General features: G+C 44.2%; 5 protein-coding genes across 16 annotated transcripts; 4 read left to right on the forward strand and 1 right to left on the reverse strand.

The window, feature by feature from the left end:
* Positions 1 to 25,163: 25,163 nt before the first annotated feature.
* Positions 25,164 to 113,892, reverse strand: pdcd6ip (programmed cell death 6 interacting protein). 4 transcript variants are annotated; one of them, XM_059984282.1, is made up of 19 exons: positions 113,604 to 113,892; positions 98,149 to 98,203; positions 86,840 to 86,909; positions 85,252 to 85,379; positions 78,949 to 79,102; positions 72,699 to 72,799; positions 67,543 to 67,674; positions 64,162 to 64,384; positions 57,802 to 57,925; positions 55,789 to 55,966; positions 50,371 to 50,482; positions 48,983 to 49,152; positions 44,028 to 44,276; positions 42,623 to 42,757; positions 37,813 to 37,907; positions 35,350 to 35,470; positions 30,172 to 30,228; positions 27,212 to 27,417; positions 25,164 to 25,761 (listed from the first exon to the last, which is right to left on the reverse strand). In XM_059984282.1, exons 1-19 carry the CDS (start codon positions 113,810 to 113,812, stop codon positions 25,599 to 25,601), a joined length of 2,682 nt encoding a protein of 893 aa, XP_059840265.1. In that variant the 5' UTR covers positions 113,813 to 113,892; the 3' UTR covers positions 25,164 to 25,598. The 4 variants fall into 4 exon arrangements, with proteins under 4 accessions (XP_059840265.1, XP_059840275.1, XP_059840286.1 ...); XM_059984292.1 differs by having other exon boundaries at positions 67,543 to 67,659; positions 113,604 to 113,891; XM_059984303.1 differs by lacking the exon at positions 30,172 to 30,228 and having other exon boundaries at positions 113,604 to 113,881.
* Positions 113,893 to 137,494: 23,602 nt separating this feature from the next.
* Positions 137,495 to 142,319, forward strand: LOC132407208 (uncharacterized). The gene is made up of 2 exons (XM_059993507.1): positions 137,495 to 138,798; positions 139,608 to 142,319. Exons 1-2 carry the CDS (start codon positions 138,313 to 138,315, stop codon positions 142,293 to 142,295), a joined length of 3,174 nt encoding a protein of 1,057 aa, XP_059849490.1. The 5' UTR covers positions 137,495 to 138,312; the 3' UTR covers positions 142,296 to 142,319.
* A 7,589-nt stretch (positions 142,320 to 149,908) lies between these two features.
* On the forward strand, positions 149,909 to 526,851 carry clasp2 (cytoplasmic linker associated protein 2). 8 transcript variants are annotated; one of them, XM_059984319.1, is made up of 37 exons: positions 149,909 to 150,270; positions 161,505 to 161,583; positions 178,430 to 178,533; positions 203,516 to 203,607; positions 209,648 to 209,723; positions 222,139 to 222,236; positions 227,315 to 227,385; positions 303,222 to 303,353; positions 339,003 to 339,073; positions 343,001 to 343,093; positions 344,193 to 344,338; positions 348,894 to 349,029; positions 349,495 to 349,565; positions 351,180 to 351,239; positions 353,320 to 353,397; positions 358,167 to 358,334; positions 363,304 to 363,353; positions 374,406 to 374,570; positions 386,563 to 386,667; positions 408,421 to 408,591; positions 412,405 to 412,512; positions 416,734 to 416,796; positions 424,207 to 424,319; positions 429,481 to 429,725; positions 429,807 to 429,870; positions 461,787 to 461,950; positions 479,872 to 479,950; positions 482,683 to 482,826; positions 489,049 to 489,192; positions 493,918 to 494,027; positions 495,398 to 495,557; positions 497,980 to 498,199; positions 505,573 to 505,766; positions 508,412 to 508,540; positions 512,579 to 512,785; positions 516,185 to 516,301; positions 525,246 to 526,851. In XM_059984319.1, exons 1-37 carry the CDS (start codon positions 150,070 to 150,072, stop codon positions 525,330 to 525,332), a joined length of 4,515 nt encoding a protein of 1,504 aa, XP_059840302.1. In that variant the 5' UTR covers positions 149,909 to 150,069; the 3' UTR covers positions 525,333 to 526,851. The 8 variants fall into 8 exon arrangements, with proteins under 8 accessions (XP_059840302.1, XP_059840317.1, XP_059840308.1 ...); XM_059984334.1 differs by having other exon boundaries at positions 495,401 to 495,557; XM_059984325.1 differs by having other exon boundaries at positions 493,921 to 494,027.
* LOC132401985 (uncharacterized) lies at positions 179,565 to 183,450 on the forward strand. Its single transcript, XM_059984387.1, has 2 exons — positions 179,565 to 179,654; positions 182,615 to 183,450. Exon 2 carries the CDS (start codon positions 182,641 to 182,643, stop codon positions 183,304 to 183,306), a length of 666 nt encoding a protein of 221 aa, XP_059840370.1. The 5' UTR covers positions 179,565 to 179,654; positions 182,615 to 182,640; the 3' UTR covers positions 183,307 to 183,450.
* A 36,892-nt stretch (positions 526,852 to 563,743) lies between the features above and the next one.
* Positions 563,744 to 662,013, forward strand: LOC132401993 (upstream-binding protein 1-like). 2 transcript variants are annotated; one of them, XM_059984415.1, is made up of 16 exons: positions 563,744 to 564,374; positions 572,751 to 572,902; positions 589,263 to 589,339; positions 594,471 to 594,576; positions 613,979 to 614,085; positions 614,743 to 614,895; positions 617,612 to 617,722; positions 624,684 to 624,791; positions 633,685 to 633,782; positions 633,931 to 633,985; positions 638,517 to 638,610; positions 639,157 to 639,247; positions 642,361 to 642,482; positions 648,708 to 648,850; positions 660,551 to 660,602; positions 660,678 to 662,013. In XM_059984415.1, the coding sequence occupies exons 1-16, from the start codon at positions 564,262 to 564,264 to the stop codon at positions 660,713 to 660,715; spliced, it is 1,620 nt and encodes a 539-aa protein (XP_059840398.1). In that variant the 5' UTR covers positions 563,744 to 564,261; the 3' UTR covers positions 660,716 to 662,013. The 2 variants fall into 2 exon arrangements, with proteins under 2 accessions (XP_059840398.1, XP_059840408.1); XM_059984425.1 differs by lacking the exon at positions 624,684 to 624,791 and having other exon boundaries at positions 563,746 to 564,374.
* Positions 662,014 to 886,206: the final 224,193 nt, after the last annotated feature.

Below are 886,206 nucleotides of genomic sequence, written 5' to 3' on the forward strand. Positions count from 1 at the left end.
TCCTTTGCAAGGGGGGACATAGGGTCAGGAGAAGTAGAGTCTGTGTGGATAGAACTGAGGAACAGTAAGGGCAAAAGGACCCAAATGGGTGATGGCTACAGGCCACCAAACAGTAGCATGGATATTGGGTGCAAGTTGAATAGGGAGTTAACATTGGCATGTGGCAAAGGTAATGTCGCAGTAGTTGTGGGGGATTTCAACATGCAGGTGAACTGGGAGAATCAGGTTGGTGCTGGACCCCAGGATAGGGAGTTTATAGAGTGCCTACGGGATGCATTCTTGGAACAGCTTGTACGAGAGCCAGCCAGGGACAAGACTATTCTGGATTTAGTGTTATCTAATGAACAGGATTTGATAAGCGATCTCGCAGTACAGGAGCCATTAGGAGGTAGTGATCACAATATGATCTGCAATAAATTCTGTAATTTAAGAAAGATAAGGGCAGCTCGGAGGTGTCAGTGTTGCAGATGAACAGGGGAAACTATGGAGCCATGAGGGAGGAGCTGGCCAAAGATGACTGGACGGATAGCCTAGCAGAAAAGACAGTGGAACAGCAATGGCAGGTATTCTTGGGAATAATGCACAAGGTGCAAAATCAGTTCATCCCCCAGAGAAGGAAGGATTCAAAGGGAGGAAAGGGGCCACAGTGGTTGACAAGGGAAGTCAGAGATTGCATAGTATTAAAAAAAAAGGAAGTATGACAGAGCTAAGGTGAGTGGGAGGATAGATGATTGGGAAATTTTTAAGGAACAACAGAACTTAACTAAAAAGGCAATACAGGGAGAAAAAAATGAGGTACAAATGCAAGCTAGCCAGGAATATAAAGGAGGATAGCAAAAGCTTTTTTAGGGATGTGAAGAGAAAGAAGATAGTTAAGAACAATGTTGGCCCTTGAAGAATGAATTGGGTGAAATTGTTATGGGAAACAGAGAAATGGCAGAAGAATTTAATAAGTACTTTAGATCTGTCGTCACTAGGGAAGACACAAGCAATCTCCCAGATGTATCGATAGGCCAAGGTCATAGAGTAACAGAGGAAATGAAACAGATTGACATTAGGAAGGAAACAGTGATGAGTAGACTGATGGGACTGAAAGCTGACAAATCCCCAGGTCCAGATGGTCTGCATCCTAGGGTAGTAAAGGAGGTGGCCCTGGAAATTGCGGATGCATTGGTAATCATTTTCCAATGTTCCTTAGATTCAGGATCGGTTCCTGAGGATTGGAGAATGGCTAATGTTATCCCACTTTTTAAGAAAGGAGGGAGGGAGAAAACAGAGAACTATCATCCTGTCAACCTAACATCAGTAGTGGGGAAGATGCTAGAGTCCATTATTAAAGATGAAGTAGTGGCATATCTTGATAGCAGTGATAGGATTGGGCCGAGCCAGCATGGATTTACCAAGGGCAAATCATACTTGACTAATCTATTGGAGTTTTTCGAGGATGTAACCAGGAAGTTAGACAAGGGAGATCCAGTGGATGTAGTGTATCTTGATTTTCAGAAGGCATTTGATAAGGTCCCACATAGGAGATTGGTGGGTAAAATCAAAGCTCAGGGCATCGGGGGGAAGACATTGACATGGATAGAAAACTGGTTGGCAGATAGAAAGCAAAGGGTAGTGGTGAATGGGTGTTTCTCGGAATGGCAGGTGGCGACTAGTGGGGTGCCACAGGATTCGGTATTGGGACCACAGCTGGTTACGATTTACATCAACGATTTAGATGAAGGCATTGAGAATAACATCAGCAAGTTTGCTGATGATACTAAACTGGGTGGCATTGTGACATGTTATGAGGATGTTAGGAAAATTCAGGGTGACTTGGATAGGCTGGGTGAGTGGGCAGATACTTGGCAGGTGATGTTTAATGTGAATAAGTGCGAGGTTATCCACTTTGGGAGTAAAAACAGGAAGGCAGATTATTATCTGAACAGTGTAGAGTTAGGTAAGGGAGAAATACAAAGAGATCTAGGAGTCCTTGTTCATCAGTCACTGAAGGTGAATGAGCAAGTGCAGCAGGCAGTGAAGAAGGCTAATGGAATGTTGGCCTTTATTACAAAGGGAATTGAGTACGAGAACAAGGAAATCCTTTTGCATTTGTACAGGGCCCTGGTGAGACCACACCTAGAGTATTGTGTACAGTTTTGGTCACCAGGGTTAAGGAAGGACATCCTGGCTATAGAGGAACTGCAGCATAGATTCACGAGGTTAATTCCTGGGATGTCCGGACTGTCTTATGCAGAGAGGTTAGAGAGACTGGGCTTGTACACGGTGGAATTAAGGAGATCGAGGGGGGATCTGATTGCAACATATAAGATTATTAAGGGATTGGACAAGATAGAGGCAGGAAATATGTTCCAGATGCTGGGAGAGTCCAGTACCAAAGGGCATGGTTTGAGAATAAGAGGTAGGTCATTTAGGACAGAGTTAAGGAAAAACTTCTTCTCCCAGAGAGTTGTGGGGGTCTGGAATGCACTGCCTCGGAAGGTAGTGGAGGCCAATTCTCTGGATGCTTTCAAGAAGGAGATAGATAGATATCTTATGGATAGGGGAATCAAGGGATATGGGGACAAGGCAGGAACCAGGTATTGATAGTAGATGATCAGCCATGATCTCAGAATGGCGGGGCAGGCTCGAAGGGCTGAATGGTCTACTTCTGCACCTGTTGTCTATTGTCTATTGTAAAGGTTTGGTTGATTTGGGAGTTGGTTAAAAAGTTGGCACAGCATCACTGGCTGAAGAGCCTATAATGCACTCTACATTTCTAAGTTCTCTATTTCTAACATGCTGTATTTCAGTGATAATATATCTGATTCTGATTTTTCCAGTGAAGATAATAGGGTGAATCAACTTTCAAGTAAAGGCAGTCAGAGGATTAAGGTAAGAAAAAATGGACAAACAGGAAAACAAGGTCAGGATAATAGGGATAAGCAAGAAAAAAGATTCCGATTTCAATTTTTTGTTGATCACACGTACATCGAAACCTACAGCGAAATGTGTCATTTGCTTTAACAACCAACACATCCAAGGATGTGCACGGATGGCCTGCAAGTATCGCCACACATTGCAGAAGGATAACGTGACCACAATGTTCAACAGGGCAGCACAAGCAGCAACAAGGACCGTATACAACAACAGCAAAACCAGCGACACACACAAAATGCTGCAGGAACTCAACAGATCAGACAGCAACCTATGGAAAAGAGTAAACAATCAACGTTTCAAGCTGCAACCCTTCATCAGGGCCCCTTTCCAACCTCCTACACAACCAGCCTCTCACACGCACAGACAGCCCTCCAGCCCAAGGACAGGCTGCCTCCTGAGCTCCAGTCCTTGGCCCCAGACTTGCAGACACTGGGCCTGTAGCTTTGGACTTTGCCCCAGGACTTGCCCGTCATGGTCTTGACCTTCAGGTATTGACGTCTGGACCTCTGAAGGTATTTATATTTGAGAAACTATGTATTAGCTCATGGAACGTTAATCAGTGTAAGACACAGGAGAGACTGCAGATTCTGGAATGGATCAACATGCACAAGATGCTGGAGGAGCTCAGTGGCTCAGGCAGCATCTGTGGAGGGAAACGAACAATCAACATTTTGGGTTGAGACCCTTTATCAAGAAGACACATGCTGTTGCAAAATGGCGCTGGTGAACCATGGGGACTTGTTGTTGGCAGCTTACAAAATGTGTAAGTATCCTTCTGAATTACCCTCGCTGCAATCTCCCACCTGGAACTTCCCTTTAAGTAACAGACCTTTTAAACGTCTTAATGATCTAATGACTTCACAATCTTCTGAAGGACTTGGTGTACTTAACTCTCAAGCATGCAGGTTTTATTATTTCATTTGTAATGCTCTGGTGCTCATCTTTACTGTTATGCTGTAGGCATTTCATTTAGCAGCTCTGTATTAGCTGCTGTTCTGCTTTCGGCCTGTTTGGGCTATTGTTGAAGATAAGGGGTGATGTGGAATGTGTGCCATCCAATTAGCTTGGTGAGAGATAATAGGGTTGGGCTTGGGGCTTGTGTTCGAGAGGAGGTGAAGAGAGAAGATGCTGAGGAGAACCAGTCATAGGATACGATCTGGTGGGGGATCAGTTTGTTCGAGATGGATTGCGAGTGACGTTTGGAAGGTGGTGTGGGCTTTCACATTGACCAAGGGTCTAGTGTGTGAGTGACAGAGAAGTTCAAGATGAGCTCCAACATGTGCACATTTGACTGTTTAATTAGAATGGTCCCTTTTCTGTTTGTTATTCTTTACTAACCCTTCAGTTAAGATTCATAAATATAATTCCTTTAATCGTATGCAGTGTATTGTCTGTTACTTCGTGGTATTGATTTGTAACAGGGTAGCAAATGACACAGCATCCACACAAACCGGGGTTTTGGGGGGGGACCAAGCGCGCCTCAATCTCACGAGTTTGGCGGGGCCAAAGACTGACTTCCCCAGACTTATGCAGCCGAGGAAACCAACCTGGTTTCATATTTATTCGTATACGGGATGTGGGCGTCGCCAGCTAAGCCAGCATTTTTTTTTGCCCATCCCTAGTTGCCCTTGAGAAGGTGGTGATGAGCTGCCTTCTTGAACTGCTGCAGTCCCTGAGGTGTAGGTACACCCACAGTGCTGTTAGGGAGGGAATTCCATGATTTTGAATGAAGGAATGGTGATATGTTTCCAAGTCAGGAGGGTGAGTGACTTGGAGAGGGGTTTACAAGTGATATGGCACCTTTAAGCAAACAAAGGTATATCACCTCGGCTAAAACGCTGGGCTATGAAATCTCCTCTACCGAGCATCTTGTCAGCAAATATACAGTTGCTAGGGAACAAGATTGATGACCTAAGGGCAAAATTGCTGTATCAAAGGGAGATGAGGAATTGCTGTTCTCTGTGTTCATTGAGACATGGCTCATTCTGGACACACCAGATATATTGGAATGACCCAACGGCTTCTTGATACACCAAACGAACCGGGCAGCTGATTTGGAGAAGACAAAAGGTGAGGGTCAGTGTTTCACGATAAGCTCATTGTGGTACCTGGATGGGGCAGTCTTGTCACACTGTTGATCCCCTGACTTGGAACATACAATAAATAAGTGCTGATCGTTCTACTTACCATGAAAGTTTTCCTCCATGATCCTGACCACAGTTTACATACTGCCAAAGGACGAAGTTAAACAGGCACACGAGGAACTGAGTGCCACCATCTACAAACAAGAAACAGCCTTTCAAATCATTGTTGGGATTTCACTCAGGCTTGTTTGAAGAAATCTTTGCCCAATTATCATCAACATATGATAAGGCAGTAGTTGATCATTTCCTGATCGTTCAGGGCATCAAAGGATATAGTGAGGAGGCAGGTGTATGATGGTGAGTGGAATCCAGAATCAGCCATGATGGAATGGTGGAGCAAACTTGATGGGCTAAATGGCCTAATTCTGCTCCTGTGTCTTATGGTCTTATATCACCCGCAGCATGAGGGGGCCCCAACAACCTTGATCACTGTTATACCACGATCAGAAATGCCTACTGTTCCATCCCTAGACCACATTTCATGAAACCTGATCATTTGTCTGTCCTCCTTCTATCTGCACACGGTCAGAAGCTAAAGAGCAAGGCTCCAGAGATAAGGACAACAAAGGGGTGGTTGCAGGAGGCAGAGAAGCGGCTATGGGACTGCTTTGAGTTGGTGGACTGGGCCACATTCAAGGACTAATCAGAGGATCTGAATGAATACGCCACAGTTGTCTCTGACTTTATAAAAACGGTTGCATGCGAGTGTGTTTCCACAAAATCATTCTGAGTCTTCCCCAACCAGAAGCCCTGGATGAACCATGAGATTTGCAATCTGCTAAGAGCCTGTCGGTAGCATTCAGATTTGGCAACCAAGAAAAATACAGCAAGTCCAAATATGACCTCCGGAAAGCCTGCTCACGTGTGAAGTGGCAAATCCGGATCAAAGGTGAATCACTGAAGGAAGATCAACATCTGTGGCAGGGCTTGAATGCTATCACCTCCTACCGAGTGAAACCAAGCAACATAAATGTCAGCAAGGCTTCACTCCCAGATGGGTTGAATGTCCTTTAGGTTCACTTTTACCTTCAAAACATGTAGGAGCCTTCACAAACTTCCACAGCCCTTGATGAACCAGTGATTTTGGTCTCTGAGGCCGATGTGAGAGCATCCTTCAGGAGAGTGAACCCATGGAAATCATTCGGCCCAGGCGGGGTACCTGGCCAAGTACTGAAGACCTGTGCTGATCAACTGGCTGGAGTGCTGACTGATAGCTTTAACCTCTCGTTCCACAGTCTGAGATACCCACTCACTTCAAACAGGCTTCAATCATACCATTGCCCAAGAAGAATGTGGTAACGTTCCTCAATGACTATCATCCAGTAGCACTTACATCCACTGTAATAAAGTGCTTTGAGAGGTTGTTGATGAAACATATCAACTCCCGTCTGAGAAGTGACTTGGATCCTCTCCAATTTGCCTACCATTGCAACAGGTGAACAACACATGACATTGCATTGGCTCTTCACTCTAAAACTTTGACAAACTTCTGTAGATGTGTGGTGGAGAGTATATTGACTGGCTGCATCATAGCCTGGTATAGAAACACCAATTTGCTTAAATGGAAAATCTCACATAAAGTAGTGGATGTGGCCCAGTCCATCACGAGTAAAGCCCTCGTCACCATTGAGCACATATACGTGGAGTGCTGTCACAGGAAAGCAGCATCAGGGACACTCGTCAACCAGGTGAGCATCTTTTCTCACTGCTGCCATCAGAAAGAAGGTACAGGAGCCTCAGGACCCACACCACCAGGTATAGCAACAGTTATTACCCCTCAATTATCAGGGTCTTGAACCAGAGGAGAATGACTTCACTCAACTTCACTTTCTCCATCACTGAACTGTTCCCACAATTTATGGACTCACTTTCAAGTACTCTTCATCTCATGTTCTCCACCTTTATTGCTTATTTATTTATTTATTTATTATTATCATTATTATTTCTTACTTTTCTGTTCATATTTTTACATTTTGTTCTCTTTCCATACTGTTGGGGGTGGGCTTTCATTGATTCTACGTGATTCTTGTATTTACTGTGAATGCCTGCAAGAAAATGTATCTCGGGATTGTAGATGGTGATATATATGTACCTAGATAATAAATTTACTTTGACCTTTGAACTCAATGATTTAGGAATGGCTTCTTCCCCTCCACCATTAGATTTCTGAATGGTCCACGACCACCACCTCACTATTTCACTCCCTGTTTGCTCTGCTTATTTATTTTTTATATATTTCTTATTGCAACTTACGATAATATTTTATGTATTGCAATGTGCTGCTACCACAAAGCAACCAATTTCACAACGTATGTTGGTGACAATAAACCTCACTCTGATTTTCCTGTCTTTGTGAACCAGCAAATTTCATGTCATATGTCAGTGAGGCTACACCTCATACTGCTTCCTCTGGCACCCTGAAGATTCATTGACACAGAGCGGTTGTCATGTGGGTTGCTCACTGAGTCAGCTCTGCCAACCTCCCAAAATTCACTACCTCGAATATCAAGTAGGTCAAGGGGAGCTGACGCAGGAGAAAGCAGCACCTGCTGGTTTCTCTCCAGGGCTTGTATCTTCCTGACTCGGAAATATATTTCCATCTACTAGGTCTAAGTAGAACATAAACCAGTACAGGCCCTACCACCCATGATCTTGTGCTGACCTCTTAACCTGCTCTAGAACACATAACATAAGAAAAAGGAGCAGGAGTCGGCCATCTGGCCTGTCGAGCCTGTTCTGCCATTCAATAAGATCATGGCTGATCTGGCCATGGACTCTTCTCCACCTATCTGCCTTTTTCCTGTAACCCTTCATTCCCCTACCATGCAAAAATCTATCTTGTCTTAAATATATTTACTGAGGTAGTCTCCATTGATTCATTGGGCCGAGAATTCCACAGATTCACCACTCTCTGGGAAAAGCAGTTCCTCCTCATCTCCGTCCTAAATCTACTCCCCCAAATTGCGGGGCTATGTCTGCTAGTTCTAGTCTCACCTATCAGCGGAAACAACTTTTCTGCCTCTATTTTATCTGTCTCTTTAGTAATTTTATATGTTTCTATAAGATCTCCTCTCATTCTTCTGAATTCCAGTGAGTACAGTCCCAGGTGACGCTGTCTCCAAAGGGAGTTTTGGAAAAGACAGTTTGTATAGTGGGGAGTGTCCACAGTGATTTTTCCTGCCTGCTTCCTTGTCCTGCAGTGATGGAATGTCGACCTTTTTGGCTGCCCTGACAGTTCACTGTAGTTTTTGTATATTGTGAAAGGATGTGATACAACATTATTTTTGTCCTCCAGATTTCTAGGTCAAGGAAGAGCCTTTTCAGTTAAGGTACAGAATCCAGTCCATCACAGGAAATCCCTCCCCACCATTGAACACATTTACCAAGCTGGAGAGCGTTGGCTAACGTGAGGCGTCTCTCTATGATGTCAGTGTAGAATTGCACCAGTACGTTCTGGGGGGAAATGAAATTTTACCAACTGCCACAAAAAGTACATCCTCTGCTCAGCCTTTTCGTTAATGAAGGAGATGTGGTTCTCCCACATGAGGTTCCGTGAAATAATGATGCCTAGAAACCTGAATGTTGAAACAGTGCTGACTGTAAAGTTGTTGAAGGCAAGTGGGAGGACAACATTATTTTTGTTCTCCAGATTTCTAGGTCAAGGAAGAGCCCATTGAGTTAAGGGTCACAATCCAGTCCATCACAGGAAAGCCCTTCCCACCACTGGAGCCAAGAAAGCAGCATCCATTCTCAAAGACCCCCACCATCCTGGCCATGCACCCTTCTTACTACCACCATTGATCAGGAGGTCCTACACAACCAAGCTCAGAAACAGTGATTACTAACCACCATCAGGATCTTGAACTGGCATGGATAACTTCACTCACCACTACTCTGAGCAGATTCTAAGACCTACAGAGTTACTTTCAAGGACTCCTTACAACTCATTTCTCAGTTCAATAGTTCTTAATGTTGGAACGGCATGATAGAGTAGTGGCCAGCACAACACCAAACAGCCGCAACTGTAAGATTGGGCTTTGATTTCTACTGCTGCCTGCAAGGAATGTGTACGTTCTCCCTGTGACCATGTCCAAAGTAAATTTATCACCGAGGTACATATATGTCACCATATACAATTCTCTAACATTCATTTTCTTGTGGGCATTCACAGTAAATACAATGAAACAAAAAAAAAACAAAATAATAAATAAAAAAATAATAATTAAAAAGCAATAATCGAGAACACAAGATGAAAAGTCCTTGAAAGTGAGCTATGGGCTGTGGTAACAGTTCATTGTTGGAGCAAGTGAAGTTGAGTGAAGTTATCCCTTTTCGTCCAAGAGCCTGATGGTTGAGGGGTAGGAACTGTTCCTGAACCCGGTGCTGTTGGGTCCTGAGGCTCCTGTGTCTTCTTCCTGATGGCAGCAGGCTTTAATACCAGAGGGCATGCATTTAATGTGAGAGGGAATAATTAAAAAGGAGATGTGTGGGGCAAGTTTTTTACATAGTAAGCGGTGGGTGTCTGGAACGTGTTGCCCTGAATGGTGGTAGAGGCAGATATGATAGGGACTTCTAAGAGACTTTTAGATAGGCACACGAATGTGAGGAAAATGGAAGGATATGTACATTGTAGAGGCAGAAAGATTAATTTAGTTGGCCATTTGATTACTAATTTAATTGATTCGACACAACATTGTGGGCTGAAGGGCCTGTCCTGAACTGTATAATTCTATGTTCTAATCAGACCTATCCTTCTCCATATTTATCTTGAAACTAATAGCATTACGGTCACAAGAAGCAAAGTGCACAAACTTCTTAGCAGATTAGATACTGACTGGGACCTCCATGCTGTAAAAGAGTCAGATGGAATAGAGTTGGACAAATGTGTTCAGGGAAGTTTCCTTAATCAGAACGTAGAGATCCAACTACAGAGAGTGCGATACTAGATCAGGGAAGGTGATCAGGAGGGCTTGAAAAAGGCATGAGGCTGCTCCAGCAGACAAGGTGAAGGAAAATCCCAAGGGCTTCAACAGATGTACTAAGAGCAAAAGGATAGCAAGGGACAAAATTGGTCTTGCTGAAGATGAAAATGATCACCTACGTAGGGAGCTGAAAGAGATGGGCGAGATCTTAAATGGATTTTTGCATCTTTTTTTTAAGCAGGACACAGACATGGAGTCTATGAAAGTGAGGTAAAACACCAGAATAAAGAGTACAGATGAGGAGGTGTTTGCTGCCTTGAGGCAAATTAGGGTGGATAAATCAGCACAGCATGATAAGATGTTCCTTCAGAGTCAAGGGAAGCTGGTGCAGAAATTGCCGGGACCCCAGCAGAGATATTTAAAGCATGCTGAGCAATGGGTGAGGTGCCATAGAGGATGGAGTACCCTGGAGGAGATCACTCAAACCCACAGCCTGCCAATCCGCCAAGAATGGGCGAGAACATGAAAAAAAGCATTGAACTGAGAGAGGTCAATATGAAATACAGTCCAATCCATGTATCTCAGAATTTCAATAACATCTCCGAGAAAATCGGGACCCAGCAGCCTCTCCAATACCAGTAACTCGAACCAGCGACCCCTCCAATACCAGTAACTCGAACCAGCGGCCCCTCCAATACCAGTAACTCGAACCAGCGACCCCTCCACTGACAGTAACTCAAACCAGCAGCCCCTCCAATACCAGTAACTCAAACCAGCGGCCCCTCCAATACCAGTAACTCAAACCAGCGGCCCCTCCAATACCAGTAACTCGAACCAGCGACCCCTCCACTGACAGTAACTCAAACCAGCAGCCCCTCCAATACCAGTAACTCAAACCAGCGGCCCCTCCAATACCAGTAACTCAAACCAGCGGCCCCTCCAATACCAGTAACTCAAACCAGTGACCCCTCCAATACCAGTAACTCAAACCAGCGACCCCTCCAATACCAGTAACTCAAACCAGTGACCCCTCCAATACCAGTAACTCAAACCAGCAGCCCCTCCACTGACAGTAACTCGAACCAGCAGCCCCTCCAATACCAGTAACTCGAACCAGCGGCCCCTCCAATACCAGTAACTCGAACCAGCGGCCCCTCCAATACCAGTAACTCAAACCAGTGACCCCTCCAATACCAGTAACTCAAACCAGTGACCCCTCCAATACCAGTAACTCAAACCAGCGACCCCTCCAATACCAGTAACTCAAACCAGTGACCCCTCCAATACCAGTAACTCAAACCAGTGACCCCTCCAATACCAGTAACTCAAACCAGCGGCCCCTCCAATACCAGTAACTCGAACCAGCGACCCCTCCAATACCAGTAACTCGAACCAGTGACCCCTCCAATACCAGTAACTCAAACCAGTGACCCCTCCAATACCAGTAACTCAAACCAGTGACCCCTCCAATACCAGTAACTCGAACCAGTGACCCCTCCAATACCAGTAACTCGAACCAGCGACCCCTCCAATACCAGTAACTCGAACCAGCGACCCCTCCAATACCAGTAACTCGAACCAGCGGCCCCTCCAATACCAGTAACTCGAACCAGCGGCCCCTCCAATACCAGTAACTCGAACCAGCGACCCCTCCAATACCAGTAACTCGAACCAGCGGCCCCTCCAATACCAGTAACTCAAACCAGCGGCCCCTCCAATACCAGCAACTCGAACCAGCGGCCCCTCCAATACCAGTAACTCGAACCAGCGGCCCCTCCAATACCAGTAACTCGAACCAGCGGCCCCTCCACTGACAGTAACTCGAACCAGCGGCCCCTCCAATACCAGTAACTCGAACCAGCGGCCCCTCCAATACCAGTAACTCGAACCAGCGGCCCCTCCACTGACAGTAACTCAAACCAGCAGCCCCTCCAATGACAGTGACTCAAACCCGCAGCCTCTCTGAGGGCAGTGACTTGAACAGGTGGCCCCTCCAAGAAAGGCTACTTGGCCCATTGAGTCTGCTCCGCCATTCCATCATGGCTGATTTATTATCTCTCTCAACCCCTTTCTCCTGCCTTCTCCCCGTAACCTTTGACACCCTGTCTAACCAAGAATCTATCAACCTCCACCCTAAATATACCCAATGATTTGGCCTCCACAGCCATCCCTGACAATGAATTCCACAGATTTATCGTCCTCTGTATAAAAAGGTTGCTTCTCATCACTGTTCCAAAATGGACACCCCTCTATTCTGAGGCTGTGCCCTCAGGAACCTGACTGATGCAGTACAGAAACATCCTTATCACATCCACTCCACCCAGGCCTCTCAATACTCGAAAGACTTCAATGAGATCCTCCCCTTACTCTTCTAAACAACAGCATACACAGGCTCAGAGCCACTAAATGCTTCCCGCTCAACAACCCCATCATTCCCAGGATCACTCCAACAAACCGTCCCTAGACCCTTTCCAATGCCAACACATCATGCCCCAGATAATGGATCCAAATCTACTCAAGATACTCCAAGTGCTGTCTGACTATTGCCCACAGATTGTTGTAGTGAAGTGACCAGAACTGAACACAGTACTCCAAGTGGGGTCTAACTAAGGTCTTGTATAGCTGTAACATTACCTCACGGCTCTTGAACTCAATCCCATGGTTGATGAACGCCATCACACCATACGCCTTCTTCACTGTCAAGCTAATTTTGGGACAGTTTCAATATCTCTGCCATCAGATTTCTGAACTCGGGAATACAGCTACATAATTCCTTATTTTGCGCTATTTACATATTTTGTAATTTATGGTAATTTTATGTTTCTGCACTGTACCGCTGCTGCAAAACAGCAAAACTCATGGTATATGAGAGTGTGGTTATACATCTGATTCTGCGTCTACAGCGGATTCCTGTTAATTGAGCCATCATTTAATCGAGGCAGCCGCTTATTTGGGCCAGCTCTTAAAGTACAAAAACTAGTTCAGAAAATAGCCAAGATTCCCTTTGTTTATTTGGGGCACTATGCTGCTTAATTGGGACACAAGACTGTTGTCGAACTGTTGCTAACAAGTGTCAGTCATAGGCACTTGTGTCATTGTTAGATACTACATCATCGTTGTGGCTAACCCTCGAGGTCGGGGATGATGGTCTTCGTTCCGTTGATCTATCACACAGCGAGGACGCCTGTGCATGTATTTGCTGCACTCCAAGAAGCACAGGATACTTCACAAATCAACCAACTGATTCTAATGGCATGGAAACCAGGACGATTGGAGCTGATGGATTTGTTGCAGTCTTCATCCGCCTTCACAGCCATTGAGTTCAATGTAACTTCATCTGCCTGTTCTACCGTTGAGGTCTTGGGTGGATTATACTTTGTCAGGGACCTCACCCTCGACCTTACCATCATGGGTGACCCTACCAGGAGCATAGCTCCAGACAGCATCACTCTCGGGATCTCAGGACCACACAAGCTTCACCACGACAAGGTGACAATCGATGGAGAAGAAACACTATACTGTATTTAGAGCAAACAGTTTTTAAATACTGATAATTTGAATGGTTGTATTCAAGAAGCAGTGATTTTTGTCATTTATAGTTGACAAGAAATAATAGGCAGTAAAACAATTCTGAACCGTTTTGTTGACTACAGTTACAAAGATTCGGGCTTGGAGATGCCAGAAACAGCCAGGAATTAAAATGAAACTATCTCACTACTTCAGCAAGTTACCAATTATGAAGAGTTTGAAAGTATCAACAATATCTTGAATGTTACAAAGAAAATGAAGATTTGGAAGATGCAATTGTCGATAACATTGTATGAAGGCAGTTCATTATCTGCACTTTTTGTTTGCACTAGTTTTGTTCACTTAGTCAATCAAAAGAACACGGGAGAAATTCCTCCGTCAGTAAGTATTAGGAACTAATACATGGATTTATAGAACTGTAGTAATGTTCTGATTTGTTCTGCATTTCATTTAAACACATAGTTTGTTACTCAGTCTTTTTTTAAAAAATAGATTTTTAACTACTTCCATGAAGATTTGGCTAATCGGAGCAACAACTTAATTGGGCCAAAATGGTCTCAATGTGTCCCATTTAACTGGAATCTACTATATATGTGGTACAACACTGCCACCTATTAATGTAAAGCTATAACACATAACAATCTCAGAAGTCCAATCAAAATCATTTAAAAATAGTTTGAAAACTGTGCCTTTGCTTAAAACCTGGGCTTAGTACAATAGTCCGTTTATATACAGTCCTGCATTGGAATCGGGATTGAGATCTTCTAACTTCTGGTGATCAGAATGCCATTAGTTCCTCTATAATTATGGAGGATGATAGATCTGGTTCTTGGGTTGAGATTCTAAGTTTTAGAAAGGCCAATTTTGATGGTATGACAAAGGATCTGTCAGGTGTGGACTGGGATAAGCTGTTGTCAGACAAAGGTATACTTGGTGAGTGGGAGGCCTTCAAAAGTGAAGTTTTGAGAGTACAGAATGTGTATGTTCCTGTCAGAATAAAAGGCAAGGATAACAGGTTTAGAGAACCTTGGTTGTCAAGAGGCATTGAGGCTCTGGTTAAGAAGAAGAAGGTGCCTAGCAGGTACAGACAGGAAAGAACAAATGAGATACTTGAGGAGTGTAAGAAATGCAAGAGTACACTTAAGAAGGAAATCAGGAGAGCAAAAAAGAAGGTATGAGGTTGTTCTAGCAGACAAGGTGAAGGAGAATCTCAAGGCCTTCTAAAGAAACATTAAGGGCAAAAGGACTGCAAGGGACAAAATTGGTCCCCTTGAAGATCAGAGTGGTCATCAAAGCATGGAGCCAAAGGAGATAAGGGAGATCTTAAATGGATTTTTTTTTTTGCATTTGTAGTTACTCAGGAGACATACACAGAGTCTACAGAAGTGAGGCAAAACAGCAGTGCGGTCCTGGACCCTATACGGATTAGAGGAGAGGTGTTTGCTGTCCTGAGGAAAGTTAGGGTGGATAAATCCCCTCAGCATGACAAGGAGTTCCCTCAGACCTTGTGGGAGGCAAATGTAGAAATAACAGTGGCTCCAACAGAGATATTTAAAATGTCCTTAGCAGCATGTGAGGATCCAGAGAATTGATGTTGTTCTGTTGTTTAAGAAAAGTTCTAAAAGTAAGCTGGGAAACTATAGCTGGGGTGCTGTCCAAGTTGCATGCCATCTTGGACAATGTCTCCCATCCACTCCATAATGTACTGGTTAGGCACAGGAGTACGTTCAGCCAGAGACTCATTCCACCGAGATGCAACACTGAGCGTCATAGGAAGTCATTCCTGCCTGTGGCCATCAAACTTTACAACTCCTCCCTCAGAGTGTCAGACACCCTGAGCCAATAGGCTGGTCCTGGACTAATTTCCACTTGGAATAATTTACTTATTATTATTTAATTATTTATGGTTTTATATTGTTAAATTTCTACACTATTCTTGGTTGGTGCAACTGTAATGAAACCCAGTTTCCCTCAGGATCAATAAAGTATGTCTGTCTGTATAGGCTGGTAAGCCTGACATCAGTAGTAGGTAAGCATTGGAAGATATTCTAATACCCATAGACAGGGACTGATGAGAGTTCGTGAACACAGCTTTGCGCATGGTAGGTTCTGTCTAATCAAACTAACAAGAGTTTATCAGAGAAGTTACTGGGAAAGCTGACGAAAGCAAGGCAGTGGATGTTGTCTACATGGACTTTAGCAAGGCTTTGGACAAGGTCCCACATGGGATGCTGGTCAAGAAGGTTCAGTTGCTTGTCATTCAATATTAGGTAGTAATTGGAATGGACTTTGGCTTCACAGGAGAAGCCAGGGAGTTGTAGTAGATGGTTGCCTCTCTGACTGGAGGCCTGTGACAAGCAGTGTGTCATATCTATCAATGATCTGGAAGATAATGTGGTAAACTAGATTAGCAAATATGCTGTTGATACCAAGATTAGGGGTGTAGTGGCAGAGAGGAACGCTATCAAAGCTTGCAGTGGGAATTGGACCAGCTGGAAAAAATGGGCTGAATATTGGCAGATGGAATTTAATACAGATAAGTGTGAGGTGTTACACTTTGGGAGGACAACCTGAGGTAGGACTTACATGGTGAATGGTAGGGCACTGAGCTATGCAGTAGAACAGAAGGATCTGGGAATACAGATCCATAATTAGAGTCACAAGTTGATAGGTTCATAAAGAGAGCTTTTAGCACATTGGCCTTCATACATCAATATATTGAATTGGAATTTATGTTGAAGCTGCAGAAGATAATAGCGAGGCCTAATTTGGAGTATTGTATACAGTTATGGTCAACCTGCCTACAGGACAGATATTAATAAGACAGAATACAGAGGGTGTTTTAAAGGACATTGCCAGGACTTGAAGACCTGAGTTACAAAGAAAGGTTGAATAGATTAGGTTGTTATTCCCTGGGGCGTAGGAGAATGGGGGAGATTTTATAGAGCTATACAAAATTATGAGGGCTATAGAAAGGGTAAATGGCTTTTTCCTCTGAGGTTAGGTGAGACTAGACTTAGAGGTCATTGGTTAAGCGTGAAAGGTGAAATAATAAAGGTGAACGTGATGGGGAACTTCTATACACTGTAGGTGGCGAGTGTGTAGAATGAGTTGCTAGTGGAAATAGTGGATTCAGGTTCAATTGCAACACTTAAGAGAAATTTCGATAGGTACATGATGAGAGGGGTATGGAGGTCGATGGAGTGTGCAGGTTGATGGGACTAGGCAGAATAATAGTTCAGCACAGATTAGATGTGGTGAAGGGTCTGTTTCTGTGTTGTAGTGTTCTACAACCCTGTGACTCTTAAGAAGGCATATGGTGTGTTGGTCTTCATCAACCATGGGATTGAGTTCAAGAGCTGTGAGGTAATGTTACAGCTATACCTTAGATAGACCCCACTTGGAGTACTGTGCTCATTTCTGATCGCCTCACTACAGGAAGGATGTGGAAACCATTGAAAGAGTGCAGAGGAGATTTACAAGGATGTTGCCTGGATTGGGGAGCATGCCTTATGAGAATAGGTTGAGTGAACTTGGCCTTTTCTCCTTGGAGCGATGGAGGATGAGAGGTGACCCGATAGAGGTGTATAAGATGACGAGAGGCAACAATCATGCAGATAGCCAGAGGCTTTTTCCCAGGGCTGAAGTTGCTAAAATGAGGGGGCATAATTTTAAGGTGCTTGGAAGTAGGTACAAGGGGGATTTCAGAGGTAAGTTTCTCACACAGAGGTAAAGGTAGTAGAGGCAGATACAAAAGGGTCTTTTAAGAGACTCTTAGATAGAGCTTAGGAAAATAGAGGGTTATGCAGTAGGGAAATTCTAGGCAGTTTCTGCAGCAGGTTACAGGGTCGGCACAACATTGTGGGCCAAAGGGCCTGAAATGTGCTGCAGATTTCTATGATTCTATGTTCTATGACTCAGAGCTAAATGGGTTTGTTCTTTCTGTTGGCATGCTGCTGGAGGACGGTGCTCAACACAGTTTGTGGATGGGACTCTGTAGTTCATGTTATGATGTGTCTCTGGTTTCTGGTTACTCTTTTCTAAATTAATCTTTCATGTGATTTTGATCGGAGCGGATTGGCTCTGCAGCCTGCAGTTAATGAATGACACAGCTGTAAACTGAACATTCTTAGACTGTTCCAATGATTCTGTGATATTTTATATTCAGTGTTTTGCTTTTTTTGCTATTTGTGTGATTTGTTCTCTTTTTTTGTGCATTGGGTGTTTGATGTTTTCTCTGAACAAGTTCAATGATGTTTCTTTGTTTAGTGACTGTGGGAAGACAAATCTCAGGGTTCTTTACTGCATACAACCTTCGATAATAAATGTACTTTGATTTCAATAAATAAAAATCTGGCTCTGATGAGCCTATGATTTAAATTAACCTTGTTGACGCATCAACCATAGTTCAGTAAATTCATGCAGTCAGCAAGATCATTTGAAAATTGCATTGTGCTGCAAGATTATTGTGTCTAAGTGTGATCCTGTGTAGATCAGCTGGTGGGGCTACTTGCAGACATTTTTAATTTCTCCTTACTTCAGGCTGAGCTTCTCACCTGCTTTAAAGGCATTATCAACCTGATACGGAAAAAAGGCATTGTGCCTTAATAACTATGGCAAGGTGGCACTGACGTCCACCATCATGGGATGCTTCCAGAGATTCCCTGTGCTGCACACTGCATGCATGTTGAACTATGTTTTATTAACATATTTATGGTAATGTTTTGGTTTACGTGCTGCGCATGATGTATGTTTTGTGGGTGCACCATGATCTGGAGGAACAAGAGGTTGATAGATTCTTGATTGGTCAGGGCATGAAGGGATATGGGGAGGAAGGCAGGAGATTGCGACTGAGAGGGAAAATAGACCAACCATCATGAAATGGCAGAGCAGACTTGATGGGTCAAATGGCCCAATTCTGCTCCTATGTCTTATGGTCTTAATGTCTCATTTGGTTGCATAAATGTACAGTAAAATGACAATAAATTTGAACTTGCAGAGGGAAATAGTCAACGTTTCAGGTCAAGGAGCTCAGCTTCCTAATCCACTGTGTCCCTCCGGAACCTTGTTTGTTGCCAATTAAAGATGAGCTTTATTTGTCACATGTGCATCAAAATATACAGTGAAATTGATCATTTGCGTCTACATCCAACACGGTCCAACAATGTGCTGAGGGTAGCTCACAATTGTCCCAATGCTTCCGGTGCCAACATAGGTTGCCACAACTTACAAACCCCAACCTGTACATCTTTAGAATGTGGGAGGAAACCGGAGCACCTGGAGGAAACCCACAAGGTCACAGGGAGAACTGACAAACTCCTCACAGACAGTAGTGGGAATTGAACCCCAATCACTCGTGCATTAAGGTGTTACGCCACCATGCCACCCTTCAAAAATGCAGACACACATGTGTCATCTGTCTACACCATGGCTGAAATTGGAGCAATTTGCACTCTAGAGTAGATGGTGAGGCCAAACACTTCTGCCTTAGTTCTGTCCAATAATTCCCCTACAACAGAGGACTTAGAGTAGAGGTGAAGCTAGGAAGACTCTGAGGAGGGTGTAACAACATATAATAGTTTTCTTGGCCCCAGTCCACACTGGGATTGGGTTGGTGGCAGATCTCATTTTGTGAGGTTTGTTGCATGAATGGCACTGCAGAGAAGACAGATGACAGTGAACTTCTGCAAAATTGGTGTTTGTAAAGGAACCACAATTCCTCTGATGATGCAGTCTTACGCAGGATTAAAAACAATGCCATGTACCAAGATGGCTGTTGGTCTCCATAACAACAGAAACAAAATTAAGCTATTCAGACCATCAAGACTGCTCCACCATTTGATCATGACTGATTTATTTTTCTTCTCAACCTAATTTTCCTACCTTCTCCACCAAACCTTTGACACCATTGCTAATCAATAATCTATCAACCTCCACAAGTTCCCAGGTAAGTTGATAGGATGATTAAGACGACGTAAGGTGTGTTGGCCTTCATTAGTTAGAAGATCGAGTTTGAGAGCCGCGAGATAATACTGCAGCTCTATAAAACCCAGGTTAGACCACAAAGTATTGTGTTCAGTTCTGGTCGCCTCATTATAAGAAGGGCGCAGAAGCTTTAGAGAGGGTGCAGAGGAAATTTTCCAGGATGATGCCCGGAATAGAGAGCATGTCTTATGAAGATAGCTTGAGTGAGCTCGGGCTTTTTTCTTTGGAGCGAAGGAGGCTGAATGGTTACTTGATAGAGCTGTACAAGATGTTAAGAGGCATAGATTGAGTGAACAGCCAGAGACTTTTTCCCAGGGCAGAAATGGTTAACTCGAGGGTTTAGCATATTTTTAAGGTGAATGGAGGAAAGTATAGGGGGATGCTCAGAGGAAATTCCCTACACAGAGAGTGGTGGATGTATGGAACGCCCTGCCAGGGGTAGTGGTAAAGCCAAATACATTACAGGCATTTAAGAAACTCTTAGATAGGCACATGGGTGATAAAAAATGGAAGGCTTTATAGAAGGGAAAGTTTAGATTGATCTCAGAGATGGTTAAAAGGTTGACACAGCATCATGGGCCAATGGGCCCGTACTGTGTTGTATTGTTTTATGTTCTAAGTATACCGAATAACTTGGCCTCCACAGCTGTCTGTTACAATGAGTTTCAGATTCAGCACTATCTGGCTAAAGAAATTCCTCCTCATCTCTATTCTAAAGGGACATTCTTCTATTCTGATTCTGTGACCTGTTGTTCTTGACTCCCCCCACTGGAGGAATCATCATCTCCACATCCAATCTAAAGGCTGACTTATACTTGTGCTGCGCATCTACGCCATAGGTAACACATACCCTACGCCGTAGAGTGACGTGTACCTCTCCAGAAAAGTTACTCACGCGTCACGGTGACACAGACCGCAACAACTGTGATTGGTCCACTTGGTAGCATCGCATTTCCTCCTACGAATTTCCGGTTGCTTCTTCTCCGCCATGTCTGTAGGCTGTGCATACACCAATGTGAAATAGTCGAACCAAATCGTCAAATCTACCTGTCGACATACGAAAATGTTTGAAATGCTTTTCCTCGTCCATGTCTCTCATGAAGAAACTCAACACAGTGGCATAGAAACCCCACCGTCAACTAGTGTTTTGTCGCACACCAATGCATGTTCACTATGGCGTAGAGCGACACAGAAGTGAAAATCAGGGTTATGGCGTAGGCTGCGGCGTAGACCGTATGCAAGTATAAATCAGCGATTAGCCTTTCAATATTTAATAAGTTTCAATCAGATCTTCCCTCATTCTTCTAAACTCTAGTGTGTACAGGCTCAGAGCCATCAAACGCTCTTCAAATGTCTATCCTTTCATTCCAGGGGTCATTTACTTGAACCTCCTCTGGAACCTCTCCAATGCCACCACATCCTTTCTTAGATATGGGACCCAAAATGGCTCATAATACTTAAAGTGTGGTCTGATAAAGCCCCAGCATTTGTACCTTGCTTTTATATTCCAGTTCACTTGAAATGAAAGATATGACTGCATTTATCATTCTTACTTGCAAGTTAACCTTTATGGAATCCTGAACTGACACTTCCTTGTAGCCGTATTTACATGACAGTAAACTCAAAAGTAAATGTGACACTCAAAATCCTAATGTACAAAAACCAAGTCAGCAAGTCCGGAAGTTGAAATCCAATGGTCAAAGCCCCTGGATCAGTGTCTGGAAGTATGCCTAATGATTGCGGGACTGGACGCTGGAAGCAAAGAGTCAGCCTACTGTGGGGTTGGAGTTTGTGTGAGTGGGTGGGAGGTTGGGAGAGGGGTTTCTTATGGTTGTTTTTGTTTGTTGCTTCTGTTGTTCTGCAGAACATTGTGCATTGTGAACATGCTGTGATGGAGCCAGAATGTGTAGCAACACTTGAAGGCTGCCACAAGCACAACCCTGGGTTGTATTGGTTGTTAGTGCAAACAACATATTTCACTGTATGTTTTATTGGGCACGTGATAAATAAATTAAACTGAACCTGATGGTTGGGCATCAGAGTTCTTCACCTGATGAGGCATAATCATCACCACAGCTCAGTCTATGCTTCAGTGTTGTCTAGGTCTCTCTCATCACATGCCATGTGGAGCTCACTGGCTTGGGAGTTAGTACGAGGGCAGTGGGAAAATATTCCCTCTTGTTTTGGTTGACCTCATTACCAGAGATTCGGTGTCACTTTGATCTGGCCCACACTTTCACTGACTGGGCCAACACTACTTGCTTTCATTGGGATCCTCTACCTTATTAAGAGTCAAGTGAGGTGCTAGGTATTGTATGTTTGTGTGAGTAAGTAGAGGTGTTATGGTCATGAGGTTTTAAGTAGGGATCTTGTTTAGAATTATGTACTGTAGGTTGGGGGTGAAATTGGAGGATGCTGAGAGTCAGTGTGCGTTCAGGGACAGGGGCCTTTTTTTTGCAGGTGCTTAGGTTTAAGCTGTGACTACTTCATAGTTAATGTACCTTGATGGGAGTCGCTTAGGGCTACTGGGTGATCTTAAGGTAAAGGAATGTTGCCTAATGCCAGGCGATGTTCACCATTAGGGATATTGGCTAAGATTGGCAGGAGCATTAGCTGAGGTTGCTGGGAATGTCTTTAGAGCTAAGGATGTGTCTAGAGTTGTGTTGTCAAGGGTTGGGGAGGGATTAGTGCTAGGGAGTTGCAAGTAGAACCGAACACTGTGCAATATTCAAGTCACATCCCAACTCTTGGCCTCACGGTGGAATAAAGGCCACCAATGGAGCCAAATAAGATGTTTAACCCTGGGACACTGTCCTGAGGAACTCCTGCAGCAGCTCTAGAGGTTTGAATGAGTAAATCCCAAACAACCAAAACCCACTTCCTTGGTGTGTTAAAGGACTAACCATTTCAATGGCTCTGCTTTGACTTCAAGCTAACCAGGACTCCTCACCATCTATAAATTCACTGATGACACAGCTGCTGTTGGCAAATGATGAAGCAGCATACAGGAGTGAGATAGATCGGCTGGTTGAGTGGTGTCACAACAACCTTGCACTCATTATCAATGAGACCAAGGAAATGATCGTAGATTTCAGGAAAGGGAAGTTGAGGGAACACACACCATTCCAATGAGGAACCAGCAGTAAAAGGGGTGAAGAGTTTCAAGTTCCTGGGTGCCAACATATCTGAAGATCTATCCTGTTGCCAACATATCGACGCAATTATGCCAACAGTCATAAAGAGATTTGGTATGTTTCCAAAGGCTGGCAAATTTCTACAGATTTACCATGGAGAACATTCTACATCACCATCTAGTATAGAGCAGCCACTTCACAGGATCAGAAAAAGCTGCAGAGGGTTATAAATCACCCGATGCGCCCCTCCCGTTCAACACGTGGGTAAACAACAGTCTAGCACTGTCTAACACCCCCTCCCTTCCCTTGCACCTACCACCCGCACCTCCACATACCATTATCCAGACCTTCACCTCCCCAAGCCCCACCTTCCACCAACTTTCCAGCCATCAAGGGCTCACCTTCACTACTGAGCAGGTGAGAAGGTCTCTGGGGAAACTCAGACATGGCAAAGCATTGGGACCGGATGGTGTGAACCCCAAGGTCCTGAAGGAGTGTGCTGAACAGATGTGTGGAGTTCTCTGGTGCATTTTCTACCCAAGTCTCAAACTTGAAAGGGTCCCAACTGTGTGGAAAATATGTGTGGTCCCAGTACACAAGAAGGGCTGATCAAAAGTCTTGAATGATTACCGCCCAGTAGCCCTGACCTGACACATCGTGAAGACCCTCGAGAGGCTGGTCCTGACTCACCTCTGACCCCTCATCACATCAGCCCCCAATCCCCTACAGTTTGCTTACCAGGAGAACATTGGAGTTAATGATGCTGTTATCTACCTGCTGAACAAAGCATACACACATTTGGATAAGCTGGATAGCACTGTAAGGATCAATTTTTTTATAAACTTTTCAAGTGCCTTCAATACCACACAGCTCTCATTGCTGGGGACGGGGCGGGGGGGGGGGGGGGGGGGGTGTAAGAGAACTTCCGTTCACTACAGGTTGGCACTTCCATTATATCCTGGATAATGAACTACCTGACTGGTAGACCACAGTTTGTGCAGCTTCAGAGCTGTGTGTCAGACATGGCTATAAGCAGCACTGGGGCACCACAAGGGACTGTATTGGCTCCCTTTCTGTTTACCCTGTATACCTCAGACTTTAGATACAACACCGAGTCATGTCATCTGCAGAAATTCTCTACTGATTCAGCAATAGTTGAGTGTAGAAAGAGAGGACAGAAGGATGAGTACAAGGCCCTGGTGGAGGACATTGTCAAATGGTCCAAGCTGAATCATTTGTAGCTCAACATCAGTAAGACAGAGGAGATGGTGATGGACTTTAGGAGGACCAAGCCTGCACTGCTCCGTTACTATTGATGGTGAGGACCTACAAGTACCTGGGGGTGCACCTAGCCAACAGACTCGAGTGGAGCACCAACACAGAGTCACTCTACTCCCTAAGGAGACTGAGATCTTTGGACTATGCAGGCCACCCCTTCACATGTTCTGTCAGTCTGTTGTCACCAGTACAATCTTGCAAAGTGGTGGTGTGCTGGGGCCATGGCATCAACACAGGTGATGCCAACAGGCTCAATAAACTGATGGGAAGGTCTGGCTCTGTTATAGGAGTCAAACTAGGCACACTGGAGGCCATGGTAGAACAAAGGATCCCATGGAAAATCCTGGCAATTTTGGACAGTGTTTCTTAACTCTGCGTGCCACCTTGGCTGAACTGAAGAGCACTTTTAGTAATAGACTAAGACAATTGTGCAGCTCCAAAGAATGCTATATGAGGTCATCTGGTTTTACTTATCAGCTGTCAGTCTGTTCTCCTTCCCATCCCCCCCTTTTCTAGCTTCTTCCTCCTTCCTTTGCAGTCCTAATGAAGGGTCTCGACCCAAAACGATGACTGTTTATTCCCCTCCATAGATGTTATCTGACTTGCTGAGTTCCACTGGCATTTTATTTGTTGCTCTGGATGTCCAGCATCTGTCCAGTGTTTCCAGGGAAGTCTGAGATATTGGGTCCCAAGAACACAGAACAGTACAGGCCTTTTGGCCCACAATGTTGTGCCAACATTATAACATACTCCAAGAGCAATCTATCCCTTCTCTCAAACACAGCCCCCATATTTTTTCTCAAATCACCCACATGCTCATATAAAAGTTTCTTAAATGCACCTAATGTATATGCTTCCAATAACTACTCTGCCAGGGTGTTCCACACACCCACCAAGCTTACACGTAACATCCCACATACTCCCTCCAATCACCTTAAGATTATGCCCCCTCTTTAGTGACCCTAAATGATTCCAAACAGATTTGCTCTTTGTTGGAAATATCCATTCCCCTGTCCCAGTTTCTCCAAAACACTCTTAGCCTGAGACATCAACTGTTTACTCCTCTCCATAGATGCTGCCTGACCCGCTGAATTCCTCTGCCGGGGGCAGGGGGCTATGTGTGTGTGTGTCTGTTGTATTACTCTGGATTTCCAGCATCTGCGCAGAATCTCTTGTGTTTAGGAATGAAGTGTTGTGAATTTGTTTCAGCTTCTGTCATCTTCAGATATATGGGAAGGAAATCAGACTTTGATCATAATTAGTTTTAATGCATATGATTTACAAGGGTCTGATTAGACAAATTTAAACAATAGGATGTACGAAAATAACATTTAACCAAATGCAACTTAAGCAAAGTTGTAAAAGCAGAAAATACATACACAATCTGCCTTATATTTATGCAGTACTTCAATCCCATTCCCCAAAATTAGAATACAAACTCTAGTCAACAAAAGATTTCTCTGTTAAGCAATTTTATCATGTCTTTGCAAAAAAAACATTTCAAATTTGCTAAATTCCTAGTGTTTGTTGCTAAAAAAGTTAAATTTAGTGCAATCATAGATTTTAACAGTACCACCTAATCCACTTTTACCTCTGGCTAATAATTAGGAATATGCAATAGATAAAGAACTGAGGTAATTCTGAAATTAATAACAACATAGATTCTTTTGCAGACTTGCTTCTTATTGCTGGTAGTATTGCTGCTGAGGGTAAGGGTATCCAGGCTGCTGAGCTGGCTGTGAGCTTTGGAAAGGTGGCTGTCCAGGAGGCTGGAACATGTAGGGCATATTGTACTGCCCATAGCCAAACTGGTTGTATGCCATTGGCATAGGCATTGGGTAGTATCTGAAAGTAAAACATGCCACATTATAAAATCGTAGAACAGTACAGCACAATACAGGCCCTTTGGCCCAAGATGTCGTGCCAACCTTTTAATATTTTTCTAAGATTAATCTAACCTTTTCCTCCTACATAGCCCTCCATTTTTAAAAAATCATCTTATGTGCCTATCTAAGAGTTTCTTAAATGTTCCTGATGCTACTTCCTCTATAGCCACCCCTGGCAGTGTGCTCTATGCACCTACCACACCATGTAAAAAAAAACTGCCTCCGACATCCCCTCTATACTTTCCTCCAATCAACTTAAAGTTATGCCCCCTTGAATTACATTTCCATCCTAGAAAAAGTCTCTGTCTGTCCACTCCACCTATGCCTCGAACATCTCTATCAGGTCACCTCTCATCCTCCTTCACTCCAGAGACAAAAGTCCCAGCTCATTCAGCCTATCCCCATAGGGCATCCTCCTAAAATGGGCCAATCTTCCAAATCACGCATATTCAACACAATTTTGTGTTCCTGCCCGAGGAAGGATCTCGACCCACTGCAATGTGCCTACCACCACAACAGGCCCACAGCAGATGCAATCCCACTGTCTCTCCACTTAGCACTGGACCACCTGGACAATAGCAAAATCTATGTCAGGCTGCTGTTTACTGATTACAGTTCAGCATTCAACACAATCATTCCCTCAGTACAAATCAACAAGCTTCAAAACCTGGGCATCTATAACTGTATCCTTGACTTATTCATTGGGAGACCATAAACAGTGCAGATCTGAAATAATATCGCCTTCTTGCTGACAGTCCACACTGGCACACCTCAAGGATGCATGCTCACCCTGCTGCTCTACTGTCTACACTGATGACTGTGTGGCTAGGCACAGCTCAAACAGCATCCATAACTTTGCCAATGACACAACTGTAGTTGGCAGAATCTCAGATGGTAATGCTTGCCTAGCCTACTGAGTTCCTCCAGTATTTTGTGCATGTTACTCTGGATTTCCAGCATCTGCAGAAGCTCTTGTGTTGAAAAGTTTCTGAAATATCCTTAATGTATCAGCCTCTACCACAGTCCCTTACAGGGTGTTCTAAGGACTCATCACTCTTTCTGTAAAAAACTTTCCTCTGACATCCCCGCTATACCTTCTCCAATCACCTTAAAATTATATCCCATCGTATTAGCCATTTCCGCCCTGTGGAAAAAACTCTCTGGCTGTCCACTCTACCTTTGCCTCTTATCGTGTACACCTTTATCAAGTCACCTGTCATCTTCATTGGCTCCAAACAGAAAAGCCCTTATTCACTCAACCTAAGTAGACTTTCAATTTTAATAGTGTAAAGAATGTTTTTCTATGCAATCGACTTGTTCCAAAATCAAACCATCTTACATTATGCTTAGAAAATTGCAGTAGTTTATCCTGAGCCACAATGAAAATAGAAATTCAATTCAGTCTTTACCCTGGATATCCTGGATATGAGGGGTATGGAGGTCCCTGGGCCTGTGTTGGCATACTAGCGCCTCCAACAGCAGCTGGTGCGGCTGCAGCTGGAGCTGTACCAGCTGGAGCATTTGTGCCTGCAGGTGCTGATCCAAACGGAGCAGACGAGTAACTGGATCCAATACTTGGAGGGGGAGGACGTGCCGGGGGCTGAGGTTTGGGTTGCTGTGAGTGAAAAAAAACAAGAGCTTAGAATGAAGTTGAAAAATACTTTCATTTTATCATTCATGTTTTTTTATCCTGAATGTATTTCCTGTAAAACTGTAAAGTACTACAGAAGCATGCACCTCTCCCAATCTAATGGGCTACTATATTATCAAAAACAATCAATCCAACACCCAAGATATATTTACAGACACCACCATGTTCCAGCAGCAGAGTCCAACTTTACTGCAAGTTAGTTCAGGGGTTTTAGTTTAAAAATGAAAATGAAATCCTAGCTGTTCATAAAGGAGGCTTAATTTAAAAATCACATTTGCTGCTTGAAGAAAAAATGAGGCATATTTTAAAAATTGCCTACTTGCTGTTTGGAGAAAAAGGAGTCATTACAGCCCAATGACTGATGGCCATCTAGTATGCGTTAATGTTCCATTTAGGAAATAATTTGACAATTTTAACACAAATGAAATTTTTTGAAAAACTAAGTGGATATCGGCTATAACAATGACCATCATGCAAAAAAGTTGGACATAAGTACACCATGAAGTGTAGAAAAATGAACAACTGCTTCCCACGAGTTACCTCTTCCAAGATCAAACCAGCTTACAGCATGTATGCAGGATACATGTTTGCTCTGTGACTCACATTTTAAATTGCAATTATTTTGTATGTGTGGAGGATAGCAAGAATGAAGACATACAATCTGAAAACAATCTCATTTGGCTTGAGGTTTTCTGGCTTAAATAAACCAGAAGCATACAACCCATTAGGTCCGATCCAACCATTCCATCATGGCTGATCTATTACCCCACTTAACCTCATTCTCCTGCCTTCACCCCGTAACCTTTGATGCCCTTACTAATAAAGAATCTATCAACCTCCATTTTAAATACTCCCAATGACTTGGTCTCCACGACCAACAATGGCAACAAATTTCACAAATTCACCATCCTCTGGCTAAAGAAATTCCTCTTTGGCTCTGTTTTAAAGGGCTGTCCATGTGTTCAGTTTGAGTGCTCTGGTCCTAGATTCCCCCACAGGAAACATCCTCTCCACGTCCACTCTATCCAGGCCTTTCAATATTTGTTAGGTTTCACCCCAACTTTCTTCTGTGGACCTGAATCTCAAAGCAAATTCTTCTACCAGTCAGAGTGAATGCTGTTTTTTCCATTGTAGTAAGAATGGAAGACATAGGAGCAGAAGGTAGGCCATTCAGCCCACTCTACTGTGACTGGTGTTTGAACTGAAGATAACATAGAAGCGAAACACAAACACGATCAAATATATGGGCTTAAAATGAACAAAAAGATACAAAATGTACATTCATGTTGTTATTCAGTCTTAGTTGCTTTTTAGGTTTGTAGCGATGGTTTTGGGGACAGTGTGGGGAGTTTGGGAGTCAGGTTAGGGTTTAGGGACAGGAATGAGTGGAAGTTAGAAGTCAGGGTAGTAAATGAGGAATCTGGGTGGAGCTTGAGTCCAGGTCACAGTGCTCTGAGATCACATGTCAGCGAACCCGGAAATCAGGTTGCAGGCACTGAGGAGACCAATGCTTGCAAGTGCTTTAGTACAGGCAGGAGTCACGAGGGCCAGTGACCACTCCCCACCTCCCCTGGTCCGTGCATGTCAGGAAGTTTAGGTCTGTGTGAGTCTGCAATTCAAGGCCTTAAGGTCAAACCTGTGATCAGTGATCTGGGGTGAATTCTGAAGTTGGCGACTCAAGAGTCGAGAAACAAGAACTGAAGGTCCAGGGGCAGCCTGTCCTGGGTTTGGAGTCCCATCTGGGTGTCTGAGAAAGATGGAAAAAGGGCTTGTTTTACTGTTGTTATTGCTGCTTGTGCTGTTCTGTGCATATACCATGTGGGCATGGCGACACGTGCGGGCTACCCCCAGCATATGTGTTGATTGTGAACGAGGAATTTCACTGTGTGTGCAATGTACCTGATAAATAAATGAAACTGAATTTGAGATGGGTGGGGGAGGATGTGAGAAGAATGGAATTTAAGGAGAAAGAGTGAATGAAGGTCAGGAGGGAGAACAGGAAAAACTGGACACTGCCATTCTTCCATCAGGTTTTTGCAGAAGGTTGTGAAAACAGTCATTTAAACTGATCCAAATCTGATTTCAGGCAGCCACCTAACATGTCTCACACTCCGACCAAAATGGATGCTCTGCTCATGCAAATGAGCTGGATGACCTCACACCTAAATCAAAATTTTGGTGCACAGCACCCTTAAGACTCTTCATTTATCTCTACATAACTTTGATGAACTCAAACCAAAAGTGTTAATTCCAGATATATGAAACATTTCCACTCCCTTTCAAACCCAATTGTATACCCCGTGGATTACTATGTGTAAAATTAAAGTACACATTACTATTACAATTAATAGTTAAATACAAGTATTCGTCACATATACTTCAAAACATACAGTGAAATGTGTTGTCTGCATCAACGACCAACACAATCCAAAGATGTGCTTAGGGCAGCCCGTTAAGTGTAGCCATGTTTCCGGTGCCAACATAGTATGCCCACAACTTACTAACACTAACTTGTATGTCTGAAATGAGGGAAGAATCCAGAGGAAGCCCATGTGATCACAGGGAGAACATACTAACTCCCTAAGGACAGAGGCAGGAATTGAACTCCGATCAATGATCGCTGTAAAGCATTACGCTAACCAATCTGCTATTGGACAATCTCTTGTATTCTTGCACACATACAAAAAAACTATGAAATGAAATTGTTAAAATAACTACGTTTTCAGAACCACTGGATGAGGCTGAAGTGGGATCAGGAGTCTGAGGTTTGGAATGCTGAAAAATAAATCACAGATTTGAAGTAGGTTGGAGGCAAAAGTTACAAAGTAAAGATATTTTTGAAGTGTAAAGGGTAATCTCTAGTTTTAACTAGTTTTAACCCTGCAGATTTACTGGGTTCCACCAGTTCTCTACTGTACTTGCTATAGACTGTGCTCATAAATTATCCAATAAAGTGTACTTAAAAGACACATATAGTCACAGAAATAGGCTGTCCAGTCCATGCCAAACCATTTAACTGCCTACTCCCATCGACCTGCACTGGGACCATAGCCCTCCATACCCCTACCATCCATGTACCTGCCCAAATTTCTATTAAATATTGAAATCAAAAATCGCATCCACCATTTGCACTGGCAGCTCGTTCCACACTCTCACCACCCTCTGAGTGAAGTTTCCCCTGATGTTCTCCTTAAACATTTCACCTTTCACCCTCAACCCATGACCTTAGTTGTAGTCCCACCCCCACCTCAGTGGAAAAAGACTACTTGAATTTACCCACGCAGTGCCCACCTGCACGCCCGCGGCTCAAGCCAAGATCAAGGGGTCAGTGCGTGGCGTCCAGCACTTTGTCTTATAGGTGTATGGGGTTGAATGGGATCTGGGACCAGCCATGATGAGATGGCAGAGCAGACTCGATGGGCTGAATGGCCTAAATCTGCTCCTATGTCTTATAAATTTGTATACCTCTATCAAATCTCCTCTTAATCTTCTACGTTCCAAGAAATAAAGTCCTGTGGCGACCCATTTCCTGGCGTATCCAAACCGACTCACAATTAGATAGCCTACGGGGGTTTGCGAGCACAGAGCTTTGGAGCCTCTGCGCCATGGGGGGTCGGTTGACAGAGGCTTAAAAGTGAGGCTGAAGTTTTCGAATAAAGTTTTTTCCTTCGACTGCAGTTACCAACTCCGTGTCGTAATTTTAGCGCTGCGTGTAGCACACCGCTACAATTGGTGACCCCGACGGTCCAAACGATTTTTGGACCAGAAATGACCGACGCCGCCTCTGTTCATGCGGTTTCGTTGAAACTGCCGGGTTTCTGGACACAGCGCCCGGACCTATGGTTCCAGCAAGCCGAAGCCCAATTCCAAGTTCGCCAGATCACCTCAGAAGACACCCGCTACTACTACGTGGTGAGCTCCCTCGACCAGGACACAGCGGCCCAGGTCGCGGAGTTCGTACAGTCGCCCCCGGCAGACGGCAAGTACACGGAATTCAAAGCTCTGCTCCTCAGGACTTTCGGACTCTCACGGCGTGAGCGGGCTGCCCGTTTACTGCACCTGGACGGCTTGGGCGACAGACCTCCATCGGCTTTAATGAATGAGATGTTGTCTCTGGCCGACGGACACACATGCCTCATGTTTGAGCAGGCATTCCTGGAGCAGCTGCCTGAGGACATACGCCTGCTGCTGTCCGACGCGGATTTCAGTGACCCCCGGAAGGTGGCAGCCCGGGCGGACTTGCTGTGGAACACCAAAAAGGTGTTCCAGCTCCCAGCAGCAAACCAGTCCAGGCCCGGCCACAGAGCCCGCCAACCCCAAGCCCAATGAACATTGGTGCTTCTACCACCAGCGGTGGGGCGCAGAAGCCCGCCGTTGTCGCCCGCCCTGCAAGTTCCCGGGAAACGCCAGGGCCAGCCGCCGCTGATGGCTACGGCGGCTGGCCATCGGGATAGCCTCCTGTATGTGTGGGATAGAAGGTCGGGACGCCGGTTTTTGGTCGATACTGGGGCTGAGATCAGCGTTTTACCTCCGACGAGTTACGACACCCGCAGCAGGGCACCGGGTCCCCCCCTGAGGGCCATGAACGGCAGCACCGTAAGGACCTATGGCACCCGTCAGGTGCAGCTACAGTTCGGCTCCAGCCAGTTCACGTGGGACTTCACACTGGCCGCCGTAGCCCAACCGCTTCTGGGTGCGGATTTTTTGCGGGCTCACAGCCTACTGGGCGACCTGCCAGGAAGAGACTGGTATACGCCGAGACCTTTCAGACGTTCTCCCTGGGTGCAGCCCAGTTGCCAGCCCCTCACCTCGGCTCCATCACGCTGTCCGACAACGACTTCACCAGGGTCCTGGCGGAGTTCCCATCGGTTCTGGCACCGCAGTTCACAGCGGCCATGCCCAGGCACGGCGTACAGCACCACATCCCGACCCAGGGGCAACCCTTCCACGCCCGTGCTCGGCGGCTTCCCCCGGACAAGCTCCGACTGGCGAAGGAGGAGTTCCAGAGGATGGAGGAATTGGGGATCATCCGGCGGTCCGACAGCCCATGGGCCTCCCCCCTGCACATGGTGCCCAAAGCGACGGGGGGCTGGAGACCGTGCGGCGACTACCGCAGGCTGAACAGGCTACCACACCGGACCGCTACCCTGTGCCGCACATTCAGGACTTTGCAGCAAACCTGCACGGCGCACGGATCTTCTCCAAGGTAGATCTCGTCCGAGGGTACCATCAAATCCCGATGCATCCTGACGACGTCCCCAGAACGGCACTCATCACCCCTTTCGGTCTTTTCGAGTTCCTCCGCATGCCGTTCGGCCTGAAGAATGCCGCACAGACGTTCCAGCGGTTAATGGACGCGGTGGGACGGGACCTGGACTTCGTGTTCATCTATTTGGATGACATCCTCATAGCCAGCAGCAGTCGTCAGGAGCATCTGTCCCACCTCCGTCAACTGCGCCCGACTGAGTGAGTACGGTCTTACAACCAACCCCGCCAAATGCCAGTTCGGACTCGATACCATTGACTTCCTGGGCCACAGGATTACTAAAGACGGGGCAACCCCTCTGCCCGCTAAGGTAGATGCGGTCCGCCACTTCCCCCAACCCACCACGATCAAAGGCCTTCAGGAATTCGTAGGTATGGTCAATTTCTACCGCCGCTTCCTCCCTTCAGCTGCCCGGATCATGCGCCCCCTGTTCGCCCTGATGTCGGGTCCGAGCAAGGACATTACCTGGGTCGAGGAGTCCGCCGCCGCTTTCGTTCAAACGAAGGAAGCTTTGGCGGACGCCGCAATGCTAGTACATCCCAGAATGGACGCCCCTACCGCCCTCACAGTGGACGCATCAAACACGGCAGTCGGTGGGGTGCTGGAGCAGCTCATCGCAGGTCGCTGGCAACCCCTGGCGTTTTTCAGCAAACACCTGCGACCACCCGAGCTTAAGTACAGTGCTTTCGACCGGGAACTGTTGGCGCTCTACCTGGCAATCCGGCATTTCAGGTACTTCCTAGAAGGTCGGCCCTTCACCGCGTTCACGGACCACAAACCGCTTACCTTTGCATTTACGAAAGCGTCCGACCCCTGGTCGTCCCGCCAGCAACGCCACCTGTCCTACATCTCTGAATACACGACGGATGTCCAGCACGTCTCGGGTAAGGACAATGTCGTGGCGGATGCGCTCTCTCGCCTTACCGTTCATGCCCTTTCCCAAGGGGTAGACTTTGAGGCGCTGGCAGAGGCGCAGCAGGCGGATGAGGAGATTCCGAGTTAAGAACCGCAGTCTCCGGTTTGCAGCTCCAGGACCTCCCCGTGGGCCCAGGTGAGAGGACCCTACTCTGTGACGTCGCCACCGGCCAGCCCCGTCCAGTCGTCCCGACAGCATGGCGGCGCCGCATTTTCGACTCCATTCATAACTTGGCGCATTTCTCCATCCGGACGACTGTGTGGATGGTTTCCAGCAGGTTCGTTTGGCATGGACTCCGCAAACAGGTCAGTGAATGGGCCAAAACGTGCATGCACTGCCAGACGGCCAAGGTGCAGCGGCACACCAAAGCCCCACCGCAGCAGTTCCATCCTGCCCACCGGCATTTCGACCACATTCATGTGGATATCGTGGGCCCCCTGCCAGTGTCGCGCAGAGCGCGTTACCTCCTGACTATCGTGGACCGGTTCACAAGATGGCCAGAGGCGGTCCCGCTCACCGACACCACCTCCGAATCTTGCGCCCGAGCCCTGATCGCCACCTGGATATCTCGCTTTGGTGTACCAGCCCACATTACCTCCGACAGAGGCGCCCAGTTCACCTCCAGCCTGTGGTCAGCTATGGCCAGCCTTTTGGGGACTCAGCTGCACCACACAACTGCCTACCACCCACAGTCGAACGGGCTAGTGGAGCGTTTCCACCGTCACCTGAAGTCGGCCCTCATGGCCCGCCTGCGAGGAGTCAACTGGGCGGACGAGCTTCCCTGGGTCCTACTCGGCATTCGCACAGCGCCCAAGGACGACCTGCACGCCTCGTCGGCCGAGTTGGTATACGGTGCGCCCCTGGTCGTCCCCGGGGAGTTCCTACCAGCCCCAAGGGGGCAAGAGGAAGAACCCGCAGCAGTCCTGGGCAGACTACGCGAGAAGCTCGGTAACCTGGCCCCCATACCCACTTCACAGTACGGGCGGCACCCGACCTGCGTACCCAAAGACCTACAGAACTGTAAGTTTGTGTTTGTACGAAGGGGCGGGCATCGGCCGCCGCTGCAGCGGCCATACGAGGGGCCATTTATGGTGCTCCAGAACAACAGGTCCACGTTCGTGCTGGACGTTGGGGGGAAAGAGGAGGTTTTCACGGTGGACCGCCTCAAACCGGCCCATGTGGACCTGGCGCAACCGGCCGAGTTTCCGGCGCCTCGGCGCAGAGGCCGACCTCCCAAGCAGGTTCTAGCCCAGATTGTGGACATTGGGGGGTGTATCGCCGGTTCTGGGGGGGTGGGGTTATGTGGCGACCCATTTCCTGGCGTATCCGAACCGACTCACAATTAGATAGCCTACAGGGGTTTGCGAGCACAGAGCTTTGGAGCCTCTGCGCCATGGGGGGCCGGTTGACAGAGGCTTAAAAGTGAGGCTGAAGTTTTCGAATAAAGTTTTTTCCTTTGACTGCAGTTACCGACTCCGTGTCGTAATTTTAGCGCTGCGTGTAGCACACCGCTACAGTCCTAACCTATTCAATCTTCCCTTATAACTCAGGTCTTCCTGACCTGGAAACATCTTTGTAAATTTTCTCTGCAGTCTTATTTACAACTTTCCTGTAGGTAGGTGGCCAAAATTGCACAGAATACTCTAAATTAGGCCTCACCAATGTCTTATACAATTTCAATAGCACAGATAATAAATTTATTTTTAGTACTTACAAACACGGTTCTAGGTGCAGGAGTTGGAGCAGAATTGCTTTCAGAAACAGCAGTCTGGTAGGCAGGGACAACTGGAATATTAGGTGCACTGGGTTCTTTAGCCATGCTGTGTTGCATATCCCTAATCAAGGCAGAAAGGCAAGATTCAGTTTTAATTGTGGTCACCTGAGTTTCCACAATGTTTCATTACATCATCAACATACTTTAAATTGAGCAAACTGGAGGCAGACAACTGTTATGCATCCAACAGCTGTAGACTATCATAAAGAAACTTTAATCAGCAGCCTTCTTCCTTTTGGTGATGGCAGAATGTGAGCTGTAGTATCACAGAAATGCAAGACATTTGGCCCACAGAACTCATTCATCCAGTCTCTGAAACCTTGGCTGCACCACCTGAACTCAGCAACCTATTGTGAGCCAGTATCTTATCTTCACGGGCAGTCATTCAGAATTGAGGCATTCAGACTTGTTTCCACTGCATTTCTGTTGATTCTGAAGAGGCTAATGAGGCCAGTGTGGGAACTGCAGATTCGTCAACAGATACTTTGTGAGGAATGCACCTCTCATTCAGAACTGGTGTATTCTCAATGTAAATAAAGTGTTTCACTGTACTTCAATACATGTGATAACAATAAATAGTCATGTTTTTATGTTCTTTCCTGTATACCTGTATATTTTATGTTGCTAATTTATGCTTTTTTATATGGATGCTATACATATGATGCTTTGTGCCTGTGATACTGTGAACACAGGGCTTTCATTGTACCTATGCATTGAGCATGTCCATGTGTCAATAAACTCAACTTTGATTAGTGAATGTTTCTCAAAATATGTATCAATCACATATTCTTTTGGTTGCTTTGTTTAAAATATTCTTTGGTTTGGAAGGGCTTTGGCTGCTATGGCACAGTATGGCAGTGGTCAGCACAAAGATTTACAGTCGTACCAAAGGACTGTGAGAATGGCTGAGAGGATCATAGGGGTCGCCCTACCATCCATCAAGGATGCTTATCAGGAACGCTGTGTACGCACGGCCCTGAGTATTATTAAGGATCCCACCCATCCATCTAGCATTCTCTTTGACTTTCTGCCATCAGGCAGGAGACTCTGATGCATAAAGACAATAAAAGTCAGGATGGGAAACAGTTTCTTCCCTCAGGCCATTATACTTCTGAACTCCTTGCCACACCATATTTGTAGTGTCACTGGCTAATCTGTTCTGTACCTTACAATTTTTAATTTATACACTTTAGTTTATTTATGAGTAATTCATCTGTAGATTTTATCCTTACTTTCATAAGTTAGTGTAGTGTAGTGTAGTGTTATGCATATTATGTGTACTACAGTGCTTTAGGCCCTGGTTTGGGGAAACATTATCTTTTTTGATAGTATACATGCATATAGTTAAGTGCCAATAAACTTGACGACTTCATTCCTGTCTAATGGTTGGGTGAGGTTAGATGAGGCCATAGTGAGGATGCAGGTGGACATGGGTGCTGCAGCATTGCTTGTGTCAGAAAATGTTTACAACAGGGGTTCCCAACCCAGGGTCCATAGCATAAAAAAAATTTGGAGACTCCTGGCTTACAAGGAGAAATTGCAGCATTGGACCCCAGAAGGGGCAAGGTAAACTTTAAGGACTTACACTGGTGAGGTGGTTCCAGTGTGGGGAGTAGTACACGTTACAGTGGAGATTAGCAAACCGAGAAAGAATTTTTTTTTAGAAGTGTGGCTCTTTTCTGATAACTCCATAAATAAACATAGCGAAATAGACATCATCTACGAACCCCTAAGAGCCAAAGAAAAGTGAGCCAATGAGATTCAATGATCAACTGAAGAGGTAGCCAATCAGGACTGAGGCAAGTGAAAGGGGCCTATATAAATGCGGACACTCCCAGAAAGAAACACCAACACTGAGGATGTCACCTCGACTGGTGATGAAATGCCTGCAAGCTAATTGCCAAGCTCAACAAGCACCACAATGTCAGAGAAGGAAACTTCCACTATACTTTGTATAAACTAGTTATCCAGCGCTTCTGGACTGTTCAAGATTGGAGCAGCTCAAGCTCAACTGGCACGAAGTACACTTGACTGGTGGGACCACTGGTCTACAACAGCTATTGAAGAAGTGTGCAGAAGTATTCAACAGAGAACGGCAGTATGAAAGGAATCACTGTTAAGCCCAGGTTCTTAGTGGAGGAAAAGCGGCTGCAGAGACTTGGTGGCGGCATGGATAAAAAAAGAATGGATTGAATAAAAGGATTAATTAAATGATACAATAAAAACGTGTGGCATGAAGAAACTACATAATATTCCAAGGAAATCAGAAACAGAAAGCTAACATGATACCATTTGCAATACTACAAGAAACAAATATTTTTCTTTAAATATTGCCAGAACAATACTTTTCTATGAATAAATGATCATGATCTCTGAAAGAACAAGCTGAAGAATTACACTTACTTCAAAAGTTCATCCTTTTCAGTTTTCCGAGCAAATACTATGTCAGAACATTTTGTTTGGAATTTCAGGAGGATGTCAGTGAACCCAGTGTAGAACTGTAAAAGAGAGATATTGACATCTAGCAATGCAACAACTGTTTTGATTTCTGGCATAATGACGCAACTGCTATAATTTAACAATTTCACCATTGATAAAAATTACTGACAGAAAGGTAGTGAGGGAAGTGTTAGGTTGATCTTGGAGCAGATTAAAAGGTTAGCACAACACCATGGGCTGAATAGCTTGTATACCTAATACTCTGAAAGTTAAACGCTTCTAGGATGTCTATAACAATATGGAAGGAGCTGGAGTGCTTTTCAACAGTTCTTCCAGATTTGAAATCTCAGTGTATGGTTGCTTAAATGAAGGAAGCATTCTTCTTTGCTACTTTCTCCATCTCACATCAGTGAGAATGGCGCTGATTTAATTTCTAAACTCTGAGAAAAATTACTTTTAGATAGCGCCAAATGCATGAAGAGCATTTGATGGCTCTAGGCCTGTACTTGCTGAAGTTTAGAAGAATGAGGGAGAAATCTCATTGAAACTTATCAAATATTGAAAGGCCTAGATATAGCAGATGCTGGGTGGATGTTCCCTATGGTGCAGAAGTCTAAAATCAGAGGCCACAGCCTCAGAATAAAGCCCATTTAGGAAAAAGATGAGGAGGAATTTCTTTAACCAGAGGGTGGAGAATCTGTGGAATTCATCACCACAGCTGGTTGTGGAGGCCAAGTTGTTAGGTACATTTAAAATGAAGGCTGACAGGTTCTTGATCAGTCAGGGGGTCAAAGGAATGGGGTTGAGAGAGACAATAAATCAGCCGCCATGATGGAATAGTGGAGCAGACTTGATGGGTCAAATGGCCTAATTCTGATCACAAACAAGAGAAAGTCTGCAAATGCTGGGGATCCGAGCAACACACAAAATGCTGGAGAACTCAGCGGGCCAGGCAGCAACTATGGAAAAAAAGTACAGTCAACATTTTGGGCTGTAACTGCTTCCTGCACCTGTGCTGAACTCACTGATTTCATCCACTTTGCCTCCAGCTTCCAGCTTGCCCTCAAATTCACTTGGTCCATTTCCGACACCTCACTTCCTTTTCTCGACCTCACTGTCTCTATCTCCAGAGGCAGCTTATCAACCGATATCTATTATAAACCAACAGACTCTCATAGCTACCTGGACTACATCTCATCCAACCCTGCCATCCCCTTCTCTCGATTCCTCCGTCTCCACTGCATCTGCTCTCAGGATGAGGCTTTTGACTCTAGAACAAAGGAGATGTCCTTCTTTTTCCAAAGAAATGGGCTTCCCTTCATCTACCATCAACGCTGCCCTCAACCACATCTCTTCCATTTCATGCATGTCTGCTCTTACCACATCCTCCCACTACCCTACCAAGGACAGGGTTCCTCTTGTCCTCACCTACTACCCCACCAGCCTTCGCGTCCAGCACATAATTCTCTTAAACTTCCGCCATCTCCAATTTCTACCATCAAACACATCTCCCTCCCACTCAATTTCTGCTTTATGCAGGGATCACTCCCTATGCAACTCCCTTGTCCGTTCGTCTCTCCCCACTGATCTCCCTCCTGGAACTTATCCTTGCAAGTGAAACAAGTGCTACACCTGCCCCTACACCTCCTCTCTCACTACCATCCAGGGCCCTAATCAGTCCTTCCAGGTGAGGCGACACTTCACCTGTGAGACTGTTGGGGGTCATTTACAGTGTTTGGTGCTCCCAGTGAGGCCTCCTGTATATCAGTGAGACCTAATGTAGATTGGGAGACTGCTTCGCTGAACTCCACCCGCCAGTACAAGCAGGATCTCCCAGTGGACACACATTTTAATTCCACTCCATTCCCATTCCAATATGTCCATCTATGGCCTCCTCCACTGTCGAGTAAGGCCACACTTAGGTTGGAGGAACAACACTTCATATTCCGTTTGGGTATCCTCCAACCAGAAGGCATGAACATCAATTTCTCAAACTTCTAGTAATGAATCCCCTCCTCCTTCACCATTTCCCATCCCCTTGTCCTGCTCTTATGTCACCTCCTTGCCCGCCCATTGCCTCCCCCTGGTGCTCCTTCACCCCCCCCCCCCACCACTTTTCCCTTTCTTCCATGGCCTTCTGTCCTTCTGTCTCTTTCACCAATCAACTTCCTAGCTCTTTGCTTCATCTCTGTTCCTCCAAGTTTCACCTACCACCTGGTGATTCTCTCCCCTCACCTTTCAAATCTACTCCTCAGCTTTACTTCTCCAATCCTGCCGAAGAGATTTGGCCTGAAACGTTGACTGTACTTTTTTCCATGGATACTACCTGGCCTGCTGAATTCCTCCAGCATTTTGTATGTGTTGGCCTATTTCTTATGTCTTAAGGTTTTACAAGACGTGGGAGCAGAATTAGCCATTTGGCTCATCCACTTTACTCCACTATTTCATCATGGCTGATTCGTTATCCATCTCAATCCAATTCTCTTATATTTCCAACACAATAGAATAATTGAAAACCAAAGTCATTTTGAGATTGCGCTCCTTTCCAAGTTTAGCATGCTGCGCTTTGAAACCTGGAGAAGATTCCTGGGTTGTAAAATGCATTTAAATCCAAAGGAGGCAAATTTGAAAAGAAAAGAATAAAGTGCAGAAATTTGCAAGCCAAATATTTTGTTGTTAGCATTCCTATTTGAAGTCAAAAACCTTAAGTAAGCTGTAACACAAGAGATGCTGCAGATGCTGTAAATCCAGAGTAACACACACAAAGTGCTGGAGGGCTCAGCAGGTTAATCACAAAAATGAGAAAATCTGCTGATGCTAGGAATCAAATTAATGCACACAAACTGCTGGAGGAACTCAGTAGGCTAGGCAGCATCTATGGAAAAAAGTAAACAGTTGACACTTCAGTCCGAGACCCTTCATCAGGAAGAAGGGCCACTCCAGATTTTAGAGTGCACGACTCAGCAGGTGAGGCAGCATCTATGGAAAGGAAGAAAGAATCAACATTTCGGGCTGAGACCCTTCATCAGGATATAAGAGAACAGAAAGGAAACAGAGTTAATGTTCCAGTTCAGTTAATCAGAACCAATTAAAGTTTGAATTCAAAGTTGTTTTAAGTTCCAGAGACACAAGAGATTGGTCTGAGATTCTGCAGATGCTGGAAATCCAGAGCAATGCACACAAAATGCTGGAGGAACTCAGTAGGTCAGGCAGCATCTATATGGATGTTTTGGATCAAGACCCATCATCAGGTTTAGGAAGCAGAATCCCTGAAGATTATGAGGACTTGAAGAATGGCCTTGGGACGAAACATGGACTGTTTATTAAACACAAAGTACACTGCAGATGCTGTGGTCAAATCAAGATGTACAAAAAAGCTGGATGAACTCAGCAGGTCAGGCACCATCCGTTGAAACGAGCAGTCAATGTTTCGGGCCAACCTGCTGAGTTCATCCAGCTTTTTTGTATGGACTGTTTATTCCTCTTAATAGATGCTGTCCGACATGCTGAGATTCTTAAATAAACTGGATTTGTTGTGCATCGAAGTCTGCTTTGAACCAAGCACCAAATTTTTAATTATAAGACCACAATCCACTAGGAGCAGAATCAAACCACTCATCCCATCAAATCTGCTCTGCCATTCCACCATGGCTGATTTATCGTCTCTCTCAACCACATTCTCCTTCCTTCAGCCCGTAACTTTTGATGGCCTGACTAATCAAGAACATATCAACCTCAGCTTCAAATATAATCAATAACTTAGCCTCCACAGCTGTCTGCGGTAATGACTTCCATAGATTCACTGCCCTCTGAATAAAGAATTCCCTTCTCATCTGTTCTAAAGGGATGTCTTTGTATTCTGTGGCTGTACCCTCTTACCCTAACCTGCCCCACTATAGGAAACATCCTTGCCATGTTCACTTTACCTTGGCCTCACACGATTCAATAGGTTTGAATGAGATTACCCCCCACCCCCAATTCTTCTAAACTCCAGCGAGTACAGGCCCAAAGCCATAAAACTCTCTTCACATGGTAACCCTTTCATGCTCAAGATCATTCTAGTGAACCTCTCCTGGACCTACCAATGCAAGCACATCTTTTCTTAGTTAAGCAGCCCAAAACTACTCTCAATACTCCAAGAGCAGTCTGACCAATGCCTTATACAGCCTCAGTATTACATTCTTGCTCTTATATTCTAATCTTTTTGAAATGAATGCTAACATTGCATTTGCTTTTCTTACTACTGACTCAACCTGCAAGTTAACCTTTAGGGAATCCTGCACAAGGGCTCCCAAGTCCCTTTGCACTTTGACCTTTGAAGTTTCATATTTAGAAAATAATCTACGCCTTTATTCTTTCTATCAGAGTGCATGACCATATACTTCCCTACACTATATTCCATCTGCCACATCCTTACCCATTCTTCCAATCTGTCTAAGCCCTTCTTCAGACTCCCTGCTTTGCTCAATGCACCTCCCCTTATATTGGTTTCATCTGCAAACACGGCCACAAAGCCATCAATAATATACCAGAATGTTGGAAGAAAAATTGCAAGTGATCTAGAATATTGAAGACCGAACTAGTCTTAAGGTTTTAGTTAAATAAGCATCCAAAATAAAAACATTTTTTTAAAAAATTACAGATTTAGGTTTGTTAAACATGATCAGTCCATTACCTAATGGCATTCTCGTGTACAAATTTAAGATTGCAAATGTGAAATAAAATCATTTAAATCCTTCTTTCTCTCAAAAGGTAGAAGAGTGAAAATACTCACTTTAGTGCCTTCTCTCAAATTGTTTACAAGTTCAAAAAACTGATCGTGTGCGGCTGCCAGCTTCTTAAGTACTTCTTCCCTCTGAAGAGCACCGGTATTCGACTGGTTTGTCTTAGAAAACTCCTCATGAGCACTCTGCACAGAAACAGACTCCAAATTCAAATTATGTTCCAACCTCTCAATAATAAGATCAGTTCACATGGAATTCAGCATTGAATACAAACATCAGCAGGTAATTCAAAAGCAAATTTTACGTAATATTTGCAGCATCTGATAGACAGCACACATGGTGGGAGTCAGAGAGAAAGAGAATGGAAGAGGGAAAGAAGTAAGTGAGGTAGTGAGGGACATGGAGGGCCCTAAGAGAATGCACTCCGCATGGCAGGTATTAAAACAGGGGCTCCCAACCATTTTTATGCCATGGACCCCTACCATTAACCTGTGGACCGTAGGTTGGGAACCCCTGAATTAGAATAACTTCATCTGCAGACTGTAACGTTGCCTGTCAGCATCAAAGGGTAACTCACAGAGGGGCACAGTATATAAAACAGGTCACCACACCTACGCTAACCATCATACCTATCTATACTAATCCCATTTGCCTGCATTAGTTCCACATCTCCCTGTGCCATGCTCATTCAAGGAGCTGTACAGAAGTTTCTGAATATTATATTCCTGCCTCCACCACTTCCTCGAGTAGGTCATTGCAAATACCAAGTATAGAATGTGGGGGAAAACCTTGCCCCTCAAATCTCCTCATCATCATTTTAAACCTCTGCCCTTGTGCTTTACATAGTTTTCCCACCCTTTGGAAAAAAAAACTTCGGCAGTCTACCATATCATTCTTCTCAGTTTTACTTCTCTCTGTCATGTCAGGTCAATGAATACTACTACTGTTCTCTACACTATATGTATGTATGTATGGGTATGTATACAGAAACATATGCATAAATACCAGTGCCTTTCTGTTGAAAATTTTATCTTTATTTCTGAGTAAATTATATGCCTTCTGCCAAGTTTTCATTTTGGTCTGTCACTCCAAGAATACCTTTCATAAATTTTGAAAAGTGTGAAGCAATACACCTTGGAAGGTCGAACTTGAATGTAGAATACAGGATTCTCAGCAGTGTGGAGGAACACAGGGATACTGTGGTCCACGCCCATAGATGCACTGAATTTATAACAGGTTAAAAGGGCAGACATTATCATGGGCCAATGGGCTTGCACTGTTCTGTGTTCTACTCCATAGTAAATCATACAATCTTTGCCAAGTTTCTATTCCAATTTATTATTCCAAGGATACCTTCCATAAATTTTGGAACCCAGAATTGAAAGGTATAGCCTTATTAGTGCTCTCCTGTAAGGGATCATTTTCAATTGGCCGTCACAGTAGCGCATCAGTTACCTGAATACTTGCAAGCAACTCTTCCTGCTTTTTCAGGTTTTTCTGCACTCTGTCTGTGTGGCTTCCATAAATCCGATCGAGCTCAGTGACAGAAATAACTTCTTCATTGATGGCACCGTCCTGAGCCAATGCTGTCAGAAACTTGCTGGACATGTCGAACTCCACAGACTTCAAGTTATTCTCCAGAGTCTCCCTCTCCTTCTTAACTTCATCCAGGGAAGCAAGGAGTGTCTTCAGATGCGTAACAACCTAAAGGCCATCAATAAAGTTAAATCTTAAAGATAATTCTTAACTCCTTGAACATTTTCAAGTTTAATAATAAAAGGTAATACTACTTCAAAAGTTTTATGAATGGCAAAAAGAAACTGAATGCAGCTTTGTTTACAGACACTACATTGAAGAGAAAACAGATCACAGATCGTGACAACATTGCAAATTTCAAATCCAGAAAACAGTTTCATTGTAAACAGTGTCATGGTATCATACAGCATGGAGGCTTACCAATTGGTCCAACTGGTCCATGCCACCCGTTGGGCACCTTCTATATTAAACCCCACCTCCCATCACTTGGTCCATAGCCTGCTATAATTAAGTGATTCAGCTTCAACCACTCTCTCAGGCGGTGCGCTCCAGCTACTTACCACTCTCAGGATGAACAAGGACCCCCGAGGTCCCCTCTATATCCCTTCCTCCTTGCCCTATACTAATGACCTCTAGTTTTATCAAGCACTACCTGCAGTCTACTGTATCTATATCCCTCAATTTTATATACCAGCATGTTCCCTGTTAACTCCCTCTGTTCCGTGGAGAACAGACTTAGGCGTTTTCATTCTCTCTCAAAGGAACTGCTCCCTCCCAGGTAGCAGAAAGATTAAAAATAAAGGTATGCTTTATTTGTCACATGTAAATTGAAACCTGCATCATGTGCACCAAATCAAATCAGCTAGGCAGGATGAAAGGTCACCATACTTGTAGCAACAGCTCACTAACCCTTACCTTAAGTCCTTGGAATATGGGAAGAAAACAGAGCACTCACAGGAAACCTATGCAGTCACAAGTAGAATGTACAAATTCCTTAGTGAACCGTGATAGGCAATTGCTGGTGCTATAAAGTGATACAGCTGTAGTTGCACTATGACGCACTATGGTAATATGGTTATCTGGTAAATCTCCTCTTTACCCTGTCTATGATTATGAATAGGTCAACAACAGCATGGTTTTTTGTCTGTAACCATTTTTGTTCTCAATTTTAAGCAAAGAGCAGTGTTGATTCTATAGAATCATGCAAGGCAGATTTGTGTGTTCTGGACATATTATATACAGTTATAGAGTCATAGAAAAGTACAACACAGAAACAGGCCCTTGGGCCCATCTAGTCCATGCCAATCCATTTAAACTGCCCACTCCCCTCGACCTGCACCGGACCATAGCCCTCTGTACCCTTACCGTCCACATACCTATCCAAACTTCTCTTAAGCGTTGAAATCGAGCTGCCACGTGTGCTGACAACTTGTTCCACACTCTCACGACCCTCTGAGGGAAGAAGTTTCTCCTTATGTTCCCCTTAAACTTTTCACCTTTCACATTAACCCCTGACCTCCGGTTGTAGTCCCACCCAACCTCAGTGGAAAAGCCTGATGGCTTTAACTTTATCTGTACCCTAACATAATTTAGATATTCAGTTGCAAGAAATGTTTGTGAACCCTTCGCAATTACATAGTTTTCTGCACTAATTACTTATAAAATGTAGTCTGATCTTCATCTAAGTTACAATAATAGACAAACACAATCTGTCTCAACTAATAACACACAAACAATTGTACTTTTGTTAATACTTAGTACACCATTTAAACAATCACAGTCTAATTCAAAAATGTATGTGGAGGTGAAAAAGAATCCAAGGATAACAACAAAAGACCTGCAGAAATCTCTAGAACTTGCTAAAGTCTCCGTTCATGGGAGGACACCACGGAGGAAACCACTGCTCTCCAAAACAAAAAACATTGCAGCATCTCTCAAGTTTGCAAAAGACCACCTAGATGTTCCACAATGTTTCTGGGACAACATTCTCTTGACAAATTAGACAAAGGTTGAACTTCTTGGCAGAAATGCATACTGCTATCTATGCTTGGAGGAAAAAGGGCATTGTACACCAACATCAAAATCTCATCCCAACTGTGAAGCATGATAGAAGGAGCATAATGGTTTGGAGCTGCTTTGCTGCGTCAGGGCCTGGACAGCTTGCAGTCATTGAGGGAACAATGAATTCAGAATTGTACCAAGACATTTTCAGAAGAATGTCAGGATAGCGGTCCATCACCTGAAGCTTGATCGAAGTTGGATGATGCAACAAGACAATGATCCAAAACACAAAGTAAATCAAGAAAAGAATGGTTTAAAAAGAAGAAAATTTGTGTTTTGGAATGGCCACGTCAGAGGCCAGACATTAGCCCAATTGAAATGTTGTGGCTTGCGTTGAAGAGGGTTGTTTAAGCAAGGTATCCCAGAAATATCGATGAACTGAAACAGTTTTGTATAGAGGAATAGTCTAAAATTCCTCCTCGCTGTTCTGCAAGTCCGACCAGCAACTATTTGAAATGTTTGGTGGAGATTATTGCTGATAAAGGAGGTTCTACCAGTTTTTAAATACACGGGTTCACATACTTTTTTCCAGCCTGGACTATGAATGATTAAACAATATGTTCAAAAAAGACATGAAAAATTCAATTGTTTGTGTGTCATTTGTTTAGGCAGTTTGTGTTTGTCTATTATTATGACTTAGATGAAGATCAAAGCACATTTTATGAGTAATTAATGCAGAAAACTGTGTAAATGGAAAGGGTTCACAAACTTTTTCTTTCAACTGTATATTGCCATTACATTATCAGAGGGCGACAGTACATTGTAGTTCTGCTGTTCATAGGGATGGTCTTTGCAGGGGATCCCAATCCTTATTATGTCATGGACTCCTACCATTAACCAAGAGGTCTACAGAACCTAAATTGGAAACCCCTGTCTTATGGTAAGCAGTATTGAACGAGTATATTTGAGGATACGAGTGTCAACTGCAAAAACAAATTTAATGATCTTGGGAGTAAAGAATAAAAATCATGATTATAGATAAATTACACAAAAAGTCCAAATGATGCCAAAAGAAGAGCTTGTCAATGCATCTTAATTTGGCTTATATATGAAATAAAAATAGGCAACGTCAGGATTCTTCACAGAGAATATTGAGAAGAGGAGGGATCTTGGGGTTCACACCAAGGCATCCCTCATAGTTGATGAGCAAGTTGATTGGATGGTTAAGAAGGTGTATGGTGTGTTCGTCTTCATTAGTCGAAAGATTGAATTAAAAAGCCATGAGGTAATGTTGCAGCTCTATTAAACTCTGGTTAGACCATACTTGGGAGTATTGCTTTCATGTTGGATGCATCATTATAAGAATGTGGAAGCTGTAAAGAGGCTGAAAAGGAGATTTACCAGGATGCTGTCTGGGTTACACAAAGGGACAGGTGCATTGAACCGTGCCAAGGTGGTATAGGAGCAGATACATTACGGACATTTAAGAGACTCTCCGATAGGCACAAAGATGTAAGTAAAATGGAGAGCTATGTGAGACGGAAGGGTTAATTTAATCTCCGAACATGTTGAAGGATTGCCATAATATTGTGGGCCGAAGGCTATTTACTGGAATGCTCTATGTCTATTCAGGTCACATCTGTGGAAGGAGAAAGTTAATTTGACCTTCTGTCACATCCATCCACAAGCTCAGTAGAGTTTTCTACATAAGTTCTTCACACGCTCCGAACAGCTCAGTAGTTAATGAATGGTGGCTTTGACAACAATTCAATACTGTATTTTAAACACCCCATAGTGTGTTACAGTGAGTTTGCTCTATTTCAGGAACTATCCATGCAAAGTGCAGCCACACAGCTCTTACAGACCCAGGTCTAATTCAGATCGGTGGCGAACTCAACCATAATGCCCAGTGGGGAAATGACCTTCTAAAATTACCATCAGCGCTCTAAAGGATTTCAAGCACCAGTAGCTCTCATGTGATGATGTCAAAAGTCAATCTGCTCATCTGTCATGGTAGATTGCGGCAACTACCACTTAACCTAGATATTGGCAAATATCTGAGAGATATTAATTTTATTTTTCTTTAGAAATACTGCATGGGACAGGCCCTTCCAAGCTCAATAAGCCACATATTTAATCCAAACCTAATTACAGGACAATTTACAATGAGCAACTAACCTAGCATCTGGTAAGTCTTTGGAATGTGGGAGGAAACTGGAAAAAAGAGGAAGCCCACGAGGTCGCGGGGAGACCGAACAAGCTCCTTATTGACAGCATCAGGAATTGAACCTACTGGTACTGTACTGTAAAGCGTTGTGCTAACCATTGTGTTACTGTGCCGCCCTAATCATCTTTATTCCTCATACACATTTACACGGGTTAGGAACTTGCTGTGGTGTGTTGGTCAGGACATGACATGTAACAAAAAACAACAACATTCAGCAACTATAAAGAATAAAGAATCAGGATCAGATTTATTATGTGTTGTAAAATTTCTTGTTTTGTGGCAGCAGTATAATGCAATACGTAAAAATACTATAAATTACAATAAGACATTTACAATATAATTGACATTATAAGAAATGGTTTAAAGTGTTACAGTTCAGTCTAGTGAATGAGGTAATAGATGGGTGGGGTGGGGTGCTTGGAACCCTATCAGCCTGGGATGAATCAGAAAGGGTGAAACTCATCAAGAACAAAACTATTTTTGCATATAATTTTCTTATTACACTGATTCACAGATCAGACCTATCAAACTCAATTTCCAATTATTTCTAATTTATTCTGTTCCACGTGCTCTTATCTCCACCCTTCCCATTAGCATCATATTATTGTCTCAAGGCATTGAAGGCAGATAGTAAATCTCATTTTACCTCACTTCCTTGAAGAGATTTGGTCGGATTACCAGATGGTATGGCAGCATTCAGCTCTGCCTCGGGTTTACACAGAAGGGCAATAATTTCACTGTGAGCAGCATAACGTTCTTGGACCACTTTATCCGCTTGGATGGCCTTATCCAGAATACTTCTGAAATTACCTCCCTCTTGGAAAAGTGGGGAGGGGAAACGCAGAAACACATTAAGTTTACCGCACAGTTAGAACTATATGGTAAATCTCTTTCACCAGTTTAGAAAACTTGATCAAGCTACAAGTGCAGGAAATTAAATAGATATTAAAAATGCCCAACCACTTCAATAAGTGATGACTTGGTGAATCATGTTTGGACTTCACCTCCATTTCCCTCATGAGGACTGGCTCATGGATCTCTAGCTTCCTCCTGTAGTCAATAATTGGCTCTTGCATTTTTGCTGACGTTGGGTGAGAGAGAGGTTACTGTTGTGACACTCAACCAGATTTGCAATCTCCCTCCTATATGTGACTCGTCATCACCTTTGATCCGGCCAACAACAGTGGTAATGACAGCAAACTTAAAAACATTAATTTTAACCCTTAGAATTTTTCCGAATAACTTTTCTACTACTTATGCTAGGTTCACAGAATTACAATTTATCAGGCTTTTCCTTTCTGCCCTTTTGCAAAATCAGATCTCCAAACATTTGGAGCCTGAGTAGCTTAAACATCTCAGCCAGAGCCCCAGAAAACTAACACCAAAGGGCGTGCATTGAAGGTGAGAGGGGGCAGGTTTAAGGGGGATGTTTTTACACAGAGAGTGGTGGATGCCTGGAATACACTGCCCGGTATGGTGGTAGAGGCAAATACATTAGAGGCTTTTAAGAGATATTTAGGTAGGCACATGGATGTGAGGAAGATGGATATTGTGCAGAGTTTTGTTTTTGGGGTTTTTTAATTTACTTTTTAGCTGGTTCAGCTCAACATTACGGGCTGAAGGGCTTGTTGTTGTGCTGCACTGTTCTACATTCCAAAACTCTCCCCTGACCTCCCATACCATCCAGGGAAACTTTCCGCTAAGAGGTCAGGCCTTACAGGGAAATACTAAAGCTTGCAGCTGCCCTGCAGGAATAAATTTCAATTGGGAGACAAAACTTTAGAATTCTCTTGCGCAAAAGCTATCAGCTCAAATGTTAATTTTAAATATAAATGGTGTTTATTATTAATGATGGCTGAACCAAACACCAACAGCTGATGGTTGGGGGGTGACACCATGGACAAAAAGCAGCAGTTTCCATCGACATGGTTAATATAATAAAGCAGTTGAACTTAAAAAATATACTCCTCTGCAACAGGTTTTCTATATTCCTGACACACTGAAGCATTAAGTTTAAAAACCAAGTTTACTCACCTGCTCGTAAGGGTTTATACAGTTCATTTGAAGGAGTCCTTTGCCAGCGTTCTTTAAACTTTGCTTTCAGTTCATGATCAGTGACTTCCTCTTGATCCAGTACTTTCAATGACTAAAAGCAGAAATTTGAATATAAAAACATAAACCTTCTTGGATTGAGCCCATCAAGTCACTTAAGAGCTCTGCAGATTTCAATGAGACCTCATTTCATGTTTCAACTAAAATCTGCCACATCTACCTTCATACAGACATCTGCTACCTCTGGAACCCATCTAGTGAATCTTTGCTGCATATGACACTGAAATGGAGGGCTGTGTACAAGGGAAGTGAAAGACTGATGCTTGAGTAAGTCTACATCACGGGCACTTTATTAAGTACAGCATATTGTGATTGTCTCTTTACCAAAGAAAAAATATAATTGCTAGAAAAGAAATAGAACATATAAACACAGTGGCCACTTTACTAGGTACAACTGTACAACTGCTTGTTAATGCAAATATGTAATCAACCAGTCAAGTGACAGCAGCTCAATACAGACATGGTCAAGAGATTGTTCAGACCAAACATCAGAATGGGGAAAAAAATGTAATCTAAGGTTAAGTGACTGACCATGGAAGGATTGCTGGTGCTAGACAGTGTGGTTTGAGTAACTGTTAATCTCCTTGGATTTTCATACAGAACAGTCTCAAAGATTTTCAGTGAATGATGCAAAAAATAAATAACATTAAATAAGCAGCAGTTCTGTGGGCAAAAACACCTTGTAAATGAGACATCAAAAACCAGACTGGATCAAGCTGACAGAAGGGAACAGAAACTCAAATAACCACACGTTACTACAGTGCTATACAGAAGAGCATTTCTGAATGTGCAGCACTTTGAACCTGTAAGTGGATGGGTGACAGCAGAAGACCATGAGCATATAAGAGGTACCTAATAAAGTGGCCACAGTGTATATGCTCTATTCCCTTTCTAGTATACATATTCTTTCTTAGGTAGAGATAAGCACTATACTCTCTAGTGCATTCTTACCAAGGATCTATACAATAAATACACAGCAAAGACACATTTGCTCCTGCACTCAAAACCTCGTGATAAGGGCCAAAACACCATTTGCCTTGCTAATTGTTACACCTGCATGTTAGCTTTAGGTAACTTAAACACAAGACCACAAGGCTTATCCCAGAACATCAACTTTATCCAATGTCTCACTCTGCTTTTCTGTTCTCTGGAGTCAAAAAGAATTTTTAAAAAGCATTATATTGCACCTGCCACGGTCTTGCCCAGTTACTCAGGTTACCTACGTATGGACAACAAAGATTTTGCTTTCTCAATACTTTTGGGTATACCTTATGGATCTTGGGTTGCAGATAATGAAAATCACCATGAAATTTCCCTATCACATTGTGCTGTCTTTACGACAGTTATTTAGTTTATAATATTTTCGCTTAGTAATTCATTCAATAGTATTTTCTAGTTAGAATTAGAAGTGTTTAAAGTATATTCATTGCATGTAAAATATATCGGCATGCGATGACGTCACATCCGGTTTCGCCGCATCTTGTGGGAAAATACCGGTTTGAAATTAGCGCGAGGGTGGGGGCTTTCCACGAGGCTCACCTGAGCAGAAGTTGTTTTGCAGGCATGAGAAATCACAGTAAGAGCAACGCTGTAAGTTAATAGATAATCGATATATTGAACTAAGATGTTAATGCCGATCCTGTTAGAAGTAACGACGGTAGATAATGTTTATGCTTTCGTTAGTTAAAGAGTCGCGGATAGTTTGCATGGAAGTGTATTTAAAGTAGTCAATGGAGCAGGTAAACTCTCCCTGTATACTGCACCTTAGTTTAATGTAGTTATAGTCACCTTTGCAAGTATTTACACTTGAAATGTGATATTAAGGAAGGAACAAATACTGTATCAATCTTGTATTGGTTTATCAACAGTTTTCACCATATGTTAATGTGAAGAGTGAACAGTAAATGGTTAATCTTACTGCGATCTGGTTCTCATTGAATGTGGTTTATCTCGACGTTAAATTCAACGTTATCAGTTACACGCGAAGGAGAACGTTACACACATATCATTTATTTTACAAATTTGTATTTGTATTTTAATTTAATTTCAATTTGTTATTTTAATTGAGAATTCAAGTCAAATACAATATTGCCCACAATGTAAGCTGAAGTTTTCTATCTTGTCCAGGCATGCCTGGGCATGCTTAGGCTGGGTGGATGCTGCATGGTAGGAGAGTTTAGAAAAACAGGACATGGAGTCTGGAGGAGGCACACAACGATGCTATGATGCACAAGCCAGGAATGGAAAATGACACTATATACTGATACAGATTTTGAACCCTTGATGTTGAGTGAGCATCATCTGATAACTCAATCTAAGTTAAATGGCCTGGTCAGAGACTTGGGTTTGTCAAAGACAAAAACAGAATTACTGGGTCAGGACTACAAGGATGGAATCTACTGTCACAAGGCACCAAAATTTCTGTGAAGGATTTTGATACCTGAGACAGAGGTTTCCCAGAATAACTGATGCCAAAAATTAAGGAAGGCATTTTTGTTGGTCCACAAATCAAACAGGTCATTGATGACAGGCAATTTGAAGAATTTCTAATACAACTGGGAAAAAAACATGGAAGGCATTCAAGGATGTTGTTGGAAATTTTCAGAGCACCAAACTACATATAGCTAGTCGGCAACCTGCTTCAAGCAAACAAGATCATGAAGTGCAACATGTCACTAAAGATTCATTTTCTGCATTCCCATTTAGACTTCTTCCCTGAAAATCTTGGCACTGTCAGTAACGAGCAAGGCGAAAGGTTTCACCAGGACATTGCAGTCATGGAGAAACGGTATCAGGGAAACTGGAATCCATCGATATTGGTTGATTATAGTTGGACACTTGAGTGAAAAACCTCAGACAATGAATACAAATGAAAATCAGCAACAAAATAGTTGAACTATTGCAAAGCGTCTGCACCATTATGAATTAAACACATTATAATCAATAGAAGTTAATTTCTCGCTTCTCCTAATTTCTACGTGATCCAAGTAGTCTGAAATTATATTTGTGTTCAGCTTCAAGCAGTCTATCATAAATCAAAAAAATTCTGAGGAAAGAACACTTTTGAAAAAATTTGTTGTCCAGTGTTATCTATATCCGCAAGTCTGCAGGAGGCTGGAGGCCGAAGACTGTCTGCCCACAAGATGTTTGTCTGGTCTGTGTGTGCAGGTGTGTCAGTGGGAGAGAGGAACTGGACTTGTTTTGCTGTTGCTGCTTGCGTTGTTTGCATACACGATGGGCATGCTATGTTGGCAGCAAATGCATGATGATACTTGCAGACTGTCCCCAGTACATCCTCAGGTTGCATGTGTTGCATCACTCTTGATGCATTTCACTGTATGTTTTAACATACATATGATAAAGAAATGAATCTGAGTCCTTGTAAATTCTTTGTAATTTCCACCCCATTCAAAAATTTATGTCTAGTAAGCAGGGAAATATAACACATGATCCACTAAATTCATTGATTAAGATTACAAAAAGCTGCAAATTCCTCTGGTATCCCTTGAGATACAAGCTGACACCCCAAGCACAATTTTATTCCCACCTCAGCTTTCTGTTTGATAACTAAATTCTCAAACCATTTCAATACAATTTGCTCTGATCTCATTGACTAGCTTTTTGCATGAGGCCTCTTGAAAGCTTGACTAAAATCAAAATAGTGGATTCTGGTTAATCAGGGCAGATGCTTATTTGGTCCAACTCTTAAAAAAACAAAAGCTAATCAGAGAAATAGCTGGGATTCCCTTTGTAGGGCCACTGATAATTGGTGAGAAATAAGCATAGTCAATTCGGAACTATTTTGCTCACTATGGATTTCAAACATTTAGGCTTGGTGGTGGCAAAAATGGCTAGGAGTGGAAATGAAATGAATTCACTACTTCAGCAAGTTGTTCTGGAGACCGAAGACTGTTTGTCCACGGATATTGAAAGCTTTCCAGAAGACGCTCAATAAGGTGCCACATAAAAGACTTAACCATAAAATAAGGATGCAACGAGTTGAGTGATGTATTAGCTTGGTTAGAGGACTGGTTAGCTAATAGAAAGCAGAGAGTTGGGATACATGTGTGTTACTCTGGTTGGCAATCAGTGGTGAGTGGTGTGCCACCGGGGTCAGTGCTGGGCCCGCAACTGATCACGATATACATTAACGATCTGGAAGAGGGGGCTAAGTGTAGTGTATCTAAATTTGCTGATGATACTAAATTGAGTGGAAAAGTAAATTGTGCAGAAGATACGGAGAGTCTGAAGAGAGATACAGATAAGTTAAGTGAGTGCGCAAGGTGTCTGGAGGATGTAATACAATGTTGATAAATGTGAGGTCATCCACTTTGGAAGGAAAAAAGGAAGATTAGATTATTATTTAAATGGTAAAAGATTGCAACATGCTGCTGTGCAGAGGGACTTGGGAGTGCTTGTACATGAATGGTTGGTTTGCAGGTTCTTTTGTTCTTTCATTACAATCATAATTGTTCAAACCAAATTTTTCCTTCTATTGACATTATGTTAGGGTAAAAAAGGGGTATAATGCATTCCTGGCATATATGACAAATTAACTCTTCTCAAGCTTCCAGCCAGGTACAGGTCACAATTACAAGCAACATTTTGATGGCAAACTCCACCATCTTCATGAAGGTGGCAGGGTTTGTCATTGAAACATTGGTCATAATTGATGCCTGTAACCAGCTAGAAGCCTGAAAAGAGTTTATTCTTTATGTTAGGATGTTCCCTGCACTCTCTTCCCCTCTCTACGATACTCGTTTAACATCCAAAATCATAGAGCCCGACAGTACAGAAACAAGTCTTTTGGCCCATCTAGTCTGTGCTAAACTGTTATTCTACCTGGTTCCATCCACCCCACAACTGGAACATAGTCCTCCACACCACATAGTCCATCCATCCATGTGCTTATCCAAACCCCCCTTAAATGTCGCAATAGAACCCACATCCAGCACTTCCACTGGCAGTTCATTCCACACTTGCACCACACCCTGAGTGAAGAAGTTCATCCTATGGTTTCCCTTAAACATTTCACCTTTCACTCTTAAACCATGTCTCACAAACCTTAGCGGAAAAAGCCTGTTTGCATTTACTCTATCTGCACCCCTCAAAACTTTGCATACCTCTATCATATCTCTCTCATTCTCCTACGCTCCAAGGAAACAAAAGTCCTATCCTATTCAACCTTTCCCTATAACTCAGGTTTGCAAGTCTGTACAATGTCCTTGTAAAATTTCTCTGTACTCTTTCTACTGATTTCATTTCAATAGTATTTATATTTAACATTTTGGGAGGGAAATGTACAGCATGAGGAAAGTAAAAAGAAATGAATTAGGTTGCCTCATCCAGGATTTCTCTGTTCCTCTGCAGAAGATCTGGAAGGTCTCTCATAAGTTGATCTATTGTCTGGAGGCCACCCTGCTGAATCACGCTGCTGGATTTCTCCATGATTGACTGTGGGATACTGTCACCAGAAATGTCTTCTATGGCAGCAGGCAAATTCAAGGAAGCCAGAACTCTACAAAATAATAAAGAAAAACAATTATCCATTGCTTTTAAACATCTATCCTCCATAAATTTTCTTTGAATTGGATGTTTGCACTCTGACTGGTGAGACTATACCAATTATATTTAGGGAATTTAGAAAACTGTGACAAAATGATTTTACTCCAAACTGATGTCATGAACATTGATTTCTGTAACGTCCAGTAATTTCATCCTGTTGCCTTTCTCTCTTTTTCCATTCCCTGTTCTGGTTCCCTTCTTACCCCTTCCCATCACCTCCCTCTGGCTGCCCTTCTTCCCTTTCTTCCATGCTCCACTGCTCTCTAACAGATTCGGTCTTCTTCAGCTGTTGACCTTTTCCACTTATTACCTCCCAGTTTCTTACTTCACCCACCTTCCCCCATCCCCGGTCCCACCTATCACTTGCCAACTTGTACTCCTTCCTCTCCCCCCACATTTGTATTATGGTTTCTCCCCCTTCCTTTCCAAATTGATGGAGGGCTTTGGCACAAAGCAGCAACTGTTTATTCCCCTGCATAGATGCTGCTACCTGCTGGGTTCCTCCAGCATCTTGTGTGCGTTCCTCAGAAGCTTAACAGGATACAACTGAATTTTTTTTTCATTTTTCCTCACTAACAACATCATCATCATCATAGGAGGTTGGTGATCATGATCTCATGACCATGATTGTTTTTGGCAAATTTTTCTACAGAAGTTGTTTGCCATTGCCTTCTGAGCAGTGTCTTTACAAGATGGATAACCCCAGACATTATCAATACGCTTCAGAGGTTGTCTGCCTTGTGTCAGTGGCTGCATAACCAGGACCTGTGATATGCACCAGCTGCTTGTACAACCATCCACCACCTGCTCCCATGGCTTCACATGACCCTAATCAGAGGGCTAAGCAGGTGCTACACCTTGCCCAAGAGTGACCTGCAGGCCAGTGGAAGGAACATCTTACATCTCCTTAGTGGAGACGCATCTGCGTCCCACCACCCGAACCCCACTAACAAAACACTTAATGACTGATGACCATTAAGGAATTCGAGAAGGTGGTAGATGCTGGCTTATGGAGAAACTGTGGAACAAAGGAAGATCAGCACCCATATGGCATTAAACCTCTCCAGTTGATTTGGGGACAAGAGATAAAGTGGAATGGTACTAATTCTTGGAGTTAAGCCAAGTGCAAAGTGAGGACCATGAATCAAATTCCTCTAACAAATAAAATTTGCCAATTCATCATCAGATATTTAAACAGTTTATCAGCAGCTTCTAAGCATTGGAGCTTCATATTCACACTAAAATAGCCTGAAGAAAAATAATTACAACATTCTCCAAATCTACAAGGCCAGTTTGCTAGTGAATTGCCAAAACTCCATTTGTTATTGGAACTACCAGCTTATTGGTACACCTTATATATAGTAAATTGTGAAAATATTATTATTTTGTTAATGAAGATTGAAAAATAGTCACTGTAGGCAGTTTAAATGGTTTGGCACAAACTAGATGGACCAAAGGGCCTGTTTCTCTGCTGTACTTTACTATGACTTTAGAGCTGTACGTAAGGTGGGTATCACAGAAGCATAATGTTTTACAACATCACCAAGAGTTCAATTCCCAACGGCATCTGTAAGGACTTTGTTCGTTCACCCCATGACTACATGGATTTCCTCCCACATTCCAAGGATGTAAGCATTAGCCTTAGTAAGTTGTGGGCATGCTATGCTGGCGCTGGAAGCATGGTGACACTCACGGGCTGTGCCCAACAGATCCTTGAACTGTGTTGGTCATTGATGTGTTTCGATGTACATGTGACAAATAAAGCTAATGATTAGAAACTTTTCTTACCCATTGGCTAAATTTGTGGATTCTCTCATCTGTGCAATCAATCTGTTGACCAAGTCAGCCCGCCTCTGATTGTAGACGCTCAGAGCTTGCTGCACTGCCAGAGGAACCATCTTCGCAAAGAGATCTAAACAGACAAATGTTGTTCAGAAAATCTCTCAGGTACTTGATGGGCTTAAACACATCCTGAATTACTTTTATATTACTTTCTTCCTTACTTTGGTGGGGGGGGGGGGGTGCAGCTGTTGATTGGCAGAGAACTATCAGTTAGGTACAATGCATTCAAAATTATAAATAAAAATTTTAACTGAACATTATTTAGCAACTTGTCAGCAGTTGTATCTATTAAAACATGTACAGTTAGCAGAATTCATCTCATGATTAAAGACATTTTGCTATTTTGAGACCTCCATTGCACAGGGTTGACCATGGATGTTGTGTCTTAGCTGTTTATGTGATATACAAGCCTGGACAGTACAATATGGAGAGCAAGCTGATGCCCATGTAGCAAGCTCCCCCTCTCCACACGGCTGTTGAACACAAAGGAATGGTACAGACTGATACAGTTCGATATCAATAGTGTCACAGGAATTGCCAGTCCTTGTTGAACTCAACATGGGACTGCCTTAGGGACTCCAGCTTCAGACTTTTCCTCAGGGTTTACTCCCTATGCTTTCCCCATGCTGCAAGGTAGCGGAGGTTAGAGATCAGCATTTTCCTTCCCTAGATGAGCTGCCAACCATGGCTGACAACCCCCATCTACCTGAATTGACTGGTTTTAATATGCCACTAACCTGCCTTTGCCCGTTCTCCAATCAATAGAATCTGTTCCATTGACCTTAGAAGCTAAAACACACATGAAAGCCAGCAGCTGGACTTGGTTGTCATAAGTTATTTGAGATGCACATCATTGGGAGCATTTAATAGGTAGTGGGAACTTATCCCCACTATGTCTCCTGGCTATGACAACCTTAAGGAACCTAGATTTGGGACTGTATTTCAGTAACCATACAGAGTCAAAGTTCAGCAGAAGCCACTGTTCTGAAATAAAAATCAGAAAATCCTAGAAGTCCTGAGCAGGTATTAATTATCCATGGAAAGGGTTAAAATCGGATCAACGAATTAAAAGTTTGTGCAGAATTTTGTTCTTTCTGCTCCACGCTGCAACATCCACCTTCTGCATTTGCTGCATTCCTTATGGTATAGAGTCATACAGCAAGGAAATTGTCCCTCAAGTCTCAACTGACCACCAGGCAACCAGTTTTCGCTAATCCCATACAGATCTCATTTTTTTCTTCCCACAAACCCATTAATATCCTCATCAGGAACCTACACATTATGGGGCAAGTTACAGTGGCCAGTTAACACCCTAACAACCTGTGGGTCTTTGGGACATGGAAGTACCTGGAGCACCATGTGGTCAAAGGGCTGTTGTCAAAACTTTACATGAACACCATAAAGGCGATGGAGCTTAAGAGAAGAATTTTAAGGTTTATCTGAACAATTATCTTTTTATATATTTGTTAACAACCAGTACAAACTGAGGATGTGAAGTTCTCAAGCATCAACTACACATACCAGCACCAACATAGCAGGCACAGAATATTCAACAAAACAACACACAGCCAACATACAACATGCACCAAGATGCAAACAAGATAAAGGAAAAGCACGGTTGAACTGGTGTACTATGAAGAGAACTTAAAACAGAGAAAACCTACAGCACAATACAGGCCCTTTGGCCCACAAGGTTGTGCCGAACATGACTCTACCCTAGAAATTACTAGGCTTATCTATAGCCCTCAATTTTTCTAAGCTCCACGTACCTATCCAAAAGTCTCTTATGTAACACTTACCCAACAGGCTGGTATATGTCTAGGGGAAAAGGAGATCCAGCCACACACCACCCCCACCTCCCATACACGCAGGTGCTGTGAGAATCAACTTCATGCCGTGCGTACACACACCATATCAAACTCACACCAGATACCGTTATGGAATACACTTTAAAGATTTTACTAAAACTAAAAGAGTACAATGCAATACAATATATATGAAGGAAAAGAAAATAAAGTAAAAGGCGCCAGCTTATCAAAGTTCAGTCAGTTTAGTGCACATCGTTGGAGCTCAACCATTGAACCATGCCCCTTGTCACTTTCCTCCGACCTCCACGTCCTTGCACCTGGGACCACCCCGGTGGTCGACCGAGCAGTGCAGCGCACGTCCACCTTCCTCAACATCTCTTTCCCACCTCCCCTGAAAAGACCGTGAAACCCCCAAGCTCCCAGCCTCACAAGGCAAAATAACATTCCCCATTGGTTAACAAATGAATACAATCCCCATATCAGCAAGTCCAAAGCTAAACAACTGCGAGAGAAAACACTTATCAAACATAAAAGGATTCCTACTCTAGCAAACCAAATAAGCCATTTTGATTAACATACACAGTACATTGTACACTTAAAAGACCCTATTGTATCCACCTCCACTACCATTGCCGGCAGCCCATTCCACGCACTTACCATTCTCTGAGTAAAGAACTTACCCCTGACACCTCCTCTATACCTACTCCTTAAACCTGTGTCCTCTTGTGGCAACCATTTCAGCTCTGGGAAAAAGCCTCTGACTACCCACACGATCAATGCCTCTCATCATCTTATACACCTCTATCAGGTCACCTCTCATCCTCCGTCGCTCCAAGGATAAAAGGCCGAGTTCACTCAACCTGTTCTCATTAGGCATGCTCCCCAATCCAGGCAACATCCTTGTAAATCTGCTCTGCACCCCTTCTATGGCTTCCACATCCTTTGTGTAGTGAGGCAACCAGAACTGAGCACAGTACTCCAAGTGGGGTCTGACCAGGGTCCTATATAGCTGCAACATTACCTCTCGGCTCCTAAACTCAAACCCTCGACTGATGAAGGCCAATCCCTCACACGCCTTCTTAACCACAGTCAACCTGCGCAGCTGCTTTGAGCGTCCTATGGACTCGGACCCCAAGATCTTGTGAGTACTATGTTCATATGGCTGCTATATGAGCTCTTTAAGCCAGGTTTCAGAGCTAGAACCAAAAGTCTTGAATGAATACTGACCTCACACACCTAGAGAGGCTGACCCTGGTTCTCCTCTAACCCCTGGTCAGATCTGCCCGTGATCTCGGGCAGCTTGTCTACCAGGAGCACAATGATGCTATCAGCTACCTGATGAACAGAGGCTACACCCATTTGGATATGCACTGTAAGAATAATGTTTTTTTTTTATTATTTTTCTAGTTCCTTGAGTACCATGCAGCCCTCATTGCTGGGGAAAACATTTGTTCACTACAGGTTGGCACTTCCACTATATCTTGGATAAAGGACTACTTGACTGGCAGACCACAGTTTGTGCAGCTTCAGAGCTGTACATCAGGCATGGCTATAAGCAGCACTGAGGGCCCATAGGGGATTATATTGGCTCCCTTCCTGTTTACCCTGTATACCTCAGACTTTAGAAACAACACTGAGTCTTGTCATCTACTGAAATTCTCTGATGACTCAGCAATTGTTGGGTGCATAAAGGGAGAACAGGAGGATGAATACAGGGCCCTGGTGGAGGACTTCATCAAATGGTGCAAGCTAAATCATCTGTAGTTAAATTTATCACTCAAAGGAGATGGTGATGGACTTTAATAGAACCAAGCCTTTACTGCTCCGTAACTATTGATGGTGAGGACGTGGATGTGATAAGGACCGACAAGTACCTGTGGGTGCAGCTGGACAACAGACTTGAGTGGAGTGGAGCACCAATACAGAGGCTGTGTACAAGAAGGGTCAGAGTCACCTCTATGTCCTGAGGTCCTTTGGAGTATGCAGGCCTCTCCGGCACATGTTCTACCAGTCTGTTGTCACCAGTACAATCTTCTAAGCGGTGGTGTGCTGGGGCACTGGCATCCAGTGAGGTTGGGATTGGTGTGGAGGGAACGGAGAGCAGAGCGTTCGGAAGGAGTGAGGTTGGAATTGGAACAGGGTGTGGTGAAGTTATGTCCCATCAGCAATTAGCAATAAAGAGATCCAGAGCAGGCAGAAGACCAGAGCGGGGTGTCTATGAAGAGGAGGAGGGTTGAAGACGAGGAAGAGGAGGAGGGTTGAAGACGAGAGAAAGGGTCATCGGTTGGGGTAGGAGAGTCCTTGCCAAAGAAATATGCTCGAGACAGAGCCAGCAGAAAGAGAGTTCAGCGTCATGGTGTACGCAGAACTCGCTGAGATGTGGGTGAAGGGGAACAAAGCTGAGGCCCTTACTCAGGACAGAACGCTCTGCCTCAGAGAGTTGAAGGTTGGAGGGAATGGTAAAGACCCAGCAAGGATGAGAGATGGGATCAGAGTGGGGAGGGAGGCTGGTAGTGTCAGTGGAGAGGGAAAGGTTGGGGTGAGAGGAAGATGGAGCCTCTGAGGGCCCAGGAGCTGACGATGGGATCTGAGGGAGAGGGGAATGCAGAGTAGTGGTGGGGGAAGGGGAGATGGGAGTCACAATCGCAGCATGTATATCTCAGGATTGTCTATGATATCATACTTGTACTTTGAGAGTAAATTTACTTTAAACTTTTAAAAAGTAGGTAGGGTAACTCAACAGTGGGAGTGGTTTGGAAGTATTTAGATAGCTGATGATTACTTTCTAATACATTACATACTAACCTTAAACTAAACATTTTCCCTCCAGAGAAGAGTTAGATCTATTCTAGAATCAATACAATGAAGCTGCCTTTTCCAAATTAAATTGGAGTCTTTAAAGTCCAAAGTCAAAAGAATAATGTCTGGTCAAAAGAATAACCTGACGTCAGTGGTGGGAAAGATGCTGGAGTCAATTATAAAAGATGAAATTACGACACATTTGGATAGCAGTAGAAGGATCAGTCCGAGTCAGCATGGATTTATGAAGGGAAAATCATGCTTGACTAATCTTCTGGAGTTTTTTGAGGATGTAACTATGAAAATGGACAAGGGAGAGCCAGTGGATGTAGTGTACCTGGACTTCCGGAAAGCTTTTGATAAAGTCCCACATAGGAGATTAGCGGGCAAAATTAGGGCACATGGTATTGGGGGCAGAGTACTGACATGGATTGAAAATTGGCTGGCTGACAGGAAACAAAGAGTAGTGATTAACGGGTCCCTTTTAGAATAGCAGACTGTGACCTGTGGGGTACCACAAGGTTCGGTGCTGGGACCACAGCTGTTTACAATATGCATTAATGATTTAGATGAAGGGATTAAAAGGAACATTAGCAAATTTGCTGATGACACAAATCTGGGTGGCAGTGTGAAATGTCAGGAGGGTGTTATGAGAATGCAGGGTGACTTGGACAGGTTAGGTGAGTGGGCAAATGTATGGCAGATGCAGTTTAATGTGGATAAATGCGAGGTTATCCACTTTGGTAGCAAGAACAGGAAGGCAGATTAGTATCCAAATGGAGTCAAGTTAGGAAAAGGGGAAGTACAACGAGATATAGGTGTTCTTGTACATCAGTCAATGAAAGCAAGCATGCAGATACAGCAGGCAGTGAAGAAACCTAATGGCATGCTGGCCTTTATTACAAGAGGAATTGAGTATAGGTCCTTCTGCAGTTGTACAGGACCCTGGTGAGACCCCACCTGGAGTATTGTGTGCAGTTTTAGTCTCCAAATTGGAGGAAGGACATTCTTGCTATTGAGGGAGTGCAGTGTAGGTTCACAAGGTTAATTCCCAGAATGGCGGGACTGTCATATGTTGAAAGATTGGAGTGACTGCGCTTGTATACACTGGAATTTAGGATGAGAGGGGATCTGATTGAGACTTATAAGATTATTAAGGGATTGGACACGCAGGAGGCAGGAAGCATGTTCCCACTGATGGGTGAGTCCAGAACTAGAGGCCACAGTTTAAGAATAAGGGGTAGGCCATTTAGAACTGAGAAGCGGAAAAACATTTTCACCCAGAGAGCGGTGGATATGTGGAATGCTCTACCCCAGAAGGCAGTGGAGGCCAAGTCTCTGGATGCATTCAAGAGAGAGTTAGATAGAGCTCTTATAGGTAGCGGGGTCAAGGGATATGGGGAGAGGGCAGGAACGGGGTACTGATTGTGTATGATCAGCCATGATCACAGTGAATGGCAGTGCTGGCTAGAAGGGCCAAATGGCCTACTCCTGCACCTGTTGTCTACTGTCTAATAAGGTTAAGAGAGACATGGATCAGCTATGATGAACTGGCAGAGCAGACTCAATAGGCCAAATGGCCTAACTCAACTCCTATGTCTCGTGATCTAAAATGAACTTGGAGTGAAGGCATTCTTCTTCAAAAAGAATCAAAACCTGACCCAACAGCCAAAACAGCCCTCTCTCACTGTGATCTTACCAGTAAATTTCTGACTCATGGGAACGTTGACAGGTGTGGACTTCACCAATGTCGCTTTTCCGATTGCCTCCAAGTCTTTCACGTCAGGAACACGATCGTGATAAATGAAGTCATTATCCTTTTTCGCCGCAGTTAATGCACGGGAGATTTTGTCAGACAGATCTTTCACATTGATATACTCATCATACCTGGAGGCAACATTTTTCACCAAATCCGATCCATGCTGAGTTAAAAAGGAGAAAACAGTGAGATCATGGGTAGCTTAAACAAGTACATTTAAAAGTCAAGTCTTGATTTAGATTGCTTATTAGTTTTACTAAAAATTTAAGATGAGTTTTTTTTGTCACATACATGGAAGCATCGAAATTTTTTTTTACCATGAAACGCATCGTTTGCGTCACATGAAAGTAGCAAATATTTTGCTCAGGGCAGCCCTCAAGTGTTGCCATGCTTTTAGAGCCAACATAGCATGCCCCCAATTCACTAACCCTAACCTATACTTCTTTGCAAAGTGAGTGGAAACAAGAGCACCCAGAGGAAAACCACACAATCACGGGGAGCAAGTAGAAACTCCTTACAGGCAGCAGCAGGAATTGAACCTGGGTTGGTGATTGTAGTAAAGCGTTGGGGTAGCGCAGCGGTTAGCACGACTCTGTTAGAGCTCGGGTGCACTCCCTGTGTTCAATTCTGGTGCCATCTGTATGGAGTCTGTACGTCCTCCCTGTGGAATGCCGAGGATTTCCCTCGGGTGCTCCAGTTTCCTCACACCGTCCAGAGATATCGGGTAGGTTAATTTGTCATTGTAAATTGTCTGATGGTTAGGTTAGGGTTAATTGGGTTTGTTAGAGGTTGCAGCTCAAAAAGGCCGGAAGGGCCTATTCTCAGCTGCATCTTCAAATAAAATAAATTGAATTAAGCGCTATGCTACTGTGCCATTGACAACATAACTGAAGGGAATTATGAAAAATTGGATGAAGCTACAGCAATATGAAACTTCACTGAACTTCAGTTCTGAGTGTTATTTGTTTACTTTTTATTGTCGGCACAATTTGTGCTGTAAACCACCGCTTCTGGCACCAACAATGATTCCACGGAAAAGTCACTCAAGTCACATTTCTTCCCCATTCTGATGGTTGGTCTGAACTACAATTGAATTCTTTGATGACGTCTGCATGATTTTATGGAGTGAGTTGCTGCTATGTGATTGCTGATTAGATATTTGCATTAATGAGATGTATCTAATAATGTGACTTCTGAGTCTAACGCCTCAGTAAGGCCTTTAATACATTTCCACATGGTAGGTTGCTGTGGCAAGTTAGATTGCATGGGATCAGGGAGAGCTGGCTAACTGGACATCCCGACTAGCTTGATGGTGGGAAGCAGTCAGGAGATCCCTGACTCATGGTTTGCCTCTGGTGTCCATGATAAGCCCATTGCTATTTGTCATCTGTAACAATGATTTGGATGTGAACGTACAAGGCATGGTTAGAAAGGTTGCAGTTGTCAGTGAGGATAATTATCAGGATTTCCTGAGGATTGCTGATCAGGTGGGTAAATAGGCCAAGAATGCAAACAGCTTAATTTGGGTAAGTGCAAGATGGGAAGATGAATGTTGGTAGGACTCTCACAGTGAATGGTATGGCCCTGGGGTGTGTTGTAAAACACAGGGATCATGGAGTACAAGTACCTAATTCCCTGAAAGTGGTGTTGTAGGTAGGGAAAGTCATGAGGAAGGTGTTTAGCATGCTGGACTTCTTCAGTCAAGGCACCGAGTGAAGTTATATTGCAATTGCACGTGGCATTGATGAGGCAACTTTTGGAATATTATGTTCAGTTTTCATGTTTAGGAAAATGCCATTAAATTGAAAAGAGTGTAGAGGAGATTTGCAAGGATGTTACCGAACTTGATGGATTGAGCTGTGGTGCAACTTGGGACTTCTTTTAAAACCTGGAGCATGGAAGATTGAGGAGATGTTAAAAATCATGAGAGAAATAGATAAGGGTCAATGTGCAGTCTTTTTCCCCAAGGGTTGAGGAATGAAGAACTGCAGGGCATAGCTTTAAGGTGAGAGGACCTTAGGGGCAATTTTATAGAACCTGAGGGGCAATGTTTTCACCCAGAGGGTGGTCTGCATAAGGAAGAAGCAAGCTACCAGAGGAAGTGCTTGAAGCAGGTGCATTAACAAGATTTAAAAGGCACTTGGACAGATACATCCTCAAAAAAATGACAACCTTGTCACAGTTTGGAGACTCGTGTGCTTCAATGACCCAGAGAGCTATGCTGGCTGGAGTCAGGACTTTATGCTTTGGCTCTTGGTAGGGTCACCCATGTCAAATAGGTCAAAGGGTAAAGGTCAGGCTAAGAGCTTCAGGTCTGGGTTCAGCTCTAGTCTAACAACCCTGACTGATAAAACAAAATTGCTATGGAAATAGCAATGAAGAATTCTTCCACATCTGTGTGTGACGGTATTCCCGAGTGTCCACCAAGACTTGCATGACTGACAGTAGAGAAAATCCAGAGGAAGCTACTGACATGATGAAGGAATCCCTGAATCGCCAGAGATGGAGGACCTTCTTCATTGCCCTAAACGTCAGCGGCGCATTAGGCAATAAGTAAGTAAACAAGTACACGAATAGGAAAGGTTTGGAGGCACATGGGCTAATCACGACCATCATTATTATCATGAACAGAGTTGGGGCAAAGGGTCTGTTTCCACGTTGTATGACTCCTTGACCCTAATAACCACAGTGTGGAGATTAATTTTTAAATGCGAATTGGCAGAGGACAGACTGCGATTTAGCAAAGAGAAATCACTAAGACAGTAAAGATCCAGTTTTAACACAACATTGCAAATGAATAAATGTACGTTTTTTTCTCCCCCAGAGGGAGCTCGAATTGTACAATCTTGAACAAGGATGGTTGTAAAGCTGAGATGCTGAAGTAGAAAAGACATGTGAAGTGGCACAGTTAAGATCATTAATATGAGCAGAAGTTTTAAATTCAATTGTAAAAACATGAACAAATTCAAATCTCTATTCCGTGTACGTGGAAATATGTGCTTCAGCTGATAAAATAAAATCTAGAACAGCACATCTAATATACCATTACTCCTAGGATATAGATTTAAAAATTAGACTGACCAAAGATTATCAGCCAAAATTTTTATGGTTGGAGAGGCCACTTGCCTAAATTAATGTAATAATAGGGCCATCAACACCAAGTTAAATGATATCCACTCATTACTTTAGCATTATTCCAAAGCAGGGGTTCCTAATCTGGGTCCCAAAGTCCCTTTGATTAATGGTATAGGTCCACGGCATTATAACGTTTGGGAACCCCCTGCCCCAGGGGGATTCTTTAACTAGTCATTGATAGCTTACCTGTAATCTGGCAATTTCCTCACCAAACTTCTTCTGCTGCTTGGCCAGAAGCGACTGGTGGAATTCTGCATTGGCCTGCATCATACAGTGTTTCGCAGCTAGAACAGGTAACACTTCCTGGAAATAAAAATACTGACCAGGGGAAATGTCCAACCACAAACATCCACAGACAACAAGGGAATCAGGAAAGGGAAAACAGAGAGGAAATTAGAATCCCATTAATGGTTTTTAGGAAGTCCGATAGGTTAATTCATCTGGAGTATAAATTGAGCAAAGTAACTGAATGGCTTGAACGTTGTGGGAAGGCAGCTCTTTCCTTTAAAACTAAATTTCATATTAACATTTTATACCAGTTGTATATAATTCATTTATTGTCAGAACTGAAGTTTGCAGTGCAGAATTTCAGAATTTGCTTGCGTGCAACTGAGAAGCACGCAATAAATAGCTCACTCCCAAATCTCAATCCAAGCCACAGCAGGTCACTAGTGATAGATTGCTCATCAAATCAAACAAGTTCCTCAGTTATGGTTACAGTATTTTGCTGTCAGTCATTCAGGGCAATGGACATTATCAGATCACCAAGTCACCATTGTTTCTGATTTTTAAAAGATACTCGAGCCCAGACAATAAGAGTCAAAGAAAGAAATTATATGCTTGTGTGCTTTGAGCAGTAGTTTACCCTATCACTATTGCACAGAGGCAATAACATTTTTAACTTCAAACCCTGAACCTTCAACTTAAAGGAAGCAAAACCTGCACCAACACAAGAGGTTCTGTATATGCTGCAAATCTTGAGCAACACGCCAACTGTTTGTTCTCCTCCATAAATGCTGCCTGACCTGCTGAGTGCATAGTAGATGGTACTAACAAAAGGAGATTACTATATTAAGTAGCTCCATTATCCGTTCTATAACATTTACAGTATTTCAAAAAGTCATCTCTTGAGGACCACACACCACCTTCTCAATCGTTAAAAATCTCTGATGAATATTATGCATAAAACCATCAAGAAGGGGGAGAAAAAAACATGGCTTTGAGTGGTCAGGGCCATTTCTGGATTAGATGCACCAAATCACACTCAGGTTCTTTGTTCAGATTAAACCACAAATGTTCCGTCTAATGCAGGGGTTCCCAACCTTTTTCATGCCATGGACCAATGCCATAAAGGAAGGACCCCGGATTAGGAGCCCCTGCTCTAATGTGTCATTATTTATCCATCAGCCACATCAGCTATTTTACACCATCCATACCACTGAGACAGTCAATTTCATTCCAAATAGAATTTTGCAGAAGCTTTGTCTCATAGACTTACATACAAACAATACTGGAATTAAGCTACACAAGCACAAGAGATTCTGCAGATGCTGGACTGGAAATCCAGAGCAACAGACATACATAAAATGCTGGAGGAACTCAGGAAGATAGGCAGCATCTATGGAGAGAAATAAAGAATTGATGCTTCGGGCTGATACCTTCATTAGGAACGAGGGTGAAGGGTCTCAGCCCAAAAACAACGACTGTTTATTCATCTCCATAGATCTTGCCTGACCTGCTGAGCTCCTTCAGCATTTTGAGTGTATTAAACTGTACAACCATATTTTGCACTAGATCCTCATAGCCACGTGCTGCACAATTTGAACTCTAATACTAATTTTCCCAAATAGCAAGCAGCGCCCAACCTATTATGTCAGCATTTTAAATGGAGTTAGGTCTTTAGATGTCAGCAATGCTCTATCACTTTTAAAACTACATCAAAAACATTAAATGGACTCAGCCTTCCTGACACGTCCATCGTTGAACACACTTTCCAATCTCACCAAGTTTCCATTGAAGATATGACAACCTGTCAAGACCCTTGAATGCTAATTCACTGAGAGATAGGTTGTCCGAACATACTTTACCAGAAGACTTCTAAAGCTTGTAATGGAATTGGTTTATTATCGTCACATGTACTAAGATACCGCCTCCCTTTATTGGGCATAATCCAATTCAGATTCTCAAGGAGGCAAATATACTGACTCCTAACAATAATCAGCAGGAAAAACAATTTTTCGTGTCATTTTTGTAGAATTAATGCTCCAGTGCACAAATTATTTTAGAACATATAACATTACTGCGCAGTACAATGTTGTGCTGACCTTTAACTGTCTTGAAGATCAATCTAACCCTTCAGGACATTTTTAAGGTTGTAATTTTCAACATCAGTAAATGTTGTCACTGATGCACAACTAAACCAAATCTAAAATTTGAAGTCCAGTTGCTCAAGTATAGTCAGAATCTGGCGCTGGTGAATTATACAGAAGAAAAATATAGCCCAGACAGAGATTAACAGCAATCTGTAATAACTGTGAACATTGAAAATATTTGCTGTAGATCCTACAGAAGTTGCAGTGATATTATAGAGGACAGAAAGATGGAATAGGATAGATAGGATAGCGGGAGAGAGACAATTTGGTTGTTTTGAGGCATATTTAACTACAAAGTGAACAGGAATTTGAAAGTTAGCAGACCATAACAAAATTCAGAAATATGCAACACATTGCACTGATAATTTAACATTAAAAAAACGATTACAATTAAACTGTACACATCAACCGATGAAAAAACCCAGCCCACTATCTATATCATGTTCTCTCCTTGGTGGAAGGTGGTACAGGAGCCTCAGGACCACACATCACCGGGTTCAGGAACAGTTATAGCCCTCAACAATCAGGCTTTTGAACCAGAGTGAATAACTTCACTTGCCCCATCACTCAACTGTTGCAAAAACCTATGGACTCACTTTCAAGGATTCTTTCCTCAGGTCCTTGATATTATTTATTTATTTATTTATTGGGGGGGGGGGGGGATCTTTTTATTTACTGTGAATGCCTGCAAGAAAAATGAATCTCAGGATTATACATGTACTGTGATCATAAATTTTTACTTTACTTTGTACTTTGGTTTCACTAATTTTGGCAAATTTGAATTGTTAGACATGAAAATTCAAGTTCACATAGGTAATATGTATCTTTATTCTTAACCATCTTTACCGATAGTCTGGTTATTTATTGCTCTGTATTTGTTTAGCCAGATTTCAACAATGCCATTTTCAGATTCTAGTTTGTTTTTATTTATATTAAGTTGCTATTTGGGTAATGCAGCACCATGCTTTAACAAGTGGTTCCCTTTCTTCTTGAATGAAAGCCTCGCTTGTTTAACCGCAGTAAATTATACACCTCCTACTCTCATTAATGCCTGATAATTTCTTCTAAGAAACTGGATTTCTGAGAACTCCAAACAGCCATAAAGTTGGGAAGTCTACTTTTATTTATTTTTGCATTTTGTGTGAACTTCAAATTCCCTCAATATTTTGAAATTCACAAAAACGCATTTAAGCTCTATACAGAGTAAGGGATCAAAACTTTAATACAGTAAATACAAAATAATTGATGAGAAATAACAGACACTGGACAATTTCAACTAGTAGGAGAAGCTCTAAACTAATGAGACATGTTAACTCAAATTAAGCTTTGGTTAGCATTTAGGATTACAGCTGTTCAAATACAAATCAAACTTTGAAGACTATTTCCCTCAAATTTAGGGAAGGAGGGATTGCAAAGCTTCTGGATTTACATTCATCTGATGAGGCAGTTGCACCAAATCCAAAGTCATGGCAGCAGGTTGTGCCAATATATTGCATTGAAATTTCCATTAGGGGTCAAAAAGTTATGGGGAAAAGGCTGGAGAATGGGGTTGAGAAGGATAATAAATCAGCCACAATGGAATGGCAGAGCAGACTCGATGGGCTAATGGCCTAAGTCTGCTCTTATGTCTTATGGTCTAAAACCTGGAATTGTGCAGATTATAGAGCTGCATAAGATTCTTGCAAAAATATGTGTTACCAAAAATTTCAGTCTTTTCAATAATTTCATAATTATTGCTTTATAACTAATCTACAATAGCAAGCAACTTATTATATTTTTAAATTAGAGATACAGTGGGGAACAGGCCTTTCTGGCCGATGAGCCGCACTGCCTAGAAGCTCACTTAGATTTACAATTTACAATGACCAATTAAACTACTAGCTGGTCATGGTGTAGTAGCATGCATACCGGACTTCGAGGCGAGTGGTCCTGCATACTCACTGGCCAGCTCCTTGCACATTTTCCATCCATGCTGGGTTGAACGTCGGGCTGGCAATTCAGTCTCGTAAAACAGACAAAATGCTAAAGAAACGGCAAGATTGCTGCCCGATGCACCACAAGACGTGGAAAAGAACAACGCAATTAACCTACTAACCGGTTTTGTCTTTGGACTGTGGGAGGGAACCAAAGCACTGGCAGTCATGGGAAGAACATGCAAAATCCTTACAGAGGGCTCTGGAAATGAAATTCCCACACCCCGAGCAGTAATAATGTTGCGTCAACCGCTATGCAAACTCTGGTGCCCCAATATTGTGGTATAGGTGGCTAAAGAAGATAGAAGCTGGATGCTCTCATTTAAATGCCACACTTTTTGTCTAGAAAGTACCACTTTATCAGGGAAGCAGAAAGATAAACTACTGGACACAATCTGAGCCCTCCCTGCCCACTAGGATGTTGTTGGGTTTATGAATACCTGCTTGTTGCTCAAGTTTGTAGGCATAAGTGACTATCCAGTTCTCAATGACACTTTATGTCATCTGTTCTAATGGGAGTCAGATCCACAATTGGAAAAATTGATTTTCACTGAGGGAGGGGAGATCTACTTTGCAGATACCCTGAAGAGTGCAATTCAAAGAACTCTAGGTATGTGGGATCAAAGGCATTTGGCGACATTCTCAGGAGGGGACAAAACTCAAATTTATTTGAGGCATGAGACTTCCACCATATTTTAATCTAAACTTCAATTTATATGGTCCCTGTCACTGTAACCTTGGTCACTACACATCCTCAACTTCAAAAGGTATCACTGCCCTATGTATTGTATTCACACTGATAAATCAGCTCATAATTCTAATTTCAAATAAGAAACACAACTGTAACGTTTATAAGCTTTATATACAAAACTTGTAGACCCAATTTATTCCGGGTTATTTCTACTGGCAAAGCTGATTCTATCAGGGCAAACAATTGCATTACCTACTTCATTTACAAATCAAATAGTAAGTAGCACTGCATATAATTTAAACTTACCTTAGGCAAATTTTCCTTATATTGGCATTGTTTGAAGGCATCGCCATAGTAATCTGCAGCTTGATTGGCTAATTTAGCTATTATTGCATCTTTCATTTTATCTGCAAGACAGAGGGCAATGCGTATAAACTACCAGAGCACTTACAAATATAAAGTTCTACCAAGTGTTGGACTATATCCCAAAAGGAAAAATTTTGATAAATAATAATTTAAAACTTATTTATAGACACGAGGTACTGTGGATATTGCAAATCTACAGCAATACACACAATTTGCTGAAGGAGTTCAGCAGGTCAGGCAACATCTTTGGATGGGAATAAGGAGTCAATGTTTTGGGCTGAAACCCATCATCAGGATTTATTTATAGAACACTTTTCACAAAACAACGTTTTTGACAATGGGATAAAGCGCAAACGTGAAAACAAACGACAAAAATATGTTAAAAGCAAGATTAAATAAATAAGTTTTGAGCTGATGTTTAGAAATGTCAACTGAGTCTGCATCCCTTGTAGTTTTAGGTATTGAGTACCACAGTTTAGGAGCATAGATGAAAAAAAAGCTGACCTGCCAATTATCTTTTGAAACCAAAAGCTGTTTCAATACACTTGATAAAAGGCAAATAGTTTTATGACATCATGGGATATAATCTAGTGCAGCTAGAGATATCCCTCGATGTTATACAATGCTTTGAAAAAGTATTCAGTCCCCAACCTGTTGCTCACATAAATGAATTAAACAACCTTGGATTTCGATCAATTTAACCGAGAATTTTTATTTGTAAATCACATGCTTCTTCTCTCCCCCCCCCCCCACCAAACAGCAGAGCCCAAAAAACAGGGAAAAATGAAAAAATTTTGAAAAACTAAAAAGTCAACAGTTCAAAAGTATTCATATCCCCTTGCTCAATACTTAATTGAACCACCTCTCACAGCTATTACAGTCTATTTGGATAAGTCTCTGTTTGCTTTGTACAACTTGATGGAGCAAGATTTGCCCATTTCTCTTTGCAAAATTGCTCAAGCTGTGCCAGGATAGTTGGGGAGCGGCGGTGGACAGCAATCTCGAAGTCTTGCCAGAAGTGTTCAATCAGATTAACATTAGGACTCTGACTAGGCTACTCAAGGACATCAATTTTATTCTTCTGAGGCCGCTCCATGGTTGCTCTGGCAGTGTGCTTTGGATTGTTGTCCTGCTGAAAGTTGAACTTCCTCCCCACTCTTAGCTTTCTGGCAGAGGCTAGCAAGTTTATATCCATGAAAAGCATCCCTTTAGTATGACGCTACCTCCACCATACTTAACAGTTGGGATGATGTTACTTGGCTGATGTGCAGTATTAGATTTACACCACATATATGAGGCCAAAATGTTCCTCTCAAGACCTTCTTCCATACCTTTATAGTATCTTCTAAGTGAGTTTGCAAAGTCTTTACGGGTAACTATATGCTTTTTTTAAAGCAGGGTTTCTTCCTTGCCACTTTTCCATAAATACCCTTTTTATGCAAGACCTTAGAGGTTGTGGAGCCATGAACTTCAGCTCCAGTTGCAGCCAGTGATTTCTGCAGTGCACTCAGTGACTGATGGCGTCACAGACACCTCTCTTACAAGTGCCATTCTTCTCCAGCGACTTAGTTTAGGGAGGCAGTGTGGTTGTGGTTTCATCTTTTCAACTTTTTCACGATGGGTAGGTCATTTAGGACAGAGTTAAGGAAAAACTTCTTCTCCCAGAAAGTTGTGGGGGTCTGGAATGCACTGCCTTGGAAGGCAGTGGAAGCCAACTCTCTGGATGCTTTCAAGAAGGAGCTAGATAGGTATCATGGATAGGGGAATCAAGGGATATGGGGACAAGGCAGGAACCGGGTATTGATAGTAGATGATCAGCCATGATCTCAGAATAGCGGTGCAGGCTCGAAGGGCCGAATGGTCTACTTCTGCACCTATTGTCTATTGACTGCATTGAACTTGAAGGTATGTTCAAGTGCCTTTGAGATGGTCTTGTACCCTTCCACAGATTTATGTTTCAATATGAACATTTCCTTGACTTGCCTGGAATGTTTGTTTGTCTGCCTTTTGGTTTTTTCTGTGAAAATCTACCATACTGTTGGACCTTACAGAGAGAGAGTGTATTTATTCAGGAGGTTCTCCAATTTTCTACATCAACAAATCGGGTGAGTCGGTAAGGTAATATACAGTGTGTAGTTAGTTTAAGGGCACTGTTGGAGGACAGCTGGCAGCAATGCCAAGCAGGAAACATCTTCCTGTAAATCTTATTGCAACTGAGGAAAGTTAGCATAGTAATTACAAGTGGACTGCCCAAGCTATAACTGTATAAAGCCATCAGACATTGCTGATAATCCCATTTGGAGTTTTGGAGTCCTGGCAGCTTGCTTTGTATGTACAGTCGGCCGTCCTTAACCACGGGGGATTGGTTCCGAGACCCCCCCCCCCCCCCCACGGATACCAAAAAACACGGATGCTCAAGTCCCTTATTTAACCCGGCTCAATGCGGTGGTCTTTAGGATCCAGCGGAACCCCGGACTTTATTTAACATACTCAGTGCGGTGGACATTAGGACCTGGTGGTGCAGCTCTGAATCCCCGGTGTTTCTGTTCACAAAAATAATCACGATCACGATTGAAAATAAGGTGGAAGTAATAAAGTGATCGGAAAGAGGTGAAGCACCATCGGTCATTGGAAAAGCGTTAGGCTACAGTCGGTCAACGATCGGAACAATTTTAATGGAGCATGTGAAAGGCCCTGCCCTGATGAAAACTACAATTATTACTAAGCAACGCAGTGGTTTAATTATTGAAATATGTATGTTTCTTAAGTGTTTTATATGCATGGAAAGGTAAAATATGTACTATAGACTAAGAAAAACTTTTGACTAACTGACGCTAAATAATACCAGATGTACCTGTTACGACTTCAAATCCGACTTAAAGACGGACTCAGGAATGGAACTCATTTACAACCCAGGGAATGCCTGTACTTTTAAATCATTTCTAGATTACTTATAATATCTAATACAATGTAAATGCTATGTAAATAGTTGTTATACTGTATTGTTTAGGGAATAATGACAAGAAAAAATAGTCTGTACATGCTCAAACAATGAGTGCTGGAGAGAGAACTTCCGGGTTTTCCCGATCTGCGGTTGGTTGAATCTGCGCATGCGGAACCCGTGAATAAGGAGGGCAAACTGTACATACATTATTTGCAAATGTTACAATGGAGGCTATATCCCTAAATTTATAGCCTTTTCAAAGCATTGTCTCTTCAAACAAGGTTTTGGCATCAAATTTAATATGCACATGTTGAAGTTTCACTGGAATAAACGTTAAGTGGGTCGAACATATTTCCCATCACTTTAGCAGATACACAAAGAATAATAGTGTCAGTTTTATTTCCCACAATACTTTCATAACTCTATTTTAACTTTTTTAACTGAACCCATTTCCAACCTTCAGATGACCATCAGTAGGAGGGCTGTACATTTTCTATCAATTTGCATATCCCTTGAACTGAATAATGAAGTGCAAACAAAAGGAATTGTCATTCAAGCAGGTAAATTGGTTCAAATGCAAATTCACAAACTCTGATAGCATACCAGCGGCACAAATTTACCACAGAATCATACAACACAGGAATGGGCTCTTCTGGCCCTCCTCATCCACAATGCCAACACACGCCAATACCTTCTGCCTGCACTGGGCCTGTGTCCCACTACGACTTTCTTATCAATGTACCTGGCACATTGGGTCTTTAGGAATCCACATCAAATTTTCCAGTTTTAGGTAGTGCACTTTTTCTCTTGGTCTGTATCGAACCCGACTTATTCCTTTGTACCATAATTTTGGCACAGTTCCACCACCACTCCCCCCCACACTGTCAACGTACTACACCAACAGAGAAGCATGCATTGATCTTAAGTGATAATCAAATACGATACAAAGTCACTAAACCTGTCCCTATCGGAGATATTACCATTATTGTGGCTATCTGAACCTCCCCTATCATCTCCACTACCCAAAACTAACTTGTTTTCTTCTCCTTCCAGTTCGGATGAAGGTCACGGACAGGAAATGTAAACTGCCTGACCTACTGATATTTCTAGCAGATTTTGTTTTTACATTTCTAACAAGCAAAGATGGGTGGGCTGTGAGGTCGATGCAAAGATGAAATTGTTAAACGGGGAAGCATGTGGTAAAGGCAGAACATACATAAATGTGAAGTTATCCACAGGTAGATAAACAAAGGCTGGGTTATACAAGTGGTGATGGGATGTACAAAGGACCACATAGTTTTTAAATTTTACAAGCACTCAAAGCAAACATACAATCAAGTTAAAAAGGTAGAAAGGCAAATGTTATGCTGGTCTTCACTGCACAACGTTTTAAGTAAAGATGCAACGCTGCTTTGCTACTATTATACGAGATCTTTTTGATATCAATTCAAAGTATTCCAGTTCTGATCTCCTTTCCCAGGAAAGAATACAGGAAGTGCAAAATGTTGTATCAGATTAATTTCTGGGAAGCCAAGTTTGTTGCATGAAGAGGGCTAACTGAATACTGACCAAGTCAGACAGACATAAGGAAACCAGAACTCAGTGAGCAGAAGGCACAACGCAACTCTACTTACTTCGAAGTTTATATCAATTCAACATGTAAAAGTTTGACAAACTCCTATAGATGCACAGGGGAGATTATCCTTGCAGATGGATCAGAAAAATCTAGAGAGTGTTGTTACAGCCCAATCCATCATAGAAAAACCCCTCCTCACCACTGAGCACATCTACATGGAGTCCTGCCACAATAAAGCAACATCCATCATTAAGTACCTCACCATCCAGGCTCTGCTCTCTTCTCACTACAACCATCTGACAGGAGGTACAGGAGCCTTAGGTACCACACCACCAGGTGCATGAACAGTCACCACACTTCAAACAGGCTCCTGAACCAGTGTGGATAACTTCACTCAACTCAACACTGAACTAACTCAGCCTCACATTCGAGTACTCTACAACTCATGTTCTCAGCATTATTTTTATTTTGCACAATTTGTCTTCTTTTGCACATGGCTGTCTTTGGTTATGTACAGTTTTTCTATAAATTCTACTGCATTACTTTAGTTCAAATGCCTTGATAATAAATTTACTTTGACTTTGACTAGATAGCAGTGAGATTACAGAGCCCCAACACGAGTATTTCTGCAGATATCCCAGACCCATTCCAACTTAAAGTTAGGGCAAGTTTAGGTGGAGAGAGAAAGAAAAATAAAATAGACAATGATTTGACTGCCCTATCCCCCAGTCCACAACGAGTTAGTGAGTTAAGAGAAGAATTTTTGACACAAAAGTCCATTCAATCACATTCAGTGCTTCAGAGTGAAAATACATTTAAATCAAATGCCCCTCAATAAATAAATGACAGCTTTTTTTTAAAGTTAAACAAAAAGGTCACGAAAATCTTCCATTTACTGCCTCAATAACCGGTAATAGACACTCGATGGCCACTTTATTTGGTACCTCCTGTACTTGGCCTTTTCTCCTTGGAGCAACGGAAGATGAGAAGTGACCTGACAGAGGTGTCTAAGATGATGAGAAGCATTGATTGTGTGGATAGTCAGAGACTTTTTCCCCAGAGCTGAAATGGCTAACATGAGAGGGCACAGTTTTAAGGTGCTTGGAAGTAGGTACAGAGCAGATGTTAGGGATCAGTTTTTTTATGCAAAGAGTGCTGAGTGCATGGAATGGGCTGCCGGCGAAGGCGGTGGAGGTGGATACAATAGGGTCTTTTAAGAGACTCCTGGATAGGTACATGGAGCTTAGAAAAATAGAGGGCTTTGGATAACCCTAGGTAATCTCTAAAGTACGTATGTGTTCAGCACAGCATTGTGGGCCGAAGGGCTTGTATTGTGCTGTCGGTTTTCTATGTTTCTATATTCTGAGATACTCAAACAACCCCATCTGGCACCAACAATCATTCCACGATCAAAGTCACATCAAATTTCTTCCCCATTCTGACGTTTCATCTGAACAGAACTGAACCTGTTGACAGTGTCTGCATGTTTTAGGTACAGGTGTACAGATGTACATAATAAATTGGCCACTGAGTATATTACATGAGGTTATTTTAAAAAGACACATAATGATGATGATAGTGAATCCAAAAAGACATACTTAACCACAGTTGGAAACCCTCGTAACGATCAAAACAAGTGCAAAAATTAATATTTAGATAGTTATATTTACCAGCAGCCGCTTTAAGGAAAAACACTTCTTGTGCTTGAGCCAACATAATTAGACTGAGCGTTCCAACTGTATCTGGAGAAATGTCCATTGTTGGCTCACGATTCAGTGCTGACAACACCGTATCCTTGATATGCTGGAAAACTCCACTGGCAAGCTGCAGCAAAGAGACCAAAAGAACATTGCTTCATCTATTGTATCATCAAAAGATCCATATAGAAAGAAAAAGGATTAATTCACGTGTGAGCTATTTGTTTCTGATCCATTATTGGTGACTATAAGCAATTAGAACTCAGACTTGCCACAGAAAAATCAGTAAACACCATTTTCTACATCAAGAAATAGAACCAACTGAAACTATTACCCAAAATGAATGTATTGAGTGCAGGAGATGGGATGTTATATTAAAGTTGTATAAGATGTTGGTGAGGCCGAATTTGGGGTATTGTGTTCAGTTTTGGTCATCTATCTAGAGGAAAGATGTAAACAAGGGTGAGAGTGTAGAGAGAACTTACAAAGATGGTGCCAGGACTGGAGGGCCTGGATTATAAGGACAGGTTGAATAGGTTAGGATGTTGTTGCTTGGAAAACAGAAGTATACAAAACTATGAGGGCTATAGACAGGGTATATGCAAGCAGGCTTTTTCTACTGAGGTTATGTGGGACTACAACTGGAGGTCCTGTGTTAAGGGTGAAAGGTGAAAAGTTTAAGGGGAACATGAGGGGAAACTTCTTCACTCAGAGGGTGGTGAGAGTGTGTGAATGAGCTGCCAGCACAAGCGGTAGATACAAGCTCAATTTCAACATTGAAGAGAAGTTTGGATAAGTACATGGATGGCAGGAGCAAGGAGGGCCATTGTCCCTGCGTAGATCGATAGGACTAGGCAGTTTAAATGATTCAGCATGGACTAGATGGGCCAAAAGCCCTGATTCTGAGGTGTACTTTTCTATGACTCTGTGACTCTAAAACCTTGCAGCTTGTGAAATTTCCAAAAGTCAGACTGAAAGATTGTTATTAAATAATATATAAGGATTGGGTGAGTGGCATCAACACTGGACTGCCAGGTAGATGGTCCTGAGTTTGAATCCAGCTGGGTAGCAGCAGTACCTGTGTGGAACAAAAGCCTGGTAATCTACTTCTGTATCGTGCCACGAAAACCCAATGGACAACTACGCTATCCATAGTGTTGCCATGATTCGATGGCGACTCAACTGCACTTGACAGACAACTGAGTAATTACACTTAAGGTCAATCCTGATTTAATTAAGAGACCAGTTTCGAGGAGTCAAAGGTTAATCTGAGTTTGTATTTTGTTATTCCTCCAAAATCTTAACCAACCTATGTCATGTAATCAGTTGAGTTAGGAACCAGTGTAACACCTGTGGTATACATATGGTTAAATGCAATCCAATAAGCTGCAAATCTACTGAACTCCAGCAAAAATAATGGATGTTGCCTGGATTGGGGAGCATGCTTTATGAGAATAGGTTGAGTGAACTTGGCCTTTTCTCCTTGGAGTGAAGGAGGTTGAGAGGTGGCCTGATAGAGATGTACAAGATGATGAGAGGCATTGATCAAGCAGATAGTCAGAGGCTTTTTCCCAGAGCTGAAATGGCTAACATGAGAGGGCACAGTTTTAAGGTGCTTGGAAGTAGATACAGAGGAGATGTCAGGGGTAAATTTTTTATGCAGAGAGTGGTGAGTGCGTGGAATGGGCTGCCGGCGACAGTGGTAGAGGCGGATATGATAGGGTCTTTTAAGACTCCTGGATAGGTACATGGAGCTTAGAAAAATAGAGGGCAATGGGGTAAACCTAGTAATTTCTAAAGCAGGGACATGTTCAGCACAACTTTGTGGGCCAAAGAGCCTGTATTGTGTTTTCTATGCTTCTATAAAATACAGCTTCAGTGTATTTGCACAAATTTTAATTGTCAGTTGTGCTTGCAACTCCTAACCTGCAGAACAGACCAGGAACATGGAAAAGAGCCATTCACTTTGTGGAATAATAGACTAGATGAACAGAAGGGCCTGTTTCAGTGTGTTCTATGACTCAAGACTGTTCTGCCATTGAAAGGTTACACATCAGCAACAAGAGATAGCATAAATCATAACCAGACACAGAAAAATGCTGGGATCGCAGTAATGAGACTCAATAGATGTGTAGCCCCTCCCCCAACACTGACAAATCACAGAGATAAATTCTGAAACATGTGGGTAAATATCTATAAAAGATAGAAGCAGGCAAAGAATGTATAGTGTTGTAGAATAGCACTGAGATAATAAGGCAGTGATCTAATGTTCTCATGAATAAGATGAAAGGCAGAGATATTTGCCATATCTTTACACACCGGTATGTCCTACACATCTGGTAAAAATGAACTGAGATCTGATTACGGAATTGGTATTGGTGGATCAGGCTGTTTAATTGTAATTTTTCTTTGCAGCTCAACAATTATGCCTGCTATTATTTTTAATTAACTTCTTAAATATGTGTAACTGTTTAGTACATTTCCTAGTAGCCACAGTATGTATATGTTGCTGTTCAGTGTGTCCCCTAGATGTTACAACTCTTTGTATCATTCTGGAAATCTCTAGAAGCTTTTCTGCTTTTGCATTACTTGAATAAGTGCTATCTAATTGGTTGACTCAAATCTATGAGTATTTATTCATTTACTTAGTGAAATACAGCGCAGAATAGGTCCTTTCAGCCCTTCGAGCCTTACCACCCAGCAATCTCCCAATTTAACCCTAGCCTACTTGTGAGACAATTTACAATGACCAATTAACCTACCAACCTGTATGTCTTTGGACTGTGGGAGGAAACCGGAGCACCTGGAGGAAACCTACCCGGAAAACGCACAAACTCTTTACAGACAGCAGAGGGAACTGAACCCAGGTCATTGGCACTAAAATAGTATTCTGCAAACCACTACGCTGCCATGCCACCTGAAAACCGAGGCAAATATGGACACCAGGAGAAGGGGCATTCAACCTTTCTGAAGACAATGGAAAATAAAGATGACACAAAAAAGTGGACATAGAACTTACATTCATTTAACTGCACGCCTGGAAAGGGAAGATACACTTGATATCTACAACTCATTTTAGATATTTATTTATTATAATTATTCTACTGATATATTTTCAGAGTCTGTTGGCTTCTGCACATTGTTCGTTTGCCCGTATTTGTTGTGTGCAGTTTTTCATTGATTCCATTGTGTCTTTGTATTTACTGTGAATATCCACGAGAAAATTAATCTTACAGTAGTATATGATGACATATATGTACTATGATAATAAATTAACTTTGAACTCTGCATTAATTTTGATGGAGTCTGCCTATCTGCAAAGTAGTTCAAGTCTTTGACTTTAGTCGAAGGCCAATTGTCTTGGGGTGAGAGAACTGTATATGGGTGGATAGGAAAGGGAAACAGCTGTTGCTGTTTTGTTGCTTGTTGTGCTGTGTTTTGTTGTGTTCAGTGTTGTTCTGCATTGTGAATATGCTATGTTGACACTGGAATGTGTAGTGATACTTCTGGGCTGTCCTCTGCACATCCTAGGTAATGCAAATGATGTATTTCACTTTATGTTTTGGTACCATCATATAAGCTTGAATTTTGAATCTTTTTGGAATTATAACGTTGGCTCATTTTTACTAAGTACTGTACCAGCAGTTATGGTCGAAATGACAATAAAAGTGACTTGACTTGACTAATAGTTTCTGGCAATTTTTGTTTCCACCATTCAGAATTTTCTGAATACTTCACAACTTTGACAGCTTCTGTTAGATTAAGTCGCTTAGCTGAATGCTTTAAAACAGGGGTCCCCAATCTTTTTTATGCCATGGACCAGTACCACTGAGCAAGGGCTCTGTGGACCCCAGGCTGGGAACTCCTGTTTTAAAATCAAACCTTTGCATCCTTTGAATCAAACCTTTGAATGGCAGAATGTGATTCAACAATCATTTTCAAAGGGCGACAGGCTGAAATATATGAAAGAAGAAAATTTACTAAGAGGAAAAAGTGGGACTAATTGGATAGCACGTATCATCAGCACAAGCAAATATGCCAAGAACCCTCAGAATAAAATCCGAAAATCTGATAACTTAAATCTGGAATCACTTCAAATTTGAGAAAATCAAGATGGAGACAATATCAAATGAGACAATAAAGATAAGGTAGCATAAAGGGGATAAAAGCATTAGGAATGCAGATGAAAATCACAGAGGAGGAGGAAGACTTTTTGGAAAGCAACTTGGGACAGGTTCAATTCAAGTTTATTTATCATATAAATACATTGAAACATTCAGGTAAATGTGTTGATTGTGTTACCAACCAAAACATCTAAGGATATTCTGGGGGCAGTCCACAAGTGTCACCACACATTTTGCTGCAGTATGCTCAGCAGAACAACACAGATCTCAGCAAGAAACAAAACAGCAACAGCAAAACAAGGCAACACACACAAAATGCTGGAGGAACTCAGCAGATCAGGCAGCATCTATAGAAAAGTGTGAACAGTCAATGTTTTGAGTCAAGGCCATTCTTCAGGTCTCCTGATAAAGAGTTTAGGCCCAAAATGGCGACTGTACATTAGTCTTCACTGTGGAGAACAGTAGCAGTACGGGAGAAGTTCCAGGAGCCAGGGGACTTACCATAACTAGAAGAAGTTACCATAACTAGAGAGAAGTCTCTTGGGACACTGAAAGGTCTGAAGGTAGATAAATCACCTGGACCAGATGGGAACTCCCAAGAGTTCTAAAAGAGGTGGCTGAAGAGATCTTGGAGGCAGAAGAAAGGAAACTATAAGCAAGTTAGTCTGACCTCAGTAGTTGGGAAACGGTTGGAGTTGACTATTACACAATGAAGTCTCAGGACACAAGTCACATGACAAAATAGGCCATAGTCAGCATGGTTTCCTCAAGGGAACAGCTTTCCTGACAAATCTCTTGGAACTCTTTGAAGAAGTAACAAACAGGATAGACAAAAGGGAATTGGTTGATGTTGTGCACTTGTTTTCAGAAGGCCTTTGACAAGATGCCACACAAGGCTGCTTAACAAGCTACGAGCCCATGGTGTTACAGGGATGATTCTAGCATGGATAAAACAGTGGCTGATTGGCAGCAGGCAAAGGGTGGGAATAAAGGGAACCTTTTCTGGCTAGCTGACAGTGACTACTGGTGTTCCACACAGGTCTGTGTTGGGATCGATTCTCTTTTCGTCTTATGTCAATGATTTGGATGATGAAATTGATGGTCTTGTTGCAAAGTTTGCAGGCGACATGAAGACAGGTTGAGGGGCAGGTAGTTTTGAGGAAGTAGCGAGGCTAAAGAGGGACTTAGAAAGATTAGGACAATGGACAAAGAAATGGCAGATACAATACAGTGCCAGGAAGTGTGTATGGTCATGCACTTCGGTAGAAGAAATGAAAGGGTTGACTGTTTTCTAAATGAAGAGAAAGTACAAAAATCTGAGACACAAAGGGAGTAGGAAGTCCTCATGCAGGATTCCCTAAAGGGAATAAGAATAAAAAGAAAGGAAATAATGTTGACACCTTATAAAGTACTGATGAGGCCTCACTTGGAGTATTGTGAGCAGGTTTGGGTGCCTTACCTTAGAAAGGATATGCTGAAACGGGGAAGTTCAAAGGAGGTTCACAAAAATGATTCCAGGATTGAAGAGCATCTGATGGCTCTGGGCCTGTATTCACTGGAATTCAGAAGGATGAAGGCTGACCTCATTAAGACCTAACAAATGGTGAAAGGTCTTGATAGAGTGGATGTGAAGGGTATATTTCCTATGGTGGGAGAATCTTAGACCAGAGGACACAGCCTCAGAATAGAGGGGTCTCCTTTTAGAACAGAGATGAGGAGGAATTTCTTTAGCCAGAAAGTGGTGAATCTGTGGAATTCTTTGCCTTAACCAGCAGCAGAGGCCAAATCTTTATGTATAATTAAGGCAGAGGTTGATAGATTCTTCATTGGCCGGGATATGGGGACAAGGCAGGAGATTGGGGCAGAGAGGAAAATTAGATTAGCCATGATGAAATGGTGGAGCAGACTTAATGGGCCGAATGGCCTAATTCTGCACCTTCATCTTATGGTCTTATAAACAACAAAACAAGTTCCCCATTCCTCCTTTCCATCTGTGCGCATACATATTCCTCTAACCCAAGACAGTCTGTATTCTCCAGCCTCCAGCAGATTCACGATCAGCTGCAGATGTCGGGCATTATTGAAACAATAAAAGAAAAACTGATGCAAGAACAAAATCAATGTTGCAGATTAAGTCCAAAAGACTGCTTACCTGATAATACTTAGCTGCTGATTTGAGCCCTTCATCATTCTCCAGATTCTGTTCTGATGCAATTTGGCTGGCTAAGGCACCAATATTGAACAAAACACAACTCTTCTCATATCCCAAACTTGCAAGGGCTGGAACCAAATGCAAGAAATATGAGAACACAGTAGTTAATATCTTCAAAATAATTATCTCTTATCTTCTTGCCTTTTACAGCTGCTGGAATAATGTATACCAGGCTATGTGACAATCTTTTTCCATTTAAATAAAGGGGTACATGAAAATCGGGTAGCAGCGATACAACCAGAGTGCTATTACAAAGGCTTTCAGTTAAGTGTTATATGGGTAGGTGGGTAAGAGGGAGGAATGGGGCTTGCTTTTGCTGCATTTATTTTGTTGCTTCTTGTGTTCTGTGTTGTTCTGCCAATTATAGAGGGCATGCTCTGTTGGCGCCAGAACGTGTGGCCTTACTTCTGGGCTGCCCTCACACATCCCTAGGTTGTGTTGGTTATTAATGTGAACAATGCATTTCACCGTATGTTTTGATAATAGTGTGATAAATAAACTTGAGTCTGAAGAATATGCCATATTTGTAAAATTATGTGGGTTTTTAAAAAAATCACAGACCTATGTTAATCATGAACCATACTCCCTACTATCCATTTTTATTGACTCTAAATTCCTTTGAAATTCAGGCAAACAATTCAGCAGTTAAATTTCATTACCCAGGTACGCCTGAAGAAATTAGCCCCACTAAAGAAGATACTGCCACACACATAATTCTTCATCTTGGCGGGATTATCACTGCTGGCTAAACATGTGAGCATCAACCTTAAAGTAGTGAATATTGTAAGTTTACAGACTATTAATTTTGCATTCCTTGAGGTTGTTATAGCCAGGAGTAGTAGTGGGGATAAGCTTCCACTACCTATTAAATGCTCAAATAGCTTTTGACAACCAAGTCCAGCTCTTGGCCTTCACAAATGGCTTGGCTAATAAGCCCAACAGAACCATTTCTACTGACAGGAGAAGGGGCAAAGGTGGGTTACTGGCACCTTAAAACCAGTCACTTCAGACAGATGAGGCTCATTAGCCATGGCTGGCAGCTCACCAAGAAGAAAAACTCTGATCTCAAACCTCCACTGGCATATGGCTATACCCACTCATGGATCAAACCCCAGGAAAAATCTGCTGGAGTCCTTAAGGCAGTCCTACATTGGGTTCAATGCTGAAAGGCAACTCCTGCAACACCAGTGGTGCCAAACTGTATCTTTGTCCTTCTTTTCTGTTCATCAGGTGTGTGGAGAGGGGGAGCTTGCAACATGGCATCAGCTTGCTCTCCATATCGTATTGCTGTGGCTTGCATTATGTCCTTGTACTATTAATTTTAATCAACAGACTGATGGGATGTAAATAATATCTCCTGTTATGATAGAAAGAAATGGATTTCATGGAAGTTCATGGAAATAAAGTGCAAAATTACTGCTGATAGTTCAATGATACATTGAACATAATGTAATTGAAGAGTAATAAAAAAGGGTTAAAAAGTTATATTAAAGCCTGGGTAATATCACAATAAAAAAATAGGACTTACCAAGTTTAACAGATCCTCCAAACAGAGATCCTTTATCAAAAGCATCTTTCCAGGTAAAAGTTAAACAAAGCTTTAAAAAGAAAGTCATAAATTGTTATGTTTCTTGTGCAATACAAATAAAAATGTAAAAACTTTCATTGCATTCATGAAGTAGTTATTTTTCAAACAGAGCAAATGCTGGAAATGTGAAGCAGATGAGGTCGCATAGGTTGAGAGAACCAGTGTCCAGTTATTTCCATTAAACGTGTGTACAGCTATTTAACTGAAATGCTCCATCAATGCTGCAAACTTATTTCCAGCATTTCTGCGTCATAATGTTCAACATCGTTTTTATTCTTTTTATTCTCTATTACCGCAGAATTTGTCTCAGTGATTGATGCAAAATACAATGGAAGCTCTATAGCATTTACAGTAGGTGGAAGCTTTAGAGAAGATGCAGGGGAGATTTACCTGGATGCTCTAGATTAGAGAGGATGTCTTAGGAGGATAGGTTGAGTGAGCTAGGGTTTAGGTCTTGGGAGGAAAGGAGGATGAAAGGTGGCTGTATTCATAGATTGCTTACTTCTGACCATTACACCGATGGCACTTGTGGCAGCAATGAAGGTCCTCCATCTCTGTCATATCATCACACAAAGATATAGAAGGGCTCCAGTGCTGTTTCCATAGCAATTTTTTTTTTTACCAGTCAGGGTTGTTAGCCCTGAGCTGAACACCAAACCCGGAGGACCAGTGCAGCACTCTCAGTCTGGCCTCCACCCTTTGGCCTGCTTGGCAAAAGTGATCCTACCAAGAATCAAAGCACAAAGCCCTGAATCCAGCCTACATAGCTCTCTGGCTCGGCTCATTGAGGTACACAAGCCTCCAAATTCTACAACAAGGTTGTGGTCCTCTTGGAGGATTCACGTATAGTCGAATGAAAATTAAACTTGAATTTGACAGAGATGCAAAAGATGCTAAGAGCCATAGATCAAGTGGATAGCCAGGGCTGAAATAGCTAATATCAGTGGCATAACTTTAAGGTGATTGGATGAAAGTATAAGGTGGATGCCACAGGTAAGTTTGATCTACATAGAGTTGTGGGTATCTGGAATGCGCTGTCAGAGGCAGATACATTAGGGATTTGTAAGAAATTCTTAGAGGGGCACATGAAAAAAATGGAGAACTATGTGGAAGGAAAGCAATAGATTGATCATAGAGTAGGTTAAAATATCTGCACAACAATGTGGGCCCGAGGGCCTGCGCTGTACTGTAATGTTCTATATTAGACATGGAGCTAGTGATATTATCATTGAACTGGAGAATAAGTTCTGTGCTCAAATACCAATATCAATCACAAGAAGAAACATCTGGAGTGATACAAAAGACAATCAGCTATTTGGTTTCATGCCTCTTGGTTAATGGAGCCACAAAATGTGATTTCATGCACGTAGGCATTTCCTCCTTTTGGGAAAGCAACAGTTAACTGGGACTGATGGGAAGAGAATGGTTGTGTTTGCACAGTCACTGCAGATTGAAACAGCTGCTTCCGACATTGTAAATAAGCTTGCCCCATAGGCATATGCAAATAATGGATTGCAATTTTTAAAAAATGACACATTTAAATCAAAACCCCAGGGAAACAGAATGGAGCCATTTCTGTTACAAGAGGAGGAGACATACGTTCAGCGATAGCTTCTGTGCAACTGAGTGACAACTGAGTTTATGTTCGTGGTCATCTGCTGCCATAGTTGCAATGTGTAAACAGGTTCACAGGTTAGCCCGAACAACACACACAAAATGCTGGTGGAACACAACAGGCCAGGCAGCATCTATAGGGAGGAAGCACTGTCGATGTTTCGGGCCGAGACCCTTCGTCAGGACTAACTAAAAGGAAAGGTCGTAAGAGATTTGAAAGTAGGAGGGGGAGGGGGAAATGCGAAATGATAGGAGAAGACCGGAGGGGGTGGGGTGATGCTGAGAGCCAGAAAGGTGATTGGCGAAAGTGATACAGAGCTGGAGAAGGGAAAGGATCATGGGACGAGAGGCCTCGGGAGGAAGGGGGGGGGGGGGGAACACCAGGGGGAGATGGGGAACAGGCAAACAACTAAATATGTCAGGGATGGGGTAAGAAGGGGAGGAGGGGCATTAACAGAAGTTAGAGAAGTCAATGTTCATGCCATCAGGTTGGAGGCTACCCAGCCGGTATATAAGGTGTTGTTCCTCCAACCTGAGTTTGGATTCATTTTGACAGTAGAGGAGGCCATGGACAGACACATCTGAATGGGAATGGGACGTGGAATTAAAATGTGTGGCCACTGGGAGATACTGCTTTTTCTGGTGGACCGAGCGTAGGTGTTCAGCGAAACGGTCTCCCAATCGGCGTTGGGTCTCACCAATATATAAAAGGCCACACCGGGAGCACCGGACGCAGTATACCACACCAGCCGACTCACAGGTGAAGTGTCGCCTCACCTGGAAGGACTGTCTGGGGCCCTGAATGGTGGTGAGGGAGGAAGTGTAAGGGCAGGTGTAGCATTTGTTCCGCTTACAAGGATAAGTGCCAGGAGGGAAATTGGTGGGAAGGGATGGGGGGATGAGTGGACAAGGGAGTCACGTAGGGAGTGATCCCTGCGGAAAGCAGAAAGGGAGGTGAAGGGAAAGATGTGACAAGGAACCAGTGCTGACGGTGGGAGACCGTTTTGCTGAACACCTAAGCTCGGTCTGCCAGAGAAAGCAGGATCTCCCAGTGGCCACACATTTTAATTCCACATCCCATTCCCATTCTGATATGTCTATCCATGGCCTCCTCTACTGTCAAAATGAATCCAAACTCAGGTTGGAGGAACAACACTTTATATACCGGCTGGGTAGCCTCCAACCTGATGGCATGAACATTGACTTCTCTAACTTCCATTAATGCCCCTCCTCCCCTTCTTACCACATCCCTGACATATTTAGTTGTTTGCCTGTTCTCCATCTCCCTCTCGTGCTCCCCCCTCCCCCTTTCTTTCTCCTGAGGCCTCCCATCCCATGATCCTTTCCTTTCTCCAGTTCTGTATCACTTTCGCCAATCACCTTTCCAGCTCTTAGCATCCCACCCCCTCCGGTCTTCTCCTATCATTTTGCATTTCCCCCTCCCCCCACTACTTTCAAATCTCTATCTTTCGTTTCAGTTAGTCCTGAAAGCACAAAATGTCTCAGCACAAAATGTCAACAATGCTTCTCCCTATAGATGCTGCCTGGCCTGCTGTGTTCCACCAGCATTTTGTGTGTGTTGTTTGAATTTCCAGCATCTGCAGATTTCCTCGTGTTCACTCACAGGTCTGCCCACCGATTTCAAATTTCAACATGTTGTAACACATGGTTATTTAGGTAATTGTCCCTTTCCTGTCAGACTGAACCAGTCTGCCCTTTCTCCTCGAACCTCTCGCATTAACAAAGTGTCTTCGCCCACAGAACTTTCACTCACTGGATGTTTCTTTTTGGTTTTCGCACCATTCTCTGTAAACTCTAGAGAATCCCTAGAGATCAGCAGTTTCTGATTTACACAAACTAGCCTCCATCTGGCACCAACAATTATTCCACGGTCAAAGTTGCTTCGACCACATTTCTTTCCCATGCTGATGTTTGGTCTGAACAACAACTGAGCCTCTTGATCATGTCTGCATGCTTTTATGCATGGAATTGCTGTCACATGATTGATGAGATATTGGCATTAACAAGCAGGTGTACAGGTATACGTAATAAAGTAGCCATGAGCGTACAGCTTCCCTGGAGACAGGATAAACAAAATCACCATCACCTCTAACAGTTTCCCCCTCCATCACCAAATGTTGCCCCAAAATATCTCCCGCTTCACAACTATTCATTGTTAGTCCCACACTCCCAAACTATCACCCAGTTGATTCTAATGGTTATATCAATTGAGGTCATGATTTAGTGCAATGTTCTCAAATGGGTCATAACAGAGTCATCATCCCCAAGTTAGCAAGCTATGCTAGTGACTCTGAGTGCTTAAAGTAGGTGACGCATCATTGCAGTAACAACTATCAATGCATTGCAATCCTGCAGGGACATTAAATCTTTGGACACTACCTCACTTTTTAAAAAATATACAGTATTTGTTTTTTAATCTATTCAATATATGTAATTGATGCACTTGTTTATTTATTATTATCTTTATCTTATTTATTATTATTTTTTCTCTGCTAGATTATGTATTGCATTGAACTGCCGCTGCTAAGTTAACAAATTCCATGTCACAAACTGGTGATAATAAACCAGATTCTCATTCCAATTCAAATTATCTGTTGAGGTAAATGAAAAGAGATCTTCTGGTTTTATCAGGCTTACAAATGGGTTACTAATTGCCTTCATATTAGCAAGTACAATATACATACAGCAAAGAACAGAACAGCACTGTACGGGCCTTTCGGCCCACAACGTTGTACTGACCAATATAACCCTTCTGTAATGTCCTGTACATTCCCTGGCCTGTGCTTCCTCTTTAACCTGTGCTGCAGTTCCCTGGGACACCTGCAATTACCCTTCCATTGCCAGCACCTGCTGGGGACCGCTTAAAAACGCGCCTGCTTCTACGCCCTCTCTCTTTCCCTTTCCACAGCCAGCATTACCACACTACACATTGCCCTTTTTCACTTTAATTAACTAAATATCTTTTGTTTTTACTTCCCTTTGTGGCCTGACTCCTTTGTATTACTTCCTGAGAGCGGAGGTCGTAACATAATGGGGGCTCCTCTAATTTTTTTTTATTTTGAAAGGACAGGCCTAAATTGTGTTTGCCCCTAGATTTAAGTGCACAGGCCTTTTGTTTGTCAGTTACTTTGATCTGTGGTGTGTTGTTGCTTTGCCATTTATCTCCTTTTCAGTACAACTGCTGCTGGCTGAGTACTGTTGTTTGAGTGCTGTAACTAGTGCACAAGTACCTCAGTGAGATTAGGGAGTGTTCCAGCTGGACCGAGTAATCAGTTTTCCTGCAGTTCACTCCTTTATTATTTTGCCTTTAAAGTTTGAGGTTATCCTGGGTAGAGACTTGTTCTCTGGTGGGGTAAATCTTCCAGTACTACATGATGGCCTATGCTTCCTGAAGATTTGCTTTTAAAGTCACCTCAGAAGCTGGGAAGGATAGAGCAAAGGCTAGGCAGGTATGGGGGAGTGGTGGAAAATGCAGTTCATTTGTATGTTTGTTTAGATCTGCACTTATTGTGTATTGTTTGGAATAGCAATCAATGCCACACTCACTTTGCAGTGTGGGGGTGGGGGAATGAGAGTGAGAGCATCAGTGAATTATTTAAGTTAGGTGAGTTAAGTTTTAGGCACTTCTGTGGTGGGCCCATGATCAGTTTCTATGTGAAGGTCTACCTTTGAACTTATTTGTATACTAGTACCCTGAGTTTTGATAATTAGGATGACTGGTAGGCTCCATCAGAGAATTGTGATACTTGTCTGAGGTGAGTAATCTATTCTGTGTTACTTTGGTAGTTGAGGGTAATATCTAGTTCTATTTTTGTAATTGTGGCCTTAATGGCTATTTTGTAGAGAACAAAATTTGCCACATTGTGTGTGTCAGTGGCTGTGTTCTGCATCAGAATTATCATCATCGGCATTTGTTGTGAAATTCAGCAGCAGCAGTTCAATGTAATAGATAATATAGAAGAAAAAATAATAAGTAAATCAATTACAGTTTATGTATATTGAATAGGTTAAAAATCATGCAAAAACAGAAATATATATTAAAAAGGTGAGGTAGTGTTCAAGGGTTCAATGTCTATTTAGGAATCGGACGGTAGAGAGGAAGAAGCTGTTCCTGAATCGCTGAGTTTGTGCCTTTAGGTGTCTGTACCTCCTACCTGATGGTAACAGTGAGAAAAGGGTATGCCCTGAGTGTTGGAGATCCTTAATAATGGACACTGCCTTTCTGAGGCACCACTCCTTGAAGATGTCCTGGGTACTTTGTAGGCTAATACCCAAGATGGAGCTGAAAAAACTTACAACCTCCTGCAGCTTTTGGTCTTGTACAATAGCACCCCACCCCTCCCAATATCAAATAATGATGTAGCCTCTCAGAATGTTCTCTACAGTACATCTATAGAAGTTTTTGAGTGTTATTTGTTGACAACCCAAATCTCTTCAAACTCCTAAATGAAATATAGTCACTGTCTTGCCGTCTTTATAACTGCATCAACATGTTGGGGCCACATTAGGTCCTCAGATCTTAACACCCAGAAACTTGAAACTGCTCATTCTCTCCACTTCTAATCCCTCCATGAGGATTGGTATGTGTTCCTTAGTCTTACCCTTCCTGAAGTCCACAATCAACTCTTTCATCTTACTGACATTGACTGGAAAGTTGTTGCTGCGGCACCATTCCACATATCTCACTCCTGTACACCCTCTTGTCACCACCTGAGATTCTACCAACAATGGTTGTATCATCAGCAAATTTATAGACGGTATTTGAATTATGCCTAGCCACACAGAAATGTGTATATAGGGAGTAGAGCAGTGGGCTAAACACACACCCCTGAGGTGCACTAGATTTAATCGTCAGCAAGGAGGAAATGTTATCACCAATCCACCCAGACTATGGTTTTCTGGTTAGGAAGTCGAGGATCTAATTGCAGAGGGAAGTACAGAGGCCCAGGTTCTGTAACTTCTCAATCAGGATTGTGGGAATGGTTTTATTAAATGCTGATCTATAGTCCAGGCATAGGTGTTTGTGTTGTCCAGGTGGTCTAAGCCATGTGAAGGGTCATTGAGATTGCTTCTGCCATTGACCTGCTGTGGCGACAGGCAAATTTCAATGGGTCCAGGTCCTTGCTGAGGCAGGAGTTCAGTCTAGTCATGATCAACCTCTCAAAGCATTTCATCATTGTAGATGTGAGTGCTACCGGGCGATAGTCATTAAGGCAGCTCACCAGTGCTTAGGCACTGATATAATTGTTGCCTTCTGGTATAACTGGGCCCTCTTGTGTGTGTATACAGACTCTGTTAGTGTTGCTTTGTACTAAATGCCCCATTAGTATGTTTGTGCTGATCTCTGTACTTTGTCAGTAGTGTAGTGTAGGAAAGCTTTTTAAATATGGTAAACACGAGGAAATCTGCAGATTCTGGAAGTTCAAACAGCAACACACACAAAATGCTGGTGGAACACAGCAGGCCAGGCAGCATCTATAGGGAGAAGCGATGTCGACGTTTCAGACTGAGACCCTTCGTCAGTAAATATGGTATCTCTTGTAGTATTCATTAAAGAACCTTCTGAGGAGTTTCTTGAACTGCTTACAAAGTATAAACTTTTGCAACTGGCTTCTCATTACAATATTGAATTTACCAGCACTCAAATAGTTAAAAGGGAGCATAAAATAGGTTGTCAGAGAAGTGTTGATAGACACTGGGGTTCTAGAGGTTAGTTCAATCCCCCTTAGTGCCCAAACCTCTCCTTTGTCAGAGGCTGCCATTGAGTTGAGTCTAAAGGTGATGGCGCTGCAAGTGAAGCAGTTAGAGGAAAGGCAGAAGGAACGATTGTTAAGGGAACCCAACTGCACTTACAGCAAGAGTGTTTCCTTAAGAAATTAGTTTAAGACGCGAGTCTGATCCTTCTGCATTTGATGTAGCCATATTAAGTTAGTTCCACCATTTGCAGAGAAGAATGTCGAGAAATATTTCTCTCATTTTCAATGGGTGGCTACCATTTCAAAATGCATAAACATGTCTAGCCTCTGCTTTTGCAGAGCGTTTTGAAAGGAAATGCTCAGGGAGCCTACTCTGTTCTAAGTATTGAGAAGAGCTCAGGTTACGATGAGATCAAAGCAGCTATCTTGAAATCTTCTGAGTCGATTCCTGAGGCTTACCACCAGTGCTTCAGGAGCTACAGTAAGCTTAACCAGCAAATATATTGAGTTTACCAGAGAAAAAGAATCTGTTTGACTGGTGGTGTTTAGGTCAACAAGTAGAATCTACTGAACAACTCATCTTGCTAGAGGCATTTAAGAGCTGTTGACTGAAGTTGAATCTGCTTATTTAAATAAAAAAGAAGGCATCAACCCTTGAGCAAGCTGTCATATTGGAAGATGAGTATGCCTTAACCCACAAGGTCAGTTTTGGCAGTAAATGATACACCAAGTACAGGAGGAAAGGCCTATCCTATCAGGCAGAATCTTTAAAACTAGTACCCCCCCACGGCCTCACCCTTAGCTAAGGATTTTACATCTGAGAATGTCACAGATGACCAGGCGTGTTTCTATTGCAAGAAGCCTGTCATCCAGTTGCTGAATGCTTAAGAAGAAGCAGAAATCTGTGAAGCCTGTAGCTTTTGTGAAAACTGTAGCAAATTCTTTGTCTCCTGATAGTGATGTTTCAAGGAAGAAACACGAGCTGGCTAGCTCTTCTTCCCTCTTGATGAAAGGTTTAGTTTCTCTTGCCTCTGATCCTGAGTCAGGCAACCCATTAAGATTTGGAGGGACACAGGAGCTTTTCAGTCTATGATAGCCAGGATGTTTTACCATTCTCTGAGTCTGCTTTGGGTTTAAAGACACTTGTAAAATGGTTTGGTGCAGGATTTTTGTCCATGCCTTTGCATAACGTTTGTCTCCAATCGGGTCTGGTTTCTAGTGTTGCCCTCTGTTCCCAGATCCTGGCTGAAGGAGTGTCTTTCATTCTAGGGAACAATTTGGTGGGTGGTCGAGTGCTACCTACTCCAGAAGTAACCTCCAATCCCGAGGTGCAGGAGGGCTCACATGAACTTGAAATGACTTTCCCAGGTCCCTTTCCTGTTTGTGTTGCTACTCAGGCAATGTCTAAGAAAGAAAAAAGCAAAGGCAAGGCAATCTGATACTGCCCTCTGAGATACCTTTATGGCCAAAGGTGAGGTAGATCTAACAGGGTTTGGCCAAGTGCCTTCCCCTCATGAACAGCTAGTGCTTGAACAGAAAAGATCCTCTTCTCTTTCTCCTGTGTGAAGAGATGGTCTCAGAGGAAGCAATTGTAGAGGCCTCCTAGGCTATTATATTAGCAACAGAGTATTAATGAGAAAGTGGATTCCTCCGAAAATGTCCATTCAGGATGATTAAAGTAGTGCTTATCAAATTGTTGTTCTGGTCTGACATATTGCGTTTGGCTCATGATCATTGCCTTGCTGGACATTCAGGCACTAGGACAGCTCTTCACCATGTGTTTAGGCATTTTTTTCTGGGCTGGTGTGTGGCCTGATGTAACACAGCACTGTAGGTCCTGCCAGGGGTGTCAGATTGTCAGTAAGCCCCATCAAAAGATCCCTCTTAGAAACATACAAAATAGGTGGAGCAGGCCATTCGGCCCTTTGAACCCGCACCGCCATTCAGTATGATCCAACTCAGAACCCTGTACCTGCTTTCTCTCCATACTCCCTGATCCCTTTAGCCACAAGGGCCATATCTAACTCTTGCTCCTCTACTTTCTATCCCTGCCACTGGGGTAGCTTTTGGTTGACCCAGAGCAACCTTTTTAAGCATGGGTGTGTCATATCCTGTACATTTCCTGGCCTGTGTTGCAAGTTCCCTGGGACACCTGAGATTACCCTTCCATTGCTGGCACCTGCTAGGGACTGCTTAAAAAACAGGCCACTCCCACACTCTCTCTCTCCCCTTTCTGTAGCCAGCTCTACCACAGTACACATTACCCTTTTTCCCTTTACCTTAACTTTAAGCTAATAAGTATCTTTTATTTGTATTTCCTGTTGTGGCTTGGCTGCTGAGAGGCGAGCTTGTAACACCTTTCCTCCCACATACCCTCTATTTTTCTTTCATTCATGTGCCTCCCCAAAAATTAAATACCTCTAATATATCTGCCACTACCATCACCCCTGGCAGGGTGTTCCACACACCCACCACACTGTGAAAAGTCTTACCTCTGACATCCCCCTAAACTTTCTTCCAAACGCCTTAAAATAATGCTCCCTTGCACTTATCATTTCTGGCATGGGGAAAAAGTCTCTGGCAATCCTATCGATTTAGGTCTCTTATCACCATATACACCTCTATCAAGTCATCTCTCATCCCCTTTCACTTCAAAGAGAAAAGACCCAGCCTGCTCAACCTTTCCTCACGAGACAGGCAATCAAATCCAGGCAGCATCCTTGTAAATCTCCTCTGCACCCTAAAGCTTCCACCAAATCCATTTGTGCCAAAATAAAATGCAGTCTGCTGCAGAATTTGTCAGCTGCCTACCCACTGAGGTCACTACTTCGATCAGTTTGCATTAAACTGGACTTCATTTTGTTGGTTCTAATCGCGCTTCCTCTTATAAAATTCTGTTCCATTTTTCTTGTGAGTTCTGCTTCTGTGATTATATGTGCTTGTAATTCTCCTGTAAGAAAATTTTTCATTATACCTGTGCATACATGTGTTTGTGCATATGGAAAATAAACTCTGCTTTATAACTTCTAGACAACTTATTTTAACTATACATGTACCAGAAGTTGCAGTCAATTTCATGTTGATGATCTTCCCCCTGCCCCCCACCTTAAAATCTGAACCAAATTGTTTCAGGACAGCTGGACAAGGCCACCAAAAACTCCTTTTCTTCAATAAAGGCTTTAACATCTGCATGGTTCACTACAAGAAGTTATCAATAAATACTGAATTATTTATGTACGATGCTATGATACATCATAGGATGTGCTGATATACATCATCAACGATGTAACCTGGGGTCATCAAGTGTTTTGGGCCTTTCCATATCACTCTCACTGAAACGACCCAGCCAGGGTTGATCAGGCCCACAGCATTGATTCACGGGTCACATCTCTTGATCCAAAGCCTGAGGCTCGCTCAGCAGTCTCTCTTTGACTGCCCTGATGGTTCTTTTTTTTGCAGCCCCTGTCATTCCATGTAGAGGGTAAGTTCTGTATAGTGAGCAGCCAGCAAAACCTCTACACCTCACCTCTGTAGGCTTACATCATGCCCTGTCTCTGGCACTACTCTACTAACTCCTGTTATTTGGCTTTCTTACATTCAAGTGCCTCCTCAATCTGGTCTTCCCAAGGAACTGTCAGTTCTACTGTGACCACCTGCTTCAAGGTTTCTGGCCGAATGACCATGTCAGGCCTTGGGGACGATTATGTGATGAAGTTAGGGAACTTTAATTGCTTGCCAAGATCGACTTTCATTTACCAGTCAGACGCCATGGCAATCAAGCCTGCTGGTGATCTGTGCTGAGGTTGTGGTTAGTCTCCAGCTTTGACAAAGGCTATGGGCTTTCTGGGTTGGTGGACAGGGCTAAAAAGAATTTGATCAATCTACCACATATTATAATACAAATAGATATTTGATTACCTGATTTTCTGCAAATGGAAACTTGGGCTCAATGGAACACAGTTGATCATAATATCTGAAAAAAAGACAAATCAGTTAGAAAATAGCATTTTACATGATCAATTACCCGCTTTCTTTTGTAGTTTGAAGTTGAACCTTACCATCCTAATTATCTTGCTCTCCTTAAAATAGTGTAATAGGATCCTGTATTTTAGAGGATCTGGCCTGGGACCAGCACCTAAGCGCCATTACAACAGCACGTCTACTTTCTGAGAAGTTTGCACTGATTTGGCATGTCACCAAAAACTTTGACAAGCTTCTAGAGATGAGCAGTGGAGAGTATCCTGATTGGTTGCAACATGGCCTGGTATAGAAGCATCAATGCCCAAGAACAGAGAAGCTGACAAAAATTGTTGGAGACAGCCCTGTCCATCACTGGCAAAGCCCGCCCCACCATTATTTGTTAATTTATTAATTAACTTAGTAATTCTCATAACTTATCGTAATTTTTATCTCACACTGCTGCTGAAAAACAACAAACTTTGACATACGTTAGTGATAATAAACCTGATTCTAAAGACCCAACTAATCTCTGAGAAAATACTACATTCAAGTGACAGCTTAATTATGGATTCAAGTTTATTGAATCAAAAATTCAAACCAGGACTTAACACAAGTACTGAACATGCCTCAAATATTTTGCCCAAAATTATTTCAGATCACAACATTCGAGCAACTTAAAAATATTTCACTCCCAAGCAGAAATGAATTTGTGACCGATCAGTCTACATCTTAATTTTCCTACCAAACTGTTAAACCTTTCGTATTTTTACAAATCGGCTAATCACAGCCCCACTCCATTTGCCTACTTGCTTGTCCTTTCGATACAAGGTGTATCCTTGGATGTTAAGCTTCCAACTGTAATCTTCTTTCAACCATGAAAGAAGACTCTTCAAGATAGGTTCTTGATTAGTCGGGGTGTCCAAGATTATAGAGTGAGGTCAGAAGAATGGGGTTAAGAGGAATAATAAATTAGCCATAATACCATGGCAGAGCAGACTTGATAGGCCAAATGGTCTAATTCTGCACCTATGCCTTATGGTATTATGGTCTAACATTTAAAATAAAGTAGATCTTCAAAAGCTCAGCAATCCCTGTGCATTTATTCTTGAAAATATCCATGACTCATCAAGAAACACAGAAAACCTCTACTTGCACCTCAGCTTCAGGCGTTCTGTTCCCATGAAATAAGCATATTAATTCATTAAATGTTAATCCAAAGATCTTATTTATGAAGTAATTTGTAGAAGGATTAGATGGAAGAAAAAGAAGTAAATAACTCACCCATTTGGTATTATGGTTTGAAAAATTTTGCATAAGAAAGTGAGAGAAGCAAAACAACCCTCACCTTTTTCTCATCCTCAGATTTGGCATGTCATCTAATTCTCTGACACAGATGCACAGTATCCTGGCTGGATGAATTATGGAAACACCAACAGGCAAAATTGGAAAAGCCTACAAAAAGTGGTGGATACAGCCCGTCCATCACAGAAAAAGCCCTCCCCACAACTGAGCATGTCTACAAGCAGTGATGCACAAGAAAGCAACATCAATATTCAAGGACCCCCATCATCCAGGCCATCTCTCTTCTCACTCCTACCATTAGGAAAATACAGGAGCCTTAGGTCCCACGCCACCAGGTTCAGAAACAGTTATAATCCTTCAGGCATCAGACTCCTGAACCAAAATGGACAACTTCACTCATCACAACACTGAACACAACTTAGGGACTCACTTTCAGGGTTTCTACAACACATGTTCTAGTATTATTTATTTATTATTTTTTTAATTTGCAGATCGTCTTCTTTTACACATTTGTTCCTTGTCAGTCCTTGTTCGTCTGTAATTTTACATTGATTCTGTTGTATTTGTTTATTCTGCTTTGATCTACCGTGAAAAGAGATTCAAATGAATCTCAGAGTAGTATATGGTGACATACATACTCTGATAATAAATTTACTTTGACCTTTGAAAGGATAAATATTTTATATTTATTTAGAGATACAGCATGGTAACAGGTCCTTCTGGCCCAACAAGCCAACACCACCAAATTACACCCATGTGACTAATAAACCCACTAATTGATTCCTTTTTTGGAATGTGGGAGGAAGCAGAGCACTGGAAACCACGCAGTTACAGAAGAACAAACAAGCTCTTTATAGACAGTGGTGGTAATTGAACCTAGGCGCTCGGGCTGTAAAACGTTATGCTAACTGCTTGCTTCCATGCTTTCCATTAGTAATTGGATGTGTTTTCAAAGAGCTGTGGACTTCAAGTCTATAGGCCCAGGACAAGAAAAAAGGATTAGGTTGAGAAGCTTTTTTATTTTGATCAGCACATACATAAAGAAATGATTAGCAGTCCTGATATGATTGTCAAATAGCTGGTCAATAGGCATAGCATGCTTCCTTCCATAAAAAGTTTGAAAAACATAATAAGGGCCATCACAAGAGGCCAGCTAGGTTTAGATAAAAGACGTAGAAGCAGAATTGGGACATTTGGCCTATTTATTCAATGTGTACCACCATTTGATCATGGCTGAATTATTATCCCTCTCAATCACATTCTCCTGTGACACCCGTACTAATCAAGAACTTATCCACTTCTGCTTTTAATACATTCAATAACTTGGCCTCTACAGCTGTCCGTGGCAATGAATTCCACAGATTCACCACCCTCTGGCTAAAGGAATTCCTCCTCGTTGTGTCATGAATGAAGTCAACAGAGAGAAGTACTAGTAGACATGAAGCAGTCTCTCGATAAATGAGACAGAGTAGACATCACATTTGGGGACCCTTTCGGTGGAAGGTCTCCAATATAATGCCTGGTGTATCTTATTTTGCAGGCCTCAAACCATCAAATGCTCACCAGTTAACCCTTTCTTTCCCAGGATGACTGTCGTGAACCTCCTCGGTACCCTCTCAAATGCCAGCACATCCTTTCTTAGATATGGGGCCCAAAACTGCTCAAAATACTTCAAATATAGCTCGTAAGATCTCAGCATTACATTCTTTCAGTTAACGGGAAGTGAAATGAGGTTAAAAAATATCAGGAGAGAAACTGGATTAGGGTACTAGAAATACATTAAGCAACTGGAAGGCTGGCTTGCAGTGGGATTTTACATGATTCTGTATTAGACTTCTTGTTTTCAGTTTTTGTTCCTACCTTTGACTTACGCATACAAGTCATGCTTAAGTAACGTTTTTAAAAATAGGCTATGCAGTTGACAACAAGAAAGGAAATGACAGACTACAGAACAATTTTGGGAAATATCAAATGGACTTCAATCCAGAAAATTTTAAAGCAATGCATCCGAGGATGGTAATAAAACTAAAGTAAAAAGTGGAAACTGAGAAATTTAAAGTAACTAACATTTTAGAACATAGAACAATATAGCACACAACAGGCCACTCAGCCCACAATGTTGTGCTGAACCAATTAAATTAGTAATCAAATGAGCAAACAAGCTGCCTACACAATGTCCATATTCTTCCATCTTCCTCAAATTCATATCCCTATCTAAACATCTTTTAAAAGTCCCTAATGTATCTGCCTCTACACCACTCCAGGCAGCACATTCCAGGCATCCTTCCCTCGCCCCCCACCCCATCAGCCCCGATTCTCTGTGTAAGAAAAAATGGCCCATCACATCTCCTTTGAAATTAACTCTCCTCACCTTAAATACATGTCCTCTGGTATTAGACATTTGAAAGATTCTGTCAATCCTCTCTGTGCCTCTCATAATTTTATAAACTATCACATCTCCCCTCAGCCTCTGCCACTCCAGAGAAAGTAATGCACGTTTATCCAACCTCTTGTTATAGTACATTGAGAAGCAGAGGAACCCTGGTGTACAAGTCCAAAGATTCTTGGAGATGCAACACACACAGAATGCTGGAGTAACTCAGCAGGCCAGGCAGCCTCTATGGAAACGAGTAAACATTTGACCGTTCAGGCCATGAACCTTTATTTGGATTTCTAGCATCTGTAGATTTTCTCTTGCTTGTGATTCTTGATGAAGACAGGTAGGTCATACAGTTAACATGACATATGGCATACCAGTGTTTGTTAGTAAGGGCACTGAATGTAAGGGCAGAGAGGATACGCTTCAACTTTATAATGCAGTCCTGGTTACCACACTACAGGAAAGGTGTGCTAGCACTGGAGTAGGAACAAAGGAGCTTTGCCAGAAAAAGCCTGGCATGGTGCATTTTTTTTGAGGGGAGACCTGAAAAACTAGCTTTGTTTTCCATGGAGTAGCCAAGCTTAAGACGGGATATGATTGAGAACTATAAAATTATTATTTTATAATAACCCTAGGTAATTTCTCAGGTAAGAACATGTTTGGCACAACTTTGTGGGCCAAAGGGCCTGTATTGTGCTGTAGGTTTTCTATATTTCTTTATAGTGTACAATTAAGGACAGCAGAAAACATTTTCCCCATAAAGAAAGATAAAAATAAGATGACACAGATTTAGGTCAAGGGGTGAAAAAAAAACCCACAGGTGATCTGAAAGGAGACACTTTCGTGCAGAGTACCTAGAATACAATGCCTGAGAGAGTGGTGGAAGCAGAGCATCTCTTAAAACGCTGAATTGAACTCACATGCTCCACTTGTACTGGCAGTTGATTCCACACTCTCACAACCCTCTGAGTGAAGAAGTTTCCCCTCATGTTCCCCTTAAACTTCTCACCTTTCACCCATGACCTCTGGTTGTAGTCCTACCGAACTGCAATGGAAAAAAACTGCTTATCTATACCACTCATGATTTTGTCTACCTCTATCAGATTTCCCCTCAACCTTCTACTGTACATCAAGTTCAAAAACTTCAAAGTAAATTTATTATCAATGTACATACATGCTACCATATTGTACCTTTTTGAAGGCATTTGCAAGTAAAATAAAGAAATACAATAGAATACATGATAAACTATACATAAAGACTGTCAAACAACCTAAGTACAAAAGAAGACAAATTGTGCAAATAGAATAAATAATACTGAGGATATGAGTTGTAAAGGAGTCAGCAGGTTGGTGTGGACGGTGGGCTTCAATGCTGTATGGCATTATGATTCTGTGAAAAAGCACACGCTCTCCTTGCAAGTGCACAGGAAGTATTGCAAATCATGCCATAATTAGTCATCACCATATGCTTTCATACCAATTCCATAATACTGTAATGAAATGTTTAAAACTCAACAGAGATAGCATTTCAGGTCAGACCCTTCATCAGGACTGTTCGATTGTAATGCTTACAGTAAATAAAATAAAATAAATGAAATTTTAAAAAAACTGTTGCAGCAAAGGTCTGCCTATCAAAGGATTCAAATTCTAATCATCTGGTTACAATAAAAATATTAACACAAGGAATTCCCTGGACAGAAGTGGCTAATACAAGGTGGCATAATTTTAAAATGATTGAAGGAAAGTCTAAGGGAATGTCAGAGGTAAGTTTTTACTTAAAACAGAGATGGTACGGTTGATGGTCAGGGGTGATGGGTGAAGCAGATACATTAGAGACATTTAAGAAACTCTTAGATAAGTACATGGATGATAAAAAAAGGAGTGCTCTGTAGGAAGGAAGAGATAGATTGATCTTATACTAGGTTAAAAGTCAGCACAACATTGTGGGCCAAAGGGCCTGTATTGTGCTGCTATGTTCTATGAAATAGGAGCTAGACAACACCATGAGTCCTCAAGTCTGCCCAGCCACTTAAGAGTTTAATCTGCCCCAGGAGTCAATGCCTTGTCTATGCCAATTCCACACAACCTTCAATTCCCTGTCCTTATCAATCTCCTTTTCAAATAGCTGATCTACACAGATATGATCAATGGGTATGATAATGTCGCTGCAGCAATGCAACTTCATAAATCGGTTTATTGTTGTTACATGTACTGAGGTGCAGTGAAAAACTGGTCCTGTATTCCATTCATACAGATCAATTCATTGTGTCATTGCACTGAGGTAGTGCAATAGGAAACAATAACAGAATGCACAATGAAGTGTACAGTAACAGACAAAATGCACTGCAGATAGGGAGCAAGGTGAGGAGAAGTTAGAGAAATTGATTTTCATGCCGTCATGTTGGAGGCTATCCAGACGCAATATGAGATGTTGCTCCTCCACACAGAGATTGGCCACATTGTAGAAATAGGGAAGGCCATAGACAAACAATTAGTTATCTAACTTCCTGTAATTTCTCCCCCTCCCACTTTCTCTCTTTTTCCATTCCCCATTCTGGCTCCCATCTTACAGTTTTTCTCCCCACCTGCCTATCGCTGTCCTTGGTTCCCCTCCTCCCTTGCTTTCTCCCATCCTCTCCCCTCCTCCATCAGATTCCTTCTTCTTCCGCCCTTTAACTCTTCCATCGATCGCCTCCCTACTTCTTACTTCATCCGTCCTCCACAGCTTCAGCTTCAAGGTAAATTTATTTAAGTATATGTATGTCACCATATTCAAGCGTAAAGTTCATCCTTATGCAGGGATACTGAATAAATCCAATAACCATAACAAAATCAATGAAAGATGATACCAACAGGGTGTCAGTGTGCAGAAGTTAACAAACAGAGCAAATACAAAAACAAAGAAAGAAAAATATTAAAGTAATAATAATAAATAAATAAGCAATAAATATCAAGAACATGAGGTGAAGAGTCCTTGAAAGCGAGTACATAGGTTGTGAGAACAGTTCAGTGATGGAGTGAGCGAAGTTATCCCTTTGGTTTAGAAGCCTGATGGTTGAAGTTGTAATAACTGTTCCTGAACCTGGTGATTAAAGTCCTGAGGCACTTGTACCTTCTTCCTGATGGCAGCAGTGAAAAGAGAACATGTCCTGGGTGGTGGGGTATTTGATGATGGATGCTGCTTTCCTGTAACAATGCTTCCTGTAGATGGGCTCAATGGTAGGGAGGGCTTTACCCGTGATGAACTGGGTCGTATCCACTACTTTTTGTGGGATTTTCTGTTCAAGGACATTGGTGATTCCATACCATGCTGGAATGCAACAAGTCATTATACTCTCCATCACACATCTATAGAACCTGGTCAAACTTTTAGATGTCTTGCTGAATCTTCGCAAACTTCTAAGGAAGCAGAGGTGTAATCTTACTTATATGCTGGACTCACTAATCACCAACCAGCCTGTACTCCTTCCCCTCCCACAACCACTTTCTTATTCTGGATTCTTTCCAGTCATGGAAAAGGGTCTCAGCCTGAAAAGTCAACTGTTTATTTATTTCCATAGATGCTGCCTGACCTGGTGAGTTCCTCCAGCATTTGTGTCTATTGATCTGGTCTATCAGTAGCTTTTGCCACTTTTGATGTTGTAGCTTTTCAATCAATATTTTCCTTGAATTTTTAACAACTGTAGGTTCATCTTTCTCAGTGATTCACTCTCTCTGATCAGACTATATTTCTAGTGAGTTAATAAATAATTACTTCAGTATCTGCCATTACAGCCGGCCCTCCTTATCCGCGGGGGATTGTTTCCAGGACCTCCCCGCAGATACCAAAAAACACGGATGCTCAAGTCCCTTATTTAACCTGTCTCAGTGCGGTCCCACCGCCTGCAGTGTTTCTGCTCCGGAAAACGATCTCGATTGAAAATAAAGTGGAAATAATAAAGCGATCAGAAAGAGGTGAAACGCCAATCGGTCACTGGAAAAGCATTAGGCTACAGTCGGTCAACAATCAGAACAATTTTAATGGAACACATGAAAGGCCCTGCCCCGATGAAAGCTTAAGCAACGCAATGGTTTCATTATTGAAATACATACGTTTCTTAAGTGTTTTATCTGCATAGAAAGGTAAAATAAATTCTATATACTAAGACAAATGTTTGACTAACTGACGCTAAATAATACCAGATGTACCTGTTCCAACTTACTTATAATACCTAATACAAAGTAAATGCTATATAAATAATTGTTATACTGTACTGTTTAGGGAATAATGACAAGAAAAAAAGGTCTGTACATGCTCAAACAATGAGTGCTGGAGAGAGAACTTCCGGGTTTTTTTATCCTGATCCGCTGTAACCTATGCACATCCTCCTGCATACTGTACTTCAAATCATCTCTAGATTACTTATAACATCTAATACAATGCAAATTCTATGTAAACAGTTGTTATACTGTATTGTTTAGGGAATGACAAGAAAAAAGTCTGTACATGCTCAAACAGCAAGTGCTGGAGAGAGAACTTCCAGGTTTTCCTGATCCATAGTTGGTTGAATCTGCGCATGCGGAACCCACAGATAAGGAGGGCCGAATGTACTCATTTACTGATAAGAGAAAATCTGCAGATGCTGGAAATCCAAGCAACACACTCAAAATGCTGGAGGACTTCAGCAGGTCAGGCAGCATCCTGGGAAAATAGTATAGTCGATGTTTCAGGCCGAGACACTTCATCAGGTCAACACATTTACTGAGTTTAGTTAGTTTTCTACAAATCACACTACATAACACTTCTATACTCTATAATTGAGCCAGGGAGCACTACAGCATAGAAACAGGCCCTTTGGCCCATCTAGTCTCTACTGAACTATTATTCTGCCTAGTCCTATTGATCTGCATCTGGACCATCACTCTCTATACCCCTCCCATCCATGAACTTATCCAAACTTCTTTTCAGTGCGGAAGTTGAACCCCAATCCACCATTTCTGCTGGCAGTTTGTCCCACACTCACAGTCCAAAGTAAATTTATGATCAGAGTGCATACATGACATGATATACAACCCTGAGGTTTATTTTATTGTGGGCATACTCAATAAATCTATAGAATAATAACCATAACAGAATCAATGAAAGGTCTCCCAAACTAGGGCATTTGACCAGAGTGCAGAAGACAAATCACTATGCAAATACAAAAAGAAGAAATAACAATAATAAATAAATAAACTATCAATATCAAGAACTTGCACCACCCTCTTAATGAATCTCCCCCTCACGTTTACCTTAAATATTTGACTTTTTAACCATTAAGCAATGACCTCTAGTTCTAGTCATGCCTAACCTCAGTTGTATTTACCCTATCTAGACCCTGCATAATTAAGTTGAGGACCCAAGATGTTCATCCTCGAGCTCGGTCTAGAATTCTACAACTTTGTGTTCATTGCTCATGACAGGATTCTCTCCAGTCCTGAAGAAGGGTCTTGTACCAAAAAGTAGACTGTTTATTTCTCTCCATTGATGCTGCCTGACTTACATTGTTCCTCCAGTACTTTGTGTGTGTTGCTCCCAAGTTCTAGCACCTGCAGAATCTCAAGTCCATCCTAACTACAGGATCTCTTGTTACTCCTACATTCCACATGAACAAATCTACAATAGCCGGTTCCAGGACAAGCACTATTTCAGGTTGTTCGAAGTATGAAAAAAAGATGGAGCGAATTCAAGAATGTCATGTAAAACAATGGGAGTAAACAATACAACCACATTCAACAAGCAGGTGTGGTCCTTTTTGAAATACAAATGATGTGCAATTCACAACTGGTAACCAAGCGTCACTGGGAAATTTCTCAACAATGCTGAGAACGCTACTTTAGAAAAAAATCACAACTGTCATGTAAGTAAGTGACTGAAGTTGCCTTTTATTATGAACTAAAGATACTTCCAATGCTATTCTATTTCTCTGCCTTCCATGCACCTGAAAAATAGAAGTTTGAACTGGAATCCTAAAAGGAACTCTTCACATAAAGCAATGACATCATTTAAAGATTCAAATACAGATTTATTGATTGTATGAACATTGAGACATATAGTAAAATGACTCATGCTTCAACAACCAATACTTAAGTCATTGAAAAGCATAGCACAGAAAAAGGGCCTTTAGCCCATCTGGTCCATACTAAATCATTTAAACTGCTTAGTCCCATCGACCCACACTGAGTCACTCTTCACAACCCTCCCATCCAGGTACCTATCCAAACTTCTCCTAAACGTTGAAATCAAGCTCGTGTGTACTTGTGCTGGCAGCTCATTCCACGCCCTTATGAACCTCTGAGTGAAGGAGTTTCCCCTCAACTTCCCATAAACATTTCTCCTTTGATCCTCAACCCATGACCTCCATTTCTAGCTACACACACAAAATACTGGAGGAACTCAGCAGGCCAGACAGCATGTTTGGAAAAAAGTACTGTCAACGTTTTGGGCTAAGACCCTTTAGCAGGAATGGAGAAAAAAAGATGAGTAGTGTTAAAAGGTGGGTGGGGGGGGGGAAGAAACAGTCTGATAGGTGAAACCAGGAGGGGGTGAAGTAAAGAGCTGGGAAGTTGATTGGTGCAAGTGATACAGGGCTGGAGAATGGGGGAGTCTGAAAGGAGAGAACAAAGGGGCATGGAAGAAACAAAAGACGGAGAAGATGGGCAGGCAAGAAGATAAGGTGAGAGAGGGAAAAGGGATGGAGAATGGTGAAGGAGTGGACAAGCCATTACCGGAAATTCGAGAGATCAATGTTCATGCCATCAGGTTGGAGGCTATCCAGTCAGAATATAAGGTGTTGTTCTTCCAACCAGTGCGTGCCCTCGTTGAGACAATAGAGGAGGCCATGGATTGACATATCTGAATGAGAATGGGAAGTGGAATTTAAATGGGTGGCCACTGGGAGATCTCACTTCTTCTGGCGGACGAAGCGTAGGTGCTCGGCAAAACAGTTATTTCCTTATTTAAGTTTTTCCTGTACGAAGAATATTCTGGAGCAGCCTGCAAGTGCTACCATACATTCGGGGCCAATATAGCATGCCCACAATGTCCCACAGAACAACACAAACAGCAGAAACAAAACACAACACCAACAGAAGAACAAGTTCCTTCCTGATTCCTCCCACACACACATCCAGACAGGCTCCCTCCACAGAACAGGCTTTCTCCAGACCTCCAATCCTTGTACCAGAAATCTCAGACTGACAGACATGAAGCCTCCAGCTTCACACCTCACCTAATAAAACCGGACCGCTTCAGCTACTGTGACTCCTTTGGGTCTTTGACCTTCAGGCTAATATTGTAATCCAGTATTGCTGCAAATTGAAAAACCAGAAATTTGAGGGCAAAATTTTGAATTTAGATATCCTAGGCACAAAGATTATAATCCTACATTAATGTCAAGATTTGGAAAGGCTGAAAGTGGAAAAAAAGAAAAGGCACAGTACTGGGCATTAAAGTAATTGTAATCAACCAAGTATCAGAAAGTTATAAGAACTTTACCTTATTTCCACCAATTTAAAGGAAATAAAAATTCCAGGAAACTCACCACATCCTCAAATCATGAGATGAATTTCTGCAAAATGTACCGGATAACAAGATATAGTCCAAGTTCAATCATATCCATGAACACAGCCAAATGAAACAGCATTCTTCTGGGCCAAGATGCAAAACACAGTACCAACAATCACACACAGCACAAGGCTCATAAAACACATATAACTATGACAGCAGCAAAAACATACTGTGACAAAGTAGTAGTAGTATTAGTAGTAATAATAATAATAATAATATCCAAGTCCTCGTGAGTCATATCCTGTGGATCGATGGTGCTTGGGATGTTGTCCGGGAGACACACTCATCTTGCACTCGTGCAAACGCAGACCAACACAATGCAGCTCATCTTGCACCATGCAAGAAATATAAAACACTATTCAGATAAACTCTGATCCTTACTTCATGAGACCCATTTTAAATATTAATTTCTAGTTCAGGTAACCAGCACCTTGAGTAACTTGGTTGATAGATTTCCTTTAGATCCTCAGAAAAATAATCATTCCAAAAAGGTGAGATTCTCTGCTGTTTGACCTCAGGTGACCAGTGTCGCAGAAAGGTGCCGCCCGATATGCCGTAACGCATTGAGAGGAACAAGTTATGCAAGTTCCGGGTGGAGACTCGGGAATACCATCACACTCAGGATACTTTGTTACTGTTTCCATAACAAATCCTAGCAATTCAGATTCATCAGCCAAAAAAACTCAATAGTGCATTCTCCACAAAGAGTCACAGTGTGATAAACGCAGTACATATACAGCCTTATATATTCTTCCAGTATATATACAGCCAGCTACTTCACCAAATCAAATTTTAATATGCAAATTTGCAAATGCACTATTTTAGCCATTTAATCCAAACTCAACAGCATGTGTAAAAAAAACTAATGCACTTGCTATTCATCCAGTTGTTATGGAGGCTTCACTGCACAAGATCGCAAGAGGCTGCACAGGGTCATAGACTCAGCCATCTCCATCACGGGCACAATCTTCCCCACCATCAAAAACATCTTCAAGAGCACATGAGCCTTAAGATCCACACAGAATGATTCAGGAACAGGTTCTTCCCCTATGCCATCAGAGTTCTGAACAGTCCATGAAAACTAGCTCATTATTCTTTTCTCTGCACTACTAATTTTGCAATTTATGCAAATTTTCTTTCTTTGCATTGCTGAGCCACTGCAAAACAACAAGTTTCACACCAGAATCTGATTGCTAATGGAAAAGAACAAAAAGGGGAATCTACCTCCACAATCCCTGATCTCCATAAAACACAAGTCTTAACTGGTCAAGTAATGCACCAAATAGTATATATGACTGTTCAACATTTGCCATTTAGGGGTAAACGTGCTACCCCCAGGTGTACAATATAAATCCACTTGGAGCCAACGTGACCCATTCAACCTCTTTCTACAGGGATGAATAAAACTTAGACTTTAAACAATTTAAACTAATAAACACAAACTACAGGGTGTAAGTTAAAGGTGAGAGGGGAAGAGAGTTGAAGAGGACTTTACCAGCAAGATTTTCCCAACACAGAGGATGGTGGGTATATGGAATGAGCCACTAGTGGAAGTGGCAGAGGCAGGTACAAGTACTAAAAGACATTCAAACAAAAATGTGGATGGGAAAGGTTTAAAAGGAAATGTGCCCCAAGTATGTGAATGGGTCTAGCTGTGGAATGCATATTAATCAGCTTAAACAAGGTGGGCTGTGTAATTCTATTACTCAAAGTTAACTGAGAATTTGGCTGAATGGTGTAATAACAACCACCTCTCACTCAATGTCCTATTGACTTCTGATTGTAGATTTCAGGAGAGGGAAACCAAAGGTCCCTGAGCCAGTAATCATTGGAGGATCAGAGGGGAAAGAGAGTCAGTAACTTTAAATTTCTGTATGTCACTATCTCAGAAGACCTGTCCTAGACCCATCATATAAATATTATTGCGAATAAAGTATGACAATGCCTTTTTCCTCTGGAGTCTGCAGTGATTCAGCATATCAAAAACCTTGGCAAGGTTCTACAGATGTGTGCTGGAAATTGTGCTGACTGGCTGCAATATAGCCTGGAATAGGAACACCAATGCCTTTGAGTGGAAAATCCTGCAAAAAGTAGTGGATTCAGCCCAGTACATCATGGGCAAAACCCTCCCAACCAATAAAACTGTGCCATGGCAAAAGCAGCATCCATTATCAAAGATCCTCACCACCAAGGCCATGCTCCTTTTCACTGCTGCCATCAGGTAGAAGGTACAAGTGCCTCAGAACTTGCACCACCAGGTTCAAGCACAGTTACTACCCTCAACCATCAGGCTCTTGATCAAAAAGGGGATAACTACACCCATTTAAGGATTGTCTTATCTTGCTATTTCATATCGTTATTTATTGCTATTTATTTATATTTACATTTCCATGGTTGTCCATTGATCCTGTTTACAGTTACTGTTCTATAGATTTGATGAGCATGCCCACAGAAAAAGAATCTCAGGGCTGTATGTGGTGACATGTATGTACTCTGATAATAAATTTTTACTTTGAACTTAAAACGGATGATTCAGGAAAAACTTACACCACAGGTGCTAACTATTCTCAGAGGGCTTCAGCATTTTCCTTGTAACTTGTATCACAAGTGCAATCTTTTGATTTTTACTCAAAGGTAACAAGCAAGGAGAGGGCCTCAAGATGGCTGTGGCTCAAGAGAAGGGAGCCAAGGAGTCATGTGTAGCTAGCCATCTGGACACAAGCTGGGGTCTGATCAGCCCTGGCTGGGTCACCTGGAGAAGGGCATATGATGTTGAAATACCCAAAACACCCGATGATTCCAGGAACATCACTGATGATGTATACAGAAGCATCAGTAGATGTATGCACACAGCTAGGGCTGTGTTTTTTTAAATTAGCTTTAAAACTGAAGTTCAACCAGAAGCACATGTAAACAAGTGCTAACTTCCTCATAATTTGTTGTGTAGCATATTACAAAAGTCTGGAGGGGATTCCAGCAATTAAGAGATTAAAGTACACAATTTGTATCAGATTTTCAATGAAAGAGAAGACTAGTGTTCTGATGATAAATACACCGGTATTATTACATCATCTAAACTTATTGAAAGGTGCAATTACTCCCATGGCCAAAACAAAACACGAAAAGCGTCCAAAACAGTATTGATCCCTAAGCAGAGTAATAATTTTGGGTCAAAAATTACTTATTTTATGACTGAGGGATTCTATATTATGTCCTTGCACAAATCAAAAAGCAGGGGGGCTTATTCCCCCACCTCTTTAGGCCTGATGAAGAGTCTTGGTGCAAAACATTGACTGTTTATTTATCTCCATGGATGCAGCATGACCTGCTGAGTTCCTTCAGCATTTTGTGTGTTACAACAAATTTCAGTATAAATCAGTGATGATAAACCAGATTCATAAAATTTATATCCTGAATGTATCTCAGGATGAGAGCCGCAGTCATTTTCAACATCTAACCATGAGACAGAAGGCAAAAAGAAAAAAAATGAAAAAGGGAAACGTGTATAAATGCTTTTCTTTTACAAATACAGTACTTTCTGACCCACCCACCACCACCACTACATACACATCAACTAGCGTCACTTTATGTATATATATATGTATATAAAATAGCTACCTATACATTGTAAACACAAGAGATTCTGCAGATGCCAGAAACCCAAAGTAACACACACAAAATACAGCAGGAATTCAGCAGATTAGGCCCCAGCTCTGGAGGGTAATAAACAGTACACAATTCAGGTGCTTCAACAGTGCTCGTGGTCTAGGCCAGAAATGTCGACTGTTTATTCCTTTCCATAGAAGCTGTCTGACCCGCTGAGTTCCTCCAGCATTTTGAGTGTGTTACTTGTACATTGTGTTTTATAAGACTGCTTTTATAGTCATTGCTTTTGTGGTGCATTTGATCCGGAGTAACAATAATCTCGTTCTCCTGTACACTCAATACTGAGTAATTGTGTACTGAACAATCTTGAGTGCCAATGCAGCGGATAGGCCCCTCACAAGGCCACGGCGTTGAATCTCCCCGTTCCGAGCAGCAACAGTTGGTTGAGTTAGCCACGTTTGGGTCCCTCCCCGGCCGCTTCCCCTTCCTCCCCCGTTTCGGAGCCCGCGGGGCCCCCCGAGCCCAGCCACGACCCACCTCAGCAGGATCTCCAGCGAGCTGTCGTGCTTGTCGAGCGGCCGGCCCACCGCGCTCTTCCGCAGTTTGTTCAGCTCCTCGGCGGCCCGCACGTACTCGGTCTGGCTCTCCCCGCTCGGGTAGGTGGCCGCGATGAACTTGCACAGCTGTTTCGACAGGTCCACCTCGGACGACTTCTTGAGCGGCACCGACACGAAGGTGGTGGCCATGGCGGCCTGCCTGTGGGACGGACGGGGGCACCAGGAAGCAGGGAAGGAGGGGAGGAGCAGGAGGGACGGCCCGAACCAAACGTCAGGCTCGACGCCGCTTCCCGCCCACTCACACAGGGATCTCCTTCAGTCCTTTCCTCTCAATCCACCCCAGATATTCCCTCGAAAGTTTATTGACGATAGAAAACTTGGAAATTATGATTCCCTCTTACAATGCTCTGGGCCAGCATTCGCTGGAGCTAAAAACTATGAGCAGGGAGGATCTCATTTGAACCTATCGATTATCGTAAGGCTGATAGTGGAAGAGTTTAGGACCAGAGGGCAGAGTCTCAGAATAGAAGGACGTCCCTTTAGAACATAGTAGATGAAGAGGAAGTATTGCCTCACCTGGAAGGACTGTTTGGGGCCTGAAATGGTAGTGAGGGAGGAGGTGTAGGGGCAGGTGTAGCACATTCCGCTTGCAAGGAGAAGTGCCAGGAGGGCGATCACTGAGGAGGGATGAATGGACAAGGGAATCACATAGGGTGGAAAGCAGAAAGTGGGGGCGAAGGGGAAGATGTTCTTGATGGTGGGATCGCACTGGAGAGGCAGAAGTTAAAATTATGTGCCGGATGAGGATACTGGTGGAGTGGTAGGAGAGGACAAGAGAAACCCTATCCCAGGTAGGATGGTGGGAGGATGGGTTGAGGGCAGACGTGTACGAAATGGAAGAGATGTGGTTGCGGGTTGCTTTGATGGTGGAGGAAAGAAAGCTCCTTTCTTTTAGTGGGATTTTGGAGGTAGGTTAGAGGTAGAATGTGAACAGGGAGTGCCTGTAGGTTGAGTTGCCAACAGTAACATTAACTCAGAAAACTGTTGAAAGAGGTTTATGGAAAAAGTTGTATGGACACAGCTCAGCACATCACAGAAACCAGCCTCCTCTCTATGATCCCTGACTATACTTTCTGCTGCCTCAGTAAAGCAGCCAGCAAATTCAAAGACACTCCACCTCCAACCCTGGGCGTTCTCCCTTCTTCCCTCTCCATTCAGACAGAAGTGTCGAAAGCCTGAAAGCACGTGCCACCTGTCTTGACAGCTTCTACCCACTGTTTTAAGACTATTAAATGACTATTATGATAGGATTAAACTCAGTGAAATTTATTATCGAAGTACATATATCATTTAGAATTCATTTTCTTGCAGGCATTTATAAGAAGGGGACCTGGGATAACATTGGAAGCTATAGACCAGTTATGAATAAACTCTTCTCGGGTTTCCAGTCAAGTACAGGTAAGTCTGAGAAGTTTATTCGTCACGTACGCCGGAAAAGCACTAGATCATTTTTTTTAATAGACTAGTGAGTCTCACATCAGTGGCAGGGAAGTTACTGGAGAAAATTCTTAGAATTGGAAAAAACCATGGCCTAATTAAGGAGAACCAGCATGGCATCGTGCAGGGCAAGTCGTGCTTTACAAACTTGACCAAGTTTTTTGACAAGGTGACTAATGAAGCTGTGGATGTTGTCTAGATGGATTTTAGTAAGGTATTTGACAAGATCACTCATGGAAGGTTCATCTAGAAGATTAAGATGCATAGGATCCATGGTGAACTGGCTGTGTGATTCAGAACTGGATTGGTCATAGAAGACAGGTTGGCGGTCAAAAGAACTTTCTCCAGCTGGAGGTCTGTGGTGTTCTGAAGTGATCTGTACAGGGACCTTTATGGGTTGTATATATGTTAACTGGATGAAAAGCTCATGGGTGGGTTCGTCAGTTTGCAGATGATACGAAGATTGATTGTGTTAGAAACATAGAAAACCTACAGCACAATACAGGCCCTTCAGCCCACAGTGCTGTGCCAAACTTGTACTTACTTTAGAAATTACCTAGAGTTACCCAGAGCCCTCTATTTTTCTAAGCTCCATGTATCTATCCAGGAGTCTCTTATAAGACCCTATCGTATCTGCCTCCACCAACGTTGCCGGCAGCCCATTCCACGCACTCACCACTCTCTGCATAAAAAACTTACCCCTGACATCTCCCCTGTACCTACTCCTCAGCACCTTAAACCTGTGTCCTCTTGTGGCAACCATTTCAGCCTGGGAAAAAGCCTCTGACTATCCACACAATCAATGCCTCTCATCATCTTATACTGTACACTTTATTGTTTTGAGTTTACTGCCACATGACTGGCTAATTAGGTATTTACATTAATGAGCAGGTGTTAATGTAGTACTGTGCAAAACATAAAAAAGATTAAGTTACAATAAAACATGTATTTAAAAAATAAAATAAATAAATAATGTGAAATAAGAGAAAAATAATGACATAGTGGGTTGATGGGTTGTTCAGAAATCTGAAGATTTTTTACATTGATAATGATCAATTTGGGTGTTTCTCAGTCAGAATCAGGTTTATTATCAAAATCAAAATTTTTCATAAATTCTGTTGTATCTTTATTTTAGAACATGGAACGTTGAACAATAAAGCACAGGAACAGGCTCCTTGTCCCACAATGTTTTGCTGAACTAATTAAATTAATAATCAAATGGCTAACTAAATTAACCTACAGAACACACACAAAATGCTGGTGGAACACAGCAGGCTAGGCAGCATCTATAAGGAGAAGCACTGTCGACGTTTCGGGCCGAGACCCTTCATCAGGACTAATTTTTATTACCATTTTCCACACATACATGTGTCTATCAAAATGTCTCTTAAAAGTCCTTAATGTATCTGCTCTACCACCGCCCCAGGCAGCGGATTCCAGGAACCCACCATACTCTGTGTAAAAAAAAACTTGTCCCTCACATCTCCTTTGAAATTACCCGCTCTCACCTTAAGTGCATTCCTGCTCATATTAGACATTTTAACCCTGGGAAAAAGATGCTATCTGTGCTGCTCATAACCTTATAAATCTCTATCAGATCTCCCCTTAGCTTCCAGTGCTCCATAAAAAACAACCCAAGTTTGTCCAACCTCTCATTGTAGCACATGCCCTCTATTCCAGGTATCATCCTGGTAAACTTATTCTGCATCCTTCCTAAAATGGGCCAACCAGAACAGTATGCAACACTCTAGATGTGGCCTAACTAGAATTTTATAAAGCTGCAACACAAATGCTATTGTACCTTTGAACTCATTGCCTCAACTAATAAACAAAACATGCCATATCTTTCTTAATCACCCTTTCAACCTGTGCAGCCTCTTTCAGGCAACTATGAACTTGGATCCCAAGATCCCTCTGCTCATCAACACTGTTGCCCTTAGCAGTGTACTGCCTCTTTACACTTGACCAATGAAGGTGCAACACTTCATGTTTGGCCAAGATAAGCTCCATTTGCCATTTCTCTGCACATATCTGCAACTGATCTTTCCTGCCACCTCATGAACTTTCACATACAACACATCATTCTCCATAATGTCTGCCGTCTTAAACAGGACCAAACTCTAAAAACATTTTAACCACTCCCCCCCCCCCCCGTCCATTCCTCTCTCCCGTTAATCTCCCTCCTGGCACTTAACTCTGCAAAGAACAGAAGTGCTACACCTGTCCATTCACCTCCTCCCTCACCTCCATTCAAGGCCCCAAACAATTCTTCCAGGTGAGACAACACTTCACCTGCAAATCTGTTGGGGAGGTTTATTGTATCCAGTGCTTATTTAGAGGCCACCTCTACTTTGGTGAGACCCGACATAGATTGGGGTCTCTTTGTTGAGCTCCTTCGTTCCATCCACCAATAGCTGAAGTTCCCAGTGGCTGACCATTTTAATTCCTATCCCCATTCCCATCCATGGGTAGAAGAGCAATATCTCATATTCCGTATTGGTAGTCTCTAATCTGATGGTATGACATTGATTTATCCCAATTTTCAGTAATCTTTCCCAACTCTCCTTATCTCATTTCAATTCCTCACTTTCCTCTTCTCCTCGTCTACCTATCACCTCCCATTAATTCCCCATCTCCTTCCTTTTTCCCCTGATCAACTCTCCTCTCTTATCAGATTCCTTCTTCTACCGCCTTTTACCTTTTCCACCTGTCACCTCCCAGCTTCTTACTTCATCCCCTTCCCCCTCCCATTTGGCTTCTAATTGCACTCCTTCCCCTCCCGCCACCTTCTTATTCTGACATCATTGCTCTTCCTTTCCAGTCCTGATGAAGGGTCTCAGCCTGAAATGCTGACTATTTATTTCTCTCCATTGATGCTGAGTTCCTCCAGCATTTTGTATGCGTTGCTCTGGATTTCCAGCATTTGCAGAATCTCTTGTGTTAGTAATTGCAGTAGATTATCAGATATTAAGAAACATAGAAGGACAGAGGGATTCTGTGAGTGTGTGTCCACAGAATTTTCACAGTAGCAAGACAGATGGGTAGGGTGCTTAAGAAAATGTAACGGATGCCTTTATTGACGTTCAAATACTGCAGGAACAGGGAAGTCACCCAACAAATGCAGAAATCAATTAGTTGAACAGCTAAAGTACTGCATAGAGCTCTGGTCATACACTGCAGGAATGATGTCACTGCACTGAAGGTAGTGCAGAGAAAATGTACAAGGATATTTGCAGAGCTGAGAGATGACTAGGCTGGAGTGAGTGCTGCAAAAAGCTGACAGAGATCAACATGTTGAGTTTCTCATCATTTTATAGGCTCAGTCAGATATTCCTGCAGTCTTTGTTCCAGCCCAGGCATCTCAAATTACCCTTCTTAAATTACAGATTCTGTGAAAGCAAGCTTCTATTGCCAAGTATCATCCAAGCTTCAGATTCCTCATTTTGGCTGAATCGAAGGTGGTGATATATCAGCATATATAAGGGAGGTTGAAAATCTAGCTGAATGGTGCCATAACAACAGTTTCTCACTTAATGTCAGCAAGATAAATGAGCTAATTATTTATCAGACAGAGGAAACTGGAGGTCCATGAGCAAGTCCTCATCATGCGATCACAGGTGCAGAGGGTCAGCAACTGTAAATTCCTGTGTTATCATTTAAGAGGGTATGCTGTGGATCCAGCACATAAGTGTCTGTTGTATTGGAAGTTTGTGAAGATTCAGCATGTCATCTAAAACATTGACAAACTTCTGTAGATGTGCGGTGGAGAGTGTATTGACTGGTTGCATCATGGCTTGGTATGGAAACACCAAAGCCCTTGAACTGAAAAGTCTACAAAAGTAGTGGATCCAGCCCAGTACATCACAGGTAAAGCCCTCCCCACCATTGATTCCATCTACATGGAGAAGTGGTGCAGGAAATCAACATCCATCATCAAGGACCCCCACCACCATCCAGGCCATGTTCTCTTGGCCCTGCAATCAAGATGAAGGTACAGGAGCCTCAGGATTCACACCACCAGGTTCAGCAACAGCTATTACCCTCATATTCTGGATATTTATTGCTTTCTTTATTTATTAATATGATTTTGTTTGTTTGTTCTGTTAGCAGGAAATCCTACAAAAGACGGGATTTCCCGGAGGCCAACTATTTTAATTCCTATCCCCATTTCCGTTCTAACATGTCTGTCCATGGCCTCATCTTCTGCCATAATAAGGCCACTCTCAGCTTGAAGGAGCAACGCCTCATACTCTGTCTAGGTACCCTCCAACCTGATGGCATGAATGTTTATTTTTCCAGCTTCCAGTAATTTTTTTCCCTCCTGTTTCCTCTTTTTAAATTCCCCACCCTGGCCTCTTACCTCTTCTCTCATCTGCCTATCACCTCCCTCTGGTGCCCCTCCTCCTTCCCTTTCTCCCACAGTCTACTGTCCTCTCCTATCAGATCCCTTCTACTCCAGCCCTTTACCTTTTCCACTTATCATCTCCCAGCTTCTTACTTCATAACCCTCACCTACCCATTTGGCTTCACCTATCACCTTCTAGCTTGTACTCCTTCCCCTCCACCACCTTCTTACTCTGGCATCTTCCCCCTTCCTTTCCAGTCCTGATAAAGGGTCTTGGCGCAAAACATTTGTGTTTATTCATTTCCATAGATGCTGCCTGACTTGCTGAGTTCCTCCAGCATTTTGTGTGTGTTGCTCTGGGTTTCGAGCATCTGCAGAATGTGTGTGTGTTTTTTTTCTTTTCTTTCTTTGTATTTACAGGGAATGCCCACAGCAAAATAAATCTCGAGGTTGTATATACAGTATATGTGTATACTATATATACAGTACACAGTTCCACACTGTATCACTGAATAAAATAAATTAAATAATAAAACAACAAACGTGCAAGTGCGCCTGAGTAGGATTGAAACAAAGACTGTTCTACATATCCCACAAAAAGACAGGCATAGCTTTGGACCAAGTGGGTCTCCATAGCTACACCTTTAATATTGAGTGGAGCGTTTGCCCATTCTGACCTTCTGGACATTGCTCCACATTTCGCAGTTCCTTTGTCTCTGTTTTCATTCGCCAACTACTCTCATCTATTCACTGACTGAATAATCTTGTTCACAGCTTCTCCCCGTGATCATAATATTTGATCTTATATGAGCTATCTCCCAAACCACCCCTCCAACTCATTCTGCCGTCTCCCTTCACAGTGGGGCACTCCTTCACATCCTCCATTTTGTTATATTACATCCAATCCTCATGAAGTGCTGTCCTCTATACAAGGGAAACTAAACATAAGACAATAAGATATAGGAACAGAATTAGGCCATTTGGCCCTTCGAGTCTGCTCCACCATTTCAACATTCCTTCTCAGCCCCACTCTCCTGCTTTTTCCCCGTATCTCTTCATGCCCTTGACTAATCAAGAATCTATCTACCTCTGCCTTAAATATACTCATTGACTTAGCCAACACAGTCACCTGTGGCAATGAATTCCACAGATTCACCACTCTTTGCCTAAAGAAATTCCTCCTCCTCTCTGTTCAAAATGGACATCCCTCTATTCCGGTGCTATAGGTAATCACTTTGCAAAAGATAGTTTTCAAGAGAAACTTATTTAAGTCTAATTCTTCATTCCATTCCCACTCTTTGAAGCATTACAACAACAACCAAGATCTCATCTAACACCAAGGGCCACAACAGTCTTCACAACTTCATACTGAGGCACAGAGCACTGCGGCACTGAAACATGTGGTTAGTACAACGCTATACAACATCCAACTGTAAGAGCAGGGTTTGACTTCTGCTGCTGTCTATAAGGGGTTTTTATGTTCTCCCAGGGACCACGTAGGTTTCCTCCAGATGCTGTAGTTTCCTCCCACATTCCAGAGATGCACTGTAGTTGTGGGCTTGCTATGTTGGTGGCAGAAGTGTGGTGACACTTGCAGGCTGCCCAGCACAATCTTCACTGATTGAATTTGATGAAAAATGATGCATTTCACTGTATATTTCAATATATACCCACTGTATATAAGTGGGTGGTGGGATGGAGATACATCTCACCCAAAGGAGGTGTAAAAAGCTCCCACTACTAGCCTGCAGGTCACCCTTGGGCAAGGTGTAGCACCTGCCTTAGTCCCTCCCTCCTGATCAGGGTCACGTGAACCCATGTAAGCATACAAATCCTGGTTATGGGATCACTGATACCGATTAGGGGTTCCCAACCATTTTTATGAAATGTAGCAATACCATTAAGCAAGGGGTGCATGGACCAACAGTTTAAGAACCCCTGGCCTAGATAATCATTAAAAGGCCAGGGCTTGGGCACAATAACTGACCTGCTGCAGAAAACCTCACCTGTCTTGTAAAGACACTGCCCAGAAGAAGGCAATGGCAAACCACTTCTGTAGAAAAATTTGCTAAGAACAATCATGATCACCCGTGTCATATGATGATGATGACCTTGCAAGAAAATGAATTTCACAGTGGTATTTGGTGATTGTTAATAAATTTACTTTGACTTTCCCACCGCTCACACCCCCAGCTTGGCTATTAGCTCTAGTCAATTTGTGTCACCTGTCCTGGTTCAGTCAAAGCAGATCCCAAGCCACCTTCATGTAATCAGACTTCATGGTGAAGGGAACAACTGAACAGTTAAAAAACTTATTGCCTATTATGCCATTGGTGTTTAGGACAGCAATGAAGGTCCTCTTTCCCTGGTGGTGTTCAGGGCTTCCTTCATTGTGATGTTACGAACCCCGTAGCTGGGTCACTTACCAGCAAAGATAGAGAGGTCAGTTGAAGTCTGATGGTACTATTTTTAACAGTATTTATTGATAAAAATACACAAAAATAATATCAATGCAAACATACAGATAATATACATCGTCAATACTAAATCTAAAAGTGCAGGTATAATAATAATCAATAAGAAATAGCTCTGTCGTTGTCTAGGGGATAATGTATTGTCCGATGGAAATATAAAAGTCACTCAGTTCATTCAGGCTGCAGCTTTTTGGTTGGAGAGAGACAGATTTTAGAAACTTGCCAGCTTTTCCTTTTTATGATGTCGATCCTTCGAAATTTCGTTGGTGGTGGCCTCTTCGTTAGCTAAGCCGTTCTTCCGTGGTAAACCCGCCAACTTCTAGGCAAAGGAAAAGGATGCACGCGGGCTCCCCACCGGCTGTCACTATTAAACGCTGTCACGGGATTTCTAGCGTTTCTCCTGGTGCGTCTAAAGGGGTTGTTCCCCAGACCTTCTTTTATCCTTACTCACGGGGTCTCAGATGTCAATCAGGTTGGGATGATGCAATCCCTCAACCAGCCCACTCTGGGCATCCCTGAGGGCTTCAATGAATAGTACAGTACTCAATACACAATTCCTTCTCCAAGAGACAATGGCCGTTATCTGTGGCTTTGTCTTGCTGAGGGGCCAGGACACATTCCAAAAACCTTTAGGATTCTCTCTCATTTCCTGGGTCCCAGACCCGAATTAATAGCGATCTTGCAATTCTCACAAAGGAGGGAGCTACTTTGTACCCTTCGGCCCCTCAGAGTTGTGGCACACTCGTAACAGTGACAGTAGCTCGGTTTTCACTACTGTCAGTCATGCAAGACCTGGGTGGAGACTCGGGATTACCACCTCACTCGGATGTAAAAGGATTCTTCATTGCTGTTTCCATAACAATTTTGTTTTACCAGTCCAGGTTGTTAGCCCTGAGCTGAATCCCCGAACCTGGAGGACAATTGGACCACTCTTTCTCTCTCCTTTGATCTGTCTGTCCTCTACCCTTTGACCTTTTTGGCATGGGTGACCCGATCAAGAGCCAAAGCATAAAGCCCTGACTCCAGCCAATGTAGCTCTCCAGGTCATTGGGTCATGCAAGCCTCCGAAACCAATGACAATGTTATGGTTCTCCACTACCAACTATCGCGGATTTACCATTGCTACAAAGGACTCTGGTCAGTCAATATATTAGGAGGTTTTGACTTTAGCTCCAATTGAAGGTATTGATGGGATGGTCATCAGTCTTCTGATGGCTATCTTCAGTAAGAGTGAAGTGATGCATTTGGTAAGGGCACAAGGGAGTGCAATAGAATCGAGGGACAGGGGAGTACAAGAGCATACTGTTGTGTATTTAATATTTAAGTAATGTTTGAGTAATACACATAGTGTACTGGAGGACCTCAGCAGGTCAGGCAGCAACTATAGATGAGAATAAACAGTCGACATTTTGGGTTGAAACCCTTCATCAAGACTGGAAAGGAAGAGGAGAAGTCAGTATAAGATGGGGGGAGGGGAGGAAGAAGTACAAGATGGCAGGTGATTTTGTAATACAAGAGCTTAGGTTAACTTGTCTACTTAATTTTTTTCCCCTTTTCTTTAATAAGGTGCTCACATTTGACCTGGTGGCATAATGACCCATGCCATTCGCATACTTCTTACGTCAAAGTTCAAAGTAAATTTTATTATCAAGGTACGTATACAGTATATCACTAGATACAACCCTGAGATTCATTTTCTTGCAGGCATACCCGGCAAATGTATAGAATAGTAACTATAACAGGATTCAAAGGTTAGGAGGTTCATTTTATTATCAAAATATACATGTACAATGCAACTCTGATAATCATCTTCTCCAAATAGCCATGAAATACAGAAAAACCACGGGAGCAATGTTCCCTGTAATGACACCCTCTACCTTGGCTTGCTAAGTATATTTCACAATCGTACACAATCACATTTCCTTTTCCGGCTTCTGACTGAGCGGTGTCGACAACATGGAGTTTGCAATGATTTGTCTGTAGATTCTAGAACTGGCTTATTTATACTGTTTGTATTGAAGAAATTATTGAGTGTGCACATATTGCTGTCATTGGGCAAAAAAATTGCACAGCACAAGATTTTTGCGCACACTGGCATTACCAGTTAGAAGGGAATTGCACAGGAGTCATTGAAAGGAAAGACATCACCCCCCCCCCCCCACCCAGCAGGAAAAAGAAAAAGAAATAAATCTCATAAACCCCAGGTGGAGCTAAGTTAAGATGACACTAAACGGTGACTCCTTTGATTGCATCTTCAGAAACAACTCTATTTCCATCTTTAATATCTTTATCTTTCCCTTTTAAGGTTCTTTTGAAGACCTTGACCTGGAGTTACATGCTGACTTTGGTTCTTTGCGGCAATGGGACCTGTTCTCATGGTTTCAGGATCGGTGTCACGACAGCAGACCCACGTGTCATCAGGAGAGTCGGGATATCTGTTGTGTGCCTGAAAACCTGGGATCTTTGGGCACAGAGTTCGAAAAGAAGTGACGTAACAGACTTTTTAACATCGTAAAATGTCATGGTACACATCGGTACCGATGACGTAGGAAGAAAGAGTGAGGAAGTCCTGAACAATGAGTCTAGAGAGCTTGGTAGGAAGTTAAAAAGCAGGACCTCGAGGGTGGTAATCTCAGGATTGCTACCTGTGCCACGTGCCAGTGAGGGTAAGAGTAGGATGCTGTGGTGGATGAACACGTGGCTGAGGAACTGGTGTAGGGGTCAGGGTTTCAGATTTCAGGATCATTGGAACCTCTCCTGGGGCAGGTGAGACCTGTACAAGAGAAAAGTGTTACACCTGAACTACAGGGGAACCAATATCCTTGCAGGGAGGTTTGATAGTGGTATTGGGATTTGCAGGGGGATGGGAACCAGAGTAACAGAGCAGAAAGTGGAGCGGGGTGAAAATAGACAATAGACAATAGGTGCAGAAGCAGACCATTTGGCCCTTCGAGCCTGCACCGCCATTCTGAGATCATGGCTGATCATCTACTATCAATACCCGGTTCCTGCCTTGTCCCCATATCCCTTGATTCCCCTATCCATACTGTCTAGCTCCTTCTTGAAAGCATCCAGAGAATTAGCCTCCACTGCCTTCCAAGGCAGTGCATTCCAGACCCCCACAACTCAGTTCATGCAAAGTCACAAATAGAAGGTTTGTGTGTGGTGGTAATAATCTTCTGAGGTGCATCTAATTCAATGCAAGGAGTATTGTGGGGAAGGCAGATGAGCTGAGTGCGTGGATTGACACATAGAATTATGACATTATAGCCATTAGTGAAACTTGGCTATAGCAGGGGCAGGACTGGCAGCTTAATGTTCCAGGGTTTAGATGTTTCAGACGTGATAGAGGCAGAGGGATGAAGGGTGGGGTGGGAGTAACATTGCTGGTCAGAGAAAATGTTACAGCAGTGCTAAGGCAAGACAGATTAGAGGGCTTGTCTACCGAGGGCATATTGGTGGAGCTGAGAAACAGGAACGGTATGACCACATTAATGGGGTTATATTATAGACCACCCCAATAGTCAGCAAGAATTGGAGGAGCAAATCTGCAGAGAGATAGCAGACAACTGTAGGAAACATAAAGATGTGATAATAGGGGATTTTAATTTATCGATTGGGACTCCCATACTGTTAAAGGTCTAGATGGGTTAGAGTTTATAAAAATGTGTTCTGGAAAGTTTTCTAATTCCATATATAGAGGTACCAACTAGAGAGGATGCAATATTAGATCTCCTATTAGGAAACAAGTTAGGAAGGTGACGGAAGTGTGTGTAGGGGAACACTTTGGTTCCAGTGATCATAACACCATTAGTTTCAACTTCATCATGGATAAAAATAGATCTGGTCCTCAGGTTGAGGTACTAAACCGGAAAAAAGTCAAATTTGAAGAAATGAGGAAGGATATAAAAAGCGTAGATTGGGGCAGGTTGTTCTCTGGCAAGGATGTGATCGGTAAGTGGGAGGCCTTCAAAGGAGAAATTTTGAGAGTGCAGAATTTGTATGTTCCTGTCAGGATTAAAGACAAAGTGAATAAAAATAAGGAACCTTGGTTCTCAAGGGTTATTGGAACTCTGATAAAGAAGAAGAGATGTATAACATGTATAGGCAACAGGGAGCAAATAAGGTGCTTGAGGAGTATAAAAAGTGCAAAAAAAGTCTTAAGAAAGAAGTCAGGAGGGCTAAAAGAAGACATGAGGTAGCTTTGGCAGTCAAGGTGAAGGATAATCTAAAGAGCTTCTACGGGTATATTAAGAGCAAAAGGATAGTAAGGGATAAAATTGGTTCTCTTGAAGATCAGAGTGGTAGGCTATGTATGGAACCAAAAGAAATGGGATAGGGGGAGATCTTAAATGGGTTATTTGCATCTGTATTTACCACGGAAACTGGCATGGAGTCTATGGCAATAAGACAAACAAGTAGTGAGGTCATCGAACCTATACAGATTGAAGAGGAGGAGTTGCTTGCTGTCTTGAGGCAAATCAGAGTAGATAAATCCTCAGGACCTGACAGGGTATTCTCTTGGACCTTGAAGGAGAGTACTGTTGAAATTGCAGGGGCTCTGGCAGATATATTTAAAATGTCGGTATCAGGTGCTGGAGGATTGGAGGATAGCTCACGTTGTTCCATCGTTTAAAAAAGGCTCTAAAAGTAATCCGGGAAATTATAGGCCAGTAAGTTTGACATCAGTAGTAGGTAAATAATTGGAAGGAGTACTAAGAGATAGGATCTCCAAGTATTTGGATAGACAGGGACTTATTAGGGAGAGTCAACATGGCTTTGTGCGTGGTAGGTCATATTTAGCCAATCTGTTAGAGTTTTTCGAGGAGGTTACCAGGAAAGTGGATGAAGGGAATGCAGTGGATGTTGTCTACATGGACCTCAGTAATGCCTTTGACAAAGTCCCACAGTTAGTTAGGAAGATTCAGTCGCTAGGTATACATGGAGAGGTAGTAAATTGGATTAGATATTGGCTCAATGGGAGAAGCCAGAGAGTGGTAGTGGAGGATTGCTTCTCTGGGTGGAGGCCTGTGACTAGTGGTGTGCCACAGGTATCAGTGCTGGGTCCATTGTTATTTGTCATCTATATCAATGATCTGGATGATAATATGGTAAATTGGATCAGTAAATTTGCTGATGATACAAAAATTGGAGGTGTAGTGGACGGTGAGGAAGCTTTTCAAAGCTTGCAGAGGGATTTGGACCAGCTGGAAAAATGTCAAATGGAGTTTAATGCAAACAAGTATGAGGTATTGCACTTTGGAAGGACAAACCGAGGTAGAACATACAAGGTAAATGGTGGGACACTGAGGCGTGCAATAGAACAGAGGGATCTGGGAATACAGAAATAATTCCCTAAAAGTGGCATCACAGGTAGATAGGGTCGTAAAGAGAACTTTTGGTACATTGGACTTTATAAATCAAAGTATTGAGTATAAGAGTTGGAATGTTATGGTGAGGTTGTATAAGACATTGGTGAGACCGAATTTGGAGTATTGTGTGCAGTTTTGGTCACCTAATTACAGGAAGGATATTAATAAGGTTGAAAGAGTGCAGAGAAGGTTTACAAGGATATTGCTGGGACTTGAGAAACTGAGTTAAACTGAGAAGGGTTGAATAGGTTAGGAGTTTATTCCCTGGACCATAGGAGAATGAAGGGTGATTTGATAGGGGTGTATAAAATTATGATGGGTATAGATAGAGTGAGTGCAAGCAGACTTTTTCCACTGAGGCAAGAAGAGAAAAAAACCGGAGGAGATGGGTTAATGGTGAAGGGGGAAAAATTTTAAGGGAACATTGGGGAGTGGGCTTCTTCATGCAGGGAGTGGTGGGAGGGTGGAATGAGCTGCCAGATGGTGGTGAATGCGGGCTCACTCTGAACATTTAAGAAAACTTGGACAGGTACATGGATAAGAGGTGTATGGAGGGATATGGGCCAGGTGCAGGTCAGTGGGACTAGTCAGAAAAATGGTTCAGCACAGCCAAGAAGGGCCAAAAGGCCTGTTTCCGTGCTGCAATTTTCTATGGTTCTGTGGTAAACCACAGTGGTGTCTCCCCACTCGCTGAGAAAATGGAGACACCTTTTTCTCCCTTATTAGGGAGAAAGAGAATCTGTGGTATGTTGAATGCTGGGTGTAATGCGAAGTCTTTGGGGTAACTGCAAGTCTGTGTCTTTGCTATTGCTTTGCTCAGGCTTGAATGTTTGGTGACAGTGCCGATGCTGCTTTTTTTGCCAGTCAGGGAAGGTGGGGAGGGGGGGGGGAGATTGTTGCTTGCTGCCGCTTATGCCTGGGAGGGAGGGGAGCTGGGGGGACTTCGGGGTTCTTACATTTAACTGTCATTCATTCTTTAGGGCACTTCTCTGTTTTCGTGGATATTTGCGAAGAAGAAGCATTTCAGAATGTATATTGTATACATTTCTCTCATTAAATTGGACCTTTGAACCTTTGAAACCCCAAACACCCCATCCCTCCCTTGCACAAAAAACTAACAGTTCACCTGCACAGAAAATGACAGATGGAATATTAAACCCCCAACCCCCTCCCTCACACAAATCTAACAGATCAGTGAAAGATCAACCAGACCGCAGAAGGCAACAAACTTAAGTAAATAAACAGCAATAAATAATGAAAGTATGAGATAATGAGATAAAGTGTCCTTAAAGTGAGATTATTAGCTGTGTGAAGGCTTCAATGATGGGGCAAGGAAGTGTAGTCATCCCCTTTTATTCAAGAGCTTGATGGTTGAGGGGTAGTAACTGTTCTTGAAGCTAGTGCGAGACCTGAGGCTCCTGTACCTTCTGCCTGATGGCAGCAACAAAGGGGTAGAGAGAGAGGAAGAGGGAGAGGGGTTACGGAGAAATGCAGCTCTATCTCTCTCTCCTCCCAATTCACTGAGTTCCTCCCACCATCTCCTTCCATACCCCCTCAACACACCCCATCATCCAGTGTTGTCCCCAACCTAGTTCCATTGACCTATCACTTACACACATTTCCCAAAGGGTTCCTTTCTCCTCACCCACCCAGTTCTAGTTGTTAATCAACTCTCTCCAGCCTCAGACCTGATGCAGGATATCAGCCTGGATCATCGACAGCTTCTCTCCTCCCACTGATGCTGCTTGAGCTACTGAGCTCCCCCAGCAGTTTGTGTGTTGCTGTCTTATCTCATCCCACTCACCCTCTTCCCTGGTTATCAGAGTCCATCACATGCACTTCTTGTGTCTTCATATCCTCCCCCCACCTCACCCCCTCCCCCCAACTGGTTCATTCTGTCTGTCCCTCCTTGTATAAGACATTGGTGAGGCCTCACTTGAAGCATGTTGTGTACAGTTTTGGTCAACTGACAGGAAAGAAGTAAATAAGATTGAAAGAGCACAGAGAAAATTCACAGGGTTGTTGTCTGGACGGGAGGACCTGAGTTATAAGAAAAAATTGAATATGTTAGGACTTTATTCCTTGGAACGTAGAAGATTGAGAGGAGATTTGAGAGAGGCATACAAAATTATGAGGTGTATAGATTGGGTATATGCAGGCAGGCATTTTCCATTTAGGTTGAGAGGGACTACAGCTAGAGGTTATGGGTTGGGGGAAAGGTGAAAAGTTTAAGGGGAACATGTATAAGATGATGAGAGACATTGTTTGTGTGGAGTGTATAAGATGATGAGAGGCATTGATCTTGTAGATAGTCAGAGGCTTTTTCCTAGGGCTGAAATTGCTGCCACAAGAGGGCACAGGTTTAAGGTGCTGGGGAGTAGGTACAGAGGAGATGTCAGGGCTAAGTTTTTTTACGCAGAGAGTGGTGAGTGCGTGGAATGGGCTGCCAGCAACAGTGCTGAAGGCAGATACAATAGGGTCTTTTAAGAGACTTTTGGATAGGTACATGGAGCTTAGAAAAATAGAGGGCGATGGGTAACCCTAGTAACTTCTAAGGTAGGGACATGTTTGCCACAACTTTGTGGGCCGAAGGGCTTGTATTATGCTATAGGTTTTCTATGTTTCTAACATGAGGAGAAACTTCTTCACTCAGAGGGTCATGAGGGTGTGGAACAAGCTGCCAACACAAGTGGTGCATGCAAACTCGACTTTGTCTATTTCCATCGATCAACCCCCCCACCCCCTGTCTCCCAACTTCACACCACCTCATCCCATTAATCTTCACTCCCCTAGATCCACCAATCACTTTATTCCTAATCCCTCTGCCTCAATAGTGACCGTACTCCCTTCACACTCTCATTCCTGATGCAGGGTCCTGATCATTCACCAACCACCACTCCCACTTGCAGATCCTGCCTGACCCATTTAGTTTATTTGAAGTAGACAGAGAGCAGGGTTCTCTTCAGCAGAACTGTGACGATAGCATGGTATCAGAGACATCAAGAAACTTAAGGGGCTTGAATGGACTAAGCTATTTACAAGGTATGTAGAGTCATTGAAAATGTTCCTTAAAGCACTGGGGCTGAGATTACTTGAGAAGGCAGTTAAAATCACTTCTGTGTGTGTCATGTTAGGGGTAGCACAGTAGTGTAAGAAGTGGCATGGTAGTGTAGTCATTAGTACAATTGCTTTGTACTACTAGGATGATTCCGGGAATGAGGGGTTAACAAATGAGGAGAATTTGGCACTTTGAGCCTGTACTCACTGGAATTTAGAAGAATGCGGGGAGGGGGGGTGGAATCTCTTTGAAACCTACCAAATGTTGAAAGGACTTGATAGTGTGGATGTTTCTTCTGGTGGGAGTATCCAGAACTAGAGGGACAGCCTCAAAGTTTAGGGGTGACCCTTTAGAACAGAGGTAAGGGGGAATGTTTTTAGCCAGAGAGTGGTAAATCTGTGGAATGCTCTGCCACAGGCTGTGGTGGAGGCCAAGTTCATGCGTATATTTAAGTTGATCGTTTCCTGATTGGTCAGGACATCACAGGATATGGTGAGAAAGCAGGTGTATGTACTTCCCTCAGTTGCAGGACTCTGCAGAGAGTGGTGTGGACAGCCCAGTGCACCTGAGATGTGAACTTCCCACTATTCAGGACATGTATGAAGACAGGTGTGTAAAAAGAGCCTGAAGGATCATTGGCGACCCAAGTCATCCCAACCACAAAATGTTTCAGCTGCTACCATCCGGGAAACGGTACCACAGCATTAAATCCAGGACCAGCAGGCTCTGGGACAGCTTTTTCCACCAGGCCATCAAACTTATTTTACAGTGATAGAATTGTATTTCTATGTTATATTGTATATTTAAATAGAGATGTAACAAAGATTTTTACTCCTCATGTATGTGAAGGTTATAAGTAAAGTGGGATCTGGGATCAGCCATGGTGTTTGGTGGAGCAGACTTGATGAGCTGACTGGCCTAATTCTGCTCCCAATGTCATATGGTCTTTAAAGTACCAATGATCACTGATCGGGTTTCAGTTCCCGCCGCTCTCTGTCAGGAGTTTGTACGTACTCCCTGTGACAGTGTAGGTTCCTTCCCACATTATGAAGATGTACAGATTAGGTTAGTGTGTTGTGGTCATGCTCTGCTGTCACCAGAAACATGGCGACACTTGCGGACTGCCCCCAGCACATCGCCAACGATGATACAAATGATGCATTTCATTGCACGTTTCAATGTACATGTGACAAGATGGTGGTCACAGTGTTTCATCGTCTTGCACTCTATTTTTTGTTCAATAAGCATTGGGAGTTCTTTTCTTTTGGGCATTGGGCTATGGACTATGGAAGAATTTAGTTAGCATGTGCACTTTCCCTGTTATGGGCATGTGACGAGGGGCAAAGGGGGGATTGTCATTATAAAGATGGCAGCCTTCATGTATTGAAAGAGGAACGGACGAAGTAAAGTTGTTTAATGTAAAGAAAATCTTGTCTTTGTCATTTGAACTTTAACAGTGGTAGCAGAAGATGGTTGATGTGTTCCAATTACAGGATCCCGCCAGCATTTGACGAGAGCAAGCTTCATGAAAGCTGAGAAAATGAAATTGGGATAGGGACTCATGCTATGAGGCGCGAGAAGGAGAAGCAAGCCCTTGGAGTTAGGCTGTTGCTTTTGCAAACAGTGAGAGATGACAGTATAAATACACTAATACACTTGACTCAGTTTTTTGGAAGAAAGAAAAGGTTGGATTTATGATGCATATTCAGACTTCGACAAAATTTCCAGAGAGTTCAAGAAATATGGCTGATTATATTATTGATTTTGAATAAAAGTACAGTCACATGCGTAAATACAAAATGAAACTTCCTGAAGAAGTATTGGCTTTTGGATTGTTGGATACTGCGTGTCTAGACATAAATTATGGACAGCTAGACTCTTGAGTAAGAAAGCAGGGGCTGTACTGGAAATGGAGAATGACCAAGCCAGTGTCTTTTGAGCTCCCCAGTTCTGAACATTACTGTGTGAACATTCTAGATAGAGACATTACTGAGAATCAATGTGAGAATGAAATATTAACTGTCACAGAGAACATGACCAGAGATGAGAAACACATCAAACTTCGCAAGCAGTTTGGACACACTTCAATTGATAGACTTCTGGAACTGCTCAGGAAACAAAGATACAGACTATTTTTCCCATTCTAAAGCAGACAATTGACAGCTGTGAGACACACCAAAAGTTTGGAAAACCCAAAGCCAAGCCTGCAGTTTGACTGCCATTGGCATCTGAATACAATGAAATAGTAACCATAGACCTACACGAACTGAACTGGAGCAAGGAGTACGGTATCTCCATGTCATTGATGTGTTCATGCATTTCAGTGCCGGTAGCTTTGTAAACAAGATGAGACTCTCAGAGATAGTAAAATAACTTCATCCATTCCTGGATAGGTGTGCATGGTCAACCTCGGAAAGTCCTCCCTTTTCCTACCTATGTCATTGGTACCAATATGTACCATGACCTCTGGCTGTTCTTGTTCCAACTTCAGGATATCGTGGATGTGATCAGAAACATCCCGGACCCTGGCACACTGCCATCCGTGCTTCTTTCCTGTGTCCACAGAATTGCCTGTCTGAACCCCTAACTATAGAGTCCCCTATCACTGCTGCCATCCTCTTCCTTTCCCTACCCTTATGAGCCACAGGGCCAGACTCTGTGCCAGATGCGCAGCCACTGTTGCCTCCCCCGGGTAGGACATCTTCCCCAACAGTACTCAAACAGGAGTACTTATTGTTAAGGGGGACAGCCACTGGGGTAGTTCCTAGGATCTGCCTCCTGCCCTTCCCCCTCCTGACTGTTACCCACTTATCTGGCTCCCAAGGCCCCGGTGTGACTACCTGCTTATAGCTGCTATCTATCACCTCCTCACTTTCCCAGACCAGATGAAGGTCATTGAGCTGCATCTCCAGTTCCCTAATGCAGTCCCTAAGGAGCTGCAGCTTGACACACCTGGCACAGATGTGGCTGTCCGGGAGGCTGGGAGTCTCCTGGACTTCCCACATGTGACACCAAGCACAGAACACCGGCCTCACACACATACTTCCTGTCTGTATTCTGTACAGGCAACCTACTTTGCCTCGACCCTTTATTACTGAAACCCCACTGAGCCAAAGTTTCGTATGCTGTCTCTCTCTACTCCACCACTTGCTCCTCTGGGACCCACTCTATAAAGTTGTCTCCTTTTAAACTCTTCATGCTATTCTCACTGGCTGATGTCACGTGCTTGCGCAGTCATGCCTTAATCAAACCGCTGGAAAAATAATTGTAGTTGGAGAATTAACGGAGTGTTTGAGGAAGTCAGAGACACTGGCTAAAGGACAGTATCTACAAGATGGGTGTGTACCCTGAAAGAAACCCCGACAGGAATTACACCATAAGCATGCCTGGTGGCTAGAGGTTTTGAGGAACCAAACATAGGGGAACTCCAAAAATACTCACCAACTTGTGCATCAGAGTCCCGCCAACTGCTTCTCACAGTGATAGGTCAAAAGCATTGGCGACCCCATTCCTTGGATATAAAATCCGCAATCATACAGAGAATGGAGCTGTCACATGACATTTACATTCACTGCCCACCTGAAGCCAGGAGTGAAGGAGCACTGTGGAAACTCAAAAAATGTGTATATGGTCTAGCAGATGCATCACTCTACTGGTATAAAAGTTCAAAGGTTCATTTATTTTATTGTCAAAGTATACAACTCTGATATAAATAGGTCAATGAAATAATGTTCAAAACAAGTGGAAAGATGTCACAAATGGATCCAGCTGTTTTTTACTGGCAAGATTCAGAATATCATGGAGAACTTCTCCAACGTCCTGATGAAGGGTGTTGACCCAAAATGTCAATTGGTTACTCTTTTCCATGGATGCTGCCTGGCCTGCTGAGTTCCTGCAGTATTTTGTGTGTGTGGCTTGGATTTGCAGCATCTGCAGATTTTCTCTTGTTTGTGATTGGAGTACTTGCCTGTCATGTAGATGACTTCATATGGGGAGGTTCACAAAACTTTGTCACAACAGTCATCCCTCAGCTAAAGTCAGCCTTTCAGGTTGGATGTGAGGAACATGACAGATTCTGTAAGATAGGGATAGACATCCTCACCATTGATGAAACAGTACAACTATACTGTACCAAGAAAGCTACATCAGGAATCTTCAGGCAATCCACATGGAATCCTCATGTGCCATATAGTGGGATGCACCCCTCATTGAAACTGAAGCCGAACAACTCAGGTCAAAGATAGGTCAGATTCTATGGGTGACAGGACAGAGCAGACTTGACGTCACGTTTTTTGCCTGAAACTTGGCATCCAGCACAAACTTTACATGAGGCAAACAAGATAGTGTGCAAAATTCAAATTGAAAAGTAGTTTTAAAGTTTCAACGGCTTGGAAAAGATGGCTCACTGAGGCTTGTTGTCTTCAGTGATGCCTCTCTTGAAAATCTTCCTGATGGAGGTACTCAAGGGGGACATTTTATTATACTGATAGGAGAAGAGGGAAGATATTCACCTCTTTGTTGGTAATCAAAAAGGATCCAAAGAGTTGTACATAGTACGCTAACAGAAGAAACCCTTGCAATGTCTCAAAGTATTGACAGTGCTGTTTATCTGACCATATTCTGTTCTGAGCCTTTCCATGGTGACCCAAAGAAGAACAGTCTATAAATAACATGTCACAGACAACTGCTCTTTGGTTGATGCCATGAAATCCACCAAGACAGTTACAGAGAAGATGTTTGTTCAAGAGAAAAACAGCATCAAGGAACTTGCACAGAAAATTCATCACATGTTCAGGTCAACTTCAAAGAAACAATGAGCTGACTGTCTCACAAAGAAGAGAGCGTCAGCTCTTGTGCTGCTAAAGGCACTTAGTGAAGGCATTTGGTACCTTAATAACTATACCAACATCAAAGGTTAGAACTAATCCTCATAGGACATTTGAATTGGTTTAAAATTGTTTTTCAATATACTGAAAAAGGATGGGAGATTGTTGAGTTCTGTTCATTTGGGCTATGTAAGCATTCAATTGGCATGTGCCCTTTCCCTGTCATGGACATGCACATGAGTGGTGAAGGGGGATTGTGGGTATAAAGATGGTAGCCCTCATGTAGTGAAGAGGGAACGCACAAAGTAAAGTTGTTTAAACTGAAGAAAACATTGTCTTTGTCATTTGAGCATTAACAAATGTTGTCTGGAGATCCTGTCCCAATTATGTATTCACAAGATGTGCTCTTGCACATCCAACAAAAATGATATGTCATTGAAGTCCAGACATTGTAAATACATGATGATATTCATGTATTTATGCACACTTTATCCAATATGCATAGTTCAACCTCTGAGTTAACTCTATAATATAAATCTTTAGTTTTTACAATTGTTGAATGTTAATTTTTGTTGCCTGTGTGACAACACACTGCAGCAACCTCCTAATACCTGTAAAGGCACATAGCGAATAAAGTTGATCCATAATCTTTATGTGTCATTAGTTTCAGTGACAGGGTGGAGATACAGCTCTACCAAAAGAGGTGTAAAGCGCTCCTTCTCTACACTAGCCTGCAGGTCACCTTTGGGTGCAGCACCTGCTTAGACCCCCCCTCCCCCAATCAAGGTCACATGAAGCCATGGGAGCAGGTGGAGGTTGGTCGTATGAGCAAGTGGTGCATATCACGTCCCGGTTTTGCGACCACTGACACCAGGCAGACAGTCTCTGAAGAGTATTGATAATGGCTGGGGTCATCCGTCTTAGACAATAGACAATAGGTGCAGAAGTAGACCATTCAGCCCCTCGAGTCTGCACCGCCATTCTGAGATCATGACTGATCATTCACTATCAATACCTAGTCCCTGCCTTGTCCCCATATCCCTTGATTCCCCTATCCATCAGATATCTATCCAGCTCCTTCTTGAAAGCATCCAGAGAATTGGCCTCCACCGTCTTCCGAGGCAGTGCATTCCACACCTCCACAACTCTCTGGGAGAAGAAGCTCTTCCTCAACTCTGTTTTAAATAACTGACCTCTTATTCTCAATCCATGCCCTCTGGTACTGGACTCTCCCAACATCTGGAACATATTTCCTGCCTCAATCCTATCAAATCCTTTAATTATCTTAAACGTTTCAATCAGATCCCCTCTCAATCTCCTCAATTCCAGCGTGTACAAGCCCAATCTCTCCAATCTCTCTGCGTAAGACAGCCCTGTCATCCCAGGAATCAACCTAGTGAATCTACGCTGCACTTCCTCAATTGCCAGAATGTCCTTCCTTAAACCTGGAGACCAAAACTGTACACAATATTCCAGGTGTGGTCTCACCAGGGCCCTGTACAAATGCAAAAGAACATCCTTGCTCTTGTATTCAATTCCCCTTGTAACAAAGGCCAACATTCCATTTGCCCTCTTCACTGCCTGTTGCACTTGCTCATTCACCTTCATTGACTGGTGAACTAGGACTCCTAGGTCTCTTTGCATTTCTCCCTTACCTAACTCGACACTGTTCAGACAATACTCTGCCCTCTTGTTCCAGCTTCCAAAGTGGATAACTTCACATTTATTCACATTGTATGACATCTGCCAAGTATCTGCCCACTCACTCAGCCTATCCAAGTCTCCCTGTATTCTCCTAACGTCCTCTTCGCATGTCACACTGCCACCCAGTTTAGTATCGTCAGCAAACTTGCTGATATAGTTTTCAATGCCCTCATCTAAATCATTGACATAAATCGTAAAGAGCTGTGGTCCCAATACAGAGCCCTGTGGTACCCCACTAGTCACCTCCAGCCAGTCTGAGAAACACCCATTCACTGCTACCCTTTGCTTTCTATCTGCCAACCAGTTTTCTATCCATGTTGAAACCCTGCCCCCAATGCCATGAGCTCTGATTTTACTCACCAATCTCCTATGTGGCACCTTATCGAATGCCTTCTGAAAATCTAGGTACACAACATCTACTGGCTTACCCTCGTCTAACATCCTTGTTACACCCTCAAAAAACTCCAACAGATTAGTCAAGCATGATTTGGCTCGGCCTAATCCTATTACTGCCATCAAGATGTGCCACTATTTCGTCCTTAATAATGGACTCGAGCATCTTCCCCACAACTGACGTTAGGCTAACAGGGCGATAGTTCTCCGTTTTCTCCTTCCCTCCCTTCTTGAAAAGTGGGACAACATTAGCCACTGTCCAATCTTCAGGAACTGATCCTGAATCTAAGGAACATTGGAAAATGATTACCAATGCATCCGCAATTTCCTGAGCCACCTCTTTTAGAACCCTCGGATGCAGACCATCTGGACCCGGGGATTTATTAGCCTTCAGTCCTACCAGTCTACTCATCACAGTTTCTTTCCTAATGTCAATCTGTCTCAATTCCTCTGATATCTTATGACCCTGGCCCATCCATACATCTGGGAGATTGCTTGTGTCCTCCCTGGTGAAGACAGATCTAAAGTATGCATTAAATTCTGTTGCCATTTCCCTGTTTCCCATAACAATTTCTCCCAATTCATTCTTCAAGGGGCCAACATTGTTCTTAACTATCTTCTTTCTCTTCACATAGCTAAAAAAAGCTTTTGCTATCCCCTTTTATATTCCTGGCTAGACTGAGCTCATACCTGATTTTTTCTCTCCGTATTGCTTTTTTAGTTAAGATCTGCTGTTCCTTAAAACTTTCCCAATCATCTGTATTCCCACTCATCTTAGCCCTTGTGGTGAACTATGTGCCTGTCGGGACACGCCCCTGCTGACTGCTCCTGTGGCTCCTCCCACAGGCCCCTGTATAAAGGAGACCTGCGGCCTGAAGCTCGGCCTCAGTCTCCAAGACCTTGTATGATAGACACTCACTCCTGGTTCCTTCTTCCAGTCAATAAAAGCCGATATCTCGCCTACGTCTCAGTGTGAGTTATTGATGGTGCATCAATTTTATTGACTGGAAGTTTTAAAACATGGAACCCGTTTTGCGTCCGGACCAGTTGGATTTGGACCCTCAAGACCCTGACGCAGCTCTCGCTTTTGAACACTGGCTTGCATGCTTCCAATCGTACTTGGCGGAGCTTCGTGCGACTGAACCCGCCGTTATGCACAGAATCCTACTCTCGAGAGTCTCCTCCAAAGTTTACTCCTTTATCCGGGACCTGCTGACCTACGAAGGGGCACTGGACGCCCTCAAACGACAGTACCTGCGGCCGGTGAACACCGTCTACGCAAGACATCGCTTAGCTACCCGGCAACAGCGGCCTGGAGAATCGTGCGCTGAGTTTCTCCGAGCACTACAGACACTCGTCCGAGCTTGTGACTGCAAGACGCTCACGGCAGAACAGCATGCGGAGCTGCTGGTGCGAGACGCCTTTGTGACGGGACTGAGGTCAGTGTACATGCGCCAGCGGCTGCTGGAGAACTCGGATCTTACCTTAAGCTCGGCGATAGAGAAGGCCAACACTCTAGAAGCTGCTTTGCATAACGCCGACGCTGTCCAGTCGCGCGATTCCCCGCCGGTTTCGTGGACGCCTCAGACCTCGCCACCGCCGGCTCCCGGGAGCGAATTCGCCAACGCCGCCGCCAGTCGCGATTCCACGCGCTCCCCGACCCAGACCACGGCGGTGGCCCCTCAGAAACTCGTGCTTTGTTATTTCTGTGGCCAAAAGAAACATCCTCGACGACGCTGTCCAGCGCGAGAAGCGACCTGCTCCAGCTGCGGAAAGCGGGGCCACTTCGCCAAGGTCTGTAAGTCTCAACCTCGAGCGGAGTGCAGCGCTGCGGGTGAAACGTGGGGGCTGCCATCTTGCATGCCGGGATGTGGGCGGCCATCTTTGTCGACGTCAGCACGCCCCACCCCCGATCCTCGGATGCTGACCGGGTACCCCGGATGTGAGTGGCCATCTTTGTCGGCGTCAGCATGCCCCGCCCCCGACCCTCCGATGCTGACCGGGTACCCCGACGGCGATCCAACTCTGGCCACTGTGACCCTCGACCAAAGCGCCCCACACCAGCTTGCAAGGTCCATGATGGACATCCAGGTGGAGGGGCACTGGACTGGATGCCTGTTTGACACGGGCAGCACTGGGAGTTTTATTCACCCGGACACAGTGCAACGCTGCGGACTTGCAACGCGGCCGGTCAGTCGGAGGTTCCATTTGGCCTCTGGGTCGCAGTCCGCAGACATCCGGGCGGGTTGTGTAGCGACTTTGGTGGTGCAAGGCACAGAATATCGGGACTTTGAACTGCTGGTCATGCCTAATCTGTGCGCACCTGTGCTATTGGGGCTGGACTTCCAGAGCCATCTCGAAAGTGTGACTATGGTATACGACGGGCCCCTCCCACCACTCACTGTCAAGAATCCTCAGTTTTGTGGGACTTCTTCACATACCCCGCTACTGACCACACACACACACACGGACACACACATCCCATCCAGAACCAGGCCAACAGCTGCGCTACCGACACTTGCAGCCTCTCCACTCTCAAGATCCCTCCCCCACCGCTGTTCGCCAACCTGACCCCCGACTGTAAACCTGTGGCAACCAAAAGCAGGAGGTACAGCGCGGGGGACCGGGCCTTCATTCAGTCGGAGGTGCAGCGGCTGCTCAGGGAGGGGATCATTGAGCCGAGCACAAGCCCTTGGAGGGCCCAGGTGGTTGTTGTTCGGACTGGGCAGAAAAATAGGATGGTGGTGGACTATAGTCAAACCATCAATAGGTTTACGCAGCTTGACGCATACCCCCTACCCCGCATTGCGGATATGGTCAACCAGATTGCTCAGTATAAGGTGTACTCGACAATAGATCTGAAATCCGCTTATCACCAGCTCCCCATCTGCCCAGAGGACCGCCCCTACACCGCCTTCGAGGCGGGCGGCCAGCTCTATCACTTCCTGCGCGTCCCTTTCGGTGTCACGAATGGTGTCTCTGTCTTCCAGAGGGAAATGGACCGGATGGTGGACCAGTACCAACTGCAGGCCACATTTCCCTATCTGGATAACATCACCATCTGTGGTCATGACAGGCCAGATCACGACGCCAACCTCCAACGGTTTCTCCAAGTGGCCGCAGCTCTGAACCTTACTTATAACAGGGACAAGTGTGTTTTTGGTACCACCCGCCTTGCTATACTTGGGTATGTCGTGGAAAACGGGGTTATTGGGCCTGATCCCGAACGTATGCGCCCCCTGTTAGAGCTCCCTCTTCCCACCACTCTCAAGGCCCTCAGACGGTGCCTGGGGTTTTTTTCCTATTACGCCCAATGGGTCCCCCATTACGCAGACAAGGCTCGCCCCCTGGTCAAGTCTACCTCGTTTCCCCTCTCTGCTGAGGCCTGCGCGGCCTTCAACTGCATTAAAGCGGACATTGCCAAAGCTACGATGCATGCAGTGGACGAGACCGCTCCCTTCCAAGTGGAGTGTGATGCCTCCGATTTCGCTCTGGCTGCTACCCTTAATCAGGAAGGCAGACCAGTAGCATTCTTTTCTCGCACCCTCCAAGGCTCTGAAATTCGGCACTCCGCGGTGGAGAAAGAAGCCCAGGCCATAGTGGAGGCTGTTAGGCACTGGAGGCACTATCTTGCTGGCAAAAGATTCACCGTGCTGACCGACCAGCGCTCGGTTGCGTTCCTGTTCAGCAACCAACAGCGGGGCAAGATCAAAAATGATAAGATTTCGCGGTGGAGGATAGAACTCTCCACCTACACCTATGATATCCTGTATCGGCCTGGCAGACTCAATGAGCCCCCTGATGCCCTATCCCGGGGAACATGTGCTAGCACACAGCTCGACCAGCTGTACGCCCTTCATGCACAACTTTGCCATCCGGGAGTCACCCGATTTTACCATTTTGTGAAAGCTCGGAACCTGCCGTACTCCCTGGAGGACATCAGGACGATGACCAGGGACTGCCAAATTTGTGCCGAGTGCAAACCGCACTTCTACTGTCCTGACACGGCACAACTTGTCAAGGCCACCCGCCCTTTTGAACGCCTGAGTGTTGACTTTAAGGGCCCCCTTCCCTCCACTGACCGCAATGTCTATTTTCTCAGTGTTATTGACGAGTTCTCACGGTTCCCCTTTGCCATCCCCTGCCCCGACACCACTGCCACGTCCGTCATAAAAGCCCTGCGCCAGCTCTTCACTCTGTTCGGGTATCCCTGCTATATCCACAGTGATAGAGGGTCCTCCTTTATGAGTGAAGAGCTGCGCCAGTACTTGCTAGCTAGGGGCATTGCTACCAGTCGGACCACGAGTTATAATCCCCGGGGTAATGGCCAGGTGGAGCGGGAGAATGCCACAGTGTGGAAGGCCACACTTTTAGCCCTTAAGTCCAAAGGGTTGCCGGTCTCTCGATGGCAGGAGGTCCTCCCTGAGGCACTGCACTCTATCCGCTCTCTGTTATGTACGTCCACCAATGCCACCCCTCACGAACGCCTATTCTCTTTTCCCAGGAAGTCTGTCACTGGGACCACCCTACCAGTTTGGCTGACGTCCCCGGGGCCAGTGCTGCTCCGGAAACATGTGAGGAGCAATAAATACTCCCCGCTGGTGGAGAGGGTTCACCTTCTCCATGCGAACCCCCAGTATGCTTACGTGGTCTTACCTGATGGGCGGGAGGACACGGTCTCCATCCGCGACCTGGCACCCGCAGGTGCAGCAGACCACTACCCTGAAGGCTCTCTGGTAACTGTGAACCCTGCACCAGAGGTGACACCGTACTCACCAGGCCCTACACAGACTCCTCACGACACTTGTATACCGGGCGTTTCGTACGCATTTATACCAGGCGCCTCGCACATGCATGAGGGATCACCGGCGCCTAGTGGGCAAGAACACGCGCAACCCCCGTCCCCTGTGCAATCGCCAATGTTGCCGGCACCTATGCGGTCACAGCCGGTGCTACGTAGATCGCAGCGACAGATTCGACCGCCTGATCGGCTTGACTTGTAAGAACCTTCGCTACATGAGGACCTTTTCAAACGAAGGGGGGGTGAATGTGGTGAACTATGTGCCTGTCGGGACACGCCCCTGCTGACTGCTCCTGTGGCTCCTCCCACAGGCCCCTGTATAAAGGAGACCTGCGGCCTGAAGCTCGGCCTCAGTCTCCAAGACCTTGTATGATAGACACTCACTCCTGGTTCCTTCTTCCAGTCAATAAAAGCCGATATCTCGCCTACGTCTCAGTGTGAGTTATTGATGGTGCATCAGCCCTGTCATACTTCTTTTTCTTTAATGCTATACAATCTCTGACTTCCTTTGTCAACCACTGTGGCCCCTTCCCCCTCTTTGAATCCTTCCTTCTCATTGGAATGAACTGCATTTGCATCTTTTGTATTATGCCCAAGAATATCTGCCACTGCTGATCCACTGTCTTTCCTGCCAGGGCATCCGCCCATTTAACTTTGGCCAGCTCTTCCCTCATGGCTCCGTAGTCTCCTTTATTTAATTGCAACACTGACACCTCTGATCTGCCCGTATCCCTCTCAAATTGTAGATAAAAACTTATCATGTTATGATCACTACTTCCTAATGGCTCCTTTACTTCAAGATCACTTATCAATTCCTGTGCATTACACATCACCAAGTCCAAAATAGCCTCGTTCCTGGTTGGCTCAAGCACAAGCTGTTCCAAAAATACATCCCTTAGACACTCCACAAACTCCCTATCCTGGGATCCAGCACCTACCTGATTCTCCCAGTCCACCTGCATGTTGAAATCTCCCATAACGACTGCATTACCTTTAGCACATGCCAATGTTAACTCCCTAATCAACTTGTACCCAATATCCACGCTACTGTTTGGGGGCCTGTACACAACACCCATTAGGGTCTTTTTACCCTTACTGTTCCTCAGCTCAATCCACACAGACTCTACTTCCCCTGTTCCCAAGTCACCTCTTGCTAAGGACTGAATCTCATTCCTCACCAACAGGGCCACCCCACCCCCTCTTCCCATATTTCTGTCTCTACAATAGCACGTATACCCTGGTACACTCAATTCCCAGGCCTGATCCCCTTGCAGCCATGTCTCCGTTATCCCAACAATATCGTAGTTCCCCATTTTCATCTGAGCTTTAAGCTCATCTGTCTTATTTCTGACACTACGTGCATTCAAGTATAGAATTCTTAGCCCATTCCTCCTCTCTTTGCTTAAAACACTGTCTACTGTACCTAACCCAGCTCCTTGAACTTCCATCGGGCAAACTGCACCCTGAATTTTGATGACCTTCTCAAGATCACCCAAACCTTGTACACATTTAACCCCATGCACCTTCTGACCAACCCTCTGGATCTGGATCCCTGCCCCCTGCACATCTAGTTTAAACCCCCCCGAGCAGCACTGGCAAATACTCCTGCAAGAATGTTAGTACCCCTCCGGTTCAGATGTAGACCATCCCTTCGAAACAGATCCCAATGTCCCTGGAACAAAGACCAATTATCCAAAAACCTGAACCCTTCCTTCCTGCACCATGCTCTCAGCCTCATATTAATGTGCATAATCATTCTATTCTTCGCCTCACTCGCACGTGGCACAGGTAGCAATCCCGAGATTGTCACTCTGGAGGTCCTGCCTTTCAGCTTCACTCCTAACTCCCTGAACTCTCTAAGCAGGACCCCCTCACTCACCTTACCTACATCATTGGTCCCTACATGGACCACTACATCTGGGTTCATGCCCTCACTCTCAAGAATAGCCTGCACCCGATCTGAGATGTCCCGGACCCTGGCACCAGGGAGGCAACATACCATCCGAGACTCCCGATCTGCCCCACAAAATCTCCTATCTGCCCCCCTAACTATAGAGTCCCCTAAAACTATCGCTCTCTTCTCTTCCCTCCTCCCCTTTCTAGTTGAGGGTTCAACCTCTGTGCCAGAGGCAGGACCACTACAACTCATTCCTGGTAGGTCATCCCCATCAACAGTATCCAGTACGGTATACTTATTGTTAATGGGAATGGTCGCAGGGGTGCTCTGCTCTCTCTGCCTGCTCCCCCTGCCTCTCTGGACCGTCACCCATCTGCCTACTTCTTGGTTTTTTGGTGTGACTACCTCCTGCTAACTCCTATCTATCTCTGCCTCCACCTCCCGAATGATCCGTAGTTCATCCAGCTCCTGCTCCAACTCCCTAACTCGGTCTGATAGGAGCTGCAGCTGGACGCACCTTTTGCAGGTGTGGTCATCAGGGACAACTGTGTTGACCCTGACCTCCCACATACTGCATACGGAGCACACCACTGCTCTGACTGTCTCCCCCATACCTGAACTGGATTAATAGAATAAGTCTAAAAATCACCTAGCGACCTTACCTCCTTCCCCTCAGCGAGCAATCACACAGCCTTACCGCAGTCCCCTTACGCTGAAGCCCACTTAGCCAAAGCCCAGGACTCTGCTTCCACGGACTCCGCTGCCCGCTCTGAAAAGAAGTCCTGCCTTTTAAAGTGCGCGCTCGACGCTGACGTCACTCGCGCCTGCGCAGTTCCCCCTCCTCCACAGGTATTGACCAGGTAGACTTAAATCCTACCTACACGGTCGAATTCTCTGAGCTCCCAGCTGAATCACAAGCTGTAACTTGCTCCCGATTCAAATGACCACTCTGAAAAGAAGTCCTGCCTTTTAAAGTCTTGTAAAGATACTGCCCAGAAAAAGGTAATGGCGAACCCCTTCTGTAGAAAAATTTTCCAAGAACAATCACAGTCACAGAGTATGATTGCCTATGTCATACAACGTGGGACATAATAATGATTATGACTTTGTGTGACTTGCTCAGATAGAAGCCCCTCAAGCTTGTACAGAATTCACAGATGGTTTGTCAGGGTGGATATGGGATGTTGAATTAAAGTGATGGACATCCAGAGTAATTTCTCTAGACTGAGCTCAAGTGTTACACAAAGCAATCACCCAATCTAGACATTACTGCACTACCTTTCCTTACTGGGAAAGTTCTTCCAGATCAACAACTTTGACCACATGTCTGGCAGGCTGTGGTCAGCATGGCACGTCCTGCAGACACTGCAAGAGAAGGACTTAATGGATAGGTTGGGGTGGTTCCCTGAGCAAATTGTCCAGACCATCTGGCAGAATGCCTCATCACCAGATCACACCAACAGGCACCAAGTGTTTGCTTGGCTGGTGGTGAGAGGGGACCTTCCAGTGAGATCCCTTCTGCATGCCCGGAATATCACTTCTAGTGCAGGCTGCCTCCAGGAGGATTGTAGTGGGGATGAGACAGTCGTTCATCGCTTTGCAGAATAAGCATTCAGGAAGAGGCTGTGGAGAAAGACGCAAGGCCCTGCGTTATGCTGAGCAGTTGCTTGACAGAGGACTCTCTTAGCTATGGGCACACTCAGTTGTGACCAGGGACACATTTAGAGTTGGGCATCAAGTGCAGTTGGCAGATCATCATCTTGTTGAAAGGCACACTTGGGACTGCCTGAAACTTGTTGGTCTGTTAGCACATTGAGATGCCTGTGGAAGAATGTTTCCGACTGGCACACTCCAGGCTGCAGGAGTAAGCACTGTGGGGACACACTGAATCTCAATACAGCCACTTCAAAGGTTCAGAGGGGATGACCACAGTATAGTTTTCTTCTGTTACTGGATAGGGATGGGTGATGAACCCCTTCAATTATTGTCGTAGTGTACTACCCCAGGGGGCCACATGAATGGCAATATGCTGTAGGTAATTTAGCACTAAACCCTTTTCATTTTTACATTTGTAGACCATGGGTTTAGTTGTATACAAGTTCAGTTATACAACTGAATTTTGATTGGGTGACTTTTTTAACCCAAATAAACTTATCCATAATAAAAAACTACTTACAAGAATAAACCACCCAATCTAAATTCAGTTATATATGGGCCGGCCAGTGGTGTAGTAGCATCAGCACTGGACTTCGAGGTTGTTGGTCCTGAGTTTGAACTGGCCAGGTCCCAGCATGGGCAGCAGCAATACCTGCACGGAAGGCCTGGTAATTTACTTCCCTATCTTGTCACAAAAACCCTATGGACAAGTACACTATTGATAAGGTCGCCATGAGTCTACGCCAACTCGACAGCACTCAACATTACAGTACTTTACAGTATTTATTTTGGTGTCCATTCAATATCACTATCTCATATTTTACTCTCTTGTTGCACTACTCTTTTTTTTAATACTTTTATATTACTTATTTATAAAATATTTATTTTGTTTTTTTTACTTTGCACTGTACTGCTGATGTACAACAACAAATTTCATGACATAAGTCAGTAATAGTGAACCTAGTACATTGGGCTATTATCAATGTGTGGACACCATACTGGGAGCACTGAATGCACTACACCAGATTGGAGGCAGTGCGTGTGAATTATTACTGCTTCTGTAAGGAAACCCTGCACTGACAAGGAAAGGAGAAGTGAAAGAACAGGTGTTATACTTTCTGCGGTTTCATGGCAAAGTGAGTAGGGTTCATATAGTAGACTTGGGGTATTGCAAGGAATGGTGCCTTTTAAATGTTCAAATATTCATAGCCTCCAATGCTCAAGATCTTGAGATATTTGCATTTGTACAGTTTGTTGTCTTCTGTACTCATTGACCCTATTCTATAGATTTGCTGGGTATGCCTGCAGGAAAATGAATCTCAGGGTTATATATTGTGAGGGTGAGGCAAGTACTTTGATAATAACATTTACTTTGAACTTTGATTGCAGAAGGTTATAGATCGGTCAGCTCCATCAGGTGCACAATCATCCCCACCACTAGGGACATCTTCAAAAGGTGGGCAGCATCTAGGCCCTAGGGCTAAGAACCCTTACCATCTGCAACATGCCCTTTTGTCATTACTACCATTGGAGAGGAGGTACAGGAGCCTGAAGACACATGCTTAATGATTCAGAAACAGCTTCTTTCCCTCTGACATCAGATTTCTGAATGGCGCATGAATACCACCTTATTATGCCTTCTTTATTTCAGTTTACTTTTGTAGTTGGTTTATTGTCACATGAAGTGAGATACAATGAAGAACTTGTATTGCTTACCGTTTGTACAGATCAATTCATTACAACAATGCATTGATATAGAACAAGAGAACATAACAGAATGAAGAATAAAGTGTTTTAACAAGAAAGTGAGGTGCAGGTAGTCAATACGGTGAAAGATTATAATGAAGTAGATTGTGAGGCCAAGTGTTTATTCTAATATAGGAGAGAACTATTCAATAGTTTTCTAACAGTGACATAGAAGCGGACCTTGAGTCTGATGCCTTCACACTTTTGTATCTTCTGCCTGATGGTAGGGGGAGAGGAGAGAGTGGGTGGGGTCTTTGACTATGTTGGCTGCTTTACCGAGGTAGTAAAAAGAGTAGACAAGAGTCTATGGAGGGGAGGCTGGTAATTTGAACTCTGAGCTGTGTCCTCAAGGCTCTGCAGATTCCTGTAGTCATATGCAAGCAGTTGCTTCACCTAGCCGTGATGCATCTGGATAGGGTGCTTTAAATGGTGTATTTTGGCGACCCACTTCCTAGCGCACTCGAACCGGCTCACAAATAGCCAGCGCGCCGGCACAAAGGCCAGGTCTGCTTCACAAACAAAGGGAAAGCCTGCGGGGGTTTGTGAGTACGTGCCCCTTACAGCATCCGCGCCCGGGGAGGGCGGGATGAGGGAGGCTTTAAAGCAAGGCTGTGAAGTTCGAATAATATCTTATTTAATTGCAGTTTACCGATTCCGTGTCGTTATTTTAGCGCTGCGTGTAGCACACCGCTACAGTATCAAGAAAAAATGGTGAGGGTCGGTATACGGTACCAAGTTTCTTTAGCTTCCTGAGGAAGCAGCTTAGTGAGCTTTGTTGGATATGGACCAGGACGTAATGATGCAGATTAGTGATGTTAATTCATGGAAACCTGAAATTCTCAACCCTCTCAACTTCAGCACCTCTGATGCAAACGGGAGCATGTATAGTTACCCCGCCCTTCCTGGGAAAAAAAATCAATTAGCTCTTTTGTTTTGCTGAGTTCAATGTTCTTGAAATGATACAATGTCGCTCGGCTTTCCGAACTTCCTCTACTCTGACTCATCTTTATTTGAGATTTGGTTTACTATGATGGCGTCATCTGCAAACTTGCAGAGGGTTAGAACAGTCGTGAGTACAGTATATAGAGTAAAGCAGGGGATGAAGGATGCAGTTTGTGTGCACCGATGTGGAGGATAATCGTGACGAATCGTGTTTCTGCCTATCCTTATTGCTGTGTTGAAACTCAAGGATCCAGTTACAGCGGGAAGGCAGAGACGGACCCTTCGGCCCACCATGTCCATTCCACCCCTCTCCACAAAACTCTTCATGAAGTCAATGGCTAGCTTTCCTAAGCCTTTGCACTATGTTGCTGCCGGAAAAACAACGGATTTCACGCCATATAAGTCAATGATAATCAACTTGATTCCGAGTTACCGCCAGAGCAGGCGACCTTGCTCCCAACGAGTTTCCTGGATACTGTTTCCAAGGCCGTAAATCTCTCGCGAGATATCCGACAGGACAACGGTCCGCGAGCGACACCCCTGCAGGACTTTTAAAAAATAATTTGCTTTCTGATGGCTGGTTCTAGATGAACGTGGTGCGAATGCCGGTGGATTAAAGTACCGTCGCCGATCTCTTTTATTTTGACCGTCAGAGGCGCACGTCGGGCAGCTCTGCGCTCGCCAACCCTCCGTTAACTTTCAGAGGGGGAGCCGCCGGGAGCGCGCGCCGCGGCGACTGCGCATGCGCCGGGACCGGCCTGGCTGGCTGGCGGCGGGGGGAAAGGGAGGGACGGACAGACGTGCGGGGCGGGCGGCTTGTCACCGACGCGATCTCTTTGCCTCATTTATAATTAGTTCTCGGGGCGGATTACGGAGCCGAAGGGGAGGAGGTTGTTGCCGCTTCGCTTAAAGGGAACCAGACGGAGTGTGGAAAGTCTCGCCCCCACACCCCCCCCCACCCTTTTCCCGGGGGCTCGCCGTCTGACCGGCGGGGAAGGGCCACGCAAACCCGGCGGCCCTTCTCTGGGAAAAGTGTTGGGAGTGGGATCGGGCGGTGCAACTTGCGAAGTAGCTCCGGCCTGTCTTAGACTCCCCCTTCCCCCGGTCTGTTTTAGACTCCTCTTGCCCCTTACCTCGGCCTGTTTTAAACTCCCCCCCCGCCCCTTACCCCGGCCTGTTTTACTCCTCTTGCCCCTTACCTCGGCCTGTTTTAAACTCTCTCCCCCCCGCCCCTTACCCCGGCCTGTTTTAAACTCCCCCCCCCCCGCCCCTTACCCCGGCCTGTTTTAAACTCCCCCCCCCCGCCCCTTACCCCGGCCTGTTTTAAACTCCCCCCCCCCCGCCCCTTACCCCGGCCTGTTTTAAACTCCCCCCCCCCCGCCCCTTACCCCGGCCTGTTTTAAACTCCCCCCCCCCCCGCCCCTTACCCCGGCCTGTTTTAAACTCCCCCCCCCCCGCCCCTTACCCCGGCCTGTTTTAAACTCCCCCCCCCCCGCCCCTTACCCCGGCCTGTTTTAAACTCCCCCCCCCCCCGCCCCTTACCCCGGCCTGTTTTAAACTCCCCCGCCCCTTACCCCGGCCTGTTTTAGACTCCCCCGTGCCCCATCCATATAGCCCCCGCCTCTTTTGCTCCGGCTGGCCCGTTTCAACCCCTAGAGCCCTGGCCGGACTACTTTAGCCCCTACTGCCCTGACTGGCCTGTTTTAGCATCACCCCCCCAATCTCCGGAGGCCTAATGGAGTCCGAGTGCGGCCTGGACTACTTCTCGGAGCAGGTGGCGCAGAAGGACGTCAGCCGGCGGCTGCAGGTCGGCCAGGAGCTGATCGATTACCTGAACGACCCAAGGAGGTCCAGCGAGGTGGATCACGATCACAAACGAAAGCTGGACAGCGTCGTTGACGAGCTAACGGGATGGCTGAACTCCAGCAACTTCAAGGTAAGAAGTGATGAAGAAACCCTGGGCAAGTTGCCGAGGCAATATCCCGTATGGCGATTGACCCATTCCCCTCTGTTTTGACCCCATATTCTGCAGAAGGATTGTGTTTTGCGTGGCGCTGGGTGTAAACTCTTCTGGGAGTTGTGTTAGCGGGAATAATTGCCCGCAGCAGTACAGTACATTTCATCAGCGTGCGAGAGTGAGAGGCAGAGATTTGCGGAAGCGGGTCGAGAGGATGCATAAATGAGGCAGGGACATTGAGAGCACGAATACGAGGGGCATAACTTTAAAGAGATTAGAGCGAAGGATTGGGGGGGGGGGGGGGGTGATGTGAGAGATAGGTTCCTGGACCGTATTTCCAGGCAGATACTTTCGGGACATGTTTAAAAACTTGGATAGGAAAATAGACGATAAAAAGGAGAGTTACGTGGGAGGGAAGGGTTGGATTGATTAAAAGGTCGGCACCTATCTATAGATAGTTTAATAGTTCGGGATTTATTAACACTATTATGTTCAAAGACCTCGTTTTATGAGGTAGGTTAAGTCGGGTTATTCTGTTTGCAGGCAGGCTGGGTGGCGTTCTGAATTTGAAATGTCACATTTTTGGGTTATCAAGTTTTCAACTTTTGAATTCCTGATATATTACATTGTGTTGGGGGGAAAAACGATAGAGGAGCCTACTAGAGCATGTGTCCCTGCTGTGCAATTGTTGGAGTATCTTGTGATGAGTATAACCAAGTTGTACCACCAAATACTGCATAAACGCTGCAACAGGGTGAGGTCGTAATTTTAGTTCCACCGTTAGCGCAACTAAAAGAACAAACTTGCAATCTGTTTATAAAATGTTTTCCCAGGTTCAGTGAACTTGCGTTCAAAGTAAATTTATTATCAAACTTCATATTCAACCCTTAGAATCATTTTATTGTGGGCATTCACAGTAAATACAAAGAAACGGAATCAGTGAAAAACTGCATATGGCAAAGATGACAACCAAGCAATGCACAAAGGACAACAATCTGTGCAAATAAAAAAGAAATTAATAATAAACAATAAATATCGAGAACACGTATCCTTCTAGAGTTAGGCCATAGAGGATGCAATCAGTTCAGTGTTGAGGTGAGTGAAATTTAACCCCTCAGAATTTGATAGTTGAAGGGTAATAACTGTTCCTGAACCTGGTAGTGTAGAAGTTGAGGCTTCTGTGCCTCCTTCCTGGTGGCAATAAGAGAGCATGGCCTGGATGGTGGCTACTCAATGCTGTGGTGAAAGTCTTCAAGATAAATCTTAATGCTGTGTATAGACTGTTGATGAAAAGTGATACCCTGGAACCCAAATATAGAGCAAAGTGACCAGCTAAACTTAAGATGCAGAATCCAGCTGAGTCTGTTGAAGCCTAGACTGCTTTCCTTGGAACTCTATTTTAAGGCTAACAGAAAGTCACTGCTTGTGTTTGATTGTTGCCAAATGTAATTTTGGAATTATTGTAAACATTGCAGTAGAAATGTTAAATATTTTAAAACACTAGTTCTTCAAATTGTTTCCTTGATACAATGTTTATTATGTTTATTGTAATGCTAACAAAAATCTTGTTGACAAGGTTTGCAGTTCTGGAGATTGTTATATAGTATGTTTCATACTACAACATGGATTGCTGTAGCCGGCCGGTGGTGTGGTGGCATTAGCACCGGCTGGCTCCTTGCATGCTTAACCATGCGTACTTGGTTAAGTGTCCAGCTAGCAACTCGGCCTCTCTTTTTTTAAAAAAAAAGTCAAAAATGCTAAGGAAATGGCAAGGTGGCCCAAAGCACCACAAGGTGCAGTGAGGAATAACAATGGATTGCTATTAGCAGGGATTCCCAACTTTTTTAATACTATGAACCCAAAACATTAACCGAGGAGTCTGTGGAGCCCAAGTTGGGAACCCTGTACTAGAGTAACCAGAGATGTTAGTAACCTGTGGCTTGACAGTATTCTTAATGTCAACCCTGTTATCAGTGGAATGATGAGATTTCCTGAACAAAATAACTCAACACCACAAATCAGTAGGGATACCTATTTGGTTGAAGTGATGTGTTGCAGAGGCCATGTGTATAATAATTGAAAGTGATCAAGAAATATGGGTTAATGGAGAGGGGGGGATTTTAAAATAAGCAAAAATTTGACATTGTGGGAGGAGTTGTCTCCTTGGAATAACAACTTTTTGAACTGGTTAAATAATAGCAAGTGATTTTTTTGCTTTCTCGAGGCAGATTAGATCTTCTGTAATGCCGAAGGTGAAGCTCGTCAACAAAGTTCATAACCTAATAGGCGCGTACTGTATTGTGGTTATTATCTCTTTAGTACTGGACAATATGTACAGCATGCATTCGTCAATTGGTTAAGGACAAAGATCCACAAATGGAAAATTTCCCAAGAAAAGAGGGAAAGGTAGACCATTTTAAAGACATTTAAAGACCACTTTAAATGTCTTTTTTGAATGAGGTACCCCTTCAGAATAGAAGGATGTCCCTTTAAAGTAGCAATGAGGAGGAATTTATTTAGACAGTGGCTGGTTAATGTATGGAAATCATTGCCACAGATGACTGTGAAGGCCAAGACATTGAGTATATGCAAAGCAGAGGTTGATAGGTTCTTGATCAGTGAAGGTATCTAAGGTTACAGGGAAAAGACAAGAGAATAGAGTTGAGAGGGATAATAAATCAGCCATGATGGAATGGCAAAGCAGACTCGATGAGCTGTATGGCCTAATTCTGCTCCTTTGTCTTATAGTGTTTGCTTGAGTGACCATAACTCCATATTATAGTGTAACATGTGTTTCTGCCACAACCTATCATAAGATTGAGAAGGCCATTTGACAATTGGAAAAAGCAAAAGGTCTCTGAAGGAGACAAGATCACAGCTGCTACTAAAATGTGGCAGTGTATTAGTAATGGGCTAAATTACAAACTTGCCTCCCTTATTTGGGAAGAGAGCATCTGAGAGAGTCTAGGTATCATAATTGGGGTCATTTTGCAGAAAAGAGATATCCGATTGGACCAACAGCAACCTTTGTTATCGTCCTTTTTGGCTGATCTCCCAGTGATCAGTTTCTTTTGCAGTTGCAATATGGGTTTTAAGTACAGTGGGTTCTGGTTAATTGGAGACAGCTGTTTATTGGGGACAACTCTTAAAGAACAAAAGCTAATCAAGGTAGTGGCTGGGATTCCCTTCATTTATTTGGTACAGGAGATGTTGCTGAAGTTTCAATTAGTGTCAGTCACATGCACTAATGTGGCCATTAGATACTACACCATGCTTTGAGTGAACAGTTTTTAAGTAGCTTTAGTTGCATGTTTGTGTTCAAACAGCAGTGTTTTTTTATCACTGATAGTTGGTGAGAAGTAAGCAGTAAGACAATTTGGAACTGCACTGCTCACTGCAGTTTCAGGCAGTCAGGCTCTGAGATGCTCAAAAAGACCGACAGTGAAAATAAAAGGTTTTCTCTACTTCAAGTTAGGAATAATGAAAAATTTGAAAGTATTGACAGTTATCTTGAATGCTACATGAGTGTTTGGAGGATCCATTTGTCGAAAGGATTGTATGAAGGCAGTCCGTTATCTGCACTAGTTGTCTGTGCCGATTTTGTTCATTAAGGTCAATTAAAAGAGCACCCAGTGTACACTGGATGAATTCCTCTGTTGATAACTGTTGGGAAATAGTTTTATAGTACTGTTGAGGTATCAGTAGTGTTCTAATTTGTTCTGTAGTTGATGTAAATATGTAATTTGTTACTCAGATAAATGGTAGTTTGCCTTTAATATTTTTTAAACTATTTTCACGAAACCGGCTTAATTGAGGCAAAATGTACTGCTCCTGATGAGTCCCATTTGACTGGAATCCATTATACTCTGTTGTAAAAGAGACCATGGAGATGATTAGAGTTAAATGGGACTTTCATTGTGTGACAAATCCCTGAAGAACAATGGGAGCATTGGATCCCAGATCCTGAGTTGGGTTTTGACATTTGAAGTGTGTATGTGTATATATACATATGCGCACACCCCTCCCTTCATTTGGTCAATTCAGAGATTATATTCAATATTCATCAATTTAGCTGACCTCCAGAAATTTGCTGCATTTCTTTGCTATATTGCATTCATGTTATTTTAATCAACTGATTCATTATTGTCTAAACTAAGGTTAATTAAAGTTTAAATTTATTCTCATCTGACTGTACATGTATACAACTAACAAACAAATTTGCACGGGAGCATGGTACACCCAGAACACATCACACAGAGAACATCAACCAAAATACTTTGGATTCTAGTTAGTTGGGACCAGAACATTTTGGCCCAATTGGGACAGATGCTTAATTAGCTGAAGTTTCTTGGAAATAGTTAAAAAGGTATAAAAAGATTAGTGTTTAACTGAGTAACAAGTTATGTATTTAAATTGACTACTAAGCAAATTAGAGCATTCCCAGTCTGCCAGTCCTAGCCCTGGTGCTTTGGGCCTTTCATCTGCAAAGCTCTTGATAATTGGGGAGGGAGACACTGGTGATCCTCTCAGTGGTTTTTACTGTCCTCTGTAGGGCCTTGTGGTTTGATCTCTTGTAGCATCCGTACCACACAATGATGCAGCCAGATGGGATATTCTTGATGATGCTCCTGTCAAAAGTTATTACAATGGAGCCTTGCATGCCTTCATCTCCTCAGAAAGTGTAGATGCTGCTGTGCCTTCTTGACTAGTAAGGAGATGTTGTGGATCCTGGTCAGATCATCCATTCTGTGCACACCAAGGAACTTGGTGTTCTTTACTCTCTCCATTGATGTGCAATGGAGAGTGGTTGACCTGTACTCTCAAGTCCACAATCATCATTTTGTCTATCCAAGTTGAGACTCTGTTGTTCTCACACTATTTTACAAGCAATACAATTATGCCTACCTTCCAGGTCTTCCTCACTGCAAGTCTTCATCTTATTTCCAAAAAGCTTTCCTGTAATCAAGTTAATTATCCAGTACTCAACCTGTGCTTCTGTTGCAGAAGTTGGTTGGTGTATGCCTTGGACTAATGAAGAAGGTGTGTAGTAAATTCTTGTTTATCAAGTTTGTTTTGTTTGCAGATCATGTATTTTTATGCCTTCCAAGTTCAGTCTCTCACTTGACTACATTACAACAATACCATACCCCTTCACATCGAACCAATGTGACCTGCTGTGTAACCCATTGTGTTAGTCTGGTTACATTTTCTGCTAATAAAATAGAATAGTTTGTTTTTGGATTAGGTTAAGTGAGTCTGGTGTAAGTGTCAGATGAAATCAATGAGAAAGTTGTACGAGACAAGGAGTGAAGGGAGTGAAGCAAGGGCTGGGATTGTGCGTTCCTATAATTCATTTGCAGAGTGGGTTGGAGAGAGCTTTACCACAACCCACAACCATGAGAGATGGAGGCATCTGGTACAGTGTTAATCTGTACAGTGCCCCTGTGACCCAAGTGGGTTGCAGAATCTGTAACCACATATAGTTAGAAGTGAAGTGAGGGAATGGTAGTCTGTAGGGCCAGGCCTGGCCTACGGCAGTGGTGTTATAAGGAATGAGCTGGACAAAATTTGGGTAGCAGTTTGTGCCAGTGATGTGGGTTCATTCCTGACCCTGAAGCTGTAGGTGGAGCTTCCATGTTTTTCCTGTGCACTTCCTCTTCTAGATTAGGAGTTCCCACCCTTTTTTTAAAGCCATCAACCAATACTATTAAGCAAAGAGTTCATGATCCCCTGGTTGGGAATCCTTGCTCTAGATGTTCTGGTTTCCTCTATATTCAGACATGAGTCCATAGGTTAATTTTCTGTTGTAAAGTTCAAAATAAATGTGTTGTCAAAGTACATATATGGTACCATAAACACAAGACATTTTGAAGATGCTGGAAACAGGTCCTGACGAAGAGTCTCAGCCCGAAATGTTGACTGTTTATTCATTTCCATAGATGCTGCCTGACCTGCTGAGTTCCTCCAGCATTTTGTGTGTTTATATATACTATCTTGCAATTTCTTGAAAAAAGAATTGCAATGGAGTGTTGCGAAAACCTGTACATCAGCAAAGACTGACAAGCACTTGTATGCAAAAGAAAAACTACTGTACAAATAAAAATAATACTGAACATGATTTAAGAGTCTTTTGGAGATTAATCTGTAGGTCATAATCAGTTCAGAGTTGCAATGAATGAGGTGATCCAAGCTGCTTCAGGAGCCTGGCAGTTGAACGGTAATAATTGTTTCTGAACCTGGTGGTGTGGGACCCAAGGCTTCTGTATCTCCTGCCCTATGGTAGTAGTGAAAGGAGGCATGGTCTGGATGGTGGAACTCTTTTGTGGAGTTACCAGAAGAAGTGATTGAGGCCAGTACATTAAATACATGCACAGGGATGTAGGTTCTGTGCTGTAGCTGTGTTGTAACCAAAGCTTTGCATATGGAGACACAAGGATTATTGTTATTATTCCAGCATCTACAAACTGTTGAAGAAATTAAGGTCAAACAGTATCTGCGGAGGGAAAGGGAAAGTTGATATCAGAGTCCTGACCAGAAACATTGACTCTTTTTAGTTGGTATGCCTCCGCAGCTGTTGCTTGACCCACTGAGTTACTGCAGCACTTTTTTTTTAATGTTTTGAAGTTGTATTATAATGTATATCTCTTCACTTGTGTTACGTGTCCAAGCTAATAAAGACCTTAGAGCATATTGTAGGAGCAGAATTTTGCTCAAATCATGACTGATTTATTATCTCTCTCGACCCCATTCTCCTGCCTTCTTTCTATTACCTTTTTGATCATGAACCTAAGAACCTCCACTTTAAATATACCCAGTGACTTGGATTCCACAGAAATCAGTGGCAATGAATACTACAAGTTCACCAAGTATTCTGTATGTGTTGCCACCTTCAGAGGTCTTTGCAGTTTTGCACAAGGACCTTTTTCTCTGAATTTCTTGGGACCCAACCATTTAAGGTGTAGGTCACATTTTTAGACATTTGAAAACCTGTTGCTCTCATTTATCAGGAGTATAATCTATCTTTCATTGCACTGCTATTTATTGCAGCCTACAATGCTCCTGGTCAGTATCACCAATACCTGTTTTTCACGAATCATCTGTGAACTTGCTAATTATTGTTCTGACATTTGTATTCACTGCAATGTATCTTACACACAGTAAGGGTCCTAACACTAATCACAAGCTTCAAATCACAACAACAACCCTTGACCATCATTCGGTGCTCTCTGTTACCAGGCTGATTTTTGTAACCAACTCCCATGGCTCCAACTTTGTCTGACATGGCAGTAAATAATAGATGCACATTCTGCATTGATGACAGCACTACACTACTAAATGATGGTGTCCATGTACAATTTAGAGTGCCACTATAATTGATTGAAAAGGCAAAAATGTTTTCCTCCATTACACAGAGAATGAAATGCAAGACTGAGGAATTCTTGCTGGAAATGACTTAAGTATTGATACCATGTCTTAAAAGTATTAGTGTCTTAACACTCTTGTTCAGCAGAGAGAAAGATCTTTCTGTTTGTACTTGGCCATTCCAACTTGATGCATAATCAATCTAATCCTGTTTCCCAGCATATGTCCCTCTAAATTCTTGTCATCTATATCCCTGGCCATTTCATTTGACTCTTCACTCAACCCTGGAGCACATGGACAGCAAAGGTGCACACATCAGGATGCTGTTTATTCAATATTATAATTCCCTCAAAGCTAATCAATAAGCTTCAATACCTTGGTTTCAATACCTCCTTGAACAATTGGATCTTCAATTTCTTCACTTTCTGACCCCAGTCAGTTCAAATTGTCAACATCTCCACAATCTCCATAACTACAAGGCAGTGTGCTTATTAGGGCATGTAATTTTGAGGTGCTTGAAGGAAAGAATGGGGGTATGTCAAGAAAATTCTTTACACACAGTGGTGTGTACATTGAATTTCCTGCCAGGGATGGTGGGAGAGGTAGATACATTGGGTGTTTAAAGAAAATCTTGGGCACAAGGATGATAGATCCATTGAGGGCTATGTAGAAGAGATGGGTTAGATTGATCTTGGAGTAGGTTAAATGTTAGCATAACATCATGGGTCATAGGGCCTGTGTCTTGCTGTAATGTTCTAAGCACAATACTTGGCTGGCTGGTGGTGTAGTGACATCTGCACCAGACTTGGAGGCAAGTGGTTCCGGATTGAATCATGCCAGCTCCTTGTATGCTTCCCATCCTTGCTGGGTTGAGCATCAAGCTAGCAACTTGGGCTCTTAAAAAAGGGGTCATCAACCTTTTTTGCACTGCGGACCGGTTTAATATTGACAATATTCCTGCAGACTGGCTGACGGGGTGGGGGGTGTTGCGGGGAGGGGTGGTGTTAATCACGACTGGAATTTAGGTGATAAGTCACTTATAAGTGGCTAATACACTCAATTTTGTTTCTAAAAGGGTTTATCTAACGAATTTAATATTAAACATAGTGCATATTTTCCTCACATGAATATAGTGATAAGTCAATTATAACTCATGTATAAGTCAATAGCATCATAACATTTTAAGTAACGTTTGGATATTAAACACACAGTGCATATTTTCCTCGTATGAACATAGAAAATCATTGCAACACACCAGTGAGAGGTAAGGGCCGGAAGTCCCCGTACCAGTGCTGTAGCGGTCGCAATCCGGAGAGAGCGACCAACTGAGCGAGGAGTGCGGCAGGGTGCGCGCCTGTCCCCCTTGTAGATAGGTAGGATCAATCAGCCGACAAAAGTTTGGCTTGAGGGATGACTTTCGGTAGATCGCAGCAAGGTAGCTGCTCTACTACTTAGAAACCCTGAGCCTGAATTAGGTCGTCTGTGAATATTTTAGCACTGGGTTCCCCATGAACATTCAGTGTGGTAAACGGGTTTAGAGGCAGTGCCCATCTGTACGTGCTCCAGGCTAGTAGCAACGGCACTTCTTGCTGACCATGTGAGGCGGTCGGTTACCCAAGGCCAACCAGTGATCCCTGGCACTAGGGCAGAGGTCGGCAACCTGCGGCTCCAGAGCCACATGCGGCTCTTTGATCTCTGTGATGCGGCTCCCCGTGGTTTGTTAGCTTTTGAAATGTAATTCGAAATTTGAAGATTATGGTGATCTTGTACAATATGAAAACTTTGCAGCACATCCGAACCGGCTCACAATTAGCTACCGTTCCGACTAAGGGAGATAGCCTACGGGGGTTTGTGAGTACGTGTCTTTTGGAGCATCCGCGCCCACGGGGACAGGTTGAGGGAGGCTTTAAAGCAAGGCTGTTTAGTTCGAATAAAGTTACCTTTGACTGCAGTCTTTATTTTAGCGCTGCGTGTAGCACACCGCTACAACGTGTTTTTTATCGCTATTAATATACATCACAACTGCCAATGCGCGCCAGTGCGCGCTTTCTTTTAATTCTTCGATCCAAGGTAGGCTACCTACGGAGTAACCTTCAACCCAACGTCTTTTTTTCGGAGTTCAAAATGTTTTTGTTGCATGCAGAAATGTAATTTCGTTTTCTCTGCAGGAGTTCATCAATTTCATAAATGCAACACATTATAGTTTGTTTATACATAGCATAAAGGCAAAAAAAAACCCGTTGTATGCAGTGTTATTTCATTTTGTGGCTCCCAGTGTTTTCTTTTCTGTGGGAAATGGGTCCATATTGGCTCTTTCAGTGGTAAACGTTGCCGACCCCTGCACTAGGGTATCACTGCAGTTAGGCGACTGATGACCTTGCGTGGGTAATGACCTCACGTGTGTTCAAGTTCAACAGTGGGTGTGACAGGAAATGAGGGAAGGTGCAGCTGACTCATAATTTCATATCGCCAAATCATATTGTTTCCCCGTGGCCCGGTAGCATATGCTTTGCGGCCCGGTGGTTGGGGACCACTGTCTTAACAACAGACAAGTGCTAAGGAAATGGCAAAGGTTGCCACCCGATATGCCACAAGGTGCAGAGAGGAACAACAAATATGAACAATACTTGTACCAGTTTGTTTCCTTATTGCTTCAGCTGATTGCAGTTGAAAGAAAGTTTACTTGATTGGCACCTGAAATATACTTCTTGTCTTATGAAGAAAGGTTAGCGAGGCCTGGCTTGTATGTACTGAAGTTTAGAATGAACTTCAAGTCAAGTTGAGTTTGTTATCAGCAAAGTACAGTGAGATCTCGATACAATGAAAATAGGCCAGGCCCAGAGCACGGAGAATATACAAAAATTATACAAGAAATGAAGAGAGGAAAAGAGTGCAAAAAAGAAAAGCACAGAAGTCCAAGAGGTTGCCCATTGCTCAGGAGCACTTTGATCATTTCATATTTCATAGGGTTAGAGTTATGCAGGTCTGTTCAAAAACTTGATTGTAGTTTTTTTTTAAACCTGTTCATTTGAAACTTCAGCCGTTTGTACCTCCTGTCTGATCATAGCCATACTGATGGTGGGGATCCTTAATGGTAAATGTTGCCTTGAGGCAGTGCTTCATCCTATTAGAGGATGTTCTGGGCTGTGATGCTGCAAGATATAACATGTATAATCCTTAAGGATCTTGACTGGTTGGATGTCAAGAGAATGTTCCTGTTGAGTAAGAATCTATAACAGGGGGTTATGATTTAAAAATAAAAGGTCACCTCTTTAGACAGAAGTGAGGTACAGAATTTTCCCCATTTTCATATGTTCTTGGCACAGGAGAGATGGAACACACCTCTCAGTGGTTCATGAATCTCACTGATGCCCTTCATCATTAACCTTAAAATCTCTTTCAAAAGCATCGAATTAGTACTTTTGTGTATGGGTAATTTACAATAATTTGCGACTGAATTCACTATGACTAGCAAGCATGAGTGAAAGACCATAATTCAGGAGAAGAATTAGGCTATTTGGCCCATCTAGTCTGCTTTGCAAACCACTCAAATATGGTGTGTCACTTAAAATGGAATTATGCGTGAAATAGCCATTAATTTTGACTGAAATCTTTCTGAGATCCTTGTTTTGTAATGTGACAATGTGGATGAGTGAAATGGAGCACAGAGCATGAGCTCACAACCATTTCACATATCTTTTTTTGACTTGAGTAAAACCATCTATGAAATAAAAATGCTTTTATCTATTCATTTGTCTAAAAGAAACAAAAAGTAAAACATAATCAAAAATCCTTAATTAAGGACAGCAAAAGCAATGACTATGTCGTTGAACAGTTTTTTGTTATTACAGGTAACGTTACTTGGACTAGATGTTATAGGAGCACTTGTCAATCGCATGAAAGATCGTTTTAAACCCCATCTTGGAACATGTGAGTTAATCTCCTTGATTTTGAATTTGTTAATATTTTCAAGTCTGTTGGGATGAGTTGGTCATTGATAAAATTCAGTGATGAAAGTTAATTTTATGCTACACACCTTTATGGCCCTTCTAAATTCCTATTTTTGGTACCAGCAAGGTAGTATTTATTGACCATCATAAATTGCATTGAAGTGATTGATTGGATTCAGGTTATTGCAATGATATTGTGGAATTGTTTCAATTTTCTTCAAGTGTTGTTGAGTTGGAAATTCCAGGGTTTTTTTATTACAGTATTTCTGCAAGTTGTGATTTCCCAGAAGGGGAATTTGGAGCTCGCATAGGGTTACTTGTCTTGGTTTTCTCAATTTAACACTGGTGGAATGCATTCGGTCTGTAAGACAGTGGATGAACTGCAACACTTTCTACTAATAGTATTTCTTCCATCTTGGGTGGATATTTTGTTCAGCCTTTTGTATAGAATCTTACCAGATACCTTTTGGAATGCATCAGTGCTCTTTGAGTGACCATGTCGGTGGCTGACATCAGTGATTCAAGTTATAATATGACTAAATCCATAAGCACGAGAATCTACAGATGTTGGAAATCCAAAGCAACACACAAAATTCTGGAGGAATTCAGCAGGTTAGGCAGCATCTATGGATGCTGTTTGAGCTGAAACACTTCTTTAGGACTGGAAAGGAAGAGAAGTCAGAGTAAGAAAGTGTGGGGAGAGGAGGAAAAAGTACAGGGTGGCACATGATAGGTGAAACCGGGGAGGGGTGGTGGAGAGTTGGGAAGTTGATTGGTGAAAGGCTGGAGAAAGGGGTATCTGATGGGAGAGGACAAAAGACTATGGAAGAAAGGGAAGGGTGAGGAGCCCCACAGGGAGGTTAAGGTGAGAGAGTGAAACACCTCTTACTCTGACTTCTCTTCCTTTCCAGTCCTGATGAAGGATCTCAGCCTGAAGGGTTCCAGCATCTGCAAATTTTCTCTTATTTGAAGTTTGAGATCAGAGTTTTCCTTTTCCAAGGTAAGCTGCCAAACACCGCTGACAGCTCCATCTGCCTAAAGCGACTGGTTTTCAGGCGCCAATAGCTCACCTTTGCCCCTTCTCCTTTCAGTAGAAACGGTTCTGCAGGGGCTTAGTAGCTAAGCTACAGGTGAAGGCCAGGAGCTGGACTTGCTTGTCAGAGGCTACTTGACGTGTGGTTCCAAAGGTAGTCATAGCCGAAGGGTGGTAGCAGGGACGAGCTCCCACTGCTAAACAAATGCTCTTCATGTCGTGCATTTGCCTGCAAATGGCGTGCAAATGCTCTTCAGCCTCTGACAACCAAGTCCAACTCCTGGCCTTCATGTATGGCATTGTTCTTATGCCCGGCAGAGCTGTTCTCACTGACAGGATAAAGGGCAAAGGCGGGCCACTGGCTCCTTAAAACCAGTTGCTCTGGGTAGATGGGGCTCGTTAACCACAGATGGTAGCTCATCTAGGAGAGGGAAAACTCCAATTTCAACCCTCCACTGCCTTGCAGCAATACCCGCTCACGGGAAAGGCTTTGGGTGTAAACCCCGACGGGAAAAATCCGGAGTCGGAGTCCTGAAGGCGGCTGACCCCAGCACCGGCACGGCAACTCCTGCGATGCTGCTGGCACCAAACTGTTAATGACTTTCATCGTTCCTTTGGACCTGTCATCAGCATGGAGAGGGGGGGGTCCCACTGCGTGGGCAACAGATGGATCTCCATATCAACTCTGCCCTGTCTTGCGTCCTGGAGAGGCCACTCCAGCTTCGCTTTATAGCATCAGACAAACATGGGAAGCAGCATTTACCGGTTATAAGTCATAATGCTTGATTGGCGTAGAGCATGGCACCAGGGGTTGCTTCTGACGGTGGGAGAGACCTACATGTTTCACTGGAATGCTACTGCCCGCCTCAAGCTGTGCAACCCCCAACCAATAGGTGCGGTCCTGCCACAGTCAGTCTTCCTCATTGGGTGCGTGGGGATAATGGATTATTCCTCAAAGAGCTGACTGTAACTACTGCACCAGACAAGAAAGAAAACAAATCGAATAAGACAACACCCCTCAAGTTGGGATGTTGGAATGTCTGCACAATGATGACTAGACTTGACCAAATCCTCAAGGATATCAAAGATGCATGAGCAACAGCGGTCATTAACAATGAGCTACTAAGGCTCAAGGTAAATATAGCGACCCAACAAGAAACATGTTTGGCGGATTCAGGTACACTGAAGGAAAGGGACTATACTTCTCTGGCATGGAAAGAACCAAAACGAGCCCTGCGAGCATAGAGTGGTTTTTCCCGTTAGGAATTCTTGCAAAATGGTAGAGCCACCAGAAAATGGATCAGGATGACTTATGACTCTCCGCCTACACAGCAGTCATGGCCCAGTTTCTCTTGTCAGTGTGTATGCCCCTACCTTGAACTCCACCTCTGAGGCAAAAGACATATTCTATGATAAATTAGAAGCTGTTGTCAGGAATATTCCCAGTGATGAGCGCCTCATTCTCCTTGGTGACTTCAATGCCAGAGTGGGAGCCGATAAGGATTCCTGACCATCTTGTCTTGGCCACTTTGGAATTGGCAAATTCATGGTCTAAACATTGGTATTAACTAGACATGATCATCACCAGGCACTCTTTCACCAACTCTCTACTAATCACCCACTCATACCACAGTAGTATGCTGCAAGATCAAACTACGTCCGAAGAAAATCCACCACTCCAAACAAACTGGAAAACCTCACATCAGCGCAACAGAGATGAAACAGTCAGAAAAGGTTGACCAGTTTGCCAGGTCAGTACAGGGTGCTATGACTACCTCCTCACAGGGAGATACTGCAACAGAACAATGGTCATGAGCATGTGGAAAATGGCCTTTGCACATGAGTACAAGAGCAAGGAAATCCTTTTGCATTTGTACGGGGCCCTGGTGAGACCACACCTGGAGTATTGTGTACAGTTTTGGTCTCCAGGGTTAAGGAAGGACATCCTGGCTGTAGAGGAAGTGCAGTGTAGATTCACAAGGTTAATTCCTGGGATGTCTGGACTGTCTTACGCAGAGAGGTTAGAGAGACTGGGCTTGTACTTGCTGGAATTAAGGAGATTGAGAGGGGATCTGATTGCAACATATAAGATTATTAAAGAATTGGACAAGATAGAGGCAGGAAATATGTCCCAGATGCTGAGAGAGTCCATTACTAGAGGGCATGGTTTAAGAATAATGGGTAGGTAATTTAGGACAGAGTTAAGGAAAAACTTATTCTCCCAGAGAGTTGTGGGGGTCTGGAATGCTCTGCTTCGGAAGGCAGTGGAGGCCAATTCTCTGGATCTTTCAAGAAGGAGCTAGATAGGTATCTTATGGATAGGGGAATCAAGGGATATGGGGACAAGGCAGGAACTGGGTATTGATAGTAGATGATCAGCCATGATCTTAGAATGGCGGGGCAGGCTCGAAGGGCCAAATGTTCTACTTCTGCACCTATTGTCTATTGTTATGACTCTGTTAACATGCATTGCAGTCTTAATGATTTGTAAATCAATTTACCCGAGGGTAATGAATCTTCCAGTATTGTTGTCTTCTATTGCTATTTGAATTATTCAGGTTGTCATATCTGTGTGTGCATTGTACTGGATATTATATTGGAGATAATTATCCATATGCTAAACCATAACATGGCCCAATATATATTCCTGATTTATGTTACTTATACACTTACAAAATATATATTTCTGATTTAGGCACATTTTGGCCTCCAACCTGATGGCATAAACATTGACTTCTCAACCTTCTGGTAATGCCCTTCATTCTCTATTCCTCATACCACTTTCCCTCTCTCAGCTCATCTCCATGCCTGCTCATCATCTCCCCCTGGTGCTCCTCTCCCTTTATCTTTCTTCCATGGCTTTCTGTCCTCTCCTATTAGATTCCCTCTTCTCCAGTCTTGTAACTTTTTCATCAATTAACTTCCCAACTTTTTACTTCACCCCTTCCCCACCTCCCAGTTTCAGCCATCACCTTGTCCTTCTCCCTCCCTGCCTCACCCCACCTTCTGACTCTGGCTCCTCATCTTTTTTTCTTCATCCCTGCTGAAGGGTCTAGGCCTGAAACATCGATTGTTTACTCTTTTCCATAGATGCTGCCTGGCCTGCTGAGTTCCTTTAGCATTTGTGTGCATGTCTGAATCCATACTGGATTCTTTTGATCATTTGCTAGTCTAGGTTTCAATAGGTATATTTAATGTCAGAGAAATGTGTACAATGTACATCTTAAATCTTTTTCGTTGCAAATATCCATGAAAACAGAGGAGTGCCCCAAAGAATGAGTGACAGTTAAAAGTTAAAACCCAAAGCCCCCCCAGCTCCCCCTCCCACACACAAGCAAACGCAAGGCAATGATCCCCCCCACCATCAGAAAAAAAGCATCAGCTCCCTCCACTAAGCACTCAGGCATGCAGCAAAGTGTCAATAAAGAAACAGACTTTCAGTACCCAAAATCTGCTCATTTACCTGGTCATTTGACGTGTTTCAGTCTCGCTCTCGTGCTCTGTCTTTTCTCCTCACTCCCCACCCCCCCCAAGGAAGAAGAGGTGTCCTTGTTCCACAGCAAGAGGCGAGATATAACAAACAACTCACTGATTTATGACACACAATTGCTAGTAGCTAACACGATGTTCTGTGTTCTCCTGTGACACTTCAGTCAGGAGCACAGCCTAGAATCAGCACGCCCCATAATCACGAAAATCCGGAACCCTGAAGGTGCGCTGGCCTTCCAGGCCACATCCTTGGGATATCAAAAAGTGGCCGGTCATGAGGCCCTGAGAGCAGGTCCCATTCCCACAAAGAACTGAAGTCAGAGTGTAACTCCAGGTCAGGGTGTTCAAAAGAATCTTGAAAAGGAAAATAAGATGTATCAAAGATAGAAGTAGACCGAAGATGCAGGAAAAAGAGTCGCCATTTAGCATCATCTTGACTTAGCTCTGCCTCTGTGTCTAAACGCATTCTAACAACTTCAGCAAAGGTGTTTGATTAATATTATTTACCTTTGTTACAGGAGTAGCCCTTTGGGGTCCTCATGTCTGCTCTGCCATTTAACAAGATCATGGTAATTGAAGGTGGACAGTGCCATTGTTCCTTTAATACCCAGAAATTCTATTGGTTTGTTTGTAAATACAATTAATAATGAACCATGATAGCACACAGGCCGTGAATTCCAACGATTCACATTCCTTTGAGGGATTGTTCTTCCTTTCAATCCTAAATGTCTGCTGTTTATTTTGAAATTATGACACTCTCCACCTCCCAAACAATTCTAGATTCTTTATCAAATGGAAATATCCTTCATCTACCCTGTTGACCCATCTAAAAATCTTGTGTGTTTCAAGGAGGTCAGATCTTATTCTTCTAAACTCCAGGGAATACAGGCCTGTCTACTCCGTCTCTCTTCACATGACAGATTGTTCCCCCAGGAACTGCAAGTGAATTTTCATTGCACACTCAAGCTATTTTAGGTAATAAGGTCAAAATTGTACGGCTGGTAATGTGGTCTCACCAAGGTCCTTCTGTTTGAAAAGTGAGACGTGGTCATTCTTGTACACCATTCTTTTTGCAGGAACAGCCAGCTTTCTAATTGTCTACAATGCCACATGTCAGCATTCAAAAGACTTATAAGGTCATCCAGTCTCTTGAAACATTAAGATTTTCCTGCTTTCTGCCTTAAAAGTAAATCAGTGTTTCTATTTCCTCTATCGAAATGGACAATCTCCCCTTTTTTTTTACATCTTGCTCCATCAGTTATGTTATTGTTCAATGTTTGTTCTGTATTGTTCTATATTTTTTGATTATTCAGCATGACTTGCATTCCTACTCTATTTTGCATCATCAACAAGCTGTTCTGTTTTGTCCCTCCAGAACAGTCTATAAAGGTTGTAAGTAGTTGGGGTTCAAACACTGATCTCTGCAGTACCCCAGTGGTTACAAGCTGCCAGTCCAAGGAAGAACTGTTTTATTCCTGGACAGGTTTTCCCCGCAATCCGAAGGTAGAGCGTTCCTGTGAAACTGTTTGTAATCCGAAATGTTGTAAAGCGAAGAAGCAATTACCATTAATTTAAATGGTAAAAATTTTTGAGCGTTCCCAGACCCAAAAAAATAACCTACCAAATCAAAGCAAGTAACACACACAACCTAAAATAACACAAACATATAGTAAAAGCAGGAATGATATGATAAATTTACACCCTATTTAAAGTAGAAATATTGTAGGTACAGTGTAGTTTCACTTATCAAACTTGGGAAGGCAGTGAGCCAAAATTGATTTGGAGAAAAAAAATGGGCACGTACACACATACATATGCATGTACTCACATATGCACGTACACACATGCGCAAACAACTGCCTATACAAGGCTTCACAGTCATTGTAGTCTTTCTTGGGGTAAACGTGCCTATAAAGCGAGCGTCTTTTTTTGTAAAAGTGAAAATCCTTTGGTTAGCGAAAACGGGTACTAATGTAAGTCTTTTGTAACAGCGAGTTGTCGTTAAGGGGACGTCTGAAAAGTGGGGGCCACCTGTAATTTGCTTTTTACCTGCCAAAAAACTGAACAAATTATTTCCCTATATTCTGTGAGCTCCCATCCTGTTCACTGACCTGCATGCTCCTGAAAAATGTTTGATAAATTCTGGAGCATTAGTTGTCATTAAATATTAATTTGGCCAGTCCACTTCTTGCTGCTTTGACTCTGGCTTGAAACCCAAGCCTGTGTTTCCAGTTTCAGTTACCTGAAAGTATTTTCACATCTTGGCCTGTAACCAGAGTTCCCTCATCAGGCATGGGCTGGCAGGGCTTGACATAAACTGCAAAGCCTGACTTGCTCCCTAAACATCTAAATTTCCAAATAAGACTGAAAGACATAGGAGAAGAATTAGGCTATTTGGCCCATCATTAAATCTGTTGCTTGTTCTGATTTTCAGAACTTAAAAAGAATCTCATGGATAGAACACTTGGATTATAAACTGGGATCTCAAAGGAAAGTTCTGAAAGTTGTATTGCTTTTGAAATCCAGAAAAAGGCCCTTCACCCTGATGTCCTGTTGACCAAGTCTGTGCCAATCATATTTACCTGTACATTGTATATAGCCTATTCACCATGGGGGTTTGAGAAAGCTAAAATATTGTGAAAGTACCTGCCTCTACTACCCATTCTAGCAGCACACTTTGTAATCCATCTGTTATCTGAGGTTTTTTAAAAAAAAACGTTCTTATTCAGATCCTTTGAACTGCCCTTTAATCTGAACTTGTGCCCCATATTTCTGCGATGGGGAGGTGTTACCTTCAATGTACCCTGTCTAAGTTTCTATTCCTCTATCAGGTCGTTTGCTCATTCTATCCAACCTCCATAATATAGGAGCAGAATTAAGCCAGTTGACCCATTAAGTCGGCTCTGTCATTTCATCACGGCTGATTTATTATCCCTCTCAATCGCATTCTCCTGCCTTCTCCCCGCAAGTAAGACCTAAGACATGGGAGCAGATTCAGTCTTGCCTCATAACTGAAACGTACCATTCAAGACAACTCCCGACTGAATTTCCTTGGTGTTTTGTCCAGTGCAACTATATAATTCCAATAGTGTGGTGTTCTTGTTATGACTTAACTATCGTTTTATACAATTAGCCCTAAATTCCTGCTCTTAATTATTCATGCATATTTGAAGGCAAATGTCCCAAATATTTTTCTCATAATGCCCCCTTCGCAGCTGGGTTTGGGACCTTTCTGTGGTGGAGTTTAATGTCCAGTTGAGACTAATATTGTATAAAGGTCTGATCTTCCTTTCAAAGTGAGGATACCTTTGCAGTAGAGGAAGGTTCACCAGATAGTTTCCTGGGATGGCAGTTGTTTTTATTTTTGGGAGAAGAGATTCATGCAGACAAGGCCTGAGCTTAAACAGATGAGAGTTGATCTTAGAGAAAATTGGGAAGTTCTTACAAGGCTTAACAAGATATTTCTGCCAGCTACAGGCATCTTGAACCAGAGGTGATAGTGTCAAAATACAGGGTTAGCCAAGCAGCACAGAAAAGAAATACACACTTAAGCACACAAAATGCTGGAGGAAATCAGCAAGTCAGGCAGCATCAATGGAGGGGAATAAACAGCATCTTGAGACAAAACCCTTCAGAAGGACTGGAAATGAAGGGGAAAGAAGCCAGAATAAGAGCTTGGACTGAGAGGAAGGAGGACAAACTGCAGTTTGTTTGCCTAGTGGATTCTGTATCTTTGGAGTCCTCAAACAAAAAAGGACATGGAAGATCACTTTTTCAGTATTTTCTGGCAATTGACATGCTTTCAGGAAAGTGAGATAAATAGAGTGGATAGTAAATAACATTTTAGTGAATAACCTAAAATGTGTAAAAACCATAAGGGGCATAAATTAAGGATGAGGACCAAGAGGATTACAAGGGATCTGTGTAAATTTTCACCTTGACTACAATGACTGACAAGGTGGTGGAGGTAGGAACTCTTCAACATTTACGAAGCATCTGCTCAAGCACTCAAACCCTGGGGCATAAAGGGCTGTGGTTCAACTGCTACTTAATGGGATAATATACAGGTACACTTGATGGGTACTTGATCAATGGTTTGTTTCTTTGTTGTGTTACTCTGACATTTACATATTCAAGGAATTGAAGATGTGAGTTTAAATCAGCAAAGTGAAGCTCTGATAAATAATCAGTCATCGCTGTGGTGGCAGAGCATACATAAGGAAGTCAGTATGACTAAATGGCACGTTTCTTGAGGGTGTGGGCACTGAGCACAAATCCTTGGATGTAACTAGATTTCTTAAAGGTTATAGAGTCGTTGAGTGCTACAACACAGAACTGTCTGCCTACCCAGTTTGCATCAATTTTTCTGCCTTTTGTATACCTGGACCGAGACCAAAGTCCTCCATATCTCTCTAATCCATGGTCCTTTCCAGACTTCTCTTAAATATTGCAATTGAACTCACATGCATCACTTCTGTTGGTAGCTCGATCCACACTTGCACCAACCTCTGAGTGAAGAAATTCCTCCTTGTGTTCCTCTTAAATATTTTACCTGTCACTTAAACTTATAACCTTTCTTTCTAGACCCACCCAACCTCAGTGGAAAAAGCCTGCTTGTATTTACCGTATCTATACTCCTGATAATTTTGTGCACCTTTATTCCCTTTATTCTGCAGGGAATAAGGTCCTAATCTATTCAGCCTTTCCCCTTTAATCAGGTCGACAAATACCAGCAACATCCTTGTAAATTTCCTCTGTACTCTTTCAATCCTATTGAAATCTTACCTGTATGTAGGTGACCAGAACCACATAAAATACTCCAAATTAGGCCTCACCAACATCTTGTACAACATCACAACTCTTGTATTAGATACTTTGATTTATGAAGACCAATGTGCCAAAAGCTTATTTTATGACTTTATCTGTGATGCCACTTTCAAGAAATTATGAATCTGTATTCCCAGATCACTTTGTTCTTCTAAAGTGCAACATCTCTTACTTGCCTGCATTAAAGTTCACCTGCCATTTCTCAGTTCATTTTTCCTGCAGGTTCAGATCACTTTGCTGGCTTTGAGAGCCTTTTTTGCTGTTCACTGCAACCTCAATCAAGAGCATGCTCAATAAAACATAAGATCCTAAAGTTCATTGATAAAGTTAACTGTTATCTAGCAGCACTCACTCACTAATAATCAATTTACATTTGCTAAAGCCATTTGACTCCAGACCTCTTCAGAGCTTTGATCCAAAAATTGACAATGACTGCCCTTGATTTCAAGGCAGATCTTGAGTGGTGTCAAGTAACACTGGTAAAACCCAATTCACTTGGCCTTCAGGAAAAGCGTACTGCAATACTTGGAGTTTTATCTTGCACAAGAGAATGTGTTTGTTGGAAGTTAATGAAACCAGCCTGAGAACATGATGACAAATTCCTCTAAGCAATGCCCTTGGCCCAACCTGTACTGACGTCCCTTGCATTGTAAAATCATGTGGGAATACTTGCTCATACTGGCTAATATTTGGTTGCACTGGCAAATTCACAACAAATGAAGCAGTCTGTGATGGCAAGTAAGTAGCATGGGCTGCTGTTGCAGTATTTGCACCTTAAAAGTGCAAGGAATTGAATAGACATAAGAGTCTATTCAGCTACTTTTTCCAAATGCTGAATCCAACATGATGGAAAACCCATGGCTTTTGGTAAGAGGAGTCTAAAAGCAGAATATTATCTAAATGGAGAAAGATTACAGATACGTGAACTACAGAAAGACCTAAATGTACTTGTGTAAAAGTTAGAGAGATGCAGCTGGTGGTTAGGAAGGCAAATGGCATTTTGCTCTTTGTTGCTGGAGGGCTGGAATTTAGTAAAATTAGTATTATTGAATTGTATAGGGTAGTGTTGAGGCTACACTGTCACAGCAGTAAACCAAAGGTAAAGATGGTGCTGGCAAGATGCAGTGATGCTTGACAGACAATAAGCAAAACTATTCTATTAATTGCACTTTTTCTGGACTACAATCACTGCAATCACAGCCTATGATTTCCCCATTCAGTGTTGTACTTTTGACCCGTCTATATGACCTGCCATTTTTGCAATATCCTGAAGGATTCAGCAAATTGCGCTCTTGAAACGGCAGGTATTGCCACAGTGGCCATTACTGGAGTGAACTTGGGGCTGGATCCAAGCAGCAGGGCTCAGGGCCGTGAGTGAAAAAACAAACCAAAGTGGACTTGGGCGGGATCAAAGTGGCAGGGCCTAGGCCAAAAATGACCCGATGTTTGGCTGATTTAAGTGCTGAGCCTGATTTTTAAAAAGATGAAGGCTGGAGGCCAGTCTTCAGCTCGCTACTCCGAAAGGTTTACTCACCTCAGTGCTGAACTGGCTTCATGGCTGTGGCCTGCAGCCATCAGGCTTCTGGGCAGGCTTCATTTTCCTCAGCACAAAACTGACTCTGTTGCTGTGGCCTGCAGCTATTGGGCTCCTGAACCAGCTTCACTTGTTTCAGCACTGAACAGGTGCCATGGCTGTGGCTTATAATCACTGGGCTCCTGAACCAGCTTCACTTGTTTCAGCACTGAACAGGTGCCATGGCTGTGGCTTATAATCACTGGGCTCCTGAACCAGCTTCACTTGTTTCAGCACTGAACAGGTGCCATGGCTGTGGCTTATAATCACTGGGCTCCTGAACCAGCTTCACTTGTTTCAGCACTGAACAGGTTCCATAGCTATGGCTTATAATCACTGGGCTCTTGGACCAGCTTCATTTGCCTCAGCACCGAAATGGCTCTGTGGCTATGGACTCACTTGTGGAGACTCTGCAATTTTTCTCTGTGATGATATTTGTTTACTTTTTATTGTTTGCGTGACTTTTTTTGGTTGCACATTGGATGTTTGGCAGACTTCGTGGTTTTTTTAAATGGGTTTTATTTTAGTTTGTTTTATGGCTGCCTATCAGCAGATGGTTCTCAAGGTTGTATATATTATTCATACTTTGACAGTAAATGTACTTGAACATTGCATAGTCTCTTGCTTATGAAAGGACAATTGTTGAAGTGAATTTGATGAAGCGGCTCCTCGGATTGATGTCAGCCTATCAAAGAAATTCTGCCCAATGTGGAACTGATGCAGTCTGACCGGTCTTTCCTGACAGAGTGGGTGAACTGAAAACGGACATCACAAGCCTATTGACAGCTTGTTTTCATGATGATCATGATGCCTTCAATGATAAAGAGCTACTATTATATAAAATTGTTCTTGCAAGTCTATTTTTGAGCCAAGACCTGCTTGAATTGTGTTACATATAATCAGCTTCAGAATTTGAAGTCCATCTCTCCCAAGATATTGAACTCTTCATATGGGGTGGCCAGGGAGGGGTAGCACAGCTGGTGAAGGAGCTTGGCAGAGAGCAGCTCCTTTTGAGAGCAGCTCACTCACCTTTGGTCCCCTCTGGACGTTCAACACTCACATATGGCTCAAGTAGCTATTTGCATGTGACGACGGTCACACTGCAATGCCACACCTCGACAGGCATGCTAAAACAGGTGAGGGTAGCTGGCAGCCTCAGACTCCGGTAAAATAGGGACATGTCTGTCCGAGCATACACAGTCAGCTTCGGAGAACTGGGTGGATGAGATATATGGTGAGATCTAACAGCTAGAAAGGTGATACTGCAATCCTCTGGGGAGTGAAGGGCATGACAAGCCACAGAAGGCATCAGGGTTATCCACTGTAACCAAGGAAGACCCCAGTTTGTGACACTTGCTTGTACCTGGACTTTTGGGGTCAAGAGAGTGGAACTGCCCCAGTACAATGGCTTTTCTACTTCTAAAGACTCTCCTGCACAGGTTTCCTGTCATTGCTGGACACAACGAATAACCACCACTACTCGGGAATTCCGACTAAGAGCAGTCCTATATTTGAGCATGACTTTAAGCATGAAAAGACCACACCCAGTAGTGGGTGCTCTGGAAAACACAATCAAGATAAATGTCGCTGCATACCACCACGTAACTAACGGTAAACTGGGCAGTTTGAGGACAAAGCCAGAGCCATGCTGATCCAAAATACCTTGTTCCCGAACTTCTGCATGGAGGAGCTAAAGACAACATATTCAAGACCCTAAGACTGTTTTTTGCTAATGCTACACTGGTGTAGTGTGGATGTGAAGATGGTTGACTGTCAGCTTAACACTTCTGTGAAAAAAGACTTAAGCATATTGAAATTGGCCTGTAATGAATGGTAGCTGGGCTGTGTGGGGCATTGCACCACATCAGGACCTGCAGAGACTTGTAAGTGATGTTTCATGTTCAGATGTTAATCTGGATTTTAAAGTTCCACCCACAATTAAGATTAACTTTGTGTTAGTAACTTGGGAGTAACATCTAGTCATGAGCCCATTGTCATTTTTCAGTAATTCTTAAATGGAAGGGAGAGTTGAACAGATATGTTTGCACAATAAAACCCAATACATGAAAATGATGTCGGCATCAGAATTGCTGTGGAGTACTTGGGTAGCCATCAGCAGGTACCAGATGACCTATGGAGAAGTAGCTGCCTGTTCTGCTGGAAAATTGCATACAGGTCGACCTTCACTAATCCAGCACCATTGGGACCTGAGGAGTTCCCGAATAGTGAAAATGCTGAATTACAGAAGGATTGCATTAAGCAATAGCTAACCACCTCATCGTAACTTTAAAATATGTAAATCAGTACAAGTTAGATAGTAATGCAACAGAAATATTAAATGAGTAGCAAATAAAATTTTAATAAAGTGATATTCTGTACAGGTAAATGTACAGGAATTAACTTGTACAGAACAGTTGAGCACTTCCACTTCTAAAGTGAAGGCGCTTAATATACCTTCAGGCAAAGTTACATGTCTGCAATTGTGGGGTTGTCAGGATCATCAACATCTTCATATTGAAAAATGATTGAAGCATCAGGATCTGGTGCTGAAACTGGCACAATAGTTTCTTCAAAAAATGTTTCTTCAACAAACTCTGCCCCTGCTTCCTTGTCTGCTGAACATTTTTCACCACACACTGCACAAAACTGTAAGCCATGATGCTGCTTGAACTGATGAAGCCAACCTTTACTATAGTCACACTCATAATCTAGTCCTAGACAATAGACAGTAGGTGCAGGAGTTGGCCATTTGGCCCTTCTAGCCAGCACCACCATTCACTGTGATCATGACTGATCATACATAATCAGTACCCCGTTCCTGCCCTCTCTCCATATCCCTTGACCCCGCTATCTATAAGAGCTCTATCTAACTCTCTCTTGAATGCATCCAGAGACTTGGCCTCCACTGCCTTCTGGGGCACAGCATTCCACATATCCACCACCCTCTGGGTGGAAAAAGTTCTTCCGCATCTCTATTCTATCCCTTATTCTTAAACTGTGGCCTCTAGTTCTGGACTCACCCATTAGCGGGAACATGCTTCCTGCCTCCAGCGTGTCCAATCCCTTAATAATCTTATATGTCTCAATCAGATCCCCTCTCATCCTTCTAAATTCCAGTGTATACAAGCCCAGTTGCTCCAGTCTTTCAACATATGTCAGTCCCGCCATTCCGGGAATTAACCTTGTGAACCTACCGCTGCACTCCCTCAATAGCAAGAATGTCCTTCCTCAAATTTGGACACCAAAGTTGCACACAATACTCCAGGTGTGGTCTCACCAGGGCCCTGTACAGCTGCAGAAGGACCTCTTTACTCCTATACTCAATTCCTCTTGTTACAAAAGCCGGCATGCCATTAGCTTTCTTCACTGCCTGCTGTACCTGCATGCTTGCTTTCATTGACTGATGTACAAGAGCACCTAGATCTCGTTGTACTTCCCCTTTTCCTAATTTGACTCCATTTAGATATTGATCTGCCTTCCTGTTCTTGCCACCAAAGTGGATAACCTCACATTTATCCACATTAAACTGCATCTGCCATACATTTGCCCACTCACCCAACCTGTCCAAGTCACCCTGCATTCTCATAACATCCTCCTGACATTTCACATTGCCACCCAGCTTTGTGTCATCAGCAAATTTGCTAATGTTACTTTTAATCCCTTCATCTAAATCATTAACGTATATTGTAAACAGCTGCTGTCCCAGCACCGAACCTTGCGGTACCCCACTGGTCACAGCCTGCCATTCCGAAAGGGACCCATTAATCGCTACTCTTTGTTTCCTGTCAGCCAGCCAATTTTCAATCCATGTCAGTACTCTGCCCCCAATACCATGTGCCCTAATTTTGCCCACTAATCTCCTATGTGGGACTTTATCAAAAGCTTTCTGGAAGTCCAGGTACACTACATCCACTGGCTCTCCCTTGTCCATTTTCATAGTTACATCCTCAAAGAACTCCAGAAGATTAGTCAAGCATGATTTTCCCTTCATAAATCCATGCTGACTCGGACTGATCCTTCTACTGCTATCCAAATGTGTCGTAATTTCCTCTTTTATAATTGACTCCAGCATCTTTCCTACCACTGACGTCAGACTAACGGGTCTATAATTCCCTGTTTTCTCTCTCCCTCCTTTCTTGGTAAGTGGGACAGTATTAGCCACCCTCCAATCAGCAGGAACTGTTCCTGAATCTATAGAACATTGGAAAATGATTACCAATGCATCCACGATTTCTAGAGCCACCTCTTTAAGTACTCTGGGATGCAGACCATCAGCTCCCGGGGACTTAATAGCCTTCAGACTCAACAGTCTATCCAACACCGTTTCTTGCCTAATATAAACTTCCTTCAGTTCGTCCTTTACCCTAGTTCCTTTGGCCACTATTACATCTGGGAGATTGTGTCTTCCCTAGCGAAGACAGATCCTAGTTCTTCATAAAACACTTTTGCTTGTTCCTTCACCGTATCTCCAGTTAGTTCAACACCTTCACTTACATGAAGATTAAACCACGTTGTCGGCACTTTATCTAGTTCCAAACTTCTGTCTTTCACTATTTTTCTTATGTACATCTGTTTCTTTGTGCCACTATCAAAAAAAAGCTAGAGATTTTCTTTCTGTTTCTTTATATCGTACACTGTGGAAGAGCCAATGTTGTAACACTCGCACAAGCTTTTCACCGAAACACCACTGTCCTGTTTTTTTTCAAGATTTCAACCTTGTCTTTAATGGATAATGTGCGGTGTTTTTACTTCACAGCACGAGGTGCATTTCCTTTACTCACTAGGGCTATAATTGGGGTTAAAAAAGAGCAAATTGTAGCAGTGTGCTACACGCAGCACTGAAATTATGACATGGAGTCGGTGAGCTGTTGTTGCAAAAAGAGATTTATTCACACTTCGCAGCCTCGCTTTAAAGCCTTCCTGATCCCGCCCTCCCCGGGCGGGAATGCTGTACGGGGTGCGTATTCACAGTCCAGTCCCATCCCACATGCAGACTTTTCCCCTTGCCGGTGAAGCAGGCTTGGTGCCCTTTTTGCGACCAGCCTCAATGCCGGCACGCGCCGCTTTGTGAGCCGGTTCGAGTGCGCTGGGAAGTGGGTTGCCACAAAATGATATTAATAAATGCAGGAAAACAAGCAGGAATCGCCTGTCTGTGCTTTCAAGAGCATGCCAACACGTGAACAGATCTAGCACAACCAAAACAATATGCAGTAGATTGGTACGGTGGCTGGGAAATTTGAAATCAGTGCCGGATTATCGAAGGAACTATATTACAGATAGTCGGATTAGTGAAGATCGACTGTACCAGAATCTGGTTTATTATCACTGGCATGTCATGAAATTTGTTGTTTTGCAGTAGTACAATGCAATACCTAATTAAAAATCACTAAATTGCAATAAATATTTTAAAAAGGGCAAAAAGAGAGCAAAATTATGAGATAGTGTTCATGGACCATTCAGAAATCTGATGGAGGGGAAGAAGCTGTTTTTAAAATATTGAATGTGCGTCTTCAGGTTCCTGTACCTCCTCTCTGGTAGTAGTCACGAAAAGAGAGTGTATCTTGGATGCTGAAGGGATCCTGAATGATGGGGCCGCCTTTTGAAGATGTCCTAGATGGTTGGGAGGGTTGTGTCTGTGATGAAGCTGGTTGAATTACAACTGTGAACATGAAAACCAGACTATAGTCAACCTTGTAAACAGATGCCCAAAACATCTGCCACACCCAAAGTTTAGTTTCTAAGTTAGAACGTAATTACTTTGTGATGTAAACCTTATGCAGTCTAACTAGCTAGGTGGCTTTAAAATCTCAAATTCTTTTGGCTAATGAGCATTGAAGTAAACAGGGATATTGTGTGAGTAATATTGGCCAAGATTGTTCACTTTTGCATGCTTTGTTTTTCCAGTGCTACCAGCACTTGTAGATCGGTTAGGTGACACCAAAGATCAAGTCAGAGAACAAACACAGAGCCTTCTTCTCCATATAATGGACCATGGTGCATCACCCCAGGTATGTTGTTAATTCACTGGGCTTTGCCATCTGTGATTAAACTATCAATACACATCAGAAAAGTAATATTTGTACAGGTGGAGCTGCCCTTATCCAAAAATCCAAAATCTGCAACCTCTGAAATCCAAACATTTTTTGAATGTTGACTTGACAGCACAAATAGAAAATTCCACAAGGCACTGGGAAGGTTCCCAGGTGAAGCGCAGGTCTCTGTGCACCACAGACAGTGACCTCACATAGGCAGCGTGGGACTTTGTTGGCACCAGTTTGCTTTCAGCAGTTATCACAGCCAGACCTTTGTGTATTTTTCACAGTGATTATCTATAGACATTATATTAATTGTCATTTTTTTTACTGTTGTGTGTGATGGATTAGTGTAAGACAAAGACTACTTACCGGTAGCACATAAATTCAGAGTTGGGAATGGTGGGAATGCCAAAATGCTAACGATCATCCACTTGGGCAGCTGAGGTGATGATAGTTTACTTTTCTGATGGTTCAATGTACATATTGTTTCATGTACAAAATTGTTAAAAATATATAAAACTATTGTACTTTCAGGGTATATGTGTAAGCTGTATATGCAATGTAAATGAATTTCATGTTTAGACTTGGGTTCCATTCCTAAAGTTTCTTGGTATATAGATGCAAATATTACCAAATCTGAAAAAGTCCAAAATACTTCCTGCCCCAAGCATTTCCAATAAGGGTTCTCAACCTGTTTTGACAGTTATTTTACAATTCAACTACAAGGTAATGGTAGTATTGTAGCGCCTCATTTCCTAGCGTATCCGAACCGACTCACAATTAGATAGCCTACGGGGGTTTGCGAGCACAGAGCTTTGGAGCCTCTTCGCCATGGGGGGCCGGTTGACAGAGGCTTAAAAGTGAGGCTGAAGTTTTCGAATAAAGTTTTTCCTTCGACTGCAGTTACCGACTCCGTGTCGTAATTTTAGCGCTGCTTGTAGCACACCGCTACAATTGGTGACCCCGACGGTCCAAACGATTTTTGGACCAGAAATGACCGACGCCGCCTCTGTTCATGCGGTTTCGTTGAAACTGCCGGGTTTCTGGACACAGCGCCCGGACCTATGGTTCCAGCAAGCCGAAGCCCAATTCCACGTTCGCCGGATCACCTCAGAAGACACCCGCTACTACTACGTGGTGGGCTCCCTCGACCAGGACACAGCTGCCCAGGTCGCGGAGTTCGTACAGTCGCCCCCGGCAGACGGCAAGTACACGGAATTCAAAGCCCTGCTCCTCAGGACTTTCGGACTCTCACGGCGCGAGCGGGCTGCCCGTTTACTGCACCTGGATGGCTTGGGCGACAGACCTCCATCGGCTTTAATGAATGAGATGTTGTCTCTGGCCGAGGGACACACAGGCCTCATGTTTGAGCAGGCATTCCTGGAGCAGCTGCCCGAGGACATACGCCTGCTGCTGTCCGACGCGGATTTCAGTGACCCCCGGAAGGTGGCAGCCCGGGCGGACTTGCTGTGGAACGCCAAAAAGGTGAGCGGGGCATCCATCGCACAGATCTCCCAGCCACGCTCCCGGCAGCAAACCAGTCCAGGCCCGGCCGCAGAGCCCACTAACCCCCGGCCCAATGACCACTGGTGCTTCTACCACCAGCGGTGGGGCGCAGAAGCCCGCCGTTGCCGCCCGCCCTGCAAGTTCCCGGGAAACGCCAGGGCCAGCCGCCGCTGATGGCTACGGCGGCTGGCCATCGGGATAGCCTCCTGTATGTGTGGGATAGAAGGTCGGGACGCCGGTTTTTGGTCGATACTGGGGCTGAGATCAGCGTTTTACCTCCGACGAGTTACGACACCCGCAGCAGGGCACCAGGTCCCCCCCCTGAGGGCCGTGAATGGCAGCACAGTAAGGACCTATGGCACCCGTCAGGTGCAGCTACTGTTCGGCCCCAGCCAGTTCACGTGGGACTTCACACTGGCCGCCGTAGCCCAACCGCTTCTGGGTGCGGATTTTTTGCGAGCTCACAGCCTGCTGGTTGACCTGCCCAGGAAGAGACTGGTACACGCCGAGACCTTTCAGACGTTCTCCCTGGGCGCGGCCCAGTTGCCAGCCCCTCACCTCGGCTCCATCACGCTGTCCGACAACGACTTCACCAGGGTCCTGGCGGAGTTCCCATCGGTTCTGGCACCGCAGTTCACAGCAGCCATGCCCAGGCACGGCGTACAGCACCACATCCCGACACAGGGACCACCCCTCCATGCCCGTGCTCGGCGGCTTCCCCCGGACAAGCTCCGACTGGCGAAGGAGGAGTTCCAGAGAATGGAGGAATTGGGGATCATCCGGCGGTCCGACAGCCCCTGGGCTTCCCCCCTGCACATGGTGCCCAAAGCGACGGGGGGCTGGAGACCGTGCGGCGACTACCGCAGGCTGAACGAGGCTACCACACCGGACCGCTACCCTGTGCCGCACATTCAGGACTTTGCGGCAAACCTGCACGGCGCCCGGATCTTCTCCAAGGTCGACCTTGTCCGAGGGTACCATCAAATCCCGATGCATCCTGACGACGTCCCCAAAACGGCTCTCATCACCCCGTTTGGCCTCTTCGAGTTCCTCCGCATGCCGTTCGGCCTGAAGAATGCCGCACAGACGTTCCAGCGGTTAATGGACGCGGTGGGACGGGACCTGGACTTCGCGTTCATCTATTTGGATGACATCCTCATAGCCAGCGGCAGTCGTCAGGAGCATCTGTCCCACCTCCGTCAACTCTGCGCCCGACTGAGTGAGTACGGTCTTACAATCAACCCTGTCAAATGCCAGTTCGGACTTGATACCATTGACTTCCTGGGCCACAGGATTACTAAAGACGGGGCAGCCCCTCTGCCCGCTAAGGTAGATGCGGTCCGCCACTTCCCCCGACCCACCACGATCAAAGGCCTTCAGGAATTCGTAGGTATGGTCAATTTCTACCGCCGCTTCCTCCCTTCAGCTGCCCGGATCATGCGCCCCCTGTTCGCCCTGATGTCGGGTCCGAGCAAGGACATTACCTGGGACGAGGAGTCCGCCGCCGCTTTTGTTCAAACGAAGGAAGCTTTGGCTGACGCCGCAATGCTAGTACATCCCAGAATGGACACCCCTACCGCCCTCACAGTGGACGCATCAAACACGGCAGTCGGTGGGGTGCTGGAGCAGCTCATCGCAGGTCGCTGGCAACCCCTGGCGTTTTTCAGCAAACACCTGCGGCCACCCGAGCTCAAGTACAGTGCTTTTGACCGGGAACTGTTGGTGCTCTACCTGGCAATCCGGCATTTCAGGTACTTCCTAGAAGGTCGGCCCTTCACCGCGTTCACGGACCACAAACCGCTTACCTTTGCGTTTACGAAAGCATCCGACCCCTGGTCATCCCGCCAGCAACGCCACCTGTCCTACATCTCTGAATACACAACGGATGTCCGGCACGTCTCGGGTAAGGACAATGTCGTGGCGGATGCGCTCTCTCGCCCTACCGTTCATGCCCTTTCCCAAGGGGTAGACTTTGAGGCACTGGCAGAGGCACAGCAGGTAGATGAGGAGATTCCGAGTTACAGGACTGCAGTCTCTGGTTTGCAGCTCCAGGACCTCCCCGTGGGCCCAGGTGAGAGGACCCTACTCTGTGACGTCGCCACCGACCAGCCCCGTCCAGTCGTCCCCGCAGCCTGGCGGCGACGTGTTTTCGACTCCATTCATAACTTGGCGCATCCCTCCATCCGGACAACTGTCCGGCTGGTTTCCAGCAGGTTCGTTTGGCACGGTCTCCGCAAACAGGTCAGTGAATGGGCCAGAACGTGCATGCACTGCCAGACGGCCAAGGTTCAGCGGCACACCAAAGCCCCACCGCAGCAGTTCCATCCCGCCCACCGGCGTTTCGACCACATTCATGTGGATATCGTGGGCCCCCTGCCAGTGTCGCGCGGAGCGCGTTACCTCCTGACTATCGTGGACCGGTTCACAAGATGGCCAGAGGCGGTCCCGCTCACCGACACCACCTCCGAATCTTGCGCCCGAGCCCTGCTCGCCACCTGGATATCCCGCTTTGGTGTACCAGCCCACATTACCTCCGACAGAGGCGCCCAGTTCACCTCCAGCCTGTGGTCAGCTATGGCCAGCCTTTTGGGGACTCAGCTGCACCACACCACTGCCTACCACCCACAGTCGAACGGGCTAGTGGAGCGTTTCCACCGTCACCTGAAGTCGGCCCTCATGGCCCGCCTGCGAGGAGCCAACTGGGCGGACGAGCTTCCCTGGGTCCTTCTCGGCATCCGCACAGCGCCCAAGGACGACCTGCACACCTCGTCGGCCGAGTTGGTATACGGCGCGCCCCTGGCCGTCCCCGGGGAGTTCCTACCAGCCCCGAGGGGGCAAGAGGAAGAACCCGCTGCAGTCCTGGGCAGACTTCGCGAGAAGCTCAGTAACCTGGCCCCCATACCCACTTCACAGCATGGGCGGCACCCGACCTGCGTACCCAAAGACCTACGGAACTGTAAGTTTGTGTTTGTACGAAGGGGCGGGCATCGGCCACCGCTGCAGCGGCCATACGAGGGGCCGTTTACGGTGTTCCGGAACAACGGGTCCACGTTCGTGCTGGACGTTGGGGGGAAGGAGGAGGTTTTCACGGTGGACCGCCTCAAGCCGGCCCATGTGGACCTGGCGCAACCGGCCGAGTTTCCGGCGCCTCGGCGCAGAGGCCGACCTCCCAAGCAGGTTCTGGCCCAGGCTGTGGACATTGGGGGGTGTATCGCCGGTTCTGGGGGGGGGGTTATGTAGCGCCTCATTTCCTAGTGTATCCGAACCGACTCACAATTAGATAGCCTACGGGGGTTTGCGAGCACAGAGCTTTGGAGCCTCTTCGCCATGGGGGGCCGGTTGACAGAGGCTTAAAAGTGAGGCTGAAGTTTTCGAATAAAGTTTTTCCTTCGACTGCAGTTACTGACTCCGTGTCGTAATTTTAGCGCTGCTTGTAGCACAGCGCTACAGTATAAGTTTTGTTGTTAAAAGTCATATAGCACAGAACTTCCCCTCTGATCTTTCCCCCTCTGCGGCAGAACGTTTTGTCCTCGGTAAGGAGCCTCATCCTTGCCCCCCTGTGCTCACACCTCAATGAGTTCCACACCTGCCATGACGATGAGCTCTTCCTCTGCCTCTGAGCCTGTTTTGTTTTGGCAAGGACTCTTCACCCCTAACCGATGACCACCCTCCACCCCCCATCTTCAACCATCCTCCTCTTCCTGGACACCCTGCCCTGGTCTTCTGCCTGTTATGTACCTTTTCATTGCCAACTGCTGATGGGATATTAACTGTCTTGACTTTAACACTCCTGTCTCCTATTCCAACCTCACTCCTTCTGAACCACTCCCTCCGGAACAATCCTAACCTCACCATCAATCCTGCAGATAAGGGAGGTGCTGGAGTAATGTGGCGTACTGACCTCTGCCTTGCTGAGGCCCAGCGCCAACTCTGACACCACCTCTTACTTACCCCTTGAGCAGGACCACACTAAGAAACGCCAGGCCATTGTCTCTCAACCATCACCAACCTTATTGACACTGGGGAATCACAACCACCGACCTCATAGTTCCTACACCCTACATCTCCCATTTCTACCTCCTACTCAAGATCCACGAACATGCTTGTCCAGGTAGACCCATTGTTTCAGCTTGTTCCTGCCCCTCTGAACTTGGAGTTGAGGTATGCAGATATGTTTTATCTCCCCCAGTTCAGTCCCTTCCCAGCTACAAATGTGACATCACACACGCTCTTGATCTTTTCAAGGATTTCAAGTGACCTGGCCCCCATATCATTTTTACTATGAATGTCCAGTCCCTATATACCTCCATCCCCCACCAGGAAGGCCTCAAAGCTATCCTGTTTATTTTTCTGGACACCAGACCTAACAGTTCACCTCCACCACCACTCTCCTCTGTCTAGTGGAACTTGTCCTCACTCTCAATAATTTCTCCTTTGGCTCCTCCCACTTCCTTCAAACAAAAGGGGCAACCATGAGCACTTGCGTGGGTCTCAGCTGTGACTGCCTGTTTGTGGGCTATGTGGAACAATCCCATGTACCAAGCCTGCACTGGTGACTGTCCCACACTTTACTGACACAATATTGATGGCTGAATTGGTGCTGCTTCCTGCACCAGTGCTGAACTTGTCGACTTCATCCACTTTGTCTCTCTCCAACTCCTTCAAATTCACCTGGTCCATTTCCGAAACCTCCCTTCCCTTTCTTGATCTCACTGTCTCTTATCTCTGGAGACAGCTTATCCACTGATGTCTATTACAAACTCACACAGCTACCTAGACTACACCTTGTCCCACCCCGCTACTTGTAAAAACACCATCCCTTTTATCTCATTCCTCTGTCTCCGTCGCATCTGCTCTCAGGATGAGGCTTTTCATTATAGAATGAAGGAAATGTCCTTTTTCAAAGAAAGGGCTTGCCTTCCTGCATCATCAATGCTGCTCTCAACCACATCTCTTCCATTTCATGCATATTTGCTTTTACTCCATCCTCCTTACCAGGGATAGGGTTCCTCTTGTACTCGCCTACCACCCCACCAGCCTCCACGTCCAGCACATAATTCTCCAAAACTTTTGCCATCTCCGACGGGATCCCACCACCAAGCACATCTTAACCTCCCCCCCCCCACTTTCAGCTTTCTGCAAGGATCACTCCCTACATGACTCCCTGTCCATTCGTCCCTCCCTATTGATCTTCCTCCTGGCACTTAACTTTGCAAGTGGAATAAGTGCTACACCTGCCCCTACACCTCCTCCCTTGCTACCACTCAGGGCCCTAAACAGTCTTTCCAAGTGAGGCGACACTTCACCTGTGAGTCTGTTGGGGTCATATACTGAGTTTGGTGCTCCTGGTGTGGCCTCCTGTAATCGGTGAGATCCAACTTAGATAGGGAGACTGCCACACATCTACGCGCCATCTGTCAGGGCATGTGGGGTCTCCAGTGCCCACCCATTTTAATTCCACTTCCCATTCTGTCCATGTCTATCCATGGCCTTCTCCACTGTCGTGTTGAGGTCACACTTAGGTTGGAATAACAACACCTTGTATTTTGATTGGGTAGCCTCCAACCATATGGCATAAACGTCGATTTCTCAAACTTCTGGTAGTGCCTCCCACTCCACCTCCCTTTTACCATTTCCCATCCCCTTTTCCCCCCCTCACCTTATCTCTTTGCCTGCCCATCACCTCACTCTGGTGCTGCTCCCCCTTTTTCTTTTTTCCATGCCCTTCTGTCTCATTCAGCAATCAACTTTCCAGCTCTTTACTTCCTCTCCCTCCAGGTTTCACCTATCACCTGATGTTTCTTACTCCCCTCCCCGCACCTTTTAAATCTGCGCCTTAGCTTTTTTTCTCTCCAATCCTGTCAAAGGGTTTTGGCTTGAAACGTCAACTGTATTTTTTTTTCCTTGGATGCTGCCTGGCCTTCTGAGTTCCTCCAGCACTTTGTGTGTAGCACATAAAAAGGCTCTTTGATGCAGCCTGGCCATGCTGACGGTACCTATTTATATAAATCAGTCCCAGTTACCAGATATGGTTTGTAGCCCTCTTTGCCTTGATGATTTAAGTGCTCATGTACTGTAAATACTACTAAAATATTTTGAGTGTAGCTGTCTTCATCTACTGCAGCAGTGAATTTCAGATTCTGAACATATCACGGTGGGAAAGGGCATTACTTTCTCTGATCCACCTACCCCTTATCCTGAAGCCATGTCCTCTAATTTTAAAATACCTCTGCTGTGTGGAGTATTTTCCACCGTCTACCTATCCTCATAATCTTTCTGCCTCCCTATTAAATCACTCCCCTGCACTCCAAGGAAAACAAATCCCAGACAAACAGACAAAATGCGATACAAAATGCAAGTTTGCCATCTTTTGCACCAAGTGGTGCGGAGAGGAACAACAACAGCCTTTAACATTAACAGAGGTTGGGAATCCCTGATCTAGCATTTTATGTGTTCCTGAAGATTTCCAGCATCATTCATCCCAGTCAATTTATTTCTGTGTTATTTTCTTATGCTGCCTCCTTCAGGCATCTTTGTATTTGTATACAGAAATCGTTCTACCTGTTCCTGAATACTCTTCAGGGCCTGCCAGTCATTATGAAGGTCTACCCTTAATGTGCATCATAAAGTGCATCACCTTGACTTAACTGGATTAAATTTCAAAATTTATTGCTCTTGCCTTCTTGCCAATTAACTTCACTCTCAACAACACACCTATTTTTATATCATTTGCAAACCTTTCACACATGGCTTAATAACCAAATCATCAATGTCTGTAACAAGCAGCAAGGGTAGTAATGTGATGTCTCTCTGGTACGTCATTGGTCACAGGCTTCCAATCACAAAATAAGTCTTCTATCAACCCCTCTGTGCCTTGGGTCTCGCGGCCACCCTGTCAGGTTTGTTACTGAAAATAAAGATCATGGGATTTATAGTGAATTGCAAGTTTAGATTCTGATCTGGCTTGTCTACAGAAGGGATAAAAGGTTGTTATTTCGGCTGGAGGTCCATTGACCAGTGGTGTTCCACACGGATTAGTGCTGGGACCTCTGTTTGTACATCACTGATTTGGATTAAAAATGCAAATGGGTGGATTAACAAATTTGCAGGTGACATCAAGATTGGAGTTGTGGATAGTGTACAGGACTGCCAAAGAATACAATGGGATTTAGCAGAGTTATAGATATGGTTAGAGAAGTGGCAGATGGAGTTTAATCTGGCAAGTATAAGATGTTGAAATTTGAGCGTTCCAATGAAAGGAGAAAGTTAAGTAAACCCCGTAAAAGCAATGAGGTATGGGGGGGTGGGGAGGGTGAACCTTGGGGATCAAGGTCTGTGGTTCAGTAAAAGTGCCTGCTAAGTGGATAAGGTAGTAAAGAATGCTTGCCTTCAGTGGTAGGGGTGTTCAGTGTAAGAGTAAGGAAGTTATGTTGCAGCTAATTAAAATTTTAGTCAGACTGTTTTTGGAATATTGTGTGCAGTTCTCTTTGCCAGTTTATAGTAAGGATGTGAAGACTGTGGAAAGGGTATAGAAGAGGTTTATCATGATAAGATATATAAGATGTATAGATGAGAGTCTGAGCTGTGAAGAAAGATTGGACAAACCTGAGTGGTCCCCCCCTGGAGTGTCAGAGGCTGAGAGGAGACAGAATGTTTTAGACCCCATTCTCCCCATTTTATCCAGGATTGAAATATTAAACACTAAAGGACATGGTTTTAAGGTTGAGGGGGGAGTCTAAAGGTGGTATGAGAGGCAAGTTTTTAATGCAGAGGATGATAGATGCCTGGAATAGATTATCAGCGTAGTAGTGGAAGCAAGCATTTTGGTGCTTAAGGAGCTGTTAGACACATGACTATGAAGGGACTGGAGGGATAAGGATGATATGCAGGAAGAGAACAGGGTGTAAATTGGCATTTGAGATTCTGCAGATGCTGGAAGTCCAGAACAACGCGCACACAGTGCTGGAGGAGCTCAGCAGGTCAAGAGACCTGATGAAGGATCTCGGCCCAAAACATTGACCAAACAAATTCATTTCCATAGATGCCGTCTGATTTGCTGAGTTCCCGCAGCACTTGTGTGTGTTGCTCTGGTATAAATTGTTACTAAGATTGGTATAACATCATAGCCTGTCCAATGCTGTGCAGTTGCATATTCTAGACCCTGGGAATGACTTAATGCTATTCAAGAAACTCAGCACCACTCCCTCCTTGATCTCAAAATGCCTTATCATATTAGCGTAGCCCATATTGCTGTTATTACCTCCATGTCCTTCTCTTGGTGAATAAGACTCAAAGTACTTGATTAATACCTCACCCACATCCTCTAACTTCAAGCATAATACAGTATCCTTGTTATACTTTTGTTTTAATGCATATATGAAATCCTAAGGATTTTCTTTGATCCTGCTTGCTAAGGACATTTCATGAAGCCTAAACCTTTGCCTGAGTTCTCTTCATCTTTCTTTAAATTCCTGTCTGATAGTATCTTCCTAAGTCTTACTTATGCTCCTTTTTCCTCTTTTGACTCAAATTCACAACCACTCTCATCACACAAGATTTTCTTGCTGTACTTTCTTGGACCTTCTCAGAGCTGGACTCTGATGAGCAGTCTTAAGCAGCTCCCACAGGTAAAGTTGTAATTTGACCACCCCAAATTAGTACTTTCTTGCAAGATCCAGACATCCTTATTTATAGCAAGCTCAAAATGTAAGGAGTTGCAATCACTGCTCTCCTACTGAAAGACCACTCGTGTGGCCAGGCTATCTACCTATAACAAGGTCCAGATGTAAACATGAGAGGCTGCAGATGCTGGAAATCTGGAGGAAAATGGAAGAGTTTTCGGCTTGAAACATTGACTGTTCATTTCCCTCCATAGATGCTGCTGACCTGTTGAGTTGCTCTAAGGTTTCCAGCATCTGCAGTCTCTTATGTGGCTTCTATAGCTGGATTATACGCATACTGTTCAAAAAAACACTCTTGAATTCACTCAGGAAATTCTATTCCGTCCAAATCAGTTGTACTAAAGAAGTTGCAGATTATATAAAAGGTTAATGTAAATAGACCAAATCAATATAGTTTCATAATGAATTTGCTGCAAGTTTTTGTTTAGTTCTCTGTTGGATTTGTAAACAAAGTCAAAGTTGATTTTATTGTCTTGCATACAAATAAATGTAATGTATCCACAAGTGCAATGAGTTGCAAGAAAAAGTTTGTGAATCCTTTACCTGGTTTTCTGCATCTAAGTCACAATATCAGACAAACGCAATCTTTCTAAACTAGTAACACACAGACACTTGTGCTTTTCATCATTCACAGTCCAGGCTGGCAAAAGTATGTGAACCCTCGTATTTAATAAATGGTAGAACCTCCTTTAGTAGCAATAACCTGCACCAAAAATTTCCTGTAGCCACTGATCAGTCATGCACAAAGGCAAGGAGGAATTTTAGACCATTCCTTCATACAAAACTGTTTCAGTTCATCTGTATTTCTGGGATACCTTTCATGAACAGCCCTCTTCAGGTCATGCCACAGCAACTCATTTGGATTAAGGTCTGGACCCTGACTTGGCCATTCCAAAACATTTTTTTTTCTTGTGTTGCGAATCATTGTCTTGTAATTCAACTTCTATTAAGCTTCAGGTGATGGACAGCTACCCTGATGTTCTCCTGTAAAATAGTTACAATTTTAAATTTATTGTTCCTTCAACGATTGCAAGCTGTCCAGGCCCTGAGGGAGCAAAGCAGCCCCAAACCACAGTGCTCCTTCCACCACTTTAGGCAGATTGTGTTTGTCTATTATTGTGACTTGGATGAAGATCAGACCATATTTTGAGTAATTGTTGCAGAAAACTGGGTAATTGCAAAGGGTTCACAAACTTTTTCTTATAACTATGGATGATCCATACACTGTTCCAAAATACCCTCTTGAATTTACTCAAGCAATTCTATCCCACCTAAACCAGTTGTACTAAGGAAGTTGTAGATTATATAAAAGATTAATTTAAACAGACCAAGTCGATGTGGTTTCATAGTGAATTTGCTACAGGTGTTTGTTTTATTCTCTGTTGGTTTTGTAAACAATGTCAAATTTGATTTTGCCTTGCACACAAATACAGATATGCTCAAGTGCAATGAAAAAATAATTGTAGCGCTGTCAAAGGTAAATTGCATCAGATATACAACATTCACAAGAAAATATAAATCTTACCCAAATTTAGCAAGGGAGAGCACAATTAAAACAATAAACCTAAGTCCGTTGTAGTACAAAGCGGTCATAGTGTCGCTTTATAGAGTTGTTTTGGTTGGTGCAAGGACCAAATGGTTGAAGGGAATTGGCTGTTCTTGAACCTGGTGGTAACTACTCTTGTTCCTTGTATATGACCCCCACCGTACTTACTCCATTTCCTGTGCTCTTGAGCAAAGTCTCTTGTCACTTTTGCCTTGGGTTGCTGATAAAACCATCACCCATACCCAAATCAATTCTCTTTTCCCTTTTTGTATTTTTTTGAATATCAGTTAGCTGGGTATACTTGATATGAACCATAATTACTGTGTCATCACTTCCAGTTAATTGTGTATCTTTATTTGTGTGCTTAGTTTTTTCCGGTTTTGTTGCAAAGAATGTGTGCATTCTGATACACTGTATTAAACTTTAGTTTTACCATTTTATCTTGAAGTTTTTAGTTGATAATATAACCATATAACAATTACAGTAGGGAAACAGGCCATCTTGGCCCTTCTAGTCCGTGCCGAATGCTTACTCTCACCTAATCCCACCGACCTGCACTCAGCCCATAACTCTCCATTCCATTCATGTCCATATACCTATCCAATTTTTTTTTAAATGTCAAAATCGAACCTGCCTCTACCACTTCTACTGGAAGCTTATTCCACACAGCTACCGCTCTCTGAGTAAAGAAGTTCCCCCTCGTGTTACCCCTAAACTTTTGCCCCTTAACTCTCAACTCATGTCCTCTTGTTTGAATCTCCCCTACTCTCAATGGAAAAAGCCTATCTACGTCAACTCTATCTATCCCCCTCATTATTTTAAAAACCTCTATCAAGTTCCCCCTCAACCTTCTACGCTCCAAAGAATAAAGACCTAACTTGTTCAATCTTTGCACCTTTGCGCCATTGTTCTTCATTTTTTTTCCTGTTTCACTCTTCTTAGCGTTATCCTGTTTGCTACTTTGTTCAATGGCCTTGGTTTTTTCTGTCACCTGAAGTTTACTAGTGCCATAATTCGTGTTTCCTTAGAAGTAAACAGAGGCCGCTTTGGCTGAAATGTACAACAACCCGCAGAGAAATTCCCTGCTGATATTTTTTCCCCCCTGAAACCTATTCTCCTTGTGCTCCTGTCAACTCTACTGGGGTTCCAGGCTAAACTCTTGAGGCAGTTTACAATGGCCAGCCAATTTGCACATGCCAGGATGTGAGAGGAAACCAAGCACCTGGGGAGAAACCCAGGATTAAACCTGGACTATTAGAACTTCACCAGTCACTTGTCCTCACCCCCCTTCCCCCACCATCCCTGCCAGCCATTACCTGCAAAAACAAACAGGTTAATTTAGTACCTTTCTGTTCAATTTACCAGGGCACAACCAGGCAAAATGAAATTCAGATACAAGATCAAATGTGATCTTTTTGAATGGTGGAGCAGGTGTGAGGGGCTTAGTGGTGTAATCTTGTTTGTACTTATTTCTCTTCATTTCCCTGCGGCTAGTCTGTTGAGTTGATGCTGGCTCTCAGAGCAGTCCTCAATCAGATTGCCCACAGAGGTCAAGGCCGTAATCAATTCAATTGAGCTGTGAGGCAGCAACACTACTGTATGCCTAATAGGTGCAAGCCACTTAGTCCATCTCGGCTCCCAAGGGAGGCATATCTTCGCTTCCATTGCTCTTAACCTTTACTCACATTTTCCCATCAGTTATTGTGTTCTTATGCAAATCTTTAAAGTCATAGAGTACTGCAGCATAGAAACAGGCTGTTTTGGTCCATCTAGTTCTTCATGAACTATTAATTTGCTTGGTCTGATTGACCTGCACTCAGACCATAGCGCTTCATATCCCTTCTCATCGTGTAGAATTATTTCACTTGTGGATTTAGTTACTTGCACTCTTTTTAATAGGTGGCCAAATTTCAATACAGTAATTGTTCTAACTTGCATAGATTTTCAAAATCTTAATAGATAAATTTTAAAATGGCTACCTGGCTTTTACAGTTGAAGTTGCTGGTGGTGGTTTGCCAGTTGCCAGTGCTTTGAGGGTAAATTTAGGGACATGGCAACTGTGTTATGTATCTAGATCAGGTAGAGGCACAGAGAGAATTAGAACAGAATACTGACAGGAGCATCTGCGTCAGCAGCATCCTGATTCTTAACTTGTATTGAAACTTGACTAAATGTTTTAATACTTTCTGTAATATGTAAGAGCTATTAGAGAGAGAGAGAGGCCTGAGGCACAAAGTAGCATAGAACATGGAACACGAGAAAGTCTGCAGATGCTGGAAATCCAAAGCAACACACACAAAATGCTGGAGGAATTCAGCAGGTCAGACAAAACCTATGGAAATAAACAGTTGATGTTTAGGCAGAGAGCCTTCATTGGGACTGGAAAAGAGTCCCTTCTATGCTCCAAAGAATAAAGACCTAACTTGTTCAATCTTTGCACCTTTGCACCATTGTTCTTCATTTTTTTCCTGTTTCACTCTTCTTAGTGTTATCCTGTTTGCTACTTTGTTCAATGGCTTTGTTCAGCCCCAGAATAAAAAAGTTGGGGAAAGGGAAGGAGGATAATGAGGTAATAGATAAAGCTACGTGGGTGGGAAAGATATATGGCTGGCAAGGAAGGAATCTGATAGGAGAGGAAAGTAGACCATAGGAGACAAGGAAAGAGGGGGGGGGGGGACCCAGGCAGAAGACGTAAAAGTCCAGAGTGAGGAATGGAAGAAGAGGGAGGTTATGACATAAAGCAGTATGTCATAATGATATTTGGCTCATGATATTGCAATCTACCCTGAGATCAATCTAACCCTTCCCATCTATGTAGCCCAACATTTTTCTTTAATTGATGTGCCTATCTAAGAGTTTCTTAAATGCTCCTAATGTATCTGCCTCTACTACCACCACCAGCACCCTGGCAGTGTATTTCATGCACTTATCACTGTGTGCATTTACAAAAAAGCACCTACCTCAGACAGTCTTCCCTCTTCTCTTCCCTCTCCCCAATACCTTTCTCCAATCACCTTAACATTAAGTACTTTGATATCATTGCCACCCTGGAAAAAAGGCATTGGCTGTGCTCTCAATCTTTGCTTCTTATATTCGATAGATCTCTATCAAACATCCTCTAATCCTCTTTTGCTTCAAAGACAAAATCCCAAGCCCACTCCTCATTACATGTTTTCTAATCCAGCAGTATCGTGGCAAATATCCTCTGCAAGCTCTCTAAAGCTTCCTATAATGGGGTGACCAGAACTGAACACAATACTTAAAAGTATGGTCTAACCTGAGTTTTATGGAGCTGCAACCTTATTTGTGCCTCTTGCATGTAATCCTCTGATTACTGAAGGCTAACACCACAGGTCTTAACAACCCTATCAATTTGCATGGCAACTTTGAGTCTATGGACGTGGGACCCAAGATACTTCTGTTCCTCAACACACCTCTGTTCTTCAACACTGCTATGAATCCTGCCATTAACTTTATACCCTGCCATCTAGTTTGACCTTCCAAGGTGTATCACTTCACATATTTCTGGATTGAACTCCGTCTGCTACTTCTCAGCCAAGCTCTGAAACCTGTCAATGTCCTATTGTAACCTATGACAACCTTATTGGGTTGACCATGGATGTTGCATCCCAGCAATCTTCATGATATGCAAGTCAGTACAAGCTGCTGATGAATCCAAAGAAATGGCGGAGATCAATTCTGTTTGACACCAGCAGCACTGGGAGAGTTGTCACTCGGTGTTGAGCTCAATGTAGGACTATCTTTAAAGCTCTGGCTCTGGATTTTTCCTTGGGGTTTACTCCCAAAGACTTCCCCATGAGTGGGTATAACTGTAAGTAGCAGAGAATTGAGATCAGGGCTGATGAGCCCTATTTCCCCGAAGTGACTGATTTTAAGGCTTTTGTAACCTGCTTTTGCCCCTTTCCCAGTCAGTAGAAAGGGTTTCACCAGACTTTGTAGCTCAGCCACATGTCAAGGTCAGGAGCTGGACTTGGTTGACAGAGGCCATTTGAATTGCACACCAATGGGAGCATTTAGTACATAGTGGGAGCTTATGCCTACTACCACTCCCAGCTATAACAACCTCAAGGAACCAGTCTGCTATGCTATCCACAACACTACCAACCTTTTGTCATTTAGTAAACTTGCCTTCCACTCAGCCTTCTACTTCCTCATCTTGTCCTTAATAAAATTCACAAAGAGCAGCAGCCCAAGAACAGATCCCTGTGAAACAACATTGATCATGGACATCCAGGTAGAAAATGCTCCATCTACTATCACCCTTTACTTTCTGTAGGCAAGCCAATTCTGAAATCATGTGGCCAAGTTTCCATGGATCTCATGGCTCCTGACTTTCTGAATGAGACCCTAACATATAGAACCTTATCAAACACCATCAGGCCTATGGTGTGTTGGCCTGTGTTTGTCAGAAAAATGAACTCAATACACACCACATCCACCACTCTACCTTCATCAACTTGTTTTATCATTTCCTTGAAAAAAGTCAGTCAAGCTTGTTAGGTTCAACCTTCCCTTCACAAAGCCATGCTGATTATCCCTAACCAGACTATGCTTCTCCAAATACTTGGAAAAACTTGTTGTAAGAATTCTTTCCAATAGTTTTCCCACCACTGATGTAAGGTTCACTAGTTTATAATGCCCAGAATTATCCTTAGTAATTTGAACAAAGGAATAACATTTGCAACCCTTGGTCTTCTGCATTACTGCTGTGGCCAGGAGAGCAATGGAGGATACAAAAATCAGCAAACTCTTCCCTCACTCCTGTAGTAACCTGGAGTATATCCTATCCAGCCCTGGTGATTTGTTTATCCTGAAATGTCCTGAAAAATAGTCTCGGCCTGTAACATTAACTGTTTATTCCCCTGATGAGTTCCTCCAGCATTTTGTATGTGTTGTACTGGATTTCCGGTATCTGCCGAATTTCTGGTATTTGACTTATTTGTCCTAATGATTTTCAGAAGATACAACACGACCTCTTTGTTAACCTCTACATGTTCTAGCACATAATCATGTTTTATACTATTCTTGCAAACGTCAAGCTTCCTCTCACTGGTAAATAGTGAAGCAAAGTATTTATTAAGGCCTTCCCCTACTTCTCCAATTCCAAGCACATTTCCTCTTTTACCCTGATTTGGACCTACTCTCGCTCCAGTCATTCTGCTGTTCACATGTGTAGAACACCATTTTCAATTATAGAAACATAGGAAACTTATAGCACAATACAGGCCCTTAGGCCCACAAAGCTGTGCTAAACATGTCCATACCTTAGAAAGTACCTAGGGGTTACCCATAGCCCTCTATTTTTCTAAACTCCATGTACCTATCCAGGAGTCTCTTAAAAGACCCTATCATATCTGCCTCCACCACCATCGTTGGCAGCCCTTTCCAAGCACTCACCACTCTCTGCGTAAAATCTTACCGCTGATGTAGAAACATAAAAAACCTACAGCACAATACAGGCCCTTTGGCCCACAAGGTTGTGCCGAGCATGTCCCTACCTTAGAAATTACTAGGCTTACCTGTTTTTCTAAGCTCAATGTACCTATCCAAAAATCTCTTAAAAGACCCTATCATATCCGCCTCCACCACCTTTGTCAGCAGCCCATTTCATGCATTTACCACTCTCTAAGTAAAAAAAACTTACCCCTGACATCTCCTCTGTACCTACTCCCCAACACCTTAAAACCTGTGTCCTCTTGTGGCAACCATTTCAGCCCTAGGAAAAAGCCTCTGACCATCCACTCGATCAATGCCTCTCATCATCTTATACACTTCTATCAGGTCACCTCTCATCCTCTGTAGCTCCAAGGAGGAAAGACCGAGTTCACTCAACCTATCCTCATAAGGCATGCGCCCCAATCCAGGCAACATCCTTGTAAATCTCCTCTGCACCCTTTCTATGGCTTCCACATCCTTCGTGTACTAAGGCGACCAAAACTGAGCACAGTACTCCAATTGGGGTCTGACCAGGGTCCTATATAGCTGCAACATTACCTCTCAGCTTCTAAATTCAATTCCACGATTGATGAAGGCCAATGCACCATACACCTTCTTAACCACTGAGTCAACCTGCACAGCTACTTTATGCGTCCTGTGGACTCGGACCCCAGATCCCTCTGATCCTCCACACTGCCAAGAGTCTTACCGTTAATGCTATATTCATATTTGACCTACCAAAATGAACCACCTCACACATCTGGGTTGAACTCCATCTGCCACTTCTCAGCCCAGTGTTGCATCCTATCTATGTCCCACTGTAACCTCTGACAACCCTCCACACTATCCACAACACCTACAATCTTGTGTCATCAGCAAACTTATTAACCCATCCCTCCACTTCCTCATCCAGGTCATTTATAAAAATCACAAAAGATCCCAGGAAGATCCCTGATGCCCTCTACTGGTGACTGGTCTCCATGCAGAATATGACCTGTCTACAACCACTCTTTGCCTTCTGTGGCAAGCCAGTTCTGGATCCACAAAGCAATGTCCCCTTGGATCCCATGCCTCCTTACTTTCTCAATAAGCCTTGCATGGGGTACCTTATCAAATACCTTGCTGAAATCCATATACAGTACATCTACTGCTCTTCCTTCATCAAGATGTCTATTCACATCCTCAAAAAATTCAATAAAGCCCTTGACAAAGCTGTGCTGTCTATTCCTAATCATATTATACCTCTCCAAATATTCATAAATCCTGCCTCTCAGGATCTTCTCCATCAACTTAGCAACCACTGAGGTAAGACTCACTGGTCTATAATTTCCTGGTCTACCTCTATTCCCTTTGTTGAATAAGGGAACAACATTTGCAACCCTCCAATCTTCTGGAACCTCTCCCACCCCTATTGATGATGCAAAGATCATAGCCAGAGGCTCAGCAATCTCCTCCCTCACCTCCCACAGTAGCCTGGGGTATATCTCATCCGGGCCCAGAGGCTTATCCAACTTGATGCTTTCCAAAAGCTCCAGCGCATCCTCTTTCTACATGCTCAAGCTTTTCAGTCTGCTGCAAGTCATCACTACAATCACCAAGAGCCTTTTCCATAGTGAATACTGAAGTAAAATATTCATTATGTACCTCTGCTGTTTCCTCCGGTTCCATACACACTTTCCCACTGTCACATTTGATAGGTTCTATTCTTCCACGCCTTATCCTCCGGCTCTTCACATACTTGTAGAATGTTTTGGAGTTTTCCTTAATCCTGCCACCAAGGCCTTCTCATGGCCCCTTCTGGCTCTCCTTATTTCCTCCTTAAGCTCCTTCCTATTAGCCTTATAATTATCTAGATCTATAACATTACCCAGCTCTCTGAACCTCTTGTAAGCTTTTCTTTTCTTCTTGACTAGATTTATTACAGCCTTTGTACACCACGGTTCCTGCACCCTACCATAACTTCCCTGTCTCATTGGAATGTACCTGTGCAGAATTTCACACAAATATCCCCTGAACATTTACCACATTTCTTCCATACTTTTCCTTGAGAACATCTGTTTCCAATTTAAGCTTCCAGTTTCCTGCCTGATAGCCTCATAATTCCCCTTACTGCAATTAAATGCTTTTCTTACTTGTCTGTTCCTGTCTCTCTCTATGGTAAAAGAGATAGAATTATGATCACTATCTCCAAAATGCTCTCCCACTGAGAGACCTGACCAGGTTCATTTCCCAATACCAGATCAAGTACAGCCTCTCCTCTTGTATGCTTATCTACATATTGTGTCAAGAAACCTTCCTGAACACACCTAACAAACTTCACCTGATGTCTCTGTATCTACATCCAAGCACCTTAAAACTGTGCCCTCTGGTGTTAGCAATTTCAGCCGTGGAAAAAAGCTTCTGACTATCCACACAATCAATGCCTCTCATTATCTTGTACACGTTTATCAAGTCACCCCTCATCCTCCGTTGCTCCAAGGAGAAAAGGCCAAGTCCAGTCAACTTGTTTTCATAAGGCATGCTCCCCAATCCAGGCAACATCTTTGTAAATCTCCTCTGCATACTTCCTATGATTCCCTCATCCTTCCTGTAGTGAGGTGACCAGAACTGAGCACAGTACTCCAAGTGGGAGTACTCCATGTGGAACAGGCTCTTCCAGTCCTTTGAGCCGTGCTGCTCTGCAACCCCCAATTTAATCCTAGCCTAGTCATGGGACAATTTACAGTAATCAATAAACTTGCTTATTTGGACTGTAGGAAGAAACCAGAGCACCGGAAGGTCATAGGCTGAACGTACAAACTCTTTGCAGATGGGTGGGAATTGAATCCATTTCAGGTCACTGTTACTGTAAAGTGTTGTGCTGAACCAATTAACATTAACAAACTTGTTTAAAATTTTACTACACTGAATTCTCTCATCAGCAGTTTGTTAAATTGTCCTTTGTTTAGTTTCATACTGTGCAGTTGGGCTGAGGTGAAAACCAGTGCATTTTTCCTTCATCAATTCACACATTTAAATGAGTATTAATTTTATTTCTCATAAAGCTGTTCCCCATTACCAATATTAACCTGAGTGATTTTGCTTCATTTATCTTTGCATTACTTTCTGAACAAAGTTTTCTATTCTCTGGTACAATCCTGTATCTAAAGGCAGTTAAAGATTATGGGCTTCTGGTCCTCAATTACCTTTGTTGCATTCTTCTTGACTTGCCAACTTGAATTTCAAGGACAGCAAATATATTTCTTTTTGATATTAATCTTTAACCTTTGTAGCATCTCAGCCATCACTGTTACTGATTGTAGACATGGGAGTTTTTAATATTCTTATGGATCCTAATAAAACATAGAACTGTGAATGTCAGGACCTGAAAGAGTGTTGTTCAACAGGGAGACCTTGGGTTAAAAATAAATAGTTCCCTGAAAATGGCTACCCGAATAGGTGGATGAAGAAGGCACATACATACTTGCTTTCATCATATATGACATTGAGCTGAAGAGTTGGGACATCATAAGGCAATAAGGTTAGGAGCAGAATTAGGAAATTTGGCTTATCAAGACTGCTCTGCCATTTCATCATGTCTGGATCCATTTTCCCTTTCAGCCCCAAACTCCTGCCTTCTCCCTGCATCCCTTCATGCCCTGACTAATCAAGAATCTATCTATATACTTCAATGCAAAAAGCATCAGGAACAAAGGTGATGAACTGAGAGCTTGGATACATACATGGAATTATAATGTAGTGGCCATTACGGGGACTTGGCTGGCACCAGGGCAGGAATGGATTCTCAATATTCCTGGATTTTAGTGCTTTAAAAGGGATAGATAGAGAGGGGGGGGGAAGGGGAGGAGGGGTGGCGTTACTGGTCAGGGATACTAATACAGCTGCAGAAAGGGTGGGTAATGTAGCAGGATCCTTTTTTGAGTCAGTATGGGTGGAAGTCAGGAACCTGAGGGGAACAGTTACTCTACTGGGGGTGTTCTGTAGTCCCCCCTGGTAGCAGCAGAGATACCAAAGAGCAGATTGGGAGGCAGATTTTGGAAAGGTGCAAAAATAACTGGGTTGTCATCATGGGTGACTTTAACTTTCCTAATATTGATTGACACTTGATTAGTTCCAAGGGTTCAGATGGGGCAGAGTTTGTTAAATGTGTCCAAGATGGATTCCTGTCACAGTATGTTGACAGGCCGACTAGGGGGAATGCCATACTAGATCTAGTGTTGGGTAACGAACTGGGTCAGGTCACAGATCTGTCAGTGGATGAGCATCTGGGGGACAGTGATCACCGCTCCCTGACCTTTATTATGATCATGGAAAAGGATAGAATCAGAGAGGACAGGAAAATTTTTAATTGAGGAAGGGCAAATTATGAGGCTATAAGGCTAGAACTTGCGGGTGTGAATTGGGATGATGTTTTTGCAGGGAAATGTACTATGGACATGTGGTCGATGTTTAGGGATCTCTTGCAGGATGTTAGGGATAAACTTGTCCTGGTGAGGAAGATAAAGAATGGTAGGGTGAAGGAACCATGCGTGACAAGTGAAGTGGAAGATCTAGTCAGGTGGAAGAAGGCAGCATACATGAGGTTTAGGAAGCAAGGATCATATGGGTCTATTGAGGATTATAGAATAGCAAGAAAGGAGCTTAAGGGGCTGAGAAGAGCAAGAAGGGGGCATGAGAAGGCCTTGGCGAGTAGGGTAAAGGAAAACCCCAAGGCATTCTTCATTTATGTCAAGAACAAAAGGATGACAGGAGTGAAGGTAGGACCGATTAGAGATAAAAGTGGGAAGATGTGCCTGGAGGCTGTGGAAGTGAGCGAGGTCCTCAATGAATACTTCTCTTCGGTATTCACCACTGAGAGGGAACTTGATGACTATGAGGGCAATTTGAGTGAGGTTGATTTTCTGGAGCATGTTGATATTAAGGGAGAGGAGGTGTTGGAGTTGTTAAAATACATTAGGACGGATAAGTCCCCGGGGCCTGACAGAATATTCCCCTGGCTGCTCCACGAGGCGAAGGAAGATATTGCTGAACCTCTAGCTAGGATCTTTATGTCCTCGTTGTCCACGGGAATGGTACCAGAGGATTGGAGGGAGGCGAATGTTATCTCCTTGTTCAAAAAAGGTAGTAGGGATAGTCCAGGTAATTATAGACCAGTGAGCCTTACATCTGTGGTGGGAAAGTTTGTTGGGAAAGATTCTTAGAGGTAGGATCTATGGGCATTTAGAGAATCAAGGTCTGATCAGGGACCGTTGGTATGGCTTTGTGAAGGGCAGATCGTGCCTAACAAGCCTGATAGAGTTCTTTGAGGAGGTGACCAGGCATATAGATGAGGGGAGTGCAGTAGATGAGATCTACATGGATTTTAGTAAGGCATTTGACAAGGTTCCACATGGTAGGCTTATTCAGAAAGTCAGAAGACAAGGGATCCAAGGAAGTTTGGCCAGGTGGATTCAGAATTGGCTTGCCTACAGAAGGCAGAGGGTCGTGGTCGAGGGAGTACATTCAGATTGGAGGGTTGTGACTAGTGGTGTCCCACAAGGATTTGTTCTGGGACCTCTGCTTTAGTGATTTTTATTAACAACCTGGATGTGGGGGTAGAATGGTGGGTTGGCAAGTTTGCAGGCAACACAAAGGTTGGTGGTGTTGTAGATAGTGTAGAGGATTGTCAAAGATTGCAGAGAGACATTGATAGGATGCAGAAGTGTGCTGAGAAGTGGAGATGGAGTTCAACCCGGAGAAGTGTGAGGTGGTACACTTTGGAAGGACAAATTCCAAGGCAGAGTACAAAGTAAATGGCAGGATACTTGGTAGTGTGGAGGAGCAGAGGGATCTGGGGGTACATGTCCACAGATCCCTGGAAATTGCCTCACAGGTAGATAGGGTAGTTAAGAAAGCTTATGGGATGTAAGTTTTCATAAATCAAGAGATAGAGTTTAAGAGACGCGATGTAATGATGCAACTCTATAAAACTCTGGTTAGGCCACACTTGGAGTACTGTGTCCAGTTCTGGTTGCCTCAGTATAGGAAGGATGTGGAAGCATTGGAAAGGGTACAGAGGAGATTTACCAGGATGCTGCCTGGTTTAGAGAGTATGGATTATGATCAGAGATTAAGGGAGCTAGGGCTTTACTCTTTGGAGAGACGGAGGATGAGAGGAAACATGATAGAGATGTACAAGATACTAAGAGGAATAGACAGAGTGGACAGCCAGCGCCTCTTCGCCAGGGCACCACTGTTCAGTACAAGAGGACATGGCTTTAAGGTAAGGGGAAGGAAGTTCAAGGGGGATAGTAAAGGAAGGTTTTTCACTCAGAGTGGTTGGTGTGTGGAATGCACTGCCTGAGTCAGTGGTGGAGGCAGATACACTAGTGAAGTTTAAGAGACTACTAGACAGGTATATGGAAGAATTTAAGGTAGGGGGTTATATGGGAGGCAGGGTTTGAGGGTCAGCACAACATTGTGGGCTGAAGGGCCTGTAATGTGCTGTACTAATCTATGTTCTATTACTGCCTTAAATATACCTAATGACTTGGCCTTAACAGCCACCTGTGATTCACCACGCTGGCTAAAGAAATACCTCCTCGCTGCTCTCTGGCTAAAGAAATTCCTCCTTGTCTCTGTACTAAATGGACATCTCTCTATTCTGAGGCTGTGACCTCTGGTCTTAGACTCCCTTGGCATAGGAAACATCCTCTCAGCATCCACTCTGTTGAGGCTTTTCAACATTCAAGAGGTTTCGATGAGAATCCCCCCCCCCCCCCCCCTTATTCTCCTGAATTCCAGCGAGTACAAGCTGAGAGTCATTAAATGCTCCTCATGTGATATGCCTTTCAGTCCTGGAATCATTTTCATGAGCCTCCTTTGAAATGTCTCCAATATCAGCATATCCTTTCTTAGGTAAGGGGCCCAAAACTGCTCACAATACTCCCAATGAGGCCTTATGTTATGGTTGTACAAAATGTTGGTGAGACTGCACTTGGAATATTGTGTGCAGTTCTGGTAACCACACTAGTAGGAGGGACATGATTAAATTTGAGATGGTGCATAGAAAGTTCTCAAGGTTTTTGCTGAGACTAATATGAAAGACTGCATAGGATAGGATCTATCCTTGGAGTGAAGCAGGCTGAGCAGCAACATTATCGAGTATAAGTAAAGTACGTAGTCTTTCTTTTCCCTAGAGTGGGATTAAAAATGGGCAAAGCTATTGGGCATGGATTTGTTGACTGGGGAAAAAAATTTAAAGGGGACCTGAGAGACCAGTCTTTCACAGAAAAAGTGTGGTGAGCATATGGAATAAGCTGTCAGATAAAGTGGTTTTAGAAGTTTAAAAGACATTTGGACAGGTACATGGATCTGAAAGCTTTAGAGGGATATGGACCAATTGTAAAGAAGTGGAACTTGTTCAGGAAGATGCCTTCAACAGCCTGGATAAGTTGGACTGTAGGGCCTGTTTTCACACTGAGGCGCTGACTCTTACTAACTCAATAGGCTGGTTTAATTTTACTAGCATCAGTGAGTTATTCCTATATTCCCTTTTTATTGTAATTCCATTCGTTGCTCTAATTTTGAAAATAAAATGAGTATTAATCAGTCCTATGAAGATGCTCTTTTTATCCATCTCAAACATATGAAATATTGGGTGGAAAAGGGATGAACAAATCAATGAGGTTATGAGGTCTGTTTACAAACAAGGCGGCATGATATCGAACCTAAACAAAAATACTTTATTGATTTCCATGTAAAATTGTAATCAACTCTTTTTCAGTATGTTTGGGAACGATTAACATCAGGGTTTAAACACAAGAACTTTCGAACTCGTGAAGGAGTCTGTCTATGTCTCATTACCACACTCAGCACGTAAGTCAGCATCCTTGTTTTGCTTAATTTCTTCAACTGTCAACATAAAGTTAAAATAAAGGACTACAACTAAATTTCTTCACAGTTGCAAGAAAAAGTTTGTGAACCCTTTGCAATTATCTGGTTTTCTGCATTAATTACTCATAAAATTTGGTCTGATCTTCATTAAAGTCATAGTCTGTCCAAGCCATAAAACACAAAAATTGTACTTAAACACAAGGAAATCTGGAGATGCTGGAAATTCAAGCAATACACAAAATGCTGGTGGAACGCAGCAGGCCGGGCAGCGTCTATAGGGAGAAGCAATGTCGACATTTTGGGCCGAGACCCTTTGTCAGGACTAACTGAAAGGAAAGATAGTAAGAGATTTGAAAGTGGGGGGGGAGGGGAAAATGTGAAATGATAGGAGAAGACCGGAGGGGGTGGGGTGAAACTGAGAGCCAGACAGGTGATTGGCAAAAGGGATACAGAGCTAAAGGATCATGGGACGGGAGGCCTAGGGAGAAAGAAAGGGGGAGGGGAGCACCAGAGGGAGATGGAGAGCAGGCAGAGTGATGGGCAGAGAGAAAGGGAAAAAAAGGGGGGGACTAAATATATCAGGAATGGGGTAAGAAGGGGAGGAGGGGCATTAACGGAAGTTAGAAAAGTCAATGTTCATGCCATCAGGTTGGAGGCTACTCAGCCAATATATAAGGTGTAGTTCCTCCAACCTGAGTGTGGATTCATCTTGACAGTAGAGGAGGCCATGGATAGACATATCAGAATGGGGATGGGACGTGGAATTAAAATGTGTGGCCACTGAGAGATCCTGCTTTCTCTGGTGGACCGAGCGTAGATGTTCAGCGAAACGGTCTCCAGTCTGTGTCAGGTCTCACCAATAGATAAAGGACCACACTGGGAGCACCGGACGCAGTATACCACACCAGCCGACTCACAGGTGAAGTGTCGCCTCACCTGGAGAGACTGTCTGGGGCCCTGAATGGTGGTGAGGGAGGAAGTGTAAGGGCAGGTGTAGCACTTGTTCCACTTGCAAGGATAAGTGCCAGGAGGGAGATCGGTGGGAAGGAATGGAGGGGGATGAATGGACAAGGAAGTTGCGTAGGGAGCAGAAGTGGGGGGGAGGGAAAGATGTGCTTGGTAGTGGGATCCCGTTGGAGGTAGCAGAAGTTACGGAGAATTATACTTTGGATTCGGAGGCTGGTGGGGTGCTAGTTGAGGAGAAGGGGAACCCTATCCTGAGTGAGGTGGTGGGCGGATGGGGTGAGGGCAGATGTGCAGGAAATGGGAGAGATGCGTTAGAGAGCAGAGTTGATGGTGGAAGAAGGGAAGCCCCTTTGTTTAAAAAAGGACATCACCTTTGTCCTGGAATGAAAAGCCTCATCCTGAGAGCAGATGCGGCAGAGATGGAGGAATTGTGAGAAGGAGATAGCATTTTTGCAAGAGACAGTGTGGGAAGAGGAATAGTCCAGGTAGCTGTGAGAGTCTGTAGGTTTATAGTAGATATCAGTGGAAAGGCCGTCACCAGAGATGGAGGCAGAAAGATCATGAAAGGGGAAGGAGGTGTCAGAAATAGACCAGGTAAATTTGAGGGCAAGGTGAAAGTTGGAGGCAAAGTTAATGAAGTCAATGAGCTCAGCATGCATGCAGGAGGCAGCGTCAATGCAGTCATCGATGTAGCGAAGGAAAAGAGGGGGACAGATACCCATATGGGCTTGGAACATGGACTGTTCCACAAAGCCAACAAAAAGGCAGGCATAACTTGGACCCATTTGGGTGCCCGTGGCTACACCTTTGGTTTGGAGGAAGTGGGAGGAGCCAAAGGAAAAATTATTGAGAGTAATTGTTCTTAACATGGATTTATTGAACACATTGTTTAACCATTCACTGTCCATGTTGGCAAAACTGTGAACCCTTGTATTTAATAACTGGTGGAACCTCCTTTAGCAACAGTAACCTCCAAATGTTTTCTGTAGCTGCTGATCAGACTTGGGCACAATGGTGAGGAAGAATTTTAGACCATCCCTCCATATAGGTGACGGACTGCTACCCTGACATTCTCCTGTAAAATGTCTTGATACAGTTTTGAATTCATTGTTCCCTCAATGATTGCAAGCTGTCCAGGCCCCAAAATCAGGCCCAAACCATGATGCTCCTTCTATCATTCTTCACAGTTGGGATGAGATTTTGGTGTTGGTGTGCAGTGCTCCGTTTCCTCCGAACATAGCTACTAGCGGTGTACATTCTACCAAAATGTTCAACTTTTGTCGCATCTGTCCACAGAACATTGTTCCAGAAACATTGTGGAACATTCCGGTGGTCATTGTAAGCTTGAAATGTGCAGCAGTGTTTTCTGGAGAGCAGCAGTTTCCTCTGTGGTGTCCTTCCATAAACATCACTCTTGTTCAGTGTTTTTCTTATAGTGGATACATAAATATCAACTTTAGCAAGATCTAGGGATTTCTGCAGGTCTTTTGCTGTTGCCCTTTGGTTCTTTTTCTGCTCCTTCAGCATTGCACTTTGCACCCTTGATGTGATCTTTGCAGGATGCCCACTCTTAGGGAGAGTAGCAACAGTATTGAATTCCATCCAAATTTTTAATGTTACCCCAGAGGTTGACATACTTTTTTGAACCTAGACTGTGTTTGTTTAATTGATGTACTCAGTATTGTTGCGAAGAAGTACAATTGTTTGTGAGCCATTAGTTTAGGTAGAATGTGTTTGTCTATTGTTGTGACTTGGATGAAGTCAAGTCATATTACTCATATTATGAGTAATTAATGTAGAAAAGGGTTTTAATGTAGAAAATGTAGAAAACAGCAAAGGGTTTAAAATTTTTTTTCTTGCAACTGACTTGGCAAAATTAAGTTTTTAGCCCATTGTGTCTGCTCCATCTAATCACAACAGATTTATTTTTCTTCTCCATGCTATTCGCCTGCCTTCTCTGTGTACCTTTGATACCCTTACTAATCAAGGACCAATCAACCTCTGCTTTAAATATACCCAGTGACTTGACCTTCACCTGACTGTCACCTGAGGCAATGAATTCTGCAGATTTGCCACCCTAACTTAAAAAGAATTCTCCCTTATAGCAAAATAAAAATCTTAGGCGAAGTAAAAAATACTTGCAGAAATAAAAAAAAAACAAAAAACCGGTGGCCTGGCACTGCCAAATTTAAGATTTTATAATTGGGCAATTAATATTTGATATTTAATATTTTGGACACAATATGGATATTAACATCAGTCCACAATGGGTTAATCTTGAATGTAATTCTGTACAAGGATTTTCATTTACCTCCATTTTAGGGACTTCGCTTCCCTTGGTTTTTTCTAAATTGAATAAACAAATGGTTAATCCAATAATTAAACATACATTTTGGATATGGTTTTAGTTCGTAAATTTTTTTGGCTTGAATAAATTTATCAAGTCCTATTATATCTAATTTTTTCTTTCAACCCTCTCATGGAGCAAGCCTTTTTGATTTGGAAAACAAAAGGTATAATATGTTTTCGTGATTTATTTTTGGATAGCTATTTCATGTCTTTTGAACAATTATCTAATAGATATAATTTGCCCAGATCGCATTTTTTTAGATAGTTACAGATTAGAGATTTTTTAAATATGATGTTACCTCCTTTTCCAATTTCATATCCAACTGATATCATGGAAAATTTTTTAGGCTTAAACCCCTATCAAAAGGGGTGCAATCATCTATGATATGATTATGAATATACAGCCTGATATCAGATAAAATAAAAAATGAATGGGAGGAACTTCAACTTTCTTTACCTATAGAGAAATGGGGAAAAAAAATTTCAATTACTTTATTTTTCTTCGATGTGTGCTAAACATACGTTGATTCAATTTAAAGTGGTACATAGGGCTAATTTGTCTAAAGATAATTTAGCTCGTTTTTACTCAAATATAAATCCAATTTGTGATAGATGTCAATCTGAAGTAGCCTCTCTGACTCATATGTTTTGGTCTTGCCCTCTTTTGAAAAAATTTCGGGAAGATATTTTTGATACATTCTCTACAGTTTTGCATGTTGATTTACAGCTCCACCCTGTTACTGTAATTTTTGGCTTGCCTATGATTGATCTGCCCTCTTAAGCTTGGCGGATGATTGCATTTGCTACTTTAATGGCTAGAAGATCTATTTTATTAAATTGGAAAGAGATAAATCCTCCAACTACATCTGAATGGTTTTCTCAAACCATATCCTGTTTAAATTTAGAAAAAATTAGAAGTGGTACCTTTGATTCCTCAAATTTGAAGAAATTTGGAGGCCTTTTATTCAATACTTTCACAGAATGTAATTTGACCTTTTCTGATTCCATTTAAGTAGAGGAGTGGAGTTGATGACACTAATAATTTTTTTTTGATGTAACAGAATAGCCCAGCTTGGTTTTTTTTAGTTTAGGTTTAGTTGTGTTTAGTATATTTTGTTTTTGTGTTTTTTTTTCAATTTGGGTTTTTTTTCCATCTTTTTATTTTTTTTCTGGTGTCCTGTTTATATTTAGGGTTTGGGAGGTCTATTATATGCTGTTACCTATAGTTTTTACTCATATGTTAACTGCCTCACTCCCTTCGTACTATTATGACTGTTATGTATCTATTTTTGAAAAACTCAGTAAAAAGATTGAAAAAAAAATCCTCCATCTCTCTTCTGAAGGGACATCCTTACATTCTGTAGATGTGCCCTCTGATCCTAAAATCTCTCACTGTTGGAAATATCCTCTCTGCATCACTTTATCTAGGCCTTACAATATTTTGTAGATTTCCCCTCCCCCATTAAAAAAATCCTTTGTCCAGGCACAGACCCATGGAATGCTCTTGACGTTAACCTTGCATTCCCAAGATCATTCTCATAAACTTCTGGCTTTCTCTAGTGCAGCACATGCTTTATTAGATGTGTATAATTTTTTGGATATATGGGACAACATACGGATTATCCCAAACAAGAGAAAAGCTGCAGGTGCTGGAAATCTGAGCAACACACACAAAATGCTAGAGGAACTCTGCAGGCCAGGTGGCATCTATGGAACAAAAAAAGTACTGTTGACACTTCGACCTGAAACATTGATTGTACTTTTTTTCCATAGATGCTGCCTGGTTACTGCTGAGTTCCTCGAGCATTTTGTGTCTGTTGATGGGGATTATCTCATTTGCCTGTTTTTGGTCAATATCCTCTTGAACTTATCCTCACCATGTACCTGTCCAAATGTTGTTTTTAAACCTGTAATTCTGTCTGACTTTTCCACCCCCTCCAGCAGTTCTTTTCAATACCACCACCCTCTTGTGTTGAAACATTTGCCACTCAGATCTCCTTTAATCTTCGCCCACTCATCTTAAACTAATGCCCTTTAGATTTTGACAAACTTAAAAAAAATTTTCGGAGGAAAAAGATTGCTATCCATCTTATAAACCTTAAGGATCACCCCTTAGGCTCATCTGCATCAAGCAAGACATTCCCTACTCACCCCCCCCCCCCCACCACCAAATCAGACCCTCTTTGGAGCTCAAGTCACTTTGTCCAGGTAATGTTCTTGTCAAGCTTCTTCTCATCCTTCCTATTAGCATGGTGACCAGATTACACAAAATATTCAAGTGTTGCCTAATCAACAAATTGTATAACTGTACCATGAGCATCAACAAATTGTGATAATTGTTTCACAGTGGGTCATTCATCATTATTTTTGAGAAGTACTGCATGCTGGTGTGCAGAATTTAAGATAAATTGGTACCTGATTTAAAATACTTTATATCTTGGAGTGTAATGAAATATATTTTAAGTGAGTTAGCTCTGATTCGTAGTTCAAAATGAAGTCCGTTATTTATTGATAAATGTTACATTAGTATTTCGATCTCATGTGCTTCCAGTAATTTGGCTTGTTATCTTTATCTACACTCTTAATTGTCCTGTAGAAATTTGGCTGTTGAATTAGAGTGGGGATGATGTTTTCTGTGTTTGTTTTAAAACAATTAAATAATTGCAATCTGATTTGTTCAAAAACTATTGCAACTGCTTTCTTCCAGTTATGGAGCACACCCATTGACGTTAAGCAAAATAGTATCGCACATTTGCAATCTACTTGCGGATCCAAATAGCCAAGTACGTATTTTTCAGTGTTTCTTACTAATGTAACATAGGGAATTATAAATAAGAACATTAGGTAAAAGAACAGAATTAGGCCAATTGGCCTATGAAGTGTAAATGTAGTAAAAAAAATAACATTGTCTTGGTAGTGTAGTGGTTTACACTAAGTTGGCAACCCAGGTTCAAATCTGCTGATGTCTGTAAGGTTTTTGTACCATCTCTCCGTGACAGCATAGGGAGTGTACTCTTTCCTCCCATATTCCAAAGATGTATGGTTTAGTAGGGTTAATTGGTCCTTTGTTTATTTGGAAGGTGTGGGTTTGTTGAACTGGGAAGCTCTGTTACTGTGCTGTATTTTTAAATAAATATAAAATTTTAAAAATATGTATTTTTCAATATAATTTTTGAAGTTCCATTTTTGAAAACTCCTCTCATTTTCCTGAAAACAGGTTAATATTTTGTACCAAATATGTTAAAATTTAGCAGAAACTGATAATATACCAGGAAAAGTGAATTATTTGGTGGCATTCTATCTTTTGCATTAGGTGTGTTTTCAAAATAATTACCCAAGTTTAATGATCATGAAACAATCTATGAATACAGCTGAATGAAACAGTGTTCCTCTGGGGCCAGGCTGCAAAATGTACACAGCAAACATCCAGTCACACAAAAAAAATGTCTCTCTGGATATATACAAGCACATAAACCAGCTTGTCATTCCACTGATTGGACACTGGAGGGCAGCACTGACTAGAGCGGCCGGTCCCCAAACGAGCATGGATGCTCCACCACACCGCCTCCATCCAAGACAGTCACCTGCCTTTGCACTGCATGCCACCGCTACACTGCACAGTCATGAACCAATCATTAGTGCTCAGTGTGAGTAGAGGAATGTGCTGAGCAAGACCTAGACGAATGGTGCAGGGACAGAAGTATAGCTTCTGCCATAGAGATTGGGGAATTTAAATGTTATGAAATTTGGGATATGAATGTTGGGCCTTGTTGCCTCCAGGAAGCGGGTACAGCATCCTTGGGGCCCCATACCACCAGGTTCAGGAACAGCTATTTCCATTCAACCATCAGACTTCTGAACCAGCATGAATAATGTCACTCACTTCAACTCTGAGCTGATTCCAGAATGTATAGACTTGCTGTTGAGGACACTACAATTCACATTCTTAATATTATTCATTTACTTTATTTATTCCTAATTTGTTTATTTTTTGTATTTGCAGTTTGTCACTTTTTGCAGTTATTTATTGAGATAGAGATGAAGAAGGCTCTTTGAGCCGCAACATCCAGCAATCCCTGATTTAACCTTAGCCTAATTTAGGACAATTTACAATGATCAATTAATCTACCAACCAGTATGTCATATGTATGGAAGGAAACCAGAGCATCCAGCAGAAACCCACGTTGTCACAGGGAGAACGTACTTTTTCCTTGCAGACAGCAGTGGGAATTAAATCCACATCGCTGGTATGTAAAGCATTGCACTAGCCACAATGGTACTGTGTTTGTGTGTAGTTCTTCATGTTTCATTGTTGTACTGTGAAAGCCTACAAGAAAACTAATCTCAGGTAGTACATGATGACATATACTCTGATAATAAACTTACCTTGAACTTGGAGTCTGAGCATTCTCCCTGTCACCCCTAGCATTAGTATCTTATGGCTGTGCATGCATCATTTGAGAAGTGTAGTAACTTGTCAAGGTGTCATTCATCAGCAATTCTGAAAATTGCGATCTCCACCAATTACAATAACAAGGACCCAGCTGCCTGTGAGTGGGTGTGAGAGCATTTAAACTGGAGCTTCAGTGAGTGGACTGGTGAGCCATATTCTATCAAAATTTTTGGATGGCAAATTATTAGTGTTTTACTGCACTTAGCCAGTTATCTGTCCATGCGGCTCAAGCTTCTTCAATCCTTTGCTTTCCTCTTAATGAAAAGCTTATTGTGTGGCACTTTATCAAATGTCATTTAGAAGTCCATAATATATTGCATTATGTATGTTTCCTTCATCAGTCTTGTATCACTTGATCAATAAAATTCTATCAAATTAATTTTATGACTTGATTGTTCCAAGTCTCTGCAGGCATTTTCTCAACAATCATTCTACTTCCAATTCTGTTCTTGGTTATTGTTTCTAAAACTTGACCTGCTACTGAATTTAAACTGATTAATTGGGTTAAGCCTAGTATGTTTAATTCAATTAATCAATTATCGACTAAAGCCCAGCATTTAATACCATCATTCCCAGAATCGTGATTGAGAAGTTGCAGAACCTGGGCCTCTGTACCTGCCTCTACAGTTGGATCCTAGACTCCCTAACTGGAAGACCACAATCAGTGTGGATTGGTGATAACATCTCCTTGCTAACAATCAACACTGGTGCACCTTGGGTATGTTCTTAGCCCACTGCTCTACTCTATATATTCACATGACTGTGTGGCCAAGCATAGCTCAAATACCATCTGTACAGAGTCTTGCCATCTTCAGAAGTTTTCTGATGACTCTGCCATAGTTGGATGCATCAGCAAGGGAGATGAGGCTGAGTACAGGGCTACTGTGAGAAACTTTGTCACATGGTGCGAACAGAATCATCTGCAGCTTAATGTGAAAAAGACTAAGGAACTGGTGGTGGACCAGCGGAGGGCTAAGGCAACAGTGACCCCTGTTTCCATCCAAGGGGTCAGTGTGGACATGGTGGAGGATTACAAATACCTGGGGATATGAATTGACAATAAACTGGACTGGTCAAAAAACACTGAGGCTATCTACAAGAAGGGTCAGAGCCATCTCTATTTCCTGAGGACACTAAGGTCCTTTAACATCTGCTGGATGATGCAGAGGATGTTCTACGAGTCTGTGGTGGCCAGTGCTATCATGTTTGCTGGTGTGTGCTGGGGCAGCAGGCTGAGGGTAGCAGATACCAACAGAATCAACAAACTTATTTGTAAGGCCAGTGGTGTTGTTGGGGTGGAACTGGACTCTCTGACGGTGGTGTCTGAGAAGAGGATGCTGTCCAAGTTGCATGCCATCTTGGACAATGACTCCCATCCACTCCATAATGTACTGGTTAGGCACAGGAGTACATTCAGCCAGAAACTCATTCCACCGAAATGCAACACTGAGTGTCATAGGAAGTAATTCCTACCTGTGGCCATCAAACTTTACAACTCCTCCCTCAGAGTGTCAGACACCCTGTGCCAATCGGCTGGTCCTGGACTTATTTCCACTTGGTATGATTAACTTATTATTATTTAATTATTTGTGGTTTTATATTGCTATATTTCTACACTATTCTTGGTTGGTGCGGCTGTAACAAAACCCAATAAAGTATGTCTGTCTGTAAATTTGCTGATGATGCAACCATTGTTAGTAGAATCTCAGGTGTGACGGGAGGGCATACAGGGGCGAGGTATGCCAACTAGTGGAGTGGTGCTGCAGCAACAACCTGGCACTCAAAGTCAGTATTACAAAAGAGCTGATTGTGGACTTCAGGAAGGGTAAGATGAAGGAACACATACCAATCTTCAGAGGAATCAGAAGTGGAGAGAGTGAGCAGCTTCAAGTTCTTGGGTGTCAAGGTCTCTGAGGATCTAACCAGGTCCCAACCTATCAATGTAGTTATAAAGAAGGCAAGACAGTAGCTATACTTCATTAGGAGTTTGAAGGGATTAGGCATGTCAACAAATACACTCAAAAACTCCTATATATGTAGCATGGAGAGCCTTCTGACAGGCTGCATCACTGTCTGGTATGGGGAGGCTGTCTGGTATGGGGAGGGCTACTGCATAGGACCGAAAGAAGCTGCAGAAGATTGTAAATTAGTCAGCTCCATCTTGGGTACTAGCCTACAAAGTACCCAGGACATCTTCAAGGAGCGGTGTCTCAGAATGGCAGCGTCCATTATTAAGGACCTCCAGCACCCAGGGCATGCCCTTTTCTCACTGTTACCATCAGGGAGGAGGTGCAGAAGCTTGAAGGCACACACTCAGTGATTCAGGAACAGCTTCTCTGCAATCTGATTCCTAAATGGACATTACACCCTTGGACACTATATATTTTTTAATATATAGTATTTCTGTTTTTTGCAAGATTTTTGATCTATTCAATATATGTATACTGTATAAAGTATACTGAATAAGATTTGCTTATTTTTTTCTTCTCTATTATGTATTGCCTTGAACTGCTGCTGCTTAGTTAACAAATTTCACGTACCATGTGATAAATCTGATTCTGATGTTGAATATGAAACATAACACAGAGCAATATGCTGCAGGAACAGGTCCTTTGTCTGCGCCGACTATTATGACAATCTAATCATTCCCATCTCCCTATGGATGGTCTGTATATCTCCACCCTTCCTCTTACATCTTTTCAAATACCTCTTGAGCATTACTGTTCTATCTTACCCTGGCGGCACTTATCAGGCAACTACAACTACGTAAACAGTCGACTTTCACTAATCCGACTACCTGTAATCTGGTTCCTTTGATAATCCAGTACTGATTTAAAATTTTCCACACAACTGTAATTTCAAATTTCCTGGGCCACCGTACCGATCTGCTGCGCATTGTTTTGGTTGTGATAGATCTGTTCACGTGTTGGCGCACTCTTGTAAGCACAGACAAGCGATTCCTGGTTGTTTTCCTGCATTTATTAACATCATTTGCGTGAGGCGCAGCCACCTGTTCCCCAGCTGTCTCTCCCACCAGTGGTGGGGGAGCTGGCGCGCAGTGGGTCAGTCCACCTGCTGGCAGTCACGTACTGCCCTCCGGCGTTGCTCAGTTCTCTTCTACCAATGACCTCCGATCAGACATGGCGACCCGCAGAATTTAAGCATATTACTAAGCAGAGGAGAAGAAACTAATGTGGATTCCCTCATTAACTGTGAGTGAAGAGGGAAGAGCCCAGCCCCAAATTGCTGGCCGCCTGGTGGTCGCGTGAAATGTGGTGTATAGAAGACCTCCTTTCTCCAACTTCTGCTTCTGCTCACCCAGATGTGCTGCCACCAACATCAACAGTTTTTGAAAAAACTCTTATGCCAGTTTCAGTACCAGTTTCTGATGCTTCAATATGAAGATGTTGATGATCCTGACAACCCCACACTGGCAGACATGTAACTTTGCCTGCAGGTATATTAAACATCTCACTTTAGAAGTGGAAATGCTCAACTATTCTGTATAAGTTAATTCCTGTACATTTACCTGTACCCTTTATTTTATCTGTTCCTGTACAGTATATTACTTAATTAAAATTTCACTTGCTACTCATTTAATATTTCTGTTGCATTATTATCTAGTACAGATTTACATGATATTTTAAAGATATGATGAGGCGGTTAGCTATTGCTTAATGTGATCGTTCTGCAATTTGGCATTTTCACTAATCCGGCACTCCGTAGGTCCCAATGGTGCCAGCTTAGTGAAGGTCGACCCGTACATTAAAAATAAAACTCGCTTGCACATCTTTTTATAATCTGTCTTTCACCTTATACCTATCCTCCCTAATATTTGTGATCTCCACCCAGGAAAAGACTGTCTGCACTACATGAGCCTCAAAACTTTATATATTTCTGTCTGATTGCCCCTCTGTGGCATTCCAGTTGCTGGTTTAATAACAGCATAAGACGAAGGAGCAGAGTTAGGATATTTGGCTCATTTTGTCTTCTCTGCTATTCAATCATGGCTGATTTATTTTCCCTCACAACTGCATTCTCTTACTTACCTCCTCTTGTAACCTTTATTGCCTTTACTAATCAAGAACCTGTCAACCTCTGCTGTCTTTTTAAATTCAAATTTTCATTACTATTTATTCTGTTTCGTACCCTGTAACTGGATTAACCAACCAGCAGAAATGGAATGATACGTTGGAGTCTGGTGGTACTGTAACTAAAGGTGTTTATTAGTAAACTAAACAATACAGTATCAAAAATGCCAGTATACATATAAAGCAGGTTAGCAATAATAAAAACAAGTGTAGGAAAAAGGATCAACAGTAAAAACCAAGCTCTATCAAAAGTCTAGGGGTAAATGAATTGTCATAAGTGAATACAGAGTTCAGTTCAGTTTGTTCTGAGGTAGTTGTTGTGTTGCAATGTTGGGGAGAGAGCGAGCAAGAGATGAGCAGCTGCAGCAGGCAAACCTTACGTTGTCTTCTTGTTCTGTTGTACCGTTGGGGTCATCGATTATGACCCTTCTGTTCCAGGCTAGACCGCTCTTCAGTGATGGACTAGTCACCCAGGCAAGGGCAGACACACACACAAGTCCCCACCGGTCTGCCATCATCCACCGTACTCCAGAGCGATTCTCCTGAACCGATCCTCCAGGCCCCCACCTTCCTGTGGGTGCACAACACTCTTTCAGTGTCCACTGGTGTGTCTGAGGGTGTCTCCTCAGACCCGTCTTTTATCCCCACTGATGGGGTATCAGCCATCCATCAACTCAATATGTCTATGTCCATCAAACTAGTCCACTTCCTGCTGTAGCTCTGGACCCCATTTCCATCTGGTTGTTCAGCACACATACCAATTCTTATTTTACAAAGCAGCATATCATAGAGCAGATACAGTACAGCATATTTACACAATCATCCCGTAACAAGAAAACAAATAAAGACTTAGTAACAGAAAAAAGTTCTAATTTAAGTTTAAATTAACATACAGCCAAAATTGATCCCCAGCGTCTTGCACTTTTCCCTCACTGTTAATTCTTCCCAACATGTGATCATATGATGAAATCTTAATCATTTCCTCAGTCCATTCCTTCACAGTGGGACATCTGGGTTTTTCCAGTTTTGCAATATAATTCTTGTAGCTTTGTCATTATTTACATTAGGTATCATTGTCCTATCACCCAAGAGGCAAAGCTGTGGGCACAAGGGCAGTGTGGAACTCGAGATATTCCCCAACAAATCAAGAACTATACACCAAAATGGTTGAACCATGGAACACTCCCAAATTATGTGAAAATATGTGCCCATCTCATTTTTACATTTCCAGCATAGATGATTATCAACAATCCCCATTTTGTAGAGTCTAGTTGGTGTCCAATAATATCTGTGTACTATCTTATACTGAATAAATTTCTCCCTCACTTCCCTAATATGTCTACCCACACTTAATAAAGTAGTTGACCACTCATTATCTTCAATATCGCTTCCAAGATCCTTCTGCCATACTGCTTTGAGATTGTTACACGATTCACCCAGAGTGCTTGAACATTTTACAAAACACTGATGCTTTATGAACTTCCTGTGGTAATGTAAAATATTCAGTTAAAGGGTTACTTTATGGGCCACCATTCTTGAATATACTACTAACACAATGTCTTATTTGTAAATACTTCCAAAAATTCTCTTTATCTACAAAGTTTTATTTCCTCTGCAAATCCACATATGACATAAAAATCTCATTCTCATAGAGATCACCTAGTGTATTTACACCTTTAATCTTCCATTTTTTCCAGGACACCATTCTTTTCCGAATGCATATCTCAGGGTTATTCCAGAGTGAGGGGTATAACTGGTTTAAATGTGACATTCTACAAGCTTTGTGAATTGTACTCCACACACTCCTTGAGTGAAATAGAATAGGATTTAGATTAGCCTTGTTTTCCACATGTTGTGAGGGGATGTTAAGGGGACAATGTGGTGTAGCCAGGCTCTGTTCTGTAATTACCCAATCTAAATCAACATCAGCCTTGTCCCAATGTTTCGCTAATTTGGTCATTTCAAAGGATAATTTATATGCCCTGACATCTGGTAGACTGAGCCCACCCTTGTCCCTGGACATACACATTTTAATTCTGGGCTTCGTCTTATCCCATAGAAAATCACTGATAATTTTGTTGTATTGCTTGTAGATCAAATCTGAAATATTTAAAAGAAGCATCATAGAAGGATAGTTAAACTGAAGTGCTATGACCATTTTAATTACATTGACTTTACCCCAGAGTGGCAGTCTCAGTGCCCCCCACTTATCCAGATCATTTGTTATCCTACTCACTAAAGGATCATAATTTAAAGTAATTATTTCATGCAAATTCTGACTGAGTTTGACCCCTAGTTACTTCATTCCAACTGGCACCCATCTGAAATTAAACTGAGATCCTGAATTTAAATAGCACAATTTTGACATTGGCATAGCCTCAAATTTATTGCAGTTGATTTTATAACCAGATACCTCAGAATATAATTGAATTAGGAGGGTCTGTAAGCAGTAATAAAATATCGTAGGCATATAGCATCAGTTTATGCTCCTTTTCATCTCCCATCACCCCTCTAGTATTTGGATCTGCTCTAATCTGCTTTAAGTATATCCACTGACTTGGCCTCTACAGCCTTCCGTGGCAATTAATTCAGCAGATTCACCACCCTGAAGAATTCCTTCTCATCTCATTTCTAAAAGGATGACCTAGTATGAGGCTGTGCCCTCTGGTTGTAAACTCTCCCTCTATTGGAAACACTTCCACTCTTTTCAACGCCTTTAAATATTCAGTAGATTTCAATGAGATTCCCCCCCACCATTCTTCTAAGCTCCAGTGAGTTTAAGCCCAGAGCCATCAAGCTCTCCTCGTACCTTAACTCTTTAATTCCTGGGATCATTCTTGTAAGCCTCCTTTGGACCTTTACTAATACCAACATGTCCATTTTTAGATGAGGGGCCCAAAACAGCTCTCAGTACTCCAGATATGCTGTGACTTGATAACTTATGAACTCTTGGCATCTTACATTCTTTTTTGATGAGGACCTAATATCTGCAATTTTCCAGTCTTTAAACTCCACCTTGCTTCTAAAGGTGTTTGGGTTGTGATCGAGTTTCTGCCGTTTGCTGCTTGAATTCCTTTGCATGTATGAATTGAATGTATCCCCTGATTCCGATGACAAATTGCTCTTTTGACAGTTCCTAGGCCTTCCAGGATTTTTACTGCATCTTTCTTTAGCTAGACCCTAGCAGTATTTTCCTTCATGTAAAGTGCTCATCTAATAAACCATCCATGGCCTCTCCCTCTTGGTGTGCATTTCTGACAATCATTTTTCTATCAAATATGGAAACCCTACGGAACATTTTTAATCTCTTTTTTGTCTGCTGTTCACCTTTACCTCTTTCTTTGCCTCCAATTTTTCTACCCTTTGCAACTTCCTGCACTTGGCTTGATTCTTGCTGATGTTAACTAGGAATCATCCTTCTATTTGTCCCATTTTAGTCATCTATGTGGTTTGGGCTTTAACCACGTTCTCAAAGGCAATTAGGATAAGCAATTAACTGCTTGCTCAGCCTGTGAAGCCCACAGTCTTTGGATAATAAAAAAAAGTATAGTGTGTGAATGACCTCACCCAGCTCTTCATAGTTACTATAAATTTCTTTGTCATATCTGAAAATTATACCATTAAAATGTTATCAGTATTGATAACTTGGAGCCAATAATGTTTGGGTACATTTTTTGCTGTTTTATACTGTTTTAATTAGGGTGTTGGAATAGACTCTGTAATTGTTATTTTTCTTCCAAATTAACTTTGTAGTTCTGTTTTTAAGTTTTTCTGTTTGTTGTTTAATTCAAGCTATGGAATTGAATGGAATGCCTGTTATCAGCAATCTGGTATAAGAGGACCAGACCATGTTGGATTGGGTTCTTCCTCTCTGTTCTTTCCCCTTACCACTAGGCTTTTTGTCTTTCATTCTTTCTCTTTTTCCCTTCTCATTTTTTTCTTTTACCAATGAATGGTTGTAAGCAGCAAGTTTTTATGCCTCATTCTTGAGTTCTGAAGAACCTTGGGTCAGAAGTGCTAGGATCCAACAGTAGTTAGACTTGAGAGCATCTTAGCGTTTGGTATCCATCCACAGTTTTTTTTGTTGTGCATTTCTTAGTGTTTCTAAATCAGACATTCTTTTTGTACATTTCATGTTAGTTGGCCTGAAAGAATGGGTGTAATCATTCTTAAGAGATTTTTTTAACTTCACCTATTAACTTGCTTCACAGAACTGAACAAAATCTTCTCCTGAGAAGGTTCCAGTGAGCAACTCAAGTGTAGGTTTTGTTTGTGGTTGTGACCTGACACAGAATTGGTTGCATGAATCTTTAGGAAGCGGTGACTCAGAAATGCAGCGTCCATTATTAAGGACCTCCAGCACCCTGTGCATGCCCTTTTCTCACTGTTACCATCAGGTAGGAGGTACAGAAGCCTGAAGGCGCACACACAGCGATTCAGGAACAGCTTCTTCCCCTCTGCCATCCTAAATGGACATTGAAGCTTTGGACACCACCTCACATTTTTTTTTATACAGTATTTCTGTTTTTGCACATTTTTAAAAAATCTATTCAATATACATAATTGATTTGTTTATTATTATTGTCTTTTATCTCTATATACTACTAAAACTGTCATGTTCTGTCTGTTTGTGACATCCAATTAGCGCAAACGGTGCATTATAGCGGCACTTTTTTTGGCTAAGTCGTCTTAAAATGCGCTAACTTACAGAATGCAGGCAAAGTTCAGGGTTATATATTCGTATAAAATTGCTCATTCGCAAAAATCAACAGGCTGACTTTCACCTGAGACCCGATCCGCCATCATGGAAATCAGGTCGCGACACCACGACGCATGCACATGGCCAACCTCAGCAGGGATACCAAGCGGAGCAAAAGGGCAGGGCAGCTCTATTTCGAGCGGTCACATATCACCATCAGCATGTGCAGGATTGGGACAGATCTAACTGCCACCCATCAGTAACAGATCATTAAATTGTAATGATGTACTTCTCTTTCAGTATTTTTATTAGTTTCTGCATAAAGGAACACAGAGTACAAGAGGATGTATATTATAAGTCAAAAAAAGTACCAAATACCAAATATTGTATTAAAAATACAGTTGCAATCACAAACCCTGTATTCATAAAAAATTAATTAAATTGTAATATTGAAATATTAAAAATTTGCTGTACAGAAAAAAAAATTTAAACCCACTACCAAAGTCAGAGAAAAGCAAGAAAAAAGGAGGGGATGGGAGACACTGATCATATAATAAAATATATTATTAGCCACCACCTGTACTTTTACAACAAATCAAAGGTTTTGAAAATAACTCAAAAATGGTCCTCACAATGTATAAAAGTCTTGACTAGATTAAAAAACTGAACATTGGATCTTCTCTAAATTTAAGCATGACATAACATCCCGTAATGACGTACTTCGAGACACCCATAAAACTCTTTGCTGCAGTCAAAGGACAGCGGTGACTATATCGCGTCCATTTAGGAGAGTGCAAACCACAGCATCGAGAATAATCAGCTTCCTTTGGTATTACTGCTTCGTATCTTCTATCCAGCATTAGAGTAAAAAAATATGGTAAACCTAATTATGCCACGTGGAAAGAAAAGGGGAACGCCAAACTTCATCGGGAAGCGGCAAGGAGAGGGAGAGAACAAGAATCGGTTGAGGCCAGGGCCGCACAACTCCAGGATCAAAGAGTCGGGACAAAAAAAGATGAGAGAAGAGACAGGAGGAGAGGCATGCACGTCTCCAGAATGACGACAACAGGCACAGGAGGAGGAGACAAAGGAGCGGAGAAATGCATGTCTCCAAGACCAGAGACAAAGAACAAACAGCAGAAGGGATGAAGAGACAGCACATGAAGGGACTGCATATCTCCAGAATGACAACAAGAGGCACAAGGGTGGCAGATCAACCACGCTGCTCCTGACGTGCATTGTGGGAGCTGTAGTTCATACGGTTGAGTTGTAACCTGGGTTAGACGGTAAGTAGGGATAGCTGATATCGGTTCTACGGAGGGAGGGGGAGTTGGGCTGTCAACCCAGTCTCTGATCCATCAGAGGAAAACTAGAAATGTTGCCATCAGAAGTGTCCATCGTTAAACCAGGAGGAGCTGTATTTGCCTTGCTATGTGTCTTTCTTCTTTAATAAGCTGAGTTCTTCATCTTCAATTTCCAAAGCAAAGCAATACCAATAGCATTAAGGAAAATTTAATATTCATTCTGGTCACATCAGACTGCACTACCTTTCTCTCAAAGGGTGCCCCAATGGGTCACCCCATTGTCTAGTTTACTATTTTTTTCTCTCTTGCTTGATTATATATTTCATTGAACTGCTGCTGCTAAGTTAACATATTTCATGTCACATGCCGGTGATAATAAACCTGATTCTGATTCTGTTGGGGCATCTTGGTTTAATTTTCTCAAATGCTCTTCCCAAGTGCACACCTGAAACAGGCATCAAGCTATTTCTCATCCCAACCAAGAAGCAATCTCTTCATTTGTGTTCACTTCCCATCCCTGTTGCTTGGATCATTTGGATTAAGTAGTGACTTACAGCTTGCTTAATCTTCCTCTTCATAAACTTTGGTTCACTGGCCACATAATGTCCATTCCTACCTCCCACTGTTAAAGTTTGTTCATCATATCCACAGGTAAGAGATACAGCTATGAATACAATGGTGGAGATTTATCGACATGTTGGAGAGAAAGTCCGAGCTGACCTTTGCAGAAAAGGAGTTCCACAAGCACGGTAGGAATTTTCAATGACTTGAAGGTCAATTATTTGATATATTGCATGTTCATCAGTTTTATTATTGTCACACATTACATAAATCAGCCCACCTCTAAGGTCCATGAATCTTTGGAATTCTCTGCCTGAGAGAATTATGGTGATGAAATCACTGAATATATTCAAATTGGCCTTTTACAGACATTTTAAAACACAGTGCAGTGAAGATGTGTGAGGGAAGAGCAGGAAGGTGGTATTGAGGCCCAGAATTTTATTGCAAGATTGAGGACAAAGGGCTGGTTGATGTACTTAATTTTCAAGCCCCTAATGCATAACAATATAAATACACCATAATAGAAGGTTAAAATGGTTCATGTGAACGCCTTTCAGAAGTGTTTGTTTGTCACGGTGCACTTTGCTGAAAACAAACTTCTGCCTTAAAGCTCTGCCCTTTCTCCAACCTTGGCCATGCCAGCCTTTCTGTCCATGTACACTGATCCCAACTTACCCCATGGTGCCCATACTATTCTATACCCTGCTTTTTTAAGTGCCTTTCTAAATGTTTCATAAATATAGTAATTGTACCTGACCTCTTCACCAGTTCTGATAGCAAATTCCAGATATCAGCCATCTCTGCATAAGTAAAACTTTCACCACTATTCCCTTTTAATACAACTTCATCTTAACTTCAATCACTGCCCTCTCTTGTTTCTGATTATTCTACCACACTGAAGGTTAAATAGACAAAAAAATCAGACTATTTAACCATATCTGTTTCTCTTATAATTGTATAAGCGTACAAATACAGATGAAGTCCTCAGATATAGTCAAGTTCAGAAGGAGAACTGATCTTATTGACTAAATCTGCCTAACCCAGTAGATGCAGGGATAGTCTTTCTGCTAGTTCAAGTCAGAAATGAAATAAGGGATCAGCTTATTTCTTGAGAGTTCTCTATCTCATGAGAGGTCTGGAGGCTTTGGTAATGAGTACATACAAGATAGGAATTGATAGATTTTGGAATATTGAGGCAATCATGAAATGTATGGTTTGTGCATGATCGTATTGGATGAATGAGCCTGCACAAATGAGCTAATAACCTTGTCCTGAAATTTCTTATCGTCTCATTTCTTGATCTTTATGATAGAAGACCTTGAACTATTAATGGAAGAGAGGAATCTGAGGGTGTTTTGAGAGTTTTTTTGTAGTAAAATAAAGCCATGATATTTTGCAACACAAAATGCTGGAGGAATTCAGCAAATCAAGCAACATTTATGGAGGGGAATAAGCAATTGCGTTCCAGGCCAACACTCCTCATTTACATGTTCTCCTCCACAGCTGCTGCCTGACCAGCTGGGTTCATCCAGCATTTTGGGTATTGCTCAAGATTTTTCTGTATCTCCACAATGTCAGCACTAGTAGACACTTTGCATTCCACTTTGATCTTTCAATAGTAATGTTCTTGTGAGGGGATTGAGATGTAATTGACCTTCATCTAGCCTCATCACAATGCAATAGTGATGAAGCCACATGTCTTGTCAAAAATATTTGTCTGTTTCCTGACGAAGGGTCTCTGCCCGAAATGTCGACTGTGCTTCTCCTTATAGATGCTGCCTGGCCTGCTGTGTTCCACCAGCATTTTGTGTTGCTGTGTTCCACCAGCATTTCGTGTGTGTTGTCTGAATTTCCAGCATCTGCAGATTTCCTCGTGTTTGTCTGTTTCCATTGCTTTTATGGGAGAGATGGTGAGAAGTATTCAGGAGAGACAAATGAGATCGTAAAAGAGCTACTCAGCTCAGTAAGAGCATTGTAGATGATGGAGAGGCCAGGGATGAGGACAGTGCAGAGGTTGGAGAGGGCAGGGATGACAGCAGTGCAGAAGTTGGAGAGGACGGAGCTTGAGGGCATGGGGGGCTAGTGACGAGTGTGAGGTCAAGGGCATGGGGGGCAGGTGGCAAGGATGGGGTTTTATTGGGTGCAGAGGTGGCTGACAAGGAGAATATTCATAATTTCCCTAAAAATAGCGACGATCAGTTACCTCCTTGAAATTTTGCAGGAGGGTAGGGAGACTTGTAATTTAAAGAAGATTGGATGGATACCAGTATAACTTCAGTGTTTTATTTGCTGTTTAGAAATAAGTGTGGTTAATGGAAGTGAGTAGATTATATTGAATGATGTAAGGAACAGGTGAAGGCCCGAGTTGTCTGAAGAAATTGGATAGGCTTGGTTTTTCCTGGAGAGTTGGAGGCTGAGGGGTTTCCTTATAGGGGTGCGTAAAATCATGAGGAGTATAGATTAACTGAATGATCAGTCTTTTTCTCCAGGTTAGTGGATTCTAAAACTAGAAGATGCTGATTTGATAATGTGAGAGGAAAGATTTAAAAAGAAGCATTGAAGTATGTCTTTTGGCTTAACATGCCCAGGCAATCAATAAGCACCTTCTGTATTAACCAGCCTTCAGGTAGTATTTCAGATGTGTATCTGGATATTACTTAAATGTTATCAGTGATTCACCTTTGACCACAATTTCAGGCAGTACTCACCACTCTGACTCAAAAAGATTCCTCTAAGTTTCTTCACCCTTGCCTAAACTGATATCCTCTAATTTAATTGACCTCAGATATGTGGATAGATTTCTTGCTGTCTAGCCAATCAATGCCCCTTATAATTGTATGTACCCTAATCGTGCCCCCTCTGCTCCAGGGAGAGCAGACCCAGCCTCTCCAATCTCTCCACCACTCCATCCTAGATAATATCCTGATGAACCTCTTCTGCACCCTCTGGAGCACTGTCAAATCCTTATAAAAGCAAGAATGCAATGCTGAGCATTTATAAAGCATTGATCAGACTGCATTTGGAGTATTATGATCAGTTTTAGGTCCCTGTCATTGAACAGAATCCAGAGGAGGTTCTTGTGACTGATCCCGGGAATAAAAGGGTAACATATGAGGAGCATATGATGACTCTGGGCCTGTACTCAGTGAAGTTTAGAGGATTTTCTTTGGTGTGGGGGTGCAATTCTCATTGAACCCTATTGAATATTAAAAGTCCAAGATAGACTAACAGTGCAGAGGATGCTTCCTATAGTAGGGAGTCTAGGACCCGAGGATACAGCCTCAGAGTAGAAGTACGCCCCTTTAGAACTGCGAGGAGGCAAATTTCTTCAGCCAGACAGTGGTGAGTGTGTAGAATTCATTGCCACAAATGGGTGTGGGGCCAAGTCATTAGGTATATTGAAAGCAGAGGCTGACAGGCTCTTGATTAGTAAGGGCATCAAAGGCTATAAGGAGAAAGTAGGAGAATGGGATTGTGAAGGATAAAATATTATCTTTCAATCGTTAGGTATTAATATTGAAGTAGTAAAATGGATTCAACAGTGACTGGATGGGAGGTGCCAGAGAGTAGTGGTGGATAACTGTTTGTCAGGTTGGAGGCCAGTGACTAGTGGTGTGCCTCAGGGATCTGTACTGGGTCCAGTGTTGTTTGTCATATACATTAATGATCTGGACAATGGGGTGGTAAATTGGATTAGTAAGTATGCAGATGATACTAAGATAGGTGGCATTGTGGATAATGAAGTAGATTTTCAAAGTTTGCAGAGAGATTTAGGCCAGTTAGAAGAGTGGGCTGAACGATGGCAGATGGAGTTTAATGCTGATAAGTGAGAGGTGCTACATTTTGGTAGGAATAATCAAAATAGGACATACATGGTAAATGGTAGGGCATTGAAGAATGCAGTAGAACAGTGATCTAGGAATAATGGTGCATAGTTCCCTGAAGGTGGAATCTCATGTGGATAGGGTGGTGAAGAAAGCTTTTGGTATGTTGGCCTTTATGAATCAGAGCATTGAGTATAGGAGTTGGGATGTAATGTTAAAATTGTACAAGGCATTGGTGAGGCTGAATTTGGGAATTGTGTATAGTTCTGGTCACCGAATTATAGGAAAGATGTCAACAAAATAGAGAGAGTACAGAGGAGATTTAGAAGAATGTTACCTGGATTTCAGCACCTAAGTTACAGAGAAAGGTTGAACAAGTTGGGTCTTTATTCTTTGGAGCGCAGAAGATTGAGGGGAGACTTGATAGAGGTATTTAAAATTATGAGGGGGATAGATAGAGATGACGTGGATAGGCTTTTTCCATTGAGAGTAGGGGAGATTCAAACAAGAGGACATGAGTTGAGAGTTAAGGGGCAAAAGGTTAGGGGTAACACGATGGGGAACTTCTTTACTCAGAGAGTGGTAGCTGTGTGGAATGAGCTTCCAGTAGAAGTGGTAGAGGTAGGTTTGATTTTGTCATTTAAAAAAAAAATTGGATACGTATATGGACAGGAAAGGAATTGAGGATTATGGGCTGAGTGCAGATCAGTGGGACTAGTTGAGAGTAAACATTCGGCACAGACTAGAAGGGATGAGATGGCCTGTTTCCGTGCTGTAATTGTTATGTGGTTATATAGTTATATTAGCCACGATGGAATAGTGGAGTAAACCTGATTGGCTGAGCTGCTTAATTCTGCTCCAATGTTGTATGGTTATGGTCTTAAGGTCTTATCACAGGGTGACCGGAATTGCACATTGTACTATAGCTCCAGTTGAGGAGTTTATGTGGAGAGTGAAAATCCATCCACATTATACAAATGAGTTGAAAGGTTAAATTTTTCAGAACTGTTTACATGATTTGAACTGTTTGTTGTAATTATAATTGGTGATATTGGCTACTATAGTTAATATTGAACACTGAAAACAAGGAAAGATCACATAGACGTACAAATAAGAAATGAATTAGATATTGAGAAGTCAGGGTACCACAATTCTGTAAATTGAATAAAGGGCTCACTTAAACTTGAGAAATATGCGTTAAATGGATTTACAATGAAATCCCACGCATAATATTTTGTGTTTCTGCAATTTGATATGATGCAGGTGCTGTAAGGAAAACATTCGAGTAGTGGGTATGGTAATTTAGTTATTACTCACAAATTGCAAAACTGACACGGCCCATTTATTGCTGCATTGCAGCTGATTAGTTTGCTATGTGAGAGTCTTATATTAGACATTGAGAATTATTTTGTGATGCACATTAATGTGATTTAAATTTTCAGTTTACAGATACTGTTTGGAAAATTTGATGATGTGCTAGAATCTGGAAACATGGTTTTGAGTTCTGGCCATGGTAAGTTTTGACTAAATGTATGCATTAATTATTTTAAGGCTTCTGAGTGCAACACCAGTATATCAATGCTAATAAATTGAGTGTATTAGATAATTTCATTTCATCAAGCTTCGTTTGTCTATTTATTTACATTTGTTTTTAGGTGCCCGTTAAGAGCAAGGTGTTGGTTAGTTCAGATAACAGTGTTCTGTGAACTTTGAACTATAAAATTGATTTACTTCATCCTTAGTTCCATTTAAATTCCTACTGCCTGTGTATTTTCAGAAAACTTCCATGTACTAAATAGAACATGTCCAAGTATATTCTTAAATAGAACTGTATTGATATTCCAGTGGAAATTCATTATGCCTAAGTTTGTAACATTTTGTTGCACTTTAAGATTCAAGTGTAATAAACTTGTAGCAACTACTTGCATTTCTGAGAGAAAAAAATACAGTGGATTTCAGTTACTTGGGCCGTCGATTATTCACTTAGAGCAATTCTTGAAGAACAAAAATGGATTGAGAAAATAACCTCTCTTTATTTGGGATACTATGCTGCTTAATTGGGACATGAGACTGTTGCTGAACAGTTTCTAAATAGTGTCAGTTGCATGCACATGTGTGGCCATTGGACGCTCTACCATACTTTGAGTGAACAGTTTTTAAATAGTGTCAGTTGCATGTCTTTTTTGGCCAGAACTAAGCAGGAAGACAATTCAAAACTGTTTTGCTCACTGCAGTTTCAAGCACTCAGGCTTGAAATGCGAGAAATGGACGGGAGTGAAAATGACGGGAGTGAAAATGAAACAATTTCACTACAGTAATTTAGGAACTATGAAGAATTTAAAGGTATCGACAATCATCTTGAATGTTACATTGCAAATGAAGAATTGATGGATGTGACAGTTTCTAACTAGCATTAGTTGTGTGCACTTATGTGGCTGTTAGACACATACTGTACTTACAGTGAACAATTTTTAAATAGCGTCTGTTGCATATGCTTGTATTATGTTATTCATTTGGGCTGGTCAAAGCCAATTTAAAAAGCAGTGATTTTTGACATCATGCAGGGAGGCTATAAAGACCACCCAATATCCGCACTAGGTATTGGTGCTGATCTGTTCATTTACAGTCAATCAAAAGATTACAGCAGCACGTACCAGATTAATTCCTCCATCAATAACTATTAGGAACCAATGCATAGTTTTATAATACTGTAGCAGTATTGGCAGTGTACAAATTTGTATTGTATTTTAAATACTTAATTTGTTACTCAGTTAAACAGTAGTTTGTATTTTTAAAACTATTTCCATGAAACTTAAAATGGGGCAGCTATTTAATTGTCAAAATGTACTTGTCCCAATGTGTCCCAAGTAACCATAATCCATTCTGTTCTGTCTTGTTTATAATCTGGGACAGCTGGAGAGGTGGGGGAGGAGAGGCAACATAAATTACCCTGAGAGTTTGTATGATAAAGATGAGCAAAGAGCAAGGACGACCTTAATAAGCTTGAAATTTCTGGTAAAGACAACTGAGCCACTAGACAGGAATGGCAGTGGACCTCAGGCCTTACAGTGACCACAGTTGTGTCAATGCCCTGCATTAACTCCCAACCTTTGTGCATTTACTGTCAATGCAGAAGACTGGATTTATTAGTAGATTCATAATACAGAGTCCAACAGCATGCCGAATTTGTGTGGATGGAGAGGATACTTCACAGGATCAGAAAAAGCTGCTGAAAGTTGCAAACTCGGGATATCTTCAAAGGTGTTGTCTCAAAGTTGGCATCTGTTATTAAGGGCCCCATCACCCAGGGCATGCACTATTCTCGCTGCTACTATCAAGGAAGTGGTATAGGAACCACTCAACATATCAGAAACAACTTCTTCCCCACTCTCATTAAATTTCTGAACAGACAATGAACCAATCCAAATTACCTCACTACTTTTATCTTTTTGCACAATTTATTTAATGTTTTATTTTAATAAAGTAAATATATTTACTGTAATTTAGTTTTTTTGCAATACGCTGCTGCTGCAAGACACCATATTTCACAACATATGGTAGTGATATTAAACCCAATTCTGATTTTCTAAAGTGGCGGTAGAGAATGGCTTCTCCAGTCCAGTGCCAAATCAGACCAGGCTCAGGTTCTAACTTCACTGATAGGGATTGTATGGGATTGAAGAGTACAAGCACACAGGTAGAGGGGGTGGTGAAGAAAGGTGTTTGCATACTGATCAGAGCATTGAATATGGAAGCTGGAATGTCATATTGCAGTTGTACAAGATGTTGGTGAGGCTGCACTTGCAGTATTACCTTTAGTTTTAGCCACCCTGCTATAGGAATGATGCCATTAATCCAAAAAAGAGTACAGTAAAGATTTATGAGGATGTTGCCAGGACTCGAGGGACTGGATTGTAGGGAGAGGTTGGGCAGGATTGGACTTTGTTCCTTGGAGTATAACAGACTGATGAGTATTCTTACAGGGGTGGTGAATCAAGAACTAGAGGGCACAGGTTTTAAGGTGAGAGTTGAAAAATTTCACTAGAATCTGGGTGGTAACGTTTTTCACCCGAAGGGCAGTCTGTATATGGAAAGAATTGCTGGAGGAAATGGTTGAGGCTGATGCAGTAACAAGACTTAAAAGACATTTGTGCAGGTAATAGATAAGTGTAACCCCCTGGGTCACCTCAGGCTCGCTGAGCTCGTTCTCGTCTAGGGGGAGCAGCCTTCAGCCCCGCCAAACTGGGTAATCAGCTGGTGTGGATGCTGTGTGATGTCCCCGCCTCGCCCAAAAACAGACAGTACACCATAAGCGATTAAATGAGTACAATTTATAAAGGGTACTATAACTAAGTGATTAATAACGATACAGTATATATGAAGAGAAAAAATAAAGAAAAGGCGCCAAACTTATCAAAGTCCAAACCACTTCGTGCACAACCGTTGGAGCTCAATTACTGAAGTCTTCTGGCCACCATTCGATCCCCTCCGAACTCCTCGACTCGCAGCTCAGGACCCTCCAAGTGGTCAACCAAGCACATCTAGCTTCATCCCCCCTCCTCGGAGTACCTCCTGGCCTTGGAACCCCGCTTTGGGTCCGTTCCTCGCCCAGCTTACAGCATTGCGTCCTCTCTCTCAACCCCCTCGCGCCGATCTGCCCAAAAGCCAGTCAACAAAAGCTTACAGACTCAGAAGAAAGAACATTAATCTCCATTTGGTTTACAAAGGAAAAGGATTCTCGTTATCAGTAAATTTTAACCCAAACAAGCTTCCAGCACTCTCTCGCAACAAAGAAGCATTCCTGCTAGTTAACGAGACAAAGAAGCCCTTTTGATTACATACACAGTAACAAAGAGAAAAAGAAGAAACCCCCATTCCTGCTAGTTAACAAAACAAAGAAGCCCTTTTGATTACATACACAGTAACAAAGAAACCCCCTTTACATAAGAAAGGTTGAGAGGAATGTAGATCAAACATGGGTAACTGGGACTAGCTTAGAAAGCCTTCATTGGTGTATGGACAGGTTGAGGTGAAGGTCCTTTCTCCATGCTGTACGACTGTGTGACTCTTGCCCACTCGATCAGGTAATGCACTCCATGTGATTACCACACCCTGAGTGAAGAAAATCCTTCTTATATCCCCTCTGAATTTCTTCTCCCTTTCCCTCAGTTCTGTGCCATCAAGTTTTATCTCCCTCAGATATTGGGACAGGTTTTCTGCTGCGTCTGATGTGCCATTTCACCATGGCTAATCTATTTCCCTCTCGACTTCATTTCTTGCCTTCTCCCTGTGCCTTTCATGCCCTGACTAACAAAACAACCTATTAAACTCTACATAAGCTCAGTGACCTGACCGCCACAACCACATGTAGTAACTAATTCCACAAATTTGCCACGCTCTGACTAAAGTAATTTCTCTGCACCTCTTTTCTAAATGGACATCCTTCAATCTTGAAGTCTTGCCCTCTTATCCTGGACTCCCCTACCATGGGAAATAACTTCACCGTATCTAATCTGTTCAGGCCTTTTAACATTTGGAATGTTTCAGTGAGATCCCCCCCCCCCCCCCCTCATTTTGAACTCCAGGGAATACAGCCCAAGAGCTGCCAGACATTCCTGATACAGTAACCCTTTCATTCCTGGAATCATTCTCATGGAATCTTCTCGGAACCCTCTCCAATGTCAGTTTATCCTTTCTAAAATACGGAGCCCAACTCTGCACACAATACTCCAAGTGTGGTCTCACAAGTGCCTTATAGAGCCTCAACATCACATTCCTGCTGTTATATTTAATACTTATAGAAATGAATGCCAGCATTGCATTTCCCTTTTTCACCACCGACTCAACCTGGGGGTTAAACTTTAGAGTATCCTGCACGAAGACTCCCAAGTCCTTTTGCATCTCTGCATTTTGAATTCTCTTCCCCATCTAAATAATAGTCTGCCCGTTTATTTCTTCCACCAAAGTGCATGAATGTACACTTCCCAACATTGTAGTTCATTTGCCACTTCTTTGCCCATTCCCCTAAACTAAGTCGCTCTGCAAACTCTCTGTTTCCTCAACACTACCCACTCCTCCACCTATCTTTGTATCATAGGCAAATTTAACTACAAATCCGTTAATCCTATAGTCCAAATCATTGACATACGTTGTAGAAAGCAGCAGTCCCACCACCGACCCCTGTGGAACTCCACTGGTAACCGGCAGCCATCCAGAATAGGATCCCTTTATTCCCACTGTGTTTTCTGCTGATCAGCCAATGCTCCACCCATCCTGTAACTTCCCTGTAATTCCATGGGCTCTTGCTAAGCAGCTTCATAATCGGCACCTTGCCAAAGGCTTCCAAATATACCAGATCCACTGCATTTACCTACTTGTATTCCTCCTTATTTTTGTTCTAAATGGACATTCCTCTTTTCTGACCCTGTGCTCTCTGGTCCGAGATTCATGCACTATAGGGAACATCCTCTCCATATCCACTCTATCAAGGCCTTTCAAAATTGGATAGGTTTAAATGAGGTGGTTTAAATTCCAGTGAGTAAAGCCCAGAGCCATCAATCGCTTCTGTGATAAGCAGTTCATTACCAGAATCATTCTCGTGAACCACCTCTGAACCCTCTCTAAAGACAGCATGTGGTTTCTTAAATAAGGGGCTCAAAGCTGCTCATAATACTGCAAGTGAGGCCTTGGCAATGCCTCATGAAGCCAAGCACTGTATCCTTGCTTTTATGTTCCAGTCCCCTCGAAATTAAGGCTTCCTCATCTCCGACTCAAACCGCAAATGACCTTTTAGGAAGTACTCACATCCCTTTTTTTCCCCATTTAGAGAATAGTCTATGCTTCTATTTCTGGAACAAAAATGCATGACCACACACCTCCCAACCCTATATTCCATCTGCCTCTTCTTTGCCCAATCTGTTAATCTAAGTCCTTTTGTAGCCTTGCTACTTCCTCAAAACTACCTGCTCCTTGTCTATCTTATTATTGTTTGCAAACTTGGCTACAAAGTCATCAATTCCATCATCCAAATCAAATACATACAACATAAAAAGAAATGGTCCCAACACCAAAATCTGCAGTATACCAGTAGTTACCAGCAACATTTGTTACCACTCTTTTCCTCCTGCTAAGCAGTCAGTGTTTTACCCATACATCATTCCTATAATACCCTGTGCTCTTATCTTGTTCGGTAGCCTGATGTGGCACCTTGTCATAGGCCTTCTGAGGATCCAAGTATACGACATCAACCAGTTTTCCTTTGTCTATCTTGCTTTTTATTTCCTCAGAATTCCAACATATTTGTCAGGCAAGATTTTCCCTTAAGGATACGATGCTGACTTTGGCCTGTTTTATCATGTGCCTCCAAGTACCCCCGAAACCACAACCTTGGCAATAGACTTGAGCTTTTTCCCAACCACTGAGATCAGGCTAATCAGCCTGTAATCTGCATTTCTCTTACAAGAAGCTGTGAGTCTCAGGTATGATCGATTTGACTCAGAAAGATGGCATTCAGTCAGTCATAATATGCTGCCTTTCTACCACTGGGACATCCTGGTTGCATGAACCACGGGAGGTTCATTCACCACATTGGTATTGCTGAGGAAGTGTCGCCAGAGGCATGGAAGAAAAGCCAGTGTCTTGCTTAGGTCAAGACTGTGGGCAAATCTGCTGCTGCTCCTTACCATACTCCCAGGCAACAAGTATGTGAGCTGAGAGCCGGAATCTCCTACCAATGGGAAACAGAACATTGTAACATCTTATGCTTTACCTGGTTGTTGGAGGAAATATCAGACCAAGCCATCAAACCAGTCAGGTTCTCTGTGTTCTGAGCGGACAGGTCTAAAGACCTCTCTGGGAAAAGTAAAGGTGGGGGAGGATGATTCATGGTGAACAATGCTTTGTGTGACCTAGATAGCAAGCGCACCCTCATATCCTTTTGCTTCCCAGATCTGGAGTACCTTATGCTGCTATATTGATCTTTCTGGCTGCCTAGAGAATTTGCCTACAACTCATCCTGCCACAGGCCAATACCAACCTGGCTCTCAATAAGCTTTGCAAAACCATCAACATCCATGAAAGCGCACAACCAGAGGCTGCTTTCATCATCACTGGAGACTTTAACCAAGTGTCACTTACTAGAGCTTACAGGAATTTCTGCCAACACATCAAGGTGAGCACATGGGGAGGAAGCATACTCCCATTGCTAATCTCCCTTCTGTACAGCCTACAAAGCACTTATCCATCCTACGTTTTTTGTAAGTCTGACATTCCTCCATCTTGGTCTTGCCCACCTACAGCTGGAAACTGAAACAGGAAGAGGCTGTAGTAAAATCTATCCTCGGCTGGTCGAACCATTCAGACTCAATGTTACAAGACTGCTTTGATACTGTAACTTGGGAGGTACTTCAAGCTGAGAACATCTCTGAATACACGGAAGTGGTCACAAGCTTCATTTGGAAGTGCATTGAAGACATTGTCCCCCAAAAATCAGTTGAGGTCTACCCAAACCAGAGAAGCCTTGGATAAATAGTTCAGTGCATGTTGCTGTCAGTGGAAGGGATAAAGCCATCGCCTCTGGAGACCAACAGGAGCTCAAGAGATGCCACTATGATTTACTTTGAGCAATCAAGGTGGCAAAACGGCAACATGGACAAAATCCAGGCACAACTCTGCAACAATGACGCACGCAGGATATGGCAAGAACTGCATACAGTTGCTGACTTCATGAGGAAACGCAACAGCACAGCCAGCATTGCTACCTTGCTCCTGGATGAGCCAAATGTATTTTGTGCTTGATTCATGGTTGATGGGACTGAATTCAAGACCTGCACCTTGGTCTCCGAGGCTGAGGTACGTAGAACATTCTAACGTGTCAACAGCCGCAAGGCAGTGGGTCCGGACGGTATCCCAGGGCACGTCCTCAAAGTATGAGCTGAACAGCTGACTGGTGTGTTGCAGATAGTTTTAATCTCTCCCTCTCCCATTGTGTAGTGCCCTCCAGTTTCAAATTGTCCATCATTGTCCCTGTACCTAAGAAAACCAAGGTAGCATGCCTGAACGATTAGTATATCCTGTTGCACTCTCCTCAATTATAAGCAAATATTTTGAGAGGTTGGTTAAGGCCTACATCTGCAGCATACTATCAATTACACTGGATGCCTTACACTTCACCTACAGGCGGAACCAGTCTACTGATGATGCCATAACCACAGCACTGCACGCCGTCCTCACTCAAGTGGAGAATAGGGATGCATATGTTAGAATGCTGTTCCTGGACTACAGTTCAGTATTTAACACCATAATTCCTTCCAAACTTCACAGGAAGCTCAGAGACCTTGGCCTGCACCCTGTCCTGTGCAGGTGGATCCTAGACTTCCTATAGGATCACTAGCAGTTGGTAAGGATGGTAAGTCACCTCTGCCTCTCTGACCCTCAACACCGGTGCCCACCAGGATTGTGTTCTGAGTTCCCTTCTCTATTCTGTTTACACCCATGATTGCACTGCTACATACAGCTCCAATCTGCTGATCAGAATTGCAGATGACATGACTTTGAATGACCTTATTCCTAACTGATGAGAAAGCCTGCAGAGGAGAGGGTGATGCCCTGACACAGTGGTGCTAGGGTAACGACCTCTCCTTCAATGTCCCAAAAACAAAGGAGCTGATTGTGGATTACAGGAGGAACGGAGATAGGATCACCCCAATCAGAACCAATGGGTCTGCAGTTGAGAGGGTGAGTAGTTCCAAATTTCTTGGTATACACCTCACCAATGATCTCACCTGGGCTGTACACCCTGGCTTTGTGGCAAAAAAGGCACAGCAGCATCTCTTCTGCCTTAGGCAACTGAAGAAGTTTGGCAAAGGCCCCCAAATCCTTAAGACCTTCTACAGAGGCACTATTGAGAGCATACTGATTGGCCTTATCACTGCCTAATACAGGAACTGCACCATACTTGATTGCTGGGCACTGCAGAGAATGGTACAAACAGCCTGGCGCAACTGAACTCCCCTCCATTGAAGACATTTATAGCAGCAGGTGCAGGAAAAAGGACTGGAAGATCATTGGGGACATCAGTCAGCCCAACCATAAACTGTTTCAGCTGCTTCTGTCTGGCATACTGTACCGCAACATTAAAGCCAGTACAAACAGGCTATGAGACAGCTTCTTTCTACAAGCCATTAGACTTTTAAATTAAATTAAATTGCGACGGAGTCATAATGCAAAGATTTTTTACTCCCTCACGTTGTGGGATGGAGGTATGATTTAAATAAATTTTAAATTTCCTTTCTTCTGCCTCCCCCTCTTAAAGAGTGGAGTGTCTTTTGCAATTTTCAAGTCATCCAAATCCATTCTGGAATCTAGTGATTCTTGAAAGATCATTACTAATACCTCCACAATCTTTTCAGCCATGTCTTTCAGAACCCTGGGGTGTACAGCATCTGGTCCAGGTGACAAATCTACTTTCAGACCTTTCAGTTTCCCAAGCAGCTCCTTAGTAATAGCAGCGGTTACTTTAGTTTATATATAATTCCAGCTGAGGTCTGACCATTGCTTCTGTAAAATTGGAGCAAAACTTCTGTATTCCTGTATTTTGTTCCCTGACTCGTTGACAGTTTTCCTGTGCCATTCTTCCACATCATTTGCTATCTTGCTGCTTGCACAGATCTTTGGATTTGTCAGAATCAGCTGTATTTTCATTGACATCTGTCATGAAAATAGTTGTTTTGTGGCAGTAGTGCAATACATAAAGACTTTTAGTTGCAGTTGGAAATATATAAAAAAGAAGTGCAAAAAAGAGCAAAATAATGAGGTGAAGTTCATGGATAGTATAGGAATCTGATGGTCTTCAGACTTCTGTACCACCACCTTGATGGTAGTAACGAGAAGAGGACATTACCTGGATGGTGAAGGTCCATACTGATGGATGCAGCATTCTTGAGTTATTGTCTTTTGAAGATATCCTTGATGTTAGTGATGGGGAAATTAGTGTCCATGATAGAGCTGGCTGTGTTTTCAACTCTCTGCAGCTTTTTCTAATTCTAATTCTGTACATCTGTAGAACTTTGGTAGAGTCTTTGGTAACATTCCAAATCTCACACTGTTAGTGAAATATAGTCATTTGCATATGTACTTAATATGTACATCAGTATGTTAGGTGCAGGGTAGATCCTCTGAGATTTTGATACCCAAGAACATGAAACTGCTCACTCTTTCCACTGCTGACCCCTCAAAGAGGACTGATGTATGTTCCCTTAACTTCCCCTTTAAACCAGGATCAATTCCTTGGTCTTACATTGAGTGCAAGCTGGTTGTTGCGACACCATTCAACCAGTCTATTTATGTCACTCCTTTACACCTCTTTGTCACCATCTGAGATTGTCCTCCACCTCCTTCTGTTCCTCAGTACTCCCAAACACCCAACCATTCATGGTGTTATTAGAACTCCAGAAATCTGTTTCCTGATATTTGTCTGCAATAAACTCCTTCTGTCTTTTTTTTTGGTCCATTTAACCACATATTGATATCTCTCTGCAGCCTAAGATTACCTTTCACACTATCAACAGCACCACTTGTCTTTGTATCGTAGTTTGATTTCTTTGGCATAAAGGATGCATCTACCACCTTGAATATATTTAATCACTTGGCATCTACTGTCTTCTATGTTTGAGAATTCTACAGGTTGAGCACAAAGGCCATCATGGTTCTGGACTGTCCAAATAATGGAAGTCTCCTATGTACCTATCTGTATCAGTCCTTCAGAATGAACTGTTAGCCAGCGTTGAAGCCCATCGATCAAATTGTTTATTGATTTGGCTGTGAAATTGGCTGAAAGGAAAGAGACAAAGGACTGTCCAAATAATGGAAGTCTCCTATGTACTTATCTGTATCAGTCCTTCAGAATGAACTGTTAGCCAGCATTGAAGCCCATCGATCAAATTGTTTATTGATTTGGCTGTGAAATTGGCTGAAAGGAAAGAGACAAATCAATAAATAGCCTTCGTTACAAGTTCACAATCTCATCTTGTGCAACTGTGAAGAGGAAGACTTATCTTCAGAAAATGTGTAGTGATAACCAATATTAAGAAAAATCAGTAAGACTGCTAACTACAGAGATATATCCTTCCTATTTGCCACAGGCATAGTTGTCTTTATGGTTCTCAACTAATACCTCTAAGTAACTAAAGAACTCCTCTCTGAATTTCAGTGTGGATTCCCTTCATCAAGAGGACAGTGAATGAGATTTTCACAGCGTGGGATAGCAGTGATGACGTAGGACTAGTTGTCAAGCTTTGATAGTCTCCACTGGATGTCTGTTTATCCTCTGGTATTAGCATATCTGATTCAGACAAATTAGCCTGCATGTTTTTCTCAGGCCTCCAGTTTGCCATACTTTTATGATCTCAGGTGTGGTGTGTTAAGTCTGCTGTGGCTTTCAACCTCATTGTTTTCAGTGGCATGCGAGCTGCTTTCATTTCTTTTCCTGCACTTTTTTTCCCACTGTTGTTCAAGCAGCCTTTCTATTTTAAAAAAAGAGAAACATTCAATAAATCCTTAATATAATATAAATTAGTTTGGTGAACTTTCAATGCAAATAGAAATAATTAGGCTTTAACTGAGACGTGACAATGTGTAGACATAGGGCAATTGAGGATTTTTGTGTCTTGGCCTGTTATTTTTTTCATTGACATTCTGAATCTTTGCTGTTCTGTGAAAGGGCTTAACATCAGATATTGGAACATTAATTGCAGTCACTGTTTATAGGCAATTCATATGTAGGTATACTGGCTAATCTCCAATCCAATGAATACATGAAAGAACTCAAATTACAATAAAACTCTGATTTCTCAATGTTCAGAGACCCTGATAGTCTGGCATCTAGAATGTGAGTCGAGAATTTAGAATTCAAAACAGTGTGAAGTTTGGAATACAAGACCAAATAACTGATTGTGGACTTCGGAAAGGATAAGACGAGGGAACAGACACCTGTCCTCATATGATAGAGGGATAAGATGTGGAAAGAGTGAGCAATTTCAAGTTCCGGAGCGTCAATATCTCTGACGATCTATCCTTGGCCCAGCATACCAATGCAGCTACAATGAAGGCACCACAGCGACTCTATTTCATTCGGAGTTTGAGGAGATTTGGTATATCACCAAAGGCACTTGTTAGTTTCTACAGGTGTACTGTGGAAAGCATTCTAACTGGCTGCATCACCTTCTGGCTTGGGAGGGGGGTGCTGGTGCTACTACAGGGGACCAAAGTAAGCCACAGAATTGTAAACTTAGTCAGCTGGATCCTGGGCACTAACCTCTGCAGTATCAAGGACATCTGCAAAGAGTGGTACCTCAAAAAGGAAGCATCCATCATTAAGGACCCCATCACCCAGGACATGCTCTCTTCTCAATACTCAGGAAGGAGGTACAGGAGCCTGACAGCACACACTCAAAGTTTCAGGAACAACTTCTTCCACTCAGCCATCCGATTCCTGAATGGACATTGAACCCATGACCACTACCTCAATTTTTAAATTTTTGCAGTACTTATTTAACTATTTATGATTTGGGATTCAACCAAATAAAAACCTCATGATATTCCAATTTAATAAACCTTGATTTGAGTGAAAGCTGTGTATCACTTGGAGTCATTCATCTGCATACATCATTTCTTGCAACAGAAACCCTCCTTCCAACGGCATCTTGCGGCATTTTCCCTTCTCGCCATTATCGCCGGTGATTTTAACCACGCGAACCTTAAGTCAGTGCTCCTCAGGTTCCATCAGTATTTGGACTTTGCAACGAGGGGGGAGAATGCATTGGACCTGGTTTACACAAGCATCCCCGACGTGTACTGGGCAGAGCCCCACCCCCACCTCGGTTACTCAGACCACATTTCTGTAATGCTAATCCCAGCATACAGACCGCTCGTCAGGCGCTCCAGACCAGTTCAGAAGCAGGTGAAAACCTGGCTAGCGGGAGCCATTTCTGCTCTTCAAGACTGCTTTGAGTACACTGACTGGCACATGTTCAGGGAGGCTGCAATTGATGGTGACTCTACCAATTTAGAGGAGTACATGGCATCAGTGACCAGCTACATCAGCAAGTGCATTGATGATATTACTCTGTCCAAGACCATCACTATACGGGCTAACCAGAAGCCATGGATGACCGCGGAGGTACGTGCGCTGCTAAGGACCTGTGACTCTGCCTTCAGAGCAAGCGACAAGGCAGCACTAACAACAGCGAGGGCCAAACTCTCCCAAGCCATCAGAGGGGCAAAGTGTGCACACGCACAGCTAATTCACAGCCACTTCCAGGACAGCAGCGACACACGGTGCATGTGGAAAGGTATCCAGGACATCAACAATTACAGGACAACATCACCTGACTGTGTGGGTGATGCCCCCCTCCCAGACGCGCTGAATAACTTCTACGCCCGTTTTGAGGCAGAAAATGACATGGAGGCGAGGAAGTCCACCCCTCCTACAAATGACCAGGTGCTGTGTCTCACTGTGGCCGATGTGAGAAGAACCCTGTGCAGGGTCAACCCACAGAAGGCTGCTGGACCAAACAACATTCCTGAGTGCTCAGAGGATGTGCAGACCAGCTAGCAGATGTTCTCACTGACATCTTCAACATCTCCTTGAGCAGCACCACTGTTCCAACATGCTTCAAGGCCGCCACCGTCATCCCCATGCCAAAGAAGTCTCCAGTGTCCTGCCTAAATGACTACCGTCCAGTTGCACTCACATCCATCATCATGAAGTGTTTTGAGAGGCTCGTCATGAGGCATATCAAGACCCTGCTGCCCCCTCACTGGACCCCCTGCAGATTGCATACTGTCCCAACTGCTCAACAGATTGCCATCACCCTCCACCTGGCCTTAACCCACCTGGACAAAAAAGACACATACGTTCGAATGCTGTTCATAGACTTCATTTCAGCATTCAACACAATTATCCCTCAGAAACTGATTGGAAAGCTGAGCCTACTGGGCCTGAACACTTCCATCTGCAACTGGATCCTAGACTTCCTGACTGGGAGACCTCAGTCAGTCCGGATTGGGAGCAGCATCTCCAACACCATCACACCGAGCATGGGGGCCCCCCAGGGCTGTGTACTCAGTCCACTGCTGTTCACTCTGCTGATCCATGACTGTGCTGCAACACACAGCTCGAACCACATCATCAAGTTAGCCGATGATATGACCGTGGTGGGTCTCATCAGCAAGAACGATGAGTCAGCTTACTTAGAGGAGGTGCAGTGGCTAACGAACTGTGAACAAAACAAAAGAGATGGTTGTTGACTTCAGGAGTTAACGGAGCGACCACTCCCCGCTGAACATTGACGGCTCCTTGGTAGAGATCATTAAGAGCACCAAATTTTTTGGTGTTCACCTGGCAGAGAATCTCACCTGGTCCCTCAACACCAGCTCCATAGCAAAGAGAGTAAGGCAGTGTCTCTACTTTCTGCGAAGGCTGAGGAAAGTCCATCTCCCACCCCCCCATCCTCATCACATTCTACAGGGGTTGTATTGAGAGTATCCTGAGCAGCTGCATCACCGCCTGGTTTGGAAATTGTACCACCTCAGATCGCAAGACCCTGCAGCGGATAGTGAGGTCAGCTGAGAAAATTATCAGGGTCTCTCTTCCCGCCATTACAGACATTTACACTACACGCTGCATCCGCAAAGCAAATAGCATTATGAAGGACCCCACACACCCCTCATACAATCTCTTCTCCCTCCTGCCATCTGGGAAAAGGCTCCGAAGCATTCGGGCTCTCACGACCAGACTATGTAACAGTTTCTTCCCCCAGGCTATCAGACTCCTCAATACCCAGAGCCTGGACTGACACCTTACTGCCCTACTGTCTTGTTTATTATTTATTGTAATGCCTGTACTGTTTTGTGTACCTTATGCAGTTCTGGGTAGGTCTGTGGTGTTTTTTTTCTGTGTTGTTTTTTACGTTGTTTAGTCTAGTTTTTGTACTGTGTCATATAACACCATTGTCCTGAAAAAACGTTGTCTCATTTTTACTATGTACTATACCAGCAGTTATGGTCAAAATGACAATAAAAGTGACGACTTGACTTCAATCCTGCTCTGCAGCTTCTGTCAAAAGACCCCAAACCAGACTACTGTCCTTCAGAAAACTTTTCCCCACCACTCTCTAGAACCTTCTTTCACATCCCACAATCCTGATTGGCTGATTCACATTCCTAAGCTGGATAATGTGTGTCCTTAACCAAAGCCAAAACACGCTTTCCAGCATGGCACACTGCTTTTGCAGAAAACTTGCTAATATAAACTACCTCACAGCATAGCATTGGAAATCTTAACCACTCCCCCCCCCACCAAAAATAGTCATGTCCTCATGACTTTGGAACTTATTAAACCATTATTAATATAGTATTCAAATGAATTTCTTGATTTCAGGGCCCCCCCAATCCATTTGTAAATGGAAGTAACACATCACACTTTAGGGATGGATGCAACCTTCTGTGTTCCCTGGTGTATTCTAACCTATCTGGGGGTTTTCTGACTTTCTGACCTCCTTGTCTCATCATTAGCTTCTTCAGCCTTAGGCACTTCTTGTGATCTTCTGATCTTCTAGAGGAGGCTTCCCTCATGTCTCACTCATATCTCCTGGTGGTTCAGGTCCCCCTGCTCCATGACTGAACTTAGCCTCACTTCAGTTTAAGCAGGTGCTGCTGAACATCTTCAACCTCCGCTAGTGCTAACTGGTGAGGCCTCTCTCAGAAAGGTGTGTCTTCTGTCATTGTAATACTGTGGCACATACCCTTGGAGCAATGAACATCAAACTCAAAAGACACCTTTGCATTCCAATATCTTCTCAGTTAATCTCCTTTTCCAATCCTTGTGTATCAGTGAATCACCAAAGTTGAATGACTTTAATGTCAACTTCCTCAATGGAGGAGAATCATATTCTTCTTTCCCATTGGGTGTGGGCTTAACTCCAGAGAACATTCCCAGCCTACGATAACTTTGGCATATATCAGCCAGTGAAGTAATAGCCGAAACCAACTCAGGATTTCCATCAACCATTGAAGGACCTTTCATATCCAACAACTCTTTCAGAAAGTGTTCAGAAAGAAACAAGGAGAGGCAGTGGATGTCATTTACTTGGATTTTCAGAAAGCATTTGATAAGGTGCCATACATGAGATTGCTAAACAAGATAAAATCCTTTGGCATTACAGGAAGGATTCTGACATGGATGGAGGAGTGGCTGACAGGCTGGAGGCAGAGAGTGGGAATAAAGGGGGCCTTTTCTGGTTGGCTGCCAGTGACTAATGGTGTTCTTAAGGGGTCAGTATTGGGACCGCTTCTTTTCACATTGTTTGTCAGTGATTTGGATATTGGAATTGATGGCTTTGTGACAAAGTTTGCGGATGATAGGAAGATAGGTGGAGGAGTAGGGTGTGCTGAGGAAGCAAAGCGATTGCAGCAGGACAAACAAATTGGAAGCATGGGGAAAAAAGTGGCCGATAGAATACAGTGTTGGGAAATGTACAATAATACATTCTGATAAAAGGAACAATAGTGCAGATTATCTAAATGGGGAGAAGGTTCAAATGTCAGATGTGCAGAGAGACTTGGGAGTCCTCGTACAAGACTCCCAGAAGGTTAATTTACAGGTTGAGTCTATGGTGAAAAAGGCAAATGCAATGCTGGCATTTATTTTAAGGGGAATAGAATATAAAAGCAAGGAGATAATGCTGAGGCTTCATAAGGAACTAGTCAGGCCACACTTGGAGTATTGTCTGTTTTAGGCTCCATATCTCAGAAAGGATGTGTTGTCATTGGAGAGAATCTAAAGGAAGTTCAGGAGAATGATTCTTATAATGAAGGGGTTTGCATGAGTGTTTGGCAGCTTAGGGACTGTACATTCTGGAATTTAGCAGAATGTGGTGGGGGGGTGGTACTGGATCTCATTGAAATCTACGAAATACTAAAAAGACTAGATGGGGTGGGTATGGAGAGGATGTTTCCTATGATGGGGTATCCAGACCTAGAGGGCACAGCTTCAAAATTGAGGGGCAACCTTTTGAACAGAAGTAAAGAGGAATTATTTTAGCCAGAGAGTGGTGAATCTGTGGAGTGATCTGCCACAGGCTGCAGTGGAAGCCAAGTCTGTGGGATATTTAAAGCAGAACTTGGTTGTTTCCTGATCAGTCAGGGCATCAAAGGATATGGCGAGAAGGCAGCTGTATGGGGTTGAGTGGGATCCAGGATTTGCCATGATGGAATGGCAGGCTGAATGGCCTAATTCTGCTCCTATGTCTTATGGGCTTATAGAAACCTCCAGACAAAATCCCCACAAAATGTAACTCTCTCTCTCTGGGCTTGTATGCAAACTGGGCTCGTTAGCTAACTCAGCTAACAGCCACATGACTTGTCAGTGAAAAGGCCACCTTTCATAAACAATATATGTCTAGGGTCAATATGATTTGGGGTTCAACCATATTGGAACATTATGATGTTCTGATTAAATAAACCTAAATTTGAATGAATGCTGTGTAAATACTCCCCTTACATAATTATTGTTCATAATAGATTGTAAATAATAGATTGTAAACTGCATAAAATTGTAAAGAATGTGTATTTACCAATTTCTGCTTTATCAAACAGTTAATAGGAAAAAAGAAAAGGGCCCATTACAATTGAACCTGTCCAATGTGCACATAACCATTGGAGCTCATACTGGAGTACTCAGGCATGTATCTCTTGCTCATACTCTGGAGCTGTTGTCTGTGTGAAAACACCCACCACATTTTCGAACTCCCCTTGAAGTTTGTCTCTGTCTCTGTCTCTTGTACTGCCCTTCCTCTTTGGAGCCATTCATCTGCACAAAGCACTTCTTTCAAACAGGACGCTCTTTCCAACGACATCCTGTATTATCTGCCCTTCTGTCCTGCTCCTCAGCTCCTGCTAAAAGACCCCAAACCACACTACTGTCCTTCAGAAAACTCTTCCCTACAGCTTTGTAGAACGCTCTCTCACAACCCACAATCCTGATTCGGGGACTCGTATTCCTAAGCTGGACAACAGGTGTCCTTGTCTTAGCCCAGGGGTCGGCAACCCGCGGCTCCGGAGCCGCATGTGACTCTTTCATCTCTGTGCTGCAGCTCCCCGTGGTTTGTTAGTTTTTGAAATGTAATTCGAAATTTGAAGATTATGGTGATCTTGTACAATCTAACTAAAACGTTGTGGCGACCCCATTTCCTGGCACATCCGAACCGGCTCACAATTAGCCACCATTCCGGCTAAGGGAGATAGCCTACGGGGGTTTGTGAGTACGTGTCTTTTGGAGCATCCGCGCCCACGGGGGGGCGGGTTGAGGGAGCTTTAAAGCAAGGCTGTTTAGTTCAAATAAAGTTATCTTTGACTGCAGTGTCGTTATTTTAGCACTGCGTGTAGCACACCGCTACAACCTGTTTTTTATCGCTATTAATATACATCACCACTGCCAATGCCTGACACCCGCCAGTGCGCGATTTCTTTTAATTTTTCGATCCAAGGTAGGCTAACTATGGAATAACCTTCAACCCAACGTCTTTTTTTCGGAGTTCAAAATGTTTTTGTTGCATGCAGAAATGTAATTTCATTTTCTCTGCAGGAGTTCATCAATATCATAAATGCAACACATTATAGTTTGTTTATACGTAGCATGAAGGCAAAAAAAAACCGTTGTATGCAGTGTTATTTCATTTTAAATGTCAAACGGGTTTTGTGGCTCCCAGTGTTTTCTTTTCTGTGGGAAATGGGTCCATATGGCTCTTTCAGTGGTAAAAGTTGCCGAGCCCTGTCTTAGCCAAAGCCAAAACACACTTTCCAGCATGACACACTGCTTTTACAGGAAACTGCCACTATAAATTACCTCACAGCATAGCATTCGAAATCTTAACCAGGGCATTAAATGTACTTACTATAATTCACATTTTTTCTATCATTTTGTATTGTACTGATGCCACAAAGACAGCAATTTTCACAACATATGCCGCTGATATTAAACCTGATTCTGTTTCTGCATCAGAGCAGGATCCAGTCTGGGGACTGGGTGATGATTTAGCGCATGGAACGCCAGTTGTCAGGACAGAGTGCTTAAATGACAGTTCACTGAAAAATTTATTAAACTCCAGCATATAAAAGTTAAGATAATTAACATCTACTAGTCCAGAAAATTTTCTCAACTGGCTTTACCAAAATCCCAAGGGTGCTGGGTTATCAATTTCAATGTAGTGTGCAGTGATTTTATTATGCCTGTCAGAAGTCTATTTGTATATTCTGTTGACTGACCCTCCTACAAATTGACTACTCCGAGTCTTCAATTGTCTCCTTGTATTGGGCTCTTATTACCAAAGCATTGCACCTAGATTTGTTACATTGCTTGTTTATGGGTATCCAACCAGCATTCTTCCACATCCTTTTCAGTCAGCTGAGTGCCTCATTTGGTTCAGAAATTTGTCCATATAGTTGGCAAGCCACAGGAAATACTGTATTCTGTAACATTTATTGGCTCAGCAATTTCTTTCAAGACTTTTGCTGAATTTGGCTTCAAGTTGTTTCTGCTGATTGAGTGATTCATGAAAGATGCTTTTATTTTGCTTATTCAAATTCATCTCCTGTGCCTTGCTTCTGATCACCAGGACTCTTGCCTCTTTCACTGCTGTGTCTTCTCTGAGCACACAGTAGTATTTACCCCACAGAAATCCACAAATACACCATCTAGTCTTTGCTTTATTTGATGTGTTTTGAACCCAAAAGACATTCTTCAGTCTAGTGTGATGCTGAAGCAAGTTAAACGTAATTATACAGTTCTGCACACCCAATCCCATTTGTTATCCATTCAGTACCCTGACAATGGTGGTTTTGACTGGATCAGACAAAAATAGCTTCTATTGTTCTTATACCAGGAACAAGCATAACAACATTTAAGAGGCATCCTCCCACTGCTACCTGTAAGGAGTTTGGGCATTTTCCCCATGATCACGTGGTCATGGTGCTTCGAGGTGCTACGATTTCCTCCCACAGTCCAAAGACATGCCAGTTGGAAGATTACATAGTGTTTGGAAATTGTCCTGTATTTAGGCTAGGATTAAATCAGTGGATTGCTGGCCAGCATGGCTCAAAGGGCTGGAAGGACCTATGCAGTGTGTATCTCAATAAAATAGAAATAGGCATTTATTTTCATTTGTTTTCTGGTGTATTTTCTTGAAATGCTAGAACATGCCTTGGTTTGGCCGCCATTCCTCTGTCTGAAGTTATTGTAGTTAGAAACATAGAAAATCTACAGTATAATACAGGCCCTTAGCCCACAAAGCTGTGCCGAGCATGTCCTTACCTGAGAAATTACCTAGGGTTTCCCATAGCCCTCTATTTTTCTGAGTATATACCTTTTTCTTTTTAAATCTTTTTATTAATTTTCAACCAAGCATAATAAGAAAAACATTGAGTACAAAGAGCTTGAGAATACATAATTAATAGGTTAAAATACAAACAGTTAATAATCCGCATATAATAGTTTCCCAAACTATTGTAGGTTACAAAAAATGGAAAAATAAGAAACCCCCCCCGCCCAAAAAAAAGAAAACAACTAGCCTAACCAACATGTGCTATTGTATTAGATCAAGTATACACAGTAGTGTCAATAACTCTGCACCTCTGTCCAAATAATTAAAGATGATAAGAATAAGGTTTGGGAAAGGTCAGTTTAACTCGTATGAAAATGTTGGATAAATGGTTTCCAAGTTTCTTCAAATTTAACTGAAGGATCAAAAATGACACATCTTATTTTTTCTAAACTCAAACAGGAAATAGTTTGGGAAAACCACTGAAATGTAGTTAGAGGATTAATTTCTTTCCAGTTCAATAAGATAGATCTTCTAGCCATTAATGTGACACATGCAATCATTCGTCGGGCTGACAGGGATAAACAACTATTATCCACCATTGGTAGACTGAAAATTGCAGTAATTGGATGAGGTTGCAATTTGATATTCAAAACTGTTGAAGTAATACCAAAAATATCTTTCCAGTAATTTTACAAACAGGGGCAAGACCAAAACGTGTGAGTCAATGAGGCAACTTCAGAGTGACATCTGTCGCAGATTGGATTAACATGAGAGTAAAATTGAGCAATTCTTGGACATATGAGCCCTATGTACAACCTTGAATTGTATTAGGGCATGTTTCGTGCAAATGGAAGAGGAGTTAACTAATTGTAAAATTTTCTCCCACTTCTCTGTGGGTAAAAGACACTGAAGTTCTTTTTCCCATTCCTCCTTAATTTCTTTCTGATACCCCTGGTTGTATTTTCATAATCATATTATGAATTATGGCTACTAAACCCTTCTGACAAGGATTCAGAGCTAGAATTTTTTCCGTAATATCCATTGGACATAAATTCAGAAAGGACTGTAACATCTTATTCAAAAAATTTCTAATTTGTAAGTATCTAAAAAAAATGGGTTTTAGGCAAGTTATATTTATTGGACAATTGTTCAAAGGACATAAAGCTATTATCAAAAAATAAATCACAAAAACATGTTATACCTTTTGTTTTCCATAACACAAGGCTTGGTCCATAAGAGAGGGCTGAAAAAAAAGTTAGATATAATAGGGCTTGATAAGATAAACTTATTAAAGCCAAGGGATTTACGAAATTGAAACCATATTCGTAATTTATATTTAGCTATAGGATTAGTTATTTGTTTATTCAATTTAGATAAAACAAAAGGAAATGAAAATCCTAAAATAGAAAACAATGACATATTTTGTACAGATTTACACTCCAAATTTACCCGTTTTGGGCTTGGTAATGTGACGGATTCTTGTGTCCAAAATATTAAATATTGAATGTTAACTGCCCAATAGTAAAGTCTTAGGTTTGGCAAAGCCAAGTCACCTTCCTTCTTAGGCTTCTGTAAATATTTTTTACTTAATCTAGGATTTTTATTCTGCCACACATATGAGGATATTTTGGAGTCAATAATGTCAAAAAAAGATTTAGGAATAAAAATTGGTAATGCTTGAAATAGGTATAAAAATTTGGGTAAAACTATCATCTTGATAGCATTAAATTCAACCAACCAATGACAAAGATAATGGGGACCATCAAGTAGTAAGTTGCTTGATTTGGTCAATTAAAGGTAAAAAATTAACTTTAAATAAATCCTTATGTTTCTTAGTGATTTTACTACCCAAATAAGTAAAGTTATCTGTGACAACTTTAAATGGTAAGTGTTTATAGATTGGAACTTGCATATTTAATGGGAATAATTCACTCTTACTAAAATTCAGTTTGTAGCCAGAAAAGCTACTAAACTGAGCAAGCAAGGATAAAATAGCAGGAATAGATCTCTCAGGGTCAGAGATGTATAGTAACAAATCATCAGCATATAGTGATAGCTTATAAGTCCCTTCCCCATGGGTAATACCAAAAATATTAGGTGAGTCATGAATAGCAATGGTTAAAGGTTCTAAAGCAATATCAAATAATAGAGGACTTAAAGGACAGCCTTGCCTCGTACCACGGAACAACTGAAAAAAGGGAGATCTTTGATTATTGGTAAGAAACAAAGCTAAAGGCTTATAATATATTAATTTAATCCATGATATAAATTTCAGACTAAAATTTTAAAATTCTGCAGGGTATTAAATAAATATGGCCATTCAACTCTATCGAATGGTTTTTCAGCATCTAAGGAAATAACACATTATAGAATTTTAGATGAAGGAGTATAAATTATATTAATTATTTTTTTAATATTAAAGGATGAATAATGATTTTTAATAAATCCAGTCTGGTCTTCAGAAGTAATTTGAGGTAATATATTTTCCAATCTAGTGGCCAAAATTTTGGTAAAAATCTTGGAGTCCGTATTCAGCAAAGATGAAGGCCGATAGGATGCATATTCAATAGGGTCTTTGTCTTTTTTAAGAATTAGGGAAATGGAAGCGTCATAAAAAGATTGTGGTAGTTTCCCTATAGTTAATGCATCTTTAAAAACTTTACATAGCCAAGGAGAGAGTGTAGAAAAAAACAGATTTTAAAAATTCTGCAGTATAACCATCCAGACCAGGGGCTTTACCTGAATTCGTTGAAAAAAATAGCCTCTTTTATTTCGGTTTCTGTTATAGGCGCATCTAGTAATACACAACCTTTGGGTGTTAATTTCGGGATATTCAATTTTCTTAAAAGTTCATCCATTATGGAAGAATCATCAAAAAGTTCTGATTGATATAAAAAGTTATAAAAATCTTGAAAAGCTTTATTTATCTCTTTATGATCAATCATCAAAGTGCCATCTCGTTTACGAATCTTAATAATTTGCCGTTTAACCGAAGCAGTTTTCAATTGATTAACCAATAATTTACCAGATTTGTCTTCATGTACATAAAACTGAGTCCTAGTTTTAATTAATTGATTTTCAATTGAGGAGGATAATAACAAACTGTGCTCCATTTGAAGTTCAGCTCTCTTTTTATAAAGTTCTTTACTAGGGGTCACAGAGTAAACTTATCAATTTCTTTAATTCTATCAACCAATGTATGTATTTCAGTGTTAATTCATTTCCTGACTCCAGCAGAGTATGAAATAATTTGTCCACAAATAAATGCTTTAAAAGTGTCCTATAATATTCCACTAGAAATCTCTTATGTAAGGTTTGTTGAAAAAACAAATTAATTTGTTGATTAATAAAGTTGAAAAAGTCTGAGTCCTGAAGTAAAGTTCGGTTGAGCCGCCATGATTTGACACTTGAGGATGAATCCGTTGTCTTAATAGATATTTTCAGAGGTGCGTGTGTGATCAGAGATAGTAATAGTCATATTTACAATCAATAATGTCTGAGTAACCTATGATCAATAAAGAAATAATCAATTCTTGAGTAATTATGATAAACATGAGAGAAATATGAAAATTCTTTGTCGATGGGTTGTAAAAATTGCCAAATTTCAGATATTCCAGAATCAACCATATAGGAGTTAATAAGAGAGGCCGATTTATTCGGAAGAGTCTAAGTGGACTTAGATCTGTCCATTGAGGGATTTAAACAACTGTTAAAATCCCCACCCATTATCAGCATATACTCACTTAAATTAGGGAAGGATGTAAATAAACATTTAAAAAATTCAGGACAATCAGTATTAGGAGCATAAACATTAACTAAAACAACTTTTTGGTTAAAAAGTAAACCAGTAAGGAGCAAAAATCTACCTTGATTGTTTCATAATGTGTAAAAGAGGTTGCAGAGTCTGTAAAAATAGAAATGCCTCTAACTTTGGCTTGGGAATTTGAATGATACTGTTGGTCCTTCCAAAACCTAAAAAAACATTGACTATTCTTCTTCCTCACATGAGTCTCTTGTGCAAAGCTAATATTAGCATTCATCCTGTGGAATGCTTTAAATATTTTTTCTGTTTAATTGGATTATTTAAACCGTTTGTATTCCAAGAGACAAAGTTAATAATCTTATCCATATTGCTAATATTTATTGTAGTTAATGCACAAGGTTAGAAAGAAGATAAACTCATGAATCCAGAAGAGGAGAGCAAGTTCAAAGAGGAACCGGAAGTTCCGACACTTCAGCCATTTTGGTAGTTTCAAGTCAGCCCATGAAGTGAAAACTATGCAAAAAGCAAAAGCAAAAAAGAATTCCCCCTCCCCCCATCCCCAAAAACCCAAGAAAAAGCCAGAAAGAGGCAAGCAGGCAAACTAACACTAATTTAACCCCCGTCTCTCAAGACGGCAACTCAGAAGAAAAAGTAAGAAAACAGACACAAACCACCCATATTCAAAAAAAATAAAGGGTTAGTATAACAAGGATTAAACTATAAAATTAATATTATATAAAAAAGAACAAGATTAAAAAAAGAAGAAAAATATGAAATCGTTAAAACCCAAAAGTGGATAACATTATACTGATATTTTAAAAGAAGGTCATCAGTCTTGTTCAGACACATCCAAACAGATGTGACGTATCCAAGAACTGAGATCTTGTGGGAAGAAGAAACGGCATCTTGAAAAAGGAAAGTCTAAAAAAAACATTAATACTTAAGCATAAAAGATATAAGGCAAAAATGTATACAAACTTAAAAAAACATTTAATTAGTTGCTTACAAAACTAACAAAATAATAGCTTAAAAAAAAAGAGCTCAAAGTAAATCAAAAACAGACCTTAACTTAAGCGTGTAAAAAATACACTATCAGCCATCACATAAGGGTCATCAAATTATGAAAGGTCCGAATCTGTAGGCTAATTGTTAACTTAAAAGAAAAAGCCAAAACAATAAAAGGCCATAAAAAACGGATAATAAAAATGCAATACGTTAATCAACTCATAGTGGAAAGGTGCTATTCCTCAAGAAATCTTTGAGCTTCCGCTGGAAATTTAAACAGCCGATGAGTTTCATCGGGAAGAGTGACTCTCAGTTGTGCTGAAAATAACAATGCTTGTTTGTAACCTTTCCAATGAAATTCCGACATAACTGGTTTAAAAGCCATTCTTACCCTCAGAACTTCGGGGCTATAGTCTTCCCAGATATGAAACTTAAAAGTTTTGAAAGCTGATCATACCCTTCTGTCGGGCAGCGCGAATCAGGCAATCTTTAATATGAGGATAGTGAACCTGGAGAATCACTGGCCATGGTTTCCTACCTGGAACTGGTTTAAAGCGAGAGATGCGATGTGCATGGTCGATTATTGGAGGGGTATCCAGAGCATCTGAGCTGAAAATATCTATTAAACATTTAGAGAAAAATGCAACCGGATCACCCTTCTCAAAATTTTTCTGGAGCCCAATTATCCGGAGGTTGTCTTCGAGATCGATTTTCAAGATCAATAAGTTTGGACATATAACGTTCCAACAGTTGAGAAGTCGAAGATAGTTTCTGTTTCAATGTTTCAATTTTGCAATATCTCTGGTGAGCGGCATCTTCGAGAGCTGAAATTCGTGCTTATCGTTGTTGAATATCCGATATAAGTGATTGAAGTTTTGCATCGACCGTCTTTAAAGTTTCGTCAAGCAAAGAAAGCTTTGGGGTGAGATTATTCTCCAATTTCTCAAGTCTCTCATCCATAAGTTTCCTGATTGCTTCCAAGGTTAGCAATTCTTTAGTCAGTTTCGATTCTTTAGTTTCTCGGTTTAGACATTTTGATGAGTTGAAAAATAATTCATAAATATCAACCCCTTTAGAGTAGTTATAAATAGGTCAGTTAGGGGGTGATTGCAGGTAAAAAACAAAAAGTAAAAGGATTGGAGCGAAGCCTAATGCAGCCTCACCCCATAAGCACTATCTTGAGAGTCCTCCACGTACCTGTCCAGGAGTCTCTCAAAAGACCCTATCGTATACACCTCCACCACCGTCACTGGCAGTCCATTCTGCACACTCACCACTCTCTGCATAAAAACAACAACTTGCCCCTGATATCAGCTGTGAACCTACTTCCAAACATCTTAAAACTGTGATCCCTTGTGCTAGCCATTTCAGCCCTGGGGAAAAAGCCACATGATCAATGCCTCTCATCGTCTTATACACTTCTATCAGGACACCTCTCATCCTCTTGTCGCTGAGTTTACTCAACATATTCTCATAAGGCATGCTCCCCAATCCAATCAATATCCTTGTAAATTTCCACTGCACCCTTTCTATGGTTTCCACATCCTTCCTATAGTGAGGTGACCAGGACTGAGCACAGTATTCGACTGACCAGGGTCCTATATAGCTGCAACACTAGCTCTCTGCTTCTAAACTCTATCTCACGATTGATGAAGACCAATGCACCATAAGCTTTTTTAACCACAGAGTCGACCTGCACAGCAGCCTTGAGTGTCCTGTGGACTCGGACCCCAAGAACCCTCTGATCCTCCACACTACCATTAATACTATATTCTGTCATCATATTTGATCTACCAAAATGAACTATCTCACAAGTTATTCAGTTACTGAATCAAAATCTTCATGATTTTGTCTGGACTGTCTGTACTATTAAAATTCCAAATGTAAGTGCAATATTTCTCTGGTCCACTGCACTGAAATGAACATGATATATCTGAGCTCTTGTGTTTGCCACCTTTGGTGAGTCTCCTAGCTCACTTACAGTAGTCATTAACATAACACACTTACTTCAACCATTCAGCTCCGTGACACTGTTTAATTGTAGGTTTTTTACACAGAGTGGTGTGTACATTGAATGCTCTGCCAGGGGTGGTAGTAGAGACAGATACATTAGGGGCAACACACACAAAATGCTTGAGAAGCTCAGCAAATCAAGGAGCATCTGTGGAAATGAAAAAACAGTCGAACGTTCAAGTTGAGACCCTTTGGAAAGGAATGGAGAAGACACTAGAATAAAAAGGTGGGAGGAGGAGGATAGCTAGAATGTGATTGATGAAGCCAGGTGGGTGGTAAAGTTAAAAGGCTGGAGAGGAAGGAATATGATATGTCCACCAATAGCAACAGAGACACTAGGAGCAGGTTTTAGTAAGATGCAAAGTAAGATTGTTATCATGGTGGCTTCAACTTCCCTAATATTAATTGCACCTCAGTGCAAAAGGTTTGGATAGGTGGAATTTGTTAGGATTCCTGACCTAATAGGTAGACAGACCAACTAGAAGAGAGGCCATATTGGATTTGGTGAACCAGATCAGATGTCAATGCATTTTGGAGACAGTGGCCACAATTATAGTCTTGAAGAGATAGGAGCAGACGGTATGGGAAAGTATTTTTAATTAGGGGGAGGGGGAATTGGACAGAAACTGGGAAGTAAAAATTGGGAAGTGATGTACTCAGGGAAATGCACAGCAGAAATTGGGAGGTTGCTTAGGAAGCACCTGCTGGGGGTTTTGTATAGGCTTGTCGTATTGAGACGGAAAGAATGAAGGGAACCATCATTGATGAGATGTGGAATATATAGTCAAAAAGAAGAAAGAAGCATGCTTAAGGTTTAGGAAGCAAGGATCAGACTGGGCTTCAGACTTGCATGATAGCCAGGAAAGAGCTGAGTAACGGTCTTAGGAACAGTAGAAGGAAGCGTGGCAAGACCTTGTTGAGTAGGATTAAAGAAAAAGCCAAGATTTCCTACATGTATGTTACAGGAGGATAATTTGTGTGAAGGTAGGATTGATTAGGGGTAGAAGAGGAAACACACGTGGAGTTGGTGGAGGTAGGAGAGGTCCTTTGTTTTAATTTTCGTGAATGCAAGGATAGTGTAGAAAAATCGGATATGTTGATGTTAAGTAAGAGGATTTGCTAGAACTTTTGAAAAAACATTAGGATAGATAAGTCCCTGGGACTGGACAGGATTTACCTCTGGTTTCTATGGAATGTAATGGAAAAGATTGCTGCACCTTTGGCGATGATCTTTGTGTCCTCTCAGACCATAGGAGCAACACCAGATGATTGGAGGGTGACAAGTGTTATTCCCATGTTCAAGAAAGAGAGTAGGGTTGACTCTGGGGATTATAGACCACTGAGTCTTACTTTAGTGACAGGCAAGTTATTGGAGAAGATTCTTAGAGAGGATTTGCAAAAATTTGGAGAAATAAGATCTGATTTGAAAGGGTCATCATAGTCTTGTGAGGGGCAGGTCATACTTCATGAATCTGACTTAAATTCTTTGAGAATGTGACAAAGTATATTGATGAAAGTAGAACAGTGGATGTGTATATGGATTTTAGTATGGTGTTTGATAAGATTCCCCAGGAGAGGTTCATTCAGAAAGTCAGGAGTCATGAGATCCAGGGAAACTTAACTGTGGATTCATAGTGCCTATAAAAAGTATTCTCTCTTCCACCCCCCCCCCCTCCCCCGACAAAATGTTTCGTGTTTTATTGTTTTGCAACAGTGAATCACAGTGGATTTTAATTTGGCTTTTTTTGAAACTGCTCAACAGAAAAAAGGCTTTTTTGTGTCAAAATGAAAACATCTCTACAAAGTGACCTAAATTAATTACAAATATAAAACACCAAATAACTGATTGCATAATTACTCATGTCCTTCAAGTCAGTAATTAGTAGTTGCACCTTTGGCAGCAATTACAGCCTTGAGTCTGTGTGGATAGGTCTCTATTGGCTTTGCACATTCGGACAGTGCAATTTTTCCCATGCTTCTTTACAAGACTGCTCAGGCTCTGTCAGATTGTGTGGGGATCATTAGTGAACAACCCTCTTCAAGTCCAGCCACAAATAGTCAATTGGATTGAAGTCTGAACTCTGACTTGGCCACTCTAGGACCTTAACTTTGTTGTTTTTAAGCCAGTGTGTAGCTTTGACTTTATGCTTGGGGTCATTGTTTTGCTGGAAAACAAATCTTTTCCCAAGTCGCAGTTCTCTTGCAGTCTACATCTGGTTTTCCTCCAGGATCTTCCTTATATTTTGCTGCTTTCTTCCCCTCTGCCATCCGATTCTTAAATGGACATTGAACGCATGAACAGTATCTACTTTTAATTTGACAATTTAATATCCATAGAGTGCCTATAAAAAGTATTCACCCCCCCCCCCCCAGAAGTTTTCATGTTTTATTGTTTTACAACATTGAGTGGATTTAATTTGGCTGTTTTGACACTGATCAACAGATAAAGACACTTTCATGTAAAAGCAGATCTCTACAAAATTATCCTGGGGGCAGTAGGGGGAGGGAATACATTTTATAGGCACTGTAGAGCTGGCTTGCGTATAGAAGGCAGAGGATGGTAGTAGATTTCAATGTATTCTGCCCAGAGGTCATTGACCACTGCTGTTCTGCAGGAATCTGTTCTGTGACCCCTGCTGATTGTGATTTTTATAAATGACTTGGATGTGGAAGTGGGTTAGTAATTTTTGCAGATGAAACAAAGGTTTGTGGAGTTGTGGATAGCGTAGTTGTAGGTTGCAATGGGACAATGACAGGATGAAGAGCTGGCCTGAAGAGTCAGATGGCGTTCAAACTGGAGAAGTGTGAAGTGATTCATTTTGGATGGTCAAATTTGAAGGCAGAATATGTGACTCTTAGCAGTGTGATGGAACGTATGGGTCTTGGTTTGCACATCCCTAGATCTCTCAAAGTTCTACGCAAGTTGATTGGATTGTTAAGAAAGCACATAGTATGTTGGCCATCATTAGTTGGGGAATTGAGATCAAGAGATGTGAGGTAATATTGCAGCTCTATAAAATCCTGGTTAAACCATACTTGGAATATTCAAAATCAGAGTCGGGTTTTTTTTTATCACTGGCGTATGTTGTAAAATTTGTTGTCTTTGCAGCAGGAATACAATGCAATACATAATAGAAAAAAAAGCTGAGGTTGTGTGTATGTATGTATATGAGAATAAGGCATGTATGTCCTGGGTGATGGGAGTCCTTAATGATGGATGTTATCTTTTTGAGGCATTGATCCTTGCAGATGTCCTGGATACTACGGAGGCTAGTGTCCATGATGGAGATGACTGGAGTTTACAATGCTCTGCAGCTTATTTTGATCCTTTGCAGTAACCACCACCCACCCCCACCCTGCCCCCCCCACCAGATGGTGATGTAGCCAGTTCAAATGCTCTCTGTGTTACATTTGTAGAAATTTACGAGTGATTTTGGTGACATACCAAATCACCTCAAACTCCTCAAACTGTCGTGCCTTCTTTGTAGTTGCATCAATGTGTTGGGCCTAGGTTAGATCTTCCTAGATATTGATACCCAGGAACTTGAAATTGCTCATTCTTTCCACTTAAAATCCCTCATTGAGTACTGGTCTTGCCTTTTCTGAAATCCACAATCACTTCTTGGTTTTGCTGACGTTGAGAGCAAGGTTGTTGCTGCAGTACCACTCAACTAGCTGATATATCTTGCTCCTGAACGCCCTCTTGTCACTTTCTGAAATTCTGCCAACAGTAGTTGTTTTAAATATTGTGTTCATTTCCGGTCACAAAATTATAGGGAGGATGTGAAAGCTTTAAAGGGGGTGCTGCCTGGAGTAGAGGGCATGTCTTATGAAGATAGGTTGAGCGAGTTGGGGCCTTTCTGTTTGGAGCAAAGGAGGATGATAGGTGACTTGATAGAGGTGTACAAGACAAGAAGCATAGATCAAGTGGATAGCCAGAAAGTTTTACGCTGGGTGGAAATGGCTAATATAAGGGAGCATAATTTTAAGGTTGTTGAAGGAAATTTGGGAGTTGGGGATGTCAGACATATGTTCTTTACACAGAGAGTGGTGGGTTCGTGATGCGCTCTGCAATGAATCTTGTTATATTAGAGGCATTTAAGAAACTCAGGCTCATAAATAATAGAAAAAGAAGGTTTTGTAGAGGGGAAGGGTTAGATTGAACCTAGAGTAGGTTAAAAGGTTGGTGCAATTTTTTGGGCCAAAGGGCCTGAAATATTCTATGTTCTCTATCCAATCCAAGACATTACTGATCCTGGCACTAAGGAGAATCCATAGCATACTGGATTCTCAACCACAGACTCTCCTGTCTGTTCCCTTCACTAACAAATTCCTCACCACCACTGCTGACCTGGTAATTTTTCTCCTCTGCTGTGCATCAGTGCCTACCGTAGTGATGCTGCCTCCTTGCTTTGTTGGGACGCTCCTCCCAACAGTATCCAAAATGGTATAAATGTTTGAAAGTACAATAACCACAGAGGGCGCCTGTACAGTATTACCTGCCTGAATTCATTGCTCTTCCTGGTGCTAACCCGTCTCCCTTTATGTTTTAGACTCATAAGCTATATGACACAGAAACAGGCCTTTCAGTCCAACTGACTTGTTAGCAGTCAAGATGCCCCTTCCAAGTTAGTCCTATTTGTCAGCATTTGGCCCATAACATTCCAATCCACATACCTGTCCAACTGCCTTTTAAAATTTGTTATTATACCTGCCTCAACAACTACTTCGGGCAGCTCAATCCACATGTGTACTACTCTGTCTTAAACAGAAAAGATGCACCTCAAATTCCTATTAAATCTCCCCACTCTCACCTTAAACCTGTGCACTCTCGTTCTATACCCTAACCCTGGGTAAAAGACAGTGTATTCATTCATCCTATCTATACTTGTGATTTTATTATCAGATCACCTCTCTATCACCTACCACTCTCCAATGAATAACATCCTGGTCCAATCTCTCTATATGTCACTCTATCAAGTGCTGATAGCATCTTTGTAAATCTTTTAGACACTTTTTCTAATTTATTAATATTTTTCCTCTAACAAGATAACTAAAACTGAGCGCAGTACTCCTGAGTGTAACTTAAGTGATTAGGTGGTCTTCTCTCTCAATGCGCTTGACTTAATGGTTGCATTTGGCAATGATGACGTAATTGGAATAAGTTCTCTTGATAGTAATAGTAGTTTTCCCTTTTAGACGTTTGAGTAAATTGTAAATTATTTGGGTAAATTTTTCACATTACTAGCAAAATGCTTTTCCTACTAAAAGTTTATTCAAGTGATTCTTAAAAGTTAATAAAAAAATTTAGCTATGTATATGAGGCTAGTCTTTACTTGCTTGTTTAGAGCTAATTTACATTGGTTTCCTTTGTCATTTTCTCTGGTCTCACTCAACTGTCTTGAAATGCTTTATAATTTTCTGTACCAAAAGGGCACATTTCACATTCAGTGCACTTGCGTGTGCTGTCAGTTTCCGTTGCTGTCTCCAATAGAATCATTGTTTGTGAAATATATGTAGCCTTTCCCTGAGTCTATTATATTTTCTTTTAAAAATTCAGAAGGTTCAGCCAGTTCATTTTGTATTTGTTTACATACTGCAGGTGATGCTGAATCTGCTTGTAATGCAATATATTATGCCGATGAGTTGTTATCCTTTGGCTCACGTGACTTTGATTACAGAGAGCATTTGTAGTGCAGACAGAGACTGTGATTACTGAACATGTGTCTGTGCGGTGAATCTCTTAAGAGGCTTTATACTGGAGGCTTGTGACCAATGAGAAGAATTTTGGTGCACAGTACGTAGTGCTCTACGTGGCTGTGTGACATTGTTTTTCAGCAGCCTGATAAATCTTTATGTCAGTGCCAAATGGGTCATATGGAGCCAATGCGATTTCAGGAATTTGTTGTTTCTTAACCTAAGGAGGCTTTTATATCAAATCCTGTGAACAGAGACTGTTATTCTGAACTTGTTCAGCAGCTGTTCGTGATTGCCGTGCAAAGCTGCAGTTTTGAATAGATCACATAGTGTAATGCTTATCTTTGTGGTGCACTGGAGATCGTAGCACAACCACCTATTGTCAGTTAGCTGTTTCAGCATCAGATCTGGTGTTTCATTCTACAAGCGGCAGCTATCGCAAAAGCATGCCAACGGGTGATGGTAAGTGGCATTGAGAAATAAAACTAGTATCCCAAGGTAATTATGAAAAGGAAAGCTTGTGCTATTGCAATACTTATTACAGATTAGTGCAGCTTTTTGTGGTTTATTTTATTGTTCAGTTTATTTCATGTTTATTCAAACAACAGTCAGCAAATCGGCTTAGAATATCTGTTGTACTTCTAATAATTGACCTGCAAGATAAAAATTGACATCTTCTGGTCTGTCTGGTGTCTCGCCTTTGTTTATTTCTCAGAAAGATTAATGACTGCAGAAGATAGATTTTTTTCCTTGTTAAAATTTGAAAGCAATGTAATTTGATTGTCATAAGACAAATGTCTATTTATAAAAAAAATTTAAAGCATGAAATATTGTTGGAAAGTGTCATTTGTGAAATCTGTGTGTGAGTGAAATGCAGAATGAATAAAGTATTGTACTGCAAATTGATATTTTGGTCAAATTGGCATATTTATTGTGTGATGTTTGAGGAATGAATTTACCTCTAAATGTGGTCAAAATGCCGGAGACCTCGGCTATGAGGAGAAAAATGTAAATAACTATTACTGAAGGGAATTTGCAAGTGAAAAGAATTGGTGTTTACTTTTTTTTAAAAAAACGTTTACTTCTTAATGATTTCTGCAAATATTTTGAATAGGATGGAATGCTCCAGTGTCTTGTACTGTAATCGACTTCAGCCGCATATTGCTGAAAGGCATGTGTTGTGGTTTTAAATTTGGACTATAGGACTTGTGAAAGGGGCCAGATGCCATGAAAAATCATCATGCATAAATGCTTGGGGGTGAATCAGTGCATTATTTTGGATGTAATTATACATCTAGGATCTTTGTCAAATGACTTATAGCTGTGGTGCATATTTAAATATCATCGTAAAACCAGGTGGCAGCTTGTCTGAATTAATGAACGGTTTGTTGTTGGTCTTTAGCATATTGATTACTGAACTATTTATTTTTAGCAGACTGATATTATGTGTGCCAGATAGAATCTTTCTGTGGAGATAGTTTTCCAATGTATTTGGCTTGAGTGAAGTTGTGTAAGAAGACTCAAATGAGGACACAGGTTATAATTGATTAAGAACTATCATTGATGCTGAAAGCATTGAGAGCAAGGATTAAAGGATTATGGCTTACAAAGGAGCATGAAGCTGTGGCAGTTTACATTTCAATGTGTACTTGTATATTGCAAGTCTTCTCGTCAGGGTTCGAAGTACATTTTCACAATCAAAAATGAAAATGTGAACTTTTGTAGTCTGAAATTATATACTTTTTTTTGTTTGGTTCATTTGCAATATTTATTGAAAAAGCCCTACATGAGGTCAGAATAAACATTAGGCAGGAACTTGTTAATTTTGACAGACATACCTGCAGGTAATAAAACATGTAGCAAATGGGACACTTTAAAAGCGAAATGCAGAGAGATTAGGGACAATATGTTACTTGAAGGATAAGTCTGGCAGTATTAGCGAATCCTGGCTGATGAAGATTATTGAGAATCTGATCAGTAAAACGATGGAGACATATGACAGGTGTAGGGACATCTCTTGAGTTTGAGATTTAGGAGTTCACTTAAGAAGGAAATCAGGAGGGCAGAAAGAGGACATGAGATTTAGAGAGAGAGAGAGAGAGAAAGATACAGTACAGTAACAGAACCTTTCAGCCCAAATCGGCCTGGACTACCCAATTATACCGATGTTACCAATTAACCTACTAACGCATGTATTTTTGTCGGGAAGTGTATGGTCATGCACTTTGGCAAAAGAAAGGGTTGAGTATTTTCTCAATGGAGAGAAATACAAAAAAACAACTGAGGCACAAAGGGACATGCAGGATTCCTTAAAGGTTAAGTTGCAGGCTGAGTGTGGTGAGGATGGCAAATGCAATGTAGCATTCATTTCAAGAGGACTGAAATATAGACATAAAGATGTAATGTTGAGACTTTATATAAAACACTGTTGAGGCCCCACTTGGAATATTGTGAACAGTTTTGGGCCCCTAATCTTAGAAAGGATATGCTGAAACTGGAGAATATTCAAAGGAGGCTCACAAAAATGATTCCAGGATTGAATAGCTTGTCATATGAAAAGCTTTTGATGGCTTTGGGCCTATACTTGCTCGAACTTGGAAGAATGAGGGATGGCCTCATTGAACCCTATCAAATGGTGAAAGGCCTTGATAGGGTGGATGTGGAGAGGATGTTTCCTATGGTGGGAGGAATCTAAGACCGGAGGGCCAAGCCTCAGAATAGAGGGGTGTCCTTTTAGAACGGAGATGAGGAGGAATTTCTTTGGCCAGAGCGTGATGAATGTGCAGAATTCTTTGCCACAGGCAGCAGTGGAGGCCAAGTCTTTATATATATTTGAAGCAGAGGATGATAGATTCTTAATTGGTCCGGGCATGAAAGGATCTGGGGAAAAGGCAGGAGATTGGAGCTGAGAGGAAAATTGGATCAGCCATGGTGAAATGGCAGAGCAGACTCGATGGGCCAAATGGCCTAATTGTTCTCCTACACCATATGGCCTATCTTTGGAATGTGGGAGAAAACAGAAGCACCTGGAGGAAGCCCAAACAGTAACGGGGATACTTCAGCAATATAGTGAAAGAGAAACTTCAAGAATATTACATGCAAAAGGGAGCGATTACACATCCTTTACCATCAATGTGATCATCTGTATGTGGAGCCACATGGAATGGGTAAGATGTCAAATAAATATTTATGATCTGTATTTTCTATGTAAAAGGTTATTCAAGTTGAGAATAAGGGGATATGAATAATAATGTCTTGGAACGTATTTAGAATTTGAAAGAGTAAATTCAGATTCATTTATTTCTCACATGCATCAAAACATGCAGTGAAATGCATTGTTTGCATTAACGTCATAGCATGCTCACCATGCTCGGCAGAACAACATAGACCACATTAAACAGCAACAGCAAACAAATCCATTTCCTCCCTTCCTACCAACCACACTCACACAGACAGTCCTCCAACCACAGGGCAGGTTGCCTCCGGGCCTCCAGTCTCCAGTGGACTCACAGACAATGGACCTCAGATTTCCCCAGAAGACATCAGACTCAGGCCTTCATCCACCAGGCTTCAATTTTCGAACTTCCAGCTAGTCTCCGAATTTCAATCTTCAGTATCAACCCCAAGTCTGCAAACTCCATGCCTAGAACTCTGGACTCACTAATGATGGGACCCTGGGCTCCAGTCTTTGAACAGTGGACTCACATACCTAGGGGTTCACTGCCCTCGTGCTTCCTGCTCATGTAGACATTCGATCCTGGATACTATTGACCTCAGAATCTTGCTGACCTGGTGACCCATCAGTCCTTGTTTTCACTAATCCTTGCCCACGTGCTTGCCAGCTGACATCCTCAGATGTCCTTTGTCACACATTCATGTCACTGAGAGTGGAGCAGAGGCCTCGAATCTGACCTGACCTCTAACTCCTCCAAATCTCTATTGCTAAACTCTAATCTGACCTCTAACTTACCCACTTTCCCTGAACCCTGAACCCTAACCTTACTCTTAACTCCCCTCTCTGTACTTAAAACCATCCCTATAAACTTAAAAAAAAATCAAAGCCTGAACCACAGCCTCGATACATACTAGAGCTCGGCGCCATTTTGATAGGAAGTTTACAGGATGCTGATAGTCTTAGGGTCATTATGGTGAACTAATCCCCAGGCTCTGATCAACCGTATTCACGGACATTTTTGGAAGCTAGGGAAGAAATTGCTGGCAGAAATATTCTTATCTTTCTTAACCATGGGTAAGGTACTGGAAGATGGCTAATATTGTTCATTTATTCACAAAAAGTTGGAAGGACAAGCCAGACAACAACAGGCCACTGAGCTTAACATCAATGGTGGGAAGGTTGTTGGAGGGGATTCTGAGGGACGACGGGATCTATCAGCATACAGAGTACAGTACCTGATTAGGGATTGTCAGCATGCCTTTGAATAGGGCATATTGAGTCTCAAGGGTTTTGAATTTTTTGAAGAGCTGACCAAGACGATTGACAAGGGAAAAGCAGTGCCTTTGGTCAAATAAACATTAGCCTTTTGACAAGGTCCTGCATGATACCCTGGAAGATTAGTTCACATGGAACCTAGGGTGAGCGAGCCAGGTTTGACGCTGGCCCCAGTCTTGTTAGTCAACTTATTAATGATTTGGATGACAGTATTCTACTGTTAGCAAGTTTGCAGATGACACCAAAATTGGTGATGTAATGGGCAATGAGGATTAGCTAAATTTACAAAGGGAACTTTACTAGCCTGGAGGTGGATCAGAGGATGTCAAATGGAATTTTATTCTGACAAATATGAGGTTTTGCACTTTGGTAAGTTAAACCAAGGTAGGCCTTTCACAGCATTTGATCAGACCCTGGAAAGTGTTGGAGGACATACAACATGAGGTGTACGGGTACATTGTTCCCTGAATGTGGAGGCATAGGTAGACAAGGAGGTGAAGAACACATTTACTTTGCTTGATCAGGACGTTGAGTACAAGAGTTAGAATGTCATGATGAAAATGGAATTGGTATTGGTTTACTACTGTCACAGGGTACTGATATGCAGTGAAAAGCTTTTATTTATAAGACCATAGACAGAGGAGCAGAATCTGCTCATTCAGCCCATTGAGTCTGCTCTGCCATTCCATCATGGCTCTCAATCAAAGGTGACCTTGTCCCAGTAATCTAGAACCTATCAACTCCCATTTTAAATATACAGAGTAACTCAGCATCCACAGACTTCTGTGGCAATGAATTTCATAGAGTCACTACCCTCTGGCAAAAGTCCTCATCTCTTTTTCCCTCTTTTCTGAGTCTGTGTCCACTGGTCCTGGACTCACCTGCTATAGGAAACATCCACCGTATCCAGGCTTTTCAATATTTGATAGGTTTCAAACCCAGAGAAGTGTGAGGTGGTACACTTTGGAAGGACAAATTCCAAGGCAGAGTACAAAGTAAATGGCAGGATACTTGGTAGTGTGGAGGAGCAGAGGGATCTGGGGGTTCATGTCCACGGATCCCTGAAGGTTGCTTCACAGGTAGATAGGGTAGTTAAGAAAGCGTATGGGGTGTTAGCTTTCATAAGTCGAGGGATAGAGTTTAAGAGTTGCGATGTAATGATGCAGCTCTATAAAACTCTGGTTAGGCCACACTTGGAGTACTGTGTCCAGTTCTGGTTGCCTCAGTATAGGAAGGATGTGGAAGCATTGGAAAGGGTACAGAGGAGATTTACCAGGATGCTGCCTGGTTTAGAGAGTATAGATTATGATCAGAGATTAAGGGAGCTAGGGCTTTACTCTTTGGAGAGAAGGAGGATGAGAGGAGACATGATAAAGGTGTACCAGATATTAAGAGAAATAGATAGAGTGGATAGCCAGCACCTCTTCCCCAGGGCACCACTGCTCAGTACAAGAGGACATGGCTTTAGGGTAAGGGGAGATTTCAAGGGGGATATTAGAGTAAGGTTTTTCAGTCAGAGAGCGGTTGGTGCGTGGAATCCACTGCCCGAGTCAGTGGTGGAGGTATATGGAGGAATTTAAGGTGGAGGGTTATATGGGGGGGGGGGGCAGGATTTAAGGGTCAGCATAACATTGTGGGCTGAATGGCCTGTACTGTGCTGTATTGCTCTTTGTTCTTTAATAGAATAATAACCATAATAGAATCAAAGAAAGTCTGCACCAACTTGAGTTCTAATCAGTGCACAAATACAAAAAGGGAGAAATTAATAACTAGATGAGCAACAAATATAGATTACATGAGATGGAGTCCGTGAAAGTGAGTCCATAGGTTGTGGGAACATTTCAGTGATAGGGCAAATAAAGTTCAGTGAAGTAATTCCCTTTGTTTCAAAAGCCTAATGGTCAAGAGGTAATAGTTGTTCCTGAACTTTGGCGTGTGAGTCCTGAGGCTCCTGTACCACCTTCCTGATGGTAACAGCACAAAGAGAGGGCATACTGGGTTGTTTGGGTCACTGATGATAGATGCTGCTTTCCTGTAATAGTGTCTTGTGTAGATGTGCTCAATGGTGGGGCAGTCTCTACTCATGATGGACTGGACCATATTCATTACTTTTTTTTATTAGGATGTTCTGTTCAAGGGCACTGGTGTTTCCAAATGAAGCTGAGATACATCCAGTCAGCGTACTTTCCACTAGTCTTAGATGTCATGCTGAATCTTTGCAAAGTCCTAAGGAAGGAGGAGTTATTCCTACTCATTGCCTCCTGCCAGTCAGATGATCTTCTATCCATGCTAATATCTTTCCTAAATTACTGTGGGCTCTTATCTAGTTTAGCAGCCTCATGTACGCAGCTTTTCAAAGGCCTTCTGAAAATCCAAGAAAGCAGCATCCACTGAGTGTGCTTTTTCTATTCTGCTTGTTATTTCCTCAAAAAATTCCAATTTGTTAGGTAAGAATTCCCCTTAAGGAAACCATGCTGACTTTGGCCTACTTTATCATTCACCTCCAGATACCCTGAAACATCATCCTTAATAATGGACTCTATCCAGCATCTTCCCAACCACTGACTAACTGGCCTGTAAATTTCCTTTCTTCTGCATTTCTCCCTTAAAGAGTGGAGTGACATTTCCAATATTCGAGTCCTCTGGAGCTATTCCAGAATCTAGTGAAACTGGAAAGATAATTACTAATGCCTCCACAGTCTCTTTAGCAACCTCTTTCATAAATCTGGAGTGTAGTCCATTCGGGCTAAGGTAGCTTACCTATCTTCAGACATTTCAGCTTCCCATGCACATTTTCCCTAGTAACAGCAACTACCCTCACTTTTGCCCCCAACAATCTCAAATTCCTGGCACACTACTATTATCTTCCACAGTGAAAGCTGCCTCAATATACTTATTATGTATGTTCGCCATTTGTTTGTCCCTGTTACTACTTCTCCAATGTCATTTTCCAGCAATCTGATATGTACTTTAGTCTTCTTTATAAAATAAAAAGTCACAGGCAGAAAATAGCATGAATCGTAAAATTTGCTATAGATAATTTAAGCTGAATGGAGTAAAGACAAATTTCAGTGTGCAAATTAAAATACAATTTTGCTACGAGGATTGCAAGCTCTGTGAAGATGATGTGTGGTTGCAATTAACATATAAGCAGCTCTCAGATTTATAAACATTTCCAAAGAGAAGGCAGCAGGAAAACATCGCAAAAACAAAACATAGATGAATAATTCAGAGTCTGTGACCTGAGACAGGGTTGTAGATGATGAATAATGGGGATAGAAGTTGGCAGTTTTGGGGATTAAAAAGATATTGGACTGATATCAGACTCCATTTTTGACATTGTCACTGATGGAGGCTGAATCTTAAATGGTGAAGAATCAGCATATAAGAAGGAGATTGAAAATCTGGCCGAGTGGTGCTCCAGCAACAACTTCTTGCTCACTGTTGTTAAGATCAAGGAGCTGATTATTGACATCAGGAGGAAGAAATGAGAGGTCCATGAGCCAGCTCTCTTGGGGGGGAATCAAAGGTGGAGAGGGTCAGCAACTTTAAATACCTCTGTGTTATCACTTCAGGGGACCTTTTTGGACCCAGCACTAAGTGCAAATACTAAGAAATCACAGTGGTCGCTCTACTTACTTATGAATTTGCAACGATTCAGCATGACATCTAAAACTTTGACAAACTTTGATAGATGTGGAGTAGAGATTATATAGACTGGCCACAGCACCACCTGCTATGGAAGCATCAATGCCCTTGAATGGAAAATCCTATAAAAAGTAATGGATACAGACCAGTTCATCACAGCTGAAGCCCTCCCTACTATTGAGCACACCTACACGAAACACTGTTGTAGGATAGCAGCATCCATCATCAGAGATCCTCACCAACCAGGGCATGCTCTCTTCTCGCTGCTGCCATCAGGAAGAAGGTACAGGAGCCTCAGGACTCGCACTACCAGGTTCAAGAATATGTACTTCCCCTCAACCATCAGGCTCTTGAACCAAAGGAGATAACTTTATTCAACCTTGCTTGTCCTATCACTGAAATGTTCCCACAACCTTTCGATTCACTTTGAAGGACTCTTCATATTTCTTGCTTATTTACTTATTTATTATTTTTATTTTTTTCTCAGCTGGCTTGTTCATTAAGTTGGTTCAAAAGTACATTACATAAAGGAAAATTATAGGCTGTTGATTGAGTGAGAAAAGTTCAGAAGAGGTACCATTGTCGACACGACTGCTGTTGGCCAAATCAAAGGTGGTGCTGAGTCAGCACACAAGAAGGAGATTGAAAATCTGGCTGAGTAGTGCTATAATAACAATTTAATGTCAGCAGGACCAAGGAGCTGTCTATTGACTTCAGGAGGAGGAAACCAATAGCCCATGAGCCAATCTTCATTCTGTGAATCACAGTTGGAGAGGGTCAGCAACTTTAAATTCCTTGGCGGTACTTGAGAGGACCTGTCTTGGGCCCAGTACTTAAGTGTAATTATGAAGAAAGCACAGCAGTGCCCCTACTTCCTTAGAAGTTTGAGAAGATAATATTAAGTACTTTATTAATCCCAAGTGGGAAATTCTTATTGTTACAGCAGCAACATTTAAAAACACACTTAGTATTGTGCAGACTTCACTAATAATAAGGTACAGAATCATAACAAATGTCTATCCATTCGGACGGTCTTGAAGCCAGGTACGGTAACACCACGGTCTGGGAAATGCACGTGTAGCCAGGTCCCAGTTATGCACAAAAAGACTGCACTCCTGGTATTCCCTCTGGGTCTCCATCAGTGCACCAAGCTCTTCCATCTTATTTCCAAAAGACCCAGTGTCTCCCATGACCATAAGATATAAGAGCAGAAGTAGGCCATTCGGCCCATTGAGTCTGCTCCGCCATTCAATCATGGCTGATCCAACTCTTCCAGTCATCCCCACTCCCCTGCTTTCACCTTGTACCCTTTGATGTCCTGGCTAATCAAGAACCTATTTATCTCTGCCTTAAATGCACCCAATGACTTGTCCTCCAAAGCCACTCATGGCAACAAATTCCACAGATTTACGATAGTGGGGGTAGAAGGTTTACATTTATTCCTGCCAGCCTCAACCTTTGCTCCAGCCCTCGGCGTTGCCTCCCAAGCTCCTGTGGGATCTCAGGCTACATTCCAGCAGTAGCATCAGTTTGCATAGCTCAATCAGCTGGTCTGTGGAATAAACACAACTTTCACTCCAAACATAAGGTTGCCATCACAAATGGTCCTGGCAAATAATAATCCAGAATGACATACAAGAAAACAGAGAAATAACATCAAATAATATGAAAAACACCAAAACACTGGAGCTACTGCAACAAGCTGCACCAGTACAGCACTATTTGCATTAGATTCAGCATGACATCTAAAACTTCGACAAGTGTCTGTGGATGTGTTGTGGAGAGTATATTGTCTGGCTGCATCACAGCCTTGTATGGAAACTCATACTAAAAGTAGTGGATACAGCCCAACCCTCCCCACCATTGAGCACACCTACATGAAACATTGTTTTAGGAAAGTAGCATCCACCATCAGGGACCCCCCCCCCCCCCCCACCACCACCCAGGACCTGTTCTCTTTTCAGTGCGACCATCAGGAAGAAGGTACAGGAAGGAGCCTGAGGAATCACACCACCAGGTTCAGGAGCAGTTATTGCTTCTAAACCACCAGGCTTTTGAACCAGAGGAAGGGGACAACTTCACCCAACTTCACTTACCCCATCACTGAACTGTTCCCACAACTTCTGGACTCCTTTTCAAACACACTACAGCTCTTGTTCTTGATGTGAATTTCTTATTATTTAATTATTATTTCTGTTTTTTAAAATATTTACACAGTTTGTTTTCTATTATATATTGGTTGTTTGCCTGTCCTATTGGGTGCAGTCTTTCATAGGTTATTAGATTTTTTGAGTATGCCTGCAAAAAAACTAATTTCAGTGTTGTATATGGCGACGTGTATATGTTCTTTGATAATTTACGTTGAACTTTGTATATTTAGAAATTTTGTAAGCTGGATGCAATATGTCGCCATGTTTCACCAGTGCCATCTTGCGAGCAAAAGAGAGTAGAGCAGCGGGTAAGCACACATTCTTGAGGTGCATCCTTGTCAGCTTCCATCTTCAGCCTTTTGTCACATCCATCTCTTACTGCGTAGCTTCTGGTCCTGTTCCCTTACTCCCAAACCCCATCTGTCTATCACCCTTCCTCATTTAGATGTTCTTAGACCATAAGACCTTAAGATATAGGAACTAGAATTAGGCCATTTGGCCCATCAAGTCTGCGTCATTACATCATGGCTGATCTAATGTTTCTCTCAGACCCAATCTCCTGCCTTTTCCCAGTACCCCTTCATGTCTTGACCAGTCATGAATCTTATCAACTTCTACCTTAAATATACATAAAGGCTTGGCCTCAACAGCTGCCTGTGGCAAAAAATTCCACAGATTCATCACCCTCTAGCCAAAGAAATTTTTCCTCAAGTCCATTCTAAAAAGTTACCCATCTATTCTGAGGCTGTGTCCTCTGTTCTTACACTCTCCCACCATGGGAAACATCCTCCCCACATCCACCCTATCAAGGCCTTTCACCAATCGATAGGCTTCAATGAAGTCACCTCTCGTTCTTCTGAATTCTAGTGAATACAGGCCCAGAACCATTTGATGCTTTTCATATGACAAGCCATTTAATCCTGGAATCATTTTTGTGAACCTCATTTGAAACCTGCCCAGTTTCAGCACATCCTTTCTAAAATAAGGGGCCCAAAACTGCTCATAATATGCCACGTGAGGCTTCACTAGTGCCTTATAAAGTTTCACATTACATCCTTGCTTTTATATTCTAAACTTCTTGAGATGATTGCTAACATTGCATTTGATTCAACCTGCAAACTAGCCTTAAGAGAATCCTACACAAGGACTCCGAAGTCCCTTTGTGTCTCAGTTTTTTGTATTTTCTCTCCATTTAGAAAATAGCCAGCCCTTTCATTTCTTTTACCAAAGTGCATGTATTGTATTTCCACTTCCCAACATTGTATTTCATCTGACATTTCTTTGCCCATTCTCCTAATCTGTCTGTCCTTCTGTTGTTTCTCTACATCCTCAAAACTACCTACCCTCCACCTATCTTCATACTGTGTGGGACCGATTCTTTTTACGTTATACATCAATGATTTAGATGATGGAATTGATGGCTTTGGAGCAAGGTTTGCAGACGATGTGAAGATAGGAACATCACTAGTCACTGACAGCTAGTCAGAAAAGACTCCCTTTATTCCCACTCTTTGTCTCCTGCCAATCAGCCACTCCTTTATCTATGTTAGGATCTTTCCTGTAATACCAGAGGCTTGTAGCTTGTTAAGCAGCATCATGTGCCACCTTGTCAAAAGGCTTTCTGAAAACTGAAGTACACAACATCAGCTGATTCTCCTTTGTCTGTCCTGTTTGTTACTTCTTCAAAGAATTCCATCAGATTTGTCAAGCAAGATTTTCCCTTGAGGAAACAACGCTGACTACCGCCTATTTTACCATGCGCCTCCAAGTACCCTGAGACTTCATCCTTAATCGACTCCAATGCATTCCCAACCTCTCAGGTCAGACTAACTGACCTATAGTTTCCTTTCTTCTGCCTCTCTCCTTTCTTGAAGAGTGGAGTGACATTTGCAATTTTCCAATCTTCCAGAACCATTCCAGAATCTAATGATTCTTAAAAGATCATTACCAATGCCTACACGATCTCTTCAGAACTTTGGGATGGATACCATCTGGTCCAGGTGACTTATCTACCTTCAGACATTTCAGTTTCCCAAAAACCTTCTCTCTAGTTATGGTAACTTCACAGACTTCATGTCCCCTAATACCTAGAACTACTGCTAGTATCTTCCACAGTGAAAATTGATGCAACGTATTTAGTTTGTTCGCTATTCTGTTGTCCTCCATTACTACCTCTCCAACATCGTTTTCCAGCAGTCCAATATCCACTCATGCCTCTCTTTTACACTTTATGTTCTGAAGAAACTTTTGATATCCTCTTTATTATTAATGGCTAGCTTACTCTTGTATCCCACTCTACCTTTTTAGTTGCCTTCTGTTGGTTTTTAAAAGCTCCCCAATCCTCTTACTGCCCACTGATTTTTGCTATATTATATGCCCTCTCTTTGGCTTTTATGTTGGCTTTGACTTCTCTTGTTAGCCATGGTTGTGTCTTCTAAATTGCTTCCTGAAATTCCAGCCATTGCTGCTCTGCTGTCAGCCCTGCCAGTGTTCTTTTCCAATCAATTTTGGTCAGTTCCTCTTCTTATGCCTCTGTAATTCCCTTTACTCCTCTGTGATACTGATCCATCTGACTTCAGCTTCTCCTTCTCAGATTTCAGAGTGAATTCGATTATATTATGATCACTTACCACTAAGATTATTTTACCTTAAGTTCTCTAATCAATTCTGGTTCTTTACACAAAACCCATCCAGAATAGCTGATCCTCTAGTGGGGCTCAACCATGAGCTGCTCTAAAAAGCCATCTTGTAGACACACGAGAAATTCCCCTCTTGTAATCCAGCACCAATCTGATTTTCCCAATCTACCTGCATATTGAAGTCCTTCATGACTATTGTAAAATTGCCATTTTAGCATACAATTTCCTATCTAATTGTTATTTGTAGGCAACATCCTTACTACTGTTTGGGGATCTGTATACAACTCGCATCAGAGTCTTTTTACCTTTGCAGTTCCTTAGCTCTATCCAGAATGATTCAACTCCTTCTGACCATATGTCACCTCTTTTTAATGATTTGATTTCAGTTTTTTACCAACAGAGCAATGCCACCCCTTCTGCTTTCCTACCTATCCTTTCAATACAATGTGTATCCTTGGACATTAAGCTCCCAGTTATAATCTTTCAGCAATGATTCAGTGATGCCTACAACATCATACCTGCCAATTTGTAACTGTGCTTGCAGGTTTATCTACCTATTCCGTATACTGCGCACTTTCAGATACAACACTTTCAGTCCTGTATTCACTCTTCAATTTTGTTGCACCATGCTCAACCTTTTGATTTCTAATTTTGTCTGAGATCTTACTAGCATCCACTTCCATAACCTCTCGACTAACTGTTCTGGCACTCTGGTTCCCACCCCCAGATCATGCAGCATTAACAAACCTTCCCGCTGTGATATTAGTTCCCCTCCAAATCAGGTGCAAACCATCCCTTCTGTACAGGTCCCACCTTCCCTGGAAGAGAACCCAATAATCCAAAAATCTTATGCCCTCCCTCCTACACCAACTCCTTAGCCATGTATTAAACTATATAATCTTCCTAGTATTGGCCTCTCTAGCGTGTGGCACGGATAGCAATCTTGAAATCACATCCCTGTGCTTTAACTTAGCACCTAACTCCCTGAACCCCCATGCAGAACCTCGTCACTCATCATACCCATGTCATTGGTACCTACATGGACCATGACTTCAGGCACTTCACCCTCCCACTTAAGAATGATGAGGACTTGATCTGAGATATCCCAGACCTTGGCACCTGGGAGGCAACATAACATCCTGGAATCTCGTTCTCACCTACAAAACCTCCTGCCCATTCCCCTAACTAACGTATCCCCTATCACCAAACTTAACATCTGCCAGTTTTTGTTCCATCCACCCTTTCCCTTTAGAACAAAAGAACTGTTACTTTGGATACGATGTAGCATATAAAATCACCAAGATGAAGAATACAATAAATATAAATACATAAAATAGCTTATATGCGTGGATTGACTATATATACATAAAGTGACACTAGGCCCAAGAGTGTCTTTACATCGGTGACTCTAACAGGAAATTCTAAAGTAGTGGTGTTTGGGGGTATGATGAGGCTAGTTCATGGGTGGAGATTTTGGTGCGCCCTACTGCATGGGGAAAGTAACTGTGTTTTGAGTCTGGTGGTCCTAGCATGGATCCTACATAACCTCTTCCCTGATGGGAGTGGAACAGACAGTCCATGAGCAGGTGAGTGGTATCCTTCATGATATTGCTGGTGGTGGCAGCGAACAACAGGACCAAGGGCAACATCCTCCAGATGGTTTGTGAAACTACTCTTTAATTTCTTTTACGTCTTAATCTTTCAAATGTGGTTCTGCTACTGTTGGAGCCTGTCATCTACATTTTGCTGTTGTATTTTTGGGCCGACTGAGTGATCTGGTGCTTTGCTCTCACCAGGAGGGTTCAGTGCATGAGCCCATGATCGGCTCTATTACTCTCTGATTAAAGTTTCGAGGATGATTGAAATCATTGAGAATGTGGAAGGTGAGGGGGTCTTCAATGCCATCTACCAGCCTCTTGCTCGTCACTGCCATAGGAAGGTGTCTACATGTGATGGTCTCTACCTTTCACTCTCGCTGCTCCCAAAGAATGGTCGCTATGTTCAAATGTGATCGATGCTGTCAGAGGATAGTCCTGGATTTCTCGGTCTTGGCAAAGTTTAGTCAAATCAGTTTGTAGTTTGGACTCTGGTTAATGTTATGAGGTGTTTCTGGTCGCTTCTCTTTTTTGGTTGCTGTTTTGGGTGGATGATTTTGGTTGGGGTGGCCTGCAGATGAACTGAATATGCCTGTGCTTTTTGCTCATTTTTTTGTTGATCTTTGTGCAGTTTGGTTTTCTTGTTTTACCTTGAGCAGGTTCTTTGGTTTTCTTTGTTTCATGACTGTCTGTGAGGAAGACAAACCTCAGGGTTTTAAAATGCATAAATACTTTGATAATGTACTTTGTACTTTTTCTGCCACATTTCTGTATACGTCTTTGGTGGCAGGTAGGCTGGTGCTGGTGATGCATTGGGTAGTTTTGACTACCTGTTGTAGCCTTCCTGTTCACCGCAGTTAGGATACTCTCAACTGTGCATCCGTAGAAGGTTGTGAACATTGCTAAGCATACATAGTCCAGCTCTCTTCAGCCCACTTGGAAAGTAGAGGTATTGGTGAGCTTACTTGATTGTGTCAGATGTATTGCCCTACAATTGAAAAGTTTTGGCGGGAAGTATTTCATACCTTCTCTCAACTTTTTAGGGTCCAATTTGACCCAAATCCCCTTACTGCCTTGTTTGGTATTATTGCAAATGAAGATATAACTTTAAATACTCCTAACCTACAGGTTTTAGTTTTTACCTCTCTTTTAGCAAGAAGAGCAATCTTGCTTAAATGGAAGGAGTCTACCCCTCCTACACATCTTCAATAGCTACGTGATATTATGTCTTATTTAAATTTAGAAAAGATCCACTGCTCAGTCTTAAATTTGAAACAATCTTTTTATGATATTTGGGGAACTTTCCTAAATTACTTTTCCAATTTATAAAGTTTAACAGTGCACAGACTTTTATGTATATTTTTATCTTCTCTTAAGTGAATATGTTTTTTTTCTAATTATCAGCTTTTTTCTTTGGTAGTTGGTAGGAGGTTGACTTTTTTATATAAAAAATTTCTTTTATGATGTATGACAGCGTTAAATTTTTGATTACAGAGTGGTATATCTTTATGTGTTATGCTATAACATTTTGATCAATTTTATTACAATATATGAATGTACACAAGTTATGTTGAGATGTATCTATGTGTTGCATTCTGTAAATCTTTTCTTTCTGAATAAAAATATTGTAAAAAGAAAGATGTATTCTAGAACTATGAGAGGTTGTGCAGGATGAGCAGTCCCAGGAGTTTGAAACTGCTCACAGTTTCCTCTGCTGTGCTGCTGATGTATGGAAGGGTGTGAGTGGTGCAAATTTTCCTGAAGTCAATAACCATCTCCTTTGTCTTGTCGATAGTGAGGAAGGGGTTATTTGCCTGGCACCATTCCTCAAGCTCTCCCACCTGCTCTCTGCAGGCCACAATGTCCATTTCCCCCCATAAATGATGCTAGCCCTGCTGAGTTTTTCCAGTGCTTTGTGTGTTGCTCCAGATTGTAGCATGTGCAGAATTTTGTGCCAATAGATAATTAATCGTGTCATTTAGCTCTAATTTATAACTCTTAAGTTATAAGTGTGAAGGGCAAGTAACTGCATCTTGAAAATCAGAATCAGGTTTGATATCACCGGCATATGTCATGAAATTTGTTAACTTTGTAATAGGAAAAAGTAGTTAAATAAGCAGTAGAAAATGGAAAATAAAGAAGTAGTGAGGTAGTATTCATGGGTTTAATGTCTATTCTGAAATTGGATAGCAGAGGGAAAGAAGCTGTTCCTGAATCATTTGAGTGTGTGCCTTCAGGCTTCTGTACTTCCTCCCTGATGGTAGCAATGAAAACAAGGTATGACCTGGGCAATGGGGATACTTAAAGATGGGACTGCTTTTTTTGAGGCATCACTCCTTGAAGATGCACTGGATACTACGGGGGCTAGTGCTCATGATGGAGCTAACTGAGTTTACAGCCCTGCAGCTTACTTTGATCCTGTGCAGTAACCCACACCTCAATATCAAACAGTGATGCAGCCTGTTAGAATGTTCACCACGGTACATCTGTAGAAATTTTCAAGTGTTTTTGGTGACATTCCAAATCTCCTCAAACTCCTAATGAAATATAGCTATTGCCATGCTTTCTTTGTAGCTGCATTGACATGTTGAGTCTAGGTTAGATTCTGTTGCTCCCCAGGACCTTTAAAATGTTCACTTTTTCCACTTCTGATCTCACTAAGAGGATTGGTGTGTGTTCCCTCACCTTACCCTTTCTGAAGTCCACAATCAGTTCTTCGATCGTACTGACGTTGAGTGCAATGTTGTTGCAGTGACACCACTCAACTAGCTGGTATATCCACTTGTTACTTTCTGAAATTCTACCAACAATGGTTGTATCATCAGCAAATTTATAGATGGCACTTAAGTTGTGGGTAAGCACACATCCCTGTGGTGTGCCAGTGTTGATTATCAGCAAGGTGGAGACGTTATTTCCAATCCACACAGATTGTGGTTTTCCAGTTACGAAGTTGAGGATTCAGTTGCAGAGGGAGGTACAGAGGCCCAGGTTCTGGAGCTTTTCGATCAGAACTGTAGGAATAATGGTGTTAAATGTTGAGCTGTAGTTAATAGGAATAGACGATAGACAATCGACAGTAGGTGCAGGAGTAGGTCATTTGGCCCTTCTAGTGATCATTCACAGTGATCATGGCTGATCATACACAATCAGTACCCCGTTCCTGCCCTCTCCCCATATCCCTTGACCCCGCTATCTATAAGAGCTCTATCTAACTCTCTCTTGAATGCATCCAGAGACTTGGCCTCCACTGCCTTCTGGGGCAGAGCATTCCACATATCCACCACTCTCTGGGTGAAAAAGTTTTTCCACATCCCTGTTCTAAATGGCCTACCCCTTATTCTTAAAATGTGGCCTCGAGTTCTGGACTCACCCATCAGCGTGAACATGCTTCCTGCCTCCAGCATGTCCAATCCCTTAATAACCTTATATGTTTCAATCAGATCCACTCTCATCCTTCTAAATTCCAGTGTATACAAGCCCAGTTGCTCCAGTCTTTCAACATATGTCAGTCCCGCCATTCCGGGAATTAACCTTGTGAACCTACGCTGCACTCCCTCAATAGCAAGAATGTCCTTCCTCAAATTTGGAGACCAAAACTGCACACAGTACTCCAGGTGGGGTCTCACCAGGGCCCTGTACAGCTGCAGAAGGACCTCTTTACTCTTATATTCAACTCCTTTTGTTATAAAGGCCAGCATGCCATTAGCTTTCTTCACTGCCTGCTGTACCTGCATGTTTGCTTTCATTGACTGATGTACAAGAACACCTAGATCTCGTTGTACTTCCCCTTTTCCTAACTTGACTCCATTTAGATAGTAATCTGCCTTCCTGTTCTTGCCACCAAAGTGGATAACCTCACATTTATCTACATTAAACTGCATCTGCCATACATTTGCCCACTCACTCAACCTGTCCAAGTCACCCTGCATTCTCATAACATCCTCCTGACATTTCACACTGCCACCCAGCTTTGAGTCATCAGCAAATTTGCTAATGTTAGTTTTAATCCCTTCATCTAAATCATTAATGTATATTGTAAGCAGCTGCGGTCCCAGCACCGAACCTTGCAGTACCCCACTGGTCACAGCCTGCCATTCCGAAAGGGACCCGATAATCACTACTCTTTGTTTCCTGTCAGCCAGCCAATTTTCATTCCATGTCAGTACTCTGCCCCCAATACCATGTGCCCTAATTTTGCCCACTAATCTCCTATATGGGACTTTATCAAAAGCTTTCTGGAGGTCCAGGTACACTACATCCACTGGCTCTCCCTTGTCCATTTTCATAGTTACATCCTCAAAGAACTCCAGAAGATTAGTCAAGCATGATTTTCCCTTCATAAATCCATGCGGACTCGGACTGATCCTTCTACTGCTATCCAAATGTGTCGTAATTTCATCTTTTATAATTGACTCCAGCATCTTTCCCACCACTGACATCAGGCTAACCGGTCTATAATTCCCTGTTTTCTCTCTCCCTCCTTTCTTGAAATGTGGGACAACATTAGCCACCCTCCAATCAGCAGGAACTGTTCCTGAATCTATAGAACATTCAAAAATGATTACCAATGTGTCCACGATTTCTGGAGCCACCTCTTTAAGTACCCTGGGATGCAGACCATCAGTTCCCGGGGACTTATCAGCCTTCAGACTCAACAGTCTATCCAACACCGTTTCTTGCCTAATATAAATTTCCTTCAGTTCATCCTTTACCCTAGTTCCTTTGGCCACTATTACATCTGGGAGATTGTTTGTGTCTTCCCTAGTGAAGACAGATCCAAAGTACCTGTTCAACTCGTCTGCCATTTCCTTGTTCCCCATAATAAATTCACCTGTTTCTGTCTTCAATGGCCCAATTTTGGTCTTAACTATTTTTTTTGCTAGTCACATACTAAAGAAGCTTTTACTATCCTCCTGTATATTCTTGGCTAGTTTACCTTCGTACCTCATTTTTTCTTGGCATATTGCCTTTTTTGTTATCTTCTATTGCTCTTTAAAAGCTTCCCAGTCCTCCGGTTTCCCTCTCATCTTTGCTATGTTATACTTCTTCTCTTTTATTTTTATACTGCCCTTTACTTCCCTCGTCAGCCACAGCCGCCCTTTACTCCCCTTAGGATCTTTCTTCCTCTTTGGAATGAACCGATCCTGCACCTTCTGCATTATTCATAGAAATACCTGCCATTGTTGTTCCACTGCCTTCCCTGCTAGGGTATTGTTCCATTGAACTTTGGCCAGCCCCTCCCTCATAGCTCCATAGTTGCCTTTGTTCAACTGTAATACTGACACATCCATTTTTTCCTTCTCCTTCTCAAATTGGAGGTTAAAACATAATCATATTATGGTCTCTACCTCCTAAAGGTTCCTTTACCTCGAGGTCCCTGATCAAATCTGGTTCATTGCACAACACTAAATCTAGAGTTGCCTTCTCCCTGGTAGGCTCCAGAACAAGCTGTTTTAAGAATCCATCTTGGAGGCACTCCACAAACTCCCTTTCTTGGGGTCCAGTACCATTCTGATTCTCCCAGTCTACCTGCATGTTGAAATCCCCCATGGCAACTGTATCATTACCTTTGCAACGTGCCAATTTTAACTTCATTCAACTTCCATACTGTTGTTTGGGGGCCTGTAGATAACTCCCATTAGGGTCTTTCTACCCTTAGAATTTCTCAGTTCTATCCATACTGACTCTACATCCCCTGATTCTATGTCCCCCTCGCAAAGGACTGAATATCATTCCTCACCAGCAGAGCCACCCCACCCCTTCTGCCAGTCAGTCTGTCCTTTCAATAAGATGTGTATCTTTGAATATTCATTTCCCAGGCCCTGTCCGCTTGAAGCCATGTCTCTGTTATTCCCACAACATCGTACTTGCCAACTTCCAACTGAGCCTCAAGCTCATCTACTTTATTCCTTCTACTTTGTGCATTCATATATAATACTTTTAATTTGTTACTGCCCTCTCCTTTCATATCAATTCCTATTTCACTGTGTGATCTCTTCTTGAGCTTTCTACTCCATTGATCCAGTTGTCCTTTTTAACTTTTCTTATTTTCACTTTCCCTTTAACTCCATCCTTATATTTCCAGTTCATCTCCTCCCCCCCCACTACTTAGTTTAAACACATCCGTGTTGCAGTGGCAAACCTGTCTGCCAGAATGCTGGTCCCCCGCCTATTAAGGTGCAATCGGTCCCTTTTGTAAAATTCATCCCTACCCCAAAACAGATCCCAGTGGTCCAAGAATGTAAATCCTTGCTTCCTGCATCAGTTCCTCAGCCACACATTCAGATCCATTATCTCCCTGTTCCTGCCCTCTCCAGCACGAGGAACTGGAAGCAAACCAGAGATAACCACCCTGGAAGTCCTGCTTTTCAGCCTTCTTCCAAGTTCTCTGAAGTCCTGCTGCAGAATGTCCTTCCTCTTCTTTCCAATGTCATTTGTGCCGACATGCACTACCACTTCTGACTGTTCACCTCCACCCTTGAGGATTCCCTGCAATCGGTCCGTGATATCCTGGATGTAGCACCAGGGAGGCAACACACCATCCTTAAATCTGAGTCCCCGACTACCATGGCTCTTCCTGATGTCTGACTCCTCGGCTCTGCTTCGGCACCAATTTTCGGCTAGCAGACCTGTCTGCCTCTCAGACTGGCAGTATCTTCTGTCCTGACAGCTTCCAAGAGTCCCAGTTTTCACGATTGCCAGGATTGGGTGCCTACTCTTTTCCCTTGACATCACTCACAAATTAGGAGTTGATATAGGATTTGGTCGTGGATTCCTTAAAGAAATGTAATTCTCACATATTGCTTTAGGTGCTCACAACGTTATCTCCTGTGGAGTCATGATCATAGAAACAAGCTCGTCAGCCCATCTAGTCCATGCTGAAACATTTAAACTGCCTACTCCCATTGACCTGCACCTGGACAGTAGCCATGTCCCTATCCAAACTTCTCTTAAACGTTGAAATCAAAATCGGATCCACCACTTGTGCTGCAAGCTCATTCCATACTTTCACCACCCTCTGAGTGAAGAAGTTTCCCCTCATGTTCCCCTTAAACATTTCATGTTTCACCTTTAACTGCCTGTGGTTGTAGTCCCACTCAACCTCAGTGGAAGAAGCCTGCTTGCATTTACCTTATCTGTACCCCTCATTATTTTGTATACCTCTGTCATTTAAATTGAAGTAACCAAACAGAGATTTGGTAATTACTTTGTGGATTACCTTTGCTCAGTCACTTGGCATTTTAATCCTCCATTCCACTTCAACTCTGATCTATTCATTTTGTGTCCACCTCCACTGTTACAGGACCCATTGTTTAGCAAATAGCATTTCATCATTTGCCAGAGCACAGTGCATATTTTGGGGTTCTATATCAGATTCAACAACTTCTGTTAACTTGCTATCCCAGTATCAGAGCTGGCCGGTATTGCTGTAAGGTTATCAGTTTGTAAAATTAACTGTCTTTCCTAGGACATGTCTTTCCCTTTGATTTGTTTCAGAACATAGAACACAACAGACTGACGGGTTCTAAAAGAGGTGGCTCAGGAAATTGTGGATGCATTGGTAATCATTTTCCAATGTTCCTTAGATTCAGGATCAGTTCCTGAAGATTGGAGAGTGGCTAATGTTATCCCACTTTTCAAGAAGGGAGGGAAGGAGAAAACAGAGAACTATTGCCCTGTTAGCCTAACGTCAGTCGTGGGGAAGATGCTTGAGTCCATTATTAAGGACGAAATAGTGGCACATCTTGATGGCAGTAATAGGATTAGGCCGAGCCAGCATGGATTTACCAAGGGCAAATCATGCTTGATTAATCTGTTGGAGTTTTTTGAGGGTATAACAAGGATGTTAGACGAGGGTAAGCCAGTGGATGTTGTGTACCTAGATTTTCAGAAGGCATTCGATAAGGTGCCACATAGGAGATTGGTGAGTAAAATCAGAGCTCATGGCATTGGGGGCAGGGTTTCAACATGGATAGAAAACTGGTTGGCAGATAGAAAGCAAAGGGTAGCAGTGAATGGGTGTTTCTCGGACTGGCTGGAGGTGACTAGTGGGGTACCACAGGGCTCTGTATTGGTACCACAGGGCTCTGTATTGGGACCACAGCTCTTTACGATTTATGTCAATGATTTAGATGAGGGCATTGAAAACTATATCAGCAAGTTTGCTGACGATACTAAACTGGGTGGCAGTGTGACATGCGAAGAGGACGTTAGGAGAATACGGGGAGACTTGGATAGGCTGGGTGATGGGCATATACTTGGCAGATGTCATTCAATGTGAATAAATGTGAAGTTATCCACTTTGGAAGCAGGAACAAGAGGGCAGAGTATTGTCTGAACGGTGTAGAGTTAGGTAAGGGAGAAATGCAAAGAGACCTAGGAGTCCTAGTTCATCAGTCAATGAAGGTGAATGAGCAAGTGCAACAGGCAGTGAAGAGGGCAAATGGAATGTTGGCCTTTATTACGAGGGGAATTGAGTACAAGAGCAAGGATGTCCTTTTGCATTTGTACAGGGCCCTGGTGAGACCACGCCTGGAATATTGTGTACAGTTTTGGTCTCCGGTTTAAGGAAGGACATTCTGGCAATTGAGGAAGTGCAGCGTAGATTCACTAGGTTGATTCCTGGGATGGCAGGGCTGTCTTACGCAGAGAGATTGGAGAGATTGGGCTTGTACACACTGGAATTGAGGAGATTGAGAGGGGATCTGATTGAAACGTTTAAGATAATTAAAGGATTTGATAGGATTGAGGCAGGAAATATGTTCCAGATGTTGGGAGAGTCCAGTACCAGAGGGCATGGATTGAGAATAAGAGGTCAGTTATTTAAAACAGAGTTGAGGAAGAACTTCTTCTCCCAGAGAGTTGTGGAGGTGTGGAATGCACTGCCTCAGAAGACGGTGGAGGCCAATTCTCTGGATGCTTTCAGAAAGGAGTTATAAATATATGATGGATAGGGGAATCAAGGGATATGGGGACAAGGCAGGGACTGGGTATTGATAGTGAATGATCAGCCATGATCTCAGAATGGCGGTGCAGACTCGAGGGGCCGAATGGTCTACTTCTGCACCTATGGTCTATTGTCTATAACAGGCCCTTAAACCCATGATGTTATACTGACCTATTAACCTACTCTAAGGTCAATTTAACCCATCTCAACACACACAAAATGCTTGGAGGAATTCAGCAGATTAGGCAGCATCTATGAAAATGAATAAACTGTTGGCTCTTTGTGCCGAGACCATTCATGAGGACTAGAAAGGCAGAGGGAAGATGCCAGAATAAAAAGATGGGGAGAGGGGAGGGAGGACAAGCATGTGATAGGTGGAGCTAGGTGGGTAGGAAACGTAAAGGGCTGGAGAAGAAGCACTCTGATTGGACAGGAGAGTGGACTGCAAGAGAAAAGGCAAGTAGGAGGGGCACCAAGGAGAAGCGGTAAGTGAATGTTGAGAAGAGAAGGAGCAATAGGGGATCTAGTATGGGGAATGGATAAAGGGAGAGGGGGGAAGGGGAGAAATTGACAGACATTAGAGAAATCAGTGTTTATGTTGTCAGTGGGAATATAAGTTGTTGCTCCTCCACCCTGAGCATGGCCTCATCATGGTGGAAGAGGAGGCAATGGACTGGCATATTGGAATGGGAGTTGAAATGTTTGATGGATAGAATGGTGCTTGACAAAGCGGCTCCCCAGTTTATGATATAGAGGAGGGCACAGCAGGTGCACCAGATACAACAGACAAACCCAAAAGATTCACAGGTGAAGTGTTCCCATACCTGGAAAAACTGTTTGGGGCTCTGAATGGAGGTGACGGAGGAGGTGAATTTTCAGGTGACATTTCTAATGCTTGCAGGGATATGTGCCAGTTGGGAGATAAGTGTGGAGGGACAAATGGTGAAGTGAATCATGGAAGGATTGATCCCTACAAAAAGCATTGAGTGGTGGGGGTGGAGGTGAATTAAAGATGTGTTTGGTGGAAGGATTCTTTTGAAGGTGGCCAAAGTTGCGGAGATTGATGTGTTGGATGTGGAGGCTCATTGGGTGTAGGTTAGGACAAGCGGATCTCTATCCCTGTGAAGGCAGTGAGAAAATGAAGTGAGATGGACAAGGGTGAGGGCAGTATCAGTGGTGGAGGATGCGAAACCTATTCTTTGAAGAAGGAGGACATCTCTGATGTTCTGCAAGGGAAAGCCTCATCCTAGAAACAGATGCATCAAAGACAAAGGAACTGAGAAAAGGGAATAGCACTTTTACAGGAGACAGGATGGGAAGAGGTCTCATTAATAAAGCCATGGGAATCGCAAGGTTCATTAAAGATGTTGGACAGTTTTTCCCCAGATATGGAGACAGAGATCGAGAAAGGGGAGAGAGATGTCAGAGATGGTCCAAGTGAATTTAAGGGCAGTGTGGAAGTTGGAGGTAATGCTGATGAAATTGACAAGATTAACATGGGTGCCCTTCCCTCATACATAGCCCTCCACTTTCTATCATATATATGCCTATCTTAGATGCCCCTAACATATCGACATCTGTCTACCTCTACCACAGCCCCTGGCTGGGCATACCAGACACTCATTACTTTCTGCAATTTAAAAAAAAAATAAAACTTTAAAAGAAATAAACAACTTATCTCTGACATCCCCTCCACCTCACTTAAAATCACATTAAAATTATGCTCTCTGGTATGAGCTATTTATGAGGAAAAAGTCTCTGTTTATCTACTTGGTCTATGCCTCTTATCATCTTGTAGAGACAGAGTCGTAGGAAAGTACAGCACAGAAACAGGCCCTTTGGGCCATCTAATAGTCCATGTCCAAACCATTTAAACTGCCTACTCCCATCAACCTGCACTGGGACCATAGTCCTTCATATCCTTACTATCCTTTCTTTTTCTTTTTAAATCTTTTTATTAATTTTTAAACAAACATAAATGAAACATGAATACAAAGTGTTTGAGAGTACATAATTAATAGTTTAAATAGACCTTCATATAATAATAAAATATATAACCTCCCAAACTCATAACATTGATGAACAAAAAAATAAAAATAAAAAAAAAGACCCCAGAGAGAAAAAAAAGAGAAAAAAAACACTAACCAACATGGGCCATTGAATAATGTTAAGTATATATACAGTAGTGCCAGTAACTCCGAACCTCCATCCAAACAATTAAGGATAATATAAGTAAGATTTAGGAAAAGACAATTCAACTCATATGAAAATGTTGAATAAATGGTCTCCAAGTTTCTTCAAATTTAACTGAAGGGTCAAAAACAACACTTCTAATTTTTTCTAAGCTCAAACAAGAAATGGTTTGAGAAAACCACTGAAATATAGTTGGAGGATTAATTTATTTCCAATTCAATAGAATAGATCTTCTAGCCATTAGTGTAACAAATGCAATCATTTGTTGGGATGAAGAGGATAGGCAACTATTATCCACCATTGGTAAACCAAATATTGCAGTAAAAGGATGCGGTTGGATATTAATATTCAAAACTCTTGAAATAATACTGAAAATATCTTTCCAGTAATTTTGTAAACAAGGGCAAGACCAAAACATATGGGTTAATGGGGCAACATCAAAATGACATCTGTCACAGGTTGAATTAACATAAGAATAAAATCGAGCAAGTTTATCCTTAGACATATGAGCTCTATGTACAACCTTAAATTGTATTAGAGCGTGTTTAGCACAAATAGAGGACGAATTAACTAATAGTAACATTTTCTCCCATTGCTCAGTGGATATAAGACAATGAAGTTCTTCCCATTCCTTCTTAATTTTTTCTGATACATCTGGCTGTATATTCATAGTATTATAAATGACAGCTACTAAACCCTTTTGAGAAGGATTCAGAGCCAAAATTCTTTCCGTAATGTCCAATGGACCTAGTTTCGAAAAAGACTGTAACTCATTATACAAAAAATTTCTAACTTGCAAATATCTAAAAAAAATGAGTTTTAGGTAAATTATATTTATTAGATAACTGTTCAATAGACTTAACATTATCATCTAAAAACATATCACGAAAACATGTTATGCTTTTTGTTTTCCATTAAAAAAAAGTTTGATCCATAAAGGAAGGCTGAAAAAAATAATTAGATACTATAGGGCATGATAGAATAAACTTATTCAAACCAAAAAATTTACGAAATTGAAACCAGATTTGCAATGTGTATTTGACAATAGGATTAGTTAATTGTTTATTCAATTTAGATAATGAAAAAGGAAGTGAAGATCCTAAGATTGAAAACAACGAAAAGTCTTGTACAGATTTACATTCCAAATTTACCCATTGTGGGCAGGCAGCTGTAGTCAATTCTTGTGTCCAAAGTATTAAATATCGTATATTAACTGCCCAGTAATAAAATCTCAAATTTGGCAAAGTCAAACCACCTTCCTTCTTAGGCTTCTGTAAATATTTTTTGTCTAGTCTAGGATTTTTATTCTGCCAAAGATAAGAAGATATTTTGGAGTCAATAATATCAAAAAAAGATTTAGGAATAAAAATTAGTAATGCTTGAAATAAATATAAGAAATTGGGTAATTCCATCATCTTAATAGCATTAATTCTACCAACCAATGACAAAAATAGTGGAAACCACCTGGTAGCAAGTTGCTTAATCTGGTCAATTAAAGGTAAAAAGTTAGCTTTAAATAAACCTTTGTGCTTTTTAGTAATTTTAATACCTAAATAAGTAAAATAATCTGTAATAACCTTAAATGGTAAACGTTTATAAATTGGAACTTGCATATTTAATGGAAATAGTTCACTCTTGTTAAAATTCAATTTATAACCAGAAAAGTTACTAAATTGAGCAAGCAAAGTCAAAATAGTAGGAATAGATCTTTCAGGGTCAGCTATGTATAGTAACAAATCATCAGCATATAATAACTTATACGTCCCGTCCCCTCCCCACGAGTAATACCAAAAATATTAGGTGATTCACGAATAGCTATAGCCAAAGGTTCTAGAGCGATGTCAAATAGTAAAGGACTTAAAGGACAACCTTGCCTTGTACCACGGAATAACTGAAAAAAAGGAGATCTTTGATTATTGGTAAAAACCGAAGCCAAGGGTTTATGGTATATTAATTTGATCCATGATATAAATTTTGAACTAAAATTAAAATGCTGCATTGTATTAAATAAATATGGCCATTCAACTCTATCAAATGCTTTTTCAACATCTAGAGAAATGACACATTCTGGTATTTTGGGTGAGGAAGTGTAAATAATATTTATTAATTTTCTAATGTTAAAAGATGAATAGCGATTTTTAATAAATCCAGTCTGATCTTCAGAAATGATTCGAAGTAATATATTTTCTAATCTAATAGCCAAAATTTTACTAAAAATCTTAAAATCCGTGTTCAGCAAGGATATAGGCCGATAGAATGCACACTCAATAGGGTCTTTATCTTTTTTAAGAATTAGCGAAATAGAAGCTTCATAAAAAGATTGTGGCTATTTGCCTATAATTAATACATCTTTAAAAATTTTACAAAGCCAAGGAGAAAGTATAGAGGAAAAAGATTTTAAAAATTCTGCAGAATAACTATCTGGACCAGAAACTTTACCGGAATTCATTAAAAAAATAGCCTTTTTTATTTCATTTTCCGTGATAGGTGTATCTAAAAATACATTATCCTCTACTGTTAATTTTGGAATATTCAATTTCCTTAAAAATTCATTTATTATAGAAGAATCCTCAGCAAATTCTGATTGGTATAAGGAATTATAAAAATCTTGAAAGGCTTTATTTCTCTCTTTATGGTCGATCGTTAGAGTACCATCTTGTTTACGAACCCGAGTAATCTGTCATTTAGCCGAAGCAGTTTTCAATTGATTAGCCAATAATTTACCAGACTTATCTCCATACACATAAAATTGAGTTCTAGATTTAAATAATCAATCAAAGAGGATAATACCAAATTATGTTCCATTTGGAGTTCCACTCTTTCTTTATAGAGTTCTTTGCTAGGAGTCACTGAGTAAATCCTATCAATTGCTTTGATTTTATCAACCAATGTTAATATTTTAGAATTAGTTCGTTTCCTAACTCCAGCAGAGTATGAAATAATCTGCCCACGAATAAAGGCTTTAAAAGTGTCCCATAAGACTCCACTAGAGATCTCTGCTGTAGAATTTGTTGAAAAAAACAAATCAATTTGTTGTCAGATAAAATTGACGAAGTCTGAGTCCTGCAATAAAATAGAGTTAAACCTCCAAGATTTAACATTAGTAAATGAGTCCATTATCTTAATAGATAACTTCAAAGGTGCATGATCAGAAATAGTAATAGAGTCTTATTTACAATCGATAACATCTGTAAGCAAACGGTGATCAATGAAAAAGTAATAAATTCTTGAGTAATTGTGATAAACATGAGAAAATTATGAAAACTCTTTGTCATTGGGGTGTAGAAAACGCCAAATTTCAAAAATTGCTGAATCAGTCATAAAGGAGTTGATAAGAGAAGCCAATTTATTCGGAAGAACTTGGATGGGCTTGGATCTATCCATCGAAGGGTTTAAACAACAGTTAAAGTCCCCACCCATTATCAGTCTGTACTGATTCAAATTGGGAAAGGATGTAAATAGACACTTAAAAAATTCCGGACAATCAGTATTTGTAGCATAAGCGTAGTCTAGAACAATTTTTTGATTAAAAAGTAGACCAGTGATAAGCAAAAATCTACCTTATGGGTCTGAATTGTTTCATGATGTATAAAAGAGGTTGAAGAATCTATAAAAATGGAAACGCCTCTTACTTTGGCTTGAGAATTCGCGTGATATTGTTGATCTTTCCAAAACCTAAAAAAAGCGTTGACTATCCACCTTCCTTACATGAGTCTCTTGTACAAAAATAACATTAGTGTTCATTCTATGGAATACTTTGAATATTTTTTTCCGTTTAATCGGATGATTTAAACCATTAGTATTCCAAGAAACAAAATTAATAACCCTATCCAATTTGACAATATTTGTTACAATTAACACATAAGGTTGAAAAAAAGATAAACTCATGAATCCGGAAGAAGGAAGTAAGTTCAAGGAGAAACCGGAAGTCACGGCACTGCAACCATTTTTGTAGTTTCATATAAGCCCATGAAGTGAAACTAAGCAAAAAGCAAGCGAAAGAAAAAGAAAAAAGAAAAATCCCCCTCCCTCCACCCTCAAAACCCCAGGAAAAAAGCCAAAAAGAGGCAAGCAAGCAATCTAACACTAAAATTACCCCCATGTCTCGAGACGGCAACTCACAGAAAAAAATTGAATAGAAGATACAAACCACCCATATTATAAGAAAGGGTTGATATAACAAAAACTAAAATATAAAATTAGTATTATATATATATAAAACAAAAGTATTTAAAAAAAATAATTAAACCCATAAATGAATAATACTGAATTAGTGTTTTAAAAGAAAGTTCAAAACTTCTTCAAACACATCAAAACGGATATGACGTTTCAGGCACTAAAGCCTTTCGGGAAGAAAAAACGACATTTTGTTTTTTTTAATCTTAATATTTAAACGTTAAAAATATAAAAAAGTGTATACAAACTTGAAAACAAAATCTTAGTAGATTATTTTCAAAACTAACAGATAATATTGATAATATGAAAAAATAACAAACTCAGAATAAACCAAAAACGAACTTCTACCATGTATAGAAAATACATGTAAGCCATACGTTAAAAAAACATAATTTTTTAAATGATCCAAATCTTATATACTAATTATTACATTAGTCAAGCCGATAAAATGTTATTCTTCCAGAAAACTTTGAGCATCCGCTGGAGATTTAAACAGCCGATAAGTTCCATCCTCGAAAGAAACTCTCAGATGTGCTGGAAATAGCAACGCTTGCTTGTAGCCTTTCTGATGAATTTCCGACATAACCGATTTAAAAGCCATCCTTGCCCTTAAAACTGCAGGACTGTAGTCTTCCAGAATACGAAATTTAAAATCATGAAAGCTGATCATACCCTTTTTCCAAGCAGCCCGAATCAAACGCTCTTTGGTATGAGGATAGTGGATCTGGAGAATTATTTGTCGCAGTTTCAAGCTTGAATCTGAATGAAAACAAGAGACGCGATGTACACGGTCGATCATTAGAGGGGAATCCAGTACTTCTGAGCCAAAGACGTCCATTAAGAATTTGGAGAAAAAAACAGTGAGATCGCCATTCTCAAATTTTTCTGGAATCCCGATTAACCGAAGATTTTGTCTTCGAGAGCAATTTTCAAGATCAATAATCTTAGATTTATAACGATCCAATTGTTGAGAAGTCAAAGTTTGCTGTTGTTGCAAAGTTTCAATTATAAGATCTCTCTTACGAGTGGCTTCTTCAAGAGCTAAAATACTTGCTTGTTGTTTTTGTGACTCCAATGTAAGTACTTGAAATTTTGCATCAAGTGCCTTAAACATTTCATCAAACTTATCCATCCTTGCGGTTAATTTACTCTCCAGTTTTGCAAGTCTATCGTCTACAAGATTCGCAATTGCTTCTAGTTATCGGTTCTTTCGTCTGTTTCGATTCCTTTGCTTTAGACATTTCAGCGAGTTGAAAATGATTCAAACAGTTGAAAAAAAGTTTCATATGTTTAAACCCCTTTAGAATAGGTCAATTAGGGGGTGTTTGTAGGTTAAAAAAGGTAAAAGGTTTGGATCAAAGCCTAAAGCTGCTTCACTCCATAAGCGCCATCTTGAGACCTGCCTTACTATCCATGTACCTATCCAAACTTCTCTCAAACATTGAAATGAGTTCATATGCACCACTTGTGCTAGCAACTCATTCCACATGACCCTCTGAATGAAGAAGTTTTCCCCTCATGTTCCTTGTGTCAACCCATTTCCTGGCACATCCGAACTGGCTCACAATTAGATAGCCTACGGGGGTTTGCGAGCACAAAGCTTTGGAGCCTCTGTGCCACAGGGGGGCAGGTTGAGGGAGGCTTAAAAGTGAGGCTGAGGATTTCGAATAAAGTTTTTTCCTTCGACTGCAGTTACCGACTCCGTGTAGTAATTTTAGCGCTGCGTGTAGCACACCGCTACAATTGGTGACCCCGACGGTCCAAACGATTTTTGGACCAGAAATGACCGACGCCGCCTCTGTTCATGCGGTTTCGTTGAAACTGCCGGGTTTCTGGACACAGTGACCGAACCTATGGTTCCAGCAAGCCGAAGCCCAATTCCACGTTCGCCAGATCACCTCAGAAGACACCCGCTACTACTACGTGGTGAGCTCCCTCAACCAGGACACAGCAGCCCAGGTCGCGGAGTTCGTACAGTCTCCCCCGGCAGACGGCAAGTACACGGAATTCAAAGCCCTGCTCCTCAGGCCTTTCGGACTCTCACGGCGCGAGCGGGCTGCCCGTTTACTGCACCTGGATGGCTTGGGCGACAGACCTCCATCGGCTTTAATGAATGAGATGTTGTCTCTAGCCGACGGACACACACCCTGCCTCATGTTTGAGCAGGCATTCTTGGAGCAGCTGCCCGAGGACATACTCCTGCTGCTGTCCGACACGGATTTCAGTGACCCCCCCCGGAAGGTGGCAGCCCAGGCGGACTTGCTGTGGAACGCCAAAAAGGTGAGCGGGGCGTCCATCGCACAGATCTCCCAGCCACGCTCCCAGCAGCAAACCAGTCCAGGCCCGGCCGCAGAGCCCGCCAACCCCCGGCCCAATGAACACTGGTGCTTCTACCACCAGCGGTGGGGCGCAGAAGCCCGCCGTTGTCTCCCGCCCTGCAAGTTCCCGGGAAACGCCAGGGCCAGCCGCTGCTGATGGCTACGGCGGCTGGCCATCGGGATAGCCTCCTGTATGTGTGGGATAGATGGTTGGGACGCCGGTTTTTGGTCGATACTGGGGCCGAGATCAGCGTTTTACCTCCAACGAGTTACGACACCTGCAGCAGGGCACCGGGTCCCCCCCTGAGGGCCGTGAATGGCAGCACAGTAAGGACCTATGGCACCCGTCAGGTGCAGCTACAGTTCGGCTCCAGCCAGTTCACGTGGGACTTTACACTGGCCGCCGTAGCCCAACCGCTTCTGGGTGCGGATTTTTTGCGAGCTCACAGCCTACTGGTCGACCTGCCCAGGAAGAGACTGGTACACGCCGAGACCTTTCAGACATTCTCCCTGGGTGCAGCCCAGTTGCCAGCCCCTCACCTCGGCTCCATCACGCTGTCCGACAATGACTTCACCAGGGTCCTGGCGGATTTCCCATCGGTTCTGGCACCGCAGTTCACAGCAGCCATGCCCAGACACGGCGTACAGCACCACATCCCGACCCAGGGACCACCCCTCCAAGCCTGCGCTCGGTGGCTCCCCCCGGACAAGCTCCGACTGGCGAAGGAGGAGTTCCAGAGGATGGAGGAATTGGGGATCATCCAGCGGTCCGACAGCCCATGGGCCTCCCCCCTGCACATGGTGCCCAAAGCGACGGGAGGCTGGAGACCGTGCGGTGACTACCGCAGGCTGAACAGGCTACCACACCGGACCGCTACCCTGTGCCGCACATTCAGGACTTTGCAGCAAACCTGCACGCGCAAGGATCTTCTCCAAGGTAGACCTCGTCCGAGGGTACCATCAAATCCCGATGCATCCTGACGGCGTCCCCAAAACGGCTCTCATCACCCCGTTTGGCCTTTTCGAGTTCCTCCGCATGCCGTTCGGCCTGAAGAATGCCGCACAGACGTTCCAGCAGTTAATGGACACGGTGGGATGGGACCTGGTCTTTGCGATCATCTACTTAGACGACATCCTCATAGCCAGCAGCAGTCGTCAGGAGCATCTGTCCCACCTCCGTCAACTCTGCGCCCGACTGAGTGAGTACGGTCTTACAATCAACCCCGCCAAATGCCAGTTCGGACTCGATACCATTGACTTCCTGGGCCACAGGATTACTAACGACAGGGCAACCCCTCTGCCCGCTAAGGTAGATGCGGTCTGCCACTTTCTCCGACCCACCACGATCAAAGACCTTCAGGAATTCGTAGGTATGGTTAATTTCTACCACCGCTTCCTCCTTTCAGCTGCCCGGATCATGCGCCCCCTGTTCGCCCTGATGTCAGGTCCGAGCAAGGACATTACCTGGGACGAGGAGTCCGCCGCCGCTTTCGTTCAAACGAAGGAAGCTTTGGCGAACGCCGCAATGCTAATACATCCCAGAATGGACGCCCCTACCGCCCTCACAGTGGACGCATCTAACACGGCAGTCGGTGGGGTGCTAGAGCAACTCATCACAGGTTGCTGGCAACCCCTGGCGTATTTCAGCAAACACCTGCGGCCACCCGAACTCAAGTACAGTGCTTTCGACCGGGAACTGTTGGCGCTCTACCTGGCAATCCGGCATTTCAGGTACTTCCTGGAAGGTCGGTCCTTCACCGCGTTCACGGACCACAAACTGCTTACCTTTGCGCTTACGAAAGCGTCCAACCCCTGGTCGTCCCGCCGGCAACGCCATCTGTCCTACATCTCTGAATACACGACGGATGTCCGGCACGTCTCGGGTGAGGACAATGTCGTGGCGGATGCGCTCTCTCGCCCTACCGTTCATGCCCTTTCCCAAGAGGTAGACTTTGAGGCACTGGCAGAGGCGCAGCAGGCGGATGAGGAGATTCCGAGTTACAGAACTGCAGTCTCCGGTTTGCAGCTCCAAGACCTCCCCGTAGGCCCAGGTGAGAGGACCCTACTCTGTGACGTCGCCACCGGCCAGCCCCGTCCCGTCGTCCCGACAGCCTGGTGGCGCCGTGTTTTCGACTCCATTCATAACTTGGCGCATCGCTCCATCCGGACAACTGTCCGGATGGTTTCCAGCAGGTTCGTTTGGCACGGACTCCGCAAACAGGTCAGTGAATGGGCCAAAACGAGCATGCACTGCCAGACGGCCAAGGTGCAGCAGCACACCAAAGCCCCACCGCAGCAGTTCCATCCCACCCACCGGCGTTTCGACCACATTCATGTGGATATCGTGGGCCCCCTGCCAGTGTCGCGCGGAGCGCGTTACCTCCTGACTATCGTGGACTGGTTCACAAGATGGCCAGAGGCGGTCCCGCTCACCGACACCACCTCCGAATCTTGCGCCCGAGCCCCGATCACCACCTGGATATCTCGCTTTGGTGTACCGGCCCACATTACCTCCGATAGAGGCGCCCAGTTCACCTCCAGCCTGAAGTCAGCTATGGCCAGCCTTTTGGGGACTCAGCTGCACCACACAACTGCCTACCACCCACAGTCGAACGGGCTAGTGGAGCGTTTCCACCGTCACCTGAAGTCGGCCCTCAAGGCCTGCCTGCGAGGAGCCAACTGGGCGGACGAGCTTCCCTGGGTCCTACTCGGCATCCGCACAGCGCCCAAGGACGACCTGCATGCCTCGTCGGCCGAGTTGGTATACGGCGCGCCCCTGGTCGTCCCCGGGGAGTTCCTACCAGCCCCACGGGGGCAAGAGGAAGATCCCGCAGCAGTCCTGGGCAGACTATGCGAGAAGCTCGGTAACCTGGCCCCCAGACCCACTTCACAGCACGGGCGGAACCCGACCTGCGTGCCCAAAGACCTGCAGAACTGTAAGTTTGTGTTTGTACGAAGGGGCTGGCAGCGGCCATACAAGGGGCTGTTTATGGTGCTCCGGAACAACGGGTCCACGTTTGTGCTGGACGTTGGGGGGAAAGAGGAGGTTTTCACGGTGGACCGCCTCAAACCGGCCCATGTGGACCTGGCGCAACCGGCCGAGTTTCCGGCACCTCGGCGCAGAGGCCGACCTCCCAAGCAGGTTCTGGCCCAGACTGTGGACATTGGGGGGTGTATCGGGGTTATGTGGCGACCCATTTCCTGCCACATCCGAACTGGCTCACAATTAGATAGCCTACGGGGGTTTGCGAGCACAGAGGTTTGGAGCCTCTGCGCCATGGGGGGCAGGTTGAGGGAGGCTTAAAAGTGAGGCTGAGAATTTCAAATAAAGTTTTTTCCTTCGACTGCAGTTACCGACTCCGTGTCGTAATTTTAGCACTGCGTGTAGCACACCGCTACATCCTCTTAATAAAGGTTGACTCTGCAGTTAAAAATGCATATGGTGCATTGGGTTTCATCAGTTGTGGGATTGAGTTTAAGAGCCAAGAGGTAATGTTGCAGCAATATAGGACCCTGGTCCGACCCCACAAAGAGTACTGTACTCAATTCTGGTCATCTCACTACAGGAAGGACATGGAAACCGTAGAAAAGGTGCAGGTGAGACTTAGAAGGATGTTGCCTGGATTGGGAGCATGTCTTATGAGAATAGGTTTAGTGAACTCAGCCTTTTCTCCTTGGAGCGACGGAGGATGAGAGGTGACCTGACAGAGGCGTACAAGATGATGAGAGGCATTGATCGTGTGGATAGTCAGAGGCTTTTTCCCCAGGGCTGAAATGGCTAGCATAAGAGGCATAGTTTTAAGGTGCTTGGAAGTAGGTACAGAGGAGATGTCAGGGATAAGTTTTTTCCGCAGAGTGGTTAGTGCGTGGAATGGGCTGCCAGCGGCAGTTGTGGAGGTGGAACCGATAGGGTCTTTTAAGAGGTACCTGGATATGTAGATAGGAAAATAGAGGTTTAGAGGTTCGGCACAGCTTTGTGGGCTGAAGGGCCTGTATTGTGCTGTATGTTTTCTATGTTTCTATTACTCTCACCTTTCATCCTTAACCTATGACCTCTGGTTGTAGTCCCACCCAACCTCAATGGAAAAGCCTGCATGCATTTACCCTATCTATACCCCTCATAATTTATCAAATATCCTCTATCAAATATCGTCTCATACATGCTAAAGAATGTATTTCTAACCTATTCAATCTTTCCTTGTAACTTGGGGCTTCCTTACCCAGCAACATCCTATCCTTCATAAATTTTCTCTGCACTTTGTCAACCTTGTTTACATCTATCCTGCAGGTATGTGCCCAAAACAGCACACAATACTCCCAATACTATAGAGCAGGGGTTCCCAACCTGGGGTGCGAGATGGAATTTCAGGGGGTGCGACAAAGAGTGGCTTGTGTCCTTGAGTGACAAGTCTCGAGTCATCACTCAGCCAGCTGCCAGTGTGCTTGAGAAGTCGTAGTAATGTTTGTCCCAAGCACACTCCAGTCTCCCGCTGCCCGAGTTGAGAGAGATGTAAACTCACTCCAGTCTCTTGCTGCCCGAGTCAGCGTTGAGAATTCTCATTGTTACCTGGGAAGTTACACCTCAGAGTCGAGGAGTCTCATCATTGTTAGCTAGAAGGTTACATCTCAGAGTTAAAAATCATCTCATAATGCCAAAATCTTTATATATCCCGAATCAAACATCAAGTAACGACTTCGCGTTAAAACCAAACACACAGACAGTAGGAGTGGGTAAATTATTCAATTGTAAAATTTTAAAAAGCCGCATTTTGATAAAAAACAGCTGAAGTCATTCATTCGTATTTGTCTCAATGCATTAAAGAAGTTTATGAATTTCAAAGGTTTTTTTTCTCTTATAAGGTTTTTTTCTTGAATCGTTGATAATTTTGAATCATGTTAGTTGAGGAGGTACCATGGTTAGCACCGAGGATTTTGAATCGTCTGATGGGAGTTCATATCTCCAGTAATCATCGGAAATAGGTGTGTAAGTTCAATAGAGAGTAGCCTAATAATTCGTGTTGCGTCCCCGTAGCATTTCCACCTGATGATTTATCTTGGCTTAACCACAGATAATATTGTAATATAATATTCAAAAGCGTATTTCTCGTGATACTTTGCTATAGGCGTGTCTGGTTGAGTAAAGCGGTCATCCCTGACTTAGTCAGATAGTTTTACTCATATTAGCTTATATTTTCCCTTCATTAACCCTTCATCATGTCAAACAGAGGGAAATGGAATGATGACTATGTGTGCTTTGGTTTCACTTGCACAACAGGAAGTAATGGCTTGCAAAAAACCCAGAGCATTCTTTGTAGTGTAGTGTTTTCCAACTCAAATCTGAAGCCACCCAAGCTTCAAGAGCACTTCAAGAACAAGCATGGCAGAGCTGATGTTGAAGGACATGATGTCGGGTCATTTAAAATCAAAAGAACTCGTTTTGATTCACAAGGAAGTCTTCCAAAATTAGGTTCTGTTTCTGTTGAAAAACCCACTACTTCTTGCTTCATACCAAGTGGCATATAAAGTGGCCAAATCCAAGAAGTCCCATACAATTGCGGAAGATCTCATCAAGCCATTTGCACTGGAAATGGCAACAATTATCCTGGGCAAAGAAGCAAGAGAAAAATTTGAACAGGTGCCCCTATCAAATAATGTCCTTCACAACTGAATCAGTGATTAGAGTGAAGATATTTTGGACCAAGTCATCTCAGATGTCAAGTCCTCTTAAAATCTTTATTCAGTTGGTTGAGTCAACTGATGTCTCCAGTTGTAGTCAACTCATCACATTAGTGAGGTATGTCAATGATGGTGCTGTGAAGGAAGATTTCCTGTTTTGTAAAGATCTGAAAACAAACACAACTGCAAAGGATGTGATGCAGCTGGTGAAAGACGTCTTTGCCAAACATGATTTAGATATGAAAGTCATTGTGCATCTGTGTGCACTGATGGGACACCTGCAATGCTTGGAAATAAATCTGGCTTTTCTGCATTGATGAAAAAGGAGATTCCAGACTTGCAAGTTACCCATTGTTTTTTTCATCGTCATGCTTTGGCATCAAAAACATTGCCTCCAAATTTGAAGAAAGTCGTTGATACTTGTGTGAAGATCACCAACTGGATCAGGGGGCGTGCTTTGGACCATCGCATCTTCAAATCATTTTGTGAGGATCTGAGAAGTGAGCATTCAGTTTTGCTTTTCCAAACTTTGTCCGTTGGTTGTCACGACGACAAGCTTTAACCTGCTTCTTTGAACTGCGGGAAGAAATCAAAGTGTTTCTGGAGGAGCGTGAATGTGATCTGGTTGGGGTAATGGAATCACAGGAATTCGCCCAAATGCTGGCTTACTTAGCTGACATTTTCACTCGTATGAATGACCTGAGTGTTTCTTTTCAAGGAAAAGGGATAAACATATTGAAGGCTTGTGAAAAGTTGAATGCCTTCTAAGAAAAGTTACGCCTTTGGCGTCGAAGGATGGAAAGAGGCAGTCTCTCAAATTTTCCTTCACTAGAAGAGATGGTTGATGATGCTGGATCCATAACTCCTACTGTGCGTGAAGAAATTGTGGCTCATTTGGAAATGCTGTCAGAATCATTTGATGGATATTTTGCTGCTGGAGACCTGAAGATTTCAGAAGAATGGATCATGAATCCATATTCCTACAATTTGGAGAAAATGTCAGATGATGAAGAGCTGAAGGAAGATCTTACTGATTTGTGGACAAGTCGAGCTCTTGAAATGCAATTTGAAAGCAAGACTTTGGGGGAGTTTTGGTATGCAGCACTGGATATGTTCCCAAGACTTGGTGGAAAAGCACTCTGTGTCCTCATTCCATTTGCAACAACATACTTGTGTGAATCTGGATTCAGTTCTCTTTTGTCAATCAAGACAAAATCTAGGAATTGCCTGAATCCACAGGCAGACCTGCGGTGCGGATCGCAGTCAGCAAGAAAGTTCCATGTTTTGACAAAATCATGAATGAGAAGGAGGAGCAAAGAAGTCATTGAATTTTATGTTCACAATTGGGATTGATTCTACTGTTTTACAATTTTTTCTGAATAAATTAGAATCTAATTGCTCAGTTTATATTTGCATTTTATGCACTGAATTAAGCTTTTTTTAAAGTTCAATTTGTTCGTCTGCAGTACTGTATGTGGTTCAATTTGTGGTTCAAAAATTAGAAATTAGACTTCTTCATTTTCAAATGTGTTATTACTTTTGTAGGGGGTGCGAACATTAATCAAACATTTCCTAGGGGTGTGGGGCATAGAAAAGGTTGGGAACCACTGCTGTAGAGAGAGTGCAGAGGAGATTCACAAGGATGTTGCATGGATTGAAGAGCATGCCTAATGAGAATAAGTTGTGTGTACTTGCCCTTTTTTCCTTGGAGCAATGGAAGATGAGAGGTGACCTAATTTTATCCCTATTTTTGCTATTATTTTGCTCTTAACATATTTGTAGAATCCCTTAGGATTCTGCTTGACCTTGTCTGCTAGAGCAACTTCATGCCTTCCTGATTTATTTCTTAAATGTTCTCTTGCATTTCTTGTACCCCATAAGCACTTCATTTGTTTCTACCTGTCTATACCTGCTATATACCTCCTTTTTTTTCCATTAACCAGGGCCTTAATATCTTGTGAAAACCAAGGTTCCCTATATTTGTTATCTTTACCTTTTATTCTGACAGGCATATACAAACCTTGTACTCTCAAACTTTTGTTTTTGAAGGCTTTCAACTTTCCAAGTCCACGTTGGCCGGAAAGCGGTCCACCCTTGCCAGATCATTTCTAATACTATCAAAGTTGGCCTTTCTCCAATTTAGAATCACAACCCGTGGACCAGATCTATCCCTTTGAATATTTACTTTGAAACTAATAGCATTGTGGTCACTGGATGCAAAGTTTTCCCTATGCAAACTTCTGTCACCTGCAACACACACAAAATGATGGTGAAACACTGCAGGCCAGGCAGCATCTATAGGAAGAAGCACAGTCAACATTTCGTGCCAAGACCCTTAGTCAGGTCTAACTGAAAGAAAAGATAGTAAGAGATTTGAAAATGGGAGAGGAAGGGGGAGATCCGAAATGATAGGAGGCCTCCTGTCTTCTCCTATCAGCCCGAAATGTCGACAGCAGTTCTCCCTATAGATGTTGCCTGGCCTGCAGTGTTCCACCAGCATTCTGTGTGTGTTGCTTGAATTTCCAGCATCTGCAGATTTCCTCGTGTATACCATTTGGGAATCTTGTTCTCACCCACAGAACCTCTAATGTACAAATCCCCTATTACCACTGTGCACTCATTCTCGCCCCTTCCCTTCCATGTAGACTCAGTACCAGAGACCTGACCACTGTGACTTTCCTCTGTTAGGCCACCTCCCGCCCCAACAGTATCCAAAAGGATATACCTGTTGTTGAGGGTGATGGCCATTGGGGTACCCTGCACTGGATCCCTGTACCCGACTATCAAGTCACCTTTCAACACCTTTCCCTCCAAAGAGAAAAGCCCACGTCTGCTCAATCTATCTCTATAAGACATGTCCTCTAATCCAAGCAGCATCCTAATAAACGTGTTTTGAACATTTTTCTTGTTATCACAATAGTCTGTTGGACATTGGTAATGCAAAATACTGCAAACTTGGTTCATTGGCAAGACTGATGGTGGGAGAACTGCGTGGCCTTGTTTGTTATGCGATATAAGGTGTCATGCGGGGCATTGTTAGTTACAGCCACACAGTGGAAAAGGCCCTGGAGGAAGTGTGGGAGTGAACAGAGCCTCATAGTGTCAGTGCTGGGTTGGGGCCTGGCCCTTGCAGGCTGGCTCTCCTGTTGAGACTGCTCTCTATGTTTGCTAACTGGAAAGTAAACTGGATTGCCTTTTTCTGCAGCTGACTAGCATGAGAGGAACTGCTGTGTGCTCGTTCTTGCAGAAACGTGGCTCCAGGACAACATCCCACGCACCATCAATCTGCAGGCCCTGCCACTCAGGGACTTGTGCTAATATTTTGGTGACTACTTGTAACTATTATGATGATATTTCTTCCTAACTGTCCTCATTAATTGATGTTTAAGCAATTTTATAGACAGCAGTACCCCATGGCTTTAGTTACTTTGATATTGTCAGAGATATTTTGCTTGGTCCTGTTCATCTCCCCACCCCTTTGCAACTTAAAACCAATTTGTTTTCTCACTATTCTGGCTCTGATGGAGGGTGCTTGATCTGAGACTTCAATTCAGGTTGCCTTTCTTTAGATTCTGCCTAACTTGTCGAGGTTATCTATCATTTACTGTTTTGTACTATTTGTTCTTGAAATAAAATCAAATGAGTTTCAGCTGATGTGCATTATTGATAACTTTGATATTTTCCTGTTGAAATCAAAGCTTGAAAGTAAGTCAGTGTTTCATGTTACAATCTGTATACCAGCTCAAAGTGTATATTCACATTGACTTCAGAATCGTTGTTTTAGTAACGCTGAAAAATAACACAATAAGTTCTGAGGGCAGAGTTCAGAAGATTCTACCAACGAGCTTGCTAATGGATTTGTTTTGTTTTAGGCATGGGCTAAGGCCCTTTGGCTCAACTGTTCTCTGCTGACCAAGATGCCTTATTGGGAGGGGTGGGGGTGGAGAACCTTGGATTCATTTACTCATCTTACTTTGCTGCAGTGATGATGGTGACAGGCTGCGATTAAAATCCTATCGAAATATTAATTAAATATTAATAAAATAATATAAATTAAGCAGCATACATTTCTGTCAGAATTACCCACTCATTTGTTTTAGTTTATGAAGCAATGCCGATGTGTATAGTCAATGCTGCTGACTTCCATAGCATTGATAAAGATACAGTATATTTTCTTTAAAAAATCACTTAATATTCTGTTTCTGAAAACATATCAGGGTTTGTAAAGATGATTTTCTGTCTATCCTCTTTACTCATCTCTCCAACTCCACCCTCCCTTCCCCCACCTCTAATAATCAACAATAACAAAAGAGAAATTCTGTCATTCTGTGAGTTCTTAATGAGCAAAGCTTTATGCAAGTTGCTGGTCAGTAAACAGTGCAAAGTTCAGATATTGAATGGTATCTTATTGATGGCTAATTCTGTTATAATTTGAAATTATTTTAATAAGCTTATTGGTATTTTTATTTTAATGGTGTATTTTGTTTTGACCTTTCATTTTGAAAGTGGATGAACGTGATTGTAAAGTTAAATTTAAAACACATTTCTGTTGTATGTAATTACATAAACACATCCAAAATAAAATTAAGGTCACTGTCCAGATTAAGGGCTTTAAGAAACTGATTAAAATGCAAAACAACACAAGTGAACCTCGCCCTGCTCAGTGGCATTCATTAATTAAATCCCAGTTGCTGTAGCACAGGATAAAACCCTATGCAGTTACATCAGCACTGCTATACAGTGTAGCAGCAGTTAAAAATAAATCATTTCAAAGACACCATAGTTAACATGAAATTGTGATCTGTTAGTTTATTCAAAAATTCCTTCCAATATAATGTAAAATGAAAGGAGGGCATCGAATAAGAACATAGTACTACTCATTATTGAAGTGACATTAGCCATATAACGGAAACACACTGAAGAAAATTATTCATGGCTTTGGAGTTTCATGGCTTAATAATGGCTGGCTAATTTTGAATATGAGCAGGGGCTTCCTGCAAGAATCTGGGGGAGAAAAGGAATTGCGGTTGAGTGTAAAAACAGAATTTATATGCATGAGAAATTTTCACTTCTAGCACTGGCTATGTCGAATGATGTCATCTGTCAGCTGATTGGCTGCTCAAACTGAGTAAAGGGGGAAAGGGTAAAGATGCAGGAATAAGCCTCTGTTGTATTCATGGCGAGTATTTTGAGATGGAGACACGAATCAATTGTTATTGATAATTGACTTCCTCTTGGTCATGTGATCTATTGGGAGCTTCTTGCATGAGAGGATTTGACAGGGTGTTTTTTTTGCAAAAAGGAATGAGACGGCTGATTTGCAAGAGGATCTGTGCCTGTAAGTTGCAGAATCGGGCGGAAAAGGCAGAGAACTGGTGACACAGTGGGAGGATGTGTAGGCAGAAGCACATACAAAAGCAGCACTCACAACGATTCTCTTCAACAATGTGTTTTAGCATTTATAACAGGATGTGAATGTCAGGAACGCAGAGTGCTGTCCAGTTTGCTTTGCTCTTAAATTGAAGTAGGAGATATAGATGCAGAGGATGAAAAAATCTAGAGAATGTTATTTTAGCAGGGTGTGTTTTTTTTGTTTTTCATTTTGAAGTCACGCTGGCTTTATAAAATAATATAGGACTAGAGTGATTTTGATTGAGAAAATTCTTCAAGGTTAATTTTATTTTTTTTATATATCCAAACAGATAAAAGCTTTGATGATGAGGAGTCAGTGGATGGAAGCAGACCAGCAGCAACTAAGGTACCTGCGACCAAGAAAATGGGAAGTACAAGCATTGGTGGGAAACGATCTGCCTCTGCACCTGGATCCAAAGCAGGTACAGTGGCGCTGCTGTACTCTTGTATTATGTGAAAAAAAATCTTCCAAGGATAAATCTAATTCATGTGAACGTTGAGTACAGAATGTGTGTTTCTTTTGTGATGAAAATGAAAAGGCAGATGTTCGCTAGTTCTGTAACTAAAAATTAGACCTTAAGACATAGGATCAGAATTAGCTCATTCAGCCTATTGGGTCTGTTCTGCCATTTCATCGTAGCTGATCAATTTTCCTCTTAACTCCATCCTCCTGCCTTTTCCCTGTAATGTTTCACATCTTGACTAATGAAGAACCCATCAACATCTGCCTTAAGTACACATGACCTGGCCTCCACAGCCACCTGTGGCAATGAATTTCACAGATTCACCACCGTCTGGCTAAAGAAATTCTTCTAAATTCCAATGAGTACGGGCTCAGAACAATCAAATGCTTTTTATATGATAACCCTTTCATTCCAGGTATCATTCTTGTGAACCTCCTCTGAGCCCTCTCTGAAGCCCCTTTCTTAGATAAGGGGCCCAAAATGCTCACAGTATACAAAGTGAGGCCTCACTAGTGCCTTTTAACAACTCAGCATTACATCCTTGCTTTTATATTCTAGTTCTTTCGAAATGACCACTGCATTTGCCTTTCTCACCACCAACTCAACATGCAAGTTAACCTTCAGGGAATCCTAAACGAGGACTCCCAAGTCGCTTTGCATCTCAGACCTTTGAATTTTCTCCCCATTTAGAAAATAGTCTACACCTTTATTCCTTCTACCACAGTGCATGAGCATACAATCCCCTACAATATATTCCATCTGTCACTTCTTTGCCCATTTTTCTAACCAAAGTTCTTCTGCAGCCTCCCTGCTTCTTCAACGCTATATGCCCCTCCACTTATCTTCGTATCATCTGCAACTTGGCCACAAGGCCATCAGTTCTTTCATCAAAATCATTGATGTATGACATAAAAAAGAGTGGTCCCAACACCGACCCCTAGTCAAGGGCAGCCAATCTTCATTCCCACTCTTTGCCTCCTACCAATCAATCACTGCTTTATTCATGCTAGAATCTTTCCTGTAATACCATGGGCTCGTAGCTTGTTAACCAGCCTCATGTGGTACCTTGTCAAAGGCCTTATGCAAATCGAAGTGCACAGCATTAACCGATTCTCCTTTGTCTATCCTGCTTGTTATTTCGTCAAAGAATTCCAACAGATTTTTCAGGCAAGGTTTTCTGGAGTGAAGGAAACCATACTGATTTTGGTCCATTTTGTCACGCGTCTCCAGTTACCCAGAAACCTTATCCTTAACAATAGACTCCAACATCTTTCGACCATTGAGGTCAGACTAACTGGCCTATAATTTCCTTTAGTTTGTCTCCCTCCCATCTTGAAAAATGGAGTGACATTTGCAATTTTACAGTCCTCTGGAACCATGCCAGAATCGAGTGATTCTTCAGTCCTTTCAGCTTCCCAGGCACCTTCTTCCTAGTAATAGCAATTGCACTTATATCTGCCCAACACTCTTGAACTTCCGGCAAACTGCTAGTGAAGAATGACGCACAAATGGTTCCCGGTTTTCTTGCATAATATGACTAACTAGAGGTGACTTTAAAAAAATCGTAAATAGTTCAATGATTTATTTTCAAACATTTTAAACATATCTTTAAAAGTTTTTACAGTCTTATTTTCATTGTTCCTGCTATCCTGCACTCTTAATTATTTTTTTTCTTTTTCCTTATCATTGCTTTTGCTGAATTCTGAAATAATCCAAACCTCAAGTACTAATCTATGGCAACTTAATAAGGTTTTTCCTTTGATCAAATGCTATATTTAACTTCTCTTAACAACCACATCAGAATCAAATCACTGTGCCTTATGTATCACTTGGAAAGTATAATAATTTTTGAAATATTTGCACTGCATGCTTAATATTTATACATTTTAATGTGATTTCCAATGCTTTGTCTTGTTCAGATTTAAGATTCTGATTTCAGATTGTAGTAATCATTTTTATATAATTCACTGATATTTAATTTATTTATGCCAAAATGCCTCTTTCAATTAATCTTTTCCCATTGTACAAAACCATCTAAAAAAACTTATTTCTTCATTTTCGTAGAATGATTGCATAATAATTTTAATTGATAAATTGATTTATTTTTGTCACATGTATCAAGATTCATTGAAAAACATTGTTTCAATGTCATCCAAAGAGATCATTTTCATCACATCAGTACACTGCAGGCAAAGTGTTATATTTGCATTGCAGGTAGACAATAAGGTGCAAGGCCATTAACAAACTAAATTGTGAGGTCAAGATTGTGTCTTAACATACTAGAGGATTTATAATTGGAGTAAAACTTGTCCTAGAGCCTGGTGGTACGTTCTTTCAGGCTTTTGTATCTTCTACTCGATGGGGTGGGCGAGAAGAAAGAACATCTGGGTTTTTTGATTATAAAACTTAAAAAAACACACAGAAAATCTGCAGCACAATACAGGCCCTTCGGCCCACAATACTATACCAAACATGTACTTATTATAGAAGTTACCTAGGGTTATCCATAGTGCTCTTATTTTTCTAAGTTCCATGTACCTATCCAGGAGTCTCTTAAAAGACCCTATTGTATCTGCCTCTACCACGGTCGCCGGCAGCCCATTCCATGCTGTCCCCACCCGCTGCGTTTAAAAAAAAACTTGCCCCTGACATACCCTCTGTACCTACTTCCAAGCACTTTAAAACTGTGCCCTCTTGTTTTAGCCATTTGAGCCCTGGGAAAAAGCCTCTGACTATCCACACGATCAATGCTTCTCATCATCTTATACACCTCTATCAGGTCACCTCTCAACCTCCATCACTCCAAGGAGAAAAGGCCATGCTCCCCAATCCAGGCAACATCCTTGTAAATCTCCTTGGCACCCTTTCTATAGTTTCAACATCCCTCCTGTAGTGAGGTGACCAGAACTGAGCACAGTTCTCCAAGTGGGGTCTGATCAGGGTCCTCTATAGCTGTAACATTACCTCTCGAATCTTAAAATCAATCCCATGGTTGATGAAGGCCAATAAACCATATGCCTTCTTAACCACAGAGTCAACCTGAGCAGCAGCTTTAAGTATCCTATGAACTCGGACCCCAAGAGCCCTCTGATCTTCCACACTGCCAAGAATCTTACCATTAATACTGTATTCTGCTATCTTATTTAACCTACCAAACTGAACTACCTCACACTTATCTGGGTTGAACTCTATCTACCACTTCTCAGCCCAGTTTTGTATCCTATCAATGTCCCACTGTAACCTCTGACTACCCTCCACACTATCCACAACACCCCCCAACCTTTGTGTCATCAGCAAATTTACTAACCCATCCCTCCACTTCCTCAGTCAGGTCATTTATAAAAATCACGAAGAGAAGGGGTCCCAGAACAGATCCCTGAGGCACACCACTGGTCACCGACCTCTGTGCGGAATGTATCCCGTCTACAACCATTCTTTGCCTTCTGTGGTCAGGCCAGTTCTGGATCCACAAAACAATGCCCCCTTGGATCCCATGCCCCCTTACTTTTCAAATAAGCCTTGTATGGGGTACCTTATCAAATGCCTTGCTGAAATCCATATGCACTACATCTATTATTCTACCTTCATCAACGTGTTTAGTCACATCCTCAAAAACTTCAATCAGGCTCGTAAGGCACGACCTGCCCTTGAGAAAGCCATGCTAACTATTCCTAATCATATTTTACCTCTCCAAATGTTCATAAATCCTGCCTCTCAGGATCTTCTCCATCAACTTACCAACCACTGAAGTAAGATTCACTGGTCTATAATTTCCTGGGCTAACTCTACTCCCTTTCTTGAATAAGAGAACAATGTAGCGATCTCCTACACACAGAGCTAGAAATAACGACACGCAGTCTGTAAGTTGCACTCGAGACTGGTTTATTCAAACTTTGCGGCACTGGCTTTTACGCAGTTCTGTTCCCACCCCCTCTGGGCAGAAATGACGTCAGAGGTCCATGCTGAGAAGACGGTACGGGGCCAGGTTGCCAAGCCTTTTGCGTAATCTGTTCAGGACTGCTGCAAGTTCTTCCCCTTGCCCCCTTGGAGCTGATATGAACTCTCCTGGAATGACCAGGGGTGCGCCGTACACCAGCTGGGCTGACGAGGTGTGCGGATCCTCTTTGGGCACTGTGCAGATTCCAAGCAGGACCCATGGAAGCTTGTCCACCCAGTTAGGCCCCTTCAGGCAGGTCGTGAGAGCCAACTTCAAGTGACGGTGGAAGCGTTCCACTAGTCCGTTTGACTATTGTTAGGCAGTTGTGTGGTGCAGCTGCGTTCCCAACAGGCTGGAGGTGAACTGGGCGCCTCTGTCGGAGGTAATGTGGGCTGGTACCCCGAAGCGTGCTACCCAGGTTGCAATCAGCGCTCAGGCGCAGGAATCGGCAGTGGTGTCGGTGAGCGGGACTGCCTCTGGCCATCCCGTGAACCGGTCTACCATAGTTAGGAGCTACCGCACTCCTCGCGATACTGGCAGGGGCCCCACGATATCCACATGAATGTGGTCGAATCTCCGGCTGGTGGGTTCGAACTGCTGCGGCGGAGCTTTGGGGTGCCACTGCAACTTGGCTGTTTGGCACCGTGCACATTTTGGCCCATTCACTGACCTGTTTGCGAAGTCCGTGCCACATGAACTTGCTGGAGACCATCCAGACAGTTGTCCTGGTAGATGGATGTGCCAAGCAGTGTATGGAGAAATGGAAACTCGCTGTTGCCAGGCTGCCGGGACGATGGGGCGAGGTTGGCCGGTAGCCACGTCACACAGGAGGGTCCTCTCACCTGAGCCTACGAGGAAGTCTTGCAACTGCAAACCCAAAACTGCGGTCCTGTAGCTGGGCATCTCATCGTCTGCCAGCTGCGCCTCCACCAGTGCTGCATAGTCCACCCCCAGGGACAGGACCAGGATAGCTGGTCTGGAGGGCACGTCCGCCACGACGTTGTCCTTTACCGAGACGTGCTGGATGTCTGTTATGTACTCGGAGATGTAGGACCGATGTCGCTGCTGGCGGACTAACCAGGGATCGGATACCTTTGTGAACGCAAAGGTCAACGGTTTGTGGTCCATGAATGCGGTGAAGGGCCTGCCTTCTAAGAAGTACCTGAAATGCTGGATTGCTAGATATAGTGCCAACAGCTCCCGGTCGAAGGGACTGTACTTGAGTTCAGGTGGCCATAGGTGCCTGCTGAAGAGTGCCAGGGGTTGCCAGCGCCCCTCGATGAGTTGCTCCAGCACCCCACCAACTGCTGTGTTGGATGCGTCCACAGTGAGGGCAGTTGGAACGTTTGTTCTGGGGTGCACCAGCATCTCGGCGTCTGCCAAGGCTTCCATAGAACCATAGAACACTACAGCACAGTACAGACCCTTCAGCCTTCCATGTTGTGCCGACTCATATAATTCTTTAAAAAAAGTACTAAACCCACACTACCCCATAACCCTCCATTTTTCTTTCATCCATGTGCCTGTCCAAGAGGCTCTTAAATACCCCTAATTTTTTAGCCTTCACCACCATCCCTGGCAAGACATTCCTGGCACTTTTGTACATATTTTGTATATATACCCTCTGGTGTTTGTTATTGGTGCCCTGGGAAACAGGTACTGGCTATCCATCCTATCTATGCCTCTCATAGTCCTGTAGACCTCTATCAAGTCCCCTCTCATTCTTCTACGCTCCAAAGAGAAAAGTCCCAGCTCTGCTAACCTTGCTTCATATGACTTGTTCTCCAAACTGGGCAACATCCTGGTAAATCTCCTCTGCACCCTCTCCATAGCTTCCACATGCTTCCTATAATGAGGTGACCAGAATTGAACACAATACTGTAAGTGCGGTCTCACCAGAGATTTGTAGAGTTGCAACATGACCTCTCTACTCTTGAACTCATTCCCCCTGTTAATGAAGTCTAGCATCCCATAGGCCTTCTTAACTACCCTATCAACCTGTGCAGTGACCTTTGAGAGATGTATGGATTTGAACCTCAAGGTCCCTTTGCACCCTTGGCTTTAACGAAAGCAGCTGCGGCCTCTTTGTCCCAAGTAATGTCCTTGCCTTTACCCGACATCAGGGTGAACAAAGGGCGCATGATACGGGCTCCTGAGGGGAGGAAGCAGTGGTAGAAGTTCACCATACCAATGAACTCCTGCAGGCTTTTAACTGTGTTGGGCCGGTGGATCGCGTCTACCTTGGTGGGCCGAGGTGTTGCCCTGTCTTTGGTAATCCTGTGGCCCAGGAAGTCAATGGTGTCGAGTCCGAACTGGCATTTGGCCGGGTTGAACGTTAGGCCGAGATCACTCAGTCAGGAGTAGAGCTGGCGGAGGTGGGACAGATGCTCCTGACGACTACTGCTGGCTATGAGGATGTTGTCCAAGTAGATGAACGCAAAGTCCAGGTCGCGTCCCACCGCATCCATTAGCCGCTGGAACGTCTGTGTGGCATTCTTCAGGCTGAACGGCATTCGGAGGAATTCGAACAGGCTGAACGGGGTGATGAGTGCTGTTTTGGGCATGTCTTCAAGGTGTACTGGGATTTGATGGTATCCCCGGACGAGGTCTACTTTGGAAAATATGCTTGCCACATGCAGGTTTGCTGCAAAGTCCTGTATGTGCAGCATGGGGTAGCGGTCTGGAGCAGTAGCCTCGTTCAGTCTGCGGTAGTCGCCGCATGGTCTCCAACCCCTGGCTGCTTTGGGCACCATGTGCAGGGGGGAGGCTCATGGGCTGTCGGACCTCCGTTCGATCCCTAATTCCTCCATCCTCTTGAACTCCTCCTTCGCCAGGCAGAGCTTGTCCAGGGGGAGCCTTGGTGCGTGGACTTGGAGGGGTGGTCCCTGGGTCAGAATGTGGTGCTGTACTCCGTGTCTGGGCATTGCTGCCGTGAACTGCAGTGCCAGAACTGATGGAAAGTCCCCCAGGATTCTGGTGAATTTGTTGTCAGACAGCGTGGAGGAATCCAGGTGTGGGGGCGGCAACTTGGCTTCACCCAGGGAGAACATCTGGAAAGTCTTGGCATGGACCAGTCTTTTCCCTTTCAAGTCGACCAGCAGGCTGTGAGCTCGCAAGAAGTCCTCTCCCAGGAGTGGTTGGGCCATGGCGGACAGTGTGAAGTCCTATGTGAGCCAGCTGGCACCGATCTGCAGCTGCACTGTGCAGGTGCCGTAAGTCCGTATCGTGCTGCTGTTTGCAGCCCTCAGGGTGGGTCCCGGCTCCCTGTTGCGGGTGTCATACCACGTCAGGGGTAAGATGCTGATTTCTGCTCTGGTGTCGGTCAAGAAGCAGCGTTCCGACTGTTGGTCCTAGACGTACAAGAGGCTGGCCCTGGTATTTCCCAGGATCTTGCAGGGGGGGTGACAACAGCGGGCTTCTGTGCCCCACCACTGGTGGTAGAAACACCACTGTACATTGGCCTCCTCACTCCTGCCTCTGGGTTGTGTGCGCTGCATTGCCGGGCCTGGTCTGGCCTGCTGTTGGGCATGTGACTTGGTAATCTGTCCAATGGATGCCCTGCTCTCCCTCTTGGCTTTCCACAGCATATCTGTCCAGGCCGCCACCTTCCGGGAGTCACTGAAATCTGCATCAGCCAGCAGCAGATGTATGTCCTCGGGCAGTTGCTCTAGGAACGCCAGCTCAAACATGAGGCAGGACTTGTGTCCTTTAGCCAGAGCCAGCATCTCGTTCATTAATGCTGATGGCGGCCTGTCTCCCAAACTGTCCAGGTGCAGCAAGCGGGCACCTTGCTCACGCCGTGAGAGGCCAAAGGTCCCTATGAGCAGTGCTTTGAATGCTTCATATTTGCCTTCTTCCGGGAGTGACTGTATGAAATCCTCAACCTGGACGGCCGTCTCCTGGTCAAGGGAGCTCACCACGTGGTAGTAACACGTGGAATCAGAAGATATCTTTCAAATCTGGAACTGGGCTTCTGCTTAGTCAAACCACATGTGTGGTCGCAGCCTCCAGAAAGTTGGCAGTTTTAGTGAAACTGTGTGAACAGATAAAGAGTCGATCATCTTTGGTCCAAATCCCGTTTGGACTGTCAGGGTCACATTTGTAGCGATGTGCTACACACAGAGCTAGAAATAACGACATGCAGTCTGTAAGTTGCACTCGAGACTGGTTTATTCGAACTTTGTGGCACTGGCTTTTACGCAGTTCCATTCCCACCCTCTCCGGGTGGAATTGACATCAGAGGTGTATTACAAAAGTCTCTTCCCACGTGTGAGCTTTCTCCCCTTGCTGGTGAAGAAGTACGCCCAGCGCCATTTTGTGAGCGGGTTCGCCTGCATAGAAAGTGGGTTGCCACAACAACACCTGTAACTCTCCAATCCTCCAGAACCTCCCCTGATTCCATTGATGATGCAAAGATCATTGCAAGAAACTCAGCAATCTCCTCCCTCGCCTCCAACTCTGGCCTGGGTTATATCTCATCCAGTCCCAGAGACTTACCCAACTTGATGCTTTCCAAAAGCTCCCAGCACATCCTCTTTCTTAATGTCTATATGCTCAAGCTTCTCAGTCCACTGTAAGTCATCCATACAATCGCAAAGATCCTTTTCTGTAGTAAATACTGAAGCAAAGGATTCATTAAGTACCTCAGCAATCTCCTCCAGTTCCATACACACTTTTCCACTGTCACACTTGTTTGGTCCTTTTCTCTGACATCTTATCCTCTTGCTCTTGTAGAATGCCTTGGGGTTTTCCTTAATCCTGGCTGCCAAGGCCTTCTCATGGCCCCTTCTGGCTCTCCTAATTTCATTCTTAAGCTCGTTCCTGCTAGCCTTATAATCTTCTAGATCTCTATCATTACTGAGTCTTTTTGAACCTTTTGTAAGCTTTTCTTTTCTTCTTGACTTGATTTTCAACAACCTTTGTACATCATGGTTCCTGTAAAGTAGAATCCTTTCCCTGTCTCATTGGAACGTACCTATGCAGAACTCCATGCAAATACCCCCTCAACGTTTGCCACATTTCTGCTGGACATTTCTCTGAGAACATCTGTTCCCAGTTTATGCTTCCAAGTTCCTGCCTGGTAGCTTCATATTTCCCCTTGCTTCAATTAAATGCTTTCCTAACTTGTCTGCTCCTATCCCTCTCCAATGCTATGGTAAAGGATATAGAATTATGATCACTATCTCCCACTGAGAGACCTGACACCTGACCAGGTTCATTTCCCAGTACCAGATCAAGTACAGCCTCTCCTCTTGTAGGTTTATCTACATATTGTGTCAGGAAACCTTCCTGAACACACCAAACAGGCTCCACCTCATCCAGATCCCTTGCTCTAGGGAGATGCCAATTAATATTTACTAATTAATATTTATTAATATTATGAACTTTACTCCCTCGGAGTGTCAGACACCCTGAGCCAACAGGCTGGTCCTGGACTAATTTCCACTTGGCATTATTTACTTATTATTATTTAATTATTAATGGTTTTATATTTCTATATCTCTACACTATTCTTGGTTGATGCGACTGTAATGAAACCCAATTTCCCTCGCGATCAATAACGTATGTCTGTCTGTCTGTCTGATATTGAGGAAATTAAAATCTTCTATCATGCCAACCCTGTTATTATTGCACCGTACCAGAATCGGTCTTCCTCATCTGCTCCTTGATGTCCCTATTACTGTTAGGTGGTTTATAAAAAAACACCCAGTGGAACTATTGACCCCTTCCTGTTCCTAACTTCCACCCACAGAGACTCAATAGACAATCTCGCCATGACTTTCTCCTTTTCTGCAGCCATCTCTGATCAGCAGTCCCACACCCCCATCTCTTTTACCTCCCTCCCTGTCCTTTCTGAAACATCTAAACCCTGGCACTTTAAGTAGCCATTCCTGCCCCTGAGCCATCCAAGTCTTTGCAATGACCACAACACCATAGCTCCAAGTACTGATCCACACTCTCATTTCATCGATTAGGTCGGCTGCTTTACTAAGGGAGCGAGAAGTGTAGACATAATCCTTTGAGAGCAGGCTGGTTTCTCTATTATGCCGAGCTGTATCCAGAGCACTCTGCTGTTTCTTGAGGTCTCGGGCAGAGCAGTTGCCATACCAACCTGTGATAATGTCCAGATAAGATGGTTTGTATAGTGCATTTCTAAAAGTTAGTAAGAGTGAAAGGGAACTTGCCAAATTTCTTTAGTATCCTGGGGAAATAGAGGTATTGATGAGATTTCTTGGCTGTGGTATCTACATGATTGGACTTGGACATTCAATTGGTGGTGTTCCCTCTGAGGAAGAAGCTTATCGATCTCAGCACCATTGATGTGAATGGCAGCATGCACATCAACCCCTTCCTGGAGTAAATGACCAGCTCTTTTATTTTGTTGACATTGAGTGAAAGGTTGTTGCCATGGCACCATGTCTCTACCTTCACCCTGTACTCCAACTCACTGTTATTTGAGGTACTGCCCACTACAGTGGTATCATCTGCAAACTCACAGATGGAGTTAGAGCAAAATCTGCCACAAAGTCATGCGTGTACAGAAAGTAGTGAGGCTGAGGGCATGGCCTTGTGGGGCACCAATGTTGGAATTACCCTTACTGATTATGGTCTGTTGGTCAGGAAGTGAACAATAGAATTGGAAGGGGAGCAAGAAACAGACCCTTTAGCTCATCGTATCCATTGCAATGATCAAGTATTTTTTGTATTAAGCCCATTTACTAGCAGAACAATGTCTACCATGCTTTGAGAGAGTACCTGTTTCTTTCATCTTTTCGGGCAGTATGTTCCACTTGAAACATCCATTTCGGTAAAAAAAATTGTTCCTCACATTCCCTTTACTTTCCTCACTCTTCACTAAATCTATGGTTTCAGATTTTGCTGTGAAAGATCATAAGATATAGGAGCAGAATTAGGCCATTTGGCCCATTGAGTCTGCTCAGTAATTCAGTCATGGCTGATACTTTTTATCCCTCCTAAGCCCCACTCTCCAGCCTTTTCCCTGTAACGTTGGATGCCATGTCCAATCAAGAACCTATCAAGCTCTGCCTTAAATACATCCAACGACCTGGCCTCACCACCTTCTGGATAAAGAAGTTTCTCTACATCTCTCTTTTAAATGGACGCCCCCCCCCCCATCCTAAAACTTTGCCCTTTTGTTCTTGACTTCCCTACCATGGAAGATATGCTTTCCACAGCTACTCTGTCTAGGCTTTTCAACATTTGAAGGGTTTCATTGATATTCCCCCCCCCCCCCGCCCCCAGTTCATTGAGTACTAAGGAAATGTATTATACAGTGTTGTCTGTATTATCTAGGCACCTCAAAATATTGCATATCTGTTTTGGGATCCCCGCAGCCTCCTCTGCTCCAAGGAAGACAAAATTAGCCTCTCTGGGTCTCACATAACTGAAACATTGAATCTGAAACCACATCCTGGTGCTTTTCCTCTGCATCCTCCAAAGTGTAACCCTGTCATCCCTATAGTGTTGAGACCAGAATTACACACAGTATTCCACTTGTAACCTAATGAAAGCTTAATATATTCTACACAGAAGAGGCTGCAGGGTTTCGATCTGAAATATCAACAATTTCTTTTCTCTCCATTGACCCATTGAATTTCTCCAGCAGATTGTTCGCTACTTTTACACATATATTTAATGTCCTCCCCACTAGAACAGAACATAAAATAGTACAACAAAGGAACAGACCCTTCAGCCCACAATGCTAAGTAAAATGCCAAGTTCAGCAATATGTTCTACCTGCTCATGATCTATATCCCCTTACTCCTTGCATTTTCATGTGTCTATCTAAAAGCCTCTGAAGGCCACTATTGTATCTGCTTCCACCACTATTCTTGGAAATCTAGTCCAGGCATCTATTCTTTTCTGTGTAAGAAAAACTTGCCCTGCACATCTCCTTTAAATGTTCTCCTTGCCACCTTAAATGCATACACTCTGGTACTTGACCCTCAGAAAAGATTTTGATAGTCTATGATTTATATACCTCTCATGATTTTCTGAATTTCCCATAAGTTTCCTCTCAGCTTCTGACACTCATAAGAAGTAACCCTGAGCTGTCCTATCCCTTGTAATTTATACATTGTAATTTATTAATCCAGGCATATCCTTTCTTTACCTTTTCAAAAGTTTCCACATCTTCCTGACCCATCCACCTAAGTACTAATCAGTGCAGAACCCCACTAGTCATGGACCTCCATCCAGAATAACACCCTACCATCACTACCCTCTGTCATCTATGGAAATCAAATCCTGGAGGGCTTTTTTTTGAAGATAGTGGAACAAATAAGGGTTTTTCTCTTTGGAATGATGGAGGGTAAAAGGTAACTTGATAGAAATGTACAAGGTGTTAAGAGGCATAGATCGAGTGGATAGCTAGATACTTCTTTCTAGGGTGGTAATGGCTAATATCAGGGGGCATAATTCTAAGGTGATTGAAGGAAAGTATAGGGAGAATGTCAGAGGCAAGTTTTGTTTTTGCTGTGAGTGGTGGGTGTGGAGATTTATGTAGGAGATGAGCAGACTGATCTTAAAGTAGGATAAAAGTTCTGCACCACAGCATGGTTGAAGGGCCTGTACTGTTCTATGCTCTGTGAATTCAATGAAGTCACAATGATCTCATGCATCTTAATGTTCTAGATCAGGCTACCATGAGGGACCTTATCAAATGCCCTATACTATAGTCCATGTAAACGACATCCACTGCCCTACCCACATCAATCATTTTTATCACCACTCCAAACACTTGGCTTTGCAAGCTGTAGCCTGCCTGGCACAATGTCATGGTGACTATCTATAATCAGACCATGACATCCAAATGTTTGTAAAACTTATCCCTGAGAATCATCTTCTCTATTCAATGCTCCCCAGCCTATAATTTCTTGGATTATCCTTATTTTCCTTTTTGGATAAAGGAACAACATTGACTATTCTCCAATTCTCTGGGACCTCACCTGTTAGTGAGAACACAAAGATTTTCATCAAGACCCCAGCAATCTCATCTATTGCCTCTTTCAATAATCTGGCATATATACCATCTAATGCCTTCTAAAGACCCAGCTCCAGGTCCTTCTCTTGGTGAATACCAATGCAAAATATTTATTTAGTACCTCACCCACATCCCCTGATTCCAAGCATAAATTTTCCTTTATCCTTGAGTGGTTCTAGACTCTTCCTAGATATATTTTATCCTGCTCTTCTACTCTTTGCTTAAGCTAATGGGAGCCAGCATTCCAAACACCTGCTTCATCACCTCTCTACCTGTACAGCCTTCTTCAAGGATCTTTGATCTCTTTGTTCCTGAATACTCCCAGGAGCTTTGCCATTCATGATTAAGTCATCCTCTCATTAGACATCAAAAATACATCAGTATTAAATTTGTTCTGTCACTCCCTAACCCAGTTTAACAGCAACTAATAAATATCTCTAGCTTTAAATTGGCCTCCTCACTGTGAATAATACCTCCTGTTCTTGTGTCATAAGGCCATAAGATATAGGAGATGAATTAGACCACTTAAGCCATTGAGCCTGTTCTACTATTTCTTTATGGCCCATCCAATTTTCCTCTCAGTCTCAAACTTTTGCCGCCTTCTCATGCTCTGACTAATAAAGTATTAACCTGGTCTTCAGGTAGAAAAGGTAAATTGGAGGAAGTCAGTTGTCACAGTATTAAACAGGAACTGGGAAAAGTAGACTGGGAGTGGCTGTTTGGGAGTAAATCCACATTTGACATGTGGGAGTCTTTTCAAGACCATCTAGTTAGTGTTGACATCGAATGTGTCCTGTGAGGAAGAATGATAAAGGCGGCAAGTTTTGAAACCCTGAATGAAAAGAGACATTGTAACTGAAAAGAGAAAAGGAAGCATCCCTAAGGTGTGGGAAGCTGAAATTAGATGAGGCCCTTGAAGAATATAAAGGAAACAGAAAAGAACTTAAACAAATTAGGAAGGCCAAGAGGGTCTATGTGATGTTCTTGAAAGAAAGGGTTAAGGAGAATCCCAAGGCTTTTAATATATTAGGAGCAAGGGTAACTAGTGAAAAGTGTCGTCAAGGACAGAGCCAGATGATATGTGTATCATGCATCCAAGGGGAAAGATGAGGATGAAGGTGAGATAAGTGATGGGTATAGTGATATTCTGGGTCACCTTGACATAGAAAGATGTTTCATGTGTTGATGGAATCTGTCCCAGGTTACAGAGAAGCAAAGGAGCTGGGTAACACCATTGATTGTGCATAAGTTGGAAATCTTGCGCAACACGCACAAAATGCTGGTGGAATTGGGGCAGGGGAGCATTAGGTGGATGAGGGAGGAGAGATAATGCAAGGTGGTAGGTCAAAGAAGTAAAGGTATCAAGAAATAGTCTTACAGGAGAGAACAATAGACCACAGAATAAAGGGAAGGAGCAATCCTTGACTGTGGGCCTGTTTCCTGCAGGGAGCTGTGCTGGAGCACTGAGTTATATTCATTAATTATTTGGCTATAAATGTAAAAGTTCAAAATAAATTTATTATCAAAGTACAGGTATGTCACCATATACAACACTGAGATTCATTTTCCTGCGAACATACTCAATAAATCTAATAATTATAATAGAAGCAATAAAAGACCGCGCCAACAAGACGGACAACCAGTATGCAAAAGAGATGAAGAGGAAGTGACATGCTGCAGATTGCAGTGAGAGTAATTCAAAAGAGGTATATTTAAAAGTTTTGTATGAAGCCTGCAGAACATCTTCATAGTTCACTGGCGCCATCTTGTCAATTTGCGGATGATACAAAATTTGGTAGTGTAGTTAATAGTGGGAAGGATAGCCATAGGCAACAGGGATAATGGTAAAATGGAGAGGGCAGTGACTGATGAATGTTCCTCTTACTAAGTGATGCACTTCGTGAGGGCTACTTAGGGTAGGGTATGCACAATGGAGTCCTGTTGAATGGAGTGACTGTGATGTGTGAGAATCCTTTAAGCTGGCAGCACCAGTGGTGATAAAATGGTTTTAAAAAACTTGCCCTTATTAGGCAGAACATAGTATTTAGGAACAAGGAAGTTAAGGTACGAATTTATAAAATAACTAGACAACTGGGTAACCCATTGGGGCACCCTTTGAGAGAAAGGTAGTGCAGTCTGATGTGATGTGCTTTGGAAAATAAAGAAGAAAAATTCAGTTTATTAAAGAATAAAGACGCGTAGCAAGACAAATATAGCTCCTCCTCGTTTAACGAAGGACACTTTTGATGACAACATTTCTGGTTGACCTGCCACCCTTCAAGAATACTCTAACATTTTCATTTGTTTTTCCCCGGCTTAAAGCCATATACAGCTGATCATGCTGGAATACTGGTTTCTTGAGATAAATCAACACATTCTCCATGGTTTTGCCTTGCACCTTATGTATAGTCATAGCAAAGCATGACTGTATCAGGAACTGGCTCTGCTGAAGAGAGACATCTTCCCCTTCTGATAAATTGAGAGTGATTCTTGGGACCATGACAATGTCATTATTGAACGCACCAATGTTTATCTTTGCTACAATGAGATCAGTACCACTGATGCAGCAGAGAGGGCCTCAAGGTGGCTGTGGCTCAAGAGAGGGGAGCCATGGAGTCATGTGTAGCTAGCCATCTGGACACAAGCTGGGGTCTGATCAGCCCCGGTTGGGTCACCTGGAGAAGGGCGTATGATGTTGAAAGACCCAAAACACCCGATGATTCCAGGAACATCACTGATGATGTATCCAGAAGCATCAGTAGATGTATGCACACAGTCGTGCAGTTCTTCCACCATCATTTGTGTTCCATTGCAAAGCCTTGATGGATCCAAGTTCCTCATTGAAATGATGGGAGATCCCCTCTTTAATTCCAGTTTATGTGGGGGCAGTCCAGAGAGTTTGACCGAATCAAAGAAGGAACAGTATTCTTTCATGATCCCAGGGAAGCTTCTAATGCATGTGAAGTTTATTTTTTGCATCATTTCACTGAGAGAATCCAAGATAGAATTCCTTGAGAACAGTTCTACAGGATTGTCGAATGTCGGGTAGATGAAATCAATGCATTCTTCCATAGTTTTTGCTGACAGAATCATGTCTTCAGGTAATTCAATTTCATTGTTTTCATTTTTCTCAATCTTGTCTTCTCCAACATCCAATAAGAACTCAGAATATCATCCTTCTCCCTCACTCAATCACATGTTTCTCTTCAATGGAAACTTGATCAAGCTTCTCCATAAGTAGGATTTTTTTTATGCATGAATTCTCCACATCAGCATCATTTCCACGTTTCACTACTAGTAGAAGCTGATGGAAATCACCACAGCAAATGGTTAAAATACCCCCGAAGGCCTCATTCTTGCTGCATACATCACAAGGAGTCCGGTCCACGGCTTTGAAGCTCTCCCTCCTAATCATGGGGCACTCATCCCAGACAATAAGCCTCGCATTTTGGAGTAAATTTGCAGTATTGGTGTTTTTATCGATGTTACTAAAGGCACCTTCATTGACTTTGAGAGGTATTTTGAATCTTGAATGTGCTGTCCTACGACCATCAGTGTTGCTGCAATACCTGATGATGCTACAGCAACACCTCCATCTCCCCTAACTTTAGCAAGGATCAAGTTGATGATAAATGTCTTGCCCGTTCCTCTTGGTGCATCAATGAAGGTTATTGAAGAGAGATTCCTTTCCAAACAGTCACACACATGTTCATATACTTCTCTTTGCTCATTATTCAATAGGGGCTCCTTCTGTTCGTCTGTTCCCGCTGTTCGTCTCTGTTGTATTGCAGTTCACGCAATAATTCCAGATCGCCAGCATTTTGAGTAATTGTATCATTTTTTGTTGTTGGCAAGTTATATTCTTCAAGTGTTTTGCCCAAGTTCTCAGGTTTCTCTTGGAAATACAGAAGAGCTTGTCCATGATGCCTCTCATTGATCATGATATTAGGATCATTGATAGTTCTCCTCTTCATTTGTAAGAAATCTTCAGACATTGCATTCTTGAACTGCTTCCATAATTGCTGTGGATTGTTGATTTCAGTGTTTGTTAGCAAGACATCAAACAAATCTCTCATTGCTCTGGGCATTCGTGTTCACTCTGCTTCTTCCATAGTTTGCTGCCAATGATCGTCAGCTTGCAACAATCCTCTCTCTCTGCAGATGTCTTTGAATAATGGAAGGATATCTCCATCATGTTTTTTAATGATTTGAAAGATACTGGTCTCTTTATGAGATGAAGAGGTCTCAAATAGTAGAAGTCACCACTTACTGGAGAAACGGTATACACTCGACCCAGAACATTTGCTTCAAAAATCCCGAAGTACTCCTTCACTCTTTTCCCCATTCTCCTTTCCCATCTCTTATTAGTCCAAGTGTAGAATCTGGGAATATCTGCATAGTACAGGGTTCTTGCAAATGGATCGCAATTGCAAAGATCCGTGAATTCCACTAAAGTGGTTCTTGCCATATCATTATCCAGTTGCACAGCAGCATTATCTTGAAAGAATACTTGATGCTGTTGGGGAAGGTGCACTTGAAGGCGAACAATGGCAGGTTCCCTCTCGTGAATTGGAAATCCAAGTATCGATCCGACACCTTCAGAGGGCCCAATATATCTGCCTGTCAAATACTGTGTGATTTCGTCTTCTCTATTCACTGCAAAAATTGCCTGATTACTCAAAGGTGGAATCAGCTCTGTGAGCATTGTGAGGCGCTGCTGAGGCATTTTAAGTTAGCGCATTTTAAGTCGATTTAGCCAAAAATAGTGCCGCTGTGGTGCACCGTTTGCGCTATTTGGATGTCACAAACAGATTGGCAGAGCATGAGAGTTTTAGTAGTATATAGATAATGTTGGTTTGGCAACAATTGGATAGCTGCATATACCTCTGATCATGACACTCTGGGAAAGACATGATTGTAATGGAGATTGTATAGAGGGAATTCATTATCTGATGTACAATATTTCAGTTACAAGGAGAGACTCGAAAAACTGGGTTGGTTTTCCTTGGGGCAAAGCAGGCTGATAGAAAATTTGACAGAGGTGAACAAAATTATGAGAGGCCTAGATGCTCTATGGGATGTCTGAAACTAGGAGACATAGAAGCATGTTAGAATATGGTGACAATCAAGTTCAAGTTTATTGATATTCTCTTGTTTTGTGGATGTCTGTGAAGAGTATGTATTTTACTGCATACTATATTCACTCTATAAAATGTTAGACCATAAGACAAAGGAGCAGAAGTCAGCCATTTGGCCCATCATGTCTGCTCCACCATTTTATCATGAGCTGATCCATTCTCCCATTTAGTCTCACTCCCCCGTCTTCCCTCCATAACCTTTGATGCCCTGGCTACTCAGATACCTATCAACCTCTGTCTTAAATACACCCAATGACTTGACCTACACTGCCGCCCGTGGCGTCAAGTTCCACAGATACCCCACCCTCCAGCTAAAACAATTTCTTGGCATCTCTATTCTGAATGGGTGCCCTTCAATCCTTAAGTCATGCCATCTTTTACAAGATTCCCCCACCAGGGGAAACAACTTAGCCACATCCACTCTGTCCATGCCTTTCATCAATTGAAATGTTTCTATGAGGTCCTCCCTCATTCTTCTAAACTCCAAGGAGTACAGTCCAAGACCGGTCAAACATTCCTCATATGTTAAACCTCTCATTCCTGGACTCTTTCTAGTGAATCTTCTCTGAATCCTCTCCAACGACAGCACATTCTTTCTTAAATAAAGAGCCCAAAACTGAACACAGTACTCCAAGTGAGGTCTTACCAGTGCTTTATAAAGCCTCAACATCACATCCCTGCTCCTATACTCTATTCCTCTAGAAATGAATGCCAACATTGCATTCGCCTTCTTCACCACCGACTCAACCTGGAGGTTGTATCTGTCTTGCACCTTCCTCCCTTATCGCATAAACTCCAGCCACTACTGCTCTGCCGTCCTTCCTGCTAGTGTTCCTTTCCAGTCAACTTTGGCCAGTTCCTCTCTCATGCCACTGTAATTTCCTTTGCTCCGCTGAAATACTGACACATCAGATTTCAGTTTCTACGAATTCTCTCTCTTGAGATCCAGTGACGACCTGATTCTCCCAGTCCACTTGCATTTTAAAATCCCCCACAATTATCATAACACTGTCCTTCTGGCAAGCCTTTTCTATTTCCTGTTGTAATTTGTAGTCCACATCACTTCAGCTGTTAGGACGCCTGTATATAACTGCCATCAGAGTCCTTTTAGCCCTGCGATTTCTTAGCTCAACCCATAAAGATTCTGCATTTTCTGATCTTATGTCACCTCTTTCTAATGATTTAATATCGTTTCTTACCAATAAAGCCACGCCACCCCCTCTGCCTACCTGCCTATCCTTCCGATACACCATGGATCCTTGGATGTTGTGCTCCCAGAGACATGTATCCTTTAGCCACGTATCAGTGATGGCACAATATCATACCTGCCAATCTGTAACTGTACAACAAGATCATCCACCTTATTCCTTGGGCTGCGTGCATTTAAGTATAACACCTTAAGTCCAGTATTTGGTACTTTTTGCTTTGATTGCAATGCAACTCATCCAAATGGCTGCAAATTTGCCCTATCACCTGCCTGTCCTTACTGACATCTTTACTGCACACTATCGTAGATTTATTTCTGTTTTTCCCCTCCTCCGCTCTATCATTCTGGTTCCTATCCCCTTGCCAAATTAGTTTAAACCCTCCCTAACAGCTCTATTAAGAATGTTGGTCCCCTTCGGGTTCAGGTGTAACCCGTCCTTTTTGAACAGGTCATACTTCCCGCAGAAGAGATCCCAATGATCCAAGAATTTGAAGTCCTGCCCTCTGCACCAGTCTCTCAGCCACGCATTCATCTGCCTGATCCTACTATTCTTGCCCTCGCTAGCACATGGCACAGATAGCAATCCTGAGATTACTACCCTGAAGGTCCTGCTTCTCAGCTTCCTTCCTAAGTCCCGGAAATCTCTCTTCAGGACCTCCTCCCTTTTCCTATCCTTGTCATTAGTACCAACATGTACCAAGACAGCTGGCTGCTCATCCTCTCCTTTCAGAATATTCTGGACCCGATCCAAGACATCCTGTACCATGGCACCTGGGAGGCAACACACCATGTGGGTATCTCTGTCAGGCTCACAGAATCTCCTGTCTGTTCTCCATCTCCTGTATGTTCTGTGATAATAAATTTTCTTTGAACTTTGAATAGTTGGAATCGGGAAACATATGTTTCGAGTTGAGATCCTGCATCAGGTATGAATGACAAGTCCTTCATTGTACCTCTCTACATGTGGCAATATTAAACCAATTTACCAGTTATTTTCTGTAAATGACATGATTGAAATGTTTTGCCAAGTTGGGAACCATTCATGTCATGTCTCCATCTCAGCAAAAAGAGATTGTAATGAGGAAATATCTCAACTGCAAAAGTGATTCATTTTCTTGGAATAGAAATCTGTTTCTCGTGTCTCCCTGCTCTTATTCATATTCTCTTTCCCCAATATACGCAAAACTATATACACAAAATTATCGATTTATTTTGCAGTAGTGTGAAAGTAGTTAGTTTCTGTGTTCTATATACTACCTGTGTAACAAATGAAGTAAAGTTCAGAGTAAATATAGAGCTTGGTATTCACTCTGTAACCCTGTTTTCTTTGGCAATTGGTTTATTTTTGTCACAGTGAAAGCTTTATTGGCATGCCATTCAGACAGATCATTCCATTCATCAGTACAATGAGATGAGGAAGGAGAAACAGAATGTGGAATATAGTGCTACAGTTACTGAGAAAGTCAAGTTCATGTATATTGTCATTCAACCATATACATGCACACCACCAAATGAAACGATTTTCCTCTGAACCAAGGTGCACATCACAGTGCATATTATTCACATACAACACAAAGTAATGTTACCACAATAACTTAAATAATAAGGTGATTTTACAAAAGTTAGAAAGTAATAATATAATGCTACTGGCACTTTACATGTGATGAGACCTGGGTGGTGGCAGAGAGTTCAGTAATCTCACGATCTGGTGGAAGCAGCTGTTTCCCATTGTAACAGTTCTTGTCCTAATGCTATAGTATCTCCTGCCTAACGGTAGGGGGTCAAAAAGATTGTTGGACAGATGGGAAAGCTCATTAACAATGCAAAGGGTGCTGCATACGCAGCCTGATAAATATCATGGACGGGTGGAAGAGAGACCCAACAATCATCTCACCAGTCCCTGTAATCCTTTGTGGTCAGATGCCTTGCAGGTCCTGTACCAGACAGTGATGAGGCTGATCAGGATACTCTCAATTGTGCTCCTGTACAAATTGATTAAGATGGGAGCAGGGTTGCCACTCTCAGCTCAATCTCCTCAGGAAGTGGAGTCTCTGCTGTACTTTCTTCACTAAAAAGGTGGCGTTGAGAGCCTAATTAAGATTGTCCATTAACTCCCAGAAACTTGTTGCTCCTAACTCAGCTAGACAAAGAAATTAAGGGCCATGATGAGGTAGGCTTAGTGATCACCTATACATAGTATAACACCTGGACTGGGGGAGTGGTTTCAACAAATCCCAGGAACAGCATCTGAGAACTTGGTCCAGAAAAGCGAACTACTAGAAACAGCAAGGATACTGCGCCAAACCCTCAAGCTCCCTGGCCTCTGGTTGAGGACCTGAGATTGAGGGAAAAATACACATACACACCACCCATAAGAGGTGAGAAAAATAGATACAGTCAGCCCTCCTTATCTGCAAGAGATTGGTTCTGGGACCCCTCGTGGATACCAAAATTCGAGTATGCTCAAGTTCCTTATTCAATGTGTCTCAATGCAGTGGATCTTAGGACCCAGCAGAATCCCAGACCTTTTTTTAACCTGTCTCAGTGCGGTGGACATTAGGACCCAGCAGTAGAGATCTGAATCCGCAGTGTTTCTGTTTATGAAAATAATCACGATAACAATTGAAAATAAAGTGGAAATAATAAAGCAACTGGAAAGAGGTGAAACACCATCGGTCATTGGAAAGGCATTAGGCTATGTCGGTCAACGATCGGAACAATTTTAAAGGATATAGTGAGAAAGGCTCTGCCCCGATGAAAGCTACAATTATCACTAAGCAACGCAGTGGTTTAATTATTGAGTTTTGGGGTCTTGGGTTTTTGATCCTCCACATGAACCAGGCATGGTGCAGAGCGCACTTGGGAGCGATCTGTCACTAGATTGTACTCGGGAACTTCCGTTCCTGAGCCCAGTGCTGAAACATATGTTCTTAAGTGTTTTATATGCTTAGAAAGGTAAAATATATACTATATACGAAGGCAAACATTTCACTAACTGACGCTAAATAATACTGGATGTACCTGTTCCGACTTACTTAGTAAGAAAACTTACGATTTTTTTTCGATCCCGATGCACGATAACCCACGCACATCCTCCCGTATACTTTAAATCATCTCTAGATTACTTATAATACCTAATACAATGTAAATGCTATGTAAAATAGTTGTTATACTGCATTGTTTAGGGAATAATGACAAGGAAAAAAAGTCTTTACATGCTCGAACAGCAAGGGCTGGAAGAGCACGCCAGGTTTTCGCGATTGGTTGAATTCGCGGATAAGGAGGGCCGACTGTATATATATAAAGTTTAAGTTAAATAAATAGTGCAGAAAAGAGAATAAAAAGTCGTGAGGTAGTGTTCATGGATTCAATGCCTAATCGGAAATGGCGGGGGGAAGAAGCTCTTCCTGAATCATTGAGTGTATGTCTTCAGGCACCTGTACTTCCTCCCTGATGGTGTCCTAGGTGATGGGGTTCCTTAATGATGGATGTCGCCTATCTAAGGCCTTGCTTCTTGAAGATATCCTGGATACTGGGGAGGCTTGTGTCCATGATGGAATTGACTTGAGTTCACAACTTTCTCCAGCTTATTTTGATCCTATGTGGTCCTCCCCTCCCTCCCAAATACCAGACACTGATACTGCTAGTTAGAATGCTCTAACTAGCATCTGTAGACATTTGCGAGTGTCTTTGGTGACAACCAAATCTCCTCAAAATCCCTATGAAAAATGCCGGCTGTTGTGCCTTCTTTGTAACTGCAATGATGTGCTGGGCCCAGGAGAGATCCTCAGAGAGGCTGACATCCTGGAATTTGAAATTGCTTCCCCTTTACACTGCTGATCCCTTGTAGAAGACTGGTGAGTTTCCTCACCTTTTTGAAGTCCACAATTAATTCTTTGGTCTTACTGACATTGAGTGCAAAGTTGCTCAGTGACACCACTCAACTGGATGATCCTGTGCGACTTCTTGTCATCATCTGAAATTCTGCCAACAATAGTTGTGTTGTCAGCAAATTTATAGATATCATTTGAGCTGTGCCTAACCACACAGTCATGGCTGTAGAGAAAGTAGAGCAGTGGGCTAAGTACACATCCCTTAGGTGCGCCAGTGTGTTGATTATCAGTGAGGTTAAGATGTTATTTTCAATCTACACAGATGAGGAAATTGGTGATCCAGTTGCTGAAGGAGGTACAGAGGCCCATGTTTTGGTGCTTTTTGATCAGAACTGTAGGAATAATTGTGTTAAACACTAACTTCCAGGGGCACCATTAAGAAGGTGACTTGTTTGAGAACCTCTGATGGATATTTTCAGATATTCCCATTTTTGACTGCTACTTCTGAAGTCCACAGCTATAGCCATGGACAATAGAGTAAGCAACATTGTTTTCAAGTATTTTGAAAATCTATGGTCACTCAAGGTTGATGAATCTTAGATGGTAGTCTCTGGTCGCAAGTTTGGTTCCCTTTAAGACAGAAGAGAGGATGCTGTGCTATTTAAAAGTTTGTCTAAGGAGAAGTGGGTTTTGACTTCCACTATTGACTATTCTGCTGGCAAACGTACAGTTTCTGGAGAATAAAATTGAAGATCTTAGAGCAAGATTGCTATACCAGAGGGACATCAGAGACTTACGTTTTTTGTTTCTCGGAATCTTAGTTAACTTCGGCTATTCCGGACACAGCAACGCAGCTTACTGGTTTCACAATTCACTGCCAAGATAGGACAGCTGAGTCTCTGTAGACAGTGATTGATTCTCTTGATAGACTGGGCTGGGTTTACCACTTTTTGCAATTTCTTACCATCTTGTGTCAAGCTATGATGCAGCCAGGTATGATTCTTTATGATACACTGTAAAAATAGGGAGGCAGCAACAGTGAGATACTGAATTCCTTTAGCCTTCTGAGGAAGGAGCGGGGCTGGTGTGCTTTCTTCATTCACCTTGGTGTCCACATGGCTTGAACATGGTAAATTCTCAACCACTTCCATCTCTGTACCATTGATAGAAGCAGGGAAGTAGAAGAGATCCAGGTACAACTTCCAAAATGCCATCTTGCATGTGAAATGGCAATTCCAGACCAAACTTGAATGATTGAAGAATGGTAGGGCTTGAATGCTATCACCTCCTACAAAGTGAAATCAAGTGACATAGGTGACAATATGGTTTCGCTCCCAGATGAGCTCAATGCCTTTTGTGCTCGCTTTGGTCATCAAAACATGGAGGCACCTTCAGGAACTCCCACAGCCCCCCGATGATCCTGTGATTTCTATCTGTGATGCTGACATGAGAGCATCTTTCATGAGGGTGAACCCATGGAAAGTAGCTGGCCCAGACAGGGTACATGACCAAGTACTAGAGACCTAGACTGATCTACTGGCTGAAGCATTCATGATATCTTTAACCTCATGCTTCAGCAGTCTGAGTACCTACTTGCTTTGATTATACTGGTACCCAAGAAGAACGTGTGTATTTGCACAGTTTGTTGTCTTTTGCACGCTGGTTATCTGCACTGTTGAGTATGGTCTTTCATTATTTATATTATGGTTATTGGATTTATTGATTATGTTCACAAGAAAATGAATCTCAGGGTTGTATATGGTGACATACATATATTTTGATAATATACTTTGAACTTTAGATAGCAGAGGGACTGGAGGGTTGGCGTTGTTGTGTGCCATGACCAGCCTCTGGAAGCATTTCATGATAATAGGTGTCAGACCACTAGACAGTAGAAATTAAGGCATGTTACTTCAATTTTCTTTAGCACCATGAATTTGATTGGCGTTCATAGAGGTTAAACATGGCTTGGCACTCCTGCCAGCTGTATGTACGTAGGATCTGAAGAAACGGCCAGGATTCCATCCAGGCCAGTTGTTTCCCATGGGTTCAGTCCCAGCAGGCAGGACTGATATCTACAATGGTGACCTTCGCTGCATGCACAGCAGAGGCTGTCAGGGCTTCTAGTGTCATTTCATCAACCTGTTATTCAAAACATGCATAGAAAATAAACGAGCTTAGCAGAGAGGGATACCTTGTTGCCAATGATACCACCCGACCTGGTTTTGTAGCCCAATATATCATGCAACCTTTGCCACAACTGACAGAGCATAGAACAGAACAACAGAGGAACAGGACTTTCTGCCTACACAATGTCCTTATCCTTCCACTTCCCTCACATTCATGTGCAGCTTCCACTCTGTGCAAAAACTTGCCCCCCCCATCTTCTTTGAACTTGCCTCCTTAAATCTTAAATGCATGCCACTTGGTGTTGTCAGTTTGCTCTGTGCCTCCCATTATAAACCTCTCTGAGAGTTCCCCTCAGCCTCCTGAGAGGGGAGATCTGAGTTTGTCCAACCTCTCATTATAGCACATGCCCTCCAATCCAAGCAGCATCTTGGTAAACCTTTTCTGCACTCCCTGCAAAGCCTCGTCATCCTTCCTGTGATGGGATGACCAGTACTGTATGCAATGCAACAGATGTGGCCAAACTAGAGTTTTATAAAGCTGCAACATAACTTCCTGACTTTTGAAATCAATGTCTTTACAGATAAGGGCAAGCATGCCATAAGCCGCCTTAATCATTTTATCACCTGTAGCCACTTACAGGGAACTGTGAACTTGGGCCCCAAGATGCCTTTGCTTATCAACACTATTAAGAGTCTTGCTAATTTGGTTTGGCATTCTTTGTTGGCATCCACAATTAGTTTACAAAGATCATACCTAGATTTTTGGAGTAGGTCATGGTCACCCATTTTAAATACTTAAGACCTGAACTTCAGTTGGGAGTGAGTCTCTCAGTTTGTCCAGTTTCTGGTCGGGGAACACTTGGACTAACTTCATCAATATGTAATGAGCCATCACAAAGCTGAAGAAAGTGGGTGATATTTCTTTTTGTGTGTAGAGATGTATAAAAATTTCCATCTTACTAACTTTTAAACAAGCCCATTTTTGCTGTTTCTTTGAAATCTTTTTGTCAAACGAGAAACTACAATACTGCTTTCAAAATGACTGAGCTTGGAGCACAAATTTTGTATTGAAGTACTTGTCATTGTATGACCAGCTTATTTATTTTTTAAGGTTTCATTGCTGCTCTTCTCAGAATCAGATTTATTGTCACTGTCATATGACGTGAAATTTGTTGCATGAGATTCGGCCAACATTGGTGTCATCGGAAAATTAAAGCTGGCCTAAAAACTGTGCCTCACCACAGTCTTGAAGATAGACAAGAGTGTGTGTGTGACCTCCGTCGGTTGTGGTTGACCATGGGTACTGTGTCTCTGGTAATCAGTGAGAGTGGCCTCTCCAGGGTGCAAGCCAGGGCAGAGTTGATATGGAGATCCATCTGTTGCCCATGCAGTGAGACCCCCCCCTCTCCATGCTGATGATGGGTCCAAAGGAACGACGAAAGTCGATACAGTTTGGTGCCAGCAGCATCGCTGGAGTTGCCGTGCCAGTGCTGGGTACAGTAGTCAGCTGCCTTCGGGACTCCGACTCCGGAGAGAGTAGGGTAGTGGAATAAGCACACATCCTTGAGGTGACCTGTGTTTATAGTGAGGAAATGTTTTTACTGATCGGCACTGACAGGTCTCACAATAATGAAACTGAGGATCCAGTTGCAGAGAGAGATGCAGAGGCCCAGGTTTTGAAGCTTGTTTAGTATTGAGGGACTGATGGTGTTGAACACCAAGCTGTAATCATTAAACTGACCTACAGTATGCCTTTTGGTTGTCTAGTGCTCCAAAACAGAGTGGAGAGCCAATGAGATTGCATTCACTGTAGACTTGTTGCTGTGGTAGGTAAATTGCTGCAGCAGGTCCAAGTCCAGGCCCAAAAATAGAAATGAGTTAAAGATTTATATGTTTATTAGAGTCTGTAGTGGGCAGCTCTGGTTAAAGTATGTGCAGCCCATAGTACTTGAATAATCTCTACAAAAGTGGTCTGCTTGGCTGACACTGAGGTACTGATACTATTTGTCTTCAGTCCCAAACTCTGTTTCAGAACATTTTTTAATATTCTGTAGATTTCTCACAAGAATCAAATGAAGCAGGGGTTGACTGAATAATTATATATCAGAAGGCAAATTCCCTTGACAGAATGACACATCTACTGCATTGACCAGGTCGATTCCTAAAAGTTAAATTGTGAGACTTCTATATAAGGGATTTCTGAAGTGTAAAAATCAAAATAATGCTGCCTCCACCATACTTTATAGTAGAGATGGTGTTACCTGGCTAATGCACAGTATTAAATTTATTCCATATGTACTGTTTAGTGTTGAGGCCAAAAATTTGCAATTTATTCACAACCGACTATAAGACCTTCTTTCATGTCTTTACAGTATTTTCCAAATGTCGCTTTGCAAAATCTTTACACAAAGGATATGCTTTTTTTAAGCAGTATGTATAGTGTCAATCTGATGCTGCATATCAGTCAGATGACAGAAACATAGAAAACCTGCAGCACAATACAGGCCCTTCAGCCCACAATGCTGTGCCAAACATGTACTTCCTTTAGAAATTACCCAGGTTTACCCATAGCCTTCCATTTTTCTAAGCTCCATGTACCTGTCCAGGAGTCTCTTAAAAGACCTCATCATATCTGGCTCCACCACCATCAATGGCAGCCCATTCCACACACTCACCACTCTCTGCGTTTAAAAAAAAACTTACCCCTGACATCTCCTCTGTACCTTCTTCTAAGCACCTTAAAACTGTGTCTTCTTGTATTAGCCATTTCAGCACTGGGAAAAAGCATCTGACTATCCACACGATCAATGCCTCTCATCATCTTATACACCTCTATCAGCTCGCCTCTCGTCCTCCGTCACTCCAAGGAGAAAAGGCCAAGTTCTCTCAATCTATTCTCATAAGGCAGCCTCCCCAATCCAAGCAACATCCTTATAAATCTCCTCTTGTAAATCTCTGCCACTTTCTATGGTTTCTACATCCTTCCTGTACTGAGGTGACCAGAACTGAACACAGTACTCGAAGTGGGGTCTGACCAGGGTTCTATGTAGCTATATCATTGCCTCTCGCCTCTTAAACTCAATCCCATGGTTGATGAAGGCCAATTCACCTTATGCCTTCTTTACCACAGAGTCAACCTACGTAACAGCTCTGAGCGTCCTATGGACTCGGACCCCAAGATCCCTCTGACCGACCACACTGCCAAGAGTCTTACCATTAATATTATATTCTGCCGTCATATTTGACCTACCAAAATGAACCAGGTCACACTTACCTGGGGTGAACTCCATCTGCCACTTCTCAGCCCAGTTTTGCATCTTATCGATGTCCCGCTGTAACCTCTGACAGCCCTCCACACTATCCAAAACACCCCCAACTTCTGTGTCATCAGCATATTCACTAATCCACCCCTCCACTTCCTCATCCAGGTCATTTATAAAAAAACACAAAGAGAAGGGGTCCCAGAACAGATCCCTGGGGCATACCACTGGTCACCGACCTTTGTTGGAATATGACCCATCTAGAACCACTGTTTGCCTTCTGTGATCAAGCCAATTCTGGATCCACAATGCAATGCCCCCTTGGATCCCATGCCTCCTTACTTTCTCAATAATCCTTGCATGGGGTACCTTATCAAATGCCTTGCTGAAATCCATATATACTTCATCTACTGCTCTACCTTCATCAATGTGTTATTCACGTCCTCAAAAAATTCAATCAGGCTCGTAAGGAACGACCTGCCTTTGACAAAGCCACGCTGACTATTCCTAATCATATTATGCCTCTCCAAATGTTCATAAATCCTGCCTCTCAGGGTCTTTTCCATCAACTTACCAGCTACTGAAGTAAGACTCACTGGTCTCTAATTTCCTGGGCTATCTCTACTCCCTTTCTTGAATAAGTGAACAACACCTACAACCCTCCAATCCTCCAGAACCTCCCCAGTCCCCACTGATGATGCAAAGATTATTGCCAGAAGCTCAGCAATCTCCTCCCTCACCTCCAACAGTAGCCTGGGTTACATCTCATCTGGTCCCGGAGACTTATCAAACTTGATGCTTTCGAAAAGTTCCAACAAATCCTCTTTCTTAATGTCTATATGCTCAAACTTTTTACTCCACTCCAAGTCATCCCCACAATCGCAAAGATCCTTTTCTGTAGTGAATACTGAAGCAAAGTATTTATTAAGTACCTCAGCTATCTCCTCCAGTCCCATGCACACTTTTCCACTGTCACACTTGATTGGTCCTATTCTGTCACATATTATCCTCTTGCTCTTCACATACTTGTGGGATGCCTTGGGATTTTCCTTAATCCTGCTTGCCAAGGCCTTCTCATGGCCCCTTCTGGCTCTCCTAATTTCATTCTTAAGCTCCTTCTTGCTAGCCTTATAATCTTCTAGATCTATAGTATTGTGTACTATAGTATATAGCAGAATATAGTATTAATGGTAAGACTTAATGGTAAGGATCAGAGGGATATTGGGGTCTGAGTCCAAAGGACGCTCAAAGCTGCTGCGCAGGTTGACTCTGTGGTTAAGAAGGCATACGGTATATTGGCTTTCATTTATCGTGGAATTGAATTTAGGAGCCAAGAGGTAATATTGCAGCTATATAGGACCTTGGTCAGACCCCACTTGGAATACTGTGCTCAATTCTGGTTGCCTCACTACAGGAAGGATGTGGAAGCCATAGAAAGGATGTAGAGGAGATTTACAAGGATGTTGCCTGGATTAGGGAGCATGCCTTATGAAAACAGTTTGAGTGAACCTAGCCTTTTCTCCTTGGAGCGACGAAGGATGAGAGGTGACCAGTTCGAGGTGTATAAGATGATGAGAAACGTTGATCGTGTAGATAGACAATAGATGTAGGCCATTCAGCCCTTCGAGCCATCACCACCATTCAATGTGATCATGGCAGATCATCCACAATCAGTACCCCGTTCCTGCCTTCTCCCCATATCCCTTGACTCCACTATCTTTAAGAGCTCAATCTAACTCTTTCTTGAAAGCATCCAGAGAATTGGCCTCCACTGCCTTCTGAGGCAAAGCATTCCCTAGAACTACAACTCTCTGGGTGAAAAAGTTTTTCCTGAACTCCATTCTAAATGGCGTACCCCTTATTCTTAAACTGCGGTCTCTGGTTTTGGACTCCCCCAACATCGGGAAATGTTTCTTGCCTCTTGTGTGTCCAATCGCTTAATAATCTTATATGTTTCAATTAGATCCCCTCTCATCCTTCTAAATTCCAGTGTAGACAAGTCCAGTCGCTCCAATCTTTCAACATATGACAGTCCCACCATCCTGGGAATTAACCTCGTGAACCTACGCTGCACTCCCTCAATAGCAAGAATATCCTTCCTCAAATTTGGAGACAAAAACTGAACACAATACTCCAGGTGTGGAGATAGTCAGAGGCTTTTTCCCAGGGCTGAAATGGTTGCCACAAGAGGACCCAGGTTTAAGGTACTGGGGAGTAGGTACAGAGGAGATGTCAGGGGTAAGTTTTTTATGCAGAGAGTGGTGAGTGTGTGGAATGGGCTGCTGACAACATTAGTGGAAGTGGATACAATAGGATCTTTTAAAAGACTTTTGGATAGGTTCATGGAGCTTAGAAGAATAGAAGGCTATGGGTAAGCCTAGTAATTTCTAAGATAGGGACATGTTCGGCACAACTTTGTGGGCCAAAGAGCCTGTATTGTGCTGGAGGTTTTCTATGTTTCTATCTCTATCATTACCTAGTTTTTTGAACCTTTCGTAAGCTTTTCTTTTCTTCTTGACTAGATTTTCAACAGCCTTTATACATTACAGTTTCTGTACCCTACCATCCTTTCCCTGTCTCATTGGAACGTACCTATGCAGAACCCCAATGCAAATATCCCCAGAATGTTTGACACATTTCTGCCGTACATTTCTCTGAGAACATCTGTTCCCAATTTATGCTTCCAAGTTCCTGCCTGATAGCCTCATATTTCCCCTTACTCCAATTAAACGCTTTCCAAACTTGCTTGTTCCTTTCCCTCTAATGCTATGGTAAAGTTGATAGAATTGTGATCACTATCTCCAAAATGCTTTCCAACAGAGAGACCTGACACCTGAGCAGGTTCATTTCCCAATACCAGATCAAGAACAGCCTCTCCTCTTGTTGCTTATCTAGATATTGTGTCAGGAAACCTTCTTGAACACACCTAACAAACTCCATCCCATCTAAACCCCTTGCTCTTGGGACATGCCAATTAATTTTTGGGAAAGTGAAATCTCCCACACGACAACCCTATTATTATTACACCTTTCCAGAATCTGTCTCCCTATCTGCTCCTTGATGTCCCTGTTACTATTGGATGGTCTATAAAAAAAACACGCAGTAGAGCTATTGACCACTCCTGAAAAACAACTACCCGAAGCTCACTGCCAGAGCAAGCTATGTATGGAGTGACTTCAGATGAAGAAAATTGATATTGATATCCTTGAGTGGCCCAAGTCAAGAGTCCTGACCTTAATCTGATCCAACATTTCCAGCAAGACCTCAAGATTGAGATCCACTACTGCTCCCCAACTAACTTGGCACAGCTTGAGCAATTTTGCAAGGAAGAACGGAAAAATCTTGCTCCATCACATGGTACAAAACTAATAGAGAATTATCCAAAAACACTACTGGCTACACTAGCTGTGCGAGGTGGTTCAGCTAACTACTGAGCAAAGGGGGGTGGGGGGTGAAAACTTTTGAACAGCTAACTTTTCAGTTTTTCTTGACAATTTCCCTTGTTTTTTCAGGGTTCTACTGTGAAAAAAGCAGCATTGGTTCATAAATAATAAGACCTGGTTTTAATACTCATTTATGTGATCAAAGGGTTGGGGCAGAATAATTTTCAAGGCACTGTATAAACTTGAAGAAATTGGCATCACAATATTTTCAGTGTGGGTTGAGTCACTCAAATGAAATGGAAACTGTTTTCACAACAGGGTAAGCTGCATTTGCAATGATGTAGAAATTTGTTAAGCTGCCTCAAAAACACTTATTGTACCATTTGACCTGAATTTTTCCATTATTTTATTTAATGCTCAATTCCAGCTTCCATAGTATTTTGCTTTTTGAAATATTAGCTCCCGTTGTCCATTGCTGTCACAATAATTCATTGAATGCTATCACTTATTTATTGGTGAGGCTCATGCTGCCCACAGATGGATGCAGGATGACAAAATAGTTGTCATCAGGCCTTTCACACTCAGGCATCTCCTGTATCATTGACATGAATTTATCAGGCACTTCTCCAATTGCATGTCATATTTTGAGTGTTTAAGGATTGGAGTCCTTGAAGGATGCATTTATAATTATATTTTCAGTGTAAACTGACTTCACTAATCAATCAACTTGAAGTCCCTGGAAATGATGTCAAACTCTTCTCATTAACCTAGTTCATTTTTCTTTAGACTTGAACTATTACTTCATTTTAATTTTACATCTCGGTGCTTATTTGTGAGCAACTCTCAACCACTGGTCTATATTGTTACTGACTGCTTATGATGCCAATGGTGTTTAGGGCAGCAATGATAGTCTTCCATCTCCAACAGCCCTTGTACACCACGGTTCCTGTACCCTACCATCCTTTCCCTGTCTCATTGGAGCATACCTATGCAGAACGCCACGCAGATATCCCATGAACATTTTCCACATTTCTGCCATACATTTCTCTGAGAACGTCTGTTCCCAATTTATGCTTCCAAGTGGGACGTGGGAGCATGGAGGAACATCGGGAAATCTCCAGGAAGACCTTCTTCGTTGCTGCTGCTGCTGTGAGGTCCGGGACTCTGCTGGGAAGAATAGGCCCCCAGTCCTCGGGGTAGCATTGCCGATGGCCGTTGGCAGGGCCGTCTTAATACACTCGGCAGAGGATGGTGCTCGGAGAAGCTGTGCCGGAGGGGATGGTCGTTGTCTCGGAGGTTCGACAGACTCGGAGTCCGCTGCGGTCAGGTCACTTTCGGTGTGTGCTGCGTCTGTGAGGTTGAGTTCGACGGAGCTTTTATTGTGTGCTGCGTCTGCGAGGCTGAGTCGGGCAGTGCCGTGGAAGTCCGTAGTGGGGTTATTCCCTTCTGCTGCCGGCATGGGATGGCAAGTCTGTCGGGACCCTGGGGACTTGTGGAAACTGTGTGGTGATTTCTTTTGAACATAGAGTCCTTTAATATCTTTGGACTATTTTTACTGTGCCCATGGTCTATTTTTTTATCAATTATGCTATTGTTTGCACTGTTGTAACTATGTGGTTTTGTGCAGGTCTTGTAGCATTAGTTTTTGGTCTTGTTTTGTCTGGTGGATTTGGAGCTCCTTTCCGGGGAACGCACTAAGACGGTAGCGCGATATTAATACGCAGCAGCCTCTCCGGACTCTGGATTGGGGATTGCCAAACGTTATGTGGATTTTCTAGTGTAGTCTGTTTTGTCATATGCTTTTGTGATATCATTCTGGAGGAACGTTGTCTCATTTTTTAACTGCTTTGCATTTGTGGTTTCTAAATGACAATAATGTGAATCTGAAGTTCCTGCCTGATAGCCTCATATTTCCCCTTACTCCAATTAAATGTTTTCCTAACTTGTCTGTTCCTATCCCTCTCCAATGCTATGGTAAAGGAGATAAAATTGTGATCACTATCTCCAAAATGCTCTCCTGCTGAGGGATCTGACACCTGACCAGGTTCATTTCCCAATACCAGATCAAGTCCAGCTGCTTCTTTTGTAGGCTTATCTACATATTGTGTCAAGAAAGCTTCCTGAACACTTCTAACAAACTCCACCCCATCTAAACCCCTTGCTCTGGTTAGAATCCAATCAATATGGAAATTGAAATCTCCCACCATGACAACCCTGTTAGTATTACACTTTTCCAGAATATGTCTCCCTATCTGCTCCTCAATGTCCTCGTTACTATTGGGTGGTCTATAAACAAACACCCAGAAGAGTTATTGACCCCCTTCCTGTTCCTAACATCCACCCACAGAGACTCAGTATACATCTCTCCATAGCCTCCTACTTTCTGCAGCCATGGCACTATATCTGATCAGCCATGCCACCCCCCCCCCCCCCACCTCTTTTCCCTCCCTCCTTCCCTGTCCTTTCTGAAACATGTAAAGCCTGGCACACTTAAGTAACAATTCCTGCCCCTGAACCATCCAATTCACTCTAATGGCTAAAACACCACAGCTCCCAAGTGCTGATCCATGCTCTAAGCTCATTTGTTTTGTTCATAATATTCCTTGCATTAAAATAGACACGTCTCAAACCATCAGTCTGAGCGCATCCCTTCTCTATCACCTGCCTATCCTCCCTCTCGCACTGTCTATAAACTTTCTCTATTTGTGAGCCAACCGCCCCTTCCTCCGTCTCTTCAGTTTGGTTCCCACCTCCCCCCCCCAACAATTCGAGTTTAAACTCTCCCCATAAGCCTTAGCAAACCTTCCAGCTGGGTTATTGGTCCCCCTTGGATTCAAGTGGAACCTGACCTAATATATAGGTAGAGTATGTGGTAAAGAAGGCAAATGGAATGTTGGCATTTATTTCAAGGGCAGTAGAATATAAGAGTAAGGAGATAATGCTGAGGCTTTACGAGAGAGGCAGCATTTGGTGTATTGTCAACAGTTTTGGGCCACATATTTTGGAAAGAATGTGTTGTCATTGGAGAGAGTCCAGAGGAGGTTGATGTGAATGATTTAGGGAATGAAGGGGTTGACATATGAGGAGCATTTGGCAGAATTTGGCCTGGAGCCACTAGAATTTAGATAAGGTGGATGTGGAGAGGATGTTTCCTATGGTGGGGGTATCCAGAACTTGAGGGTACAGCCTCAAAATTCAGGGGCGACCATTTAGAACACAGGTAAGGAGGATTTTTTTGACCCAGAATAGTGGAATACTCTGCCACAGACTGTGATGGGGGCCGTGTCCATAGGTAGATTTAAAGTGGAAGTTGGTAGTTTACTGTTTGGTCAGAGCATCCAAGAATATGGCGACAACGCAGATATTTTGAGTTTTGTGGGATCCTGGGTGGAATGGCGGAGCAGACTCAATGGACTAATTCTGTTCTTCTGCTTTACAGTCTTTATTATGAGTTTACAAAGTAATTATTCCTTTAGTTGGAATGCTGACTCAATTATGTCTGGTATTAATATTGAAATCAGAATTCACTCTCCTTTCAGAATGGATTTTTTAGTGAGAGTTGCTTCAAAACATGAGATAATTTATCATGTTTTATAGAAATCACTTTAATTCCAAATTGAGTTTACTACCCTGAAGATTATTTAACTTAATAGTAAAAATATTAGTACTCTAATAATATTGTGTGGTAAAAATGACCTTCCTTTTGGCTTTTGTAGGTGCATCAAAAGATGGAGCGCTGGATGAAGATGATTTCACAAGGGCATTTAATGATGTGCCTACTGTGCAGGTAACTGTATGAATTATTATGGTTGGATTTTTGGTAATTAAAAAATATATACCTGGTAACATTTGGGGTTATGATTTTTTTTTGCATATGTGTTTTATTAGGACATAGAGAGGATTTAGAGTGCGTTTTCCCCTCTCACATCTCCATTGAGTTCCAGTGTGCAGGATCGCAGGAATGCCAGTTTGAAATATCTTTCATTTTCAGAAGTCAAAGTAACTACAGTAATTATCACTATTAAGTGCCATGTTGTATGACATGGGCATTCATGGTCTTTCCATGACCATGATTGTTCTTGGCAAATTCTTCTACGGAAGTGGTTTGCCATTGTTTTCTTCTGTACAGTGTCTTTAGAAGACTGGTGACCCCAACCATTCATCAATACTCTTCAAAGTTTGTCTGTTTGGCATCAGTGGTCACATAACCAGTTGCTCCATGACTTCACGTGACTGTGTGTGAGTGGGGGGGTTGCTATGCAGGTGTTATACTGCCTAAGGATAACATGCCTTATACCTCCTTTGGTAGAGATGTATCTCCACCCCACCAACCTCTACGACAGTAAAACACTGTTAATACAATTACTATATTTAGACACGTAAATCGCTTATAAAAATCTTACATATAATGTACTTTCTACTCACCCACTAAGGGTGTCTTTTATAAGAGTGGTGTAGTAAAACAACCTCTCACTCAATGTCAATAAGACCAGGAAACTGATTGTAGACTTCAGGAGAGGGAATCCAGAGGTCCATGAGCCAGTACTCATCGGAGGATCAGAGGTAGAGAGTGTCAGTAACTATAATTTCCTGAGTGTCACTATCTCTGAGGACCTACCCTGAACCCATGTAAATATAGTTGTGAAGAAAGCATGACAGTACCCCTACTTCCTCAGGAACCTGTGGAGATTCAGCATGTAATCAAAAACCTTGGCAAACTTTTATAGATGTGTAGTGGAAAATGTGTTGACTAGCTGCGTAACAGTCTGATACAGGAAAACTAATGTCTTTGAATGGAAAATCCTCTATAGATTTGCTAAGTATGTCTTCAGAAAAAGAATCTCAGGGTTGTATGTTATGGCATGTATGTACTCTGATAATATATTTTATCTGAGAAGTATGAGAAGAGCAAGAGGATAAGATGTGAGAGAGTAGGACCAATCAAGTGTGACAGTGGAATAGTGTATATGGCACTTTGCTTCAGTATTCACTATGGAAAAGAATCTTAGTGATTGTAGTGATGACTTGCAGCAGACTGAAAAGCTTGAGAACTTAGATATTAAGTAAGAGGATGTGTTGGAGCTTTTGGAAAACATCAAGTTGGATAAGTCTCCGGGACCAGGCAAGATGTACCCCCAGGCTACTGTGGGAGGTGAAGGAAAAAATTGCTGAGCCTCTGGCAATGATCTTTGCATCATCAACAGGTACGGGAGAGGTTCCGGAGGACTGGAGGGTTGAGGATGTTGTTCCTTTATTCAAGAAAGGGAGTAGAGATAGCCCGGGAAATTATAGACCTGTGAGTCTTACTTCAGTGGTTGGTAACCTGATGGATAAAATCCTGAGAGGCAGGATTTATGAACATTTGGAGAGGCATTATATGATTAGGAATAGTCAGCGTGGCTTTGTCAAAGGAAGATCGTGCCTTATGAGCCTGATTGTATTTTTTGAGGATGTGACTAAACACATCGATGAAGGTAGAGCAGTAGATGTAGTGTATATGGATTTCAGCAAGGTATTTGATAAGTTACCCCATGCAAAACTTATTGGGAAAATAAGGAGACATGGGATCCAAGGGGACCTCGCTATGTGGACCCAGAATTGGCTTGCCCACAGAAGGCAAAGAGTGGTTGTAGACAGGACATATTCTGCATGGAGATCGGTGACTGTAACGTTCTCCTTCGCGTGTACTAATAACGCCGAATTCAACGTCGAGATAAACCAGTCAATGAAACCAGATCGCAGTAAGATTAACCATTTACTGTTCACTCTTCACATTAACATATGGTGAAAACTGTTGATAAAACAATACAAGATTGATACAGTATTTGTTCCTTCCTTAATATCACATTTCAATTGTAAATACTTGTAAAGGTGACTATAACTACATTACACTAAGGTGCAGTATACAGGGAGAGTTTACCTGCTCCATTGACTACTTTAAATACACTTCCATGCAAACTATCCGCAACTCTTTAACTAACGAAAGCATAAACATTATCGACCGTCGTTACTTCTAACAGGATCGGCATTAACATCTTAGTTCAATATATCGATTATCTATTAACTTACAGCGTTGCTCTCACTGTGATTTCTCATGCCTGCAAAACAACTTCTGCTCAGGTGTGCTTCGTGGTGAGCCCCCACCCTCGCGTTAATTTCAAACCGGTACTTTCCCACAAGACGCGGCGAAACCGGATGTGACGTCATCGCATGCCGATATATTTTACATGCAATGAATATACTTTAAACACTTCTAATTCTAACTAGAAAATACTATAAAATGAATTACTAAGCGAAAATATTATAAACTAAATAACTGTCGTAAAGACAGCACAGTGACCGTTGGTGTGCCTCAGGGATCTGTTCTGGGACCCCTACTCTTCAAGATTTTTATAAACGACCTGGATGAAGAAGTGGAGGGATGTGTTAGTAAATTTGCTAATGGCAAAAAGTTTGGAGGTGTCATGGATAGTGTGGAGGGCCCTCAGAGGTTACAGCAGGACATCAATAAGTTGCAAAACTGGGCTGAGAAGTGGCAGATAAGTGTGAGGTGGTCGAGTATGATGGCAGGATATAGTAATAATGGTAAGATTCTTGGCAGTGTGGAGGATCAGAGGGTTCTTGGAGTCTGTAGGACATTCAAAGCTGCTGTGCAGTTTGATTCTGTGGTTAAGAAGGCATACAATGCATTGGCCTTCATCAACCGTGGGATTGAGTTTAGGAGCCAACAGGTAATGTTGCAGCTATATAGGACCCTGGTCAGACCCCACATGGAGTACTGTGCTCTGTTCTGGTCACCTCACTACAGTAAGGATGTGGAAACCATAGAAAGGGTGCAGAGGAGATTTATGAGGATTTTGCCTGGATTGGGGAGCATGCTTTATGAAAACAGGTTGAGTGAACTCGGCCTTTTCTCCTTGGAGCAACGGAGGATGATCGTGTGGATAGTCAGAGGCTTTTTTCCAGGGCTGAAATGGCTGTCATGAGAGGGCACAGTTTTAAAGTGCTTGGAAGCAGGTACAGAGGAGATGTCAGGGTTGAGTTTTTTATGCAGAGAGTGGTGAGTGTGTAGAATGGGCTGCCAGCAATGGTGGTGGAGGCAGATATGATAGGCTCTTTTAAGAGAGTCCTGGATTGGTACATTGACTTCGAAAAATAGAGGGCTATGGGTAACTATAGGTAATTTCTAAGGTAAGTACATGTTCGGCAGAGCTTTGTGGGCTGTATGGCCTGTATTGTGCTGTAGGTTTTCTATGTTTCTAAGAGTATAAAGATTCCCCACCATTTATAATAGTGTTATAATGACAACTCTCATTATGAGTTGTCTTTGTTTTCAACTTGCTCTAAGCATTCAGGATTCTGTCCAAGTTTTAGCAAGACAGCTCAGTGCACAAGCTAGTAGAGTGCCTGCCTTTCAATTCCAGTAACATGGGCTCTATACTGACCTCTCCTGTTGGCTATGTGGTGTTTGCACTTGCATTTCATAAATTCTAACATCTTTGAAAGCCGTTTGAAAATCAGAGAAATATAAGTAATATAAGAAATATAAGTAATAATCTGAATGATCTCTGATCTGTTCAAAATTATGTACTAATTTTGACATGTTGGTTAATTATCCTCCCTAGCCTAGCAATTTTTCTGTCTTAAGATTATATGTACTGTATTTGTGATAGTAAGGTTTCTGATCTTGCTGAAGTGATCGCTTGCATTTCAGATTTTCTCCAATCGAGAACTTGAGGAAACATTGAACAAAATCCGAGAGATACTGTCTGATGATAAGCACGACTGGGATCAGCGAGCCAATGCGGTAAGTTGTGGCTGTGATTGTGGAGGATGTTGACACTTAGAAATATTTTTTCTCTTACACATAGCGTTGAAAGGCCAAAATGAAATTTGAAGCTTCCTTCTGACAGGATATATATAAATTTTGTGATCATATCCTGTTTCAATAGTCCAATTTATTTTTCCATAATGTCACCATATAGCTGTGAGATTACTTTCGATTCAGTGTCGATCAATCAGACCTTGTCATGAAATTAGAAAGTGAGTGGTGTAGTGAGGGTTTATTTTATAGCTAAGATATGTTGGGCCAGCTCAAGCCAACAATTGGTTGTTCAAGATTTCATTTGTTCAATCCAAGGTGAGAGCAGAAGTTCAATGGAATTATCTAGTCTGCCCTTTTAGGTCCATACACACAAAAAAAAATTTGTAAAATAGATGCGTTAACACCTTGATTGAGTTATTGTTACTTAATGTACAGCCTTGGGTATCCTCAAGTGGCTCAGCAATATCTTGTAACTACATAATCTCATCAGGTAAATGTATCTGAAGTAAAAAAAATTATACTTGTACTTGCAAAATGTTTGCAAAAAATGGAGGGAAGGAGTTGAAGCAGAGCTGGCAGGTGATAGATTTTTTAAAAAAAGATTAGTTTCATTTGTCACATATTGAAACATACAGCGAGTGTGCTGCTTGTGTCAACGACCAATACAGTCTGAGGATGTGCTGGGACAACCCTCCAGTGTTGCTGTGCTTCTTTTATCGATATAGCATGCTCATAATTTACAGTTCTAAACCATATATCTTTGGAATGTGGAAGGAAACTGGAGCATCCAGAGGAAACCGACACGGTTACAGGAAAAATATACAAACTCCTTTCAGACAATGCTGTAATAGTGCTGCTCTACTGTGGTGCCCATGGATAGGTGGATCTAGGTGAGGGGAGCAGTTGTTTGATAGGTAGAAGATGGGAGAGTGGAAATAGAAACAGAGCTGGGAGGTGATGGGTGGAAGTGACTGTGTCTCTGTCAACTGTTCAGCCTGGCTAATTAGCCCCAAACCCACTAAATCATTAGGGAAATCCCAGCCAGCAAATGATTGAAGACTATTTTCTTTTTTCCTTTTAGCTCAAGAAGATTCGATCACTACTAATTGCTGGAGCTGCAGAATATGACTGCTTTTTCCAACATTTAAGATTATTAGAAGGAGCTTTCAAATTATCAGCGAGAGATCTCCGGTCACAGGTTGTCAGGGAAGCTTGTATTACAGTAGCGTAAGTATCGTTGGACACATGTTCAACGTACTCTGAAATATCTCTTAATTTTTTACAGTAGGTATGAGAAACTGAAGTTTTATGTCTTGGGTATAGGCTTCCCTTTTTATTTATTTACTTATTGAGATACAGTGTGGAATTGACCATTCCAGCCCTTCAAGTCACATTGCCCAACAAATCCCCGATTTAACCCTGGTCTAATCCACCCAGCAGGTGATAAAAGTGGGCCCCCTCACCTCTGCCCCTCTGATCCTCAACACCGGTGCCCCTCAGGGCTGTGTACTAAGTCCCCTCCTTTACTCTCTGTTTACCCATGACTGTGTAACCACCCACAGCTCCAATCTGCTAATTAAATTTGCTGATGACACTACCCTGATTGGCCTAATCTCAAATAATAATGAGGCAGCCTACAGAGAAGAAGACGACCCTAACACAGTTGGGTCAAGAAAACAACCTCTGCTTCAATGTTGCAAAAACAAATGAGCTGGTTGTGGACTACAGGAGGAAAGGAGACAGGCTAGCTAGCCCCTATTGATATCAATGGATCTGGGGCTGAGAGGGTGAACAGCTTTAAATTCCTTGGCATAAACATCACCGAGGATCTCGTGGTCTGTACATACCGACTGTGTGGTGAGAAAAGCACAACAGCACTTCTTTCACCTCAGACAGCTGAAGAAGTTTGGTATGAGATCCCAAATCCCTTCTATAGAAGCACAGTTGAGAGTGTCCTGACTGGCTCTATCACTGCCTGGTATGGGAACTGTACTTCTCTCAATCACAGGACTCTGCAGAGAGTGGTGCAGACAGCCCAGCGCGTCTCTAGATGTGAATTTCCCACCATTTAGTACATTGTGGATGACACCAAGATAGGTGGAGGAGCAGGAAGTGTTGAAGAAACGGAAAGGTTGCAGAGAGACTTGGTCAGTTTAGGAGAGTGGGCAAAGAAATGGCAGATGAGATACAATGTTGAGAAATGTATGGTTGTACATTTTGGAAGAAGAAGCAATTGGGCAGATTATTACGTAGATGGGGAGAAAATTCAAAAATCTGAAGTGCAAAGGGACTTGGGGGTCCTAGTGCAGGATACCCTAAAGGTTAACCACCAGGTTGGATCGGCAGTAAAGAAAGCGAATGCTATGTTGGCATTCATTTCAAGAGGAATAGTGTATAAAAGTAAAGAGGTGTTGATGAGGCTCTATGGGGCACTGGTGAGACCCCATTTGGAATACTGTGTGCAGTTTTGGGGCCCCTATCTTAGAAAGGATGTGCTGATGTTGGAGGGAGTTCAGAGAAGATTCACGGGGATGATTCCTGGAATGCAGGGACTAAGATATGAGGAGCGTTTGTTGGCTCGTGGATTGTATTCATTAGAGTATAGAAAAATGAGAGGGGATCTCATAGAAACATTTCGAATGTTGAAAGGGTTGGACAGAGTAGATGTGGAAAGGCTGTTTCCCTTGGATGGTGAGTCCAGGACAAGAGGTCACAGTCTTAGAATTAGAGGGTACCCATTTGAAACAGAGATTAGGAGAAATTTTTTTAGCCAGAGGGTCGTGGATTTATGGAATTCATTGCCACATAGAGCTGTGGAGGCCCAATCATTGAGGGTTTTTAAGGAGGAGATTGACAGGTATCTAATTAGTCAGGCTATCAAGGGACATGGGAAAAAAGCCGGAAATTGGAACTAGATGGGAGAATAGTTTAGCTCATGGTGGAGTGGCAGAGCGGACTCAATGGGCCAAATGGCCTGCTTCTGCTCCTTTGTCTTGTGATCTTGTGATTTACAGAGCAGGTATGTAAATGTGCCCAAAGGATCATTGGGTACCCAAGTTACCCCAACCACAAACCGTTCTAGCTGTTACCATCCAGGAAACGGGACTGCGGCATAAAAGCCAGGACCAGCGGGCTCCGGGGACAGCTGCTTCCACCAGGCCATCAGTCTGCTTAATTCATGCTGATGCAACTGTATTTCTATGCTGACTATCTTGTTGTACATACTATTTATTATGAATTACCTTAAATTGTACATTGCACATTTAGATGAAGATACAACATAAATACTTTTACTCCTCACGTATGAGAAAGATGAGGGTAATAAAGTCAATGCAATTCAATCATGATATCTTGTAGTTAGGTGTTGCCTTGATTGCATTTCCTTATCTTCTCAAATTCTGCTCATTTGCTGTTCAAAGGTGCCAAATAATCTTGGCACACTTATAATGAGCAGGTTAGTGATGTATAAGCATTACAGAATACACTCTTAAAGACTCTTGATCACTTGGGGGATTAGTGAAAGTACACTGATGAAGTCGTATTTGGCTTGATAGAACTTTTTCTACTTTTTGAAGGCAGTAAAATGTAGGCAGTATTCAGGAAAATGACTAAGTTGTAGTAAACCCCAAATAGTTACTTAAGAGGCATAACTATGTCTGAAGCACTCGAGCTTGTGGTTATAGTCTACTATATTGACTGAATACCAGCTTCTCTGATCATGGGGACGTGAGGAGGATTCAGAATGGATCTAGGGCTGAAAGGTTAACATATGAGGAGCGTTTGATAGCTTTGGGCCTATATTTGCTGGGCAAATGAGTGGGGATCTCATTGAAACCTATTTAATATTGAAAGGCCTAGATAGAATGGATATGGGAGGATGTTTCATGTTATGGAATAGTGAACTGACCAGAGGGTACAATCTCAGAATAGAGGAACATCCATTTAGAACAGAGATGGGGAGGAATTTCCTTAGACAGAGAATAGTGAATCTCTAGAATTCATTGCCATAGATTGAATGGAAGGCAAGTCATTGTGTATATTCAAAGAAGAGGTTGATATGTTCTTGATTAGTGGGTGTCAAAGCTTATGGGGAGAAGGCAGGAGAATGTGGTTGAGAGGGATAATAAATCAGCCATGAGGGAATGTCAGAGAAGACTCGATGGGCTGAATGGCCTAATTCTGATCCTATGTCTCATGGTCTTATCTACTTGTCACTTGTTTCTGAAGTAGGTTGTAAATACTACATGCTACCTTTTTGTATTGCCACTGGCTTTTAGTATGCTCCATCATTATTCATAGTTCAAATTAATTGTCATTCAACCATACATGAATATTTATGACAGAAATTCTTGACGAAGGGTCTTGGCCCAAAATATCAACTCTTTATTCCTCAACATACATGCTGCCTGAAAAGTTGAGTTCCTCCTGAATTTTGTGTGTGCTGTATTTTACTTTGCATGATAAATTTGTATAATGTCAGAAAATATCAGCTTTTAAAGATGAAGATCTTCAAGTAATTTTGCTTTTCAGTATGTGTACGGAAATATTTTTAATAGAATTAACATGTAAAAACTGATATATAATCAGATAAGCAAACTGGAAGTTGTTTTTATCCATTGCTAGGATGTGTTTGTTGCTGGTAAAACCAATGTTTCTTGCCTCTCTCCAACTGCCCTTGTTTGAATGGCTTTGCTAGGCAGTTGCTATGGCATTCATAGCAAAAGGATTTGAGTACAGGAGCAGGGAGGTTTTACTGCAGTTGTACAAGGCCTTGGTGAGACCGCACCTAGAATATTGTGTGCAGTTTTGGTCCCCTAATCTGAGGAAAGACATTCTTGCCATAGAGTGAGTACAGAGAAGGTTCACCAGATTGATTCCTGGGATGGCAGGACTTTCATATGAAGAAAGACTGGATCGACTAGGCTTATACTCACTGGAATTTAAAAGATTGAGGGGGATCTTATTGAAACGTATAAAATTCTAAAGGGATTGGACAGGCTAGATGCAGGAAGATTGTTTCCGATGTTGGGGAAGTCCAGAACAAGGGGTTACAGTTTAAGGATAAAGGGGAAGCCTTTTAGGACCGAGATGAGGCAAAACTTCTTCACACAGAGTGGTGAATCTGTGGAATTCTCTGCCACAGGAAACAGTTGAGGCCGGTTCATTGGCTATATTTAAGAGGAAGTTAGATATGGCCCTTGTGGCTAAAGGGATCAGGGGGTATGGAGAGAAAGCAGGTACAGGGTTCTGAGTTGGATGATCAGCCATGATCATACTGAATGGCGGTGCAGGCTCGAAGGGCCGAATGGCCTATTCCTGCACCTATTTTCTATGTTGCGGAGGGCAGTTAAGAATCAGACATATTGCTGTGGGTCTGGAGTCACGTTAGCCAGACCAGGTACGGATATGAATTTGCTTTATTTAAAGGAATTAGTCAAGTTTGTTGTAGTATTTTTATTCCAGTTTTATGCAATTAACTGAATATAATTTCTTTACTTACTGTGGTGAGTTTTAAACCTTTATCTCTGGATAATTTAGTCCAGACTTCTGAATTATTAATCCAATAATATAACTCTTTTGTGCCCCTAAAATGTAGACATGGAATTTCTAATTCACTAACAAGGAAACTTTTTATTTTCAATAAAAAAATTGATGTGGGGCAAACATAAACTGGGTAACTATTGTGTATATCGGGCCTTTATTTCTGTGGTACAGCTATAAATTTAACAAAAAATATGTTGTCTTTGTTTTGTTCAAAGTCCATTTGTTGGAATTTACACAGGCATCTGTCAACGATTCTTGGCAACAAATATGATCATAGTGCTGAAGCCATTGTGCCTACATTATTTAATCTTGTCCCAAACTGTGCAAAAGTGATGGCAACATCTGGAGTAGCAGCAATCCGGTGCATCATCCGTGTGAGTAAATCATGCATATTCTCTTTAAACTTGTATTGGTGATAGTTACAATGACTTTAATTCAGCTGGATTTTCCCCAAAGGTAATTCACAGGAAAATCCTCAACACAAAACTTCAAACCAAAATTTATATGGGGAGAGAAAAAAGTATTGAAAAAAATTGAGTATTTTTCAAGATTAGGAAAGAACAAAAGTTAGTTCAAGATTGTAGAGAGAATGGGGACAGATAGATAGGACCAAGGGAATATTGCCAGTAGGATGAAGCAAGAGTTATTGTAGCAATTACTTGATGTGGTGGTGAACTGATGACTTCTGGTCAACAGTTTCTTGTCTTTGAGAAGTATTTAAATATTTCTTGCTGAGTTTAAGAAAGCTAATTTTCATTCAAGTGTAACATATTGAGCTTAACTTTATGACTGAAGTATTTGGGACTGGGTGGTAATTTGCTCATTTTTTTTCCTCGCAGCACACTCATGTTCCAAGGTTAATTCCCTTAATAACCAGCAATTGTACTTCAAAGTCAGTGGCAGTGAGAAGGTAAGGCTATTAAATTGGTATTTATTTAGAGATACAATGTGGAGCAGGTCATTCCAGCCCAACAAGCCGTGCCACCCAGCAACCCATCCATTTAACCCTAGCCAAATCATAGGACAATTTACAATGAAAATTAACCTACTAACTGGTGTGTCTTTGGACCATGGGAAGAATCCAGAGCACCTGGAAGAATCCTACACATATGGGTAGAATGTGCAAACTTCCTTACAGAGGGAGCCGGATTGAACTCTCAACTTCAATGTCCTGAGCTGCAATAACATCACGCTAACTACCACACTATCATAGTGTATTTATTTTTTTAAATATTGTATGTCCTTGTGAATCATGTGGCTAAAGAGCTACGGTCATGAGACTCAACTTTTGTAATAATTATTTCCTGCAAGATGTCAAAAGCCAACAATCAGAAAATTACTGCTTCAATGGTTCCATTTAATATCAGAGAATGTATACAGTATACAACCTGAGATTCTTACTCTTCACAGACGAAACAGAAGAAAACTCCAAAGAATGAATGACAAAGCATTAGAACCCCAAAGACCCCCTTCCCCTCCCACACACAATCTACAGCAAAGTATCAACCCTCTCCCTACTTGTTCCAGCTGGAAGCATTAGCACCCACCACCTGCCAGCAAAAAATAGCAAAGCCCCCAAAGAGACCATGATCTAGGTCCATCAAAACTACAGACCGTAACACAGCACTTCAGCTCTGTCTCGGCCTCTATGTGTCTGTCTGTCTGTCTCTCTCTATTTCTATCTCTGTCTCAGATTTCATCCCTTCCACAGCGAGAACAGCTTGCTGTTTTGAAGTTAGTCTGAAGTGACGCTTATTGGAGCTCACCCAATTTGAGAACCAGCAAACCCCCCCCCCCAGAGATCTCCAACAACCATACCCACTGACTTGATGTTCCAATCTCACACGATGCTCAGTTAGCAACACTGGTGAGGAATCAGTCATACATGGGGTCGTGCAAGGCCTGACCCCAAAGGTGTATGTCTTCCAGGCCACTCCTGGAGATATCAAAAATAGCCAATCAGTGAGCTCCAAGAGCGGGAACTCACTGCCATGAAGAACCACAGTTTGAGTACAGCTGTAAAAGAATAAAGAGTGACATTAAAGATATAAATTGAAGCTGTTTCACAGGTGTGCTCGAATAAGTCGCCCTCTGGCGCAATCTTAGCTCCTCTCCAATTTTCAATTAACTTTATCAAAATAGTTATAATATCCTAAATCAATATTAGTGCCATGGAAACATGGATTAGTAACATATAGAAATGAGCCCTTGAGACCACCACATCCATGGCTTTTTATGTACTCATCCACAATATTTGCACACAATTACAACCCTATTCCTGCTGCACGGAGGGTTGGGGCTCAGAAGGATTTATGCCAAATGCAGGAAATGGAATTAGCTGGGTGAGCACCTGAAAACTTTTGCCTTTGACTCAACTTGCTGATGTACCCATTAGGAACGAATGGATGAATATAACCTGTTTATATTACTTAACCCTGATAAAGAACTCTTGTTCACTTATAATTAAAAATGTCAAGTGTCTGAGCTTAGCTTGGAAAGACTGACTTTTTCATATTATTTACAGGCGTTGTTATGAGTTTTTAGATTTGTTGCTGCAGGAATGGCAAACACACTCCCTAGAAAGGTAAGGACATAAAAGTTCAAAAGAAGTAGAAACTGTTAGCACAAAAAATTTGGAGAAAAGACATACGTCTGATTGGATAGTGATTTGCATCTTACAGTGTTTAATTATTTGAAAAGGTTTATTTTCCAAGTTTATTGGGTTTTTTTTAAATAAAAGTAGTTCATTACAGTGCTGTTAGAGTTTCAAATGTAAATGTGACAGATTTTCATATTTGTAATTTATTGGGTCATTGCATACTATCCACAGTTAGATCCTACACTTGAATGTACTTGCTTGGGTCTGGTAGGCTGAAATATCCCCAGTTGCTCATTCATGGCCATAGTAGTAAAAAGCCTCAAATGGCATATTGAAGATGCCACAAAGCTTGGACAGGCAGCAAAGTTTGACCACAGTTTTACTTGCTGGCAGAACTGTGGGAATCTCTGTTCCATCATGGGTACTAGCCTCTGTAGTATCCAAGACATCTGAAAGGATTGGTGCCTTAAAAATGCAGTGTCCATCATTAAGGACCTCCACCACCCAGGACATGCCCTCTTCTCATTGTTACCATCAGGAAGGAGGCACAGTAACCTGAAGGAACATATTCTGTGATTCAGGAACAGCTTCTTCCCCTCTGCCATCAGATTTCTAAATGGACATTGTAGCCATGAACACTATCTTACTATTTTCTAATTTCTATTTTTGCACTACTTATTTAAATTTAACTATTTAAAACATATACATAAATAGTTGCTGTAACCATTAAAAATAAAGTGAATAATTATTGTAAATTTGGAGTACTAACAGTAAAGTTTGCAAAAATATACTTCAAAAATCAAGAATTATAACATTAAACAAAACCAAAATGTGATCTCCATTGAAGTAGATCATGTGTTCTATCTAACTTGACATAGACTCTGACAGCTAACTTCCACATATGATTAGAACTTGGTAGAAGTGTTGATATCTTCTAGGAATATGGAGAGGAAAGGTTTATTTGGTGTATAAACATTTAAAACATACAAACAGAAGTAATACACACAAAATGCTGGAGGAACTCAGCAGGCCAGGCAGCATCTAGGAAAGAAGCCTGAAATGTCAACTGTACTCTTTTCCTAGGAGCTAACTGGCCTGCTGAGTTCCTCCAGCATTTTGTGTGTGCTGCTCTGATTTCCAGCATCTGCAGATTTTCTCTTGTTTGTGAACAGAAGTACTAATTCGAATTACTTCACATAGTGTACAGTTCAATGTCAAAATTAGGTTTATTATCAAAAATCAATTCTTAAGCTGGTGCAGAAATTCTAACTCTTTCAGCTCTGTAAAGGTATTTACTGTTCCTTTCATCTGTTATTGACTGTTTTACTGAGCAAATAGAGTAGAGAATGCAGGCTTAGGCTTAACAACAATTTCGATCTCTTGCTTAAAAAAATAATTATTGCCAAAATTGAAAGAATAATGTCCACGTTGCAGATAATTCACTTTGTACTTCAAGAAAATGTTAGCTTAGGCTGTGATTGGGAAATCTTGCCTGAAAATATAGGTGACATTATCTGAAAGCTTGAGGAATCAGAATTATATTCATTAATACTGTCATATATGACATGTAATTTGTTGTTTTGTGGCAGCAGTACAGGGTGAAGTTATAAATTTACTATTAATTACAAAATCAATATTACCCAAAAAAGAATAATGAGGTAGTTTCTAGATTTCCAGCATCTGCAGAATCAGTCATGTTTATTATAATGTAGTGTTCAGAAATCTAATAGTGGAGGGAAAGAAGCTGTTCCTGAAGAAAGTAAAAAGTATCATCTACATTACCAGACAAATGGCTGCAGTGCTCATTCCCCATGCCCCCTTTCCCCCACTCACCCCTCATCCCCTTTGTTTTTCTGAATTGTGGCCTCAGCAAATTTGTTAATAACTTGAGTGCATATTTCAGGGTAAAATGACACAGTCACTACACTCTTTGCAGTGTTTCAATGACCATTCAGATCAACACAGATGATAGAATTTGTCCAAAGAATCCTTAATTATTTCTTCCAAATGTTTTAGTTGAGCAAGTATAAAAAGCATGATTACTTTTTATATTTATTTTGACCAGGCACGTGACTGTTCTGGTTGAGACCATCAAGAAAGGCATTTCAGATGCTGATGCAGAAGCCAGACAGGAAGCTAGAAAGTAAGGAATCATTTCAGTGCTAATCATATTTTTTAAACAAAGTAAATCTACTATGGATTTGATATAAGATTTTTGTTGAAATAAGTAATTTGTCTATGTTTGCTATACTCAGAACATTTTAAAATGAGTTTTTTGCTGAATAAGTATTCACTGTGGAAGATATGGGCAGTATGGTAGAAGTTCCAGGTTTCAGGGGCATGAAGAGATATTGGATAAATTGGTCAGTCCTTCAAGAATCACAGGCAGTTAACAGCAAATAGGAATAAAGGGGGCTTTTTCTGGTTGGCAGTATTGGGACTGCTACTTTTCACATTGTTTGTCAATGATTTGGATAATGGAATTGATGGCTTTGTGGCAAAGTTTGCGGATGATACGAAGATAGGTGGAGGGGTAGGTACTGCTGAGGAAGCAATGCAATTGCAGCAGGACTTAGACAGATTGGAAGAATGGGCAAAAAAGTGTCAGATGGAATACAGTGTTGGGAAATGTATGATAATGCATTTTGGTATAGGAAATAATAGTACAGGCAGTCCCCGGGTTACGAACAAGTTCCGTTCCTGAGTCCGTCTTTAAGTTGGATTTGTACGTAAGTCGGAACAAGTACCTCCGGTATTATTTAGTGTCAGTTAGTCAAACGTTTGCCTTAGTGTATATTATACCTTTCTCTGCATATAAAACACTTAAGAAATATATGTATTCCAATAATTAAACCACTGCGTTGCTTAGTAATAATTGTAGCTTTCATCGGGGCAGGGCCTTTCAAATGCTCCATTATTCTCACTTTATCCTTCAAAATTGTTCCGATCGTTGACTGACTGTAGCCTAATGCTTTTCCAATGACCGATGGTGTTTCACCTCTTTCCAAACGCTTTATTATTTCCACTTTATTTTCAATCACCATCACTTCCTGTCAACGGAACAGAAACATTGTGGGCGGCGGTCCTGATCTCCGCTGACTCCCGAGGTCCGCCGAGTCACAAGGACCACTGCACTGAATTCCCCAGGTCCTAAAGTCCACCTCACTGGGACAGGTTAAATGGGACAAGTGGGGGTGTGCTATGTTTGGGTATTTGATTCCCCCACAATATTCTGCATGGGAATTTAAACTGGAAGTGGCAGTGTTTTTGTTTTTACGAGGTCGAGTTCCGAGCTCGACATCAACCTGGCACGGATGGTATGGGAGTCACTGGATCGACATCAACCCAGAACGGGAGTGGTCTGTCACTGGATTGAACGGAGGCTCCCAAGTTCTCAAGCCCAGCACTGATCTCACTGCACCACCAGCCAACCAGAACGGGGGCGGGGGCGGGGTCAGGGTCAGGGTGAATCTTACTAAAAAAATTTTAAGCCAAATACAAAGTTACACACTCAGCACAGTGTCAATGGCAACGACTTAAAATGGCGGAAGGCGTCGCGATCCAACTTACAATGATGGACGGTGTTCTCCTTCCTCAGTTCGTAAGTACGAGTTGTCCGTAAGTCAGATGTTCGTAACTCGGGGACTACCTGTACAGACTGTTATTTAAATAGGGAGAAGGTTCAAACATCAGAGGTGCAGAGGGACTTGGGAGTCCTCATGCAAGGCTCCCAGAAAATTAATTTACAGGTTGAGTCTTTGGTAAAGAAAGCAAATACAATGTTGGCATTTATGTAAAGGGAAATAGAATATAAAAGCAAGGAGATAATCCTGAGCCTTTATAAGACACCAGTTAGGCGGCACTTGGAGTATTGTCAATAGTTTTGGGCCCCATGTCTCAGAAAGGATGTGTTGTCATTGGAGAGTATCCAGAGGAGGTTCACAAGGATTATCCTGGAAACAAAGGGGTTAATATAAGAGGAGAGTTTGGTAGTTTTGGGCCTGTACTCACTGGAAATTAGAATATGTGGGGAGCTCATTGAAACTTACTGAATGTTGAAAGGACTAGATAGGGTGGATGTGGAAAGGATGTTTCCTATGGTGGGGGTATCCAGAACAAGAGGGCACATCCTCAAAATTTAGGGGCAACCTTTTAGAACTGAAGCAAGGAGGGTAGCCAGAGAGTAGTGAATCAGTGGAATGCTCTGCTACAGACTGCGGTGGAGGCAGAGTCTGTGGATATGTTTAAGGAGGAAGTTGATAGTTTCCTGATCGGTTAGGGCATCAAACGATATGGTGAGAAGGCAGGTGTATGGGGTTGAGTAGGTTCCAGGATCAGCCATGAAGGAATGGCAGAGCAGACTCAATGGGCTGAATGGCTGAATTCTGCTCCTCTGTCTTATGGTGTTATGGTCTCAACTGTGTGAAGTCACCATAATGAGACAGAAATTTCTAAGGAAACTGAAAGGTCTGAAGGTAGATAAGTCACCTGGACCATACAGTCTATACCCCAGAGTTCTAAAAGAGGTGGCTGAAGAGATTGTGGGGATATTAGTACTGATTTCAAGAATCTACTAGATTCTGGAATGGTTCTGGAAGACTGGAAAATTGCAAGTATCACTCCACTCTTCAAGAAGGGAGAGAGACAGAAGAATGGAAACTGTAAGCTAGTTAGTCTGACCTCAGTGGTTGGGAAGATGTTGGAGTTGGTTATTAAGGATGAGGTCTCAGGGTACTTGGAGGCATTGGATAAAATAGGTAGTAGTCTGCATGGTTTCCTCAAGGGAAAATCTTGCCTGGAAAATCTTTAAAGAAAGAACAAGCAGAATGGACAAAGGAGTTTATATCATGTACTTGGATTTTTAGAAGGCCATTGACAAGGCGCCACACATGAGGTTGCTTAACAAGCTACAAGCCCATGGTATTACAGAAAAGATTCTAGCATGGATAAAGCAGGCTGATTGTCAGGAGGCAATCAGTAGCAATAAAGGGAGCCTTTTCTGACTGGCTGCTGATGACTTGTGGTAATCCACAGGGGTCTGTGTTGCAACCAATTCTTTTAATGTTATATGTTAATGGTTTGGATGATGGAATTGATGGCTTTGTTGCAAAGTTTGAAGACGATATGAAGATAGGTAGTGGGGCAGATAATTCCAGCATATATAGAACAGAAGATTTCAGATTTGCTCATCTAACTACAGCACTACAATTTAACTCGGTGTTTTGAGCTTAGAAATTGAAAATTCAGCTGTGGTTTTAGCATTTAAGGTAGTTCCTCAGAGGATAATAAACAGAAGAAGGTCTGCAGGTGGCAGAAATCCAGAGTGGTACATACAAAAGATCGGAGGTACTCGGCAGATTAGGCAGCATCTATGGAGAGGAATAGAGCATCAATGTTTCGGACTGATACATAATGAAGGGTTTCAGCCTAAAACATGAACTCCTTATTCCGTCCCATAGATGCCACCTGAGTTGCTCCAGCATTTGGTGTGTGTTTCCTTAAAGGATAATGTGGGACTCTTTTAAGCAAACATTCACACATGGAGAAAGAATGGTAATTCTCTCAGAACAGTAGATTAGTCATTGCATGAAGTGATATGGTGAGAAAGCAGGAGATTGGGGGTGGGGGGGGGGGGGGGGGAAATCGGTCAGCTATCTGGACCGGCTGGAAAATTAGGCTGAAAAATGGCAAATGGAGTTTAATGCAGACAAGTGTGAGGTATTGCACTTTGGAAGGAAAAACCAAGGTAGAACATACAAGGTAAATGGTAGGGCACTAAGGAATGCAGTAGAACAGAGGGATCTAGGAATACAGATACCAAGTTCCCTAAAAGTGGCATCATAGGTAGATAGGGTAGTAAAGAGAGCTTTTGATACATTGGCCTTTATAAATCAAAGTATTGAGTATAAGAGTTGGAATGTTATAGTGAGGTTGTATAAGACATTGATAAGTGGTGAATTGCGAATTTGGAGTATTATGTGCAGTTTTGGTCACCGAATTACAGGAAGGATATTAATACGGTTGAAAGAGTGCAGAGAAGGTTTACAAGGATGTTGCCAGGACGTGAGAAACTAAGGTACAGAGAAAGGTTGAATAGGTTAGGACTTTATTCCCTGGAGCATAGAAGAATGAGGGGAGACTTGATAGAGGTATATAAAATTATGATGGATATAGGTAGAGTGAATGTAAACAGGCTTTTTCCACTGAGGCTAGAGGAGAATAAAACCAGAGGACATGGGTTAAGAGTGAAGGGGGAAAGTTTAAAGGGACCATTAGGGGGGCTTCTTCACACAGAGTGGTGGGAGTGTGGAATGAGCTGCCAGATGAAGTGGTAAATTCTTAACATTTAAGAAAAACTTGGACAAGTACATGGATGAGATATGGAGGGATATGGGCCAGTTACAGGTCAGTGAGACTAGGCAGAAAAATGGTTCGGCACAGCCAAGAAGGGCCAAAAGGCCTGTTTCTGTGCTGTAATGTTCTATGGTTCTATGCCAAGATGGCAGAGCAGACTCAATGGGCCAAATGGCCTAATTTTGCTCCTACATACTGAAAAAAAAGAGACAGCTGAGGGGTAGGAAAAAGTGAGGAAAGGGGATTTCTCTATTTTCCTAAATAGTTTTTCAGTGTACATGCAACATTGGAACCTGCGTTTTCCTGTTAGGGATATAATAAAAGACTGAATCATTACCTTTCTTCTCCTCAGTCCAACATAGTCTGTTGCAGGAATTCAGCGGCATCTTTGGGGAGAGAGGTGATGATCATTATTGCCATTATTTTTCTTTTGTTTAATAGCTCCATGATTTTCTCTTATGTAGCAATAATTAGAGGGTATTGATAATATTAATAGATAAACAGCGAAACTTCCCTTTGAAAGTTCTGAAAATGTGATGTTTAATTTTTTTTGAGTAGAACCTACTGGAGTCTTCGAAACCATTTTCCTGCTGAAGCTGATGCATTATACAACTCCCTGGAACCGTCCTATCAGAAAGGATTTCAGGCCCACCTGAAGAGTTCCACAAGTGCAGCTTCTCTTCCTCACTCAGATCGGTCATCTTCCAGCTCACAAGAAAGCCTCAAGTAGGACAAGACTATTTTAAATAATACGTACTTCAAGTTAAGTCACTGTGTAGCGCTGTATTTTTATACTGATTCGGACTTTCCTCCTTACTGATTAAGTTGACTGAAAATTAAGTCATGGACAATGAATATTGAAACTTTTACATTACAACTTGTATAGTGCATGGACACAACTTGTATTTTATAGGGTAATGGGAAAGATCTGTAGCCTCAAAATAAAAATGATTTAGAGGGACCATCTAGGGGTTGTAATGTTCATGGAAGTGCATTATAAATTGGGTTGTTTAGTCGAAATAGATATGATACAAGGATTATCATCTAAATCTTAGCTTCTAGTTTTTAGCACCAATAAATTATAACTTTTTCATACTTCAATAATTTTTATTAGCTAATTTTCTTTTATTTCATGCATAATTATTATTACATCTCCACATTTTAAGTTTAACACTTAATACATTTTTATTAGAACAATACTGTGTATCTTTTGAGCAGACATAATTCACATATGGGAATTTTGCATATCTGTTTCTTCAGTTTGAAAAAATGTAATCAAAATTGAATTCATTAACTTTATAAGCACAATGTAATTGAAGGATTGAAATAAAGCTTTTTTGCATCTCTGAGCCAAAAGAAAAAATTGGATTAGTGTCATCATCATGCAGTTATACATGGAAACAGACCCTTCAGCCAACTTGTCCATGCCTTCCTGAGCTAGTCCCGGTTCCCTGCATTTGGTTTGTATTCCTTTATGACTTTCCCAAGCATGTCTCTTCCAAGTGCTTCTCTGGAGTAGAGGAGGCTGAATGAGCAGACAGAAGTTTATAAAACGTTGAGAGGCACAAGTTCTCAACCAATCTTTCCTCAGGGTCAAAATGTCTAAAACTAGAGGCTTCTCTCCCCCCCCCCCCCCCATTTAAGATGAGAGGAAGAGTTCAAAGAAAATGGGTGGGATATTTGTTTTTATGTAGAGAGTGGTGGCTCCCTGTTAGGCACTGCTAAGGGTGGTGCTGGAGATAAATACAATTGAGGCATTTAAGAGACTCTTTGATAGGCATTGGAAGCATATGGACTATGTGCGAACCAAAGAAATTAGATTGAATTAGTTAGTTCAGCTCAGTACCATGGTCCAAAGGACCTGTTCCTTGTTGTGAAGTTCTATGTTCTTTTAAATGTTCTAATTGTATCTGCTTCTGCTACTTCTTCTGGCAGCTTGTTCATGTATCACCATCCTGTGTACAAAATCTTATCCATCAGGTCTACCTATACCCTAAAACTAACCCTACCCTTGTAACAATCCATCTTACCCATGCACCTCCTAAGAGAATTAATTTAGTCGTTTTACCTCTCAATTTATTGGGAGTAGAAGACAAAAGTTCAACAAGATGGTTAACATTGGAGAGAAAAATATAATCTTAAAAGTTTTGTTTGAAATATGCACTATTTACAATATTGGGATGGGTATTAGAGTAGGATTGGAATACATTAACTGTACTTGCTGGACAACTGGATAAAATCAGAAAATGTAACTGGTTAGCCAATATCAATTAACCTTTTGTCAGGGCAAGACAAAGTTAGAAATTAGAATTTAGGTTTATTATCACTGAAATATATTGTGAAATTTGATGATTTGCGGCAGCAGTACATAAAAAATAAAGTGCAAAAAAGAGCACAAAATAGTGAGATATTCATGGACCACTCAGAAATCTCTTGGCGGAGGGAAAGAAACGTTCGTAAAATGGTGAATGTGTGTCTCCAGGCTGCTGCACCATCTTAGTAATGTAGTAATGGATGGCGAGTGTCCTTAATGATAGATGCTGCTGTTTGAGGCATCGTATTTTAAAGATGTCCTCAGTGATGAGAAGCTAGTGCCCATGAGGGAGTTGACTTGGATTTAGAGCGTTTTCCCTGGTACATCTGTAGAGATTTGCTAGAGTTTTTGGTGACATACCAACACTCATCAATATCCTAATGAGATATAGGCATTGGCATGCCTTCTTTGTGATTGCATCAATATGTTGGACCCAGGATAGATGTTCAGATATGTTGAGACTCAGAAACTTGAAAACTTTCCACTGCAGACCCTTGGATGAAAACAGTTGTGTTTCTCCTTCCTGAAGTTCAAAGATCAAACCAATTTTTAATTGGCAGAGGAGCAGGAATTGTGGAGATGAAAAGGGGAATGATTATGATTTGAACTCGACACATCATACTATGCAAAAGCTCATGGTATCAGCATAGAGGGAATGATAAAGCTGATTTTATCAAAGTTGATCTGTTTGAAGGGAATATAAGTAGAAAACATAAAGACAGAGGAGCAAGTGAAAAGTAAACATTGTTAGAATGAAGGTTTCCTTTGTTACAGATATTAAAGGTCACTAACTTCAACAGTTCTTTCTCTGCCATTGCTTTACTCTTGCATTGTTTCTTTGCCCAGTCTTTCCCCGGTTATGTTTCAACCATCTATTCTGACCTTTATCCCTCTGTTTCTGAATGAACCGTCTCCAGTAGAGATATAAACTTTCCCATCCTATATGCCTCTTAATGAATTCTGAGCCTGAAATGATGCTGAGCTCTTATTTTGCCACCTTTGCCTTTGTGCTGGGGTCTGTGACCATGTCTTTCCCCCTGGGTTTTTCCCTTTACCCTCTTACTGTCTCTAGATCTCTTCTGCTGATATGACATTGATCATATCTATGCTCCTCATAATTTTCTATATCTCAATGAGATCTCCTCCTCAGCTCCTTCACTCTAAAGAGTCTCTCCATGTGGCTATTTCCATACAGCAGTTCTCTTCAGTGCAGTCAAATCCTACATATAGCATAGCAAGCAGAACTGCACACAATAATCTAGATGTGACCAAAACAATGTTTTATGTAGTTGCACCATAACCTCTTGCTGTTAAGCTCTATACCCTGTCTAATAAAGAAAATAATCCTGTATGCCTTCTGAGCCATCATATTCAGATGTGTTACCACCATTAGGGGTTCTCGGAGATACAACTCAAGATACCACTAAAAGTCTACCTTTCATTGTGCATGCCTTAGCTTTATTAGTCCTTGCAAAAGCACCACCTCACCTTTTTTGTATTAAATTTCATTTGCTTTTGCTATGCCACTCTTATCAATCCAACAATAGGTTCAAGTAGCCAAACACTCCTTACTCTTCAAAAGCACAACCAATCTTAGGGTCATTTGCAAACTTACTGTTCCATGACATACAGATTGTTAATATAGATAAACTGAAAAGACCATTGATCATTGTGAAACACAGCTGATCACGGACAGCTGCAAAAGCAGCTCTGAAATATCACCCACTGCCTTCTCTCTTTAGCTACTTTAAGTCCAATTTGCCATGGGATCTGACCTATTAGATCAATCTCCCACATGTTCTGGTCAAATGCCTTCCTGAAATCCATACAGACTACATAACTGCACTACCTTGATCTACCAGCTTAATTTATCTTCAAAAAATTCAATCAAAGTGATCTGATTTCCACTAAACAAAACCATCATCGATTTATTCCTGTCTCTTCAAGTGTCCATCAGAGCTTTTTCCAATTATCTCCCTTGCTATTGATTTTAGACCTGGCAGTCTGTAATCACCTTGCTTATTCCTCTTGCAGGTATCACATCTGCTGTCCTGAAGTCATCCAGTAGTCCTCCAAGGCCAGCAAAGTGCTGCCAGATGACAGAAGGCCAGCAAATTTTAAATATTTACCTCAGTAATCTTTTCCTTTGCATTCCAGAGCAGTCAGAAATATACCTCACTAGACCTTAGATGTTTATCCATTTCAAGCCTGCTACAGAAGTCCTTCTGTAGCCTCTCTGCTTCCTCAAATCTACCTGTCCCTACACCGATCTTCATATCATAAACAAACTTGGCCACAAAACCATCAATTCTGTCATCCAAATCATTGGCTAATGATGTAAAAATAATCTGTCCCAACACAGACTCCTGTGGGACACTACAAGTCACCAGCAAGCAGAAGAGGTTCCCGTTATTTCCACTCTTTGCCTCCTGCCAATCAGCCACTGCTTTATCCTAACCCTTCTTTTGTTGGTCTCTTGCTCCTAAAATGCTTTGGAAGGTGAGGAGGATTTAGAAAAGAGCCAGTTTAAAAGCCAAAGAGAAGTGCCACAGGAACACAATTACTTCAATAAGGGAATAAGGGGAAAATAGCATAAGGGAAAAATAGCAATAAGTTAGTTCAGAAAAATTAATATGAATACACAACAATTAATAAGAGGGAATAAGATTTCCTCTAAATGTCACATACTACCAGTCTGGAAACAAAATATTCGAGGATTTTTGACTATTAGAAGGAATGAGCAAAATAGAAATGGCAGAGGATGCCTTTTTATTGTAAGGAATGTGATAAAGTTAACAGTAAAGAGAATCTATCTCTGATCGAAAAGAGAGCAGAAGGTGGTAGCTAGCTAACTCTACCTATTCCTTAATTTTCTTGAATTCCCAGGCATCCAGTGACCAGATTTTGCAGCATCCTTGATGGTGCAAAACATTCCTCACTTCGCTTAAACAACTCCCCAGGCCCGAGACCATTCTCCCTTCATACTAAATCTCAAGATACTTTTCCCTAGTAATTTTACACTTTATTCTTCTTTGAATCCTAGGACTTCAAAATTTTGGCAGTTCCAGTAGTCACCACTGCAGAAAATTGAAAGACACCAATTTGACTTTTTCTACAAGAAATGAATTGCCACAGATTTCAATCCTTATAATATCAATACCTTACTCAGCTGCAATCTCCACAGTTCAGTGAAAGCAATCATCAGCACAGGGTGATGGAAGCTAAATGTTGGTGATGGAAACTCTGAACCAACCCCATAGGTTAATCTAATGGTTCTAAAACATTTAATAGAATGATACATTGCATAATAAATAGTCATACAGATTGTGTTTGTTTGTGTTGTCTGTAATAGTTAACGTGATTTATTTTGTTTCTTTCCAGCCGTGCCTTTCCAGCTAAATGGTCTGTTGCAAGTGGGAGTACATCAAAAGGTTAGTATTTTATATTGAGTTCTTTAGAACTTCATCACATACATGAATGAGTATATAATTAATTCATATTTTGAACAATCGAGTGATTGACAGTTTTTTCAAAGCATGAGGAAAGCGCAGGATTATAGAACATAGATTTGTACAGTGGTTGAACAGGCCCTGTGGCCCACAAAGTTCTGCCAATCCAAATAAATTAGTAATCAAATGGCTATCTAAAGTAATCCCTCTGCCTTCACAATGTCCATATCCTTCCATTTTCCTCACATTCATGTGCCTATCCAAGCATCTCTTAAAAGTCCCTGATGTATCTGCCTCTACTTCCACCCCAACAGCGCACCCAGCTTTGCCTGTATTTATATAAAAAAATTAAAATTTGCCCCTCACATCTCCTTTGCAATTATCCCCTCTCACCTTAAATGCATACCTACTGGTACTAGAGATTTCAACCCTTCGTAAAAGATGCTGTCTAAGCCTCTCATAATCTTATAAATCTCAATCAGATCTCCCCTATGCCTCCATCGTTCTGAAGAAAACAACCCATGTTTATCCAGCCTCTTGTTAAAGTACATGCCCTCTAATCCAGGTAACATTCTGGTAAACCTCTTCTGCACCCTCTCCAAAGCTCGACATCTTTCCTATTATGGGGTGACCAGAACTGTGTGCTATACTCTGCATGTAACCTAACTAGGGTTTAATAATGCTGCAACTGAATTTTGAACTCGGTACCTTGACTAATAAAGGCAAGCATGCCATCTGTCTTCTTAACCACACTATCAACCTGTTTAGTCACTTTCAAGGATGTATGAACTTGTACACCAAGATCCCTCTGCTCATCAGCACTGTTAAATGTCTTGCATTTAACCATAAGACATTAAGACAGAAGAGTAGAATCAGGACATTCAGCTCATCGAGTCTGCTCCGCCATCCCATCATGGCTGATGTGTTATTCATCTCAACCCCATTCTCCTGCCTTTTCCCTGAAACCTTTGGCGCCCTGACTAATCAAGAACCTATCAATCTCAGCTTTAAATATATTCAATGATATGGCCGCCACTGCTCTCCATAGCAATAAATTCCACAGATTCACCACCCTTTAGCTAAAGAATTTCCTCATCATCTCTGTTTTAAATAGACGTCTCTGCATTTTGAGATTGTGCCCTCTGATCCTAGACTTACCCATTATAGGAAACATCCTCTCCACATCCGCTCTGTCTCTGCCTTTCAGTATTCAATAGGTTTCAATGAGATCCCCACTTATTCTTCTGAATTCCAGTGAGTACAGGCCCGGGGCCATCAAACACTCCTCATATGTTACCTGGAAATGAAGAGACACCACTTGCCCCACACAAAGCCACGCTGGCTTCCCTAATTAGGCCACCTATCCCTAATAATTCTATCTGGTAATTTCTCTACTACTGACGTGAGATTCAGTTGTCTATAGTTTCTTGGATTATCCCTCGTTCCCTTCTTGAACTACTCAGCAATACTCTGGAATCTTGCTTGTGGTTAGAGAGGATACCAAGATGATCAGGGACCCAGCAAACTCTTCTCTTAGCTCTCAATAACCTGGTGTATATATCCCTGGGGACTTAGTCGTCCTAATACTCTTTAAGAGACCCGACATAACCTCATTCTTCACCTCAAAATACCCTAGCATATTGATATACTTGCCACTGATCTCCCAATCCTCCATGTCCTTCTCCTTGGTAAATACTGATCATTAAAGACCTTGCCCACATTCTCTGCATTCAAGTAAATGGTCACCTCTCAATCCTTGAGTTGTCTTACCCTGTCCCTAGTCATCATCTTCTCTTGATGTATATATAAAATGTCTTTGGAATCTCTTAAATCCTACTTGCCATGGACTTTTCATGGCCCCTCCTTTCTTTCCCAAGTCCCTTGTGTTCTTTTCTGGCTTCTTTATAAATTTCAAGGTCTCTGTATGATTCTAACTTCCATAGCTTTACATACTTTACCTTTTTCTTCCCATTAAATTCATCACCTCTGATGTTCCTCATTTTGATTTGGGGTTTTTTAATTTGTAAAATGTATAAAAAAACTAATAAAAAAAATTCATCACCTCTCTGGACATCCAAGATCCCTTACCTTGCCATTTTTGTCCTTCCTTCTAGCTGAAGCATACTTGTCCTGCAGTTGGTTTTTGAACACTCTCCACGTGTCAGATGTGTACTTGTTGAAAAACAGCTCTTCCCAATTAACTCTCCCTAGTTTCTGCCTATCACTCTCATAATTTGTCCTACTCTAATTAAATACTCTCCTGCAAGGTCCATGCTTATCCTTATCAGTAACTATCTTAAGATGTAAGGAGTTGTGGTGACTGTTCCCTAATTGCTAACCCACTGAAGGGTCTGTCCCCTGGCCAAGCTCATTACTCAACACCAGGTGCAGCAGAGCTCCCACTCATGTTGGATTATCTACACATTGAATTAAAAAACCTTCCTGGTTTAACAGATTCTGTCCCATCTCAACCTCTTGCACTCAGAAGGTCCCAGTTTATATTTGGGAAGTTCATTTTCATTTTCAATCTTTTTTTATTGGTTTTTAAACAAAAAAAAGATACAAATCAGAGAAGTTATAACAAATACATAATGCAAAAAGTGTACAAGCAACAAAAGGGATATATACTGTCAAAGTCATATAATATTAAGCTATTGTATATAAACAAGAAACCACAACTCCTGGCAAATCATAGAAAAAAAGATTGGAAATATTTTGAGCATGTTTAACCTTATCATTAGGCATCATACATGCATTCATTAATTGTTTATATATAAAGGCTGTCAATCGTTTTTGAAGTGGTTTGAGTTGAAAAATAGCATGTATCATATTTGGTAATTGAGCAAATGGATAATTCAGTAGAAAATCACGTAAAAAATTCCTAACCTGCAAGTATCTAAAAAAAATGTGCATTAGATATATCATATTTATCCACTAGCTGCAAAAAAGACATTAAATAATCCTCTAAAAACAAATCTAAAGAAGTCTTTATTCCTTTGGTTTTCCAAATTAAAAAAAACCTTATCCAGAGTTGATGGTTTAAAGAAAAAATTAAAATGGATATTACTAGAGAGTACAAAATCATTTAATTCAAAAAATCTACAAAACGGAAACCAAATTTTTAAAGTATGTTTAACAATAGGGTTGAGACCTTGTCTACCTATCCTGGAGAACGAAAAAGAAAGAGGAGCTCCCAATAGAGAAACTAAAGAAAACCCCCTTACCGAATTCTCCTCCAAATGTAACCATGAAGGATAGTCCTGGTTATCTATATCGTGAATCCAGAAGGTGATATAACGGATATTAATTGCCCAATAATAAAATCTAAAGTTTGGTAGCACCAGTCCTCCATCTTTTTTTGATTTTTGCAATAAAGTTTTATTCACTCTAGAGCTTTTATTATTCCAAATGTATGACAGGATCATGGAATCTATTCTATCAAAAAACATTTTCGGTACAAAAGATGGAACCGCTTGAAATGTAAAAAAAAAATTCAGTAAAATAACCATTTTTGTAGCATTTATTCGACCAATTAATGACATCGACATAGGTGATCATTTAGAGAGCGTTTGTTGTGTATATTCAATTAGAGGAGAAAAGTTATACTTATATAGGTCTTTAGAACTTTTAGTAATTTTAATACCAAGGTAAGTAAAATAGTCTTTAGCAATATTAAAATTTATTTGATCATAATAATCAGAGTAATTATTAATAGGAAATAATTCACTTTTATGTAAGTTTAGTTTATATCCAGAGAAAATACTAAATTCATTAAATATAGATAACATAAAGCTAATAGATTTCCTAGCGTCTGAAATGTAAACTAATAAATCATCCACATATAATGAAACCTTATGTAGTTTATCCCCTCTGTTAATACCCTGCACAAAATTAGAATCCCTAAGAGCAATAGCAAGTGGTTCTAAAACCAAATTAAATAATAAAGGATTGAGAGGACAGCCCTGACAGGTTCCTCTACATAATATAAAATAAGGAGACTTTTGATTATTAGTTATAACCGCAGCCACCGGGGCATTTGGGAAGTTGAAGTTCCCCCATGACAACAATCCTACTGTTTTGCACCTTTCCTTAATTTGCCTGCATATCTGTTCTTCAGTGTCCCGGTGGCTATTGGGGCGATCTGTAGTACAATCCCATCAAAGTGATTGCACCCTTCCTGTTTTTGAGTTCTACCCATATTGACTCAGCCCATCTTCATGTCTGCTTTGAGTGCAGCTAAGATGCTGTCCCTGATTAGTAGGGCAATTCCCCCAACCCCCTTTTATCTCCCTCTCTTCCTTTTCTGAAACATTGAAACTCTGGGACATTAAGCATCCATTCCTTTCCCTTCTCTACCAAGCCTCAAATGGCCACAACATCATAGTTCCATCTGCTAATCCATGCTCTAAGTTCATCACCTTTATCTATAATATAATAAAATGCACACACTTCAAATAACCTGTCCTGTCATATTTATTATTTTGCTCCTGCCTGCTTTTAGTATCCTGACATCTACCTTCCTCTCCAACCTTCCACTTTCCTACTTAGTTCCTTGGTTTCCATTCCCCTGCCAAGCTAGATTAAGTCCTCCCGGGCAGCACTCACAAGTTTGCCAGCCAGGATATTCATTTTCTACTAGTTTAGGTGCAACCCATCCCACTTTTACAGGTCACCCCTGCCCCAGAAGAGGTTCCAATGTTCTAAAAGCATAAAACTCCAGGGAACCGCAGCCCCAGGTCAGTAAGGGAAGGATCGGACCAGAAGGTAGATGTCGGGAAAAGTATTAAAAGGCGAAATTGAAATAACAGGTATGATGGGTCAGATAGTTTGATGTGTGTATATTTTATTGCTTGGAATATTATGGATAAAGGTGATGAACTTAGAGCATAGATCTACAGCATGGAACTACAATGTTATGACTATTACTGCAACTTGGTTGAGAGAGGGGCAGGAATGGGTAATCAGTGTTCCAGAAAAGAGAGAGGAGAAGGGAAAGTGGGAGGGAGTTGCACTACTAATAATATCCCAGGGACAATATCACAGCTGCACTTCGGGGAGACATAATTGAGGGTTCTGACACTGAGTCCATTTGGGTGGAACTCAGGATTAGGAAGGGTGCAATCACATTGGTGGGAATATACTATAGACACCAGGACTTTGAGGAACGGAAATGTAATCTGAGTAAGGAAATGTATAAAAATAGGATTGCTGTCAAATTCCCCAATATAAACTGGGGCTTCTTTGTGTAAGGGGTTTAGATGGGGCAGAATTTGTAAAGTATATCCAGATGGATTTCTTAAATCACTTTGTGGATAGTCCAACAAGAGGAGAGGCTGTACTGGACCTGACGTTGAGTAATGAGCCCAGACAGGTGGCTGACCTTTCAGTTAGGGGATAGTGACCACAGCTCCCTAACTTTCAGGAGATAAGGATAGGTGGTTGGGGATGAGGAGGAGTGAATTAGTGGATGGAGGTTAATGGTCACTGCTTGGGGGAAAGTAATTTTGAATCTGATGGTCCTGGTGTGGATGCTAAGTACCCTTCTCAATGATGGAAGTGGGACAAACATCCCATGAGCAGACTGGGTGGGATACTTCCATGATGTTATTGGCCCTTTCAGCTTCCCTGAGCAACACCAAAAGGGTACATTGTATCTCTTACAAAATTGGTCTCCAAGATAAACACAAAAAATTCTCTCTATGATATATGAACAAACCCAATTAAGGGCACTACCACAGAGGCCAACCCAGTTTTTAAGGTGATCTAGGATAGCAGTCGCCAAGCTTTTTAATCCCAAGATCCCCTACCTCGGCCTTAGTGAAAGGCAAGATCAACCTACTAAATTGTTTAGTCATACGCATGTGCACCGGGCAGAAAAGGCTGGAAGTGAAACCCCACAACCCAGAAACAAGCACGCGGAAATCTGCAAATGCTGGAAATTCAAACAAATTCCACAAAATGCTGGTGGAACACAGCAGGCCAGGCAGCATCTATAGGGAGAAGCACTGTCGAAGTTTTGGGCCGAGTCCCAGAAACAACCTCACTTTACAAACAGCTTTCCGTAGTGGGAGTATTGCTATATTGCTATATATTGCTATCTTAATTCGTATTGCTTATTTTTATAATGCTCACATTACAACACCTTTAATTCTATGTTTCATTATTTAATTTTATTTCAACACGAAGAATAAATGAATGTTGACTGTTGCACCCAGTGTGATGACTGGGGCTGAATACTTTCTGCTAGTTCCCTGAAATTGGGCTCATAACTACAGACAGCCAGTCTGAGACAGTCTGTGAGGTGTCTGTCAGTAAGACAGCTCCTGTACTTAGATTTCATAATTTTCATCTGTTGCAGCACAGCACCCTAGCAACCCTCCTGGAAGACTGAATATTTGAATGGACAGTTTCCTTTGTTAGACTGAATGTTGAATCTGCCACGTTTTTCAGGTGTTTTGCATTGGTAAGCTGTTACTGAGACACTAATATAAGTTTCAGAGGTACGCAAGATAACGACACCACTGTTTTTTGTTTCCCAGTTATTTACATTTGGGGCATATTGGAATGTAAAGGTGGAGAAGTGTTGTAATGTGAGCATTATAAAGGTAAGTTAATATAAATTAGGATAATGGTAATATTGCAATTCTCCTGCTATGGAAAGCTATTTGTAAAGAGAGATTGCTTCCAGGTTGCGGGGTTTTACTTCCGGCCTTTTCTACTGCGGTCCATGGCAGGGGAGCTATACATATACACATGTGCACTGGGCAGAAAGAACTGAACTAAAATTCCACAACCCGGAAACAATCTCACTTTACAAACAGCTTTCAGTAGTGGGAGTATTGCTATATTTCCATTATCCTAATTAGTATTACTTATTTTTATAATGCTCACATTACAACAGTATTTGTCTATTAATTTTTCATTTTTTTCGAGATCTACTGGGAAAGTCTCAAAGATTGACCGGTTAATTGCAATGGACCGGTTGGCAACCACTAATCTAGGTGAATGTTGTGGTGTATTGTGTCAAAGGCAGTGTAAGAGTTGGGATTTTATGTTGGCATTGTATAAGTTGTTGGTGAGGCCACAGTTGAATTATTATGTTGTTTTGACCAACATGTTACAGGAAAAATAGTTGGCGTGTGGCCAAGCGGTTTATGCATTCATCTAGTGATCTGAAGGTCACTAGTTCGAGGCTTGACTGAGGCTGCGTGTGTGTCCTTGAGCAAGGCACTTAACCACACATTGCTCTGCAACAACACTGGTGCCAAGCTGTACAGCTTCCCTTGTACAGCACAGACACAGGCCCTATGGGCAATGTATTCCATGCCAAACCATTTAAACTGTCTACTACCATCAACCTGCACCGGGGCCATAGCTCTCCATTTAGAAGGTACCCGAGGGCAATTTTTTTCATGCTGTCGGTGGTGAGTATATGGAACAAATTGCCAGAGGAAGTGGTTGAGGTAAGTATTACAGTAAGTACAACAGAAGTACTTGGATAGGTACATGGAGGAGCAGTTCTGAGAGGGATATGGACCAAAGAAAGTAAATTAGGGCCCGCTGGCTGGGCACACTGGTTAGAATGGATTCATTGGGCTTACGAGCCTGTATCCTTGTCGTATTGTTATATGATCTATGATCCAGTATTTCACAAGAAATGAAATAAGATGGTCAGCACAACTTTTATAAAATGCTCCAAGCCAGTTTAGTGATGCAAGCTCTTAACAAATGGGCTACGTGCTGTTAATGTTGGCAAATTTCAGCAATATTGCTGCTAGTTTGCTCTGGGCTTGCAAATCACAAGCGAATGATATAATTCCAGATCCTGGTGCAAGTTAACAACAGCAGTGGTCACCTGTGTGATGTTCAGCCATGTATAAGCCAATATTCTCACTGGCAGGTCTGTTAGAGCTGAAGCGGCGGGTTTAAACTAATTTGGCAAGGAGATGGGAACCAGAGTGAAGAGACTCAGGATGTGACGGATGGTATAAAAGAAACGATAGCATGCAGTCAGGCTGACAGGAAGCACAGGCTGATGATGGTACAAAATTGTAGCCAGCAGGATAAGTATCAGGGGTGCAGAATTAAAAAGGGTAGCAAATACAGTACTCATTGTGTTATATCTCAATGCATAGAGTACAGTATAAGAAATAAGGTGGATGATCTTGTTGCACATTTACAGATTGTCAGGTGTGATGTGTGGCCATCACTGAATCGTGACTGAAGGATGGTTGTAGTTGGGAGCTAAATATCCAAGGTTACACACTGTATTAGAGGAAGGTAGAGGGGGTTGGTGTTGCTTTGCTCGTAAAGAATGGCATCAATTCAGTAGAAAGATGTTAAATCCTCAGGGGTTGAAATAAGAAACTGCAAGGCCTGTGATGGCATTTATATACAGGCTTCCCAAAAGTAGCAGGGATGTGTACCCAGATTACAAGGAGAAATAGAAGAGGTGTGTCAAAAGAGCAATGTTATGAAAGTCATGGGAGATCTTAACATACAGGTTGATTGGGAAAATCAGGTTGGCAGTGGATCTCAAGAGAGTGAGTTTATTGAATGCCAGCGAGATGGCTTTTCAGAGCAGTTTTGTCATTGAACCTATTAAGGGATCAGCTATACTGGAATGAGTGTTATGTAATGAACCAGAGGCAATTAGGGAGCTTAGGGTAAAGAAACCCTTAGGAGGTACAGATCACAATATGATTGAGTTCAACTTGAAATTTGATAGGGAAAAAGTAAAGTCTGACATAGCAGTATTTCAGTGGAGTAAAGGAAATTACAGTGGTATGAGACAGGAGTTAACCAAAGTAAATTGGAAGGAGATGCTGACAGTGTTGATAGCAGAGCAGCAATGGCTTGAGTTTCTGGGAGAAATGAGAAAGGTGCAAAAGAATATTTCTTTGTTTTTGGAATACATCTGTTTTGCACAAAAAGGTACTCAAATGGCAAAATAGTACAACTGTGGCTGACAAGAGAAGTCAAAGTTAATGTAAAAGTGAAAAAGAAGGGATGCTACAAAGCAAAAATTATCTGGAAAATATAGAATTGGGAAGCTTTTAAATATCTACACAAAGCAACTAAAAGAGTCATTCGGAGGGAAAAGATGAAATACAAAAGCAAGCTAGCAACCAACATCAAGGTGGATAGAAAAAACTTATTCAAGTATATATTAAAAAAAGAGAGATGAGAGTGGATATAGGGCTATTAGAAAATAAGGCCGGAGAAATAATAACAGGGGTCAAGGAGATGGCAGATGAACTAAATGAGTATTTTATATCTATGGAAGGCACTAGCAGTATGCCAGGTGTTGAGAAGTGAGTGCAGTTACTATTACAAGGGAGAAAGTGCTCAAAAAGCTGAAAAACCTAAAGGTACATAAGTCACCCGGATCAGATAAACTGCACCCTAGGGTTCTGAAAGAGGTAGTGGTAGAGATTCTGGAGGCATTAGTAATTACTTTCAAGAATCATTGGACTCTGGCATGGTTCTGGAGGACTGGAAAATTGCAAATGTCACTCTACTCTTTAAGAAAGGAAATTGTAAACTGGTTAGCTTGACCTTAGTAATTGGGAAGATGTTGGAGTCAGTTGTTAAGGATGAGGTGATGGAGTACTTGGTGACACAGGACAAGATAGGACTAAGTTAGCATGGTTCCCTTAAGGGAAAATCTTGCCCAACGAACCTGTTGGAATTCTTTGAGAAGGTTACAAGTAGGATTACGACCAGTCTTCCGCAAGGGTCAATGTTGGGACCACTTCTTTTTATGATTTTTTATCAGTGATTTAGATGTTGGAATAGATGGCTTTGTTCCCAAGCTTGCAGATGAGATGAAGATTGGTGGAGGGACAGGTAGTGTTGAGGAAATGGATAGGCTGCAGAAGGACTTAGGTAGATTAGGAGAATGGACAAGAAAGTGGCAAATGAAATATAATGTTGGAAAGTGCATAGTCATGCACTTTGGTAGAAGAAATAAATGTGCAGACTATTTTCTAAATGGGGATAAGAACCATAAATCTGAGATGCAAATCGTTTTGGGAGTGTAGGACACCTGAAAAGTTAACTTGCAGTTGAGTCGGCGGTGAGGAAGGCAAATGCTATGTTAGCATTAATTTCAAGAGGTCTTGAATACAAAAGCAGGGATGTGATACTGAGTCTTTATAAGGCAGTGGTGAGGCCTCACCTGGAGTATTATGAACAGCTTTCAGTTTCTTTTCTCAGAAAAAAATGTGCTGGCTTTGGAAAGGGATCAGAGGAGGTTGACAAGGATGATTTGGGGAATGAAAGGGTTATCATTCAAGGAATGTTTGATGGCTCTGGGTCTGTACTCACTGGAATTTAGAAGGATGAGGGGGGGATCTCATTGAAACCTTATGAATGTTGAAAGTCTAGACAGAGTAGATGTGGAAAGGATGTTTTCCATGGTGGGGGAGTCTAAGACAAGAGGGCACAGCCTCAGGATAGAGGGGTGTCCATTTAAAACAGAACTTTCTTCAGCCACTTTTTGGATTTTGTTAACACGGGCACCTGTGGAGGCCAGATTGTTGGGTGTATTTAAGTGGAGATTAATAGGTTCTTGATTGGCCACGGCATCAAAGATTACAGGGAGAAGGTCGGGGAGCGGGGTTCTGGAGGGGAGAAAATGATCGGCCATGATTGAATGGCAGAACAGATTCGATAGTCTAAATGGCCTAATTCTGCCTCTGTGTCTTATGCTCTTATGGTATATGAATTGGAAGGAATGTGTAGGTAATCATCATTTAACAGTACCACTGGAAGATAGCTATCCATTCATAGCACTCCAGCTGTTGACTGAACAGAGACTATACGGGACACTTTTGTATTTCCAATAATTATTCTTCCCAGTGTGTTATACAGTGCAGTTTATTGAATTTCTTTATAACTGAAACATTTGGAAGAGTGAATGTGATGTTTTTTTTTCCTTCAAGATTTGGAGTGATTATTGTTGAAGTTGGTTATTTTTAGTAAAACATGCAATAAAAAAATTGAATCAATTACCTTCCTGCTTTATTTTAGGTCCAAGTACAAAATCCATAGCCACTCCTGGTGGTTTGCAGCGTTCTAGAAGTGATGTAGATGTTAATGCAGCTGCTTCTGCAAAATCACGGCATACCACTGGACATTCAGGGGCGAGCCGTTTAACTACTTCTAATGTACCTGCAGGTGCCTATTCTTCACTTGGTAAGATTGATTAGGTCATTTTCCACCATACATCTTTCTCCCTTTGCAGTTCAGTGAATTGTTCCTAATATTTATCAATGCAAATGTTTTGTTTAATATTGTGCATTGGCATCTTTATCAATTGTTTCTTGTCATCTTTATCAATTGTTATATTGCTTTCCATCTCAGAACTAACAACAGGAACAGGTTCATGGGGAAGTGTGTTAGGGCTCTTGGGGAGAGTTCAGCTATTCAATCAGGGTGGGAAACTCTGAATCTTGCTAACGTGAGGGGGAAAAACATGGCTGGAAATAAAATGGGGGGCGGTAGGAGTAAGAACTCAACAGGTCATGCAGTGACCGTTGAAGGAAAGAAACTGTTGACATTTGACGTTTGGATTCCAGCATCAGCAGTCTCCAGAGTAAAGGTTGACCCTGACCATTAACCAAGGGATCTGTGAAGCCAAGGTGGGATCCCTTGCTTTGGAGGCTCCAATTCTGATGCTAGAATGCTGGAGGAACTCTGTAGTTCAGACAGCATCTGTGGAGGCACAGGGATAGTTGATGCTTCAGAATGACACCCTTAATGTGGACTGAAAGATTAGAAGGGCAATGCTCAGTGTAAAGAGGTGGCATGGAGGGCTGAGGCAGGAGTTAGCTAGCAAATGTCAGTTGAATCCACACGAAGAGGGGCTGATGGGCAGGTGAGGCAGGGAAGGCTGGAGGTGGAGGCCGAAGCTGGGAAGTGATGTGGAGACATTATAAACATGAGTTTGCAACATTAATTACTAGTTTAGCAGTACTCTGACTACTTTGATCACTTTGCACTAAAATGGACTTTGTTCAGTTGTATTCCTGTAAAAGTTGTGTATTATTTAGCTTTAATTTTTCTTGTGAATGCTACTCATAATGGAGTTGAGAGAAAGTAAATTGGCTATGATAGGGCAGCGATGTTGTGGTATATCCCTACCAAATGGTGTGTAAAGTGCTCCTCCTCATCACTAGCCTGCAAGGTGTAGCACCTGCTTAGTGCACCCTCCTCTCCCGGTGCATATCATAAGTCTTGGTTGTGTGACCACTGACGCCAGGCAGACAATCTCTGAAGAATATTGATAATGGTTGGAGTCATCTGTCTTGATAGTGGCAAGCAACTTCTGTAGATAAATTTGACAGTAACAATCATGGTCATGGGAACACCATGTTCACCCATGTCGTACGACAGGACACATAATGAATGAATAATGATGGAATAGTGGGGCAAGCTCAGTGGGCCATATGGCCTCATTCTGCTCCAGTGTCTTATTGTCTTTTATGAGGTTGTATGCTAGTGATACTGCTGCAAGTTTTGCAGGATTTCCCTTTCTGCGGGATTTCCTTTGGCATGACTCCCCTCTTACTTTTGATTGGGAACCTTCTGCAACCTTGTGGGTTTGGTAATTCTGATCTCAGTTTGGATCAGTGGTGGGTTACAGAGCACTGCCTGGGACTGCAAGAGAAATGTGCTTGACCTTTTAAACACTGTTCATTTAAAACCTTCAGCATTACCTCTGTGAGTGAACACAGACAATGCCCTGAAGAATTTGTTAAATATTCTTTTTGGCTCGCACTATGAGTTGGCAAGTGACTGGCTGAAAAAAAAGTGTGAGGATGTATGCTTGCAAAATTGCCAACAGTTTGTTAGCACATTGATTGTTGACAGACTTACTAACATTTTGGGCCAAGTGCAAACAAGTTTCTATGCCTGAGAAAATAATGTAGTATTTAAGCATCTGAAACATTATAAAATTTTGGTGTATTTGCGGGCTGCTTTTTATACTGCTAAATGCCAGTAATGTAAAAGAGCAATGTAATGTTGCCCACTACTTTGCATTGCATGCAGTGTGCTCAGGTAAGTAAACCAATCATAATCAGGTTAAATGTCAAGATTCAAGGATGTTTAAAGGCACTTCCAATACAGAAGTGTAAAGTAGAACAAAATAACTGTTACTCTGTATTCAATGCAGCATAAAAATTCAGATTAAGATAAAGAACACAGTAATAAAAAATATCACAATAAATATAAATACATAAAATAGCTTGTATACATTGATTGTATGTCCATAAAGTAGTGCCAGGTTGTACGTAGGTGGTTGGCATATGTCGGGAAATTTGCTGTTTTGTGACAGCACAACTGCAACACACGATAAAAAACTACAGGTTGCAAATAATATTCTGCAGATGCTAGAAATCCAGAGTAACAAATACAAAATCCTGGAGGATCTGCAGGTCAGGCAGCATCTATAGAATTTCAAATATTCCTCGAAAGGAAGAAAATGTGCTTTATTACCATAAAATAACTAAGAGAAAGGGTGAGCATTTGGAGAAATAAAGGCAGGAAGAAGTATTTACTTGTTCATCAAAAATTACAGGTCGATCTGGCTAGTACAAAACCTCTTCTGATTGGTGGTATGAATAAGGATTTTGTTTTAAGAGAAGAAAGAAGAGTACATCTCCTGTTTTGAGGGGATATTACAGAATAAGGAAGACATACTGGGCACACTAGCGTGGAATTTGATGATGTTAATTAGATGGCGAGGGCAAGTGTAGCCATATGTTAATTCTGCGTGGCAGGAGAAGCTGGTAAAAGCTGAAAATTAGGAACTAGAGAAGATATGGTTGAGAGTCCTTTTAGCTATGGTAATGATTGAGAAAGGAAGGAGACATTGGATATATCTTCCCCAGTGGTACTTCTGATGGATCTTCATTTTGCCTCAAGCAGTACTCCCTCTACCACAGTTGACTGGGCTCTCAACCATATCCATTCCATTTTCTGTACTTCTTTTCTCACCAACTCTCCTCAACCTGGCACAAAGATAGCAGTCTGGTGAAAACCAAAAAAAAGACTGCAGACATTGTAAATCTTAATTTGAAATAGAAAGTGCTGGAAAGCCTTGGCAGATCAGGCAGCCTGTGTAGAAGGAGAAGCAGACTTAACTCTTCTGTTTGGAGCTGATGCTTTGTTCTCACCTTCTATCCCATCAGCCTACACATCCAACCATTCCAAGGCAGTTCTGTTGTCTTCATCTCCCTTTTTGTCATTTTTAAGGGTCCATTCTTTTCCCAACGTTCCATTTGACTCTTCCTCCATCATTGATACTCAATGCCTTTCTCCAGAACATCTCCACACAGGGCCTACAGTACTTGCCTTTTACTTCCTCACTCCCTGTTAATCTAGAGACTCAAACACAGCAATATGCTTATATTACTTCCAATTTAGATTTCTGTTTTCAGTGTTCATTATGTGCTCTGCTGTCCATTGGGCAAACTAAATGCAGATTGGATGACTTCTTTGCAGTGCACCTCCATTCAGTCTGCAAAGCTTTCAGTTGTCTACCTATTCAGTTCTCCATCCTGTTAGGAAACACTTCTTACCTCAAAAAAAAACTGCCATCTCAGTTCATCATTTGTATTCTGCAGTTTATAAATTCTGCCAGACAAGAATGTAGTAGTATGCACGTATTTTCAAAAGCAGCTTTACTTTTCTTTTATATTTTAGAGTCATAGAAAAGTACAGCACAGAAACAAGCCCTTCAGCCTATTTAAGCAATACACACAAAATGCTGGTGGATCTTAGCAGGTCAGGCAACTGCTATGGCAAAGAGTGTAGTTGACGTTTTGGGCCAAGACCTTTGAAAGGACTGGGGAAAAAAAGATGAGTCAGAGTTAGAAGGTAGGAGGAGGGGAGGAAGAAACGCAAGGTGATAGATGAAACAGGGAGAGGTGAAGTAAAGAGCTGGGATGTTGATTGGTGAAAGAGATACAGGGCTGTAGAAGGGAGAATCTGATAGGACAAGATGCCATGGAAGAAAGAAAATGGGGAGGAGCACAACAGGGAGGCGATAGGCAGGTAAGGAGATATGGTGAGAGAGGGAATGGTGAATGGGGGGGGTCATTACTGGAATTTTGAGAAATCAATGTTCACGCCATCAGGTTAGAAGCTACTCAGGCAGAATATAAGGTGTTGCTCCTCCAACCTGAGTATGGCCTCTACTCAACAGTGGAGGAGGCTATAGAGAGAGATCTCAGAGTGGGAATGGAAAGTGAAATTAAAATGGGTGGCCACTGGAAGATCCTGCTTATCCTGGCAGACAGAGCGAAGCGGTCTACCAATCTACTTGGGGTCTCACCAATATACAGGAGGCTACACTGGGAATATCGGATACATTAGATGATCCCAATAGACTCACAGGTGAAGTGTTGACTCAGCTAGAAGGACTGTTTGGGGCCCTGAATGGTAGTGAGGGAGGAGGTGTTAGGGCAGGTGTAGTACTTGTTCCACTTACAAGGAGAAGTGCCAGGAGGGAGATCAGTGGGGAGGGAGCAAATGGACAAGGGAGTCACATAGGCAGAAAGTGGGGGGGTGGGGAGAAAAGATGTGCTTGGTGGTGGGATCCCACTGGAGTGGCGGAAATTTATGGTGAATTATATGCTGGATGCAGAGGCTGATGGGGTGGTGAGAGGATGGGGTGAGGGCAGACATGCATGAAATGGAAGAGATGTGGTTGAGGGCAGAGGTGATGGTGGAGGAAGGGAGGCCCCTTTCTTTGAAAAGGGAGGACATCTCCTTCATTCTGGAATGAAAAGCTTCATCCTGAGAGCAGGTGCAGTGGAGACAGATGAATTGAGAAAAGGGGATGGCATTTTTACAAGTAACTATGTGAAAAGAGGTATACTCCAGGTAGCTGTGAGAGTCAGTGGGTTTATAAAAGACGTCAGTAGATAGCTGTCTCCAGAGATAGACAGAGAGATCGAAAAAGGGGAAGGAAGTGTCGGAAATGGACGGGATAAATTTGAGGGCAGGGTGCAAGTTGGAGTCAAAATTGATTAAGTCGACGAGCTTCGCATGGGTGCAGGAAGCAGCACCAATGAGTCATCGGTGTAGCATAGAAAGAGTTGGAAAGAGACTCCAGTGTAGGTTTGGAACATCGATTGTTTCACGTAGCTTACAAAAAGGCAGGCACAACTGGGACCCATGTGAGTACCCATGACTACACTTTTTGTGTGATGGAAGTGGGAGGAACCAAAGGAGAAATTATTGAGAGCAAGGATGTTCCACCAGATGGAGGAAAATGGTGGTGGAGGGGAACTGATTTGGTCTGGTGTCCAGAAATACACCATTTAGTCCACCACCTACAGCCCAAACCATATAAACTCTTATCGATCTGAACCATCCATGTACCTATCCAAACTTTTCTTAAATATTGAAATCAAGCTTGTGGGCACCATTTGTGCTGGCAGCTCATTCCACCTTCTCACAACTCTCTGAGTGAAGAAGTTTCCCCTCTTGTTCCCCTTAAACTTTTCACCTTTTAACCTTAACACATAACCTCTGGTTGTAGGACCACCCAATCTCAGTGGGAAAAAGCCAACTTGCACTTACCCTATTTGAACCCTTCATAATTTTGTATACCTCCATCAGATCTCCTCTCGATCTTCTGGTTCAAGTAATAAAGTCCTAACCTATTCAGTTTTAACATATAACTCAGGTCCTCCAAACCTGGCAACATCCTTGTAAATGTTCTGTTCTCTTTGAACCTTATTTACATCTTTCCTCTAGGTAGGTGACCAACACTGTACATAATACTCCAAATTTGCCTCACCAGTGTCTTGTATAACTTCAACATAACATCCCATCTCCTACATTGTTCCCCTATATAGAAGTGCTGATCAAAAAGCAACCTGCTTCTGCTCATGTTGGCCTCTAGGTGGAAAAGGTAATATAAGTTACAGCATGTACATCAAAACATATAGTAAAATGTGTAGTTAGTATCTTGTTGAATCAATGAGGACTGTGCTGGGTATCCCACAAATTTTGCCACACATCTTGTAACAGCACACTAACCCCAATCCATATATTTTTGGAATGTGGGAGGAAACTGCAACATCTGGAGGAAATCCATGTGGTCACAGGGAAAATATACAAGCTCCCGACAGAGAGCAACGGGAATTGAACCCCAATTGGAATATTGTGATGCTAACTGCTACACTACAGTGCCACAGCTTTGAGAGCAGTCAAAGTTACCCTTACTGCAATTTTTACCATTTTAACTTTCTGTGTAGAAACTGCATAGAACACCTTTGGTACAACAAATAGGAAATTACATGTCACATTATGCTTTGACTTTGCCTTCATGTAACAGTGAACTTTTTTTTAAATTCCTGAAACTTTTACCAAGGAGGTTAAGAATCACTTCCCTCAATGTAAATTATTGGGAAAGGATGGAGTTAAAAGTATTGAAAATAATTAAAATTTTAAAGATAGTATTGTTATCAGTTTTGTGAAACAAATTAGTATATGAATATATAAGTGTTTGCCTAAAGTAGACAGTAGTTAGCTTGTGGTATTATTTCTTGTCATTCTTATGAATGGTAGGGTATGGCAGGCAAAGCTTTAAGTCCCCCTTCAGAATTTGTTCTTGCCCTATATTTATATGATGAAATGTATAAACAATGAATTGAAAGAGTGGTATTAATGGTACAGCTAATGTTCCATACCCCATAACTGCTATTGGGTTTGCTCACTATTGATTCTATAAGGTGCAGAAGAGATTCACCAGGGTGTTGCTGGAAATGGAAGGCATTCCTTGTACAGAGAGGTCAGATCAGCTGGATTTTTTTCTCACTGGGGTGTACAAAGCTGACGAATGACCTTATTAAGATTTATGAAGATTTAAAATAATAGCACATTAGGGTACGTAGAGGGCATAAGCTTAAATGTGAAAGGGGGGAAAATCTAAAGGAGATCTGTGGTGTACTCTTACCACTATTGGCACCTACCACCTACCTACCAGTTCCCACCAGTAGTTAGTCAAACGTTTGATTCTAGTGAATGAAGTAATTTATCATGTCTTGAGCTTTATTTAATCATATGAACATTTTTCAATATGCCACAAACCTTTGTTGAAATCTTTCATATTCTTCATTTGTTAAATATTTTGTTCATCAGTATCCATAGTATCAAAAGAGGCTCTGCTATGAAATAATATTTAAGATGTACTGATAATTTATTGTGCATGAAATCTAACACAGTAACTCTTATCCTGTTCTTTGCCTGCTCTGTTACAAAGATGATGCATCTGACAAAGCAGATGGTAAGGAAATTATCCACCTGTCTTCTCATATAACCCATTAAGTGATGTTGCCAACAATGTAGAAGAGAGCATTTGTCTTGTATATACAATTCAAAATTAAGTACATGCATTTTCCCTAGCAAGCTTCTAATACTTATGACATCCCTTATTTAATCAGCATTTTCCTTATATAAGTATTTATATTCATCAATTCACCAAGTAACTTTACTGACAAAAGTCGTAATTACGTTGTTGTAAAAATCATAGATGTTGTCAGTTTGAACTTCTCTCCCATTTAGGAACAACCTGTGAATCTGGTAAGCACTGAGACTTTGAATTGTAATTTCTAAAACTTGAAATAGTGATCATGAAGCTGTTGAATTATCATACAACAAATAAGATTCATCATTGTTCCCTTTGTGGACAATAGATGGCTCCAGTATAGCATTAACTATTGTAAATATAAGTTGCAACCATAACTGTAATCAGTTATAAGTGAGAATTCAACAAAGTGTAACCTTATGTTTCGGAGACTGGAGGAAGAATTGAAGTGTGTAGCAGCTCCTTACTCATTTCTAGGCAATGATAGATTTCTAGATCAATATGCTGAGGAAGCAAAAAGGCAGCAGGCTATTTTAGTTTTTATGTGGATAAATGTGAGCTCATTCACTTCGATAGAAAAACTAGATATCTTTAACTGTTGAGAGATTGAAAGGTATGGGTGTTCAATGGAACATGGTATCTTTGTATATGACTCACTAGAAGTTAAACTTGCAGGGTATAGCAAGCAATTGGAACAAACAATATGTTGGCCTTTATTAGAATAGGAGTAGAATATGGCAGTAGAGATTTCTTAGTCAATTCTTAGTGGTCCTGAAGATTAAGTGTGTATGAAATGTTCATCAGCTTGATTCCTTGGATGTTATGTTTTTTTGCGCAAGATGTGATTAAGTAAACTCTCTGGAGTTTGGAAAATGAGAGAGGTTTTCATTGAGATATGAAGATGCAGAGTTAATGCTGTCCATGTTGAATTAGGGAGTTCTTCATTCATGAAAGAAATGAGAAGAAATTTCTTCATTCAGTCGATGGAATGAAAGCTTACAGGGTTCATGCAGGAAAATGATGTCTTGCTAAAAGATCAGCCAGCAGTCTTATTGAGTGGGAAGCAGGGATGAGAAGTCAACTAGTCTTTTATTTATGTTATCTATGCCACAATAATCTCACATTGAAAGGTGCAGTTTTGTTCCCTACTCAACAATTTGTGCAACAGCTCATCCACCTCTCTGAACTTGGGAGGTTTAAAGACAATTTCACTGTGCAAATGTTAATCTCAGGATAGACTAATTCTATATTGTGTTACTGTATTTTATATGTGGATCAATCCAAAGTTCATTTTAATTACTCAATAGCTTCCTGATCACACTCATGGATTACAAAGTATTCTAATTTCAGAAGAGTTTTGTGATGCAGGACATATCTGTTTCACCTTCCTATTGTGCCTGCTTGTTCTGTTTGTCTTTTCACCATGGTTTTTGGGCTCTGTCAGGATATCTATGAGGTTGCTTTCTCTTGAATCTTCTCGGTCGTGTACCTTATCAGTAGGGTGCATACAATGCATATGTTCTCACCAGCACATCAGATTCATTTTCATCAGTACTCCAGATTTCTTTACTATGTCGTTCTGTTCAGAATAACACTGTTATTTTTTCTTTTACTCCTTTTCTTTTGCTGTATTGCCGCTTCCAACATGAAATTATTTTCTCATTTCAAAGAATTCTTCAGTTCAAGTATGACTTGCATTTGCTTCTAACCTGCAAGAAATTTAGATGTAAAGGTATGCCAGCTCACCATTCTATTCCCTTCAATGAATTTCACTTTAATCCTTTAGGTTATCTTTTCCATAAATTCCATATTTACCATCACTATCATCATCATTATGTGTTGTGCCGTACCATTGCTATAGGCAAGCATGAAGTGCGAAAACTTAAGTTGGAATTCTCCATAATCTTACTAAGTTCAATTATGCAGTAAAGCTTCATTAATCTACGAGTTTAGGGTTTTAGTGGTGCTAGTCGGGCACATTTTCCAGACTACTGAATGGTACTCCAAAGCATGTCTAATTCACAGTTTTAGAAGATGTTACACAATAACATTTCAGTGAACCCAGTAAGTTTAAAAGGGAGCATTGGAAACGTACGGGTAAGTTTGAAGGGAGAGTAGCCATCAGAAGCAGTTAAGTTAAAACAAGTGCATCAACTAAGGCCTTGGAGCATGGGAACTAGGACTCCAGCAAGATCAAAGGAACTTACGAGTGGTCAGGGAACACAAGAACCCAGTGAGTGTTCAGACAGTTCAGGAAAGAGGTCCCATTGAGTGAAAGGGAGCACAGGATCTAGAATGGAGCAGAGTACTGAGTGAGAGTAGGAACTGGAACATGAACAGTAGAACTAGAGTGTTTGGCAGGAGTGTAGGAGCCAGAGACACTGGTGTGGGGGAGGGGGGGGGGAAAGAGCATGGGAACCAGTTCCTGGGTGAATGTAAAATGTAAATATCTCACTGTTGTTCTGGTACTGAATGGATTTTTGAATGGATGGATAGTGGATTATTAGAGTTTTACTGAATTTGCCAGTTATTACCTCAAACCCTACCTTGTAGGATGTGAAAATTGGCCCTTTGGGTGACAGGGCCTATTCCAAAAATCAGAGACTCATTTACACTAATCCCATTTTATTTTCACACCTTTCCAATTCTACCACTCACAAATACAGTGGAGTCATTTACAATGGCTGATTTACCAAGAAATATACACATCTTTCATATGTGAGAGGAAACCAGAGCTCCTTACGTGAGAAGACTTTGGGGCTTTCTTCTGTTTGGATGTCTGTGAAAAGTAAGAACTTCATGTTGTGTACTGTATACACTCTGATATTAAATTGAACCATTGAACTGTTGAACCAGAAATTTGATTGAGTCTTTTGAAAAGGAGACCAAGACAATTGACAAAGCCAGGTCTGTGGACATTGTCTACATGGAGTTTGTAGCATGCATGGCTTTCAACAAGATCCTGCATGGCAGGCTGGTCTGAGCAGTTAGATCTCATGCGATCCAGTGTTTGCTAGCCATTTGGGTGCAAAATTAGTTTGGAAGTAGGATTTTTCAGATTGGAGGTTTGGGACCAAGTGGTGAACTATAGGGCTCAGTGCTGGGTCCACTATTATTTGTCATCTATAGAAATTATTTTAATGAGAATGTACTGTAGGTGGCATGATTGTGGATGCCACCATCATTGGCATTGTGCTGAGCAGTGAAGAAGATTGTTTAAGGTTACAATGAAATTGAGATCATCTTAGAAAGTGATCAAAAGAATGACAGATGGAATTTAACTCGTACAAGTAGGAAGTGATGCATTTTCAGAAGTTAAACCAAAGCAGGATATACATAGTGAATGCCGGAGCCCAGTGAGAACAGAAGGCCCTGGGGTAAAAGTACCTACATCCCTGAAAATGGTTCTCACGATGTGTTGAACATTGGTAAATCGTGTCAATTCTTGTACTCACTGCCCCTACTGATAAAGGCAAGCTTGCCATTTGCCTTCTTCACTATCTGAACTGTGTTCAGTATCAGATTTATTACAACAAAGTTCACATCCTGTACAATAGGAATAACACTCTGGTCAGTGCATGATGAACCTAGACAGGGCGCAGCAAAGGTTCACGAGAACACAACCAGGACTAGAGGGCTTGAGTTATAAGGAGAGACTCAGATGAGGTTGAGGTATCAGTTATAGTGGTATATAACATCATGAGGGACATATAACATCATGAGGGACATAGATGAAGTAAATAGTCGGTCTTCTTCCCATTGTAAGGGAGTCTGAAACTGAGCCTGTTTCCATGCTGTATAACTCTGTGATAACTGTAGGATATTCACAAGGTCATAGAGAGAAGGTGCACATTTTGCACAGGTAGATTCAAAGATCAGATTTGAAGATGGTTTGCTGGAACTGTGTCCCTGTGGCTCCATTATCAGTGTCACTGTGCCACCCTTGTACTTTCACTATCCTCCTCAGCCTTTCAAACTTCGTCACGTGTTAGATTTGCTCTTCAAATGAACTCTCCCGCACTGTCACTGTAGGCAGCACAGCGAATAGAACTGCCTCTAGTAATCTGGATTCAGACCTGACCTCTGGTGCTGGGTGTGTGAGTTTGCACTTTCTCCCCTTGTGACTGGACTTCACCCAGACTTTTGCTGGCTGCTCTGGTTTCTTCACACATCCTAAACACAGGTTGGTAGCTTAATTTTCACTATCACGTACAGGTGAGTGGCAGGTTCTTGGGTTGTTGACAGGAATGTTGGGAGAATAAAATGAAATCAATTTAAACTATTTGATGGTTGCTGAAGGGTCTGTTTTCATGCTCTGTGAAATATGTCTTTATGGTTTTTTTGTTAAGATCTAATCCCCATTGCCTTCATTATTTGATTCATTTTGCATTATGCGTTTCTGTCAAGTAATATATATTGACTTGCTACTCCCATTCCAATCCCCCCCCCCAATTATGTAGGTTGAAAGAAAGAAAACAATTTTATTAGTTCCTTATATGCATCTTTCACTGAATATTAAAATTAGCTTTATTATTAATATTTTGAGTTCTGATTAGAATCCCAAAAGAATGAATAATCCTGTGGCTATAGAAATTAGAGAATTTGGAATTTGAAGTGAGATGTGTGAACTACATTGGTATTTGTAAAGTGTTGAATTAAATCATTTTTGTTCAATAATATTATTTTTATCTTTAGCATTCCTTTTTATTGGATTTTTTTTGCAAGCTCTAAACTGTGCTTTGAGCAGATGATGAGTATTTGCTAATGTCTTTTGCTTTACTAACATATTTATTTTCGTTATAGGTCGAATTCGAAACAGACAGCTACTCCTGGGAACCACCTCTGGTGGTGGCGATTCTGCTGATAGCAGAGGGCGAAGTCGCACAAAAGTGGTGTCTCAGTCTCAACGTATGTGTTTGGTTTGTTGTCATTCAGTGTGGTGGGACACAATTAGTTTTAAAAGCTGGGGATATAGTAAATATATTATTTCATTTATATGCAGCAAGGATGCATTAGTACTGTAGTTGGCATGTTAAAATGCTGAATGATCCACTAAGTTTTGAACAACTATTCTGTGCCTCAGGTTTAACATCATCTGAAGATAACAAAGGTATCTTGCTGTTAATATTTTTGTTTGTTTTTTTGCATGTTTGGTGATTTTTAGTTCAGTTGAGTGTTTCAAATAAATTTGTCAAATTCCTTCTTTTAAGTAGTAGACAGCCAGAAGCAGCAAAAGTGATGAATCTCTTGCTCTTAAATGTTAGAAGTTATTATAAATGTTCATAATCTCAGTACAGGAAAGCAGCATTTGGTTCCTTTTACCCAGGAATTCACCGTAAGAGGAAGAAACCCCATTTTTTATCCTTTGAACATTTCATCCTCATTAGTCCTCATTAGTAATATTTGTTTTACATTTCATTGTCATTTCAAAGCACAGCAAAAAGGTAAAGTGTCCGTTGATGAAGAGTACAGTAACAGGCCCTTTTGGCCAACAAGCCTGTGCTGCCCAATTACATCCATGTGGCCAATTATCCTACTAACCCGTATGTCTTTGAAACGTGGGAGGAAACTGCAGCACCCAAAAGAAACCCATGCATTTACAGGGAAATTGTACAAACTCCTTATAGACTGCGACAGAGTTGAGCCCGGGTCACCAGCGCTGCAATAGCATTAACACTAAACGCTATCCTTTGGTGCTGCCCCAAAGTTGCTATAATAGGTTTAAAATAATTTATTATCTAAATAGATCATATTTTTGAAACCCATCAAATGCTTCACAGTTAACTCTGAAGTTAATGCTTCAATCTGTGAAGTTTATAGGCATAAAGAAGGATTGAATAGGTTAGGACTTTATTCCATAGAAAGTAGAAGGTTGAGAGGTGATTTGATAGTGGTATTCAAAATTATGAGAGTATAGATGGGGTAAATGCAAGCAGGTTTTTTTCACTGAGGCTGGGTGGGATTACAACTAGACGTCATGGGTTAAGGGTGAAAGTTGAAAAGTTTAAGGGGAACATAAGGAGAAAGTTCTTCACTCAGAGGGCCGTGAGAATGTGGAACCAGCTACCAGTACAAGTGGTCCAGGCAAGCTCAATTTCAATGTTTAGGCAAAGTTTGGATAGGTATACTTGGATGGTATGGTGCAGGGTGATGGGAGTAAGCAGTTTAAATAGTTTGGAACTGACTAGATGGGCAGAAGGGCCCATTTCTGTGCTGTACTTTTCTATGACTCATAGAGTTATACAGTATAGATAAAAATTGTAACAGTTGTCAGGTTTTAATGTTCTCCAATTAATTTTCTTTGTCTCATAATCTGAAGTATATGGTTTTCTTTTCAGCACCACAGTGATGATGTTTGCTGTTGACCCCAAAGAAATCTGTTCAAAGATCTTTGATCTTTGTTATTTTGGCCTTCCCACTCCCAGTGTCTGTAGGCATCTTTGGGGTCCCTTGAGTCTGACAACAGGGGTGATAACAATAAAAATAGAAAATGCTGGAATCAACAACAAAATTAACACTTCAAAGACCCTTTGTCCAAATTGAAGAAAGATCTATAAAAGGTTTTCAACCTGAGCTGTCAGCTGTGTCTCTTTCCTCAGATCGACCTGACTTGCTGAGAATTTTCAGTGCCTTCTATTAGTTTTTTCAGATTTCTAGCATCTGTAACTATGATTTTCAGTAATGTCAACAAGCTGGTCTGCAGCCAATCACTTGGAAAATACCAAAAGAGCAAACTCAGAAATTAAAAAGCAATATTTTTCACTAACGTGTTAAATATTTAATGGAGAGCACAATGAAGGCAATTTTAATAGAAAGTGCAGGATTTAATGGCGCAAGTAAAAATACCAAAATAGAATTTTAATAAATATTATGCATTAGATTATTCACACACATCTGCTCTTACCCCATCCTCCCACCACCCTACCAGGGGTAGGGTTCCTCTTGTCCTCACCAACTATCTACCAGCCTCCATGACCAGCACATATTCTTCATACTCCTTCGAAACTTCTGCCACCTCGAACGGGATCCCACCACCAAACACATCTTTCCCTTCCCCCAATTTCTGCTTTTCATAGGGATCATTCCCTACACGACTCCCTTATCCATTTGTGCCTCCCTATTGATCTCCCTCCTGGCACATCCTTGTAAGCGGAACAAGTGCTAAACCTGCCCCTACACCTCTTCCCTCACTACCATCCAGGGCCCTAAACAGTCCTTCCAGGTGAGGCAGTGCTTCACCTGTGAGTCTACTGGGGTCATTTACTGAGTTTGGTGCTCCCGGTGTGGCCTCCTATATACCAGTGAGACCCAACGTAGATTGGAAGACCGCTTTGCTGAGCATCCACACTCCATCCACTAGAACAAGCGGGTTTCCCCAATGGCCACCTATTTTAATTCCACTTCCATTCCCATTCCAATATGCCCATCCATGGCCTCTTCCACTGTCATGATGAGGCCACATATAGGTTGGAGGAACAGCACCTTGTATTCCGTTTGGGTAGCCTCCAACTTTATGGCATGAACATCAATTTCTCTTTCTTTCTTTTTCAATCTTTTTATTATTATTATTAATATCAACAAAATAAAATTGATACATAGGTAATGGGATTACAAACATACACATTTCAACTGAACATGAAAGAATACATAAGCAATAGTTACAGTATAAATGAGTATTCCCAAATCATGGACGATACAAATAACAAATAAACAAGGCAAACCTAGGTATATCATAATATATATTTTTAAAAAACAGAAAAAAGAAAAAGAAAAAAAAATTATGCAAAAAAAACTAATCTAATAACTAATAAGGAAAAAACAAAAAAAGAGAAAAAGAAAAAATGAAAAAAAAGGGCTGTTTATAATATCTAACAAAAATATAAAATCATTAGTGTTGTCAACTCCGATCCTCTCAACATATATAAAATCGAAACTGGAAAAACAAATAGTCTTGGAACAGGGTCATATTACATCATATGAAAATATCGAATAAACGGTCTCCATATCTTTTCAAATTTAATAGAAGTATCAAATACAACACTTCTAATTTTTTCTAAATTTAGACATAACATAGTTTGAGAAAACCAATGAAATACGGTAGGAGGATTAATTTCTTTCCAATTCAACAAAATAGATCTTCTAGCCATTAATGTAAGAAATGCAATCATTCAATAGACAATAGGTGCAGAAGTAGACCATTCGGCCCCTCGAGTCTGCACCGCCATTCTGAGATCATGGCTGATCATTCACTATCAATACCCAGTCCCTGCCTTGTCCCCATATCTCTTGATTCCCCTATCCATCAGATATCTATCCAGCTCCTTCTTGAAAGCATCCAGAGAATTGGCCTCCACCGTCTTCCGAGGCAGTGCATTCCACACCTCCACAACTCTCTGGGAGAAGAAGCTCTTCCTCAACTCTGTTTTAAATAACTGACCTCTTATTCTCAATCCATGCCCTCTGATACTGGACTCTCCCAACATCTGGAACATATTTCCTGCCTCAATCCTATCAAATCCTTTAATTATCTTAAACGTTTCAATTAGATCCCCTCTCAATCTCCTCAATTCCAGCGTGTACAAGCCCAATCTCTCCAATCTCTCTGCGTAAGACAGCCCTGCCATCCCAGGAATCAACCTAGTGAATCTACGCTGCACTTCCTCAATTGCCACAATGTCCTTCCTTAAACCTGGAGACCAAAACTGTACACAATATTCCAGGTGTGGTCTCACCGGGGCCCTGTACAAATGCAAAAGAACATCCTTGCTCTTGTATTCAATTCCCCTTGTAACAAAGGCCAACATTCCATTTGCCCTCTTCACTGCCTGTTGAACTTGCTCATTCACCTTCATTGACTGGTGAACTAGGACTCCTAGGTCTCTTTGCATTTCTCCCTTACCTAACTCGACACCGTTCAGACAATACTCTGCCCTCTTGTTCCAGCTTCCAAAGTGGATAACTTCACATTTATTCACATTGAATGACATCTGCCAAGTATCTGCCCACTCACTCAGCCTATCCAAGTCTCCCTGTATTCTCCTAACGTCCTCTTCACATGTCACACTGTCACCCAGTTTAGTATCGTCAGCAAACTTGCTGATATAGTTTTCAATGCCCTCATCTAAATCATTGACATAAATCGTAAGGAGCTGTGGTCCCAATACAGAGCCCTGTGGTACCCCACTAGTTACCTCCAGCCAGTCTGAGAAACACCCATTCACTGCTACCCTTTGCTTTCTATCTGCCAACCAGTTTTCTATCCATGTTGAAACCCTGCCCCCAATGCCATGAGCTATGATTTTACTCACCAATCTCCTATGTGGCACCTTATCGAATGCCTTCTGAAAATCTAGGTACACAACATCTACTGGCTTACCCTCGTCTAACATCCTTGTTACACCCTCAAAAAACTCCAACAGATTAGTCAAGCATGATTTGCCCTTGGTAAATCCATGCTGGCTCGGCCTAATCCTATTTCTGCCATCTAGATGTGCCACTATTTCGTCCTTAATAATGGACTCGAGCATCTTCCCCACGACTGACGTTAGGCTAACAGGGCGATAGTTCTCCGTTTTCTCCTTCCCTCCCTTCTTGAAAAGTGGGACAACATTAGCCACTCTCCAATCTTCAGGAACTGATCCTGAATCTAAGGAACATTGGAAAATGATTACCAATGCATCCGCAATTTCCTGAGCCACCTCTTTTAAAACCCTCGGATGCAGACCATCTGGAACCGGGGATTTATTAGCCTTCAGTCCTACCAGTCTACTCATCACAGTTTCTTTCCTAATGTCAATCTGTCTCAATTCCTCTGATATCTTATGACCCTGGCCCATCCATACATCTGGGAGATTGCTTGTGTCCTCCCTGGTGAAGACAGATCTAAAGTATGCATTAAATTCTGATGCCATTTCCCTGTTTCCCATAACAATTTCTCCCAATTCATTCTTCAAGGGGCCAACATTGTTCTTAACTATCTTCTTTCTCTTCACATAGCTAAAAAAGCTTTTGCTATCCCCTTTTATATTCCTGGCTAGACTGAGCTCATACCTGATTTTTTTCTCTCCGTATTGCTTTTTTAGTTAAGATCTGATGTTCCTTAAAACTTTCCCAATCATCTGTATTCCCACTCATCTTAGCCCTGTCATACTGCTTTTTCTTTAATGCTATACAATCTCTGACTTCCTTTGTCAACCACTGTGGCCCCTTCCCCCTCTTTGAATCCTTCCTTCTCATTGGAATGAACTGCATTTGCATCTTTTGTATTATGCCCAAGAATATCTGCCACTGCTGATCCACTGTCTTTCCTGCCAGGGCATCCGCCCATTTAACTTTGGCCAGCTCTTCCCTCATGGCTCCGTAGTCTCCTTTATTTAATTGCAACACTGACACCTCTGATCTGCCCGTATCCCTCTCAAATTGTAGATAAAAACTTATCATGTTATGATCACTACTTCCTAATGGCTCCTTTACTTCAAGATCACTTATCAATTCCTGTGCATTACACATCACCAAGTCCAAAATAGCCTCGTTCCTGGTTGGCTCAAGCACAAGCTGTTCCAAAAATACATCCCTTAGACACTCCACAAACTCCCTATCCTGGGATCCAGCACCTACCTGATTCTCCCAGTCCACCTGCATGTTGAAATCTCCCATAACGACTGCATTACCTTTAGCACATGCCAATGTTAACTCCCTAATCAACTTGTACCCAATATCCACGCTACTGTTTGGGGGCCTGTACACAACACCCATTAGGGTCTTTTTACCCTTACTGTTCCTCAGCTCAATCCACACAGACTCTACTTCCCCTGTTCCCAAGTCACCTCTTGCTAAGGACTGAATCTCATTCCTCACCAACAGGGCCACCCCACCCCCTCTTCCCATATTTCTGTCTCTACAATAGCACGTATACCCTGGTACACTCAATTCCCAGGCCTGATCCCCTTGCAGCCATGTCTCCGTTATCCCAACAATATCGTAGTTCCCCATTTTCATCTGAGCTTCAAGCTCATCTGTCTTATTTCTGACACTACGCACATTCAAGTATAGAATTCTTAGCCCATTCCTCCTCTCTTTGCTTAAAACACTGTCTACTGTACCTAACCCAGCTCCTTGAACTTCCATTGGGCAAATTGCACCCTGAATTTTGATGACCTTCTCAAGATCACCCAAACCTTGTACACATTTAACCCCATGCACCTTCTGACCAACCCTCTGGATCTGGATCCCTGCCCCCTGCACATCTAGTTTAAACCCCCCCCCCGAGCAGCACTGGCAAATACTGCAAGAATGTTAGTACCCCTCCGGTTCAGATGTAGACCATCCCTTCGAAACAGATCCCAATGTCCCTGGAACAAAGACCAATTATCCAAAAACCTGAACCCTTCCTTCCTGCACCATGCTCTCAGCCTCGTATTAATGTGCATAATCATTCTATTCTTCGCCTCACTCGCACGTGGCACAGGTAGCAATCCCGAGATTGTCACTCTGGAGGTCCTGCCTTTCAGCTTCACTCCTAACTCCCTGAACTCTCTAAGCAGGACCCCCTCACTCACCTTACCTACATCATTGGTCCCTACATGGACCACTACATCTGGGTTCATGCCCTCACTCTCAAGAATAGCCTGCACCCGATCTGAGATGTCCCGGACCCTGGCACCAGGGAGGCAACATACCATCCGAGACTCCCGATCTGCTCCACAAAATCTCCTATCTGCCCCCCTAACTATAGAGTCCCCTAAAACTATCGCTCTCTTCTCTTCCCTCCTCCCCTTTCTAGTTGAGGGTTCAACCTCTGTGCCAGAGGCAGGACCACTACAACTCATTCCTGGTAGGTCATCCCCATCAACAGTATCCAGTACGGTATACTTATTGTTAATGGGAATGGCCGCAGGGGTGCTCTGCTCTCTCTGCCTGCTCCCCCTGCCTCTCTGGACCGTCACCCATCTGCCTACTTCTTGGTTTTTTGGTGTGACTACCTCCTGATAACTCCTATCTATCTCTGCCTCCACCTCCCGAATGATCCGTAGTTCATCCAGCTCCTGCTCCAACTCACTAACTCGGTCTGATAGGAGCTGCAGCTGGACGCACCTTTTGCAGGTGTGGTCATCAGGGACAACTGTGTTGACCCTGACCTCCCACATACTGCATACGGAGCACACCACTGCTCTGACTGTCTCCCCCATACCTGAACTGGATTAATAGAATGTCTAAAAAGCACCTAGCGACCTTACCTTCTTCCCCTCAGCGAGCAATCACAGAAGCTTGCCGAAGCCCACTTAGCCAAAGCCCAGGACTCTGCTTCCACGGACTCCGCTGCCCGCTCTGAAAAGAAGTCCTGCCTTTTAAAGTGCGCGCTCGACGCTGACGTCACTCGCGCCTGCGCAGTTCCCCCTCCTCCACAGGTATTGACCAGGTAGGCTTAAATCCTACCTACACGGTCGAATTCTCTGAGCTCCCAGCTGAATCACAAGCTGTAACTTGCTCCCGATTCAAATTCGACAAGCAGAAGAGGATAAATGGAGTGAGTCCATCATTAGTAAACCAAAAATTGCAGTAATAGGATGAGGTTGTAAATCAATGTTCAATACCATAGAAATAATATCAAAAATGTCTTTCCAATATTTTTTCAAAAGCGGACACGACCAGAACATATGAGTTAAAGACGCTATCTCAAAATGACATCTGTCACAAATAGGATTTATATAGGAATAAAAATGAGCCAATTTATCCTTGGACATATGAGCCCTATGTACGACCTTAAATTGTACTAATGAATGTTTAGCACATATAGATGATGTTTAACTAATTGAAGAATTTTATCCCAATTCTCAATAGGGATAGTAAGGTTAAGTTCTCTTTCCCAATCATTTTTAATCTTGTAGAAGGGCTCTGAACGTATCTTCATAATTATATTGTAAAGTTTTGATATTAACCCTTTCTGAGAAGGATTAAGTTCAAACAAATTCTCCAAAATACCTGAAGACACAAAATTTGGAAAAGTAGGAAGTACAGTATTTAAGAAATTCCTAATCTGTAAATATCCAAAAAAAAAAAGAAATCTAGGGTAATTATATTTATTAGATAATTGTTCAAAAGACATAAAACAATTATCCAAAAATAAATTGGAAAATCGTAGTAATCCTTTAGTCTTCCAAGCAGAATAAGCTTGGTCTATAATAGAAGGATAAAAAAAAGCAATTGGATACAATAGGAATATTTAAAACAAATTGAGTCAACCCAAAAAATTTCCGAAATTGAAACCATATACGTAAAGTAACTATCGGATTGTCAATTCGTTTCGGCAATTTAGAAAGAGCAAAGGGAAGAGAAGACCCTGAAATAGAACCCAGTGAAAATCCTTGTACAGATTTAATTTCCAGGTTCACCCAATGAGGGCTAAAAGATAAATCCCAATCCTTTAACCAACATATCAGATATCGGATATTAACTGCCCAATAATAAAATCTAAAATTAGGCAATGCCAATCCACCTTCCTTCCTTGCCTTCTGTAAATATATTTTACCTAATCTAGGATTTTTATTCTGCCATATATATGAGGAAATTTTTGAATCAACATTAGCAAAAAAAGATTTCGGAATAAAAATTGGTACTGCTTGAAATATATATAAAAACTTGGGTAAAATAACCATCTTAATAGCATTAATCCGACCTATCAGAGATAAAGATACTGGTGACCATTTAGTAAACAAACATTTAATCTGATCGATTAGGGGTAAAATATTAACCTTAAATAAGTCCTTATAGCTTTTTGTGATTTTAATCCCTAAGTAAATAAAAGAGTCATTAACTAATTTCAAAGGTAAATTTCCATAAATTGGAACCTGTCTATTTACCTGTCCTGTAAATTTACTCTTATTAAGATTTAATTTATACCCGGAAAAATTACTAAATTGAGCCAACAATGATATAACTGCAGGAATGGATTTCTCAGGATCAGAAATAAATAATAATAAATCATCTGCATATAACATTAGCTTATTTATATCCGTCCCACGGTTATTGCCAAAATGTTCTGTGATTCTCTGATAGCAATTGCCAAGGGTTCTAAAGCAATATCAAATAATAATGGACTAAGAGGACAGCCTTGTCTAGTACCCTGAAATAAACGAAAAAAGGGAGATCTTTGATTGTTAGTAAGCACCGAGGCTACTGGAGTATGATATATCAGTTTAATCCAGGAAATGAATGTTGGACTAAAATTAAACTTCTCAAACACAGTAAATAAGTATGGCCATTCAATTCTATCAAATGCTTTCTCCGCATCTAGTGAAATGACACAATCTGAAGTGCTATGTGAAGGAGTATAAACAATATTCAATAATCTAACGTTGAAAACAGAATAGCGATTTTTGATAAAACCAGTTTGATCTTCCGAAATAATTTGGGGTAATACCTTCTCCAGCCTGGATGCCAGTAACTTGGAAAAGATCTTGGAATCTACATTCAATAAAGATATTGGTCTATAGGATGCACAGTCAGTATGGTCTTTATCTTTCTCCAATATTAAAGAAATGGAAGCTCTATAAAAAGATTGTGGCAGATTGCCCAATCTAATTGCTTCTTCAAAAACCCTGCATAACCAAGGAGAAAGAGTAGCAGAAAAACATTTAAAAAATCCTACTGTATACCCATCTGGACCTGGTGCTTTCCCAGAATTCATAGAGGAAATAACCCCTTTAATTTCTGCATCCATAATAGGAGTTTCTAATATTGAAAGATCATCTGATGATAATTTTGGAAAATTCAATTTCCCAAGAAAATCACACATGGTATTATAACCGTGAGGGAATTCAGAATGATACAGGGAGGTATAAAAATTTTGAAAAGATTTGTTTATCTCATCATGGTTAACTGTCAGATCCCCATTCTGCTGACGAATCTTAGTAATTTGACGTTTAACCGAAGCATTCTTCAATTGACTAGCTAACAGTTTACCCGATTTATCACTATGTATATAAAAATCAGATTTGGTTTTCATTAATTAATTTTCAATCAAAGATGTAAGTAATAAACTATGTTCCATTTGAAGTTCAACCCTTTGTTTGTGAAGCTCCTTACTAGGAGTAGTCAAATTTCTTGTCAATCTCTTTAATTTTATCAACCAATAAAAGAGCTTAATGCGTTTTCTCAGACCAACGGAGTAGGAGATAATCTGTCCACGTATATATGCTTTAAAAGTGTCCCAAAGTGTTCCGCAAGAAATACCGTCAGTGGAATTAGTTGAAAAGAAGAAATCGATCTGTTCCTTCATAAATTTAATAAAATTCGGATCTTGCAGTAAGGTAGAATCAAATCACCATTGTCTAGCACTAGAAGTTGTATCCGTAAACTTAATAGAAAGTTTTAATGGAGCATGGTCAGAGATGGCTATAATATCATAATTACCGATGGAATAAAACAAGAGTCAATAAAAAAAAAATCAATTCTCAAGTAGGAATGATAAACATGTGAGAAAAATGAAAACTCTTTGTCCTTAGAATGCCGAAATCTCCAAATATCAAAAATTCCATTATCAGTCAAAAAAGTGGAATATAAGTGGCTGACTTATTAGGTAAAGTCTGAGTAGATATAGATCTGTCCAACAAAGAATTTAAACAACAATTAAAGTCACCACCCATTATTAACTTATATTCATTTAGATTAGGTAGAGAAGTAAATAAGGACTTAAAAAATCGGGATAATCCACATTTGGAGCATAAACATTAACCATAGCAACCTTTTTGGTAAAAAGTAAGCCAGTAATTAACAAAAATCTACCATTTGGATCCGAAAAGATATAGTGTTGGACAAATGCAATAATGGAGTCAATAAAAATTGAAACTCCCTTTACTTTAGCATTCGAATTCGAATGGTACTGTTGATCCCTCCAAAACCTAAAAAAGTGATAATTGTCCTCTTTCCTTACATGAGTTTCTTGTACAAAAATAATATGTGCATTGAGTCTTTGGAATACTTTGAAAATCTTTTTCCGTTTAATCAGATGGTTTAAGCCATTAGTATTCCAAGAGACAAAATTAATGGTCTGAGCCATATTTCTGAAATCAACCCTTTGGTATATAAAGGGATAACCAAATTATGAACTCATGCACCAGAAAGAGGAACAAAAATAAGGGGCGCACCCGGAAGTGACGACATCGCGGGCATTTTAGTAGTTTAAAATCAGCCCAAATGAAGAAACTAAAAAAAAACTGGTGTAAAGAACATAAGATTTAGAAAAAGATCCCCCCACTCCCCACCCAAGAGGAGAAAAGATCTCCCCAGCCAGAAAAAGGCTGGGAAAAAAGAGAAATGAAACTAAATCTACCCCCATATCAGCAGAATGCAATTCCGTATATAAAGAATAAAAAAGATCCACCCAAACTCTAAAGAAATAATAATCACTATACTAAAACCAAACTTCTTAATATAATTGCTGAAAAAAAATCAAAAAGAATATAATCAGTAGTAACTTATAAATCGGGTTAAAACCCAAACAAACCAAAAAAAAAAATTTAAACTGTGATAAGAAATGCTTTATAGGAAGAAGACGAGAGAAAAAAAATGACGAAATCAAAAAAAAGCCAAAAATATTTTAGAGAAGAAACAGCCATCTTAATAAAAAAAAATTGACCTTCGAAGGATTAATAAAAATGACCAAAGCTAAAGTACAGTGATTAAGTAAGTAAAATTAAAAGATTAGTACTTCAAAAAAAAACTTTAACTAGAGTATAAAATATAGAGTAAACCTATACCAATAGCCAGAAACAAAATCTGGTTTTGGAAACAAAAACCATCTTGCAACAATCAAATTCACTCATTTATTAGGGATGAGAATCCGTAGCAGTAGGGAAGTTCTCATTCAAAAAGCTTCTCGCTTCAGATGTAGAAAAGAAAACTCGCCGTGATGCATTGGGAGGCGATATTCTGAGCTTCGCAGGGTATAAGAGTGCAGGTTTTAGATTTTTCTCATAACATTCGGACATCAGAGGTTTAAGAAGAAGCCTTTCCTTCATTACTTCTGGACTAAAATCTTCCACTAATCGAAAATTGAATTCTTGAAATTTGACCATCCCTACATGCTGAGCCACACGAATAAGTTGCTCTTTAACATGCACATAATGAAATCAGACAATTACAACCGGTGGTTTAGCTGAAGCACTTGGTGATCGACGCATAATTCTGTGAGCGCGATCAAGTAACAGAGGACTGTCTGGGAATTCAGAAGGGAACGCATCCTTTAAAAGTTGAGCAAAGTACTTCGAGGGGTCCCCTTGTTCAATACCTTCCAGGAGACCAAGTATGCGTAAGTTCTGTCTTCTGGACCGATTCTCAAAGTCGACACTCTTGGCTTTAAGTGTTTCCACCTGTTTAATCGTCGAAAGTAATTTCTGCTCCAGTTTTTCGATTATCAAGACTTGCTTCCGAGCGTCCTCTTGCAAAGTTGCGATTAGAACTTGCTGCTGGTTAACTACTGAATCCATCTTATCCATATAATCTTGAAAAACCTTTACATCTTCTGAAAATTTGTCATTGTTCTTCAAATTTTTCATTTAAAACCTCCAATAACATTTCATAAGTCAATTCAGTGCGCTTAGGATTGGTCTTTTTCTTCTTCCCGTTCCCATTAGAATCCTTCCCAGGTTCTCGCCCTTTAGATCTAAGAGCCATTTCTGTATTCATTTCTTCAAAATTCACAATAAACTCTTAAAGTCCAAAAAAGTAGCAAGAATCTTTTGGTGTAAGTAAAAGTAAGTTAAATAAGGGTGATCATAGGTTAAAAAAGTAAAGGTTATGGAGCAAATCTGAAACAATGCTCACTCCATCAGCGTCTCCTGCTGACCTCGAACATCAATTTCTCAAATTCCAGTAATGCCCCCTATCCTCCCCACCCCTCTCCCTTTCCCATATCCTTTTCCCTTTTTGACCTCATCTCCCCAAACAACTTGCCAGCTCTTTATTTCATCACTCCCCCTTCAGGTTTCACCAATCCCCACCTTTTAAATGTACTGCTCGGTTTTTTTTCTCCAGTCCTGCTGAAGGGTTTTGGCCCGAAACATCAACTGTACTTTTTTCTATAGATGCTGCCTGGCCTGCTGAGTTCCTCTAGCATTTTGTGTGTGTTGCTTGTATTTCCAGCATCTGCAGATTTTGTCTTGTTTGTGGTTTGATTTCTCCTCTGACCTCTCCCAATAACGAAGTGTTTTCGCTAACTGAGCTGCCACTTATTGGATCCTTCTTTGATTTTTGCACCATTCTCTGTAAACACTAGAAACTTCTGTTTGCAAAAATCCCAGGAGGTCAGCAGTTGCTGAGATACTCAAACCACCTCTCTTGGCACCAACAATCATTCCACGGTCAACATCACTTAGACCACATTTCTTCCCCATTCTTAGGTTCTGTCCGAACTAACTAAACCTCTGACCAAAGTTTTTATGCATTATATTGCTGCAACGTGATTGACTGATTAGATATTTGCATTGCGCAGGTGTACCTAGTAAAGTGGCATAATTGATGGTAAAATTTAAAAACAAGTTTTTAAGATCAGCAGCATAAACAAGAGATATCCTGATTATCATTGGCACAATACCAATGCAAGCAGAGATTTTTTTGCCCCCTGTTGCAAGATTATTGGAGCTGCTGTAAAATAGATTTAAGGAAGTGGAGTAGTATTGTTGTAGTGAAGATTTTGATTGTTATGGAAATGGCTTAGATTCTTTTGAAAGTGTTAAAGAAATGTTATTTATTATCTTTGGAGTATAAGAATTCCATACGAATGAAAATCTTCACATGTTGTTCCATTCTGTGTTAGTTTCAGCTTGCTGTATTCAGTTGTTCTGCTGCAGGTTCTCAGTCATGCCTCATGGTGCATTCTATGCAGGATGTTGTAAAAGAAACATATCACAAATAACAGTGATTTTCAATCACTAGAGAATTTTAATATGCAAAATGGGGCACTACTGTAGCAGTTAGTACAAGGCTTGGAGTGTCAGAGGGTTCAATTGCTGAAGTTTATACATACTTCCTATGATAGAATGTGTTTCCTCCGGGTGCTCCACAGTCCAAACATGTACCGGTTTGTGGGTTAATTGGTCATTGAATATTGTCTTGCATTTAGACCAGGGTAAAATAGGTGGGTTGGTAAGCCGGGCAACTCTTTGGGCCTGAAGGGCCTGTTCCACACTGTATCTCTAAATAAATAATGTCTGCATGCTGCCGTGATGTGGGGTAAGATGCAAGAATGCTCTGCGAAATTGCAGGAGAGGCTGCTGAAAACCAATGCACAGATGTGGCATCTTTTTTTGTTCAAGAGGACCACAGAACATTGGGCTACAGGCAGGCAATATTCATGAACTCTGAGGAGAAACTCATGAACACAATCTGTATATTTCTGTATTATACATTAGAGAAGTCTCTAATGCCTGAACTCGGCGGAGGAAGATTAGATTAAGTCTTCTCTGTTTGAATGTGAACTACAAAGTGCAACAGTGAACATTGAAACATGAGTCTTAACAGAGATCAGCATGAGTGATGACATAAGCATTGATATGTCTAACTTTAAGTAGTCCTACCTGCTCCCCCTTCTCTTTTTTTGTTCTCTTGTCACCCCTTCTCCTCACCTGCCCATCACCTCCCTCTGGTTACCTTCCTCCTTTCCTTTTTTCCATGTTCCATGGTCTTCTCATATCAGGTTCCTTCTTCATCAGCTCTTTGCCTCTTCCATCTATCACCTCCCAGCTTCTCATTTCTTCCCCGCCTCCATCACCCACCCACCTTCCCTCACTTGGTCTCACCTATCACCTGCCAACATGTATTCCCTTTCCTATCTACACCTTATTCTGGCTTCCACACCCTTCTTTTCGAGTCCTAATGAAGGGGTTCAGCCCGAAATGTCAACTGTTTATTCCCGTCCATAGATGCTGCCTGACCTGCAGAGTTCTTCCAACAATTTGTGTATGCCATTCACAAAATACAAAGTGATTACACTAAGCTTAAATTCATGATTGTGCCTGAGATTTTTCTGATCTGTTCACTGAAATGTTTTTCCATTGACTCATAAAGTAAAGAAATGCACACTGCTTGTTTACCATTTTGAAATGTGAGGAATGAGAAACATAACCTGAATCAATGCCAAGTGTTGATCTCAGCTGTGTACTGAACTGAGGAAAGATACTATCTGTAAGCCAGAAAGACTGGGGAAGACGGTGGGAGAAAGTAAGGAGCAGAGTTAGTACATAAGGGAGAACCTTAACAATATTATTTGGTTCCATGTAGTTCGCAAGAGTTAAAAAAAAATGGAAAGGAAAACATGGGTCAGAATCTATATAACTTCATAAAAATAATTAAAAGAAATGCTGGATGTTTTGAACACATTTTGTGTTTGTGTAATGTTTGCTTTTTAATGCATCAATTCTTGCACCCCTCCCATCATCCAACATGTGCTCTCTCCATTAGCCACCTCACAAATGCTGTCAGTTACTTACATCTGTGTTCATTATCAATTCTAATAACAGCTATTTTTTCACCAATATTGTATATGTCGTTTTACATTAAACTTACAATCCAGGAGCATGATGGTTGGGAAGCCATTTTGTGTCAAACACTATTCATTAACAGTATATTTTGAATAGTTATTCAAATGTATCATCATATTCTTGATCAAATTTGCAACTATCCTTTTTTTTTGCAAATAATCCATTCAAACCAGGTGAACCTTAACAAAAGTTCATACCGTTGTGGTGCTTCTTGCATACACTGCAACCAAAAATATCTTGAACATGTTTTCAAATGGCAGATATGTTTGGAAAACCCATTTCTTAGCTGTCTTCTAAGTCTTGTTTTCAGTGCTGCACGTGTATTGTTTTTGAATTCAGAATAAACTCCTGGATTCATTGCTTGCTGCTTTAGTAGCTGACTACTACTTTATTTTTAATTTCTCATACGTTTGAAGCTCATCTTTTTTAGAGTTTGCTTGTCCTGAGTGTTACAAATTTTAGTTTGTGTAGAAAGCACTTCCAATGCCTAGTATTCTCAGTTGTGGTAGGGCAGGAAACAGAATGTCAGTCTTCCACTGTTTTCATATTAAATTTTGCTCCATTTATTTTTGGTTCTAAGCTTGCAGTTTGGTGAATATTTCTTATTCAAGAGTACACTTGAAAAACTGTATTTAATTTCATTCCATATGCATGAAAATTAAGTGGTATTTGTTATTACTCAATCATGATACAGCTTTATCAGATATTAACCTCAAGTATACTGTACATATGCAAAAATCAGCTCCAAAGTTAGATAAAACTGACGTGATTTGACAATTCATATCATTGAATTTTTTTTCTTTATTTCTATGTTAATGTGCATTTTGCATTATTACATTAGAAATGTCAGTGTTCTTGTAAATTTTAGTACTTTGGGACCAAGTTTTAACATACAATCTAAATTCCTTACTGTCCTCATAGTTTCTTTCTGAAACATAGAGGAAAAAAGTCTGGTAATTTCCTGCACAGGACCGAAAGAAGCTGCAGAAGGCTGTAAATCTGGTCAGTTCCATCTTGGACACTAGCCTACAAAGTACCCAGGACATCTTTAGGGAGTGGTGTCTCAGAAAGGCAGCGTCCATTATTAAGGACCTCCAGCACCCAGGGCATACCCTTTTCTCACTGTTACCATCGGGTAGGAGATACAGAAGCCTGAAGGCACACACTCAGCAATTCAGGAACAGCTTCTTCCCCTCTGCCATCCGATTCCTAAATGGACATTGAAGCTTTGGACACTACCTCACTTTTTTAATATACAGTATTTCTGTTTTTGTACATTTTTTAAAAATCTATTCAATATATATAATTTATTTACTTATTTAGTATTATGTTTTATTTTATTTATTTTTTCTCTCTCTGCTAGATTATGTATTGCATTGAACTGCTGCTGCTAAGTTAACAAATTTTACGTCACAGACCAGTGATAATAAATCTGATTCTGATTTTGAAATTGCATCTATTTTAATGCTAGGCATCTCGGATAACACCTAGCATTATGATGTTGTTGACATCACTCAGACATAGTTGAAAGATAGGCAGGACGGGTAACTCAAACATCCCAGCCTATAGAATGTTAAGGTGAGGTGGATATATGGGAGGGAGTGGCATTGGGTGTGCAAGACACAATACACCTCTGTAAGGAATGAGAGGAATGGTCTCGGGCATCAGTTACTTATGTTAGGAGATAAGTGCATCGACAAGGTTATTGCAATAGATGTGGACTACATGGATTTCAGTAAGGCCTTTAACAAGGTCCCACATGGGATTGAAAAGTTTAGAGCACAGTATGCCAAATTGGCTTGACAGATGCGATGGTAGATCATAAATAGAAGAGATTCTGCAAATATTGGAAATCTTGAGCAACAGGTACAAAATGCTAGAGGAACTCGGCAGGTCAGGCAGCATTTATGGTGGGAAATAAACAGTCGATATTTTGGCCCAAAACCCATCACCTTAACTAAAATGTCAGCTGTTTATTGATTTCCATTGATGCTGCCTGATTTTCTAAGTTCCTGTTGCTTTTTGCTTGCGATAGTAGATGGCAGTTTTCAAGATTGGATGCCTCTGACTAATGGTGTTCCACAGAGATCGTTGCTGGGTCTCATGCTGTTTTTAATATATGTGAACAATTTTTATGCAGATGTAAAGTTTGGCACAAAGATTGGTGGAGTTGGTAAATTGGGTTGAGAAATGGCAGATAGAATTTAATCCATATAAATGTGAGGTGATTCATTACAAGGGTATGAATAGGATAGACTGCAAGAATCTTTTAGAAACATAGAAAACCTACAGCACAATACAGGCCCTTCAGTCCACAATGCTGTGCTGAACATGTACTTACTTTAGAAATTATCTAGAGTTACCCATACCCTCTATTTTTCCAAGCTCCATGTACCTATTCAGGAACCTGTTAAAAGACCCTATTGCATCTGCCTCCACCACAGTCACTGGCAGCCCATTCCACGCACTTACCACTCTGCGTGAAAAACTTACCCCTGATATCCCCTCTATACCTACTTCCAAGCATCTTAAAGCCGTGCCCGCTGTGTTACCCATTTCAGCCCTGGGAAACAGCTCTGAGAAAACTTGAGAAAAGGCCAAGTTCACTCAACCTATTCTCATGAGGTATGCTCCCCAAACCAGGCAACATCCTTGTAAATCTCCTCTGTACCATTTGTATAGTTTCCACATCCTTCCTGCAGTGAGATGACCAGAACTGAGTATAGTACTCTGCCCACTCTCTCAGCCCAGTTTTGCATCCTATCAATGTCCCGCTGTAACCTCAGACAGTTCTCCACACCATCCACAGTACCCCCAACCTTTGTGTCATCATCAAATTTACTAACCCATCCCTCTACTTCCTCATCCAGATCATTTATAAAAATCACGAAGAGAAGAGGTCCCAGAACAGATCCCTGAGGCACACCACTGGTCACCATGCAGAATATGACCCGTCTATAATCACTGTTTGCCTTCCGTGGGCAAGCCAATTCTGGATCTGCAAAGCAAGGTCCCCTTGGATCCCATGCCTCCTTACTTTCTCAATAAGCCTTGCATGGGGTGCCTTGTCAAATGCCTTGCTGAAATCCATATACTCTACATCTACTACTCAACCTCCATCTATGTGTTTAGTCACAGTCTCAAAAAATTCAGTCAGGCTCGTAAAGCACGACCTGCTTTTAACAAAGCCATACTGACTATTTCTAATCATATTATGCCTCTCCAAATGTTCATAAATCCAGTATCTTTTCCATCAGCTTACCAACCGCTGAAGTAAGACTCACTGGTCCATAATTTCCTGGGCTATCTCTACTCCCTTTCTTGAATAAGGGAACAACATCTGTAACCCTCCAATCCTCCGGAACCTCTCCTGTTCCCATTGATGATAAAAAGATAATTGCCAGAGGCTCAACAATTTCCTCCCTCACCTCCCACAGTAGCCTGGGGTATATCTTGTCCAGTCTCAGTAACTTATCCAACTTGATGCTCCAGCACATTCTCTTTCTTGATGTCTATATGCTCAAGCTTTTCAGTCCACTGTGAGTCATCCCTACAATCCCCAAGGTCCTTTTATATAGTGAATACTGAAGCAAAGTATTCATTAAGTACCTCTGCTATCTTCTCCGGTTCCATACACACTTTTCCACTGTCACACTTGATTGAGAATAGGACCTATTTTCTCTTGTCTTATCCTCTTGTTCTTCACATACTTGTAGAATGCCTTGGGGTTTCCTTAATCCTGTCCACCAAGGCCTTCTCATGGCCCCTTCTGGCTCTCCTAATTTAATTCTTAAGCTCCTTCCTGCTAGCCTTATAATCTTCTAGATCTGTATCATTACCTAGCTTTTTGAACCTTTTGTAAGGTTTTTTTCCCTTCTTGACTAGATTGTCAACAGCCTTTATACCATCCTTTCCCTGTCTCATTGGAACATACCTGCGCAGAACACCACGCAAATATCCCCTGAACATTTGCCACATTTCTGCCGTACATTTCCCTGAGAACATTGTTCCCAATTTATGCTTCCAAGTTCCTGCCTGATAGCCTCATATTTCCCCTTACTCCAATTAAACGTTTTCCTAACTTGTCTGTTCCTATCCCTCTCCAATGCTATGGTAAAGGAGATAGAATTGTGATCACTATCTCCAAAATGCTCTTGCACTGAGAGACCAGACACCTGATCAGATCTATTTCCCAATAACAGATCAAGTACAGCCTCTCCTCTTGTTGGCTTATCTAGATAGTGTGTTAGGAAACCTTCTTGAACACACCTAACAAACTCCACCCCATCTAAACTCCTTGCTCTAGGGAGATGCTAATCAATATTGGGGGAATTAAATCTCCCACCATGACAACCCTGTTATTATTGCATCTCCCTATCTGCTCCTCAATGTCCCTGTTACTATTGGGTGGTCTTTTCTCCATATCAAAAGTAACTTACACTGGAAATCTTAGACTTTGGGTAAGGGATAGAGAGCTGCAGGAGAACTTTCTCACCCAGAGTGCAGAGTATGTGAAACACACTCCCTGAGAGAGTGGTCAAAGCAGAGTCACTGACAACATTTAAGAAGTATCTAGACAAGCACTTAATCACCTCAGTATAGGCCAGGTACTGGTAAATTGGATTAATATGGATTGGCGCCCACTGGTATGCATAGATGATATGGGCGGAATGCTTGTTTGCATGCTGCATGCCTCAAAAGACAGGTCCTAATGTACTAAAATCATTCTAAAATTGTCATTGCTGGGTGTCTATTGCTTTTTTAGGATCTAGGATACACTCTGTAATCTTCGGGATTCTATCACTATGCATGCCCATAAATAGCTGTATGCAAGACCCAATGCACTTCTGTAAGAAATGAGAGAAATGGTCTTGGTCATCAGTTACTTGTTAACTAGAGTAGTGTAATGTACTCTGATACTTGGGTACAACTGTCACCTACAATATACAGCATATATTAATCAGATTTTTTTTTATCACATCTTCTTGTGGAATGTCAAAAGCTTTATTTCTTTCATTTGCCATTCATGTAAATCTACCTTGTCCATGCCTCATCATAGATTTCCAAAACGAAATAACAAAATTATCTCTTTATAAATCGTATTCATGCCTTTATACTTGTTCAGGATCACAGTCAGCCATCCCAAATTGTGGTAAGATTCTCTAGATTTTAGATGTGTTGTCTGTGATATGCTTGCATTTTCATGCATTTCTGCAGTTATAAACGTATGTGTGTGTGTGTGTGTGTCTGCTCTCTCTACTTCAAATGAGAAGTATAACCAAGTACAAAATCAATGCAAAATGCACAATGAGTTATAGGTATGTTAGCATATTTCAGGGAGGCATAGGAAAGCAGACTAGAGAAATGCTTTGTGCTCTTTGCATGAATGAAAACTAACTATTTCTTTATGGAATTGAATATCAGCAAGATGATGTAACACGGCAGATAAAAATGAATAAAACCAGTCAGATTACAGAACCATATGTTTCTGATACCTCCTTACAGTGATTACTATTTCATTTTAATCCTCCACATTTTAGAAATCCTCTAGAAAGTTAAGAATTAAATGATACTGTAATATAACTTGCTTTAGACATTTTGATACAAATTTCAATTGAATTATTGGTTCAAGACCACCTTTATGGTTAAATTGAAATCTACTAAACCAGAGTTTAATCTTTTGTGTTCAGTTACTTTATGTATCTTGCACGGCGTCCCTTCTTTAAATATGGAAGGTTGCTAATTCTAAATTGATGATACGCTGTTCTTATTTGCAGCATTCCAAAATAATTTAGTCCAGTTTGTATTTATTTTAAATTTAATTTTGACTTAGTAGCTACAAAAATTTTTGAGGAAGTTAATAAAGTAAACTGTATTAATAATTTTTGATTAACTTGAAGTGCTAAGACTGCCCATTAATGACACCTGCCCAACCAGATTAAATGTTCCTTAAGACATGGGCCAATTGTCATGCATATATGTGATAACAGTGAAAAAATAATTGTATTCAGATGCTCGTGCTATGTTGCATCAACTACATGGACATGAGTTATTTTGATTACTTATTTTATTATTGCTGTCCGAGCAGATAGTCAGGAGTGTTTTCTGCACATTTTTATTTCAGCTGCAAGTCGCTCTGGTTCTCCTGGAAGAGTATTAAACAGCACCGCACTTTCGACCATGAGTATTGGAGCTCCACGGGCGATTCCCACTGGAGCTGCAGGGCAGAAGCGCAGCAAGATACCACGCAGTCAAGGATGCAGTAGGGAAGCAAGCCCGTCTCGATTGTCTCTGGGTAAGAAATAGCGTCTTATGCCATTTATTCAATTATGTTCTGTTGTAAGTTTGTTTCATGCTTCCTCCTATCCATGTTAGTTGCCATTGAGAATTCCCACCTTTGACTTAAGATAAGGTTTCCCAACTTTTTATTGCCCTATCATTAACCAGTGGGTCTGTGGACCACAGGTTGGGAACCCCTGGTTTAAGTATAGGTTGTTGGTAACTTCTTTTTTGTCTCTTGCTGTTGTTCCAGAAATGACACCTTGCTACCCCATCTGCTTGTCACAAATTGACAGCAGTGTTAGTTACATTATAAGCAAGTCATCCTTCAATATATTTTGATTAATACTGGCCTGTCCTTTCACAGCTATCAAGTGGCTGACTGAGGGAAGGGTCCATTCAGTACTTTTAGCTGTGCTTCCATCTGCTGTTACAGGCAGTAGCAAACAGGTGGCCAAAGCTCACTCTTGATATCAAAGTATCTTCCACCTAAAACATTAGTTCTTCTTCTCTTTCCACAGAGCTGCCTAACTTATTGGTTGTTTCTAGCATTTTTCTGTTTTATTTCCCATTTCAAGCATCTGCAATTTTTGTTGTATTTCCATTTACTCTGGATCAGTAAAGCCTTTCAGACTGCCTGGTCTTCTCATGGAAAAAGCAAGATTCCCAACCCCCTTTCCGTCTTTCAACTTTGCCCTCAGTCTTAGCAGACGTCAAAAGGTCTGCATTGGCAATACATACGTAAAGTTGAATAAATTAGGACTTTTTTTTTCCTGGAGTGTAGGAGAATGAGGGAAGATTTGAAATACAAAATTATTTTTAAAAAATCAGCCATGATTGAACGGTGTTGTAGACTTTATTAGTCGAATGCCTCAATACTGCTCCTATGTTTTCTGGTTTCATTTCTTCCCTCTTTTCCTTGATCTTTCAAATTCTTACCCACCTCCACATTAAATGCTTCTAATGATCAAACTTATCAATCGTTGGGGCAAAGAATTCCAGAGGTTAAACATACATTGGCAGTCTAATGCTGAGCGATTTCTATTAGTTTTTTAAATATTTCTGCAAGCTCATGAATAGCATATTGATTAGTGGCTGAATGGCTGAGTCTGAAAAGTGAGGAAACATAAATCTGGTGAGTATCAGGTGCAAATTATATGAGAATTATAATCTGCAGCCTTATGAGCTGTTTTGGGCTCCATATCTAAGAAAAAATGTGCTGGCATTGGACAGGGTCCAGAAGCAATTTATGAAAATTATCCCATGAATGAAAGGGTTCATGTAGAATACTGTGCAAAAGTCTTGGGCTTACACCAAGTCCTGATCTCAACGTTATTGAGGCTGTCTAAGATTACCTGGAGAGAGAGAAGCAAGCAAGATAATCTACATCTGCAGAGGAATTGTGGCAAGTTGTGCAAGATGCTTGGAACAACTTAACAGCTGATTTTCTTATAAAACTGCACGACAGTACATCCAAGAGAATTAATGCGGTTTCAAAGTCAAAAGGTGGTCACACCAAATACCAATTTGATTCAGTTTTTTTTATTGTTTACTGCTGTTTATTGTAATTTTTTGATATTTAGAAATTTTTCTCTTCATTACTTTGAAAAGCATTTTCACTTTGCAGAATTTTTTTTACATGTACCTAAAAAGACTTTTGCTGCATGATGAGCATTTGATGTCTCTGGGTCTATACTCACTGAAGTTTAGAAGAATGAGGGAGTTCTCATTGAAACTTATCAAACATTGAAAGGCCTGGATGCAGTGGATGTGGAGAAGATGTTACCAATAGTAAGAGAATCTGGTACCAGAGGGGGGTATAGCCTCAGAATACAAAGACATCCATTTAGAATAGATATGAGGAGGAATCTATTTGGCCAGAGGGTGGTGAACCTGTGGATTTCATTGCCACAGACGGCTGTGGAGGCCAAGTCTTTGGGTATATTTAAAGCAGAGGTTGATAGGTTTTGGATTATTAAGGCTGGCAGATGTTACGGTGAGAAGGCTGGAGAGAATGGGTTGAGGAGGATAATAAGTCAACCATGATGAAATGGTGGGGCAGACTTGATGGGCCGAGTGGCCTGATTCTGCTCCTATGTCTTATGGGTCTTCACTATCAGTTCACTTATCGGTGTCATCCTCAAAATTACTGATCAAGTTTTTGTCTTATGGTCGTCTTAGTTTTTTTTACAGTATTGATGGTTATTATTTTACCAAATCTGTTTTTGATTCCATGCAAACTCGTACCAGTTTTGTGACTCATACAGGGACTAACTCAGATATTTCTTGTTCAAATGATGGAAAAATCCCTGAAATCTGTGCATCAGTGTGCAGTAGAGCATTTTTAAATTGGTTTGCTGAAGTGACTAGATTGGTCATTGCTTTCATTTCAACCTTGGTCAACAGTTCAGAGACAACTGGAGAGAGATGCCTTCTCATTTAACAACAGAAAAGCACTAAAAGTTTATATAATTGACACTTATTCATGTTAGGAACTGTTCTTCGGAAGGTTTGTTGAAATGAACAGAAGTTCATTATATTAAATCATTATGTGCCTAATCCACCTAAGAGCAACAACATCTGTCTGATTTTCCTGTTACCATTAATTATGTGGGAATCACTGAAACATGATAGGATAAGTGAAGCAACTTTATAGTATTACTGATCCATCTTTGATTTATTATTGCTGGAGCCAGGGGATCATATAAACTGCAAGATGATAACCCGATAATTTTAAGAAAGTAATTTCTTTATTTCTCAGGTAGACATAGTGTTCCAGCTATGTGTAGGGATGCAAGTAGGAGGGGAGGCTTTGTTTCTTTTTTCAAATCCATACATCCCTCAAGATCATTGCACAGGATGATAGGATAGTTAAGAAGGCCTATGGGATGCTATTCTTCATTAATAGGGGGATTGAATTCAAGAGTAGAGAGGTCATGTTGCAACTACAATTCCCTGGTGAGACCACACTTAGAGTAGTAGTTATATAGTTATAGAGTATTGTGTTCAGTTCTGGTCACCTCATTATAGGAAGGATGTGGAAGCTATGGAGAGGATGAAGAGGACACTTACCAGGATGTTGCCTGGATTGGAAAACAAGGCTTATGAGACAGAGCTGGGACTTTTCTCTTTGGAGCATAGAAGGATGAGAGGGGACTTCATAGAGGTCTACAAGATTATGAGGGGTGGATAGCCAGTACCGTTTCCCAGGGCACCAGTAGCAAACACCAGAGGGCATATGTACAAAATTAAGGGAGGGAAGTTTAGGGGAAACATCAGGGGTAAGTTTTTTTTACACAGAGGGTTGTGAGTGCCTGGAATGACTTGCCAGGGATGGTGGTAGAGGCTAAAACATTAGGAGTATTTAAGAGCCTCTTGGACAGGCACATGGATGAAAGAAAAAGAGGGTTATGGGGTAGTGTTTGGTTTAGTTCTTTTTTTTAAGGAATATATGGGTCAGCACACCATCGAGGGCTGAAGGACCTGTACTGTGCTGTAGTATTCTAGTGTTCTAGTAACCCACAACCTCTTAATAGCTCTGATTATTTTTTGATACCATTTGGTACTTGGGTTTATGAAATTTTCACTCTGAATAGTTAGTACAAAGTAGAACATAAATTAACTGTTGGCTTCACTGCTGGCTGAAAAACAGTGATGATGATGATCATTCTTTAAATGAGCTGTGACAACAGTCCATAACCAACATCCTTCTGTTTTGAAAACCTGAGTTTATAATTTTGACAGTGGATGCATTTTTACAAGAAGAATATTTCAGCATCTCGATGTTTTAGTAATTGTGCTGCTCTGTACCCATCCTGATTCCTGCTAGTTCGGGGCAGTCGTATCCCTCGACCTAGTGTAAGTCAGGGCTGCAGCAGGGATGCCAGTCGTGAAAGCAGCAGGGACACCAGTCCTGTTCGAGCATTTACTCCACTTGGTAAGTTGAAGGAGTCCTCACTTCATGCATGGCTACCCATTTCTCTTCCACTGCCATCCAGCTCGTAGTTCTATATGGCTGCTCTCTCCTTCCATTATCCATTTCCAATCATTGACTGTGACATTAAACATCTTAACTACTTTGTGGCTGTGCATTATATGAATCTGGTATCTGCTTTGGAAATGCAAGTTAAATAACTTCCAGCCAAGTATTTCTCCATTGTTTGCATATTTGTCAGACAACCAATAGTTCGAAAAACTTTACAATTTGAAAAAAAGGCATACAAGTACTGATTGATATGAAACAAGAAGTGAGATTTACAAAAGTTAAGTATTTAGCACGTTAATTGCATTATTCCCATCATTAAAGTATTATACTGGCATGAAATATTGAAAATTTATATTTAGACAGAGTTTGTTAATCCCTTGAATCTGTTGAACTGGGATATTACCAAAGTTTTCTTTAAAGTTGATTTTCAAAAATGGGAAATGTTAATTTTTCATAGTTCCAGAATGCTTTTTAATATCACGTTAATTTTAGCTGTGTAGTACAATATTTATACCACTTTATGTGGCAGGAACTTCTCAATTATTATTAGGTCATCATTGTTTCATTATCATTATTTCTTATGGAGAAGAGAGTGAATCAGCAGATGTAATTCCTGGTGAATCTGTTTACATTTCCAAATCACCTGTTAGTATTTAGAATGGACAGTCTAGTTGGATCCAACAAATACAAAACAGCTTGTCCCTTTTTTAAGAAAAAAAAGGGTGAAGTAGGTACTTGCCATTAGTCAGAATTTGCTGTAGGGAACTTCCCCTTGCTTTATCCACTATACTTTCAATTAGTTTTAGCAAACCTGTTTTCTGAAAGTTGGAGAACCAAGCAATGTGGCAATCTTTACAAGAATCTAGGCCCACTTTGTTCTGGAACAAGATACTGTAAAATCCCTTAAATAGGATTGACTGAGTAAAGCAGGCTAAATCAGGAAGTAGGGGATAAAATTATGAGCCCTATGTCGAATCAGATGTAGAGAGGGAGGGAAGTTAGCATTAGAGTACAAAACAGTTCTTGTTTTTTTAATATCTCCAAAAATTTAAAAGTCAGACTAATGACAGTTTGGTAAAGAATCATGTTGGAAAGATGCTTCAAGGTTGTCTTATGTAGTAGCTTGGTCCATATTTACCAGAATTTCACAGCAAAAGTCCTTTGGGGTGTTAAGTCAAATGGCTCTGCAATTAAAGTGTCAGGTCAATGCATATAGGAGAACAGTTTCTGAATTTTTGAACTTTTGTGCACTTCACAATAATTGCTGTGTTAGCTGTATGTGAATTGCAGTAAGGATGATTAGCATCACCATAATTACCACATTTACTGGACCAAGTTATTGGATTGTCATTTATGGTTATTTTGAAAATACTTATTTAAATTTACGTTTTAATATACTTAATAATTATTAAAATTTTGGATATAATACTTTCACATTTCTTCAGATGCTGTGTAAAGTTTCATGAGGCTGGAAGTGATTTAACTGGTTTTATTGTATACTCTAGCATGCATTGAATGAGAAAGCTATATACTTCAATATTGAAGAATTCACTGAATATTCAACCAGACAGAATGGCACTGCTTCAGTAGATTATTTAACTGTATAAATTACTTGGAGATTCAGTGAATGGTAGAAGAATATTATTGAAAAAGATAGCTATTCTTGAATGATGAAGGTGGCAATATTCCAATATTGAATTTTGATTTATTCCTTCTTGCACAAAACTGTTGTTTTACAAGTATTAATATTTGAGTATATTTTTCTTTCATTCATTTGACTGGTAAGTTGACCAATACTTTCTCACTAAATGGAGCAGATTTGTTAATTGTCAAGATAAATGTTATATTATTCATGATCTATTTTACAAGGTGTGTCCAACTGTATTAAAGGTTTGTAATTACCACACTTGCTTCCAATTCCTATGAAACCATGCTATGAATTGAACATCAGATTCAATCCTGTTTAGTATGACACTAAAGCAAAATCATTTTTTCTAATGCGTTGCTGAGCTCAGAGTGGTTCAGTTGTTTTATCTTTTCAGTTTGAGCAAATTATTTCCAGTTCAACATTTTGTATCTGCGTTTCAGATTTAAATCCTCAAAATAGTCATCAGACTATTCATCAGATTTGTCAGACTTTTAGATAAGGATAGAAACTAATTCTTCGTTCTCTGGTCCAAGTTAATAATTGGTACTTGAAAGATTTCCAATGAAGATGGCAGCACGCTGAGACGCAGCAGTCTCTCTGGGTCTAAACCTGGGGTCCATGACCTCTCATTTAATGGTCAGGATCCATGGCATAAAAAAGGTTGGGATCCCCTGGTCTAAACAAAGGTGTAATTGTTCGTCCTCTGCATCTTTTTTACCATCATAAGACATTGCTGGATAAAGAAAATTAGTGAAGGGGCAGTTAGTGTTGAGGAAACATGTAGGCTGCAGAAGGACTTAGACAGATTAGGAGAATGGGCACGAAAGTAGCAAATGAAATACAGTGTTGGAAAATGCATGGTCATGCACTTTGGCAGTAGAAATAAATGTGCAGACTATTTTCTAAATGGGGAGAAAATCCAAAAATCTGAGATGCAAAGGGACTTGGGAGTCCTTGTGCAGAACACCCTAAACGTTAATTTGCAGATTGAGTCAGTGGTAAGGAAGGCAAATGCAATGTTAGCATTCATTTCAAGACGTCTAGAATGTAAGAGCAAGGATGTGATGCTGACCCTTTGCAAGGCAGTGGTGAGGCCTCACCCTGCGTATTATGTACAGTTTCAGTCTCCTCATCTAAGAAAAATGTGATGGCATTAGAGAGGGTTCATAGAAGGTTCACAAGGATGATTCCAGAAATGAAAGGGTTATCATACGAGGAACGTTTAATAACTCTGGGTCTGTTCTCGCAAGAATTTAGAAGGAAACCTTTTGAATGTTGAAAGCCCCAGACAGACTAAATGTGGAAAGGATGTTTCCCATAGTGGGGAATCTAGGACAAGAGGGCACAGCCTCGGGATAGAAGGACAACCATTTAAAACAGAGATGCAGAGAAATTTATTTAGCCAGGGGGTGGTAAGTTTGTGGAATTTGTTACCACAGGCACCTATGGAGTTTGGGTTGTTGGGTGCATTAAGGCAGAGTTTGATAGGTTCTTGATTGGACATGGCATCAAAGGTTACAGGGAGAAGGCTGGGAGTGGGGCGAAGGGGGAGAAAAGGATCAGCCATGATTGAATGGCAGAGCAGACTTGATGGGTTAAATGTCCTAATTCTGCTCCTATATCTTATGGTCTTGTGGTCTTTTAGCAACACCCAGTACTGCAGGTGTACGCCGCTAGCGATTTGCTGGATAATAGTGGAGTAGGACTTGTTGCCCTATGCGTTGCAATGGGTGATTCATTGAGTCGTTGGTGAGACCAATGGCAAGGGAGCTGCACTGCCTCAATTGTTGCGTGGACAAGGCCCTCATGCCTTGGAGTCGCCTGTTACTGCTAGGGATGGAGATGCTGCAGATGGATTGGGGCTGGCCCCTTCAGTCAGTGCTGCCCTCTAGCGGTTCACTTCCGGAAAGACAAGCTGGATTGCTCTTGTCTGCGGCTGCACTAGCACAAGATGCAAAACTGCAGTGGGCTTGCAGAAGCATGACTCCAGGACAACATCCATGCACTATCAATCTACAGGACTCAGGGCCATGGGCTATATATATTTATTTTTGTCCTGTAACTGTATATTTTTCTGCTATCATAATTATATGTGTTAGGTGTGCTGTGTGTGATTGTTCATATTGTGCTTTGCACCTTGGCACCAGAGTAATGCTGTTTTGGTTGGCTGTATAGTTGAAAGATGATTGAACTTGAACAAAATCTTTAAAAATTTCACAGTGAAATTTTTGATCAACTGTGGAATCTTTTTACTTTAGTTTTGTTTGAAAAGAAATACGGTGTTTGAACAATGCCTTGCAAAGCTCAAAAATCTTAAAGGAACATTGCTTTTACCATTGTGCATATGGATGGCCTGAACTTATTTTAGTGATAAGTTGGTGTTGATTTTTGAGTGAGAAAAATAAAGACGACTGGTGTTTGTTGTACTGCTCAAGCTAAGATCATAATGTTCTGGGTGTCTTTGACACTGTAATACAGGGCTTGGCAATGTAATAGACAAGATTTATGTCATCCTATACTTGCAGCTTCCAGACATCACTCCCGATCAACTGGTGCTCTCTACAGCTCAGATACATACTCAGCTTCAGGTGAAAAGGGGATTACAGCATGTGAATGTCTGTCTTATGCAAACATTTCAGTTTGAATCCTTAGTTGGCATGTTTCTAAGTTTATCATCTTTATTTTGTCATCACTTTGGTTACAGAATGGTTCAAAAGTGCACATGTTTCAGAGATGTTTATATCCACTGTCTGAAGAAAATTCAGATATTTGACCTCTCCAATATGTCCTTTTGCAACTCTTCCCAAGTGATCTTTGCACATCTTGGATATTATAACTGAAGAGTTCCTTTTCCATCACAGATCCATTTTTAATTCAAATTTAGCCAGTGTTGTTGTAACACTTCCCCAGAATATTCTTTCCTGCCTGAATTACCAAGTATTATAAAATATTCAATACTGACAATAGACAAAGCTTTCTTTTCTTGATAGAATTAAGTAAACCCACAACCAACAGATAAGATCTGGGTTCTTTAGAGCTGCCACATCCATCAGTACATGGCGATGGACAATTAAAAAGCTAAGAAGATGGGGTAGGTGAGGGGGCTCCAAATATGAAGGACCTCAGTATGTGAATGCTCATCACATTCTCAGCTGAAGTACTTGTAGCTATTGTTTCAATCAGAGCGTCAACTGATTCAGATTCATTTAACATCAAACATACAATGAAATGTGCAGTTTGTGTTAACAAATAACACAGCCAAGGATGTGCTAGAGGCAGCCCACAAATGTCGCCACACATACTGGCATCGAAATAGCTTGTTCATTAGACCATAAGTAACTGCAGCAACAAACAACAGCAAAACTAAACCCTTTTCCTCCCTAACATCCAACATCTGGCCATGAGGACCACTGGCCCTCAACTGTGGAGCGATCTGACCTGAATTCGTATCCTGACCCCTGACTCCCTGCATTGTCCCCAAAACCATCTCTACAAAACATAAAAGAACCACTTGATCTGAACCATGACCTCCGGACATTTGAGCTTGGTACCATCTTGACCAGAAACTAAATAAAACATCTCACCTTCTTTCTAATAACACAAGCTGGTCTTCAAACAGTTTGATTAATTCTGTGTCACTTTCAAGAAGGAGCTAAGTGGATTGGATACAGCAAAGGTAATGGTACCAAAGGATGTGCATGCTGTGTTCTCTGAAGGTTTGCTGTTCAAAATTGGTCACACCTGCAGCCAAGTTGTTCCAGTGTAGCTACATTACAGGCTTCAACCCAACAAAGCAGAAAATTGAAAACTGTCCTGTCTACAAAAAGACATGTTAAATCAACTTCTCCATCCATCTACTTTCAGCTGTCGACAAAGTGATGAGTGGGCTCGCAGTACTTAGTCAGTAATTAATAATCTGCTCACTGGTGTGCATGTTCAATCCTAGCAGAATCTTGCAACACATGCACAAAATGCTGGAGGAACTCAGCAGGCCAGGCAGTATTTATGGAAAAAAGTACAGTCGACGTTTCAGGCCGAAACCCTTGGACAGAACTGCAGTGAAAAATCTAAGGAGTAAGTTAGAAAGGTGAGGGGAGGGGAGAGAGAAATGCCAGAGAAACACTAGGTGAAACTTGGAGGGGCAGGAATGAAGCAAAAAGCTAGGAAGTTGATCGGTGAAAGAGACAGAAGGCCATGGATGAAAGAAAAAAGGGGAGGGGGAGCACCAGAGGGAGGCAATGGGTGGGCAAGGAGATAACATGAGAAAGAGACAAGGGGATGGGAAATGGTGAAGTGGTTGGGGCGGGGGGGGGGGGGTCCTTTCTGCTTCTAATAGACTTCAGCTCTGATCCAGGCACAGACAAGAGAGTGACTGCCTTTGACGTCAACTTCCGATTTGGCCAAGTGTCAGAATAAGAAGCTCCAGTAAACCTGATCCCTTTGAAGGGTCTTGATCCAAGGAGAAACCAGCCATACCTCATGTAAAAGAGAATGGTCAAGAATTTTGGAGATTAGACATTTGAGCCAACCTTCCCTGCAGCAGTTCCTCAGAGCAGTGTCTTCGGCTCAGCTGCTTTATCGGTGATCTTCCTTCCTCCATAAAGTCAAACAAAAATCACAGTCACTGAAGATGATGTCACAGTTTTCAATTTTATTCACAATTCCTCCAAAAATCAAGTCTCTGCTTGCCTTTTAACAAGAGCTGGATATTCTTCAAGCAAGATCTGATGTGATATTTATGTCACCAAAAATAGGCAGGAGTCAGCTATTAACCTCTAATGTTCAAGAGTTACCAAAGTTCAAAATAAATTTATTATTAAAGTATGTACACTCGGGGGGACATCACGTGATGACGTAGGATCGAGACGTGGAAATCCAGCTCTCCCGTAAAAAAACAGTAAAATAATGTTTAAGTGAAGAAAAGTTAGTAAATACTTCTTTAAAATTACTTATAATCTACTCAGGATTGTCTTAAGATATGTCTCCTAAACAGAAGCAAAAGAAAACTACTACTTTGAAGACAACACAAGTTGGAAAAGAATCAAGGCTGGCAGCCATGAAAGAGCCTCGGGCTCAAGTGCATTTTACCTCTGGCTATACAGAACAGGAAACTGCAGCAACATCAACCGTTTCCAAAATAAAAAGAGCAACAGGAATTGCGCATGCGTGAAGGAAGGGGCATGCACAAACACGAGCAACCGAAACTACAAATCCTAGCTATGATTGGAACTGAAAGTGAATATGAGGTGGAATCAGATTCTCTGGATAAATCAGACGAAGATAAAGAGACAAAGAAGAGCAACAGGAAGAGGTTGGAGGTGATATTGGAGACATAAAAAAATCTTTGGTGCAAATAATGCATGAATTAAAAGCATTAAAAGTAATAAAAAGATATTAAAATATGAAGATTATGTTTGATAAAATGATGAAAAGACAGGACAAAGTGGACAAGAAAATTAAAAACTTGGAAGAAATAACAGGAGACACCATTGATAGAGTGAATAAAATGGAAGATAATATTTCTGCCTGGACATCAGAAAGAAAATGTTTGTTGGAAAAAGTGGATGTACTTGAAAATTTTAACAGACAAAATAATATTAAGATTGTTGGACTTAAAGAAGGTATAGAGGGAGAGGATCCAATAATTTTTTTTCAAAAATGGATTCCGGAAATTTTGGAAATGGAAGAAGGAACCCAGTTAATTGAAATTGAAAGGGCTCACAGAGCCTTAAGATCAAGACCTAAAGTTGATTAAAACCCATGATTAATCTTGATAAAATGCTTAAGATATCAAGATAAAGAAAAGATCCTGATGGCGCTGCCAAACGTGCCAGAAAGAGAAATGGGCCATTGATGATAGAAGGGAAAACATTTCTTTTCTATCCTGATATAAGTTATGACCTTTTGAAGAGAAAGAAGGAATTTAACCCGGCGAAAAAAGTTTTATGGGAAAAGGGTTATAAATTTATATTGCGCCACCCGGCAACCCTGATAATTTTTTTTGGATGACGGAAAAAAAAGATCTTTTACTGATTATCGGGATGCGGAAGAATTTGCACAAGAACTCCCAAATATTCGCTAACCACAGCCAAAGATTTAAAAGTGAAACAGATTAAAGATGAAGACAGAGACAGTGAATGGAGTTGATGGATGTTTAAGGACAGAAGAATATTTAAATATATTCTTAATTATATGATACAGGGGAGAAAGGTAAAAATTAGAGAAATATTAATCGAGAGTAGTGATATTATTTTTTCTTCTCTTATATATACTTTTTTATGTTACGGGGGAGCTGGGGGAACTTTGGATCGATTGCTACGGGATTCACGTGTGTAATCATGGCGATTGCCATGACCCGCACAACGGAGGGGGGTAATGTTGCGTTTTTTCTTTATTCACAACATTAGTAGGGGGGGTATTTTGTTATTTTTTTTTCTTTATAATCTATTTTTCTTTAATCTTTCTTTCTTTGCCTGGACAATCGGGGGGGACGGGGACACATAGCAACACAGAGAATTTTAAAAAGATTCCCCAAGGTACTACGAAAGTTGAAAAGTTAGGTATTACTATAGACTGGAGTAACCCTGTTAAAAATAATGACTAATTTACTGAATTTTTTAAGTTTTAATGTTAATAGTCTTAATGGACCGGTGAAAAGAAAAAGAATTTTAACATACATTAAGAAAATGAAAATAGGTATAGCTTTTAGCTGCATTCCATTTGAAAAAATTACTTATAATTTAAGAGATAAATACAAAATATTGCTGAAAATTTGGCACCCTTATTTACAAAAGATAGGATTAAATATATAGGTGCTCTGAAGATAAAATTATTGGTTATTTGGGGAAAGAAAGAAATATATATATTAAAGCCATTATGAACTCCGTGGAGCATGTGGGGATCTTCCGATATCCAGGCATTCTTTCTTTCTTTCTTTTTTTTTCTTTTTTTTCTCTTTCTGCAGGGATATGTTAGGAGGGAGGGGGGGAAGGGTTGATAACTTTTTTTTCCTTCTGTAACCATTTGAAAATTCAATTTAAAAAAATTCTATTAAAAAAAAGTATGTACACTCCTGTACCTAATAAAGCAACCACTGAGTGGTCTTCTGCAGCTGTAGCCTATCCACTTTAAGGTTTGACATGCTGTGTGTTCAGAGATGTTCTTCTGCATAGTGCCTCCCTAAGCTGATGAATCTGTACTTCTTGTTCATCATTATTCGGCGGGGCACTGATTGTACTTCATAATGGCACAGAATGTGGTATACTGGTGCCATTACTGATTTGTTTGGCTGCAAGTTGACAAACATAGTTGCCAAATTGTGCCTGCATCTGTTGATAGAGGAGAAAACTTGATGGATAAACTTGCTCCACCTAATTCTGTGCAACATTTCTGTTGTAGATACATATACCCAACTCTGCAGTACTAGAAGGAACTCAGACGCAAAACCCAATACAAGCACAGAAGCATTTGCTTCAGGTTCCGAGTACGTACTTCATTTTGGGTACCACTCAAGATTTTCACATCTCGGAAACCAAATTTCAGCCAATTCAAGTCTGTCCTCAAGAAAGTTACTGAGTGCACAGAGTCTGGCAAATTTTTCAACTAAACCATTATTATTCCCGATGTACCACTGACCATTCTTCTCTTTGAAGACTCTTTTGATGAAGTCTGCAGTTGGAGAGACCCAGCAAAATAAAAACCTTCAGAATTAAAAGAAGTGGAAAACTCCATGAGCTGGAATTGTATCTTTGCTCCGGCAGCCACTGGGGTTAAGGGTAGCATGCTACCACGAAGTAAAGATGCCTATGTGGATAGAATTGAACATCAGATATTGTATGGTCTTAACTGAATATAACCTTCATCCAATTACAAAGGCTCAAGATCATTAGAGAGCAAGGCTCAATTGGGTGGATTTATCACAGATTATGTATCCACAAAATTGTCTTGTCAAACAGTCTACACAAGAGGATTATGCTTGTTGGAGACATCTGAAGACATTGTTAGGACAGACAGAATCCTGAGCCAACTATCCATAGATGTTTATTCATAAAGTTACAAGTGGAGATACTTGCTTGTGGCTGTACTGAGTTCATTCCTCAGATTATGTAAACCACACCCTATGCAAGACTTAGCATGCCATCATCTACAGATGTTTTGATCTTTAGCTAACATTTAGGCTTGATCCAGGTGACAAGTAATCTTCATGCCATACCGGTACAAGTTATTGAAAAATCCAGCAGCGTCTAACATTAACAAATTACACACTATCAAAATTCAGAGATCATCATCGACCAAAGCCATTATTAGACTGATTACGTGGCTGTCAGTAATAACTGAAAGTTCAGAATCTTCTGGAAAGTGGCTTATTTTCTGTTGTACTGGAGCTCTCCAACACTTATAAAATAGGAATCCATTTGCTAGTTCACCTGAGCTCTAACAGTATTCAAGACAGTTAAGACTTTGCTCTCTGAGGTACAGCAAATTGAATTTGAAATATTATCACACCATCGTTATTGAGTCAAAACCATCAATCAACACTGCCTTGCAACTACATTGGCTCAAGATACCAGACAATGCCTTTATAAAACCATTCAGAAATTGATAATTGACCTTGCCAACAAGACCAATGTTCCACAAAAGAAACATGCCCCTTATTACAGATATATGTAATCTTTTCAAGTTTTTATTTTACTATCATTCATACACTGGAATTTAGAAGGATGAGAGGGGATCTGATTGAAACATGTAAGATTATTAAGGGATTGGACACACTAGAGGCAGGAAAAATGTTCCTGATGTTGGTGGGGGGGGAGGTCCAGAACCAAAGGCCACAATTTAAGAATAAGGGGTAGGCCATTTAGAACAGAGTTGAGGAAAAACTTCTTCACCCAGAGAGTTGTGGATCTGTGGAGTGCTCTGCCTCAGAAGGCAGTGGAGGCCAGTTCTCTGGATGCTTTCAAGAAAGAGTTAGGTAGAGCTCTTAAAGATAGCAGAGTCAAGGAGGGATATGTGGAGAAAGCAGGAACGGGATACTGATTGTGGATGATCAGCCATGATCACATTGAATGGCGGTGCTGGCTCAAAGGGCCGAATGGCCTACTCCTACACCTTTTGTCTATAAAATCAGGTGCTGTATGATTCCCTTATTTTCAAAGTTCAAAGTAAATTTATTATCAAAGTACCTATATATGGTACCATCCACAACCCTGAGGTTCACTTTCTTGTGGGCAAACTCAACAAATCCATAATAGAATAATAACCATAATAGAATCAATGAAAGGCTACACTAACTTGGGAATTCAGCGAGTGTGCAAAAGACAGTAAACTTGCAAACACAAAAAAAAAAGAAATAGTAACAAATAAGCAATAAATATTGAGAACATGAGATGAAGAGTCCTTGAAACTGAGTCCATAGGTTGTGGAAACATAACCTGTGGGGACATAGTCAGTGCCCAGTTTGTCTAAAACTGTAAAGACCCTTAGCCTTTTTAATGGTCTTTCCAAGTGAGTATCCACCTGATCTGGACTCTAGTAGTTTTAAATTCACTGGACAGAGTGCACCAAAGTCTTGATGCAGGATCTCAGTCTGAAATGTTGACTCTTCATTCCCCTCCATAGATACTGTCTGACCTGCTAAGACCCTTCAGTATTTGAGCGTGGGACATCCAATGTTATATTACGGTCACATAATTAGCCCTTTTCAATTGCAACACAGATTTAAAGAGTACCATTACAAAACAGCTTTTCCATTTCTCAGCACTGCAGTATTTTAAATGAAAAAGCATCATGTGCAATATGACTGATCCAAATCCCTTTCAGCACTTTCTGTTTGATATATTTTACAAGTATTTTGCATGTGAACATTTATTCTCCAGTATTTATTTTTCTCCAAGTAATCATAACTAAAATCCCATTTCATGTTTTATTTGTTAATATTAAAGGAAATGCTAAATGTATGAATGAGTTATCAATTTGTGGTTTTTTTTCTTGCTAAACAGCAGGGTCTGATCGCTATGGGTTTAATCAGACGAGTAAATTGTCTGCATCAGTGAGTGCCATGCGAGTCCTCAATACAGGATCTGATGTAGAGGAAGCTGTTGCAGATGCTTTGGTAAGCATTGCTAAGGTGTACGGTCAGTTTTCCATTAATCATCCAAAATCAATTGAGTGCCTTCAAAAAGCTCCAATACAAAGGGAGCCTTTTTCTGGTTGGCTGCCTATCGAATATTGAAAAGCCTCAATAGAGTGAATGTAAAGAGGATGCTTCCTATGTATGAGAGTCTAGAACCAGAGGACATAGCCTCAGATGAAATAGCAGAGCAGACTTGATGAACCTTTATCTTCTGATCTTAGAAACGTAGAAAACCTGCAGCACAATACAGGCCCTTCAGCCCACAATGCTGTGCCAGACATGTACATACTTTCGAAATTACCTAGGGTTACTCATAGCCCTCTATTTTCCTAAGCTTCACGTACCTATCTAGGAGTCTCTTAAAAGATCCTGTCGTATGTGCCTCCACCACTGTTGCCAGCAGCCCATTCCACGCTCTCACCACTCTACGTAAAAATAAAAACTTACCCGTGGCATCTCCTCTGTACCTACTTACAAGCACCTTAAACTGTGCCCACTTGTGTCAGCCATTTCAACCCTGGGAAAAAGCCTCTGACTATCCATAGGATCAATGCCTCACATCATCTTATACACCTCTCATCAGGTCACCTCTCATCCTATGCAACTCCAAGGAGAAAAGACCAAGTTCACTCAACCTATTCTCATAAAGCATGCTCCCCAATCCAGGCAACATCCTAGTAAATCTCTGCACCTTTTCTATAGTTTCCACATCCTTCCTGTAGTAGGGTGACCAGAACTGATCAGGGTCTTATACAGCTATAACATTACTTCTCGGCTCTTACACTGAATCCCACGGTTGGTGAAGGCCAATGCACAGTATGCCTTCTTAACCACAGATTCAACCTGCACAGCAGTTTTGAGTGTCCTATGGACTTGGACCCTAAGATCCCTCTGATCCTCCAACTGCCTAGAATCTTACTATATTCTGTCATCATATTTGACCTACAAAAATGAACCACCTCATACTTATCTGGGTTGAACTCCATCTGCCACTTCTGAGCCCAGTTTTGCATCCTACCAATGTTCAGCTGTAACCTCCACACTATCCACAACACCCCCCCCCCCCCCCACACACACAAACTTTGTGTCATCAGCAAATTTACTAACCCATCCCTCAACTTCTTCATCCAGGTCATTTATAAAAATCACGAAGGGAAGGGGTCCCATAACAGATCCCTGAGGCACACCACTGGTGACTGACCTCCATGCAGAATATGACATGTCTACAACCTCTCTTTGCCTTCTGTGAGCAAGCTAATTCTGGATAAACAAAGCAGTCCCATGCCTCCTTATTTTCTCAATAAGCCATGGGGTACCTTATCAAATGCCTTGTTGAAATCCTTATACACTACATCTACTGCTCTACCTTCATCAATGTGTTTAGTCACATCCTCAAAAAATTCAATCAGGCTTGTGAGGCACAATCTTCCTTTGACAAAACCATGCTGACTATTTCTAATCATATTATGCCTCTCCAAATGTTCGTAAATCCTGCCTTTCAGGATCTTTTCCATCAATTTACCAACCACTGAAGTAAGACTCACTGGTCTGTAATTTCCTGGGCTATCTCTACTCCCTTTCTTGAATAAGGATACAACATTTGCAACTCAGGGAGAATGGGAGTAATGTAGAAGTGTGGTTGATTGGCAGCATGGATCTTTGGATGGTCTGAATGGTGTGTTTCTGTGCTCTATCTCTGTCTCTCTAACAGGCGTGAGCATAGCACATATAACATCTCCTGCTGAAGGTCATTCAAACATTATGTTTGTTACTCCTTGGGCATAATTGCCTGTCATTGTTGTCTTCTGTTGCAAACCAAAAGCTTGGATGGATGTCGGAGTAGAATTAGACCATTTGACTCATCAAGTCTGCCCCACCATTCCATCATGCTGCTTTATTATCCCTCTCAACCCCATTCTCCTGCTTTCTCCATGTGACCTATGAAGCCTTACCAATCAAGAACTTATCAGCCCCCGTTACCCAATGACTCGGCCTCCACAGCCACATTTGGCAATGATTTCCGGAGATTCAGCATTCTCTAGCTAAAGGAGTTTCTCAGAGTGTGGTGAGTGAAAGTTGTAAGTCAGTAACTTTTTATATCATGGACAAAGCATGGCAAGCCATCATTCATTGTCCATGCCTGGTTCTCTTTGAGCTGATAGTTGTGAGGTGCAATCCCTCTTCAGAGTGTACTCCCACACTTAATAGTTTGGGCATTTCTGGATTTAGACCCCACGACAAAAAAATGAACAGTGGCGTGCTTAACTCCGGATAATATGCAACAAAGTGAAGAATCTCTCAGAGAGATTTTCCATGCACCAGCTGTGATTTGTCCTTTTTGTTAATAGAGCATGCAGTTCTGGGAGGTGTCGTAGAAGTTGCATTGTGGATTAACTGCAGTGCATTTTCTGGCATCACCTTGCCTTAAAAACATATCGCTGTTCATTGATCGTCTTTGGGTCTAAGTCTTGGAGTTCACTACCGAACATCATGGTACTGAAAAGGACTGCAGCATTTCAGGATGGTTCACCGTTACCTTCTCTTGGCTCGAGACAGGCAACAAAATCTGCACATGCAAACGATGCCTGCGTCTGAGCAAACGGATGTAAAACTGGAGATTATATTCTTTGAGAAATCCAATACAGATATTGATGCATTTGCGAGGACCTGCTTTATTATTGACAGTCAATTTTTTCCCACCTTTTGAAAGACCATTTAAACTTGGGTAACTAGTATATACCTGACATTTTAGAACAAAGTAAGATATGTGGTGGATGATAGACTGCTAAGGGTTGAGCTTAGATTTAAATATTGAGCCATTGTGTTTTTGCCATTTTTCAATAAAACTCCTGTGTCAGAATTTGGTGTGAGCAAGCTTTTACTGTTAGTCGCTTATCTGCAAAGGCAGCTCTTCCAATCGCTACCTTTTTTCTGTTTTGACTGTAACTTTGTAATTTTACTTGTCTAAAATAATAAATATTACTAATGAAACCATCTCACCATTCTGATTTTTCTTTCAAAAATTGCCTTCAGCTGCTAGGAGACATGCGGAGTAAGGTAGAAATCTGTTTCTTTCCATGACAATCTGTGAATAAGGAATTTGATATAATCTTATATTCACATCCAACATTATGAGTTGATGTTTAATATTGTAGTAACTTAAGATTGTTTATAATGGGATTTAAAACCTTTAACTTGTATATAATCCTGTATCTTACCAAAATCCTATCATGGTATAACAGTTACTACTGCAAGGTCACAAGAGATATTGTTCATAAGTACTTATAGCACATTGCCATTGATGGCAAAGCTGAAAAATATTATGTATCTATAATGTGGTTAACTTGCGATTGACAGCCATGCAGGTATTGGAATTTATTTCATACTCTTCCAGTGAACTATACAGATGCATTGCTGTACCCAGCCATGACCTCAGTATTGGCAGGATTCACTTGTCCAGTCTAGTTCCATCCTTGCATTCTTATCAGATTTTATATATATTTGGTGCGTTCCCAAGCAAGCTTCTTTCTGACATGAGCAAGTTTTTTTTTAAATCTACTTTTTCTGTGAAGGGTGATTTCAGCATCTCACTGATGTGAGAAGAAAGCTCATAAAACAGCAATCATCTAGGAAAACATTAATTTTACGTCAGGTGTGACAAGTAAAAGTTCAGAATGATGATTCCTTAGAATTTGACAGAAAAGTCACCTGAGCATTTTCCAATGACCTGGATTCTGAGATTTGCAAGGAACAATTAATCTTTTTGCAAAGACAGTTAATTTAACCCTTACATACTGTTCAGGTCAAATTTGACCAGTTTTGACATTTGACAGCAGTAAAAACATCCTAAACCCCAAAGCCGAAATTTGATGATTTTTCCAAAATGTGCAAAAGTGAAAAAATTTTGGCTTAAAAATGGCATTTAGGGTGTTTTTACTGCTGTCAAATGTCAAAATGGGTCAAATTTGACCGGAACAGTATGTAATGGTTAAATTAATTTCAGCAGCTAGGTAATTAGACTGTGAAGCTGAAAGGTAGCAACTAAACAGTATAGCTCATTTTAACTGATTTCTTATTTATTAAAGTTCAAAGTAAATATTATCGAAGTACATGCATGTCACCATATACTACCATGAGATTCATTTTCTTGCAGACGTTTACAGTACATACAACGAAACGAAAGAACCAATGAAAAACCGCACACAACAAAGATGAATAAACCAATGTGCAAAATAAACCAAACTGTGCAAATACATCAAAGAAGACAAAACAATAATAAATGAATAAATAAATAAATAGATAGATAGATAGATAAGCAATGAATATTGTGAATGTGAGATTGTAGAGTCCTTGAAAATGAAGCAATAGTTGTGCAATCAGTTCAGAGTTGGGGATAACCAAAGTTATCCCCTTTGGTTCAAGAGCTTTATGGTTGAAGGGTAATAACTGTTATTGAACCTGCTGTACATCCTTCCTCATGGCACCAGTGAGAAAAGAGAGTATGATCTGGATAGTGGGAGTCCTCGATGATAGATATTGCTTTCCTGCGAAGTGCTCCTCGTAGATGTACTCAGTGGTGGAGAAGGCTTTACCCATGATGGACTGGGCTGTATCTGCCACTTTTTGCAGGCTTTTCCATTCAAGAGCATTGGTGTTCCCATACTAGGCCATGATACAACCAGTCAGTATACTTTTCTCCGCACACCTACAGAAATTTGTCGAAGTCTTAGATAGCGTACCAAATCTTCGCAAACAGTAGAGCTAATGCTGTGCCTTCTTTGTAATGGCACTTGTGTGTTGGACCCAGGACCGATCCTCTGAAATGATAATGCGAAGGAAGTATAAAGTTGCTGACTCTCTCCACTTCTGGTCCCCTAATGAGGACTGACTCAGTGAGAAGTTGTTGTTGTACCATCATTCATGTCTGATCCTTTAAATGCAGAATTAAAAGTATATCAGTTTAATAGTAAATATATCTGATAGATGAAACAAACATTCAAGCATCTAGTTTTGGTAATTGTTGAAATGAATTCATTAGCACTGGACAGTAAATTGTGATTCAGTTTTTATGGAAGGAAGTGAAAGTTTATTCTTTGTCTTTGAAATTTGAATTGGTCTGTTACGTACTATTACATTACAGAAAAAGCCAACAAGGAAAAGGTATGAATCATATGGAATATACTCAGATGATGATGCCAACAGTGATGCATCCAGCGTTTGCTCTGAGCGTTCCTACAGTTCTCGAAATGGCAGCATCCCTACCTACATGCGACAGACTGAAGATGTAGCCGAGGTCCTCAACCGCTGCGCAAGCACCAATTTTTCTGAAAGGAAAGAGGGCCTTCTAGGTTTACAAAATTTGTTGAAAAATCAAAGAACATTAAGGTACAAAACATAATCAAGTTTACATTATGTTTACAAGTTGCATTGTCCTTTATGCTGATATAAAATTATTCTCTTCCACAGTCGTGTTGAATTAAAACGATTATGTGAAATCTTCACAAGGATGTTTGCTGATCCTCATAGCAAGGTATGCCAGGGTATTTTTGCTTACTTTTTCCATCAATTAGCTTGTGAATATAATTAGAATATTTTAAAAAAAATTAGATTTTGTTATTTTTGTCAATGATACTATTTTCAAAGCAAATGACAATTTTTACTTTAAGAGAGTTTTTTTAGCATTTACCAATTTTAGTTGCAAATAGCTCAACTAATACTTATGTCAGTTGTTTATCGTCCATAAGTTGCATTCTGCTTTTCCCTTCACTCCGCCCACTTGCCTTTCTTTCACTAAAAAGTTTCCAGCTTTCAGGATTAATTTCCACAATAAATTAGATTTGTTAATGGCACTTTTATGTGTTTTCAATTCTTCACCTAATTGTACTTCGGAAACAAATTCTTCATTTTTTTTTACAGGAAGAAGTCGTTCTGGCTTCTTCCCCCTTCTTTTCCAGACCTGATGAAGGGTTTTGGCCTGAAGCATCAACTCTTTATTCCTCTCCATAGATGCTGCCTGACTTGCTGGGTTCCTCCAGCACATTGTGTGTTGTGTTCCTCAATTTTTTTTACAGGATTTGGTTGCTATCTTTATTAATTTTTCAGAATGTAACTACAGTTATGTCAACCTATATTCAGATTTTACTTAAATATTTTAAGATTTATAAGATTCAAATGCTTTTGAAAAGACTTCGTTGATTGAATTATTTCTATTTATTGAAGAATAATAGTTTCAGAACTTTTGAAAATTTTATGCTGTACTCCAATCAAAACATAGTAATTGGTGTAATTTATTTTGGATGTGTATCTATTCTGAAAGAGTAAACCTAATTTAATTCCGATTCCTTGCTTCTATTAACTATCGATACTGAATAGATGCTAAGGGCAAATTGTATTCTTCCTCCTTGTCTGGTACAAATATTTAAAGAAAAAATATTCAAATTTTAAATGTTGTTAACTTCTGAAAGTAATATTTATAGCACAATAAGTATCTCAATGTTGATTGCAAAACAAAATCAACAAATCCAATTGTTAGAACAATTGTATAGTAGGATGAAAATTACCCAGTAATAGTTCAAGTATACTAGTGCTCCATGTCATCTCTTTTTTGCATTCCAGTGCAACAATCAGTTAGGTTTTCTTGTGACAAGATGTCAGTGAATTACACATGTAAATCTGTTTGGTGCAACTTTTTTTTGAGAAAATAATAACCCCACAGAAGTGTTCTTCTATTGATGGTACCCCATCAGTTGCACAAGCAAGAATGTTTGCGATCAAAATGTCCTTCTCTTTGAAAAATTGCTCAACAACCTGTAATATTGACTCCCCTTTCGTATCCATTTTAAGTCCCCTTGCAAATAACAAATCTTAAACTATGCTTTCATCTTTAATGAACATAACGAAGAAGTAAAGATTTGTTGCCTGGCAAAGTTGATTCATCCAAATGCAGAGCAAATTCTGTTGTCCTAAGTATGTGGAACAAGAATGTTCCACATTCTTAGGCATTTCATCTATTTCTCTTTGAACTGAGCTGTCATTGAGAAGAATAGCTTTAATTATTTGGTCTGGTGACTTATGCAACACTGAAGTCAGAACCTCCCTAACTGCTGGCAGAACCAATTCTTCTCCAATTGTAGGGGGCTTACTAGATTTAACAATGAGCAGTGAAATGTTGTATGAAGCACAGAAACCATCACTGAATTGTTGTGAAGTGCTGGCAAACATGTCTTGAAGTGTTTTCTGTTTCTGAAACTTTTCACGAAATGACTAAAAATAAGTCAATTTCTTGTTCACTTTATCTGAGTGTATTTTCTTCAAATGTTCAAGGAACCTGGACGGTTTCATTGACTCATTTGAAAAAATCTTTTTTACACAGCAGATACATTGCCATACTTATAAAGCTTCTGGGTGCCATGGTAACATAGCAGTTAGCATGACACTATTGTAGCTTGGGACATTTAGAGTTCAATTCTGGCTCCATCTGTAAGGAATTTGTACGTTCTCCCCATGCTAGTGTATATCCATATTTCAGATGCTTTGCGCTATAGTGTTTACATTTCTTTTTCGTCTGGTCTACTTCTGCCATTCTTGTTATGGATTAATGACCACGGTCAATTGCCTATTTTTTAAATTTAGCTTTAAGAGCTGTGAACAATCAAAGGGAAAGTTATGACATTATCATAGCTCAGACAGAACTTGCACTCTGCGTGAAGATGCATAAAGAGGGACAGTGACATCTTGGTTAGGCTGTGGGCTAGAGAAATGTGGTCAAGACCACTCAAAGGGAAGATTTTGAACTTTAACGCATTGAGCGCCATATCCTAATCGTAAGGAATGCTTCACTGTGTGATTAGGGTATGGGAACACTGTACTACAATTGTGAATGGCAATAATGCGCAGGCTGGGCCCACAAATAACACTTATTTCTTCAGTCCAGATATCTCATGATATGCCATATACAGAAGAGTTACATTGCTTCATTGCTTTTTAACAACTATAATGTGTTTCAACCAAAGTCTAAGAGAACAGTGAGTTAGCAAGAGATGAGGTAATTATGCAATCATTGTAACCAACTGTGAGGTACTGAGCATGCTTATAATAAGTAATTCATTTCTTAAGTTAAATCTTTAGTCCATTAGCTTCACCCACTTTCATTGAGTTGTTAGTTCATTTTAGGATGAGTAGCCAAGGGGACAACATTTTTCAGAAGAGTGTGGCTTCAGCTCTCCATTTAGCTCCAAACAGTTGGATCCAACAATCCCCTTTCGTAGCAACCTCTGTACATCTCTTCAGAGCTGGCTAAAGTGGAGAGATTAAAACTAATGTGGTAAATACGTACTATCATATGTAAAAAGAAATGCTTCAATGTTGTCAATAAAAATGTGTTCTCTTTATTAAAACCAATGTTTTTTGCCCGTTGCCATTTACTCTAGAGAAGATAGAATGAGGGGATATTTGATAGAGGGATACAGAGTTATGATATGGATAGGGTAAATGCAAGTAGGCTTTTCCTCCGAGGTTATAACTAAAGCTTATTGAAAAAGGATCTAGTGCTTTTCTGGCATATATAACAAATACACTCTTCTCAATCTTCCAGTCGGGTATAGATATCAATTATAACCAACGTTTTGATGACAAACTCTGACATCTTCTTCAGGAATGATGGCTGGGCATGTCTAGTGCCGGTGGAAGTATGGATGTAAGTTTGATTGCAAGAGGATTTTTGATAAGTACAAGGATGTGAGGGGTATAGCGTGCTATGGTCCAGCTGCGGGTCAATGGGATTGGGTGAATAACAGTTCAACATGGGACAAAAGGCTTATTTCTGTACTGTAGTGCTCTATGATCCTTTGACTCTGTTGAGAACCATGAGCTGTAAGTGAAGGACGATCCCATCTATGGGTACCTAAATAACTTGATTATATTAAAATGATAAAAAAGAATATAATGTTACAAAGATTAGTAATTGGCTAAAACTTTGGAACACTTTTGAAATCAACAAAGGTTGATTCAAAGAATAATAATGGGAGTAGTTTGTGAGAACAGCTTGCAAGAAATATGAAAGAGAAAGTAGCCTTTGAAAGCATTTGAAAAATAGTCACTAAGTTAACACTGGCTCCTTAATACAGTAGTTGAAATGGGGGAATAAATAATGGGAAATTTTTTTAATTTCAATGGTCATAGTGTTCTATTTTATAAATGTCCTCATGGTAATATTACCAAACATATCCCAACCATAAAAGTGTTGAAAAACTGGGAATTAAAGGGAAAGAGAAACTGAAAACAATCACAATGAAGAAAGAAACAGCAGCACAGTGGCACAGCCAGTAAAGCAGCTAGAGACCCAGGTTCACTCCTGACCTCTGGTGCTGTCTGTGTGGAGTTTGCACATTAGTGAATGTGTAGGTTTCTTGTAATTTCTTAACACATATCACAATAATATGGGAATAGGTTTTTATTGGCCAGTCCAAATGGAACCTGGTGTTCACTGGTGAATGGTAGAGCACAAGACTGAACCTCTTTACGTCTCTTCGGGGTGGGGGGGGGGGGGGTGAGAGGTGATGGAAACGTTGGAAGAATAAAATTGGAGAGGGTAAAATTAATCTCACTCTTAGTTGGCTTAGTTGGCTAACTGGCCTCTTCCATGCTGACACCATGATAAGGTAAACTAAAAGTCTGTAACCAACCGTTAGAAGAAACAGCTGCTGAAATTTTTTAAACTCCAGCTGCGATCTTTCAAAAGTACCAAGGTTTCTGTAGCTTTGCAGATGATTGGAAAAGTGCATGTGAAACAAATTTGTTCAAAAATAGAGTGAGATAAACAGCACAAAACTGTTAAGCTGGACAGCCTAATATCTGTCACTGCCGGAATCCATGACTAATGAAATACAATTGAGCAGAGTCAACATCATTTATAAATGCAAAATAGTGTTTAACAAATGAATACAGTTCTCTAAGATTGTTATGGATGGGATAGCAGGAAATATAGTTTGTTCAGAATGCCAGATTGTCTAGGTGCCACAAAAAGAATGTTAGTACTGAAGGTAAGTACTCTGGCACTGGTGTAACATTGCATAGTTAGAGGGTTGGCTAAGACAAAACAACAAGTTGTTATAAATTCAATTTGGCAACTGAGATGAATAGAATGGTACAAAATTCAGTGGTGGAGCCAAGTCTATATTCATAATTTGAATGAGGAAATTAATCTTTTGTATTTACATATACTGACTACATAGTACAGAAATTCTTGATAGGTGGATTTAGTTTAAGTGAGCACATAAATATTTAGCATATAGCAGCGTACAGTGTGGGGACAACAGTTTGATTTTTGGTTCCTGTTTCCAATATCTGCATTCCTTTGTATTCATTTTGTTAGGTTTAGGGGCAAAATGTTAAAACCTTATAAAGCACTGGTGAGGCCTCACTTAGAATATTGTGAGCAGGTTTGGGCCCCTTAGAAAGAATGTGCTTAAACTGGAGAGGTTTCAAAGGACATTCACGAAACCAATTCCAGGATTGAATGACTTGTCATATGAAAAGCATCTGATGGCTCTGGGCCTATATTCCCTGGAATTTAGAAGAATGAGCGGTAACCTAATTGAAACCTGTCAAATGCTGAAGAGCTTTGATAGAATAGGTGTGGAGAAGATGTTTTCTATGATGGGAGAGTCTAAGACTAGTAGGGTATCCTTTTTGAACGGAGATTAGGAGGAATTTCTTTAGCCAGGGAGTGGTAAATCTGTGGAGTTCTTTGTCAAGGCAGCTGTGGAGGTCAAGTCTTTATATTTAAGGCAGAGATTGATAGATTCTTGATTGGTCAGATCATGAAGGGGTACGGGGAGAAGGCAGGATACTGGGGCTGAGAGGAAAATTGGATCAGCCATGATGAAATGGCTTCTCTTTCACGGCCACAGAATCTGCTGTCCATCCCCCTAACTATTAAGTCACCTAAGCCTTTTGCTCTGCCTGACTTTAGCTTCCCTGCTGAGCCTCAGAGCCGGCCACAGTACCACGAGCCTAACTACGGCTACTGTGCCCTGATAAGTCATCTTGCCCCCAGGAACACCCAAAGGGGTATACTTGTTGCTGAGAGGAATGACCACAGAGGAACCCTGCAAGAACTGATTAGTCCACTTATTTCTCCTGGTGATCACCCATATACTATCTGAAGCCTGTTCTATGGGTGTGACTACCTCAGTAGAAATTTCATCTATGAGGTGTTTAGCCTCCTGAATGTATCCAACTCCAGCTCCAATTCCTTGCCCTTTCAGTCAGGAGCTGAATTTGGGTGCATTTCCTGCAGAAGTAGTTATCAGGGAAATTGTCAGGTATCCTGCAATCCCTCATCTTACCTTAACTTGTATCTTGCCTACACTTGTTATACCTCTGACATCACAAATTCTCGACTAACTCTGTTGAGCCAAAACCTGATCACTAATGTTTTCATTCCAGCAAGGTAAAGTCCACAAGGAACTGTCTCCAACTCACTCCTCAGACAGGCTATGGGATCTTAGAGCAAGCAAAGACCTGATGGATCAATGGACTCCCATGTTATTGGGAATTATAAACTATTAATTGAAAGCCTTAAAATTAAAGATTAAATTCATACAGATTAAAAGCATTAAATTTGCTTAAAATTCATTTAATCATTAGAAATTAATAGAAATAAGTTAAATAAAGAACACAAAACCAAGCCAATCGAGTCTAGGCACAAAGTGCATCTGTGTTTCATCCATGAATCTGGTGGTGAGGCATCTGACATCCAGGTCACACCTAATTTCCAGGTTGCACTGTGCAAAGCAGTTTGTCTTCAACAGCACCATTAGTTGAAGTGTGACATGACTGCTGCTCTGTCAGTAAACCAGTTGAAAATTGTCCGCAAATGAAATCAACACAAACACTTGTATCAACTCCAAGTTTGACAGGTATATGAAGGAATTTAAGGTGGGGGTTATACGGGAGGCAGGGTTTGAGGGTCAGCATAACATTGTGGGCCGAAGGGCCTGTAATGTGCTGTACTATTCTGTGTTCATGTTCTTTAATATTTCTTTCTAGTATTTACACTGCAAATTACACTACAATCTGGTTTGCCATGTTCTTTGAATAACTGGCAATATACATTCAGTATCCACTTTATTAAGCGCAGGAGTGGAACCTGCTATTGTCTTAGAAACATAGAAAACCTACAGCACAATGTAGGCCCTTTGGCCCACAAAGGTGTGCTGAACATATCCCTACCTTAGAAATTACTAGGCTTATCTATAGCCCTCTAGTTTACTAAGCTCCATGTACCTATCTAAAAGCCTCTTAAAAGACCCGATTGTATCTGCCTCCACCACCATTGCCAGCAGTCTTCTGCTGCTGTTGCCCACCTACTTCAAGATCCGAAGTGCTATGTGTTCAGAGATGCGCTCCTGTCGTAATACTTACTTATTTGAGTTACTGTCACCTTTCTGTCAGCATGAACCAATCTGGCCATTCTCCTCTGATCTCTGTCATTAACAAGGCATTTTGCCCCACAGAACTGCCACTTTCTGGATGTTTTTGTTTTGATTTTTGCACCTGTAACACTCGCTTCTTCTAGCGGCTTAATCTAGGGGGTGATAACCCCCTGCCGGGCCAATCTTAAGAAATCTCGTTTGGGTGGATGCTGCGTGATGTGTGCCCTGTTACAAATCAGTACCCCGAAACAACAAACAGTACACAATATGCGATTAAATGATTAAGCTTTATAACTCTTACTTGGACTATGTGGTTAGTAGCGAAACAAAATATAAAAGGAAAAGGGCGCCAATCTTATTATTAAACAGTCATGCGCACAATAGTTGGAGCTCACGCAGTTTCAGTAGTCCGTCTTACCCCAGCAATCTCCTTTGGAGCCCCATCCGGCAATCTTCTTTTTTCATTTGGCAACCCCCCCCCCCGCCCCCCCGCTGCTCCTTCTGGCAAAAGCCCACGAAAACAACTGCTTCCAGAATCACAAGACACAACAACAATCTCTTATTGGATAGCCAGTAAGTCATAACCCAAACATTGCTGCTACAGAGAAACCATTACCTTAACAGTGGAACATTACATAGCAGTGAACCCTCATAGCACGTTACACACCATTCTCTCTAAAATCTATGTGTGAAAATCCCAGAGGATCAGCAGTTTCTGAGATACTTAAACCTTAGACCAAATTTCTAAGTGACTCAAATCACTTCGATCATATTTCTTCCCAATTTTGACGTTTTGTCTGAACAGCAAGTGAACCACTTGACCAGGTCTGCATGCTTTTATGCATTGAGTTGAGGCCATGTGATTGGCTGATTAGATATTTGCATTAATAAGTAGGTGTACAGCTGTTAAAGTGACCATTGAGTTGAAGTATCCAATGTGTATTGTACATTATTCCTACCTAAGAGGCTGAAAGCTTCAATCATACACGAAGGATAATTTCTCAGGATCTGTCCTAAATTCATAGTTACCTATCCGTCTTCTTGCATGCATATTCAATTGTCTGACTTTTTATCCTCCTCTAAATAACGTGACAAGGTTCTCTGGATAGCAACGATCTACCATTTGGTGAGGTGACTTATGTAAATAGTTATTCATTCACATGGAATTTTATGGGAAATGCTGTTCATATTTCTGTCTTCTCCTTCTCCCGGTATGATAGGCATCAAGGAAGTTGTTGTGCCCTATGTCTATGCAATCTCTGGTAGGTCATTGGAGATTGAGGTTTCTCTCTGGTGAAAGTTTGCAACCGTGGAGAAAGTTAGCAAAGGGGAAGAGTGAAATAATTTAGTGTTTTCAACATCAATTGAAAAGATCCTGCATCATATTTGCATAAATCTATGATAAGAAAAAGTGTTAAATGTTTTTTTCCCATAGGTTTTGTACTGATGGCAACTAATTAGTTTGTTTATCTTTTTTTGCATGCAAACCCTTGTGTTGGAACTCTCAATAGAGAGTAAGTGTGTTCAGCATTTATTGGAAGCCTATTTGCATGACAAAAATTAACCTTTTGCAATCTGCTGATCACATTTTATAGTACTTTGGAAGCCTGAGCAGTTTGTTCAATCGCTGTTGCATAAATCAGACATAGAAGTTAATTTTTATTCCAGTATTAATTATACTGTGATTTACTAATGAGCTGGCATTGCTTGTGCTGTGCTTTTGCTTTTATGATCATTGTAGTTTGATGTTTGGCTACGCAGTTTGCATTGATATTTTTCGGGGCTTGGAATATTCCATTGCATAAGAAGATTGTAGTCAAAAAAGCATCAATACTATCACACCTTCCCAAATTTTGTGTATTATTAAAAACTGGAACAATTTTGCCTTTTTTAAACAAACTGTTTAAAACTTAAGAGGGATAATATTTCAGATTGGATCCAAGCATGCATATGATTCACCTGTTTAATTTGAATATAATATCTATGAACATTGCCCTTACTTCAGTTAAATTTTATGTTATTAAACCAAAACAGGAAAGTACCGTAATTCGTATTAATTTCACTACCTTGTTTGTAGGTATACATTTCCCAATTATACAAAATAGCTAAATAAGAAATTCACAGCAATGTAAACTCTTTATCCATTGTATTTCAATACATTAGGAATTAATACAGATCATGCTGAAATACTATTGATCAGATTGTTTAAAAAATTGAAGCCATGGACAGATGAAAAGTGTTGGTAAGCTACTTTATGAATGAAAGGAGTCATTTTCACATTTAGTTTCATGGCCCACAAAGATCTGGGATCAGAAATTGTCTGCATTTTTAATTGTCTACAGTGAATTAACTGGTAAATATTTTCTGTTCAAAGTACCTTCATTTATTTATATCTGGAGTTTTGAGTTTTAATTTTACATGGATGTATTATAATTATATATTCAGCAAGAAAGCAACCAAACAAACTTTGATCATCATAGTATATACTTTGGTTATTTTAACAATATTTCATTCATTTGTTTATTGAGTCAATGACTTTAGTATTAATTTACAGCTAAAGTTTCTTTTAGAATGGCAGCCTGCAGATTACCAAATATTTCTCCAGATATTCAGCAGAGAAAATCAAGACATTTCTGATGTGATATAGGATTTTCTTTCATATCTGTACAAATCATAAACCTCATGAGAAGACCATCAATAGACTGGACTATCAGCAATGCTTCTGCAACTTACGCTTTGATGATTAGAAGATTCCTCTGAATTTTGGATTGGAATAATTTTCAAGTAAAATTAAGTAATGAAATATTTTCCTCAAATCCGGATGACAGTGTTAATTTGAAATGAATTCATGCCAGAACTATTGTATATTCATGACATTTTTGCATGGTGAAATCCATTCACTGATAATAGATTATAAACTTGAAGTTATGAAACTTTGGGTAGGGTGCCTGTGTTAGCACCAGAAGGAGTATTTAATTTTCTTTGGTTTGGAATCAAAAGCATATCTCATTAATATGTCTTATGCATTGATAAATAATTTCAAACTTTAATCAGCAAAGATGGATATCCATTGATTAAACTACCAAACCCTTATAATCCCATAGGAATACCTCAGGTTTATTAGAAAAATTCATTTCAGTCCTTATTTTTTATTGACTGCCTGGTTTTCATTACTGAGGAATTGGGGGTTTGTTGGAGAATTCTGTTTTTTGAACAGCCTTCAGTTCTTCTCATGTTTGCCAATAGCCTATACTATCTTCCAGGTAGTTATGGCATGCACTGGGCCTTTATTTAAGTTTTATTGTAGCTTCTCCATTGCTTTGATCAATTTGTTGTGCATTTTGACTCTGTAGTACATTAGTTCACTTTTTGTTGTTTGAGGTAGTATTTTAAGGCACGAGCTAACTCTGATTTTAGTTCCCAATTTTTTTTCTATTTGGAAGCTATTTCTGTATTTTGAATTTTCAGCTTGTGGATAGTTACTGACATATTTATGGATTTTGGATGCAAATTAATTTTTAAACTTTGAATATAATCCCTCTCATTTTGACTGATTAAGCTTTTAAACTTCGATGCCATGTTGCACCAGTATTATATCCAATTCCTTTGCGATTCTGGCTAATCAGCAGATCCATGTCCCATATGCTTTTTGTTTCCATACATAATTTATTAAAAACATAATTGTAATACTTTTTGTTATTCTGAGATTGGTCAAACCATAATGTCCTCTTACGGTTTTGAGAAGTACAGTCTACTCATGGATAGTCAACATGGCTTTGTGAAGGGAAGATTGTGCTTCACGAGCCTGATTGAGTTTTTTGAAGAGGTAACAAGAGAAATTGATGAGGGTAGGGCAGTGGATGTGGTCTATATGGACTTTAGCAAAGCATTTGACAAGGTCCCTCATGAGAGACTCATCCAGAAAGTCATGAGGCATGGGATAAGTGGAACCTTAACTGTTTGGATAAAAAAATTGGCTTAAAGGAAGAAAGCAGAGGGTAGTTGTGGAAGGAAAGTATTCTTTCTTTCTAAATCTTTTTATTAATATTAGTAATATGGACAGAATACAGATGATATATTGATAAAGAAATTACCAACATACACATTCCATTACATATGAAAAAAAAACATACATAATAGTTACAATATAAATGAGTTTACCAAGACATAAGCCATAAGATATATGTATGGACATAGTAAATCTAAATATTTCATAATGTATAATATTAAAAAAACAGAAAAAAGAAAGAAAAAAAAACAAAAAAAAATTTATATAATGCAGAACTAGCTAATCTAATCTAATAACTATAACTAATAAGTAATATAAAAGAAAAAAACAAAAGAGAAGGAAAAAAAAAGCGGGCTGTTTATAATATCTCACAAAAATAAGTATTCATCAATGCCGTCACTTCCGGTCCTCTCAAAATACATAAGCTGAAAGCTGGGAAATCAAATGAACTTGGCACAGGGTCATATTACATCATATGAAAATGTTGAATAAATGGTCTCCATAACTTTTCAAATTTAATAGAAGTCTCAAAAGTACCACTTCTAATTTTTTCTAAATTTAAACATAACATAGTTTGAGAGAACCAATTAAATACAGTGGGAGGATCAATTTCTTTCCAATTCAACAATATAGATCTTCTAGCCATCAGAGTTAGAAATGCAATCATTCGACGGGCTGAAGAAGATAAATGCAGTGAATCTAACATTGGTAAACCAAAAATTGCGGTAATAGGATGAGGTTGTAAATCAATATTCAAAACCGCAGAAATAATATCAAAAATATCTTTCCAATATTTCTCCAAAAATGAACACGACCAAAACATGTGAGTTAAAGACGCAATTTCAGAATGACATCTATCACAAATAGGACTTATATGAGAGTAAAAATGAGCTAATTTATCCTTAGACATATGGGCCCTATGTACGACCTTAAATTGTATTAGTGAATGTTTGGCACATAACGATGATGTATTAACTAATTGAAGAATTCTATCCCAATTCTCACTAGAAATACTAAAACTAAGCTCTCTTTCCCAATCCTGTTTAGTCTTATAAAGAGGCTCTGAACGTATCTTCATAATTATATTATAAAGTTTTGAAATAAGCCCTTTTTGAAAAGGGTCTAATTCAAATAAACTCTCCAAAGTATCTGAAGGCACAAAATTTGGAAACGTAGAGAGTACAGAACTTAAAAAATGTCTAATATGTAAATATCTAAAAAAATGAAATCTCGGCAAGTTATATTTGTTGGATAATTGTTCAAAAGACATGAAACAATTATCTAAAAATAAATCAGAAAATCTTAGTAATCCCTTAGTTTTCCAAGCTGAATAAGCTTGATCTATAATGGAAGGGTGAAAAAAACAATTAGATACAATAGGACTATTTAAAACGAATTGAGTCAACCCAAAAAATCTCCGAAATTGAAACCATGTACGCAATGTATGTTTAACTATCGGGTTGTCAATTCGTTTCGGCAATTTAGAAAGAGCAAAAGGGAGAGAAGTCCCTAAAATAGAACCCAAAGCATAAGCTGATACCGATTTAGTTTCTAAACTCACCCAACAAGGGCCAAAAGATCCACCCCCATCTTTCAACCAACATAACAAATATCTAATATTAACTGCTCAATAGTAAAATCTGAAATTAGGTAATGCTAACCCGCCTTCCTTTTTTGTCTTCTGTAAATATGTTTTACCTAACCTGGGATTTTTATACTGCCATATATATGAAGAAATTTTAGAGTCAACATTAGTAAAAAAAGATTTCGGGATAAAAATTGGTATCGCTTGAAAAATATATAAAAACTTAGGTAAAATAACCATCTTAATAGCATTAATCCTACCTATTAGGGATAGAGACAAAGGTGACCACTTAGTAAACAAACCTTTAATCTGATCAATTAAGGATAAAAAATTAAATCTAAACAAATCTTTATGATTTTTTGTGATTTTGATCCCTAAATAAGTAAAAGAGTCATTAACTAATTTAAAGGGTAAATTTCCATAAATTGGGACCCGTTTATTCAATGGAAACAATTCACTTTTATTAAGATTTAACTTATTTCCAGAAAATTCAGTAAATTGAGCCAATAATGATAAAACTGCTGGAATGGATTTCTCCGGGTTAGGAATGAATAGTAATAAATCATCTGCATACAAAGATAACTTATGAATATCTGTCCCACGATTAATACCCAAAATATCCTGTGATTGTCTGATGGCAATTGCCAAAGGTTCTAAGGCAATGTTAAATAGTAATGGACTAAGAGGACATCCCTGTCTAGTGCCCCGAAATAGGCGAAAAAAGGGAGATCTTTGATTATTGGTAACCACTGAGGCTACTGGAGTATGATAAATCAATTTAATCCATGATATAAATATCGGACTAAAATTAAACTTCTCCAACACATTAAATAAGTAAGCCCATTCAACTCCGTCAAATGCTTTCTCCGCATCTAATGAAATCACGCTTTCTGAAGTATCATGTGAGGGAGTATAAACAATATTCAACAATCTCCTAATGTTAAAAAAAGAATAACGATTTTTAATAAAGCCAGTTTGATCATCTGAAATAATTTTGGGTAATACCTTCTCCAATCTAGATGCCAGTAACTTAGAAAAAATCTTGGAGTCTACATTCAATAAAGATTTAGGTCTATAAGAAGCACAATTAGTAGGGTCTTTATCTTTCTTCAATATTAGAGAAATGGAAGCTCTATAAAAAGATTGTGGCAAATTCCCTAATCTAATGGCCTCCTCAAAAACCTTACCTAACCAAGGGGAAAGAGTAGCGGAAAAAAATTTTAAAAATTCAACTGTATAACCATCTGGACCCGGTGCTTTCCCAGAATTCATTGAGGAAATAGCCCCCTTAATTTCTACATCCGTAATAGGAGTATCCAATATCAAAAGATCATCAGATGATAACCTTGGAAAATTTAATTTTCCAAGAAAATCAGACATGGTATTATAATCTTGAGGAAATTCAGATTGATACAGGGAGGTATAGAAATCTTGAAATGCCTTATTTATCTCATCATGATTAACTGTCAGATTCCCATTCTGCTGACCAATCTTAGTGATTTGACGTTTAACCAGAGCATTCTTCAATTGACTAGCTAACAGTTTACCAGATTTATCACTATGTATATAAAAATCAGATTTAGTTTTCATTAATTGATTTTCAATCGAGGATGTAAGTAATAAACTATGTTCCATTTGAAGTTCAACCCTTTGTTTGTAAAGCTCCTTACTAGGAGCAATCGAATATTTCTTATCAATCTCTTTAATTTTATCAACCAATAAAAGAGTTTCCATCTTGATACGTTTCCTCAAACCAACAGAATAAGAAATAATCTGTCCACGTATATAAGCTTTAAAAGTGTCCCAAAGTGTTCCGCAGGAAATATCATCTGTAGAATTAGTTGAGAAGAAGAAGTCGATCTGCTCCTCCATAAATTTTATAAAGTCAGAGTCTTGCAACAAGGTAGAGTCAAATCGCCATTGTCTAGCATTAGAAGCTGTATCCGTAAATTTCATAGAAAGTAATAACGGAGCATGATCAGAGATAGCTATAATATCATAGTTACAACCAATTACCAATGGAATAAAACAAGAGTCTACAAAAAAATAATCAATTCTTGAATAAGAGTGATAAACATGTGAGAAAAAAGAAAACTCTTTGTCATTAGGATACCGGAATCTCCAAATATCAAAAACTCCATTGTCAGTCAAAAAAGAGTTAATACAAGTGGCCGACTTATTAGGTAAAGTCTGGATAGATAAAGATTTATCCATCAGAGGATTTAAACAACAATTAAAGTCACCACCCATTATTAACTTATATTCGTTTGGATTGGGTAAAGAAGTAAATAAAGACTTAAAAAAGTCAGGACAATCCACATTTGGAGCATAAACATTAACCAAAGCAACCTTTTTATTACAAAGTAAATCCGTAATTAACAAAAATCTGCCATTCGGATCCGAAAAAATATCATGTTGAACAAATGAAATAGAGGAGTCAATAAAAATTGAAACTCCTTTTACTTTAGCATTCGAATTTGCGTGATACTGTTGACCCCGCCAAAATCTAAAAAAAACGAAATTTGTCCTCCCTCCTCACATGAGTTTCTTGTACAAAAATGATATGAGCATTAAGTCTTTGGAATACTTTGAAAATCTTCTTTCGTTTAATTGGATGATTTAAACCATTAGTATTCCAAGACACAAAATTAATGGTCTGAGCCATAATTCTATAATCAACCCTTTGGTATAGAAAGGGTTAACCAACTTATAAACTCATGCACCCAGAAGAGGAAAAAAAAGTAGTGAGAAGACCCGGAAGTGACAACAACACAGACATATTTGAAGTTCAAAAACAGCCCGAATAAAAAAACTAACACAAACTGGTACAAAAAAAATAGAATTAGAAAACAGACCATCCCCCCACCCCCCGAGAAAAAGAGAAAAAGCCAAAATATGACTTAAAAAGAGAAAAAGTAAGACTAATCCTACCCCCATGTCAGCTGAAGAACACTCCATATAAAAAGGATATATATAAAAGAATCACCCCAACTTTAAAAATAAAATCGCTATAATAAAAACCATATTTCTAAGTATAGTTAGTTGTAAAAAGAATAAAAATATAATCACTAAAAAACAATTATAACTCGGGCTCTGGCCCAGACAAAACAAAAAATATTTAAGCTAAGATAAGCGATGCATTGTATGGAAGAAACGCGAAAAATATAAACATAATGCCATCTTAAGCAAAACCAAAAATCTTTTCCAAAAAACCACCATCTTAATCAAGGAAAAATTTACCTTCAAAGAATTAAAAATATACCTTCGAAGGAACAAAGTTAATAGACAAGTATGTAGTTAAATGATTAAAGTGTATAAGGCAAAACAATTAACATGATGCAAACACACTTTAACTTGAGTATAAAGTGTAGGATAAACCTACACCAATAACCAGATTATAATTCTGGTTTAAGAGATCGAGAACCATCTTACACGATCAAAATCATTCATTTATTAGAGACTGGTGTCTGTAGCAGTAGGGAAGTTCTCCTCCAGATATTTTCTCGCTTCTGAAGTTGAAAGGAAAACTTGTCGTGGAGCATTCGACGGAGAAATTCGAAGCTTCGCAGGGTATAGAAGCGCAGGTTTCAGATTTTTCTCATAACATTCAGCCATCAACGGTTTAAAAAGAAGCCTTCTTTTTAAAAGATCTGAACTAAAATCTTCGATCAAGCAGAAGCAAAAATCTTTGATTTTAATCATTCCTACCCGACGAGCTGCTCTTATAACTTGTTCTTTGTCATGTACATAATGGAACCGGACAATTACCACCGAAGGTTTGTCTGTAACACTCAGTGATCAACGCCGAATTCTATGTGCCCGATCCAATAAAGGAGGGTTATTCGGGAAAATGGTCGGAAACGCTTCTTTTAAAAGTTGAGCAAAATATTTCGAAGGGTCATCTTTTTCTATGCCGTCTGAAAGACCAAGTATACGTAAGTTCTGTCTTCTGGACTGATTCTCAAAATCATCACTCTTGGCTTTAAGGGCTTCCATCAGCTTAATGGTCGAAATTAAATCCTGTTGCAGTTTTCCAATAGTCAAATCTCGCTTCCGAGCTTCTTCTTGCAGAGACGCAATAAGAGCTTGTTGCTGTTTAATTACTAAATCCGTCTTAACCATGTACTCTTGAAAAGCCTTTATATCTTCTTTAAAAAATTGTTGTAGTTCAGCAAATTTTTTATCCAAAACCTCCATAAACAATTCAAAAGTTAATTGTGTTTGTTGTGTCGGAGCCTGCTTTTTTCCGTTACCGTTCGGATTACGTCCGGGATCCCGTCCCTTAGACCTGAGAGACATTTCTGTTTGCATATCTTCAAAAGTTCACAACAAACTCTTGGCAGTAAATCCAAAAAAAAAGAATAAAAAAACTTTCGGTATAGGTAAAAATAAGCTGAATAAGGGTGATCAAAGGTTAAAAAAAGTAAAGGTTATGGAGCGAATCCAAAACGGTACTCACTCCATAAGCGTCTCCAGCTGACCTGAAGGAAAGTATTCTGCCTGGAGGTCAGTGACTAGTGGAGTGCTGCAGGGATCTGTCCTGGGAGCCCTGCTATTTGTGATTTTTATAAATGACCTGAATGTAGAGGCGGAAGGATGGGTGAGTAAGTTTGCGGATGACACGAAGATTGGAGGAGTTGTGGATGGAGCTGTAGGTTGTCGAAGGTTATAAGAGGATATAGACAGGCTGCAGAGTTGGGCAGAAAAATGGCAGATGGAGTTAAATCCGGACAAGTGTGAGGTGATACATTTTGGAAGGACAAACCAGAAGACTGAGTACAGGATTAATGGTCAGTTACTTAAGAGTGTGGATGAACAAAGGGACCTTGGGGTTCAAATCCATACATCCCTCAAGGGTGCTACACAGGTTGATAGGGTAGTTAAGAAGGCCTATCGGATGCTATGCTTCATTAACAGGGGGATTGAGTTCAAGAGTAGAGAGGTCATGTTGCAACTCTACAAATCTCTGGTGAGGCCGCACTTAGAGTATTGTGTTCAGTTCTGGTCCCCTCATTATAGGAAGGATGTGGAAGCTATGGAGAGGGTGCAGAGGAGATTTACCAGGATTTTGCCTGGTTTGGAGAACAAGCCATATGAAGCAAGGTTAGCAGAGCTGGGACTTTTCTCTTTGGAGCGTAGAAGAATGAGAGGGGACTTGATAGAGCTCTACAAGATTATGAGGGACATAGATAGGATGGATAGCCAGTACCTGTTTCCCAGGGCACCAATAGCAAACACTAGAGGGCATATGTACAAAATTAAGAGAGTGAAGTTTAGGGGAGACATATGGGGTAAGTTTTTTACACAGAGGGTTGTGAGTGCCTTGATTGGCTTGCCAGGGATGGTAGTGGAGGCTAAAACATTAAGGGTATTTAAGAGCCTCTTGGACAGGCACATGGATGAAAGAAAAATGGAGGGTTATGGGATAGTGTGGGTTTAGTACTTTTTTTTAAGGATTATATGGGTCGGCACAACATGGAGGGCTGAAGGGCCTGTACTGTGATGTAGTGTTCTATGGTGTTTATATACTGTCTGATTTTCTGATCCATTCTGGTGCCATGTGTATTAGTAAGTATATCATTTATATCTGGCACCCAAAAGTAGAACTGAGTTAAAGTGTGTGCAGCCCACAATAGTTTAACAAAGATATTATGCTTGGTCGACACTATGTTTGAGGTGCTGATTCCAAGTGCTATTTTTTCAACCCCAAACTCCATCCAGAACTTTTTAAAATATTCTGTAGTGTTCTCACAAATATCAGGTGGAATGGGTTGGTTAAACAAAAACATACAAGAAGATAAAGTGCCTTTGACTGAATGACACATCTACCACATTGACTAAGTCAGTTTCAAGAAATCAATTACATTATGAGATTACCGTATTTCTGGTCAGTGATGAAAATAAAAATGGCTAATGCAGCCTTCTCATGACTCGAGACTGTGTGGATCTGGACTGCAACTGTATTCAGGCTTTCTTTTTGCTCTATGTCAAACCATCGTCCTTACAGTAAAGATGAAGGTATTGATCTCCATAGCAGGTCATTTCTCAGCACCTTTTGAAAAGGAGCAGTCTCCTGTATTTGTACTTGATAGCAGTGCTCCAAATAATTCATCTTGATCTTAAAATCTTCAGCTAAGCTTGTTGCCTTAGTCATTTAAATGGAAAAATAGTTGTTTCCTCTGAAGGCCTTACTTTTTTGGCTTCCCCACTAAAATTCACAATGTCAGCAATACCTCCAATTTGAGTGAGCATCAGAGCTGTTGCTTGATTAAGCAAGACCCTATCAAAAAACAACAGACATAGTACTAGAACATTCCTAGTACTATGTTTACAATAGACAGCTATTGTTTACAAAGTTCATTGAATTGGGTTATTGAAAGCTTAGGTAAAATGTCAATATATTGGCTGATGTCAGTTGCCATCCTGGATTGTAGTTTACTCAGTTATACATCAGTCAACTTTAAAAATATTGTGGCGACCCATTTTCTGCGCAGGCAAATCGGCTCACAAATAGCCAGCGCGCGGGGGGAGACTTTGGTAATGCACCTCTGACGTCATTTCCACCCGGAGAGGGCAGGCGCTAGGGATTAAATGCCAACACCGCGAAGTTTGAATAAACTAGTCTCGAAATGACTTACTGACTGTGTGTCGTTATTTCAGTGCTGTGTGTAGCACATCGCTACATTGGTGACCCCGACGGTCCAAACGGGATTTGGACCAAAGATGACCGACTCTTCATCTGTTCACGCAGTTTCGCTAAAACTGCCGACTTTCTGGACGCTGCGACCACGCGTGTGGTTTAGCCAAGCAGAAGCCCAGTTCCAGATTCGGCAGATATCTTCTGATTCCATGCATTACTATCACGTGGTGAGTGCCCTTGACCAGGAGATGGCCACCCAGGTTGCGGATTTCATACAGTCGCCCCTGGAAGAAGGCAAATATGAAGCATTCATAGCGCTGCTCATTGGGACCTTTGGCCTCTCACGGTGTGAGCAGGGTGCCCGCCTGCTTCACCTGGACAGTTTGGGAGGCAGACTGCCGTCAGCATTGATAAACGAGGTGCTGGCCCTGGCCGACAGACACAAGCCCTGCCTCATGTTCGAGCAAGCGTTCCTAGAGCAACTGCCCAAGGACATACATCTGCTGCTGGCCGATGCAGATTTCAGCGACCCCCGGAAGGTGGCGGCCCAGGCAGACGTGCTGCGGAAAGCCAAAAGGGAGAGCGTGGCGTCCTTCGGTCAGATTACCAGGCCACGCGCCCAACAGCAGACCAGACCAGGCCCAGCAGGGGGGCACACACAACACAGAGGCGGGAGTGAGGAGGCCAGTGAACAGTGGTGTTTCTACCACCAGCAGTGGGGCACGAAAGCCCGCCGTTGTCGCCCACCCTGCAAGGGCCAGGGCCAGCTGCCGCTAATGACTATGGCGGCTGGCCACCAGGATAGCCTCTTGTACGTCCGGGACAAACAGTTGGGATGCCGCTTCTTGGTTGACACCAGAGCAGAAATCAGCGTCTTGCCCTCGATGGGGTACGACACCCAAAACAGGAAGCCAGGACCCACCCTGAGGGCCGCAAACGGCAGCACGATACAGACCTATGGCACCCACACAGTGCAGCTGCAGTTCGGCACCAGCCGGTTCATGTGGGACTTCACACTGGCCGCCGTGGCCCAACCACTCCTGGGGGCGGACTTCTTGCGAGCTCACAGCCTGCTGGTCGACTTGCAAGGGAAAAGACTGATACATGCCGAGACTCTCCAGACGTTCTCCCTGGATGAAGCCAAGTTGCCAGCCCCACACTTGGACTCCATCACGCTGTTGGACAATGAATTCACCAGAATCCTGGAGGACTTTCCATCGATTCTGGCACCGCAGTTCACGGCAGCCATGCCCAGACACGGGGTTCAGCACCACATCCCGACCAAGGGACCACCCCTCCACGCCCGCGCACAAAGGCTCCCCCCCCGGAAAAGCTCCGCCTGGCGAAGGAGGATGGAGGAATTGGGGATAGTACGGAGGTCCGACAGCCCATGGGCTGCCCCCCTGCTCATGGTGCCCAAAGCAGCTGGGGGTTGGAGTCCATGCGGCGACTACCACAGACTGAACAAGGCTACAACTCCAGACCGCTACCCCGTGCCACACATACAGGATTTTGCAGCAAACCTGCACGGGGCAAGAATATTTTCCAAAGTAGACCTCGTCCGGGGATACCATCAAATCCCGGTGCACCCTGAAGACATCCCCAAAACAGCACTTATCACCCCGTTCGACCTATTCGAGTTCCTCCGAATGCCGTTCAGCCTGAAGAATGCCTCACAGATGTTCCAGCAGCTAATGGATGCAGTGGGACGTGACCTGGACTTTGTGTTCATCTATATGGATGACATCCTTATAGCCAGCAGTAGTCGCCAGGAGCATCTGTCCCACATCCGCCAGCTCTACTCCAACCTGAGTGATTTTGGCCTCACGATCAACCCGGCCAAATGCCAGTTCGGTCTCGATACCATCGACTTCCTGGGCCACAGGATAACCAAAGACGGGGCAACACCTCTGCCTGCCAAGGTAGACACGATCCGCCACTTTGCCCAGCCCAACACAGTCAAAGGCCTACAGGAGTTCGTTGGTATGGTGAACTTCTACCACTGTTTCCTCCCCTCAGCAGCCCGTATCATGCGCCCTTTGTACACCCTGATGTCGGGTAAAGGCAAGGACATTACTTGGGACGAGGAGGTCGCAGCTGCTTTCGTTAAAGCCAAGGAAGCCTTGGCAGATGCCGCGATGCTGGTGCACCCCAGAACGGACATTCCAACCGCATTCACGGTGGACACATCCGACACAGCAGCCGGTGGGGTGCTGGAAACCCTTGGCATTTTTCAGCAAGCACCTACGACCACCCGAACTGAAGTACAGTGCTTTCGACCGGGAGCTGTTGGCACTGTATCTGGCAATCCGGCATTTCAGGTACTTCTTAAAAGGCAGGCCAGTCACCGTGTTCACGGACCACAAACCATTGACCTTCTCGTTCACGAAGGTGTCCGATCCCTGGTCAGCTCACCAGCAGCGACATCTATCCTACATCTCCGAGTACACGACGGACATCCAGAATGTCTCGGGAAAGGACAACGTCGTGGCGGACGCACTCTCCAGACCAGCTGTCCAGGCCCTGTCCCTGGGGATGGACTGTGCGGCACTGGCAGAGGTGCAGCAGGCAGACGAAGAGATGTCCAGCTACAGGACCGCAGTCTCAAGTTTGCAGCTGCAGGACTTTCTCGTAGGCCCAGGTGAGAGGACCCTCCTGTGCGACGTGGCTACCGGCAAACCTCGCCCCATCATCCCAGCAGCCTGGAGGCGGCGAGTTTTCGACTCCATACATGGTTTGGCGCACCAATCTATCAGGACAACCGTCCAGCTGGTCTCCAGCAAGTCCGCATGGCATGGACTTTGCAAGCAGGTCAGTGAATGGGCCAGAACGTGCGCGCAGTGCCAAACAGCCAAGGTGCAGCGGCACACCTGAGCCCCACCGCAGCAGTTCAAAACCACCCACTGGAGGTTCGACCACATTCATGTGGATATCGTGGGCCCCCTACCAGTGTCCCGAGGAGCGCGGTACCTCCTAACTATGGTAGACCGGTTCTCGAGGTGGCCAGAGGCGGTCCCGCTCACCGACACATCTGCTGATTCCTGCGCCCGAGCACTGATTGCAACCTGGGTAGCACGCTTCAGGGTACCGGCCCACATTACCTCCGACAGAGGCGCCCAGTTCACCTCCAGCCTGTGGTCGGCTGTGGCCAGCCTGTTGGGAACGCAGCTACACCACACTACTGCCTACCACCCACAGTCGAACGGACTAGTGGAACGCTTCCACCGTCACCTGAAGTCGGCTCTCATGGCCCGCATAAGAGGATCTGCACGCCTCGTCGGCCGAGTTAGTATACAGCGCACCCCTGGCCGTCCCAGGAGAGTTCATACCAGCCCCAAGGGGGCAAGAGGAAGAACCCGCAGCAGTCCGAGGAGCCGTTCAAGGTGATCAACAACAATGGGTCCACGTACGTTCTGGACATTGGGAGGATATTATTTGATAAATCTGACAAAACTAAAGGCATATTCTAAGGCACATGAGTGAATCTGCAGATGCTGGAAATAAATAAAAACACAAAATGCTGGCAGAACTCAGCAGGCCTGACAGCATCTATGGGAGGAGGTAGTGACGACGTTTCGGACCAAAACCCTTCATCAGGAGTGAAGTAACATGGGATGGTGGAGAGGGGATAAGAAGTGGGGGGAGGGATGAGGTAGAGAGAAAGTGTGGTCCAAAAGTTTCAGGGCTGAAGTAGTAGCTTGGGAGCAGAGAGAGAGGCTCTCACTGAACTCCCGTCGGAGAAAAGATCTGAACTTCAGTGTAGGCATCACTGGAAGAGGCTTCGCAGTAGTGAATTCAAAGGCAACACGATTGAATCTGCAGATGCTGGAGATAAATAAAAACACAAAATGCTGGCAAAACTTAGCAGGCCAGACAGCATCTATGGGAGGAGGTAGTGATGAAGTTTTGGGCCAAAACCCTATTCCAACTTGTTTTTATTTGTGTAATTATTCTTGCAATAGTCCTTAAAGATTCTATTGAAAAAGCATGAAGGGCAAAGACAGAAATAAGTTTGCACTTAATTCTTTCATAATCTTAGGACCTCCCAATGGATTTTTGGAATATAGCATTGGTAAACTGCTTTATAGCTCAAAATCCAGCTCAGTCTTTTGTTCTAATGTAAGATATTTATACCATTTGTAGATGCCAGCTTATCTGGTTTGAAATTTATAATTGCCTTACAGTTTTTATTATCACCTCTTATGATTTTTATATCTGTTGGGCTGTAGTTTTTTTTTAACTCATTTTCCGTTGGAAATTTCTGTGCAGGGATTTATTTAATGTCATTTATTTGTACTTCAGCATACTTGAGACTCTTCTGATGATGCGAGTATACCTTATTTGATTTCATATAGTAACTGTGTAGACCTGAACAATTTATGTTGATGCTTAAGCTGCTGCAAGAAATTCATTCACAACATGAAGTTTGTACATCTTCATATTCTCACTATTTAGAACCTGCATTAGATGACCATTTATTAGTCATCATTTTTGGAGTGCTTTTCCAATAAAGAGAAGAAATAGACAAACCCCATTAAAATTTTTGCATTATCAAGGCAAGAGCCGTTTTATCCATCTAAATTCCATTTCTTATGAACTTTATTGAAGTTAGGAGTATTTAGGTACCACAACATTTTCTGCCTCTGAAGATTTTCTCATGTTATGTTGAATTAGTAGAAATTAAGGCAAGTTGCTTGTTCAGTAAGATTGTCTTCATTGTGCGAATCGATGCATATCCTGTAAGTTGCACTACTTTGTGAAGCCTGTATGCTTGTGATGGACAATTAGCAGTTATATTCACGATGAGAGTTAAATCTTTTTTGTACACAGCTTCCTTCAGACATGTTGTATTCTATTGGAAAAGATGATACAGCATATAAGCATGCTTGTTACCAAAAACTGCTTTACCATAAGGTTATCATTCTCTTCATTTCCCCAAGTATGTTGGAAATGCTAATGGGAATGGAATTGCAAACTAATTTTACGGTTTGCCATCTCCTTGTCTGCCATTGTGCCCATAACCCCAAATAATTATAGTTTGTGCCTTTTACTGATGAACGTTTACAGCAAAATTGGGAACTGATTCTTGATAAAATAGAAATAGATGGCTAAAGTTCAAAATATGTTTATTATCAAAGTATGTCTGCAGTATGCAACCTTGAGATTCATCTTCCCGCAAACAGCCACAAAACAAACACCATGGAATCAGTTCAAAGAAAACATCAAATCCCCAATATGCAAAAAAAGGAACAAATTGAACAAACAGCAAAAAGTGAGTGAATGACCCACAGGTTATTAGACATCAGATTGCAGAGTCCTTGAAACAGTTTAGGAATGTTCAATTTATTTCAGTTCAGATCTATTTAGCGCTGTGTGGTTCATTGACTACAGACCTCAGAGTCAGTTTGCTCCTATTTAAAAACAGCAATAAAAAAGGAATAACCAGAAACACAGTAATGTGAACTGCAGAGTCCCTCTAAAACCAAGTCCAATTCACAAACCACGTCAATAAAATTGCCCAAGACCCAAGACTCCTGCACCTTTCTCCAGCAGCAGCGTGCGAGAAGGAGACCAGTCAAATGAAGGCAGATGGCCCTGAACGCCTTCCACTCTCGTCCTTGTTGATTTCAATCTTGCTTGATGCTTTAATCAGCGAAATCGGCGAGAAATGGAGTCAATCATAGCCGTATGTCCCGTCTCCATGCTTCTTGGCCTCCAGGCTGCACACTCTGCTCCAAACCCCACCAAAACCCCTCCAAAACAGCACAGCGCCAGATCACTCAATTGGCCCAAAAGCACATCATTAAAATGTAAATCATGCAGCTTAAAAATGGAATCATATTTGAAAGAAGTACAAACCCCATTTCCAGAAAAGTTGGGATACTTTCCAAAATGCAATAAAAACAAAAATCTGTGATATGTTAATTCACGTGAACCCTTATTTAACTGAGAAAAGTACAAAGAAAAGATTTTCAATAGTTTTACTGACCAACTTAATTGTATTTTGTAAATATACACAAATTTAGAATTTGATGGCTGCAACACACTCAACAAAAGTTGGGACAGAGTTAAAATAAGAATGAAAAGTACACAGAATATTCAAGTAACACCGGTTTGGAAGACTCCACATTAAGCAGTCTAATTGGTAGCAGGTGAGGTATCATGACTGGGTATAAAAGTAGTGTCCATCAAAGGCTCAGTCTTTGCAAGCAAGGATGGGTCGTGGCTCACCCCTTTGTGCCAAAATTCGTGAGAGAATTGTTAGTCAGTTCAAAAGGAACATTTCCCAACACAAAATTGCAGAGAATTTAGGTCTTTTAACATCTACAGTACATAATATTGTGAAAAGTTTCAGAGAATTCAGAGACATCTTGGTGCCTAAAGGGCAAGGTCGGAAACCACTGTTGAATGCGCGTGATCTTCGAGCCCTCAGGCGGCACTACCTAAGAAACCGTCATGTTACTGTGACAATTATAGCCACCTGGGCTCGGGAGTACTTCAGAAAACCATTGTAACTTAACACAGTCCATCGCTGCATCCAGAAATGCAACTTGAAACTGTATTACGCAAGGAGGAAGCCATATGTCAACTCTATGTAGAAATGCCGGCGAGTTCTCTGGGCCCGAACTGATCTCAGGTGGACCAAAAGATTGTGGAACCTTGTGCTGTGGTCAGATGAGTCCACATTTCAGCTAGTTTTCAGAAAAAACAAGCATCGTCTTCTCCGTGCTAAAGATGAAAACGACCATCCTGATAGTTAAAGGTGCAAAAGCCAGCATCTGTGATGGTATGGGGGTGCATCAGTGCCCACGGCATGAGTGAGTTGCATGTATGTGAAGGTACCATTGACTCTGAGGTGTATATTAGGATTTTAGAGAGACATATGTTGCCATCAAGGCGACGTCCATGCTTATTTCAGCAGGACAATGCCAAACCACATTCTGCACGGGCTCAACAGCATGGCTTTGTAGACACAGAGTGCGTGTGCTTGACTGGCCTTCTGCCAGTCCAGATCTATCTCCTATTGAAAATGTATGGCGCATCATGAAGAAGAGAATCAGACAACAGAGACCACGGACTGTTGAGCAGCTGAAGTCTTATATCAAGCAAGAATGGACAAAATTTCCAATTACAAATCTACTACAATTAGTATCCTCAGTTCCAAAACGATTAAAAAGTGTTTTTAAAAGGAAAGGTGATGTAACACAATGGTAAACATGCCTCTGTCCCAACTTTTGTTGAGTGTGTTGCAGCCATCAAATTCTAAATTTGTGTATATTTACAAAATACAATTAAGTTGGTCAGTAAAACTATTGAAAATCTTTCCTTTGTACTTTTGTCAGTTAAATAAATCTTCATGTGAATTAACATATCACAGATTTTTGTTTTTATTGCATTTTGGAAAATATCCCAACTTTCCTGGAAATGGGGTTTGTAGTTTTGTGAACTGTCTGCAGGACATCACCATTGGTCATGCTGTTTGTTGACACCATCTTGTTTCACTGTAGGGAAATTTTGTAGGGAATGGAGGGGCCTAGTGGAGTGTGAATTGAGATTGAACTAGCAGTCTGCCAGATCTAAGACAGAGGTCAAATAATGGCTCTTATACTTCATGTGAACTTATTATTTTGGTTCCTGTAAGTAGTCAAATTGAAGGTGCTGAAGTTGTAGAGGCATTACTGGTTGTTGAGCTGTCAGTAGATGTACAATAAATGTTCAGTATCAGCCTTGCATCCAGAAACACACATGCGTAGCTGACATTTAAATGATAGTGAATACTCGAAAAATTTTTAAAAGAATTGAAACACAAAGGTCAGGAATTATTTTGTTCAGGATAAAACATTCATTAGAATTGGGAATTTATGCAAATTACAGGAATGTGCAGTTTTCATTTAAGGTTAAGGATATGCCTAGTGATGTACAGTGATTTGCAGCCCACATCTAGCAACATTTTCAGAATTTCAGTGCCTTTTGAAGGCCCTAAGATGTCAGTGAGACACTGGTGCAGAAACCAGATTTCCAATATATCCATGAAGCCCATTTCTGTGCAATTTAAAATAGACCTTCCCCAACACACAGCAACAAGTTTAGCTCTTTTTCAAGCACCCTAAAATGGTGCCCCCTTATTATATGATCTTTCCACTGAGCAGTCTCTTTCTATCTTTGTGATAGCCTTCCTTGTCTGGATCCACTTATCGTTTGCAGGTTTTTCTCTATCCCTTCCCTCTACCTCTTCGCACTGGCTATCTCTCTTCTATCTTTCAGTTCACTTAAAGGATCTTGATCAGAAATATTGACTACCCATTTCCCTCTGTAGATGGTGCCTGATCCACTGAGTTCCTTCGGCATCTTGTATGTTGTACCAGACTCGAGCATCTGCACTCTCTTGTGCCTTCTCCAACCATACCTACCACTTCAAACCCATAAGTCTATCCAAGAGTGACAAGTGCTGGCAGCTGAACCTTATCTCAATACGTCTGTTGAGTCACAAAAAGCCATATGAAGAAATGCTCTTTCCTCCATGTATGGTCATTTTAGTAGTACTCATGCATTTTTAAATTTCTTCATATCAGACCCACAGGCAAAGCATTCATTGGCCTGCTCAGCTGTGTTCTTTAAGTGCACCTTTGTAAACTCCAATAAGCCTTTGACTTAAAGAAATCATGAAAATCCTATAGGTTTTCTTCTGGGCAATTTATACAGTGATATTGAGTCATGGAGTCATATGGCATGGAAACAGGCCATTTGGCCCATCGTGTTTATGCAACTCACCTGTATTCCATTCAGTTGAGTGATGTTGCAGCAACAACCTTTCACTCAACATCAGTAAGACCAAAGAGCTGATTGTGGACTTCAGGAAGGGTAAGATGAGGGAACACAAACCAATCATCATAAAGGGATCAGAAATGGAGACAGTGAGCAATTTCAAGTTCCTGGATATCAGTATCTCTGAGGATCTAACCTGGACACAACATATTGATGCAACTATAAAAAAGGCAAGACAGTAGCTATATTTCATTTGGCATTAGAGGAGATTGGTTTGTCAACTAAAACACTCAAAAACTTCTACAAATGTTCTGTGGAGAGTATTCTGACAGGCTGCATCACTGTCGAGCATTGGGGGGGGGAGAGGAGTGCCACTGCACAAGATCAAAATAAGTTGCAGAAACTTGTAAAATTAGTCAGCTCTATCACGGGTACGAGCCTCCGTAGTGTCCAACACTAGTTCATGGAGCGGTGCCTTAGGAAAGTGGCGTCCATCATTAAGCATCTCCATCACTCAGGACATGTCCTCTTCACACTATTACTGTCGGGAGGGAGGTACAGAAGCCTTAAGATACACACTCAGCAATTCAGAAATAGCTTCTTCCCCTTTGCTATGTGATTTCAAAATGGACATTGAACCCATGAACTACTTTTTTATTTCTGTTATTTTGCACTACTTATGTTAACTACTCAATAAACATATACTTAATGTAACTCAGTTTTTTCTTTATATTTAACTATCGTGTATTGCATTGTACTTCTGCCATAAAGTTAATACATTTCACGACATATGCCAGTGATATTAAATCTGATTCTGATTAATCCCATCTTCCAACATTTAGCCCATAGCCGTGCAAAATTGGCTCAAGTGCTCATCTTGTTTTGCTATTGGTGCTTTGTCACTTTGTGTGTTCTGTGTTGTTCTGCTGGGCATTGTAAATGCTGAGCACTTTGGAAGGAAAAATGGAAGATCAGATTGTTATTTAAATGGTAAAAGATTGCAAGGATTTGGGAGTGCTTGTGCATGCAAAAGGTTGATTTTCAGGTGCAGCAGGCTATCAAGAAGACAAATAGAATGTTGGTCTTTATTGCTAGAGGGATTGAATTTAAGAGCAGGGAGGTTATGATACAACTGTACAGGATACTGGTGAAGCAACATCTGGAGTACTGCTTGCAATTCTGGTCTCCTTACTTGAGGAAGGATGTACTGGCTTTGGAGGCAGTGCAGAGGAGGTTCACCAGGTTGATTCTAGAATAAGGGGGTTAGATTATGAGTAGAGATTGAGTCGCTTGGGACTGTACTCACTGGAATTCAGAAGGATGAGAGGAGATCTGTAGAAACATAGAAATTAATGAAATGGATTTATAAGGTAGAGGCAGGAAAGTTGTTTGGGGGAGTAAATTTAGGATGGAGATGAGGAGGAACTGCTTTTCCCAAAGTCTAATGAATCTCTGGAATTCTCTGCCTAATGAAGCAGTGAAGGCCACCTCAGTAGATATATTTAAGATGAGGTTTAAAATGAGGAGGGTTCTTATTGAAACCTACTAGATATTGAGAGGCTTGGATAGAGTGTGTGTGGAGAGGATGTTTCAAATAGAGGGAAAGTCTAGGACAGGGATTCCCAACCTTTTTATGCCATGGAGCCTTACCAGTAACCGAGGCATCCGTGGAGGCATGAATGAAAGAAAAATAGAGGGTTATGGAGTAGTGTGGGTTTAGTACTTTTTTTAAGGATTATATGGGTCAACACAACATGGAGGGCTGAGGGGCCTGTACTGTGCTGTAATGTTCTATGGCTCTAAGGTTGGATAGATTTTTGCATAGTAGGGGAATTGATGGTTATGGGGAAAAGTCAGGTAGGTGGAGATGAGTCCATGGTCAGATCAGCCATGATCTTATTGAAAAGCTTCTATTTCTTATGTTCTTATGTTCTTATGTTGGTGTTGGAATGTGTGTTGGCACGTGGGGGCTGTCCTCAGCATATTCTTGAGTGTGTAGGTTGCTATTACAAACAGCACACTTCACTGTGTGTTTCAATGCACATGCAGTAAATAAATCTGAAAAGTGAGTAATAATAAAGCCATAGATGTGTACATTCTTTTATGGTTGTTCGTGGGTTCTGATTTACACCTAACATTGTTCTTTTGTTTGCTAGATTTACTTTACCTTATGCGGAGTCAACATTTTGAATTTAAATAGCATTTGTTCTATCTGAATTACCTTTAGGCCCCCTTCAAGTATTTGGATCATCAATGATAAAATGTTGCACTGTTTCTCTGTTTCTGCTTGCAATTGTATCTTAGACCATAGGTGCAATTCTGTTAGCTGTGGTCCTTTTCAGAGTTGCGCATCAAATCCACAGCTCTGCATTATGAACTGGTTTTATTCCATTTATTAAGATGTGTCATCATTGAATGATAATTACAATTTTAATGATGGAATGTGATGAGGGTGCAGGGAGAATAAAATGAGATGGGCGAACTTGGTGCTTAATGGACTGCATGGACTCAGTGGGATGTCTGTGCTATTAAACTCTGGGATAAGATTCAATTTTACCTGTCTAAAACATACTGATTAATTGTAAAACTCTGCCATATGATAGAACAGAAGTGGGCAGGTTTTTTTGATTTTTGTGCAGTAACATACAACTGGACCTACCAAGAGGGAGTTATTGCACCTTACTGATCAAGCCTCCCTAGAATACAGTTCAGATATGCAAGAACTGAAGTGTATGAGATAGTTTATCTGTAACATTACTCAGTAGCAAGTGTGAGCTTTAACGACATACATACTGAGTTTAGAAAGTTTCCAAATGATTTGGCTAAATCAGTGAGTTGCTGAGATGGATGTATGTTGGCTCTCTGGTCTATGCTTTGTGGGTTGTTCAAGATTATTTATTGTCATTCTTCAGTACACGAGTGTAATGGAGAATGAAATGATTATTACTCCACTTCTGATGCAGCATTAAAAAACATAATAAGCATAAAGAATACAATAAAAAACCAATAAATATAAATATGAAAGTAATCCTTTGAAACACAATGTACATACAATAGACTGATTGTAAATAGAAATGCTAAGTGATGTATATGTAGTAGTGGGGTGGGTTAATGGGTGAAAGTGTTGATCAGCCTGTTGGCTTCAGGGAAGTAACTGTTTTTGAGTCTAGTTGTCCTTGTGTGGATACTGTGTAGCCCCTTCCCTGATGGGAATGGGACAAACAGTCCATTAGTGGGTTGGGTGGGAATCTTCATGTTGTTGCTGCCCTTTTTCATGCACCTTTCTGTATGGGAGGATGTAATTAACGCCAGAAATGGAAAGATTAAAGTGAAGCGCACTAAAATGTCACGCTTTGTGCTCCTGGTTATTTCTTGACCTCTGCTGGAAGTACTTGTGTTTGAACAATGAAACAAGACCTCATTCTGTTAAAAATTCTACTTCAAGACAGGCATGAATTGCTATTACTGGAGAGAGGCTGTTGGCAGAAACCCAAAACACCAGCATAAAACTAGTATTTGAAACCAGAAAATGATATTTAAAAATTGGAAGGGAAACAAACTTATGCAAGTGCAGTATGCTGACGCAGTGCATTCTAAACTTGGATTTGCCCCCATGTTACAGCAATGCACAGTCAATGCATGTGAAGCTGCCTTCTAGAAATGGTGTTATACTCGCATGGCTTCAGTGCAAGAGTCTGATTAGCAGTCTTGGAATCTTGCCACCCTAATGGTATTGCTTACCCACTAGTTTTGCATTGTGGTTATATAAATGTACAAAATCAAATTGACAATTTTAGATTTTGCCTGTCTTAATATTTATTAATTATTTTCTTAATTTCAAATGAAGTGAGTAATAAAACTTACTGGACAGTTGTATAAAATACAGAAAAAAATCTACATTATATAATACACATGCAAATCTACTCAGATTTCTGCTTTGCTCTAGTTTTTGGCATATAATGAACGTAACTGTTATTGAGGTATGATTTGTAATATATTCATTTTTCAGGTTTTTAGTATGTTTTTGGAAACCCTGGTTGACTTCATTCATGTCCACAAGGAAGATCTTCAAGACTGGCTGTTTGTTCTGCTCACTCAACTATTGAAGAAAATGGGTGCAGATTTACTGGGTTCTGTCCAGGCGAAAGTACAGAAAGCACTTGATACCGCTAGGTCAGTATTATCTAGCAAATGATGATCTTATATTCTGTGTGTTTGTAAATAATATGGACCTTTTTTAAATAGAAGAGCAATTTATCATTTGTCTAGAATTTCTTTGTACTTTCTTGTTAGTGATATTAACATTAAGAAATGAAGGAAGGTAGGCATTCATCGAGTTGAACAAGGTATATTTAGGACAAAGGCAGATGAATTCTTCATTAGTCAGGGCATCAAAAGTTATGGAATGAAGACAGAAAAATGGAGTTGACAAGGATGATAAATCAGCCACAATAGAATGGCAGAACAGGTTAAATGGGCAAAATGGCCTAATCCATGCCTCTCTCTCATGAAAACAGCCCAAGTTTGTCCATCCTCTCCCTTTAGCTCTTCATGTAGTCCAGGCAGCATTCTGGTAGCCCACTCCTGTATCCTTTCCAAAGCCTCCTCACCCCTCCTGTAATGGAGTGACCAGTATTGCACAGACAATACTCCGAAGTGCAGCCCAAATAAAGTTTTATATAGCTGCAAGTTTGGTTGAGATTTTACAGCCAGTGTTGCTTATTCTCAGGAGAACCAGAACAAAACAACATGTGAGTTTTAAAAATATACTTGACAACACCACTATCAATAGACTATTTCACCATTTGAGAGCAAGTACCTGAGAAAGCTTGTCTTGTGTTTATCGCTGAGGGACCATATGGTGTAGTGTGGAATGCTGTCATTTCATTTCTGGTGCTTTAGTTTGGAACCAGCTTTGATTTGTAACATTGTTTTGGCTGGGATTTTTTAAACTTCGTTAGACAACAGGCAGTCTCCCACATAGTACAAATTGAAAGTTAACAATTAAGAAATTCTGGCTTTTGCAAAGCTCTGAAATCAGCTTGAGTGGTTTATACTTCATGGATGCCCCTGTCAAGAAATTGGAAATACTGGTAATTTAATTTGGAAAATTTAACAAGTCTGGTCTGAGAGTTCTTTTGCACGGAGTTTAAATCACAGTGAGGCTTTTTATTGGTCGGGGACGACCATGAATGTTGAGTCCTAGCTGTCTATGTGATACGCAAGCCAGGGCAGTACGACATGAGAGCAAGCTGTTGTCCATGTAGCAGGTTCCCCCTCTCCACGCAGCTGATGAATCCAAAGGAACGACAAAGACTGATACAGTTTGGCACCAGTGGTGTCACATGAGTTGCTAATCAGCATTGAAGTCAACGTAGGACTGCCTTAGGGAATCCAACTCCAGATTTTTCCTTATGGTTTACTCTCAAAGCCTTCCCCATGAGTCGATATAGCCGCAAGGCAGGGGAATTGAGATTACGGTTTTCCTTCTCCTAGATGAACTGCCAACCACAGCTATCAAGCCCCATCTGCTCAAAACAACTGGTTTTAAGGTGCCTGTAACCCACCTTTCCCTTTTCTATCAGTAAAAATGGTTCCACCAGGCTTAGTAGCTAAGCACTTGGGAAGGCCAGGAATTGGACCTGGTTGTTAGAAGCTATTTGAGGTACATGCATTGGCATTGGGAATTTATTTCCACTACCAGCCCCGGCTATAGCAGCTTTCGGGAACCAAATCATAGTACAAAAGAGGAAATATCCCAGCTGTGTGAGTTGCCAGAATATTGCTTTTTACCAGCAGTGATCAATCGTTTTAATTTCAAAAGTAAACTTCATTTATAATAAACAAATATATACCAAAGAATAAACACAGTGCAAAACATTTTACATTCTAGGTGTCAGGTGGTCATTAGAAGTGTAGAGTCCTAAGAACATTACAGCACAGAAACAGGCCTCAACCCTTCTAGTCTATGCCAAACTATTAATCTGCCTGGTTCCATCAACCTGCACCCCAGACCATGGCCCTCCATACCCCCCCCCCCCCCCCATCTATGTACCTATCCAGATTTCTCTTGAACATAGAAATCAAAATTACAAACATTGCATTTGCTGGCAGCACATTCCACAGATTCAACATCCTCTGAATGATGAGGTTCCCCTTCAAGTTCCTATATGTTGCTATATGACCAAAACTGCACACAAAACACCAAATTAGACATCACGAATGACTTGTACAAATTTAACCTAACATCCCAACTCCTGTACTCACCTTGATTTATGAAGACCAATGTTTTCAAAAGCTCTGTTTAGTACCCTACCTACCTGTGACTCCACTTTCATGAAATTATGGATTTGTATCTGTTCTACTGCACTCCTCCATGCACTACTGCACAGTGTAAAACCTACACTGTTTGGTCCAGGAAATACAATGTTGGAAAATGCACGGTCATGCACTTTGGTAGTAGAAATAAACAGAGAGAAAATCCAGGAATCTGAGATGCAGACGGACTTGGGAGTCCTTGTGCACAACACCTGGAAGGTTAACTTGCAGGTTGAATCGGTGGTGAGGAAGGCAAATGCCATGTTAGCATTCATTTCAAGAGATCTCGAATACAAGAGCAGGGTTGTGGTGCTGAGGCTTTATAAGGCACTGGTGAGGCCTCACCTTGAGTACTGTGAACAGTTTTGGGCCCTTCATCTATTTACATGGTGCCTCAGGGTGGCTCAAGTAGCAGGCAGTACTGTCAATGGATATGATTGAATATTTTCATTTCAGCCTGATACAGCTAAAAAGCACAACTGCTTCCAAGATCAGTACGGTCAACAAAGATGTCTTAATGCATTTAAACAAACTATTGCTGCTTAAAACAGGCGGAAGCAATACTGATTGTGGACAGAAGCGTCCACATAGGATTCCATGGAGGAAGCAGGGCTGTAGATCAGGGATACAAGTGCATTTAAGGAAATGAGTTTTCAAACTCCCAATACCAACTATCTTGCTGGAAAACATGCAGTCTCTGATGAATAAAATCGATGATCTGAGAGCTAGGGTGCTGAATCAGAGGGACATTAGGACTGCTTGTGTCCTTTGTTTCATGGAATCCCAGCTAACCCCTTCTGTACTGGATGCAGCGATTCAGATCGCTGGATTTACCGTCAGGATAAATTTATAGAGTCTCTCAAAAGCAGAGGTGGAGGAGTATGCATCATGATCAACTCTTCTTGTGCACAAATGTATCAGTGCTGTCCCAATTCTGCTCACCAGACCTGGAAGATCTAGCAGTTAAGTGCCGTCCTTTTTACCTACCACGGGAGTTCTCCGAGGTCATTTTGGTAGTAGTATACACTCCACCTTAGGCCAATGTGAAGGCTTTAGATGATCTGACTAATGGGATCAACGTGCATGAAACAGCGTGTCCTAACGCCTTCACCATTGTTTTGGGAGATTTTAACCGGGCCAATCTGAAAAAATCACTAAGCAATTACCATCAACAGATCACTTGCAATACTAGAGGAAACAACACATTGGACCATAGCTTCACCACCATTAAGAATGCCTACCGTGCTATTCCACACCCTCACTTTTGGAAGTCTGATCACCTGACTGTACTTCTACTCCCTGAGTATAGGCAGAGAGTGAAGACTGCTGCACCAGTAGTGAGGACCAAGAAGGTATGAACAAGGGAAACACAGGAGGGTCTACAGGACTGCTTTGAATCTGTGGACTGGACTATATTCAGGGATTCATCTTCGAACCTAGATGAGTATGCTGAAGTTGTTACTGACTTCATTAAAATCATAATTTATTTATTATTATTATTTTGGGGGTTTTTCTTCTATATTATATATTGCATTGAACTACTGCTGCTAAGTTAACAAATTTCACAACACATGCTAGTGATAATAAACCTGATTCTGATTCTGATTCTGATCTTAGAAAAGATATGCTGGCATTGAAGAGGGTCCAGAGGAGGTTCACAGGAATGATTCCAGGAATGAAAGGGTTATCATATGAGGAACGTTTGATGGCTCTGGGTCTGTGCTCACTAGAATTCAGAAGGATAAGGGTGAATCTCATTGAAGCCATATTCCCTTACTATTCAATGCCATTCCACCCACTTTAGACCATAAAACCATGTCTATAGGAGCAGAATTAGGCCATTTGGCCAATTGAGTCTGCTCCACCATTTCATCATGGATAATGCAATTTTCCTCTCAGCTCCAATCTCTTGCCTTCTCCCCGTATACCTTCATGCCCTGACCAATCAAGAATCTATCAACCTCTGCCTTAAATATACCCAATGACTTGGCCTCCACAGCTGCCGGTGGCATCAAATTCCATAATTTCACCACTCTCTGTCTAAAGAAATTACTCCTTATCTCCATTCTAAAAGGACACCCTTCTATTCTAAGGCTGTGGCCTCTGTTCTTAGACTCTCCCACCACAGGAAACATCCTCTCCACATCCACTTTATCAAGGCCTTTCACCATTCAATAGGTTTCAATGAGGTCACCCCTCATTCTTCTGAATTCCAATGAATACAGGTCAAGAGCCATCCTGGAATAATTTTCATGAAGCTCCTTTAAACCCTCTCCAGTTTAAGCACATCCTAAGATAAGGGCACAAAACTGTTCACAATACTTCAAGTGAGGCCTTACCAGTGCTTAATAAAGTCTCAACATCACATTCTTGCTTTTATATTCTAGTCCTCTTGAAATGAATACTAACATCGCGTTTGTCTTCCTCAGCACAGACTCGACCTACAAATTAACCTTTAGGAAATCCTGCACAAGCATTTCCAAGTCCCTTTGAACCTCTGTATTTTTTGTATTTTCTCACCATTTCGAAAACAGTCAACCCTTTCATTTCTTCTACCAAAGTGTACCACCAGGCACTTCCTGAACCTGTATTCCATCTGCCATTTCTTTGCCCATTCTGCAAATATATCTAGTCCTTCTGTTGCCTCTTCACTGCCTCAAAACTACCTGTTCTTCCACTTATCTTCGTATCATTTGCAAGCTTTGTAACAAAGCCATCAGTTCCATCATTAAGATCATTAACATACAGCATGTAAAGAATCAGTCCCAACACAGACCCCTCTGGAACACCACTAGTCACCAGCAGCCAACCAGAAATCTTTCCTGTAATACCATGGGCCCATAGCTTTTTAAGCAGCCTCCTGTGTGGCACCATGTCAAAGCCCATTTGAAAATCCAAGTACACAATTTCAACCAATTTTCCTTTGTCTATCCTGCTTGTTATTTTTTCAATGAATTACAACAGATTTGTCGGGCAAGATTTTCCCTTGAAACCATGCTGACTATGGCCTATTTTATCATGTGCCTCCAAGTACACCATGGGTACATCCTTAACAATTGACTCCAATATCTTCTCACCCACTGTGTTCAGACTAACTAGCCTCAGTTTCCATTCTTCTGCCTCTCTCCCTTCTTGAAGAGTGAAGTGACATTTGAAATTTTTCAGTCTGCACATTTAATTCTACTACCAAAGTGCATGACCATGCAGTTTCCAGCATTGTATTTCATTTGCCACTCTCTTGCCCATTCTCCGAAGCTGTCTAAATCCTTTTGCAGACTACCTGTTTCCACTACACTATCTGCCCCTCCACCAGTCTTGCTGTCATGTGCAAACTTGTCAACAAAGCCATCTATTCCATCATCTAAATCATTGATTATACAGCATAAAAAGCGGTCCCAGTATCGACTCCTGCTGAGCACCACTAATCACTGGCAACTAACCAGAAAAGGATTCTTTTATTCCCACTCAATGCCTCCTACCAATCAGCTGATGCTGTAACCATGCCAGTCATTTCCCTGTAGTACCATGGGCTCTTTGTAAGGAACCTCATGTGGCAGCTTGTCAATGACCTTCTGAAAGCCCAAATATATAATATCCACTTCTTTCCCTTTATCTATCCTACTTGTAATCTCCTTAGTGAATTCCAACAGGTTCATCAGGCAAGATATCCCCTGAAGGAAACAATGGTGACTATGTCCTGTTTTGTCCCATATCACCAAGTACTCCATAACCTCATCCTGAACAATTGACTCCTACGTCTTCCCAACCACTGAGGTTGGGTTAACTGTTATATAATTTCCTTTCTGCTGCCTTACTCCTTTCTTAAAGAGTGGAGTCACATTTGCAATTTTCCAGTCCTCTGGCACCATGCCAGAGTCCAATGATTTTTGAAAGTTCACTACTAATGCCCCCACAGTTTCTATCGCTCCCTCTTTCAGAACCCTCGGGTGCAGTTTATCTGGTCTGGCTGACTTCTGTACCCTTAGGTCTTTCAGCTTTTTGAGCACCTTCTTCCCTGTAATAGTAACTGCACTCACTTCTCTTCCTTCACACACAACAGTATCTTGTGTCTTCCACAGTGAAGGCTAATGCAAAATACTCAGTTAGTTCATCTGTCATCTCCTTGTGCCCCATTATTATTTCTCTGGCCTCATTTTGTAGTGGTCCTATATTCACTGTCATCTCTCTTTTATTTCTTACATACTTGAAAAAGCTTTTGCTATCCACTTTGATATTGTTTGCTAGCTTGCTTTCATATTTCATCACTTCCCTCCTAATGACTCTTTTAGTTGTGCTCTGTAGGCTTTTAAAAGCTTCCCAATTTTCCATCTTCCCACTAATTTTTGCTTTGTTGTATGCCCTCGCTTGCTTTTACATTAGCTTTAACTTCCCTTGTCAGCTACAGTTGTACTGTTTTGCCATTTGAGTATTTTTTGTTTTTGAAATACATATACCCTGTGCCCTCCTCATTTTTCTCAGAAACTCAAGCCATTTGCTGCTCTGCTGTCATCCCTGCCAACATCTCCTTCCAATTTACTTTGGCCGACTCCTCTCTCGTGCCACTGTATTTTCCTTTACTCCAGTAAGATACTGTTGCATCAGACTTTACGTTCTCCCTATCAAATTTCAAGTTGAACACAATCATATTGTGATCACTGTCTCCTAAGAGTTCTTTTACCTTAAGCTCTCTAATCGCCTCCGGTTCATTACATAACACCCAATCCAGTATAGCTGATCCCCTCATAGACTTAAGGACAAACTGCTCTAAAAAGCCATCTCATTGGCATTCAACAAACTCACTCTCTTAAGATACATTACCTACCTGATTTTCCAAATCGACCTGCAAGTTAAAATCCCCCATGACTATCACAATATTACCTTATTTGACATGCCTTTTCTATTTCCTGTTGTAATTTGTAGTCCACATCCCAGCGATTGTTGGGAGGCCTGTATATAACTGCCATCGGGGTCCTTTTACCCTTGCAGCTTCTTAATTCAACCAACAAGGATTCAACATCTTCTGAACCTATGTCACATCTTTCTGCTGAGATTTGATGCCATTCTTTACCAGCAGAATCATACCACCCCCCACCCCACCTACTTTCCTATACCTCTAATGCAATGTGTAACCTTGGACTTTCAGCTCCCAACTACAACCATTCCTCAACCATGATCCAGTGATGGCCGCAACATCATACCTAGCAATCTGTAAAAGTGCAACAAGATCATCCACCTTATTTCTTAATACTCCGTGCATTGAGATATAGCACTCTGAGTACTGTACTTGCTACCATTTTTGATTCTGCATCCCTAATGCACTCACCCTGCTGGCTGCAATTTTGTCCTATCAGCTGCATGGTCTTCCTGACAGTCTGAGTCACACTGGCTTTGCTTTTATTAATCATCCATCCTATCCAAACTCCCTTCACTCCATTCCCACCCCCTGCCGAATTAGTTTAAACCCTCCCCAGCATCTCTTAACAAACCTGCCCAGAAGAATATTGATCCCCTTTGGGTTCAGGTGCAATCCGTCACTTTTGTACAGTTCATATTGCCTCCAGAAGCAATCCCAATGATCCAAGAACCTGACACCCTGCCCAACTTCTCAGCCACACATTTATCTGCCAAATCATCCTGTTTCTACACTCACTGGCGTGTGACACAGGTAGCAATCCAGAAATTATTACTTTGGAGGTTCTGCATCCCAGCTTTCTGCCTAGCTCTGTAAATTCTCCTTCAGGACTTCTTTGCTTTTCCTTCCTGTGTCATTGGTATGAATATGTACCAAGAAATCTGGCTGTTCTCCCTCCCCCCTCCAGACGTCCTGGACTCTGACACCTGGGAGGCAATGTACCATCCAAGCGTCCTGTTCGTGTGCACAAAATCTCCTTCTTTTCCCCTGACTGTTGAGGCCCCCATCACTCCCACTCCCCTCTTCTCCCTCTTTCCCAGCTTTCCCTTCTGAAAGCTTCCCAATCTTTTAATTTCCCACTAATTCCTCCCACTCATTCCTGGAACATTAAGCTGCCAGTCCTGCTCCCACAACCAAGTCTCATGAATGGCTACAATGTCATAATTCCACGTGCTGACCCTTGCCTGAAGTGTATCCACTTTTCCTACAATACTCCTTGAATGGTAAAAGTACATAACTCAGAACTTCAGTCCCACCATGCTCAGTCTTTCAATTCCTGAGTTTGTATGAAGGCTTAACTCCATCTTTCCCCACAAACACTCTGTATTTTTCCCTCTTTTTGCACTGCTTATTTAATTTAATTTTTCTTTTCTATATGTACTTCTTACTGTGATTTATAGCTTTTATTATTATGTATTGCTGCCACAATACAACAGATTTCATGATACATATTAAATCTGATTCTGATTTCAATTCTATCTGCTCTAGTTCCCACCTCCCCGCCCACCGCAACTCCAGTTTGGTCACTACCAATACGCTTCTGTTAACAATTTTTTATTAGACTGTGGTACTCTTGCTGCTTGTGGCCCCCTGGGTGTTGAACAATTTCAGTGTTTAAGGGGCTTCCCCACCCAACTGAGCCCCTCCCTGTTCTGGAGACTGTGGTCCTTACAGAGTCTTTGCGGTTCCTGTACTGTGCTTCAGTGCATTCCTCAGCCCATACTGCTACAGCTTGGCGTGTGCCAGGGTGCTGTATTCCATTTCAGACATCTCGCTGTGCTGGAAAACCAGCAAGTCTTGGGCAGACTGAAGAGAGCCTTTCACTGAGTTGATGATCTTCTAGCAGCATCCAATATCTGTCTCAGTTTGTGTCCTAGGACAGCCCTCTGTTATGCAGCTACCTGCATTGAGAAAAGGACACACATCCGTCTCCTTGCCCTGTTAGCAAATCCACAGTCTCCCAAGCAATGGACAGCTGTATTTTCCTCACCACAGCCATCACTAGGGCAGCCTGCATTGATGATGATATTTTGTCTGAAATTATTTTGGAATTGCACTGTGAGCCGATCAGAATCAGGTTTAATATCACTGGCATACTGTATGTTGTGAAACTTTTTAACTTTGCTGCAACAGTACAATGCAATACCTAATAATAGAGGGAAAAAACTGTGAATTACAGTAAATATACACAGTGCCAAAAAAGTACTCACATGCCCGCCACCTTGGAAGTTTTCATGTTTTATTGTTATACAACATTGAATCACAGTAGATTTAATTTGGCTTTTTTTGACACTGATTGACAGAAAGAGACTTTCCTGTCAAAGTGATATCTGATCTCTACAAAGTGATCTAAATTAATTACAAATATAAAACACAAAATAATTGATTCCATAAGTATTTACTCCCTTTAATACGATACACCAAATCATCACTGATGCAGCCAATTGGTTTTAGTAGACATATAATTATTTAAATGGCAATCACCATGTGCGTTCAAAGTGTTTCAATTGGTTGTAGTAAAAATACACCTGCAACTGGAAGGTCCAACCATTGTGGAGTCAGTATCTTTGTTAAAAATGACATCATGAAGACAAAAGAACACTCCAAACAACTCTACGAAAAGATTATTGAAAAACACAAGTCAGGAGATGGATACAAGAAAATTTCCAAGTCACTGAATAGCCCTTGGAGTAGTTAAGTCATTCATCAAGAAATGGAAATATGGCACAGCTTTAAATCTGCCTCGAGCAAGCTGTCCTTAAAAACTCAGTGACCATGCAAGAAGGGGGCTAGTGAGGGAAGTTACCAAGAGACCTGTGGAGGAGTTACAAACTTCAGAGGCTGAGATTGGAGACGGCTGTCACAGCTTTATGGAAGAATGGCTAAGGGAAAGGCACTTTTGGAAAACAATCTCACATGAAATCTCGGCTAGAGTTTGCTAGAAGATATGTAGGGGACTCTGAAGTCAGCTGGTTTCATGGTCTGATGAAACCAAAATTGAGCTTTTTAGCCATCAGACAAAGCCAAACACTGCACATTATCAATAACACACCATTCCTACCATGAAGCAGAATACAGGGAAATCCTGGTGGATAACCTGATGCAGCCTGTAAGAGAACTGCGACTTTGCCCCAAGATTTGTTTTCCAGGAAGACAATGACCCCAAGCATAAAGCCAAAGCTAAACAAGAGTGGCTTAAAAATAACAAAGTTTTCTTTCTTTTCTTTTTAAACCTTTTTATTAATTTTAAACAAACATAAATGAAACATGAATACAAAGTGTTTGAGAGTACATAATTAATAGTTTAAATAGACATTCATATAATAATAAAATATTTAACCTCCCAAACTCATAACATTGATGAACAAAGAAATAAAAAGAAAAAAAAAGACCCCAGAAAAAAAAAAGAAGAAAAAAACACTAACCAACATGGGCCATTGAATAATGTTAAGTACATATACAGTAGTGCCAGTAACTCCGAACCTCCATCCAAACAATTAAGGATAATATAAGTAAGGTTTAGGAAAAGACAATTCAACTCATATGAAAATGTTGAATAAATGGTCTCCAAGTTTCTTCAAATTTAACTGAAGGGTCAAAAACAACACTTCTGATTTTTTCTAAGCTCAAACAAGAAATGGTTTGAGAAAACCACTGAAATATAATTGGAGGATTAATTTCTTTCCAATTCAATAGAATAGATCTTCTAGCCATTAGTGTAACAAATGCAATCATTTGTCGGGATGAAGAGGATAGACAACTATTAGCCACCATTGGCAAACCAAATATTGCAGTAAAAGGATATTAATATTCAAAACTCTTGAAATAATACTGAAAATATCTTTCCAGTAATTTTGTAAACAAGGGCAAGACCAAAACATATGGGTTAATGAGGCAACATCAAAATGACATCTGTCACAGGTTGAATTAACATAAGAATAATATCAAGCAAGTTTATCCTTAGACATATGAGCTCTATGTACAACCTTAAATTGTATTAGAGCGTGTTTAGCACAAATCGAGGACGAATTAACTAATAGTAACATTTTCTCCCATTGCTCAGTGGATATAAGATAATGAAGTTCTTCTTCCCATTCCTTCTTAATTTTTTTCTGATACATCTGGCTATATATTCATAATCATATTATAAATGACAGCTACTAAACCCTTTTGAGAAGGATTCAGAGCCAAAATTCTTTCCGTAATGTCCAATGGACCTAGTTTCGAAAAAGACTGTAACTCATTATACAAAAATTTTCTAATTTCCAACTATCTAAAAAAATGAGTTTTAGGTAAATTATATTTATTAGATAACTGTTCAAAGGACATAACGTTATCATCTAAAAACAAATCACGAAAACATGTTATGCCTTTTGTTTTCCATTAAAAAAAGTTTGATCCATAAAGGAAGGCTGAAAAAAATAATTAGATACTATAGGACATGATAGAATAAACTTAATCAAACCAAAAAATTTACAAAATTGAAACCAGATTCGCAATGTGTATTTGACAATAGGATTAGTTAATTGTTTATTCAATTTAGATAAAGAAAAAGGAAGTGAAGATCCTAAGATTGAAAACAACGAAAAGTCTTGTACAGATTTACATTCCAAATTTACCCATTGTGGGCAGGCAGCTGTAGTCAATTCTTGTGTCCAAAGTATTAAATATCGTATATTAACTGCCCAGTAATAAAATCTCAAATTTGGCAAAGCCAAACCACCTTCCTTCTTAGGCTTCTGTAAATATTTTTTGCCTAGTCGAGGATTTTTATTCTGCCAAAGATAAGAAGATATTTTGGAGTCGGTAATATCAAAAAAAGATTTAGGAATAAAAATTGGTAATGCTTGAAATAAATATAAGAATTTGGGTAATACCATCATCTTAACAGCATTAATTCTACCAACCAATGACAAAGATAGTGGAGACCACCTGGTAGCAAGTTACTTAATCTGGTCAATTAAAGGTAAAAAGTTAGCTTTAAATAAATCTTTGTGCTTTTTAGTAATTTTAATACCTAAATAAGTAAAATAATCTGTAATAACCTTAAATGGTAAATGTTTATAAATTGGAACTTGCATATTTAATGGAAATAGTTCACTCTTGTTAAAATTCAATTTATAACCAGAAAAGTTACTAAATTGAGCAAGCAAAGACAAAATAGCAGGAATAGATCTCTCAGGGTCAGATATGTATAGTAACAAATCATCAGCATATAATGATAACTTATACGTCCCCGCCCCACGAGTAATACCAAAAATATTAGGTGATTCATGAATAGCTATAGCCAAAGGTTCTAGAGCGATGTCAAATAGTAAAGGACTTAAAGGGCAACCTTGCCTTGTACCACGGAATAACTGAAAAAAAGGAGATCTTTGATTATTGATAAAAACCGAAGCCAAGGGTTTATAGTATATTAATTTAATCCATGATATAAATTTTGAACTAAAATTAAAATGCTGCATTGTATTAAATAAATATGGCCATTCAACTCTATCAAATGCTTTTTCAGCATCTAGAGAAATGACACATTCTGGTATTTTGGGTGAGGAAGTGTAAATAATATTTATTAATTTTCTAATGTTAAAAGATGAATAGCGATTTTTAATAAATCCAGTCTGATCTTCAGAAATGATTCAAGGTAATATATTTTCTAATCTAATAGCCAAAATTTTACTAAAAATCTTAAAATCCGTGTTCAGCAAGGATATAGGCCGATAGAATGCACACTCAATAGGGTCTTTATCTTTTTTAAGAATTAATGAAATAGAAGCTTCATAAAAAGATTGTTGCAATTTGCCTATAATTAATGCATCTTTAAAAATTTTACAAAGCCAAGGAGAAAGTATAGAGGAAAAAGATTTTAAAAATTCTGCAGAATAACCATCTGGACCAGAAGCTTTACCAGAATTCATTGAAAAAATAGCCTTTTTTATTTCAGTTTCCGTGATAGGTGTATCTAAAAATACATTATCCTCTACTGTTAATTTTGGAATATTCAATTTCCTTAAAAATTCATTTATTATAGAAGAATCCTCAGCAAATTCTGATTGATATAAGGAATTATAAGAATCTTGAAAGGCTTTATTTATCTCTTTATGGTCGATCGTTAGAGTACCATCTTGTTTACGAATCCTAGTAATCTGTCGTTTAGCCAAAGCAGTTTTCAATTGATTAGCCAATAATTTACCAGACTTATCTTCATACACATAAAATTGAGTTCTAGATTTAAATAATTGATTTTCAATCGAAGAGGATAATAACAAATTATGTTCCATTTGGAGTTCCACTCTTTCTTTATAGAGTTCTTTGCTAGGAGTCACTGAGTAAATCCTATCAATTGCTTTGATTTTATCAACCAATGTTAATATTTTAGAATTAGTTCATTTCCTAACTCCAGCAGGGTATGAAATAATCTGCCCACGAATAAAGGCTTTAAAAGTGTCCCATAAAATTCCACTAGAGATCTCTGCTGTAAAATTTGTTGAAAAAAAAACAAATCAATTTGTTGTTTGATAAAATTGACTAAGTCTGAGTCCTGCAATAAAATAGAGTTAAACCTCCAAGATTTAACATTAGTAAATGAGTCCATTATCTTAATAGATAACTTCAAAGGTGCATGATCAGAAATAGTAATAGAGTCATATTTACAATCGATAACATCTGTAAGCAAACGGTGATCAATGAAAAAGTAATAAATTTTTGAGTAATTGTGATAAACATGAGAAAAGTATGAAAACTCTTTGTCATTGGGGTGTAGAAAACGCCAAATTTCAAAAATTGCTGAATCAGTCATAAAGAAGTTGATAAGAGAAGCCAATTTATTCGGAAGAACTTGGATGGGCTTGGATCTATCCATCGAAGGGTTTAAACAACAGTTAAAGTCCCCACCCATTATCAGTCTGTACTGATTCAAATTGGGAAAGGATGTAAATAGACACTTAAAAAATTCCGGACAATCAGTATTTGGAGCATAAGCGTTGTCTAGAACAACTTTTGGATTAAAAAGTAGACCAGTGATAAGCAAAAATCTACCTTGTGGGTCTGAAATTGTTTCATGATGTATAAAAGAGGTTGAAGAATCTATAAAAATGGAAACGCCTCTTACTTTGGCTTGAGAATTCGCGGGATATTGTTGATCTTTCCAAAACCTAAAAAAGCGTTGACTATCCACCTTCCTTACATGAGTCTCTTGTACAAAAATAACATTAGTGTTCATTCTATGGAATACTTTGAATATTTTTTTCCGTTTAATCAGATGATTTAAACCATTAGTATTCCAAGAAACAAAATTAATAACCCTATCCAATTTGACAATATTTATTACAATTAACACATAAGGTTGAAAAAAAGATAAACTCATGAATCCGGAAGAAGGAAGTAAGTTCAAGGAGAAACCGGAAGTCACGGCACTGCAACCATTTTTGTAGTTTCATATAAGCCCATGAAGTGAAACTAAGCAAAAAGCAAGCGAAAGAAAAAGAAAAAAGAAAAATCCCCCTCCCTCCACCCTCAAAACCCCAGGAAAAAAGCCAAAAAGAGGCAAGCAAGCAATCTAACACTAAAATTACCCTCATGTCTCGAGACGGCAACTCACAGAAAAAAATTGAATAGAAGATACAAACCACCCATATTATAAGAAAGGGTTGATATAACAAAAACTAAAATATAAAATTAGTATTATATATATAAAACAAAAGTATTTAAAAAAAATAATAAAACCCATAAATGAATAATACTGAATTAGTGTTTTAAAAGAAAGTTCAAAACTTCTTCAAACACATCAAAACGGATATGACGTTTCAGGCACTAAAGCCTTTCGGGAAGAAAAAACGACATTTTGTTTTTTTTAATCTTAATATTTAAACGTTAAAAATATAAAAAAGTGTATACAAACTTGAAAACAAAATCTTAGTAGATTATTTTCAAAACTAACAGATAATATTGATAATATGAAAAAATAACAAACTCAGAATAAACCAAAAACGAACTTCTACCATGTATAGAAAATACATGTAAGCCATACGTTAAAAAAAACATAATTTTTTAAATGATCCAAATCTTATATACTAATTATTACATTAGTCAAGCCGATAAAATGTTATTCTTCCAGAAAACTTTGAGCATCCGCTGGAGATTTAAACAGCCGATAAGTTCCATCCTCGAAAGAAACTCTCAGATGTGCTGGAAATAGCAACGCTTGCTTGTAGCCTTTCTGATGAATTTCCGACATAACCGATTTAAAAGCCATCCTTGCCCTTAAAACTTCAGGACTGTAGTTTTCCAGAATACGAAATTTAAAATCATGAAAACTGATCATACCCTTTTTCCGAGCAGCCCGAATCAAACGCTCTTTGGTATGAGGATAGTGGATCTGGAGAATTATTTGTCGCGGTTTCAAGCTTGAATCTGAATGAAAACGAGAGACGCGATGTACACGGTCGATCATTAGAGGGGAATCCAGTACTTCTGAGCCAAAGACGTCCATTAAAAATTTGGAGAAAAAAACAATGAGATCGCCATTCTCAAATTTTTCCGGAATCCCGATTAACCGAAGATTTTGTCTTCGAGAGCAATTTTCAAGATCAATAATCTTAGACTTATAACGATCCAATTGTTGAGAAGTCTAAGTTTGCTGTTGTTGCAAAGTTTCAATTATAAGATCTCTCTTACGAGCGGCTTCTTCAAGAGCTAAAATACTTGCTTGTTGTTTTTGTGACTCCAATGTAAGTACTTGAAATTTTGCATCAAGTGCCTTAAACATTTCATCAAACTTATCCATTTTATCAAACTTATCCACTTGCGGTTAATTTACTCTCCAGTTTTGCAAGTCTATCGTCTATAAGATTCGCAATTGCTTCTAAAGTTATCGGTTCTTTCGTCTGTTTCGATTCCTTTGCTTTAGACATTTCACCGAGTTGAAAATGATTCAAACAGTTGAAAAAAGTTTCATATGTTTAAACACCTTTAGAATAGGTGTAAAAAGATCAATTAGGGGGTGTTTGTAGGGTAAAAGGTTTGGAGCAAAGCCTAAAGCTGCTTCACTCTATAAGCGCCATCTTGAGACCTCCCCAACAAAGTTAATGTTCTGCAGTGGCTAAACCAGAGTCCAGACCTCAATCCAATTGAGAATTTGTGGCCGAACTTGAAAAAGGCTTTTCGCTCACGATCCACATGCAATCTGACTGAGCTTGAATAATTTTTTAAAGAAGAATGGGGAAAAATTGCAGTCCAGATATGCAAAGCTGATGGAGACCTATCCACAGAGACTCAAGGCTGTAATTGCTGCCAAAGGTGGATCTACTAAATACTGAACTGAAGGGAATGAATATTTATGCTGTCGATTATTTTGTGTTATATACTTGTAATTAATTGTGATCACTCTGTACACATCTGTTTTCACTTTGACACGAAAGAATCTTCCTGTAGATCAGTGCCAAAAAAAGCCAAATTAAATCCACTGGGATTCAGTGTGGTAAAACAATAAAACATAAAAACTTCTAAGGGGGGGTGAGTACTTTTTTATTGACACTGTATAGGTAAAATAGTTAAATAGTGCAAAGGTATAGAAATAGAAAAATAGTGAGGTAGTGTTCATTCAGAAATCAGATGGCAGAGAGGAAGAAGTTGTTCCTGAGTGTGTGCCTTCAGGCTTCTGCACCTCCTTCCTGATGGTAGCAATGAGAAGAGGGCATGTCCTGGATACTACGGAGGGTAGTGCCCATGATGGAGCTGACTAGTTTTACAACCATCTGCAGCTTATTTCAATCAATGGCAGTGCCATGGTGATGATGTGAGATGATTAGCATCTGAATGTTGTTGACTGACAGCACACAAAAGGGTGAGATGATAGAGGCAGATATGCTCTGGACTTTTAAGAGACTCTTAAATAGGCACATCGATGATAGAAAAATGGAGGGCTATGTAGGAGGGAAGGGTTAGATTGATCTTGGAGTAGGCCATGATGTGGGCTGTAGGGTTCGTGCTGTGCTGTTGTATATTCTTTAACGGTTCACTTATATGTGAAAAGAATTGAATTTATTTCTTACATCCTTCACATAAAGCAACGTAAAGGTTTTTACTCCTTGTCTCTGTCTAAATGTGCAATCATAGTAATTTATAATAATTTATAATAAATAGGTCAGTGTAATATAGAGTACACTCAAATCTGCGTGAGTTAATCAGTCTGATGGCCTGGTGGAAGAAGCTGTCCCAGAGCCTGTTGGTCCTGGCTTTTATGTTGCGGTACTGTTTCCCAGATGGTAGTAGCTGCAGTAGATTATAGTTGGGGTGATTAGGGTCCCCAATGATCCTTTGGGCCCTCTTTACGCACTTGTCCTTGTAAATGTCCTGAATCGTGGAAAGTTCACAGCTACAGATAAGCTGGGCTGTCTGCACCACTCTCTGCAGAGTCCTGTGATAAAGGGAGGTACAGTTCCCATACCAGGCAGTGATGCAGCCAGTCAGGATGCTCTCAATTGTGCCCTTGTAGAAAGTTCTTAGGATTTGAGGGCCCATCTCCATTCCTCCTGTAATCCACAAGCAGCTCCTTTGTTTTTGCGACGATATCCGCTATTCTTTGTAGGATTTTCCATTCAAGGGCATTGGTGTTTCCATACCAGGCTGTGATGCAACCAGCCAATTAAGTTGTCAGTCTACAGAATGAGCAAAGTACTATACTTTGGAGAACTGCAGTACAAATGGACTTTATTGACAAATGCTGTGCAATTATTATTTATTCATTAGTCTTTGCAGAAACATAAAAGAAAACAACATTGAAAGTTGTGGTGTGCAATGCAGTGAGATGTTAAAAGATAAGAATGTCAATGAGCTGACAGCACTTCTTTTAAATCTTGTTTTGCAGGGAGTCATTCCCAAATGACCTTCAGTTCAGCATTTTGATGCGTTTCACAGTGGATCAGACACAGACTCCAAATTTGAAGGTTAGTTGTAAATACAGAAATCATCATTGAATTTTGCAGTTGTAACCTGAGAGGATCATTTTGCACAATGGACTCAGTTTTCCAGATCATCTGCCTTTCTTTCCATGAACTCTAATAAATGCAGCTTTCAGGAAATCAAACCTTACTCTTGCTTTTCACTTTCTTTTATTGTCCATACTTTGCTGTTCTTTAATAAATCAAATTGAATATGTCTCACTACCAAGATATAACACAAAAGTCTTATTAGCTAAGAACAGAGAAAGAAAGACTAAAGATGCTGGGCCTGAGTTGTCAACTCTTCTTATACATCTGCCAAATAATACAATGCCAGAGAACTTTTGAGAACTTGCAAAGAACTGTAACCACGAAGGTGCACAGTGAACAATTGCATACGTACAATGTCCTGTGTATGTTACTCAAAATGGGGTTTTTGGTTTGTTAAGAGTAGGAATGCTTCTTTGATAAGTGTTTCTCTCGCAGTTGTTTTGCTTTATACTTGTTGATATGGTAATTGTATTCATTTGTTAACCAATGGGGAATGTTATTTTGTCTTGTGAGTCTGGGAACTTGGGGGAGGGGTTTTTCACGGGCTTTTGGTAGAGAGCCGGGAGGAGGACGTCGAGGAAGGTGGACGTGCGCTGCACTGCTCAGAAGACCACCGGGCGTGGTCCTAGGTGCGAAGACGTGGAGAGTCGGGAGGAAGACGCCGAGGAAGGTGTACGTGCTCTGCACTGCTCGGAAGACCACCGGGGGTGGTCCTAGGTGCGAAGACGTGGAGGTCGGAGGCAAGCGACGAGGGGTCGAATGGTTCGATGTTTGAGCTCCAACGATGTGCACTAAACTGACTGAACTTTGATAAGTTGGCGCCTTTTTGTTTTTTTCCCTTGCATACATATTGTATTGCCTAATACTCTTTTAATTTTAGTAAACTCTTTAAAGTGTATTTCATAACAGTATTTGTTCTGGGTTTGATACTGTGGGCGGGCGCGAGGCATAAACTCGATTCTCACAGCACCTGCGTGTACGGGAGGTGGGATTGGTGTGTGGCTGGATCTCCTTTTCCCCTAGACATATACCAGCCTGTTGGGTAAGTGTTACACATATATGATCGCAAGAAAAGGAGAAGAAAAAAAAGGATCAGCCATGATTGAATGGCAGAGTAGACTCAGTGGGCCAAATGGCCTAATACTGCTCCTATGTCTTATAGTCTTAAGATCTAAACAGTTACATGTATATGGGTCGTTATATTACAATATTAGCAGGCATAAAAGTTAAGCTGCAAAGAAAACAACAATTATACCGTCTAATCTAGCAATGGTGAACAATCATACCTACTGCATCCATGTGCAAATCATTCACGTATATCACAACAGCACTGATCGCTGTGGAGTAACATTAGTCACAGGCATCTAACCACGAAAACGGTCTTCTACTATTATCTTCTGTCCTCTATTACTAAGCCACTTTTGGATCCTATTTGACATCATGGGCCCTAACCTTTTGGAATGATCTACCATGACAACCTTGTCAAAGATCATTTTAAAGTCCATGTAGACCACATCTACTATACTGCCCTCCCCTCATCATTGCTCTTTGTTAATTACTCAAAAAATACAATCAAATTGACAGCTATGTCCTCTGTTGACACAGCCATGATGGCCATCTCAGATCACATAGAACGTAGAATAATACAGCACAGGAATGGGCCCCTTAGCCCACAATGTTGCACTGAACCAATTAAATTAATAATCAAGAGGTTAACTAAACTAATCCCCTCTGCCTATGCAATGTCCATATCCTTCCGATTTCCTCACATTCATCTGTCTATCTGAACTTCTCGTAAAAGTCTAATGTATCTGCCTCTACTACCACCCCAGTCAGCACATTCAAGGCACCCACCACTTTCTGTGTTAAAAATCTTGCTTCTCATTTGAAATTACCCCCTCTCACCTGATTGCATGCCCTCTGATATCAAATATTTTAACCCTGGGGATAAAAATACTGTCTGTCTACTCTATATAAGCCTCTCATAATCTTGTATTTCATTATCTCATTATAGCTCATGTCCTCTAATCCAGGCAGCATCCTGGTAAACCTTTTCTGCCCCCTTTCGAAGGCCTCAACATTCTTCCTATAATGAGATGACCAGAACTGTATGCAATACTCCAAACGCAGCCTGACGAGAGTTTTATAAAGCTGCAACATAACCTTCTGACTTTTGAATTCAATGCCTTGCCTAATAAAGGCAAACACGCCTTATGCCTTCTTTACCTCCAAATCAATCTATTTATTCACTTACAGGGAGCTATGAGCTTGGACCCTAAGATCCCTCTGCTCATTAACATTCTTTTTCCAAGTGTGCATTAATCCTATCCCTCAGAATTTCTTTTTCAATAACTTCCTAATACTGTCATATTCTCTGCCATACTATTTGAAAAGAGGGACCTCATTCACCATCCTCCAGTCATCTGGCATAATTTTAAAAATCTCAGCCTGTGACAAGCAACTCTTCACTTCTCAGCAAGTGAAGATCTCTTCACTTGTCTCCCAACTAAAATATGAGGTCTTTATGATTTTACTCTGCTTCTGTTCATGGTTTTTTCCTTGAGAATTTCTGAACTAAATTTATTTATTAATGCTTGATTATTTGTTATTGTTTTAACTTTATCTAAGTTATGGCAACATGTGTGAAGTGAAAAAAGCACTTTCAGATTTTGCTTTGCAAATTGCAGGTGAAAGTTGCCATTTTGAAATACATTGAGACCCTGACGATACAAATGGAGCCAGCAGATTTTGTAAACTCTAGTGAAACACGTCTGGCAGTATCACGAATCATCACGTGGACAACAGAGCCAAAGAGCTCTGACGTTCGAAAGGTACCTGATTTACCTCTGTATTGTTTTCTTGGTCTGACTTGTTCTTATGGCACTGTACATTTGTCAAAGCATATACAATTATTTCAATTAATTTAATCATTATTTCCAGTTAGCTTATTCATTTAAAAGTGTATTCTCTTAACAAAAACGCAGTATTATTGAAATGCCTGAATCAGAATCAGGTTAGTTCAGGCCGTTGGTTCAGAAGTTTCATGACTATTCTTAAGTCTGTTCATCTGGGCTTCAAACTCCTGGAGCAACAAATAATCTGCTGGAAGAACCAGAATCAGGTTTAAAATCACTGGCATATGTTGTGAAATTGTTGTTTTGAGGCAGCAGTACATTGTATAACTAATAATAAAAACTAAAATTATAATAAGTATATATTAAAAAGAAAGCAAAGCAAGTTAAATAAGTAGTGCAAAAAGAGAGCAAAAAAAAGAAAAAAATTTGAAGTAGCATATATAGTAGTAAATATTGAGCTCATCCATTCAGAAATCTGATTGCAGTGGGGCAGAAGCTGTTCCTCAAACATTGTGTGTGTCCCTTCAGGCTCATATACCTCTTCGTTGATGGTAGCTTTGAGAAGAGGACATGGGAGTCCTTAGAGCAAAAATTAGTGGGAAATTAAAAGGATTGAGGAGCTTTTAAAAACCAACAGAAGGCAACTAAAAAGTCATTAAAAAGGTAAAGATGGAATACAAAAGTAAACTAACCAATAATATTAAAGAAGATACCAAAAGTTTATTCAGATACATAAAATGTAAAAGAGAGTCAAGTGGTTATCAGACCGCTGCAAAATGATGCTGGAGAAGTAGTAATGGGGAACAACGAAATGGCAGATGAACTGAATAGGAATTTTGCATCAGTCTTCACTGTGGAAGACACTAGCAGTATGGTGGAAGTTCCAGGTGTTAGAGGTCAAGAAGTGTGTGAAGTTACCATAACTAAAGAGAAGGTTCTTGGGAAACTGAAAGGTCTGAAGGAGGTGGCTGAAGAGATTGTGGAGCCATTAATAATCTTTCAAAAAAATCATTGGGCTCTGGCATGGGGCCTAAAGGACTGGAAATTTGCAAAAGTCAGTCTTCAAAAAGGAAGAGAGGCAGAAGAAAGGAAACTATAGGTCAGTTGGTCTGACCTCAGTGGTTGGGAAGATATTGGAGACAATTATTAAGGATGAGGTTCTGGGCTACTTGGAGGCACATGGTCAACTAGGGCATAGTTAGCATGGTTTCCTCAAAGGAAAATCTTGCCAGACAAATCTGTTGTAATTATTTGAAGAAATAACAAGCAGAACAGATCAAGGAGAATCGGTTGATGTGTACTTGGATTTTCAAAAGGCTTTTGACAAGGTGCCACTCATGATACTACTTAACAAGCTAATTAGCCCATGGTATTACAGAAAAGATTCGAGCACGGGTAAAGCAGTGGCTGATTGGCAGGAGGCAAAGAGTGGGAATAAAGGGAGCCTTTTATGGTTTTACTGCTGGTGACTGGTGGTGTTCCACAGGGGCCTGTGCTGGGACTGATTGTTTATACATTATATGTCAATGATTTTGATGATGGAATTAATGGCTTTGTTACAATGTTTGCTGACAATATGAAGATAGGTGGAAGGGCAGGTAGTTTATAGGAGGAAAGAGAGGCAACAGAAGGACTTAGACAGATTTGGATAATGGGCAAAGAAGTAGATGGAATACAATGTCGGGAAGTGTAAGGTCATGCATTTTGGTAGAAGAAGTGAAAGAGTTGACTATTTTCTAAATGGAGAAAAAATAAAAAACACTGAGGCGCAAAAGGACTTGGGAGTCCTTGTGCAGGATTCCTAAAGGTTCATTTGCAGGTTGAGTCTGTGGTGAGGAAGGCAAATGCAATGTTAGCATTCATTTCAAGAAGGCAGAATATTGAAGCAAGGATGTAATGTTGAGACTTTATAAAGCACTGGTGAAGCCTCATGTGGAGTATTGTGAACAGTTTTGGGTCAAATGGCCTAATTCTGTTCCTATATTTTATGGACTTATAGTCTTAATGATGAATTCTGTCTTTTTGAGGCCTCGCCTTTTGAATAGGTCTTTGATGCTCAGGAGGCTAATGAATGGTCTTGCATTTTAAAACACTAATGAAAAGTAACTCTTTACTATGAATAATCTTTGTTATCTTTTAAGAATCTGGTTCAGTGTATAATAGTTGCAAGAGGCAAAAGCCTGCTCATTCCAGTTTCTGCCTAATTCTCTCACCGTTTGCCTTCTCTCAATTTTATATTCTCCTGTAATATCCATACTTACCCTTATTCATGGTCATCTTAAAACTCCATGAGTTTTGTTCACTGTTTGCTACATGTTCTGCCATGGCCTGCTCTGGCAAGTTAGACCACAAGGAAAGCTAGCAAACTAAATGCGAAGTTAGCTGACTGGTAGGAAACGGAGGGTGACGGTGGAGAGAGAGCACTCAAACTGGTGATCTGTGGCTAGTGATTGTGTCCCAATGATTGTTGCTGGGCCCATTGTTATTTCAGATTCAGATTCAGGTTCAGTTTATTGTCATTTAGCAACCACAAATGCAATGCAGTTAAAAAATGAGACAACGTTCCCCCAGAATGATATCACAAAAGCATATGACAAAACAGACTACACCAGAAAATCCACATAACGTTTGGCAATCCCCAATCCAGAGTCCGGAGAGGCTGCTGCGTATTAATATCGTGCTACCGTCTTAGCGCGTTCCCCGGAAAGGAGTTCCAAATCCACCGGACAAAACAAGACCAAAACCTAAAGCTACAAGACCTGCACAAAACCACATAGTTACAACAGTGCAAACAATAGCATAATTGATTTAAAAAAAAAGACCATTATTGTTTGCACTGTTGTGACTATGTGGTTTTGTGCTGGTCTTGTAGCTTTAGTTTTTGGTCTTGTTTTGTCCAATGGATTTGGAGCTCCTTTCCGGGGAACGCACTAAGACGGTAGCACGATATTAATACGCAGCAGCCTCTCCGGACTCTGGATTGGGGATTGCCAAACGTTATGTGGATTTTCTGCTGTAGTCTGTTTTGTCATATGCTTTTGTGATATCATTCTGGGGGAACGTTGTCTCATTTTTTAACTGCATTGCATTTGCGGTTTCTAAATGACAATAAACTGAATCTGAATAAAAATAGTCCAAAGATGTTAAAGGACTATAAGTTCAAAAGAAATCACCACACAGTTTCCACAAGTCCCCAGGGTCCCGACAGACTGGCCATCCCACGCCGGCGGCAGAAGGAAATACCCCCGCTATGGACTTCCACGGCGCTGCCCGACTCAGCCTCGCAGATGCAGCACACACCGAAAGCGACCTGAGTCCGTTGAACCTCCGAGCCGACGACCATCCCCTCCGGCACAGCTTCTCCGAGCTCCATCCTCTGCCGAGCGTATTAAGACGCCCCCGCCAACTGCCATCGGCAACACGACCCTGAGGACTGGGGGCCTGTTCTTCCCAGCAGACTCCCGGACCTCACGGCAGCAGCAGCAACGAAGAAGGTCTTCCTGGAATTTCCGGATGTTTCTCTGTGCTTCGACGTCCGTTTTCAATTGATTATGATTGCGCACGGCACCCCACTTCACAAATAACAGATAATCAGCTCCGGAGTGGCTGCTGCAAGCTGCGTCATGCCGCCATTTGTCTCCTGTATTAATGATATGGATGAAAATATGAGCAGTAGTGAATAAATTTATAGTTGATGCTAAAATAGTATTTATCATAGTGCAGAAACTATCAAATTGCAGTGGGTCTTGATTAGTGGCAAATGGAATTTAATTCAGAAAAGTGTGAAGGGTTATGTTTAGGAAGGACAAATCAAGATAGGACTTTTACATTGAATGGAAAGACCTGGCTACTGTTGGACAACAGAAGGACCTTGGAATATGAATGCATAGTTTATTTAAAGTGGAGTCACAAATGGACAAAATAATGAAGAATATAAAAGCTGTCAGGGTATTGAATATAAAATTCCCATTCCCATTCCAGCATGCCAGTCCGTGACCTCCTCTTGTGGCGCGATGAGGCCACCCTCAGGGTGGGGGAGCAACACCTTTGAGTTGCCTCCAACCTGATGGCATGAATATTGATTTCACCTTCCAGTTAAAAAAATACAATTCCTTCCCCCCCCCCCCCACCTCTTCCATTTCCCACTTTGGCCTCTTACCTCTTCTCACTTGCCTATCATCTCCCCCTGGTGCCCCCCCCCTTCTTTTGCTCCTTTGATCCACCCTCCTATCAGATTCCTTCTTCTCCAGCCTTTTACCTTTCATGCCCACCTGGCTTCCCCTAACACCTCCTCCCCCCACCTTTGTATTCTGGCATCTAACCCCTTCCTTTCCAGTCCGGAAGAAGGATCTTGGCCCAAAACATCAACTGTTTATTCATTTTTGTAGATGCTGGCCTGCTGAGCTGCTCCAGCATTGAATGTAGAGGCTTGGAAGTAGCGTTGGTGAGATAACATGTGGAGCATTATGTGATGTGGAGCATTGTGGAGTTTTAGCCACCCAGTTACAGAACCTGGGCCTCTGTACCTCCCTCTGCAATTGGATGCTCAATTTCCTAAGCGGAAGACCACAATCTGTGCTGATTGGTGATAACATCTCCTCCTAGCTGACGATCAACACTGATGTACCTCAAGGGTGCGTGTTTAGCAATCTGCTCTACTCTCTCTATATACCCATTACTGTGTGGTTAGGCATAGCTCAAATGGTGGCATCTATTAGTCTCTCGAGACCATGGATCTGTGCCTGGAAGGTTTCCAGGGCGCAGGCCTGGGCAAGGTTGTATGGAAGACTGGCTGTTGCCCATGCAGCGAGTCTCCCCTCTCCAAGCCACCAATGTTGTCCAAGGGAAGGACAAGGGCCAATACAACTTGGCACTGATGTCGTCGCAGGAGTTGCCAGAACGAAGTTGAAGGCAACGTTGGACTGCCTTAGGGACTCCAGCTCCAGATTTGTCCTCAGGGTTTACTCCCAAACCCTTTCCCATGAGTGGGTATGGCCGCAAGGCAGCGGAGGTTTGAAATCAGAGTTTTCCCTCTCTTAGATGGATTGCCTTTCCAGGGTGACGAGCTCCATCTACCTGAAGCACTGGTTTTAAGGCGCCAGGACCCACCTTTGCCTCTTCTCCTGTCAGTAGAAACAGTTCTGTCAGGCTTAGAGGCTAAGCCACACAAGAAGGCCAGGAGTTGCACTTGGTTGTCAGAGGCTATTTGAGGCACATGCCGTGAGGAGCACTTTTAGGAGGGCAAGCTTGTCCTCACTACCACCCCTTGGCTTGACAACCTTAGGAACCTTAGCTCAAATACCATCTATAAATTTGCTGATGATACAACCATTGTTGGTAGAATCTCAGGTGGTGACGAGAGGGCGTACAGGAGTGAGATATGCCAACTAGTGGATTGGTGCTGCAGCAACACCCTGGCACTCAGCATCAGTTTGACAAAAGAGCTGATTGTGGACTTCAGGAAGGGCAAGACAAAGGAACACATACCAATACTCATAGAGGGATCAGAAGTGGAGAGAGTGAGCAGCTTCAAGTTCCTGGGTGTCAAGATCTCTAAGTACCTAACCTGGTCCCAACATATCAATGCAGTTATAAAGAAGGCAAGACAGCGATTATACTTCATTAGGAGTTTGAAGAGATTTGGTATGTCAACAAATACACTCATAAACTTCTATATTTGTACCGTGGAAAGCATTCTGAGAGGCTGCATCAGTGTCTGGTATGGGGTGTGGGGGGGCTACTGCACAGGACTGAAAGAAGCTGCAGAGGGTTGTAAATTTAGTTGGCTCCATCTTGGGTACTAACCTACAAAGTACCCAGGACATCTTCAAGGAGCAGTGTGTCAGAAAGGCAGCATCCATTATTAAGGACCTCCAGCACCCAGAGCATGCCCTTTTCTCACTATTACCTTCAGGTAGGAGGTACAGAAGCCTGAAGGCACACACTCAGCGATTCAGGAACAGCTTCTTCCCCCTGCCATCCAATTCCTAAATGGACATTGGACCCGTGAACACTACCTCACTTTTTTAATATGTATTATTTCTGTTTTTTGCATGAGTTTTAATCTATTCAATATTCATATACTGTACATTTTTATATTGAGCAATAATTGTGAAGCTGCAATTGAAATTATGAATATGATGATGGGTTTAATTAAATTTCTCTCAGTGTAACTTCAAACAATCTTTTCTCTTTTAGGCTGCCCAGTCAGTTTTAATATGCCTGTTTCAACTCAACACACCAGAATTCAGCATGCTGCTTGGAGCCCTACCTAAAACATTCCAAGATGGAGCAACCAAACTTCTTCAAACACACCTTCGCAGTTTAGGCAATACTATCCAGGTATTTTTGCTTTGGTCCTTATAATTATTTTACTGGTAATGTAACTTTGTTCAGTTAAACAGGTTGTTAATGCAGTAAGCTGCCTCATTGGATGCAAATCTGCAACATTATTTTTGTTATCTGTAGATCAAAAATATTTATGATAAACTGTTTCAATAAGCCAGATTCAATTATGACAGCAAGGTTTGAAACTCTAACACACGTTCTATTGACTTTGGTTTCCACATGGTACCCCCTCACCTGTGGAGTCATAGAAAAGTAAGGCACATAAACAAGCCCTTCAGTCCATATAGTGTGTACCAAACCATTTAAACTGCCTAGTCCCATCAATCTACACCCATGCCATAGCCCTTCATACCCCTCCCATCTATGCACCTATCTTTGTCAAGTTCCATGAAGGGTTTTAATGCTTATGCTATATTCATTTGATAGCGGTGACCACCTTGCTCCAGTAGTGCCTTCTTTATTTTATGCGATGGACTGCCAAACCAAGATACTTTCTAACTAATGAAAAAAAATGCCAATCCTTATTAAAAGGATCGGAAGATGGGCACCAAGGCCTGGTGACTTGTTGCAGGCTGCTCTCATTACTTCATTGTAATCATTCTATTCTTTCACTTCAATGCTCTGTTGTAATGAATTGTTCTATACGAACAGCATGCAATACTAGTTTTTCCACTGTACCTCAATACGTGTGACAAACATAAACCAATTTGCCAGTTTAGTCCACCGCCTTTTCCATTTGATTTACCCTTTCCAACTTTCAAATACCCTGGATTATTTAGTCAGTGAAAGCTTATTTCTCTGATGACAATCAGAGTATATCCATTTATGGCATGCTGCTATTCATCCTCCTTGCTGGAGCAGAATGCATCCAGTTAAAGTACATTCTAATTTAACTTTTTAAACTTTCTGTTCTCTGACCCACCTTGCAGATATTACCACTGCCTATTTAGTTACTGACTAAGTTTCTAACTTGCATCTCTAATCTCCCTCCTGGCTCTTCTCTCAATTTTCCATCCATTTGGCAAAAAAAAAACATTTTGCAAAAGTACCCTCCTCAAAAGCAAGTGCCCTTGCTAAGATATTTGCCTTGGCCCTGTTGAGGTGTAAACTTTCCAACTTGTACATGTCCCAGAATGAGTCCCAGACATTCAGAATTTTAAGCTATCAGTTGTGCATTAATTCCCCATCCTCCTGCTTCACTCCTTGTTAGCATGTAACACTAGGAGTAACCCTGAGATGATCAACTTTTAAAATCCTGCTTTTTAATCCCATTTTAAGCTTGGGCAACACAGCACCTTAAAGTCATATCCATTACTATTGTAATCTCTCAATTGCTAAATATTTTTATCAGTATTCCTTCTCCCCATTGTATAGCTGAACTACTTTCTGGGTATACCCCATGAAATGTCATCACTCTCATTCCTCTATCTAAAAGGGAAAATCTCTTAGGGTGTGAGAATAATCGGGAGACAGCTGAACTGGCTGCCTGATGCTGCTATCTGCATTTCTGTCACCTATTCTCTCTCAATCTGCTCATTTTGGCATTTGCCATTCCCTGTTACATAATAGAGACCCTATACAATTTCTTTTCAAAGACAGGCAACAAGATTTAATTCTAAAGCAAGCAAGTAGCTGGCTTTGTGCTGGATATAGGTCTTTCTACAATATGGCATCCAATGGACTATGTTGAATACATTCTGGGCACCACATATCAACTCTGAGGTATATCATAACTGAAAGGAGTTCTCCTCTCTCAATATTCTTGCAATGTCTTGAATTCTCTGAAATGAGTGGATTGAATTAGAAGATGAGGTCAGTGGGTTTCTGGATGTTAAAAACATAAGGCCATAAGACAGAGGAGCAGAATTAGGCCATTCAGCCCTTCAAATCTGCTCTGCTATTCCATTAAGGTTTATTTATTATCCCTCTCAACCCCATTCTCCTGCATTTTCACCATAACCTTTGATGCACTGACTAACCAAGAACCTTTAGACCTCTGCTTTAAATATACTCAATGTCTTGTCTCCACAGCCATCTGTGGCAGTGAATTCCACAGATTCACTACCCGCTGGCTAAGGAAATTCCTCCTCAACACTGCTCTAAATGGACGTCCTTCTTTCTCAGGATGTACCTCGAGCCCTAGAGTCATCCACTGTAGGAAGCATCCTCTGCACTCTATCTAGACCTTTCAACCTTCAACAGGTTTCAATGTTTTTTCTAATCATTTCATTGTAATCATTCTATTCTTTCACTTCAATGCTCTGTTGTAATGAATTGTTCTATACGAACAGCATGCAATACTAGTTTTTCCACTGTACCTCAATATCTGTGACAAACATAAACCAATTTGCCAGTTTAGTCCACTGCATCTTTTTTCTAAACTCTTAACGAGTGCAGGCACTGAGCCATCAAACACTCCTCACATGTAAACACTTTCATTCCTGGGATCAATCTTATGAACTTCCTTTGAGCCCTCTACAACGCCAGCACATCTCTTCTTAGATTAAGAGCCCAAAACTGCTCACAATGCTCCAAGTACAGTCTGACCAATGCCTCAGCATGACATCCTTGCTTTGAAATTTTAGTTTATATTGCAATTTGCAATAAATTTCTTTATTTTCAAAGAGAATTGTGAGACTAAAACTTAAATTTTCCTGCATGATAATAAACAGAACTGCAGAACGTCCAGTGAACGGCAGTTCTGGGTGAAATTGCCTTGTTAATGAGAGAGGTCAGAGTAGAATGGCCAGGCTGGTTCAGGCTGACAGGAAGGTGACAGTAACTCAAATAACCACATATTGCAACAGTGGAGGACAGAAGAGCATCTCTGTACATACAATATGTTGAGCCTTGAAGTGGAAGGGCTACCGCAGCAGCAGAAGACCACCCTGGATTCCCTCCTGTACCTAATAATGTGGCCACTGAGTGTATGCAGCCCAGCACTTCTACAAGGCAACCTTTCCTTGCATTTCTTTCGCAGAGATGTCAAGTTCATGGGCATAACCATAAGAACATATAATCAAACATGGACAGTTTCTGCACAGTCTCATGAATAATTTCATTTGAAGTTTTCATGTTTTATTGTTTTACAGCATTGAATCACAGTGGATTTAATTTGCCTTTTCAACACTGGTCAACAGGAAAAACACTCTTTTGTGTCAAGATGAAAATAGATCTCTACAAAGTGATCTAAATTAATTACAAATATAAAACACAAAATAATTCATTGCATATGTATTCACCCCCCCTTTAATGTGACGGACTAAATCATCACTGGTGCAACTAATTGGTTTTAGAAGTCGCATAATTAGTTAAATGGAGTTCTGTTTTTGGAGACCTGTGTGCAGTTAAGATGTTTCAATTAATTGTAATAAAAATACACCTATATCTGGAAGGTCCAACTGCTTATGAATCAGTATCCTTGCAAAAACTACACTGTGAAGACAAAAGAACACTCTAAGCAATTTTGCGCAAAGGTTATTGAAAAGCACAACTCAGGAGATGGATACACGACACTGAATATCCCTTGAAGTACCATTAAGTCAATCATCAAGAAATGGAAAGAATATGGCACAGCTGTAAATCTGACTAGAGCAGGCTGTCCTCAAAAACTGAGTGACCACACAAAAAGGAGACTAGTCAGGGAGGCCACCAAGAGACCTATAACAACTCTAGAGGAGTTATAAGCTTCAGTGGCTGTGATGGGAGAGACTGTGCATACAACAACTGGTGCCTGGGTACTTCAACAGTTGCAGCTTTATGGGAGAGTGGCAAAGAGAAAGCCACTTTTGGAAAAATTCCTCAAATGAAATCTCAGCTAGAATTTGCCAGAAGGCATGTGGGAGACTCTGAAGTCAGCTAGAAGAAAGTTCTGTGGTCTGATCAAACCAAAAGTGAGTTTTTTGGCCATCAGACTAAATGCTGTGTTTGGAGTAAGCCAAACATCACACGTCATCAAAAATACATTATCCATGAAACATGGTGGTGGCTGCATCATGCTGTGGGGGTGCTTCACTGCAGCAGGCCCTGGAAGGCTTGTGAAGGTAGAGGGTAAAATGAATGCAGCAAAATACAGGGAAATCCAGGAGGAAAACCTGATGCAGTCTGCAAGAAAACTGCAACTTGGGAGATTTGCTTCCCAGCAAGACAATGACCCCAAGCATAAAGCCAAAGAAAGCTACACAGGAATGGCTGGAAAACAACAAAGTTCATGTCCTAGAGTGGCCAAGTCAGAGTCTAGACCTCAATCCAACTGAGAATTTGTGGCTGGGCTGAAAGGGGCTGTTCACTCACAATCCTCATGCAATCTGACAGAGCTTGAGCAGTTTTGTAAAGAACAGGGAAAAATTGCAGTGCTCAAATGTGCAAAGCTGATAGAGATCCATCCACACAGACTTAAGGCTGTAATGCTGCCAAAGGTGCATCTTCTAAACAATGACTTGAGGGGGGTGAATACTTATGCAATCAATTACTTTGTGTTTTATATTTGTAATTAGATCACTTTGTAGAGATCTGTTTTCACTTTGACACAGAAGAGTTTTTCTGTTGATCAGTGTCAAAAATAAATTAAATCCACTGTGATTTAATGTTGTAAAACAATAAAAAATGAAATCTTCCAGGGGGATGAATACTTTTTATATTTTAAAAATAGATGTTTTATGTTTTTGAAACAATTGGAAAAATGCATGACAAAATAATTTTACATTTTTTTAAAATCAGCAGGGATCAGGAAACAGCTCTGTTGCCAGAAGCACACCACGCTCACCTGCAGGTTGGACCAGTCCCCTTACTTCACCGACCAGTGCAACTCAGAATACTCCACCACCAAGGTAAGGTAAACATAGAGGAGGGGCGCCATTAGTTACTGATGAATTAACATTGACTTGTGGAACATTTTCAAGAAATTTTGAATGGTCTGAAATATATAGTCAAAGATTTTGTGCATGTCCAGGTAAGTGGATTAATGTAGGAACGGGGATTGAACAAAATAACCCAATAAGTGCATTGGAAGCCACGGTTCTCTACCTCAACACTTCACCTGTATTCACCATGATGAAATATGGGCATGAAAGTGAGTTCAGGAAGGGGTACATGGATAATCCGGAGAAGGTCTATATTACGATGTTAGGTGTTAGGTGTTACCAAACTCTGAAGAGCTGATTTATTAAGAGGGCCAGATGATATCTGAACCTGGTTTGCTATGAGAAGATAGTTGAAACAGGTGGAATTTAAAGCAGACAAGTGTGAGGTGTTACACTTTTGGAAGACAAACCAGGGTAGGACTTGCACAGGGTAGAACAAAGGGATCTGGGAATACAGATCTATAATTCCTTAAGATGACATCACAGATAGACAGGGTCATAGCTAGAGTTTTTGGCACATTGGCCTTAGTAAATTGGAGTATTGAGTACAGGAGTTGCAATGTTATGTTGAAGTTGTTTGAGACAATGAAACATAATTTGGATTATTGTGTGGCATTCTGGTCGCCGCCTACAGAAAAGATATGAATAAGCCTGAAAGAGTGTAGAGAAGTTTAGAAGGATGTTACCTGGATTTGAGGACCTAACTAGTAGGAAGAGTTTAAGTACATTAGCACTTTATTCCCTGGAGCATGGGAGAATGAAGGGGGAGTTAATAGAGGTATACAAAATTATGAAGAATATGGATAAAGGTTGAATATGAGCAGGCTTTTTCCTCTGAGGTTAGTTGAGACTGGAACTAAGGTCCTTGGTTTAGGCTTAATACTAAAATATTTAAGGGTAACCTGGAGGGAATCTCTTCACTCTGAGGGTGGTGCCAGTGCGGAACGAACTGCCCTGCAGAAGTGGTGGGCGTGGGTTCAATTGGAACATTTAAGAGATGTTTCAATAGGTGCATGGATGAGAGGGCTATGATCTGGATGTGGATAGATGGGACTAGGCAGAATAATACTACGAAATATGGCCTTCCAATTTTATTTCAAAAATTACCTAGCAATTAAAACTGTTAATATGACTTGGATCCTCTCATTTTCCCTCTGATTTCAGAGCTTGTTTCTATCAAAAGCGTAGTTTCTATTGTGGCAATTCAGAACCATATTCTGTGAGATCAGTTTCAGTTTTGTGCTTTCTAGTGCTACATTTGCTAAAACACATGGAGTGTAATCAACAGTAACCCCCTGCAATAAGACTTTGCCAATTCATAATTTTCATCTTTTAAGCAGTGCATTTAACTATGATGCAGAAAACATGAACTCAGAAGAAATATACTGCTCTCTTCGAGGTATGTCTGAAGCAATCCAGAACTTCAGTCTCCTTAGTCAAGAAGAAATGAATGAACCTTTGAGGCGAGATGCTAAAAAGGAAGAGGATCTGGAGCAGGTAACTTCTGTGTATTTCTATAATTTTGCCTTAATTGATACTAACTTTGGGAAGATACTTCAAACTACATGCAGATCAGGTAGTGCTTTCCAATCTTTCCCTTTCTACCAACTGACTGAAAATAGAATGAATGCGCTAAGACCATTGGTCTTGGGTCAGTTCTTCCTACTTAATGGATGACGTTGAGCTGGAAAAATAGTAGAAGTGCTTCAATAAAAGGTGAAAGCTTCAAAGGTTCATTTTTATTTTCAAAATATGTATGCAGAATACAGCTGAGATTTTTCTTCTCCAGATAGCCAAACAGTACAGAAAAACCATAGAGGTAATTGAAAGAAAAGACATCAATCACCCCGGCACAAAAAAAACTCTCAAGCCGCAACCCCCCCAACCCCTCCCTTACACAAAAGCTAACAGATAGCCCACACTCAACAAGAACCTCAAACCCAACCTCCCAGCCTGCCAATCGGCAACAAGAAAGAAAGAGCTAGTTAATGCAATTATGAAGAAGGCATGCCAGTGGCTATATTTCATTAGGGATTTGAGAAGATGTGGTACATCACCAAGATTCTAGCCGATTTCTACAGATGTACCATGGAGAGTATTCTGACTGGTTGCATCACCCATCTGGTATAGAGACACAATGCACAGAATCGGGAAAAAAAGCTTCAGAGGGTTGTAAACTCAGCCAGCTCCATCAAGAGCACTGGCCTCCCCAACACTGAGGACATTCTCAAAAGATGGTGCCTCAAGAAGGGCAGCACCTAGATTAAGGAACCTCACCACCTAGGCCCTCTTCTCATTACTACCTTCAGGGAGGTGGTACAAGAAGTTGAAAACACACACTCAATGTTTTCTGTCAGGGTGAAATGTCAATAAATTTGGAAGTTTTTTTTTAATTAAAGTGGAATTGATCATTATTTCCGGGCAATTCTTAATTACTAGTTATTGGACTTACATTACAATAACAGAAAAATCCACTGAATAATAGCTTGGCACTTTTCTCCACCAAATGTAAAGTTCACAGTTCCCACAAAAGCATAGAAGCCTTTAATTTGTAATCAAACCTCTGCTAGGTTGAATTCTGGTCTTGTCCAACAGTGAAGCACAAACTAGCTGTAATACTGGGGCATCAGACAGTTCAACAACGAATAACAAAATGTTGGAGGAACTCAGCAGGTCAGGTGCCATCTATGAATAGTTGACTTTTCAGACCGAGCCACATGCAAACACTGGCAAAGAAACAGCAAGCCCCACTGTTCATTTGAATGGAATGGAATCACTGCTAGGGAAAGAGAAGATATGTTACAAATTTTTGGATAAATTGACTTTCAGTTCTGAAATGATTTGAGTTTTTTTTTAATCAGGGTTGTGAGTGGAGTCAACAGATAGAAAAAACGAGAGCAAAGCCATTAAATTGTAGAGGAAACCTGGGAACTTCAGTGTGGAGAAAAAAAATTTAAAATATTGTTTCTACTGCTTGCAAATCATGAATGGAGAATTCTTGGAATACCCAAAGAAAAGAGGCAGTGAAAAATATTTGAACTTGGGGGCTCTTAAACTTTGAAGTTTAAGAGCCCCCAAGAAGTTTGCTACTGGTGGCTTAAGTTAGAGAAGAGGGAAAAGAAATTGTTATATAGGGGGTGGATTAATTGCTTGGAAAGGATGAATATGAAGGGGTCTGAGTACATGGAAAGGGGAGTAGAAGTAAACATAAGTTGGCCATAGTCCCACTCTCTTTGTACTACACTTTTCCATTTATTGAAAATTCTCATTGATTGAATCTAAATCTGGTGAATGCTAGATAAAGGATGGTGCTATGGTGAAAGTGGGACAATGTGTACCTCAAAACTTGTTACATATATCAAACCCACTGCCCTCCACTTACTGAATAGGTACTAATAAGCTGACATTGTTAACAAAAATTATAAAATACGCCAGGGTACACCAACGTGCTCCAAACCAAGTGAAATGTTTTAGAGTTTAAATGTATGTATAAAATATGGCAGTGAAGTTTTATATAAGCTCTCAAAAAGATCATTGTGCTAATTACTCGATCATCTGTTTAATAAACAGATTTAATACTGTAATAGAAAACTAACTTGTCCTTTATAAAGAATCTTTTTCATTCACTTGAGAAAGTAGCCTGTGCTTTGTTTTAAATTCTAATGTGAAAGAGCATCTCCAGTGTTCACAGTAGCACATCAGTTCAGAGTCTTTATTTTTAGGCTTACCTTTCTGTCAAAGGATTTGAAATACAACTTTCTAACTGTATTGAGAGGACTACCAACTTAACCCACTGTTCCCAAAATAAACCATTTCATTTTGAAGAGAAAGAGAAAAAATGGGTGTGGAAGGCCAATAGTGTGAGGAAAGGGGGAAAATATTTTACTAATAGTTCTTAATTTCTACTTCTGCTCAATAGGTCACTGCTGGAGCTGCTGACATTAGAGGAGGTGGTGATGCCACTGACTTAGGACGAATTGCCCTTGACAATAAAACTTCAATGTTAAACACCATGTCCCATCGCAGCAGTTCCCGACCGCGTGATTATCATCCCTACAACTATACAGATAACATCTCTGTTAGTAAATCGGCCTTAAAGGAAGCCATGTTTGATGATGATGCTGAACAGTTTCCTGATGGTAAGTAGCAGATCTATTTCATTAGTAAGTATCTTTGTTCAAAAATAACATAGTTTACTCAAGCCCACTATTTTATGCTTATTTTAGTATTTTTTTATCTATTACTTTGATTATTTGCTATGCCATGAGTTTTAAAATAGTGATAAGTGGAAATGCTTTAACCGGAAAACATCTGTTTTGATCTATTTGACATCAGCAATACATGTGGTTCACATACCTTTTTGTCATTAACCCTTTACATTGGTGGCACAGCGCAAATCTGATGCAGTGGACCTTGATATTTAAATCATCAAAGAAATTGGCATATTTTTAACAGCCCTGCATGCATTCTCATCTATAAATGACTTCAATGATCAGATTTAAAGATTAGCATTTTTGTCACACCTATATCAAAACATGTTGTGAAACGTGTTGTTGCCGTCAAATCAGTGTAGATTGTGATGGCAGCCGCAAGTGTACCACGCTTCTGCCTTCCATATAGTATGACCACAACTAATTAACGGACTAACCTGTACATCTTTGGAATGTGGGAGGACCCCAGAACGCCCAGAAGGAAACCATGCAGTGGCAGGGATTGAACCTCAGTTGGTGATTGGTGATGCAGCAAAGCCACACTACCACGTTGCCCTTTCCATTTCACAATGATTGTAACAATCTAAGTACTCCACCTGTCTGTGACATGTAGACTGACCATTATTGTTTTCCCTTCTCTTTATAAATATGATATAATAAGTTGTGGTGATTTCACCCACCCCAAAGATTGTTCATCAAAGTCAAAATTGAGCTTATTGTCATTTGCTCAAGTACAGGAGCAAAGGAAAATCTGTGATAGCAGCACAGGCATGTAGCATCATATAAGCAGCCATCACAAGAAAAAAAAGAAACACGTTAAACATAATTTATGTAAAAGTTAACATTTAGAACAAAAAAAAGTTTGCCATTTTTGTGTCAAGTGGACCAGCTGTTCATAATGTTGCGAAACTGTAGTGATTATGTTTTTACCATTTGGTTCAAGAACCAATTCTGTGGCTATGGTTGTTGGAAATGAACCATTCACTTGGCATACTGCAGAAGATTATCAGGGCAGTATCCAAGGCCAAGCCATCTTCAGAATACCTCATTAATAATCCCTGTTCCATTCTCAAGTTATCTTAAGTTTTATGATATGAATAAAGAGAAGTCTCAAGCTTTCAGGAAAGTATTAAACTGAGGGAGGGCAAATTACAAAATTATTAGGTACAGGCTGGTTGAGGGGGCGGTGGGAGGTGTAGGAGTTTAATTGGGCAAGTCCACATTTAGTCTATAAGACATGGTTGCAGAAATAACATATTTGGCCCATCGGATTAGCTCCGCCATTCCATCAGGGCTGATTTATTTTCTCTCCCAAACCTATTCCTCTACCTTCTCCCTGTAACCTTTGATACCCTTATTAATCAAGAACCTATCAACCTTCATCTTAAATATACAAAATAACTCTGTCTGCATAGCCATCCATGGCGACGAATTCCACAGATTCATTATCTATGACATTTACCAGTTTAAAGACCAGCTGATGGAATGACCAGACTAGAGTTCAGGACTGACCTGTTCAGTCAGGAGGAAGGACAAGGATGTCGAGTTAAGGAACCTTGGATGTCAGGAGAGGTTGTGAATTTAGAGAAAAAAACAAAAAAGAAGCATGTGCAAGGGTTTGAAGCCAAAATCTGACAAGGCACATGAAGCAAAAGGGTGACAAATACAGGACTGAAGGTGTTAAATATGAATGTACACAATATCCGGAATAAGGTAGATGATCTGGTTGTGCAGTTAGAGATTGGTGGGTATGAGTTGTGGTCGAAAGAAGATTTTAATCTGGAGTTCATCATCCAAGGATACACATTGTATCCTAGGTAGGCAGAGGAGGTGGGGTGACTCTAGTGGTAAAAAATAAATCAAATCCTTAGAAAGTGGTAACATAGGACCAGAAGATGTAGAATCCTTGTAGGAAATGGCAAAGGTAGAAAGACCCTGATGAGAAATATATACAAGCCTTTGAACGGTAGCCAGGATGTGGGCTACAAATTACAATGGGCGATAGAAAACGCATATCAAAAGAGCAATGTGATGATAGGCATGAGGGATTTCTATACACAGGCAGATTGGGAAAATCAGGCTGGTGCTGGATCCAAAAAGAGAGAATTTGTTGAATGCCTATGGGGTTATTTTTTAAGGGCAGCTTGTGGTTCAGTCTATTAAGGGAACAGCAATTCTGGTTTGGGTGTTGAGTAATGGAACAGGGACCTTAAGGTAAAGGAACCTTTAGGGGACAGTGATCATAATATAATAGCCTACACCCTGCAATTTGAGAGAGGAAAGCTAAAGTCATATGTATTAGTATTACAGTGGAGTAAAGGGAACTATAGAGACATGAGAGAGGGGCTGGCCAAAGCTGACTGGAAAGGGACAATAGGATTAAAGGCAGAACAGCCATGGTGGGAGTTTCTGGGAGCAGTTTGGAAGATGCAGGATAGATATATCCCAAAGAAGTAGTATTCTAAAGGCAGAATGACACAACCATAGCTGACAAACAAAAAAAGAAAAAGGGCAAAAATGAGTTAGAGGATTGGGAACTTTAAAACACTAAAAGGCAACTATAAAAAGCAATAAAGAGGGAAAAGAAATATGAAGCCAATGATATCAAAGAGGATAACGAAAGTCTTTTCAAATGTACAAAGAGTAAAAAAGAGGTAAAGGTAGATATCAGACCATTGGTAAGCTGTGCTGGAGAAGTAGTAATGGGGGACAAGGAAATTGAGGATGAACTAATCAAGTAATTTGCATTTGTCTTCACCGTGAAAGACACTAGCAGTATGCTGGAAGTTTGAAAGTATCAGGGATGAAAATGAGTTCAATTGCTGTTACTAGAGAGAAGGTCCTTGAGCAGCTGAAAGGCCTGAAGGTAGATAAGTCACCTGGACCAGATGGACTACACCCATGGGTTCTGAAAGAGGTAGCTGAACAGATTGTAGAGGCATTGGTAATGACTTTTCAAGAATCACAGATGGTTCCGGAGGACTGGAAAATTGCAAGTGTCACTCCTCTTCAAGGAGGGAGGAGTCAGAAGAAAGGAAACTATAGGCCAGTTAGCCTAACTTCAGTGGTTGTGAAGCTGTTGGAGTCAATTGTTAACTATGAGGTCTCAGTCTACTTGGAGGCACATGATAAAATAGGCCAAAGTTTCCAGAAGGGAAAACCTTGCCTGACAAAGTTGTTGGATTTCTTTGAGGAAATAACAAGCAGGATAGATTAAGAAGATGTTGTTTACTGAATTTTTAGAAGGCCTTTGACAAGGTGCGGCACATGAAGCTGCTGAATAAAGGGCATTGTTGAGGGTTTAGAGTAAGTTCATAAGAATGATTCTGGGAATGAATGAGTTATCATATGAAGAGCGTTTGATAGCTCTAGGCCTGTAATCTAGAAGAATGAGGGGTTGTCTCATTGAAACCTTTCAAATGTTAGAAGGCAAAGATAGAGTGGTTGTAAAGATGATATTTCCTATAATGGGGGAATCTAGAATCAGAGACCAGAGCCTCAGAATAGAGAGACATCCATTTAGGACCAAGATTAGGAATTTCTTTAGCCAGATGGTAATGAATCCATGGAATTTGTTACCACAGTCGGTTGTGGAGATAGGTCACTGGATATGTTTAAGGCAGTGGTTGATAAGTTCTTCATTAGTCAAGGCATGAAAAGTTACTGGAAGAAGGCAGGAGTACTCTAGAGTGGACAATGTTCCTTTGTTCAAAAAGGGAAATGGGGATAATCAGGAACATTGTAGGTCATTGAGCCTCACATCAGAGGTAGGGAAGCTATTGGAGAAGATCCTTAGAGATAAGATTTATAAGCATTTGGAAAAGCATGGTCTGATTTGGGATAGTCAGCATAGCCTGATTTGGAACTTCTCTTAGTTCTTCTGTTCTACAGCAGTCCCAGGGCCCTAGCATTTCATTCTGAAAGTCCTATACATTTTTGTCTTTCCAAAGTGCAATACCTCACACTTATCTGAATTAAACTCCATTTGCCATTCCTCAGCCCACTTCTTTGCAAGTCCTGATAACCAGTTTCTCTGTTAACACCATCTATTTTAATGACATACGCATCCTATAATTGTTTGAAACTGAAAGCCATTTAAGTTCTTGTCTAAAATGTGGCATGTTTAATAATACAAACTAGAGATGATTCAGATCCTGAGTTTCAAAAACATGTTTCCCTTTTCTCCTGCTGTCAAAGTAAAGAGATGAGTCTACTTGAGAAAAGTGAAGATAATATTTTTTGACTAGCTGTTAGACATTTTAACTTGCAAAGGTACAGAATGATTACATTATAAGTTGATTATCTCTAGGTTTGCTGATAGTGGGCGCTACCTACTTGAGTGAATTTATTAATGTTTTGGAGAAATTGAGGAGGGATATTTAGAAACAATATTTCACTGGATAGGCTTCACGAATGCAAAGCTAGGTTTGTTGTAAATTTACAAAATCTAGTTCTTTCTAGATTTATCACAAGGTCAAAAACAAATTAAAATTTGATCTACGTGTGTTGACATATTAGCACCACAAACATTGTAACACTGTGTTGGCTAAACATTTTGTTCAGCAGATGCAGTTTTTAAAAGATGAGAGTGCATGAATAAATGCAGTTCTCTCTCGGTGTCTCTTCCATGGAGCTCCTCAAAGAGACGGTTGTATGTTTTTACATTTGTGAAGAATAATAAGGGCTGTTGATTGTAGAATTATTACTGTTCAGTTCATTCGTAACTCTTCGTAATGTAAACCTGTGCCTGCATGAAGCAAGAGCTGGAATCACATTCAGGCAATGGCTGACAAGTGGAAGGTAAAATTCACACTATTCAAGAGACATTAATTACTTCTGACATTCAGTAGTGTTATTAGTACCAAGTCACATCCCCATACCTTCATCATCCTAGGGATAACTAACTACTGACCAGAAAGACTATTGGATTGTAAATATACACTCAGTGGCCACTTTATTCGGTACTCTCGCACAACCATACACATTATCCTATACCCAGTAAAGTGTATGGTTATGGTCTTCTGCTGCTGTAGCCCATCCATTTCAAGGTTAGATGTGCTGTGCATTCAGAGATGCTCTTCTGCACATCACTGTTGTAAAGCGTGGTTATTTGAGTTGCTGTCACCTTCCTGTCAGGTTGAACCAGTCTGGCCATTATCCTCTGACCTCTATCATTAACAAGGCATTTTCACCCACAGTACTGCCACACACTGGAATTTTTATTTTGTTTTTTGCATCATTCTCTGTAAACTCCAGAGACAGTTGTGTATGAAAATCCCAGGAGATCAGCAGTTTCTGAGATACTCAAACCACCCTGTCTGGCACCAACAATCATTCCACAGTCAAAGTCACTTTGATCACACTTCCTCACCATTCTGATGTTGGTCTGAATGACAACTAATGTCTTGTACATGTCTGCATGCTTTGATACATTGTGTTGCTGCCACATGATTGGCTGATTAGATAATTGTATTAATAAGCAGGTGTACCCAGTAAAGTGGCCCCTGAGTGTATGTGCACTGCGTGACCACAAGGGTAGGTCAGCATTGGATATTCTTCCTGACACTCATAAATAAAGATACTTGTCAGGAATGGTATTAAATCTCAGCCTGAATGAACCCTGTTGCAGCAGTACTCATTACATTCAATATCACCCAGCAGAAATCTGCACACTAGGCTGGCAGCTCATCCATCCCCATGAGCATTCACTTTCCCAACACTCGCGTTATTTCTGTCATGGGTCCAGTCTCAAAACCCATGCAAATTACTTCCCTAAGACTACTCTGAAAACAGCTCACTAATCTTTAAATACATTCTTAAATAAAGTAAATAAATGAATTCCATATATAGTACTGTGCAAAAATCTTAGGCATCTAGATATAGCTAGGGTGCCTAAGACTTTTGCACAGTACTATATTTGTCAGTGGAGAGCAAGTTTGTAAGTCTGGTGTGAGAAAAGGTTGTTAGGAATAGCAAGGGTGGAGCGCTGTGGGGGGGGCTTGGGACAGGTAGCAGATGGGCAGGGGGTGGTGTGGATGCTGGCACACCCAGCCCTGAGACACTGGGCAAGGTAATTTGATTCCAAACTATTAGATTGCTGATCATTACAGAATGTTTCTCCAGTGCTTCCTGCTCCCTCCCCTTTCCCTTTTCCCAACCATGATTCCCCTCTCCCTTTCCCCTTCCTACTCTCAGTCCAGGTTTATCATCACTCACACATCATGATTTTTTTAAGGCAGCAGTACAGTGCAATACATAAAATCACAACAGTACTGTCCAAAAGTGTCCATGCTGCACTGCAGTTTCTTAATAATCTATTGCTCCTATTTTCATTATTCAGTTTCAAATGAAATCTAGATTCCTTTTGCTTTATTTGCTGTTGTCTTAAATAGCCCACATCCTTTATGCCACATTCCATTGACTAATACCATTTTCATTGTATCTTTCCTTTCTTGGTCTCATCATTTTGGTAGATCAGTGCATCGATTGATGTGGATGTGGTTGGCCACACCACGCGTTTCTGTGCTGTACAGCTCAATTCCTTGATGACTTCATACTTGACATTCCCCTTCCCTCACCCACCTACCTTCTTCCTCACTTGGTCTCATCTATCCCCTGCCAGCTTGTACTCCATCCCTTCCCCCACCACTTTATTCTGGCTTCTTCACCTTTCCTTTCCCATCCTGATGAAGGGTCTTGACTTGACACATCCTCTGTTTATTCCATTCCATAGATGCTGTCAAATCTGCTGAGATCCTCCTGCATTTTGTGGATATTCACATTTGTCGATGTGGTGTTCCTATCGGTTAAGAGAGCCTGTGCCTGAATGACTAAATTCCATTCCACTTTGGTAGCTTCATCACATTTTGAATTTAGAAATGAGATAGTCATATATTTTTTACTCCATTTTAGTGTTTGAGCAAATTAATTGATATTTGAACTGTTTGAGACTGAGCAGTTGAGTGTTGTTGGAGTGCCTTTAATTTTTCAGTTACTCTTTGAGGTGGAGAAGGTGTGTTTAATTGTCAGTATTATTCATCTTTAATCTCTTAGCATAATATGGTTGCAGGAATAACATAAGTATTCATTTGTGAGATATTTGTTCTATCATGGCTTTGAACTTTGTATGTTCTTTTAATACCAACCCTTCTTACAAAATTGTGTACACTGGCCATTAATAGTTGATTTTGAGATAATCTACTTGTAATGCAGTCACTCCATTCCTTCAGACACCTATTAACTCATTAAGTTAAGACATGAGTTGTGCACACGGGGCATTAATATTTGACTTTTGTTATCAGATGCTACTTTGGACCAGTCTGATTTGGTTGCAGAGCTACTGAAGGAACTTTCCAATCACAATGAGAGAATAGAAGAACGTAAAGCAGCAATGTATGAACTCCTTAAGTCAATTCAAGAAGAGTCATTAGGCGTGTGGGATGAACATTTCAAAACAGTTTTACTGCTGCTTCTTGAGACACTTGGAGATAAAGAGGTTAGTTAACTTTGAATTCTCCATTCCATGGTATTTCTCATTATGTCTTTTCCTTTGCAAATTCTGTGAATGCATACACCAGGTTATATTCCTAGGATAAACAGTGCCTTGGCATTTTGTAGAATTAGTTAGTTACAGAAATGTGCAAAGTAACCTTCCCTTATGTTCCCATTCATCTTTGCTTACAATGCAAAAACACCTATCCTCCAGCTCACCATATGGGGACCTGACTCTGTTGGGCAGTACAATCTAATTCATAAATTGGTGATCAAGCAAGTGAAGTTGAGTTAAGTTTCCCCCTCTAGTTCAAGAGTCTGATGGTTGGGGGTAATAACTGTTCCTGAACCTGGTGGTGTGCGTCCTGAAGCTCCTCTACCTTCTTTCTGATGGCAGCAGTGAGGAGGACAGCCTGGGTGGTGGTGGTCCTTGATGATGGATAATGTTTTCCTGCAACAACACTCCTTGTAGGTGTTTTCAATGGTAGGGAAGGCTTTACCCATGATGGGCTGGGCCATATCCACTACATTTTGTATGATTTTCTGTTCAAGGACATTGGAGTTTCTATACCAGGCTCTGATGCAACCAGCCAATATATTCTCCACCACACATCTATAGAAGTTTGTCAAAGTTTTAGAATGCCAAGTCTTCGCAACGTTCTGAGAAAGTAGAGGTGCTTTCTTTGTAATGGCACTTATGTGCTAGGCCTTGGACAGTCCTCTCAGCTGATAACACTGATGAGGTCTGGGTCATGGACCTCCAATTTCCTCCTCCTGAAGTCCAAAATCAGCTCTTTAGTCTTGCAGACATTGCATGAGAGGATGTTATTGTGGCACGACTCGGCCAGATTTTCAGCTTGTACAGTTCTTTATAAAGAAACAACAGGAAAGGCACAGAAACTGCTCTGGGGCGTACAGGAGAGGTTGTGGAAGAGGGATAGCATCCAGCAGACCCACTCAACCAAAGCTGAGTCTTCAGTTAAATGTTGATCCCGACAAACCTGCTGTGCAGATGCAAAAGGTTTTAACACATTTACCTTCATCCATCAAAATATTGAGTGCAGGAGTTTAGACGTCATGCTAAGTAGTTTTATAATGTTATGAGACTGGGAATACTCACGTTCGAAGGGACCATAATTACCTTATACGCCGGTCACTAAAAGCAGATGTCCAGGTGCAGCAGTCAGTCAGAGTACATATTGGTCTTTATTACTAGCGGATTGAGCACTATGTCATACCACGCTTGCTGAGATGACATTTGGAAAATATTGCATACTGTTTTGGACTGCTTTTGTAAAATAGAAGATGCTTGCTAAAGACTGAGTGTGCCTGGGATTTCCACACTGGTCCCTGGAATGGCAGGGCTAATACCAAAGGTGAGATTGAGGAGGCTGTGTTGTAGATTACGGAGTTTCAAACAATAAGGGGCAATCTCACTGAAGCACAGAAACTTCATAGAATGCTTGACAGGCCACACACTGAGTTTATGCCCCTGACAGTGGTCGTGGTTTCAAAATAAGAGATGAATTTAAACATAGAACATAGAACAGTACAGGCCCTTCAGCCCACAATGTCGTGCCAACCCTTAAACCCTGCCTTCCATTTCACCTCCCACCTTAAATTCCTCCATATACCTGTCTAGTAGTCTCTTAGATTTCACTAGTGTATCTGCCTCCACCACTGACTCAGGCAGTGCATTCCACGCACAAACCACTCTGAATAAAAAAACCTTCCTCTAATATCCCCCTTGAACTTCCCACCCCTTACCTTAAAGCCATGTCCTCCTAACTAAGGAGAAATTTCTTTACTCAAATTGTGAGAATCTTTGGAACAATGAGGAGGCTCAATCATTGATGATGTTTATTTTATTTTTATTTAGAGATACAGCATGGAACAGGCCCTTCCAGCCCTTCGAGCCACACTGCCAAGTAACCCTTGCTATAATCCTAGCTTAATTGCAGGACAATGACCAATAAGCCTACCAACCGACACATCTTTGGACTGTGGGATAAAACCGGACCACACAGGGGAAACCCACGTGATCACAGGGAGAACATACAAACTCTTTTGAGAGGATGCTAGGATTGAACTCTGAACTCCACTCCTTGAACTATAATAGTGTCAATCTAAGCACTACAGTACCATGGTACCCAAGATGGCATTGCGCTAACCACTATGCCACCTTAGCACCAATGTTCAAGGCAAATATTAATAGATTTATGGATACTTAAAGGATTGTGATATGGGGGTAAGACAGAAAAACAATATTTGCAGTAGGATTTTTTTTGAATGGCAGACATTGCTTGGAGCTGAATGGCCTCCTTCTATCTCTTACATTGTTTATGAATTACTGTTCACTTTGGAATGATATTAATGTGTGAAAAATATTTGCCAGTTGAATGATCTGATGCTAGTGATATGTTGAAATCTTTAATGCATTTACCGTTTCATTCTTTGCCTCTCAGGAAGTAATCACCTAAGTTTCCTAGTCTTCAAATAACTAATTCTGAAGTGACACTTTTGTTATTAGATGGAATTTCAAATTCTGAAAACCTCCCTCCTGTTCACGTCTGTGTCCGGTCACTGTCTTCAAAGTATTTGCATTGGGGGTTTATTAACATAGAGTTTCTTTTCTCTTGATAATTGCAGCATACGATCAGAGCATTAGCACTGCGAGTTTTAAAAGAGATTTTGAAACATCAGCCAGAAAGATTCAAAAATTATGCGGAGCTCACCATCATAAGAACACTGGAAGCTCACAAAGATCCCCAAAAAGAGGTTGGTTTATTACTGATCCTTTTGCAAAGGAAGAAATAAAATGTTAGGCTGCCATATTGTTTCAATGAAAGTAAACTGATTACACAGAAAAATAAAAGTTTACAAATGGATTGGTAACATATAATTTTCTTTTGTAATCAGTTCAGGAAGATTTACAAGGTGTTAATCACAATTAAGACACAAAATATTGGGGTATATGACTGATGTGAAAAGTAAATTATGGATTAAATATATGACGAATGGAATGTTGAAAGGATCAATACTGGATTCCCAACTGTTCACAATATGCATTGTAATATATCTGTAAATCTAAATACTACAGAGTAGTTTGGAAGCTGATGAGGGTACAGAAAGACATCAAGGACATACAGATAGCTATCATAGCGGTTAGTGTAATAATTTACAGCACAGCTGTAATATCAGGCTTTGATTCCTGCCACTGTCTGTAAGGAGTTTGTAGACTCACCCTGTAACTATATGAGATCACCTAGGTGCTTCAGTTCACCTAGGTGCTTCAGGTGCTTCAGTTTAGATTAGAACAGGCAAAGAAGTAGTAGGATGGAATACAATCTATCTATGTCCTTCTGCAGCCTCCCTGCTTCCTCAACACTACCAGCCCCTCTACCTGTCTTCATATCATCCAAATCATTGACATATAAAGTAAAAGGGAACCATTTGCTATTTCCTCAAAGAATTCAGAATTTTGGGAAATCTCACTGACTTTGGCGTATTTTATCATGTGCCTTCAAGTACCCCAAAACCTAATCCTTAATACTGGATTCCCAATATCTTTCTAACCAGTGAAGTCAGGCTAACTTTCTTATCTTTTGCTTCGCTCTCTTGAAGAGTGGAATGACATTTGCAATTTTCCAGTCCTCCGGAACTACGTCAGAATCTAATGATTCTTGAAAGATCACTGCTGATGCATCCACAATCACTTCAGCTATCTTCTCCATAGTAATAGTAACTGCAGTCAGCTCTGCCCTCCAACATCCTGAACATCCGGAGAAATTTGGATGGGAGGAGTATGGACTGCTATGGTTCAGGTCAATAGGGGTAGGCAGATTAATGGTTCGTTAATAATTAGATGGGCGTAAAGGCCTCCACTTTAAATATACCCAATGACATGATTATAAGACCAGAAGACATAGGAGCAGAATTAGGCCATTTGGCCCATCAAGTCTGCTCTGCCATTCAATCATGGGATGGCTGATCCTTTTTTTCCCTCCTCAACCCCAGTCCCTGGCCTTCTCCCCATAATCTTTGATGCTGTATGTAATTAAGAACCTATCAATCTCTGCCTTAAATACACCCAATAACCTGGCATCCACAGCTGCTTGTGGTAACAAATTCTACAAATTCACCACCCTCTGCCGAAAGAAATTTCTCTGCAGCTCTGTTTTAAATGGGCGCCCCTCTATCCTAAGGCTGTGCCCTCATGTCCTAGGCTCCCCCACCATGGGAAACGTTCTTTCCACATCTACTCTGTCTAGGCCCTTCAACATTTGAAAGGTTTCAATGAGATCCGCCATCATCCTTCTAAATTTCAGCAAATACAAACCTAGAGCCATCAAACATTCCTCATATGATAACCCTTTCATTCTCGGAATCTCCTTGTAAGCCTCCTCTGGACCCTCTTCAATGCCAGCATATCTTTTCTTAGGTGAGGAGCCCAAAACTGTTCACGAAACTCAAGTTGAGGCCTCACAAATGCCTTATAAAGCTTCAGCATTAGATCCCTGCTGTTGAATTCTAGACCACCTGAAATGAGTGCTAACATTGCATTTGCCTTCCCTTCCACCGACTCAACCTGCAAGTTAACCTTTAGGATATTCTGCACAAGGGCTCCCAAATCCCTTTGCATCTCAGATTTTTGAATTTTCTCACCACTTAAAAAATAGTCTGCACATTTATTTCTATTACCAAAGTGTATGACGATGCATTTTCTAACATTGTATTTTATATGCCACTGTCTTGCTGGTTCTCCTAAACTGTCTAAGTTCTTCTGCAGCTTACCTGTTTCCACAACACTACCTGCTCTTTAACCAATCTTCGTATTATCTGCAAACTTGGCAACAAAGCCATCTGTTCCATCATCTAAATCATTTATATACAGCATGGAAAGAAATGGCCCCAACACCAAACCCTGTGGAACACCACTAGTCACTGGCAGCCAACCAGAAAAGGATCCTTTTATTTCCACTTGCTGCCTTCTACCAATCAGCCAATGCTCTAACCATGTTAGTAGCTTTCCTGTAATACCATGGCCTCTTAACTTGGTAAGAAGCCTAATGTGTGGCACCTTGTCAAGGGCCTTCTGAAAGTCTACATACACAACATCCACTGCATCTCCTTTATCTATCCTACTTGTAATCTCCTCAGAGAATTCCAACAGGTTCATCAGGCAGGATTTTCCCTTAAGGAAACCACGTTGGCTTTGTCCTATCTTGTCTGATGTCACCAAGTACTCCATAACCTCATCCTTAACAATTGACGCCAACATCTTCCCAACCACTCCAACCACTGAGGTCAGACTAACTGGTCTCTAATTTCCTTTCCGCTGCCTTCCTCGATTCTTAAAGTGTGGCGTGACATTTGCAATTTTCTGTTCCTCTGGCACCATGCTATAGTCCAATGTATTTTGAAAGATCATTGCTAATGCTTCCACAATCCTTAGTGCAACCTCTTTCAGAATCCTAGGGTGCAGTTCATTTGGTCCAGGTGACTATACCGTGAAAGACTAAGGTCTTTCAGCTTTTTGAACACCTTCTCCCTTGTAGTAGTAACTGCACTCACTTCTCTTTTCTCACACCCTTCAACATCTGACACACTGCTAGTGTCTCCCACAGTGAAGACTGATGCAGAATACTCAATTAGTTCATCTGCCATCTCCTTGTCCCCCATAATTATTCTCCAGCCTCATTTTCTAGCGATCCTTTATCTACTCTCAGATCTCTTTTATTTTTTGCATGCTTGAAAAAGCTTGATATCCACATTGATAGTTTTTGCTAGCTTGCTTTCATATTTCATCTTTTCCCTTCTAATGATTCTTTTTGTTGCTCTCTGTAGGTTTTTAAAAGCTTCCCAATCCTCTATCTTCCAACTATTTTTTGCTTTGTTGTATGCTGTCTCTTGTTTTTACATTAGCTTTGACTTCCCTAAGCTTTGATGTCCACAGCTATCCATGGCAATGAATTCCACAAAGTCACCCCCCTCTGGGAAGTGATAAGGTGCAAAGAATTACTTGAACTGTGCAAACTAGTCCTCACTAAGTACAATATCTTTGTAATTGGTGCTTACGATAGTAATAAATAGTTCATTCCTTTGTCCAAGATAGGATAGGAAAGAGCAAAGTAAGTAGTGGGAACTATATTTTGCAACACAGGCACAGGATGATAAATGATAAATTACTGATCTGGTGGGACCAGTTTCTGATAAAATGTCTCCAACTAAGTCATTACCATTATTTCCCAATTACTCTGGAATCTTGTGTAATTCTTTTTTTTAATAGCTGAGTGATACAGGAGATTGGATTCAGCTGGGGAGAAGGCAGTTACTTGGAGCTCTTTCAAGCACTGAGGACTAGTTAATATTGCATTTTTATCTTCCCTATGGTGTTTTTTATGAACAGGTTAAATTCTAAAGATGTCTGAGTTTGGGTTTGTTAAGGGGTTGCTGTGTTGGCACTCAAAACACAGCGACATTTGCAGCACATTTCAGACTATGTTGGTCGTTGGCGCAAACAACACATTTCACTGTATGTTTCAATGTACATGTGACAGATAGAGCTCATCTCTGGCATGTGAGGTTCTGATTGCACAATGAAATGTTTTTTATTCAAATCTTGTCTATTAGCAAATCATTTGTACTTTAAAGTAGGGACACTGAGAAATACTTTAATAACGCCACATTTCCCTATGGATATGTTGAGTACTGATTTCTCACCAATGCAAAGCCACCAATTTAGTATAAGAGTAAGTAATATTGTGGTACCTAACAAGGTTCAATGAGTTCTAACATCTTTCTGTTCTTCATTAGGTGGTAAGGGCTGCTGAAGAAGCCGCTACAGCCTTGGCCACATCTATCAACCCTGAGCAATGCATCAAAGTGCTTTGTCCTATTATACAGACAGCAGAATGTCCTATCAACCTTGCAGCAATCAAAATGCAAACCAAGATCATAGAGAGAGTCCACAAAGATGTTCTGAACCAGTTATTACCTGAAATAATTCCTGGACTGTTAATGGTATGTAACTACATTGTTTCAGATACATATCATTTATGTGTAACTAAAATCCCAAAAGGTTATAGTTGTAGTTGAAAAGTTGAATGGTAGGTGAATAACTGGCTTCATAATATCATTAATGCAAATCATTCAAGGCATTTAGATAAGATTGTATACTGACTGAATATGAAATTGACTTTGGCTGAATTGAAGATTTGAGTGACAGATGGTGCAATTTAATCTTATTATTTCCATTAGATACAACTCACCCATTCATCTTTTTCCTTCCTCCTTCAATTTCTGTTGTTTTACCTTGCTGTTCTCCCATTCCTTTTCTTTTGCCTTCCTTTCCTTTTCTCCACCTTCCTCTCTCTTCTCACTTGTATTCCTTCCTAAATCTTGATCATGATATTTTCCAATCAGCTTAAATTAAAGGAAGGAAGCACTGGTCTTGACTACTGTCACTCAAATCCAAAACAAAGTGATTGGTTTACTATAAATGACACTATAGTCCAATTTCAGTCTTTCACTTTTATGATCTTAAATTATTGGCAATTTGTTTTATGTCTAATTAATATTTGTGCCCCCAAGCTATTCAGCCATTATCCACGGAAGTAGATTCTTCCAAAATATTTAAGCTGGAATTGCCAAGATGTATACACCACCAGTAAAGATCCCCTGACTGCCCTTTGTTGCGAGCCTAATCCACAAGGACAGAGATAGAATAATAGGCCATTTACCCCCATATATTGTGTCTGTTGTTCTGTAATATCATGCCAGACCTTTCACCAAAGCACCACTTTCACATACCAAACACTTCAGTCTTGATTGCTCTACAGACTCACTTTAAAGAGCTCTACAGCTCATATTCTCAATATTTTTTTATTTGCACATTGGTTATTTGTCAGTCTTTTTTTATGGGTAGTTTTTCTTAAATTCTTTTGTATGTCTTTATTTTCCTGTAAATGCCTGCAAGGAAATGAATCTCGAGGTATAGAACCATAGAACACTACAGCACAATACAGGCCCTTCAGCCCTCCATGTTGTGCCGACCCATATAATCCTTAAAAAAAAGTACTAAACCCACACTACCCCATAACCCTCCATTTTTCTTTCATCCATGTGCCTATCCAAGAGGCTCTTAAATACCCCTAATGTTTTAGCCTCCACCACCATCCCTGGCAAGTCATTCCAGGCACTCACAACCTTCTGTGTAAAAATCTTACCCCTGATGTCTCCCCTAAACTTCCCTCCCTTAATTTTGTACATATGCCCTCTGGTGTTTGCTATTTGGTGCCCTGGGAAACAGGTACTGACTATCCACCCTATCTATGCCTCTCATAATCTTGTAGACCTCTATCAAGTCCCCTCTCATTCTTCTACACTCCAAAGAGAAAAGTCCCAGCTCTGCTAACCTTGCTTCATATGACTTGTTCTCCAAACCAGGCAACATCCTGGTAAATCTCCTCTGCACCCTCTCCATAGCTTCCACATCCTTCCTATAATGAGGTGACCAGAATTGAACACAGTACTGTAAGTGCGATCTCACCAGAGATTTGTAGAGTTGCAGCGTATATATCTTCTGTGATAACAAATTGACTTTACTTTGATTTTGACTTTATAAGTATGTCAATTTATCTCAAGCATTAGTAACTGAGCCTCCACAGCCAACTTGGATAGGGAATTTGAAAGGTACTCTTTTTTTTCTGGTCGATGAAGTTTCTTCCTAACTCAGCCCTGAAAGTTTGAACCATGGTTATAGTCATGCCAACCAGAGAAATATGATCCATTTATCTTCCTAGTCAAGCCCCAGAAGGATATTTCACTGCAATGTAGGCTCACTGTCGTGAATTTTCATTGTAACCTACAGCAATATAACCTTACTAAGCTAGAAGGCCATAATGTATTATTCTAAGTATGCATTAAAAGCCTTTACTCATTTATTCAAGTGCTCTTGCAATAAAGGCTAAACAGGTTGCTTGCTCTTGCTGCACTTTTACATTCAGTTAGTCCTCTTTCAGTCCCCCACTATTTTAAAAAAACTGTTTCTTTCTATTTTTTCTACTGAACAGGATAATCACATTTTTCCACATTATATACCACTGTTTTCCAGATTATATTACATTTCTCCTGCTCTCACTTTCTACTTCCTCTTCACAACCCACACTGTCCACTTTGTGTCTTCAGCAAACTTTGTCATCTCAGCCAAATTATTCACATAATCTGTGAACAACTCAGGCCCAAAGAGCAATCCCTGCAGTCCACCACTAGTCACAAGCTTTCAAAACCAATTTACTTCTATTTTCTAATTTGTGTCCGTTAATTATGTTGCCCTCCGCCATTCCTAGGTCCTCTCTTATTAGATTCCATCTTCTATGTTACTTCTGCTTACCAGCTCCCAGCTTTTTTACATCATTCCCACTATCCCCACTCCCTCGCCAGTCTATCACCCCCTTCACTTGAATCCATCTATCAACCAGCAGCTTTAGTTCCATCCCCTCTCCCCAAGTTTTTATACTGGCAATCTCCCCTCTTCCCAGTCCTAATGAAGGGTCTCAACTCAAAACACTGACTGTGTATTTCCTTCTGTTGATGCTGCATGACCCACTAAGTTCCTGCAGCAGCTTGTGTGCTGTACCATTTCCAGAGGATTCCTCCAACAGTGAAGACAGGCGTAAAATCGTCTTTGAATTTATCTGACTTTCCAAATTTGTTAACTTAACTTCTAGAACCGGTCCATAAATTACCCAGATTAACCTTAGGGGGTGTACAAACTCCTTACAGACTGCAGCTGAATTGAACCCAGGTTGCTGACACTATAATAATGTTACACTAACCACTAAGATTTGAAAAATAAAAGCTGTTTAAAATATAGACAAAACACTTTAAACCTAATGAATATTTTTAAACTAAAATAGCATAAATAAATGTTCTTCCCAAATGCACTCTACAAGGTCAGAGATAGACTGGGATGATTATTCCTGTACAAGACCGACTGCATCCGGACACTTTACTCAATGAATTGCTATCCTGCTGCTGCCTTATTGGACGGTCCAGCAGCACAGCATGCTTCAGATTTCCACACTGGGCTGGATGTGCAAGACAACCAGAGTCACCAAAGTCAGAAACCACTGGCTTTCCATCTGCACCATTTTTTCTAATATTCTGCAGTTTCTAAAACACTTGTGGCCTAACTATTTGCAAGTGTATGGAAATAAACTACCAAATTTTTCTGAACATTTTCCAAATCTTGAGAGGACAGTATAACACATTAATTTCTGTTTAAATGCTGAAGGAACTCAGCAACGTCTTTGGAAAGGAACTATGGTTCCTCTAGCATTTTGTTTGTATTACTCTGGATTTCCAGCATCTGCAGAATGTCTTGTGTGTATGATTTCTGCTTAAATGTTTCCTTTGCAGGGTTATGACAATACGGAGAGCAGCGTCCGCAAAGCCAGCGTGTTTTGCCTTGTAGCCATTTATTCAGTAATTGGTGAAGATCTTAAACCCCATCTTGGCCAACTCACTGGCAGCAAGGTAAACTAAATGTATAATAATTGTATAAATGTTCCATTATACGCTATGATATTAGTGAAGTTTTTTGTGCTTAGTTACAAACTAAGTAATCTGTCCATCATCTGCCCTTTCTGATCTAAAGCAACCTTCCCTGAATCCCAGAATTTAGGGTGAATTGTTGATTCCAGTTAGGTAGCCCACTAATATGACTGCTGCCATCAGGAAGAAGGCACAGGAGCTTTAGATCCCACACCACCAGGTTCAGGAATAGTTATTAATAGCTCTTGAACTGGTGTGGATAACTTCTCTCACCTCAACTCTGAATAGATTTCACAATCTATAATATGGACTTCAAGGATTTTACAACTTTTGTACTTAGTATTAATTATTTATTTTTACTTTTGTTTTTGCACCATTTGTCTTTTGTACGTTGGTTGCTTGTCAGTCTTCGTAGTTTTTCATTGATTCTACTGTGAACACCTGCAAGAAAATGAATCTCAGGATTGTATATGGTGACATATATGTACTTCGATAATAAATTTAATTTGAACTTATATAATTTTCTTTAAAATTATGTGGATGTTCTTGGGCTGTGAAGAAGAGGTCTCAGAAGTCAAATTATTGAATAATATTGCAGGGCATTATAATACAAATTTATTTTGCAAAAGAGGAAATGGGTAAGATAACAATCACGAGTATAATGGCACTGAGCAAATTGTTGAAGCTATAAGTGACAGATCTCCAGATTCTGATGATAAGTAAGTGGTTGGCATGCTAGGTTGGCAGTAGAAGCATAGCGATGCTTGCGGCATATCCTCAAACTGTGTTGGTTGTTGATGTATATGTCGCATTTCACTGTTTTGATGTATATGCGATGAATCAAACTAATCTCTAGTGTTACCTTAGGATTCATTCTAGATTCTGGGATTCAGGGAAGGTTGCTTTAGATCAGAAAGCGCAGGTTATGGACAGATTACTTAGTTTGCATTTGTCATTGGAAAAATATTAGCAGCTGCTATCAAACACGTTACAACAGATAATCAGGTGAAGGCACCATGGTTTGTGGAATGCATTTCAAGTTTGACCCACTTATTGGAATTTCTTGAATTACACGTGTTTACACCATCTGAATTGGCTTGATTATTGTAACCAATAGCAGATTGAAGCTTTGCCCTGTTTGCATATTGTAAATATTCCCATACAATTTTTCTTTCAGGTATTATCAAAATGACTCACAGCTGAAGCACTCAGCTTTGTACAAATATGAGCATACAAATTATTTTAGAAAAATACAACAGTTTCAAAGTGTTTAACATTTTAAAGTATTATAAAATTTTAAAACACACCGATCATAAAAGACAAATATTGGAGTCTCGATATCAAAGGATCTTGGGGTCCAGGACCATAGCTCAATGTCAGTGTCTGCACAGGTTGATAGAACTTGGACTGTTTACAGTGTGTATGGCACACTTGCCTGTGTTAGTTGAGGCAATAAGTTCATGAGTCGGGAAGATATGTTGCTGGTTTATAAAACTCTGATTAGGCTGCATCTGAAGTATTTCATTCAGTTCTGGTTGCCCAGTTATAAGGCCATAGGACATTGGAGCAGAATTAGGCTATTCAGCTCATCGAGTCTGCTCTGCCATTCCATCATGGCTGATCCCAGATCCCACTCAACCCTATACACCTGCTTCTCACCATATCCTTTAATGCCCTTACCAATCAGGAAACTATCAACTTTCACCTTAAATATACGCATGGACTTGGCCTCCACTGCAGTCTGTGGCAGCCTGCTAAAAAGATTCTTCCTTACCTCTGTTCTAAGAAGTTGCCCCTCAATTTTGAGGCTGTCCCCTCTAGTTCTGGATGCTCCCACCAGAGGGAACATCCTCTCCACATCCACCCTAACTAGTCCTTTCAACATTTGGTAGTTTTCAATGAGATTTCCCACATTCTTCTAAATTCTAGTGAGTACAGGCACAAAGCTGCCAAACACTCCTCATATGTTAACTCCTTCATTCCTGGAATCATCCTGGTGAACCTCCTGTGGACTCCCTCCAATGATAACACATACTTTCTGAGATAAGGGACACAAAACTGTTGACGATACTCCAAGTGTGGCCTAACTAGTATCTTATAAAGCCTCTGCATTATCTCCTTGCTTTTATATTATATTCTCCTTGAAATAAATGCCAACATTGCATTTGCCACCTTTACCAAAGACTCAACCTCTGAATTAACCTTCTGGGAGCCTTGCACAAGGACTCCTAAATCCATCTGTACCTTTGATGTTTGAACCTTCTCCCCATTTAAATAATAGTCCACACTATTGTTCCTTTTACCAAAATGCATTATCATACATTTCCCAACAGTGTATTCCATCTGCCACTTTTTTGCCCATTTTTCCAGTTTGTCTAAGTCCTGCTACAAACACGTTACTTTCTCAGCACTATCTACCCCTCCACCTATCTTCATATCATCCACAAATTTTGCCACAAAGCCACTAATTCCACTATCTAAATCATTGACAAACAATGTGAAAAGTAGCAGTTCCAATACTGATCCCTGAGGAACACCACTAGTCACTGGCAGCCAACCAGAAAAGGCTCCCTCTATTCCTACTCGCTGCCTCCTGCCCGTCAGCCATTCCTCTATCCTAGTATCTCTCTTGTGATACCATCAGATTTTATCTTGTCAATCAGCCTCGTGTGTGGCACCTTATCAAGTGCCTTCTGAAAATCCAAGTAAGTGACATTCATTGCCTCTCTTTTGTCCACTCTGCTTGTTAGCTCCTGGAAGAACTCTAACAGATTTGTCAGGCAAGATGTCCCTTTACAGAAACCATGCTGACTTTGACTTATTTTATCATTAGTCTCCAAGTGCCCTGAAACCTCATCCTTAATAATAGACTCCAACACTTTCCCAACCACTGAGGTTAGGCTAACTGGCCTATAATTTCCCTTCTTTTGCCTTCCTCCCTGCTTAAAGGCTGGAGTGACATTGGAAATCTTCCAGTCCTCTGGGACCATGCCAGAATCAAGTGACTCTTGAAATATCATGACCAATGCATCCGTTTTCTCTTCAGCAACATCTCTTAGGACTCTGGGATGTAGTCTATCTGGTCCAGGTGACTTATCCATCTTTAGACCTTTGAGTTTACCTAGCTTTGAGTTTTACCTACTTTGTAATAGCTCCCTGACACTGACAGATCTCTGGCACCCTACTCGTGTCTTACGCAGTGAAAGCTGATGCAAAGTACCCATTAACTTCATCTGCCATTTCTTTGTCCTCCATTACTACCTCACCTGCATCATTTTCCTATGGTCCAATATCAACTCTCACCTCCCTGTATCCTGCTTTATATTATTGGCTAACTTGCCCTCATATTTCATCTTTTCCATTCTTACAGTTTTTTTAGTTGCTGTTTGTTGGATTTTAAAAGCATCCCAATCATTCAACTTCCCATTCACTTTTGCTACGTTATATGCCATTTCCTTGACTTTTATGCAGTCCTTAACTTCCCTTGCCATTTGAGAACAACTTCTTCTGTGGGACATGTCTATTGTGTTCCTTGTGAATCATGTCCAGAAACTTCAGCCATCTCTGCTCTGCTATCATCCCTCCCAGTATCCTCTTCCTATCTACCCCTGGGCAAGCTCTTCTCTCATGCCACTGAAATTCCCTTATTCCATACTGATACATGTGACATGCTTCTCCCTCTCAAATTGCAGTATGAATTCTAACGAATCCTAAGGGTTCCTTTACATTAAGCTCCCTGATAAGATTCCCTGTCCTCTAGTAGGCTCAAACACAAGTTGCACTAAAAAGCCATCTCATAGGCATTCAACAAATCCCCTCTCTTGTGATCCAACACCAATCAGATTTTCCCAATCCTCTTGAAAAGTCCCCGTTATAATTGTGACATTATCTTTATTACATGCCTTTTCCAGCTCCCTTTGCCATCTCAACCCTACATCTTAGCTACTATTTGGAGACCTATATATGATTCCCATAACGTGTTTTTTTTTTCACTCTTGCAGTATCTTAACTTCACCCACAAAGATTCAATATTCTCTGACCCAATGATAACTCTTTCTAAAGATGTAATTTCATCTCTTACCAACAGAGCCACACCACCACCTATGCCTTCCTGCCTGTCCTTTCAATACAAAGCATATCCTTTGATTTTAAGCTCCCAACTATGGCCTTCTTTCTGCCACGACTCAGTGATGCCCACAACGTCATACCTACCAATCTCTAATTGCACCATGAGTTCATCCACCTTATACTGAATGTACATTTAAATACAATACCTTCAGTCTTACATTCTTTGCTCTTTTGAATTTTGCCTTTGTTGTACAATTTAGCTCTTTACTCTGTCTGCATTTGTACCCAATAATGGGCTTGTCCTATTACATTACATTACATTCATGTTACATCTATCATCTACTTGTAAACCTGCTCGGTCATCAATATACATCATTGATTTACTTGTTTATTTATTATGTTTTATTTTATTTATTATTATTATATTTTCTCTCTCTGCTAAATTAAGTGTTGCATTGAACTGCTGCTGCTAAGTTAACAAGTTTCACGTCACAAGCCGGTGATAATAAACCTGATTCTGATTCTCCACTGAGGAGCTGTGTATTTGAAATGAGGAATGGTCAGCCTCACCTTCTTGTCCAAGTTGAGACTCAAGCTGCTCTCACACCATTCTACCGGCTGCTCTACTTCCTCTCTGTACCTCGTCTCATCTTTGATGAGACCAACCACTGTTGTGTCATCAGCAAAAGAACTGGATTCAGTTTGAACTGGATATAGTAATGCGGTCATGTGTCAGCAGCGAGATGAGCATGCAGCCCTGGGGCATGCAGCGGTACTCAGTGTGATGGAACAGATTGTTAGTGGCCTTTCAGTCAAGAAGTCCAGGATCCAGTTACAGAGAGAGTTGTTGAGACCCCGCAAGGACAGTTTACCCACCAGTTTCTGAGGTGTGGTCTTATTAAATGCTAAGCTGAAGTCAATAAACAGCATCATGAGGCATCATTTTCCAGATGGGATAGGATGGAGTGGAGCACAGAGGCTACGGCATCAACATCAGTGGATCAATTTGAGCAACGAGTAAACCAGAAAGGGTCTAATGTAGCAAAAAGATGAGATCTAATGAAATCCGTAATCAGCCGCACAAAGCACTTCATTATTGTTGAAGTCAGTGCCACTGGATGGTAGTTGTTGAGACAGGTTACTGTCTCCAGGATGATGGTGGCCACCTTGGAGTCTGAGGGGACAGTGAACTGTCCCAGAGAGATGTTGGAAGTGTTTGTTAGGATTAACTGGGCTGCACAGTTCCTCAACACCCATCCAGATGTGTTATCAGGTCCCACAGCTCTACATGGATTGACCTTGGATAGGTCTTCCATATGAGCTGCAGCCAGATAAGAGAGTGCCTGCTTCTTTCATCAGCACTTCGTTCCATGCATCAAACCAAGTGTAAAAGATTTTCAGCCTATCAGGAAGTGAAGTGTAATTTGCTGCTGCGCAGGGTGGAATTGTAGTCCATTGACTTTGCTACTAGTGCTGGGAATACTACAGTATGAATGCCCCACCACATGCACCTCATGACTCTGGTGTCATAGTAATGACTGCGTATTCCTTTTGATTAATCCTGTACCTGAGAGCTGTCTTATCCCCCAATCTGAAAGCAGCATCCCAATCTCTCTTAACAGTGCCCAGACCTCTGTTGTCAGCCCTAACTTCTGATTTTTCCTCACGTAGATGTATTCAGTAACAGTGGCATCCTCAATGCACTTCTCCATGTAGTCGGTCACAGTTCTGTCATATTCATCGATATATTAATGTGATATCCGTAAGTAGCCACCTCCCTGAACAAGCTCTAGTCCGTGTTTTCAGAACAGTCCTGTAACACTGAGATTTCTCCTTCCGGCCAGGTCTTTATCTCTCTTTGAACTGGTTTGGCATGTTTTATCAGTGGTTGGTATGCAGGAATTAACATAACAGATAAGATGGTCAGAAAATCCATGTGGGGGACAAGGCGCAGCTTTGTATGCACCAGCGATGTTGGTATAAGTCAGGTCTAAAGTATTCTCACCACTAGGAGCAAAGTCAATATGCTGATAGAATTTTGTGAGGATTGTTTTTTAGGTTAGCATGGTTGAAGTCAGAATCAGAATCAGGTTTATTATCACCGGCACGTGACGTGAAATTTGTTAACTTTGCAGCAGCAATTCAATGCAGTACATAATCTGGCAGAGAAAAAAATTACAATAATAAATAAATTAAAAATTATAATAAATAAACAAGTAAATCAATTATGTATATTGAATAGATTTTTTACAAAAACAGAAATAATGTATATTTTTTAAAAAGTGAGTTAGTGTCCAAAGATTCAATGTTCATTTAGCATCGGATGGCAGAGGGAAGAAGCTGTTCATGAATCGCTGAGTGTGTGCCTTCAGTCTTCTGTACCTCCTACCTGATGGTAACAGTGAGAAACGGGCATGCCCTGGGTGCTGAAGGTCCTTAGTAATGGATGCTGGCTTTCTGAGACACCACTCCCTGAAGATGTCCTAGGTACTTTGTTAGCTTGTACCCAAGATGGAGCTGACTAGATTTTCAACCCTCTGCAGCTTCTTTTGGTCCTGTGCAGTAGCCCCTCCATACCAAACAGTGATGCAGCAAGTTTATACAACATGGGTGAAGCCACATCAGGAATACTGTGTGTAGTTTGGTTGCCTCAGCAGAGAGCATGCAGAGAAGATTCTTCAGGATATCCTGATTTGGAGGGGCTTAGTTATGCAGAGAGACTAGAAAGGCTGAGTTTGTTTACCATGGAGTGGACAAGACTAAGGGGGTGCCTGACAGAAGGGCATAGTTTGAGGGGCTGTATTTTATTAGTTCAAGTTCAATATATTGTCATCCAAACTGTACCCGTGTATACTGCCAAACAAAACAATGTTCCCCCTGACCAGGGTGCACAACGCAGTACATATAACTCACCCACAACACATAAAGTAATATTACCACAAATAAATTAACAAATAATAAGGTTCATTTATGACACAAGTTAAAAAGTAAATGGTATAACACTACAGACACTTCATACGTAATGAGACCAAGGTGGTGGCAGAGAGTTTAGTAGTGTTATGGCCTGGGGAAAAAAGCTGTTTCCCATTCTAATAGTTCTTGTCCTAATGCCACGGGGTCTCCTGCCTGATGGGAGGAATTCAAAAAATTGGATGGAGGGATCCTTGACAAGTTACACAGTAATCCTGATAAATATCCCGATGATCCTCTCAGCAGCCCTTGCAATCTTTTATAAGGATTTGCAGTTAGGTGTCTTGCAATTCCCGTACCAGATAGTGATGCAACTGGTCAGGGCACTCTCAATGGTGCTCCTGTAAAAATTGGTAAGAATGGGGCAGGAAAACCCTCTCTTTTCAGGAAATGGAGATACTGCTGTGCTTTCTTTACCAATGAGGTGGTGTTAGAGGAGATTTGATATGTCACCAAAGATACCAGCAAATTTCTGCAAATGTACTATTGACAACATTCTGTTGCATCACCATCTGTTATGCCACTGCACAAGATCGGAGAAAGCTGTAGAAGGTTGTAAACTCAGTCACTCCTATCACAGGCATTATCCTCCTCACTATTGAGGACATCTGCCAAAAGGTGATGCCTCATGAAGACAGCATCCTTGAGTAAGGTCCTCCACTCTGCTGGTCATGCCCTCTTCTCAATACTATCAAAGGAAGGAGGTACTGGAATCTGAACATCCACAATTTAGGAATCAACTATTTAGGAATGACTTCTTCCCCTCCATCCTCAGATTTCTGAACAGTTCATGAAGACAATTCACTATTTTGCGCTTCTTTTAAACTATATTTCTTATTGTACCTTAATTTTTTTATGGATTGTTCTTTACTGTTGCCACAAAACGATGAATTTCACAACATATACAAACAGACAGATTTTTATTGATCCCGAGGGAAATTGGGTTTCATTACAGTCTCACCAACCAAGAATAGTGTAGAGAAATAGCAATATAAAACCATAAATAATTAAATAATAATAATGATAATAAGTAAATTATGACAAGTGGAAATAAGTCCAGGACCAGCCTATTGGCTCAGGGTGTCTGACACTCCGAGGAAGGAGTTGTAAAGTTTGATGGCCACAGGCAGGAATTACTTCCTATGTCGCTGTGTTGCATCTCGGTGGAATGAGTCTCTGGCTGAATGTACTCCTGTGCCTAACCAGTACATTATGGAGTGGATGGGAGACATTGTCCAAGATGGCATGCAACTTGGACAGCATCCTCTTTTCAGACACCACTGTCAGAGAGTCCAGTTCCACCCCCACAACATCACTGGCCTTACGAATGGGTTTGTTGATTCTGTTGGTGTCTGCTGCCCCAGCACACAACAGCAAACATGATAGCACTAGCCACCACAGACTCATAGAACATCCTCAGTATCGTCCGGCAGATGTTGAAGGACCTCAGTTTCCTCAGGAAGTAGAGACGGCTCTGACCCATCTTGTAGACAGCCTCAGTGACAATAAATCTGATTCTAATTCTGTTAGGGTATGTAGTGGTAAACATACTCCATAAATGTCTGTAACCAGAGGATAAAGATCAAGGTAAGAAGCAAGAAGTGTTTGAGAAGCAGTAGAACAGAGACTCCTACAACACTTAACAAATACCTAGACAAGCCAAGACATGGGGTTACAGCCCAAGTGGTGTTAATGGTTGGCATGAACAGAATGGGCAGAAGGGCCATATGCATTCTGTTCTATATGGCTCCGTGACTTTATTGTTTGAATTTGTGTTCTAACTTGCCCTACCATTCTGAATTCATTAGATTCACAAATGGATATTGTCCGCAATCCTGTTTAAATCAGGTTTATTGAAAAAGTAACCTTTATTTGTTTTGTGTTTCAGATGAAATTGTTGAATTTGTATATTAAACGTGCACAGACTGGATCCAGCACAAGTGGCTCGGCATCAGACCTCACCAGTCAGAGCTAGAGTTAGCAGCTGCTTTCTCATGGGTCTTCAGGGGAAGGAACTGCTCACTCTTCGATGGAACTTTCATCACGGCTGTACACAGCAAATGACTTCCCTCAGTCTGCATGTGACTGTTACACCAAAATTTATTCCAAATCAGAGGAAACAGTATTAGTCAGTCCAGATAACACTCAAACCTTCTTGCCCAAGATCTCTGCGTCTTTTAATTAAAAGTTTACCAGTATTACTGTTGTATAAATAAAATGCTAATTATGATTAAAGAGGAATGCATTCAGCTTCAGAAAAGATTTTTTTTGCTTCTACCCAGCAGCGGTATTGTTTCCTTTTGCAACATAATTTGCTTCTGGTTAGATTTCACAAATGATCAGTAAAGGAGAAGCCTGCGATAAATCAGAGTGGAACCGGGTTGATGCAGAAACAACCTGCCTTGTTTTGAGTGCATGCTGTCACAACAAAGCCCTAGGGATTGTAACTTTATTTCACAGAAAGTAAGGATCTAGAATCAGCCAGTTTTCTTGTGTTACCTTTTCGCCAACTTGCTCTGTGTTCCTTCCAACAAAAGGAATGCTAACCATAGCGAAGGAAGGTAGAAGAGTCTAGCATCCCTGACGTGCTGTTTCTCAGCAGCACATTTCGGTGTCTGTGTACGGGTTATGTAAGGCTTGTACCACTTCCAAATGGATATGAACCACTCTTGTCATCACACCTTCTTCAAGCAGAGTGCATCGGAATGGAGTGCTCTACACAAGCACACTCAGTACGTAACATTCATGTTCAGTATGTAGTTCTTAAGTTCTACTAAAATGCTGGTAGAAAATCCATTGGGGTTTTGCCTAGTCGCTTTCAATAAGTAGACAGCAATTACAGTGATAACGTTACTGGCCTGCTTTCTGTATTGAATATGTTCCAGGAATCTAACATTTAAAAGCAACTATCTGTACACATTACCGTGCGAAAATCAAAAGATTTTGATAGCGTCCATTGTGGAAAGCAAGTACAATTGATAAATAGAAAAATGACAGCAGCTTATATTCGTGTTTTCTCTACCTCTGCAGCGGGTAGATTTTCTTTCAACCTGCTAAGTTCCACATTTTAAGGAAAAAAATTAACGAAGTCTACCACTATTAATCAGTAGCTAATTTGAGTCATTCATAGTGACAAACATTGTCGTAAGCCAATACTGGAACTAGGTTTGTTGCCAGCTTGTTCAGTGATGATGTGCAAATGGACCTTGGCGTGTGAAGTCCAGAGCAAAAGTGAAATTAAATCAAAACGAAAAAGCAAAACATGAATCAGACTGTTTTGCTGCTGTTTGAACGTTGCTCTTTTTGTTTTATGAAAAATTTATAGAAATTTATTTAAAGATTTTAATGGGAACTGTTTATCTGTTTTTAAGCCCCTGCATCAAGAATATAGTGGTACGTGAATGTTTATTTGGACTACACTATTATTTGATGTATTTATAGTTATGTGCTTACAAATGTGCATACACTGGCAATAAACTGTATATAATATCTCATTCTTGTCACTAAGATTGATTATTCCATCATCTAGTTTTGAAATGTTTTAGAAAATATTAGAATCCAATATAAACTGCAAGGTTTTGCAAACATGTTTGGTTGTCATGATGATTTAATAATTTGTGGCATGTGGATTCTGCCATTGCTACTCATTTGGGTAACTTCCAATAGGTTTCTGTGTCTCAATTTCTTACTTTAATTATGGAGAGTTGAATTTATTTTGTGGCTTGTGGGAAAAAAATATGCATTTTGAAACCAGTCTTTTATAAAATAATACTAAGGAATGACAAATCCGAACTGTAGGAATTAGGACAAAAGCTTAGTTTAATTTTGCTTCAGTGAACATAGAATAGTACAGGTTCTTTGGCCTGTGATATTGTGACAATCTTTCAGCTGACTCTAAGATCAATCTTCCCCTTCCCTTTTACATAGCCACCCATTTTTCTATCATGCATGGGCATTTAAAATGTTGCTATTGTGTCTGCTTCTACCACCACCTCTGGCAGGACTTTCCCTTAGCCATGACTCCACCTCCGATGAAGATCCCTCTGAAAATCCAAGTAAACAATATCTACTGACTCCTTTGTCTGCTGCCTGTAATTTCCTCAAAGAATTCCAACAGATTTATCAGACAAGATTTTCCCTGAAGGAGCCCATGCTGACTTCTGCCTATTTTATCTTGTGCCTCCAAATACCCCGAACCCTCAGCCTCAAATATACACTATAACGTCTTGACAACCACTGAAGTCAGGTTATCTGGCCTAAAATTTCCGGTCTTTTGCCTCCCTGTCTTCTTCAAAGTTTAAAGTAAAATTCATTATCATAGTACATTCACGTCACCACATACGTACAACCATGAAATTCTTTTTCCACAGGCATACTTAGCAAATCTATAGAATGGTAATGCACAACAAACTGCAAGTGCAGATATAAATAAATAGTGAGCATGAAATAACATGAAGAGTCCTTAAAGTGAGACCGTTGATAGTGGGAAATAGAAATAGAATGTGTGTAGTTATCCCTTTTGTTCAAGAGCCTGATGGTTGAGGGGTAGTAACTATTCTGGAACCTAGTGGTGCAAGTCCTGAGGCACTTGTACATTAAACCTGATGGCAGCAGTAAGAAAAGAGCATAGTCTGGTGGTGGGGATCTTTGATGATGGATGCTGCTTTTCTATGAGAACATTTCATGTAGGTGTGCTCAATGGTTGGGAGGGTTTTTACCTGTAATGTACTCGGCTGAATCCACTTAAAGAGTGGAGTGGCATTTGCAATGTTCCAGTTCTCTGGAACCACTCCTGAATCTAGTGATTCTTGAAAGATCATTACTAATGCCACTACAATTTCTTCAGTGACCTCTTTCAGAACCCTGGGGTGTAGTTCATCTAGTCTAAGTGACTTAACTATTTTCAAACCTTTCAGCTTTCCAGGCACTTTCTTATTAATAGCAACTGCAATCACTTCTGCTTTCTGACATACTGCTAGTGTCTTCCACAGTGCCACAGGAAAGGAAGGGGAAATAAGACTGAGTACGAAGGTGCGGGGGAGAGGAAAGAGTACAAGCCAGGCAGGTGATAGGTGAAACCAGGTGAGTGGGTGAGGAATGGAGGTTGAAGCAAGAAGCTGGGAGGGGATAGGTGCGAGAGCTAATGGGCTGAAGAAGCAAGAACCTGATAGGAAAGCAGAGTGGACCATGGGAGATAAGGAAGAAGGAGAGGCATCAGATGGAGGTGATGGGAAAGTAAGAAGAGAAGGGCTGAGAGGGAGGTCAGATTGGGGGATGGAAAAGAGAGAAGGAAGAGAAATTGTCTACAGTTGAAGAAATCAATGTCCATGCCATCGGGTTGAAGGCTACCCAGACAGAATATGAGGAAGCCATGGACCGACATGTCGAAGTGAGAATGGGAAGATGAGTGAGATCTTGCTGAGTTCCTCCAGCATTTTATGTGTTTTGTCTACCTCTTTCTAGCACATATTTCAATCCTCTGTTCTGCAATCTGGACCTCACCACAAAGTCTACTTTTAACATTGGTATCAACATGGACCACAGCCTTCGGAAATTTACCTTCCATTTTCAGGGGTGCATTTGGGCAGTTACTGCCACTCACTTCTCCTATCATATTTCTTCTTCAGCCCTTTGCCTATTCCACCTATCATCTCCCAGCTTCTTAATTCATTCCCCCACCCTCCCAACCTTTACCCTCATTTTGTCTCAACTATCACCTACCAGCTTGTACTCTTTTTCCTCCCACCACCTCTTATTCCAACATCTTCTCCCTTCCTTTCCAGTCCTGATGAACAATCTTGGCCCAAAACATCGACTGTTTATTCCCTCCCATAGATGCCGCCTGACCTGTTAAGTTCCTCCAGCATTGTGTGTGTGTGTGTGTGCATGTATGTATGCTTTGTGGTGATTACTGGGGACTTTAACTACACCAGCTTAAAGACTGTTAAATTCTTGCAGTATGTGGATTTCAAAACCAGGGGAGAAAACACACTGGACTTGGTTTATACAAACACACCACAGGCATACAAAGCAGCCCCCCGCTCCCATCTTGGCCACTCTGACCAAATATCTGTCATGTTAACACCAGCATATAAACCACTGCTTAAACGTGTAGGAGCAGAGAAAAGACAGATAAGGGTCTGGCCAAAAGGAGCAGCCTCAGCACTACAAGACTGTTTTTTGCACACAGACTGGGACATATTCAAAACAGCAGCCTCCTATGATGACCATATAGACATTGAGGAGTATGCGGAGGCAGTAATCAGCTACATAGCCAAATGCACGGAGGATGTCACTGTGATGAAAATCTTCACCGCACGTGGTTATAAAAAGCCATGGATGACAACAGAGGTGCGTTCACTACTGAAGGCCCATGACACAGCCTATAGATCGGGGGACAGGAGTACGCTTTGCTCAGCCAGGACTGCGCTTTCACTAGGGATCAGGAAAGCGAAAAGGGTCTACGCGGGCAAAATACATGGACACTTCTGTGACACAGGTGACACCAGATGGATGTGGCAGGGAATTAAAGCTCTGACAGACTACAAGATCAGGCAGAAAACTGATGACAGCGACACTTCTCTTCCTAACAGGCTTAACAAATTCTTTGCACGCTTCGAAGCATCAAACACTACAGCAAGGGGGAGAGCCAGTCCCTTCTTACCATCTGACCAGCCGGCTCCAATCATTGATTCAGAGCAAACACGGAGGACCCTTGCCAGGGTCAACCCACGAAAAGCAGGAGGTCCCGACAACATCCCTGGACGTGTGCTCAAGGAATGTGCTGATGTATTAACAGATGTCCTGACAGACATTTTCAACATCTCCCTTAGTCAAGCCCCAAATGCTTCAAAACCTCCACAACCATCCCTGTCTGAAAGAAATCAGTTGCAGCCTGTCTGAATGATTACCGTCCCGTTGCCCTGACCCCCATGGTGATGAAATGTTTTGAACGGCTTGTCAAGCCTCGTATCACAGCCAGCCTCCCCTCATCGCTGGATCCTCTACAGTTTGCTTATCGTCCAAATCGCTCTCCAGAGGACGCAATATCCACCACACTGCACACAGTTCTCTCTCACTTGGACAACAAAGGCACTTATGCCAGAATCCTGTACATTGATTTCAGTTCAGCGTTCAATACCATCATCCCGCAGAGACTAGTGGAGAAACTGTCGCTGCTTGGCCTTAACACTGCCATGTGTCGCTGGATTCTGGATTTCTTGACAGAGAGACCACAGTCAGTCCGTGTTGGCAGGAACATCTCTGACTCCATCACACTGAGCACTGGATCCCCACAAGGCTGTCTGCTTAGCCCATTGCTGTTTACACTGCTAACACATGACTGTGCAGCCAGATTCAAGGAGAACCTGATCATTAAATTTGCTGATAATACCACAGTGGTGGGGCTCATCAGCAAAAATGATGAAACAATGTACAGGGAAGAGGTTAAACACCTAGAGAGCTGGTCCAGTGACAACAACTTGATGCTTAATGTCATCAAAACCAAGGAGATGATCATCGATTTCAAACGGTCTCAGCCTGAGCACACACCCCTCAGCATCAGCGGCTCCACAGTGGAGAGAGTGGAAAACATCAAGTTCCTTGGGGTGCAGATCTCAGACAATCCCACCTGGTACAGGAGCACCACTGGGATTGTGAAACAAGCCCAGCAGAGATTGCACTTTCTGAGGAAGCTTAAACAAGCATCACTCCCCACTAACATCTTAACTACATTCTACAGAGGCGTGGTTGAGAGTGTGCTGACCTTTTGCATCACAACCTGGTACTCCAGCTGCAGTGCTGCTGACAAAAAAGCCTTGCAGAGGGTGGTTAGGGGAGCAGAGAAGGTTATTGGGGTCTCCCTACCTTCTGTCCAAGACCTCTTTCAGAGTTGATGCCTCCAGAAGACACGGTACGTCATTAAAGACCCCTCACACCCTCTCCATGAACTGTTTGTTCTTCTGCAGTCAGGTAAACATTACAGGAGCATCAAAACAAAAACCACAAGGCTACTAAACAGCTTCCTCCCACAGGCAGTCAGACTGCTAAATAGCTGCTCTACCTGACTCTGCTTTGGACACTTTTAACTTGCACTGGACACTTATAACTTGTTTTTAACTGACATGTTGTGTTTTACTATTTATTGTTATGTTTATTATTTAGTGTTGTGTTTGTTATGTTATGATTGCACTGCTCCTGGGAAACGCTGTCTCATTCTGCCCTGCAGAGCTGATGTACAGTTAGAATGACAATAAAGTTTTTGAATCTTGAATCTTGAATATATATGTAAGTTAAATAAATAGTGCAAAAATAGAAATAAGAAAGTAGTGAGGTAGTATTCATGGATTCAATATCCATTCACAAATTGGATGCCAGAGGGGAAGAAGGTGTTCCTGAATTGTTGAGTGTGTGCCTTCACACTTCTTCCAGAGAAGAGGGCATGTCCTGGGTCATGGAGGTCCTTAATGATGGATGCTGCCTCTTTGAGGCATCGCTCCTTGAAGATGTCCAGGATACTTCATATTTAGTGCTCATGATGGAGCTGACTGAGTTTAGAACTCTCTGCAGCTTATTTCCATCCTGCAGAAATTGGAAATTTGCACTTAGAAGCTTAACCATGTACCTCAAATCAAATCAGGTTTAATTATCATTCAAACCATACATAGATAAAGCTGAATGAGAGCTTTCCTTTGGGGTCAAGATGCAAAACATTCAAAATAGCAAGTAACACAATTCAAAATAGCAAGCAAAAAGCACGTTCAATTGAAAATAAAACCTATACATAGCCCAAGACCCTGAACAACAATGTTCGACAATCAGTGGTAGTTTCCCGACAGTGCACAAACACACATAATGCAGCCTGGCATTCTACCACTCGAACATGAGAGGGCATCACCAACGAGAGAGGCCAGGCCCCATCCGAGCTCAACCACGCTGTAAATGCTTTGGCATCTCTCACCTGGTCAGCAGACATACCTGAGGCTTGAGGCCTAGTTCTCTTTACAACCAAGGCTACACAGTTCCCATTTCAGCTGTCTAACCACCAGACATGGGTAATGGACATGAGGCCATTTACATTACTACTGTCCAACACAGTCTTGCAACAATCTGCCACAGTTGCAGTGCACCAACTCTGATGGACAGCAACACTGTCTCCTCTGCCATCCAGACGGGCTCCTCCACTGTCCCAACCGGCTCCTTCAATATCCTGAAAGTCTCTGATATCCTGATGGTCTCCCCTGATAGCCAGACTGGCTCCTCCAATATCCTGGCCTTGTTGAAGGAGGAGACAGCTGAGATCTTGAAGGAGGAGCTGACTGGGACACTGAATACATAAAACATATTGACAGCACAGAGATTAGAAAAGTTTTCTGAACTTCAGGTTGGAAAATTAACAAGAGCAGCAGTTAACGCAACACTATTATAGCTTGGCATTCCAAAGTTCAGAGTTCAATTCCGACATCATCTATAAGGAGTGTCTGTACCCTGTGGAATGAGTGGATTTTCTCCAGGTGCTCTGGTTTTCTCCCTCAATCCAAAGCCGTGCTGGTTAGCAGGTTAATTGTTGACAGAAAATTGTTTTGTGATTAGGTTAAGGTTAATCAGGAATGTTGTGGGTTGCTGGGGTGGAGTGCCTCAAAGGGCCAGAAGGAACTATTCTACACTGTATCTGTAAACAAAATAGAAGATTGTAGGGGTTCTGACCCTAATCTGCCTGGGTTATGAAGAGGAGCAGATCTTCTTGCCTTGCTCAATAAAACGAATGAGGATAAAGTCAGTCAGTTTTACCTCAGTGGTGGGAATCCTTTTGAAACAAGCACTTAATCACCACACAAAGGGAAATTGATTAATTAAAGCAAGCCAACTCAAATCTGTAAAGGGACAAATCATGGTTCGCCAACTCAGTGGAATAGGTTGATGAATTAACAGACAGATTTTGTGATGTGCACATGGACTTCCAGAGCTGTTACATTAGAAAATAGGTTTCCCCTGGAGCAAAGGAGATGGAGTGATGATGTGATAGAAATATGCAAGATGATGAAAGGCATAGATGGGGAACCAAATCATAAACATGAGCAATTCTGTAGATGCTGGATATCCAAAGCAACACACACAAAATGCTGAAGGAACTTAGCAGGTCAGGCAGCATCTTGGAATTAATAAACATTCAATGCTTTGGACCTTCTTCAGGGCTGGAAAAGAACGGGGAAGGTGAGAGGAGGAGAAGGAGGATAGTCGATAGGTGATACTGAAGTTAGGTAGGGGAGAAAGGTAAAGGGCTGGAATATGATAGGACAGGAGAGTGGACATGGGAGTGAAGGAAGGAGGAAGAGACCCAGGGGGAGGTGATAGGCAAGAGAGAAGAGGTTAAAGGCCAGAGTGGGGAATAGGAGAAGAGGGGAGAGGGAGAGAATTGTTTTTATTATTGGAAGCAGAAATTGACATTCATGTCATTAGGGTGCAGGCTACCCAGAGGAATTGCTCCTCCACCCTGATCGTGGTACAAGAGGAGGCCACAGACCAACATGTTGGAACGGAAATGGGAATCAGAATTAAACTGTTTAGACACTGGGAGGTTCTGCCTTTGGTAGATGGAGCATCAGTGCTCGACAAAGTAGTCCCCCAATTTACGACGGGTCTCACCAATTCAGAGGAGACTGCATCAGGAGCACTGGACACAATAGACGACCCCAGCAGATTTAACAGGCATGACCTTATTCTTATTCTAGGGTTGTGACAAACAAACAGGAAGAGGTTTGAGATGAGGGGACAGATGGGCAAAGGGGATATAGAACTGTAGAATCATTGAGTCCTGCATACTGCCTGATCCTTATCTACACTAATCCCATCTTCCTGCATTTGACCCATATCCCCCTGTTCCTTTCCTATCCATGTACCTGTCCAAATGCTTTTTAACCATTGTAATTGTGTCTGGCCTTACCCCTGCCACAGATAGCTCATTCTGTTCACTCACCACTCTCTGTGTGATAAACTCGACTTTTAAGTTTTCTTTACATGCAGAGCAGACTCGATGGGCCAAATGGTCTGATGCTGCTCTTATGTCTAATGTCCTATGGTTATGATGGGTAGTCTGTGCAGGGCCAGGGGTTCGCTTTTTGCCAAGCTCCACTTTCTAACATAGCAGATGAGCCTACTAGAGATCAAAGAGTTGTTTTTGAGTAAATTAAACTTCCAACCAATATTCTTGATTCAGCTTCTTATCATAAACAGAAGCCAATCTTCAGTTCTTAATGTAAATGGCAGGTAATAATCAGTCTGAAGTTAAAAGGACAGCTTTGCAAACAAACCACAATGTCTATTGAGCTCAGGTTGCTGGCCCACAGCAACAGGTTGACTGCTCAAGTGATGTAGTGTAAGAAAATGGGTTTATATTAGTTGGGCTGACAGCACAGGTTAAGTTATTGAGTTCAAGGAAGTGTGCAGAACAGACTGATACTATAACTTACCACATCAAATAGCTGCTCTATCAACAGTTGGAAGATCTGTGTTCTCAGAGAGTCAGCAGTCACAGCATTAATTTTGGGTGTTTGGCCAGAGGTTTTTGGACCACTTGTGTGAATAGATATCTGGAAAAAATATCACGTGTGTGAAGTCACTATGTAGCAAGAAAAGTCTAAATGTAAGAGAGAAGTCGGGATTGTTTAGGAAAGGTCAAAGAACAAGAAAAAGAATGACAGAAACACGGGATGAATTAGAATCCATTGCCCTGCCTTTGTCTGCAACGTATGGGTATGTCTTTTTAGCTTTAGAAATTGTACCTGTGTTTTGGAAAAACTTGGTGGTTTAGAAAATGTTTGTAATGTGGAAATTTTTATAAAATAGAAATCATCTGTGAGTGTTAAAGACTTGTTCATCCTGACGAGGGGTCTCGGCCTGAAACGTCAACAGTGTTTCTCCCTGCCTGGCCTGCTGTGTTCCACCAGCATTTTGTGTGTGTTTGAATTTCCAGCATCTGCAGATTTCCTCGTGTTTGTGAGTGTTAAATGTGTTTTAAGAATTTTATGTAAATTTAAATGTGTATCACTAGAAATAAATGAATTATTTTTAAACTACTTTGTTAGCTGAGATCCACCACTCAAATAGTTGTTACTGACAACTAAACTCAACACAGAAGATAAAGAGGGAAGTGATCTAGCCTTTAAAGAGCAGGTAACTACAATACAACTGCACTTTAGTGAAGTTACCTATATCATTTGAGTTTAGAATTTCACAGTCAGCAAACCCAATACCATCACATTGTCTAAATAATTTCCCCCTCAGTTTAAACATGGAGTCATAGAGCAGACGTCCCAAGGTTGAAAGGTTCTTGATTATTAAGGGTGTCAAAGATTACAGGGAGAAGGCAGGAGAATGAGGTTCAGAGGGATAATATATCAGCCACTATGGAATGGTGGAATAGACTGGAAAGACTGAACAACCTAATTCTGCTCCTATGTCTTATGATCTTATGGTCTCACAACCTTCCAGGGGTAATGTTGTTTCAGACAGAGAATGGGAGGGATGATGGAATTAGATAGAGTTACTATGTATCTAGGCATATCCATCATTAAGGACCCCCATCACCCAGGACATGTCCTCTTCTCATTGCTACCATCAGGGAGGAGGTAAAGGAGCCTGAAGTTGCACATCAGTGATTCAAGAACAGCTTCTTCCCCTCTGCCATCAGATCTCTGAATCAACCCAAGTACATGGGATCACTTTCTTGTTCTTTTTCTCTTTTAGCAATACTTATTTAATATAAATTATAGAGAGAGAGAGAGAGAGAGAGAGAGAGAGAGAGAGAGAGAGAGAGAGAGATGGAGATGGGGGGGGAGAGAGAGATTGATTTGAACCAACACGTAAATAGACAGAGGATAGCAGGAATGGATGTTAATGCTGGAACGTGGGACTAGAGTCGATGGGAAAGCCCAGCATGGACAGGTTGTATGGAAGGGCCTGTTTCTTTGCTTTACAACTCTGTGACTTTACAGCTCCATGTCAGAGAGCTGACGTTGGCTAAGTAGCAACATCAGAAGGTCATGCTGAACAGTTCTATTCCTGAATGGAGAAAGACAAATACAGGTGCCTGTGGGGATAAGTAATGTCCCAGCCCTGGGATGAGAGTCATAATTACTAAACTGAAGACAGAAGGCACATTAACCCTACTTTCCACTCCCACACTGAACTGCCCATCCATAGCCTTTACCTTGGCAGGGGCCTCAATGTTGGAAATGTTGGTCTGGGTGAAGACATGGGAACAGAGGGAAGGCATTCAGCTCGAGTCTGCTCCTCCACTCCATCATGGCTGATTTATTTCCCTCCACAATCCCATTCGGCTGCCTTCTCGCTGTAACATTGGATACCCTTACTAATCAAAAACTTATCAAGCTCTGCGTTAAATACACCCAAAGACTTGTCCTCCACAGCATTCTGGGGCAATGAGTTCCATGGATTCGCCATCCTCTGGCTGAAGAAATTCCTCCTCATCTCTGTTCCCTCTATTCTGAGCTGTGCCCTCCGGTCCTAGACTCCCCCACTGTGGGAAACATCCTCTCCATGTCCGTTCTATCTAGACCTTTCAACATTGGATCAGTTTCAATTAGGTCCCTCCTCACTCTTCTAAACTCCAGAGGGTGCAGGCCCAGAGCCAGCAAACGCTCCTGATACATTAACCATTTCATTCCCAGGATAATTCTCGTGAACCCTCTTAGATAAGGGGCCCTAAACGGCCCACAATACTCCAAGTGTGGCCTTACAAAGCCTCAGCATATAACATAATTATATCTGAAAACTCCAGTGATGGTCGCATCTGTTTGAATTAAGGTGGGACTGTGGAAGTGTGGGCCCAGACACCATTAGCACTGAGGCAGCTGCTCTTGGATGAGTTACACTGAATGTGAAGTGTTTTGTATTGTACTGTGTATCTAATAACAGATACACCTGGCTATGTGTATTGTTGAAAGGGTGAAGTTATGCAGAGCATGTTTAGATTGGTTGAACCATAAATACTCCCCGGTATGAAATGGGCTAATTTCCAAACTGCAGACGGATGACTGATCCTTACACACCTTTAAACTGAAGTGTAAACCAATCCCAGGCTAGACCAAAATGAAATGTGCAAGATACCACCATTGCCGGCTCCACAAAGTTTTCAGATTCACTGGGAGGACAGGAGAACCAGCCCCTAAAGGTTATATTGTAGCTCAAGTCAGTGGTGGGGAAAACAAATACGATGTTAGCAGCCCACATGAAATGCCAGAGGAACTCAGCAGGCCAGGCAGCATCTTTGGAAAAGAGTAAACAGTCGACATTTCAGCCTGAAACATTGACTGTTTACTCTTTTTCATAGACGCTGCCTGACGTGCTGAGTTCCTCCGGCACTTTGTGTGTGTTTGGATTTCCAGCATCTGTAGATTTTTCTCTTATTCGTAATGTTAGAATTTATTTTGAGAACGAGAACAAAAGCAAAGGTCAAAGATCATTTAACAGTTCAGCACGGTACAGGCCACAATATTGTTCTGACCTTTTAACCTATTCTAAGATCAATCTAACCCAGGGGTTCCCAACCTGGGGCCCACGGACCCCTCAGTTAATGGTAGGGGTCCATGGCATAAAGAAGGTTGGGAACCTCTGCACTAACCTTACCTGTTTGGGATACGTGCCAAGGAAACAGAACTGAGAAAAATGAAAGTTATCTTTATACAAAGCGATGTTGTAATCTGGAATGCAACATTGAAACGTCGTTGTTAACAGATTCAGATACCTTTGTAAGAGAAATTGGATAACTTCTTACTTACACAAGAGATTCTGTAGATGTTGGAAATCCAAGGAAGCCATTGAAATAAAACTAAAAGAAAAGCATTTTAGCAAAGACAGAGAACTGGAGTTCCATTGTAAACAAGCAGAAAACTGATTGGATGAGGACTAACCAATCAGGTGGGAGAGTCTAGGGGGCATATAAATACCGCCAGACTAGACGTGCCCAGGCATCAGCCCTGATGAAGATGGCGGAGTTTGTCAATGAAACATCAGTTATAATTAATAGCTATACCCGGCTGGAAGCCCAGGAAGAATTTATTTGTTATATACTGAATCAGAATCAGGTTTATTATCACTGGCATGGGATGTGAAATTTGTTAACTTAGCAGCAGCAGTTCAATGTAATATATAATATAGAAGAGAAAAAATAATAAAATGTTAAAAATAAAAAAAAAAAATAAATAAATAAATAAATAAATAAATAGATGTCAGTATTCATACATTGAATACATTTAAAAACATACAGAAAACAGAATACAAAAAACTGTGTCCAAGGGTTCAAAGTCCATTTAGGAATCGGATGGCAGAGGGGAAGAAGCTGTTCCTGAATCACTGAGTGTGTGTCTTCAGGCTTCTGTACCTCCTACCTAATGGTAACAGTGAGAAAAGCGCAGGCCCTGGGTAACAATAGAGAATAGACAATAGACAATAGGTGCAGAAGTAGACCATTCGGCCCCTCGAGTCTGCACCGCCATTCTGAGATCATGGCTGATCATTCACTATCAATACTCAGTCCCTGCCTTGTCCCCATATCCCTTGATTCCCCTATCCAAAAGATATCTATCTAGCTCCTTCTTGAAAGGAGCTGGAGGTTCTTAATAATGGACGCCGCCTTTCTGAGACACTGCTAGGAAAGCACTAGAAACTGTATCATAATATGATTGAATTCACCCTGAAGTATGAGGAGAAGCTGAAGTCAGTAATATCAGTACTGCAGTGGAGTAAAGGGAATTACAGAGGCATGAGAGAGGAGCTGGCCAAAACTGAATGGAAAAAGAACACTGTTAGGGATGACAGCAGAGCAGAAATGGCTGGAATTTCTAGGAGCAATTCAGAGGGCACAGGATGTATACATCACAAAGAGGAAGAAGTAGTCAAAAGGCAAGATAATATAACTGTGACCAACAAGAGAAATCAAAGCCAAAAAGAGAGCGTATAATAGAGTAAAAATTAATGGAAAGTTAGAGAACTGGGAAGCTTTTAAAAACCAACAGAAGGCAACTAAAAAGAGTCATTATGAAGAAAAAGATAACATATATGAAAGTAAGCTAGCCAATAATATTAAAGAGGATTCCAAAAGTTTCTTCAGATACATAAAGCGTAAAAGAAAGTCAAGAGTGGATATCAGGCTGCTGAAAAATGATGCTGGAGAGGAAGTGATGGGGACAAGGAAATGGCAGACAAACAGAATAAATATTTTGCAACATTTTTCACTGTGGAAGATTTTAGCAGCATGGTGGAAGTTCCAGGTGTCAGGAGTCTGAAGTGCGTGAAGTTGCCATAACTAGGGAGAAAGCTCTTGGAAAAGTGAAAGGTCTGGAAGTAGATAAGTCAGCTGGACCAGATGGTGGATGCCCGGGTTTCTGAAAGTGATGGCTGAGAAGACCATGGAGGCATTAGTAATGATCTTTCAAGAATCACTAGATTCTGGAATGGTTGTGGAAGACTGGAAAATTGCAAATGTCACTCAGGTCTTCAAGAAGGGAGAGAGGCAGGAGAAAGAAAATTATAGGTTAGTTAGTCTGATCTTAGTGGTTGGGAAGATGTTGGAGTTGACTGTTCAGGGTGTGGTTTTCGAGTACCTGGAGGCATGTTGTAAAATAGACCAAAGTCAGCATTATTTCCTCAAGGAAAAAGGCTTGCATGACAAATCTGTTGGAATTCTTTGAAGAAATAACAAGCAGGATAGACAAAGGAGAATCAGTTGATGTTGTGTACTTGGATTTTCAGAGGGCCTTTGACAAGGTGCCACACATGAGGCTGCTTAACAAGTTATGAGCCCATGGTATTACAGGAAAGATTCTAGCATGGATAAAGCTGTGGCTGGCTGGTAGAAGGCAAGGATTAGGAATAAAGGGAGTCTTTTCTGGCTAGCTGCCAGTGACTAGCGGTGTTCCACAAGGGTCTGTGTGGGACCAGTCAGGATAGTCTCCACTGTGCATCTATAGAAAATTGTCAAAGTCTGAGATGACATGCCAAATCTACACAAACTTCTAAGAAACCAGGGATACTGTCCGTTCTGTGACAGCACTTTTGTGTTAGTCCCAGGACAGATCCACTGATTTGTTAAACAATACATAATTCAGAGGGAGTCTCCTCTACTGCGGGACCATTACACACAACTCATACCGGTCAGAAACAGGATCAGATCTATTATCACTGGCATATATCGTGAAATGTATTAACTTTTCTGTATTTTCTGGTCATACTGTGCTTTGAAAGTATTATTACCAGACAGGTTAACGCCAATTGCCCTTGACTGCGTAATTTGCAGATATTACTGCTGAAATATCACTTTAATGTCTGAATTACACCGGAGTTTCAGCTTTCAGGCGCATACCCCGCCTGCTGGCGTGACGGAGCCGCCTCGCCGCCCCGGCTCCGTGGGAATGACGCCCAGGTAAAAAGCGACGCGTGGGTCGGCAGGTGCGGCAGCAAGCGACAGGCAGTTCATTCCAAGTCTCTCTCTTTGGTTTCAGTGACCCGTTGGCTGAACACACCGGACCGCATCATAAAATGCTCTTCTGGCACTCGCAGCCCGAACAGTATCACCAGTACCCCAACAGTAACAGCTACCTCCGGTAAGAATGTACAATCTTTTCTTAAAACATACGAAGTCCACCAGTGCTGTGTCGTTACTCGAGCGTTACGAGGGCGCTGTCTGATGAATCTAACTAATCCGAAAAGCTAACCTTTCTGGAGCAACACACGCAAAATGCTGGAGGAACTCATCAAGCCGGGAAGCATCTATGAAGGGGAATAAATAAATAATGGGTTCACCAGATTGATTCCTGGGATGGCAGGACTTTCATATGAAGAAAGACTGGATTGACTAGGCTTATACTCACTGGAATTTAAAAGACTGAGGGGGGATCTTATTGAAACGTCTAAAATTCTAAAGGGATTGGACAGGCTAGATGCAGGAAGATTGTTTCCGATGTTGGGGAAGTCCAGAACGAGGGGTCACAGTTTAAGGATAAAGGGGAAGCCTTTTAGGACTGAGATGAGGAAAAACTTCTTCACACAGAGAGTGGTGAGTCTGTGGAATTCTCTGCCACAGGAAACAGTTGAGGCCGGTGCATTGACTATATTTAAGAGGAAGTTAGATATGGCCCTTGTGGCTAAAGGGATCGGGGGGTATGGAGAGAAAGCAGGTACAGGGTTCTGAGTTGGATGATCAGCCATGATCATACTGAATGGCGGTGCAGGCTCAAAGGGCCGAATGGCCTGCTCCTGCACCTATTTTCTATGTTTCTATGTTTCAGCAGTCGACATTTAGGGCCGAGATGCCCCCCCCCCACACTTACTTTGCGCTTCACTTGGTCTCGCCCACCACCTGTCAGCGTGTACTCATTTCTCCCCCCCCCCCCACCACCTTCCACAAAGCCTTATTCTGGCTTCTGCCCCCATCCTTTCCAGTCCCGATAAAGGCTCTCGATCTGAAACCTCTCCATAGAAGCTGCCCGACCTGCAACGTTCCTCCTGTATTGTGTGTGTGTTGCTCTGGATTTCCAGCATCTGCAGAATCTCTAGTGTTTAGACGTTGATCGTGTGGATAGTCAGAGGCTTTTTCCCAGGGCTGGAGTGGCTGCCACAAGAGGACGCAGGTTTAAGGTGCTGGGGAGTGTGTTCAGAGGAGATGTCAGGGTTAAGTTTTTTTTACTCAGAGAGTGGTGAGTGTGTGGAATGGGCTGCCGGCAACGGTGGAGGAAGCAGATACAATAGGGTCTTTTAAGAGACTTTTAGATAGGTACATGGAGCTTAGAAAAATAGAGGGCTATGGGTAAGCCTAGTAATTTCTAAGGTAGGACGTGTTCGGCACAGCTTTGTGGGTCGAAGGGCCTGTATTGTGCTGTAGGTTTTCTATGTTTCTATGTAATCACTTCCCCTTCCTACCACTGCTTAAAGTGAAGCGAAATGCCTTTCTTTAGTGGCAATTGGTCTTTAATTCCAATTTCATTGCGAGTCAAATCAGGCCATGCCGTGAAATCTTGATAAAGTTGTGCAGAAAAGATAAAGGTTAAAGACTGAGCAAAATGTTGGAGGTAGAAAAGCCGACTGCCGCGCGCTTAACTTTCATTCTCACAAGCAACGGCGTGAAAGTGCGGAAAATCAGGGACCATCGCTTTAAAGGATTGTGTATCGACACACGTGAAACGCGTGCTTTGGCGTCAGATCAGCGAGGGTTGCGTCGGGGACAACCCCGCCAGAGTCGCCTTGCTTCCGGCGCCTGAGGAGCTGAGCAACAACTTGTTCATGGATGTGTGGAGCTTGGGAAGAAACCCTACGGACAGCGGCGTGATCCAACCGCTCTGCTGTTGTGCCGTCTCTTTCTTTCCTCCCAAGATTTAGGAACTGAAATACTGTTTCAGCCTTTGGCGTAATTTTATCTCTGCTGGTCGGGGGAGAGACTCGGGGCTTCTGTGTCGGGATTTATGTATACTGCTGAGGATTAAGTTATCCCCGTATAAAGAGCAGTTGCAAAGTTAGACTGATTTCTATTTTTGAATCATGATTAACGCAACGTTTTAAATCGACTTTGACATTTGATTTTTAAACCATTTGGGATTTTTAAAAATCGGCAAAATATTGTTACTAGCCTCTTATTTTTTTTTGTTCTGGCTAAATGATAGATTAGATCCATCACATCCTAAGCACAAGAGCTTCAGCAGATGCCGGAAATCGAGGGCAACACACACGAGATGTTGCAGGAACTCAGCAGGTCAGCCACGGGTCGGGAACGCCGGCTGTTTACTCATTTCCATTGATGCTGTCTGACCGGCTGAGTTCCTCCAGCCTTCCCTCTCATCCCGCGCAGACCAATCATTGCTCTGAGAGGAATCTTCACGCAGCCTGAAAACTTGGCGGCACTTTAAATGTTTTATAGTAATGCGCATAATATGAATATTTAGAATGAAAATTGCAAAATCACGTACTTTTAATTGTATTTGTTATTTGCAGGGTATAACGAAATACCCAACAAAGAATTTTTTTTTCACGTTGCGTAAACTTTTTCTCATCTGTCGATACCAGCTGCGTGGCATCAGAGGCTGTGCGCGGGGGCATTTCAGGTACTGCCCATGCAGTTTAGAGAAAACAGTGCTTCCGTATTTTGTGTCTGTTCCACGACATCTTCATTGACTTCATATTTAAGACGTGTCTCTCTAAAAGTGCAATTACTACCTGATAACTTTGAGAGGAACTTCCTGAACTCCTTCTGCATTCATCTTCAAATACGGTACTTTAGTTGAAGTGGCACTGTAGGGGGGGGGGGGGGGGCGGGGCAGGTAAACATCGTTACCGCCGATTCTTAATTTTTTTTGGCAGACCTGAGCATTTCAACATCAGGTCCAATTTTAGCAAACTCACCGGGGTTGAAATTTTGAACCGAATCACAATCAGGTTTATTATATGGACAATTGTCATGATATTTGTTGTTCTGCAGCAGCAGTGCAGTGCAAAGATGACAATAAATTACAAAAAGAAACATTAAACAATATGCCGTGCAAGAAGTTAGCAAACTGATGAGGTAGTGTTCATGGACTACATCCGGTTGAATCCTCCAGTCTCTCAGTGGGGTCTCCACAGTACAGCTGTAGAAATTTGCTGGAGTCTTTGGTGACAGACCAAATCTCGTTAAACTCCTCCTGAAGTATAGTCACTGGAGTGTCTTCCTTGTAATTGCATCAATATGTTGGGCCCAGGATAAATCCCCAGAGATGTTGACAATCCATTTGTAAATAGAAGTAGCACACTGGAATGGACATAACGTTCTGTTTCCCGGGTGCGTCCTCTGCCATCTTAGCTAAGGGTTTCCTGAATCTCCCAGACCTCCTTATCTTACCTTCAGCTTCGCCGGCTTCAACCACTCCGTGTGACCTTTCCTGCCCATCACTCCTACCTTCCAGCAGTTCATCTCCCCCTGCCCCCTGACTGAATTTAACTTCCTTTCAGTTTAAGCAGGTGCTGCTGAACATCTTCAACCTCTGTCGGTGCTAACTGGCGAGACCCCTCCCAAGAAGGTGTGTCCTTGCTCGCTCTTAATAGTGTGGCAAGGACTCTTGGAGCAACCAACAGCAAACTTGCCAGTAAAAAAGCTATCTTCTCAGTTATTCTCTGTTTCCATTCCTCGGGTATTGGTGAATCACCAAAGTTGAATGGCTTTGATGTTGATGTCCTCGATCCAGGAGACTGTTTCTCTTCTGTTTTTCATGGAAAACTAGACACTACTGTCACGGGAAAAAGATGGGCAGTCGGCATTCCGCATCTGGGGGGGTAACATCTCTCCCTCAGGTGTTCCTGATAATCACTATGACCCTAACTGCATAGACAGCCAAAGATTTCTGCAGTTCAGGTCTCACCAGCACTCCTGCAGATAAGTGTGACTCTTCTTCCTGATCATCAGGAGCATCCACCTGGATGGCCGAGGCTTCGGGCATTCTGGCGAATTTGGAGGTTCCCAGCATTCCAGCTGCTCCTCCAGGATGCACCATGACAGGTTTAGACTGGGTGTACCACACAGCTCCTTGCTTCCGCTCATCATTCTGTTTAGGAGGAACGTGCACCTTCTCAAAAGCAGCCCGGAACACAGGATGAACGGACAAGGTTTTCAAAACGTTCTCTCCGTTTCTCTCCTTGCACGCTCCCACAAGCCTTCTCACAATGGAAGTATTTGTTCACAGAAGAATGGAAACTCCACTCTTTTTGACTGGATGCAGGCAGACCAAAATGGGTGTGTCAATAGTCACTGTTACTCCAACTTCTGCTTCCATAAACTCCAGTTTCAATGAAAAGCAGTGATCATACGGGTACTCATCATGACCAAGCCCCACGCTCAAGGGCACTGAGTGGCATCAATACTAGATGCCTCAAATACCGGTTGTAAAAGGATCTATAAATCAAAATGACTTGAGAACCTCCATCAAATGCGTTCTCACTAAACTAAAGGTTCACACTTCAGTATTTCCCCCGACGCACTGACTGGAACGTATTCTCTTTGAGATGCCAGCCATTCCTTTACTGGGTTCCTCCGTGGTTTGCCCCCTATTTGATTAACCACTGACTTACTTTTCGAAGATTTTCCTGCCCCTCACAGTCTCACTTGAAATGTTCATCTCCTCCATAGTCATAACAGAGAATACTGGTCGCCTCCCCAATCAAAAGACCCTTTTCAGCAGCAGTCCTCTGCATCATAAATCCTACAGGTGGGTCAGACATACCACGTTCAACTGAACCATTAGCAGACATCCAACAAATCAGCTCAGCTCAACGGTTTTCCACCTCGTTCCTCAAAAGCTGTATCTCCACGGCATCAGGGGCCACGTTAGCAACAAAGGCTACCACAGAAGCCACTTCCGTAAGTGTTCAGCTTCTCAATCATATTATCCTCCTCTCAAATTTATCTGAGTAGCTTGGTAAAAGATGGAAGAGGGGACATCTTGCGGGCCATTCAAATACGTAGAGCCATCACATCACGTGACAGCGCACCCGTCACAACTTGCTCCATCCTCCAGCGATTTCTCTCAGACAGTTGAATGCCCCCTTTGTCACACAAACAATGCAGCAGTTTCTCCAACCTGAAACGGGTAGGCAGACAGCTTCTCTCCTTCCTCCTGGATCTTCCTCCTAAGATTGGCTGCACTTACAGCAACGTCAGAAGTATCTTCCAGAGCTTGCAATGAATTAACTGAATTGGCTAATGGGTTTTATTCCTTTAGGAACCTCACTATATCAGCCACCAGACCCTTTAAACTCTCTACTAGTCTGTTTTTTTCATATTATCTGAGCACTGCCATTCATCCATTAACTGAGATGTCTGCTCAGCCCAAGCCACGTAATCTTCTCCATATTTATATTCTTGCTGATGGATAATTATGTATGAGCAGTATTTACACAGCATTCACTCAAATTGAGGATTCTTTAATCAGAACATCACAACCTTCCTGTTTGTTTAAACTCCAAATCATACCAACCCTAAACATATATCATTTACGAAAGGTGACCTTCCCACCTCTGAGTCTTGTGGATGTTAGCAGTGGTAGCTAATGAACCAAGAGTGCATACGAGCTCAGTGAAGGGTTACATTTATATTTATTACCATTAGGAGACACATTGAACAACTGCACATACATACAGTTACCAACTAAGAAAAATACTGAACAATTACATGTATATAGGCAGTATATAAAATACAAGCCACATAAGTTGTTAAACTACAAAAGAAGATAACAATTATTCAGTCTAATCCAACATCCCCCCCTTTTGATTCTAAATCACTCATTTAGAATCATTACATCTGAACATTCAGAGGCAGAAAACTACATTTACAAAATAATCAAAAACTGCCCAAGTTATGAAAATATCAAAGAGTATATTTTCTCATGGGAAATAGGATTATATCATGATTAGACAATTAGTAGGCATCCTTGTCTGCTGCAGTGAGTCCACTCTCAGGGTGGAGGAACAGCACCTCATAATCCATCCAGTAGACTTCAACCCAATGCCATGAAAATCGATTTCTCCTTCTGGTAATTTTTAAAGTTCTCTTTCTCTAATCCCCACTCAGGCCCCTAAACTCTTCTCCTCACCTGCCTATCACCTCCACCTGGTGCCCCTCCTTCTTCCATTTTACCCATGGCCCACTCTCCTCTCCTTCTTCTCCAGTTATCTATCTTCCCCCCCTCACCTATCACCCGCTAGCTTATCCTCTTTCTCCTTTCCACCATCTTTTTATTCAGGCAGCTTCCCCGTTCCTTTACAGTCTTGATGAAGAGTCTTGGCCTGAAATGTTGACTGTTTATTTCTCTCTATATAAGATACCTGACCTGCTGAATTCCTCCAGCATTTTGTTTGTGTTGCTCTGGATTTCCAGCATCTGCAGAATCTCTTGTGTTTGAAATCAGTAGGCATACTTACATGAGTTTGAACTACTCCGTTAATAATCAGTCTTATACATAGAAACATAGAAAATAGGTGCAGGAGTAGGCCGTTCGGCCCTTTGAGCCTGCACCGCCATTCAGTATGATCATGGCTGATCATCCAACTCAAAACCCTGTACCTGCTTTCTCTCCATATCCCCGAACCTTTTAGCCACAAGGGCCATATCTAACTCCCTCTTCAATATAGCCAATGAACTGGCCTCAACTGTTTCCTGTGGCAGAGAATTCCACAGATTCACCACTCTCTTTGTGAGGAAGTTTTTCCTCATCTCTGTCCTAAAAGGCTTCCCCTTTATCCTTCAACTGTGACCCCTGGACTTCCCCAACATCGGGAACAATCTTCCTGCATCTAGCCTGTCCAATCCCTTTAGAATTTTATACGTTTCAATAAGATCCCCCCTCAATCTTCTAAATTCCAGCAAGTATAAGCCTAGTTGATCCAGTCTTTCTTCATATGAAAGTCCTGCTATCCCAGGAATCAATCTGGTGAACCTTCTCTGTACTCCCTCTATGTCAAGAATGTCTTTCCTCAGATTAGGGGACCAAAACTGCACACAATATTCTAGGTGTGGTCTCACCAAGGCCTTGTACAACTGCAGTAGAACCTCCCTGCTCCTGTACTCAAATCCTTTTGCTATGAATGCCAACATACCATTTGCCTTTTTCACCGCCTGCTGTACCTGCATGCCCACTTTCAATGACTGGTGTACAATGACACCCAGGTCTCATTGCACCTCCCCTTTTCCTAATCAGCCACCATTCAGATAATAATCTATTTTCCTGTTCTTGCAACCAAAGTGGATAACCTCACATTTATCCGCATTAAATTGCATCTGCCATGAATTTGTCCATTCACATAACCTATCCAAGTCACCCTGCATCCTCTTAGCATCCTCCTCACAGCTAACACTGCTGCCCAGCTTCGTGTCATCTGCAAACTTGGAGATGCTGCATTTAATTCCCTCGTCTAAATCATTAATATATATTGTAAACAACTGGGGTCCAGGCACTGAGCCCTGCGGTACCCCACTAGTCACTGCCGGTCATTTTGAAAAGGTCCCGTTTATTCCCACACTTCGCTTCCTGTCTGCCAACCACATCAATATCATACCCACAAAACCATGTGCTTTAAGTTTGCACACTAATCTCCTGTGTGGGACCTTGTCAAAAGACTTTTGAAAATCTAAATATACCACATCCACTGGCTCTCCCCTATCCACTCTACTAGTTACATCTTCAAAAAATTCTATAAGATTCGTCAGACATGATTTTCCCTTCACAAATCCATGCTGACTTTGTCCGATGATTTCACCTCTTTCCAAATGTGCTGTTATCACATCTTTGATAACTGATTCTAGCATTTTTCCCACCACCGATGTTCGACTAACCGGTCTATAATTCCCCGGTTTCTCTCTCCCTCCTTTTTTAAAAAGTGGGGTTACATTAGCCACCCTCCAATCCTCAGGAACTAATCCAGAATCGAAGGAGTTTTGAAAAATTATCACTAATGCATCCACTATTTCTTGGGCTACTTCCTTAAGCACTCTGGGATGCAGATCATCTGGCCCTGGGGATTTATCTGCCTTTAATCCCTTCAATTTACCTAAAACCACTTCCCTACTAACATGTAGTTCCCTCAGTTCCTCCATCTCACTAGACCCTCGGTCCCCTAATATTTCCGGAAGATTATTTATGTCCTCCTTAATGAAGACAGAACCAAAGTATTTATTCAATTGGTCTTTCATGTCCTTGTTCCCCATGATCAATTCACCTGTATCTGACTGTAAGGGAACTACATTTGTCTTAACCAATCTTTTTCTTTTCACGTATCTATAAAAGCTCTTACAGTCAGTTTTTATGTTCCCTGCCAGCCTTCTCTCATAATCTTTTTTCCCTTTCCTAATTAAGCCCTTTGACCTCCTCTGCTGGTCTCTGAATTCCTCCCAGTCCTTAGGTGTGCTGCTTTTTCTGGCTAATTTGTATGTTTCTTCTTTGGACTTGATACTATCCCTAATTTCCCTTGTCAGCCACGGGTGCACTACCTTCCCTGGTTTATTCTTTTGCCAAACTGGGATGAACAATTGTTGTAGTTCACCCATGCGATCTTTAAATGCTTGCCATTGTATATCCACTGTCAACCCTTTAAGTATCATTTGCCAGTCTGTCTTAGCTAATTCACATCTCACACCTTCAAAGTTAACCTTCTTTAAGTTAAGAACCTTTGTTTCTGAATTAACTATGTCACTCTCCATCTTAATGAAGAATTCCACCATATTATGGTCACTCTTACCCAAGGGGCCTCGCACAACAAGATTGCTAACTAACCCTTCTTCATTGCTCAATACTCAACCTAGAATGGCCTGCTCTCTAGTTGGTTCCTCGACATGTTGGTTCAGAAAATCATCCTGCATACATTCCAAGAAATCCTCTTCCTCAGCACCCTTACCAATTTGGTTCACCCAATCTACATGTAGCTAGAAGTCACCTATTATAACCACTATTCCTTCATTGCACGCCTTTCTAATTTCCTGTTTAATGCCATCACCAACCTCACTACTACTGTTAGGTGGCCTGTACACAAACCCCACCAGCATTTTCTGTCCCTTAATGTTATGCAGCTCTACCCATATCGATTCCACATCCTCCAGGCTAATGTTCTTCCTTTCTATTGCGTTAATCTCCTCTCTAACCAGCAATGCTACCCCACCTCCTTTTCTTTCCTGTCTATCCCTCCTGAATATTGAATATTTCTGGATGTTGAGCTCCTGTCCTTAGTCACCCTGGAGCCATGTCTCTGTGATCCCAACTATATCATATTCATTAATAACTATCTGCACATTCAATTCATCCACCTTGTTACGAATGCTCCTCGCATTGACACACAAAGCCTTCAGGCTTGTTTTTACAACACTCTTAGCCCTTATACAATTATGTTGAAAAGTGGCCCTTTTTGATTTTTGCCCTGGATTTGCCTGCCTGCCACTTTTACTTTTCACCTTACTACTTTTTGCTTCTACCCTCATTTTACACCCCTCTGTCTCTCTGCACTTGTTCCCATCCCCTTGCCACATTAGTTTAAAGCCTCCTGAACAGCAGTAGCATATTCTCCCCCTGGGGCATTGGTTCCAGTCCAGCCCAGGAACATGTAAAAAAGACAAAAATTATGATAAGACATATCAGGACAAATATTACAACTCATAATAATGAGTAAACCCAGCTTCCTAGATTTAAATGAATCCAACCAAAGAAACTGGCAAAATATAACAACATCTAATATTAGAATAAACTTCATAATCTCCAGTAGTGGTCGATTGTTCAAAGTCTTCAGGCTGGTTAGTGATTTTCTCACTGTAGCTCAGGAGCATTACTAGCACATTAACCATAGAGCTTGTTCCCTCATCGGGTACCTCTCTAGGTCACTTGCACTGGCCGTCATATATCCATATATCCTTCTACCTTCTTCGCCAAGTTAATAATTAACAGTACTTGATAAGGACCCTCCCATTGAGCACCCAATGGTTCCTTATATGGTTTCTTAATCAGGATCCACTTTCTAGGAAGTGGGGTGTGTCCTCCTTTTGTTGGATCATTCCAAATGGCAGAAACCTGTTGAAAAGCGAATTGGATATCTTGGATTAATTTCACACAATAGTTCACCAAGCTATCTGCCATAACGTGTATATCAGCCTCCCTGAGATCAAGATCTCCCAGCAAGTGACATAGGGTGCCCTGTTACCAGCTCGAATGGACTTAGTTTAGGTTTCTTGTTTGGAGTCGTTCTGATGCTATACAAGACCGTAGAAACATCCGTAGGCCTTCTTCATAGTAGTCAATCATTGCTTTGTGGATTCATTCATTCATTCGACTTCTCCTGATGCCTCTGGGTGATGTGAATAATGAAAAATCTATTCAATGTTCATTAGTTGACATAATCCCTGACCAACACTTCAATTCCCACCTTGGAGTCTATTCTTCGATCAGAGTTTTTGCTGTCTGCGGGGCAGTGGCTTTCCTTGCTGGAATGGCTTCCACCCATCTTGAAAACTTGACCGTTATTACTAGTATGTCTGAGTATCCTTGACATTTTGGCAAAGTATGGTAGTTCACCTGTAAGTGTAAAAATGGACCAGGAGTGGCAGGTAGTTTAATTGTGGTAGCTTTTCTGCTGCTCCGGGATTTATTTTCTGGCATGTTATTTATCTTTCAAACACTTGTCAAGTTTGTGCTCTAAATGTTGGATTTCACCACCACTGAGAGAATCTTTTCCACTCCATTGTGTCCCAGGGAGTGTATCTGCTGTGCCAAGTAAGGAAGCAATGTATTTGGAGCTACTAGTCTATGGCTAGTGCCATATCCCCATGCTCCATCACTGTTTAACTTCCCACTGTCTTCCATCCAGAAACACTTACTGGTTAGAGCATTGAGCTTGCATCTCTAGAATACCTCTAGGTTCACTGCATATCTTCTCAGTATTTCTTCAATTCTTTGAGTTTTTAACTTCTTTACTTCCTTCCCACGCTGCCTTTTTTTTTTACAATTCCATCCTCAAATGCATTTCCACAGCTTTCCAATGTGGTCATTTTGGAATGGCTTTTACATTTTAATACTGCAACTTCTGATGTCAGTTTCATGACATTCATGAGTTCTTGTACTAACTGGTCATTCTTGATTGGGGTTCCTACAGCCTTTGGCTCCACAAGTTTCCAAAATCATGAACAGCTCCAAAAGCATATCAAGAGTCGGTGTAGATATTAGCTGACCTTCCTTCTGACAACCTGTAGGATTCAACCAGAGCTTTCAGTTCTGCCTGTTGCGCAGAGGTAGCGGCAGCTACACTTCCTGGTATCAGCTCTTCAGTTTCAGAAACAATGATCCATCCAGCCATTCTAATTCCTCTCTCAATTGTTGAGTAGCCATTGGCATACAGACAAATATTTGGCCTAGTAATATCTTTAAGGTTGTCATAGACAGGGGTGATAATGGGGGCATCCTCCCACTACCTACTAAATGCTCACAATGCCCTGTGCCTCAGTTAGTCTCTGACGCCGCCCAGCTCATTGCCTTTATGTGTGGCTTAGCTAAGCCCAGTGGAACCATTTGTACTGGCAGGAGAAGGGCCAATAGCGGGTTATTGGTACCTGAAAACCAGCTTCTGCGGGTAGATAGGTCTCATCAGCCATGGTTAGCAGCTCACCTAGAGGAAGGAGAACTCTGATTTCAAACCTTGCAGCAAGACCCAGCCATGGGCAAGGCTTCAGGAGTAAACTCTGAAGCAAAAATCTGGAGCAGGAGGCCCTGAGGCAGTCCTACATCGAGTTCCACACTGACTGGGGACTTCTGTGATGCTTCTTGTGCCAAACTGTATCGGTCTCTGCCGCTTCTTTGGGTGCATGGAGAGGGAAAGCTTGCTACATGGGTAAGAGCTTGCTCTCCACATTGTACTGTTCTAATTGGTGTATCTAGACCAGGGGTGGGCAAACTTTTTGACTTGTGGGCCACAAAGGGTTCTAAAATTTGACAGGGGGGCCAGACCAGGAGCAGATGGACGGAGTGTTTTGGTAATACACCTCATAAGAGAAAATAAAATATCATGGGATATGTAGAAAACATGTGCTTTAATTTCAATTGAAAATGAACAAATGCATTACAACAAAATATCTGTCTTTGAAGTCCCATGGTATTTAGCTATTTATTGAAATGACTTTTAAAACACTGAAAATTAAATGAATAAAATACAGCTTTTTTTAATAGTAACAGTTATTATTTTAAAGCACTGAAAATTCTGTTATCCTTCAAGATATTATCATCATCACTCTCCTCCTGACTGTCTTTATTTCAAAAACGGTAGGAGATGCAGGTCTACTTGTCCTGCTCCTTCTTATTCAATTGTCCCCTGTGCCAAAACTCAACAACGACCAGCACAATGACAGAACAGTGAGAGCGCACCAATATGCGGAGCTCTGTGCTCGCAAATCCCTGCAGGCTATCTCCCTTAGCCGGAACGCTGGCTAATTGTGAGCCGGTTCGGATGTGCCAGGAAATGGGTCGCCACAAGGTCACAAAGTAAAGCGCAAATGTGGAGTAATACGCTGCACCTCAACAAAGGTCAATGTATATAGAGTGCGTCATCTATTGGGAAAACGCCAGAATTGCGGGGAAAAAAACGTTAACAAGGTTTATTAATATAATTTCATCAAGTTCTGCGGGCCGGATTAAAAAGCTTAATGGGCCGCATATGGCCCGTGGGCCATAGTTTGCCCATGCCTGTTCTAGACAGCTAGATTGCAATGTGCATGGTTGACCCTGACCGACGGAGGCTTCATAGAACAGCCAACAGGATGCCGTTGGTCTCCATGTTCGTGAGCCGACACTGAATCCCACGTTTCCTGTTGACCCATAAGGCTCACATATTCCATCAAACTGATCGCGTGTTCTTACCTTTAACTCGCACATTCCAGGTTTTTCCTTTCCCTCAGGCATTCTCTGGATCTTATCATGTGCCTTTTTAATAAACTGTACATTATTGGTATGCTTCACCCAAATTTTTCATGAATTTTATCAAACTGTGATGTTTTATTCAGCTAAGAGCTCAGTTTCATGATTTTTAGCCATTGTCTTAATAAGATTTTGTATACACTTGATTTGTACTTTAACCGTGATCTCGAAGTAGTAATGGATGCAACTGATAGATTTTCCCTCAACCAAAATATTACTAGATTGCAACAAATAGATTGTGCAACTGAAGTTTCAAAAGATTGCCGTTCTACCAAAATTTCAATAGATTGTCTTGAAACCAGAAAATTCTTCCATACCCCACTGGCTTGTACAGCTGAATATGATATTAATTTCAGTGTTTCTCTTAATTTTTACAGATCTGTCTATTTTCAAAATAGCAATGTATAATAGTTTCCTCACTCCTACATCCACCAGATGGTGTATCAAAGATAGAACTAGGTTTCTCTTGCATGACTTGGAATTGAGGAAGCTCCCATTTCCTTTGTTTGCACACTGAAAATGTCCACCTTGTTCGGGATTTTTCCAAGTCCTTAAATCTTTGCAAACAACCTGCTGATGTTGCCAAAAATTGTTTGATTCTGATGTTTTTAATCCAAGATTTTTTCAGAAGTCAAGAGGGAAGCATAAAGCTTTTTGGTTCACGGTCATTTTATGAGCACTGACAGAACAAAGAAAATGGAAATGAGGAACAGCAAGAGTCTACAAACAAAGAGGAAAGGAAGGGAAAGAATAAAGATGCCGGGACACTGAGGTCAACTTATCTTAAACCCCACAGATAAAAGACATCCAATTCAGATACATAGATAAGAGTTAACCAATCAGATAGCTCTTATTCAAATAATGTAACACTATAGAAGCTTCCAGAATCATGCAAGGAACTGTAACCACTAGGGGCCACACTGATCAATTGCATATATATTCTGTAACTGTAGGAAAAACATACAGGTAGTTATATAAAATACAAGCAGTCATAATTTTTAAAAAATGCAATATAAACTAATAATTATACAGTCCAATCCAATAGATGCTAATGTAGCATGTCCACAACTCACACTAAGTGTTATGTCTTTGGAATGTGGGAGGAAATCCAAACGTACAAACTCCTTACAGACAGTGACTGTGGTGGGAATTGAACCACAGCTGGCTCTATAGAGTAACTGCATTAACCCCTATGCCACCCCAATCATTTCAGGTTAAGAACTATGAGAATAGTTAGAAATCAAACATCTATTAAGTTGTAGAGAAGGGGGAAGGGTGACAAGAATAAATGAATGAATGAGTGATCGTGGGAGACTAGGAAAGACTGAATGACACTGTTAGATACGTGGGTTATGACCAAAGGAAAAATAGCCTGGAGCTGCTCAGTCATTTCATGCAATGGTGTTTATTAGGTGCGTCAATAATCAAACAAAAAAATTAGCGGAAATAGTGAAGAGAGAACTGCCAATATTTACCAAAAAATATCCACCAGAAAACACTATTATAGCACTGTGCTATTTTTGTTCAATGTGAACTCCTGGCGGCCTCTATCTCAAAAGTTAATTTATGCAGTTTACAACTCTGAGATCCATCTCCTCCAGATAACCACGAAACAAAGAAAACCATGAGAAACATCCAAGCCCTGCACAGAAAAAAAAAACAAATCTCGGCAAATGGCAACATCAAACTTCACCCCCCCCCCCCCCCATGCTCCCTCACTAAAAGCGAAGAGCCCCATTTATTAAGCACCAGGGCACACCATCATTAAATTGCCACAAAGTCTACTTATTCATTTACTGAGGTACTGAGGTCCTTTGAGCCATGCTGCCCAGCAATCCCATGATTTAATCCTTTGCTAATAATGGGATAACTTATAATGACCAATCAACCTATCAATTGGTAGGTCTTTGGACTGTGGAGGGAACCCATGCGGTCATGAGGAGAATGTACGACCTCCTTACAGGCAGTGGCGGGAATTGAACCCGGGTCGCCTGTACTGCGACTGTACTGTACTATTCTAACCACAGCACCATTGTGCTGCCCTACTTAACTGAAGACTTATTTAAAATTACACATGAATTTGAATATAATGCACCCCACAATGTAGTTATAATCATATTACAAAATAGACAGAAGTATCAACTTTAAATGCAGTATACAGTCTACATATACATGTTTACACATCCCCATTGCTAAAGAAATTGAATATTTAGCTGTGTATGGTGGGAAAGGCATCAATAGGTTCATTTCATGTCAGAGAAATGTATAGAGTATACATCCTGAAATCCTTCTTCACAAGCATCCATGAAAACAGAGCCCCAAAGAACGAATGACAGTTAAACGTTAGAACCCAACCCCCCATAAGCTCCCCCTCCCATGCACAAATAGCAGCAAGACAATGAACCCCACCCCCAGCAGCAAAAAAAGCATCAACGCCCTCCACGAGCACTCAAGTGTACAGCAAAGTATCGATAAAGACACAAACACGAGGAAATCTGCAGATGCTGGAAATTCAAACACACACAAAATGCTGGTGGAACACAGCAGGCCAGGCAGCACCTATAGGGAGAAGCACTGTTGACATTTCGGGCCGAGACCCTTCGTCAGGACTAAGGAAGCCATAAATATCAGGAATAAAGACACAGACTTGCAGACTACTCGTTCACCCGGTAATTCAACATACCACCGGCTCTCCCTCTCCCCAATAAGGGAAAAAGAGCTGTCCCCGTTTCACAGCGAGAGGGGAGACATAACAAACAACTTGCTGATTTATGATGTTAGAAGTCTGTTGTGTCACTCTTTCACACCCAGAGAGCCGGCCCCAGCGCTCGGGTCTCTGGACACACAGCCCACGGCAGCTGAGCCGCTGCTCCCGATGTTTCGTGTCCTTCCGAGACGCCTCTGTCATGGACACCCGCCTGGAATCAGCCCGTCACCAGAGCCACGAACTTCCGACACCCTGAAGGCACGCTGGTCTCCCAAACCGTGTCCTTGGGATATCAAAAATCTTCCAAGGTCAGTGCAGACAACACAGAGTCTTAATGTACTTAAACGAACTATCTCTGCTTAAAACTGATGGAAACAGTGCCGTTTGGGGATGGAATTGTCCTCGTAGGAGTCCACGCAGAAAACATGGCTGCAGGTCAGGGATACAAGTGCATTTAAGGAAACGGGGTTTTAAACTCCCAATTCTGACTATCTTGCTGGCGAACGTGCAGTCTCTGATGAATAAAATCGATGATCTGAGAGATGGGGTGCTGAATCAGAGGGACATTAGGGCCGCGTGTGTCTTTTGGTTCATGGAATCCTGGTTAACCCCTTCGTACCAGATGCAGCGATTCAGATCGACAGGTTTACTATACACCGTCAGGATAGATCCATAGAGTCTCTCAGAATCAGGGGTGGAGAAGTTTGCCTCATGATCAACTCTTCTTGGTGCACAAATATATCAGTGCTGTCCTAATTCTGCTCACCAGACCTGGAATATCTGGCAGTTAAGTGCCGTCCTTTTTACCTACCACGGGAGTTCTCCGGGGACATTTTGGTAGCAGTTTACGTTCCACCTCAGCCAATGTCAGTCAGGCTTTAGATGATCTGAGCAATGGGATCAACGTGCACAAAACAGCGCACCCTAATACCTTCACCATTGTTTTGGGAGATTTTAACCAGGCCAGTCTGAAAATATCACTAAGCAATTACCATCAACAGATCACGTGCAATACCAGAGGAAACACACTGGACCATTGCTACACCAAGAATGCCTACCATTCCATGCCCTCACTTCGGGAAGTCTGAACACCTGGCTGTACTTCTACTCCCTGAGTATAGACAGAGACTGAAGACTGAAGACTGCAGCACCAGCAGTGAGGACCAAGAAGGTTTGGACAAGGGAAGCACAAGAGCACCTACAGGACTGCTTTGAATCAGCGGACTGGACTGTATTCAGGGATTCATCTTCAAACCTGGATGAGTATGCTGCAATTGTTACTGACTTCATTAACACCTGTGTGGGTGAGTGTGTGCCCACAAAGACTTACTGTACATTCCCAAGCCAAAAGCTGTGGATGAACCAGGAGGTACGTCATCTGCTGAAGGCTAGTGGCATTCAAGTCTGGTGACCCAGGTCTGTACCAGAAAACCAGGTATGATTTGCGGAGGGCTGTTTCAAGATTGAAGAGACAATTTCAAATGAGATTGGAGGTGACATTGGATGTACGACAACTCCGGCAGGGTTTGCAAGACATTATTTCCTACAAAGCAAAACCCAATAGCGTGAATGGCAGCGATGCTTCACTACCAGATGAGCTCAAGGATTTCTGTGCCTGCTTTGAAAGGGAGAACACAGCTACAGCTGTGAAGATCCCTGCTGCACCTGAGGACCCTGTGATCTCTGTCTCGGAGGCCAATATCAGGCTCTCTTCAAAGAGGGTGAACCCTCACAAGGCGGAAGGTCCTGATGGTGTGGTTCAGAAAATCTGTGCCAACCAACTGGCAGGAGTATTCAAGGACAATTTCAACCTCTCACTGCTTTGGGCAGAAGTTTCCATTTGCTTCAAAAAGGCAACAATTATACCAGTGCCTAAGAAGAATAATGTGAGCTGCCTTAATTACTATCGCCCAGTAGCACTCACATCTACAGTGATGAAATGGTTTGAGAGGTTGGTTATGACTAGACTGAACTCCTGCCTCGGCAAGGACCTGGACCCATTGCAATTTGCCTATCGCCACAATAGGGCAATGGCAGACGCAATCTCAATGGCTCTCCACACGGATTTAGACCACCTGGACAACACAAACACCTACGTCAGGATGGTGTTCTTCAACTATAGCTCAGTCTTAATACCATCATTCCCACAATCCTGATTGAGAAGTTACAGAACCTGGGCCTCTGTACCTCCCTCTGCAACTGGATCCTCGACTTCCTAACGAGAAGACCACAATCCATGCAGATTGGTGATAATATCTCCTCCTCACTGACGATCAACACTGGTGCACCTCAGGGGTTTGTGCTTTGCCCACTGCTCTACTCTCTCTATATACCCATGACTGTGTAGCTAGGCATAGCTCAAAGACCATCTATAAATTTGCTGATGATACAACCATTGTTGGTAGGATCTCAGGCGGTGACGAGAGGGCATGCAGGAGTGAGATATGCCAACTAAGTGACAACCTTGCACTCAATGTAAGACCAAAGAGCCTACAAAGTACCCAGGACATCTTCAAGGAGCGATGTCTCAGAAAGGCAGTGTCCATTATTAAGGATCTCCAGCATGCAGGGCATTCCCTTTTCTCACTGTTACCATCAGGGAGGAGGTACAGAAGCCTGAAGGCTCAGTGATTCAGAAACAGCTTCTTCCCCTCTGCCATCTAATTCCCAAATGGGCATTGAACTTGAGAACACTAACTCACTTTTTAAATTATTTCTGTTTTTTGAAAAAATTTTAATCTGTTCGATATATATGTATACTGTAATTCATTTACTCTTTTTTTATTATTATAATTATTTTATTATTTTCCTTCTTCTATATTATGCACTGCATTGAACTGCTGCTGCTAAGTTAACAGATTTCATGACACATGCCGGTGATAATAAACCTGATTCTGATTCAGATGATGAGAATGGGCAAAGAAGTGATGGATGGAATGAATGCACTTTGGTACAGGATTCCCTAAAGGTTAACTTGCAGGTTGAGTCGGTGGTGAGGAAGGCAAATGCAATGTTAGCATTCATTTCAAGAGGACTACAACATAAGAGCAAGGATGTGATGCTGAAGGAATTGGTCAGACTGCACTTGTAGTTTTGGCCCCCTTATCTAGGAAAAGATATGCTAGCATTGGAGGTACAAGAATGATCCTGTGAAAAAAGGGTTAATATTCAGGCGTGTTTGATGCCTTGGGTCTGTACTCACTGGAGTTTAGAAGAAGCCGGGGAGGGGGAATGTAATTGCAAACGATTAACATTTTTTTTCAAAAGTGTTGCTTCCTCAGTAACTTTTTGTTTATGTTAGACCCCTTGAAGCGGAACACAACTATAATTTCAGACTATTTGCATCACACAGGAATTTGAAGAAAAAAGATTTTAAATTTTATTCAATATATTGTATTTAATTGCACAATGATGCTGACACCTTGCAATAGTTCAACTAAGCTAAAAATGTTTCGTTGATGATTTTCGTTTGTATTTCAGTGTCTCAGGCTTCTTGCTTAAGTATTCAACAATAATCAGCCAGCATTGATGGACTCCACTTACCCTGATTCCGTTCCTCCATGACCACAATGTCCTGGTGAAACCTTTCACTGTGATAGTTACTGACAGTGCCAGGATTTGCAAGGAAGAAGTCTAAATGGGAAAGCAGAAAATGAATCTTTAGTGACGTGTTGCACTTCATGGTTCTGTATGCTTGAAGTATATTGTCAATCAGCTGCATGTATTCTGCTGCTCTGTAGATGGCAGGAAAATTTTCAACGACATCCTTGAAACCCCTCCATGTGATTTTCTCTGGTCCCACTAGAAGTTCTTCGAATTATCTGTCATTGATGATCTGTTTGATTTGTGCACCGACAAAAATGCTTTCCTTAATCTTGGCATCAGTTATTCTGACTTGAATTAAGAATTGAAATAACAAATATAGGTGATTTCAAAAAAATGGTGCATGATAGGGAAATTTCATGGTGGTTTTCATGACCAATAGCCCAAAATTCATAAGATACACACAAAAGTATTCACGAAGCAATATCTTTTGTTGTCCAATGCTATCGAAAGCCCAGGATATAGTGGACGTGGAGAGGACGCTTCCTACAGTGGAGGAGTCTAGGACGCAAGGGCACAGCCTCAGAATACAAGGATGTCCCTTTATAACAGAAATAAGGAGGAATTTCTTTAGCTAGAGGGTGGTGACTCTGTGGAATTCATCGCCACAGATGGCTGTGGAGGCCAAATCATTGGAATATTCAAAGTGGAGGTTGATAGGTTCTTGATTAGTAAGGGTGTCCAAGGTTAAGGGGAGAAAGTAGGTGAGGGATAATATATCAGCCATGGTGGAATGGCAGAACCCATTTGATAGGCTGAATGGTCCAATTCTGCTCCTAGGTCTTATGGTCTTATCTCCCAGTGGCTGCCCATTTGAATTCAACTTCCCCTTCCCATTCTGACTTGTCTATCCATGGCCCCTTCTAATGCCATTTACAGGCGAAACTTAGGTTAGAGGAGCTACACTTCATACTCTGTCTAGCCAGCCTCCTACCTGATGGCATGAACATCTATTTCTCCACCTTCTGGTAATCTGTCCTCCCTCCTCCCTTTTTCTATTCCCCATCCTGGTTCTCCTCTAACCATTTCTCTTTTTCTCACCGACACATCACTTCCTTCTGATTCCCCTCCTCCCCCACGGTTCACTGTTTTTCTCCAATCTTTCTTCTTCAACCTTTTACCTCCTTCAACTATCCCCTCCTCCCCTACTGCCTGTTCTCACCTATCACCTGCCAGTTTATATTCCTTTTCCCCCACTCCCACCTTATTCTGGCTTCTTTTCCAGTCCTGATGAAAGGTCTCGGCCTGAAGCATTGAATCTTTATTACTGTCCATATATACTGCCTGACCAGCTGAGTTCCTCCATTATTTTGCATGTTTTGCTCATGATTTCAGCATTTGTAGAATCTCTTGGTGTTACTCTTCACTTGTTTTTCCACTTGGATTACCTTAATGCACTTTGTAAGATTTGATTTGTTCTTCTTCCAGTAATGTTGAATGGCAGTTGGCTGACCAATGTACGACGCATTACCGCCGCCTACTGAGCATCAATCAAACACACCAAATGCTTGTCTTCCAACACCATTCCCTGAATCAGAATCAGAATCAAATCGCCAAGTACCTGTACGCATACAAGGAATTTACTTCCGGCAGATGTTGTCTCTCTGCTCATAACAGATGATAAATATAAATTTTCACATTTGTATCACTACAACCCCCCATAAAACAATTGAGCATTAAAACCCCCTCACCACTAGTTAACAAACTTGTAGCATTCCATTGTAAAATTAAAAAAGGTAAAAAGAAATAAAAGAAAAATACTAACAGTTCTTTAAAGTCTGTATAGTATTTACCTCTCCTTGTAAAGCATCATTAACGATGTCTAGAATTGTCTTTTATCTCTAGAAATTTTTTCTGCTTTTAAAATAATTTTTATTTTTTTCTGTCCTACTGCTTGTGCTGTACACTTTACCACATCTGCTATGAAAGTAACAGTTTTTAGTTCATCAACAAATCCCTTTTTATAAAATCATGCACTACATCTACCACACAGTGTTTTAGCTCTATACGCAACTCCACATGACCAAATATCTGTCACTGAAAGGATCTCAGACTTGAACTCAGACTCAAATACTTGAACCATATAACTCACATAGTCTAACTCAACTCTATCTGACAATTTTTCCCCCAGCAAATTTGATCAACACTGATGAGCTATCTGTTCTTCCTACACCACGAAACTCTTTTAAACATGTATTGTCCCCCAATTAAGATATTTTTAAACATGATCCATGGATTATCTGTAGGCTATTAGAAAATTGTATTGGCATGTGGCCTAGTGGGCAAGGCATCAGTCTAGTAACCTGAAGGTCACTGTTTCGAGCCTAAGCTGAGGCAGCGTGTTTGTATCCCTGAGCAAGGCACTGAACAACACATTGCTCTGCGACAACACCGGTGCCAACTGCTTGGGTCCTAATGCCCTTCCCTTGGACAATATCAGTGGCATGGAGAGGGGAAGGCTTGCAGCCTGGGCAACTGCCGGTCTCCCATACAACCCTGCCCTGGAAACCTTCCAAGGCGCAAATCTATGGTCTCACAAGACTAACAGACATTATAATTTTTTTGACAAGAATAAAGCTTGCCAAATTCCTATATTCACGGTGTGTTGAAATAACTATCGAGTTTAGATTTGAAAGTCTCTAAGGTACTTCTCTCAACTACACAACTAGGTAGTTTGTTCCACGTGCCCACAACTTGCTGTGTAAAGAAATGCTTCCTGGTATTAGTCTGAAATCTCCCTTTAACCAGTCTCCACCCATGGCCCTGTGATGATGATGGATTAATTAATGATGCATTATGCATTAAGGAGAACATCTTTAGACACTCTGTTAGCCTTCCTAGTTGTTTCTGTGCATTGTCTAGATGTTGATAGTGACGAGTCTACCAGGACACCCAAATCCTTCTCATACAGTGCACCTTTAACTCAAGACCCCCCATTGTATATTTATATCTAATATTTCTACTTCCTATATGTAATATTTTACATTTTCTTGGGGGCATTCTTGTGATTCCCTAAAGCCCCATCGTTCAATATAATTCCTAGGGGTTACTTTCCTTACTCCCTCAACTTTAAACTCCAACGTTGCTTACTGCCTCTGCAATACCAAGAGCGCCCGACTTTCTAAAGGTCTTGTGTCCACCGCATCTCCTAACGCCTTTTTTTCCCAAATCATGAGCTAATCTGATCGGATTGTTATCAAAAACAGGTCGGCATTCAAAACTCAGCAAACCCTTCAACCCTTCCTTCTTATATTTACATCCTGTCCACTGTAATCATCACTAGGCGATAAACTACTACGATCCACAATTCGCCGATTCTTTTTCCGTTTCCCTTCCAACACCATCTCCCGTTCGCAACTTGCGTCTTCCTCATCACTTCCCGACATCTCGACCAGTTTCCCTTCTCTCCATTTGATTTATATGAACAGAATGCAAGGTGTTTTCATATGTTACAATAATAACCAATTGACCAATCAGTGTGCAAGCCAACAGCCGAGGGAGCCGTTGATTGGTTAGACGGTAGAGCGGATAGAAGTTATAATAAGGGCTGGAGACGCAGCGTGCGCAGTGACGTCAACCAATTGGCAGAGAACGAGGGTCGAGTGCTGGTGACGAAACCATGCGGCTGCGAGAACCTCACGCGCGTTAGGAGAGGGGCCGAGTGGCCGCCGACGCAGCGTGCGGGGTGACGCAAGAGCAGCCGTCGGCTGGGAGAGGGCCGAGCGGCCTGCCGCCATGTTTGTGGCCGAGTCGGTGAGAGCGCCGAGGGGTGGAGGAGGTGGCGGCGGCGTCGACAGCGCCAGCCCGGGCTGTGCGTGAGCGAGCAGTTCTACTCCGCCAGGGATCGCAAGGCGTCACGCTTCCCCCCTCCGCACCGCCCACCAAGGAGTCGTGACTGGGTGTGTGAGGAGCCGCTATGGTGGCCTGAGCCTGAGCCTGAGCCGAGCCGAGCCGAGCCGGGGGAAGCAGGCGAGCGAGTGCGAAGGCAGGCCCGCTTTTCCAGTGAAGGGCCGGGGGCCGGGGGGTGGGGGGGGTCGGGCAGCTTCTCCTGCCGACACCCGCTTTCCCCCTTCCACTAGCGACGGTGGGGCTCCTCCTGGGCTCGGCTGCCCTCACTCACCATGGCCTGGGTGCTGAAGATGGACGAAGCCATCGAGTCCGGCCTTGTGCACGATTTCGACTCCAGCTTGTCGGGGATCGGCCAGGAGCTCGGTTCCGGGGCTTACAGCATGAGGTGAGCGGAGTGCAGCCCGTTGCCTGAGCTCTTTGTTCCGCAGTTGCAATGATCTGTTAGGGCGCCGCAAGCTTCCCTCCTTTTCGGCTTTTTTTCCCTCTCTCTTCCCCCCCCTCCCACCCCATGAGGATGCACCGCTCTTGCATCGCCACTCTCGTTCTAAATGTATTTTGTTGTTGATGGCTTCCAGGAAGTAACTGCTCTTCAATTGACAGGGGGGTTTAAGAGGAATTAACCGGCCTGCGAATGTATTACAAAATAAACATTAGTTCTTCCCAAAACTAGGATAAACAAACACAGAAATGCTGAAACACGCATGAGGTTATCATTTCAAGTACCGCTTCCTCAGATTTAGAATATAGAACAGTACAGCACACGACAGGACTTTCCGTCCACAATGTTATGCCGAAGCAATTAAATTATGCCAACTAAACTAATACCTTCAGCCTACACAGTGTCCATATCCTTCCATTTTCTTCGCACTCATGTGCCTGTCTAAACGTATCTTAAAAATAAATCCCTAATGCAAGGAGTTCACAACCTTTTTTACGCCGTGGACGAAAACCATTAAGCAAGGGTTCTGTGATCCCCAGGTTGAGAACCCCTGCCCTAATGTTTCTGCCTCTAACACCACCCCAGGCAGCACATTTTAGGCATCCACCACTGTATCTGAGTGTAAAAAGAAAAACTTGCTCCTCGCATCTTTGAACTTAACCCCCTCTTACTTTAAATCCATACCCTTTGGTATTAAATATTTCAACTCTAGGGGAAAAAATGCTCTCTCTGCTCTCTGTGCTTCTCAATCTTATAAACCTCTATTGGATCCCCATTCAATCCCCACTGCTCCAAAGAAAACTACCTCAGTTTGTCCAACGTCTTACACATGTCCTCTAATCCAGACAGCATCCTGGCAAATCTCTTCTGCACCCTCTCCAAAGCCTTAACATCCTTCTTGTAATGGATGACTAGAACTGTGTGCAATACTCCAAATGACACCTAACTAGAGCTTTATAATGCTGTAACATATCTGTAATTTTTGACATGAAATGTCAATTTTATATCTGCACAGCTGTCTGACCTCATTTCCAGTACTTGTGATTTGTTATGCTATAAGCTGGGTTGGTGAAATGGACAGCAGGTTAGGTAGTGTTTAAAGAAATTAATTTGGAGCATAATGCTATTATGAGAAGCACAAGAGGTTCTGCAGTTGCCAGCAACCCAGAGCAACACAAATTGCTGGAGGAACACAGCAGGTCAGGCAGCATTTATGAAAATGAATAAAGAGTCGATGTTTGGAGCTGAAACCCTTCATCGGGACTTGGTCTTCAGGACTTGTGTGTGATACTATTAATTGTATTTTTCTTTTACTTGTGTCTTGTTATAACTACAATATTTCTAAGTATTTACAACCTATGATATAACATGGATGTTATTTCTTTTAGAGATTCAGTTATTGTGCATCAGACATGAAATTGTAATGCCTGTGATGCTGCAGATTCCTGGTTTTGTATGGATTGGTCTTGAGGACTATGCATTGAGCTTGTCAGTGTACGGATAGATCATTGTACACAGAAACTTGGCTTAGTGCTATCCTGCCGAGTGCTGATTTTGTCTTCTGCCCTCTGGTTCAAACTTGCAATATGGTACCTACCTTAAAGAAGACGTCTACTTGGGCTGCATGCTGCCATCTATTGTGAACACCTTGTTCACATCTCCTGCCCTGCTGAGAATTTGGCACAAAATTCTTTCCTCTGCTGTTACTTTTCCTGTAGCTCAATAGCTCTGTGTGGTCTGGTTCCTTGTTGGGTGAGCTAGGCTAATCAGGACAGACAGACAGACATACTTTATTGATCCCGAGGGAAATTAGGTTTTGTTACAGTCGCACCAACCAAGAATTGTGAAGACATATAGCAATATAAACCATAAATAATTAAATAATGCCAAGGGGAAATAAATCCAGGACCAGCCTATTGGCTCAGGGTGTCTGACACTCTGAGGGAGGAGTTGTAAAGTTCCGGCCACAGGCAGGAATGACTTCCCATGACGCTCAGTGTTGCATCTCGGTGGAATGAGTCTCTGGTTGAATGTACTCCTGTGCCTAACCAGTACATTGAGTGGATGGGAGACATTGTCAACTTGCTGAGTGATGAGATGTGGGGCTCAGGACTGCACCCTGCCCACGTGTTGATGGAATACCCAGTAATGAGCACCCAATGGTGATTGTCATTTAGAGATACAGCACTGTAACAGACCCTTCTGGCCCAACAAGCCAGTCTTGCCCAATTAATCCATGTGACCAAATAACCTACTAACCTTTGGAATGTGGGATGGAACTGGAACATCTGTAGGAAGCCCACGGGAATAACATACCAACTTCTTACAGACAGCTGTGGAATTAAACCTGGGTTGCAGGATTTGTAGATGTGTTACGTTAACTGCTAAGCTATTGTGCTCCCCATAATGCCATTGTGAACTGAGTTGGGGAGGCAAGTGTGACAATGTGAAGAGCTGGGGACAGGGCAGGACGTATGTGGAGTGCTGTTGAAATGAGAATCAATGAGATTCAGGATGCCTTAATAGGGTTATTTATGGGCTCCCTACACAGCTATGGAAATGACATAACATTAACCAGTGCAGGTAAGAGAGTTAATTCAATAATCATGGGGATGTCTGAGCTGGTCATACTAAATGGTAGGGGCTACACAAGTGTATAAGTAGTACAACACAAATGTAGCTTGCTGTGTTACTGCACAGCTCCAACAACCTGGAATTATTTCAAAGTTCAAAGCAAATTTATTATTAAAATACAATGTACAACCCTGTGATTCATTTTTTTTGCAAGCATACTCAATAGAATAATAACCACAACAGTATCAATGAAAGATGGCACCAACTGGGCATTCAATCAGAGTAAAAGACAACAAACTATGCATTACAGGGAACACAGTAGCAAAAAGAAAGATGATAATAAATGAGCAATACATCAAGAACCTGAGATGAAGACTCATTGAAATTTAGTCCATAGGTTGTGCCATCATTCTGTGATGGGGCGAGTGAAGTTAATCCCTTTGGTTCAAGAATCTGATGGTTGAGGGGTAATAGCTGTTCTTGAACCTGGTGGTGTAAGTCCTGAGGCTCCTGTACCATTGTCCTGATGGCAGCAGTGAATGAAGAGCCTAGCCTTGGTGGTGGGGGTTCCCTGATGATAGATGCTGCTTTCCTGCAACAGCATTTCATGTAGACATGCCTATTGGTGTGGGGGGGGGGGGGGGTTGGTTACCTGTGATGGATTGGTCTGTGTTCACTACTCTTTGTAGGATTTTCCATTTGTCTGATCTCTGTTACTGTCTTGTGGAATTTGCATGTACTTTAAACAGTTTCTTCTTGCATCCTGAAGACATTGGCGCCTGTAAGTGAATTGGCCTCTTGATATGCCCATTATGTATGGATGTGAATTAGTTGAGGGAGTGTAATAACTAGAGAATAAAATGGAATTGGTATAAATGTGTGGTTGATGATCAGTGCAGAGTAAGTGAGCAGAAAGATCTCAACTCTGGTTTCTAGATCAGTCGACTGAGGTGCTAATGACACTCCAGGTTTTTTTTTAGAACTCATGCTCAGGAATAATCGATTTGGCGACTAGAGAACCATGAACATAGATTAAAATCTTATCAATGTTGAAAGTGATTTAATTCAGTCTAAAATCAGGGTCTCTTACAAAGGAAAAATATAGAATAATTTTAAAGCATTTGGAAAAAGAAAGACTGAGAATGTTCAGTTTGTTGTTTGGACAACACAAAACCAAGAACTTGCAAACTACTTTCTTGCCTGTACCTCCTATCTGTTGCAGAGCTTGTGGGTACCAAAGTATGTTGACATCACCAACTGCTTTGCGACAAACAACTAGAGTAGCAGCATCCTCAATCCCAAGGGACTGTGAAAGATCAACAGTGGGGCACAAATTCCACTGGGCATCAGTGAAAGTCATGGCACAAGCTAATACTTGACATACAAGATAATACCTAGAAGCATGGTTTTCTGCAAACACTTCTGTAAACAAACGTACCTCAGTCCTGTTGATTGAGCCGATACGGGCAGTTTGCCAGATTTCCTCCTTACATCACATTTCTAAATGTTGATGACCATTTAGCTGATAGAAAAGTGTATAAAGGCCAAGCATTCGGAAGACACACTGCAATCACACGCATTGGAGATGTCTCTTTGCATGATGATGAAACATTTCAAGTAAATTGCCAAGCTTGGAGAAGAAACTCAACCCAATCATCAACCACCTGAGCTACACATCTTCCAAATCATTTCCAGTAGTTGAATGATGATAATGGTAACAATCTAGTTATTATTGCAGTTTGCTTCAGCCCTAGGGAATATGAACAAATGTAGAGAGATTTCCAAGGTTAAAGTTGATTATGGTATTTGAATGAACTAAGGGAATGAATCTTAGCAGTTCTAAGATGATGCTTTGTTTGTCACATGCCCATTGAAACATTGATGCAAATGATTCATTTCACTCTATGACCAGTGCAGTCCGAATATGTACTGGGGCAACCCACAAGTATTGTTATGCCTCTGGCACCAACATAGCATATCCACAACTCACTTGCCCTAATTCTTCTGTCTGGAATTTGGGAGGAAAGCTGGAGCATGGGGAAGTGTGGTTACGGGGAGAATGTACAAGCTCCTTACACACGGTGGTAGGAATTAAACCTTGAAGGCTGATCTCAGGTGTTGTTTTGGTGTTATCCTAACCACAACACTACAATGCCACTGGGTTTTGCCAATATTTTCTTGGTTCACTGAAACCAACCATAGTTGGATAATGTACACGCACTGTAACAGCAGTTATGATATGAATTTCCTTATCACTTGGAGTGAATGTTTGTGTTTTTGCTTCTTTATTCTTCAGCATTTAGTTGAAATAAGTTTTCAGTGAGAGTCAAAATATAAAATTCCTCATGTTCGTGCTGGAGCAGATTAGACAGTAAGACATCGAAACAGAATTGGGCCATTCATCTTAGCAAGTCTTGCTTTGCCATTCAATCATTATGATTTATTAATCTCTATCAACCCCATTCTGCCCTGTACCCTTAATCTTTGATACCCTTTGTGCTTTACATTGAAGGGCAGAATATGGCTTTTGCATAACACTGCATGACTGCATAATAGTGGAATAACTTGCTTCATGTTTGTTACTAATATTACTTGGGTGATGGTATTTATTGTAGTGATGCAATATTATTTTCTACATAAATTGAGGTATTGTAACTTGATGGGAGTTAAAATTTTGTATGAGTGTCCTTGTTGCTCCAATTGGCAAAAGGTAAGAATCAGTAAAGCTGTAGAGCAGGGGTTCTCAACCTGAGATTCATAGACCACTTAATTAATGGTATTACTCCATGGTATAAAAAAGGCTATGAACCCCTGCTTTAGAAATATTATATAGGACACAAGTTGTTAAAGAGGAAAATTGTGGAAATACAGGTTCAGCAAAGATAAAAATGGTTGGTGCTTCAGGCTGATCTTTTGGCACATTCCAAAGAAACAAGTTGGCTGAGTATTTCCATCTGATTTTTTTTGAGTCAGGCTTCCAGCGTTGTTGGTGTTTTTGCTTTTCAGTCTGAAACTTCTTGCTTCTGGGACTGTAAGGAAGTATAATTGGAGTTCAAAAGAATTACAAGAACCATTGCTTTTCTACTTAGAGGGTGCCATTGCACCACTTAAAGATAACAACTTTAAAAGATAGCTAATACGTTGAAACACACAGTGAAATGCATCGTTTGCATCAGCCACCCTAGTTTGCATTCTGTATTGTGCTGGGGCAGCCTGCAAGGGTCACCATGCTTCCAGCACCATCATAGCGTGCCCACCATTTACTAACCTTACCCCATAGGTCTTCTTGGAATGTTGGATCTTGGAGCTAGCGCTGTAAAGCATTACGCTACCACTATGCTGCTTTTCACTACTTGCAGGTGTAGTGACGAGTGGGAATCATTGTCCCCTATGGTGCAATAGGTGGAAGATGAAGATTTGAGAAATGTAAAGTGATGCACTTCAGTAACAAGAATGAGTTATAGAACACAGCAACTGGCCCATCAGCTCGTGATGTCCATCCATGTTGACAGTTACACTTGCATGAGGTGCCGTTCTAGAATGTAAAAGACCATAAGACACGGAAGCAGAATTGGGTCAATTGATCCATCTAGTCTGCTCCACCAATTCATCATGGCTGTTCCATTTTTTCCTCTCAACTCCATTCTCCTCCCCTCTCCCTGAACCTTTCACACCCTGACCAATTAAGCACCTGTCAATCTTCACCTTAAATACAATGACCTGGCCTATATATCCACCGTTGGCAATGAATTCCACAGATCTGCCACCCTCTGGCTAAAGAAGTTCCTCCTCATGTGTTCTAAAATGGACATTCCTCTATTCTAAGGCAGTGCCCTCTGGTCTTAGACTCACCCACCATAGGAAACAGCCTCTCCACATCCACTCTGTCTAGGCCTTTCAACATTTGATTAGTTTCAATGAGATTCTCCCTCGTTCTTATAACTTCCAGTGAGTACAAGCCCAGAGCCATGAAATGCTTCTTGTATTGATAACCCTTTCATTCCAGGAATGGTTTTCATGAACCTCCTCTGAACCCCCTCCAATGGCAGCACATCTTTTCATTGATAAGGGGCCCAAAACTGCTCACAATACACTGTGTGGTCTGGCCATTGCCTTGTAAAACCTCAGCATTACATCCTTGCTTTTATTCTAGTTGTCTTGAAATGAATGCTAACATTACACTTGTCTTACTTACCATTGACTTAACCAGTAAGTTAACCTTTAGGCAATCTTGCACAAGGGCTCCCAAGTTCCTTTGCATCCTGGGTTAAGAAATCTCATTTAGAAAATAGTCTATACTTTTATTTCTTCAAGCAACGTGCATGACTCTGTAGTTCTGAAAAGAAAATAGAAATCTGGAGTGATACACACAACATGCTGGAAGAACTCAGCACGTCAAATAGCATCTGTGGAATTGAATAGTCGATGTTTTGGGCTGAGACTCTTCAGTTAGGGAGAAGACTCCAGAATAAAATGGTGTGGGAGGGGCAGGAGCTGGAATGTGACAGGTGAAATCAAGTGGGTTTGAAAGGTAAAAGGCTGGGTAAGAAGGAATCTGATAGGAGAGGAGTGTGGACTATAGGAGAAAGGGAGATAGGTGGGGATCTAGGGTGAAGTGATAGGCAGGAGAGAAGAAGTAAAAGGCCAGAATGTGGAATAGAAGAAGGGGGGAGTGGGAGGGTAAGTATTTTTTACTAGGAGAAATTGATATTCATGCCTTCAAGTCAGAGGCTACCCAGGCAGAACATAAGGTTTTTCTCCACCATGAGGTTGGCCTCCTCTTGGCACATGAGACCATGAACCGATGTTGGAATGGGGATTAGAATTAAAATTCTCGCCACTGGGAAGTTGAACCTTTGGCAGATCGTAAGTATTTTTATATACTTGTATATAGTTTGTTGCAAGTGGTAGGATAGGTGCTAGTTTTGAGCAACGCTAGGTTGATGAACCATCATACAACATTGGTCATGTTTAGTGTACTGATTCCATTTCTGAATAGCGCAATGGAAATCTGAGGAGACTATAGAAAGAATCCCATGATTTACTAAAATGCCTCCATGAGAAATGTCAGTTACATGGCTAGACAGGAAAAGATGAGAATGGGAGCATAACATAATGTAATACAAATGTATTTTTAAAGATTAGCCTTTTATTTGATATGTACATCGAAACATACAATTAAATGTGTCATTTGATTTAAGTCAAATTGGTGAGGATTATGTTGGGCAGCCCACGAGTGTCACCAAACTTCTGCCACCAGATAGCATGCCCAAAACTCAGAAATTGTAACCATACGTCTTTAGAATGTGTGAGGAAACTGGTGCACCCAAAGGAAACCCACATGGTTACGGAGGGAATGTATAAATTCCTTACAGGGAACTGTGGGAATTGAACCCCGAAGGTGATTGCAGGTGCTAACCACCATGCTACTATGCTGCTCCCTTAAGAACTGATGTGTTGTAGATTGTAAAGTTTATAAGCAGATTAGATGGGAACAAACTGTTCCCATTGGAGGCAGTCTCAAGAGGACAAAATAAAGATAAGTTGCAAAAGGAACCAATAGAACATGAGGCTTAAACCCTTTCACAATGGTTGGAGTCTGCACATGTAGGTGAAGCTATGATGGAGGAAGATTCTTTGTAACATTCAGTTGTGATTTTGGTTTCCAAATCATGTCTATTCTGTTGAGTGGTATCTTTTAGTTTTCCCTTGAAAATGATGAATTGATCTGAGTTTCTCATTTTGCAGTGACGTCTTGGCCCTGCCCATTTTCAAGCAAGAAGATTCTAACCTTCCTCCAGAGGATGAAAGTAAACATCCACCATTCCAGTACGTGCTCTACGCAGCCACATCACCTGCTGTTAAGCTACATGATGAAACACTCACCTATTTGAACCAAGGTATATTACACATTTTGAAGAGCTTTGCTCCATGTTATTATTTGTTATATGCTTTTTAATGTGATTTACAATACCATCAATGGGTGAGTTAGTTGATGGGGTGGTGGCATGCAAACTGCTGGGGGCTGTGGCAATGTAGATGCTGATCATGTTTTCTTGCGTTGTGAATTTGAAGATCTATACATTCAAGAGGAATACTAAACTTATTCTACAAATAAAAACCTGAAAGCATTCTGCCTTTTGATGAAATTGATATTTTGCTATTTCCAAAGGCAAAATTTAAACCTTTGAGATACAGATAATACTGTAGAGTTATTCCCTGTTAATTTGATACAAAGCTCCTTCATGTTTGTAAGACATGACTGCATTGAAAACTTCATTTGATTAGGCAGTTTGTTGAACTTGTATCAACTTTGCTCATGTTTCAAAGAATATTTACTGTTACTGTGTGGTAAAGGCTACCTACTATAAAGATTCTGCCAAAAAGTCCTTTATTCCACATTCATCAGTGGGTGATTAGCATTGTAGATGTATTAGGATGGAGGACCTGCTTGACTGTTCTTTCTGTTCAGACAATAATGCAAGAGGATGTTACCCAGTTTCAGTTTTAGATTCAGGTTTAATTATGATGTGCTCATTAAAACGTACAGTGTAATACCCTGTTTGTGTTAACAACCAGCACAGCCTAAGGATGCACAGGCAACAATAGCAAAACAGCCCCCTTTCCCACCCTCCCACTTACTTAGATGCACCTCCAATACCATGACAGGCAGCTTCATTGACTATGATCTCCAGCTCTTGGCCCTGGACTTGCAGACATCAGGCCTCTGACTTCTGAATGTGCCCATGTACAGGCACTTCTGCTTTAAGCCCTCAACCTCTGGACTCAGACTTTGGTGTTTAGGCATCGACCTCTGGTGTCGACTCCACAGCTCGCTGATCACGAGACTTTGACTTCTAGATACGCTGACCTGGGGTGGTGGGAGAATCTTAATGCCTTTGCCTCCGTGGACCTCAAACCCTGGGACTAGCTGGAAGGTGACGGGTAAAGCCAGGTGGGTGGAAAAGATCAAGGCTGGAGATGAAAGAATCTGATAGGAGAGGCAAGTGGACTATAGGAAAAAGGAAGGAGAAGACCCAGAGAGTGGTGATAGGTTGGTGAGAAGAGGTAAAGGGCTAGAGTGGGGAATAGAAGGGGAGGGGGTTTATTTTTTTACCGGAAGGAGAAATCGATATTTAAGCCATCAGGTTGGAGGCTACTAAGGTGGAATATAAGATGTTGCTACTCCATCCTGAGAGTGGCCTGATCGTGACATGAGGATGTTGTGGACCAACACGTTGGAACAGGAATGTGAAACATAATTAAAATGTTGGGCCATTGGGAAATTCCGCTTTTGGCAGATGGTGCCAAGGTGCTCGATGAAGCGATCCACCAGTTTGCAATGGAGGCTGCATCAAGAGCACTGGACAGAGTGGATGACCCCAGCAGATGCACAGGTGAAGTGTTGCCTCTCCTTGAAGGGTTATTTGGCATCTTGAATGGAGGTGAGGGAGGAGGTGAATGGGTAGGTGTAGCACTTTTGCTGCTTGCAGGGATAAATGCTGGGAGGGAGATTAGTGGGGAGGGATGAATCGACAAGGGACTCATGGAGGGAGTAATCTCTACAGAAAGTGGAGATTAATGGGGGAGAAGGTAAAGATGTATTTAGTGGCAAGATCCCTTTGGAGATGGTGGGAGTCGCAAAGAATGATGTATTAGATGCAAGGGGCATGGGATAGTAGGTTTCAAAGGTACATTTAATGTCAGAGAAACGTATGCAATATACATCCTGAATTTTTTTTCTTCACAACCATCTATGAAAACAGAGGTGTGCCCCAAGGAATGAATGACAGTTAAATGTTAGAAGCCTAAAACTCCCCATCCCATGCAGCAGCAGAGCGACAATCTCCCCCCACCGCCATCAGCAAAAAAAAAGCATCAGCACCCCACCACTAAGCACACAACCTTGCAGCAAATCATCAATAAAGACACAGTTTTTCAGTACCCCAAAGACTACTCGTTCACCCGGTAATTCAACATACCACAGGGTCTCTCTCCCTAATAAGAGAAAAAGAGGTGTCTGTTTCACAGTGAGACAACCCTATTATTTTTAAGGTGGTGGAAAGATTGGGTGTGCAGAGATGTCCAGGAAGTTGAGGAGTTGTAGGTGAGAGCAGTAAGGAGGAAGAGAAAACCTGTTCTTTGTAGAAGTAAGACATCTCTGATGTCCTGAAAGGGAATACCTCATCCTGGGAACAGATGCGACAGATATAAAAGAATTGAGAAAAGCATTTTTACAGGAGACAGGGCAGGAAGAGGTATAGTCAAGATAACTGTAGGAATCAGTAGGTTTATAAAAGATGTCATTTGACAAATTGTCTCCAGAGATTGAGAAAGGAGAATGAGGTGTCACAAATGGAACGATTATCTGTAGAATGCCTTGCTTTCTCTCTGGGTTTTGAGTAACTTTGCTTTCGTTGCGTTTTGAGGAATATTTTAATGCCAGTTTTAATAGTTGTTTTCATAATTGCAAGGGATTGAAAGGAAACATGCATTTTTCAGGTTGTCTCATTGCCTTGCTGAATCTGCTGCCTTGCTACTTCCATTTGATCTAGCTTCAACAGGTTTCAACGGAAATGCTCTTTTTAAAAATAAATCCACAAATGTCCTAAGGACCACTCAAAGACTCTGTTCAGATGATGTTTGTGGCATGTAAAGCTACTACAGTGTCCTCTCTGTATCTGAACTGTGCTTTTGTCCACCATAATTAGCACATGTGAAGAGATTATCTTCTGTCAGAAAGCACCTAGACTGCGTCTAAACAACATGCTGGTAATTAGTAAGAACACATGAGATCCAAATAACTTATTAGCACTACGTATATAGGTTTCTCAGCATTGAAAAGACCACTTAACACCGAAAGACTTGTCCCACTAAGAGCTATCCTTTCCACCAAGGATAGCAAAGTGAAAAGCGAACTTCAGAGAAATGCTTTACTATGTTTCTGTCTTGGTACAAATACCCTTAATTTCGCTCTATATTTCCTATCTAATTCAAATTAAAAAAAAATCCTTATTGGAAGTTGAAGATATTTTAAAAGATTTGCTTTATTTGTCATATGTATATTGAAACATGCAGTAAAATGTGTCATTGGCCAACTTAATTAGAGGATGTGCTGGGGATAACCTGCAAGTTTGCCAGTGTCAACACTGCACGCCTGCAATTTACTGCCCTTAACCCATACGCCTTTGGAGCGTGGGAGGAAGCTGATGTGGTCACCAGAAGAACGTACAAGTTCCACCCAGTGATAGGAATTGAATTCTGATTGCTGGCATTGTAGAACGTTATGTAACCACTATGCTATTGTGCCACCCTCAGCTTTCACCCATGGAATGAGCCAGGCTCAAGCTGATATTTTGCTGTTGTAGTTATAAATCTTGGAGAGGGACTTTGCACAACCTCATCCCTAAATGTAGGAGAAGATATAAAGGCACCTCATATGCTGTTATTGTGACCATTTTTGAGAAAAGAGACTTGTGTTTCCCTGTTGCTTACTGTGGAAAAGGTTGTTTCAAAGATGGTCTTCAACCGTTGCCATTTGCTGAAGACCTATTGCTTAAATTACAAGTGTGAGTTCAAACCATTGAGAGGGATAATTGTCACGCTCTTCAGTGCATTAAATGCCGAGCGAAATGTGGTGTGCAGTAACATACTTGTGTGTCCTTTAATCTCAAAGCTGCTCCTAACAGGATTGAAGCCAACCCTTCTCATTTATCTGTCTTTAAGGAAATTAGTTCCCTTGTACGTTTGCTAAATGATGCCAAGATGTCTGTGATTCTAATCAGAGAGTCAATCTGTTTACTGCCAGCATTGGAGTGATGACACCACTCTGAACAAGTCTACACCAACACTTTTCAAGGTTTAGTTATTTCCAGTACATAGTGTAAAGGAGAACAAAATAATTGGTTCTCTGGACCTTACAGCAATTCTGGACCAGGTCTTCAATCAACTTCTTACTTCTTTGGAACTAGTTTACATTACTAATGGCAAACTTTTAAACTTGTGAAGCCATTACTCCAGAATCCAGGTCACTCCAGTCATGGAGTTGTTTCACACAGATGTAAGCTGTTCCACTTGTCGTATCTACCAACATTAATGCCTTTGACTGCTTTCGGTCTCCTGTGCCCTGGTGATTCAAGTATTTGCTTGCATGTTGCTTAAATGTTGAGTAGCAGCCTCTGTCACTAGGACAAGTGTGTATCCAGTGCCTAACCACTGAGTAATTTCCCCCAGTTCCCCTTTAAATTTCCTGTCTCTCTGCTTAAACCTACACCCCCTATTCTTTGAAATCTTAAACATCTTCATGGGGGGGGGGGGGAAGGGTAGTTTTTGTTTGCTGCTGTCAAGTGAAGATGACCATCCTGATGCTAGGCTATGACCTCGAATCAGAGGCTAGCTTTGATTGCCTGTATATTTTTCAACCAAGTTTTGTAGCATAGTGTAAATAGGGTGCAGGGCTCTGGTATGTTTTGCCTTGGGTATTTGCCCTGGCTGTGTAATTTAATATCAGAAAATGACAAGTAGCTGCTGTCGGTTCTGCTCAGTGCACTGTATACTTGCTCATATCTACACCTGAGTGTGTGTGAATCATTGGTTTTGGTAAGGGTATGAGGTGTATATCATGGTGATGGAATTTCTATTATGAAGCTGATTTGCCCATCAGATTGCAGTTATTTTTAAACATTCTCTGTGATGCTGGTGGCTTTAAGTTGCAGTCAAAATAGTTGAATGATTTTACCAAATAAGTTTGTTGTCATATATTGAGGGACAACTTGTTTTGCATACATCCATACATTCCATCTCATTGCATTGGTGCATTGAGGTAGTACAAGGGAAAACAATAACAGAATGCAGAATAGTTCAAAAATTTATTTATTGAAGTATACAACATGAAATAATTCTTATCTAGGTAGCCATGAAACCAAGAAAAGAAAGGCATCCTGATTATCAACTCCAAAATCCCCCCACCACATAAAAAGGAACAAACACATCAACCTGCAAATCCCTCCCCTGCATGAAAAAAATGAATAAATTGGAACAGGAACATCAACTCCTCAAATCCCTCCTCCTGCACAAAAAAACTGAACAAACCAGAAAAAACACATAGTATTAACAGTTACAGAGAATTTGCAGTGCAGGTGCAAGGCCAGTGCAAAGTGGATTGAAGTTGAGGCTGTCTTAAATTTGTATGTGACTGTTTAGTATTATAAGTGCGATAGAAGCTGTTCTTGAGCCTGGTGGTATGTGCTTTCAGGCTTTTTAAAATCTGGGGTGAGGTGGGAGAAGAGAGAATGTCTGGGATGGGTGGGGTCTTTGATGATTGATATAAGGCAGTGAGAAGTGTAGACATTCCATGGAGGGGAGGATGGTTTAGGTGATGTGTTGGGCTGTGTACACAACTCTGCAGTTTCCTGTGGTCTTGGGCAGATCAGCTGCATTCCAAACTCTGATGCATCTGGATAGGGTACTTTCTAGGTGCTATGACGTGGGTGATCATGATCTTTCCATGACTATGATTCTCCTTGGCAAATTTTTCTAAAGAAGTAGTTTGCCATTGCTGCCTTATGAGCAGTGTCTTTACCAGATGGGTAATCCCAGTCATTATCAATACTCTTCAGAGATTGTCTGCCTGGCATCAGTGGTCACACAACCCTGACTTATGATGTGCACCAGCTATTCATATGATCATCCTCCACCTGTTCCCATGGCTTCACATGACCCTGTTCAGGGGCTGAGCAGGTCCTACACCTTGCCCAAGAGTGACCTGCAGGCTAGCGGTGGGAAGGAGAACCTTACACCTCCTTTGGAGATGTATCAACACCCTGCCACCTAACTTTCTATGTTGCATTGATTAGAAATGGGTGAGGGTCAAAGGGGACATACCATCTTCATTCAGCTTCCTGAGGAAGTTTAGGCTCTAGTGCATTTGGCTGTGATATTGACATGGTTGGACCAGGACAGGCTGTTAGTGTTTATACCTAGGAACTTGAAGCTCTCAACCCTTTTAATATCTGCACTGTTGATGTAAAAAGGAGTGCATTATGTACATGAGCTACTCCCTGAAGTCATAAGGAAGGTTGGAAACCCCTGCACTAGACTCTGCCTCCTCCCTTAACACTGAATTATTATTTGAGATTCAGTCCACTGCAGTGATGTTGTCTGCAGTCAGGGCGCTGGAGCGGAATCTGGCCACGCAGTCATGAGTGTCCGGGTTGTAGAGTAGGGGGCTGAGCGGGCACAGCCTTGTGGAGCACCAGTGTTGGGGATAATTGTGGCAGAAGTTCCTCTGTCCATCCTTACTGATACAGACTGTTCAGGAAGTTGAGGATCCAGTTGCAGAGAAGGTGTTGAGTCCCACATCCAGGAGTTTGGAGATGAGTTTGCTTTGAGTTACAATACTGACAACAGAACTGTAGTCAACAGTAGACTATTTTGTTCAAAACTCAGTGTCTACTGACCAAATGCTCCAGAGATGATTGTATGGCTAGGGAATGGTACCCACCTTGGAGCCCTGTGTCTGTAGAATGTTTGCTATCAATACTCAAGGTGATCTGTATTTTGGTTTTCAGGGTTGAAAGGGGTACCGCAGCAGTTCAGACTACTTTTTAACCAGTATTTGTTTGAAGGAGTGCAGGTCAGTGGGATTAGGTGAGATTAAGAGTTCGGCACGGACTAGAAGGGTCAAGATGGCCTGTTTCCATGCTGTAATTGTTATATGGTTATTTGCATTGAGAAACCAAGAGTAGGGTGGCACAGCCTATGGAGCTCCTGTTTCAGGACTCTGGTGACCTGCATTCAACCCTGACTTCAAACACCATACTCATGAGGTAGGGTAGGTGTGTGTGCTTGGTGATCTGTATGGGTTGGTTAGATGAAAAGCCTGCTTTCGTGATACACCTTTGCATAATTCTAACATTACTAGTTCTAAAACATCTGTTGTATTTTTCAAAGACATTTATTGTTGAGACAATTGCAACAGCCATGGATATGTTTTAATAAAGTAAACTTATAATAATTGACCCTTTGCTGCACTGACAGCTTTCTGGACTATAGGATATTACTATGTTTTTACATTATGTTTACCTATGAGCTAGTTGAGTTTAAATGGAGCACAAGAATTGGGATTGTTCTAAAAGGAATGTGAGACTTGGGTGTGTTTAAAGGTTACAGAGAAAACAGGTAAGTTCAATCCTGAGTTACTGGTGGTTTTGAACAACAGCATGGTGGGTGTTTGGAATTTTGCTGTATTTTCCCTGGTGGCTTTTCTATCAATCTGAAAGCTAGGCAACTTAAAGCATGGACAGTACCACAAGGCTTTTTAAAATTGATCACTACATAAGATAACTAAATAAATCAATCTTACAAGTGTTAAAATGTTATTTATCATGTGCCACATCCTGCGAGGCACTAGACTATTGAGAATATTGGTTCATACTTGTGATAGAAAAACTAGCATAGGAACATTAAGGATTTGTACAGGAAAATAGATACGTGGATTTGTACTTTATATACTTATTTAAATACAATCAGCTGAATAGAATTCAGCATGTAGGAATATTTTGTTAAATACTGTAGGTCTGAAGTAGAATCTTACGGGAATTTCCATGAAGTGGGATGTTTTAGAAACAGCTCAAATTGAAAAGTGTTATTAGAGATGAAGATTACTATTCCTCTCTTTTTAAAAAATACCTAAGAGGCAGCATTGGTTCAAATCTCTGTACTTGTCTGTTGTCAGATGGAGATGCATTTCTTAACCTGTGCTGTAACTTTCAGTTGTTTGGAGGTTGCAAAATGATAATTAATCTCAAGAAGCCAGTTCATATTAAAATTAAGGTGTTTCTGCATTTATAATCCCATGTTCCTTGAGTAACAGTCCTGTTTTCTGGAATCGAGGATTCTGAGGTGGCTAGTCTGGGGAGTTGACTTGCAGTGCAGATGGTTGGGTAGTTTGTAGGGAAGTAGGAAGCAGAGATGCCCAGCAGATCAAACAGCATCTGTGAGATGGAAACAGTCAATGTTTCAGAAAAGAGGTCCTTCAACAGAAGTGATCATGGGGATGAGCTATATAACAGGGTGAGTGAAGGACAGCAATTAGAGGGTGAAAACATAGGCAAAAGAATGTGTGAGTTGTGAAATGCAGAATAGGAAGACCTGTCTGCAGATGAAACCAAAAGAATAGGTACGACCTAAGATTTTAGGAGGTCTGCTGATGTTTCCCTTCTCTTATCCAATCACTTTTGAAACTTTGCAAGATGCCCTTGTTGAATTGAAATGTTCAGGCTCCAGAATCCAAAATGACATTACTAGTTCCAGTGGTATTGGAAGTGGATATTGTGACTTACCCTGTACTTCACATAAAATTGGGCCCTGAATAATAATTACAAATCAGTGTTTTTGAATAAAGGTGAAGGACATTGGCTGTAGGACCAGCACAGCAACTGAAAACATGCTTGAAATAAAAAGGTATGTTTGGATATTTTTGCAAATATACCTTTTTACTTGTGATTTCTCCTTCAGCAGCTGTGCATCTGTTTTATTATCCATTATAGTTTTATTATACTATTGTGGATATATATTACATTATACCAATATACTATTCTAAATTACCCAGTCCCTTGCATTTAATACAAAAGTTCTACCTAGATTTATTCTTTCAAAATGTAACATTCCATTCGCCTTTCCTCCACCCACCTACCTCGTTGATTAAGTTTCCGTTACAATTCTTGATGCTCTATGCTGGCTATTTTATTAGAATCTGCCAACTTACTAACATTTTCTAGCACAGTAATTTACAAATGTTTTGGCTGTATGCTGTGGAAAGGGAGTAGTTCAGGTGGCAAAGGCAGGAAGTGGTGTGGGTGCAGACACATTCAGCCTTGAGACACCAGGCAATTCCAAACAATTGATTTATTGAGCATAACAGAATGTCTTTCTGGTGCTTCCACTTCCCTTTCCCTTTTCCCTACCATGATTCCCCTCTCTCCTTGCCCCCTTCCCACTCTCAGTCCACGCTAGAGACCCATATCAGAATCAGGTTTATCATCACTCACGTGTGTCCTGAAATTTGATTTTTTTTTGCGGCAGTACAGTGCAATACATTAAATTACAGTACTGTGCAAAAGTCTTAGGCACCCTAGCTATAAGACTTTTGCACAGTATTGTATATTCTCATCCAAGTCATTAACCTAGATCCCAAATAATAATGGGCCCAGCATGGGCACACCACTAGTCAGAAACTTCCAGTCTGAGACCATAAGACATAGGAGCAGAATAAGGCTATTTGGCCATTGTGTCTGCTCTACCAGGTATGAGCAGGGAGGTCTTGGTACAACTTAATGAAACATTGGTTAAGCTGTAACTGGAATATTGTTGTAGTTTTGATCACCATACAATAGAAACATGATTGCACTGGAGAAGGTGAGGGGAGATTCACCAGGCTGTCCTCTGGGATAGACATGTTTCAGTTATGAGGAGAGCCAAGATTGGCTGTGTTTTTTTTTCCTTGTAGTATTGGATGCCTGGAGAATTGGGTAAAGCTGCATAAAAATATGAAAATCATACAAGTGTGAAACTTTACCCAATGGCAAAAGTACATGAGACTAAAGAGCATGGGATTATAGTGAGGAATCAGAGGATCTGAAAGGAAAAATCATCTGAAAGGTGATTGCAAGACTTGGAATATTTTTAAAAAAGCATTTAGACGAATAATACATCCAACACAGAAAACACTGAAGACCAAATGATGGTAAGTGGGGCTAGTATAGATTGGACCTGATGGCTTCTAATGGGCTGAAGGGCCTGTTTCTATGCTCAGCTCTTATTTCTTACACTGTTCAAAGATGATGCCATGACTAATCCAGAACCTATCAACCTCTGTTTTGAATATAACTAATCACTTGACCTCCAAAGCCTTTTGTGGCAGTGAATTCCACAGATTCTCCACCTTCTGGCTCAACAAATTCCTCCTCATCTCTATTCTAAATGGATGTCTCTCTATTCTGTCTGTGTCCTCTGGTCCTAGGCTCACCACCGTAAGAAACACCCTCTCCATATCCACTGCTCTATGCAGGATCTGCCTGTCTGTTTTGGATTCGGGTCTCTTTCCAAGGAATTTGGGTTGACTTTCCAGTATAGAAGTGAGGAAATAAGGTGCTGTTGTAGATGCTGCTTTTTGAATGGGGTGTTTAAATGGGAATCCCATTTGTTTCTGGGTGGATACAATTTTTTGGCACTATCAGAGTAAATGAATTGTTGAGAATCACAATCAGGTTTATTATCACCAAATTTGTTGTTTTGCGGCAGCAGTACAGTGCAATACATAAAACTTAATATCAATTGCAATAAGAATATATTTCAAAATGGTGCAAAAAGAGCAAAAATGTCATGTGTTCAGTCCTGTCTCTTGATCTAAAATTAACTAGTCATTATTGTGCTAATGAACAGCTGTATACAAATTCACTGCCTGTTTTTTTGTGTGTTACATTAGTGATTATACTTAAAAACTACTTGGGCATTCTGAGAAGTGCAAGAAGTTCCTTGATTGTGTAAGCTGTTGCAGTATTGCAGGCTGTCTGAATTATTGCTGTGTTCAACTTGATGCAATTGCACACCTACTTGAAACCTTCTGATGTTTGGAGATTGGAAATTTTTTTGTGTTAGAGGTTGTATGTGCGTTAATATAACTTAGTGTGGATGGAAACTATTGGGGTTTGAGGTTTGTGATTTTAGGTATTTGCTGTGCCTTCAGATACAGTGACATGCAAAAGTTTGGGCACCCCGGTAAAAATTACTGTTACTGTGAATAGTTAAGTGAGCAGAAGATGAACTGATCTCCAAAGGTCTTAAAGTTAAAGATGAAACATTCTTTTCAACATTTTAAGCAAGATTAGTGTATTATTTTTGTTTTGTACAATTTTAGAGTGAGGGGGAAAAAAAGGAAAGCACCATGCAAAAGTTTGTGCACCCCAAGAGATTTGAGCTCACACATAACTTTTACCAAGGTCTCAGACCTTAATTAGCTTGTTAGGGCTATGGCTTGTTCAGTTATTGTTAGGCAAGGCCAGGTGATGCAAATTTCAAAGCTTTATAAATACCTTGACTCCTTAAACCTTGTTCCAACAATCATCAGCCATGGACTCCTCTAAGCAACTGCCTAGCACTCTGAAAATTAAAATAAATGATACCCACAAAGCAAGAGAAGGCTATAAGAAGATAGCAAAGTGTTTTCAGGTAGCCATTTCTTCAGTTCATAATGTAATTAAGAAATGGCAGTTAACAGGAACAGTGGAGGTCAAGTTGAGGTCCGGAAGACCAAGAAAACTTTCCGAGAGAACTACTCATCGGATTGCTAGAAAGACAAATCAAAGCCCCCGTTTGACTGCAAAAGACCTTCAGGAAGATTTAGCAGACTCTGGAGTGGTGGTGCACTGTTCTATTGTGCAGCGACATGTGCACAAATATGACCTTCATGGAAGAGTCATCAGAAGAAAACCTTTCCTGCGTACTCACCACAAAATTCAGTGTCAGAAGTTTGCAAAGGAACATCTATACAAGCCTGATGCATTTTGGAAACAAGTCCTGTGGACTGATGAAGTTAAAATAGAACTTTTTGACTGCTATGAGCAAAGGTATGTTTGGAGAAAAAAGGGTGCAGAATTTCATGAAAAGAACACCTTTCCAACTGTTAAGCATGGGGGTGGATCGGTCATGCTTTAGGCTTGTGTTGCAGCCAGTGGCACGGGGAACATTTCACTGGTAGAGGGAAGAATACCAGCAAATTCTGGAAGCAAAAAAGCTGAAGCTGAAAAGAGGATGGCATCTACAACAGGATAATGATCCTAAACACACCTCAAAATCCTCAATGGGCTACCTCAAGAGGTGCAAGCTGAAGGTTTTGCTATGGCCCTTACAGTCCCCTGACCTAAACATCATTTTTAAAAAAAATCTGTGGATAGACCTCAAAAGAGACGTGCAAGACAACCCAAGCATCTCACAGAACTTGAAGCCTTTTGCAAGGAAGAATGGGTGAAAATCCCCCAAACAGGAATTGAAAGACTCTTGGCTCTAAGACAAAGTGTTTACAAGCTGTGATACTTGCCAAAGGGAATGTTACTAAGTACACCTTAGTATGCACAACCTTTTGCTTCGGGCCCTTTTCCTTTTTTGTTAATTTGAAATTGTAAAAGATGGAAAAAAAAGTAATCTTAAAATATTAAAGAAATGTGTCATCTTTAACTTTATGCCTTTTGGAAATCAGGTAATCGTTTACTTGCTTAGCTATTCACAGTAGCTGAAATTTTGACAGGGGTGTCCAAACTTTTGCATCCCACTGTTTGTTTACTTTGGGCACTATGGTAGCATAGAAGTTAGTGCAGCACTCTTCCAGCTTGGGGTGTCAGAGCTTGGAGTTCAGTCCTGGTGTCCTCAAACGAGGCTGTATGTCCTCCCCATGGAATTCGTGGATAGCTTATATACATTGTATGTACATAAAGTGATGCTAGGTACAGGGGAATCTGTATGCAAGGTGACTGACAGGAAATGAAGTAGTGGTGGTGGGAGTTGTAGAGTGAGTTGTGGGTAACTGTTTCTGAGTCTGGTGGTCCTGGCACGGATGGGAGTGGCATAAACAGTCCATAAGCAGGGTGGGTAGGATCCTTCATGGCCTTTTTCCTTCATGGCCTTTTTCCTGCATTTTCCTGTACAGAAATGTAGATGTATTTCCTAACAGCATTACTGAAAATCGTCTGTCTACATGTAACGCTTAAGTGACAGGCAGGTATATGTCAAGGGGAAAAATTCCAGCCACTCGCCAACCCTGCCTCCCGTATACTCAGATGCTGTGGAAAACAAGTTAACGCAGCGTCGCACACACAATATCAAGCTCACACCAGACACGGTTACAGAATATACTTTAAGGATTTTTTTAGTACTAAGTGATACAGTATATATGAAGGGAAAGAAAATAAAGTAAAAGGCGCCAAAACTTATCTGAGTTCAGTCAGTTTAGTGCACATTGTTGGAGCTCAACCATTGAACTGTTGGACCACCCTTCACACTCCTCTGACCTCCACGATCTTGCACCTGGGACCACCCGCAGTGGTCAGCCAAGCAGTGTGGCACACGTCCACCTTCTTCGGTGTCTTCTTCCTCGACTCTTGAAAAGACCACAAAATCCCAGCTTCCATATCCATAAGAAAAAAAATGACATCCAACCCCATTGGTTAACAAATGAATACAATCCCGTTATCAGCAATTCTAAACCTAAACAGGCTGTGAGAAGCTTCCAGAGTGCTCTGCAAGACAACACTCTCACCAGTTAGCATAACAAAGAAGGAGTTTTACTTTTAACAAACAAAGAAGCCATTTTGATTAACATACACAGTACATACAGAACTCTTGAGATTAATGGAGACCATCAAAATTCCACAAAGTTTTTCTTTGTAGGCACAGTGGCTCAAATAGTATTCCTGCTGCCTCAGTGCTAGAAACTTTTTCATTTCAGACATTGGGTGTTGCAAACTCCAAAAAGGCATGTTCTTTGTTATGGGTTTCCACTGAGTTTGGGGTGGCATGGTAGTGTAGTGGTTAGTGTAACACTATTACAGCGCTAGTAACCTGGCTGCAGTTCCCGTCACCCTCCTTGAGGAGTTTGTATAGTCTCCTGTGACTACGTGGGTTTCCTCTCAAATTCCAAAGAAGTATGGGTTAGTAGGCTCATTGGCCATGTAGCTGTAATTGAGCACACAGGCTTGTTGGACTGGAAGGGCCTGTTTCTGTGTTGTACCTCTAAATGAAAATAAGTAAGGTTCTCTGGTTTCCTCAGATTTCTCAAAGCATCAGGTTCCTCAGCCATAAATCTCTTGACTAAACACTCACTTCTCTTGTCTAAATGAAGACTGATTCGTTTTATGAGTGGGCTTGAAAAGCTGGGGGCTGTTTTTCATGTTTAATGTAGTAATTTTAGAATAATAGTTATAAAATTAATTTGTCAATGTTCATTGGTTTCACTTCACTAAAGCTGTATAGCGACCATGAGCATAGAACACAGTACAGCACAGAAACAGGCCCTTCAGCTCACAATGTTGTGCCGAATGCAATAAAGTAGTAATCAAATACCCAACTAAACTAATCCCTTCTTCCATTTGTTGTACATCCATGTGTCTACCTAAGAGCCTCTTAAACACACCTATTTTAATGTAGAATCAGAATCAGTTTTATTATCACTGATGTGGAATTTGTTGTTTTACAGTAGCAGTGCAGTGTTGACGAGGGTAAGGCAGTGGATGTAGTCTATATGGACTTCAGCAAAGCCTTTGACAAAGTTCCACATGGAAGGTTAGTTAAGAAGGTTCAGTCGTTAGGTATTAATGCTGGAGTAATAAAATGGATTCAACAGTGGCTAAATGGGAGATGCCAGAGAGTAGTGGTGGATAATTGTTTATTGGGATGGAGGCCAGTGACTAGCGGGGTGCCTCAGGGATCTGTTTTGGGCCCAATGTTGTTTGTAATATACATAAATGATCTGGATGATGGGGTGGTAAATTGGATTAGTAAGTATGCCGATGATACTAAGGTAGGAGGTATTGTGGATAATGAGGTGGGTTTTCAAAGCTTGCAGGGAGATTTATGCCGGTTAGAAGAATGGGCTGAATGTTGGCAGATGGAGTTTAATACTGAGAAGTGTGAGGTTCTACATTTTGGCAGGAATAATCCAAATAGAACATACAGGGTAAATGGTGGGGCATTGAGGAATGCAGAGGAACAGAGAGATCTAGGAATAACAGTGCATAGTTCCCTGAAGGTGGAGTCTCATATAGATAGGGTGGTGAAGAAGGCTTTTGGAATGCTGGCCTTTATAAATCAAAGCATTGAGTACAGAAGTTGGGATGTAATGTTAAAATTGTACAAGGCATTGGTAAGGCCAAATTTGGAATATTGTGTGCAGTTCTGGTCACCGAATTATAGGAAAGATATCAATAAATTAGAGAGAGTGCAGAGACGATTTACTAGGATGTTACCTGGGTTTCAGCACTTAAGTTACAGAGAAAGGTTGAACAAGTTAGGTCTCTAGTCATTGGAGCGTAGAAGGTTGAGGGGGGATTTGATCGAGGTATTTAAAATTTTGAGAGGGATGGATAGAGTTGACGTGAATAGGCTGTTTCCATTGAGAGTAGGGGAGATTCAAACGAGAGGACATGATTTGAGAGTTAGGGGGCAAAAGTTTAAGTGAACCACGAGGGGGTATTTCTTTACTCAGAGAGTGATAGCTGTGTGGAATGAGCTTCCTGTAGAAGTAGTAGAGGCCAGTTCAGTTGTGTCATTTAAGGTAAAATTGGATAGGTATATGGACAGGAAAGGAGTGGAGGGTTATGGGCTGAGTGCGGGTAGGTGGGACTAGGTGAGATTAAGAGTTCGGCACGGACTAGGAGGGCCGAGATGGCCTGTTTCCGTGCTGTGATTGTTATATGGTTATAATACATTCAATAGTCTATAAATTACAGAAAGAAATATATAAAAATTAAATGGTGTAAAACCACAGCTCAAATAACAAGATGGTGTTCATGAGTTCATCGTCCTTTCAGAAATCTGATGGAAGGGAAGAAGCGGTTTCCTAAAATGTTGAGTTTACTTTCCCTCTGATGGTAGTAATGAGAAGAGGGCATGTCTTGGGTGGTGGCGGTCCTGAGTAATGGATGCCATCTTTTTGAGGTATTGTCAATTGAAGGTGACCTCAATGGAGTTGGCAGAGTTTACAACTTTCTGCAGCTTTTTTCCAATCCTTTTCAGTGGCCCCTTTACACTAGACAGATGCAACCAGTTAGAATGCTCTCCACGGTACAGTGTAAGAGAAGGCTTCCTAAATGAAGAATTTTATAGATAATTGATAATGCTTCAGTGTGCAAATCTCCATTAAGTCTGCATTAACCAAATCTGCACTGCTTCTATGAAAATGGGTTACAACTATTCTGGATGTCTTAACAGAGATTTTATGCTAGATGGGCCAATATTTTCAGCTTAATGCGTTATTGCAGTGAAGTTTATTGACTGTACTATAACTGCTATTTGAAAGCATTATAGCCTAGTAATGCTTAGTTTTGTTAAAGTTTGAAGTATTTATAAACCTTGTGTCTTGTAGGATTTGAATAGACCATATGGCCACTGCACTTCAGTAACTTCTCACTGAATAACTATGTAATTTTATTATTGCTTTTAAACCACGTTTGTTTCTTATTTATAACAAATATTTCTGGTCTTTAACAGGTCAGTCTTATGAAGTCCGAATGTTGGATAACCGAAAAATAGGAGATTTGCCAGAAATGAGTGGGAAAATGGTTAAGGTGGGTGATTCATTTAATTGACACACTTGTACAATGTTAATAGAATAGCTTTGTGATTCCTTGTCAGTGTATCAATAGGTGAGAAGCCTTTATGATAAAGCCATTGACACCCACTAGTGTCAATAAAGAGATCAGGATCTTTGTCATCCTCATGAACTATGAAGATGAAAGAGTTAAATCTGAACACTTAAATCTTTATTTATGAACTGATAAACCATTGTTCACATGTGCTGGTGGGATTAATAAGTAAATAGAATTGATTATATCCAGTGATAGTGCCAATTATTTAACAAAATAAATATGTTTGCAATCTGTGGGCATGCTGTGTTGGTGCTGGAAGAATGGTGATACTTGCAGGCTGACCCAGAACGATCCTCTGACTGTGTTGGTCATTGACACATTATTTCACTTCATGTTCGATGTACAGATGACAAAGCTAATCTTTAAAACTTTTAACAGCAGCAATACCTCAGACTGTAAATGCTCCCCTCCTCAAATGGTCAGTTTGGACAGGTATAACGACCTTCATGGTGGTGGTGACCTTCACCTCACTTCCAGTTGATGCCACTCCAGCTATGGTGGCTTGAGTCTTTCTTGGGTGTACCCTATGTATACCTTCCTTGCCTTGTAGCATGGACAATTTTTGGCCAGCTGCGGCTTAGTTTATTTTTGAATTATCCTTCTAATTCAGAGAAGGCTGTTTAGTTGCTAGTCTGTAAATGTCGTGCTATGACTGTTTAAAGTAAAATTTATTCTCAGCAAATCTATAGATATGTAACTACAGTCGTCCCTCCTTATCTGCGGGTTCCGCATGCGTGGATTCAACCAACCACAGATTGGGAAAACTCGGAAGTTCTTTCTCCAGCACTTGTTGTTTGAGCATGTACAGACTTTTCTTGTCATTACTCCCTAAACAATATAGTATAACAACTATTTATATAGCATTTACATTGTATTAGGTATTATAAGTAATCTAGAGATGATTTAAAATATACGGGAGGATGTGCATAGGTTACTGCAGATCGGAAATCGAAAAAAAACCAGAAGTTCTCCAAGTTGGAGCAGGTACATCCGGTATTATTTAGCATCAGTTAGTCAAACATTTGTCTTAGTATATAGAATATATTTGACCTTTCTATGCATATAAAACACTTAAGATTGTATTAACACTTAAGTATGTATTTCAATAATTAAACCACTGCGTTGCCTAATAATAATTGTAGCTTTCATTGGGGCAGGGCCTTCACATGCTCCATTATTCTCACTTTATCCTTTAAAATTGTTTCCATCGTTGACTGACTGTAGCCTAACACTTTTCCAATGCCTGATGGTGTTTCACCTCTTTCCGATCGCTTTATTATTTCCACTTTATTTTCAATTGTGATCGTTCTCCAGAACAGAAACACTGTGGGAGATGGGTCCTGTTCTCTGCTGGGTCCTAAAGTCCACCGCACTGAGACAGGTTAAATAAGCTCCGGAGCTCTGCTGGGTCCTAAAGTTCACTGACTTGAGCATCTGCCTTTTTTTGGTATCGGGGGGGGGGGGGGCGTCCTGGAAGCAATCCCCCGCAGATAAGGAGGGCTGACTGTAAACAGCATCAATGACAGATCAATACAGAAGACAATCACCAATGCAAATGCAAATATAAATAGCAATGAATAATGAGAACATGATAAAGAATCCTTAAAGTGAGATCATTGGTTGTAGGAACATCTCAGTAGAAGGGCAAATGAGTGTAGTTATTCCCTTTTGTTCATGAGCCTGATGGTTTTCAGGTGGTAACTTCTTGAACTTGGTGGTGTAAGTCCTGAGGCCCTTGTACCTTCTACCTGGGTGGTGAGGATCTTTGATAGATGCTGCTTTCTTATGCATGTAGATTTCATTTCATGTAGATGTGCTCAATGGTTATCCATCCTGATCACGTTAATTTCCAGCCCCATAAGTTGGTGAGCAGCCCAATGAGCTCAGTCGCCCACTGAATCTCCCTATAGAACAAAGAAATAGTTTGGACTGACATGATACAGCACAGAAGTAGGCTTTTTGTCATCCAAGTTTACACCTTCCACCAGCTCCCCATTTACATAGATGTACACAAATACTTTGTTTTCCTTCTCTCAACATTCTCATTAACTCTCCCCCAGATTCTACTGTGCTCCTACTCTAGGGGCAATGTATGGTGTTAATTAAACTACCATCTTGCATGTTTTTGGGATGTGGGAGGAAACTGGAGCACCCAGAGGAAATCCAAGTGGCCATGAAGAGAACATGCAACCTCCACACAGAGCACACGAGGTCAGGATTGAATCTGGTTGTTGGCATTGTAAGGCAGCAGCTGTACTGGCTATGCCGCTTTTGCCATCTACTAGATTGGCATGCAGTAGAGGCCCAGGTAATTATTAAACTGAAGACTTGATGTTAGCATATCCAAGAGCTGAATAGGCTTTTGGGGGCTGAGTTAGGACACAATTGCTACTAATAATTTGGTTGCGGGGCAATCTTCTCGGAACCCCTGTTTGGTGAACCTGCATCTTTTTATTTTCAATCAGCCCGATTTTGATGTGACTAATGTCACACTGGCCAAAGCAAACACTGCATTCTTCAGCTTGGGAAGTTGTGTCAAATGTGACTATTTAAGACACATATGGAGTCAGACAGTTCGCAGAGAGGTGTGGAGGAGGATGGAAAGGGCTGTGTCGAGGTTCATCCCCAGCAGCTGCGTAACAGAGAACTCGTCTGATCTACGGGCTGTTCCCGGGGACGCACACTGAGACCAACATCCGGTGCTGCTGGCAGATCATCAACTCGGTCAAAGACGCTCTTTGGTCGGCCCGAAACTTGATGGTCTACCAGCACGCGGAGATGTCCGTGAGGGAATGCTGCCGACTGGCACATTCTCGCCTGCAGGAGTACGTGCTGAGGGACGCACTCAAACTCAGTGCAGCCACCGCAAAGGCCCAGTGGGGAAGGGCTACAGTCTAGGGTCCTTCTCCCATGGGAGTTGAGGGGTGGGTGGCGGGATGTTTACCCCTAAACCACTGTATGTAAATACGGAATAACAGAGTGCCACCTGGGTGGCAAAAGTGTGGGAATGTAAAGACTGTAATGGAAACATTTGTAAAGGGCTGAGAGTCATGGAATGATTTATTGTACCTATTTTTATTTTTGAATAAAGTATATTTTGATTTTTTTAAAAAAATGAAAACGTATGGAGTCAGACACTAACATTCAAAGTTTCTGTTTAAAACATTCCAATTGGTTAGACAATTACCCTGAGTGGTCCTTTTTAATTGTTTCTTCTCCATGCATAATTAGCATCAGATATCAAAAGTCCTTTCATTTGTTCCAAAAGAAATGAGATAATTAATCTCTGCAATAAAAACAAAAGCAATTCAAAGTTATTTTATTTTCTAATGACCTGAAATGTTTTGGTTTTCTCTCCACAAATGATGGTTTATCTACATATATTTACAGTACTTTGTTTTAGTTCAGGGTTCCAACTTTACAATTTCTTGATTACTTTGTTTAGTTTTTCTATTGCAGCTGCCTATCTCTCCCAAATTACATTAACCATTAATTCTGCATTTTCTGTGCCATATTTGAGACCCCGCCTTATTTTAAAATTATCTGCATTTCACATGGTACTTGCCTTTTAATCTAACCAAACAGTGATCCTCATATTCTTTGAAATGTACTTTGTACTTGAATCCAACACATCTTTCAGTCTCCAGATAATACTATTTCCATTTGGTCATTGGGGTGCCACAGTCGCTTAGTGGTTGCATAATGCTGTTACAATTCAGGTATTTGGAGTTGGGAGTTCAATTCCATCGTATTCTGTAAGGTGTTTGTATGTCTTCCCTGCGCTCTGGTTTCTTCCCACAGCCCAGAGGCATTGTGGTAGTATGTTAATTGTCTCATGAGTAGGCTAGGGTTAAATCGGGAGTTGCTGGTTGTGCGGCATAGTGTCTATTCTGAACTGTATCTTTAAAAAAAATAAACGAGAAAATATGCAGATGCTAGAAATCAAAATAACACACACAAAATGCTGGAGGAACTCAGCAGGCCAGGCAACATCTGTGGAAAAGAATAAAGAGTCAATGTTTTAGGCAGAGACCATCAGGACTGGAAGATTTGAACTTGATGGAAGAGACTTCGCATTGTAGTAGTCGAATCACAAACTCCTGGAGCAACAAATAATCTGGAGGAATCAGAATCTGATTTAATATCACTGCATATGTTGTGAAATTTGTTGTTTTGCTGCAGCAGTACATTGCAATATTAAAAGCTATTAATGACAATTAGAAGTATATAGTGCCTATGTTTTAAAAAAAATAATTCACACCCCCCCCCCCCCCCCGGGAAGTTTTCATGTTTTATTGTTTTAAAACATTGAATCACAGTGGATTTAATTGGGCTTTTTTGACACTGAACAACAGAAAAGATACTTTTGTATCAAAGTGAAAACAGAAATGAAAGGGTTACCATATGAGGAACGTCTGTCAGCTCTTGGGCTGTATTCCCTGAAGTTCAGGAGAATGGGGGGGGGAGGGGCGGTGGATCTCATTGAGACATTCCGAATGTTAAAAGGCCTGAATGGATTAGCTATGACCAAGTTATTTCTGATGGTCAGAGAGTCTGGGACAAAAGGGCACGAACTTAGGATTGAAGGACGTCCATTCAGAACAGAGATGTGGAGAAATTACTTTAGTCAGAGGGTGGTAAATCTGTGGAATTTGTTGCCACGAGCGGCTGTGGAGGCCTAGCCACTGGCTGCATTTAAGGCAGTGATGGATAGGTTCTTGATTAGCCAGGGCATTAAAGGGTATGGGGTGAAGGCAGGGGAGTGTTTGCTTGTATCCACCTTTCTTTATTGTTGCACCACTACAGGTTCTTGTGTTATAATGCAGATGACAAATTGCCCCAGGTTCAATTTTTAATAGTTTTAAGCAGAACGGTTAAATAAATCTTTACACACCGAGATATCATTATATTAATTTTCAATGGTGAATGAGGTATCTATGGAATTTTAGAATCAGGTTTATTATCATTGGCATGTGACGTGAAATTTTGAGCTTTGAAACAAAAGATTCATTGTTTCAAAAAGCAACCTAACTTATAATTTCTACTCTAGAGTATAGTTCGAGTTGTATTCCATGATCGGAGACTCCAATACACAGAGCATCAACAGCTGGAAGGCTGGAAATGGAACCGCCCTGGTGACAGACTCCTTGATTTGGGTGAGTTTGCTACAATCTCATCTTCTTTTTCAGTCGTGGTCTCGGTGGTGCATTAATGTAACGGTGAGTTACAGGCATAAATTGATACATTAGATAATAAGACTGTAAGACATAGGAGTAGAATTAACCCATTCAGCTAATCCAGTCTGCTCCACCATTCCATCAGAGCTGATTTACTATCTTTCTCAACCCCATTTTCATGCCTTCTCCCTGTAACCTATGACATCCTGACTAATTAAGAGCCTGTCAATCTCTGCGTTATACATACCAATAATGGTCTCCACAGCTGTCTGACAATGAATTCCACAAATTAGCACACTCTGGCTAAAGAAATTCCTCCTTATCTCAGTTCTAAATGGATGTCCCTCACTTCTCAGGCTCTGCCCTTTGACCCTAGACTTCCCCACTATTAAGAACCACTCTCTCCACATCCACTTTTTCTAGGCATTTCATTGAGATTTGCTCTCTCCTCCCCCCCCCCCCACCATTCTTCTAAACTTCAGTGAATAAGTACAGCCCCAGAGCCATCAAATGCTCCTCATGTTAAACTTTTCATTCCCAGAATCATTCTTGTAAGCTTCTTCTAGACCTTCTCCAATACCACTATATTAGTTAAGAGGCCCAACACTGCCCACAGTACTCCAAATATGGTTTGACCGATGATCGAAATGAATGCTGATATTACATTTGCCTTCCTTACCGCTGGCTTGATGAAATTTGTTAGTGGCAGCAGTACAATGTAATACATGATAAATAGAAAAAAAATTGAATTATATGGTATATATACGTACATAAAATTTAGCTAAATTAAGAATAGTAGTGCAAAAACAGAAATGGGGGAGAAAAAAATGAGGTGTCCATGGGTTCCAGTGTCCATTTTGAAATCAGATGGCAAAGGGGAAGAAGCTGTTTCTGAATCACTGAGTGTGTGCCTTCAAGCTTCTGTACTTCCTTTCTGTTGGCAACACTGAGAAGAGGACAAGTCCTGGGAGATGAGGGTCCTTAATGGATACTGCCTTTCTGAGGCACTGCTCTTTGAAGATGTTTTGGATGCTATGGAGGGTAGTATCCGTGATGGAGCAGACTAATTTTACAACTTTCTGTAGCTTCTTTTGATCCTGTGCAGTAGTTTTCTTCCCCCATGCCAGCTGCTGATGCAGCCTGACAGAATGCTCTCCAAGAGCATTCAGTAGACATTTTTGAGTGTTTTAGATAACAAACCAAATCCTTTGAAACTCCTGATGAAATATAACCACTGTCTTGCCTTCTTTATAGCTATATCAATTTGTTGGGACGAGGTTAGATCCTCAGATACTGACATCCAGAAACTTTAAATTGCTCACTCTCTCCAGTTCTGATCCCTCTGAGACTTGTTTCATGTTCCTCGTCTTACCCTTTCTGAAGTCCACAATCATCTCTTCTGATGTAAAGGCTAACTATTACTTGGATTGCACTACTTGTATGTATAATCTATATTTTCATTTATATTTATCATCTGTTATGAGCAGAGCGACAACATCTGCCGGAAGTAAATTCCTTGTATGTGTACAGGTACTTGGCAATTAAAGTCTGATTCTGATTCTGATGACAAATACCTGTCTCAAAGAATGGGAGTTTAATATTCCTGGCTGTGTGAAATTGAAGAAAGTGAGAGAATAAAGGAAACAAGTCATGATAAGATCAATAATACTAGAAGCCCTGAAATGACTAATAATTTTTGATTCCACTCAGGTTGGAGGATCAGCACCTTATATTCTCTCTAAGTAGCCTTCAACTAGACGGCCTAAAAATCGATTTTTCGAACTTCCAGTAACTGTTCCCTTACTTTTCCGCATTCCCACCTCCCACTTCATTTATTTGCTTCCCCATCAACTCCCTCTGGTGCTCCACCCTCTTCCCTCACTTCCTTGGCCTTCTGTCCCCTCCTGTCGGATTCCTTTGTCTCTAGCCCTTTATCTTTCACCAATCGACTTCACCCCTCCCCCTCCCGATTTCACCTATCACCTACTACCTTATACTACTTCCTCCCCCTCCCCCTTTCCAGTCCTGATAAGTGTCTTGGCCCAAAACATCGACTCTTTACTCTTTTCCATAGATGCTGTTTAGCCTGCTGAATTCCTCTAGGATTTTGTGTATATTAATTTGATTTTCAGCATCTACGGAGTTTCTTCTTTATAATTGAATGTACAGTTGGCCCTCCTTATCCGCAGGTTCTGCATGCGCAGATTCAACCAACTGCGGATTGGGAAAACCCAAAAATTGAACATTGTTTGCCTCGCGTCTTGTTCGTTCGCTACTTGTGTTGTGAGTGAGAGGAGGGAGTTCAAGGATAGTAAGGGATGGCTGGCTAGCTATGTAAAGTGCTACAGCCTCAGAACTTAAAGAATCACGGGTGAATCGAGATCGACTGATACTGAGGCGGCATCAGCATTCCCAGAAGAGCTACGATGGTTGCGTCTGAACTGAACATGTATAGAATTTTTTTCTTGTCATTATTCCCTAAACAATACAGTATAACAACCATTTATATAGCATTTACATTGTATTAGGTGTTATAAGTAATCTAGAGATGATTTAAAGTATATGGGAGGATGTGCGTAGGTTATATGCAAATACTACGCCATTTTATATAAGGGACTTGAGCATCCGCGTTTTTTTTTGGTATCTGCGGGGGTTCCTGGAACAAATCCCTCATGTATAAGGAGGGCCGACTGTAGTGTGTGTTGGCAGTAGAGTAAAAGGGCATTGGAGAAGGTGAAGTTCATGCAGTGTTTTAGCAGACCTGAATCAGTATGTTTATAGCTGTACTGAATTGGTTTATGGATCAAGGGGTGAGATTATATTATTTGTGGGAAAGAATGTCATCAAAGTAGTTTTGAATCTAAATGGAAAAGAATAAGATACAGTCTACAGTAAAAAGCTCAACTGAACATCACAAACTGAACTGAGTTGAAAATTTATACAACACAAAAACAGGCCCATTGGTCCACCAAGCCAATACTGATGCTTTTGCCCATGTGTACTACTCACATTTCTTAAGTCCTGTTAGAGTCATAACTATAGCACAGAAACAGGCACTCTGAACCATTTAAGCTGTCTAGTCGCATCGACCTGCACCCAGATCATAGACCTCCATGTACTTCCATACCCCTCTCGTGCATGTATTGAATTGACTTTACATGCATCCTTCATATGCATGAGTAAAAATCTTTACGTTACATCTCTGTTTAAATGTGTAATTTATAATAAATGCATGTCCAACAGGATAGTCAGTATAACATAGAAATACAATTGTGTCAGCATGAGTGGAACAGTCTGATCGCCTGGTGGAAGAAGCTGTCCTGGAGCCTGTTGGTTCTATCCAGACTTCTCTTGCATGTTGAAATTGAAATCACATGTGTTACTTTTGCTGCACACTCTCACTACCCTCTGAGTGAAGAAATTTCTCCTCCTATTCCCCTTATATCTTTCACCTTTAACCTGTGACCTGTCTTGCATATTTTAATGTCTCTAATTATCTCTTAAACATACTGACTGTATCTGACTTTGCCATCTATTCTGGCAACATATCAACCACTCACTGCTTGTGTACTAAAAAGTAACAGAACATAATAAGCTACAACACAGTACATTCCCTTCAGTCCACAGTGTTATTCTAAGTTCAACCTAATCCTTCCTTCTACAGCATTCTCCATTTTTTAAAAATTCATTGATGTGCTATCTAAAAGTTTCTTAAATGCCCCTAATGTATCTGACTGTATATTTTTAAAAAAATGTTGCTCTTAACATCCCTTTTAAACCTGATTCTATCCACTTTAAACTTATATCCTCTTGTTTTTGATTCCATGGGAAAATCTACTCTAACTATGCCTATTAGAATCTTTTATTTCTGTCCAATTACATTTTGACCTCTTCCTTGCTGGGATGAACAATCCTAGCCTATCCTATCTCTCCCATATCTAAAGTCGTCCATTACAGCAGAATCACTCTCTAATGCAAAAACACTTTCCTATAGTATAGGTGGTACAATACACAGCATTGGCACATGGGTGAAAGATAAATGGTGGGCTATGTATGAGGGAAGGGTTAGACTGATCTTGGAGTGTGTTAAAAGGTCGGCACAATATCATGGGCCAAAGGGACTGGCGTGCTTATACTGTTGAGTTGTAACCAGTGTTTTACAACTGAACTGAAAGGTTAAGCATATAATTAAGTATTTAAGCTTTCCAACTGGTGATTATTGATCGATGCACAGAGGAAAAAAAGATGCCAGGCCTGTAGGGCCTGTCATACAGAGTTGAGTAAAAAGTATTTTAAGATTTAATTTGCTGTAGGGAATGAAGGTAATTTAAATGTATTTTTAATTTTATTGTATTATTTAGAGATACAATCTGGAGCAGGCCCTTCTGGCCCAATGAGCAAAAACGCCTGGCAACTCATCTATTTAATATGAGCCTAATCATAGGACAATTTTACAATAACCAATTAACCTACTAACCAGTGGGAGGAAACTGGAGAACCCAGAGGAAACCCACATGTTTCATGTGGAGGCATGCAAAGCCCTGCAGACAGCACAGGAATTGAACTCCAAACTCTGGAATGCCCTGAGCTGTAATAGCGTCGTACTAACTGCAATGCTACTGTGGTACCCTTTGGGGAGGAATAAGTAATGATTAGTGAGAAAAAGAATCATTTTTAATAAATGCAAGAAGTTGTAAAGGTCCATGGGAACAACTTAGAACTGTTTTGGAGACCCTGTATGGTCCATAATTTCCTACAAGTGGCTACATACTTATAAAAGGTGCGAGAGAAGGCAGTTGGCATGCTGGACTTCATTGGTTGAGACATTGAGAAAAGGGTGGCATGGTAGTGTAATGGTTAGCACAATGCTTTATAGTATGGCAACCTGGGTTCAATTCCCACCACTATCTGTGAGGAGTTTGTGCATTCTCTCCATAATTGTGGTTTTCCTCCAGGTTTCCTCCCACAGTTCAAAGATGCATCAGTTGGTAGGTTAATTGGTCATTGTTAATCGTCCTGTGATTAGGCTAGGATTAAATCGGGGGATTTCTGGGCCGTGCAGCTCGAAGGGCCGGAAAAGCCCTCAATCAATCAATAAATAAATATGAGTCAACAGTCATGTTGCAGGTGTATGAATCTAGGGCACACTTGGAGTGCTGTGCAGATTTTATTGTCACATTACAAGAAGAATATGGAAGCTCTGGAGGGGATGCTGAAGAGTTTCATCAAGATGTTTTCTAGATTAAGGATCCTTGAGAGGATCCACGGAGAGGTTGGACAAACTTGGATTGATTTCTCTGGAATGCTGAAGTTTAATAGAAAAATCTGAGAGGCATAGATAGGTGAAGAATATTGAACTCGGGGAGGCAGACAATTGCTTGAAATCTGAAACAAAAAACCCGGAAAATATCCAATGTTGTCTCTCTGCCTCCACCAGGAGTTCATGCTAGACAAAGAAACGATCTGAACAAAACTTTAATGGAATTCGGTCTTGTACTTAAATCTCGTAAAGCATACAATAACTCAATTAACCTTGATAACTTTCCATTACTTTGGGTATAGCTTGCTACTCAACATGTTAAATCATAAAATGCCTCACTTGGACTCTGATACTGATGCAGGATGAACTAGCTTGGTTTATTTTGATGGGCTGCAGTCATGAGTTTTTGAAGTTGAACCCTCGGGCTGCGCTCAAACATAATTGTTCATCAGTTGCTGATGTACTCTGTTTGCTTTTTTTGTTTTTATGCCAATCTTTCACAATGCTGCAGTTCAGCGCAGAAGAGTGGGATGTTATTTGTGATTAAATTGTTTTCTTGAGTGAGTATCATGACTAAGTCTAACCATCAGTTTAAACAAGACAATTTAAGTGGTTCGGCATGGACTAAATGGGCTGAAGGGCCTGTTTTTGTGCTGTAGTTTTTCTATGACTATTCTGCTGTTTTAACCTGGACCCCTGTTATATCTTATTCTTGACATGGCAACAAGTTGTACTGACTGCTGTTGAGACCTGGATACCATGGAAAATTTTTAGTTTCTTATCTCATTCATCCAAATGGTCCCTATCTTGCTGGTTCCAAGACTGATATCCTTTTCACATTTTGAGTACAGCACTGAGAATAATGAAACCTCGCAACTGTTTCCTTTCTTCATGAGGTTTAGTTTCATTTTAATTGCTGATGGATGGCCTCTCAAGACCTTCCAATTCACAATTCTGGGTGCATTCATGGGTTAAAGGGCCCTTGCCTGCGTTCTACTATTCTATGTTTCAATAATTACGGAAAACATCCTTCCATTTGAGCAATTAGTTCTCTGATTTTAAAGAACACAACATAGAACAGTACAGCAAATTATAAGCCCTTCAGCCCCAACTTTGTGTTGACATTTTAACCTACTCCAAGGTCAATGTAACACTTGTCTTCATGGCTTTTCATTTTTCTATCATTTATGTGCCTATCTAAGAGTCTCTTAAAAGTCTTAATGTATCTTCCTCTGCCACCATCCCTGTCTGAATGTTCAGTGCACCCACTTTGTGTTATTGTTCATATTTATATAAAATAAAATCCTACCTCTGACTTCCCCTATACTTCAATTACCTTAAAATTTTGCCCTTTCCATTGACCATTTCAGCCCTGGGAAAAAGCCACTGGCTGTTCATTTGATTTATTGCTTTTTAGCCTACTCGGATCAATCTGACTCCTCCCTCCCTCCAAATAAATAGTTATGCCCCCTTGTACTAACAACTTCAGCATTGTGGAAAAGGTCTGTAGCTAACCACTTGATCTATGCCTCTTAATAGATTGTACACCTCTGTCAAGTCACTTCTCATCCTTTGCTCCAAAGAGAAAACCCTTAGCACATTCAACCTATCTTTGTAGGACTTTGTCTCCAATTCTGACAGCAATGTGGGAAATATTCTCTATACCCTGTCTAAAGTTTCCACATCTTTCTTATAATGAGAGAAATGACGTGTTTTCTTGCAGAACTTCACAGACCATTAACTATTCTTGTGTGTGACTTCTCAAACTGGAAATACTGTCCGGAATCCTGAGATGAATGTTTTGTGGAGCTTAGAAATATAAAAGGCTATGCAGTAGGGTAAATCTAGTCAGTTTTCTCCCCCTTTTTATTTCTAGAGTAGGTTACATGGTTGGCACAACATTGTAGGCTGAAGGGCCTGTAATGTGCTGTAGATTTCTATGTTCTATATGTTCTAAACCATTTTTTTCTTGGAATGCCTTTTGCTTTTGTAAAGTTGGTTTTGTTTCCCATAATACTTTTGGGTTTAATTGTTAGCGATGCAGCTACCACAGCAGGTAAAGTAGCGCATCTGTGGAGAGTGGATAAACTAAATAAAGGTGGAATATCTCGCCAAATTGGTCAATTGAAATTATTACCCTGCTTAGTTGAGGAAAAACACCAGAGACACGAAATTACCTCTGAAACGGTTTTTATTCAGAGAGGAGTTCGCAGCCGCACGCACTTCGGGCGTAAGGTAGCCAACTCCCAATTTTTCGGTTTACAAAGGTCATACTTGTACCCAAAAGCAGGGTACTACATTTGCAGATATGTTTACCAATTCAAATGCATCAATTGATTGGTTATTGCATAGCTAAGCACGCAAAATACTCAGTAAGCATAGACGCAAGCGTAATACTTGGAATGGGTATGGATGCAAGCAAAACATTCGAAATAGGTATATAGCTCAAAATACTTTGCCAAACATGTTGTCTTGTGGTCACAAGGTTCTCTTCTTTGTGGTTGCCACATGCTGTCTGGCATCTTATTTTAGCTACCTCTTCCCTGTCCTCCTACACTTCCCCAATGACGTATCCTCTCCCTGGTCCTGTCTACATATTTTACCCCTCGCCCACCCCTTCTACATGTACTCCTTACCCTCTTCACATTCTCAGTGCCAGGACTGAAACAAACTGGAGAAGCTGGTTATCTGAAATTGTTGCATTCCGAATTGAGTCCCAGGGTTACAAAATTCCAGATGCAAGCTGAAGTGATGTTCCTGGAGCTTACAAATAAGAGAAAAATGCAGCTACTGGAAATCCAACCAATGCACACAAAGAGAAAATGCTGGAGGAACTCAGGAGGCCAGGCAACATCTATGGAAAAGAGTATTGTCAACGCTTCAGGCCAAAATAAGGGTCTGCCAGAAAAAGTGGGATCTCCCAGTGGCCACCCATTTTCATTCTGCTTCCCATTCCCTTTCTGATATGTCCATTCATGGCCTCCTTCACTGTCGTGATGATGTAAAACTTGGGTTGGAGGAACAGCACCTTGTATTCTGTTTGGGTAGCTTCCAACATTATGGCATGAACATTGATTGCTGAAACTGCTAGTAATGACCCTCCTCCCCCTTTCCTCTGTCACCTTATCTCCTTGCCTGCCCATTGCCTCCCTTCCTTTCTTTCATGGCCTTCTGCCTCTTTCCCCAATCAACTTCCTAGCTTTTACTTTCCAGGTTTCACCTATCATCTTGAGTTACTCCGGCATTTTGTGTGCGTTGCTCAGGTTTCCAGCATCTGCAGATATTCTAATTTTGTGTCTTTTCTGAAGCTTACAGTGGGTTTTGTGGGGAGAGAATATGCTGCCTGAGAAAGAGGCCAGAGTGCACTGGGGAGGAGTCATTTGAATGGAAGCTTGAAATGACCCTTGCAAAGCATTCATCCAGTAATGTATTTTGTATCTCTGTCAAGCAGATTATGTTGTGAGCACCAAGTGCAATATACTAGACAAAGTGAATTGGATTGAATGTGGAAGGAGCCTTTTTGCCTTTTGAAATGTCTAAAAAATTAGCTTTATTTGACACATGTACATTGAAACATACAAAGTTCAAAATACGTTTATTATCAAAGTATGTATACTGTATGCAACCTTGAGATGCGTCTCTTTGCAGGCAGCCACAAAATATAAAACCCAATTAAACCCATTGAAAAAGACTGCACCTTCAAGATTTCAGTTCGCAGTGCAAAAGTTGCACAGGCCGTCGTAAAGCCCAACTTTGAAAGGGAAGTTGCAGGCTATTGCTTGCAGTGGTCATTTTTGAGAAAAACTGATTATTAAAGTAATTCTGTTTGCTGTCTGGAAGTGTCGCTTTGTTTCACCAGCGCCATCTTAAACTGGAAAGGCATTTACAGATTAACGCATAGCTTGTGTTAACTCAAATTGTAAAGGTTTGTGCAGGGGGGGGTTGTTAGCCCACAAATGCCATCACACTTCTGGTGCCAACGTAGCATGCCCACAACTTACTAACCCTAATCTCTACCTCTTTGGAATATGTGGGAATTCAGAACAGTTGGATGAAACACGTAGTCACGGGGCGAACAGGCAAATTCCTTATAGAACCCCAATCAGTTGTTGCTTCTGCTGTAAAGCAATTGAACTAACCATTATGCTATTGTGCCACTGACCTTTATAACCTACTCCAACATTGATCTAACTCTTCCCTCTCACATAGCCCTCCATTTTTCTTTCATCTATATGCCTTTCTAACACCACCCCTGGCAGGACATATCACACACCACCACTCTCTATAAAGACAGTTTTCCATATTGAGGAACAGGCCCATGATTGATCACAGAATTGTGAATTGGAGCTCTAGAGAAGCTGTCTATTGGTAATTAAATTGGTAATTAAGAGAGAAGATGAAAGGGAAGCAGTTGTGAACACATGGAAGAGTTCTGCAAGAGAGAGAATGGGTGCTGGGCATGGCAGAGCGAGCTAGATTGTTTGAAGAGAACACCTGGATGTTGAGGTGAGGATAGAGGTGGAAATTGAAAATGAAGGTGTCTGAGGCAGCACATGAGGACAAGTGGAACCCTTTGCTTGCTCTGTTGTGGAGCAGAACCTGAGTGTCAGTAATGGTCGAGAAGAAGCTGTGGTTAGGAAATGGGAAGGTTACTCAAATATACTGATTCAATTTCAGATTCATTTATCACATGTACATATCATAAAGTGAATTGTGTTGTTACAACACAACCTAAGGATGTGCTAGGAGCAGTCTGTAACTGTTGCCACACATTTCAGTGCCAACATAGCATGCCTACTGTGTTCAGCAGAACAACATAAAAAATACCAAAACAAAACACCTCCCCACCCATACACAGTCATAGAGAGCAACCGATTATCGGACTAACTGATGATAAGATCTCAAACTCCAGGCCTTGAACTCTGGTTCACCAGCTCACTTGCCCTCATGCCTCCTGCTCAGACAGACATCCGATCCTGGGGATCCAGCACTGAAGTCCTCTTTAAATCATTGCTAAATCAAAGGGACTGAGAACTACTGATTTTTTTGTTGGAATAGCTACTGGTGCAGCTGAGAGTGCAAACCAACCACAGAAGCTTGGCTGTCGTGGGGGCTCCTGCTGTGACTGAAAGAGGAGATTTTGGCTCCTACCACCCAGCACACTTCCAGCTAATTTTCAATCACTAGAAAACCAGCAGGCTTGCCATTTCAAAGTGGGCTTGGGAACTGCTGTGTCTTTTGTATTGTTGAAGCGAGTCTCTTCCACTTGATCCATTGATACAGCCCTGAGGGTTTCTCCCATCTTTTGCGTGCCCTTACAATATCGTCAGGCACAGGGACATGCAGCAATGTTTGCGTTACGATCAGGGCTTCATGGTATTTTGACATGTCTCTTAAGTCAGCCTTTTTTTTAAAAGTTAGATACAGCATATTAACAGGCTCTTCTGGTCCAAGGAGCCTGTGCTACCCAATTACACCCAGGTGAGAAATTAACCTGCTAACCCATACATCTTTGAAATGTGGGAGGAAACCAGAAGAAAACCACATAGTCACAGGGAAACATACAAACCCCATACAGATAGTGATGGGAATTGAACCCTGGTCATGGTAGTGTAAAGCATTATTTTAACTGCTATGTTATCATGCTTGTGTACCACTGATCTGGAATTCCTATTAAAATTTAGCTCTCTGTTCATTACACAGAATGCTGGAGGAACTCAGCAGGCCAGTATCTATGGGAAAGAGTAAACAGTCAACCTTATGTGAGCAAGAAATGTTATTACCCCTGATGTTTATGACAATAGAATAGCCAGAATTTGGAACTTGCACTATTTTTCTGTTTTACATGTGAGATTGTGGTTGATGGAAGATACCCGATTTACCCTAATAATGCACTCGGACCTTACAATCTGAATGTTCCAAACTATTGCTAAATGAAACTGTCCTCTGATGCAAAGAAGGGAGATAGTGTTTCCATCTCTTTGAATGATAACTACACAATGTGATTCATCTTTTTTTCCATTGTGCCTCCAGGTGGTTGTCTAATTGTTTCTTAAAATAACTTGAAATGTTGACTAGGGGCTCAATGTTATTTAATGATGGAAGAAAGCTACTGTAGTTCCTAGATGACTCAATGGTTTAAACGTACACGAAGGGGAAGAGTCCTTGGATTGTGGGGAATCTAATCTCATACGGTATTTGGACTTCAGCCAGTACCTGCCATTTCTCTTTAATGACTTCAAATTTCAAAGCAAGTTTATATCCATATAACATTTGCAGCACAGAAACAGGCCAATTCAGCCCTTCTAGTCCGTGCTGAACGCTTCTCTCACCTAGTCCTACCGACCCGCACTCAGCCTGTAACTCTCCATTCCTTTCCTGTCCATATACCTATCCAATTTTACTTTAAATGACAATACCGAACCTGCCTCTACCACTTCTACTGGAAGCTCATTCCACTCAGCTACCACTCTCTGAGTAAAGAAATTCCCCCTCGTGTTACCCTTAAACTTTTGCCCCCTAACTCTCAACTCATGTCCTCTTGTTTGAATCTCCCCTACTCTCAATGGAAAAAGCCTGTCCACGTCATCTCTATCTATGCCCCTCATAATTTTAAATACCTCTATCAAGTCCTCCCTCAACCTTTTACGCTCCAAAGAATAAAGACCTAACTGGTTCAACCTTTCTCATAACTTAGGTGCTGAAACCCAAGTAACATTCTAGTAAATCTTCTCCGTACTCTCTCTATTTTGTTGACATCTTTCTTATAATTCATTGACCAGAACTGTACACAGTACTCCAAATGCGGCCTCACCAATGCCTTGTACAATTTTAACATTACATCCCAACTGCAATACTCAATGCTCTGATTCATAAAGGCCAACATACCAAAAGCTTTCTTCACCACCCTATCCACATGAGATTCCACCTTCAGGGAACTATGCACCATTATTCCTAGATCACTCTATTCTACTGAATTCTTCAATGCCCTACCACTTACCATGTATGTCCTATTTGGATTATAACCATATAACAATCACGGAAACAGGCCATCTCGGCCCTCCTAGTCCGTGCCGAAATTCCTACCAAATTCCTCCTATTCCTACCAAAATGTAGCACCTCTCACTTATCAGCATTAAACTCCATCTGCCATCGTTCAGCCCACTCTTCTAACTGACCTAAATCTCTCTGCAAGCTTTAAAAATCTACTTCATTATCCACAACACCACCTACCTTAGTACCATCTGCATACTTACTAATCCAATTTACCATCCCATCATCCAGATCATTAATGTATATGACAAACAACATTGGATCCAGTACACAACCCTGAGGCACACCACTAGTCACTGGAACCTTATGAGCTCTAAATTTATGTATCACCAGCTAGTAGCAGATTTGAATCATTCAATGTACCGAGTCTGCTCTGCCATTCCATCAAGACTGATTTATTATCCCTCTCATCCCCATTCTTCTTTCTGCCAGTAATCTTTGATGCTCTGACGAATCAAGAACATACCAGACTCTGCTTTAAATATCCTAATGAATTCAGCAGATTCACCATCCTCTGGCTAAACAAATTCCTCATTATCTCTGTTCTGAAGGGATGCCCTTGTATTCTGTGGCTGTGCCCTCTGGTCATTGAATCTCTACTGTAGGAAACAATTTCTCCATGCCCTCTATCTTGGACCTTTCAATAGTTGATGGGCTTCAATGAGATCCCTGCTCATTCTTCTGAACTCCAGTGATGACAGGTCCACATTCATTTTCTTGCGAGCAGAACAAAGAAATGCAGTGTAATTAATGTAAAACTACACACAAAGACTAACAAACAATTCATGTGCGAAAGAAGAGGAGCTCTGCAAATAGTAAACAACTAATAAATAAATGCTGAGAATGTGAGTTGTAGAGTCCTTAAGATCGACTCTATAGGTTTGAGCTGAATTAATATAATTTGTCTTAGTCACAGAACACTCCAGCAACACTCCAGTCCGTTCAGCCTATCTATTCCATGCAGAACTGTTAATTTGCCTAATCATGTTGACCTGTACCCAGCCCATGGCCCTGCATGCCCCTCCCATCCAGGTACTTATCAAAATTTCTCTGTAATATTGAAATTGAACCAGTATCTACCAGTTCCACTGGGAGCTTGTTCCACACTTTCACCACCCTGAGTCAAGAAATTCACCCTCATGTTCCTCTTAAACATTTTACTTTACCATCGTCCTATTCAACTTCAACATAACATCCCAGCTCCAATACGCAGTACTTTGATTTATGAAGGTTAACATGCCAAAATCTTTCTTTACAGCCCCATTTACACATACCTGTACTTTCAATGCATTCCCAGATCCCTTTGTTCTAATGCACTCCTCAATGCCCTATTGCTCACCATGCAAGTCCTACCCTCGTGTCCTCCCAAACTGCAACCCTTCACATTTGTCTACAATATATTCCATCAGCTATTTTTCCATCTTGTTCAGATCCCTCTGCAATTTTTGATGGTCTTCCTTGCTGTCCACCACTCTGCTCAATTCAAGTTCAGTGTCATTCAACCGTATGCATGAATACAGCCAGACAAATATAGACAGGATGCAAAACATAGAACTGACAGCACATACAGCAGAGCAACATAGTTACAATAAAAAAATAATGTAGCCCAAGTCCCTGAGTGTCATGGCCTGTAGATTGATGGTGCAAGGATGTTATCCTGGAGACGCATTTCTGCAAGAACAGCCTGAAGCAGCTCCTCATATTGTGCAGTGCAGACAAATGCAAATCAGCTTGTCTTCCAGTGAGTGAACATTGGAGGGCAGTACTGACGGGAAGAGCTAGTCCCTGATCCAGCAGTGTCTCCTTCCTTGGCAACCGCAGCACATGGCCCCAAGGCGTGAATGAGGGCCAGTAGGACCAGTGAGATCAGTAACAGATCTTGTCTTGCATAGTCTAGTTGGGATTTCTATGTACTGATTAAGTAGACTTCCCTGAACACATTTGCCATACTCTATTCCATCTAATCCTTTTATAGTATGGGAGTTTCAGTCAAATGTGGAAAGTTAAAATCACCTATTATCACAACTTGCGTTTCTTGCAACAGTCTGTGATTTCTTTGTAAATCCCGTAACTGTTGGGTGATCTGTAATATAATCCCATGAACATGGTCATACCTTTCTTATTCCTTGGTTCTACCCATTGAGCCTCACTCGCCAAGCACTCCCGGCGGTCCTGTCTGTGTACTGCTGTGACATTTTCCTTGACTATTATGCCGCCTCACCCTCTTTAATTTCTTCAGCTCCATCACATCTAAAACGTACAAAAATAGAAAATCTACAAAACAATGCAGGCCTTCGGCCCACAATGCTGTGCCGAACATGTGCTTATTTTAGAAATTATCTAGGGTTACTCATAGCCCTTTATTTTTCTAATCTCCATGTACCTATCTCAGACCCTCTTAAAAGACTGTATTGTAACTTTACCCCAGTTGCTGGCAGCCCATTCCATGCACTCACCATTCTCTGTGTATTAAAAACTTACCCCTGATTCCCTCTGTACCTACTTCCAAGCACCTTAAAAATATGCCCTTTCGTGTTAGCCATTTCAGCTTTGGGGAAAAAGCCTCTGACTATCCACATGATCAATGCCGCTCATCATCTTATACACCTCTATCAGGTCTCCTCTCATCCTCCATTGCTCCAAGGAGAAAAGGACAAGTTCACTCAACCTATTCTTGTAAAGCAATCCCCAATCCTTGTAAATCTCCTTTGCACCCTTTCTATGGTTTCCACATCCTTCCTGCAGTGAGGCAACCAGAACTGAACACAGTACTCCAAGTGGGGTTTGACTAGGGTTCTATACAGCTGTAACATTACCTCTCGGCTCTTGAACTCAATCCCACAGTTGATGAAGGCCAATGCACTGTATGCCTACCTAACCACAGAGTCAACCTGTGCAGCAGTTTTGAGTGTCCTATGAACTTGGACCTCAAGATCCCTCTGATCCTCCACACTGCCAAGAGTCTTACCATTAATACTATATTCTGCCATCATATTTGACATACCAAAATGAACCACATCACACTTAACACACACAAAATGCTGGTGGAACACAGCGGGCCAGACAACGTCTATAGGGAGAAGTACAGTCGACGTTTCGGGCGAGACCCTTCATCAGGACCTCCTTGCACTAGGGAGATACCAGTCAATATTGGGGAAATTAAAATCTCCCATCACGACAACCCGGTTATTACTGCACCATTCCAGAAACTGTCTCCCTATCTGCTCCTTGATGTCGCTGTTATATTGGGTGGTCTATAAAAAAAACACCCAGTAGAGTTATTGACCCCTTCCTGTTCCTAACTTCCACCCACAGAGACTCAGTAGACAGACCCTTCATGACTTTCTCCTTTTCTGCAGCCGTGACACTATCTCTGATCAGCAGTGCCACACCTCCACCTCTTTTTTCTCCCTCCCTGTCCTTTCTGAAACATCTAGAGCCTGGCACTCTTAAGTAGCCATTCTTGCCCCTGAGCCATCCAAGTCTCTGTAATGGCCAAAACATCATAGCTCCAAGTACTGATTAACACTCTTAAGTTCATCCACTTTGTTCATGATACACCTTGCTTTAAAATAGACACATCTGAAACCCTGAGTCTGAGTTTGAGCGTATCCCTTCTCTAATACTGTCTACAAGCTTTTTTGATTTATGAGCCAACCACCCCTTCCTCCATCTCTTCAGTTTGGTTCCCACCTCCCAGCAATTCTAGTTTAAACTCTCCTCATTAGCCTTAGCAAACCTCCCTGCCAGGATATTGGTCCCCCTTGGATTGAAGTGCAACCAATCCTTTTTGTACAGGTCACTCCTACCCCAAAACAGGTGCCAATGATCCAGAAATCTGAATCTCTGCCCCCTGCTCCAATCCCTCAGCCATGCGTTTATCCTCCACCTCACTCTTTTCCTATACTCACTGTCACGTGGCACAGGCAATAATCCCGAGGTGACTACCTTTGAGGTCCTGCTTCTTAGCTTTCCTAACTCCCTGTAGTCTGTTTTTAAGACCTCCTCTCTTTTCCTACCTATGTTTTTGCTACAAATATGTACCAGAACCTCTGACTGTTCTCCTTCCCACTTCAGGATATTCTGGACGCGATCGGAAACATCCCGGACCCTGGCACCTGGGAGGCAAGCTACCATCTGCGTTTCTTTCCTGCGTCTATAGAACCGCCTGTTTGACCCCTTAATTATAGATCCCCTATCACTGCTGCCATCCTCTTCCTTTCCCTAGTCTTCTGAGCCATAGGGCCAGACTCTGTGGCTTCCCCCAGGTAGGTCGTTCTCCCCCCCCCCCCCCCCCCCCCCCATCACAGTATTCAAACAGGAGTACTTACCGTTAAGGGGGAGAGCCACAGGGGTACTCTCTGGTATCTGACTTTTGCCCTTCCCTCTTCTGACTCTTGCCCACTTATCTGTCTCCCAAGGCCCTGGTGTGACTACTTGCCTATATAGCTCCTCTCTATCACCTCCTTACTTTCCCTGACCATATGAAGGTCATTGAGCTGCATCTCTAGTTTCCTAACCCAGTCTCTAAGGAGCTGCAGCTCAACGCACTTAGTGCAGATGTGGCTGTCAGTGAGGCTGGGAGATTCCCAGACATCCCACATCTGACATGCAATGTAGAACACCGGCCTCACAGACATACTTCCTATTCTTAGTTTCTAGAAGTAACTTACTTCGCCTCGACTGAAGCCCTCCTATCTGTCTCCCTCTACTTTGTTGCCCGCTCTATAAAGCTACCTCCTTTTTATACTCTTCCTGCTGATCTAACTCGCTGATGTCCATGCACCTGTGCAGTGCTTCAACCAACGGAGCACTGAGTTGCTGTCCTGTCCCTGCTGCAACCAATCACCAACGGCTGCAGTGTCATAATTCCATATGTTGATCCATGTCCTAAGCTCACCTGCCCTTTTTAACAATACTGCTTACTTTGAAGTACCAACAACTCTGAACATTTGTATGTAGACTTAATAGCATCTTTTGCCACACCATTCCACATTCCATCATGTGGTCTGGTTCCCATAACCCTGCAAACCCCTTCCCTCCCATGTAAGTCTAGCAAATCTTCCCACAGATATTAGTCCCATTCCAGTTCTGGTGAAAACCATCTGGTTTGCACAGGTCCTTGAAGCCGTCCCTCAGTACCATTTCCTTAGATGTTAATCTTTCTGATCTTCCTATTTCTGGCCTCACCAGCATGTGGTACATGTACCAGTCCTGAGATTTCAATCCTGGAAATTCTGTCATTTAATTTATTACCTCTGACACCCTGAACTTGTGTTGCAAGGCATCTTCAGTCTTCCCACCTCCATTGATGTAGACCGCAACATCATCCCACTTAAGAATGCTGTGGACTCACCTTGGAATGACCTTGGCACCCAGGAGGCAACATACCATCTGAAAATCTTGTTTTTGTCCACCAAACTGCTGTCTTTTCCCTTAAACAATGAATTCCTTAGCATTTATTAGGTTAGGACTTTATTCCTTGGAGCATAGAAGAATGAGGGGGGGGGGATTTGATAGAGGTTTACAAAATCATGAGGGGTATAGACAGAGTAAATGTGAGTAGGCTCTTTCCACTTAGATTAGGAGAGATAAATACCAGAGGACATGGCTTTAGGGTGAAAGGGGAAAGGTACAAGGGGAACTTCTTCACTCAGAGAGTGTTGGGAGTGTAGAACGAGCTGCCATCTGATGTGGTAAATACGGGCTCACTCTTAAGTTTTAAGAATAAATTGGATAGAAATATGGATTGAAGAGACCTGGAGGGTTATGGATTGGGTGCAGGTCAATGGGACTAGCGGAATAATGTTTCCGCACATACTAGAAGGGACAATTGACCTGTTTTCTGCGCTGTAGTGTTCTATGGTTCTATTACAGCCTGCCTCTTCTCCCCTTCCCCTTCTGAGCCACAGAGTCTGGCTCCATGCCAGGGACCTGACTGCAGTGACATTTCTCTGCATGGTCATCACCCTCAACAATATCCAGTGATATGCCTGTTATTGAGAGGAATGGCCACAGGGGTACTCTGCACAGATTGCTATCTCCTTTCGCTCTCCTGACGATCACCCAATTATTTGTGTCTTGCACCTTCTACCTTCCTCTATTGCCTGTCAGTCGACCCCTCAGCATTCTGAATGATCCAGAGTTCATCCAGCTCCAGCTCCAATGCCTTAACATGATTGGAAAGAAGCTGTAGCTGGACAGGTGTAGTCATCAGGGATGCTGGATATCTTCCTGCCTTCTCACATCCTGCAAGAGGAGCTTTCCACTATCCTGCACTTCCCCACTGCTCTAACTGTGTAATAACATAGAAAAATAATTAACCAGGGAAAACATATCTACCTGTCCTCTGACATCTGCCTCTCCTTGCTGAAGCCTCTGTGAGCCAAACACACTCTTAACATTGATCCAATCACACAGTAGCCGCTCTGCTTAAACCTAACTTCTCTTATTGACCTTTGAAGAAGAGAAGAAGAAAGCCCTTAACTCTGAGTGTAGTCATCGGGATGCTGTTGTGACGGCATTTTTTTTTTAGCAGGCCTTCTTGTTTTTACAAGGCTGACATTGAAGCCGGTACGGATGGAAAGCGTGCAAGGGAGCTGACTGGATTCGAACTTGGGGGCCTTTGCTCCGAAGTCCGGCGCTGATGCCTCTACGTCACCAGCCGGCTCACTTACTGGCTTTTGCCAATTGCCTAATTATGCAAAATCCAATGTCTCCTCAAGATCTGCAGTGTGCAGAATGTCCCAACTGTCCCTGGTCTCTTCTGTTGAAATTTTGTTTTTTGTAACAGAATCCTGACATGATTGACTCATACAAAATGCTGGAGGAACTTACCAGGCCAGGCAACATCTATGGAAAAAAAAGTACAGTCGAAGTTTTGTGCTAAAACGCTTCAGCAGGACGAGGTCGACTGTACTTTTTTCCATAGATGCCGCCTGGTCTGCTGAGTTCCTCCAGCATTCTGTGTGTGTGTTGCTTGCATTTCCAGCATCTGCGGATTTTCTTTTGTGTGTTTTGATTGTATATTATTGTTGTATTTATGACAACTATTTGTTTTTAATATAGATATCCCGATGTCAGTTGGAATTATTGACCCCAGAACTAATCCAGCTCAATTGAATACTATTGAATTCTTATGGGACCCAGCTAAACGCACTTCTGCTTTTATTCAGGTTTGTGAAGTTGGCTTCCTGTTTTAAAAGTTGTATTTAATGGGTTTAAATAATGATGTTACAGCTTGTTGAGAGTGGCTGGAGATAAGTATCTACCAAAGGAGGTGTAAGGCATTCCTTCCCTCTGCTAGTCTGCAGTTCACCCTTGGGCAGGGTGTAGCACCTCCTTGGCCCTGCTGATCAGGGTCACATGAAACTGCGGGAGCAGGTGGTAGATGTTTTTATGAGCAGCTGGTTCACATCTCAAGTCCTGGTTATGTAACCACTGACGCCAGGCAGACACTCTCTGTGGAGTATTGAGAATGGCTGGGTTCACACGACTCGTAAATACACTGTCCAGAAGAAGGCAGCGACGAACCACTTCTGTAGAATTTGCCAAGAACAATCATGGTCAAGACCATGATTGCATAGGTCATATGAAATGGCACATAATGGTGATGAAGATATGAGAGTGGTGATCTGATGTTTGATGTCTGATTGTACCTTATTGTTTTGTGAATAATGTTTGAAATTACACAAAAACATCCGTGTGGTTAGACCAGTTTCACTGTTGCTAGCTGTAAATTATCAATAAATGTATAAAATACTCAATCTTGTGGTGGTGTGGTTATTTTTACAGTATAGTTTTAAACCTAGAATTTCTGATTGTTCTTTCAGGTACATTGCATTAGCACAGAATTTACGCCCAGAAAGCACGGGGGTGAGAAGGGGGTTCCGTTCAGGATTCAGATAGACACATTCAAGCAAAATGAAACTGGAGAGTACACAGATCATCTTCATTCAGCCAGCTGCCAAATAAAAGTTTTTAAGGTATTGTCTATAGACTTATTTTACGTTTAAGGTGCCTCTTCTTTTGCTGCATCTTGAAGATGTTACAGCTGCTTTAGTTTTCTTGTACTTCAGGACACACAGTAAGTACATTTGTCAAATGATAAGTTTGTGCAAACTTGTAAATCCAAAGTCCTGAGGGTTTAGAAGCCTTGCTGATGCAATTTGAAACAGATTCTTATGTTGTGGTGTATATTTATTGGTCTGAATTTTGCAATTCAGAAAGGAGCCACCAAAGTCCTTGCTTGAATGAACTAAGTTCTGGGCTGAAAATGCAGAACTTGCAGACAGATTGAATTGGTGATGGGGGTTGGGAATAGAGGGTTGCTGAATCTTTGTCTGCGTTTCATAGTTAGATTTCACGTTGAAGACAGACGGGATCCATGTTTGGGTGAGGGGAGGTGTTGGGGGCTAATCTCTAGAATCAGACCTGACATGGGATATGAGATTCCATTGATTACAAAAGGAATTCCAAACCTGTAAGCTTAGAGGCAAATGCAGAGGTGAGTTTTTCCCCATTATTCTGCTTTAAGTTAAATCATTCCCTAGCGTTTTAAGTTAACTTTATTTACATGACTTCAATTTTATTTGTTCCTGGGCAGATTTTACTATTTAAAGTCGGACAGATTTGGCAGCTCCACTCCCATCTTTGCTTTCTGTCAAAGGTTGTCAGTACGGGACAGGAGAACCCCTACTGTCTGACACCAAATCTTCATTCTTATGTCTCTGCCCAACTCGAAAGTGGGGATGGTCAGTGAAATTGGCCCTTTCTCTGGCCAAGGTAAATGTGGGTTCAGTCACAGCCCTTATAGAATACCAGATGAAGAAATGTGTCTTTAAAAAGTTTTCAGTGCTGTGATCAAATGTTTGTGGTGATTGGCATTCTGTTTATTTCCAAGGTGAAATTTTTCAGTGAAGTGGAAAAGTAAGTAAGCTAAAATCCCCTATTGTATAACCCAAGATATTCTTTTGATCTTTATGTTGGTACATTAAAAGGTGATCATACAAGATAAAGATCCTATCTTCAATGGCCTGAAGCTCTGCGGCACATGTATTATGGAAACTTAAGTCATTTTATATCGTGATAGCTTTATGTGGGGCTCTATTTGTTGATACTTGAATATTTTTTTCTCCTTCAGCATTTTGGCAATTTTCTATCTTCACTTGTTTATTGTGGAATTTGTTACCACAGACCACTGTGGAGGCCAAGTCACTGGGAATATTTAAAGCAGAAGGTGACTGGTTCTTGATTTGCAAGGGCATCAAAGGTTATGGGAGAAGGCAAAGGAATGGGTTTCAGAGGAATAATAAATCAGCCATTGTGGAATTGCTCAGCAGACTTGATGGGCGAAATGGCCTAATTCTGCTTCTGTGTCTTATGGTCTAAATGTGACTTCTAAATGAGCACTTGCATTAGGCATTCCCTTAAAATACCTTTTACAGGCAAGGTTCAGAATAAATTTTGATAGTCTGCTTGACTTTGGTGAAGTGGCGCATCAGATTTGATTCCCCCGAAATAAGGATCTTTCTCTTTTATTTAAAAAAACTGGATTTTAATCTAAACTGATTTATTGATTTCCTAAGACTGAGATTTATAAACATCCCCTATCTGAAATGCTGGTGGCGGAAGTGTCTCGGGTTTCAGATTTTAGAATATTTGTGTGTATATAATGAGATACCTTAGGGGTGGAACCCAAACACAAAATCCATTTACATTACATATACAGCTTACGTGCAACTGGTGCGAAGCTCACAGAGTGAACAGTCCACAGTCGGGGCGCAGTCTCGTGATGGAGTTGGATCCTCCATAGTCTGCCGGAGTTAAATCATCACTCCCAACAGTGATATCATTTGATGTCATGTCAGCACTGGAAAAAAGAATTTGGATTTTGTATAAGCGGTCCTCAACCTGTATTACATTCCTATTGCACCTGAATTTAGATTAGTTCATTTATTGTTCTGCTGGCACATATGATCCTGTAGCATCTGGGCCCATCAGTAACTGCCACTGCCTTGAGGCCTTAGGCAGCCATGTTCAATACTGTCTGTCAGGAGTTTACAAGTTTTTCCTGTGACTGCGTGGATTTCCTCTGGCTGCTCTGGTCTTCCCCTCACATCCTAAAGGCATGTGACAGATTAATTGGCTGCTGTTAGTTGTCCCTAGTGTGTAGATGAATGCCAGAATCTGGGGCAAGTTAGGCCATAAAACATAGGAGCAAAATCAGGCCTTTCAGCCCAACGTATCTGCTCTGCTATTCGGTAGTGGCTGATTTATTATATAGGTCAACCCCATTCTCCTGCCCAGGTTCCTGTAACCTCTGTTGCCCTTCCAAATCAATCTGTTAACCTCCGCTTTAATTATGACTAGTGACTTGTCCTCCACGGCTGTCAGTGACAATGAATTCTACAGATTTACTGCCCCCTCGCTAAAGAAATTCTTCCTTATCTCTGTTCTAAAGGGACACCCTTGTATTCTGAGGCTGTTCCTCGGATAGGGATGTTGGAAGAACTTTTAAAAATGGGATTAAAGCAGGGTAATTGGAAATGGGTGGTTGACAGATTTGGTAGACTGAAAGGCCTGTGGCTGCCTGAGTATAATTGGGGTGACTGGGACTTAAGCATCATTATTAACAGGTAGCAGTCTAAGTTCTCTACCTCACTTTTCAGTTACAGGACTAAAGCTTTTCTATTTTTCCAGCCAAAAGGAGCAGACAGAAAACAGAAAACAGACAGAGAAAAAATGGAGAAACGCACTCCTCAAGAGAAAGAAAAGTATCAGCCTTCATATGAAACAACTATCTTGACTGAGGTAAAATACAGGAAAGTATAGGTTAAGGAGGAACAGTGAGAATGCAGGTAGTGCAAATGCATTTTCTCTTAAATTTGGAATAAACAATGCATCATAACTCTGACAATCTAAACTATTGTCTTCTGTGAAAGTGTTTCAAAAATGCATTGTTAGTGTTATCTTTTTGCTTTTTATTTTATTTTACCACCTCCATTTCATGCAATTTTGTGTTCCAATTGTTAAATTTATTTGATTTCGTTGCTCTGAAGAATGTAGCAAATCTTAACCAAGCATGCTTTCTGCGGACACTACAGGAAGTTCTGAAAAATTGAGCATATCTTACAGGGTTTTTATACCCTAAAACCATAATGCATAGATGCTACTCAGCTCATTGAGTCCACTGCGCCATTTCATCAGAGCTGATTTATAATCCCCCTCGACCGCTGCCTTCTCACTGTAACCTTTGATGCCATTACTAACCACGAAACCTATCGCAGGCTTTGCACTCTAGTCCTAGACATTCGCACTAGAGGAAACATTCTCTTCATGTCCACACTATCTAGGTCTTTCAATATTTCATTGATTTCAATGAGATCCCCTTCCCTTCATTTTTCTAAACTCTTAAGAGTATAGAGTAATAGAACATGACAATACAGAAACAGGAGCTTTAACCCAACTGTTTTGTGCTGATCTATTAGTCTGCCTAGTCCCATCAACCTGCACACAGACCAGAGCCTTCTATACCCCTTCCATCCATGTACCTATCCAAATTTCTCTTGTGTTGAAATCCACATCCACAACTTCCACTGGTAGCTTGTTCCATACCCTCACCCCTGAGTAGATAAGGAGTACCCCTTTATGTTCCCCTTAAAGCATTTCACCTTTCATCCTTAGCACGTGACCTCTACTTCTAAATTCACCTATCTTTAGAGGAAAAAGTCTGTTTGCATTTACCCTATCTGTACTCATAATTTTGTATACCTCTATCAAATCTCCCCACATTCTTCTATGCCCTAGGAATTAAAGTCCTAACTTATTCGAACTTCCCGTATAACTCAGGTCGTCAGGTCCTGGCATCATCCTTGTAAATTTTCTCAGCATTCTTTCAATTGACATCTTTCCTGTAGGTAGGTGAACAAAACTGTACACAATACTCCAACTTAGGTCTCAGCAACGTCTTGTACAACTTCAACATAACATGCAAAATCTGGCACTTAATATTTTGATTTATGAAGGCCAATGTGCCAAATGTTTTCCTTATGCCCCTATCTAGTTGTGACGTCACTCTTAAGAAATTGTGGATCTGTATTCCCAGATCCCTCTGTTCTACCACACTCCTCAGTGCCCTACTACTCACCGTGCAAGTCCTACCCTGGTTTTTTTCACCATCTCTGCTATAACAGCTTCATGCCTTCTTTTAGCCCTTCTGATTTCCTTCTTAAATGTTCTCTTGCGTTTCTTATATTTCTCAAGTACTCATTTGCTCCTTCCTGCCTAAACATGCTACACACCGCCTTTTTATTGAATCAATACCTCTCGAAAACAAATATTCTCTAAAGCTGTTATCCCGCCTTTTATTCTGACAGGAACATACAAACTCTTTATTCCCAAAATTTCACTTTTCACCATGTTTCACTAAAATTTCTCTTGGGTCTCCCATTTACCAATTACACCTTTGCCAGAAAACAATCTGACCCAGTCCATACTTGCCAGATACTTTATGATACCATCAAAATTGGCATATCTCCATTTTAGAATTTCAGCCAAAGCACCAGACTATCTTTTTCCGTAATTACCTTGAAACTAATGACATTATAACTAGATGGAAAATGTTCTCCTACACAAACTTCTGTCACTTGCCCTGTCTTATTCCCTAATAGGAGATCTAGTATCACACTCCCACTAGATGGGATTTCAAAGCACTGATTAAAGAAGCTTTCCTGAGCACTTTTGATAACCTTACGTTTCTTACTACAGTCTGCAATCTCTACAAATTTGCTCCTCTTAGTTTCATGGAGTGTTGGATGGACATTATCACTTTCTATTCCCCAGTTCTTTGTACAGCTTCAGTAGACAAGTTCTCCAGTTGTTGTGTCTGTGCACCACTGTGACATTTTTCCTGACTAGCAATGCCACCCCACCTCTGTAATCTCTTGTCACTTCTGAAGCAAGGGAACCCTGAACATTGAGCTGCCACTCATGCAATCAAGCCTCACTAATGGCTACAATGTCAGAATTCCACAAGAGGATCCATATACTAAGTTCATCCGCTTTTCTTACTATACTTCTTGCATTGAAATATGCACAACTCTGAACATTAGTCCAACCATGCTGAAACTTTCGATCGCTGACTTTGTATGTAGGCTTAACAGCATCTTTCATCACACCACTGCACTAACTGCTCTGGCATTCTGTTTCCAATCTCTCTGGAACTCTAGTTTTAACCCCCAGTGGAGGACAAAGAAACCTTCTCACAGGGATGTTAGTCCCCCTTCAGTTCAGATACAAACCATCTTATCTGTACAGGTCCCACCTTTCCTCCAAGAGAGCCCAGTGATTCAAAAAATCTAAAGCCCTCCCTCCTGCATCATCTCCTTAGATGTTAATCTGTATGATCTTTCAAGTTCTGGCTTCATCTGCTCGTGTAGCAATCCTGAGATCTCAACCTTGGTGGTCATGTCCTTTAATTTAACACCTAACTCCCTGAACTCACTTTACAGAACCTTGTCACTCATCCCACCCATTTCATTGGTACTGACGTGGACTATGGCCTCTAGCTGCCCTGCCTGACCAGCCTTATAATGCCTCAGCTTTTGCCTTCATTCACAATCTAATCTTTCAGTATAGCATCTTGAATGGAGTTACATATCCTAGGTCTGTAAGAATCAGTGTTGTTTAGTTGTAGGTGATTTATTTTTCTCTGGAAGATATTCTATCCTAGACCTCTCAGAATCATTTATTTAGTCAACACATTTATGCCGTGCTGAGCTTTTCCTCATGTCGGTAAAAGGTTTTATTGCACATGCTTTCTCTCATTCTTAGGCATAATTTCATGGTTATCTTTTCTGAGACTCCTTTATCAAGCTAACATTCCCCTTGTCTGCAAATGCAGATTAATAATAACTTTAGTACTGAAAACCCGGGAGGCCTTGTACAATTAGCTGTTCAGTCATTATTGCCTCGGTTACTTCCTGTGGAAGCCACTGCGGCTGATGCAGATAACTATAATGTGATGGAAAGTCTGGTTCAATTCTTCCCCTCTCAAAAGCAAGCCCAGCAAAGTAAACCTCGTGGCTAATTTCATAGTAAGTACAGCAGATTTTAGCACATTTCAAATTATTCAGGGCATGTTTTTCTTTAAAGTATGTACAGGAATGTGCATTCAACTTTCTGGACATGTTTAAACAAAAACCCTTGGGAAAATCATTAAAAATCAAATAGCCTTGCTGGGTTAGACCTTATGATGCAACATGACTGATCTTCTTTTATGCTTATGAATACCTGTGGTGTCTCCTCACAACTGGAAGTTTTAACTTCTTCAGCTGCCTTTTAGTTTATTGATCTTTGTTGGTCCACTAATTTGTTTTTACAAATGATATGTTTCTTTCAGAAAGACAGTGTTAGTAGTGTATGATTAAAATAACTTACTTTGACTTGAAGCTAGGTGCCTTGACTTTCAACCTCCAACATGGAAAAGTAACTTGGTGATCATAGCTTCACAATGCCAGTGTACTTCAGTGAGCAGTTAATATTCACACACCAATTGATCTCCTATCCTTTATTCATTGGACTTTCGTTAGTTGTGTATCTTTTATTTCCTGACCTTGCACCTATTACCAAACCCTGAGTACACAGTAAAATCCTTTCTGCCTAGCATTATCCCATAAATGGACCAGAAGTTTCTTGTGTTCAACTCTTTATTCTGACCACGTGGCCACCTAGTTTTAATGTTAATTGTACATTTTTGCAAAGGTACTAAATTTTGCTATGCTGATGACTTTTTTTTTTGATGAAGACAGTTTTTTGGGGTTGGGAAAGAAAATCCAATTTGCACCATTTTTATTAGTGTTTCTGACTACAGTGAAACATACCTGACACAATTATGTTTTTGTTTTGTTTTCCTCATTTGTTCATCCCACATGTTTTCATTTGCCAAATTTCATTTCACTTCACTGATTGTATTTGGAATTTTATTTTCAGTCTAATTATACACTTTTTTTCCCTTAAATGTATGACAGTACAAATAACCTTCAGTGTTGTGTATTTCAGGATAGCAGTGCCTGATTTGTTCTAATTGAATTCTTATGCTGTCACTGGTGTCCGAGCTACACCCTACAAATACGTTCATCAATTTGACTGTACCTGAAATAAGTCGGTTTTGGCAGGGTGCACTCAACCATTTTGGAGCTATTGGCACTAATTGGCCTCTTTAGTTGTCAGAAATTTTCAGTCAATTGGACTGAAGGTTTGCATGCTTGATATTACTGCAATACAGCGTAGTTTTCTTTCTCTTCAACATTTATTGACTTGGAGTTGGAGGGGTGATTAGATAATGTAAGCTTCTGGAATGGATAAATGCATTTCCTCAGGTGATTAAAGGCCATATAAATGACTTTATTGCATGCTAAGCGATGTAAAGGTGCTGGAAATTTCCCAAAACTTGCATTTGTTAGGTTTCCACAGCTGAATGGATTGTGTTCCAGTTGTCAGTGTTGCGTGAAGTATGAGGAAACCCTTTTGAAATAATTCCAAATTTCTTACTAGTCAGGCTGATGTCTGTTCCATTTTGAAGGAAGAAGCTTTCAATGTTATGCTTTTGTGATTAATTCAAGGCTATTCAAATTGAAGTATCTAGTAAATGTGTAGCATTGAAATGAAAGGTTCTGAAATTGCGAGTTCATTTTGGCTTGCAAGAGTACTTTTGAATAGGTGAGCCAAAAACATTTCCTGGTCTCCATCTCCAGTTATGTTTTAACCATTAATTAACATGCATAGGTGTGGCTTTGGTAGGTATTTAGTAGTTGTGTGCTTTGAATTGCTTTGAGAAAGCAAGTTTGCTTCATGAAAGATGAACTCCTGGGCTAAATTTGAATGCTTTAGCCGGTACTGTTTTGTGTTGGCAGTACACACAGTACACTCTATCTATAGAACTCTGTCAACTGCAGGCCCCATTTTGAATTTTTACTGGCAAACATATCTCTATGCATCAAGGAATCCATCACTGATGGATGACCATGATCTGTTTTCCAGATCCCCTTTGTCAAGTGGCTCTGCTCTGCACTGTTCTAGTTGAGAGCACCTTGTTTTAGTATATATATATTTACTGAGCTACAGCATGGAATAGGCCCTTCTGGCCCTTTGAACTGCGGCACCCAGCATTCCCTGACATAATCCTCGCCTAATTACAGGACAATTTGCAACAGCCAATTAACCTACTAATCGTTATCTCTCTGGACTGTGGGAGGAAACTGGAGCATCTGGAGGAAACCCACACGGTCATGGGGACTACTTACTGGCAGTAGTGGGAATTGAACCTGGGTTACCTATATTGTAAAACATTCTGCTATCCACCGCCATGCCGCTCCAATGTGATGTCAAAGTTGTTATTGTGTCATTGGCAATAGTTGAATTCTGATAATCTAGCACACTATGGACTTGGCTGGATTGGCAGATTTTCTAATCTGTTGAATGTTATTTCATTCAATCCTTCAATACTCTTTTCATTCATTTTGTAGATATTATATAGTACAATAAATTTCCTGTGATCTCATTAAGTTCAAATGCTCTCTACTCCCTACTAAATGGAAAGGGAATATTTTAAACATTATCCGATGAGCCAGATGTGGAACCATTGGACTTCTGGAATATTCAGATAATAGATTATTGGTGCTTGTTAGCTAATGCTTCCTTTTAATATTTAAGCATTTTACTGTAATATGTGTTTGTTTAGTGGCTGTGTTGGTTATAGAGTAGAGTACCAATTTGTATTAGCAGTTATAGTTAGCAACTCTATGCCCACATCTCTCATGAATATCGAGGACTTGGTGTATCCCTTTTGGGATGATGGCCTATAGCCATACTAATTTCAGTGGAGTTTTATCTAGCTAAATAGAATAAAGTGTATCCTTATTAAGCCTTTAAAAAGAACTGCAGACAGAATCATTATGAATTTTGAATCCTGGAGCTCTGAGTTAAGCCTTAATGTGTTGAATTGTACCGGTTTGGCTAGTAGGTGGAAGGGAAGTGCTTTCGGGGAGAGAAGAAGCTGATACTGTGTACTTCCAGCTGCATAGAGATATTAAGATTAGAACTCTTTATTACCCATCTAAGAGATGTGACCGATTGATAGATAGAAAAACCATACAAAGATTACAAATGATTAAACCCAAGAGTGGCTGGCTTTCTCACGTAACTGAAGTGCAAATTTCCTTTATGGGTGAGATTTTTTCCCCGCTATGCATTTACTCCAGCATTATATGTGGTAGAAAGTATTCATTTAATCACTGATCGTGAGGTACCTTATTATTCCAAGGTTTTAATATTAACACAAAAGGTTGCAACTGTTGGAATAAATGTGCAATATAACTTGAATTTGGCCATTGCTGAAATGTTGTTAATGTCTTTAGAACTTTGACGTGAAATTTTTAAGTTAAGATCTGTAAACTTAGTGTAAGTTTTTTTTTGTATTTTAAGTGGATGTTCAGGATGTTTGGATTGTTTTACATGTAATTATGCCACTGTGAAGTCAGCTATTGGCAAAATAGTATTTCTTTCATTGAGACAGGAATTCCTTGACAGTTGTAGACGATATAGAGAGATTTGATTCATAGCATCAGAAGCATAAATAGAAGGTCTAGAAAGATTCTCTTTTCTATATGAAAATCGAATTTAAAACAATTGTGTTAAAGAAATGCTTACACTGCTAGGTGTTGTGCTCATGATGTACTGTATAAATTGATACTAGTCTTTGGTGTCTGTCCAGATGAGACTTGAGCCTATTATTGAAGATGCACTTGAACATGAGCAGAAAAAGTCCACCAAGCGGACTTTGCCAGCAGACTGCGGTGATTCTCTGGCAAAGCGAGGCAGTGTAAGGACTTCTGCTTACCTTTTTGTTGTACAAGATGGCTTGTGCAAGAATACAATCAAAGTGTTAGATATAGGATTATGTTTTATAGTCACGTAACATTTAACAGTGAAAGGACGTACTTTGGATGTTTTAATGTAAAATTTTCAATTTAACGTCCTTAACTCTCCTAAATCTAACACCTGATACAGAAGCTCTTAATTCCTCAAAGGCCACAAAAATGTCTGTTTAATATGAATTGTCTTAATTTTCATATTTTAAACTGCCTGCCAATTTGAGCACTTGCAACAATAGTTGAGATAAAAATGTACAGGGGGAAATTACTATTTGAGGATTTATTGAAAATTTATACATTGTATTATTATCTCCCCTCCACATCCCCCAAAAATGTTTTGTATCAAGATTAATATATACTTTGGTTTTTGTGGCCTAAATTACTGAAACATTTTGCATAATTTAACAAGTGAATAGTAGATTAATTCAAACTTCTAATTTGTTACAAAGAATTTGTTCAACTTGGGGTTTTCCTTTGCTTTTTTTGCCTTTTGTCTTTCTTGCCTTTTTGAAATGCTGTTAGCTGTTTATGCTGTTAATACTTTTCTATCCCAGAGTAGCAGAAATGTCCTTTGCACAGATGCAAAGAGTATATAAATAATTTTTCGAGGGATGTTTGTTAATTTTGGAAGTATATGTATAATTATTCCATATTCTCCTTTCATAGAGAATTTAAAACTTGCTTGACTGCATTCTCTAGGTTTCAAATCACTTTTAACACAAAGCATTATTTTAAGTGTCTGGAAATAACATTTTTGTCAGTTTGCGAAGTTCTTGAAAAGATCAAAGTTTGTAGGAGTGAGATATAGTAGCTTAATATTTATTTCACAAGTTACACCTATGGACCATAAAATTCAATGCCAATGTAGAAAATTAAATTTAATAATTTTTGTGCCTAAAGTTTACTATGATAGGAGTTAACATCAATAGTTCACGAAACTCCTATTCTGCATGTGATTTCAGTCATTCATTCGATGGCTGATTCCTTGGGGTAACAACTAATGGGTTATTGAAATATTGTTTTGCTCCAGGTCATTCTCTGGCCTGCTGTTATCACTTGAGAAGGGATTTTTTTTAAAGTGGAAACTAACTACATACATGTTCCAGCCTTAAGATGTTTGGGAAGCTTAATGTTCACATCAGGTTCTTCAAAGTCACACATTTTGGCTGAATTTTTAGAACTTGGAACAGAACTTCAAAATAACACAGCTAAAAGGGCAAAGGGTGTCTATGTATTTTAGGAATTAAGTTCACAGTCTGTTTGAATACACTTGTGGTTTTCCTAGATTAATTAATGTCTACTTCAGAACACCTAGTCAGAGCATGTTGAAGTAGAACTCATTGGCAGAGCAGTCTGCCACAACGCTCGCACCTGTATCCTAAGCAGTTTTGCTCATATTTGTTAAAATGATCAGCTAAAATTATAGCAGACAACAAAGAAATGGAACATAATTGGAAACTGAATGAGCAAGGCAACTTTGCAACCCAACAGGACAACAATGCAAACAGGGCGCTTAATTGTGCTGAAAATTAGTATTTAAAGAAAAGCCCTGAGATGGAGAGTGCAGTAAAGGGGGTAAATTTAACCTTAGTTTGAGAAATAGAAAAACAGGCGTGAAGAAGGATAAAGAGGATAAGAGGTATAGATCGAGTAGACAGCCAGTCTTTTTTCTAGAGCAGAAATAACTAGTACAAGGGGCGAGTACAACCTTAAAGTGTTGGGAGGAACGTAGATGGGGACTACAAAGGAAGTCACAGAGGCTGGTAGGTGCATGAAATGCCCTGCAAGGTGTGGTGGTAGAGGAAGATGCATTAGGAACATTTAAGAGGCTCTTAGATAGGCACATGGATGATAGACAAGTGAATGGCTATATGAGAAGTAAGTATTAGATTGACCTTAGATAGGTTAAAGAACCAGTATAATATCATGGGCTGAAGGATCTGTACTATTCTTTGTTCTAAAAGGGAAAGTAATCAATTTTCACCTTTCCTCCAAAACTTCACAGTTGAGGGAATGAGATTTCATATGTCGTTTTTGATGCAAAAGGGATCAATTGAAAATCTTTAACACCTACTGTGTAAAGCTATGTATACTTGTGATGACATTGTATTTGAGTTTAATGATCAAGATCGCAAAAAAGATGAAAAACAATCATTTTCATAAACTTACTGGGAAACCGATATAATTTAAATGGAAGTGGGTTTGCACTTAACTATGCAGCTGGTCCTTGGCCTTAAATGAAGTGTCATTAGTCTTCCTGTTATTTTGGCAGCATATTCTGGACCAATGGTTTAAGTCTGGCTGGTCCAGGCCTTCAGTGTGCAGTAAAATCAATTCTCTACCACTCAGCAGCCTCAAGTTTTATCCTGAAAATGTGAAATGTGAGGCTGGGCACTTGTCTACCTGAAATTTTAAGGACTAGAAAATAAATTGGTTTACTGCTTGGGGTGAATAATGCAGATTAGAAAGAAAAATGAGTGAAAACATCAGAAATAGAGAAACATGCAAGAAAAATATTTAAAAGTCTCAAATATTACAATGAATAGATATAGTTCAAATCATGCTTCTTGTCATAATTGGCATTGCATTTAAAAGCAGGTCCTTAAAAAGCTACTTGCTCTTTTTCTTTAAAAATGCACTAATATTTTACTGTGGAGTTAATGTGAGAGAAAAAAAAATGAAGTTGTTGCTTGCGACTGAGAGTGAGGGAAGTGTTTGAGCAGAGAAAAGTGATCAGACAGTGATGATTTGTGACTAGTGAATTTGAATTGCATGTTCCATCATGAACATGCTAGTTTGCTTCAGCAAGATTTGGCACAATGTTTTGGGCTGGGTTATTAAACTGAACAACTTTGGCCTCATCTCAAGTCATTTTTAAACGGTTGTTGCAACTACAGTTTCTTTGGCATAATTCATTTTAATTGTACTTCTGGAGGCCTAATTGAGAGAATTCCAGACGTTAATATTGCTGTAGAAAAGCAATGTTGTGTTCCCATTGCTCTCCTTTTTAAGCTGCATTATCTTAGCTTTAACATGGAACCATAACTAATGACAATCTACACAAAGTAAAATATATCATTATTAAAGAGACAATTCCTCATTTTGTCATTATCATGAGAAACACTGGTGTTCATTGGACCCTGGTCTGACAATTCCATGCTGATGTTTTTTTGCCTATGTTCGCCATTGCCCTTTGCCAACATTAGTTCTGTGTTCTCTTTCTCACCCACTTAAGTGCCTGTCCTGATGTCAATTTTGGTTGTATCTGACTCCTCCACCTCTCCTGGCAACAGGTTACAGACAGCAGAGTTTAGAATGGATGATGTTTATAGCTAACAATATCCTCAGCACACAGCAGGATAATCTTTATCTCAGGTATTGTGAATCTGATATTGCCTTGTTTTTCACTCAATGGGGAGGAGAAAAAGTCTGAAGGGACCACAGATGCTGGAATCTGGAGCATAAAGCAAACTGCCGGAGGAACTCAGATTAAGGGTCTTGGTCCACAAAGTCTGCTGTACTCTTTTCTGTAGATGCTGCCTGGCCTCCTGAGTTCTTCCAGCATTTTCTGTGCATTGCTTAAATTTCCAGCATCTACAGATTCCTCCATTTTGTGCTAGAGGAATTCAGCAGGTTGACTAGCATCTGTGAAGGCAAATGTGCAGTTGACTTTCAGGTTTAGACGCTCCCTCAGAACTGAGGGTGTGGGGGAATACCAGTAAAAAGCAGGAGGTTTAAGGGAGGGGCTGGCAGGCGATAGGTGGAATCAGCTAAGGGGGAAGATGATAAACAGGTGGAGCCAGATGGGACAGGGAAGAGGTTGAGGTAGAGATAGCGACTGAATAGTTGAAAGTAGAGATATGAGGCCATAGAAACTGGAATCTGTAAACGGAACTAAGATTCAAATTGCATTTATTATCAAGTAATGTATAAAGTATACGATCTGGAGATTTGTTTGCTGACAATAACAAGGCAAGGAACCTGAAAGCACCCAATTAAAAAAAAGACCAGTGCTGTTCCAGCCCCCCCCCCCCCCCCCGCCAGTGCTCACAGAGAAAGAGGGGAAAAATTCCACAAAACAAATCATATAAACAATAAAAGCGAGCATTCCGAACCAGGTCCTTGGATCCGTATCCGTGGAGTGGCCTGGATTAGGCTCAAAGCCTTAGTGTGCAGTACAAAATAGTAGATCATAAGATACAGGAGCAAAATGATGCCATTTGGCCCATCGAGTCAGCTCCGCCATTTCATCACCCCTCATTATTCTTAATTCCAGTGAATACAGCCCCAGAGCCATCAGATGTTCTTCATATGACAAGCCATTCAATCCTAGAATAATTTTCGTTAACCTTTGAACCCAGTCTCAGCACATCCTTTCTAAGACGAGGGGCCCAAACCTGCTCACACTACTTCAAGTGAGGCCTCACCAGTGCTTTATAAAGTCTCAACATTACATTCTTGCTTTTATATTCTAATCCTCTTGAAATGCATGCTAACATTGCTTTCACCTTCCCCACCACAGTCAAAACCTGCAAATTAACCTTTAGGAAATCGTGCATAAGGACTTGCACGTCCCTTTATACCTGAGTTTTTTTAAATATTTTCTCTCAATTTAGAAAATAGTCAACTCTTTATTTTCTTTTACTAAAGTGCCTGACCATACACTTCCCAACACTGTATTTCATTTGCCATTTCTTTGCCTATTCTGCTAATGTGTCTTGCATTTGTCTGTAGTCTGTCTACTTCCTCAAAACTATCTGCTGCTCCATCAATCTTTGTATTGTCTGAATACTTTTCTACAAGGCCATCAATTCCATCATCCAAATCATTGACATATAATATAAAAAGAATCAGTCCCAACACAGATCCCTGTGGAACACCACCAGCAGCTAGCCAGAATAGGCTTCCTTCATTCCTACTCTTTGCCTCCTGCCAATCAGCCGCTGCTTTATCCAACTAGAATCTTTCCAGTAATACAATGGTCTTGTAGTTTGTTAAGCAACCTCGTGTGGCACCTTGTCAAAAGCCTTCTGAAAATCCAAGTATACAGCATCAACTGATTTTCCTTTGCCTATCCTGCGTGTTATTTCTTCAAAGAATTCCAACAGATTTGTCAGGTAAGCTTTTCAAACACAAGGAAGTTCAAAGTGCTTTACATAGAACAAGATATAAAAATTAAACATGAAATTTCAGATGCTATATAAGAGAATAAGATCACACGAAAATAGATATATAGTAACTAAAAGCTGCTTCATCATGTTTAGTTTTGACCCTGGGGACAGTAAGCAGACCTGCCCCAGATGATCGGAGATCCAAGTACCCTGAACCCTCATCCTTTAATACTCGACTCCAACATCTTCCCAACAACTGAGGTCAGACTAACTTGCTTACAGCTTCCTTTCTTCTGCCTCTCTCCCTTCTTGAAGAGTGAAAGAACATTTGCCATTTTCCAGTCTCTGGAACTGCTCTAGAATCTAATGATTCTTGAAAGATCATCACTAATGCCTCCATGATCTCTTCAGTCACCTCTTTCACAAGTGGTAACTTTGTGCATTTCATTCCCCCTGACATCTGGAGCTTCCACAGTGAAAACTTATGCAAAGTACTTAATCATTTTGTCCGCCATTTTGTTGTTCCTATTACTACCTTTCCAGCAGTGTGATATCCATTCTTACCTCTTTTTTATACTTAGTCTGTCCGAAGAAACTTTTAAGTATCCTCTTTAATGTCATTGGCTAGCTTACTTTAATATTCCATCTTTCCCTTAATGACTTTTTTAGCTGCCTTTTAAAAGCTTCCCAATCCTCTAACTTCCCACTAATGTTTGCTCTATTACATGCCCTCACTTTGACTTTTAAGTTGGCTTTGACTTCTCTTTTTAGACATAGTTGAGTTATCTTTCCTTTAGAATACTTCCTCCTCTTTGGGATGTATATTTTCTTTACCTTCCGAATTGCTTCCAGAAATTCCAGCCATTGCTGCTGTGGTGTCATCCCTGCCATTGTTCTTTTCCAATCAATTCTGGCCAACATCTCTCTCATTCTTCCGTAATTCCCTTTCCTCAACTGTAATACAAATAACCTGAGCAGGGCAAATTGGTGCAAAGTTAGCAGTGGGGATGGGTAGTGGACTGTAAGGAGAGAAAGGAACATGGCGAGTGTGGATTATCCAAAAGTAGAAGCTTTATTAATACCACCATTGGGTTGTGGGCTACACAGGCGGATTATGAACTGCTCTTAGGCAGAGGAGGGTAGGGAATCGGAAGTTGTCAAAATAGTGCAGAGTATGAGAGATGCCATGGATGTAGCAGAGAGGGCAACTGGACAAGTAGTTTTGAAATAGAGTTGAGGTATAAGGAGAAAAATCCAGTTAGGATCTTCTGTGTCTGTAAAGATGTTTTCATTTGTTTTAGGGTTAGGAAATTGTGTTGAAGAGAAAATGGATCCAGGTGAGGGAAAAGGAAGAAAAATTTGCACTAGTCATTTGAAAACTGTTTTCTTAAGCTGAATTGGATTGGAGCCTATAGTGGACCATTGAAAATTTGCTTTATAGAAGGAAAATATTTGTTCTGGCCAGATAGAATGTGTTGCTGAGAAACTTCTTTGGAGAATATTGCAAAGTATGCAGTCTTTTATGACTTTGCTCCTCTGTTCAACAGTGATCTTGGGTGGTAGTTTGTGGTAGTTAAGTGTTCAGGTCTCATTCCACGGCTTTGCATAATGTCATGCCTGCCACAGAATCAGTGAAGTGCTGTATTTTGAGTTGGTGGTTTAAAATCTCATTCACGTAGGTCAGTGCGAAAAGGTTCCATGGCAATGTCAGGGAGTTTTTCCTCATTCCTTGCCGATCATGTCATCTTTCAACCAGCATAAGCATAAAGAAATTGACTGTTAAATCTTAATTGTTGTCTGCAGTTCCCATGTGCCTAAATAGACTCGTGCATATCTCTGTGCTATTGGCTGTAACTGAAAGTCATGTACTGATTTTTACAGTAGTTTGTTTTATTGGGAAACTTTTGGAATGACCCCTCTCATTGATTTCTGCAAAACTTTTCTATTCACTAAGACAAAAATCTATGAATGCTGCAAAATACAAGAGATAGAGTTTAAGAGTCGCGATGTAATGATGCAGCTCTATAAAACTCTGGTTAGGCCACACTTGGAGTACTGTGTCCAGTTCTGATCGCCTCACTATAGGAAGGATGTGGAAGCATTGGAAAGGGTACAGAGGAGATTTACCCGGATGCTGCCTGGTTTAGAGAGTATGGATAATGATCAGAGATTAAGGGAGCTAGGGCTTTGCTCTTTGGAGAGGAGGATGAGAGGAGACATGATAGAGGTGTACAAGATATTAAGGGGAATAGATAGAGTGGATAGCCAGCACCTCTTCCCCAGGGCACCACTGCTCAGTACATGGCTTTAAGGTAAGGGAGGGAAGTTCAAGGGTGATATTAGAGGAAGATTTTTTACTCAGAGAGTGGTTGATGCGTGGAATGCACTGCCTGAGTCAGTGGTGGAGGCAGATACACCAGTGAATTTTAAGAGACTACTAGACAGATATATGGAGGAATTTAAGGTGGGGGGGGGGGTATATGGGAGGCAGGGTTCGAGGGTTGGCACAACATTGTGGGCCGAAGGGCCTGTAATGTGCTGTACTATTCTATGTTTTATGTAAAATTTTTGTTTGAATCCCCAAGTTAAATCCAGGGGATTGGAGCATTTGCTTTGATCTAGCAATTTCCCTTAATCACAACATCAGAACATTCCCTGACTCTGGATGTGAGTATTTGCTTCTTGTGATAATGATGGGAATATCCAAATTCACTTCAGAAAGGAGTCATGAAAGTGAAAGGCAGCATTCTATCCCTGGGGCATCTTCGCTTTCTGTTTTGGCAAGCTGAAAGAACAGTTATGTATCTGAATAATAATTGCTTAGTTAGCTTATGGTACAGTTTAACTGATCTTGTAATATTCTCAATAGTTTGTCTGTAATATTGGCTGAAATCATCTTTCCCTTGAGCATTGATATTTTTGTTCACAGCTTCTGTCCTGCACTGTGCAGTATTTCAAGTTTAAGTTTATTGTCATCGACTGTACATATATACAACCAAACAAAACAATGTTCCTCTGGACCATGGTGCACCCACAAAATAAATATCACATATCAGCACATAAAGCAAAATATTACCACAAATAAGTTAATAAAATAGAAAAGATAATTCAGTGTATATAGTGCACAGCATAGGTAAAGAGTGAACAGTACTAGTACAGTAAACAGCTCACTGTCCTAGTGACGAGACCTTGGTGGTGGCAGGGTTGGGGTATTCATTGGTCTCACAGACTTGCCCATACTGGCAGTCCTAGTTCTAATGCTCCTGTACCACCTTCCTGACAGTAGTGGGTCAAAAAGATTGTGAGATGGGGTGGTAGGGATCCTTAGCAATGTTTCGGGTGTTGCTAAATAATGCAAAATCATGTTTGGAAAATAAATTGCAGTATTTTCATTTCCTCAGTTTGAATTTAAGATTATGCAGATAGACCATTGTGGCATTTTATAAATATGCACCTGGCTTGCAGCATTTTATTTGTGTTGTGCATGGATAGTTTGGAATCTGCCAAGTTCATTTTGTTTTTGTATGTCATGCAGTGGCAATTTTTCATGTTATCTGCTGAAATGGGAAGATTTGTTCGGTCCATTTAGCTGACCTCAGCAACTTATCATTTGGAAATGTGTTCAATTATCAATTCTTTCCTCCCATGCACAATGCGTCAACATTTGTCCACAGCTTTCTTTAAAAATTTCAAGTTCTAACCTCATTTTTTTCCCTTCTTGATGCTGTAGTGCTCCCCTTGGCCAGACAATGCATATGTGAACAGCAGTCCTTCTGCCACTCCAGCATTTGCACCAGGGCAAGTTGGTGTTTACAGTGTTCCTGACAGGTACGGCATTGCCAGAGTAGTTTAATACACTTAATCTACAGTGGTTATTAGCCCTTTTATGCTTAATATCTCAAAATACAGATAAGGTCTTTTTTAAATAAAACGCCTGAAGTCAGAACTGCATCTCATAAATGCTGTTGTTTTTCAGTAATTCCTCTTCGCCAAATCATCAAGGAGAAGGAACGCCACAGCTTGTAGTGGAGGTATGTGACTGCACAGCAGTAAAGATTATTTCTGTGAGACCTTTAACAAAAAGAAAATATTTTTTGTTACAAAAGCTGTCTTCTCTGATTTTTGAAAACATTAACTTCGCAGCATGAAATAGATAAAGCATATGGTCTTTTTGGTTGAATTTGGAAAAGCTGCTTCCTTTACTGGCTTACCATTCTGCTATCCAGGATTGCTTTATTTGTGCAGCTGTCTACAAAGAAAAAAGATTGAGGGTGAATAACTGTTCAACTGGGAATATAACATTCTCCCAATGACTGGATTTCCTCCAGGTGCTCCACGTCACAAAAATGTAGTTAGGGTTTGGAAGTTGTGGGCATGCTATGTTGGTGCCAGAAATTTGGCAACACTTCTGTGCTACCCAGCACAATCCTCGCTGATTCGATTTGATGCAAATGAAGCATTTCACTATAAGATTCAATGTACATTGATAAATAAAGCTAATTTTCATGTTATCGAATAGTAACTATTGCACTTTTAAACATTTATTTGGTGCATGTATGAAAAATAATCTCAATTATAAATAAAATTTTGAGGATTTACTGTTCAGTTTGATGTAGGGATCTCTTTAAAGTGAAGATTTACAGTTGTTGGAATGCAGATTGCTTTTAATATCAGGCAAATGTCTATCTGTCAGGGCTCTAGCAATGATGTTTATTTAAGAGAGCAGGTGATGTGTTTCAGTTTCAAACTGTTGTGCAAAGTTTTGAATGATATCACAGAATAGCATTCCAGTAATGCCATAGAATAGTAAGTCCATTTGCTAGGTATAGTTTTCTTTCTAAAAAATGAATCGGTTTTCTTGGATTAAACTGGCTTGATTCAGCTGCTAGTTTCCAGTTAATGTAGGGGTAGTGGAACTAAATGAGGTATTTTCAGAATAACACACAAAACGCTGGATGAATTCAAGTCATGCAGCATCTATGGAAAAGAATAAATAGTATACGCAACAGGATCAAGAGAAAATCTGCAGAAGCTGGAAACCAAGCTACACACACAAAATGCTGGAGGAACTCAGCAGGCCAGGCAGCATCAAAGGAAAAGAGTACAGTCAATGTCTCAGGCTGAAACCCTTCGGCAGGACTCAAGAACAATTTGTTTCAAAATAACTTTTTCAAAGGTTTAGGGAAAAAAATGTACCAAATCATGGTCCTTCTAGGAAAAGCTTTGTTGGTGGGAAATATAAAGGTATGTGCATTATCCAAATATTTAACAATACAATGGATTCCAGTTAATTGACTACCGATTAATTGGGGCAGATGTTTATTTGGGACAAGTCCTAAAAAACAAAAACTAATTGAGATGTTGCAATGTATTTTTTGTATGAACTGTATTGTTTGATGTTATCCCCAAATTTAAATACCTGTTCTAAATCCTTTCCAAACAATGGGCCAGGATCAGAGCTGTTTCCTATGCTTTTATAAGCCAAATACTGATGAAGGGTTTCAGCCCGAAATGCCAATTGCTTCTTCCCCTCCATTGATCTGCTGAGTTCCTCTGGATTTCCAAGTTCTAAAGAATCTCTCATGTTTTGCTTTTATAAGACTTGATTTAGCTTATTCTGTTGTCTGGATTCCAGCTTACTATTATTTTCTGTTATCCGTTCGGACTTCACATGAACAGGTCTTGGTTTTGAATCATACTCTATGAAAGGCAGGTTGAAAATTAACCATCTTTTTCTCAATATATTTTTGAGATCTGGGCTTAATTACTAAGAGCAATTCTTGTTGTTCGTCTGTACCTGCTGTTGAATGTAGCAGTGAGCTGCAGCGTCGAACCATTGCAGACATTCATGTTCATGGTGATGCTCATGGGGAACTGATTTTATCCTAGCAGTAATAGAGAGACTAGCAACATATTCCTAGGTCAAGATATTATATGATTTTAAGGAAATCCTTGAACAGATATTGTACCCACGATAAATTTCTGCAGGAGAGGGTGTACAGGGGTGAGATATATCAGCTAGTTGAGTGGTGGTGCAGCAACAACCTTGCACTCAATGTCAGTAATACCAAAGAACTGGTTGTGAACTCCAGAAAGGGTAAGTTGAAGGAACACACATCAGTCCTCATAGAGGGATCAGAAGTGGAGAGAGTGAGCTGTTTCAAGTTCCTGGTTGTCAGTATCTCAGAGGATCTATCCTGGGCCAGAAATCTATCAATGCAGCTACGAAGAAGGCACAACAGTGGCTATATTTCATTAGGAGTTTGAGTTTTAGTATGTCACCAAAGAAATTTCTATAGATATACCATGGAGAGCATTCTAACAGACTGCATCACCATCTGGTATGGGGGGAAGTGTTACTGTACAGAATAAGATGTAGAGAGTGCTAAACCTGATGAACTCCATCATGGGCACTGGCCTCCATTGTATCCAGGACATCTTCAAGGAGCAATGCCTCAAAAAAGCAGCATCCATATTAAGAACCCCATCACCCATGATAAGTGTCCTCGGCAAATAACTGCAATGCATTTTGTAGATATTATACAATGCAGCCTCTTTGTACAGTGGTGGAGTGAGTGAGTGAGTGAGTGGGCTACTTTATCATGAATTGTTTTGACTGACCTTGAGTTTTGGAAGATGGACCAATTGAGCAGGTCAGGAGTATTGCATCACACTTTTAATGGATGCCATATAAATGGTGCAATGGCTCTAGTGTGGCAGGGGGTGAGTCACTTTTGTAACTCTGTTCTTTATGTGGCTGGTACAGCTAAATTTCTGGTTGATGGTTGCAAACTGAATCTCAAAGTAGGTGGTTAAACTTTCTCATAGTAGATGGTTATTGCCAGCATTTTTGTAATGCAGCTGTAGCTTGAGTGTGGTCTAGGTTTTGCCTCATGCCGGGCAAAGACTGCTTCACTTGCTGAGGAGTTGAAAGTGGAATTAAGCATGAGTGTCCATGCCTACTTGGAGGTTATTGTTGAAGTAGCTCAAGGCAATTGAACTCAGGTCAGTTCTCTGAGGAATGGCTGCAGTGATGAGCTGGGAGAACTGAGATGTAGCAATTACAAACTTACTTTTATGTGCCTCCAACATGCAAGAGAGTTTTTCACCTTGATATCTATTGTATGAAGGGAGTCCATTATCTGCCGAGGTGTCTGCAGATTTTGTTCGGTTACAGTCAATCAAAAGAACATGGCAGTATACACTGGATGAGTTCCTCTGTCAATAACTACTAGGAATTAATACACAGCTTTTTAATACTGAAATAGTATTGTCAGTATTGTAAAATTTGTTCTGTTTTTCATTTAAATGCATTATTTGTTACTCAGTGAACTGTAGTTTTCTTTTACTATCCATTGTATTGCCTGCCAGCTTCTGCATCACCCTTCTCCTTCACTGGGCATCATCCCTTTCCACTTTCAATCCCAGTGCAGATGTCAACACAAAACATCCCCGTCCCTTTGCCCCCACTAATGTTTGGCAGGTGTGGGTGGCACAGTAGTATTGTGGTTAGTATGGTGCTTTAAAATCAGTCAGAGAAATAGATCAATGTTCAGATCCTGCTGATGTCTCTAAGGAGTTTGTATGCTCTTCCATGACTGTGTGGATTTCCTCTGGGTGCTCCAGTTTCCTCCCAATTTCCAATGACTTAAAATTTCAGGTTAGTAAGTTGTGGGCATGCTGTGTTAGGACTGGAAGCATGGCTGCCCTACACAATCCTCACTAATTTAAGTCTGCAGAAGAATTCTGGCAAGTTCTCCAAGATGATTGGATTCTCCAAGGTACATAGCAGTATACCTTAGAGAATTGAGGCAGTTTTGAAGGCAAAAGGTGGTAACACCAAGTATTGATTTGACTTACTAGCAAAAGAAAATCTGCAGATGCTGGAAATCCAAGCAGCACATACAAAATGCTGGAGGAGCTCTGCAGGCCAGGCAGCATCTATGAAAAAGAGTGTAGTCGATGTTTCAGGCTGAGACCCTTCATCAGGACTGGAGAGAAGAAGAATGAGGAGTCAGTTAGAGGGGGGGAGGGGAGGAAAAAACACAAGGTGATTTGATTTAGATTTTTTTAACTGTTTACTGCTCTTTTATAGTAATGCTTTTGATATTTAGAAGCTTTTCATTTATTTTGACAGCATCATCGCTTTACAGAATGATTTTTATATGTGCTTAAGACTTTTGAACAATACTGTCCTTTGAACTTTGAGAGGGATAATAAATCAGCCATGATGGAGCAAACTCAATGGGTTGAATAGCATAATTCTGTTCCTTATATATAGCTCTTAGTTTTCTGGACTAAAACCTGAAATAGTTACAAGTGTCATGTACTGCCCTCAAAGGTTTCATTTACTTTTTGTTCTAAAATGTGCAACACATTCTAAACAAACAGTACCATATAGTATATCTGTCAAAAAAATAGGAGAAATGCTTTTCAAAGATCAGTGTTTTAATACATTCTACATATTGGTTGGGTTAGCAGCAGGAAGGTTTAATGCTGTGTCAATATATTTTGAGACCTGATTGAAATTAATAAAATTTCCTTTTCCTTCACCTACTGCAGCAACTCTGCCCGGCATCAACAATACAGGAGGCTCAGCAATGGTTGCACAAGAATCGATTCTCAACGTACACAAGATTATTTTCAAACTTCTCAGGTACTGTTTGCTGGTGTTTGCATTGCAAAAAAACTGTCGTTAAGTCACTAAAGAGTGATGCTAGCCGTTATAAATGAGACGTGAAATGGGATTTTGCGGTCCTTCTGGAACCATGTAAGAATGCAGAGTTGAGTTCCCATTCTCAACTTAATCTTAGGAAATGTTGAATGAATATCTGTTTCCCCCAATAGGAGTAGGTAGGTCAGGAATGTAGGTAGAAGGGGAGTAATTTAAAAACAAGCAACCCTAGCTCTATTCTAAGATTGAATTGCCAAAGACCAATTTGTCTGTGCCGTTGGTACTTGGATCTGAGGAGAAGGATAATAAAACAAATTGACACCAGGATTTCAATAGATGGCACAATTAATATCTCAGCTTTGAGAAGGAAGTGGAATTCTTTTTGCTTAACGCAATTACAAATAAATATCTGTAGTACCAGTGTAAGGAAACACAAAGTATATTGTTCACATCCAAGTCAAGAAATTAAAATTCTTAAACTGTGTTAAAGTCCCATAATTTGTGTGTCACTGAAGATTCTTTCCACAGGTTCTGATTTATTAAAGTTGACTCGAGATGATCTGGTCCAGATATGTGGCTCCGCTGATGGAATTAGATTGTACAATGCACTTAAAGCAAGGTAATGTTTCAGAAACCAAAAATCCTTTGCTTAAGTAGAAGATGGCAAAATCTGTTTATCTCTTGGGTTTGATTTCAAAATATCAGTGTACATGGCAATATCCACATTGTTATATATGGTAAATGTAATTAAAATCAGTACATTCTCCCTGTAATTTTGGTATGAAGCTAACAGATTTTGTATCATTCCTTATGTGTAAAATCCTTCAGTTGTTATCTGGAGTTGAAATAATTGCAACCAGATTGCTTGAGATGATTGTGAGGGTTAATCTGGGATTCACAACCCCTTTGGTTAATGGTAAGGCTCCATGTTATAAAAAAGGTTGGGAATTCCTGATCTAGAATCAGTTATTTGTCTGGGATGAACACATCCCAGGCAGAAATTGACTCCATACATTTTTAAGCTGTTCCTTGAAATTATGTATGGATCTCTTTGTATCAAAAGGTCCTACAGCTGTTCTGAAATATACTGAAATTGTAGCTAACTCTTTTAGCTATTTAATACACAGGTCCTTAAAGACTACTGAAAAATGGCTTGTCTTACAAATGTGTAGTATGTAGAGAAGGAAGATATGATCTCCAAATTCTGTAATGTGGGCCCTGCCAAAATGCTGACTATGAGAAACACTTCAGAAGTATTTCATAGGGTTTAGAGTGATTAAAATCTCACATTCTCAAAATGGAGGTATAAACATGTCTTGGTGATGGGGGAATATAGCCTAAGAGGCAATAGTGCTCATCCCAGAGAAAATTCAACTCTAGGTTAATCCCACTTTGGTGTTGAATTTAGTCAAGAAAAAAAAAAGGAAGCATATAAAGCCATAGTTAGACCGTGCTTGGAGTATTGTATTCTGTTGTGGTCACCTCATTGTAGGAAGGATGTGGAAGCTTTAGAGAGGGCACAGAGGAGATTTACCAGGATGCTGTCTTGATTAGAGATCTTAAGAGGATAGTTTGAATGAAGTAGGGCTTTTCTCTTTATAGAGAATGATGAGAGATGACTTGATAGAAGTGTATAAGATTAGAGGCATAGACGAGACAGCCAGAATCTTTTTATCAGGGCAGTAATAGCTAATATGAGGAAGTATAACTTTTAAGGTGTTTAGCAGAAAGAGGAGTGGAGAGGGGATGTCAGAGGTAAGATTTTTACTGAATAGTAGTTATGTGGAACACGCTTACAAGGATAGTGATGGGGCATACATTAGGGACATTTAAAATACTTACAGATAGCACATGGCTGAAAGAAAAATGGAGAGCTATGTGAGGGGGAAGGGTTAAATTGATCTTGGAGTAGGTTAAAGGGTCGGCACAACATTGTGTGCTGAAGGTCCCGTACTATGCTGTAATGTTCTGTGTAAAGTTTAAATTCTCTTCTAGCTTTATAATCTTCAAGGACACTGCTTCCTAAACCTGATAAAGCGTCTAGGCCTGGAACATCAACTGTTTATTTTCTTCCATAGATGTTGCCTAACCTGCTGACTTCCTCCAGCAGCTGCAAAATCTCTTGTGTCTATTAATATGTTAGATGATCTCTTGCGTTCTGAGCCTTCACGATTAAAAACAAGGATCCCATTAACTGTCTTAACCACCTTCAGTATTCGAACTAATTTAATTTTGTGTCTCCAAGCTTTGATGGTTTTGAGTTCTTGGTTTTTGTTATAAGCTTCCCTTTTTTTTAAGCTTTATCCTAATTTGTATAATCTCTACAGATGTATCCATTAAATTCTGTTCTTTCCATCCTGTCATTTGTCAGAGAGAAATTTCTTACAAATTGAGAATTTTCTCTTTCTCGTTTGGTCTTCACCATTAAAAGTCCTGCCATAGTGTCTATCCATCAATTTTACTCCCACTTATTTGATGTTCTTTTCATTGTATGCATTCCCTTTGTAATGGAAGATTGAAAAATCAAGAATGATGAAGTTCTGAAATAAAAATAATGCTGGCACATTCAGTGGATCAGGCACCACTTGTGGAAAGAGGAATTACTGACATTTCAGGTTGATGATTCTTCATTGGGTCAAGCCATGATGGAGTCTTGCCCCAAAAGATCAATTTAATTTCCCTCCAACCTTCTTTCTGCCAACATTTTGTCTGTTGCTCTTCATCAGAATTGTTTTGATGAAGGATATTTGACCTGAAACAATAGTTCTATGCCTTTCCACAGATGCTGCCTGCCTGGCTGAGTATTTTCACCACTTTGTACATATTACTGATAAACCACCCTTAACTTTACCCCTCTCTTATAAGTTGGCCTTGTGCATAATTAATATTTGTGCTTTAAACAGATGTATTATAAAGGTGTAAAGATGTGTCTGCTCAACCTGATACTGATTTTGAAGATATTGGAATATATTTTAGAGCAACTCTAGTTGCAGTATCACTCATATTTTTAGTTTTGAAGCAATCCATCGCCAAAAGCATTCTTCTTGTCAAATGATCACCAGAAACCATATAACCATATGACAAATACACCTTTTTTTTTGCTTAATTCTTGAATGTTACTTTAAGAATGGAGTCTGTTCAGGGTGTAACCACCATCCTCATATCATCAGGAACTCTAATCTTCTATTTGCACTGCAAGAATTTTATAAGCAGAGGGACTCATTTAATGGGTTGGGCTCGTGATCTCTTGCACTTATTTGATCAATGCAACACTATCATTGCTGTTTTGAATTTTCATTTGGCCCAGAATCACTCTACTGTTTTAAATTACTTTTCCTTCTGGGATTTAGAAATTATGGCTGTCTCCCTTCCTCCTAAGATCTTAAAGCTTTTAAATTTGTTTTATGTCTCCTAGTTGCAGCTTTATGATTTAGCTTTTCTATTTACGTACTTACCCCTTCATTTTTTTTATCCTTTAAAAACAGCTGTGGCAAAGGATTTGTGGTACAATGTTCCCACAATGTAATAAGAAATGCGAGTCCGATTTCCTTCATCACCTGAGGCCGATTAGAGTAATTTGCTGCCTGCCTTAACTTTGATTGCCAAGATTACGAGTTCATATTTTATTTTTCATTGATTAAGTCGGTCAGTGGTCATTTTCAAGGGAATGGTCACCAAATGTCCATCTTATAGTTTTGTATCCTTGGTGAAAGATTATATTTTCTGATACAGATCTGTGAGACCGAGGTTAACCATCTATGTCTGCCAAGAATCACAGCGTGCACAAAATGTTTCACAGCTGGCTGGATCACATGATAGTGAAAATGGTGAGGGTGACAGTCGTGCAATATACGGTAAGTATTTTTACGTAACCTTGTTTGGAACGTACTGGGGAAAATAGATTATTTAGATATTTTCTCATTTGACTTGAAATTTAGGTATATTGTTGGTTGAACATTAATAGAAAATGGGAGACTGATTTCTAGGAATCTGATTTTTGTATACACTGGATTCATTGTGCTTAATCCCTTTAAGGCATTGTTGAGGGACGTTAGTAAAGATGGGATCCTGGGTTTATGATTTACAGTAGATTATAAATCTACAAAATAGAAGTGGTGGATACGGATTCAATTGCAACATTTAAGAGAAATTTGGATAAGTACATGGATGAGAGGAGGACTAGGTTGGTGGGAATAGGCTTAGAATAGCAGCTTGGCATGGACTGGATGGGCCAAAAGGCCTGCTTCTGTGCTATAGTGCTTTATGACCCCATGACGATTATAAGCAACATCCTTGTGGGCAGGTTTGGAGAGGGTCTAAACTAATTTGGCAGGAGGATGTGAACTGGAGTGATAGGGCTAAGGATGGGGCTCGTAGTATACAAGTAGATGCAGTGTGTTAACTAGATAATGAGGAAGAATAGGCTGATGATAGGGCAAAATTGGAGTCAGTGGGATGAGTTGAAGTGTAACATGGAGGCAGAATCACAATGAATGATGAATAGAGGACTGAAGATGTTATATTTGAATGCATACAGTATACGGAATACGACAGATGATCTTGTAGCATAGTTAAGAGATTGTCAGGTATGTTGTAGCATCACCGAATCGTGCTGAAAGAAGATCATAGTTGTGGGCTTAACACCCAAAGATACACATAGTATTGAAAGGACAGGCAGGTAGGCAGGGGTGGCTCTGTTGGTTAAAAAAATGAAATCAAATTCTTAAAAAGAGGTGACATAGGATCGGAAGATGTTTGTGGGTAGAGTTAAAGAAATGGCAAAGGTAAAAAGACCCTGATGGGAATTATATAAAGGCTTCTGAATAGTAGCCAGGGTGTGGGGTACAAATTACAATGGGAGATAGGAAAGGGAAATTTTACGATATTGAATGGGAATTTCAATATGCAGGTAGATTGGGAAAGTCAGGTTGGTGCTGGATCCCAAGAGGAAGAATTTCTAGAATGCCTACAAGATGTCTTTTCAGTTTGTAGTTGAGTCCACAAGGGGAAAGTCAAGATTTATTGTTGTGTATTGAACCAGATTTGATTTGGGATCTTAAGGTAAAGGAACCCTAAGGAGACACTGTTCATAATATTGTAGAATTCACCTTGCAGTTTGACAGGGAGAAGCTGAAGTTAGATGTATCCGTATTACAGTGGAGTAAAGGGAATTACAGAGGCATGAGAGAGAAGCTGGCCAAAGTTAATTGGAAGGGGACACTAGCGGGGATGATGGCAGAAAAGCAGTGGCTGCAGTTTCTGGAAGCAATTCAAAAGGCACAGGATAGATACAAACCAAAGAAAAATTATTCTAAGGCAAGGATGATGCATCCATGGCTGACAGGGAAAGTCAAAGACAGCATAAAAACAAAAGCAGGGGGATATATCAAAAAATTAATGGGAAATTAAAGAGCTGGTAAGCTTTTAAAAACCTACAGAATGTAACTAAAAAGCCATAAGGAGAGAAAAGATTAAATATGAAAGTAAGCTTGCCAATACTATAAAAGATTATATCAAGATCTTTCAAATATATAGAGTAAAAGATGGGCAAGAATGCTTAATCAGATTGCTGGAAAATAACGATGGAAAAGTAGTAACGGGACAAAGAAATGGCAGAGAACTTGAAGTATTTTGCGCCAGTCTTCACTGTGGAAGGTACTAACAGTATTGCAGAACTTTGAAAGTGTTGAGGGACAGAAGTGGGTGTAATTGCTATTACTAAGGAGATGGAGCTTGGAAACTGAAAGCTCTGAAGGTAGATAAGTCTTCTGGACCAAATGGACTACACCCCAAAGTTCTGAAAGAGGTAGTTGAAGAGATTCTGGGGGCATTGGTAATGATCCTTTAAGAATTACTGAATCCTGAAATCATTTTGGAGTACTGGAAAATTGTAAATGTTACTCCACTCTTTAAGGGAATGTGGCAGAAGAAAGGAAATTATCACCTAGTTAGCCTGACCTCAGTGGTTGGGAAGATGTTGGAGTCCAATATTGAGGATGAGGTTTCTGGCCAGTTGGAGGAAGATAATAAAATGGGTCAACGCTAACATTGTTTCCATAATGGGAAATCTTGCTTGACAAATCTGTTGGAGTTCTTTGAGGAAATAGCAAACAGAATAGACAAAGGAGAATCGGTGGATATTGCTAACTTGGAATTTCAGAAGGCCTTTGATAAGGTGCAGCACATGAGGTTGCTTAACAAGGAAAGAGCCCATGATATTACAGGAGAGATACTAGCATGGATAGAAGATTAGCTAACTGGCAGGGGGCAAAGAATTGGAAAAAGGGGGCCTTTTCTTTTTGTCCATGGGTGACTAATGGTGCACTGTAGGGGGTGCTGTTGGTACCACTTTTTTTTCATGATAGATGTCAATGATTTGGATGACGGAATTTGGATGAAGGCTTTGTGGCCAGGTCTGCACATGATATTAAGATATTGAGAGGGGAAGGTAGTGTTGAGGAAGCAGGGAAACTACAGAGGACTTAGACAGATTAGGAGAATGGGCAACAAAGTGGCAGGTGTGTATCTGCCAGTGTTAGAAAGTGTATGGTCATGCACTTTAGTAGAACGAATAAAATGGTAGACTATTTTCTAATCGGGGAGCGGTGGGGGGGGAGGATGGTGATCAAAAATCCGAGGTGTAAATATCTTGGGAGTCCTTGTGCAGGTTTTCCTAAAGGTTAACTTGCAGGCTGAGTCAGTGGTGAGGAAGGCAAATCCAATGTTAGCATTCATTTCGAGAGAACTGAGATATAAGAGCAAGGCTGTAATGCTGAGGCTTTTGTTCTTATATCTGAGACTTTATAAGACATTGGTCAGCCTGCACTTGGAGCATTGTGAGTAGTTTTGGACTCCTTATCTAGGCATTGGAGAGAGCCCAGAGGAGGTTCATGAGTCTCATTCAGGCAATGAAAGGGTTAACATGTGAGGAGTGATGATGGCTCTGGGCCTTTACTTACTGGTGTTTAAAAGAATGAGGGGATATCTCATTGAAACATATGAAATGTTGAAAGGCTTAGATGGGGTGCACATGGAGGGAATATTTCCTATAGAGGGGGAGACAAGGAACAGCGGGCGCAGCCTCAGAATAAAGGGACGTCCATTTAAAACAGTGATAAGGAGGAATGTCTTTAGTCAGAGAATGGTGAATCTGTGGAATTCATTGCCCAAGACAGCTGTGGAGACCAAGTCATTGGGTATATTTAAAGTAGAGGTTGGTAGGTTGTTACATTGTTACATAGTCAATGGTTATGGGGAGAAAGCAGGAAAATGGAGTTGAGTTTGGTAATAAATCAACCATGATGGAATTGTAGAGCTGACTCAATGGACTGAATAGCCTAATTCTGCTCCTTTGTCTTACGGTCTAAGATGAGCAGGTCATTTTGAATTTGCTGTGTCCAATTCTGGTTGCCATATCTTAGGACTAATGTGAAGCTATTAGTGTCATAGAGCACTACACCACAGGAAAGGCCTTTCAGCTCATGCTGAGCAGTTGTTCTCAGTCCTATTGACCATCACCCTCCACCCCTTTCATCCTTGTACTTATCCAAAGTGGGATCATACAGCATTGTAGTAGAGAAACAGGATTTACTAGAATGATCCTAGGAATAAAGGACGTCAACTGTAAGGTTTGGCTGGAGAATCTATAATTATTCAGCATAGATCAAAAAAGATTAAGAAAAGGTAGAAGCAGACGCACATAAAATGATTGCTGCAGTGACTTGGGTTAAGCAGCATCCATGGAGGCAAAATGATAGCGATTTGGGTCGAGACCCTGAATCATATTGAGAGGAGGCTGGATTGAGGTGGACAAGTTTAATTTAAATGGCGGCTGTTCCTTTAAGTGAATATTTCAAAGATCAGAGGTCACATGCTCAAATCTGTGGGCAAATGTTACAAAGATGTGAAGAAGAATTTTACCAGAGTGCAAGTTAATTTCAGGAGTTTGCTGCTTCCAGAAGGGTCAAAGAAATTGGAGCCTTTATAAAGGGAATTGAGGCACATGGGAGCATAACTTACAAGATGAACTGTTGTACTAGATGGCAGCAGAGCTTTGGTAATTGATTCAGCCACCAGCCCTCAAATGGTCTAGCAAACCATTCTTTTGTAGCAACCTGACAAAAGCACAGCCAAATCTTAATTAAATGATTAAAAGGTTTGTATTTTGGAAGAACAGTTTCTTGTTGAGCAATAACTTCATAGCCATGGCAACAAAATACAATTGGTTTTATGGTGTAAGTTGCCAAGAGTTTTGATTTTTCCTAATACAATGTTTACTCTCTTGATGACTCCCTAGTCGGCCCTTCAGTTCCCATATTCCAAAGCCTTCCTTTGCCTTTTTGCTACCTACCAATCAGGAACCCATGCAGCCTTTTGAGGTTAAACTGATTTATTTGGATTTCTTCCAATCTAATACGATGAACTTGGTGTTCAGAATGTGGTGGTCGCTACACTAGAGAAACAACATGCATATTAGATAATTGTTCCTCTGGAACATCTGCTCTGGGTTTTCAGGATGACTTCTATTCCATGAATTGAATTGGTTTCACACCATCTGAAGTATTCTCATTATTCCTTCTCCATTTCACTGTTGCTGACAGCTAACTTTTCCAAGTTTTGATGAAGGGTCTTGAGCCCCAAATTTTACCTGCTTCTCTTTCCACAGACCCACACTGACCTGCTGAGTTTTTCCAGAATTTTCTGTTTTTCAGATTTCTAGCATCTCCAGTTTTTTTTTTAAATCTCAAGATCAGCCATTATCTATACATCTGAATCTGATTGCAAGTTAGTTTCATTCATTGCATTTATGTTTCTCAGTATATTGATTCACTCAGGTCATTACCGAGCTAAGGATTTCTTTCCTGTAGGATGTCAGTGGAAGTTTTCTTTCACAATTAAGTACTTCGTGGTCGCAGTTACTGTTGACACATTTATTTGGAGGTTTTTTTGGCCTCATCAGCCTCTGGATTTCTCTGTATAGAAGTGAGAAAATTCAAATGGTTCAATTTAATATCAGATAATGCATACAGTTTACAACCTGAAATTCTTACTCTTCACAGACATCCACGAAACAGGAAAAGAAACCCCAAAGAATGAATGACAGAAACATTAGAGTGCCAAGACCCCTCCCCCCTCTTCCCTCCCACACAAAAGCAGCAGTTGCTACTTTGTCCTTGAGTTTGTTGGTTTTTAACACAGACGGTGCATTTCATTGTGTGTGATGTGATATGTGATAAATAATCTGACTCTGAATCCCATTGATTTGAATTGAAGGCAAAGGTTGTAAGGGATTGAAACAAAACAACTTCAGCCATTATTCAGACTAATTTAAATTTTATTTAAATACTTTAGATTTTTTTGGTTTTAAAGTTTTGACAGTTCTGGCTAAGGCAGTATTTTGTTTAGCTGGTGGTTATTTTATCTCCCTTTTTGTATGATATCCAGAAAGCCATCTCACGCACAAAGTGACAATTCTGAACCAAAGTTGAATCATTGAAGGATGCTTATTGAGGCAGGTCTTGAATGCTATTATCCTACAAAGTGACGTAAGTGACAATAAGTCTTGGCTCCCAAATTAACTCAATGCCTTTTATGTTCACTTTGACCTCAACTTTGTGGAGGAACGTTCATGAGCTCTGACAGCCCCCAATGACCTTGTGATTTCAGTCTCAGAGGCCAATATGAGGCCTTCAGGAAGGTAAACTCTCAGAAACATCCTGCCCGGATGGCCGAGTACTAAAGGCCTGTGCTGATCAACTGGCTGGAATACAGGGCAATGTCACAAAAGATCGGGCTAGCTTTCTCCCACAAGCTGGCACTGGAAGCATCAAAGACATGGAAATCCCAGGTTATTTTAGGTCAACTAACTTATTGCAGACTGCAATTTCCATCTTTTTTGATTAAATTAATATTCTTCATCTAGCAGAGTGGTGTCTAAATTTACAATTCCAGGTGGTCGGATTGTGTTCTGGTCACATTCCCATAGTACTCTGATACTGTACAACAGTTACAACTTTTTTTCATGAGGCAGGAATTTGTAGATCACATTTTAGAACGTTTTTATTGTGTTTTCTTTCCAGTGTATCATGCCATCTACCTGGAAGAGCTGACAACTGCAGAACTTTCCAAAAAGATTGCAACGGTCTTTAGCATATCCCAAAATCAGATAAATCAGGTTTACAGGCAAGGTCCTACAGGTATTCATGTTCTTGTCAGCGATCAGGTAAGTGACGTCTGAAAATCATTTATTAATGCTAACAACTGCTGCCACTGTTATAAGCTGGATTGAAGCCTGTCTGTAATTACATTGGTTCAGTAGATAACACATGTCTGAGTCAGTGGATCATGGATTTCGACCATAAACAAAATGTATGCATATCCTGGATCAAGTCATTATAGGCAGATTTGAACTGCCTTTAAAGTGATACTGTTATAGATTCACTGGGTTGATACCTGAGGTTAGGAATTTGTTTTTAAATTGTTTTTTTTTAGATTCGCAAAGACGGTTTTGGGAACAGAAAGGGATCAGATTAGTGTTTAGGGACAGTATAGTGGGGGAATTAGATGTCAAGCTGGAGTCTTAAGTCTCCACTCTGCGCTTGAGGGCTAGCGAGTCATCTGTGTTTGACATCCATGGTCAGTTGTTGTGCTAGCAGAAAGTAGACGAGGCCCTCCAACCCCAGGTCAGTAAGTTGTTGGCAGATTCCAGAGTCAGTTCTGTGCAGGCAGGCAGAACAGTACTGTGACCCACCCCCACCTTGAGTTTTCAAATCAGTGAAACAGGAGCTCATCGGTGAGTCCAGAGTTCAAGGCCTGGTATGTCGTGGGGTTACTGCTGAGGACTGAGGTCCAAGGGTTGAATCTGTTGTCCAGAGCTGAGTCTGCTGGGAATGTTGAGCCCCCAGTCTGTAGGCCTGAGGTCTGCTGGAGGCCAAAGAAAGTGTCCTGTCCTAGGATCAAAGGACTGTTTGTGCGCATGTGTGGGTGGGGGGGGAGGGAAAGAAATGAGGCTTGTTTTGCTGCTTGTTTTCTGCGTTGTTCTGCTGAGCATTGTTGATACCAGAACGTGTAGAGACATTTGTGGGCTGCCCCCAGCACAGCCCCAGTGGGTGTTGATCAATGACATAGATGGCATATTATAGAACAGTAAAGACCCATGATGTTGTGTCAGCCTTTTAGATGGCTCTAGTCTGTTCCAGTGTGTTTAATTTAGATAACTATCCTTTTACCAGGATGCTGACCAGATTAGAGGGCATATGCTATATGGAGAGCTTGGATAAACCAGGGTTATTTTTTCTGGAGTGACTGAGTGGAGACCTAATTGAGGTTTAAAAAATTAAGAGACATAGGTCGACATCTTTCTTCCCAGGATTGAAATGTCTAATAGCAGAGGGCATGAATTTAAGGTGAGAGGGCATAAGTTCAAAGGAGGTGTGCAGGACTAGTGATTTTATAGTGTTGGGTGCTTGGAATATGCTGGCAGGGGTGACAAAGGCAAATTCTGTTCAAGAGGCTCATGAATGCAGAAAATGGAAGGATATGGACGTTTGATAGTCAGATAGGATTCATTTAGTTGGGCATTTGATTACTAATGTAACTAGTTCAGCATATTGTTATGGAGCAAGGGATTGTTCCTCTGCTGCAGTGTTCTATGCAATGAGATAACTGCTTCTTACACTGTAGGTATATGTTAACAGCATTGCTTATCGTGTCTTATTTCTTGGACCATAAGACATAGAAAAATTAGTTCTTTCAGCACATCGAGCCTGACTTATGCTTCTCCCTCTCAAATTGCAGTATGAAGTGGCATGCAAAAGTTTGGGCACCCCAGTCAAAATTTCTGTTACTGTGAATTTCTGTTACCGTAAATTCTGGTGTATAAGCCGATATTTTGGTCCTAAAATTAGGGGGCCAGCTTATATACAGGGTGCCAACTTTGGAAAAGCAAATACACGGAAGACAGGTCGTATTTATTGGCTGCTTTTGAGTCAATTTCGTTCTACTGTTGTCACATGAATTCTTTGAATGATTTGTTTAAAATCACATCTAGTGGCTGGAGCACGGAGATCAAACCACCAGGGATGACTGCAATGTCCATATTTTCAGCTTTCAATGCTGCTTTTGTCTCACCTGACAAGTGCGCTTTGAAGGCGTCCCAGACAAGTAGTGAATTTTCTTTTCCAAAACTTTCGGGACATCAACGCCACACCTCTTTAACCCACTTGAAGCAACCGGCTTCGTCCATCTAGCAGCATTCTTGAACGTAAACAACACCCCGTGGGAATTTGTGAGCAATCTTTGTTTTTTGTCTCAACACAAGATCACATCTATTCATAAATCGCTGCACCAACTTCGCGTAGCTTTGAAATTTTTGCTGACCTCACGACCCATTTCAATGCTTGAACACGAATCATTTCTCTGATAACAATGTATCTGGACGATTGCTGGTGATTCACCCACTCTAAAACTTTTTCTTCCAGTTCTGGCCACTGGCATGTTTTTCCACAGTTTGCACATTTTGTCTTTGGCATTTCCCTCAGCGTGTCTTCTGCCTTTCTCCACTCTCTCACTTGTTTTTCGTTTACACTAAACTTCTTAGCAGCTGCAGAATTATTCGTTCCTTTAGCAAAATCAACAACCTTCAGCTTGAAGCCACCATCATATCGCATTCATTTTAATCTTTTATACATGGTGGTCACAAACTCAATACTGAGTATACGTACTGATCTCGCCACCCCGTGTTATGTTTTTAACGAGATTACGATGGGCGCTAAATGGTTTTGCAGGGGTTACAATTTGGAGGATTCTTTACCATTGGAGACCGAATCCAAAATTTCCCTCCCTGATTTATTTATTAGGAATTCGCTTATAACGCTGTACGATGTGTAGGCCTGTTCTTTTAGCAGGTACTGGTTCACAAAATTTCCCGGTTCCAGATCTGGCAAAACTGAGTACCGGCATGTGAGATCTTGTGATCTTTTCTGGTTAAATCAAAAACCTCTATAAAAGGGGTCTGCTTATACAAAGGTAACATGAAAATGTCACTTTTTTAACCTTGAAAATGGTGTGGGGGGGGGGGGGGGGGGGGGTCAGCTTATACTCCAGAATATATGGTAAGTGAGTAGAAGATGAACTGATCTCCAAAAGTCATAATGATGAAACATTCTTTTCAACATTTTAAGCAAGATTAGTGTATTATTTTTGTTTTGTACAATTTTAGAGTGAAAAAAAGGAAAGGAGCACCATGCAGAAGATTGGGCACCCCAAGAGATTTGAGCTCTCAGATAACTTTTACCAAGGTCTCAGACCTTAATTAGCTTGTTAGGGCTGTGGCTTTGTTAGGAAAAGCCAGGTGATGCAAATCTCAAAGCTTTATGAATACCCTGACTTCTCAAACCTTGTCCCAACAATCGGCAGCCATGGGCTCCTCTAAGCAGCAGTCTAGTACTCTGAAAATTAAAATAAATGATGCCCACAAAGCAGGAGAAGGCTATAAAAAGATAGCAAAGCATTTTCAGGTAGCTGTTTCCTCAGTTCGTAATGTAATTAAGAAATGGCAGTTAACAGGAATGGCAGAGGTCAAGTTGAGATCTGGAAGACCAAGAAAGCTTTCGAAGAGAACTGCTCGTAGGATTGCTAGAAAGGCAAATCAAAACCCCCATTTGACTGCAAAAGACCTTCAGGAAGATTTAGCAGACTCCAGAGTGGTGGTGCACTGTTCTACTGTGCAGTGACACTGGCACAAATATGACCTTCATGGAAGAGTCATCAGAAGAAAACCTTTCCTGCATCCTTACCACAAAATTCAGTGTCAGAAGTTTACAAAGGAACATCTAAACAAGCCTGATGAATTTTGGAAACAAGTTCTGTGGACTGATTAAGTTAAAATAGAACTTTTTGGCCACAATGAGCAAAGGTATGTTTGGAGAAAAAAGGGTGCAGAATTTCATGAAAAGAACACCTCTCCAACTGTTAAGCACGGGGGTGAATCGATCATACTTTGGGCTTGTGTTGCAGCCAGTGGCACGAGGAGCATTTCACTGGTGGAGGGAAGAATGAATTCAATTAAAAACCAGCAAATTTTGTAAGTAAAAAAGCTTAAGATGAAAAGAGGATGGCTTCTACAACAGGATAATGATCCTAAACACGCCTCAAAATCCACAATGGACTACCTCAACAGGTGCAAGCTGAAGGTTTTGCCAGTCCTCTGACGTCAACATCATCAAAAATCTGTGGATAGACCTCAAAAGAGCAGTGCATGCAAGACAGCTCAAGAATCTCACAGAACTAGAAGTCTTTTGTAAGGAAGAATGGGTGAAAATCCCCCAAACAAGAATTGAAAGATTCTTAGCTGGCTACAGAAAGCATTTACAAGCTGTGATACTTGCCCAATGGGGTGTTACTAAGTACTGACCATGCAGGGTGCCCAAACTTTTTGCTTCGGGCCCTTTTCCTTTTTTGTTATTTTGAAATTGTAAAAGATGGAAATAAAGTAATCTTGCTTAAAATATTAAACAAATGTGTCATCTTTAACTTTGTCTTTTGCAAATCAGGTCATCTTTTATTCGCTTAGCTATTCACAGTAACAGAAATTTTGGCCATGGGTGCCCAAACTTTTGCATGCCGCTGTATTATGATCACTGACTCCTAAGGGTTCTTTTACATTAAGGTCCCTAATAAGATCTGAGTTATTACACAACTCTCAATCTAAGATTGCTGCTGCAGAGGGTTGTAAATTTAGTCGGCTCTATCTTGGGTACTAGCTTACAAAGTAACCAGGATATCTTGAAGGAGCGGGGTCTCAGAAAAGCAGCGTCCATTATTAAGGACCTCCAGCACCCAGGGCATGTCCTTTTCTCACTGTTACCATCGGGTAGGAGATGCAGAAGCCTGAAGGCACACACTCAGCAATTCAGGAACAGCTTCTTCCCCTCTGTCATCCAATTCCTAAATGGACATTGAACCCTTGGACATTAACGCACTTTTTTGATATATATTACTTGTTTTTTGCACAATTTTTAATCTATTCAATATACATATACTGTAATTGATTTACTTATTTATATAGTGCATTGAACTGCTACTGCTAAGTTAACAAATTTTGCGACACATGCTGGTGATAATAAACCTGATTCTGAGATGGCCCTTTCTCAAGCGCAAGCTGCTCCAAAAAGCCATCTCGTAGGCATTCAACAAATTCCCTCTTGCAATCCAACACCATCCTGATTTTCCCAATCCCCTTGCATATTGAAGTCCCCCATTACAATTGTGTCATTGCCCTTACTACATGCCTTTTCCAGCTCCTGCTGCAATCCAAACCCCATATCTTGGCTACTGTTTGGAGGCCTATATATGATTCCCATAATGGTATTTTTTACCCTTTCAATTTCTTAACTCCAACCATGAAGATTTGATATTCTCTGACCCTACGTCACCTCTTTCTAAAGATGTAATTCCATCTCTTACCAACAGAGCCACACCACCGCCTATGCCTTTCTGCTTGTCCTTTCAATACAGAGTATATCCTGGCTGTGGCCTTCTTTCAGCCACAATTCAGTGATGCCCACAACATCATACAGACCAATCTGTAATTATGCCATGAGTTCATCCACCTTATTCTGAATACTACGCGCATTTAAATACAGCCAGTTGCATTCTTTGCCCCTTTTAATTTTGCCTCTGTGGTACAATTTAACTCTTTGTTCTGTCCGCAATTGTATCCAATCATTGTCCTTCCTTACATTCATGTTACATCCATCATCTACTTGTAAAACTGCTGGCACATCTTCAGCTCTATCATACTGGTTCCCATTCCCTTGTCTTATTAGTTGAAACAACTACCAACAGCTCCAGTAAATCTTACCACAAAAATATTGATCCCATTTGGATTCAAGTGGAACCCTTCCCCTTTTTACAGGTCAGACCTGCCCCAGAAGAGGTCCCAATTATCCAGAAATCTGAAACCCTCCCCCTTGCTCCAATTCTTCTGCCAGGCATTCTTCCAGATGGACCATTCATTCTAATTATATTGTATCATCCATGAAGTAAATAGTTGTGTTTTGTCCCTCTGCTACCATTCCTCTTCATGTGTTGTTTCACCACCTGTCTGAACAGCCATTTAGATTACAAGCTTTGGCTTAAGTACAGGGTAAGGGTAAAAGGACCCTAATGGCATTTGTATCCGGGCCTCCAAACAGCAGTCAGGATGTTGAATACAATTTACAGCAGGAGATAGAAAAGGCTTGTCAGAAAGGCAGTGTCATGATGATTTTAACATGAAAGTGGATTGGGAAAACCAGGTCAGTACTGGAGAGAGAATGTGTAGAATGTCTAAGCTGATGGCTTTTTAGAACAGCTTGTTGTTAAGCCAATTTGGGAATCGGCTGTGCTGGACTGAGTGTTCTGCAATGATCTGAAGGTGACAAGAGAGCTTAAGGTTAAGGAACCCTTAGGGAACAGTAACCACATTGAAATTTGAGAGGGAAATTATAAAATCCAATGTGTCAGTATTTCAGTGGAATAAAGGATTTTACAATGGCATGAGAGGGGAACTGGCCAAAGTTGACTGGAAGGGAATATTTGTAGGAAAGATAGCAGAGCAACAATGGCTGGAATTTCTGCAAAAAATGAAGATTTTCAAAGGGACAAAGGACACTACTGTGGCTGACATGTGAAGTCAGAGCCAAAGTAAAAGCATAAGAGAGGGCATACAAGGAAGCCAGAGCTAGTGGGAAGATAGAGGATTGGGGAGCTTTTGAAAACTTGCAGAAAGAAACTAAGAAAGTTACTAGGAAGGAAAAGATGAATTATGAAAAGAAGCTGGTGAGTAATATCAAAGAAGATACTAAAAGTTCTTTTAAGTATATAGAGGGTAAAAGAGAGTTGAGGGTAGATATAGGACCAATACAAAGTGACGATGGAGATATTATAATGAGAGATGTAGAGATGGCAGAGGAACCAAATGCGTATTTTGCATCAGTCTTCACAGTGGAAGACATCTGCAGTATACCGGACATTCAAGAGTGTCAGGGAAGTGAAGTTTGTGCAGTGAAAATTACGACTGAGAAGGTGCTCAGGAAACTTACTGGTCTGAGGGTGGATAAATCTCTTGGACCTGATGAAATGCACCTTTGAGTTCTGAAAGAAGTAGCTGGAGAGATTGCAGAGGCATTAATGATGATCTTTCAAGAATCGATAGATTCTGGCATTGTACTGGATGAGTGAAAAATAGCAAATGTTTCTCTGCTATTATAAAGGGTGGGAGGCAGCAGAAAGGAAACTATAGACCTGATAGCCTGACATCAGTGGTTGGAAAGTTGTTGGAATCGATTGTTAGATTACAGAGTACCTGGAGGCACATGACAAGATGGACCAAAGCCAGCATAATTTCCTGAAAGGAAAATCCTGACAAACCTACTGCAATTCTTTGAGGAAATTCCTTTGTCTACCCTGCTTGTAGATGTAGTAGATGTGCTTACCTTGGATTTTCAGAAGGCCTTTGACAAGGTGCCGCACATGAGACTGCTTAGCAAGGTAAGAGCCCATGGAATTACAGGGAAGTTACTAGCGTGGGTGGAGCATTGGCTGGTCGGCAGAAAACAGAGAGTGGGAATAAAGGGATCTTATTATGGCTGGCTGCCGGTTACCAGTGGAGTTCCACAGCAGTCGGTGTTGGGACCGCTGCTTTTTACGATGTATGTCAATGATTTGGACTATGGTATTAATAGATTTGTGGCTAAGTTTACCAATGATACAAAGATAGGTGGAGGAGCGGGTAGTGTTGAGGAAACAGTGAGCCTGCAGAGAGACTTAGATAGTTTAGGGGAAGTGACAAATGAAATACAATGTTGGAAGTGTTATGTTCATGCACTTTGGTGGAAGAAATAAATGGGCAGACTATTGTTTAGATGGGGAGAGAATTCAAAATGCAGAGATGAAAAGGAACCTGGAGTCCTTGTGCAAGATACCCTAAAGGTTAACTTCCAGGTTGAGTCAGTTGTGAAGAAGACGAATGCAATGTTGGCATTCATTTCTAGAGGTATAGAGTATAAGAGCGGGATTGTGATGTTGAGGCTCTGTAAGGCACTTTTGAGACCACACTTAGATTATTGTGTGCAGTTTTGGGCTCCTTATTTTAGAAGGGATATACTGACATTGGAGAGGGTTCAGAGATTCACAAGAATGATTACAGGAATGAAAGGGTTACCATATGAGGAACGTTTGGCAGCTCTTGGGCTATATTCCCTGGAGTTCAGAGTGAGGAGGGATCTCATTGAAACATTCTGAATGTTAAAAGGCTTGAACCCATTAGATATAGCAAAGTTATTTCCCATGTTAGAGGATTCTAGGACAAGAGGGCATGACTTCAGGATTGAAGGACGTCCTTTCTGAACAGAGATGTGGAGAAATTACTTTAGTCAGAGGGTGGTAGGTCTGGAATTTGTTGCCACGAGTGGCTGTGGAGGCCAAGTCATTGGGTGTATTTAAGGCAGAGATAGATACATTCTTGATTAGCCAGGACATCAGAGGATATGGGGAGAAGGCAGGGGAGTAGGTATGACTGGAAGAATTGGATCAGTCCATGATTGAATGGCAGAACAGGCTCAATGGACCAAATAGCCTGCTTCTGCTCCTATATCTTATGGTCTTAAGTGGGATCGAAGGGAATTGTACCAATTAGTCTTAATGTATTTATTGTTTAACAAAACAAAATCTTCGCCTTTAGTTGAGAAGGTGGTGTTGATTTGGGTTCAGAGTTGGTTTATTTATATGAGATTACTTTTCTTTGCTGGTTATATGGAATCCATTTAGACGGGATTGATTTGCTTGTTTATATTTGTAAGTTAAAATGAATTTAAATATCTAGAGTCAGAATAGTCATACGGCGCAAAAACAGGTCTTTCAGTCCATTGTATACATGGCAATGATCAGGAAGTCCTCCATGCTTACCACACTTACCAGCTCCTGGTTTGTAGCCTTATATTTCCCGGCAATTTAATTACTCATCCAGATACTTGTATGTCATGACTGCCTTTCTGCACCCTGTTCTTCAATATTCTCCAGGCTGACACCACACTTACAATGAAATAACTTCTTCCTTAGAATCCTCCTCATTATTCACTCACTGTAATCCTGTGCCTCTGTTGGGTCACCCTCCCCCATACCCCCCAACCTCCCCTCCTCTTCTCTGAGGCAAACAACCTAAACTTTACAATCTGTCATCATAAATGAAATGTTACATCCAGGTAACATCCTGGTAAATCTCTACACCCTCTCCAGTGAAATAATGTCCATCCTATTGTGTGGCAACCAGAAATGCATGTGATAGTGTACAAAGATCTTTATACTATCTTTGTACATCCACTGTAGGCTAATCAAAGGGTTTATAAATCTGTACCTTAATATTCAGGCTCTTGTACAATCAGCAATAACTGATGAAGGAAAACCTCCCATCAACTTCACTTGTCACTTGTGCTGCAATCTTTAGGGATGTGTGGGCTTCTGTGAGTCCTCTGAAAGTATCACCTCACACTTGGTGAAATTAAAATTCCATTTGCCCTTGCAAAATGGTCTGAACAATAGCTGAACCTCTTGACCATGACTGCATGCTTTGAGTTGCTGCCATTTGATTGGCTGATTAGATATTTGCATTAATTAAGAGAGCACTCAGTGTATAGTTCCAGAGCTATGGTCAGCAGAGTCACCAATTGTGTGATCTTCAAACTTACTAATTTAATCATTTCAACCAAGCAGTTAATGCCTATGAAAAACCTTAAGAGCCTGTTGTCAATCTCAGTGGTACACCACAGGTCACAAGCTTCCAATCACATAAACAAACGTTCACCGTCACCCTCTATTACCAACCTGACTTTTAGATCCTTTTTGCCACTTGCCATGGGTCCCATGTTCTGTTAACAGTTTTGGACCTTGTCAAACACCTTTCTGAAGTCTGGGTTTTCAAAGCTTGCAGGGGGATTTATGCCGGGCAGAAGAATGGGCTGAACGTTGGCAGATGGAGTTTAATGCTGAGAACTGTGAGGTTCTACATTTTGGCAGGAATAATCCAAATAGAACATACAGGGTAAATGGTAGGGCATTGAGGAATGCAGTGGAACAGAGAGATCTAGGGATAACAGTGCATAGTTCCCTGAAGGTGGATTCTCATGTAGATAGGGTGGTGAAGAAGGCTTTTGGAACGCTGGCCTTTATAAATCAGAGCATTGAGTACAGAAGTTGGGATGTAATGTTAAAATTGTACAAGGCATTGGTAAGGCCAAATTTGGAATATTGTGTACATTTCTGGTCACCGAATTATAGGAAAGATATCAATAAATTAGAGAGACAATTTACTAGGATGTTACCTGGGTTTCAGCACTTAAGTTACAGAGAAAGGTTGAACAAGTTAGGTCTCTATTCATTGGAGTGTAGAAGGTTGAGGGGGGATTTGATCGAGGTATTTAAAATTTTGAGAGGGATAGATAGAGTTGACGTGAACAGGCTGTTTCCATTGAGAGTAGGGGAGATTCAAACTAGAGGACATGATTTGAGAGTTAGGGGGCAGAAGTTTAAGGGAAACACGAGGGGGTATTTCTTTACTCAAAGAGTCATAGTTGTGTGGAATGAGCTTCCTGTAGAAGTAGTAGAGGCCAGTTCAGTTTTGTCATTTAAGGTAAAATTGGATAGGTATATGGACAGGAAAGGAGTTGGAGGGTTATGGGCTGAGTGCGGGTAGGTGGGACTAGGTGAGATTAAGAGTTCGGCACGGACTAGGAGGGCCGAGATGGCCTGTTTCCGTGCTGTGATTGTTATATGGTTATATGGATAGATTGTTCCTACCACTCTCTGTAAGGAGTTTGTACGTTCTCCTCGTGCATAGGTTTCCTCTGGGTGCTCCGATTTCCTCCTACATTCCAAAGACATACCAGTTGGTAGATTAATTGGTCACTGTAAATTGTCCCATGATTAGGCTAGGTTGCTGGGAGGGCCTATTTCACACTGTATCTGAATAAATTTTTAAACATAAATAATATAGAACTATCAAATAAGGATAACTGATCGTGGGTTGGGGATGTGTACTGTAGCTCCAGTTGAGCGCACACCTATACCTGATGTATTTATAACTGAGATGGATATTCAAGATTTTTATTATTCAGTACACAAGTGTAAAGGAAAATGAAATGATTGTTACTCTGAACCAAATGCCGTATTAAAAAACACAATAAACATAAAGTACACAATACAAAACTGCAGTAAATATAAATGTATAAGATTAGCTTAATAAAACTCCTGTCCGCTGCAGTGCAGTTTCTGTACTATGTGATGGTTGTGTTTAGGGTCTCATCTGTTGAAGGTCAAAGTTATCCCTGAGATTCATTTTCTTGTGGGCATTCCCAGTAAATGCAAAGCACAATAGAATCAATGAAAAACAGATGGAGAAATGACAAATGTTGAAAAGACAAACTGCAAAAACAAAAAAAAAAACGAATAATAATAATAAATGATTAATAAGTAAGATTAACATGGTTGTAGAGTCCTTGAAGGTGAATCTATAGATTGTGGAATCAGTTCAGTGTTGAAGTGAATGAAGTTATCCACACTGGTTCAAGAGCCCGATGGTTGAAGGGTAATTCCTGAACCTAGTGGTGTGGGACCTAAGACTCCTGTGCCTCCTTCCTGAATGCGGCAACAAGAAGAAAGATACCCTAGATGGTAGGGGTCCTTGATAATGGCTTCTGCTTTCCTGTGGCCGCGCTCCATGTAGGTGTGTTCAATGGTTGCAAGTATTTGAGTGCATAGACGAGCTCCCTTCTGCCTCCTCAGAAAGTAAATAACTTGGGGAGCTTTCTTGACTGTGGAGGATGTTTTCTGGGGCTGTGAGAGGTTTTGCAAAATATGCTTTATCTTCTGAAAATTTGTTTTGCAGATGGTTCACAACCTCCAAGATGAAAGTTGCTTTATAATCAGCACAGTGAAAGGTAATTGTTTTAAGCAGCTTTAAATGTAGCCTAATGTTAAGCAGACTGATACTATTTATTTTTTTTATTTTACAGCTGAAAATATGGAAGGCTACCATGTGATTCTGAAGTAATTTGCCCCATTGAGCTGGACTACATTTTTGCATATAGAAGCTATCTTTATTATGACAAAGGACTTTGTGCAAATCCATGTAAATGTTAGAATCTGACTTCACTGTACAAAATGTTTCATATTGAAAACACAGCCTGACTGTTCAGTTACCTTACTGTGAGTTTGAAACTTCTGGAAGTATCACTGCCACCATCTGCACCCTCTCTACGTTTCAGAATGCAATGAGCTCGAGGGTGGGCCTGAAGTCCAGAAAATGTGGTTCAAAGTGGTCTTTATAAATAACGAAGAGGAAAATGGCCAGTAGATACAGTTTTGCACAATAATTGTCTCATTTGAAGCATTTATGCTTCCTCTTACCTGTCTGGTTTCTCGATTATTGGTTTTGAAATTTATGTTGAAATATGCTGTTATTTTAAAATGTTTTGCCTTTCTTTGTGCTGTATGTATTATTGCCTTTGCTAGTTTGCCCAGCTGAAACTGTATTTGCAAGATCATATAGTTGAGGTGCTAATCTGCAGGGGAGACAGATATTCTGATTTCAATTCCGCGTGGCAGCTTGCACATCCCACCCCCCATTTCCCAGGCTTCCTTTAGCTCATGTGACCTTATTAACAACTGAGTCAGCAGCTTTTTTGTAAGCCTGACCTGGGTTCTGCATTTGAACATTTATTGTTTCAGTTCAACGTCAGATCTTTTACCTGTAGATAGGCAGCAGTTGTGAGGAAAACAACAGCTTCTTGTTTTGTTAATGGCCCACAACCGCTTGTAGATCCAAGAGGGCAGGCGTTCCTGTATTTAAACATAATAAATTTTAAAAGTCCATAATCACATCCTATGCTTTTGAAAGCAGAAATTAATGTAATTGTCCTATAATTGATTTAAATCATAATTGTGCCTCTGTGACCAAATCTCACTGCACTGATATGTTAATAAAGTATTGTTTGCTTACTTTCAAAAATGTTGAGGGATTATAATTATCACTTGGCATTGGAGCGTTTTCAGGTCAAGCATTATGAATAGAAATCAAATTGACTCAGCATCTCTGCCCACTTCAACATGGCAGTTAGAATTTTTTTTACAATAAAGCACTATAGTGTCTTTTAGGTGTGGAATTTCAAATTTCATTTTATTTATTGGTGTCCTGGTGCAAAAAGAACAGCCATAGGTATTGTTTCACTTAATTTATGATTACAATAAGCACCAGCAACTTTGTCTTTTTTTTCTTGATTTAGAGATCTTATTCTGAGATATGCATAAATTCAACTTGCCTCTAATAAAGTTTAATTTTTTTGCAAATAACTCTGAGAAAGTGTCAAGTCTTGAAATATTTATGCATCTTGCACTCAATACAATGGTCCTCTACCAGTCTGCTTCAGCTATACCCAGCCCTTAGGGGCCTCTTCAGCCAATGGTTGACGTTAGTGGTATTAACACCATCGCCAGCAGTCTCTTGGTCATCTAGGAAAAGTGACGATTGAACTCATTTTCATGGTCTGCAGGGCAACGGTGATCACTACACTCTCTGAATGCTTCTGGATCATATCATCAGTTACTTGCAGCATGCATCTCAAAGCACTGACACGACCATCAACACTACCTCCATAAAATCCTCAAAATCTACATACACTAGCAGGACAAGTGAATCAGTGTTCACATCCTCTCCAAGGTCACTGCTCCACTAATCGAGGCCCTAATTTATAGTCTGTTCGAAGTAAATTTATTATCACAGTACGTATATGCCAACAGCTACTACCTTGCAGGCATTCACAGGAAACTAAACAGTAAAATTTATGAAAAAAACTATGCATAATGACACACGAACAACCAATGTCCAAAAGAAAAAATTGGCAAATATATTTTTATAAAACAATAATATGAGGTGAACAGAGAAATTAATTCAAGGATGTCAAACCATCCTTTAACAAGTATAAAAGATCCTATTAAAACACACACACATCTGGATAACTTTTTTGGAATTGAGCAAATGTTTGAAAAGGGGTGCTGGCAGGCTTTATTGGATAGCTAATAGTTGGTTTGAGTGCCTTTATAGCTCCCATGTTGTTTGAGGTTGTGCTGAGGAAACAAAAATTATAGAATATTACATCCAAAATAAGCAGTGGATGCAGTGGCTGACTGGCAAGGATCAGCTTAGTTTGATTTAGGGTGAAGGTGGGATGTACAAAGATCAGAGGGACAGCACAGTGATAGAGAAAAAGAGACTGCATGATAAGTGGCGGCAGAAGAGACTGCGGATACTGGAATCTGGCTCAACAAAAGAACAAACTGCTGGAGGAACTCGGTATGTCCAGCATAGTCTTTAGAGCAGAGGTTCTCAAACTGGGATCCAAGGACCCCTTGGATAATGGTAGTGGTCATAGCATAACCTCCTGCTTTAGAGACAAGACCCAATCAATTAAGATTTCAATTATAGAGGGAATATCGACAATATGAAAAGGGGAGGTGGTGAGACAGGAGCTGGTGGAACTAGATGAGAGGTGAAGCTTCTGTGTTCACCTTCACTACCATACTCCCCCCAGAAGGCAAAGAATTACCAAAATCCTTTGCAGTTAAGACATGGAAAATGTCCTGAAGTCATAGATGCAATCACAAGGAAAGAACGCCAGCATCTAATTTCTAAGGAGATTAAGACGGTCTGATTTGTCAGCAAACTTGTAACGATGTACAGTTGAAAGTATCCTGACTGGCTGCATAATGGTCTCGTATGGCAATTCAAATGTGCAGGAATATGAAGGACCCCACGCACCTCTCACAGAAACTCTTCTCCCTCCTGCCATCTGGCAAAACGTATTGAAGTTTTTGGGCTCTCACAATCAGACTGTGCAACAGTTTCTTCCCCCAAGCCATCAGACTCCTCAATACTCCTAGACTGACATCTACATATAACCATATAACAATTACAGCACGGAAACAGGCCATCTTGGCCCTTCTAGTTTGTGCCGAACGCTTACACTCACCTAGTCCCACTGACCTGCACTCAGCCCATAACCCTCCGTCATTTATTATTATATTGTAATTTGTCCTCTACTGTGCCTATTATCTTGTTTATTAATTATTGTACTGCCCTGCACTGTTTTGTGCACTTTATGTAGTCCAGTGCAGTTTTTATGTTTTATATCGTCTAATGTAGCCTTGTGCTGTCTCACATAGTCTAGTGTAGTTTTGTATTGTTTCATGTAGCACCAGGGTCCTGGAGGAACATTGTTTCATTTTTACTGTGTACTGTACCAGCAGTTTATGGTAGAAATGACAATAAACTTGACGACTTGAGCTGCAGAGAAAAGTGGACTTGGCCAAAACAACATGGACACATCCCTCCCCACCATCAGTAGTTTCTACAAGAGGTGCTGCCTTAAGGTAATATCCATCATTAAAGAACCCCACTATCTGGGCCACTGCTGCTTAACTGCTACCGTCAGGCAGGAGGTATAGAAGCCTGAAGTCTCACCACCAGGTTCGGGAACAGATACTCTCATTCAACCAGACCTGGCAACATCCTTGTAAATTTTCCCTGTACTCTTTCAAACTTACTCACATCCTTCCTGTAGGTAGGGGACCAAAACTCTGCACAATACTCCAAATTAGGCCTCACCAATAGGTTAGCAAGCAAGTAGGATGCATAGGACTGATGTGAATTGGACATGGGCACTAAGATTTTCAATGAGATTAGCATTCTGTAGCGAATGAATCTGCCACCACCTCTTAATATAAGATAAAATTCACCATTGTCTCCAATGTATTTGAAAGGCGAGGTTTCAAACCTGTTCACAGACAAGAGAAAATCTGCAGAAGCCGGAAATCCAAGCAACACACACAAAATGCGGGAGGAACTCAGCAGGCCAGGCAGCATCTATGGAAAAGAGTGCAGTCAACGTTTCAGGCTGAAGCCCTTCAGCAGGACTGGAGAAAAAAGCCGGAATTTCAAACCTGTTACAGAAATTGCCATCTCCAATGGGATCTCACCACCAAGCACATCCTTCCCTCCCCTTCACTTTCTGCTTTCCACAGGGATTGCTCCTTATATGACTCCCTTGACATCCCTCCCAACTGATCTCCCTCCTGGCACTTACCCTTGCAAGCGGATCAAATGCTACACCTGCCCCTACACCTCCTCCCTCACTACCATTCAGGCCCCAAACAGTCTACCCAAACTTCAGCTATGAATCTGTATCCAATGCTCCCAGTGTGGCCTCTTGAATATCAGAACCAATGTAGATTGGGAGACTGCTTCACCAAGCACCTAGGTGGCCACTGGGACTTCCTGCTAGGAAAAGCAGGATCTCCTAGTGTCCACACATTTTATTTCCACTTCCCGTTCCTATTCCAACATATCAGTCCACGGCCTCCTCTACTGTTGTGATAAGGCCACACTCAAGTTGAAGGAGCTACACCTTATATTCTGTCTGGTCAGCCTCCAACCTGATGGCATGAAGATCGATTTCTCAAACTTGGGGTAATGCCCCTGCTCCCCCACCATTCCCCATTCCCATTTCCCTCTCTTACCTTATCTGCTTACTTGGCCATCACCTCCCTCTGGTGCTCCACCCTCTTATTTCTTCCATGGTCCTCTGGCCTCTCCTATCAGATTCCCCCTTCTTCAGCCCTGTATCTCTTTCACCAATCAACTTCCCAGCTCCTTATCTCACCCCCCACCCTTAGTTTCACCTGTCATCTGTTTCTATCTCCCCTCCCCCCACCTTATTACTCTGACTCCCTCATCCTTTTTTCTCCTGTCCTGATGAAAGGTTTCAGCCCGAAAAGTCAACAGGACTCTTTTCCATAGATGCTACCTGGCTTGTTGAGTTCCTCCAGCCTTGTGTGTGTATTGCAGAACTCATGGTCTGCCAGGGAACTGTGTTCTAAACTGTTCTATATTTGGAAGTAATTCAGAAGATGTGCAGCTTGGGTAGTTGATGGTTCGGTTGAGTTGCTCTCCCATCTTGGCAATTTACTTGCAAATGTTTCATCACCATGCGAGGAGACATCATCAGTGCGCTGTTGATTGTGGTATGTCCTCCAAGTACTTGGCCTTTAAATACTTTTCAATTGAACATCATTTCACAAACTCAATTATGACGTGGGGGGGGGGGGATCTCATTGCTGACTGACTTTGTGGCAAACTTCATGCATTGTGGTCCAGAATTTTGCCCATATCGGCTCATAAATAAGAAGGTGTCTGTTTACAGAATTGCTTGTGGAAAACCATGCTTCTAGGAATTCTCTTGCATGCCACATGCTTGCTTGCACCATGACTTTCATTGATGTCAATAGATAATACACAATAGGTGCAGAAGTAGACCATTCAGCCCTTTGAGCCTGCACTGCCATTTTGAGATCATGGCTGATCATCTACTATCAATACCTGGTTCCTGCCTTGTCCCCATATCCCTTGATTCCCCTATCCATAAGATACCTATCTAGCTCCTTCTTGAAAGCATCCAGAGAATTGGCCTCCACTACCTTCCGAGGCAGTGCATTCCAGACCCCCACAACTCTCTGGGACAAGAAGTTTTAATTCTGTCCTAAATGACCTACCCCTTATTCTCAAACCATGCCCTCTGGTACTGGACTCTCCCAGCATCTGGAACATATTTCCTGCCTCTATCTTGTCCAATCCCTTAATAATCTTATATGTTGCAATCAGATCCCCTCTCAATCTCCTTAATTCCAGCATGTACAAGCCCAGTCTCTCTAACCTCTCTGCATAAGACAGTCCTGACATCCCAGGAATTAACCTTGTGAATCTATGCTGCACTTCCTCCACAGCCAGGATGTCCTTCCTTAACCCTGGAGACCAAAGCTGTACACAATACTCCAGGTGTGGTCTCACCAGGGCCCTGTACAAATGCAAGAGGATTTCCTTGCTCTTGTACTCAATTCCCTATGTACTAAAGGCCAACATTCCATTAGCCTTCTTCATTGCCTGCTGCACTTGCTCATTCACCTTCAGTGTCTGATGAACAAGGACTCCTAGATCTCTTTGTATTTCTCCCTTACCTAACACTACACCGTTCAGATAATAATCTGCCTTCCTATTCTTACTCCCAAATTGGATAACCTCACACTTATTCACATCAAACGTCATCTGCCGAGTATCTGCCCACTCACCCAGCCTATCCAAGTCACCCTGAATTCTTCGAACATCCTCATCACATGTCACACTGCCACCCAGCTTAGTATCATCAGCAAACTTGCTGATGTTATTCTCAATGCCTTCATCTAAATCATTGACGTAAATCGTAAACAGCTGTGGTCCCAATACCGAGCCCTGTGGCACCCCACTAGTCACCACCTGCCATTCCGAGAAACACCCATTCACCGCTACCCTTTGTTTTCTATCTGCCAACCAGTTTTCTATCCATGTCAATGTCTTCCCCCCAATGCCATGAGCTTTGATTTTACCCACCAATCTCCTATGTGGGACCTTATCAAATGCCTTCTGAAAATCAAGGTACACTACATCCACTGGATCTCCCTTATCAAACTTCCTGGTTACATCCTCGAAAAACTCCAATAGATTAGTCAAGCATGATTTGCCCTTGCTGGCTCGGTCCAATCCTATCACTGCTATCTAGATATGCCACTATTTCATCTTTAATAATGGACTAGCATCTTCCCCACTACTGATGTTAGGCTGACAGGACGATAGTTCTCTGTTTTATTCCTCCCTTCTTTCTTAAGAAGTGGGATAACATTAGCCATTCTCCAATCCTCAGGAACTGATCCTGAATCTAAGGAACATTGGAAAATGATTACCAATGCATCCGCAATTTCCAGGGCCACCTCCTTTAGTTTCCTAGGATGCAGATAATCTGGACCTGGGGATTTGTCAGCCTTCAGTCCCATCAGTCTACTCATCACCGTTTCCTTCCTAATGTCAATCTGTTTCATTTCCTCTGTTACCCTATGTCCTTGGCCCATCCACACATATTGGAGATTGCTTGTGTCTTCCCTAGAGAAGACAGATTTAAAGTACTTATTAAATTCTTCTGCTATTTCTCTGTATTCCATAACAATTTCACCCAATTCATTCTTCAAGGGCCCAACATTGTTCTTAACTATCTTCTTTCTCTTTCACATACCTAAAAAAGCTTTTGCTATCCTTTATATTCCTGGCTAGCTTGCGTTCGTACCTCATTTTTTTCTCCCCGTATTGCCTTTTTAGTTAAGTTCTGTTGTTCCTTAAAAATTTCCCAATCATCTGTCCTCCCACTCACCTTAGCTCCGTCATACTTCCTTTTTTTTAATGCTATGCAATCTCGGACTTCCTTTGTCAACCACTGTGGCCCCTTTCCCCCCTTTGAATCCTTCCTTCTCCAGGGGATGAATTGATTTTACACCTTATGCATTATTCCCAAGAATACCTGCCTTTGCTGTTCCACTGTCTTTTCTGCTAGGATATCCATCCATTTAACTTTGGCCAGCTCCTCCCTCATGGCTCCATAGTCTCCTTTGTTCAAATGCAACACTGACACCTCCAATCTGCCCTTATCCTTCTCAAATTGCAGATAAAAACTTATCATATTATGATCACTACCTCCTAATGGCTCCTTTACTTCAAGATCGCTCATCAAATCCTATTCATTACATAACACTAAATCCAGAATAGCCTTGTCCCTTGTCGGATCTCGTACAAGCTGTTCCAAGAATGCATCCCGTAGGCACTCTACAAACTCCCTATCCTGGGGTCCACCACCAGCCTAATTCTCCCAGTTCACCTGCATGTTGAAATCCCCCACAACTACTGCGACATTACCTTTGCCACATGCCAATGTTAACTCCCTATTCAACTTGCACCCAATATCCATGCTACTGTTTGGGGGCCTGTAGACTATTAGGGTCCTTTTTCCCTTACTGTTCCTCAGTTCTATCCACACAGACTCCACTTCTCCTGATCCTATGTCCCCCCTTGCAAAGGACTGAATCCCATTCCTCACCAACAGGGCCACTCCATCCCCTCTGCCCACATTTCTGTCCCTATGATAGCACGTATACCCTTGTGCATTCATTTCCCAGGTCTGATCTCCCTGCAGCCATGTCTCCGTTATCCCAACAACATCATAGTTACCCATTCGCACCTGAGCTTCAAGCTCATCCGCCTTATTTCTGACACTTCGTGCATTCAGATTTAGAATTTTTAGCCCATTTCTCCTCTCTCTGTTTGAATCGCTGCCTATTGTGCTTAACCCAGCTCCCCGAACTCCCATCGGGCTATACGCCCCTAAATTTTGTTGTCCTTCCTAAATTTACTTATTCTTTCTGCACATTTAACTCCATGTTCCGTCAGACCATCCCTCTGTACAAGTGTCCTCCTTATCACTTGTTCACCTTTCTCTACTACACACTTAATACTCCGGAACCGTGTAGTCCCCACCTGTCCTTTATTCTTCATCTCGCTATCCTCTCTCACATTCTGGATCCCCGGCCCCTGCAAATTTAGTTTAAACCCCCCCCCCCACCCCAAGAAGCACTAGCAAACTTCCCTGTAAGAATGTTAGTACCGCTCCAGTTCAGGTGTAAACCGTCCCATCGGAACAGATCCCACCTTCCCTGAAACAAAGCCCAGTTATCTACAAACCTGAAGCCCTCCCTCCTGCCCCATCCTCTCAGCCACGTATTAATCTGTAAGGCCCTATAATGCCAAGGTGAATTACTTCTGCAGTGTGAGCAGAAAGCAAAACCTCTATAGGCTCACATCATGTCCTCCGTCACTGTCTCTAATAAGTCCTGAAGAAGGGTCTTGGTTCAAAATGTCAGCTGTCCATTTCCTTCCACAGATGCTGTCTGACCTGCTGAGCTCTCCAGCATTTTGTGAATTGTGATGGAATCCTGCCGACTGGCACTTTCCGGGCTGCAGGAGTTCACGCCGAGGGCCACGCTGAAATTTAGTGCAGCCACCACAGGGGCTTGGTGGGAAGGATCACAACACGGGGTTCCTCCGCTGCTGGAGAGGTAGGGGCCGGGTTGGGTAACGAAGTTCCTCCTATTGGTTTTAAGAACTGGAAGTATTGACTATGAATGTAAGAATGAAAGAGATTGCATGGTTTATTCTTGTAAATATAACATAGAAAACCTGCAGCACAATACAGGCCCTTCAGCCCACAAAGTTGTGCTGAACATGTCCCTACCTTAGAAACTTAGAAAATAGGTGCAGGAGTAGGCCATTCAGCCCTTCGAGCCTGCACCGCCATTCAGTATGATCATGGCTGATCATCCAACTCAGAACCCTGTACCTGCTTTCTCTCCATACCCCCTGATCTCTTTAGCCACAAGGGCCATATCTAACTTCCTCTTAAATATAGCCAATGAACCAGCCTCAACTATTTCCTGTGGCAGAGAATTCCACAGATTCACCACTCTCTGTATGAAGAAGTTTTTCCTCATCTCGGTCCTAAAAGGCTTCCCCTTTATCCTTAAACTCTGACCCCTCGTTCTGGACTTCCCCAACATCGGAAACAATCTTCCTGCATCTAGCCTGTCCAATTTCTTTAGAATTTTTTCCTTTAGAAATTACTAGACTAGCCCTCTATTTTTCTAAGCTCCATGTACCTATCCAAAAGTCTCTTAAAAGACCCTATCGCATCCGCTTCCACCACTGTTGCCGGCAGCCCATTCCACGCACTCAACACTCTCTGTGTAAAAAACATAATCCTGACATCTCCTCTGTACCTACTCCCCAGCACCTTAAACCTGTGTCCTCTTGTGGCAGCCATTTCAGCCCTGGGAAAAAGCCTCCGACTATCCACACGATCAACATCTCTCATCAATATTCATTATAAATAAAGTTTACTTTAAAGTTCAAATTAAATTTATTATCAAAGTCATATATATCACCATACACAACCTTGAGATTCATTTCTTTGTGGGCATACTCAATAAATATACAGGATAATAACTATAAGAGAATCAATGAAAGACTAACACGAGGAAATCTGCAGATGCTGGAAATTCAAACAACACACACAAAATGCTGGTGGAACTCAGCAGGCCAGGCAGCATCTATAGGGAGAAGCACTGTCGACTGTTCTGGCCAAAACCCTTCATCAGGACTCAGTGAAAAGACTACCCAGCTAATATGTTCACCCAGAGTGCATAAGACAACAAACTGTGCAAATACAAAAAGAAAGGAATATTAATAATAAATATTGAGGACATGCGATGAAGAGTCCTTGGAAGTGAGTCCATAGGTTATGGAAACATTTCAAAGATGGGGAAAGTGAAGTTATCCCCTTTGGCTAAAGAGTCTGATGATTGAGGGGTAGCAACTGTTCCTGAACCTGGTGGTGTGAGTCCTGAGGCTCCCGTCTTTGTTCTGATGGCGGCCGTGAGAAGAGAGCATGTCCTTGGAGGTGGGGTCGCTGATGATGGATACTGCTTTCCTGTGATGTTTCATGTAGATGTGTTCAACGGCGAGAAGGGCTTTACCCTGGGCCGTATCCACTACTTTCTGTAGGATTTTCCATTCAAGGGTATTGGTATTTCTGTACCAGGCTGTGATGCAGCCAGTCAATATACTCTCCACCACTCATCGATAGAAGTAGAGGCAGTGACATACTTTCTTTGTAATTGCTTTTACATGCTGGGCCTAAGATTGAGAAATTTAAAGTTGCTGACCTTCTCCACCTTTGCCCCTCCTATGAGGACTGGCTCATGGACCTCTGGTTTCCTTCTCCTGAAGTCAATAATCAGCTCCCTGGTCTTGCTGACATTCAGTGAGAGGCTGTTATGGCACCACTCAGTCTGCCTCCTATTTGTTGATTCATCATCTCACCTTTGATTCAACCTACGACAGTGCTGTTGTCTGCAAACTTGAATATGCCATTAAAACTATGCTTAGCCACACAATCATTAGTGTAAAGCAAGTAGAGCAAGCAGGGGGCTAAGCACACAGCCTTGCTGATGGAGATTGTGGGGGAGATGTATACACCCATCTGGGGCCTGCAGGTAAGGGAATCGAGGATCCAATTGCACAAGAAGGTGTTGAGGCCAATGTTATGGAGCTTATTGATTAGATTTGAGGGAATGATGGTATTGAATAATGAGCTGTAGTCAATAAAGAACATCTTTATGTATGCACCTTTACTGTCCAGATATTCTAGGGTCCAGTGAAGACCCAATGAGACGGCATCTGCTATGGACCTGTTACTCTTACAGGCAAATACCTTATCCAAAAACAATCAGTGTATTGCTCAAAGAGAAAGAAATGTTATGCAAAGATTCCCAGTCACACCAATATTCCATACTGCCATCTTGTGGAATTCCTGAGAGTTGTGTGTTTGATCTATGACTGGCTTTCCAGATGCAGTAAAAATATGCATTCATCTGTGGAGTGTTAAGACTTATTTGGATAAACATTAGTTGTTCCATTTGATAAAACATTTAATCAAAGAAAAGCCCTTGTACAAATATGAACAGTAAAACACTGATCATAAGAACAAAACAATAAGACATAGGAGCGGAATTAGGCCATTCAGACCAACTCTGCTATTCAATCATGGTTAATTTCTTATCCCTCTCAACCCCATCCACCTTCTCCCCATAAGCTGTCAAGCTCCACTTTAAATATACCCAATGACTTGTCCTCCACAGCCGTCTGTGGCAATGAATTCCACAGATTCACCACCTGATACACTCCTGACACATTAACCCTGTCATTCCCGGGATTATTCTTGTGAACCTCCTCTGAACCGTCTCCAACGTCAGCACACCCTTTCTTCGATAAAGGTCTAAAAACAGTAGTCCATGTGCCCAATGCTCATTCCTGAAAAACAACTAAATCTAAGGTAAACCGTTGGAAAATTGAAGGATAAAAATGAAAGGCTGTATAACTTTTATTATTTAAATACAAATTTAAATTTATTTGGGCACATGCACTAGTGTCTCTAGTCTCAGACAATGAGAGGATAAATGAATCAATGTGCTGCCCCTGATCTATGAGCAAACAGAATAAAATATATTTATCACGAGCATTTGTCGTGAAATTTGTTGTTATGCAGCAGCAGTCCACTGCAAGACATAAGAATTACTATTAAGTTACAAAATAAATAAATAGTGCAAAAGGTAAATAACAAGGTTGTGATCATGGACCATTCAGAACTCTGATGGTGGTGGGGAAAGTTTGGTTAATAAAACGTTGAAGGCAGTTTTTCAGGCTCCTACACCTCCTCACTGATTGTGGTGATGAGAAGAGGACCCCCATCTGGTGGGGGTCTTTAACGATGGACGCTGCTTTCTTGAGGCACTGCCTCTGGAAGATGACCTTGACGGCGGGGGAGATTGTGTCCATGATAGAACTGGCTAAGAAGCCACAATCCTTTGTAGCTTCTTGTGTTCCTGCCCATTGGAGGCTCCGTACCACGTGGAGGTACAGCCAGTCCAAATGCTTTCCACTGTACAACTAAAAAAATTAGCAAGGGTCTTTGGTGACAAAGCAAATCTCCTTAAACTAACGAAGTCCAGCCACTGGCATGACTTTTTCATGATTGCGTCCACATGCATGGCCCAGGACAGATCCTTTGAGAGGTTGACGTCAAGAATCTTTAAGCTGCTCACCCTTTCCACTGCTGACCCCTCAATGAGGACTGGTGTGCGAAACCCCAACTTCGCCTTGCTGATGTTGTGTGTGAGGTTGCTTGAAAACCACTCAACCAGCTGATCTATCTCACTCTCAAAGCCCCTCCCTCCCCATCTGAGATTCCGCCAACGTCAGTGGTGTTAATGGTAAATTTATCAATGGTGTTTGAGCTGTGCCTTGCAGTCATGAGCGTAGTGAGAGTAGAGCAGTGAGCTAGACGTGCATCCCTGAGGTCCAGCTGTGTTGAGAGGATGTTACTCACAGTGGCTGTGCTCTCCTAATAAGGAAGCCAAGGGTCCAGTTGCGGAGGGGCAAACAGAAGCCCATGTTTTGAAGCATGCTGATTAATAGTAATGAGTGTGTTACTGAAATCATTAGTTTGCTCTCAATCAACTTACGAATATAACAGTTTGGACCAGTCTGCCTAGAATCAGAAAACAATCAGGTTTATTAACACTGATGCAAGTCAAGAGTGGCTGGCGAGGTGAGATATGTCTCTACCAAAGGAGGTGTAAGGCGCTCCTTCCCTCCTCTAGCCTGCAGGTCACCCTTGGGCAAGGTGTAGCACCTGCTTAGCCCCCCACCCTGATCAGGGTCATATGAAGCCATGGAGCAGGTGGTGGATGGTTGTATGAGCAGCCAGTGCGTATCACAAGTCCTGGTTACGCGACCACTGACACCAGGCTAACAATCTCTGATATTGGCCAGGGACACCTGTCTTGTAAAGACACTGCCCAGAAGACGGCAATGGCAAACCGTTTTTGTAGAAAAGTTTGAGGAGCAGGTAGTTTTCCAGCAGTACAGTACAATAAATTAGAAAAATTACCAAGGGCCTGTACATGTTGGAGTTTAGAAGAATGAGCAGGGATCTCATTGAAATCTATCAAATGTTGAAAGGCCTAGATATAGTGGATGTGGAGAGGATGATTCTATTAGTGAGGGAGTCTAAGACCAGAGGGCACAGCTTCAGCATAGAGGGATGTCCATTTAGAACAGACATGAGGAGTAATTTCTTTAGCCAGAGAGTGGTGAATCTGTGGAATTCACTGCCACAAACTGCTGTGGAGGCCAAGTAATTGGGTGTATTTAAGATGGAGGTTGATTGGTCATTGATTAATCAGGGTGTCAAAGGTTATGGTGAGAAGCAGGAGAATGAGGTTGAGAGGGAAAATAAATCAACCATGGTGGAATGGCAGAGTCAATCAGATGAATCATTTCTGTTCATATAGTCTTAAGGTCTTAAAATGCTATTAAAATACTGGTACTTGAAATCTCTCCCCTTCCATTGCCTGGTGAGGGGTCTCCGCCTGAAGTGGCAACTGTTTACTCTTTTCCATAGATGCCTCCTGACCTGCTGAGTTCCTCCATCATTCTGCGTATGTTCACATTTGCCTAGGCTGAAGGGATAATGTCACTAAGACTTTTGTCACAATCATTTGTTAACTTAGCTTAAAATTTAGTTTAGCTACACAGTTAGGCACAGCTCAAACACCATGCCAATGACACAGAATTTCAGATGGTGACAAGAAGGCGTACATGAGTGAGATATATCAGCTGGTTGAGTGATGTCACAACAACAACAGTGCATTCAACATCAGTAAGACTAAGGAATTGATTGTGGATGTCAAAGAAACACATACCGGTCCTCATCGAGGGATCAGCAGTGGAAAGGGTGAACAGTTTCAAGTGCCGTGTGTCGAATCTCTGAGGATTTATCCTGGGCCCAACATATCGATAGAATGACAAAGAAGGAATGACAGTGGACTTTCTTAAAGTTAGGAGTTTGAGACTTGGCACGTCTCCAAATACTCCAACAAAATTTTACAAATGTACTGTGGGGACCAGTCTAACTGGTTGCACCATTGCCTGACACTGGATCAGAAAAAGATGGAGGAAGTTATAAACACAGTCACCTCCATCATGAGCATTAACCTCCCCACTATCGAGGACACCTTCAAAAGGCAATACGTGGCGTCCATTACTAAGTACAACCATCATCCAGAACGTGCCCTCTTCTCATTGCTACCATCAGGCAGGAAAACACATTCAATGTTTTCTCCTCTGCCAGAGTTCTGAACGGACAATGAGCCAACCAACACCGCCTCATTATTTTTTCATCTCTTTTTGCACAACTTGCTTAATTTAATGCAATTTATAGTTATTTATTATGTATCGTAATGTACTGCTGCCGCAACACATTTCACACCATATGCCAGTGATATTAAACCCCATTCTGATTGCGCTTTCTAGTTAACAAATTTCTGAATTAACATTTTTTTTAACTAAAAGCCTTTTCATTTGTCAACTGTCCTCAGACTCACATCTTATAGAGGGTGCTGGAATTCTGGAAATATATTCATTATAGTTGCTGAAGTCAAAAGTCAACATGATCTGCCTCATTGATTGCTCCTTCGTGAAACATAAATATTTGGGTACAGAACTCACCTACAAAAGTAAGAAAGCAATCACATCACAGCACCATGAATTTTCACTTTTATTAAATGAAGTGGAAAAGTTAGAAATACAAATGAATAACTCATTCTGAACACTTGGGATCTACATGTGCTGCAAATAGAACACTTCAGAATAAAGGGGATCATTTTACATGCACTTAAAAATGCACTACTGTAGTACTGCATTGCATTAAGAGACTGCATTTCCATTTGTTTAAGAACAGAAATGGCTGGAGTTTCTGGAAGCAATTCAGAAGGCGCAGTCGTGCACCTTTTCACTGGCCTCTGGCTAAAGAAATTCCTCCTCACCTCCATTCTAAATGGACATCCCTCTAGCCACCAGCAGCCAATGAGAAAAGGCTCCCTTTATTCCCACTCTTTGCCTCCTGCCAACCAGCCAATCCTCTATCCTCAGAATGGAGGGACATCTATTTAGAACAGAGATGAGGAGGAATTTCTTTAGCCAGAGGGTGCTGAATATGTGGAAGTCTTTGCCACAGATGGCTATGGAGGCCAAGTCACAGAGTTTATTTAAAGCAGAGGTCGAGAGGTAGAGCCAATTTGGCTTGCTCTCTGTGGCATTCACTCCTCTCTCCAGGACATCAGAGCCTCACTGTTCTGTTGTTTGGTTAAGTTAAATGCCTGCCCAGATAGACTGAAAAGGCAGGATGTTGGTTGGGACAAGAGCCAATTTCACTTGTTCTCTGCAATGGTCATCTCTTTGGTGTTGTGGCGATGAAAACTGCAGCAGCTGCTGTGCTCCATGCCTGCCAATGTGATGAATTGATAGGCAAAGCTTTGGGCCTGCTCCGGGTTGTTCTGGGGTTTGGATCTGAGGTCTCAATTATGGGTCAGAGTGCCTTTGTTCATAAAGCCATCAATTCTGTCATCAAAATCATTGACATATAACAAAAAGAATTGGTCCCAACACAGACCCACATAGAACAACACTAGTCACCGGCAGCCAACCAGAAAAGGCTCCCTTTATTTCCATTCTTTGCCTCCTGCCAACCAGCCACTAGAATCTTACCTATAATACCATGGGTTCATGGCTTGTTAAGTAGCCTCATGTGTAGTACCTTGTCAAAGACTTTCTGAAAATCTAAGTGCATAACATCAATCGATTGTTCTTTGTCTGTCCTGCTTGTTATTTTTTCAAAGCATTCCAACAGATTTGTCATGCAAGATTTTCCATTAAGGAAACCATGCTGACTATGGCCTATTTTATCATGTGTCTCTAAACACCCTGAGACCTCATCCTTAGTAATCAACTTCAACATCTTCCCAACCACTAAGTTCAGACTATTTAGCCTATAGTTTCCTTTCTTCTACCTCTCTCCCTTCTTGAAGAGTAGGTGACATTTGCAACATTCCAGAATCTAGTATTAGAACATAAAACATAGAATAGTACAGCACATTACAGGCCCTTCTGCCCACAATGTTGTGCTGACCCTCAAACCCTGCCTCCCATATAACCCCCTCCACCTTAAATTCTTCCATATACCTGTCTAGTAGTCTCTTAAATTTCACTAGTGTATCTGCCTCCACCACTGACTCAGGCAGTGCATTCCACGCACCAACCACTCTCTGAGTGAAAAGCCTTCCTCTAATATCCCCCTTGAACTTCCCTCCCCTTACCTTAAAGCCATGTCCTCTTGTACTGAGCAGTGGTGCCCAGGGGAAGAGGCGCTGGCTGTCCACTCTGTCTATTCCTCTTAGTATCTCGTACATCTCTATCATGTCACCTCTCATCCTCCGTCTCTCCAAAGAGTAAAGCCCTAGCTCCCTTAATCTCTGATCATAATGCATACTCTCTAAACCAGGCAGCATCCTGGTAAATCCCCTCTGTACCCTTTCCAATGCTTCCACATCTTTCCTATACTGAGGCGACCAGAACTGGACACAGTACTCCAAGTGTGGCCTAACTAGAGTTTTATAGAGCTGCATCATTACATCACATCTCTTACACTCTATCCCTCGACTTATGAAAGCTAACACCCCATAAGCTTTCTAAACTACCCTATCTACCTGTGAGGCAACTTTCAGGGATCTGTGGACATGTACCCCAGATCCCTCTGCTCCTCCACACTACCAAGTATCCTGCCATTTACTTTGTACTCTGCCTTGGAGTTTGTCCTTCCAAAGTGTACCACCTCACACTTCTCCGGGTTGAACTCCATCTGCCACTTCTCAGCCCACTTCTGCATCCCTTCAGTGTCTCTCTGCAATCTTCGACAATCCTCTACACTATCTACAACACCACCAACCTTTGTGTCGTCTGCAAACTTGCCAACCCACACTTCTAACCCCACATCCAGGTCGTTAATAAAAATCACGAAGAGTAGAGGTCCCAGAACAGATCCTTGTGGGACACCACTAGTCATAACCCTCCAATCTGAATGTACTCCCTCCACCATAACCCTCTGCCTTCTGCAGGCAAGCCAATTCTGAATCCACCTGGCCAAACTTCCCTGGATCCCATGCCTTCTGACTTTCTGAATAAGCCTACAGTGTGGAACCTTGTCAAATACCTTACTAAAATCCATGTAGATCACATCCACTGCACTACCCTCATCTATATGCCTGGTCACCTCCTCAAAGAACTCTTTCAGGCTTGTTAGGCATGATCTGCCCTTCACAAAGCCATGCTGACTGTCCCTGATCAGACCATGATTCTCTAAATGCCCATAGATCCTATCTCTAAGAATCTTTTCCAACAGCTTTCCCACCACAGACATAAGGCTCACTGGTCTATAATTACCTAAACTATCCCTACTACCTTTTTTGAACAAGGGACAACATTCGCCTCCCTCCAATCCTCCAGTACCATTCCCGTGGACAACAAGGACATAAAGATCCTAGCCAGAGGTTCAGCAATCTCTTCCCTTGCCTCGTGGAGCAGCCTGGGGAATATTCCGTCAGGCCCCGGGGACTTATCCGTCCTAATGTATTTTAACAACTCCAACACCTCCTCTCCCTTAATATTAACATGCTCCAGAACATCAACCTCACTCATATTGTCCTCACCGTCATCAAGTTCCCTCTCAGTGGTGAATACCGAAGAGAAGTATTCATTGAGGACCTCGCTCACTTCCATAGCCTCCAGGCACATCTTCCCACTTTTATCTCTAATCGGTCCTACCTTCATTCCTGTCATCCTTTTGTTCTTCACATAATTGAAGAATGTCTTGGGGTTTTCCTTTACCCTACTCGCCAGGGCCTTCTCATGCCCCCTTCTTGCTCTTCTCAGCCCCTTCTTAAGCTCCTTTCTTGCTACCCTATATTCCTCAATAGACCCATCTGATCCTTGCTTCCTAAACCTCATGTATGCTGCCTTCTTCCACCTGACTAGATTTTCCACTTCACTTGTCACCCATCCTACCATTCATCCTAGCATTCTTTATCTTCTTCACCGGGACAAATTTATCCCTAACCTTCTGCAAGAGATCCTTAAACATCGACCACATGTCCATAGTACATTTCCCTGCAAAAACATCATCCCAATTCACACCCGCAAGTTCCAGCCTTATAACCTCATAATTTGCCCTTCCCCTATTAAAAATTTTCCTGTCCTCTCTGATTCTATCTTTTTCCATGATAATGCTAAAGGCCAGGGAGCGGTGATCACTGTCCCCCAGATGCTCACCCACTGACAGATCTGTGACCTGATGTCAGGGTCTGGTCCGGAATCTGCAATCTGGGTCTCGATCCGGTCCGAGTGCTCCGCACTCCGGGTCCTGCAGTTGTCCCTCCCGTCACCCATGAATTAGTTAGGACCCTCCTGGCTCAAGGAGGCACACCTGTGACTCACTGAGCTGCAGGTGTTTATAAGAGGCCTTGGGACTGGGACCAGGCGGGTGGTCGTTTTGTTCTGGTTGCTGGACTGTTCTGTATATGCTCTATCCGGTTGATCTTGTTCCCCTGCTTCTCTCCTGTGTAATGGTCCCACAGTTCCGCCTTATTCTCCCTGCTTGCACTGCCATGGTGTCGGTTGCCTTTCCCAATTTACCGGTGTATCACGGTAGTCCTGCTGTTCACCCTGGACCCAGCGTCTTACCTGTTGCCTCTGTCGGGTGGGTCCGGCCGGGCTGCCGCTGCCTGGTGGGGGTTCTGCCCCTTCCACCTATTGCTCCCTATGGGTTGTGCCCCGCACCTGCCCAGGTGTCCGTGACTGGCCGAGGCCTCTGTGTGTTCCGCCTGGGAGGCAGCCCTGCCCGGGATCCATGTGGCCTGCCCTAGGGACTCCTACCCTTTCCTGCCTGCCCCGAACTCTGGGATCCTCCTGCCTGCCTCATCTGAACTCTGGGAGCCCGCTCCGCGCTGCCTGCCTGACACTCTACCTACCTGAACCCCAGCTCTACCCCTAAATGCCATGGCATCACCATCCTGTCCTCCCCCTAGTACTTCTGTGTCTGCGTCCTGCGTTTGCGTCCATCCGGCCCCGTTCCTGACACCTGACCCGGTTCGTTACCTAATACTAGATCTAGTATGGCACTCCCCCCTAGTCGGCCTGTCAACATACTGTGACAGGAATCCATCCTGGACACACTTAACAAACTCTGCCCCATCTGAACCCTTGGAACTAATTAAGTGCTGATCAATATTAGGGAAGTTAAAGTCACCCATGATAACAACCCTGTTATTTTTGCACCTTTCCAAAATCTGCCTCCCAATCTGCTCCTCGCTATCTCTGCTGCTACCAGGGGGCCTATAGAATACCCCCAGTGGAGTAACTGCTCCCTTCCTGTTCCTGACTTCCACCCATACTGACTCAAAAGAGGATCCTGCTACATTACCCACCCTTTCTACAGCTGTAATAGTATCCCTGACCAGTAATGACCCCTCCCCCCCTTCCCCCCACTCTCTATCCCTTTTAAAGCACTGAAATCCAGGAACATCGAGAATCTATTCCTGCCCTGGTGCCAGCCAAGTCTCCGTAATGGCCACTACATCATAATTCCATGTATGTATCCAAGCTCTCAGTTCATCACCTTTGTTCCTGATGCTTCTTGCATTGAAGTACACACACTTTAGCCCTTCTACCTTACTACCTTTATACCCTTTATTCTAATGCTCTTTCCTCAAAGCCTCTCTATATGTTAGATCTGGCTTTACTCCATACACTTCTTTCACTGCTCTATCACTCCGGGTCCCATCCTCCTTGCAAATTAGTTTAAACCCTCCCGAACCATGCTAGCAAACCTACCATTTTTTAGCTTTTTATTTTACCTATTCTTGAAAGGTCATTACTAATGCCTCCACAATCTCTTCAGCACCTCTTTCAGAACCTTGGAATGCACACCATCTGGTCCAGGTGACTAGACTATCTTCAGACCTTCTCTCTACTAATGGTAACTTCACATATTTCATGACCTGTGACAACTGGAACTTAGCCTTGACAAAGTGAAGGCTGATGCAAAATATTTAATCAGTTCGTCTGCCATTTCCTTGTCCCCCATTGCTATGCCTCCAGCATCAACTTCCAGCGATCTGATATCCACATTCACCTCTCTTTTACACTTTATGTATCTTCAATATTATTGGCTAGTTTACTTTTGTATTCTATCTTTACCTTCTTAATGACGTTTTAGTAGCCTGTTGGTTTTTTAAAAGCTTCACAATCCTCTAACTTCCCACTATTCTTTGCTCTATTATATGCCCTCTCTTTGGCTTTTAAGTTGGCTTCAACTTCTCTTGTTAGCAACGGTTGTGTCATCTTCCCTTTAGAATACTTCTTCCTCTTTGGGATGTATATATCCTGTGTCTTCTGAATCGCTTCCAGAAGATCCAGCCGTTGCTGCTCTGCCTTCATCCCTGCCCTGGAATTGAACTCCGAACTCCAGAACTGTAATAGCGTTGCGCTAACCACTGTGGCTCCCATTAACCCTTGCCTTGCCGCAGTTTCCACAAAGGCATCATGTCTGCTGTCCTCCAGCCATCTGACATCTTACACGGAGACAAAATCATTTTTTTCAGAATCTAATTGCTTCTGCCAGTTCTTTGCTCATTTGGCTAACATGAAAGGGCACAGTTTTAAGGTGCTTGGAAGTAAAGGTCTAAGCCTAGGTAGTTCTAAGATAAGGACATGTTCGGCACAGCTTTGTGGGCCGAAGGGCCTGTATTGTGCTGTAGGTTTTCTATGTATCTGACTCCACCACAATCACCATGCAGAAAATGACCCATCTACAACCACTCTTTGCCTTCTGTGGGCAAACCAGCTCTGAATCCACAAAGCAATTTTCCCTTGGATCCCATGCCTCCTTATTTTTTCAATAAGCCTTGCATGGGGTACCTTATCAAATGCTTTGCTAAAATCCGTATACACTACATCTATGGCTCTACCTTCATCAATGTGTTTAGTCACATCCTCAAAAAATTCAATCAGGTTCGAAAGGCATGACCTGCCCTTGACAAAGCCATGCTGACTATTCCTAATCATATTATGCCTCTCCAAATGTTCAGAAACCTCCATCAACTTGCCAACACTGAAGTAAGACTCACAGGTCTATAATTTCCTGGGCTATCCCTACTCCCTTTATAGACAATAGGTGCAGGAGTAGGCCATTTGGCCCTTCAACCCAGCACCACCATTCAATGTCATCATGGCTGATCATCCACAATCAGTACCCTGTTCTTGCCTTCTCCCCATATCCCTTGACTCGGCTATCTTTAAGAGCTCTATCTAACTCTTTCTTGAAAGCATCCAGAGAATTGGCTTCTACTGCCTTCTGAGGCAGAGCGTTCCACAGATCCACAACTCTCTGTGAGAAAAAGTTTTTCCTCAACTCTGTTCTAAATGGCCTACCCCTTATTCTTAAACCGTGACCTCTGGTTCTGGACTCTCCCAACATCGAGAACATGTTTCCTGCCTCTAGCGTGTCCAATCCCTTAATAATCTTATATGTTTCAATCAGAAACCTCCCATCCTTCTAAATTCCAGTGTATACAAGCCCAGTCGCTCCAATCTTTCAACATATGACAGTCCCGCCATCCTGGGAATATAGCTCGTTAACCTACGCTGCACTCCCTCAATAGCAAGAATGTCCTTCCTCAAATTTGGAGACCAAAACAACACAATACTCCAGGTATGGTCTCACCAGAGCCTGTACAACTGCAGAAGGACCTCTTCGCTCCTATACTCAACTCCCCTTGTTATAAAAGCCAGCATGCCATTAGCTTTCTTCACTGCCTGCTGTACCTGCATGCTTGCTTTCATTGACTGATGAACAAGGACACCTAGAGCTCGTTGTACTTCCCCTTTTCCTAACTTGACTCCATTTAGATAGTAATCTGCCTTCCTGTTCTTGCCACCAAAGTGGATAACCTAACATTTATCCACATTAAACTGTATCTGCCCACTCACCCAACCTGTCCAAGTCACCCTGCATTCTCCTAACATCCTCCTCATATTTCACACTGCCACCCAGCTTTGTGTCATCTGCAAATTTGCTAATGTTACTTTTAATCCCTTCATCTAAATCATTAATGTATATTGTAAATAGCTGCGGTCCCAGCACCGAGCCTTGCGGTACCCCATTAGTCACTGCCTGCCATTCTGAAAAGGACCCATTAATCCCTACTCTTTGTTTCCTGTCTGCAAACCAATTTTCTATCCATGTCAGTACCCTACCCCCAATACCACGTGCTCTAATTTTGCCCACTGATTTCCTATGTGGGACCTTATCAAAGGCTTTCTGAAAGTCCAGGTACACCTCATCCACTGGCTCTCCCTTGTCCATTTTCATAGTTACATCCTCAAAAAATTCCAGAAGATTAGTCAAGCATGATTTTCCCTTCATAAATCCATACTGACTCAGACCGATCCTGTTACTGCTATCCAAATGTGCCGCTATTTCATCTTTTATAATTGACTCCAGCATCTTCCCCACCACCAATGTCAGGCTAACTGGTCTATAATTCCCTGTTTTCTCTCTCCCTCCTTACTTAAAAAGTGGGATAACATACCTACCCTCCAATCCATAGGAACTGATCCTGAATCTATAGAACATTGGAAAATGATTACCAATGCATCCACGATCCTCTAGCCACTATTGCACCTGGGAGATTGTCTATGTCTTCCCTAGTGAACACAGATCCAAAGTACCTGTACAACTTGTCTGCCATTTCCTTGTTTCCCATAATAAATTCACCTGTTTTTGCCTTCAAGGGACCAACTTTGGTCTTAACTAATTTTTTCCTCTTCACATACCTAAAGAAGCTTTTACTATCCTTCTTTATATTCTTGGCTAGCTTACCTTCGTACCTCATCTTTTCTCCCCGTATTGCCTTTTTAGTTACCTTCTGTTGCTCTTTAAAAGTTTCCCAGTCCTTCGGCTTCCTGCTCATCGTTGCTATGTTATACTTCTCTTTTATTTTTAAACTGTCCTTGACTTCCCTCGTCAGCCACGGCTGCCGCTTACTCCCCTTAGAATCTTTCTTCCTCTTTGGAATGAACTGATCCTGCACCTTATGTATTATTCCCAGAAATACCTCCATTGTTGTTCCACTGTCATCCCTGCCAAGGTATCCTTCCAGTCAACTTTGGCCAGCTCCTCCCTCATGGCTCCATAGTCCCCTTTGTTCAACTGTAATACTGACACTTGTGATCTTCCCTTCTCCCTCTCAAATTGTAGATTAAAACTTATCATATTATGGTCACTACCTCCTAATGGCTCCTTTACCTCAAGTTCCCTTATCAAATCTGGTTCATTACACAACACTAAATCTAGAATTGCCTTCTCTCTGGTAGGCTCCAGTACAAGCTGTTCTAAGAATCCATCTCGGAGGGGCTCCACAAACTCCCTTTCTTGGGGTCCAGTACCAACCTGATTTTCCCAGTCTACCTGCATGTTGAAATCCCCCATTACAACGGTAGCATTATCTTTGCGACACGCTAATTTTAACTCTTGATTCAACTTGCACCCTATATCCAGGCTACTATCTGGGGGCCTGTAGATAACTCCCATTAGGGTCTTCTTGCCCTTACAATTTCTCAGTTCTATCCATACTGACTCTATATCTCCTGATTCTATGTCCCCCCTTGCAAGGGACTGAATTTCATTCCTCACCAGCAGAGCCACCCCTCCCCCTCTGCCCACCTGTCTGTCCTTTCAATAGGACGTATATCCTTGAATATTCATTTCCCAGCCCTGGTCCTCTAGCAGCCATGTCTCTGTTATTCCTACAATATCATACTTGCTAATTTCCAACTGAGCCTCAAAACTCATCCACTTTATTTTTTATACTTCGTGCATTCATATATAATACTTTTAATCCATTACTCCCCTCACTTCCCACATCGATCCCTATTGCACTTGGCCATACTCTCCAATCCCTTCTTGAGCTTTCTGCCCCTTTAATTCTGTTGTCTTTCTTAACTTTTCTTATTCTCTCTTTCCCTATAACTCCATCCTTATATTTCCGGTTCGTCTCCTCCCCCCATCATTAGTTTATCATATTCATTTAAGAAATTAATATGATATATTTTTGAAAATTTGGCATCCCTATCTACAAAAGATAGGATTAAATATACAGGTCCTTTGAAGATAAAATTATTAGTTATTTAGGGAAAAAATAAAGATATATACTAAAGTCATTTTGAACTCCATGGAGCATGTGGGGATCCTCCGATATCCAGGCAATTCTTCTTTCTTTCTTTTTTTTTCTTTCTTTAGACAAGGGTTAAGGGGGGGAAGGATTAAGGGGAGGGGGGAGGGCTAATAGTAATTTTCATTACTCTATTATTCTATTCATTTTATGTAATTCTCTTAAAAATTTAATAAAAAATATATTCTTAAAAACCTGCAGCATTGTTTACGACCAGCCCGTCAGTGAAGAGCTGAAAAAAAAATCTCCCCAAGTCCCCAGAATGAACTACTCTCTAACTTTTCCACTGATATGAAATCCATAGCACCATTTCAAACCACCGAATCAGAACCAATTAGCACTTGTCACCGCTCTTCAGAAGTCCCACCCCAGTCTTCACCACGCTCCTATGGCTGTACCCACAGTATTGTGTTGTCATAGTGTATCTTCACGGCACTAATCAAAGCTCTGGCAGCTGGTTGTGGGACCATTTCTGTGGGGCGAGTGAAGTTATTCCCCTCTAGTTCAAGAGCCTGATGGTTGAGGGGTAATAACTATTCCTACACCTGGTAGTGTAGATCCTGAGACTCTTGTACATTCATCCTGGTAGTAGCAGCAAGAAGGTAGCATGGACTCTGAGGCTGATGGATGTTACTTTCCTGCCACAGTGCTCCACGTCGATGTGCCCAACGGTGGGGAGGGCTTCACCCGTAAAGGACTAGGCTATATCCACTCCTTTTTATAGTATTTTCCATTCAAGGACATTGGTGTTTCCATACCAGGTTATAATGCAGCCAGTCAAAATACTCTCCACTACACACAGAGGTTTGTCAAAGTTTTAGATGTCATGCTGAATCTTTGCAAACTTCTGAGGAAACAGGGGTACTGCCGTGCTTTTTAAAAAATAAATGTGAAAAAACTGTAAGAAATTCCTACCAGAATGCGCTCCTCCAGATCCAGATTTTCAAGTTCATGACATTTCTGGAGTACCGATCAAGAAGGTTATGTAGGGATTTCAGCATTATGTCCTACTTAAGGTATACCCTTTCTCTACCATACATATCAGCATAATTTAAAAAAGTGTTTCATGTATATACTACCTTGTTCTGATGATTGATGTTCTCAGAAATATTGACAGTTCAATACTAAAAAAATCCATTTGCTGGTGTTCATTTGAAGGATAGAATTGAAAACAAAATGATTCTTGGCAGAGACTCTACTTTCTTAGAAGTTTGCATAGATTCATGCTATCTAAAAGTCTGACCAACTTCTATACATACACCCTATCCTCGTTATATGCGGGGGGGGGGGGGGTAAGTTCCTCGCAGTCGGCGCATAATGTGAATAATTATTTAAGTGGAGAAAATAGGGATGCGTTCCAGAGGGCTTCCTAAATGTTTCATCTGTAATCTATTCACATTTTCATTCCAATACGACACAAAAGTAGTATCACAGGCAAGATTTAGATTATATTTCACCAATTTAAGGTAATATTCAATGTAATAAGTCATAGGAAGTTAACATACTAGGGTGTACAGTACCCACCAACAGTGGCAGGTGTGATCGCGCCGGGAGATGAGTGGTTGTTGTGGCGTCGGGCAGCTTTACGTGGAGGTGGACATCGAGCACAGCAAGGGGTGAAGGAAGGCTCACAGAATGGCAGCAGGAGATGACAAAGGTTTGAAGAAAGTGGTGAGGGTTGTTTGCTTGGCAGCATTTTGCTCTTCGGCATAAACTTGCTTGTAGGGAAGAAGTGCCAAGTGTTCCGACTTCCACCATTCCCTCACCGTTGTTAAACTCCCGGGATTTTCAAAATCGTCTGTTGCTTGCAGCATCTTAGATAGTTCGCCGTAAAAAAAACTTGAATGCGGATCACAGCTGGGTCGAGTGGTTGAATCAGCGATGTTGGGGTAAGCGGCAGGAAACGCACTGTTATGTTAGGATGAAGGCTGCCCAAATGTTTAGGATGGACTGGCGCATTGTCAAGCAACAAAAGAACTTAAAGGCAAGATTCTGTTCCCAGCAGTGGCGTCCCAGAGCTGCGTTACCTTCAGCTGATGCCGCGCTGTTTATAATTTTTCAACTTTTTTTCAAGTGTTAAAGCGGTTCTCTGCCGCTCGGCTGATGGCCCAGGACAAGAAATCGGACGGTTAGGAGGCAGAGTTAAATATTTCAAGCACAAATTCACTGCACTATTGGTAAAACCAACAAAAGTTTAAGAGCGCGAACAACGAGACACGTGACTTGTACTGACAGGAAAGCTGTGCTCCTCGCATAACTGTGTTTTGGACGCATATAATAAGATCGGCAGAAATAGGTTATTCGCATAACTGTGAATCAGTATAGTCTGAACACGCATATAACTAGGGTGGACACAGCAGAGAGTATCCCTAATTGGTTGCATCACAGCCCAAAATAGAAACACTTATGCGTTACCATTCTCCTACCTTCTCCCCATAACCTTTGACACTCTGACTAATCTAGAATCTACCAACTCCTGCTTTAAATATGCCCAATGACTTGCCTGCACAGCTGTCTGTGGCAATGAATTCCACGAGTCACCACCCTCTGGCTAAAGAAATTCCTCATCTCTTTTCTAAAGGGAAGTCCCTCTATTCTGAGGCTGTGCCCTCTCATCCTAGACTCCCCTACTATAGGAAACATCCTCTCTACATCCACTGTATTCAGATTGTTATGTTTATGACTCCAGAAGCTTATTCAATGAAAAACACAGGAGGACTGGCTATAACTCATATATGTTTAGTTTTGTTTTATTTTTAGAGCATTAATGATGCAGTGGTGTAATAACACATGCTATTCACATACTTTTACATGTAACTCATAATTATTTAAACAAAATTTTTAATCAAACAATATATTTACAATATTACCAAATATTACTGAAACATTAAATACATATACAATACAAATCTTTCAATATTAGATAGGGTTCAATGAGATGCCCCCCAAGGGTTTTCCAAGGCCAACGCATGAATGGAGCCCTAATACTTGCTGGTAATTCAACAGTTAGTCTGGAACCACAGATTGAAGAGAGGTGAAGAAACCAAAGTAATACCAACAAAACGCTGGAGGAATTCAGCAGGTCAAAGTGCATCTATGGAAATGAATAAACAGTCAATGTTTTGGGCTGAGGCCTTTCTTCAGGACTGGAGAGGAAGGGGGAAGTTGCAAGGAGATGGGGGGGGGGATGGGAAGGAGAAGAAATCAGTGGTAGCAGATAATTTCATTTGCAATAGCCATAGGATTGACTTTGACTGCACAAAAATACTGTGCCACACCAATGGCTTTTGAGACCACCTGGTGAAGGAAGCCATTGAAGTAAAACAAGAAGAAAAGAATTTTAACAAAGATGAAGGTTTCACTCTAAGTTAGAACTAGAATTTGATTGTAAGTGAGGTGGAAGAGCGGAAACCTGATTGGATTAGAACCAACCAATCAGGAGTCATGAAATACAGCGGTATAAATACCACCAGACTAGACATGCCTAGGCATCATCCCTGAAGAAGATGGCAGAGTAAATCATTAAAATGCTGGTGGAACACAGCAGGCCAGGCAGCATCTATCGGAAGAAACACTGTCGACATTTCGGGCCGAGAACCTTTGTCCGACTTTTGTGTGTGTTGCTTGAATTTCCAGCATTTGCAGATTTCCTCATGTTTAAGTCATTGAAGTGTCGGTTGTAATCAATACCTGTACCAAGCTTGAAGCCCGAGAAGAGATTATTCAGAAGGAAGATAGCTAGTAGGTGATAGGTGAAGCCAGGTAGGTACAGTAGGAAAAGTAAAAAGATGGAGAAGGAGGAACGTGATAAGAGAGGAGAGAAGACCATAGGAGAAAGGGAAGGGGGAGGGGACCCGGGCGAGGTGATAGGCAGATGTGAAGAGGTAAGAGGTTAGAGAGGTGAATTAGAAGAAGGGGGAGAGAAGAGAATTTTTTTAATTGGAAAGAGAAATCTATATTCATGCCATCAGATTGGTTACCCAGATGTTTATTAGGTGCATCAAAAATCAAACTTACAAAAAATTAGTGAAAATAGTGAAAAGAAAACTGCCAATATTTATAAAAAGATATCTACTAGAAAACACAATAATAGCTCCATACTTTGTCCAGTGTGAACCCTATCTGTGCCAACCAATTTGCGGAAGTTTACAAGGCCATCGTCAATCCCTCGGTGCTGCAGTTGGAAGTTCCCACCTGCTTCAAAAGGGCGACAATCATACCAGTGCCCAAGAAGATCAGGGTGAGCTGCCTCAATGACTATCACCCAGAGGCCCCCACATTGACTGTGATGAAGTGCTTAGAGAGATTGGTCATGGCTAGAAGTATCTCCTAAGCAAGGACCTGGACCTTCTGCAATTTGCTGATCACCACAATAGGTCTACAGTGGATATGATCTCATTGACTCTTCATTGGCCTTGGATCACCTGGACAATACTGATATTTACTCAAGCTGCTGTTTATAGACTACAGCTCAGCATTCAACACATCATACCCTCAGTTCCAATTAAAAACGTGGACTCCTGTACCTCCCTCTGCAACTGGATCCTTGACTTTCTCACTGGAAGAACACAGTCTGTAATATCAGAAATAACATCTCATCCTCTCAGACAACAACACTGGTGCACTTCAAGGATGCGTACAAAGCCCACTGCTCTACTCTCTCTACACCCACAACTGTGTGGCGAGGCATAGCTCAAACACCATCTATAAATTTGCTGATGATGCAGCTACAGTTGGCAGAATTTGAGCTGATAATGAGGAAGCATACAGGAACAAGATGGATCAGCTGGTTGAGTGGTGTTACAGCAGCAACCTTGCACTCAACATCAGTAAGACCAAGAAACTGATTTTAGACTTCAGGAACGATAAGTCAAGGGAACACACACCAGTGCTGATCCAGGGATTAGAAGTGGAAAGGGTGAGCAGTTTCAAGTTCTGTGTGTCAACAACTCTATTGCATCAATAGATCCAACATATTGATGCAGTTACAAAGAAGACACACCAGTGGCTATATTTCATTAGGAGTTTGAGGGGAATTGATATGTCACAAAAGACACCTGCAAATTTCTACAGATGTACTGTGAAGAGCATTCTAACTGGTTGCATCAACTTCTGGTACAATAGGGCCACTGTAAGAATCAGGAAAGCTGAAAGCTCAGCCAGCTCCACCATGGGCACTAGCCTCCCCAGCATCCTGGAAACCTTCAAAAGGCGATGCCTCAAAAAGGGGGCATCCATTATAAGGATGCCCATTACCCAGTACATGCCTTCTTCTCATTGCTAACAAGAAGGAGGTGGTACAGGAGCCTGAAGACATGCACTCGTCATATCAGGAACTGCTTCTTCCCCTTCACCATCAGATTTTTGAGTGGACAATGAACCCATGAGCACTTTCTCAGTATTTTTCCCCTCTCTTTTTGTAATACTTACTCAATTTGTTTAATAAATACTTCTTATTGTAATTTATAGTTTTTATTACGATGTATTGCAATGTACTGATACTACAAAACAACTAATCTCTTGACAAATGCTAATTATGTTAAACCTGATTCTGTACTGTTCTAGGTGCTATTTTCTATGACGTACTCGAAGAGAGGAGCCAAGCTAAGAACCAGAAAATATTAATGTAATGGCATATACAAGGTTTTTGCCATGATGACAAATTTCAAGTCCTCGACATTTCTGCTTTCAAAGAGTAGTGCAAAGAACCTTGTCAGGCCTGCTTGTTGATTGGTTGGCAAACCAAATAATAAAGCTGGCCTGTGGTGCAGTGGCGTCAGCTCCAGACTTCGAGGCAAATAGCCCTGGTTCAACAACCGGCTGGCTTCTTGTGCATTTTCCATCTGTGCTGGGTTAAGTGTCAAGCTAGCAACTCTCCCTTGTAAAAAACAGATAAATGTTAAGGAAACAGCAAAAAATGTCACCCAGTGCGCCATACGGCATGAAAATGAGCAACAAGAACCCCAAATAATAATTACAGCAATAATATCTTCTCAAGTTCATCAAAGGTTAATCACTCATTCATCAATCAGTGAAGGATATCTTTGACAGTTCATGTTATTCAAGATATGCTTACTTACTCACTGCCCATTACATTGCTGGTTGTGTAGGACAGCAATCTCTGTCTGTCCTTGTCCACCTTCTCTATTGTGCCCCAGGTGTGGTTCAGGGTCCTCATGCAGGTTTCTTCATTGCAACAACCACAAAATGCTGGAGGAACTCAGCAGACAAGGCAACAGCTATGAAAATCAATAAATAGTCCAGGTTTTAGGCCAAGATCCTTCTTCAGGTTTCTTCATTGCTCTTTCTATAACAAATGTTTTTTAACCAGTCAGTGTTGTCAGCTCGGAGTGGAACCCCTGAACCTGGAGGACCAGTGGACCATTTTAGGTCTGGCCTCTACTATTTGACCTACTTGACATGGGTGACCCTACCAAGGGTCAAAGTACAAGGCCCTGACTCCAGCCAACATATCTTTCTGAATCATTGAGGCATGCAAGCCTCTAAACCCTACAACAAGTTTGTGGTCCTCTTGGAGAATTCAAGATATCAACATGAAGGTTTTTTTATAGAGCTGTTTCAATCCCATACTCAAGTACAGGAAGTTTTAGTTCATGATCCTAGTGAGTTTACTTATCAGTGTCTCTGCTCTTCAACACTCCCCAGCGCCCTTCTATTCATTTTGTATATAGACAACATCTACCACTCTACATTCATCAATATTCGCAGTCATCTCTTCAAAGAAAAATTCAATCATATCTGTAAATATGATTTTCCACACACAGAGACATGCTGCTGATCTCTAATGTTGGAGACGTCAGTTGTACAACTCTGGCAGGGTTTGCAAGACATTACTTCCTACAAAGCAAAACCCAATAGCATGAATAGCAGTGATGCTTCACTACCAGATGAACTCATCACTTTCTATGCTCGATTGAAAGGGAGACTATGACTACAGCTGTGAAGATTCCTACTGCACTTGGTGACCTTGTGATCTCTGTCTCAAAGGCCAATGTTAGGCTGTCTTTAGAGAGGGTGAACCCTATCAAAGCAGATGAAGTACCAGGTAAGGCCCTGAAAACCTGTGCCATCCAACAGGTGGGTGTATTCAAGGACATTTTCAACCTCTCACTGCTATGGGCGGAAGTTCCCACTTGCTTCAGAAAGGCAACAGTTATACCAGTGCCTAAGAAGAATAATGTGAGCTGCCTTAATGACTATCCTCTGAGAGCACTCACAACTACAGTGATGAAATGCTTTGAGAGGTTAGTCATGACTAGACTGAACTCCTTCTTCCGCAAGGATCTGGAACCATTGCAGTTTGCCTATTGCCACAATAGGTCAACGGCAGATGCAATCTCAATGGCTCTTCACACAGCTTTAGACCACGTAGACAATACAAACATCTATATCAGGATGTTGTTCATCAACTATAGCTCAGCATTTAATACCATCATTCCCACAATCCTGATTGTGAAGTTACAGAACCTGGGCCTCTGTATCTCCCTCTGCAATTGGATCCTTGGCTTCCTAACCAATAGACCACAATCTGTGCAGATTGCTGATAACATCTCCTTCTCACTAATGATCAACACTGGTGCAACCCAGAGGTGAGTGCTCAGCCCACTGCTCTACTCTCTCTATACCCATGACTGTGTGGCTAGGCACAGTTCAAATACCATCTATAAATTTGATGATTATGATACAACCATTGTTGGCAGAATATCTCAGATGGAAACAAGAGGACATACAGGAGTGAGACATGCCAACGAGTGGAGTGGTGTTGCAGCAACAACCTGGCACTCAACTTCAGTAAGACGAAAGAGCTAATTGTGGACCTCAGGAAGGGTAGAAACATAGCAACATGGAAACACAGAAAAACTACAGCAAAATACAGACCTTTTGGCCCACAATGTTGTGCTGAAATTACTTTAGAAATTACCAAGGTTTACCCACAGCCATCTATTTTTCTAAGCTCCATGGACCTATCCAGGAGTCTCTTAAAAGACCCTATTGTATCTGCCTCCACCACCATCAACGGCAGCCCATTCCATGCACTCACCACTGAGTAAAAAACTTACCCCTGACATTTCCTCTGTACCTACTTCCAAGCACCTTAACACTGTGCTGTCTTGTTCTATTTCAGCCCTGGAGAAAAGCCTCTGTCTATCTATATGATCAATGCCTCTCATCATCTTATACACCTCTATCAGGTCACCTCTTGTCCTCTGTCACTCCAAGGAGAAAAGGCCAAGTTCATTCAACCTATTCTCGTAAGGCATGCTCCCCAATCCAGGCAACATCCTTGTAAATCTCCTCTGCACCCTTTCTATGGCTTCCACATCCTTCCTGTAGTGAGACGACCAGAACTGAGCACAGTACTCCAAGTGGGGTCTGACCAGGGTCCGATGTAGCTGTAACATTACCTCATGACTCTTAAACTCAATCCTATGGTTGATAAAGGCCAATGTACGATACGCCTTCTTAACCACAAAATTAACCTGTGCAGCAGCTTTGAGTATCCTCTGGAGTCGGTCCCCAAGATCCCTCTGATCCTCCACACTGCTAAGAGTCTTACCATTACTGCTATATTCTGCCATCATATTTGACCTACCAAAATGAACCACCTCACACTTATCTGGGTGGAACTCCATCTGCCGGTTCTCAGCCCAGTTTTGCATCCTATCAATGTCTCGCTGTAACCTCTGACAGCCCTCCACACTATCCACAACACCCCCAACCTTTGTGTCATCAACAAATTTACTAACCCATCCCTCCACTTCCTCACCCAGGTCATTTATAAAAATCACGAAGAGTAGGGGTCCCAGAACAGATCCCTGAGGCACACCACTGGTCACTGGCCTCCATGTCAAATATAACCCATCTACAACCACTCTTCGTCTTCTGTTGGCAAGCTATTTCTGGATCCACAAAGCAATGTCCCCTTGGATCCCATGACTCCGCCCTTTCTCAACAAGCCTTGCCTGGGGTACCCATCAAGTGCCTTGCTGAAATCCATATACACCGCATCTACTGCTCTACCTTCATCAGGGTGTTTAGTCACATCCTCAAAAAATTCCATCAGGCTTGTAAGGCATGACCTGCCTTTGACAAAGCCATGCTGACTATTCTTGATCATATTATGCCTTTCCAAATGTTTTTAAATCCTGTCTCTCAAGATCTTTTCCATCAACTTACCAATCACTGGTTTTCCTGGGCTATCTCTACTCCCTTTCTTGAATAAAGGAACAACATCTGCAACTCGCCAATTCTCTTGAACATCCCCTATCCCTGTTGATGATGCAAGGATCATTGCCAGAGGCTCAGCAATCTCCTCTCTCGCCTCCCACGGTAGCCTGGGATACATCTCGTCCGGTCCCAGTGACTTATCCAACTTGATGCTTTCCAAAAGCTCCAGCACATCAATGTCTATATGCTCAAGCTCTTCAATCCACTGTAAGTCATCCTTACAATTGTCAAGATACTTTTCATAGTGAATACTTGGAAGCAAACTTTTCATTAAGTGCCTCCGCTATCTCCTCCAGCTCCATACACACTTTTCCACTGTCACACTTGATTAGTCCTATACGCTCATGTCTTATCCTCTTGCTCTTCACATACTTGTAGAATGTCTTGGGGTTTTCCTTAATCCTGTCCACTAAGGCCTTCTCATGGTCACTTCTGGCTCTTCTAATTTCACTCTTAAGCCCCTTCCTGCTAGCCTAATAATCTTCTAGATATATATCATTCCCTAGTTTTTTGAACCTTTTGTAAGCTCTTCTTTTCTTCTTGACTAGATTTACAACAGCCTTTGTACACCATGGTTCCTGTACCCAACCATCCTTTCCCTGTCTCATTGGAACATATCTATGCTGAACACCACACAAATATCCCCTGAACATTTGCCACATTTCTGCCGTACATTTCCCTGAGAACATCTGTTCCCAATTTATGCTTCCAAGTTGCTGCCTGATAGCTTCATATTTCTCCTTACTCCATTTAAACGCTTTGCTAATTTTCCAATGCTATGGTAAAGGATATAGAATTATGATCACTATCTCCCACTGAGAGACCTGACACCTGACCAGGTTCATTTCCCAATACCAGATCAATTACAGGCTCTTTTCTTGTAGGCTTATCTACACATTGTGTCAGGAAACCTTTCTGAACACACCTAACAAGCTCCACCCCAGCTAAACCCCTTGCTATAGGGAGATGCCAATCAATATCTGGAAAATTAAAATTTCAACCACAACAGACCCTGTTATTATTACACCTTGCCAGAATCAGTCTCCCTATCTGCTCCTCAATGTTCTTGTTACTATAGGGTGGCCTATAAAAAAACACCCAGTAGAGTTATTGACCCCTTCCTGTTTCTAACTTCCACCCACAGAGACTCAGTAGTCAATCCCTCCATGACTTCCTCCTTTTCTGCAGCCATGCACTCTGATCAACAGTGCCATGCCCCCACCTGTTTTGCCTCCCTCCCTGTCCCTTCAGAAGCATCTAAAACCTGGCACTCTAAGTAACCATTCCTGCCCCTGAACCATCCAAGTCTCTGTAATGGCCACAACATCATAGCTCCAAGCACTGATCCACGCTCATCCGCTTTGTTCATGATGCTTGTTGTATTAAAGTAGACACATCTCAAACCTTCTCTACTACCTGCATATTCTCTTTCTCACGCCGTCTCCAAGTTTTCTCTATATGTGAGCCAACCGTCCATTTCTCTGTCTATTCAGTTCAGTTCCCACCCCCCCAGCAATTCAAGTTTAAACAATCCCCAATAGCCTTTGCAAACTTCCCTGTCAGGATGTTGGTGCCCTTCGGGGACCAATAAGATGAAGGAACACATACCGATCCTCATAGAGGGATCAGAAGTGGGCTGTTTCAAGTTCCTGGGTGTCAAGATCTCTGAGGATCTAACCTGGTCCCAACATATTGATGCAGTTGTAAAGAAGGCAAGTCTGTGATTATACTTCATTAGAATTTTGAAGAGATTTGGTATGCCAACAAATACACTCAAAAACTTCTATTGATGTATTGTGGAGAGCATTCTGACAGGTTGCATCAGGGGAGGGGCTACTGCACAGGACCGAAAGGAGCTGCAGAAGGTTGTAGACCTAGTCAGCTCCATCTTGGGTTTCAGGTAGAAGGTACAGAAGCCTGAAGGCTCACACTCAGCAATTCAGGAACAGCTTCTTCCCCTCTACCATCTGATTCCTAAATGGACGTTGAAGCCTTGAACTCTATCTCACTTTTTAAATAAATATTATTTCTGCTTTTTGCATGATTTTTAATCTATTCAATATAGATATACTGAAATTGATTTTCTTTTTATTTATTTTTTTTAATTTTATTTTTTCTTCTTCTATATTATGTATTACATTGAACTGCTGCTGCTGAGTTAACAAATTTCATGACACATGCCAGAGATAATAAACCTGATTCTGATTCTAATCAGTTCTTGCCTTCTCAATTGCAGATTGACCCTGTCTTCTAGTTCCCTTGCTCATCCTTGCAACCATCTTTAAATAAGAGCACAACATTAGCCATCCTACAGTCTTCTGCTAGCCCAAGTGTGATTCATGAAGATACAAAAATCTCTGCCAGGAACCCAGTACATGCTCCCCTTTTTTAACTGCCTGTTAAGCAGCGGGTTCTCAGAACAGCTCCAAAAGAGGACCTGCAGTTGTCCATGGCTGAGTTGGTATACAGGCAGCCGTTATGAGTGCCAGGTGATTTTGTGACACCACTGCCGCCTGGTCAGCCTCTCAACAGCATTCCATCCTCCTCAGTAAATTCAATTCCTTTGTACCTATTCCTACCTCCCATCATGGGGTGTAGCACTCCTGGGTTCCTGTTGACCTAGTTTCAGCATCGTTTGTTTTGATCTGCCATGGTGCACACAAATATCCCCTTAGGCCCCCTTACGATGGCCTGGTCTATATTTTGGAATGGAGAGAAAAGGCTTTTATCATAGATGGGAGGGGTAAACCTGGATGTATTTCAGTAGATCGCCTTAAGCCCGCCCACCAAGAGCTGGAGGATTCCACTATCGTGCCCCTAGCATCACAACATGGCGATGAACGTGTCGACACTGGACTGGAGGGGTACTAACATTCTTGCAGGAATGTTTGCCAGTGCTGCTTGGGGGGGTTTAAACTAGATGTGCAGGGAGCAGGGATCCAGATTACGAGAGAAGATGATATGATGAAGGATAAGGGACAGGTTTCCCAAATATTAATTGTGTAAAGGAGAAAGGTGAGACAGAACATGTGTTGGAAAAGTTACATGTACAGAGGGTTGGTCAGAAGGAGCATGGGGTTAAATGTGTAGAAGGTTTGGGTGATCTTGAGAAGGTCATCAAAATTCAAGGTGCAATTAGCCGGATGGAAGTTCAAGGAGCTGGGTTAGGTACAATAGACAGTGTTTTAAGCAAAGAGAGGAGGAATGGGCTAAGAATTCTATACTTGAATGTGCGTAGTGTCAGAAATAAGACAGATGAGCTTGAAGCTCAGATGAAAATGGGGAACTATGATATTGTTGGGATAACGGAGACATGGCTGCAAGGGGATCAGACCTGGGAATTGAGTGTACCAGGGTATACGTGCTATCGTAGAGACAGAAATATGGGAAGAGGGGGTGGGGTGGCCCTGTTGGTGAGGAATGAGATTCAGTCCTTAGCAAGAGGTGACTTGGGAACAGGGGAAGTAGAGTCTGTGTGGATTGAGCTGAGGAACAGTAAGGGTAAAAAGACCCTAATGGGTGTTGTGTACAGGCCCCCAAACAGTAGTGTGGATATTGGGTACAAGTTGATTAGGGAGTTAACATTCGCATGTGCTAAAAGTAATGCAGTCGTTATGGGAGATTTCAACATGCAGGTGAACTGGGAGAATCAGGTAGGTGCTGGACCCCAGGATAGGGAGTTTGTCGAGTGTCTAAGGGATGTATTTTTGGAACAGCTTGTGCTTGAGCCAACCAGGAACGAGGCTATTTTGGACTTGGTGATGTGTAATGAACAGGAATTGATAAGTGATCTTGAAGTAAAGGAGCCATTAGGAAGTAGTGATCATAACATGATAAGTTTTTATCTACAATTTGAGAGGGATAAGGGCAGATCAGAGGTGTCAGTGTTGCAATTAAATAAAGGAGACTACGGAGCCATGAGGGAAGAGCTGGCCAAAGTTAAATGGGCGGATGCCCTGGCAGGAAAGACAGTGGATCAGCAGTGGCAGATATTCTTGGGGATAATACAAAAGATGCAAAAGCAGTTCATTCCAATGAGAAGGAAGGATTCAAAGAGGAGAAGGGGCCACAGTGGTTGACAAAGGAAGTCAGAGATTGTATAGCATTAAAGAAAAAGAAGTATGACAGGGCTAAGATGAGTGGGAATACAGATGATTGGGAAAGTTTTAAGGAACAGCAGATCTTAACTAAAAAAGCAATACGGAGAGAAAAAAATCAGGTATGATCTCAGTCTAGCCAGGAATATAAAAGGGGATAGCAAAAGCTTTTTTAGCTATGTGAAGAGAAAGAAGATAGTTAAGAACAATGTTGGCCCCTTGAAGAATGAATTGGGAGAACTTGTTATGGGAAACAGGGAAATGGCAACAGAATTTAATGCATACTTCACCAGGGAGGACACAAGCAATCTCCCAGATGTATGGATGGGCCAGGGTCATAAGATATCAGAGGAATTGAGACAGATTGACATTAGGAAAGAAACTGTGATGAGTAGACTGGTAGGACTGAAGGCTAATAAATCCCCGGGTCCAGATGGTCTGCATCCGAGGGTTCTAAAAGAGGTGGCTCAGGAAATTGCGGATGCATTGGTAATCATTTTCCAATGTTCCTTAGATTCAGGATCAGTTCCTGAAGATTGGAGAGTGGCTAATGTTATCCCACTTTTCAAGAAGGGAAGGAAGGAGAAAACAGAAAACTATCGCCCTGTTAGCCTAACGTCAGTCGTGGGGAAGATGCTTGAGTCCATTATTAAGGACGAAATAGTGGCACATCTTGATGGCAGTAATAGGATTAGGCCGAGCCAAATCATGCTTGACTAATCTGTTGGAGTTTTTTGAGGGTGTAACAGGGATGTTAGACGAGGGTAAGCCAGTGGATGTTGTGTACCTAGATTTTCAGAAGGCATTTGATAAGGTGCCACATAGGAGATTGGTGAGTAAAATCAGAGCTCATGGCATTGGGGGCAGGGTTTCAACATGGATAGAAAACTGGTTGGCAGATAGAAAGCAAAGGGTAGCAGTGAATGGGTGTTTCTCGGACTGGCTGGAGGTGACTAGTGGGGTACCACAGGGCTCTGTATTGGGACCACAGCTCTTTACGATTTATGTCAACGATTTAGATGAGGGCATTGAAAACTATATCAGCAAGTTTGCTGACGATACTAAACTGGGTGGCAGTGTGACATGCGAAGAGGACGTTAGGAGAATACAGGGAGACTTGGATAGGCTGGGTGAGTGGGCAGATACTTGGCAGATGTCATTCAATGTGAATAAATGTGAAGTTATCCACTTTGGAAGCAGGAACAAGAGGGCAGAGTATTGTCTGAACGGTGTAGAGTTAGGTAAGGGAGAAATGCAAAGAGACCTAGGAGTCCTAGTTCATCAGTCAATGAAGGTGAATGAGCAAGTGCAACAGGCAGTGAAGAGGGCAAATGGAATGTTGGCCTTGATTACAAGGGGAATTGAGTACAAGAGCAAGGATGTCCTTTTGCATTTGTACAGGGCCCTGGTGAGACCACATCTGGAATATTGTGTACAGTTTTGGTCTCCAGGTTTGAGGAAGGACATTCTGGCAATTGAGGAAGTGCAGCATAGAATCACTATGTTGATTCCTGGGATGGCAGGGCTGTCTTACGCAGAGAGATTGGAGAGATTGGGCTTGTACACACTGGAATTGAGGAGATTGAGAGGGGATCTGATTGAAACGTTTAAGATAATTAAAGGATTTGATAGGATTGAGGCAGGAAATATGTTCCAGATGTTGGGAGAGTCCAGTACCAGAGGGCATGGATTGAGAATAAGAGGTCAGTTATTTAAAACAGAGTTGAGGAAGAACTTCTTCTCCCAGAGAGTTGTGGAGGTGTGGAATGCACTGCCTCAGAAGATGGTGGAGGCCAATTCTCTGGATGCTTTCAAGAAGGAGCTAGATAGATATCTGATGGATAGGGGAATCAAGGGATATGGGGACAAGGCAGGGACTGGGTATTGATAGTGAATGATCAGCCATGATCTCAGAATGGCGGTGCAGACTCGAGGGGCCGAATGGTCTACTTCTGCACCTATTGTCTATTGTCTATTGACACTCCTCTGGACAAGCCAGAGGCACCTGCTGTTCCTCCATCCATGAAACACAGGACCCGAGCTTGTCTGAGGTCCAGACAGGCTCACAAAGTCAGTTTTAGTGAATCCTGGGGGTGGGGAGGGGTGCCTGTGTAGGGTAATGTAAAGGGATGGAAGCATAATTCACATGAATTGATATTGAGTAGGGGTTCACTTTAAGAGACTGGTCTGATGGTGATGATTTTGTTTTTTTTTTAACCGCACTTAATGTTTCTGTATTTTGGAGGACATTAAATGAGTTGTTACTGTTTTTCTTGAACATAAAATGCCTCGCACCATTTTGTTAGTGAAAACCTACACCAGCAGCTTTGTAGGAGTCGCCAGTCAGCTTTGAACTCAACAAAAGACTGCCTGAGGGACTCCAGCTTACTCCTGAAGCCTTTCCTATGAGTGGGTATATAGGATATATATAGAGGTTTGAGATCGGAACTTTCCTTCTCCTAGATGAGCAGCCAACTAAGGCTGACAATCCCAATCTGCCTGAAGCGACTGGTTTTAAAGCACCACTAACCCGCTTTTGCCTCTTCTCCTGGCAGTAGAAATGGTTCCTCCAGGCTTAGTAGCTAAGCCACATGTGAAGGCCAGGAGCTGGACCTGGTTGGCAGAGGCTGTTTGAGATGCACGCCATTGTGAGCACTTAATAGGTAGCAGGAGCTTAACCTCACCACCACTCCTGGCTATAACAACCCAACTCCATCCCTACTCCAGTGTACACCATGCTAGAAATTTCACAACTGCATTTCAAAACCCTTCATTTTCTTTATCACCTTCAACCCTTCTGCTCTTTAAGCTTCTTCAACTCTGGAGTGAAACCCCTACACAGTCATTACAGGAAGTTATGTTGCAGTGTTATAAAACTTTAGTTAGGCACATTTCGAATACTACAAACAGTTCTGGTCACCCCATTATAGGAAGGACGTTGGGGCTTTGCAAAGGGCACAGAAGGGGCTCACTAGGGTGCTGCCCGGATTTGAGGGCATGTCCAATGAGAGGTTCAACAAACTTATGTTGTTTTCTCTGGTTCCCTGGAGATTGAGGGAAGATCCGATAGAGGTTTATAAGATTCTGAGAGGCATAGATAGAATAAGCAGACAGCATCTTTTTCACAGAATTTAAATTTTAATACCAGGAGGCATGGATTTAAAGTAAGGGGGGTAATTTCAAAGAAGATGTGAGGGGGCAAGTTTTTTTACACCAAGGGAGGTGGGTGCCTGCAATGCAGTGCTTGGGTTGGTGGTAGAGGCAGTTACATTAGAGACTTTTAAGAGACGTTTAGATAGACAAATGAATGTGAAGGAAATTATAGGATATGGACATTGTGTAGGCAAAATGGATTAATTAGTTGGCCATTTCATTACTAATTTAAATGGTTCGGCACAATGTTGTGCATCGAAGGACCTGTTCCTGTGCTGAACAGTCTATGTTCAATGTTCTATTAGCTTTTATCTGACGTTTTCTCAACTTTAAAATTGTATTATGTTTACCTTCAACACCTGATATCCCATTTCTGAGAATTCCTTCCCTGAAGCTCTACGTTTCTTTCATTTACCATGCTCCATTGTCTACATTGTACACACTTCTCATGAAATTTCCTGGTGACTTATCGACAAATTTTGCATGACAGTATAACATTCCAGTGTACTTCAGAGTTATGTTACGAACATTCCACGTGAATTTATGACAGGAATCATACTAGCTTTAATTTTTATTGGGGTTCTCTTTAGATGAGAGGTTCCCAAACGTTTTTTTTGCCATGGACCAATACCATTAAGAAATGGGTCCGTGGACCCCAGGTTGGGAACCCCTACTTAGATTAGCATACCACAAAGAATTCACACCATTGGCTTCTCTTTATGAACCTATTCACCTGTGTGGCATTTTCAAAGAATTATGGACCTGTATTCCCAGATCCCTTTGCTGTACCATACTCCTCCGTGTCCTACCATTTACTGAGTAAGACCTATCCTGGTTGGTCCTCCCAAAGTGCAAAACCTCACACTTGGCTTCATCAAGTTCTATCTGCCATTTTTAAGCCTATTTTTCAGATGGTTCAGATCTCACTCCATCTTTGATTACCTTCTTCGCTGTCCACTATGCCCCAAACTTGGTGTCATTCACAAATTTGCTGACTTAGTTTACCACATACAGATCATTGATATAGATGAGAAACAACAATTGTCCCAGTACCAATCCCTGAGGCACTCCACTAGTCACAGGCCTCCAGTCAGAGAGGCAACAATCTACCACCACTCTCTTGCTTCTCCACCAGGCCAATGTCTAATCCAATTTACTACCTACTCTTGAATGCCTAGTGACTAACCTCCCACGTGAACTTTGTCAAAGACCTTGCTAAAATCCATGTAGACAACATCCACTGCCTTGTCTTAATCAACTTTCATGATAAATTCCTTGAAAAACTCTATAAGTTTGGTTAGACATGACTTACCATGCAGAAGGCCATGTTGACTATCCCTAATCAGTCTCTGTCTATGCAAATATGTATATATATATTCAGTCCTTTAGAATACCTTCAAATAGCTTACCCACTTCTGATGTCAGGCTCACTGGCCTATAATTTCCTGGCTTATTCTTAGAGCTTTCTTTAACAACAGTAACAACATTAGCTATCCTCTAACCCTCTGGTACCTCAACTGTTGCTAAGGATACTTTAAATATCTCTGCTGGGGCCCCTGCTTTTTCTGCACTTGCCTCCCACAAGATCGGAGGGAAAACCTTGTCAGGTCCTCTATAATCTGTATATGGTCCATGACCTCACTGCTGCTTTGACTCTGCAGACTCTGTATCCATCTCCCAAGTAAATACAGATGCAAAAACTCCAACTAAGATCTCCCTCATTCTTCATAATGGACTCCAACATCTGCCTAGCCACTGAAATCAGGCTAAATAGCTTATATGTTCCTGTCTTTTGCCTCCCTCCCTTCTTAAAGAGTGGAGTCACATTTGCAATTTCCCACTGTCCAGAAGGACTCCGGAACTTAGCCCCCTCTGCTGCTGAATGCCCCTTGTGCACCCAGTTCAAACTCATGAATCTCATTCTTTCACGGTAGCATCTTCCAGTTGCATTACGGAAGACGAAGATTTTCATTAGCTCTGTTATACCACAACTGAACACTAGATGGCAGCAAACAGCAAGTTTCATTTAAAAGCTCACTGGCCGCCATTCCTCTCAGGGTAGTTAGCATGAAGCCCATTCTTCCATGAACTACAATTTTTTTGAGTCTGTCAGATTTAAAATAATTTTTAAGAATTTATAAGTTAAACATATTTGTTACCTAATCTTTTGAATTAAACCTGATTTATCCCAGAAGAGCTTATAGAGTAGTAGAACATTACAGCAACTAAACGGGCTCTTTGGCCTATCTAGTCCATGCTGAACCATTATTCTACCCACTCCCATCGACCCACACTCAGACCATAGCCCTTCATAACCCTCCCATCTGTGTACCTGTCTAAATTTCTCCAGAATGCTGAAATTGAACCCGCATCCACCATTTGCTGGTTCCACACTCTCACCCCGCTCTGAGTGAAGAAGTTCCCCCTAATGTTCCCCTTAAAAATTCACCTGTCACCCTAGTTTTCTAGATCTAGGATGAAAGGGGAAATGGCCTCTAGTTCTATTCTCACCCAACGTCAGTGAAAAAAGCCTGCTAGCATTTACCCTATTGATATATGGGTGGTGGGGTGGAGATATGTCTCCACCAAAGGAGGTGTAAGGTGCTCCTTCCCTCTGCTAGCCTGCAGGTCACCCTTGGGCAAGGTGTAGCACCTGCTTAGCCCCCAACCCGATCAGGGTCATGTGAAGCCATGGGAGCAGGTGGATGTTGGTTGTCTGAGCATCTGGTGCATATCACATCCTGGTTATGTGACCACTGACACCAGGCAGACAATCTCTGAAGAGTATTGATAGTGGCTGGGGTCACCCATCTTGTAAAGACACTGCCCAGAAGGCCACAAAGGCAAACCACTTTTGTAGAAAAATTTGCCAACAGTCATGCTCATGGAAAGACCATGATTATCCATTTCATACCACATGGCCCATTATGAACGAAGCATAATTTTGTATACCTCTATCAAATCTCCCCTCAGTCTTCTACATTCAAGGGAATAAAGTCTTAGCCTATTCAACCTTTCCATATAACTCATGTCCCAAGTCCCAGTGCCATCCTTGTAAATTTCTTGCAATTAAGTGCCGTCCATTTTACCTGCCGTGAGAGATTTCAGCAATTATTTTGGTAGTGGTGTACATTCTTCCTCAGACAAGTGTCAAACAGGCTCTAGACAATTTGAGCAATGGGATCACCATGCACAAAACAGCACACCATAATGCCTTCACCATCATTTTGGGGGATTTTGAGTGAGTCAGCTTAAAAGTCATTGAATAATTACTATCAATAAATCACTTGTGGTACCAGAGGAAACAACACAATAGACCACTGTTACACCACCATCACGTATGCCCACCATGCCATCCCACGCCCTCACTTCGGGAAGTCCGATCACCTGGCTGTACCTCCACTCCCTGAGTACAGGCAGAGACTGCAGACTGCAGTGACGACCAAGAGGGTCTGGACATGGGAAGCACAGGAGAGCTTACAGGACTGCTTTGAGTTGGTGGATTGGACTATACGCAGGGATTCATCTTCAAATCTAGCTGAGTATGCTACGGTTCTTACTGACTCCTTTAAAACCTGAGTGGGTGAGTGTGTGCTTATGAAAACCAAAAGCCATGGATGAACCAGGAGGTTTGTTGACTGCTGAGGGCTAGATCTGTGTCATTTAAGTCCGGTGACCCAGATCCGTACAAGAAAAAATCAGGTATGACTTGCGAAGAGCTATTTCAAGGGTGAAGAGACAATTCCGAGCGAGTCTGAAGGCAGCATTGGATGTACATCAGCTCTGGCAGGGTTTGAAAGACATTACTCTGCAAACACCAGAGGGCGTATGTACAAAATTAAGGGAAGGAAGTTTAGGGGAGACATCAGGGGTAAGTTTTTTACACAGAGGGTTGTGAGTGCCTGGAATGATTTGCCAGGGATGGTGGTGGAGGCTAAAACATTAGGGGTATTTAAGAGCCTCTTGGACAGGCACATGGATGAAAGTAAAATGGAGGGTTATGGGGTAGTGTGGGTTTAGTACGTTTTTTAAGGATTATATGGGACGGCACAACATGGAGGGCTGAAGGGCCTGTACTGTGCTGTAGTGTTCTATGGTTCTACTTCCTAAAAAATGAAACCTGATAGCATGAATTGCAGCGATGCTTCACTACCAGATGAGCTCAATGCCTTCTATGCCCGCTTTGAACGGGAAAATATCACTACAGCTGTGAAGATCTCTGCTGCACCCAGAAACCCTGTGATCTCTGTCTCGGAGGCAGATGTCAGGTTTTTTTCTTTCCGGAGGGTGAACCCTCGCAAGGCAACAGGTGCCAATGGAATGCCTGGTAAGGCTCTGAAGAACCTGTGCCAACCAACTGGCAGGAGTATTCAAGGACATTATCAGTCTCTCACTGCTATGGTCGGAAGTTCCCACCTGCTTCAAAAAGGCAACAATTATACCAGTGCCTAAGAATAGTAGTGTGAGCTGCTTTAGTAATTATTGTCCAGTAGCACTCACATCTATGGTGATGAAATGTTTTGAGAGGTTGGTCATGGCTAGAATCAACTATTGCCTCAGCAAGGACCCAAACCACTGCAATTTGCCTATAGCCATGGCAGGTCTAAGGTAGACGCAATCTCAATGGCTCTTCATACAACCTTAAATCAATACAAACATCTATGTCAGGATACTGTTCATTGACTATAGCTCAGCATTTAACAATATCATGCCCAGAGTCCTGATGGATAAGTTACAGGATCTGGGCCTCTGTACCTCCCTCTGCAATTGGATCCTTGACATCCTAACCAGAAGGCCACAATCTGTGTGCGTTGGTGATAACATATCCTCCTCACTGATGGACAAAATTGGTGACCTCAGGGGTGTGTGCTTAGCCCACTGCTCTACTCCCGCTATACCCATGGCTGTGTGGCTCGGAACAGCTCAAATGCCATCTAAAAATTTGCTGATGATGCAGCCATTGTTGGTAGAATAAATCTGACTCTGATCCAAAATTTTCTCTCTACTTTTTCAATCTTATTTATATCTTGCCTGTAGGTAGGTGACCAAAACTGGATGCAATACTCCAAATTGGGCCTCACCAATATCTTATACAATTTCAACGGAACATCCCAACTCCTGTACTCAATACATCGAATTATGAAGGCCAGTATGCAACAGGCTTTTTTTACGACCCTATCTATTTTCAAGGAAATAATGGACCTGTACTCCTAGATCCCTCTATTCTACTACAGTCCTCAGTGCCCTACTATTCACTGTGTAAGACCTACCCTGGTTGGTCCTCCCAAAGTGCAAAACCTCACTCTTGTCTTCACTAAGTTCTATCTGCCATTTCTCAGCCCATTTTTTTCAGATGCTCCAGATCCCACTCCAACTTTGACTGCCTTCCTTGCTGTCCACCTTGTGGTGTCATCCACAAATTTGCTGACCCAGTTTACCACATTATCATTCAGATTATTGACATAGATAACAAAAAAACAATGGAACCAGGTTTGATCCCTGTGGATTACGCGAGTCATAGGCCTCCAATTAGACAGGCAACCATTTATAACCAGTCTTTCACTTCTTCCACAAAGCCAATGTCTTATCCTATCAACCAGTTCATCTTGAATGCCACGCGACTGAACCTTCTTGACAAACCTCCCATGTGGGTCCTTGTTAAATGCCTTCCTAAAGTCCGCAGGCAACCTTCACTGCCGGCAACTTCCTTGAGAAACATATTGTCTTTTACAGATCTAGAAAAACCCTCTTAACAGCAAAGAAACCACACTTGGAATCACAGATGAAACTTAATAATTTGGCTCCAGCAACATGCACCTATCATTAAGGATGCTATAAGAGAAAAAGGAGGAGCTGGGAGTGATATAAAAAGACGAAACAACTCCTTTAGAACAGATACATTAGGGACATTTAATAGAATTTTAGATAGGTACAGTGATGAAAGAAAAATGGAGGAATATGTAGATAGACGATACTTCATTGATCTGAAAGGAAATTACAGTGTCACAATAGCATTACAAGTGTACAGATATACACATATTAGGAGAAGTAAGAAAGAATTTAAAAATGTTACCTCAAAACAGTCTAACAGGAGGAGGTCATCACTTCCCTGGCTATAGGTTGACACATTATAGAGCTTAATGACCGAAGGTAAGGATGACCTCATGTAGCATTCTTTGAAGTGGCACAGTGTTCTTAGTCTATTAGTAAAAGTGCTCCACTGTTCAGCCAAGGTGGCACGCAGAGGGTGAGAAAGACTGTTTAGAATTGCCAGGATTTTCTGTAGGGTCCTACCAATTTGAGTAGGTTACATGGTCAGCACAACATTGTGGGCCAAAGGGCCTGATATGTGCTGTAGATTTCTGTGTTTCTGTTCTATGTCCTCTGTTCTACCACAGCCTCCAGTGTGTCCAGTTTGACTCCTATAACAGAGCCAGCCTTTCTAATCAGTTTATTGAGCCTGTTGGCATCACCCGTGTTGATGCCATTGCCCACAACAAAGTGACATATATGTACTTTGATAATACATCTACTTTGAACTTTGATGTGGAAAACTTCAGCAATAAAATGCTGAGCAAGTGTGACTGTAAACTGCAGCATTAGTGCATTTAGTAGTAAGATGGGCTCCATCAGTTAATAAGATTATAGCCAATTTAATATTTATCTCAAAACTGCAGAAAATCTTCACCACCCAGTAACCTCACTCCTGTAATAATTATTAACTCAACCTTAAATACATTTAAAGCCTTTTTTCCACTGACCTTTCAAGAATCTTAAAGAATGCAAAAAAGATTAACTCAAATCTGCTTTAAATGAGCAAACTTTAATTTTTTAAATGTTGACCCTTCACCCTAGATTATTAACATCCTACCTCAAAAGAGACTAGTAGCTTATAGGTTACTGCAGGTGTGGCCCTGACAATAACCTCTAACTTCTTTAGAACATAGAAGATACAGCTGAACAGGCCCTTTGGGCCAATCATACTAGTAATTAAATGCCTAACTCAATAACCCCAATGTTCATTACCCTTGATTCTGCACATTCACGTGCTCACCTGAAACTTTTCAAATGCCTCTATTGTATTTGCCTCCACTACCACCCCTGGATGAGTATTTCAGACAGCAACCACTCTGTGCCCCATGTTTCCTTTGAACTTACCCACTCTCATCTTAAGTCAAGTCAAAGTCAAGTTTATTGTCATTGTATATCGTCAAACAAGACAATGTTTCTCTGGACCTGGCTGTAAAACACAGTAGTACACATACACACATAACACACAATAACTTGGGAAAGTAAGGATTAAATCCACCAATGATTTATGCTTAGATAAACAAAGTAAATATTGCACAATCATCATCAGTACAAATGATCTGGTGACACTTCGAACACAATGTGACAGGGAGTTTGGAAGCCTAATGCCCTGAGGGAAGAATTTTTCCCATCCTGACCACTATTTTTATGCATCAAAGGCTTCTAAATACACGCTCTCCAGTGTTTGACATTTCAGTCTGGGGGAAAGATATTGGTATCAACTCTATCTGGGCCTCTCGTAATCTTATAAACTTTTACCAGGTCTTTCCTCAGCCTCTGATGCTTCAGAGAAGCCTGATCCCCCTGCTGACAACTGGCACCCTCTAACCCAGGCAGCATCTTGGTAAACCTCTTGTGCACTCTTCCAATGCCTTCCAATAATGCAGCGACTGGAACTGAATGTAATAGTCCAGATCCAGCCTTATCAGAATTTTATATAAAGCTGCAACATTGCTTTCCGACTCTTGAACTTAGTGCTTTGACTAATAAAGGCAGACATGTCACATGCCTCCTTTACCACCCTAACAACTCGTGCAGCCATTTTCAGGGAGCTATGGATTTGGACTCCAAGGTCCCATTGTACATCATCATTGAGAAGGGTCGAACATTAACTGTGTGTTATCCATTTACATTTGATCTCCCAACATGCAACACTTCACAAATGTCCAGATTAAACTCCACGTGCAATTTCTCTGCACATATTGTCTTGAGCCCTGTGGGCCTCCGTACCGAGCCGTAGAGTGTTGGGCTTCTAGGTTTCTCAAGCACCTGTACTTATTAATTGTTGTCTTAATGAACGTTGTTAAACCCTTGTGCTTTATGTTTAATCTTGTCAAGTTAATTGTGATTGGCACAAGTTTTCTGCTTTCTATGATTATTTCATTCGGACTCTCAATTAGCGCTGTGCACGGAGTCTTTGTGCTTTGAGAATGATTTGCCTCACTGTGTCACTCAGTTGTGCCATCAATGATCTGTTGGTATTCCTATGTCTGACTTCTTGTTTCAATCTCTACATGGGAGTCTACCATTCCTCTGCACCTGGGGTGAGATATTGCCAGTGCTCATCATGATACATATCTGCAAATAATCTATGTCCTTTGGTAATCTTCTATGCTATCCACAACACCACCAATCTTCACATCACTTGCAAATTTACCAACCCATCCATCTACATTTTCAACCAGGTCATTTATATATATCACAAACAGCAGTGGGCCCAGTATTGATCCCTGCTGAGCGCCACTAATTACAGATTTCTAGCTAAAATAAATTTCATCAAAAACGACCCCTTGTCTTCTATGCACAAGCTAATTCTGAATTTGAGTGGCAAAGTCACCGTGGAACCAAAGCAGTTTAATCTTCTTGATCAGCCAGTCATGAGGGACCTTGTCAAATGCCTTACAGGGAGATGACATCCACAGCTCTACCATCATCAATCACCTTCTTCAACACCTCAAGGAAAATAAAGTTAGGAAGACAGGATTTGCCCTGCACACCACCACGTTGACTATCCCTACTAAGGCCATGGTTTTCCAAATGCACATAAATCCTACCGCTGAGAACCCTCTTCAATAGCTTCCCTACCACTGAGTTGAGACTCACTGGTCTATAGTTTCCAGGCTTGTTCCCACTTCTTTGCTTGTATAATGGAACAATATTAACTGGATTTCCTTTCCTCAGAGATTAGGAACCTGGGGGGAGGTGTGGAAAGTGATGAGAAGCACATACAGGGCAGATAGTAAGAAACATTTTTACACCAACAGGGGTATCTATGTAGAAGGTTATGGGGCAGAGGTTTAAAAGGATCTAAAGGATGTGATGAGTAAATTAGATTAGGCCAAGGTATTGGACCTTGCCTGTGACTAGAGAGAAAATGAAGATATCAATTTGGGATATATTGCCTCTGCTCCATCCGCTAAAATCAGAATTTCCCGGGCCCAATCATTTTAATTCCCAATCCCATTCCCATTCTGGTCACGGCCTCCCCGTGAGGCAACTCTCAGCGAGGAGGAGCAGCACCTCTTATTCTGTCTGAGTAGCCTGATGGCATGAACATCGATTTCTCCTCCTGGTAAATATTTTTTCTCTCCCCCTTCCTTCTTTTTCTATTCCCCACTCTACCTGAACTGCTGAGCTCCTCCAGCATTCTGTGTGTGTTGTTCTGGATTTCCAGCCTCTGCAAAAACTCTTGTGTTTATGATTTGTTGTCTGTAAGAAGTTTATTCATTCTCTGTGACCAAATGGGGTTTTCTGGGTGCTCCCACATTCCAAAGACATACAAGCCACAGATAGTAACTTGCAGGCATGTGATGTTGGAGCTGGAAGAATGGAGACACTTGAAGGCTGCCCCCAGCACATCCTCGGACTGTGTTAATCATTGTTAAGAATAACTCATTTCATTGTATGTTTTGATGTACAGTACAAGTGACAAATAAAGTTCATCTTTAATCCATGTCCTTCTCCTTGGTAAATACTGATGTAAAGTACTCATTTAGCATCTTGCCCATGTCCTCTGCCTGCAAGCACACATTCCCTCCTTTATCTCTGAATAGTCCTATCCTCCCCCTAGTTATCCTCTCCTTCCTAGCAAGTAATCCTACTTGCTAGGAACTTTTCATGGATTCTCCCAACTCCCTCCTCAAGTTGTCTTCCAGCTTCTTTATAATCCTCAAGGATTCCCTAATTTGATTTCAATCTCTTCATAATAAACAACATCAATAGCTTTCATAATTACCTGGTGTGCCTGAATCACAGTGCCTCTGGATCCAAAAGCTCTGACTTTTTTATATCTCTTCCTACCAAAATGTACTATCACATTTTCTTCTGTAACCTTTGCCCACTCACCCTACCCATATCGCCTTTCCAGTCTCTATATTAAATTCACAACTTCCTTCCTGCCTATTTTTTGGCAATTAACAAATGTACCAACTATAACAGGTGTGGGCAAACTTTTTGACTTGTGGGCCACAAAGGGTTCTAAAATTTGACAGAGGGGCTGGACCAGTAGCAGATGGACGGAGTGTTTTGGTAATACACCTCATAAGAGAAAATAAAATATCATGGGATATGTAGAAAACATGTGCTTTAATTTCAATTGAAAATGAACAAATGCATTACAACAAAATATCTGTCTTTGATGTCCCATGGTATTTAGCTATTTATTGAAATGACTTTTAAAACACTGAAAATTAAATGAATAAAATACAGCTTTTTTTTAATAGTAACAGTTATTATTTTAAAGCACTGAAAATTCTGTTATCCTTCAAGATATTATCATCATCACTCTCCTCCTGACTGTCTTTATTTCAAAAACGGTAGGAGATGCAGGTCTACTTGTCCTGCTCCTTCTTATTCAATTGTCCCCTGTGCCAAAACTCAACAACGGCCCGCACAATGACAGAACAGTGAGAGCGCGCCAATATGCGGAGCTCTGTGCTCGCAAATCCCCGCAGGGTATCTCCCTTAGCCGGAACGCTGGCTAATTGTGAGCCGGTTCGGATGTGCCAGGAAATGGGTCGCCACAAGGTCACAAAGTAAAGCGCAAATGTGGAGTAATACGCTGCACCTCAACAAAGGTCAATGTATATAGAGTGCGTCATCTATTGGGAAAATGCCAGAATTGCGGGGAAAAACGTTAACAAGGTTTATTAATATAATTTCATCAAGTTCTGCGGGCCGGATTAAAAAGCTTAACGGGCCGCATATGGCCTGCGGGCCGTAGTTTGCCCATGCCTGAACTATAAACACTAGTGATTCGGGATATGTTGGAAATCCAGAGCATCACACAAAAAAATTGCCAGAGAAACTCAGCAGGTCAGGCAGCATCTAAAGACAGTCAATATTTTGGCCTAGACCCTTTATCAGGACCGAAAAGGGAGAAGGAAGAAGCCAGAATAAGAAGATGTGGCTAGGGGAATGAGTACAAGCTAGCAAGTGATAGGTGAAACCAGGTGAAGGGGAAGATGGGTGAGTGGGGGAGGGAGGTTGAAGAAAGAAGCTGGTAGTTGATAGGTGGAAGAACAGAAGGAGGAATCGGATAGGAGAAGAGCATGGATTGTGGGAGAAAGGCAAAGAAGAGGTGCTCCAGAAGGTGGTGAAGGGCAGGTGATGAGAAAGGAAGGGGTAAGAGGAGAGCTAAAATGGGGAAGGAGGAAGAGAGAAATGAGGAATGGAAGAAGATGACATCAATGAAGAACATGATCATGGCGATGTCCTTCATACAGTTCTTGAATCTACTTATTTTACTTCTTTTACTCTTTCTTCATTTTTCCAATATGATTCTGCTACTATTGGAACCTGTGATTTACATTTTAATGGTGAGATTTTGGTCCGATTGAACGATCTGCTGCTTTGCTATCTCAGAGGGAGTTCAGTGGGGTTTCAAGCGAAATGTGCAGCCTAGACACCAAGAAGTGGAGAGCGAGCCCATGATTAACTCAATTTCTTTCCCATCTCGCTGATTAAAGGTCGAGAAAGATTGAAATCAATGAGGATGAGAGCAGAAGGCGAGCAGGTATTGAGCGGTGTCTGGCTGCATTTGACCAGTCTCTCTCGCTCTCGCTCACTGCTCCTGGAGAAAGATGCCTGCGTTTGACTGGTTTCCCTCTCTCACTCACTGCTCCCAGAAGAAGTTGCCTGTGTTTGACCGGGCGCTCTCTCTCTCCTCCCCTCTCACCCAATGCTTCTGGAGGATGGTGCTGTAGTCGTGGGTCTCGGGCAAGGTTTAATTAATGCAGCGTGTGGATTGGACCCTATAGTTCACATTTTGATGTGTTTCTAGTGGCTCGTTTTTATTGCCACTTTGTGCAATTCTGATCAGGGCTGACTGGCTCTGCGGCCTGCAGTCAATGAATGACACAACTCTAAATTGAACTAAGCTGAACGCTCCTGGACTGTTTTGATTGCTTTGTGGTTTGCTGTTCATTTTTTGCCATTTGTGTGATTTGTTCTTTGTTTTTGCATGTTGGGGGTGTGATGCTTTTCTTTGGACGGGTTACATGGTTTTATTTTGTTTTGTGGCTGTCTGTGGGAAGGTGAATCTCAGGGCTGTATACCATACACATACTGTGATAATAAATGTACTTTGAATCATTGGGGGGAGATATTACTGGAAGCTAGAAAAACCGATAAATGCACGAGAGACTGCAGATGTTAGAAATCTAGAACTCAGCACTTCAGATGGCATCTGTGGAAATGAATAGTCGACTTTTGGGCTGAGACCCTTCCCCGTGACTGAAAAGGAAGGGGGAAATTTCAGAATAAAAAGATGGGATAGGGGAAGGAGGGCAAGCTAGAAGGTGAGAGATAAAGCATGGTGAGTGGCAATGGTAAAGCGGTGGAGAGAAAGGAATCAGATAGGAGAGGAGAATGGACCGTGGGAGAAAAGGTATGAAGTGGCACCAGGGAGAGGTGATAGGTAGGTGAGGAGAAGAGGATAGGGAATGGAAAATGAAAGGCAGTGGAGGAAAGAAGGAAAAGGACAAAAAAATTACCATACGTTAGAGAAATTGATGTAGGTTGTAACTTACCTAGAATCAATATGTGTTGCTCCTCTACACTGAAAGTGGCCTCAACATAGCGGTAGAGGAGGCCATTGACTGACATGTCAGAATGGGATTGAAAAGTAGAATTTAAATGGGTGGCCACTGGGAAAACCCACCTTTTGTGGCAGACAGAGCAAACATGCCTGATGAAATTATGTTGGGTCTCACTGATAACTTCAGTCCCTCCATCCAGGTCACATATAAGAATTGTCAATAAAAGTTGAGGCCCCTGCGTTGTTTCCATTGTTTCACTGGTTACATTCTGCCTATCAGAATTTGCCTGCTCTCTCTCCTGTTAGCCAGACAATTTTCTATCAGGAGAAAGATGTTATCTCCTGCATTCCATGATTTCATTTCAAATAATGACCATCATCAGGGACCACATCACCCAGGCTATGCTCTCTTCTCTCTACTGCCATCAGGAAGAAGACACAGGAGCCTCGGAACCTAAACCATCACATTCAGAAACAGTTATTACCCTTTAACCATCAGGTTCTTGGACATGAGGGAAAAGCTTGACTCAACTTCACCTGCCCTATCACTGAACTGTTCCCGCAACTTATGGACTTACTTTCAAGGACTCTTCATCTCATGTTTCATTCTATTTATTTATTTTAAATAATAACAACAACAACAACAACAACAATAATAATAATAATAATAATAATTAATATTATTTTTACTCTTTTGTATTACACAGTTCATTGTCTTTTGCACATTGGCTGTTTGTCAGTCCTGTTGGGTGTAGTCTTTCACTATGTTTCTTGTATATTGACAAGAAAATGAACCTCAGGTTGTATATGACATGTATGTACTTTGATAATAAGTTTACTTTGAACTTTGACCTAAGGACCTTTCATCCAGCACCTTTCTCAAATGCCTTTCAGAAATCACATATATAGTAATCTACCATTTTCCCTCCCCCGCTATCCGAAGGTAGAGTGTTCCTATGAAACCGTTTGCAAGCCGAAATGTTGTAAAGCAAAGAAGCAATTACCATTAATTTATGTGGGAAAAATTATTGAACATTCCCAGACCCCAAAAAAATAACCTAACAAATCATACTAAATAACACATAAAACCTAAAATAACACGAACATATAGTAAAAGCAGGAATGATATGATAAAGACACTACCATATAAAGTAGAAATAATGTATGTACGGTGTAGTTTCACTTATCAGAACGGGGAAGACAGCGAGCCAAAATCGATTTGGAGAAAAAAAAAGTTGGCATGTACATGCATGCTCACGTACACGCATACGCACATACAAGCTTACACACGTACACGCCTACGTACACAACCAACTGCCCGCACAAGGCTTCACGGTCATGGTAGTCTTTCTCGGGGTAAACACCCGTATAAAGCGGACGTCTTTTTTTTGTAAAAGTGAAAATCCTCTTTGGTTAGCGAAAACAGGTACTAATGTAAATCTTTTGTAACAGCGAGCTGTCGTAACGCGAGCATTTGATAAATGGGGGCCACCCGTATCCACAGTAATTTACTGTGGAACTGCTGAAATTCAACATTACATCTAAAAGCTGGGAAGGCGTTACACTCAATACATACACCTGGAGGAAATCTGTTCAAGAGGGAACACTGCTACATGATAAAGCCCTAATCGTGTCACAGAGAACAAATGGCAGCTGTGAATGGAGAGAATGAACAATGAACAGTCTGAATCACTAACCTGAGCCACCATTTACCCTTGCCCACACTGCACCAGTACATGTGGATCCCAGATCGGAGTCTACAGTTGCCTGAGGAGCCACCGATAGACAACTCTTTAGGAGAACATCATCCTCAACTGAGTGATCACACTCCCAAAAGGAAACCATGGTAAAATTCTGATAAATGGCTATGCCATTGCTCAGAAATCCTGATTGATTTGGTATCAAATTCTGAGCACTCACCAATAGCCAAACCCCTTAAGAGAAGATCGTACTTGACTTAAGTGATCGCAATATTATAAGTTACTGCTTCAAAGAACAAACATAAGATTGTTAAATACAACTTCCTTTTCACAAAATCACATTGACTTTTTCTGATTAACTAGAAATTTTATTCTAAGCACCCCTCGGTAACATTTTTATTCATAGTTTCTAACATCATGTGTCGTGACAAAGTTAAGTCAATTGGAAGGTGGTTACTTCCCTTTTGAATAAAGGAATTACATTTGCTTTTTCTAGTGCAATGCAACTTTCTAGACTTCTTTAAATTAAGGAACTTTGGAAAGTTAAAATCGAACTAGTAACTCAGCTGTCACATTTAAAAGCCCAGAATGAAGTCTATCAAGAAATGGAGAATTGTCAGCTTAGAATTCCAACAATTTGCTCTGTATCACTTTCCTGATGATGGTAACTTTCACCCCAAGTTTATTTAAAGATGCGGAGCAGAGTAGGCCTTCTGAGCGACTCAGCCCTAGCTAGCCCGCAACACTGATTTTACTCTACCTAATTACTGAACTGTTCATGACCAATTAACCTATTTGTTACATCTTTGGACTATAACTTGGAGCACCTGGGGAAAACCTGTGTGTTCCTTGGGGAGGAGGCACAGAGATTCCTTACAGAATGACACTGGAATTGAACTCCAAGCTCTGATGCCCCAAGTTGTAATAGCGTCATGTTAACCGCGGAACCCAGAAAAAGTTCCTCCTTCTCTTCCCAGGAATAGGTGTAAATAGGAAATTGGAAGTTACTTGTGTCTTTTACAGTGAAGAATGTTTAATTCAGCTACCATCTCCAAACATAAAGAATTAGGACAGGCTGTTATTTAATGAAAATGACAGATGCTACAACCCTACAGGCTTCTCCTCCCGTCCTTTCCAGTCCTGATAAAGGGTCTCAGCCCAAAACGTCGACTGTTTTCATTTCTACAGATGCTGCCCGATCTGCTGAGTTCCTCCACAATTTGTGCTATTGCTCTGGATTTTCAGCATCTGCAGAATCTCTTGTGTTGGAAACCTACCATGTCCAGATAAATCAGGTGGCCATAGATCGGCAGAGAAACCTCACTTTGATAACTCTTGTGAGAAACAAATCTCAGACTGGGGAAGGAAGGAATCGGATTATCTACTGGAATCAGAAACATCATGATTAACTAGATTAATAGGAAAGAATAATTAAATAATTGGAATATTAGAACATTACTTCAGATCACAAAAACTTTACTGACAATATCATTCTAATTACTTGAGGCAAATTTTCCCTTAAAAGCTAAAGATGGAATGTCAAGTTCATAAACTTAATTAGAACAGTTGTCTACCAGTGGTAAAGAATATTTAACAAACTAATTTTGACAACTAACTAGTAAGGTTTTCATTTCTGAAAGGATCCTGACCCAAAATTCAGGGTCCATGATGATCTTTACTGATAACACAATTGAAGAGGTCAAGAAACCATCAGGGGTGTTCTGACTGAGTTTGAAATCAATAAAATGTGTGATCGCACCTTGTGCTACTGGTGTTTATTTCTGCAAATGATCAAGCTTCACCCCAAGAATACATCTCAGCATTGAATAAATTAAAATATTTTATTTTATATAATCAAATAAACAGTTTTATGATTCACAACACATTCCAAAAGATAGAAAAAAATCCTTTCATAAATGCACAAACCTTCTGTCTTTTCCATTTTTCATGTTTCCATCCAATCTAACCTCAAGCTTGCAGCTTTAATCATGTTCTTTAGATAGGTTGCAGACCCTCTGAATACCATAAGACCATAAGATATAGGAGCAGAATTAGGCTATTAAGCCCACCAAGTCTGCTCTGCCATTTCATATTGGCTGATCCATTTTCCCTCTCAGCCCCAATCTGCTGCCTTGTTCACATAACCCTTCACGCTCTGATTAATCAGGAGGCTGACAAATAACTAGTTGAGAGGTGAAGTTTGATCATTTGTAAAATTAAATAAATGCTAGTAGCGTACGGTGTTATCAAAAAATGGTTAATAAAATGACCTGTAACACGTTAGGCAAACCAGAAGACTGACAATACAGTGACACTAGCAATGAAAAATATCTTTGGGATAAATTCCCTTAAACGGAAGACCTTACAAAAAGCAGAGGTCCATCATAGGTACAACCCCCCCACACCATTGAGCACATCTACATGGAGTGCTGTCTCAGGGAAGCCATCCAGAACATGCTCTCTTCTCATTGTTACCATCAGGAAGAAGGTAAAAGAGCCCCAGAACTCACACCGTCAGGTTCAGGAACAGTTACTTCCCCTCACCCAAAAGACTCTGAACTTGACTCAACTTCACTTGCCCCATTAACGAACTGTTCCCACAACCTATGAACTCAGCTACAAGGATTCTTCACCTCGTTTGTTCTCAATTTTATTGCTTATTTATTTATTATTATTATTTCTCTATTTTTCTTATGTATTTGCACAGTTTATTGTCTTTTGCACATTGGTTGTTTGACTGCCCTGTTGGGTGCATTCTTTCATTGATTTTATTGTTCCTTAGATTTACAGTGAATGCCCACGAGGAAATAAATTTCATGCATGTATATGGTGACATATATGTACTTGGATAATAAATTTACTTTGAACTTTGAAATCATGCTTGGTACTGTAAGAGAAAGCTGACATTTCATTATGGCAGCAGGGTAGCATGGTGGTCAGCACAACACTTTACAGTACCAGTGACCTGGGTTCAATTCCCATCGCTGCCTGTAAGGAGTTTGTACGTTCTCCCCGTGACCCCATGGGTTTCCTCTGGGTCCTCCAGTTTCTTCCCGCTGTCCAAAGTTGTCATTGTAAATTGTCCCACGATTATGCTAGGATAAATCGGAGGATTGTTGGGCGGTACGGCTCAAAAGGCCAGAAAGGCCTGTTCTGCACTGTATCTCAATAAATAAATTAATAGATCGATTAATAAGTAAACAACTAAGTATCAATATACCCCATGAGCTACACCAATGCCATTTAATAATGAAGGGTAGGATAATCATTCTGGTATTATTAAAAATCTACACTAGAGCTTGTATGCTGAGTATACAAATACAATATATACAATAAAGTCATAATTTTAAATATTCATTTATCTTCAGAACAACATGCCCATAAATGATAAAAAGGTCCCTAACCAGCTAAGCTTCATGGACTATTTTCTCTTCAGAGGTGGTTAAACACATGATTAGAAAAAGTCTAAATTTACTAGTTGATGTCAAAGTTTTTCATTAATTTGAACAGAATAAAAAAATTGATGAGTCTGCAGACAATTGTTTACTGCATCAAAATCAAAGGCCAACTATTGAATCCTGAAACAAGAGCTTGTGGACAAAGATGATTAATGGGCACTTTAAATGCCAGCATTTAATTATGTAAAAGACGTGCTCATTATGGTTTTAAAATTATGCAGGTATGGGAAAACATTAAAATAAACTATACAACCATCATTTATCAGCTTCATTAGTATTAAATAAAATGTTCAAATCTGTCAACGGGCTATCATAGGATATTTGCAGAAAAAAAGCAATTTGTTGTTGGAGTTTTTTAAAAAATGAACACGATACAAGCACCATCTTAAAATCAAATTATTGACACTTCAACACCAACCAAAAGGTTAGGCATTTTTTGATTAAATCAGAGCAGTCTTTTCTATTAGATGTCTTTTGTTGATTTATTTGTAAATATAATGCAAAAACATATCCTGCTAATCACATTGCTTATAAATTGGCTCACCATTCACTGATTACATTTTACCTTTTCCTTGTAAGGCGCATTGTTTTGTGTCCTAATGTATTGGCCCAAGTTTGGTCCACCATGATTTCAAATGGGCTACCCCACAACTTCTCTCTGAAGCCTGAACAATTGTCTGCAGACACATCAACGGAAAACAGCCAATTTGTCAATGACGAATAGAAGTAATTGGGGTATATTTCTAGCTCTGAGGACAAAGAGTGCAGTGCCAATAGTACTCCATTCTTCCAAACCTACCTTGCAGTATGACAAGTCCCTCAAGTAGGTTCCTCTGTGACAGCGAGCAGTGCTGCGTCCCTTGGTTGTTATCAGTAGGTTTCACTTGGAGAACAGCTGTTTCACAAGCAGATTTCAAAGTTCAAAGTAATTTTATTATCAAAAGTACATACATGCCACCATATACTACCTTGAGATTCATTTTCTTGCAGGCATTCACAGTACTACAGAGAAATACAACAGAAGCAATAAAGAACTACAAAGACTAACAACCAATGTGCAAAAGACAAACTTTGTAAATACAGAATATGAATAATAATCCTGACATCATGAGTTGTAGAGTCCTTGAAAATGAGGCCATAGGTTGTTGAGGTGAGTGAAGTTATCCTTGCCAGTTTAGGAGCCTGATGGTTCCAATGGTAATAACTGTTCCTGAACCCTAAGGCTCCTGTACCTCTTGCCTGATGGCAAAGGTTGCAAGTAATAACTGTTCCTGAACCTGGTGGTGTGGGACCCAAGGCTCCTGTACTTCCTGAACAATGGCAGCAGTGAGATGATTTTTCCTGGAGACAAAAGTTGTGAGCAATGTTATACATGAAGAGGAAGAAAACCAATCCAGGCCTCCTATAAGGTGAAGCACCAGTGCTGAACTTGAACAGACCAAACCAGCAGCTATCAAAGGTTACACCTAGAACACAATACTGTCGGGGTTCCTTCTCTCAGCAACCAAAGAACTCCGCGTTTTAACTTGACAATGCTGCTGTCTCTGAATCAATCTGTGATATTGCTGTGCGGTTCTTTCACTTCCTTCTTAAGTGTGCAAAGACAATTACAAATTAGAACAGAATAAGGATGCAAATGAGAGACAAATGAGTGGAAAGTCTTTGAAACAAATATAAGGTTTTTTTTAAAAAGGTAGATCTATGGCCAATTTCTGCAAAAAACAAATGAAAAGAACTGAATAAATAAGAATTATTCAATTCAGGAGAAATTCAAAACATTGGATTCCCCTATAAAACTCCAGTGGCACTATGAATTTCTCACTCAGTGACCACTTTATAAGGTACATCTGTACACCTGCTTGTTATCAAAATCAGGTTTAATATCACCTGCATATGCTGTATGTATAAAATAGTTAATTAAACAAGAAGTGCAAAAAGTAGGGAAGTAAAAGTAGTGAGGTAGTGTTCATGGGTTTTCAGAAATTGGATGGCAGAGGGAAGAAGTGTATGCCTTCATGTCTCCTGTAACTCCGTCCTGATGGTAGCAATGAGGAGAAGGCATGGTTTGAGTGATGGGGATCCTTAATGATGGAAGTCAATAACTTCTCCCCTTCCTTTCCAGTCCTGAACAAGTTATCGGCCAAAACATTGACTGTTCACTCTTTGCCTGACCTGCTGAGTTCCTCCAGCATTTTGTGTGTGTTGCTCCTAGTGAAATATAGCTTGCTGTTGTACCTTCTTTGTAGCTGCATAGACATGATGGGCTCAGGTTAGGTCCACAGATATATTAACACCCAGTAACTTAAAATTACTCACTCTTTCCAGTTCTAATCCTCGATGAGGACTGGTTTGTATTCCCTCGACTTAGCTTTTCTGAAGTCCACAATCATTTCTTTGGTCTTACTGTCGCTGACTGCAAGGTTGTTTCTTGTGACCCCACTTAACTAGCTGATATATCTCACTCTTGTACACCCTTTAGTCTCCATCCGATGTTCTGCCAAAAATGGTTGAATCATCAGCAGATTTATAGATGGCATGTGAGCTGTGCCTATCCACATAGTCATGGGTGTAGAGAGAATAGAGCAGTGGTCTAAGCAAACATCCCTGAGGTTCGTCAGTGTTGATTGTGGTCATCTGATTACGAAGTCGAGGATCCAGTTGCAGAGGAAAGTATGGAGGCCCAGGTTCTGGAGCTTTTTGATCAGAACTGTATGAATGATGGAGTTAAAAACTGAGCTGTAGCCAATACGTGAAGGACAAAATTAACGTGGACTACTGAAAGTAAGCAGATTTTATTTAGAACACAGGAGATTCTGCAGATCCTGGGAATCCGGAGTAACACACACACACAAAATACAAGACTGATGAAGGGTCTCAGCCCAAAACATTGACTCTTTATTCAAAGTGTAAAGTTCAAGCATTTATTATCAAAGTACGTACTGTATAGATTCATTTTCTAACAGGTAGTCACAAAACAAAGAATCCCCAAATGAACCCATAAAAAAATGTGCAGAGAGAGAGAGAAAAAAAACTGTGCAAACAATAAAAGTAAGCGAATAGTTTCAGAACTGAAGTTTTATAAAATACACAAAGCCCGGCATCACTGCAGCTGGAGAAGGCTGTTACGTTTGCTCTTAATAAAGACAAACTTAGTGTGGGTAAATGCTAGAGCAATTTATTCACAGAATGGTTTCAGCTCATCCTGAGTGCATGTGGCTAGCTCACCAACGTCATTTCTAGTTCTGGGTGAAATGCACACTGGGAGCTGAAATTCTTTATTATGTACACGCATAATAACACACAGGCCACAACCTCAGTCCAGCACAGAGCCGAGTAAACGTTGCAAGAGCACAAACATGAAGCCAACATCACTGCAGCTGGAGTAAGACTCATAGATGCTGTTTGGACTGTTGAGTTCCTCCAGCATTTTGTAATTTTTACCTAGTTTTGTCAGAAGAATAATCCTGGGTTTATTACTGTGCTATAATCAGAATATTTAATTCTACCACTCAACAAGATGACTGATCAGCAACTCAACTCTTCACTATGTCTCTCAATACAATTAACTGACAAAAGTCATCAATTTCAGTAGTAAAATTAAAAATTTACCAGTCATAAATGGCTATTTCTCCCTGCTTTGCTTGTAGAAGTGTTACAAACACATGTAGAAGTGTTATTAATCCTCCTTCAAAATTTTTGGAATGAAAATATAGTTTTAAATTTCTCTGCAAGTAGTATAAATATTGTCCATTTGAGATACGATTCTCTACCTAGAAAATTTCAGTCAGATTATTCTTTAAACCTTTCAGTGTATATAGCTCTCTGATCCTTGTGTTTAAAGAATCAGCATACCATTTGGTAAATCAATATCCTACAGCCTTCTCTGAGAAATACAATCTTCCTTTGCAGTTTTCAAAACCACACAAATAACTTTGCTTGTGGTCTAAAAAGAGCTTGCATAATTGTAATGTCATTATATCAAAAGTTTTGGAATATAAAAGCCAGAGGTCTATTAGCCTTGATGAATATTTTCAGTGCTTGTTCATAATGGATCCATAATGTTTGAACATAAGAACAAAAACTAATTGAAAAGAAAACACGGGGAGCCTGGGATAAACGTGTGTACTTTGTTCTTTGCTTTAGTGATGCACATATATGGCAAGGTGGCATAATGACATATACCATTCACATATTTTTACAGATAACCCATAAGTGAATAACATTAAAAACAAGGAGTGCTTAATCTATATATATATATATATATATATACACACACACAGGCTGCCTACAGGCTGGCATTGATGAAATAGCCTTGATTCATCAAGTTGCAACCACACATTTTTGAAGTTTGAAAACTTCACTGTATCTCTTTGTGGTTGTGGTGAACTACGTGTGCCTATCTGGACATGCCCCTGCAGACTGCTCCTCCCACAGACCCCGGTATAAAGGCGATCTGAGGCCTATGCTCTCTCTCAGTCTCCAGGACGTAGTATGATGGTCACTCACTCCTGGTTCCTTCTTCCAGTCAATAAAAGCCGATATCTCGCCTTACGTCTCAGAGTGAGTTATTGATGGTGCATCAGTGGTAAAGGTCCTCATTTAGAAGGGTGTGGTGTTAACTTCCCTTTTCTATTGCAGCAAAACCTGGAATGTCTGCAGACCAGATTAAGACAGTGAGGTCTTCCATGCAGCAGTGTTCTATGTCACATGTTGGAGTTCAAATGGGATGACCTTCTTAAGTGGCCTTACACTTGAGAAATAAGCTCCAACATATAGACTACCATATTCAGGTGTTCTTATTTGTCTGGTTCCTTCTTCTAGAGCTATGCTTTTTTTGTTGTTTCATATGGTAAGTGTTTTTCTCCTCACACTTCTAACTGAAGTGAGTCAGGGAGGGGCAGCTGTGAGTCTGTCCGTTTCGGAGCCGGGGTCAGGTTAATCTTTGTCTGACATCTCGTCCACGGCCGTTCCAACAAGGATGGCTGTGAGTTGGCATCACCTGATGATGCCCTTGAAGCATGCAAGCCTGCACAGGTCGTGGAGAAGGTCTATGCTGACCAATGCTTAAGAAAAAGTGGCCAGGAGAAATGATACAAAGAGATGCTCAAGGACAAGACATTGATACCAATAATAGAGGAGCGTGTCCAGGAATGACTTCTGGAAAGTCATCTCACATGCAAAGTGGCAACTCTCTACCAATATTGAATCACCAAACGATGCTCGACAGCTGTGGCTGGGCTTATTTGGTTGTAGTATTCGAGCTCAATACCTTCTCTGCTTGCTTTGACCGTCAAAACATGGAGGAACCTTCATGAAATCTCACAGCCCCCAATGACCCCATGATTTCAGTCTGAGGCCAACATGGGGGCATCCTTCAGGAGGGTGAACACATAGAAAGCATCTGGCCAGATGGGATACTAAAGACCTGCACTGATCAAGTAGCTGGGGTGTTCACCGGTATCTTTAACCTCCAGCTTCAACAGTCTGAGGTACACACCTGCTTCAAGCAGGTTTCAATCACACTGGTGCCCAAAAAGAACATGGTAACCCGTCTCAATGAATTTTGTCCAGTAGCACTTACATCAGGATAATCTTCATTGACTACAACTCTGCATTCAATATTATCACCTCCTCAAAAGTAAGCAATAAGCTCCAAGACCTTGGCCTCAAAACCTCCTTGTGCAACTGGATTCTCGATTTCCTCACTTGCAGACCCCAGTCAGTTTGGATTGGCAACAGCAACTCCCTATGCAATACGAGGCTGTAAACTTAGACCCCTGTTCTGCTCACTTTACCATTATAACTGAGTGGCTAAATCCAGGTCCAATGCCATCTTTAAGTTTGCTGACGATACTGCTGCTGTTGGCTGAATCAAAGGTGGTGACACAAGGGTGTTATCAAAGAAGGCATGGTAGCACCTCTACTTTCTTAGAAGTTTGTGCAGATTTGGCATGCTACCTAAAACTTTGACACAATTCTATAGATGCACAATGGAGGGTATCCTGACTGGTTGCTTTGCTATCCTCAGTACCACCAATCTTCGTATCATCTGCAAACTTAAATCCAAAGTGCATTTATTATCACAAGTATGTAAACATTATGTAGCCTTCAGATTTATCTCCTTACAGGCAGTCACAAAACAAAGAAACCCTTTAAAAAGACTGCCAACACCCAATGTGCAGAGAGGGGGAAAAAAAACCAAGTTGTGCATATAAAAGTAAGCAAATAGCATTCAGAGCAAAAGTGAGTCCAGGACATGAAGCCCGGAGCAGGTGACGAAGAACGCAGCTTCATTTCAGAGCAGAAATATCAAACAATGATGTATTAAGAACGGCAAAAATAAGAAATTGCAAGGAATCTATCATAATCAATTTTATATTGGGGGATGAATGGTGACCAAAAAAATGTTGGAAGTGACAATATTTCTGCATTTTAAATGTATTGATTTATCTACTGTTACAGTGCAGAACAGACCCTCCTGGCCCTTCGAGCTGTGCCGCCCGGGAACCTCTGATTTAACCCCAGTATAATCACAGGACAATTTATAATGATCAATTCACTTACCAGCAGGTACCTCTTCAGACTGTGGAGGAAACCCACGCAGTCCCGGGGAGAATGTACAAACCTCTTAGAAACACAGAGACATAGAAATCTACAGCATATTACAGGCCCTTCAGCCCACAATGTAGTGCTGACCATGTAACCTACTCTAGAGACTGCCTAGAATTATCCTAGCACATAGCCCTCTATTTTTCTAGGCTCCATGTACCTATCCAAGAGTCTCTTAAAATACCCTATTGTAGCCATCTCTCCCACCTTCGCTGGCAGTGCATTCAATGCACCCACCACTCTCTGTGTAAAAAACGTACCTCTGACATCCCTCTGATACCTACTTCCAAGCCCCTGGCTATCCTCATGATCAATATCTTATAGATCTCATCATCTTATACACCTTTATCAGGTCACCTCTCATCCTCCGTTGCTCCAAGGAGAAAAGGCCAAGTTCACTCGAACTATTCTCATAAGGCATGCTCTCCAATCCAGGCAACATCCTTTAAAATCTCCTCTGTGCTCTTTCTATAGTTTCCACATCCTTCCTGTAATGAGGTGACCAGAACTGAACACAGTACCCCAAGTGGAGTCTAACTAAGGTCTTTTATAGCTGTAACATTACCTCATGGCTCTTGAACTCAATCCCATGGTTGATGAAGGCCAACACACCATACACCTTCTTAACAACACTGTCAACCTGTGCAGCAGCTTTGAGTGTCCTAAGGACACGGACCTGAAGATCTCACTGATCCTCCACACTACCAAGAGTTTTACCATTTATATTATGGACCTACCAAAATGAACCACTTCACACTTAGCTGGGATTGAACTCCATTTGCCACTACTCAGCCCAGTTCTGCATCCTATCAATGTCACACTGTAACCTCTGACAACCCTCCAGACTATCCTCAACACCCCCAACATTTGTGTCATCAGCAAACTTACTAACCACCACCCCACTTCTACTTCCTCATCCAGGCCATTTATAAAAATCACAAAGAGGAGGGGACCTAGAACAGATCCCTGTGGAACTGGTCACCATCCTCCACATAGAACATGAACCGTCTACAACCACCCTTCGCCTCTGTGGGCAGAGCCAATTCTGGATCCGCAAAGCAAGGTCTTCTTGGATCCTATGCTTCATTACTTTCTGAATGAGCCTCATGTGGTGAACCTTATCAAATACTTTATTGAAATCCATATACACTACATCCACTGCTCTCCTTCATTAAACAGTCAGAAGCCTTTTCCCAGGGCTGAAATGGCTAGCACGAGAGGGCACAGTTTTAAGGTGCTTGGAAGCAGGTCAGGGGTAAGTTTTTTATGCAGAGAGTGGTGAGTGCATGGAATGGGCTGCCGGCGGTGGTGGTGGAGGCAGATAGGATAGGGTCTTTTAAGAGACTCCTGGACAGGTACTGTACGCAAAATGTGAGATCGAGGTTTTTCAGTTCAGTGCAAAATTTACTAAGGATGATACAGGTTGCTGCAAAAATTAATCAAAAATATTACTCATAATGTAAATAAAACAAATAAAGTAAATTTAGCTACACCATACTTAAATATAATTCATTGTCTAACAATTAAGATTTGAATATTCAATATTTTTACAGTTCTGAGCAAAAGTCCTGAAGGTAAATATATGAAATAGGTTCTAATTGCAAAACAGAATCGGAAGATGATGGCATATCACAACACCAGTGAAGATGGAGGATGTCTGCATCGGTGAGGGGTCCCACTCCATGACACTGGACCCTACCCCGAGCTGTCAGGGGCCATGTGGTGACTGTCTGTGCATCAGCCTTCTCACATTAAACAAAATCACACACAGACATTCTCCATTCAAACATTGACTCAGAGATAAGCCACCGCCTGAGTAGTGGGAGTGAAGCCTATGCAAGATTAAGGAAAAGAGCCTTTGATGAACGCAACCTACAGGCCCAAGCAAAACTTGTGGTTTATCCAGCAGTTGACCTTCCTGTGTTACTGTATGGAGCTGAATCATGGACTACTACAGCAGACACACGAAACCCTGCAGCAATACCACCAAAGAACCTCACAAAAGACTTTGAGAATCAGCTGGCAGGACAGGTGCATAATGGAGAAGGCCATCATGAACAGCATCTCCACCGTGATAAAGCAACACCAACTCAGATGCATAGGTCATGTCATCTGGATACCTTAGTCACATCTCCCCGAACAGATTCTTTACTCTCAGTTGAAGGAAGGTCAGTGAGACCCCAGGGGGCAAAGGAAACACTTCGAAGATGATATCAAAATCAGCCTGAAGAAATTCAACGTTACATCTAAAAACTGGAAGACATTGCACTCAATAGATAGAGCTGGAGGAAATCTGCTCAAGATAGAGCTGTGTTACGTGAGACAGACCTCCCCTGTGCCACAGAGAACAAGCGGCAGCTGTGAAAGGAGAGAGTGAAAAACCCAAAGATCTAATCACTGATCACAGCCACCTCTTACTCATGTACACACTGCACCCGGATATGTGGATCCCGGATCAGCCTCGACAGCCACCTGAGGACACACCAATAGAGAACCCCTAAGGAGAACATTATGCCCAACTTGAGTGACCGCACTAATACATCGTACTTACCTATCATTAATTTTTGTGCAGCCATTGTGACTGAAACCTTCAAGTTTTGAGCACAAACTCTAAAGTCAAAAATAAGTAGCAGGATCTAATTACAAAACAGATATTCAGAAAATGAATAATCTGTTAAACTCTCATTTCCTCAATTCTTTTGACAACAAAAATATTAATTTCATGGGAAATAATGAATACATTTCCTTCTCAACATACAGGCACATCAATTTTTCAGTATGCCACATTAAAGTGTGTAATATAATCATTGCAAAAATAGCAGGTCCTACTCCATACAAATAATAACCAGATAATTACACAGACTGCTGACATTGTTGACTGGGGTCTGCCTGACAATAATTTTCAACAAGATTGATCATAGCAACAAGAAGGCAGAACTACTAGTCAAGAAAACAGCAGACATGAACAATGACAAAATGGAAAACCCACTCCAAATCTGTCTTCTGTTGTTCACTAGATTTCACTGCCTTCTCTAAGCATGGCATAATTTGTCTCGATGGCAGCCAAACAAAAGTTTTTCATTGCATTTCATTAGATGTGTCAATAATGAATAAATACTAAATACACCATGTCACTTAGTTTTACCTGCTGTCTACCACAGACATTTTCTTCCATTCACTCATCATCTCTACAATTTAAAATATCACCAGTTTCTAACCTTTCCTAGTTCTGATAAATGTTCATGGATCTCCTTAAACAGCAAGTCAGCTTTGTCTCCACAGATACTCACTGACAAGCTTTCAGCATTTTATTTCAGGTTTCCACCATCTTCAGTATTTTGCTGACTTCCAATTTGCTCCAAATGGATAAGAGGGGGGCAGGGGTGGAATTATTTACAAGGCAAGAATTTGTAGAGATTGGGGACTGGGACCAGCATGTAAATACCATTACAAAAAAGGCATGACAGGACTTCTACCCTTTTAGAAGTTTGCGCAGATTCATCATGTCATCAAAAACATTGGAAAAACTTCTATAGATATTCAGTGAAGAATATCCTGACTCGTTCCATCAAGGTTTGGTATGGAAGCACCAGTACCCAAAAAAGGAAAAGCCTACAAAAAGTACTGGATACAGCCCAGTCTATCACAGGAAAAGCTCACCCCACCAGTGAGCACATTTACAATGAGCACTGCCACAAGAGAGCAGCATCTGTCATCAGGGACCTGCACCATCTATAGTATGCTCTCTTCTTGTTGCTGCCATTAGGAAGGAGGTACAGGAGCCTTAGGGTCCCACACCACCAGTCTGAGGAACTGTGATTACCCTTCAATCATCAGGTTCCTGAACCAGCATGGATAACTTCATTCACCTCAACTATAAACAGATTCCATAACCTATACCTTGGGTATACCAATACCTGGGGATATGAATGGACAATAAACTGGACTGGTCAAAGAACACTGAGGCTGTCTACAAGAAGGGTCAGAGCCGTCTCTATTTCCTGAGGAGACTGAGGTCCTTTAACATCTGCCGGATGATGCTGAGGATGTTCTACGAGGTTGTGGTGGCCAGTGCTATCATGTTTGCTATCGTGTGCTGGGGTAGCAGGCTGAGGGTAGCAGACACCAACAGAATCAACAAACTCATTCATAAGGCCAGTGAAGTTGTGGGGGTGGAACTGGACTAATGTACTGGTTAGGCACAGGAGTACATGCAGCCAGAGACTCATTCCACCGAGATGTAACACTGAGCGTCATAGGAAGTCATTCCTACCTGTGGCCATCAAACTTTACAATTCCTCCCTCGGAGTGTCAGACACCCTGAGCCAGTAGGCTGGCCCTGGACTTATTTCCACTTGGCATGCTTAACATTATTATTTAATTATTTATGGGTTTATATTGTTATATTTCTTCACAATTCTTGGTTGGTGCGGCTGTATCGAAACCCAATTTCCCTCAGGATTAATAACGTTATGTCTGTCTGTCTATGTACCTATTTTCACGGACTCTACAACTCATGTTCTCAGTATTATGTATTTATATATGTATTAATTTATTTATTATTATTTGATTTTTTTGTATTTGCAGTTTGGTTTCTTTTGCACATTGCCTTTTGTCAGTCTTCACTTTTGTATAGTTTTTCATTGATTCTATCATACTCCATTGTTCTAATGAGAATGCCTGCAAAACTTGAATCGCAGAGTAGTAAATGGTGACATATACTGTACATACTTTGACAATAAATTTACTTTGAATGATCTTTGAATTTGCTCAAAAGAACTTTGGACAATAACTTAAGAACTCAGAGGAATAATTGGTACTTTGACCTTTCAAACCTGCTCTACTAGCCAGCAAGATCATGACTGGTCTGTAATATTTTTCTAGACTATCCCATTTATCCCTGAATCTCTTCAGATTCAGAAACCTATCAACATTGGACCTGAGCAAACTCAAAGGTTGAACCTTCAATCCCTCCAGGATAGAGGTCTCAAGACTTAACACCCCCTCCATGAAAACATCTCAGTCGTAAATCACCTGCTCTTTATTCTGAGGCTGTGAATAGGTTAGAAACTCTTCAGCCAAGGGGAGTAGTCTCTCTGCATCCAGCAGGATAAATTTGTAAGTTTCAGTAAGGTCTCTTCTCATTTACCTGAGAACAGGGACCTAGTCTACTTAATCTCTCTCATATAGCCATCTCAAATCAGAATCACTGGCATAATTAATTAAGTAGTACAAAAAGAGAGAGAGAGAGAGAAATAGTGAGGGAGTGTTCATGGGTTGGTTCATTATCTGTTCAGAAATCCAATGGCAGATATGTATAAGCTGTTTCTGAAATGCTGAGTGTGTGTCTTCAGGCTCCTAAACCTCCTCCCTGATGCTAGCAATGAGAAGAGGGTATGGCCTGGGTGGTGGGGATACTTAATGATTGACGCTGCCGTTTGAGGTGAAACGGAAGATGTCTTTGATGCTGGGGAGGCTAGTGCCCATGCTGGAGCTGACTGAGTTTGCAACCTTCTGCAGCTTCTTCCAATCTTGTGCAGTGGCCCCTCCGTACCAGTGTTGGTACCAGTTAGAATGATCTCCACGGTACATCTGTTGAAATTTGCTAGAGTCTTTGCTACCATGCCATATCTCCTGAAGCTCCTAATGAAATATAGCCTCTGTTATGCCATAATTGCATCAATATTTGGACTTTGGATTGATCTTCGAATATGTTGAACCCCCAGGAACTTCCCACCCTTTCTACTGCTGATCCCTCAATGAGGACTGGTGTGTGTTCCTCAGCTTACCCTTCCTGAACTCCATCCATTCCTTGGTTGTCCTGACTTTGAGTGCAAGGATGCTGTTGCTACACAACTCAACCAGCTGACCTATCTCATTCCTGTATGCTACCTCATCACCATTTCTGATTCTATCAATAATAGTAGTGTCATTGGCAAATTTGTAGATACTGTAGTATTTGAGAAATACCTAGCCACAGTCAGGATCATAGAGAGACTAGGGCAGTAGGCTTACCAGGCTTCCTTGAGGTGTGCTGGTGTTGATCGTCAATGAGGAGGAGATGTTATTTCCACACTGACTGTGCTTTCTTGAGGTGGAAGTCAAGGATCCAGTTGCAGAGGGAGGTACAAAGGCCGTTTTGAAGCCTGGTGATTAGTATTGAGGGTATGATGGTGTTGAAATTTGAGCTGTAACCAATAATAGCAACTTAATGTATTGTTGTTGTCCAAGTAGTCGCAGGCCAAGTGGTCAGCCAGCAAGATTGCATCCACTGTAGACCTATCACAGCAGTAGGCAAATTGCAGAGCATCCAGGTGAAATTTATTTCTTGGAGTTAAATATGATACAGTAATAAATACCTTCTGTTAAATATTCTGTTGCTTGATTTTTTTTTTGGTCAATTACAACTCAGTAAATGACCCAGGAGACAGTAAATATAGAACTTGTATGAGCCATGAACTGGTTACAAAATATGATAAAAATGATATTTCAGAAGTGCTGGAGGCTTCAGTTGCTCAAAGGCTTATTGTAAATAGAAAAGCAATCTACTAGTGTATCCAGAACAAAGGAATTGTTTATTTCTTGCTTAGGTTATTATGCTGGCAATGATGTTTGTATTTTATTTTCATGCAATTCTCAAAGATTCTGGTGTTGCTTTTAGGGTACCTCAGGATATATCATGTCTAACCAATCTTACAGAGTTTTTTGAGGCAGTTACCAGGAAAGATGATGACGGCAAGGCAGTGGATGTTGTCTACATGGACTTAAGTAAGGCATTTGACAAGGTCCTGTAAAGGAGGTTGGTCTGGAAGGTTCAGTCACTCAGCATTCAGGATGAGGCAGTAAATTGGATTAGATATTGGCTTTGTGGGAGAAGCCAGAGAGTGGTAGTAGGTAGTTGCCTCTGTGACTGGAGATCTGACTGGTGATGTGCTGGAGGTATCAGTGACTGATATTGTTTGTTGTCTATACCAACAATCTGGACGACAAGGTTCAGTAAATTTGTGGATGACGCCAGATTGGGTGTGTAGTAGACAGCGAGGAAGTCTTGCACGGAGATCTGGACCAACTGGAAAAATCAGCTGAAAAACGGCAGATGGAATTTAATGCAGACAAGTGCGAGGTTTCGTACTTCAGAAGGACCAACCAGGGTAGGTCTTATACAGTGAACAGCTGAGCGTTGAGAAGGGGATTTGGGAATACAGGTTCAAAATTAATTAAAAGTGGCATCACAGATGGATAGAATTGTAAAGAAAGCTTTTGACACATTGGCCTTCTTAAATCAAAGTGTTGAGTACAGGAAACAAGATGTTATGTTGAAGTTGCATAAGACCTGCATAACTTGGAGTATTGTGTGGAGTTTTGGTCACCCACCTGCAGGAAAGATGTAAATAATGTTGAAAGAGTACAGAGAAAACTTACAAAGATGTTGCCAGGACTGGAGGATCCGAGTTATAAGGAAAGATTGAATAGTTTAGGACTGTATTCCTTGGAATGTAGAAGATTAAAGGGAGATTTGATAGAGGTATACAAAATTATGAGAGGTATAGACAGGATAAATGCAAGCTGGCTTTTTCCACTGAAGTTGGGTGGGACTACAACCAGAGGCCAGGGGTTAAAAGTGAAAGGTAAAAAGTTTAAGTGGAATGTGAGGGAAAACTTCTTCACTTAGAGGGTCGTGAGAGTGTAAAATGAATTGCCAGCACCAGTGGTGCACACAAGCTCGATTTCAATGTTTAAGAGAAGTTTGGATAGGTACATGATGGCAGGGGTGTGGAGGGCTATGGTCCAGGTGCAGGTTGATGGGAGTAAGCGGTCTAAATGGTTCTGCATGGACTAGCTAGGCCAAAGGGTCTGTTTATGTGCTGTACTTTTCTATGACTTTGACTCCAAGGCAAATTACGAATACTTCAAAGCATCAAAATTACCCCTTTCAAAAACAATTCACCTACTTCACAGTAACATCACTGATAATGAGACATCTGTATGGGTTTAGTTACCGTAGACATTCACCACAGTGTTTAGAGATGTTTTCCATGACATAACCTTATGGTCAGAGGTCAGAGGTATTGTTTATATTTAAATCTTTTGTGCTAAGAAAAGCTATACCGATGCAAAAATATATAATTCCATTCAATTTTAGTAAGTCAGTGTTGAAGAAAAGGCCCAGCTTTCAAGAAGACTTCACACTTGCAGAAATGTTGCAGGAAAAAAAAACACACACCATCATGAGTGTCATTAATAAATCAAAAAGATTTTAAAACCATTAGTTTATGACTGTACCAACTGTTACAGTTAGGTGGTGGGGTGAAGATATGTCTCTGCCAAAGGAGGTGTAAGGCACTCCTTCCCTCTGCTAGCCTGCAGGTCACCCTGAGGCAAGGTGCAGCTCCTGCTTAGCTCTCCCTCCACCACACCCCCCCACCCCAAGATCAGGGTCATTTGAAGCCAAGGGAGCAGGTGGTGGATGGTCGTATGAGCAAATGGTGCATATCGCAAGTACTGGTTATGAAACCACTCATTCCAATCTCTAGAGTATTGATAATGCTGGGGTCATCCATCTTATAAAGACACTGCTCAGAAGAAGGCAATGGCAAACCACTTCTGTAAAAAAATTTTCCAAGAGCAATCATGGTCATGTAAAGACCATGATCGCCTCTATTATACAACACGGCACATAACGAACAAACAAGCAGTTTATACAGCTACTTCAATCAAAGGACATCCACTGAGATCGTGTGCGAATGAGATGAAACGGAATCTCAAAAAAATATTGACAGCTTTGTGTCATTGTAAAAAAAAGAAAAGAGAACAAGTTAGGTCTTTATTCTTTGGAGTGTAGAAGGTTGAGGGGGGACTTGATAGAGGTATTTAAAATAATGAGGGGGGTAGATAGAGTTAACGTGGATAGGCTTTTTCCATTGAGAGTAGGGGAGATTCAAATAAGAGGACATGATTTGAGAGTTAGCGGGCAAAAGTTTAAGGGTAACACAAGGGGGAATTTCTTTACTCAGAGAGTGGTAGCTGTGTGGAATGAGCTTTCAGTAGAAGTGGTAGGGGCAGGTTCGGTATTGTCATTTAAAGTAAAATTGGATAGGTGTATGGACAGGAAAGGAATGAAGGGTTATGGGCTGAGTGCGGGCCAGTGGGACTAGGTGAGAGTAAGCGTTCAGCATGGACTAGAAGGGCCAAAATGGCCTGTTTCCGTGCTGTAATTGTTATATGGTTAGTTATATGTTAGAAAGCTCCAGAATTCCCTGTGAGAGGAAACAAAATTAAACAAATTTAAATCTAAAAAGTTGAAGGTACACAGCACTCAATTTCATAAAATTTTAAGATGCAGTGCATGTGTATTATAAATGTAATCTTAAATGTTATTGTGCCAAATCTGATCTGTATGAAGACAACCTTTTCACAATATCTTGTTACGTGTGATAATAGTAAACCAAATTTCAATTCCAATCTTCAGAGCAGGCCTGGAAGTAAAGTATCACTTAGCAGAAACATCAACCTGGCCTATTTTTTTTTTATAAAGCCATTGGTGGCACTAATTGATTAGGTGTGGTCCTTTGATTTGATAATAATGATAGTGGGGAGGTGCCTGTTGTGGGGTAACAGGAGGCAGTGGAATGAAATTCTCTTGTTTATTTCTAGCACTCCATGGATGCCTAGCTTTGAACTGCCGAATCTGTTCTGGATCTATCCAACCTAGCACGATGGTGGTCCTTCAGAACAATCAAGGGTGCCCTATTGGAGGGTGGGGGGGGGGGACATCTATCCATCCACAAAGATTGTGTGGTTACCAAACCGTTATAATTACTTACTTAGGTCCTTAGCTCCAAGTGGAGCATAGACCATTGATGATGTCCCATCTCCGCCGTCCTCTGAAGTTGATGGCATGATTGGAGTTTACCAATGCTCCTGCAATCTGCTGCATCCATTGTACCCATTTTAATTGGGCTGTACAGCTTCACCAGAGCCTGTTGGCTGGGCTTAACTGGTTCCACTTCTCACAACAAGGATGTAGGGTTGGACTTTAAGAGAAAAATTGTTATGATTAAATTCATCAGAAATAATTGGGCATGGTGGTGTGGGGAAATAAAAGAGGATTAATTTGCCAGATCACCCTTTGATTTGGTTCTTTCGGCTGTGCTCTAAGTTTAGGATTCTACAAGCTCAAGAAATGCAAATGGTACGGAGTCAGAACTGCCGAGGACACCCACAGGACTTTGAGCCTTTAGAAACATAGAAATCTACAGCACATTTCAGGCCCTTTGGCTCACAATGTTGTGTTGACCATGTAACTTACTCCAGAAGCTGTCTAGAATATCTCTACTGCATAGCCCTCTATTTTTCTAAGCTCTGCTAATCTTAAAACTTTTTCCAAGTGATGTTCATCATGGATCTGGTCATTATCTGTTGTTGTTTGAGCGAATGCTTATAAAAATACAGGCTGCCATGAATGAATGAAATAATTTGAACTCTACAACAATCAGGACCTCCTGAAAGGCAAAAATTATGCATTAAATAAATACATGTCTTTACTCCTGTATTTTTAAACTGCATGCCGATTTTAACTATTCTAAACTCTTGTTCTTGGACAGTCCCTCCAGGTTTAAACCAGTCTTCCACTTCAGTGATATGGGCTCTTAGATGCTCGATCAGGGTAAAACAGGATCCACAATCTGCCAGAAGCAGGGCCGGTGGGGAGGTGATGCTTCTTTCTGCTTATGCTAGACTTGTGTGTGCTTCCAAATAGGTTCGAGACTCTCTTTGCCATCCTGAAAATACCTACTCAATCCGAGTAGCCCATTGGACACTTTCGAAGTACATTTATCATCAAAGAATGCATGAAGTATAGAACCCTGAGATTCCTCTTTCCACAGGCAGCCACAAAATGAAGAAACACCACGGAACCATTCAAAGAAAACATCAAACACCCAATGTGCGCAAAAAAGAGAACAAATCAGGCAAACATAAAAAACAAGCAAAAAGTGCACAGAGTATAAAACTTCAAGAACACAGTCATTGAAACAGTCTAGATGGAGACTTCTTCTCCATCTACAGAAATGGGAAAAAGGCATCTATTTGAAGAGTCTAGTGCTTGACATACAAATGACATGGCCTGCTCGTCTAAACCAACTAAGTGTAGTTAGGGTGTAACACACTGTAAGGTTTCACTGCTATGTAATGGCTTCTCTGTAATGTTCCACTGCTAAGGTAATGGTTTCTCTGTAGCAGCAATGTTTGGGTTACGACTAGAGATAACGGGGCATGTAGGCCAATGATGGTGTTCTTTCTTGTGTGTTTGGGAGCCGGGAATTTACGGTCTTTTGCCAGGGGGAGATGAGAAGAGAAGACATGAATGGAAAGAGTTGGTAGACCACTGGATGGAGTGATTTGGACCGAGGGTCTGAAGGTCAGCGACGATCGGAGGAGGTCAATGGTGGTCCGACGGCCTTATCAGTGAGCTCCAACACTGCGCATTAGACTGTTTCATGAAAATGGGCTCTTTTTCTTTTGTTTTCTTTACTAACCATATAGTCAAATTAAGAATTATAAAGCTCAATTACTTAACCGCATATTGTGCACTGTTTATTTCGTGGCACTGATTTGTAACAGGGGACACATCATGCAGCATCCACCGAAATGAGATTGCTTCAGTTTGGCTGGGCCAGGGGCTACCATCCCCTATCTTAAGCTGCTAGCCAAGCCGGGAGTTACAAATGCAAATACAAGGAAATCTGCAGATGCTGGAAATTCAAGCAACATACACAAAATGCTGGTCGAACACAGCAGGCCAGGCCTAAGGGTCTCAGCCTGAAACGTCAATTGTGCTTCTTCCTATAGATGCTGCCTGGCCTGCTGCGTTCCACCAGCATTTTGTATGTGTTGCGGGAGTTACAAATGCTGGAGCTGCTGACCTAGGGAACGATGATTAATTGTGCTTGTTGTCAGTGGTTTCAGAGGATTTTGCGGTAGGTAGCCCAATGCAGGGTCAAAAAACATTGTTTCCACAAGTTTGATTCACACCTTTCAGTATTTTGTCTTGTTATTTTTAGGTTTGCTGGACTGCAGGTGAGTTAAGAGTTAAGAATGGAAACTTTAAAACAAAGCTTTTTAAATGATCTGATGGTTCTTAATAGAATATTACTCAAACTCTTTAGCCCAGAAATAAAATAAAGTACCTGTATTCAGTCTTCATTTGTGCAGTCTATGTATTCTTAATACTTGAAAACATTAACATTTGTGTTTTTTCATTCCATTTCTTCGGGTTTCTTAAACCAATCCTTCTTTCTTTTCCATTTTTCATTCTGAGACACAAGATCAGGTTTTTGGAGAGTGAATCCATGGAAAGTGCCTGTCCCAGATGGAGATTTTTTCTCAAGCAACACACACAAAATGCTGGAGGAACTCAGCAAGCCAGGCAGCATCTATGGAAAAAAAGTACAGTTGCTGTTTCAGGCTGAGAGCCTTCGGCAGCACTGGAGAAAAAAAATGATGAGGATTTAAAAGGTGGGGGAGTGGAGAGAGAGAAACACAAGGTGATAGGTGAAACCGGGAGGGGGAGGAATGAAGTAAAGAGCTGAGAAGTTGAATGGTGAAAGAGATACAGGGCTGGAGAAGGGAAAGTCTGACAGGAGAGGACACAAGGCCATGGAAGAAAGAAAAAGAGTGGAGGAGCACCAGAGGGAGGTGATGGGCGGGTAAGGAGATAAGGTGAAAGAGGAAAAAAGTGATGGGGAATGGTGAAGGGGTGGGGGGGGGGCCCTAGCAGGAGTTTGAGGAATTGGTGTTCATTGTATCAGGTTGGAGGCTACCCAGACAGAAGATAAGGTGTTGCTCCTCCAACCTGAAGGTGGCCTCATCGCAGCAGCAGAGGACTGACATGTCAGAATGGGAATGGGAAGTGGAATTAAAACCCTTGTGCGTGGCCACTGGGAGATCTCACTTCTTCTGATGGATAAAGAGTAGGTGCTCAGCAAAGCCATCTCCCAATCTATATTGGGTCTCACTGATATATAGGAGGCCACTCCAGGAGCACCAGATACAGTACCCAACAGACTTACAGGTGAAGCGTCACCTCACCTGGAAGGACTGTTTGGAGCCCTGAATGATAGTGAGGGAGGAGGTGTAGGGGCAGCTGTAGCACTTGTTCTGCTTGCAAGGATAAGTGCCATGAAGGAGATCAGAGGGGAGGGATGAATGGACAAGGGAGTCGTGTAGGGAGCAATCACTGCAGAAAATAGAAAGTAGGGTTGAGGAGACAAAAGATGTGTTTGGTGGTAGGAACCTCTTGGAGATGGCGGAGGTTCTGGAGAATTATATGCTGGACGCAGAGGCAGGTGGGGTGGAACTTTCACCATCTCCGACGGGATCCCACCACCAAACGGTGATTGGAATTGATTTGCAATAGCAAATTAAAGGAAGGCAGAGTAAAGTGCAGCAGCCATCATCACAGTGGCTATCGTCGGAGTGGACAGAGTCAGTGGTGATCTTAAGGCTTCAGCTCTTCAAGGTTTCTGCGAAGAGAAGCTTTAGTCAGAGAAAGCAAATAAGCTCTAGGTTAAGTTTTTTTTTCCTTTCCCTTCTTTATATTTGCTCAGCAAGGACAGTAGACCAGTCAAGATAGTTGAATGCTCTTCTTGTGGGATGTGGGAAAGCAGGGAAACCTCCAGTTCCACTGATTATTACAACTGCAAGAAGTGCATCCAGTATTCGGGAGGCTGAAGGGGTGATAGATTGGTAGTTACACCCAAGGTGCAGGACACAGGAAACTGAATGACAGTTAGGAAGAGGAAAGGGGTTAAGAAGCCAGTGCAGAGTACCCCTGTAGCCATCCCCTCAACAACAGGTATATCATTTTGGATGCTGTCAGTGTGTGGGGGGGGGGGGGTTGGTGTCAGATGACCTAACAGAGGAAAGTCACAGATCACAGTGGTCTCTGGCACTGAGTTGGCCATTGAGACTCAGAAGGGAAGGGAGGAGAAGATGGGATTCGTTAGTTAGGGGATCATAACTAAAGAGAAGGTTCTTGGGAAGCTGAAAGGACTGAAGGCAGGTAAGTCACCTGGACCAGCTGGTGTACACTCCAGGGTTCTGAATGATGTGGCTGAAGAGATCATGGAGGCTTCAAAAATCACCAGATTCTTGATTGGATCCAGAAGACTGTAAAATTCCAAAGGTCACTCCACTCTTCAAGAAGGGAGAGAGGCAGATGAAAGGAAACTATGGGCCAGTTAGTCTGACCTCAGTGGTTGGGAAGATGTTGCAGTCGGATATTAAGGAGGAGGTCTCAGGGTACTTGGAGGCATTGGATAAAACAGGCTATAGTCAGCATGGTTTCCTCAAAGGAAAATCTTGTCTGACTAATCTGTTGGAATTCTTTAATAGAAATAATGGGCAGGATAGGCAGAGGAAAATCTGTTGATGTTGTGTACTTGGATTTTCAGAAGGCCTTTGATAAGTGCCACGCAAGAGGCACTTACCATGAGCCCATGGTAGTACAGAATGATTCTAGCATGGATCAAGCAGTGGCTGATTGGCAGTAGGCAAAGAGTGGGAACAAAGGGAGTCTGCTCCTGTTAGCTGCCAGTGAACAGTGGTGTTCCACAGGGATCTGTGTTGGGACCGATCCTTCTTACTGACTTGAATGATGGAACTGATGGCTTTGTTGCAAAGTTTGCAGATAACATGCACACGGGTGGAGGGGCAGCTAGTTTTGAGGATGTAGGGAGGCTACAAAAGGGCTGGAGAGGGTTCAAAGGAATTTCTGGAAAACGATTCCATGATTGAATGGCTTGTCATATGATAACATTTGATAGTTCTGGGCCTGTATTCACCAGAATTCAGAAGAATGAGAGATGACCTCATTGAATGGTGAAAGGCCTTGATAGGATGAATGTAGACAGTGTTTCCTATGGTGGGAGAGTCTATGACTGGAGGACACAGCTTCAGAATAGAGGGGTACCCTTTTAGAAGGATTTACTACAGCCAGAGTGGTGAATCTGTGGAATATATATATTTAAGGCAGAGGTTGAAAGATCATTGATTGGTCAGAGCATGAAGTGATACAAGACAGGAGGTTGGGGCTGAGTATAAAATAAGGGAGCAGACTTAATGGGTCAAATGGCTGAATTCTGTCCCTACATTGTATTCTTATTCAAGTTCTGAGGTATAAACATCACTAATAGTATGTTCTGGTCTGACCACAGATATGTTATTGATAAGAAGGCGTACTCTATCTCTACTTGCTTAGAAGGCCAAAGAAATTTATCATGTCCCTGTTGACCCTGACCATTTTTCCTTTATATAGATGCACCACTGAATACATTCTAACCAGATGTATCATAGCTTGGTATGGCAACTGCTCTGCAAGAAACTGTAGAGAGTCGTCTCATTTAGTTGTATCTAAATGACAATAAACTTGAACTTTGGGGTTGTGGAGAAGAGAGAAGTCTGGGGTGGGAGAGGACTTTGATTTTTCTGATTGCTTTCCAGAGGCAATGAAGTGTAAACAGAGTCCATACAGGAGAGTTTGGTTTTTGACTGAGCTGTGCCCTCTTCTCATAACTAAATTCAGGGAAGTACAGCAGCCTCAACATACACCCAGTGATTTAGGGATATCTTCTTCTCCTCCACCATCATATTTCTGAGTATTCCATAAACCCATGCGCACTACCTCTATTGTATTTTTGTACAATTTATTTATTTTGTAATTTATAGTAACTTTTATGTCTTTGCACTGTACAACTGTGAGAAAACACCAGATGTCATGACATAAGTCAGTGATAATAACCCTAGTTCTAAAATGCCTTACCAGACATTGTAGAGATATGAAACTAGGCAAGTCACCTTTTTCATGGCTGCATCAATAAAGCCTACACTCTATTGTGTTCTCCTTTTTAATAGTCATTTGTAGCTGGATCTGAATGTTATTCAAATATTTTGAAGTTCCATTAAGGATCTGTTAATAATTAATGAGCACATTAAAAAAGTACACATTGAGAGATTTAGCCAGCAAATGCATATTTGCAACGAAGAAAGAAATAGAATTAAATATGAGAAATTACTGGACAGACAACTTTATCCTGTTGATCAATTGCAACCCCTGCATTTTGTTGGGAGGGGAGAGAGAGTTGAGGTTGTGTTCCTAGACAATGGTCCTTATTGTCAATTTCCATAAAGCAAAGATGCATCATCTGCACATACATGAGTTAAAAATTATATTTTCCATTCCACCACCCCCCCACCACCACAAATTCCCTGAGGGGTGAATTTTGTTCATATCTCAAATTTCAGATAATGATTTGTGATTATTTGTGTCTCTGAATAGCCATAACACAGGGACTCGTCTGTTTTTTCATTGTCCTGCAAAGGAGGGCAAGTTGTAAAAAATATAAAAAGGTATGTGAAATAAAGACCTGGATCTTTAAGTCTGTGAATTGACTGTTTAAGATCATTGCCCTTAACTTGTTCTTCTTTGAAGATACCGGTAGTTATTTATCTGTTGCATCAGCTTCTGCGATCAGTTGCTAACAGGCATTAATTACTTCAAAGACATTCAACCAGAAACAGAATCAGGTTAGATATCACCAGCATATGTCATGAAATTTGTTGTTACGTGGCAGCACTACATTGTAATACATAATAATAAAAAGTTTATATTGCAGTAATTGTATATACAAGACCTTAAGACCATAAGATATAGGAACAGAATCAGGCCATTTGGCCCATCAAGTCTGCTCCACCATTTCACCATGGCTGATCCAATTTTCCTCCCAGCCCCAATCCCCTGCCTTCACCCCGTAAGCCTTCATGCCCTGACTAATCAATTCTGTCAACCTCTGCCTTGAACATATGTAAAGACTTGGCCTCTACAGCTGCCTGTGGCAAAGAATTCCACATATTCATCACTGACTTAAGAAATCCCTTCTCACCTCGTTCTTAAAAGGACACCCCTCCATTCTGAGGCTGTGTCCTCTGGTCTTAGACCCTCCCACCATAGGAAACATCGCCACATCCACTCTATCAAGGCCTTTCACCATTCAATAGGTTTCAATGAGGTCACCCCTCATTGTTCTGAATTCTAGTGAATTCAGGCCTAGAACCAACAGACGTTCCTCATATGACAAGCCATTCAATCCTGGAATCATTTTTGTAAACTTCCTTTGAACCCAGTCTCAGCACAACCTTTCTAGGATAAGGGACCTAAACCTGCTCACAATACTCAAAGTGAGGCCTCACAAATGCTTTAAAGTTTCAACATTACATCCTTGCCTTTATATTCTAGTCCTTTTGAAAAGAATGCTAACATTGCATTTGCCTTCCTCACCACAGGTTCAAGCTGCATATTTACCTTTAGGAAACCCTGCACAAGGTCTTCCAAGTCCCTTTGCACCTCAGTTTTTTTGTATTTTCTCTCCATTTAGAAAATAGTCAACTCTTTCATTTTTTCTAACAAAGTGGATGACTGTACACTTCCCAACATTGTATTCCATCTGCCATCTTTTTTGCTCATTCTCCTAATCTGTCCCAGTCCTTCTGTAGCCTCTCTACTTCTTCAAAACTACTTGCCCCTCCACCTGTGTTCTTCATATCATCTGGAAACTTTACAGCAAAGCCATCAATTCTCTCATCCAAATCATTGACATAAGCATCAGTCCCAACACAGACCCCTGTGGAACACAACTAGTCACCGGCAGCCAGTCATAAAAGGCTCCCTTTATTCCCACTCTTTGCCTTCTGCCAAACAACCACTTTTATCCATGCTAGAATCTTTCCTGTAATACCACAGGTTCGTAACTTGTGAAGCAGCCTCATGTGTGGCACTTTGTCAAAGGCCTTCAGAAAATGCAAGTACACAACATCAATTGCTTCTCCTTTGTCTTTCCTGCTTTTTATTTCACCAAAGAATTCCAAGGGATTTGACAAGCAAGACTTTCCCTTGAGGAAACCATGCTGACTACAGCTTATTTTATCATGTGCCTCCAAGAACTCTGAGACCCCCATCCTTAATAATGAGCTCCAACATCTTCCCAACTACTGAGGTGGATGAACTAAAATTTCCTTTCTTCTGTCTTTTTCCGGTCTCGAAGAGTGGAGTGACATTTGGGGTTTTCTGGTCTTCCAGAACCATTCCAGAATCTCGTGCTTCTTGAAAGATCATTACTAATGCCTCCACAATCTCGTCAGCCACCTCTTTCAGAACTCTGAGGTGTACACCATCTGGTCTAAGTGACTTATTTACCTTCAGACCTTTCAGTTTCCCCAAGAACCTTCTCTCTAGTTCTGGTAACTTCACACACTTCATGCCCCCTGACACCTGGAACTTCCACCATACTGCTAGTATCTTCCACAGTGAAGACTGATGCAAAATACTTATTTAGTTTATCTGCTATTTCATTGTCTCCCATTATTCCCTCTCTCACCTCGTTTTCCAGCAGTCTGATATCTACTGTCGTCTCTCTTTTACACTTTATGTATCTGAAGAAACTTTTGGTATCCTTTTTAATTTATTGGCTAGCTTACTTTTGTATTTCATCTTTTGTATATCTTCTTAATGACTTTTTTTGGTTACTTTGCTGTTGGTTTTTAAAAGCTTCCCAATCCTCTAACTTCCCACTAATCTTTGCTCTACTATATGCCCTCTTTGGCTTTTATGTCAGCTTTGATTTCTCCTGTTAGCCATGGTCGTGTCATCTTGCCTTTAGGATGCTTTCTCCTTTTTGGGGATGTATACATCCTGTACCTTCCAAATTGCTTCCAGGAATTCCAACCATTGTTGCTCTGTCATCATCCCTGCCAGTGTTCTTTTCCGATCAATTCTGGTCAACTCCTTTCTCATGCCTCTGCCATCCCCATTACTTCACTGTAATACTGATACATCTGGCTTTAGCTGCTCCTTCTCAGACTTCAGGGGGAGTTTGATCACTTACTCCAAAGGGTTCTTTTACCTTAAGCTCTCTAATCAACTCTGGTTCATTGCACAAGACCCAATCCAGAATAGCTGATCCTCTAGTGGGCTCAACCACGAGCTGCTCCAAAAAGCCATCTCATAGACACTTTAGAAATTCCCCCTCTTGTAATCCAGCACCAACCTGTTTTCCCCAGTCTACCTGCATATTGAAGAGCCTCCATGACTATTGTAAAATTGTCCTTTTGGCATGCATTTTCTATCTCCACATCCTTACTACTGTTTGGGGGTCTGTACACAACTCCCATCAGAGTCTATTTACCCTTGGGAAATTTATCCTGAGCTCTATCTGCAATATTTCTACATCTTCTGACCCTATGTCACCTCTTTCTAATGATTTGATTTTTTTTTTAATCAACAAAGTAACACTGCCCCCTCTGCCTTCCTGCCTATCCTTTTGATACAATGTATATTCTTGGACATTCAGTTCCCAGCTATAACCTTTCAGCCATGACTCTGTGATGCCTACAACATCATTCTGCAAGTGTCTTCAGTGACATTCCAAATCTCCTCAAACTCCTACAACAGCTTTGTCACCAAGTTGGCCAGGCAAACTGAAAAAAAGTGGTAACATTTGAGCTAACATTTTACAAACCACAAAAATAATAAAAGTTTTTCCAAACTAAGTGGAAATTAAATTAACTTAAAAAGTTTAACATTTTAAGATACCATCATTAAGCTTTAAAAGTTCAAGTGCACTTACCAAGCAATAACTACTTGTTAGCATTCCTCTCACATTTAATGCAGCACAGTGATGCTATTTATGAACCAATCCTGATTTAAATTATAGTTTAAAAAATCTAAGCATCTTATCAGATGATTTTCTTCAACAGGAAACTGTGAGGGAGAAGAGAATTATGAGTTCAATTTCACAAAAATGTTTTCACTTTAATAATTGAACAGTGGCAAATACCTACTGTTTTGCCACCATTACTAAAGTCTAGCCAAGCAGTCCAAACAAATTTTAATGCAGTGTGCATTATTATTGACACATGCCTTCCATAATCAGCGCAACATGGACGAAGATAATTACTGTGGTATGAACAAACTGCTGCTCTGGATTCTGTGCAAAGCATAACACAAAAGCTATTAATGGTTCACGGTTAAGGGCTGAACAACTGGTGTACAAAAAGACTTCCAAATAGGAATATTATTTCTGATCTAACTCATCTTTGTAAACATTCTACTTGCTCCATTTTGCTTAAAGTTTATTTATTAAAGTAAGTTTATTTTTGATGTATATGTCACCAACTATCCTGAGATCCATTTTCTTGCAGACATTCACAGTAAAACAAAGTACAATAGAATCAATAAACAAAGACTGACAAATTGTGCAAATACAAAAAGAAACAATAATAATATTAATAATAAATAGATAAATAAATAAATAATACAGAGGACACGAGTCGTGGGATGTGCTCATTGATTAGTTCAGCACTGAAGTGAGTGAAGATGTCCAGACTGGTTTAGGAGCCTGATGGCTGAGGGGTATAAGTGTTGCTGAAGCTGATGGTATGGGACCCAAGGCTCCTGTACCTCCTTCCTAATGAGAAGAGAGCATGGTCCGGATGGTGGGGATCCTTGATGATCGATGCTGCTTTTTTGTGCCCGTGCTCTTTTAGATGTGCTCAAATGTGGGGAGGGCATTTCCTGTGATGGACTGGACTGTATCCACCAATTTTCTGCTCTTGGATGCTAGTATTTCTATACCGGACTGTGTTGCTACCAGTCACTATACTCTGCGCTGTGCATCTATCATCAGAGTTTTAGATGACGTGCTGAATCTGTGCAATCTTCTAAGTAGAGGCATTGCCAAGGTTTCTTTGAAATGGCATTTATGATCCTCTTATGTAACCAAGGGATTTGAAGTTACTGACCCTCTCCACCTCAAATCCCCTAATAATTAGTTTCTTCAATCAAAGATACTATTAAACAACAAAACTAAAAAACATCTCAAAACCAGCAACCATCATTGGATTTGAACTGTACTATTTATGCATAGAATAACTTAGAAGCAATACAGGCAACTCAAAATGAAGTTTCATCTCCGCAATGTTACTAAGAGACATGGTAAACAAAAGTTCACTTTTAAAGTTCAAAATAAATTTATTATCAAAGTACGTATGCTACCATATACTACCCTGAGATTCACTTTCTTGCAGGCATTCCCAGTACAACAGAGAAATGCAATAGAATCAACAGAAAACTGCACATAAAGACTGATACACTATCAATGTGCAAAAGGAGACAAACTGCAAATAAAAAAGTAAATCAATAATATTGAGAACATGAGTTGTAGAGTCCTTGGAAGTTGTAGAATCAGTTCAGTGTTGAGCTGAGTGAAGTTAACCACGCTGGTTCAGGAGCCTGATGAAAAGACTGGTGCATTCTCGCATGATGACTCAGTCACTTCAATCATAAGAACTTACCACAACTTGTTTGCTTCATCTGAATGGGCAAAATAAACAGCTATGCTGAGAGGCATTATTCTGCTTCTATGTTTTATGTTAATACTTTTCAGCTCAAGTGATTAAAACAAGATACTGTATCTTGGAAACCTGAGCACATTGGCACAACATGACCATAAGACCATTAAAGATGACCATAAGACCATAAGACATAGGAGCAGAATTAGGCCATCTGGCCCATCGAGTCTGCTCTGCCATTCAATCACGGCTGATCTTTTATCACTATCTCCTCTTCAACACCAGTCCCCACCCTTCTCCCCATGCCATGCCATGTCCAATCAAGAACCTATCAATCTCTGCTTAAGCAGCACACACAAAATGCTGGTGGAACGCAGCACGTCATGCAGCATCTATAGGGAGAAGCACAGTCAACGTTTTGGGCCGAGACCCATTTAGAAAATGGTCCGCACATTTATTTCTACTACCAAAGTGCATGACCATGCATTCTCCAACATTGTACTTCATTTGTCACTCTCTTGCCCATTCTCCTAATCTGTTTAATTCCTTCTGCATCTTACCTGTTTCCTCAACACTACCTGCCCCTCCAACAATCTTCATATCTCTGCAAACTTGACAAAGCCATCTATTCCATCATCTAAATCATTTATGGAAGATATTCTATAAAAACAAAAACACAATACCCAAGTTGCAGTAAATAGCTGAGCTAGATAAAGAGAATCTCTACATTTCCAAACAATAAGACCGTTGTACAGTAACGCGCATTATGCTTCCATCAGTAATACTACAATTGCTAACTGCTGTTCCCCTTTTACCACAAACCAACCATAAAATGAATTAGTGTTGTGGTATTTGCAGACTTTCCCCAAGGCAAGGAACACGAAAACCACTCTGTAATTTCAGCAACCAGGGTCTCCTTTCTTGTTCACAGCTACAGTGTCTCCAAAATCTCCTGGCAACTCATCTAAGCTTTGAGCATATACAACTATGGGCATACAGTGTATATAGCAAGGGTACCTAAGAATTTTACACTGTACCGTATTTGTCAATGTGGAGCAGAGACCAAGTTTGTTTATCCGGAGGGAGCAAATGACGTTGGGAATGGTGAGGGTGGAGGGGTGTGGGTCAGGTGACAGAGAAAGAATGCTGGGGGTGGGGGTGGTGTGGGTGCAGACATACCCATCCCTGAGACACCAGTCAAGGTCACTTGATTCCAAACAATTGGTTTATTGATCATTAGAGAATGTCTCTCTGATGCTTCCCTCTCCCTTCCCCTTTTCTCAACCATGATTCTCCTCTCCCTGCTCCCCTCCCACTCTCAGTCCACAATAAAGACCCATCAGATTTACCATCACTCACATATGTCATGAATGTTTAAAAATTTTTACAGCACTACAGTGCAATACACAAAACTACTACAGTACTGTGCAAAAGTTTAGACACCCTAGCTATATATGTGTGCCTAAGACTTTTGCACAGTATTGCATATGTCACCATAAGGGTGGTTGTAGATGGTTTATATTCTGCATGGAGGTCAGAGACCAGTGGCATTCTGCAGGGATCTGTTCTGGAACCCCTCCACTTTGTAATTTTTATAAATGACCTGGATGAGGAAGTAGAAGGGTGGGTTAGTAAGTTTGCTGATGACACAAAAGTTGGGAGTGTTGTGGATGGTCTGGGGGGTTGTCAGAGGTTACAGCACAACATTGATAGATGCAGAACTGGGCTGAGAAGTACCAGATGGAATTCAACCCAGATACTTGTGAAGTGGTTCATTTTGGTGGGTCAAATCTGAAGATAGAATATAATATTAATGGTAAGACTCTTGGCAGTGTGGAAGATCAGTAAGATCTTGGAGTCCATGTCAATGGGACACTCAAAGCTGCTGCACAGGTTGACAGTGATGTTAAGAAGGCATATAAGAAGGCATATTCATCAACCATGGGATTGAGTTCAAGAGCTGTGAGGTAATGTTTCAGCTATACAAGACCTTAGTTAGACCCCACTTGGAGTACTGTGTTCAGTTCTGGGTTCGGGTCACCTCACTACAGAAAGGATGTGGATACTATAGAGAGAGCACAGAGGAGATTTACAAGGATGTTGCCTGGATTGGAGAGTGTGCCTTATGGGAATAGGTTGAGTGAACTTGACCTTTTCTCCTTGGAGCAACAAAGGATGAGAGGTGACCTGATAGAGGTGTACAAGATGAGGAGAAGCATTGATCATGTGAATAGCCGGGGGCTTTTTCCCAGGGCTGAAATGGCTAGCACCGGGGGGGGGGGGGTGCATAGTTTTAAGGTGCTTGGAAGTAGATACAGAGGGGATGTCAGAGGTAAGTTTTTCCACGCAGAGAGTGGTGGGTGTGTGGAATGCACTGCCAGTGATGGTGGTAGAGGTGGATATAATGGGGCCTTTTAAGAGTCTCTTAGATAGGTACATGGAACTTAGAAAAATAGAGGGCTATGCAGTAGGGAAATTCTAGGCAGTTTCTAGAGTAGGTTACATGGTCGGCACAGCATTGTGGGCCAAAGGGCCTGAAATATGTTGTAGATTTCTATGTCCTATGTTCTTAAGGTATCCATATAGAATAGTACAGTACATTACAGGTCCTTCGGCCCACAATGTTGTGCCGACCCTCAAACCCTGCCTCCCATATAACCCCCCCCACCTTAAATTCCTCCATATATCTGTCTAGTAGTCTCTTAAACTTCACTAGTGTACCTGCCTCCACCATTGACTCAGGCAGTGCATTCCACGCACCAACCACTCTCTGAGTGAAAAACCTTCCTCTAATATCCCCCTTGAACTTCCCTCCCCTTACCTTACAGCCATACTGCGATCAAGATTGTCGGTAGGCCCCGGTGATGAATTCGTGAGGTACAGAGGCAGACCAGATTTGGTCTTTTTTCCTTCATTATGTGCCATGTCGTCTGGTGTAAGTGATCATGGTCTTTCCAGAATCACGACTGCTCTTGGCAAACTTTTCTACAGAAGTGGTTTGCCATTGCCTTCTTCTGTGCAGTGTCTTTACAAGATGGGTGAGCCCAGCTATTGTCAATGCTCTTTAGAGATTCTCTGCCTGGCATTAGTGGTCGCATAACCAGGACACGATATGCTCAAGCTGCTCATACGATCATCCACCACCTACTCCCATGGCTTCACATGACCCTGATCGGGGTAAGCAGGTGCTAGACCTTGCCCAAAGGTGACCTGCAGGCTAGTGGAGGGAAGGAATGCCTTACACCTCCTTTGGGAGTGATGCATCTCCATCCCAACATCCTATTGGTGTCATATGTGGACAGGAAGCTGGACCCAAGTACAGGACGCAGGCACTGAAGTACTGGGGCAGGATGGGAACAACTAAACGATAGACAAGATGTGGTGACTGTGGTATGTGTGAGGGACATGATGTTCAAGGTGATTCTGGGGTTCCAGGAGAGTTCAGGCAAGGTCTAGGAGTTCACTGGGTGGGCTACACAACTCCTAGGCAGGGCCCAGACCTCCCAGGCAGGAACACAGGGGCCTGAGCAGGTCGTGGGGCACCTGGGTAGGTTTCAGGGCACAACCTGTCAGCAGTGAGGGATAGGTAGGGGCAGAGACCTCTGGGCAGGCTGCATAAATCCTAGACAGGGCCCAGACCTCCCAGGCAGGAACACAGGGGCCTGAGTAGGTCATGGGGCACCTGGGTAGGTTGCAGGGCACTACCCATCAGCATTAAGGGATGGAAAGGGGCAGAGTCCCCCACAAAGCAACCACTGTCCAGCCAGGCTTGCCCAACAGAGGCAAGGGATAGGAAGGGAACTAGGTCCAGGGTGACTGCCAGACTTACTCAAAGAGCTCATCTTTAACAAGGGGAACTCCAAGCCAGGGCAACCGGAGAAACAGGATAATCAAGACAACACCCCAATTCCACTTGGTCCCAGAGCCCCCTATATACACCACCAGCCGATGGGCATCAGGGTCGCCTCCTTGAGCCCCAACAAGCCATGATGATCCACAGGTGTGACTAATTGGGCTCAAGAGCGAAAGGAGAGACGCCTATAAGACCCGGAATCCGGAATCCGCGGACCAGATCAAGACCCGGAATGCGGGCTCCGGACCGGACCATAACAGTTGGGCCTTTACTTTTGCATAATAAGAAGCAATATGTGTTGACTATGGTGGATACTTGCTCTCTGATACTGCTGGCAGTATATTCACCATGGTCCTGTGAGCTTGCGGAGGGGCAGGGTTACTGTCACCAATTCTTCCAACTGGCTGGATCCTCCCTCCAACTATTACCACTTTCCCTGTGCAACTACGTTCACCTCTGCCCCCTGACACTCTCAAATCTCTGATATTCTGCTTGTGTCTTTCACAGTGCAGATTATCACAAAATACTTATTAGGTTCATCCATCATTTCTTTGCACACCATTACGATCTCTCCAGTGTCATTTTCCAGCTATCCAATGTCCACTCTCAACTCCACTCCTCATATATATGAAAAATTTTATATTATCCTCTTTTATATTATTGGCGGCTCTCCTCCATATTTCATCTTTTCTCTCCTTATATGTTTTTAGTTGCCTTCTGTTGGTGTATACAAGCTTCTCAATCTTCTAACTTCACACTAATTTTTGCTACATTATATACCCTCTCTTTTGCTTTTATGCTGTCTTTGACTTCCCTTGTCAGTCACGGTTGCCTCATCCTCCCTTTAGAATACCTCTTCATCTTTGGGATGCATCTATCCTGTGCCTTCTGAATTGCCCCTAGAAACTCCAGTAATTGCTGTTATGCCGTCATCCATGCTAGTGTTCCCTTCCAATCAGCTTTGGCCAGTTCCTCACTCACGCTTCTGTATTTTCCTTCACTGGAATTCCGACACATTTGACTTTAGCTACTCCCACTCAAATTGCAGGGTAAATTCTATGATATTATACAAATTACCTTCCAAAGGTTCCTTTGCCTTAAGCAAGTCAAATCTGGTTCAATACAGAACTCCCAGTCTAGAATAGCTTATCCCCTAGTGGGCTCAACCATGATCTGCTCTACAAAGCCACCTCATTGGCACTCTACAAATTTCCTGTCTTGGGATCCAGCACCAAACTGATTATTGAAATCCCCTCTAATCAACACAACATTGCCCCTATTATATGCCTTTTCTATCTCCCATTGTAATTTGTAGCCCAAATCCCGGCTACTTTTCGAAAGCCTGTAAATAACTCCCAACAGGGTCTTTTTACACTTGTAAATTCTTAACTCTACCCACAAGGATTCTACATCTTCCAATCCTATGTCATCTCTTTCTAAGGATTTGGTTTCAATTTTTACCAATGAGCCGCCCCGCCCCCTCTGCCTCTGATGCACTATCAATTACTCCAGAAGTCTGGAAGTAGAGTAAATACTGAAAGGCTTTTATTAACAGTAAAATGGATCCATGTCCATGCTGTATGTCTGTCCTGGACTGCGGGAGGAGCAGTAACACAATCACCTTTATTAAGGAATCTGTGGGAGGAGCCACAGGAGCAGTCAGCAGAGAGGCGTGTCCAGACAGATAACCCAGTTACAACCTATATACATGGTTTACCACAGCCTCCTTGCTTGTCCTTTTGATACAAGGTGTATCCTTGGTTGTTAAGCTCACGACTATAATCTTCTCTCAGCCAAGACTCAGTGCTGCCCACAACATCATGTCTGCCAATCTCTAACTGCGTTACAAGACCTACCTTATTCTCTATACTGCATGCATTCAACTATACCATCTTCAGTGCTGTTTTCATCACCCTTTGATTTGCCCCCATGTTATACTTCTTATCCCACTGACTGCAATCAGCTGCAATTTGCCCTGTCAGTTGCCTGTCCTTCCTCACAGTTTCACAACACACTGGATTGACTTGTATACTAACTGCTCCTTCCTTAACTCTGTCACTCTGGTTCCCATTCCTTGGCCAACTTAGTTTAAACCCTCTACAATAGCATCCCCAATACTTTATTGAGTTACTTTGCAGAGTAGGGCCTTCTGGCCTTCGAGCTGTGCTACTCAGCAACCCCTGATTTAATGCTAGCCTAATCACGGGGCAATTTGCAATGCCCAAGTAACCTACCAAACGGTACATCTTTGGACTGTGAGAGGAAACTGGAAACCTGGAAGAAACCCACCTGGACATGGGGAGAACATACAAACTCCTTACAGGCAGTGGCAGAAATTGAACCCGGGTCACTTGACCTGTAAAGTGTTGTGCTAATCACTATGCTACTGTGCCACCTCCAATATTATCAACACAGTGGGATATTGAGATGATTGGGTTGAGTGAGAACCCTATAGGTCTCAACCTTTCATGTCATTGCACAGAGTCAGGCTGTGCACATATCCTTGGGGAAGATGACAACCTCCCGGTGATCAGGGCCCACTGACAGAGAGCCTCAGTCCCCTCCTCTGCTGTGTTCCACCCTTTTTGAGATTTTAAACCCTAGTCTACCAGGAAAGGGTGCTTAATCTTAATCTTTACTGTGGCTGTTACTCTGTACCACATTGTCCTGGTGTGTGGGATTGTCCCAAGGTGGGGGAATGTCCTGGACTGCCAGGAGATTCCAGAGGCTGAGGGAGCACATTTCTGTGAATGTAGTAACCCTAGTTGGTTGTGCTTTCAAGGGCTGGGAGGCATAGGGAGGAGAGTGACTTTCCACCGTCTCTATCTAATCCTCACCATGAAATATCCCCATCCCAGGTATCCAGGTCATCCACTGGGTCCAGTTGCCAATTAACCCTTCATGCCACTTTCTACAGTTGGACCATGGCCAAACGACAGGGAACCTTTTCCTCTGTCTCCTCAGCCCAGGTGTGTGCTGACCGGGTAGCCTCCACTGTGGATGTGCAGCACTGATTCAGCACCTCCTCCTCATGGTTAAGATGACCAAATTCCTCCTCTTTTAAAGAGATTATCTCATGTTGTTTTATGATGGTCACTAGTAGCCAGAAAGCTTGTCCGTCCAATCCATGGACTCATCATTGTCCGCCAGCAAATTGACCAGGCTACCATGCCCTGTAGAGTTATTGATCCATCCTGGTATGCAGCTTTCTTTGCACAGGGGCCTTCTTACTCTTAGTTCTACATGTCTGCAAACAGTTTTGCTTTCTACCGCACCTACCAGACCCTTTACGCCAAGATATTATGTTACTCAAAATATTCTTAGATACGGCTCAGATAGACAGAAGGACACAAATTCCAATTATCTAGTTACTCCCCGTTACGCCGTGGGTGTTTAGGGCAGCAATGAGAGTCCTCCTTCTCTGGTGGTGTTCAGGTTTTCCTTCATCATGCCAGTAACTTTCTTGGTTTTCACTACTGTCAGTCTTCTGGGTGGAGACACAGGAATACCATCGTATCTTCATTGGTGTTTCCGTAACAAGTTTTGTTTTACCAGTCAAGGTCGTTAGCCTGAGCTGAACCCCCAAACCTGGAGGACCTGTGGACCACTCTTAGTCTGGCCTCTATACCCTTTGATCTGTTTTGTACGGGTGACGCAGCACAAAGACCTGACTCCAGCCAATATATCTCTCTGGGTCATTGAGGCACGCAGGCCTCCAAACCACGGCAAGATTGAGGTGTTCTTGGAGGAATTATCCACTTAGAACTACAAAACTTAAGTTTATTAGGACAGCAGAGAACAAGGATTAAAACAGCTAAGTGTGTGCAGGAGTCCTGAAGAAGGGTTCTTAGCCCAAAACATTGACTGTTTATTCATTTCCATAGAAACTACCTGACCTGCTGAGTTCCTCCAGCATTTTGTGTGTGTGTGTTGCTTTGGATTTCCAGCATCTGCAGACGTTCTCATGTTTGTAAGTCTGCACGTGCCCCTCTCGCTATAGCACACCTCCTACTTGATCTGTGGCGCTGTTCATTGCCATCCTGTCAATGAGTCCTCGAAGAACTACCCCCAAGCTCCCTGATCACTCGACGTTTATACCCTCTCCACTGATATGAAATACTGAAGTAAGTGGACCAATATGTAACACCATCTCAAACCATTGAATCAGAACCAATCATCTCGTCTCTTCCAATTAGCTCTAATCGCGGGGTCCTTGTGTTGAGAATGACTTGTCTCTTGGTTTTGCTTGGTTGTGCCACCAATGTTCTGTTGGAACTCTGATGTATAATGTTTTGTTTCCATCTCTACATGGGAGTCAGCCATTCCTCTGCACCTGCTGAGCCAGCGTCCAGATGGCTATGAATCAAGCGGTGTGACCCATGGACCAATGCTGTTGGGATACAAGCCAGGACCTGATCAACTCTGGTTGGGTCACCTGGACGAGGGTCTCTGATGTTGAAAGACCCAAAACACCAGATAACCCCAGATCACATTGCTGTCGATGTGTCCCATTGCATCCTAGGATATATCTCAGCATCAATTCAGTTGTAACTTACTAAATAACTTAGATGTTATCTTAAACTTAATCAGTATGCTTTTTGCAATTGAATTGCCAGTATGCTGTTTGTTTTACACTGAATGGAGTAGCACTGTCCTCAGTAATGATAAAAAAGGCTGTAACAAAATTAACTACTGTAACCAACTAACTAACACCCTCCCCAAGGCACTGACATCTTTCCAAGAAGCATGCAATACCTTAACTGAACCTGATGCATAAAGTTAAGATGCAAGTTCATACTATGTATATATTCAGCCATTTCATGAACTTTGTGCCCGTATCATTCCCTCTCATGTGAGGGTGGTAATATCACTTTGAAGGCCTCCTACTCATTCATTTAGTATTTTATTGCCACATTTGAATCCAGTCCAGACATCCTCCTGAATTACGGCATCTTTGCTAGAATATAAAAGCAAGGATGTGATGTTGATGCTTTACATAGCACTGGTGGGGCCTCACTTGGAGTATTGTGAGCAGCTTTGGGCTCCTTATCTAAGAAAAGATGTGCCAATATTAGAGAGTGTTCAAAGGAGATTCACAAAAATGATTCTGGGATTGAAAGGCTTATCATATGAGAAGCATTTGATGGCTCCGGGCCTGTACTCACTGAAATTCAAAGAATGAGGTGGGGGCGGGGGGATTTCATTGAAAGCTACCGAATGTTGACAGGCCTCTCAATAGAGTGGGGATGTGGAGATGGTGTTTCCTATGATGGGGAAAGTCTAAGGCCAGAATACACAGCTTCAGTATAGAGGGGTGTCCTTTTAGCACAGAGATGAGGAGGAATTTCTTTAGCCAGAGACAGGTGAATCTGTGGAATTCATTGCCACAGGCAGCTGTGGAGGTTAAGTCATTATGTATATTTAAGGCAGAGGTTGAGAGATTGTTGATTGGTCAGGGCATGAGAGGGTAAATATATCAGCCATAAGGAAATGGCGGAGCAGTCCCGATGGGCCAAATGGTCCAATTCTGCTCCTATATCTTATGATCTTATATCCCTTGTTCTTTTCAAGAAGTAATGATGTTTCGATTACTGTCACCTAAGTTTTTCCCAACTAAAATCAAAATTTCTTCTTCAAAATTCCTTCAATTGCTAGAACTGCTAGGCTGAACACAAATGTAATTAATTCTGAAACCTGCACTACAGATTATCAAGGCCATTATGAAAATCACACAACAGGGTTTATTCTTACTGAACTTATCTGGACCCTACAACTGGAATCCTGAGTACCTTACTGATTGTTGTAAGAGACACTGATAAGAGTGGCAAAGATGATCAATGAAAACCAGAATACCATTAAAACTCAGTGGGTCAACAGCATCTGTGAAGGCAAAGAGGTACTTGGTTGAATTTGATTTAATACCCAGCATCAAGGCCAAGAAGAAAAGAAAGCACCTTTCCGCTCAGTCCTCCAACTTACACATTTTGTATCTAAAGATGCCCCTCAACCTGTTGGTTCTCCCAGTGGTCTGGCCTTATAGTTATAGAAAAGTACAGCCCAGAATCAGGCCTGACTAGTCCATCTGAACAATTTAAACTGCCTATGCTCAACCCGCACCAGGGCCATAGCCTCCCATACACTTTCCATCCACGTACCTATCCAAACTTCTCTCAAATGTTGAAATCGAGCTTGCATTCACCACTTGCACTGGCAGCTCATTCTGCACAGTCACCACCCTCTGAGTGAAGAAGTTTTCCCTCATGTTTTCCCTTAAACTTTTCACCTTTCACCCTTAAACAATGACCTCTAGGTGGAGACTCACCCACCCTCAGTGGGAACAGCCTGCATTCATTTACCCCATCTATGTTTCTCATAATGTTGTATTGTATATCTCTATCAAATCTCTCCTCTTAACAATAAGTTCTAACCTATTCAATCTTTCCTCAGGTCCTGTAGACCCAGCAATACCATTGTAAATTTTCTCTGTACTTTTCCAACCTTATTTGCATCTTTCCTATAGGTCAATGACCAAAACTGCACACAATACTCCAAATCAGGCTTCAGAAACATGCTGAATCTTGGTTCCAGATTCCAGCATCTGCATTCTCTTTTGTCCTCAAAAAGGATGATAGTGGTAATAACAGTACAAGTATCAGATTATAAATCAGCATTTAACACCATCATTCCTACAAATCTGATCAAAAAAGCTCAGCTCCTGAGCCTCTGTACATCCCTCTGTAATTGGATCCTTGACTTCAACACTGGCAGAGCAGTCTGTGCGGATTGGTAATAACATCTCTTCCTCGCTGAAAATCAACGTAGGTACACCTCACGGATGTGTGCTTAGCCCACTGCTTTACTCTCTCTACACCCATGACTCTGTGGCTAGGCACAACTCAAATACCATCTATAAATTTGCTGATGACACCCTATTGGCAGAATCTCAGGTGATGACGAGGAGGCATACAGCGAGATAGGCCAGCTGGTTGAGTGGTGTCACAGCAACAAACCTTGCACTCAACATCAGTAGGACCAAAGAATTGATTGTGGACTTCAGAAAGGGTAAGTCAAGGGGACACTCACATGGAGGGATCAGAAGTGGAAAGAGTGAGCAATTTTAAGTCCCTGGGTGTCAACATCTCTGATGATCTGTCCTGTGCCCAACATACCGATGCAGTTACAAGGAAGGCACACATATTTTTATCAGGAGTTTGAGGAGATTTGGCATGTCATGAAAGACACTCACAAATTTCTACAGATGTACCATGGAGAACATTCTAACTGGCTGTAACATTGTCTGCCATGGGGGGGGGGGGTAGGGGGAGGTGGGGGGGGCTACTGCACAGGACCAAAATAAGCTGCAGGAAGTTGTAAACCCAGTCAGCTCCATCATGGGCACTAGCCTCCCCAGCATCCAGGATCTCTTCAAGGAGGGATGCCTCAAAAAGACGGCATCCTTCATTAGGGATTCCATCACCCAGACTTGGCCCCTTTTCAGGAAGAAAGTACATAAGCTTGAAGGCAGATACTTAATTCAAGAATAGCTCCTTCCTCTCTGTGCCATCAGATTTCTGATTTCTTTTCCTGGATTACTGAGTACCTGAGAGAGACCCCCGTTTGTACGGCTGGGTAATACTTTGTCTGAGATGGTGGTGAGTGGCACTGGAGCGCCACAAGGCACGGTCCTGTCTCCATTTCTGTTCACACCGTACACCTCAGACTTTCAGTACGACTCTGAGTCTTGTCACTTGCAGAAGTTCTCTGATGACTTTGCAGTGGTTGGGTGTATCAGAGATGGGCAGGAGTCAGAATACAGAGGACTGGTGGACAAGTTTGTGGATTGGTGTGGGAGGAACCACTTGCTCCTGAATGTGGCCAAAATCAGGGAGATGGAGATTGATTCTACGAGGAAGAGGACTGTGATGAGTCCTGTACACATTCTGGGAGAAGACGTTGCGGTGCTGGAGGAGTAGAAATTCTTATATATTCACCTCGACGACAGAAAACCAACACCATGGCTGCTTACAAGAAGGGAATGAACAGACTCTATTTTCTAAGGAAGCTGAGGTCCTTCAATGTGTGCAGCAGGATGTTGGAGATCTTTTACCAGCCTGTTTTAGCAAGTGCAGTCTACTTTGTGGCTTTATATTGGGGGAACGGCATCGGTGCTGGTGATACAAAAAGACTAAATAAACTCATCAAAAAGGCTGGATCCGTCCTTGGCTACAACCCGGACCCTTTTGAGTTAGTGGTGGAGAGGAGGTAGCTAAACAAACTGTTATCCATTGTGGACAGTCAGGCACATTGTCTCCATGACCTATTGAATAAGCAGCGGAGCACCCTTTCGAACAGGCTCATTCAGCCCCGCTCTCACAAGGATTGTTACAGAGAATCTTTCCAACCAAATGTAAAAAGCATCTACAACAGTTCATCTCTGTACAACAGGAGAACACACTTCATAGTGCAATAGTCTCTGCTTTATTATTTTGTACATTATTATTGCACATTACTGCACATTGGTAATTATTATTGTGTATATTTTTACTCTGTACTTTATTATTAATATTGATATTACATTTATTATTATTGCTAAGTGTGTTTTTAAATGTTGCTGTTGTAGTGAAATAATTTCCCACTTGAGATCAATAAAATACTTATTACTATATATACTTCTAACTGCAATTTACAGTTTTTATTATTTGATATGGCACTGTACCACTGCCACATAAAAACAAATTTCATGACATATGCCAGTGATACTAATCCTGATTCTGATTCTGAAGAAATCCATTAGGAATTAAAGAAAGATTCCCCTATACTCTGAAACAGTGTAATAAGATTCTATTATTCTTCATCTACATAGGTGAATTGAACCTTTGGGATTTCATCAGCAATGCCAACCTGTAGATCAAGACATTTGAGCTCTGAAATGGTTGGATATCCTGTTGCAGAATCAGTTTTTAGAAACAAAACTACAAACATAATGTAATTGTTATTAAACTTGTTGAAACAGATAGATCCAGTAGTTTGTTATTACTGGGTGTAGGAGCCATGTATTTATCTTCTGTCAGTCTGTATCGTACAGTATTTTGTGTTGAGCATTTATTACAGGTTACTGTAAATTGTCAAATGGTTAGGGATATGGTAGAAGCAAAGGAGTGTTGTCATGTATTTATGCTTTGTCCTAGGTAGTTAATTTAGTTTAGTTGATAGGGTGTGTGCTGGGAATGATTTTTTTTGTTGACCACTAATCTGAATGCTAATTACCCTTATTCCTCTGTATCACTGATTTAATTTTGTTAGTTTTTTATCACTATGAGATCGATGGCCTTTGCTGGTTTCATAATAAAGGAACAAATGCACCTTTTTCGACTTGGAACTTAGTTATTTGGAAGCACCGTGTGACAAGTCCTTTGCTCTGTCTGTCAGTGGTTTTGGTTTTTTTTAAAGTAACCACCACACGGGAGTGTATCAACAGGCAGAAATGAAAACTGCAAACATCAAAATATACAAGAACACATCAGATACAGAGGAATATTATGATAACCCAACCCAGATGCTGTTCATAATACTGTTGTGACAGCTAATTTACCAAATCTGCTCCAAAAAAACTCTGCAATGCATCTCTTCAATTGTGTTTCTGGAAAGAACACTGCAGAAACTTCGTCTGTCCAGAGAGCCAAAAGATTGTAATTGTAATCATTGTAATCAGGCCACAATCACAAAATCATCAGCCAAAATCCATCCACTCATTGGCCACTTTATTAGCTACAGAAGTGGATCCCAGTGTGGCCTGCAACCCATCCACTTCAAGGATTGACCTGCTGTGTGTTTAGAGATGCTCTTCTGCACACCACTGTTGTAAAGCGTGGTTATTATTTCCATCAGGAAGAAGGTATAGGATCCTCAGGACTCACACCGGAATAGTTAATACTCCCCAGATACTAGGCAATTGAACCAAAGAAGATAAATTCATTCAACTTCACTCACCCCATTATTGAAATGTTCCTCCAACCTATGGACTTTCAAGGATGCTTCGTCTTATGTTTGATTTATTAATATTTCTTCTTTCTCTTTGTAAGTCCACTGCTGTCTTTTGCACACTGGTTGAATGCCCAAGTTGATGTGGTCTTACATTGATTCCATTATGGTTATTAATCTGTTATCGATTTATTGAGTATGCCTGCAAGAAAATGAATTTCAGGGTTTCATATGAATTTAAATAAATTTGCTTTGAACTCTGAACTTTGGGTTACTGTCGCCTTCTTGTCAGCTTGAATCAGTCTGGCCATTTTCCTCCAACAACTCTCATTAACAAGGCATTTTCACCCACACCTTGGGGGGCCACAACCTTGTCATTGGCTTTGGAGGCTTGCGTGCCTCAGTAGCCGAGAGAGCTATTTTGGCTGGAGTCAGGGCTTTATGCTTTGGGTCATCTATGCCAAACAGGTCAAAGGGTAGGGGTCAGACTAAGAGTGGTCTATCAGACCTCCAGGCCTTAAATGCCAGTGGCGCAATGGGCAGTAAGTAGGTAAGTAAGTTTCGCCCACAGAAGTTCCGTTTTTTTGTACCACTCTCTGTAAACTCTGAACCCATACCCCCATCTCTCCCCACTCCCATCACCCAGGACATGCCCTCCTCTCATTGCTACCATCAAAAAGGAGGTACAGGAGCCTGAAGAGATACACTCAAGGTTTCAGGAACAGTTTCTTCCCCTCCACTGTCAGATTTCTGAATGGACAATGAACCCGTGAACGTTTCTTCAGTATCTATTTCTTTTTTCCCCTCTTTATGCGCTACTTATTTAATTTACTTTTAATATATACTTTTTATTGTAATTTACAGTTTTTAATCATAGTGTACTGCAATGTGCTGATGCCACAAAACAACAAATTCCACAACCTATGCTGGTGATATTAATAAACATGAGAAAATCTACAGATGCTGGAGATCCAAAGAAACACACACAAAATGTTGGAGAGACTCAGCAGGCCAGGCAGCATCTACAGAAAAGAGTAAACAGTCGACTTTTCAGACCGAGACCATTCTTTCAAATGCTGCCTGGCCTGCTGAGTTCCTCCAGCATCTTGTGTCCGGTGATATTAAACCTGATTCTGATTCTGATTCTGATGTGTGCTTCAAGGAGAAGTTTAAAATTCTTTTGGAGTTATCATATTAGAGGATCTGTGCAGGGACCTGCACATAAGCGCCAACATAATGAAGGCACCTCTACTTTCAAAGAAGTTTGCATAGATTCAGCGTGTCACCAAAAACCTTGAAAAATTTCTATTGATACACAGTGGAGATTACCCTAACTGGTTGCATCATGGCTTGGTATGAGAACACCCAAGCCCAGGAATGGAAAGCCAACAGAAAATGGTGGATACAGCCTAGTACATTACTGGCAAATCCTTCTCCAGCACTGAGCACATTTACAGTGTGCTTAATAATGTCACAAGAAAGCAGCATTCATCATCGGGAATCACCACCATTTCGGCACACTCTCCTTCCACTACTACCATTGGACTTGAGGTACAAGAACCTTAGATCCCAACCTCTAGTTTCAGGAAGTTATTACACTACTCCTGCATCAATGTAGGTAACTTCACTCACCACAACTCTGAAGTGATTCCACAACCTACAAACTCACTTTCAATGACTCTGCAAGTCATGTTCTCAGTATTACTTTTTTATTTGCACAGTTTGTCTTCTTTTGCACATTGACTATATTTAGTTGTTTGTTTGTTTGTTTGTTTGTTTTTTTTTGTTTTTTTCTCTCTCTCTGCCCATCACCCTGCCTGTTCTCCATCTCCCTCTGGTGCTATCCCCCAATCTTTCTCCCGAGGCCTCCCGTCCCATGATCCTTTCCCTTCTCCAGCTCTGTATCACTTTCACCAATCATCTTTCCAGCTCTTAGCTTCATCCCCCCCCCCCCCCCCCGGTCTTCTCCTATCATTTTGCATTTCCCCCTCCCCCCACTACTTTCAAATCTCTTACTATCTTTCCTTTCAGTTAGTCCTGAAACGTCGACAGCGCTTCTCCTTATAGGTGCTGCCTGGCCTGCTGTGTTCCACCAGCATTTTGTGTGTGTTGTTGTAGATTTGTCAGTTTTTGTTAATGTATAGTATTTTCATAAATTCTATTGCACGTAGAACATAGAAAGTGTAGCATAGGAACAGGCCCTTCAGCCCACACTGTTGTGCTGAACCAATGAAATTAGTAATCAAGTGGCTAATTAAATTAATTTCTTCTGCCTACACAATGTCCATATCCTTCCATTTTGCTCACATTCTTATGTCTATCTAAATGTCTGTTAGAAGTTCCTATTGTATCTGCCACTACCATCACCCCTGGCAACATTTTCCAGCTACCCACCAATCCCTGTGTAAAAACCTTGTACCCTCATATCTTCTTTGAACTACCCCGTCACCTTAAATGCATGCCTTCTGGTATTAGATATCTCAACTCTTGGAAAAAGATATTGTCTGTCTACTTAAATCTCTTATAATGTCTGTCAGATCTCCCCTCGGCCTCTGCCACTGGAGAGAAAATAATGCAAGTTTATTCAGCCTCTCATTATATCACGTCCTCTAATCCAGGCAGCATCCTGATAAACCTCTTCTGCGCCCTCTCCAAAGAATCAACATCCTTTCAATAATGGGGTGACCAGATGTTTTAACTAGAGTTTTGTAAAACTGCAACATAACTTCCTGACTTTTGAAATTGATTAATAAAGGCAAGTATGTCATATGTTGCATTAACCGCCCTATCAACCTGTGTAGCTAGGGAACTATGAACTTGGACCCCAGGATCCCTCTGCTCATCAACACTGTTAAGGAACTTGCTCTTGATAGTGTACTGTCTCTTTGAATTTGACCTACTAAGATGTGACACTCCAAACTTGGCTGAGATAAACACCATCTGCCATTTCTTTGCTCATATCTACAGCTGATCTATATTCCGTTGTATTCTTTCCCGGTCTTCTGTACTATCCATGATAACACCAGTCTTTGTATCATCTGCAAAATTATTAACCCACCCAGTTACATTTTCATCTAGCTCATTTATAATCATCACAAACAGAAGAGGTCCCAGTACAGAATCCTGTTGAATACCAATAATGACAGCCCTCCAGATAGAATAAGTCCCTTCAACCATTACACTCTGCTTTTTATGGGCAAACCAGTTCTGGGTGTGACTACATCAGTAAAAGTCTTATCTAGTTTCCCACATGGTTCTGAGTACATCAACCTCCAACTCCAGCTCCTTGACCTTGTCAGTCAGGAACTGAAGTTTGGCTCATGTCCGGCAGATGTAGTCATCAGAGAGACCATTAGGTAGCCTGAATTACCACGTCTCACAAATGGAGCATTCCACTGCCTTAACCACCATTCTTCTGACATCTTTTATTCTTTTGTCTCTGACTTCTTAAGCTAAGTTTTCCAACCAACTAAATGATGCCAAACTACTCAGCACCCTTAGTCTACACTATCCTTGCCGACACCTGTTGAGCCAAAGCCTGACCACTCTAACACTGGCCCACTCACACAATGGCTTAAACCTCGCTTCTTTTGACCTTTGGTGAGTTACTAATAACCCATGCAATCTCGCCTCCACAGACAGATCCCAAAAGGCCCAGGTCGTTTTGTAAACCTGGCGCGTAAAGTCCACAAGGATCTGTCTCCAACTAATTCCGTGACCTCCTGCTCCGCAGACATCCTGACAGGTGCGTAAAGTCCACAAGGAGCTGTCTCCAACTCACTCCGCAATCCCCTGCTTTGCAGACAAGTTGTTTGCATTTCTTTATTTTATTTTTTTATCTTCCTGTAAATACCAGCAAAAAAATGAATCTCAGGGTAGTATATGGTAACATATACAATAAGACGGACTTTGATTATAAATTTTATTTTGACTTTGAGAGGTTGGACAAACAGGACTTGTTTTCCTTGGGGCTGCGAAGGCTGAGGGGAGACTTGATAGAAGTTTATGAGATTTTGAGAGGCATGGATTGAGTAGACCAGCAGGCATCTTTCCTCCAGGGTTGAAACACCTAATACCAGAGGGCATTTAAGGTGAGTTGGCACAAGTTCAAAGGAGATATGGTGGCAGCAAAACAAATATAATAGAATCATTTAAATACAGAGAATAAGGGATATGGAATTGTGTAGACAGAAGGGATCAGTATAGCTAATTTTTTAATTACTAATTTAATAGGTTCAATATAACATCATTGGCCTAAGGGACAGTTCCTGTCCTGTTCTGTACTCTTCTTTATTCTAACATGATAATTCATAAGTATATCTTTGTAACCAACACCAATGACAATTCATACATGTTATGAATAAGATTGCCATTTTAAATGGGGATATTTCACTTTATTATTAACAAGAACTTTAAGCTATCTAGCAGTTAAATATTGTTGTCACACTATTAGAATTTAACCTAAAATTGCAAGTAAATTTACATAAAAGTGGTAAAAATATATAAATATAAAAAAAATGAAGACTATAAATACAAATATTAACAAAACGTGAAGATTGGGCTGTCCACAGCATTGAAATAACATTTGGACAATCCAGTGCTGTAAAGCTTTATAACAAGAGGTAATTCAGAAATAAAGGCTATTTAGTGTATTGCCTGTGTGGTCTATTCCATGAGAAATCTAGTTAGTCTCCTGCAGCTACTCATTAAAGTTCAAAGTTCAAAGTTCAAAGCTAAGTTACTAACCCTCTCCAGCTCTGATCCTCCGAAGAGGACTGGCTCATGGACCTCTGGTTTCCTTCTCCTGAAGTCTGTAATCATTGCCTTGGTCTTGCTGATGTTGAGACATTATTCATCTACTTGCAATTTTTTTCTTCAATTACTTATTCAATCACAACTGAATGTGTTCACCACATTAAATGTATATTTAATAGTAAGTCTGCCCATGTATGTGACATTACAGGATAATATTTCACCATACGTTGATAAATGGCAAAGTACATACAATGGTCACTGGAGAAATATTGCTCTCACTGTCCCAGTTTTGACACTAAACACAACAGTGCACAGCAAAATCATTATGCTGCCATTCAACAAAAACATAGTTGCATCAAAGTTCAAAGTAAATTTATTACCCAACGAGATATATGTCATTATATACAATCTTGAGATTCATTTCTTTGTGGGCATATTCAATAAGTCCATAACAGAATAATAACCGTAATAGAATCAATGAAAGAAAGCTGCAACTTGGGCGTTCAACTAATATGTAAAAACAACACATTTCAAATACATAAAAAAGAAAAAAGTAATAATAATAAATAAACAATATAAGCAATTTTTTTTATTAAACAAAATATACTTTATTCAAAAATAAAATTATAAACAATAAACCATTCAATGACTCTCAGTCTTTTTCAAATGTTTCCATCATGGTCTTCACATTTCCGCACATTTCGCCACCCATGTGTTATTCCATATTTACATACCCTTTTTGAGGGGTATACACCCCGCCCCCCCCCCTCAACTCCTGCGGGAGAAAGACCTTAGACTGTGGTCCTTCCCCACTGGGCCCTTGCAGTGGATGCACCAAGTTTGAGTGCGTCCCTCAGCACGTACTCCTGCAGCTGAGAATGTGCCAGTCGGCAGCATTCCCCCACGGACATCTCCGTGTGCTGGTAGACCATCAAGTTTCGGGCCGACCAAAGAGCATCTTTGACCGAGTTGATGATCTGCCAGCAGCACCGGATGTTGGTCTCAGTGTGCGTCCCCGGGAACAGCCCGTAGATCAGAGAGTCCTCTGTTACGCAGCTGCTGGGGATGAACCTCGACACCGTCCCTTCCATCCTCCTCCACACCTTCTCCGTGAACCCACAGTGTGCAAAGAGGTGGGTCACCGACTCCTCCTCTCTGCAGTCCTCCCGTGGGCAGAGGGGTGTGGAGACGACATTCCAGGTGTACAGGAGGGATCGGACTGGGAGGGCCCCTCTCACCACCAGCCAGGCGAAGTCTTGGTGCCTGTTGGTGAGGTCTGGCGATGAGGCATTTTGCCAGATGAACTGAACGGTCTGCTCAGGGAACCACCCCACTGTGTCCATCTCATCCTTCTCCTGCACTGCCTGCAGGACCTTACGTGCTGACCACTGCCTGATGGCCCTGTGGTCAAAGACGTTGACCTGGAAGAACTTCTCTACAAAGGACAGGTATGGCGGCAACGACCAGCTGACAGGGGTGTTGCGTGGGAAAGGGGCCAGACCTATCCTTCGTAGCCAGGGCAACAGGTAGAACCGGGGCACATAGTGGTACTTGGTGCCCATGTACTTGGGATCCACACATAACCTGATGCAGCCACACTCGAAGCTGGCCATCAGGGTGAGGGCAACACTGGGGACGTTTTTGCCCCTGTTGTCCAGGGACTTGTGCATGGTGGTCCATCTGACCCGCTCCATCTTGGATCCCCAGACGAAGTTGAAGACGGCTCAGGTGATTTCCGAGCTGAAGGAGCGGGGGACTGGCCACACCTGCTCCAAGTACAGCAGCCCTGAGAGCACCTCACACCTGATGACCAGGTTCTTGCCCGCTATCGATAGGGAGCGCCCTCCCCACAGTCCCAGTTTCTGTTTCACCTTGGCAGTCCGCTCCTGCCAGTTCTTGTTGCACACCTCCGCCTCCCCCCCCCCCCCCCCGAACCAGATCCCCAACACCCCCAGGTGATCAGCCCTGATGGTGAAGGGGACGCTGGATCGGTCCGGCCAGTTGCCGAAGAGCATGGCTTCACTCTTCGTGCAGTTGACCCTGGCCCCCGATGCCTGCTCGAACTGTTCGCAGATGCTGATCAGCCTGCGAACTGACCTCGGATCAGAGCAGAAGACGGAGACGTCGTCCATGTGCAGGGAGGTTTTGACTTGTGTCCCTCCACTGCCTGGCAGCGTCACCTCTCTTATGCCCTCATCCCTCCTGATGAGTTCTATGCAGCACACGAACAGGACAGGGGAGAGAGGGCAGCCCTGCCTGACTCCAGACCTGATGGGGAAGCTGTCTGTTTCCCACCCGTTGACCTGGACTGCGCTACAGATGTCCGTGTAGAGCAGTTTGATCCAATTCCGGATTCCCTCCCCAAATCCCATTTTGGAGAGTACATCCACCATGTACGTGTGCGATACCCTGTTGAAGGCTTTGTTCTGGTCCAAGCTGACCAGGCAGGCGTCCACCCCCCTGTCCTGCACGTAGGCGATGGTGTCCCTCAGCAGCGCGAGGCTGTCTGAGATCTTCCTGCCCGGTACAGCACAGGTTTGGTCCGGGTGGATCACCTGCTCCAGCGCAGACTTGACCCTGTTGGCGATAGCCTTGGACAGGATCTTGTAGTCCACATTCAGGAGTGAGATGGGCTTCCAATTTCTAATGTCTTCCCTCTCCCCCTTCTGCTTGTAGATGAGGGTGATGATGCCCTTCCTCATGGATTCTGACATGCTGCCGGCCAGGAGCGTAGCGTTGTACACTTCCAGCAGGTCGGGGCCCATCCGGTTCCACAGAGCCGAATACAACCCGACCGGTAAGCCATCGCTTCTGGGAGTCTTACCCAACTCAAAGGAACGGACGGAGTCTGTCAGTTCGTCCAGGGTCAGCGGCTGCTCCAGACTCTCCCGTCGCTTCCGGGAGTCCTGCCCGACTCAAAGGAACGGACGGAGTCTGTCAGCTCGTCTAGGGTCAGCGGCTGCTCCAGACTCTCCCGTCGCTTCCGGGAGTCTTGCCCGACTCAAAGGAACGGATGGAGTCTGTCAGCTTGTCCAGGGTCAGCGGCTGCTCTAGACTCTCCCGCTTGCCGTCGTCTAAGCCCTGCGTGATAGACGACAGTAAGTTGCGAGAGGCTGTGGAGTCTGTGACCTTTTCTCCGTACAGACCGGCATAGAAGGACCTGCAGATCCTCTGTATGTCTGTCTGCGAGGACGCGACTGAGCCGTCCTCTTCCTTAAGGTTGTGGATCACAGAGCTCCCCCTGTGCACCTTCTGGAAGAAGAATCGTGAGCACGTCTCGTCCTGCTCCACGGTTTGGACCCTCGATCGGAAGATGATCTCGGAGGACTCGGCGGCAAAGTGCTGGACCTGCCGGCCCTTCACCTCCAGCAGTTCCTCCCTGACATCCACCCCCCTTGACTGCAGGAGGAGGAGTTGCTGCAACTCTGTCTGGAGTTTACGCAGTTCCCTCTGCCCCTGCCTTGCTCTCTGGATGCCCTTGCAGATGAAAAACCTCTTGACGTTCTCCTTGGTGGCTTCCCACCAGTGAACCGGGGAATCAAAGAAGGCTTTCAAGGTTCTCCAACCTGTGTACTCTGTCTCTAGTTCCTCGATGTTCTCTGGGGTCAGCAGCTTGACGTTCAGCTTCCACGTCCCCCTCCCTGCCTTCCGGTCCTCCCGCAGGAGGCAGTGGTCAGAGAGGAACACCGGCGTGACGTCGGTGGTTCTGACCGTCAGGGGCTCTGACAGGAAGAGGAAGTCGATCCGGGAACGGGCTGAGCCGTCCGATCGTGTCCAGGTGGCCTGCGGCTGAGCTCCACCTGTGGGGTCGCCAAAGGCATAAATATCAAGAACATGAGGCGAAGGGTCCATGAAACTGAGCTAATAGATTGTGGGAACATTTCAATGATGGGGCATGTGAAACTGTGTGAAGTTATCCCCTTTAGTTGAGGGGAGTAACTGTTCCTGAACCTGGTAACGTAACTACTGAGGATCCTGTACCTTTTTTCTAATGGCAGCAACGAGAAGAGAGCATGCCATGGATGGTGGGGTCCCTAATGATGGATGCTGCCTTCCTACGACAGTGTTTTATGTAGATGTCCTCAGGGTACAGTAGCCACCTTCTAGCTTGCCAGAATAAGAAAGTGGGGGGAAGGGGAAGAGAACAAGCTAGAAGGTGATAAGTGGAAAAAAACAAAGGGGTGGGGCACTACAACAAAGAAACAGGCCCTTCAGCCCAACTAGTCCATGCTGCATTCCATCTGCAAAGTGACCTTATGAAATTGTCATGGCACTTGTCAAACATGCAAATGACACTCAGTGGCTGATTTATTAGGTACACCTGCTCATTACTGCAAATATCTAATCAGCCAAACATGTGGCAGTGAATCAAGCATGAAAGCATGGTCAAGAGATTCAGTTGTTGTTCAGACCAAACATCAGCATGAGGAAGAAATGTGATCCAACTAACTTTGACCGTGGAATGATTGTTGGTGCTAGGCTCTGAAACTGCTGATCTCCTGGAATTTCACACACAACAGCCTCCAGAGTTTACAGGGAATGGTGCAAAAAACGAAACATCCAGTGAGTGGTGGTTTGTGAGCAAAAACGCCTTGCTAATGAGAGAGGTTTGGTGAAGAGCTTTATGAAGCAGGTAGCTTTTTGGCGGGAGTCTTTGATTGCGCAGATGCAACAGACGTGTTCCCGCACAGGTCCAGTGAAGCGCTTTAAAAAAAGCAATCTCTATAAACCAGATTTAGGAAGGTCAGAGCAGTAAGGCTTTGGCTCAACAGGGCTTTGGCGAGAACAGGTGAAGGCAAGTCATTCCTTATTTATTTTTTTTCCTGAATTAACTCTTCAGGGAACAGCGGGTATGTCTGCAGTGCCAGTGTTCTGTACCAAGTGTCAGATGTGGGATTTCCGGGAGACTACCAGTCATTTCTGCACCAGGTGCATTGAGATGCAGCGTCTAAGTGACCATATTACGGAACTGACACTGCAGCTCTATGACCTTCAGTTTGTTAGGGAAAGTGAAGAAGTCATAGACAGGAGCTATGGGGAGGGAGTCACCCCATGGCTACAGGAGATATAAATGGGTAACTGTCAGGAGAGAGAGGGGAGAACATCAGATAGTGGAGAGCACCCCTCAACTATAAGGGCTCCATTTTGAGTACTGTAGAGGGGCAGGGGGACCTACCTGGGGAAGCAACAGTGTTTGTGCCTCTGGAATTGAGTCTGGCCCTGTGGCTCAGAAGGGTGGGGAACAGAAGAGGATGGCAACAGCAACAGGGGACTCTATAGTCAGTGGGGACAGATAGGCAATGTTGTGAACCCAAAAAGGAAACATGGATGGTAGTTTACTTACCAGCTGCCAGGGTCTGCGATGTTTCTGAATGCATTCACAATATCCTGAAAAGGGAGGGGGAGCAGCCAGAAGCCATGGTACGTATTGGTGCCAAAGACATAGGTAGAGAAAGGGAGGAGGTCCTGAAAACAGACTACAGGGAGTTAGGAAGGAAGCTGAGAAGCAGGACCTCAAGGGTAGTAATCTGGGGATTGCTGCCTCTGCCACGTGACAGTGAGGATAGGAGTAGAACGAGGTGGCAGATAAATGTGTGGCTGAAGAATTGAAGCACACGGCAGGGATTCAGATTTTTGAATAATTGGGACCTTTTCTGGGGCAGGTGTGACCTGTACTAAAGGGATGGGCCGCGCTTGAATCCAAGGGGGATCAATATTTTTGCGGACAGGTTTACTAGAACTGTTGGGAGTAGGTTAAACCAATATGGCAAGGGGATGGGAACTGGTATAATAGAGCTGAGGATGAGCCAGAAGGTTTACATGAATTTAAGGAAGGACAAGCCAATAATTGGGTACAACAGCAGACAGAGCAAAGAGTTAATTTGTACCACAGCGGCAAAATAAGGGCAAAGAATGTAGGAGTGAAGGTGCTATATTTAAATGCACGTAGCATTTTGAATAAGGTGGGCTAGCTAGTGGTGCAGCTAGGGATTGGTCAGTATGACCGTTGTGGGTATCACTGAGTTGTGGCTAAAAGAAGATCATAGTTGGAGGTTAACATCAAAGGATATACTTTGTATCGAGAGGGCAGACAGGAAGACATAGGCGGTGGTGTGGCTCATTGGTAAGAGATGGAATTACATCTTTAGGAAGAGTTGACGTAGGGTCAGAGAATGTTAAATCTTTGTGGGTGGAGTTAAGAAATTGCAAGGGTGAAAAAACCATTATGGGAATCATATATTGGCCTCCAAACAGTAGCCAAGATGTGGGGTTGAGATTGCAAAGGGAGCTGGAAAAGGCATGTAGTAAGTGTGATGTCACAATTGTAATGGATGACTTCAATATGCAAGGGGAATTGGGAAAATCATGTTGGTGTTTGATCGCAGGAGAGGGAGTTTGTTGAATGCCTATGAGATGGCTTCTTAGAGCAGCCTGTACTTGAGCCTGCTAGGGGATCAGACTGGGTGTTGTGTAATAACCAGTTTAACATAGAGCTTAATGGAGCTTAATGTAAAGGAACCCTTAGGAAGCAGTGATTATAATATGATTGAACTCATAGTGAAACTTGAGAGGGAGAAGCACAAGTCAGATGTATCAATATTGCAATGGAATAAAGGGAATTACAGAGGCACGAGAGAGGAGCTTGCCCAGGTGGATTGGAGAAGAATACTGGTGGGATGGGCAGAGAAGAGATGGTTGAAGTTTCTTGAAATAGTTCACAAAGTATGGGAGAGATCTGTCCTCTCAGAAGACGTTGTTCTCAAATGCCAGGGGTAGGCAACCGTGGCTCACAAGCGAAGTTAAGGGCTGCATTAAACCCAAGAAGAGGGCATATAAGGTAGCAAAAGTTAAATGGGAAGTTGGATGATTGGGAATCTTTTAAAATCCAACAAAAAGCAACTAAAAAGCTGTAAGAAGGGAAAAGATGAAAGGCCAGAGGTTCGTGAGTGTCAGGGAGTAGGAGTGAGTGCCATTGCTATTACGACGGAAAAAGTGCTGGGCAAACTCAAAAGGCCTTAAGGTGGATAAGACTACATCCCAGAGTCTTGAGAGAGGTTGCTGAACAGATAACAGAGGAATTGCTCATGATCTTTCAAGAGTCATTTGATTCTGGCATGGTCCTGGAGGACTGGAAGATTGCAAATGTCACTCCAGTCTTTAAAAAGGGAGGAAGGCAAAAGAAGGGAAATTATAGGCCAGTTAGCCCAACCTCAGTGGCTGGGAATGTGTTGGTGTCTATTATTAAGGATGAGGTTTCAGGGCACTTGGAGACTAATGAAAAAATAAGTCAAAGTCAGCATGGCTTCTGTAAAGGGAGATCTTGCCTAAACAAATTTGTTGGAGTTTTTCGAGGAAGTAACAAGCAGGGTGGACAAAGGAGAGGCAGTGGATGTCATTTACTTGGACTTTCAGAAGGCATTTGATAAGGTGCCACACATGAGGCTGTTTACCAAGATAAAATCCTATGGTATTACAGGAAAGGTACTGGTATGGATAGAGAAATGGCTGACAGGCAGAAGGCAGCAAATGGGAATAAAAGGGGCCTTTTCTGGCTGGCTGCCAGCGACTAGAGGTTTAGAGGTGTTCCTCGGGGGTCCGTATTGAGACCGCTACTTTTCACATTGTTTGTTAATGATTTAGATAGTGGAATTGATGAATTTGTGGCAAAGTTTGTGGATGATACGAAGATAGGTTGGGGGGGTTGGGTTGTTGTAAGTAGTGCTGAGGAAGCAATGTGATTGCAGCAGGACTTATTTGGACAAATTGGAAGAATGAGAAAAAAGAGGCAGATGGAATTCAGTGTTGGGAAATATATGATAATGCATTTTGGTAAAAGGAACAATAGCGCAGGATTGTGGAGAGAAAATTCAAACATCAGAGAAAACATCCTTTCCATATCCACGCTATCTAGTCCTTTCAAACATCAGAGGTGCGGAGGGACTTAGGAGTCCTAATGCAAGACTTCCAGAAGGTTAATTCACACGTTCAATCTGGGGTAAAGAAGGCATATGTAATGTTGGCATTCATTTCAAGGGGAATAGAATATAAAAACAAAGAGATAATACTGAAGCTTTATAAGACACTAGTCAGACCACACTAGTATTGTCAATAGTTTTGGTACCCTTATCTCAGAAAGGATGTGTTGTCATTGCAGAGGAGGTTTATGAATACGATTCTGGGAATGAAGGGGTTACAGATGAGGAGCATTTGAAAGCTTTGGGCCTGTACTCAATGGAATTTTGAAGAATGTGTGGGGATCTCATTGAAACTTACTGAATGTTGAAAGAAGTAGATAGGGTGGATGTGGAGAGGATGTTTCCCCTGATGGGGCTATCCAGAAATAAAGGGCACAACCTCAAAATTTAGGGGCAACCTATTAGAACATAACTAAGGAAGTTTTTTTTTAGCCAAAGAATGGTGAATCTGTGGAATGCTCTGCCACAGACTATGGTGGAGGCCAAGTCTGTGGATATATTCAAAGCAGAAGTTGATAGATTCCTACAAAATGCTGGAGGAACTCAGCAGGTCAGGCAGCACCTGTGGAAAAAAGTATAGTCAACGTTTCAGGCCGAGATCCTTCGGCAGGTCTGGAGAAAAAATTGCTGAGAAGGAGATTTAAAAGGTGGGGGGAGGGGAGAGAGTTATCTGAACGGGGAGGGGTGAAGTAAAGAGCTGGGAAGTTGCTTGGTGAAAGAGGCACAGGGCTGGAGAAGGGGGTATCTGACAGAAGGCCATAGAAGAAAGAAAAGTGGGGAGGAGCACCAGAGAGAGGCGATGGGCCGGCAAGGAGACAAGGTGAGAGAGGGAAATGGGGATGGGGAAAGGAGGAAGGAGGGGGCATTATCAGAAGTTCGAGAAATCGATGTTCATGACATCAGGGTGGAGGCTTCCCGTAACGCCCTCCCCCTTCACCTTTCAGGTTGGGAAGATTTGAACTTCTTCAGGGTAGGCATCCCCGGAAGAGACTTTGCAGGGTAGTAATCCAATCGCATACAATCCAGTCCAGCGAAGCATGGGGCTGGGGGATGGTTTTCAGCCCAAAATGTCGACTGTACTCTTTTCCATAGATGCGGTCTGCCCTGCTGAGTTCCTCCAACATTTTGTGTGTGTTGCTCAGATTTCCAGCATCTGCCGATTCTCTCTTGTTCAAACTGTGTTTGGTGGTAGGACCCTTTAAAGATGGTGGAAGTTTTAGAGGATGGGTGCAGAGCCTCGTGGGGTGCTAGGTGAGGACAAGAGGAACTCTGTCCCTGTTAAGGCAACTGGAAGATGGGGTAAGCGCTCATAATTGTAGGTAGCAGCTTCTAGCTTGCTGTTATCAGGCATTTGAATGGACCTCTCATACTCTCTATGATGAACTGTTATTTCCCTATCCACTTCATAGTGGCCCTTTCATTTTGTTTGACTGTCTGAGGCCTTTTGGTTAGGAAGTCCACAACCAGTTGCATAGTTGTGATTTTAGACTAAGGAGCTTGTTCAGAAAGGTCATACAGTCATAGAAAATTATAGCACAGAAAAAGGTCCTTCAACCCATCTAATCTATGCAAAGCCATTTAAAATGCCTACTTCCATTGACCTGCACCTGGAAAATACCCCTACCGTCCATGTACCTATCCAAACTTGGCTGAAACGTTGAAGTCCGGCTTGCAGGCACCATTTGTGCTGGCAGCTCGTTCCACTCTCTTACGACCTTCTGAGTGAAGAAGTTTCCCCGCGTGTTCCCCTTGAACTTTTCACCTTTCACCCTTAACCCATGACCTCTAGTTGTTGTCCCAATTTCTGTTTAAAATTAATACAATATGAAAAATTAATACCAGGTGGTAATAGTGTTGCAACTCCTGTTGATGCTGCTGGTACCAATCTGTATCGGTCTCTGCCATTCATTTGGATATCTTTGGTCAGTAGATCAATAGTGTTAAATGCCAAATGGAAATCCAGCAACAACATCTGACATATTGTAACTGACAAGATAAAATTAATAAATCATGAAAAACTAATTATCAGGTTTTCATGAAATACCAATTCACTTATTGAAATACTTATTAATGTTGAACTTTGATACAAAGCCAATGCTCACTCTTAATACACTTATCCAGAAGCAACAAGAACTTATTTCCATTGCAATTTACAGTAGCAACAGTTACTTAAACAGCACAAGACCTTATAGCAGCAAACACCGCTCCCAAACCACTTCAAACAAATAAACAGAATTCAATATAAGAAGTTATGATAGAAAGTGAAAATCTTGGTTAAAGTGCTAGCACACAACAAAGATGGTCAACCCCGATCAACGAGAGGGCCTAATGAGTTATTCCATTGTAAATACACATGTTCGACATAGGGTTACCACAGTTTGGTAGCGACCTTTCCCGAAGAGCCGGTAAATTACAGACTCTCCGGGAACTGAACTGGACCTCAACCATCTTGTCACCAGTCCTGGGAAAATCCCGGCAACGATGTCACTCACCTTGGCGTTGGCGGGGTGGGTTGGGTTGTGGAATATGTCGCTCCCTCCGCCGACAACAGGCGAGAAAGCTTACCTCAAAGTGGTGGCTAGCAATTTCGTTCATGGCCGCTGGGGTGGCGCGCTTCTTCATCGTGAGGTCGTGCCCAACTGCCACCTAATGTCAGCGCTCAGTCCGGTCCCAGTCAGTCCTCAGTCCAGTCCCTGTCAGTCCTCAATCCAGTCCCTGTCAGTCCTCAGTCCGGTCCCTGTCAGTCCCAGACGGTTCCCAGGCAGCCCTCAGTCCAGTCCCTGTCAGCCCCCAGACAGGTCCCTGTTAGTCCTCAGGCCAGTCACTGTCAGTCCTCAGACCGGTCCCTGTCAGTCCCCAGTCCGGTCCCTGTCAGTCCCCAGTCCGTTCCCGGTCAGTCCTCTGACCGGTCCTTGTCAGTCCTCAGACCGGTCCCAGTCAGTCCTCAATCCAGTCCCTGTCAGTCCTCAGACCGGGCCCAGTCAGTCCTCAGACCGGTCCCAGTCAGTCCTCAGAAACGGTCCCAGTCAGTCCCCAGACCCGTCCCAGTCAGTCCTCAGACCGGTCCCTGTCAGTCCTCAGACCGGTCCCTGTCAGTCCTCAGTCCAGTCCCTGTCAGTCCTCAGACCGGTCCCTGTCAGCACTCAGTCCGGTCCCTGTCAGCGCTCAGACCGGTCCCTGTCAGTCCACAGACCGGTCCCAGTCAGTCCCCAGACCTGTCCCTGTCAGTCCTCAGACCGGTCCCGGTCAGTCCCCAGACCGGTCCCTGTCAGTACTGAGACCGGTCCCTGTCAGTCCTCAGACCGGTCCCTGTCAGTCCCCAGACCGTTCCCTGTCAGCACTCAGCCCGCTCCCTGTCAGCACTCAGCCCGGTCCCTGTCAGTCCTCAGACTGGTCCCTGTCAGTCCTCAGACCGGACCCCGTCAGCACTCAGTCTGGTCCCTGTCATTCCTCAGACCAGACCCAGTCAGTCCTCAGACCGGACCCCGTCAGAACTCAGTCCGGTCCCTGTCAGTGCTCAGTCATGTCCCTGTCAGCCCTCAGACTGGACCCTGTCAGTCCTCAGTCCGGTCCCAATCAATCATGAGACCGGTCCGTCTGTCCTCAGACCGGTCCCTGTCAGTCCTCAGTCCGGTCCCAATCAATCCTGAGACCGGTCCCTGTCAGTCCCCAGACCAGTCCCTGTCAGTCCCCAGACCGGTCCCTGTCAGCACTCAGCCCGGTCCCTGTCAGTCCTCAGACCGGACCCAGTCAGTCCTCAGTCCGGTCCCTGTCAGTCCCCAGACCGGTCCCAGTCAGTCCTCAGACCGGTCCCTGTCAGTCCTCAGACCGGTCCCTGTCAGTCCCCAGACCGGTCCCTGTCAGTCCTCAGTCCAGTCCCTGTCAGTACTCATTCCAGTCCCTGTCAGTCCTCAGTCCAGTCCCTGTCAGTCCTCAGTCCAGTCTCTGTCAGTCCTCAGACCTGTCCCAGTCAGACCTCAATCCAGTCCCTGTCAGTCCTCAGTCCAGTCCCTGTCAGTCCTCAGACCGGTCCCAGTCTGTCCTCAGTCCAGTCCCTGTCAGTCCTCAGTCCAGTCCCTGTCAGTCCTCAGACCGGTCCCTGTAAGTCCTCAGTCCAGTCCCTGTCAGTCCTCAAACCGGTCCCTGTCAGTCCTCAGACCGGTCCCAGTCAGTCCTCAGTCCAGTCCCTGTCAGTCCTCAGACCGGTCCCAGTCAGTCCTCAGACCCGTCCCAGTCAGTCCTCAGACCGGTCCCTGTCAGTCCTCAGACCGGTCCCTGTCAGTCCTCAGTCCAGTCCCTGTCAGTCCTCAGTCCAGTCCCTGTCAGTCCTCAGACCGGTCCCTGTCAGTCCTCAGTCCAGTCCCTGTCAGTCCTCAGTCCAGTCCCTGTCAGTCCTCAGACCGGTCCCAGTCAGTCCTCAGTCCAAGCCCTGTCAGTCCTCAGTCCAGTCCCTGTCAGTCCTCAGACCGGTCCCTGTCAGTCCTCAGTCCAGTCCCTGTCAGTCCTCAGACCGGTCCCAGTCAGTCCTCAGTCCAAGCCCTGTCAGTCCTCAGTCCAGTCCCTGTCAGTCCTCAGACCGGTCCCAGTCAGTCCTCAATCCAGTCACTGTCAGTCCTCAGTCCGGTCCCATTCAGCACTCAGACCGGTCCCAGTCAGTCCCCAGACCGGTCCGAGTCAGTCCCCAGACAGGTCCCAGTCAGCACTCAGACCGTTCCCTGTCAGTCCTCAGACCGGAACCCGTCAGTCCTCAGACCGGACCCAGTCAGTACTGAGACCGGTCCCTGTCAGTCCTCAGACCGGTCCCTGTCAGTCCCCAGACCGTTCCCTGTCAGTACTGAGACCGGTCCCTGTCAGTCCTCAGACCGGTCCCTGTCAGTCCCCAGACCGTTCCCTGTCAGCACTCAGCCCGCTCCCTGTCAGCACTCAGCCCGGTCCCTGTCAGTCCTCAGACCGGTCCCTGTCAGTCCTCAGACCGGACCCCGTCAGCACTCAGTCTGGTCCCTGTCATTCCTCAGACCAGTCCCAGTCAGTCCTCAGACCGGACCCCGTCAGCACTCAGTCCGGTCCCTGTCAGTGCTCAGTCATGTCCCTGTCAGCCCTCAGACTGGACCCTGTCAGTCCTCAGTCCGGTCCCAATCAATCATGAGACCGGTCCGTCTGTCCTCAGACCGGTCCCTGTCAGTCCTCAGTCCGGTCCCAATCAATCCTGAGACCGGTCCCTGTCAGTCCCCAGACCAGTCCCTGTCAGTCCCCAGACCGGTCCCTGTCAGCACTCAGCCCGGTCCCTGTCAGTCCTCAGACCGGACCCAGTCAGTCCTCAGTCCGGTCCCTGTCAGTCCCCAGACCGGTCCCAGTCAGTCCTCAGACCGGTCCCTGTCAGTCCTCAGACCGGTCCCTGTGAGTCCCCAGACCGGTCCCTGTCAGTCCTCAGTCCAGTCCCTGTCAGTACTCATTCCAGTCCCTGTCAGTCCTCAGTCCAGTCCCTGTCAGTCCTCATTCCAGTCCCTGTCAGTCCTCAGTCCAGTCCCTGTCAGTCCTCAGACCTGTCCCAGTCAGTCCTCAATCCAGTCCCTGTCAGTCCTCAGTCCAGTCCCTGTCAGTCCTCAGACCGGTCCCAGTCTGTCCTCAGTCCAGTCCCTGTCAGTCCTCAGTCCAGTCCCTGTCAGTCCTCAGACCGGTCCCTGTAAGTCCTCAGTCCAGTCCCTGTCAGTCCTCAAACCGGTCCCTGTCAGTCCTCAGACCGGTCCCAGTCAGTCCTCAGTCCAGTCCCTGTCAGTCCTCAGACCGGTCCCAGTCAGTCCTCAGACCTGTCCCAGTCAGTCCTCAGACCGGTCCCTGTCAGTCCTCAGACCGGTCCCTGTCAGTCCTCAGTCCAGTCCCTGTCAGTCCTCAGTCCAGTCCCTGTCAGTCCTCAGACCAGTCCCAGTCAGTCCTCAGACCGGACCCCGTCAGCACTCAGTCCGGTCCCTGTCAGTGCTCAGTCATGTCCCTGTCAGCCCTCAGACTGGACCCTGTCAGTCCTCAGTCCGGTCCCAATCAATCATGAGACCGGTCCGTCTGTCCTCAGACCGGTCCCTGTCAGTCCTCAGTCCGGTCCCAATCAATCCTGAGACCGGTCCCTGTCAGTCCCCAGACCAGTCCCTGTCAGTCCCCAGACCGGTCCCTGTCAGCACTCAGCCCGGTCCCTGTCAGTCCTCAGACCGGACCCAGTCAGTCCTCAGTCCGGTCCCTGTCAGTCCCCAGACCGGTCCCAGTCAGTCCTCAGACCGGTCCCTGTCAGTCCTCAGACCGGTCCCTGTGAGTCCCCAGACCGGTCCCTGTCAGTCCTCAGTCCAGTCCCTGTCAGTACTCATTCCAGTCCCTGTCAGTCCTCAGTCCAGTCCCTGTCAGTCCTCATTCCAGTCCCTGTCAGTCCTCAGTCCAGTCCCTGTCAGTCCTCAGACCTGTCCCAGTCAGTCCTCAATCCAGTCCCTGTCAGTCCTCAGTCCAGTCCCTGTCAGTCCTCAGACCGGTCCCAGTCTGTCCTCAGTCCAGTCCCTGTCAGTCCTCAGTCCAGTCCCTGTCAGTCCTCAGACCGGTCCCTGTAAGTCCTCAGTCCAGTCCCTGTCAGTCCTCAAACCGGTCCCTGTCAGTCCTCAGACCGGTCCCAGTCAGTCCTCAGTCCAGTCCCTGTCAGTCCTCAGACCGGTCCCAGTCAGTCCTCAGACCTGTCCCAGTCAGTCCTCAGACCGGTCCCTGTCAGTCCTCAGACCGGTCCCTGTCAGTCCTCAGTCCAGTCCCTGTCAGTCCTCAGTCCAGTCCCTGTCAGTCCTCAGACCGGTCCCTGTCAGTCCTCAGTCCAGTCCCTGTCAGTCCTCAGTCCAGTCCCTGTCAGTCCTCAGACCGGTCCCAGTCAGTCCTCAGTCCAAGCCCTGTCAGTCCTCAGTCCAGTCCCTGTCAGTCCTCAGACCGGTCCCTGTCAGTCCTCAGTCCAGTCCCTGTCAGTCCTCAGACCGGTCCCAGTCAGTCCTCAGTCCAAGCCCTGTCAGTCCTCAGTCCAGTCCCTGTCAGTCCTCAGACCGGTCCCAGTCAGTCCTCAATCCAGTCACTGTCAGTCCTCAGTCCGGTCCCATTCAGCACTCAGACCGGTCCCAGTCAGTCCCCAGACCGGTCCGAGTCAGTCCCCAGACAGGTCCCAGTCAGCACTCAGACCGTTCCCTGTCAGTCCTCAGACCGGTCCCAGTCAGTCCTCAGACCGGACCCCGTCAGCACTCAGTCTGGTCCCTGTCAGTCCTCAGTCATGTCCCTGTCAGTCCTCAGACCGTTCCCTGTCAGTCCTCAGTCCGGTCCCAATCAATCCTGAGACCGGTCCCTGTCAGTCCTCAGACCGGTCCCTGTCAGTCCTCAGACCGGACCCAATCAATCCTGAGACAGGTCCCTGTCTGTCCTCAGACCTGTCCCTGTCAGTCCCCAGACCGGTCCCTGTCAGCACTCAGCCCGGTCCCTGTCAGTCCTCAGACCGTTCCCTGTCAGTCCTCAGACCGGACCACGTCAGTCCTCAGACCGGTCCCAGTCAGTCCTCAGAAACGGTCCCAGTCAGTCCCCAGACCCGTCCCAGTCAGTCCTCAAACCGTACCCCGTCAGCACTCAGTCCGGTCCCTGTCAGTTCCCAGAACGGTCCCTGTCAGCACTCAGTCCGGTCCCTGTCAGTCCCCAGACCGGTCCCAGTCAGTCCTCAGTCCAGTCCCTGTCAGTCCTCAGACCGGTCCCAGTCAGTCCTCAATCCAGTCCCTGTCAGTCCTCAGTCCGGTCCCATTCAGCACTCAGACCGGTCCCAGTCAGTCCCCAGACCGGTCCCAGTCAGTCCTCAGTCCGGTCCCTGTCAGCACTTAGTCCGGTCCCAGTCAGCACTCAGTCCAGTCCCTGTCAGTCCTCAGACCGTTTCCAGTCAGTCCTCAATCCAGTCCCTGTCAGTCCTCAGTCCGGTCCCATTCAGCACTCAGACCGGTCCCAGTCAGTCCCCAGACCGGTCCCAGTCAGTCCCCAGACCGGTCCCTGTCAGTCCTCAGTGCGGTCCCTGTCAGCCCTCAGTCCGGTCCCAGTCAGCACTCAGACCGGTCCCTGTCAGTCCACAGACCGGTCCCAGTCAGCACTCAGACCGGTCCCTGTCAGTCCACAGACCGGTACCAGTCAGTCCCCAGACCGGTCCCTGTCAGTCCTCAGTCCGGTCCCTGTCAGCCCTCAGTCCGGTCCCTGTCAGCCCTCAGTCCGGTCCCAGTCAGCACTCAGACCGGTCCCTGTCAGTCCACAGACCGGTACCAGTCAGTCCCCAGACCGGTCCCTGTCAGTCCTCAGTCCGGTCCCTGTAAGCCCTCAGTCCGGTCCCTGTCAGCCCTCAGTCCGGTCCCAGTCAGCACTCAGTCCGGTCCCTGTCAGCGCTCAGACAGGTCCCTGTCAGTCCACAGACCGGTACCAGTCAGTCCCCAGACCTGTCCCTGTCAGTCCTCAGACCGGTCCCTGTCAGTCCCCAGACCCATCCCTGTCAGTCCCCAGACCGGCCCCTGTCAGTCCCCAGACCGGTCCTTGTCAGTCCTGAGACCGGTCCCTGTCAGTCCTCAGACCGGTCCCTGTCAGTCCCCAGACCGTTCCCTGTCAGCACTCAGACCGGTCCCTGTCAGCACTCAGCCCGGTCCCTGTCAGTCCTCAGACCGGTCCCTGTCAGTCCTCAGTCCAGTCCCTGTCAGTCCTCAGACCGGTTCCTGTCAGCACTCAGTCTGGTCCCTGTCAGTCCTCAGTCATGTCCCTGTCAGTCCTCAGACCGTTCCCTGTCAGTCCTCAGTCAGGTGCCAATCAATCCTGAGACCGGTCCCTGTCAGTCCTCAGACCGGTCCCTGTCAGTCCTCAGTCCGGTCCCAATCAATCCTGAGACCGGTCCCTGTCTGTCCTCAGACCTGTCCCTGACAGTCCCCAGACCGGTCCCTGTCAGCACTCAGCCCGGTCCCTGTCAGACCTCAGACCGTTCCCTGTCAGTCCTCAGACCGGACCCCGTCTGCACTCAGTCTGGTCCCTGTCAGTCCTCAGACGGGTCCCAGTCAGTCCTCAGACCGGTCCCAGTCAGTCCTCAGACCGGACCCCGTCAGCAATCAGTCCGGTCCCTGTCAGTCCTCAGACCGGTCCCCGTCAGCACTCAGTCCGGTCCCTGTCAGTCCCCAGACCGGTCCCAGTCAGTCCTCAGTCCAGTCCCTGTCAGTCCTCAATCCAGTCCCTGTCAGTCCTCAGTCCGGTCCCTGTCAGTCCCAGACGGTTCCCAGGCAGCCCTCAGTCCAGTCCCTGTCAGCCCCCAGACCGGTCCCTGTCAGTCCTCAGGCCAGTCACTGTCAGTCCTCAGACCGGTCACTGTCAGTCCCCAGTCCGGTCCCTGTCAGTCCCCAGTCCGGTCCCGGTCAGTCCTCTGACCGGTCCCTGTCAGTCCTCAGACCGGTCCCAGTCAGTCCTCAGTCCAGTCCCTGTCAGTCCTCAGACCGGGCCCAGTCAGTCCTCAGACCGGTCCCAGTCAGTCCTCAGAAACGGTCCCAGTCAGTCCCCAGACCCGTCCCAGTCAGTCCTCAGACCGGTCCCTGTCAGTCCTCAGACCGGTCCCTGTCAGTCCAGTCCCTGTCAGTCCTCAGACCGGTCCCTGTCAGCACTCAGTCCGGTCCCTGTCAGCGCTCAGACCGGTCCCTGTCAGTCCACAGACCGGTCCCAGTCAGTCCCCAGACCGGTCCCTGTCAGTCCTCAGCCCGGTCCCTGTCAGCACTCAGCCCGGTCCCTGTCAGTCCTCAGACCGTTCCCTGTCAGTCCTCAGACCGGACCCCGTCAGCACTCAGTCTGGTCCCTGTCAGTCCTCAGACCGGTGCCAGTCAGTCCTCAGACCGGAAACCGTCAGCACTCAGTCTGGTCCCTGTCAGTCCTCAGTCATGTCCCTGTCAGTCCTCAGACCGTTCCCTGTCAGTCCTCAGACCGGTCCCTGTCAGTCCCCAGACCGGTCCCTGTCAGTACTGAGACCGGTCCCTGTCAGTCCTCAGACCGGTCCCTGTCAGTCCCCAGACCGTTCCCTGTCAGCACTCAGCCCGCTCCCTGTCAGCACTCAGCCCGGTCCCTGTCAGTCCTCAGACCGTTCCCTGTCAGTCCTCAGACCGGACCCCGTCAGCACTCAGTCTGGTCCCTGTCATTCCTCAGACCGGTCCCAGTCAGTCCTCAGACCGGACCCCGTCAGCACTCAGTCCGGTCCCTGTCAGTCCTCAGTCATGTCCCTGTCAGCCCTCAGACTGGACCCTGTCAGTCCTCAGTCCGGTCCCAATCAATCATGAGACCGGTCCGTCTGTCCTCAGACCGGTCCCTGTCAGTCCTCAGTCCAGTCCCAATCAATCCTGAGACCGGTCCCTGTCTGTCCCCAGACCAGTCCCTGTCAGTCCCCAGACCGGTCCCTGTCAGCACTCAGCCCGGTCCCTGTCAGTCCTCAGACCATTCCCTGTCAGTCCTCAGACCGGACCCCGTCAGCACTCAGTCCGGTCCCTGTCAGTCCCCAGTCCGGTCCCAGTCAGTCCTCAGAGCGGTCCCTGTCAGTCCTCAGACCGGTCCCTGTCAGTCCCCAGACTGGTCCCTGTCAGTCCTCGGTCCAGTCCCTGTCAGTACTCATTCCAGTCCCTGTCAGTCCTCAGTCCAGTCCCTGTCAGTCCTCATTCCAGTCCCTGTCATTCCTCAGTCCAGTCCCTGTCAGTCCTCAGACCTGTCCCAGTCAGTCCTCAATCCAGTCCCTGTCAGTCCTCAGTCCAGTCCCTGTCTGTCCTCAGACCGGTCCCAGTCAGTCCTCAGACCGGTCCCAGTCAGTCCTCAGTCCAGTCGCTGTCAGTCCTCAGACCGGTCCCTGTAAGTCCTCAGTCCAGTCCCTGTCAGTCCTCAAACCGGTCCCTGTCAGTCCTCAGACCGGTCCCAGTCAGTCCTCAGTACAGTCCGTGTTAGTCCTCAGACCGGTCCCAGTCAGTCCTCAGAGCGGTCCCAGTCAGTCCTCAGACCCGTCCCAGTCAGTCCTCAGACCGGTCCCTGTCAGTCCTCAGACCGGTCCCTGTCAGTCCTCAGTCCAGTCCCTGTCAGTCCTCAGTCCAGTCCCTGTCAGTCCTCAGACCGGTCCCAGTCAGTCCTCAGTCCAAGCCCTGTCAGTCCTCAGTCCAGTCCCTGTCAGTCCTCAGACCGGTCCCAGTCAGTCCTCAATCCAGTCACTGTCTGTCCTCAGTCCGGTCGCATTCAGCACTCAGACCGGTCCCAGTCAGTCCCCAGACCGGTCCCTGTCAGTCCTCAATGCGGTCCCTGTCAGCCCTCAGTCCGGTCCCAGTCAGCACTCAGACCGGTCCCCGTCAGTCCACAGACCGGTCCCTGTAAGTCCCCAGACCAGTCCCTGTCAGTCGCCAGACCGTTCCCTATCAGCACTCAGCCCGGTCCCTGTCAGCACTCAGCCCGGTCCCTGTCAGTCCGCAGTCCGGTCCCAATCAATCCTGAGACCGGTCCCTGTCTGTCCTCAGACCTGTCCCTGTCAGTCCCCAGAACGGTCCCTGTCAGCACTCAGCCCGGTCCCTGTCAGTCCTCAGACCGTTCCCTGTCAGTCCTCAGACCGGACCCCGTCAGCACTCAGTCTGGTCCCTGTCAGTCCTCAGACGGGTCCCAGTCAGTCCTCAGTCCAGTCCCTGTCAGTCCTCAGACCGGTCCCAGTCAGCACTCAGTCCAGTCCCTGTCAGCCCCCAGACCGGTCCCAGTTAGTCCTCAGTCCAGTCCCTGTCAGTCCTCAGACCGGTCCCAGTCAGTCCTCAGACCGGTCCCAGTCAGTCCTCAGACCGGTCCCAGTCAGTCCCCAGACCCGTCCCAGTCAGTCCTCAGACCGGTCCCTGTCAGTCCTCAGAACGGTCCCAGTCAGTCCTCAGACCGGTCCCAGTCAGTCCCCAGACCCGTCCCAGTCAGTCCTCAGACCGGTCCCTGTCAGTCCTCAGTCCAGTCCCTGTCAGTCCTCAGACCAGTCCCTGTCAGTCCTCAGTCCAGTCCCTGTCAGTCCTCAGTCCAGTCCCTGTCAGTCCTCAGACCGGTCCCAGTCAGTCCTCAGTCCAAGCCCTGTCAGTCCTCAGTCCAGTCCCTGTCAGTCCTCAGACCGGTCCCAGTCAGTCCTCAATCCAGTCCCTGTCAGTCCTCAGTCCGGTCCCATTCAGCACTAAGACCGGTCCCAGTCAGTCCCCAGACCGGTCCCAGTCAGTCCCCAGACCGGTCCCTGTCAGTCCTCAGTGCGGTCCCTGTCAGCCCTCAGTCCGGTCCCAGTCAGCACTCAGACCGGTCCCTGTCAGTCCACAGACCGGTCCCAGTCAGTCCCCAGACCGGTCCCTGTCAGTCCTCAGCCCGGTCCCTGTCAGCACTCAGCCCGGTCCCTGTCAGTCCTCAGACCGTTCCCTGTCAGTCCTCAGACCGGACCCCGTCAGCACTCAGTCTGCTCCCTGTCAGTCCTCAGACCGGTGCCAGTCAGTCCTCAGACCGGAAACCGTCAGCACTCAGTCTGGTCCCTGTCAGTCCTCAGTGATGTCCCTGTCAGTCCTCAGACCGTTCCCTGTCAGTCCTCAGACCGGTCCCTGTCAGTCCTCAGTCCGGTCCCAATCAATCCTGAGACCGGTCCCTGTCTGTCCTCAGACCTGTCCCTGTCAGTCCCCAGACCGGTCCCTGTCAGTACTCAGACCGGTCCCTGTAAGTCCTCAGTCCAGTCCCTGTCAGTCCTCAAACCGGTCCCTGTCAGTCCTCAGACCGGTCCCAGTCAGTCCTCAGTCCAGTCCCTGTTAGTCCTCAGACCGGTCCCAGTCAGTCCTCAGAGCGGTCCCAGTCAGTCCTCAGACCCGTCCCAGTCAGTCCTCAGACCGGTCCCTGTCAGTCCTCAGACCGGTCCCTGTCAGTCCTCAGTCCAGTCCCTGTCAGTCCTCAGACCGGTCCCTGTCAGTCCTCAGTCCAGTCCCTGTCAGTCCTCAGTCCAGTCCCTGTCAGTCCTCAGACCGGTCCCAGTCAGTCCTCAGTCCAAGCCCTGTCAGTCCTCAGTCCAGTCCCTGTCAGTCCTCAGACCGGTCCCAGTCAGTCCTCAATCCAGTCACTGTCTGTCCTCAGTCCGGTCGCATTCAGCACTCAGACCGGTCCCAGTCAGTCCCCAGACCTGTCCCTGTCAGTCCTCAATGCGGTCCCTGTCAGCCCTCAGTCCGGTCCCAGTCAGCACTCAGACCGGTCCCTGTCAGTCCACAGACCGGTCCCTGTAAGTCCCCAGACCCGTCCCTGTCAGTCGCCAGACCGTTCTCTATCAGCACTCAGCCCGGTCCCTGTCAGCACTCAGCCCGGTCCCTGTCAGTCCGCAGTCCGGTCCCAATCAATCCTGAGACCGGTCCCTGTCTGTCCTCAGACCTGTCCCTGTCAGTCCCCAGAACGGTCCCTGTCAGCACTCAGCCTGGTCCCTGTCAGTCCTCAGACCGTTCCCTGTCAGTCCTCAGACCGGACCCCGTCAGCACTCAGTCTGGTCCCTGTCAGTCCTCAGACGGGTCCTAGTCAGTCCTCAGTCCAGTCCCTGTCAGTCCTCAGACCGGTCCCCGTCAGCACTCAGTCCAGTCCCTGTCAGCCCCAGACCGGTCCCAGTCAGTCCTCAGTCCAGTCCCTGTCAGTCCTCAGACCGGTCCCAGTCAGTCCTCAGACCGGTCCCAGTCAGTCCACAGACCGGTCCCAGTCAGTCCCCAGACCCGTCCCAGTCAGTCCTCAGACCGGTCCCTGTCAGTCCTCAGACCGGTCCCAGTCAGTCCTCAGACCGGTCCCAGTCAGTCCCCAGACGTGTCCCAGTCAGTCCTCAGACCGGTCCCTGTCAGTCCTCAGTCCAGTCCCTGTCAGTCCTCAGACCAGTCCCTGTCAGTCCTCAGTCCAGTCCCTGTCAGTCCTCAGTCCAGTCCCTGTCAGTCCTCAGACCGGTCCCAGTCAGTCCTCAGTCCAAGCCCTGTCAGTCCTCAGTCCAGTCCCTGTCAGTCCTCAGACCGGTCCCAGTCAGTCCTCAATCCAGTCCCTGTCAGTCCTCAGTCCGGTCCCATTCAGCACTAAGACCGGTCCCAGTCAGTCCCCAGACCGGTCCCAGTCAGTCCTCAGTGCGGTCCCTGTCAGCCCTCAGTCCGGTCCCAGTCAGCACTCAGACCGATCCCTGTCAGTCCACAGACCGGTCCCAGTCAGTCCCCAGACCGGTCCCTGTCAGTCCTCAGCCCGGTCCCTGTCAGCACTCAGCCTGGTCCCTGTCAGTCCTCAGACCGTTCCCTGTCAGTCCTCAGACCGGACCCCGTCAGCACTCAGTCTGGTCCCTGTCAGTCCTCAGACCGGTGCCAGTCAGTCCTCAGACCGGAAACCGTCAGCACTCAGTCTGGTCCCTGTCAGTCCTCAGTCATGTCCCTGTCAGTCCTCAGACCGTTCCCTGTCAGTCCTCAGACCGGTCCCTGTCAGTACTCAGACCGGTCCCTGTCAGTCCTCAGTCCAGTCCCTGCCAGTCCTCGGACCGGTCCCTGTCAGTCCCCAGACCTGTCCCTGTCAGTCCTCAGAGCGGTCCCTGTCAGTCCTCAGACCCGTCCCATCAGTCCTCAGACCGGTCCCTGTCAGTCCTCAGTCCAGTCCCTGTCAGTCCTCAGTCCAGTCCCTGTCAGTCCTCAGACCGGTCCCAGTCAGTCCTCAGACCGGACCCCGTCAGCACTCAGTCTGGTCCCTGTCAGTCCTCAGTCATGTCCCTGTCAGTCCTCAGACCGTTCCCTGTCAGTCCTCAGTCGAGTCCCAATCAATCCTGAGACCGGTCCCTGTCAGTCCCCAGACCGGTCCCAGTCAGTCCTCAGTCCAGTCCCTGTCAGTCCTCAGACCGGTCCCTGTCAGTCCTCAGTCCAGTCCCTATCAGTCCTCAGACCGGTCCCTGTCAGCACTCAGTCTGGTTCCTGTCAGTCCTCAGTCATGTCCCTGTCAGTCCTCAGACCGTTCCCTGTCAGTCCTCAGTCAGGTGCCAATCAATCCTGAGACCGGTCCCTGTCAGTCCTCAGACCGGTCCCTGTCAGTCCTCAGTCCGGTCCCAATCAATCCTGAGACCGGTCCCTGTCTGTCCTCAGACCTGTCCCTGACAGTCCCCAGACCGGTCCCTGTCAGCACTCAGCCCGGTCCCTGTCAGACCTCAGACCGTTCCCTGTCAGTCCTCAGACCGGACCCCGTCTGCACTCAGTCTGGTCCCTGTCAGTCCTCAGACGGGTCCCAGTCAGTCCTCAGACTGGTCCCAGTCAGTCCTCAAACCGGTCCCTGTCAGTCCTCAGACCGGTCCCTGTCAGTCCTCAGTCCAGTCCCTGTCAGTCCTCAAACCGGTCCCTGTCAGTCCTCAGACCGGTCCCAGTCAGTCCTCAGTCCAGTCCCTGTCAGTCCTCAGACCGGTCCCAGTCAGTCCTCAGACCCGTCCCAGTCAGTCCTCAGACCGGTCCCTGTCAGTCCTCAGACCGGTCCCTGTCAATCCTCAGTCCAGTCCCTGTCAGTCCTCAGTCCAGTCCCTGTCAGTCCTCAGACCGGTCCCTGTCAGTCCTCAGTCCAGTCCCTGTCAGTCCTCAGTCCAGTCCCTGTCAGTCCTCAGACCGGTCCCAGTCAGTCCTCAGTCCAAGCCCTGTCAGTCCTCAGTCCAGTCCCTGTCAGTCCTCAGACCGGTCCCTGTCAGTCCTCAGTCCAGTCCCTGTCAGTCCTCAGACCGGTCCCAGTCAGTCCTCAGTCCAAGCCCTGTCAGTCCTCAGTCCAGTCCCTGTCAGTCCTCAGACCGGTCCCAGTCAGTCCTCAATCCAGTCACTGTCAGTCCTCAGTCCGGTCCCATTCAGCACTCAGACCGGTCCCAGTCAGTCCCCAGACCGGTCCGAGTCAGTCCCCAGACAGGTCCCAGTCAGCACTCAGACCGTTCCCTGTCAGTCCTCAGACCGGAACCCGTCAGCACTCAGTCTGGTCGCTGTCAGTCCTCAGACCGGTCCCAGTCAGTCCTCAGACCGGACCCCGTCAGCACTCAGTCTGGTCCCTGTCAGTCCTCAGTCATGTCCCTGTCAGTCCTCAGACCGTTCCCTGTCAGTCCTCAGTCTGGTCCCAATCAATCCTGAGACCGGTCCCTGTCAGTCCTCAGACCGGTCCCTGTCAGTCCTCAGACCGGACCCAATCAATCCTGAGACCGGTCCCTGTCTGTCCTCAGACCTGTCCCTGTCAGTCCCCAGACCGGTCCCTGTCAGCACTCAGCCCGGTCCCTGTCAGTCCTCAGACCGGTCCCTGTCAGTCCTCAGACCGGACCACGTCAGTCCTCAGACCGGTCCCAGTCAGTCCTCAGAAACGGTCCCAGTCAGTCCTCAGACCCGTCCCAGTCAGTCCTCAAACCGTACCCCGTCAGCACTCAGTCCGGTCCCTGTCAGTTCCCAGAACGGTCCCTGTCAGCACTCAGTCCGGTCCCTGTCAGTCCCCAGACCGGTCCCAGTCAGTCCTCAGTCCAGTCCCTGTCAGTCCTCAGACCGGTCCCAGTCAGTCCTCAATCCAGTCCCTGTCAGTCCTCAGTCCGGTCCCATTCAGCACTCAGACCGGTCCCAGTCAGTCCCCAGACCGGTCCCAGTCAGTCCTCAGTCCGGTCCCTGTCAGCACTTAGTCCGGTCCCAGTCAGCACTCAGTCCAGTCCCTGTCAGTCCTCAGACCGTTTCCAGTCAGTCCTCAATCCAGTCCCTGTCAGTCCTCAGTCCGGTCCCATTCAGCACTCAGACCGGTCCCAGTCAGTCCCCAGACCGGTCCCAGTCAGTCCCCAGACCGGTCCCTGTCAGTCCTCAGTGCGGTCCCTGTCAGCCCTCAGTCCGGTCCCAGTCAGCACTCAGACCGGTCCCTGTCAGTCCACAGACCGGTCCCAGTCAGCACTCAGACCGGTCCCTGTCAGTCCACAGACCGGTACCAGTCAGTCCCCAGACCGGTCCCTCTCAGTCCTCAGTCCGGTCCCTGTCAGCCCTCAGTCCGGTCCCTGTCAGCCCTCAGTCCGGTCCCAGTCAGCACTCAGACCGGTCCCTGTCAGTCCACAGACCGGTACCAGTCAGTGCCCAGACCGGTCCCTGTCAGTCCTCAGTCCGGTCCCTGTCAGCCCTCAGTCCGGTCCCTGTCAGCCCTCAGTCCGGTCCCAGTCAGCACTCAGTCCGGTCCCTGTCAGCGCTCAGACCGGTCCCTGTCAGTCCACAGACCGGTACCAGTCAGTCCCCAGACCTGTCCCTGTCAGTCCTCAGACCAGTCCCTGTCAGTCCCCAGACCCATCCCTGTCAGTCCCCAGACAGGCCCCTGTCAGTCCCCAGACCGGTCCTTGTCAGTCCTGAGACCGGTCCCTGTCAGTCCTCAGACCGGTCCCTGTCAGTCCCCAGACCGTTCCCTGTCAGCACTCAGACCGGTCCCTGTCAGCACTCAGCCCGGTCCCTGTCAGTCCTCAGACCGGTCCTTGTCAGTCCTCAGTCCAGTCCCTGTCAGTCCTCAGACCGGTTCCTGTCAGCACTCAGTCTGGTCCCTGTCAGTCCTCAGTCATGTCCCTGTCAGTCTTCAGACCGTTCCCTGTCAGTCCTCAGTCAGGTGCCAATCAATCCTGAGACCGGTCCCTGTCAGTCCTCAGACCGGTCCCTGTCAGTCCTCAGTCCGGTCCCAATCAATCCTGAGACCGGTCCCTGTCTGTCCTCAGACCTGTCCCTGACAGTCCCCAGACCGGTCCCTGTCAGCACTCAGCCCGGTCCCTGTCAGACCTCAGACCGTTCCCTGTCAGTCCTCAGACCGGACCCCGTCTGCACTCAGTCTGGTCCCTGTCAGTCCTCAGACGGGTCCCAGTCAGTCCTCAGACCGGTCCCAGTCAGTCCTTAGACCGGACCCCGTCAGCAATCAGTCCGGTCCCTGTCAGTCCTCAGACCGGTCCCTGTCAGTCCTCAGACCGGACCCCGTCAGCACTCAGTCTGGTCCCTGTCATTCCTCAGACCGGTCCCAGTCAGTCCTCAGACCGGACCCCGTCAGCACTCAGTCCGGTCCATGTCAGTCCTCAGTCATGTCCCTGTCAGCCCTCAGACTGGACCCTGTCAGTCCTCAGTCCGGTCCCAATCAATCATGAGACCGGTCCGTCTGTCCTCAGACCGGTCCCTGTCAGTCCTCAGTCCGGTCCCAATCAATCCTGAGACCGGTCGATGTCTGTCCCCAGACCAGTCCCTGTCAGTCCCCAGACCGGTCCCTGTCAGCACTCAGCCCGGTCCCTGTCAGTCCTCAGACCGTTCCCTGTCAGTCCTCAGACCGGACCCTGTCAGCACTCAGTCCGGTCCCTGTCAGTCCCCAGTCCGGTCGCAGTCAGTCCTCAGAGCGGTCCCTGTCAGTCCTCAGACCGGTCCCTGTCAGTCCCCAGACTGGTCCCTGTCAGTCCTCAGTCCAGTCCCTGTCAGTACTCATTCCAGTCCCTGTCAGTCCTCAGTCCAGTCCCTGTCAGTCCTCATTCCAGTCCCTGTCATTCCTCAGTCCTGTCCCTGTCAGTCCTCAGACCTGTCCCAGTCAGTCCTCAATCCAGTCCCTGTCAGTCCTCAGTCCAGTCCCTGTCTGTCCTCAGACCGGTCCCAGTCAGTCCTCAGACCGGTCCCTGTCAGTCCTCAGTCCAGTCGCTGTCAGTCCTCAGACCGGTCCCTGTAAGTCCTCAGTCCAGTCCCTGTCAGTCCTCAAACCGGTCCCTGTCAGTCCTCAGACCGGTCCCAGTCAGTCCTCAGTACAGTCCCTGTTAGTCCTCAGACCGGTCCCAGTCAGTCCTCAGAGCGGTCCCAGTCAGTCCTCAGACCCGTCCCAGTCAGTCCTCAGACCGGTCCCTGTCAGTCCTCAGACCGGTCCCTGTCAGTCCTCAGTCCAGTCCCTGTCAGTCCTCAGACCGGTCCCTGTCAGTCCAAAGTCCAGTCCCTGTCAGTCCTCAGTCCAGTCCCTGTCAGTCCTCAGACCGGTCCCAGTCAGTCCTCAGTCCAAGCCCTGTCAGTCCTCAGTCCAGTCCCTGTCAGTCCTCAGACCGGTCCCAGTCAGTCCTCAATCCAGTCACTGTCTGTCCTCAGTCCGGTCGCATTCAGCACTCAGACCGGTCCCAGTCAGTCCCCAGACCGGTCCCTGTCAGTCCTCAATGCGGTCCCTGTCAGTCCTCAGACCGGTCCCAGTCAGTCCTCAATCCAGTCACTGTCTGTCCTCAGTCCGGTCGCATTCAGCACTCAGACCGGTCCCTGTCAGTCCACAGACCGGTCCCTGTAAGTCCCCAGACCCGTCCCTGTCAGTCGCCAGACCGTTCCCTATCAGCACTCAGCCCGGTCCCTGTCAGCACTCAGCCCGGTCCCTGTCAGTCCGCAGTCCGGTCCCAATCAATCCTGAGACCGGTCCCTGTCTGTCCTCAGACCTGTCCCTGTCAGTCCCCAGAACGGTCCCTGTCAGCACTCAGCCCGGTCCCTGTCAGTCCTCAGACCGTTCCCTGTCAGTCCTCAGACCGGACCCCGTCAGCACTCAGTCTGGTCCCTGTCAGTCCTCAGACGGGACCCAGTCAGTCCTCAGTCCAGTCCCTGTCAGTCCTCAGACCGGTCCCCGTCAGCACTCAGTCCAGTCCCTGTCAGCCCCCAGACAGGTCCCAGTCAGTCCTCAGTCCAGTCCCTGTCAGTCCTCAGACCGGTCCCAGTCAGTCCTCAGACCGGTCCCAGTCAGTCCTCAGACCGGTCCCAGTCAGTCCCCAGACCCGTCCCAGTCAGTCCTCAGACCGGTCCCTGTCAGTCCTCAGACCGTTCCCAGTTAGTCCTCAGACCGGTCCCAGTCAGTCCCCAGACCCGTCCCAGTCAGTCCTCAGACCGGTCCCAGTCAGTCCTCAATCCAGTCCCTGTCAGTCCTCAGTCCGGTCCCATTCAGCACTAAGACCGGTCCCAGTCAGTCCCCAGACCGGTCCCAGTCAGTCCCCAGACCGGTCCCTGTCAGTCCTCAGTGCGGTCCCTGTCAGCCCTCAGTCCGGTCCCAGTCAGCACTCAGACCGGTCCCTGTCAGTCCACAGACCGGTCCCAGTCAGTCCTCAGACCGGTCCCTGTCAGTCCTCAGCCCGGTCCCTGTCAGCACTCAGCCCGGTCCCTGTCAGTCCTCAGACCGTTCCCTGTCAGTCCTCAGACTGGACCCCGTCAGCACTCAGTCTGGTCCCTGTCAGTCCTCAGACCGGTGCCAGTCAGTCTTCAGACCGGAAACCGTCAGCACTCAGTCTGGTCCCTGTCAGTCCTCAGTCATGTCCCTGTCAGTCCTCAGACCGTTCCCTGTCAGTCCTCAGACCGGTCCCTGTCAGTCCTCAGTCCGGTCCCAATCAATCCTGAGACCGGTCCCTGTCTGTCCTCAGACCTGTCCCTGTCAGTCCCCAGACCGGTCCCTGTCAGTACTCAGACCGGTCCCTGTCAGCACTCAGCCCGGTCCCTGTAAGTACTCAGTCCAGTCCCTGTCAGTCCTCAAACCGGTCCCTGTCAGTCCTCAGACCGGTCCCAGTCAGTCCTCAGTCCAGTCCCTGTTAGTCCTCAGACCGGTCCCAGTCAGTCCTCAGAGCGGTCCCAGTCAGTCCTCAGACCCGTCCCAGTCAGTCCTCAGACCGGTCCCTGTCAGTCCTCAGACCGGTCCCTGTCAGTCCTCAGTCCAGTCCCTGTCAGTCCTCAGTCCAGTCCCTGTCAGTCCTCAGACCGGTCCCAGTCAGTCCTCAGTCCAAGCCCTGTCAGTCCTCAGTCCAGTCCCTGTCAGTCCTCAGACCGGTCCCAGTCAGTCCTCAATCCAGTCACTGTCTGTCCTCAGTCCGGTCGCATTCAGCACTCAGACCGGTCCCAGTCAGTCCCCAGACCGGTCCCTGTCAGTCCTCAATGCGGTCCCTGTCAGCCTCCAGTCCGGTCCCAGTCAGCACTCAGACCGGTCCCTGTCAGTCCACAGACCGGTCCCTGTAAGTCCCCAGACCCGTCCCTGTCAGTCGCCAGACCGTTCCCTATCAGCACTCAGCCCGGTCCCTGTCAGCACTCAGCCCGGTCCCTGTCAGTCCGCAGTCCGGTCCCAAACAATCCTGAGACCGGTCCCTGTCTGTCCTCAGACCTGTCCCTGTCAGTCCCCAGAACGGTCCCTGTCAGCACTCAGCCTGGTCCCTGTCAGTCCTCAGACCGTTCCCTGTCAGTCCTCAGACCGGACCCCGTCAGCACTCAGTCTGGTCCCTGTCAGTCCTCAGACGGGTCCCAGTCAGTCCTCAGTCCAGTCCCTGTCAGCCCTCAGACCGGTTCCCGTCAGCACTCAGTCCAGTCCCTGTCAGCCCCAGACCGGTCCCAGTCAGTCCTCAGACCGGTCCCTGTCAGTCCTCAGACCGGTCCCAGTCAGTCCTCAGACCGGTCCCAGTCAGTCCTCAGACCGGTCCCAGTCAGTCCCCAGACCTGTCCCAGTCAGTCCTCAGACCGGTCCCTGTCAGTCCTCAGTCCAGTCCTTGTCAGTCCTCAGACCAGTCCCTGTCAGTCCTCAGTCCAGTCCCTGTCAGTCCTCAGTCCAGTCCCTGTCAGTCCTCAGACCGGTCCCAGTCAGTCCTCAGTCCAAGCCCTGTCAGTCCTCAGTCCAGTCCCTGTCAGTCCTCAGACCGGTCCCAGTCAGTCCTCAATCCAGTCCCTGTCAGTCCTCAGTCCGGTCCCATTCAGCACTAAGACCGGTCCCAGTCAGTCCCCAGACCGGTCCCAGTCAGTCCCCAGACCGGTCCCTGTCAGTCCTCAGTGCGGTCCCTGTCAGCCCTCGGTCCGGTCCCAGTCAGCACTCAGACCGGTCCCTGTCAGTCCACAGACCGGTCCCAGTCAGTCCCCAGACCGGTCCCTGTCAGTCCTCAGCCCGGTCCCTGTCAGCACTCAGCCCGGTCCCTGTCAGTCCTCAGACCGTTCCCTGTCAGTCCTCAGACCGGACCCCGTCAGCACTCAGTCTGGTCCCTGTCAGTCCTCAGACCGGTGCCAGTCAGTCCTCAGACCGGAAACCGTCAGCACTCAGTCTGGTCCCTGTCAGTCCTCAGTCATGTCCCTGTCAGTCCTCAGACCGTTCCCTGTCAGTCCTCAGACCGGTCCCTGTCAGTCCTCAGTCCGGTCCCAATCAATCCTGAGACCGGTCCCTGTCTGTCCTCAGACCTGTCCCTGTCAGTCCTCAGACCGGTCCCAGTCAGTCCTCAATCCAGTCCCTGTCAGTCCTCAGTCCGGTCCCATTCAGCACTAAGACCGGTCCCAGTCAGTCCCCAGACCGGTCCCAGTCAGTCCCCAGACCGGACCCTGTCAGTCCTCAGTGCGGTCCCTGTCATCCCTCAGTCCGGTCCCAGTCAGCACTCAGACCGGTCCCTCTCAGTCCACAGACCGGTCCCAGTCAGTCCCCAGACCGGTCCCTGTCAGTCCTCAGCCCGGTCCCTGTCAGCACTCAGCCCGGTTCCTGTCAGTCCTCAGACCGTTCCCTGTCAGTCCTCAGACTGGACCCCGTCAGCACTCAGTCTGGTCCCTGTCAGTCCTCAGACCGGTGCCAGTCAGTCTTCAGACCGGAAACCGTCAGCACTCAGTCTGGTCCCTGTCAGTCCTCAGTCATGTCCCTGTCAGTCCTCAGACCGTTCCCTGTCAGTCCTCAGACCGGTCCCTGTCAGTCCTCAGTCCGGTCCCAATCAATCCTGAGACCGGTCCCTGTCTGTCCTCAGACCTGTCCCTGTCAGTCCCCAGACCGGTCCCTGTCAGTACTCAGACCGGTCCCTGTCAGCACTCAGCCCGGTCCCTGTAAGTACTCAGTCCAGTCCCTGTCAGTCCTCAAACCGGTCCCTGTCAGTCCTCAGACCGGTCCCAGTCAGTCCTCAGTCCAGTCCCTGTTAGTCCTCAGACCGGTCCCAGTCAGTCCTCAGAGCGGTCCCAGTCAGTCCTCAGACCCGTCCCAGTCAGTCCTCAGACCGGTCCCTGTCAGTCCTCAGACCGGTCCCTGTCAGTCCTCAGTCCAGTCCCTGTCAGTCCTCAGTCCAGTCCCTGTCAGTCCTCAGACCGGTCCCAGTCAGTCCTCAGTCCAAGCCCTGTCAGTCCTCAGTCCAGTCCCTGTCAGTCCTCAGACCGGTCCCAGTCAGTCCTCAATCCAGTCACTGTCTGTCCTCAGTCCGGTCGCATTCAGCACTCAGACCGGTCCCAGTCAGTCCCCAGACCGGTCCCTGTCAGTCCTCAATGCGGTCCCTGTCAGCCTCCAGTCCGGTCCCAGTCAGCACTCAGACCGGTCCCTGTCAGTCCACAGACCGGTCCCTGTAAGTCCCCAGACCCGTCCCTGTCAGTCGCCAGACCGTTCCCTATCAGCACTCAGCCCGGTCCCTGTCAGCACTCAGCCCGGTCCCTGTCAGTCCGCAGTCCGGTCCCAATCAATCCTGAGACCGGTCCCTGTCTGTCCTCAGACCTGTCCCTGTCAGTCCCCAGAACGGTCCCTGTCAGCACTCAGCCTGGTCCCTGTCAGTCCTCAGACCGTTCCCTGTCAGTCCTCAGACCGGACCCCGTCAGCACTCAGTCTGGTCCCTGTCAGTCCTCAGACGGGTCCCAGTCAGTCCTCAGTCCAGTCCCTGTCAGTCCTCAGACCGGTTCCCGTCAGCACTCAGTCCAGTCCCTGTCAGCCCCAGACCGGTCCCAGTCAGTCCTCAGTCCAGTCCCTGTCAGTCCTCAGACCGGTCCCAGTCAGTCCTCAGACCGGTCCCAGTCAGTCCACAGACCGGTCCCAGTCAGTCCCCAGACCCGTCCCAGTCAGTCCTCAGACCGGTCCCTGTCAGTCCTCAGACCGGTCCCAGTCAGTCCTCAGACCGGTCCCAGTCAGTCCTCAGACCGGTCCCAGTCAGTCCCCAGACCTGTCCCAGTCAGTCCTCAGACCGGTCCCTGTCAGTCCTCAGTCCAGTCCCTGTCAGTCCTCAGACCAGTCCCTGTCAGTCCTCAGTCCAGTCCCTGTCAGTCCTCAGTCCAGTCCCTGTCAGTCCTCAGACCGGTCCCAGTCAGTCCTCAGTCCAAGCCCTGTCAGTCCTCAGTCCAGTCCCTGTCAGTCCTCAGACCGGTCCCAGTCAGTCCTCAATCCAGTCCCTGTCAGTCCTCAGTCCGGTCCCATTCAGCACTAAGACCGGTCCCAGTCAGTCCCCAGACCGGTCCCAGTCAGTCCCCAGACCGGTCCCTGTCAGTCCTCAGTGCGGTCCCTGTCAGCCCTCAGTCCGGTCCCAGTCAGCACTCAGACCGGTCCCTGTCAGTCCACAGACCGGTCCCAGTCAGTCCCCAGACCGGTCCCTGTCAGTCCTCAGCCCGGTCCCTGTCAGCACTCAGCCCGGTCCCTGTCAGTCCTCAGACCGTTCCCTGTCAGTCCTCAGACCGGACCCCGTCAGCACTCAGTCATGTCCCTGTCAGTCCTCAGACCGTTCCCTGTCAGTCCTCAGACCGGTCCCTGTCAGTCCTCAGTCCGGTCCCAATCAATCCTGAGACCGGTCCCTGTCTATCCTCAGACCTGTCCCTGTCAGTCCCCAGACCGGTCCCTGTCAGTACTCAGACCGGTCCCTGTCAGTCCTCAGTCCGGTCCCTGCCAGTCCTCGGACCGGTCCCTGTCAGTCCCCAGACCGGTCCCTGTCAGTCCACAGAGCGGTCCCTGTCAGTCCTCAGACCCGTCCCATCAGTCCTCAGACCGGTCCCTGTCAGTCCTCAGTCCAGTCCCAGTCAGTCCTCAGACCGGTCCCTGTCAGTCCTCAGTCCAGTCCCTGTCAGTCCTCAGTCCAGTCCCTGTCAGTCCTCAGACCGGTCCCTGTCAGTCCTCAGTCCAGTCCCTGTCAGTCCTCAGACCGGTCCCTGTCAGCACTCAGTCTGGTTCCTGTCAGTCCTCAGTCATGTCCCTGTCAGTCCTCAGACCGTTCCCTGTCAGTCCTCAGTCAGGTGCCAATCAATCCTGAGACCGGTCCCTGTCAGTCCTCAGACCGGTCCCTGTCAGTCCTCAGTCCGGTCCCAATCAATCCTGAGACCGGTCCCTGTCTGTCCTCAGACCTGTCCCTGACAGTCCCCAGACCGGTCCCTGTCAGCACTCAGCCCGGTCCCTGTCAGACCTCAGACCGTTCCATGTCAGTCCTCAGACCGGACCCCGTCTGCACTCAGTCTGGTCCCTGTCAGTCCTCAGACGGGTCCCAGTCAGTCCTCAGACTGGTCCCAGTCAGTCCTCAGACCGGACCCCGTCAGCAATCAGTCCGGTCCCTGTCAGTCCTCAGACCGGTCCCCGTCAGCACTCAGTCCGGTCCCTGTCAGTCCCCAGACCGGTCCCAGTCAGTCCTCAGTCCAGTCCCTGTCAGTCCTCAGGCCAGTCACTGTCAGTCCTCAGACCGGTCCCTGTCAGTCCCCAGTCCGGTCCCTGTCAGTCCCCAGTCCGGTCCCGGTCAGTCCTCTGACCGGTCCCTGTCAGTCCTCAGACCGGTCCCAGTCAGTCCTCAGTACAGTCCCTGTCAGTCCTCAGACCGGGCCCAGTCAGTCCTCAGACCGGTCCCAGTCAGTCCTCAGAAACGGTCCCAGTCAGTCCCCAGACCCGTCCCAGTCAGTCCTCAGACCGGTCCCTGTCAGTCCTCAGACCGGTCCCTGTCAGTCCAGTCCCTGTCAGTCCTCAGACCAGTCCCTGTCAGCACTCAGTCCGGTCCCTGTCAGCGCTCAGACCGGTCCCTGTCAGTCCACAGACCGGTCCCTGTCAGTCCTCAGACCGGTCCCTGTCAGTCCTCAGACCGGTCCCTGTCAGGACTCAGTCCGGTCCCTGTCAGACCTCAGTCCAGTCCCTGTCAGCACTCAGTCCGGTCCCTGTCAGCGCTCAGACCGGTCCCTGTCAGTCCACAGACCGGTCCCAGTCAGTCCCCAGACCTGTCCCTGTCAGTCCTCAGACCGGTCCCTGTCAGTCCTCAGTCCGGTCCCTGTCAGTCCCCGGACCGGTCCCGGTCAGTCCCCGGACCGGTCCCGGTCAGTCCCCAGACCGGTCCGTGTCAGTACTGAGACCGGTCCCTGTCAGTCCTCAGACCGGTACCTGTCAGTCCCCAGACCGTTCCCTGTCAGCACTCAGCCCGCTCCCTGTCAGCACTCAGCCCGTTCCCTGTCAGTCCTCAGACCGTTCCCTGTCAGTCCTCAGACTGGACCCTGTCAGTCCTCAGTCCGGTCCCAATCAATCATGAGACCGGTCCGTCTGTCCTCAGACCGGTCCCTGTCAGTCCTCAGTCCGGTCCCAATCAATCCTGAGATCGGTCCCTGTCAGTCCCCAGACCAGTCCATGTCAGTCCCCAGACCGGTCCCTGTCAGCACTCAGCCCGGTCCCTGTCAGTCCTCAAACCGTTCCCTGTCAGTCCTCAGACCGGACCCCGTCAGCACTCAGTCCGGTCCCTGTCAGTCCCCAGTCCGTTCCCAGTCAGTCCTCAGACCGGTCCCTGTCAGTCCTCAGACCGGTCCCTGTCAGTACCCAGACCGGTCCCTGTCAGTCCTCAGTCCAGTCCCTGTCAGTACTCATTCCAGTCCCTGTCAGTCCTCAGTCCAGTCGCTGTCAGTCCTCATTCCAGTCCCTGTCAGTCCTCAGTCCAGTCCCTGTCAGTCCTCAGACCTGTCCCAGTCAGTCCTCAATCCAGTCCCTGTCAGTCCTCAGTCCAGTCCCTGTCTGTCCTCAGACCGGTCCCAGTCAGTCCTCAGACCGGTCCCTGTCAGTCCTCAGTCCAGTCGCTGTCAGTCCTCAGACCGGTCCCTGTAAGTCCTCAGTCCAGTCCCTGTCAGTCCTCAGACCGGTCCCAGTCAGTCCTCAGACCGGACCCCGTCAGCACTCAGACCGGTCCCTGTCAGCACTCAGACCGGTCCCTGTCAGTCCTCAGTCCGGTCCCTGCCAGTCCTCAGTCCAGTCCCTGTCAGTCCTCAGTCCAGTCCCTGTCAGTCCTCAGACCGGTCCCAGTCAGTCCTCAGACCGGACCCCGTCAGCACTCAGTCTGGTCCCTGTCAGTCCTCCGTCATGTCCCTGTCAGTCCTCAGACCGTTCCCTGTCAATCCTCAGTCGAGTCCCAATCAATCCTGAGACCGGTCCCTGTCAGTCCCCAGACCGGTCCCAGTCAGTCCTCAGTCCAATCCCTGTCAGTCCTCAGACCGGTCCCTGTCAGTCCTCAGTCCAGTCCCTGTCAGTCCTCAGACCGGTCCCTGTCAGCACTCAGTCTGGTTCCTGTCAGTCCTCAGTCATGTCCCTGTCAGTCCTCAGAACGTTCCCTGTCAGTCCTCAGTCAGGTGCCAATCAATCCTGAGACCGGTCCCTGTCAGTCCTCAGACCGGTCCCTGTCAGTCCTCAGACCGGTCCCAGTCAGTCCTCAATCCAGTCACTGTCTGTCCTCAGTCCGGTCGCATTCAGCACTCAGACCGGTCCCAGTCAGTCCCCAGACCGGTCCCTGTCAGTCCTCAATGCGGTCCCTGTCAGCCTCCAGTCCGGTCACAGTCAGCACTCAGACCGGTCCCTGTCAGTCCACAGACCGGTCCCTGTAAGTCCCCAGACCCGTCCCTGTCAGTCGCCAGACCGTTCCCTATCAGCACTCAGCCCGGTCCCTGTCAGCACTCAGCCCGGTCCCTGTCAGTCCGCAGTCCGGTCCCAATCAATCCTGAGACCGGTCCCTGTCTGTCCTCAGACCTGTCCCTGTCAGTCCCCAGAACGGTCCCTGTCAGCACTCAGCCTGGTCCCTGTCAGTCCTCAGACGGTTCCCTGTCAGTCCTCAGACCGGACCCCGTCAGCACTCAGTCTGGTCCCTTTCAGTCCTCAGACGGGTCCCAGTCAGTCCTCAGTCCAGTCCCTGTCAGTCCTCAGACCGGTTCCCGTCAGCACTCAGTGCAGTCCCTGTCAGCCCCAGACCGGTCCCAGTCAGTCCTCAGTCCAGTCCCTGTCAGTCCTCAGACCGGTCCCAGTCAGTCCTCAGACCGGTCCCAGTCAGTCCACAGACTGGTCCCAGTCAGTCCCCAGACCCGTCCCAGTCAGTCCTCAGACCGGTCCCAGTCAGTCCTCAGACCGGTCCCAGTCAGTCCTCAGACCGGTCCCAGTCAGTCCCCAGACCTGTCCCAGTCAGTCCTCAGACCGGTCCCTGTCAGTCCTCAGTCCAGTCCCTGTCAGTCCTCAGACCAGTCCCTGTCAGTCCTCAGTCCAGTCCCTGTCAGTCCTCAGTCCAGTCCCTGTCAGTCCTCAGACCGGTCCCAGTCAGTCCTCAGACCGGACCCCGTCAGCACTCAGTCCGGTCCCTGTCAGTCCCCAGTCCGGTGCCAGTCAGTCCTCAGACCGGTCCCTGTCAGTCCTCAGACCGGTCCCTGTCAGTACCCAGACCGGTCCCTGTCAGTCCTCAGTCCAGTCCCTGTCAGTACTCATTCCAGTCCCTGTCAGTCCTCAGTCCAGTCCCTGTCAGTCCTCATTCCAGTCCCTGTCAGTCCTCAGTCCAGTCCCTGTCAGTCCTCAGACCTGTCCCAGTCAGTCCTCAATCCAGTCCCTGTCAGTCCTCAGTCCAGTCCCTGTCTGTCCTCAGACCGGTCCCAGTCAGTCCTCAGACCGGTCCCTGTCAGTCCTCAGTCCAGTCGCTGTCAGTCCTCAGACCGGTCCCTGTAAGACCTCAGTCCAGTCCCTGTCAGTCCTCAGACCGGTCCCAGTCAGTCCTCAGAGCGGTCCCAGTCAGTCCTCAGACCCGTCCCAGTCAGTCCTCAGACCGGTCCCTGTCAGTCCTCAGACCTGTCCCTGTCAGTCCTCAGTCCAGTCCCTGTCAGTCCTCAGACTGGTCCCTGTCAGTCCTCAGTCCAGTCCCTGTCAGTCCTCAGTCCAGTCCCTGTCAGTCCTCAGACCGGTCCCAGTCAGTCCTCAGTCCAAGCCCTGTCAGTCCTCAGTCCAGTCCCTGTCAGTCCACAGACCGGTCCCAGTCAGTCCTCAATCCAGTCACTGTCTGTCCTCAGTCCGGTCGCATTCAGCACTCAGACCGGTCCCAGTCAGTCCCCAGACCGGTCCCTGTCAGTCCTCAATGCGGTCCCTGTCAGCCCTCAGTCCAGTCCCAGTCAGCACTCAGACCGGTCCCAGTCAGTCCACAGACCGGTCCCTGTAAGTCCCCAGACCCGTCCCTGTCAGTCGCCAGACCGTTCCCTATCAGCACTCAGCCCGGTCCCTGTCAGCACTCAGCCCGGTCCCTGTCAGTCCGCAGTCCGGTCCCAATCAATCCTGAGACCTGTCCCTGTCTGTCCTCAGACCTGTCCCTGTCAGTCCCCAGAACGGTCCCTGTCTGCACTCAGCCCGGTCCCTGTCAGTCCTCAGACCGTTCCCTGTCAGTCCTCAGACCGGACCCCGTCAGCACTCAGTCTGGTCCCTGTCAGTCCTCAGACGGGTCTCAGTCAGTCCTCAGTCCAGTCCCTGTCAGTCCTCAGACCGGTCCCCGTCAGCACTCAGTCCAGTCCCTGTCAGCCCCAGACCGTTCCCAGTCAGCCCTCAGTCCAGTCCCTGTCAGCCCCCAGACCGGTCCCAGTCAGTCCTGAGTCCAGTCCCTGTCAGTCCTCAGACCGGTCCCAGTCAGTCCTCAGACCAGTCCCAGTCAGTCCTCAGACCGGTCCCAGTCAGTCCCCAGACCCGTCCCAGTCAGTCCTCAGACCGGTCCCTGTCAGTCCTCAGACCGGTCCCAGTCAGTCCTCAGACCGGTCCCAGTCAGTCCCCAGACCCGTCCCAGTCAGTCCTCAGACCGGTCCCTGTCAGTCCTCAGTCCAGTCCCTGTCAGTCCTCAGACCAGTCCCTGTCAGTCCTCAGTCCAGTCCCTGTCAGTCCTCAGACCGGTCCCAGTCAGTCCTCAGTCCAAGCCCTGTCAGTCCTCAGTCCAGTCCCTGTCAGTCCTCAGACCGGTCCCAGTCAGTCCTCAATCCAGTCCCTGTCAGTCCTCAGTCCGGTCCCATTCAGCACTAAGACCGGTCCCAGTCAGTCCCCAGACCGGTCCCTGTCAGTCCTCAGTGCGGTCCCTGTCAGCCCTCAGTCCGGTCCCTGTCAGTCATCAGTCATGTCCCTGTCAGCCCTCAGACTGGACCCTGTCAGTCCTCAGTCGGGTCCCAATGAATCCTGAGACCGGTCCCTGTCAGTCCCCAGACCAGTCCCTGTCAGTCCCCAGACCGGTACCTGTCAGCACTCAGCCCGGTCCCTGTCAGTCCTCAGACCGTTCCCTGTCAGTCCTCAGACCGGACCCCGTCAGCACTCAGTCCGGTCCCTGTCAGTCCCCAGTCCGGTCCCTGTCAGTCCTCAGACCGGTCGCTGTCAGTCCTCAGTCCAGTCCCTGTCAGTCCTCAGACCGGTCCCTGTCAGTCCTCAGTCCAGTCCCTGTCAGTCCTCAGTCCAGTCCCTGTCAGTCCTCAGACCGGTCCCAGTCAGTCCTCAGTCCAGTCCCTGTCAGTCCTCAGACCGGTCCCAGTCAGTCCTCAATCCAGTCACTGTCTGTCCTCAGTCCGGTCGCATTCAGCACTCAGACCGGTTCCAGTCAGTCCCCAGACCGGTCCCTGTCAGTCCTCAATGCGGTCCCTGTCAGCCCTCTGTCCGGTCCCAGTCAGCACTCAGACCGGTCCCTGTCAGTCCACAGACCGGTCCCTGTAAGTCCCCAGACCCGTCCCTGTCAGTCGCCAGACCGTTCCCTATCAGCACTCAGCCCGGTCCCTGTCAGCACTCAGCCCGGTCCCTGTCAGTCCGCAGTCCGGTCCCAATCAATCCTGAGACCGGTCCCTGTCAGTCCTCAGACGGGTCCCAGTCAGTCCTCAGTCCAGTCCCTGTCAGTCCTCAGACCGGTCCCCGTCAGCACTCAGTCCAGTCCCTGTCAGCCCCAGACCGTTCCCAGTCAGCCCTCAGTCCAGTCCCTGTCAGCCCCCAGACCGGTCCCAGTCAGTCCTCAGTCCAGTCCCTGTCAGTCCTCAGACCGGTCCCAGTCAGTCCTCAGACCGGTCCCAGTCAGTCCTCAGACCGGTCCCAGTCAGTGCCCAGACCCGTCCAAGTCAGTCCTCAGACCGGTCCCTGTCAGTCCTCAGACCGGTCCCAGTCAGTCCTCAGACCGGTCCCAGTCAGTCCTCAGACCGGTCCCAGTCAGTCCCCAGACCCGTCCCAGTCAGTCCTCAGACCGGTCCCTGTCAGTCCTCAGTCCAGTCCCTGTCAGTCCTCAGACCAGTCCCTGTCAGTCCTCAGTCCAGTCCCTGTCAGTCCTCAGTCCAGTCCCTGTCAGTCCTCAGACTGGTCCCAGTCAGTCCTCAGTCCAAGCCCTGTCAGTCCTCAGTCCAGTCCCTGTCAGTCCTCAGACCGGTCCCAGTCAGTCCTCAATCCAGTCCCTGTCAGTCCTCAGTCCGGTCCCATTCAGCACTAAGACCGGTCCCAGTCAGTCCCCAGACCGGTCCCAGTCAGTCCCCAGACCGGTCCCTGTCAGCACTCAGTCTGGTCCCTTTCAGTCCTCAGACCGGTGCCAGTCAGTCCTCAGACCGGAAAACGTCAGCACTCAGTCTGGTCCCTGTCAGTCCTCAGTCATGTCCCTGTCAGTCCTCAGACCGTTCCCTGTCAGTCTTCAGACCGGTCACTGTCAGTCCTCAGTCCGGTCCCAATCAATCCTGAGACCGGTCCCTGTCTGTCCTCAGACCTGTCCCTGTCAGTCCCCAGACCGGTCCCTGTCAGTACTCAGACCGGTCCCTGTCAGTCCTCAGTCCGGTCCCTGTCAGTCCCCGGACCGGTCCCTGTCAGTCCCCAGACCGGTCCCTGTCAGTCCACAGAGCGGTCCCTGTCAGTCCTCAGACCCGTCCCATCAGTCCTCAGACCGGTCCCTGTCAGTCCTCAGTCCAGTCCCTGTCAGTCCTCAGACCGGTCCCTGTCAGTCCTCAGTCCAGTCCCTGTCAGTCCTCAGTCCAGTCCCTGTCAGTCCTCAGACTGGTCCCAGTCAGTCCTCAGACCGGACCCCGTCAGCACTCAGTCTGGTCCCTGTCAGTCCTCAGTCATGTCCCTGTCAGTCCTCAGACCGTTCCCTGTCAGTCCTCAGTCCAGTCCCAATCAATCCTGAGACCGGTCCCTGTCAGTCCCCAGACCGGTCCCAGTCAGTCCTCAGTCCAGTCCCTGTCAGTCCTCAGACCGGTCCCAGTCAGTCCTCAATCCAGTCCCTGTCAGTCCACAGACCGGTCCCAGTCTGTCCCCAGACCGGTCCCTGTCAGTCCTCAGTCCGGTCCCTGTCAGCCCTCAGTCCGGTCCCTGCCAGCCCTCAGTCCGGTCCCAGTCAGCACTCAGTCCGGTCCCTGTCAGCGCTCAGACCGGTCCCTGTCAGTCCACAGACCGGTACCAGTCAGTCCCCAGACCTGTCCCTGTCAGTCCTCAGACCGGTCCCTGTCAGTCCCCAAACCGGTCCCTGTCAGCACTCAGCCCGTTCCCTGTCAGTCCTCAAACCGGACCACGTCAGCACTCAGTCTGGTCCCTGTCAGTCCTCAGACGGGTCCCAGTCATTCCTCAGACCGGTCCCAGTCAGTCCTCAACCGGACCACGTCAGCACTCAGTCCGGTCCCTGTCAGTCCTCAGACCGGTCCCCGTCAGCACTCAGTCCGGTCCCTGTCAGTCCCCAGACCGGTCCCTGTCAGTCCTCAGTCCAGTCCCTGTCAGTCCTCAGACCGGTCCCCGTCAGCACTCAGTCCGGTCCCTGTCAGCCCCAGACGGTTCCCAGGCTACCCCTCAGTCCAGTCCTTGTCAGTCCTCAGACCGGTCCCTGTCAGTCCCCAGTCCGGTCCCTGTCAGTCCCCAGTCCGGTCCCTGTCAGTCCTCTGACCGGTCCCTGTCAGTCCTCAGACAGGTCCCAGTGAGTCCTCAGTCCAGTCCCTGTCAGTCCTCAGACAGGGCCCAATCAATCCTGAGACCGGTCCCTGTCTATCCTCAGACCTGTCCCTGTCAGTCCCCAGACCGGTCCCTGTCAGCACTCAGCCCGGTCCCTGTCAGTCCTCAGACCGTTCCCTGTCAGTCCTCAGACCGGACCCCGTCAGCACTCAGTCTGATTCCTGTCATTCCTCAGACCGGTCCCAGTCAGTCCTCAGACCGGACCCCGTCAGCACTCAGTCCGGTCCCTGTCAGTCCTCAGTCATGTCCCTGTCAGTCCTCATACTGGACCCTGTCAGTCCTCAGTCCGGTCCCAATCAATCATGAGACCGGTTCGTCTGTCCTCAGACCGGTCCCTGTCAGTCCTCAGTCCGGTCCCAATCAATCCTGAGACTGCTCCCTGTCAGTCCCCAGACCAGTCCCTGTCAGTCCCCAGACCGGTCCCTGTCAGCACTCAGCCCGGTCCCTGTCAGTCCTCAGACCGTTCCCTGTCAGTCCTCAGACCGGACCCCGTCAGCACTCAGTCCGGTCCCTGTCAGTCCCCAGTCCGGTCCCAGTCAGTCCTCAGACCGGTCCCTGTCAGTCCTCAGACCGGTCCCTGTCAGTCCCCAGACCGGTCCCTGTCAGTCCTCAGTCCAGTCCCTGTCAGTACTCATTCCAGTCCCTGTCAGTCCTCAGTCCAGTCCCTGTCAGTCCTCATTCCAGTCCCTGTCATTCCTCAGTCCAGTCCCTGTCAGTCCTCAGACCTGTCCCAGTCAGTCCTCAATCCAGTCCCTGTCAGTCCTCAGTCCAGTCCCTGTCTGTCCTCAGACCGGTCCCAGTCAGTCCTCAGACCGGTCCCTGTCAGTCCTCAGTCCAGTCGCTGTCAGTCCTCAGACCGGTCCCTGTAAGTCCTCAGTCCAGTCCCTGTCAGTCCTCAAACCGGTCCCTGTCAGTCCTCAGACCGGTCCCAGTCAGTCCACAGTCCAGTCCCTGTTAGTCCTAAGACCGGTCCCAGTCAGTCCTCAGAGCGGTCCCAGTCAGTCCTCAGACCCGACCCAGTCAGTCCTCAGACCGGTCCCTGTCAGTCCTCAGACCGGTCCCTGTCAGTCCTCAATCCAGTCCCTGTCAGTCCTCAGACCGGTCCCTGTCAGTCCTCAGTCCAGTCCCTGTCAGTCCTCAGTCCAGTCCCTGTCAGTCCTCAGACCGGTCCCATTCAGTCCTCAGTCCAAGCCCTGTCAGTCCTCAGTCCAGTCCCTGTCAGTCCTCAGACCGGTCCCAGTCAGTCCTCAATCCAGTCACTGTCTGTCCTCAGTCCGGTTGCATTCAGCACTCAGACCGGTCCCAGTCAGTCCCCAGACCGGTCCCTGTCAGTCCTCAATGCGGTCCCTGTCAGCCCTCAGTCCGGTCCCAGTCAGCACTCAGACCGGTCCCTGTCAGTCCACAGACCGGTCCCAGTCAGTCCTCAGACCGGTCCCAGTCAGTCCCCAGACCCGTCCAAGTCAGTCCTCAGACCGGTCCCTGTCAGTCCTCAGACCGGTCCCAGTCAGTCCTCAGACCGGTCCCAGTCAGTCCTCAGACCGGTCCCAGTCAGTCCCCAGAGCCGTCCCAGTCAGTCCTCAGACCGGTCCCTGTCAGTCCTCAGTCCAGTCCCTGTCAGTCCTCAGACCAGTCCCTGTCAGTCCTCAGTCCAGTCCCTGTCAGTCCTCAGTCCAGTCCCTGTCAGTCCTCAGACCGGTCCCAGTCAGTCCTCAGTCCAAGCCCTGTCAGTCCTCAGTCCAGTGCCTGTCAGTCCTCAGACCGGTCCCAGTCAGTCCTCAATCCAGTCCCTGTCAGTCCTCAGTCCGGTCCCATTCAGCACTAAGACCGGTCCCAGTCAGTCCCCAGACCGGTCCCAGTCAGTCCCCAGACCGGTCCCTGTCAGTCCTCAGTGCGGTCCCTGTCAGCCCTCAGTCCGGTCCCAGTCAGCACTCAGACCGGTCCCTGTCAGTCCACAGACCGGTCCCAGTCAGTCCCCAGACCGGTCCCTGTCAGTCCTCAGCCCGGTCCCTGTCAGCACTCAGCCCGGTCCCTGTCAGTCCTCAGACCGTTCCCTGTCAGTCCTCAGACCGGACCCCGTCAGCACTCAGTCTGGTCCCTGTCAGTCCTCAGACCGGTCCCAGTCAGTCCTCGGACCGGTCCCAGTCAGTCCTCAGACCGGTCCCAGTCAGTCCTCAGACCGGAAAACGTCAGCACTCAGTCTGGTCCCTGTCAGTCCTCAGTCATGTCCCTGTCAGTCCTCAGACCGTTCCCTGTCAGTCCTCAGTCCGGTCCCAATCAATCCTGAGACCGGTCCCTGTCAGTCCTCAGACCGGTCCCTGTCAGTCCTCAGTCCGGTCCCAATCAATCCTGAGACAGGTCCCTGTCTGTCCTCAGACCTGTCCCTGTCAGTCCTCAGACAGGGCCCAATCAATCCTGAGACCGGTCCCTGTCTATCCTCAGACCTGTCCCTGTCAGTCCCCAGACCGGTCCCTGTCAGCACTCAGCCCGGTCCCTGTCAGTCCTCAGACCGTTCCCTGTCAGTCCTCAGACCGGACCCCGTCAGCACTCAGTCTGGTCCCTGTCATTCCTCAGACCGGTCCCAGTCAGTCCTCAGACTGGACCCCGTCAGCACTCAGTCCGGTCCCTGTCAGTCCTCAGTCATGTCCCTGTCAGCCCTCAGACTGGACCCTGTCAGTCCTCAGTCCGGTCCCAATCAATCATGAGACCGGTCCGTCTGTCCTCAGACCGGTCCCTGTCAGACCTCAGTCCGGTCCCAATCAATCCTGAGACCGGTCCCTGTCAGTCCCCAGACCAGTCCCTGTCAGTCCCCAGACCGGTCCCTGTCAGCACTCAGCCCGGTCCCAGTCAGTCCTCAATCCAGTCCCTGTCTGTCCTAAGACCGGTCCCAGTCAGTCCTCAGAGCGGTCCCAGTCAGTCCTCAGACCCGTCCCAGTCAGTCCTCAGACCGGTCCCTGTCAGTCCTCAGACCGGTCCCTGTCAGTCCTCAGTCCAGTCCCTGTCAGTCCTCAGACCGGTCCCTGTCTGTCCTCAGTCCAGTCCCTGTCAGTCCTCAGTCCAGTCCCTGTCAGTCCTCAGACCGGTCCCATTCAGTCCTCAGTCCAAGACCTGTCAGTCCTCAGTCCAGTCCCTGTCAGTCCTCAGACCGGTCCCAGTCAGTCCTCAATCCAGTCACTGTCTGTCCTCAGTCCGGTTGCATTCAGCACTCAGACCGGTCCCAGTCAGTCCCCAGACCGGTCCCTGTCAGTCCTCAATGCGGTCCCTGTCAGCCCTCAGTCCGGTCCCAGTCAGCACTCAGACCGGTCCCTGTCAGTCCACACACCGGTCCCAGTCAGTCCTCAGACCGGTCCCAGTCAGTCCCCAGACCCGTCCAAGTCAGTCCTCAACCGGTCCCTGTCAGTCCTCAGACCGGTCCCAGTCAGTCCTCAGACCGGTCCCAGTCAGTCCTCAGACCGGTCCCAGTCAGTCCCCAGACCCGTCCCAGTCAGTCCTCAGACCGGTCCCTGTCAGTCCTCAGTCCAGTCCCTGTCAGTCCTCAGACCAGTCCCTGTCAGTCCTCAGTCCAGTCCCTGTCAGTCCTCAGTCCAGTCCATGTCAGTCCTCAGACCGGTCCCAGTCAGTCCTCAGTCCAAGCCCTGTCAGTCCTCAGTCCAGTGCCTGTCAGTCCTCAGACCGGTCCCAGTCAGTCCTCAATCCAGTCCCTGTCAGTCCTCAGTCCGGTCCCATTCAGCACTAAGACCGGTCCCAGTCAGTCCCCAGACCAGTCCCAGTCAGTCCCCAGACCGGTCCCTGTCAGTCCTCAGTGCGGTCCCTGTCAGCCCTCAGTCCGGTCCCAGTCAGCACTCAGACCGGTCCCTGTCAGTCCACAGACCGGTCCCAGTCAGTCCCCAGACCGGTCCCTGTCAGTCCTCAGCCCGGTCCCTGTCAGCACTCAGCCCGGTCCCTGTCAGTCCTCAGACCGTTCCCTGTAAGTCCTCAGACCGGACCCCGTCAGCACTCAGTCTGGTCCCTGTCAGTCCTCAGACCGGTCCCAGTCAGTCCTCAGACCGGTCCCAGTCAGTCCTCAGACCGGTCCCAGTCAGTCCTCAGACCGGTCCCAGTCAGTCCTCAGACCGGAAAACGTCAGCACTCAGTCTGGTCCCTGTCAGTCCTCAGTCATGTCCCTGTCAGTCCTCAGACCGTTCCCTGTCAGTCCTCAGTCCGGTCCCAATCAATCCTGAGACCGGTCCCTGTCAGTCCTCAGACCGGTCCCTGTCAGTCCTCAGTCCGGTCCCAATCAATCCTGAGACAGGTCCCTGTCTGTCCTCAGACCTGTCCCTGTCAGTCCTCAGACAGGGCCCAATCAATCCTGAGACCGGTCCCTGTCTATCCTCAGACCTGTCCCTGTCAGTCCCCAGACCGGTCCCTGTCAGCACTCAGCCCGGTCCCTGTCAGTCCTCAGACCGTTCCCTGTCAGTCCTCAGACCAGACCCCGTCAGCACTCAGTCTGGTCCCTGTCATTCCTCAGACCGGTCCCAGTCAGTCCTCAGACCGGACCCCGTCAGCACTCAGTCCGGTCCCTGTCAGTCCTCAGTCATGTCCCTGTCAGCCCTCAGACTGGACCCTGTCAGTCCTCAGTCCGGTCCCAATCAATCATGAGACCGGTCCGTCTGTCCTCAGACCGGTCCCTGTCAGACCTCAGTCCGGTCCCAATCAATCCTGAGACCGGTCCCTGTCAGTCCCCAGACCAGTCCCTGTCAGTCCCCAGACCGGTCCCTGTCAGCACTCAGCCCGGTCCCTGTCAGTCCTCAGACCGTTCCCTGTCAGTCCTCAGACCGGACCCCGTCAGCACTCAGTCCGGTCCCTGTCAGTCCCCAGTCCGGTCCCAGTCAGTCCTCAGACCGGTCCCTGTCAGTCCTCAGACCGGTCCCTGTCAGTCCCCAGACCGGTCCCTGTCAGTCCTCAGTCCAGTCCCTGTCAGTACTCATTCCAGTCCCTGTCAGTCGTCAGTCCAGTCCCTGTCAGTCCTCATTCCAGTCCTTGTCATTCCTCAGTCCAGTCCCTGTCAGTCCTCAGACCTGTCCCAGTCAGTCCTCAATCCAGTCCCTGTCAGTCCTCAGTCCAGTCCCTGTCTGTCCTCAGACCGGTCCCAGTCAGTCCTCAGACCGGTCCCTGTCAGTCCTCAGTCCAGTCGCTGTCAGTCCTCAGACCGGTCCCTGTAAGTCCTCAGTCCAGTCCCTGTCAGTCCTCAAACCGGTCCCTGTCAGTCCTCAGACCGGTCCCAGTCAGTCCTCAGTCCAGTCCCTGTTAGTCCTCAGACCGGTCCCAGTCAGTCCTCAGAGCGGTCCCAGTCAGTCCTCAGACCCGTCCCAGTCAGTCCTCAGTCCGGTCCCTGTCAGTCCACAGATCGGTCCCTGTCAGTCCTCAGTCCAGTCCCTGTCAGTCCTCAGACCGTTCCCTGTCAGTCCTCAAACCAGACCACGTCAGCACTCAGCCTGGTCCCTGTCAGTCCTCAGACCGGTCCCTGTCAGTCCTCAGTCCAGTCCCTGTCAGTCCTCAGACCAGTCCCTGTCAGTCCTCAGTCCAGTCCCTGTCAGTCCTCAGTCCAGTCCCTGTCAGTCCTCAGACCGGTCCCAGTCAGTCCTCAGTCCAAGCCCTGTCAGTCCTCAGTCCAGTACCTGTCAGTCCTCAGACCGGTCCCAGTCAGTCCCCAGACCGGTCCCAGTCAGTCCTCAGTCCGGTCCCTGTCAGCCCTCAGTCCGGTCCCTGTCAGCCCTCAGTCCGGTCCCAGTCAGCACTCAGTCCAGTCCCTGTCAGTCCTCAGTCCGGTCCCATTCAGCACTCAGACCGGTCCCAGTCAGTCCCCAGACCGGTCCCAGTCAGTCCCCAGACCGGTCCCTGTCAGTCCTCAGTGCGGTCCCTGTCAGCCCTCAGTCCGGTCCCAGTCAGCTCTCAGACCGGTCCCTGTCAGTCCACAGACCGGTCCCAGTCAGTCCCCAGACCAGTCCCTGTCAGTCCTCAGACCGGACCCCGTCAGCAATCAGTCTGGTCCCTGTCAGTCCTCAGACGGGTCCCAGTCAGTCCTCAGACCGGTCCCAGTCAGTCCTCAGTCCAGTCCCTGTCAGTCCTCAGACCAGTCCCTGTCAGTCCTCAGACCTGTCCCAGTCAGTCCTCAGTCCAAGCCCTGTCAGTCCTCAGTCCAGTCTCTGTCAGTCCTCAGACCGGTCCCAGTCAGTCCGCAATCCAGTCCCTGTCAGTCCGCAGTCCGGTCCCAATCAATCCTGAGACCGGTCCCTGTCAGTCCTCAGACGGGTCCCAGTCAGTCCTCAGTCCAGTCCCTGTCAGTCCTCAGACCGGTCCCCGTCAGCACTCAGTCCAGTCCCTGTCAGCCCCAGACCGTTCCCAGTCAGCCCTCAGTCCAGTCCCTGTCAGCCCCCAGACCGGTCCCAGTCAGTCCTCAGTCCAGTCCCTGTCAGTCCTCAGACCGGTCCCAGTCAGTCCTCAGACCGGTCCCAGTCAGTCCTCAGACCGGTCCCAGTCAGTCCCCAGACCCGTCCAAGTCAGTCCTCAGACCGGTCCCTGTCAGTCCTCAGACCGGTCCCAGTCAGTCCTCAGACCGGTCCCAGTCAGTCCTCAGACCGGTCCCAGTCAGTCCCCAGACCCGTCCCAGTCAGTCCTCAGACCGGACCCTGTCAGTCCTCAGTCCAGTCCCTGTCAGTCCTCAGACCAGTCCCTGTCAGTCCTCAGTCCAGTCCCTGTCAGTCCTCAGTCCAGTCCCTGTCAGTCCTCAGACCGGTCCCAGTCAGTCCTCAGTCCAAGCCCTGTCAGTCCTCAGTCCAGTCCCTGTCAGTCCTCAGACCGGTCCCAGTCAGTCCTCAATCCAGTCCCTGTCAGTCCTCAGTCCGGTCCCATTCAGCACTAAGACCGGTCCCAGTCAGTCCCCAGACCGGTCCCAGTCAGTCCCCAGACCGGTCCCTGTCAGTCCTCAGTGCGGTCCCTGTCAGCCCTCAGTCCGGTCCCAGTCAGCACTCAGACCGGTCCCTGTCAGTCCACAGACCGGTCCCAGTCAGTCCCCAGAGCGGTCCCAGTCAGTCCCCAGACCGGTCCCAGTCAGTCCCCAGACCGGTCCCTGTCAGTCCTCAGTGCGGTCCCTGTCAGCCCTCAGTCCGGTCCCAGTCAGCACTCAGACCGGTCCCTGTCAGTCCCCGGACCGGTCCCTGTCAGTCCCCAGACCGGTCCCTGTCAGTCCACAGAGCGGTCCCTCTCAGTCCTCAGACCCGTCCCATCAGTCCTCAGACCGGTCCCTGTCAGTCCTCAGTCCAGTCCCTGTCAGTCCTCAGACCGGTCCCTGTCAGTCCTCAGTCCAGTCCCTGTCAGTCCTCAGTCCAGTCCCTGTCAGTCCTCAGACCGGTCCCAGTCAGTCCTCAGACCGGACCCCGTCAGCACTCAGTCTGGTCCCTGTCAGTCCTCAGTCATGTCCCTGTCAGTCCTCAGACCGTTCCCTGTCAGTCCTCAGTCCAGTCCCAATCAATCCTGAGACCGGTCCCTGTCAGTCCCCAGACCGGTCCCAGTCAGTCCTCAGTCCAGTCCCTGTCAGTCCTCAGACCGGTCCCAGTCAGTCCTCAATCCAGTCCCTGTCAGTCCACAGACCGGTCCCAGTCTGTCCCCAGACCGGTCCCTGTCAGTCCTCAGTCCGGTCCTTGTCAGCCCTCAGTCTGGTCCCTGCCAGCCCTCAGTCCGGTCCCAGTCAGTCCTCAGACCGGTCCCTGTCAGTCCCCAAACCGGTCCCTGTCAGCACTCAGCCCGGTCCCTGTCAGTCCTCAGACCGTTCCCTGTCAGTCCTCAAACCAGACCACGTCAGCACTCAGCCTGGTCCCTGTCAGTCCTCAGACGGGTCCCAGTCAGTCCTCAGACCGGTCCCAGTCAGTCCTCAACCGGACCCCGTCAGCACTCAGTCCGGTCCCTGTCAGTCCTCAGACCGGTCCCCGTCAGCACTCAGTCCGGTCCCTGTCAGCCCCAGACGGTTCCCAGGCTACCCCTCAGTCCAGTCCTTGTCAGTCCTCAGACCGGTCCCTGTCAGTCCCCAGTCCGGTCCCTGTCAGTCCCCAGTCCGGTCCCTGTCAGTCCTCTGACCGGTCCCTCTCAGTCCTCAGACAGGTCCCAGTGAGTCCTCAGTCCAGTCCCTGTCAGTCCTCAGACCGGTCCCAGTCAGTCCTCAGACCGGTCCCAGACAGTCCCCAGACCCGTACCAGTCAGTCCTCAGACCGGTCCCTGTCAGTCCTCAGACCGGTCCCTGTTCGTCCTCAGTCCAGTCCCTGTCAGTCCTCAGACCGGTCCCTGTCAGCACTCAGTCCGGTCCCTGTCAGCGCTCAGACCGGTCCCTGTCAGTCCACAGACCGGTCCCAGTCAGTCCCCAGACCTGTCCCTGTCAGTCCTCAGACCGGTCCCTGTCAGTCCTCAGACCGGTCCCTGTCAGTCCTCAGTCCAGTCCCTGTCAGTCCTCAGACCGGTCCCTGTCAGTCCTCAGTCCAGTCCCTGTCAGTCCTCAGTCCAGTCCCTGTCAGTCCTCAGACCAGTCCCAGTCAGTCCTCAGACCGGACCCCGTCAGCACTCAGTCTGGTCCCTGTCAGTCCTCAGTCATGTCCCTGTCATTCCTCAGACCGTTCCCTGTCAGTCCTCAGTCCAGTCCCAATCAATCCTGAGACCGGTCCCTGTCAGTCCCCAGACCGGTCCCAGGCAGTCCTCAGTCCAGTCCCTGTCAGTCCTCAGACCGGTCCCAGTCAGTCCTCAATCCAGTCCCTGTCAGTCCCCAGACCGGTCCCAGTCAGTCCTCATGTCCGGTCCCTGTCAGTCCTCAGACCGGTCCCTGTCAGTCCCCAGACTGTTCCCTGTCAGAACTCAGCCCGGTCCCTTTCAGCACTCCGCCCGGTCCCAGTCAGTCCTCAGACCGTTCCATGTCAGTCCTCAGACCGTACCCCGTCAGCACTCAGTCTGGTCCCTGTCAGTTCTCAGACCGGTCCCAGTCAGTCCTCAGACCGGACCACGTCAGCACTCAGTCTAGTCCCCGTCAGTCCTCAGTCATGTCCCTGTCAGTCCTCAGACCATTCACTGTCACTCCTCAGTCCGGTCCCAATCAATCCAGAGACCGGTCCCTGTCAGTCCTCAGACCGGTCCCAGTCAGTCCTCATGTCCGGTCCCTGTCAGTCCTCAGACCGGTCCCTGTCAGTCCCCAGACCGGTCCCTGTCAGTCCTCAGTCCAGTCCCTGTCAGTCCTCAGACGGGTCCCTGTCAGCACTCAGTCTGGTTCCTGTCAGTCCTCAGTCATGTCCCTGTCAGTCCTCAGAACGTTCCCTGTCAGTCCTCAGTCAGGTGCCAATCAATCCTGAGACCGGTCCCTGTCAGTCCTCAGACCGGTCCCTGTCAGTCCTCAGTCCGGTCCCAATCAATCCTGAGACCGGTCCCTGTCTGTCCTCAGACCTGTCCCTGACAGTCCCCAGACCGGTCCCTGTCAGCACTCAGCCCGGTCCCTGTCAGACCTCAGACCGTTCCCTGTCAGTCCTCAGACCGGACCCCGTCTGCACTCAGTCCGGTCCCTGTCAGCCCCAGACGGTTCCCAGGCTACCCCTCAGTCCAGTCCTTGTCAGTCCTCAGACCGGTCCCTGTCAGTCCCCAGTCCGGTCCCTGTCAGTCCCCAGTCCGGTCCCTGTCAGTCCTCTGACCGGTCCCTCTCAGTCCTCAGACAGGTCCCAGTGAGTCCTCAGTCCAGTCCCTGTCAGTCCTCAGACCGGGCCCAGTCAGTCCTCAGACCGGTCCCAGTCAGTCCTCAGACCGGTCCCAGACAGTCCCCAGACCCGTACCAGTCAGTCCTCAGACCGGTCCCTGTCAGTCCTCAGACCGGTCCCTGTTCGTCCTCAGTCCAGTCCCTGTCAGTCCTCAGACCGGTTCCTGTCAGCACTCAGTCCGGTCCCTGTCAGCGCTCAGACCGGTCCCTGTCAGTCCACAGACCGGTCCCAGTCAGTCCCCAGACCTGTCCCTGTCAGTCCTCAGACCGGTCCCTGTCAGTCCTCAGACCGGTCCCTGTCAGTCCTCAGTCCAGTCCCTGTCAGTCCTCAGACCGGTCCCTGTCAGTCCTCAGTCCAGTCCCTGTCAGTCCTCAGTCCAGTCCCTGTCAGTCCTCAGACCAGTCCCAGTCAGTCCTCAGACCGGACCCCGTCAGCACTCAGTCTGGTCCCTGTCAGTCCTCAGTCATGTCCCTGTCATTCCTCAGACCGTTCCCTGTCAGTCCTCAGTCCAGTCCCAATCAATCCTGAGACCGGTCCCTGTCAGTCCCCAGACCGGTCCCAGGCAGTCCTCAGTCCAGTCCCTGTCAGTCCTCAGACCGGTCCCAGTCAGTCCTCAATCCAGTCCCTGTCAGTCCCCAGACCGGTCCCAGTCAGTCCTCATGTCCGGTCCCTGTCAGTCCTCAGACCGGTCCCTGTCAGTCCCCAGACTGTTCCCTGTCAGAACTCAGCCCGGTCCCTTTCAGCACTCCGCCCGGTCCCAGTCAGTCCTCAGACCGTTCCATGTCAGTCCTCAGACCGTACCCCGTCAGCACTCAGTCTGGTCCCTGTCAGTTCTCAGACCGGTCCCAGTCAGTCCTCAGACCGGACCACGTCAGCACTCAGTCTAGTCCCCGTCAGTCCTCAGTCATGTCCCTGTCAGTCCTCAGACCATTCACTGTCACTCCTCAGTCCGGTCCCAATCAATCCAGAGACCGGTCCCTGTCAGTCCTCAGACCGGTCCCAGTCAGTCCTCATGTCCGGTCCCTGTCAGTCCTCAGACCGGTCCCTGTCAGTCCCCAGACCGGTCCCTGTCAGTCCTCAGTCCAGTCCCTGTCAGTCCTCAGACCGGTCCCTGTCAGCACTCAGTCTGGTTCCTGTCAGTCCTCAGTCATGTCCCTGTCAGTCCTCAGAACGTTCCCTGTCAGTCCTCAGTCAGGTGCCAATCAATCCTGAGACCGGTCCCTGTCAGTCCTCAGACCGGTCCCTGTCAGTCCTCAGTCCGGTCCCAATCAATCCTGAGACCGGTCCCTGTCTGTCCTCAGACCTGTCCCTGACAGTCCCCAGACCGGTCCCTGTCAGCACTCAGCCCGGTCCCTGTCAGACCTCAGACCGTTCCCTGTCAGTCCTCAGACCGGACCCCGTCTGCACTCAGTCTGGTCCCTGTCAGTCCTCAGACGGGTCCCAGTCAGTCCTCAGACTGGTCCCAGTCAGTCCTCAGACCAGACCCCGTCAGCAATCAGTCCGGTCCCTGTCAGTCCTCAGACCGGTCCCCGTCAGCACTCAGTCCGGTCCCTGTCAGTCCCCAGACCGGTCCCAGTCAGTCCTCAGTCCAGTCCCTGTCAGTCCTCAGGCCAGTCACTGTCAGTCCTCAGACCGGTCCCTGTAAGTCCCCAGTCTGGTCCCTGTCAGTCCCCAGTCCGGTCCCGGTCAGTCCTCTGACCGGTCCCTGTAAGTCCTCAGACCGGTCCCAGTCAGTCCTCAGTCCAGTCCCTGTCAGTCCTCAGACCGGGCCCAGTCAGTCCTCAGACCGGTCCCAGTCAGTCCTCAGAAACGGTCCCAGTCAGTCCCCAGACCCGTCCCAGTCAGTCCTCAGACCGGTCCCTGTCAGTCCAGTCCCTGTCAGTCCTCAGACCAGTCCCTGTCAGCACTCAGTCCGGTCCCTGTCAGCGCTCAGACCGGTCCCTGTCAGTCCACAGACCTGTCCCAGTCAGTCCCCAGACCTGTCCCTGTCAGTCCTCAGACCGGTCCCTGTCAGTCCTCAGTCCGGTCCCTTTCAGTCCCCGGACCGGTCCCGGTCAGTCCCCAGACCGGTCCGTGTCAGTACTGAGACCGGTCCCTGTCAGTCCTCAGACCGGTACCTGTCAGTCCCCAGACCGTTCCCTGTCAGCACTCAGCCCGCTCCCTGTCAGCACTCAGCCCGTTCCCTGTCAGTCCTCAGACCGTTCCCTGTCAGTCCTCAGACCGGACCCCGTCAGCACTCAGTCCGGTCCCTGTCAGTCCTCAGTCATGTCCCTGTCAGCCCTCAGACTGGACCCTGTCAGTCCTCAGTCCGGTCCCAATCAATCCTGAGATCGGTCCCTGTCAGTCCCCAGACCAGTCCATGTCAGTCCCCAGACCGGTCCCAATCAATCCTGAGATCGGTCCCTGTCAGTCCCCAGACCAGTCCATGTCAGTCCCCAGACCGGTCCCTGTCAGCACTCAGCCCAGTCCCTGTCAGTCCTCAAACCGTTCCCTGTCAGTCCTCAGACCGGACCCCGTCAGCACTCAGTCCGGTCCCTGTCAGTCCCCAGTCCGGTCCCAGTCAGTCCTCAGACCGGTCCCTGTCAGTCCTCAGACCGGTCCCTGTCAGTACCCAGACCGGTCCCTGTCAGTCCTCAGTCCAGTCCCTGTCAGTACTCATTCCAGTCCCTGTCAGTCCTCAGTCCAGTCCCTGTCAGTCCTCATTCCAGTCCCTGTCAGTCCTCAGTCCAGTCCCTGTCAGTCCTCAGACCTGTCCCAGTCAGTCGTCAATCCAGTCCCTGTCAGTCCTCAGACCGGTCCCTGTCAGTCCTCAGTCCAGTCGCTGTCAGTCCTCAGACCGGTCCCTGTAAGTCCTCAGTCCAGTCCCTGTCAGTCCTCAGACCGGTCCCAGTCAGTCCTCAGAGCGGTCCCAGTCAGTCCTCAGACCCGTCCCAGTCAGTCGTCAGACCGGTCCCTGTCAGTCCTCAGACCGGTCCCTGTCAGTCCTCAGTCCAGTCCCTGTCAGTCCTCAGACTGGTCCCTGTCAGTCCTCAGTCCAGTCCCTGTCAGTCCTCAGTCCAGTCCCTGTCAGTCCTCAGACCGGTCCCAGTCAGTCCTCAGTCCAAGCCCTGTCAGTCCTCAGTCCAGTCCCTGTCAGTTCTCAGACCGGTCCCAGTCAGTCCTCAATCCAGTCACTGTCTGTCCTCAGTCCGGTCGCATTCAGCACTCAGACCGGTCCCAGTCAGTCCCCAGACCGGTCCCTGTCAGTCCTCAATGCGGTCCCTGTCAGCCCTCAGTCCAGTCCCAGTCAGCACTCAGACCGGTCCCAGTCAGTCCACAGACTGGTCCCTGTAAGTCCCCAGACCCGTCCCTGTCAGTCGCCAGACCGTTCCCTATCAGCACTCAGCCCGGTCCCTGTCAGCACTCAGCCCGGTCCCTGTCAGTCCGCAGTCCGGTCCCAATCAATCCTGAGACCGGTCCCTGTCTGTCCTCAGACCTGTCCCTGTCAGTCCCCAGAACGGTCCCTGTCAGCACTCAGCCCGGTCCCTGTCAGTCCTCAGACCGTTCCCTGTCAGTCCTCAGACCGGACCCCGTCAGCACTCAGTCTGGTCCCTGTCAGTCCTCAGACGGGTCTCAGTCAGTCCTCAGTCCAGTCCCTGTCAGTCCTCAGACCGGTCCCCGTCAGCACTCAGTCCAGTCCCTGTCAGCCCCAGACCGTTCCCAGTCAGCCGTCAGTCCAGTCCCTGTCAGCCCCCAGACCGGTCCCAGTCAGTCCTCAGTCCAGTCCCTGTCAGTCCTCAGACCGGTCCCAGTCAGTCCTCAGACCAGTCCCAGTCAGTCCTCAGACCGGTCCCAGTCAGTCCCCAGACCCGTCCCAGTCAGTCCTCAGACCGGTCCCTGTCAGTCCTCAGACCGGTCCCAGTCAGTCCTCAGACCGGTCCCAGTCAGTCCCCAGACCCGTCCCAGTCAGTCCTCAGACCCGTCCCTGTCAGTCCTCAGTCCAGTCCCTGTCAGTCCTCAGACCAGTCCCTGTCAGTCCTCAGTCCAGTCCCTGTCAGTCCTCAGACCGGTCCCAGTCAGTCCTCAGTCCAAGCCCTGTCAGTCCTCAGTCCAGTCCCTGTCAGTCCTCAGACCGGTCCCAGTCAGTCCTCAATCCAGTCCCTGTCAGTCCTCAGTCCGGTCCCATTCAGCACTAAGACCGGTCCCAGTCAGTCCCCAGACCGGTCCCTGTCAGTCCTCAGTGCGGTCCCTGTCAGCCCTCAGTCCGGTCCCTGTCAGTCCTCAGTCATGTCCCTGTCAGCCCTCAGACTGGACCCTGTCAGTCCTCAGTCCGGTCCCAATCAATCCTGAGACCGGTCCCTGTCAGTCCCCAGACCAGTCCCTGTCAGTCCCCAGACCGGTACCTGTCAGCACTCAGCCCGGTCCCTGTCAGTCCTCAGACCGTTCCCTGTCAGTCCTCAGACCGGACCCCGTCAGCACTCAGTCCGGTCCCTGTCAGTCCCCAGTCCGGTCCCAGTCAGTCCTCAGACCGGTCCCTGTCAGTCCTCAGACCGGTCCCTGTCAGTCCCCAGACCGGTCCCTGTCAGTCCTCAGTCCAGTCCCTGTCAGTACTCATTCCAGTCCCTGTCAGTCCTCAGTCCAGTCCCTGTCAGTCCTTATTCCAGTCCCTGTCATTCCTCAGTCCAGTCCCTGTCAGTCCTCAGACCTGTCCCAGTCAGTCCTCAATCCAGTCCCTGTCAGTCCTCAGTCCAGTCCCTGTCTGTCCTCAGACCGGTCCCAGTCAGTCCTCAGACCGGTCCCTGTCAGTCCTCAGTCCAGTCGCTGTCAGTCCTCAGACCGGTCCCTGTAAGTCCTCAGTCCAGTCCCTGTCAGTCCTCAAACCGGTCCCTGTCAGTCCTCAGACCGGTCCCAGTCAGTCCTCAGTCCAGTCCCTGTTAGTCCTCAGACCGGTCCCAGTCAGTCCTCAGAGCGGTCCCAGTCAGTCCTCAGACCCGTCCCAGTCAGTCCTCAGACCGGTCCCTGTCAGTCCTCAGACCGGTCCCTGTCAGTCCTCAGTCCAGTCCCTGTCAGTCCTCAGACCGGTCCCTGTCAGTCCTCAGTCCAGTCCCTGTCAGTCCACAGTCCAGTCCCTGTCAGTCCTCAGACCGGTCCCAGTCAGTCATCAGTCCAGTCCCTGTCAGTCCTCAGACCGGTCCCAGTCAGTCCTCAATCCAGTCACTGTCTGTCCTCAGTCCGGTCGCATTCAGCACTCAGACCGGTCCCAGTCAGTCCCCAGACCGGTCCCTGTCAGCCCTCAGTCCGGTCCCAGTCAGCATTCAGACCGGTCCCTGTCAGTGCACAGACCGGTCCCTGTAAGTCCCCAGACCCGTCCCTGTCAGTCGCCAGACCGTTCCCTATCAGCACTCAGCCCGGTCCCTGTCAGTCCTCAGACCGGACCCCGTCTGCACTCAGTCTGGTCCCTGTCAGTCCTCAGACGGGTCCCAGTCAGTCCTCAGACTGGTCCCAGTCAGTCCTCAGACCAGACCCCGTCAGCAATCAGTCGGGTCCCTGTCAGTCCTCAGACCGGTCCCCGTCAGCACTCAGTCCGGTCCCTGTCAGTCCCCAGACCGGTCCCAGTCAGTCCTCAGTCCAGTCCCTGTCAGTCCTCAGGCCAGTCACTGTCAGTCCTCAGACCGGTCCCTGTCAGTCCCCAGTCCGGTCCCTGTCAGTCCCCAGTCCGGTCCCGGTCAGTCCTCTGACCGGTCCCTGTCAGTCCTCAGACCGGTCCCAGTCAGTCCTCAGTCCAGTCCCTGTCAGTCCTCAGAAACGGTCCCAGTCAGTCCCCAGACCCGTCCCAGTCAGTCCTCAGACCGGTCCCTGTCAGTCCTCAGACCGGTCCCTGTCAGTCCAGTCCCTGTCAGTCCTCAGACCAGTCCCTGTCAGCACTCAGTCCGGTCCCTGTCAGCGCTCAGACCGGTCCCTGTCAGTCCACAGACCTGTCCCAGTCAGTCCCCAGACCTGTCCCTGTCAGTCCTCAGACCGGTCCCTGTCAGTCCTCAGTCCGGTCCCTGTCAGTCCCCGGACCGGTCCCGGTCAGTCCCCGGACCGGTCCCGGTCAGTCCCCAGACCGGTCCGTGTCAGTACTGAGACCTGTCCCTGTCAGTCCTCAGACCGGTACCTGTCAGTCCCCAGACCGTTCCCTGTCAGCACTCAGCCCGCTCCCTGTCAGCACTCAGCCCGTTCCCTGTCAGTCCTCAGACCGTTCCCTGTCAGTCCTCAGACCGGACCCCGTCAGCACTCAGTCCGGTCCCTGTCAGTCCTCAGTCATGTCCCTGTCAGCCCTCAGACTGGACCCTGTCAGTCCTCAGTCCGGTCCCAATCAATCCTGAGATCGGTCCCTGTCAGTCCCCAGACCAGTCCATGTCAGTCCCCAGACCGGTCCCAATCAATCCTGAGATCGGTCCCTGTCAGTCCCCAGACCAGTCCATGTCAGTCCCCAGACCGGTCCCTGTCAGCACTCAGCCCAGTCCCTGTCAGTCCTCAAACCGTTCCCTGTCAGTCCTCAGACCGGACCCCGTCAGCACTCAGTCCGGTCCCTGTCAGTCCCCAGTCCGGTGCCAGTCAGTCCTCAGACCGGTCCCTGTCAGTCCTCAGACCGGTCCCTGTCAGTACCCAGACCGGTCCCTGTCAGTCCTCAGTCCAGTCCCTGTCAGTACTCATTCCAGTCCCTGTCAGTCCTCAGTCCAGTCCCTGTCAGTCCTCATTCCAGTCCCTGTCAGTCCTCAGTCCAGTCCCTGTCAGTCCTCAGACCTGTCCCAGTCAGTCCTCAATCCAGTCCCTGTCAGTCCTCAGTCCAGTCCCTGTCTGTCCTCAGACCGGTCCCAGTCAGTCCTCAGACCGGTCCCTGTCAGTCCTCAGTCCAGTCGCTGTCAGTCCTCAGACCGGTCCCTGTAAGTCCTCAGTCCAGTCCCTGTCAGTCCTCAGACCGGTCCCAGTCAGTCCTCAGAGCGGTCCCAGTCAGTCCTCAGACCCGTCCCAGTCAGTCCTCAGACCGGTCCCTGTCAGTCCTCAGACCGTTCCCTGTCAGTCCTCAGTCCAGTCCCTGTCAGTCCTCAGACTGGTCCCTGTCAGTCCTCAGTCCAGTCCCTGTCAGTCCTCAGTCCAGTCCCTGTCAGTCCTCAGACCGGTCCCAGTCAGTCCTCAGTCCAAGCCCTGTCAGTCCTCAGTCCAGTCCCTGTCAGTCCTCAGACCGGTCCCAGTCAGTCCTCAATCCAGTCACTGTCTGTCCTCAGTCCGGTCGCATTCAGCACTCAGACCGGTCCCAGTCAGTCCCCAGACCGGTCCCTGTCAGTCCTCAATGCGGTCCCTGTCAGCCCTCAGTCCAGTCCCAGTCAGCACTCAGACCGGTCCCAGTCAGTCCACAGACCGGTCCCTGTAAGTCCCCAGACCCGTCCCTGTCATTCGCCAGACCGTTCCCTATCAGCACTCAGCCCGGTCCCTGTCAGCACTCAGCCCGGTCCCTGTCAGTCCGCAGTCCGGTCCCAATCAATCCTGAGACCGGTCCCTGTCTGTCCTCAGACCTGTCCCTGTCTGTCCCCAGAACGGTCCCTGTCAGCACTCAGCCCGGTCCCTGTCAGTCCTCAGACCGTTCCCTGTCAGTCCTCAGACCGGACCCCGTCAGCACTCAGTCTGGTCCCTGTCAGTCCTCAGACGGGTCTCAGTCAGTCCTCAGTCCAGTCCCTGTCAGTCCTCAGACCGGTCCCCGTCAGCACTCAGTCCAGTCCCTGTCAGCCCCAGACCGTTCCCAGTCAGCCCTCAGTCCAGTCCCTGTCAGCCCCCAGACCGGTCCCAGTCAGTCCTCAGTCCAGTCCCTGTCAGTCCTCAGACCGGTCCCAGTCAGTCCTCAGACCAGTCCCAGTCAGTCCTCAGACCGGTCCCAGTCATTCCCCAGACCCGTCCCAGTCAGTCCTCAGACCGATCCCTGTCAGTCCTGAGACCGGTCCCAGTCAGTCCTCAGACCGGTCCCAGTCAGTCCCCAGACCCGTCCCAGTCAGTCCTCAGACCCGTCCCTGTCAGTCCTCAGTCCAGTCCCTGTCAGTCCTCAGACCAGTCCCTGTCAGTCCTCAGTCCAGTCCCTGTCAGTCCTCAGACCGGTCCCAGTCAGTCCTCAGTCCAAGCCCTGTCAGTCCTCAGTCCAGTCCCTGTCAGTCCTCAGACCGGTACCAGTCAGTCCTCAATCCAGTCCCTGTCAGTCCTCAGTCCGGTCCCATTCAGCACTAAGACCGGTCCCAGTCAGTCCCCAGACCGGTCCCTGTCAGTCCTCAGTGCGGTCCCTGTCAGCCCTCAGTCCGGTCCCTGTCAGTCCTCAGTCATGTCCCTGTCAGCCCTCAGACCAGTCCCTGTCAGTCCCCAGACCGGTACCTGTCAGCACTCAGCCCGGTCCCTGTCAGTCCTCAGACCGTTCCCTGTCAGTCCTCAGACCGGACCCCGTCAGCACTCAGTCCGGTCCCTGTCAGTCCCCAGTCCGGTCCCAGTCAGTCCTCAGACCGGTCCCTGTCAGTCCTCAGACCGGTCCCTGTCAGTCCCCAGACCGGTCCCTGTCAGTCCTCAGTCCAGTCCCTGTCAGTACTCATTCCAGTCCCTGTCAGTCCTCAGTCCAGTCCCTGTCAGTCCTCATTCCAGTCCCAGTCAGTCCTCAGTCCAGTCCCTGTTAGTCCTAAGACCGGTCCCAGTCACTCCTCAGAGCGGTCCCAGTCAGTCCTCAGACCCGTCCCAGTCAGTCCTCAGACCGGTCCCTGTCAGTCCTCAGACCGGTCCCTGTCAGTCCTCAGACCGGTCCCTGTCAGTCCTCAGTCCAGTCCCTGTCAGTCCTCAGACCGGTCCCTGTCAGTCCTCAGTCCAGTCCCTGTCAGTCCTCAGTCCAGTCCCTGTCAGTCCTCAGACCAGTCCCAGTCAGTCCTCAGACCGGACCCCGTCAGCACTCAGTCTGGTCCCTGTCAGTCCTCAGTCATGTCCCTGTCATTCCTCAGACCGTTCCCTGTCAGTCCTCAGTCCAGTCCCAATCAATCCTGAGACCGGTCCCTGTCAGTCCCCAGACCGGTCCCAGGCAGTCCTCAGTCCAGTCCCTGTCAGTCCTCAGACCGGTCCCAGTCAGTCCTCAATCCAGTCCCTGTCAGTCCCCAGACCGGTCCCAGTCAGTCCTCATGTCCGGTCCCTGTCAGTCCTCAGACCGGTCCCTGTCAGTCCCCAGACTGTTCCCTGTCAGAACTCAGCCCGGTCCCTTTCAGCACTCCGCCCGGTCCCAGTCAGTCCTCAGACCGTTCCATGTCAGTCCTCAGACCGTACCCCGTCAGCACTCAGTCTGGTCCCTGTCAGTTCTCAGACCGGTCCCAGTCAGTCCTCAGACCGGACCACGTCAGCACTCAGTCTAGTCCCCGTCAGTCCTCAGTCATGTCCCTGTCAGTCCTCAGACCATTCACTGTCACTCCTCAGTCCGGTCCCAATCAATCCAGAGACCGGTCCCTGTCAGTCCTCAGACCGGTCCCAGTCAGTCCTCATGTCCGGTCCCTGTCAGTCCTCAGACCGGTCCCTGTCAGTCCCCAGACCGGTCCCTGTCAGCACTCAGCCCGGTCCCTGTCAGACCTCAGACCGTTCCCTGTCAGTCCTCAGACCGGACCCCGTCTGCACTCAGTCTGGTCCCTGTCAGTCCTCAGACGGGTCCCAGTCAGTCCTCAGACTGGTCCCAGTCAGTCCTCAGACCAGACCCCGTCAGCAATCAGTCGGGTCCCTGTCAGTCCTCAGACCGGTCCCCCGTCAGCACTCAGTCCGGTCCCTGTCAGTCCCCAGACCGGTCCCAGTCAGTCCTCAGTCCAGTCCCTGTCAGTCCTCAGGCCAGTCACTGTCAGTCCTCAGACCGGTCCCTGTCAGTCCCCAGTCCGGTCCCTGTCAGTCCCCAGTCCGGTCCCGGTCAGTCCTCTGACCGGTCCCTGTCAGTCCTCAGACCGGTCCCAGTCAGTCCTCAGTCCAGTCCCTGTCAGTCCTCAGACCGGGCCCAGTCAGTCCACAGACCGGTCCCAGTCAGTCCTCAGAAACGGTCCCAGTCAGTCCCCAGACCCGTCCCAGTCAGTCCTCAGACCGGTCCCTGTCAGTCCTCAGACCGGTCCCTGTCAGTCCAGTCCCTGTCAGTCCTCAGACCAGTCCCTGTCAGCACTCAGTCCGGTCCCTGTCAGCGCTCAGACCGGTCCCTGTCAGTCCACAGACCTGTCCCAGTCAGTCCCCAGACCTGTCCCTGTCAGTCCTCAGACCGGTCCCTGTCAGTCCTCAGTCCGGTCCCTGTCAGTCCCCGGACCGGTCCCGGTCAGTCCCCGGACCGGTCCCGGTCAGTCCCCAGACCGGTCCGTGTCAGTACTGAGACCGGTCCCTGTCAGTCCTCAGACCGGTACCTGTCAGTCCCCAGACCGTTCCCTGTCAGCACTCAGCCCGCTCCCTGTCAGCACTCAGCCCGTTCCCTGTCAGTCCTCAGACCGTTCCCTGTCAGTCCTCAGACCGGACCCCTTCAGCACTCAGTCCGGTCCCTGTCAGTCCTCAGTCATGTCCCTGTCAGCCCTCAGACTGGACCCTGTCAGTCCTCAGTCCGGTCCCAATCAATCCTGAGATCGGTCCCTGTCAGTCCCCAGACCAGTCCATGTCAGTCCCCAGACCGGTCCCAATCAATCCTGAGATCGGTCCCTGTCAGTCCCCAGACCAGTCCATGTCAGTCCCCAGACCGGTCCCTGTCAGCACTCAGCCCAGTCCCTGTCAGTCCTCAAACCGTTCCCTGTCAGTCCTCAGACCGGACCCCGTCAGCACTCAGTCCGGTCCCTGTCAGTCCCCAGTCCGGTCCCAGTCAGTCCTCAGACCGGTCCCTGTCAGTCCTCAGACCGGTCCCTGTCAGTACCCAGACCGGTCCCTGTCAGTCCTCAGTCCAGTCCCTGTCAGTACTCATTCCAGTCCCTGTCAGTCCTCAGTCCAGTCCCTGTCAGTCCTCATTCCAGTCCCTGTCAGTCCTCAGTCCAGTCCCTGTCAGTCCTCAGACCTGTCCCAGTCAGTCCTCAATCCAGTCCCTGTCAGTCCTCAGTCCAGTCCCTGTCTGTCCTCAGACCGGTCCCAGTCAGTCCTCAGTCCAGTCCCTGTCAGTCCTCAGACCGGTCCCAGTCAGTCCTCAGAGCGGTCCCAGTCAGTCCTCAGACCCGTCCCAGTCAGTCCTCAGACCGGTCCCTGTCAGTCCTCAGACCGGTCCCTGTCAGTCCTCAGTCCAGTCCCTGTCAGTCCTCAGACTGGTCCCTGTCAGTCCTCAGTCCAGTCCCTGTCAGTCCTCAGTCCAGTCCCTGTCAGTCCTCAGACCGGTCCCAGTCAGTCCTCAGTCCAAGCCCTGTCATTCCTCAGTCCAGTCCCTGTCAGTCCTCAGACCGGTCCCAGTCAGTCCTCAATCCAGTCACTGTCTGTCCTCAGTCCGGTCGCATTCAGCACACAGACCGGTCCCAGTCAGTCCCCAGACCGGTCCCTGTCAGTCCTCAATGCGGTCCCTGTCAGCCCTCAGTCCAGTCCCAGTCAGCACTCAGACCGGTCCCAGTCAGTCCACAGACCGGTCCCTGTAAGTCCCCAGACCCGTCCCTGTCAGTCGCCAGACCGTTCCCTATCAGCACTCAGCCCGGTCCCTGTCAGCACTCAGCCCGGTCCCTGTCAGTCCGCAGTCCGGTCCCAATCAATCCTGAGACCGGTCCCTGTCTGTCCTCAGACCTGTCCCTGTCAGTCCCCAGAACGGTCCCTGTCAGCACTCAGCCCGGTCCCTGTCAGTCCTCAGACCGTTCCCTGTCAGTCCTCAGACCGGACCCCGTCAGCACTCAGTCTGGTCCCTGTCAGTCCTCAGACGGGTCTCAGTCAGTCCTCAGTCCAGTCCCTGTCAGTCCTCAGACCGGTCCCCGTCAGCACTCAGTCCAGTCCCTGTCAGCCCCAGACCGTTCCCAGTCAGCCCTCAGTCCAGTCCCTGTCAGCCCCCAGACCGGTCCCAGTCAGTCCTCAGTCCAGTCCCTGTCAGTCCTCAGACCGGTCCCAGTCAGTCCTCAGACCAGTCCCAGTCAGTCCTCAGACCGGTCCCTGTCAGTCCTGAGACCGGTCCCAATCAGTCCTCAGACCGGTCCCAGTCAGTCCCCAGACCCGTCCCAGTCAGTCCTCAGACCCGTCCCTGTCAGTCCTCAGTCCAGTCCCTGTCAGTCCTCAGACCAGTCCCTGTCAGTCCTCAGTCCAGTCCCTGTCAGTCCTCAGACCGGTCCCAGTCAGTCCTCAGTCCAAGCCCTGTCAGTCCTCAGTCCAGTCCCTGTCAGTCCTCAGACCGGTCCCAGTCAGTCCTCAATCCAGTCCCTGTCAGTCCTCAGTCCGGTCCCATTCAGCACTAAGACCGGTCCCAGTCAGTCCCCAGACCGGTCCCTGTCAGTCCTCAGTGCGGTCCCTGTCAGCCCTCAGTCCGGTCCCTGTCAGTCCTCAGTCATGTCCCTGTCAGCCCTCAGACTGGACCCTGTCAGTCCTCAGTCCGGTCCCAATCAATCCTGAGACCGGTCCCTGTCAGTCCCCAGACCAGTCCCTGTCAGTCCCCAGACCGGTACCTGTCAGCACTCAGCCCAGTCCCTGTCAGTCCTCAGACCGTTCCCTGTCAGTCCTCAGACCGGACCCCGTCAGCACTCAGTCCGGTCCCTGTCAGTCCCCAGTCCGGTTCCAGTCAGTCCTCAGACCGCTCCCTGTCAGTCCTCAGACCGGTCCCTGTCAGTCCCCAGACCGGTCCCTGTCAGTCCTCAGTCCAGTCCCTGTCAGTACTCATTCCAGTCCCTGTCAGTCCTCAGTCCAGTCCCTGTCAGTCCTCATTCCAGTCCCTGTCATTCCTCAGTCCAGTCCCTGTCAGTCCTCAGACCTGTCCCAGTCAGTCCTCAATCCAGTCCCTGTCAGTCCTCAGTCCAGTCCCTGTCTGTCCTCAGACCGGTCCCAGTCAGTCCTCAGACGGGTCCCTGTCAGTCCTCAGTCCAGTCGCTGTCAGTCCTCAGACCGGTCCCTGTAAGTCCTCAGTCCAGTCCCTGTCAGTCCTCAAACCGGTCCCTGTCAGTCCTCAGACCGGTCCCAGTCAGTCCTCAGTCCAGTACCTGTTAGTCCTCAGACCGGTCCCAGTCAGTCCTCAGAGCGGTCCCAGTCAGTCCTCAGACCCGTCCCAGTCAGTCCTCAGACCGGTCCCTGTCAGTCCTCAGACCGGTCCCTGTCAGTCCTCAGTCCAGTCCCTGTCAGTCCTCAGACCGGTCCCTGTCAGTCCTCAGTCCAGTCCCTGTCAGTCCACAGTCCAGTCCCTGTCAGTCCTCAGACCGGTCCCAGTCAGTCCTCAGTCCAGTCCCTGTCAGTCCTCAGACCGGTCCCAGTCAGTCCTCAATCCAGTCTCTGTCTGTCCTCAGTCCGGTCGCATTCAGCACTCAGACCGGTCCCAGTCAGTCCCCAGACCGGTCCCTGTCAGTCCTCAATGCGGTTCCTGTCAGCCCTCAGTCCGGTCCCAGTCAGCATTCAGACCGGTCCCTGTCAGTCCACAGACTGGTCCCTGTAAGTCCCCAGACCCGTCCCTGTCAGTCGCCAGACCGTTCCCTATCAGCACTCAGCCCGGTCCCTGTCAGCACTCAGCCCGGTCCCTGTCAGTCCGCAGTCCGGTCCCAATCAATCCTGAGACCGGTCCCTGTCAGTCCTCAGACGGGTCCCAGTCAGTCCTCAGTCCAGTCCCTGTCAGTCCTCAGACCGGTCCCCGTCAGCACTCAGTCCAGTCCCTGTCAGCCCCAGACAGTTCCCAGTCAGCACTCAGTCCAGTCCCTGTCAGCCCCCAGACCGGTCCCAGTCAGTCCTCAGTCCAGTCCCTGTCAGTCCTCAGACCGGTCCCAGTCAGTCCTCAGACCGGTCCCAGTCAGTCCTCAGACCGGTCCCAGTCAGTGCCCAGACCCGTCCAAGTCAGTTCTCTGACCGGTCCCTGTCAGTCCTCAGACCGGTCCCAGTCAGTCCTCAGACCGGTCCCAGTCAGTCCTCAGACCGGTCCCAGTCAGTCCCCAGACCCGTCCAAGTCAGTCCTCAGACCGGTCCCTGTCAGTCCTCAGTCCAGTCCCTGTCAGTCCTCAGACCAGTCCCTGTCAGTCCTCAGTCCAGTCCCTGTCAGTCCTCAGTCCAGTCCCTGTCAGTCCTCAGACTGGTCCCAGTCAGTCCTCAGTCCAAGCCCTGTCAGTCCTCAGTCCAGTCCCTGTCAGTCCTCAGACCGGTCCCAGTCAGTCCTCAATCCAGTCCCTGTCAGTCCTCAGTCCGGTCCCATTCAGCGCTAAGACCGGTCCCAGTCAGTCCCCAGACCGGTCCCAGTCAGTCCCCAGACCGGTCCCTGTCAGTCCTCAGTGCGGTCCCTGTCAGCCCTCAGTCCGGTCCCAGTCAGCACTCAGACCGGTCCCTGTCAGTCCACAGACCGGTCCCAGTCAGTCCCCAGACCGGTCCCTGTCAGTCCTCAGCCCGGTCCCTGTCAGCACTCAGCCCGGTCCCTGTCAGTCCTCAGACCGTTCCCTGTCAGTCCTCAGACCGGACCCCGTCAGCACTCAGTCTGGTCCCTGTCAGTCCTCAGACCGGTGCCAGTCAGTCCTCAGACCGGAAAACGTCAGCACTCAGTCTGGTCCCTGTCAGTCCTCAGTCATGTCCCTGTCAGTCCTCAGACCGTTCCCTGTCAGTCCTCAGACCGGTCCCTGTCAGTCCTCAGTCCGGTCCCAATCAATCCTGAGACCGGTCCCTGTCTGTCCTCAGACCTGTCCCTGTCAGTCCCCAGACCGGTCCCTGTCAGTACTCAGACCGGTCCCTGTCAGTCCTCAGTCCGGTCCCTGTCACTCCCCGGACCGGTCCCTGTCAGTCCCCGGACCGGTCCCTGTCAGTCCCCAGACCGGTCCCTGTCAGTCCACAGAGCGGTCCCTGTCAGTCCTCAGACCCGTCCCATCAGTCCTCAGTCCAGTCCCTGTCAGTCCTCAGACCGGTCCCTGTCAATCCTCAGTCCAGTCCCTGTCAGTCCTCAGTCCAGTCCCTGTCAGTCCTCAGACTGGTCCCAGTCAGTCCTCAGACCGGACCCCGTCAGCACTCAGTCTGGTCCCTGTCAGTCCTCAGTCATGTCCCTGTCAGTCCTCAGACCGTTCCCTGTCAGTCCTCAGTCCAGTCCCAATCAATCCTGAGACCGGTCCCTGTCAGTCCCCAGACCGGTCCCAGTCAGTCCTCAGTCCAGTCCCTGTCAGTCCTCAGACCGGTCCCAGTCAGTCCTCAATCCAGTCCCTGTCAGTCCACAGACCGGTCCCAGTCTGTCCCCAGACCGGTCCCTGTCAGTCCTCAGTCCGGTCCCTGTCAGCCCTCAGTCCGGTCCCTGCCAGCCCTCAGTCCGGTCCCAGTCAGCACTCACTCCGGTCCCTGTCAGCGCACAGACCGGTCCCTGTCAGTCCACAGACCGGTACCAGTCAGTCCCCAGACCTGTCCCTGTCAGTCCTCAGACCGGTCCCTGTCAGTCCCCAAACCGGTCCCTGTCAGCACTCAGCCCGGTCCCTGTCAGTCCTCAGACCGTTCCCTGTCAGTCCTCAAACCGGACCACGTCAGAACTCAGTCTGGTCCCTGTCAGTCCTCAGACGGGTCCCAGTCATTCCTCAGACCGGTCCCAGTCAGTCCTCAACCGGACCCCGTCAGCACTCAGTCCGGTCCCTGTCAGTCCTCAGACCGGTCCCCGTCAGCGCTCAGTCCGGTCCCTGTCAGTCCCCAGACCGGTCCCTGTCAGTCCTCAGTCCAGTCCCTGTCAGTCCTCAGACCGGTCCCCGTCAGCACTCAGTCCGGTCCCTGTCAGCCCCAGACGGTTCCCAGGCTACCCCTCAGTCCAGTCCTTGTCAGTCCTCAGACCGGTCCCTGTCAGTCCCCAGTCCGGTCCCTGTCAGTCCCCAGTCCGGTCCCTGTCAGTCCTCTGACCGGTCCCTGTCAGTCCTCAGACAGGTCCCAGTGAGTCCTCAGTCCAGTCCCTGTCAGTCCTCAGACAGGGCCCAATCAATCCTGAGACCGGTCCCTGTCTATCCTCAGACCTGTCACTGTCAGTCCCCAGACCGGTCCCTGTCAGCACTCAGCCCGGTCCCTGTCAGTCCTCAGACCGTTCCCTGTCAGTCCTCAGACCGGACCCCGTCAGCACTCAGTCTGGTTCCTGTCATTCCTCAGACCGGTCCCAGTCAGTCCTCAGACCGGACCCCGTCAGCACTCAGTCCGGTCCCTGTCAGTCCTCAGTCATGTCCCTGTCAGTCCTCAGACTGGACCCTGTCAGTCCTCAGTCTGGTCCCAATCAATCATGAGACCGGTCCGTCTGTCCTCAGACTGGTCCCTGTCAGTCCTCAGTCCGGTCCCAATCAATCCTGAGACCGGTCCCAGTCAGTCCCCAGACCAGTCCCTGTCAGTCCCCAGACCGGTCCCTGTCAGCACTCAGCCCGGTCCCTGTCAGTCCTCAGACCGTTCCCTGTCAGTCCTCAGACCGGACCCCGTCAGCACTCAGTCCGGTCCCTGTCAGTCGCCAGTCCGGTCCCAGTCAGTCCTCAGACCGGTCCCTGTCAGTCCTCAGACCGGTCCCTGTCAGTGCCCAGACCGGTCCCTGTCAGTCCTCAGTCCAGTCACTGTCAGTACTCATTCCAGTCCCTGTCAGTCCTCAGTCCAGTCCCTGTCAGTCCTCATTCCAGTCCCTGTCATTCCTCAGTCCAGTCCCTGTCAGTCCTCAGACCTGTCCCAGTCAGTCCTCAATCCAGTCCCTGTCAGTCCTCAGTCCAGTCCCTGTCTGTCCTCAGACCGGTCCCAGTCAGTCCTCAGACCGGTCCCTGTCAGTCCTCAGTCCAGTCGCTGTCAGTCCTCAGACTGGTCCCTGTAAGTCCTCAGTCCAGTCCCTGTCAGTCCTCAAACCGGTCCCTGTCAGTCCTCAGACCGGTCCCAGTCAGTCCTCAGTCCAGTCCCTGTTAGTCCTAAGACCGGTCCCAGTCAGTCCTCAGAGCGGTCCCAGTCAGTCCTCAGACCCGTCCCAGTCAGTCCTCAGACCGGTCCCTGTCAGTCCTCAGACCGGTCCCTGTCAGTCCTCAGTCCAGTCCCTGTCAGTCCTCAGACCGGTCCCTGTCAGTCCTCAGTCCAGTCCCTGTCAGTCCTCAGTCCAGTCCCTGTCAGTCCTCAGATCGGTCCCATTCAGTCCTCAGTCCAAGCCCTGTCAGTCCTCAGTACAGTCCCTGTCAGTCCTCAGACCGGTCCCAGTCAGTCCTCAATCCAGTCACTGTCTGTCCTCAGTCCGGTTGCATTCAGCACTCAGACCGGTCCCAGTCAGTCCCCAGACCGGTCCCTGTCAGTCCTCAATGCGGTCCCTGTCAGCCATCAGTCCGGTCCCAGTCAGCACTCAGACCGGTCCCTGTCAGTCCACAGACCGGTCCCAGTCAGTCCTCAGACCGGTCCCAGTCAGTCCCCAGACCCGTCCAAATCAGTCCTCAGACCGGTCCCTGTCAGTCCTCAGACCGGTCCCAGTCAGTCCTCAGACCAGTCCCAGTCAGTCCTCAGACCGGTCCCAGTCAGTCCCCAGACCCGTCCCAGTCAGTCCTCAGACCGGTCCCTGTCAGTCCTCAGTCCAGTCCCTGTCAGTCCTCAGACCAGTCCCTGTCAGTCCTCAGTCCAGTCCCTGTCAGTCCTCAGTCCAGTCCCTGTCAGTCCTCAGACCGGTCCCAGTCAGTCCTCAGTCCAAGCCCTGTCAGTCCTCAGTCCAGTGCCTGTCAGTCCTCAGACCGGTCCCAGTCAGTCCTCAATCCAGTCCCTGTCAGTCCTCAGTCCGGTCCTATTCAGCACTAAGACCGGTCCCAGTCAGTCCCCAGACCGGTCCCAGTCAGTCCCCAGACCGGTCCCTGTCAGCACTCAGTCCAGTCCCTGTCAGCCCCCAGACCGGTCCCAGTCAGTCCTCAGTCCAGTCCCTGTCAGTCCTCAGACCGGTCCCAGTCAGTCCTCAGACCGGTCCCAGTCAGTCCTCAGACCGGTCCCAGTCAGTGCCCAGACCCGTCCAAGTCAGTTCTCTGACCGGTCCCTGTCAGTCCTCAGACCGGTCCCAGTCAGTCCTCAGACCGGTCCCAGTCAGTCCTCAGACCGGTCCCAGTCAGTCCCCAGACCCGTCCAAGTCAGTCCTCAGACCGGTCCCTGTCAGTCCTCAGTCCAGTCCCTGTCAGTCCTCAGACCAGTCCCTGTCAGTCCTCAGTCCAGTCCCTGTCAGTCCTCAGTCCAGTCCCTGTCAGTCCTCAGACTGGTCCCAGTCAGTCCTCAGTCCAAGCCCTGTCAGTCCTCAGTCCAGTCCCTGTCAGTCCTCAGACCGGTCCCAGTCAGTCCTCAATCCAGTCCCTGTCAGTCCTCAGTCCGGTCCCATTCAGCGCTAAGACCGGTCCCAGTCAGTCCCCAGACCGGTCCCAGTCAGTCCCCAGACCGGTCCCTGTCAGTCCTCAGTGCGGTCCCTGTCAGCCCTCAGTCCGGTCCCAGTCAGCACTCAGACCGGTCCCTGTCAGTCCACAGACCGGTCCCAGTCAGTCCCCAGACCGGTCCCTGTCAGTCCTCAGCCCGGTCCCTGTCAGCACTCAGCCCGGTCCCTGTCAGTCCTCAGACCGTTCCCTGTCAGTCCTCAGACCGGACCCCGTCAGCACTCAGTCTGGTCCCTGTCAGTCCTCAGACCGGTGCCAGTCAGTCCTCAGACCGGAAAACGTCAGCACTCAGTCTGGTCCCTGTCAGTCCTCAGTCATGTCCCTGTCAGTCCTCAGACCGTTCCCTGTCAGTCCTCAGACCGGTCCCTGTCAGTCCTCAGTCCGGTCCCAATCAATCCTGAGACCGGTCCCTGTCTGTCCTCAGACCTGTCCCTGTCAGTCCCCAGACCGGTCCCTGTCAGTACTCAGACCGGTCCCTGTCAGTCCTCAGTCCGGTCCCTGTCACTCCCCGGACCGGTCCCTGTCAGTCCCCGGACCGGTCCCTGTCAGTCCCCAGACCGGTCCCTGTCAGTCCACAGAGCGGTCCCTGTCAGTCCTCAGACCCGTCCCATCAGTCCTCAGTCCAGTCCCTGTCAGTCCTCAGACCGGTCCCTGTCAATCCTCAGTCCAGTCCCTGTCAGTCCTCAGTCCAGTCCCTGTCAGTCCTCAGACTGGTCCCAGTCAGTCCTCAGACCGGACCCCGTCAGCACTCAGTCTGGTCCCTGTCAGTCCTCAGTCATGTCCCTGTCAGTCCTCAGACCGTTCCCTGTCAGTCCTCAGTCCAGTCCCAATCAATCCTGAGACCGGTCCCTGTCAGTCCCCAGACCGGTCCCAGTCAGTCCTCAGTCCAGTCCCTGTCAGTCCTCAGACCGGTCCCAGTCAGTCCTCAATCCAGTCCCTGTCAGTCCACAGACCGGTCCCAGTCTGTCCCCAGACCGGTCCCTGTCAGTCCTCAGTCCGGTCCCTGTCAGCCCTCAGTCCGGTCCCTGCCAGCCCTCAGTCCGGTCCCAGTCAGCACTCACTCCGGTCCCTGTCAGCGCACAGACCGGTCCCTGTCAGTCCACAGACCGGTACCAGTCAGTCCCCAGACCTGTCCCTGTCAGTCCTCAGACCGGTCCCTGTCAGTCCCCAAACCGGTCCCTGTCAGCACTCAGCCCGGTCCCTGTCAGTCCTCAGACCGTTCCCTGTCAGTCCTCAAACCGGACCACGTCAGAACTCAGTCTGGTCCCTGTCAGTCCTCAGACGGGTCCCAGTCATTCCTCAGACCGGTCCCAGTCAGTCCTCAACCGGACCCCGTCAGCACTCAGTCCGGTCCCTGTCAATCCTCAGACCGGTCCCCGTCAGCGCTCAGTCCGGTCCCTGTCAGTCCCCAGACCGGTCCCTGTCAGTCCTCAGTCCAGTCCCTGTCAGTCCTCAGACCGGTCCCCGTCAGCACTCAGTCCGGTCCCTGTCAGCCCCAGACGGTTCCCAGGCTACCCCTCAGTCCAGTCCTTGTCAGTCCTCAGACCGGTCCCTGTCAGTCCCCAGTCCGGTCCCTGTCAGTCCCCAGTCCGGTCCCTGTCAGTCCTCTGACCGGTCCCTGTCAGTCCTCAGACAGGTCCCAGTGAGTCCTCAGTCCAGTCCCTGTCAGTCCTCAGACAGGGCCCAATCAATCCTGAGACCGGTCCCTGTCTATCCTCAGACCTGTCACTGTCAGTCCCCAGACCGGTCCCTGTCAGCACTCAGCCCGGTCCCTGTCAGTCCTCAGACCGTTCCCTGTCAGTCCTCAGACCGGACCCCGTCAGCACTCAGTCTGGTTCCTGTCATTCCTCAGACCGGTCCCAGTCAGTCCTCAGACCGGACCCCGTCAGCACTCAGTCCGGTCCCTGTCAGTCCTCAGTCATGTCCCTGTCAGTCCTCAGACTGGTCCCTGTCAGTCCTCAGTCCAAGCCCTGTCAGTCCTCAGTCCAGTCCCTGTCAGTCCTCAGACCGGTCCCAGTCAGTCCTCAATCCAGTCCCTGTCAGTCCTCAGTCCGGTCCCATTCAGCGCTAAGACCGGTCCCAGTCAGTCCCCAGACCGGTCCCAGTCAGTCCCCAGACCGGTCCCTGTCAGTCCTCAGTCCAGTGCCTGTCAGTCCTCAGACCGGTCCCAGTCAGTCCTCAATCCAGTCCCTGTCAGTCCTCAGTCCGGTCCTATTCAGCACTAAGACCGGTCCCAGTCAGTCCCCAGACCGGTCCCAGTCAGTCCCCAGACCGGTCCCTGTCAGTCCTCAGTGCGGTCCCTGTCAGCCCTCAGTCCGGTCCCAGTCAGCACTCAGACCGGTCCCTGTCAGTCCACAGACCGGTCCCAGTCAGTCCCCAGACCGGTCCCTGTCAGTCCTCAGCCCGGTCCCTGTCAGCACTCAGCCCGGTCCCTGTCAGTCCTCAGACCGTTCCCTGTCAGTCCTCAGACCGGACCCCGTCAGCACTCAGTCTGGTCCCTGTCAGTCCTCAGACCGGTCCCAGTCAGTCCTCAGACCGGTCCCAGTCAGTCCTCAGACCGGTCCCAGTCAGTCCTCAGACCGGAAAACGTCAGCACTCAGTCTGGTCCCTGTCAGTCCTCAGTCATGTCCCTGTCAGTCCTCAGACCGTTCCCTGTCAGTCCTCAGTCCGGTCCCAATCTATCCTAAGTCCGGTCCCTGTCAGTCCTCAGACCGGTCCCTGTCAGTCCTCAGTCCGGTCCCAATCAATCCTGAGACAGGTCCCTGTCTGTCCTCAGACCTGTCCCTGTCAGTCCTCAGACAGGGCTCAATCAATCCTGAGACCGGTCCCTGTCTATCCTCAGACCTGTCCCTGTCAGTCCCCAGACCGGTCCCTGTCAGCACTCAGCCCGGTCCCTGTCAGTCCTCAGACCGTTCCCTGTCAGTCCTCAGACCGGACCCCGTCAGCACTCAGTCTGGTCCCTGTCATTCCTCAGACCGGTCCCAGTCAGTCCTCAGACCGGACCCCGTCAGCACTCAGTCCGGTCCCTGTCAGTCCTCAGTCATGTCCCTGTCAGCCCTCAGACTGGACCCTGTCAGTCCTCAGTCCGGTCCAAATCAATCATGAGACCGGTCCGTCTGTCCTCAGACCGGTCCCTGTCAGTCCTCAGTCCGGTCCCAATCAATCCTGAGACCGGTCCCTGTCAGTCCCCAGACCAGTCCCTGTCAGTCCCCAGACCGGTCCCTGTCAGCACTCAGCCCGGTCCCTGTCAGTCCTCAGACCGTTCCCTGTCAGTCCTCAGACCGGACCACGTCAGCACTCAGTCCGGTCCCTGTCTGTCCCCAGTCCGGTCCCAGTCAGTCCTCAGACCGGTCCCTGTCAGTCCTCAGACCGGTCCCTGTCAGTCCCCAAACCGGTCCCTGTCAGTCCTCAGTCCAGTCCCTGTCAGTACTCATTCCAGTCCCTGTCAGTCCTCAGTCCAGTCCCTGTCAGTCCTCATTCCAGTCCTTGTCATTCCTCAGTCCAGTCCCTGTCAGTCCTCAGACCTGTCCCAGTCAGTCCTCAATCCAGTCCCTGTCAGTCCTCAGTCCAGTCCCTGTCTGTCCTCAGACCGGTCCCAGTCAGTCCTCAGACCGGTCCCTGTCAGTCCTCAGTCCAGTCGCTGTCAGTCCTCAGACCGGTCCCTGTAAGTCCTCAGTCCAGTCCCTGTCAGTCCTCAAACCGGTCCCTGTCAGTCCTCAGACCGGTCCCAGTCAGTCCTCAGTCCAGTCCCTGTTAGTCCTCAGACCGGTCCCAGTCAGTCCTCAGAGCGGTCCCAGTCAGTCCTCAGACCCGTCCCAGTCAGTCCTCAGTCCGGTCCCTGTCAGTCCTCAGATCGGTCCCTGTCAGTCCTCAGTCCAGTCCCTGTCAGTCCTCAGACCGGTCCCTGTCAGTCCTCAGTCCAGTCCCTGTCAGTCCTCAGTCCAGTCCCTGTCTGTCCTCAGACCGGTCCCAGTCAGTCCTCAGTCCAAGCCCTGTCAGTCCTCAGTCCAGTCCCTGTCAGTCCTCAGACCGGTCCCAGTCAGTCCTCAATCCAGTCACTGTCTGTCCTCAGTCCGGTTGCATTCAGCACTCAGACCGGTCCCAGTCAGTCCCCAGACCGGTCCCTGTCAGTCCTCAATGCGGTCCCTGTCAGCCCTCAGTCCGGTCCCAGTCAGCACTCAGACCGGTCCCTGTCAGTCCACAGACCGGTCCCTGTAAGTCCCCAGACCCGTCCCTGTCAGTCGCCAGACCGTTCCTTATCAGCACTCAGCCCGGTCCCTGTCAGCACTCAGCCCGGTCCCTGTCAGTCCGCAGTCCGGTCCCAATCAATCCTGAGACCGGTCCCTGTCAGTCCTCAGACGGGTACCAGTCAGTCCTCAGTCCAGTCCCTGTCAGTCCTCAGACCGGTCCCCGTCAGCACTCAGTCCAGTCCCTGTCAGCCCCAGACCGTTCCCAGTCAGCCATCAGTCCAGTCCCAGTCAGCCCCCAGACCGGTCCCAGTCAGTCCTCAGTCCAATCCCTGTCAGTCCTCAGACCGGTCCCAGTCAGTCCTCAGACCGGTCCCAGTCAGTCCTCAGACCGGTCCCAGTCAGTCCCCAGACCCGTCCAAGTCAGTCCTCAGACCGGTCCCTGTCAGTCCTCAGACCGGTCCCAGTCAGTCCACAGACCGGTCCCAGTCAGTCCTCAGACCGGTCCCAGTCAGTCCCCAGACCCGTCCCAGTCAGTCCTCAGACCGGTCCCTGTCAGTCCTCAGTCCAGTCCCTGTCAGCCCCAGACCGTTCCCAGTCAGCCCTCAGTCCAGTCCCAGTCAGCCCCCAGACCGGTCCCAGTCAGTCCTCAGTCCAATCCCTGTCAGTCCTCAGACCGGTCCCAGTCAGTCCTCAGACCGGTCCCAGTCAGTCCTCAGACCGGTCCCAGTCAGTCCCCAGACCCGTCCAAGTCAGTCCTCAACCGGTCCCTGTCAGTCCTGAGACCGGTCCCAGTCAGTCCTCAGACCGGTCCCAGTCAGTCCTCAGACCGGTCCCAGTCAGTCCCCAGACCCGTCCCAGTCAGTCCTCAGACCGGTCCCTGTCAGTCCTCAGTCCAGTACCTGTCAGTCCTCAGACCGGTCCCAGTCAGTCCTCAATCCAGTCCCTGTCAGTCCTCAGTCCGGTCCCATTCAGCACTAAGACGGGTCCCAGTCAGTCCCCAGACCGGTCCCAGTCAGTCCCCAGACCGGTCCCTGTCAGTCCTCAGTGCGGTCCCTGTCAGCCCTCAGTCCGGTCCCAGTCAGCACTCAGACCGGTCCCTGTCAGTCCACAGACCGGTCCCAGTCAGTCCCCAGACCGGTCCCTGTCAGTCCTCAGCACGGTCCCTGTCAGCACTCAGCCCGGTCCCTGTCAGTCCTCAGACCGGACCCCGTCAGCACTCAGTCATGTCCCTGTCAGTCCTCAGACCGTTCCCTGTCAGTCCTCAGACCGGTCCCTGTCAGTCCTCAGACCGGTCCCTGTCAGTCCTCAGTCCGGTCCCAATCAATCCTGAGACCGGTCCCTGTCTGTCCCCAGACCGGTCCCTGTCAGTACTCAGACCGGTCCCAGTCAGTCCTCAATCCAGTCACTGTCTGTCCTCAGTCCGGTAGCATTCAGCACTCAGACCGGTCCCAGTCAGTCCCCAGACCGGTCCCTGTCAGTCCTCAATGCGGTCCCTGTCAGCCCTCAGACCGGTCCCAGTCAGCACTCAGACCGGTCCCTGTCAGTCCACAGACCGTTCCCTGTAAGTCCCCAGACCCGTCCCTGTAAGTCCCCAGACCCGTCCCTGTCAGTCGCCAGACCGTTCCCTATCAGCACTCAGCCCGGTCCCTGTCAGCACTCAGCACGGTTCCTGTCAGTCCGCAGTCCGGTCCCAATCAATCCTGAGACCGGTCCCTGTCAGTCCTCAGACGGGTCCCTGTCAGTCCTCAGTCCAGTCCCTGTCAGTCCTCAGACCGGTCCCAGTCAGCACTCAGTCCAGTCCCTGTCAGCCCCAGACCGTTCCCAGTCAGCCCTCAGTCCAGTCCCTGTCAGCCCCCAGACCGGTCCCAGTCAGTCCTCAGTCCAGTCCCTGTCAGTCCTCAGACCGGTCCCAGTCAGTCCCCAGACCCGTCCAAGTCAGTCCTCAGACCGGTCCCTGTCAGTCCTCAGACCGGTCCCAGTCAGTCCTCAGACCGGTCCCAGTCAGTCCTCAGACCGGTCCCAGTCAGTCCCCAGACCCGTCCCAGTCAGTCCTCAGACCGGTCCCTGTCAGTCCTCAGTCCAGTCCCTGTCAGTCCTCAGACCAGTCCCTGTCAGTCCTCAGTCCAGTCCCTGTCAGTCCTCAGTCCAGTCCCTGTCAGTCCTCAGACCGGTCCCAGTCAGTCCTCAGTCCAAGCCCTGTCAGTCCTCAGTCCAGTCCCTGTCAGTCCTCAGACCGGTCCCAGTCAGTCCTCAGACCGGTCCCATTCAGTCCTCAATCCAGTCCCTGTCAGTCCTCAGTCCGGTCCCATTCAGCACTAAGAACGGTCCCAGTCAGTCCCCAGACCGGTCCCAGTCAGTCCCCAGACCGGTCCCTGTCAGTCCTCAGTGCCCTCCCTGTCAGCCCTCAGTCTGGTCCCAGTCAGCACTCAGACCGGTCCCTGTCAGTCCACCGACCGGTCCCAGTCAGTCCCCAGACCGGTCCCTGTCAGTCCTCAGCCCGGTCCCTGTCAGCACTCAGCCCGGTCCCTGTCAGTCCTCAGACCGTTCCCTGTCAGTCCTCAGACCGGACCCCGTCAGCACTCAGACCGGTCCCTGTCAGTCCACCGACCGGTCCCAGTCAGTCCCCAGACCGGTCCCTGTCAGTCCCCAGACCGGTCCCTGTCAGTCCTCAGTGCGGTCCCTGTCAGCCCTCAGTCCGGTCCCAGTCAGTCCTCAGACCGGTCCCAGTCAGTCCCCAGACCCGTCCCAGTCAGTCCTCAGACCGGTCCCTGTCAGTCCTCAGTCCAGTCCCTGTCAGCCCCAGACCGTTCCCAGTCAGCCCTCAGTCCAGTCCCAGTCAGCCCCCAGACCGGTCCCAGTCAGTCCTCAGTCCAATCCCTGTCAGTCCTCAGACCGGTCCCAGTCAGTCCTCAGACCGGTCCCAGTCAGTCCTCAGACCGGTCCCAGTCAGTCCCCAGACCCGTCCAAGTCAGTCCTCAACCGGTCCCTGTCAGTCCTCAGACCGGTCCCAGTCAGTCCTCAGACCGGTCCCAGTCAGTCCTCAGACCGGTCCCAGTCAGTCCCCAGACCCGTCCCAGTCAGTCCTCAGACCGGTCCCTGTCAGTCCTCAGTCCAGTCCCTGTCAGTCCTCAGACCAGTCCCTGTCAGTCCTCAGTCCAGTCCCTGTCAGTCCTCAGACCGGTCCCAGTCAGTCCTCAGTCCAAGCCCTGTCAGTCCTCAGTCCAGTCCCTGTCAGTCCTCAGACCGGTCCCAGTCAGTCCTCAGACCGGTCCCATTCAGTCCTCAATCCAGTCCCTGTCAGTCCTCAGTCCGGTCCCATTCAGCACTAAGAACGGTCCCAGTCAGTCCCCAGACCGGTCCCAGTCAGCACTCAGACCGGTCCCTGTCAGTCCACAGACCGGTCCCAGTCAGTCCCCAGACCGGTCCCTGTCAGTCCTCAGCCCGGTCCCTGTCAGCACTCAGCCCGGTCCCTGTCAGTCCTCAGACCGTTCCCTGTCAGTCCTCAGACCGGACCCCGTCAGCACTCAGTCATGTCCCTGTCAGTCCTCAGACCGTTCCCTGTCAGTCCTCAGACCGGTCCCTGTCAGTCCTCAGTCCGGTCCCAATCAATCCTGAGACCGGTCCCTGTCTGTCCTCAGACCTGTCCCTGTCAGTCCCCAGACCGGTCCCTGTCAGTACTCAGACCGGTCCCAGTCAGTCCTCAATCCAGTCACTGTCTGTCCTCAGTCCGGTAGCATTCAGCACTCAGACCGGTCCCAGTCAGTCCCCAGACCGGTCCCTGTCAGTCCTCAATGCGGTCCCTGTCAGCCCTCAGACCGGTCCCAGTCAGTACTCAGACCGGTCCCTGTCAGTCCACAGACCGTTCCCTGTAAGTCCCCAGACCCGTCCCTGTAAGTCCCCAGACCCGTCCCTGTCAGTCGCCAGACCGTTCCCTATCAGCACTCAGCCCGGTCCCTGTCAGCACTCAGCCCGGTTCCGGTCAGTCCGCAGTCCGGTCCCAATCAATCCTGAGACCGGTCCCTGTCAGTCCTCAGACGGGTCCCTGTCAGTCCTCAGTCCAGTCCCTGTCAGTCCTCAGACCGGTCCCAGTCAGCACTCAGTCCAGTCCCTGTCAGCCCCAGACCGTTCCCAGTCAGCCCTCAGTCCAGTCCCTGTCAGCCCCCAGACCGGTCCCAGTCAGTCCTCAGTCCAGTCCCTGTCAGTCCTCAGACCGGTCCCAGTCAGTCCTCAGACCGGTCCCAGTCAGTCCTCAGACCGGTCCCAGTCAGTCCTCAGACCGGTCCCAGTCAGTCCCCAGACCCGTCCCAGTCAGTCCTCAGACCGGTCCCTGTCAGTCCTCAGTCCAGTCCCTGTCAGTCCTCAGACCAGTCCCTGTCAGTCATCAGTCCAGTCCCTGTCAGTCCTCAGTCCAGTCCCTGTCAGTCCTCAGACCGGTCCCAGTCAGTCCTCAGTCCAAGCCCTGTCAGTCCTCAGTCCAGTCCCTGTCAGTCCTCAGACCGGTCCCAGTCAGTCCTCAGACCGGTCCCATTCAGTCCTCAATCCAGTCCCTGTCAGTCCTCAGTCCGGTCCCATTCAGCACTAAGAACGGTCCCAGTCAGTCCCCAGACCGGTCCCAGTCAGTCCTCAGACCGGTCCCTGTCAGTCCTCAGTGCCCTCCCTGTCAGCCCTCAGTCTGGTCCCAGTCAGCACTCAGACCGGTCCCTGTCAGTCCACCGACCGGTCCCAGTCAGTCCCCAGACCGGTCCCTGTCAGTCCTCAGCCCGGTCCCTGTCAGCACTCAGCCCGGTCCCTGTCAGTCCTCAGACCGTTCCCTGTCAGTCCTCAGACCGGACCCCGTCAGCACTCAGTCTGGTCCCTGTCAGTCCTCAGACCAGTGCCAGTCAGTCCTCAGACCGGAAAACGTCAGCACTCAGTCTGGTCCCTGTCAGTCCTCAGTCATGTCCCTGTCAGTCCTCAGACCGTTCCCTGTCAGTCCTCAGACCGGTCCCTGTCAGTCCTCAGTCCGGTCCCAATCAATCCTGAGACGGGTCCCTGTCTGTCCTCAGACCTGTCCCTGTCAGTCCCCAGACCGGTCCCTGTCAGTACTCAGACTGGTCCCTGTCAGTCCTCAGTCCGGTCCCTGTCAGTCCCCGGACCCGTCCCTGTTAGTCCCCAGACCGGTCCCAGTCAGTCCTCAGACCGGTCCCTGTCAGTCCTCAGTCAAGTCCCTGTCAGCCCCAGACCGTTCCCAGTCAGCCCTCAGTCCAGTCCCAGTCAGCCCCCAGACCGGTCCCAGTCAGTCCTCAGTCCAATCCCTGTCAGTCCTCAGACCGGTCCCAGTCAGTACTCAGACCGGTCCCAGTCAGTCCTCAGACCGGTCCCAGTCAGTCCCCAGACCCGTCCAAGTCAGTCCTCAACCGGTCCCTGTCAGTCCTCAGACCGGTCCCAGTCAGTCCTCAGACCGGTCCCAGTCAGTCCTCAGACCGGTCCCAGTCAGTCCCCAGACCCGTCCCAGTCAGTCCTCAGACCGGTCCCTGTCAGTCCTCAGTCCAGTCCCTGTCAGTCCTCAGACCAGTCCCTGTCAGTCCTCAGTCCAGTCCCTGTCAGTCCTCAGTCCAGTCCCTGTCAGTCCTCAGACCGGTCCCAGTCAGTCCTCAGTCCAAGCCCTGTCAGTCCTCAGTCCAGTCCCTGTCAGTCCTCAGACCGGTCCCAGTCAGTCCTCAATCCAGTCCCTGTCAGTCCTCAGTCCGGTCCCATTCAGCACTAAGACGGGTCCCAGTCAGTCCCCAGACCGGTCCCAGTCAGTCCCCAGACCGGTCCCTGTCAGTCCTCAGTGCGGTCCCTGTCAGCCCTCAGTCCGGTCCCAGTCAGCACTCAGACCGGTCCCTGTCAGTCCACAGACCGGTCCCAGTCAGTCCCCAGACCGGTCCCTGTCAGTCCTCAGCCCGGTCCCTGTCAGCACTCAGCCCGGTCCCTGTCAGTCCTCAGACCGTTCCCTGTCAGTCCTCAGACCGGACCCCGTCAGCACTCAGTCATGTCCCTGTCAGTCCTCAGACCGTTCCCTGTCAGTCCTCAGACCGGTCCCTGTCAGTCCTCAGTCCGGTCCCAATCAATCCTGAGACCGGTCCCTGTCTGTCCTCAGACCTGTCCCTGTCAGTCCCCAGACCGGTCCCTGTCAGTACTCAGACCGGTCCCAGTCAGTCCTCAATCCAGTCACTGTCTGTCCTCAGTCCGGTAGCATTCAGCACTCAGACCGGTCCCAGTCAGTCCCCAGACCGGTCCCTGTCAGTCCTCAATGCGGTCCCTGTCAGCCCTCAGACCGGTCCCAGTCAGTACTCAGACCGGTCCCTGTCAGTCCACAGACCGTTCCCTGTAAGTCCCCAGACCCGTCCCTGTAAGTCCCCAGACCCGTCCCTGTCAGTCGCCAGACCGTTCCCTATCAGCACTCAGCCCGGTCCCTGTCAGCACTCAGCACGGTTCCTGTCAGTCCGCAGTCCGGTCCCAATCAATCCTGAGACCGGTCCCTGTCAGTCCTCAGACGGGTCCCTGTCAGTCCTCAGTCCAGTCCCTGTCAGTCCTCAGACCGGTCCCAGTCAGCACTCAGTCCAGTCCCTGTCAGCCCCAGACCGTTCCCAGTCAGCCCTCAGTCCAGTCCCTGTCAGTCCTCAGTCCAGTCCCTGTCAGTCCTCAGTCCAGTCCCTGTCAGTCCCCAGACCGGTCCCTGTCAGTCCTCAGTGCCCTCCCTGTCAGCCCTCAGTCTGGTCCCAGTCAGCACTCAGACCGGTCCCTGTCAGTCCACCGACCGGTCCCAGTCAGTCCCCAGACCGGTCCCTGTCAGTCCTCAGCCCGGTCCCTGTCAGCACTCAGCCCGGTCCCTGTCAGTCCTCAGACCGTTCCCTGTCAGTCCTCAGACCGGACCCCGTCAGCACTCAGTCTGGTCCCTGTCAGTCCTCAGACCAGTGCCAGTCAGTCCTCAGACCGGAAAACGTCAGCACTCAGTCTGGTCCCTGTCAGTCCTCAGTCATGTCCCTGTCAGTCCTCAGACCGTTCCCTGTCAGTCCTCAGACCGGTCCCTGTCAGTCCTCAGTCCGGTCCCAATCAATCCTGAGACGGGTCCCTGTCTGTCCTCAGACCTGTCCCTGTCAGTCCCCAGACCGGTCCCTGTCAGTACTCAGACTGGTCCCTGTCAGTCCTCAGTCCGGTCCCTGTCAGTCCCCGGACCCGTCCCTGTTAGTCCCCAGACCGGTCCCAGTCAGTCCTCAGACCGGTCCCTGTCAGTCCTCAGTCAAGTCCCTGTCAGCCCCAGACAGTTCCCAGTCAGCCCTCAGTCCAGTCCCAGTCAGCCCCCAGACCGGTCCCAGTCAGTCCTCAGTCCAATCCCTGTCAGTCCTCAGACCGGTCCCAGTCAGTACTCAGACCGGTCCCAGTCAGTCCTCAGACCGGTCCCAGTCAGTCCCCAGACCCGTCCAAGTCAGTCCTCAACCGGTCCCTGTCAGTCCTCAGACCGGTCCCAGTCAGTCCTCAGACCGGTCCCAGTCAGTCCTCAGACCGGTCCCAGTCAGTCCCCAGACCCGTCCCAGTCAGTCCTCAGACCGGTCCCTGTCAGTCCTCAGTCCAGTCCCTGTCAGTCCTCAGACCAGTCCCTGTCAGTCCTCAGTCCAGTCCCTGTCAGTCCTCAGTCCAGTCCCTGTCAGTCCTCAGACCGGTCCCAGTCAGTCCTCAGTCCAAGCCCTGTCAGTCCTCAGTCCAGTCCCTGTCAGTCCTCAGACCGGTCCCAGTCAGTCCTCAATCCAGTCCCTGTCAGTCCTCAGTCCGGTCCCATTCAGCACTAAGACGGGTCCCAGTCAGTCCCCAGACCGGTCCCAGTCAGTCCCCAGACCGGTCCCTGTCAGTCCTCAGTGCGGTCCCTGTCAGCCCTCAGTCCGGTCCCAGTCAGCACTCAGACCGGTCCCTGTCAGTCCACAGACCGGTCCCAGTCAGTCCCCAGACCGGTCCCTGTCAGTCCTCAGCCCGGTCCCTGTCAGCACTCAGCCCGGTCCCTGTCAGTCCTCAGACCGTTCCCTGTCAGTCCTCAGACCGGACCCCGTCAGCACTCAGTCATGTCCCTGTCAGTCCTCAGACCGTTCCCTGTCAGTCCTCAGACCGGTCCCTGTCAGTCCTCAGTCCGGTCCCAATCAATCCTGAGACCGGTCCCTGTCTGTCCTCAGACCTGTCCCTGTCAGTCCCCAGACCGGTCCCTGTCAGTACTCAGACCGGTCCCAGTCAGTCCTCAATCCAGTCACTGTCTGTCCTCAGTCCGGTAGCATTCAGCACTCAGACCGGTCCCAGTCAGTCCTCAGACCGGTCCCCGTCAGCACTCAGTCCGGTCCCTGTCAGCCCCAGACGGTTCCCAGGCTACCCCTCAGTCCAGTCCTTGTCAGTCCTCAGACCGGTCCCTGTCAGTCCCCAGTCCGGTCCCTGTCAGTCCCCAGTCCGGTCCCTGTCAGTCCTCTGACCGGTCCCTGTCAGTCCTCAGACAGGTCCCAGTGAGTCCTCAGTCCAGTCCCTGTCAGTCCTCAGACAGGGCCCAATCAATCCTGAGACCGGTCCCTGTCTATCCTCAGACCTGTCACTGTCAGTCCCCAGACCGGTCCCTGTCAGCACTCAGCCCGGTCCCTGTCAGTCCTCAGACCGTTCCCTGTCAGTCCTCAGACCGGACCCCGTCAGCACTCAGTCTGGTTCCTGTCATTCCTCAGACCGGTCCCAGTCAGTCCTCAGACCGGACCCCGTCAGCACTCAGTCCGGTCCCTGTCAGTCCTCAGTCATGTCCCTGTCAGTCCTCAGACTGGTCCCTGTCAGTCCTCAGTCCAAGCCCTGTCAGTCCTCAGTCCAGTCCCTGTCAGTCCTCAGACCGGTCCCAGTCAGTCCTCAATCCAGTCCCTGTCAGTCCTCAGTCCGGTCCCATTCAGCGCTAAGACCGGTCCCAGTCAGTCCCCAGACCGGTCCCAGTCAGTCCCCAGACCGGTCCCTGTCAGTCCTCAGTCCAGTGCCTGTCAGTCCTCAGACCGGTCCCAGTCAGTCCTCAATCCAGTCCCTGTCAGTCCTCAGTCCGGTCCTATTCAGCACTAAGACCGGTCCCAGTCAGTCCCCAGACCGGTCCCAGTCAGTCCCCAGACCGGTCCCTGTCAGTCCTCAGTGCGGTCCCTGTCAGCCCTCAGTCCGGTCCCAGTCAGCACTCAGACCGGTCCCTGTCAGTCCACAGACCGGTCCCAGTCAGTCCCCAGACCGGTCCCTGTCAGTCCTCAGCCCGGTCCCTGTCAGCACTCAGCCCGGTCCCTGTCAGTCCTCAGACCGTTCCCTGTCAGTCCTCAGACCGGACCCCGTCAGCACTCAGTCTGGTCCCTGTCAGTCCTCAGACCGGTCCCAGTCAGTCCTCAGACCGGTCCCAGTCAGTCCTCAGACCGGTCCCAGTCAGTCCTCAGACCGGAAAACGTCAGCACTCAGTCTGGTCCCTGTCAGTCCTCAGTCATGTCCCTGTCAGTCCTCAGACCGTTCCCTGTCAGTCCTCAGTCCGGTCCCAATCTATCCTAAGTCCGGTCCCTGTCAGTCCTCAGACCGGTCCCTGTCAGTCCTCAGTCCGGTCCCAATCAATCCTGAGACAGGTCCCTGTCTGTCCTCAGACCTGTCCCTGTCAGTCCTCAGACAGGGCTCAATCAATCCTGAGACCGGTCCCTGTCTATCCTCAGACCTGTCCCTGTCAGTCCCCAGACCGGTCCCTGTCAGCACTCAGCCCGGTCCCTGTCAGTCCTCAGACCGTTCCCTGTCAGTCCTCAGACCGGACCCCGTCAGCACTCAGTCTGGTCCCTGTCATTCCTCAGACCGGTCCCAGTCAGTCCTCAGACCGGACCCCGTCAGCACTCAGTCCGGTCCCTGTCAGTCCTCAGTCATGTCCCTGTCAGCCCTCAGACTGGACCCTGTCAGTCCTCAGTCCGGTCCAAATCAATCATGAGACCGGTCCGTCTGTCCTCAGACCGGTCCCTGTCAGTCCTCAGTCCGGTCCCAATCAATCCTGAGACCGGTCCCTGTCAGTCCCCAGACCAGTCCCTGTCAGTCCCCAGACCGGTCCCTGTCAGCACTCAGCCCGGTCCCTGTCAGTCCTCAGACCGTTCCCTGTCAGTCCTCAGACCGGACCACGTCAGCACTCAGTCCGGTCCCTGTCTGTCCCCAGTCCGGTCCCAGTCAGTCCTCAGACCGGTCCCTGTCAGTCCTCAGACCGGTCCCTGTCAGTCCCCAAACCGGTCCCTGTCAGTCCTCAGTCCAGTCCCTGTCAGTACTCATTCCAGTCCCTGTCAGTCCTCAGTCCAGTCCCTGTCAGTCCTCATTCCAGTCCTTGTCATTCCTCAGTCCAGTCCCTGTCAGTCCTCAGACCTGTCCCAGTCAGTCCTCAATCCAGTCCCTGTCAGTCCTCAGTCCAGTCCCTGTCTGTCCTCAGACCGGTCCCAGTCAGTCCTCAGACCGGTCCCTGTCAGTCCTCAGTCCAGTCGCTGTCAGTCCTCAGACCGGTCCCTGTAAGTCCTCAGTCCAGTCCCTGTCAGTCCTCAAACCGGTCCCTGTCAGTCCTCAGACCGGTCCCAGTCAGTCCTCAGTCCAGTCCCTGTTAGTCCTCAGACCGGTCCCAGTCAGTCCTCAGAGCGGTCCCAGTCAGTCCTCAGACCCGTCCCAGTCAGTCCTCAGTCCGGTCCCTGTCAGTCCTCAGATCGGTCCCTGTCAGTCCTCAGTCCAGTCCCTGTCAGTCCTCAGACCGGTCCCTGTCAGTCCTCAGTCCAGTCCCTGTCAGTCCTCAGTCCAGTCCCTGTCTGTCCTCAGACCGGTCCCAGTCAGTCCTCAGTCCAAGCCCTGTCAGTCCTCAGTCCAGTCCCTGTCAGTCCTCAGACCGGTCCCAGTCAGTCCTCAATCCAGTCACTGTCTGTCCTCAGTCCGGTTGCATTCAGCACTCAGACCGGTCCCAGTCAGTCCCCAGACCGGTCCCTGTCAGTCCTCAATGCGGTCCCTGTCAGCCCTCAGTCCGGTCCCAGTCAGCACTCAGACCGGTCCCTGTCAGTCCACAGACCGGTCCCTGTAAGTCCCCAGACCCGTCCCTGTCAGTCGCCAGACCGTTCCTTATCAGCACTCAGCCCGGTCCCTGTCAGCACTCAGCCCGGTCCCTGTCAGTCCGCAGTCCGGTCCCAATCAATCCTGAGACCGGTCCCTGTCAGTCCTCAGACGGGTACCAGTCAGTCCTCAGTCCAGTCCCTGTCAGTCCTCAGACCGGTCCCCGTCAGCACTCAGTCCAGTCCCTGTCAGCCCCAGACCGTTCCCAGTCAGCCATCAGTCCAGTCCCAGTCAGCCCCCAGACCGGTCCCAGTCAGTCCTCAGTCCAATCCCTGTCAGTCCTCAGACCGGTCCCAGTCAGTCCTCAGACCGGTCCCAGTCAGTCCTCAGACCGGTCCCAGTCAGTCCCCAGACCCGTCCAAGTCAGTCCTCAGACCGGTCCCTGTCAGTCCTCAGACCGGTCCCAGTCAGTCCACAGACCGGTCCCAGTCAGTCCTCAGACCGGTCCCAGTCAGTCCCCAGACCCGTCCCAGTCAGTCCTCAGACCGGTCCCTGTCAGTCCTCAGTCCAGTCCCTGTCAGCCCCAGACCGTTCCCAGTCAGCCCTCAGTCCAGTCCCAGTCAGCCCCCAGACCGGTCCCAGTCAGTCCTCAGTCCAATCCCTGTCAGTCCTCAGACCGGTCCCAGTCAGTCCTCAGACCGGTCCCAGTCAGTCCTCAGACCGGTCCCAGTCAGTCCCCAGACCCGTCCAAGTCAGTCCTCAACCGGTCCCTGTCAGTCCTGAGACCGGTCCCAGTCAGTCCTCAGACCGGTCCCAGTCAGTCCTCAGACCGGTCCCAGTCAGTCCCCAGACCCGTCCCAGTCAGTCCTCAGACCGGTCCCTGTCAGTCCTCAGTCCAGTACCTGTCAGTCCTCAGACCGGTCCCAGTCAGTCCTCAATCCAGTCCCTGTCAGTCCTCAGTCCGGTCCCATTCAGCACTAAGACGGGTCCCAGTCAGTCCCCAGACCGGTCCCAGTCAGTCCCCAGACCGGTCCCTGTCAGTCCTCAGTGCGGTCCCTGTCAGCCCTCAGTCCGGTCCCAGTCAGCACTCAGACCGGTCCCTGTCAGTCCACAGACCGGTCCCAGTCAGTCCCCAGACCGGTCCCTGTCAGTCCTCAGCACGGTCCCTGTCAGCACTCAGCCCGGTCCCTGTCAGTCCTCAGACCGGACCCCGTCAGCACTCAGTCATGTCCCTGTCAGTCCTCAGACCGTTCCCTGTCAGTCCTCAGACCGGTCCCTGTCAGTCCTCAGACCGGTCCCTGTCAGTCCTCAGTCCGGTCCCAATCAATCCTGAGACCGGTCCCTGTCTGTCCCCAGACCGGTCCCTGTCAGTACTCAGACCGGTCCCAGTCAGTCCTCAATCCAGTCACTGTCTGTCCTCAGTCCGGTAGCATTCAGCACTCAGACCGGTCCCAGTCAGTCCCCAGACCGGTCCCTGTCAGTCCTCAATGCGGTCCCTGTCAGCCCTCAGACCGGTCCCAGTCAGCACTCAGACCGGTCCCTGTCAGTCCACAGACCGTTCCCTGTAAGTCCCCAGACCCGTCCCTGTAAGTCCCCAGACCCGTCCCTGTCAGTCGCCAGACCGTTCCCTATCAGCACTCAGCCCGGTCCCTGTCAGCACTCAGCACGGTTCCTGTCAGTCCGCAGTCCGGTCCCAATCAATCCTGAGACCGGTCCCTGTCAGTCCTCAGACGGGTCCCTGTCAGTCCTCAGTCCAGTCCCTGTCAGTCCTCAGACCGGTCCCAGTCAGCACTCAGTCCAGTCCCTGTCAGCCCCAGACCGTTCCCAGTCAGCCCTCAGTCCAGTCCCTGTCAGCCCCCAGACCGGTCCCAGTCAGTCCTCAGTCCAGTCCCTGTCAGTCCTCAGACCGGTCCCAGTCAGTCCCCAGACCCGTCCAAGTCAGTCCTCAGACCGGTCCCTGTCAGTCCTCAGACCGGTCCCAGTCAGTCCTCAGACCGGTCCCAGTCAGTCCTCAGACCGGTCCCAGTCAGTCCCCAGACCCGTCCCAGTCAGTCCTCAGACCGGTCCCTGTCAGTCCTCAGTCCAGTCCCTGTCAGTCCTCAGACCAGTCCCTGTCAGTCCTCAGTCCAGTCCCTGTCAGTCCTCAGTCCAGTCCCTGTCAGTCCTCAGACCGGTCCCAGTCAGTCCTCAGTCCAAGCCCTGTCAGTCCTCAGTCCAGTCCCTGTCAGTCCTCAGACCGGTCCCAGTCAGTCCTCAGACCGGTCCCATTCAGTCCTCAATCCAGTCCCTGTCAGTCCTCAGTCCGGTCCCATTCAGCACTAAGAACGGTCCCAGTCAGTCCCCAGACCGGTCCCAGTCAGTCCCCAGACCGGTCCCTGTCAGTCCTCAGTGCCCTCCCTGTCAGCCCTCAGTCTGGTCCCAGTCAGCACTCAGACCGGTCCCTGTCAGTCCACCGACCGGTCCCAGTCAGTCCCCAGACCGGTCCCTGTCAGTCCTCAGCCCGGTCCCTGTCAGCACTCAGCCCGGTCCCTGTCAGTCCTCAGACCGTTCCCTGTCAGTCCTCAGACCGGACCCCGTCAGCACTCAGACCGGTCCCTGTCAGTCCACCGACCGGTCCCAGTCAGTCCCCAGACCGGTCCCTGTCAGTCCCCAGACCGGTCCCTGTCAGTCCTCAGTGCGGTCCCTGTCAGCCCTCAGTCCGGTCCCAGTCAGTCCTCAGACCGGTCCCAGTCAGTCCCCAGACCCGTCCCAGTCAGTCCTCAGACCGGTCCCTGTCAGTCCTCAGTCCAGTCCCTGTCAGCCCCAGACCGTTCCCAGTCAGCCCTCAGTCCAGTCCCAGTCAGCCCCCAGACCGGTCCCAGTCAGTCCTCAGTCCAATCCCTGTCAGTCCTCAGACCGGTCCCAGTCAGTCCTCAGACCGGTCCCAGTCAGTCCTCAGACCGGTCCCAGTCAGTCCCCAGACCCGTCCAAGTCAGTCCTCAACCGGTCCCTGTCAGTCCTCAGACCGGTCCCAGTCAGTCCTCAGACCGGTCCCAGTCAGTCCTCAGACCGGTCCCAGTCAGTCCCCAGACCCGTCCCAGTCAGTCCTCAGACCGGTCCCTGTCAGTCCTCAGTCCAGTCCCTGTCAGTCCTCAGACCAGTCCCTGTCAGTCCTCAGTCCAGTCCCTGTCAGTCCTCAGACCGGTCCCAGTCAGTCCTCAGTCCAAGCCCTGTCAGTCCTCAGTCCAGTCCCTGTCAGTCCTCAGACCGGTCCCAGTCAGTCCTCAGACCGGTCCCATTCAGTCCTCAATCCAGTCCCTGTCAGTCCTCAGTCCGGTCCCATTCAGCACTAAGAACGGTCCCAGTCAGTCCCCAGACCGGTCCCAGTCAGCACTCAGACCGGTCCCTGTCAGTCCACAGACCGGTCCCAGTCAGTCCCCAGACCGGTCCCTGTCAGTCCTCAGCCCGGTCCCTGTCAGCACTCAGCCCGGTCCCTGTCAGTCCTCAGACCGTTCCCTGTCAGTCCTCAGACCGGACCCCGTCAGCACTCAGTCATGTCCCTGTCAGTCCTCAGACCGTTCCCTGTCAGTCCTCAGACCGGTCCCTGTCAGTCCTCAGTCCGGTCCCAATCAATCCTGAGACCGGTCCCTGTCTGTCCTCAGACCTGTCCCTGTCAGTCCCCAGACCGGTCCCTGTCAGTACTCAGACCGGTCCCAGTCAGTCCTCAATCCAGTCACTGTCTGTCCTCAGTCCGGTAGCATTCAGCACTCAGACCGGTCCCAGTCAGTCCCCAGACCGGTCCCTGTCAGTCCTCAATGCGGTCCCTGTCAGCCCTCAGACCGGTCCCAGTCAGTACTCAGACCGGTCCCTGTCAGTCCACAGACCGTTCCCTGTAAGTCCCCAGACCCGTCCCTGTAAGTCCCCAGACCCGTCCCTGTCAGTCGCCAGACCGTTCCCTATCAGCACTCAGCCCGGTCCCTGTCAGCACTCAGCCCGGTTCCGGTCAGTCCGCAGTCCGGTCCCAATCAATCCTGAGACCGGTCCCTGTCAGTCCTCAGACGGGTCCCTGTCAGTCCTCAGTCCAGTCCCTGTCAGTCCTCAGACCGGTCCCAGTCAGCACTCAGTCCAGTCCCTGTCAGCCCCAGACCGTTCCCAGTCAGCCCTCAGTCCAGTCCCTGTCAGCCCCCAGACCGGTCCCAGTCAGTCCTCAGTCCAGTCCCTGTCAGTCCTCAGACCGGTCCCAGTCAGTCCTCAGACCGGTCCCAGTCAGTCCTCAGACCGGTCCCAGTCAGTCCTCAGACCGGTCCCAGTCAGTCCCCAGACCCGTCCCAGTCAGTCCTCAGACCGGTCCCTGTCAGTCCTCAGTCCAGTCCCTGTCAGTCCTCAGACCAGTCCCTGTCAGTCATCAGTCCAGTCCCTGTCAGTCCTCAGTCCAGTCCCTGTCAGTCCTCAGACCGGTCCCAGTCAGTCCTCAGTCCAAGCCCTGTCAGTCCTCAGTCCAGTCCCTGTCAGTCCTCAGACCGGTCCCAGTCAGTCCTCAGACCGGTCCCATTCAGTCCTCAATCCAGTCCCTGTCAGTCCTCAGTCCGGTCCCATTCAGCACTAAGAACGGTCCCAGTCAGTCCCCAGACCGGTCCCAGTCAGTCCTCAGACCGGTCCCTGTCAGTCCTCAGTGCCCTCCCTGTCAGCCCTCAGTCTGGTCCCAGTCAGCACTCAGACCGGTCCCTGTCAGTCCACCGACCGGTCCCAGTCAGTCCCCAGACCGGTCCCTGTCAGTCCTCAGCCCGGTCCCTGTCAGCACTCAGCCCGGTCCCTGTCAGTCCTCAGACCGTTCCCTGTCAGTCCTCAGACCGGACCCCGTCAGCACTCAGTCTGGTCCCTGTCAGTCCTCAGACCAGTGCCAGTCAGTCCTCAGACCGGAAAACGTCAGCACTCAGTCTGGTCCCTGTCAGTCCTCAGTCATGTCCCTGTCAGTCCTCAGACCGTTCCCTGTCAGTCCTCAGACCGGTCCCTGTCAGTCCTCAGTCCGGTCCCAATCAATCCTGAGACGGGTCCCTGTCTGTCCTCAGACCTGTCCCTGTCAGTCCCCAGACCGGTCCCTGTCAGTACTCAGACTGGTCCCTGTCAGTCCTCAGTCCGGTCCCTGTCAGTCCCCGGACCCGTCCCTGTTAGTCCCCAGACCGGTCCCAGTCAGTCCTCAGACCGGTCCCTGTCAGTCCTCAGTCAAGTCCCTGTCAGCCCCAGACCGTTCCCAGTCAGCCCTCAGTCCAGTCCCAGTCAGCCCCCAGACCGGTCCCAGTCAGTCCTCAGTCCAATCCCTGTCAGTCCTCAGACCGGTCCCAGTCAGTACTCAGACCGGTCCCAGTCAGTCCTCAGACCGGTCCCAGTCAGTCCCCAGACCCGTCCAAGTCAGTCCTCAACCGGTCCCTGTCAGTCCTCAGACCGGTCCCAGTCAGTCCTCAGACCGGTCCCAGTCAGTCCTCAGACCGGTCCCAGTCAGTCCCCAGACCCGTCCCAGTCAGTCCTCAGACCGGTCCCTGTCAGTCCTCAGTCCAGTCCCTGTCAGTCCTCAGACCAGTCCCTGTCAGTCCTCAGTCCAGTCCCTGTCAGTCCTCAGTCCAGTCCCTGTCAGTCCTCAGACCGGTCCCAGTCAGTCCTCAGTCCAAGCCCTGTCAGTCCTCAGTCCAGTCCCTGTCAGTCCTCAGACCGGTCCCAGTCAGTCCTCAATCCAGTCCCTGTCAGTCCTCAGTCCGGTCCCATTCAGCACTAAGACGGGTCCCAGTCAGTCCCCAGACCGGTCCCAGTCAGTCCCCAGACCGGTCCCTGTCAGTCCTCAGTGCGGTCCCTGTCAGCCCTCAGTCCGGTCCCAGTCAGCACTCAGACCGGTCCCTGTCAGTCCACAGACCGGTCCCAGTCAGTCCCCAGACCGGTCCCTGTCAGTCCTCAGCCCGGTCCCTGTCAGCACTCAGCCCGGTCCCTGTCAGTCCTCAGACCGTTCCCTGTCAGTCCTCAGACCGGACCCCGTCAGCACTCAGTCATGTCCCTGTCAGTCCTCAGACCGTTCCCTGTCAGTCCTCAGACCGGTCCCTGTCAGTCCTCAGTCCGGTCCCAATCAATCCTGAGACCGGTCCCTGTCTGTCCTCAGACCTGTCCCTGTCAGTCCCCAGACCGGTCCCTGTCAGTACTCAGACCGGTCCCAGTCAGTCCTCAATCCAGTCACTGTCTGTCCTCAGTCCGGTAGCATTCAGCACTCAGACCGGTCCCAGTCAGTCCCCAGACCGGTCCCTGTCAGTCCTCAATGCGGTCCCTGTCAGCCCTCAGACCGGTCCCAGTCAGTACTCAGACCGGTCCCTGTCAGTCCACAGACCGTTCCCTGTAAGTCCCCAGACCCGTCCCTGTAAGTCCCCAGACCCGTCCCTGTCAGTCGCCAGACCGTTCCCTATCAGCACTCAGCCCGGTCCCTGTCAGCACTCAGCACGGTTCCTGTCAGTCCGCAGTCCGGTCCCAATCAATCCTGAGACCGGTCCCTGTCAGTCCTCAGACGGGTCCCTGTCAGTCCTCAGTCCAGTCCCTGTCAGTCCTCAGACCGGTCCCAGTCAGCACTCAGTCCAGTCCCTGTCAGCCCCAGACCGTTCCCAGTCAGCCCTCAGTCCAGTCCCTGTCAGTCCTCAGTCCAGTCCCTGTCAGTCCTCAGTCCAGTCCCTGTCAGTCCCCAGACCGGTCCCTGTCAGTCCTCAGTGCCCTCCCTGTCAGCCCTCAGTCTGGTCCCAGTCAGCACTCAGACCGGTCCCTGTCAGTCCACCGACCGGTCCCAGTCAGTCCCCAGACCGGTCCCTGTCAGTCCTCAGCCCGGTCCCTGTCAGCACTCAGCCCGGTCCCTGTCAGTCCTCAGACCGTTCCCTGTCAGTCCTCAGACCGGACCCCGTCAGCACTCAGTCTGGTCCCTGTCAGTCCTCAGACCAGTGCCAGTCAGTCCTCAGACCGGAAAACGTCAGCACTCAGTCTGGTCCCTGTCAGTCCTCAGTCATGTCCCTGTCAGTCCTCAGACCGTTCCCTGTCAGTCCTCAGACCGGTCCCTGTCAGTCCTCAGTCCGGTCCCAATCAATCCTGAGACGGGTCCCTGTCTGTCCTCAGACCTGTCCCTGTCAGTCCCCAGACCGGTCCCTGTCAGTACTCAGACTGGTCCCTGTCAGTCCTCAGTCCGGTCCCTGTCAGTCCCCGGACCCGTCCCTGTTAGTCCCCAGACCGGTCCCAGTCAGTCCTCAGACCGGTCCCTGTCAGTCCTCAGTCAAGTCCCTGTCAGCCCCAGACAGTTCCCAGTCAGCCCTCAGTCCAGTCCCAGTCAGCCCCCAGACCGGTCCCAGTCAGTCCTCAGTCCAATCCCTGTCAGTCCTCAGACCGGTCCCAGTCAGTACTCAGACCGGTCCCAGTCAGTCCTCAGACCGGTCCCAGTCAGTCCCCAGACCCGTCCAAGTCAGTCCTCAACCGGTCCCTGTCAGTCCTCAGACCGGTCCCAGTCAGTCCTCAGACCGGTCCCAGTCAGTCCTCAGACCGGTCCCAGTCAGTCCCCAGACCCGTCCCAGTCAGTCCTCAGACCGGTCCCTGTCAGTCCTCAGTCCAGTCCCTGTCAGTCCTCAGACCAGTCCCTGTCAGTCCTCAGTCCAGTCCCTGTCAGTCCTCAGTCCAGTCCCTGTCAGTCCTCAGACCGGTCCCAGTCAGTCCTCAGTCCAAGCCCTGTCAGTCCTCAGTCCAGTCCCTGTCAGTCCTCAGACCGGTCCCAGTCAGTCCTCAATCCAGTCCCTGTCAGTCCTCAGTCCGGTCCCATTCAGCACTAAGACGGGTCCCAGTCAGTCCCCAGACCGGTCCCAGTCAGTCCCCAGACCGGTCCCTGTCAGTCCTCAGTGCGGTCCCTGTCAGCCCTCAGTCCGGTCCCAGTCAGCACTCAGACCGGTCCCTGTCAGTCCACAGACCGGTCCCAGTCAGTCCCCAGACCGGTCCCTGTCAGTCCTCAGCCCGGTCCCTGTCAGCACTCAGCCCGGTCCCTGTCAGTCCTCAGACCGTTCCCTGTCAGTCCTCAGACCGGACCCCGTCAGCACTCAGTCATGTCCCTGTCAGTCCTCAGACCGTTCCCTGTCAGTCCTCAGACCGGTCCCTGTCAGTCCTCAGTCCGGTCCCAATCAATCCTGAGACCGGTCCCTGTCTGTCCTCAGACCTGTCCCTGTCAGTCCCCAGACCGGTCCCTGTCAGTACTCAGACCGGTCCCAGTCAGTCCTCAATCCAGTCACTGTCTGTCCTCAGTCCGGTAGCATTCAGCACTCAGACCGGTCCCAGTCAGTCCCCAGACCGGTCCCTGTCAGTCCTCAATGCGGTCCCTGTCAGCCCTCAGACCGGTCCCAGTCAGTACTCAGACCGGTCCCTGTCAGTCCACAGACCGTTCCCTGTAAGTCCCCAGACCCGTCCCTGTAAGTCCCCAGACCCGTCCCTGTCAGTCGCCAGACCGTTCCCTATCAGCACTCAGCCCGGTCCCTGTCAGCACTCAGCACGGTTCCTGTCAGTCCGCAGTCCGGTCCCAATCAATCCTGAGACCGGTCCCTGTCAGTCCTCAGACGGGTCCCTGTCAGTCCTCAGTCCAGTCCCTGTCAGTCCTCAGACCGGTCCCAGTCAGCACTCAGTCCAGTCCCTGTCAGCCCCAGACCGTTCCCAGTCAGCCCTCAGTCCAGTCCCTGTCAGCCCCCAGACCGGTCCCAGTCAGTCCTCAGTCCAGTCCCTGTCAGTCCTCAGACCGGTCCCAGTCAGTCCTCAGACCGGTCCCAGTCAGTCCTCAGACCGGTCCCAGTCAGTCCTCAGACCGGTCCCAGTCAGTCCCCAGACCCGTCCCAGTCAGTCCTCAGACCGGTCCCTGTCAGTCCTCAGTCCAGTCCCTGTCAGTCCTCAGACCAGTCCCTGTCAGTCATCAGTCCAGTCCCTGTCAGTCCTCAGTCCAGTCCCTGTCAGTCCTCAGACCGGTCCCAGTCAGTCCTCAGTCCAAGCCCTGTCAGTCCTCAGTCCAGTCCCTGTCAGTCCTCAGACCGGTCCCAGTCAGTCCTCAGACCGGTCCCATTCAGTCCTCAATCCAGTCCCTGTCAGTCCTCAGTCCGGTCCCATTCAGCACTAAGAACGGTCCCAGTCAGTCCCCAGACCGGTCCCAGTCAGTCCCCAGACCGGTCCCTGTCAGTCCTCAGTGCCCTCCCTGTCAGCCCTCAGTCTGGTCCCAGTCAGCACTCAGACCGGTCCCTGTCAGTCCACCGACCGGTCCCAGTCAGTCCCCAGACCGGTCCCTGTCAGTCCTCAGCCCGGTCCCTGTCAGCACTCAGCCCGGTCCCTGTCAGTCCTCAGACCGTTCCCTGTCAGTCCTCAGACCGGACCCCGTCAGCACTCAGTCTGGTCCCTGTCAGTCCTCAGACCGGTGCCAGTCAGTCCTCAGACCGGAAAACGTCAGCACTCAGTCTGGTCCCTGTCAGTCCTCAGTCATGTCCCTGTCAGTCCTCAGACCGTTCCCTGTCAGTCCTCAGACCGGTCCCTGTCAGTCCTCAGTCCGGTCCCAATCAATCCTGAGACGGGTCCCTGTCTGTCCTCAGACCTGTCCCTGTCAGTCCCCAGACCGGTCCCTGTCAGTACTCAGACTGGTCCCTGTCAGTCCTCAGTCCGGTCCCTGTCAGTCCCCGGACCCGTCCCTGTTAGTCCCCAGACCGGTCCCTGTCAGTCCACAGAGCGGTCCCTGTCAGTCCTCAGACCCGTCCCATCAGTCCTCAGACCGGTCCCTGTCAGTCCTCAGTCCAGTCCCTGTCGGTCCTCAGACCGGTCCCTGTCAGTCCTCAGTCCAGTCCCTGTCAGTCCTCAGTCCAGTCCCTGTCAGTCCTCAGACCGGTCCCAGTCAGTCCTCAGACCGGACCCCGTCAGCACTCAGTCTGGTCCCTGTCAGTCCTCAGTCATGTCCCTGTCAGTCCTCAGACTGTTCCCTGTCAGTCCTCAGTCCAGTCCCAATCAATCCTGAGACCGGTCCCTGTCAGTCCCCAGACCGGTCACAGTCAGTCCTCAGTCCAGTCCCTGTCAGTCCTCAGACCGGTCCCAGTCAGTCCTCAATCCAGTCCCTGTCAGTCCACAGACTGGTCCCAGTCTGTCCCCAGACCGGTCCCTGTCAGTCCTCAGTCCGGTCCCTGTCAGCCCTCAGTCCGGTCCCTGCCAGCCCTCAGTCCGGTCCCAGTCAGCACTCAGTCCGGTCCCTGTCAGTCCTCAGTCCGGTCCCAATCAATCGTGAGACGGGTCCCTGTCTGTCCTCAGACCTGTCCCTGTCAGTCCCCAGACCGGTCCCTGTCAGTACTCAGACTGGTCCCTGTCAGTCCTCAGTCCGGTCCCTGTCAGTCCCCGGACCCGTCCCTGTTAGTCCCCAGACCGGTCCCTGTCAGTCCACAGAGCGGTCCCTGTCAGTCCTCAGACCCGTCCCATCAGTCCTCAGACCGGTCCCTGTCAGTCCTCAGTCCAGTCCCTGTCGGTCCTCAGACCGGTCCCTGTCAGTCCTCAGTCCAGTCCCTGTCAGTCCTCAGTCCAGTCCCTGTCAGTCCTCAGACCGGTCCCAGTCAGTCCTCAGACCGGACCCCGTCAGCACTCAGTCTGGTCCCTGTCAGTCCTCAGTCATGTCCCTGTCAGTCCTCAGTCTGGTCCCTGTCAGTCCTCAGACGGGTCCCAGTCAGTCCTCAGACCGGTCCCAGTTAGTCCTCAACCGGACCCCGTCAGCACTCAGTCCGGTCCCTGTCAGTCCTCAGACCGGTCCCCGTCAGCACTCAGTCCGGTCCCTGTCAGTCCCCAGACCGGTCCCTGTCAGTCCTCAGTCCAGTCCCTGTCAGTCCTCAGACCGGTCCCCGTCAGCACTCAGTCCGGTCCCTGTCAGCCCCAGACGGTTCCCAGGCTACCCATCAGTCCAGTCCTTGTCAGTCCTCAGACCGGTCCCTGTCAGTCCCCAGTCCGGTCCCTGTCAGTCCCCAGTCCGGTCCCTGTCAGTCCTCTGACCGGTCCCTGTCAGTCCTCAGACAGGTCCCAGTGAGTCCTCAGTCCAGTCCCTGTAAGTCCTCAGACCGGGCCCAATCAATCCTGAGACCGGTCCCTGTCTATCCCCAGACCGGTCCCTGTCAGCACTCAGACCGTTCCCTGTCAGTCCTCAGACCGGACCCCGTCAGCACTCAGTCTGGTCCCTGTCATTCCTCAGACCGGTCCCAGTCAGTCCTCAGACCTGACCCCGTCAGCACTCAGTCCGGTCCCTGTCAGTCCTCAGTCATGTCCCTGTCAGCCCTCAGACTGGACCCTGTCAGTCCTCAGTCCGGTCCCAATCAATCATGAGACCGGTCCGTCTGTCCTCAGACCGGTCCCTGTCAGTCCTCAGTCCGGTCCCAATCAATCCTGAGACCGGTCCCTGTCAGTCCCCAGACCAGTCCCTGTCAGTCCCCAGACCGGTCCCTGTCAGCACTCAGCCCGGTCCCTGTCAGTCCTCAGACCGTTCCCTGTCAGTCCTCAGACCGGACCCCGTCAGCACTCAGTCCGGTCCCTGTCAGTCCTCAGACCTGTCCCTGTCAGTCCCCAGACCGGTCCCTGTCAGTCCTCAGTCCAGTCCCTGTCAGTACTCATTCCAGTCCATGTCAGTCCTCAGTCCAGTCCCTGTCAGTCCTCATTCCAGTCCCTGTCATTCCTCAGTCCAGTCCCTGTCAGTCCTCAGACCTGTACCAGTCAGTCCTCATGTCCGGTCCCAGTCAGTCCCCAGACCGGTCCCAGTCAGTCCCCAGACCGGTCCCTGTCAGTCCTCAGTGCCCTCCCTGTCAGCCCTCAGTCTGGTCCCAGTCAGCACTCAGACCGGTCCCTGTCAGTCCACAGACCGGTCCCAGTCAGTCCCCAGACCGGTCCCTGTCAGTCCTCAGCCCGGTCCCTGTCAGCACTCAGCCCGGTCCCTGTCAGTCCTCAGACCGTTCCCTGTCAGTCCTCAGACCGGACCCCGTCAGCACTCAGTCTGGTCCCTGTCAGTCCTCAGACCGGTGCCAGTCAGTCCTCAGACAGGAAAACGTCAGCACTCAGTCTGGTCCCTGTCAGTCCTCAGTCATGTCCCTGTCAGTCCTCAGACCGTTCCCTGTCAGTCCTCAGACCGGTCCCTGTCAGTCCTCAGTCCGGTCCCAATCAATCCTGAGACGGGTCCCTGTCTGTCCTCAGACCTGTCCCTGTCAGTCCCCAGACCGGTCCCTGTCAGTACTCAGACCGGTCCCTGTCAGTCCTCAGTCCGGTCCCTGTCAGTCCCCGGACCCGTCCCTGTCAGTCCCCAGACCGGTCCCTGTCAGTCCACAGAGCGGTCCCTGTCAGTCCTCAGACCCGTCCCATCAGTCCTCAGACCGGTCCCTGTCAGTCCTCAGTCCAGTCCCTGTCGGTCCTCAGACCGGTCCCTGTCAGTCCTCAGTCCAGTCCCTGTCAGTCCTCAGTCCAGTCCCTGTCAGTCCTCAGACCGGTCCCAGTCAGTCCTCAGACCGGTCCCAGTCAGTCCTCAGACCGGTCCCAGTCAGTCCCCAGACCCGTCCAAGTCAGTCCTCAGACCGGTCCCTGTCAGTCCTCAGACCAGTCCCAGTCAGTCCTCAGACCGGTCCCAGTCAGTCCTCAGACCGGTCCCAGTCAGTCCCCAGACCCGTCCCAGTCAGTCCTCAGACCGGTCCCTGTCAGTCCTCAGTCCAGTCCCTGTCAGTCCTCAGACCAGTCCCTGTCAGTCCTCAGTCCAGTACCTGTCAGTCCTCAGTCCAGTCCCTGTCAGTCCTCAGACCGGTCCCAGTCAGTCCTCAGTCCAAGCCCTGTCAGTCCTCAGTCCGGTCCCTGTCAGTCCTCAGACCGGTCCAAGTCAGTCCTCAATCCAGTCCCTGTCAGTCCTCAGTCCAGTACCTGTCAGTCCTCAGACCGGTCCCAGTCAGTCCTCAATCCAGTCCCTGTCAGTCCTCAGTCCGGTCCCATTCAGCACTAAGACGGGTCCCAGTCATTCCCCAGACCGGTCCCAGTCAGTCCCCAGAACGGTCCCTGTCAGTCCTCAGTGCGGTCCCTGTCAGCCCTCAGTCCGGTCCCAGTCAGCACTCAGACCGGTCCCTATCAGTCCACAGACCGGTCCCAGTCAGTCCTCAGACCGGTCCCAGTCAGTCCCCAGACCCGTCCCTGTCAGTCCTCAGCCCGGTCCCTGTCAGCACTCAGCCCGGTCCCTGTCAGTCCTCAGACCGTTCCCTGTCAGTCCTCAGACCGGACCCCGTCAGCACTCAGTCATGTCCCTGTCAGTCCTCAGACCGTTCCCTGTCAGTCCCCAGACCGGTCCCTGTCAGTACTCAGACCGGTCCCAGTCAGTCCTCAATCCAGTCACTGTCTGTCCTCAGTCCGGTAGCATTCAGCACTCAGACCGGTCCCAGTCAGTCCCCAGTCCGGTCCCTGTCAGTCCTCAATGCGGTCCCTGTCAGCCCTCAGTCCGGTCCCAGTCAGCACTCAGACCGGTCCCTGTCAGTCCACAGACCGTTCCCTGTAAGTCCCCAGACCCGTCCCTGTAAGTCCCCAGACCCGTCCCTGTCAGTCGCCAGACCGTTCCCAGTCAGCCCTCAGTCCAGTCCCTGTCAGCCCCCAGACCGGTCCCAGTCAGTCCTCAGTCCAGTCCCTGTCAGTCCTCAGACCGGTCCCAGTCAGTCCCTAGACCCGTCCAAGTCAGTCCTCAGACAGGTCCCTGTCAGTCCTCAGACCGGTCCCAGTCAGTCCTCAGACCGGTCCCAGTCAGTCCTCAGACCGGTCCCAGTCAGTCCCCAGACCCGTCCCAGTCAGTCCTCAGAGCGGTCCCTGTCAGTCCTCAGTCCAGTCCCTGTCAGTCCCCAGACCGGTCCCTGTCAGTCCTCAATGCGGTCCCTGTCAGCCCTCAGTCCGGTCCCAGTCAGCACTCAGACCGGTCCCTGTCAGTCCACAGACCGGTCCCTGTAAGTCCCCAGACCCGTCCCTGTCAGTCGCCAGACCGTTCCCTATCAGCACTCAGCCCGGTCCCTGTCAGCACTGAGCCCGGTCCCTGTCAGTCCGCAGTCCGGTCCCAATCAATCCTGAGACCGGTCCCTGTCAGTCCTCAGACGGGTCCCAGTCAGTCCTCAGTCCAGTCCCTGTCAGTCCTCAGACCGGTCCCCGTCAGCACTCAGTCCAGTCCCTGTCAGCCCCAGACCGTTCCCAGTCAGCCCTCAGTCCAGTCCCAGTCAGCCGCCAGACCGGTCCCAGTCAGTCCTCAGTCCAATCCCTGTCAGTCCTCAGACCGGTCCAAGTCAGTCCTCAGACCGGTCCCTGTCAGTCCTCAGACCGGTCCCAGTCAGTCCTCAGACCGGTCCCAGTCAGTCCTCAGACCGGTCCCAGTCAGTCCCCAGACCCGTCCCAGTCAGTCCTCAGACCGGTCCCTGTCAGTCCTCAGTCCAGTCCCTGTCAGTCCTCAGACCAGTCCCTGTCAGTCCTCAGTCCAGTCCCTGTCAGTCCTCAGTCCAGTCCCTGTCAGTCCTCAGACCGGTCCCAGTCAGTCCTCAGTCCAAGCCCTGTCAGTCCTCAGTCCAGCCCCTGTCAGTCCTCAGACCGGTCCCAGTCAGTCCTCAGACCGGTCCCATTCAGTCCTCAATCCAGTCCCTGTCAGTCCTCAGTCCGGTCCCATTCAGCACTAAGAACGGTCCCAGTCAGTCCCCAGACCGGTCCCAGTCAGTCCCCAGACCGGTCCCTGTCAGTCCTCAGTGCCCTCCCTGTCAGCCCTCAGTCTGGTCCCAGTCAGCACTCAGACCGGTCCCTGTCAGTCCACAGACCGGTCCCAGTCAGTCCCCAGACCGGTCCCTGTCAGTCCTCAGCCCGGTCCCTGTCAGCACTCAGCCCGGTCCCTGTCAGTCCTCAGACCGTTCCCTGTCAGTCCTCAGACCGGACCCCGTCAGCACTCAGTCTGGTCCCTGTCAGTCCTCAGACCGGTGCCAGTCAGTCCTCAGACAGGAAAACGTCAGCACTCAGTCTGGTCCCTGTCAGTCCTCAGTCATGTCCCTGTCAGTCCTCAGACCGTTCCCTGTCAGTCCTCAGACCGGTCCCTGTCAGTCCTCAGTCCGGTCCCAATCAATCCTGAGACGGGTCCCTGTCTGTCCTCAGACCTGTCCCTGTCAGTCCCCAGACCGGTCCCTGTCAGTACTCAGACCGGTCCCTGTCAGTCCTCAGTCCGGTCCCTGTCAGTCCCCGGACCCGTCCCTGTCAGTCCCCAGACCGGTCCCTGTCAGTCCACAGAGCGGTCCCTGTCAGTCCTCAGACCCGTCCCATCAGTCCTCAGACCGGTCCCTGTCAGTCCTCAGTCCAGTCCCTGTCGGTCCTCAGACCGGTCCCTGTCAGTCCTCAGTCCAGTCCCTGTCAGTCCTCAGTCCAGTCCCTGTCAGTCCTCAGACCGGTCCCAGTCAGTCCTCAGACCGGTCCCAGTCAGTCCTCAGACCGGTCCCAGTCAGTCCCCAGACCCGTCCAAGTCAGTCCTCAGACCGGTCCCTGTCAGTCCTCAGACCAGTCCCAGTCAGTCCTCAGACCGGTCCCAGTCAGTCCTCAGACCGGTCCCAGTCAGTCCCCAGACCCGTCCCAGTCAGTCCTCAGACCGGTCCCTGTCAGTCCTCAGTCCAGTCCCTGTCAGTCCTCAGACCAGTCCCTGTCAGTCCTCAGTCCAGTACCTGTCAGTCCTCAGTCCAGTCCCTGTCAGTCCTCAGACCGGTCCCAGTCAGTCCTCAGTCCAAGCCCTGTCAGTCCTCAGTCCGGTCCCTGTCAGTCCTCAGACCGGTCCAAGTCAGTCCTCAATCCAGTCCCTGTCAGTCCTCAGTCCAGTACCTGTCAGTCCTCAGACCGGTCCCAGTCAGTCCTCAATCCAGTCCCTGTCAGTCCTCAGTCCGGTCCCATTCAGCACTAAGACTGGTCCCAGTCATTCCCCAGACCGGTCCCAGTCAGTCCCCAGAACGGTCCCTGTCAGTCCTCAGTGCGGTCCCTGTCAGCCCTCAGTCCGGTCCCAGTCAGCACTCAGACCGGTCCCTATCAGTCCACAGACCGGTCCCAGTCAGTCCTCAGACCGGTCCCAGTCAGTCCCCAGACCCGTCCCTGTCAGTCCTCAGCCCGGTCCCTGTCAGCACTCAGCCCGGTCCCTGTCAGTCCTCAGACCGTTCCCTGTCAGTCCTCAGACCGGACCCCGTCAGCACTCAGTCATGTCCCTGTCAGTCCTCAGACCGTTCCCTGTCAGTCCCCAGACCGGTCCCTGTCAGTACTCAGACCGGTCCCAGTCAGTCCTCAATCCAGTCACTGTCTGTCCTCAGTCCGGTAGCATTCAGCACTCAGACCGGTCCCAGTCAGTCCCCAGTCCGGTCCCTGTCAGTCCTCAATGCGGTCCCTGTCAGCCCTCAGTCCGGTCCCAGTCAGCACTCAGACCGGTCCCTGTCAGTCCACAGACCGTTCCCTGTAAGTCCCCAGACCCGTCCCTGTAAGTCCCCAGACCCGTCCCTGTCAGTCGCCAGACCGTTCCCAGTCAGCCCTCAGTCCAGTCCCTGTCAGCCCCCAGACCGGTCCCAGTCAGTCCTCAGTCCAGTCCCTGTCAGTCCTCAGACCGGTCCCAGTCAGTCCCTAGACCCGTCCAAGTCAGTCCTCAGACAGGTCCCTGTCAGTCCTCAGACCGGTCCCAGTCAGTCCTCAGACCGGTCCCAGTCAGTCCTCAGACCGGTCCCAGTCAGTCCCCAGACCCGTCCCAGTCAGTCCTCAGAGCGGTCCCTGTCAGTCCTCAGTCCAGTCCCTGTCAGTCCTCAGACCAGTCCCTGTCAGTCCTCAGTCCAGTCCCTGTCAGAACTCAGTCCAGTCCCTGTCAGTCCTCAGACCGGTCCCAGTCAGTCCTCAGTCCAAGCCCTGTCAGTCCTCAGTCCAGTCCCTGTCAGTCCTCAGACCGGTCCCAGTCAGTCCTCAGACCGGTCCCATTCAGTCCTCAATCCAGTCCCTGTCAGTCCTCAGTCCGGTCCCATTCAGCACTAAGAACGGTCCCAGTCAGTCCCCAGACCGGTCCCAGTCAGTCCCCAGACCGGTCCCTGTCAGTCCTCAGTGCCCTCCCTGTCAGCCCTCAGTCTGGTCCCAGTCAGCACTCAGACCGGTCCCTGTCAGTCCACAGACCGGTCCCAGTCAGTCCGCAGACCGGTCCCTGTCAGTCCTCAGCCCGGTCCCTGTCAGCACTCAGCCCGGTCCCTGTCAGTCCTCAGACCGTTCCCTGTCAGTCCTCAGACCGGACCCCGTCAGCACTCAGTCTGGTCCCTGTCAGTCCTCAGACCGGTGCCAGTCAGTCCTCAGTCAGGAAAACGTGAGCACTCAGTCTGGTCCCTGTCAGTCCTCAGTCATGTCCCTGTCAGTCCTCAGACCGTTCCCTGTCAGTCCTCAGACCGGTCCCTGTCAGTCCTCAGTCCGGTCCCAATCAATCCTGATACGGGTCCCTGTCTGTCCTCAGACCTGTCCCTGTCAGTCCCCAGACCGGTCCCTGTCAGTACTCAGACCGGTCCCTGTCAGTCCTCAGTCCGGTCCCTGTCAGTCCACAGAGCGGTCCCTGTCAGTCCTCAGACCCGTCCCATCAGTCCTCAGACCGGTCCCTGTCAGTCCTCAGTCCAGTCCCTGTCGGTCCTCAGACCGGTCCCTGTCAGTCCTCAGTCCAGTCCCTGTCAGTCCTCAGTCCAGTCCCTGTCAGTCCTCAGACCGGTCCCAGTCAGTCCTCAGACCGGACCCCGTCAGCACTCAGTCTGGTCCCTGTCAGTCCTCAGTCATGTCCCTGTCAGTCCTCAGACCGTTCCCTGTCAGTCCTCAGTCCAGTCCCTGTCAGCCCCCAGACCGGTCCCAGTCAGTCCTCAGTCCAGTCCCTGTCAGTCCTCAGACCGGTCCCAGTCAGTCCCTAGACCCGTCCAAGTCAGTCCTCAGACAGGTCCCTGTCAGTCCTCAGACCGGTCCCAGTCAGTCCTCAGACCGGTCCCAGTCAGTCCTCAGACCGGTCCCAGTCAGTCCCCAGACCCGTCCCAGTCAGTCCTCAGAGCGGTCCCTGTCAGTCCTCAGTCCAGTCCCTGTCAGTCCTCAGACCAGTCCCTGTCAGTCCTCAGTCCAGTCCCTGTCAGAACTCAGTCCAGTCCCTGTCAGTCCTCAGACCGGTCCCAGTCAGTCCTCAGTCCAAGCCCTGTCAGTCCTCAGTCCAGTCCCTGTCAGTCCTCAGACCGGTCCCAGTCAGTCCTCAGACCGGTCCCATTCAGTCCTCAATCCAGTCCCTGTCAGTCCTCAGTCCGGTCCCATTCAGCACTAAGAACGGTCCCAGTCAGTCCCCAGACCGGTCCCAGTCAGTCCCCAGACCGGTCCCTGTCAGTCCTCAGTGCCCTCCCTGTCAGCCCTCAGTCTGGTCCCAGTCAGCACTCAGACCGGTCCCTGTCAGTCCACAGACCGGTCCCAGTCAGTCCGCAGACCGGTCCCTGTCAGTCCTCAGCCCGGTCCCTGTCAGCACTCAGCCCGGTCCCTGTCAGTCCTCAGACCGTTCCCTGTCAGTCCTCAGACCGGACCCCGTCAGCACTCAGTCTGGTCCCTGTCAGTCCTCAGACCGGTGCCAGTCAGTCCTCAGTCAGGAAAACGTGAGCACTCAGTCTGGTCCCTGTCAGTCCTCAGTCATGTCCCTGTCAGTCCTCAGACCGTTCCCTGTCAGTCCTCAGACCGGTCCCTGTCAGTCCTCAGTCCGGTCCCAATCAATCCTGATACGGGTCCCTGTCTGTCCTCAGACCTGTCCCTGTCAGTCCCCAGACCGGTCCCTGTCAGTACTCAGACCGGTCCCTGTCAGTCCTCAGTCCGGTCCCTGTCAGTCCACAGAGCGGTCCCTGTCAGTCCTCAGACCCGTCCCATCAGTCCTCAGACCGGTCCCTGTCAGTCCTCAGTCCAGTCCCTGTCGGTCCTCAGACCGGTCCCTGTCAGTCCTCAGTCCAGTCCCTGTCAGTCCTCAGTCCAGTCCCTGTCAGTCCTCAGACCGGTCCCAGTCAGTCCTCAGACCGGACCCCGTCAGCACTCAGTCTGGTCCCTGTCAGTCCTCAGTCATGTCCCTGTCAGTCCACAGACCGTTCCCTGTCAGTCCTCAGTCCAGTCCCAATCAATCCTGAGACCGGTCCCTGTCAGTCCCCAGACCGGTCACAGTCAGTCCCCAGACCGGTCCCTGTCAGTCCTCAGTCCGGTCCCTGTCAGCCCTCAGACGGGTCCCAGTCTTTCCTCAGACCGGTCCCAGTCAGTCCTCAACCGGACCCCGTCAGCACTCAGTCCGGTCCCTGTCAGTCCTCAGACCGGTCCCCGTCAGCACTCAGTCCGGTCCCTGTCAGTCCCCAGACCGGTCCCTGTCAGTCCTCAGTCCAGTCCGTGGCAGTCCTCAGACCGGTCCCCGTCAGCACTCAGTCCGGTCCCTGTCAGCCCCAGACGGTTCCCAGGCTACCCCTCAGTCCAGTCCTTGTCAGTCCTCAGACCGGTCCCTGTCAGTCCCCAGTCCGGTCCCTGTCAGTCCCCAGTCCGGTCCCTGTCAGTCCTCTGACCGGTCCCTGTCAGTCCTCAGACAGGTCCCAGTGAGTCCTCAGTCCAGTCCCTGTAAGTCCTCAGACCGGGCCCAATCAATCCTGAGACCGGTCCCTGTCTATCCCCAGACCGGTCCCTGTCAGCACTCAGACCGTTCCCTGTCAGTCCTCAGACCGGACCCCGTCAGCACTCAGTCTGGTCCCTGTCATTCCTCAGACCGGTCCCAGTCAGTCCTCAGACCGGACCCCGTCAGCACTCAGTCCGGTCCCTGTCAGTCCTCAGTCATGTCCCTGTCAGCCCTCAGACTGGACCCTGTCAGTCCTCAGTCCGGTCCCAATCAATCATGAGACCGGTCCGTCTGTCCTCAGACCGGTCCCTGTCAGTCCTCAGTCCGGTCCCAATCAATCCTGAGACCGGTCCCTGTCAGTCCCCAGACCAGTCCCTGTCAGTCCCCAGACCGGTCCCTGTCAGCACTCAGCCCGGTCCCTGTCATTCCTCAGACCGTTCCCTGTCAGTCCTCAGACCGCACCCCGTCAGCACTCAGTCCGGTCCCTGTCAGTCCTCAGACCGGTCCCTGTCAGTCCCCAGACCGGTCCCTGTCAGTCCTCAGTCCAGTCCCTGTCAGTACTCATTCCAGTCCCTGTCAGTCCTCAGTCCAGTCCCTGTCATTCCTCAGTCCAGTCCCTGTCAGTCCTCAGACCTGTCCCAGTCAGTCCTCAATCCAGTCCCTGTCAGTCCTCAGTCCAGTCCCTGTCTGTCCTCAGACCGGTCCCTGTCAGTCCTCAGTCCAGTCCCTGTCAGTCCTCAGACCGGTCCCAGTCAGTCCTCAATCCAGTCCCTGTCAGTCCTCAGTCCGGTCCCAGTCAGTCCTCAGAGCGGTCCCAGTCAGTCCTCAGACCCGTCCCAGTCAGTCCTCAGACCGGTCCCTGTCAGTCCTCAGACCGGTCCCTGTCAGTCCTCAGTCCAGTCCCTGTCAGTCCTCAGACCGGTCCCTGTCAGTCCTCAGTCTAGTCCCTGTCAGTCCTCAGTCCAGTCCCTGTCAGTCCTCAGACCGGTCCCAGTCAGTCCTCAGTCCAGTCCCTGTCAGTCCTCAGACCGGTCCCAGTCAGTACTCAATCCAGTCACTGTCTGTCCTCAGTCCGGTCGCATTCAGCACTCAGACCGGTCCCAGTCAGTCCCCAGACCGGTCTCTGTCAGTCCTCAATGCGGTCCCTGTCAGCCCTCAGTCCGGTCCCAGTCAGCACTCAGACCGGTCCCTGTCAGTCCACAGACCGGTCCCTGTAAGTCCCCAGACCCGTCCCTGTCAGTCGCCAGACCGTTCCCTATCAGCACTCAGCCCGGTCCCTGTCAGCACTCAGCCCGGTCCCTGTCAGTCCGCAGTCCGGTCCCAATCAATCCTGAGACCGGTCCCTGTCAGTCCTCAGACGGGTCCCAGTCAGTCCTCAGTCCAGTCCCTGTCAGTCCTCAGACTGGTCCCCGTCAGCACTCAGTCCAGTCCCTGTCAGCCCCAGACCGTTCCCAGTCAGCCCTCAGTCCAGTCCCTGTCAGCCCCCAGACCGGTCCCAGTCAGTCCTCAGTCCAGTCCCTGTCAGTCCTCAGACCGGTCCCAGTCAGTCCTCAGACCGGTCCCAGTCAGTCCTCAGACCGGTCCCAGTCAGTCCCCAGACCCGTCCAAGTCAGTCCTCAGACCGGTCCCTGTCAGTCCTCAGACCGGTCCCAGTCAGTCCTCAGACCGGTCCCAGTCAGTCCCCAGACCCGTCCCAGTCAGTCCTCAGTCCGTACCCTGTCAGTCCTCAGTCCAGTCCCTGTCAGTCCTCAGACCAGTCCCTGTCAGTCCTCAGTCCAGTCCCTGTCAGTCCTCAGTCCAGTCCCTGTCAGTCCTCAGACCGGTCCCAGTCAGTCCTCAGTCCAAGCCCTGTCAGTCCTCAGTCCAGTCCCTGTCAGTCCTCAGACCGGTCCCAGTCAGTCCTCAATCCAGTCCCTGTCAGTCCTCAGTCCGGTCCCATTCAGCACTAAGACCGGTCCCAGTCAGTCCCCAGACCGGTCCCAGTCAGTCCCCAGACCGGTCCCTGTCAGTCCTCAGTGCGGTCCCTGTCAGCCCTCAGTCCGGTCCCAGTCAGCACTCAGACCGGTCCCTGTCAGTCCACAGACCGGTCCCAGTCAGTCCCCAGACCGGTCCCTGTCAGTCCTCAGCCCGGTCCCTGTCAGCACTCAGCCCGGTCCCTGTCAGTCCTCAGACCGTTCCCTGTCAGTCCTCAGACCGGACCCCGTCAGCACTCAGTCTGGTCCCTGTCAGTCCTCAGACCGGTGCCAGTCAGTCCTCAGACCGGAAAACGTCAGCACTCAGTCTGGTCCCTGTCAGTCCTCAGTCATGTCCCTGTCAGTCCTCAGTCCGTTCCCTGTCAGTCCTCAGACCGGTCCCTGTCAGTCCTCAGTCCAGTCCCAATCAATCCTGAGACCGGTCCCTGTCAGTCCCCAGACCGGTCCCAGTCAGTCCTCAGTCCAGTCCCTGTCAGTCCTCAGACCGGTCCCAGTCAGTCCTCAATCCAGTCCCTGTCAGTCCACAGACCGGTCCCAGTCTGTCCCCAGACCGGTCCCTGTCAGTCCTCAGTCCGGTCCCTGTCAGCCCTCAGTCCGGTCCCTGCCAGCCCTCAGTCCGGTCCCAGTCAGTCCTCAGACCGGTCCCTGTCAGTCCCCAAACCGGTCCCTGTCAGCACTCAGCCCGGTCCCTGTCAGTCCTCAGACCGTTCCCTGTCAGTCCTCAAACCAGACCACGTCAGCACTCAGTCTGGTCCCTGTCAGTCCTCAGACGGGTCCCAGTCAGTCCTCAGACCGGTCCCAGTCAGTCCTCAACCGGACCCCGTCAGCACTCAGTCCGGTCCCTGTCAGTCCTCAGACCGGTCCCCGTCAGCACTCAGTCCGGTCCCTGTCAGCCCCAGACGGTTCCCAGGCTACCCCTCAGTCCAGTCCTTGTCAGTCCTCAGACCGGTCCCTGTCAGTCCCCAGTCCGGTCCCTGTCAGTCCCCAGTCCGGTCCCTGTCAGTCCTCTGACCGGTCCCTCTCAGTCCTCAGACATGTCCCAGTGAGTCCTCAGTCCAGTCCCTGTCAGTCCTCAGACCGGGCCCAGTCAGTCCTCAGACCGGTCCCAGTCAGTCCTCAGACGGGTCCCAGTCAGTCCCCAGACCCGTACCAGTCAGTCCTCAGACCGGTCCCTGTTAGTCCTCAGACCGGTCCCTGTTCGTCCTCAGTCCAGTCCCTGTCAGTCCTCAGACCGGTCCCTGTCAGCACTCAGTCCGGTCCCTGTCAGCGCTCAGACCGGTCCCTGTCAGTCCACAGACCGGTCCCAGTCAGTCCCCAGACCTGTCCCTGTCAGTCCTCAGACCGGTCCCTGTCAGTCCTCAGACCGGTCCCTGTCAGTCCTCAGTCCAGTCCCTGTCAGTCCTCAGTCCAGTCCCTGTCAGTCCTCAGACCAATCCCAGTCAGTCCTCAGACCGGACCCCGTCAGCACTCAGTCTGGTCCCTGTCAGTCCTCAGTCATGTCCCTGTCATTCCTCAGACCGTTCCCTGTCAGTCCTCAGTCCAGTCCCAATCAATCCTGAGACCGGTCCCTGTCAGTCCCCAGACCGGTCCCAGTCAGTCCTCAGTCCAGTCCCTGTCAGTCCTCAGACAGGTCCCAGTCAGTCCTCAATCCAGTCCCTGTCAGTCCCCAGACCGGTCCCAGTCAGTCCTCATGTCCGGTCCCTGTCAGTCCTCAGACCTGTCCCTGTCAGTCCCCAGACTGTTCCCTGTCAGCACTCAGCCCGGTCCCTTTCAGCACTCCGCCCGGTCCCAGTCAGTCCTCAGACCGTTCCATGTCAGTCCTCAGACCGTACCCCGTCAGCACTCAGTCTGGTCCCTGTCAGTTCTCAGACCGGTCCCAGTCAGTCCTCAGACCGGACCACGTCAGCACTCAGTCTGGTCCCCGTCAGTCCTCAGTCATGTCCCTGTCAGTCATCAGACCATTCCCTGTCACTCCTCAGTCCGGTCCCAATCAATCCAGAGACCGGTCCCTGTCAGTCCTCAGACCGGTCCCTGTCAGTCCTCAGTCCGGTCCCAATCAATCCTGGGACCGGTCCCTGTCTGTCCTCAGACCTGTCCCTGTCAGTCCCCAGACCGTTCCCTGTCAGCACTAAGCACGGTCCCTGTCAGTCCTCAGACCGTTCCCTGTCAGTCCTCAGACCGGACCCCGTCAGCACTCAGTCTGGTCCCTGTCAGTCCTCAGACGGGTCCCAGTCAGTCCTCAGACCGGTCCCCGTCAGCACTTAGTCCGGTCCCTGTCAGTGTTCAGACCGGTCCCCGTCAGCACTCAGTCCGGTCCCTGTCAGTCCCCAGACCGGTCCCAGTCTGTCCTCAGTCCAGTCCCTGTCAGTCCTCAGACCGTTCCCAGTCAGTCCTCAATCCAGTCCCTGTCAGTCCTCAGTCCGGTCCCATTCAGCACTCAGACCGGTCCCATTCAGTCCCCAGACCGGTCCCAGTCAGTCCTCAGTCCGGTCCCTGTCAGCCCTCAGTCCGGTCCCTGTCAGCCCTCAGTCCGGTCCCAGTCAGCACTCAGTCCAGTCCCTGTCAGTCCTCAGACCTGTCCCAGTCAGTCCTCAGTCCAAGCCCTGTCAGTCCTCAGTCCAGTCTCTGTCAGTCCTCAGACCGGTCCCAGTCAGTCCGCAATCCAGTCCCTGTCAGTCCTCACTCCGGTCCCATTCAGCACTCAGACCGGTCCCAGTCAGTCCCCAGACTGGTCCCAGTCAGTCCACAGACCGGTCCCTGTCAGTCCCCAGACCGGTCCCTGTCAGTCCTCAGTCCAGTCCCTGTCAGTACTCATTCCAGTCCCTGTCAGTCCTCAGTCCAGTCCCTGTCAGTCCTCATTCCAGTCCCTGTCATTCCTCAGTCCAGTCCCTGTCAGTCCTCAGACCTGTCCCAGTCAGTCCTCAATCCAGTCCCTGTCAGTCCTCAGTCCAGTCCCTGTCTGTCCTCAGACCGGTCCCAGTCAGTCCTCAGACCGGTCCCTGTCAGTCCTCAGTCCAGTCGCTGTCAGTCCTCAGAACGGTCCCTGTAAGTCCTCAGTCCACTCCCTGTCAGTCCTCAAACCGGTCCCGTCAGTCCTCAGACCGGTCCCAGTCAGTCCTCAGTCCAGTCCCTGTTAGTCCTCAGACCGGTCCCAGTCAGTCCTCAGAGCGGTCCCAGTCAGTCCTCAGACCCGTCCCAGTCAGTCCTCAGACCGGTCCCTGTCAGTTCTCAGACCGGTCCCTGTCAGTCCTCAGTCCAGTCCCTGTCAGTCCTCAGACCGGTCCCTGTCAGTCCTCAGTCCAGTCCCTGTCAGTCCTCAGTCCAGTCCCTGTCAGTCCTCAGACCGGTCCCAGTCAGTCCTCAGTCTAAGCCCTGTCTGTCCTCAGTCCAGTCCCTGTCAGTCCTCAGACCGGTCCCAGTCAGTACTCAATCCAGTCACTGTCTGTCCTCAGTCCGGTCGCATTCAGCACTCAGACCGGTCCCTGTCAGTCCACAGACCAGTCCCTGTAAGTCCCCAGACCCGTCCCTGTCAGTCGCCAGACCGTTCCCTATCAGCACTCAGCCCGGTCCCCGTCAGCACTCAGCCCGGTCCCTGTCAGTCCGCAGTCCGGTCCCAATCAATCCTGAGACCGGTCCCTGTCAGTCCTCAGACGGGTCCCAGTCAGTCCTCAGAGCGGTCCCAGTCAGTCCTCAGACCCGTCCCAGTCAGTCCTCAGACCGGTCCCTGTCAGTCCTCAGACCGGTCCCTGTCAGTCCTCAGTCCAGTCCCTGTCAGTCCTCAGACCGGTCCCTGTCAGTCCTCAGTCCAGTCCCTGTCAGTCCTCAGTCCAGTCCCTGTCAGTCCTCAGACCGGTCCCAGTCAGTCCTCACTCTAAGCCCTGTCAGTCCTCAGTCCAGTCCCTGTCAGTCCTCAGACCGGTCCCAGTCAGTACTCAATCCAGTCACTGTCTGTCCTCAGTCCGGTCGCATTCAGCACTCAGACCGGTCCCAGTCAGTCCCCAGACCGGTCCCTGTCAGTCCTCAATGCGGTCCCTGTCAGCCCTCAGTCCGGTCCCAGTCAGCACTCAGACCGGTCCCTGTCAGTCCACAGACCGGTCCCTGTAAGTCCCCAGACCGGTCCCTGTCAGTCGCCAGACCGTTCCCTATCAGCACTCAGCCCGGTCCCTGTCAGCACTCAGCCCGGTCCCTGTCAGTCCGCAGTCCAGTCCCAATCAATCCTGAGACCGGTCCCTGTCAGTCCTCAGACCGGTCCCAGTCAGTCCTCAGTCCAGTCCCTGTCAGTCCTCAGACCGGTCCCCGTCAGCACTCAGTCCAGTCCCTGTCAGCCCCAGACCGTTCCCAGTCAGCCCTCAGTCCAGTCCCTGTCAGCCCCCAGACCGGTCCCAGTCAGTCCTCAGTCCAGTCCCTGTCAGTCCTCAGACCGGTCCCAGTCAGTCCTCAGACCGGTCCCAGTCAGTCCTCAGACCGGTCCCAGTCAGTCCCCAGACCCGTCCAAGTCAGTCCTCAGACCGGTCCCTGTCAGTCCTCAGACCGGTCCCAGTCAGTCCTCAGACCGGTCCCAGTCAGTCCTCAGACCGGTCCCAGTCAGTCCCCAGACCCGTCCCAGTCAGTCCTCAGACCGGACCCTGTCAGTCCTCAGTCCAGTCCCTGTCAGTCCTCAGACCAGTCCCTGTCAGTCCTCAGTCCAGTCCCTGTCAGTCCTCAGTCCAGTCCCTGTCAGTCCTCAGACCGGTCCCAGTCAGTCCTCAGTCCAAGCCCTGTCAGTCCTCAGTCCAGTCCCTGTCAGTCCTCAGACCGGTCCCAGTCAGTCCTCAATCCAGTCCCTGTCAGTCCTCAGTCCGGTCCCATTCAGCACTAAGACCGGTCCCAGTCAGTCCCCAGACCGGTCCCAGTCAGTCCCCAGACCGGTCCCTGTCAGTCCTCAGTGCGGTCCCTGTCAGCCCTCAGTCCGGTCCCAGTCAGCACTCAGACCGGTCCCTGTCAGTCCACAGACCGGTCCCAGTCAGACCCCAGAGCGGTCCCAGTCAGTCCCCAGACCGGTCCCAGTCAGTCCCCAGACCGGTCCCTGTCAGTCCTCAGACGGGTCCCAGTCAGTCCTCAGACCGGTCCCCGTCAGCACTTAGTCCGGTCCCTGTCAGTGTTCAGACCGGTCCCCGTCAGCACTCAGACCGGTCCCAGTCAGTCCCCAGACCGGTCCCAGTCAGTCCCCAGACCGGTCCCTGTCAGTCCTCAGTGCGGTCCCTGTCAGCCCTCAGTCCGGTCCCAGTCAGCTCTCAGACCGGTCCCTGTCAGTCCACAGACCGGTCCCAGTCAGTCCCCAGACCAGTCCCTGTCAGTCCTCAGACCGGACCCCGTCAGCAATCAGTCTGGTCCCTGTCAGTCCTCAGACGGGTCCCAGTCAGTCCTCAGACCGGTCCCAGTCAGTCCTCAGTCCAGTCCCTGTCAGTCCTCAGTCCTGTCCCTGTCAGTCCTCAGACCTGTCCCAGTCAGTCCTCAGTCCAAGCCCTGTCAGTCCTCAGTCCAGTCTCTGTCAGTCCTCAGACCGGTCCCAGTCAGTCCGCAATCCAGTCCCTGTCAGTCCTCACTCCGGTCCCATTCAGCACTCAGACCGGTCCCAGTCAGTCCCCAGACCGGTCCCAGTCAGTCCACAGACCGGTCCCTGTCAGTCCCCAGACCGGTCCCTGTCAGTCCTCAGTCCAGTCCCTGTCAGTACTCATTCCAGTCCCTGTCAGTCCTCAGTCCAGTCCCTGTCAGTCCTCATTCCAGTCCCTGTCATTCCTCAGTCCAGTCCCTGTCAGTCCTCAGACCTGTCCCAGTCAGTCCTCAATCCAGTCCCTGTCAGTCCTCAGTCCAGTCCCTGTCTGTCCTCAGACCGGTCCCAGTCAGTCCTCAGACCGGTCCCTGTCAGTCCTCAGTCCAGTCGCTGTCAGTCCTCAGACCGGTCCCTGTCAGTCCTCAGTCCAGTCCCTGTCAGTCCTCAGTCCAGTCCCTGTCAGTCCTCAGACCGGTCCCGTCAGTCCTCAGACCGGTCCCAGTCAGTCCTCAGTCCAGTCCCTGTTAGTCCTCAGACCGGTCCCAGTCAGTCCTCAGAGCGGTCCCAGTCAGTCCTCAGACCCGTCCCAGTCAGTCCTCAGACCGGTCCCTGTCAGTTCTCAGACCGGTCCCTGTCAGTCCTCAGTCCAGTCCCTGTCAGTCCTCAGACCGGTCCCTGTCAGTCCTCAGTCCAGTCCCTGTCAGTCCTCAGTCCAGTCCCTGTCAGTCCTCAGACCGGTCCCAGTCAGTCCTCAGTCCAAGCCCTGTCAGTCCTCAGTCCAGTCCCTGTCAGTCCTCAGACCGGTCCCAGTCAGTCCTCAGACCGGTCCCAGTCAGTCCCCAGACCCGTCCAAGTCAGTCCTCAGACCGGTCCCTGTCAGTCCTCAGACCGGTCCCAGTCAGTCCTCAGACCGGTCCCAGTCAGTCCCCAGACCGGTCCCTGTCAGTCCCCAGACCGGTCCCTGTCAGTCCTCAGTCCAGTCCCTGTCAGTACTCATTCCAGTCCCTGTCAGTCCTCAGTCCAGTCCCTGTCAGTCCTCATTCCAGTCCCTGTCATTCCTCAGTCCAGTCCCTGTCAGTCCTCAGACCTGTCCCAGTCAGTCCTCAATCCAGTCCCTGTCAGTCCTCAGTCCAGTCCCTGTCTGTCCTCAGACCGGTCCCAGTCAGTCCTCAGACCGGTCCCTGTCAGTCCGCAGTCCAGTCGCTGTCAGTCCTCTGAACGGTCCCTGTAAGTCCTCAGTCCACTCCCTGTCAGTCCTCAAACCGGTCCCGTCAGTCCTCAGACCGGTCCCAGTCAGTCCTCAGTCCAGTCCCTGTTAGTCCTCAGACCGGTCCCAGTCAGTCCTCAGAGCGGTCCCAGTCAGTCCTCAGACCCGTCCCAGTCAGTCCTCAGACCGGTCCCTGTCAGTTCTCAGACCGGTCCCTGTCAGTCCTCAGTCCAGTCCCTGTCAGTCCTCAGACCGGTCCCTGTCAGTCCTCAGTCCAGTCCCTGTCAGTCCTCAGTCCAGTCCCTGTCAGTCCTCAGACCGGTCCCAGTCAGTCCTCAGTCTAAGCCCTGTCTGTCCTCAGTCCAGTCCCTGTCAGTCCTCAGACCGGTCCCAGTCAGTACTCAATCCAGTCACTGTCTGTCCTCAGTCCGGTCGCATTCAGCACTCAGACCGGTCCCTGTCAGTCCACAGACCAGTCCCTGTAAGTCCCCAGACCCGTCCCTGTCAGTCGCCAGACCGTTCCCTATCAGCACTCAGCCCGGTCCCCGTCAGCACTCAGCCCGGTCCCTGTCAGTCCGCAGTCCGGTCCCAATCAATCCTGAGACCGGTCCCTGTCAGTCCTCAGACGGGTCCCAGTCAGTCCTCAGAGCGGTCCCAGTCAGTCCTCAGACCCGTCCCAGTCAGTCCTCAGACCGGTCCCTGTCAGTCCTCAGACCGGTCCCTGTCAGTCCTCAGTCCAGACCCTGTCAGTCCTCAGACCGGTCCCTGTCAGTCCTCAGTCCAGTCCCTGTCAGTCCTCAGTCCAGTCCCTGTCAGTCCTCAGACCGGTCCCAGTCAGTCCTCACTCTAAGCCCTGTCAGTCCTCAGTCCAGTCCCTGTCAGTCCTCAGACCGGTCCCAGTCAGTACTCAATCCAGTCACTGTCTGTCCTCAGTCCGGTCGCATTCAGCACTCAGACCGGTCCCAGTCAGTCCCCAGACCGGTCCCTGTCAGTCCTCAATGCGGTCCCTGTCAGCCCTCAGTCCGGTCCCAGTCAGCACTCAGACCGGTCCCTGTCAGTCCACAGACCGGTCCCTGTAAGTCCCCAGACCGGTCCCTGTCAGTCGCCAGACCGTTCCCTATCAGCACTCAGCCCGGTCCCTGTCAGCACTCAGCCCGGTCCCTGTCAGTCCGTAGTCCAGTCCCAATCAATCCTGAGACCGGTCCCTGTCAGTCCTCAGACCGGTCCCAGTCAGTCCTCAGTCCAGTCCCTGTCAGTCCTCAGACCGGTCCCCGTCAGCACTCAGTCCAGTCCCTGTCAGCCCCAGACCGTTCCCAGTCAGCCCTCAGTCCAGTCCCTGTCAGCCCCCAGACCGGTCCCAGTCAGTCCTCAGTCCAGTCCCTGTCAGTCCTCAGACCGGTCCCAGTCAGTCCTCAGACCGGTCCCAGTCAGTCCTCAGACCGGTCCCAGTCAGTCCCCAGACCCGTCCAAGTCAGTCCTCAGACCGGTCCCTGTCAGTCCTCAGACCGGTCCCAGTCAGTCCTCAGACCGGTCCCAGTCAGTCCTCAGACCGGACCCTGTCAGTCCTCAGTCCAGTCCCTGTCAGTCCTCAGACCAGTCCCTGTCAGTCCTCAGTCCAGTCCCTGTCAGTCCTCAGTCCAGTCCCTGTCAGTCCTCAGACCGGTCCCAGTCAGTCCTCAGTCCAAGCCCTGTCAGTCCTCAGTCCAGTCCCTGTCAGTCCTCAGACCGGTCCCAGTCAGTCCTCAATCCAGTCCCTGTCAGTCCTCAGTCCGGTCCCATTCAGCACTAAGACCGGTCCCAGTCAGTCCCCAGACCGGTCCCAGTCAGTCCCCAGACCGGTCCCTGTCAGTCCTCAGTGCGGTCCCTGTCAGCCCTCAGTCCGGTCCCAGTCAGCACTCAGACCGGTCCCTGTCAGTCCACAGACCGGTCCCAGTCAGACCCCAGAGCGGTCCCAGTCAGTCCCCAGACCGGTCCCAGTCAGTCCCCAGACCGGTCCCTGTCAGTCCTCAGACGGGTCCCAGTCAGTCCTCAGACCGGTCCCCGTCAGCACTTAGTCCGGTCCCTGTCAGTGTTCAGACCGGTCCCCGTCAGCACTCAGTCCGGTCCCTGTCAGTCCCCAGACCGGTCCCAGTCTGTCCTCAGTCCAGTCCCTGTCAGTCCTCAGACCGTTCCCAGTCAGTCCTCAATCCAGTCCCTGTCAGTCCTCAGTCCGGTCCCATTCAGCACTCAGACCGGTCCCAGTCAGTCCCCAGACCGGTCCCAGTCAGTCCTCAGTCCGGTCCCTGTCAGCCCTCAGTCCGGTCCCAGTCAGCACTCAGTCCAGTCCCTGTCAGTCCTCAGTCCGGTCCCATTCAGCACTCAGACCGGTCCCAGTCAGTCCCCAGACCGGTCCCAGTCAGTCCCCAGACCGGTCCCTGTCAGTCCTCAGTGCGGTCCCTGTCAGCCCTCAGTCCGGTCCCAGTCAGCTCTCAGACCGGTCCCTGTCAGTCCACAGACCGGTCCCAGTCAGTCCCCAGACCAGTCCCTGTCAGTCCTCAGACCGGACCCCGTCAGCAATCAGTCTGGTCCCTGTCAGTCCTCAGACGGGTCCCAGTCAGTCCTCAGACCTGTCCCAGTCAGTCCTCAGTCCAGTCCCTGTCAGTCCTCAGTCCTGTCCCTGTCAGTCCTCAGACCTGTCCCAGTCAGTCCTCAGTCCAAGCCCTGTCAGTCCTCAGTCCAGTCTCTGTCAGTCCTCAGACCGGTCCCAGTCAGTCCGCAATCCAGTCCCTGTCAGTCCTCACTCCGGTCCCATTCAGCACTCAGACCGGTCCCAGTCAGTCCCCAGACCGGTCCCACTCAGTCCACAGACCGGTCCCTGTCAGTCCCCAGACCGGTCCCTGTCAGTCCTCAGTCCAGTCCCTGTCAGTACTCATTCCAGTCCCTGTCAGTCCTCAGTCCAGTCCCTGTCAGTCCTCATTCCAGTCCCTGTCATTCCTCAGTCCAGTCCCTGTCAGTCCTCAGACCTGTCCCAGTCAGTCCTCAATCCAGTCCCTGTCAGTCCTCAGTCCAGTCCCTGTCTGTCCTCAGACCGGTCCCAGTCAGTCCTCAGACCGGTCCCTGTCAGTCCTCAGTCCAGTCGCTGTCAGTCCTCAGAACGGTCCCTGTAAGTCCTCAGTCCACTCCCTGTCAGTCCTCAAACCGGTCCCGTCAGTCCTCAGACCGGTCCCAGTCAGTCCTCAGTCCAGTCCCTGTTAGTCCTCAGACCAGTCCCAGTCAGTCCTCAGAACGGTCCCAGTCAGTCCTCAGACCCGTCCCAGTCAGTCCTCAGACCGGTCCCTGTCAGTTCTCAGACCGGTCCCTGTCAGTCCTCAGTCCAGTCCCTGTCAGTCCTCAGACCGGTCCCTGTCAGTCCTCAGTCCAGTCCCTGTCAGTCCTCAGTCCAGTCCCTGTCAGTCCTCAGACCGGTCCCAGTCAGTCCTCAGTCTAAGCCCTGTCAGTCCTCAGTCCAGTCCCTGTCAGTCCTCAGACCGGTCCCAGTCAGTACTCAATCCAGTCACTGTCTGTCCTCAGTCCGGTCGCATTCAGCACTCAGACCGGTCCCTGTCAGTCCACAGACCAGTCCCTGTAAGTCCCCAGACCCGTCCCTGTCAGTCGCCAGACCGTTCCCTATCAGCACTCAGCCCGGTCCCCGTCAGCACTCAGCCCGGTCCCTGTCAGTCCGCAGTCCGGTCCCAATCAATCCTGAGACCGGTCCCTGTCAGTCCTCAGTCGGGTCCCAGTCAGTCCTCAGAGCGGTCCCAGTCAGTCCTCAGACCCGTCCCAGTCAGTCCTCAGACCGGTCCCTGTCAGTCCTCAGACCGGTCCCTGTCAGTCCTCAGTCCAGTCCCTGTCAGTCCTCAGTCCAGTCCCTGTCAGTCCTCAGACCGGTCCCAGTCAGTCCTCACTCTAAGCCCTGTCAGTCCTCAGTCCAGTCCCTGTCAGTCCTCAGACCGGTCCCAGTCCGTACTCAATCCAGTCACTGTCTGTCCTCAGTCCGGTCGCATTCAGCACTCAGACCGGTCCCAGTCAGTCCCCAGACCGGTCCCTGTCAGTCCTCAATGCGGTCCCTGTCAGCCCTCAGTCCGGTCCCAGTCAGCACTCAGACCGGTCCCTGTCAGTGCACAGACCGGTCCCTGTAAGTCCCCAGACCCGTCCCTGTCAGTCGCCAGACCGTTCCCTATCAGCACTCAGCCCGGTCCCTGTCAGCACTCAGCCCGGTCCCTGTCAGCACTCAGCCCGGTCCCTGTCAGTCCGCAGTCCGGTCCCAATCAATCCTGAGACCGGTCCCTGTCAGTCCTCAGACGGGTCCCAGTCAGTCCTCAGTCCAGTCCCTGTCAGTCCTCAGACCGGTCCCCGTCAGCACTCAGTCCAGTCCCTGTCAGCCCCAGACCGTTCCCAGTCAGCCCTCAGTCCAGTCCCTGTCAGCCCCCAGACCGGTCCCAGTCAGTCCTCAGTCCAGTCCCTGTCAGTCCTCAGACCGGTCCCAGTCAGTCCTCAGACCGGTCCCAGTCAGTCCTCAGACCGGTCCCAGTCAGTCCCCAGACCCGTCCAAGTCAGTCCTCAGACCGGTCCCTGTCAGTCCTCAGACCGGTCCCAGTCAGTCCTCAGACCGGTCCCAGTCAGTCCTCAGACCGGTCCCAGTCAGTCCCCAGACCCGTCCCAGTCAGTCCTCAGACCGGACCCTGTCAGTCCTCAGTCCAGTCCCTGTCAGTCCTCAGACCAGTCCCTGTCAGTCCTCAGTCCAGTCCCTGTCAGTCCTCAGTCCAGTCCCTGTCAGTCCTCAGACCGGTCCCAGTCAGTCCTCAGTCCAAGCCCTGTCAGTCCTCAGTCCAGTCCCTGTCAGTCCTCAGACCGGTCCCAGTCAGTCCTCAATCCAGTCCCTGTCAGTCCTCAGTCCGGTCCCATTCAGCACTAAGACCGGTCCCAGTCAGTCCCCAGACCGGTCCCAGTCAGTCCCCAGACCGGTCCCAGTCAGTCCCCAGACCGGTCCCTGTCAGTCCTCAGTCCGGTCCCTGTCAGTCCTCAGACCGGTCCCAGTCAGCACTCAGTCCGGTCCCTGTCAGCCCCAGACGGTTCCCAGGCTACCCCTCAGTCCAGTCCTTGTCAGTCCTCAGACCGGTCCCTGTCAGTCCCCAGTCCGGTCCCTGTCAGTCCCCAGTCCGGTCCCTGTCAGTCCTCTGACCGGTCCCTCTCAGTCCTCAGACAGGTCCCAGTGAGTCCTCAGTCCAGTCCCTGTCAGTCCTCAGACCGGGCCCAGTCAGTCCTCAGACCGGTCCCAGTCAGTCCTCAGACCGGTCCCAGACAGTCCCCAGACCCGTACCAGTCAGTCCTCAGACCGGTCCCTGTCAGTCCTCAGACCGGTCCCTGTTCGTCCTCAGTCCAGTCCCTGTCAGTCCTCAGACCAGTCCCTGTCAGCACTCAGTCCGGTCCCTGTCAGCGCTCAGACCGGTCCCTGTCAGTCCACAGACCGGTCCCAGTCAGTCCCCAGACCTGTCCCTGTCAGTCCTCAGACCGGTCCCTGTCAGTCCTCAGACCGGTCCCTGTCAGTCCTCAGTCCAGTCCCTGTCAGTCCTCAGACCGGTCCCTGTCAGTCCTCAGTCCAGTCCCTGTCAGTCCTCAGTCCAGTCCCTGTCAGTCCTCAGACCAGTCCCAGTCAGTCCTCAGACCGGACCCCGTCAGCACTCAGTCTCGTCCCTGTCAGTCCTCAGTCATGTCCCTGTCATTCCTCAGACCGTTCCCTGTCAGTCCTCAGTCCAGTCCCAATCAATCCTGAGACCGGTCCCTGTCAGTCCCCAGACCGGTCCCAGGCAGTCCTCAGTCCAGTCCCTGTCAGTCCTCAGACCGGTCCCAGTCAGTCCTCAATCCAGTCCCTGTCAGTCCCCAGACCGGTCCCAGTCAGTCCTCATGTCCGGTCCCTGTCAGTCCTCAGACCGGTCCCTGTCAGTCCCCAGACTGTTACCTGTCAGCACTCAGCCCGGTCCCTTTCAGCACTCCGCCCGGTCCCAGTCAGTCCTCAGACCCTTCCATGTCAGTCCTCAGACCGTACCCCGTCAGCACTCAGTCTGGTCCCTGTCACTTCTCAGACCGGTCCCAGTCAGTCCTCAGACCGGACCACGTCAGCACTCAGTCTGGTCCCCGTCAGTCCTCAGTCATGTCCCTGTCAGTCCTCAGACCATTCCCTGTCACTCCTCAGTCCGGTCCCAATCAATCCAGAGACCGGTCCCTGTCAGTCCTCAGACCGGTCCCAGTCAGTCCTCATGTCCGGTCCCTGTCAGTCCTCAGACCGGTCCCTGTCAGTCCCCAGACTGTTCCCTGTCAGCACTAAGCCCGGTCCCTTTCAGCACTCCGCCCGGTCCCAGTCAGTCCTCAGACCGTTCCATGTCAGTCCTCAGACCGGACCCCGTCAGCACTCAGTCTGGTCCCTGTCAGTTCTCAGACCGGTCCCAGTCAGTCCTCAGACCGGACCACGTCAGCACTCAGTCTGGTCCCCGTCAGTCCTCAGTCATGTCCCTGTCAGTCATCAGACCATTCCCTGTCACTCCTCAGTCCGGTCCCAATCAATCCAGAGAGCGGTCCCTGTCAGTACTCAGACCGGTCCCTGTCAGTCCTCAGTCCGGTCCCAATCAATCCTGGGACCGGTCCCTGTCTGTCCTCAGACCTGTCCCTGTCAGTCCCCAGACCGTTCCCTGTCAGCACTAAGCCCGGTCCCTGTCAGTCCTCAGACCGTTCCCTGTCAGTCCTCAGACCGGACCCCGTCAGCACTCAGTCTGGTCCCTGTCAGTCCTCAGACGGGTCCCAGTCAGTCCTCAGACCGGTCCCCGTCAGCACTTAGTCCGGTCCCTGTCAGTGTTCAGACCGGTCCCCGTCAGCACTCAGTCCGGTCCCTGTCAGTCCCCAGACCGGTCCCAGTCAGTCCTCAGTCCAGTCCCTGTCAGTCCTCAGACCGTTCCCAGTCAGTCCTCAATCCAGTCCCTGTCAGTCCTCAGT

Source organism: Hypanus sabinus, chromosome 1 (assembly GCF_030144855.1).
Source record: "Hypanus sabinus isolate sHypSab1 chromosome 1, sHypSab1.hap1, whole genome shotgun sequence".
Classification (NCBI taxonomy): Eukaryota; Metazoa; Chordata; class Chondrichthyes; order Myliobatiformes; family Dasyatidae; genus Hypanus; species Hypanus sabinus.

Coding starts and splice junctions, on each gene's coding strand:
- pdcd6ip (XM_059984282.1), bottom strand. CDS start 113,812: ATGGCCACCACCTTCGTGTCGGTGCCGCTCAAGAAGTCGTCCGAGGTG. Junction 64,385..67,542: donor AGGAAATTGCCAGATTACAG/GTAAGCTATCAA, acceptor TTTTTAACTCAG/CATGGATCGGATTTGGTGAA. Junction 37,908..42,622: donor ATTTGAGAGAAGGCACTAAA/GTGAGTATTTTC, acceptor TCTCTTTTACAG/TTCTACACTGGGTTCACTGA.
- LOC132407208 (XM_059993507.1), top strand. CDS start 138,313: ATGGAACCCGTTTTGCGTCCGGACCAGTTGGATTTGGACCCTCAAGAC. Junction 138,799..139,607: donor TAAGCTCGGCGATAGAGAAG/GCCAACACTCTA, acceptor CATGCCTAATCT/GTGCGCACCTGTGCTATTGG.
- clasp2 (XM_059984319.1), top strand. CDS start 150,070: ATGGAGTCCGAGTGCGGCCTGGACTACTTCTCGGAGCAGGTGGCGCAG. Junction 349,030..349,494: donor CAATCCGGTGCATCATCCGT/GTGAGTAAATCA, acceptor TTTTCCTCGCAG/CACACTCATGTTCCAAGGTT. Junction 358,335..363,303: donor AGCTCACAAGAAAGCCTCAA/GTAGGACAAGAC, acceptor GTTTCTTTCCAG/CCGTGCCTTTCCAGCTAAAT.
- LOC132401985 (XM_059984387.1), top strand. CDS start 182,641: ATGGCCAGCCTTTTGGGGACTCAGCTGCACCACACCACTGCCTACCAC.
- LOC132401993 (XM_059984415.1), top strand. CDS start 564,262: ATGGCCTGGGTGCTGAAGATGGACGAAGCCATCGAGTCCGGCCTTGTG. Junction 594,577..613,978: donor TGACAGACTCCTTGATTTGG/GTGAGTTTGCTA, acceptor TTTTTAATATAG/ATATCCCGATGTCAGTTGGA. Junction 642,483..648,707: donor TGACAGTCGTGCAATATACG/GTAAGTATTTTT, acceptor TTTTCTTTCCAG/TGTATCATGCCATCTACCTG.